The sequence below is a fragment of the Chlorocebus sabaeus genome, chromosome 22 (genome assembly GCF_047675955.1).
Source record: "Chlorocebus sabaeus isolate Y175 chromosome 22, mChlSab1.0.hap1, whole genome shotgun sequence".
NCBI classification, from domain to species: Eukaryota; Metazoa; Chordata; class Mammalia; order Primates; family Cercopithecidae; genus Chlorocebus; species Chlorocebus sabaeus.
In genome coordinates, this window is record NC_132925.1 from 33,996,358 (window position 1) to 35,043,107 (window position 1,046,750).

A 1,046,750-nucleotide genomic window follows, 5' to 3' on the forward strand; every position below is an offset into this window, starting at 1 on the left:
CTGCTTAGAAATTTATTCTGCCAGACACCCTAAATCATTTCTCTTAAGTTCAAAGTTCCACAAATCTCTAGGGCAGAAGCAAAATGTTACCTGTCTCTTTGCTAAAACATAACAAGAATCACCTTTGCTCTAGTTTCCAACAAGTTCCTCATCTTCATCTGAGACTACCTCAGCCTGGATTTCATTGTCTATACAATTATCAGCATTTTTGACAAAGCCATTCAACAAGTCTCTAGGGAGTTCCAAACTTTCCCACATTTCCCTGTCTTTTTCTGAGCCCTCCAAACTGTTCCAACCTCTGCCTGTTACGCAGTTCCAAAGTCGTTTCCACATTTTTTAGTATATTTTCAACAGCACCCCACTCTACTGATACCAACTTACTGTATTGCTTTGTTTTTATGCTGCTGATAAAGACATACACAAGGCTGTGAAGAAAAATAGGTTTAGTGGACTCACAGTTCCACGTGGCTGGGGAGGCCTCACAATCATGGCTGAAGGTGAAAGGCACTTCTCACATGGTGGCAGCAAGACAGAATGAGAGCTTGTGCAGGGAAACTCCCCTTTTTAAAGCCATCAGATCTTGTGAGACTTATTCACTATCATGAGAACAGCACAAGAAAGAAAATGCCTCATGATTCAATTGCCTCCTACTGGGTCCCTCTCACAATACGTGGGAATTCAAGATGAGATTTGGGTGGGGACACAGCCAAACCATATCATTTGGGTTAAATCTGCTTGGTGTTCTAGAACCTTTTTGTACTTTAATATTGATATCTTTCTCTAGGCTTGGGAAGTTCTCTCTTATCCTTTTGAATAAACTTTCTATCCCTGTCTCTCTCTCGCTCTACCTACTCTTTAAGGCCAATAACTCTTAGATTTGCCCTCTGAGGCTATTTTCTAGATCTTATAGGCATGCTTCATCTTTTTTTATTCTTTTTTCTTTCATCTCCTCTGTGTATTTTCAAATAGCCTGTCTCTAAGCTCACGAATTCTTTCTTCTGCTTGATTCATTCTGTTCATAAGACACTCTGATGCATTCTTGAGTATGTCAATTGCATTTTTCAACTTCAGAATTGCTGTTTGATTCTTTTTAATTATTTCAATCTCTTTGTTAAATTTCTCTGATAGGATTCTGCATTCTTTCTCCGTGTTATCTTGAATTTCATTGAGTTTCCTCAAAACAGCTATTTTAAGTTCTCTGTGACATATCTCTGCCTCTCCATAATTGGTAACTGGTGTCTTATTTAGTTCATTTGGTGAGGTCATTTTCCTGGATGGTCTTGATGCTTGTGGACGTTCAGTAGTGCCTGGGCATTGAAAGTTAGGTATTTATTGTTGTCTTTGCAGTCTAGATTTGTTTGCACCTTTCTTTCTTGGGAAGGCTTTCCAGATATTCAAAGGGACTTGGGTATTGTGATCTACATTTTGGTCGCTGCAGTTGTATCTGCATTAGGAGGCACCCCAAGCCCAGTAATGCTGTGGCTCTTGTAGACTCAGAGGTACTGTCTTGGTGGTCTTGGATAAGATCCAGAAGAATTATCTGGATTATCAGGCAGAGACTCTTGTTCTCTTCCCTTACTTTCTCCTGAAAAAATGAAATCTCTCTCTCTCTGTGCTGAGCTTCCTGGAGCTGGGGGTAGGGACACACAAGTGCCCCTCTGGACACTACCACTGGTACTTGCTCTGTGTCAGACCTGAAGCCAGCACAGCACTGCATCTTGCCCAAGGCCCATGTTAACTACTGTCTGGCTACTGCCTGTGTTCACTCTGGCTACTGCCTATGTTCACTCAAGGCTCTACAATCAGCAGGTAGTGAATCCAACTAGGCTTGTGTTTGTCCTTTCAAAGCGGCATGTTTCTCCTGGTCCCAGGTTCAGAGATGCTGTTTGGGAGCCAGGCCCTGGAGTCAGAAACCTTAGGAATCTATCTAGCGCTCTACTGCAGCTGAGCTGGCATCCAAGCTGCAAGTCAAATTCCTTCCCACTCTTCCCTCCCCTTTCCACAGGCAAAGGAGTCTGTTCTCATGGCCCCCATGGCCCCAGGCCCACAGCAAGTACTACCACTGACGTTCATTCAAGGCCCAAGGGTCCTTCAGTCAGTTTGTGGTGAATGTTGCCAGCCCTGAGACTCTCCTTTCGGGGCAGTGGGCTCCCTTCTGGCTCAAGCCTGGTCTGGAAATGCTTTCCAAGAGCCAAGGCCTGGAAGTGGGGACCCTAAGAGCCTGCTTGTTGCTCTACCCTACTGTGGCTGAGCTGGTACCTAAGCTGCAAGACAAAGTCCCTTTTACTCTTTCCTCTTCTTTTCTCAAGCAGAAAGATTCTCTTCCCATAGGCACCACAGCTACAAATGTGCTGGGTCACACCTGAAGCCAGCATGACTCAGAATCTCACCCAAGGCCCACAGTGAGTACTGCCTGGGTACTGCTACTGATTATTCAGGGCCCAAGGGCTCTTTGGTTAGCAGGTGATGAATCTTGCCAGGACTGGGCCCTTCCCTTCAAGACAGCAGGTTCTCTTCTGGCACAAGATGTGTCTAGAAATGTCATCCAGAAGCTAGGGCCTGGAAGCACAGTGCCCTATCCTACGGTGGTTGAGTTGGTGTCCAAGTTGCAAGCCAAAGTCCCCTTTACTCTTCTCTCTCCTGTCCACAAGCAGAGGGGAAGAAGTCTCTACTAGAGCAGTGAGCCATGCTGCCTGGGGTTGGGGGAGGAAAGGCACAAGCACTCCCTCGGCCACCTCAGCTGGTATCTTACTAGGTCATGTGCCCCCCAAGTCCACTGGCTCTGAGTCCAGCACAGCACAAAGAGCTGCTCAGGAATTTTAGTACTTGTGGCCTAGACTGCCTTTCAAGTTCATTTAAGACCCCAGAGGACTTTTGCCCACAGTGGCAAGGCATGCCAGAACTCAGTTTCAAACCACTGGGATAGACGATTCCCCTCTGGCTAGAACTGGTCTAAATGCTCCCTCCATGAGCACCAGTTGAGTTTTCCCCAGAGTTGCTTTCCACTGTGACAGGCAGCACTGAATTGCAATACAAAGTCTCACAATCTCTGCACTCCTTCCACAAAACACCGAGATTCTCTCTGCACCATGCTATGGCTGTTGGGGGATGGTGAAGGGGTGCCATTGGCAATTCAAGACTTCTTTCCTATCCTCTTCAGTGCCTCTTTCAGAAGTATGAAGTTAAAACAAGGTACTTCCACTGCTTACCTGATTTTTGGTTCTTATGAAGGTGGCGTTTGTGTGGATAGTTGTTGAATTTGGTGTTCCTGTGGGAAGGACACTGGGGGAGCCTTCTGTTCAGCCATCTTGCTCTGTCCCCTCCTCCTGGTGCTCGTTCTCTTTCAGCTGCACTTGAGCATCTCCTTTATTTTCATTTTGACTTTTTACTATGAGTTTTGAAAAGTAGAAGAAAGAGAATTATACCCACTTAACAATTAACTGTTTTGCCATATTTTCTCCATTTTTAAGGGTTTAAAAATTACAGACATTTCACACCAAAACACTTCGGTAGAAATCTCTTTAAAAATTGTCCTACATGGCTGGGCGCGGTGGCTCACGCCTGTAATCCTAGCACTTTGGGAGGCTGAGATGGGCGAATCACAAGGTCAGGAGATCGAGACCATCCTGGTTAACTCGGTGAAACCCCGTCTCTACTAAAAATACAAAAAATTAGCCCGGCGTGGCGGTGGGTGCCTGTAGTCCCTGCTACTCGGGAGGCTGAGGCAGGAGAATGGCGTGAACCCAGGAGGTGGAGCTTGCAGTGAGCCGAGATCCAGTCAGGGCACTCCAGCCTGGGTGACAGAGAGAGACTCTGTCTCAAAAAAAAAAAAAAAAAAAATTGTCCTACATAACCACCACAATAGCAATATTATTATCACACTGTATTAGTTTGCTAGGGGTTGCCACAACAAAATACCTCAGACTGGGGGGCTTAAACAACAAAAATTTATTTTCTCACAGCTCTGGAGACAGGAAGTTCAAGGTCAAGGTGATGGCAGGTTTAGTTTCTTCAAGGAGGCCTTTCTCTTTGGCTTCAGAGGATCAACTTTTTGCTTTGTCCTTATATGGTTTCCCTTCCATCTTTGTGTCTCTGTGTCCAAGTTTTCTCTACCATAAAGACTCTACTCAGTGTGGTTTAGGACTCACCCTAAAGACTTCCTTTTACTGTAATCACCTTCTTGAAGGCTCTATCTTGAAATATAGTCACATTCTGATGTACTGGGAGTTAAGATTTCAACATTTGAATTTTGGAGAGATAAAACTCAGTCCATAACACACACACTTAACAAAACTAACAGTAGTTTACTAATATAATTTAATTCTGAATCTCTAATTGCTTTTTTACAATTGTCTACCAAATCTGTTTGTTCAAACTAAGAGCCAAACAAGAACCATAAATTGCATTTGGCCATCATGTCTTCTAAATTTATTTAAATATGGAATAATCCCTCCTCCCTTCTTTCTTCTCATGAATTGTCTTATTAAAGTGATTGCTCCACATTTTGCATTTTTCTTTTTGCTTAATGGGTGGTAATTCAACTTGATTTATCTGCTGTACTGAGTTTTCTATAAACTAGAAGTTATGCCTAAAGGCCTGATTAGATTCTGGTTAAACATTTTTAGGCAAGAATGTTTCATAGATAATACTGTACATTTCCCATTGGGTCCCATTTGATGGCATAGTGTGTCTAGTTGTCCCCATTTAAGTGTTTAGATTGGTCCTTGGTATAAAGTGGTGACAGCTTGATTTGCCCGTGAGCAATTCCATTTTTCCCTCTTGTGACCAGCAGGCAATCTGTGGGGGCTGCTTTAGCCCTTGGAACATCTGCTTTGCCATCAGGTTTTACCTAATGGTTTATGATCCTTAACTAAATCAACTATCTCATTAGGGTTTACAAATTTATTTTACATTTATTATCTGAAATTATTCTGCAGAGAAGCACTTTCCCTCATCAACTGGGCTATTTAGTTACCCTTAAATAGAATTCTGACTGGAAAGACAGGATAAATTATTTTTACCTTCAATTACCAATTTTCAGAAAAAAACTTGACAAAGTATCACTCCCAATGTTGACATATGAAATTTGTTTTGTTTGTAGTTTCTATTTTTGTGTGTCATTTAGATATTTATGGCCTTTAATATATTCCTATTGCCATTTTTTTCATACTCACATTGGCCCAATGTTGGCTAGTTGTGATCCCTTCAGATTGATTGGTCTTTTCAACATAATCCCATTGATCTTTATAAGTTCTCTTATTTCCTACAAGAGTGAGATATTCCAGACTGGCTTTGTATATTCTTTGCCCCACACCTGGGGTGAGTTATTTCTCTAAGAAGCCTTGGTTTCTTAAATGTGGAATGATATTTAGAAACCATAAGCTGGCTCTAGGGATACGCATTGCTACTCGAATATTACTTTTTTTTTTTTTTTTGTCTCTTTCAATGGGCAGAGTTAGACAATACAGGCATACCTTGGAGATACTGCAAGTGTGGTTCCAGACCACTGCAATAAAATGAATATTGCAATAAAGAGAGTTATACAATTTTTTTGTTTCCTAGTGTACATAAAAGTTATGTTTACACTATACTGTAGTGTATTAAGTGTACAATAGCATTATTTCTAAAAAAAAGAAAATAAACGTACCTTAATTGAAAATATTTCATTGCTAAAAAATACTAATGATTATCTGAGCCTTCAGCGAGTAGTTATCTTTTTGCTGGTGGAGAGCTTTGCCTCCATGTTTATAGCTGCTAACTGATTAGGGTGGTAGTTGCTGAAGTTTGAGGCGGCTATGGCAATTTCTTAAAATAAGATAGCAATGAAGTTTGCCATATCAATTGACTTCTCTGTTCACAAAAGACTTCTCTGTAGCACGTGATGCTATTTGATAGCATTTTATCCACAGTACTACTTCTTTAAAAATTAGAATCAATCCTCTTGAATCCTGCTGCTGCTTTATCAAGTTTATGTAAGGTTCTAAATCTTTGCTGTCATTTCAACAATGTTCACAGGATCTTCACCAGGAGTAGCTGCCATCCTTGCTCATTCATATGAAGCAACTCTTCATCCATTCACGTTTGATCATGAGATTGCCAAAAATCAGTCACACCTGTGGAGTCCACTTCTAATTCTAGTTCTCTTCTTATTTTCACCATATCTTCAGTTACTTCCTCCACTGAAGGCTTGTACTCCTTAAAGTCATCAATGAGGATTGAAATCAGCCTCTTCCAAAATCCTGTTAATGTCAATATTTTGATCTCCTCTTATAAATCATGAATGTTCCTAATGACAATAAAGGGAGTTATACAATTTCCTATTGTATACAATTGCCATTAGGAACATACAACATTCCTAATGGCAATAAAAGGAGTTATATAATTTTTTGGTTTCCTAGTGTACACAAGAGTTATGTTTACACTATACTGTAATGTATTAAGTGTGCAATAGCGTTGTGTCTAAAAAAATGATGAATCCTATCCATAAGGTTTTCAATTTACTTTGTCCAGGTCTATGAGAGGAATCACGATCTATGGTAGCTATAGCCTTATGAAATATATTTCCTAAATAATAAGACTTGAAAATTGCTCCTTGATCTAGGGCTGCAGAATGGATGGTGTGTTAGCGGGCATGAAAACAACATTAATCTCCTTGTATATCTCCATTAGTTCTTTGGAGTGAACAGGTGCATTGTCAATGAACAATAACATTTTGAAAGGAATCTCTTTTTCTGAGCAGTAGATCTCAACACTGAGTTTAAAATATTCAGTAAACCATGCTGTAAACAGATGTGCTGTCATCCAAGCTTTGTTTTGCCATTTATAGAGCTCAGGAAGAGTAGATTTAGCATAATTCTTAAGGGCCCTAGGATTTTCAGAATGGCAAATGAGCATTATCTTCCACTTAAAGTCACCAGCTGCATTAGCTCCTAATAAGAGAATCAGCCTGTCTTCTGAAGTTGAAGCCAAGTATTGACTTCTCCTTTTTAGCTCTGAAAGTCCTAGATGGCACCTTCCTCCAGAAAATCTGTTATTTTGTGTACCCACCTTCATCAATGGTCTTAGCTAAACTTTTTGGATAACTTGCTGCAGCTTCTACATCAGCCCTTGCTGCTTCACCTTATACTTTTATGTTATGGACAGCTTTTTTCCTTAAACCTCATGAACCAATCTCTGCTGGCTTCAAACATTTCTTCTGAAGTTTCCTCACCTCTCTCAGCCTTGATTGAATTGAAGAAAATGAGCACCTTGGTCTACATTAGGCTTTAGCTTAAGGGAGTGTTGTGGCTTGTTGGATCAGCTAGCTATTCAGACCACTAAAACTTTCTCTGTAGTAACAATAAGACTGTTTCACTTTCTTATCATTTGTATGTTAATTCACTAGAATAACACTTTTAATTTGCTTCAAGAAATTTTCCTTTGCATTCACAACTTGGCTAACTGGTACAAGAGGCCAGGCTTTCGGCTTCTCTTAACTTTCAATGTGCCTTCTTCACTCAGCTTAATCATATCTAACTTTCGATTTAACGTGAGAGATGCGTGGCTCTTCTTTTCACTTGAACATTTAGAGGCCACTGTAGGGTTATTAATTGACCTAATCTCAATATTGTTGTGCTTCAGGGAATAGGGAGGCTTGAGGAGAGGGAGAGAGATGGGGAAATGGCCAGCTGGTGAAGCAGTTGGCACACACACTTTTATTAAGTTTGCTGTCTTATATGGACCAGGTTTGTGGCACCCCAAAACAATCAGAATAGCAATGTCAAAGATCACTAATTACAGATAACCTTAACAGATACAATAATAATGAAAAAGTTTGAAATATTGTGAAAATTACCAAAATTTGACACAGAGACATGAAGTGAGCACACGCGGTTGGAAAAATGGTGCTGATTAACTTCCTCTATGCAGGGTGGCCACAAACTCACAAACTTTCCATTTGTGAAAAACATGATATCCACAAAGTGCAATAAAGTGAAGAGCAACAAAATGAGACATGCTTGTCTATGTATTCTTTAAAATCATGACTTTGTAATGATAGTTCAAATTCAAATTTAGCATTACAGAGAGTTTTACTTAATTATTTGAGTTATTTTTGTATTATTATTTTGTATTGTTTGAGTTATTTTGTATTGTTATTTCAAAATAACAATACAACTGAATGAATTGATCATATATATTTTTATTTTTTAATCCCAGATTATAGCCCACCAAAGAAATACATAGTGCTAAGTTTCAAACTCAGTTGACATAATTATTTTTTACTGTATGATTGTTATTAATTTTATATATGATTAATTTCTTTTTTCCTTTAATTTTAGGAATGGCTTTTCTTTTCCTTTTTTATACTACACATACACACATATATCTCAGTCCATTTTGACTGCTGTAACAAAATATCTTAGATTGGGTAATTTATAAACAACAGAATTATATTGCTCATGGTTCTGGAGGTTGACAAGTCCAAGATCAAGCCACCAGCAGATTCAGTGCCTGATGGGGGCTGGTTCCTCATGGATTGTGTCTTTTAGCTGTGTTTTCACATGGTGGAAGGGGCTGACAAGATCCTTGAGGTTTCTTTAACAAGGGCACTAATTCTATTCATGAGGGCTCTACCCTCATTACTAAATTATTTTCCCAAAGGCCGCAACTCTTAATATCGGAACATTGGGAATTAGATTTCAACATGTGAATGTTAGAGGAACACATTCAGACCATACCAATAGGTATTTTTTGAAATATGTAAAGGCATCACATGTTTTAGAAGTTAAAAGCTATAATTAAGAAATTCCTCTTCCTTCCCAGTCACCTCTCTCCTCATCTGCTTGTCTTTTACCTAAATGGAACCAATTATTAAAATTAATTTCTGGTTAATTCTTACAGTTATTCTTATTACAAATACAAGTAAATTTGTAGTCACAGTCTTACACCCCTTCACTCTTTCCCACAAAGGTAGCATACAATACACACGTTTCAGCATCTTGCTATTTCACCTAACAATATCTTCTAGGGATCATTTCATACAAATGCATTGAGATCATCCTCATTATTTTTACGGATACCTAATTCTCCATCATGTGGTGGTACCACAGTTTATTGAACCATTCCTCTATTGGAGAACATTTGAGCTGTTTCCTTTTTTTTTTTTTCCTAGTACAAATATGCCTCATGAATAACTTTGTGCATGTGTCATGCTGCATTGGTGCAGTTATATCCTTAGATTTCTAGAAGTGGGATTTCTGGGCCAGAGAATAAACACAGCTGTGATCTTGATAGATATTGACATACTCTTCTCCGAGGGAGTTGTATAATTTTGCATTCCTAACAACAATATATGGCAGTACTTGTTTATCTGCAGCCTTACCAATAGAATATATTGTCAAAATTTTGATTTTTGCCTATTTGGTGGGGAGGTATCACGGTGTAGTCTTGATGTGCATCTCTCTATGACTGAAGTTGAGGAGCTTTCCATTTGTTTAAGGAACATTTTTATTTCGTTTTCTATGAACTCTCAGTTCAGGTCGTTGGATATGTTCAGAATTGTTGGTCTTTTTCTTCTTGATTTCTAGGAACTATTTATGTTAAAAAGCTTAATCATTTGGCTGTGAAATAAGTCCCCAAGAATCTTTTCTAGTTTGTCACTTGTTTTTTGACTTTTATAACGTTATATGAATGCAAAAGCCTTTTAAAAAAAACTTCATGTAATCAAATCAACACAAAATTCTAAGTATTGATTCAAGATTTTGAGTGACAGTTAAAAGACCCTCTACTTCCAGATTTTAAAGGAATTCACTTATGTCATGTTTTCTTTTAGTATTTGTAGAATTTCATTTAAATACATAAAGGACAGCTGATGCATTCAAATTTTCTTCTTATGGCTTTTGCGCATTTCCTATTAAACTTATTCCTAAGTATTCTGTCTATTTTTTGCTGTGATTATAGATGGAGGCTGTCTTTCAAAACACGTTCAGATTAATTACTGCTGTGACTATAGAAAGACTGTTCATGTGTATGAATTTTATATCTTGCTAATTTTCAGAGTTCTTTTATTGTTTATGATATTTTCCCCATTGATTCCTTTGGGTTTTCCACACATATATAATAATCTATAACTAGAAATAGTTTTATCTCCTTATTTGTAATTCTTATACCTCTAAATGTTTCTCTTACTTAATTAAATTGGTTAATATTTCCAGTAAGTTGTTAACCAGTCCCATTAATAATGGATACCCTTATCTTATTCCTGACTTTAGTAGAAATACCTCTAGCATTTCTCCATCAAAAAGAGATGCTAGTTAGGGGCTAATTTTACATGTGTGTGTACAATTGTGTGAAAAAATAATTTACAGATTCTTCTTTTACTGAATTAAAAAAAAATCAGTCAGGCTGGGCACTGTGGCTCATTCCTGTAATCCCAGCACTTTGGGAGGCCAAGGTGGATGGATCACGTGAGGTCAGGAGTTTCTTTGAGGTCATTCCTGTAATCCCAGCACTTTGGGAGGCCAAAGTGGATGGATCACTTGAGGTCAGGAGTTTGAGACCAGCCTGACCAATATAGTGAAACCCCGGCTCTACTAAATACAAAAAATTAGCCAGGCGTGGTGGTACATGCCTGTAATCCCAGCTACTTGGGAGGCCGAGGCAGGAGAATTGCTTGAACTCGGGAGATGGAGGTTGCAGTGAGCCGAGACGGTGCCATTGCACTCCAGCCTGGGCAACAAGAAACTCTGTCTCAAAAAAAAAAAAAAAAAAAAAGATCGTGGGGATTGATTTTGTCAGACTGCTTATCAGAATCAAAGGAAATGATTATAGGCTTTGAAAAATATAGACCTTATATTTATTAATTAATGAATTTTGCAGCATTGAATCATTCTTGCTACCCTGGAATAAATCCTATCTGATAATTATGTATTTTACTTAATATATTATTGGACTCTGTGTAACAAAATTTTATTTAGAACTTTTCCCTCAATATTTGGAAGTGAGATTCAAATCTGGCATTCTTTGTGTGCAATCTTAATCACTTTTATATAAAGTTTGAATTCATATCACAAAACTAATTAAGAAATCTTTGTGTTCTATGTCTGTATATTTTAAGTAACATTGAAATTATCTGCTCTTCAGAAGTTTGTTATAGTCTCTGTGAAATCTTTTAGGTATGGCATTCATTTGTTGTGGGCAGGAGGAGCTCTTGATGCTTGAGGGAGTCTTGGAATGATATGTTCATGTGTACTTCTATCCCAGTTCTAGTTGTCTTGGATGACTGAGGGCTCTAGGTAGGAGAAAGAAGGAAGGAAGTGTTCAGGGGTAGAGGCCACCTTTCCCAAGGCAAATGGGGCTGGGGTGGATTGATAGCATAAAGGATTGAGAGTGACAATGATTCTTTGCTTGACCAATCTTTGTCAGGCTCCTGAACATTTTCCTAGGCCCATCCACACACTTCCTTGTAAAATCCATTTTTAGCCAAGAACAAGGATAAGTCAGTTTCTCAAGAATCCCTGTCCCCCTATATCTGATCACCCTTGATATCTTATCAGGTTTCTCATCCTCCACCATTTCTCAGGTTATGTCTGATCTACCCTGGCCTGTCTTTAGCAAGAATCCTATTAGGTCAGTTTAGTCAGAATCTTCTTACCCGTGATGTTTCCTCTTAGCACTTTTCCATCCACTGACCTCCACCGTGCTTCTTGGTGATAAATTCCCATTGCCCATGCTGTACTCAGAATTGAGCCCAGTCTCTACCCCACTGCAAAATCCCATTGCCTTGGTCTCTATACCTACTGTGATGGTACTGAATAAAGGCTGCCTTACCTTTAACAAGCATCATTGCTTAACAAGTGTCAAGAACGCTTAACAAGTATCATGGCTTTAACAAGTTTTCTAATTATACAATAGTTTAATTCCATCTAGGATGGAGGAGGAGAAAGAGGGAAGCAATGTGGGTGGGTAGGAGGGCTGTGAAGAGAGGCAGTAGGAGAGGCCTAAGCTGAGAGGATCAGCTGCCTCTTTTCAAAGATTTTTCTTCTGACTCTGCATTCCAACCTATCCTAGGGGTCTCTGTCCTATTTTCACAGCTGGGAAGAAGAAAGAAATTTCCTATAGTCGGTTGAACTTCTTGGCAGCCTTGGAGTATGGAGGAGATAGATCCTCAGTCACCCCACGGGAGGGACCTTTGACAGAAGTCAGCGGTCCCACCCCAAGTTCTCCTCATTTGTATTTTCCAGTGTCAGCCAAGTCCCACGGCTTAATAAGCCTCAGATCATGGGCAGTCCTTTCGAGTGGAGTCTGATTTTCTGAGGCAGCTCTCTCCACAAGTGGCTTTGGAACTCCATTACTCAGACCACCCCACTGTGAGGAAGCTTGGCTAAGGCTGTGAGGCAGTTGGGGGTGATGGGACACAGGACGAGCCCTTCCTGGTGCCCCGGGCGGCCAGGTCCCCTTGTCTCCCCTGTGTCAGGACTTGGGTGCTTCCTCGCCCTTCTCTTCTTACATCTAAAGCAGGAGGCAGGGCCTTCTCGCCCCCCGCCATAATACAACCTGCCACCAGGAGGCGCTGCTCTACAGAGCGGAGAGTGGGGAGCTTGGAGGAGAGAGCACGACCCCCTGCTGCTGCAGGATGTTGCCCTTGTTCGAAGCAGAGACAGGAGGCCTCAGAGAGCTGTGACAGCCATGGAGCTCTCCTACCACATCTGAGCCAGAGGGAAGACTTTGGAGAAGCAGAAGCCCAAAGACACTGCTGGGAGATTGGTCTGTGCTCTGGGAGAACCCTAGGTTGTTTCCCGTGTACAAGTCACGGATCTTCTGGAAGGTACCACCGCTCCCAGCCCCGCTTGGCTGAGGGCTGAGGGCCACAGGTTTTCGGGACTGTGCCTGGGGTTGGAGGCTGTGGACTCAACTGCGTCTGGCCCGGGACTTTCACAGGGCTTAGGGCGGGCTGGGGGAAGGCCCAGCTGTGAACTATTATAAGGGGGTTTCACAGTCTAGGCCAGCACTTCTTCCCCTTTCACAGGCAAACATGACATTTCCTTTTCAGCACCTGTACTCACCCAGTTGCATCAAGGCGGACCACACTTGTCCAACTCACAGCCCCAAAAGTCAGAGGAGAATACAGCACAGTGGCTGATTTTAGCGTTTTTAAAATGGAAATGTGAGTCAGCACCTGATGGACCTCACAGATCCCTGCTATGCCGCGGGGGCTGCTGACTAGCCCTGAAGGCTCAGGGTGGCCCCAGGCGCTCTCAGAGCAGGCCTGCTTCTCACAGCTGAGCCGCTCAGTGCTGGGGGCTGGTGTTGAGCGGGTAGGAACCAGCCAGGTTCCCCGTGGAGTCTCTGCAGGAGGCTCTGGAGGGTCGGGGGTAGATTTCCAGGAAAGAGACTTCTGTCATTTGCTTTCCTCCAAGGCAGCCTCAGAGTCTAGCTGGCAAGTGGTCGCTTTCCTGCAGAAACATCCTGTCCTCCTGTTCTATCCGATAAGGAGGGCAGAATGAAGAGGTTGGGTGGAACCCTGGCCTTGGAGTCTGGAGACAAGGATTTTACTCTTGGCAAAGCACATTATATAGATAGGGATATTGTCCTCCGATTTTCCTTTCACTTCCTTAATTAATATGGTTATCAATACTATTATTGATGTATTGAACCCCTGCCATGTTCTAGGCACTGTGCTGAACACTTCACCAAACACTAGTTCATTAAATCCTCACAACCCTATGAAAGAGGTACTCTTATTCCTATATGCAGATGGGGAAACTGAGGCTTCAGGAGGTTGAGAAAGTTTTCCAAGGTCACCAAACAGGATGATTTTGGACCCAGTCTGTTAATTATCCCCCTGGAGAGCACCATTGATCAAAATGGACCTGACCATGTTCCTCTTTGGACTGGTTACTTCGCAACAAACAGAAAAATTATTTAGCAATTGTTTAAAACCAATTCTAAGTTTCTTTGGATAGCTCATTTCATAAGACAGGTCTCACCTCTTTGGCTCCCACCCACCCCCACTATGGAAACACAGGTTGTAAATTTTTATAACCCAAATACTAGTGTACGCCACTTTCTGTGCTCTAGTCCCAGTAGCTGCTCTTGGCCCTGCCACTCCTGGCTCCCCGGCCTTAGTGAGTTTGGGAAGCATCCCTCCAGTTCAACCTCAGCACCTTCCCTTGTACACACATTAGGTATTATTGCTCCTTCAGTTGAAGACATGGTAGCTATTGAAAGGCAAGGCATCTCTTGATGTGAGCCTTGAAGGACAGGTTGAATTGGGTAGGCAGAGAGAAGCTGGTAAGGCATATATTGTCTAAGGGTCTGAAGGTGGGGTATAAGGGGTATACAAGTCATAGAGTTGGGAATAGGCAGAACCCAGAGAGGGGAGAAGACTGGCCTGAGATAGAAAACCTTGCAAGGGAGGAGGGCAGGAGCCTGGATGGTGTGAAATGCTAGAGATGCATGGCTGGAATGGAGGGGGCAGGGCACCAGGCTTCAGATGCTTCTGGGTGCAGATGCAGATTTTCAGGATGTACAACATGGAGCATCCCCAAGGTAACTGTGTTGAGAGCCTGCGAGGCAGGTGAACGTGGATCCTCTACCCCCTCTCCTGACTGAGTTCACCAGGGAACAAGCTTTGTAAACTCTTTGAGGGTAGGGGCTGTGATTATTTACTCTCATATCTTCAGAGCCTGGTGTTGAGGTTGGTGCTTTGTAGGCACTCAGGAACTTTCAAATGAATGAAGGGAGGGAGGGAGGAAAGAAGGATGGGTCCCTGGTAGGATCTGATGATGGGATGGGAGCTCCAGGCAAATGTCAACCAATCCCTCTCCTGGGTCAGCCCCCAGGGGCTCACTCTTCTTTGCATTTCCAGCTCTCATGAGGTCAGTGTGCACAGGAAAGCTCACTCCTCTAATCTCCTCTGATCCTACTGCACCAGAGAAACTAAGCCAGAATTCAACGAAGTCTCAGTCTAGATAAACAAGACAAAAGAAATAAGATTTGAGGAGAAGATCTCCTTCAAGGGAAAGTTGCTGTGTTTGTCCAAGACCTTTGTCCCATCCATGTATCATCCCTCAAGTAAATGCTTCTTGTTCACTTGTTCATTAGATTTCAAGTGCAGTCCCTGGCCTATAAGTCCCTACAATTATAAGTTTCTCTTGTCATTGCACATTCTTCATCAGGAGAATGCCGGAGGAGCTCAGCCAACAGTTCCTCATCAGTAGCAGATTCTTCAGAACTTGGGCACTACACAGATGCCCTTGAGCTCTTTGAATACAGGTTGATTTTTAGAAAATACATTAAGACAGAACTTAAAAACAATAGATTGACTAATTATAGTCCAAAGACGAGTGTACCTCTAACCACAGTTTTCATTTATTTTTAAATGTTTCCTTCATGGCCTTTCTTGTGGCTCCCCCTATGCAGTTTGTGTATTTGTTGAAAACTTTATGTGTTTTTAACATGGTTTTTGCCAAACTTGGTTTTTCTGAGACCGTCTTTTCTCATAGGCTTAGTTTTACCGTCCTATCTGTAGTCGGCTACTTTCGGTGGCAGAAGAGGCCACATCTGCTTCCTGTAGGCCCTCTGGGCAGAAGCATGCAGTGGTGTCTCTTCCTGATCTGGGCCCAGGGGCTGAGGCAGGCTCCCCTCGCCTCAGGTAAGGCCTGAAACCCAGGAGAGCAGCGGGGAGGAAAAACAAGGCTAAGCTTGGTGTGGAGACTTGGGTGCTTGTGTAGGGAAAGACTCCAAGAGCATGCCACAGCTGCTTGAGAGAAAGAAATTGCAGCTTTTAGGGTCCTGTGTACTCTCATGTAAGAAAGGACAATCTCTGAGAATGAGGTGCGGTTCTGTTTTTGGTGGCAGATGAAGGACTTTGTAGACTCTCGGGGTTGGGGGAGCCTGAATGGCCAGTACAAGGAGCAGGAGAAGAAGGAGGGCTGGGCAGGAGGCATTGCCAGTTTGCTTTCAGAAGCTCATTCCTGCTCCGGCTTCTTTTCTGTTGCCTTTGAGGAACTTTCCAGGAAAACGTTGTAAGTTCTCTGTGAATTGAAAATGTCTTTTTCACAGATTCCGGAGATTCTACCACTAGAGACCGATTTTTTTGTTAAATTAATTCTTCTATATTAAAAATCGGAGTCAACTATTTCTGAGGGAGGGGAACACAAATATTTAAAAACCGTGGTATAAATTAGTTTTTATGTTGCTTTCTGAACTATCTGAGGATGGAGATGTGCCCTGGGGTGCTGGGGAGAAGTTAATTGCTGAGAGGGTGGTTATGCCTGGGAGAAGCAGGGTTTCCTGCTAAGTTTCCTTTTCTATTGGATTTCTTGGCTTTCCTGAAGGTTTTTTCAGGCACTGCAAATGACAATCAGCCAAACAGCCAGGTTTTATTTCAAAGGATAATGCATCCAGCACAGAACTAGGCTGCAGGAAGAAACATAAAAACAAAACAAAATAAAACAAAAACAGAAGAGGTGGTGTCGGCTGACTAGGGCTTATATTCTAAGTAGGTAGACAAAATAGGCCTATGAAAATAACAAGCTAGCCATGAAGCTACACGGCAGAATATGCTGAGGGGGCAATGGCTAAGTTATGTAGTCATAAGCCAGGCATTTAGTAAGGTGCTAATTGTACAATACAGGCAGTGAATGTGAAAGGAAAAGGGAGATTGAGATGGGCTGGGGTCTTCTAGGAGGTGGGGAGGGAGTTCAGCTTTGACAAGCCTTCCTGTGGGTGGGGCGTAAAGTGGGGCAGAAGTCGGCTCTGGAAGCATAGGGCAGTGGGTGGGGAGGAGATGGACTGGGCTGGGCTGGAGTAGAGATGTGTGGAGAAGGATGAAAAGACTGGAAAGACAACCTGAGGGGGACTGGGAGCCTTCAATAACAGGCATGGAGAGGAGCGTCTGTTGAAATGCAAGAAACAGGAAGTAATTACAGCCTCTATTGGGGAGCAACAGGATGGACTGGAGAAATTATCATTCCAAAAACCAGTTGTGGCCTCAAAGCCCCTAGGAGTTTTTCTAGGAAGGTTGAAGGCCAGCTGCTGACCCAGGTCTCACATGTGCTTTGTCCTCTTCCTTAGGAATGATGACAGGCACAATAGAAACAACGGGGAACATTTCTGCAAAGAAAGGTGGCTCTGTTATCTTACAATGTCACCTCTCCTCCACCATGGCACAAGTGACCCAGGTCAACTGGGAGCAGCAGGACCAGCTTCTGGCCATTTGTAATGCTGACCTGGGGTGGCACATCTCCCCAGCCTTCAAGGATCGAGTGGACCCGGGTCCTGGCCTGGGCCTCACCCTCCAGTCGCTGACCATGAATGATACAGGGGAGTACTTCTGCACCTATCACACCTACCCTGATGGGACTTACACAGGGAGAATCTTCCTGGAGGTCCTAGAAAGCTCAGGTATTCCTGCTGGAGCAAGTTGGCGGATAAACCTCTCCCTCTAGCATAGAAAATGCAATCCCGAATCACTGCACAGCAGGGCTTCTCAATTCGGGATCACATTTGAATCACCTGAGGTGATTTTAAATCCTACTGATGCCGAGGCCCCACCCAGACCAATTCAATCAGAATCCCTAATAGCAGAGCTAAACAGGGGTAGGTTCTAAAAGCATTTCCAGGTGATTCTAACAGACAGCCAATACTGAGAACCACTGTTCCACTGTTCTTACATAAGAAGCACATCTTACCTCTATTTCCTAGGAAGACCAGTTGATGAGGTCATATGCAAAAGTTCTCATTTACTGGTTTAGTATCAATTGTGCAAATTAGAATTAACCCCTAAGTATATAAAGATTAGAGCTGGTTAAAAACAAAGCACAGCCTGTGCTAAGTTTAATTGTACAATAATTTACATTTGTGTGGTACTTCCAAGTTTCCAAAATGCCCTCATATTCATTATCCACCTGCATATTTAAACCAATTCCCAGAGGTTAGAAAAGGATTCTTATCTGAGAGACAGTATAGCACCATGGTTAAAAGCTCAGACTCTGACCCCAGACAGTCTGGGTGCAAATCCTGGCTCTGCTGTTGCCCTCAGACAGGATTTCTTAGCTTCTCTGTGTATCAGTTTTCTCATCTGTGAAAGGAGGATGAATATAAGACCTTATGCGATGCTAATGTCGGATTAAGTTCCCTACTACAAGAAAATGTCCTTAGAACAGTGCCTGGAACATGGTAAGCGCTGTGTACGTGTCAGCTGTTAGTATGATTCCCATTTGACGCAGGTGGAAGCTGGGGCTTGGAGTTTTGCTTAAAGTGGTAAAGCTCATTTTGACACAGATGTTTTTGTTCTGCTAAACTGCATCCTCAGAACTCCTATTTACTGCTATCAGTTATGTTGGAGATTAAGTTATATGATTTGCAAAATATGTGTAAACTGAGAAGATAGAAGGTTACCTTAAAGTTTCCTTTCAAACGTTACTTCTTTTTTTTTTTCTCCCCTAGACGGAGTTTCACTCTTGTTGCCCAGGCTGGAGTGCAATGGCACAATCTCAGCTTGCTGCAACCTCTGCCTCCTGGGTTCAAGTGATTCTCTCCTGCCTCAGCCTCCTGAGTAGCTGGGACTACAGGCATGTGCCATCATGCCCAGCTACTTTTGTGTTTTTAGTAGAGATGGAGTTTCTTCACGTTAGTCGGGCTGGTCTCGAAATCCCCACCTCTGGTGATCTGCCCGCCTCGGCCTCCCAAAGTGTTGCTTCTTAACTGGTTTCACATAGGCCAAACAAAAACAGGTTAAGAGCGGAGGCTCTGGAATTGCACTGTCCAGGGTTGACTATTGCTGTTCACAAAATCTGGGTAAATTATGTACTTTTTTCCTCAGTTTTCTTGTCGATAAAATGTGGCAAATAATTTCATGAGTTGATACAAGTATGGTCTTATAACAGTGCTAGACAGGTAATAAGCTTGACTTAATAAGGGCTAGTTTTTATGCTATTTATTGGTTCATGGTTAGAGGAGGCCTGGGACAATAAGCAGGGCAGGGGACCTGGATTCTGGCAAAGTAACCAAGTGATGGCCTTGACCATTCTGGGCTCTTTACCCCAGTGTTATATGCCAGAGGACCCATCACCAGATGGCAGGACCAGGAACAGGGAGGAAGTTCAGGCAGAAGGCCCCTGTGGAGTGGTGGTCCCAGCAACTGAAGACCACATGGGAGCTATGTCTGGTTGCTAATCTCCAGGCCAGGTCATTCATGGATCCATGGTCCTGACATGCACGCTCCTCCCCAAGGCCACAGTGGCATGGCTATTTCCCAGCATGAACCTGGGGAAATGAACGTGCACATTTCTTCTCTGTGGCTTATGGAGCCCTGTGGAGAGATCAGAAGATGTTCTATTGGACCCCTGTGCAGCCTCCCCACAAAGCCTGTATGTTTCCACTCTTTTGCCATTGCAGACTCCAGGGAACACCATTGGTCACTTGGCTCTTCCCTCTCATTTCCCAAGGGGTCAGTTGCTTACATGGAGTGCTGACTCTCCTTAATTACTTGCATTAGCGCCAACCCTGGCTTCTTTTTGAACCTAATCTCAAACCTTAGTCCAAGTCCCTATCCTAATACTATCTGTAATATTTAAGCTATTCCTAACCTTTATGCTAAAATTGTACTTAACCCCAAACTTAGCCTGGTTAATAGGCAGAAGGTTTAAGTAACCCTTATACAAAATCCGCCCCTCCCCCACCCTGCATGTAGTGATGTCACACTTACTCAGGGCTGCTTCTCTTTCAAAGGCCTTGATGTCTTTGTTCTATGACCATAACTGTGAATGGAGACATTGGTGCTTTTATTTCAAACCAAAAATTCCGAATGAAATTGATATTCCTAATATCCCAAATTCCACTCTTGTCCTAATTGTATCTCGAACTTATCCTTAAACCTAACCAAACTCATTATCATAATCTTCCCTAAACCTCGACATGCTTTTAACTCCATCTATCTTCATCTATCCTCAAGGTGTAAGAGAACCCAGGCCTAACCCTGGCTCCGATCTGGCTCTGTTCCCTAACTGATCATATATCCTTTCCTGGTTTTATGGATAGCCCTCTGCAGCCCCTCTTACCTGCTGCAGTGTGTTCTCTATGACCCCTTTGCTTTCCATCTGCCCTCTTTCCTCCAGTGCTAACTGTATGGCTGTGGCTAACCAGGAGCTGTCCCGGTCCACTGTGACTGAGTCCCTCAAGGCAGGAGGAACATGTTCTGGGGAATTTGAATTCTGCAGGCACCACCCTTCTCTTATTATGGCTTGGATTCCTAAGCCACCTTTTAGCAACCCAAACCCTTAGTTAGAGGGACCAGATGTCAGGCTTCTCTGCCGCACCCTACTCCTTTGAAGACTCCCCTGGATACCTGAGTGCTGCCTGAGCTCCTGGGGCAGCCTGGAAACCCACCTTCAGCACGGCGTGCAGGGGGCTGATGGTGTTCTTTTTCTCACGCTCTTCTGGGAGCAGATCTTATTCATCTCTTCAGAACTCCCCTCCTGCATCTTCTTGCTTCCACTTACATGTTATCTCTTAATGAAATTCACTAGTTCTTGATTTCACTTATGCCACAAATATTTACTGAGTGTTCACTATGTGTCAGATGCTGAGAAAACAGCAAAGGATAAGACTCCAGAGCCTCATGTCATCCAGGGTTTCAAGCCTAGCTGGAAATAAGTGTAGCTGTAAATAAGTGTTATAGGCTTAAGGGAAAAGGTTACATGCTTTTTTTCATTTTTGTAATTTAATGTTAACTTTAATTTTGAATTAAATATTTTTATTGATAGGATTTCATATTCAAAGTTCAATAAAAGAAAATATTCATTTTCTGAGTTTTTTTCTGGAACTACTATTTGTTTCATTTCATGATTACCAAAAATGATTTTGTCAAATAGAGGAAAGGAGTGTTAAAATGACCTGCTCTGGTGTCAAATATACAAGGTACACCACTGCTCAAAAGATCAGTCATTGATTTCATGATGGGCCAGATGGATACTCTGCTGTTGGGCTTAAAGGCTCTAGTCCCATGGTTACACAAAGGGCCTGGTCAAAACTTACCTCTCTGCCGTGAAGCTCAGGCTGCCCTGGGGAAATCAGCTTCACTTCCAGCTTCTGCCACTCATCTCTGTTTTGTCCTCCCTCTAGTGGCTGAGCACAGTGCCAGGTTCCAGATTCCATTGCTTGGAGCCATGGCCATGATGCTGGTGGTCATCTGCATAGCAGTCATCGTGGTGGTCGTGTTGGCTAGAAAGGTAATGGCTCTGGCTGCACATCTCAGTCATGGGCACCCCTACAGCTGCCACCCTGGTCCTTCAGGTTGTCCTTCCACCCAGAGAGACCCAGATGTGATCTTCCCCAGTGCTCTTTGTGCCTTTTTTTTCCTGGCACTTGTTCTGCCTATTAGTGCAGTTATTTATGCTCTTCCCTTGTCCCTCTTGTAGGGAGGGACCTCCTGGACAGCTGGACCTGTTTCCTACCCATCTTGCTGTCATCTGTAACTCCTGGTTTCTGCTTATCCTTTCAGTCACTGCTCTGAGAGTTTAATTTATCTACTATGATTTTGATGCATTCTGGGCATCTATATATGCTAGAGTTTTCTGCACATTAGCTCTTTTGATGTTTACAACACTCTGGTAGTACTAGGCTACCCAGCATGTCTGTAGAATGAGAAATAAACACTCCAAAAATGTAGGGCTAGGCCAGGAGCTGTGGCTCACACCCGTAATTCCACCCCCTTGGATACTGTGGCGGGAGGATCACTTAACTTCAGGAGTTTAAGGCTGCAGTGAGCTACGACTGCACTCCAGCGTGGGCAACAGAGCAAGACTCCATCTCTAAAAAAAAAAAAAAAAAAAAATTGGTGGTAAAGTGGGCATGGCAAGATCAGCAGGTTGTAAATCCTCTGTTTAGCTTAAGAGTTTATGTGGCTGAGAGTAATGAATGGGGAATTGAAAGATCTAGTTTCTAGTTTTGGCACTGAGTGTATGCTTTTAGAAAGTTACTTAATCTTCCAAGGTCTTCATTTCCTTATATATAAAATGGGGATTTGTCTTAGTCTATTTTCTGCTGCTGTAACAGAATACAATATATTGGGAAATTTATAAAGAAAAAAAGTTTGTTTGGCTCTTGGTTCTGGAGGCTGGGAAGTCCAGGAACATGGTGCATTTGGCAGGGTTCATCCCATGGCAGAAGGCATCATGTGATGAATGAGTGCATATGAGAGAGAGAGAGAAATGAGGCCAAACTCATCCTTTTAATTAGGAACTTATTCCCATGATACCTAACCCACTCCTGAGATAATGGCGTTAATCCCTTCATGAGGGCAGATCCTTCATGGCCTAATCACCTCTTAAAAGCATTACCACTTAATACTATTACAATGGTAATTAAGTTTCCAGCACATGGACTTTTGGGGGACACATTGAAACCATAGCCGTATTATAATTCGGCTTGCTCTATATCATAGAATTGTGATGAATAAGTGGCATATTTCATGTAAAATCTTTATAAAAAATGAAGAATTATATCAGTGAAATTTGTGTCATCAGCTGCCAGTATTGATTGGGAGGAGTGAAAGAATTTCCACTCCTTGTTTTGTCTGATCTCTTGGGTCATTTAAGTCAGCTCAGCCCAGGTCACCTTAATTCAAGTCACCACATAAATATTTTGGGAAACACAAGTTTGTAATTTCTACCTTTACCCTAGACCCACCTCCTGAGATCCTAACCCACTTTTCCTTCAATTCTAATTCCATTCAATAACAACTCAATTCTGCAGCCCGGTTGAACTGCAGTGGCTGAGATATATGGCTGGTGCTATTGGGAAGGTCAATGATCTATAATATTTTCATTTATGTGTAGGCTATCACAGTAGACATAATGAGGAAATGAACCCTCTAGGGGAAGGTGAGGACAAGAGAAATGATTAAATAGGGGGAGGAGGTGAAGAAGATGAAAGTTGATCTCTTAGCTGGGAATGGAGCTGCTATGGTGGTTGGTGAACAGGTTCTCTGCTGTTAGCAGTGTCCTGATAGTCTGGAATAAAAGAATCAAAGGCCCTTTAGAAGGAGCTGAACAACTTTTTCTGTTGAAGATTCAAGACTGGTTAATTTTCATTCTGGGCACCTGGACTAACTTTGGTCATCTGGAGGGTGGAGAAAGAGAAAAAGGTGAAGAGATCTATTAAGTCCTGTTGCCCCCCCTTCTACAGTGTTTGATTTCCCAGCCCTCTCTAACATTTCCACTGCTTGCTGTGTAGTACAGGTCCTCTCTGCATCTTTCCTGTACTTTGGCTATAGTTGCCAGTCTTCTCTCTGTCTCTCCTTGCTCAAAGCATTTTATACTTGCATTATTCAGGGTTCCAGCAGGGAACACGTAGTACTCTCAAACTGGGTTGTTTGAAGACAGTTTAATAATAGAATTTCCAGAAGTCTACTAGGATGTAAGGACACCACGAGGAGGAGTAGCAAGGTGTTGTAACCATTCCTGGTTCTTCAAAGGGGACAAAGGGAGAGGGACTAATTATTGGAGCCTGGAAGAAGAGAGTTATGTAGAGGGGTGTCCTTCAGAAGTGCCGTAGTCTTTGCTGGAGGGTCACAACCAGTCCAAGGTCACCCTTCTGAGAGAACAAAGGGAACTACATACCCTCATCTCGTTCCTCCCTCCATTCCCCTACTGTTGCTCGGCATTGGCTGACCTCAAACTTAGGTTGGAGGACAAGGGGACTCATTGATATAGTACATTTAGTACAGTCTTCATAGGGCACAGAATACGGTGGAGAAGGTTAGAGAGTAGAGCCAAGAGGCAAATGGATGGTATCCATACCAGCAGTGCTCATAGACATGAAAGCTGGACAAAGGATCTTGACTTTCCATGGGATTGGCTGGCTTCAGCCTTCTCTCTTGTAGTCTTGATCTCTTTTGATTATGTATGTAAGCAATACCCTTCTTGGCTGCCCAGCTGTATTTCTCCTGGGCACACCATGCTCTATTAACCATTTTAATATCCCCACAGATCAGGCTTTCTTGGCTCCCATTGCAGTAATTACATCCATTTTGTTTCTTAAGTGCTGCTATCTGTCCTGTACTATTTTGGGATCTCCTCATCCTCATTGCTACTAGGGATCCAGTTCTGTAAAAGCATCTCCTACTTTAGCCCTAGCCTATAAAGGAGAGATACCACCAAACTTCTCAATGATGCTGGAGCTCCCCTAGCACATTCTTTTACAGCTTAGTAAAAGGGACATTCTTTTTCTTTTTCCTTTTCCCCCTTATTGTTGTTATTATCTTAAGGGATGTTCTCTGGATCTTCCCTAGAAGAGCCAACATAATCAGCTATTGGATTTTGGAAATTATTCAGTACAGGGATTGGCAAAGTGTCTCTGTAAAGGGACAGATAGTATATCTTTTTGGGTCTGTAGGTCATATGGTCTCTGTTGCAACAATTCAACTCTGCCATTGTAGTGTGAAAGTGCGATAGATTATACATAAATGAATGAATATGGCTTTGTTTCAACAAACCTTTATTTATAAACACTAAAATGTTAATTTCATATAATTTTATGTGTAATAAAATATTAGTTTTTCATTCTATAAATTTTTATTTTTTAATTTTTTTATTTCAATAGGTTTTTTGGGGAATAAGTCCTTTAGTGGTGATTTCTGAGATTTTGGTACACCCATCACCCGAACAGTGTACACTGTACCCAGTGTGTAGTCCTTTATCCCTCACCCCCCTCCCACTCTTTCTCCTGAGTCCCCGAAGTCCATTAGTCCATTGTATCATTCTTTTTTTTGTTGTTTGTTTGTTTTTGAGACGGAGTCTCGCTCTGTCGCCCAGACTGGAGTGCAGTGGCCGGATCTCAGCTCACTGCAAGCTCTGCCTCCCAGGTTCATGCCATTCTCCTGCCTCAGCCTCCCGAGCAGCTGGGACTACAGGCGCCCACCACCTCACCCGGCTAGTTGTTTTGTATTTTTTAGTAGAGACGGGGTTTCACTGGGTTAGCCAGGATGGTCTCGATCTCCTGACCTCGTGATCCGCCTGCCTTGGCCTCCCGAAGTGCTGGGATTACAGGCTTGAGCCACCACGCCCGGCCATTGTATCATTCTTATGCCTTTGCGTCCTCATAGTTTAGCTCCCACTTATGAGTGAGAACACATGATGTTTGGTTTTTCATTCCTGAGTTACTTCACTTATAGCAGTGGTTTGCAATTCCATCCAGGCTTCTGCAAATGCCATTATTTTGTTCCTTTTATGGCTGAGTAGTATTCCATGGTGTGTGTGTGCGCGCGTGTGTGTGTGTGTGTGTATGAATATATATGTATTGTATATACATATATATTCATACACACACACACACACACACACACGCACACACTACAATTTCTTTATCCACTCATTGATTGATGGGCATTTGGGCTGGTTCCATATTTTTGCAATTGCAAATTGTGCTGCTTTTTGTATAATGACTTCTTTTCCTCTGGGTAGATACCCAGTAGTGGCATTACTGGATTCAATGGTAGTTCTACTTCTAGTTCTTTAAAGAATCTCCACACTGTTTTCCATAGTCGTTGTACTAGTTTACATTCCCACAAGCAGTGTAAAAGTGTTCCCCTTTCACCACATCCATGCCAACATCTGTTATTTTTTTATTTTTTGATTAAGGCCATTCTTACAAGAGTAAGGTGGTATTGCGTTTTGATTTGCGTTTCCCCGATAATTAGTGATGTTGAACATTTTTGCATATGTTTATTGGCCATTTGTATATCCTTTTCTGAGAAATGTCTGTTTATGTCCTTAGCCCACTTTTTGATGGGATTTGTTTTTTTAGCTGATTTGTTTGAGTTCCTTGTAGATTCTGGATATCAGTCCTTTGTTGGATATATAGTTTACAAATATTTTCTCCCACTCTGTGGGCTGTCTGTTTACTCTGCTGATTATTTCTTTTGCTGTGCAGAAGATATTACTTTTAAAAACTTTTTGCTTTAAAAAAACACTTAAAATATAAAAGCCATCTTTGTTCAAGGGCCGTACAAAAACCAGCAGTGGGCCATATTTGACCCACAAAACTGAGTTTGCCAGTTTCTGATTTAGTAGGTTTATTCTAGCATTCTTGCTTCTCTGAGCCTTTTGTTTCCCTTTTCCATAGTTTGCCAAAGCAGTGTTGTCATCTTTATTGACGGCAGTATGTCAGTATCATCTCCTGGGCCCTTGTGAGGGTGTTAAATATTGACTGTTCCAACACTGACACCTTATCCCTCATCCAGTCTTACGTTCTACCTTACACCACAATCCATCACCTTCAGAATTCATGCCTAGGCATCTTCTCCCAGTCCGTGCCAGTATATGTTAGCCAGGTCCTTTAGTATATAACCTTTCTCTTCTCTTAGCAGACCCAGCACTTCCTCCTTTACCGTGGGCTGAGATTTTACCCCAATTACAGGTCTGATGGCCAGTAGGGGAGGCAGAGGCAGGGCCCAGCAGGGATTTTCTTCCATCAAGGGGAAGTGGGCCACTTCTGCAGCCCAGATAGTACAAGAGAAGCAGGTGGTTCATGGCTCTCGAATGCATCTTTCCAGAGATCCTCATTCCAAGTTTCAGGAGACTTCCCTCTACTATCAAGATGCTAGCTTTGGCACAGAAAATTTACCTAGGCTTAGAATCCAGCTGTCTTTAAAGTCCTATCCTTCTTACCATTAGCTTACGGACCTGGTCTTAGCTGTAGAGAGATGAGTGTCTCTTAAATGCTGCCAAGGAGGAGCTTTAACTCTCACACTTTAAGTTGCTGATAGGTCTGAGGCTGTCATTTTCTTACTTCAGTCCATCAGTGCAATTTAGTAAAAGTCAATTTTGAGTCCTAATAGTAACTATTTACCCTATACTATTTACCCAATTTCAGAGTTGTAACAGTAACTATTTACCCTATGCATCTCAAATATTAGAGTCATTGTACTAGCTCATAGTTCCCATCCATCTGTGTCCCTCTCATTTCACCACCAGTCATGGGATTTGTGTTGCCATCTAGCAGGTGAGTGATCCCATTCCGCAATCCTGTTCTTACAGGCTGCCTTCTAGGACTGTTCCCAGCAGCAACTGTTTTAGATCAGGTCCCTGGAAATAGAGCCTGACATGCAAATTCTGGCGAGAGTGACTTATTGGGACAGCTCTCAGATGAAAAGAAGTGAAGGAAGCAGTATAGGGAGGGCTAAGGGAAGAAAGCTCAGCATGGATATGGTCTCAGCTGGAGACTTGGCTGAAGTAAGAATTGTACACAGAGTTGGTTGAACTTTTAGGCAGAGAGCTGGCCTTTTGGAAATCCACCTAGGTCAGTCATTACCTCTGGCTGCTCACCAGGGAGGGCCCAAGAACAATTCTGTAGAGAAGGGGCTGCTGTGAGCTCACAGCCTACGGTACCGGCATCTGGAAAATGGGAGTGCCGGTCAGGTAAAGAGATCTGAGCAGGAACTGTACAATAGTTATGGGTCTCCGGAGGGGCAGAACCAATAGGAGAGATGGATGGATGGATGGATAGATTAGATAGATAGATAGATAGATAGATAGATAGATAGATAGATAGATAGATAGATGAGGAGGGATTTTTTAGGGGAATTTGTTCGTGTGATTGTAAAGGCTGAGAAGTCTCACCACAGGCTGTCTGCAAGCTGGAGACCTTGGGATGCTGGTAGCATGGCTCAGTTCAAGTCCAACAGCCTCAGAACCACCAAGGCTATTGGTGTAATTCTCAGTCCACGGCTAAAGACCTGAAAACACAGGGTCGGGGGCACTGTTTTAAGTCCTGGAGTCTGAAAGCCAGGCAGGCTGGTGTCCTGATGTCCAAGGACAGGAGGAGAAGAGTGTGTCCCAACTCCAAAGAGAGAAAGACCACTTTTGCCTCTCTTCTGTTTTGGGAGAGACAGGCCCCCAGGTGACTGGATAGTGCCTGGCTACATTTAGGGTGGCTCTTACCCACGCACTTCACTCAGACTGACATGCCAATCTCCTTTGGAAACACCCTCACAGACACACCCCAAATGGGCTTTACTAGCTCTCTCAGGTCCCTTACTCTGGTTAAGCTGATACCTCAAATTACCTATGACAGGCACAACAGCATTTGCTGCAGACCTTGAGAGCCCATAGACTGTGTTATTTAGGAGCATGGTCTTTGGAATCAGGCGGTCCTAGTTTTGAGTCCTGACTCAACCACTTGAGTAGCTATACTACATAACTTTGATGAAGCTCAGTTTTCTCATCTGTAAAATGCTGGTAATTATGGCATTACCTTCATAAGGTCATGAGAAAACTTCAGTCAAATAATAATTAATGTAAGGCACTTAGCATCTTTCCTAGCCTGTAAGCTGGAAAGTGAGTGGGGCCATCAGAAGGGATGTTTTTGGGATCATCACAAGGGATGTTTTGGGGATCGTCACAGTTTCTTATGTGGTGTGTAGTGGAATTATGGATTTTCTTCTCGGAAGAATGTCCCTTTAGGCAAAATTTTCTATCCAATTTACAAATCTCCTGAAATCCAGCTGTGCATCTCAGGTTAAGCACCCTCCTATACACAGTGGGAGCCATTGAAGAGTTTTAGGCAGAAATACAGACTGACCCAACTGTTGGTTTTGCAAATCACTCCGCTGGTGACCATGCGGAGTTGGACTAGAAGTAAGAGGGAGTCCAGAGACAGTGAGGATGAAGTCCAGGTGAGAGAGAAGACATGGATATAGAGATGGAAAAGAGGGAGTAGATTTCAGAACTGCCTGGGATTAAAATTGGATGAAGTTTTATAGATAAATCGAGTTGAACATTAGCCTCCATATTTCTGATCAGCTGGTGCCATAAACCAGGGCAGTGAATATAGGAGCAGGAGTGGTTTGTTGGGGCAGGAATGTGATGGTTTCTTTTGAGACAAGTTGAGTCTGAGCTTGCTGTGGGTCATCAGGTGATGATGCCCAGTGAGCAGGTGGACACCTGCGTCTGGAGCTCAGGGCAGAAGCCTGGGCCAGTTTAGATAGAGATTTGGGCATCTTCAGAGGACAGATGGTGGTTGTAGATATAAGAAAGTAGATGCTCATGAAATAACTCAGAGAGCATGTTTAGTGTGAGATAAAGCAGAGAGCAAAACCCTGGGGGAACCCCATGGTTTGGGGAGCTGATGTGCAAAGAGAAAAGGGGCAGGCCTGGCTGAAGACGAAGGTGGGGGTTTAAAGGAGGAGAAGAGAATCAGGAGAGAGTGATGCCATAGGAGCCAGAGAAATAGAGCATTTCAGAAAGGAAGAGGTCAACAGAATCAAGTGCAGTAAAGAGCAAAAGAAAATAGAGAACGGAAAGCTGCTTCACTAAGCTTAGTGAACAGGAAGTAACAAGGTATGTGGCACGTGGTATATGTAGTAAGTGCAGTTTCCGTGGACTGGTTAGCATTGAAATCTAGCTGTAATGCGGTTGAGAAATTAAGGGTTAAGGAACTGGCGTTGGTAAGAACACAAGTTTGCCAGTGTGCATGTGTGTAAGAAAGGATTAGAGAGATCACATTAACTCTCAATATATGTCATACTGGGGAGTAACTTTTGAATAACATCGCCACGTACTCACTTTGTAGTTTGTTTGCTTTTAGAAGAAATCCCTCAGAATCCACTCTGTGGAAAGTGGCCTCAGGAGAAAATCAACTGGACAGGAAGAACGGATTCCCAGTGCTCCCTCACCCCCAGGAAGCTGTGTCCAGGCAGAAGCTGCACCTGCTGGGCTCTGTGGAGAGCAGCAGGGAGATGACTGTGCCGAGCTGCATGACTACTTCAATGTCCTGAGTTACAGAAGCCTGGGGAGCTGCAGCTTCTTCACAGAGACTGGTTAGCAAACAGAGGCATGTTCTGGAAGATACACTTTTGTCTTGACTATTATAGATGTCTTGACTAATATATAAGCAGCTGTATTCGTCATCAGTGTGCGCGCGCATGTGCGCGTGTGTGTGTGTTCAGTTGAGTGAATAAATGTCATCCTCTTCTCTATCTTCATTTCCTTGGCCTTTTTGTTCTATTCCATTATGCATTATGGCAGGCTTAGGGTGAGTAACATGGATCTTGATCATAAATGCAAAATCGAAAAAATATCTTGACCTGATTTTAAATCTGGCAGTTTGAGCAGATCCTATGTCTCTGAGAGACACATTCCTCTTAATGGCATTGGCCAGCATTTTGGGCTACAAGGTTTTGTGGTTGATGATGAGGATGGCATGACTGCAGAGCTATCCTCATCTCATTTTTTTCACTGTCATTTTCAGTAACATTCGCTCATTCAAAGGCATGTCATAAATAAGTCCTGTTATCAGCCTCTATGGGGAGATTTGAGAGTGACTAAATCTTGGCATCTGCCCTCAAGAACCCACAGTTAAATGGGGAGACAACATTGTCATGAAAAGGTATTATAGTAAGGAGAGAAGGAGACATACACAGACCTTCAGGAAAAGATGACAGTTTGGGGTGAGGTAGTTGGCATAGGCTTTTCTGTGCTGAAGTGGCCTGGGAGCACCAAGGGGATGTTGAGGCTGGTCTGGGAGGAGCAGGAGTTTTGTCTAGGGAACTTGTAGGAACTTCTTGGAGCTGAAAGTCCCACAAAGAAGGCGCTGGCACCAAGGGAGTCAGCAAACTTCAGATTTTATTCTCTGGGCGGGTATTTCAAGTTTCCTTTCGCTGTGATGTACTCATCCATTAGACGGCCTGATACAGAGCACGCTAGGCTCTTTCGGCCATGAGTGCTGGGGAAGCCCCAGGAAACGCACATCCCCACACAGGGAGCCAAGTCTTAGCATTTGGGCCTTGATCTACCTTTTCTGCATCAATACACTCTTGAGCCTTTGAAAAAGGAATGTTTCCCACTAAAAAGAAAATGTGGATTTTTAAAATAGAGACTCTTCCTAGAGTAGAAAGGGGGGCTGGGGTGATAGAGGGTTTAAAAAATAAATACCCTCAAACTAACTTCTTCGAACCCTTTTATTCACACCCTGATGTCTTTGTGCTGGGGTTGGGGTAACTGAACTGCTTATTTCTGTTTAACTGCATTCAGGCTGGATCTTAGAAGACTTTTATCCTTCCACCATCTCTCTCAGAGGAATGAGCAAGGAGGTTGGATTTACTGGTGACCGCTTTTCTTTCATGAGCCCAGGAACTGAAAGAGAATGTGAAGCAAGGCTGTGTTTTGCCCATGGTTAAAAATAAAGCATTGCCCTGCTTCCTAAGACTTAGACTGGGGTTGACAATTGTCTTAGCAACAAGACAATTCAACTCCTATTTCTCCTTGGATTTTTATTATTATTATTTTTTCACTTTTCTACCAAATGGGTTACGTAGTTAGGAAGAATGAACTGAAATCTATCCAGAGCTCCAAGTCCTTTGGAAGAAAGATAGATGAATGTAAAAATGTTGTTTGTTTGCTGTGGCAGTTTACAGCATTTTTCTTGTAAAATTAGTGCAAATCTGTTGGAAATAGAACACAATTCACAAATTTGAAGTGAACTAAAATGTAATCACGAAAAGGGAGTAGTGTTTTGATTTGGAGGAGGTGTATATTCGGCAGAGGTTGGACTGAGAGTTAGGTGTTATTTAACATAATTATGGTAATTGGGAAACATTTATAAATACCATTAGGATGGTGATAAAATACAAAAGGGCCTATAGATGTTAGAAATGGGTCAGGTTACTAAAATGGGATTCAATTTGAAAAAAAATTTTTTTAAATAGAACTCACTGAACTAGACTCTCCTCTGAGGCCCAGAGAAGACCATCTCATAGCTGGATTCCTGGAGACATGCGCTATCCACACGTAGCCACTTTCCACGTGTGGCCATCAACCACTTAAGATGGGGTTAGTTTAAATCAAGATGTGCTATTATAATTGGTATAAGTATAAAATCACACTAGATTTTGTAGATTTAATATGAATAATAAGAATACCATTTCAGTAATTTTGGTATATTGTGTGTCAAAATGATAATATTTGAATGTATCAGGTGAAATAAAATATTAACATTAATTTCATGTTTCTTTTTATCTTTTTAATGTGGCTACTGGAGAGTCTAAAATTGCATATGTGGCTCTCACATTTCTATGGGACTGTGCTGCTCTAGTAGCTAAACCCAAGCCAAGCTGATACCCAGGGAGGGTGTCTATCTATGTCTCTATTGGTCTCCATTTCTTTTTCTTTCATTCAAAATAGTGTTTGAGGAAGATTTTCCTGCTTATGATGTCTTTTGGGAAATATGTAGGGAAGCATCACAGAGAAGAATGAGGAAGGGGAACACTCAGTGCTGACAGGAAGCGATGCCAGGCTTTTCCGGGTCCCCTCGTGGATTCCCTAACAGGAGGAGCGAATAGACAAATCTATGAATGAGCATTCAAGGAGGAATACATTACTGATTCCCTGACCACATTCTGAGCCTGGGCATACAAGTCTGATCCGTAATCCTGAGAATTATACTAAAAAAATGTGAGAAACTTTGAGTCATGGAGCTTTGAGACAGATGGTCTTCACGAGTGAACTCACTATGCAATTTTATTTCATTTCATGACTTTTCCCTTCTCACCCCTGTGAGCCCTGGAAGTGAGTCGTCATACACTCAGGTTCATTCAGATTCCATCAGTGCTGAGCTGGACAGGCAGGAAGGCTGGGTGTGCTGTCCGCCAATGACAGCATTCTGGTGGGCACACCATACCCCACAGAGAGGGGGCAATGGGCAGTGTGGTTGTGGCTGTTATTTGTGGGGTGTGAGTTTTGTTTAGTCTTTTGATTCTTTAAGGTGCTGCTTCATGGCTGTAACTGGTAGTTTCCCACATCTACTCCAAGTCACACCTGTCAAGAGGTACAGGGGAGCGTTTTGTGTGAAAAGAACCTGAGCTTTCTGGAAGTCACAACGGTATACTCAATGTTTGAGATAATTTAAATAAGGTAGTATAGGAAAATGCTATCCAATAGAACTTTCTGCAATTATGGAAATGCTCTCTGTCTGTCCCATCCAGTGTGGTAGCCACTAGCTGCATGTGGCTGTTGGGCACTTGAAATTTGGCTAATGTGACAAAGAAACTGAATTTTAAATTGTATTTTAATTAACAAATTTAAATGTAAATAGCAACATGTGACTGGTAGCTAGTATATTGGACATCACAATTCTAGTAACTGCCTTGCATATAGAGAAAACCCAGAGAGCTGTGTTTACAGGACATTGGATGGCTCTCCAGTTGTTATGCATTTGAAATGGCTACCACCAGGAAGAAACTTGAAGGTTCTCCTCTATTCTCCTGTATCCATCCTCTGATCAAGACAAACCATGAGGTCAAAGCAGGCTATACATTTATTTATTTCAGGTTTTTTCCCATAAAAAAAATCAGAAGTGGCCGGGCGCAGTGGCTCACGCCTGTAATCCTAGCACTTTGGGAGGCCGAGGCGGGCAGATCACGAGGTCAGGAGATCGAGACCATCCCGGCTAACACAGTGAAACCCGTCTCTACTAAGAACACAAAAAATTAGCCGGGCGCGGTGGCGGGCACCTGTAGTCCCAGCTACTTGGGAGGCTGAGGCAGGAGAATGGCGTGAACCCGGGAGGCAGAGCTTGCAGTGAGCCGAGATTGCACCACTGCACTGCACTGCAGTCTGGGTGACAGAGACTCCGTCTCAAAAAAAACCCACAAAACTCGGAGGTAGCTAAGTGGCCCTAAGTGGCCCAGTTCACTTAAATAGGGCCAAAACTGTCAAGAAGTTTACAACTCATAGGGATTATGTAGAAATAGACTTTCATCACAGGACTTACCTTGGACTATATTCATTCTGACTTCGTGTAGGCTGTGAAGAGCACCTTCTCTGGGACTAAAACTCTGATGGACTTCACAGAGATTTAAAAAAAAAAAAATGTAATTATAGAGTGTAGTGGACTGGGAATTGAGAAACTTGGTCCAAGTGCTGAGCTCTGCAATTAGTTTCATGACTTTGGATAAGCCACTTAACCTAGCAAAGACTCACAAATATTTCCTCATTTGTAAAATGGTAACATACTATCTTTCTGAGATTCTTAAGAAGATGAGGCAGGAATGTGGCTGACTGCTTTGTGAGCTGCAAGATGCTGGGTTAATATTATTGTATTCTGCCCCAGGAGCATGTGCACCAGGCAGTGCTAATGATGCCACAGAAGTTTTCATGGAGGCAACAAAACTGGCTGGGAGCAACCGAGGTATCTGAAATTATCTATCAATGTTCTTAAAAACTGAGATACGAGGAAAGCTAAGAGTAGCTGATACAGCCTTGGGGTCCACAAGTTCTCTGTAAGCATTTAAACATTGTGTGTTTTAAGTGAAATGATAATCTTTAAAGAAGTCAAATATATCTGGATATTGATAGCCTTCTTAGAGTGTTGTCATTGGTTTTAGCCTCTATGTTTGTGTTTATAATCAAGTTTATTTAAAGGCACAGAAGCTTAATTTATAAATGATTCATTTACTCCCAGATGGGCGGAGCAGTGGAAGACTTTGCAGTAGTTGAACTAATAGGAAAGTGAAGTGATAATTATCTTTACTTTGCACACTGTAGTGCAGGCATGTTGTATTCAGAAGGATGTGTGCAGTACACTTAACTCTGTGAGCCACGACTTAGATTCAGCAAAGTATCATCCTATGCACTCATTGTTATTGTAGACATTATTTATAGTTTTACTTGTATTTAATTAGTAACTTTTAGTTTTATAATTCTACAAGGGGTATAAGCATAGTGAGTTCACCTGTCATTGTGTTTGAGCCTATTTAAGAATGTCTATAATAAAATAATTTTGCATATTTTAAATTTATTACTAGGTATGAAGAATACTCACAGACTCTCTCCCATTGAAGAGGTCTGTGAAAGTATTTTTTTCCTTCATATCGGCATATACATTACTCAAGTTTGAAAATACTGGTATGGTATAAATATCATTGGATTTCAGAAAACCTGACCTCAGGCACTAGTTTATTGTTTTTTATTGGAAAAACACATATTTCTGAACCTCTGTTTTTATAAATTAGTGCAATCATAGCTACATCACAGTATTCACAGTGTAACTGTGAAGATGAAGGATATTAAGGAGAAACTTCGTAAACTGTGAAGTACCATATGAGCAGCATATGTGTCATTTACAATTATTACAGCCTGTATATAAATTGCACCACCATGTTTTTAACAGGTACAGAAGAAAACTCAAGAGTGTATGGATGGTGCAAAGAGACATCCAAGACTTTGGGTGAAGCTGGCTGGCATTGTTAAGATGTTGGTTCACAGAAATCTTATAGGGACAAATTGTGTATCATGAAAATATTTTCTTCCTCTTTATACGTTTAGAATATCAATCAGGTTGACTTAGAAGTTCAGTGATTGAGTTGCAAGAAATATTTAAATTCATAGAGGTAATATTGAAATCTCAGGAATTTATTGACATCCTTTCAGTCTAGAGGTCTCTTGAAGACTCTCCCCATCCAAAGCTCAGACCTGGATATTTTTGTGCTCCTCACACTGGTGGAAATGTCTATCCACACTCAGCTTCTCCAACTCAAAGCTTAGTGTTCCTGTGAGTCCCCGAACTAGACTGCTTATTCTTTGGACCCTTTCTTGACTCACGCTAGCCATTATCAACTTCCTGTTAGTTTAGAAACTCCCTTGGTGTTGAGAGTCTGAATGGCACAATCTAGCTCTTGATTTTATACAAACCTCTCTTCGTGTCTAGTTGTTAGATTTTAAGCCTTCTCATGGCTGAAATAATTTCCTTTTATTCATACATTGCAGTGCTGACTGAAATACAGAAGACATTGTGAATTTAATTTGTGTTGACTTCACCAAGGACAAACAAGATATAAGTTTTCTTCACCATATTAGCAATTTCTGTAAAGAATGATGAGATCAGAGGGCTCTTATGGCCAGGGTCACTATAAGAAATAATCTATAGGTCAAATAGGAGTCCTTTAAGAGTCTCCAAAGTCATTAAAGAGGGGCATGTTTTGTGCCATGAACTTTCCTTTTTTGCATATAGAGCTAAGAAACCCAAGAGTTAAAAAGGAGACTCAGTGATCGATTCATGGATAACAGAGTGGGCAGAAACAAGAATAGGTGGGCATAGTGTTATAATATGGGATTATTTCCACAGCAGGCAGGCAGTGATTTGCATGTGGAAAAGGAAAAAATGTGAATCAATTTGTAGAGCTGTAAGCCTTGTCATTTTTGAGGTTTGAACATGTACAGGATAATACACCAATTTGCTTTATATTTCCTCAAAGTGACTTCAACATCACCAATCCTGTCTGTCGTTCCTCCTTCTTGTATTGAGAGGACTAATATACTCAGAGTATTTCTGGCCTTGTAGGTAGAGTCCTCAGTTTGGATAAATAATCTCAGATTAGACATAGAATACAATGTGCGAAAGAATGTGGAGAACTGCCTAAAACCGAAACTACAATATAAAGAAGACACAATAGGAAACCGAGAGAAGAGTTTTTTTTTTTTTTAATTATTCCTTCATATTCAAACTTCACAAACAGTGTGAACTTGTACAATACCTCGGAAAGTGAAACTTACAAAAAAAGTGCTGGTAACATTTAAAAAAAAAAACAACAAAAACCCCAAAAAACAAACATCATTCTTAGCAACATCAATTACTCTTCCACACAAAACAGAAACCTTGTAAAATTTATTTTCGTATTTTTAAGGCGTAATACTTCCGTATAAAGTATATGCAAGAGATAAAACTTCACAGTATTCCAAAATGTCACAATAATAATAATAATATAATAGTATAATGAAGCGCTACAGTTAATTTTTCTTTTTTTGAATGTTTTTTTCCTGTTTAAATAACAAATACAAGTCACAGGTAAATATACGTGAGAAAAATACGAGGCTAATATTAAATGGCAGGTAAGGATACTGTCACTGTAAGAAAAAACTGGCAGGATGTGTGTATTTAGTCTATATTTTAAAGCACTTGATAGAAAAGGCGTATGCAAGGTTTTTCCAAACAATTTTTCTGTTTGTTTGTTTGATAACTGACAACAATTTAAGAGTATAATGAGAAAAAAAAAGGAACAAACTCCTTCTCAAAACTATTGACCTGCTCATCCCAAACCATGTATATGTTGACGGATGGATGTGTGTATTTGTGGATATACGGATTTATATCATGCAGAAAGTGATACAAGCAGTGTTCCATGCCCACTTGCAAAGATTGGAGGGTATAGCACTGTAGTCATTCAGCTCAGGTTCCTCTTGGGACATTAATCTTTCAATTTAAAGCTCTCTTTCCTTGCCTCTCCCTCTTTCCAAACTCTTCCTCAATTTCCAGGCCTTTGTTCTGAAAGGACAATCTGGTTAGAAAAGTTGCCCTCCATTCATAATTCACTGGGAAATGGAAACTGCATCAATAGTGACACAGAGACACTGGAAATACCACTTGAATGAATGAATGAATGGATATGTATGTGTGTGTATTTTCGATCTAAATATACTCTGTGTGTGTGTGTGTTGTGTGTGTGTACACAGTAGCAATTGCAAAAAAGGGACCATATTCCTTTCCATACTAAGATATAATGTGATAAGAAACATTTCTGTGCAGGGAAAAAGGTTTCTTCGAATCTTATCACAACACTGTGGCGGGAAAATCAGGAAATGGGTTCACCTTTCAGCAGTCACCACAGTAAACTTCATTGAGAACATACATGCCCAGATATCTCTTCTGTGCACATGTATGTGTTAACAGCTAGCCATTCAGCCAACAGGTAACAGAAAGACAGCAGATAGCAAACACATCAATAAGGTGCTCAAAGAAAAAAGTGGCACCCACTTCTCAAATGGATGGCCACGTTAAGGTGCTTCAAAAAAGTTTTTTTTTTTTGTTTTTTTTTTTTTTGTTTTTATTTCAAACATTAAGAGAGTACTGATTTTCACATGGTAGTTCTGAGTCAGGCCAAGGGTTCTGAGGTTTCTGACATCGTTCACTGAAAAGGGCTTTCACTGTAGTAGTTTTGTTCAGTTTGTTGTGGGCCACTTGAGTTTAAAAGTGTTTTTAATAGCCAGAAACTGAAATCAAATCAACATGACTAAAAGAAATAACTGATGAAATGGTATAGAACATTACTGCATTTGCATTGGATCAAGATGGTTTCGCCCATTTTTCCTCTTTCACTAACACTGTTCCTTTTTTTCCTTGTTACAATCCATTCTTTATGAACATACAGAAATGACCAAAGTCACTGCAAGTAGCTGTTTTTATTTTTTGTGATCTGTTGCAAGAGTCCAACCTTGTTTCCTCTGCTGCTGTTTGTGTAGCATCTGGTTTTGTAATGAGCATCTGGATTTGTAATGAGCATCTGATTTTGTTATGTGCATGTGTGTATATATGCACATATACACACCTATACATGTATAATATATACACTATATATATGTGGATACATATAGGAAGTGTGTATACATTTATACATAATATAGTGTATATTGTTTCAACTGGAGATAAACTGAACTGGGTTCAGACACTAGCACATGCTTAACTTTCCCCTGCTCCCTCTGTATATTTTAAACAGTCTGGAGCTTTAATATTTTTTAAAGTGCATTTTCAATGCAGAAAAACTGTAATCCACTGATTCCTTGGAAAACATTTTTGATGAGAAAAATCTGACAGTTCTCAGCCCCAAGCAAGAGAAACCTGGGTTTTGTCATGCGGGGGGCTGACGTGGCAGTGCCAGGCTTGTGCCTGAGTGATTACTGGACATTCTGGACTCTGGGCACCTTAGCAGCAGCAGCAGCACCTTTATGAGAAGGTGGAAATAGAAAAGGAAGAAGGAAGGAAAGCTCAGATGAGGAAGAATGAAGTATTGTGTTTACGTATCAAAATTGCTAACTTTGACTATAATGGATTTGTGCAGTCCCTGTTGGCCTCGGCTAAGAGATGCCATCTAGCCCCTTCCCCACCAACTGACATCAAACTCCCTATGGCCCCTGCATGCTCAAACGTCACCCATATGTCCCCACGCCTAAGGCTGATTTCTGTGTCAGCTTCCTGTGGGTATGTGAGTGCCAGCATCAAGTAGGAATAAGGCACCAGAGAAATCAAAATGTTACAAAAAGATGCAAACCCCATTTCAAAGAGCCTCTCCCATTGCTCCGTTAAAATATTGCATGTGATACCATTCGTTTCTGTGTACCTAAAGTGTGTCAAATACAGTCTCTGAAAGGAACTCGAGGCCCTTCAGCACCAGAGATCTTTAGGAATGCACCTTTTTTCTAAACACACCCACACCCCCCAACCTCCCACGCCCACCCCACACCACAAGCAAAAGCACCAAATTGGGAGAACAAGGCTGCTTGCCATTGCTCACCTCATTTTTGATAAGATCAAAGAAGTCTATGAAATAGAATGTTCAGGAAATGCTCTCAAATCGAATGGATTTAGGCTGTCATGTACATGGTTACTCAATGCTTTAAATGTCCAAAGAGTGTCATGAAGGGGTTGAAATGTTTGTGTTGAATGTTTAGGGAGAATGTGCTAAACAAAAGTTACTTCTCAAACGATGCCCAAATCTTCCACTAACACATCAACCTCCCCTATCATTTTTTTAAAAAATTGTAAAGAGGAAGAGGTTCATCTAACTATAAAAGGAAAAGATGAAGGCACGTGATATTATTCGGTCCCACAATCCTTAAGAAAAATGGTATTTTGCAAGTTTGTGTGTGTGCTCGCATACATGAAATGGGAGTCCAAGGGGCCATTGGGGCGGTAGTCCAAGGCAAGCTGAAAAAGGGGAACAAGAGAGAGTTTTTAGACAGAAGAAAGGAGAAAGGAAGAAATAGAGGCCTCTCTTCAGCTTTCTGTCATTGACAGTCTCAATATTCGGCTGCTTTAGAGTCCAGAAAGGAATTTGTTTGTCTTGGTCTAGAAAGTGCCCCAGTTAAATATCTCCAGTTCATCATGGTACAGCTTTTGGTGTTTCCCTTTTCCCTTCCCTCCAGCCAAATGATTTTTTTTTTTTTTTAAATCACAGTTTTAAAAAATTATTTTTTCAATGTTGAAAAAATATGGAAAAGCTATTGAACAGCCTTAGGGCACTGCCTCTCCATCTTCACAGTGAGCAGATGGATGGACAATCCACAGAGTCAAAGAGGAGGCGGGCAAGATCCCTTGTGCTCAGTGGTCCCTTGCCCCACCTTCCTGAGGGCTGGGGGGCCTTCACACCACCCACAGCCATTTCCCTCCTTTGGGTCCCTGCCCCCCCCCCCCCACCGCTCCCATCCATGGAATGTGGGCTGCTGAGAAAGGCAGAGCCATGCTAGAGAACGATGATAAGAGTCATAGGAGGGTCTCAGAAGCAGAGGGTGAAGGAGATGGGAGGCGTACTCTCCTCAGGCAGTGTTAGCAGTGCGCTCTCTTGGCAGCCTCATCTCGGGATGGGAAAGCGTGGTTGCCTACTGAGAGGATGAAGTCCCACTCACATTTTACTTCATGAGACCTCAACTCTCAGGCTCACCACCTTTATGCCTCTCTTTGCATCAGGTTGGCCCCCAGACCCTAAGAAGGCAATGATCTGAGATAAAGAGGCAGAGCCCGGCTGTGTCACACAAAAAAAGGGCAACGCACAGCAGGATTTCAGAAACAAATTTAACTTTGGTTTTTCCAACTTTTTCAAACCATAAAAATTAAAGCAGGGTTTCGGTGGCTTCGGCCATCTGACAGCTGTTATATTTTTTTCATTTGGCAAGGCTAAGGCGGGGGGTGGGGGGAAGAGAAAAGGGGTTTCCCATAATTGGTTGAAGACACAGGGTGGTAAAATGCTTCCACACTTAAACTCACAGTCCAGTGTTTTTGACATTTCATAAATAGCTTTTTTTTTCTCTAAAAAAAGAATAAAACAAGAACAATCCCTTTACTTACTCATCTGAAACAAAATAAACAGCAGTGGGTACAAACTTCTTCTTGTAACAATTACAAAAAACAACAATATAATCCCAACTTTTAACACGCATCTTGAATCAGTTATTTTTTTTTAACCTCAAAACTGCAGCATATCCTTAAGGGCAAACTTTTCGATTAGTTTTTTTCTTTTTTTTTTTTTAAATAATGTCTTCACCAAAAAAACAGTCTTGTACCAATAAAATGCATTCAAAAATAGAAAATATTACACAACAAAAATATGTATCCTTCCTTTCCAAAAAAGATTCTTCACAAAAAAATGTAGAAAAAATTCCAACAATTTTTTTTTCCTCTCCTAAACATTAACTTTCAGTCTAGGGCACAATTATTTATTGATTTAAATGCCTGTTTTTGCATAAAACATGGAAGATGCAAAACATTTACTGTATTAGGATTGTGAAGTTACATCCACTCCCACCCCTGCTCTAAAACAAAACAAAACCAGAAAAAAACCAGCAAACATTAAACAAATGATTAAGAGTCAGTTGGCTAGGAAAAATATCGCTGTTCTTCCCTTTACTGTGCATTTGTATGGGTAAACAGGCCAGTTCGGTATTGGGGAATGCTGAAGAAGGGAGATCAGGTTTCGAGATTGCATCCAAGAGCTTCTTTAGCATATGCTGATACCAATGAGTCACTGACAGTCCCCAGGTTGTATGACTATCCATTGCAAATCCTCATGAGAAGAGAAACACATGAGGTAGCACATGGGAAGTCAGAGGACTGAAGTGTGTCCATGTGTGTACTCTACACATATATCTTGACAAACCACTTTCTCAAGCATATATATATATATACACACACACACACACACATATTTGTTACATAGCAAATTTGTTTTTAAATATTTTTTCTCAAAATGGAGCTCAAGCATAGGTTAAAAGGTAATGTGGAAATCCAGTGGTATGAGGAAGGCTGGGGTTATTTCCTCCATACTTTCTTCCACATTTAACCTGTTTGGGCATTAATTGCAATAATGACAAGATCTCTGATCTCAGAGGAATGCTCTGTTTTCTCTACCCCCATTGAACTACCAGGTTCCTTTTACGTTTTCAGCGTTGTTGTTTAAACTATGTATTTTTCTTACTTGATGATATTAATCTTTCATTTGGGGTGTAGTTTGTATGTGTTTTCAGTACAAATATATTTTTTTCATAGCTTCTTTCCCCTGTTGCTTATTTGCTGGTTTTTTCCCTCATGGTTTTTGCTTTGTTTTGTTTCTGATTTTTTAAACAGTGAAATGTGTCCAATTTTATTTCCAGTGCATTAAACAAATTTTAAATTAAAAGAAGAAATAAACGTTTCCCCCCATCTTTCTAAAGGAAATGACTAACAAAAGTACAATATAATAGAATCAGGCATTGCCAAAAATAGCATGATGTGCAACCTTAATTACATCAAAGAAAACAAACAGACAAACAAGAATTATAGAACATAAGCATGAAGGAGCCAAGATTACATAATCCCAAGTATGGTATGATTGGCAAGCACTGGTTAAAAAACAGGTAAGGCTACTCTTAGATTTCTAACTCGACATAGTTAACCACTGCTCTTCTGTCTTTTCCTTCAATTTTTAATCTTTTACTCCCTAGTTCTTTATATCTTTAAAATGAACAAATTTGTTTTTATATTTTTGGTCTACAGTAGAATTACATATTAATAATATAATAAAAAGATATTTCATTAACAGGTTGGTACTGCATCCATGTGGGGACAATAGAAAAAAAGTACTCAAATAGACATAGCAAATGGACTCTATTCTTATAAAAATAACCACAAATATAAAGAAATTATAATCAGGGGAACAGATTAAAATGAAAAGGGGTGTAGAAAGATATATTTTAGATAATATAAACTCCTGACAAGCTATGCCCTAGAATTGCAGCCTCCAAACCTTGCCCATGATTTCCACCTTTCCATAGCCTCACTTCAAGTTCAAATGGAAATGGAAACAAAATAAAGTGAACAGGTGGTTGAGCCAGCCAAAGCCTCCAAGTTATATTAGGTGGACAGTAAGACCAGGTGGACAGCATTTGAGAAACTGGCTGGACACGGGGGAGCTGCTAATGGTATTCATATTTAATTTAGAGGAATTTCCAGCCCACTGAAAAAGAGAGAAACCAAGGAACCAAATGACTTTTCTAGTAACATATAATATATGAGATGAAATATAATTCTGTAAGAGAGGACATGGTGGCGAGGTTGGAAAGAAAAGAGAAGAGAAACAGGCAGACTTCGGGCACCATTTCCCTTTGTTTTCTACAATGCATTGGTTTCCTTCTGTTGTGGAGCATTCTTTAGGATTAACTACAGACCCCAATGTCCTCTGAGTAAATATATGTCAGCTCAGCTCCTGACATGATATCCATGCTTATTGGCCTCCTGGAAGGCTGTGTGGCTCTCTGGAGGGTCCCTCCCCTGCTACCACTGGCCCTTGCCTTCAATAAAGCAGAGAAGGTGTGCAAAGTTTCAATGGCAGGGGCTCTTTACATTAAATATATCTAACTGATGACTAATTCACACAGATGGTTCCATATGGAAACAAAAAATAAAGAAAAAGAACTGGTAAGAGTTGAGCTCGGTAGCCAACAAGTGTGAAGTTTTCTTCCAGGAAAAAGAAACCAAAATGAAGAAGAAAAAGAAATGGTATCTGTCAGAAAATACTGCTTTTGGTTTCTTTTAACTTTGAGCTGTCCTTGGTTTTTCTCTCAGTCAGTTGCTCCAGTTTAAAGGAGAGTTTAGAATCTAGTGCAAATATCATCAAATCACAGCATTCCAGAGCAATATCCTGTCCCTTCATCCTAAGTGGATACTATCCCTTCAAACCTCCTCAGAAGACTGGAGGCAATGGTCCAGAAAAGTGTAACTGAATAAATTATTAATCTAGTACTCACTACGACAAGAAAGGCACTATCACAACAGATCAGCCTCCAAGCATTTTCCTTGCCATGGGCATGGGCGTTTCAACCACTCCAGCAATCGTAACAAAATCCAGACTGTGACTTTTTCAATACTTGAATTCATTGGCCAGTTGTCTGACTCTCCCACCAGTCACTGCTGTTGGCTCTGGCCACACAGAACGCTGATCTGCACTGTGTACATGCTGCCCTATGTTTCACCAGTGACCTTTGTTTGGTTCTAAATGATTTAGCTCACTCTCTTCCATGGAAGTTTCTTTCTCTCCATCAGTCTCCAGGTCATGACTCTATTAGATAATTTACAGTGTCAAGTAGTGTTGCTTTTTTTTTTCTATTTTTTAAACCTCTGATTAAATCCAAAGTCATAAAGATAGTTCAGTACATCCTCTGATGACAAGGTCTCCTGTAAATACCATTGTGAACAGAAGGAAAACCAAAGGGTAATCCCTTGACCACCAAAGCATATCCCTTGAGCCTGTTGTAGTACTTTTGTCTTGGAGAGAGGAAATTGGGCTCTGAAGATTAAAATCTTTGGTGACAGAACTGGAGTGGATATGCACATTTCAAGGAAGAAGTTTCCCAAAGCCTCATGAGAAGTATCCTAGGACAGTTAATGTGAATATATTTTAAAAAGTCAATCATTTCTTCCTATAGCTTTGGTTTGGTGCAGTCAATGTCCTCTTAGTGATTACCCAATACTTACTTCTAAGTACCTGTTAAACGCTCTGGATTTAGTTTCTTATTTAAAACAGAGATAATGCTTTGAGGGTTTAAGGAATTTCTTATGCTAGTTTGGATGGCTCTAAATGGAGTTTTTCTAACTAACAAGGCTGATAACTTTCTGAACAATGTTTAAACTTGGAATAGTAGACTTGGACGGAGAGTAAAGAAGAGAGAGAAAAAGGTTATCAATGTTGTAATCTTAGGAAAGAGGCCTCAACTGAGAGTTTTTCAAATTGATGCTCCACATGTGATAGTGTTCAGAGAAATTCAACATTAGCCATTTACATGGGTTGTGATCCTTTCCTACTGTGCCAGAACCTTCAAAACTGTCACTTTGGATTCTGAAAGAGTCCTTCAGCATCTTTACTCTTGTGTTATTATTTCCCACACAATCTATTGCTTATCCTGTGATGCAATATTCTTTTATTAACAGTTACTAAAGAGCTGTCAAACTCTGATTACTTCTAAGATTAAAAAAGATAATAAAAATAAATTTAACAAAGAAAAGTTAGGGAAAAAACCAATTTCAAAATTAAACTTTTAGGCACTATTAAGGTCTTCTTTTTAGTAAGGATAGTCTATGATGGAGCAGCTAGCATGGTCTAATCCATCCTCCAATCCTTCCTCCAATGTACAAGTTGGCCTAGCTTGTTTCAAAATAAACCTTTCACTTCACTGTTTTTCAGTGTTTATTGCACTGTTCCCTATCTGTCATCTTAAAGGACTTCACCACATGCATGGCCTTGCTCTTTGGTTAGCCTGATCTAGTTTTCACCCAGGGATGGAGAAGCATACTCAGGCTGAAAGGGTAATTCCAATAGGGACAAGGCTATGTGTTTTTGAAAGGAGCACGTCCTACTGCCCTCTGCCACAGCAAATTGTGCACCAGCAAGGGGCTTTGTGGAGTAGGCCAAGGCAAAGACTTCTACATCATACCACTCAGCTACTTCACTATTAAAACTCTTACTGAGAGCTCAGTCGGAAACAAGACTGGGTAAACTTTTTCTTAAATGTTCTCAATTTGCTGTACTAACTCAGCTTCTTTACAATAAGAAAACAGATCCTATCAGCATGGCGGTTCCTAGGCCTGATCAAGAGTTGACAGAAATTCCACAGATTCTCACCAACCCTGCTAAGATCAAGCATGATGAAAATAACTCTGCATTTTAGTGATGCTCCTACTTTCATAACTTGCCTTTTTCTTTCCCGTACATAACACACTCTCTCCGAGCACAAGTAAATACATTTCAGTAGTGCAATGCAGTGCAGTCATATTTAGTGCAAAAAAAGCCCTATTATAGACCCAAAGCTCAACTCTAAACAGCTCTTACAAAGGTTACCAGTGCTACACAAGTGGGAAATTCAGTCTATCTCACACTTATGTGAGTCATCTTTTGTTGCTCCTGTTTGTTTCAGCTCCAAGTAGAGAAACTAGCATGCACCTATGTATTTTTCTGTAAAACATTAAGCCAATAGGCAGAAAATAAAAGGAAGTAGTCTAGTTAAAATCAAGGGTATTATTTAGAAGAGGAAAACAGCTATTTAATGTAAAGGTCAGTAGTGGTTTTTACTTAATAGTTTTTATCATGTCAGATGGCTCTGATGCTAAGGGGAATGGGTACAGAAAAAGATAAAGCTTTCCTGTTTCTTGAAACACAGTCCTAAATTTAACAGTGCTGGGCTTTTATTTTTGAGTAGTGCAATCAGCTATTCCTCAAGGGCTACAGGCAGCAGCCACCTTACATAACATAAATAGGTACACTAGGAGCACTCACTTTTCTACATTGATCACTTTTTCCCTCACCTCATTAGTCTCCTATTCTTTTTTTTTTTTTCTGACTACACATAAATACAGATATACATACACATACACAGAAATTCTCAAGGCCCCTCTCAGAATATCAATTGAAAATTGGTACAAATAGCTCAGTGACACACTCACAAAGAAGTACAATTATTAAATATAAAAGTGAGAGTCTGCATTGTACCTCTTGTGTTATTCCGTAAGAAGAAAAAACATTCATAGTAGGATTTCTTAAGGAGCTTCCTTCTTTCTTAAGATTAGTCTAGAATTAGTTTGGGATGTGGCAATATTGAGTGATTCTGCAAAAATGATTTGTATTTGATCATCCTCAGGAATCTGTCTCTTCAGTTTGTCTGGGTCTTCACCCTCCAAAGTAAGTCTGCTTGTCTGCTCATACCCACACACGCATGCTGTAAGTCTCAAGAGAATCAAAATGTAGTTTAAAATAGATTGTGGGAACAAAGGAATTAAGCATAGTGGGGTCAGCACACTCAAATTATCCTAAAATATCAAGTTACCATAGATTTTCTCTATCACATCAGCTTCTCACCTTTGTTTGCCATGATGAAGATTACTAAGACACCTTGCTTTCATCTACTCTGAAAACCGTAATTCTTTCAACAGTAGTGCAGGAACAATTTTAATTAGATATATGCAAATCACCCTTAATTTATATCTCAATAGGCTCCTCAAGAAAACTGAGGTTCGAATCAATGGGCCCAAGGAAGAAGTTTAGCGGCTGAAAATACCTTTGAGAATTTTCTCCTACAAATCTACAGCTGGTTCCAAATTAAAGTTTGTCCCAAGGAGAGCAAGAGCAGAGTAACTAGCCTTTGTTTCCAAAGATTCCCCTAGCTGTGAACATGCATAAAGCACTTTGAACTACAGGAAAATATTATCTGAAATCTGAACTATTATTTTACTTTCAGTGATCTCTCTGTACACTCTTCTTGTGCCCGGAGAGCACAATAGGTATAGAAGTCAGGAGTTTCTACAATTTCTCTAGATGTGTTTAGCAGCAGAAAGAGAAATCTTTAATCACAAAGAAGTATAGTTACCTCACTAATTCTTTGAATTGTAATGATGAGAGACAGGCAAGAACGACAAGGGGTGCGTAGTGCTAACTTTCTGTGGTAACCATGACAATTGGCTTTAGGAATCCAGACCTGTATGAAATTTGGTCCCATCACATTGTCCTGTTCCCTCTTTGTTTTTCTCTGTTCACTTAATTGAAATTGCAATTATTTTAAAGATTGAGCCAAGAATGTCAATTACAGCACAAAAGACAGGTTACAAAAACGTTGTCAGGCTATCTGTTAATTGAGTTGAGTTGAAAACAGTATGCTTTCAAATGAAGTACTACAATTTCCTTTTTTTTTTTCTTTTAAAAGTTTCTAATTTGTTTTTTCCTTCTTTTGTGATGGAGGGGTATAGATGGGTGAAGTACTGGCAATGCAGTGCCAATCTCCCTCTGTTACTGTTCCCTCTAGTGCCTGGGGTCAGGGCAGGTGCAGGGGTGTGGGGAAGGAGAGAGAAGCAATGGGGAAACAGATGTTTCTCTACTTAAGACTTCATGAACACATACAGTCTTGAAATGGTTAGAAAAGCAACAACTACAATGATAAAAATCAACAGATCAATTGATTTTGGCATTTTAGCAGCACCCCTTCTTTTTCTTTCCTGGGTATCTTGCAGTAGATATTAACTAGAAATACCCAAAAAATTTAATTAAACTAATTTATTCCCAGCCTTATTCCAAAAAGGATTTGAGGAGGCAATAAGGATTGTAGTACAAAAAATGCATGGTCTTCATCTGCAATCAATTAAAAATCTATTCTTTGGCCCCAGACATGTTAGTTTAGGTAAATAGGGTTTCTTTCTCAAGGAACAGGTTTTTGTTTTAACTATTCTATCCTCAAAGTAAAGAGAGAATTTCTCTCTTAAAAGCTCATGAGTGCTATTTGAAATGGAAGATAAAATTTTTGTGGAGGAAAAATTCCTTCATGGTAGGATGGAAGGATTTTCTTTCTAAGGGGAAAATAATACAGTAAGGGTGAGCAGTTATTTGACTGTCCATGGACAGTATCAAATTAAGAAATAAAAATCCTTCACTATCTTGAGAAGAAAGAGAGAAAGGGAAACAAATAAATCAACAAACAAACTTTACTAAAATACACATTCCTCCAGTTTCAGATTTCTAAAAAGTAACAATTATGCTTAAATCAAGGTTTACAGATAGCAAACAACTGTTTGAATGTGTGAAAGTATTATCCCTTTGCTTTACCATGTTTCACTTTCTTTGAAGGAATTGCATCTATGCACACTTATCCTGAAGTCCAGTGCAGAAAATAAACTTGTTTGCTACCAGCCTCAATCTCAGAACATTTCCTAAGCTATATTTGTAAATTCTAGAGCTACATATCTGTAAAATAAGATGCAGATGTTCCAAAATGCATTTTGTGTGTGTGTGTGTGTGTGTGTGTGAGTGTTGGGGAGGGAGGGGGGAGCGAAGCAAGCTTTTTATGGAGAAAAGAAGAAAAAAAAAATCTCTTCCTATCCTCACAAATATATACTATAGTGTTTCTATTATTTTGATGCATTAGTTACTGTTAAGGCTATTGATGCTCCTGACAGGTGTCAGCTTGGAAAGACAGGAGGCTCATAAGCAATAATAAATTCACACCCCGGAGTCTCTAGAATATCAAACAGGATTTAGATATTAATCTGAGACTAACACAGAGGTTGTGATGAGAAATTCTGGGTCTTGGGGTTGGAATACTTCTTGGGGAACTAGAAAGAATAGCATCAAGAAGGCATCCCAGATTAAGAGGACCAAATAAGATCTATCAGAACCAGAGCCTCTCCTCCTCCATATTATACTTTAAATGATAGCATTTTAGTATTTAAAAGTCTTTCTTCCTTTGTAAGCCAGTGCCTAAGGAAAGGAGTACTTTAGATAAAGAGTACTTTTAAGAAAAAAAAAATACCAGGAGTTAGAATGGACAAAGAAAAAGAAGGATATAGGATTGATTGGGAGAACATTCCAAGTGAAGATCACAGTCCTAAGCAATGTAAATATTGCCTTTAAGAGATGTTGTTTTCCTACTAGATGCATGCCTCATAAAGGCTTTCAAAGCTGCTATTTATTTCATTGTTCTCTACGGTGTAAGTTGATGTTATAAACTGGTTTGATTAAGATAAAAGCTGGGTCAAGTCTCAAGTCAAATAAAAATACATTTCTGATATTAAATGTTGATTCTTTTTGTCAAAGGGTAAAGCAAGAACTGAAAGCATCCCGCCTATGCACTCAAAACCACATAGTACTCTAAATGTCATAGGACTTGTCTTCATTAAAGCTGAGAGGCGATGTGGTATCATGGCAAGAACATTGGACCAGAAGTCAGGAAAGACTATGCTACAAAATTGTTGTGAATGTGACATTATAAGCATCCTGAAAGGGATATACCCAGAGTGGTATCGGTCAGTCTTTTGGGCAATGCTCTGCTGACCAGATAGCTGTAATCCACTGCAGTGAGATCTAGCATGACAACCAAATTATACGGTGAGTATTTAGGTGCTGGGGAGTGCACTGCATGGCTCTTTAGATATCCGTTTAGCCCTGTTATTATTTTATTTAAGCATATACTGTTTATATTTAGGCAATCTCTGGTTGCAAAAACAGACACTTTAAAAACCTTATGGATCTTTTCATCCATTAGTAAGTTACTGCTCAAAGTTATAAACCAATCAATGATTTTTTTTCCAAAAGGTATTACATAAAAAAATTCTTCCTAATTTTTCCTACAATGTGTTCAAGTGGATGTGGCTTTTCTTGTTTGAGAAGAGCTCACTAAGGCTTGAACAGTTATCAAAATTGCTTTGAAATGTTACTCTTTTCTTTAGATTCCTATAATCTAAAGTCTGGTAAGTAATTTGACTAGTGGAAACAGTCAACATTCATGATTTTTTTTTCTCCATCATAAGTGGTTTACTCATATCAAGAACTTGAACACTGTGGTATTAAAAAAAAACACAGAAAATATTTTTCTCTTCATCTTTGGCCAAATGTGAAGGTAAGGGGAATTAATGACCTCAGCTAGTACAGTTGACATTTAAAACTGTGACTCAGGTCCTCCTACTCTCAAAAGAATACTGATAACTTTTAAACTCTGAAGCAAAAATGAAGACATGCTTCACTCTGCCTACGAGTCTCAAGTTTATGAACTCACTCACTTTAGTGTTCTTTCATTAAATAAAGCTTAAAGAAGGATGTTCAGAATGGGGTGGACAAAGGAAGAGAAATGAACAGTTAGGGGTCATTATTATTAGAGTTTTGGGGGCAGTGATGAAGATGAATAGGTAATTTGAAATAGTCTTCAAGAGAAAGAAGAAATAAAGGGAAAGGGCTAGGAAAAGGAAAGAGGGAAATAATGAAGCTGATATAATTTGGATATTACGTGATCATTAGAGAAGAAACAGCCTCACTAACAGCCAATTCACAATTATGTTTGTCTAGTAGAAATATATTTGCTTGAACACTTTGGAGAACAGATTGGTGATTTTGCCATTATACTAGACATTAGCCCTTTCAAAGCAGACTAAGAGTACGTAGTTCCTTAGTGAATACAAAGGCTTCACAACTGGAAAGTACTGCAGGGAGCCTGGCTAAGGTGAAAAGGGACTTGCCGGAGAGGCACAGCAGAATGGGATGGGATTAGAAAACAACAGTCTATTAGGAAAGATGAAAGGAAGGAATTCCCCAGTGTTCACACTGAGAAGCCGTCATATTGGACCAGTGTGAGAAGGTCTTTCATACTGAGGTTTTAAAAAACTGACTTCCTTTTGTCCTGAATGTAGAAGTAAAGAAGGACATTAGTTTCAGGCACCCCGGATGGTGGAAAGTTTATTCAACTGAGGCTTTCCATACGTTGGGGTGAACAGTTGAGGGAAGCTGAAGAAACTCTTTTACCTGAAAATATGATCTGAAAATATTTATTGTATAGGAAGACAGGATGCCTGATTTCTGAAGTTTCCTTGATGGCCCAACTAAAGAAGAAAGGCACCAAATCCTCACTTTAACAGGTAAATGGAGATCCTGAGGGCTGGATACCCAAGAGCCACCATGTTATGGATTCTTCAGATTTAAAAATGTCTCAGATGGATATTTCCAAGTTCTATTTCTTTTTTCTTTTTTTTTTTTCTGAGACGGAGTCTGGCTCTGTCGCCCAGGCTGGAGTGCAGTGGCCAGATCTCAGCTCACTGCAAGCTCTGCCTCCTCAGTTTACGCCATTCTCCCGCCTCAGCCTCCCGACTAGCTCGGACTACAGGTGCAGCCACCACGCCCGGTTAGTTTTTTGTATTTTTTAGTAGAGACGGGGTTTCACCGTGTTAGCCAGGATGGTCTCAATCTCCTGACCTCGTGATCCGCCCGTGCTGGGATTATCCCAAAGTGCTGGGATTACAGGCTTGAGCCACCGTGCCCGGCTTCCAAGTTCTATTTCTATTAGCCTCTGTGGATAAAGAGTTCCTGAAACTCTGGTTTTAGTTTTTTTGGAAAAAAGAAAAAAAAAAAAAAAAAAAACTCCCAGGAAAATGAACACTATATTTCCAAGCTGCCGCCAGGGAAAGGTTGCAGACTAGTTAAAATAATTCTAAGCATATTGAAAAAAGAAAGTAGTAAAGAACCAGTATTAAAATGAATGTTTGAGAATACAGTGGGGACAACTAGGTAATTCACTGTCTTATGCTTTTCAGAAGACTGGCCCTTGGAAACGCAGTCTGTTATTTTTGGTCAGATCATGTGGCACTTAAGTAGCCCCTTGGTCATACTTTTAAAAGCAAATATAGACAGTGACAGTCCTACAGGGGAAAATCAGATACATTCATATGCACCTCTTTTGTTCTTCAGATATCGAGTGGGTCAGCTAAACAAGATCACTTTGAATGTGAACCTCTTTGTATTAGTCACACCAACAAAAAAGTTTCAAAAACAGTTTTCACTTTCCTACATTTGCTAAGTAAGTCTGAGCTTTAACAAATTCTAAAATCCTCTAAAGACAATACTGAAGCTGATATATAAAAAGCAAATTAGAGCAGTAATGATTATTATTAAATGCACCAGATTAACTGCAGCAGTTTGGTGATGGGTGATATATGCAAAGACATAATATTTCAATCAACTCATGATCATAGGCAGATTCAAAAGTTAAAATGAATATAATGTAATATATATTTCAATATAGAGTTGTTATATATAATGTGTATGTCCTAGGTTTCAGAAATACTGCAATGTAGTGTATTGTACTTAAGTAAGCATACCTAAATAGTAACTCATATTCTTTCAAAGTCACTAGTACTGTTAAGTAAAAGAAAAAAAAACCAAAACGACGATTTTTTTTTTCCAGTAAAAAGAAATACCTATGGTTACAGTCACAGACTTCTTTTGGATATAGAAAGACAATATACATTTTAAAAAGTAATAACGACAAAAAAGTGGCAACTGTAAGTAGCCTTACTTAACAGAGGGAGGGGAAAAGTCACCAGAATAGAAGAGGAAAGAAAATGTCCTCTGACTTCTGTAAAGCAGAAATAATCTACAAGTCATAAAAAATAACAAACCATCTAGTAAAAGAAGGGCATGGAAGTGAGAAAACTGAATCCTGAATTCCAGGCCACCAAGCCTTCAGAGTCCATTCATTCAGTACATTACACTTGAGTGGCATTCTGCTTCAGTGTTTGAGATGGGCAAGAGCTATCAATTCCTAGAGATAACCAAAAAATATTCCCCCCAATAGTCTATCGGTTTGCTAAACATGGTAAATAACCCACTCCTGGAAAGACTTTGGCAAAGGCCACATTGGTTTCAGGAGACACAGTTCGTGAACTATGATGATATCCTGCGAGTACAGGCAGAATTAGGAAGCTTTAGTTTGAAAACAAAATTTGTGTGTGTCTGTGTGTGTGTGTGTGCGCGCGCGCACTGCGTTGCATAGAGGAAAGAAATGAAGACCTTTGAGCTATGGGATGGCTCAGGCCAAAGTTTGTGTGGGCTTTGCCTGCCTGGCATTGGTGCCCCCTACCCCCCTCCCTCCTCCAGGAGACCTGGGGAGATGCCCTGGACTGCTGCTCCTTTTTGTCTGCTCACCAGTTGAAGACTTCTGTTATACCTTATTATGGAGGAAAACAGCCTGTCCCTGTGGGTTTGCTGTGGATTCAACAAGCTGCATTTGTTTCTCCCAATTCTGAAACATTACAAAAAGCAACAGAGTGGGCAGGTGACTGCTTCCTGGGAAGGGAGCCACAAGTCTTAAGCACAATGTTGGGAAGAGGCAACTGTATCTATGCACAAGGACCTCTGCCTGTGTGTGCTTCATTTGGGGGACACATACACTTCCAGATGACAATAAGTATATACACAAACACACACGTGCACACACGTGTCAATAAATCCAATAGAACTGTAGAGTTTGTTAAATGCACTGTACTCTACATAAGCATATTCAAGTTTCTCATGAAAGGGATACATATAAATTACTGATGGTTGGGCTCCTTCAGAATGCCCTAAAGTCTCATCACAGATACTGATGCACTCAACTAAGGCAACAAAGCAGAAGCAGATATGTGAGATATGTCAGACCTTTGACTCCTAACCAGAAGTTCAAAAATGTATCTTGTCGTCACTGGGCAATATGAATGTGAAAGTTTTGTGCTGAGGGAAGCTCACACTGTGTGTGCACATGTATAAATAATGTATACTCATTTATAGACATTTTGGACAGCAGTGGTGACATACTGGATGGGTTAAGACTGTTTCATTACTTGAAGCTACATATAAACTGCAATGATTTTGCTGGGTAATAACAACCGTTGCAACACTAGTAGAAACAGATGCCCCCAAGATTTTGTCTTTTTTTTTTTTTTTTTTTCTCTCTTGGAGGTATCAAAATCTCACTGAGCCATTCTAAACCAAAGAAACCTCTGAATATGAAAGAGGATTAGTAGGGACTTTTATACCCTCATTGGGCATCCCAGAAGCTGGGACTCTCAGGACTGTGGCTAGATTTTTGCCTATGATCTGTAGATTATGCTCTTGCAACGAAGACTTGAAAGTTATGAGTTTGCATTTAAACAAAGAACCACCAGATAAAAGAGATGCTCTCTAAAACTGAGGGAAAAAAAAGTTTAGAGATATATGCTATAGATAAAGAAAGCTTTTTGCTGGGATTGTTCTCCTTGTTAAGGAAATGTTTAAACCTAGTACTCCCAGGCACCTGTGATTGCATTTTCTAGGATTCTATTTAGTAGTATGATGTCCATTTTACATTCAGCCCCAACCTACGTCACTGAAATAGAATAGGAAATAGCAGCCACTATCTGAGAGTAGTCAGTTCTAGAGAAGTTTGGTGCCTCCCCAAGAAGTCACTATTTCCATAGTCCTCAATCACGAATAGGGCTTATTTTCATGATAATGTAACTATTAAACAGCAAGAAATGCCTATAACTTCAGAGCCTTCTCATTTCTGTATCTTTTGTTCTCTTCCCAGGGTTTTCTGATTTAAGGCAATAATGCTATACTGTAAGTAGCCTCTTGTGAAAATACCTTAATTGAGGTCACTTAAGATTAGATTTCAGTCTGAAAGTCTACAGTTTATGGAGCAAAAGGTGGAGCCTGAAGAAACCACTGGAATGGCAGGTGTTTTCGTCAGTGGTATAGAAAGATGATGTTTCTTGTTTCAACTCATGGCATTTTTACCCCTCATGCAGTGAGGAGAAAATAAATAGTTCTGAAAAAGAACCCACACTACGTAGCCCTAATTTTCTACCTCTTCACTCTAAAAAGGATGGAAACAAGCTCTACTATTCTACAACCATTCCTGGGGATCTGCTAAGGTACACTGCTGACTGCTATAGACTCAGTGTTAAAGGACAAAAAAAAAATCTTCAGAGACTTAGAAAAGTCTTTGGAATATTTTGGTCAGGATAGATCATCTTGATACTCAGTGCTAGAAACGATGCTTTGGATTAGTAATTTCCACATTCTGAGTTTACAGGAACACTGAGTCACCACAGCCTTTTCTCTTATAAAGGTTTAAGTGACATCAGAAATAGCAACTCTACACAGAAAGCCCTTGGGAATATGAAAATATTCTCTCTGAAGAGCAAGGGCTCTTCCATGCCCCTTTTCTGCCTCTATATGTAGCCTGAGTACCAAGGTACAGATTGCTTTTGAAAGTTTGCCCCATGTAATCTATTTCCTGGGTACCTAAGAGAACAGCCATTTTCTTCATGAAAACACAAAGAGGGGAAAGAGGCTGCTGCTGTTCCAGTAGGAAGTTATGTCTAGCCCCCAAAGCCTGGTGGCTGGGTCAGCTCAAGCACTCTCTTCATGCACTGCAGGCTCAGGAGGCATTGGGTTGCTTTGCTTTTTCTATGGAATTAGGGAGCCTATTGAAATTCTAGTGCACCCTTCCTTTTGTTTGTCACCAAGTCACATGGTTCTGTCTTCAGTGTCCTATTTTTTTTTTTTTTAATTTCTTTTTCTGAGGAACAAAATTGGCCATTTAAATAAAGTTCTTTTCCAGTGAGTAAAGAGGTTTCTCAGAGCCAGAAATCACTCAAGAGAGAGTCTGTCGACCCTACCCATGGAAAAGCCCAGAGATTTCTCTAACCACTTCTTGCCAAACTTCCTAGTTTTGTGATTGGATGTTTCTTGGTTTAGCATTGTTTGGTGCTGAATACATTTTGCAATTCTTTTGTTCTCTGTCCTAGAGCTTCCATTACCCTGGACTTCAACTCATTACCAAATTAAAGAATTCTTTAAGAAGATTTCTTTTAAGAGTCAGGTCACAACAGAAAGGGCACCCTTCTGTTCTCCTAAATCTCAAGGGCATCTCGGGTTGTGTCTGCTCTTAGTTGCACCTTCCTTTTGTTCCCTTTTGATGTAGCAGCACACTGGCTATAGCAGAGGCAGACCTGATTTGATTATCTGATACCTTTTCCGCAGAAACATATATCCCCTGCTCCCAGCCCCAACTAACCAAATAACATCTTCTAGAACAACAGAGGAAAGCTCCAGAATGGGTGTATATCCTGTGACTCCTGGCCAGATCTACCTTGCTCCCTGTTTTCCTAGGGGTCACAGGTGTTGGGAGCATTATGGAGGAGCCCCAACAAGGAAGTGACATAAGCTTTTACTATGTTTTCTCAGGAATTGTAGGAGTTTTATAAGGGGCATATGGCATTTCTGATTTCTGTGCTGAGAGAAAACATTGAGTTTTGGGCACGGGCAGAGCACAGACAGCTGGTGTGCTTGTGTGAGGGAAGTACATATAGCTCAAGGCTTTAGGATTGAATATGAAACAAACATACCTGGAGGAAAATTTTCTCTTTTCATTTTCAGAATTCACAAATTCTTACTGTTCATGGGTTGAAAAAGAGTATTTTTGGACCTTATAGAATATTTTGGTGATGCAAAATAAAACCCTTATGACTTAAATACAGCAAACCCAAGTTTTTCAAAGGCCAAGAGCTACTGTGACCTCTAAGATGACTAGGAATGAACTGAAGCTAGAATATGAGCAGGAAACTACCCAGCACACTTAATCATGGCACAAATAGATTCAAAGCATTAGGAATTTGGGAAGAGAACAGTCTATAAGACTGTTATTCGGAGCTAAAGTTTACCACTCAATTAAAATATACAGGAAACCATTTTGATACAGAGATTTTCATTTCAGGTTTTTTTTTTTTTTTTTTTTTTTGCTTAGCTTGTTTCTCAGTTTTTCCCCCTGTGTAGAGTTCTATCAGATCCATGTATTCCAATTATTTTCTTTTTCAGGATTACATTTCACACAGTTGGGGGCCTTTTTTGTACAAATGTTGGCATTTAATAAGGAAAAATTGCCCATGATGCTGAGATAATACCAATGTTTTTAGTGCTAGAAAATATTATTTTTTATAACCATATCTAAGTATCTTGAGATAAAAATTCCCCTTTGACTTTTTTTTCCTTTCCCTTGTTTGGCAAATTCCATTATAAAATTATAAACTGCTAAAAAGTGTCCTTTCCATACTAGTTCTTCTTCCTTGTACTCATCCTAAGAAGTCTTAAATCTGGAACATTTGCTTTTATCTTATCTATCTGTTTCCTGGCTACTAGAAAGAAATTTTTTTTAGCACTGATATTACCCTACCATGAAGTTCCAAATGTAAGATGACTGTAGGACTTGAAACAAAAAAATTAAAAATATCCACACTCATTCTCTCATTTTGAAGCAAATGTCTTTCCCTATTTCTAAAGATATTTGTGATTGTTTAACTTAAAAGTGAGAACTGACAATCTAAAAGCATCTCCATCCTTTTGAAACAGGTCCAGATTGGTTTATTTCCTAAAATGTCACTTTGGAAAGTGGCCATTTGATGGGCCAGGAACATAACAATAAACAACTACCTCTTTGCTCTTCCAGATTAGATCTCCCACTCCAATCCAGCTTCTTCCTCTTTCCACAAAATAATTTGTCAACTATTTTACAATGTGACATGTTTGGGAAGGATAAACATACAGTAGGAATATGTCTACTGCTATGCAAACCTGGCTGGTCCATTTTGTCATGGACTACAATGATTATATCACCTCATTAAGAATTCTTTAGGGATCCTCCACCCCCTCTCCCCCCCACTTTTTTTTAAAGAGACACTTCCTTTACAGGGAAAGGATGATAGTCTCCTCAGGGTTTCAAGTCACCTGCAGCTTTTTCTCTACATGTTCTACCAAAAGAAAAGGTGGATTCTAACCCAATTGCTTAGCATTTTACATGGCAAATCAGCATTAAGGCAAATGGGTCTATCTCAGATTTGAGAAACAGAAAGCTACATGTGGCCCATAATGGCACCTAAGATCAACTTTTCAGGAGGTATTAGTGAAAATTCTTCCTACTTTGCTAACTTTGAACAAAGACACTTTCAAGTCTACTACTGTTAAACAGTTAAACATATTTTAAAGTGGCTTTTGGCCTTCTTTCATTTGTAACATGTATTGAGTGATTTCATGTCATTATCTTCTAGCTTTGAGTTTTTTTTCTTAAGGTCAATCTTCTCTTTTTATTTTATGGGTGGAATCACTTGTTTTCCAAAATATCAAAACAATTCCATGACATAGTTAATTAACTAATGCTCCCTCTATTGGTGGTAAGTGGAAATATTAGTTTTACAACACTGATATTTTAAAAAGCAAAATTAGCAATAGAAAAATGAACTTACTTTATTTTGGAAGCTGTTCCTTACTAACTGTTAAAACAGGTCAGTTTTGGACACACAGTTCTTGGTAGGACTCCTCTTAGAAATCACAATAGGTTATACTCAATAGTCACTTAACCACCCAAGTGTACATTAAAACTTCTAGCAAAATATCCACTGAATTAAGCACTGTGGGACCAAATCAAACTCACAAACACTTCAGTTACACTAACCTTACTAAGCATCACAAGAAACTTATGCAAAAGATCCAAGTTAACCAAATGTCTGAAATATATGAATAAAACCAATTTAGTCATTACAGAGTTGTTTGTGTTGGAAGATTTTCCCTCGTTTGCTGCACAGTTTTTGTAAATAAAATGCTGACAGGAAAATTAGAAGGAAAATTAAATTAAAATGTAATGTAATTTTGAAACTAAAATACTCTCTCCTTTCTTCTTTTTAAAACTGTAGTTTGGTGTTTTGCTTTGTTTAAAGATTTGCTTTCCCCTAAGTGTGTTAAAATATGCCCAGCAATGAAATCACTTTGGGAGTTTTAGCTAGGTTTAAGAAATCCTATATTTGAGCTGGAATCCCTTCAGGACACTGTCTATAATGAAAATATCTCTATTATAATACCTTGATCAGGACCGAGGAGAGAAATCCCAACTAGGAAGAGAGAGTGGCATCTGGTATGATGCAATAGATTGGTGGTCTTCTGAGTGGTGGATGTTGGCATCTGGAAGTTTTTAATTTCCCTAAAACCTCTCTAAGAAGCAAGGGTTAATTAGTCATCTGAAGAATGATCATCTTATTTAGCCCTCTTAACCATGGTGGAAATAGTCAGAAGGTGATATCTGAAAGGAAAAAAGTAATTTTGGCATCAATGCATCTTGATCTGTAACAGGCTTCTCATAATGATGCTCTTTGCAGTTGGGAAGGGTGAGGAGCTATGGCAGAGTTTTGTGAACTCCTCTTCCTGGCTGATCACAAAAGAAAAGACCCCATTTATCAAGACTTCTAGACCACTAGTGTTTCACCAAGAAAAAAAGTAAAGTCAATAGAAATTCTAGAATTGTAAGATCTCAATGAAATTTTGGAGAAGCAAGCAATCTCTGAAAGATAAAGTCTCTTCCATAAAAAAGAACAGAATTCTAGATGGATCAGTTGAAAAAAATTATTCAGTGGGGCAACTTAAGCTTGCTAAAGTCAAAGAACTACATATCAAAATACAAAGCAGCAATTCAAATTACAGCAGGGATGGGCTGGCCACAGAGGCCCTCATCAACCCAGGCAATACTTAAAATAATAAAAATTAAGAAAAATTAAAAAAAATATGAAGAAAATATCCTTCCTCTCTTTCAAATATAACTATAGTTGCCTTTTATTCTTTCTATCTGGAAGCAGTATCGCTAACCTTAACAGTCTTGACTTACCAAAAAATATATATATGTGTGTGAAATAAAATAAAAGAGAAGGAATTGGTGGCAGTGTATGCAAAACCAAAATGAAAAAAATTACTTTTAACAATTTCACTTTTTTTGTTTTTTTTTTTACACAAATACTGTTGTAAATATATTAAAAAAATCAGCATTCTATCTGGTAAACGTCACTTTTGCCCCTCTATAAAATTTTGAATTAAAAAAGCCTCAAGAACTTTTTATTGTTCCCCCCACCCTCCATTTCTCTTTCTTTTTCTCTTCCACAAGAATATATCCTGACACTTTTTTTTTTTTTTTGCAAAGATTGTTGGAAATAATCCTTCTCTTGTACCTAGAAACATAGGTGCACATTTCTGATATCTTTGTTTTATCCGCATTCCTGCCTTTCATGAAAGTCCCTCTTGATTGTGCTGAGGCTGTGGCTCAGCGAAGACACTGAATAAATACGATAGCCACTGTTGCTTGTTGCTTGTCCAAGTCTTCCTGGCTTCTGCTGCAAGAGGGGGATATGGAGAAGGTGGGCCAGGGTGTGTGGACCCGGGCAGAATCTGGGGGAGAAGCCTGCCATTCGTCTTTCTTTCCCACACCACCGAACCCACTGCCCTTCCCACCCCCACAGCCCTTTTATGAAATCAGACAGCGTGGTAGGTGGAAAACAGCAGGGCCTTTCCTCTGGGTTTTCAACCAGAAGTGATATTCCACAGTTTTAACTGGTTACTGTGAAGTCCAAGCGGCCAGAATTGTGAAAATGTCCACTGAAACACTGCAAGCGGTGTACTTAAAGACAGTAGGCCTTTTAGATTTTGTTATATATTTTTTGTAGTGCTCTTCACAAGTGGAAATTTTTTTTTTTTTTTTTTTTTTACTTTTTTTTAAAAGATTTTTTTGTAAAGAAGGGTTGTATTTAGAGGCCAGTAGCTAGAGATCCAACCAGTGGACCTCTTGAAGCACTACCAGGCCTTAAGGCCACCATCCGAGGGAGACTGGGAAAACTATTATTCACCCAAGCCTCCGGAAATGTAATGTACCAGCAGGCAAAAAACAGTTCTTCATGTAGTACAAAAGGAAACGAAACAAAAACAAAAACAGAAAGTAAAAATGAAACCAAAACATTTCTTAAATTCTAGTGCCATAGCTTTTTTGTTTGTTTTTTGTTGTTGTTTTGTTTTGTTCATAAGAAAGAGAGAAAGATACTACTTATCCGTCAGACACATGCATCCTCATGTGGTCGTTGAACTGCTCGATTTGGTCAAACTTTGCTGGGCAGACGGAGCAGACGTAAGTGGTCCCCTCCGTGCAGGCCACCACGCCTGGCGGGCCAGCGCGGGCACCTGGGGGTGTGCCTGCAGGGGGGGTCCCATTGCTGGCACTGTGCAGGGCCACGTGTCGCTCCAGGAGGGTCTTGTGAGAGAACTTCTTTTTGCAGATGTAGCACTCGTAGGACTTCTCTCCCCGGTGGAGGCGCATGTGCACGTTGAGGGAGCTCTTCTGGGTGAAGCGCTTGTTGCAGATACTACACTGGTATGCCCTCACTCCTGTGTGTGTCACCATGTGCTTGATAAGGTAATCCTTTAAGGAGAAGGAGCGCCAACAGATGCTGCATTGGTGGGGCTTCTCACCTGTTGATGTAGGAAGAGACAGCAAGCAGGACAGAGCGAGATATAGCAAGGGATGGAGAACGAAGGAGAGAAAAACAACAAAAAAGAAAAACAAAACAATTAAAAAATAAAATCTGATTGCTTAATGGATCATCCTTGATTGAAAAGTCCAGGCCCTCCTAGCCTCTCATGTGCAGAGAAATTTTGCTTTATGGGGATGCCGGGACAGTTTTGTTTTCCATTTCCCTATGCCATAAAACGGCTTTCTTGGAAAGCTACCAGATATTCCCCACTAAAAGTCTTCAAAGTCACTCTGTGGAAAAGGGAGGGCTACTTTTCAAGGGGGTCACTTTCAGTGTCCTGATTAGGGGATTTAGTCTTTCCCATTAACATTATCAAACAAATATAAGAAATAAGAGAGAAGAAAGATCTCTGGAGACATGGGTGCTCTAGAATCCTTGAGAACTAAGGATATTGGTCACGATAGCTTGGTTCCTTGGGGAAAGTCCTCACTTCTAGTAGTCTGTCTTATAAATACATCTATGTGTTGATTGTGAGTTTTGAAAATATTTGCCAACATAGGAACAAGTCATTTTGAAGAGTTATACTTTCAAGTTTATCTACTTTAGACAGAAATCTTCCTAACATGTAACTTAAGGGTTAATTGCCTGTTCTCTATTGACTGTACTGAGCTGCAGACTGGCCTCATCGGGTGTAGAGGTGAGTAGGCAGTGGGCAACATGATGAGATCAGACTCAAATGGTCCTATTCAAATCTGGGCACCAACACACTACACACCACTCTGACAAATCACCAAATGCCTCTGAGGTATATAGTCCTACTTACCTCATTGTGCCGGTGTTCACATAAAATACATATGAAATCACTCTGCAGACCACCAAGAGCAGTGTGGGAATACATGCATGGTATTCTTATTATAAGGATACCTCCCACCCCTATTAAATGCTTCCATATGCATTTTGAACTCTTGGGTCAATTTTTAAAATACTTTTCCTGCATCCTCCTTTGCTCTCAGCCTGTTGGCAGAAACCCTTGTTTCTCCTCAGTTTACTGCTTTGGTTTGGCTTAGAAACCAAATGATCAAGTTTGTTACAAACAGTAAGGTAAGTAATAATACTCAGTCACTTAATGACCACATGAGGTATTCTTAAAGTCCATGGGCCTCTGGCATCTCTTTAAGATAATTACTTAAAGACTTCTTTTCTTTGTGCTATTTGGCCTGAGCTCTGCTCCTGACAGGTGAGATGAACTGCGTATTTGGTCGATCTCTCACTTCATTCCTGATTGCCCAGTATAGGCCCTTGCCTCAGAGAAAAAAGTCCTTCCACGTATCCTTTCATGATCCAAACTAAAACCCAAAGCCTCTGAAACTCCTTAGAGTAACACTGCAACATTTGAACTATGCATCATCTTTTAAATCTTTTAAAATTTGAGCTAACTTCCATTTAAAATATATGCCTTGACTGTTTTTCCTTTTTTCCCCATTAAGAAACAGAAGAGGTTTGATGTGTCATGGTAATAGCAGCAATGAAAACAATCGCCGTGTATTGAGTGCTGACTATGTAGCAGGGTTGGTATTAAGTGCTGTATGTTCATGATCCATTTTACTAAACTTTCTCTCATCAGGAATTTTTGTTGTTGTTGTGTTTTCAAACATAAACAGGTATGTTTTGAAGCACACTGACCACACAGTATGATGCATAAGATCACAGGGTTAGAAGAGAATTCTACTTTTAGATTAAAACAGGAAAGTTTAGGGAAGCCTCATTGCTAATAATCTCAATTTGCTGAAGACTTCAGTCTATGCACAGTGTTTACAATGGTACTTTTTTTTTTTTTTTGAAGTAAGACATTCCCTAAGAGAGACAGTCATGCATGTTTTTAGCCGAAACGTTTCTGTCAGCTGTAAACATGCTTGGAAGTCAACTGGTCTTTGCTATCCTCCTGCTTTCAGACAATTTATAGAGGCTATGATGGGCTGGCCAACTATCATTTAAAATGTGTCCACCTGTCACCTTTTATGGGAAACGTGCCTTAAGTTGCAGATGGTATTTCTGGCTGCTAGGAAGTTGAAACTTCATCTATGTTAAAAGGCTCTGCTTGAAACTTTCACCTTGTGTGTGTTTTTCCTCGAGGCAAGGTCACTGATGAAGCCTTTTTATTTTCACACTCTCCTAATGTGTCTATAAATTGATTCTTCACAGTTGTCATGTTTCTCTCCATAGCATATATAGGTATGTTGTTTGTGTGCCTGTAGTATTGGCTCTACCATTAATTACCCATGTGATCCGGGGCTTTTTAAGTGTTTTCATCTCTCTGGGTTTGTTTCATTTTCTGTATGTGAGGAGTTGGACCAGGCACTTGCCACATGGTCCTTTGTGGATTTAGTGGTCCTCAGTCCATGGTGGACCACAAACCCTGAGGACTCTAGTCCTGGCCTTGTCAGTGAATGACCCGAGAGCAACCTGCTTAGTCACTGAATGCATTACCAGTCCTACATTTTAAATAAGACAAAGCATCCTGTTCCCTTCCCAGCCACAGAACAATGGTATGTTACTTAATAAAGAGAAATGTTTGCAAAGCACTTGGGAGCTCCTTAGAGGAAGGTGCTGTCTATAATTATTGAGGTGCTGTGATGGTGGAGTGTAGGTATTTCAGAAACTGTCTTACTAAATGGGGTATATTTTCAGATTAGTGAGGTGCTCACAACCTTCACTTCTGTATGAGTTTGAAACACAGTCACTCAGCAGGAATGAATGATTGTCTTTTAAGAAAAAATTTTTCCCATGATTTTCTTGTGTATTACTTACAGCAATCCCAAAATGGTTTTAGATATTATACAAAAAATGGATGAGGTCTGTTGATTGTTGCTCTCCAAGTAAAGAAACAAAAAGTGAAGATAAATGGTCAGAGATGGCTTTCCAGGTTTAAGCCTATGGTTAGGAATGACAAGTCTTGATTTGTCAGAAGGGGACACAAACCAAAAAGTGGATACTTGAATTATAACATCAAGGGGAAGGTCATATAAGTTCCTTCACTTTAAAATGATCCATTTGGGCCTATACAGATGTAGGAGTCAGATATGAATTCCATTTCCTTGGCTGAGTGACTTGGGCATGTCATTTAACCTCCATAAGCCTCAGTTTCCTTATCTATAACTCGAGAATAATCTAGTAAGTACCTGTTTTGTGAAGGTATTTTGAAAATGGAAGACATAAGGCACTTAGTACAGAGCATGTGGTCATTTTAAGAAAAATTAAACTGTTCCATTTATCACAAAGGAACCAAGGATAAATGAAACCAACTGCGAAATGACTTGCATAGCATATGGAAGTCAATCCTGAATTTTTAAAAAATTCTTTCAGATAATCAATAAAACAAATGATTATACTGCAGCTATGTAATTCAGAGTTAGGGGTATAGTCGACTCTCTCAATTACATATGTGAATGGCAAGAAGTGGCCTATGGATACAATGTCAGCACAGAGCACAGACAGAGGATTTCCTAGGAAAGCCACAACGAAGCACTGGAGGCACAGAAACCAAACAGCAAGGGAGGAAACTGAGGGGGAGGCAGTGCCCTTTACTGCCTTGCCAACGGTGTTGGGCATGGTAAAAATATACATTTTTCTCAATTTTTCAATGCCTGCTCTTCATCTTCTTCTCATGAACCAGCTCTGACACTTAATCTACTATGACTGAAAAGTGAAAAAAAAAGAGGAAGAACGATACTGCTTAGGTTAGAAGATGCAGAGGGTTCTGCCTGAAGCTCAGAAAGTTCAGGTAAAAGCCATCCTAATGGGTAAAGACACCCAACTTTGAATAGGAACCTCTTGCACTGGGGGCTCAACAAGAATCCACTTATTCTACTGATTTTTTCCCCCTCATTTTAACCAAGGCCTCTCCTGAGCTGTGAAAAGGACAATGAATGCTGTTATCAGGAGATTTTTCAGAAGCACTGTTCCTACCTAACTCTGCTGGTCTCTCTGCCTCCCCATCATTTGCCCTAGTACAATGCCCTCCTCTTTTGTGAGCATAGTGACGGGTCAAAAAACCAAGACAGGGTGCTTGATGAGACAGCAGGCAGCAGGAAGGAGAAGAAAGAGGAGAAGGTGGGTAGTGGAAGGTGGCCACTGGTGAGGAGAGCACAAGGAATAATTGAAACTGCAGGTCCTCTGAATGGGGAACATCGAGACTGGACCAGAAAATGGGGTACGTTCCAGATTAACAATGGAAGTACGTTCAGATGGAATCATATGGAGCTTTTACTGGTTGCAGAGTGTAGTCTCCACCAAGAGACGTCTGTTTAAAAGAGGACCCACATGGCCGGGTGCCGTGGCTCACCCCTGTAATCCCCCTACTTTGGGAGGCTGAGGCAGGTGGATCACCTGAGGTCAGGAGGCTGAGACCAGCCTGCCCAACATGGTGAAACCCCATCTCTACTAAAAATACAAAAAAAAATTAGCTGGGTGTGGTGGTGGGTGCCTGTAATCCCTCCCAGCTACTCAGGAGGCTGAGGCAGGAGAATCACTTGAATCCGGGAGGTAGAGGTTTCAGTGAGCAGAGATGGCACCACTGCATTCCAGCCTGGGGGACAGAGTGAGACTGTCTCAAAAAAATGGGGGGCCCACACACCTGAGATATCAGTGGTGTGATTGCCTGCCAGCCTTTCTGTTCATTCCCTGGGATGTGATCCTGTTGCCAGCTTGGACTGCGAGGCTAAGAGGGACTGCCTATTGGGAATATGCTGCATTCACAAAATATCTGTGGCTTCAGTGACAACTAAGATATTTTAGTTTTAAGCAGAACTTTGGAGCGTTTCATACATATTACTTGACTTTTCTTACAATTTTGTGAATAGAGTGGATATTAACATCCCCAGAAAATAGCATCTCCAATTAGAGAGTTGTACTAACATCTTGAAGGTCACCTAAGAAATCAGTAACACCTGAGAGTATAAAATACTAGACCAACTAGATTATCTTCCTCTCCCCTGTTAACAATTCTTTGTTCTCTGGATTATGCTGCAAAATGTATGATGCTACTGTAACACATATTAATGGCTTTGATAGTTTTACAGCATTCATAATTGTTTTCACATAAATTATGTTATTCAATTCACAGAGCAATCATGTAAAGTAAGTACTACAGATCTGAAAAACTGAGGCTCAGCTTGGTTGTAGAACTTATCCAAAGTCACTCAGTCAAAAGGTGGTAATATCATGGTTTTCTCACTCCAAACCTTATACTTGTTCCTTTACACGCACTGGCTTGATATAATTAATAGTTCAAGCTCCATATGAGGATTAACACATTATCTTCGTATGACTATTATGGCCCAATCGCCAACATTGTTATGCTACTATTGTTACTATGTCTATTTACATTGAATTCATGGCTGAAACAGCTGATCTTCTCAAAGCAATAAGCAAAATTACCATATATGCAGAGGATACCAATGGGCTAAAAACAGTCACCAATGAATGGGCTGTTGATAATATGATTCAGAAAACGCCAAAACACTTATCTTTTATGGGTAAAAAAACCCACAAAAGTGTGAAGACAGATATATGTACAATGTATTCTCTAGCAAATAAAAGAGAGAAAAAACAAAGAAATTTATAAGTCTTGCTATGAAAAGAATGTATCTGTGTATAAGTCCCTTGGATTAAATTCTCCTGGAAAGCATGTTCACATTTTAAAATTTTCTTTTATTTATTTTATTTCAATAGTTTTTGGAGACCAGGTGGTTTTTGGTGAATGTGCAAATTCCACAAATGAATGGGCATACGAAAGTGTGATATACATGTGTAGATACGTGTGTGAAATGTACGTCTGTGTGTGTGTTTCTGCTGTCACAGAGCTTACATTCTAAGGGGAAAGTGTTAAGCTAATACATGAAGATATAAGTAATACAAGTCAGTACTGCTAAATACCAGAAGGGATACATTTGCCCTGTGACCTATGTAATTTGGAAAACTCAACTTACCTCTTATATGTGATTAGTTTCTGTGATATAATTTATCCACTACAAAATCAAGCTTTGATCCACAATTTTGATTTACTTTTTCTAAACAGATTCTTAGTAGTGGAATTTTTAAAAATAATGTTATGTAACAAAAGCAACCTGATGCCATCCTTCTAATTACCCACGCTCACCTCTCTAGGGGATTGATTCTCAACTTCAGCATGAACCAGGGCTTGTTACAGATTGCTGGGCTCCATCGCCTGAGTTTCTGATTCAGGATGTCTGGGGCGGGGGTGAAGGGTGGGGGAACATAATTTGCATGCTGCTAGTGTGGGGATTACGCTGCTCCAGGGTTATCTTTGAATTTTCCCTATTGCTTGCCTTCCATATCCACGTTGACACCAAGGCTTATCCTTCTTATATTCTCTGTCTTTCCCTTTCATTTCCATTCCTTTATTTGACTTCTGCTTTTTTCTCTTGATGGAAGGGGGTAGAGGTGAGCACTGCTTTGTTCCCTGACAGGATGGTTTGTATTATCTTTGGTTTTTTTCCTCTAATTCTGTTGCTTTCAAACATGCCCTTAACTCTTAGTTTCCTTTCTCACAACTTTTATGCAGCTGCAGTAGGTGAATGAAAGAAACTCCTAGAGACAAGGAAGTCCTCTGTGGTTTTTTTTAGCAGTGGATAAGACTGGTTAGGTGAGGAATTTTCATTTTTACTGTTATAAAGATTGTTAAGGAATAAGAAAATTCTTTTATGAAGAACATTCAAGAGCAATCTAAGGAGTATAAAATAGTTCCAGTGTTTAAATTCCAAAGAGGAAGGACATGTCAAGCGTGTATTATTCAGAGACAGGAAATAGAGCAAAGCAACTCAGTGTCTCCTGGGTACTAGGGGCGAAAAGTAATAATTGATGAGGATTTTTTATTTTTCTAATTAAGTAACACTTTGCCTGTTCTGAAAAGCTCTCATATGCATCATACGTTTACATCAGAAGGCAGGAAAAAATCATTTTTATTTTAAACTCAAAGAAACAGAGGGTTGTGAAATTAACTGACTTGTTGAAGGACACACAGCCATTTAGAGGAAACAAAACTGGATCCAAATCATCTAATTCCAGTACAATCGTCTTTCATTTGTGCCTCTACTTTAAATTTTTGTGTTATAATCACTATGAAATATACTTTACAACTAAAGCTTCCTTGATTCTTAAAGGTAGAGCCTAGCTCCAAAGTCAATATGACGGACTACTTCTTGGTCTCAAACACATTTTTTTTTTTTTTTTTTTTTTTTTTGAGACAGAGTCCTGCTATGTTGCCCGGGGTGGAGTGCAATGGTGTGATCTCCGCTCACTGCAACCTCTGCCTCCTGGGCTCAAGTGATCTTCCCACTGCAGCCTCCCAAGTAGCTGGAACTATAGGTATGCAGCACCATGCCTGGCTAATTTTTAAAGTTTTTGTAGAGCTGGCGTCTTTCCAAGTTGTCCAGGCTGGTCTCAAACTCCTGGGCTCAAGTGATCCTCCCACCTTTACCTCCCAAAGTGCTGGGATTACAGGCGTGAGCCACCATGCCTGGCCCCAAACACTCTTTCATGAATGTGGATCATTAACATAGAGCAGTACAAGATTTTAACTGGACTCAGAATCTTAGAATTGATTCAGAATTTTTTTTTTTTTTTTTTTTTTTTTAAAGAGATGGGTACCAGGTTGGCCTCAAAACTCCTGGGCTCAAGCAATCTTCCCGCCTCAGCCTCCTGAGTATCTGGGACTATTGGTGTGTTCCATCACACACAATTTATCTCTGCAGTTGTTGAAAGCAACTACCATCTATATTAAACTTTGGAGTTACTGAATTGCTAAGACAGTTACTCTGCAGGTCTATTGGTTTGCATAGTAGCTGTGATGGAGAGAACACAAATGTCTTTCTTTTTAACTTTGTCAAGCTATTCTTTCTTTTTAGGATTCTTTTTAGTTAGAGTATGGGTGGGAACACAGAGTCCAACCCTACTCTTACAAGTATCCCCATGCTCCCTAGAACCTTTTTATACTAACATTTGGACTTTTTGCTTTGAATTTTTATCACTTCCACTGGGCTCTTGTAAAGTTTTGAGGTTCCATTTTTTTATGTTTTCCCCAGAAATTGAAAAGCTCACATTTAGAAATGTGAGCTACAATGAACCCAGGTCTTGAATTATTTCCACATGTCCCGGCTGTCTTGCTTTTTGAAAATCTAGACCAATTGTTCTAAAACTTTGTTAGGTTAGGGGATCCTTCAATTAGACAAAAGTCTTGAAAGACCGATAGGATTTCCGAACTGGCACTGCCAAATAATTCTGGAATGAAAGGGAAGAGCATTACTTCTTTTAAATTAGGGGCCTGATTGATATATGCACATTATTATTTTCAGGTGGGGCTATATTATACATACCATTACAATAACATTCATAATTTACTGAGGATGTTCATAATTTACTAGAAAACTGAAGTTCACACTTTAAGCATAACTCAGATTTATAAAATGACTCTACCTATAGCTTTTGCATCTATAATGTCTGAGTGCACAAATCCTTTGTTGGTTTTCTCACGTCCAAATCTAGTTATCTCAGCTAACCACAGAATCTTTGGTGAATCCATTGGAGAAATGTATTTATACATCAAGAAGATATTTTTTGGTAGTACACTGAAAATTTTATGTTGCAAATTTAAAGACTTACCTTAGTATGTGATCTAACGGGATGTGTTAACTTTGTATCTGATAGGTCTACTTGAAGAGACGTACAGAGGGGAGAGTAGATATGTTTATGGATCCAAGACCAGCAAAGTCAAGTTTGGCTAAGGAGATACTTTCAAATGGTCCTTCCTATACCCCTCCCCCCAAGTTCCTTAATTTACTGGCTTATAAATCAGCTATCCGGGGGAGGAAAGGATATAAACTATGTGATTAACACTCTATAAATAATACGTTGCTACAAAATAAAAACATTACTATTTGATTACTTCACCTAATAATGGTGATACCTAAACCATATGGAAAATTTATTGTGAATGACCTCAGGTCATTAGCACATTCACATTTATCCCTATAAATACACATAGCGACTTACCACTACCCAAATTTCTTCCTAAATTCAGTAGTGAGTCACTTTGTTTATTTGGAAGTGTGAATACAGTGATCTTTAAAAACTGATTCTCATAAAAATACGCACATTAATTTACATAATGTCCTGACTTACACTGTAAAGAAGGCAAAGTTTATCTTAAGTAATGTTCTATTTGAGTTGTACAATTCCATGTTTGATGCCTTGTCTCCATCTCTGTTGCTTTCTTTCCCTTCAGTCCCCAATCTAAACTTTGCTGTTTTATGTCCTGTCTCTTGGATTCCTACTACTTGACCTGAGAAACAAGGTTGTTTTGAGAAACTAATTTGTTTTCATGTATCAGAATTCGAGTATGTAACTTTTCCCTGGTAAATTATGTGTCATTTAATAAGGGTATTCGGAGGTCAGGTACAGTGGCTCGTGCCTGTAATCTCAGAACTTTGGGAGGTTAAGGCAGGCAGATGGCTTGAGCTCAGGAGTTTGAGACCAGCTTGGGCAACATGGTGAAACCCTGTCTCTACAAAAAATAAAAAAGTTAAATGGCCGTGGTGGCATGTGCCTGTAGACCCAGCTACTTGGGAGGCTGAAGTGGGAGGACTGCTTCAGTCCGGGAGGTTGAGGCTGCAGTGATCCGAGATCATGCTACTGCACTCCAGCCTGGGTGACAGAGCGAGACCTTGTCTCACAAAAAAAAAAAAAAAAAAAAAAGGATTTCAAATATAATGATCATCAGTGTTGCAGGTATTCTTAGGTCCAAGAGAATCTAGGTGAAATCACAATCGTTTAGGTACTCACTTATATGGAGGCACATCCATGGAATGGCCAATGGCCAATTCTATGGGAATTCCATATCTCTGTCCCATTATGGAGCTAAGAAAAAGGACTGGCTGAGAGATCAGGAGATCTTAGCTCTGGAATCACAGAATCCAGGGATGAAACACAATCTTGCCCATCTTGATGACTGAATCCTGTGTACAAAATCCCTAAAAATGTTCATCCGTTTTCTCCTTGAATGCCTCTAATTACAGAAACTCACTCCATATAAAGGCAGTCTATCTGATATTAGAACAGGTCTGATTGTTAACAAAATCTTTCTTTTGTGGAAAGAATCTCTTGATAGCATCTAATCACTGGTCTAGTTCTACCTTTTGGAGCCAAACTATACAAACTGGACGTCTGCTCCTCTTAACCATCTTAATAATAGCTACCACTTATAGAGCACTTATTATGTGCTAGGAACTACCCTAAAGACTTCACATGTAGTAATTTATTCTCAAAACAGCACTATAAGGAAGGTGTATGATGCTTATTCTTATTTTATATGCAAGGAAACTGAAGTACAGAAAAGTTAAGTAATTGTTCCAAGGTGACAAGGTTTAGTAGTGGCTAAGGCTGAATTTAAAGCCAGGCCATGTGGCTCTGGAGCTCCAGCTCTTCCTGACTACAATATGCTGCCTCTGAAACACAAATACTTGAATATGGCTTATATGATGCCCCGAGTCTTCTCTTCTGCGGTCTGGACATCCCTAGGACATCCCTTCTCCATAAAGGATTTCTGTGATGGTGTCTCTTGGTGGCAGGGTGCTTTGTTCTTATGATGGGAGGAACACAGTTGGGGCTTCTAGAAGAGGATTGTGGTGGGGTCTGTTTAAAATCTGAAAGATGATCCCAAACCTTCCCTTCTACCTGCTCTCTTACTTTGCCTTCCCACAGCCCCCTCAGCCCCTGCTGCCAGGCCTCCAGGTGGGGTGGCACTCACCTGTGTGTACGAACATGTGCTTGACGTAGTTCTGTTTGGCGGTGAAAGTCTTGTTGCAGAGAGTGCACTCATAAGGCTTTTTTTCGCCTTGCCCACTGGCTGTGCTGTGGCCTGCGGATGAGGCCAGGGGCTGTGGCGCTGGCAGCTGTGCAGTAAAGGTCGACAGGCCGGGCTGGGATACTGTCACAAACTGGGTCTGCTGGCCTGCCAGGGGCTGTGGCAGGCTGAAGAGGAAAGGCTTGGGGCCACTGCCCGCGGGCTGGGTAGTGAAGAGGGCTGGCAGGTAGGTGTTGCCAGCTGTGCCAATGACCTGTGTGTTGCTGGTCAAGGTCAGAGGCATCCTCAGGTTGCTGGTGAGGGTTTCTGTCTGGCGTAAGTAGAGCTGGGTACTTGGCAATGGCTGCCCGATGGACGTGTTGACCGAAGGCTGTTGCAGGACGCTCTTGTCGGAGCTGTTGCTGACAGTGATAACAGTGTTGTCCATCTCCACTTCATTGCTTCTCTCCGGAGAGGAAGCACCTGTTTCTAGCTGGTTTGGCTGCGGGCCACCCTCGGCAGGGGCTTCTGCAGCCTGCTCAGGTTGGGCGGGTTCAGCCTGGCCGTCCCGCGCCGCCCCAGGCCCAAACTGCTGCTCCACCGAGTCAGGCTCGGTGCCTATGGAGGAGCTGACGCCCGAGTCGAAGCTTTCACCTTTGGGCTCACTCTCGGTGCCCTCGGCCTGGTCTGTGTCTTCCGTGCACTCCTCGGATTCGTTGCGCTCCAGGATCTGCACCCTTTGCTGCCCGTAGTAGTCGTAATCGTCCTCCATCTCCTGCTTGATGTGGATGTTGCCCACTAGGGTCTGGATGCGCACAGGCCGGGGCTGCTTGCGGCAGTGCGTGGTCTCGGGGGTGGTGGACAGGTAGCGCTCCATCTGCTGTGAGCGCTCATGGATGCGTGTGATCCAGCTGGGGTCTTCCATGTGGTGGTCGCGGGGCAGGCCGAGTGCAGTCTCGTGGTGGCTGACCACCGCACCGCTGTAAAAAGAGCGCTCCCCGCTGCCATTCTGCATGGAGCACGCGTAGAGTGCCGAGTAGATCCTGTCCACGCTGTGCTGTGGGTGGCTCTGCAGGTAGCCCGACTCCGTGTCGCTGCTTTGCCCTGACGTGCCTGACTCGGGAGTGCCCCGCGGCGTGTCCTGGCCCGAGTCTTGGATCCCCGGGAACACATCGCCCACGTTCTGTGACACGATGCGCGTGCACTCGTCGATGACTGTTTTGATCTGCAGGATGCTGGCGGCCGTGAGGATCTGCAGAGCTTCCGACTGCGAGACCCGTAGCACGCCGCTGTACATGAAGTCAATGAGCTTTTGCACTGACTGCACTGACACCACCGACGGGATCTCGATGTCGCTGTAGCCAAGCAGCAGTTTGTCCTGGAAGAAAGGGCTGCCGGCTGCCAGCACGCAGCGGTGTGCGCGCAGCATGCTCCCGTGGATGCGCACCGTTACGTCACAGAAGTGGCCACGGTTGCGCTGCTCGTTGAGGGTCTCGAGCACGGAATTGCTGAAGTTGTGAAGGTTGATGCTGTGAATGCGCTCGGTCATCCCCTTGCAACTGATGTCACCTGCAGCATGTCAACGCAGACACAAAACAGGCATGGGTCAGATCTAGCTGGCTGCATTCCTAACACCTAGGTTTCAGGTGAGTAATGCTCATGGCTCCTAGAAGCACTCCCCTTACATACGCAAGCGGGGAGATGGACAGGCTGCGGTATACAAGCTGTAGGTACGATGGCCTGAGGGAAAAAGACCTTGAATTTTTCTCCAATTCCTGCCTTAGCGCCGCAGCCATTTTGGGTATCCATGTTAATTGCCCAGAGCTTTGGCTGAGTTAGAGTGGCCTAATAACCAGATGGTTTGTTTGCCTGTTATTTCTATAGCTTCAGCAAAGAACTGAAAGGCAAATGGAAGACTTGTTCTTATGGCACATTATACCTCCACTTTATTTTTATTTATGCATTTATTTACTTTGCCTTCACTTTAGACAGGCCTAAGCCCAGATTTTTTGAGAAAGTTTACATTTCCCTCAACTTATCCAAGTCCCTCATTTTATTCATACACAGTGACCATATTCATAGTTAACAAATAAACCCCCTTCCTATTAAGTCATATGGCATATTATCAAAACCCACACCATGTATGCAAAAATTCGCGGAACATTCAACCCAGACTGAGACGTCTACCAAACAGTCATGACCATGCTTTCCGGATGATGGATGGGCTACAGAAAGCAATCTGCTTGCTAAAGGGGCACTCCATGGCTGCTTTCTGTATCTACTCATTCTTCTTGTCATCTCTGACAACCTGTCTGAGCACTTTCTAGGGTGGTTGCATGTGATATGGAAGGTTTTCTGAATTTTCTGAGGCTTAATGAAGAAGGAGTGTTAAAAAGGTCAGAGATGGCAGTACTGACCCAGGAGACTAGAGTACATTGGCGATCATATTTATTATTCAAGCAGGGCACTTTCAAGAGTGAAAGGGAGCATTGTTAATAATTAGGCCAGGATAGCAGGAGTAAACCAGAAGTGGGATATATGATCTCCTTGGGTAATAGGGTGCTTTATGTACTTGCCACAGGGAAGTATTAAACAGCTCCCAGGAGGAAGGCAACAGCTATGTGGAGGCTGCGGATAGCCTGACCCAGTGCCACCCCTATAACATAGGCTGTATGACAAGGGATAATATTGATAAGATTTGGATTCAGAATGAGAAAGAAAACAGGTGGCCACAGCAGATCTTAGGGCTTTTCTATTTTTCTAGGTCACCTCTCAAATGGCTCTAGAGAATTCCCCGGCAAATAATTCTTCAATCAGATTCCCCACTCTGGCCTTTACAACTGAACAATCAGCTTGAGAAAGTGAAGTAAGTGGGCTTTCAAAACCAAATGGCCCAAGCACTGACTGTTGGCTTGTGACCCAAATCTTTCCATCTTGTGAGAAGCCACCTGAGAGGTAACAGCCTGCAGACAGGAAGAAGGCCTACCTCCTCAAACTCTGACAGAAGACTTGTTCAGGAAACTCAGTTCAATGAGCTTTTCTACCTTGCTTCACTCAATCACCCTCACATGGTATGAGCTTAACTTAATAAATGTTCAATAATACAATTTGCACTAATTTGTGTAAGAGCATTCTTTCTTGTTTTGACTCTATCAGGTCTGTTATGTGCCTAAAATATTGTATTAGGCTACAGATTCCATCGTTTTTACTTATATAAGACAAGTTCTCTTTGCCAGATTAAAGAATTAAGGTAAATCCCCTGTAACCATGTTAATACAAAATACGGCCCCAAAGAAGGGCACAAATAACCCAGGAAGGTCTGTTCAGGAACTCAATCAGCAGATGACCAAATTTCAAGTTCTTGCTGAGTTCAATCTACATACATACCACGATAGTAATCACAAGAGAACATTTTTTAGGGGTTACGGTTCTAACTGCTTTATGTATATGATTTCGTTTAATCTTGCAGCAACCATGGGGAGTAGATATTATTCCCAGTTTACAGATGAGGAAACTGAGGCCAGAGAAACTAAGAAACTTGCTCAAGTACGCACAGGCAATTGCTGGTAGACTGGCATTTAAACCCAGGCTGTCTGGCTCTACAGTTCACCCTCTTCACTGCTTCATTATATTGCATAGTTTGCCCCCGACTGAGGTCTGGCCCTTAGGGGTCCACGGCTCTGTTGTAAAGCTGTATGAAAGGCTTTGTTCACCACTACCTCCAGCTGCTTCTATACCTATCCGTGATTTACCATGGCTTTCATGTTTCTAGGCTGTCATGCTTCGACATAGCCTCAGTTGTCCAACTTATATAACTTATTTTTTTTGACATCACAGTGCAAGAAGTAAGACAACTAACTGGCACTATGATGTAGAATTTTCTATATACAATTTTACTATAACCAAGGTCTCTTTCATTTAAGTAAAACAACAGGCAGTAAAACTGGTTGTGTCTGTGATCATCTCTGTGTAGGATGGATTTGTTACATTTTTTCTATACAAGTGAAAACACTCTTTACACACACATTTGCTGACAGCATTGGTTACAACAATAACACTAGAGACGTCATATATGACAGAGTTTTCTTTCAGATAATTCTGGGAAGTAGCTCTATCACAATTATCACAATAATTAGTATACACGTAGTATCTGACAGTGTATACAACTCTTTTACATGTAACATCTCATTTACCCCTTATAGCAAGCCTATATGTGTTTCGGACGGTTTTTTTTTTTTTTTTTTTTTTTGACAGAGTCTTGCTCTGTTGCCCAGGCTGGAGTGCAGTGGCACAATCTCGGCTCACTGCAACGTTCAGCACCTGGGTTTAAGCTATTCTTGTGCCTCAGCCTCTTGAGTAGCTGGGATTACAGGCGTGTGCCACCACAACACCCGGCTAATTTTTGTATTTTTAGTAGATGGGTTTTCATCATGTCGGCCAGGCTGGTCTCGAAGTCCTGGCCTCAGGTGATCTGCCTGCCTCGGCCTCCCAAAGTGCTGGGATTACAGGCATGAGCCACTGTGCCCAGCCCTTCAGGACAAGTCTTATTATTACTATTTCATATAAGAGAAAGTTGAGGCTCTCAAAATGTCTAAATGACTTGCCCAAAGTTTTACACAGTGGCACATGGCAGTGTTGGGATTAGATCCTATGCCTCTTAATGCTTTTTCCACTGCATAACAGTGGATTGCTGAGGAATGAAACTTGAGGTGCCCAAAGATCGAGAGTTACCTTAATTCTCAGCAGAAAAAAGAAGACTCTGAAAGTAATGATGAAGGTTGCCTTCAGAGATGAGAAATGAACATACATAATCACACACACACACAATTTCATAAGAAAAATGCAAACTGACCGGACTGGATTGCAAATTTAGTTCATCTACACAATCAAGTTATCCACTAAATAGTCTGAGTTAAGACTTCTGCGATAATATTGCCACCAACTTCATTAAAAACCACAGAGACAAACCTAAACCTGCACAGGTACACAACCTGACCTGACATGCCTGGTTGAATTTTATAGACACAATTCTTAAATATCTCCCTGAGTACACTGGCCCCACACTGCAGTGAACAGTCATGAAAAGCTGAATCGTTTTTGCTGATATGAGTACAGATGCGAAGGGGGACCCTGCCTCCCCATTCAAGCGCTCCTCATTCCTCCAGCACACAATGCTGAGGCAATTCCTTTCCCAGGCTTTCTTTTATTTTTAACACTAATACAGTGGGAAAAAGTTTCTGCCACAGCAAGGCAAAGTCCAGGCTTTTGTGAGCATGTCCTTTTCATCCAATGGACATTAATGTATAGATTCCAATGGAATAAATCTGAAATACTCTACTGTAGAAGATTTGTCCCCCATTGAAAACAAATCTTGATTAGATGGTTATTCAGGGAGTGTATAGGAAGGAATGGTGTGAAAATGCTAACTCTATTCTTTCCTAGATTGGCACTGAATAGGCATTTGGGCTATTCAAAAAAAAAAAAAAAAAAAAAAAACACCCAAACCCCAACCCTCCCTATCAACTGTACAAAATTACAAAACTTTACATAGATTATGTGATTATGTGTATTTGGGGATTCTTCCCCACCCGAAATAAAAAATGCACAGTGTTATGAACACAAAACTGATGGCAAAATGAAAAAGTGATAAAAATAGTTCTCTGTTTTAAAATAATAACTTACCTCCTTTTCACTAGAGTAAAAATATAGAGTCAGCCTGTGATGGCATTCCCTAGAAACAGGGAAGGAATTGCAGTAATGAACGTCATCATGTATTCTAAGTGACTGTTCTGCGAGAGCACAACACAGAAGGGGCTAAAGCAGGGGTGAGTACCGAAGGGAAAATCTGCCTGTGGGGAATTGGGGATAGAGGGCCTGACTCTCTGTTTTGCAGGAACCTTGCTCCTGCCTGTCCCTTAAGCTGCAGGGGTCCAGGGATAGGACTTAGCATGAGAATAAAAAGCTGCCTGCTCACAAGAGAAAATGAGCAAGAAAGGAAACAGCAGGCAATACAATCTCTTTTAATTAGGTGTGAAATCCAGTCCTTTCTCAATCAGGAGAGCAAAAGGATATATAAAATGAGACTGGTGCGAGGGTAAGATGCTATAGAGGGGGATGGGGATTTGAAATCTCTGGACTTGGAAGGAAATACCATCTCTCAAATGAAAACCAATATAAATTTCGGTCCAGTTAATAAGCCTAAGTCAAGTGGCAGGGCCAGAAGGCCTTTGAGCTTTCAATTTGGGGCGCCAGATGAGGTTAGTGGGTCCGCACATGAAACAGGGTACAGCTTGCCAAGTTAGTCACACTAGGAAAGAGTTAGTCATCTCTGGAGAAAGGGGGGATGTATTTTGGTGACTGAGCTCCCTTATTCTCCAAACCCCCTGCCTGGGGTAAGACCTCAGTTACATCTACTTTACCTCCTCATATATGCCAAGGGAGTCCTGCTGAATCCCTGCACTAGAGGAGGTATCATAGTTTCTCGCTCACAGGTTCCATCCAGAGCAAATGACTCTGAACCACCCTGCTCTCTCTTTCTATCTCACTAGTATCATCACCGTCTTGGGACGGTGGCTGGGAGCACTGAAGAAATCACATACACACGTGGAAGGTGGCAGGCAGATAAGATCTCTTTCTCCTACCCTGGCTCCATATACCTAGCATATCCCAGCTGTTATGACCTCAGTAGTGAGACTAGGGAGGGTCATCAGCCTAGGGCAGGGAGAGCTGTACAGTTTTACTTACCCATTCTTGGGTGAAAAGGGGGATGTTTTGGGCCATCTCCCAATGAGGGTTCTCCTCTATCTTCTAGATTGTCTAAGCCCAGTCTGGAGGACCCATCAGGGATTTCAGCACATTTTTTAGCCATTGGTAACAGAATTCTTCACATAAAACATACATCAGTTGTTGAAGTTAGAAAAAATTTGACTTTACACTTGCAGAAATTTGACTTTCAAACATATTTGCAGGAATGGCTACCTATGAAAGTTGGGGACTAGCTGGATGTGCTTTTTTAGTCACTACTTATTATTTTATCTAGACAAAGACATTAAAAATTGCTAACTTGTTTACAGTATTTACACCACCATTCTATTTATGATCCCAATACTGTAATTGGGTATGTCTTTAATATTACCTGAATTTTTATTCATTCATAGAACATTTCTAGAGAATACTTAAAAGTATTTAAAGGTCCTTGGTTTTATGTTTGGGTTTTAGGGGGTATGTATAGTTTTCATGAATGGACATGTTTATACTTTTATAGGAATAAGATCAGTGGCTTTCATCAAAATCTCAAAGGGGTCTGTGTTTTCCCCAAATTAAGAGCTGTGGATTGAGATTCAGGCATCCCTCTTGAAAATACTTGTAACTACTTTCCATAGTCAAAGCTTCTAAAACTGATGTAAACTTTGTGATTGCGTTACTCTCTGATGCATAAGGTCTGTTGAACGAATCTTTTCCCTTTACTTAAGTTGAGCTGATGCTATTTTGTGTAAGAAAGCAAACAATCTTAGCCAAAATGAGAAAAGTTACTTTTCAGAAGAGAAAGATTTTTTAAAAAGATTGAAAGGGAAGACAGAAATATAGATAACTACTAATACTAGCAGAAATCTGGATTATGGCAGCCATATCGTTTACAACTGTTGAAGCTAACTATTATTTAGCAAACTTTGTCTTACTCAGAGTAGAAACCTTTTGACAGTTAAGACAAATCCACAGAAGAATTAGAAAACACCCTTTAACACCCTTTGACTGTTAAAAATTAGATATTGTGGTATAATTTGAATAAAAAATAAATATAAACTCAATATACACATCTAATCAGCCAAAAAAATAGTTTACTTGCAAGACTTTTTTCCTCCTTCCCTTTCTTCCTTTTTGCTGTTAAACCACTAAGTTTTACTAAGCCTGAAGTATGGGGAACAAGGAGGCAAAATTGAGAACTACAAAAACATTTGCCCTGTGATTTTCAGGCCCATCCCCAAATCTTGACTTATCTCCCATTCCTGACTTCTTTTTCCTCTCTTCACTCCACCAAAAAATAAGAGCTTTGTACTTTATCTAAGGCTGAGAATAGATTTACATTACTAGTGGGATTTTACAGGTCCAAAGGAGAAAGTAATTCCAGAAAAGTCTTTTTATTTGGCCTTAGAGGTCTCACAGTTTCCCTTGGTTAGCCCAGGTCTTCGGCTTGCCTTTTTATGTTAAGTCTGCTGTTAATCTCTAAGAAAGGATGAGGGCATGCCTGCCCATACTGTAAAACTGTAAATACAACTGACTTATGAATGAAGTTGCTTTTGGGGTCACTTGAATTTTCACCAATTCATTAGTGAAACATTTACTGAGAATACTCCACTGTAAATGGAACCATAAGGACACAAATGATCTGAAATCTAAATCAATGAAAGAAATTTATCCATAAGGATCTTTGATGTTGGAGACATATATTAATCAATCAACTTCTCCCAGACCTCAGTGCTCACGAAAAGCTGTGTTTTGCTTTTCTTTGTGGAGCCTGTGAATATCATAACTGATCATGTTTACCCCCTCTTGGCTCTGTTTACCAGGGAGCTCAGAATACAAATTTAGGCCCCCTTTTAGCAACTATGTAGGACCTCATGGTACGCTTTTCTATGTAAAATTTTCACCACCCTCATTATATTATCAATTCTTTATTTTACCTCTACTCTGATTTTTTTTTGTAGTTATATAGAAACATATTTCCTACATATTTATTAACAATTGAATATTATTTTAAGCCACCTTAAATCCCTTACTTATGAGGTGACGGCATAATCAATCAATCAACAAGTAATTGAGCATCCACTTTATGGAAACCAATTCCAACCATAACTTAAAACTTCAGTCTTGAGTATTATAAGGCTATATGCTTTATGAATTTTTATACTTTGAGCACCCGATTCCAATGACTGTAATGAGGTAAACTGTTGAAGTTTACACTACAATACAGTTTGTGAAAATTAAGTTTTACTCTGTGAATAAAGGAATTGGATACATAATTCCAGACAACATTCTGAAAGACACTTATGCCCTCATTCCAAAGTTGAAATGAAATGAGGGGGAGAAGACCTGCTGGGACTAAGGAGAAAAGTCAATGAAATCTGAGGTTGATGCCTTTAAATCCTCTTATATTGTAAACCTTTTGAGATACCTTTTAGGAGTTTCATTTTTTCTATCTCTAAAGCGCTTTTCTTACAAATTTAGCTACTGCCCTATTGTAACCTTTTCCTTTGTTCACTAAATCTGGGGAACAAAAATACAGAGATGCTATATCCGTGGGTGGGATACAAAAATGAACCAAGGGATCTACTTACATTCACAAAGTTGTGCTGTTTGAACTTGGCTTTGAATAGACCTTAAAGAAGGATCTGTATATTCAATTGTACAGTTAATAAGTTAGGTCTTTTGCTTAAAAAGAAATCATAAATTTAAAAATTGAATATATGAAAACCAGCATCTTCTTACTTAATAATCTGTTCTTGTGGTCTCTACATCATCATATACTTATTTTATAGAAAAAAACAGATTTATAAATTTGGTGAGTTCAAAGATTCAGTATAACTCCCAGGTATGGCATTTCTTTAAAGAAGATCATCACACGCTGATGAATTATAGTTAGGTAAAAAACTACTTTTTTGACTTTGGGAAAACTTTTGTCTGGACTTAAATGAGTGAGAAAACAGAACTCAATAGTGTCATTAAAAAAAAAGTGTTCTGACAAAAAATATCATCAAATTCCCAATTCATAGAACTTCCTTTAGTCCTCTGTTGCTGTGGCATTCTGAAACTACTTTTGAAGCAGGTCTTCGAATTCATGCTCAAATGTTCTCTTTGCTTGGGTCTTTCTGAAAAATAAAAAAAGTTGCTTCCAATGAGACCACTGTTTTTCAAGAGTATCTCTGTTTGTTGGTAGGAGGGGAATGCAAGATTTCTCTCTCTTTTTTTTTTTTTTTTTTTTTTTTTTTGAGACAGAGTCAGAGGCACAATCTCAGCTCAATGCAACCTCTGCCTCCCAGGTTCAAGCAATTCTCCTGCTTCAGCCTCTTGAGTAGCTGGGATTACAGGTGCATGCTACCACGCCTGGGTTGTTTTTTTTTTTTTTTTTTTTTTTTTTTAAAGTAGAGATGGGGTTTCACTATTTTGGTCAGGCTGGTCTCAAACTCCTTATCTCATGATCTGCCTCCCAAAGTGCTGGGATTACAGGCATGAGTCACTGCACCCTGCCGATTTCTCTATGGACTTGAGCCATGATAGATAATTTTACTGAGGAGTAAAGACCTTCTATCCCAAAGCAACAGGGAAAAGCCAAGGAAAAAGGTAAATCTGTTTTGTTGGATGACTGGTTAAAATGGAAGCACTGAAGTGATTTGTATGGGCTAGGTTCACAGAGTAGCTGAAATTCATCTGCGTACCTCGGGTGATCCATTATAGAACCAGGCACAGGAAATCCTTAAAAAGAAAGAATAGGGCATAAGTTCCTTTTTAGCTTATACTGAGATGAAGAATAAGTGCTGTCAGATAGAACTCAAAACCTTGGGTGGTTCTGGTAAATATGTAAAGTAGAAGGCATTATTTGTAACTATTTTAATCACAAGTAGGCATTTTATCTTTATGATATCTTTATATATTCTTTTGTATAATATTTATTATATTATTTACATATTATCAAAAAAGTCATTGAGCTATAGAAGTCTCCTATAGCTATAGCTAACATTCAAATTATCTGATCTCACTTCACTGATTTGGTTGGATTTGATTTTCTCTAAAATAAAATCTCTGCGCTAATCCAAAAGGTTGGCCATTTTGCTTTCCTGTGTGTGGATTACATTCATTTTTACTTCTCTTCTGCTGAATTTTTCCACAGTTCTTCAGTTATTGTGGTTTCTCTCCTCACCAAGTCTTACCATTTCCATGAACCTTATTCAAACTTCTTCCTTCTCTGTGAAGCCTTCTGTGATTACTAGAGTTCAACCTGAATTCTCTTTTCTTGGTTTCCACTGGTTGGTGAGGTAATAAACTGAGACATTAATTTTTGGCTTGTTCTCACCGAATAAGAAAAGTTTCCTAATGAGAAGGTAGCTCCCCCTTCCTCCACCTGTAGGAAAGAACGCCAGGTTTTTGTATACTTTATAGGCTCCTTTGCCTGAGGGAGTTGTGGTTTCAGAGCTCATTAACCCCTAAAGAAGAAACCTTAAAACAAAGAGTTTTCTTTACTAATCTCTGTTCTCTAAAATGAATTATTAACCTGGGCCCCTTCTGGGGTAAGGAGAGTGAGGTTGATTGATGCTTTGGAGTTAGAGAATTGGATAGCACTACTGGAGAGAAAAACAATCAACTTTCCCTCAAATGGGGAAGGTAGCAAGGTCTCTACTTGCATACAGCTCCAGTTGGGGGAACTGCTTGGCACACTTCTGGAGGCTGGACATAAAAAGGCACTGCTTTGAGAGGAGCAGTGATCATCTGAGGGCTGGGCCAATGGTCAACAGCAAGGACCACTGTGGAGGGCATCTGTAAAGCCAGCTAGTGCAGTAGTGCTGGCAGTCAGAAGGATCAGGCTCAATGGCATCTTTGTGGGGTAGTCAAGCAATGTCAATGATGGAGACCATCATGGACTAGGGAATTAGATTTCATGAGTCTTGTACCAATCTAGGGATGAGAAGGGAGCCCCAAAACTTGGCTGTATTTCTTGCTAATTTGGTGACAGGGGCCTCAGGTTCAATTTTCTTTAGAAAAATAAGGGAATTTTTTGTACCTGAATGTTGAGAAGTGTTGGGGAAGTTCACCTGAACTTCCTGTACATGTAGCACCTAAGTTAGTTCTTACCAATATATTATTGTCTCTTCTCTTTCTTTTTTCATTTGTGTCTGTCTTATCTCTCTAAGACTCTAAGCCTCCCAAAGGCTAGTATCTTGTCTTGTTGTAACCACAACTACAATGACAACTACAAATATATAACTGGTTCACTCGTTGTGCCCAGCATGTTTCTTTATAATGTGTGGGTTCTATGTGACTGCTTGTTTGGTCAACTCTTCACTACACTTCACAAACATATTGACGATAACTGGGAATCTCAGGCTGCAGATTTACTCTGAGATATGTCTATGTGATATGGTTCCGAGAGGGCTTTCCCACCCCTGAAGTTCTGTGTAATGCTCTTCTTCTTGTCCTTTATTTCTCTACCTACCCACAGTTCTATTTTCAATATGAATTTAAAGTCCAAGCAATTGTTTTATGTGTTCACTGAGTTGCCCACAAACTCTGCTCATTCATTTGTGATTTCTGACACATGGCATGCTGTCTCTATCTTCTTGATTCCATTTCCCCAGAGAGACAGCTCACTGGGTCCCCCTGTCAACAGAGGATTCAGAACCCAAAGCTAAGCCATACTTCGTAACAAAAAATAAGAAGAGATAACCAATCTATGATGTGATAGAAAAATGATCGGGCCAAACTCCGATCACTTTTGCCTAAGTGAGGGAAGCTAACCTGCTTGGTAACAGATGTTACAGAGATACCTATCAATCAGCATTGATAACAGGGTATTTATATGTACATTAACAGTAGTGTCAAGGATTGTTCAGAATATTTTCTCTTGGTGGCCACTGGGTGTCCTCATTTACAAAGTAAATATGCAATATTTAGTGAAGGTCACTGGAGAGAATAAAAGACACTAGTTTTCTCTTTGGCCCTTCACATACTGGGGATAAATTTATTGCTGAACTCACAACCAGGTTATATATTAGTACAGTTCAAAAACCTTCAGGTCAAACTGTTAAAGTTTATAACCAAGAGTAACTTATTCAGGGTCCAGACATGAATTTAAAAGGCTGTTTCCTCAACAGAGGGGACTGTGATCAGCTATTAGAATGAGCCCTTATTCATTTGAAAATTGGCATGGGATTTTGACTATCTGCCGAGAGAGCCAGCAGAGAGGAGCAGAGAAGGTCTTAATTTATTCTTGAAAGAAAAGAGAACACCAAATATCTCCATGGGATATTTGTTAGATTCTGTTTTTATCTCACCTTTTCTGAAAACCAATTAAAAATAATAATGAGAAAGATAAAATACGTCCTTTGCCTAGGAAACCTGAAATAATGTGAAAAACATTACAATGAGCTGGGTCAGTATACTGATTATCAAATATTTCACATTTGAAGACAAAGAATTAAATTATTCCTTCGTGAACCTGTTATCCCACCTGTAAAGTGAAGGTGTGTATGCTTCACAGGGATGTTGTAGGGACAAATAGAGTATGAGGCACATAAGGTTTCTAGGAAGAGAAACTGTACATGAGATAGATTTAGGGCATTACTAATATCCTAACTGTGGCTGAGTCACCGTTGTGTATGACTGGTTCCCGCTGGAAGACAGGAGTCAAGGCCAGAGCTCACACAGCCAACAAACATGTACTGATTTGCTGCTTGCAGGCACTGAGTGTGACACACTGCTCAGCAATCACTTAGAGCTCCCTAAAGTGGTATTTTGCATTTCTAGGATTGTCATTGTCTCTTAAATTTATACTTATATACATCATTGATGAGGTTCTTCCCTTGCACGGCAAAAAGAATTTCTGCCTTCCTCCAATTCAAGATACAGGCCTACTATTGAATATATAACAATACAAGGCCTTCAAATGTCATACCTAGCCAATTAGCTAATCCTTTCCCAAAATAAACTTCACTGTAATATTTTTTTCACTAGCACACATCCCCAGCTTAATTATTATTCTCTGGCATGTTATTTCAGTACATAAATTATCAATATGATTTTGTGTTAAAACCAACAATTTGACGAGGCATGGTGGCTCACACCTGTAATCCCAGCACTTTGAGAGGCTGAGGTAGGTGAATCACTTAAGTATAGGAGCTTGAGACCAGCCTAGCCAACATGGTGAAACCTCGTCTCTTCTAAAATACAAAATCAGCTGGGCATGGTGGCGCATGCCTGTAATTCGAGCTAGTCAGGAGGCTGAGGCAGGAGAATCACTTGAACCCTGGAGGTGAAGGTTGCAGTGAGCTGAGATCATGTCATTGCACTCCAGCCTAGGCAACAGAGTGAGCTTCTGTCTCAAACAAACAAACAAAAAACTCCCAACAATTTATACAAACAACACCAGGGAAGCTAGGAAGCTCTATGAGTTATCGCTGCCTTTCAGAGATGTTTGATTGTCTTACTAGCCGAGCTTAACAGCCTTTCCTGTTTTTAAGGGACCACTATGCATGCCTCTAGTACGGAGATCTCTAACACTTAATCAACAGTTAAATCTACAGCAATACACAATAGCCAGGTCACTTTCACCCCTGAGATTATACTAAAGGCTCACAATATACTCAGAGTGTATGGAAAAGTGTCTCATTTCTTCTAAAGATCCTTCAATTCCTTGCTTTTATAGTATTATACAACTCATTAATTAGTAGACTCATTTTTCAACGACTGTAACCCCACAGATACGTATCTGCAGAGCCCTCCTGACTGTATTTTTACCCTTGGCCTTTTCTCCTTTTAGTTTCCTCAGTGTGCACCTGCAATTTCACTTTTAGAACTTCTCCAGGCTCGGTGGCTGAACACCACACAGCACAGGCTTTATCTGATGTGCTGGCGCCTGGTGTGGTCTAAGACACACTGGTGTTTTGTTCTTGAAGTACAGGACTGATGTTCTGAAACCTAGACTCTAACACAAAGGAGATCATTAGCTCATTTTAAGTGTCTCTTTTCTTCCCTCCCAGCCTCCTCCTACCCACCCCAAAACTTCCTTAGTCCTAAGCACTGGGAGCAGATGGCAACCATATTCCAAAGCTGAGTATACACAAAATAGTGCCATGGAGAACAGAGTGGCTTCAAAGTTAGCCTTTCTATTCAAGTGGGATGGCGGGGACTTCTGGAGGAGTGAACTCATCTCTCATTCATTTAATCCTCTATTCATTCAGCCAGGAATTTGTTTTCCTACACATCCTTCTACTGTCCAGCCAGTTGAGGGAGGGTGGGCATGAAGCAACTCTCTTGAGGGCCCTTCCAGCAGGAGGGCACTAAGATTCCTATGCCAAGCTCTTGTTTCCCTGGGCCAGCTCTGCCTGCTGCTGATCAAATCATGCCATTCCCGTAAGAGGAGCTTGGGAACACAGTGTGTGGGGGGTGGATTTCTCAAGAACTGTCTCCTTGCTAGACTGACAGTCACATGCTGTATTCCCTAGACAAAGATTAGACCCAGGAAAAGGATGAAACAAGGAGGAGGATGTGGGGTTGCAGAAAACTGTGCAGGATGTTACAGCAACAGGAGGTGGGAGTGGGAAAACCTTTCCTTTTTGTTGTTTCAAGGTTTGCTAGAGCTTTTGCCTAATCATCTGTTTGAGCATCTTGAAAATAAGTATCTATTTCTATGATATCTATCAAAAACAGGCACCAGATTATACCACAAAGTTGACCTGCCATATTGCTATTAGAATTAAAACATGTAGCAGCCTACATTCAAAAGAAAGCTTTTCTGTTTCTCCAGCATAAAAAGCAGAGGGTATTTGTGATACACTGTTTTGTAGGCCTGCTGAATGAAAAAAAATCATCCAGTAAAAAATTAGTACCTGTATTTTCACAAACGGGCGGAATGCTTCCAAATGCACTACACCATTCTTTTCGCTTCATTCTCTCTACCACATTCATGTATTCATTCAACAAACATTTGCTAAGCACCTACCCCTACTCTGTGTTAGCACTTTGCTGGGTGCTAGGGATTCAGCAGCGGACAAGGTAAACAAGATTCTGCCCTCCTGAATTCTGTCACCTGGCCAAAACATTTAACAAGTACACTGCTAGAATGTTATTTGAGGAAAAGGAATAATTCATCTTACCTAGTATTTCTTCTGCATCTTTCTTAAACATATTTCTTGAAGGTCCAGACTCCTTTAACTAAGAAGTTCTATCTTAAATCTTTCTCTTTCCATTGTTATATTCATTGCTTTCTTGGCTACAATGTTGAGAGTTCAGATTGCAACTGCTATCATTTCTGGGGGAAATGGGGGTGGGACTGTAACCCTGAGAATCCTTGCTTTTCAAACTACACATATATTTTCTCTGTAAATATTGTACCATCTAATTTGCGTCTTTGGATTTTGTTGATTAGCCATCAACATGTGATTTAAGGAATACTGCATATGAGATGCAGAAATCATGACTCAGTAAGTTATTATTTTAAAGCTCTATTTTGGGATTTATACAGACTTGTGTACAGTCTAGTTTGGCTTTCAATCTAATCTGCAACTATTACTAGGAGGCTTGTAGATCAAGTTCCATATCCATGTGTCTCTGGAATTCTACAGTGAAGCAGAAGTGCTCAGGAGTTAAGAGAAGCAAACATCCGAAATTATCTCCACGCATTACCAAAAACTGTGGGCACCACGGGACGGGGAAAACTTACCAGGTATAATGAGCCAGTGACTGTTACTGAATTTCTTAAGATTATACTTTTCCCAACTACTGCAGACTGCTTCAGAATAGAAGAAGGTAAGTAAGCAGGGTGATTACAAGCAATCCTCCTCGGAAGTGAAACTCATTTACTCTTGTAAGTTTACCTCTATTTTAAATTATTTCAGACAACTCTCAAGCCATCAAGCCGACTGACTTTCAAAAAAATAAAAGATGCATTTCTTTACTTGTAAGTATTTGTCTTTGCAAAGGGCTCTCTGATACAGTAGCACAGAAGTTTGCACATTCTAAGGATCTGATGTTTTGCCCTCTTCGGGCATCCCGGTTGGAAAGAGCTACGGTGAAAGGGCACCTAAGGTGAATGGACAGATTGCAGATGGGTGTACACAGGAAAATGTGCAGATCCTATAATGTATTCTGAGGTAAGACAGCACACAAATCCATTTCCTCTAATTTGAAACTCTCTCTTCTTTTTTTATTTTTTTTGAGACAAGGTGTCACTCTGTCACCTAGAGTGGAATGCAGTGGGATGATCATGGCTCACTGTAGCCTTGACTTCCTGGGCTCAGGTGATCCTCCCACCTCAACCTACGAAGTAGCTGGACTACAAGTGTACACCAATATGCCCCACTAATTGTTTTGTAGAGACGGGGTTTCACTATGTTGCTGAGGCTGGTCTTGAACTCCTGGGCTCAAGCAATAAATCCACATTGGCCTCCCAAAGTGTTGAGATTACAGGTGTGAGCCAACATGCACAGCCTGAAAATCTCTCATTGACTAGAATGCACTTGAAGACAAGAAGGAACTTAATAGGTTAACAGTAGAATGTAATGCTATAATGTTAATAATACTCTAACCCTTCCCTATACCAAGAGGACAACATTCAGAGAGATTTGACACTTCTTTCAGCCCCAGTTTCCTTGTCTGTAAATGGGGTGTTTCGTAAGAATAAGATTATGCATATTAGTCCTCTTTCAGTTTTAGGAAAAAAAAATACAAATAGGGGAATAAAAGAAGGCAAAAAGATAATGGAGAAGTATCCCAGTCTACTCAGGCCTGAATCCAAGAAGGGATAAGAAAAGGGGCACCGGCTTTTCTTGAAGTGAAGGAGGTAACTGTTCTACACACAATCTCCTCCCACCAATCTAGGGCTTTTCAGCCTCAGTCACTCTCAGGGGGAAAGGATAGGGACCTGCAACAACTCTCAGTTAGGTTGCATCAATTTTAGTTCATATTACTATTTTCAAACACTTAAAACTGTAGCTGACACTCAAATTCCTGGAGGGCTGGCTGTTTTTCTGGTACTGCTTTAAGGGCTTTATATATAGTTTTGCATCGAATCCTTCCTAACCCTATGAGATGGATACTATTTTTATTCTCATTATGCAATTATGCACATGAGGAAATGGAAACATAGGGAGGTTAATTAAAGGCACATAAAATGTATTCATAGGCTAAAGTTCACGTTAAAAAGAGCAAATAACTAGACCATGGGGGTTAGAAAATATTTTCCGAATATTGGAAAACAACACATAGCCCCAATCTTAGTCCATTATCAACATGTTCAAGAAATAGCTTTAGTTCTGTTCTCATACCTGCCCCTGCCCTGAAGGCATGTCGGAGGCCATCAGGAGCCATTCTGCATTGGGTTGTTCACAGGGACCTCTCCTCCTTGCTTCTTAGTTCACTCTGGGGGGCCAGGTTTGAGGATGCAGATTCTGATTAGGATATGTCCTGGGGAACTGGCTTTTTCCTTCTTTTAGTTCTCTGACCCCAGTGTAACAAAATCTTTAAACCTGTGTCCCAGAACAACACACAGGAAAGAATATGAAGCTCTAAAAGAAAGGCCTAGTCATGGTACCAGTGGAGTCCAAGACCTTCAGGTCAAGAACTCCTGCTCTGGAGCAGGGCTGGGAGTGGGGGCACGCTTTGCCCGTATCACTGCCCAGTGAAACCAGGCCTGCTTTGCAGTGCCTGTTAGCACGTCAACCCAGGACTACTTAGGCCACTTCAGGAATCCCAGGATCTAGTCACCCATCTGGGACCTTTAGGTCAGGAATAAAATGGAATGGGCTAGATTTCTGAGCATTTTCTAAAAACTGGAAAAATTCCATTCAGGCCTACATGTAAAGACCTATAGTATTTCCCTGAGAAAATGACATGTATCCTTTCCCCTGGGGTTAACTTCTAAAAGTTTTAGTTCAGAATTTGCATGTGTCTTTTCCATTAGACACAGAGTTATCTTTTGTAGTTCAAACTTATATGCACTTTTCTCTCATTATCTCCTTTACATCTAAATATCTGGTTAAGATATGAGGCAAAAAGATAATCAGTGATTATATAGGAAAGAAAGTGATTACAGTAAAAAATTTAATGACAAAGTTAATTCAATTATTGCTTCTTGAAATTCTTTGTGTAGTATTCTACATGCCACACTCAGCTTTCTTAAAAATTCTGTACTCTTTAGTCTAATATCTTTGTATAAAACTGATAACCTAACCCAGCTAAAACCAGTGAGAATAAATAAGTAGGAGGAAACTCATTTTTAGAACTGGAGAGGAAAGGAAAAAACTCAAGGTTGATTTTGACATCAACTATAAATTCATTTGGCCTTGTGAAATTATAAAGACTCATGTGCAAAATTCTTCCATGTGATTGTTTATATAATTTTCAGTAGTGACAAAATAATCTCCTTATTTAGTTTTACAGGTAATTTAATAGTAGAACAAAGTATCATTTGATTCGGTTGGTTCCAGATCACCATTCTAAAGTAAAAGTGTATCAGATACTTTGTGAACAGGTGGGATTGGTCTTTGGAACGTCTTGGACCATCACAGAAAGCAGCATACTTTAAGTAAACAAATTGAAACCCACCCCCCACCTACAAATAATGAATTTGAGGATGTCTCATGACAATGAAGGAGGACTTGAGAACACCACATAGGTTTGTTATTAGTAATTACAGAGTTATCGGAATTGGGCATATCATGAAAGTAGTACACAGAACATGGCTTTTAAAGAATTACGCTTTGTCATTTTAAAAACCATTGTTTTTAAAAATTGTTTTAAAAATTGTTAGGATAATTTAAATGTTCAAAGTATATGACAACTATCCTCTGCTTAGTGTTCAGAGATTACTGAGGGTAAGGAACTGAGTGAATATTTGTGAAGTAGTAATTCTTGCAAAACATTGTTTCTCAATAAAAAGAAGAGAAAGCAATGTTGAGAAGTAGAGAAAGAACCAGTATAATATAATTACTGCTTCACTGGGCTTAGGTAGTGCCTTCAAATTCCTTTCGCATATATTTACCATTCCAATTGCCCTGTGAAATGGAAGATCTAATTCCCTCTCACTTTGCCTATTTAATTGCTGAGTCTCCCTTAACACTGGTTTTTCTCAGTCTATAATGGGCTAGGAATTCTTGTATCATAAAAATATTCATTACTCCACTTTTGAGTTACTTATTCATTCTTTCTTTTTAAAACATTAAAACTTTTTTAAAAAGTACTTTGTAATAGTTGCTTTTCCATTTATCCTATGTTTGCTCTTGAACTCCTCTTTATGGTATTTTTTGTGACACATCTGATTCTGCTTTCTTGACAACAAACAGGAGGCTAGTAATCCTAAAACCCAAGGTAATCTTTTCCTAGCTCTCTCCCCCTCGTTGGTATCTGTGCCACCTGATACTGACCGCTGACCCTTCCTTCCCCTCTCTGATGTTCTCTCTGCACTATCCTGGTTTTTCTCCTATCTCTTAGACCCCTCTTTTCTTTTCCTCTATTTATGCATTCTTCATTCTCTTGCTTATCACTCATGTAAATATTTCCCAAGGTTTTGCTTTCCCTTTTTCTCTCAACAAAGACCTTGTGACGTTTACTCCCATATCTATGGCTTATAGTGTGGCCTTTTGGCCAAAGGGTTTGCTAGTCCTAATCTCAAGCATTCCTGCTGTGCCCCAGGACCCTGTTTGTGACTCAGTGTTAGTTGTCTCCACTGGGAACACCTGTGGTAGCTCATACTCAGCACTATACAAAATGGAACTCTATTCGATTCCTTTAAATGCTTTTCATCTTTCCTTGATATCTTGGAGTTATCTTTGATAACTGCCTTTGTTGTAACTAACACTCAGCTCCCAGAGCTGTCTACCCTCATCCACAAAATCTGTTGCACCTGGATCCTCCCCATTCCTCCTGTTACCGCCCCCTTCAGGTCACCAATAGTATGAAACACTGACAGTGCTGTCTGGACCCTCTCCTTCCTCCAGTTGCTCCTTCTCACAACCAGGCTGCCAAATTAAATCTTCCCAAAGTTTTGCTCATGGCAGGCCCCACTTAATACCCTTCCACAGCTCTGCAGCAGAGTGCAAACCCCTCATACCTAGTCCTAATGCTTCATTTCCAGTCTTTCAAAAGAGCTCAAAAGGAGCCATCTCTAATAAACCTAACTAGATATTACTGTTACCTGGATTAAAATATACTTTACAAACTTTCTAAATTCTCAGATGCTCGTGATGTGAGGACATGTATTGTTTTAAGATTCTTGGTGGCGGTGTCTGTTTTTCTCTACCTTTGTGTCCTCACAGAACTCACTGTAGTGACAGGCACAAAAGATATATTCTATACATACTCACTGAGTGAGGGAATCAATGCTCCGGTGGGTCTGTGTGTATGGGGACATATCTTTAACCACTCTGCATGGAAGTTGTTTGTGAATGTTCTTTGATCTTCTCTACAAGACTCTAAGTCTCTGAGCCTAGGGCTCCAGTTTATAAAACTGCATCCTGCACAATACTTAGCCTGTGGTCCTCCACATTGAAAGCAACCACTATATTGATGGATGAATAGTGCTGACTCTCTTCTGTTCAGAAAACATAAGTTTTTCCAGAAGCAGACTTAGTAACCGGCAGCATAAATGGTGGGAGAAAGAGCAGGGTTCTGTTTCTGACTCTGTCACTCATTATGCTGGGAAACTTTTGTTACGACACTTGCATTATTTGGGCCTCAGTTTTCTCATGTGTACAATAGTGGGTATAGACCAGGTAACCTTTAATCTTGCAGCGCTGATAAAAAGTTACAACTGGTACACATTCCTCAGAGAGAACAAATGATTCAGAGGCAGAAGAAAAGCAAAAAAGAAACTGCCCCCCCCCCCCCACAAAAAAAAGCATTCTGCTGATGAAATAATAAGGTACATGATTATGGTACCTAGTGTGAGGTGACTGGTAGAAAGATCCGACTTGAAATTTCCTTAAAGCAAGAAGTCCTTGAAGAATCCTCATGACTGCTCTCAATCGTAAATATTCCAACTCTAAGGGCAGTAGTGCATGTGGCCTCTTTTATTGTAACTAAGGATGTGAGAAGTCTTCACAGATATGGAGAAGCACTAATTTTATATAATGAAATTTGCCATGAGCAGAGGAAGCACACACAAAACTGTCACTAGCAGCTGTAGATAAGAATTAAAGATGTATTCCTGCATGGGATGAGATGGCAAGATGAAGAACAGAACCGTGAAAATTAGCGGTGGGCCCTAACAATTACATGCAGACAATCATATCTATGCACTGTTTGGGAGAGCAATATGACACAGTGTAACTTGAGCCAATGGGCATTGAGACCAGACTTGCCAAGGGACCTGGGAGGATTTCATAAGAGGACAGACTGTTAAGAGTCTGGAGGGGCCACAAGTCGATGACACAGTTCCAGCATGACACCTGTAGGTGACTCTGGCTCCATGAAAGAACTTCTCTCAATAATTAGTTATTCTGAGCCAGGTGTGGTGGCTCATGCCTATAATCCCAGCACTCTGGCAGGCCGAGGCAGATGGATCGCTTGAGCTCAGGATTCGAGAGCAACCTGGGCAACATGATAAAACCTCATCTCTACAAAACAAACAAACCAACCAACCCCCCAAAACCAGCTGGATGTGGTGGCGCGCATCTGTGTTCCCAGCTACTGAGGAGGCTGGGTGGGAGGACTGCTTGAGCCCGGGAGGCAGAAGTGGCAGTGAGCTGAGATTGCACCACTGTACTCCAGCCTGGGCAACAGAGCTAGACCCTGTTTAAATAAAAAAGAAAAAGAAAAAGAAAATTTATTTTGTGATTTACTGATCAAAATCGTCATTAAGACCTTCAGAATACTTTTTTTTTTCTTGAGACGGAGTCTTGCTCTGTCACCAGGCTAGAGTGCAGTGGCGCGATCTCAGCTCACTGCAACCTCCACCTCCCGGGTTCAAGCAATTCTACCTTAGCTTCCCAAGTAGCTGGGACTAGAGGCATGTGCCACCACACCAAGCTAATTTTTCTATTTTTAGTAGAGACAGGGTTTCACCTTTTGGTCAGGATGGTCTCGATCTCTTGACCTCATGATCTGCCCACCTTGGTCTCCCAAAGTGCAGGGATTACAGGTGTGAGCCACCACGCCCGGCCCCCTCGGAATACTTTCTTACTTCGACTGGCTATGTGGAAGGAAGGGTGCTTTTACCTATTAGAAAATAAGTAAGTGTCTTTCTTTATTATATATTTGGAAAGCAAATGTCTCTAAAATGGACATAGGATTTAGCTGAGCTGAATTATAACAACAGACAATGTTACCCAAAAACAAATTTTCCCATGATTAATATGAGGCAAAGAATAAGAAGGCCTCAGTGTCATAACTGAACTGCTCTGTTTTCCGAAAACTCTGCGCTCTCTTTGTGCCTCTATGGTTTTGCTTCTTTCTGTTCCTTCTGCCTGGAATGCCATTACTTCTGCCTTCTACTTTACAAATGCCCACTCCTTTATGATCCAGTTTAATGTCATTTTTGGTGTGGAGCTCTTTCCACTGCAACAGGCTCTCTGTAGCATTTTGTGCATACTGGAACACTTTAATTCTGCATTTGTATTTACCCCGTTGTGTTCCAAAGTGTGGGGATGGGGTCTTATTCCTATCTTCATCCCTAATCTTAGCTGAGGACTTGGTGCAGAAGGAGGATCTGATAACGTTTGATCAATGACTGAATTAATGACTAAAGGAATGAATGAATGACTACCAGAAATTACTGCATTAAGTGACTATTGGAGAAATCCAGTTAAATTGATATTGTAGGGAAATAACAAGTTTTGTAAAAAGAGGGCCAATTTTAAAGATAGAGGTAGATTTAGATACAAAGTTTCAAGACCTGTGCTTTTTAAAAATAAGTGTATCCCCAAATATACAAAGTGGAAACTCTGTGAAATTAGAGCAAATAAAAAAAAAAAAACTGGCCTTCCAATGTGTAAGTGCTGAACTAAGCACTAAAATCTCTAAATAAAGAGTATAAAAGGTAACGAAAAAATTCCGAAGACTTATATATCAATGAACTAAGAGGCAGAAAGGTGACTTTTTAAAAAGGGAAAGACTATCTTTGATGACATGAAATCCACATTTAACAGATTACTTGGCAATGAAATGGCGGAAAAACAGTTTAAATGAAAAGATAAATCTATAATTCCTTACAGGACATAGAATAAAGCAGAATGCAGAACACTCTGGGGGCAACGAGAGCACTTAGTTTTACCAAAGATGCTCTATTACTGCCTAACTGATACGGAATTTATTAGAAAATTAATAACAAGCCATTGGATAGTGACTGTCTGTGGTTGTTATTCCATTCCATTTTGGCTATATTTTCTCTGCAAATTAGTGTGACCCTAAAATGTTTTCAGGATTGTCCAACTTGTCCTAAATTCCATAAATAAACTCTTTCAGAGGATGCTGTTTTTTGCCATGTCTCTATTACGGTTCTTCACAGATGGACCATTTTTGTCCTTCCAAAGTCTAAGAATAACTCTTTCAGTTATCAAGACATACCAAAATCCAGTTCAGCTGCTCCTGTGGGATTCCAGTTAGTTTAGACACATCTGCTGAGATACATGCATTTGAATCCAAATGAAGCTTTTGTTTGATTATACATTTTGAACATTTATGGAGGTTTTCTGGGGCCAAAATGTTTTTCATTTTTTGGCACACCAAACAGAGATCTTCAGTTATAAACACTGCCTTCTGAGCACCTCCAACAGAAATCCAATCTTTTCATGTGAACAGGTGCCTCAGGAAGTTTTTGGAAGGTTTTACACTGAATCAGCTTTCCGATTGGAAACTTTCTGAACATGCAGTCAAATTTGCCAAAGAGACCTTCAAACTTGCTTGAGCAGTTTTCACTCATACAGACATACATTCACACATAGAGACAGCCCAAGTAAAAGCAAATCAGAGCCCTGTAAAACTGAAGTATGTTTCTAAAAGGTTAAATATTATACGCAACCAAACTGAACAAAAAGAAATACGCAGCAGGAGACAGAATGAACAGATAGCAAGAGGTTCTTCATTGAGCGTGTCTCCCTTAAAGCCTTACCTAGAGTTTAAGCTATACATCCTTTTAGAAAAGTTTTTTATCTCATTTGGTTTCAAATATATACTCAAGCATTTGCACTTTTAAACACGGCACCATAGAGTATTGCTACTAACTCCTTTCACTCACCAACCCGTTCAAACAGTTATTTTGAAACACTTCCTTCTCTAACACAAATGGGTAAACCAGATTTAAATGTAAAGGAAGAAACAAAATTACTGTTTAAGTCAGAGGTTCTTTAGCAAAGTCCTCATCTTACCTGATTTCCTATAACTTTTACTTTCCAGTTTGAATACAGCATAGACTAAAAAGTTGTTATAGAGTAAAACAACTTTTTAAGCCTTATGCCTGTAAGTTTTTACAGAGTAAAATCACTCCCCCAGTGGGCATGCCTGGAATTCAAGAGGAAATCTGCTTTCAAGTTGTTCTTATGGCCCCGAACCAGATGCTGTAAGGTGGCCAGAAACCTTTGTCTACACCCACTTAGCAGATTTCTGGCTCGTTATCAGGGACTAAAAGGTTTATTCGCAGAAATGAATAATTTCCTTCAAAATATCCCTTACCCTATTTACATGCTCGCATATTCCTTCCATTTTGTTTTCCCCCTACAGTTTTACTAAGGGAATTAATTATCTGGAAGAACGGGAACATACAGTAAGTACATCTGAGTTACAGGATGAGACACAGTATGTCATCTATTAGGCCTGGCTAAGACCAGCAGCTGATGCTAAATGGGAAGGAACATGCACCAAATGTTTTTTAATCACAAAGTTAGTAATTAATTGCTCTTTAAAATACATTTTATGCTTCTTTCTGTCTGTGTACATGAAATGCACATTTATTACATGCCAAAAATTACAACATTATGGTTTAAATGTGACTGGCACGGAAGTCCGGAAATCAGAGCTAATGTTCCCACAGCAACTTTAATTCTGTCCGTGTGCACATGTAGAGCTATAATAGTCTTCCGTTTCAGGATAATACGTATAGATGGTTTTGGGAGGGAAGCTAAAGACCCATATCCTCAACTGTAGTTACAGGAAAAAATCAAAGGATAAAAGCTGCGCTCCCTTCCACATACGTGGATAAAAACAATGTCCCCACACCCAGTGTTGTGTAATCAGGGAATGAAAGAATCTGCTGTGATGCCAGCACTCAAGGGGACAGTTTCTGTTGCTGTGGGAACCTGAACTTTGCATTTCCTGACTTTGGGGTAATTAAAATGTCAGCCTTAATGTGGCATTAATGGAGTTTGCCATAAAAATCCTCTGTTTTGTTCTCTAAAAAATTGCTTAAAAGTTCAAAATGAGCCAAATTTACTAAAAATTTTAATCACAGAGACTCGGGTGGGTGAAGCAAATGGTTGGGAGGGGGAGGCCAAGGAAGGCGGATGCCAAGAGTTGGAAAAGGAAGAGCCCACTGGCCTCTGTGAGTGTCCAGCCCCAGCAGAGTGATGCTACAGAGCTAAAGTTAAACCCACCCACACAACAGTTTGGAAATGTGTAAAGGTTCAATGAAAAATAAATAAAAACTGTTCAAGCGTAAGTGCATCTTGGCAAGGACACAAAAAATGAGACAGTCTGATGAGGCCGGTGTAAAACATGGGAAGGTGAGTCACCACGGATATCAGCTTGCAACAAAAGACAGACATCAGAATAGGTGGATCTACAGCAGAAGTAGGGAGGACGGCCACAGGGAGGAAAATCACTTCTTTCAATGGGAGCCTTATTTGGGGGAAAACAAAATGGAAGAAATATGCAAGTAAAAGTTCTGGTCGCGTCTATCACATGTATATGACTGTGATGTGCTACAGCTTGATAGCTGTCAAGAAAGGTTTTTCATATGGAGAGCTTCGTCTGCTTTACTGACTTGGTTTAGTTCTGCTTAAGCATTTAAAGGGAGCACTTGGCTCAGCTCATACTCAGCCTGTTTAGTGGGGAACTGCTTTATCAAACACCTAGGGTGTTTTTTACCTTTCAGATTCCATAACTCATCTTAATGCCTTCCATTATCACCATGTGAATTTGCTTACCATTAGATTTTTAGCAATGGTGAAGAGATGATAAGCTAGGGGGTAATGGGGGAATACTGTTAAAAGGAAATTGTGTTAGTAGGTGCACTGCAAAGCAACATACATTTTAGCACCAATATTAACCTCATCATCTCACAACAGAAAGCATATCTCAACTATATTTCTTCTTGTTTTGAATACTACTGGGATCTTTTGCCAAATTTGAAGAGGCTCAGGAAGTCAAATAGCCAACTGAGAATTTAGGGGGTCAGACTTGTCATCTTTGCTGGAAAACACAGCCCGTGTCCTTCATATGCAAAAAAGATGGTGGGTTACCCAACCATGTCAGTTCACACGCAGAGCTGACTTTTCTTTTCTGGGGATGCTTTATCCATCATGTTTTACAACCCAGTCACCAATATGAGTAGTTGCACATTTTCAAGATGCCTGTTCAGAGCCAGGAATGCCATCTTTGGGCTCAGAACAGAGAATTCCAATAAGAAATGCTCTCACAATGAGAGTAAATCCATAAACACTCGTCAGTACCCAAATGAGTTAACCACAAGCGAGTCTTTCATCTACCTGGGTGTCCATTTTCTCAGTTTTCTCATCTGTAAATTGGGAAGGATCATACTGACAGGAAATGGGCATTAAAACATGACTAAGAATAATTTTGCTAAACACATGACAAATAAAAAGGTGCTATAAAAATTCAGGCACTTGTGAAAGCTTGGAACACTACACACTGGTGGAATGTTTCTGAAGTTAAAGAGACTAACAAGTCAAGGGCACTATTTTTAAATGCCCCAAATCTGTTAGTTCTAAATAGGAACTGAATATTTTACCTTAAAGAAATTAGGCTTTTAAATTAATCTATGGTAAGAATGACATTTGAAAGTAAAAAAAAAAAAAAAATCCTCTTGAATGCAAGAAGAGCATCCAAAAATTTTAACAGCTTAAAATAAACCTTTTTCCTGTCTTCTCTCAAGCAATCTCCAAATGGACAGATTTCTGTGAATCTTTCCTAAAAACAATTTTCTTCTAAGTGTAGGCTCAAATCAGGACAAACTACAATCCAAATATATTTGGAGAAAAGTATAATCAATTTAAACAACAGGTTGGAACAGAGAAGACTTACACATCTTAATGGCAAAATCAAACTGTCTAAAAACAGCTGGAGATCAAGTTTCTCCTCCTGGTTTGTTCTTCCAACTGAGCTCACATCCATTGGCTTCCCCAGGGCCACCAAGTAGATGTATGGTGACACCACACTCGCGCTGTTCCTTAAACTTAGTTCATGCCAATGCTAAGGCCTGGCCAGAGGATGCTTATTGATAAAGCACAGTAAGTGAAGCCCAGTGCTTTTTCTATTCAGCAAAACATTCATTTTTGCTGCAACAGAAGATTTCTGGGCTAAGGCAATTCTATGTAATCCACACCCATAATGTGCGGCAGAAAGCCAGGTAATGAAGACTTGCATGTAGAAACTCCAGGCCCTTCACCACAGGAACAGGCGATTTTCCTGGTGGGAAGGGACAGTGTGCACATGCCTATTGGGCACTGTGCCATGGTACTTTCCAATTCTTTTTGTCATTACTATTACGCTGGAGATTGCCAGGCAAGAAGGTCCAAGGATGTGACGATTAGGACGGTCCTCAGGACACAGTCCCTGCTTCTGCCCCCTGGTTTCTCTACAGAAGCCGCAACTTCGACTGTTCAAATCACATAGGCCACAGAGATTTGACTCATGTTACTTCCCTTTTCATTTTCTAGTGACAGTTAGAATATGGTCTTAGCCCAACCTTAAGTAGAACAAGCTCTCTTCACCCCAACACTGCCCCCAGGTCATTTCCCTCTCTTTGGAGATTATCATGATGAAGCAAGTGGAGAACGGAATCTCCTAGACCAATCTGTCTCTTGCCTTCTTGGCAGAATGTTATATTTGTTCTATCAGAAAAATAACAATAAAATATTTAGAATCTCATTTCCTAATAATTTTTGTCTTTGTGGACAAAATTTTATTTTTGAAATAAAACTCTGTGGGTCTTATGTTACTCATTTTAAAGAAGAATATGCCAGTTACTTGCATGTTACCAGACATCCTTTATGGAGATCAGTTCAGAAGAGTTGTTGGGCATCTTAAGACTAAAAGGAGTATTCTTTTGGATTCGACTCCAAAGTTATTTCATTCCTTTCCATTGTCAACACACATGTTTCTTTTTCTCTGAAGTATTGGGTTACATTTCAGAAAAAGAAAAAAATCTCCTAAACGTGATTTATCAACTTGCTTAAAATAGAACTAGAAGAAGTGACTCCCAGATTAGTGGGAAGATGGCAAAAATAAACAGCAAAGAAGTGATTTCAATAGCGACGATCTCATTAAGCTGCCCATTTCCAAATTTAGCCCTTAGGCAGTTTTTTTAATTAAAAAATATTTTTAACCTGGATTCTCATTGGCTGTGTGAAGTCTGGGTGGCTTCTGAATTCTTGGAAGCCATTCTCTTTTCTTCTGTAAATTTATGCTATCCTTTAACCACTTCAAAATAAATTAAAAACTGGAAAGACAGAAATTCAGCCAAGCTACATGAGACTCCAATAACTAATGCAAATCTGACTTGTGTTATGTAATTTCAAAATGGATGTTTCCTTGTGTCTAACTGGCCTTCTGAGGTCCATGTTTGGTTGTTCAATTTAGTAATTATGGAAGTGCCATTATCCAGATCAAGAATAAATGAATACCAGCAACAAAACTTCTTTTTCTAAGTTAGTGCTATGAAAAGAACGTGGTTTATGTAATTAATTAGCCTTTTAAGGCCAAATGGCATGTCACCTGGCTTTTAAATATACTCTAGCTTTGAAAACATAGAGATGTTGGCTGAATGAAAATGGTGGCACATTACTTTTGGCTGCCTGAGAAGACCAAATGCAAAGGGCTTGCTCTGAAAGTAAAAAAGCCAGAACCCAGGGGAGAAGCACTACTCCGCACTGCGAAGACACCATCACCTTAGTGGTGTACTCACAATCAGATGACCCGGTGTGAGTGTGAGAGTTTGTCAGTGAATGTGTTGAGTGGATGAGGGCTGGGTCTGGAGACAAAACAGCTTCAAAGTTCAGGCAGGGAAGGCCCGGCTTGGCGCTGGATCCACCCGGCTGAGTAATCTCATTCTCCTCAGATGCCTTCTGGTTTTCAGCTGTCTTGGGTTTCTTCCTGAAAATAAACAAAGGGCCCTTTGAAGGAACTGACTGCATATTTGGGAAAAGGCATTTTTAGAATCTGTTAAAGATAACTTGATTTTTTTTTTCTGAAGGGGGATGGGAGGGAGTCCAGTATGTCCCTTGTTTTAAAACAAGCTGATTCTTGTTTTTTTTCCCTCCAGTAATGGCCTAACTGGGAACACATGAAAGCATATGGGCCAAGCAAACAGCACCACATTTGGACTCTGTTGGCTGCATAAAAAGACCCTGTCCCAGAACTTTAGACAGCTTGAGCTACGTATGGCTGACATTATCCAAGAAAGCATCCCTCTTCCCCCCTTAGGAGTTTTAACATGGTCTGGAAAAATACTAGTGGAAGTTTTACCGTTCTAGCATTTGTCAGGAAGCTTAGAGACAGGACTCGTGGAGTAATGGGAGGAGCACTGGACTGGGAGTCAGGAGACTTGAGCTACGGTACTAGCTGTGCCTCTAACTTGCTGTGTGGCCTTGGGCACCTCACTTCACCTCTCTGGGCTTCAGTTTCCTCATCTGTAAAATAAAGGGCTTGGATTAGAAGGCCTTAAAGGTTCCTTCCAACTTTAAATTTCTACTCATGGAATACATTATGGAACATTCAACTTTCTTGCTCTTACTTAGATTTTATCTTAAATAAATTTCAAATCACAATTTAAATTTGCAGCCTGTACAGACGAGGGGGTAGTGATGGGAGGTTTCTGTTAGAGTAGCAAGTGGAAAGTGAAAAGAAGAGCTTAGATTCTAGTAGCTGAAGAGGGAAGGTGTCACGCAGAGATTTTTCTACTCCAACTCTTTGTTCATCCTACGTCTAAGATTTTTGATTTGGTACATCGTCCTGGAGTTTAGGGTACGACTGTGTGTTTGGGACATGAGGAAGAGAAGGGTGAAGGGAATTAGAAAGTAATTGTTACTAATTGTTATATGGGGTCAGGAATAGGAAGTAAAACAGCACAGCTATCAGTCAGCTCAGGTCTCCTCTCCCGAGGACAATGCAACTGATATGAAATTAACAAATACTTAGCTTATACTACTGGTACCCTAGACCACAGCCAAACTGGATTATTATTAATAGTTTCTGAACATTTCTCCAATTCCCTTGGATTTGTGTCTTTTTCTATCATTATGTGGACAGTGACCAGAAAAAGCATTTCTTTTATTTGTAGAAGACTATGTATGGTACAGAATTTGTTGTAAGTAGATTTGTTTCCATGTTTCCCTTGTTTCTATGAGCATGGTAATGGACTTGTTATGCAGAATATTTTGTATTTAAATTTGTTGTGCTGGGTAGTTAAATCTGCCCTCGCAGAATATGGTGTTATGATTAGTATGCTGTGTTTTCAGTCCAACAGGTTGTGAAATAAAATCTGTTTCTTCAGAGGGCAGGAGGCAGAGATAGCATGATAAAGATTAGAATAGAGGAGAGGCTTTCAGACATCGTTTTCAGTATGGAGGAAGCCAATAGAAGAGAAGCAACAAATTATAAGACCTTATCAATTGTTTTTTGAATGGTGACTATGGGAGTAACCCCCAAATCTTGAGTGTCTACATGGACCCTGAAGGAGCTGGTATTCTGGTTTTCAGTCTAAAGATGTAGCCGAGATCGAAGTTGCTAAAGCCCAACTCCTTTACTATAACCAATGCTTTCTCTGAGGTCCATATCTCTATCACTGTTGTCTACCACCAGGTTGGAAACCTCAGCATCATTATACACCTTCCTCTGCCTTAAAGTCAATTCATCAATAAGTTCTTAAAGTTCTGCTTCCTTCGTATTTTTTTTCACATCTGTGTTTCCATTCCAATTTCAATGCAATCACCTTACTGCTTTTTATCTAGCCGATTGTTTACTAACTGCCTCTCCATCCTCCTTCACTCTTCTAGTCCTGTTTCTTTGCATTCACTAAATCTAAGATGACTACATTAGCCTGCCACTCAAGGTTGGTTCCGTATCTCCTCTAACTTTTCTCATGTGTCCTATATATTGGCCATACTGGACCCTCAGATTTCTTGAATATCCTCCAGAACATCCTGGGAGTCTACATTCTGGGGTCTACATCTTTGCTCAAATTTTCTCTTGCTTTGAATATCCCGTATTTCATCGCTGCCCTGTTGAAATCATACTTATTATCCTTCATACTTATTAAATGCTGTCTTCATCTTGTAACTGTCTTGATTCCTCTCTGCCAGATAGGACTTCATTCCAAACACTGAATTCCTCCCTAGGTCTTTCTCTGAAACGCCTATGCTCTTTTTTTTTTCTTAATCTTATTTCACTCACTCAATTTTATTTCAATAATGGCTATTTATGTGCATATCCCTCTTGTGAGACCGTAAGCTCTCTGAAGGTAAGGAAATGTCTTATTTTTGTATTCCTTGTGTTCATCTATTCTTTTCTTCTTCCTTCTCTCTTGTCATTCATTCATTTACATATTCATTTTACAAATATTTATGATGTCCCCATGATGTGCCAACATGGGCTAAAGAATAAAACAGGCCTGGTTCCTTCCCTCCCAGAGTTTACTGCCTTGTCTATACTATTAAGCAGTGTAGCTTAGACAAAGCTGTCATTCAGTAATTGATTGTGGACAGAATGAAAGGAAGCTGAAATTAAAGTGTATTTTAAGAATAGTCATAGTCTGAATCTCAATGAAGTTTCCTACTTTTTATGCAGCAAGGTAGCAAAACTACCTGATTGGCTGCTTTTGCTTTCAGTCTATGAGGGGCATTTAATAAGAGCAGGACTATTTTGCTCAGTAAGGCTAGGCTGGCCCTCACGATTCATTTAAATATAGTGACAAAACAGTAATGACATATGTCACCTAGCAGAAAAAAATGTTTATTTTTGATATTCGTAGACAGGGCCTAGGATACTTTCAGATGTGTACTTCAGAAAATTAAGAAAGCTTTCTTTCAAACATAAAGACACAGCAAAACCACCAATATATTGCTCTTTTATTTTTAACACTGCAAAAATTATATTGTTCTTCATATCAATGCCCTTGTTTCCTTCCCTAGATTCGCTCTTGCTTCCTGACTGACATCTTGTACCACATCCTCCTGTTGCCTCAATGATCACTTTGGGAGAATATTCATAGCACAGAGGCATTGGAGCTACCTCCATAAACAGGAAATGTTAAAAACTCAACCTTTTTGGCTTACCCCCTTATTTGTCTTAAATCACTTTACTTACCCTTATACCACTGGGCTGTTTCCCAACTGTCCAGATAACGGAGAACTGCTCACCATCCTCAGAAGCAATTCATGTCCTATCTCACCCTTTCTAATGGTTCTCTGGACTCCTTTTTCTGGAGCTGAGAAACCCTAAAATATAGCACTCGTTTATGCCTAGACATGCACAGGTGCTGTGAATTGACCCCATTTTTGCAGTTCATAGTTTATTAAGGAGGAAAGAATAAGTCCTGTCATAATTAGTTGAAAATAAATTTTGAGGCTCTGTAAAAAGAATTATAAACATGGCACATCTGAGGGCAAGTCTTTTCAAGCCTCTGTGGCGATGCACTATTCCCTGGAGCCTGTAGAGGGCAGCAGCACACTGGCTGACTCCAGCGGATTTCAGAGAGGCAAACTCCCGACCAGAACCTTCCTCCTGGTCACCATGCCAAAGGTTGATTTGCCAGGCTCTGGCCTCTCAGTCTCTCTTTTCAGTTCTCATTCTCATTCTCCTCTCTCTCTCTCTCTCTCTCCCCTCCCACCCCCTTCCTCCTCTCTCTCTCTCTATTAAAATTATACACTCTGATGAAGTCGCTCCTCAACCGGAAAATGAAAGCTCCAATGAAAAAGTTAGACAAGCCAACAACAACAAAGAAAGAAACCAGGGAAAAAGGGAAAGGGGGCTGGTGGCAGGGAAGGACTTAAGAATAAGAAAAGGGCAGATGTTTCGTAAATATATGCAAAGTAAAACTGGGTGTACCCTGAACACTTCCACAGAGAAACAGACCAATCATTGTGCACTTCCTCCCGCCACACTGGTGGAGCTCTGCATTCAAAAAAAGAAAAAAAAAAAAAAAAAAAGCGTGGCCGCAGGCACCCGCCTTTCAACGGTCAGTTCTGACATTCTGACTGAACATCTCTCAATTGTCCAAAGAGAACAAAAACATTTTCATCTCCTCACTGCAAACATTTCTGTTATGAGAAAAGGCTGCTTCAAGAACTGGGAGTGTGTTCTAAGGAGAGTGGCGGCTGAGTTAGCCAGCAGAGCCTTCTGGTTTTTAACTCTCATTGTGCTGGCCCCAGTAAGAAGTTTTAGGCTGAAACATAGCAGTGAGTAAGGCTGTGGAGGATGTTGGCTCTTTCCTAACTAGACCATATTGTATGTGGAAAGAAATATGCATTAAAACATATTGATGATATGGTAGGTATTAAGCATGTTAAATGCATGGAAATTAACCAGATCGGCGGCATTTGATGTATATATTTCACACTCTTTTGCACATATTGCACACATACAGTGATGGCAATGCTTTCTGCAACATATGGAAAAATAAATATTTTATCTGTGTGAGCTCTTAGCAGTCTCCAGGGTGTTGAGAGGAGAGCGCTCTCTTCTTTCACCCTATCCCAATTTTCTCTCTTCACTGGGCTCCCACCCTTTCCTGCACGTTAATGTGTCTTTTACTTATCAGCTTGGTCTTTTCCTATCTGATAAGTAATGTGTCTGTTACTTATCAGATAGGAAAAAATTAGTTGGAACCTCCTATTGGCTCATGATAATTTAGACCAGTGATGCCTCCCCTAATCTTGCTGGAGTCGTAACCATTTCCCTACTCTTTTCCCCAGCAATGCATTAAATAGGCTTAGTATCTGGGCAGGAGAGAAAGGGTAGGTGGCAACAAACCACCCCAACAAGGGTGGTAGCGGAACTGTGCTCCACTACCTCTTAGCTGTATGCCCTAGGTAGATTACTCCGCATCTCTGAGCCTCATTTTCCTCATCTGTAAGATGGGAATAACAATACCTACCACTTAGGGTTATTGTGAGGAACACATGAGATAAGCCATGTAAAGTGATTTGCCTTGTGCTGGCACATGGTAAGGGCTCAATAATGGTAGTTCCTCTCATAGGGATTGTTAGTTCTGTGACTTTCATAATGTTAGTTTTAAGAAGACATTTCCAGGCCGGGTGTGGTAGCTCATGCCTGTAATCCCAGCACTTTGGGAAGTCGAGGCGGGCAGATCATGAGGTCAAGTGATTGAGACCATCCTGGCCAATATCGTGAAACCCCATCTCTACTAAAAATACAAAAATTAGCTGCGCATGGTGGCATGTGCCTGTAGTCCCAACTACTCAGGAGGCTGAGGCAGGAGAATTACATGAACCTGGGAGTGCAGAGGCTGCAGTGAGCCGAGAGCGTGCCACTGCATTCCAGCCTGGTGACAGAGCAAAAAATAAAAAATAAAAAAAAGAAAGAAAGAAAAAAGAAGACATTTCCTTCCCTCATTTCAGTAATCTGTTTAGACATCTAGATTTTGGGCAGGGGCAAATGGATTGCTATTGTAGCAAAGGCAGAAACAATGTTAGGACAAGCAATCTCTTCCTCAACACTTTGATCTCACTGTATACCTCCTGACATCTCCTTTCTGCTCACATGTTTGTCATTGCTGTGGCTATGCTATACCATGAGGTCCTTGAAGCTGAGGGTTGAGCAAGCTGCACTTAGCCTATAGAAGCCCATCAAGCCTGAGCACTATGGTCTATTCATTGAGACCAACCAATGGGACTCTGGCTTATCATGTTTTCTTACAATTTATCATTTCTCTACCTGGTCTGATGTCCTCATATCAATTTAAGATATTTTTGTGATTAAACACATTTTATTTTCTCAATCTTTTTTTTTTTAACCTTGGCAGGGCTGATTTACAATTTTTTTCAGTATAATTTCCTCCTAACTGTATCAGTCAGGATCCTGGCAAAAACAGATGGCACATGAAAAATTTGCTAAAGAGGGTTTAATGAAAAAAGTGTATTTGGAGGTGAAGATGAAGTTCAGGGACCTCAAGGGAGATAGCACCAGGTACTAGCAATAGTGGAGACTGCCAGGTACTAGCAGTAGTGGAAAGCTTTAAACCATTTAAACTGAAGGGGCAAGCAAAATGGTGATGAATTCTGAGTCCAGCCAGAATTGGAGTTGGGAAGGAGGGCTGAACTAATACATTCCCTGACCTATCTCTTCTCCCACTTTCACATCTCCTGCTGATGTTGCCTTTTGGCCAAATTCAAAGGGAAGTCCAAGGACAAGAGAGCCTGAGTAATGGAGTCCAGAAGGCCAGTCTTCTGGGTCACACATCGGGGCAACGAATGGTTCTGCATTTTTTTTTGCGGGGGTAGAATGGGGTGACAAGACTAATCAACACATGTGTTCTCTCTTATACTTTCAATTATACTTTCTGGAAGAAGGACAGAACAAAATAAAATCAGTTCTCTCTTAGCTTACATGTACCTATTATGTTGAATTGCCATTCATAGATCAAGAAAAGAGAATGTAAGCTCAGCTGAGCAGGGATTTTTGTTTGTTTTGCTTGCTGCCATATACCTAGTTCCTAGAACAGTGTCTGGCACATAGTATATGCTCAGCAAATTTTAGATGACTGAGTAAATATACTCACCTCTGCCAAGACAGACTTTATATATAGACACCATGTCACTGAATTATCACAGTGATCTGGTTAAGTAGGCAGGGCCACTGAGCATTATTGTGCAGGTGGTATGGGGGGTGGGTAGGTGTTAAAATTTAATATATGCCTCCCCAACCCACTTCCAAGCCTTGAGACTAGGCCCAAAGCATTGTCAACCCACCAGAAGAGATATACTTCTGCAAATGGTTCACATTTTAATTTTTTATCCTCTTTATTGATTTTTGCACCTAGCAAGTCTCTGCAAGTTTTATTATTATTTCTCTTTTATACATTAGAAAGCCAAGTTTCTGAATAGCAAAGACTACAAAGATTATAACCCAATCTGCCCATTCCCTAGGGCCCATGAGAAGTGAAAGCAGGCACTGGCATTCTGCACAGATGAAATACTTCCTATGACAGACATAAATGCTCACTTGTAGACTTCTCTGTAATTTGTAGGCAACATCAGGTCCTGATTTCTAGGTCTGGATCTGGGTTCTCTGTAGCACAGGAAGGTAAGAGTGATAAGAACTCTTTTCCCTCTTAAAGGATATAGAAACTTTGAAACCCGTCTGCATCATAGTAAGTCTGTGTTATCTGTACCAGCATAGTTACTCTGTGATGAAGAAAAACTCAGAAAACTATCCAGATGTGGGAATTTCTGAGATATTCCTTGCACTTGAACTTAAGGATCAATGAAGGCATATATAAGTAAGTTCCTTGTGTGGGTGTGGACTGAAGAAACTACGTTTGATCTTCTGTCATGTCTTTAGTCCCCAGTACCCCAGTCCTATTCGCACTACAGAACACATTCCCCTCCTGGAAAGGCAGGCCTGTCTATCACCTACACATCAGCTACCATCAATTATGATTCAGTTGACTGGAAGCATTAAAGGTAAAAGAGTAACACAAAATAAAACAAAACTCTGGCTTCATCCCTTTGGGTTCGATTTCTGCCAGAATAGCTAAAGACATAGAAAGACAAATGTAAACATCCTACCTGAAGCCTAAGAGGGATGTTAGTCTCCCAGCTTTAGCGTTTTCCAGTAACATAGAAGTCTGTAAAACACCATCCCATTACCTGCCTCATAACATATAGGAAAACTTGTGAATATAACTAGTTATTGTTTTAAAATGTATAATTAAGTTATTTTGCATGCAGAACTTCTAAATAATTCAAATGTCTGGCTTTTCTAGTGGAAAATAGCATATATTCATCTGTTATTTTAGTATTTTCATTAGTATTTTCGATCTTTCGTTAGTATTTTCCCATAGGTATCATATCTCCTACCCCAAATTATTTCTGTACCTTTCCTTGCAAGGTCTGTACTTATCCTACATAAATGCCTTGCATAGCAGGAACTAAATCAACTACACAGACCCATACATCCAGAGAGCAGAGGTGAGCTGGATACAGCAGCTTAGAGATGTGGTGGAAGGAGCCCAGAGCTCCAAGGGAAGGGCAACAAGGAGACAACAGCATGGGCTGCAGCTCAAACAACAGGTAAATTAAAGCAAGCAAAGCTGCTGGTCACAGATTTGACCAGGGTGGCATGAAATGACAAGCTACCGTGAGATTCAACAGTGGCACAGAAGGATGATGAGAAGCAAACAGATTAGGAGGAGCTGCTACCATCATAGGTAGAGGCACAGATGACCAGGCAGAACAGCACCAGTCCCTGCAAGGTGTGCTTAGACACAGCTCGGCACAGCCACCTGCCCAGGAGGGGAGGGAATGATGCTGCACATGGTGTGCACTGCAGCCGGGAAGTTGAGAACCGCTGTGGGCACCTCAGGACTGAGTCTGGTTACCCTGCTGATCCAAGAAATGAAGCCATCTAAAATTCTGCCTGCTTTCACAATTTTCTCTGTGTGTGTGTGTGTGTATTTAATTAAACAAAGTGAACTAAGAAGCGTTTTATTGGAGACATAATGTACTCACAGTAGTTTCAAAATAAATGGTGTCACTCTTCAGGTAAATTACTCCAAGGCTTGGGCCTAGTGCAGATGTTCATTGGGGCAGGGAACAGAGAGCGGCTGCATCTAGATCAGACAAAACACAAAAATAATGTAGTTAAGTGAACAGGTGATGGTGATGGCAATTATTTATTTTGATAAGAACGAACTTTGGGACTTCAGTGAAAGGTTGGTTGGTTGGTTCTACATCTTTGTACCAGAAAATGGCAAGTTAGGGAAGGGAGAATGGAGAGGATGTTGTCCAGGCTCCATTTTCAGTGCTTTCACCTAACTGCCTGTGCAGCGTGGGACATCAACAGTACCCTGTCAGTGTGGGCGGAGCTGATTTTGTGGTTCTGACTTAGAAGCTGAGTTGTGGGTGAAAGTGGGGGAAGGAAGTAGAAACAGTGTCCTTCAACCTCGTCACAGTTGATTCTTGATTCTTCTAGTATCCTTTTCTTTTTTTTCATTTACTATATTTTTTATTCACACATAAAAATTGTATATATTTATGGTCTAAAACATGATGTTTTGATACATGTATACATAGTTGAATGGCTAAATCAAACTAATTAAAATATGCATTACCGGCTGGGTGTGCTGGCTCATGCCTGTAATCCCAGCACTTTGGGAGGCTGAGGTGGGTGGATCACGAGGTCAGGAGATCGAGACCATCCCGGCCAACATGGTGAAACCCTGTCTCTACTAAAATACAAAAAATTAGCCAGGCGTGACGGTGCACGCCTGTAGTCCCAGCTACTCAGGAGGCTGAGGCAGGGGAATCACTTAAACCCGGGAGGCGGAGGTTGCAGTGAGCCAAGATCGCGTCACTGCACTCCAGCCTGACAACAGAGCAAGACTCCGTCTCAAAAAAAAAAAAAAAAAAGAATTACCTCATGTATTTATAATTTTTTCACAGTGAGAACACTTCAAAACCTACTCTCAGTAATATATACTACATTCTTATTAACGATAGTCATGAGGATATATAGTACATCTCTGGAGTTATTCCTCCTAACTGAAATTTTGTGTCCTTTGGCTGATGTCTCCTCAGCCTCTGGCAGCCACCATTCTAATCTTTACTTCTATAAATTAAGCTTTTTTAGATTCCCCATATAAGTGAGTATTTGTTTTTCTGTGCCTGGCTTTTCTAGTACAAAAAGAGCGTATTTTCCCCCCATATATCATGGACGACCTCTGGATTCATCCATGTTTTTGCAAATGACAAGATTTCCTTCTTTTTGAAGGCTGCATAGTGTTCCACTGTATACTTTTACCACATTTCTGATATTCCTGATTCCACTTCAGTCTCTCTCTCTTTATTGCTTAGTTCTTAACCTATTGTAGTGACACTCATTGATCTGGGCATGTTCTGAACATTTCCTCTGTCCTTCACTGCAAATGCTCTATTTTCTTCCATAGCCTCTAACCCTGAGGACACTGAATTACCCTAATTTTTTTCCTACACCTCAGTCTGCTATTCTGCCTTCTTCACTGGTTTCTTTTCTTCCTTCTGTTCTCTAAATGTAGACATTCCTCTAGATTCTCTCCTCAGGCTTTGTCTTCCCCAGCCCTCCTTGACCTTAACAATCACTTCTCCATGGAGAGCATCCACATTGCTATCTTTAGTTCTAGCTTTTCTACAGAGCTGCACACCCACATTCTAAATAACAGCTGGTTATTGGTTCATTTGTTCCTTTGTCCATTCATTCAGTGTTTATATAGTATCTACGAGGCACCTGGATGAATAAAACAGGGTCTCTAACTTTGAGAAGCTCACATCTCCATCAAATCTACACAGGCTTTTCTAATTCAGAAAGTTTAGAACTGAATTCATTGTCTTTCCTTTAAAATCTGTTTCTTCTCTAGACGTCCCATTTCCTGCCATTGGTATTCTCTTCATCCAGTTACACGGGCCTACAGCTGGGGAGTCATCTTTAATTCTTCTGTTTTTTTTTTCCTTCCCATATCCAATTAGCTGCCAAATCCTATGGATTTTATTCTGATTGTGATTCCTGAATCAATACCTGTTTTCTATACCAACCCCTATTTCTCCCTTTGCTAACGACCGTGAGGACATCTATGAAAGACTCCTGACTGGTTTCACTTTTTCCAGTTTTTCTTTACCTCTTATCCATCCTTCACACAAACATTGCATTAATTTTTCTAAAGTGCCCTTCTAAACATATCACTTCTTTGCTTACAGTCCTCCTTGCTTATTGGATTAGATTCAAACTTCTCAGTTTGGTATTCAAAGCTGCTACAGTGTAGCCTAATCCAGTTTCTTACTCTTATCTCTACACTCCATTCTACACTCCAGTAGTCCTACTCTTCCCCACCATGTTCATAGTATTTCTTCCCTTCTTTCAAGGTCTACATGTAGCTTCTTCAAGGGCCATCCAAATGCCACCTCACTTATGAAGCATTTCACAAAGGAGATTGCCTTTCTTAAATATTATGAGCACATTCTGTACTACTCCCTTTGCATATGCTACCAATTCGAATGGTTATTTGTGTAATTTGTCTTCCCTCTTCATAAGCTCTTTGAAAGCTGAGGCAATTTTTACTCTGAGTACCCTATAGTGGGCCATGATTTCTTGCACGTTAAGTTTGCACTAGGCTGATAATCTGCTGAAACGAATTTAAAAAGAATAAACACTCTTGCCTTGAGTCATAGAAATGGGAACTAAATTGAAAAGACCTCAAAACTCATCTACTTCAACCCCCTCATTTTTCAGATGAAGAGATTAAGGGAACTGACTTGCTCAAGGTCACATCCTTGTTAGGGCTGGGCAAGGATAACAGACATAAAAGGCCACAGACTAATATTTATCAGTGCTTACTTGGCACCAATAGGCCCAGCAGATCATCAATAATGACAAGACCAGAGAGAGGGAGGTTGGGGTGTGTAACCTGCAAAAATACATTGTGTTCCAAAAAATAACAAACTTGCTTCATTTATTTGCTTCAACAAACTGAACTAATAAATATCTTTTATAGTGAAATAATGTCTAAAAAATGATGGTGGATTTAAAAAACAAGGAAGCAAACTTTTCTAACATTACCAGCAGAAATAATAATGACAATACAGTCAACACCACCGGGGAGGAGGTGTGGATGGTTAACGGGTACAAAAAATAGAATGCATACGACCTACTATTTGATAGCACAACAGAATGACTATAGTCAATAATAACTTAATCGTACATTTTTAAATAACTACCAGAAGGTAAATGAATTGTTTGTAACACAAAAGACAAATGCTTAAGAGGATGGATACCCCATTCTCCATGATGTGATTAGTTCACATGTGTGCCTCTATCAAAACATCTCATGTACCCCGGAAGTATATACACCTACTATGTACCCACAAAAACGAAAAACAAATAAAATGTTAAAAATACCCCTGGGGTGATAAACTTAGGCTGAAAATAAGAATAAAGACATTTCTCATGCTTTGGAAAAGCTGTGGGTTCAGCTGGAGTTCTTGGTGAAAACATGCAGTCATTCTATGGTTAAATTCATTACTTTATAGAAACAAACTATTGGCAATCTGCTGTTATGCCACATTAACACTTCTTTTTCTACCTACCTTAGCCTAGTACTCATTCTCCAGGTTTGTTTAAATGTTTACTTGTTTTTCCTTATATTACTACTTTACTTATAGAAATGCATAGACAGTTGCCTCCGAGTCTGTTCAAATTTTCTTGCCTTGTTCTCTTGTAGTAGAAGAAACATTAGTTGTTTCTCTTCTCTATCCTTATCCTCAAACAGAATCATTTTCTCTCACCCAAAGATGAAAAGCCCAACAAAACATGCTGTGGGGATAATAGTGTTTACCTAGGTGAGGAAAACAGACTTTTCCAGGGAATCTCAATAATTATTACTTGGCCAGAAAAGCTCAGCTCTTAAATGTTAGCTCCAATACTACAAGACTTCATCTGCATCTCCCAGGTGAGCGCTTGACTCACTGTTACTCACCAGAGGAAAACCTTGGTAGTATTAATCAAACTCTTTTTGGCCAGTATGGTGGAGCCATGCTATGCATTGAGACATCCATTAAACAGCATCACCCCAGCAGCCACACAAACAGCAAAATGGGCTCAAGAGCTCTTCATTGTTCTTTCCAACCCGTCGTAAGGCTGGACAGATTATCGACACTTCACCAGATAGAACTTCCTTCTACTTTTACCCCCTGGCAACTACATTAAAATGATAAAGGAAATCACTCATCAATAGTACATTGCAGTGAAAAATTATCTGGCAAATTTACAAATCCTTTGTGTAATTATATAAATGTACATTTTAAATATATCTAACATTTGATTTAAATTGTGCATTTTATAATTAATACAACCATAATATGTCTGTCCTTTAATTAAATCCTTCTTTCTCAGCCCCACATCCTGCTGCTATAATCTTACTTTCATTTTTTGGCAAATTGTCACCTAGCTCCCTCTTTTTTCCCCTTTTGCCTTAGTACACACCTGAGCGTCTATTAATCAGAACCACTGCATGGTGTGTCATGTTTCATTGCTTAAAGGGTGGTTACACTCTAAAAAAGACTCACAGAGAATGACTTCATGGGGTTTCACATGTATTCTCTTTTAATGACTTTCACATCCAGTGTACTTGGTTTTTAAGTCAAAAGATAATTTTGAGGGGCTGCTGATGCCACAAATTCTCCCTAGAACCTGAAAATCCAGCTGTTGTCTCTGCCTCTTACATCATCACTGTAGTAAAGAATCTGCTCTTGGAACCCAGCTGGCAAGTTTCTTGATGGTGTCAGAGGCGAACAGACAGTAGGTCACTTCTCTTCAGCCCGTTTCATGGTTGACATTTCTGCAGATCTGTCTTGAAAGCCCTTAGAGAGCAGAGCTGTTACGGAATACACGGCCACATATCACTGTAAGGAACTTTCTGCAGATGTCAACTTTGAGTATGGCCTGTCCCATTCCTAGGAAATCACACCAAATCATTCTAAAATTATAGATGGGAAGTTCATGATTAAAGTTTACAAGAAAGGTAATAGTAACAATAACAACTAGCATTTATTGGATGTCTACATTTTATTAGGGACTACACCAGGCATTTTTATAAATGAGTATGTTCTTGTTTAACCCTCATAGCAATGCCATGGTGTATGTTTTAGTATACCCATTTTACAGATAAGAAAAAGTGAGATTTAATGAGTTTATGTAACAGGTCCAAGTTTAAAAAGCTACTGGATGGTGAGACCAGAATCCAAACCCAGATCTCTCTGATTCTAAATCTGTGCTCTTTTCACTGTATAACAACTGTTCCAATGCAGCTTGGACACGGGACACATTTCTAGTTCCCACTGTGATCACAGCACAAGGAAGATGCTTATTTTCATGATGGTTCAGAGCCACTGGAAATATCTGGGAGCACAGACTCCAGGAGAAGGAAATATTTCAGAAAACTATCAATAAGTATAGTCCCTTCCCCGCCCCCCCCTTTCTAACTGAAGATGAGAATGTCTTCTATCAGTCTTCTCAAACACTAATGAACAAATGAATCACCCAGGACTTCTGATTCAGCATATCTGGGGTGGAGCTTGCGATCCTGCATTTCTGACAATCTCCCAGGTGATGCTGATGCTACTGGTCTGGGACCGCAGGTCTTTGGCCTGACACTCCGCTTTCTCCTAGGGTTGTTTTTGAAGGAGCAGTTCAAGCCAAATAACTTGGCTAACAGTTCACATAGCCAGCTGACTGGCTTCTGATTCTGGGCCAGTTTGTCAGGTCATCAGGCATTACACAGAATTCAAGGAGTTTCTAGCATAGAGCACATTGTCAAAAAATTGTTTTTAGATCCCCACGGGGTTTCCCCTCTCTCTGGAAATTCAAAACGATAATGTCTCTAACATGCAAAGTTCCTATTTTTTTACATTATTGTTATTTTTAACAATAATTATCTGGTAGTAATTCAAATAACACCTTCCCTCTGAGAAATTCAATGAGCTTTACTAACCTTAATTGTCTAACAGCAATTCCCAAGTGAAGATAAAGCTGTCTCAAAGATCATAGTAAATTTAAAATTGTTCCACTTCCCTCGTTTCTTTGCCCCAAATGTAGTGGTGAGTTAGTGGGGATGGGTTACTAACTGGCAAAGGCCCACTATCATAATTTGAGGCACAGCAAATTTCATAAAAAGGATACATCTAAGAAATAATTAGCAGAGAGGTCACTGTGGGGGATACAATGTTTGAAAAAAAAGGAAGAGTTATAAAGTGTAAGATAAGAAAAGAGAAAGTGAAATCAGGACTAGCTGATGACCTCAGATGGGACACTTAACCTCTAGGTGGCTCAGCTTTTCTATCTGTAAAAAGAGGAGGTTGGTTTTATGATTTTTAAGGTCCCTTAAAACTCTAACAGTCCCCTGAGAAGGAAGATGTGGGAATTAAGTAGCTCATCAACCTGTTAAACCATTACACCTGTTAAGGAGGTCTATTTGACTTTTAACTTTTTACCTAATTACCTGAAACAAATTCCCAAGTCTACATAACCAATCCCACCTCTCTGGAAACTGGTGAGAAAACCATTTAATGAATAAGGCACCAAAGACATCATGGCCAGATAAACTAATCAGGAACACCATCTTCAGCTTACTGATGCTGTGATAACTATTTTACTTTTTAGATTTCAGTTCCTTAATTAATCACTAGTTAATACCCATGTCCATAGGACATACCTCTGATGGCTTGAAGACCCCTGGGATAGCCCTGCCAACACAAGATGGAATCACAATCCCACTGTTTGTCACATTAAATCTATGTTAATTTTCTCCATAGAGACCTCTTGATTCCTCTTTGACAGTTCATAAACTCTGTTAATGTAAGTTGCACATCCGATGCCATGAGCCTTAGCTGTATCACAGATACAGTTGATTCTTGTTTAAAATAAGAGATCTTTTGGATCAGAGTACATGTACACACACACACACACACACACACACACACACACACACAATCATGAATTTCTGGTTTTAATGAATCTGGCCTGGTGATGGGAACCCCTCTATTATGTCACCGGATGCTGGAACCTTCTTGTCCAGAAAGCCTGCCACAGGTCATGTCAATAAGATCGTTTTAAACTCTGTAATAAGAATTCTAACATGAGCATGATTTATGACACAGTATTTTATTTGGTATTATCAGAGTTTCCTATACCTTACCTCTTGCAGTAAGTATGTGTTCTGGATTAACCATTATAGTTTCTGGTAAATGGAAAAAAGGTACAGAGAAACATCACAGTGGCATTACTCCAGATAACACACTCTGTCACTGTTCCCAAAGTGAACATCATTTCCCTTTTCCTGCTCCCATCACTTCAATAGTAACTTTGGCTATTACTGACTAAATGCTTACTGTGTGGCAGGCATTGTGCCTTTTCACAGATAACTTTATTTTCTAACAATTACTCTTTGAAGTTGGGGATTATATTCCTATTTTATAGACAAAGGAGGTGAAACTGATACTTAGGAAAGGTACAGTTATTGGCCATCAGTCATGAAGGCAGAGAGTAGCAAAGTAGAGTTAAGAGCCAGGTTCTCACCACATGTTCTAGAGCTTAACCTACACTGGGCTCACAATCACCAAACCACGGATCTGCCTTTGCTCCACTCCTCTTCATTTGTGGTCCTCACCATTGGCTTAGGCTAGGTTCTTCTTCATGGCCCTCTCATGCCTTCTTGAATGTTTTTTGAAATTTCTCAAAACCTTCTACACTTGATTTATGTTTTCCCTCCCTATATTAATACTTTAATCCAAAAACTCATTACCACTTCTTTTCAACAGACTTAACCACCCCTTTTCTCAGCTCTCAAACTCCTTCTAAATTATTCTTTTGAAGCTTCACATTTGACGTCGAATGTTCCACACCCAGCTAGTGAACTCACTTTCCCAGAAACCCAAGGAACCTACGTTTTCAGCTGGTTCATTAGTAGGCCCCAGTTGGCCCTATCAGATGTATTTGTCCAGTTTGATCTGGAAAAACTGGCCCCATGATCAACCATTTCAACACTGCCCTCAGTAACCCTGCAGATATCCTTTCTTCTCTAACCTTCTATGTGCAGTGCCTCCTTTTACATTCATCAATCATGAATCCATATCATCCCATTCTCAGAACAAAAGGCTACATATGCATGCCACCTGGATCTAGGCTTCTGCCCACTGTTTCCAGGTACAACCTATGGCAGTTTTTCTTAGTTTGTTCTACTTTTATGAAGTCCTATTCTCCATTCTCTTTTTCAGTTGATAAGCTAGCATCCTACTTTAATAAAAGGATCTACAGCATGCAGTGTAGTAGGTGTATTAGCTCTCATCTCCTCTAATATCTCTGAATTTTCATTATTTTATTTCCTCAGCATGTATCTTTTCCCATGTTCCCTTCATATCTTGAAGGTTATTCCTTCTACTTCTGTTTATCTTCCTTTGGTTTCATCAGGGATACTTTCTCTGTAGCTGATAGCATATCCATTTCTAACAGTACTAGATTCATCATCACAACATAGTTTTTTTGGTCCTGCATTCAACTCCTGTCTTTCAAAAATATTTTCAGATGGTATATCTTAAAGTGTGTTTCATACTGGAATTTCAAGATGCATCTCAAAAAAATTCCTTGGTCAAATAAGTTTAGGAAACACTGAATCCTATATATTCTATTTTCGAAAGTGTACATAGCATATTAAAGGTGCTGGAAGCCTAATCTTTGTCCAGGCTTACTGTATTACAAACTGCCCCATCCCCCTTTTTAATGGAACACTTACTTAACCTCAGAATATGCTTAGGGAAAAGATGTTTTAAGGGATTTTCCCTGGTTCCAAACTCTTAAGCCTGGGCTCGGAAATTCACTGACTCCCTATCAAATGAGTCCTCTCAGATTTCCTTTCCATCAATACTCCACATGGTCTGAATTAGTTAACTTATAGGGTGTCAGAAAGACTAAGCACATTTGTATCTCTGAGCTACTGTAGATACCAGTTTGACTGCTTGGAATACCTTTATCACCTTTCAAAAAATTATATAGGACTTTCTTCTCCTTCAAGGTCCAAATATAAAAATATATCCTTTATGAAATTTTCCCTTGTGAAGACTGCCTCAGCCCATAATGTTTTCTGCCACTTTTTAAGTACTTCAATAAATGGTTGTGGTTTACTGACGGTTTGCTATATTATTAGCGAGGGTGTAAATCCTCTTGGGCAGGAACCTTGCTTTATACACTACAGAGACCTCAGCATATACTGTAGTTTTAAGCATAGTAGGATGTTATAACCATGTTATCGGTTAACATAAACAGAAATAGATGGCATTAAGGCATGATGGTTTAAAACACAATTTCTGTAGCGATTGGGATAGTTTAAGATGCTAACAGCCCAGGTGAAGTGTTCCATCACAATACTGGGAAGAAACACCACCCGCTATCACTGCCATTGCCCTGCAGATGATACCATGTGTATCTAAGGATTTGGATAAAGGCTAGATATAGAAGAGCAAAGGCAGCTCTGTTCTTAGGTAAAAGTAAGAATTTGCATTAGTTAACACCAAATGGGGATAAGGTTAAAATAATCTAGGAACATCAAGAGATCCATGAAAGGGATCACTGGAACATGCCAATGGTAGAATTACCATTCATAATCATTAAATTTTGGTAACTTGATGAAAAGAAAAAGGATATTTTCCTACATAAGGAAGTCAGGGTAAGTACTGTCTAAGGTTCCACTGCGTACTGTTGTGCCTGGTATACAGAATGTGTAGCAACTATTTACAGAATCTGCTGCTGCCTTCTAGTCACATTCCAAATTCTATCTCTTTGAATCAGTCTGGAGACACATTACATTGGTGAATTCAAGGCAGCTTGGCAACGACTGGCACAACATAAAACCCCAAACAATGAATTCCATCTTTCCCATAAAGCTCTTTTATTGACACAACACACAACAGCACAGAGCAGGTTGTCTCAGGCTAGTGTGTAATAACTAGATGTTAAGGGGCTCTGAGTTTTTCAGATTAGATGTTATCTGAAGTTGGGACTTAGCAGGTTTCCTAATAGTGAATTTTTAATGGGTCTAGGACTAGAAATTTGGTCTCTTGATGCTTAGTTGGGGAGTTTTATTATGTGAGAGAAAAAAGTATAGCTTTCTTTCTTAAAACTGCAGGAACGAATGACTTTCATATTTTCGCAGAAGAAAAAATGCATTTTATTGGAGTATAACCTGTGGAGTATTTTGCTACCTTCCTGGATATAAAGCGGCATACAAACAAAAAATTTAATAAAAAACTATTTTATAAACAAGAATGTTTACTTATGTTTATCTTAAAATAGGTATACATTGTATTGTGTAACATGTTAAATAGCAGGATAATGGTAAAATTTCATAAACAGAAAATTCTGTCTCAGTCTTTAGTTAAAATTCATAACAGTGTATCAGAGTGTTGATTATTAGTAGTGATCAATAAGTATTTTTAAATTGGAATTTTTATTGCAGGAGATTATTGGGTGGGTGAAGCTAAATGGCCTAGATGTTTTCCTGTCATGTCAATACTTAAGAATTGTCTTTCTGGGCAATTTACACATTTGAGAGTGAAAATGAAGGGTGGCCTGCCTACTGGGTGTGTAACAGGTCACTGGGGTAAGACTGCTGTTTTCAGAGAGCCATGGACAGTTTCTGGTTTCTGCAATAAAGTATCTGAGTTTCTTCTTTTTGTAGTAAAAATAAATAGTTTTCTTTTATGTTCTGGGTGAAGTCTGAGATCTCTGGATCTCTTTGCTGGATTTCACTCTTGGTGGGGGCAGGGAGATACTATTGGCAATGCTTTATATATATTGACTTAGACATGTTAAAGATTATGTGGTACTATCATGAACACTCTAAAAATGAGTTCTCCCTATCATGAGTTGCATAGATGAGGAGATTGAGGTGGATGGGGTGAAGAGGAAGGAAAAGGCAGTTTAAGCTGGCTAGCTAATGAGTAGTAGAACTTAATCTAAAACCAAGGTTTTCAGCAGAAAATGCTTTTTTCCCCTCCAAAATGCCATGGTTGCCAACAAGTTTTGTAGCAAATCGGGGGTAGAGCACTAGATGGAGAATCAGAAGATCTGCCTTGTCCTCCTGGATCTGGTAAGAACTAGCCGTGTGACCACGGTCAAGTCACTAACTTTTGTGAATCTTAATGTTCTCACTTATAAAGTCATGAGCAAGGAATCAATGAATGGCATGATACTTGTAAGCTGTAAAATCTCTCTCTTGCAAAATGGTATTGACAATAACGTATGCTTTGCCTATCTTATAAAGTTGTGAGGCTAAAATAAGCTGATCCATGTGGAAGTGCTTTGTATAGTGTGGAGTATTGAATCAATGTCGTCTGGAAGATTTAGGAAAGGGTCCCGAATGTGTGTGGGAACTGACAGCCAGTCCACTTCCATTCAGGTTTTAGAAGAAGCTATAATAAAGCACTGGCAGCAGCTCAAATCCCACTCCATTCTCTCCTCTCCCAGCACGCTGCAGAGAATCACTTGAGGAAAGTTACTTGAGTGGGTGAGCCAAATGCTCAAGTTCCAACCTTTCTGAGTAGAAGCCACAGTGAGTTCTGAGCCATAGCACAGGTGACAACCACTGTTCCTCCAGGTGTGTCTGAAACACTGGGGGACCCTAGGGAAGGAGGTCAGACGTCACTGTTCCTGAGGACCCATTTTCTCCTGTACACAGCTCCAGCCCACATGATTTCACCTGGAAGCCCCAAGAGACAAAAAAAGATCCAGAGTTAGCAGGAGCCTCCTCTCCCGATAACCTAAGTGCTCTGATTGAAAGGCAGAGGGTATCAGGAGAATGGCTGTACCGAGTCGGCATTGATTTCTCCAGCCTTTGTCTGTGTCTGGTTTCTGTCTCGTTTGGAGGTGGTTACTGTTACTACAAGCAGCATGAATCATGTCTCTGTTAAAAAACAGAGCTTCAATTGTCTTACATAACCCCTGGTAACTGAACGTCTAATAATAGAAAGCCATTTCCAGGTAGGGAATCAGTCTACCTCCCAGACACACATACACACACACACACACACACACACACACACACACACACACACTCCCAGTGCTTCACAGCAGAGAGACAGACAGGGAGGAGACAGAAGGAGAAAGGGGACAGCACAACTGAATTTTTTGTATTTTAAAATATATTCAATAATCATGCATCATGGGATCTGATAACCAATATATTTAACTCAGCTAGTTTAATAAACTGTAGAAAACAAGAATTCTTCTTTAAAGTATTTGAAACAGCAAAGTATCCCAAACCACACCAGACAGACACCTTCTCTACCACACTTATATTGCATAAAAACCCCAAGCCCTAAAAACAGAGTGAGATGAAAATTTCACTGGATTGTCTACTAGCTTGCATCAACTAGCTTCAATTTTCAAAGGATTTTTTTTTTCCTCTCTTTTTTGTTTGACCAGAGAATGATATTACAAAGGTTCTTGGCTGCAATCATTGCATAAAATTCCAGAGAGTGAAAAGCAACTGAAAACATGGCTGCAATGTTTCACCATGCAGACTATGTTATGTCAGGCACTGTTGCCCGAGCCACTTTCTTTGATGGAGATGACTTTCCATCTGAGGACTTACATTTTTCCCATGAGTACACTCTCTGGCTTGTAATACATGATGAGGTCTTTTTGTACCTGATCCCCACTCAGCTACCCACTAAGGTGACTACTGAAAAAAAATATAATAGGAGAGGCTGAAAAATGACTTTTGAAAAATCACAAAGGTAGGTTTTTCTTTAAACTACCAATTTGAGAAAAATTTGAGAAAAAATTTGAGAAACTACCAATTTGAGAAAAAATATAAATGCTGGATAGTAAGTTTAAAAGTTTATGAGGAAAAATAATGTAAATGTATAACATATATACGTCCATTTCCTCACTGCTTCACCTTGCCCATCCTAGGAAAAATCACTTAAAGGCTGTATGTTTTGAGTTTGCATTCTCAGAGCGAAGTAGCTGTACATGTCATGTAAATTGGACTGGGGAAGGACTTCACAGAAAATTACAGATGGTGATTACATCCTGCCAGTCATTTGGTCTAGAACCAGAAAAGAAAAACTTTCTTCTCTGTTTTGATCGTTCAGTAACATGAAACAGTGGACTAGACTAGTTCAAACCAAAGAATGTCTTAGGGCACACCCACTTTGAGGACCAGCACCTGGCTATTCTACATGCTCTTCAATTGTTTAAGCATATAAAAAGGAATGATGAGATGGTTACATGTCAAAATGGCTGTGCTTCCTCCAAACAGGATTTGCTTGGCTTCTTTGCTTTTGGTGTACTCTCCAAATCCATAAACAAAAGAGAACTGAATTGAAGCAGCAAATAGGAGAAAGAAAAAGACTAAAAAGGAAAAGAGAGAGGAAGAGGAAGGAAAAATACTGATTTCCCATTATTCCTATCTGCAAATCTGGCTGGATTTGATAACAAAACTCCTACTACTGTTCTCTAATAGTCTTTGCTGCATGCCATATGGACACAGCTTCTAAAGGGGATGAATTCTAGGTTTTCCTCACAAATATACAAACACAGAACAGCAGGGATCTTGATGACTAAATCACCCTAACTCACGACAAGGATCACAGAGGTGGAACATGGCTGTGGGGACTAGATTTTTCTGCTTATTTCATGTGCTTTGTGAATTAAATTGTTCTTAGAGTTGGAAAACTGGTGGACTAAATGTTTTAATAAAAACAGCCATGAGACACAGCAGTTTTCTTCACAAAGGCTTTTCCCCCTAGCTACTGTGAATATATTGCTGAATGGTTCGGACTTCTGGAAGAGCAGGAGGTTTGCCTCTTCTCTTTGCCTCAAAACCCAGGCTTATTCTATGCATCTGGGAGATGATTATACTCACCTGAAATCTCAGAGTACTATGTCAGACAGTTCCTTCACAGTGGTGTTTGGCACCTAAGCAAGGACTTGGTGGGCCAAACACATTTAAAATGTAAAAGTGGAAGATTATATTATTTTGCATTGTAACAATGAGAGTATTTCCGGATTGTAGCTGACATGCAGATCATCATAACCATATGTGGCCCAACGAACCACACAGCATTGCATCAGAAACTTGTAGTCAATATTTTCAAATGATTCATTTTTTTTTTGAAATAGAGAAATGGTGGATGCTTTTTTCGACCCCTTTAGACAACCACTTATTGACTGTCTATTGTCAGTGAGGGACTCGCTCTTCACAGAAGAGAGCTGGGCTATGCCAGAGTCTCACCACGTTCTTTCTCCTCTAACACTGAACAAAATATCAGTAAAACACCAAGTACAGCTGGTTTTGAACCTAATAAGAAATCAGTCTGTAGAAATGGGCCGCATTGGTAATAGTTGGAATTGGTGATATCGATGGCAGTGGGAATAACTGGCACAGCAGTTTAGGAACGTCTCAGGGACTTAGAGTGGGTAAATGAGTAAATCTGCTCTCACCTATTTATATGCTCCAACAAATATCTGGAACTCTAGATACTTCAAGTCTCATATGATCAGGCCACGTTTATAGGTATTACAGGATTCATATAAAATAAGGAGGCATACATGTTGATCTAGTGAGCTTCTCCATATCTGTACAACACTCAGGATATGTCTGAGAACACATTTTAATTTTTAGAATCAGCTATAGAATCTGGCAGTTATTAAAAAGTAAAGTTCACTTCAAAAAAATTGAGAAGCCAGTTGATAATCAAGATATACAAAGCAACATTGGTGGGATAAGTCAATTAATTCTCTAAAATGATTACGGTGAAACTGAAGAAGGGCATGTATCTATCATATGTGGGTCCCCAGGCATGTTTGTAATCTGTTGTGTGATCTTGGGCAAGTCATGAAACTTCTCCCGAGTCTCATTTTTCTTATATATAATGTGGGAGTGTTGGATTAGATGGTTTTTAAGATTCTTTCCAGTAATAACATTTGATGATTCTAAAGTAAGAAGAGATGGAAGAACAATTCCTCTTTCCTCTTGCTTTGGTAAATACTTGCTTTCTCTTGCTCTGTGCCGATGCAGTTTGCAGTATTAGGTTTCTGGACTCAAGAAGTCAAATAGTAAATACTGAAGCTATTTTTCATTGTACACGTGGACAAATCAGAGGGGAATAATCCTTCCTTTCTTTGTATATCAATGTCTCTTCTCAAATCAGACTTATGCCTAAGGTAATCACGATCATTCTGGTGCTAATAAAGATTTTTCTTCATCCTTCCCACAAGGCCCCCACCCATGCTCATGAAAGCTTATGTGATTGGGTTATTTCTATATTTATGTCCTGGTTATTTTTTCTCTTCCAACTTGTTTATGAAGTCCCTGGTAAGCATAAAGCTGCAAAAACAAAAACAAACAAATAAAACAAAACAGCTCCGTTTGAATAATTTACTTCAGTTGAACCAGTATAAGAAAACATCCTAATGCTGAGGGGAAGAAAACAGGTTTTAAAAATACCCTGGTATCTTAGAAAAGACTAAATAAAATCTTATATCAATGATAGTTTCACATTATTGCTTTTCATTTTCAAAGACAATGCTACATATTGGCTTTATAGTCTGGTGTACAGACATGGCTACTTTTTCCCATAGCTCTCAGGTCAGTGCATCCTCAAAGCCAAGAAGGCCCAGAGCCTGCCGAGCTAGCTTTACATAAACAAAGGAGCTACACAGAAAACCCAATACCCGGAGCTTATATCATATCCTGACTAGGCACTCTGGTTACCCATGACTCGCTCTTTTCCATCTGTGCCCTGATTCTTTGCTGGTTTAATTCCCTTCACCTAGAATGCCCTCAGTTTGCCTCCCTTTACTGCTCAGAATTCCCTCTGGACACAACTCACAAGGAGCATAAGCCCCATTTCCAGGAAGCAACTTAGTTTGACCCAACTTAGTTTGACCCAGCGATAATTTTCATGGATAGCAAGTGAAAATCAGTCCTTGTGATAACTGGAGTCACTGAGATCACGTATCTAGGAAGCACTCAGAGAATACCAGAGAAAAGACTGTCAAGGGTTGCAGTGTCCTCATAAGAGGAAAAAAAAATCCTAGCTTTAAGAACAAGCCCAATATAGAAGCTGTGGTATGTAAGAGAAAAGTTGTAGCCATGTACAGGAGGAATTGTGGGAATTGTGTTAAAACAGTCTGACTACTACTACTTCTTTTTTTTTCCATACAGGAGAAGAGATCCTGTTTCTTAAAAGAAGTTTAGTCACTGGATATAGCAACATACAGTATCATAAAGTGCATTAATTATGAAGCTAAAATGTCTAAATTTTAGTACAGAGAGCATGGGGCATAGATAAATAGGCAAAGACATAGGAATGTGTATACAATTTGAGTTTCACTTCCTCCAAATCTCTCAGTTAGAGGATCCCTCTCAGTCTGACGGTTCTATCATCGACAGCCTCACAAACTCTGACAACACCTGGCTGGGTTTAAGGGATGGGCCATGATGTCTCTTGAGAGTAAAAGATGGAGTAAAACTCAGAAATGCTGAATGCTTTTATATATGTATACAATTTTATTTACGTGTATATTTATATATCAATATATACAAACATATATATTTGTATGATGTTTGGCAACCTCGCTCATGGTATTCCTGTGAAGTAGGCATGTGGTAAACATAATTAGCCCATTAAACAGATGGTAGGGCTCTGGCATATCTCACCATATTCTAAAATGGTGGAGCTGTAAGCAGGGACTAAAGAGAGTGCAGTTTGATACATGGCTAACTGCAAATCTCTGTGAATTGCTACTTTCCTAAAGACAATCTGGGTAGGCTGCATTTGGCTGAGAACTGGGGATAGTTTAGGAAGCTTTAAAAATATACAAAGGGACAACTTTTCACATTCATTCAGATATAGTATCTTCATTTTTACTTACTAGAGGCATTTTTTTTAAAAAACAGCTTTTTATCTTAACTCATCTGTGTTCCAAGCAAACTTCCAAATTGCTGAGCAGATTAAAAAAAAAAAAAAAATTCCTACATGCCAAGTAGAAACACTGGGTAAATGTTATTTTTTAAAATTGTCTTAACAAAGTGCACTCTTGGAAAGGATAAAGTTGAAAAGACGTTTGGTACTGTAAACACTTAGCTGTCATTGTAGCACAGTGACCAAATATGTCCAAAAGCTGATGTAATGAACTTTTATCTGACTGAATTATATGACCATGGCATTGCCACTCTATAGTACAGCAGGCTTCAGAGATCCTGTTATTAAATATTCTAGCCTATTGCTTTATCATTTAGGATCTAGCAGAAGTGAAAGAGTTACTGAAATTAAGACTTGAATTTACAAGTGTATTTGAACTGGCTTCAGGAAGACATGAAACATCAATACATCTGGAGAATAGAACTTGCAGTTGACTGTTCTTTACCATCTGGTCTCAAGAACATTTTCTGCTTGGAAGTTGCATAAGCAATGAGAAAACACACAAACAACTTCCTGTACCATGTTTTCGGTCACTTATAATGACGCATTACAAAGTAAACCAGCTAAATATGAGCAACTGCGCCTTACTCCAGATGACAACATACATTATATAACTAAGATCAATGAAAAAGAACATCTTTATTTTAAGAGACCTGGACTCAAAATATTCAAGAATAAACATCCTTCCTTCTAAGGTGTTCGTACTTAGTAGTTTTGGCTAGACAGGTTTTTAGAGTCAGTACTACAAAACAATCCCTACATTTTTTCAAACTGAAAAAGGATGAAAAGCAAGCAAGCTACATTGAGGAATAAAATGTTCCATGTATTTTAAAATGTTTTTTAATGACATAAATTTGCCTCTTTAAGCAATAAAATATATTCTAAACATGTTTTTCGTAGAAAACTTTTAAATATCTTTGTTTTCTTAAACACGGTAAGTTGATATAATTTTTTTTCTATGATACAGGGTCATCCTTGTGAATATTCATCGTTCCTGTTTTTCAGTAATACACTTTTCTTACTTGTGGTGAGAACCAGCCTCGTCCCTTGGCTCAGCCTAACGGCCACAGACTGAGCTATAGCCTACTATCCACTGCCATAGCTGACTGGCGTCACTGTCCCAGTTTTTCAGACCCATCTCCTCTAAATCCTCTATGCTAAATGTATTTTCTAATGTGCTTTGGATCAGAAAATCAAATAAATAAGAGCTATAGAGACAATACTGCTTGAACGCAGGGTTTGGTAGGAGACTTGGGGGAAACTCATTTGGACACCTGAAGGTCTTTAGTTATTTCTTTGTTCAGAGTGGTAATTCAGAGATCTGAACTACCAGAAATTGGACTTTGAGGTATTATTGTGTAACACAGAGTGAGACATTTATGCACTTTTATTGCAAGGGTTCTTATTTTAAACGAGATTGTCCAGAAATCCATTCTTGATTACTTTACTTGATAGGTCTCTGATCCATTGTATTTCACTCCCTTGATTTCCTCCGGCAATGTAACTAACATGATGACAATTGGGAAGTAAAGAAATAGCACAGTTTTAGGATAAGGTGAGAGAGTCTTGGTAACTGACTTCATCATAGTGATGGAGGCAGAAATATATAGTCAAGTTAGAAAATGTCCCTGGACTGCTAATGGGAACTCTGGCCTGACTAGACACTGGGAAAACATTAACAACTGTGAAGCTATTTACGTTAATTTTCAGTGTTCAGAGAAGTAACGTCTGATCATCTTTGTTCCTTTTCTCCAAAAGGAGAAGTCAGAATAATTCACAATCTGTGACAGGATAAGGATTGTGTTGAAATTTACCTTTTTATTAGCTCTGAAAATGGGATTTCTAAGCAAACTAATAACCTTAAAACTGTTGGGAGGAAGGATGGGGGAAACCAGATGTAACCCATATGAGGGGTGGAAAACGTCTTTAACTACTTTAACATATACACATCTGATAAATTACTGACAATTCTTATTTATTTTGAAGTTAGTGCTGATGAAACTCTACTTGTAAAACTTAGAAATCTCAGTTCAAACTACATGGAAATATTCCATGATCACGTTTTCAGCTCATTCTAGTTGTCTGTCTCCCAGTTTATTTGAACTGATGAAGTTTTACAAAATAAACACCTTTAGCTTTCTAGAGTTGCGTTTTTACCCACGTAATCTATTTGTTAATTTCTGTAGTATGCTTATATGATAAAAAATACTATGTAAGTACTGAGTTTGCTTGTTATGGATTATTTCTGGATACAGAGAGTTTGTAAGAAACTTCAGCTTTACAGCAGCCAAGGTTGCTGCAGACTAAAGCAGAAGTTCGGGTATAAACTTGTCTTCTACCAGTTTTCCACAACTTTGCTATCAACAGCATCTGAGGACATGGTTAATGACTTCTGAAAATCATTCACAACATTGCTAACGTTTTAGGAATCTTATAGCCTTGCCGGACCTTTCCACAATCACGAGAGAAAACCTTTGACGAAATTAGAAACAGTCCTTATACCCTCCCTTCCTTTCTTCTAGTGATTCACTTTTTTTTTTTTTTTTGTATTGGAACAATCGAAAGATTCAATGTTTTTAAATTCCATAGAAGACTAACGATTGAATAATTTTCTCACATCTCTGTTTGTACTTTCGCAGTCTGGTTGCATTGATTTGTGTCTCACAAGTAGACATTTCCTTTGTTGGTCACAAATCAATGCTATAGAACAAACCTGCCAGCATATTCCACCCCCACCCCCAATGTTTTGCAGTTTAAAAACAAAGCACATTTATATACTTTTTCTTTTAAAAATTACTTTCATTGGTTAGTAATACACTAGAAGACGACAAAGCCTCAGAGTTAAAAATCCCTGGGAGAAGGAGCTCCTCTCTAGCTGGTCTCTGGTTCTTTCACACTGCCTGGAGCAGAGAACTGCCTAGTGGGAGAGCAGCGCTCGTCCGCCGTCCGCTCCTGGTGTGCTCTGTTAACCCAATTAAGGTCCTCGCCTTCATACATCACAAAGCTGCCCAAAGCAACACACTGTGATGTCACAGTCAGATATGATTTCACGGCAGGAAAAAACCAAAAAGGCAGAAAAGGTTGAACGTATTCTGCTTTTATTCAAATCTTCTAAGAGGGGGCAAAAGGGAAGATTTTTTTTTTTTTTTTTTTTTTTCTGAGAGAAAAAGAGCACAAGCTTTCTCACGTGAATGTGAAAACTCAGTTCTGAAGATACCCTGGTGCTTTTACCCCAAGTGGATAAGCATGAATAAAGAAGCACAAAGAAACACTGTCATCAATCAGAATGCTCTTGCCTACCCTTAGCTACAGGTGGAAAGCAAGCAGGCACGATTTGATTTACCTAGATTAAAAGAGCAATTTTCTATCTTCTTTTTTTCCTTTTAAAAATAGCCAATCGATTTTGGCCTAGCTATTGCTGACTGCACCAGGTCCATTTTAATACACCACTGATTAAACGGTATGTTCATGGCTGAAGGCACTACAGCAGGAACAAACAGAAGCGGCTGAAGGAAGGGGGTGGGGGACAGGCGAGAGCTCCAAAAAGCCCTCCACGAAGGCCACAACTACTGGGCACTTTCCCTGTAAACAGTTGATATAGCACATTTTAGGCTTGAACCAGCTGAAATATAATTCTGGAGTTTGACGCCTGGAATTCATTTAGCTTTTTAATTCTGACCTTAAGAATAAATTTTAAAACAAATCAAAGCTATGTTTTTCAAAAAACACAAATGAGGAAAATATTCTGTCCTAAATTGCAATGACATCTGAAATGAAGATGCGTCTCAGAAAGATGCTTCTTATGAAAAACTTAAAATTTCATAAGTTATAGTTATCTACTGAAAGAGGATCTAGTTGTTTAGAGACTTTGTTTAGTGAAATTGCATGTAAAAGAAACAGAAAGAATATAGGACTTTTATATAGGGTGACTATATGTTGGGATTCATCGGGCAGCTCTCAGAAGAGAGAGAATATCTCTACTAGTTCTGGAAAATAACCATCTTGATTATTATGAGAAAGTATAACCTTTATCAAAGTCTGTGTGGCAGGAAAAATAAATTAGGGAGGGACTTTCTCGGGCAACTCAGAGAGAGATCCAACATCTGGCAGATGTTTCTCCCGAAAAAGACAAGGTCCATCTAACAGGTGAGACATCAGCTGAACAATGGATGCCAGGACATGGGAACTGGCTGTGAGAATCAGCAAACTCCATGTTTAAAAAGTCAACCCACTTTTTTTTCCGTTTGCTTACTGATTCCTTGTTCCATTCTCTCCTGTTTTCTCTCTCCAATTATCATTTACTTAATTTGAAATTCTGGCATTAATGGGGACAGAACCGTATCCAGAGGTACTATTAAGATAAGAAAATTGAGGAAGAAAGATTTAATGAGGGGCTTAGGTGTTTTTGGGTGAGGAAAAGGAAATTAGAGAGAAACGAGGGAAAAACTAAGAAATTAAGTATCAGCCTCAGCACGGTGGCTGTAGAAGAACAGCTTCTGAGAGAGACACAGATGGTCTGCATTCTCCAGAACAAAAACAAACAGGAAGTAACAGGGCCAGAGTCCCCTCTCCCCTTCATTCCTCTCTCCAGTGTAAATTGGAAAAAAACTGAAATGTGTTCACATCAAAAAGTTTTCCGTCAAACTCTAGCAAGTGACCACAGTAAAAGATACAAGAGAGCGCTGGTTCCAGCTGGTAAAATGCTGAAAGGATGTCACATTGTGGGGGTGAGGAAGAAATCAGGGATTAAATACATACAGTTTGGAGAAAAATCAGGCTCCATAGCTAACTAATGATGAATGGAGCAGACAGGTGGCAGATTTGAGGTCTGGAGGAGAGGAAGGGCTCCATTTTGAGCCGCCCATTTTCTGGAGGAGGGGTGGGGGCTGCTGTGGAAAATGGCTACTCCCGAGGTGCATAGGGAGACAACTGACTTAGTGGAGGGAAGGGAAGAAATAAACTAGGGGGTCATCTGGGGACACATCGAGTTAGTGAGGGTTTTAGTTTGGATGATAACAAGCTCTTAAAACATGGCTTTGACCCATAAAAAATGTAGCTGGGATGGATGGCTACTTACAGGGTTAAAAGCAAACGAAGAGCTCTTCTATTCCCAAATCTGCATGCTGAAGTGCTGCCTAGAACAGCAAACGTGTACATGCAAAACACCAAAAATATGCAAAGTCGGGGTGCAGAGGAGGTGCAGGATGCACCAGTCACCTCCTTCCCCACACCCTTCAACAGCACAGAGCTCTGGCAGGGTCATCACCAGTAAAACTGGAGTCTCACAAGCCATCCCACAGAGAGAAACCATCCCAGGTCCCCCATAGCTCCAGGCAGCAGTGAGGACAGTTTTCATGTTCCAAAACTAATTGGACAGTAAGGAGTGTCTGTAAGAATAAAAGCGGGTGGGAATGGAGGATGGAAATAAAAGGGAAAAAAAGTGTCCTTGTTGAAAGTTTTAAATTACAGGCTCAGTAAAAAACTGGCATTCCACCACATCCGGTCTAGTTACCAAATGGAAAAATGGGGTCATTAACATGTTTATTTGAATTACATTAGTCCTTCTCTTTCATATTTAATTTATTCTGTTAGAAAAAAACACAACGCTCTGCATGCTGGTGAAAGGCAGGGGTGTAATGGATCAGGGAGCTGAAATACAATGATCTTTACCCATTATCTACCCCGCTAAGGCTTTTCAGAACTTACTAGGATCATTCAGGGATTCTTCCCTCAGGAGGGAGGGAGGGGTACAGAAAGGTGTAAGGTACAGAGACGCCACTGAGTTTGTTAAAATAATATTGAGGCACATTTAAATTAAGGAGTGGAAGGATGATTTTAATATGGAAAGAAAGTTTATAAAAAGAAGAAAAGTTGGGAATAAATGACGTCTTCTCAGACTGAATGTCCAGATACAAGGTTGGTGCTAGGCTTACGGAACATTCTCCACATGATATGGAAGTTGTAGAACATTGTGTTATTAGTATTCGGGGTATTAAAAGGCAAAGTCTGCCGGATGATCTCATGAGGCTTGCTGTCATCCACAAGAGGTCAGAGCAACTTCAGTACAAGCAAGTATAATGCAATACATTCAGGGAAAAATGAAAGAAGGTATATTTTTAGGAAGATGTCCAGAAATGACCTGGCTATCTTTGTGGTGGTGACATGCTCTACAACTTACTAACACCATTTGCACAAGCAATTCAGTCAGTTTTCCTCATCCATAAAATGGGAACATGAACAGTTACCATAGAGTTGTGAGGATCAATTGAGATAATCTATGTGAAAGTGTTCTATAAAGCACTGTACAAATGTAAGACATTTATTTTCTGAAGACAGTGGTGTCAAGTGCGGACCAAGCAGTGTGCCAAATATCCTCAGAAACAGGATTGGAAACAAAGCAGGGAATGCTCTGACAAAGCTGAAGAGGACCAGGATCTCCCGGCTCAGTGTGACTGGGTGTATCGTTCACTCATACCTGAAGGGATTTCTCACCGGGATGCTGACCTTGGGTTCACAGACTGCCTCCACAGTAGGTTGCCACCCACTCATAATGAGTCATTTAAAGTTCAAATCTTACTTCATGCTACCAATGCTAACACAGAGGCAAGCAGTTTTAGGCTTTTTTTGGTCACAGATTTCTGCTGCCATTGTCAAAATAGTAGCCCCAACCTCTAACTGCAACCTAGGGCAGCCAACCCAACCTAGACTTAGCTCTGGTCACTTTTAGTGGAACAAATTGGCTCGGAAAACATCGCCTTCTGCTTCTTCTTTAGGATCTCCAAAATGAGCAAAAACTTCAGTCTCTAGTTTTTCCTTAAGACAAGTTTCTCACTTTGCTACAAACGGAATCACATCTTTTTTGTTATGATTCTTCCTCTTTGGTCCAGTTTGTTGAACATTTTGCCAGCTGTTTCTAAGCTGAACTTTGGCTTAAATACAATTGCAGTCACATTAAGATCATTCTGTTTTGAGCCCAGAGCAGAGTGTAATTCTGACAGAGGAAGGGAAGAGTTAAATTACGATGAGTTCTAGTAAAAGATAACGGCAACCCATGTGTGGGACACTTTCTGAAGTACTTCAAAAAATAAATAAATAAAAAGGAGAAAGTTCAGTATTAATTAAAACAATCGTGATATAAGATGAAGATTTCTATTTATAATGATAAAATCCAGGCAAGGATATGGTAAATGTCTATAAACAAACAAAAGGCCTAGGAAAGTGACTATGGATTTCTTTTTCAAATTCTAGTATATATGAACTGGAAGTCATCTTACTACTTTTCAAAAGAAACAATTTATGACAAACTGAAGAACTACTTTACACAGTAGGCAATCAACTTATAAAATTCATTAAAGGTCGATGACATAAATAGTATCACAAAGGTTTAGCTAAATTCATGGATAATAAGTCCATAGTGGGTTATTCAGAGAAACTAGGCTATCTGGAGGAAAATAACTCTAATTCTTGAAGTTAGCAACAAGGACAATTGTGTCTTATATAACAGTTTCCTGTCCCTGTGATCAGAAAATGAATGCTGAGCTGAAAGGACCATGGGCCTGAACCAGAGGGGCTTTTCTTATAATCATATGCTTATAAGAAAGTAGGGACTAACTACAGCGCTGATATTAAGCCTGCTGGGGCAAGAATGTGCACTAATTCTTGAACCTGCAGTCACACATGTCATATTACCTAAGTTGTATTATGCCACTCCTTCTCTATAGCAACTGTTATCATCTCCATATTATAGATGAGAGAAGTAAGGATCAGAGAAGTTCAGAGACGAAAAGTAAATTAACAAAGGTCACACAACTGGTAAATGGCGGATCTGGGATTTGAATTTAGGATTACCTGCTTCCAAAGCTCTGCTACCACACTGCTGCTGTTTTCTGCCCCAGTAGCCTGATGCATTAACAGCTTAAGATGACTAATTTAACCTGTTAAAGCGATATGAAGTCTTGCTCTTAATTTCCCTTGATATCTAAACTGTGTGTGCAGTGGCTTCTTGTCATCAAATCACGTGCACATCTATGGCTTTACATTAAAGATATCTCCAGCTCTCATTAAGAGGGAACGAAAGAAGCAAACAGATCACGAGAAGGTAAAAGGCATATGGCTTTTACATATGCTGCTATGGATTATTATAGAGTACCTCAGACTATAATGTACATTAACAGAAACTCTTCTCTATCAACTACTCATTCTTAGTTTTCCTAATCTAAACTCATGTACTATAATAGAAGTAATATCTAAGAAGTGAGTGAATATGATGAATTCCAACAACTTCCTTGCTTTGGTAACTCTTATGTTGCATGGGATATCAAAATGGAAGTTGAGAAACACAAGAAATAGCTGGGTTGGGAGAGAAGCACAATGAGGAGAAGAAACATTAGAGGAGAATCCAGAGTTTACTTTCCCAGACTCTGATTTAATCTGAATGAGCTTTGTTTTTCCACATTTTGAAGAAAATTTAAGTTTAGTAATAGGAGATTGTGTAATGCAAGACTGTTGCTAGCCTAAAGGCTGTGATAATATATCTTAGGAGCTCTGTGTCCCTCATAACAAAAGTAACAAACCTTTCAAAATTATTTGTGGCCTTGAAATGTAATACAAAATACCTGTATCTTAATTTCTGTCCTTGTAAGATGGGAACAGTTATTTTTATATGAAACAACAAATACATAAAATACTACACATTTTATATAAAATTATATAAAATATAATTATGAAATATATAAAATATAAAATGCTATATGACAGTATATAAAATACTACGTATTTTATATAAAATTATTATATATGTTTACATGTGAATAGGAGCTATTTATGAGTTTTATTAAAAGTGTAGATAAAAGCAAAGTCATCTATAGTCCTTTCTCTGGGGTTCTCTTCCCTTTCGTTTTGTATATTTTTGCTCCCCCTTTCTCTGCCACCCATCCCCCTGCCCCCGCCCAGGATTTTAGCCACAGATGTAATGGGTTTCTGTAACACTGGCAACTCATAGCTTTTGCAAATGTTCCCTTGGCTAGGGACCACCCAAATAGTGACCAAATAGTGACTCTCACTGGCTAATGAAAAATCAATGTGGTTTGATATCATTAGGACAAGGTCAAAATAATCCCCTAAGCAGAATTTCCTTACATTCCCTCAACACCAATGTGACAATCTTGCTGCAAACAAGGCATAGGGATGTGGCACTGCTGAACCTGGCAAATCTGTGTCATTGTTTAACTGAACTAAAGGAACTATCAGTGCCAAAGAAGAAAGAGAAAAAGAGAAAAATGTCAGAAATGACTGTCTAGATTCAAAGAAAAACTTGATGAAGGGGCATATAGGGATGGAAGTCATCTTCAAGTGATGACCAGCAGTTTTGAACTCTGGTTCTAGCTCTTGATACAAACTTGATGTGTTGAGTGGTGCAAAATCACTACACTGACTAGGCCTAAATGCCTTCACCTGAAAGTTTCAAATCTAAAGTTCTGATTTCGTGCGTCTTGTTTGGCTGGCTTACTTGGTTAGAACATATGTTTCATAGGGTTAACATTAGATTCAGTTCTCATATAAATCAGATGGCCTGGTATAATACTTTGCACATAGTACTTGCTCAATAAATATTTGTTCAATGAATAAATGTCTTGGAATACAGAAAAACTCTATTTCATAGTCAAGGATTCTAACTTATGTTTAAATGGAGTGGGGCCAAGAGAGAGCATAGGGCTTGATAGCAATGCATCTGAACTCCTGGGCTAAATAACTTAAAACATGGGTCTTACTGACTGCTATCACCATATAGTGATTGTGCTACAAGAACAATCTTACTATTCAGACTTTTGGAATCACCTGAGAGTGTTCTTGCCAGTAGCTTGTTCCGAAAAGAGATAACCAATCCTGAGAGAATTCCCTGATTTTAAGATTGCATACATAGCTCATCAAATCCTTACAACATTCAGTTGGGATATGAAAACTACAGATATTTTTTCCTCTCCACTTTTCACATGGAAAAACAGAAGTCTGCTTCCATTGCAGTCACCCCATCTCCTACAGGGGTGGGAAATGACTTAACCAGTATTACAGATTGAGCCACTACCTCTTTGTAAATATTATAGTTGAGCATAGAGTTTGCCCACGTGTGGTATACCCAGTGATTTAGATGGCAATCACATGCCAGAATTTTGCTTTAGATAATGAGAATCATGTCATAAAAGAACATATGAAAATATAAATTGAGACACTTAATAACATCAACCACCTGATCATTGTGGTCAGACACATGGTAACTTCAATTCCTTAGCAATACTTAAAAAAAAAAAAACTAACTAAATAGATTAGAACCTGGAAGATAAAGAATCAAACATGAGAACAAGTAACCTGGGATCATAAATATTCTCTGACATTTTCAATTTGCTTGCAACATACAGAGTTTTGTTTCGTTTTGGTTTTGCTTCCATGAGTGCATTGTATCCCCCAGTTTCTCCCCTTCTAGAAGCTGGCTAAGTATAGACACAGATGGTGAAACTCAATCGCAGAGTGCTGACAGAGTTTCTCTTAGGGCCTACCGAACACATCTACCGAGTCTCACATCTCCTGGTCAGCAGCGACAGGTAAACACTAGCTTTATTTTAGCGGCTCAGTTGCAGCTCCATGGGCAGCTGTCCTTACTGCACATAATCAGTCCCTTTTTTCAGGGGGTTATAACTCAACCATCAAAATACCAAAATATGCTCTGGTTCGAAACTTGGTGTATAGAGTCCTAAGTCCAGGAATGAATGTGGTTTACTTCCAAATTTAAGAAAATACTGAGTTTTGTAGGTTATTTATTTACTATTTTCAAATATGTTTGAAGAATCTTTTAAACTCCATAGGAAAATGTACTAAAAAGGACACACCATTTTAATACCTTGGGTGATTCATTCTGAATTTCAGCACACCACTGAAAGGACCAAATAGTGGTGGAAAAAAAGAGTTTGTTTTATTTTCTTACCAAATACAGATGTTTTGACCACTTGGGTCCTCATCAGTGTTCAAAATATTAGTGTGTTGTAACATAATAAAATAAAGGCATTAACTTCTTTGTTTTGTTCCTTTCAGTGATGTGCAGAATGGATTAACGAGTTCTTGTTTCTGGCCCTTGTATAACTCAAAAACTCGTTTCAACTTAAATAAATTAAGTAAGTAATTAGTTCATAATATGGCCTAATCACCTCTGGTATTTTGAAACAAACAAAAACACAAAAATGGCTGTTGCACATTTGCATTTAATTACTGCCACATAAAATACTTGTGTGGACTTTATTACAGGTGACATAAATTTCAAATCTAAGCTTTGTGATAGAAAGCCTGGGTTATGGTATTGTGTAGACTTCCATGAAGATTCTGTAACCATCCCTACTATTTTCCTCAAGAAAATGAAACCACAGTCTACAAAACCACATTCTTGTGCTCTTAATTGGCAAAAGAAAGTGCTTTATTTCAAAAACTCTGGAGAATAAGTTACTTCCTACAGAGGCTCAAAGGATGTTAATATAAAAGGCAGTATCATTTCTGGAATTTCTGCAGTGTTCAATTTTTGCTCTTGGAGTCTGAACAGTTCTTGTTTGCATACACGTCTATCTGGGAATTGCTCTTAGTGATCAGGACAGCCTTATGGAAATCCTTCCAGATGAATATACTCAATAGAGCAAAAAATCTTGCTCTGTCTTTAATGTAAAGGAAAAAAGGATTTTTAAACAACTGTGTAATTGTGAGTTCTAGCCTTAAAGGAACTTTCTTGGCTTGGATTTCTTCTACCCTCCCCTTCAGATACTTAATAATCAAAGTATATGCCAAGAAACTAATGATGCAAACCAGAGTATTGCACATGAACTTGGATCGCTTTCCCATTGTGTAGTGTGTGTAGTGACCAAGATTGGACCCAAAAAGTCGATGATAGAAAATAGACAATGCAACACAATCAAGGTACGCTTACCTTGGGAAATTTACAAACCCATTTCCTATCCTTCATAAATGCATATAATGATTCTCAGTATAGATTCTGAAACTTCTAGGCTAATCTGACCATCAGCTGTGAAAGGAAGAAGGATCAACCTTGATTAGTAAATTTCCAGGTCATTTGCTTGGCAGGAACCCACTGATGTGTTAGCTGCATACCTCACAATTCTTTAGGTGTTATCTGATGGTACCATGCATTCCTGATACCCTTTGAATTTCAATACAGAAATCTAAGTACAACTAAACATTTCCCCAAGCTGTGACAGTCTTATGGTTATTACTCATTTTAGAACTGAGACCAACTTTTCTTCTGACATTTGACCTGGGAGAGTTTCTCCTTTAGCTTTCTGAGTCATGCAAATTTATTCAAATTCTGTATTACAACCCTTGTCAGTTGTGGCCAGACATTCACTTAGTGATGTCTGACACACAATAGGCTTGCAATAAACATTTGCTTTTCAGAATGAAACTAGCCTTATTATAAGGAAAAAATGGAACAGATTTCAATAGAGTTCTAAATGAACTAGAAGAAAGACTAATAGATCTTGAGTATATTAAAACAAAAAATCAAGCAGGGAGAACAGTTGGGTTTTGATACAGTTTCCCAAGGGAAGTAGTAGAAGTTTCATTACTCAGGGCATTTTAAAGTAGAATAGACGAAACACTAGTGGGGTATGTTGAAATAAAATATGCGTAGTCCGTCTGTGAATTAGTGTTTACTTTCAATATAATTATAAGTGAAGCAACACTGTAATGGGAATTTTTCATACACACGAAAGCTATGGCTACTATGTTTCCACATCGACCATATGTTGCACATATTGGTTGGTGTGGATGTGTATCCCTACTGCCCTCTAGTGGATGAAATGTAAGACCTACCTGATTAACCAGATCTAACAAGCTACTGGTTTGGGGGTATATCAATCTTTAATCATTTAGGGTAGAAAGAAAATAGCTGTGTTGATGCATTTTCCATCAAATTATAAAATTGAAGGGCATTAAAAACAACAGAATCAAACTCTGTAATTAAGACTGCCATTTAATGTTTGTTCGCACACGGTATTCATTTCTGTGTATCCCTGCCAAAGATCCATTGTGTAATGTTGTCCTCACATGACATTAAAAACACCAGTCCCCTGGAAAATATAAGAAAGAAACTGTGCTGCCTTGAAATACATGGAGTTTACTTTCAGAAACAGAACATTAATACAGACACAGTAAGATAATTTGGAACACAAATAATGGCGACAAGAAACTTGAAAACCAGGACTGCTCCTTAAATCTGAGCAAGCATATTAGCAGTCTATGGGTGTGCTGGCTGGTAGTCAGAAGAGGGCAAACAAAATGGGTTTCAGAACAGGGAAGCAGATTTGAGAAAGGACTGACTAAACACAGAGTAATGGGGCAGGAAAATAACTCTAAACACACATTTGGTACTGTGGGTATATATTTAATGCTATCACATTGAGGCTGCTTTTCAAGTGTAGAACCCAGATGCTGTACTCCCAATGAAGAAAGATAGGGACTTGTACAGTTCTTTGGCATTTTGTTATTAAGACACAGAACAAATTTGAAGGCTACTCTCTTTGTATAATTTTAATTATTTTACAGGATTTAGACTTTAATCACTAAGTTTCAGTCTCACACTTAGTATATGAAATAATTCTCCTAAAACACCAAGAGAAAACAATTATACAATCTATGTTGCCAAAACAACTGATATACCACAAAGAATAAATGAAACCCGAAAGTAGAGAAACATACCGTGTGCATGCTGAGTGCACCAGGGCAATGGCCCTTATTAGGAACGTGGGAAATAAATTGGATAAATCTTTAAATATCATAAATTGTTAGAAGCTGGTGATATGTGAGTAGATGTACACTTGAGGGGAGGGGAACTGGGTGGCATGGCCCAGATTGGTCTCTTTGAGTTAGTGACAGTTTTTACAGTACATAATTTGGTTAAAAAGTATTGGTTTAGTAATCAAAGATAGGTCTCAATGGACTTCTCCTGGTAAACGTAAAAAAAAAAAAAGCAACAGACTTACCTAGATAGAGGTACAAAGTAACATGAAAACTCTCATTACCTGAGTGATCTAAAGAAAATCTAAGTTGATAAATATCCTGGGACCATTGTTTTCATCTCAACTAGATTTACTGTATAGTAGTTAGCATATCTATAGATAGATACGGGGAAGCCCAGGAGAGCTGGGGGTAAGCAGTATGGACCACAAGGAGGAAATACAGCCAATTTCCTACTTAGCACCACGGACAGAGCTGTCAGCAGAAACATCCTTGGAGTTACCCTTGGTGTTAAAGAAACACAAAGAAATCAGTGTTGCATTTTAAAGACGCTTCTTATCCCCATTGTGACTGGCAGTCTGGGTTGGAATTATGTTGCACTGCTTCCCTGTAGGGCACCCACTGGAGCTGAACGAATAAAAAGGTGTCTTGCCCACCTGTGCACACACAGGAAGAAAAGGTTGATACAGGAGAATGATGTCTCCTTGACCTTTGTCTGACACTTCTCTGGGTTTTGAAAAATCATAGCACTCTGAAGAATACTATCCAGTCTTTCCCACGTCAAGATGAGTCCCTCTGCATTTCAGCCTTAGGGTCTCTATTGCTCTGGGGCACAACTAGGGAAAGGGAATAAGGAAAGACAACTCTAAAAGGAAGTAAAACGCCTTCTATTCCATCTCATGTTATAGAAGATTGCAAAGAAGACCCTCTTCTTCCTCTCAGCTCTGGCCTTTACAGGGTGGAAGTCACTATTAGATTCCCTAACTGAGTAACAGATTCTGGAAAATCAGAACTCTCTCTCTCTCGCTCTTGAGCAGTGTGGGGGTCTCCTTTTCTGTCCTGCTGAAGCCAGATATAGAGAACGGTAGAGAACCAGTTTTACGAAAGGAAGCACCCTAGCACAAATTATTTGGCATTAAACCATACTATCATTTGCTAAAGACTTGTAGTCAAACCTTTTCTCATTTGATTGTTAATAAGAACCTTGTATTTCTAAAAGAACTTGATTACCAGGGAACCTGTGGGTTTCGGCTTTAATCAATTCTGAGGGTTTTTCCTATCTTTTGTTTCTTAGACCTTTATGTCCACAGGAGAGTCTAGAAAGTCGAAATTCACTTTTTGCCAGCTCACTACGCATGTTCACCAAATGGTAAAGTTCTCACTTTAAAGCCCAGCAAGACAAGATGAGCTCTGTCTGCCCAGCAGCCTTTCAGAGGCATTAAGGGTAAGAGAGAAGGTAAGTAATTCACTATGCGTTCCCATTTCTATAATGGGGAAGGACGTCTTGATACATTTACAATACTCCTCTGGGGATATTTCATCAGTTATACCTAAACTCTAATGGACAATAATTGATTTGAACTTTCCACTTAGCACAGAGCTGTAAACAGCTTCACTGCAGACGGCAGCAATGAGCCGACGTTTTGTAAAGTGGAGAGAGATTCAGAAAACTTTTGTACTGGGTCATGCCGTAGCCTAACAGCTTTTGAATCCAGGGAAGAAACAGTTTGTCCTCCTGGTTTTAATAGCTGGGCTAATCGAGTTTCAAGCCTGCAGTAGGTATAGGTTATCTTTTGAAGGCATTCCATTTTAACCCCTCGCTATTATGATGAGTTTATAACCTAGCCATAAAAATGTACTCCTAATTTAGACATACATCAGGACACATTCAAAAACATAACTTTCCGAATGTTAATTTCCTGGTAAAGGAAAAAAATAAGACATTAAAGTCATTTTTTTTTTTTTTTTAACTCTCCATGGGTGGTGAGCTTTTCAGGGAAAATATTCCCTCTCCTCCAATGTCCCTCATCTGGTTGACATCACCCTGTCTCTCCCTCTCCCTCAACCTCACTTTGTTTCTGGCCGTATCTTAGTGCAATCTCCCATGGAATGGCCCCAAAGACTAATCTGCTACAAGGCATGAACCAAGCACAAGTGTAACTCTGTTCCATGACTTTCTTTTATAGCCTCCCTCCAGCCCTGTTGAACACACAAGTAGACGAAGTTTAGAAGAATTCTCACACTATTTAAATCAGCTCTTCTGTCTCACTCAGGCATGACAGAGGGTAACAACGAAGAGAAATGAAAGACTGACTACATTTTACTTAGACCACTACATCGTCTGCTCAGTCTATGGCTTTCCTATTTTGTTCCACACTCCTGGAATTCTCACAATGGGATTCAAAGCTCACCTAGAAGCCACTCTTAGACAACAAAGGACACAGTCCCCTTTGGAGTTATTGCTGCCACTTCTCGTGTCAAAGATCAACAAACCTTGTGGCTGTGAAGTAGGACTTTATGAACACACAGCAAGAAGTATATTTTGTGAATATATTGCAACCAGACATTACCCAGCTTACATGAATTTGACATGGAATATGAATTTTCTCTCAATTCAGCTGATGAGATTGTAAGAGCAAAGGCATACCACTGTCAGAAAATAGATTTACCCGTCACCCCCAATTGTAATTTCCTTTCTAGAAATCTACAGAAAAAATAGGATATAATCCGACAATTTGTAAGATGTTGTCCAGAGTATGAAATGCATTAAAATCAAACTGAACATAACTTGTTCCACTTAGTCCTGAAAATTACATTCTGTAGCTTCTAGACATCAAACTTACTTCTGGTTTTGATGTGACCACTGATTATTTAGGTAACACTAAGCAAGGTACTGAACCTTACAGAGCCTCAATTTTTCCATTTCTCATTTGGGGAGAATGACACCTGTGTGTTCTTATTTATTGATTGATGAGATGAAATTATATCATAAGCTAGTGAAAAAAATGGTGTTATATATATTTGGGGTCAGTCATCTTTACTTTTACTGCAGCATGACCAATGATTGGCAAACTAGTTAAAGTGTACCTCATCCTTCCTGGGTAGAAGGCAACATGGAAAGGATATTTTCCATCATTTGGCAGTAAGGGCCTAGCTCTACCCATGTTCTTCTCCAGGCAAGCCCTTTTCTCCCATAATCAAAGGGCAACATTTTAATATTTAATCTTTAAATCAAATATGGCATTCTCAAATTTGGTTTAACCAACGTCTAAACTTCACTGAGCTTTCAGTTGAGCCACGAACTCCCTCTTTCACTGTCAAGCTTCCACGCGACACTCTTTAACCACACAAGTTTGTACAATGGTACCTAGTGAGCTCAAATGATTTTCTCACTGATCAACAATTAGTCTGTAAAGTGTTTATACTGCAGAACATCACTCTGGTGTGTCAGGTTCAGCTCTCACAGACTTAACTAAGCATAAAATGTGCTTTACAAATAAAATGCTTATAAAAGTTAAGAAAGAAGTAGATGACTTACATTCACCCTGTGTTTTATATCAACCTTGGAATTCAAAGTTCCATAGTTAATGGAAATGGGAAGAGCTTAGCGAGGGTTCAGAGCAAAGGCCAAAGAACCTTCCTTCCTTGTTTGCCCAAAATATTAAGAGATAATTTGATAATGGTCATTAGTAAGATGATGTGTTAATAGATGTTCCTTATCTATCACTCAGATTAAACATTTAAAAAGGGGGTTTATGAAGTATGAGGGATTGGGTTTAGTTATAAAATTCTTACATACTTTAGGAGATGTTAAATCCTCATATGAAATACTCTGATGTCCCAGTGTAAGTTTTATGAAATACACTTGAAACCTATTTATCTGTGACAATTTAGTTAACATGCTACTAGAAGGCAGGACAGGTGAACCAGAAGAGTTCTAGGCTTTGGCTTTTTATAAAAGTTAAAAATGAACTGTAGAGCTTATCTTGAAATACTCTTTCACAGAAAGTATATGTAGTATATGTATGATACAATGACTGAGACATCCCACATGCTAAGCTGACTACTGTCATAGGGAACCAACCTCATGTGAACTGTTTGATCCCACTATTGACCAGTCTTTATCAATGCTTGGCAGAGGTCAAGGAAGTAAATCTAACACCTAGAAAACAAATAAGTGATTTCCTTGTTTGCTTTTAAAAATGCCATTTACTGATTTTATTTTTCTTTACAGTTGTTAGCTGTACATGGTCATATTATAATTGTCATATAACAACCTTAATTCAGGGACACATCTTTTGACACAATGTATTATTCAGCAACTTTGGGTAAACATGCAATTTAGGAGTGGAAAAGATGCACACAGAGACAAGTAATCATAGATACAAAGCATGGTGAATTTCTGTGCCATGCACTTCACACCCCAACTCATCTCGCAGGGAAACTAGAGAAGGGGCAGAACCATTTCTATTATGATAATTCACAAAGGGAGGCCATATAGATATGCAAGCAAAGTCTCTCCCCACCTCTCCATTTACATGCCAGGATTTCAACTCTGCGACACTGAGTCCCTTCATTTAGCCAATTAGTCCTTCCAGCTTCATGTAATGCACGCCAAAAAGAAGGAGAAATAGAAGTGCTGACGTTCACTGCTTTGAAAGTTGCTATTCTAATGCCAAAGCTGCCTCTTGAGCAATTTCCAGAATGTATTAACATGGGAGCAAAGCGCTATTCCTAAAGACAGGGATCACATTATGCAGGGGAGCCCCGTTCAACATGTCACAATTGCACAGAACCTCCATCCCCTGAACGATCTCACAGTTGTAGTTAGCATGGACTCAAGTTTGTGGTCTTTACTTAGGTGAAACTTAGGAGGTCTTCCTAAAGAAAAGAAGCAAATTTAAAAATATCTAGTAAGCAAGGCATGACACATCTTTTGTACCATGGCATTGACCAAGTCCTTTTACTGTCATTCTGAGAAAGCTGGTCAAGGTGCAAAGCAAACCGGCCTCTCAGTTTAGGACAGAGTGAAGGATTCTTCAGTTTCTGTCTTTATTTTTCTTTTTTAATCAATTAAGTCAAGGTTCAATTTTAATTATTTTAATTTGGCAGATACCCCTAGAGTTTTCCCTCCATATTAAGGACCAAGCTGAAAACCATTACATAATTGTGTAGCTGTATATCTGAATGCCCTCTTACGCACGCGATTCTGATACTTAGCAGGCAATAAGGTGTTGCTCTGAAATTCGCAAAACCACTAATTCTTCAGCCTTTCACCCTGTTTACAGCTGAAGCAGTGATAGAGATTTTAATATCACTTTCTCCCTTACTCTTGGCAATGGATTTACAAAAGCCAGTTTGTGTCAGCCAGGCCCTCTACAAATTTAGCTGTTCTTTGCTTAACTCATAAGATTTGCAAGAGATGATTGGACAATTCCCCCACTGAGGCAGCATAGCAGAGGTGAAGGGGCACTTAAAGTCCTATTTCTTTTACACATTGTCTTTGCTTACTTTGACCATGTCTGTCTTCTAGGTCTCCTTTTCCCAATACACAAAATTTGAATATTGGCTGAGACGATCCTGCAGGGTTCCATCTAGTCCTTTTTTGTTTTTTTACCCTAAAAAGCTCAAAATGACTTCTTTCTCTGTCTGGCTTCTATAATTTATAATCTTCCCTCGATCTTCTCCCTTTATTTCTTTCCTCAATATTTTCTTTTGTATCTCCTAAATATTCTGTCCCTCAAAGAACCATCTTAAGGCCATAGATTTTTCTTCTTATACTCCTCATGCATTTGAGGGGTTCATGCACTCATCCATCTTTTCTCATAATCTTCCTCTTTTAGTTAGGGTTAACTAAGTTAGTTAACTTAGATAACACTTTCTCTTCAGAACATCTCTAATTAGATGGCTGCTAGCCCCTGAAAACCCATATAACAAAAAGCATTCTCTCTTTGCTTTTAAATCATTCTGCTATACAAATTCTATATAACCACAGTCTAACATATCCAATGCCTCAATCTTCTGCTAAACATTCACATTTTAATATATTGCTTCTCATATAGAGCCACTTATCAAATCTAGAAATTTTCCTATGATGTTAACTCAAATAAACATTTTTTCACTAATATTCTTGGCCAGCTCCTAATAACATTGTACCTAGGATATGAAAATTGCCTCCTCACTCCAAACATATTCTCAATGTGACTGTCATAGCTCCCTCTTTAGTCCTCCAGTGAATTTCTACCCTACTTCAGATCAGTTGTGAATTCTAGACTCCCAGCACTGAAAGCCTCCTGTAGGTTTGCTTGTCTAACCTGTCAGCATCCGGTGCCACTAAGGCCCACCTTAATCCACACACCAAGTCGCTTTTGTCTTCTGGCTTCTTTCCACTGAGAATACACCCTCTCCATCTCTGAACTTTTTCCACATAAGCCTGCATCTATGGAATAATCCTTCGTGCACTGAAGAACCACTTTCCTTCATTCAAATGATAACTTACACCTTACTTATGCCAGAGAGATTTCTAAGATGATTACCAGCCAACTGTTAACCCTCTAAAACAAGGTAAGAACCACTCCACCCACCTTTCCACACATTTCAGAAAAAAATATATTTTAAATTGTGTATTGTAGTTGTTTATAAATTATTTTGATGGCAGCAAAATATGGTATTTAATACAGTTTGATTATTTATTGCCTTGCAACTTTTAAGTATTGATTTCAAATTAGTATAAAAAACAAAAACGAAAACAGTCCTGTTTTGTTACTTTAAGATACACAAAGCCATTTAAGTCTCATGCTTTTTGAGAACTGTCAACCGCTATGCACATGATAGTTATCACTAAACACCTGTTGAATTGGATTGAGGAGGAACCATCTTAAACAGTTTACTCACAGACGAAGGAATCAGAAGACTAGGAACATAAATATTCCATAGCAGCATCTGAGTGTAACAAATAATACTAAAATGAGAGTTTCCCAAATTTCTCTCTCTCTTGATTGTTTAATATTATATTCATAAAACTATATTTTTAAAAACAGCTTTAATTTTAAAACATTAAATTTACACACCAAGAAGTAGACACTAGCAAAGTCTCACAGTCTGATTTATTTCTCTGTAATATATCTGTCTTGAGAACATCAGCAGGAATACACCAAAGAAATATGTCCCTCACAGGATCAACTATATAAAAAGACAGAACACATCATCAGCACAAAAATCATTATCCATCTGATTTCTCCCATTCTAGATGGCTCCGGTGAGCCCCTTGATCATTACTGACTAGGGTTAAGATAGAGCTTAATGGATTAATTAAGCCAAAGCAGGACTGCATTGCAGACCGAAGAAGAGAAGGTCCTGACACAGATGAGGCAACAACTCCGTTCCTCTTTTATTCAAATGTGCAAGACTCACCCACCCCCAAGTGCTACAAATTTATATCGTAAATAGTCTCCAAAAATAAGATTTGGTGTCTGCTGTCTGGGTCTTCCCCTCAGCACTCATCAACATCTAATACTTGGGTGTTCATCAAAACTTATCGTGTAATAAGAAATTAAATGTTAAGACTTTATTTTTCTTCAGAAACGTGGAGAATGATTGTTAACAGAGGTAAAGCAATAGAGGCAGAGCGCTCGTTTTGGCAATCAAGGAGCACCAACTAAGGGAGAGGTTATTGTTTGACTGTCAATGTGTCTCTGAGAGAGGGCCAGGGACACAGAATATTCACAAAGAGCTGAAAGGAAGAAGTGCCCACAGCCATAAAGTCACGGGGACTGGGGGGGTGGGGGGCATGCCCAAAGGCAGCTGTCGTAATGGAAACCTTCAGATTTGTTCATTTAAAGGGGATTTTGAAATTCAAATGTAAAAAGAGAACAAGATAATCCAAAGGGCTCAATTTAGAGCCTTTTTCTTCTTGTAAAAAGAAGAGAAAAGAGAGAGAATCTCTCCGCCTCCCCAACAAAGTACTGTACCATACTGGCAGTTTACTCTCACTTTTACAAACCAAATCTACATATTAATGACATAAAAACCACGTTCACCATGGGGACAATCAGACGCTATCAGACATAACATTAAATATGCAGGTATTAAAAGAAAAAAAAAGCAAACTACCAAGAAATACCTTACTTGGGAAATGGTAAGGCTGATGAAAGCAGACCATGTCATTAAAATCAAGCACACCAGCAAAGCATCTATGGACCTAGACTGGGAGGGACAGGCCTCATTTGCACCGAAGAGGAAGTGCCCTGAAGGGGCCCAGAAGTGGGAAACTGGGTAGATTTTAGTCTTTTTCTGTTATTTATTTATTTTTTTTTGGCAGGGGGAGGGGAATGACAGAAACCTGACAGGCTCCTCTGGAGGTCTGGCTGGACCCACCATGTTGAGTCCCAGGGTCTAAGTGAGTAATAGAAATGAAAAGACACCTATCTCAATGGTTGTCCTGAAAGAGTTTTAAGAGCAAGTACAAGTCCCCAACCCCGTAGTAGAATACTAATAATTTCATTTGTGATTCTTGCATTAGGGAAAAAACTTGTGCTAAGTTCAAACAATAGGATACCTCTCAAAAAGATATGACTTCTCACTAGAGAGAAAGAATCATATTCTGGAGTGGGAAGTGTTTTTTACCTTAGTGATCTTTTAGTCATTTTGTAAAAGAGGAAACTGAGGACTTGTCAATGGTCACAGAAGTTAATTGTGTAGTTGCAATTCTAGCAGTAATGAATTTACAGATAGATTTGGGGCTATGAGGAATCCAGTGGAATTGGGTCCTTCAAGGCCTTTTATTTAAACAATTATATATATCTATATACACACACAAAAGATACGGGGGGGAGATATCTATAGATATACATGAGTATGTATCAAATATATTACTGGGTAGTAAAAATAGGTCCCAGTGTTGTAGCATTTTCACTACCATGGTCAAGAAGCCACTGACTAGATTCATTTGTTCAGTGAACAAATGTTTACTGAACTCTCTGTGCAAGTATGATAAAAGTAAAAAATGGAAGATTAGACATAGTTTCTGCTGTTTCAAGAAGAGTTAACAATATAGTTGTTTTACATCTGCAATACAACCTCTTAAATAATCAAGTAGTCAAACTAATTCCCATTGGAATAATCCAAATCGTAATCATTAATTTTGAATCTTGAGAGAAGGCATAAACCCTGCATTATATTTTAGTTAGACACTGGAAATAATCTGGAATGTTTCTGGTACTCCACACCTAAAGATTGGATTTCAGCTATTCTGTGCTTTTGGATGTTTTTTTTTTTTTCCCTTTTAGAATCCATCCTAAATTCAATGCCCTAACTCAGTAGCTCAGAAACAGAATTCTCTAGGCATTGCTCTTCTCCTTCTGCCCAGTCTTGAGAGGGTACTGAGGTCGAGGATGGGGATGAAACTAGGAATAAGGCAGAGAACCTTGCTAAGTAATGCTTCTTTCAGATCTAACACATTTGTAGTCAGCTCCCTGGCCCTCCGTATCCATAGGTTCTATATCCGCAAATTGAAAATATTTGGAAAAAACAGTACCCTCCAACAAAAAAAAGATACAACAATGAAAACTGACACAAAGAAACAATGCAGTATAACAGCTATTTACATAGACTTTACGTTGCATTAGGTATTATAAGTAATTTAGAGATGATTTAAAGTATATGGAAGCATGTGCATGGGTAACATGCAAACACTATCCCATTTTATATTAGGGACTTGAGCATTTGTTGATTTTGGTATCTGTGGGGTGGGGTGGGGTCGGATGGGGTGTCCTGGAACCAATGCCCTGCTACTGGATATCAAGGGATGACTGTACTTAATCTCCAAGTCATTTCCCTTACAGCTATATTTTAGTATATGGCAAAGCACAATGATTTCCTTTGAGATGAACAAAAATTGAGTAGCTAAAACCTAATGAATACAATTAGTTTAAGTAATCTGGTTATGGAGAAAAATCGCTAGTAGTAATAGCTTAAGACTAAAGAAGTGATCATATTACCCAAGGATTTCTCTTAAAAAGAAGAAAGGAGAAAAATAACATGTGAGTGCCTACCACATTTCAGTACTATGCTAGGTTCTTTACACAAATTATCTCATTTAATCCTCATAAACATCTTCTAGAGCAGAGATTATGTTTCCATTTCTTCCGGCAAAGAAACTGAGGCACAGCAAGATTGTGCTTTGACCAGACACACAAAGCTAGAAAGTAATTTTGGGCACTCATATTTGGATCCAAGTTTGTCCATCTACAAAGCTTAGAAGCCTGCTAAGGGAGAAACCCAAAAATGAAACAACAATGAATGCCGCTGGCAGTCTTTTTAATGAATATCTACTATATGGTGCTAAGTTATGTGCAGAATTAATTCAAATATAAACACACATTTTCTGTCATCTTGATGTTTAAATATACAAGTATGAGCAAACTAACATTTGGATTCACCAAATAGAATATTAATGTAGAAAATTCAAATAACTCATGTATTAAAAAAAATTTAGAAGACAATTTACCTGATGTTGCAAAGTTATCATGCAAAAATTAATGCTAAAAACGTAAAAATACACCCCCTAAACTCTTTCAGTGCCAGGAAAACATCATGCACTGCTCGCTCCTACAAAAACCTGGCACAGCCAATTCCCTGTTAATTGCCAGCAGATAGGGTTTTATCCTTAAAAATATTTAAAGGTGAGCACATAGTCTGCTTCATTTTTACTTCCAGGGTTGGCATTCTCACTGCCTCTACCTACCTTGTTTTCTTTTAAGTGTGGAAAGGAAAACAAATGAATTTTTCTTTCATATATGAAGGCCTAGATGTCGGGAAAAGTTGTTTAAATGAAAACATGGAGTTTCTCTCCTCGTGGTAAGCTGGGGCATTTGGAGAGTCCCCTCCTCCCCATGCCTCTTCATCCACACACACACACACCCTAGTTCATGTTCTAGTTTCACACGGGATAAGAAAAGAAAAGGAAAAACAGAAAAAGCAAGAAAAAGTACAGAAGAAGAAGGAGGTGGAAGGATAGAAGAGGGCCTAAGGAAGTAGTGCAGTCCTCCGGAGTGCTCCAGAAAGTAAAACGATGAAAAGGGTGAGCTTCAAGAGCAAGGCACCTCTCAGCTCTCCACGGATGGTTCTCTCCATCAGCTCCAGAACTAAAGCCCTCAGCAGACAGGATGGTGCTAAAAGAAGAAAAACTCTAGAAGGGAGTCAGAGACAGATATTGCAGAGCTTTCTAGTCCCTTCTATATACGTATAAAAACGATTATTCAAGAAATAGTGTAATTTTCCAGAGCATGTTCAAATGCAAATAAAAGGTGCATTCTAAGATTAACTGTACTATGACAGCTATTCATTATGTTAAAGTTATTTATTGTTTATAATTATTTTCTATCTATGACATTGTAGTTTTCCACTGACACTTGATATTCAAGAGTTGACAAAATACCATTTGAAATGCTTTGCTAAAGAACAAACAAGAGGGATTAAGGTACACAGAAAGTGTATCCACCACCAGCAATAAAAAAGGACACACGACTCATATCCCAATATTAATTACAAAAATATCTATAGTGAGATCCTAAGTTCTGGGTATTTGTCTAATTTTTCCACTATCAGAACCAAAGGTAAAAACAGCATTGATGGCTACTGCAGTTTGTTCTGTTTAACAGACCAAATGCTGGGATTCCAAAGATTCATGGCTGGGATTCCAAAGAGTTGTCCATATTGGAAGCAGCATTCGCAGTAGCTTTCCGGTCAAGCGGTACAAAGGAGTGAAAGGGAGAAAAGGAATCATTAGCACCAAAAATCTCTAGTCATCATTTACCACCTTGACATGGGTTAGCTGAAGGCCATGGAGAATAACGGATGCGCAGTTGTCTCTTTCTTATACAGACAGCAGAGAGAGGGGGAGAAACCACACACTTATATTTTGCTAATGTAAAAGTCCCAGTGGAAACATTAGCACTCAAAGACATTAATGTGGATTTGGGACACTCCCTGAAGGATTCTGATTCCATTAGGAAAAAAAAAAAAAGACGGTGACAGATATAATCCTGCTTTGATATGTTTAATGCCATTTAAAGAGAAACTGTACCCATTTACCTCAGGCCAGGACACCAAGAGTTCAAAAAGTGAAATATCATTTCTCAGTGCAAAGAAAAAGCTTGGAAAATATTATGTGAAAATTAATTTGGCATGCTTCTTTGAAATTTTAGATTTCTGGGATGAGCAAATGGGTACAGTTTTCTTTTAACTGTTTTTGAACACCATGTGTTGAGAAGAAAACAACAGAATGGCAATTGCTCATCCAAAATGCTAACTTGTGGCATGGCACAGTCAAGATGGCCTGCCACAGCCAAAAAGCAGGTGTGTGCTATGCCTCTCACTTCAGTAGCATGCACGCCACATGTCCCTGCATTCGGCAACCTCTTGCATTTGCTTTTGGAACCTTTCTGAGGGGGACAGTAAACATGACTCAACAGAATGTCTAGCTGAGGAGGGACTGGCTCTCTGAGCCTGTGGTGAGACAGACTTTTTGAGGAAGAACCAAAGGAAAACTGGAATAATGTATTTATTTTGGAATTCTTTGCTATCACTTCCTGTGACCTAACACCAAGGTGACTGGTTCCAGATCATTTTGTGTGGATGAAATTTAGCATCTAATCAGGTTGGAAAGTAATGGTGAAGCTTTTCTGTGACTGGAGAGGACGTATTTGGACTGAGGTCACAGTTAATGTAGCTGGTACAGATCATATGAACCTAACCTACAAGCTTAGAGTAATAAACTCCTCAACCCTCAGGTCCATGGATAAGCTTGAAACAGGGTGTACAAAACTATTTGGTGTGCTGGGATGCCAAAGCTTCCTCAATCTGACATCATGAATCTGATATGTTATTCTAGGAATTAAAATATTTTTACATAGACATAGGTCCTTTTCAACTATACAACAGTCCTATGAGGAAGAGGAGGAAATGGAATAAAAAAAAAAAGATTTTCCTTCTGCCCTGTAAGAAGCCTGATAAAGAGGCCAAGTTAAAAGTCATGACCACGTCTAAGCTCAAGTCAGGAACCACTTGGAATGAAATCTCAGGATATTTGTATTGTAGGAATAGACAAGGTCTGAAGATAAAGAAGTAGATGAGAATCGAAATTACTATTTTAGAAGACAGAAGTGGGACAGACACCTCTACTTTATTCTATACCTTTAATTAATACATCAATAACAATTTATTAAAAACCTACTATGTGCAAATGTCAAGAGTTGGGAAGAATGAACCCTATAAGTAATAAACTGGGAAAAAAAAAAAAACATCCTTAAGCTTTTCTGATGTAACTGAGTGATGTTCTCTGCTTCTGAGTAGAAATTTATGGATTCAGAAAAGGTGATTTCTTTCCAAAAACACACGTTATTGTTAATTTCACTCATTCAAATCACAACATTTACTACCATACCTTTTATTTCTGATGGCACATTCTAGGTGTTGAGGGGGATACAACTGTGTAAGTACAGTCTCTGTATTTATTAAGCTTACTGTGCAGTGGCAGGAGGAATGAGACATATAAACATGCTCTACTATAAGACAGTAAGTAATCAGTGCCACAGGAGACATACAAATAAGTGCTTTAGCAGTTCAGAAGAAACAAGTCCTCCTGGCCCTCCTGGCTATAGAAGCACCCTCCATAACATACTGAAATGACTCAATGCACAGAAAGGAAGGATCTGTACAACTATAAGTCAGCTTACAATCGATGTGCATTAGGGGATTGGAGGGTTAGCTAGGCTGTGAGGGGAGGGATGCGCTCACTGTGTCCCCCGCTCCTCTCACATCGGGTTACTCCATAATTAACGTTTATCAAAAATGTGCATGGTTAAAGTGGAAGTCAATTGAATGACAGACCGGGTCACGGGGTCTGCATTAGTTCTAGATATTTTTGATGATTATTAACACCCTGCTAGAAGTTGGCATTCTAAGAACACCATTTTCTTCCCATACTAGTGTAAAAAGTTTAGTTTTTTACCAATTCCAGAGTGATGGGAAGTATAATTCAGGGCTTCATCCTTTCAAATGAGGGAAATACTTGGCCTGTGCAAAATGCTCTTGGTATGGGTATCAAAATGTCTTTCAAAACAGCAACAAAGGCCGGGTGTGGTGGCTCACGCCTGTAATCCCAGCACTTTGGGAGGCCGAGGCGGGTGGATCATGAGGTCAGGAGATTCAGACCATCCTGGCTAACACGGTGAAACCTCGCCTCTACCAAAAACAAAAAACAAAAAACAAAAAAAACCCCCAAAATTAGCCAATTAGCCGGGCATGGTGGTGGGCGCCTGTTGTCCCAGCCACTCAGGAGGCTGAGGCAGGAGAATGGCGTGAACCCAGGAGGCAGAGCTTGCAGTGAGCGGAAATTGCTCCACTGCACCCCAGCCTGGGTGACAGAGCAAGACTCCGTCTCAAACAAACAAACAAAATCAAACAAACAAACAAAAAAACCGCAACAAATACATTTCCTGATAGCCCCTCAGGAGTGTGAGTTGGAATCCATGTTCTCTAGATGTGACAATGGAGTTGGGGAGAGACAGGTATGCTAGGATCCATATAAGAAGAAAGGTTCCCACGGTAGTGGGAAATAGAATTTGAATGTCCTGGCTTCTAGGTCTGGGTTCTTCCTACAGAAACATCTTTTTCATTTTGTATTCCTCTTGGACACTATAGTCCTTTACCTCATGAAGAGTAGCCTTCTGCTGGTGTGCGTGTGTGTGTGTGTGTGTGTATCTTTTCTAAGAGAGAGGATAGCCTTACTGATGTGCTTTTGTAAAGGATTCAAGGTTGTCTGGATCCTTAAATAATGCAACTGAAAAAATACTGTTTCTTTGATTCAATGGTGCTTACATTTGGGCAGCGTTTTCTTTTTCCATTCTCACATACAGTATTTGAGACAATCTGCCCACAATAAAAAGGTTTTAGAGCATCAAAAGTGTAGGTGAACCAAATCAGAATTAATCTCTGAAAATGGAGACTCAGGCACATAGAAAAAGTTTAGGAAAAAATCCAGGTGGGAGGCAATCCCATAGAAAGGTGTCTGGCAGCTCTCCTGATTCGAAGTGAGGTGGAGTAGGACAGGTATGGAAGAGGGATGAAGGGTTCTGGCTATTCATATGATCCCCTGTCTCACCAAGGCTCATACAACTTGGGGCTGTGTTATCAGGCGGCCATTTTATTTATCATGTAGCCCATGTCTCCTATTGTATGTATGATCCGGAAAGAGGCTAATAAAGGGAAGTCTAAGCTTAACTGGGACTAAAATGAGGTGGCAAACAGCTATTCACTCCAAGACGACTGACCAGACTGATCTGTGGAGTATCCAGCAGCGTTTCCTTTTATTATCATATTAAAAGCTGTGCATTTTATTGGAAAATAATTTTCTCTTAAAAAAAAAATACTTGCACACTATAGCAGCAAAAGGGAGGAAGATAACAATGATCACTTCTGAACACCTGGTACACGCTTGGCACTGTTTTTCTTTATGCATGGATTTCTTTACATATATTATCTATTTGATCTTCATACCAACTATGAATGATTGATATTTTGCCCATTTTTTTTTTTTTTTTTTGGTACGAGAATCCTAAGGTTCAGAGAAGTTACGTGAATATCCTCTGGTCACACAGCTAGTAGGGACTAAGCTGGAATTCAAATTGGAGCAGTAGGACACAAAGCCTGTGCTCCTCACCATGCCTTGCCAGGCCAGACTTCATGTGCTTTTCATGGCATGAAATCAGTGTTGGGGGAATTCTGCCCAGCATCTCTGGTTAGCAGAGTGAATTGCTTTTATCATTTGCCAACATGTCACAGAAAAAAACAAAACAACAAAAAAATTAAAACTCCTGGCTCTAGATTTCCTATCAACCTGAAGTTTGGCTTGGTTACATATTATTTGAATATCTGACAATCTTATAAAAAGTCTAACGAGAATAAAAAAATTCTTCATTTATGCTAGCTCCTATGTTAGCTAAAAATCTCCTATTCCTACATAACAATGTGCCTGGGGAACTCTCTCACTGCCAGAAACTCATCTGAAAATGCTGAAAAGTCAGAATTTGGGGCCTATATACTGACTAATGTTACCAGCTGTGAGTCAGCTTGAACATCAGTAATATGATATTTCCCGCTACAATTTGATTTGGTTAAAATGTGTTTGAAGTTCACCCTTTTATTAACTGGAATTACCACCTCCTGTAACTGGAGGGCCTCTGAGAACAGGCTGCTGGTGCAATCCAACTTCCCACCCGCCATCGGTGCATTTCCAGGCAACAAATACTCTTAAATTGATAACTACAGAAATAGGTCAAAATGTCTTTTCAATAGTTGCTAATATTCCTCTAATGCCCCATAGCCTCTCTGATTCTTGTGCTAACATTTTTTTTTTCGATGATTGCAGGAGCAACAACTGTTAAAGAGAAATGACCAGAAGAAAGGAAAGCTGGCTGGGGTGGATGGAGGTGCTCTTAGGAGTTCCCCTAATTATCAGACAGAAAAGCCAGATCTCCCTAGAGGCCCAAGGGCCCCAAACTCAGTTCTGCTGTTGAGTTTGGTGCCCTAGAAGAAAACCTGTGTCCCATCTGAGCCTCAATATTCTCATCTGTAAAAATAGGAGACTAGAGATGACTGATTATTCAAATTTGTAAAATGCCCAGAGTTCACAGGAGGTAGAAGCCCTGACTTATCACAAAACATTTGGGTTTTAAATTTGTTTATAGTACTCTTATAATGTTACCTGTTAGGGCCTTGGCTATCCAAGATAGAAACTTATTTTCATACCAAAAAAGTAATATGGTGTCATATTTTCATAAGAGAGACCCTTTGCTATCACAGTGGGTTTATTTACTATGTAAACCTATATTCCCTCCCTCTCTTTCCCCCAGGAAGAAAGTTTGCTTCTCTGAGTTCACATCACATGTGTGATTACAGCAAGGACAGAAGTTTGAGGCTGCAGTGAGACCTGATTGTGGCACTATACTCCAGCTTGGGTGACGGAGCCAGACTTCAACCCTTAAAAAAAAAAAAAAAAAAAAAAAAGGAAAGGGTTGGGGTGGGTCTAGCCACATTGAGAACATAGCTGATTCTGAGCCTGCAAGAAGAAAAGTCCCCTTGTTAAAAAAAGTTTTCCAACACTTCTTCTGAGATGCAAACCAACACCAAGAGAGTTATCTCAGTGTAAAGCAGTTTTGGACTGCAGTTGGAGGGAGGGATAGGGATAATTCTGGAACAAGGGAAGCTGAAGGAAGGAATCAGATTAACTAACACAAGGACCCTAGGCTCTGCTGGCAGATGAGAAGATGAAGTGACTGACAAGGACTGAAAAGAACCCAGTCTGTATTGCAGTTTTTGCCCAGCGCCTTGTCTGGAGCTGGTAAACCACTAAAAAAATCCCTTGAGAGATACCATGGTTTATCAAAAATGCCTTTGGCTCTTCTGTTGCTCCATGGTTTTGCTGTTGCTCACCAGGAGGTCAGCAAACTACAGCCTACTTGGTTGAGGTTAGGGTAGTTTAATCTCCTATAAACTCACAAAGACTATCTCTCCATCAGATCCCTTCTGTTTTCCTTCCTTTACTAGAGGAGGGAGGAAGAAATGTGTGAAAGTAAGGGCAAAGAAGGAAGAGGAGGAAGAGGTAGAAGAAATTAACCCTTCCTCATCTTCCAAGTGAGTTAGGCTTTGTGTTAGGTGAGCATCTCTCTAGATCCTTCCAACAGCCCTGAAGATATTATTAGTCATAGGAAATATTTTATCGGCTTTAAGAGGCTAACTAGAGCTCAAGGTGGCCAGTCAGGCTCCTTGTTACACAGCACTCTTTTCTCAGCTCCTATAACATATGTATTTACATGTATATATTTGTCTTTTCCTCTTCCTTTTACTAATGGGTGCTTGAAAACAGGTTTAGGAGCCAGTCATGTGGAATTTATCTTTCAGGAACGTTGAACATCCCTTGAGTTATCCAACGCATACCTGACTAGGAGTCAGGAGGCCTACATGTTTGGGATTAAGGCTTGGTCCTAACAAACTGTCACCATGGACAGGCCTGTCCATCTTTGGGGTCTGCTCCAGGCCTTACAATCCTGTAATTCCCACTCATCAAGGTGGTGGCGGGCATTAGTGTGTATGTGCAAAACTTAGCAAGAAGTAGTCTCCTTAGATGCTGTAAGTAGACTGAAGCGAGGAACTGCCTCCTGCTAACGCCAGTTGTGTTTTGAGTAAGAAGAATAAAAGGATTGATCTGAACTGAAAGCAGAAGGGAAGATGAGGGGAAGGCCACAGAACACATAGCTAGCAGTGGCATTGGTGGGGGTCTGAGAGAGGCAGAAGCCCAGGGCCAGAGCTGAGAGATCAGCTTGTTTTTAGCATACATGGATGTGTTTGATCACATGATGTTTGGGAGGTACTTAGGCTAAGATAATCTTAATGTTAGGTGCTCATTTTAAAACCTCAATTTAATGACTGAAGTGTATTTTAATGATCCAATAAAGGCTAAAGCCCTCACTACTATGATACAACTATTTTTCCCAAGTATTCACTTCTTGCAAAATAAATAAATAAATAAATAAATAAATAAATAAAATAAAAAAAAAAACTTGACTGAGACAGCTATAGCGTTTCTGATTACAAAACAAGATCACTTTGATCATAATCATCTCAAGGTGCTTGGAGGAAAGAAGGAGAGATGAGTTCTTCTGAACCACATTACGTGGACAGAAATCTTCAAAGAGTTTAATGGAGGAATTAACTTTTGAGGAACTGAAAAAGGGATCATTTTCAGTAAAAGAAAAAATGACCGAAACGTTCAACTGGTATGCTAGGGAAAGACAAATTCTAGGCAAGACCAGCTCTGTAATTTCTGGGGCTCAAGGCAAAATAAAAAAATGTAGGGCTCCTTATTCAAAAATTATTAAGAATTTCAGGACAGCAACAGAAGTACATTAAGCCAGGCATAGGGCCCATCCAAACATGGGACCTTGTGCAAGTTAACAGGTTGTATACCCATGAAGCTGGCCCTAGTTTTAGTTATTGTTTTTACCAAGGTATTCCAGTCCCAGAGCTACCAAGACCCAAATGGAAAAGCATGCACCACAACTCTCAAAACTCTCAGTTAACCCTGTCTCCCTACGGTAAGGACACAACTGAATTCTGCAATAAGGATCAGAAAATCCTGGGGTCTGCCAACATATTTGATAGATTGCAACTGCACTGGCTTCTGCGACATTTGTCACAGTCACTAATCCCTGCTTCTGTCACAACCTAAGGATGCCCAGGATATCAATGTCTGGGAATTCAAACATATTTTCTAAAAACACAAATTTATTTAAAAACAACAACAAAACAAGCAGAAGTCACTAAAAAGAAGCTGAGTCCCCTGGATGAAAGTCTGCTCTTAATCTCTTTCTGGCTTTACCTTGAGTAGGTCTTGGGTGTATGCACAGAGGTTCGGAAGTGCAGGTGAATTACCACAATAACTCTTTTCAGTTTGAGAAAAAATAGTGGAAACAGGAGAATCTGGTCATAGTCCAGCAGAAACTCCCTCATTCCACTGACAGTATGCTTGCTCCCTTTCTTATTATGCTAAGTTGAAGCGATGATTTCACTCTCCATGGAAGCTAAGTTTCTCTTTCCTGGATGCTTGGAATGGGCCTGGGGAAAAGCTATTGGAGAGTAACATCATGTCTAAAAAATGTATGTATGTATGAAGAAAGGAGAGAATTAAAGAGCTCAGACCAACATCAAAAGAATAACAGCAGTCCAAAGTGAAATGAATGTGGCCTCTTTTCCAATGATCTTAGGGACTTTATATATTCTTAGCCTACTTCTTGAATGGATAGACCAGTAGCTTGGCAGATGCCTAGGATGTTTGTACAGGTTGAAACTTAATTCTGTCCTTTCTAGTTATCTTTGTCCCATTAAAGAAAAATATCTAATATAGAGAACCAGTTCACTCCTACAGCCAGAATTATACTTTGACACTAGACCAATTGCTATATCCTTGATTTAGGATTTTAAAAAAAGATATCTATTGGCAAAGCTAATCTTTTATTTGGCTTAATAGGTTTGTACTGCTCTGAATAAGGCCATTAGGGTCCATAAGTAGATGGAAATGTGTTTGAATCTCTATAATCATGCTTAGATTTCAAAAGCCTTCCATTTCACAGAGGTGACGTAGGCTCAGTCATCATTTTCAAGTGTTTTAACAAATGGTAATTAGCAGAAAAGGTCTTACTTTTTTTTTTTTTAAAAAGTGACTGACCTTCACAACAGATGCACACATAAAACTCGGATTCATTTATTTTAAAATCATTCTCCCCTGCTGTAAATAGATAGCTACAATATATACATTAATATATGTGTGCACAATCAACCTTAGCAATACTGCTGTGAAGTAGATGAGGATAGATGGTTTTCTATTTATTTGACAAACACACTATTACACAGATAGGTTAAGCGATTTGTCCTGTAAGGAAGGGTGGAGATGGGGGAAAAAAAAATCCTGCCACATCCACTCTTACATTATACCACTATGGAATTGGGTATCCTTTATTGCTTTTGAGTGACTTGATCTAAATAATGGGTAATGTAATTTTCCTGAAAAAAATTTCACTATTTCTCTCATTCCCTCTTACTTTCTTCCTCTCTCTGCTTCTCCTCTGAGATTATTATAAACTATTGATAAATGTGGTTGCTCTAAATTTACACTTGCTCTTCATGGGCTTTGATGGGTTTCAGCTCCTAAAGAGAGCACAAGGGGAGAAAAAAAGCTCATTTCTGAAAGGCAAAAGGATAGATAACGCTGGGACAGTTTATTTGAATTAATGTCACTATAAAGTTGATACTGGTACAAGTGATGTCTTGGACCCTCCTCTCGCGAGAGCTAGTCTGAAGGCTCTGAAGCGATACCACAGGAAGGAACAGCTTTTTGGAGGCAGAACCTGCTCATCAACACCCTGCTATTCTCCTGGGATCTCAGACAAAAGCCAGAGCTTTCTGTGCACCTTCCTGTTGAACTGCTTTAACTTGGAACTATCCTCAACATTACGGCTGTCCCCTGTGAGTCCCTGACATTAGATGGTCCTTCTCTATTTTGGCACATATTTGCATATCACTTATGGTGACATATTTGATAAAAAATGGGCCTCAGTGTTTTTTGGCCAGGGAAAAACTATTTTGCTATTATTTTAACTCTTTATTATCTCTTTTGTCGATTATTTGTGTGACTAAAAAGATTTCTTGCCTCTTGTCATGCTTCTGGTTACTGTTTCCCAATGTCATCTGGTAAATGCTTAGAAAATACAATTTTATTTTGATAAATTCTAAACAAAACATAATTATGAAGAAAAACCAACAGAGACAAGCATATAATGAATTTTGAAGCTAAATATAATAAATAGTTCTGAATTTTCTGCCACTCTGGCTCACTTAGAATGTAACATTGCTGACAAATTAGTTATTCATGCTGTTTTTTTTAAAAATCAGGGGCAAAATTATAAGTTCCATTTCTCCTGATAGGAGCTGTAACCCCTGCAGCATGATAACACTTGAGTAATGTTTGCTATGTGAAACTGGCTTCGGTGATTTCTCCTAAAGGAAACTGCACTATCAAAATCTTCATCAAGGCTGCTTCTGTTTAAGACCCACTGCACTACGAATGTCCCTGTACCCGTCAGAACCTTGGCTGGCTGTCATCCCATCAAGCACCCCGTCTGCAGTTGCCACTCAGACACGTAATGCGTGTGTTTGGGGACAACGCGCAGTGGAATGGGAAGGGATACAGAGCTCTGTTGTACCACTACATTTATTGTAAGGAACTACTTACGTGGCAACTGCTTTGCTCTTTTATATTCTAGGCAACACACTGGTGAATATAATTCATAATGAACATATTCAACATTTTTTCCATCAGTTCAATACATTATTCATAAATATTAGAGACGGAAAGACCTGGAAGATTATTGAGTCCAAACCTCCTTTTTGTAACTCCTTTTCCCCTAACTGTTGATGGTAGCTCAAAAAATCCAAACCAAAACCAAAACAAAAAAACACCACCAACAAAACAAAATAAACCAAACAAACAAATAAAGTATAAACACACAAGGAAAGCAACAAATTTACAAATATTGTAAGTAAAGTGAAAAGCTCCAAAGCCTGTGTTTGGTGGGGGTTGTGGAGGGCAGGATTGACACTGATGGAGCTCGCTGAAGACTAGGAGTATGGATGACTCTTTGCTTTGAAGACAGGCCAAGGGAGGGAAATGTCAGTTTCCCCCTTTTAGATAACAATTCAAGGTAAAGCCCAAGAAGCAATACCAAGTTCTTGGCCAAGTGTTAACTATCCATCTCTACAGCCTGTTGTGAACTCAGGACTCAGGCACTCTTCTCTTCATTTAGAACTTGAGATACTAATGCTAATGATAAAAAGAAAATGTATAAATGAATAGAGAGTGAAAACTACTAGAGAATGCTCCCTGGGATTATCTGTACTATCAAGATAGGAAAACTTTGCAGATGCTACTGTCTCTCTAGAGGAATAAATGCTTGCATTTTAATATTCTCAGCAGCTGGTTCCTGTTGAATGCCATCAGGATGATTCAGCCACCCACCAGGAACACCAGTAACAGCAAGTGCACACACAGAAATCTGCAAAACTTTCTTCTCTTGATGCCAACACCATGACTCTGGCAAAGTCAAAATCCTTTATTGAATTACCAGTTCTACTAAATGTGACCTTGTTCCCCTCACAAATACCAGCTCATTCTCAAATAAATGGAACTTCTGGCTGATTAAAACGCAACATTCCTCCTGACTTGAGCACACCCTGCTGTCAGTCTCTCCTCTGCCGTGTTCATGTGATCTACCTCTTTTTCATTTTCTTGCTATTCACTGAAACCTTGAAGGACTGGCAAGATCCATACACACTCAGAGTCCACTTTGTATGTTGCTCTGCTAACAGCTAAACCCATACATTTAATGCTATATCTCTACCCTTTCATGTTGCAAGTTATTTTATCATTTCCATTTTTTAGACATTTTCTATTTCCACAGAATGTGTTTGTATGTCTGGAAAAAGAGAAATGTGTAGCTGAACTGTATTTACCATTGACCTCATTAATATAGAATTACGATGCCATATTCAAGCTAGATAAAAATGCTATACTTGCCCCCTTCTTCAAATTTAGACCAGATTACACACTAAAGGGAAGAAAATGCCAAAGATGACAGCTAGCTATCAAAAAGATCTCACTGTCTCATTTTCAGGTCTCCAAAGTAAAATCTAAGGACATTCAACACAGATTCAGGTGCTCTCAACAGTCATGAAAATATATGGCTGAAGAGGGAATCTATAAATGTAATGAATACACAATTGGCTTATAACAGATGCAACCAAAATTAAATTCGATATCTTGACCTGCTCTCCAAAGTGAAAGTTTCTAGTTTAGGCTACAGACAGAGGTATAACAAGCTCATTAATCACATGAACCAGAAAAATAAGCTGACACTTCTGGAGACGCCGCAAAGAGCAACCTTAAGCGGTTGGGGGTCTGTGGGGAACCTGAAAAATCATGTGGCTCCCACAGTCCACAGCAAGCAACACTACTGTATTTTACAATGTACGTGGGTCAGGCAATGGCCATGACCACCACTATTTTAAACTTCCAGGACAGGATTATAAGGATCTTTGTAGGGAAATAATAGGTCCAATATGGACTTTTATAAAAAGATTCAATATATTTTTATTAGGTTCCTGTTACGTAAAAATCATTGTGTTCATTGCATGAGGAGATAATGAATTAGGTCAATCTATGACCTTGAGAAGTATATAAATGGGAAGGAACCAGAGGCAGGGGAATATTAATAAGTAATAGCAGCAGGAACACTAACAGCAATGCTGAGTGATAACCTTGTACGAGTCATTCTGCTCAGCACTTTACATACTACATTTCATGGAACTCTTACAGTATCCCAGGAAGGCAGATGTCATTTTTCTCCTTACAGATGTGGAAAGTGAGGCCCCATAAAATTCAGTACATTGCCTAAATTATGTAGACCTGTTCCTTACATTACAAATAAATACATAAATGGCTTGCATATAAAATGAAATACGACAGGGGTCATTAAAAGATACAAAGTGTTGTAGAAATAAAGAAGGCAGAATGTGTTTCTATTTGGGAATACTAGAGGAAAAAGAATATGGATGGGAAAATGCGTGTGCTTAGGAAACAAGGATTAGTCCAGTTTGTAATGTTCATAAACCTGTTGAATCATCAATGTCTCATCAGAACTCATACTTTGATAAGATAGTAAAATATACCAATCTGTACAGGAAAATTTCTACAAAGAAATACTTCTTTCCAAAAGATCTTCTGACTACAATTTCTCAGAAGTTTTCTTTTCTTGTTATTTATTTTTTGGTGGGGATAGAGGGAGAAAAAAGGTGAGATACAAGACTATGGAGGTCTGGGCAGCAGTGTTAACTCCAGCGTCTCTAGGGAGTCCATGCATCTGGGTGCATTCTGTTTCATTCCTCAGAATGCCTTATCCTCATCACACATATTTGTCCCTGCCACATCTGAGGTGAGGTTACTGGCACAGAAATAGAAACCCTGAGGGTCTGGTTTCTTCCACTTCTTCAAAGTGGGATATCACTTACTTTTTATTTTTATAAATTAGTTTCAGTGGTCAGTCTTTTGGCATAGGAGTACATCAAGAAAACGTGAGCTACAAAACTTGAGTTCTGGTCCCAGTTTTGCCTTGCTCATCTTGAAAAGATTTTATCTCTTCTCTGTTTAAGTTTTCTTAAGTTCTCTCTTAAGTTTTCTTATTGGCAACATGAGTAGTTTAAGCCTGAATATCATTTCTTAATCTGTTGGACAACTCCCTCACCAATTTTTTTGGATAAAAATAAAACCTCGTTTTAATATAGATCTTGCTACTCTTCCCTATTTAAAATTCCTGGTTCACAGAATATAATATACAGTACCATTAGTTCAGATAATTTTGTAGAGATTTACTTTCTCTATTTTGTTAAGTTTTTCTTGTAAATTTTGTTTTCTAAATATAAACCATTGTAATATATATGTATTTTCAAATTCTACATGGTCCTTGACCAGATATTCCAATATTCCTTTCTGAAGAGTTGGTTAACCCACTCACCCATATTGAGATATCTAAAGCTCCTTCAAGCTCCAAGATACAGTGATTACGATTCTATGATGCTGACATTTGCTTTGTCGACACTTAAAGCAGAGCTTTTCAACTTCAAACAATAGCATAACAAGTTGCTGTTACAATTACACTTATATAAATCTTTAAGCAGATGTGCATAACAGCTCTTTACAACTACTATCACACTGGACAACCAAAGCTTATGATGTTGTTATAAATCCCTGCAGCAGTAAATTATACAGTTAATTATATCCTATAGGAAAAAGTACTGTCCATTTTTGGAATTGATTGACTCCTACTTTCCATATCTGTTAATTTTGCACCCAGCTATAGACTTTAAATAGCTCCCATAACTTTAATCATTAGCCCTCACTCTGTCATGACTTCTATGTCTCACCCTTCTGACCTTGCCCATTGAGTTCACTCTTACTGATGTAATCAAACGTGCTTCATTGTAGTTACATTCGTCACAGTGCTCATTAGAATTATCATCATTCCTACAGCACCTCAGTTCAATGAAACTATTTGCCTGTGCAATTTGTTGTTATTTTAAGTTCTTCAGCTAGAATTTAAAAAATCTAGATGGACAATTTTATTTTATCTGACCAATAAATACCTACCCAGTCAAGTGACTCTGAAAAATTGGTAAGAAATTTATTAGAGCAAAATCTTAAGTCTAGAGAGAATTCTGTAAACTTGGACAGCAGCATTTCACTGACCTTGAATCCACAGGTTCAAAATTTATTAGTGTCAAGTTAGTCTTTTAAAACAATCCATTAAAGCAATAAGCATAAAATATGTATGATTTCTATTTACGTATGTGTTGAATTTAATAAATTAGTCAGGAGTCGAGGTATTTTTAAAGAAATATTAAATCTGTTCTACATTGAGCAATTAACTGACTTTCTAACCTTAAATATTCTTTTGCTGTAGTTAAAACCTTTTCTCTTTTTAAAATAAACAGATTACATAAACTGTAAGGTGGCAATGTAGTTCACTGTGACAATCTGTATATTCCTTAATGTTTGTTCTTTTTATGGTCATGGTATGTAGAAATAAATAAATGTATAATAGTTTAAAGTCCAGGAATTTTTGCCCAACTAAATTCTAAACACATAGCTTAAATAAAGGGTTGAAAGTTTGGCATCTCATCATTGCTGTTTATATGTCATAAGGTTTGCAGTGCCACCTTATAAAAGATATAGTTGTTTATTTTCATGTTCAATAAGTAGTGTAGGGTTTCAGGACTGAGAATGGATTACAGATTGTTCTCTCCTGGTTATTTTTGGCTTTAAGTATATTGATCATTTTATCATTTTCTTGTTTTAAACTACTTTAAACACAGCACAAATGTTATTCTCATCATGCCAGAAATGGGTTTGGAATTGATTCTGAGTTTCCATCAATTTTACTCTTTGCTCTTTGTGAGAAGTTTTTCACTTGCTTAAATTTGAAAGAATAGTTTTGTTTAAAAGATGTCACAGTACAACATTTAGAGATCCTTAGCTGCCCAGAAAAACTCAGATTTTCTGCTTTACAAAAGAATAAAAATCATTGCATTTATTACCATGGACTTTATTGAAATCAGTGAAGAATATTCATACGAATACAGTTTCACGAACTTCCTCTCTCTCTTTCTTCATGTAAGTGTTTGACAAAAGCATGTATCTTCTGAGAAGCCGGCCTGATTGGTCCAGGTTGGCACTGTTTCAGTATTTGGCCTACGGCGGCTGCTTAGGAATAATTTCGTCTCATCCTCTCTATTTTCCTGGACTGTATCAAACTCAGACACGTGGTATGCAAAGGAAATCCAAGTCTTTTAAAAATTCTATTTCTTTTGGTACTAAAGCCAAGACCATTTCTACTTTGGCCAAATGATCTTATCAAGATTTAACAAGAGATATTCAGTAATATCTCCAATCTGTGAGAAGACATTCCACTAAGGAAGATAATTTATTACATACAGTTTACATATATTTCTGCACTTGGTACGAGGAAGAGACATAATCAAACTTATTCTATTGGTACCCAAAACAATGTAACACTGACAAAAATTTTGTGGCAATTATTCATTTCAATTAATTTAAAAAGAAATAAACAAGTAGCTCTTCCCCCATTAAAACAGATACTGGAAATCTAATTTCAGTTATTGCTGAAAATATTTTGGCTTCCACAAAGGCACCTTACTAACACACCTACTTTGCCCTTCATTGCGCTGTCACAATTCAGAACTTGTAACATTTTATTCAGGTTCTCTGGACTAATTAGATGAAACAACTGCATTACAGTATTAAGATGCTTTTGCAGAATCAAATGAAAGGAGTTCTGCACAGTTCGGATAGCGTGGAAGATCTGCAATAAATATCCCCAAAATCCTGCACGTGCAATATATTTTTCTACATTTACAAATTAGCTAATGAATAAGTGTATTCCACAATAACTGCTAGGATTTAAAATCACACTTAAGAATATCAACAAACACAGGGAGAAATTCAGATAGGTAAACTCCATTTCCCTTCCCACCCCACCCTTGTGCTCCTCTGCACTGTTTGCATTTCAGAACAAATGCTTCATGTCTCTCGAAAAGCGCCAGGAAATCTCTTCTCTAGCTATGCAGGCCTCAATTTTATGTGTGTAGTATGACACACCTTAAAAGAGAGCCCCACAAACTAGAGTGGGACGTTAATTTAAATACAGACTTAAGGAGAAGAGCTCCATCTACTGAATCAGTTAGATCATAGTGTGTACCCTATAGTTATCCCATTCACTACTTTCAACCACTTAGAGGCTCTGGAGAGAACAGAAAAGTTATAGACCTGAGCAACCACAAAAAACAGCTTTGAGCCTAATGCCATTTTGGATATTTCTCAGATACCCTGAGCCCCCTTTCCTTTGCCCTTCCGATTTTCAAAGCTTTCCATGTTGCAATATAAAATAAAAATGGATGTTTTGCTATATGAACCATCTCTTGGAGGTAGAAAGTCATTGGTTGTTGAAGGAAATGCCTCAGACAGTTGAAGAGAAAGCTCCAGAAAGAAAATCTCTACCTGGCAGGTTGGGCAGCCTAGGTAAGAAGTGAAAAGAAGAGTAGCCTACTTACTCCTCCTGCCTCCACCGCTGCTGGGGAAGCCTGCAGCCACCCAGGATCAGCTCTTCTGGCCTCTCCCCGGCTGCACAGTATTGTTGTGGCATTGGGGATTTGCTGTGGCTTCGTAAGATTACGGGGATGTGCTTCAGCAAGCCAAAAAAGTCACAAACAAAATTCAAGGGGAAAAAAAAGTATAAAAACAGCTGATCTTACTGGAGAAGCTCTTGGCATTTTCCTACATATGCCACAATTTTCTTTGGTATTTCCTGGTTCTGTGATCAGAAAAATTATCATATCATATTTATTATTGTTGTTTTTTTCAGGGTTGCTGGTAGTGACGGGCCGTACAGTGAGGGCAAACAGATGGATCAAGGAGAAGCAAAGTAAAGATTACTTCTCCCACTTGTTTGAAAGCTTTCCAAGAGATTGCAGGTTAAAAAGTCTCTTCTTCAGAATACTGAAGACATACAGATATCATATATAGGAAAAGGTGGCCATACTCTTTCTAGATTGGGAAAGAAAAAAACTTCTGACATAGTTAACAGATTTGGAACAAAGCAAACTGTATCAGAAAAAACTTAAAACGTTCACATAGGTGCATAAAATTCAGCAGCGTATAAGACTTACAAAAATACTTTATAAATTAAGATAAAATATTTGACTATAAATAGGTGTTAAGTATATATATAACTGGATAAAAGCAATTTCAGTGAATTTTTTTATTACAGAAAAATAAAATATAATGAATTAACAAAAGTTTTACAGTAACGCTAACCTTTTCTCTTGTAGATTAAAATAGAATTAATGTAAGTGTAAAGTGGACTCATGTTTTCCTGTGGGTGTGAATGTATATATATACCTGCACAGGTATTACTGACTGACACTGAAAGGTAATATGTTGCAAAGAAATTCAAACTTTGAGAATTATTTTAAATTGGGTGTTTAAAATATCAGCATTAACCTGGCAGGTTTCTTTTTCTTTCTTTCTTTTTAACACATTTTCAGGTTCTGTTTTAAAGCACGAAAAGAAAAACAGATTAGAAAAGTATTGCACATCAATAAGTATTTTGTAAAATAATTCATTTGCATTTATTAGAATATTCAGTTTTCAAAAAACGGCTAATTGGATTTTCTTCAAGCCTTTTCAAGACAAGTTCAGTTCTGTGTCAAGGATAACTATGAGAAATTTCACCTCAAAAGGTAATTGGTTTGGGTAGTTATAAAGGCCTGAAAAACAAGATTATCTCCACCATAACTATAACAAAACAGCTAATGAGTAAGTATATTCTGGTAAGAATCGATAAGAATTGCAAAGCCTGAGAGGGTCATCGCAGACTTGAGAAAGGTAACCAAGTGAGGAAACATCAAACAGAGTTAAAGCATTCTGAAAAACGGAAAGTGTTAATAATCACTGACAGGCAAGAATATTCTTCGATAGTGATGACAACAACAAAACAAAACAACTAAAACAACTGGAAATACATATCTCCAGAGGCAAAGTATGACTACTTATTAAGCAAGAGGAGAACCTGCTTCTTTGTCATTCCCTTTGGAAGCCTAGCTTTTTTAAAAAAAAAAAAAAAAAAAAAAAAAAAAAAAAAAAAAAAAAAAAAGGGTTGCACAAAAGACACATGTGTTCATTTTCTGGTATTATTACAGGCCCACCTAGATTTAGCTTTCAATTCCAGATGAGATCAGGCATGTTCAGACTAGCACATCTTTGCTCTGTAAGCACAGAGCTGCTATCATTTCACTGGCAAATTCTCGTATCCCCAAATTTATGCACAATAGATACCCTTTAAAATCTGCAAATTTTCTATTTCAGTGAAATACCTCATTGAGTTAATTTTTTTTCTTAATTTACGCTGCTAGTATTAAGCTGAAAAGTTAAGGCAGGCAACTCCTATAAAAAGGAAAGTTGAATAGTACTTACCCTAAGTGTAATGTGCAAGCCTTAATGGGGCAATTTGCTTTTGCCTATGATACTTAGAAAGGTGTCCAGGTCTAAACTCAGCTCTCGCCTTTTTCCCTTCTGGAAAACTGAACGGACCCACAGAAAGTGCCTCTGCGAAAGATCACACAAATCAACAGCCTTACCTGTGGCCATTCAGAAGACTGCACTTTGGTGTGTGTTTAAAACTATGAATAAAGTCAGATACAGCGCATGCTCAGCAGGCAATTTAAAAATATTTATAACATTGTTGTTTCAAAAACAAATTTCCTCAAACAAAGCAAAACTCACATTTTTTTATCCATGCCAAGTTTAACGTTCTGAGACAAAGCTGTTTTGGAGTTTTCCGCTGAAGGAAAAAAGGCTTTTAAAATTTTTTGTTGAACGAAAAATAGTTCTCTCTTCCCTTTTGGGTATGCTTAAAGGGGTGGAATAAATTTTTCTCCAAGTTTCAACAAAATTCACCTCTGCCTATGATAGGGCATTGCAAATTTAAGGTCTGTAAAAAACAATTTCAGAGAAACTAACAAGAAACTAAAAACTATGGGTTTAAAGAATGTAATGGTCATCTGAACTTTCAAGGCAGTCTTGCATGTAACTATACAAAAATTATATCCTGATATAAACAGGATATATTATGTATAGATAAGAATAATGTGTATACAACCATATGCATACCTAGAGAAGTTTTATTTTTCTTTTGCTAACTAAAATCAGAACTCTTTAAAACTGAAAAAGAAATACAACAGAAATTTAGGAGAAACCCAGTAATAATATCAGCACAATTCATCTGTTTTTCATAGCAAGCATGGAAAAGAAGGCAATCATAACAACTGATTAAATTTTGAGATATATAAAATAAAAATTTGATAAAATAAGGTTTTTAAAGTACGAATTGCAGTAGAAATGCCTGTTTGTTTCGTTCCTGGTTGGAAATTTCTTTCTCCTCCTTGAATATCCCTAAGCATTCCATTTTACCATCTATCACCAAACCCTGAACAGCTCGCAGATCTCACAGATCTTATTTAAATCTCGTACTTAATTCTTAAGTCTCTGAATGAATTTCAGCTCCTGCTCTACTTTCCAAGGGTGCTCAGCTGGCCTCACAAAAGCTCCACAGACACATCGTTCACTATCTCTGATGCTTTCAAGCTTAACAGAGGGTGCCAAAAAAAAAAAAAAAAAAAAAAAAAAAATCAATGATTAAAAAAAGTTTATTAAAGTGAAACTAGGATTGCAAATTTGAAGAAGTTGCTTCTACTTTTATTTCGCTCTCAACTCAGCACAGGTGTTTCCTAACTTATACTGCCCTGCATGCTGATGAAGGGGAGGGTTAAATTAAGGTGAGGGAGTGGGCCAAGCGCAGACCAACAAGCATTTAGGATCTCCAGCCTCATGTGTTAATGGATGTGTTTAAAAATGGACCCCCCAAAAAGCCTAGAATGAGGTTTCTTTTTGGCAAATAATTAAACCAGTATACTGAAATAATTAAAGCTTTGTCTTTAAATAAAGCATCAGATCAACAGAACAAAAACAAAGATAAAAATTGCACACACATATGCATGCGCGCACACACGCTCTGACACACACAGATACGCAAAACTAGTGGGTGAGGGGAGAAGGAAATTAAATAAAAGAAAACAAACAGAGTCCTAACAGGCCATTCTCCGAAAAGGAATCTAAATAAAAAGTCATATGATATCTGATAGTGCAGGACACGTCGCCAAGAACTGGAGCGGATTGCCTACAGGAAGAAAGGGCCAGTGTATTCCAGCTCAAAGAGCTTTTCTTTCCTCCTCCTCTATTTTTTTCCCCTTTTCTCCTCGACTGTGAATGTGTTACTCTCAGGTCAGATCCACGAAGAATCCCAGAATGACAGCTATCACCTGTCACTGTACTCTTGGCGGCACAACTAGCTGATAGGAGCTGCCTGAGTTGGGATCAAGAAGAGCTAGTGCAGCTTTCAGTAACAGCCTCTTCTCCTAGTCCCTCTGCTCCTTTCAAAGACCCCCTTGGTCACATCAAAAACAGACCAAAAGGAGAAAGAAAAAAGAAAAAAAAGTGGGGAGGGGGGAACCAAATGAAAAATTAAAAATGCAGGGACAACAGCCCACAGCAACAAAAGAATTCGGGGGAAAAAAATAAAATACAAGCAAAAAGGAAAAAAACAAAAACAAAAACAAAACAACTCTTGCCTTCAACATAAAACTTTTTAAAGACTGAGTTTCTCTTATCTGGATGACATTCTTTTTAAAAGTATTTTTCTCCTTAGGAACTATTAAAAGCATTAAAAAATTCTACAAAAATACAGAAAACTCTGAAAGCAATTCAAGAATTTTCCTAAAGAAAACATGTAACTGTAAGAAGTGAGTTACCCTGGAAAATTCTGGATTTGCCAAAAGTTCCCTTAGTTCTAATATCTTTCAGCGAGTTCAAGTGCTAACACTGGCCACCTAGTACTTGTTTTTTCTCTGAGGGTCATGACTGAGGCAACACATACATAGTAAGGTTTCCCGAAAAGACTCCTTATTATCAAGTTACTTCAAACATAAGGCAATCACACCTCCCAGCCAGGAGGGTTTTTTGATGAAGCATCAAACTCTGCCCTGATATATATTACATCCTTAAGAAGCAGTTACATAAATGTATTCTATAATTATGGAAAATGTATATATCTATATTTTCCCCTACATTTTCCCTCCCCAGTGATACAAATAGATTTTATTTTCAGTTAATAGAAAAAAAAAGAAAAGAGTTTCTGATTCTTGAAACAACTGTTGTAGCTGCTTTCCACTTAGCAAAACAGTTATCTGTAGTTAGGAATGGTATATAATATATATTTAAGGGTTTTTGTACAGCTTGAGAATTGTTCCCCTTGTTTAGTTTTGTATCTATAATGTACCTTAAAAAGATTTCTAAGTGACAATCAACATATAAATGCATTAAGAGGAGAACTTTCAGAAAGAAAACATTATCCTGGGTTTATAAATCCAGGATATTAGCATAAAGATATAAATGTACAGCATATATAAAAGAAAAATTGTTTACTACATTTTACACATACAGTTCACATATGATTTCTTTTTTCTTTTGTTGGAGCATTAATTTGAAAATGATAAGCATTCTGAAATGTTTGCTACAACACAAATTCATGGTAAAAATATACATGCATAGGCAAAAATTGAAATGGAGAACACAAAGCTACGTGGCAATCAGAATCGTTGACAAAATCTCCATCTAGACTATATTTTGCTTGAACTAGTGTATCATAGATGGGGCAAATAATCTCTCTGGGGGTTTTGTCATTTACATAATTAGAAACAAGAATAAAATACAAATATCTGCTCCCTTACTACCTTTTCTTAATAACTGACAAGTCACACAAGTGGTACCTTTTAAACAGATGGATGCAAAAACTTGTGAGATCGAATGAACTGATGTACCCCATTGGTATTTTGGGAACCCAAATTCCATAATTAACTTTTTACTCAAGTGGCAAAAGTAGAAGATGTTCTAGTCACCAAATGGATTATTTGATGGACTTTGGTTCTTTCTTCCACAAGATTTTGGCGACCCAGAAAGGGTAAAGAGATGATAACAGAAGATGCATCCTGAACAACTTTTATTGTGAGTAAAAAAAAAATAGCATAAAGTGAGCATAAGAACAGTTGGATTTGGAAAGATTAAAAGAGAAGAAAAGAGCAACATATGCAACTTAATTAGTCTTTTTCTTTTTAATTTTTTCATGAACACATATATATATATATTGGGATGATGGGGAGAAAAGATAACTGGATTTCTTTTGAATGTCTTTGTGTCTTTATAGAGTGAATGTTCTGTTCCTGTCTCTTTCTTTTTAGGCGAAAAACTAATAAAAATAGAAAAACATATATCAGACATTAAGCTCACTCCCCCCACTCGCCCCCCCCCGCACCCTTCCCTTTGTAAAGAACTCTTTGTTCTCTAGTGAAAATGCTGAAAAATCCCCGGGCAGCTACTCCCTGAAACAAGTGCAAAACACTTAGAGGCTTTTGGGCTGGCTGGGAGCCAGAAACCCTCCCGCTGTCTGGTTAGAAGAGGAAAAAAAGAAGAGAGAGGGAGAGGGAGAGAGGGGAAGAGGGAATGGGGGGGGCAGAGAGAGAGGAAGAGAGAGAGGAAGAGAGAGAGGAAAGGAGAGGAAAAGAGAAGGGAGAGAGAGAGAGAGAGAGAAATTGGAGCTTCCTTTAATAGACATAGGAAGCAGCGTTTTTTTCTTTTTCTTTTTTTTTCAAAACTGGCGGTCAAGCGTTAAGTAACTCCCGTCTAAATCCACCTGCTAGAAATGAACTTGGGTAACCCCCCAGGGGTGCACAAAGACAGGGAAGACAGTAACATACTCCATACTCTTTCCCACCCCCCGTTGTACTGCTTCCATTCTTTCTGCTCTCATACACAAATGCCCACAGCTTCTCACGCCGCCCCTCTTACCCCCCAACAACAAACACAGCAAAATACATGCTCCCTCGGTCTCCTAAAAAAAAAAAAAAAGGCTTTTCCATCTCGGTTGCGACACAGTGATAAGGGGTAGCGAACATCTCATACCTGGTGTGAATGCTAATCAGTCAGGAGTTCTCCTTTTCCCAAGACAGGGAACTGTTTCCTTCCAAATTTATTAGAACCTCCTCCACTGCCTCTTTGAAAAACCTTCTTTGTCACCCTCTCCCAAGTCCCGATACTTCTTTAAAAAAAAAATGGCTTCGGAGCTCCTTCTATTCTTGATATTGATTCTCTCTCTCTCCCCCCACCCCTCCTCCTCTCTCCTGTCTGTGTCTCTTCTGAGTGGTCTATTGATAAGTCCCTGGAGGCACTGGGTCAGCCTGCCCGTAGGAAACCAGACACAATGCACAAATCTCCGAGTGCCATTCTGCCATCAGCAAGCAGACCACGTTTAGGAGAGAGAGAGAGGAAAAAAAAACAGTAGAGCAAGAGACAGAGAGAGAGAGAGAGAGAGAGAGAGAGAGAGAGAGAGACACCAACCGAGGGAGGGAGAGAGAGACTGAGAGAGAGAGAGGAAGAGAGAGGGGGAAGAGAGAGAGAGAGGGAGAGAGAGGCAGAGAGAGGGAGAGAGAGGAGAGACGGGGAGAGAGAGAGTGTGTGAGAAAAAGACTGATTGGAACAGGAGGGAGAGAGAGAGAAAAGGAGAAGGAGAGAGAGCGCGAGAGGGAGAGCGGCACTGCCAGTCAGGTTAATCATCCCTACTTTAATTAGCTGTTCGGCTTAGACATAAAACAATTGAATTTGAATGATCTGTCAGCAGGCTCGGCTGAACCAAAGGGGAAAAGCGAATATTACAAAAAGACTGTTGGTGTGTTCTGATAAGCAATACTGCTCGTACTGACAAATCCTCAAAGGGGGAACTATTAAAACTTACAACTAAACAAAAAGTGCAAATACAAATGGCACTAGATAGAGGTCTTTAAAAAATGGAGTTTTCTCCCCTAGTTTTATGAACCATAGATATTTATGTGCAGGTGCCAGCATATTAGGGGTTTTCGTGTAATGTATGAAAGTTTATTAACGATGGTCTAGGAGTGTAGCAGACAGATGCTGCAGAGAACAAGACAGGTACAGTCGGATGCCGAATCTAGATCTTGGAGGGAGATGGATGCTGGAAGAAGAGGCACCGTGGCAAGAGATCAGCACAGACAAAGTCAGTGGGCAGATAGGCAGACAGATTTTAGGCACGGCACGATCTCATCTAAAAAGGCAAAAGTTCTGATGCAATATTAGGTGCAAAACAATCCATCCATCCTCCTCTCCCGGGTGCACTCCAAGGTACAGTTAAAATGGATTAATCTTTGTGACAAACAGAGCTGGCAAGGCAGACTATGGCAGACACTGAAGGCGATTTGCAGACCCAGAGAATACAGAGCTAGAAAAAGCCCCAGAGATCAATCTCTGCCCCTCGCGATTTAGCAGAGAGGAAACTGAGGCCCAGAGTCGACACTAGACACCAAGACTCCAGGAGCCCACCAGGCCAGTGCTCTTTCCATCACACCAGCTAACCTAGAGTATTCTTTGAAGATCTGGCCCAACAGGTATGAAAATCACCCTTGCCTCCCAAATAAGATTACTCCACCTATATATATAGTTAGTGTACAAACCTCCAATTTTTCAAAATGTTTAAAAAGCCAAATGGAAATATAATTACATATATAAATATATTTCCACTTTATATATGTGTTTATGTATGTGTGTGTATATATACACACACGTATATATATACACACACATACACAGAGAGACAGAGACCATTTTGAATGCTAGGAAAAAGGGATTTAAGTCTTTAATTCATTCTTGGAGAAAAGCAGAAAAATATAATATTGTAGAGGCCTCGTCTCAGCAAGATATAACTTGTGTCACATTTTCAAGCTAATGAAGGCTAGTGGATTGATCTACAAAGACCTCACCCTGAATTTACAATTCGCTCTATGAACATCATCTGCTATATATCACCATGTGAGAATATGTGGTTTTTCTCATACATCTCACTTCTATAATATAGGCACATTGTGGGTGAAAGAGATTGAGTCTTTCAGCATACTATGTAGTTTTAAAGCACTGATGAGATTTTCCACCTGGAGAAGTAGGTGTGTACAACTCTTCCGATATATTTCAATTGAAAATGAGCTACTAAAAAGGGGAAACTATCTTTCCTGCCCACGAAAGTGATGGTATCTTTTTGAGGACACATATGATCATGTCCAGTAAGGATTCCCTTTTGACAATGGGTAACTGAAGGTCTAGTTTTTAAATGGCAAAAGAGGTGTTTATGAAGAGAACAGTGCCATCAGATGTTACTGGAGAGATTAAGTTTCTTGCCCTAAAACAAGACTCAGGGTGTGTATGAAAGCGAAAACCATCTCTCAGTCATGCTTCAGCAACAACGTTGCTACTTAGGGAGAAAGAAGAAAACCGAAAGAAATGTCAGGCACCTGGGAGCCCACTCAAAGACAACTAATCTGAGAGAAGTCATAGCCAGAGTAATTTATTTGCACACCAACCTCTTCAACAATGGCTGCTATGCCATGCCTAAAACACATGGACCACAGTCGATTGATTTGGAAAGGGGGAAGGAATCAGTGATTTTGATAATGGCAGATCCTTTGGCAAGCCCCAAAGTACCTGATAGGCAAGAACCCAGAAGAAAGCGGTGGAGTGCTTAGTAAATGTGCGTTGGTGAACGGAGAAAAAAGAACAAGAGCTTTGGGGCAAACACACATTTATATACAACACTGCAAAAGTCACAGCTACTCTGAGAGCCTCAGTTTTCCTTTCTGTAAAAGGTGATGATATTGGTTCCGTAGGGTTGTCTTAAGGATGACATGAGCAAACATATATAAAGTACACAGCTAGTCATTACATGGTAGTTATCATGGAGGAAGGCGTATCTTGAGGGTGTAAACAAAACTGTATATTATGGATGTCCTGAGTATGCTATATTCAAAGCATGTAGGTTCATGACATGAAAGCATATAGCAAAGCAAGGATCTAATATACAGACCTCTACTAGAAAGTATTAGCAGTAGAGATTATAAAGTTTAGAACTAAATTCCTAAAATCTAAACTTCAAGGATGTTAGGTCATCTGGGGTTGTGTTATTTCTTTGTTTCCAGATTTTACTATATTTCCTGGCTCATAATAATAATGATGGACAACATATTACTAATTGGTTTGCTCTAAGCACTCTGCTAAGCACTTTACCTTTTAAAATCATACTTTAGCATCACAAGAACCCTATGAATGAGGTACTACCAATATCTGCATTTCATAGATAAGAAAGCTGAGGTATAGAAAGATTGTATAACTTTCTCAAGATCACATGCCTAGTAAGTGAGGAGCTGGGAATTAAATCCAGGCAATCTAACTTTAAAGGCTGCACTCTCAGCCACAGTACTATACTGGCACACAGTAGGTATTCAGTCAATGTGTGTTGAATGAATGAGCAGATGAAAAAAACACTAGAATTTTTATTTCATTGGAGATCAGTAATAATTTGTGTACAACCACTTGAGAATATCTTGTTTTCGAATTATAGACTCTGTCCTTCTTCTGTAGCTCACTTCAGGTGTAGTCCTTTGTCAGAAACCAGGGTGAGCCATGTCCCTGCACGGTGTTGAAAATGGATGAAGGGAAGATTGCTGACCATGACCACCCAGGGCATTTAAATATCTGACGGCATTTTCAGCACTTTGAGGGTAGTGTTAGCACAAGGGTTATTAATTGGCTTAATTCCAGTTCGGATAATTACATCGTGTCTCTTTAATTTTCCCCCGACTATGCCATTCTTCACTTCCTGTCACAAATGTGCTCTTTAAAAAAGCATATGAATACACACAAACATATAGTTATATTTAAGGTTTGCATAATCATTTCGGGTGCTTTTTTTCCCTAAATGATCAGTGTATAGTAGCTATGTAATAAATGAATGGGCAAAAGAATTAAAGTCATTGCAAAACAAAGATAACTATTTGAAGCTTTTTGTTTGGCAATGAAATAAACAGATTTTTAAAACATTTCCTTGGTGACAGAATTCCAATCACATTTTTTTCTCATGGGCAGATATTTCCAGAGCTGATGACCTGCTCATAAGCTGATTTTCTTACACTATATAGTTTCCAATATAAAAAAAATTCCAATGAAAACTCTGGTATTTTGGAGTAGAAAATGAGACTAAGTCCTGAGTGGTAGAGCATACTGAACGTATGGGTTTTCAATGAGTTATTAACCCATTTATTAGCCCTGCCTTATTTGGCAGCTTTTTAAAAAATCTCCAAACATATTACTAGAATAATCTTCAAATATAGAAGAAAGGGACAACATATCCTAATTTAATAAGCTTAGGAAAGTTGGATGGTCATAAACAGACACAATCCCCTCTCCTTTTTCCAAAGAATTCTTGGCCTTTGAAATACTGTTTCCACATGATACTAAAAAAACACTCCCAGAAAAATACACTTAAAACATGTGCACGAACAGGTAAATGCACCCATGGTAGAACATAGTTTATTAGGCCTTTTTAGTGTACATTTGTATGAATAAGTCATCAAATATAGGGAGTACAGAAAATAAGAGAATAAAGGGTTAATTTATTTACTATGCATGAAGGTTTCTAGATCTTTGCTTCTTCAGCTTTTAGTTCAAAATTCCACGCATACTCTGCACATAATAATAAATGCCATATTTCAATATATCTCATAATTTGATTTACTTTCAATCATCTTTTCTGGTTCAGCTCTCGAAGACTTCCTCCTTATAAACTTCCTCCAAATTATTTTTTGTGGCCCTCTGTAAAATATCATTTAAAGCTGGTGTTCATAAGATGACTCTCAAGCTATAGTGAGATTTGTATCCAACTAGTCCATATTTCCTTTTAAGAACCAGTGGTCAAGTCCTATGCTCTTATCTGAGAACAAGACACAGTACATATATAAAACAGCCCTTTCCCACCTTTCGGACCCCTGTAATAATGATAGCAGTCTCTCAGTGACTGTCCTCCAGTTAGTTACTCATTCTTTGAGACTGAGCTCTTCCAAGACAAGCTCTTTCCACTCTACCTGGTATATTTAATGTATTGTCCAGCATCACATCTGCCATGGTGGTAGATGATCTCCCAGAAAAGCTGGAAGCAACAAATTTTAATTCTCTTCGTTCTTCATGTGTAAATACAAATTTTTCTGTGTGTCAAGTTTTCAACATGTAAAAGAGGCATACTTTATCCTAAGATTAGTGATGTTTGGAAAATAATATCTGAGGGTATAGTATTTAAGAATTAGCTAGTGAAAAGCACTTGTTTTGGTTATTTTCATAGTATTGCCTCTATTTTTATAGCAAGAAGTACTTAGAAAACACGTTCTAAATTCAAAATTTAAGTGAATTTTGAATTCAAAAGAATAGTGGACAAGATTTATCTTGAATATTAGAGATGGTAAGCACTTGGTTTTTACACGTCATTTAGAAACAGCCTGACAGATTTTATAGATGCAGAAGGTATTTAGGAAACTCTCTGGTTCTCTCAGTTTACAGAGAAGAGCTGAGTGGCAGAGAGATTTTATCTGACAAGCTTAAGGTAAAAAAACTTGGTAGAAGTGAACTAGTGCTGGAACCCAGTCTGTCTGTCCCTGGTTCCATACTCTTCTCACTCATACTTCGAAAGATGGCTTTTATACTCTTGATTCCAGATTCCCTCTCTTTTGGACATATTTTAGTGAAGGAACTCTTAAATCCTGGTGCTGAGAAAGGGGTACAATATTCCTAATGTAGTCTGATAAACACACCACGAAGGAACTAGAGTAGGCTGAAGAATGGCCCCCCCAAAAGATATCCATGTCCTAATCCCCAGAACCTTTGAATGGTACCTTACATGGCAAAGGGGTCTTGCAAATATGATTAAATTAAGGCTATTAAAATGAGAAGATTATCCTGGATTTTCTAGGTGGACTCTAACTGTAATCACAAAGGTTCATATAAGAGAGAGGCAGGAGGATCAGAGTAGTAGTAGGAGATGTGATGACAGAAACAAGAGGTTGGAGTTATTTGAAGAAGGGGTCATGCACCAAGGAGTGCAGGGTCCTCCAAAAGATAGAAAAGGCAAAGAAATGGATTATCCTTTACAGCTGCTAAAAGGAACCAGCCCTCCCAACACCTTTACTTTAGTACAGTGAAACTGATTTGAGACTTCTGGTTTCAGAACTGTAAGAGAATATATTTGCATTGTTTTAAACCATCAAGCTTGTGATAATTTGTTATAACAGCCATAAGAAATTAACATAGGGACCGTCAGCTACCTTGATCTGGACATAATCTTTCAACACAGCTGAAGTATTTCTTAGCCCTTTAAAAGAATTATTTTAGCAGATATATTACCTTACTGCTTCAAACTGAGCTTGTGATACAAGAACCCTTACCATTCTTCAGAAAAATATTGACTAGGATAAGTCAAGGAGAGTCTTTTCTCCTGACACTAAGAGCTTCCTTCTAAGTTGACATAAACCAATCAATCTAATGCTTGTTGGTTAATTGATCAGTTGGCTGCAGATCCATCTAATCACATTTGCCTACGTCCTATCTTATAGTAACTCTTCACTGGTGGTTTGGCAATTCTATCTCCAAGTTAATCTACAACAGCAGCTCTAGTTAGAAGCAAAGAGATGGGTTTCAGTGTCCATTTCTTGAGTGCCAGAGACCTAAACTCATTCAGAAGTGAGTGTGCTCTTGGTAGACCCCCACCCCACACTTTTTTCTAAGCTTTCTTAACAGAGGTCACAAAAAAGAAGCATGAGGCAGCCTAGGCAAAAAAACAAAAACAACCTCCCCCTGCCTTTTTTTTTTTTTTTTTTTTTTTTTGGAGACAGGGTCTTGCTCTGTCACCGAGGCTGGAGTGCAGTGGTGTGATCACAGCTCACTGCAACCTCAACCACCCGGGCTCAAGGGATCCTCCAGCCTCAGCATCTCGAGTAGCTGGGTGTGACCACAGGTGTGTGCCACCATGGCAGGCTAATTTTTACATTTTTGTAGAGATGAGGTTTTGCTATGTTGCTCAGGCTGGTCTCAAACTCCTGACCTCAAATGATCCTCCCACTTGGGCCTCCCAAAGTGCTGGATTACAGGTGTGAGCCACTCCACCCAGCCCCTATTCAAACTTTATTCTAATAAGACTCTTTTGCCTTAGTGCGTCATTGCCATTCAGTTACTGCATACATTCTATAGGATAGTGCTCCTAAAAGAGTAGTCCTTGGGCCAGCAGCATCAGCATTGCCTAGAAACTTGTTAGAAACGTAACTTCTTGTGTCTTATTCTAGACCTACTGAATCAGATGCTCAGAGGTGGATGTCTGAGTGTGTATATTTTAACAAGCCCTTCAGGTAATTCTAAAGCCTAGCTGAGAACAACTGTCATAGGACAAATCTGTGAGGTTCATCAAGGCTAATGAAAAAACACATTGGACTCTGAGTGAGATCACCTGCTAATCTAGGTGTCATGGTGACTGTCATTTGCCAGCTATGTGACTTTAGGTTATGTTCTTAGTCTACTTGTCTCCTCATCTGTAAGATGGAAAGAATAATAATTAATAATAATAAATTGCTTTATGTGAAAAGTTAATGTAGGCGTTAACAAGATCATGCATATGAAAACACTTTACAACCTCAGGGTTATTATTATAGAAGAAACATCAATTTGGATTGCAAGGATCCTGGGACCACACTGTTGGTGATATTGCCTTGATATTTAATATTAACTAGGGCTCCCAGGAAGTAATACGGGAAAAAAGTTCAGGAAGCTCCAGACGTCCAATTCTCCAGGCCAAACTAAAGGTTGGAAGTCTGTAGATGTTTAAAGGGTGTGATACTGAATGGAGGATCTGCTGGCATTATTAGTCTCTAGAATCAAGTGCTAAATTTCTTGATTTGAAAGTCAACCTTTCTATTTATCAGGTAGCAGAATTTAGTGACAGCTTTGAATTCTGTATGCCAGTGAAAGTCTATGGCTTGTGGGATTCAGAACCACAATTCTTTATCAATTTCCACTGACACTCAGTGTAAAGTGGCCATGATCGCTTTCATTTCCATACCATATTCTCAAATAAGTAAGAAGCTCCAGGGAGCTCACTCAACAACTGATTATAGTCACATATTTTTTCAATAGAAAATATATATATCCTGGTAGGTGGGAAGAATGGTCCTGATCTGGACTGAGATCTTTGTAGATGTTCAAGTCCAAACTCTGAGTAGGTTGAAAACAACTCAGATGCAACCAGATTAGTCACAACTATGATTTTCATGGAAAATCATCAGAATTTTATCCAATCTCTGAGGAATGAAAATTTGCAGTATTTCTCAACAGCTCTATATATGTGGAGAAAACCACCTAATCAAAGAGAACAATCTCTTTTCCTTCTTTCGTGAAATCATACTGATATATGACTTTTGGCCTGAGGGCCCATCCCTCCTCTGAAGACTCATGTCTGCACATCACCTTTTGACAACCCCCCTGTGCCTTGCAGGACAGTTGTGTAGCAAAGATTCTGTTTGGGTTGCTGTTTCCTCTGAGCCAGTCACACTGGTGCATCAGGAGATGCAGCTGTACCTTTTAAGAGCTCTGTGTCCTTAAGCAAGTCATCTGTCCTTTTAAATTTCATAGATTTTTCCTTTGTAAAATATGAATAATATGTGCCTTATCAATCTTACAAATTGTTCTGAAGATCAAAATGGATGATGTATCCAAAATGCTTTATAAACTAATAATCTCATTTGGTTGGCGTTACTGATTTGGTTGGTGTTATTTACTCTTTAGCAAGAGAGTAAAGATATATACAGATATATTGGGTATGGTAGCTTGAGTATTTTTAGACATCTAAGTTGTATATGCCTCCAAGGTTTCCCCCTGAACTTACATCCCTTTGTCAGGTTACAGCTAAGGTGGTAACTAAGGATGTTAATTTCCTTTAGGTCCCTATAGGATCTCCATTTTGATCATTATTAGTTTATACATGAAACAGACACTGCTGCAGAACTTACAGTGTTTCCATTCTGGCCAACTCAACTTTGAACATATTCCCTAAGAACAAATTAAGTACTAAAAAACTGAAAAAAAAAACAGCATCCAAAGCTGGTATTGAGGGAGTGAAAATATCTTCAAAGGCTATTTCTTGATTGCTTAATATAAAAAATCTACTTAGAAATGTCCACTAGTTCAACAAGCACTCTTGAAGGAAATCTGTAACAAAGCTACTGCACATCAACATTTAAAAAAACAGGAACATGTAGTCTACCACAAAACAAAGTATTATTGCTTGAATTGCCCAAACTTTGTTTAAACAAAATTGAATTTCGCTTAAGTTGAATTCAGTGAAGAGCTCATAATGCATTATTGCTATTTAGATAGTTGTCATAGTATGTGGTACTCAGTAAGTCCTCTAAAATGGAAGGGAAATTAACTATGTGGTATAATTTCAACATAAATCATTAATTGTGGAAAGAATATCTCTGAATATATTGAATTGCTATTTGAATCTTTAATTGTGTATACAATGCTATCTTTTCTGCTATGCATCCTTAAATAGACTATATGCTCCCTGAGGACAATTCCTGATTTACACGTCTCCAAATTTCCTGCTGCCTTCAGTACAGTGGCTTTACAAGTAGCACTTGCTTTCAAACTATCTGCTGTTTAATTATATTCACTTTTTATTGGCTTTTCTTGGGGGGCAATTTATGCACATAAAGTGTCCATAGATAAATGCATCATTATCACTGAGGTGAAAGTTGTGATTCTTAATTTTTTTAAAAAACCATATGCATTGGGCCACTTATTTTTCCTGTGTGACACTTAACCTAATCACGGAAGTGAATAGAAAAACATGATTCTCTTTTAAAAGGCACACTTTACGTGAAACCATTTTAGGAATTCAGCTGATGTGTCAAGTGTAGTCATTCTGCATGATGATGGTGATGGGGAGGATCTATGTACTACAGTTTTGACAGAAAATATTTTAAATTAAAGCAAGCTACCCAAAAAATTACATAAACATAAATATGCACTCTCCCACAAACACATCTGCACATCTTTAAACTTAGATTAATGCAAAGAAAAGATATATTCTTTTGTTCTAGTGGAATACAAATGACGAAGACTAATAAATGAATAAATAAAGCTCTAGGTAACCAAATCAATGTCTGCTCAATTCTGGTCAAGGAGGTGAAGGGAGGTTTCCCTTTGAGTCAGAGAATGTAGTGGATAAAAAGGACGTGAATAGCTGGGGGGATTTCCTGAGGCCACTGCAGACCAGCTCACACACTGTTAAGAGGCTCATTTTCATGAGACTTTTGGTTGCATTTGTAACACTTGCTCTAGGTCCCCTAGAGCATTAAGTGCCACATCACAGCACTACAATAACAGGACTAAATGCGAGAAGGTACATTACAAGGTTCTTTTTCTTTCAGCTCTAAATATCCAGGAGTTTGTAGATGTTCTCAAGACTGTTTTTTCCCCTTCGTTTTTCCTTCTCCCCCAATCCCCACACACTCCCTTCAAATAGAACTAAGTGGAAAGGACTGTTGTTTTTTAGGTAAAAACCTAAATTCTTGTACTTTAAAAACAAAAAACAAAACAAAACAAAACAAACCCATGACAGTTCTAAAATCTGTAATGTAATTACTTCCATAGGTAGGAGATATTTTATTTTTTATAAAACCTGGTCTGACTGGTAAGTTTGTTCTAGATTAGGGATTTAGCTACAGTTTGGTGAGTGTGTGTTCTCTATTAGGCTTGGTGCATATTAATTGGTACATATTTTAACATTTCACTACTGTATTAAATTATTAATAATTTGAAATCATTAGCTTGTACTGACACCATTTTTCTGAAACAGTACCACCTGTTTCTTCTAAGTTTGGTCCAGAACAAAAGTCTGAAATCTAATTTGTCAAGAAAACAAATGTGTACTTCAGGAAAAGGATAGTGGCCAGGTGCGGTGGCTCATGCCTGTGATCCCAGCACTTTGGGAGGCCAAGGCGGATGGATCACCTGAGGTCAGGAACTTGAGATCAGTCTGGCCAACATGATCAAACCCTGTTTCTACTAAAAATACAATAATTAGCCAGGCATGGTGGCACACGCCTGTAATCCCAGCTACTCAGGAGTCTGAGGCAGGAGAATCACTTGAACCCAGGAACTGGAGGTTGCAGTGAGCCAAGATTGCACCATTGCACTCCAGCCTGGGTGACAGAGTGAGATTCTGTCTCAAAAACAAAAACAAAAACAAAAACAAAACAAAAAAGAAAAAGAAAAGAAAAAAAAGGGCTAGGAATCACCAAAAGGAGGAGATCCAATGTCCAATGTTAGGATGACTATGCTGATGACAAGGCCATTTAATCTTTAAAACTAATATAAAAGACAGGTATTTCCTGTAGCAGTGCTGAGCTTTACCTCAGGTCTGTGTGACAAAGCCTCATCTCTCCTCTTATACATTCCCAGTCTTCAGACATTTAAAGTCTCTGACTATCCAGGATTTCCTTTGCGACAATAATTAACAAATATATATATGTACATTTGTGTGTGTGCATTATGTTTTAAGCATATAATATATATATGCAGGAAACCTACATCTGCAGTAACGCAGTCCACAGGTCAGGACTAGATACTTAAGATTTCTAGGGAAGTGATCCAAATATCTAGTTGCAGCTACGTAGATTTCATGAAACTATCCACAGATTTCAAGAATGCAGTGAGGGGAGAAAGCGTATACTTAATATATGGGTATTATATATATATAATACTATATATATCCCATATATGTATGCTGTATGTAAATATATATATCCCATATATGTATGCTGTATGTAAATAATAATAGTCAACCCTCACTAACACAATGTGCCTCATATTATTGTAAGGACTTTACACCTCCTTACTTTGTTCTCATAACGTCTAAGGTAGGTATCATTATTATTATCGTCTAGTTCTACAGATGAGACAAGCAAGACACACAACTAATAAGTGGCGCAGTCCAAGTTCCCGTCTGTGATCCTGTCTTTTTCATGGACCTTTTCCTATCTGCTGCCTCCATGAGAACATACCTGACCTTTGGCCTATTCTTTTTTAAGACTTTGCTCCCTCTTAGGAGATAACAAGTGTAGCTTATCTAGTAGCAGAACTCACATGTTACCCAGCCAATATAAGTCCCAAAGCAAGACATTATGGCCTGGAAAATGGAAGAGATAGTTTGGGCAGGTGGATGTTTTGGGTCTCCCAAATCACAACACACGCTCAATGTGCAACCATCAATACATAAATCCAATTTCATTCAATATATATTTAATAAGCACCTGCTGTGAGCAAGGGACTCTGCTAGGATGTAAGCTCTAGAAAGTAGCTACAAAGATTAGAAGCAATAATCCTAGTACTTAGAACATGGGAGAAAAGAAATATCACATAACTAAAATACAATGCAAATAAGATAATACCATAAAGGTTGCTAACAAAATTCTGTAGGTTTCAGTGACTTGAGGAATATCATTTGATAGTCAGTGGTGGACACTGACAAAGTTACCTGAAACAGGTAGTGTTTGAGATGGACTTTGGAATATGGGAAAAATTCCAACAATCAGAAATTGGAGAGATAGGTTTTAGGCAAGGGAAACAGAAAGAATCAAAGCAAGGGATAGGAAAGCACAAAGTGTGTTTGGGGTCAATTTGATTAGCTTCTAGAATACTCAAAAGGATAGCAGTAGGAGTTTGAGATGCTGTGGGTGAAACATGTGGAAATGTCCATTGAGCAGCAGGAAACCCACATCTGCAGTACCAGAGTCTACAGGCCAGGACTAGATACTTAGATCTCTAGGGGAGTGATCCAAATATCTAGCTGCAGCTACGTGGATTTCATGAAGCTGTCCACAGATTTCAAGAATGCAGTGAGGGGAGAAAGAAAGACAAACTTACATTTTGTGGGCAAAGGGAGGATGGACGAAAGATCATTCAGATGAACAGGAGAACCATAAAAATAGATGCTATGGAGTGTAAATGTGAAGAATGCTTCAAATGCTTTAAGAATTAGAGAAAGATGGTAAAAAGAATCAAATCATCAACAGGATACCTAGGACTACTGTGAGGAAGAGGTCTATTTAAGAGCTGGAGTCTTCATCGCTGTACTCATCTTTGAAAGGACCACCTCTTATTGCGTTCTACGCTTTCCTCATCGCTGTACTCATCTTTGAAAGGACCACCTCTTATTGCTTTCTACCCTTTCCCTAAACTCACGCATGCATACAATCACACACATAAACATTTTTTTTCTAGGAAAAATGTTGGCATTATTAACTCTGAAGCAAACTATATCTGGAAGTTTTTAGAGTAGTTAGCAAGATCCAAACTTTATGGTTTGATTTTAATTCAAAAGATAACTGAATTTTTATATGCAGGTTAATTATTCCTTGGTGGGAATGTGAATTTATTTTTATTTTATTCTGGAAGTATTTTTGAGCATTTCCTAACTGCAAGGTATTGTGCTAAATGCTGGGATCAGAAAAATTTCCATAAATGCTCGGATGGCTTTTACCTGGGAGCACTCCTTCCTATGGTTGGCAAAAAGCTGACACCTTTGTGATGATGAGTTTCAGTCCTAGCCTCTAAGGGTTTTTGTGGTCAAGTTATTAAGTGCAATGTTTATCTGTATTTTTTCTGTTCCGAGATAATTTTCAAAAGCTTTGAATTTTTTTTTGTGTCATCAAAAGGTGCTTTAGAAGAATAAACTAACTCAAAGCCAACACAGAAACTGATTCTCTTGCTTTGCCAAAGCGGCAGTGTAGCATGTGAGCAAGTAAGAACACTTTTCTCAAGTATTTAAAACAACTACAGAAATCTTATTCTTCATTGTATTCTCTAAAGAATAAAGGTAAGAAGGAAAGTCAGCTTTTGATAGAGAATTAAAAAATAGCTTTAGCATATGTTCGAACCATTAGGTCAAAATGGAGTAACAAAGCCCTGTAGAAGGGGACCCACAAAAGCTGCCCTTGGGACTTACTTATTCACTTATTTGTTTATATTTTTTGTATATGCATTTTTTTTGATACTGCTGTGACATATCGCTTTAGCTCTTTTTCTGTATGTATGAATATTCTCCTACAACGTAAGAATCTTGATGTATACATTGTTTACTAATCTGCATTATTCTTTCAAGATAAACATTTTAATCCTACATGGTATTCTATTCTAAGGATGTATCAGCATAAAATACAGTTTAAACAATCACCTATTTTTGGACATTTTGGTTGCATTCTGACTTTTATTCTTTTCAATAATTCTCTGTCCAGTATCATTGGGCATAGTCTTTGCAATTCATTATTTAATGAAAAGAAATTTTTGGAAACTTTAACAGGTAATACCACAAGCAAAGAAACTTCATACAACTACCACCAGCAATGAAAGAAAAGTCAAATGCCTCAAGGAGCCAGGGTGGAAGAGTAAATGAGTGAAGTAGGTGTGGCATAAAACACAGGGAGATAGGGACTTTGTCAAAAGGGAGGGAACATGGTTTGTCTGAAGCAAGAAGCTGCTACTCAGTTCCAGATATTGGTGCCACGTGTGGATGCAGATCTAATGTTGTCAGATCTCCAATTTTTCAAGAGAAGCAAGAAAAAAAAATCTAGATTTTTTTTTGGTGTGAAATCTCTTTAACCTTAAAGTTTGGCTCAAATTATTTAAAATATTCTATGGACCAAACATACATTAAAAAAAAATTCTATCTGCTAGCTAGATGCAGCTCACAGGCCACTGATTTGTAACTTTCTAATTAAAGAAAGGGCAAGATGGTGTTTGGAAATATATTTCTAGGTAGAGAGTTAAGCAAATAAAGTTTTACTTCAAGTTTTCCTAGTCACAAGGAATGTAATGTGGAGAAACTGAACCTCAACGTGCAAATCTTGAAAGATGGGTAAATACTGCTCCCCACTTAACACCCATAAAGAATTAAATAGAAGAGGCTTCTAAAATGTTTTTAATTTCCCAAAGAAACATGCTTTAATGATATAAAACTCTAACCCAGTGTACTGTATGATGATATCTAATGATAATTTCCCTTCATTTCCCATCGGAACAAACATTTCCCATTAACATCCACCTGCACTACTTCCTTTCATAAAGAGGAGGTGGTATTTGGCTATGTTCTGGTTCTGATTCATGAGAAATCAGCCCAAGCCCAACATTTCTGTTCTTAACAGATTTTGGTTTTTAAATCTGTAGAACACAATGTTTCCCTGGGCTGAGTTCTAGCATGCCAAGTTTTGGCTGGCCACAGACTTTGACATCTGAGTGAAAAATCTTTCAACAATGGCATTTAAACTGAAGAATCAACAGACCTTTAATTATAACACTGCTTGTAATTCCCTCCCTCCTCTCTTATCATGATGTTCAAATTGCCTCAAATCACTAACTGCATGGACAGCATGTTATTTCATTTGCCATTGGAAATATCATAATTTAAAAACTTGGGGGCTTGAGATTGTGTATTAATTTTTGAAAAATCAGTATTACTTATTCACCGTAAATTAAAGAGGCATATGGAACGAAGGTCAAAATTACTGATTCATTAGAAATAAAAAACAAAAACCACTCACCACACTATTTCTCAACTTATCTAAAATGCTCAAGATTTAGATAAAAACAGTATTTCTGCTTGGAAATTAAGCATTAAAGATACAGAAAATGGAGTCTCTTTTTAGTGAGATTTCACTAAATACCTCTAGTATCTCTCCATAAAATGTTAGATGATCAATCATTTCTTAATGGCTTTTCAAACATGACAAAGTCTCAGATTACCCTATGTTTCCCTTATATAATAACAAAAGACACTCCTACACTACTAAAGCACATTAGGAATCCTTTGAAAGTTTCTGTTTTAGAAACTGATGTTGAAAAAGTACTTAATTTATATTTAACCTGCCTATCTGAATATACTTACTGGAAAAATTAGAGTTAAAAATGTAAATGTGGGAAATGTTTATTTCCATGTTCTATAGTAGTTAGTTTTTTGTTTGCTTTTAAATATAGATCTTGGTTATATGTGGAAGACAGGCATAATTTCAGGTCCTTTTTCATCTTGAAGAGAAACCTGGCTCTTAATTTCCAGGAAATATATTTATTTAGACCCAACACTACGCCAGACTTTTATACATCATTTCTAATCTACATAATAAGTCTATAAGTTGGGTGTCATTAATCTGTTACTGATAAGGACACTGAAACTTAGGTAAATTTAATAATTTGACCAAGGTGATTTACTTAGTGTCTTTTTGTCCATGAATTTGAAGTGGTACAATTTGCATGCAAACACAAATATGACTCCAAAGGCTCTGCTTTCTCCTTTAGGAGAAAAAAACACCTTCCTGAAATACTAACATCTTTTCCTTGTGTAATTGACCATCCTTTCTTAATAAAATCGGTTATCAGAGCTATCATATTCTTAATTATCATTAGTATTAGCTTACAATTCTAAAATTCATCTCTGTCTAGTGTATAGAATTCACATCTTAAGGTTAGGTATAGGAGCTGTAAGTCTCTGATTTCCTGGAGCAGATCTGGTTTCAAATCTTGTCTTTTATTATCCCCATAAATACGCATGTGTTTATAAAATTATGTCCTAAGTTTTTGTTCAGAAAATATGTAGTATCTGACATTATTTTGTGTGTACAATGCTAAAAAGGTCACATCCAGGAAACTAGTCCTGACCAGCATACAACACTCAAGAAAGGTTCTCTAAGGTAGAATCAAAGGAGAATCCCAATTGAAGTTGTTGAGGGGAGTAAAGATAATAAATAATATTAACAATAATAACTCCATGCATTGAACTCTTAATATTCTTCATCCTATCTATATTAATTTTTACACTACTCCCATTTTGCATATGAGAAAACAGAGGCTTAGAGATGGTAAATAACTGGTTCAAGGTCACATGACTAGTGGCCTTTTACCCCAGAACTTATACTTTGTCTACTAAACTCTCTCCCAGAATATGGGAACAAAATCTAAAGAGGTAAATTCAAAGATCAATATTAAGATGATAAATACAAGATGCAGCCAGGAATCAGGGATTGGAGTGGGAACAGATTAGGAAACAAGGTGATGGGTCCAGCATGGTTGCACGGTTGAAGTCAGTAAATGTCTGATATATAGGGGTGTCATGTCACATTGAAAGTACAGTTACATCAGGGAGGTAGAGCTGACTGAGAGAGAGAATATATAAAGGGTGACAGATATAGGACTGCTTGGCTGATTTAATGTTTTTCTTTTACAAATGTAAATAAAACACTGTGTGTTGCAGAGGGCCAAGGGAATATAACTGAGGGCTCTACTCAAAAAACATCTCGCTTCACATGCCATTAACTGAATAGGGGAAAGAAACTCAGTTGTCTAACAAGGTATTTTTTAAAATACATATTTCTCCAAAAGGGTTAAACCTCATTCACACCTTGGAGTAAATTACTTTAATGAGGTTACCAGATCACCAAACTGAGTGTAATTAAAGTCAAGAAGCTGCAGTTAGAATGGGGAAAGGAAATGGGTAACTGTGGAACTGAAGGGTGGGAGAAGGGGATGACAGTGACACAAACAAGGATAACAAAGATTTCCTTAGGGGACTAGAAGGGCACCAAAGAGAATTTTATGAAAAGACATTTCAGGACTAAATAAATGTAAAGCACTACCATCATCATCATCATTAGTTCTACTCTACACTTATGTCTAGAATTTTGGTAGTAGCCAGTGTACAATCAAAATCACTAAATTGGTTGCTAATTTCTGATTTACAAGCTGAGCAGAATTCCCTACTTAGAGTAACTCCTCAAAACATACTTGTTGAGCAAAATGGGACATCAAAATTTTGCCTGGAAGTTGGAAACTTTCAGATTTTCCTAATTCCAACCTGTTTTTACAGTCTAGGTTAATCCGATCTAACCTATCAAGTTCATCTGAGTCCTCCATGGGAAAAAGGAAGAAAGAGGACATAGGAAGTGAATACAGAATTGATACCTCAGCTGGGCGCAGTGGCTCATGCTTTTAATCTCAGCACTTTGGAAGGCTGAGACAGGTGGATCACCTGAGGTCAGGAGTTCGAGATCAGCCTGGCCAACATGGTGAAACCCTGTCTCTCCTAAATATAAAAAATTAGCTCGGCGTGGTGGCGCAGGCCTGTAATCCCAGCTACTTCAAAGGCTGAGGCAGGAGAATCACTTGAACCCAGGAGGCGGAGGTTGCAGTGAGCCGAGATTGCACCATTGCATTCCAGTCTGGACAACAAGAGCAAAACTCCGTCTCAAAAAAAAAAAAAAAAAAAAGAATTGATACCTCAGTGCTCTCCTTCCCTTCTGTGTGGCCCAATACAGCATGCTCTTGCCTCTGGGGAAGCTTCAGAATATTTGTTCTAGGAAAACTGAGGCAATGCTGTAATAGCAAGAGCTATGTAAAAGGTAAAGTATGAAATGTATAATGGAAACCAAACCAAAGAGGTATGTTAAAGATGAGCCCATTAAGGAAGGAAAGAGCTTACCTGTTGGACTGGAATCTCAACTGGCTCTTTTATTCCACCCTAAACCTGTGCTGAGTCTGCACAGAGGGACTTCTGAAATGCTTATATATACAACCTGACAGGTACAATCAGAAACAGCACAAGGACTGTGTGCCTCAACAAGAATAGCCAGAGCACTGAAATCAATTGCAGAGCACAGGCATACTTCAACTGTGGGTATGCAGACAGTCCCCAGGTATGGCTGGGGAACAGCATGCTTTATATGTGCTATGTCCCAGCCTTCCTGGTTTTCTTCCCTTCCATCCTACCCCTTCAGCACCCACTACATGTCTTTCACATTTTATAAAATCACAGATTTCTAAATCATTGTGCCTTTCAAATACTTTAAAAAATATATTGTCCTCCTAATAGAAAGGAGAGAGGTGGAGTATTTGGCTGATGAACCTAATTTGACAGTAGGTTTGCATTTTTGATGTTTCCTCCCTTATGAGTGAGTCATGAAAAATGTATATTTTGTCTAAATATTGATAAAGCTTTAAGAATGTAAGAGCTGGAGTGAACCTAAGAGGTTTTGTAGCCCAGCGACTTCCAACCCAGGATGTGTCTCAGAATCACACAGAAATTTCAGATTCCCAGTCAGGCACAGTGAAATGTGCCTGTAGTCCCGGTGACTGGGAAGGAAGGCTGAGGCAGGAGGATCACTGGACCCCCAGAGTTTGAGGCCAGCCTGGGGCAACATGGCGAGACCCCTGTCTCTAAAAAATAAAAAAAATAGGTAAAAAATACAAATCACAGATTCCTGAGCCTTGTCCTTCCCCTGCCTTCCCCAGGTGATTCTACTTCTATGTCAGTTTTGGCTGCTTGCAGCCAGTTATGGAGAGATCTTGATCAATCTCTTCATCTATCTGATGAGGAATCTGAGACTCAGATAAGTAAGAGGTACAGTGATTTCTCTAAGGTTACACAGTGTATTAGTCTGTTTTCGCACTGCTGATAAAGACATACCCAAGATTGGGAAGAAAAAGAGGTTTAATGGACTTACAGTTCCATGTGGCTGGAGAGGCCTCACAATCATGGCAGAAAGCAAGAAGCAGCAAGTCACATCTTACATGGTGGCAGAGAAGAGAGAGCTTGTGTAGGGAAACTCCCCTTTTTAAAACCATCAGATCTCTTGAGACTTATTCACTATCATGAGAATAGCACAGGAAAGATAGGCCCCCCGGATTCAACTACCTCCCACTGGGTCCCTCCCACATGTGGGAATTGTGGGAGATACAATTCAAGATGAGGTTTGGATGGGGACACAGCCAAACCATATCACACAGGAATATATCACAAGTGAAGATAGTCTATGGATACTGTAAAATTGACCCCATTAGCTATATTCCAAACTAGTTCATTATTTTAGAATCTGTTTTGTGTGTTTGTATGCATACAGCAATGCTTCACATATCTGCACACCATTTATGTGGCATTCCAAATATGGTTAAGAACAAAGAGAAAGTGAAAAAGACCTGCGAGCAGCCAAAATTGGTATTAAAGAGATCACACATAAACCCTCCAAGTCTTTTTAAAAACCTCTTCTCTTGCTTCTCTATCCAGTGAGGCATAGGTGACTCAAAATCTTTATCTCAAAGCCTGGCCCTTCTGCTGCACTGTAGTCTCATGTCTCCAAAAGCCTAGTGGACCGCTCACAGATACCCAGTCAGCACCTTCACTTAAGTGTTTTCAAAATTAAACGTGTGCTTTCTCCTCCCAACCCTGCTCCTGCTTTGCTGCCCTGTTTCTGTTTACGACTCTACTCAGGTTCAAAATCATAGAGATGTGTTTGGTGTCTTCCTCTCCCTTACTTCCCCAAATATAATGGATTAATTCTCCTGCCACATCTCATAAATCAGTTTGCCATCTCTGTTCATTCCCTCTGCCCCTGCCCTAGTTAGGGCCTTCATTGCCTTTCACGTGGACTGTTGTAATAGTCTCCTATCTAATCCTATGTCCTCTGGTCTCTCCCTACTCCAATCCATTTTACTCACTCTTGCCAGATTAATCTTCCTGAGGCACAGCTCTGATTATGTTACTCTCCTACTAAAAACTTTCAATAGCTCCCCGCTGTCTCCTGAATGAAGTACAAATTCCTTGCCTTAATAATCAAGTCCTTTCACTTTCTGGTCCCAGTATACTTTTACCACTTTATTTCCCACTACTCACCTTCACATACTCCATGCTCAAGTTAAACTCAATTACTTCTTTGCAGAATCTTTACCCTTTGATTCTTCCATGCTTTTCTCATGACAGAATAATGTTCTTTCCTTCTATCTTTGTATGCTCAAATCCTCCTTGTTTTTCAAAGCCCAAATCCAGTGTCATCTCTTCTGATGAAGCCCTCAGTTAGCTCTCCTCTAAACTCCAAGAATATCATATCTGTACTACTTTTACAGACCATTTTACTTTTCACTATTAACTCTAGCAAAGTAGACACATGTCTCAGCTCTGCTGCTAGATTAAAACTTCTAGGACAAGATATGTCTTATCTGTGTATCCTCTCCAGTGCTGAGTATACAAGTGCACGACTCACAATATTTGTCAAGTGAATGAGTTCATGCATGTACTTTACACACAATCAAAACATGTTTTTTTTTTTTTGTTTTATTGTCTAAAGAAGATTAGAAATGATGCATCAGAGAAGGAATGAGGATCTTAGAGACTTCACAACAAAAGGTAACTTGATAGGGAAAGAAGAAAAATAAAAACTATGAAAAGAAGGCATGAGAACTAAAGATATAGCAGTCAGAGGGTAAAGAAACACAAAAGCAAATAATCTTATAGAATAAGGACCAAATGGTTAATTGAGAAGTTTGGAAACCATAAAATAATACTCAAATATGTAGCATTATTTGTATACTTCCACACCCTCATCAATAGAAACAAATTTGAATTGTAGTTCAAGATAATAACTCCGAATCACTTAGAAAAGTTTGAATTGTGGTAAGTATATTCTTCTTTTTTGAGATGGAGTCTCACTCTGTGAGGATAGGTACATAAGCTGTCTTTATTAATGAATAGATTCATATTTTTCTGAATATTAGAGAAATATTAATTTTTCCCTAATAAGATATGTTCATGATATAGTTTAGAAAATAAAGTAAAAAAACAAAAAATCTTAAAAATCCTATATTTCCAAGATTCACAATCTATTGTTAAAAAAGGTGTATTATACCATATGTATTGCTATGTATTCTGCCTTTTAACTTAATGTATAGTATAAATAGTTCATACTATTATAGGTTCTTCATAAACATTTAGTGGCTCAAAATTCTATCTAATAGATATGTCATATTATACTTAACCAGTACCCTAGAATTGAACATCTAGCTTATTTCCAGTTTTATAATACAAATAAAAATTTGTATTATAACAAGATTTACCATGAGCTGATAACTGTTGAAGCAGAGTGAGGAACTCATGAGAGTTCACTATGATATTCTTTCTACTTTTGTATACGTTTGAAATATCTAGAAAAAAAAGGTAAAAATGCATATTTATGTCTTAATTCATTTGTGTTGCTGTAACAGAATATTATAAATTAGCTAATTTAAAAAGAAAAAATATTTCTCACAGTTCTGGAGGTTGGGAAGTCTAATATCAAGGTACTGGCATCTGGCGAGGGCCTTCTTGCTAGATCATCGCATGGTGGAAGGCAGAGGGCAAGAGAGCACAAGAGCCAGAGAGCAAAAAGGAGCCAAACTCACTTTTATAATAAACGCACTCTCATGATAACTAATGCACACACTCCTGCAGTGGTGACATTAATTCAATCATGAAGGCAGAGCTCTCATGACCTAATCACCTCTTATTAGGCCTCATCTTTCAACACTGTTTCATCAGAGATTAAGTGTCCAACACAAGAACTTTTGGGGACACACTCAAGTCACAGCCATATGATAAATATCTTGTGTATAATGGTTTTTGTTTACTTGCAATTATTTTCTTAGGTTGCTGTTTATGGCTAGACTGCCTGGTTCAAAGTCTTACCCCATCATTACCTAGTTATCTAACTGTGGGCAAGCTGCTGATGCTTTCTCAGCTTCAGTTTTATCATCTGAAAAATGGGTATAATTGTAACTTGTAGGGGCTGTTCTAAGGATCATAAGAGAATATGTGCTTCTAATTCCTTCCACAGTACCTAGGACACTGTTAGTGTGCAATAAATGTTACCTTGAAAAAGCAAAACACTAGTTGCATAATTATGTGTTGTGCTTATAAAGAAACATCACATATAAACTGAAAAACATGCCTGAAATAACATGCTTAAGTGTGCAACATTTCTATTTCCAGGCTAAATACTTATTTCAAAGATACTACCACTGCTAAAATAATTTAGATCCATAATTACCATTATGAAGCATTTTCTATGTGTTTGATATTGGCCTTACTGGGCTACATGTTTGACGTGTATTATCCCATTTAATCGTCACAAGAGTTTTCTGATTATAGACAAAGAAACTGATGCTTAAAGGTGAATTAATGAGCCCAAAAAGACACAGGGTGTTTTCGAACCTCTGGAATTCATTTCTAAGCTTCTGAAAATGACCTCTGTACCCTGCACTCTTTCTTTTCTTTTTTTTTTTGAGATGGAGTTTTGCTCTTGTTGCCCAGGCTGGAGTGCAAGGGCATGATCTCAGCTCACTGCAACCTCTGCCTGCCAGGTTCAAGCAATTCTCCTGCCTCAGACTCCAGAGTAGCTGGGATTATAGGCGCCCGCCACCACGCCCAGCTAACTTTGTATTTTTAGTAGAGCCGGGGTTCCTCCATGTTGGTCAGGCTGGTCTTGAACTCCCGACCTCAGGTAATCCACCCACGTCAGCCTCCCAAAGTGCTGAGATTACAGGCGTGAGCCACCATGCCTGGTCCATACCCTGCACTCCTTGGCATAGACCTCAGTCTTTCTCTCTCTCTCTCTCTATTTTTCTCTCTTTCTCTTTCTTCCTTTTTTTTTTTTTTTTTTTGGCACAGTTTCACTCTTGTTGCCCAAAATGGAGTGCAATGGCGCGATCTCGGCTCACCGTAACCTCTGCCTCCCGGGTTCAAGCGATTCTCCTGCCTCAGCCTCCTGAATAGCTGGGATTACAGGCATGCGCCACCACGCCTGTTTAATTTTGTATTCTTAGTAGAGACAGGGTTTCTCCATGTTGGTCAGGCTGGTCTCGAACTCCTGACCTTAGGTAATCCACCTGCCTCAGTCTCCCAAAGTGCTGGGATTACAGGTGTGAGCCACTGCACCTGGCCTAGACTTCAGTGTTTCTAATCTTTATTCCTCAGAGGCAGATTTGAATTTTGGACAAAGTTTTGGTCCAATTTTGGATGTTTAACTGGACCTTTGGGTAAAGTACATTTTTCCTTCCCATTCACTTTAATCAGTATTATTTATTCAACAAATTTTATTCTAGCAAATAATTTTAGAGAAAAAAAAGCAGTACTCAACAAGCTGACCTTAAAAACGCATATTGCATTCTGGAAAAACTAACAGCTGTCATGGTTTTTTGTTTTGTTTTTTTTTTTTGTAGACGGAGCCTCGCTCTGTCACCCAGGCTGGAGTACAGTGATGCGATCTCATCTCACTGCAAGCTTCGCCTCCTGGGTTCACCCCATTCTTCTGCCTCAGTCTCCCGAGTAGCTGGGACTACAGGTGCCCGCCACCACGCCCGACTAGTTTTTCGTATTTTTAGTAGAGACGGGGTTTCACCGTGTTAGCCATGACGGTCTCGATCTCCTGACCTCGTGATCCGCCTGTCTCGGCCTCCCAAAGTGCTGGGATTACAGGCATGAGCCACTGTGCCTGGCCTATCATGGTTTTAAACAATAATTTTCCATTGGTTTGATTATCTTATGTCCACTGTGAAACAATTCATTATTAAACAATTCGTTATCACGCAAACACATATACACATTTAATAACTTTAAAACAGTCCATATTTACATATTTTACTTTAAATATGTAATCTGAAATGTATATGCATACGTGCATGTGTGAGACTAAGACATAGAACCTGGAAGTCTGAATTTGGAAAAATCTCGTGAAAGTCTGAAAAAGGTGGTTTTCTACAAACCTTATGAAAAATTAAGTCACAGAAGGTCACAATTTTAAAAAATAGATACCAAATTAAGTCTTTTATTCTGGGTTTAGGAAGGCTTCTCCTGTGCAACATACTTTAGACCAAGGCAGTCAAGAAATACTAACGGGGATGCTGCAATTCCTCTGCCTCAGACAGTACATTTATGCATCTGTATTACAAAAAATGTGCCAGCTCTAGCAAGCTCACAGTACTGAGCAAAGTGCTATAGTTACAGCTGGCTCTGTTTACTTTTTTTTTTTCTGGTCTGTTCCTCCATGTGGGGGGAGCACAGTGGGGTGTTTTTTTAAGATGGGGGGAAGGAGGAAGGAGTTTTTGTGAGTTCTATTTTGGATTTTGGTGAATAAGAAAGCAGAGAATTTGCTAGCCTGTTACTCAGTTACACTGAAACATGATGCAAACTGACTCAATTTGGAGCACAGAAGGTGCTGAAAAATTTTTCTAAGGAGGTCTTGAAATATCTAAGTCTGTCTTCAAGGAAGGACTTATAAAACAAAATCACCATGTAAATAATAGAAGTATGTTGCTACTTCTTTTAAACCTGACCTCTTAAGTCAACTACCCACATTAATACACTCTAAAAGTAGCCAGCATGATATTTCAAAAATTACTTTGTGTCCTTTATCCCCAGTAGAGTATTAAGAGGAAGATGCTTGAGTGTACACACACACGTGGGTCTTCTTTACAAAGTCATGTCTACATATGTACACTGTTAGGGGAGTATGGGCTCTAAATGATTGAACAAGCTGTATTTCCATATTTGTATTGTCCAACCTATTTTCCCTTTTCTTATTTTCCTGAATATGTCCGAACATATGTGTTCAGTATAAACATACAATTGTGTGGACGTGTCTATGTGTGTTTCTAATTCCATACTATCTTGAAAATGGCTCAGCGTTCTAGAAATACAGCCACATAATTTGTTTTGTTTTGAAAAACTGCTCAGTAAATGCATGCAAGGTCATAATGGCAGGTAACAGACCATTTATTGAAGTGCTGAAACAAACAGAAAACAAAGTCCAGGACACCATCACAAAGCAGTGCTTCCCTTGTGAGATACTCTCAGCTAAGTAAGAATTGAGTGAGACAATAATAAAACAAATACCCATAGGCTTTTCAAACAGTAACAACCCGCTCAGGGTTAGCAGCGCTTCTAGACCTTGATGGTACAATGATGTTCTCAACCTTTGCTTTCAGACACTGGATCACTGCTTAAGTAGCCTTTATCTTCCCCCCTAATTTTTGTTGAAGATGACCTTGAAATTAGATTATATTTGTTCCCAACAAAGCTTATGTATATTGTGGCATAACTCTTAAAACCAACAATTGGGCTTAGTTTTACGAAGAAAAAAAATCCAACAACCTTTCATGCTGAGATTTCTCATGCTAGTTCTCAGCACAGAAGTGATTTTTTTTTTTTTTTTTTAAGTTGCATAAAACCTAGCAAGGTTTAAGTTTTCCCAGCAAGGAGAAAGTGTTTTTCAGCTGTTAAATTTTTCAGATGCTTTTTCTGAATTTGGATAAAACTCAAAAACATGTTTGTTTTAAAATGTAAACCTTTTTATGTACAGAGGTTTGCATATAGAGAAATGCTATTACTATATTTTAAAATACTTGCTTTTGAAATAAGGAGGTCACATGCATTGAAATACAACAAACTGCATGTTGCTTTATGAATGTCCTATTAAGCCTGATGTAAATACGATGTTTTGGAGGACCACTGATGCACACGTTTGCTCATAGGATCACTTATAACACTAGTAGTGGATGTATTTCCATGGGGGAGCAAAGGGCGGTCAGGTTTGAACTGAAGAACATCCATATAGTCAGCTAATATGCTTTTAAAAGACCTTTCACCTCAGTTGCAACATACTTCTTTGTCCTAAACTTGCTGGATTACTTAACTTGTTGGCTGGACTAAAGCTGACACAATATATATTTCAAGCACAAAAATGATGAGGAACACATAGGGATGTCAGTAAAGTGGCAAAGATGATGGTAAGTCATTGGAAGGCTGGTTATTATTATTTTTTTAACAGTTCAATGTCTTTACTGTTTTCCGTAATATTATCATTTTCCGTTTTGCAAACAAGGGAAAGAATAACGACTAGTTTCATTTTAAAATTATTAGATCATAAAGGGCAAGTTTAGGAATATTGTTTCTAGCATACTAATAGATGAAGTTATTTGTAAATCAATAGTCTTACTTCTCTGTTTAAAAAAATAGCAAAATACAGTAGTCTGAGGAAAGTCCTGACAGATTGGAGTGTTACAGGATAATCTGAAATCTGTTTCATTATAGAAGTTTGGCCAATATAGAGAGAATATATTTTAGATGGCTTAAGTATATATTTTTTGTGGATTGCACATTTTGTAAGACTGTTTGAATGCCTTGAGATCCAAGTCTTTAGGTCAAGACTGAACTCTAGAAATGGCCCCATTGAATCTACAAAAGGATACATTAAAAAAAAACAAAAAACCTCATTTCCTGTAAGCTGCTGATAGTACTCAACAGAGTTGAAACTCAGGTCACACGCATCCTACCACTCTAGTGCTGCTCCATTTACTAATCCAAATGAGGATAAACCCTGAGAGATCTGTTATGTTTCTACATAAGGAACGTACAAGCTTCTCTTGAAAATCAGTGCATTGGGAAGGATACAGAGAAATAACAGAGGTGAGAATCCCTCCCCGATTTGCTTGCTAAATCCCTGTTCATTCCTGAAGATTCAGATCAAATACCACCTGACTGATAGGTCTTCTCTGAGAAACTCTATTTTGCAGGCAAGTATTAGGATGACTGTATGCGCATCTCCAGTCCCAATGTATCGTTTAATATAATCTGTTTCCTCTCTGTTTCTTGCTGCATTACAGGTATCTGTGTTACGTGTTCATCCTTCCCTAACAGTCAGTGGACTCTTTTAGATGAAGGACTGTGTCTCTACGTCCCTATGCTGAAAGGACAATGGAAAGAGATGGTGCTATTGATGCCCAGAGGCCTGGGTCACCAGGGAAGCTGCAGTCACAGCAGGCTTGTTCAGAGGGAGTAAACCACAAAGGAAATGTGGATGGGATGATGATGACGCAATGGACCGTGGGGGAAAACTCTGGCCTATGCCTTCTACTGACCCTCTCGCCACTCACAGATGTCTCACAAGCACCAAATCCAACTTGGAATCTAGCTGACATGGGTCAGCCACTCTGTTGTAGAGGAAGGGGAGGGTGAAGCTTGGGTCTAAGGGTAAACACATCCATGATGTGGGAGCAGGAAGATGTCTTTGCAGGGGGGTGTCTAGGGACTATGGACTTAAGATAGCCTCACAGGGTCACCATGCCCCAGCACGACCCAGAAGGGCCCAGAGCAAGGAAGACATGACAAAGGAGCCTGAAGACTTGAGGCGGCCTTGGAGCTTGGACAAGGAAGACACATCAGGATCTACATGGACAGGAAACTAAAGACGAGGTGGGCTCTCAGACATCTCAGTGAATTTGAGCTCAGAAGACAATACTGAGACCAGACACCATAGTGAGTAGACTGTATCGAACTGCTGTCCACCCTCACTTTCATACTGCATTTGGATGGCACTCCAAGGAAGGGGAGAGGAGACCACCTAGAAGAATGGAGGCCAAATCTGAGTTACCTCATAGATTCAGAAAGAACGCCTGTCATTTTTAATGGGTCTAGTCACTCTTAAATTTTAAGCAAACTGTAGACTTACTGAATAGAAGATATTATCTTAATCTACAAAATTTTTTTGGTTGTTTTTTGGCAGGGTTCCAAATATTTTTATTCATGACTCACAGTAAAAAGTACATTTTATATTGTGATCTAGTAACTGTTTACACACATACATGGATGTGTGTGTGTTCTGGAGGTAGAAAGTAACCAATGTGCTCCAATTTTAAATATTAAGATTATTCATAATTCTTTAAGTAGTTTATTGTTTGGAAAGTTATAGACCAAGGTTTAGAAATTCAGCAGACCTCTAACTTCTAATCAAGGACTTTAAAAAATTAAGAACAGTACCTGATTTCTGATTTAGTCTTTGAAATGCCAATGCAATTCATTCATAATTATTTATTCATTCTCCAAACATTTATTGAGAGCTTACTGTATGCCTTATACTATAGACCTGCAGCACATATAAAGGCCCATTACTTCACAGCTGCTTTAGGATTTATGGCAGTATTGGTCAGATGGTTCCTAAAAAGGGAAAATTTTCAGAGGAAAACAACCTGTTCACAACATTTCCTATCTAGCAGTGAAGAAGAGTCTTGACAGCATCTCTTTTACTTTCTCATTGTGGTTCTAGTTTAATAACATAAGTTTATTTTTACTTTTCATATTTAACCTTAATTAAACATGCTATGAGTGCAATCATGAGATTTTAATAAATTAGACTATTTGAAAAAATTTTCCCATAATGATGCCTTCCTCATATCTTTCATGATACACAAAGAGAATATTTATTCAAATATTTTCTTGCTTCGAATATGCAGAAAACTGACCATTATTTATAGTGATTTTGAAAATACATGAACTAAAGCATGTGCACTTATAAGGAGAGTAAATAAGCAGCACACCATTACCATCTGAGACAGCATGGCTGCTCCCCTGTTGGTGAGGACAGTATAGATACAGCAAGAAGAAGACAGATCATAAGTATTTACTACCAGACTTTCTTTAAGTAAATATATCCTATTCCAGTAGAAACTATCATATAAGTATATGGCCTGAATTCGATTCAGTTATTTACATGGCTCTACCAGTAAATGGTTAACAGTGGAGACCTGAAATTTAGAAAATGTAGAAGACTGAACGATATATAAGTGATTGAGAACATGAGTCTCTCTCCTCATCATGTAGGACATGGGTTGAGGTCATAGACTTAATCGGTAGGAGTTGCTACTTTTGAAGAGTGAAATGCTTTGAGGCTTTTAAGAGAATTTTAAGTTGATTAACTTTTTATTTGTGGAATTATGATGTGGGCTTTATTAAAATATCACAATCCGGCATTGTTTCATAAACATAATTATAGGCCACCTTTTCAAAAATTGCAAGAGTTACTAAGAAGGTCCTTTGAACTAAGGTTCAAAGGACCTTCTTAGTAACTCTTGTAATTTTTATGGGTACAGTTAGTTGTCTGCATAAAGTCATTCCATTTTCCAAAGCTTCTTACTCTCTGCACAAATGACAAATTGGCACATGCACAATGGCACAGGAAAAGAAGTAACTGCAAAGGTCACATATGTGAGGACATCGCAGCCTTTAAGTACTGGAGGCCAAAGGTACCAGAAACATGGGCAGACAGATTAAAATTGTCCCTTCTTATGTTTGTGCATTGTTTCTATATGGAAAATTACATTTTTCTGAAAGTATATGTGTAAATATGCATCTGCTAGTGTTTTGGCAACTCTAAGTTACCTAAATTAGTTTTGATCAACACTGTCGGATTTTTAAACCCACCAACGTAATAAAAGCAAGTTTAAAAAAACACAAACAAACCCTACAGTACATTGTGTGCTCTGCTGTTCCAAGCCTCAGCTTCAAGACAAAAAGAGAGCGAGAGTTTGTCATTCGCTAGCTGTTAATAATCAAGAGAAGATCTGCCAGACAAGCTCTTCGAGGGCTCTGTCTGTCTGGACCAGGTATATACTGCAATACACAAAGGGCTTTGCAGGGGGAGAAAAATGAGTGTTCATGGACAATGATGCAGCTTTCTTAATTAAGATTTTCATTACTGATACATACATTAAGTTCTGCAACTGCAAGAGCCAAAGCACTGTCATGTGCAGGTAGATGTCCCTGATTCCATCTTCAGGCAGTAAAGCTAAAACATATTAAATGTGCACCCAGCAAACGTTGTGGGAGCCAGGAGAGCTCCAGATATATTTTTGTTGGAATGCAGAGAGGCCCCATTATAGACAGATTTGTAATGCATCTAAAAGGCAGGAGAAAAGCTCGTATCAATAGAGTGTGTGTGTGTGAGTGTGTGTGTGCGCGCGCGTGTGCATGAGTGCACGTGTGCACGCGTATGGAAGTGCTTTGAGGCCCTGGGCCACGGACAAAGGTAACTGTAGCTGATCTAGAAGTAATCCCTGTATTATAATAGCTCAGGCCTTAAAAGGAACTTTGATCTTTTAAATTTGCCAATGCTGATTGTTGAGACAGGAAATAAATGACTGATTTGGTAGCTTTTCGAAGATGGTAAGGACTCCTGCATACAGCCGGTCCTGACTCTGCCCCTCCTGGGGTCACTCAGTTTATTTTCCCTGGATCTGCATGCTGGTCTGAAAGTCAATGCAGTATGCCAAAGGGGTATACTGTTCCCATGAAATAATCCAACTGTGGTATGGAGAAACCTTTTTTTCTTAGACCAAGTTATTTTTACAAAAATAATTTTTCTAAGAAATGAGAGGAAACTAAAACCCTTCAAAATCCTAGAAATGGATTACTATCTAGAGTGCATGTTTTTACTCCATCTTAAGTAAAGCCTAACTTCATTTTAGGGTGGCTGGGGCAGTTAATGTGCAGACATCTCTTGGTTGTTTTTCTGGTGCTTTTACTTGCACGCTTTCCTGTTTCCAAATCTGCATCCATATTGGGGGTTACCCATAGAGAGCTTCTGTCTCCTCTCTGAAGAACATCTCCATCTTTTGGTCATTACTTGAGTAGAGATGAGTGATGCTGAACTTAACGAAATATTTTATTACAACAGTCAAAAACTATGCATTCGTTTCTTACTAGATGATATGCTCTGAATGTTCACCACCCCCCAATTCATATGTTGAAACTTACTTAATTGCCCATGTGATAGTATTAAGAGGTGGAGTCTTTAGGAGGTGATTAAATCATGAGAGCAGAGCCCTCATGAATGGATTTGTGCCCTTACATAAAAGTTGTGAAGAAGTTGTCTCTCTCCCTTTTTCTCTTCCACCGTTTGCCATATGAAGAAACAGCAAGAGGCGCCATCTTGGAAGCAGAGAGGCCTTCGCCGGACACCAAATTTGCAGGTGCCTCAATCTTGAATTTCCTAGTCTCCATAACTATGAAAAGTTAAGTTTCTGTGGTTTATAAATTATCCAGTCTCAGGTATTTTGTTATAGCAGCAAAAATGGACTAAGAGATTGAGTACAAGCATTTATTTGACATTTAAAGGTAATCCCACATTTTCTAAGAAGGAATAAGTCAGAATCCAACATCAAAATGTTTCAAAAGGAATACTTCAGTGTTTTAGCTGTAGTTCTTTGTTGATTAAATTAAAAAAATTCAAATAATGGTGGTCCGTAAGATTTTGTGTGTGTATGTGTGTGTGTATGAATTCCTGCACTAAGATTCAGATCTTTGAAACTGTTTTCTGGAATGTTATCCTACATGTCTAAAAGCGTTTTCTAAGTGTATCAGAGATTTGGGATGGAGTGGTAAATCTCTCTCATAGGTTGCTAGGAGGTTGCTTGCCTCTGTACCCATTCTAGATGAGTAATGTTAATGACTGGTGATAATATAATGATGAATAAATTGGTTCTTTTTAAGTAAACAGATAGTGTACAGACACCCTGTCAACAGATAGTGCATGGTTACTGAGGTAGCTAAACAGTGTTAGGATTCTTCCTAACCTTTACTGAAAGGTACTGTTATAAAATTGGTAGAGGAGTGTGTGAAAGCTACTGGCGAAGAACCAGTGTAGTGAAGATTATTCAAGCATGGTGGTGATGGATAAAAGCATAGAAAAAAAATCCCAGAAAATTATTTTGATTGAAGACTTTTCATTACTTTTCTTATGTGTCCTTGAGTAGCTTATAAGGACCAGGCTGAAGGTTACTATTAAAAGATTTAGGTGTACTTTTCACTCATGTTCTTTCATGAGACACATAGTTCTCTCACTCAAAGTACAAGGTTAATTTTAAATTAGAGGTGAGAATTATTCTCTATGTATCAAAAAGCCTAAAAATTTATAAGGGATTACAGGTAGAACTCATTTTAGCCTATCAGAGTGTGAGAGGTAAAGTGACCTGTTTAGATGAATATCTTGAAATGATTCTCTGGAGCATGCCTGATCTGTTCTCAGTACCCACACATTAGAAGAAATGAAGAATAATACAGAAAGAGACCATGTAAAAGAAGAACCCTGATAAAAGAAAATAACTTTTAATTTTACAAGTTTCCTAGTAGAATGACTTCTTAAATAAGTAGGCTGTGTGTATGTGGAAGATATATAAATATATATATTATATTTATATTATATACTTAATATATAATATATTAAATATATTTATATATAATGTATATAATACATAATGTATAATACACATTATATATACTATACATAATATATAACTATATAATATACATAATATATATTTAAATAATATATATTTAAAGGATATATATATTTAAATGATATATATATATCTCTCTCTCTCTCTCTTACGTAAAATCTCCCTCGAACCCCAGCTTCTGAGTATAAACTATGTTACAGAAGCATGTGGATAATATGTGAAGTCTTTTAGGAGCATCATTAAGAAGGTGAGACATTTGGCACTCTGAACCCTAAGTACACTGATTCAGTGACATGGTCTCCAAGGGCACTGCTGGCAGCACTAAAGCCCGGCTCATAACCATATGTGCACACCTCAAGATATGTGTGTTTGTTCAGGTAGAGAACAAGCCATTTCCTAGACCTGGTTCCCACCATTCTCCTTAGCTTGCAGTTGGCCTAAAGGGACTTCCTAGACTCTAACATATTTGCCTCTCTTTTACTTCCTTTCTGGACACTGTCTAAGGATCTAAGACACACGTGACTTTCGTGTCCATTATTTTCGGCCAAAGGGGGAAAAATGCCCCAGAGCACGTCATCCCTTACCATCTGCAAATGAACTTCTGTGGTCAAGGAATGCTCTCCAATTACCACCCAGAACAGCTTTGTACTACTCCTGACCCTTGGGAAGACTCGAGGAACTCACTCTCAGAACCCAGATGCTCCCTGTCCCAGAACACAGGGAAGACGCCCTGTCATCACAGTTTGCACTGCAGAGGCGGAGGTGATGCTGTCAGTGTGGCATTTCCAATTCTCTAGCGTCTTTCACTTTCCCTGAAGTTGCTGAAAAATATTCTATATTTCATTAAGTATGTAGTAATACACATGGGAATCAGACAGCGGGGGAAGATGGAGGACGTTGGTGACATGGCCTCTAGCATTTTATTTATGAGAACATCTAGAAATCTCCATCTACATCTGGTAGAAGAATAGTGTCAATCTTGCCCTGGAGACATGGATTAGGCAAGGTTGCCAGTGTGCACGTTTCCCTTCCCAATAATTTACTGATTCTGGAGTCTAAGGCATAGCGCTGATGATAATTTTTACATTCCTGTGAGTCAGCCTGGCCCTTTGAGGGCTGGTGATGCCAAATAAACATAAATGTATGTAGTCAGGTGAACACTTACCACCCCCCAACCCGGAAATGTCATCGGTCTCTGATGGTGCTTTGCTTCCCACAACACTCCCCTCAAGGGCGGTGAGGGTAGGTGTTGCCATCAGAGCATAAGCAGTAGAGCTTGAGGTGGCCTTGGAGGACTTCAGGGAGCACTGCCTTTGCAGTAAAGAATGAGACTAAGCAAGCAAACTTGTTAGACTGCTCATTTGTCTTTTCCATTTTTTTTATTGTGTTATTCATCCTTTCATCATTGATTTATAGCTATCCTTAAAATATTAGGGATACATCACAAATATTTTTCCTAGTTTAAAAAATGATTTTCTACCATAGTAATTTTTATTTTCATGTAATAAAATTTAAAATATATGTATTTTTTTTAAGTTTTCAGGCTTTGGTTTTATGCCTGGAAAATGCATCTCACACCTCCAGTATGAAAATATTCATGTATATGGCAAAAATTATCATTGAAAATTACAGAATTAGTGAGGAAGCAGAGAAATGGGCAGTGTCTTTTTTTGTTGGTGAAGATATTAACTGAGGATCTAGAGGATAGTTTAGTAATATACGCATTTTACTTTTGCAGTTCCACTATAATTGATCCCAAGGAAATAATCATGTAAGTGTACAAACGTGTACACATGCACGTGCATATAAAGATAGTTACTGTGGTATTGTTTAGTAAGAAGAAAGTTCCAAATTCCCAACTGTCCATCAATAAGTGATTGAGTTAATAAATTATCTACATATTGAAGTGCAATGTCACTGTCAAAAGATAATGTAGATCTTTATTAACATGGTAAATGCCTACTACAATGTTAAGTGAAAAGAGTAGAATACAACACAGCAAGTAACTTTTCCTTTCAGTATGGAAAGAGAAAGAAAAAGAGAAAGATAAACAGGACCTTATGGAAATATATTTCCTAAGTTATTAATAGTGATTATCTCTGGGCTATGAGATTTTAAAGGAATTTAACCTTGTTCTTTATAAATACTATCAATGCAACAAATTCAAGCAAAACTAAATGTATACTTTTTAGAATTAAAAATTAGAACTTTTACTTTTGGGGGAAAAAGAGTTTACCTAAAACCTGCAATAAGTACTTAAAAATTCCAATATGATTTTCATAGTCATCAGCAATTACCAACTAGTTGTCTTAATAGGGTGACATCAATGTCTGCCTCAAGTTTCCTCCAAGTTTGACAATTGAGATGTACATCATAGTTCTTCCTTTAAAGAATTTTAAAATATAAAATTTCAACTAGTGACTATAATCCAAATATTTTTATCTAGGGCACAGGTAAATTCTGGGGGTTATATATGATAGGATATTATTCAGATGTTATATCGATATTTATAGAGAGTTTTTAATTATACCAGGAATTATTTATTATATACTATTGAATTAAAATGGGATACAACTGTATACATGCAACGTATGCTCAAGTATGTTAAAATCTAGAGAAGACACTAGAAGGTGATCTAAAAAATTGTTAATAATAGTTGTTTCTGTGTAGCAGAATTATGGATGCTTTTCCCTTACTCTATACTTTCTTAATATTTCACAATAAGTGTGAATTATAGAATCATGAAAAAAGTAAATATTAAAAAAATAGCTGTTTTTGCTCAACAACTGCCAAATTTTACCCCAGATGTATCTGCAATTTAGCTTTTAGTCAAATGACCCTAACATCATTTCCTAAAGGGAATCTCACAGAATGGAATGTGCCCAAATAAAGATAAGCCATGACGGCCACCACCTCTTTCTAAGCTATCATTTTATAATGCTTAAAATAAATCTGAGTAAGAGATCTTTCTTCTATTGGAAGTTAGAAACTTCCACCTCCTTCAGACCCTCTCCATATCTTCTCTTGCATCACCAGCACCTGAAATTTATAATTAATCTATAGTACCCTGGTATGTTTCTAGGTCTGGAAACTGTTCTTGGAGGCTGATGGTGTAGATCACCATTAGGGATGGAGGATTATTTATTCATTTTAAATGGGAGTTCCCTTGAATAACAAACAAGGATGAGTTGCTACATAAGATCTTGTGTAGTTAATATGCTTTCTTCCCCTTCTATATTTATATTTATTTATTTTTTGTTTTTTTGAGATGGAGTCTCACACTGTTGCCTGAGCTGGTGTGCAGTGGTGCGATCTCGGCTTGCTGCAACCTCTGCCTCCGAGGTTCAAGAGATTCTCCTGCCTCATCCTCTCGAGTAGCTAGGTTACAGGCGCCCGCCACGATGCCTGGCTAATTTTTTGTATTTTTAGTAAAGACAGGGTTTCACTGTGTTGGTCAGGCTGGTCTCGAACTCTTGACCTCGTGATCTGCCTGCCTCAGCCTCCCAAAGTGTTGGGATTACAGGCGTGAGCCCCAGCACCCGGCCCGCTTTCTTCCTCTCCTTTCCATCCCTCCCTTCTTTCTTCCCTTTTTTCCTCTCTGACCTATCTACACTTCCTGTCTCCCTCCCTCTTAAATAAACAACTTTTCTAAAGAGTTAGATGCCAGCTCTTAACATTTAGAGACAATTCACACTATACCAACACCACACTTCAAGTAGGTGATCTAATTTTTTCTAAATGATCATATTTTAGCAAAAAGAAAATGGGAGAAATCAGAGTTGTCTCTCACATATATATGATGCATATTAGAGGCCTGGTAATAAGGCAGAGAGTAGATATGTTTTACAGAAAGTAAAAAAACAACACAAAACAAAAAAAACAACACACAGAAAAAAAACTGGGTATTGTGAGGACCGGGCAGAGGGAAGGAGCAGGCATAAGAAAGAAAAGGAATGACATGGGTCTCCTGGTACTTGCAAAGGTTATTCAATTGCCTGTTCCTGGTGTTTTGGATCAGATGTCAGCCTACAAACCACCTTGGACTGTGAGTTATTTGAAGGCATAGATGGTGTCTTACTCACCTCTGTATTTTCTGTACTAAACACAGTGCCTGATACAATATACTCAACAGATGCTTGGAGAATTTAAGTCCTTTCACTGCCCTTCCTTACTGGCCTCAGCTAGAATCAAAATGAGAAGCTAAAACTCCTAATGTCACAAATGCTAGGTGAAACCCTATCCTAATTAAAACTCATTTCTTCTGATTTTGCACCTTGGTCCCCAAACTACTGGAGAAAATGTCATGACAGGCAGATAGGTATCAACATCAACCCACCAGACTCACCTGCACCTTCCACACTGCCAAGGAGAGTCCTTCTGTATTTCTCTGGTCAACTTGCTATCCCATTTGTCTCAAGAATGATTTCAAATCTCTACTTTCCTTAAATCTCTTCCCCATTTATTCTCAGCAGGACCTTGCCCCTTAGTGCCCATCATTTGGAAAACCTCTTAACCTTTCAGTACCAAATCTACATGCGGGCTTGCATCTGGCTCCTTTCCTTTACTCCTCCTTTCTTACAAAAATAGAAGAGGTGTCCCTCCTTCCATTTCTCCACTTATACTCAGGATTCCATCTCTCCAGCCTTATCAGTAATCTTATACTACCAGTCATCCTATGCTCTTCTCTCTCCTGCATATTGGATCTCTCCTCTCTACTGTATTCTTCCCATGAAAATACAAACCAAAAAAAAAAAAAAAAAAAAAAAAAAACAGACAAAAACCAAAAAACTAATGTTTCCATGTTTTTCAAACCTTCTTTTGACCTCACTTCCCTCCTCAAGATATTACACTAGCTCATTTTCCTTTCCTTCATAGCAAAACTTCTGAGTGGCCCACATTTGCTGTTTCTTCACTTCTCACTCTCTCCTCATCCCATTACAAACACATTATTGTTTTGACTACTTCAACAAAACAGCTTCTGTTGAGGTCAACAATAAGCTCAAAATTAATATATGCAATATATATTTGTTAGTCTTTAACCTACTTCATTGCTCAGTAACACTTCACATCACTGACCACCACCTTTGAGGCACTCTCTTAGCTTCTGTGCCTATGTTTTCTGATTTTCCTGCCACTTTCTTAGTGGCTCCTTCTGAGGGTATTTTATGGCCTCACTTTTTTCCAACAGCGGATTAAATATTAAGAGCTCTTCAAGTCTCAGTTTAGGGCTTCTTCTCAATATAACCCTGTCCTTAGGCAATGTTCTTCATGCCAACAGATTCATTCACCACTATATGTTGCTTACCCTGAATTCATATCTCCAGCCTTTATGTTACTTCTGAATTCCAGTTTTGTGTATATAAATACCTTACAATATGCTCACTATATATCTATCAAAAGCACCTCACACTCAACATCTCAAAAACAGAACTTACAAACTTCTCTCCAGTCCAGTCCTCCTTTGGTGTTTTTATGTAACTGTGAATGACATTATCCTTCCCATAGTCTGATAAGCACCAAACCAGGAGTCATTGTTGCCACTTCTGTCTTTTATTTCACATAACCAACCATGAAAAAGTCCAGGAATATTTTACTTCTGAAGTATCTCTCTGTTTCATCTATTTCCCCCTATTTCCACTGTCACTACCCTAGTCTACCTCTTGTGTGGTCTACTGGAATAGCTCCCTCACTGATTTCCTCATATCCATTTTTGATTTCTTCCAAATTATTTACCAAAGTTAAGCAACCTTGATATATATTTTTAAATTTTTAATTTCAAGATAACTTTAGATTAACATACAGTTTTAAGAGATAATACAGAGAGATTTGTTATTCTTTTTACCCAATTTTGTCCAAAGGTAACATCTTATATAACTATACTACAATATCATAATCAGGAAATTAACATTGGTGCAATCCCAGAATTGGAAAAAACTGCTTTAAAGTTCATATGGAACCAAAAAAGACCCTGCATTGCCAAGACAATCCTAAGCCAAAAGAACAAGGCTGGAGGCATCATGCTACCTGACTTCAAACTATACTACAAGGCTACAGTAACCAAAACAGCATGGTACTGGTACCAAAACAGAGATATAGACCAATAGAACAGAACAGAGCCCTCAGAAATAATACCACACATCTATAGCCATCCAATCTTTGACAAACCTGACAAAAACAAGAAATGGTGAAAGGATTCCCTATTTAATAAACGGTGCTGGGAAAATTGGCTAGCCATAAGTAGAAAGCTGAAACTGGATCCTTTCCTTACTCCTTATACAAAAATTAATTCAAGATGGATTAGAGACTTAAATGTTAGACCTAAAACCATAAAAACCATAGAAGAAAACCTAGGTAATACCATTCAGGACATAGGCATGGGCAAGAAATTCATGTCTAAAACACCAAAAGCAATGGCAACAAAAGCCAAAATTGACAAATGGGATCTAATTAAACTAAAGAGCTTCTGCACAGCAAAAGAAACTACCATCAGAGTGAACAGGCAATCTACAGAATGGGAGAAAAGTTTTGCAATCTACTCATCTGACAAAGGGCTAATATCCAGAACCTACAAAGAACTCAAACAAATTTACAAGAAAAAAACAAACAACCCCATCAAAAAGTGGGCAAAGGATATGAACGGACACTTCTCAAAAGACGACATTCGGCCGGGTGCGGTGGCTCAAGCCTGTAATCCCAGCACTTTGGGAGGCTGAGACGGGCGGATCATGAGGTCAGGAGATCGAGACCATCCTGGCTAACCCGGTGAAACCCCGTCTCTACTAAAAAATACAAAAAACTAGCCGGGCGAGGTGGCGGGCGCCTGTAGTCCCAGCTACTCGGGAGGCTGAGGCAGGAGAATGGTGTAAACCCGGGAGGCGGAGCTTGCAGTGAGCTGAGATCCAGCCACTGCACTCCAGCATGGGTGACAGACCGAGACTCCGTCTCAAAAAAAAAAAAAAAGAAGACATTCATACAGCCAACAGACACATGAAGAAATGCTCATCATCACTCGCCATCAGAGAAATGCAAATCAAAACCACAATGAGATACCATCTCACACCAGTTAGAAGGGCAATCATTAAAAAATCAGGAAGCAATAGGTGCTGGAGAGGATATGGAGAAATAGGAACACTTTTACACTGTTGGTGGGACTGTAAACTAGTTCAACCATTGCGGAAAACAATGTGGCGACTCCTCAAGGATCTAGAACTAGCAATACCATTTGACCCAGCCATCCCATTACTGGGGATATACCCAAAGGATTATAAATCATACTGCTATAAAGACACATGCACACGTATGTTGATTGCAGCACTATTCACAATAGTAAAGACTTGGAATCAACCCAAATGTGTATCAGTGACAGACTGGATTAAGAAAATGTGGCACATATACACCATGGAATACTATGCAGCCATAAAAAAGGATGAGTTCGTGTCCTTTGTAGGGACATGGATGCAGCTGGAAACCATAATTCCCAGCAAACTATTGCAAGAACAGAAAACCAAACACCGCATGTTCTCACTCATAGGTGGGAACTGAACAATAAGATCACTTGGACACAGGAAGGGGAACATCACACACCGAGGCCTATTGTGGAGACGGGGGAGGGGGGAAGGATAGCATTGGGAGATATACTTAATGTAAATGACGAGTTAAAGGGTGCAGCACACCAACATGGCACATGTATACATATGTAACAAACCTGCACGTTGTGCACATGTACCCTAGAACTTAAAGTATAATAATAATAAAAAAAAATTGGTGCAATCCATCTGCCTTACTCAGGTTTCACCAGTTTTATATGCACATGAGTATGTGTGTGTATATTTAGTTCTGTGAAATTTTACTACATGCATACTCTCATGAATCTAATTAATTAAACTAAAGAGCTTCCACAGTGAAGCTACAGGACAGTTCCATCACAAAAGATCCCTTGCGTTACCCTTTTATAGCAATGCTCATCTCCATTTCTACCCCAACTCTCTAACTTTGTCAGCCACAAGTATGTTCTCAATCCTTACATTTTTGTTTTCCATTTCAAGAGTGCTACAAAAATAAGAATCATAACAGTACACCATCTTGAGATTAGCTTTTTCACTCAATATAATATACCCTTGTGATTAAAACTAGTCATTGTATGTATCAATAATGTGTTCTGTTTAGTGTTGAGAGGTATTCCACGATATAGATATAACAGTTTGCTTAACCACTGATCCACTGAAGATAATCTGGATTGTTTCCAGTTTTGGGCTATTACAAATAAAGCTGCTATGTACATTGGTGTAACATAATGTACAGATGTTGTACAGTTATGTTTCCATCTCTCTGGGATAAATGCCCCAAAGTTTACCCTTTTAAAAAACAACATTGATCATACCACACTCCTTCTTAAATTTGCTCCTCTACTGTCCTTAGGATAAACATAAAAATCCTTAAGATGGCCTACGAAGGACCTGGTATCGTTGGGCCCTATGTATCTCTTCAACCTCAACCTGGGCTGCTAGTCACCTCTTTCTCTCTATGCAGCTATCTTCAGGGACTTCATCCATGCTGTTTCCTCTGCCTGGAATCCTCTTCCACCATCCATCCTTACTTTTTGTTTTTAACCTTCAGGTATTTCAAACGTCACTTTTTCAGAGCAGCTTCTCCTGAATTTCCAGACTCACTTAAATCCTCTTCTTTTATTTGCTCTTAGAGCACATTGTACTTTTATTATGTAGTGGTAAGCACAACTTGTAATTACAAGTTATACTGTGAGACCATTTGCTTAGTATCTGTCTTACATTCCGCAGATTATAAGCTCCAGAAGGAGAGAGATTATGTTAATATTCCTCACCATTATACCTTTAGCATTTAGTAGACACTCAACTTTGTGTCTAGTAAAATTTGGCTGAGGCTTTTAAGACATAGTCCTGGAATCAAATTCTATCTCTACCATTTATTAGGTGTTCTTATAAAACAACTCAAACATGCTAAATCTGTTTTCTGATCTGCACAATTAGGATTATAATAGCATCTACTTAATAGGGTAGTTTTGAAGGTTAAATCAGATAGCCATTAAAAGTATTTAGTCCAGTATCTAAAGCAAGGCAAGCACTCAATAGTTATTTCTTATTACTGTTACTGTTAGTTGAACAAGAAACTAGAGTTTTTGTAATTTTTTTCCTAACTAGGCTTTTGTCCATTATCTTCATTACTTGCCTGTTCCCCCAGGTTCTGATTCTTCTAACTTTTGAGACTCTGAAAAGGGGCCCTTAGTTTACATCTTGAATAACCAGTAGGACTACTGGTTCTTATCCCAGGTATAGACAGATGAGAGCCTTGTTTAGCCTCATGGTTCTGGTTCCCATTTTCATCTCATTCAGTACCTCTTCCTCTTGTTTTCCAGTCTATGGATGTCAGTGTGGGTAAGAATGACTCTTCCCTACTCCTAGTTTCCAGATGTTTTCTAAACACTGCTTTCCTCTTGTCTCATTCCTTACACTTCCCCATGGAGGCAAAGTATCTCATTGGTGGGACAGCCCGTGGTCTATATTTCTCAATTAGGTAGAACTGATCTACCCAAATTTGTAGGCACAGGAATTTAGCCTCTTTGTCCTTCCTTTTCTACTTAGACTAGCGGGAGGTGATGACCTGGAAAATGCTGCTCATATGCAGATCCACATTTTCCCGTGAGAGGGCTTTTGCAAGGTTTGATTGAAGGGGAGAGAGTCAGCAAACCCATTTCCTCTTTACATTAAACTACGCTCTTCAACCTTTATAAAAATGCTGGTTCCCTAGCTATCAGTTCTTTTGTCTTATTTTTCAATAGGTTTAGAATTTGAGTGGGGAAGAGTGATGCTATTTATGGGCCCCCTTGAAGATTCCAACACTTTGGTATATGATTTGCTTGGAATATGATTCTTTTTCTCTTCATCTTTTTTACATTTTAGCCAGTTTTCAAGACTCAGCTGAATCAGTTTTACATGAAACTTTCTAGCCTGCAAGACTCTTTCATGAACGAAACCCTATGGTACTTCCTGGACTGTATCATTCCTTTTGGAACTTACTCATTTATTATCTTGGGTGCATACACAACGCTCAACAACGTAACTGCTTTTCCTAACTCAATTTTAAATTCCGCAAAAGCAAGAAAGGATCATGTACTTATGCTATATTTATGCTTTAACTATCCAATAAACATGCTTTGTACATAGTTAAGTGTTTAATAAAATCTTACAGGGTGAATGTGGGGGAGGGTGGCCTACTGACCAGGCTTTGATTTGAAGGCCAAGGTACAATGGAAATGGCTTAGTAGCTGGATGGTTCCTGAAGAGGTTGTGGCAGTGCAGTGGTGAAAGAAAGAAAAGGTTACTATGGGTATGTCCCTGAGATGTGTATCAGTGCAAGTCTGTCTATAGACACACACATACACACACTCTTTCTCTGTCTTACATATACATGTAAACAGAACTTAATTCTGTCTTGTGCTTTGTTTTCACCTTAGTAATATTTAACTTTATTTCTCTTATTAAAAATACATGGAACTCACAATCTGATAGGTAGAAAGGCTAAGAGAAATGAACCAGAGGGAGGTAATATTCCTGGCTATGGTCGATTGGTGTTCAGTGTGTTCTGATTCTCTGAATGAGTCAAAAGATTGAACAAAAAATAGCCACTCTTATCACTAGCAAAAGAAATGAGAAGGAAGGGTCCTGAAAATGGTGTCTGAGCAATTTAAGACAGGGAATATTTTAAAGATCACAAAATTTAATTTATTCAACCTAAATGCATAAAAGTACAGGTGGGGACATTATTTATGCAGGTAAATGCAAATCACTTTATAAAATAGGCAAAGCCCTTCTGCTTTTTATAAGTTGCCAAGGTGGTTCCTGATATTTTAAAAGCTATGCACCTTTAATGTAGTTTCCTAAGAGTTGGAATCCCTCTGTCGAAATCACAGTCATTGTCAGAGCAAGTTTATTTAATTTTTTTCCCATCCTCTGGGACATTTACAAGGATCTTATAACCATCACAAAAAGAATGGTTTCCACAGAGATGTGACTGGAAAAATCCCTTGGAAATTGCTGAGGAGCAAGTCACAGTGTTCAAAGCAGAGAACATAGGCTTTGAAAACATGAACCCATCTGACCTCTTGAATTTAGTACAGTGAATTCCTGAGCTCTGAAACATGGGGCCCGGCTGTGCATGCCATATTGGTGCTATAAGACTGGCAGTAGGTTGGCTGTGGCATGGTCTATTTCAAACTCCTTCACAGTGCCCAGTGTTGCATGTTCCCAGATGACATTTGGTTGGCAGAAGCTGGGCTTCCAAAGCTGGCAGCCTGGAATGCAGCCCACTGTGTTTTGACAAACACATAATTGACCATCTGATCACCAGCCTACGTTCTGCACTCAGGTCACTGGGGGACCTGGGCTTTCAATAGGTCCCCACTCCTCATCTTGTTCATCTTCCCAAACCTTTCTCCAGAAAGCAATATAGAGAAGGCTTAAACACACCCACGCATATCCTCCCATTTGCAAAAGAGAACATAGTACATGAAACATAAGCTGTTGAAAATTTCCTTTAAATTGTCCTGGCAGCCCAAAGTGAACAAGAGAAAAGCACACTTATGGTGAACTCTAATTCAGAGAGAAGGAATGAATACACTGAATTGTTTCAACACCCGGCTGTGCATAAGTTGCAATTCAGTTCAATGGTTTGGAAATTTTGCTTAGAAAAAGGGAGCAATGAGAAAATGATAGGAAATTGGGGCATTGATTGACTTTAGGGGGGCATTATTTAGAAACTGTTTCATTTCCAGGTGAAAGAAGAGAAAAGCAGGACACTGGGAATGTCTTCTCCTTATCTGCCTGCTCTTCCCCCACACCCACCACGGGCAGTAGGAGGTACACGAGCCTGGCGACCAGTGGGCAGTAGCTCAAAGTGAGGTCATATTCAAATTGAGGTCTTTGCTGAAGATCCCATAAGGATGTATTTTGGTCTGAAATTTGACTCCACACAATGTATCAGCCTTTCTCCTAGAAGGCAAAGATTATGTAAAAGGCCAAGATACGCTGGAATTACACAAAGGTTAATGTCTATTTTGACACTACCAAATAGCCGCTCCCCTCCATCCTACCCCTACAGCACAGTTCAGGCCTTCGGCTTTTACCTTTGACCTGGCCTCCCTATTCTGAGCCAGCCTCTCCACTTTCACCAAGTGCTCTTTCTAAAACATACATGTTTATAATTCTTCAAAGCCTCCTTGAGCCTGCAGGATCAAGTCCAAACTCCTCTGCATGACATACAAGGTCCTCCATATGGTAGGCAAGGTCCCTTGCCTACTTTCCAGCCCAATCTCATACTACTCTTTCAACCACCATGTTTCAACCACACCGAACTATTCACTCCTCTGGATCTTGTTGTTACTTAACACCTCCTGATTTTGTAAATGCTCTTACATTTTTCTCAATTATGATCCACTTTTCTTTCTGCTCTTTCATATCTACCTGGTAAACTGCAATTTACTCTTCTGACTTTAAGACCCAGCCTGGGCAACTTATCACATGCAAATGGGCACTCCTTCTTCATTCCTCTTACTATGTCTTGTATATACCTGCATTTCAGTGTCTATCATATGCTGTAGTCTTTATTCACTTATTTATTTCCCCTATCAGACTGAGATTTCTAACAAAAGAAAGCATTTCTTATTTATCTCAGAGTTTCCACAACCAAGCATAGTGACTAGCTTTCCATAAATGTTTGTTGAATGAAAACTAAATAAAGAGCTGTGCATGATAATTAATCAAAACGAAGCCAAGTAGTAGTGTTAGCTTTTATAAGCATAGTAGGAGCCCATTAGCAATCTAATGAAGGCAGAAGATCCCAGCAGTAAGGCACTTTCTGATGGGTATGGCAGGGGCTGGTGACTGGCTGGGGTGACAGTAAGAGTGAGGGATAAATTCTGTGATGGAGGAAGGTCTTTTTAACAGAGAATGCCATTAAGGCTGTAAATTAACACCCTTTTCAAGACTTAATATTCAATACAGAAATATATTGCCCTGAGAATACATCTGAATCTGAATTGTAGACAGACCTAACTCATAAGATCCAGGTTTCCCAAGTAAGGTAAGTCTGTGCTACCCGCTTCAAGGTAGCATGGCAGATTATGGAGGGTTCCTCTTTGTTTCTGCTAAACAGTAATGGAATGGAAAATTCTTGGGAGAACATCTGACAGCTTTTCAGTTCCTATTGAAATCCAGGTCAAATACAGATTGTGATACTGGACTAAATGCACTGCTAAGAATAGAAGATCGAACAAACAGAATTCTGTACCTGTTTAGAGGAGGCCATTGAAGAGGCACTTGGAGTCAAAGCACTGGGGAGATAATGTTCTGATCTGTTCTCAAGGGACATTGGACATTTCTTTTCCTTTTGTTGGGCCTCTGGGGCACCAACCTGGAGCCATCAACTATCAGCTGTGTCTGTGGGGTACTTTAGGACAGTAGGACTGTCATAAGCCCGGTCACCCTGCTGATATGACAGCAGCTTCAAGATTTGGAACAAGCCAAGCAAATATGAAGCCTGGCCCAGGGATGGGACGAGGTCATGGGTATACGAACGGATTATCTGCTCATTACAGGTCACTCCCCCAGTCTTATGTGTAGTTAAAAAATAGTATATTTCTAGAAGCTACGCGACTGATGATTGATGTAGCATAGAATCAGATTTGCATTTTCCTATGAGCCAGAGACAGGCTTTCAACAACACTTTTTATCTCAAAAGTCTCCCCCTTGATTCCTAATTGGTGACACAGGTCCCCTGTACTGCTTGTGTCTGAGGCTCGCCCTATAGCACTGACGTCACAATAGCTGAGCCGTGCGGGCAGGAGTGCACTGTGCTGACTCATCCCGGTGATGTGAGGATTAATGCCTTGTCTAACACAGAGCTATTATGTGAACTGTTTTTACACAAAAGAACTGTAACAAAAATGATTTGCCAGTCAGAGGACTAGAAATATGCAGTGCTAGGTAACTGAGGGGAGGGCTGTGCAGATATAAAGTGGTAACCATAAGCACGCATATTGACATCCTCCAAAGCATTAACAGACCCACTCTATCAACAATGAAATAGAGAATAACAAGACTTGTCAGGGGCAGGTAGGACCCACCCCTGTTGTATAAATGCATTATACACAGCTCCAGTCTTTGGGGAGTTTAATCAATCGCCTTTCTCTGTCAAACTGTCACGATACATTTTAGCCTTAGCATCCTTTGGAGGATTCTGCCTCCCTAAATATATTTGCCACTATCTTCTAGGAATGTTAGTGGAAGGCATGCACAAACAAAATAGCCATGGGAACCTCCATTCTGTGCAAATGATTATAATACAAGAAACACCTTGGAGTGAGGAGTCAGTGAAGCAATATATAATGTGAATAAGGGACAGTGCTCACCTGAGAGTGGGAAGCAGCCAGACGATAATGATAACTATTTATCACATTAGGTGACTATCACTACCTGTAGGATTCTCTTGGGTGGTGTCTCTTATAAGTGACTTTGATTATTTCCGTTCACTGGCCTAGAATCTCTTTCAAGCAGTTCAAAATGAAATTTATTTAAACCCATTCAATGCAGCCTGGTTTGAACTTTAAATAATTAACGTTCCCTTTTTTTCATATAAAATCAAATGGTCTTTTTTTCCCCCAAATGCCTTTCCATCTTTTCTAAAAAAGAGTAGTACCTTTATAAACCTTCTGGCACATGTGAATCTGGGATCTCTTTTTTTTTTTCTCCTGTAGACTTCAAAATTTTGCACAAAAGTTTAGCCTATTTACTTTACAGTCTTGTACTTCTTAGTAAAGGGATATTAGAAATTTTGTCAATAAATGAAAGCTCTGATCTAGAAGTTAAAATTAAAAACTACTGGACTTAGGGATGGGTACATAACTGAAGAATACATAATTGCCCAATGATTGACAGGGGAGCAAAAGCCCAACTGTTGCTGGTATTTGGCTGAATAATACAAGCTATACTTTAAAAGAGCAGTGACTTTTGCAAACAGCAGCTGCAGCCAAGTAAAGGGCAGCCTTTATAGAAGTACGGTGTCTGGGCTGCTGGTATTTTCTGCACCCTCATGGTTAGCAACTACCAACAGCATAAACTCCAAACGCAAAAGAAACTAATACACACTACAGAAGCACTAGAAACCACAACAAAATCATCTAGGAAATATGCCAATGAAGACCACAATTTTCTAAACCCAACGCTTTTTTTTTTAAAGGTAAATAAATCACTTTTACTTACGTAAAGAGAAGGGGCAAGTCACAGACTGATGGTCAAAGATCTGAAAATCAAAGAAAAAATAAGGAATTAAAAGCAAATCTATATATTATGCAAAACCGATATATAAAAGCAAAATGATATAATGGGAAGAAAGCAAGCAAATCTAGGTATAGATGAGACTGGTTGTTCCTAAAGGAGCCTATTTTGTCACTTCTAGCCTCAAAATAAAGGACATCCAGCTTCACAAAAACTTTATAAAACACCCTCAGCTATGATAACCAAGACAGTACTTTCCAGCATAAGGAGTGCAAAGACCTTTCTTTGTCAATTTTTTTCTAATTATCACACAGTGTGTCTGGAATTGGTGAGTTCTTGGTCTCACTGACCTCAAGAATGAACCCACGGACCCTCGCGGTGAGTGTTACAGCTCACAAAGGCAGCGTGGACCCAAACAGTGAGCAGCAGCAAAACTTACCGCAAAGCGCGAAAGAACAAAGCTTCCTCGACACAGAAGGGGACTCTAACGCGTTTTCACTGCGGGCTCAGGCAGCCTGCTTTTATTCCCTTATCTGACCCCACCCACATCCTGCTGATTGGCCCATTTTACAGAGAGCTGATTGGTGTATTTTACAGAGAGCTGATTGGTCCGTTTTGACAGAGTGCTGATTGGTGTGTTTACAATCCTTGAGCAGGAAAGAGCGCTAAACGGAAAAGTTCTCCAACTCCCCACTAGGTTAGCTAGATACAGAGTACCTATTGGTGTATTCACAAACCCTGAGCTAGACACAGTGCTGATTGGTGCATTTACAATCCTTGAGCTAGACACAGAATGCTACACGGAAAAGTTCTCCAAGTCCCCACTAGGTTAGCTAGATACAGAGTGCTGATTGGTGCACATACGATCCTCTGGCTAGATAGAAAAGGTCTCCAAGTCCCCATCCAGTTCAGGAGCCCAGCTGGCTTCACCCAGTGGATCCTGCACCAGGGCTGCAGGCGGAGCTGCCCGCCAGTCCCGAGCCGCGCCTGCACTTCTCAGCCCTTGGGCTGTCGATGGGACCGGGCGCCACGGAGCGGGGGTCGGCGCCCCTCCGGGAGGCTCAGGCCGCGCGGTAGCCCACCGCAGGGGAGGAGCTCAGACATGGCAGGCTGCAGATCCCAGCCCTGCCCCGCAGGGAGGCAGCTAAACCGGGTGAGAATTTGAGTGCAGCGCCCGCGGGCCGGCACTGCTGGGGGACCCGGCGCAACCTCCGCAGCTGCTGGCCCAGGTGCTAAACCCCTCACTGTTCTGAGCCGGAGGCGTCGGCCAGCCGCTCAGTGTGCTAGGCTCGCCGAGCCCGCGCCCGCGCCCGCCGGAACTCACACTGTCCCGCGAGCGCCGCGCAGGCGCCTCTCCCTCCACGCCTCCCTGCAAGCAGAAGGCCTCAGCCAGCCCAGAGAGGGGCTCCCACGGTGCTGTGGCGGGCTGAAGGGCTCCTCAAGCGCCGCCGGTGGATGGCGAGGCCGAGGAGGCGCTGAGAGTGAGGGCTGCTAGCACATTGTCACCTCTCAATAGGATTTGGTAGAGCTATGTTACCATATAATACAATAGCACTAGCCACATTTGTCTTTTTAAATTTAAATTATTTAACATTTAATAAAAAGCTAAACATTTAGTTCCTCAGTCTTGGCAGCTGCATTTCAAGTGCTCGATACCCACATGTGGCTGGTGACTGCCTTACTGGATAGCAGAGATAGAAAATATTTCTATTATTGTAGACATTTCTATTGGGCACCACTGATTAGAATAGGTAAAAGCTTTACTATATAGTACATGATCAATTTTAGCTAATTTTGACAAAGATGAGTCAAACCCTGATGAACTTTGTCTCTTTTAAGGTATATTTAGTATGTTTAATGTCCAGAAGTTCCTATGAAGAAATTCAATACATTCGTGTGTTGCTAAGAACTCAGTCCTAAGTTTGCCCTGGGCTTGCCTTCTAAAACTGCCTCTACTCCTTATCACCAGCCTAGAAAGTCCCCTGTATGGTGGAAAATAATCTGTAAAGTGATTTTACACAAATCATCTGTCCCACCAAACACATCACTGTTTGGTGATGAAAATTTCAGATTTTGGAGGAGCTGACCCTAACAGTTTTATTGTTCTATGTTTAAAATCCGATATTTCACTCTTTAAATCACAAGGCAGGCCAGGCGCGGTGGCTCGTGCCTGTAAATCCCAGCACTTTGGGAGGCCAGGGGTGTGGATCACTTGAGGTCAGGAGTTTGAGACCAGCCTGGCCAACATGGTGAAACCCTGTTTCTACTAAAACTACAAAACTTAGCCGGGCATGGTGGTGGGTGCCTGTAATCCCAGCTACTCGGAAGGCTGAGGCAGGAGAATTGCTTGAACCTGGGAGGTGGAGGTTGCAGTGAGCCCAGATGGTGCCACTGCACTCCAGCCTGGGTGACAAGAACAAGACTCTGTTAAAAAAAAAAAAAAAAAAAATCACAGGCCAAAAAAAGCTATTGTAGGACCGGTCTGCCCATCATTGTGCTTTTTTGTTGTTGTTGTTGGAGAGGGACTTGCCCTCTGTTACCCAGGCTGGAGTGCAGTGGCACGATCTCAGCTCACTGCAACCTCTGCCTCCTGAGTTTAAGCGATTCTCCTGCTTCAGCCTCCCGAGTAGCTGGAACTACGGGCACGTGCCACCATGCCCAGCTAATTTTTGTATTTTTAGTAGAAATGGGGTTTGCCATATTGACGAGGCTGGTCTCGAACTCCTGAACTCAGGTGATCCACCCACCTTGGCCTCCCAAAGTGCTGGAATTACAGGCATGAGCCGCCACGCCGGGACCCATCAGTGTTTTGATAACTTCTCTTAGAAGGATAAAACTGAAGCAGGGGGAGACCCATGAGAAATTAATAAACCAAAAAAAGATTCTGAGAAAACAAAGCAGGTCCCTCTACCTGGAGCCCACTAAAACATATCAAGGATTTAATACAGGCTGATTCAATCTTGCCTGTCTGACACCATGATTTTAACAACTTCACATAAGGCCTCCAGAAATATGCAAAACAAACTTCACTAAAGGAGATCAAGTAGAAGGACATGATTAAGTATCTTTGCACTGAAAAGGCTAAAGCAGAAAACCAGCAATTAAAGACATCTCCTTTCCTGGAAAGTTTTTGTGACAATTGCACTATTGTAGAGATTTCTTCAAAGAAATGATTTCCCTTTGTGGTCAATGTGAAACCTCGCTCAAGTACATGCAGGTGTGAAGGATGGTGACAAGACGAGCTAAGATGAAAATCTCCAGCCTGGATCATTATACATGCTAACACATGGGAGGTTGAAGATCTCCAGTGCTTTAAAATTGTTTCACAAAATTAATGAGTTTAATGAAAATTTTAAGCAAGATAATTAGATTATGTATGATTCATTGAAAGTACATACAAATTTGAAATATATATATAAAAGACTGACTAGTCTTCAAAGATTTTAAAGCTCTAAGTTTTGCTATATTCTAGTCTTCTCTACAAGCCAGGATATTAGACTATGGCACTGGGACCTATTTTCTTACCATTTTCCTCCCTCCCTCTCTTCCTTCTTACTTCCCTTCCCTCTCTCCTTTCCCACATTCCTCTCTCTTTCTTTCTTTCCCTCTTCCTTTTTTGGACTTGCTGTCTATTCTAACCTTTGGGAAGGAGAAGAAAATGTTAGCAATTTTCTATGAAATATGTTCAATGATTATTTTTCTGTTGCATGTTATAAACTCAGTAACTCTCAACAATATTATGCTCTTTTAAAACTATACCTAGTGTTTGTGTTCTTATATCTAAGCACATAACTTTCTTTTCTAAATTTCAAGGAGCATTTATTAATAAAATTAGTCAAAATTAAATTTTTGATGTGCTCAAAAGAGATCATTGTAAATTGTACCCAAATTGGCTAATACATCCAAGGTCTGGAGTGAAAAACTATCTTTCCTGGATGTCAAATGACACACAGGCTGGCTGTCAATGATAGGAATCCAAAATGGAGAGAAAAATCACAGTGTGTATGTCACAGTCTAAAGCAAATTAAAGCCAAGTTAAATGGAAAGTTTTTATTGGATATAATTGTTGTACTTATATGTTAATATAAAATGATAATATTGATCCCAAACTTAACACTATGGCTAAAAATTTAATCTCAGAGTTCTTACACAATTCATAAATGTTCATGGGCATCAAAAGATGCGTACTTCTTGACTGAATTATAATCTGCTATGTAATTCTGAGAATATGTTATAATCTACATAGATTTATATTTGCTCAATTCAAATTGGTATTTCATTGATACATGCTCTTTCCACTTCAGTGATCTTCACCTTATATGTCTATAAGTTTTTATCTGAAATGCAAAGAATTATCTATAATGGTTTCACAGAGGATTAAAAATATTTGCATTAAGCACACTTGGTTCAAAGCATAAATATATCTAGCAGAGTATAAAACTGTAAAGCCCAAGTAATTCAGGACATTAAAACATCAGGGTGGAAGGTGGGGGATGAGCAGAGAGAGGGAGATGATGAGGAGTGAAGTTTAATCTTCATCATATAATTTATGAGTTGAAATTATTATATGGTGTCAATCTCAAAGAATCAAAAATATTATTAATTGTAACTTTGAAGTCAATTCTAGTGTAGTTTACATAAAGTTCTACAGCAGTGGTTTTCAACATTTTGAAGTGATACAGATCCCTAAGAATCTTTCTCCAGATAACTTCTCAAAAACACCAAGTTTCAAGAACTCCTAGACTCTATGAAGGCCATTCATGAATCCCAGGTTAGGAACCCCTGGCCCAGGCAGAGAGGGGAGAAAACCCTCTTTCAATCCCATAGCTACTCATCTCTAGAGAGTTTTAATGAAACACTATAAACTAAAGCCAGGAGCAAAGAAAATGTATAAAAAAGAGAGTTCTAAGTGGGTAAGGGTATGTGGTTAGAGCCACACAGGCTTCTTTGGAGGCCTGCCAGACTCCTACCTTCCTAGTCCTTTGTAATTTCTTTTTAAAAAAAGTTTACAAAGCCTTGGCAACAATGGAGTAGAGGAGTACTGAGCAGAGAGATGATAATGATAATAAGAGTCACTATTTACTGAGTCCTTCAGATACTTTGAAATCCTTCTCAAATTTGGATATGAGTATACCCAGGAATGTGAGCAGTGTAACGGGAGTAGAAAAAGCCACAAAATAAATAATAAATACATAGCTGTCTTCCTGGAGGGTCAGTATTCCTTGTGGGCAAGTAATTTAAACTCTTATTTGCACACGTATTCATTTATCCAATAACTATTCATTCGATGTTATACAAACAAGAAAACAGATACTGTTCTTGTCCTCATGGAACTTCTGGTTGAGTGAAACAAACAAGAATATATTGAGGCACTGAAAGCAAAATTTGTATATATATTTTTTGGGTGAAACCTGAGACTTCACTGAAAAGTCTTGTTTGTGGCAGACGACTTCAAGCAATGTCTTGGCGGGCACCCTTAGTATTGGATCACTCACTCTAATTTGAGGATCACCCAAGTGGAACAGTTTGAGAAGCATGGTTAACAGCATATCATTTAATCCCCACTACAAGAGAAAATACTGTTACTTCCAATTTACTAGAGAAAAAAGGGAAATCTGAGAAATTAGGAAACTTAGCTCAGATCATACAGCTGCTGGCATCTGAATAAGTGTGTGCCATTCCAAAGTCTACATATTTTTAACCACTAAATTACACTACCTTTAGGTGTTTCCCACTTTATGTTTCCCCTTGAATCTGGGCTCATTCAGGATTACGCAGGCTAGTTTAAGCTTCTCTTTGGAAGGAGACAGGTTTGGCTTGATTTGCATTCTAAATATTTCACAGTGGTAAGGGAAAGCTATTATTATACCCATTTTATGGTGAGGAAGCTGAACCACTTGCCAGCTGAGGTATCTGGCTGGGTTAAAAACGGAATCTGGGTCGTCAGACTCTCATTCCTCTTGACTAACTCCAATCCTAGGCACTATTACTGTCCATGGGCTTTTCTGAACATGAGATTCACACCGGGTGATAAAGAGTGAGACAAATTCTGCTAAGAGAAAACAATAATAGTGCAATAAAAAAAGGGAAAATAAGTAATCATAACTCACACAAAAATTGGTTACTTTCAGCACTGTGACTAGAAAAGGGAGAGATTATTCATCACAAATGAGTCAGAAAATTAGAATGTGTCACTGCATTGATGACAGAGCTGAGGAATTTGGATGAACTGAAGTTCAACACTTACCCTTCTAGCTGAAGAGGGTAAATGGTGTGACAACAGGACAGAAATGACCTCTTATTTCCAATCTTAATTAATATTTCCAATCTTTTTTCTTTAACTACTCTGTCTAAAAGTTAGATGGGTGTACATGTTTGTTTTCTATGTGTAGAGATAATGTTTTAACATCCCTTTAATGTTCTAGAAGTATTGCGTTAATTAATTCTAATGTGGGAGTCATTCCAAATACTAGGATGATGATTTTTACCTTATTGATTTGCCTAATACCTTTCTGGTTTCCAGTGTTTTCAAAGGATGAGGCACTATTAGATTTTTAGATTTACATGTCTCTCAAAATTAAGTGCCTGTCAACTGATATTCCATCTCTACTCTGGATACATGATTTCCTTTATCTGACAGATTCCAAAAAATTTGTACTAGATTTAATGACATTTCATGCATTCTGAATTTGGAGTTTTTAATTCTCTGTTTTCTATTTGGCGAAAGGTTTACAAGATAAAGCCAGATGCAAGGGTATTTATATGTGCATACAGAACCTGTGCCATCACTCTCTAGATACTTTGGGGTTTCCTACAGGCCAGATTCTTGATGTATTTTCATTTCTTTTTGGTCAGGAAGAAGGAGACTATAAATGCCATAAATGGTCATACATATCTTGGGGTCTGCTTTCCAAAACCCACATTATTTTGGATCCATCTCAAGAAGAACAATAAGAGAATGATACTGAGGTCTCTTAAGATGCTATGATAACAATCCTAAAAAATGGCCTGTCTTCAAAATTTTGATGATGAAATAAGGTTATAATCAATAAAGAGAGAAGATTTTAAAGTTCAGCAATTAGGTCTGGGACTGCTTCTGCGCCTGAGACATTGCCAAGATACAATGTAACACTCCATCCCACCCCATGTGAGTCTCCCTGTTCCTTCTTGATGCTTTTGGGGATAGGGTCTGAGAGACTAGAATGAAATGAAAGCAGTAGTGCTGGGAGGGGTGGCAAGGACCGAATTTGTTTAATACATTTAGGATGGTTTTTTATCGCTGCTAAAATAGATACAATTCCTTAGCGTGATGACATTCAGGAACCCTTTACAATCTGATTCCAAAGAACCTTCTCTTCTATACCTTAAACTACTGAAATTGCAGCTCTGTAAATTCCAAATGGATTGACGTACCAGGACCTTTGACTTACAGTAAGCTTATCTCCTTAAGGGATGCTGGAAAGGTGTGGCACTGCTATCATGTGGTCTAATCATTTAGACTTGTCACTACCAACTATTTGTTTAAGAGCCTCCAAGACCTTTCACAATCTGGCTCGGGCCCACCTCTCTAGTTTTAAGAAAAATTTTCCCACCACTACTTCTTTATATACAGTGACAGACTATTTGCTCCTCTCTGAACATGGCCTGGGACATTTATGTCCCTGAGTCAGCTAACAGTTCACACTTGAATCTCCCAAGCCTAGCATAGTGTGTGAAACACAGCACAACACTCCAATGTTTGTTGAATAAATGCTGTCCATCTATTTTAGGAGGCAGAGATGACAGAAGAAAGTTGTTAAATCAGTAAATAAATAGCACCAGAGAGAGGTCAAGGAAAAGTTAATTTTAGTGCATTTTAGGAGTGGGGGCAAGATGAGCTTGAAGATTAGGAAAACTGATGCTCTTTATTCCTGGGTCTGGCCAATGCTATGAGTCAGTTACTTTTTCGGGAACAAGTTTAAACCTCAAGGTTAAATGAACACAAATGCCCTGTCCATCAGCATATAATGAAAAAGTTGTGGCTGTTTCCACATCAGCACAGTGAAATTAAAATATGCAGTGCCTCTCTAAGAGGCATCATATATGACAGAACTTTTAAAAATAGTCCCCTTTGCCACTCAGGTATAGAAAGAGCTATAAAAACAAAAGTAAATGTTTAAAAAACTGGGATAATTTAGCTCAGGGAAGAAAGAGCTGAAGTGTGTCTTTATAGTTTTTTGACTATAAGAAAAGTTGTTACAAAGAGGATAATGATCAGCATTTTTGTCCTAGGGCAAAATGACATTAAACCGTCCAGTGCAGAATTTTAGACTTAAAGATGAACATTCTAAATATGCAAGTGGTAAATAATCAAATAGATTGCTAAGAGCAGTTCTGAAATTTCTTTCTTCCTGACTCTCTTAAAATAGGAAAAATCTTCATCTATTTTGGATAAAATAAATGCAGCTCTGCCTCCAGTCAGGAGAATGAATTCAATAACTTTTCTAGTCTTGTTTAACTCTGTATGATTCCATAAAATTCTATAAAATGTTAACCCTAAAAATTATACAGAATCACCATACAGTTGAGTGAAATACATTCTACAGTTTAAAGAGAAATAAGCAATACAGAGAGTTGGTAAGTTATTAAATTCAAAATAGTAATATATGGTTCTTACACTTTTGATTCAATTTGCCAACTGCATATAACACAAATAAAATTGGGAAAAATGTACCCAAATTTACTAAAGTTTTAACATAGTGATTAGCTAGAGTAAAACAGTCTAACAATTCTTTAATGTCTAAGAAATTTGCTGAATATTTCATAAACCTCTTATTGAATATGTATATAAACTCAATTTCCAATTAAAGAAAAAGTTTTTTAAAGGTCCAGAAAGTAATATATGAAATCACTGTTATTATTTCCTGGACTATCTTCAAAGACAATAGGAGAATCAATAAACAATTCCTTTAAATGACCAAAATGTGCCCCATGTGATTAAAAATGTAAATCTAATAACAGACTCACAGATAAGGTCTAACAGGGGTGGCAAGTTAGTGGCTTTCTTTGTCTCTTTACCTTATAGCTTTGGAGCTCAGCAGAAGCGTCCATTACATACAGCACAGGGTTAGATGAACAGCTCCAATGACCTTGTCTGAACCAAATTCATTTAAAGCAGTTTGCCACTTTTCTTAAATAGAAGATGAGTCCATTCTATCTATGGCCCAGATTTGGACTGGATCACTGAACTATTGCCCAACTCTTATAAGCAAAGCACTAACATGTACCAATCAACAGGCGAAGGCATCAGGAAGGTAAAAATACACATACATAAGAAACTGGCAGTACATTATAGAAGAAAGCTATATCTAAAGATGGACTTTGGCTTTTAAAGCCTTTGGGTGTTATTCGAACTTTGTTAAGAAAAACAAAAATAAAATCATTCCAATGTAACTTGCAAAGAAGATCCAGTGAAAAAATGAATTTGAGAGAGAAAGAAATGTAGTTTTATTTTGCAACCCATTATTTCCATAAGAACATGAATCAAAGAGACAAACTATGCCAATTTCTTCATAGCTGACTTGTTACAGGATATTGTTCCAGTCTTCACTAATGACTTCTTGAGGTTGGTTACTACTGTGATCAGGAGTTGGGAGGGCAGAGGTCTAACTAAGACCTTTCAGAAGAAACATTTTGTTCAGTGTCACTACAGAAAATAAAGTCGGCATTAAGCTAACTTTGACAACCTAACTAGGATAATGGTTAGTGTATGTAGCCATTGCTTATGCTGTTTCATAATGAACGGAATGAACAGAACAGCAAAGGACTCAAGTTAACCAGCAACTTGAATTTTGAAAAGCTGTGGAATAAGCTGATAACATAGGTTGTTAGAATTAGCAAAACTTACTCTCTGCTTCCCTCACCTTCTAGTCCTATTTATTTCCACATCCACATTCCTGTCATCAGGCAGTTGAAGAAACAGAAAGAAACGTGGCTGGGACTGCTTCTTTGGGGATACTCTTAGTGAGCTCTCCATCTCCCCACCCTTGCTCTCAGTTTGCTAAAAATATATTCATTTAATTGTTTTAATACCTCTACTTAGGGGAATATGCATTTTCTTAACCGTTGATACAAGATCCGAATTCAGTTTTTATCACAGGTAATAAGCAAAGTATTTGGGGTGTGTGTGTGTGTGCGTGTGTGTGTGTGTGTGTGTGGTGGTGGTGGTGGTGGCAAATTCTGTCCTAGATGCTTCGAGTTTTCCAAGTATACTGCTAAAAGGGGTAATTTGCTCCCCACCTCAAGAAGCCAATTGTGCTTATAGTTTTACTTCAAATAAAGACATATACCTATAAATGCATACGTTATACACACACATTCTTCTTCTCAAAAGTCATAAACATTTGGTGACTCTATGGATACTCCATGAAGTGCTATTACTACTAAAGTCAGTAATTTAGGCAGAAACATAAGAAACCCCAAATGGTTTGCACTGAAATTTTATTAACATATTTGTCAGTGTTTTCCTCATGGATAATTTCCATTGGTTCCTGGCTCCTTGTCAGCATATGCTCCAGGAGCCTTTCACAATATCTTTCTGCCCTAGAAATCCTGGCCTGTGAGATTTCCTTGTAAATATCTGCATTCTTGTATTCACCTATTAATGATCCAGGGATCGAGGATGTTTTCTATCTGCTCCTTAACCTCCCACTTCAAGGATTAGATTGTAAACAACCTAGTGGGAACCCTTCAGGCTAAACCACAGCTGAACGAATCTCAGCAGGCAGGGAACCCGCAGCAGTCTGTGAAATACCGTGAAACACAATTACGAAAATATGAAGGATTCACCCGTACTTTGGGGAAGAAATTATGTTGTTTCCAAGATGAGACCTCAAAAATAAGGCTAGTATACTAATTGAGAAAGACATGATTTTAAAAAGTGTCAGCAGAGGTAAGTTTTTAAAAGTACCAGATTTGCCAGGTCTCTCTCAAACCATAGATTCATTTTCAGTACACGACAGTGGCCTGAGCCGACACTTCAAGGGAAGTCCCTTCGTCTCTGACCAGTGAAGCCCAAAGTACTCACTGCATGAAAGCGTTCCTTTCTTGTTTCCAAAGGCAATCAATTTTTGTCCTAGAGTCTGAAGGTTCATGGGCTTTCTTTTAATTTTGTCAGTCTGCACATGCATGGTTCCTCCTGCATGATTTGGTTCTGAGGAAGTGACCCACCCACCACGCCACAGAGCTAATTAACCCCATACTGAGCTTTTTTTTTTTTTTTTTTTTTTCTCATTTCACACATCCACTCAATGCTTTAAATGACCCAGCAGCAGTATGATCATATGATTTTTTTCCCCTCAGTGAGGAAAGCATGGTGTTGGGAGGAGCAGGGTATATCTTCCCTAATTCAAACCAGCAGTGTGATCCTAAAATATTATCTAATTGCATTGCATCTGAGGGTGCAAAGTACTAAAATATCCTCGAACAAATCTCTTTCATGTCATTCATTTAACTTCTTGCAGTGTCCATTTGAAATAGCAAATAATACATAATAAACACTGAGGTAGAGAAGTTTGATCTATACTCAGAATGTTTAAAAAACATCCGGTCTTACCGGGGGTAAACGACCGAGAGCTCCTTCCCTATCCTGAATAGCTTCAAGAGAAGGGCCTTTTTTCCATTTGAAGGAACAGACTCATGTTTTTCCAGATTTATTTTTTCCGAAGGGAATGCCTTGAAAACTCTAAGATGATCACTGTTTTCTAACTTTTCAAAAAAGAAAAAAAAAAGTGAACATGATGATGGTGGGTGATTTAATGGAATCAACTTGTCAACATGATGAAACTGAAAAAAGCTTTTACAGACTCTGTCCACATGCTAAAAAAAAAAAGAAAAAAAAGCAACCTTTAACGTCTTTAACGTTATGTTTATAGTATAGAGTGGTTTTTGTCATGGCAGAGAAAATAAATATAATTGTCTTATGCAGTAAATGTTAAGGCTCTGCTAAGAATCTCATTGGATAAATCATAGAAATACATCCTGGCCAGATAAATGGAGCCAGACAAGTTCTAGGTCTTGTAAGAAGTTTTCAAAAGAATCATCATATTGTAAGTCTGTCATCTCTGTAAGTGACAAGAAAAATTCTAGGCTATTTCTCTCGGTTCTACTAGTAACATGGCTTCAGAGTTTTAAATATTTAGACATAAATGGACAAGAAAATGACTTTTTCTGAATATCCCATCTTTTAGGCAAACTATCAGATTTCTCTCATTCTCACAAGTAAGTGTAGCAAATTGGTTCACCTTGGAAGGACTTGGTTAGAGATCATATATGTCTTATGTGAACTTTTAACATCTCTTTCCTTTGCAAAGTGATTTATGCATATGCTATTAAATACACAGGAATCCTATAATTCTTAGTTCAGTGAACAGTTAGTACAAGGGAACATCTATCTAATATTTAAAGTTTTTGTTTAGTGTCTTAAATCCTACACTTTGGAAATGGAGACCTTATAGATATGTTCTATAAGGTCTTCAGTGTGCTGAAAAACACATTTGCTACTACTCCCTAAGCTTCTCTTAGGTAAGGCTGCCAAATGGGGTAAATTGATGGGTAAAGCTGGCTCAATAGCAAAGAACAAAGGTCCAGTTAAGCACAGTTTATTTTTATTTATACTGGTCAGAAATATCACAGTTAACAAATAGCCTAAATCCAGCTCTTATATCTAGGCTTCCAGCCTTTGGCTGAAGTGTCTCATATGGTCATTCTGAAAAAATAGGGTAGTTGTTGTGATTTCAAAGACTCTCCTACCCATTAGACTTTTTCAGGCTCACTGATGCTTGGGATTCTAAAGCCTTTACTATGGTTTGTTAGACCAATATAGTATGTCCCTTACTACTTGTCTGACTTCATCTCCTAACATTTTCATGCAAAATTGGTCCAATAGACAATAAAATATGCTTACCTATGGGTGTAGACAGGAATAGGAATGTGAATGGGGATTAAAAGTAACTAATTAATAAAAATTAGTTGCTTTGTGACCTTGTTAAATATCAACTCTTTCATGACAGCCTAATAAAATTTCTGAACTTATCTTGAGAGTAGGTTAAGATAGGGGAGAATATACAAATTATTTCCAATACTATGTATTCATTCATTAATTCAACAAATAGTTTTTCAGAGTCTATTATTGATTACTCTGCCAATTGGATTCTACTCCTGCGCTCAAGGACCTTCCACTCTAATGTATATTTTGGAGAGTTTCTGTCTCTATTATCACTGAGACGTTATTAGCCCACTTGAGACAAGTTATAAATATAACCACCTGCCCATGATGATTCCTCTCCTCATTCCTTATTTGTTTTTATTCATTTGCCCTGTAATATCACCATTAACCTTTCATGAATGACTTGACCCTTTGTAACCTATATTATCAACTCAGCTAATTTTTATATGGATAAGGAACCCCTTCTCCACTCCCAACTACCTTTTCTTTCTCAAACAGCCATGAAAATATAAAAGTCTACCCAGAATTATTTAAGTTTTTGAAATGAGTCCTTACAATCTGATCTGAACTACCATTTTTTTCCCTTTCTTTTTTGAAAGAGGGAATGCAGCCTCAGCCCCTAAGATACATATCTCAAGTTACAGGCAAATTACATACAAGTCACTGGTCTCCCAGACTTAGTACTCACTCCTCTCTGGGGTAGAACAATTTCTGCACTGAACAGAGGACCATAATCTCACTCAAGTAATCTCAATCTCAGAGAACAGTTAACCAAGTGCATGTTTCTGGTCCCTATATTCCTTTATAAGGAGTTACCCTCTTCACTATATTTTGCTATTTTCTGAACCTGGATACCTTAGGTAAATGTCAATGGACATGGTAAAAAGCACACTAACTCTTCCTCAATTTGCTAAACTTGTTTTTCCTTCTCATATGCTTTATAAACAAAAATGGGAGAATTTAATGTATGTACAGAGCAGCAAATGTTCTCTCTGTTGCTTTTCAGACATTTTTATCTTATATAAACAGTGGTGATGAAATTATAAATACCATTATTCCACCTCTGTGTTAATACTCTTATTATCTTGCATCAACAGAAGTGAACAAATACGTACATGACACCAATCAATCCCTTTTCTAAAAATGCAGTTTTTGTATTTCCAAACAGTGAAGGAAGAATTTAATGAATTTAACATGTAGTTTACCTATTTATATTTTGAATGTTAATAAAGCAAAACCAAATTATTGCTTAAGTTTTTTCACACTTATATCACCCATTAACACTCTCCATGCTGGCATGGAGTAGGGGGTATGTAGAACTAACAACGGCAATGGGTCCAAGTCCCCTGGGTCAGGTGGTTAGGGGTTTGGCAGGCTAGAGAGGATGTTTAGATGCTGGGGCAGGATATTTCAACCTGCTTGGCAGGTTAGAGATATTTTCTGGCAGTAAAAGGAATATTTTTTGTAGAAGAAATTGCTAGGAAGAGGTCATTTGGGGGCATTAGGTGAGAGAAATATCAAAACCATACCTAAAAGCAGTCTAAGGGAAATAGGGAAAAGAAAATCACTACTTTTTCAATCTCCTCATTGGTTTCCCTTATTCCATAGTGTACTTTCTCTTTCCATCTTCTATCACTTCGTATACTTTTCTCCTCCATTCCTTCAGGATTTTTTCCTCCTACCTCTTTATTATAACAAAAAAGCATTTAGGAAGAATTTTAGGAGACAGTGAGACAAAAAAAGAAGAACTTAGAGAAGACATAATAACATACTGCATATTTATGCATGTATGTATGTGTGTATATATAACATATATTCAATTTACCAAGAAGGATAAACGGATTTTTGAGATTTAAAAAATTTATGGTATGTCTGGTCGTATTAATCTCCAAACCAGCTGGTTTTTAGCATTGCTAGAGCGATAATAGAATCAGGAATAGAAAACAAAAGGAAAAAAATAAAATTTTACAAAGGATTTATATTTGCAAAGGAAAGAGGACTTATTTAGAGTTGTTTATTGAAATTCCCCCAAAGCTATTTTTTGAACTTATATATTGACAACATCAAGAGAAGGAGCTTAGGAATTCTCATAGGGTTTAGGAACTACTAAACCTTGTGTATTATGTTCATCTCAGTCCACTCAAGCAAGTAAAGGATAACTAGAGCATGGTATCTCACAGTGCATAACATGGTTGGTTACTTTGCTAGGCTGACATATGGAGACAGGGCCCATAGGAGCAGGGATTTTCTTATGAATACCAGAGAGAGACACCCAGGTTCATCTAAATGTATAGGGCATGAGGGATTAGTGGTACAGTGTTATCTGCAAAGTACCTAAAAGTGTTTTCTAACCAAGAACTAACTTCTTAGCCCAGTCTTCCTGGGGATTAAAAAAAATCCAATAATAAGTAATGGGAATACTTTATTTGGTCACTGGGTTGGGGACGGTTGCTGAGACATATGACAATATTCAACCCATAAAGATAGGAGGAAATGAGGAGAAAGAGAAAACACAGAAAGGGAGAGCGAGGGCCAAAAGAAGAGTGTCACCTCTGTAGACTCTCTAACAGAATAAATCGATAATCTTAAGAAAAGTAAAAGAGCATGCCTTGAGGGAAACCTCAGTACACTTTTGGAATCCAAGGCAAAAAATAAAACAATTTGCCTCTTGTCAAGTTTATTGCCATTGCCCCATGGGAGGTTCCTATTTATTCTGCTCTTACGTGCACAGGTATTTCTTCTAGTCTTACATTCTTTTCCTAAGGATTAGCATTCTGTGATAATGGTGGTAATGACAGCTGCCTTAAATTAACGGCAAGTTAGGAATGAAACACTGACCACCAGGCTATGTTTTTGGATCCAGTCTATGCCCTATAATGTGTTCATTCTACTTTCTGCAGTTTCTCTGAGACCTGTGGCATAAGACTTGTATTGTAGGGCCGGGCTCCTTACGGGGACACATATGACTCCAGAAAACAAGTACTCTACTTTCTTTCCCTGACTTTTTGGTTTTCTTGTTTTTTCCTCTTTTTTCCCAGACTGTTATTTTCCAGTTTCTTCTCTACCAGTCTGGACGCCCATTGTTGTTAACTTTAGAGATGTCCACCAGCTCCATCAAATTCCTCATCTACAGTTCTCAACTGTATTTACCTAGTTCTAGAGCTCAGATGAACCCACATGCGTGTTCTCCTCAGCTTCCAGGCTGCTGATCCTTGCTGGAGAAAAAGCACAAAACTGTACAGCTTGATGCTCCTGCAGAATTATGGTTTCCAGCATAACTTTGGGTTTCAGAATTCTTTTTCAATTTTAAAATTTGCTCCTAGTCAGTTTCCTTTTTCACTCCCCAGTTTCATTCATTATTCTATTTAACTAGTTATAACCCATACGCTACTCTTCACTCTCAGCTACTAACCTTGCCTCCTTTTACATAGAGAAAACAGAGGCCATCAAATGGCACTTCTCATCTCTCAACCTCTGCCACCAATGAATCCACCTGTAACATTTCAAAGATCCTTCTGCCTAGCACTGATAACTTCCTCCAGGATCTTATTATATCAGTTACTTTTCCTTTATTTTGTGTTTTCGATATTCCTACTGCCTGCCAACATGCTTTAGCTGTCTTCATTTAAAGTAACAATAATAACAATGATAATAAACTAATAAACAACAAACCATCTTTTGCAGACCTTATCTTTCCCTCTTTTGTGCCACCTTCAAGCTTCCTAGGCTCCCATTTATTCCTCAAACCATTACAATCTGGTTTCTCTAGCTGTGTTTCTAATTAAACCATTTTTTTTTTTTTTTTGCCAAAGTCACCAAACACTTCTGAATTGCTAGCCTCCAAAATCCATCCTTCAAACTCATTGTTTTCATTCTTTTAAAGGTCAAGTTCACTGAGGTATAATTTACATACAATAAAATTCATCCTTGCTATACTCATTTACCATTCAATAAGTTTTGCTTATATGCTGGAGGCCTGTATAATGAAGTCCAAACCCCAAGCCCCTTTGCTTCATATACAAATCCCTTTGGCACCTCTCAGCAGTCTTCCCCACATAACCCATTGTCTGGTGACACCACACTACTCAGAATTCAAGAGTATATGCCATATACCTTCATGCCCCTTGGACTTTATGTTTCCTCTCTATAAACATGTATGTCTTGGTATAACACAGTAAATGCTATTTAATATTACCACATCAATTTCCATATAGAATCATAAATCTAGATGTTATTTTGAGAAGCTGATGTTTTCCAAATAGAAGTCATCCATCAAAATGTTACTACCTGAAGATCTCTATTATTTTAGTATTATGAGTTGATTATGTTCCCTTAAAATTCATATGTTGACATTCTGGCCCCCCATTCTTTAGAATATGAATATATTTGTGAATAGGGTCACTGAAGATGTGATTAAGATGAGCTCATGCTGTAGAGTGGGCCTGTAATCCAATATGACTAGTGTACTTATAAAAAGAAGAAACTTAAACACAGACATGCACACAGGGAGAACATCAGGTGACGATGACGGCGGAGATTGGGGCTGATGCTTCTATAAGCCACGGAACACCAAAGATTGCCAGGAAACCATCAGAAGCTGGGTGAGAGTCATGGAAGAGATTCTCACAGCCTTACAAGGAGCCAATCCTGCTGATACTTTAATCTTGAACATCTAGCTTCTATAGCTGTGAGACAAACGATTTCTGTTGTTTAAGCCACTCAGTTTGTGGTAGTTTGCTACAAAGCCCTAGAAAACTAATATACTCAGTAAAAAAGTTCTTCAGTATATTGGAATCAGTTCTTTCACTCATCAAGTACTTATTGAGTGCCTACTATATGCTAGGCACTGCCCTAGGATATTGAATGAATAAGAATTTCATCACGTTATTGCATTTTTTGTTCACTAATAAGTAATCAATCAATTTATTAATAGATGAAATGCCTATCATTTATTTCTTCAGCAAATATTTGTTGCATATCTACTATGTATCAGACATCATTCTAGGCACAGAGGATAACATTAGTGGTAGATCAAGTTCTCCCCCTTATATAGTTTAAATTCCAGTAGAGGAAACATACATTAAACAAGAAAACAAGTAAATAAGATATGTAATTTTACTCTGTGCCCCACACTGAGAGTCATAGGCATTGATCCTCTACATCACTGAACAAAGGTTGGAACTAGATAATGAGCATGTTACTTCACAGTTCACAAAGTAATGAGGAACACAATGAGGTCTCACACTAGAGGCACGTTAATCCACAGGCAATGCACAGGCTTAAAGTGTTTGGGAAGGACACCCCAAAAGCTAAGTTTCTCAGTCAGTTTGTCAGTCACTGAACACATATTTCTTTCTTCTTTTTTTTTTTTTTGAGACTAAATCTCTCTCTCTGTCGCCCAGGCTGGAGTGCTGTGACACAATCTCGGCTCACTGCAACCTGTGCCTCCTGGGCTCAAGCATTTGGCTCACTGCAACCTCTGCCTCCTGGGCTCAAGCATTTGGCTCACTGCAACCTCTGCCTCCTGGGCTCAAGCATTTCTCTGCCCCAGCCTCCCTAGTAGCTGGGATTACAGGCACCTGCCACCATGTCCGGCTAATTTTTGTATTTTTAGTAGAGACAGGATTTCACCATCTTGGCCAGGCTGGTCTTGAATTCCTGACCTCGTGATCCACCCGCCTCGGCCTCCCAAAGTGCTGGGATTACAGGTGTGAGCCACTGCGCCCAGCCATTCGACACTTATTTCTTAAGCACTTACTGTGTACCAGGCCCTATGCTGAAGACAGTAGAACTGTGGACAGAGCCAACATGGCACTAATACCCACTGAGCTCACATTCTAAGGGGAAAAATCTGAACAACAAATCTCACAGTCCGTTCAGTATCACATATCTTCATAAGAATACATAAAGGGGGTTCGGAGATCACCTGGGTCAGAGGACTGGCCCATGAGGGGTTTCCAAGGGGCCTTCCTTGAAGATGTGGTGCCCAGACACTGCTTTAGGGCTGGGGTGTGGGTATTTGTTTGAGCAGGGTCATGAAATCTTAGGTTTCTTCTTCCTCATCCCCTTTCAACCATGTACACACATTTCAAATACTTAAAAGCACTCTTCAAATATACTAAGAACACCAAGAACTAAACACAAGAGGAGGACTCTCCAGAGGAAAGGGGCCAAAAATAGAAGAGAAAAAAAAAAACCCTAATCTCACCATTTGTTTTGAAAACACCCAAAATGATTAAAACATATTATAAACTAAAACATATGAACTAATCACTTGCCAAGTTTCATTTTTAAATCAAAGCCGTTTTGAGGTTCATAAAATGAAAAAAGAATCTTCAAATATGAACTTGTGTTTTCCTTTTCTTGGCCCTGAGTTGGCTTGAAGCATTTGCTGTGACGCTGTGTGGAGGGAAGGGGAACCTGCTAGTTAGGAACATGTGGTATACATCTACTAGAAGGTAAGCTCCACGAGATCATGACTCTTCACAGTGGTATCCCTGATAAATAGAAGAGCGCCTGGAAGATAACAGGGGCTCAATAAATACCTGCTGAATGATCAACTACTGAATATTTGGGCCTTTTAAGGGATTCTCCAACTCTCTTTTCTTACCCAAGCTGCATCTGGCTTTATGCCAGTGGTTCTCAATCTGGGGCTACTTTTTGCCCCCAATCAGGGGACATTTGTATTTTTTGTTGTCACAGTTAGAAAAGTTCCTACTGGCGTTTAGAGGGTAGATGCCAGGGATGCTGCTAAACAGTGCATAGGACAGCGCTGTTCCACAAAGATTTATCTGGCCCCAGAGGTTAACAGGGCCAAAGTTATAAAACTCTGATTTACACCCTTTGTTTCTATTGGGCTGTACCTGGGAGTCAGATCCTCTGCATATTTGGAATGAAGTTCAGTCCTAAAGGAAGCACCCCAGAAGAGCCTCATTGCTTAATCCTCATTCCCTTCAAGACCTAACAGAACTGCCTCCACTCTAAAGCAGGCTCAGAGAGAGCCAGTTTTGCCTTTTGCCCTCCCTGGGTCAACAATTCAATTGCTAGGGAAATCATCTGACAGTCTGTCTCTACAATGCAAGTGAATAATTTTTACTTTACATTGGTAATTTCCCTGAGCTTACCTAAGCATATATACTAATTTAGTAAAATTCTCTTTTTTACGAACTAGTCATGTATCTGCAGGAAAAAAAAAAAAAAATCTCAAGTTCAACCAGTTTATCCATGTCTGCTCAGGATCAGTACATGAATCTAGCTTTATTCATGATAAATAAGATCAACTTCAAGAATTCCATCAAACCCCAATAATGTGCCTTTAGAAAGACTGGGTTTATAGCATTTCCTCTGCCACCTTCCTTGCCCTGTATATTAAAATACAAGTATCTGATCCCAGTTTCAATGGGGCAACTTCTGTGGTACCAGAGGAGGGCATGCGCTGATTTCCCCACTCTGATGGTTGCTCCAGTAATCTTGGTGTTGTGGCATGTGTCCCAGTTACCATAGAGACTGCATACACTAAGAGTGCAGCATTGTGATTGGTGGGAAAGACACATTTTGCAGAAGCTTCTCTGGAGAGATAAAGGTAAGACACAAGAAAGAAAGTGAGACTGCCAATAAAGAGGCAGAGCACAGATAAGTCCCAAACAACCATGCATTCTAGAAAATTGGGACAACAGAGATTACAACTACTACTATAAAACCAACATAAACTGTTCACTCAGTGGCTGCCTGTCAGGAAAATTTCAAGTATAGGCAGACAGAACAGACACAAGATATTCTAGAATAAAAAGGTAAGCAAGTAAACCTACTGAGGTATAGGGGTGACAAAAGGGAAATGGCACAAAAAAATTTTAAAATGATTCAATGCTAGAAAAAAAAAGAATATCAGAGAGCGCTAAAATTTAAAGTTACATTTCTGTAGGATGGCTGACTTACAGAAAGGCTGACCTTTGGGAAATTATTTAAGTTCTGAGTACCTCTGCTTCCTTCCCTATGAAAAAGAAAAAGAAAAAAAGAATAAAGATGGAAATAGAAAGAATAAAGATGACTTCTCTCTCACTGTTTTTTACAGGAGTCTCTTTAAATATCTCAATCATTTGACATTATATCAGTTGAATCTGATGTACCCCCACACAAAAATTGGACAAAAACACTTAAAGGTGGTGATAAATAGGGGGACATCATTAACAATGCAAACTGCCTCATTCCATAGTTTCTTACAGTAATGAGTCAACTGACTATGTGATCTCATGTACATAATTTTGCTCGGCATGCAATTTTGAGGTATACAATTACTACAGAAATCAAGGCATACCTGCAATGTAAAGGGTAAATCATAGGCATTTTAAGGGAAGGCTGAGGATAGGATGTGTGTTGCTTTGAGGGATGAGTGGGAGTACATTTAAGAGAAAATCAGTCTAGGAAAATATCACATAAGTGTTTGTAAGTTCTTTGATACTCAGGTCTGTATCCTGTAATGCTTTACTAGACATATTTCAGACTAATATGTCCATTGCCTACTGGACATTCATATCTCCCTGTTTTTAAATACCTTTCAAATCTATATCTTGAGCCATTACTTCTCTCTTGATCTGTAATGCTTTATGTCAAATGAACTACTAGACAATTACAATTAGATATTCCAAAAGCATCCTAAATTCAACATGTCCAAAGCTGAACTCATCTTTTCCTTCAAACTTTCTCTTCCTCCTATGTTTCCTATGTGAGTAAATATTAATAGTATTACCATTCACCCATCTGCCAAAGTTCCATACCTAGGAGTCATGGTTGGTTTTATCTCACCTTCAAATAATCATCCGTGCATATAGATGTGTAATTCTAATAACCAAAGGAGGCCTTTTTTGAATAGAAAGCAATATTTACAGTTAATTGGGTTTCAAACTAATATTAATTTATTAAACTTACAAATTTTAAAAGGCTAGTTTTCTTTATACTTTTACCTGTGAAAACACATACATATATTTTTCTATGTCTTCATATAGCAATTTTTGCATAAAATAAGAAAAATTACTTTCAGGAAGGGTGAGATTACTAGACAAAAAATTTGGGACCTCAAACTATTTCAACTGTCAGTCAGAGAAAAGAATGAGAGTTAGGGTCTGATCTGGGAACACCTTTCAAATGATTTTGCCAAGGTCACCAGTAGACACATTGAATATTTTTTATAGTCACTCTGACAGTGAGAAATTTTAAGTCTATACCCTACAAAGGAAATTTTACAATCCATGTCCTCTATGTTTAAGTTTCATTCTTATCTAACTCTTTTATAATCACTTTCCACTTTATAGCCTGATAAAGGTAGACAGTATTTTGTGTCTCTACTAACCAGATTTCTTGAATCTAGTGCCCTTTCACTTCATAACATTTTTCACATTTCTACCTCTCTCATCCCCACTGCACCACATTAGCTCAGAGCATCATTATCTGTCACTTGTAATATTGCAACAGTACATTGTACTATGTTTTCTTAAGTTTCTGAGTCTTTGCACATGTCACTACCTGTGTCTAGAACACCCATATTCCCTGATAAATATTTACTGAATGAAAAAAAAGTTAATAAATGCTGTGGATGTTGCTGCTTTGGGTGCTGAACAGAAATAGTGGCCTATCTAATATTCTGGATAAGCCTGCATAAAGCAGTTTTACTTTCAAAATTAATTTTGAAGAATAATAAAATTTTGCCATGGAGAATCATGGAGCCCATGACACAACATCATGTTTTGCATTTAATAAAACACCTCCAAATCCAGGGAAAGAATCAGTTATTATTTCCTTCAATTCATACAACGAATATTTACTGAACACACTCTGTGTCAGGCTCTGTATTAGGCACTGAGGATTTCTTAGAGCACAGAACAGGCAAAAAAAAAAAAAAAAAAAAAAAAAAAAAAAACCAAAAAAACAAAAAAACCTTATAATCATGGGGCTTATATTCCATGAAAGGGGAAATAAATGTGTAAATAAAATACATATTGTGTCTGAAGGCGGTAGATGCTACGAACCAGAAGGGGTGGAGGGTTAAATGTTAAATACAGTGGTTATGAAAGGTCTTACTTAGAAGTGAAAATTGAGCAAAGACCTGAAGATGATAAGCAAACAAGCCTTATCTGGGGAAAACATTTAAGGCGGCCAGAAAAGCAAGTGCAAAGGTGAAATCATGCATGGTAGGTTTGAGGTTAGGAAGGAGTCAATGAAGGTTGAGGGGAGTGAGCTAGGGTGGAGTGCTAAATGAAGACAGAGAGGTAATGCAGAAATTGAATATGGAAGGTCTTGTGAACTATTGCTAAGGCTTTTCTTCCAAGTGAGATGTTGAGCCATTAGAGAGTTCTGAGCAGAGAAGTGATGTGGTCTGACTGAAATTACATTACACATATTGCAAAGCATCACTCTGGCTATCATTTTGAGAATACACTGTAAGTGGTAAGGCCAGAAGCAGGGAAGATAATTAGGAGGCTATTGTAATAATCCAGGTAAGAAATGCTAGTTACTGGATCAGGGTAGTAGTGGTGATGAGGATGAGCAGTGGTAAGATTCTGGATTTATTCTGAAGGTAGAGCTGCAGGATTTGTTCAATGGTTGGGTTTGTGAGAGAAATACAGGTCTGGGAGAGAAGTAAATTTTTGATTTGAGCAACGCTAAAGGTGGAGTGTTATTTACCAATATTGGGGAGGCTATGTATTTGCTTGGTAAAATAAGGAATTCCATTTCTGATATGTCAAGTTTGAGATGCTCATTAGACAGACAGTGGAGATGTTGAATAGGCTGCTAAATATGTGAGCCTAGAATTCTGGGTAAAGGCCTGGACTAGAGATACAAGCTTGCACCATAAGCTTGGGTGCAAATATTAAGAGAGTGAATGGAGCTGAAGAGAAGAGCTTCAAAGATTGAGCTCTAGGGCACTCTAATGTTTACCTGCCTGGGAAATGAGAATATGCTCGCAAAAGAGACTGAGGAGGAGTAGACTGTGAGATAGGAAAAATATCAGAAGACTGTGATGGACTGAATGCCAAGTGAAGAAAGTGTCTTAATGGAGAATGAATAATGGGCCACATAAAACGATTCTGAGAGATCAGGAAAGACAAAGACTGCTAATTGGTTAATGGATTTAGCAAGATGGAAGTCATTGGTGACCTTAGCATCAATAGTTTTACTAGACTGGTAGGCGCAAAAGCTAACTAGAGGGGCAAAAGAGAACTAGAGCATAGGATTGGAGAGTGTCTACAGTGAGTCTAGGCATTTCTTGAGAAGTTTTGCTGTAATGGAAATCAAAGAAATGGGACAGGAGCTGCTAGGAAGTAGGGTTTATAAAGGTATTTTTAGGATGAGATAAATTACAACATGTTTGTATACTAATAGGAAAGATTTGATAGAAAGAGAAATTTGATAAAGCAGAAGAAAGATATGAGCTTTTTCAGGAGCACCATTTACGCATGTGCAAGAGGAGACAGATTCTAATGCACAATGAGGGATGGGCTGAGCCAAGAGTACACAGAGGTTATCCATAGTTGTAGGAGAGAAGGCAAAATACATGGGTACAGATAAAAATGGGAGGGTAGGGGTGCTGGACAGCAAGTATTTGTGAAGTTCTCTTTTGATGGTTTCTATCTTTTCAGTGAAGTAGAAAGAAAGATTCTAAGTTGAGCGTAAGGATGGGGGAGGAGGTGTTAGAAATTTGAGAGAGGGAAAATATGAAATATTCCTGTACAGATATGGAAGAGTAAATGACAAGGAAACATTATGTTTGCTGGGCAGCGTTAAGGGCCTCCTTGAGGGATCATGAATTTAAATTGAGAGTCATACATTTGCTTGTGTGTTTTTCTGCAGCCACATTCAGCTGGCACACAGGTATGAAATAGATGGGGAGTTGCATATGACCAGTACAGTTGAGATTTGTCAGGAGAGCACAGTGAAGCCAGAGAAGGTCAACGGTGTTAAAGGCGCATGCAAAGAAATGATTAAAATCATTGTCCATGGAATCTACGCTATATAACGAAGTCAGCATATGAGAAGCTGTGGGTAAAACCAATGAATTAGGGGTCCTAGTGGGCTTAAGGAATTGGTGTATTAGGGGTAACAAAGGGATTGAACTACTAAGACATTAGGCTGTGGTTGGAAAATGGAATGCTTGAAATTGAGATTGTGGAAGATTATAATTATTAGTAATTAAAAGATCAAAAATGTAGCCATGGGAATGAGCAGCTATGGCAGAGTGGTGTATCGATCATGAGAAGTTCAAAAAATTGAGAGGAGGTATTAGAGGTAGTGTGTATTTACACAGTGAATGACCAATAATTGTAATGGGGTAGAAATGGAAAAAGTGTTAGTGAGTTAGGGGCTAACGTTTTCAAGGAATTGGGAAACTTTCCTGGTAGACAACTGCATCAAGGGGGAGTTATGGGAACACCGAGCTTTTCTACTCCCTCCTCAATGTTTCCTCTCTCTCCATGTTTCCAGCTTATATAACTGGCATTACAAACTTTAATTTCTTAGACTAGATAACTACACATCACCTGTATCTTCCCTTTCTCCTCCCTATCCAAACTATCTCCAAGTCTTAAGAATTTCCAATTTTTTTTTTTTCTGAGATGGAGTCTCACTCTGTTGCCCAGGCTGGAGTGCAGTCATGCCATCTCGGCCTACTACAACTTCCACCTCTCAGGTTCAAGCAGTGCTCCTGCCGCAGCCTCCTAAGTAGCTGAGATTACAGGCATGCACCACCGTCACACCTGGCTAATTTTTGTATTTTAGTAGAGATGAGGTTTCACTATGTTGGCTAGGCTGGTCTCGAACTCCTGACCTCAAACAATATGCCTGCCTCGACCTCCCAAAGTGTTGGGATTACAGACATGAGCCACTGCGCCTGGCCTCCAATTTTGAATACTCTCCACTCTCCCGCTTTGGGGCCATCTCTACTCTAGCCTGTCATTATTTTATCACTCAGATTAATGTTCTTCATGACACTAATTGCTCTCTAAACTTAACTTGTTCATTTATTTGTTTGCTTTTTTGTTGGGGGGGAGGTGTCTGTTTTCCCTCATTAAATATAAATGTCATAAGGGGAAAAGTTTTGTTTAATTTGTGCCTGGAACATAATATGCCCTCAATAAATACTTTCAGGATGAATTTATAAATACCCCCCATAACATGCTGATGAATCCTTATATTCTCAGGTTCACACAACAGCTTTGCTTTACTATCCTACCACCTTCTCCCTCCTTTCCTGCTCAAACCATCCATTTCACCCAGTAAAGTCATTTCACTACTCCCCCAAAACACCATGTTCATTTCTATCCAGATAATTTCATCATATTTCTCCCTTGTTTATGTCTATTCCCCACATACCAATTCTTTGAGTCCCAGCTTAGGTCTTACTTGTCGGATGGTTTTTCCATGATTACCAAGAGGCCTGCTGATTTCTCCCGCCTCTAAAGTCCTGCTATCCCTAATAAGATCAACTGCTTTATATTTCCTAATTGTTTCATGTAGGTTATTCTTACTTTTTCACTTTAATATAGATTTTTTTGGCCTGAGGACCCTGACTTACATCTATAGTATACTCAGTAAAAACTAACATAGGGTAGGGCAGATAACAGGTATTCAAAGAATACTATGACCTCCTTGGATAGCTCCATAGACTTCCATCTTCCTCAACAAACATTTTCTACCTTTTATCCTGCTGTTAGCTAAATCTAACTGTTCTTCCTGCTCTGCTGATACTGTCTTCGAGACCAGAACCAACCTCTATGTCCACTACACAGAATTCTACACCCTTGCACTGCAACTCCCACAGCTAAATCGTTGTCATAGCCATTATTGTTCCTGGATTCTCTTGGCAATTTTAGCATATTCAAGGCATAGCTGCCAAGATCATCATCCTCTTTGATTGTTTTGATTCTTTATTTTTTTAAATCCCTGCATTTTTTCCCATCAAACTTTAAGTGTTCCTGTGGGATTTGTTTTTCCTTGGCTCCATCCTTGGCCTGGTTCTTCTCTACTTTCTTATGTTCAGTCACTCGATTTGCCCTTTGTCTCATTTGAGGGTATCAGCTTTCACACCTTCTTTTAAACTACCTTGCATATTTAGAATATTTTCTCAAATAATATAAAATTTATAATATTTATGAATAAATGACACAATGCCAAGATATTCTGTCTCTTCTTTCAAATAACATCTGAAGATGCACCTGCACTAGTGAGTTCTATATTTAAGATATTGAATAAGTATCATTCACCCATCTGCTTTCATTCTGTCCTGCATTTTTAAGGACCTGCTTCAGAGTTGTATTGTGAGGTCTTTTGGATGGGGAACTGTCTGGCACAGTTCACAAAACGGCCTTTGCTCTGTATATTCATGTTCCTTTGACAAATAATAATTAATAATAATAGCCCACTGTGCATTTTTACATTCCACTCATAAATCCCTGGAAAAAGAAAAACTAACAACCAGGGATTATAATAGAAACACAGAAACAAAACTAACCTCTTACCAGGTTTTGCTACAGTTAACATATACTTCCATAGACCTATATTCTAACAAATAATTACCTACTTAAGTCATTTGTAAATTGTTCCTTTGCCAACATTATGTATAATAGCAAATGCCTACGTGGTTTATAGGACAGGGAAAACAACTAGAACATTACAGCTATGTGGGGGATCAGTGCAAAAGCAGCAAAATAAGAGGTTTACTCTGTTGGGTGCACAGTTTGGAAGAATTAGTCTCACAAGTAGAACTACTTGACAGAATATATGCCTGCTCTCCAGCTCCCCCCTCACCCCCCTCCAGATAGTTTTTCAATAATGGAAGAAGACTTACTTTCTTTTTTTCAAATCCAGGTGGGAAGTGTATCATTTTGCGTGAAAAATCTGTTTTTCTTTGAACATAACAAATGGTCTGATTGAAGCTGCTCTATGAAAACAGCAGTGTATCTAACGAGGGAGGGTGGGAACTATAGTTTAATGGGTGGAGCACCTCCATATTTAGCTGCAGATGAGCCACATTTAACTTAAAAAAAAAAATTAAATTTAAAAAATAAAAGAAGGCCAAAATGTAATGAGTGTCTTGTTACTGCAGTGGCCACTAGATGGCAGGTCCAAAAAATCTGATTGGAGCCTGACAGGAGGGCAAATTTTAGGAAGCAGAATGTTTCTGGCACTCAATCCAGCGTTGGTTCATCAATAAGCCTTGGCAGTTTGCTAAAATATCAGGTGGATAAGACAATATCCACGTTATTTCACAGGACTGAAGGGGGCAGGAAGCCCTTTGGTATCTAGGTTTGTAGAGTACTGTCATCACATACTCACACATCCAGATACTGCTACATCATTGGACTTCTGTCCACAGACATTCTAGGAGCTGGTTTTTATATATGTTCAGCTGTATTCCATTATCTAATGGTCTGTGCAATACTGAGACATAATCTCAGGAGTGTACAAGGTAGTTGTCTAATCTGCCTCCATGGAAACAAATGAAGGATGCTGTCAGGCTAGGGTAAGGGTACATATAGCTGTACTATATTTAACAACATATAGTTACCAGTAATTGCAACTTCATGTTAAATATGTGTATTTCCTATACTGGAGGTTGACCATATATTCATGTTTTGAAAAAGAGAATGTTGATATATAAGAGACTTATTATTTAATAGAATAAAATAACTAAGGCCTATGATTAATAATGAAATGAGTAAATTTAGAACAAATTATTTGTTGTACACAGTAGAGTTTTCATTTTCTTTTACTGTGATGGGAGACTTCTAGAAGTGGGTCTTATAAGACTATAAATAAGTCATTCTTGGACCAATTATTCTGAAGATAGATTGTGTCTTCCCCTTCATAATTTTTTTTTATTTTGGTTACTAGATTATCCTGATAAAAGTGATTTAACTACATGGACACTGCATACTTTTCTTTATCTTTTAATTAAAGAACTGACCTTATGATTTTTAAAAGTAGAGAATCACAAGCTCTGAGATAATTTATCATTCTCAGTAAAGAAAATGTGTTCTAGAGTCAAATTTATTTTTGTACAAGCGCTGTGACATGCATTTTGATATACATTTAAGCATCTATGCCAATTAAAATGTTATAACAATAAAAGCAACAAAAACTCAATTATAGCCACGCAACTCAGTCATCACTCACCTTTTGTTCCCTTTTTCTTTGAAAATTTAGATAGAATAATGGTAAACATGTTAATTTCATCTATTCTTGCTCTGTATATTTGGACTGTGAAATGTCTACATGAGACACAGGAAGAAGAGGGCACTGGTCTTCAAGATAAAAAACAAAAAAAATTTTCCTAAAGAAGAAATATGGGCTATATTGAATTATGATAGAAGATGTTTTAAATCAGTACTGTTTTCCTTTAGTTTAAAGTAAAATTTAAAATGAGATGACTGAAATAATTTACGATAAAATATCATGGTTATTTCTACATATTTAAGGATTAAAAATGCTCAAACTTACACTTTCCTCACAGAAAGAGCACTGAAATGGGAAACTGAGAGGTCTGGGTTCTATTCTGATTTGACAGTGACTCACTGTGTGAGATGCAGAGAGCATGACCTCCCCAGGCTCCTCACTTCTGAAATGGGAGGGTTTTGAGGACAAAATCTCTCTCTGCTTTAACATTCAATATCCAAGTAAGCAAACTGCTACGTATTGCAGGTTTTTCTTTTCCTCAGAAATAGACTAATTTCCTCAGATGAAAGAATAATATTGTTAAGAAGCTGATGTTGAAAGCTAACATGTCCCTGCCAACATTGTAGGCTCTACCCATGCAGATGAAGCTAGAACTGGTTCTTCCTTCAATCCCCCTTTTCCCTATTCTGCAGCACTCTTCCATGTACTCCCCCATCGTCTTTAAGTCTAAATTCTACCTGAGAGGTCCTCTGTGACCCCTAGGTAGTTACTTGCTAATTATTGCTAATTATTTGATAACTGTTTTACTTTTCCTCTTGAGCACATAGCTAAGCTCCATTTCCCAGACTTCTCTGCAGATAGCTATGGCCCTGTGACCAAATTCTGGTAAGTGGGATGTCAGTGGAAGTGACATATGCTGCCCCAAGCTTGGTCTATTAAAAGTTCCTGTGTAATCATTGCTCTTTCTTCACCAGATTTCTGGCTGGATGTCACACCCACAGCAACCTTGGAAGCTATGTACTGGGTCAACCTGGGTCCCTGACCAGTCTTTACATAAGCAAGAGAGAAACTTATGTTGAAACACTGAGATTTGGGAATGTGCATATTATAAAAACTAATGTTACCTTAACTACGACTGTTTCCTAAACCAGAAATTTGTTCTCCCTCCAAGACATTATGTTTCTTTTACCACATTTTCCACCCTTAATAATTTATTTACTGATATGCAAGCTGCTTGAGGATAGTACATTTGTTTCACTAGTGTCCCCACAGAACTCTAGGTAGTTGAATGAATTCAGAATAGAACATAGCTAGTTTGGAAATTATAGAAGGTACAGAAGGTAGTAAAAGCAGTTTGATTTTTAAAAATTCTAGCTTTGTGTTTTATCCTATAATATTTAGGTAGAAGGTAGGGATGATGGGTTGGGGTTTTGTTAGTTTGGAAATATATTGTGACAACCGTAGCCTTTTAATATATTTTGTGTACTACATCCCCAATAAACATATTTTCCAAATAATGTGTAAGCTAAACACAATTATGTGCTATATAATGACGTTTTAGCCAACAGTGGACCACATGTCTGACTGTAGTCCTGTAAGATTATAAGAGAACTGAAAAATTCCTAATGCCTAGTGATGTCATAGCCATCATAACATAATAGCACAATCACTTTTTAAAACATAAATTTAGTGTAGCCTAAATGTACAGTGCTTATAAAGTCTACAGTAGTATACAGTAATGTCCTAGGTGTTCACATTCACTGATCACTCACTCATTCACTCACCCAGAGTAACTTCTATCTGCAAGATCCATTCATTATAAGTGCCCTACAAAGGTGCACACTTTTGATCTTTTATGCTTTGTTTGTACTATACCTTTTCTATGTTTAGATATGTTTAGATACATGAAGACTTACCATTCTGTTATAATTACTTACAGTATTCAGTACAGTAACATGCTGTATAGGTTTGAAGGTTAAAAGCAACAGGCTACATCATATAGCCTAGGTATGTAGTAAGCTCTATCATCTATGTTTGTGTAAGTACACTCTATATTGTTCAAACAATGATGAAATTGCCTAATGATGCACTTTTCAGAATGTATTCCCTTTGCTGAGCAATGTGTAACTACATTTTGAAAAGTTAAAATAATACTAAAGGAAGGGACAAGTGAAGAACCAACTCGAGAAGTCTAAGAACTAGGTAAGTTTTAAAAAGTGCTTTTAGTTACATAGGGTTTCTAACATCATTACCACCTATGAAATTACAGGTATTAACTTCTATCTCAAAATGATCACCGTCCTTTTGATACTTTACTCTCAGTGTCATGCTTGACCTCTTTTGAGTCAAGTTTATTGGACATTTTCAGTTTCATTTTTGAATTCTCCTCATCACTGCCCCTCCCTGAAATACTTCACCCCTGCTGTCCTTAATAATACTGGCCTAATTTCCCTATTCTCTATCTCTAGTTTTCTCTCCTCGTTTGTTTGGCTCCTCTTTCTCATCTATTCTTTAAGTATTAGAATTCCCTAGTGTTCTGCTCTGAGTTTTTCTTTCTCTCATAATTTTTCCTTGAGTCATCTCATCTAGTCTTACAGCTTCACCTACTACTTCCTCACAAATAACTCCCGACTCTTGACCTTTAGTGCAGACCTTTCTTTGGAGCTTCAAACCTGTATTGCCTATAGTATCCTGGGCATTTTAAGAAAATCTAAATATTTTGTGCCACCTTAAATTCAAGTCCCAAACCAAAAGCACTCCTTGCAAGGCAAACATTCTTCCTCCTGTGTTCTGGCTCTTGGTAGATGACATCAATTTAGAAACATTAAACTCTCCTTTTCTTTCTTTCGTGTCCCTTATCTAAATCATCTAATTAAGTTCTAAATCCTATAGTGTTTTTATAGTCCATTTGAGATTTTAGCCTAAGTTTGAGGACTACATAAGTGAAGACAGATGAAAAATAGGACTTCTTTTAACTGTGTGTCAGAGAATTACTACTACAAATTTCTTTACACAAATATGTAAAAAAGACAAGCCATACAGCATTTACAAAAAGACTTTCATACCCTTCCGTCATACCAGAGTTCCATTATCAGCCTGAAGAGAACCAGGAGAGCTGTCCTGAGAGGGAGTTTTCTCACAATCAGGACCGGTTTGAAACAAAATACAATCAATGGAAAGAAAGATTTTTGGAGAGAGGAGAGAAGCTTTGCTTGCTGCCAGTCCTTTAGTAACCTCTGCAAAAGAAAAGTTTAAAAAATGACCCTGGCTGGCAAGATGGCTGAATAGGAACAGCTCCCATCTGCAGCTCCCAGCAAGATCGATGCAGAAGGCTGGTGATGGCTGCATTTCCAACAGAGGTACCTGACTCATCTCACTGGGACTGGTTAGATAGCGAGTGCAGCCCACAGAGGGCAAGCCAAAGCAGGGCGGGCTGTTGCCTCACCTGGGAAGCGCAAGGGGTTGGGGAATTCCCTCCCTTAGCCAAGGGAAGCCGTGAGGGCTGTGCCATGAGGTAGGGTGCACTCCAGCCCAGATACTATGCTTTTTTCATGGTCTTCACAACCCGCAGACCAGGAGATTCCCTCACGTGCCTACACCACCGGGGCCCTGGGTTTCAATAACAAAACTGGGCGGCTGTTTGGGCAGACACCGAGTTAGCTGCAGGAGTTATTTTTCATCCCCCAGTGGCACCTGGAATGCTAGCGAGACAGAACTGCTCACTCCCCTGGAAGGGGGGCTGAAGCCAGGGAGCCAAGTGGTCTAGCTCAGCGGATCCCACTCCCACGGAGTCAAGCAAGCTAAGATCCACTGGCTTGAAATTCTCGCTGCCAGCACAGCAGTCTGATGTCGACCTGGGACACTCAAGCTTGGTGGGGTGAGGGGTGTCACCATTACTGAGGCTTGAGTAGGCAGTTTTCCCCTCACAGTGAAAAAAAAGCCGCCAGGAAGTTCGAACTGGGTGGAGCCCACTGCAGTTGGCAAAGCCACTGTAGACAGACTGCCTCTCTAGAATCCTCCTCTCTGAGCAGGGCACCTCTGAAAGAAAATCAGCAGCCCCAGTCAGATGCTTATGGATAAAACTCCCATCTCCCTGTGACAGAGCGCCTGGGGGAAGGGGTGGCTGTGGGTGCAGCTTCAGCAGACTTAAACGTTCCTGCCTGCCAGCTCTGAAAAGAGCAGCGGATCTCCCAGCACAGAGCTCAAGCTCTGCTAAGGGACAGATTGCCTCCTCAAGTGGGTCCCTGACCCCTGTGCCTCCTCACTGGGAGACACCTCCCAGCAGGGGTCAACAGACACCTCATACAGGAGAGCTCTGGCTGGCATCTGGTAGGTGCCCCTCTGGGACGAAGCTTCCAGAAGAAGGAACAGGTAGCATTGTTTGCTGTTCTGTAGCCTCTACTGGTGGTACCCAGGCAAACAGGGTCTGGAGTGGACCTCCAGCAAACTCCAGTAGACCTGCAACAGAGAGGCCTGTTAGAAGGAAAACTAACAAACAGAAAGGAATAGCATCAACATCAATAAAAAGGTTGTCCACACAAAAACCCCATCTGAAGGTCATGAGCATCAAAGACCAAAGGTAGATAAATCCACAAAGATGAGGAAAAACCAGCGTCAAAAGGCTGAAATTCCAAAAATGAGATTGCGTTTTCTCCTCCAAAAAATCATAACTCCTCACCAGCAAGGGAACAAAACTGGATGGAGAATGAGTCTGATGAACTGACAGAAGTAGGCTTCACAAGGTGAGTGATAACAAACTCCTCTGAGCTAAAGGAGCATGTTCTAACCCAACGCAAGGAAGCTAAGAAGCTTGAAAAAAGGTTAGAAGAATTGCTAACTAGAATAACCAGTTTAGAGAAGAACATAAATTACCTGATGGAACTGAAAAACAGCATGAGAAGTTCATGAAGCATACACAAGTACCAATAGCTGAATCAATCAAGCAGAAAAAAGGATATCAGAGATGAAGATCAACTTAATGAAATAAAGCATGAAGACAAGGTTAGAGAAAAAAGAATGAAAAGGAATTAACAAACCTCCAAGAAATATGGGACTATGTGAAAAGACGAAACCTATGTTTCTTTGGTGTACCTGAAAGTGATGGGAAGAACGGAACCAAGTCGGAAAATTCTTCAGGATATTATCCAGGAGAGCTTCCCCAGCCTAGCAAGATGGGCCAACATTCAAATTCAGGAAATACAGAGAACACTACAAAGATACTCCTTGAGAAGAGCAACCCCAAGACACATAATCATCAGATCCACCAAGATTGAAATGAAGGAAAAAATGTTAAGGACAGCCAGAGAGAAAGGTCGGGTTACCCACAAAGGGAAACCCACCAGACTAACAGCAGATCTCTCTGCAGAAACCCTATAAGCCAGAAGAGAGTGGGGGCCAATATTCAACCTTCTTAAAGAAAAGAATTTTCAACCTAGAATTTCATATCCAGCCAAACTAAGCTTCATAAGCAAAGGAGAATTAAAATCCTTGACGGACAAGAAAATGCTGAGAGATGTTGTCACCACTAGGCCTGCCTTATAACAGCTTCCGAAGGAAGCACTAAATATGGAAAGGAAAAACTGGTACCAGCCACTGCAAAAATATACCAAATTGTAAAGACCACTGACACTATGAAGAAACTGCATCAACTAATGGGCAACATTACCAGCTAGCATCATAATGACAGGATCAAATTCACACATAACAGTATTAATCTTAAATGTAAATGGGCTAAATGCCCCAATTAAAAGACACAGACTGGGCCGGGCGTGTTGGCTCACATCTGTAATCCCAGCATTTTCGGAGGCCGAGGTGGGCGGATCACAAGGTCAGGAGGTCGAGACCATCCTGGCTAACACAGTGAAACCCTGTCTCTACTAAAATTACAAAAAATTAGCTGGGCGTCATGGTGGGCGCCTGTAGTCCCAGCTGCTCGGGAGGCTGAGGTGGGAGAATGGTGTGAACCTGGGAGGCGGAGCTTGCAGTGAGCCGAGATCGTGCCACTGCACTCAAGCCTGGGCGAAAGAGTGAGACTCCTTCTCAGAAACAAACAAACAAACAAACAAAAAAAACACACACACACACAGACTGGCACATTGGATAAAGAATCAAGACCCATCAGTGTGCTGTATTCAGGAGACCTACCTCATGTACATAGGCTCAAAATAAAGGAACAGAGGAATATTTACCAAGCAAATGGAAAGTAAAATAAAAGCAAGGGTTGAAATCCTAGTCTCTGATAAAACAGACTACCTTAAACCAACAAAGATCAAAAAAGACAGCAAAGGGCATTACATAATGGTAAAGGGATCAATGCAACAAGAAGAGTCAACTATCCTAAATATACATGTACCCAACAAAGGGGCACTCAGATTCATAAAGCAAGTTCTTAGAGACCTACAAAGAGACTTAGACTCCCACACAATAATAGTGGGCGACTTTAACACCTCACTGTCAATATTAGACAGATCAACGAGACAGAAAGTTAACAAGGCTATTCAGGACTTGAACTCAGCCTTGTGACCAAGTGGACCAAATAGACATCTACAGAACTCTCCACCCCAAATCAACAGAAAATACTTTCTTCTCAGCACCACATTGCACTTACTCTAAAATTGACCACATAATTGGAAGCAAAACACTCCTTAGCAAATGCAAAAGAATGGAAATCATAACAAACAGTCTCTCAGACCACAGTGCAATCAAATTAGAAGTCAGGATTAAGAAACTCACTCAAAACTGCACAACTACATGAAAACGGAACAACCTGCTCCTGAATGACTCCTGGGAAAATAGCAAAATTAAGGCAGAAATAAATAAGTTGTTTGAAATCAATGAGAACAAAGACACAATGTACCAGAATCTCTGGGACACAGCTAAAGTAATGTTTAGAGGGAAATTTATAGCACTAAACGCCCACAGGAGAAAACAGGAAAGATCTAAAATTGACACTCTAACATCACAATTAAAAGAACTAGAGAAGCAAGAGCAAACAAATTCAAAAGCTAGCAGAAGAGAAGAAATAACTAAGATCAGAGCAGAACTGAAGGAGACAGACACATGAAAAATCCTTCAAAAAATTGATGAATCTAGGAGCTGATTTTTTGAAAAGATTAACAAAACAGATGACTAGCCAGACTAATCAAAAAGAAAAAAGAATCAAATAGACACAATAAAAAATGATAAAGGGGATATCACCACTGATCCCACAGAAATACAAACTACCATCAGAGAATACTATAAACACCTCTATGCAAATAAACTAGAAAAGTTAGAAGAAATGGATAAATTCCTGGACACATACACTCTTCCAAGACTAAACCAGGAGTAAGTCGAATCCCTGAATAGACCAATAACAAGTTCTGAAATTGAGACAGTAATTAATAGCCTACCAACCACAAAAGCCCAGGACCAGACGAATTCACAGCTGAATTCTACCGGAGATACAAAGAGGCGCTGATGCCATTCCTTCTGAAACTATTCCAAACCGTAGAAAAAGAGGGACTCCTCCCTAACTCATTTTATGAGTTCAGCATCATTCTGATACCAAAACCTGGCAGAGTCACAACAAAAAAAGAGAATTTCAGGCCAATATCCCTGATGAACATTGATGTGAAAATCCTCAATAAAATACTGGCAAACCAAATCCAGCAGCACAGCAAAAAGCTTATCCACCATGATCAAGTTGGCTTCATACTTGGGATGCAATGCTGGTTTAACATACACAAATCAATAAATGTAATCCATCACATAAACAGTTTAGAACCAATGACAAAAGCCACATGATTATCTCAATAGATGCCAAAAAGGCCTTTGATAAGATTCAACACCCTTTATGCTAAAAACTGTCAATAAACTAGGTATTGATGGAACATATCTCAAAATAGTAAGAGCTATTTATGACAAACCCACAGCCAATATCATACTGAATGGGCAAATGCTGGAAGCATTCCCTCTGAAAACCAGCACAAGACAAGGATGCCTTCTCTCACCACTCCTGTTCCAACATAGTATTGGAAGTTCTGGCCAGGGCAATCAGACAAGAGAAAGAAATAAAGAGTATTCAAATAGGAAAAGAGGAAGTCAAATTGTCTCTGTTGGCAGATGACATGATTGTATATTTAGAAAACTCCAACATTTCAGCTCAAAATCTTAAGCTGATACACAACTTCAGCAAAGTCTCAGGATACAAAATCAACGTGCAAAAATCACAAGCATTCCTATATACCAATAATAGACAAACAGAGAGCCAAATCATGAGTGAACTCTCATTCACAATGGCTACAAAGAGAATAAAATACCTAGGAATATAACTTACAAGGGATGTGAAGACCTCTTCAAGGAGAACTACAAACCACTTCTCAAGGAAATAAGAGAGGACACAAACAAATGGAAAAGTATTCCATGCTCATGGATAGGAAGAATCAATATTGTGAAAATGGCCATTCTGCCCAAAGTAATTTATAGATTCAATGCTATCCCCATCAAGCTATCATTGATTTTCTTCACAAAATTAGAAAAAAACAACTTTAAATTTCATATGGAACCAAAAAAGAGCCTGTATAGCCAAGACAATCCTAAGCAAAAAGAACAAAACTGGAGGCATCACGCTACCTGACTTCAAACTATACTACAAGGCTACAGTTACCAAAACAGCATGGTACTGGTACCAAAACAGATATATAGACCAATGGAATAGAAAGAGGCCTTCAAAATAATGCCACACATCTACAACCATCTGTTTTTTGACAAACCTGACAAAAACAAGAAATGGGAAAAGGATTCTCTATTTAATAAATGGTGTTGGGAAAACTGGCTAGCCATATGCAGAAAACTGAAACTGGACCCCTTCCTTACACCTTATACAAAAATTAACTCGAGATGGATTGAAGACCTAAATGTAAGACCTAAAACCATAAAAACCCTATAAGAAAATCAAGGCAATACCATTCAGGACATAGGCATGGGCGAAGACTTCATGACTAAAACACCAAAAGCAATGGCAACAAAAACCCAAAATAGACAAATGGGATCTAATTAAACTAAAGAGCTTCTGCACAGCAAAAGAAACTATCATCAGAGTGAACAGGCAACCTACAGAATGGGAGAAAATTTTTGCAATCTACTCATCTGGCAAAGGGCTAATATCCAGAATCTACAAGGAATTTAAACAAATTTACAAGAAACAAACAACCCCATCAAAAAGTGGATGAAGGATATGAACAGAAACTTCTCAAAAGAAGCTTTTATGTGGTCAACACACATATGAAAAAAAAGCTCATCATCACTGGTCATTAGAGAAATGCAAATCAAAATCACAATGAGATACCGTCTCACACCAGTTAGAATGGCTATCATTAAAAAGTCAGGAAACAACAGATGCTGGAGAGGATGTGGATAAATAGGAACACTTTTACACTGTTGGTGGGAGTGTAAATTAGTTCAACCATTCTGGGAGAGAGCGTGGTGATTCCTCAGGGATCTAGAACCAAAAATACCATTTGACCCAGTGATCCCATTACTGGGTATATACCCACAAGATTAGAAATCATTCTGTTATAAAGACACAAGCACATGTATGTTTACTGCAGCACTATTCACAATGGCAAAGACTTGGAACCAACCCAAGTGCCCATCAATGATAGACTGGATAAAGAAAATGTGGCATATATACACCATGGAATACTATGCAGCCATTAAAAAAGGATGAGTTTATTTCCTTTGCAGGGACATGGATGAAGCTGGAAACCATCATTCTCAGTAAACTAACATAGGAACAGGAAACCAAACATAGGATGTTCTCACTCATAAGTGAAAGTTGAACAATAAGAACACATGGACACAGGGAAGAGAATGTCACACACTGGGGCCTTTCAGGGGCTGAGGGGCTAGGGGAGGGATAGCATTAGGAGAAATACCTAATGTAGATGACAGGTTGATATGTGCAGCAAACCACCATGGCACATGTATACCTATATAATAAACCTGCACATTCTGCATATATATCCCAGAACTTAAAGTATAATAGTAATTTAAAGAAATGACCCTAATGGCTAAACCTATAGAAACTCTAGCTAGGCCTGTGGCTTCTATTCTTTCCTGGGTATAATTACAAAGGCTCAAATTTATTTTAAGTGTTACATTTTTCATTGACATTGAAATGAGACTCTCTTCTCGTCTAATTAGCTGCTTTGATTTCTTTGCCCTAAAAATCATTCTTCAATGTTTTCCACAATTCTTCTACCTTTAACTTACTATATAGTATCTGTGGTCCTTTTTCTTTCCCCAGTGTGATATGTTTATCATCTATTACTCAAACCTCCTCTTTTGCTTTCTCCCTTTGCACCACCAGCTCTAACATCTTAAATTTTCATTTGACATACTGCTTACCTAAATTATTTCATGTGTGTTCCCATCCATGGAAATTCATTTTTGTGTGACATAAATCCCTACCCTATTCTATTTCACAGTAATAAAACTTTATACTGAATTGCCAGAGAGATAGGTAACCAACCACGCAGTTTAAATTAAGTGCAAGATACACATGTTTGAATATTCTGCTCTCTGTCTAAGATGTGTAGAGACAGGTCCTGTTTGTGTCTGAGCATTCTGTCATCTTACTCAAACTATTGGAGTTAAATCACCTAAGAACTGTTTTCTCACTTTGATTCAAAAGTAACTTCTGCTATGCAAAAAACCACAGTTATGAAATAATATGTGCATTAAAAAATCTCATAAATAATGATTAGAGTCACATTCAGTCTGTGAAAGGAGTAGCTCCATGACTTGAGTACATGCCAATGAGATTAGAACTCATCCGGGGCTGGCATTCTCATTGATTGTTGTCCCTCTGTACCTTTAATGGTTTCCAGTCCTTGTCCAAGTTAACCTTTGCTAGTTGTTGTAGCCATGGTAAATATCCTGTTTATTGGATTTTATTAGCATTTTAAATTTTGACATTTGGAAAAGCACAATCCTCCTCCTTTCTCATCCTGTCATTTTTAATGTATAAGTGTCCAGGCTCCTTCCAATTTTAAGTTTCTCTTTCCTAGCTTTAGAAGATTATAATTTTGGAAAGTCACAATTATTCTGCTAGTTGGTGGCCAGAACATATCAATTGCATATAACAAAATTTTAGTCAGATGCGTCATTCATACATTTTAAGTCTCATAGTTTACTTCTTTCATAATTATTTGACATTTTTGGTGAAATGAGTTTAGTTCTGAATCACGCATTTTGTTATGTTGATTCTCCACTATTTTTGGTGATAAAATAGTAATAATGTGAGACATTTGTATAGCAGTGTAAAGTTTTTAAAGTGCCTTCACATACACAGCTCTTATTTGCTTCTCGGTATACCTTACGACATAAGCAATGAGGTGTTATACCCATTTTACAGATAAAGAAACACAGGAACAGAGTGTTACTTTGGATCACACATGGTAACTCTCGAGGACAGAATGAGCTCCTGTACTAGTATTCTTTCCATTGCATCATATCATTACTAATGTTTACTTACACCTACATACTTACTGCTTTTCAAATATCCAGATGTCATCCCGTCTACTGTACCAGTCTATTATCACTCGTGTCATACTCTGTTGTTATCTCTTTACTAAGGTTGTACTCATCCCTCCAGTTCCCCACTGCCCTCACTAGATTCTGAGCTGCTTGAGAAAAATGATTCATCCATCTTTGTATCTCTAGACCCAAGTAAGATCCCACAAGATTTTTTGCCAAGTGTCTCTTATGCTATAAATGTTCATCTTCTCTTAGTTGTAAATTGCTTTCAACCCATGGTTTTTTTTTTTTTCCTTAAAATTTTATTTTAAGTTCAGGGGTATAAGTGCAGGCTTGTTATATAGGTAAACTTGTGTCATGGGGGTTGTACAGATTATTTTATCAATGAAGTTATTAGTTATTTTTCCTGATTCTCTCCCTCTTCCCATCCTCCATGCTCCAAAAGGCCCCAGTTTGTATTGTCCCCCTCTATGTGTCCATGTATTTTCATCATTTAGCTCCCACTTACAAGTGAGAACATGCGGTATTTGGTTTTCTGTGGTTTTCTTTGGTTGCTGTGTTAGTTTGCAAAGGATAATATTACCACTGACCCCACAGAAATACAAACAACCATCAGAGAATATTATCAACACCTCTGTGCACATAAACTAGAAAATCAACCCATAATTTTTAAGTTTATATTGTAAATATTAGTATTATCTGAGAGGAAGGCATTACTTCCATAAGTAGAAGGGTGGAAAAATAAGGAGAGTGAGTGATTTATTTGAGAGTATCTGGTTTGTTAGTGAAAGAGGTATGAAACAAACCCTGCGCTCCTCCTACCTAGGCTACATCTGCAATACCAAAGTCCAATGTACTGGAACCAAACAGACTGGCTCTTGTGGGAGGCTGTGTAAGCAGCATGGACAGTATTCCCATATCCCCAGTGCAGGCTACAATTGCTTAAAAGAACTGTGGCAAACCGGACATTTTGTTCCATTCTAATTTATCTGTGTTCCTGTAGCCATGTCTCCACTTCTAAACGCTAATCACTTCTCTAGGTGAGCTTAAGTACCTAATTATTAAGAGCCCTCCAAATTTCTAGTGTCATCTTCAATATAGTTAGTGTCCTTTCTGTCCCATTTGCCCCCTGTGCTTGGCACTGAATCAGTATAGCAAATATCCCTAATGAAGATCATGGTACAGGGTTAAATTTACAAATTAAGCAATTCCTTTAGTTTTTATGTCAATTCCTTTTATCCTTGTATCCCCACCCTCCATTTGCTTAAAATTCATCCCACTGAGAAGCTAAAAAAACAATGCTACTATGACGATTTAAAGAGAAATACTGAACCCTCTGACTTTTTCCTGAGATTCTTGTTACCTGTAAACTCTTGCATATAGGATCAGATTACCTAGGCTTCCAGGGAACAGTAGGACCATACATTAGCAGATTTAATATTAATCTCCAGAATCCCAGATTTACTTCTTGTCCAGGTTAAATGCCCTTTTGATTATTTTAGCAAAAAATAATACAAAAAAATTGATTACAACCATTAATGGAGGCTTAAAATATTAACTCCAATAGCTTTAACCCAGTATCTATAATTAAATGCAAAAAATCTAAGTTAATGCAATGTTAAGGTTGAGCTTCTAATTGCACAAAAGTCATGAAATTTAAAATTCAGGTTTCTAGCACTACTCTCTGTCATTTCTACAACATTCTTCCAATGGTTTTCTACAAGATATGTTTCATTTAAATGTGTGTGTTGTAGAGTTCCCGGGAAAGAACATAAAGCACAATAGATCAGGATTCAACTTGTGGATGCCTAGTTTTACATAATCAATATTACTGAAAAAGTGTGATTCTTTTTTAAACTACAATGCCCTATTTGAGTGATTACCATATTCCTGTTTACAAATTTGCCCATTTCCTCTATAAATCCTTGAATCTTCACTTCTGATTACACGCTAGCCATCCCCTGGAGAAGGAAAGAGCATTTATGTAACAAACAAACCAAACAACCTGTGGACTGTGATAGTACCTACAGACCTTTTCTTCAACATATGACAAAGCATATTCACGTGGGATTAATGCTGAAAGAGTAACTCAGAATATTTCGGTTTATGGGTGCATCTAGCAGAACAAGTAAAGGTGAATAGGGACTGGAATCCTATTAATGCTATTGACTAGCTAAGGAAACTTTCATCAAATTATTACCTCTCTGAATCTTATTATCAGAGTAAGAATACCTGCTTGTAGGACTATTATGAAGAATGAGTGAAGTAATATATGTAACACATGCTCTGTAAAACTTTCTTGGAGTTTATAGTAATAGATCAACTATTACTATTAAAGAATGAATAATCATAATTTAATGATCATCTGGATGTCTACAGGTATTTTGGAAATGTGAAACAATGATAATGTAAAATTCACTTTATTGAAAGATACCTAGAATTATTTTTTTCACAATAGTTTCCTTAAGGTGGGTATTTGTTTATAGCCTACTATGGAACGCCCAGATAACATTTAATACATGATGCACTGAGCTGCATCAGCTAACTCTGAAGGCAGGTGAGTTAAATGAATTCTTGGATATTGGGCTGCCATGCCCAATATTTTCTTCAAATTTTATGAAACATTTGTGTCTAAATAGAAAATGTGCTTGAGAAATTCTAGCCCAACATGCAATTTAAAGAGAAAGTTATAAATCATAAATATAAAAGCTTAGAGCTAAAGCGCCACCTCAACCATAACTATAATAAAAACTCCTAAGTGCATTCTGGCAGGAATAAATAAAAAATGGCAAAGCCTGTTGTGGACGGTGCAGAGCCCCAGAAGGTAACCAAGTGAGTAAACAGCTAAGGCAGGATTATCCTCATTTGGGAGGAATCCATTCCAGACAGGAATTAAAGAGGAGGGGCTGCGGAAGGGAGAATGGAGGTTGTGGGAGAAAGCGTTTTTGCATTTGAAAGCAGCTAAGTTACCTTGTGGAATGAAAAGGAAATTTGTTTTTTCCTCTCAACAGTAATCTCATTTGAGGTCTAGCAGACTGGTACACAAAAGATACACGTGTTCTACCTACTTGGTTTTTCTCCTCTGGCAGTGAGGTACACAAGAAGGGTTCAGGTGAATCAGAGCCATTCAGAATAACATAGCCAATTTCCTTTCCAAAGGTTTAAATATCGATTCTTTAATAGCTTTCTTCGATAACTTATTGCACTGTTCCTGGCACATTCACAACCAAAATTTGTTCCCGGGAGTACTACAATACAATGCATCACATGGGTTTAAATGAAAGCTGGAAAGATCTATACTGAAACTATGAATCACAATTACTGAAAGCAAAAAAATCTCATACACATATAATATCCAGAAAAATGTACAGCTGTCCCTTGGTATCCACGAGGGATTGGTTCCAGGATCCCACTGCAGGTACTAAGACTTGCAGATGCTCAAGTCCCTCTTACAAAGTGGCACAGTATTTACATATAACCTATGCACATCCTTCCCTTATACTTCTTGCCATCTTTAGGTTACCTATAATATCTAATACGATAAACGCTAGGTAAATAGTTGTTATAGGGTATTTTTAATTTGTCTTTTTTTGTGTATTGTTCCTTTTTATTGTTTTTTTCCCAAATATTTTTGATGTGTGGTTGATTAAATCTACAAATGTAGAACCCATAGATACTGAGGGCTGACTGTATAATAATTTCTGAGTCCTTTTGTCTCTCCCTATGTTAAATCAATGGTGTAGATGAGATTTCTCTGAACAGAGGGCAGCAGCTGGACCAATAAGCTGCGTTATCACTTTGAGTTATCAGGGCTATATCAACTGATTCAAGCCTTAGCCCCCATCTCTGACTTCCTGTGATATGCACCAAGTTGCCTTTTTTCCTGGTACTTCCATTTCTTAACAACAACCAGTAAATTGACTATAAAACCCTTGGCTAATATAAACTCTATTAGAAAATTGGCTGCTTCCAGCATGAGCCAAGGACTCTAGCTTTCTATACTCAAAGATTTATATTTCTCAAGTTTCTTAACAACACCAGCATATATTTATTACAATACAGTTTATACTTTTAAAATCAAGCAAAAAGTTAAGATTTTAATGGTCATAAAAATGAAGAAGGCATTGGCTATTTTCTGAGTAGTGAAAAAGTTCTCTTTTACAATAGCTTAACTCAAGAACTTTCGAAGTCTTTTTCTTCAAAGATTTTTCAAACGAAAATCACCTTTGAGAGTAAGCATGAAAAAATCTCAGGAAGTAGGTAAGTATTGTTAATTTAAATGCCTCCCTTTTCACTCCAGGAAACATTAAACCAAATGACAAAGTACAGATGATTTATTCCACAACTATTCATTGAGCACCTATTATTCTCTGGCACTGTGGTAGGCAGTGAACAACTCTGCTTTAACAGTGAGAACAACATTCTTATCTCCTGTAACCCTTAAGGAAAGACTAGCTGTAGTTAGACTTACTGGATTTGGTCATAAAGATAAATTAAATATAAAGCAGTAACTATTTCAGTTTAATTATATTAGAGAAATTTTGAAACAATAGCTTATTTAAATCATTTAAGTATTTGTTTACAAATTTTTACCTTCTTTCTAAAATGCCAAGAATTGCCAACCATGAAATTATGAAAAGAAATCAATAAAAAATACAATGATTTGAAGAACAAATCTATTTAATATAAAAAGGCACATAACCTAACACCAATAAAATTACCTGTAGTACTCTTAAAAACTAGATTTCTTTTTTCTTTCTCTTTTTTTTTTTTTTTTTTGAGAGAAGGTCTCACTCTGTTGCCCAGGCTGGAGTGCAGTGGCATCATCTGGGGTCACTGCAGCCTCTGCTTCCTGAGCCCAAGCGATCATCCTACGTCAGCCTCCCGAGTAGCTGGAACTACAGGCATATGCCACCACTCCTGCCTAATTTTTGCATTTTTTTGTGGAGATGGGATTTTGCCATGTTAACCAGGGTGGTCTCAAACTCCTGAGCTCAAGCAATCCACCTGCCTTGGCCTCCCGAAGTGCTGGAATTACAGGTGTGCACCACAACAAATGGTCCAAAAACTAGGTATTCAAATGTGTGGGGGTATCTCTCAGCTGTGTCAAAAATCCTATGAGTCATTCATTCAGTCTGTACTATGGAAGATAGTATCTCTAGGAACTAATTTTACTCCAACAATAAATCTAGAAGAATGAGTACCTATTTCATGTAGTTATCATGAAAAAACTCTGTCAGAAAACTAAAATGAAATGGCTCATGAAGTTGATGTATATATGAAAATATAAGAATTCTGCTCACACCTCTTCTTTCTTCCTGGGTGTATTATCCATGAGCATTATCTCTGTATACGAAGGAGGGAAAACCTGCTTTGGATATGTATGTTTCTGGGTAGTCTAATCAAAAAGGAATATGAACTCTTTTATCTCTGAATGCTTCTAAATACCACAGAAGAATAATTTATGGAGTTCTGTATATGACTAAAAGAGCTGCTAGTACTTTTAGAGTATTCATTCTTTCTTTTTTCGTTCTTCAGGGTGATCTGGAAATTGCCTTTCCCAGGACTTTCTGTCTCTCATATAAACTACCATCTGTATACCACTTTTTAGGTTGCAAAATGCTTTCACATGTATTGTGTAATTTAGTTAAAAGGCAGCAGGGTGCGAGGATCAAGAACACTGGCTTTAATACCAGAGATATCAGTGTTTACCAAAGCTACTTACTAGTGGTACACCATTGTGTAAGCCACCTGATCACTTTAAGGAACAACTTTCTCATTTGTAAATTAGGGATAACAATATCCACCTTGCAATAAGGTAGAGATTAGCAATAGGGTAGTTAAGGTGTTATTATGATTAATAGCCCATAGTAGGGACACCAAGGACTTCTCAATAGTCTGTTTCTCTTCATCAGGCTGGAGGAGGGGGTCTTCACAGTTACTTGTGAGTACATATTACAAGCTTCTAGTTAAAGTAATGGCCTCTTCAAATCTTAGATCTGAACCATCTTCATAAAACAGTTCTTTAATTCATGGCCAAAAACAGCCTTTCCATTTACTCTCAGAGACAGAGTTCTTTTGGAGCAAGACATAAAGTTTAATTCTAAGTCTTTTTTTAACCCTGAAACTATTTTCCCTGAAGCAATCCATGTGCTGCCATCAGATTTTATTAGGTGGGCTAAAATAGAGTCAGAAGGAAATTTCTTTACATAATAGCTGTCCCTACAGACACTTGAGACAGTCAGTTTGAAAATTCTTTTTAATGAAGAATTCTGGAGATCCATAAGTACAGGAAAAAAATTGATGGTCTTTCTCCCTTACTGATTCATTGATAATTCTCAAACACTGGGCTGGCACAACTAGAGTAAATCGGTACATCTTACACAGTGGAAAGTGGTGGGTGTAGATGTTTTTGGAGCCAGTCAGTCTCTGGCAGCGGATTGAGTCACACTTGTGCTTTGTTGCCCATTTACATCTTCAGAAAGCAGCCTGGGTGGGCATGCTTATCAAATGTGTTCATTTAAGGATAAACCCATTTGAATATTATAACAACATTTGGCAAACTTCCTCTACCGAATGGTGGACCTGGCCTGCTGCCTCAGAAAACTATTGCCTGGCCAGGCAACATAGGTCCTTTGACTTTCTTTACATGGTAGAACACATCTGAGACCTTCCAATCAAACACCCAAGAGGAGTCCTGAGTGCTTTACCTGTTCTTCAAGCATTCTGAAACTCCTAGTCTGGACTAGTGGGTTATGGATATATGGATATGCAGTGAGTCCTTCCTTTTGCAAAATACACCTGTTTTGTTTTGTTTTGTTTTGTTTTTAATCCAGACTGGAGAATTCAAATGCCTTGTTAATATCTAGTGGTCACCTATGGCATGAAGAAGTCAGCAAACATTTACTGAAAAAGTTGTATGTGGAGAATTCTGTATCATAATTAAGGAGATGCCCTCCACTCCCTGAAGATGTTTATAATTCTTGCTGGGAATAAGGGAAAAACAAAACCTATACAGGCAAAACTGCACAGCACTTATAGACCAACACAAAAGTGTGTACACACAGTGTACAAAGACTTAAGCATAACAAATAGGGTTAAAAAAGAATTTGGAAGAAAGTAATGGATATATATTTTCCAAGGTGAGAGAGATGAATGCCATAGAGTGGAGAAAGCATACACAAAGGCATGGAAATGGGAAGTGGAAAGCCCACCGACGTGGCTAACATAGAGAAAGCAGAGCAGTAGAGTGGGGGGTAACTACTGGGGCATGGGGCTGCAGGAGGAACCAGTTCGTAAAGATTACCAGTGCTAAGCCAAAGCTCTTGTTCATTCCATTCCAGGAAAACAGAAGTTGATGGAGACCTTGGAGCTGGAAAAGAAGAGGAGGCCAAGAAGGATAACCAGTAGTAGAGTGGCTTTACAGCCAGATGAGGAATATGGATTCTAGTCTTCAGGTAGAAAAGCAGCAGTATAAAATCCAAGGCCAAGAAATGAGACATAGAAACTTATGTGTGGGAGCAGGTATCCTAGATGCTTAAAAAAATTGTTTTGTGAAGATAATCTGAAGGAAGGGTGGCCTATTCCAGTGGTTCAGGAAGGAGATAATGGGCCACTTGGTTCACTGTGAGCCCTTGAAAATAAATAAAAGAAAGGGGCCGAATGAAGAGTCATTATTGGGTGAGAACTGGCAGAGTTTAGTGACTGACTGACTGGTAATGAAGGGCAAAAGAAGAAAAGATTTTAAAATGATCCTAGTGCTGGGGCCTCAGGAAAGGGTCCCATGGACAGTAATTGAAAATGAAAACTGGTCGGTTGTAGAGCATCCAAATGATTAGGGGTTGTATGCATGTGAGTGCATGGGTGTTACTATAGGCACACAGATTTAGGGGTAATACCTCCTTTGCCCTAATGTTACATAACAGCTTACAATTTTCTTTCAACTGAAATCTTTATTTCAAGTATTTATTAAGTGCCTACTAGGTATAAAGTTTACAATAAGACTATGTGCAAGGTTTACAATAACGAAACATAAAAAAGTTCTATTACTGAACAGAAACTAGTTTAAACTTGACTGCAACATTTTAAAGAGTGTATTTTCATTTTTATATTAATTTTCTATTATTTCTATTTTCACTGACATAACAGTGCTTTCATTAGTGCTAGATATGCCACCTTGACACAATTTAAAAATCAATAATTTTTCTTAGTGTACTTGGATATCTTCTTTTTCCTAAACAGTGGTTATGCATTTGGATGAAGCCAGTGAATAAGATGGCTTTTGGTTTAAATTTCTACTCAGATCAGTCCGGATAGAAGGCCATGTGGTTCTCTGTAAGGGACACATGTGCATGTGCATATTCTCTGCCTCACTCAGATTAGCCTTATGGCCATGGTATCAGAACTGCAAATAGTTATATTGTGGATTCTTTCTTGTTTGTCAGTGAGAGGAGAAAGGAAAAGTCACACTTATTTTGAACAAAGCACCATGTAGACATCCAACTGAAGTGGGCTCTGTTCATCCTCAATTCAGGTGTGATGAAAACCTGCAGGGAGTTGACCTTCAGTACTGACCTTTTACATTATCTCATTTCTCTCATGTAACTTCTGTCTAACGATCGCAAGATACCTAAGAGATCAATTAGTCTCAGAATTAAGTTCATCTACAGGTGCGCCAAAAGGATATCAAGTTTTAAAACCATGACTGTAATATTTCTTTTGTTTGTTTTTCTTTTTCTTTTCTTTTTTTTTTTTTTGAGACAGAGTCTCACTGTGTCGCCCAGGCTGCAATGCAGTGGTATGATCTCAGCTCACTGCAACCTCTGCCTCCTGGGTTCAAGTGATTCTTATGCCTCAGTTTCCCAAGTAGCTGTGATTACAGGTGTGCATCAACATGCCCAGCTAATTTTTGTATTTTTATAGAGATGGGTTTTCACCATATTGGCCAGGCTGGTCTCAGATGCCTGGCTTCAAGTGATCCACCTGCCTTGGCCTCCTAAAGTGCTGGGATTATATGTGTGAGCCACTACACTTGGCCTATGACTGGACTATTTCTTAACATTAATATAAAGCAAAGGTTGCAAAAACAATGGATGTAGGAAGTTCATTCCTTCATATTATTAAGAACTGAAAACCTACATTGAAGAAAACTAGTCATGAATAAGAAAATAACTTCTTCACAGTGGTTAAAGAAAAAAGGTACTGAAAGAAGTAAACAAACATATGAAAGCCTCTTAATATACTAAGGTATTACTATATTTGTTTCTGACCTTTGGCTACTGAGAAAATGTGAAAGATGACAATTCTATAGCTATTCTATATAACGCCAGATGCTCTTCTTATTCCAGGAAACAAAATCCTTTTATGACATTTCACTAAATATGTAATCAAAGAGTATTTTATGTGCTCATTTCAGACAGCCTCATTCACTTGTCCTTATAACTTTAAATGAGTTATTAAGCAGGCCACCTTGCGTATTATTTATGATAAAATACTTTCTTTAAGATGGATTCAGTGTTAATTTTGTACTATATGACTTAGTAGAGTGGGATAATTACATATAACACTTCTTCTATCAGCCCTGTGTTTCTATGTTCTTTACTAAGATATCAAAGTAATAGCAAAATCCTGTTAAATGTTCAATGTATATCTTTACTGCTAATTTTTTTTCAGCATGATAATATTACTGGTACCACAGTGACTCTTCATATCTTGAATCTATGCAGTACAATTCATTCTCTACTAGCATCATTTTCTTTCTGTAAACAGAAATTTGGCTTTAACACAACAATTTCCACCAAACTATACAAGTGCTAATGATGTCCAATTTAGGACATAAACAGTTTACTACTGTCCTTCTTTGAGCCTCTCTCTTTTTTCATTTCTCTAATCATCACACTAAGGATTTTGTTCTAGAAAGCTATGGGCAGAGTTGATTTCACAATGGGTTGCAAGTTGACTTTTTTTTTTTTTTTTAAACTGATGGTGTTACAGTTTTTTAAACTGATAGTGACGTTTGGTGACTCTATCAGTTAAGAGGTATACCTTGTACCTGACATTTTTCTTGCTTGAGCAACTGGCCCCAACTAACTCATTTTTAATATTTTGCTTTTCTGTTTCCTCAATTTTCCTTCCATAAAATATTTTTTCTACTTCTATATAACTTCTTTTTTCTTTTTTTGAGACGGAGTCTCACTCTGTCGCCCAGGCTGGAGTGCAGTGGTGCGATCTCGGCTCACTGCAAGCTCCACCTCTCAGGTTCATACCATTCTCCTGCCTCAGCTTCCCAGGTAGCTGGGACTACAGGCGCCTGCCACCATGCCCAGCTAATTTTTTTGTTTTTTTAGTAGAGACGGGGTTTCACTGTGTTAGCCAGGATGGTCTCGATCTCCTGACCTTGTGATCCACCTGCCTTGGCCTCCCAAAGTGCTGGGATTACAGGCGTGAGCCACTGTGCCCAGTCTATAACTTCTTTATTTATTTTTTCTTCCTTTATCAAATTCCATCTCATTTTTCTTATGCAATTAAAATATGTCCTCAGTACATTTTGGGTCAGCAGTCCATCATATTTACATCACTTTTTCCATAGTTTGGTTGGTAATGTGCATAGAGTACATACACTAGCCAAACTGATCCACATTCACTGCGGATAGGCTGAAGTCCAAATTGCAAGTTGATTTGTAAACAGCTTTGAGTAAGTCTGATGCCAGACAATATTTTAATTCTTCAGTGATATTTCCTCTTTACTTATGAAGGAAGCCTCGAAAATGCAAGTTAATAAGTGCATTGTTTTAACTCTGTAAATGATGCTTTTTGGGGGGTTGTCTTTAAAGATTCTCATTTATTTTTTATAAAGAAAGTTATAATTTCTTATTTTCTGGTTCCATTCTTGATCTCTTTATTTTCTTTCAGTTTGTGGATTTGCTCTACTTTTAAAAACTCATAACTTAAGAGTTATTTTACACATCCCAAGATACAGTTTGTTTGTTTTTTGAGACAGGGTCTTACTCTGTCACCCACACTGGAGTGCAGTGGCGCAATCTCTGCTCACTGCAACCTCTGCCTCCTGGGTTCAAGCGATTCTCGTGCCTCAGCCTCCTGGGTAGCTGTGATTACAGGTATGCGCCACCATGCCCATCTAATTTTTGTATTTTCAGTAGAGACGAGGTTTTGCCATGTTGGCCAGGCTGGTCTCGAACTCCTGGCCACATGGGATCGGCCCAGCTCAGCCTCCCAAAGTGCTGGAATTACACACTACAACTGGCCAAAATAAATTTTTTTAAAGAGGATACTGAGCATCTGAAACAAGGGGGGTTTGTAGACTCACAACAATTAAAAATTATTTCGATTGTCTTTCTCATTTTGAATATAGTGATGCATTTATCAGTCTATCATTCTGTAAGTAGTATGAAAAATTCTGGAAAAAAAATTCCTGTTCACAATAAAAGAGATTCAATTTGTATAATGATATTTACTGTGTACCTACTGTGTCCTGTCCTAAGACACAGTATTAAAGTTCTTTCACTTAAACAGTTCATACCTAGCAGAGGGATTAGACAAATTTATAGACAATTATGCAAATTAAGTAATAAGCTTTATAAAAGAAGTACATGAAAGTTTATTGTGGGGGGGGTGGTATATAGGAGAAGTCAATGATTTTCCTTGCATGGGAGCGATAAAGAGAAGTAAGCAAGAAGGGCCTCATAAAGGTAGAGGCATTTGGGATGAGCCTTTGAGGACAGATAATATTTGATATATGGAAGTGAAGATAGAAATATACATAAACAACAAAGTGAAGAAAAGAATGATAGATTGGAAGTGGGCCATTCAGGAAAAAAATGCTTTTCTTTGGAAACCATGGATAATATTTCAGCTTCTATTCTTATAAATTAGTCTTGGCAAAGTTGCCACTTATCATATGCTCAATATGAAGTATTTTCCTTGCCTATAAGAAACATTACTTTTGAAGTCAGAAAGGATGTGAGTAGAGGTGAAACAGAGAGTAGATGTGTCCCAATTGTGCCCCAGATGTTTTTGTAAACTTCTCAGTGTGGTTTCCAAAGACATAAAGCTCACAGAACTTTTACTAAGAACACTTACATGTCTATAAATAAATGGAAACTCATCTTCAGCTAAAAATATAGTGGCGGCTCACGTCTATAATCCCAGCACTCTGGGAAGCCAATGTGGGAGGATCACTTGAGGCCAGGAGTGTGAGATCAGCCTGGACAGCATAGTAAGACTCCTTCTCTACAAAATATTATTTAAAAAAATTATTTGGGCATGGTGGCTTATGTCTGTTGTCCCAGCTACTCAGGTGGTGAGGTGGGAGGATCATTTAAGCCCAGAAGGTGGAGGCCGCAGTGAACCATGATTTGTCGCTGCACTCCAGCCTGGGTGATGGAGTGAGACCCTGTCTCTAAACAAAACCAAACAAAACTTGGAAATTCTAGATAGAAATTCTTCACTATCACATAGCTTAACTGTATTTCCTTATTATTTTGTCTCTAGCTGAAGTTCTCTGGAATGGTCATGAAAAGAGAAGACATTAAAGATTAGGAAATGTACCCCAAAAAGATCACAAAATCAAGGACAGTGACACCTTTTTGAGCTTTTTACTTGACTCTTCCTGGGTTTTTTTTGTTTGTTTTTTTTTTTTAACTTCCCTTTGTCATTCACTAATCAGTTCTCCTTTAGAACCATTAAAATAATAGAAAAGTTACAGAAACTTGGTAAAATGTTTCTCTGGCCTATTTCCAAACCACCCAAAATTAATCAGAAATGGTTAAAGTCAAAAAAGCTTTTTCTCTGACATGGATTTCTAAACAATATAATTATGGTTCACTCCACGGTTATGAGCTTTGGGAGCTCCCACAAAAAAGTCTTCGCTGCAGATGTGGCCACTGGCTGCTATACCAGGCAATTTGATTCATGTTTGTTGTTGTTAAAAAAAATACATAAAACTCTCTTATGTTGGATTAAGAGGCTTTTAAGAGGAAGCTAGACACAAAGGCCAGGTCTCTCTCTATTTGCTCATTCATGACAAAGGTAGAAGCTTCAAATTTGTGATACGTGTGAAGAATGTGTCTGTTACTTTGTGTTACATTTTTGCCTTCAGAATTACTGTTTTTAATCATTCTACTTTATATAAACGCACAAAAAATAAGTCCAAGCTAAACTAGTGATGCTGGGTCACTCCAAGAAGTATCCTCAATATAGCTCCACAAACTTACCCTTTTCTCTCCAAATCCACATTTATTTCTTGAGACAGTTATATGATGTTTTACTAAGAAAGCAACTGGGAGCAATGCCTTATGTTTAACTGGGCTTTTAGATTTGAGAAGCAATCCAATCCAAGACTTGCACAGCAATTGGATATTAGTGACATATAAGGACCTTAATAACTCCACCATTTTATACTCTATATAAATGTATGATGTGGTACATAAAGTATTAATCAATACTTCATGAGCATAGTAGCTGTTTATACCAATTTCTAGTAATGTATATTAAGCAATTTTGTAGAAAAAATATAATAATTGAAAGTATAATTTAGCTTCCACTCCCCAAACACTTAGCCTCTTCATACCATCCTCCTCCAAGCATTTCTTTGGTCCTTGGAAAATCAGTGAAAAATCTGAAACACTGGGATTTTGTGTTTGATTATATGTACTTTTACTACAAGTATACTGGGCTTTCCTTTTCTGATGCTATAGGGATGAACTATAGCTTTCCTAACTCAATCTTATTATTAGCCAGGTCCAGTTTATATTAGTTAAAATGAACATCATAAATTTACAGTATAACTTAGCTGGTACATTCCTTCTATTGTAGTTTGAAAATGTGCCATCCAGGACTGAAATGACTCAAATATAATCAGATTTTATTTCTAGAGAAGTAAAGTCTACACTTCTATAATTCTGTGAACCCATCAGCAATTAACTTTGTCCCAGTAGAATTAATATAGTGTTCAAGTTCAGGATTGAGTAGATGAGAAGAGGAAAGAACAATGAAACTCATTCACTCCCATGCTAGGTTCTGCAGAATAGCTTCCATATTCCCATAATGTGATATTTATCTTCCTTATTATAGCACATTTAAAATCAGTAACCTAAAAATCTCCTACATAAAGGTTTGCCTCTTTCCCCTTAAAAATGTACAGATGAGCTTGTGATAAAGAGATGATGTCTCCTGCCAAACTGTAATATCAGATAGACCCGTTACCAGGCAAAGTATTGAAGAAGCAGTCAAAACTTCATATACCTATTTATCCTTGTCAGCCTCACATATTCATGGATAGGGTCACAGCTTGTCCCTTTATCCTTTTTGGTTAGAAAGTCTTTCCAGATGAAGTCATCATTTTCATTACTCTGTTTCTTCCTCTCTCACTAGAGTGTCCTTCTAAAGGCAACCAAGGACCACTTCAGTGAAATATTGAAGGCAGGGGAGGCCTGAAAAATGATTAAAAGAAACAGAGCTTTCCCATAGCACGTGTCCTTTTCTTTGTAAGGAGATGAGGTAATATATAATCTTCCCATGTTACTACCACAAGGGCAATCTGTGGGAGGGAGAGATGGATTTCTGGGAGTGAAATCCAACTGCATAGCAAGGGCTATTTTCAGAAGGGCTCATCTTCAATATCCTCATTTCAGAATTGGTCTCTTTGCTCAGAGCAATACCTTGGGCAACACTGAGAACTCCCATCTCTAAGGTAAGAACAAAAGTTATTTCCTCATTGATGGAATATCTGATGAAGAAAAAGGAAGACAAAAAACAATAAATTATTCTCATAAAAGCTGATGCATATGAATACATGTCAAATCCTTCTACTATTTCTCATGTGGCTTGTACACAAGACTTCTATTTGATCTTTGGCTCTGCAGTTTCTACCACTAGATGACCCACATGTGTAATCTGGATAGGCAGCTAGTTTGCTTACATATACATTAAATAGCCTCAAGTTTCAGCAGACCTCTGTATCTTTTTAATATCCCCCAAACTGCTTCAAGTAGGAACAGTTACAAAGAACCTTACCAAAGGACATGGAATTCACACTTGCCAAAGAAATCACTGCACGTGTAAATTAGAAACTAATCATCACTTCCTCTCTGGTTACAGTGGCAGCTTTGCCTTATAGTTTATGTTGAAATATACATTTTTATGAAATATTTCCCACTGTAGTCAGCATCAATTTAGGAGTATCAAACACTGATTCCCAGTTCCGGCACACCAGAAAACAAGAGACAGAGAAGTGCAGACAAAGGGAATTGACAAAGGCCTGGACTTCTCTTATACTTGAAGATGCTAATTGTGGTTGTAAATTTCTGGTTAAAAACCTGACTATTATCAGATCTGCCACTGCAAGGCTATTCCTCAATTTCTTCATCATATATTTTTCCCTAAAGTCTCTCAGAGAAGTAAAGGGCTTCTAGAGATGAAAATGAACTTGACAATCACGTTGCAACTCAAACTGATCTTGATTCTTTTCGTCACTTTTTAATTCATTGCAGATGGTGTAAATGGGATGTTTACTGGCTGGCAGGTAATGAGTCTTGTTGTAGATAATAGTGATGGACAGAATCTCACGCCTGTCGACATCCCAGCATCTCAGCAGCTATATATGGTTATCATCCATTGCTTTGAAGCACATATAATATTGTGACAGGATGCACAATATTTCCCCCATAGAAACGACGGTTGGTACACCTGAATCTCACTAGTTCACATATGATTTGTCCTGATTCCATCCTCACTGTCCACATGAGTAGACATTCTAAGATGTGATCTAATGGAAAATGTAATTTGTTTAAACAACCAAACACTCCTCTTCCAAGGTACCACCATTTATCACAACTGTCAGTGCCTCTGTGGAAGAGTAATGACCCTCAGGCATGGGATAATGCTCCATAGGGGCCTTATGAATGCCACTGCCAGGTATAGAAATTGATCGTTTTTTTGTGGGGATGGTATGTGCATCATGAAAGACGTGCTCTTACTCACTAAATTACAAGTGGCTGTTTACCCCTTATACAACAAAATCTAGGTTAGGAAGTCACAGACCCTGCTGTCTTTAGTTGTCCCAAACATGTGAGTACTAGATTTGGACATGCCTTTAAAATGGACTTAAGCAGCTTGAAACTGGAAATTGGATCAGAGTCATTCAAAAATACATTGAGAGATAACATAGGTATTGTTACCTTCCACTTTTTTGCCTTTTTAAAAATCCTCTCTATCAATGGAAGATAACAACATCCCACCATCCACCATTAGTGATTAAAAACTAAACAGAGTAAGCATGCCAGTGAAAAGTTAACTATTTGTTTCCTTCTTATAAGCTTCCCTTCATCCAGAAGAAAATCTGGATCTGGATCTGTTCATATATTGTTTCTACAAAGCAGAACAAAGATGAACAGTTATGTGGTATGAACTCACGATTTTCAAGTACCTCCCAATGGGTCTATTTCCTCAATGATGATTTCCTTGAAGTCCTCCCTACCTTCCCAATCTCATCTACATTTTCTATCAAATTGCCTTAGAAAATAGGATCACTTGCACTCTACAAACTGTTCACATCTCAGTAAATGCTCTATCACTGAAAGTTTCATCTAAAACGTATCTGTTCCTCAGTCCTCAGACATCCTGAAGATAACCTTCAGGACGTAGCATACATATGAAGTCAAAAAATACCAGCTGATCTTCCTGTGGAAATTGTTTTCCAACCTATATGAATTGAATGGCTCAACTAAATAAATGAAGAAAATAAAATCTTTTACTCACAGTGATTCATTCCATATTAAGAAAATATACTAAGTAATGAATGGCCCCTATGAAATCATAACAGTTATGAGCATCTTTTCTACTTGAGAGATCTCTGTTCCCCTGGCAGTTAAGTTATGCCCAACTTAACTATAATTTTGTTATTCACAATGTTGTGATTATTTGTATCTCCGAAGATGGGACTTAGACACTTTCCTGAGAGGAGAAACTTACAATTAGATACACCTTAATAATTAATAAAATTAATGAGATAATGAAATTGGAAGCTCTCAGTATACTGCTGAGGATGAAGGAATCTTTTTGAAAATTTGGAATGTTCTAGAAGACAATAAAAAAGATCAGATTGTGAACTGAGCAAAACAACCTTTGATGTGAAGTGTCAGCTAGAAATGTCAATCCAATTCAAGACTGCATACAAAGGGACATTGTGTCTTTCAGCTAAGAGGTATTAAGTTACCTGATTATCTTCTCTGGAAGAATGCATTATGGTTTAGACACTTTTATTACCTGAATGATGTAGACAAATTAGGGAAGATTAACAACCAGTTTTATTAGGAAGTAGCAGATGAGCTGGTGTGAATGGTACTGGTTGTTATGAGTTCTGTATTCTCTTTTCAGCTTTGATATGCTCTCATGTGGGAATAGTCATCCTTGAAATTTAGATAGGATAATTTATATTCTTTTCTCCAGAGAAAAGACACTTTGGGAATGAAAGGGAGGGGAAGTGTTTAAAACGGCACAAGGACCTGGGGTAACAGAAGGGTCAGAAATTCTATTATAGAATTTTTCAACTCTGATTTAAAAAAATACAATCAACAATAACCAGTTGTTAAACCTATATTTGAATAAGCTCAGTACATTTAGTATTTGCAGTATGTTTTTCATATATAGTACCTAATTGTTTTTGGTACACAGAATAAGGCTATTCCATGATACTATATTATTATGTTCATGTTTCCCTGGAAATATAATTTGCAAGGTCATTCTAGGAACTCTGATTATGAAATTCAACATCACTTTAAGTCAGTTACCCTGAACTCTAATGCAGTTTCTTGTCTCTTCATACTTACCCTGGAGCTATAACCTATAGTCTTATAGAAATGCCCTTTTGGGAAAGGCTCCCATTCCTTGCCTTCTGAATGACTGTCTAAATATATTTTCATCTGTAATTGCATACTACACCAAATTTGCATTATATATGAATGCCACTAAGAAATGATTAAGATAATTGTTTAGTTTATTAGTGAAAATAAGTGGTACACAAGCTAAAATAAATTATTATTTTTACACATGGCATTATTCCTAGTTGTATTTATTACGATTTACCATTTACTAAAGTATTTCAATTGGTTGACAAGGAATAATAGTACTAAACTTCCTTCAAGCAATACTGATGACTCACTACAGCCCTAATATTAATACATTCCCTCAGACTTAATCTTTTAATTCTATTGGGAAACACCTATAAACACAACATAATTTTTTCCTTTTCTGATGTTCATTCAAATTACATTACCTATTTCCACTATTCAGTGTAGTAATTTCTGGGAACTACCTTGAGGGGTGGATGGTGGTAAAGAAGCAGGACATTTAAACCTATATTAAAAAGGGACAGAAGAAGATTTTAGGTCACCTGTGATCTTAGGCAGCTTTCAGGAAACAGAGGAAGCACATTCGTGATGAACCTTAGTAAAACTGGCCCATATTCCCAATAATTCCCTTACCTATTAAGATTCCTGGTTGCTAAGGGCTTTATCAGTTACTTCAACAATCCTCCCTCCCTGCTAATAACAGTACCTCATTTGCGAACAATACTGGACTGTATCACAATTCCTTTTCCCCTTTCTGAAAGAACACTTTTAGGCCCCTAAATAGTCCTATAAATGGCCAAAGACATGGGACATGCTATACCTCATGAATCAGTTTCTGTCCTCTTGGCTGTTCAACAAAAGACATTTCAAATTCTCCATGAGGCAATGTATTACACTGCCATGAGATTACTTTCTGTCTTCAGCTTTGGACATTTCTTAACTATTAACTGGGATTACTTCCTGCCTTTGAAGCTGCTATTCCAATTTGCCTGAAATGATTTTCCTTCACATCTTCATATGGCTAGTTTCTAACATCATTCAGGTCTCAACCAAATGCCATCTCCTTACATGCCATCTGTATGAGGTTTTACTCTTATTTTCTTCATTTCATTCTTCATTGTGTGTTAGTAAGTTTACATGTTTATTAACTATCTCCCCTAACTAGAATGTTCCAGAAGGAAGGAAGGCTTAATGAGTTCTGATCACTACTATATTTCCAGTGTCTGGAATAGTAGGTGTTCAACAAATACTTGCTGAATGAATGAATAAATTAATGACCCAACAGTAAATAAATAAATAGTAAACAAGACCAATATCAATGCTCTTTATTACAGTAGTTATTTAAATGTACCTCAAAATGCTGTAAAAATAAATACGTGCTTTCCCTGAACATTAGGATTAAAAGTACTCATTTTACTAATTAAAAGCTAGGACCTCAATTTACATTAATGACTGGTCCAAGATCATATGGTAAATATGTATTGCATAATTCTGGTCTCAAATCTTGTCAGCCCAGTCAGTCCTGCAGTGATTTTCTTAGAACACAATTGTGAACCAGGGATAATTAATCTGAGGTCCCCTGATAGGCTTGAGGGGGTTTGTGAATCCTCTGAAAAGGTATTGCATGTTCTTTTGGGAAGAGGGTCCATAGCTTTCATCATATTATCAATGGAAGCCATAGACTAAAAGAGGCTGGGAATCTCTTTAAGCAATACTATTCTCAAACAAATTATTCTGAATCCTCCCTAGGTAGATTGGAAGGTTGCTGGCTTCAACATTTTCTGTTAGAGAAGGAACACCTGTGAAAAACCTATTACTGGCTGACTAGACATATTCTCCTTTCCAGCACCAACTCTGGGGCATAGCGGGCCTCACAGGCTGGCTAACCCTTCTCGGAGTTCATGGGAAAAAGATGTCTGGTTCAATGAAGATGAGAAGGGAAGTATCATTCTAATCATGTGGAAAGCTCACTGTGCTCTTAGTTTGTGTTTGTAGCATTCTTAGCTTAATTTCAGGGATGTTACTGTAGCTGTGAAGATTAGATAATGATAAGAAAACCAATTCTTAGGCACCAGACAGACAATATGAAACAAATATATAATTCTAAATGTAGGTCAAATTTTATATTTATCAGCATTGATGTAGTGTTGTGGTCTGTTCTTAAATTTGTTTTTGTTTTATGAAAAACAATGAATGCAATAATCTTCTAATACAGTGATTAAGAAACAGGGTATATTTTTCCACATACTATCAAAGCAGAGTAAAGAGTGAATTTTGCCATGGGAAATACTATATTGCTATAGTAAGTAAGAATATTAAGTTTACCAAGTTTTTCTAGACTGAAGACGTAACACTAAATAAGGCACATTTTCCCTGTTAAGGTTTCTCTTGAGTCTGTTACTTTTCAGTAGATGATGATGATGATGACAGCAACAGCAGCTAACATTTGTTGCTTATTATGTACCAGGTACTGCTCTAAGTGCTTTACATGTATTACTTCACTTAATCCTCCCAGCAACTATGTCCATGAATTAGGTATTATTATTATTTATTCTTAGAGATCAGGAAAGTAAGATGAGGGATTATTTAACTTGGTAATGAGGGATAAAACCAAGATTCATATCCCACCTGTCTGATGCCATGCCCCAGTCTTTCACCACTATGCTTTCCTGTCTCCCTCTGTGGTAGTGCAGGGATACTCTGGAGATGTAACATATCTTAATTAAAAATACTTTATTGCTGAAAAGTGCTCACCAGCCTCTGAGCTTTCAAGATTACCATCTGAGTGGTAATCTTTCTGCTGGTGGAGGGTCTTGCTTTGATGTTGATGGCTGCTGACTGATCAGGGTGGCTGTGGTAATTTCTTAAAATAAGACAACAATGAAGTTTGCCACATGATTGACTCTTCTTTTCACAAATGATTTCTCTGTAGCATGTGATGCTGTTTGATAGCATTTTACCCACAATAGAACTTCTTTCAAAATTGGAGTCAATCCTCTCAAACTCTGCCATTGCATTATCAACTGAGTTTATAAAACATTCTAAATATTTTGGTCTTCATTTCAGAAACATTCACAGAATCTTTACCAGGAGTAGATTCCATCTCAAGAAACTCACTGCTTTGCTCATCCATTAGAAACTACTCTTTACCTGTTCAAGTTTGATAATGAAAGTACAACAATTCAGTTAAGTCTTCAGGCTTCACTTCTAATTCTAGTTCTCTTGTTATTTTCATCACACTATGTACAGTTACTTGTACTGAAGCCTTAAGTGCCTGAAATTCATCCACGAGGGTTGGAATCAACTTCTTCCAAATGCCTGTTAATATTTATATTTTGACCTTGTCCCATGAATCACAAATTTCTTTATGACATCTAGAATGGGGTGGATACGTTCCAGAAGGTTTTCAATTTACTTTGCCTACATCGATGACAGAAATCACTATCTATGGTAGCTATAGCCTTATGAAATTTATTTCTTAAATATAAGACTTGTATATCAAAATTACCCCTTGATCCAAGGGCTACTAATAGATGTTGTGTTAGCAGGCACTGAAACAACATTAATGTCTTTGTACATCTTCATCAGAGTTTTTTGATGACCAGGTATTGTCAATGAGCAGTAGTATTTTGAAAGAAATCTCCTTTTTTCTGAGTGGTAGGTCTCAACAGTGGGCTTAAAATATTCAGTAAACCATGCTATAAACAGATATGCTCTTGTTCGGGCTTTGTTATTCCATTTGTAGAGCTCAGGCAGAGTAGATTTAACATAATTCCCAAGAGCCCTAGGATTTTCTAAATGGTAAATAAACATTGGCTTCCAGTTAAAGTTACAAGACAGTCAGCCTATCCTTTGATTCTTTGAAACCAGGCATTGACTTCTCCTCAATAGCTATAAAAGCTCTAAATGGCATTTCCTTCCAAGTAGAAGGCTATTTCACCTATATTGAGAATCTGCTGTTTAGGTCAGCCACCCTCATCAATTATCTTAGCTAGATCATCCAGATAACTTGCTTCTCTATCAGCACTTGATACTTCACTTTGCACTTTTATATTACAGAGATGGCTTCTTTAATTAAACTTCATGAATCAGTCTCCACCGGCTTCAAACTTTGCTTCTAAAGCTTCCTCACCTCTCTCAGTCTTCATAGAATTGAAGAGTCAGTGCCTTGCTTTGGATTAGACTTTGTCTTAAGGGAATGTTGTGGCTGGTTTGATTTTTTTTGTTTTTGTTTTTTGAGATGGAGTCTTGCTCTGTCGCCAGACTGGAGTGCAGTGGTGCCATCTCAGCTCACTGCAACCTCCACCTCCTGGGTTCAAGCAATTCTCCTGCCTCAGTCTCCTGAGTAGCTGGAACTACAGACATGTGCCACCGCACCCAGCTAATTTTTGTATTTTCAGTAGAGACAGGGTTTCACCATGTTGGCCAGGATGGTCTCGATTTCTTGACCTCATGATCTGCCTGCCTCGGCCTCCCAAAGTGCTGGGATTACAGGTGTGAGCCACTGTACCCGGCCTGGTTTGATCTTTTACCTGCACCACTAAAACTTTCTCTATATCAATAATAAGCTTGTGTTGCCTTCTTATCATTAGTGTTTTACCTAGAGTAGCACTTTTAATTCCCTTAAAGAACATTTTCTTTGCATTTACAACTTCCTTACTATTTAGTGCAAGGGGCTTAGCTTTCAACCTAGCTGGGCCCTCCTCACTAAGCTTAATCATTTCTGGCTTTTGATTTAAAGTGAGAGATAATGTGACTGTTCCTTTCACTTGAACACTTAAGAGGTCATTGTAGGGTTATTAACTGGTCTTATTTCAATATTGTGTCTCAGGGAACAGGGAAGTCCCAGGAGATGGAGAGAGATGAGGGAACAGCTAGTTGGTAAGGCTGTTAGAACATATAAAACATTTACTGATTAAATTTGTCATCTTATATGGGTGTGGTTTGTGGCACCTCAAAATAATCAGAATAGAAACATCAAAGATCGCTAATCACAGATCCCTCAAACAAATATAATAATGATTAAAAAGTTTAAAATATGGCCAAGAACCACCAAAATGTGACACAGAGACATGAAGTGAGCGCATGCTGTTGGAAAAAATGGTGCAATAGACTCACTCAGTGCACGGTTGCCACAAACTTTCAATTTGCAAAACATGTAGTGTCTGGGAAGTGCAATAAAGTAAAGTGCAATACAAAGAGGTATGCTTCTATATCCTCTTTTCAATACAAAGATGCTAGGTAGCCAATTTCTACCACTGTCTTTGTCTGTTTGGGTTATGCTCACTTTCCCCTACAACTTTCCCATGACTTTTATACTGTCAACTTTTTTGAATAGTAGATGAGACACACACTTGTACCCTCAAATCTGCAAAGACTCCTTTGGCCAGTTGGAACTGAATCCCATTTTTAACTGAACTTGATGAAAATAAAGTACATTATTAGCCTGAATTTTGCATAACTCTAAAATGTATTAATCTTGGTAAAAATTTTATTCTTAGTTTTAGAATCCTCATGAAGTACTTAGAATGTTTAAATGAGATAACACTGGGTATATTAAACGTTATGAAATTGCCATTTCTGTAGCTTAAAAATGGTCAATTGTTGCCATAGTCAAGTGGTTAAACCTAAGGTAAGTACTCAAATGTTAATTGCTATTGTTTGTTGTTAAGAGAAATTATTCTCACTCTACAATCCTCCCTCCCTGAAAACTTTCCTAGTTTGGAATGTACTGCTGATAACTGGTGGTAGGGAGACAGGGTTGAACTTGCTCATAATTTTAATTTGTAATACATAGGCTTTTAAAATTCATATCATAGCAGATATACCTCCAAATGATACCACAAAGACAGGCTAGAAAATGGGCCTTAGAAGATTAAGTTAATAAAGGCTTATTATTTTTCCTATACCTGAATGTACTTTTAACTAGATAACTTTTCAATAGAAATCAAGTTCATGAAGCAGGTTCATGGGACCTGTATTAGTTTCCTATCACTGCTGTAACAAATTAGCACAAACTTATAGTTCTGGAGGTCAGAAAGCCCTAAAATCAAAGTATCAGCAGAATTGTTTTTTTCTGTACTCTTTAAGAGAAAATCCCTTTCCTTCAGTTTTCCAGTTATTCATTGGCTCATGGTCTATTCCTCCCTCTTCAAAACCATCAATGCAGCATCTTTAAATCTCTCTCTCTCTGACCTCTGCTTCCATCCCCACATCTCCTCTGTGAGTCCTGCCTGCCTCTTTCCTTTAAAAGGCCCTTATAATCATATTAGGCCCATCCAGATAATCTGGTATAATCTTCCCATCTCAAAAATCCTTAGTTTAGTCACATCTTTAGTTTAGTCTCTTTGCCATATGAGGCAACATATTCACAGGTTCTGCGGATTAGGATGTGAACATCTTTGGTAGGGTGGGGAGGGGGGGATTAATCTGTGTGTCACAGAGACCTAAATATTCTAGGTAGCCAAATTTCAAATAGCAAGCAAGATGGTATCTTATTTCTTTAAACCTCATAGCATGGTAAGCTGCAAAGACATTTTTACATACACCCTCATCATTATTTAAAGAGATTGTGATTTACAGCTCTCCAGTCTCTCTTTTGGCACAAGTGTATGGAAATCATGGTCTTAGCTTTGGTATGTAGAACTAGATTTTACTCCTTTACCCAGTTTTAGTTAATCCCATTTATATTTAAATTTGTCCTTTTTGAGCATTCATACTGCTATGCTTAGCCAAATAATTATTAGTACAGCAAGTGCTTCCTGCACTTCTTTCTCTTAACTCTAGGAAAAAAAGGCACATGTGTTTAGCTGAGAACCAACCAGTACAGAATTCTAGCACTTCTCATTACACCTTTCTTGCGCCCTTCCTTCAGGCACTATGTTGACATCTCAATAAGCAAATAACATCAGCATTGCAGGTGTTAACACCAATGACTATACCATGAGAAATTCCCTTATGTCGCTCCTTGCATGGGTAAAGTTAACTCAAATGTCTTCCTTCTCTTACCTAAAATATCTGCTTGCCTGACCTACATCTCCCTTGTCCATTGTTTCCAATGAACACTAGCCCTTAAACACTGAAGCTTCATCAGCACATGCCCATCATAACAGCATAACATCCTTGTCCTGCTGGAAACTATTCAGCATCCAGAGGACCATCTTTATGCTGATAACACTAAAATATAAAATAATGCCAACAGCTGGTGCTACAAATGGCTTTTAAAAACGATGTTCATTCACTAAAATTCCTCTTGCTACTTTTGACATGAAACACGCAGTCTCTAATTATTCTGATCAAGACGGTGAAATACAAAAACAAACTTTAATTGTGTTTAACAGATATTTAATCAGGACTCACTGAACTACAGATTAAAGCTGAAATTCATAAACCATAATTACCCGATTGTCGCAATCTTTTGGTCCACATTCTCCTTCCGTCTGGGCGTCTGGCACCTTGCCCCGAATTTCTTTTACTGTCTTCTCAGCTTCGTTACTGTTCATGTTTTCCAGCAGAGATTTAGCACAGATTACAAAATATCTGTTCTTGGCAACTTTCTTCATTAGCTTTTTTCCCCCTTGCAAAAAAGTTTATTTTTTTTTCTACCAGAGTAGCTGGAACAGGCGTACGTTTAGGGTGCTTTGATGACACAAACTAATTATATAGTTATCAGGAGATAATACGGTAGTGATAACTAAAGTTACTATAGTTATCATGTAAGTATCGCGCAATTTCTCCAGTATACCATGCGGTGTGTCCCAGTCACCATGTAATTACCTAATGTCGCTACTGCATTGTTTCATGGAAAAAGCTTATCTCACCCCAACAAAACCTTTTCTGCCACATTTAGAGGAAAAATAAAGAAGTGAAATTCTTAGTTCTTATTTCCAGTACTGTTCATTCCCAGTAAGATGTTGTTACACAAATTTAAGGGAAACACCTGTCCTCTCCTGAAAATTTGCTTTTACAGGGAGCAAATGGAGAAATTCCGGTTTTTTTTTTTTTCCTGCCTCACTCTTTCCAGGTAAGAGAAGTAATTACCAACAATACATACATTTTTTCTTTTGTTTTTTTAAAAAAGAAACCAATCACCCCAGCCCCGCCCCAAAAGAAACACCCTATTTACTTAGGATTCGTTTAGTCTGGCACTTCCCCCCTATACTCTTTCCTTTCAAATTTCAGTCACTCACATTTGTTTTTCCTAGAATTATGGTGTAAATCATTCTTAACAAGCTAACTTGAAACTTCTCTCACTCAGTAGAAACACAAAATGCCACTGTAATTGAAACACGGAAGCTTGAAACTCTTTCTAACCAGTTCTTTTGGGCCACTCTTCAGAAGGACATGCCGAGTTTCCCTCACAGTGCGGTAACCCCTGTGTCACACAGCTAGGATAACATCACAGACCAAGGCAAGAGCATAAAGAGAAGGCACTGGCTAAAGAAGAGGTGGGTGGTTCCTTTATTCCTCCCAGTTGGGCAGTCAACCCTATGAAGCAAGGACTGTAGTTGCTACTTATTTATCTCAAGTTGATGGCTTGAAGTCTGACCTCACTAAGACCTTTAGATGTGACATACCACCTGAGAGTTCCAGTTTAAAACAGGATGTAGCAGCTTCCTTTGCAGCACAAGTTGAAAGCTATTTCCATTTCTGCTTTTATTAGTCACCTCCCAATCTGCGAGCTGCCCATTCAATTGTATACTTAACTCATGTCGGGGTAAAAATCACCTCCAGACTTAGAAGGGCCAGAAAAATTGCTATCCTATCCTAGCACATTGTTCTTCAATCACACAGTTCCCCTAAATACAGCTGACAGCCTTTGAGATGCAAAATGCATCACTTTAATGTAGTAGAGGTCCCCTTCACTGCATTGCCAAATCTATTTAGCAGAATCTTCTTGGAATAATCTGTCCCTAGACCTGAGGATGCACAGTGATTTTAAGCATTTTAAGCTAACGATAATAGTTAGTGCTGAGAACAGATGTACCTGGCTGTGATGTGATCTATTCCAGTAGGCTTTTATGAGCTGTTCACTCCTATTGACTTAGCATTTTATGTCTGTGCTTTTGCCTGGTGTGATGGTTGCATAGGGGTGTCATGTGTGTATTTTCCCGATGTGTGATGGCCGCACAGGGGGCTGTGTGTATTTTCTCAGTGCAATGGCTACACAGGGTGTTATATGTGTGTTTGCCTGGAGTTATAGCTGCACATGTTATTGTGTGACTTTTCTCTCTATTTGATGCTTGCTCGCAGGGTCCTATGTGTATCTTTTTCTTAGTGTGATGGTTGCACTCATTGCTGTGCTAATGATGGACATTTCTAGCAATTATCTATCTACAGGATCCTCAGGAAAAAAAATTGCAGTAAAATCAATAAACAGTGCTAGACAGGCCCTTGTAAATATGAAATGACACCATGCATAAATGCCGTTTCCTACTATAGCATGTTAAAATCCAAATTCTGTTACGTTATTGGCATTGGGATAAAATGTCTATGGTCTCTCCATCTCCTTCATATATTGCAATCTTTTGGGAGAAGTTGAGATTACTGCTGGTTGGAGGGCTTTTACACATGAATCTATGTAATAATACTTTTTGCTACATTGTCCTACACATCATCTCTTATACTCCATTCTGACTTATCCTGGCATAATAGCTGATATTCTAAAAGTGAATATGCCTTTCATTTATTCCTTCAGTCTCACCAAGCCCTCCCCATATGCCCCCTACCTCACACATACAAAACCCCCTTGCTTGCCTCCCTCTCTCTAGTCTCTCTGTATCCCTCCTGTGTTCACCAAATGGAACTGACAAAGGAAACAACCAATGAGATTAAAATCTTTTGAAACCCCTGGAATACAGATGAGCTGGGAGGCATCTGGAAACAAAACCAGACACTTGAAATCAAAGAGACAAGTAAATTACTATCCTAATCTAGGAAGAATAACTAAAGGTGTCAGTGGGGTTCCATTGATAGCACTTGGCTCTGGGCCAGAATGCCAAGGGTTCAAACTCCACACCAGCTTTGGGCTCAGGCCCAAGACTTGCTACTGCAGGGGGCAGCAGCATGTGCTGCAATGTTAAAGGTGTCAGCCTTCTGCAGAGAGGTTAAGTCCAAGTCCTTCTGCCTGTTTGTCATTACACCCCAGAGAGACGCAGAGATAACCCTAGCTTTCTCTTTGCTGCCTGTCTCAATAGAACAGGCTGAGGAGGAACTAGTGCTCAGCAGCAGTACTTGGTAGTATCCGTATTATCCAATTAATTAGTAAAATTCCCCTTTACTGATAAGGCTGCTTGAAGTATGTGCAAGAAAATCCACTGTCCCTCTCCCCGCACGAAAAACCTGATGTTTGTCCTAAAGATTCTTCCATCAATGCAAAGAGCTAAGTTTGGAAACCTAAAACCATGTGTCTAAAAGAAAGAAAATGTTTTCATTGGAACAGCTTACATGTCTGGTACACTTGCATAAAAACTATCGCATAGCATTTTAGAGCTAAAATTGCTATAAAATGCTTAATACAGTAAGAGTAATTATGAGATTTTGCATGCACAGCTGGTATACAACTAAAAGTCTCAGCCACATATTCAATGGAGCATGGGAAAACCATTTATAAAAATTCCTGGTATGCCAGTTTAACTCACCATCAACAGACTATCAACACTTCATTCTTTAAGTGGATAGGGAAGACATTTACCTACCAAATGCTTTATTTCTTCTCTCATGGATGTTATCAATACTTGATTCAAGGAATTTGAGTTATTACTTAGAGAGTAGAAATATAAGCTGTTAACAGGACATAAATGACCTGAATGCAAGGCTTTTCCACTGAGTGAAGAAGTTACAATAATAGTAGTAAATAATGAACCAAAAGACCAAATCATTAAATCTACTTGTATCTTCCCTTTTTAACCTCCGCTTTTGCTATCTTCACATATTCTTATCTCTCTTCATTTCTCTAAGATTCAAATCCTTGGGCGAGTTCCTGAGTACTCTGGACTCCCTTCCATAGCCCACCTGGCCTTACCTTCCCCTGGGTAACACCCTGAAGACAGAGCTCTTCCTTTACATTTTCCCCCAATCAAATTATAACAGGTGTTTGTTCTCCATTCCCTTTAGTTCCAGCTACATCACTTGAAAAGAAGCTGATTTGGATGAGTTGTTAATGGTTAATAATAATTTAACAAAGTTTATTTCTTGATGAAAACATTGATTTTAAGAGTCAAATGAAGAATCTCTTTATTGTGGTCTTTTAGGCTCTATGGAAAATGCCATAATAGGTGAGATGATTCTAATCAGAAGCATTGATGGATGCTCCATTGCACTTTTCTAGGCATATGAAAAGGAGCCAGTGGATATATGGGAACTCCCAGGTGGACAGGAAGTTTGGGGACACAAAGGCAGCATGACACAATACAAAATGAACTGGAACAGAATCAGGAAACTCAAGTTTTAGGACCAACAAACTTTGCCACGAAGTGTTTGGCAGACATTCAGTTTCTTAACCTGAGAAATGAGGCAGGCTCTGGGATCAGAAACTCTCCATAATCCTTTCTGGCTCTTATATTCTGTGACTCTCTGACTGCAGGTCGGTCAGCTCTCCTGGATCAGCTAACACCTCCAGGTAAGAACTAATGGTTCTGAATAAAGATGGCGGTTATTCCACACTGAGCCAACCTAACTAAAGAGGTGTTGATGTCCATTGGTGAGTTTTATCTGTTTGCCTACAACCTGCATACATTACTTTTGAGTTGGCTCCTTTATGCTACACAGTATTTCTTAGCATTTTGTTTTCCCTCATGTACTTAATTCGGCAGACATTTAATGAGCACTTTCTATACATGAAACAGAATCAATCACTAAGGACAGGATTGAACAGGGCACCATCTCTGTTGCACAGATGATTTTATTATTCTTGTCCATTATCTCTCTCTCTCTCTCTCCCCACCTTCACTTTTATGCATAAACAGATATACTTCTAGAACTATAAAAGTAGTATAGAAAAAATAAGAGGTATTAGACATCTCTGAGCCAGTCTGAAATACTGTTTATTTTAAACAAAGGAATATGATAATAATTTGTGTTGGCAAAATATATGCATTCAATTATGCACTTCAATAGTATGAAGGGTATTTCTCAACATGTATTTTGAGGTCAGTAATTTGCAATAAGGGTAACAATTTGGGGGAAAGAAGATTATAAAGGTAAAACATTCCCTTCTGTAGAATCCTGATAAAGTCCTAGGATAAAATCTGTGACTTGTGTAAATAACCTCTGGGAAAGTGAGATCATAGAATATTTTTGTTTAGTTTTTGTTTTTCCTCTAAGGATTTTGGGTTCTTATCCCTCCAAATTTTATTTCCTGACTTAAAAATAATAACTGCCACTTATTGAGTAAGTATTAAATTCCATCCACTTCAAATACATTATTTTTATAAATACAATATTAAATACAGTATATTAATATATTGTATAATACAATAAGATATAATATATTGTAAATATTAAATACAATCTGCTATTAAAGCAATTCTGCAATATAGATATTATTACTCTAACAGACACGAAAACTGTGGGTCAGAGAGGTGAAGTAACTTGTCAAAAGTAATGCAGATAGTGTGCAGAGTTGGAATTTAAACTCAGGTATGTATTTGTCTAGGCAATATGGCTACATAACCATTTCTTGGTTCTGCTGAATCTAACTTTATTTTAAAAATGAATAATCTTGCTTGAATGCTTTGTTAGCAAGTAAGGAAAGCACACTTTATACTGTTTCTTCACATTCATTCATTGCATTACATATAGTTCAATGAAAATAGGAGATGGTTAAGATTTTTTCAGTGTGGATCTGGTTGCCTTTTCATATTGATTTAGACTAAGATAATTAAATTTGGGCTCTCAATCAAAGTAAAAGAATAAGCAATTTGCTATCTGAATAAGTATTTGTTATTAATTGATCAGACACGGATAAGGTGTGTTATTACAACTCTATTTGTAAGGTATGGTTTACGTTGTTCTCCTGCATATTATTCTGTGCTGGTTTTCATTTTCTTGCACTTTGGACTTTTTGTTTTGTTTTTATGAATTTAGTCACAGTTGGTTGTGTTTTGAACTTTGTAAAAATGTAATACTAAGGAAATTAAAAAAAGAAAGAAAATATTTTCAAAATGATGTCAAAATCAAATCTACCGCTCACAATTTGATTTGTAGGAAATGGAGAACAAAGTATTAGAAGCAGAATGCTTTTAAATAATCCTAATTACTTCAATGTGCAAATGCATCGACTAAATCGAAGCATGCGTTTAACACTTTGCACTTCAATTGTGCTTATTCATCTAAGTTCTATGTATAGCAATTCCATAAAAAACAAGAGATATAGCCAGCTGTTCCAAAGTTATTGGGGGAAAACTATTGTTCTAAAATTCAAGCTGACCTCTCAAGTCAACCCACTTTTGGACTAATGCAGATCATTAGGTCAAATAACACAAAATAACATAATTTACTGTAACTACTCAGGTTTCCCCAATTGACTCTGCCTTCCCTATTCGTTTTTTCTGCCTTCAGTGGGGTGGGGTGAGGATGTAGAGGAAGGAAAGCTTTTGTTAGCAAAGCCACAGAGTGGAAACAGCAAGGCTTTTGGTAGTCAAGCCACACAGCATTAAGCAGGGCCAATCTTGAGGAATGATGCCATGGGGTTAGAGTGGTTTGTGATCAAGGCTGAGATGGAGTCATGATGCCAGGGTTACTTAGTGCTTGGTCTAGGACCAGCTGCATCAGAACCACCTGCTGAGCATGTTAAAAAGACACATTTCAGGGTCTCACTTCAGAGCAAACCAACTGAATTAGCATCTCTTGAGGTGGAACTCAGATCTCCATTTTAAATAGGCTCCCCAAGTAGTTCTTACGCTACTGAAGACTGAAAGCACTGGCATATGCACTTAAGCTCTCTCTAATTCTATGTCCAGCGAGAGCCCCGTTGCTACACCTGTACACTCTGTCCCAGTTGTCAGAGGTATGTGCAAGTCTAACTACTTGTCCTGGGAGGCATTAATGCTAATAATAAAGGCCCAACGGCTTAGCTAGGCATGATACTATTTGACATGCAGTATCTCATCCAATCCCCACAGCAAACTATGAGATAAAGATGATTACTATTCTCATCTTTCAGATGAGAAAAGTGAAATTCAGAAAGACTTAGTAACTCATTGTGGGTGCCAAAATAATAACTGAAAGAGCTCTTAAGGACTATACTACTGTACTTTAACTCTTAGCCCTGCAGAAAAATATCTTGAAAGATGTTTACTTCCAAAGGTGTTCATAATTTGGTGATATCATCATTCCAAAGAAACTTGCCTAGATGCTAGTAAGATAGATTATGGAATAACACACAAAGTGTAAGCATTTCTATCCAAGGAACTTTTCCTTAGATTATTTCATAGAGACTTAAACTCTCGAAAACTAGGCTAAGACTACTTCATTAGTTCGTTCAACAATTATGCACTTTGCTAGAACCTAAGGTATACAAAAATAAACAGGACACAGTCTCCACCTTTACTAGACTTACAGTTCTGAAAAATAGGCAAGCTTGTGTACAAATGGTTCTGGGTTAGCTTACATAGTCAGTGGAGGCCTGAAGGAGAGAGAGCAGTTCATTCTGCTGGCAGAAGGAAAAGAGGGTGAGGTCTGTAAAGTTTTAGTTACTCCAGCACTGTGCTATTGGCTAATGTAAGGAATTTAGATTTTAAAGAAGATTATATTTTTACTTGTACAGTTTTGTTACAAAAGGGGCAGACTAAGTTACTTGTATATTTTGAGCCAATAAAACTTTATCTGGTTCATTTTCTCTGGCATCAAACTGGGTTTTTTTTTTTTTTTTGGGTAAATTTCAAGGTACAGAGCCAAGTAAGTTGTTATGTTTATTCATTCTTACACAGAGCAGCTAAGATTCTATTCTTGAAATGAGTGCCTAATAAATTTTATCAGTAGTACTTTATTCCACCCAATAAAAGTGGCTTTTCAGTGACATACTGACTGTGTCCTTTATTTTCATTTGTTTCAATTACTCAGAATGCTATTATTAGATTGGCATATTTTTATAAGAGAAATTTAGAAATTAAAAACAATTGAAAACATAAAGAACAATCTAGATTCTTTCCTTTGTGATAAGAGAGGATGATCTCATATACATGTAAATGTGGTTTGAGTATGTTAATGTCAGAAATGAATGAAGAAAACAAGATTCTAAAGAAAATGAGGGCCGGGCATGGTGGCTCATGCCTGTAATTCCAGCACTTTGAGAGGTCAGGGTGGGTGAATCCCCTGGGCTCAGGGGTTTGAGACCACCCTAGGCAACATGGTGAAACCCCATCTCTACTAAAATACAGAAAAGTAGCCGGGCTTGGTGGCACGCACCTGTAGTCCCAGCTACTCAGGAAGCTGAGGCACAAGAACTGTTTGAGCCTGGGAGGTGTAGGTTGCAGTGACACTGCATTCCAGCTTGGGCTACAGAGGGAGACTCTGTCCAAAAAAAAAAAAAGGGAAAGAACGAACGATGAAAGAGAAAGGAAAGATGAAAGAGAAAGAAAGATGAAAGAAAGAAAAGAAAGAAAGAGTAAGAGAGAGACAGAGAAAAGGAAAAGAAAGAGGAAAGAAAGAAAGAAAAGAAAAAAGAAAAGAAAAGAAAGAAAAGAAAAAAAGAAAAGAAAATGAGGTGCTGGAATGTCGAAGTTCAGGCTAATCACTTAAGGCAAAGGTACAAGGATCCAAAAAAGAAAAAGAAATTATGAAATATGATATGATTCAGTTTGGGGAAACTGAAAATCTATGTATCCCATATTTCAGTAACTGAATAAATTGGAATCAGACATGTATTCTTTTCTAAGTTGAATTATTAACAAATTTGAGATTCAGTGTTTAGATTATTTACTGCTTGCTTAAAACTTTTATTTTTCAAATTATTAGAGTAATTTTCAAGCATTAAGAAAGTTCAAGAAAAAGGAAATAGAAATATCAAGTAATTCCACCATACAGAGATAACTGCTCTTCACATTTGAATGTATTCTCTAACATCATTATCAAATACTTTCATTTCTGTATTTGGGACTGTTTTAGGTATATGAATTTATTTGTATCTTTTGGATATGTTATTTTATAAACTTTTTCGAATAAAATATTATTTAAAATAAGTTTAAGAACTATCTAATTTGCATATATATATGTGGTGATACATATGGCTATTCTGTAATTTAATAATTTCTTGAATTTTGTAATTTAAGATTTAAAAATCTTTCTTCTCTTTTATAAATGACATTGTGATAAACATCTCTTTACCTAAATCTTTGTCTGAGATTCTATTTCCTCTACATAGATGTCTAGAAGTAAAATTAATGGGTCAGAGGATATATTTTTAAAGCAAGGTTCTTGATAATATAATGCTGTATTACTTTGTAGAATTTTGTGTCAATACATAGATCTCCACTATCACTATGAGTGTCTATTTTACTGTACCATTACCAGCATTGAGAATTACTATTTTTCATAAATCATGACTTTGAATCCTAGTGAATTATACTTTTTCATGTTTATTAGATATTTGTATTTCCTTTCATAATTTTTCTCTTTATATATTTTTTGCCATTCTATTTGATTGAACATATATCTCAATATCTTCATATCTGTTGCTTCAACCTCATCTCTGATTGTATCACCATAGTCTGAGCTCTCCTTGCCTTGCTCTGAATGATGGCATCATGTCTGCCTGGTCTGTATTCCAGGTTTCTTCCATTCTGATTTATTCTGCACACTGATGCCCAACAGTTACTTTGAAAATATGCTTTCATCATGTCAGTCCTGACCAAGAACCTATGACAAATCCTGGTTATTTATCTATCAGTTACATTCACCTGCCTTGTTCAGGGGAAAATTCATACCATTCTTGGATACTCCCTTATGAGTTCTGTTGAATAATTTAGGTTATTGCTATATGGACCCTATATGCACTTATGTTTTTATAAGTAGGTATTTCTATATAAAGACAGAGAGACACAATGTGGAGTACTAGAACACAAGAAGTGGAAGGGGCTTTAAAGTACATCAAAACCAACTGTCCACATTCATAAATAAAAACAAATTGGCTTACAGAGTTTAATGAATTACCCATGGTCATGGAGTCAATTCAATGACAGAACTAGGACTAGAAACTAAGTTTCGGTATTCTCGTTTAGTGACTTTTAGATAGAGAATAATAAAAGTCATTTTTACAATTTAAAAAATAGAAACAGCTAGGAAGGCAGTTTAATTTCAATCTGTTGTTATGTATAAAAGATTGTTAAAATCATGCCACATAGAAGGCTTGAGGGTTCTTTTAACATGAATAATACGTACTTCTTATAAATCGATCAAATGTGTCATTAGAATTTCCATCAAAATTTGCACATCAGCAAATGACCTAGTTTATTTATACTTTGCTTATTTCCTTGCTAATCTATATTGTTTTATTTAATCTGCTTTGCTACAATAAAAGCACAGTATTTTTTATCCTAGCGTATTGCAGATATTCACTAAGTTTCTTAATAATATCAATAAAAAATTCAATTTTCCTAGCAAATTCATATAAAAGATTTCTTTTGACTATAGTTAGGGATTTGAAGAACTACCCTTATAAAATAAAAAAAAAAAAAAAAAGGAACTACTTCAAAATGCCTCTATTTAAATAGTAAACAACATGAACTATTGTGGAAGAATGTGGGCTGTCATCCATTTAATATGATATGATTATTGCTATTTATATTCAAGAATCCCACTGTATTTGCCAAATGAAAACTTGACGGTAGTCACTGGTTTAGAAATGAGAGTTACCAAATATATTTATTATTTGTGGAAGAGGGGTAGGACAGAAGAGGTAAACGTGGAAATAGCCCTGAATGGACCTAACTTTGATAGAAGCTCATTGATTTCCAAGGGCTGATTAACAAAGCATGTGTTTGCCTAATAAAATAATTGGAAGAAAAGGTATTCATTAAATCATAAGGTGATTCAACTGTTTATAAAATACAAGGTTTAAACAAAACGGTAGTTCATCAGCAGCAATGAGAGCTCAGCTATGTTTTCTTTCTCTGTGTGCGCACGTGTGTAACCAAACAGGTCCACTGTTCTCTTAACACTCAACCAATATTTATTAAGCACCTGCTTTGTGCTAGAAGCCCTCTACTACCCAAAATAAGTAACCCTGTTATTCTGTTACAGAATACTCGAGTATTCTGGACTACTGTAGAATAAAAATTAATAATAATTTATACCTGATATAAGGTGTTATAACAAAAACAATAAATTGAGTGATAAGAGGAGACAGATGAAACAGCACCTTAAATTTCTCATTTTATGTAGTATATTACTTCATTAATGACAATAATTAGCAGTCTGGAATGTTTTTCAGAAAAATAACAGTGATCATTACTAAAAGAATAAACTATACTTTAAAACTTCAAATTGCTAGATTGATAAAAGCTAAAAAGGTAATCATATATCAAAAGAGAGAGAAAGAGAGAGTAAGAAAGTGAGTGAGAATAGACCAAGCAAGCATAAAAACATGGAAAATATAAAAAAGATTTCTGAGATAGGACTAGATATATTTTTTACAAAAGGAATATTAGTTAATTTAATTAACATTAAAATAATAACCATAATAATTATAAAAGATAAAAAAAGTAATTTAACCATAGGATAGCAGTTTAAGGACACTAGTTTTGGTAGCAAAAACAGGATTCAAATATTATTCTGCCATTAACTTGTTATAATCTCTTTCCTATTGGTGAATTTATTTAGTCTATTTACCTCAACTTTCTGCTCTAAAAAATGGAAATAAGAATAACTGAATGTAGAAAGTATTGGGAAAAAATAGTATGTAATGCTTAGTGACCAGCACAACTAAACATTCAATAACTGTAATTTGTAATATTATGTGTTTTAAATGATGTATCTATATACTCATACAAATTAAAAAAATAGAAAAATGGTGCTGATAGATTGTCTCAATGCAGTGTTGCCACAAGCCTTCAATTTGTGAAAAAACTCAGTATCTGTGAAGTGCAATAAAGCAAAGCACAATAAAAATAATATAAAAAACATAATAAAGAGAGATAAGAATCAAAGGAGTATTGTCCAAGATATATTGTTACCTTAAAAATTCCATGAAATATAAAATGTGAAAATCATAGAGACACAGTCAGACTTAAAAAGAAGATGATTATTTACAGAAAGCTACTAAAAGCAGCCCATGGTGCTGAAGCCATAGGCCTGCTGAAATCTGGATCCAGAATCACATCGAGATACCTAGAATTCTAGCTCTTTAGAGTAATGAAGTCAAAAAGGCTCCATTTGAAATGGTGGACTTGAACCTGGCTTACTACTTTATCACCAGGTTGCAAAAATTTGGCCCACTGCTGCCTGGGGAAACAGCTTATATAGGGCTGTAGGACCTGAGAGGTGGAAGAATAAAGATACAGCATTATGATAAAATATTCATATAAGAATGAAGCTGAAAGCTACCATTGTAAGATCTGGATTGTGACTGAGAAGATCCAGATAAAGGCAACGGTAAATGCACTAGTTAGGGACATGTGAACAAAACAAAACAAACAAAACAAAACCTGTAAAACAAAATTCTAGAATATAAGCAAGTAACCTAATGGTAAGAAAATCAATCAAAAATTGTAACATTCACTCCAGATAAATCTGATTTTATAAAATTATCTGACAATGACCTCAACATGAATATGCTTGAGATGCTTAGTGATGAAGTACTCATACCTAAAAAAGAACATGATTAAAGACAGATAGAAATAAAATAAGAATAGGTGAAAAAGAGTAAAAATTAATCAGAAATCTTAAAAAATTAAAAATGTTCATTAATATAAAAGTACAATAAATGAAATAAGGCAATTTCAAGGAGAGAATTAAGTGAATTGGAAGGTAATGTTAAGGAATTCACTCAGAAAAAAATTGTAGCGAGAAGAATTAATTTTCTGAAAATGAAATAGCAATTGAGATACTAATCAGTAAGCTGATTAGGAAATACCAATGTATATCTTATACGAATTCCAGAAAAAGAAAATGGAGGTAATGACAAAGGAACAATAAAGAAAAGGATAATAGTTGAGAATTTTCCAAAATTGGAGTCCTGAGATTAATAAGTACACCCTGAGTTCATGACTAATAATTCAAAAGAAATCCACATCCAGACACATTTCAGAGAAACTACAACACATTAAGGATATAGAATAACTTTCAAAAGCTACCAGGAGAAAAAGCAGATTACTTATAAAGAGATAAAAACAGATTGATAGATTTCTCTTAATTAAGAATAGTTGACAGAACAATAGTCTAAGATATAATGGAGTAATGTCTTTAAAATACTCAACAAAAATACCCAGATAAATTGCTATTTAAGATAAAAAACAAAATAAAGACATTTTTAGATATATAAAATATATGTATTACCCAAGATTCTCACTAAATAATTACTAAAAAAATGTAATAAGAAAAGTGAACCCAGAAAGGAAGCCACAGGATCTAAGAATAACGGTAGCCATAGTAATATCCAAAAAATATTAGTAAATAAAATTAAGCATTGATTATAGAAAATAGTGATCACCACTTTTGAATATGGTTAAAAACAAATAGGTAAAACTAAAACTTCATTACACAATTATAGTAACAAGATTGATACCTAATAGGTAATTAAAAGATGCTATGCTAACCACCTTTTTTATACTAAGAAGAAGGTCAGAAATACTAAAAGGTCCATTTCATATTTTCTTAGAAAAATATATAGTTCAGTATACACAAAAGAATTTTAGAATTAGTGCTAAAGAAACAGATAAACCACCTACAGATTTCAAGCCAGAAGTAAAATCCATGTACCAGATAAAATCACAAAATAAACTAAAAAAATTTTTCAATTAAAACCATATAAAACACATCATTTTATTTTAATGCATTTAAATTCAGAAATAATAAAAATAGAGCAAATATGTTTATAAAGTAGAAACATACCCTTCTAAATACCTCAAGGGTTAAAAATGAAACAGATATTATGAAATATTTAAAATTGAACAAAACGACATATCAAAACATGGTATGCAGCTAATGAGAAACCAGGAGAAAAATTTAGAGTCTGAAATTCATTTTTAAAGATAATAAAAATTATTGAAAGTAAAAGGGTAATAATTCAATTCAAGAATCTAGAAAAAGAAAAATGGCCTAAAAATATAAAAAAATAGAAGGAAGGAAATAATGCTAATGCTGATAAAAGCAGAAAGTAATGACTTAGGCTACAAATAAATAATAAAGTAGATAAGCAGAATCAAAATCCAGTTTTTGTACAAATGTAAATTAAACAGAAAAATGTCTAGGGTCTAATAAAAGAAAAGACAGAAGTGTCAAATAAATAATATTAGGAATAAGAGGAGAACATAACTAAGGACAAAAAATTAAAAATCATAAGAATATATAAATAACTTTATACAAATAAATTGAAGAATAAACTGTGAACTGTACTTAAAAAAATAACTTCCCAAAATTGACTAGAGAAGAATCAGAAATTTCCTCTATGGTTATTGGTTTATTTAGATATTCTGATATTCAAGTCTGCCTACCTTACAACCTACTGATGAAAACTACCAGGTTCTGATGATTTTAGATGCAAGTTTAACCAAACACTCAGAATAAATAATCCCAATAATATGAAAAGTGTTTAAGATATAGAAAAAATGAAATGTTACTCAACTTATTTTGTGAGGCTAGTATCACTGTCACAGCAAAACTCTACAATAACAATTAAAAAAATAAAAATTAAAGATTGACCTCCCCATGTAAGCATACTACATATCAGTAAATTATATAGTAGATTAAAAAATACACCAAGAGCAAGAATATTTTTTCCAAGAATATAAGAAATGTTTAATATCAGGAAATATATTAATATCATATAAAATATTAACATAGTGGAAAATTTTATCATAGTATTGATGCAGAAAATGCATTAGATAAAATTTAACTAGTATTTCTGATTAAAAACACTTAGCAAACTATAAATAGCTTAGGAATCTATTAAGAACTTCCTTAATACAATAATTTCAATTTCTCAAAATCCCAAGCAAATGTTACGTTTCTAAAACATTTCCATTAAAATAAGAAACAGAATAGATATTCTTAATATGACTATCCTATGACCACTATACAGAGGTTTAGTAATGCAATATGACAGGAAAAAATTGAACATTTAAGAATTAGAGTTTAAGAGAATGCCTGTCATTATTTACTGCTGACATACATGTTGATGTAGAAAAGTTGAGAATTTACCAATTTAGTAATTCAAAGTACTAAGAGAGCTAAGCAAAGTTGCTGAATATATACCAATAATAACCAATAAACAATGAAATGGAAAACAGATATGAATATAATAGTGTAAGAATCTAAGTTATATGAGGAAAAAATTTACAAAATAGGTTCAAGAAATTTATGATGGAAATTTTAAAACATTATTAAATGATATGAAGATGATCACAAATAGAGGGATATAGTATGTCACTGGGCAGCAAGACACATTATAAAAATGTCAATTCTCCCCAGATTATTTTCTAATGTTAATGTAATTACAAATAAAATTCAGCAAGACTTTTGCTAAACTTAACCAGCTAGCCCTAAAATTCATATTGAATAGCGAAAGACCAACAGAGCTAAAAGAATTTTAAAGAGGAACAAGGTAGAGAGACTTATCTTACCAAGTAGAAAGAATATTATAAAGCTATGGTAATTAAGGGTTATGGTGTTAGTACAAGGATAGAAAAACAGTGCATTGGATCAAATAAAGATCATATAAACAGATTTGATATAGGCAAAAGATGGCATTACAAATTAGTCAATAAAGAATGACTAATTTTTAAAATAATGCTGGGATAATTGGGTTATCCATATGGAAAAAGAATAAAATAGGGTGCATATAAGGTACCATAACCAAAAATAATTCCAGAAGGATTAGAGATCTAAATGTAAAAGGGAAACTTTTAAAACTGTTAGAAGAAAATACACAAAGGTAAATGACCTTGGCATGTGAAAGGATTTCTTAAATGACATAAAAGCACAAATTATAAAGGAAAATATCAATAAGCCTAACTGAGTTAATATTAAAAGCTTTATAAAAACAAATACTACTGAAGCCACAGTTAAAAGGGAACCTACAAATTGGGAAAAAAATCTTTGTAATCTCTGTGGCCCAAAATATGAAAATCCAGAATATTACAACAACAGCAACAACTAATACCAAAAACCAAATCAAGTCAAACAAAACAAAACTCTTCCAAAATAACAGCACAATAACAACACAACAAATAACCCAATAGAAAGATGGACAAAAGATACAAATTAGGCAACACAGAAGAGAAAATCCCAATGGCTTGCAAGTAAGAAAAATAAAAATACAAAAATGAAATCTTATTTAATTTCGATCAGACTGATAAAAATTTAAAAAAGTCCGACCATCAAAAATGTTGTGAAGCATGTGGAGACGCGCTCATAGATTGTTACTGAGAATATAAACTGGTACAAACACATTGGAGAGAGATTTTACAATACCTAGTAAAGTTCAAAATGCATATTTCTTAAAGTTTAGCAATTCTACTTCTATGTATATACTTCTATAAAAATGTTAACTGTTGTCTTGTTTGTGATTGGGAAACATTAAAATAATGTCCAACAATGAGAGAATTGATAAATAAATTTTAGTAATACATACAGAAGAATACATTTCATATAAACCAAAATATATGGCTTATGTAAAACTAATTCATGATGACAGAGGTGACAGTGGTTTTGCTTGTTTTTTACCTTTGTTAAAACTTTGGAAAATTTCACCTTCAAGGGGCACATACAAAGGACTCTTCTTAGGTATTATAAATATTCTGTATCTTGGGTTGGGTGTTGTCACATGTATACTCATCAAGGTAAACACTTAATTTGTCTAGTTTACTGTATATAACCTATAATAAAATAATAAAAAATAGGTTCAAAAACAAATGTTCCAAATTATTAAACTTTGTTTAACCTGGGTTCTGGATTCTTGTACTTCATAGTATCTTTTATACTTTTATGTGATTTAATTTTTTTTTTTTTTTTTGAGACAGAGTCTCACTCTGTCCACCAGGCTGGAGTGCAGTGGTGCCATCTCAGCCCACTACAACCTCAGCCTCCTGAGTACAAGCGATTCTCCTGCCTCAGCCTCCTGAGTAGATTACAGGCACGTGCCATCACGTGTGGCTAATTTTTGTATTTTTAGTAGAGACAGGGTTTCGCCATGTTGGCCAGGCTGGTCTCGAACTCCTAACCTCAAGTGATCCTCCCACCTTGGCCTCCTAAAGTGCCAGGATTATAGGCGTGAGGCACCATGCCCAGCCTGTGTTTTAAATATTTTACATTAGAAAGTGTTAAGGCAAACACCACAGATCTTCCTAACTAGAATTAATCGAGGTAAAGGAAAGCACTAGTGTCATCTTCTCTTCATTATCTCTGATAATACAGCCCAATATTAATAAGCACTTCACAGCCAAACATGCCTACAAAGTGATCATTTTGTTGAATCAAAAGCAAAAGTTTTCATTCATTTCTTGACTGACTGTAGAATCTCAAGTTTCCTTAAGTGAGTGACCAGAGGGATATATTGTTGATACAGACAGATGCTGCCAATGCACAAAAATCATCCACTGAGGATTTTCAGTTGAGGAAGTGAGGCATGCATTGCTAAAGGCTTTACTTACATGAATTAACAGAACCAACAGGTGACTTTGTATCAATACTGCTATTGGCTGGCGGGTTTCACCTCTGGTTTCAGAAAAGAAAGAGACGATAGATACCTTTTCAATGCTGCATTTCAAGTCAACCATATGAAAAGCAAGATTTTATTCCAGTCACTTTTCTTTCTCTCACAATGTGGGAGAAAAGTGCCAGCCACTGCTACTCTCGCCACTAACCACGGTACAGATGTTTGAAAAATACGAAAACAGAGAAATGAAACAAAAAGGAAACCCTCAAAAATTAAGTTTTGCATAAATGAAAAATACAGTATTTATGTATTACAACTGCAAAAAGATCAATGGACTTTTTTCTCCTGTGTTAAACAAAAATAAACACAGACATTGATTTTTTGACTTAGTGTTTTGTTGAAACCAGCAATTACAAGGACCAAAAACATGGCTAAAAGTGGGAACAAAAATAAGATTTCTTTTAATCTGATAAAAGACTTTATTTTTTTATCTCCAAGAACGTTACAGTATGACCTACTTAAGTGAATACTTATTAAAGAAACAGATTCATTTAAAAAACATGTTTTTAGGTAAATAGGAATAGTGCAAGTGTTTCTTTGAAATCTTACAAAAGATAAAAATTAATTGAACTAAATAAGGTTCCTTACCCTAAGCAAATAAGAAATGGCTTAGAAAGAAATGTCTTCAAACTATTGGAATGTATATTCCTTAGTTGGTGTAACCAATGTGAGGTCTCAGTTACTCTATTAGCAAATGCCCTATTAGATTTAAGCACCTCAGTGCAAATTATTAAAATGAGACTGCCTTTGTTTAAAAGAAAGCTTTCAAAAATGTAATGTAATCTCTGAGGGAGTATTGCCTGAAATGAAAGTTTTAGGCCTAGCTCTGCCACAATCCTATTGTGCATCTTCGTTCATCTGATTAAACATCTTTGGGTCTCAACATTCACATACATTCACATTTCTAAAGTGAGTGTGACATAAAGTCATAGCTTGATCATCAAACTCCTTTCTAGCCCTAAAATTCTGTGAATCTAATGAGATTAATTTATCATGAGGTGTTTTTCTTCTTTCCTTTGTTAATTTCCTTACATTAAAGAGACTAATAAATGATCAAATAAGCAAATAAATAAATATTAAAAACACATACACACACTGATAGCTATCCTTCTGAATAGGAAGAAAGACCTTTTTTTTTTGTTTGTTTGCCATTATCTATTCCCTAATGTGTATTTAAAAAGAGAGCTCCCACAAAAAGATTTTTATTTTTTTCTAAATCAAAAATAGCATACCATTTGTTTGCCATTTAAGTTCTATTAAGAAAGAAAACACAAAATCATTATGGAAATCCTATTAGGAACTTTAGAAAGAAAAAGCTGATGAAATTCCATTTACAATTCAAATTGTTCATTCACGCATTTTCTTTTGCAGAAACTTTAAATGCTGCCTCAAACAATCTTCACCTCTTTTTCCAGGGACAATATCCCTAACTCTGCAAAAAAAAAACAAGGGTGTCTTCTCACACCCTTCCCACCTGTCCTCTGAGGTAGTTGTTCCACAAAGCTAAGGTATAGATTACAGCAAGAGATATTTGGGATAGGAGTAAAACATTTCACCCTGGAGACAGTACTGTGTTCAATTTGCCAAGTCTAAAAGAAAGTTAAGCCTCATCACCACTTTGGCAAGAAATCTGGTTCTCATGGATGGACAATGATTATCATTTTTACACAAAACTTTTGAAAATGAAAGTACCTGATCACCAGCCAGAAAATAAGTCTGAGAATGCAAGTTTTTCACATCAATATTTAAAGCAGACAAAACACTATCAGTGTACCCTTAACAGACCTGAAGCATCTAGAAAGAATACAAGGCAGCTGACAACTTGGTGAATAAGAGCAGCTCAGTTTTATGAAAAGGCCAAAGTCTTAGGGCAAACTCTCTATCGTTCCAAGTGCTGATATACCTATGGCATCAACAAAGGCAAAACACTGTGGGGGGCAATAGGCAAGGCTTCTATTACAGGCAAGGCTCCTATTAAAGGCTGGGACCCTCTGGACTGCACACTCAAGGAACCCCAAGGGTGGGTCCCTGAGGGGAGGAAGTTTCCTCAAATAGAAAGGCGAGAGGCCGAAGTTACACAGCGTAGGAGTACTCCCTGCTGGCAGCTGAGGTTGGAAATGAACTGGTGATGTCCTAGAGAGGGCTGCCTAAATTTTCTGTGAGGAGGCTAATGGAGATACAGTGCTTTTGAGGGGACAAGAGCATGGGTCTAATTAGGTTTAGATAACTCCAGATATTATGCTGAGTGAGGAGGAGGTTAAGGGAAGCTACCGATGGCAGGAACTCCAACAACTGACAAAAGCTATGCGTAGAGCTGGTATATACGACTTTCATTTAAGTTTCCCATCTAGTGTCATTCCATAAAGCATACACAGCTGTATGTGCACATGTGTGTGGGGTACAGAGGGTGCAGGAAGAAATCTATTTCTGTGCAGTTCATTTTACCCCTGCAAGAACAATCTTTGAAACAGTCTAATGTATTCACATCATTTATGTTTCACAAGGAGTCTTATCCATAATTCTGATGAACCTGCCTGGTATGCCCCCTGTACCACTACACCTAAGCCCTAGGCAGGTGGTCTTTGTATAGGCCTGGGGCAACCACACGGGTTTCTCCCCAGTGCTCTGCTCTGTTAGGGTTCTTCTGCATAATAAAATGAAGGTCAAAATGGCAGCCTGCTAAAAGCAGCAGTATTTCAGTTGCAGGAATAACTTGCTTGTCATCAACTTGTTAATGCAATAGTCAAACATTTCTCTGACATGTACAGTATCAGCTAACTTCAGCAGATAAAGGGTCTAGAACAGGAAGATGCTGCAGATGCTTTAGCTCAGAGGAAGGCTTAGCAGAGCCAAAACGTCAGCAGGGCCTGTTTGTTCCATACTTTCCATCGGGCTCTGTGAAAGAAACGTTAGATTACTGCAATGACAAGTTTGTGACAAGCAAGTCATTTGTGCAACTGGTGCGCTCCTGTTTTTATCTGTTTACCATTCAGACTTGTGAATGCCATTTCAAGCACTTAGAGGATTTCTGGCTCCCATTAAGGGGAAATGGTTCCTCCATGTTTAGAATTTTCTACCTCAAAGAGAATTACTAAGCAATTATTTGTTCCTGTGGTCAGTGTCACACAAAAGCACTCTTGAGTTGTTTAGTTGGATTCTGAATCATGAAATGAGGTCCTGAAGACTGGATAGCTTGGAGCATCAAAAATTTCCCATCTAGTTTACTGGAATGACTACAAAGCAAGCCTGTGAGAGTCAATAAAATTATGGCCAGCTTGAAATACCTTGCCCTTTTGCTCTGGGATCATATATCAAGGCCATATGCTTCAAGGCACATAAACTCACTTGTAACAAGTAGATCCTGAGAAGCTAAGGCCTGGCGATGTCACACACTGACATGTGATCTAGCATATGATTGTTTTGGTGACAAGGACCACGTTAGCTGCTGAGAAGAGAATTTATACTGACTTCTCTCCATACTTTGTGGGTAACTACAGGGTCATTACTAATCCAGAGAACATTTTAACTGTGGTAAAATAAAGTAACATAATATCAAGTTAATAACTAGGGTCATCCTCACTAGGCTGACTTTTTAATAGTGAATGGAGACCCTGGTGGAGTGGAGATCAAGAATTCAAGATCCTCTCATTAGATTCTTCACCTGAAGTTGCTGAGTTTCTTCAAGTCATTTTAACCTCTTGGGAGGAAGGGAGAAAATAACAGCACATGTGCCTTTTCCATCTGACACAAATGGTCTCAGGGTCAGTATTACAAAAGATGAAGAGTGCCTTCAGAACTCAAGAACAAGAATGATACTCTCTAAACATCATTTATTCTTTCTACAATTTTACATTTTTGCCCATTGTTGGTACTGAATTTATACATAACTCTAGGTATAACTCTTATTTATTTATTTATTTATTTATTTATTTTTTTGAGACAGAGTCTCGCTCTGTCGCCCAGGCTGGAGTGCAGTGGCCGGATCTCAGCTCACTGCAAGCTCCGCCTCCTGGGTTTACGCCATTCTCCTGCCTCAGCCTCCCGAGTAGCTGGGACTACAGGCGCCCGCCACCTCACCCGGCTAGTTTTTTGTATTTTTTTTTAGTAGAGACGGGGTTTCACCGTGTTAGCCAGGATGGTCTTGATCTCCTGACCTCGTGATCCGCCCATCTCGGCCTCCCAAAGTGCTGGGATTACAGGCTTGAGCCACCGCGCCCGGCCTTATTTATTTATTTTTGAGATGAAATCTCACTCTTGTCGCCCAGGCTGGAGTGCAATGTTGTGATCTAGGCTCACGGCAACCTCCATTTCCCAGGTTCAAGCGATTCTCCTGTCTCAGCCTCCTGAGTAGCTGGGATTACAGGCGCCCACCACCACACCCAGCTAATTTTTGCATTTTTAGTAGAGACGGGGTTTTACCATGTTGGACAGGCTGGTCTCGAACTCCTGACCTCAGGCGATCTGCCCACCTTGGCCTCCCAAAGTGCTGGGATTACAGGCATGAACCACCGTGCCTGGCCCAACTCTAGGTATAACTCTTAAAGAACGTAATAGAATAAGGCTTTGAAGCAGACACAGATGTACACTATCTGGGGAAGCAAGTCAAAGCCGGAACAGGGGGAATGTCAAGGACTAGACAAAAGTAATGATGTAAAGTGAAGCAGAGCTTAGAAAGGGCTACTAGAGAATGTTACAGAAAGCAATAATAGTACTCATTGAATAAAAATTGTATTGTGAATGATCCTTTGCCAGACACTATATGTATTATACAATTTACATGTGTAATTTAATCATTACAACAATTCTATGGTATATGTATGCTCAATATTTTTTCAGATGTGAGAACTAAAATGTAGGGATTTAAGTACTTGACACCATAAACATGTAAGCTGCAGAGATTTGAAACTAGTTTTCCCATATTCCAAAGCCCATATACTCTTAACCACAAAAGAACGAAAGTCATTTCCACTGCCTTCAGAAGTCTCTCTCTTGCTTACTGGAAAACATTTCAGTCTGTAAATGTAGGAATTCATTAATTTGATACAAAGGCGCCAGTGAGAAGATTCAAGTTTTATCTGTGTTGCCATCCTTGTTAGGCCTCTGAGAAAGCTGAGTTTCATCAAGATGTCATTCCTTTCTCCAAGCCTGACCTATTCCTACTTTAATGCACTAGGGAAGAGGTAAGTGATTCTAACCTAATCACGTATCTCTGTGCTATGAATGGAGGGTGTTTGGCGGCATCTCCTTGTGTCCATGCCAATTCCTTTCTCTCTCTTCATGTGTATAGCCTTTAGTTCATCCTACTCTTTGCTCCCATATTACTTCCAGGGGGCCTTCTTTTGTCACTTGTCTGCTATTCTTTTTTAGGTGGGGGAAGGGGCGGACAGCTTTCTTACCATGACAAGGATCACTGAAACAGTCTCAACTTCAAACTTTGCACAGAATGTATCCTTTGTTCGGTCTTCTGCTTTGTTTCTCTTTAATGATAGCTTTGCCATGAGTCCCATTCGTATGTAACTCAGAGCTATGCAAATCAAGCTGGTAAGCAAGCATTTGCAGTTACTCTATCTTAAAATGAATATGTGTCCAACCAGTGGAAACCTGAGTGAGTAATGTCTCCTGAACATTGTTTGGAATGGCCGCTTTCCTTGATGGGTGGGAAAGAATAAACTCAGTGAGATCTGCATTATATTCCCAGGTCGCTTTTTAGTGTGTGTTCAGAGTGTGTCACAAGACTGGTTTTAGCTTATGTAAAATTTTTTCTTATAGTAGTTCCACTTTTTTTTTTTTAACTTCTTGGGGTCTCCAAAACACAGAATTCTTAATAGCTACTGAAAAATCCCCATGCCTGAAGAATCCTAAGATCCCAGGGCAAGAATATGGTAAAGAACATTAAATAACCCATGGTCTGGGTCTTAATCTGGTGCTCACAGTGATCATTCAGTCTCTGCTGTATACTACCAGGGCACGGAACTCTCCACTGTAGATACTTTAGTCTGATCTGTTCTTCATTATGTTGAATCTTAATCTGTATTAGTCCATTCTCATGCTACTATGAAGAAATATAATCTGTATTAGTCCGTTCTCATGCTGCTATGAAGAAATATCCAAGACGGGGTAATTTATAAAGAAAAGAAGTTTATATGACTCAGTTTCACATGGCTGGGGAAGCCTCAGGAAACTTACAATCGTGGCGGAAGGCACCTCTTCACAGGGCAACAGGAGAGAGAATGAGTGCTGAGCAAAGGGGGAAAAGCCCCTTATAAAACCGTCAGATCTCATGAGAACTCACTCACTATCATGAGAAAATCATGGGAGTAATTGCTTCCATGATTCACTTACTTCTCACCAGGTCCCTCCCACGACACATGAAGATTATGGGAACTAAAATTCAAGGTGAGATTTGGGTGAGGACACAACCAAACCATATCATAATCTATCTTTCTAAAATCCCCCCTAGTGCATCTAGTTATTTCTCACCCTAACTTTCAGTTCAGAGCTTCAGAAAGTTATTAGTTTAATGACTCATTTAATGACAACCCTTTTGTGTATCACATACCAACAACTGGGTTTAGATTGTCCTGCCTTGTCCCTTTCTCCTCACCCAACACGATTTAAGTTCCCACTCCACCCCTCTGACAAGCCAGGGAGAAATAAAAGCTAGTCACACCCATTTCTCATTTCCATTTGGATGTAGGTAATACATATGGCAAAGCATGCTTAATCTCTTTGATTTTCTGTCCTATTCTGTGGAAAAATCTTCCTTGACAACCTCAGGTATCTTCGATTGATATGGCTATTTATAGATTGACCATTTAATTTATTGTCTAAACAGGGACATTTTTGACGGTGAAAGGGCCTTATAAATAATTATACCAAGACTAGAGGCTTAAACCGGAACTGTCCCAGGCAAACTTACATAACACCTTGCATATACTTTTACTTCAATACCCATCTTTTTGCATAAAAATTTTCATGTCTGTTTTTCCCACCAACCTGTGAGTACTCTTTAGCAACAGCAACTTTACCTATATAGCTTCAGTTCCTAGAAAAGTACTTACAAGTATAAAGACCTAGGGGTAAATATGTACTGATGCACATGCATATGCATATATGCATGTGTATGTGTTAGAATTGATGGTGTATTTTTCAATAATTACATTCTGTGGATCTCTCCCCTTATTTCATGGCAAATACCGCCAACACATGTTAACTTCTTATTTCTGGAGATGAATCAAAAATGTTTCATTTAATGCCATAGGAAGAAAATGGCTTGAGTATATTGGTAATGGGTTTGCTTTTAATATTGACAGCAACAAACAGAAAGTGAAATGTGATAAATTTTCCACTAAAAGTCTACTGCACATTTTTTTTAACAAAGCACTGAACAATAAGCTCTAATCCCTTTCTTCACAAGTATTATAAATTGTTTCAGGCCGTGCACTGTGGCTCATGCTTGTAATCCCAGCATTTTGGGAGGCCGAGGCGGGCGGATTTTGAGACCAAGAATGGCCAACATGGTGAAACCCCATCTCTATTAAAAATACAAAAATTAGCTGGGCGTGATGGTGGGTACCTGTAATCCCAGCAGGAGGCTGAGGCACGTGAATTGCTTGAACTTGGGAGGTGGAGGTTGCAGTGAATCCGAGATGGTGCCACTGCACTCCAGCCTGCAGCCTGGGCGACAGACTGAGACTCCATCTCAAAAAATAAAAATAATAATAAAAAAAATTTCAGCAGCTGTACCCACAATTTCAAGTCTGTAGTACATCAATTATTATAGGAAATGATGGTAACTTAAGAGTGCTCCTTTAATCTCCACTAAAATATTGGTGGCATTTCTATTGCTTTCACCCTGGTCAAGCACATTTGGAAGTCCTGGTAACTTCTGGCAGTTTTTTGCTTCTGAGTAACAGTGGTTTCAAAAAAAAGAAAGGTAAGGAGAAAGTGCCTGGAAAACGTGAACCACTTAGAGAAGTCATTTCTTCCCTTCTCGCTGACACATGCAGACCACTCCAGAAAGATGTGACTCTACACTGGTTAAAGAGCTTCGTAGAGGATAATCTCACAACTTCCCTTTCAGTGTTTAGCACGCACTATTAAGAACCTATCTCATTATCAAACCTTAAGATTTTCTGTTGCAGCATATTTTGTCATTATCAGACCTCAGTGAAGAAAAGAGAGAAAGCCTTGTTTCCCACTTCTCCTTACTTGCTTAACAGCTACTATTAGCTCTCTACTTTAACATTCCTTTTTCCAAGATAAAAAAGTCAATGTTTTTGACTCTTCCTTGAGAATTTTTTTCAAAATGTTAAATATAAATTTGTTTGGAGGGGTTTGATAATTCTGTCTCTCTAAGATGTTTGTATTCAGTTTTATCTGAAATCAGAACAAGCATGATTAAGTATCTAATCTATGCTCATAGAAATAAAAGAATTATCTATATTCTGCATGCTTCTTATACATTCCACTATTATAGCTATTTAAAATTTCAGTTTGACATTTCACACTCTTGATTAACTTTCTATAATCTACTTCTAGATGCTATTTTTCCCACAGAGGAAGTCATTCTTTATTTTCAGTCCATCAATGACATTTACCAAACCATCATGGATAATGAAAAATATAAAACTTACAAGATTCAAAAGAAACAAAGTTACATGTCTGTTATTTCAGAGTCTTAAATATGTGGAAAAAAGAAGACAATCTCACACAAAAGAAGAAACATGGATAAGCATGCTCAGGTGTTTGGTGCTAGCTCACCAGCTATTAGTACAGGCAAACTAATACAGCTATATGGAATTCACTATACAAGTGATAAAGAAGCAGTGGATGAAATGTCACTTTTGAGGTCTGCTTTCTCTCCTGAAGAAAACTAACAATAACTTTTATTTAACAACATTTTGTTTATTCCCAGTTTTACTGAGTGTTCATTTCAGTCCTCCCTCTGAAGTGGTTAGTTATACTTATCTCTCAAATTGTTGTTATTTGGACACTGTACCTAAAAGCATTGCACTTTGAAAGCATGCATTCCTTGTCCTCAACATCTAAAATAATGATTTGCAACCATTCAGAAGTTCTCGTATCTTGTTGTTAATGTGATTTTTGCATCACTCTTCCCTGTCTATTCCTTAAAACATAATTTTAAATGAAAATTAATTTCATTATGAGACTTTGAAATGTCTCTAACAATAATTTAGAATACACTGAATTTGCCAATGTTGGAAAACATGTATCTAGTCTAGATTATCAAGCCAGAATCCAGGACTGACCTCAATAGCATGTCACTTCTATATCTCTCAATACTGAGTCTCATCCCCTACTAATCATTTCCTGAGAATTCTGAAGTGCTTGCCACAAAATAAATAGGTTAGAATTTTTTATTTTTTGGTCATTTAAGACAGAATTAAAGGCTCTGCTGGTTACGTGGAGTTATATCATAATACTAGCTTTGCCTTAGTTCAGCAAAACTTTCACTGGGCTAAGAAAGAAGACAATATATTATCAAGGCATTGTGTCCTGGTATCATCAAACAATGGGCACATCAATTTTACCAGGTCTCTCCTAGGATATTTCATTGAATAAAAGTTAGAGTTTCATGTCTATAACTTGCAGGACAGAATTATTAAAAATGGTTGTATTTAAGTGCATTTTCCCAAATAGTGAGTTTCCTTTTGGCAGAAAAGAGACAATGAAGGTAAATGTGAGAGTATCATCAACCACAAACTAGTAAGCTGAACTCAAGTATGATAGCAACCTTCCTGTGTGATCCGCCATAGAGCACCATTTGTGCAAGAGTCTGAATTTCTATACTAACTTATTTTTAAACATAACAATGTTTTTAATAAGTGGCTTATCTATTAAGTTTATAGAGAACCTTCCACTAAAGAGATTACTTATTCTAATCTATTCTTTTGTCCAATCTTTTCTCCATTTTTGCCCAGTGTTTTGTTTTTATAATATTTTATTCTATAAAAATCTATATTATACATTTTCTACCTGCCTTATCTATTCTTATACATTCACAATCTATTCTACTCTTAGTATACGATTTGAACAGATTCACATACATAAATCAACATTCATTACTTCTGGGCATATAAATGGTTGCTGGGTCCATGACTGCTGGTTAAATAGGTAGCTTCCAGGCCACTATGACATAAGCAAAAACTGAAAAGTGTATGTTTTATAATTATTGAGGAAAAGAGGATTTTCATTATGGAGACATGTACAACTATCTCAAAGGCTTATTTTTCCAAAAGGAACAATGGCAATGTCCCCATTCTGGGATATGTGCATTGAAAATTCAGTATCAGCCTCTTCTAAAAAGGTAGATATTTTGAGGTATTAAAAAGCATTCTTTTATTAGTGATAACACCTCGTACTTGGGGTCCTTTTGAGTTGAAAGTTGGCAAGTAGATTTTTCAGTAAGGCAGGGGTGGGAATCACTATAAATTCATAAACTAAAAAGAAGAATGACAATTTGTTGGCCCCAAAATAGGGGATGGGGGAGATTTCTTTTGTCTTTGTCTTTTTTTTTTTTTTTTTTTTTTTTGAGATGGAGTTTCGCTCTTGTTGCCCAGGCTGGAGTGCAATGGCGTGATCTTGGCTCACCGCAATCTCTGCCTCCTGGGTTTAAGCGATTCTCCTGCCTCAGCCTCTTGGGTAGCTGGGATTACAGGCCTGTGCCACCATGCACGGCTAATTTTGTATTTTTAGTAGAGACAGGATTTGTCCATGTTGGTCTGGCTGGTCTCGATCTCTCTACCTCAGGCGATCCATCCACCTTGGCCTCCCAAAGTGCTGGGATTATGGGCATGAGCCACTGCACCTGGCCTAGGAGATTTTGGAAAAAAGGTGTCCCTGTGACTAAAAACATAGAACTGGTCATAGATAGTCTGTTTACCTCTAGTGTCTTTTGGAGCAAGGGTGTGGGTCTCTGTTGAGTGGTGCCTATCATTAGGCATCACAACAACATCAATAAAACTCATCTCCATAATATAGTAGATTTTACATCATGTTAAGGTAGATCTTTTACACAACTCCTTCAAGTGTTCTGCTGATTTCCAGCCAGCCAGTCAGACAGCTATTTCTTTTTTAGCAGGAGTAGTCAAGGCTAAAGTCAATACATGTGCCTTCCTTGCTGAGGTAGAATCAGGCATATTCCATCAACACATATGTCCCACTGTTCTCATTTCTCTCACTTTACTCTGTGATCAGTAGACAAAGTATACACTAAAGAAGAAAGAGCTGAGGAAGTTGCTAGGATTTCTAAAGAAGAAGAATCCAAATCTTGCCTACTTTAGGAAAAAACATTCTAGTATTAATTGAAAAGAGATGGTTAAATTGCAACCCATAAATTAAAATGTAGTTCCAAAGTGTGTCTATAGTGATCTACAAGCAAATACAATTTCTCATATTCTTTTTTTTTTTTTTTTTTTTTGAGACAGAGTCTTGCTCTGTCACCAGGCTGGAGTGCAGTAGTGAGATCTCAGCTCACTGCAACCTCCACCGCCTGGGTTCAAGGGATTCCTCTGCCTCAGTCTCCCAAGTGGCTGGGATTACAGGCACATGTCACTACACCTGGCTAATTTTTTGTATTTTAGTAGAGACAGGGTTTCACCATGTTGGCCAATATAGTCTCGATCTCCTGACCTTGTAATCCGCCTGCCTCGGTCTCCCAATATATTCTTAAAATATATTCTGCAGGCTAATTCTATGTTCTCATCTCATTCCTATTTCTTCCTCTGTTCCAGAAAGGATTCGTGTCTAGCATAAAATAAACAGTATATAATAAAGAACAGATAATACATACTCATAAAATTCTGAATCCACAGCAAAAAGAGGGTAAGGTCTTAGTCTAGCAGGTAAGTCTTATCGACAGTAATAAAGGCATATTTCTAAGCCATCCATGGAAAATACCAAAAATGTTCTCCATTATATCTTGAGGTGAAGTTTTGGTGGTATAAAAAATTATGGTTAATGCTGTGTATGTTATGTTTTATTTGGCTTCATTCTGAGACCACAAAAACAGATCTAACTATAGATAGGGGTAGGAGAGCATTTGTGTTTCTTCATTAGAGGCTGTGCATGTTAGTCTAATGTATAAGAATTAGGAAAACAATACCAAATCCCTTGATGCAGGCCATGTCATAAATCCATTTATAGTTATATAATATTTTCCTTTTTCTTATTATTTCAACCTTCATGCTTCTTTCTTCATTTAAAAAACTTTGGGGTCAGCCCTTATATTACCAGATGATTTCTGGTAGTTGAAGTCCTTGGGAAATTCATTTGTCCATCCATGTTGCCTAGTTTAGTACAACACTCCAAGGGGAACATCCTTCTACCAAAGGCAATGACTAACTGGATTTAAAAAATAACTTCTATAAATATGACATAATATCTGGAGGCCACAGATATTAGCGCTACAAAAGGCTCATAATTATGAGGCAATAACATGTAAATTTCTCTTTCTGATGAGAAACTATAGGTCCTGAGTTGTATTAAGACTGCACTAATACTGTTTGTTAAACATTTATTTTCTGAGTCTCAACAAGTCACCTTAAAATCTATGGTATATAGCAGATCTTGAGCACCTACATGAAAAGCAAGTACTTAAATGTTAGAGATCTGAATTGAAATCAAGATTGAGATCCATCCAACTTAGGAGTTACTGCTGGTTCAATGAGTCCAAGGAAGAGGCCATTTAATGATTCCTCCAAGGAGCATTAAGAGCTCCAGGGTATTCCCTTGGATATCTGGAAACCTGGGTTACTTGATCTGAACACGACTAAAAACTGAGCAAAGTCTTGCATATTTATCCTAGGTTGGACACAGATCTCTAAGATAAGACTGGTATTTGGTAAGCTCTCATCTTTCCCATTCCTTTCTTTAGAGTTCAGATTCCTGACGTATTCTTGTCACAAGATATGGTCAAGGTTACACATGGGTTAAGAGCTCACAGTAGTTCAATAACAAACATGTTGCTGTAATACTGGTCTCCCCTGTAGACCTTGAAAGTCCAATATGTTATCTTCTAGGGAAGTTCATGGGAAAGTTGACATAATAATGCTTCAATTATTCAATTTATAAATGGGACATTTAACTGATAGAGTAGGGAGGACAACTGAGAAACGCTTGAAAATGTAAATAGTTTTTGTTTCAGAGAACAACCTTATCTCCCCAACACAGTATATTTCTTCTTTATGTAGCCAAATTTCTCTAACGCTAGGCTCACACAGAAGCTATGGAGACTTCACCTAGAAGGTCTCAATGGCCTTAGAGCCATATATATTTCTACCATAAAACAGCAACAACAATTTTGGCCTGCATATAACCTAAGCAAAAATACAAACAAAATCAAACAGATGAAAACTACCTAGAATATAATTTTAAAAAGTACTGCCTATAAGACATCACCATGTATGGTATAAAACCCACCAAACTTAGATTGCACAATGATGCCATTTGCTTCAATTTTTATAATACTGCTTTTTGAAGATTCTTATTTTTATATGTAATGGGAAACATGACATCATATAAATGAGGCAGGAAAACAGAAAGGTGTAGAAGGCAAATGCAAGGTGCCTATATATTGTCTGCCCAGTGTTGCCAGTTGTGAAAGGATTTGACATGCTAATATCCATTCATTCAGAGACATTACGGAGACACTAAGAGCATCATGGCTGGCAGGCTCTGCATTTAAGTGCGGTTATCGAGGCCCCCAAATATTGACAGAGTGCCAGATTGTAAGAAACTATTGATGTACACAGCCGGCCACAGCTCCAGACACCTCTCAGACAGAGTCTTTAAATGTCACAGATAAATGAATTTTCATGAAACTGAGAGAGAGAGAGAAAGGAAGAGCAAGAGGAGAGAAAGAACACAGAATGAGAGGCAGGAAAGAAACAAGAAAGAAGAAAATCACTTCCATAAGACTGACATGAAAGCATGTGGCATCTCATCTCTAAAGCTCAATCATAACTCCTTACACAGGATGTGAGATCAAGCCTGCTGAATGCATTGCATTACCAAAGCACTCAAGCACATTTAATCATTTCATTGCATGGTATTTTAAAAGTTAAAGGAGATACATGTTACAGAATAGCTTCAACAAACTATTTCTGAGCAAAATATAGTTCAAATATAAATATTGCCCAACTCAATCCTAAAGCAAATTCAAAATAAAAAATATATATATAAAGGCCCACAGGCACAGATAAGTATTGAAGCCTCCTAAGCAGTTCTCCATATGCATAGAAGGTGAAAAGTCAAGGTGTCATGAAATCTATTTTTTGCCAAGACACAAATGTGTCCTCTGACATTTTCTTCTCCACAGTCCTACTGAAAGTAGTGACCCCTAGTGGGTTTATTGCACGATATTGAGGGATGCCTTCTTCCTTCACCTCTCTTTTCCTGCCTTTCCACAGAAAACATCTGCCAGGAAAATATACGAGTCAGTTACTTGACACATGATAACAAAAGTGAGCCATGGTTATAACTAGAACGACCAAGTATTCCTTAGAAATCATGTGTAACTCAATATATTTTAAATGTAAAGGAGGCTTTTTTACTTTGAAAGTTTTCCATCTGCTGAGGGCAGCTTCTCTTGACCTTGATACACTGTGCCATTGAAAGCAGTCACACTTTCAAGGTTCGAATATGGCTTGTTTGTGCATTTACTGTTTTATATTAGAGTTGTGCAATCTCCACGTTTTACATAAAATGATCACGCCAAGGCCCACAAACAAAATTCTTCTTCTAATTCAAAAGCACATGGGTAAGTTTTTTGTTTTGGTTTTTAACCTGCAGCAACATGGTTTCAGAAAGCCCTAGCTGCCTTTTTACTAGCATCACAAAAAGCCTTGGTGTGAGTTATTTTTCCACATCTGGCTCTCTCTGTTTTGGATACAAGGGACATTAGCAGGTATATACTTGGAGAAAAAAGTTCCATAGCTCAAATGTTCAATAGAGGTTTTGTTTTTGCATCAACTTTTCAGTAATTTCTTGGTACTTTTCTTTTTTATGTTAGGAGATAAAATGAAAGGATTTAGATTTCCTGCCATGGGAAAAATAATTATTTTCTCTGCCTTTAAAGGCTTTTATTTTGAAGACAAAATCAGTTTTAACTCAAATGGAAATTGCAGTAAAATCTCAGACACTGTAATCAGTGACTGCATTAAAACTCTCAAGAAGTAAGCCAACTTCCATGTGAGGCCACATTTCAGCCAGGATCACAAAGACACATTATCCACTTTGCCTGTGGCCATTCTGTCATTTTAGACTGTAAAATTTTTATCCTGTAAAATTAAGGTTCAAGGAAATCTCTAACTTTCACGTACATACACATAAATACAATGATTTTCCCCTGTAACCATATGATAAGCAGAGAGGTTTTGGCTTACTTTAGATATAAGTGTAGAAGATACTTAATAAAGATTATTAAAATTTCCTTCATTATATAAGTAATAGTGTTCAAATATTCAGTGATTGGTTAACACAAACTGTGTTATACACCCTACAGAGAATACTGTAAAGTTGCTAAGAAAAAAAAAAGTAGACTTAAATGTGCTATATGACAGGATATGACATTATATATGCTAAATCCCTCTTGTATAAAGAAAATTAGTATACATATATACACATATTTATGATAGATAGATAGGCATATACACAAACATTTTCTTCTGGAAATATATGTAAGATACTTTTGATGTACTTGGGGAAAATAAGATGGAGAATTTTACTTCTAATTATATATTTTTCTATTCTGTTTGAATTCTTCAAACATATGTTTAAAATATAATGCCAATAGGGATATCTGAGTGGCAAGATTATGAGGAATATTTTTCTCTATATTGTAAAATTTAATATATGATATTTCAAAAAGGAAGCACCTTCAAAATAATTACGTAATAGTAATTCATGTTAGTTACAAGAAACTTGAAAATACTAAAAAAGCATGAAGTATATCAACAAAAAGCCTTGTAATTCTCTGACGCAACAATAACCACTGTTGAATTTTTGCTGGGTTGTATCCAGTTTGCAAAGTCTCTTCTCCTTTGTACATTGTAAGTAAGAAAGATCCTTTACATTCCCTTAAGGAGGGGGACTCAAAACAGCTTTATGTGTCATTTGTTCTGCTATATACCTTCTTAGATACCTTCACCACTACACTGTTTTTAGTTGCCAGGACATTGTTGAAATAGCATGGGCTATATGTGACACTTCCCTAAATTACACAGGTTCTTTATTAATCTGCTGTTGTCCCCTGAAAAACATGATCTCTGTGCTATTTCATAACAGTACATAGCATTTCATGATGGAAGCCATGGAGTTGAAAGCAACAGTGGCCTCATGCTCCGTAATTATTATAGTATACATACTGAAATAGTTTCTGGAGGACTCAGAAATTTCTGTGTTCTTCTCTTCTGAATACATAGAGATGCTTCCCTGTAAGGAGCTCTGCCTTAGAACTTCTTTAAAAGGCTAATAAAGTTGAAGGAAAAACACAGAAAGGTGATATACTTGGTGTGATATTTTAAGCAATTGACCTAGTAATTATAATACCTTTTAATATTTTCTTTGCTGAGGATCATTTTCTGAAGAAGGGTATGAACCCTCTCTTTCATGCAAAATACCTTGGTATAACTATTCATCTTTTAAGTATCTTATTTGCCTTTTGGCAAATTTAAGAATTTTCCTAACTTTGTTGTTGCTGTTATTGAAAAGAAGATAATAATGACAATAATAATTTTATGGCTAACTCTTATTGGTTGCTTTCTATAGGTTGGGCAGTTTACTTATATTATTTGTATTTAATTCAAAAAATAGCTCTATTATTATTATTGCTGTTATTCCCATTTTATAGACGAGAAAACCCAGGCATAGAAATGTTGAAAAACTTGCCCAATGTCACAAATCTATTAAGAAGTAGATGAAGAAATCTACATCAGACTCATTCCAAATCTTCCTTAAGATTATTATCTAGATTAGGGTTACACGACTGTACTGAGAGGTCCAAATCATGTCCAGAGCTTTCTTATTTTTCTAATACTATGGGGGGTGAAGGGGACTGGGAGGAGAAAGAGAGTGAGCACACAAGATTCCAAATAAAATGTTATAAAATTTATCTAAGACTTCATTTTCCTCACCTCCAAAATGGACAGCACCCACCACAGAGGTTTATCTTTAGGACTAATTGAGATAATATAAGTGAAAGCATATAGTACAACTAAAATAAAACACCATTATTGCCTTACAAGTTTCCTTCCCTTGCATAATGGATGTGTTCTGGATAAGGTGATTATGAAAAGGTATGGTTTAACTTCTGTTATCAAATCAAAGAGCAATTACATTATAACATCTCAGAGAAGGATTCCCAACAGATTGGGAGGAAGACCTAATGTAAAGCAAGGGTTCAGGTGGAGGCTGGGTCTACAGGAGATTTACTGGGAGCAGTCTGTGGGTTGGTAACATGTTCTAGATCCTCTTACTTCTCTCTCCTCAGGCTCCTTGGTCTGAAAACTCCTGAGTGAACTACAGCAGTTTCCAGAGACGATTTCTTTCTTTTTGTTTTATCTGGTTACAAAGTCTAGTGGAATTTATATGCAATGACAATACTTCACTTGAAGGCCCTATCCCACACATTATGATATATAATAGTTAGAAATTCCTTTAATGTGAGATTCTCAATCAGGTAAATTCATTGTGCTGTATTTACTCCGGATGTTTGGTTACAGGTTTCAGTCATATTATTAATAATACTTGCATTAACTTCATCATATTCATTACATTGAAAGGCTCTGAGTTAGAAAATATGTATTCTACTTTCTTGGAAACCCTACACTCACTAGTGAGACCTATAAATAAAATGAAACTTTAAATAGTGCTAACTTCACCTTCAACTCATAACTAAACCCGACTCTGAGCTTAAAGTACTATTTTCTCCCTCCAGTCTCATCAGATATAAGTATATCATGTTACCAACTGATGCCAAGCTATATACTTACACAATTCACTTCATACTAACAACCTGCTGCATTTTGCTGCTTGCCTTTTCTTGAGGTACTGGAACTTATTCTTAAATTAATGCCTTAGTTTTTTTTTTTTTTTTTCCTAGGGACATCCTTTTACTTATGGAAAATATTCAGAAAGAATGGAATTTTTAAAATAAGCCATCTGCTGCGCAGACCTCAAGAAAAACAGTTATGTTTGAAAATACCAGATTCAACTAATCAGGGGCACAAAAGCCTTATTAACTGTATTAGCTTTCTTATCTTTAGAGCTCAGGTAGGAAGTAATATCTGACCTCAGCATGCCAACAGATGTCAAATGAGAGAGGTCAGCACACTCCTCTACACCCTTATGATGTAGCTTAAACACATCAGCTCAGAAGCATTCTTCATAAATTCTAAAAAGAGACCTTCTTCCAGATTATCTCACACATGGCAGCAGCCTGGGAAGCCTCAAGACAAAACTCTCTAGTTCTAGAACAATTAGAACAATTCAAACAAGGTGCATTTACATTATATTTAATATTTTGCTATAAGCAGACAATACAATCAAAACTATCTCTATTTTACTGTTTGCCCATATTCCCTTATCTGTCCTCTATTTCTCAGCTTGTATCTTTCTTGAATTTCTAAAGATAAGAAATCTAATTTATTCATGTATTCATTATACAATAAATATTAAGTATCTCAGAAAAGGGCCAATAAATAGATGATAGATGATTAATAGATAGCTAAATATACAGACAGATAATAGATAAATAGCTAGCTAAAACAGAGATGAGTTATGACCTGAAGAAATGGCTAAGGAAGAAGACTCCATATTGAGGATGTTTTAAACTAGGTATTGAAGGATACTTGGGATTTGGAAGTATAGAGAGCAAGGAGAAATCATTTCAAGCAGAATAAACTGCATGAACAGAAAGGTCATCACACATTGGGAAAAGCAGATCATTTGGTTTATGAAAGAGAGTAGTAAAAATAAAACTGGGAAGGTAAATTAGGGTTAGATCACAGGAGAGTTCGAGTGCCAACCAAGGAATACTACTCTGTCAATAATCTAAGTTTGAAGAAAGCACAGTCAACAACTCTCTAGCTTTCATAATTTCAGTAATGAGTATTATAATCCACCAAACCTCTGGTCTTTAGGCTCCACAGGGGATATGTTAGATCAGTGGTAGAGAAAAGGTCCTCATATCTAATGAGTCCTCCTCCAGCTGAGATTATCAAGATGCATGTATTGAATCATTTCACATGATTTGAACAAGAATTTCACTAGCTCCGAATCACACTAGCACTGGTCCTTCATTCTCAATAACAAGTTCTATAGAGTTACCTAAAGGCTGACATGGAGGCTGGCTGAGACGAGAGAGGTGAGTATTCCAAGTATATGTGAGATGTCTGTCAAAAAGTTTGACATAAGCTGTCATTTGATTTTGAATAAAGCCAACATGTTCACAAGGGATTGGTTACTTATATATATCTAGTTCAGGTTCTCCCTATGATACAGAAAGTCATTGTAGTATACGTGGAACTCTAAGATCTCCTTACACATCTTTTAAGGCTCACTCCTAACTGTTTAGGATTCTTTGATAGAAGGTGCTTTCCCAGGACCTGCTATTATGCTCCCTCTTTATTGTTCTCTATTGGATTTACTGACTTCTGATATGCTTTGTTTTTATGTATGTATTTGTTTACATGTATGTATTTGTTTACTTTCTGCCTCTCCTCTCCAAATGTTAGGTCTTTGAAAACAAGGATTATTTGAATGTGTCTGTTTTGCTCGCTGTTGTATCTCCAGCATCTAGAACAGATACCTATTGAAAGACTGCTTTTGAAACTGAAGACAAAATATGGAGGAAGGTAAGCACATATTAACTGGTATATGGGGGAGAAAAAGGCTTCTGTATAAAACTCCCCCCCAAAACTTATATACTACATAATTTGAAAATATCATCAGCTAATTATGTCATGGATGAATTTGCTATAAAACTCAAAGCACTTTTAAATTAAAAGTATCTACTTTTTTTCTTCCTGTTACTGAAGTAACATCTCATTCTCTCCATTTTATACAAATGGAAATCATGACAGAGAGAGACATACTCTAAGAGTACAGCAGATGAATTTGGAGCTTCTGACTCCAAGGGTCATCTATATTCTATGCACTATTTAACATCAGTTTGTATTTTACTATCAGTGAGATTTAAGTGCTGAATTGAATAGAGTCCTAGAATTTGAACGAATAAATAATGTTATTAGCTTACGCTCTTTCTGCTAGCACATGGCCTTCTCACAGAAATAAGCAAACAAATAAATAAAGAGCAACACAAAAAGAGGAAAGGTGAATAACTTAAAGCAGTGAACATGGTTGTTCTTATTTTTAAAATCCAGATTGTTCATTTTCATTGTAATTGTATTGTATTCTGCTGGCAGAGAGAGATGAGATTTAGTGTACTATGCAAATTATAGTAGGCCCACCACAGCTTATCAAGTTCTGAGAACGGTATGGGTTCTTTTTCCTCAGATCCTCTTTTACCCTTAAAATATCTTCTGGATTAAAATTCTCATTCAATGAATCACATCTTTCACTGTAAACAATGAAATTATAAAAGTACTAAAAGAAAACATTGGTAAATTTCTTTATAATCTTGGCATAAGAAAGGACGTTTTACCTATAACTCATTATCTAGAAGCCACATAGAAAAGATTAGTAAATCTGATTATATTTAAAAACAAACTTCAGTATGGCCAAAAAATCCATAAGAAAAGTAATAAAATAAGTGGAAAAAATTTATGCAGCTCAGCTAGATAAAAGGATTATCATCTTAATGTATAAATAGCAAGAAACACATAAGAGAAAGACTAACAACCCAATAGAAAGAAAAGGCAAAGGAGATGGACACCCTATAGAAAAATAAATGCTAATACCATTAAACATGTTTTAAAAAGATGATTGACATCACTTATAATTTTGAAAATGCAAACTAAAACTATACCGAGATACCATCTTCTACCAATATAATTGGCAAAAATCCAAAAGCTTAACCAAGTACTATTTTGTTGAGGCTTCAGTAAAAGGGTACTTTTGTATATGCTAATGGGGCTGCTAATTGATCCAAACCCTGTTGATATCAATTTGGCAAAATTTTTCAAAATTCAAGATGTATATAACCCTTTGATCAATAATTTTATTTCTGAGAATTTATCCTGCAGATAAACTTGCACATCTATGAAATGATTTGTATACAAGGTTGTTCACTGTAATATTGTTTGAAATGAAAAAAATAGTTTATCAATCAGGGCTGAATAAACCATGATGCATTTACATAATGGAATACTACAAAACTATAAAAGAGATTAAGGTAGTTCTCTATGTATCAATAGCAAAAGACCTCCAAGAGATACTGGAGAATACAAGATTGAGAACAGTGTATAAAGTGGTTCAACTTTTGTGTAAGAAGGTGGAAGGAGGGAATATATATTCGCTTTTTTTGCATAAAAAGACCACTGGAAAGTTACACAAAAAATTAATAAATAAAAGTGGTTACTAATGGGAATAGAAAGAGGAAAAGGTAGATGGGGAGAAGTGAAGACGTTTTTACATAGTTTTAATTTTTGAACCCTGGAAATACATAGCCTGCCTCTTCGACTGAACAAATTTATTTAAAAACTAAATAAAAGATAATCTCATTTTAAAGTAAAAATGAGAACCGCATAGCAATGATAAAAATGGTTCCTGAGCTCCATAAATTTCTCCCAACTTTTAGCTACCAGTGCAGCCAATATTTGGGTAAATGTGGTAAAACAACTTGGCAGTTTGGTCCAAATGGCATCCTTGGAGCATAAAATGATTCAGGTTCTTCCCTTTGACTTTGTAGCATTTTTAAGATGTTATTAAATAGTTATTCCTTTCTAAGCTCAATCGAGTTACCAGTAAAATGTAAAATGACATTACAGTGTTGCAGCTGTGAACTAGTTGAGATGAATTCCCTTTAAAAGCCTAGGATGATTTCCATGTGTTGAGTAGAGAAGACCTGGATGTTCGCTTGTTGCTATGTAATAAGAAGAAAACACATTTCTTGAACAATTTAAAGTGTAAAATTATTTTAAAAAATAAGTAAAATCTATTAATTATATACTATTTATCAATCTTCTATAATACTTAGGTGATATATTCAGTATGCATAAAATTCTTAACAGGAGGCAGAATACAGCATTAGGCAGATGATGTATGTTGAGTACTTAGAAGTTCCTAAAGGAGAAGTCTAGAAAGACAGTACATTACAATTAATAACAAATGTAACAGTATATTTTTTTGTAAAATAAGCAACATATTTTTCCACTAGTCAGAAATTATAGCTTCAATTCAATAAGCTGCTTTCTCGTATTTGTACTGAGAGTGCTGACTAGAACAATCTAGAAGCTACAGACAAGAGCAGGGGTGAATGCTCCTCAATTTCCCATTTCCTTTGTGCCATGACATTTTGTAAAAAGATAATCAGTGACTTACCCACTTTGTATAAGAATTTCTTCCTCTGGGTTCTGTTACGTATTTTAGGCAACGATTTAAAGCATGGAGGTAGGTAAGTAGGGAGTATTCATTCAATCATTCATTTGTATTAATTAAAAGCCAAGTATGTTCTGTGTGTTTCGCTAACATTAGAAATGCAGAGAAAAAAGACATAATTTTTATCCCCAAATATTTCAGTCTAGTGGGGAGAAAGGAAAGTAAATACCCAACTAACTACAACAAAGGGTGATAACCTGCGGTAACTGAGTTAAGCATGGCTGTGAGAGAACAGAGGTGTGGGACTCTGACTTTTAAGGAGGAGGCTCAGTAACAAGTTTTGAGGAGTTGGTGCCTTAGCTGAAACTTAAAGGATGGAAGACGTTAACAAGCCAAAGATTTGAGAGGATGGAAAGGCATTCTAGGTATAGGTAACAGAAAAAAAAAAAAAAAAAAAAAAGTACAGAGCAAGACAGAGTATGATCCATTCATGAACTGCAGGTGGTTCCAGACAGAGGATAGAGTGATGACTGGGAATGCCAGGAAATGACTTTTCAGGCCCATCCAGATTGTGATGGAAGCACTACTTTAGATAAGGTGATAAGGGAAGGTGGAGATCTGAATGAACAGAAAGAGTCAACCATGAGGGGCTTGGAGAGAACAGTGTTCCCAGCAGAGAACTGCACTTATTGCACGTATATGCCTATTTTAAGGAATGGTTAAAGAGCTAGGGGAACTGATTCTTCGTTGTCGGAGATGAGCAGAACTATTCCAAATACTCTTCCCCTGACAATTATCTAATCTCTTTTGTTGTCTCTGGAAGCATGGTTCTTTCCCATCAATGAATTCATTCAGTCCCTGTAATCAGCTCTGATTAGTGTTGTTTAACATCAATCTTTTCTACTTTTTTTCAAAGAAAGATACCAATCAGTTGCTGCACACCCCTGCTTGTTAAAAGCAGCACCTCTCCTGCTGACTTACCGTTCTTTTAATCAAAAGGGCAGGAGGAAGCAGTTGGGATTCACTTTTCTTTTTTTTTCTTTCAAAGTACACAAATGTCAACTTCCTTAAGGATGTCTGGCATAGCTGAGTTCAGTCATGTAACATACAAAGTCAGCTTGATCAAAAGGTTGCAGGCTGCCCACTGCTAAAATGGAGGAGAAAAGGAAACCATGGGCTTCCCTGAAGTGTGAATGAGTGCATAGGCCACTGACACGTGTGTATTTATACTGACGACATGCTGGGCTGACAAGGGAGATTAGGAAACGTAAATCCCCACCACTACACTGCTCTATCTTCACTTTTGAACCTCGGGAGCAGCACTTTCTCTCTTTCCTATTTCTTCTGTTGTGCCCAGTGAAGGAGTTACCATATAGCTTTATAGTAACTGCAAGCCATGGCTATTTTTGTATACTTAAAAAAACATTTTTGCGGCCAGGCACTGTGCCTCACTCTTGTAATCCCAGCACTTTAGGAGGTTGAGGCGGGTGGATCACTTGAGGTCAGGAGTTCGAGGTCAGCCTTGCCAACATGGTGAAACCCCGTCTGTACTAAAAAAATACAAAAATTAACTGGGCGTGGTGGTGGGCACCTGTAGTCCCAGTTACTTGGGAGGCTGAGGCAGGAGAATAGCTTGAACCCAGGAGGCACAGGTTGCAGTGAGCCAAGATCACGCCACTGTACTCCAGCCTGGGTGACACAGTGAGACTCAATCTCAAATAAATAAATAAATAAAATAAATTCTTTTTGCTACTAGTGCCCCAACATTTAGCTGAAGGTTATAATTCTTACCTCTATGGACTTCAAAGTGTTAATAACTAGAAAAAGCAAAAGATTGTTCATTCATTCATTCTCTTACTCTTTTTTTTTTTTTTTTTTTTTTTTTGGAGACAGAGTTTCATTCTTGTTGCCCAGGTTGGAGTGCAATGGCATGAGCTCACCGCAACTTCTGCCTCCCGGGTTCAAGCGATTCTCCTGCCTCAGGTTCCCGTGTAGCTGGGATTACAGGCATGCACCCCCATGCCTGGTTAATTTTGTATTTTTAGTACAGACAGTGTTTCTCCATACTCGTCAGGCTGGTCTCGAGCTCCTGACCTCAGGTGATCCGCCTGCCTCAGCCTCCCGAAATGCTGAGATTACAGGCATGAGCCAACGCGCCCAGCCACATTCTCTTACTCTTTTAATAAATCAGTATGAATCATGTGACAAACCTGTATCTGCAATATGACAAACCCTTGTCAATAATTCTCCTGGAAGATGCTTCTGGCAACCCAGAACCAGAAAATAATTTTTCCAAAGAGTTGATTATCTTAGACTAAACTATGACTCAAGTTGGTTTTACAAATAGGGAACACTCGGTAAATACTCATGGACATATCTAAACCTGAACATACATTCTCATTAAGCACAAAAATCATCATATATGGTTACAGCCGCCAAACAAGGCTGCAGAAGAATTTAACATTTGTAACAATGTACAGCTAGTATAATTACATTTTGTGCAACCTCATAATTCTTTAAAAGTACAACTGAAGTGATGAGAAGATGCATACTGATATAAGGTAACACAGCTCTGTGATCTAGCCAAAACTAGAACTCAAGGCCCATATTTTTAATCTAGGAACTTTTATGTGATGACCATTTACCAGAAGGAATGGGAGTAAAAGGCATAAGGTAATTGATACAGAGAAACAAGGATGCTTTTATAAAACAAAAAAACACCAGTCTAAAATAAGACTATTCTTTACTCACTTGAAATGGCTCTGAATTCCTGGGAAGAGCATAGGAAGAAATGTAACTATAGGATCACTTTTATGTGAGTAAATTGATAAATCATTTCCCCTACGTGCTCTAAGAAATCTTTTAGAACAATATTTCCCAAACTTCCCTAGTCATACCAATTGATTAGTTTCTTGTTTCAGATCCCAATGCCAAGGCCCCTTCAAGCAAATTTCTTGTTCTCTAGGTTTATGGTCGACTCAGGAATGTGCATATTTCAAGGGTGACCCTGATGATTCTTAGTTCAGGGATGTTTGGGAAACACTGTTGTGGTGAAATCTTTGTACAATAGCTAAAACATTTCTTCATTCCTAATGAATCATCCCATTTTAATGTTTCTGTGGTGTGTCTTAAGCAGGTGCAGACTCTCATAGCAAACCATAAACTCCAATGTTCCTTTAAAATAGCTTAAGATACATTTACTGACTTTTCAGGATTAGCAAAAAGTCAAATAGGGCTGTTAACTAGCCCATTCCCACAGAAGCACCAAACTGTAATTCCCAAGTATCAATTCTAATGTGTTAAAAAATAAAAGCATATGCTCAGTCATGTAACAGAGGGTTTCTTTTTTTACTTTTATTTCGTTGTCTGTCAATCTGGTTGATCAGATTACTAATTTCTACCTACTAGAAGTGATCTTTAGAAAAATATGTCTGCCCTGTTTGCATTACAGATACATTAACAATAATAATGATTTTTAAAAAGTAAACCAAACATAAATAAACAGGAAAAGAAACCGCCATATTTGAGTCCAGTCTTTGTCCTGCCTAGTGAAACATCTGTCTTACACCTTTTTGACAGGTAGAAATAAGACCTTTCACATCATCTCATCTCTCTGATAAATCAGTCTGTTTCCTTACAAATTTGGTTTGAGATAAAACTCTTCTGTTCTTCCATTTACCATTTAGAAAGGCACAGTCAGAAACACCATCGAAGACAAGCTCACTTCCGGGTGTCTTTCAGTTAGACTTCTATTAAATGGATACTAAGAAAGCTAACCAAGAAACAAAAATATTCCTGTCACTTTTTTTGCAACAATTCAACAAACTTGAGGAAAATTGAATTTTGAAGAAAAGAATGGTCTATGCCATCTTATAAGCATGAGACGGAGGAGCAATGACTATAAAGAATATTCGTTAATTGTGGTTGTACTGTAGTTATGTTACAAATTGCACAATTAATTCCCACTATCAAATTAAACTGGTAAACAGGCCTAGATTAAAAACACAAGCCTGTTCTGCTTGTTTTGCTCTGTTATACACAAAGTAATCTTAAATTCAGTTTATTATCATTAGTATGGTTTCACTTTGGGGGGAAAAAAAACTCTTTTTCCTCATAAGGCATATTGCATATTGAGATGATGAAGACCAAAGTCAATGCTGTAGAGAGTTGTAGGGATATAACTGCTGCTAAAATAAGCACTTGGTTTAGCAGACTATTTCCCTTAGTAGCTTGGAGCACAATAATTTTTTCCTGCTGGGAGACAATGTATATCCTGAATGGGGTAGGACCTGAAAGACAGTGAAACACAGCAGGAAATACACCTGATGGCAGAATCCACCAGGATCAGACAGCATCAGGACAGCATTAAACAAAGTGTTTGAAGATAGCAGAGATATGTGGACTATCAAGGAACACTGAAGGATTACACATTGTAGGTGAGCATGGTTTTGAGAATCCATCTCTGCTGGCCACAAGAATATTGGCAGTCAACATTTGCAAGGTCTGTTTAATTATGTCAGTGACCACAGCTAGCCTCCCAGGTTAAGTAAGAACGAGAACTAACAAGCTGCCCCTAGCCTCCTTCAGGACTTAAATGACAAAGCCATGGCAATCACAGCAGCAGCAGCAGCAGAAGCAGCAACAGCACCAGCCGAAGCAGCAACAGCAGCAGCAAGAACATGGTTTTGACCCGCAGTTCTTGCCCATCAAAGAGCTGTGCCCTGTCTGCTCCCACTGACAGGCAGATAAATACAGAGATCTGTCGGCAGTACATATTTATGTATATCTACAGCTCCCTCACACAGACTTACAGGGAATGCATAAGAGCTTCTAGTGGTATAACAAATGCACCCACTAATGGGGTGAGACCCATTACTCACAAATGGGTGAAAAGAAGCATCAATATGCAGGTCTTAACCCCAGTTTGTGGGCAGAAACCTGTCATTCCATTGCAGGCCGATAGGTCTTCTATTCACACAGTCCTTGTTTAATTTTCCAAACACCCTTTCTCTAAATGGTGCTACTCTGAGCTGTGTAGTGCAGACAGACAGGTTTGACAAGCACAGTTGTCAATTCACATTTTTTATCCCAACTGCAGAGCAAAATCAGGCTTTGTATGCAACTGGGGTTGACTGGTTGGGAAGGCAGGAGAGGTTGGCATTTAAGAGGTATTTTCCACATTAGAAACTCAGAACTCAAGATAGAAAACTCATAAAGGGTTGTCCCTATTCAAAATCCATGAAATCAGGAGAGTCCAAAGATGTGTACTGGTGGTCTACTGTGGGGCATATATATTTTGCTGAAATGAGAAGATGAAGAGAAAAGTAAGGCTTGGTTCTATCTAGAAGGAGCTCTGGGTACGTAAGCAGTGAAGACACTCACTCAAATATCATAATATAAAATGAGGCACTTGCCGTAAGAGAGGAACATAGCAATGTGTACACGCAATTCTTAGTTAACCAGGAAGTTGAAGATATAAGTAATATATTAGCCAAATTTTTTGTCCTTCGGAAAATGTTGGAATTGTCCAAAGAAAGGCCAACAGGATACATGCTAGGTAATAATGGGTGGATTAGGCGTACAACGAAAGCAAGTTAACGAGCACTGTTTCTAACAACCAAGTCCCAGAATATTCTTGGGATCTCTGGGACTATCTCAAACATATAACAGAGTCTGGGATGGTTTTGAAATCTCTGCTAGCATATGCTCTGCCCTGAGGTTTCTTTTTGGTGCTGATTTGCTTGAACTGAAGAAGGAAGGGAGAATACATAGAAGAAGGGTTCTCTATTTTCAGGAGGCAGTCCTAATTGTATCGGTGGTATAGTTAAGAACCTAGAACAAATGCTCCTCCAGAATCCCCTTGTGCAGATTAACACTCTATGGTATATGAGATTTCACAGAGTCTTGCATATCAGAAACTCGCAAACGGGAACACAGAAGAGTCTGTGTGTCCCTGAGTTTATGCTCAAGCTGGCAAACATCAAGAGTAATTTTATGTTGTTCAGGAACATACTATAACAAAGCTCTCACAGGTTGAAGGCTTCAGTGAACCTGAGGGCTCACTTCCCAACCTAGACTTACACCATAAGGAGTAATGGACTTTGCTAATATCAAATCAAAAGGCAAAGGAAATCTGGCATTTAGGAGGTATTTTATAGTTACAATTACCCAATCCTAGGTGAGACTAGGATTAGAGTTGGTGGGGAAATAGACATGGAAAGTGCTGTTAAATGTTTTTTGAAATGTCCCTTTTTGATCCCCATAGTCATGAGAGTATTTGAGTCTTGATTGCTCTATACTTAAATTACTGTCATTGCCCCTCAGTTGGCATCTCTGACTAATCTCAACCCTCTCAATCTACTCTGCACACTATAGCCAGGTTAACTTCTAAAACACTCCATTCATTATTTTTGCTTGTCTCTCTAAGTGTTTCAGTTATTCAGCAAATCCTTATTGCATTCTAACTGTATGATAGCTATTGTTCTCATCACCCACAAAAAATAAATCTGAACTCTGCCTGCCTTTTGAAATTCACATCCTAGTCTTCAATAACGTGGCTCTCATTTCTAATTTCACTACTTCCTGTATACACCAACTTTATTTCCACTGGTCGATATTTTTATTCATCCTCCCTACTCCTCTGTTTTCCCATATCACACCATTGGCTACCATCTTTGCTTTTTTCCAAAGGACCTTTCATTCCATTGTCTTTCAATGTCTAGCTTTTACATCTACAGCTAAAGTTCTCCCTCTACTACTAATCAAGCCTTCTATACTCCTTTCTCGGCCACCATAATGCAGATTCTTGTAGTACTTACTACCTTTCGTTATTGCTCATGTTGGTGCATAATGGTAGACTGGTAATTTCCAGTTAGTTTTATGATCTAATTACTAGTCTCTGCAATAACAGTATAAAAACCATAAGCTCTCTATGAGCAGGTATCGTGTTTCTGATAGTAACATTACTAACTGTTATGATAACTGTGAATTAAATGTAGCATCATACTTGTTTCTAAATTTAAATTGTACCACTTCTAACAATATTTTCTCCATCGTTTTATTTTAAAAAAGTCCAAAAGAGGATGACAATAACGGGATCACAATAAATATATATCCACATGTAATAGTTAGTGGTCTTTTCCAGTGACAATAATGTCGCATTTTGCTGTTAGCTCCTTTCTTTTTTACATGATATTCACTATTAGACATACTACTACACTAATGCCAACATTTTCCAGTTAAAATCGACAGTAATTAAGCTTTGGTTGTTGCCAGCACTAGCCTAGGGATAGGGTAGGTATAGGGCCAATGAGACCAAGTTCAGGGTATAAGATCTCTGATATTCATCAAGGAGCTAAGATAAGAAGCATAATGAAAGACAAAACAAATGGTACACCATATAGTATGCCGAATATTTTTAATGCTGATTTTTGTAGACAGAACTTGATATCAGCTTTTACTCATTTGTTATTGATATATGTGTATTTTCTTAAAATACAATAAATATAGAAAGGGTTTGTGAATAACATAATATGAAGATCAGAATCAAGATTAGGGCCAAGGGCATCAGATTAAAATGCAGATGAATAATTAATCACCTGTAAGATTAAAGTTCTAATTCTAAATGGAAAGAAAGCATTGGCAAAGGCATAAAAACATGGTTGTAGGGTGGTGTTCACAGTTCCATGAAGGAAAAGATGAAGCAGATAGGAAAGTGGGCCTACTGTATGAACTGAGTACTGGTATTAAGGGTTTCATATTAGGCAAGAATACAAAAATAATTAGGAGAGTTTGGACTGGAAGACTGGGAATGATAACCGGGGATAGTGAATAGGGTGGCCTAGGTGTACAATGAAGTCAGCATTTAGCACATCAGGTAGGCAGGACTAGGACCTAACCAAGAAGCTGGAAATAGAAGGAAACTCATTTATTCATTCTCTGACCTTACATTTATTTATTGAATAATAGTAGTAGACTGATCTATAGACCTAAAGCAGTGGACTGATCAACAGATCTAGACTAGACCATGCTTAACAGAATTTACAGTTTGGAGGGAAAACAGACATGAAAGACTTAAGTAATAAGATGAGAGTGGCCAGAGACAATGAGTACATAATAGGAGTGAGGCCCACCAAAGAACTGATCTCATATCAGCTACTTGAAACCAGTGATGAAAGTAAACTCAGTACCAAGCTCACTTCATCCAAAGCATGGATTCCTTATATGTTCTCTGCTTGGGATAATATTAAGATCAACCTGTAGGTAGAGCTTACACAGCTAGGACGAGCAAGCATTCCTAGGTCGGAGGAGTGTGCTCATGTGTGATGGTGTCTGTGCATGTAGGTTTTTTCCTAACAAGTATAAACCACGATCCTATAGCATAAGAATAAGTGATGATGAGAAGAATGATAATGGTAATGATGATAACAGCAGCTGTTTATTGAGTGCTTATGATATACCAGGTATTGGTTTAAATATTTTACATTTATTAGATTAGTTACTCCCCACACTAATTTTATAATAAAAATAAATTTATGGTTCCCCTCCTCCTTCTCCTCATCCTTAATTTATAGATGAAGAAACTGAGGCATGAGAATTAAATAGTTTTCCTAAGGTTACAGTGTTGTAGAATCTACATAGTCTTCACTCTTAATCACACTGCTCTACTGCCTAAATTCAGGCAACCAACAAAAGAGTTGCTCTGCCTCATCTTGGAGCTTATATGTGTCTACAGAATATATATTATTTACATTCTCATAAATGAGAAATGATTTAAGGATATTCTTACCAGAGCAGTAGCCATCACAATGGTGTATTATATTGTTTAGACATACAATGAGAGTATTGGGGTAACAGATATCAGAGATTTGGCTCTTATAGATTTTAATTCTTAATTGTACTATTAAGAGAAAAATTAAGTATTGTGAGGAAGCACTGGAACAATGGAAAAGGTAATACGGAAAATAAAAAGTTGAGTCTCAGCCTGGTAAGTGTGGCTCTCTATTTCTTCAAGTTTCCTTTCTTAACAAGGTGACATAAGGGTTAATAAGATGACTGTAAAATACAGTTACCTTATGAAGAATGAAAAATTCCATTATTACTGAGATTTTCCAAATCCTGATAATTCTGCTGGGATTTTCTGAACCATGATAATTCTGCTGGGATCTGTTATTAAACAGCATGTAGACAGATTAATCCCAAGCCCAGAAAAGAGTGAACAAATAAAACCTAAGTAGCATAATGACTGAAGAAAGTTAGATTGTAGTGTCCAATCTCATAGTGGCCACTTTTTGTTTGCTTGTTTGTTTGTTTGTTTGTTTTGAGACGGAGACTTGCTCTGTTGCCCAGGCTGCAGTGTGCAGTGGTGTGATCTCAGCTCACTGCAACTTCCACATCCCAGGTAAAGTGACTCTCCTGCCTCAGCCTCCCAAGTAGCTGGGATTACAGGTGTGCGCCACCACACCCAGCTAATTTTTATATTTTTAATAGAGACGGGGTTTCACCGTGTTGGCCAGGTTGGTCTTGAACTCCTGACCTCAGGTGATCTGCCTGCCTCGGCCTCCCAAAGTGCCCAGAGTGCTTGGGATAACAGGCATGAGCCACCATGCCCGGCCTGTAGTGCCCACTTTTGACAAAGTTGATTGCTCGTGTGGGAGCATGAACATGAAAATTTAATTACAAACTAAGGAGAAACATCCTTAACTTTGAATCTTTCCTATTGGTTTACTGGAGTCAATTTTAAAGTATCACTTAATAAATACTATTTGACAATTTGCAAATTTATATAAATGTATTTTCCTTAGAGTATAAGCATTCAACTCCAATATGATGGTTTCCTATTTTCGGTTTGTTATACACCAAGATAGAATGTACCTGTAAGATGTTTAGGAAATCACTTTTAGGGGACACTATACAATACCTTACTAAATACCAAGACTACAGTACTATTATTTTCACAAATGAGCATGGGTCAAGGCAAAGAAGGGCAAGTCGGGCTAAGACTATATAGGCTGTTAACCTTGCTGTACAGGTAAATGTAAAAGTTCCTTTTTTCTAGCCTCAATATGCTGGACGATCCTCAAACTGAGTAGAGAATGTCTTAAAGCAGAGAAACAAGAACACCTGTACTCTGAACTTTGTTGGGGAGTTCTGGCCCCTTTTATCATTTGACCATCAATGAATAATATAACTGCTTTTAGCCCTTAAGCCTGTACCAGCTGCAAACGTGACAGATACCTGTCATATTTTAGAACAGCTTATCACCTCAGCCTCTGGAGTGATTGAGTATTTATAGACACAAAGATAGAAACATAAAGCACATATGTATAGGCAGGAGTCCCCTGGAGGTGGCGATTAGGACTAGGCAGTAATTTTAGCTTGAAGCTCCTATGACTTAAATAGCCACTTGAGCTCTGCTCTTGCAGTTTACGATGTCAATAGAACCCCTAAATGAAATTACAGCCTTCTGATACGCAGCAGGATATCCTTTCTTTGCCATGCAATGTACACGGCCAGGAGAAATTGCTCTGTATATGGAGTTTCACTAAAGCAGAATTTATCATAAGGCTGCTCTGCTAAAATATCATTATGCTGTTATTCACTGGATAACACATCTAATGACTCGGGGTGCACTTGATAGCCATGTTTCAGTGAACACAGACGCACGCCCTGATGTGAACTGGGCACTCCAGTGCTTCAAAGCACTATCGATTTCAATTCTACCATAATTTACACCTGGCTTGTTTTGCCAATAGCTTGAACCCATGCTAACACTGGAACATACACATACAAGCTTTAGAAAGATCAGAAATGAGCTGTATAGCAAAAATGCATGCAGCAAACTTTCCAGGATTTTGCCTTTATAATCATCTCCCTTGGTGCCGATCAAATATTTTGCATGATTTTCCTAGTTAAGTCTGGGCATTGCCTCTGTTAGCATTATCCTATGGTTGGTGATGATAGTAATAAGAACCTCTTATATTTGGATAAGCTATGGACACTTCTGCAGCAGGATCTGGGTGCCAGTTATTTTGGTTCTCCCATTATCTAGCACAATGACTGGCACATAATAGTTGCCCATGACAATCTTCTCTGCAGGCTCCTCTTCCTCTCTCCATTCCAGAAATGCACTGTATATAAAGGACCTTCTCCCTTTTGTTATCTTTCGATATATTTTTCCTGAGAAATGTCCACTCCATAATTTTAACTATTACCATGATTCGGATGATTCAGATGACTGCCAAACTCTGTCCCTGACTTATCTCCAGCATTCCGACTAAATCCAACTGCCAGTCTGGATGCTCCCCTAACACCCCGAAATTAAACACATTCAAAAGCAAGTTTGTAATCTTCCCCCATCCTCCAAAATCTGCTCTTCCTCCTCATAGCTTTTCTTGCTTAGTTGTATGAGGTAGAAACCTGGGAGCAATCCAAAATTCCTTCTCTCCATGCCCAGCCCAAGGGTTATTAAATTGTGTCAATTTTGCCTATCTCTTGAACATGTCTCCTCCTCTCTGTCTATTCCCACAGTCATTGTCCTAGTTCAGGGCTTCATTGTTTCCTGTCTGAACACTTTCAGTTGCCTCCTAACTCATTTTCTTGCCTCTATTCTCCCATTCCTATAATCTATCCTCTCCCTGCTGCCAGGGTGATCTTGTATCACACAATTTCATCATTAACCTTCTCTACTTAAAACCTTTTTATGGCTCCCCAAATGCCACAAGATGAAGTTAAAACTTCTTTGCATGGCAATCAGGGTCCAACATGATTGTTCCCTGCCTGCATCTACAGCATCGTTTGTCTGTACTCCCCTACTACACATCAGTGATAGTGTTCCCCAGCTCTGCCATGCTATTTCTAGTTAACTGCCTTTGCCCCTCCTGGCCCCCTTACTGAATGCTCTTCCTCCCTCTGACCACCTGGGAAAATCCTTCAAGTCCCAGCATGGATTTATCAGCTCTTCCGTGAAACTTTCTCTGATCCCCTACTCCAAGATACGTTCAGCTGAACACTCACTATTTTGTGCCTCCAGGGTTCCTTGAACATCCTTCAGTTATGGCACTTAGCATAATGGGATTACCTCAACTTGTTTCCCTATCTGTCTCTCCTCTAGTGAGCAACCTGAGACCATGTTGTATTCATCTTTGTATCGTAAATGACAAAGCCAATGCCTTCACAACAGCATATTAGGGTCCATGTGATCAGACACCCTCATCTCCCTTACTTCATCTTCTACTAGTCTCCTGCTTACCCACTCAGAGTCCGCCACACAGACTTCCTTGTTATCACTCAAATTTTCCAGATACATTCATGTCCAAGTCCTTTGCACTTGATGGTTCCACTGCTGAAAATGCTTTTGCTTAGATATCCACAAAACTTGCTTCTTCACTTTCATCGAGGTCTTTTCTCAAATGCTGTCCCCTCGATGAAGACTTCCCTCTCTACCTCTCCATCCTATTTAAAATTGCAAACTTATCCCTGACACCAACACACATGTACACACTCTTTCTCCTCTTTAATTTTTCTCCATAGCATTTATGAAAAAATGCCACATATTTTACATAAATATATTTTATCTTCTGTCTCTCCTATCTAGAAAGGAAGTACTAGGAGAACAAAGATTTGTTTTTTAAAGAATCTACTGCAGTATCCCCAGTCCCTGGAATAGTATTGTACATAATATGAATGCCTCAATAAATATTTATTAATAAATTAATCTTTAGCTTCTAGAATAATAACTGACACAGAGTATGGATTCAAAAATGTTTCTTTTTTTCTTTTTTTTTTCCTTCTTCTTCTTTTTTTTTTTTTTTTTTTGATACACAGTCTTGCTCTGTTGCCCAGGCTGGAGTATGGTGGTGCAATCATAGCCCAGTGCAAGCTCAAACTCCTGGGCTCAAGGGATAAGGGATCCTCCCATCTCAGCCTCCTCAGTAGCTGGGACTACAGGCATGTGCCATCATGCCTGGCTACTTTTAAAAAATTTTAGTAGAGATGAGATCTTGCTATGTTACTCCGACTGGTCTAAAACTTCTGGGTTCAAGGGATCCTCCTGCCTCGGCCTTTCAAAGTGCTGGGATTATAGGTGTGAGCCACTGCATCTGGCCCAAAAATATCTCTTAAACTAAAAAATAAATGGGTGAATGAATGAATTAATGTTAAATCCATGTTTAATGAATATAATGGAGAAACAGTCTGTGTACAGTACAGTCTGTGTACAGTAAGTTTAATAGGTTACTATTATCCTCATTAGACAAATGAAATAGATGAGTCCCAGAAAGGTTAGGAGCCAAAATTAAAGCGACTATACATAGCTTAAACAGGTTTGCTACTCTTTCAATTCACTATTGAAAGGAACAGACAATTCTTTGCACTTTGTTCATGATGTACCTCTAACATTTGTTATATAATTTTGCTTCCTCTTGACTAGGAATGCAATTAGCAGGAGGTGCAAGGTGCTAACAATTTTTATTACAATTTATGTCTTTCCATATTAGGTGTTTCTCATAAAAAGATCCCCTTTCTTTCATTTTCACAAGTGGATTAGGCACTCATATAATTTTGTCCCTCAGAGTGGTTTGTACATGACTACCCAAGAGGACATCGTATTATAAATCCTGCCAGAATGAACTGGAACGTGAGTGCAGCATTCATAGCTTAAGGATGAACAGGTTGTTTGGTGCCAGGTTTGTACTAATGGAGATGTTCTCCATTAGTGTTAACTCCCAAAGGAGAATAAATTCAATAACAAAACATTTCAGTTTTTGGCATTTCTATGGAGAGTTAACTTTCCATTGTTCAAGGGTTAATTATCCATTACGTGAATCACTTTTCTTTCTATGGCTGCTTACATCTAGGAATTCAGTTTACCAGAGAGTGAGTAGGGAAAATAAAGAGATGAAAAGGAATATTCTATATATATAAACTCCAGGAAAAAAATTGGTTTAGGGGACAGAATTAGATATAGTTTGGGGATTGCTAAGTTGATTGACAACTGAAAATGGGTAAGATTAAAGCATGCTTTATTATACACAATATTTTGGGGTTTTAAAATTGTTTATTAGGGTCAGTTTGTAGTATGTACGGTTATTCTCTGGATGTGATTTTTGTCAGCAGAATACCATCTAGGGTGCTAGAATGGGAATTTAGCAAATGGTACTTTAGAGGCTAGCTCGACTTGACGCCCCTCTCCTCTGAAGAAGGCTTAGTGTGCTACAGCTTAATGAATGAAACAGCACTAAGCGATTCCACCAATTTCTCTACTCATTGATGAGAAACAACTGCACTAGGCTATTTTTAGCTATTATTTACCTCAAACAGGGCATTTAATTAGTGCTTGTTAAGACAGTGCAAATGATTTGGCTGCCAGTCTTCTTGCCCCTGCTCTTTATTGTGCTGTATGTCTGCCCCGCCTCTCTCCTGTCTAGTTCACAGGGCATCCATAGCCAGTCTTCATGCCTTTCCATAACTGACATCAGCCTGACCTCCACAGATGTGGAGTCTGAGGAAAGGAAGAACCAGTGAGTAACTATAAGCAAGTATTGACAAGCTGGAGAGACTGTTGGTTAATATGATGCATTATAGGTAGGTCTGGTACTTTCTGACTACATGAGCTGATGAAGCTGGGTATTTAGTCACTCTCATAAGTCCAGGAAAATTAATGGAACTACTGCAAATTCAAGATCCCATGTTCCATCAGAAATTACCCAAGCATTGTGGGGATTAGAGAAGTAAACTTAGCAAATGGTTGGAAATGCTGTCAGATAGTTGGAAGATCTAACATGGGAGTTAGGGAGGCTCAGATATAGAAGACCCTACCAATTTGTGTTCTAGACATGGACCTGTTTCTTTTTTTTCTTTTTCTTTTTCTTTTTTTTTTTTTGAGACAGAGTTTCACTCTTGTTTCCCAGGCTGGAGTGCAATGGTGTGATTTTGGCTCACTGAAACCTCCACCTCCTAGGTTCAAGTGATTCTCCTGCCTCAGCCTCCTGAGCAGCTGGGATTACAGGCACGTGCCACCATGCCCAGCTAATTTTGTATTTTTAGTAGAGAGGGGGTTTCTCCGTGTTTGTCAGGCTTATCTCGACTCCAGGCCTCAGGTGATCTGCCCGCCTCAGCCTCCCAAAGTGCTGGGATTACAGGCATGAGCCACTGTGTCCGGCTGTTTCTTTCATCATGATAGGCAAGATGTATTCACTGTCATTGCACTGCCATGTAGATATTCATTCGTTCATCACCTATTCATTGATTCTCCACTCAGACTGAGGCAATCTGACATTGTTTGGGAGAGAAATTAACAAACCTAAAACACAAAACCTGCCCTCTAACCACCTGCAGTTTCATACATAGAAAAAACTTCAAATTAAAAACATATATAAATGCTAAATGAAGATAGATTTGTAAAATGCTACCAATGTCAGATCACTTTTAATTTGGGTTTTATAGAAAATTTCAGATAAAAAGTGTGACTTGTCAAGGATATGATTTGGCTGATCTTGAAAAGGTATCAGAAAAATTGTGGTTGCTGATGCTAATATGTAAATACAGCATCAAAATATTTAACATACAGTAAAATAGCTGAGAAAATAGAATAAATGGGATCATTTGTATATGTACTCAGTTTTATAAAATAAAATGAATTCATTAAATGTATGCTCAATTTTAAGATAATATCAATTAATTTCTTTCTACTTAATTTTAAACTGCTTTATATATACAGCAATTAATATTTTGAAGTTGTACATAATAGAATTTAGGTTGATAAGCTAACGTGTATATTTGCTGACGGATAATTACCAAACTTATCAGCTAACTACATCTTTCTTTTTGCAAATACTGTTCATAAATATTTGTGTAAACTTTCAGTGTTGTCAGCATGACAAAAAGTCAACTACACTTCATTTATGGTCATTATGATGAAAACATTTGACTGAAATCAAAGGCAAGTAAGCCTGTCTAGAATTTGGTCATATTTTTAATAGCTGAACATAGATATATGGTTGTGCATATATGTAGGCATTTATAAGCTAACATACATATACAATCATATGATACAAGCAATCAACTCCTTTTTAAGGTTTTAAAATATATGTCTTAGGGGAATCACATAAATACTAAAAATCATTTCTATACAAATAAGAAAGAACAACTTCTTATTGGGGTAGTGACAATTCTGTTATTTAGCAATTTCATTTGTGTATATTTGCGACTGCCTAATTAAATGAATATAGCATATAGGAAGTACTTACAGCCAAAATATGCATGCAAGGAAATATACATTTCACAATATGCATCCTTACCAATTTAATGAAATTAGAATTTCCAGGTTAGCACTAGGAAACTGAGTTACTGATAGTACATTGTGAAGGCTTATAATCAAGGTATTGAAAAAATAGGTAATATTAATATAGCCATTGAAACACAAAGAAATACATCATTGTCTTGCCTTTGTATCACAGGTATACTAATCAAATTCTGACTTCTTATAGATTTCAATTTAGTCATGAAATTCTTCCACGGCCACTTGGAACTCCAGATTTCAGCAACTATAAGAGAAACCTCTCTGGCAGATTATATTTTTTTAAAATGTCATGTCTTGGGAATACTCTTAAATATGTGTTTTCACCTATTCTCTGCTTAAAGTTGCTTATATAATTTCCTATGCAGTCAATAATAACATGTTTTCAAAGCGTTAGAGATCTAGCTTGCCCTCAGTGCAGTTCTAATAGACATCCCTACCAGAGACTATGAGATAGTTTTCCTGGGAGTCTGCTCAGTTTGAATATTAACTGAGGAATGTTAACTTCCTATGTAGGTCTTGGTGGTTATGGCCTAAGAGCTAGTTACATTTTTTATACCATATTGTAAACATTTAACACCATTTCCCTTTAAACTTTTTTCTTTAGAAAACAAGATAACTAATGAAAATTACCCAAGAAATTCACATAAATAGTGTAGTACTAACTAACATGAGCTAACTACAATAGGCAAACTTTACTATTAATACAACATTAAACTTTTACCATACTAGTCCTAATAAAACTCTGAGACTATTTCCTATCACAATGACAGCTGAGGAATTTAATGTGCCTCACAAACTACAGGAATTGTGATAGGAAGCTGATTCTGTCCTAGAGGCCACTGACAAACCTGATAGGGCTGTAGCAGAGGTCAGTCTCTAAAGGAAACTTGGGATATACGAGCATGTATGAGTTCTATGGTTAAGAATCTGAATCACTCAGTATAGCAGACAAAATTCCAAAGCTGAGTACCAATGTAATATGCTGGATCACTGTACCAGCTTGGACAAGAGTACATGCAACAGGCACATACAATGCACATCTGGTTAAATGTAAAATCATCCATTGCTAAAGTATTTTAAACTTCTAGGAGAAATCTACTGACAATGTGTTAATAGCAAGGACAACTAAAACAATAAAATAGCATCTCTCTCCTAAAATTTAAGAACATCGAGTAAGTGCCCCTTAGGCTGGGTTGTGATTCCTGGAAGTTTCAGCCTATGAGAACCATATTGGGGACATCAAAGACTCCCCCTCTTTCCAAAAAGCAATTCCCTTCAGATGCTGCCACACAGTCGAATGCTTTTATGGCCACCATGTTTTTTTTTCTGGTTTTTGTTTCTTCTTTTGTTTTTTCCACACTTAATATTTTAGAACATACCAGATTCTTGAAATTAGAAAGAATATGAGAAAACTCAGTAAGATGGAATACCTCTAGAAAAGAAACTAAGCAGGGACCTGATGGTAAAGGGTAAAAACACATTCCAATAGGAATTCTACTTTTAGGGAGAGTATGAGCTATTAAGAAGGATATGGAAGGCACATTTTGGCTATGAAAGCTGGTCTGTGGACTCCTCTGCTAGTCTCACATCAGACAGGATGCAACCACCCCCACTCCATTCCTTCGACAGCTTCCCAGAGCACTCTCAACCAGTGTCCCTTATATTGAGGACAACACTATATTTGGGTTTAATACTGTGAGGACAGTCATTTAGTTTTCCTGTGGCAGGATGATAAATTTCCCCAGAACCAAATAAAGATTCTCATTGCATTCTTCTGCTTGATACTATGAATGCAGAAGAATAAAGAAGAGGGTGTGACAAATCATATTTTCCAAAGGTCGGGTGTGGGGAGGTTCCCTAACATTTAAAAGCAACCAGTTAGCAAAGTGATCTTTAGAACAGTATTAGCAAGAATGTTTGCTCTACATCCAATATAGATATTCTTTCCTGCCTAGCTGGGTATGTAAGTACTGTGAGCATAATGTAAATACTCAGAACAGAAATGCATGGAAAGCTGGTGGAGTGAGACTCCAAATGAACAATTAATCCCACTTTCACTTCCCCCGTCTACCTCCCTGAATACTACCTCCCTGCCCCCACTCACCTATCTCCCCCCCCAACAAGCATGTTTGCTAGGCATGTCAAGGCTGACATCCATCGGTGGCAGTATGAAACCTATGCCTGCAGGCTGCTCCTGAGCATAGTCTCAAGGCTCTGCCATCGTCCGTAGAGTGCTCTCAGTTGTGCCCGCTAAAAATCTTCATCATTCCATTTGACTGTTTGGTAGTATTTCTTTAATTGTATTTTTTGCTTGTTTGTTTTAAAAACACCCTTTATTTCCTGCTTGCCTTAGAGACACCAAGAATAAAATCCTTGACACATCAAATTCTGGAACCTCACCACTCACCAGGACTGTGGTTCCTGATCCAAGGAGTGACGACTGAGAATCAGCACACAGTCTCTTGAGGGTGTCCAGGCCTGGCTGTTAAGCTCCCTGCTCTGATTAGTTTGTCGAGTTCACAGTGTTCCAGAGTGCTGAAGCACAGAAATTAGGGAGGGGAGGTGGAAGGAAAATCACTGGAGCCTCTTACGATCTAACTTCCACTAACTGGGAGGAAATGTCTTATAAATAAACAACAGTAAGAGAAACAAAAAAAACCCATCCCGTCCTGCCAGAGGAATGTACATTATTGTCTCCCGACGGAAAACTTTACACCACACCAGAATGCAGCCATGTCTCCTGAAACTACCTCCCTCAAAACAGAAAGAAAAAGAGAATCAAAAAGGAAAGGAGAACAAAACAGAACAAAAAAGATTTCATCCCCTTGAATTCTGTTGGGAAGTTCATGTGAGTTCCCAGTAGACAAACTAAACTAAGCAATTTCAACAGTGTCACTGTTCCAGAATTTTGTGCAGAGGCTGCTTATTAGCCAAATTTCATTTCTGCCCAGATCACTGCTGTACCATCCAGACATTTTCAGAAGGGAAGTTCAGTAAGGGGGGAAGGGTACGACTGTGGAGAAGAGGAAGAAGAGAGGACAAAGGAAAACTCCTGATGAACCAGAATGCCCTAGCCACGGCCATGATAGAGCGAGCCCCCACCCGCCACCCGACTACTGCTTGTTGAGGACTTGGTGATGCGGTGTGTTTTATCTACTTACTCTTTCTGCTCGGGAGGCTGAGGTTCCTACATTTCCAGCTCATGCTGGACTGTACCGTAAGCAACAAGTGAAATGAGTTCAGTGATCTCATTCTAGTCCTTCGACTCCTGTCCACATCACTAAGCGACTGCACAGCTTGGCACAGGCCAGGATGAGTCAGCAGTCTCTGGTCATGAGAGGCCAGGCCTGGAATAGCAGGGGGGTTTAGGTCAGGAGCAAAATGAAGCAGAAAGACAGTCTAGATGGCAGGGCTCTGTTCTGCAATATCAGAAATACTGTAGGTCAAAATGAAAGCGCCTCATCAGCTCTGGGGTGAAGATTGTAGGACTGTAAGAAAAGAAGCATCAAGAGAAAAAAAAGCTGCTTACCAAACATAGCAAGGACAAAACAGAGTGCCACAGGCAGAAAAAGAGGGCGCTGGTAGAGCCCTGGAGGATAAAAGATGCTCATTAAGGTTTCTGAAATATCTTTTCTTCCACATGCTCCCAAACGTGAATTAAGAAATGGTGATTTCCTATATACTATCCTAGTATTTTCGCACTGTTTTCCCAATTCTGTAAGTAGAAAAACAAATAAAATGCAAAGCACTGCAGTTAAATAGCAAGAAAAGCCTCATATTTCATAAAATAATACAATTATGAGTCTGATACCTCAAGTACATTAGGGTTAACAGTGTCTGTATATAGCCTGTATGAAATGGTTAAAGAGGAGTACTCTTTAAATTGAGCTTGGGAGGGGATAGAGAAGAGCTTAAAGAAAAGAGAGATACCGGTTAATGATAAAACACAGGGGAACTATGACACTGTGACCATATTTCTACTCAGTGGGGCCAGCATAGACCTCCATTAAACCTCCATCAAGAAGTGATGTTCCCACTAACAGGACTTCAAACACCTCTCCCTCTGCAGTAGTATTGTAATATAGCAAGGGGAGAGGGAAAATAAAATAGACAGAAAAACAAGGTTCAACATAAAAAAAATAGTGATAGACATTTTGTTTCAGAGGAGGCAAATTGCTCTATAAGTCAACTGATACAAAAAAGTCTTGGTATCTGAACAGACTTAGAGAAACCATATCTAGATGAAGATACCAAGGTGGAGACTGATAATTGTCAGGAAATGATAGTAATGGTCATAAAGACGGAAGAAAGCAATCTCAAGTCACATGATGTAGAATAAAACAGCATGGAAAACAGAAGGAGAGCAACAGACTTGGGGAACACAACTAAAATATTTCTTTAAAGTCCTTTTAAGAGGAATAATGAGGACCCACCACATAGTTCCTAAATGTTGTCCCTTAGAGATGCACAGATGTATATGAGTAAGAAAATGTAAATGAAAACTTTCAGCTTTCATTTCAGAGGGTATTAAGTCATCTCAACACATATTTACTAACTGTTTAACCTTGGGCAAATGAACTTTCTAGTCTCAGTTTCTCCCTCTTTGAATAATATTATCATCCTCATGGAATCATTGTAAACACTGAATCAATGTTCATCAACCCTTATCACAGCAGTACCTGTCATATGGCAAACATTCAATAAATTGCTTATTATTCATATTATTTGATTATCATACCATATCATCTGTATAAGTACCCAGTGAAAGAATCTCCTCCAGCATTATTCCACTGGATTGAGTGGAATCAATATGAAGACTTTAGTAAAATCAGTTGAGTAACACTGCTGACAATGCTGCTTTAAAAAGATTATTTCTGTCTGGGTACATTAAACATTATACTTGAAGACACAGGATGTTGGAAATCTATTATGTGAAATCCTTGAATTTGGGTATCTATGTTGTCAAAGCAACTTGGAGCCTAACAGTTGTCCAGTAACTAGAGGCCCAAAAAAGAAAAGAGGAATTTTTAGAAGCTTCTCCAAAAGCAACAGGATAAAAGTGTTATTGGCCTTAACCACATGATGAGGGCTTTTTACCAAAGGGGAAAACGTAGTCCAGTTGATCATCGCAGCCTAATTGATTAATTGTAGGTCTGACCATCTGGCTGATGAATGCTGACACCCAGCAGTGATTACTGTGTAACACAAATCCGGATGTACTCTCCCTGATGCCTCCCACAATAATGGCAACTCTGAACTTAAGGTTAGTTTATTCAGGCCTCTTGGCTCAATCTCTTCATGGAATAGCGGTTGTGGCAGGGAATATTTTACTAGACCTGGTCAAGCATTATCTTCTCTTATTTCAGTTACCCACTCTTTTCCAACTCTACTCCTACCCACTCCTAAGCCCTCTCTTGTATATAATCACTTTTCATGCAAAGCATTCCATCTGTAGTTTTCATCATATTATCTGATTCTCTCATTTCTGGTTGCTCTGGTTCTGAAAAATATTTGAGTAAACTAGAAGATCTATACTGCTACAATGCTATTTCACAGGGGATCCTATTGGGACGTTTTTATTGTATCTTATTTGCTACTGGTTTACTTCAAATTACTCTGTGCTTCCAAATAAAGAAAATTATTTCACCTATCTCATTAGCCTGATTAAACGTCCCACATATGGCCCAAGTTTTCCATGTGGTTAATAATACAAGGTTAATAGAAGATAATTCTTACATTGTAAGCCTACTTCTGACCCTCAGTTAGGAGTATCCCATGAAGAAGATTCCCCTGGAGCATACTTCACTGCTAGAGGAAGTAAGTCAGGCCCATGTAAATGACAAGGTTCAATAGCAATGCCATCCACAAACCAATCTACACCTGGAGATGACTTGTGCAAGGAGAATTCGCCAAGCAAATAAAACCTGTACATATAAATATAAACCCTGCGGAATTAGAACCAAATAATTTCACTGTGTTTTGTGGGAATGCACAGGGGAGTAACTGACACAAAACATCTTAAACAACCTTGACCAACAAGTCACAATGACAAATCATCCGTTTCCTCTTTTCTTTTCCCAGACTGATTTCCAGCTCTAAATTCATCTTTTCTTTCACTCCCCACAGATGCTGAATTCTTCTGTGTTCCAGGCTGAGTTAGTGTTAATTTTCAGTAGAGGACGGCAGTAGCATGCTGAACTGTACAGTTCCGGGCTGGGAGTTGGGAAATGTTTTTGGCCTGACTGTCAGTAAACAACTATGTGTCTTGGGCAAGTCAAGTCCCTTAACTCCCCATGTCTCAGTCCCTTCATTGAAAAATGATAGGGTAGGACTGCAAAAACTCCATAGTCTCTGCCAGCACTAAGATTCTATGGTTCTATAGCTCATTTCCTTTTTTTTCTCCCTTTGGCATCAACTGCTCAACAACTCTGCTTATAGTAATTTCTATGCTCTCAGTTACTAATGGAAAAATATGTCCTTCATTTACTACTTGGTATTTTGTATTTGTAATCTCTCTTTTTTTATTTGATGCTAGATATTTTGAGTCATAAACACCAACATATCCAAATAGATGGCTTTAAATCTGAAGGCGTTAAGGAAAATAGCTTTCCCATGTAGAATATTTAGTGTAGCTGGGCATGGAGGAAGCCAGCCATCCAAAAGTGGAGCAAAGGGGCCAATTCACAAATGAGAGAAAGCCTTTCATAATAAGAGTCTCCAGACTCTTTAACTTAGATAAAGCTAAAATGCTACCGACTTCCAACTACTTTTCCAATCAATCCCAGACACCATCACAGACACTTAGGACTACAAATCTGAGGACCAGCACTGGCAGCAATGCAGTTCTTATTTCACCTCCACCATCCATTGCCAAGTAGGATTTAGGATGGCATAGTAATAAGAGCCAAGAGGACAATCTGTCATTTATTTTCCTCCAAACTTTTTGAAATTTCCCATTTGGGCTCTGTTTCCCAGTTTTAATTTGGTAACTGCCATTTTTCAGCATTTCCTTTAACAGGTTACTAATAATTTCAGATACAGGATCTCATATTTCATTTTATGCTGCTAGAACTGCTGTTAATATTTCATCTGCCTTCAATTCAGCTCTGAATAAAGGCTGCTGGGTTTTGATACACTGTTAACACTTTGGTTCTGGGGATCTGATCACCATGTTCATCCAGTTTGTCCATATTTTGTTAAGAAAAAGTAATAGGTTAGCTAACTCAGAAATATCTCAGGGTGTGCTATATACATTCTACGGATATGTCAGAGTTTCTTTTTCTGGATCTTTGATGAAAACCAACAAAAACAAGTATCCTGCGTTTGTTTTCACAAATGACTTGCCATTTGCTTCAGTGTCAGTATTCTGGAAGCAGGGGGCAGTGGTTAAGATTCAGGGCTCGTAGGCAGATCTAGGTTCACATTTTGGCTCTGAAATTATTATATGTACACCTCAGGCCAGTTCCTTAACCTTACCAATTCTTTCTTTTCCCATTTGTAAAATAGGGATGATAATAATATTCACTTCTATTAATTAATACGAGGATCCAACAAATTAATATAAAGTATTGAGGACTTTCTGAGTTCTCAATAAAGGATGGTTATCATTATCCTAGCATTAATAATATACAAATTTACATTATAGAATTATTTTGCAACATCTTTTCAGGGTCAACAAATTATTTTTTAGTCCAACCTTTGTTGTTTGCTTCATTATAGCTTACATTTTTAAAAAGTCTCAGCAAAATCATGTAAAATATTTAAAAATTTGATCTTTAAACTGTATATACAGTTAGACTAATATATAGCACCCTATTATTGTAGCACTTTCCAATGTAGCAGCAAATTCTCAAAACTTTTTGTCCATCGAATAGCCAGCCCTAGATAATGCACATTGTACCAATACTAATCTGTTCTATAAAAAGATGACTTATAATATTTACCTTCTCCTACTCCCAAAGAATATAGATTATTTTAATATTCTTTGGGTATGTGTCAGTCAGGGCCTGTGTGTAGAGAGAGATCATACAGCAATTTGAATAGAAAAATTTAGTTTAAATTATTAATAATAACAGGGGATTAAAGTAATGAGAGTAGCTAGTAAGATGTAAAGAATACTTTAAAGAATGTAAGAATAACATGGGTCAGGTGCAGGGGCTCATGCCTGTAATCCCAGCACTTAGGGCCGAGGTGGGTCTTTAGCCTATGAGCCGAAGACTAGTTTGGGCAAAATGGTGAAATGCTGTTTCTACAAAATATTAGTCGAGCATGATGGTGTGTACCTGCAGTCCCAGCTACTTGTGGGCCTAAGGTGAGAGGATCGCTTGATTCCAGGAGGTTGGGGCTGCAGTGAGCTGTGTTCATGCCACTGCATTCCAGCCTGGGTGACAAAGCAAGACCTTATCTCAAAAAATAAAGAAGAATAGAAGAATAACAAATGTAAGGAACAGCCATTATTTGTAGGGCTAAGATAGCATACCCAAGGAAGAGTCTCCTCTATCCCTGGGCTGAGATCTAGATGTAGGACTCAAGACAAAAATCTTCTGGACCCCTAGACCAGGATCCAGACCTTGTTAGACAACGCACAGTCATAACTCATTGAATGGCGAGAAGTTGCTGGGGAGCTGCATCAGTAGAACCTGCACTCTAGGGTGCCAATGAAAGCTATTTACAGGGAGGTATCTCATCTGAGGCACTCTGCTATAAATTGCCCAATGTGTGTGTACACGTTTGTGTATGGTGGGTGCCAGGGGTAGCTGCTACCTACCAGGTACTAGAGAAGCTATCTGTGCTTCAGCTGCTGGGTACCAGGTTAGCTGCATTTGCTGCAGGAGCTAGATGCTGTAAAAGTTGCTTACATTGTAGAAGCCAGGCTCTGGAGAAACCGTGCGCATTGCAGGAGGCTGCCAAAGTAGTGCATGACAACCAGGAAGGAAAATTTCTTCTTTCTGCAATGTCTCTCTACTTTCTCTACTGACAAAGCACCCTCATACCAGCTAGCAAAAATAAATAAAAAAAAAAAAAAGAAAAAATATTCAAAGAATCCAGATACACTTTTGCAGAGCAGGCAAGGAGGACTACATTTGGAAGGAGGCAATGGGAGGTAATATATTGGTAACTGGCACAGACATTATTATTTGCTCACATACTTCATGAAATAACTCACATTAGAGATTATAATTCAATATTTTCAATTGATTGCACTACTGTTCACATTTACTAATAAACCAACTCCCTGTGCATAGTTAAGCAAATACTGTCAGAATTAAGAAAAATAAGAGGCCAGTAAATAAATGCCTATAATAGAATATTTTAAAAAGTTACAGTACCAGTATATGTACAATAACCTTTTCCCCCAAGTGCTGCCCACATACATTTTAATTACATGTTTATAATTTACTTAAGAAAAAAATGTACAGAAATACTAAGCTATTGACCTAAATTTATGCAACAGTGATCTCACGCCAGAATCTCAACTAAGTGGGTAATCAGGAGAGTCATTACAAACAACCAAAAGCTTTGAGGTAAAAATTGCCTCAATTATCATTTTTCCTTTCTCTTTCCTTTTCTTTTTAATTAACTCTAGAACTCATATTTTCTTCTTCTATGACAATTTTGTGGAGGAGTGGCTCTTAAACATAGGGTTTTTTTTTTTTTTTGAGATGGAGTCTTGCTCTGTTGCTCAGGCTGGAGTGCAGTGGTGCAGTCTTGGCTCACAGCAACCTCCATCTCCCAGGTTCAAGCGATTCTCCGGCCTCAGCCTCCCAAGTAGCTGGGATTACAGGCACGTGCCAACACACCTGGCTAATTTTTGTATTTTTAGTAGAGATGGGGTTTCACCATATTGGTGAGGCTGGTCTTGAACTCCTGACCTTGTGATCCGCCTGCCTCGGCCTCCCAGAGTGCTGGGATTACAGGCATTACCCACATGCCTGGCCAAATATAGGTTACTGTTTTTCAGAAAAATACATATTTAGAAATTTTTCTTATGATTCTTGTCCTATATTGTTCTACCCTTAATATTAAATAGAGAGGCATCAATAAATGACCAACTTGGTAAACTATGACATTGTGATCATTGTTAGAACTAGTTTTACATATAGGGAGAGAGTAAATTCCAAATTACCTCCCCTACTTTTGCCTAATTCCCTTAAGAAGGGAACAGGTACTTTTGCTCTATAATTAGAGGTAGGGTTTAAAACCACAAACACCTGACATTAGCAAGGAGTATGGCTGTGAGAGGCTGACAGCAGAAAAGCTAATTGGGTGAGGAGAGTTCTATGGAGAGTAGACTGTACTGAGGTCAAGACCACAGAACACCCTTCTCACCATTCATCCATTTTTACCTATGCCTGGCCATCAGCAGTACTATCTGTTCCCACTACTATGGAAGGGGTCTACTTGTTACTTCACAGTTGTGTTTTCTGAAAGCCAGTGGTATCTGCAAAGCAAGCCATGTTGGGTTGTCTCACAATCACACTGTAGGCATCTCTGCTAGCTGCAGGTGGTTATCCTTATGATTTCTTTTTGTTTGTGTTATGTGTGGTACTGAGGATAAACTTAATGACCCTATGTTTAGTTGTCTCCTCCAACACACATACACACCCCCCTCTCCCCTGCAATTCCTGAGTTCAAAAAGAGATGATGACAAAGGAGTGTCATAAGTCCTTGTCAGGCAGGCGAGTCCATTTTATTTTAGTTTGCCCTTCTGTTCTGTTGGCTTTTCTGCTATGACCCACTATACTTACCCTGTCGGCTGTTCTTACTAGCAACATGCCTTTTTAATCAGCCTTCCTGGGGTCTGCATTTGATTACAGCATTTGTGTTCTATTTTGATTCTTTTGTACTGTGCCCTGTGGTGTTAGCTTGAAAGGTGTTATTTATAAAATGAAATTCTATTGTATTGCCAGTTGGATTCAAAGAGGACATATAATATTAACGCAGAATGTATTTAATAATATCTTGAATCTATTAAATCAATTTCTTCATGAGAATACAGAATGGAAGCGAGGCACGTGGGCTGATAATCAGGTAATAAGACTTAAGAATCACCTGAACTTTTTCTTCACAAGCTTTCCTGAAAGCTGGCACAAGAATCATTCTCTTAATGTCAGGGTTTCCAAGTGGAGGACACTACCTTTCTTCAGCCAGACCAGTGCAGTGCGCACCTGTTTAAACATTCAACTGTGCAGGCCAAACATTTTCCTAGGCTTTTAGATGCAAATTTTTTGACTAAGGAAACTATGAGACCAAACATGAATATGGTTTTTTTACTACATAGGAAGATTTAGGTTATAAAGGAAATGTAATCACCTATTTCTAAGGATCTACTTTCAAGATTTGTAAAAAGAAGTATATTTGTTCTCACACTGACTCTTCTCAAAAGCAGGATAGGAAAATTCTAGTGATACCAAGAACTGATGCAAAGTTTCCAAGGTGGCATGTTCAGAATGATGTTCTCAGCTAGCAAAAGGGCAGATTTCATTATGGACTTCTGGGCCTACAGTCAAACGTTTCTAGATTAGATTGATGGAGGAGTCTCCAAGTTTTTTCAACTTCTAATTTTAATTCCAACTAAAGACTGAAACACTGTATCACAGCTTGCACAGCACACTTCTTGCTGCATACATTCCATTCTTTCACCACAATTTTTTTTCCTGTTGATATATCTGAAATCATCAACGGCTATGCTGCTGTTTGGATAGGGAATAAGAAAGAATCTGGTTTGAAAGATGATTTAGGAATCAGGTTCTGCAGAACTTACTGAAAGAAACTGTAACGTACAAAGGAACCTGGCTGGGCAGTCTTGAGAGTTCCTGCATTTTTACCTGTTCTCATTCAGTGGCATATTATATAACTCCAGAAAAATCAGGTCCAGTTTTCTAATCACTAAAAGGGGAATAACTGTCCTTTTCTACTCGCACTGGGCTACTTTAGTGATGGATAAGAAAATGATTCCAGAATCTTCTAAATGCTTGGCAATGAAGGTGAAATACAAATGCACAATATTATTAAAATGATAGTTTAGACTCCATTTTTGTTTCTCCAAATCTAGAGATGAAAATAGTAACAAGGAAATAAATTTCTTCCACTTCAAAAACTAAATAATATACCCTTATTTATAAATGACATGTCAAACATAAGGAACTAGGATGTATTGGGGAATACACATCTCAATTTTGAAGGCATCAAATTATAAGCTATTTGCATGAAGGAATCACATTCATCTCTGTATCCACTCAGGTTCTACCTCATTGATTTACATTATGTAAGTATTCCATTCATTAACATATGTTGAATTGAAATGAAAAATGAGATCGCACAAGTTTAGAGCTCAAATTAACTAGAGACTATGTTAAATCCTGTTGCCTCATTTTGCAGGTGATACAACTGAGGCCCAGATAAGTGACTTATCTAAGTCCAATACTAAAAATATAACAAGTTTTACAGGAGTTATTTTCCGCCACTGAAAATATATCACTGAATTAAAACAAAATAGATATTCTTCTGTCAAAATAAGGAGCACTATTCAGCTCAAATAATCTGATGTATCCTAACCTAATCAAGAAGGCTGAAGCCTAAAGTAACAAGTAAACGTAATCAAATAGCTATAGACCCATAGGCATATTAGAAATGCCAAGTTACTGAGGGGTGCATATCTTAACACTTTGTCTATCAGCCAGTTCAAATGGCATATTTTTTTCAAGTAAAATTAATGTCTTAACAAATAATAGGGGTGAAGTCAGCAAAATAGCAGAGTGGAAAACTCTACCTTTCATTCTTCCACAGAAATACTGATAAAACAATGTTGGAACCAAAATACCTTGAAAATATATTCAGATTGTAGCTGAGAAGTAGAGGTACCCTAGAGGATCCCAAACTAAAAGCAGTTGCATTTGCATGGGTTAAAAGTGCAATTTCACTTTAGAATGTCATATCACTACTTCCCCTAGACTGGCTTAGCGCATCACTGAGAGGATTGCTTCAGCTCATGATTTCTCCTATGCCGCAGAAAGTGGGATTGGAGTGTGCATCTGGCTTCCTGGCCTCTGGCCTCTGAGAGAACCCTCTGTTGGGTCAGTTCCTATATTACCTCATACTAAGTACTGATGCACCTGTAGAACTTCGTTCCCAGGGACGGGCAGGAACAAAGAAATGAGGAAGGCAACTCCTTACAGTTGGAGCTGCCTTGCAAGACTAGGAATAGGGGCAGAATTGAGGTTATTCTTTGACGAGGGAGGAAAGGGAATGAAGGGGGCCTTATTCTCAGCATTTCAGAGTGCCCTCTGTGAAGCCAGTTTCCATTTCACCTTGTACGACCATTAGAACTTGGTTCTGAGGGCTAGTTAGCAAAAAATAAAAGGAGCAGGCATCCTTTTGCAGCTGGCACTGCTCTGTATAATATGAAAAAAGCACAGAACTGAGCCTTTTCCTTGAGAAGGCCAGGAAAGAAGTGTAAAGGGCCTTGCCCCCAGTCTTAGACTGTGCTCCCCAAGGTGTTTGTCTCTATCTTGTCTCATATTAAGCACCATGAACTGGTAAAGGTCTCTACTCATCAAAACTAGTCTATAAAGACTGGGAAGATAGCTGCTACTTCAAATGTACGGATCACAAAGAAAATCTATGAGGAACACAAAGAGTCATCTCCAATAACCATCCTGAAAGAAACAGAGATCCCTGAATTAACTGACAAAGAATGCAAAATAGATGTCTTAAAGAAGCCCAGTGAGTTACAAGAGAACACTGAGAGATAGCTAAATAAAATTAGGAAAAAGATACAAGAATAAAATGAGAAGTTAAATAAAGAGATAGAGACAATAAAAAAGAACCCAATAGAATTACTGAAGCTGGAGAACACAAAAACTGAACAGAAAGATTCACTAGAGGAGTTCAAAAGCAGACCTAATCAAGCAGAAGAAAGAAACAGTGAACACAAAGACTGATCATTTGAAATTATGCAGTCAGGAATACAAAGAAAAAAGAATGACGAAAAGTGAGGAAGGCCTAAGTGACTTATGGGACTCCAACAAGTGAATCAATAAACACATTAGGGAATTCTCGGGAGAAGAGAGGGAAAGGGGTAGAAAGCCTATTGAAAGAAATAATGGCAAGGAACTTCCCAAATCAGGGGAGAGAAATCAACATCCAGATTCATGAAGTCCAAAGAACTCCAAAGATCTACATTAAATTAAATTATAATCCAATTGTCAAAAGTCAAAGACAGAGAATTTTGAGAGCAACAAGAGCGAAGCAACTCATCACATTCAAGGGAGTCACCATAAGACTGTCAGCAAATTTCTCAGCAGAATCCTCACAGGCAAAGAGAAAGTAAGATGACATATTCAAAGTACTGAAGATCAAAAAACAACAACAACCTGTCAACCAAGAACACTATACTCAGAAAAGCTATCCTTCAGAAATAAAGAAGAGGTAAAGAATTTCCTAGACAGACATGTTGAGGGGTGTTCACCATCACTATACCTGCTTTGCATGAAATGCTATAGAAAGTTCTTTAAGCTGAAAGGATGTTGATCAGCAGCATGAAAAGATGAAAGTATAAAACTTACCAAAAAAATTAAGTATATAGTCGAATACTAGAAAGCTCTAGTGCTCTAATGATAGTGTGTAAATCACTTTCAACTCTGGTATAAACATTAAAAGACAAAACTATAAAAATAATAACATGACTTGTTAATAGATACACAGTATAAAAAGATGTAAATTGTGACACTAATAACATGAAGTGTGTATACAGGAGAAGTAAAAGAGTAGAGATTTTGTATGTGATCAAATTTAAGTTGCTATCACCTTAAAATAGATGATTATAAGTTGTTTTATGGAAGTCTTACAGTAAATACAAGCAAAACACCTGTAGTAGATATATAAAAGATAAAGAGAAAGGAATCAAAGCATATTGCTACAAAAGATAATCAAATCACAAAAAAGACAGCAACAGAGGGACAAAGGAACTACAAAACAACCAGACAATAATTTAAAAATGGCATAATAAGGTCTCACCTATTAATAATTAAGTGTAAATGGATTAGCTTCCCCAATCAAAAGATAGATACAAACTGACTGAATAGATATAGATTAAGAAGACTAACCATATGCTGCTAAAACAAAACAAAACAAAACAAAAACACACTTTAGCTTTAGGGACAAACATAGACTCAAAGTAAAAGGTGGGAAAAATATACTCCAAGCAAATGATAACCCGAAGCTAGTAAGACTGGCTATTCTTATATCACACAAAATAGACTTTCAGCCAAAGACTGTCACAAGAGACAGAGAAATCCCTATAACAAGAAAGGGATTAATTCATTAAAATGATATAATAATCCCCTTGATTAGGATCCTTTTGATTGGAATCTTCTTGACTGGAGTAGAACAAAAACTGAATAACTGTAAACTATTATTCTGCAGTAGAGATCTCCAATACACTACTTTTTATTTTTCCAAAGTTTTCCTGGAGATCACAGAGAACTGAACATGGAGAAAAAGTGAGCAAGAGACAGCAGTAGGTTTGATGCTTTAAATGGCTGGATAGCTAAAGATTATTGTTTGTGTATTAAAAAAACATGATTCTAGAAACATAATTGGGGTTTCACAGATCAAATTCAAATTATTAACTTAGTATTTCAGCCTCCATTACTTGCCCTGTCTTGCTTAGGCATCCTAGGTTCCAGTACTTCCCAACAAGTGTTCTGTGGTGAATGCAGACTATGTTAGTGTTTCCCTTTATTTTGGTATTCCCACAGGAGACCTAATTTTAAATTTTCTATTCTACTATCTCCATGATTTCTTAAATTATGTCTAGACTTCTGGATTAGAATATTATTCATTTACTTACTATGATTCAATAAGCACCTTCTATGTGTGAGACAGTAGGAATAAAATACAAATAAGACTTACTTCCTATCTTCAAAGAATAATGGAATTCACAATATAGTGGCCACTTACCACGTATAACATGTGTTCCTGCTTTTAAGCTTTTATTCTTTCTATAATTAGAGTATCCTACCATTATTTTATTGATTGAATTCCTTTATTATAGTCCAGCTTATGTTCTGCTTCTTCCATAAATTAATTTTTACTTTTTATAGCCCATGCTAATTTTCCTTTCCCCCCCACTATTACAGTGGAAGTGGGCACTATTCCCTACCCAAACTCCATTCTCTCTTTCTTCCTAGCCGCAGACCTCTATTTTGTGCAGAGTGGCAATGTGCTCAGTGCTGGATGATGAGTTTTGAAATTTATAAGCCAATTATGACAAGTGTATTCTCTAATTTGCTTGCTTCCCTAGCAAAGAAGGGTGGCCTAGGGATTCAATTATAGCCAATAAGATCTATGTGGCAATCCATTTGAGAGGCGAGTTTCTGAGAAAGCTTTTTTTCCCGTTACAAAGAGGAAGGTAAAAGGCAATCCTTCTGTTTCCTCCTCCTTCCCTCTTTGAACATAGACATGATGCTTGGAGTTGTGGCAGCTATTTTGTGATCATAAAGCGACAAGCAAGAAAGAAAGACAAAAAGAATCCCAGAGATGTCAGCACAGACTTTATCACATACCAGGAATTCCCTACCTCTCAACTTTTGGACTTCCTATTAGGTGAGAAAACTGAATCTCTATTTGTTTAAACCACTCAAGTCAGGATTTGCTACCTGCTGCTGAATACATTTCTAACCAAAGTAATAATAACAACATTCATAATTTGAATTCACCAAATTGTTCTTCCTAACTAGATAACAGACATTGGTCACATTCTTGGCACTTAACAAACATTCATTTGCTTCACATCTTGATTAAATATGCTAGACTTTTATATGTAATGAAATTCTCACACAGAAAGGAAGGGGGGAATTTGGATTAGTATTAGAAAAGAGGATTAGGCCGGGCGCGGTGGCTCAAGCCTGTAATCCCAGCACTTTGGGAGGCCGAGACGGGCGGATCACGAGGTCAGGAGATCGAGACCATCCTGGTTAACATGGTGAAACCCCGTCTCTACTAAAAAAAAAAAAAATACAAAAAACTAGCCGGGCGAGGTGGCGGGCGCCTGTAGTCCCAGCTACTCGGGAGGCGGAGGCAGGAGAATGGCGTGAACCCGGGAGGCGGAGCTTGCAGTGAGCTGAGATCCGGCCACCGCACTCCAGCCTGGGCGGCAGAGCGAGACTCCGTCTCAAAAAAAAAAAAAAAAAAAAAAAAAAAGAAAAGAGGATTAAACCAGGTCAAAAAAAGGAAAATTAGAGTTTATAATAAAAAATTATATGACAAGAATTTGTTACAATGTAGCTCATTATACACAATATATAATTATTATATACATATTATATATAATTATAGCTCAATTATTATATACAATAAAAGCAAACTTTTAAATATTTTCCAAAATTAATAGCAACATATTTTAAGTAAGAAATAAGTCAGTAGAATAAGCCCCCAAACAATAAATGTTATAAAGAAGAGATGATATAAACAAGTCTTCTATTAAACATGAAGACAATACTATGCAGTTCTACTTCTATTGAAACTAAGTGAGGAACTAGCATTTGTCAAAATATCACTTTTTCATTCAAAACAGCATCACTGTCAGACTCAGAATTATGGATAACCATGCCTCTCAGTCTACTCAGAATAGTTCCAATTTCAGTTCCAATGACCCAGGCACTAGCAATAAGACTCCTTCTCTGTCCTTTAGGTTGTATGACTGTGATTCGCCCCAATGCTACAGGCTCATTAGCATGCTAATTATTTCTAAAATTTTTCACCTGAGGTTTGAATCCATGACTTAGGAAACTATTATATCATTTGCTTTTGGAGAAAAGACTACATAAGTTGGGACAGAAGCTATTTTTAAGCCTTCCAAATATTACAAGTAAGTAGTAGGGAACTGTTGAGGAGAGAAATGAATAGCTTTGGGTCGTTTTAGGTTAGTGACCTTGAACATAAGGCGTGATTTAATCAGAAGCCAGAGTAATTATGGCAGGAGGTGGGGAAAAAGACTCAGAGCTGTCTGGAGTTAGGGAGGACTTTGGTGGCAGCTTTCAGCTTGAGCTAAAACTGCAGGATTCTGTCAGAGGCTCCACAAACAAAGGGCTGCATTATGTAACGCATCTTGTATGTCTTTGTGAACTATTCCACAACAAAGTTTCATTAGTTTTTTTTTTTTTCTCTCCTAGAGATTTTACCACTTCCAGCGTGCAAATTGTTGCTCAGAAGGGAAACTTTCTACCTTAAATAAAAGTTTAAATCGTAAGCAAACTGACATTTTTTTCAGGAACAAATCAAATTAATTTGAACTTTATAACAACTGGGAAAATGTTTTTTAAGTTAGGTGGATGATAAGTAACCTTATTTGAAGAATTTCCCAATAATTTAGCAATAGTTAGCAATACTAGTTCATATCTCTCTCCCTCTCTGTCTCTATCATTTTCTGATAGTGTTAGTCTGTTTACACATGTAACACTTTTGGGTCACCTTTCAATGGAGCATTTCACAGGCAGAATTGGAAGACAGCATGTCACATGGATGGCACATAGCAATATGTTCTCATAAATAGTATCTGTTTTCAAAAGATAATATTTATTTTGTTGCCCATTATGAAGATATTCTAAGATTAATTACAGTCCTAATACTGTCAAATTTAGCTTTGATGTACAAAACTCTATTTTTTTAGTAGTTTACTTTTTTTTTTCTTTTTTAAATCAATTACTAACTTAACAGGCTTTCATTTTACAACACTATTTTGGTCAGTTATAAAAATAATTTAACTGCCAAACGGATTTTCCCATTTAACATTTCAAATGTTGGTTTAATGCTTATCACTTAGACCTCTATGAAGGTTGACTAAGGTTTACTGGGGGATATTGCATAGACCATGTCTTTTCGTCCAACAGTCTGGGCTGTGAATAGTCTAAATTTGCATGGAAGCTCCCAACTACCAAGTTATTCAAAAACTACAGGGTCAGGGCGGGGGGATTGATTCTCAGCAGGTGGCACTCTTCCTTCTAATTTGGTCTTGAATGAATGCACCAGCATTCTGCTATCTCTTGGGTGGAGTGTGAGATTGAATCATTCAATACTGCTTATAGCGCTTAAGAACCAACTTCAAGGGAACTGTGGAATGAAGGCAAGTTATAGGTAACATACATGGATTTTCATTCTGCTGGACTTTTTCATTCAAAACAGCATCACTGTCAGACTCAGAATTATGGATAACCATGCCTCTCAGTCTACTCAGGATAGTTCCAATTTCAGTTCCAATGACCCAGGCACAATTATTAGTAGTGTTCACTTTCACTCTCAAAAGTGTCCTAGTTTGGATGATAAATTATGGGGTTACTCTGTATATAAGCTTTGAAAAAGTTATTCATAACACCATTTACAGTGAAAATCATTCTATTTAGGACAAATTAAAATAGACTCTACTGGCCAACTTCTATAAAAAGAAAGAGATAAACTAAAATATCATTAATTTAATCTCAGAACTTTAATGAGAAAGACCCTGCTATCTAAAAAGTTTATTTTACGATGACAACAAAATTTCTATGAATTATTTCGGATTTCTAATTTTAGGTCATTTTTTAAGCTTTATTTTATACAAGCAAGCACATATGCCCTTAAAATTTGTGGTGGAGAAAGAAGTACAATATCTGAAATAAAGTTCTTTGAATCTTAGGTTTGAATTCTAATTCTACTGTTTACACAGTGTGCAAATTTAAATAATTTCTGTGAACATTATTATTAACCCTTTCTAAAATGTGTTTAAAAATATTTTAAAAACCAGAAGGGAAGAACTACATATGCTATGAAAAGCTGTAAGTTATTAACAGTTACTATTATTTCTTTTTATAAATAATGATAGTTTTTCCCTTTTCAACTTCTATGACACTTTTACAGACTGTAGAAAAATTTGGCCAAGCATGTGGTAGCATAATCACCTTTGAAACAGATCCACAATATTTCTGGGTGACATCTCTGCATGGACACTGATGGCCTAAAAGATCTAGAGAAGAAAGACTATAGATCTTGTATACCAAGGCCAAAGACTAAAAGGCTGAAATTTAAAGTACAAAATTCTTGTGAACAGTTTTGTTAGTGGTATCATACATACCACTTATATAGATAATTTTTCTAGTATAGTTATAAGAATAATTTTTCTTATATAGATATAAAATAGGGTTCCTTATATAGATAATTTTTCCTTGGAAGGAAGGGGAAACTTGAGGGGAAAAGTGGCTGGAGTAGAAAGACTAGTTTGTAAGGCAGAAAGATTTTCTAATTACTAGGTATATTTTATTTTACTTTGTTCTACTTATTTTTACTAGCTAAATTTTAAAAAGAGATTCCGAGATCTCTATAGACATGTTCCCCTTTCTTTTTGCTGATGTTTTCATATTTCTTTTCTGAAATCTTAATTTGATTAGGAAAAAAAATGGTGTTCCGATTCAATTCTCTTAGTTTACATGACATCAAAAAATATATGGAGGGTGTCTTTAGTTTTTTATTTATATGAATGTAATCAAATGATTTTATTTTATTTTATTTTATTTTTATTTATTTATTTATTTTTTTTGAGACGGAGTCTGGCTCTGTCGCCCAGGCTGGAGTGCAGTGGCCGGATCTCAGCTCACTGCAAGCTCTGCCTCCCGGGTTTAAGCCATTCTCCTGCCTCAGCCTCCGGAGTAGCTGGGACTACAGGCGCCCACCACCTCGCCCGGCTAGTTTTTTGTACTTTTTAGTAGAGACGGGGTTTCACCGTGTTAGCCAGGATGGTCTCGATCTCCTGACCTCGTGATCCGCCCGTCTCAGCCTCCCAAAGTGCTGGGATTACAGGCTTGAGCCACCGCGCCCGGCCGATTTTATTTTTTTAAAAAAGACTCACTGTTTGTCATTGTCTAAAAGACATTTCTTTAAAACTTTGAAGTAGTTATAGAAAATGCTCTCATAAATTATCCCTCCAAATTAACTGGTAGAAAGTGCTAATCCTGTTATGCATGCCATTTTTGTTTGTTTAAATGGACTACTCTGAGAATTAAGTCTGTATTACTTAGTTTGAGGCCTCAAGATTTTCAGGTATACACAAGGTTCTATCAACTAATTCTTTGTCTCACTGATGATCCTTTATTTTAAATATATTCTACTTGCAAAGGTGGTAGGGTAAAAAGAGGAGTGGCTGGCAAGAGACTAAAGAGGGGAAAGGATTCCCAAGAAGGTGGTACTTAATATCTCAGGGCTGAAAAAGAGCATTAGAAATCTTCTCCAATCTCTTGGAGAAAAAAATATCTTTCACACATTCTGCCTATTAGAACTTCATTTGTGTTTAACAAGCCCCTCTTTTAAAATGCAAATTTGCCTTGTGAACTTGTAAACCTCCTTCACACCTTATTGTTAATTACTTTGATGTTCTAGAATATGATCAACACTTAACTGATATTGGCAATCTAGGAATGAACAAATTGTTCAGGGTGAAAAAAGGAAAATTTTGGTGGAGTGGGGCTGTAGGTGGTAGTGTGAGAATTTCATTTGTGAGAAATAGAGCATACTGATATTCTGAAGTTTTGTCTAGGAGAATGGCAGTAGTTAGGGTACCACAAAACGAGCACTTTTCCTGATTGCCGATGTCTAGTTGAGATCAGAAAAAGTCTGGAAGCCTGCAAACCTAAGTTTTAAATATTTAGCCGTAACAAACTAATCAAACTTGCTATTTTCTAAAAACCTTTTAAGTTAATTCGTAATAGCTCTACAACTCGGTGACCTTGGGTTCTAAGACTCATTTGTTTCAACCTTCCAGGTTTAAAATTCAACTGATAAATGAATTCCAAGAAAAAAAAGTGAATATGGCCTAGTCCTTTTTTACTGTCTCCCTACTCATTTACTTCAGAGATTTTGGAATGCAATCTTAGAACATACTGTAAGCAATTTCAGAAGAATACACAGGATGCAGTATTTATCTATGTGTCTTAGTAAATGTCACTTGACCTGATACATCAAAAGTTTGCAAAATTTGAATTAGACTTCAGTTGACTTAAGCGACACATCTTAGCTAGGCAGAAATTCAAGGAAAAAATATTTTATGGCCTCTTGTAACATTATTAATCACCCCTCCTTTTATATAAAAAATAAATATGCTAAACTCTTCACTGTTCAGAAAGGGGGTCATCTTTCCTGCCAACATGGCTAATTTTAGTTTTTATGTAGTTGGATACATTTGTAAACTATTACATGAAAACATATGGTTGGAACATGCTTACTCTTTCATGAGTGTTCCTCTTTTGAGGCTGCAAAATTTTCCTTAGTTGCTCCATGTGCTACTTTGTTGTGCTGATGACTTCTTGTTCTAAATAATTTTCTTCCTTCTCCATTGTTAATGAAATGAGTTCTAATAAGGAACAAAGAAACCCTCTGATGAAAATCCCTTTCTTGTAGAATGGACTGGGAACTGATATACGACACAGGGGAACAGCAAATGCTGTGTTGCATGTTCTTCAATCAAATGATCCGTTTGTAGTTTATTCACCTGAATGCATTTTGGCAAAGAGTGAAGCAATAGTGGGAAAAGGATTGTTTGTGTGGCTAATCTTCAGTTACTCAGAAAGTACTAGACATGTTTTCCTTACTATAAAACATAAATCTACACAGTTTGATTGGTGAATCACCATTTTAAGGTATCTAACCCATAAGGAAGAGTGAAAAACTTCCCCAGAGGTATTGAAATTTCACTAAACCTCTTCTTGGAGTTTTGGTGTATGATTCTCAGTTGATCTCTGAGTGTAACAGTCAACTATTAAATTGACGTGACTGAAGTACAGTTTTTTCAAATAGAAGAGTATTTTAGAATGAATGAGAATTCTAACTCTTTAATTCAGTTTCTAACTTTACATTTTGCCCGTACCTCTCCTTGTAACATTCTTCCTTTTCTCCCTACATATTTTTACCAGTAATCCTTTCATCTGCTCCTTGACAGTGAGATTCTACTGTTCTGGTACATTATAGGTTCTCTTTAACTATTTTTTGAGTGCACAAATGACCATTTGGACAAATATTATAAAGTGAACCATTAAAAAACCTTAATTATGCAAATTAATAAGTCTATACCTTTGGGAAAAAAGCCATGATAGTAACAAAATGAGTAACAATTCCAAGGATATTTAGGAAGGATAAAGCCTAGAAGATTAAAAATGAGAAATTTTAGAATCATAAAAAACAAAACAAAACCAAATGACTCAATACAACTGAAAGCACATGTATGTGGAAAGAAGCTAATACATTATTGTAAAAAATTAAATGGAAAGAAATTAGAAATCTATTGGTATTATTACATCAAAAGCAGGAAGTTACTTCTTTCTGCTTTAGAGAGAAGAACAAATTTGCCAATGCCACCAAAGGCAGAATAGAGAGAGATGTTTGGAATTTAAGAATTACAGGTTATGTTATGGTTCATTCATATCACTGCCATCACCGCAGTTCATTCATTTTGTTTCTAATTATTGATGTTGCCACTGTTGTCAATAAATGCTCAGCATTACTAATCATCAGAGAAACGCAAGTCAAAACCACAGTGAAATACCATCTCATACCAGTCAGAACGGCTGTTGTTAAAAAATCAAAAGACAACAGGTGCTGGTCTGGCATGGTTGTGCTGGAAAGGGAATGCTTACACATTGTTGGTGGGAATGTAAATTAGTCCTACCTATTAGGTACTGTGCTCATTACCATAGTAATTAGGGTGGGATTCCTATTCCAAACCTCATCATCACACAATATTCCTATTGACTAAATGTGCATATGTACCCGCTGTATCTAAAATAAAATTTGAAATTTTAATAAAGATGGAACTAATCCCTTATATCACAGAATTATGTAGTTGTGGGTAGTCAGGATAAAGAATATTTAGGATATAATTTAAATGAGTTCACTAGCTCTGGAGATGAAAGAATAAACAGAAAACTAATCTAGAAATTAAAATTTTTTTCTTTCCCTAAGGATAATGAATAGTCCCTAAGGATAATGAATATTCAACAGCATATGATAATAAATCATATACATTTATTGTTAATACAGTTTATTGCACACACATACACACTATGAGTTCCACGATGTTCATTGAACTGAATATTACAAAGTTTAAAGACCTATGAAATTACAGCAAGAGCTATCCATATAAAAATAAAATATTAGTGTTTGGAAGGACCAATTATAGGAGACTATATTGGTGAGTTAATACAAAAGATCATCTTTTGTTTAAGAGTTCATATATTTTTGTGTAAATTATACTTATTTACAGAAATTTTCTTTACTACCAACTGTTCTCAAACCCATGCACTAATAAATCATTACTATATATGATTACTTAATATTTACCTCAGACCTTTATGAATATCACTGAAAGCATTATTGGCAAATGTAATTAATTATGTAGGCAAATGGTAAGGATCTCTCAACCTCATTTTTCACCTTCTTCCCAATCACTCAAAGACTGACTATATCCATTTGTCTTGTTATCCAGAAATTGGCTTTATTTGTTAATTCCAGAGATGTTTCAACTATAGTTTCAGCCAGCTGTTTCCTTATATCTTTCTGGGTGGCATCAGTTTACAATGGATAGTATTGTTGAGGATCAAAGTTATTTTATTTTGGTATTATTATTGGATTTTTCCCCCAGTGCCTCAAAGGGGAATGTTGAGTCATGGAGATGTAATGTGACTCCTTAAACTAAGTAGACTTCTAATACAAGTATACTTTTATTATGGAGAAGCCAAATTAATTTTATCAATTAAATGAGAATTTATTTACCATTTGGCTTTATCAGATATTTCGTTAGACACAACACCATTCTCAGACTTTACACAATTACAAAAGATGTTGCATAAAAACTATCTACAAAGCAAGAGATATTTCATTCTTAGTATTTTGCCGAACAAATTATGTAGCTTCAAGGAATAGAGGGAAAATAAATATTGATGAAATACAGCCCTCAACTATGGCATAAAGTCCAAAGCACAGAGAAGGTCAGAAAAGAATGCAGCAGTTTCGCAGAATTATTGTGATAGGAAGTACTGATAAAGGAAAGTCAACTTTTTGTCTTTAGTCATTGACTGAGGCCCTTTATTAAAAATAGAGCATAAACATTTTAGATATAATTTTTTCTCAATTTTTTTTTGTGAAAAAAAAAAGCATTATGTGAAAAGTAGCTAAATGGGAGGAAAGTAGGGGTCTGTGGGTGAAACAGGAGGTTACCATTGCAAACCCTGTCCTTGATGCCCTCTCTCAGTAGGACTGGTGGATGGAAGACGTTTGAAAAACTTTTATGTAGAGATGAAAAAAAGTAGAAGCCCTAGTTTACAGAGAATGATAGACACATTTTTCTCCTGTGTAGTAGAGTTTGTATTTGGAGAAGGAGGAGACTCCTTTCTTCTGATGGAAACTCCTTTCAAGAGAAAACTCCATTAGGAAAAATGGAGCAGCAATGGGTGAGAGAGACCAGGTTTAAGATTTGTTTTGGAGGTTACATTTTTTCTGGAAGTTGATAGAATGTGGTGAAAGCAAGATACATTGTAAAATAAGCCAAAAAAAATCTTTCTTCCAGCCCATTGTATATTGGAGAGTTAGTTGACTTTTCTACTGTAAATGTAAAGAAAACAAAAGTTTCATTCATCCTCCTGTAATGATGCCAATCTAATTTGCTATTAAATTTCTATTTAAAAGCCCTATTTTGTTTAGTTACAAGGGATTTGATCCCCTTAAACTTTCCCAGGCAGTTTGTATGGAAAGGCAGTTGCTAAGGGTATTCCTAAGGGAACTCGCAAACGTTGGAAGATAAATAACCTCAGTACAATATGCAGATTAAGTAGAGGCGATGGTTTAGGAGTTACCTTTTGAAGGAAAAAAAAAGATTCTGAATTCAGGGTTAGAGTTGCTAGTTAATCACTGATTTGAAGGTACTTAATCAAGGCAGTTTTATACTTCCCAAGAAAGTAGAACTTTCACATTGTTCCTCTTGGGAACAAAGGTAAAATTATCATGGAGAGGAAACTGGGGAGAAATGTTCACTATTTCCCCCTTATATTCTTCCTTTCTTTCCTCTCTCTATCTCCTCTCTATCTCTAGAGCTCTTCCTCAAAGATTTAAATAACTAAAAATAGGAAGCCATGGGTGGCAGCTTGGAGTTCTCAAAAATCCAAAGCGAGGTTAAGCTTATGACCAAAACTTTTGGCAATTTCCTTAGGTCGAGTGAAAGAAGCAATGTGAAAAAGCATGAGTTTAGAGTCAGTCAGTCATCAATTTAAAATCAAACTCCACTATTTAATATTGGTGTGATCTTGAATACATTAGCCAACCTCTTTAAATTCCAGTCATTACTAAAGGGATGATTATCTATGAAACCTGTATTACATATACAATGTGTAAGTACTTAGTAAATACTCAGGACTTCTCTAGTATCTCTCTAACTTGGATTTGGCTAGTAATCATGACAGTTGTGGGAGAGAAAGAAAAGATATTTAATCCTGAGGGCACTCAGTCTCTGTAACAATCATCTGATAATTAATCAAGTGATACTTTGTTGATATCTCTTTAATTTTCCAATTGAGAAAGCATTAGGAGTAGAAGAAAAATGATTAATCTCTAACTTCTATCGTTGGAAAATAACTAAAGATCAGAGCCATAAAAAACATAAAACTTTTCTAGATTATTAAAGTTAACCTTTTAGACATTTTCTACAATCATATGGTATGTAAATTTTAACTAAATTATTTCACATTAAATGTATTTTGTTCTATGTTTTGACTAGTTGATTTTACTGTAGTATAGAATGTATTACAATATTCCTTCCATTATCCTCTTATTACTTAATAAAAAATTTGCTGGAAAAACAATTAATTATTATAATTAATATTTATTATTTATTACTAGTAGGCATTGTACTAATTACACTATTATTGGTATTTTAAATATCATTAATAGCTATAAACATGTTATACATAATAATAATATAAACCATTTGAGGAGTTCTTACTGTGTAATACATTTTGCTAAGCATTTTATATACATTCTTAAAGTTAATAATTTCAAAGATTTAATGAGCTAAGTGTCACCAGATAAAGGAGAAGACATAATAATCTTTCTTTATTAAAGGAAAACTTGCCATATCCACACAATCTTCCAAAGCACTGATAGAACAGAATGATGGTATCTTAAATTTAGAAAGTGTCATTCATAAAAGTGTACTGTTAACTACTAATTTGTGCTATCTGCAATAATAATATTATATTACACAAGATTGAAAGGCTACCCGCTAAAAGATAGCATTTGATAAATTGTACATACAAATCTAGAAGAACAAGAGTATAACAGAGGAGTGAAATTTGATCCTGAAATACAGAAAAAATTAAGAAAAACAAAATATGTTAGCCCTACTAGAATTTGTCTCAATGTATTTCAAAGTTAAAAATATAGTAGAGGAAGATCATTGACATTGTCAGAGTATTATCATTAAATTTCAACCCAAAGGCAAATAACTCAAGCTATGCAGATATGGCAAGTAGTGTTTCCTAAAATGAAACTAAGGCAAATATTATTTATTCTAGCTTCTACTCTTTTGACTAATCAGCTGACGCAGAAATTAAATATTTAAAGGCTTAAAAATTATATAATTTTAAGCAGTTGACCTATACGTTACTAAATAAAATGATCCTCGTTGTATTTGAAGTAGCTCACCATTTACAAATTTAATCTATGCCCATCCATTTTCTTTCTTCCCAAATAATACAATGATTTAATTACCCCACAGTTTGACAGAGGAGCCAAAAAGATACACCATTCCTTTATTGTTAACTTTAAGGAGAAAAATATACTATAAACTGTATCAGAAATCTTATGTTTTGGATGGCCACCACAATGTTTTCACTACTAAATCCCTTGTTGCCTGAATACAAAATGTTACCATTCAATCAGACGAGTCTCCATGAAGTGAGAAACATTCAAGTGAAACTCATAAAATAAAGAAGATATACTCTAAAAATTCCAGTTCTTGAGAAGCTGATTACACACAAAAGGGCTATTAAAAGTGAAAGGGTAAGTAGAAAATCTTCTGGACTCATTTAATAAAAGAATGTAGAGTTCCATGGAATTCTTTTCTAAAGAAACCACTAACAGTGTTGCAGATCTACAAATCCTAAAAGAGTGCATAATGGACTCAAGTCTCTACTTTGTGACTCATGGGTGTACTTCATCAGGATGTACTTCCTCTTTTAGGGGGTCATATAGGTGAATAAGCTGACAACATCTTCAGAGAGAGAAATTCCACATGTGTCACAGGAATAGAATTTATTTGATCTCAAGTTTTCTATATATAGTAAAAAAACAAATTCTAATCCAAACTTTAATGAATTCAGTACTGTTGTTGTTGGTTTGCCTCTAGAACGTCTTTTCACCAACTCATATTACTTTAAATTTATACTAGGTAAATTATATATTTCCCAAATCTTTTATAAAAGCATAAGCTAAATGAGATAACATCAAAAGGCTGATAGCTTTCCTTTTAAAAGCAGTCATAAGAATAACAGCAATAATAATATAACAAAAATATACACTACGTTTTGGACACCATGCTTCAAGTTTATATACACTAATATTATTAAGGCAATCAGTGCTTTTGAGAAGCTACTCCAGACTAGGCACTACACAAACTCTGCCACACACACAAGAGAGAAACAATTTTAATTACAAAGAGAGCTAGAAAATAAAATGGATAAGAGTATCATGAAAGATTTTTTGTAAAACTGAATAGATCCTTTCATATTTCTCGGTTTTAATCTCTCCAAATATCCCTATTGTCTGCTTTTTAAAAGAAAAAACACTGTAAAAATTCTGAAAAAATTATTCACAAAGAAAACTTCCACTCATTTATGTAAAGCATTCATTCTTAACTTCATAACATGCATAATGTCATCTACTATTTCTGAAAAATCATTGAAAATTAGCCATAAAAACTTAAAACATTGAAAATAGTCTTTAGAGATCAACAGGCCAGGAAGAGTTCTTAGAATATGCATTGGCCTTTACTAACTGTTTTCAATGCCATGTACTTTTGTCTGTCAATACTTTCTCCTGTTATTTTTCATATCCCTAGATTAAGAAATATTAACATCTATTTACAAAAAATGTCCTAACAGTTGCCCCCACAAAAGCATATTCCCATGAAGACCAAGAAAACAAAAAACATAACAGAGAGTCAGTATCCTGAGAGCCTTTTAGTCTTGTTCCTCTTGTTCCAACTATTATTATTAGGCCTACTGCCTATTACCAGTAGGCTTTTTAAAGGTGTTAGACATAAATATCAGTTGTTAAGTTGCTATTTTCATGGCCATTTAAAATTATTTCAACCATAAATGCTTTTAATTTCCTGAATATCTTAAAGCTGTCTAAGTATTCTCCCATTATATTTCTCTCTGCTAACACAATAATCTAGTTGGAGTCAAGTTTCATGAAAATAAGAAAACTGGTACATTATAAACATTTTAAACACTGAAAAATATACATGATAGCTGTAGGATGTAAAGTGTAGTCAGGTCTGTAGAACTTCGGATGCATCATTTTAAAATATCATTTATCATTTTGATAAAGCTGAGGTCAAGTTTCTAAAAATACAACTTGTTAAAAGCAGGAATAAATGAATGAGAGATGAGTCAGCTCGTTTGATGGAAAGGGTTTAAAAAATACTTCAAAAGCGTACCACATGACTTGGTAAATATTCAGTGTATCAAAATGTATTTGCCATCTGGCATTGATAGACTGGGCTAGAATATGTGTTAAAAAAGAACAAGGAAGGAATAACTCAGCCAGGTTAATGTGCACTTGTCTACATTTCATGATTCAGGTATTAAGTGCTTTAATAAATACTCACTATGAAAGAAAGGCTGCATTACAGTCAGACTTGGGCAGTATTTGTTGGGGACAGCTAGAAAGAAATGAAAGAAGACAAGGCCTGATGGCACTTAAGGAACCTAAAAACAACAACAAAAAAGTGGTTTAGGTAAACAGAATTCTCAATCATATGGTAATATTGCCAGAACACTAGCATCACAGTTAAATGCAGGGAAGTGGTAAGCTTATATTTGAAAATAAACTGAATTCTTGCTTATTTTTAGCTTTGAATATTTTAATTATTCTTTTCTTTGGCTTTGACAATTTAAAAGTATAGAGAAATCCAGGGAATAAGTAAAACCATTGGTTGGGTAGTAAAAAAAAAAAAAAAAAAAAAAGGAAAAAACGAAAAAGTCCTGACATTCTTTGAAGTTTTAAAGCTAGAGTTTGCTATTAACTTTGCAATACGCAACTAAACAAAAAGTAAATGTGAAGGACTCCTCTTTTCTCCCTCTTGCTCAAGAAATAAAATATTTTTAGAAAGCAGTATCATTCACAAAAGAGAAAAGTGAACACAAGCAGGGAACGCTTGCCCAAGCATTCGAGAGTCCAAGGCCATATCTGGGCTTGTTAATTAGATATTTCTTTCTTTAACCTTGAACATTTCCCAGATTTCCAAATCTTGACAATTTATGTTCTACAACATCTCTTGGAATCAGAGCATAGGCAGAAGAGAAAAGTTTTAAAACAGCTTTGAAGGTTAATTAGGACAGGTACCAGGGCAGCCATTAGGAAAATAGATGAAGCACTTCAGGTGAGAGGTGATTATTAGAGTCAACATGAAATTTTTCAGAGTTGAGGTATAATTTATATTCAGCAAAATTCATGGACGTCAAAATGTACACGGAAAGAGTTCTGATAAATTTATACACCTATGTGTATATATTTACTACCATAACAGAGACATAGAAAGTTCCTTTGTGGCCCCTTCTAGTTAATTTCCACCTCCCATAAACAATCAACATTCTGATTTTTATCACCATAGAATAGTTTTGCCTTCACATAACTTATGTGTACTCTTGTGTTCTGGCTCTTTCGTATACCACGTTTCTGGAATTCATCTACATTGTTGTATCATACTCTGTTTTGTTTTGTTTTATTTGCTTATTAGTATTTCATCATATGAATATACCACAATTTGTATATCCACTTTCCATATTTGGGTGTTTCCAATTTTAGGCAATTATAAATAAAGTCACCATAAACTTGCCTGTACAAATCTTTTTGAGGGCATTGTTTTCATTGTTTTTTGGTAAATAACTAGGAATGTGATTACCAAATAATATGGTAGGCATATGCTTAATCTTATAAGATATTGATCCAAGGTTCCAAAGTAGAACTATATATTTACAGAAAGTCTTGAAATTAGGGATGTGAGTCTTTCAACTTTATTCTTTTTCTAAGTTTTCTGCAATCTCATATACATTTTAAAATAAATTTGACAATTTATCTTAATATTAGAAAAACAGTCTGTTGATATTTTGACTGTGATTGCATTGAATCTACAGATAATTTGGGGGAAAATGACACCTTAGAAATACTGAGTATTCATCTATAATGGATTTTTCTCTAAGGCCTTTTAAAAATTTGAGTGGGGAATCTTACCTTCCTTTGTTAAACTTTTATCTAAATATTTTATATTTCTAGGCTACTGTAAATTGATTTTAAAACTTCATTTTCAAATTATTTGCCAGTACTATATAAAAATGTAATCAATTTTTGTGTATTGATCCTGTGACCTTCCTAAATGCACTGTTAGCTCTATTAGTTGTTTTGTATATCCCCTAAGAGTTTCTAATGTAAACAATCATGGTATTTGTGAATAAACACAATGTTACTTTTTCCTTTACTATGCTTATACCTTTAATTTAGTTTCCTCGTCTTATTGCTCTGGCTAGGATCTTTAGAACAATGCTGAACAGAAGTAGTAAGAACATATATCTTTGCCTTCTACTATATCCTAGGAGGAAAGCATTCATATTTTATCATTAAGGATGGTATTAATTATATGTTTTCATAGAGGCCCTTCATCAGATTGAAGAAGCTTCAATCTATTCTAATTTTCTGAGAGTTTTTACTATGAACGCCTGTCAAATTTTTTCAATTGCTTTTTCTGCATCTTTTGAGATCATATTTTTCTTCTTTATTATGATGAATTTACAGTGATTTATTTTCAAATGTTAAATTAAAGTTGCATTTCTGAGATAAATCCTACTCGATCATGAGGAATTACACTTTTTACTTTTTATTGTTGAACTTTGTTTGCTAATATTTTGTTAAAGATTATTGTGCCTAGAACCATGAGGAATATTGGCCTATACTTTAATTTTCCTGTAGTATCTGTCAGGTTTTGTTGTTGGGATTATGCCTGTCTCATAAATCAGGAAGTGTTTTGTTTTTACCTCCTATGTTTTCTGAAAGAGGGTGTGAAGGATTAATATTATTTCCTCCTTAAATGTTTTATAGGATTCTCCAGGGAGACTATCTAAACCTGAGCTTCTTTTTTTAGGAATGCTTTTGACAACAAATTCAATTTCTTTAATCAATAAAGGAATCTTTGACTTCTTTGTGTTTACTATGCCAGTTTTGGTAATATTTTTAAATAAATTTACCTATTTTGTCAAAGTTGTTGAAATTATTGACATGAAGTTTTCATAATATTCCCTTGTTATCCTTTAATATTGCCATCATATGTAATGATAGTCTCTCATTACTGATATTCGTAATTTGTATAATCTTTTTTCTTGATCTTTTCTGTTATAGGTTTATAAATTTTGTTAATGTTTTCAAATACTCATGTTTTGCTTTCATTAATCTTCTTTGTAGTTTGTTTTTATTTCACAGTTTTCTGCCTTTGTTATTTGCTTTCTTTTTTTTACTACTTTTGGGTTTAAAATGATTATACTTTCCCACTTTCTTAAAGTGGAAACCTATGCTATTGATCTTAAACCTTTCTTCTTTCTTCTAATTTGGGATTAAAAGCTCAAAATTTCTGCTAAGCCCCTCTTTGGCTCATATTATAAATTTCAATATATTGTATTTTCATTTAATCAATTTCATAGCTTTCAATATGTTGCATAACTTAACTATTTTAAAATTTCATGACTTTTCAACCATGAGGTATTAAGTTTGTTGTGTAGTTTCCAACTGGCCTTTTCTAGATATTTTATTGTTTTCTTGTTTTATTTCTAATTTAATTAATTACAACCTAGAAGCATATTTTGTAGTATCTCAATCATTTGAAAATATTTGAAACTCATTTGATGAACCAGATTAGGGACTACTTTAATAAACAAAGTAGAACATACATACAGAACACTATTTCCACCTGGTGGGAATAGAACACATTCTCCAAGTGGGAATAGTGTTCTGTCAGTGTCAAATAGGTCAAGGCAGTTGATGGTGTTTTTAATTTCTTGTGTATTCTTACTGATTTTCTGTCTATTTGTTCTATCAAGTTCTGGAACAAGGATGTTAAAATCTCCAGTTGTTACTGTAGATTTCAGTATTTCTCTCTAGTTTTCTGTCAGTTTGTGTCTACATGTTTATGATTTACGCATTCATGATAATTTCACACATATGATTAGGAAATATCCCTCTTTATCTCTAATAGTACTCCTTGGCATAAAGTCTATTCTATGTAATATTAATATAGCCAATCTAGCTTTCTCATGCTTATTGTTTGCATTGTATATGTCTTTCTAGCTTTTCACTCTCAAGATATCCATGTTATTATATTTAAAGTGTATTCCTGTAGACAGCATATAGTTGACTCTTGCCTTTCTATTCAACCTAATACTCTCTGTCTTTTAATTGTAGTATTTAGTCCATTTACAGTGAATGGAATTATTGCTATGATTAAGTTTAGGTCTACCATTTATTTTATTATATGCTTTCGATTTTTTTCCTTTCCTTTTTTAATGGATTAAACTGATCAATTATTTTTCCATTTAACTGCACAACTGGCTTTTTAGCTGTACTTTTCTGTGTTTTTTTTTTAGCAGTTGCTCTATGGATTACAATATGCCTCTTTAACTATCACTGTTTGCATAGAGTTAATATTTTACCACTTTATGCAAATGTGAGAATCTTATAAGCATAATTTCATTTACTGCCACCCAGTACTTTGTAGTATTCTTACATACTTTATATCTGCAAGTACTATAGATTCATCAGAAAATATTATAATTTATGCATTAGTCAGTTTTTCTTTTAAAGAAATTAAAAGAATAAAAGGATATTCTTTTACATGTAAATAGATACTTTAAAATTATTAGTGAAAATTTTCTGTAAAACCAAGTTTCTATTTTGGTTGATAGTGTTATTTCCCTTCACCCTGAAGCACTCACTACCTTTCACATTACTTATAGGAGTTCTACCGACACCAGAAAATGCTTTATTTCTTCATTATTGCAAGATCACTTTGCTCTCTATAGAATTCTGGTTTTGCAGTTGTTTTTCTTTTCAATCATTAAGAAATGGCATTACATTTAGTATGAGGAATGAGTTGATGTTTAATTGTTCCCCTATAGGTGATCTATTGTTTCCACCCTTATGGCTGCCTTTGAGATTTTTCTTTGTATCTTTGGTGTACAGAAGTTTGAATACAGTGCCTACATGTGATTTTCCTTGCATATTTTTGTGTTTTTCTCAGCAAATTTTGGACATTTTCAGCTATGATTTCCTCAAATATCATTTCTGTCCCATTTTCTCATCTGCCACCCACAATCTGCTGTTAAGATTCTCTAACAAATCATTTTTTATTTCAGATTCTGTACTTTAACCTTTGGTTCTTTTTAGTAATTTCATTTCTTTTTTCTTCTTCTGAGACATGCAAAGTATAGTGGACTGGTTGATACTGTTGTACAGATCACTCTGCACATTTTTGAATCCTTTTTACTCTCTGTTCTTTATATTAATAATTTCTATTGACCTGTATTCAAGTTTACTGACACTGTCTTCTGCCATCTACAATCTATTGTTAAGCCACATCAATGACTCTTTAAAAAAATTTCAGGTATTACACCTTAACTTTTTACTTATTTTTAATAATTTTCATTTCTCTGCTTATTTTCTCATCTGTTCCCTCATTATGACAACATATATACATATATTTTTAGAGACAGGGTCTTGCTCTGTTGCCCAGGCTGGATTGCAGTGGAGCAATCTCGGCTCACTGCAACCTCCACCTCCTGGGTTCAAGTGATTCTCATGCCTCAGCCTTCCGGGTAGCTGGGATTACAAGCATATGCCACCACATCTGGCTAATTTTTGTATTTTTAGTAGAGACAGGGTTTTGTCATGTTGTCTAGGCTAGTTTTCAACTCCTGACCTCAAGTGGTCCGCCCTCCTTGGCCTCCCAAAGTGCTGGGATTATAGGCGTGAGCTACCGCTCCAGGCCTGAAAAATTTTTTTTTAATCCTGAATATATTTATAATTTCTGCTTTAAAATCCTTGTCTACAACTTCTGACTCATCGAGGGATCTATTTCTATGGACTTTTAAAAAAAGTACATGTCACATTTTTCTGTATCCATCACCAGTAATTTTTGAATTACAGTTGAACATTGTGTATGATATGTTATACAAACTCTGGGTTTGGTTATCTTTAATGCAATGCATTTTTATTCTAGCAGGTTATTAAATTACTGGTTGATCACTTTGATTTGAAGAGGACTGGTTTTATGATTTGCTAGAAACTTTCAATGCTTCAGTTTTGTCTCTCCATTCTATAACTAATTTCTTGGTTCTTAGTCATCATCTATATTTCTAACATTTGATCCTTCTGGGATTCATAAAGCCTGAGACATTTACCAAACCCTTCTAACTTTGTAAACTCAAACTCCTAACTTTGTCTCCTCTTCAACTAACATATCTGTTCAGCTCTTTTGGCCTTCTAGTTGTTCCTTTTCTCCAGGCACACATAGGGTCCCACATCCATGCACAGTTTATATCAGCCAAAATGTTAGGGTAACTTACAGGTAGATTTATGGGAGACTTCCCTCGACGGCTCCATCCTTTCTAACACTTCCTTCCTCAGTTTCAGCTACTCTGCCAATGCCAGCTCCATTCTCTAACATCACAAACCAATAAGACTGTGGTTTTCTGCTTGAATTCTAACTTCTCTATACCATACAGATCGGGAAGTTCCTTGAGGGAAGAAGCTGTAACAAATGTGAATTTTACCCGGCACAGTTCACTCCAGATTCTGATTGCTTTTGGTCACTCTCCAGTGCCTTCAAATAATTGTGGTGCGTGTTTTTTTTTAAGTTTTTAATTGGAGTTTAGTTTTATTTTTAACCCTTAACCATGGTTTGGAACTGTTATCTGTGGAAATATTTGTCCTGAAACAGTACGAGTTACTCCTCCATTACCAAAATCAGAACTACCAAAATTGAGGTTTTATGTTAGATAGTACTTGAACTGATATGAAAAACTGCATTAGAATCAAAGCCCTCTTCCTCTCTCAATACTCAGTATTTTTAAAATTGAGACAAGACTATTTTTTAACCTTAAAAAAATCAGTATAGTGCCTAGGGAAGTGCTAGACATTCCATTCAATTTCTAAATATGGTCAATGAATATTTCTATTATTAAATTTAGCTGAACAATCTATGTGAATAAAATGAAACAGAGCTATACATAAAGAAAACTACCTTAAGGAACTTGCTTGGGAGATTAGTGGTATGTGATATTTCTAATTATGACAGAGAAGTTGAACATGTGGTACAGTTGTGTAGGGAAAATGGAAAACTTTATCTTCATTACTTTTTAAGTCTTATTCTAAGAGAGGCATTCGCTAAGTAGTTTATATATATGAACTTATATAATTTTCATAACAATTTTTAAAAATAGTATCGTGACATTATTTTGTAGACGACAAAACTACAAAGTATCCCAGGCCATCAGACTCCAGAGTTAAATTCCAACCATTCCCTCTAACTACCTGCTCAGAACTGAGATCAAACTCATCATCCACAGTAGTCATCATTTTTTCTAAGAATATATATCGCCTATTAATGTTCTTTCCCATCTCCCATGTTAACAACTTTCTTCCTCTGTCATGTAAACTTGCTCTCTATCATCTCCATGCCTTTCTTGTTCATTTCATGGCACAGCCATAAAATGGAGAACAACAACTGAAGCAGTGAATAGCCAAGAATCATCTCTGGAATCAATGAACCTGAAACAGCCTGTTCACTTCTGTCCATCATTCTTGTCCTTTAGAACTCAGTTTCAAATTAATCTCTTCTAGACATTCATCTCTTCCCATGTTTAATCTGGAACCACCTACCCTACCACCAGACCAATTACCCTGGCAAATTAATGTAATAGACCAGTATTAATTATTTGCTTGTATGTCTTAACAACATTCTAGGTGCTGTGCCAAAAACAAATGAAGAGCAACACAAGGTCTTCTGGTTACAAGCACATTACATTTTGGTTAGGGAGATTTTAACCCATCTCACAGTCACAATCTTCATCCAAGTTATCTCGTCAACCTCTATGTATGCATATATTACAATATGTTGTTTTGCTTTTCTTTCTTCCTTGTAGTAATGTCGCACAGACTATTCATGAACCTAACTAACTTCCTGTTGGTACCCAATCCTTTAACTCTGGAGGGTCGAATGGAGCCCTGTGGCTCCTGGCAATGTTGCTGAAGATCAGGTCCCTCTGGTGGAACTCAGTGCTCACTGCCTTATCTAACCTTTCTCACTCAGCTTGTAATCAACTTAACTTTTAAAGTCTTTGTACACATTAGGTAATATTTGTTCTCTGAACTCCCAGAGGGGCTGTGGTAACAGCCCAGCTAGGAAGCCCTACCCTTCATTATTCAGCAACAGCTTGAAGAATATTCTAATTCTAACTTTCCGCCCTCTGACAGACCAGCTGCATCAAAGGCTGTGTTCCCCTGTTTGTTTTTTTCCTGAAGCAGAATCACCATTTCAAACTAAGTAATCTATGAGAAAAGCAAGAACTCTGGGTCCAAATTTTTAAAACATGCCTCTTCTGTGAACCATGGCAAATCTAAACTGGATTATGCCTTATGCTGGAGTCAGAACTTAGGTGGTCCCTTGTTCTTTGCCCTCGGGATCCCTGCATGCTGTTCAGGGGAAGTTACTGGCTTTTGCACTGGCAGTTTGAAAATGAAGGCATTTTTATTTTAGGGAGAATAGTCCTTCAATGATTTAAACAACGAGCCTTGTGATCAAAATAATTCATAAAGGAAAAGATTTATGAAGTGACTTCACTAGCACACAATGCATTTTTAAAACTTTGTTTTTTAAATAAATCTGTCAGTACACAAGCCAAGACAACACATCTGAATGCAATATCAGTGGACACACCCTGAATCTCTTCTCCTTTGCTTGTCCAAGACTGTGGTAGAAAAGGGAAATGATTCTCTTTGTCTTTTCTTATTTAATATTATTATTAAATTTTTTTAAAAATTCTAGTTCCATGAAAAGACTTTGAAAAATTGTGCATACTATTGTTTCCTGCAGGAAAATCTGCCTTTAAAAAATGTATTTTCCATTGACCACTTGTGCTTGTTTAAGAAAATAAAAAATAAATAAAGAAGTCCAACTTATAATGAATACCTCTGGCATTAGGGAGCCTGTTCTAATCTCCCTTTATCAAGTTTGAGTGATAGTTCTGCTCAACGAGTATTGACAGGGCCGTCCTGTTTCTCAGGCTTTCGTTTCCCTCGGTTGGAGAAGGATACAGTGCATTTTCACATTCTCAAAGTCTGCAGTTGTTTTTATATAAGAAGCAATTTGCTTGGGTCACGTCAGGTCGAATGGGATGCCTGCCCAGCTCTTGGTTTTAAAGGAAAAACATACAGAAAGACACAAAAACACAGCAGTTTCCTTCATTAAATTCCACTCTACCTGCCATGGGCTTCTAGCCACAATGGAATTTCCCACCCTGGCCTAGCCTAGCCTAACTTTTATTTTTAGGGATTTTTTTCCCCTTTAAATCTTATGAGTTTTCTTTCAAGTGAACTTTGAGGTAAGGATTGTTAAATGATAGAGTAATTGCCTGGTTAAAAAAGAATCAGACATAAAAAACAAATGCCTAGTGACCTTCCATAATATTGCTGGATAACCACCCCCTGGATAACAGCCTTTCAAAAACTGTTCATAATCAGCACAAGAAGACAGGTCATGTAATTCAAAATTAAAACCTGAATCATTTAATGAATAGGGATCAGCATTTTTTTCAATAGTACCCTCTTCTTACCTAATTGCATTGGATGGAGATAATTTTGGAGAAGAAAATGAATAAATGAAAACACAAGGAACTAGATAAATAGATGGGGCGGGTGGGTGGGGGATGGAGAGAGAGAGCAAGTTAAGAGAGAGGAGCTTTTGGACCTCTCTCTCCAAAAAGCCATTTATGCTTTTCTCCATTGCCTAGGGGCAACTGATTTAATCAGGATTGTTCATGTGGATTATCTAAACTATGAAAAGCAACAGGGAGCACTTCCCAAGAAATCCAGACTGGGTCTGCTGCAGAATACTTGGTTTGGGGCCTGGAGCTAAGTAGACTGTTCACATTGTACTCAGGATCCTAAGAAAAGTGGCTCAGTGTCTCTGTAATTCTTTGTCCCTTTGATCTACCTCAACATTTGGTGTCTCTTGGCATTAGGAAAGCTCACGAAAGTGACCCTGCCTAGTTAACAGATTCATAGTCTGGGCACACAAAAAAAGGGTAAGAAAGAAAACAAGCTTTAGTAATGAGGGAGAAAAATGTACCTTCTTGCTATCTTTGCTGGGCATAAATAAAAATTGAAAGATGTGATTTTTGGGGATGTGAATCCCGTTCTCCCCACATTTTGTAATAGCCTTTTCAGAGCCAATTCAAGACCTTCTATCAACCACCCCTGTTAAACATATCAAGTTGGATTTCTCATTCATTATTTTCAAGCTGGATTTTGCATAATCTTCCTTCAAATGAATAAGTTTACTTTTCAAACATGTCATTTGCTCTTAGCACTGTTGTTCTCCTTCACCCATTTTGGCTTCTTATCCTCAAATCCCTGATTCCTTATTAAAGTTGATTGTTAATGCAGCCATTCTGCAGTATCACAGCACATTTATACACCAAAAATTAGTTTACTTTGCCTGGCTTCCAAAATCATTTGCTGCTTGAAACCATTTCATGAGTTTGTCTACTCATGTGAATAAATAAAAACTTGCCTATAATGTGAATCTGGGAAAGGAAAGAGCAACTACATGAAACAAACTCTACAGAGGCCAAAATTATTTTCACCAGTTTCATGGATTCAGCCCTTGCATGTGCCATTCTACATTAACTTTATCTCTGATATTAGGATTTTGCTTCTTAAGTAGATGTCATTTTTCTCCAGTAAAACCAATTGGTTTACCCTGGCATTTAATAATAATTTAGTGATTTCAGAGTTCCTTCTAAATCCAAAGTAAATGTTCATGAGACTCATGAACTTGTATCTAGACAATTAATCTGAGCATTTTAACACTTCCCTGAGGCTACATATAATCTCTCACAACTCCTTGCAAACCCTGAGATTTTCAACCACTGTCAAGTTTGTGGTTGCCCTGGTAAGCAGTAAAGCAAAATCATTACTTATGGCAACTACCACACAAACATTGTAGTGAACTGGAGTATAAGAAAATCACTACTATACTTTAGACAGAACATTAGGATTAATGCTGGTAACCAAGGAACTAAGAGCCTGTAAATACAACTGGCTTAAGAAGGAGAACAGGATTAAAAAATATTGGAGTTTAGAAACAAAAGTAGCACTGTATCAACCAGTCACTATGCAGCCAGTCATTACAATAAAACTAACCAAAGGATGGTGGCAGAAAAAAATAAAAGTATTTTTGTGTATAAATCTTCTTGAAGCACTAATTGAATTGCATCTGTAGGGAACAGGTCTCATAGGTCTATTATTCGTCCATCTCCCCAACACACACACACACACACCCACACACCCACATACTAGCGTAGGCCTATATCTACTGTGGTAAGTTTGCATCTGTGAGTCACTGAGCAGCTGCTTTATATATGCAGCATAGGATGAAAGTGAGAAAACTGGGGTACTCATGGTTTTTGTGTAATATCACAAAGAAAAGAAAACAAAAACAGGCTTAGAGAAGGTTAAAGGTAAATGGGCAGTGGTACATATACAGAACAAGTTAGGATTCCCTAGGAACTGGTAATAGGACTAAACTTGTTTAACATCTATCAAAATGACTTACTCACTCCAGGGTCTTGCATACACATAGCAGAAGCGCAATTAATTTTTGCTGAATGAATAATCTGGAACAGGGAATGTAAAATACATTATTCAAAAATGTTGATGGAGTGAAACTTTTCTGAGCAAGGAAAAGCTAAACTGATGGAACACAATATTTGTCCAGGTGTGCAGAAAGGTGCCAGTGCAAATATAGAAAAACAAAATATTCAAATACAGTCATGTGCCATGTAATGACATTTTGGTCAACAATGAACCACATATATATATATATGTATGTGTATATATATATATACACACACACACACACACCATGGTGGTCCCATAAGATTATAATACTGTATTTTTGCTGTACCTTTTCTATGTTTAGATATGTTTACGTATGTAAATACTTACCATCTACTCTGTTACAATTGCCTAGAGTATTCAGTTCAGCAACATACTGTACAGGTTTATAAAGTTTATAACCTACGAGCAATAAGTTATACTATATAGCCTATGTGTTAGTAGTATATACCATCTAGGTTTGTTTAAGTACACTCTATGATGTTTCCATGATGATGAAATTGCCTAAGGATGCATTTCTCAGATTGTATCCCCATCATCAAGTGATGCATGATTATATATGAAAAGTTTAATTGTAAGTCTTACCTAGGAAAGGAACTTGAAGGCCATGAGCTCTTTCAGGCAAAAAAGCTTCAAAATTTTGGCACTCATTAAGTAAAGTAATGAAAATAAAGTTTATAATTCCCTTATATTAAACCCTCTGCAATTATGCTAAACTATCTGTACTTTGAATGCCATGTTCCTATAACATAACAACTCAGGGTGTCTTACACAGGACAGTCATTAAATAATTTAAGGCAGATTAAAATAATCTGCATTAGTAGAGAACAAATTATTTTGCGGTATTAGAACAATTCACTGAACATGAGAAAAAGCAAACAAACATGCTTGTTAATAAATGTTACTTAACAGACATCACACTGACATTTCTTAGTGACTGGCTGCCATGGAAGCTTCCTAATAAGTCTAATTTTTCCCACGTTCTGAGTTTATAAGCTAGCAATATTGTAGCTTTGGGTGTTTACCTTTGTTTATTTATTGGACAAAGTTTTATTGAGTGCCTCCTCCAGCTGTGCCAGTCTGGTAAGATCAAATGGAATCCTTTAGCTATTGGCACTATCCTAAACGGACCCCATGCTTCCTTTGTCCCTTGCATTCTCTGCTTTTCACTGGGGGTTATCTATCATGGCTTTACATCCAAGTCTCTAATCCTATCTCCTTTCTCATCTGTTTTTCCTGATTTATTTCACTTTTCCCTTTGTATATTTCCCTGTGAGGAGCCAAGAGGCTGTGTAGTTCTCAGTAGCGGTAGTAGTGCTGTCTAGAGTTGATATCCAACAGCACCAGTGTTATAATACACTTTCTACAATCAAGAAATGATTTGATTTCCTTGCCTCAGTAGAAATTTTACAAGTTAACAGTGGTTCGCCTGATATAAACCATAATATTTCTATCATATCATGAAAGAATTCTAAAAAATCTTTTAGACTTACTTCTACAAGTTTGCCTATTTCCTCTGAATACAGTGAATTCACCTGGCAACAAAGGAGATCAGCTATTTCTTTTTGTATGCAGACAGAAAGAAGTGTGATCTTTCTTTGCCAATAATAACTTCTGGTAAGTGGTGATAGACTTCAAAACCCTTCTTTTGATTTGAAAATCACGGTTCAGTTATCAGGAATTCCAAATTCAGAATCTAAGAACAGTGATCCTATAAAGTCTTGTGATTTTGCACATGCTAGGGATTGGTAAACTGCTGAAGACTTCTTAAATAAGAGAGGAAGCATTGTTCTCTTCATTTGCAAAGAACCAGGAGGTATATTAAAAGAGGTATTAGAGTAAATGGAATGTGTGATAAACTGTTCACTTTCTGTTTTAAAACTGTCCATGAGGTTCCCTTTAGAGATAGGATAGACCACAGAGAACGTGGTGTCTCATTTCTATGGGTAGAAATTCCACAGAACAATGCTTTGCAACGAGTCATACCACCAGTTCCTTTTCCTGTGAGATGCAAATACTAAAAACAGATATGGGCTGGACAAGATTATTTTAAAAATAGATAGAAGGCAATGAAAGCTTTGGTGATATTCTAGATTACATATGAAATGTGTAAAAGGGTAAAATGAAAAGTTCTCCACTTTTTACAAGCTGCATCAAAATTTCCTTCCTACACTGTAATCATGCCTCTCAACCCATCTATGCCTGAGGTTGCAATTTTTTGAATTTTTGCAACCAGACCATGGTGATGACCTTGAACAGTAGAATATAAATAACTCCTACATGCTTAGCGTTCCAATAATGGAACACTAGGCATAAATGCGCTAAAACATAAATTGCTAGGTTCATGATAAACAGAGCACAACTGTAAACAAAATAACTTTTAAAAAATGTGTCTACTCCCAAGACTAAACCAGGAAGAAGTTGAATCCCTGAACAGACCAATAGCAGGCTCTGAAATCGAGGCAATAATTAATAGCCTACCAACCAAAAAAAGTCCAGGACCAGACGGATTCACAGCCGAATTCTACCAGAGGTAGGAGGAGGAGTTGGTACCATTCCTTCTGAAACTATTCTAATCAATAGAAAAAGAGGGAATTCTCCCTAACTCATTTTACAAGTCCAACATCATCCTGATACCAAAGCCTGGCAGAGATACAAAAAAAAAAAAAAAAAAAAAAAAAGGAGAATTTTAGACCAATATCTGTGATGAACATAGATGCAAAAATCCTCAATAAAATACTGGCAAACTGAATCCAGCAGCACATCAAAAAGCTTATATACCATGATCAAGTGGGCTTCATCCCTGGGATGCAAGGCTGGTTCAACATACGCAAATCAATCAATGTAATCCAGCATATAAACAGAACCAAAGACAAAAATCACATGATTATCTCCATAGTTGCAGAAAAGGCCTTTGACAAAATTCAACAGCCCTTCATGCTAAAAACTCTCAACTAATTCGGTATTGATGGAACTTATCTCAAAATAAGAGTTATTTATGACAAACCCACAGCCAATATCATACTGAATGGGCAAAAGCTGGAAGCATTCCCTTTGAAAACTGGCACAAGACAGGGATGCCCTCTCTCACCACTCCTAGTCAACATTGTGTTGGAAGTCCTGGCTAGGGCAATCAAGCAAGAGAAAGAAATCAAGGGTATTCAGTTAGGAAAAGAAGAAGTCAAATTATCCCTGTTTGCAGATGACATGATTGTATAGTTAGAAAATCCCATTGTCTCAGCCCAAAATCTCCTTAAGCTGATAAGCAACTTCAGCAAAGTCTCAGGATACAAAATCAATGCGCAAAAATCATAAGCATTCTTATAAACCAGTAACAGACAAACAGAGAGCCAAACCATGAATGAACTCCCATTCACAATAGCTTCAAAGAAAATAAAATACCTAGGAATCCAGCTTACAAGACACGTAAAGGATCTCTTCATAGAGAACTACAAACCATTGCTCAGTGAAATAAAAGAGGACACAAACAAATGGAAGAACATACCATGCTCATGGATAGGAAGAATCAATATTGTGAAAATGGCCATACTGCTCAAGGTAATTTATAGATTCAATGTCATCCCCATTAAGCTACCAATGACTTTCTTCACAGAATTGGAAAAAACTGCTTTAAAGTTCATATGGAACCAAAAAAGAGCCCACATTGCCAAGACAATCCTAAGCCAAAAGAACAAAGCTGGAGGCATCATGCTACCTGACTTCAAACTATACTACAAGGCTACAGTAACCAAAACAGCATGGTACTGGTACCAAAACACAGATATAGACCAATGGAACAGAACAGAGCTCTCAGAAATAATATCACACATCTACAGCCATCTGATCTTTGACAAACCTGACAAAAACAAGAAATGGGGAAAGGATTCCCTATTTAATAAATGGTGCTGGGAAAATTGGCTAGCCATAAGTAGACAGCTGAAACTGGATCCTTTCCTTACTCCTTATACAAAAATTAATTCAAGATGGATTAGAGACTTAAATGTTAGACCTAAAACCATAAAAACCATAGAAGAAAACCTAGGTAATACCATTGAAGACATAGGCATGGGCAAGGACTTCATGTCTAAAACACCAAAAGCAATGGCAACAAAAGCCAAAATTGAGAAATGGGATCTAATTAAACTAAAGAGCTTCTGCACAGCAAAAGAAACTACCATCAGAGTGAACAGGCAACCTACAGAATGGGAGAAAAGTTTTGCAATCTACTCATCTGACAAAGGGCTAATATCCAGAACGTATAAAGAACTCAATCAAATTTACAAGAAAAAAACAACCCCATCAAAAAGTGGGCAAAGGATATGAACAGACACTTCTCAAAAAAAGACATTCATACAGCCAACAGACACATGAAAAAATGCTCATCATCACTGGCCATCAGAGAAATGCAAATCAAAACCACAATGAGATACCATCTCACACCACTTAAAATGGCAATCATTAAAAAATCAGGAAACAACTGGTGTTGGAGAGGATGTGGAGAAATAGGAACACTTTTACACTGTTGGTGTGACTGTAAACTAGTTCAACCATTGTGGAAAACAGTGTGGCGATTCCTCAAGGATCTAGAACTAGAAATAGCATTTGACCCAGCCATCCCATTACTGGGTATATACCCAAAGGATTATAAATCATACTGCTATAAAGACACATGCACACGTATGTTTATTGAGGCACTATTCACAGTAGCAAAGACTTGGAATCAACCCAAATGTCCATCACTGACAGACTGGATTAAGAAAATGTGGCACATATACACCATGGAATACTATGCAGCCATAAAAAAGGATGAGTTTGTGTCCTTTGTAGGGACATGGATGCAGCTGGAAACCATCATTCTCAGCAAACTATCTCAAGAACAGAAAATCAAATACCACATGTTCTCACTCATAGGTGGGAACTGAACAATGAGATCACTTGGACACAGGAAGGGGAACATCACACACCGGGTCCTATTGTGGGGGTGGGGCAGAGGATAGCATTAGGAGATATACCTAATGTAAATGACGAGTTAATGGGTGCAGCACACCAACATGGCATGTGTATACATATGTAACAAACCTGCACGTTGTGCACATGTACCCTAGAACTTAAAGTATAATAATAAAAAAAAGTATCTACATACATAATTTTATTACTTCTAGAAACACAAGTGTTATTAGACTTAAAGATAGCCAGTGAATTGAATCAACTTATTCTGATATGAACTGCAATGTGATCTGATTGCAGGTGGCAATGATTAACACATTTTAAAAGAAATGGGTCCATACTATGCTTTCCAAACTGCCCACCCTTCTATTCTTCTTATGCTACAGATTTATGGCAGCCTAACCTCCAGTCAACAAGTTACAGAATTGGGTAAGACATCATTTTGGGTTTTTTTAAAAAAATTATGGATAATAAAAAAACATGACACAAAAGATTTAGTGGCTATTATCAGGGTGTAAACTAATAACTAAAGGCATTTATGTGTTAGGTAATCATGATGCTTAGAAAATTATAAACATCAAGATGCTCTTTCAACAACTATATTCCAGATGTAGGAATTTTGTAGGGGATATAGCATAAGAGTGCTAAGAAATGTATACTTTTTTGAAAAGAAAATAATAAAGTCTGTTTTATTTATTATCTAAGTTCTTGTGTTTTCTGGGAAAAAACGTATTAATAAGAGGTAGCATTATCTGATAGTTAGTGGAGAGTAGAAATCATCTGTTATAGGCCCACATGCTCACAAGCAAAATAATATTCTCTCAATCCTCAAATGGAAATGGGGATTTTAAAATGCTTTGAGACTCTGTCAACATTTCTGAGAAATTCTATGAAAATTTTATGTTATATATTTAAAAAACTGTGTACTATGATCATAACATAGTTGACTATTAAATATGTAATCTTTTCTTTCAGATTATTCTTCTTCCTTAAATCTAAAGGGTATATTATTTTCTTGATTTATTCTTTTGGATAAATATCCTGTTTATAGAACTCTGAAATCCAGCCCATCAGTTTCCCTTTAAATTCTAGCATATTTTAAAGGACCTTAAAAGATGACTGTGGAGTACTGCCTGATTTGGAACTTGCCTCTGTCTCTTACAGACTGTATGACGCTGGGAAAGCTACTTAACTTCTCAGTACTTCAGTTTCATCATCAGTGAGAACAGCACAATAATAGTACCTAGCTCCTATGGTTACTATGAGGATTAGTGGTTTTCATACTGTCAGTAATAAGTTGCCTTTCTGGGTCTTTGAAGTACTTGAAATCAGGTTACTTAAATTAAGCAGAGCTTTGGTCCCTTTGTTTGACAAGTAATCTCCAACCTTCATTTCCAGGTTCTGATCCCCTAAAATCAGTGGAATAAAACTTTGTGTAACTGCCATCTTCCTGCCCCAAAGCCAAGATGAATTTACCTGTTGGTTTTCGTTTTCACTAGGTCTCTCTTTAGCTAGGTGCTTCTAAGGGTAAAATATCAACTATTAAACTATTTGAGGCAGGTAAATGTTGAAAGGGGAATTTAATTGTTAAGTCAATAGCAGTGTGCTAGCTTAGTCTGACTTTCAGAAAGATCACCATAGTAATAATGAGACCAATAAATAAATAAAAAGTATAAAATATACATCTATGCAGAATCTTAGAACCCTTTCTCTAACACGTAAGTCATTAAAGGAAGCTCTGAGGTCTGCCTATGTGATTCAACATTTACACACATCGTAGTTCTATCAAAGAAATTCTCAGTTGAGAACTTCCAGCTTTCTTCAGATTAGATCAGATTTTTCTATATTCTATTATAAACAACAACAACAAAAACAAACAAGTGAACAACAACAACAAAACTGTAGTTGTGGTTCACTCCAGTAATATATATTACCAATTCAGTGGTTTTTAACTGGGGGACAATTTTGCTACCCCCTTCCCCACCAGGGGAGAACTGGCAATGTCTGGAGACAATTTTGATAATAATAACTGAGGGGTACTCCAATGGGCAGAGGTCAGAAATACCACTAAACATTCTACAGTGCACAGAACAGACATCTACCCTGCATCCCAGCAAAGAATTATCTACTCCAAAGTATCATAGTGCCACTGTTGAAAAACCCTGTACTAAACTAACATCTGAGAGCCACTGGCCTTAAACCATCAGCCACATCAACACGTAAGACACTCAGCCTATGGGATGGTCTAACAGTTAAGGAAGACACCTTAGAGGGAATTACTTCAAAAATATATAAACTGACATGTGGATACGATACTAAGCAGAAAACTGGTAGAACAAGTAGTTGTTTGAAAGCTTATTATGCCCATTATTATAAACCAATAATTTCAGATTACTGAACCAACCAACTAATATTCCCTTTCAATTCCAGGGGGTATGAAAATATGAAGTCATGGACTATGCAACATTATCCTGTTATGGAGACACTCTGAAATGGTTTATAAAAGCAGTGAACACATTAAAAAAGAACTAGCCCAAATGAGTTATGCAAAGTTAAAGTCATTTTTTCTAGGACCAGTTTTTTTTCTGTGCATAGTATTTTCCATATGTACCACAAACATTCATTTGTGTGGAACATAGCACCACACTTCTAATACAACTCCTCTCTGAAGACTAATCAGGCTAAAGCTAAGAGTTTCAGAACCATTTCTGCATGAGTCATTTTTAGCACAACATGAGCCCGAAGGTAGAGTAAAATTTATTTTCTAAATAAGTCACAATTATTCTGCAAACATTTAACCGAGCACCACTCAACTGTTAAAGAATGACAATTATATATGAAAGGAAGAACAGATACAAAGGAAATTTGAAAATCAAGAAAATTTTTCTGAGAAAAATTTGTGAGAATTATTATGAATATAGCTAAAATTCAAATATGTGACATCTTCTTTTTTTAAGGGTTTCTCTGTCAAAGACAACATATTTTTTCTAATGAAAGAGGATGCCTGAAGTTGACATTCATAAGAGCATTTGGATACCACCAATGTGAAGTTGTACAGATTTATTTATCTCTGCAATTACCCTCTTGTGTTTGAATTCTACTTTGGTTAGTGGTAGCAAGCATTAAACTGTATTGAGAGCTTCAGAAAAGTTGGCTTTATTTCTTTATACTTAGAACCCCAAAAAGTTGCTTCCTAGGCAGATACTAGGGAATCACATCTTACTGAGGAGGAAATAAGAGGTGGAATAACTGGATTAGCCACACAAAGAATGAAAACTCAGTAATTTCTGAGTTGGCAGTATCTTTTGTCCTCTTTTTCTCAATTTAAATTTCTAGATTTACCTTCAAAACACTTGCCTTTTTCTACCTTAAGTGAAGTTCTAGGATCAGGGAGATGGAGATAGAGAGGATAGAGAGAGTTTCAGGTTTTCATAGCAGTTCAATTAAAAACTGCCAAGTACCTCCTACCAAGAGACTACCACGAAAATTTATTTCTAGAACAAGGCACAGGGAGAAGTTTTTAAAAAGGAGAAAAATAAAAGGTAGAAAGCAGCAATGTTCTGGTACTGTAAAATATTTGGGGGAAAAAATCTAATTTCTGTTCTTAAAATGCTTACCATCTTGTTTTGGAGGAAAACATAAACTCTCTTAAAATAACAGAAGAACAATAAGAAACAGTATAATTAAGTGTAAAAATGGGTGGTAGAAGCAAAATGCTCTGGGGCAGCCATGTGTCTTACATCTTTCCAACACAGAGAAAAGAGACAATGGGTCAAATGTAGCCTACTCTAGTCTCTGATATTAGTTTCATTATACAGCTATAATCCCATTACAAAGAACTTGAAGGAACTGTTGACATTTTTTGCTGCCCTGGAGTTTATTGTCTCAAGTATTGCTTGAAATACCAGGCTACATGCAGAGATGTCTGCTCTAATGGTATTTGTTGACCTACATTATGTTAGGGTTAGCCTGAATAAATGGAGAGGAATGCTACATGGAATCAGTTAGGTTGTTTGTAAGTAGGCGTGCATTATTTTTACCATGTTTTATTATTTTTAACCTAAAGACTAGGCATTTAAAGTAGGGTATTATCTGTAAGTAATCTTGTTGTTATATGAAACAGTAATATTTATTAAAAGTGCTTTTGTAAAGCCCAAAAAGGGGATCTGCAGAGGCAGATTTACTGCATATTTAATGGAGCTTAAACCTCAGGGACCTTCACTTGCACAGCCCCCATTCCAAGGTCCTGTACTTAATTTTGTAATCATAATTTTGTATTCTTTTTCTTCAAGAGGATACCCCAAATAGTTTAAGCTTCTGGCAAAATCTTGATCTAGCCTAGATATAAGATAATCTTGAAGGAATCCAAATTGATAGTTCTAAAAGGCCAATGCTGAGAAAGATACAAAATGTGCTTTTACAAGGATATCATATCAATTATATTTTCTAAATGTATCTCTCTTATTGTTGTTGCCCCCAGCTTTCCTGCCAATAAATAAATGCCATTTTTTTTAACCTCACTGTTAAAAGGTTATTAGACCCTTTTAGATAAGATTGGTCTGTTCAGTGACTGGGAATAACCAGAGTGTTAAAAAAAGATGAAAAATTCAGAGGCAGAAGATAATTTCCGACAATGAAAAGATATCTTAGAGAGACTCACAAAATGTTTCATTAAAACAGCAATAATTATTATCCATAGCTAAGGAGTACATGCATTTGAGAAAAGGAAGGGCATGAAAAGTCTCTCAGTACAATTTACAGTAGTACCTACTGAAAAGTGTGGTGAGTTTACACAGAGTGTGGGAATTTTTACCACCAGTAACACCACGTGTCTGTTTTTCTGGTTTCTGAAAACCCCAAATAAATCCCACAAGCACCTCTAAACTCCACCATGGAATTCTCACACTTCTGAGTAAGAAGTTCAGAACAGAATAAAAACTTTGGATGCAGTATGTCTGTCTACAGTTTTTCCTATAATGCCTTGTCCCAGTTTTTGAAGAAAACCGAACAAAAATTAACTCAAGAAAAAAATGAATGAAATTACCCCAAATGGAATATTAAATTGAAAAATAATAGTCAAATCGTTCATAACCATTTCCTGTTAACTTCTTTTTCTCTTTTAGAAATGGAGTAAGAATGCTTCAAATAAAAAACGTAAAACCCATCCCATCCCATAAAGGGCCCACTCACGTAAACAGGAAGCTTATTAAAAGAGCTTTTCTTGGTTTCCTGGCAAAATCCAGTTTTTATTTTGGTGGCAGCGTCTATTAAGCAGGAGACTCATTTTGTGGGCAGGATGAAAAATTAAACATTGCAAATCCATCAGGTACTTGCTGGATTAGAGTTAGCTGACTGACTTGTTGGCTACAGGGAACAAGGTAGTTCTGAAACCAAGGAACAAGCTGCCAAGGAATAGTCCAGCCCTGCCCAAAAGATGATGGTCTTCTCCAACCAGGCAGCACAAATCAACTCGAGGTTCCAAGAGGGCCAGTAGATGCCAGCCCACCTTAGTGTAAAGTGTCTCACATGCATATCTAACTGTTCTCTCCTTTCCTTTACATTGAATCCTGCTTCTCTGCTTTCCCTTTCCTGGAAGCACTGTAGCTTAATTAAAAGAGTATGAGTTTTGGAATTTCAAAACTTGGTTTATAGTCCAGCCTCTGCCAAATACTGTGACATGTTACCTGCTTGAGCCATCATTTTCTGATATGTAGAATGGGACTAACAATTCCTTAATCAGCTCAAATGTCATAAACTATGGGTAAGCATCATGTGACTCAAAATCAGCTGAGGTAAAAATCCAGATGTTAACGGCCCCTTCTTGACTTATTATATTAGAATCTCCATGAGCTAGAAAGTCTTGGAATCTGAATTTTAAACTTGCTCCCAAGTGATTTCTATACACACAAAAGTTTGGGAACCACATCCCACCTTTCTTGTGTCAGGATTAAATAAAACCATATAGGTGAAACTTATCTGTAAATTGCATGTCAAGACATGCTTAGCTGCTCTCAATAGTGTCATTTTCCAGATAGCCCAAAGCACCAAAGTAAGGACACAGGGCCATTTTCCCAAGATCTTTCTTCCAGCTTTTCCCTGCCATGCCAACAGCATTCTTCTTTATCTTCAGATAGGCAGGGTAGGTTCACTGGGGGTTGGGGTAGAGCTCAGCGCTGTGACACAGGCAGTACTTCTGTAGAATTTCATTTATGTGACTGTACCTACCCCACAGGGTGATATAAGGATTAATTCCTATTTGGTAATTTACTGTGTGTAAAATGCCTTGAGTCCCTTGGAGGAAACTGCTATATAAATGTAAAATAATTATTATAATAATAATAACCTCGACTATTTAACTGATCAGTGAATTAGCCAGAAGATTTAGGCTGCCAAGGGACGAGGCTGAAACCATTATAAGTAGAAACACTTTACATCATCATATCTCATAACTGTTATCACAAAAAAGGGAAACAAAGGGTGAAAATTAAGATAAATCCATGTTCTCAACTGATTTAAATGACAGAGGATCACTAGTAATGATTCATGAAAGCCAGGAAATGCAAAAATGACAGCTGCATTGTAATTCTAACTCAGCCACATGTCCTGAGGTTTTATACACTTTGGTCTTTTATTTGTAGGGAAAATATCTCATCAGTGCAACATCTAAAATTTAGCATTCTGAAAGCACTTGACTATGCTTTTACTTAGTTGAAATACGGTCATAATGTATCCCTTATTTGTAGGTAATGATTTTTCTACCTAAAAAGTATTGATATTATTCTATAATATTCCAGGTAAATTTTGAATCGGTTGTTTACAATCTGACTCCCCACATACACATCCTAAGAAATACACTCTAAGAAAACAATGGTGCATTTCTAGATCTAAATTTAGGAAATCAAAATGTATAGGAGATACCTTTTCTTCCCAGGAAGAAAATGCTTTGGTACATAAACTCATATGAGCTCAACTGTCTTCAGCTCTTACATTATTTGTTTTATTTATTTATTAGATTCATGAAGATTCTTCTACCAAAAGCTCAAGGGGCTGAACCCAGAACTTTCATATATTGAATGTGAATCACTTCTTAAACCACAGAAAGGAAAATAAAGGGCCATAGAAATCTTAATGGGCAAGCTCCAGATGCTCAAAAGCAATTGTTTAGTTACTCTACTTAGTTATGCATCATTCAAAACACTTTCTAACAATCGGGCAAGAAAGGTTCCTTTGTGAAGAACAGGCTTTGGGGCCTTGGACAAGTTTTAATTCTAGTTGTTTTATAGCTCATACAAAATAGTTGTGGTGCATATGTAAAGAGGTACTGTACTTACATGCAATAAAGTTTGCAGATGAGTATTTTGAAAATCAAAGAAAAGAAAACAAGGGAGGAATAAGCCTGTGGTACCTTGCTCTATTTTTAATTATTAACTTGTAGCCTCAAAGATTTCCATTTAGTAAAAACACATGTAAACTACAATGAATGAGTACTAGAAAATAAAGTCAATCAGTATAACTCAAATTATTTTGTAAAATGTGAAATTAAGTTTTAACCTGTCTATGTGGGAGGGTGATGAATAAATGAATGAGTGAAGTAAAAAATCAAAGATACAGAGTTGTAACTGATTTTCTTTGCATGAAGTAGTAAATATTAATATTAGAAATATCTTTTGATTTATATAAAACTGGCCTTGGGTACATACTACACAACACTGAAAAACATTTCAAATGTGGTATTTGTTTAAATATATACATACAGAAACACACACACACACACACACACACACAAGTAAAAATATGGGTGTTCTGGTATAGCTTTCTGCCTTCAGAGGGTCTCTGGAAAACTCAGAAGAAAAAGTATCCTATGAACTGTTTTTGCTGAGGTCACTAGTAGAGAGCAAATCTAGGCAAGTGCTGCCCAAAATAATCTCTATTACAAACATTTAAAAAAATCTATCTTTCCTTTATATATATATAAAATATTTTTAATTTTTAATTTTATTTTCTGTATAGCTAACAGCATAGCCAATGCCCTGGTCTTCTAGCCATACTGGAATTTCTTGTCCTTGCATCACTAGCCCAGCTATACTAATCAAAGTGGAAAAACTGACAGCATTGTCTGAAAGACACAGCTTGGGAAAACTTGTAGTTTCCTTGTAGTTTCCCTGTCAATGAATATTATCACATTTTTCTCATGGATAATGTTACTGTACTTTTTTTGCTGGGGGGTGGGTGTGGATTTCTACATATTTAGCTACTAAGCACATTACCATTCTGTTTGTGGAATGGACTAAACGTGACAATGCGAGCTGTAGGGTTAGTATTCCCAACATTCTGTTTTAAAGTTTTTGTGTGCATATCTTTAAAAATAATATTTCTTTATGTGTTCAGAAGAAGTAAAATCCCAATGATATTTCACTTGACATTACTATTTTCTTAAGGCGGCTAACAGAAAAATCAATGAGTGGGCATAAAGAGAAAGAAATCATATGAGGCTACCAAACATATTCTGTTACTCAATTTCTTCCACCTAAATATACAATGGAATGCTCTGAATTGTATGTTTTCTTTTCCCATCATATTATACTCCAGCAAAGTTCTTGGGCTGAAAGCAGAAAAAATTTGCTTTAGTGTTCTAATGACCCACACCTTTCACATATTCACTTCGCTTAAAATTCTAGATGCTAACTCAATAAGAAAGAAACAAATTCAGAGTATTTCAGTCACCAATAACAACAGCAGTAACAATAACAATAATATTAATATCAGCTAACATTTATTTAACTCTTAGATATACTGGGTGCCATTGTAATCACATGTATTAACACACTAAATCTTCACAATAACTCTACCAGATAGTACTGTTATTACTCCAGTTTTATTGGTGAGGAAATAGAGGCACAGGGAGATTAGAAACTTACCCAAGATCACACAGTCAGTAAGTAGAGGAGTCAGGATTCAAACCTAGGAAGCCAGACTCTGTTACAGGATGAATATTTTGGTTCCTAAAGGCCCCATCTTCCTTATTTCTGATCCTCTTCCCCAACCGATCAGCTTGCAGCATTCATTTTATCTTCTCAACACTTACACATTCATTTGCATACCATCCATTTTGAATAACACAGTAGTTAAAAACTCAGGCTCTGGAGTCTAATATGAGGGTTTACTGCCACGTATCAGTAGGGCTTAACTTTTCTGTGCCTCAGTTTCCTTCTGTGTAAAGTAGTAATAATAACAGCAATTTCATGTATTTGTTGTGAGGGTTAAATGAGATAATGTATGTTAGAGCTCAATGGAAGGTCAATGTTTTATAAACATTAAGTTCTTTATTATTGACTTTTATCTCTTAATATATAGAATCCCTTTTTCCAATTAGATTTTTTTCAGAAAAATTGTGAAAATGAATCTTTTTTGTCTTGTGTAGGGGTTTCCAAATGTTCAATATGTTGAACTCTTAGACGTCCTAGGTACCACTGAAATCATGTGTATTAACTTTCATAAAACTCTGTCAGGTAATACTTACATTTACCCATAATATTATAAATGATATAATAATGTCTAAAATTTAGTGAGAACTTACTCATTGGACAAATGCATTATGGCATTATCTTATTCTCCCTCTAAGCCTCTACACTAGGGGATTTTTTTTTTTTTTCTTTTTTGGAGATGGAGTGTTGCTCTGTCACCAGGCTAGAGTGCAGTGGTACGATCTTGGCTCACTGCAACGTCCGACTCCCTGGTTCAAGCGATTCTCCTGCCTCAGCCTCCTGAGTAGCTGGGATTACAGGTGTGCGACACCACACCCAGGTATTTTTTGTATTTTTAGTAGAGACAGGGTTTCACCCTGTTGGCCAAGATGGTCTTGATCTCCTGACCTCGTGATTCGCCCACCTGGGCCTTCCAAAGTGCTGGGATTACAGGTGTGAGCCACTGTGCCCAGGCAACTAGGGGATTTTTATAATCTCAAGTTTATACATGAGGAAACAGAAGCTCACCTAGGTCATCAGCTAGTAAATGTTCACAAATGTAAATTCTTAATCACAATGTCATACTACCTGCTAAAAAATGAATTTTAAGGTAGGTCTTTATTATACATATTTGGTCTTGATGATGAATCAATTGAATTCTTTATTTCTGCTACAGAAACCTTGCACTTACAACAAACTAATGTGGCCTTGACCAGCAGTCGCCAACACCCAGGCTTCAGACACTGGTACCTGTTAGGAACTTAGCTGTACAGGAGGAGATGAACAGTGGACAAGCGAGCATTACTGCCTGAACTCTGCCTCCTGCCAGATCAGCAGCAGCATTAGATTCTTACTGGAGCACAAACCCTATTGTGAACTGTGCATGTGAGGGACTGAGGCTGCACATTCCTTACGAGAATCTAATGCCTGATGATCTGAGGTGGAACAGTTTCATCCTGAAACCATCCCTGCCCCGGCAGTCCATGGAAACGCTGTCTTTGCCACAACGTTTGGTCCCTGGTGGCAAAAACGTTGGGGGCTGCTGGCCCAGACAATATCATTCATTCTGTTAACTGTTGAAAAGAGATGACTGTGTGTCAGGTACATGCCAAATACTGGAAATTTGGGAAAAAAAAATATATATATATAAAATAAATATATATAAATAAAATATATATATTATGGATCTAAAACTGTCTCATTAAAAGCAGCTAATGATTTAATGTCATTTCATTTACTATAATATTCTATGTTTACTCTTATAGAAATCAAACTTCTTCCTCTCCCTTTCCTCTCTCTGCCTACTCTTTCTTATTCCTTCTTTTAAATCAAAGTTTTACAGTACTAACCTTATACAGACTTTTGCCCCTAAGAAGCTTATATGTTAAGGCAAGGAACCATTTTAATTATATTTACTCTTCATTTTGAGTATATTTCTTTTTTCATACCTGACAAAGACTTTTGAAATGACTAAAGAAAGGCAAAGCAATCTGATTCTTTATAAAAAACTTGCATATACAATCTTTTGTCTGTAGTTTTCTCATAATAGCTTAGAAATTTTAAAAGAAGGTTTTAGCTGGTTTTGTTCTTTTCAAATTGGCAGAATTTGATTTTTTCCCCCTTCACATTTGGATTCACTTTAAAAATCAACAAATAAGAAAATAAGAACATATTCAATTTAAAAAATACGCTCTCCATTGGTTCCTTGGCATCATCAACCAATATCAGCATCACTCTGAAAACCATTTCCATTCTTTTTTTAAAAAAAGAGTTTTAAAATGCACACATAAAATGCACTTAAAATTGATCCTACTGTATTAAGGAGACAGAAAATTTAAGGGCAGTGGAGAGCTTTGCTATAACCAACTCTTCAGTCAACTATAGGATCCTGTTAATACTGCCTTCACCTCCACACTGAAGATGTAGGTACTATTTTGACTATGGTTTTGAACAATATATATTTAAAGATTTGAAGTGAGTAACTTCAAAGTCAGTGGTTTTCAGGTATACGTCGCAGAATCATTGCATTTTATGTATGACTTTAAGTTGTATTAAGTTGATAATTTCAAAAAGAGAGACTTTCAATGAAAGAAAATTTCATTGAAATTTGGTCATTAAATGGTTTAAATATGCAGAATTACTTAAAATGTAATGGCAAAGAAAGGTATTTATCTGGAATGCATGAGCATAAGAATGACCTCAGAAACTTAGTATATTATTTCATTAAAGATACATTTCTAGTGCATTTATTATGTGCTAGGCCTTATAATAGACAACAAAAATGCAAAGAACAACAAATGTGGTCTGAAAGGCAGTAAAGGTTAGGGAAGATGGGACTAGTAAGAGAGAACAGAGGTGAGAAAATAAAGTGATTATAACTGTAACTGCCATGAGCCGAGGGCATATCGTGCATTGAGGCAAGGTCCTAGGTGCTTAATATGAACAAGCCCTGCAAGATAGGTATCATAATCTTTGTCTCACAGGTGGTGTTGGGAAAACTGGCTAGTCATATGCAGAAAATTGAAACTGGACCCCTTCCTTACACCTTATACAAAAATTAACTCAAGATGTATTAAAAACCTAAATGTAAGACCTAAAACCATAAAAACCCTAGAAGAAAACCTAGGCAATACCATTCAGGACACAGGCATGGGCAAATACTTCACGACTAAAACACCAAAAATCGCAACAAAAACCCAAAATCGACAAATGGGATCTAATTAAACTAAAGAGCTTCTGCACAGCAAAAGAAATGATCATCAGAATAAACAGGCAACCTACAAAATGGAAGAAAATTTTTGCAATCTGTCCATCTGACAAAGGGCTAATATCTAGAATCTACAAGGAACTTAAACAAATTTACAAGAATAAAACAAATAACCCCATCAGAAAGTGGGCAAAGGATATGAACAGACACTTCAAAAAGAAGATATTTATGCAGCCAAAAAACATATGAAAAAAAGCTCATCATCACTGGTCAATAGAGAAATGCAAATCAAAATCACAATGAGATACCATCTCACACCAGTTAGAATGGCGATCATTAAAAAGTCAGGAAACAACAGATGCTGGAAAGGATGTGGAGGAACAGGAATGCTTTTACACTGTTTGTGGGAGTGTAAATATAGTTCAATGATTGTGGAAGATAGTGTGGTGATTCCTCAAGGATCTAGAATCAGAAATACCATTTGACCCAGCAATCCCATTACTGGGTATATACCCAAAAGAATTATACATCATTCTACTATAAAGACACAGGCACACGTATGTTTATTGCAGCGCTATTCACAATAGCAAAAACTTGGAACCGACCCAAATGCCCATCAATGATAGACTGGATAAAGAAAATGTGGCACATATATACCATGGAATACTATGCAGTAATAAAAAAGGATGACTTCATGTCCTTTGCAGGGACATGGATGAAGCTGGAAACCATCATTCTCAGCAAACTAACACAGGAGCAGAAAACCAAATACCGCATGTTCTCACTCATAAGTGGGAGCTGAACAATGAGAACACATGGACACAGGGAGGGGAACATTACACACCGGGGCCTATCTGGGGGTCTGGGGTTAGGAGAGGAACAGCATTAGGAGAAATACCTAATGTAGATAATGGGTTGATGGGTGCAGTAAACCACCATGGCATGTGTATACCTATGTAATAAACCTGTATGTTCTGCACATGTACCCTAGAACTTAAAGTATAACGTCAAAAAATTTTTTTAAAGATATGATAAAATTAAAAAAAAGAATTAACCATAGTGCCTTGGCTATTCTTCTATAACAGTATCTACCTCACTCTATTTTATACTGAAGCTATTTATCTCCAAGTTTCTTTCTAGAATCTAAACAGTTAACAGCCTGAGGGCATTGACCTTGACTCTTGTCTAAGTTTTACAAACAAAAAAAGAAGCACACTGCATTGATATACTTGGTCAAGTAATGATGTCCAAATGCTACAATGTCATAACCAGTGCTCAGTAACTATTAGATGAATAAGACAGAGTCATTCATTCAATCATTCTCTCCTGCCTGTTTCATTCATTTAGTAATCTTGCATGCTTGTTGAAGAAATTAAAAGCTGCTTTATGAAAATGTTTTCTGTTATTTTGAATAAAAACCTTTATACGTCAACTAGATATAAAAGAGAAACCTATTGTTTGACAATGATTGTTACTGAATCAAAAAACAGTGGGGACATCTGCAGGGTACAGATCATGCTAGAGTCAGGGAAAACTGGTGATAAACTGCAGAAAGCCAAGAAATATACCCACTTACTACTTAGCACCACTGCCTCCATACAGTCTTTAGGTAATTACTGACTGTCTCCCACTAATGCATGAGGGCCTGTGGTAATGGTAAAAGTATATACATTTACCTGCCCAGAGATACTAATTGTTAAAACAAATACAACTATTTAATGGCAATGCAAGAGAAGAAAGACTAACATTTACAAAACCATTTCTGATTTAGGCAAGATAGTAGACTCTAAACACATATTATCTCATTTAAATTTTCATTTAAAACCCCTTAGATTGTTAGTATTTACCCATTTTAAATAAAAACATAACTGAGTGTACAATTTTTATTTTACTTTATTTTTTATTTTTATTTTCACGTTTTTTGAGACGGAGTCTCACTCCGTCACCCAGACTGGAGTATATGGTGCGATCTTGGCTCACGGCAACCTCCGTCTCCTGCTTAAGCGATTCTTTTGCCTCAGCCTCCCAAGTAGCTGGGACTATGGGTGTGTACCACCAAGCCCAGCTAATTTTTGTATTGTTAGTAGAATCGGGGTTTTGCCATGTCGGCCAGGCTGGTCTCAAACTCCTGACCTCAGGTGATCCACATGCCTTGGCCTCCCAAAGTGCTGGGATTACAGGTGTGAGCCACCGTGCCTAGCCTGTAAACCTTAACTAAATTCCCAGAGGCAAAATTATTAGAAGGCTGGGAGCCAGGATTAAAAATCATAAAGTCCTTGGCTTTTCCATTTATTTTACATTGCCTCTTCTTAGAACACACTTCTACACCAATGAAGTTAAAATCAATGTGGATTTGTATTTTAATAGAAGGGCTTATGGAGTAGTGGGGAAGACAGCAAATAATAACTAATGTTTATTGAATACTACTGTTCCTAACATTTTGAACCTATCCGATCATTTAATCCTACAACAATCTTTTGGAGGTGAGTGCTATTATTATTATTGCCATTTTGTAACAGAGAAACTAAGCCAAAAAGAAGATAAACGTTTGAAAAGTCATAAAGCTAGTTAGCAGCTGTGCAGCTGAACTAGACAGCCTATAGCCCACAGAGTTTAACCATCATGCTATATTGCTTCATTAGGTTGAAAGGTTATTAAATGAAATGGGTTAAACAAAGTTCTAGGCACATGGCATGGCACAGAGTAGGTCTTCATGAAATGTTAGTTTCTTTTTTTCCTTCAATCTCTAAAGTTCTGTAATAATAATAATAACACCTTTATTTTCATGGTATATTCTGCTTTTTAAAGACTTTATGACATCTGATTTAAATTTCACAAAAAACTATGATGAATGTAGAATAAATCTTCACTAAAGTGACACTGAAGATTATTTAAAGGCATAGAATGTTACTCACAACACAGATTTACGAGACAAAAGTAGGAACAGTGTTCAGTGTTTTACCAAAAACAAAAAGGGTATATATACACACCAAAAAAAAATGATTATAAAGGTATATCCTCAAAGTTTGAAAACAAATTACTTGTAGATGATAGTAGGTGATTTAATTGTCCTCTTGTAATTTGTGCTATGTGTGGAATTCTACACTGGCTTTTGTATGCTTTCTATACTAAGAAAAAATAAAAAAGAAGAGTAGTATTCCTTTTTTGAGATCATAATACTGAGGGGGGAAAAATCAGTAGAAATGTGTGAGATTTCACCCTCAGTGATAGAGCTGGAACAGAATCCATGCTGTTCATCTCTATCCTACTGTTTTATCTGACCATTATTGTCTATTCAGTGCTTACCATAATTGATGAATTCAAAAGTAATCTATGATGAAAGCCCCTGAAGGTGATTAGAGAGACTGTGATTGTAAATGTGGTATCAACCACTAACACAAAAGTCCCTTATACCTCATCAGGCTTCTTAAGTTTTTTATTCAAGCCATTTGTTTCTGAGTCCAAACCAATAATACACGTGATAGACTGGATTACTTTCTCTAATTCTTCACTCCCTCTCTATAATAGAACTTTACATCCATAAACTTTACCATAAGACTTTAACGTAACTCTCAGTAGAGTATGTGTTAATGTGGGAGATGGGATATATATCTCTGTCCCTTGGCTTTGAGCTTGGTTAAGTGACTCGCTTTGACTAATGAAATATTAGTAAACACGAAATGAGCAGAGGCTTTAGGTATTTTCTGGGGGAACAAATTCCGTAGTTGTCAATAATTTATCTTCCTAGATTAAATGTTTGATAAACTTTTCTAAAAGTAGGATTTTTTTTTTTTTTTTTTTTTCCAGAGAGAAATATGGCTAACATGGAATATCACGTCCTTTTGTACTTACCTGGAGCCAAAGTAAACTACTTGGAAAATTAACATACCTTTTGCTGGACTGTTCCTCATTCTTTAGTTTCTTCAGTCCAGACGGGACATTTGGTTAAAGAGGAGTAGGCTTGTGATGTTAAGGTGATCATCTTGGTCACCATACCCCAGAAAAAATCTTTACATATCCATGTCTTGGACACTGAGGTACAGAAAGAGAGTTCTGAACTCTCCATTCCATTGTCATTTGCATTGGGGAGCCTTATTAATCTGTCTCACGGAAAGTGGACTCGTCACCAGTACTCTATGGATAGAGTGGGTCTTACATTTCTGTCTAGGAAACAGACACCAGCAGGACTTCACTATCTCTCATTCTAGGCTGGCTTCGTATTATCACAGCAACAAATATCCTCCAAAAAGAGTCACTTAAAAGCCTGTTGACCTGGAGATCGAGACTACGGTGAAACCCCGTCTCTACTAAAAATACAAAAAATTAGCCGGGCGTGGTGGCAGGCGCCTGTAGTCCGAGCTACTTGGGAGGCTGAGGCAGGAGAATGGCGTGAACCCGGGAGGCGGAGCTTGCAGTGAGCAGAGATCGTGCCACTGCACTCCAGCCTGGGCGACAGAGCAAGACTCTGTTTAAAAAAAAAGAAAAAGCCTGTTGACCTTGAGCAGATACTTCAAATGATGGCACATACTGCCACCCGGGTTTATATTCCCCCGGGTTTAACCAAGGGTTATTTGCAATTTTTTGGAGTACAAACTAAAATGTCATCTGTTTTCTCCCACTTAATAAAGCATATTAGAAAACATAAGTGTAGAAGTGTGACTTTTTCATAGGAATAATCTTGTGTTTGTTCTAATTAAATTTTTAAAAGAGTAAACCATATACCTATACTTCAGGTCAGGCACAGTGGCCCACCCCTGTAATCCCAGCACTTTGGGAGGCCGAGGTGGGCAGATCACTTCGGGTCAGGAGTTCGAGACCAGCCTGGCCAACATGGAGGAACCCCGTCTCTACTAAAAATACAAAAATTAGCTGGGCATGGTGACCTGCACCTGTAATCCCAGCTACTCAGGAGGCTGAAGCAGGAGAATCGCTTGAACCTGGGAGGCGGAGGATGCAGTGAGCTGAGATTGCACCACCTCACTCCAGCCTGGGCAAAAGAGTGAGACACAATCTCAAAATAAATAAATAAATAAATAAATAAATAAATAAATAAATAAATATTTTTTTTTCAGAAATTTATTAGTAACATTTATTGTAACACACTTCACACTTAATTGAAACAAACCTAATATCTCTTATTATTGGCAAAACTTATTGGTGTAAACTATGCATTTATTAGTTCATTCAACAAACATTAGTTAAGCACCAGCTATGTTTCTGGGCTGTGCTAGATTCAGGAGGCCACAAGTGAATAAAACAATCTCTCTCCCTTCACGTTTTAATAATATATTGAGGTGAGCAATTGGGCTTCTATCTAGCTTTGGGAATCAGGCTATGAATGGACAATAAATCAGGGGGGCAGTCAACAGTAGAGAAGAAGTTGCTGCAAATTGATTAATACAAACAAACCAACCTGAGTACCTGGCTCATTTAAGGTTCTCTCCAAAGGCTTGGGTGCAGGCAGTAACTTAGAAGGTAATCTCAGAGGGCAAGACAATAACAAGGAATGGCCAGGATCTCTGAGATTTGTACAAAATGGCTACAGAGGTAGACATTATAAAGAAATAGAGGCTGGAACATCTCTTTTTCTGGTTCTATTCATCCTTTAGTTGAGAGGTTCCCCAGGGCATTAAGTTCGACTTCTGTAAGCCCCACTCTCCCCATCCTAGACTTTTTGAGATCTCCCAGCATTGGAAAAGGTCTTGGGGCAGAAGGAAAAGCATACTTGAGGTGGGAGTCCAGGTTAGCAGACAACGACTTCAGGTGCAGCTGAAGGGACCATGGCAGTACTGCCTGACATCTCTGAGGGACCATGACAGGATTTTGACAGACATATCTGCTACAGAAGCCTGTGAAAACTTGGGGTGGGGGGTGGTAGTGTATAATATACTGTGTAGTCTGATATTGCATCCTTTAACGTATGGTCTGGGGAAGGTTAGGCTGCCTCTTCTTTACTAAATGATATTCCAAACAAAGTGTCTCCTCTGACTCCTGCATGAAGTCAAACTTTGGGACAGTAAATCCTACACTGTCCACCTAAGTAAAATGACGTGTTGTTAATAGGCTTAACTGATTCTCTTGCTATGATGGCAAGATCAGATTTTTAGCAGTGCTTACGAAAATCCTGACACTCATTCACCAATTATTTTCTTCTAGGAGTCTAATATGTATTCATCTTCCCATATTTCAGGGAAGAAATGGTTGAACGACTTTAGGGAGCTTTTCCCAACATGCTGACGCATTTTTGCAGCGTTTTGCCATAATGGGGCCTATTGAAAATTTTTCTGACATTCTGAATTCATGGCATTAAGATTTGTGTTGTTGTTTTTGTATCTGGTTTGCATTTACTTTTGTTTTTATTAAAGTACAGGAGAAACTGGGAAAGGTTAAGAGTTGCACCTAAATGTATGAAGCTTGAGGTCTTTGAACATAAATGAGTTAGATATACAGAAAGTGATTAAGACCTTTAAGCATTTGGAAACATTTCATCATTGCTGACAATATCTATCTACTTTAGTTCACCCTGCCTGAGCAGCTCCTGCATTGCTACAAGGATGAAGGTGGGGTTATTTAAAAATGTACCAAGCTGTGAAAGAGTTTTCTGGAGAAAATTGGTTTGGGGGCTCCGAGCATAAGGATAAACAATGGATACTTTTATGGTTACAGGAGAGGAGTTTATAAACCCCTCATTCCTCTAACATAATGTATAAAGGAAAATATTGTATTCCTGGTCCTCACAAATGGGGTGGTGGCAGGGTAAGTAGGTTATATGAACACACATGTCTTCCCTTTGACAATGAGTGGGCAAGCTTTTAAAAAAAAGGTCTGAAAAAATAAAGAGCCCTGGGGACCATTTAGGTTCTATCAGTGAGTTCTATCCTGAGATATCAAATCCAGTCGCACAGAATCTAAATGTCAATATTTACAAAGCTCTTTCCATCTTATATCCCGCTTCCTTTTTCTTTTATGCTCTTTCTACCCCTTTCCTTCCTCCCTATTCCCTTGATCCCCTACATCATTCTGTTTTCCTATTTGCTCTCATTTCCTAACAACCCCCATCCCCATTAGTCAGTCCAAAATCTGTTCATCCTGGTATAGGCTTCAGTGATGGAAAAGAAAGGGCTCCAAACAAAGCCACCATCCAAGACAAGGAGCTCCAGAGGGTGGTGAATTGGTGATTGAGGTAAAGCCTGGGGACTGAGAATGTTCACTGCTCTGGAGGTTCTTAGCCCGAAAAGTGATTAGGCATCAGCAGGCTTGATAGCTGTATCAAGCCTCATGATTTCAAAGCTTTCATGAGCTGACAAGGACTTGCTAATTTCAAACTTTCTAACCAATTACAATCACAAAGAACTCAGGACAACAATCAGTGAGCAAAATGAAACTGCTGGAGTGAAGCAGCCCTCGGCAGGTTTCACTCTTGTAGCTCTGCTATGCAACGTGCAGCTGGGACTCTGCTTCAATAAGTAAATAAAAATACATTATAAAATACAAACATACACAATGGATCCCACTTGCTGTCTTGTTCCCAGTAAAGGGTTATGTAGGAACCCTGTCTTGCATTCATTCAGTCCATTAATTTCTGATGGTGTTAATTAAAAACTTTTGATGCTGGTTTGAATGGAAAATACCTCAAACAGTGTTTCCTTTATTGAAACACCAAGTTCCAAGTCTGGATTATTAGGTTAAGCTCTGTCAGTAGTGAGACCAACATAAATGCTTTTCATACCATATGCTTTGACAAAAGAGAATAGTAATAATAATAATAAATAAATGAAAAGGAAGAAGAAAAAGTGTTTAGATTGAAAACTCCTTTACTTCACAAACCTGTTTTTTTAAGGACTAAACTGAAAAACCAGGTCCCTGAATGTAGAACATATAATTAAAAAAAAAATCTTTTTTTCAAATCTTTATAGAACATTCAAATCACCCAATGTTCCAGAACCTGAATTTTTTATATTTTAAAATGAAGAAAGCTGCTTAAAATAAGTGAATCAGCTGCTAAGTGATTTCTCTCTGTCTTTTCCTCTACTCTCTCTTTAAAAAGACTGAAAAATGCTTAAAATGGTATATGCAATTGATATGTGCAGCTTAAGAAGCTTAATATAATTACTGAGGACTCAGACTTTCTATTTAAAAATAAGATATGGTAGGGTAATAGAAACTCTGAGTGGTGAGTATTCATCCCTTGTGACAGTGAGGTGTGGGAAATGTTTCTAAATGTTTAAATCCACTGAGCAAGGTAAGGAGTGAGAAGCAGCTATTCACAGAATTTTTGATCCTTCTGAAAACCTAGGGAGGCCTAGGAAACCCAGAGAACAACTGAGGAGGATAGTATGAGAGATGCTGCGCAGGAAACAAGCAAATAAAATATCCATCTCTTCAATCCAATGCTTTTGTGAGGTATTCAGCAAACCACCAAAACATTCTGATTAATTTTTAAGACTCTTCTCTAATTTTATTTTTTAATTACTCTTCGAAACCTTTGTGTATTGGGCCTGAAGCCTTGGGCACCTACTCTGAGAGGTCCTATAAATATGTCTCACATATGCCCCTTTCTCTTTTGTTTTCTAATATACCTTTCTCTATCATTTTTCATTTCCCAACCTGTTTATTCGCATTGTCTGCAACGTCATCTGAATCCTTGAAAAACCACAAGACTTTCTCTTTATTCCCCCTGAAGGCCTTCATCACTCTTGTTCTTGTTTTGATCTACATATCTCTAACGAGAATGAAGTTCTCCATAAAGGCTAAGCAGTTTGGCAGAACTTCCTTCCTTCCCTCCCTAACCACAGGCTATATTGACCTCATCCTCTTGGATCAGTTTGCAGAAATGGTCTCCAGACTTTATGTGATATGATAGTGAACCTTCAACCACAACGACAACAACAACAACAACAACAACAACAACAACAACAGCAGCAACAGAATAACTTCAGTATAAGGCATGTGAGAAAAATACGCAGAGTAATAGAACTAAAACTCCATAAGGGAAATGGGCCTGAGCAAACCACAACATGGGTCTATTTGTTCACAAAATGTATGATGATTTTTCCCTAGAGTACATTGATAGAGGATATTGCCTACGAAGGACCAGTAAATGTAAATTAACTAACAGATATGTAGCAAATGAATGCATTTAAAGATGATTTCCAGCTGAAATGATTTTTTTTTTTTTTTTTTTTCTGGAGACCAAGTTTTTGTTAAAGTTAATCCTTACTCTCTTTCCTTTCCAGCAGCAGAAACATCTGGTCGGTTTTAGATTCCCCTTGGATTTCCAACTTCAAAGGGAATTATAAAGAATAACAAATTCATGTACCGGCACTAAAAAAAATTAGAGCAGCAGGAGAGAATGGTAAAATTGTCCTTATTTGACTGCTAGTGACAGGCGCCACAGGCAGAACTATGAGAAAAGACAAAGGCAAGATCACCAGTTGACAACCAGAGTTCCTGCAAGAGACTGAATCTTTGGCTATATGCAAATACGCACAGGGCCCTTAACAATCCATAAGGAGATTTACTTGCTTAAGGAAAATAAATAGGTAAATAAATAAAAGGAGTTGAAAGGTTAAAAAAAAAATGAGTTCACGTTTGCTTGTCACATAGTTTGTTGAAATAATAACAAATAAACCAATAAATATTTGTTGAAAGAATGACCTGGAAATAATTTTAAAGATCCACTTAGCCCCTTGGGTTTTATTTGATTTAAAGAAAATTGTGAGAGTTCTGATTCTACAAAGGGCTGGATAAGTCATCCAAGAAATAATACAGGCTCTTAAGAGTCCACTAGGTTTGGATTTCCAAAGGTCTTAAAAGTAGTTTCTGTTTCTTCTTTGGCTCTGGATCCTTATTATCAAAAGATGTGACCAGAAATCAAAGTCTTCCCAGTGGTCGGGCATGGTGGCTAACACCTGTAATCCTAGCACTTTGGGAGGCCAAGGCAGGTGGATCACTTGAGGCCAGGAGTTTGAGACCAGCCTGGACAACATGGTGAAACCCTGTTTCTACTAAAAATACCAAAATTAGCTGGGTATAATGGCGCATATCTGTAATCCCAGCTACTTGGGAGGCTGAGGCACGAGAATCACTTGAATCCAGGAGACGAAGGTTGCAGTGAGCCAAGATTGCACTACTGCAAGCCAGCCTGGGTGACAAAGTGAGACTCCATCTCAAAAAAGCAACAAAAACAACAACAACAAAAAAACAAACTAACTGTTCAGTACATGCTCAGTACTTGGGTGATGGGATCATTCATACCCCAAACCTCAGCATCACACAATATACCCAGGTAACAAGCCTGCACATGTATCCTCTGAATCTAAAATAAAAGTTGAAAAAAAAAAAAAAAACCAAAAAAAAAAAAACAAATTTGTAACTGTGTCAAGTTGTGTTTGACATCACTTTATAGAAATGAATTTATTCTTCTCCTCTGTCATTTTCTTAGCAAAACTGAAACACACTTCTAGAGTGCAGGTCTTGATATAATCAGACATGAGAAAATGAGAACAGTTAGAGAAAATACAATTTTGCCATTATAATTACCTCTTACAAACAGCCTTTCCTCTTTCCTGTTTTATGTGCAATGTGTACAGCAACAACAATAAAAATAAACAAAGACGTGATTAACCAATCAACTTGTTTCTCCAAAGAGAGAAATAGTTAAGGGCTAAAGTGCCTTTCAATAATTAATTATAAGAGTCTTTAAACTTAGTATTCAGAGGTTACAGATTTCCATACCACAAATACATTAGGTTGATTCACAGAGTGGCCATCAAATACCCAGAGCAAATTACTTTTGACCAAAATGTATACATCAACAGTATGGTTAGGAATGTTTTCATAGAGGAGGATGGAACATACAGAACCAGTTCTCTATGGAGCCTAGCATAGTCTCCCGTGGACCAATCCACATAAGATAAGACCATCTACAGAGCATATTCTTCATATCACAGACTCTAGGTAAGAAGAAAGTATTCTCTAGGTAAGAGGAAGAAAAAGGTGACGATTTCTCTCTTTAACACTTCCACCATGAAAGGAATGAGCTGACTACAGAACCATTTTCTTGAATATTTTTGTCTTGAGTGGGGATTTTATTCTTCCCTCACCACCCTAGGTAGAGCAGAATCACCAAAGTTATCTCATTACGGTAATGCCATAAATCCCATCTTATGGCAGTTGTGCATGATCCTGTGTTATGCGTCCAATAAAGTTTATTCAGAAAATATGTCAGCTTCATTAAACAGGGATCTGATGATCTGAACAAACCACTTATCTTGCTTTTGTGACATATATTGGTATCCTTAGGTCTAAAATGAAAATCTTGTTTGGTGGGGCTATTTGCCAAGGATTCCCTGCCTTACGTAAGCAGAAACATCTAACCACAATTTTGAGCTTAACTGTGGGGAAGGAGGTGGAAGGTATATTGTACTAGTTTTTTCTAAGAAATGTTTTATAGCTTGAGGATATGTGAGGTCACAAAGGTAACAACAATTGAACTAGTACCAACAGCCAAAGAGGCCAAGCATAAGGAAACCTGAAGCAAGAGAAAAAGGTGTATGTGTACATATACCAAGAAGCAAATGCTATCATTAATAATAATTATTGTTATTACAGCTATTAGAATGATGAGGCATTGATGGTTCACTTGGGTGAAATATATAATACATAAGCTAGAAAGAACCGTGGGTAAACTTATGGCTCTTTTTAAAAGGCAGTTTATATTCTAGGTTTATGTGATATGAGACACATAATTTAATACCACATGTAAGAACAGGATGCTGAAAGAAGTGGAGAAGGGTTGCAGCTTTAAAATAGTATAGTGGCTAGTTCCTACTGGTCTTTTCTTGTTACACCTGCCTTAGCCAAGCCACCAATATAGTTCTAACTTTTTCTGATATTTTAATGATGATGATGACTGGCTCAGAGTAAAGGAGACAAAATAATCAGAAGATTCAGAGGGGAAAAAGAAATGGAAAGAAAAAAAAAGAGTTTGTATTGTTTATACCATCTAATCTGACAAATTTTATATATGCTCTCTGTTTGCTTGGGATAGTTTATTGCTGATGTTATGACTTTCTCTTTTTTTTTTTTTCCATATGCTTTGCTCTACCAGTTTTGGCTGAAAATATTTTGTATATGTCCATACTGTAAACCTTCATATTTTTCTAGAGATTTAGTGTGGTGGAGAAACTTTTTTTTCTTCCCCAAGGGTTAGGCACATCAATATTCAAGCCACTCACTTTCGAGGCCAATGGAAAATGTGCTCCTAAGATTAAATAGACCTGAGTAACACATAAATTCAGTTTATACTGATGCAGTATGTTGCATAGTTAGAGCGTGAATTTCTGATGAGTGTAATACACCTGTTGGACAACACATCACTACTGAATAGTCACTGACCTACAATTCGAAGACAGCAAAACAGCCCAAGTCTCCAGATACAGGTTCTCTACAGACAGCCTGATTCATACACAGCATTCCTCATCTGTGGAACTCTGTATGTAAAGGATCTAGGCTAGCTATGGAAAGCTGGCTCATAGAGGGTTCTCTAAAATATTTTTAGAATAAACTAGAGCAATAATACAAGCACAGAGAGTACTCTTTGTTATACAATGCATAATTTCTTTCCCCCCAAACATGGTGTTTAAAAATATGATTCAGATTTTTATTACACAATTCCCCCTTTTACATATTTCTAAATGCCTCACATACCCATCACATGTTTTCCATGTCTGTCAATAACCTTAATTAAAAATTATAAACTTTTAAAGCCAGTGTTACATTTGAATTAAGTAGATTTGCCATATTTATCTGGTATTGGTTGGCTGCAGCCAGACTGGAGTTCTAAGTAATCAGGCGACTATGCTTTCCTTTCACCTCAGGTAAGGAATTGTATTCAATACACGCTTAAACCCAATAATAAGTATAATTAATGCTGTTATAGATCTGGCATGCAAATTATCATCCTAAATTTGAGTCAAGTAAAAAAAGGACCAAAAGAAAATAGTTCCCCCAAGAAACCTAGCCAAATCCGTGAAATATTTCTCTAGGCAACCAAATTGCCCTCTGGCTTAAAGATGTGTCTAAGAATATTAGGGAACTCACTGATGAGATTTTACAATCAATTGTTACATGTTAGAAAATACGATGTCAGGATACTATGAAGAAAAACACTACTATAGACAATAATAAGAACTATTTATCTGAATTGTTTTAACATTAACATGTAAAAAACATCCTGATGGATCTGAAATAATGATGTACTAAATGCTACGATGTCTGGGGTTTGCTTCAAAATAACATTGCGATATAGTGAGAAAATAACAGGCCATCATTGTGTAAGCTGGTGATGAGTACATGGGAGTTCATTATAGTAATTTGTCTATATTCATGAATTTAAGATTTTTATGATAAAAAATTTAAAAACATATGCTGATTTGAACTTTTATTCGTTTATTATTTGTTGACTGATTCATTTACTGTTTATGCAAGGTATTATGGAGATATAAAAAATAAATAATAATAATAATGATGCTCTTGTTGGGCATTTAGGTTAAATGAGCTATTCCTCTGCAGGAATATTATATATTTATTTTAAATGTTTACAAAGCCTATGTAATTACATATTTCTTAGGTTAAATTTTGAAAGCAGGACACAAAATTATATAGAAAGTATGATAACATCATGTTTTAAAAGTATATCCTCAGGGGAAAATGAGAGTAAGGAAATATATCAAATGGTTATTAATGATTGGATTTAAATTATAGAAATAATTACTTTAATTTTTCTTCATTTTACTCCTATGTGTTTTTCTAAATTATTTTTAATGAGCATGTATCACTTTAAAATGAAAATAAATATTTATTCATTAGTGGAAAAGATGTGTTGTCCTTTCCCAAGGAGCTTTTCATTTACTGAAACAGAGAAACTGCAAACACACAGCATTGCCCTGATAGCTCAAATCTTCATACCTAGAAGGGAAATACACCCACAGGAAAAGAAACATCAATACAGATTTTATCTGATCATGGAAACATAAAGAGCTTTCTCTGTGTTGGATAGAAATAGGGAAGAAACTAGCTTGTTTGCAAGCCAGCAAAAGTGTGAAATTCAGGCCTTTTTGTGATGAGATAATTTTGTGATAAATGCAAAAGGAGCGACAAATTAAAGCTACCAAATAAGACTTTCCCTTGAGCTCCTGAGGCTTACGCTAATATGAGTTTCTTTTGGGGTAGCATAGTAAGTAAAGCATGGGAGTGGGGAGGGAGGCGGAGCTACAATCCTGAAGGCTCCTGGCCTTCACTGGTGAGATGGATATGCTCAGAGAGACAGAGAGAGATGTGCAACAGAATCAGAAACAACAACACAGTGACAACTATGGATTATGCACAATGGATATGGAAAGTCTCTTTAGAAAACTATCTTTATTACCGCAAGAGACTATTTCCCTCATTTTATGCACATTCATATAAAGTGAAGTCAAGAGTGTAAATTTTAAAGATTTGGATGAATATGATGTTCATGACCAAATAGGCCTAGATGGAGCCAGGCAGAACACAGTTAGATGCCAGGCAAGTCACCCTTTTCCTCCTCCTCCCTCTCCAGTATATTTGCCAGTGTATTTCAGTGCAGGTCAGCCTCTAGTAAAGTCAGTTGTTTCAAGCTCTGATTGGATAATACTTTATCCACACACTCCCAGTCTTGACCTGCACTCTTCCCCCAGTCATGGAAATATCAAGAATTCTAGAAGGCCACAATACCAATCTTTTCAAAACTTTACAAACTTTACAAATTTTCACTAAAAGACACCTAGAAAAATCTTCAAGCCTATGCTCACCTGTAGCCCTGGTCTTGGTCCTCTTACTTAACTGGTAAAAGAGGATAGTCATATTCATGTCTCTAAAGGGTATTTTCCCTTTAGGCTTGTTGGTAAGTACAAGAGCAATCATGCCTGATTTTAAGATTGATCCAAATGAAGCCAATGCATTTCAAATTTACAGAATACCACAGAATACTAATGGGTAGTTCAAAGAATCACCAAATGTGTTTGGAGGGTTTTGAGGTTTTTTTCAAAACATACAGCGTTCCACACAGAAAACATCAGTGCCCAACTTCACCCTATCACCCTTTCTGTCCACTCAGGAGTCTCCTTTGGAAATGTATCTCTCTGGAGGGTCTTCCAAACAAGTCCTTTGAGTACTTCCATCTTGTTTAGCAGAGTCATTCTAAAATATTTGCAAAATCTGTGATAATAGGTTCGGGAGGTCATGTTTCTTATTCTTCTAAATGCTGGTATTTCAAATGAACAAATAAACAAATAGGATATTAAAGATCTATCCTTTACCAATGTCAAAATATGTTCTGTCAAAATTTAGTATTGCTAAAGTTTAGACCCAAAGACTCACCACAGCCTTTGGATCTCATATTTTCTGAGGTTCATGGAAATATATTTGACTTCTTTGCACCTCAATATTTTGGACTGCCATTTAGAGATAATGAGAGTTACTTACCAGACAGCAATGTCATGAGGAATATCCTGTTAGTAATGATGAAACATTCTGAAATAAAAAGAGTACGGGTAAGTGCTAGGTATTTATTTTAATAAATGTATGACAACATGGTAATCATAGAAAATAACCCATTTATTCCTCACTTTGGGATACTGACTTAGTGGTAGTATACAAAAAGTAAAGGATGTTTCCCTTTGGGAATGGAAATAGAATTGTGCACTAAGAAAGTAGCTTTCGTAACTGCCTGCACGTTTTACTTTAAGGTCTCTAACCAGTTGCAACCAGTTATGAATGACTTGTTGCCCATTTCTGCAATTCACTGTAACTTTGTACCGAGAAGGTTATGTTTTATGGTTAATTATCCATGGTCTGCTTAAAAAAATAAATCAAACCACTGTAAACCACTAGGATTTGCAGCTCCATTTGAACTTTACTGTAATTTTGATCAAACATTTTGTCAACAAAAACAAACTGGGTTCTCTTTGTTTTTAGTTGTTTGTTATTTGTGTTATAAATATTGTGGCAAGGGTGGGAGAATAAGCTATGGATTATTTACCCTCGGTTTCATGAGTTGTGAGTTATTGGCCTTATCCTCCTTTATGAGTATAAATAAATGTATAGTATTATATTCCAAGTCCTGTAAGACAAATGGAACGAGTGAACTGAAACCTTTTAGATCCAAAATCTTTTATGCGAAGTCATAGAACAACAAAACAAAACCCAAATTAACATTTAAAAAGCTTCTACTGTGGAGCAACAAAGTCTTTAAATATTATATAATCTGCATTTAAAAAATTGCTCGTCTAACAGGCAGCAGTCTATCAATCATTCTACAAGCTTTTCAATGCCTTTAACATTTAGAAGCTACAGGTGGTTTTCCCACAGATCACCCAGCACCCCCAATACCACTACCACAATGAAAGCCTTGAAAATGGCCAGCATGATTACTTTAAGCCAAAATAGATTTAGAAAAATCAGGAATTCATGTAGCTAAAAGTAATGCAACACTATATAAAAGAAGAACCCTATAGAATTTTTTTAATAGTTACCATCCTCAGACCTACATAAACAAAAGAAGTCCAAAAACAATTGTCCAGAGAAAATAAGAAAAGCCAAGATTCAAAAGACCCTGTGGCAGAGTGCATGAGGAGCATATTCGATAGCTAGAATCATAAGCACCTAACATATTTGCATATGAAACTTAATGAGGATCACCAAAGTAGCTTGCCAAAAATTATGTTTGTTAAATGAGCCAACAGTCTATGCAGCACCAACCCCTAAAAAGAACCTCTAGGAAAGACGTAAAATTGTCTTCTGAAATTTGCTTCTTTTATAAAGGCAGAAAGGATAACAAGGGTTTCCTCATAAAATGAAGTGATCGGCCCACTACTAGAACCTGAAGAGTTCTGTATCAGATTTCTTCTTACCCTTTATTACTTGCATGGCTTACTGCTTACCTGCATCAGCACTCTGAAGGGATGGCCATAGCAGGTCCCTTACCAGTTCACTGAAACATGGAAAATATTTATGATGGTACTACTATGTGCTAGACACAACTGGACTGATTCTGCTTGAAAAGGTAAGTCAGTAACTGAGGTTCTTGTTGCCACATTAAAAGAAAAAATCTATCCCTACTGCCAACAGCAATAAGAAAAGCTAGGATGAAAGAGTTGTTAAAGACTTATGAAAAATTTGAAACTGTTTAAAATTCTCCCTAGCTTCTTTTCTTGCATGTCCACAGAACAGAAAACTTAGGCCTGCCACCTGTCCTACGCCTGGATCCCATATTAAAAAAATAAAAAAAATAGAAAAATGAGAAACAGCTAATGTGTTCCCAAGGCCTTGGTTACAACAGAAAATGAGAGCCGAGAAGTCTACATTGGCACACATCGAGCTTTGAAAGGTCAGTCCTGCCCTAGCATGGTTCAGAGAGCGTGAAAACCCACCAAGATGAAAATGGAAGCTATTCTGACAACAGGAGGCAGGGAGAAAGTTCAAAGAATTTTCCTCTGCTTCTTTTATAACGAGATACCTTCAACTATTTTTGACAAACAATAAAATGCAAATCTCCCTCACTTTTGTGTTATAAGTTTTTTTTTTTTTTTTAATCTAAGCGACCCATTTGAAAATTAGGGTACTCAGAATAACTTCTTCTATACAGAACTACACATTTAAAAAAGCTTTGTGCAGATTGTTAATCATATTAAAATTACATCATAAACAATGCACTTTACATAGGGCAAATGTTTTATGTTTTTTTCTTTTGACAATCAGGCATCTACATGCAAAACTACATATTGGAATCCAAACTCAACTATAATACATGTAGAGGAACCCTTAGAAAAATGCATGTGGGAATATGATTTCCTAGTCAGAGACGAGAATATTCTGACCAATTTTCATTATTTCTCTGCAATAAATTTATCTGAGCTATAGATCCTGTTAAGAAAATAAAGCTAAATGGAAATGTATTGATAAAATACATTAAATATACATACTAGCTTAGTCATTATTTGTATTAAGATCAGAAAAGATTTCCACAAGTCTTCATAAATACAGAGATGGGATAATACCAATAATCTTGATCACCCAGTTATTGAAACAGAGAACCACATATGTGGGCAATAAAACTTTTGATTTTTATCTTGTGCACCAGATTTTTCCATACAAAGGAATTCTAAATTGCAATAGTTAATATATAAGACAGTGTTAAAATAATTCATAACTTGAGTAAAATCAAATGAACCAATTTCTTATGGCTTTAATATCCAGAAGTAACGTATGATCTTAAAGAATGATGCTGATCCGAGATACAAGGAGATCAAGCGCTTCAATAGTTCCTCCTCACACACTAATGATAGCATCCATCCTCTCCCCACCCACCTCCCACCTTTTCTGGTTGTATTAAAAACAATCAAAACTACCTTTCACACACCTGAACTTAATTTCTTCTAAGAGGTGCCTAATAGTGCCTAGGGCTGTACTACCACTTTATATCCATTTTATGACCACTTGATAGGCAGAAACTAAAAAAGAAAACCAAAACAAAACAAAAAATCCCTCCAACCTCCCTTATCGGACGAATGCCTAGTTTCCAGAGGACATCAATCAGTTAAGCAAAACCAAATATTATAACAGGGAAGAAGGACTGATAAATTGCATACAAATCTCACTGTGCTCCCACGTAAGCTGGAAAGGGAGTTATTCCAGTGAAAGAAATTGGGGGGGGGGCGTTGTGGAAAGGGGTGAAGGGCTACAGAAAGAGCGAGAGAGAAAGGGAGAGAAAGACATTAAGAAGGCAGTACAGTGAAACCAAGGGTGTTCCAGGGAGAAATGTGACAGAAAGTTCTAAATGAGAATTACAGAAACTATTCCTTCTTAAATAAAACTGTTGTTTAGATGATGAATTCTATAGAAAGTCTCAATTAACTGTTTCTGTTGTAGCATCTAGATGTTTTCTCTTTCATTAAGACTTTGGGGTTTGAATGTACTTTGTCCAAAAAAAAAAAAAAAAAAAAAAAAGAAAGAAAAAAAGAAAAAAAAAAAAAACCAAAAAGCATTAGAGCTTTATATAGTTCCCAAAGTAAAAAGCAAGAGAAAGATGGGTTTATATAACTGGCTTTTTTACATAAATATTACATCAGGATACATTTCAAGTGAAAACACACAAACACACACACACCCGTCTTCCTTATACTCTTTCTATTTTAAAATTCATTTCATACTTTAAATGTTGTTGGTTTTTCACAAAATAAGTAAAAACGAAGTCAAAACATCTCAAAATAAGTTGCCCTATATCACCTGGAAAATTAACCCACCATACAGGTCACAATGTCTCGTTTAAAGCCAGTTAAGGTGCTGACAATTATGGGACATTTTGCTGCAGCCTAGGGCAACTAGAAAGGGCCATGGATGTTAACTAACTCCCTTCTAAACAGTCTGAGAAAAGGGAAAAAAAAAAAACTGTAAGTTTCCCCATCTGTTATTTCCCTTTTTTCTTTTTGGCTGTGGAAAAGTAAAATTATGCAAGAGCTTTTGAATGTAAAGGCTGTGTGTGCTTTTTCCCTTTTTGTCTCTGTGTACCGGTTAAGTGATGTTGCGTAACTGAGTACAGAGTAGGCGGTTAGCGTTTACTATTGATTTACACTATGCCATCTAATGAATTCAGAACACTAAAAAGAAAGGAGCAGGAGAGGGAGGGAGGAAGAAGAGAAAGGGAGAAATAGGGAGAGGAATAAAAAGGAATGAAGGAGAGGAAGAAAGAGCTTATTCAGAGAAACAGTTCTAATGACTGGAATAGGTTCATTTTTATTTCTTTTAGCTCTGACTTTTGGTTATTGTTCAGCTCTCACAAAAAAAATGGTCTTGGGCTGGTGACCCCAATATTCCAATCCTATTTCTAATAAGGATTAGTGGCAGGTGAATGTCTGAAAGTTCTAATGTGTCAAATTACTTGAAAACCATTTCACTAAACTGTCAGACTCCTCCATATGCATCTATTTATGATTCTCTCTATGCATTTGTGAATCTGTATCTGTGATCACCATTGCTTTGGTCCTACTGGCTTACCCAATCAAAAATATTATTTGAAATATACCACAGGAATATCATCAGGGCAAAGAGAAATACATTCTATTTTACCCATCTCCTTTAAAAATACATAAAGAACATATTTAGAAATCTTTAAATAGATCACTATTTTACTTTGAAAACAGACATGCCACAAATTGTTTGGCTGAACAAAACAGCCCAGTATAGGACAATAAAAGAGAAATAGGCAAAATGAGGAAGAACACTAAACTGAGGAACAATATTCATAAAGAAATTTAAATAATTTCTTATGTCTATGGAGAGCCTTTAACTTTTGTTTGGGCGGATTACAGGCATTCTCAGTCTTTGAATGCTGCTCAGTGCTTCCCATGCCATATAATGAATTCCCAAAGCTTGGACTAGAAAGAAAGGGTGAAGTTGTTTCTGCTGCTAGGTACAGGTCCTTCCTGTACCTGAGTGCCCTCCTATGGCTGAGAACCACCATTAAAGTAAGAAAGAGAAAGAGAAGCTCTCTTTAGTAATCAGCAGAAAAGCTGGGCAGGGAACTTGGTTTCTCCATCAATGAGTGTTTGCAAATAATGACTGGGAGAAATCACAGGAGGTTATCCAAAGGAAAGAACAAGAGTTGGGGTTTCTAGTCATCCAGTTGTCTTCTCTTTTCAGCCATCTGAGCTTAGAAAATATTAAACTGATGCCTACTCTATCCACTTCTCAAAGATGCTTTAACGACCAATGGTGGTATGCACACAGTTGTATACCCAGCACTTACCATGGTGCTTGGCACATTTTCTATATTCAGCAAATATTTATTGAAACTGAAAAATGATTATGGGAGAAATATCTCTGTAGAAAGAGTGCACTAGAAAGGCCTCAGAAAAATATATTCCAATGTTTTCAAGAAATCTTAGGCTATATTGCTCTATCATTAATCTGCAGACAGAATAAAACTGTAAAAGAAATATCAGGCTGTTATTTAGGGGTCAGCTGACTTCAGTTCCATTTTATTAGGAAAAAGCTTAACAAAAATTATAATACTGATAACATCAGCAAAGTTTTGTGTTCATTTCCACCAGCCCTTTTGGGCTGTCTTTCATTTCAGTCTTGGGCACAGAAAAGTCCATTTTAATTTCCATGGACACATTCTAAAGAAAGTCATGGGATAGCAACGTAATTCATCTTTTAAAAAATATTGAGACAAATATAGGCATTTAGTAATGGAAGAGAATATGGCTTTTTGTTTAAGGGCAAGGCAGGTTGAGTTTTGATTAGGTTACACAAATTAAAATTACTAGAAGGACAACCAAGAATGTACTGATTTCCATTTTCTTGGTTAAACAGTTTTTTTTTTTGGTTTTTGTTTTTTAGAAAAAAAATTCTGGCTTAGAAAGTCAGAAATGCCATCTTTCAGTTAATTGGAGAATAAGACTTTTAGAAAAATAATTGCAACTACAATTTCTCAAAAATTCCAGTGGAAGATTCAACTTAAAGCATGTTTAGCAATAGTAGCTATATTCTTTTAAAAAATGGGGCTACCATCTTGTTAATTCTGTAGGACTAAGCACGTAGATCTTAGTCAAAACCTTCAGGAAGCTTTTTTTTTTTTTTTTTTCCCCCTCTCTCTCTAATTTTTGTCATTTATTTAATGTAATCGGATTCAGCAACTTCTTTCAATAAGCATCCTGGCAGTATGTCAACAAGATCATTCCATGTACTCTTTCATTTCATGATTCTTAAAAGTGGATGAGAACTTGCCTGTCCTTCTTCATTTTATACATGAAGATTCTGAGGCTCAGAATTAATTTCCTCAAAGGCATATATTTTGAGGCAGAGCTGGGACTAGTATCTAAAGCTCACAGTTCGTTTTTTTCACAGCACAGACTAAATCAAAGTTGTATAAATTCAATCTTATTTTAAATGCCATAGGGGAAGATTTCAAAGGATTCTTTTATAAGACAAGGAATTCTTACATTATGTAAAATGTTCACCTCAAAGCTATCTTATACTTTTTTTTATCTTAAATGTGAGCCTGCTATTCAAATTGTTGCTTCTCCTTTTCCTTGTCTTAATTTTTGACTCTTCAGAGTCTTTGCCTCCTGTCCTCTCACTTCTACTCTGTGTCTAGTTCATATATGGCCCTTCCTGACTTTATATTCTTCCTTCTTTCTCTCTTTTAATCTGTTTATCCAAACTTTTATTTATTCTTGTTCCTCATAGAAATGATTTCCTTGTTAATGTGATATTCTCAGAAATTATAAAGGAAGAAAAAGTGTAAATTTAGTATTATTACAATGAATAGGCCTTTGATTTATATTTAAAACAAAACTGCAGTAAGACATTGACACAGAGTAAACTAAAGCTATAGGCTTCCCTATAGAAAGTTACAGCTGTCTAGAACTCCATATTATCAATATAGGGGATAGCATTTCAAAGTATCTCATCAAAGACAGAGAGCAAAGGCTCATGATCTCCAGACCACTCATTTCCCACCACACCAGGACACCTTTCGTTTCCCTTTTCTTTCTTTCCGTTCTACATTACAGATATTTGAGACTGATTACGGCACAGCAGGAGGAGATCCAGAGAAATCTCAGTGGCTTAATGTGGTCAAACTCTCCCAATTCAAAAAAAAAAATTCCTGCACACTAAAATTGTACTTACACAGAAAATGAACTCTGAGGAGGTTAAAAGAGTCTTCTGACATGAGAAAGTAGTCTCTGGATAGCAGGGACATTGCTGCCAAAATCATTGTAATTAAGATTGGGTCATTGTTTCCATTATAAACCTTATGCTTATAGGGTTTGTAATTCAGTTAAAATGATCAGCTGTAGGCTGAAATGCAGCTCCAAGTATCTTAGAGTGGGAGGTGTTTCTCCCCTCCTATTCCTTAAAAAAGAAAACACATAGCAACTATTTAATAATTTCAATGAGAGTTGTATTCTGACCCTTCCCCTACAAAAGGTAGTTAATCAATGAGCTTAATCTAGAGTGAGCCAAGGTGAGCAACATCCACTGTGGAATGAAGCACATTAACCTGGCATATGAATGGGCAATAAAAGTATTTCGTATTATTTCATAAGGCTTAATGTACACCACTCCATTCCACTGTATTGATGTGAACAGGCTTTCAGCAACACTTTGTTGAAAAGTCTCCCACTTCTCTTTGTTAACTTAATATTGTAGGAAACATTACAATTACAGGAGACAGGAATTTCTGATGGTTTCCTTACATTTCTTTCCTCCTAAGCTTGTTCTCAGGGTCACTATTAGATAATCAATAATTTCTAAAATCCCTTGCTCCTGTTTCTTTAGCATTGTCTACAATATCTGATAGTTACAGTATAATGCTATGTGCCACCATGCTGTGGAGGGACTGGGGAGGAAATCATGGCTATATATTAAAATTAACAGGCCGAGGAAACTGGTATTTATTGAGTACATACTATATGACATATATTCCATTAATATTATGTCATTTAATACAAACCTGTGGTGAAGTAGCTGTGGCCCATGTTTTACAGATTAACAACACAGTTAAAGAGCTGTTAGGTAACCTGCGTAAGGAAACAGAGCTAATTTAAAAAGTGGCGAAGTGAGGTTTGAATCAAGATCTGTTTGACTCCCTGGCCCATATGCACTGCAATGCACTGCAACACCAGAAACAGAATATGAAACCAACTAACTGAAAAAAAAAATTCTCCATGCCAATGATGAGAGAGCTACCTCATGCTCCAAGTAGGAGGTAGAAAGGGTAAATGACTCCTAAAAAGAGATTCTTGCTTTGCTCTTGGCTCTGATAAATCCCTGTTTATTCATATGCAAATATCCAAATGCATATTTGGAAAATGTTTTGTCTTAGATAAGAAAATGCACAATCTCCTAGAAACCTTTAAATGAGACCAGACATTTGAATGTTTACAAAAATTCCTTTAAAGATTTATATTAGGAGAAAGTTTTAAAACATAACGCATAAAACAATCAGATGATTGGATAGGCATGGTGACTACAGTCACCATGGGAGTCGCTTTGGGAGGCTGAGGTGGGTGCATGGCTTGAGCCCAGGAGTTCCAGACCAGCCTAGACAACATGGTGGAACCCCACCTCTACAAAACACAGCAAAAAAAAACAAAATTAGCAGGCATGGTGGCATGTGACTGTAGTCCCAACTACTCTGGAGGCTGAGGCTGAGGATTGATTTAGCCCAGGAGACTGAGGCTGCAGTGAGCCATGATCGTGCTACTGCACTCCAGTCTGAGCGAGAGAACGAGACCCTGTCTCAAATCCCCCACCCCCAAAAATCAGATGATTAATACAACATTAACACTTCAATCTGGATGTGTGTTTTTTTTGTGTGTGTGTCTATGTGCATATAAACATACAAATATACACATACACAAATTTTTTTGTCTTTGCCAAAATTTCTGGTAATTATTATAAAGTACTTGACAAAAGCTAAACAGTAAATATGCTACACCAGGAGAAAAGGAAACAAAGTACAAGAAAAGAGGAGTACGGGTATGTAAATACTTCCCTCAGAAATCTAACCCTAAGACATTTTTTAAGCTAAATGGGACATAGTGCTTTAGTCTAAATTGTGTGTGTGTGTGTGTGTGTATGTGTGTAAAGATAAAGGAGTTTTAATATGTTATTTTGGCAAGTGATTATTTTTCTAAAATCTTTGCTAAATCGTTTTATGTAGATATACTATAATACCCTTGAATAAATAAACACTTGTTCAAGTTAACATTAGAGCTTATCAGGTAAATAACAGAATTAAAAAAAATCTGTAGTCTGAAACACTGTAAAGTGTGCCAACTTTACACATTATATTATTTGTTCAAAATAATTTGTAAATTGAAAAGTACTCCATTTTATTCACACAATGCAATTTTTTAAATGAATCTTACACAAGTTTGTGTGTGTGTGTGTGTGTGTGTGAGAGAGAGAGAGAGTGTGCGTGTGTGATCCTCAAGACCACTAAGGCAGTCTTTAAAAATATTTTAAAACCATAATTTGGAGAAGAACTTAACAACAAAGTAACTGAAGCCAGATTTGAGAGAAGAAGAATGAACAGTCCTTCAGGAAGCACCAATACATTCCTTAACATTCAATAAGTCTTTATTGCTTTGCCCTTCCTTCCTTTTTTTCCTCCAGTCTAAACTCTGATGTGGAGCAGAAGTTACGAGGAACACATATTCTGGACCCTCTTCTCTTATCCCTGTAAGGAAAACCAATGGTAGACTAATGGTAGACTAATAGTAGAGTAATGACAGAAAAAGCAATTGCAACAACTTTGGCAGTTTTGTGGTAGTGGGAAAAAGCAGGCTTTGTATTTGTACATTTCAAGGAATTTCTTCAAATTTTAGCTTCTTTGAATGTTCCTACAACAAAGCTGAGGATGAGATAAGATCTGTTAGGGAAATAGATGAGGTTTAGAGAGGGAAAAAGGAGGCACTATTTTTTTTTTCCAAATAGCATTCAAACACATGAGCAAGATATAACTTGCAACATTAAAAAGTAAATTAGCTAGCTAAAAATAACTCACAATACCCTTCTCACTAAAACAAAATAAAATAAAGCAAAAACTCACAACCAATTATTTTGACTGGTAAAAACAGACAGTGATATGAAAGTAACAGATGGAAGCTCAGTTTTACTCACACAACACACTCACTAAAGACAATTGCAAGCATCCCCATGACAATAACTTAACAATGGTCACTTTAGCCTGAGATATCTCCTTTAGGTGAGTTTCCTTAAAGACTTCAGAGGAGCTTGTAGAAAATACTGTAGAATGAAACCAACTCATCTGTCTATACCTAGAAATAGGCGAGAGTTGCAAATCACAGCCTGTGGACAAAAGGGATCCAGGTGTCACATTTGCCAAATCTTTTTGCAAGACTGGAATAGCTTTTCTTATTTATTTTTTGTTGTATGGCAGTATTTTTAGGAGAGGTGACATTTCTGTACTTTGAAAAACACAACACTACACAGCACCTAAAAACTTTCCTAAATCAAATAATTAACAGTAATAAATCTTCCTGCTAATTTCTCCTCAAAGTTGAAAGAAAGGTTATTTTCTTACCTTACACTGTGCCTTCTGATATGACAGTGTCACTCAGTCAATAATTTCAATGTCAGTTACTGATTTCCAACTCTTTTATTACAAAGATTTCAAGCAATAATGAAATGGTGCTGATCTGCTTGCTTTCACTCTATATAACGTCTATATTTATATGCTTATGCTTCTATTTGGATCTATATTTATCTGCTTTATCTGCCTACAGTGCATCTGTTTCTCATACACACAGACATATATTTATATATATACACACATACTGTATATATATAGGTTATATATAAACACACATACCCACAAAAATGTATGAATGTATGCTAGTGTGCTTACTTCAACAACCATGCAGGTGTATAAATATTCAGGCACATGACAAATATACAAAGAACATAAATGCACATGTAAACATAGTTACACAGGAAAAAGAATATCTTAACAACAGCCCTGTCTGCCATACTTGGCTGTTGGCCTTTTAGACTTACACACTGTTGAATGATATGTCATAGACTACTCTGAGATGGAGAAAAATCTTCTGAAGGCAAAAGTATATAACTAAATCAAGATAATGCATTCTAACTCGCTCATTTTCACAATGAGGAGCTTGAGATACTAAGGTGAAGAGCAAAGATTTTACAGCTTTCTGGAGGCAGAGCTGTAAGTTTTACCCAAGCCTCTGCTTGCTAGACAAATGCTCTCTCTACTACTATGCTTAACTGAAAGGATGAAAACAATGTTTTCAAACTCAGTATCATTATTTTCTAATTGCCACTCTTTCCCATTCTTCCCTTTTCTTGCTGTGTGAAATGTAAACAACCAACATTCACTGAGGGTCAGGCACTGTTCTACACATTCTATATGGACTATATCATTTAATCTGCATAATATCTCTATATAGTAGGTATTATTATTCAAAATCTTAGTTTAGTGAATTAAATAACTCATTCAAAGCTACACAGCTAGTAAGGAAAAGGGCTGAGCTCCCATAATACTCAAGACCCATGTTTTTCCCACTTAACTATGATGCCTTCCTTAATACATATTTGAATGTAATACTAACCCTTCCCTCACCATCACAGCCTGATAGTCTCAGAAATCTAATATTTGATTGTTTCAGAACACATGACAAGTTTAAAGCAGAGGTTCTCTCAGCCTGAGGAAAAAAAATAAAGGGAAGTAGAGCAGGTAGAAGTTACATCCCTAGTATGCAGCACATGCCCTACACTAGAGAACTGAAATATGCAAAATTCCCCCCAAAAAATTATTCCAATGATAGTGTGATGTGATTTAAAGCCTTAATAACTTACAGTCTATGAACATTTTATGTCTTTTGCAAAGGATTATCGCAAACTGGTAATACTGAATCAGATCAGAAATAGGACCACAAGAAGGCAAAGGGAGAATAGCAAAAGGAAGAAAGACCCACACCCACTTCTTCCTCTCTTGGCACAACACTTCCAAAAACAAACACCCATTAAAAACAACACAGCCAGTATCAAAATTTGGTATTTTCCCCCACTCAAGTGTTAGAGACAAATTCAGAAAACCAAGTCTATATAAGGTAGGTAGTTTTATACAAATCTCTTCAGATAGTAACCAGCTGTGAGCCATCCCAGCACAGATTTTACACTTTGGCCGGCCAACCCAGAACTCAGCACAGGGAGATGTCATGTGGATTTGTGAAACTCCCTGGGGCATACTGCATCCATAAGCCAAAGAACAGAAATTATACTGATCCATACATGCAGCTCTTCATCTGTGACATATTGATAATTACTCTCCATTTGCAAATTAAATCCTAGTTACAAAAACAAGTTTCTGACATTTGTCACAAATGGCACCTTTTGCTTGACTCTTTCATAACCCCATCTAGCCACGGTCTATAGCAAACTGGGGCTACCAGACTCCCATATAGGTCGCGATATTATAGGCAGAATATGATGTGGAGAAAGACAGAGAGAGACAGACTTGAGTTCGAATCCCAGGTTTTCCATTTACTAACAATAAAGCTTTAGGCATATCACTTAAATGGTTCTGAAACCTCATTTTCATCGTCTGTGGAATAAAGAATAAAACCATCTATTTTGCAGGAACATGGTGAGGATTGGAGACATCCCAGCACAAAGTCCCCCTCATAAAAAGGGGGCATTAAATATTAATTATTGTATGTTTAAGAAGGCTATTTGTATGTGACTTTCTCTCATATAAATGATACATAAATCTGGGAGTAACAGAAGATGTGAGGTACTTTTTATGCTGTTTTAATCAAAGACAAACTTTTTGGTGATCACATGTGTTCCATGTAAAAGTGGAAATAAAAGCATATCACAGTGTAACATTTTCAGTGGACAATTTTAAAGCACTTAATAACCCTTGACTTTTTGTGATTGCTGGCATCCTCATTTAACAGTTGGACAAAATGGGGTTCAGGGATACATCCTCCAAATCAATAATAATAATAAAGAAATCACCAGCAGGGGTTAGTAGAATGCCTGTTTTCAACATATAAATCCCACAGTGTCCAGCTAAGGAATAATTGCTGCAAGGTCACAGATACAAAGGGCCACACTTTCCCCAAAGCTCTTCGAGATTATTCACTGAGGTCAAAACATTAGGTAATGCTGTGTACATCTGCTGAGATAACAAGGGTGAGTCAGGGTTAGGTCACGGTTTCAGGTTAGAGTGGTGGGCTGAAGAGCGGCTTTCAGATCAAATGATGAGAGTAGTTTAATTTAAGCAAAGAACAAGCCATACAGTATTTTAAGTAAGAGGGGAAAAAGGGGGGTGCAACTATAACCAAGAGAAGGTGGGTGGGAATACAGACCCTGTGGGGCTCAAATGGGTAACTGTGGCTCAAAGAGGAAACCCACCCACGTTCACACACACTGAGAAGCCAACAAAAAGCCCAGGGTGCAGCATAAATCCTGCTATCCCAATAACACACACAGATGTTCCACCATTGTTTTCTTTTATGCACATTTTAATTAAGAGATCAGAATCAAGCATTACAATGTTATTAAATGGCTTGTTTACATTTTTGCTATATGTCATTTATAATGCATTTCCTAAATGTGTGTATATCTATTCAGAAGGAATATCTGGAATTTTTATATCAGTGCTACAGTTGTCCCACTAACTCACAACCATTTTTGCTAACCAAATACGTGTCAGAAATCCTTTTCAGTTTAAGCTATGGGACAGGAGCTCTCATTCTTTAATTCTCAGTCAAGCAATTCTCTATCCCCAATCACACCTCCTTTAAGCATGACGAAGTCCACCACAGTACTTCAAGACAATACGAAGGCCAGGTACACTGGCAACCTTTCTGATTTTTCACAAGAGTCCCAATTTCAAATATTCTCCCATTGTCTTCACAAGAAAACAGTCTTCCTATACATGCCAGACCCTTTCCCTAGAGCAGTTTTGAAAATGTCAGGAACTTGAAGCTACCACATGAAGGACCCTGACCTATGAATGTCCCCTGGAGGGGACACAGTGGAAGATGTGGGAACTAGTAGATTTTTTCTTTCCTTCCCACAATCCATCTCCTATTTGCAGTCTACAACTTATCCCTATTTGCCTGGGCAGGAATTTGAGTTCTCTACAATATTCTGGAGTTAAAACAAGTATGCCTTTCCCGTCTCTCAGATTCCACAGATATCAAGACTGATGCACGCAATCCACCTGCACATGTGGATCACAGGTATCCTGTAGTCTGCCTGCATCATATAACTTAATTACTTTTAACCACAGGGCATTGTCCTAGAAGCCCACTATTTATATGGTACCTTATCAATCATAGTTCTTGGAATTGTAAAGTCTCAGAAAGCAGGAATCACATCTCCTCCATGTTCAGTTAAACACCTAATGCATTGTGAGTGTTCAGTTAGGACAAGTAAGAGAGGTAAGGTTTTTTTCTTTCTATTTGTTTGTTATCCAGGATAAGCAGAATGCTTGTACAGAACATGCATAAGAAAGAAATGCAATCTAATCTCACTGTCAATTTATATTCTGTAAACGGTCTCATTTGCAGCATAAATGTCTACAAAAATGTTTCGGTTACTCTAAGTGTAAACCTTAAGGTAAGAGTTAAATTAAGTCCACTACAACTGGTGGACCAGAAAGGACTCAGAGAAAAGCAACAGCATGGCTTTGAATCGAGTCACTTTTGGAAGAAAACTTTAAGATGGTACCACCGAAAAAATAAAACTGGCAAAATGCTCTGGAGGGCATCTTAGCAATACACATCAAAAACTTAAAAATATATGAAGACTGTTGACCCAGAAATCTCAACTCTAGGAATGTATCTAAAGGAAATATTCAAAGATCTACACAAAGATTTAGAAGGAAGAATATTTATTATGGCATTATTCATAATTGTGAAAGACTGGTAACCTTGTCTGACAATAGAGAGTTGATTAAATAAATGATAGTACATTCCTAGACTTAAATACTATGCAGTTTAAGAAATCATATTTTATATACCACTTAATTATATGAAGAAATAGTTTTGGAATACTGTTAAGTGAAAAGGCATATAACCAACAATATATGTACAGGAAAATACATTGTTTAAGCAAATATTGCTAAGTTAAATATTGTTAACTTAAATATTGTTCCAGAAGTGATAGTTGTGTACATGCAAGGTGGAAAAAGACCAGAAAACACTAGAAGTGCTTGTTTCTGGGTAGAGAAATTATAAATAATTTTTGTTTATTTGAGCTTTTCCATAATAAAAGCACATTTATTTTATAGTAAAATATTACTTAAAACATTCATCTATACCAAACTTCCTTCTCTAAAGGCCTAAAAGTGACTCTCTGTAGGCACTTTTTTGTCTCTAGAAGTCTTCCTTCTCCTGTTTTTATAGATGTATGTGTTGCATTCTAAAATCTTAAGTATTTGGGACTATGTAGTTATAAAAGATACCCAACCTCTTAAACAAATAAAAAATCTTATTAGCTCTGTGGTTTTAATCTTAGGTTCCTCCATAGAAAAAATACCAATTTCTCTTTAAGTCCTATATTTTGCTTTCAGTTCAGCCTCCATAGTATTAATTAGCTACATTATTTAGGCCTGCAGCATAACACTTTCATGATACTTCTCATTCTCACAGTTCTTTGTAAGAGACACCACCCCTCTCATGGTTCTTACTCATCCCTACACCCACACTTGACCATAGGTAATTGTGCAAGAGACCATAAAGTAGAAAGAAAATGAAGGAAGCCTTAAAAGGCCAAGGTAGTTCCAAGTTATAAAACAGGGAAAGGTTGTTTATTAGTACTAAAGGAAAATTTAGGCAGAATTATGGAGAAAATCCGAGCTGTAATACTCAACAGTGAACTGGAGTAAAGATCCAGGAGCTCCTGGTGCAGGGAGAGACAACTCTACCTATCAGTCCAGTACATGCTACTCACATAGGACTATTAATTCTAGTAAATCACCACAGCTTTAGGAGGGGCAAATTGTTCTGGAACAGTCTCCCTGTGGAAAATACAAGTGCTAGAGCCTTTTCATAGCCTATAATCAGGACTTCCAGAAGTAATATCCAGGCATCTTCATTTTAAGCTCCAAATGTGATTCTGAAGTATACTAGAGGTGAGAACCAATGGGCTACTGGGGAAGTTCAAATCCCTTAGCTCTAGCCAACTTTTATAAACTCATCTCCCTTAACTTCACAAACACGTACACTCTGCTCATGCTAGGCCAGTGTCCTTATTCTCTAACCTTGCTCCGTCATAAAGAGAAAGCTAGTTTATGTCTTTGTACAATCTACTTATGACTTTATATCTTGAAAACCCTGACTGCTCCTTACTACCTATTCAAATGTTCACTAATTCCAACAATGGGTTAGAGTTTCACCTCCCTACTAATTCACACTGATTTTTCCCCACGTTAAACTACAGAATCTGTGTCTTCCCCTACTTCTACTGTTACATCATTATGAAACAATAATTTATGTTTGTCTTACATCTCAATATGATCATAAACCATATGTGTCCTTAGAAAGTGTTCATATGGTTTTGCTGGTACCTCTTTGCAAGGTATATCAGGTAATTAAAAAAAAAATAGAGTGAATTGACAGCAGTACTTGCAGGTTCATCATCAAATAATATGGAACATGTATATTTGTCTCCAAAAATTCTCAGAGTTCATTCCTCATACCCTGTAGGCTTACGCTGTAAAGAAAATACATACGCAGAAATAAAAACAGAGTTTGAATCTCCAGTCCAAATCCTTCCTGTGAAGTCCTGTCTCATGTATCCAACTGCCTACTACATCTCTTTATTTGGAAAAGAATTTCAAATTCAACATGCTCCAATACTAACTCATAATTATCTCTTTCCCAAATCTGCTCATGTCTCCAAATCCCCTATAGCTCCCAACTCCATGGGATATGGCCATTTATCCAGTGACTGAGGTGAAACACCTGAAATTCATCACACCTCATATCTCTCTCATGTAAAACCACATTGAGACCCTCAGCAGCTTTTGTCAGCCCTATCTTCAAGTTATGCAGAGTTGAACCACTTTTCATTCCCTCCTGACTGCCATTGCCCTTCGCATAACTGGGCTACTACAATAACTACTACATGCTCTTCCTCTATCACCCTGGCCCTATTAGACTGTTCTCCACAGTGTAGCCCTGGAACTCTTTTAATATGTAAATGAGATCATACATGCTTAAAAAAATCCTCTATAACTTTCTGTCAGTCTTTACCATGGCCTACGTGAGCTGGTCCCTACTTATCTACATGATCGTTCTGACTTAGGTCCACCTGAGCCACACATTTCTTCTTGCTCTTCCTGGAAAATTCCAAGTTGTTCTTACTTCAAAGTCTTTATAATATCCATCCCCTTTCCCTAAAATGTTCTTCCTGCTCATCACCACATGCTTAGGTTCTTCTCATTATTTAAATATTTGCTCAAATATCTTCTGCTCAGTGAGACCTTTCCTACCTACCCTATTTCAAATAACACTTTCTAAATTATATATCCCTATTTTCTACCTCCTTATTATGCATTATTTTCTTCCTAGATCTGATCATTATTTAAAATGATATTTTTTGTTTACATAATTATTGGTTGTCTCTCCTTCCACTATAAAACAAGTTTCATAGGAAACTTTGTTTAATTTCTCACTATATTCCCAGTAATTAGAACAATGTCTGAAACATTATAGGTGCTTGATAGCTATTAAATGACTGAATGAATAAGTAGATGAATAAAGTGTTCCAGTACTTATAAATCTCATCCCAGTCACATAAACTTTAAATAGAAAATCTTTATTCTGCATGGTGCAGCGGCTCCTCTGGATTGTCCCAGAGGCCTCTATTCTTTCCATCTGACTGCACAGGCCAGTCTGGGAAACCACCTACATGCAATAGCTCACATCTTATAATACGCTTCTTGGGAGGAGTAAGTCAAATTAGATAGTTAACTAAAAATGATATCGCTGAGTTTATAAAGGAGATGTTTTCCCAGCCCAACTGGTCCTGGTAGGTTAGACTGGTATCAAATGCTGACATGGCAATCTTGTACTTGATGAACTGTCAATCCGGAGAGGAGTGAGCTATACTTTTATACTATTCATTTTGTGAAAATTCCAAGTATAGTTCATCTTTGTACCCACAATGTTAAGAACATTGCTGAGCAGACAGTAGAGCTTCAATAAATGTTTATTCAACAGACGAACAAACTAATCCATGAAGTAAACAACATTCTAAGTGCTATTCTTCTATGTCTAAGCTTTGACGACATATGCTATATAAAATTCATTCTTGCGATTTTCCTTCATAGATTAGATTGAAAAACTCATTGTGAAGGACCATGTCTTATCCATCTTGTATCCCAAGTTCTTAGTATGGTGCTGGATGTAAAAGGAAGAAAAACTCCAAAGCAAAGGATAGAGAAGTTGGAAGTCCTGGCAGCAATCAGTGAGTATTAAAGAATGCCGGTCTGATGTGATTATCAGATGTTAGGTGATGAAAATCATGCCAGCTAACATATGGATTTCTACGCTGTTTCTGTGTAAGACTTGAGCTCTAAAATTAGTTCCCGAACACAGGGGATCAGAGTTGAAGGTGATTATTTACTATGAAACTGCTACTTTCCAGAGTTACATGATCAAAGTGCTAGAAACTTAATGCATGAAACTCTACACTTCTTTACTCAACCTCTCTTATAGTCATATAAAATTCCTTAGCAAATTAATGCTATAAAAAAGAGTTCAGGCCAGGTGCGGTGGCTCACACTTGTAATCCCAGCACCTGGGGAGGCTGAGGCGGGCTGATTACCCGAGGTCGGGAGTTCGAGACCAGCCTGACCAACATAGAGAAACCTCGTCTCTACCAAAAATTCAAAAAAATCAGCCGAGTGTGGTGGCACATGCCTGTAATCCCAGCTACTCGGGAAGCTGAGGCAGGAGAATCCCTTGAACCCAGGAGGCAGAGGCTGCGGTGAGCTGAGATCACGCCATTGTACTCCAGCCTGAGCAACAAGAGTGAAACTCCATCTCAAGAAAAAAAAAAAAAAAAAGAGTTCAGTTTGTTCACTAAAGGGCTCAATTTGTTCACTAAATAAAATGATACAACAGTTTCTTCATGAAATCAAAGCCTTTTCAAATATAAGAAGCAACAGAGATGACAAAATATATAATGTAACCATTAAATCAATATGCCTTGCAACTATCCATCATGGTTATAGTACTAATTGCCTTGGTTTGTCCAAGACTGAGGACGGATGTGAGCTTTTCCGTGTTCAAACAGAGAAAGCTCCAGGCTAGTCAGGACAAGTTGGTCACCCTAATAATGGTATAACCTGCTAAGTTGAATATCAGTTATTCCGATTTATTTATATGTCAGATCTATAGGTACATGTAGAATATATCATAGATAACTAGGTATTACTAGGTTATAAGATGATTAAGAATTAGTCTGTACTAGTATACCATATGAAGTGCAAATCCCTTGTTTTATTTTCTCTTCATTTCCCCTCCCAATGTTGGACTTCTTATGTTTTTAAATTGTATACTTATATGGATTTTATTATAGTCAAATACATTAATGTGGGGTGTTAGGACAATTTCTTTTCCTTCAGAAGAAAAGGGAAAGCGAGTAGCAGCAATGGAAATGGGTCTCAATTGATGCACGAGCTCATCTGTTTTTCACAACCCCAAGTGTGGTAACTCCCCGCAGAATTAAAATTTCCTAACACAGAAATTAAAATTTTCCTCACTGAAAATGCCGGCTTTTTACATATTCCAAAACTGAACACATGAAGATTGAACTCCAAAAGTAAGGCAAGATCTACAGAACTATCCCAGCCCTAATTCTGCCTAGATATTTATTATAAGACAAACAGACAGTCCCCTGTGGTCTGCTTACGGTCCTGATGGCCCCCTCAAAGCGTCATCTGGCTTTAAGAGAACTTCAAAATAGTAATTGGTCTTTGGGCACAGAAGAGCCATTGGAATCTGGATTAGAGTCTGAAAAATACTGCATTTTCCAAAGAGATTACAATGCCAGGCTTTGAACATTGAACGGTAATATCTGCTTTCTAAGTATCTCTGGTCAGTCTCAGTAACTAGACCTACTTTTGAGGCTCCATTTCTGTCTTTTAAATTTAATGATAAAAAAGAAATATCTAAATTTATAATATACGTGAAACAGTGAAATTAGGAGAAAAATTCTATTTGATGTGTGTCTATTTTTTTAAGCTCCCATGACTAAAAAGATCAACAGTTACCTACATTTGTAATATTTATGCCTCCCAGACTCGGTGTAATGAGTTTCATCTCTGATCGAATTTTTATAACTGACTTTCACTTACCTGTGAAATAGGTAATAGGAAGCCTTGGTAGGTGTTGTCCCTAAAGAATCAGATGCAAAAGTTAGACCTACTGCAAAGAATAAAGAGAAAAAAATATCACTCTAATATACTACTACTGTATTCCTCTGCTTTTTGCAGGAAAGGAAAGCTATCATCCTAGACAGAAATACTGAAATAAGTGAAGTACAGACGAGTGATTAATCAAAATCTGAAAATCATAGTCTTCAGCTTTCTCTTCCATGAAACCATGGTGTGTCCTCTTAACTTTGGCCAAGTGCTCCGCTAAGATAATTCTTCCATGAGATGAACATGTTTCAGAGCAAAACCTATTTTAAATGATGGTTTTAAAAAGCCCAACTCTACATTCTGCTCAAGGCTTTGGTTACGTAGGTAAGCCAAAACAGAGGAGACATGACTTCCTCCATTAAACTGGCTGGAGCCCAGGTTACACTAATTCAGCATAAATAGAAAACCTCTGCTTTTCAATCCCTTTGTTCTCTTGGATGTCACAGCTTCCTGCTCTATTCGCTTCCTTTTATAGTCTTCTCTCACCAAGCATTTCAGGAAAAAAAAAAAAAAAAGCTAAATAAAGATCACAGCCTGTTCCATTGTGTCCCCTTCTTCTTCATCATCTTCTTTTCCATTTGTGCAATGTTGTGGCACCTATTAACTACCAATGTTTTCAGAATGACATTATACAAGGTGCAGGCTGTACCACTGTGCCCTAAAAATATCAACAACTGCATTAGTCTCACAATAATTAATGGCAGGCATTATGCAAATGACAACTTTTTCGCTGCAAAATAATGACATTTCTTCATTTTGAGCAGAGTTATGCAAAACAATGAATTTAGGATGATAAATCACACAGGAGAATTAAGAAAGCCATAACGTTCCTGCCCAGGCAGGCAGAAAGATAGACAGACCAACAATTTAGAAGACATTGTTTGTTCTCACACCACTATAAAAAATCATAGCCAGTCGGCCATTAATGTGTGTAGGTTTTTTTCCTTCTCCCCTTTAGGCAACAATGCATAAGGGGATGCTAAATTCTAGCAATTGGATCATTACAAGTCACAAGCAAATTTTTCTTTATTAACCTTAATAAGTCATTCACTCAGAGACTACAGTCATCAAGCAAATAAAAAGTATCACATGCCATTCTGCTACACATTAACTAATTCCTTATGCAAACATCACAACATATAGCAATTACTGCCGCTCAAAAAAACAAAGTCATTTTCAATTTATTTTATTGCTTTTATACTTGGCCATTTCCTGTAGCACATTATCGTTTCTTTCCATAACAACCCGAGGTGGAATGAAGAAGAATTTCAGTAGCAATGAGCCCCTTCCTCTAGCCACCTTTGTCATAGCTTTTTCCCCTCCTGGGGGCTTTTAAGGAAGGTTAGGGATAAGGTATGTGTGTGCTCCTTGACAGGAAATGTCCATCAAGCTCTGAGAGAAATGGTATATTCAGCTCCTATTCTTGCAGCACAGAGTGTGGGGTAGGCAGAAAGATCCAAGTCTGTCTCCCACATTTGCTACCATAACACTGGCAGCTTTCCTTTATTCAGTATAACAAGGTAAAAGTGCAGGCTTAGAGCTGTCCCTAACAGGTGAACATTAAAGTCAATATATGCAATGTTGACCTGGATATAGTAATGGTTAATGAGAATTATGAGGCTAGTTCGTCTTGCTTCATTCAGCACATAACTTGTCCCTTCCAGAATGCTGAATGAAGAGCAATAATAAATACTGAACACTACCCCCCAACATGCACAATATTAAATAAGATCTTTGTGTGTGTGTGTGTATGTTTTTAATTCTATAACATCCTTTATCCAAGACTCCCAGGATGTGAAACAAATGCTAAACAAACCTTACGCATTGCTAGCAGATTCTTTTAGCCCATTTTACAGACTGACAAATGGGTTCTGAGCAACTAGAGGCTTTACACAAAGTTGGACTTGAACAGGTCATACTATCTTTCTAATGTTCTAACCTCTGAGGCCCGTGGCCTCTTTCTCATAATCATGAGCATTCTTTCCTGCTGATAAACAATTATGCTGTAAACACCCAGTACATGTCCCTTTTCACACAATAGGATGATAATCTCTCTCTGTTCTCCTAAATCCACAATCCATTCCCCCCTTTTTAAGGTAGAACATTTCCAAAATACACACGGGAAAAGCTCCCTTTTCAGTTTCTGCTCCTGAAGGTAATAACATTTTGCAGTTCTCCTTAAATAAAATCCAGCCCATGCTGGATCAATAAGAATGATGCCCATTTCCCTAATGGCAGCCGATTGCCATTTGCTATTCAAATCAGACTAGATAAATTACAGTACATGCCAGGGAACAGGCCAGTGAATTAAGACAGGCCTCCAGAGGACCAGCGATATTATTAATCTTTTAAGACACTATCATATTTCTTCTTGACAGTGTGCGTAGACTCACAGACACACTGCACCCAGATTGAAATATCAGCTGCTGAAAAAAATCAATAGTGTTAGAAACACAATAATTTTTGGTCTGCAGGGCCTACACTAAGCAACACTTGTACCCCTCCTGTGCCATCTCTTCTCCCACTTGCCATTTGCCATATTCGCCTCCTACCTTTTTGCTCTTCCCTTTTCATTCTCTGGCTTTAAAAGCTTGTAAGTCCAAATGACAAGATATTATGAAGAGGTTTCCACTGCTAACACTGGCCATTGTGGTTGCAGAGTTGATTTTTCATGGGTTGTTTGAAATGCAATTTTACTAGTCTGGCAAAATGTTTTGGCGTGGGATTGTTTTTCCTATGAACTTAATATAGATCTTCAACTCTTGTGCACTTGATTCTGTATTACAAAGAAATGCAAATATTTAAAGTGGTGGCCATACCTGAAAGTTCTGAGGAAAGTGGAATGGACAGAAAGGAAAGTAATGGAAACCTGGCCCAGAGATGAAAAAAAGTGTGTGTGTGGGGGGTGGTATTCACTGAAGATCCAGGAGAATAAACAAAACAAAACAAAACAAAACAAAACAAAACAAAACAAAACAAAAGGCTATAGGGGAGGTGTATGTAGAGCAGAACATGGTAGGAAGAATATGCAACTTAGATTCTGAAAACTTGTGGTTGACCTCTGCCTCTGCTGCCTGCACACTGTGTAATTTCGCCAGTTACTTACCCTTGAAGAGCCTTGGTTTCCTTTTCTGCTAAAATAAAACAATATAACCACCTACCTCATAGCATTCTTGTGAGGGTTAACTAACAAGATGTGTGTGTTTTCTAAATAATAAAATGGTGAATGATATAAACTTATTTCTACTAGAGAGAGGTTTATGAAATGTGTCTGCTTTTTTCTTTTTTCATAGATACAGAATACCATAAAGGAACTTTAGATGTTATCAATAAATAAGCAAACTGATAGCCACAGAAAGGTTATTTAGGTTCACATTACCAGTAGCTAGTAGAACTTTAAGTAGACCAAGATCTGTTGAATCTGAGCCAGTCCCTTTTACATTTTACCAGATAGATTTTGCCTTTTCCATGTCTCTTTCTACTAGAGATTTGAGGCTTTGATTCTTGTCCATGTTGCTTTTCCACTGGGGAGGCAGATAAACAAAATGCCAAATAAGAAAACAAAAACAAAAACAGAAACAAAACCTACCGTGTTTGTGTATATTTATATGCGATTCTTTTGATCCCAAGTCTCTCTCCAGTTTATCCCCATTTTGATTCTTCCTTTCATAACAAACTTTATTAGAAAAATTGTCCATATTAGTTATTACCATATCTTCACTTTCTATTCTTTTCTCAACCTACTCCAATCAGGCTTTTATTCGTTCCACTCTACCATATCTACTGTTGCCAAATGCAATGGTCACATTTTAATTTTCATCTGACTCAACTTCTTAGCAACAATTTAACACAGATAACCACTTCTTTTCCTTCTTGAAACTGTAATATCTTTTGGGATACCCCTCTTTTCACTTTTCTCTACTATCTTACAGGGCACTTAAGCCTATTTAAGTCTCATCGAATTTGAAATCTGTTACTAGTAATTCATTCTTATTTCTGAATTGGGATAAACACAGTATATTTGGAAAAACAATGGACTCTCAGAAGGTGCTTGTGAGATATCCAGGTTTTGATGGTCTTATTTTGTGACTTTGATATACAAAAAAGAGTAGAAAATTTTATTTTTGGTTTGGCTTGAAGCTTTTTTATTCCACATATCTCATGGCAAAATTTATTAACTACTTTTGAAAATTCATAAGTGATCATTTACCTAGATCCACTTAATCGCTCCACCCAGTTTCTTTAAACAATTGTTCTTTGAGGTCTACATGGAAAGAAGTAAATATGAAATCCATTTCCAAGTGAATTAAAGTAACCTGAATATGTTTTCTGTGTTAGGTTCTCCCCTCACCCACAGCAAAAGCATGAAGACTTCCTTTAAGAATACAAGACATATTCTAGGTCTACCAGTACTCTGTCTTCTGATGTCAGATGGAGCTAAAGTTCACTTTCATCTCAAGAGAAAAAACAGTCATTCCTGACTTACAAACATGAGTGGAGGGAAGTACCTGAACACAGGGATTGCTTTCCTCACATCTGGCTCTAAGATACAACCATACTGTAACATATAAAAAAGTCACTGACATGAGAAAATATTGCAAGATATTAAAAGGATAATCAAAGCCAAAAAATATCAAAACCCACTTTTGGAGAGAATCCCAATAACTTCTTTTGAATGTGATAATAAAAATAATATGAATAAAGATCATTTTCTTAAGAAAAAAAAAAGAATGTTTCTATCACTTGCCTGCTACTTGCCACTTAGGAGTAGACTCTGGCTCCCTTTTCTGCTTAAATTCTTCCACAGAGTCAGCTTGCCAGACTCTTAACCAAGGTTTTTCTTTTATCTAGACTATAACAAATATTCCATTTTGGGTCATGAGAACATAGCAGCAAAATTCCCAGAGTTAATACTTTAATTATATACATATGTATTTATTATTTTGTATGTGTGTGAGCTGTTCCACCAAGTTAAACTCTAACCATATTAATCCAGGAAAAAAATCCCTGATTATCAACTACCAATTTTGTAAACAGTTATCTCACAGGTTAAATATTAACTCGAAAAATTTAACTCAAAACTCCACACAAGCAGAAGGAGCCAAAAGGCCAGGAAGAAGAAGTAAAGATTAGCTGCCTTAGGAGGAACACAGTCAGGAAAGTAAGCATTTTGGTGGTAGCTGGATAATGTGGAGGAAGTCCAGGGGGTTGTGCAGGGGGAAAATAGGAGCAAGAAGGGAGCCTGGAAGACACCTGCCGCTTATCATAATATCAAAACATAAAACAATGAGGTGAGACCCCATGGAAAAGAAAATTCATGGAGCTATGAATCCACTGATAATGGCCATAGGAGTTCAGGTGCAATAAAGGTTTGAGCCTCAATAATATGGATATAGCTAAAGGTCCAACACAAGGCTTGCTGGAGCTGACTGCCTGCCATTGAACATTACAAGGAACGTTCTGGGGCCCCTCTCCCACTAGAAATAATGAGATGAAGGCTGATCTGTCTGTCCTGTTTCTGTTTCCTAACATTAAAACAAAGCTGAAGTGTCTCCCTCCAGTACTGGGTTACTAGGGACACCGATTATAAGTTCTAAGCCTTTATCTAACTGTCCATCAATTCTCTCCCTGATTAAGAGAACCATATCACGTAAGAAAAAGTTGGAACTAGGCAGCAGACTAAGTCAGAAAGGCTCTTCTGTACCGGAATTGCTGAACTATAAATATTGTTCTCTGGTTAGGATTTTGACTGAAAAATGTCAAGAAAATCCACATGGTCAGAGAATTTGCACAATCTTGATATCTGAGGTGTAGGGTAAAGTTGATTTATTTTAATGCTGTTTTAGGAAGGTTAGAAACTGTTAAGATTCTTCCTGTCGGTATGTCAAATATCAGATCAGTCCTGCTTGCTGATTTTTAAAGAAGTCATTAAAAAAATCTTCCCAGTGAGTAGCTTTCAAGGAAGACTCCCATTTGCCCTGCAGATCTAAAGAAATAATGAGGCCAAATAATGCAAGTTTCTCAAGAGAGGTGTAGGATTGAATGAAAAAAAGGGAAGATATGCAAATGTAGGAGAAATAATTCTTACATATATAATATATAATGTATATATGTATATATTATGTATATATTGTTTATATTCAAGAAATATGATATAGCTTATCATATATATTACTTCTGATATTTTTCTTATACATCTAGTACATTAACATATGCTTACTGGAAAAGTACAAGTACAAGATGTAGTCTATATTATCTAAATATGTTATTTAAATATATATCTAAATATATTATCTAAATATAGATGACACCTCGTACTTGTAAAGCTTTTTGAAGTTTATAAAATATTTTTGCATACAATATCTTTTGCTTTCCTGACAACCACAAAAAGTAAAAAGGGCAGGTTCTATAATTTCTGTTCTATGGACATGCAAGTATTACTCTACCATTGATGTAACTGGTGCAGAATAAACTTGCAGCCTGGTTATCCATATCCACATGCCAAGTAAGAAAGCAGCATGATGACTATGGAAATGGAAAGGCATTATAAGAGTGATTGTTGGAGAGGATTAAGGAGGGAGACATCAAAATAATTCAAAAGGAATTTTAGAAGGAAGTTTAGAAAATCAGTAGAAATAAAGGGCTAAATTTGGAGTAACTTTTTTGGAAAAAAATGGTTGGAGCAAGGAAAAAACTCCCAATTCAGACCATGTATTCATTTGGCATATACTAATTGTATATCTATGTTTGATTTTCTCTGATAGATGCTATTGGGCAAATAATGATGTGTATGGAGACACTGACCTGTGCCTGATGCATTTAATATCTATTTGTTGTGATAATGCCCAGAAGTAATTATTATGCAATAACATTCAAATGTTCAGAATAGGGGTTTAGAGAGAAAATCATCACTTATATGTAGGCTGACAAAGGAAAGCTTCAGTATGATGAACAAATCTAGTTAGGCTTTGAAAAACATGTAAGAATTTGGGAGGTGATAAGACAATTCAAGTTGTGTGATGGGCATGAGAGAAAGCAAGGAAGCAGAAAATTGAGATATGTATTTGGGAGCAGCAAATAAACAAATTAGTTGGAATTGTAATAGGAAATAATGCTGGAAAGATGGGTTGAGTGTGGAATGTGAAAAGGGGTCCTTGAATAATGAGCTGAGTAGTCCACTTTATTCTGTGAACACAAGAGGTCTATTAAAGGCTAAAGTGGGACACTGGCATGGTCGCAGTGATATGCTAGAAAATAAGTAATTGGGAATGGTGGGCAGAAAAAACTGAAACAGGGAGAGCATAAAGATAATGAGAGAGAAAGAAAGAGAGAGTGCGAGCTTGTGAGAGCTACAGAATAAGTGATCCACTGCAACAACCCAGGTACTATGCGATAAATATCTGACTTCGGTAGTGTCAGCAGAAATGTACAGGAAATAACATGTTCTAGAGACATTGTGGAGGAAAAAATAACAATATTTACTAAAGTTCTACTCTGTGCCAGGCACTGAACTGTGTGCTTTGTGTAGATTAACCCATTAATCTCCATGCTAACCCTAAGAGGTAAGTAACTTTATTGTTTCCATTTTACAGGTAAGGATTAGGCAACTTTTTCAAGGTTATACAGTTAATAAGTGGTGAAGCCTGGATTCAAATCAAGGTAATCTGACTCCAGAGCCTGTTCTCCTAACCCCTATACTTACTGTTTGTCCTAGGTACAAGGGATCTTTTTGATGGATTATATATGACAAGATTTGATATAATTTGATAACTGACTACATAGGAGCAATAAATTCCTGAGATTCTTGGGATTCTCAATTCCGAGATTTTTGGGTGATACTATGAATAAAAGAAGGAAATAAAGAAGATCTTCTTGACTTCACATTGTACATTTGTTCCCAGCGGTCCAATTGCCTTTTGGACTTAAAGTATCAATTTACAATAAAAGTCACAGAAGCAACTGAACCACCAAACCTGAAAGCTCTTTGAAAATGATTCTTCTTTCTAGTTTCACTAATGTATATCTGGAGTATAGCATAGTTCTTGGCATATAGGGGATGCCCAACAATAACAAGATGAATGAGTCAACTGGAGAAGTATTAATTGTAAGTAAGTGAGAATAAGGGGGTGGACAGTGGAAAAGTAAAAAGAGTATGACCCAGAGTCAGACAAATACTGGTTCAAATCCTGGCTCAGGCCCCTTTCTAACTACATGACATATGGAAAGTTACTTTAAACATTTTGTGTAATACGGGGTAATTATTTGTAGGAAAGCTAGCTACCTTACTGGATTCAGGACTTCTATATAAAGGCAATGGGTGTTTGCAAACCTAGAAAGGAATGCTCCCAAAGGCTGTTATCTCTGACAGAAGAAAATCTGCAACCCCTTTATCTTTCTTTAACTTACAAAACCACATGAAGATCTAAGAAAAAAAAAATCTGCCAAATAAATTTCAGTTACAAAAGGAAAATAAATTATTTTGAAAGTAAAACCTATAGTTTCAATTGAAGAAGAGATTTTAATTGCAGGGAGATACATCAGTTGAGTGGTTTATCTTGGACTTGAGAAATCAGTAGCAGCCAGTGGGATACATATTAAAGAAAAAGCCAAGTTTAATTAGCTTTAAGATTTTATACAGCTTGACTCTTCCCTCCCACACCTAGTATGATTCCATTGGGTCAGTCTCCTTTTCAATCACACTCTCTTCCATCCTTTTCTCAGTTGCTGTCATGACAAGCCAATGGGAGAATGACATACAGATGAAAACAAGGTTTGAGTCATTACTGCACTGTGGCTGGTTGTTGCTTGGGTATCATTTTATTTCTTCCAATCAAACAGATCCGTGGACTTCACAGCTCTGTTTCAGATGGGGGTGATGCTGATTATATTATGACATTATAGCAAAGACAGGCAGATCAGATGAAGTGAATTTCACTCAGTAATTAAACTGCAGTTTCTTTCGTCTAAAGTCCAGGGCAGGATTAATCGAAAGGTAGCTCTTTATCATTCCGATTAATGCTAGGATTTGAAGAGTGAGCTCTGATTTGATAGCTAGCCCTGAGTCAGGCCGACTGGTGTCCCCAAATCTGTCTAACTTGCAAAAATAATATCAGATCAAGATACATTTGCAAGGTTATACCCTTCCCTTTTATTTTACTACTTTTTTGATAAGGAAATGCAAATAGATTCAAATATGTTGCCATTTTCACTACCTTGTTTTCTATTACAAAAATGTCTGTGAAAAAATCAAGTCCTTCCAAACCCCATAGCATTTTACAAATGGTTTTCCATAATTCCACTTAACACCATGCTCTAATGGCTTCTAATTTTGTGACTTTTCATTATCTGAGACTCAATATGAATATTTGGATGGCCCAAGCGACAGCTTTTCAGAGGCTCTTAGGTTCTACTTTCATGTTAAAGGACTCATTGTGGGACTTACATAGAGATTTTGCCTCATTCAATCACTCTTTTAATGCATATGATATCACCAAATTCTTTAAGAATTATGAGTTGGATCACTGATTCTCAACCTGTGAAGCTTTGTAAACAATCAATCTCTAGCCTCCACTCCAGGCCACACTCACAGATCAAAATCTCTAGGATTTAGACACATGATTTTATATATTCTTAAACTCCATAAGTGATTTGAGTGTGCAGCTAGAGTTGAGAACCACTGAGTCAGCTACACAGTATATTAGCTGTATTTGCAAAGTATTTATTAAAACAAGCCATTGTTCAGGGAAATTAGGCCTCATATTATTGTGGGAGATCTCTCAATAAAATAATAAAAAGCTTATTCCAGTAGCCCTTGGCATGGAAAAATATATACTTGGGTTTCTTAAGGGAAGTAGAAGAAAAGGAAGACTGTAAAAACAGACAGGTAAGTGTTGACGGGGCTTCATTGTTCTCTCTGATAACACTGAAGGTGATGGTTTACTGATTGAGCTCATCACATGATAACACTATAGCTACCAATCATATAATTTAAGACGACGGTTGACTAACATCATAGAATCTCAGAGTTTGGACACAAACTTGGAAGTAGTTGTCATCTATTTTAACCCTTTCTCTATTCAGCTGCCTTTTTAGAAAGAGAGGCAGAATTTAGAAGACTTTATTTCGAATTCTGTTTTCAGTTCTATTTCAGAGTTTAAGAATACACATTCTAGAGTCAAACTGAATTCAGCTACTAGTTGGGTGGCCTTAGATATTTACTTCTCTAAGCCTTAATTATCCGTTCTTTAAAATGCGGCCCAGAATATGTATCTCAAAGAGCTATTTAGGTTTTATATTAATTAATTTAGATAATTAACTAGAATGCCTGGCACACAAAAGTATCAGAACTCAATAAGCTAAGTTTATTGAAGGAAACTGCAATAGTCACTTTTAAGGTTGTCACTGAGACTCTATGCTTAACAACTACCAGTTTGGTGACTCACAGATCAGTTTTCTGGAGGATTTGATTCGCCAAAGAAAAAGAGAATGACTCCAAATAGGAATGGCTTTCACATTTAATTGAGCCATAAAATAAAATACATTTTATTAAATAAATTTTATTTTAATGATCACCTGAAAATGATCACTAAAAATGCAAATTTCTGGGCTCCAATCCCAGAGATTCTGATTCAGTTTGTAGGAGTGGAATCCAGGAACCATCCAGGTGATTCTGATTCAGGGTCAAGGGTCTTCACTTTTAATAAAGGCAGTTATAAAGGAACAGAAACTAGCCAAGCATTTATCCGCCAAATAACTACAGTGTGGCTTGACTTGGAAGAGACCATGCTTTCTATTCCTTAGGTCAGAATTCGGTTAGATGAATGTAAACCATGTGCAAATACAAAACGTTCACAGAGAATGTTTACGCACACGGAGTTAAAAAAATCTATTTCTCTTTAAACATGCCTTCTCAACAATGATCATTTAGCCACTAACGTTATCTTCGTTTCTTTTCATCACTAGTGGGTAAATGTAAGTATACAGGCAAGGGTCAGATTTGCTATTGACTCATCCTTTTTCTTCTTACAAAATAATAAACAGGATTTATAAAAATTAGCAAATTCCTTGAATAAACAAAAGCAGTTATTTCCCCCTTTAAATGCATTATAGAATAAAGTATTTTCAAAATGCATTAATCAAAATTGATAATGAAAGTCAATATATAATTGTGAGTTGAATATTTTAAATGCAATTGATTACTTCGCTAAAATGAATATACTCAACTTACAAATGGAGACTGTTCTGGACCCAAGCAGATATTTAAACATTTTCATTCTCAATCAGCAAAATCCCAGAAATGTGTTTAGAGTTTCTAATACAATATGCCAACAAATGTGCATTAACTCTCTATATTCTAAAAGTTACTGTGTAAGAAATAACAGGAGAATTATGGTCTCTAATTGCAGTTGAATATAAAATGGATCTGGGAAGAAAATAAGGCATCAACATGAGAAAAGTTTATCAGTATTATAAGACAATATAGGTTAGTGGCCCAGCGTGAGGTTGAAGGAGAATCTTCTTTTTAGTACACACTGTGTGAGGCAGGGTAAGCTACCAAAGATCTGCAAAAGTCAGGCACAGTAATTCACTGAGGGGGTTGTGGTGACCACAGTGGGTAATGAATAAATGTAACCTATTATTTATTGTAACAGTTGACAGTTTATTTTAGTAACACAAGATATATCACAGATAAGACTATGTAACAGGTAAGACTTTAATGGTATAGGCACTGAGACTTACAGGAAGCCAAAACTGAGAGAATGCTGGCATGACTAGTAAGGGTTTTGTAAAGAAGAGGCATTTGAATGGATAATGCAGGATAGAGAGGATTTGGCTAGACAGAGGAACAAAGATCATTTCAGACAGGGTGGGGTGTTTTGTTATGAATTGCAGGTCAAAGTTAAAAACTGTTTAAGGGCTGTTAAATAAACAGTTTAGGATGAAGCCATAAAGATAAATTTGAAGTAGAACAACAGAGGGTTCTGGATTCCAAAAATCACTTGTAGTTTCTGGTAGAATTTTAAATTGTCAAAATATTTTCTCAGTGGAATTCAATATCTCTTTAGATCAGTGGTTCTCAAATTTTAGTATGCATCAGAATTACCTGAAGGGCTTGTTCAAATACAAATTGCTGTGTTCCACCTCAAAGTTTCTTATTCAGAAGGGTGAAGTGAGGCCTAAGAATCTGCATTTCTAACATATTCGTAGGTAATGCTAATGCTGCTGGTCACTTGGAGAACCACTGCTTTAGAAGACAGTGAGATAAGCCGTGCGCAGTGGCTCACGCCTGTAATCCCAGAACTTTGGGAGGCTGAGGCGGGTGGGTGGATCACGAGGTCAGGAGATCACGATCATCCTGGCTAACACAGTGAAACCCCGTCTCTACTAAAAATACAAAAAATTAGCTGAGCATGGTGGCATGCACCTGTAGTCCCAGCTACTCGGGAGGCTGAGGCAGGAGAACTGCTTGAACCTGGGAGGCAGACGTTGCAGTGAGCTGAGATTGTACCACTGCACTCCAGCCTGGGCAACAGAGACAGACTCCATCTCAAAACAACAACAACAAAACTCAGTGAGATAAGATAAGAGTTGGATGAAGAGTTTCATGGAAAAGAAAGAGCTGGATTATTATTTCCTAAAGTCACCATATAATGAAATAGCCCTCTTTATTTCCTATAAAATTTCATCCTCCCTTTCACACCAACTCATAGAGGAACCTATGTGGAGATTACCTAGGGATCAAAATTCTTCTTTGGCCTTCTAATCCCTTTATTGGGTTCAGGTCCTTAACTATGAGAATGAGGAGACCAATGATCAAAAGAGCCCAGGCCCACCAGCCTGGAAACTTGAAGACAACTTACTTACTATTAAGGATATTCAAGAATTCAAAATAACAGAGCCAAGAGACTAAAGAAAGAAGGAGGAATTTTTATTCCAAAAAGCCTCTATCAATTCGTGTTGAACATTTTGTACTTGGGCTACACTTAACTGCCAGACCCTTAATCCACAAACTATTATCATCTCACCTTAGTTCACCTTTTTCTTTTCTTCAAAAGGCAGTCAGAAGCGAGCAGGGGCAATGAGACCTTTCTACCTAGGCGTGGGCCACTGTTCAAGCAGTTCCACCTCCTGCTTCAAAATCTTTCTCCAAAACAAACTTCCACTACGTGGTAACTATACTGTAAGAAATAATTTAAAAGGCAGAAAGAGGAAATGAAATGCTCTGAGAGACTATTTTCTCATGCATAACTTCAAGGGCAGTATCTCACAAGTCAGTACTTTATTTTTGACGGCAGACCAAAAAAAAAAAGTTGTGTTTGAAGATTCATGTAGAAATCTTCGTGAAAAAAGGTCAAAACTGGATTTAAAATGTTCAAAACTCCAAAAATCTCTAAAGAACAGGAGCTTGTTTATTTCCTAGCAATTTATCTTTCCTTAAAATAAGAAGCTATATAATTACAAAGTATAATTAATAATAATAACAACAATTACCACAAACACAACAGAAATAATGATAGTAAGCACCATGGGCCCATATTCCCATAGTTACAAAGGATAACAATTTGTCTCAGTATATTTGAGAACAGACAGCAGCCCGATAATACAGGAAAAAAAATGGAAAGGAAATAATCTTTCTTGTGCTCCCTGGAAAATACCACAGAAAAATAGACAATAAAATTTAATACCAGTTGTTAAATATCTTCATTGTACAGATTAGGTCAGGCGATTTAAATAGACAACAACATGAGGCTTCTAATGTCTCTTAGGAAACAGTTTCAATGTAAATTCCTAGGTGGTCCCGATTCAATTTCTAGTTAAGCATCCCCATCCACTCATAACACTCATAAGAAGGAGAAATGCATTTGTATGGTGTTTTACAGTTTATAAATTATTCTCACAAACATATTATTTGATTGTCTCAAAAATCCTGTGGGGTAGGTAAGTAGAGAAAGTATTAATAGTATACCCATTAGAAGGTGAAAGAATTAAGGATCAGAGAAAAAAGACATAAATTAATCTTTATTAAACATCTACATTGGGTCAAACTGTGCAGACCTGAAAAGAAGCCCAAATATAGTTTTACATAACATGAAAAGGCTTGGAGAATTTGTTAACTACCCAAAGTAAAAAAAAAAAAAAAAGGAAGAGCTATAACTTGAATGCAGATAATGCAGCTCAAGATGTCATGCTCTTTCCATCAAACCCATAGACTAAACTCTCAATTGTAAACATCATCTAGTTACAGCAACTTCCCCACTCAAGAGGAGGCTATTCCATTGCCGAGAAATAAAACCGCGAATAGTGTTCAGGGTTTTTGTTTTTAGTTAGCCTGAAAAAAAGCACATACTCCTTGAGAAGATGTGCATCTTTTTAACATGACTTAGTCTGTCAAAAGAATAAGATAATGTATTATTTCATTCATGTAGAATACTGACTTTTAAAAGTCACTCAATTTCTCTAATGATCAGTGATGCCGAGCTTTTTCTCTTACGTTTGTTGGCTGCGTGCATGTCTTTTTTTCTTTTGAGAGGTGTCTTTTCATGTCCTCCGGGGAGGACGGTGTGGGGGCAGAGAGAATCAAGAAAAACAGATAATGCATGCAGAGCTTAATACCTAGGTAATGGGTTGATAGGTGCAGCAAACCACCATGGTACATGTTTACCTCTGTAACAAACCTGCACATCCTGCACATGTGCCTCAGAACTTAAAATTAAAAAAATAAAAAAATAAAAAAACTGACTCTAGCTACCCATGGACACGAGAGACAACACGGTCCCATTTTTCACCAAAATAGACAACACAGTCCCATTTTTCACCAACATACTCTTTGCAAGAAAGATAAACTAAAAGATTATTCAATGTCAATGGCTAGATTCTGGCATAGTCTCAGCTTAAACTATTAATTTCTAAATAAGTGGCAATACGTATGTATAATAAAATAGAGAATAACAGCAATGGATGTATTAACAAAATACATTTTCCATTAATTGTTGTGAACTAAAAAGTCTTGAGACTTTGAAACCTCTTGAACAAATTAACATATCTCTTTTTATTTTTACTTTATGCATGCATTTACTTGTGTAGTTGGTGTTGCTATGTTTTCTTAAATTTGTTTTTAAGATAATTATATTCTCCCTCTACTTTTATACATATATCTTCTGAGGCATTTAAAGGTTTGGCAAAGCAGTGTCTTCCCACAAGAGACAGAGGTTTCACCTAGAAGCCATCTTGGGAATTTGGGCTGCAGAAATCAAGGGAGGTCTAGTACATAAGTAAATATTAGGGCAATAATATTAAATTTTTGAATACTAAAGGAAAATATTTATTGAAAGAAAATTGCTTTATATCTTTAACAACTACCTTGCTATTGAGGATTTTCAGAGAATTGCAGAATTTCAGAGTTGATACTATATGGAGGATTTTCTTTTCTTTTAATTTTTTAAAATTAAAACTCTATCACCCAGGCTGGAGTGCAGTGGCATGACCATAGCTCACTGCAGCCTTGAACTCCTGGGCTCAAACAGTCCTCCCATCTCAGCCTTATGAGTAGCTGGGATCACACAGCTGGCTAATTTTTTTTTTTTTTTTTTAGACAGGGTTTTTCTTGGTGGCCCAGGCTGGTCTCAAACTCTTGTCTTCAAGTGATCCTCCCTCCTTTGCCTCCCAAGGTGCTGGGATTACAGGTGTGAGCTACTGTGTCTGACCCCAAAGATTTTATTTTTGTAATGACAGAATATCAGTGTTAGCAGACTCCATTAAAATTATATATGACAATCATCTGTTTAACCCATTTATGCCAAAGTTTGCAATTGTGTGTGTATGTGTGTGTGTGTGAAAAATCAGACCTTGGTGATGACCTTGAGCAACAGGATATACATAACTGCCACAAGCTTAACATTCCAATAGTGGAACACTAGGCATAAATGGGTTATGGCTTCAATATCCTGCAAAATATCCCTGTAAGGTAGTTTTCTATGCTTAAACACCTTGGTCTTAGGAAACTAATATTTGTGGATATTAGGCAATGTTATGGGCTGATTGTGTCCCCTAAAATACATAGGGTGAAGCCCTAAGCTCCTACACAACTATATTTGGAGATAGGGCCTTTGAAGAAGTAATTAAGGTTTAACGAGGTTATAAGGTTGGCAGTCTAATCCACTAGGACTGGTGTCCTTATAAGGGCAGGAAGAGACATCAGAGGTTCTCTTCAATTCACAAAGAAAATGCTGTGCAAGGACACAACAGCAGAAGGCTATCTGCAGTCAAATAGAGAGGACTCATGAAAAACCAAACCTGATGACACCTCAATATTGGACTTCTAGCCTCCAGAGTTGTGAGAAACCAATTTCTGTTTGTTAGCCCACCCACCTTGTGGTATTTTGTTATGGTAGGCCTACAGACTGATATGGTGCCTGTATCAGTGCCTATATGGTGCCTATCTCACCACAACCTGCAAGGTAGGAATTGCTTAAAGCCAATTTATAGGTATAGAAACAGACTATGGAGCATTCAAGAAATGTCCCAGGAGACAAGGATTCAATAAGTGGCATAACTGAGATTTAATCTCAGTCTATCCTCCATATTATTTTTTACCCTCCTATTTTTTATCTTTGAGCACAGAAGGCTGCTACAAAGTTAGTGTTTCATATTGACTTGAGTATTTTATTCTTGTAGGTTTCATCACTGGCTCATGGTCATCTTCTTGGAGAAACAGAAAGCAACATGATTTATCTTTTAGATGACTGTTATTCATATACTTGAAGATAGTTATTACATTCCTTCCTCCTGAATTTCCAGTTAATCCCAGTTCCCTTAACTATTGCTCATACCACACATTTCAGTTGCCTACCATTCTGGACACTTATACCTGAAGATGTCCTTATCTATTTAAATTTCTTGTACTGGGTTGGAAAGTCATATCTCTGCTATGTCATTCATGACTAGTCTTTTTAAAATATAAAGGCAATATCTTGCATTTATCCATTTAGAAAATTTCATCTGTTAGATGTAGCCCATAATTCCAGTCTTTCAATGTCTTTGGAACTTGATTACTTCATTCAACAACTTTTCTATGTATCTGGACTCATGTCATCTGCAAATCTAATGAATGTGTTTTCATTCCAGTCATTGAAAGAAACTTGTGACCAAGATAAGGCCAAAAATATCCTTGCAATACACCACAGGAATCCCCTATATTATGATATTGAGCCACTTGTTTGTACCTAATAGTGTGGTCAATCAGTTACTAATCTAGCTGTACCTAGATTAGTTACTAATCTGTCTATATATCTAACTCAGGAGAGATCAGATCACATATTGTAGACATCCTTTTACTGAAGTCATTCTAGTGTCTAGCAAGCACCACTTCTTTCAGCAGATCATGATACATCATTTTATGCTTCATTGCTGTAATAATCCATTCTAGACTCTTGCTCAGGACTAACAGCAAGTTGTTTCATCATCATAAACTGCCTTTTTATACTTTCTGAAAATCAGAAGATTTCCACATCTCTAGTTATCTAACATTTTTTCTCTTCTCCTCAAACATGGATGGTAGTAACTGATGATCTCATTGACAAATCCTCTCATGAGTATATGGTTCTACATCCCTATTTTTAGATTCTTCCCCTTTTCCTTTTTTTCTGTTATCTTCCAAGCAAAGAGCCACTCACATTTAATCATGAATGGTATGTTGGTCAGAGATAGACCTGCAAACTGGAACAGCTGAGAAGATTTAAATAAAGTGTTGTCCTAGAGTCCCTGACTCTGCTGGTAGAGGCAAATGTGCTATGATTAGGTGAGGCTTTGCTCTCATCTCCACACAGGGCTCTGCATGGCTTTTCTATTTCACTTCTGGCAGTACTCCTGGGGAGGGCTACATCCTTTTCCTGTTCACTCTAGATGACTTCCTTTGCCAAAGATTCAAGACAGCTTTGTATTTTTCAGTCTTTCACTGAGAAAGGTTGTGATATATAATGCCTTTATTTTCCCATGAAGGCTTTCTCTGAGGCAAGCACATAGCCACGACCTTTACCTAATCAAGAAAAGTTGTTTGGGCAGTGGGGGATGGGGAGGCAGGTTGGACTTTAAATGCACAAATCAGTTCTAATAAAAACACTGAGATTCAGGTGCCTGAGGTTAGAAATACTGGAGGGAATTCAATTACACTAATTAATATTTAAGAAGGGCTAGAGATCACATAGTGAATGTGGGAAACTAGGCCAGTCAGCCATGAGCATATGGGGAGGGCAAGATCAACAGATAAAAGTAACAAACAAATCATACATAAATGCTCCAACAGGAATGGAACAGAGAATATAAAATAAATGTTCCAAGAGGCACTGAAGAGGAGGTAAATGGTCTACCAGACATAAAAGCAAAATGTTCCAACATACACAAGACTTTTTATTGGTTTTATGTAAACACGTATATTATAAAAATGATTTTTCCAAATAAGTTAGTAGGAAACATTACCCATTTATAAAAACAGACTTATGGATTCTATGAATTCACAGCATACTATATTTGCTCTCATTTCCTCACTGGCTCATCATGCAGGAGTCTTAGTAAGGCTTGACTTTCATAGCAGGTAGTTCTCCAATGCCTAAGCCTACCTGGATACTCAACGCCTGATAGAAGGCTGAAAAGTTGCAGAGTGTTCCTGCTTCTGCACAACTTTTTCTAGTTCTGATTGTTCTAACGTGATTTGGTTGGTGTCACAGCTAATACCACATTCTCTATTTGATCTGATTTTTCATTTGTAGCCCAGACAGTCGATTCTGATTTTTGGTCATTCTTTTATAGACTTGAAAGTTTTCTAGAGAAGGCACTTGTGGTGCCAGGACTACCTTGCTTCTTTCTGTCCTGTCTATACTAGCATTTAATTACACTTTTCTACCTCTTTTCGATCTCTATGCCCTCTCTCCCTCCTTCATCTTGGGAGTTTCAGAAACTAGAAGCCAAGAGAATTAACTAGGTTGCTTTATAAAAATTGTATATAGGAAGGATAAACAAGACATTTTGATGTACATTGGATTGCTTTTGCTATCAATGGCATCATGTAGAGGTAGCAATAGATGCATAGAAGATAGAAGAAAGGACTAAGACTGAGACTTGGATCCCTCTTTCAAATTTTCTGATGTATACATATAATAACTAGATGGCCTGGACTGCCTATGTATATATGGAATTTTAGGCTCCTGGATAAAACAAATCAAAACAAAAATAAAAACAAAGTCCTTGTCCTTCAGGAGCTTTAGTTTTAGTAGAACAAATGATTCACATATACCAAAACCCAAAAGATACGGTATCCCCAAAAAGTTAAATTGTCTCTTACCTAATAGAGGATCAGAGAAAGAAAAGAAAGTTATTTCCTAAAAATTGTTTGAACCAAATTTGTGGATTTCAAACTATGCTTCATGGTCTCCAATCTTACAAACAGATGATTACAAAAAGATTATCAAATAGATATAAATAAATAAATAAAAAGAAATAAATACATATATAATAACCTGTGGTAACTACATATACATATATATATATCAATTTCCAATTGTGATGAAAATTACATAGAAATTTAAATGTATTATATAAATTAAAAAAACACCGGAGACCGATGTGTTATTACAAGTTAATTATGTAGAATAAGAATAAGCAGCTTTCATGCAGGCCTCCAATTAAGGCTCTCAGATTGGGATACAAGCTGTTAAAAAAAAAACTGTTACAATATGCAACTACTTATCAGTCTCATGATTTTTTTGATACCATATAGTATAGTACAGAAAGTCTTCACTTAATGCCATCCATGGATTCTTGGAAACTATGATTTTAAGTGAAACAACATGTAATGAAAGCAATTTTAACATAGACTAATTGATATAAATAAGAGTTAAGTTCTTATGGCATATTTCTGGTCACAGAAACATCATCAAGCTTCTAAATAAAGACCAAAACACTTTTGATATTAAACACTGAAATAAATGTGAGCTGTACATACATTTAAGAAAGATTAATAAAAGCAAGAAATAAATGTGAGCTGTACATACATTTAAGGAAGAGTAATAAAAGCAAGTAAGATAATTATTTACTCAATAATTCCAGTTCAGGGTCATGAGTGGATGGAGCCTATCTCAGCAGCTCAGGGAGTAAGGTGGGAACCAAGCCTAGACAGGACGCCATTCCATCTTAGGGGGCACTCACACACAGCCACATTCACTCAGACACACCAATGAGCCTAACATACACATCTTTGGGATGTGGGAGAAAACCCAGTACCCAGAGAAAACCTATGCAGATATGGGGAGAAAGTGTAAGCTCCACACACACAGTGGCTCACTGGGAATAGTCCTTTTTTTTTCTTCCCATCAGCATTATAACACCATGTTATGTTAGTATCTGCTACATTCCCCAAACAAGAATACACTGATTTTTGAGCCAATACAATAACGCAATGCTGAGTTTTTATTCCTTTGTATATTTGCCATTATATTCTTACTGGATGACTTTATAATATTCAATATGATAATATGAATTTAAAAATAAGTTTATCTCAATTAAACATTACTCATTATTCCATATGTTAAGTTTCTAATAAGATTTAGTCTGAAAAGAGGATTCTGCTTGTTTAAAAGAAATATGAAAAATGTCTGGATCAAATAATATATATGTATCTTGTAACTTAAGGCAGTACGAGTCTCATATGGCTCCAGGCTGCTCAGTTTCTGAATTTATCAACTTGCTGGCTTAGACCACTGTATACAGCAGATGTATTGGGCCCAAACTAGATTTTATATATGGGCCACTATTCCTCCAGGCTTAAGAACAGTATTTTTATACTGAGGAATAGCTTATTTATTATGAAACCATCATATATCAAAAGAAGTCACGTTGCCTTAAACTTATCCAGTATATGAACTTTATCACCCTCAAAGTTCTAGATTATCAGAATTTAATATATTAGTTTAAAATATAACCAGTGATAACCAAGAAATAAGTGAATGGAAACCTCTTCAATTATTTAAGCAGCACATCTTGCTTATAATAATTGTATAACTTACAGATACATACTCATTTATTTTTCACTAAAAATACATTATATTAAAAGACTTCAGAAGATTTCTTTCCTAATATTAATCAACATTACCTATAGTTAGGAACAGAGTGAGCCAAAAAGGATTTTCACCACTACAGAGAATAAAACTAGCAAACCTGAGGAAAGATCCATTTTCCAAAACCTGAACTACACTCTATGATGGTAACATTTCAAGCATTTATAATACTTAAGTATAAGTCAAGACTTGATTGAAGGAGGCCTTTCATGATCTTTATATACAGTAGTCAAACCAGAATTATTTATGTATTCGTTTATTTTTAAAGGCTCTCATTTGAAAGTTATCACAGTATAAAGGTAAAGGATGCACCTGAGTTTCCATTCTGACTCCACATTCCTGGCTATGTGACCTTGGATAATTTAGTTAAACTAAACTTCAGTTTTCACTTCTGTAAAATGAAGGCAACAGTAGAGGTTCCATTGTCATGAATTTCTAGCAATAAATCAATGAATAAATGAAATGATGAATGAATGTTGCTTAGCATGTTGCCCGGAACATAAAAAGCTCTCAGTAAATATTAACTGTAATTAAAAAATATCTAAAGGCCAATTGCTGTCTTTTTTAAAAATATGACTTGATTTTATTCATAACTTACTGACTATATTTTCTTTCCTTCTGGAATGATGTTCTATTGAGGTTTCTTTTTCTTTTATTCCAGAATGTTCTCTGAGCAATCTCTTCATTTCTGCCTCATTCATCAGATAGGATTGCAGGCGTTCATTTTGGTAGTTCTGCATTTGGTTTTCTGTCACTGTTTATGCTATTTTCTTGTTCTTACTCAGTGGTTTAAAAAGTAAAATTCAAGGAAGGACTAAACATAAGAGAATTTACTGGGACTAATGGTTATCAAAATTGGGTGTAAAAGGATGTTATTAAAAATAAATCACATAGAGGGAGAACAGCTGATGACAGCAGCTGTGAAATGGATGTACATGGTGGGAATCAGTGAGCCCCAAAGAAACAAACAAACAAAAAACACTGGAGGGCCATGAAACTTACATGATTTACAAGGGAAGCCCAAGCTTTATGAACAGCCTCTGAAGACTACAGAGGACAAGAAAGTCACTTCTGGATGAAAATTTGGATAAGACAGCAATACTGAAAGGAGTTATGTTCCCTGATCAAATGGGAGCTACAGGTAAGAAAAGAATGAGAAATAAAATGAAAATCTTTACTGAGTTTGATTTCTTTATTGTATCACCTGCACTGAGGGGACACTATCGCTAGGTATACCTCTATAGATAAACTTACCAAATAGTTGGTGATTATTGCAATAGTTACAAGAGAATATATTTTAAGAGCCAAAGTTAGAAACCTATGGACAAGATGAATTAAAATTAGAGCCCACGTTGAGAGATATAGGGCCCAGGTAGTCTGTGACATGAAAGTTTGTGTTTTTATTTAAATAGAACTCTAAACACTTAGTTGTTTGAAATATATTTAATGTAGAGAAACATTTTTTTGAAAATGTGGTTTACTGTAAAGATGAATGCAGATATCTAACTTTTTGCCTTTTTTCTAGATATGGACCTACCTCTCCACTTTTATGAGCATTAAATTAAGTTAAAAACTTAAAAATACTGCCAAGGAGATTGAGATGGTAAAGTAACATCATGCCTGATAGAATAAACTATCAAGACAGCATGAACAAACCCAACTGAAATGGAACAAGCAAGCTTAACACAAGTCAAGGAAGCTCTCTATAGTGGTAAAATGAAAATACGATTAAACAGAACCAAAACTGCTATTTATGGGAATAGAAAATGAAGAATTTTCCTCAGAATCTACATGGATAACTTCTATGAGATTATTTAAAATGTGGAATTTTTTCCAGAATTTTTCTTTGTTTCCAAATGGAATTTAATACATTTCATGAAACAAATGAAACTTTATCAGAAATAAAACATTTAAATAACCAAAAGGCTAGCCTCCTTAGGAAAAGAAGTTAGTCACAAATGTTGGGCAACTCTGTTTTAGGAAGACATAGTAGAAATATTTTCATCAAAGCCCTGATCATCTTCCCTTTTTGAGACAAAATCACTCCACTCTGCTGGAAACCTATATTCAGTTATTTATAAACTAGTATTAAATGTATATTGTTTCAAATCTCTTTGTAGGAAAAATATCTCACATTCATTCCCAATTTAGTATGAACCGTGTAAACTTCTAAAATCATCATGAAAAGAAAAACATCACCCTTTCTGCTAATTAAGTGTTCTTGCTTTTTTCTAGTAATGGGGATTTGAAAAATAACAATATGCAAGAGTATGATCTTACAGTGAATATAGCCACTAGGTCAATATGATAATTTAATGTGAGACTTTAACATTGAGCTTTCCTTTTATGCTACTATTCTATAAATAACTTATTTGCTATGATTAAAATATATTTTCATCAAATTTGATATAAATATATTAGATATGATAAATATATTTAATGACTTAAAATGACAACAATTGAATTGAATAAAGACTATATCATTGCCCGATTTTTATTTTGATAAAATCTTTTTAAGTGATATCATTTCATGTTAGGCTTTTTGTGCTGCTTAATATTATAATTAATAATTCATATTTTTGTCTTTCTCCTCTCTGACAACTTTTATTTTTAATCGGTGGGCATGTGCCAAATTGGTTTGTTATTTATTTATAAAGTAAAATGACAAGGGAATTGAATATGTGAAATAAGATAGATTTTCTTTCATATGACAAAAATTTCTTAGTAATGGGGATGCTTCTTGCTTACCCTTATAGATTCAAGGGTTTTAGAGAGGTTAGATCAAATGTCACACTTCTCATATAATATGTGGTAAGTGCATTAAATAGACTGTTCATTTTTAAAAAATTCATTTTAGTTTTGTGAAGACCTCTGGGCAAATGCATAAAAAACAGGACAAAAGAATATCAAAATTTGTAAAAGACTCCCCATTCTGATAAATTCCATAGTGTCAATCAAGTAAAAATTCTGACCAAACAGATGTATTTGTATCCTTTCCTAAAAACTAAAATAGGCAAATGTAATAGGAACAAACAGAGAACATTTCAAAGATACAGAATTTCCATTGAAAAAATCAAATGTTCTGTCTGTAGGACTTTATAGAACATTAAATAATCTTTGCAGTACTGTTCATAACCAGAAACCACCTAGCTGGATACTAGAGCACTGACTAGTTATGACAAAAAATTCACAGTTTGATCTCAAGGGCATCAGCGATCCTGGGCTCAGGTGATCCTCCTGCCTTGGCTTCCCAAAATGCTGAGATTACAGGTGTGGGCCATCATGCCTGGCCATAGTGCAAACTTATTGAAGTGGAAAGAACTAATGCTGAGCAGAGAATGGGCCATACCTGGGTGGTTTTAAGAGGTGCTGCTATAATGAAGAATCACAAGCTCACCCAAGAACTACCATGGAATCAGAACCTGTAGGGATATGGCCCTAGATTCTGCATTTGGAGCCAGTTCCTGAGGTGCAATTCAATTTGAGAACTACAGTCTTAATGGCAAAACCTTTCTATCTCACCAGAGCTTCCAACTGTCAGGCCCTTTCAATCCACCCTTTGTGTCAAACCTTAGATAATTCAAGAGACATAACAAATGTGATCATGTTACATGCTTCCTCACAGATTTCAGTGTCTCCCATTTCTTCCATTAGTTTAAAAAATATAGTCCACCATCACTGGGCCCTGCTTAAGCCAGCTCCTCCTCTCAGGCTCTGCCTTTGTGGTCAACCTGTGCAAATCTTTGAGGCTGTGACATCGCCTAGTCAGTCTCCAACATCTGGAACAAGAGAACTTTTTCTAACAATTTGGTCCCAATTCCTATTTTAAGCTTAAGCGTTATGACGGCTGTATCTGTATATAATATCGAACACTTCAAAACAATTTTAGATCTTAATTATTTTGTTATTAAAATGTGTGTGTGGGGGGTTTAAGTCAATATTGAGTCAGATGTAGGAACTGATACACAGTGAAGTTAAATCCTTTAACTAGGGTAAACTCATTCAGTGGTAGAGGCTGAACTACAGAGCCTAGGCATTTTGACATTCCACCACTCTGCTTATCAGCTTGCTCCTTGAGCGAACCTTTCCCTACATTTATAAGAATATGCCCATTTTATGGGCTCTGTATCTATGAGATATTTTACGTATGCTTATGTACACATGGTGTTTATCTTTCAAAGCTGGACTATGGAAAAGACTAATTTTACAAACATGTTAGTAAAAGATTATGTAATCTGGGGTGATTATGTTTAAAATGGCAATGATAATATATGTTAATTCCAGTCCTGTGAGTTACTGTTTCTGATCTGGAAAGAGTAGGTTTTTTTAAACAACTTATTTTTTATTTTCATAATCCATTTTAAGGTTTGGTATTAATATAGACAAGAGATATAAAATATAACTGTTGCCATGCCAAATGTATATCAAAAAGTTGCTAGTAGCCATGACTACTATTTGGTCAACTGTATTTCACAATTTAAATAAAATAATGGAAAATGATGTGTCGAGGATCTCATTCATAATAACTATTATATAATGAAAGACAACAGAAACTATTAGCATAGGTATGATGCTAATGAATGGCAGATTTTCAATAGACTCCATCTGACCAGATTGTTTGAAAAATGTTTCCTGTGGGTAGGAAAAATGTACACAAACACACACACGCATCAAAATATCCATAATTAAGTTTTTATGGAAAAATACCAATATATGTTGGTGAAGGACTTACACTTAAATGGCATTATAGACCTTTCAGAAATGGGAGTTGATTTATATTTCAGTATTTTGGTTCCCAAAGGTTGGGACAGTGGGTGGTAGAGGAAAAGTAGAGTAAATGGAAGATATACACGTATGTGTGTGCATATGGGCAACTTTAAGCATGTTGAATTTAATGAACAAAAATGTCATTATTCTGTGTTTATATATTTTTGTGTGAAACAAGTACTTTTCTCTATCACTGGAGTTTACATGGATTTTATCATGATATCTTTTGAGAATCTCTTTAAACACAAAATGCATTTTTCCAAATGAAGTCTCCCACAATTCTGCTTTATTAACATCTGAATGAATACATTCATTGATTTGTCCAGAAGAAGGAACTGAGTACTGTTTAGAGTGTAATCTTTTTCATGATAATTGGCAGCAACGTTTCCGTACTATCCGGAAGAAAACTATAGAAATACAAAACTTTAGATAAACATGCAGATAAAAATAATATTATAGAATCCAACTGGTATCTTTGAGGTGAGGACAGGCTGAGATGGACTCCTTGGCTTCCTTCTGTCCAAAAATTTCCTGTTTCCCTATTTCCTATGGTTACCACCATGGAACATGTTAAAATCTCAGTAGGGACTCTGTTTCAACTTTTCCTGTCAAAACACAGTGAAAAAGCTTAATGGAAAAAAATGTCCTTCCTATCTCCATGCCAGGCACAGTGTAAGATCCACAAACTTAAAAGCCAGGAAAATATTCTTTTATGTGCCCCAAAGCTGGGCAAGTGACCTAGTACTACAAAAATTCCCAAATAGGCATGTGACCTGACTAATGTGTGCTGCGAGATGAGTCAAGACAAATGGAACCATCTGTACTTTTATTGGACAGTCAAATAATTTCTTTCTGTCCACCCAAAAACATAATTTCTATGTTAAGAGAGATACAAGGAGACTTTTAAAAAGTCTAATTTTTAAAATCAGAGATATAAAAAGACATGAAAAACATAACCTATTAAACACTGGTGGAGATAAGCAGATGGGCTTATGAAATCATTATTGCTTTAAAAATTTGTTACCTGCTCATTGTGTACTAAGGCTTAAGACATACAGAAGAGATCGGGTGTGGTGGCTCACGCCTGTAATCCCAGCATTTTGGGAGGCTGAGGCAGCTGGATCATGAGGTCAGGAGTTCAAGACCAGCCTGGCCAAGATGGTAAAACCCCGTCTCTACTGAAAATACAAAAAAAAAAAAAAATTAGCCAGATGTGGTGGCGGGCACCTGTAATCCCAGCTCCTCCAGAGGCTGAGGCAGAGAATTGCTTGAGCCTGGGAAGTAGAGGCTGCAGTGAGCCGAGATTGCGCCACTGCACTCCAGCCTGGGTAACAGAGCAAGACTCTGTCTCACCAAAAAAAAAAAAAAAAAAAGACATACAGAAGGAAATCAGGGAAAATGGGAAAATGAAGGGAATTAACAAATTGCAACAATCTTTAAGAAGTAGAGTATGAACAATTTTCCTTTTCAAGGATGAAAGCTACCAGCAACTGAACTCTTAGAGTGAGTGATGGCAGAAAAAATAGCAATCAAGAATAGGAGCATGTTAGCTTTCAGACATGTTCACAAAGCTCTGCCTTTTATTTCTTAAACCTATAGGTCAACCACCCATCATACCTGCATTACCCCATATAAGAAGGGGATTTGTTGTATGTTTCAAATTTTTAATCTTGGTGGGAAGGGGGAGGGCAGATAAGTATTTATTGGTAAAATATAATAAAGGTTGAGCCTGTCAAAGACTGTACCTAACAAAAATATGTGTAGCAAGTAAGAAAGGCAAAAATGAAGCCGGGTAGGATACTGTGGATATGGTGACAGACACGTATCTATATGAAATCCCAAGATATTTGTCCTCCATTTCATAAATTAAAGTGCCCCTCCTTTGCTTTACAGATAAGGAAACTGAGGTGCATTATAATAGCAACAGCAGCTAATGTGTAGTAGATCCATACCACAAGTCAAGTACTATGTCAAACATTTGAATGTATCATTTAATTTAATTTTCACAGATCTCCTACAAGACAAGTGCTATTATTTTCATTTTACATATGAGAAAACTAAAGCTGACAGAGATTAAATAACTTGTCCAAGGTTGCATAGTAACTAAGCGAAAGAGCCAAGATATGAACTCAGATCTGTCTGATTTCAAAACCCAGGCCCTTAAACACTAGGCCAGTGGTTTTTCAACCCCGATTGCACATTAGAATCACCTGACAAGCTTTTAAATCCTACTGAGACTCAGACCCTACCCCAAAACAGTTAAATCAGAGTTTCCTGTACCTGGGCCCTGATGTGGGTGTTTGCTTCAAAGCTTTTCTGGGTGACTGTAACATACAGCTTGGGTAAAGAAGAATTGTTTTGTGTCTCCCATGGAGGCCAGCAGATCTGTGCAAATATGTGAAGCAGCACAAGACTCAAGTGTCCTCAGTCTCTCTGCAGTAGTTTTTCCCTTGCCCCATCATGTTCACTTTGACACTTTTTTTTTTATTATGACTATTTGGAGAAGTAATATACATGTGAAAACTTTTTTACAAAGCATTGTCACAGCAGAATATGGTCATAAGTCCATCAACCAGAAACCTGTTCATACGCACGTACAGGTTATGATGAATAAATACAAAGAAGACTTACATTTATTACTCTCGTCCCCAAAAGGGAAGTATAAAGCTGGCCTTAAAAGCTGTTCATACCAAAGCTAATCACTAAAATTTGGAGTAGCTTCCTCCTCTCCTTTCACAAATGCAATAGGGTAGCTACTGGATCTAAGGAGAAAACATCCAATTACCACTCTTTACAATGCTTTTTCACTTAGGATCTCAAGACGACTGACAGTCATTCAAAACATTAAAGTGAAAATGTCTCTAGTAGAAGTGAAAAGAAAATGTCTGTAGTAGGAAGATAGTAAAATTTGGAGTCAGAAGGCCTAAATTTGTGTCTACACTCTGCCACTTTACCGCAATGACTTGAGGCCAAAAGTAAAGTGGCAGAGTATAGACACAAATTTACTGCCATGACTTGAGCCTTGATTTCTTTTTCTATACGTACTTAAGCCATCCTTAGGGCAGTGATCCAAAAAATTTGGTCCCCATCAGCATCATCTAGAAACATATCAGAAGTGAAATTATCAGTTCCTACTCTAGATTCTGAATCAGAAACTTGGTGAAGGGGCAGTAATCTGTGTCTTAACAAACATTGCAAATGATTCTGACCACCTCCAGCTGATTCTGATGTATCCACCTCCATGGGGTTTTTGTCTAAGGATAAAAGGAGATGGTCCACACAATTGTCAGTTTTTATTACTATCTACTTAAATCAGAAATTTCAAATTCTCTCACAGAGATATTTTAGAGAAATAATGTTACAGCCTACAGTAGTTAGATAATAACCTCATTTCTGAATTTCACTTTGAATGTGTAGACGAGGCACAAGTCAACCAGAGGTTATGCAATTAGCTTGGAGTCAAAGAGAAAGCAAGGAGTAGAGCTGAGAAGGAAACCCCAGTGTGAACTTGATTTTTATTCAATCAAACTGTTAAGGTACCAACCACGCACTTTCATCTATAATCACAAAGAACCTTTTAATAAACATGTTTCTATCCTCTTAGCTTAAAAAATATAACAGTAGCTTTTTGGATTTTAAAACAGATTGACTTCTATACCTCTGGGCTAAAGGCAGCTCAAGAGTCAATAAGAATCACAAGCTTTCCACAGTGAGAAGAAAGTGCAATTGCCCAGTCCTCTCTATCTATGAAGTGCAGACAGAATTCCTCTTCCTCACCTCACACTTTCGATTACTGCAATGGTGGAAACCATGATAAATAAAAGCGCTTATCTAGTGGTTTGGTTTTCACTTAAATTACAGACTTGTATAACATTATTTGGATACCGTAAAACACAACCCAAATTTTAGGAGATGCTTTAGGGTGTTTTTATCCCCGTCCTCCTGTCAGAAGCACTCTATCTTTTTACTGCAATTTATCTGATATAGCTACCAAGATGCTTGATACTTTTACATGCAAGGTTGCTGAAAAACAAAGAGCGAGGGAATGGGCTGTTAATGAAATTCTCTGATTGTAAAAAGCACTCTGGAATGATCAGGTGGTAAATAATAATAAGAGGAAATAACATAAAGTGCTTAGGTGCTACAGCAATAGTCACCGTATAAATGCAGAAGAGATCAGACATGAATAGAATTTGCATTTTATGCAGCTGCTGTGTGTGTATATAGAATATACAGTAGCTAATTTTTCAATAATACTGGTAAAATATTGTTCAAAATCTATTCTTGTTGTTTTCTCACTTTAAAAGGCTTTATATAGAAAAACACCCATCTGTCCTAGTGCAATGGTGAATGTGTGCAAAGAGCCTAGAAAAAGAGTCTCCTTGCATACATGAAAAAAAGAACTCAAATAAAGGAGATATGAAGAAGAGACAATAGTAACACTATTTTTTTTTTTTTTTTTTTTTTGAGACGGAGTCTTGCTCTGTAGCCCGGGCTGGAGTGCAGTGGCCGGATCTCAGCTCACTGCAAGCTCCGCCTCCCAGGTTCACGCCATTCTCCTGCCTCAGCCTCCCGAGTAGCTGGGACTACAGGCGCCCGCCACCTCGCCCGGCTAGTTTTTTGTACTATTAGAACAACTATGCAGACATGCGCAAAGGTGATCTTTGAAGAACATGAGGGATAAATAACTCTGTTAATGTGTGGCAGAGAAACTACAATTAAGATATACAGTAATATACCAAAAATATAGACATGCTTTTATTTTGTCTACTGGGCTATTGTGATAGTGATGGTTGTTTTTGAATGGAAAGGAAGAAGAGAGTGGGAAGTATGATTTTGTTGTTTGTTGTTACTGTTGCTGCTCAGTTTAGAACAACAACATCAACTACACACCAGATCCTTCCAACAGTTCCACAAACAATGCTTACCGTGAATCTGCCCTCAATTTTCTTATTGTGCATTTGTTAGGTATGCTAAATCCTCGTCAATGGTTACTCTCCTTTGGAAGAGACTGAGAAGATGCTAAGAGGGAGTTTCTCTTACACATAAGGGAAGAGTCTTTTTAGGAATCTGAGAAAACAGAGGCCAGGATAAAAAGACCACTAGTCAATCAATATTGAGCACCTAAGATTGAATCAGCCAAAGATACAATTCTCTCCCTTCCTTTGTTCTGTCTCTTAGTCAAATAAAGGATTGTTTGTAGAACCTTTTCTGTTCCTGATCTCTAAAAACAGGACTGGACTTGCACATCCAACTATAATTCAAAATATCTCACATTTCCAACTTGAAAGAAGACATAAACTGTTTCAAAGAAACTCAGAGAAAGCAACTGCATATTCACAAAACTTTCACCTATTCCTAGAATAGGAAAATGGAGAGATAACTAACAACATAAGAAAGGGCTAATAATAATAATAGTAATAATGATGATATTAATACAACACTTTGGATTCTAGAGAATGATTTATCACAAAAATTCACCTGTATTAAGAGAGACTTCAGGATAAGGAGGTCATTAAGCTACATTTCCACCTTCAGGATTCAGCCAAACTCAGACTCTCCGGAAAGCTGTAAATGCTCTCAGAACAGACTTTAGTAATGAGATTGGAATGAACACTGGGCCTATGGCATAAAAGCATCTCCCTGCCCCTTGTTCTAAAAGTTAACTATTAAACCATGTGTGGTTCATCCTGATTTGGTTTACTCAATTCTAGAAACGAGGACGTGCTGATCAGATTGCCCTGGGCAACTGAATATCTACTGAAGCCTTTGGGAAGACAGTGTTCTTCCCATTACCCCTACCTAAAAGGTTTCTATTATCAGACTATCAATTCTGTGTTGCTGGTGGAGGATAGAAAGTATCTTCTTTTGAAGGACAAGTTTTTCCCTCACTGAGTTTTCTGCTTTGGGTATATACTCAACATGTTAAGTGCTTAATCTTTTTTCCCCCATTCCCCTCTTTCTACTGTAGTTTTTTTTTTGTTTTTGTTTTTGTTTTTTTTTTTATTTAAATTATTTACAGACTCACTTGTCTGGACACTTCATTCTAGTAGAATTTGGCTGATTTTTTTTCCAACACCTTTTAGTGGAATGCGGTAACAGATGCATGGAGAGAGAATTGGTCTTAACGGTACTTTTAGGTTTCATCTGTGTCAGATAGAGATCTTTTCCCTTTATTGATTTCTTGCATATACTTTCCACACTACAGCTTGAAATGGCTACAACAGTGTTTGAAAAATTGGTTGTTCCTCACTGTCCAAATCATTTTTCAAAACAGTTGTTACAAGCTTCATTTTACTTTCTGTTATAAGGAGGGTTTTGTTTGGGTTGGTTTCATTTTCTTTGTGGCGTCATGCTAGCAGAGAAACACAGTCAGCAATAGAGCTTTTAAATGTGGTATGATTGGGATTATAACCATATTGGAATCTATATTGAAAATTTATTAGATTGAGCCATGTGCAGCTAAAAAGAAAGAGGTCAGAAGTCTTCAGTATTTTTCGCAAACATGAACACCATCTCATCTCATGCAAATGTTAAAATTCACCAAGCAAATGATACCCCACTGTTGGAAATATTTTCTCATGTCAACAACTCAGGAAGGAGTGGGAAGGGAATGGGACATATATATGTGAATTTTTTCTCTATATTTTTGATAATAACTATCTGTGAATATGTCTTACTACCTAGGTAAAGCTTACATTTGTGAAAACAATATAGTATGTCAGAAAGTCAATTTTGAATAAACCTGAGAATAGCAAACTATAATTTTTAAAATACTAATCTTTTAGAACTGTCATGTTCACTTATACTTCCAGGACTCAATATTTTAAAGAGAAGAATAAAAGTTGAAGATCTTTGGGATTAAGAGAAAGGGTGCAAATAGCCAAATATATTCATATTTTTGGCCAGGCACAGTGGCTCATGCCTGTAGTCCCAGCACTTTGGGAAGCTGAGGCGGGCAGATCACCTGAGGTCAGGAGTTCGAGACCAGCTTGGCCAACATGTGAAACCCTGTCTCTACTAAAAATATAAAAAATTAGCCAGGTGTGGTGGCGTACACCTGTAATCCCAGCTCAGGAGGTTGAGGCAGGAGAATCACTTGAACCCAGGAGATGGAGGTTGCAGTGAGCCAAGATTGTGCCACTGTACTCCAGCCTGGGTGACAGAGCAAGACTCTGTCTCAAAAAAGTAAAATAAAATAAAAAGACATTCATATTTTTAAAATATAGCAATATTCATTTGTTTAAAAAACAAGATTGGGAACAGACCTATATAGTGACTTTTGATACAGACACAATAAAACTTATTTAATTTTCAAAAAGTGAGAAAAAACTACTCTGCTTTAAATTTAAAGTAATAAATAATAATGAAGACATACCAACACTGGTAACTGTCAGAGTGAGAAAAGGAAATTGAACATTCAATGTGACCAGAGGAAGGGTGAAAATGGGAGATGCTGCCCAGGAAAAGCACTCATCATGAGTAATCCAAAGACCCAGAATCTTAACATAAACTTTTTATAGTTTTTTTTTCAAGGCAATATTTGAAAAAAGATGGTTCTGGGGTTTTTGTCTCCTTCCTTCCTTCCTTCCTTCCTTCCTTCCTTTCTTCCTTCCTTCCTTCCTTCCTTCCTTCCTTCCTTCCTTCCTTCCTTCCTTCCTTCCCTCCCTCCCTCCCTCTATTTCTTTCTTTCCTTCTTGGGTTTTTATTGTAGCTTTCTCTCTCTCTCTCTCTCTCTCTCTCTCTCTAGCTAAAAGTTCACTCTAAATTTCAGGAAATTTTCAGGAGCTCCTTTTAGAGGTTCTGACACAAATCCTGTTGTGGCAAAGTTACAAACTAGTCTACACTAACTCTCAGTCTTTGTTTAAAGCAAAATAATGGAGTTTGGGGTGCAATCTGGTGAACTCAATGGTCCAATTGCATAAAGGCAAAGAGGAAAGCCAGGCTTGGGCACTTCCCTAGACAATGAAGATTACTGGTTTGAAGGCCAGTCTTCCCACTGCTTCACTGTATGTGGCGACTATTGTTAAATTAGATATCCCTATTCTGATGAAAAGGCAATTTGCTATTTTGGGGGTATACATGTTCCAAGCTGCAAACTGCAAAGTGCTGTATAAAAGTAAAGTGGTGTTAATGCCTCATAAGATAAACATATAGATTGATGATGGATGCATTTAAAATGCTTTAATTGCCCACTGTAATAAAGCACTAAATAATTATAACAAAAACAATTCTTCAGGAAATTTGGTGGGAAAAAGGTCTATAGGATATGTTTGCTAAGAATAATTAGATTTTTGTTTTGGAGGAAGAGGTAGGACAAGTCACAGGAGGCACTCGGCGAGAAGTCGGAAATGCCTAGTACATAGGCCACACATTTTAAGTCCTTTAGTTTCTTCAAAATTGACAGTAACGTGTCCTCCAAAACCAAAAGGAAAATCAAAGGATGTCGCCCATACTTATGTACCTTTTGCTACTGGAGATCTAGTGAATCCATAGCCTTGGATTCGTATTTCTGTAACATGACAACATAGCAAAATCTCACCATCACTTTGTTTTAAAGAAATTGGCAGCTGGGCGCGGTGGCTCAAGCCTGTAATCCAAGCACTTGGGAGGCCCAGGCGGGCGGATCATGGATCACGAGGTCAGGAATTTGAGACCAGCCTGATCAACATAGTGAAACCCCACTCTACTAAAAATACAAAAAAATTAGCTAGGCGTGGCGGTGGGTGCCTGTAATCCTGGCTACTTGGGAGGCAGAGGCAAGAGAATCACTTGAACCCGGGAGGCGGAGCTTGCAGTGAGCCGAGATGGCACCACTGCACTCCAACCCAAGTGACAGTCGGAGACTCAGAGAAAGAAAGAAAGAAAGAAAAGAAAGAAAAGAAAGAAAAGAAAGGAAGGAAGGAAGGAAGGAAGGAAGGAAGGAAGGAAGGAAGGAAGGAAGGAAGGAAGGAAGGAAGAAAAGGAAAGAAGGAATTGGCTATGCCTCCAACTGAATTATACTATAAACTTCTTTCCCATTACCAATAATATAAATACATAACCAGGCACAAGCATGAGGAAATGGAGAAAAGGATGAATGTTAGTCTTAGAAACTTTGGTTTGTATCCCATTTCCACCTTTCAACAAGTCATTTAGCCTCTCTAGGTCAAGATTTTCTTACCTATTAAATGAAGATAATGGTACCCATCTCACAAAATTGTTTTAAGAATTAAATGTAAAATGCTTGGCACAGAGAGGTCACTCAATAAATGGCAGCCAAATCACCACATGCAGTAAAACCCAGATAAAATATATTCAGCCTGGACTGTTGCTCTGTGAGTAGGTCTGGTATCCATGCTACAAAATCCATTAAGCCTAAATAATTTGGTCATTTTAGCAATACTCTTTAGAGATTTTTTAATGACATTTCCCAAAGGTCAAGCTAGCTTATGGTTATGTGGAACTGCTGCATTTATAAGAGAGCTTTAGTAGGTTCATAAAATAAGTCTTGCTCCCCAAATCCAGGATCATAAAGACCTTCTATCATAAAGGGTAAGAGTGACATTTAAAAAACCAGTTTTTAAAAAACGATGGTAGCCAATAAATGCAGATGATCAGGTTGACAGCAAGTACCCCAAGTCAAAGCAACACGGAGAAGAAACAGGCCCTAGCCTGCAGATGACACTGTAAACACTGAGGAGAAATGGGAGAGTAAAGAGCAACATTGAGCCTCTTCAGACTATAGGTGAAAAAAGATTCAAAATCTGACTCTAAAGCAAGAGGTAAGAAATATTTTAAAATGCATATCTGTAGGAAGAAAAGCAATAAAGCAGAATTCCTAGGAATTGAGAAACACTTAGGAATAAAATGCTTAAGTAGTAGTTTCCAAGGTGAGGCTAGCTGAAGAAAATACAAATATTTATGGGTTAAATCAGGACTGAGGAAAATATAAAGCCAAATATGGGCAGTTCTGAGGGGGAAAAAATAGGCGGCTTGGTACTCAACTGTCATCACAATTCATTTGTGTTTCACGTCCCACTGTTTGTGACATTAACAGAATTTTGAATTTAGCAATGGACTATTTTTGTATTGTGAATCTCTGCAGCCATCTTCCATATGTAGCTACCACTGTAACTAGCAATAACAGCCTTTTGAGCTTTAAAACGCTTCCAATTAATAAGATTCAAATTAGGGGTCACCTAAGAGTTTTCCAAGTTAATTCTCTTTGTCTGCTCTTTGAAATAGAGTGGTATGCCTGCTATTTATTTGCATTAAGCCCAAATTATTTGACCATTTCAGTAACAAATCCTTAGGTGGCCTTTGCTTTTATTCTCATTTTCCAAAGGATAAGTTAGTTTTAGATTTTTGAACTGTGTTTTCATTTAACTAAAATAACTAAAGCAATCTTTTAATGAAGGTATTTAAATATATCAAATTTACACCAAGTTCCTACCGTGTGTCAAACATTAGCAAAGCAATTTAAAATGTTATTATTTATGTATCAATGCATACAAATCATATGTATTATATACTAATGAGCTTATAGCCATTATACACAGGACTTTCATGTGTTATTATTGTTGTGGTTATTTCTGTTGTTAGCAGGTATTATTTATTAAATATCTATTATGTTCCAAGAACTCTACCAAGGACTATACACACTCACCATGTAATGAAGATATTATTGGTTTATTTTCCATTTGAAGAATTAGTCACAAAAAGTAACTTGTCCATGAGCATATAATTTGTGCATTCTCTTAAAATCACTTCCACTTCCACAAAACACCTGGATTGACGTATGCTTTTTCTTATAAAATATACTTCAATTCTTTAGTCACCTACTATGTGGCAGCTGCTAGGATAGTTATCTTTGTTTGCTATTATGCTAAATCACAGATCTGACCACTAGAATCTCTTCCTTCCTGAAGATACCCTCTTTAGGTAAAACTGTATTTCTTATCATTTTTCATCACTGATTGAATAAAGAAAGGTGGCACTATCTGGAAAACATTAGAGTGTTGGATTTACAATTTTCTTTTAATAAAACAAATCAAGTTAATCACAAATTGTTGAAACAAGATATGTGACATGAAAGGCATTTAAGGCACTTTTAGGCATTATTTCTATCTAGAAACAGAAATTCAGTCCACATAATGTCATTTATCTACTGAGCTAAATCATATTATAATTTTCATCTATAAAATCCAGATTCTTAATATGTGTTGCAAAGACAATATATCTGACCCACTCTCAGTAAGAAATGTGTCTTGAATTGTTTTGTCAGTAATAATAATGGAGTTGTACTGGACAAAATATATTTTCAGCAAGTTTCTCTGGTAATAAAAATAACTATAATAGTAGTGATAATACTAGTAATCACCAATAAATAATAGATAGCATTTATTGAACTCTACTATGTGCCAAGTACTGTGGTTAGCACTTTACATGTATTATCTTATTCATTTCTCAAAATTATTACATGAGGTAAGTACGTACCGTAAATTCAATTTCACAGAAAAGCACATTGAGATATAGAAATCCAAAAATTTGGTCAAGATCATACAGATAGAAAAGAGGTACAAGTCTGGATTGGAACCCAAGGAATCTGACTCTCATATCTACTCTAGGTGGGGGTTATAGCAGGTGCTATGGTGTTTGTTCAAGAGAGTACTGCATTTGTGTTGTTTTATCTACATCATTAGGGTTGGGGCCCATTTGGTCTGTAAGCCAAATCTGAAGACAGCTGAAATGAGTTAAGGTTTGAGTTGGTGCTATTCACACTATCTGCCAATTAAAATGCTCCCTTCTGAGAAGCTGTCGCCGGTTGGCATAACCTTAGGACATAATACATGCTCAAAAAAGTATCTGAAGAATGTTAACAATGGTTTCTTTAAGTGGTTTTTACTTTCTTTAAAAAATACTTTTTCCTATTGTCTGAAATATTTTCAACATGGACACATTACTTAGGTGATCAAGGGGAAATTCAGAACTTTACTTAAAGAATGTTTTTGTTTTGTTTTACAATTAGGTTGTTAGTCTCAGTTAAAACATAACTCCTGCTGGGAAGCCTTTCCTGTTGCTCTACTCTCTGACCTTTTGAAGGACAGTACTCTTTACTCTGTCTGCCTCAGAACCTTATGAAGGCCATATACTTTTGTTAATTATCAGTCTTCTCTGCTTTATGTAAAGTCCCTTGAAGATTGACCCCATTACTTATCTACCTCTTAGAGCTCTAAGCATCTTGAGTGCCTACCACTCAGTTCAATGAAATAACCCAGAACACACATACACCAGAACAAGCCTAAAAGATGAAAAAAAAAAATATTTTAGGGTTGACAATGCACACTCTTGGTATTTATAGATGACTTGTTTCTCCCCTTATATTATGTGCAGGTCCCCATGGAAAGGTTTCCTACAAGAAGTGTCTTGAATTTGCTGGTCTATTCTCTGGAGGATTTTACAAATGTATCAAGGACTCAACATCAAGACTCAACATATGACTTAGTATATAGTAGTTCTTAATAAATGATAACTTAAAAATTAAATAATATTTTTTAAAATGGTGAGATATGGCTTAAGGGTGTTCAAACAAATTCAGAGTTTTTGTCTAGTCTAGGTGTTTCTAGATTTATAAGCAGGCAATCACATATTATTGAGTATTATGTATTAGTTAGTGTTAGTTAGTGTTAACTAACGATTATGTATTAGTTTTATGTATTAGTTAGTTTTAGTTAGTGTTAATAAAGTATAATAAACCCTCACTGATGGTTGTAGAGAAACCCTACTATTTTATGCTCATATACTAGAAATGTTTAAAGTCACAATTTTAAAACAGTGAACTTCAAACTTTATTATGCACAACTTATATAACAACTTTATTATAACTTGGGCAGTTTCCTAAACTGCAGATCCAGGCTACATTCTCAGAGCTTCTTATTTAGAAATTCTGGAATGGGGTTCAGGAATCTCCATTTTAACAGGTGCTCTAGATAATCCTGATATAGGTAATCCCTGGGTAATCCTGATACAGTTGGTCCTTGGACTACTTACCAGGGACTAGGCTACAAGGTAATATAATAATAAATCTATATAGTTCACCTTTTCAATATGAAGAGAAGACTAGCCTATTAAATGTGACTTAACTATCAAAATTACCTGTGAAAAGAATAGGCAATTTGCTAAGACTTCTCAAAATGAACCAAGGGAGGACATAAGGGCAAGAAATATTAAATTTCAAGCCAGAAATGACTCTTTTAACTTCAGCGAGACTGACAATCTGCTTAAAGTAAAAGTCGAAGAAGAATGGCAGCAGTACAGCAGTGTTTTATGAACAACTTAGGAAAGCAATGTTGATTTAAGAGGTTTGATAACATGTTTTAATGGTTATTATAAAAGTGAATGCCTTCTAAATCATTTGCTACTAAAAATATATATGTATTTATTTACATGAAATAATTTTTTAAAATTCCCCCTTTAACTCCCTACTTTCCACAAATTGTTAGCTTACCAACATTACTGCATTAATCGTGTCTTTTTTTTTCTCTCTCTCTAGAAACACATGCCCAGGGATTAAAAGGGGATTACTTTGGTCTACTTCCACATCCATGTCCCAGGGAAGGTACTGCTTCTGCTTCTGACCTGACCTTTAGGTATCTGCAGCCTTAAATTCTGTACAGTGGCAGCTGCTTTAGCATTGACTTCTTTGAAAACTAAGAGCTCTTTTCAAGAGCCATTTTCAAGACAAAAAATGAAAATTATTTTCTTATGTTTAAGGATGTTATAAACTGTGTAACAAGCTTTTCTCTTCAACTTTTGCTGCAAGGAAGTTTAAAGGCAAATATATAGCACTTCACTGAATATAGTTTGCATGCTGACCTTACTTCTAACTCCACCTTTATATCCTTTCCTTTATTGTTTTATTTTTCTTACCTACTTCTAATTCATGTATTTTGCTGCATTCATGTATTTGTGTTTATTTTTTCATTATCAGCCATTTTAATTCCCTTATTAGAGCAATAAATAGTAAATAAGACAAATAAACAAAAAAACATATTGTGTATATGTATTTGGTATTTACATCACATGTACTCAATATAAAAAATTAAAACTAACCTCCTAAAATAATTGACATATTTCATTATTCTTTGGGCTATAGATTCACTTGACTGCAGCACTTCCATTTAGGGAGACATAAAATTAAAATTCCACCATGAAAAAATTCAAATGAAATTTGACATAGGTATTTTCAGCCCCAGGTCATTAATTCAGTTCTGACTGACTTCTTTCAGGTCTGTTTTAAAATTTTTGTGTTCAGTCTTTAGATTACACACAAAAAAAAGTTTTGGCTTAATCAGCCTAATAAAGTGTATATTTCTGAAAACATTTTTTAATTAAACAAATATAGAAGTATACATGATACATACACATACATTTTTTACTTGGAGTCTTCAAACCAAATATTTCAGTCCTTTGCTTCCATTATTATTTTCTTTTAAGTAAATGCTTTTCATTAAGCAACAAAGAGTAATAGTCATCTCAACAACAAAAACTTATAATCAGGCTAAATTTAGTCTACTTTCTATATTCTCCTCTGAGAATGATCCAGCCAGTCTCAGTCTGATTCTAGTAAAACTCAGGTAATGTAGAAGAACTCTAATTGAGCATTAGACATTTTAACAATTATATTCATATTGATATGTCCTTATACGACCAATCTAGGTGAAATATTACTATGCCTGGGACTTAAAGATGATTTTTGTTCTTTTTTTAATTTCTGAATGTCATATCCTTCCAGATACCAAAGGAATACAGTACCACCTGGGAATAATGCCAATTTGCACTTAAAAAAATATTTTGTTGCTTTTCCCCCTCAGCATGGGCAACCAATAGCTGATTCATACTTTCATTACATCACAGTTGGATTACAGAAGTTCTCTTTAGTCTGGCCTCCGCATGTCTCTTGCAACTCATTTGTAGACAGTCCAGAAACTAGCAGCTGGACTTCATTTTTGTTCCAGCAGTCACCATTTTATAATGTTTCTCTAAGTCACTGTGAGTTTCACTGACGACAAGTCTAAAACTCCAGTATTCATATGTATTCATATGTAGTGGTATTCATATGTAGTGGGTTAAATCAGCGAGAAAAGATTACGATTAACTTTCTATAGGTTCATGTCACTCAACTATACTTTGTCATTCATTTCCCATATGTCAAAAAGGTGGAATAATACTATTCTCACATAGAGGACTAATAAGATATACTTAGCAAAAGTAGGTGGTTGCAAAACATATTTTTAAAAATCAGAGTGCTGTATTTTTAAAATTTTGCATAGAACTCTGGTTCAATTTTTGAGTCTTTCCAATTTCTCATAACTCTGCGGTATTCATAATAAAGCAAACAGATGGTTAAGTCTCTGAACATATGCTTTAAATGCCCCCTTTGCTATTTCTAAATAATGGACCAAATTTTGCCCTCAAATAGTCACAAGAAACTTTAAGGAGGCTGCCTCTTGAAATCTGAGGACAGAATGTGATCCAGTGGGAATTAAACCTTTAAAAAATATATTTTCTAAACTTTCTTATGAGCTCGATTCCCTATACTAAGGATCACATTTTTAAATAAAATAGGATATAGTAAGAGAAAAATCCTAACCAATACAATATTACATGGTTCAAGGAACAGATTAGAAGGCAACATATGTTTTATTTATTTATATTTTAAAATTCTGATTTTCTAAAACATGAGAGTCATCTGATTTAATTTCTGTGTCATTATCAGATTTTCCATTTTTATTATTATTCCTATTACTAGTATCATGTAGATGTTATATTGTTAAAGCATCTGGTAATTATTAATTAGTTAATTTAGTCTAAATTATGATTATGCCTTTGTTTTAAATCAATGTTTTTCATAGTTACTAAAAGCCAAAAGCACTATTTTTCCAGTCACTTATTTTCATTTCAAAAACAGTTTGTTGTCGATGAAAGTCGAAAAAGCATTTTCCAGGTTATCACAGAATATGCAATTCATCTTCAATGGATATATATATTCTGGTAATGTTGCTCCCATAACCTAGCTGTACTTGTAAGAGTATCTCTATTTCTGAATGTCTATATTTTATACATGGAATTAACCTTCATTTGCACACTTACATTTCTATGTATTTAAATTTAGTCCTGAAAAACCTCTAAACTAGTCTCTCCTGTCTTACAATGTCCACAAAACTTAGCATCTGATTAACATTACGGATAAAAAGACCACACAATTGACAATAAGGACACTTTAGTTATTATAGAAGTCTGAAGTTTAAGTATTTCCAAACTATAATGTCCCTTTAGGAATTCTCAAAAAGGACTAGCTTGGTCCTAATGAAAGCAGTGTTTACTTTTAAAAATAAATGCAATAGTTGTACCGAAATATGTTCGAAACATTGTATGACGTGTCATAATCAACAATGTTGAAAATAACTAAAGATCTTTAAATCAACTGATAATTTTATACATATATCCACAAATACCTGAACAAAATTTATAATTACTATTGGGACAAAACATTAACATATTCTTCTGCTAATGAAGACAAACAACTTTGAGAAAATCCTCTCTCATTCTCACGTCTCTAACTTTCACAATAAATGCAGCACTGAAACTAAATTCTCAACTTAGAAATACGCTGAGCTCCAATAAACAAGTTGATTTTAAAAACTCACCAGACTAACAGTTACGCTTTTTCCCCTATCTTTCCTTTGCTTTCCCTTGTTCTTTCACTTTCCATACACACACAATCACACTTACCTGCACAAGTCTGAAACATCAGTCTATGTATTTTTTTTGAAATGTACTCTGTACCGATGCATTTTTCTGTGTTTCTTTCTAACCCTCGGGAATGTTAAGAATTTAGGAAGAGAGCCACAGCTTAAGAGAGCAATTATTTGCCAGTAAATACTCAATTTGCTTGTCCTGTGATTTTTCTTCTAACTTGCATATTCAATAATCCGTCCCTGACTGCGTCACGAGCACAAAAAGTCTTTTCTCCAAAGGAGAACACTTTCGCCAATCAACCTTCAGCCATGCCAGGGCACAGCTCGTCAGGGTGATTTGTTAGCTTTAATTAATAATTCCTCACACTGGCCATTTTCACAAATAATGCAGTGAGGCTGGGAGGCTAGATCGCTCTGATTCAGACAGATAAAACTACAGTGGAAAGGGGGTGGGGAGGGGTGTGGGGGAATTCAGACGCCGTTTATAAACACCTCTAATCATACTCTTTCAGTTTACAATATAGAGGACATCTCAGTTGAATTACCACGTTATGTCCACCACTTTGTATTCAGATGGAAACCATATGTTCCTCCACTTTATCTGCTAGGGCCTCCCTGGTGCCAACACAGTCATTGGGCAGACAACATTCACAAAAGAGGTCTCTAGCCTCCGGATAGCAAAAGTTTACTGCAGGGTGAAGTTGAGAAATCAGACATACACTGCACTTCTCAGTGAGCTTGTGTAACAGTCTGGAAACACAGAAGTATGAGTTATGAGTGTGAGATTTTCTCTTATCCTGCTGTGTGATACTGGGCATTTCATTTAGCCTTAAAAAAAAAATCTCATACCTCATCCTCAAAACAGTTTGCAACAATGACTGATTTGTTCATGCATTCCATGAACATTTATTGACTCCCAAATATATGCCACACACTGTATTAAATGCTGAGAATTTTGCTTGAAAGTAAGACTTTTCCATTTAACTGGCATAATCCATGGGCTTGGACAAAGCCACCAAACAGATAGTGTGCAAATAAAAATAAGGATTCCTAACTGTTTCTGTGTGGCTAAACCAAATAATCAGTAATTGACAACACACTTGATTCCATTGTGCAAAAGTCATGCTCGGGGTAAAAAAGAATATACAGAGATTAAAAAATAACTTTTTTCAAATATTAAAAAATTTCCCTCAAAGTGACTAGAGAAGTAAGAAACATATTAATATGTTCATAAACAATTTCCAAAGATTCACAATCACTTTAGGAACATACAAAGAAAAAAATTGTATTAATGTCCCTGATCTTTTATAAGAATATATGCCTGTGTGTGAGACTGCAAATTTATTAATTTATTGGATACGTATTTATTGAGCATCTACTCTATTTCAGGAGCTGAATAATATTGGAGATAAGTAAAGCACAGCCTCGTAATTCAAGAAGTTCACAATTTAGTCACCAGACTCTAAAAGAGAAAACACACATCTCAACTGAAAACTGTAATACAATATAGCCAGAGCAATGACACAAATATATATAAACATATAGGATGGGCCTCCTAGAAGTGATGCATCAACTATTTGTAAAGGTTGAGTAGAAGTACCAGTGGTAAGAACATTCTAGGGAGAGTCAAACCTTTGAATCCTTTCTCAAACTGTTACTAGAAGCAGAACACCAGTTCTAGAAAAGATGGGATTTAATACATGACAATTTCAGATAAATGTTTCAGATGGTAAATATTGCAGGATTTAAAAATAAATTTATTAAGAAACAAATGTCCCCCAAAACTATAACATCTTGATATCATCAAAAAAGCAAGCAGCATCTCCAGCACTGGCACATAGTAACATACACGTCTTTCTCACTTTGTTTCAGTTCTGTGTGTGTTTCAGTTCTCTCAGGCAAATATGAAGCATGCTTGACACACACTGCCTTTCTGTGTTTTCTTGCCCATTTATCTTCTTTTACTATGGGTAGGCTTGTACTGCTTCTGTTTTCATTGTACCGTAAGATAAATCATATCTGCATGACTGTTAAAGGAAGGGGAAAATCTATGCCCATTTTGTGGCCACACATATACCTCTAGTCAGATAGTACATGCTATATGGAACTAACGGTGCAAATGTTAAATGAGAAAGGAAATAATACTCCTAAACCCCCAAAAACCTCTTTCATAGCTAGTAAATATTCCTGAAAACTATATAGAAATATTGGTGTTATTTAACATTTTGCTTTATGGTATATTTAACAGTATAAGGCAATAGCCAGAATACTACATTTACCATAGATCAGTAACATCTAGCCATTTAAAGAACTTACAGTTTACTAATTCATTAAATATGTATGAGTTGAGCTCCTACTATATACTGAGCACTTATCAGTAAATGTTTGATTTTTATTCCCACAATGCTTATACATAATAATGCTTATACATAATAATAGTTAACATTAACTGAGTGTTAACTATATGCTAGGGACTAATCTAAAGACTCTACATATAATATCTCATTTAATTCTCACAGTAACGTTGTGAGGTAGGTACTATTACCATCTCCATTTAATGTATTATGAAACTCACAAGTAGAGAAGCTATATATACACGATGTGAATTCATTCTACCCAATGAGACCAGGGCAACTAATGTCCAACTAAAATCAGATTTATTACTTTATAGTTACATAGTCACACATAATGTTTATGTCGTGAAAATTAAAGAAAATGAGTCTGGGCGCGGTGGCTCACGACTGTAATCCCAGCACTTTGGGAGGCTGAGTTGGGTGGATCACCTGAGATCAGGAGTTCGAGACAAGCCTGGCCAGCATGGTGAAATCCTGTCTCTACTGAAAATACAAAAATTAGCTGAGCATGGTGGCAGAAACCTGTAATCCCATCTACTTGGGGGGCTGAGGCAGGAGAATCGCCTGAACCCGGGAGATGGAGGTTCCAGTGAGCCGAGATCATGCCATTGCACTCCAGCCTGGGTGACAAAGCTAGACTCCAACTCAAAAAAAAAAAAAAAAAGAAAGAAAGAAAAGAAAAGATGATGATATGCTTTATGTGCATAGCACAAAATCTAGCCCAGAATAGGGGTAAAATATATGGCATTTGAAGTATTCAGAGTTAAAGGTTACCACATACAACTGAGACTTACTGTTTCTGGACCAAATGACCATATATTATTGAAGCTTATCTTAGACAATAAATGTAAATAAATCTTAGCTAAAGCAAATTAGCCTTGGTAGTCTGGTAGGTTTTCCTTTGAAGATGTTAATAATATAGTTGAACTGGTTGTGTTTAAGAAAACAGAGCTGACAGACAAAATAGAGATAGATGACACAGGAACTTACCAGTTAATAATAGAAAAAATTCTTGTTTTTCCAAGTGATTAATACAATATCACATTGTATTTAATGTAGATGAAAAAGCTTATTTGGGACTCACTGGGGAAGCTACCACTCAGTATAATCATATGCTCTTTTCAGATAACCCCACGCTGCTAACTTTACGGCTAATTGCCAGCATTTGCCAGCTCCGAGCACTCTGATGTCCTCTCCACATTCTTTCTTTTCTCTTGACATTGACTAAATCTAGCCAACTCTAATTCTTGACTTAAACTATGGTGCAAATATCCATGGAACACAACATTTTGTTATGATGATAAAGCTGGTTCTAGATGAAATGGTGGTATTTCTTTATGGAGGGGCTACAAGGAGGCTCTTTTCATTTGCTTGTGTGTGTAAGTAAAGTTTCTTCTTTGGGATAAAGGACTGCGGACCCTCCATTATTGGTCTTTATTCTGTAGATACTGGCTGAGATGTTTTGTATGGGAAAACCAGCAGATGAGTTCATGAGCATCTGTCTGAGCCATACTAACCTAGTGGCACCTCCTGGGAAGCCAGGGCTTTCTAGAATCTGTTTATTTCTCAATTGAAAATCCTAATTCATAGAAGTTAAAAGTATAGAAGACAACTTCACGTCCTCTTTCTTCATGATACCTGGATTGGTTACAACTTAGTAAAATTTTAGCCTGTTTGGTCCCTCCTTCCTTCCTAGCTATCTGAGTCTCTAGTCTTATACAGGGAAACCTTGTCTTCTAATTGAAAATGATCACAAACAGAAGTTATGACAGACACATTTCAAAGTAGATGCTATTTTTCCAAAATAAATTCCACATACATTCCAATTTCTGAAATTATGTATTTTCACACACATTATATAAAAACGTAATACTTTAAAATGTTTTGGTGAGACCTAGATAATGAAGGAATGAAAAGGTGACTTAATTCCAGTTTTTCTAAACAAGAACTTCAGAACTCACGTATTTTAAACGTGTTAAGTGGTGATCAATACAATGGGCTGTATATTTGTTTGAGAGTTAAAAATCAAAAATTTTCTCAGAGTTCTTTAAGGCATTGCTTTCTCGACCTGGAAGAAATCTTCGACCTTCACATTCTCAAAAGGAGAAAAACGTTTCTTGTCCGAAAACTAGTCATGGCTAGTCCATATGAAGAAGTCCAAGACTGTGCCAGCTTCTCTGTGAACTTGCTATGAGATTTGCTACAAGTAATTTAATGCCTTTCTATGTCTCAGGTTACTTTTTATCTATGATACCTCAATGATATTATTAAGATAATGTGGATCAAGTGTTTTGATCATTGCATAGAACATATGCTAAAGCCCTAAATCCCCAAATATCAGAACGACAACTTGAATTTTAGAATGACACTAACACTTCTACAACCTTAAATAGCATATTTAGCACCTCAGTATCTCCACTTTTTCAGCTATAAAATGGGTATAGTCATCTTTACATTTTCCATCAAATAGTATATTGGAATAAATAGAGATTATTACAAAATCTGTTGAAAGATTTCAACAAAATGTCATACACGCAAGTGAGGTGATGAATATATTAACTGGCTTGATTATATATTTCTACAATGTATACACAGATCAAAATATCACATTGTATCCCATACAAATATATAATTATTTTTCAATTAAAAATAAATAAAAATTAAAATGTAATCAAACCTCTGAAGCTGATTTTCAAATATATTAGAGGAACTGATTTTAAAATATCAAAGCATAAGAAGTAAATGTTTTCAAGCATATTTAGATACTTATGAAGGAAGACTATTAAAAGACAGGGAGCAGGACTGCCTTTTCTTTGTGTGGCTGGCTGCATTTTATGATGGATTCAAAACCCCAGTAATGAGAAAACAGAATCAGAAAAAGTGATTTTTAGCAGGCTGTTGAATGACACATAAAATAAAATGTATTCATTAATGAGTCAGCAAAAAATGTTATGCATGAGCTTTTATAGCCAGAATTTTTAAGCAGCTTTTTCATACTTGGTACAGTCGTGTTCCTGAAGTATCCTCTAACAACCCCCTCCCACGTCTCTCTCTCTCTCTCTCTTTTTTTTTTTTTTTTTTTTGCCTTATACTGCCAGGTTGGAATAATGACCACAGGGAGGAGCAAAACAGATATGCTCACTGTGGCAGAAGCCACTCCAAAGATCAAAGACCCGATTCAGCCATGGCTGCCAAAATCAGAACCACAGTGGGTGCTCATCAGCATGGTGCCCTGAGAACCACGTGGGCTACCCTTGATAGGTTAGCAACTGGGGGTGCAGGCCCCACATCCTGCTTAGAACCACCTGCTAAGAACTGGATGTGCACATTACCTTACCCACTCACAACATTTGATTTCAACTAAATTCTGTTCTAGTATTATGTTTCTTGAATGATGTAAGTCTAATAGACACTGTAAAAATCACACAAAAACATAAGTACTGTCGACTTCAATTTCACATCTTATAGTACCCAAAAGGGAACTCTGATTTTCCTATATCAGTGAGTAAAATCTTGAGCAATTAGTAAACAAGATCATTTTGTTTTTCGATTTTCTATAAAAGTTGGAGATGGCCTTGTCCACATATCTACAGTAACTGAATTATATCAGTAAATATAAGAATTACAGCTTAATTTCACCCATTTTCTGTCTTAAATAATTCATAAGTTAATTAGTCATTTTATTTTATTCATTGGAAAAATTGTGTCTTAGGTGATGATATTCAAGTAGGGACCCAAAATGTTAAAAATGAAGATAAGGAATAGATACTACATTTTTTCCCACTGATTTCTATGGATTTTCTATTACAGAAATAACTTCTGCAGAGCACTAGTACTTCTGCAGAACACAGTAGGATATTCTCAAAACCAGGATGGTGATAAAATGAATACAATCAGCATCAAGTGATGAGAAGCAGATGAGTAAAGGAATATGCCACAGCACTAAAATAAAATGGGTCCTTAATTTAAAGAATGCTTGCTTAAATTTTATCTTATGAAGAGAAATATTGAAAAGAAAAAGAAAAAGGAAGAAGGAGAGATGAAGGGAGAAAAGTTGGAAGGACAGAAGAAAGGAAGCGAGGGAGAAAGGAAGGAAGGGAGGAAGGAAACAAAGGGAGGAGGGAGGGAGAAAGGAGAAAAACAGTGAGTAAAAAAGCAAGCAAGAAAGAAAGGAAAAAAAAAGGTAAAGCCATTATAGACCCACTGGCTGGCCCTCTAATCTTCCTTCTCTGCTTCCCACCCCAACCCAAATGTCGGGGACACAAGTGGGATAGTTGGAAAAAAAGGAAAATTTCTTTCTCCAGCTGATGCTCACTTTGGTACCAATAGCTCTAACGCAACAGTTCCAAGGGTTTTTAATCTCATGTGGTCCTTTGAGAATAAATTAAACTTATCAACCTTCTCTCCAAGGAAGGGGTGGGGAGAAAGAAAAGGCATATTTACAAATACAAATAAAGTATACATTTAGATAAAATACAAAGTATATTTGCATAGATTTTTAAAGAGCTTATATAAACTCTGAGATTCATCTCTGCACCATCTAATTATCCATTAGCTTAATATGAAAAACCATTGGCTCTAGAATCTGGACCAAGCTATAATAAATGGGTAGGGATAGGGATTTGGAGAAACGGAAATGAGATACAAAACAAACCAACCAAAAACACACACACATTAAAAATAAAAAGGTATTCCTTCTCTCCAAGTGAACACTTAAGCTTCTGGCTCTTCATTGCTTCTGGAATTTAGATCAAGAAAAAGTATGATTTAAACAATAACTATTTAATTAATAAAAATAGATAAAATTATACAGCAAGATATATAATATAGCAATTTTTCATGTTTTTAATCATTAATTCTACAGTCCTCCCTGTTAACTGTCTTTGATAGTGCACTAACACCTAATACTGCCCTGATTTTGAACATTAGCTCTCATACATACAATAACATTGAAATTCCAACACCATTTAATATTGTGATTAGCAACTCATCAGACATATAGGAAATTACAAGGAGACGCTGCAACAGATACAACAAAGCAAATAAACAATAATAAACTAATTTCAAAGTTTTAACGATTATATATAAGAGGACACAGACCTTGCCTTAACTGTACTAATGGGAATTGTCTATATTTGTTTAAAACATAATATTGTTTTGCATAGTAATTCATAATCTTCGAATGCCTTAAAGTATATTTAGCTCATCTGATGTGAATATCAACTCTGGAAAGTAAATAGGAGAGATATCATTATCCTTTTTTCATAAGTGAGGGAACAGAGGCTACAAGCTATTAAATGACATTCTTAATGTCACAAATCTAACATGTGGCAGAGCAAAGGCTAGAACTCACATGTTCTGATACCCAGTAATTTTGCTACTATCCTACACAGTACTCAAAAAATACTCGTTACACATAGCTTGTTGAGGCACCTGTGTTGTCTTACTTTGGAAATTAGGACAATATCCTCAAATGAGTTTATGCATTCATTCACAATAAAATTTTATTTTGGCACACAGTAAAACAGCAAGTATACTAGCTATTTAAGAGGTGCAAATAGATATATTTGAATGTGTACTGCATGTGTTATGGATTATGTTTGCATGTAGTATGTGTCCGTGAGTGGGGACTAGTGTATGTTTACTCATGTTGTTAGAATTTTGTTAGAAAAACAATACTGTTGAGTTAAGCCTGTGTTTTATTGTTAATCATGCATTTAGTAACAGCAGAAGTTGACAAATCACTTATAATTGCTACATATTATAGCAGCACAATTCACAATTGCAAAATCATGGCACCAACCCAAATGTCCATCAATCAATGAGTGGATAAACTGTGGTGTGTGTGTGTATTTTATATATATATAATACACACATATATATTATATACACACTATCATATATACTATATGTATACGATTCCAGCATATATATGCCTATATATACATATATATACAAATATACACACACACACATATATATGTTAGACTACTACGCAGCTATAAAAAGGAATGAATTAACAGCATTTGCAGTGACCTGGATGAGATTGGAGACTATTATTCTAAGTGAAGTAACTCCAGAACAGAAAACCAAACATTGTATATTCTCACTGATATGTGGGAACTAAGCTATGAGGGTGCAAAGGCATAGGAATGATTCAATGGGCCAGGTGCAGTGGCTCAGACCTGTAATTCCGGTGTTTTGGGAGGATGAGGCAGGTGGATCACTTGAGGTCAGGAGTTTGAGACCAGCCTGGCCAGCATGGTGAAACCCTGTCTCTAATGAAAATACAAAAATTAGCTGGGCGTGGTGGTCTGCACCTGTAATCCTAGCTGCTCCAGAGGCTGAGGCAGGAGAATCACTTTAACCTGAGAGGTGGAGGCTGCAGTGAGCTGAGATCATGAAACTGCACTCCAGCCTAGGCAATAGAGCAAGACTCCATCTCAAAAAAGCAAGAATGATGCAATGGACTTTGGGGTCTTGGAGGAAAGAGCGGGAAGTGGGCAAAAGATAGAAGAATACAAATATGGTGCAGTGTATACTGCTCGGGTGATGGGTACACCAAAATCTCACAAATCACCAGTAAAGAACTTACTCGTGTAGATCACCTGAGGTCAGGAGCTCAAGACCAGCCTGGCCAACATGGTGAAACCCTGTCTCTACTAAAAATACAAAAAATTAGCTGGATATGGTGGTGGGCACCTGTAATCTCACCTACTCAGGAGGCTGAGACAGGAGAATTGCCTGAACCCAGGAGGTGGTGGTTGCAGTGAGCTGAGATTGTGCCATTGCACTCCAGCCTGGGCAACAAGAGCAAAACTTCAACTCAAAAAAAAAAAAAAAAAAAAAAAGGAACTTACTCATGTGCCCAAATACCACCCGTACCCCAATAACTTATGGAAAAAAAATCCACTTCATGTAGTAATATACGATAAGCACTTAGTAAATGCCAATTGTTATGTTCTTGCCTGGCAACTTTTGGTTGTCAACTGAGTAGAAAAAAGCACCACCTTTTAGAAACTTGTAATTCCTTCTTATCTGTATGTTACCTTCATTTTCATAAAAGGCAAGCAGGAAAGTGTGTTGTATCATACAGTGATGAATTTTGGAAATTATGCATACCGTTTTAATTATAGCTTGAATATCCTTTATTTGAAATATTTGGGAGCAGAAGTATTTAGGGAGTTTAGACATTTTTCGGATTTTGGAATATTTTCATTATATACTTACCAGTTGAGTACACACCCAGTCTGAGAGTCTGAAATCTGAAATACTCCAATGAGCATTTCCTTTGGGCATCATGTCAGTGTTCAAAACATTTTGGATTTTCGAGCATTTCAGATTCCGGATTTTCAGATTAGGGATGCTCAGCCTGTACTTTAAATATGAAAGACATGCACTTGTTAAGGATTTTTGCAGAGATTTTATTTTGCAATTATGAGTCAGCCCACATATGACTTCTGTTATGCAATTACATATTTCTCAGAACTCCTCTATTTTTTCATTTATATTACTTAAATTTTACTTAACTGAGAAATAGAAGATTCATTTTTTGTTAAAGTGCAAATAAATGACAAAAGAAACTTAAATAAAAAATTAGTTGATTTAAATACTCAAAAAAAACCAAAAATGCTTCATGAATAGCATAGTAGAACATACTTCGAGAAAAAAATATAAACACACATATATCTGACTTCAACTATCTTCTTTGTTAGTTTCGTAATTATGTAATTAAATTTATTAAATAACTAAAAACTGACTTACAAATTTATAAGCATATATTCAGGTTTCTGAATTAGAGTAAAAATGTAGTTAAAGATTTATAATCTTATTGCCCTTATCTTTCCTATTTTTACTTGGGAAATTATCCTTTTTACTTAAAAATTTTACTTCCTGTTTTTATCTCTGAAATATATAGTCTAATATGAAAATATACAAGACGGCAGATTGTAGGGGTGAGCTCATTTCTTCCTTAAGGAAATGATATAATAGAAATTATAATCTAGTGGATTTACCTGTACCATATTTCTCTCTTAATATCCAAAGCAACCCTTCCATCCCAAATACCAGAACCAACCTTGAACAGAATTCCAAAGTGTAGATGGAATTTACCTCCAGTTCCTCTTCCTTATCCCCTCTTTGTCCATGTTTCCTTTTGACCTTCTTGGCCCTTCCTTTGACCTTATCTAAAGATGTTATTTCTGGTGTTAGAAAGTGTTAGAACTTTCCTCTTCAATTTCAGCTTAAACTGAAGTCTTCATTTAACTTGGATTCCTAACTATTGCATCCTTAGCCCATATTGCCAACCCATGAATTGAAATGTTGCCATCTATCTGACCAACTTAATAATGTCTTGCATCCTGCTCTCACGTAATAGTTCACACTCTCTTAGATACCAGTGAAATATTTTTCTGTTTCCTGCATTTATCTCAGCCCTCCATGTGAGTCACCTGTGTTAAAATTGTAGTAATCCCCACTTTCGGAGGCTGAGGTAGGCAGATCGCCTGAAGTCAGGAGTTCGTGACCAGCCTGGCCAACATAGTGAAACTCCGTCTCTACTAAAAATACAAAAACTTAACCGGGTATGGTGGCATACACCTGCAGTCCCAGCTACCTGGGAGGCTGAGGCAGGAGAATCCCTTGAACCTGGGAGGCGGAGATCAGGTCACTGCACCCCAGCTTGGGCGACAGAGTGAGACTCCATCTCAAAAAAATAAAACAAAATAAAAAATAAAAAAAAATTAGTAATCTCATTTCTGATTCACTTGATCTGGGCTTTCTTCCTTTTCCCAGTTGGGCTCCCTCTATGGTTCTAGTATGCTTTGTAGTGATTAAAAGGGTTAGGATAAGTAAAACCACTGCCATAAACCAAAAAATTTCCAGTCTACCTCAGGCCCTAATGGTCAACTTGGTTTTCCCTGACCCCTATTTATTCTGTTTATCAAACAGAAAATAAACACTCTTTACCAAGTTCCATAAGATATATATTTTTAAAATCTGCTAATAGCATTTAGAAGGTGAGTATTCATACTGAATCTTCTACTTCTAGACCAAAAGCACTAGAATACTCAGAGTACTCTAGAAATTTATAATGGAGGTAGGTGACTCATTCTTTTAGAATTCATCTGTGGGAGGCAAAATAACTGCACCCCAAAATGCCCACTGCCTAAAGCCCAGAACCTGTGGTACATGGCAAAATGTTATGTTACATGGAAAAGGAACTCTGTGAATGTAATGAAGGTTGCTAACACTAAAACAGGGCAAGTATCCTAGATTATCCAAGCTGGCCCAGTCTAATCACCTTAAAAGCAGAGAACTTTTTTTGGCTGGAATTTGGAAAAGAGGTGTGGTAATAGGGGAAATTTGAAAGATGTCGAGTGTGATAATGATTCCAGGTGCTGTTGCTGGCTCTGATATAGGGACAGCACATATGCAAGGAGCTAAAGTTGGCTCCCAGCTGATAGCAAGGAAATAGAGATCTTAGTCCCACAACCATGAGGAACTGAATGAGCATGAAAGTGGATTTTTTTCAGAGTCTCCTCCAGTTAGGAATCCATCCGACACCTTGATTTTGACCTTGTAAAGCCTATAGCAGAGAAACTGGTGGAGCCAATCTAAACGTCTGATCTGCAGAACTGTGAAATAATAAATTTGTATTGTCATAAGCTGCTAAGTTTGTGGTTGGTACAACAGCAATAGAAAACAAATATATTATCCAACATACTATCCCAGTCTAAAGGCCAATAGACACATAGTTTAAAATCATAGAGTAAAGAATTAAGGCAGCAACCACTATTATGAAAACAGAAAGTTCTTAACACTATAAATATATTTTCCCTGATATTCCTTCTTTTTGTCATATCCTCAGAGAAAGTGAAATACCACAGGACTACAGGAAAAAGAACATGGGGAATGTATATTTACTTAAGTGCAAATTGTCCTCACCAAGGAATTTCACAAACGTGCTCTTCCTCACAGGTAAGAATACTATACTAACAGTGCAACATTACTCAAACCAACTAAATCTACCCTCTTCAATAGGAAAAATCTGAAAAGAGCTTAAAAGATTATAAAGGCATGAAGATAATGAACATTTAAGAAACAATGAAAAGAAGAGAAAAAAGGCCAGGCAAATGTACCCAAAATTCACACATCATATGCCTACTGGGGTATGTTTTTCCTACTATACAAGTTTTCTAATAATCATACATTTAAAGGAATATATCTTCAAAAATTATGATTATTTATTTGTATATGTCATCACCAAAGCTAGTTTTTAAAATGTATTTTCCAAAATGAATTTTATTTCTTATTCATATTTTTTACACAGCTAGCTTCTGGTCTTCACTGAACAAAGGAATATTGGGAGAAAGGCAGTTATTTCCAGTGATTTTTGGCATGCAAGGTTTAGAAAACTTAACCTTTGAAAATGTACTCAACTTCAGAACCTAAAACTTTTGGAGGTATATAACTACCAACAACATGCTGAAAACAAATACTTTTGCAATCAACTAGAAATAATTTTCACAGTAAAAGGTAAATTCTCAGCAGGTTGCACATATTCTACTTCATAATTATATCACAGTATGAAACAATATGAAAGAAAATAAGGGAAAAAAACAATATAGCTATTTAAAATTCTTATAGAAACAGGATAAATGAAGTTAATTTTATATTTCTGTTGAGATAGAAAATATACTGAGCTAAAAATTACTAATACCACACTTTGAATCTTCCCTTTTGTCTTCCATGGAGGCCACACATGGAAGGATAGCTCCAATGACCTGGGTAAGAGCACTGCAGGATAGAAATGGCAATGCGAGATAATGTACACATGTTCCTTTCTTTTGAATATCACATTCTGCTTCCTAGAGGTCCCTGTAAACTTATTAAAAACTTCAGTCATTTTGTAAGGAGATACCATAATTTCCAGGGGCTTTGAGGCTCATTTATAGCAAATTAATCCCCATTTTACGCCTGTCCTCATTTGGTATTTCTAAAGGGGGTGGATAATAAATCCCGCCAACTCTCTTTTTAAGGGCTATTCAGATACTAAATAAACCAGGAACATTTAAAAATACCATCTCACAAAAATCTGCTTTGCTTAACCTTCTCTCCTTCTTTAAAAAAATAAGAAAGGCATGATGTTCTTTTTTTGTTAATTAATTCATTTTAGACAATTCCCTAAATTTTCATTTTAATAAATTTTTGTGTGGGTGCATTAATTACTCTCAAAGATGCTTTACAACTGTTACCTATTAAAAGCCTTTGTTATTGAATAAAAAAAAGAAAAGAAAAGAAAAGAAAAAACTTCCAGCATGCTCCCTTCCTTCTCTATTCTGAGCAGGTCCTTGCTATCAACTGCTGGAGTATGCTTGCTTTGCACCTAGAGCTATAATTATTTTGCTTTAATTTTACAAAACCTTTTGTTCCATTCCCACGAGCCCACCTGATCCTCATATTACACTCGCTCTATTAAAACACTCATGCAGAACAAAGCATGGCTGTACTGATTCATAAGTAACTTTTTTTTTTCCTCAATAAAATGCCACTGGCTAGGGTTCGGGACACAGTCCTGGGCCTCACTATCCTTTGCCAATTTTCATATGTTAGAACAAAAAAAAATATGTTGTATCAGAGTGTGTACTCTTCCCCAAGATCCTTCCTTTGCCCCACTTGTTTTTGTGTTTTTAAACATATTTTATCTTATACTTTACTTTGGGGCAATATACGTGACAGAATGTTGAGGATAGTGGATATATTAAAAGATTGCAATCATGTTGAGATTTCTTTTATTTGTGTGGTTAAAATTCTTAAAAATCACTTCTGTTGCCTTCTTTAATTTTTGTTCTTTCTCCTTACTCCACCTCTTTTCCTTGAGATCATGCAATATATGTGGGCTTCTGGCAGAAAAAAATTGCAGTGACTCATCAAGAGAACTGTTTGTTTGCTCTGAGGAGCACCCTGAGGACCCTCTGGGCTGCATAGGGAGCCCTTTGATCCTAGGAAATTTATTTCTTCCAGATGTTTTCCCCACAGCCACCTTTCTGCAATGTCCCTCTTCATTATGTAGCATAAGAATAAATACTCAAGACCCACTGCTATGGTATACAGTTTTCCTGAATGTAGAGTGACAGGGAGTTGACATTTGATTGAGCTGTTGGGTTCTTCTTGCCTTAGGCACAATGATGGAGGAAGGTCAAAACTGAGGAAAGCAGAACTGGGTCTGTTCAGGTACAGTGTCTTTAGGATTAGGATGCAAATTATATGAACCAGGCCAAATAAATTATGTAAAATCTACAAATCTACAGACCATTGATCATGGACCTAGTTTTCTCCAACCCTGTAAAGTCTTGATGCCTGGATCTGCCATGTTACTCCTCCAATTTTTTTTTTTTTTTTTTTTTTTTACCTAAAGTACAAAGTGCGGACAGGAAAGTGAAGCCATTGGACATCTCTTGTTTTTTCTTGGCTTGGCTGACAGTGCTAGTGGAAAGGAGAAGGGAGAACAAGGGAGGAATGCAGAGCAGGTACAAAGGTAAAGATGGTGTGATGGGCTGAATAATGACATCTCAAAATATGTCCATGTTCTAACACTTGGAGTCTGATTATTAATCTAAATGAAAAAAAAAAAAAAGACTGTGCAGATATAATTAAATTAAGGATTTTGACACATAGAGCTTATCCTGGATTATCTAGATGGGCCCTAACTACAATTCTATGTATCCTTGAAACAGGAAGATTCCACATAGACAGAAGAGGCCAAGTTAATGTGACCACAGAAGCTGAGATTGCAGTGATGTGGCCACAAGCCAAAAAACAGTGGTGGTCAGCAGAAGCTGGAAAAGGCAAAGAAAAGGATTCACCCCTAGAGCATCCAGAAGGAATGCAGCTCTGCTGACATCTTGCTTTTGGCCCAGTGATACTGATTTTGGACTTTTGGCTTCCAGAACTGTGAGAGAATAGTTTCCTGATGTTTTAAGTAACCAGGCTTGTGGTAGTTTGTTATAGCAGCCACAGGAAACTAATACAGACGTTAACCATTTCAAAACTCCATTGTTCACAGCATTTGTGGAATCACTGAAGTCTCAGGTTAAAGGCACAGTGTAAAATAGTATGCCAAGGCTTGAAGACAAAATTCTCTGTGGAGATACTGGAGATATTAAGGGCACTTATAATCTACAGCAAGTAGGGAACTAAAACAGGGCAAAGAGAGTGCACAAGGGCATTCAACAGAAGGTTATACAGATTATGAATGTAAACGTTCTAATTTTCTAATGCTGGTTTGCATTTTTTATGAAGTAGGACAAATCTATCATATTTTCCATTTAAGTTAATGTTTACATATAATGTATTACCAGCCATTTTTCCCCTAAATCAATTATCAGTATCCTTAACTTTAGTGACATTTGATTTGGCAAATATAAACTATATTTAGCATATATATACTGTATTATAAAAATAAAGATCATCTATCTGCACTTGAGGTAACTTTCGTTTAGCTATTCAAAGAAAAGTCTATTTTTAAGGTTTAACCCAAAGATAATATGGTACCTAAACCCAATAATTCTTAAATAGATATATTAAAACAATAACTTGGCTGAGCGTGGTGGCTCATGCCTGTAATCCCAGCACTTTGGGAGGCCGAGGGAGGCCAGGACTTTGAGACCAGCCTGACCAACATGGAGAAATACTGTCTCTACCAAAAACACAGAATTAGCCGGACATGGTGGTGCATGCCTGTAATCCCAGCTACTCAGGAGGCTGAGGCAAGAGAATCTCTTGAACCCGGGAGGCAGAGGTTGTGGTGAGCCAACATCACACCATTGCACTCCAGCCTGGACAACAAGAGCGAAACTCCGTCTCAAAACAAAACAACAACAACAACAACAATAACAAAAAACCTCCCAAAAATCCAATAACTTAAATCTGGAAAAGTCCAATAGCAAAACTATCGTGACCAAACCACCCAGTTTATCCCTTTCTCTAGTTCATCATTAAAAACATTTGGCAGCGGCATTATTAATAAAGAACTGAAAATACACCTGAACTCCATGATTCTTCTTAGCTATTTTACTTTTCAACAACCAAACCATTAATCTTCATAATTACCATGAAGCTAATAGATGTAGACCACAGATAAAGATGAAGAAATAAAGTTATGGAAAGCTTAAAGAGATTCTAGATCAATCAGCAAATGAGAAGAACTGAGAAAATGAAGTAGAAACGCTGGCTGCATTCTCTAGTACCTTTGAAAAACTACTAGAGATAGAATCCTTCTTTTGGAGAAAATAGTCCAATGACAGAACATATAAAAGATGAACAGAGTCATTTATTTTTTGCTCCTTTCATATTAACACAGAGTATTCATTTGGCAGTAGGTTTAAAAACAGGAAGAATAGTCTATTTTTAAATAAAATTAAAAAAATTAACTGATGATTAACATAACTACTGTACCAAAAGAAAGATATCATAGTACCAGCAAGCTAAAGATATTCTAATAGTTATCCCCATCCACCTTCATGTCAATAAACAGGAAAAATGAGAATCTCAATGTGTTATCTTTTCAATTTCCTAATAATACCAGGGGGACCCAAGGCAGTTCAAATCTCAGGACTTCAGAGGCCACTGAGTTCCACTATCTGAGGTGCTGAGCAGTCGATATGAATTCCAACTTCATACTCTCCTTGTCTCCTTATTCTATTTGCTTTAACACCATGTACACTTAACTTATTTGTAGAAGGACACGATGCATATCCTTTCTATTAAAAAAAAAAAAAACTATGCAGATTTTCCTAGTGCCATATAATTACAAGTACTCTTTACTTGTTTATGAACCTTTCAAGAGGCAATTGTTAGCATTCCCATTTATCACTATCTCACCTATTTCTGAGTTCCTAGAGGGTTGAAAACATTCTTTTTCTGTTACTATCTTCTCTTAATTCTACCACACCTGGTAAGAAGTTAAGTAGTAACTAGTTGACATAGAACTCATGGCACAGAAGAATGGGTGGCCAGCATCAGTGCAGATTGGTTCCTTTGGGTTTGTAACCTTTGTGATAAACTATTGAGTGCTATAGAGATAAAATATAAAATGATTTTTTAAAATCCTAATACAAAACTACCTTAACCCTTTTAGCATAGATTATGATTCTGAAAGCTAATAATCTGTACTGTGCTATAACAAATATAGGAGGATGAATTTAGTATGATAAAGTTTGCTGTGATGGAGAAATCGTTGAGATAAATGGGACTTTAAAATCAAGAGTCAAGGACATTTGGAAAGATATAAGATGTACTTAGGAATCTTACAATTGAACAAGGACTTGTCTCTAGTTTCTTAGTCATAATGTTTCTAAGACACAAATTAATCAAAATCCCAGGTTATCAGTTACTTAATATAAATTTTCCAATAAACACGTCTTGATTATACACGTAGGTCTTCAAAGTGGGTAGATTTATACAGTCCCCTCTACACAGGCAAATTACATACACAAAAATTATGAAGTTATTTTTTTTCTTTGAAGTAGTTTAGTGAATTTTTAAAAATCTGTAATGAATAAAACCAGACTTTAAATCCTCAATAAAAATGTTCTACATCAATGATTGTCATGATATGTGTCTTGGTAATAGATTATTGCATAATGTTTTTTCTTAATAAAATGGTATCTCCATCAAACACGTAGATCATGGAGTCTTCCCACAGGGACTTTTAAGATCATGTAATCCAATCCTTCATTTTACAGATGAAGAAACAATATGTGAGTGTTTTAATAAAGCCTACTGTAAGTTTTGCACTGAGATAAAAATGGTTGTTGTATGAATTAAAAAGGAGAAAAAGAGTTAACAGTAGAAAGTTGGAAGTGAAGAGGGAGGAAAAACAGAAAGGCTTTTTCATTGGTGCAGAGCACTAAGCAGAGATGCATTCTCTAATACATATCCATGTCATTGCTGGAGACTAGCTTAAATATAGTACAAAGTTGGTAGCGTCCTTTTTTTGTTTGCTTGTTTGTTTTTGAGACAGAGTCTTGCTCTGCTGCCAGGCCACAGGCCGCAGTACAGTGGCGCAATCTCGGCTCACTGCAACCTCTGCCTCCCGGGTTCAGGCGATTCTCTCCTGCCTCAGTCTCCTGAGTAGCTGGGACTACAGGCATGCGCCACCACACCAAGCTAATTTTTGTATTTTTAGTAGAGACGGGGTTTCACCATGCTGGCCAGGCTGGTCCCGATCTCCTGATCTCATGATCGGCCCACCTTGGCCTCCCAAAGTGCTGGGATTATAGGCGTGAGCCACCACGCCTGGCCTGTAGCATCCATTTTTAAAAGAATCACTTAGATTATAAACATATAAACAATTTACACAGGTTTTCCTCTAGGGAATCACATGACTTACCATAAACAAACAAACACATTCTGTATTACCAACATGCTAACTGTTCATTCATTTACACTGTATATTACCTGTCACTTCCCCAGCATATGCAAGTTGAAGGAAACATAACAACCATTGTTAAACTCTATTTTAAAATAAATATTATTCTATAAATACAGAAAAAACATGAATATGTTTAAGAGTCATATAAAGACAAATTTTAATTTGAAGATTTGATACTAAGGAATAAATATATATACCTAATATATATTCACAAAAGTTAAAAACTAATTTTTTAAATGTAGGCTGTGGAATGTGACTCCCTGGGACTCAATCTTGACTTTTGCCCCATCCTTGACCTTGGGCAAACTTTTCCTCTCTGTGCCTCAGTTTCCTCACCAGTAAAATTAGGATAACAATAGTGACTATTTACAAGAGTTGTCGTGAGGATGGAATGCCATAAATTTATATATAAATCTTTTAGAACAGGGACAGGCACATAGTAATTAATAAATGTTAGCTGTTACTTCTAATATGTACAAGTCTGTTAAACGTTTTGCAGGGGGGAGATAAGGTGTCTCTCATAATGGGACTTGTTAAGGCATTTTGTCTTTCAAATGTCTGCCTAACTTAATTCATATCGATATTTTATTTCAGTAGGATTAATGAAATAGTATGAGGAAAAGCCTTAGTTTGGTTTGTTTAGACGTGTTTGAGACAGGGATTCTCATCCTTTTAAGGGGAGTCACCTAAACTGTTACACCCATTCCTGGCTTAAAGTAACTGAGAAGTGACTCTCACAAGATGATACGGTTTAGCTGTGTCCCCACCCAGAACTCATCTTGAATTGTAGCTTCTATAATTCCCACGTGTTGTGGGAGGAACCCAGTGGGAGATAACTGAATCATGGGGGCAGTTTTCCCCATACCGTTCTCGTGGTAGTGAATAAGTCTCATGAGATCTGGTGATTTTATAAGGGGTTTCCCCTTTTGCTTGGCTCTTTCATTCTCTCTTCCCTGCTGCCACGTAAGATGTGCCTTTCACCTTCTGCCATGATTTGAGGTCTCCCCAGCCAAGTGAAACTGTGACTCCATTAAACCTTTTTTTCTTTATAAATTACCCAGTCTTGCATATGTCTTTATTGTGAGAACAGACTAATACACAAGGTAAAGGAGAAAATGGGCGAGTAGAAGAGGCTTAGCAGGATGCATACATCCCCTGATGTGGAGAACATGAAAGCACTCACAGAGGAAAGTGGAGGTGCTGACTCTTCAGCAAGCAAATACTCCACCTATGTGCTCCCACAGTATCTTATACATGTCTCAAAGCCTTTAACCTGCTGCTTGTAATGATTTGTTTATATATACTTTTTTTTGTTATTATATGGTCTTCTACTTGAAGACAAAAACTGTCCCATTCACTTTTGCTCAGTAGTTGCTCAGTGGCAGATTTATGGATTGAATGACTTAGTTAATTAATAACAGCTACTACAATGGGGGAGGCTATTGATTTTAAAGCGAGAGCTAAGACTCACAGGTTCTATCCCATGGAGGGGCGTGTTGAGGTAGAAGTAACTAGCTATCATGGTACTGACAATGGGTCTCTGATCTCTGTGCTGGGGATAAATGCTCTAAGTGAGCATGAAATATTTTTGAAGTTTATACATGTGTAAGTTTTTTTCCCCTTAACCATAATAACTTCCTTTTTAAAAAATGCATGAATATTTGAGTAACTAAGTGCAATGTTGGGTGCAAATATAATCTGCCTAATAAACCATGGAAAAAGCCTGAAAATAAATTCAATAAAAAGAGTCCTAGATAATGTGTTGTGGGAGAGGACAGAATAAGCAATTAATTATACATGGTGGAATTAAGGTAATTTTAGTAGAGAAGGTTATATCTGAGCAGGATCTTGATGCAAATACTAAATCTAAATCTGTGAAAATAGAGCTTATATCCTTAACGGAGAAATTGGCTGATAAGCAGAAATAAGTGCAAAGTTCTGTGAATGGGTGACATAAACATCAAAGGTATTCCTAATTCCCAATATACTTGAAAGTTGGCTATTATTTGATGCATATATCCCTGTATGGCAATCAGCCCAGTAAATAAAATAATAATAATGTCCTTTAAAAAATTCATTTATTCATGAATATTCATTCATCCATTCACTCTTTCAACCTAATGTGATAATCTACTGAACGTCAAATTCCGAACTGTGTGCTGAGTACATTGGAAACCGTGGTGGTCAAGACAGAATAAAGTTTCTGCACAAGAAGTAGGTTCAGACAATTAAGTTAATAATTATAATACGATACATATTACGTTAGGTAAAGTACTAAATGTTATGGAAATATGTAATTATAAGCAGTTTATACTTAAACTCATTACAGAAGTATGGCAGAACTACATCTGGATAAATATAAAGTGCTGTTGGTTTTTATTGATGTTGAATTCTTTCTGATTTGGTCCTTTTTACCTACAGAGTAGATTGCCACATGTGGGTCTTACTTATACTGGTTGCTATTCAAAATCTTGCCTCTTGACCTACCTATTTAATTATGGATTCATAAAGCACAAATCAATTTATTTTCTTAAATTCCTTGAGACTAAAGATGGCAACATTTTTCCTACTTCAGTGTTTCTTTTCTGTTAAGATATATCTTTTATTATAAATGACAGCAACCTCAGGAAGATGAAGGTGATGATGCATGAAACAGAAAAAAATATGCTTCCTTTTGTGAGATTAGATCTACAGGGTTGAGAAGAGTAAAATCTTGTTTGGACTAGTATGTTGAACAAAAACCACATAGGAGTCACAGTGGAAGCAATTATAGTCTATACCAATTCTTACCATTTTAATGAGGCAAAGTTAAAGTTGGTCTTTTCGTTGTGGTTCTTAAATTCAAGGTATAACCTATAGCCCATAACCAATTTTTTCTTTAGGAATTATCAACTACACAGTGGATTTTCTTTAGAAACCAAAATTCTAGATTTTTTAAAGCAGAAAATGTGCTGTTCTCCTTCATTTTAATTCTTTCGGAGGAAAAGAACTTTTTCTTTTCTTTCCATAAAAAATGTAGTCAACTAGAGTTGCCATAGGTAAGAGGACTAACAGAGTAAAATACTAAATGATCCAATATATACTGCATTTATCTAACTGGATTTCATCTAGCTCAACATCATGGCTTTGTAGTCTAAGCAGTAGGTGAACAGAAACAATAAATTGGGCAAGTAATGTTTTGTGTGAATAACAGAAGAGTGAACAGAAATATAACACTTCACCATTGCACAAAATACAATTAAATATGATTTTTAAAAACCCAGTCACTGATCCACTGCCCAATCATAAAAGAAGTGTAATCAATTCAAGTAGTCTTAAATATAGTGAAAATGTCCTCAAGATACACAGCTTGAGAGAATAAAGAGTTTTCATTCTCATCTGCTGGACTCAGGGAAGGTGTGCTATGTGGCTATCATTTGAGTGTTCTGTGTTTAACTTAATCAATATTATAAATTATGCATATATTTTAGAAGTTCATAATTTCTATTAACTTGTAAAGCTTTTGTAAAGAAGGATGAAAAAATCATACTACAAAAATGAGAATGTGAATAAATGCCAGTTTTTCCTCAGATTACAGATGAGATAACATCGCTCCTATTTTAAGAAAATGAGACTGGATCAGATGTGAACATTTCTCCCTTCTCTTTAGGATAGTCTATGAATTCAACACACTGATGCTAATTATTACAATAGTTAACAGTTACTTGAGTACTAACCATGTGCAAAGCACTTTGTAATTATTTCACATATATTATCTCATTTAATGCTCAAAACAACACTATATTATAAATAAGGAAACTGAGGCAAAGGGAATTCATTTACTCTAGATGAAGGGCGTAGTAACAGGTGGACGTAGGATTCAAACCAGACATACTCCAGAATCTATACAATATTAGAATAGTCTGACCTGAAAAGACAAAAAAACCACCACCACCACCACCACCAACAACAACAACAAAAAGGATCTAACTAATACCTTGGGAACATCATCTAACTTTTCTGGGCTTTAGATCCTTCAGCTGAAATAGGAATTGACAAACCTTTTCCATAAACGGCAAAAATCTTAAATATTTTAGGCTTTGTGGGTCACGAGGCAAAATCAGAGATGTCATGCTGTTTAGGTAATGATATAATTGGAGAGAAAACTTGCTGTATCTCAGCCAGTTAGATGAAAAATACATAATACAACAGGAAAGGATAATCTTCAAACTATTATAGTTCTCTTTGTACTTCTAATGTGGAGACAAATTATATTAAGAACGCGGTAGCTGAAATAAAATTATTTGAGATTAGCACATCAGGTGTTGAGGGTTATCAGTGGTTATCTTAGGGGGTGACAGAAGAAGATTTTAGGGACAGACGGAAGTTTTTTCACTTCTAGTTAAAATTAATTTTTTAAGTGGTGGAACTGATTGTGATTTATTATTATTATATTTTACTTTGTGTTTTGGGGTAGTTTTCAGTATTTTCTCCTGGTTTTATTGAGGTAAAACTGAAAAAAAATTTACATATTTAATATGTATAATGTGATGGTTATCAAATACATATTACCACAGTCAAGAGTATTAACATATCCATCACTTCATATAGTTACCATTGTGTGTGTGTGTGTGTGTGTGTGTGTGTGTGTGTTGAGAACACCTAAGATCTTACCCTCTGAGCAAATTTAATGGATGCTATTCAGTATTCTTAACTATAGTCACTATGCTGTATATTTGACCACCATAAGTTATTCATCTTATAACTGAAAGTGTGTACCCTTTGACGAACTTCTCCTGATATCCCTGTCCCCAGCTCCTGGCAATCACCATTTTATTCCCTACATTTTTGAAATCCACTTTTTTTTTCTTAATTTAATTTAAAGTTCCAGGATACATGTACAGGACATGCAGGTTTGTTAATAGGTAAATGTGTGCCATGGTAGTGAATAGCCATGTTTTCAATACATCACAAGCCATAGTAGTGAGAAACAGCATTTCTATTTTTTTTCTTTTTAAATTATTATTATACTTTAAGTGCTGGGATACACGCACAGAACTTGAAAGTTTGTTACACAGGTATACACGTGCCATGGTGGCTTGCTGCACCCATCAACCCATCATCTACATTAGGTATTTCTCCTAATGCTATCCCTTCCCTAGACCCCCACTCCCTGACAGGCCCCAGTGTGTGATGTTCCCCTCCCCGTGTCCACGTGTTCTCATTGTTAAACTCCTACTTCTAAGTGAGAACATGCGGTGTTTGGTTTTCCATTCTTGTGTTAGTTTGCTGAGAATGATGGTTTTCAGCTTCTTTTTAAAAAGATTCCACATAAAAGTGAAATCACACAAGAAAGGAATTTTAGAAAAACTAAAAAATTGAATTAATATACCGTCATAGGAAGAAACAGAATTTCCAAGATGAGTGGGGGAAAATAATAGTATCAGAAATATAATAATAATAGAGCTTTTTCCTGTGGAAAATAGTACATGGAAATAGAATGTACTAAAAAGGAGAATCAGAAAAGATTATGGCTCCAGAATCACATTATATTCTACAGTTTGAAGAAAAGAAAATGTGGCTAAAAGAAAAAATGTACTTCCATTACATACCTTTTATAATGACAAGAATAAAGAAATACTAACAATATCAAGTATTGACAAGGATACTGACAAGAATATGGAACTACTGAAACTCTTATCCATTGCTAGTGGGAATGCAAAACTGGAAATTACCGAAATGTCTTTCAGTGAATTAATGGTAAATGATCTTCTGTATATCCATACAAAGGAACATTACTTAGCAATAAAAAAGAAACAAATCATGAAACATGCAATGATATAAAAGAGTATTTTATTTTATTTTTTTTAAAGACAGGGTCTCACTCTATTGCCCAGACTATAGTGCAGTAGCATGATCATGGTTCACTGCAGGCTCAACCTCCCAGGCTGAAGTGATCCTTCTGCCTCAGCCTCCCAAGTAGCTGGAACCACAAGTGCACATTCCCATGCCTAGTCAATTAAAAAAAAATTTTTTTTTTTAGAGATAGGGTCTCTCTGTGTTGCCCAGGCTGGTTTCAAATTCCTGGGCTCAAGCATTCCTCCTCCCTTGGCCTCCCAAAGTGCTGGAACTGCAGTCATGAGCTAACCATACCCGGCCATGAATGAGTCTTAATGCATCAAGCTGAGTGAAATAAGTCAGTCTTAAAAGGCTATATACATATATATATATATATATATATATATATATATATATATATTTCTCCATTTATATGACAACTCTTGAAAAGACAAAACTATAATGATAAAGAGGAAATCTGTGGTTGCCCTGAGTTAGTGGTGCGAGGATGGATAAAAGAAGAAGTTCTTCAGTGTGATGGAACTCTTTCATATTCTGATAGTGGTGGTGGTGCTTGTTACATAAATCTATATATATGTTAAAATTCACAGAACTGTATACCAAGAAATTTATTAATGTCAGTAAAACTATTCAACATTTTCAGAGGAAAAAAAGGGAGCAACTGATTACATATTGAATCATTGGAAAATACAGGCTCAAGTAAAGCCATGGTTTCTCCTACCAAGAAGATAATTTGGTAAGATATAACATTGTTGATGAAAAAGAAACCTGCAGTTCTACCTCTCTGCCATTAGTTGACCAAAATGAGAATGTCTAACATAGCTACAAATTTAAATAATTCTCTGCTTGTTTAAAATATAGTCTCTAACAGTTCATTACAGTCATTACTGCCTGTGAATCAAGGATAATACCAGTATGTGAATTTTATAAGTATGACAGCAAGGTAAAGACTGTTACTTAAGCCAATAAATTACTATATTTCATAAAACTCTAATGATTCTGTGAACAGACTATGTAGTTCAATTTTTCTTCTAAACCCTGTAACTGCAATGTATTTTCACTGATCTTTTTAACAAGTTTTCAAAGGTACATTTTTTATTGTGGCAAAATATATATTAAAAATTTACCATTTTAACAATTTTTAAGTGTACAGTTCAGTGGCATTATGTATACTCACACTGTTATGTAACTATCACAACCATCTCCATCTCTAGAATATTTTAACTTTTCCATATTCAAACTCTGTTACCATTAAATAATAATCCTATTTCCCCTTCCTCCTAGCTCCTGGTAACCTCTATTCTACTTTCTGTCTCTAGGAATTTGACTATTCTAGGTACTTACTTAACATAATATATTAAAGTTTTATCCATGCTATAGCATATGTCAGAATTTGATTTCTTTTGAAGGATGAATAATATTCCGTTCTATGTATGGACCACATTTTGTTAATCCACTTGTCCACTGATGGACATTTGGATTGTTTTCACCTTTTGGCTATCAACTGTGCATTCCTTTCGACATTATTGTCAGCCATCAGTTTTTTCCTCACTAGTCAGACTCAAGTCATATTCTGACACTCTTTAGGAATAAAGGACATTTCATTTACAATAGTTAGGTTTAAACAAGATGTATTAGTTTGCTCTCACACTACTAATAAAGATGTACCCAAGACTGGGTAATTATTTTAAAAAGAGGCTTAATGGACTCACAATTCCACATGGCTGGTGAGGCCTCACAACCATGGCAGAAGGTGAAGGAGGAGCAAAGGCATGTCTTATATGGAGGCAGGCAAGATAGTGTGTGTAGGGGAACTACCCCTTTATAAAATCATCAGATCTCATGAGACTTATTCATTATCATGAGAACAGCACAGGAAAAACCGCCCCCATGATTCAAGTACCTCTCCTTGGGTGCTTCACACAACACATGAAGATTATGGGAGCCACACTTCAAGATGAGATTTGGGTAGGGACAGAGCCAAACCATATCAGAGGAATTTTTAAGTTTGGTCACAAGGTCTAATTAATTATTTTCATGCATAGGATCTAAAGAGCAATTGTATATTTATCAACTTATGTGTTTAAATTTGGTCATTAGCTTAACATATGTGTTTGTATGCATGTCACATGCATGTCTGTGTGATGATACATAGAGCTGTATTATGCATAATGTTAAAGCTTTACTATTGTCTGGTTAGAGAAGCAGTCATTATCCAGAAAAATGGTTTTCCAGTGTGAAGCAGCATGTTAATTTGACTTCACTGAATTGAAAATTTTAAGATGAAATAGGAGATGGGTTCCTATAAGGGGTTAGTGTGCAACTAGATTCCATCTTTTACCAACCAAAACAGAACATCTGGGTGGGTACAATGCATTAACATTTAAAACAAACTTTTAAGTTTTAACATGCAGCTAGAATTAGGAAGTTCTGAGATAAAATGATCCTGAGTTGGGGGAGCTAAGAGTAAATAAGTGAAGGTAATTTTAAAAGTCGGTTAGGGCCTGGAGCATACTGAGAGGAAGGGAAGAGAAATTTAGAATTATAAATAGCAAAAGATCCACTCAAGCTAGAAAAGATTAAGTATCCTTTTAGAGTTAGGAGTAGAAGAGGGATCAGTTACAAGGATAATTAATATCTAGATTATAAGGATCTGCTATTATAACACTTATACTAGAACAAAAGTCATGAAAATGGTCTGCAGAAGTCATGAGGTGAGAATAAGATAAACAGGGAAATATTTAAGCAGATTATAGAGTTCTGGAAATGTCATCAAGTCTCTTGATTGTGTATATTTTTTGTTCAATTTAAACACTTGTCCTGAGGTTTATAAGTGAAACATGATGTAATTTATCACCTAAATAACCATTTATCTTATATACAAAAGCATGGTGAATACACACACACACACACACACACACACAGACATTTTCATTAACAAGAACTAGTACCAACTAGAGTTCAGGAAATATTTGTTGATTAAATGAATCAGTCTACTTAGAGTATGCATTTTCTTTTGTGCTACAGAAGTTGAGGCAATACAAATGAAAATAAAACTTCTGTGTGCTGACTGATTTTCTCAGTCTGCTTATCTGAGAATTAAAGAATTAATAAAATAATAATTTTATTTATTAATTGGCAAACTTCTTTAATAATAGATGTTCATTGTAACTAGTGAAACAACAAAAACTGTTTAAAGAAAAAATTAATAATCTTTCCTGATTCATTTTTTTGTTCCCAACTCTGTGAAATAACCAATGTGAAGAATATTGTATGAATTATTTTCTATAGCTTTCTTCATGTTCATATAAACATACACAATATATTTATTCATAAATACTCATTACCATGAAAATTATTGTTATTCTTCCAGGTTAATAGCTATAGATATAATTCATTCTTGTCCTAATGGTTGCATTATCTTCAATAACATGGATGTATCATCTGTCCATATCATATGATATGCATGTCGTCAAATTCATGAAATCAGTATACTTTTTTTTTTTTTTTTTTTAGAAATTTTACCGAAAGTTTACTATATTTTTATACAGGATGCTCAAAAAACGCTGAAGACCTATCTGGTACCAGCTTTGGTGACTGAGAAAGAAAATTAGTGAGGTACTCCTGGTTTTTTGCCCTCTAGAAAGTCACCGACTATAATAGGAGAGACATAACAGTAAGCTGCTTTTTTTAATTTGAGAGAACCTTCTCAGAGAATTTATAGTAACAAATGCTTTCAAAGCAACAGTTTAAAAGAAGTAATATATCACTAGCAATTCATTCTTCATTGTTTCCAATGTATGATCAGTACTTAGTAACAACAGAAGACCTCCCTAGATGATGACTCAAAAACAAATTTCCAACCACTCAGAGCTCAGATAAAGGACCTTACTCTTGAGACCTCAAAGTGATTTACATTTTCACTAGTACTTCTATTGTAATATATGATATTTATAAACTAGCCTTATTCCATGGAACTCTAAATAATACTCCATATATATCATTTGACTTTTTTGCATATGTCTTTAAGATGGGAGAAAATGTCCCCTACAGATAAGGAAAATGATCTTAAGACAAAACTGACAACACCTGAATCAAGTCTCCAGCTAGCCGCATACTCTTCCCTTTCAATTATACTTGCTGCCTCGCTAGTGGTAAGTGCAATTATAATGTAGACGGTATTATGTCATCAATTAGAGAGTCTCACTTAACTTGATATAATCAGTTTTTATTTAAAAATGAGAGCTTTCCATGCAAACTGTTTTTCTATCTCCTAAAAGGCTGGTGACTAAAACTTCACTGACAAGTTTTTTTTTTAGATGAGATGAGTGTAAGTTAACTACTGAGCAGCCAGAGTCTAGTCAGACCCCTCAGACTTTCCAGTGCTACAAAAAGATGAGCAAATATGGGGTTAGATGTGTAACCCAGGTTCACAGCTGTACCTGCCAACCCTAACCTAGAGAAGGGAACACTGACGGTAACAATAGCAACAGTAACAATGCTACATATCTATCACTTATTGATTATCTAACAAAGTCTTAAAATATCAAGTAATGTAAGCAAGGAACAATTCAGTGAAATTTTAGCAAAAGTTAGGCAAATTTTATATGGTCAGGATAGTACATTTGCAAACAAGTAGAAGACCTTGTCAAAAATCTGAATCTTCTAATATCCAGTAACTCTCTTGTCTGAGCCAATTTATTTTCTTACATCTGTGAAGACATTTTATTATAAAAGGTTATAACTGAGCGTTCGACACTAATCAGAAGAGTGATCTTCATTCTGTATTCAGTGTCTCCTGACCCCCTGAAAGAAACTCAGCTCAGCATGGCCTCCTCCCTTTCCAGTTGACTCAGAGAATGGTGCTTTCAAATTGTCTTTTGGGATATATGAAGGGGTGCATTTAGAGCCAACCTGAAGTGTAACACTCTTTATTGTTCCTGAGAAACGTGTGCCTAATTCCCCAGAAATTTACTGTTTCAAAGAGTCACAAGCTCCTGATTGCTTCTCATCAGTCTTGAAGAGATTAGATAAGCTTCCTCCCTCTTACAAAAGCTTTTTCTTCATTCAAAATTCCTTTGAGAACAAAACATTGAACCAGAATTGGATTTTTAACAAAATATTATAAGATTGTTGAAAACATTTTTTTTCTCCTGAGGAGATCCAGTAATTCAAAAGATATATTAATGCACATTCTGATTTAGGACTACTAGCAACATATTGCAAAGAGCAAGGTGGTGACAAAGAACAAAGTCCCTTCTGCTAAGCAGGAAAGATATTTTTTAACTGGCTTACTTTAGAAGACTTGAATGGACTGCTAAGGGCTTTCACACAGATAATCTCAGAAGTCAAAGCTCAAGAGGCAGGAGGAAGAAACAACTACTGGAGGACCCTAACAGGTAGCATTGCCTCTAATTACCGTAAAATTGTTATGTATACTGAAGCCCCACATCCCATTCCCAGACTCAGATTATTATTCTACAGTGAGAGTTGGCTTTAGAACACTTGTTTGAGTGTGTCAGTAATAGAATATGACCTCTTCAGAAATGGGGGTGTTTACATGCAGTGCTCCTAAAGTTGGCACACATGGAAGGTAATTCAGGGTTATGTTTGCAGTGGCACCCGTCATCAGCAATGTTTCAATCCCAGTCCATCTCTCTGTCCTTTTTTTTTTTTTAATCTCTCTCTCTCTTTTTTTTTTTTTATTATACTGTAAGTTCTAGGGTACATGTGCTGTGCAGTACGTGCAGGTTCGTTACATATGTACATTCATTTTCAATGTAGTCCTCAGTGGTCTTTAGAAAATAGTGCTAGCAATTCATAAGTATGTTTGAATTTTCAAAGTTTTGCTTTTTTTTTTTTTTTTTTGAGATGGAGTCTTGCTTTGTTGCCCAGGCTGGAGTGCAACGGTGCAATTTCGGCTCACTGCAACCTCCGCCTCCCAGGTTTAAGTGATTCTCCTGCCTCAGCCTCCGGAGTAGCTGGGATTTCAGGTGCCCGCCACCATCCCCGGCTAATTTTATTTGTATTTTTTAGTAGAGACGGAGTTTCACCATGTTGGTCAGGCTGGTCTCGAATTCCTAACCTCAGGTGATCCACACGCCTCGGCCTCCCAAAGTGACGGGATTACAGACATGAGCCACCACGCCTGGCCTCAAAGTTTTACATTTTTTACAGTAGCAATAAGGCTGAGTACCTTCATAGGCCTTTACCTCTGATCACACTAAAGGCTTTAATTAAGTTAGTCTTAAGAAGAAAAATGTAAACCAAACCCCAATTATTAAACATTGGAATTATTCCTTCTTATTGGTCTAATAATTACAATTTTTTTACTTCTCATTCATTTTTCAAAGGTTTTTTTTCAGTATGATCTAGGTTACTGGAACTATTATATGTGATATGATGGGGTGTTGGGCACAGACACACAGTAAATCAAGATGATGCAGAAATGAAAGTCTAATGCTAAAGATTTTACCAATCTTCCCACATCCCCATTTTTCAAAGGAGGAAACATATAGAGGATATTTTATTTATTTCCAGCCATGATGATATAATTATAAAGAAACCTCTCAACGCACTCTCTCTTTTTTGGGAAGTCTATGACAGCAGGTATTACAATTCTACTTTGCCAGATGAGGTGATAGAAAACTAGCATCCAAGAGAAGAACAGACTTGGATGTAGGTAGAATAATAGGAGGAACACTTACAGTCAGATAGATCAGAGTATGAATGCAGGCTCGGGCTTTTTTCCACTAAAATGTATACAGCAATGTAATCTCACTGAGCCTCAGTTTCTGATACTGTGAACTAAGGATTATGACATCAATCTACAGTCAATGCTGTAAGAATTAAACGTGAAGAGTTTTATGGAGAGGGCATCTGCTAAATGTAACTATTTTTCTTACCCTCCTAAATTTTTTCAGTCTTTTAGACATTTGGGCTATTAGAGAACTAATGACCTCTGTGAACTACACTAGCTCAGGCAATAACTAAATGCAACAGTTTTAAAAACACCAAGCAGGAGACAGCACAAAGTTTGAATCAGTTAGGTCTAATAGTAATACACACCTCACTTACTGGCTTTGCAATTTTAGATGCTACTTAATCGTTCTGGGGCTCAGTTTTTTCATTATAAAATGGGAATGGTTCCTACTTTGCTGGGTAGTTGCTGAGTGTGGTAGCAAGGATTACAGACAACTCTTTATAAAGTATTTGGTATATTAGGTAAAAGTATTGTAATATATATTGTTCAGATTTTTTATTAATTAAGGTTTGTACGTAGACTCATCTCCTGCACTTAATATTTCTTTTTCTACCCAAGACCTTGAAAGGGTTATGACAGGGGCTTTGATCACATATTAGCTGGTTTGGCTGTGATAATTTAGCTCCTGAGTATTGGGATTACAGTACCAGCCCTGCCATTAACTATTTAACTATGACTTGGATAGGAATTCTAGGCCTGAATTTTGTTCGTCTCCAAAATGAAGAGGCTAGAATAAATAATTCCTAAGATTCCATGTTGCTATAATATTTTCTGGTTCCAGGGTCTTTTTACTGAGCTATAGCAGATAAATCCTCATATCTTTAGAGCTTAAGCTACTTCTCTATGGTTCAATTTCCACATTCCCTCTACTCTATTTCTTCTTTAATTGCAAAAGGGGATAATTTCCATTACTTTGCAAACAAACCAATATCTCTATTCTGGCTTAGTGGCATACCAGGTTATTAATGCATCATACTTAAAAAAAAAAGCCTGGATTGTTCTTCAATCCAGAAATCCAGTAATGTTGTAGGTAGTAATAATGAGAATAATGATGATTTATTTTCAAGGTTTTCTATGCCTCCAGGTCCCCGGTCACTGCACATGATAAAATACACCAAAATTAAAAATGAGATTAAGGTTTAACAGATAAAAAATACAGTCTAGGAACAAAACAAATTTTTGGTATGCATCTCTACATTACACAACAGCCACTTAAAAAATAAACAAAAATAAGAAATCCATTAACCAACAACAGAATTTAATAATTATTAACTAGAAAGAAAACAAAATTAACTTGACCTTATCTTAGAAGGTTGTCGGAGATCTACTCAGTTTATGCAAGTGAAAAATATGTTTTGAAGTATAAGACCTCAATTTCAGAAGTCCAAGCTCTCCTCAAACTCAGAGGTAAACCTTCAGGAAGGATTTAAAATAAATGTATGGATTTTATTAGCATGTGTATATTATTTACCTTTGAATTAATTTTGATCTTGTCCTATTCTTGAGCTATCCTTCAATTGGTATTTTTGTGTGTATCTAGTATGTGCTTTCCCACTGCATTAGGAATAAAATTTAAATTCCTCACTCTGGCATTTCTCTGACCACAACTCCAGCCATTCTGCTTTGCTCACTTTGCTCTGGCCACTCTGAAGTCCTTTTAGTTCTTTGAATACAGAAAGTCTGTACTCAAAGCTTTGCATTTGAATACAGGATTTTGTATATGTAGTTTCTATCTGGAGCTTTCTCCCCTCCCATACTCCCTTCCCTACCCCAAATTCTTCACCTGGCTGGTATTAATTTCCGTCCTTCAATGCTCAACTCAAAGGACACTCTCTCTGAGAATTCTGTCCTGAGCACCCAAAGGACAGTATAAGGGATTTCCCCCACTCAGTGTTGTCTTGCATACATAACTCTTTACGGGGACCACAGTTTGTAATACTGTAATAATGTTTGCATTTATTTCATGTCTAATTTCCTTAGGAGACTATCAATTTCATGATGAAGGTGTAACAGATCATTTCTATATTTCTAGTATTAAGCATAGTTGAATAATGAGTTAATGATTCTATTGTGGTAGATTCAGTAGGGCTAAGAAATGTTAATTAAATATGGACTATTCCCTTAAAATTTTATTTTCTAGTAAGGGAATAAGGCATACAGATAAAGTGCTATAAAATGTAGAAAGTAATTCGTGTCTCAATAAAAGTGTAGATGAGTACTGTATTAGTTTCTTAGAGCTGCTGTGACAAGTACCACAAATTTGTTATATTTATTATATATTTATTATATTGGGTACTGTCAAAGGCATGATACCAGGAACAAAATTTAACAGTTTTGGAGGCTACAAGTCCAAAATCAAGTTGTCAGCAAGGTCACTACAGGTGGTAAGTAAATTTGGTGGTTAGGGGAGAGTGGATTGTTTCTGTCCAGGTCAAAGAAGGAAGGATTCATGAAATTAATAACATTGGAAAAGAACTTGTTAGGATGGGTTGGTTTTGCATAAGAAAAAATTGAATGATGGACATTCCAGATGCTGGAACAATATGAATAAAGGTAAGTGAGAGAACTTGGCCTGAGTATATAGTACATATAACCGGGTAGGTAACAACTAAGAAATGGGATTAGAGTTAGATTTTAGGATGTCATGTATATTGATTAGGGATTGTTATACATAGAATTATTGAAAGTTTTGTCTGAACAAAGGCGACATAATCTTAGTGCTCCTGTTTTAGAAAAGTTAATGGGGCAGCAGTGTTTAGGATAAACTGATCTCCCTGCTCCATCTCTTCCAATTAGGAGATTTTTGCAAGCAAGAGAAGATAAAATCCTGACTAGAACAGAGATATCAAAGAAAGAGAATGAGACTTGGCCACTTACTGGACATCTAGGAGGAAAAGAGGAAAGAATGATATATTTTGAATAAAGATGTCCTAGAGAATTGGAGTTAGAAAAGCTAGGATAGTCAAAAGGAGGATGGTTTTTAGGTAGAGGAATAAATTTAGCTTTGATATACTGACTCAGAGTAACTAGAGCGATTTCTAGTTGAAGATTTAAATAAGGATGTTGGAAATATAGGACTAAAGTTTTGAAGACATATCAGGACGGGAGGTATAAATTTCTGAGTTATCCATAGTGAAATAATTGAAGTCATGTAATTCTGAGAAGTTGTGTCAAGTCATGAGAAGAGTATGAATGTAGAGTATGATAGATGTGATCACATTCTGTGTCTACTATTTACCTGTTGTATAACCTGGGGCAAATTGCTTAACGCCATCATTTTCTCATATATAAGGAAGAAGATAATTTTATCCCTTAATTAGGATTACATGAGTTAAATACTTAAAAGCTCTGCCATGTTTAAGCTGCTTTTATATTTTGGGGCATAATTCTCAATAAGAAATACACTTATTTTGCCATCTAGTATCTTAAAAATACGTGATGTGCTTTAAAAAATATTTATTTTCCTGTGATTCTAGTACATGTGATCTTTTAAACTTTCACGGCCTACTAATGAGTTACAACCCACACTTTGGAAAACTGATCCTCCCATACATTATGGTTCTCATCCAATTCCTCCTCCAGTCACTGGCCCCAACAAGCATTCTGAAATCACACCAATACTATTCAATGTTCTCTTGACTTTCATTTACTACTCCCTCTTCATAGGCTTCTTGTTAGTATCACATTATTCCTTCATGGCCCAGAAAAAAATGATAACCATTTACTTCCTCTGCTATACCATATAATGTTTTGTCTATAAGAAAGATGTGTTTTTCCCAGATAAATTATGAATTCCTTAATAACAGAAAATATGTGTCATTTAGCTGTGTTTCTTCGTAAAATATTTTGTTCATAGGAGGCACAGAATATTAATTCATTATTATAAAGAAAAGGGAGAAGAGGTGTGAAGAGAGAACTTTGCTGGACATCTACATCTAGGACTCTGCTCTGGTATCACCATGTCTTGATTCCTCCATCTTCTCTATATGCCAAAGCTTCCATGGAATTTTTAAAGGGCAGAACTATTGTCTCTTTGTCTTTGAGGCACAAAGACTCAGGCCACTGACTTTCAGTATATGGCGGAGAGAGGGAAGGCCTGGATGGGTTAATTAAAATAATGGAAGAAACTAGAAAATGTACAGAATTTAGCTTTGGGTAAAATAACAGAAAGGTTTTTACCATAGCCTCTTTGGATTGGTAAATGACAGAATCCAATGAAAGCAATGTGAAACAAATGACCAGAGCAAGTAATTCATTTTAAAATATTAAAGCTATTTCTTTTTTTTTTTTTTTCTTTTTTTTCTGACTCTGGAAAACATGCCTCTGATGGAAATGACCCTGGCAACAGTGACATTCTGACACCATGCGTGGTGCACACCCTTGGGAAGTTTGAATTCCACCTCACAATGGCTCTGCTCAGATTACTGGTTTCATCATGCCTGTAAGCCCAATTAAACTACTGGAGTTTCTAGTGGTCTTATGTCCCCTTTGTAAATCATCATAAAGAATAATAAGTCTACCAAATAAATTTGCCTCTACAGGACTCGTTGCTCAACCAAAGGCATGATACCAGGAACAAAACTTAAAAAACAAAAACAAAAACAAACAAACAAACAGAAACCTCTTTTGATAACAACCAACGTTTTCAGGATACTCCTTTATATATGAATTTGAGATTTTGATGAAAGGGACTACAGTTCAACAAGTCTCAATAAATGAACCCAAGGCAATTTGCTCCTCAGGAAACATTTCTCAGACCCTGACTGTAGAGAAAAGGTTGAAGCCTCAGATTGTAAATTCAGATAGACTACCACATCTAGGTCTCTAAGGATGACCCGTGATAGTGGTCAATATGCTTTGTGTAATGTTTGTGCCCTACCCTGTGCCTCAATTTACTTATTTAAAAATGAAGCGATTAGACTTTGTTTCTTACATCCTTTCCCACTATAAGGTTTGGCAATGCTCTGCCCTTACATTTGCCTAAACTTTTTAATCTTAAAATATATAAAATGTTTTTTATAAAATCTTTTATGTCATTAAATGTTATTGAACATGATAACAGTACAATTCACTAAGCCTAAATTTCATCATTTTAGTATTGCCTCAGAGGTCAAGTTTTATGAGAGCCTTAATTTGCATCACCAGAAGCTCATTTAATAAAAATGAAAGAATCCCTTTTGGAAATAAATTTTAAAAAGTGATGGTGGGGAAGAGGGACAGAGAAATGTATGTAAAAAAGAAAACAAACAGGAAACTGAACTTAGAAGGTGTCAAATGGTTCTGAGTTCTAAAGAATATTGTGGTCATATTAGTGTTGAAAAGCTGGTCCTAGCATTTTATGCACTAAAAGTACATTCTGTTAATGGTTCCTTCCCAAATCCCTGGCCTCTTGACCCAATATTTATTGTACCACTTGTCCCGTTTCCCTGAAACAAAATCTATCATATGGCAATAAGGCAAACTGAGGTATCAGAGCATCATCTACCCTGGAATTGGGCATATTTATCTGTGGAGTCGACTCTAGTGTGTGGAATATAAAACACACAACTTAAGTGGAAAACTGCTGAAGACCATTTCATAGGTGAAAAGGATGTGGTATGAATGGGCAATTCTCACTTTGGTCAGGAAAAAGAAATGTAAAGTCAATGAGGTAAGGGGCTGGGAGACGGATGCCTCGTATGATATGATAAGCAGAAAGGTTGTGTTTGGCAAATTCCTTGACCACCTTCTTCCTGACTGTCAAAAACTGTATTCAACCTCTGTTTATAATAAATATTCTCTGATAGCATGAACCCTGGATTTCTGACTTTTAAAAAGTTTTGAAATTAAACTAATAACAGCTGTTTCATAATTACATATTATTGTATCAAGGGTTAGGAATTACAAAAATGAGTAAGAAAGAGCCCCTGCTCTTAGAGACCTTACTGTCTGTGGGTTTGAACTGTTGTAGTTATGACAACAATAACAATAATCATCATTTATTCACTGATATCAGCCAGGCACCATGCTCAGTGGACGACATACACAAACTGCCAAAGTCTCCTTCGTTTCACCGATGCAATGACAGTGAGGTGACCTTGTTCTGTCAATGCATCATCTCTTAACAAAAATGAACTTAGCAGGAATTCACACCATAGGCAGAGACATGTAAGCAACTCCAGAACTGTCTACTCTCAACACACAAGAACTACAGTCAACAAAAATGCAGTGAACTAGAGTGAAAAATGGAAGCAATTGTCTGAATCACCTTTAGTGTACTCTGTTGATTGGGGGCTGTGACACTAAAAACCATGATGCAGTAGACTCCACATCTGGCATTCCAACAATGGAAGGTTAAGTGTTTTAAGACTCTTAGTGAAAAAACTTGCAATACATTAACTGTAAAACTGAGGAAGACATCATAAGCTTCTGGATTTTATTACCAAAATGTACATTTTGATCTAAAATTAAAAATAAAAACAGATTGACTTTCCTTGTAGTATTTCACAACCTTTGAGTGCAGCATTAAAAATGCTTTTCTTTTTTTCTTCACCAACTATAAGCTTCTGTTTTCTTACCCTGGGCGTCTGAATCTTTTATATGCTTGGGTTCTATTCACTGCCTGTTATTCAGACGTTGAAATCCCAAATGTTAATTGTTCTTCCAAGTACATTGACAAAACAGCAGCTAAATAAGGGTAGACCAGACTGTGGTAGACTCTGACATGCATTTATGGAACAATGGGGCTCTGAGAGACAGCCTTGTAGCTCACGGGAAGACATAAGATGTGCTATTTTGACTGCTTCGTAGCAGAATGGGGAACACACGCACACAAGGGAATTATGCATTTTACTTAGTTTTGCCCAAAGTCCTCAAGGCAACAGAATCTTGTGATGTCATCATGAACTTTATTTCTCTCCATTTCCATTGACACAAAGGCTAAAAATTTCTAATGACATCACAAAGGAAAAAGAAATCTACTTTGATTCCATAAGAAATCTTTCACCTTCAGTGAGAGTGGTTTTAAAAAAAAAAAAAAGCAAGAATCTTTCCAGACAGGGTGTGTGTCACTGTGCTCATGCACAGTGGGTGACACCCTCTCTAATGAAATTCAAACCAGCCAAAAGAAAGGATTCACAATTTAGGTTGGATAAAAAAGACATCCTGAATATTGAGACCAACAACTTTTTTTTTTTTTTTTTTTTTTTTTTTTTTTTTTTAAGAAGAAAATCATTTAAACATATATTTCTTCAGGGACATTCACATTTTTACTCGTGTCTGGTTACTATGTTACCAATGTTTTTGTCCTTTTTTGGGTTGGTCACAGAAACACAGAAGAAGGTACAGGAAGCTTTGACTTACAGGAATACAGTGCAGCTCAATCTTTTGTTTTTAAGGTGCAGTGATTTCAGTCTCTAAATGTAACTTCGGGCAGTCTGAAAAGAAACAGGTTAAAATCTCTTTCAGTTATAATTGGTATTTCAGATTTAATTAAAAATTAAACTTTCATAATGTTTCACCATCCAAAGCAATGCATTATCAGTCAAGCGTGGCTTTTCTTTTTTTCTTTTTTTTTTTCTGTTAAGGGAAAAAAAAAAAAAAAAAAAAAAAAAAATCCCTCTTCCCAGAGTAGTTTTTTAATGAAAAGAAAAGGATCTAAAGAGAAGAAAAAAAAGCAATTTTGAAAAACAAAATATGCCTCCATGTTAAGGACTTCATAATGATATGACTAGAAACTCAATGTTTCTGAATTTTAGCTATATTCTGATTAAAAAAAAAAAAAACTCCTAAACAATTTTTACAGCCTAAAGATTACAGAAAATATTAAGTTCAGGAAATAAAGAAGAAAATCTATGTATCTGAATACCCATATTAAAGGGAAATTATGACTTCAAATAGAATTGTAAAAAATGCTAGATCTGCTACTTTCCAGTGACTGAATTGCTGGTGAGATAGATGGTGAAGTAGGGCTAAATGAACATATTTAACAACACAAAATGGCCATTGAAATGTACTGTATTATGGGTTTAGCGTGCCCCATTTCACATCATATTGTACATCTTGTCACATGCAGCCACTGCTGTTTGAAGCAGCACAGGAAGACCAAGAGAGTCTAAACAAGACTCCCTGGTTTAAATAACTGTAACCACATTGCTTATTTTTTAAATATGTATTTTTAATTCTAAATTAAGTAAGAGTCCAGGCATTAAGAGCTCCAAGTGTATAATAAATATTGGGCTTAAAATATACTATTTTTTCATCATTTCTTTCTTCAAACAACACCATTTATAAATAAGATAATAGTATTTTTTAAATTAAAAAAAATCACACACTAGAATTAAATCATCCTTACTTTTAGCTTTGAAAAACTGATACAATGGGATTTAGAAAAATTTAGTTTTTAAAATATAAATGAGGTAATATAACTCACTTTCTTTCATTTCACAGCATGGCAGAATACTTTCTGCATATTTGTAACACTAAATGTCATATGTTTATGTCCAATTTCACATTAGTGCAAGGTAATATTTTAATATTTCCCCATAGGAGAGCATAATCACAAATCACCCCTGAAATTGTACTATTATTAGAAAGCATATGTAGTTCTTACATGTGATTCCTGTTTTCTTTTTCTCTTGAAATGTATAGAGGAATATTTTGGGTAATTGGTCTATTTGATATATACATAGATTTTAAGTGTAAACATGCTCAGGTTCACACTAAATTCACTCATGAATGAGATCAGATTTAAAAGAAAAATCACTGACATTGACTACTAAACTTTTCCCCCTCCTCTCACATGCCTGAATTAGGCTAAAAATGAACCAGCGTAAAGGCAGAAATTATGGAGGCGTCACCAGGGACAACTGAATGAGAGGAGGGGAGTGCACATATTTCCTTTTAAGGCAGCAAAACATTCATAAAAGAAACTGACAAAAATAACTTGTACTCAGAAATTATATGAGATATAATATAAATATATTGAATAACAATAATCTCTGAAAAATGATTCAGAAATGTAAAAACTGCCCACCTCTGGATAAATCTGAACCACCAACTGGCATTGTTCTACTCACCAACAAAATACGGTTAGTGAAACGAATTCACTTTCTAGTTTAGACATGAAAAGGTGATAGAAACTAGGCTGAATATTTACATATAAACATTTAACTGACAACTAGTAATTCAATTCAATCAGTCAGTTTTCCTTTTCCTCAATTTGCCAGATGTTGAATGAATTGAACTATCAGCTCAAAATAATTAAATCAATTATATGAGTAGATGGTCAGTGTACCAATTTTCATTTCCCCCCTCCTCCATGCCATTTCTCCTTCTCCTCTTTGATCTTTTTCTCCTATTTCTGCATGTTTCTTCTCTACTTTCACTTTCTTTCTTATTCTTTTTTCCTTCTTTTTTTTTTAATTCTCTTGGTGAGGGTAATGAGGCTCAAAAATAACATCTTGTATCCTGTTGAGGGAAACTTGGTCACAACTATCCTTCCAGATGACAAACTCATTCTTAAATGTCTGTTTCCCAATCCAAAGAAAACAGAGCAGTTGAAAAAATAGAGACTCAACATCACTTACAACTACCAACACTACCTCTCTTAATTCCCATGCTGTATTCATCATGAGGAGAACTGAAATTTATTTACATTATATCTAACCTCAAATAGGACCACAAATAAGACTAATAACATGACCATTTTGTGGCACTCAGGCAAACGGCTGGGCAAAACAGATGGATCTTACTTTGCGCCAGGACTCAAAAAATATAGTCGCCAACTCACTGTTGGCGACTACATATCTTGGCCCAAAGATGGACCTGGAAGTGGGACCGGTTGTCTTTGATATGAATAGTGCTCCTCTTCTTATCTCCTCATGAACAAATCAGTAACTCTGTCACTATATAGTGAGGTTATCAGGTAGAATTGCTTAAAAGACTGGTCATCAAGGATGTAAAATATTCTGAGGGAATGTCAGGTGAGATGAAGGAACAGAAAGTCAGAAAAAATACCTTATTTTTGGCACTTTTGTCTATTTTCAGCTTTCTGTGTTTTTTAATTCAAATTCACTACTGTACACTGAACCCACCTTTAAAATAGATTGTTTACAGAGTATGTGTCATCAATAAGAAAACTTGCTTCTCGCATTTCAGGTTCCAAAATCTGTTAAAATTTTAAGTCACATAGATCAATCTCAGTCATTATTAAAATTGACAACCAGTGTCAGACTTCTTTAATCAGAACAAAACTATGTAAGGATTTATAGATTACAGTCAACATCCAATGATGCACTGAGCAACAGCTCAGTAATCAATGCAAATTACAAAATCCGGAAGAATGCTTTTCTGGCAGAGACCCTTTAGCAAAAGAGTTGTACGTTCTGCACTCCTTAAAGATTCTGAATGGCTTTCCAGAGAAGTAGCAAATGCATTATATTACAGTAACCTATCTTGTAAGTCACAAGGCCACAAACAAAGCCTCTAGTCAATAAAAAAAAAAAAAAACCTGAAGGGGGGTGAGAACTATAGATCTTACCACTGACTACAAACAAAGGGCTGCTTCTGACCACATTCTACTTTTTAAATCCTCACACAGAAGGAGTTTTAGATATCACCAGGTCACAGAACTTCAAGGAAAGAACAACAAAGCATTCCAGCTTAGGAGGTCTATGTTAATTCAGGCACTTCTCTTATTGCTCTTCCAACTATTCAGTACTGACTGTATCTTGCTCCAATTGCTTTTGAGAGTTCACTCATCTCTCTATGATTTATTTATTCAGACATTGTACAGATTTGATTTTTAAGAGACAGCCCTGTTTGTGGTCAGCATAGAAGGCTAATTATAATACTTTAATTATTTATTTTAGTATTTTTTTCTTTTCAGTATTTAAAAACTTTTTATTATAAAAAAATTCAAATATATGCAAGAGTACAGAACATAGCAAAATGAACTCTCTAGTACCCATCACCCATAGTCAATTGTTTTTCCAATTATAATCTCACTACTTTTTCTTCAACTAGATCATCTAAAAGACAATCCCACATAGCTTATTATTTTATGCATGAATACTTTACTATGTGTTACTGAAAGATGACAATCATAACTAATATCATTCTACATCGAAAATAATAGTAATTCTTTAAGTCATTAAATACCCTGTCCATGTTAAATGATTGACTTTTAAATGGTCTTTACTTTTCATAGCTGGTTAGTTTGAATCAGGATCTAAATAAGATATACACATTATATTCGAATGATAATTATCCTTTAATCTATAAATTCTCCATTCGCTTTTTAAAATTTTAACTTTGTATTTTGGAACAATTTTAGAATTATGGAAAAGTCACAACGATAGTACAGAGAGTTCCCATATTTCCTTCAGTAGTTTCTCCTAATGTTAATATCTTACATAACCATGGTAAATTTGACAAAATTAAGTAATCAATATTGATACAATATTATTAACTAAACTACAGACTTTATTCAGATGTCATCGATTTTTCCATTAATATGTTTTTTTTTTAAATCTGTTCCAAAAATCCAATCCAGGGTACCATACTGCATTTTAATTGCCATGTCTCCTTAGTCTCTTCTGATCTGTGATAGTTTCTTAGTCATTCCATGTATTTCATGACTGATAATTGTGAAGACTAGTGGTCAGATATTTTGTGAAATCTTTTACAACTTTGATTTGTCCAATCCCATAACTAGATTAGGATTATAGGTTTAGAGAATACAAAAGAGGTGATGTGCCCTTCTTATAATATCAAAGTATATGTTATCTCTGGGTATGTTAACCTTGGTCGCTTGCTTAAGAGAATGTCTGCCAGGTTTCTCTATACTTCTCTTAGTTTTAATAAGCATAATTTCATTTGTTAACAGTTTATTCAGATATAAATTATATAACATACAATACACTCTTGTTATGTGTACAACTCAATGACATTAAGTAAATTTAGAGTTGTATAACCATCACCACTATTCATTTTTAGAATATTTTTGTCACCCTACGAAGATCCTTCATACCCTTAGGCAGTCAATCCCTAGACCCAGACAACAAATATTTTCTGTCTCTATAAATTTGCCCTTTCTGGATATTTTTATTAATGCAATCAAATAATATGTGATCTCTTTCATGTAGCTTTTTCACTTATCATAATTCATTTTTAAGATTCATTTGTGTTGTGGCATGTAGCAGTAGTCTATTACCTTGTGTTGATGAATACCATTCCATTGTATGGATATAACACATCTTATTTATCCATTCATCAGCCAATGGACATCTGAATTGTTTACAGTTTTTTACTGTTATCAATAATGCTGCCATGAGCATTCACATAAAATACATCTCTGTGTGGACATATTATTTTTCCCCTCTTGGATACCTTAAAGTGGTATTGCTGGATCATAAGAGTAAGTTTATTTTAACTTTCAAGAAACTTCCAAACCACTTTCCAAAGTGACTATACTCTTACATTTCCCCTGGTAATAATATAGGAGGCTTCTAATTTGTCTTTATCTTCCAACACTTTTTACTATCTGTCTTTATTATAGCTAGTGGTTGTGAAGTAGTATCTTATGGCTTTAATTTACTTTTCCCTGGAAATAATAATGTTGGCCATGTTTTCAAGTGTTTATTAGGCATGACTTCATCTTCTTTGGTGAATCACTTTGGTGAATTGCCAAATATTTTGCCCAATTTTTAGCTGGGTTGCTTGTCTTTTTATTATTGAAGAATTCTTTATATATTATGCATAACAATTTTTATCAGATTATGATTTGCAAATCACAGTCTTGCAAATATTTTCCCCCTGTCTTTGGTTTGTCATTTCATTTCTTTAATGGGTCTTTTGAAGTGCAAAAGTTTTAAATTTTGTTGACATCCTAACCACCAAGAATTTTATTGAATCAAGCTTTTGGTGTGATAGCTAAGAACTTTTTCTAACCCAAAGTCATGAAGATTTTCTCCTGTTTTCTTCTAGAAATTTTATAATTTTAGCTCTTACATTTAGGCCCATGATTTAATTTTTATGCACGATATGAAATGAGTCTATGTTTTTACAGTCCTAGGTTCATGAATATTTATTTATATTGTATATAATCCTAGCATCAATTACAAAAGCACTACTTATTGAAAAGACTATCCCTTCCCCTGACAAATTGCCTTGGCACCTTTGTCAAATTTAATTGATCAAAAATATAATCGTTAATTCTGTGAACTTTGAATTCCATTCCGTTGATCTGTATGCCAATATCATACTCTATATAGTAAGTTTTAAAAGCAGAAATTGTACATTATCTAATTTTGTTTTCCTTTTTCAAAATTATTTTCACTATTTTGGGTCTTTTGCATCTTCATGTAAATTTTAGGATTAGCTTGTCAATTTCTGTAAAAACGCCTTTATTCTTTTTCACAGGATTGTGAATTGAACTGTTTTCTTAATTTCATTGTTTGTTGCTAGTATACAGAAATATAACTGATTTCTGTACAATATCTCTTCTTATATCCAGTTAACTTGTTGAATTCCTTTATTAGTTCATGTGTGTGTGGTGAGGGAGGTGTATGTACATTGTTTAGAACTTTCTATGTACAGGATTATATTGTCGGCAAAGAATTAGTTTTACTTTTTACTTTCCAATCTGTATGCCATTGATTGTTTCTTTCTGCTGGTGTGTCTACCCTTCTCTTTCCCTTCTGCTCCCCCTCCCCTGCTTCCTCTTCTTCTTCTTTTTTTTCCCCTCTAATTTGTTTCTCTCTCTCTTTCTTTCTTGTATTTATCATTCTGGACTGGATTGAATCTCCTGTACAATGTTGAATAGAAGACATAAAAACTGACAACCTTGCTTCTTTTCCAATCCTAGGAGTATATTAGTCAGGTTTTCATCATTACATACATTAGTTATAAGTTCTTCATAGATGCCCTTTGTCAGGTTACAGAAGTTCTATTCCTTTTGTTGAAAGTTTATATCACAAGAGGATACTGGATTTTCTCAAATGTTTCTGTGTATCTATTGAAATGGTCATTTTTTTTCTTTTTTCTATTAATCTGGTATATTGCATTAATTAATTATTGGATGTTAAGTGAAACTCGCATTCCTGGGATAAATCCTCTGTGGTCAGACTGTATAATGCATTTCTACTTTGCCACATTTGGTTAGTGAATATTTTGTTGAGTTTTGGTGTCTATATTCATGAGGGAATCTGGTCTGCAGTTTTCTTTCATTGTGATGTCTTTGTCTGGCTTTGCTCTCAGTGTAATATTGTAGAAATAACTGAAAAATGACCTTTCTTGCTCTATTTCTAGAAAAGTTTGTGAAAGATTGGTATTGGATAGAATTCACCAGTGGAGCCATCTACACCTAGGATTTTCTCCTAACTATATATTGTATCTCTTTACTATTATGAATCTGTTCATATTTTCTATTTCCTCTTGAGTCAGTTTTGGTAATGTGTATATTTTTAAGATTTTATCCAGCTAACTGTTAACAACTGTCCAGTTGCTAACAATTGTCTAATTGTCAAGCAATGACAATTGAGGTCAACAAATGATCAGTCACAGGTTGTATTTCTAACTATCAAGCAATGAAAAGGATTATGAGGTTATAATATTTGTTCACAGTATAGTATGAGATCAGGAATGAGAGACAAGGTATCACCACCAACCCTATAGAAATGAGAATTATTATGAGGTTATACTATTTGTTTATAGTATAGTGTGAACTATAATTATACTTCATAATCCTTTTCATTTCTGTGGGATTAGTGGTGATACCTTCTATCTGATTCCTCATTTTGGTAATCTGTCATCTTCTCTCCTTTTTCCTCGATCAGTCTAGCAAAAGAAAAACTGTTTTGGTTATCTTTTTAAAAACTAACTTTTGGTTTCATGAATTTTCTCTATTATTTTCATTATCTATTTCATTGTTCTGTTCTTATCTTTGTTATTTCCTTCCTTCTGTTTAAATAGAATTTAGTTTTATGTTTATATTATATCTATACTTACCTACATAATGACATGATGCGGTCCTTTTGTTTAGGTGAATTTTGGATATGTTTTTGTCATTTCATTTCCACTTAAAGGATTTCCTTCAGTATTTCTTGTAAGGCAGGTCTACTAGCAGCGAATTGTCTCAGTCTTTGTTTATTTGGGATATCTTTATTTTATATTTATGAAGAACATTTTTGCTAAATATAAAATTCCTAAACGACATTTTCCCTTTTTTTCCTTCTGCACACTGAATACGTTATCCCTCTGCCTTCTGGCTTTGTTTCAAATGAGAAGTAAGCTGTTAATCGTAGTGTTGTTTTCCTGTATCTAATACTCTTTTTTTTTCTTGTTACTGTCAAAATTTTCTGTTTTTCTTTCAAAAGTTTGACTACAATGTGTCTATTTACAGATCCTTTTTGTGTTTATCCAACATAGAGTTTTTGTGCTTCTCAAATGTGCAGATTAATGTTATTCATCACATTTGGGAAGTTTTTGGCTATTATTTCTTCAAATATTTTTGAGCCCTTTCTTTCTTTCCTCCTCTTCTCTACCATTACAGATATGTTAGTATGCTTGATGGTGTCTCACAGGTCTCCGAAGCTCTGCTCATTTTTTTCATTGTTATTTTTTTCTCTTCAAATCAGACCATTTCTATTAATTGATTTTCAATCTCATTTGTTTGTTTATTTTGCCATCTCAAATATTCTGTTGAGACTTTCTTGCAAATTTTTTATTTCTGTTATTATATTTTTTAACTCCAGAATTTTTGTTCCTTTTAAAATAACTTATCTTTATATTGATACTCTCTATTTAAAGAGTAATTACGGTAATACATTATTTAACATGATTTCCTGTTATTTGAACATATTTATAATAGCGCTTTCAACTCTTTGTTTGCTAAGTTTAACATCTGCTGTCTCCACTTCAACCCAGATACAATTTCTAATTTTTCTTCAGACACTTTCTTTTAACCGCTTTTTAAATTGGGTATGAGTCACACTCCTGTTTATTACATGTCTCATTTGTTTCTTAAAAATTGACATTTTATATACTATATTACAGCAACTCTGGCTTCTGACTTTTCCCTGTTGAGGGTTGTTGCTGCTATTGCTGTGTTTGTTTATTTAGGACTTACCTAACGTAACTCTGTGCAGCCTGTCTTCCCCATGCTGTGCCACGGCTGATGTTTCTGCTCAGTTTGTGTAATTTCCATTTTTGTTTTTAAGCTAGGACTTTCCCCTGTGTTAACACAGTTTAGTGGTCAGCCAACGATCAGTCACAGGTTGTACTTAAACACCTATGACCACTATGCTAACTAACACCTCTAGTTAATATATATGTGTGTGTGGGGTGGAGAATGCACTCAAAGTTCAGGCAGTTTAGAAGTCTTTTTTTTATTTTTACTTTGTTCTCTCTTATCTTCTCTCTGTGTGCCCAAAGCCTTAGGTTCAGCTAAGGATAAGTGGACATCTTGGTCCTCCTCTGGTTTTCCCCAGAGTATGTGTGCAGCCTTTCAGACCTCTAGGAATATGTGGTAGTTTACCAAGGTTCACTATGATAGTATCCTTTTCCAATTCTCCCTGCTAAATTTCTGACCAATCTGCCAGTTCTTTTCTACTCTGAACTGTAACTTCAGGCTACATATGATGTTTATTCTCCCTGCTTGTTTGTCCCTGAGATTGTCACTGCTTTGACCAAACCTAAGGGCATGGGGTTTTTCTATGTTCTGCTCCAACAAATTATCAAATCACCCACTTTCAGCAGTGAAGTTGTGGGTTTTCATGACTTGTCCTGCCCTGGCAGAACTATTGATCCAATGGAACTGTGGGGAGGGGTAATTGGAGGAAGCAGTCCTGGCTAAAACAGTGGGTGCTCCTAATTGTGCTAGTTGTCCCAACATAACTTTTAATTTGGCCCCTTTCGCTCCCAAGTATCCAGCTTCTGTGATATGATTTATGACCTTTTAATCTATAATGGGCATAAACGACTTATGCCATTTCTTCAGAGAATGACCATTGTCTAATTCTTTTCTTAGTAATGCAGGAATCAGGGGCCTAGCTGCAGGTAGGCATGCATGTGGGGTGGGGATGGAGGGAGTCTACCTACCATTGAATGAACATTTTCATAATGATTACATGTGTACAGAAAATCTTCAACTGCCCCTCCTACTACATCTCTAGAAGGTTTAAAGGTTTGCGGGGGCGTGGGGGGGGGATTAAGGATTTCTAGGGAAGTGTATGGGATATAGGTATAAGGTTACCAAAATTCTCCCATGGGAGATAAATAATTTTGCCTCACTTTATAGAGTTTGGAGAAACCACTCAGCAAGAAGGACTAGAATTACTTTGGTTAATAATGAGTTGCTATGAACTTTGGAGCTGGACTGAGTTGGAATAAACCTATTCTAAGCAATTGTAAAGAATATGTCATTTAGACCTAATCTTATACAAAACAATAATAGCTCAGAGATCTAAGTAGGTCCAAATACTTACTTGGATCAGGTTAGTATTTGCCAGCTTATTTTCTCACAGATTCCTGTGCTCATTCAAGTTATACTTCCTTGGGAACATACAAAGGGAATAAGCTCCTTTTGGAACTCAAATAACTTGTAAATCAGAAAGTTCCCATATAGATATAGAGAACAATATTTACTGTAAAATAATTTTTCCTGTACATGATGATCCACAATAAAGCCCCCTTGAGAATAGGCTTCCCTAGAGCATTTAAATTATGAACAGATTTACAAAATAACTCCTATCACATGAAAATAGATAAACATATAGTATCTGCTTCTATGAATTATCTAAGCTTTCATTTTTCTTCAGAGACTGAAATAGAAGAAAAAAAAATCAGCAAACTTTGTTCAGGAGAAATTAAGAATGTATAAAGCATTAATTATGAATATCTTACTGATATTTTTGGATCAACATAATACTTCACTTTTACAAAATATTGAGGAAATCAAAGTATTCACCAAACTTCATCTCATTAAAGTGTCATAACCTTTAATCTAGGAACCTGTAATAGTAAAGATTACTGTTTCTGTTTGGAAAACAAGAAATCTAATCCATGAAACAAAACCTTGAAACATCACACACATTGCTAAAAGATGTAAGTCTGATGATGGAGAATGTGATGAAACTCCATCACCTTGTTGTATAAGGTTATCAATAGGGCAATATCCAGGCTGCAATGAAAAAGAAACTTGAAGCCTCAAACTCCTATTGTGTATACATTCGAGTGGATTCAAAACAAATATTTAAACAGATTTCTGTTCCTGTGGAATGGTATTTTTCCAGCAAACCTCTCCAGCGATTGTTTTTATTAGGCTTTGCAATTTGTATAAAAGGATATCAACCCTATCCCAACTTGATTACTATTTCTGCTATTAATTAACAATAATAAAAAAAAATAGGCTGGGCATGGTGGCTCACGTCTGTAATCCTAGCATTTTGGGAGGATGAGATGGGCAGATCACATGAGTCCAGGAGTTTGAGAACAGGCTGGGCAACACAGCAAAATCCTGTCTCTACAAAAAATGCAAAAATTAGCTGGGCATGGTGGCACACACTCGTAGTCCCAGTTACTTGGGAGGCTGAGGCAGGAGGATCGCTTGAGCCTGGGAGGCGGAGGTTGCAGTGAATCAAGATGGCACCACTGCACTCTAGCCTGGGTGACAGAGTGAAACCCCATCTCAAATAATAATAATAACAAAAATAGTTGTATTTCAAGTAATACAATCCAGATAATCTAATATAATATAATCTAGATAATCTAGACTTCACTGTCATTCAATGAATTATATCTATGAGAAGTGTTGTCTATTTGGGCCAAATCTTTTAAGAATGGGAATACTAAAGTTCACAGTAATAAGATGTTGTCAGTCTACATTGAGGACTACAAAGTAGAATTTCTATAAAATATCCTTTGTTGCTAATGAAAATTAATATTTATCTTGATATTTACATTATAATACAGTGATCCCTATACATACTGAAGAGCATCCTAGGAAGATTTATTTTTCTTAGTATCAGCATTGTATTTCTTTAAAATATATAATCAGAGCCCAATCTGTAAATGCACATAAGATTCTTTATATGATGCTTTTTAAATGTAGGTCAAATTCTTGCCCTCTTCTCATATTTTTTCCACTGTTTACCTATTTTATTTTTTATTTACTTAATTTATATTATATATTTCATTTACTTTCATTTATATTTATACAAATATATTTCTATATAAATATATTTACATTGTTCATGGATGTATCATTTAAGCTATCTCAATTTCTTTTTGTAACAAAGAAATGTCTGTCTCTACTGTATATTTGTCTGTCTACCCTTCCATGTAACAATTCATCTAAATTTACTATATGATACCCTAACATTTCAGATGCAATTTGAAAATATCAACTTTAGATCTTCTATAAACTCATCTATGTTTTTTTTGGTGACTTTAGTTTTCTTCTAACCTTTGAAGCTATTCAAATCAGAATAGCCTCAAATCTGCCTTAAATTTGAGACAAAGTAACAGATTTGTATCATCAGAGCTCAATATTAATTTAAAGCTTAGCTAACCACCTCTTTGCTAAGTCATCTGAAGATGATTCTTGCCTTTCTGTGCAAGAATAAAATAATTTGGGACCTATGGAACAACACCAACCATTTTCAAATAACTAATAAGGCATATAACATAGAGCAGACCCAACTGATTATATAGTTTGTACCCTGCCCAAGGCACCTAGTCCATGAGTGTGTTCCACTCAATAACCCATGGTCCCTAGCCCAAGTTGCATCTGCTTGAGTAAAGCGTTTCTTTTAATAATTTGCACAAAGGTGTCCAAACAGGCAACTTTTTTCTAAGTTGTATTAAACCCCTATATAAGAGAGGCCCTCTATAATATGTTTCTATAGTACCTCTACAGAATATAAATAATCGTATTAATATTAGCTGGCTCTCTAGCTGTTACATTTAACATAAATATTCGGGTAACCTCCTAGTAATGACTAACCTCATGAACTTAGGTCTACATGACTTGCACTAAAGAATGCTTTAAAAATAGAATGTTAAGTTCTGAGACAATGGATTATTTGTACAATAAAATACTTTTCCTTTAAATTTAGCTTCTGGCTCCCATTCCTTCAGGCAGAGTTTATATATTAGCAGTTACATCTTAATGAATTATCTACAGGTAGGCCATATATAACACATTTTTACATTAACTTTTTGTGACTATGACATTAATACATGCCCATGGCAAAAACAAAATAAAACAAAACAGTACACTGAAAATACAGAATGTATGATGAAAAAATTACGAGCATCGATAGTCTGATGACACAGAGACAATAAACCACTACTGGACCTTCAGGATTTCATTCCAATGTGACACATTTTAATCCCAATTTGGCTTACCCATTTTCCCTTGCACACAATGAATAGCCTCCTATTTTTACTATTTGGTATTGTGCTTAAGCAACTGAAATATTTCAAGTATTTCTATAGCAATTGTTTTCTATAAAATTAATTTAGTAATTGATCAAGTACTATTATAAATTAATAGCCCTGATATTGATCATTATTCATGATACTACTCATTGTTATTGCTTATTCTTTCATGAATTTGGTTTTATACAACCATGTCTTATGGAGATTTTATACACACACACACACACACACACACACACACAAAACACACACACACACAACCTGCTACTAAGTATTAAGCCATTTCTCTGAAATAATATGGAGGTTAGAAGTAGCTTTTAGATGAACAAAATAAAATGGTAAATTTGATGCTTAAAAGTCAAAAATTTCATATCAATGCCAAAGATACATTATTTGAGATAATACTCTTTTTTCTTTATTTTTATTTTTACTATCTTTGCTACAACACTACAATATCAATATGGAGAACTGTGAGTCAGCTACGCCTATAAAGGTAAAGTGCCATAAATGCCCCAATGCATCTCTCTCAAGAGTCTAATCTTATTCTGTCTGAGGAGCTATCCTCTTTCTGTGAACTCTGTCATGTAGAATTACATCATCTCCCATGGCTCAGATTATCTCCAATTTATAAAATGCTTTAACAAAAACTGTTATGAAGTGGGCTCTGTTATATATTCATATAACTTCCTCTTCACTTTGGTTAATAGGGAAATACACAATACATCAATATGTGTTTCATTAAGACAGTTGTTTCGATATAGTAACAAGCTGGGCAAATAGAGGAAGTGTGCTGGGTGCAATTTATTTACATTTTAATAAGACCTCAAACAAATGATACCACACAGGAAGCTCAGAGTTAGGTTAAGGAGAAATGGTGGCTAAAAAATGCCTTGAAGTTTGGAAGCTGTAAGTATTATCTAATCAATAGTATTACTTTTGAATTAAGATAGAATAACCATTCCACAGGGACAGGTATTGTGGTCTGTGAGAAACATCATTCAATGCAGACATTAAAAATTTAGGGGAGATATAAATTTTCAAACTTTGATAAATTTTTAAGACTAAACCTTAGAATATATGCCAAATGCTAAATCTTAAAATGGATGGGTCTATGAAATAAAAATCTCACGAAAACCCAAAGTATGGCAGTTTTCTTCCTTAATATACCAAAGCTTACTGCTAAAATCCCCATTTAATAGAGATGATAACTTCACTGTTCACATTTTGGGTTTCTCCTACTATGCATGTTAATTCTTTTTGAATAGTTCTAAAACTCAAGACAAGTATGTACTTTAATGAAATAGGAGATTCAGAAAGCAATGATTTTCAGTCTACAATATAGTAGCCTGCACTATTCCTATTTCCAAACTCTGAGCAGGGTCACCTTTGTTTGAGACAAATTATCACTAGTAATATCTTACAGATTAATGTGCATGACATTTGTCTATCCAGTGTAGTTCCCAAGACAATAAAAAAAAACTTGCAAAAGTAAAATTATTTAAGCTGCCAGTGAAGACACAATTGTAAAAGTACAATAATGATAGGAAAAGCATGAAGAGGCCAGGGTGAGGTAAGTACACAAAAGGAATCTTGTAAGAATTGACACATTTGCTAAAAGAACAAGAATATGATTCCGTGTGTGTGTGTGTAAATCTCTCTCTATATGTCTATATGAAATACATTTATACAACATATATATACATTATATATATATATACACACACACACACACACATAATAAATCAGGCCTGGCTTAGTAGTTCAAGCCTATAATCCCAGCACTTTGGGAGGCTGAGGCGGGCGGATCACCTGAGGCGGGCGGATCACCTGAAGTTGGGAGTTTGAGACCAGCCTGACCAACATGGAGAAACCCCGTCTCTACTAAAAATATAAAATTAGCCGGGAATGGTGGCACATGCCTGTAATCCCAGCTACTCGGGAGGCTGAGGCAGGAGAATCACTAGAACCTGGGAGGCAGAGGTTGCAGTGAGCTGAGATTATGCTATTGCACTCTGGCCTGGGCAACAAGAGCGAAACTCTGTCTCAAAATAAAATTAAATAAATAAATAAATAAATAAATAAATATATGTACACACAGAGCCATACATATATGCCTCTATAAAAATAAATATTTCATTAGGAGTTTTGCAATTTGCTTATTTGTATCTATCTATGAACTAGAAAGTAAGTTCCTTGAAAGTGTGACATAAAGTAAAACATAAGTTTTCTGTGTTGTAACTGATAAAAACTAGCATGATTCTGAGCAGAAAATTGGTTCTCAATAAATATTTGTGTGAAATATAAAAAATCTAATTTCATTTCATGCATACTATGTAAAAGAACAAAATTAAAGAATTCCCAAAAATAAGACAAATGATATCATTATATGGGGAAAGCAAGTTAGATTATGCTACACTACACTGAGCCAATAAAATTAAGACCAAAAAAAAAAACCCTTCAACTGAAAATAAATCTATGTAAATACATGCTGAAATCCTACAGATGATTCAGACTCCAGAGAAATGAAACCCCAATGACAGCATCATAAAAACGAGTTGCCCCAATATCACATATCATTTCTGTCATGCTGTATAGGAAGTGGTAAGGTGTGATGAGAAATTCCAATTTCCTAATCACACAGAATATAAACAATCTATATTATAGAAGTCTATGAATTTTCTGAGGCATTATAAACTTTTATGGACGTTTTTGATTAGAATCTGAACACGATGGTGTTTCAATATAAAAACTCATAATTTCAATTGTGAATCACCATTTTACATTTAAACAATTTTAAAAATTCACATTGTGGCAAGGAATACCATTAGGTTATTTTTAAAAACTCTGAAAGTTTTCTTAATGAGGTCATAAAGTTTTTTTCTAGTTATGCAAGAGCAATTTGATAGTGGGAAATCAATTATGCTATTGCTGAAGTGTCACATTTCAAATTATCCTATAATGTTTTAAAGGGAAAGGGATATGCCTCTTACTCCCAATGCCTAGTGAACAATTTCTGGCATATAGTAAGTGCTGAATAAAATGTATGATGAATTAATTTGAGTTGAAAAATACATCTCAAGAAAAGTCTATGTTCATGAATTATAATTGGACAATGTTTACCAGAAAAAAAAGATTAATAAAAGTTAACACCCATTCCTAATAATCAAATAAGGATTCAGAAAATAGTCTTTTAATCCACTTTACCAATATATTAAATAATATCTGTCTTAAATCAATAACTAATATTTGCCTTAAATATGGAAAAAAAAAAACTAGAGAAAATACCAAATAATAAAGAACAAGATATGTGCCCTCTATCACAATGATTACTTAACTGTTTTGGAAATTATAGCCAATGAAATAGGATATTAAACAGAAATAAGAAAGGAAATAGACAGTCATCTTTGTTAGGAGATAATTTAATGACTTTGAAACCCTGAAAGAACTTAAAAGAAATTATTAAAACTATTAAGAGAGCTGAATAAAATAGCTAGATCATAAATACAGATAGTCCCCAACTTACAGTAGTTCAGCTTAGGATTTTCCAGTTTTACAATGGGTTTATCAGAATGGAACCCCACGTAAGTTGAGGATCATATGGATTATAAATAGGAAGTGACTTTTCTACCAAAAAATTATAAATGAAATACAGGCAATCAAGGACACTAACAAGAACATAGCATGCCTATACCTAAATATACTAAGGAATTTGGGGATCTATATGAATAAAAAGACACAATCTATTTATGTATGAAAACATACTATGCTTCTGAATGGGAAGACTGAATATTGCAAAGATACTAATACTAATTTATAGGTTTAATACAATTCCAACAAATATTCCAATGAAACATTTTTATGAATTCGACAAACTAAACAAATCCTGACTAATAAGTAGGTGACGAAAGCCAAAGCATTTTTGAAAAAAAGAAAGATAAGGAAGGATTTGACCTAAAAGATACACAAACTTATTTTGAAGCTGCAATGGAAGCAATATGGAACCGTTGAAAGAACTGAAAAAGCAGATAGTCCAGACTAGATCCTAATGTTGATAAAAATTAGGAGGCAATCAAGATGATATCAAAATCGGTGGGGAAATGATTCTGGAACAATTGATTAACCATTAAGAACAAAAGTAAGTAAGATGTTTACATCATAACACGCTAAAATAAATTCTGGGAGAGACAGACAGTTAAAAATATAAAATAGAACCATGATCATACTACAAAAAAAGGGTGAATATTTACTAAATTTCAAGCTATTTAAAAAAGAAGATAAAAGTAATGGACACAGTCACAGAGGAAAAAATAAATGAAATTGGCCATACAAATATTTAACATTTTGTCCCATAAAATCTTACAAATCAGTAAAACAACATGAGTAAAGGCCATAAGCAAATAATTTATAAAAATAAGAAAACAATGACAAACATGTAAAAAACATTCTAGATCCTTATTAATCAAATAGTAGACCAGTTATTTTGCCTACAATTTGTCATATATTTATAAAATGCTACTATTCAAAACAGTTAAGAATGTAGTTAGAAAAGTACTTTTACATACAATTGCAGAAGAATTCTCAAAGGAACCTTGAGAATTTTACATCCTCTAGCCCAGAAATCAACCTTCTAAGGATGTAAGCTACAAACACAATCCAAGATGCAGATAAAAATTTATATATAAAAATGATCCTCAGAGTAGGAGAAATAATAGTGGAAAATGACCTAAATGTCAAACATGAAGGAATTAATCAAAAATTTTGGGTACATAATTAAGATACAATATTATACAGTTGTTGAAAACGAGTATTTTATGACTCGTTTTCATAAAATAAAATTAGGCTAAGTGAAGAGATCACTATACAGACTATACAATCCAAAATGTTATTTAGAAATATACAAACACATATATATAAACACCTGTACACTTTAGAAACGCCCATATACTTGGAAAGAAGCAGGGCAAATACTTAGAATTGTTTATCCATGATTGGTGGTGTCAAGTGATTTAAATTTATTCGCTATATATATTTTCTATTTTGATACGTCCTTTCAATAAGTATACATTGCCTTTTAATCTGGACCAAAAAAGTTATTTTAAGCCTAAAATGAATTTATATGGGTTAGAATTTCACTTAAGGGAAAAAAAAACCAGATACTGATAAAATAACTTTTCATATACATGTGGAATTACTGTGCTCTTTAATCTGTGAACCTCCATACTTTTGTGCATAAAGAACATCTACTGAGATATTGAGGTACTTGCTTTTTTTTAGCGCTGAAAAACACAATAATTTTCCTGAATTAAAACTCAAAGAAAATAAAGTCACTCATAAATACCGTATTTGACAACAGTGTTCACCCAGTGCTCTGATGGCCTTTCCCCTTGTTGACTTATTGATAAAATTTACCTATATTGCTAATATTAATAATTGTTTTGGTATCAATTTCAGGAATAATCAATCTGAGAATGTTTACTTGGCCCATTTAGACAACATCAACGAAGACACCCCCAAGTAACTGTAACCAGCATTGTGAAGAGTGTATTTGCGTTTTCACATTTCTTTTCCCTGGAATACCAACCTTGCTTAGTATTTTGAAAATAACAATGGATGGAACTTAGATTTTCAACAACAGTGCTTAAAAATTAGCTGCCAAAGTCAAGACATGCAATAACCTTCTAAGTAAGTTTGCTGGCTCTATATTGTGTTTGAAGGCACACCCCCTCCAAACGTCTGCACTCACCATCTGCTACTCAACTGCAGAATAATGCACTGAAGTCTGGTGTTGTTTGGCATGGGCAAAGACAGCCAATGTCCAACTCCATTCAGACATGTGCACCATATCAGGAACCTTATGACACAGTCCTCAACATCAATGCAGCACTTTCAAGCCCTGCTGCACATCAATCAAGTATATATGACAGTCAAGCTGATAGATAAAATCTAAGCCAACTCTAAATACCTACTGTGCATGGATCTCTCTAGTTTGCCTGCAGCTCACCTTCTATTAAGATGATAGCTTTGGCCTAGTCTTCCATGCCAAAATAAGTGCATGGAGTCACTCTGGCAAGAAGAAGGGTCTATATCAATGTCAACAAACAAGTTCCTTGCGCCCGACCCTACCATCTGTCCTCCTGCTTCCCACCTACCATACTTTATGTGGACCTTGATGAATGAGATTCTAATAGTCCAAGATTCTAGTTTAGCCAGCCTTTGCAGATGGGGTCAACATGACTGCCCTCTGGCCAAATACCCAGGGTGACATAGCTGATGGGTTACCTGGAAAGTGCCTTTTTGCAGATTTAATGTCAGAAATAAAGCAAATGAAGGCGTTCCTGCAGGTTTTGAGTTTCGGGTTTATGGAAAAAGAGTGATACATTCAATGCTTAAAGTGAAGATAATTTTTCTTTTAAATTATTTGAAAATCTTATAATGCTAAAGTATTGATAAATTCCATTTTAACACTATAGGTAAGGGAAATAAAACGAATGAATAAAAATAAAACTGGGGCTATTCTAATGTATTTACAAAGCAGGTTTGAGAGAAAGACTTGAAAAAAATCTCAGAAATATGTAGAAATATGACTTGATATTGTAACATTAATATAGAAGCATATTATTTCATTCTGCATTAGATGCAACAATATTAGAGCATATTGCACAAGCTAAATGGGGAATAATAGCTTTCATACCTACTCTATAGAAGTTGTATGGCACTTGCAGATTTCAAGGTAGAGCAGTAAAATTTAATATAATATTAAGTATGAGATATAAATAGTTTCTGGAGAAATCTAATTGTTTTTACCTTAAAAAAGATATTACATGAAATATGATAAATCAGTATTGTCACAAAAGTAGTATATAAAATTACTTTATTTTTTGAACATGTTGACAAACCATTTCAATTAGCTCATTAAAAAAACACTTAAGACTGAACCTGATGGCATATGAAACAAACAGAAATTTCAGGAAATGCCACTAGTTCCAATCCAACTCAATTTAATATGATGATACAATGACAAGACCTTATTTTTCCTTCAAGGAAAGCTAAATATATTCCTAGCATGGTCTCTGGACACACCAAAAATAGAAAAAGCAAAAACACAACAACATTCTACCAAGGAAACAACATCATCTGAAACTCTAGACAATTTAAGTAATAATAATAAAGTGAATCTTCACCAAATGAGTAAATGAATATGAAAATATGTTACATACTATAAAGCACCATACACAGAATTATTCACAGCATCTAATAAAGTGCTTTGTACATAGTAAGCATTTACTAAATGTTTGTAGAATTGACTAGAATTTAATTGAAAAGAGAAGTATAATGAGACTTCTACAAGTAGAATCAGATCCTTTTAATACCATGGGAAAAAGTTTCAGTCAAATTATATGACTAGGTACATCCATTGTCTTTGATGTTATGAATCAAGATGAGAGCCTATTATATCAAAAGAAAAAATATTTTTGAATTTCTCTTTGGAGAAATCACAGTAAAATGAAAAGCATGATTATTTTTAATTTCGAAATATCTCCAAATTTTATAGCATTCTTTGGTCAACTAAGATAATGCTATAGAAATCCTACATAAAACTTGAACTTACAATGTCCTGGCCTAATCATCTGGCTAATCTCTTTGAGTTTTCCTGAAATATGCTCACATCCCATTTTCTATGGGAATTCTCCCACTGATTAACACAGAGAATGAGAATTTGGCCTGTGCTCTATAGGCACCATTGAAATGTGGCCACCTGAGGCATGTAGGGAGGGCATCCAGCTGGCACACCACATGTTGCCCTGGAGTAGTGTACAATGAGAGGGATATTTTGGCTAAGAATACCTGGACAATCTCTATTAAGGTTCTGATTATGAAAAGGACTTCAGCATTATCATTGTCTCATGGGCATGATATGAGCCAGGGAAACTTCTGTTTCTAAGTTCATATATTTTCCAAAGAAAGGACTTACAAGAATACAAGAAAAAATCAAAGAGCTCTATGAAAGAGAAATGCTGGGCCATTGATACTAGATTTTATGTACTATCCATATCACTAGAAGAAACTTTTTTGAGAGCTCCATGCATTTTAAAATTTATGCTGAAGCACACTATAGACTTGACCATAAAATAAAACATAATGAAATCTGTAAAATAAAGGATGCGAAAACAGCGTGAAAATTTATGTCTGTAGTGCAGTTGTTGTACTATATATTATAAAAATCAATTAAGTTCACATACTACTCACGTAAGAAATATCTGCTGATTTTATTTTTATTTTATGCAACTTGTGAGGAAGAAAATCCATGCATTTGAACTGTAGTGCCAATAAAACAATTTTGTCAATTTGAGTCTATTTTTTTCAAAACACCATACGTGATTAAAACACATAATGCACTAGTATTTTTGCCAAATTTTGTTTTTAAACCAAAGCTGTTTTTGAATTACATAAGCACAAAATCAGAATTTCAAAACCAGCAAACATATTTAGGGGTGAATTTTAAAATAAGCCCACTTGATTCATTGTTAGACAAACTTTGAGTGCCAGGGACATTTTTGTGAAATTCCACTGGGGTAAATAGGGTAGCTAGGAAACGCTCCTCAAAGTGAAAAATAAGTATATGCATTATTTTCAATAAGTTTTGTTAAGCATTTTCACCCTCATACTAAGTGGTTCTGGTGATATTTACAATACAACATGAGCATAAATCTTAAGGAATTTATGATGTCACCAAATGCTAAGAAACGATTACAGCTGGGTTTTACATTTGTGTTTATGTGTTATTTTGCATATAGATCCCAAAAACCAATGAAGAGAAACTTTGATACAAAACATATCCTGAAACTAAAAGACAGCTTCTATATATCAATATAACCAGTTGATAGCATTTCTAAGACAGAGTTTGACAGTAAGTGAAACAAACAAACATAATGTTTTAAATATGCCATTTCAGCCACTCCAGCTGTCATTCAAGAGGCTTTTTTTAATATCATTAATTCAATGCCACACAAATAGGAATTCGGTCTTTTCAATAAAGTTTGGTGACAACTTGTCGGCAGAAAGGAAACTAATATATATGTGGAAACTTTTATTTTGTCATCATGTATGTTTGTTTGAACTTGCTTAAAATATTGTAATTGTGGGTCTAATTTACACCTTTTTTCCTAAAAGCTCAAACAAATCACAATGATCACAGTGTCCCTAAGACTAAAGGGTCCCAATTTATACCAGAGAAAATAAGCTCAGAGAGCTAAAGAGTACTGGCAGAATATTATACTGCAAGAATAGCAATAGACTAAGTATACTCACTTGAAATCCTAATAAAATCATAAAAACTACCACTTTATATTTTTGATTAGCTTATATTTTTACTTAATTCAAAATATTTTGCAGAAAAGTTTTCTTGCTAGCTTTATTGCTAGGAACAGAATAACTTTTATTAATTGAATTAATTTTTGTAATTTGTGACCAGTGAGGTTTGACTCACGTCATGCGTATTCTTTAGGAGCTCAGATACTTCATAGATCTTAATCCCTTGATGAAAATTTAAGTCCTAAAAGGCCAGGAAATACTGAGATTCAAGTTGGCTCCTCCACCATCTTTACTGACAGAAATCCAGAGTGCCAAAAGTCAGCACTGCTGGTTGCTGATCATCATACCTAAATATTGATTCTTCTAAAACGTGTATTTTGAGACTTGCTTGATTTTAGAATTACAGGTGGAAAGTCACTTCTCTTTGATATAAATTGCATGCAATAAAGAAGGAGGCAGTCCTACACAATAAATATGTAAGGAATGGTTTTCCACCTCTGCATGCTGCAGAAATCCCACTGAGTTAAGTAGGGTTCTACCAAGGCCACTTAAACATATTAGCCTATTATGCTCCACATTTCTTTATTGTTCTCAAAAAGCTAATGAAATGTTCCAGTGTAATGTTTATGCTGGAGCACTTTTAAAGGCATTTTAGAATTGATGTTTCTCTCCGAACTCCAGAAGGGGGTTCCACTTCCTAAAAACATTTAGTAGGCCATGGGGAGACCATGCAGCCTCTTTACTCAGACTGTTTAGACTCATAGCTGGAGAAGAAAATCCTTAAAGATAATCACTTAAGAGTTTCAGTGTGAGCTTGAGCATCATTGCAAAGCGATAGGAATTAAAACACTGACAGGCATACATGGTATACTGTACTACTGAACAGATAGGTTTAAAATACTGTGTACTGTCTATTCATAGATAACATTGATTTACATTGGTAAATCTATTGGTTCAGCATATCAGTGCAATATTAAGCAATCAATTGCTCCTCCAGAGTCAATTATTTTTAGAAAAATAAGGAAATGTGACCTATCACTGAAAGTCAGTATGTAGAATTGAACTTGGCCAGTTTTCTTCTTTGCTGGGGTCTTAATTTTTTCATCTGTAAGATAAATGAATCAGACTTGTCAATATCTATGATCACTTCTAGCATTAATGTTTTCTAGTTTTAAGATTCTAAATACCAACACTGTATGTTGAGGAATAGCAAAGTAGGAAAAGAACTGTGAATAAAACTATCACTGAATTATTAACTTTTCAACAAAATCAAAATTATGTAATTTTGCCTTTAGTTGCCATAAATAACCACCTCACCTTCTGAATACCGACAATATTTATTGCCATAAACAACCACTTCACCTTCTGAATATTAACAATAATATGAATGAAGGAATGTTTGTATACTAAGGTCATAGGTGGTATGGTTGAGATTAAAGCCAAGACTGAGAGTATAGTAATGAACCGAGGAATGAAAGAATCATACACTACTGACCTAATATGTAATATGCCTTCCCAAATCGTCATTTTATACATTCGTTTTCAATGGAAAACAACAACTTGAATATCTTAGAGGTTTTTTTCCTCCAAGACATCAGGTTGTAATCTCCCCCCACAAAATTTAATACAGTTCATAGCTCATACCCCTACTGGATAATCCCCAAAATGTCTTGCTCCTTTTTCAAATTAGACATCAGCATTCAGTATAACAATTAATCAATGCCAACAATGTTCCATATGCTTTATTAGCATTCATTCACCTAATTCTTCCATGAACACTAGGAAGTAGGTACTAATAAAAGCAGAAACAGTTTTGAAGTACAGAATCTCAGAGGTGGTTATCAGTAATTCTAGAATATCAGTCTGACATATGGGTCCCTCCGCTTTTTTTCAGTGCACAGCGTGAACACTGTGTGGCACAGTATTTCAAGAATTAATGTTTGATGCATGTCAAAGCATTATGCTTTTTACTTCATCTTAATAGTAATCACAAGAGTGACTTATTCCTCCATACATGAAAGCAGAGAGAGAAAAAAGATGACCTTGGAAGTTACACACTTTCTTTTCCTGTAAGTATGAAGACACGTCCATAAGTTATTAGAACCATAAAAAACAAAAACTAATAAGAATAAAATTGTGAAACAATATTGAAACCTCCTTAATAAGCAGGTTCTTGTAGGATATTGAACAAGGCATATATGTTGTAGTCCTGATGCTGTATTTGTGTCATATTGAGCAAGCTACTTAACATTTAGGTGCGTAAGGGTTTTTTTCCCTAAAGTGGGAGGATTTAGGTCTCTAAATTCCTTACCAACAACATAATTTTAGAGCAAACTATCTATAAGTCAATTAATAATTTTCCTTGATTCATTTATTATGTAATAGTTGCTAATCAAAATGAATAGTGTTATACTCACAGATTTAACTAACTTATAGCTAAGATCAGGCTTGCTTTGTAAACATCTCTCTAAAAACTCCGAAGTCCACAAATACTAAGACTTCTTTACTCCTCCTGTAATTTTTGACCTCTACTTGAAATCTCACCTGCTACCCTTGACCTCGAATATTGCAAGTATTAATACAGTTTCTGTAAATAGCGTACTTAAGTCAAGAGTCAGAGGCACAAGAAAGGTAATGGCAGGGACAAAGGTACTGCAATTCAGCTACACACTTGTAATGCTTCCTATTAGTTCTTTAGTTATATTAGTTGCGAAACTATTTTAACACATGACAATAGTGGAGGTCATGTGTGGTAGGCTGATACTGCAAGCAAAAACAAAAATTATGAGAACGATGAAATAGTAGGTCTTAGTGTTTAAGCATATCTACTAGTAGTAATACTTGACAAGCAGCCCATCTTCTTTGTGATCTTGAAATGATTTCATGATAAAGCCAAATACTAGAAATATAACTGCTATCTTTTGGGAGATCAAAGGTCATGTGACGGGGAGAGCTAAGGTCAAGAGCAAGCCCCTTAAGCCTACTCCACAAATTTCACTAGAGGGTGCTCTTGGGCTTTTATGACTTCTCAATTCTTCAATAAGAAACAAGTATTGCTTACATAATATATATTCTGCCTAGCATAACTTGTACTCCATCATGGATCCCATATCCAACACTTCAATACAGAGTTAAAGATATCTCAAGCAGGCCCTGGGCCTGGTTTTTTATTTCCCTGTGTAATTTCCTTGTTTCTACTGATAGTATACTTATGAGTTTCACAAATGTAAGACACATAAGAGATCTTAAGAGGTCTTTAAAAGTCTACATTCTATTAAACAACCACAGAAACTTCCCAATACATCCAAGTAAGATTAAATGGGGATTAATGATAAAGCTATTTTTGCAAATATATATTTTACAAACATTTTAATCTTATAATAGGACCATAATTTATATATCTATTGAAAGAATTTTTATTATTCTATAAGATCTGTAGAGAGTCTGATTGCCAAATAAAATAAATTTCAATTATTTATACATGTATTATTCATATGTCTCATGACATCAAATATTGAGCACCGAATAAGTACTTAATAAATATTTCTTGACCCTTTATTGCACATACATATTTTTATACCATGTTCCAACAGGATGACATATAATTAAATTTTAATCTCTACACCATATGTTTGAAATTTTTTCTATAAATGCAGTTTCACCTTTCTGGAATTCACATTTAATGACATATTCTGTTTATTTCTAATGATAGAGCTGCTTTTTACATACTTCCCATTTTTGCTACATTGTGAAGAGAAAATGAAACATGGAAATTGTTTTGTTATGTGATTAACTTTTTAATGTTTCCATTTGTTTATTAGAAGATTAAGAAGTTTATTTGTTTCTACATTAAAATATTGGCAATGGCATATATCAATGCATAGTGATTTTCTTAAGAATTGCAATGAGTGACTAAGTAAAATTCTTCTTCACTTTCAGGATGTAAAGAATTATGACCACTAGCCATTATGCATGGTGTTGTTCTTATCACACATACTTGAAAACTCAATAGCTTTAGCATCTTTAGGGTTGACAGTAAAATTCTGAGGTTGACTATGGAATGCTAAGTCTTTGACTGCATTTCCAATTTGTCTAAACTTACAGTTTCGTTATTCCTTAATTGAATTAAGTTTTAAGTTTCTCTTAAAATCAGCTTGATGTTTTTGACAAATAAGAAATTTGGGACCTGAATAGTAGCATACAATATATGAATCTGCATAAAAATGTGTTTTAAATGCACATTTGATAAAAAGATAAGCCTGGTCACTTATGAATTCCAGCTCCTTTCAACATCCTGCATGGATTGCAATCAGTGTGAAAAGTTGGGGAAAACTCAAGTGGTCTCAGATCTCTTATAAAGCAGTCACCTGAGCTCTTAAACTATATGGTGCTTCTCAAAAAGGGCTCCTTAAGTATCCCATTTGATGCATGTTATTCCCCAATTCAACTTGCAAAGGACAGAGTCACGAGCATATATTCAAACTGTATTTCATCCAACTGGGTTGTCAATAAGCTTAAATCACTCTCTGAAGAATTGGCAAAATTCCCATGGATACTGTGAAAATAAAGGGAATCAATGAAGAGATATAATTATTTTACTTTCAAATTTAATTAATTTGTGGGAGAGGTCATTTTCTCTCAAATATATTCAAGTTTCTTCAAACACAGGTCAATGTTTGCCAGCTGATAGGAAAAAAGAAAACATTTAGTCTGAGTTTCCCACATTTATATTAATCTCTATATCATAGCTAAATAAAATGTTTCATAAATCTTCATATAGGCAAAAGAGAGTTCAAGCTGAGGCAGAGTAACAAGTATTGTCAATAGAAAACAACCTCTTAAGTACTGTTTCCACTATTTCCTGTTCCAATTTTTCTACTGGAGAGAATGAAACAAAATAATTTCACATCTGGTTTTATGTATCAGATCACTAAAGATTCTAGGTAGAAGTTACACAGGAGATGCAAGTATAACTTGATTATTTTACAATTAGAACACGAAGACAAAGAAAGAATAAAAGTGGCATGCTATCCCATGCCGTGCAGTTAGTATATGGCAGGTCTTACTCAGAGTCCCCAGTTCCTCATCTAGTGTTCTTTCTACTGCACAAGTTTCCAATGCTGTTTGGTTTTTCATAAAGAATCTGTGTATCATATCAAAATTTCATATTGACTTTCCTTGAAATTTCAGAGAAAAAGAAGGCAGTATGAGAAAAATTACTCTTCATTGTCTAACTCTTCAAGTCAGACAGCATTCCTATGTGCAATGATCCTTGATATAGTCTAGGTCAACTGATCTCCATGAGTTTTCGTACTCATTAAAACATACACATCACAAAGTACAATTACTGTTCTCACTGACTTTAGGGACTTTGCATGTTTCGTAAGTTACCTAGCCTATGCCATCCTGAATCCAAGAGGCACCCTGTATTTCTCTGGAAGTCCGCCCAGCATGAAAATACTGAAATAAGAGTGCAGGTGTACTCTTTGCTTCAAGAAGACACAATAAGCCAAATTCTGAACTTACCAAACAGACAAATTAGGGGGTGATTATTCACATTTTAAAAGGATTCACCACAGGATGCTTTTAAATCATCAGCTGCTCTATTGCATTTTAAATAAGTTGATTTACAAAGCTTCCTTTACAAGGATTTTTCACCATCCAGGGTTCATGGTTCCTCACCCAAAAGCAATGAGAGATTGGTGAGTATAGTCCTATTACCTGCTAAGCCAAGCTTCCTTTCCCAAATAAGAGAATAATTAGCACTGCAGTTCATTTCTGAAAAATTAAAGAGTCTCTCACTCCTGAAAAATGTAATATACACTGAGCACTTGCTATGTGCCTGGCACAGTGCGAGGCATTTTAGATAATGATCTCATTTACTCCTCACCACAGCTCTAGGAGATTAGTACAATTATCCCAACCATGGATGAGGAAACTGGGACTCAGAGAAGTTAGAGTTAAGTAACTTGACTAAATTCTTGCAGCAAATAAGTGATTGTGCCAGGATTCAAAGTCAGATCTGTCTGGAGCTCTTGCCCTTACATATTTTACAATACAATTTCAGATGAAATTTAATGACATCTCTTACCTCTGACCTAACTAAGCAAAATTGTGCTCCAAATGTACTATTCCCGTGCAGCAATCCTGTCTATAGCAATAGGGACCAGTTACACAGCCTGAATACAGAAAGATAGGGGGCTCACTAACAAGGTTGCCTATTCTGGTCACTGCACTGCCATATTAAGCCCGGATTTATTTCCTGTAATTCCTACCCATTGGGTCTAACTTTGCTCTATAGTCATTGAGAACACTGAAAATCCCTTCTCCCTATACCTATCATATTTCTCTTATGGTTTCCTTTAATTTATTTTTCTTTTTAGTATCCAGTGCCTCCAACCTTTTTAAAATATAATGGGTTTGTCTGCTGTTTACATATATTTTATTCTTTCTTGAAACTGCTTCTTCTGGAGCACAGAGAACTTATGAATGCTATTTCTAAGCATTTATGCAACTAAAAATTATTGGAACAATACACACCATAGTAGATAAGGGCACAAGCTCAGAAACCCAGACTGCGTGGGTTCAAATCCAAGCTTTACCAATTAATGGCTTGATTTCCTTGGTGAATATATTTAAGGTCTCTGTGCCTCAGTTTCCTCCTTCAACTATGAAATGAGGACAACAGTATCTAGTTAATGTGGCTCTTATGAAGATTTAAAAGAGGGGCCATAATAAGCAAAAGGCAATATAAGGAAAATTACTCTACAGTGTCTAACTCTTCACATCAGGCAACATTCATACAGCAATATTCATATAGTGCTTACAGCCTGCTAGGCAGCAATTAAGGTACTGCCTAGGTTGTAAGCACTATATAAATGTTTGTCATTATTATTGATGGTACAGGAGTGAATGAATACTTAACCGCCTTGGAAAAATATAACCTATATCATTGTATGAGATTGATTTTATTATCCAGATATAAAGAAGTCAAGTTCAACTAGAAAAGGCACTTGACTGGAGACCAGAGATGTGCTTCTAGTCCCAAATCTTTCAAACACTTCAACTGAAAGATCTTGGACTTTATCTACTTCATCTTTTTAAATAGAGGAATGGGACTCTACCTCTGTATCTAAAATGATACGTTTTTATTCTAGGATTCTAGGATCCTATTCAATCTGGGCTCTGCTTAAATTTCATTACTCATTATGTTTGAAAACTACCATTACACACTAACATTTCATCTGCATGTTTATATTATATCTGTTGACATTTCAATCAGCTTATCTTCATTGTTTTCATGAAACAGAATAAGCCTCTGAGAGTCTATAGACAGGTCTGAAAAAACAAAAGTTGTTGTGATAGCACAGAGAGGAATTTAATGTCACTTTGGAGGAGATAACCTAAAGTCCTACTCTGCCAAGCCAGTAAAATCCTGTCTTCTGTCTGCAACACCTGGCCCAGTCCATGCTATCTTGCTGAATTTCAGTGCAGCCCTTGGGATAAATGCAAATTCAGGTTGGGTTGGAATGCCAGGTTGATACAACTGTCATTTTTTTTCAACGAAAGTGCAGATTAGACTACCTTTTACCTACCAAAATCACCTCATTCTTTGATATATATAACATTCAGCTAATTTTATTATGACTTAGTATGCCAGTACTCCTCATATACTTTATTGTCCATCTCCAGATCTAGTGAAGGCATGGTGACTGGTATCAATATCAAGGCAATTGTCTTCAAAGAACGTGGCAATCTATTCTAACAAAGTAAATTCCGCAAGGGAACAAGGGGACAGCCACCCTAAATTAACTAACGACAAAAACTTTGGCATTTTGTAATTAAGCACAATGCATTATTCTACAAATAAAAATGATGTCCTTGTAAATTTAAAAGCTATGCAACGTTATATTTTCTATTTCTAAAATTCTCTAGGCTCAAAGTCAATATGTAAGTCTAATTTTTTTAAATGCACAAAAAGCTATGATATTTCAAATCTTAGATACTAAATTTGTGAACTGAATGAACCTGGCTTTTCCTGCTTAGATGTGAACATTCCTGTTAGTATATAAAAATTAATAAATATTTTAGGCCAAAATTTTGTGTTTGATGATTGACTTACAGAATCAGTCTAAGTAGGTGTAAAGGTGACTAGACTTATTCTGGAACATGTACAATTTCATAACAGTAACATGGCCTTTAAATAATTCTGTGTAAATGATATTTAACTCTCATTTTAACTGTTAGCCTTTGCAATATGAAACAGCTTGATGCTGAAGTAAAGCTAAGATTTCAGTAAAAAGAATAAAAGCTTTATATTCTACAAGGTAGAAATCCTAGAAAAACCAAAGAAATTAAAATTTTGGAAGTTTTTGATTCATATATTTTAAATAGGATTCTAAAATAACATATCTCTTCTATACATAAGAAAATAGTCTGGTTCACATATATTGATTGATTGAGAAGTTATTACAATACAACTCAGGTTGCCCAATACTAACATTGCTATACCAGCTTTGTTTTGGTAAATGTTTGCATTGTAACTCTGGTGGTATTACAGCAAAACACTCAGAAGAAAGAGAGTCACTTTTACACATATTACATGGCATATGTACAGTCGGCCCTTAAAATGCAACAATACAACTGCAATACTTTAAATAGTTTAAAAAACAAATGCCTTTGAAGAACATAATTTATATACTATTTATTAATAGGATTAAATCAACATTTTTATGGCTCTCTAAGCTTATCCCAGAAACCTTTCCATTATTTCACTCAGTAACAAGAGAATTTTTTTTTAATTGTTTATATATTTTTTTAGATATGGTTTCACTCTATCACCTAGGCTGGAATGCAATGGTGTGATCTCGGTACACTATAGTCTCTACCTCCTGGACTCAAGTAATCTTCCTGCCCCAGCCTCCTGAGTAGCTGGGACCACAGGTGCGTACCACTACACCTAGTTAATTTTTTTTTTCTGAGATACAGGTTCTCACTATGTTGCCAGACTGGTCTTAAACTGCTGAGCTCAAGCAATCCTCTCCTTGGTCTCCCAAGTACTGTGATTACAGGCATGAGCCGCTGCACCTGGCCGAGAGTCTTATAGATAGGTATTATTAACACCATTTTGCAAAATTTTAAAAATAAGGCACAGAAAGGTTAAAATAAATTGTACAAGTTCAACAAGTAGTAAGTGAAATTCAGCCAGACTTTGAACTTAGACATCCTGTTTTAGAATCTTAATGCTCTATTTTTCCCAACGCAACCTCACTAACTAATGTACATATTAGATTGCACTGACATAGTAAGGACAAAGAAAACCCATTTTCTGTGTATATGCTATTGCCTTAGAAAATAGCTACTGAAAATACCTTAGAAAATAGCTACTGAAAAGACCAATGCTATGAAACAGTTTGGTTATACCTATTAAAAATTTTAAATCTCTGCTACACTGTATTAACATTTTATATCTTAAAAAGTTAAAGAATAATAGAGCCTAACTTAGATCCTTCCAAATTTGTAATTCTTCAAAATCTAAAATGAATTTCTAATTAATGACTTATAACTGCTGAAGTAGGAAACTATGACAAAACCAGAGACAAGCCCTTCCAACAGTGCCTATGACATCATAGATACACAAATCTTCCCCATTTTACAGTACACAAAGAAGACTGGAATTCAGCTTTTATCAGACAGTAATAAACTTCTTCTGCTAAGTCAGTCTCTTAGTCTTAGATTTACATTCCCACTGTCAGCAAGAATTTTTAAGTTAAACATTTTTGAAAATTAAAAATTCAATAAATAGCATTTATATTATCCACAGAATGTGTTTTCATTGCTTTGGTGCTAAAATATTTTATTTTAGACTGTTCTTTTTTCTCTTTTCCATTCATCTCTTAGCTGCTTCGCTCCAATCCTTGCCCCTTTCCACCCTTGTTCTCTCTCTCCCTGAAGCCTCAGGGAAGAGGGCTGCAAACTATCTGGATGCCTGGACCCTCACGCTCCTGAGATTAAACCCAGACCCGCCCATGGCAGGAGTCCCATTCTTTGTCTGAAGCAAGTGTCTGATTGAGTTAGATGTGGAGTTGTTATCACATTGAAAAGAAAACCCGGATTTTTTTTTTTATCTTTGGTATTAAAAATACGTTATATTTGTATTAAAATATCCATCTAGTAAACTCTCCCAAAGAAAATAGTTTCCTTATATTTTCACCTTATTTTCTCATTCCATTCTTAAAGCCACAGTGAAAGGAAAGTTGTTATGGTCACCTCAAAGTATTATTTTCCACTTCTAATCAAGATCAGGTTTGGACAAAGCTAAACAATAATTTTTATTTTGTATTTAAGGACGCCGGCTACTGTTTACCTACTGATGTTATTTATACCAACAGGGGTTCTCCGAAGTGATACCTAAAGCTTGCCACTTCATTGGCATTATGTCGTAGGTTTCAGGAGGGCTTTTGTAAAGTCAATTTTCTCCCAGTAGCGCTTTATCCCCACGGAGAGTAAGTAGATGGGAGAGTTCTTTTTCCCTCAAAATAAGGCTCATAGCATTGACCAGGGCATTTAAATGTATCTTTACAATTCTCAACTGGATCCCCCAGGAAGAGCTTTTATAGATTTGGATTTTTATTTTTTTGTCATAAAGTATTCTATTTATTTCCCAGCAGCTGGTGTCAAAAAAGTTGTTGTGTTTTTTTTTAATATTCCTTTTAAATAAATAAAATCTGTTTTCATATTGTGTAAAATTAGTTTTGCCTGCTGTGAGTTTGTGGCATTATGCAGTGATCATTTCTTCCCATGAATTATTTAAAGTGAGGATATCAAAATCTGATGGAACAATACAATGAACTATACAATTTAATTTTATAATATGCCAGTTCATACTAGTGTCTCAAAATGCACAGTAGTTGCAATACATTGGTTCAGAATTAGCAGATGAAGTATAAGCCCCTCAGTTTCGTATTTTTGTATCTGAAAATTAGTTCTAAATTTTCTAGTGGGCTAGAGAATCATGCATATTTGGTAGTCCATAGATACCTAAAGACCTTTTGCTAATTCCTCATGCCAGGCACTGATGTTTGCCTAGTCTAGATGACTTTTTTTTTCTTTTTTTAAATCTTTAAGACATTGAGTTTGACAGCTGTTGACCCTTTCATTACAAAACAATATTGGTATTAATAGCATTTCCTCTGGAGTTCTCTGATCACTTTGTTTTAGGGAACAAATGCACCTATGTAACCATAATTATTCCTACTACTTATTCTCACTAAAGAGCTTCTAGAAGAAGGGAAACAATGATCCACTCAAGTGCCCCACTGCACTTATAGGACTTACAGTAAAGCTGCTAAAACTTAAATTTTAAGGTGAGTGAGGTGGAATACGGGAAATGAATGAGCTACTAATGAATAGGGCAAGACATGATTAGAAGCTATAACAAAGTCTGAATCAAGGAAAGGTCAAAGGTTGCCTTGTATTTGATATTGTGTTTTAATAAATTATAATCACAATACTACACTGATTTTTTTCCTCAGTGGATTTTTTAGTATTCTATAAGAGACATTTTGTCTGATTAATTTGCTATATTGAAAAGTGGGAGTCAGTATATATTACTCACAAATTCTCAAATAGCCTCCGAAAAAATTCCACCACAAAGATTTTTAAAAAATGGAAGTACATGGGAACAAGATCCCACAAGATGTTGAGAGTGGTTTTCCAAAGCAAGAACTGTCTTAAAACATAGAATAGCAATAATGAGCACCTTTCTTGTTAGTTGTACATACTGTAAACTAACTTATGCCCCAAACAAAACTCTGGATTTCATATTACCCACGTTGCCACTTCCTCCTCTAACCTAACTGTATTTCTCTCATCTCAGTGAAAGGTGACACCATCTACCCAAACAGTTGATCAAGCCAAACATCAGCAACTCTTTCTGCCTCATCCACCACATCTAATCCAACAATAAGCTCCATTAACCCAAACACAAAAGTACATCTAAACCCAATCATTCCTCACTATCTCTATCACCAACCAAAATCACAATTGTCCCTTATCGGGTCTCCTAATTGATTTCTCTGCTTCCACTGTTGTACCTTATAATCCATTACCTAAACAGAAGCTAGAATTCTTGAAATACAGGAAAGATGGTATCATTCCTTTGCTAAAATTCTACAAGTTATATAGAGTGCAGTAAGAATGAAATTAAAATTAAAAACCATGACCAGTAAGTCTCTCCATTATCTGTTCATGACCATCTTTCTGTTCTCATCTTCTAACATTTTTCCTTTGTTCACAGTGCTTCTTTGTCCATTCTGTCTCTCAAACAAGCCAACCTTATTCCTATTAGCCCTAGTCTAGCTCTATTGCCTCCGCCCAGACTGCTCTGTTGCTACATCTCTGCGTGGCTGATTTCTTCACTCGTAGCTCAGATATTATCTCCACAGAAAGGTCTTTCCTTATGTGGTCAAGATATCCAAAGCATTCCCAATTCATTCTACCCTGCTTTACTTTTCTCTTAGAACTAATTACTAGTATCTTCCTTATTTACATCCTGTATGTATTTGAGTATGCACATGTATGTGTGTGTTCATAATCTCTATTACAGTATAAATTCCATGAGGATGAGGTTCTTGGATGTGTTAGTTGTCTATTACAGCATAACAACTTACCCCCAAACTTAGTAACTTAAAAAAGCAAACACCATTCCATAGTTTCTGTGGGTCAGGAATCTGGACTCAGTATAGGTAGGTGCCTCTGGGTCAAAATTTCTCATGAGGTTGTGATCAAACTGTCAGCTAGAGCTGTGGTTTCATCTGAACTCTCAACTGAAGAGGAGGAGATGTGCCATGTGGGGGTCTTCACACGTGAAGGTCTTCACACAGGGCTACTTCATGACTTGACCTTTGCTTTTTCTCGGGGAGAGCAATCCAGGAGAGAGTGATAGAGGGACTCAAGAGGAAAACCACAAGCTTTTTAAAAACTTAACCTTGGAAGTGACATCCTATCACTCCTGTCCTTTATCAGAAATAAGTCACTAATCCAGCCAATACTAAAAGATAGGAAATTATACAAGCAGGTGAAAATAGAGGATGTGGAGATCATGTGGGGCCATCTTAGAAGCTGCCTATTACAATTGCTTACCAGTACATTCTTAGTGTTCAGAATAATTTCTGGCTTTCAGTAAACAAATTAATGAAAAAAAAGACTCTCATGAATTAGTTCCATTTGACATTTTTCCAGTGATCAAGAAAAGGTAGTGAATAAAGTCTCATTCAAACCAAAAGGGATCACCCCAGTAGGAAGGTTTCATTAGATTGTATAAGCAGAAAGTAGCAGTACAGTCTCAGTTTCTTCATCTGTAAAATATAAACAGTAGTTGTACCATACTGTCGGAGACCTAATGAGGCAATTCGTGAGGGCCTCACGAATCAAAGGCAGTGGATAGATGTTAGCTATTATTTATTCTTAATAAGTACAAATGCAAGGGAAGCATTTTGGGGGAAAATAACACAAATCATGTTTTTACGATGATGGTATTTGATATATCAGGTATAACTCAAAAAAGAATTTATGAACCACTTTCAATTGTTTCCTAATTATATTAGCTTAAATATGAGCCCATAACCAAAAAGACTAATAAAATTTTGGAACTCATCAAGTGTACTGAAAATAGGCTAGAAAGCTTTTCATATATTTATGTAAAATTTTGACATCTTCGAAGGGACATAATGATGCATTTGCAATCTCCACAATCATGAGGGCCTAAATGGAGAGAGATGTGTAGAGCCCTGGAACTGGAAGATCCACAGTGTGACTGGAGGCTAAAGTCTCTGAAAAGTTAAAAGAAGACTGCACACTGAACCCTGATCTAATATGTAATGGACTTATGAAATTTAGGCAGAGGGTAATCACAGAATTGTTCATGAAATCCTAGAATATTAATACTAGAGGTCAAGCTTCATATTTGGAAAAGTACAATTAGGGTCAGGTAATAAAGCACTATTCCATATTTTTTTTAATGCCTGCCTTGGAAGGTAGAAAAAGGTAAGAAGTTGGAGAAATTCATAGAAGATATACCAATACGGACTGTAGTGGATATATGGATTGGAGGTTGCCATCGGAGAGGCAAACAAGGATGTCTTTAAACTTATTTACTGATGTTTCCATTTACAACCAAATGGGGCAGATGCATCCCAGATTTAAAGAAGCCACTCCAAAAGCATGAACAGCACCCCTATAAGATGTTATCATTCCTGTTCTATTAATTACAGTGTCACTCGCTCTTTTACTGATAGTCCTGATGGATAATCAGCATGAACCAGCCATTTTCCTCCCTGTATATACATTAGCAAAGCTTTGATTATTAAATAGTTCAAAGATAGGTTTGGCTCGCTGGCTCAATTCTATAATCCAAGCACTTTGGGGGGCCAAAGTAGGCAGATTGTTTGAGCTCAAGAGTTCGAGACCAGCTTCAGCAACATGCCAAAACCCCATTTTGACAAAAAATACAAAAATGTGCTTGGTGTGTTGGTGTGTGCCTGTGGTCCCAGCTACTTGGGAGGCTGAAGTGGGAGGATCACTTGAGTGTAGGAAGTCAAGGCTCCAGTGAGCTGAGATCACACCACTGCACTCCACTCTGCAGGCTGGGTGACGGCGGGGGGGCGCGGGGGGAGAGAGAGAGAGAGAGAAAGAAAGAAAATCTCAGATATATCTATAACAGAGGAATCTCTCAAAACAACGTCTGCAATATCCAGTGTGGTGGATCTAATGGTGACCTTCCAAAAGAAACGCCCACATTCCAACCCCTGAAACCTGAGAATGTGACCTTATTTGGAAAAAGGATCTGTGCAGATGTAATGAGGTTAAGGATTTCTAGATGAGGTAATCCTGGATTATCCAGGGAAGCTGTAAATCCAATAACATTTTCTTGTAAGAGACAGAAGAGGAGAAGACAGAGAGAGCAGAAGGCCATGTGAAGGCAGAGGCACAAACTGGAGCTACATGGCCACAAGCCAAGGAACCTCTGGAGCCACCAGAAGTTGGAAAAGCAAGGAATGATTCTCCCTTACTTAGAGTCTTCTGAGATATTGTAGCCCTGCCAACACCTTGATTTCAGACTTCTGGCTTCCAATTCTGGAAAAGAATAAATTTAAGCTGTTTTAGGCCATCAAGTTTGTGCTTATTTCTAATGGCAACCCTAGTAAATTAATACACCCAGAACAAGTAATTATGTTTTCCAGAGAGGTAATGCAATGTAGTAAAAATAACATTTTGAATGAGATAGATTTAGGTTTAGACCTGGGGTTTCTCTATACTAATTGGGTGCCTTTGAACAAGTTACTTTATATCTCTATCTTCAGGTTGCTCTTTAGTAAAATGATGGTAAGTCTCCCTTGTAGGGTCGCTGTATGATATGTTATTTCTGCTCAATATTCAGTACTCAATTAACCTGTTAATGATAAATTCACACATGTGCAACATGTCTACAGACGTTAAAAACTGTTGTTTTCCTTGAAAATCAACATACATTTTAGCAAGGTATTAATTAGAGCATATGGGATTGATTAATGTGGAAACTAGTTGCGCAATACCAAATGTTTTAACAAACCTTTATTACAACCTGACTATTCATGTCATTTTAAATAACTTTCCTGGTTGTCAGCAGAACCATATTCAGTCTGTTCTTCTACTGTCTCATCCTTAATATCTTCCATAATTTCTCACAGAGAAATAATGAAAAAGCCAGAGTATTAGTAGAAAACATCTGCATCTAGCTTGGCCTTCAGTCAGATATAGAGTCAAACTTGTAATCACAGAATTCTCCTAAATGTTAGTCTCAGAAAATTGACAAGGGCATAATAATTTCTAGGACAGAGTAGTCAAATTCATATCCACCATTGATACTTTCCCATCCTTGATATTAAAGCAGACAAAAGAAGTAGTTCTCACAATAATTTTATAGAGGAAGAATATAGGAATAATGCAGTTTAGGTATTGCTTATTCTGGAATAACTCCTTAATACTAAATTGAGACTCTAGTGAGAGCTATTCAAAATGCATAAACAAAAGTAAAATAAATTTTCAAGAAGCGATCTTTCTTACTTTTCTAGGGACAAACTTTTGAAAAAAATTAAAAAATTTTAAAAGTAAAATATGTAATAAATTAGCTATAATATCATTTGTAGCTATTGTAATTTATTTTTTATTAATTCACTCAACAAGCATTTATTAAATGCCTAGTCAATGTCAGGCATTGTGTTAGGCACTAAAGACACAGCCTTGAACAAGGCGTACTATTCCCTACCTTAAGGATGATTTAGGCAAAACAATCAATGACAATAAAGTGCACATCACAGGAATGCAACTTAAGGCGATTATAATTAGGGAATCAGGGCAGGCATTCCATAGAAAATAAACGTTAAATTGAGACTTGCAAGATTGGTTTTATGTTAGTGGAGGTGAGAAGATGAGGGAAGAAAAAAGTAATGAAGAGTATTCAAAACAAAGGGTAGAACATATGCAAAGACCAGAAATGAGAGTGAGCGTGGTGCACTGAAGGCATGAAAAACACATTTAGTATGATTGGAGCATAGAATGCTAGGGGGAAAGGGGCATGAATCAGTCCAGAAAATGAGACAGGAGCCAGGTTGTAAGATTAATATTAAGGAAGTCAGAATACTATTGCAATAATTTAGGTGAGATAAGATGGTACCCCGGATGAGAGTAGTAGTTCTGATATGAAGAAGACTGAACAGATTAAGGACATTCTTAGGAGGAAGATCCAAAGTACCAGGTGATTGACTGCATGTGGAACAGCAGAGGATGTGGAAAAGGTAATGTCAGGTTTCTAATGTCGGCAATTATGTACCAATACTGGAGGCGAGAGCATGTTTGGGGCAAAGAGCTGAGTTTAGAACATGTTGAGTATGAGGTGTCTGTGAGACATCCAAGAAAAGAGGTCTAGAAGGCAGTGCTCAGAGAGAAATCTGAGCTGGAGAAAGATGTGGTGGTCATTCAGATGCAGATGCTAATGAAACCTATGGGAGAAAATGAGATTGCCTGGGAGGACTGTCCAAAGTGAGGAGAGAGCCTAAGAGAGAGTTCAGAGAACATCAACTTTAGTACTGCAAAGGTTAAGTAAGACTAGCAAGGCTGCCTCTAATGAGACTTTATACAACCCCCTTCATAATAAGGTCTTACTTTCTACAGCAATTAAGGACTCACACTTCTCTTCTCTCTTTTGACTCTCAAACAAAATTGTAAGATAAGCAGGGTAGGCAACAGGACTTCTTGCAGATAAAAATAATCTAGGTTTCAAGAGGTTAGGCTTGAGGTCATGGATCTCTTTATTTCCGGATTAGTTTTCTTTCCATACCATCACTCTACTCCCAAGGATTAGTTCCTTACAGCTTCTTCTTTGTTGTTAGCCTGGACTGTTGCCTAGCTGTCATTTTAGAGGGGTGAAGCTTTTTTGCATTATATTGTATTAAAAATTTATCCATCTGGAACTGATGAAAGGACAGAAGGGCTAATCTGAGGCAAAATTCGAGAGTGGGAGAACTGTTTCTTAGAGCTTCCAACCTCCCTCATCTCTACCTTACCCCTTCTTTAAAAACTTTTGTTCATTTACTCAATAATTAGTTATTAAGATAATTTGTGGATATGGAAATAAACAAATCTCTACCTTCACAGAGCTTACACAATAGTAATATGGCAAACATAACAACCAATGCACTAAAAGTTAAGAAAGAGAGGAGTGTGGAACCAGAAGACACCAACGGCATACCTAACCTACATTGAAGAGGGTAAGGAATACTTCTTAGAATAAGTAATATTTCAACCAAGATTTAAAAAATTGTTGAAGTTGACTGTCTTGGCCACTGTTGCAAGGAGAAAACTGATTCAACCAATGAATTTAGAAAACTGCAATGGAAACACATAAGTTAGTGTGCCATCCTTTTGTATTTTTCAAAAAAGAAATCCCAGAATTTGCAAGACTTGATACAAAAAGAATGAATCTCCTTAAACTGTGGAATTCCTGCACTAGTACTGATACAGTTTAGGCTCTGTGTCCCCAACCAAATCTTAGGTTGAATTGTAATCCCAGGGACCTAGTAGAAGGTGATTGGAGCAGGGGGGTGATTTTCCCCATGCTCTTCTGGTGATAGTGAGTGAGTTCCTATAAGATCTGATGTTTTAAAAGTATTTGGCAGCCTCTCTCTTCTCTCTTCTCTCTCTCTTTCTGTCCTCCTGCCACCATGTAAGACATGCCTTGCTTACCCTTCTGCCATGATTATATGTTTCCTGAGGCCTCCCCAGCTGTGCAGAACTGTGAGTCAATTAAGCCTCTTTTCTTTATAAATTGCCCAGTCTCAGGTAGTTCTTTAGAGCAGTGTGAAAACAGACTAATACGAGTACTATCCAAGTATAAGAGAGAACATTACTCTCACCTATCTCAACTCATACCATGTAGGCAGGCCCTTAATCTATCTCCTCCTGATTTGAAGGCAAGGAAAGAACTCTAAGTATCTTGTCTTATTTATTTTTCAGGACTCTAAGTTATATTATCTCCATTATAGAGAAAAATCATCTGAAAAATGACACAAATGTGCCTAAGATTTCAAGCCAGTAAATCTTGGAACTAGGTCTTCATTGTGGTCAGTTGGCTCCAAAGCATCTATTTATTCTACCTTGAATACATATACATACATACATATATATATATATATGTATATACACACACACACACACATATATATATTTGTACAGATGGTGTTTCACTATGCTGCCCAGGTTGGCCTTGAACTCCTGGCCTCAAGTGATCCTCCCACCTGAGCCTCCTAAAACACTAGGATTATAAGGCATAAGTCCCCATGGCCAGCCAAGCAAATGTTTTTGTTTTTGTTGTTGTTTGTTTGTTTGTTTTGAGACAGAGTGTCACTCTGTCACCCAGGCTGGAGTGCAGGGGTGCAATCTTGGCTGACCGCAACTTCCGCCTCCCAGGTTCAAGTGATTCTCCTGCCTCAGCCTCCCGAGTAGCTGGGACTACAGGTGCCCGCCATCACACCCAGCTAATTTTTGTTTTGTATTTTGAGTAGAGACAGGGTTTCACCGTGTTAGCCAGGCTGGTCTTGAACTCCTGACCTCAGATGATCCACCCTCCTCAGCCTCCCAAAGTGCTGGGATTATAGGCATGAGCCACTGAGCCCCACCATGTTTTTATAAAGACTTGTGCACAGATGCTCATTGCTACTTTATTTATATTGTCAAAAATTGTAAACAGTCTAAATGCCCATCCTTAAGTGAATGGATAAACAAATTACAGTATATCTATACAGTGGAACACTATACAGCAATAAAAATGGTGAACTATTGATATGTGCTACAACATAAATGGATCTCAAAGTCAATATACTGAGTGAGAGAAGGACAAAACAAGTACAGAAGATTGTATTTTTATAATAGAATTCAAATTTTTATAAAATTCTAGGAAATGTAAGCTACTGTGTAGTGACAGAAAACAGATCTATGGTTGCATAAGAAAACTACTGGGTAAATACATATACATATATACATATATATATATATATATATATATATATATATATATATAAAAGCTGGGAGTGGTAGTGCATACGTATAGTCCCAGCTACTGGGAAGGCTGAGGCAGGAGGATCACTTGAGCCCAGGAGTTTGAGGTTACAGTGAGCTATGATCATGTCACTGCACTCCAGGCTAGTTGACAGAGTAAGTCCCTGCCTCAAAAAAAAAAAAAAAAAAAAAAAAGAAAAAAAAAAAAAAAAAGCTTTCATTTCTCTTGTGTAAACATGTAGGCATGAAATGACTGGGTAACAGAGTAAATACACGTTTAACTTTTTAAAAACTGTCAGACTGTCTCCAAAGTGGCTGTACCATTTTACTTTACAGCCAGCAACTTATGAGGCTTCCAGTTTCTCCATATCCTCAAAAATCTTGCTATGCTCAGTCTTTTAAATGTCAGTCATTCTAAAGGATGTGTAATACTGTCTCATGGTTTTAATTTGCCTTCCCCTAACGATTATTGATATTGAGCATCATTTCACGTGCTCATATACCATCTTTTCCTTTTTCTTTTTGGTGAAGTGCCTGATCAAATCTTTTGCCCATTTAAATAATATGTTGTATATTATGGAGTTTTCAAAGTTATTTATATTTTCTGGATATAAGTTCTTTATCAGATATATTCTTTTCAAATATTTTCTTACAGTCTGTGGCTTACCTTTTCATTTTCTTAATGTTTTCAAACAGCAGAAGTTTTTAATTTTCATGAAATCGAATTTATCAACTTATTCTTTTATGGGTCATTCATAAATGAATTGTGCACTAATCATCTCCTAACATATACATGAGTTACTTATCTTTTCACTGATGGATTCCAAGTGGCTAGTAAAGTGCTAAATACACAGTAGGTACCAATAAACATCTGATGGATAAATTAAAATTTCAAGTAGTGAAAGGAAAATTATAGAAACTTAGTTCATTGGCAGCATAGAAAATAAAATAGCCTCTAGTGCAAAGCCATATTCAATTTTTTGTTATCTGATCTAGTATGAAGTTTGATCAATACAAGGTCCCAAATTTATTAAATCTTGTTAAAGAACCTGATGCTCTCTCTCTAGAGGCAATTCTTTCTTCCCCAAAACAGAAATGTGAAATTCTATAGAACTTAAATGTAAAGCAGTAAGTCCCCTACCCACCTCTGTGCCTCACCTCACCCCTGACTCAAATGCTATATGAACCCCTGTAAATAAATCAAGGCTGCTGAATTCTCAAAAGCTCTAATTGTGCAACTGTAAATAAGCCTCAGGATGAATTTCAACCAGCAGTGTCCCCAAAACCATTATCTGCAACTATAATCCATTATTTTTCTTTTATAATTAATTTTTCTAATAGGTCAGTACTATTTCTTTTGTTTAAATGCTATTCCAGCAATCCCATTTTACCAACAACCAATGTCTACTGTAACTATATACATATTTTCTATTAAATACAACAAATACATTCTTATGCAAAACGCTAAATCGGGCAGTGAAAGTTTTGCTAATGAGTAATAATTTAATATGCTACATTGGTCCTCAACTGCACTTGTCTTGACCATGTGAATTAAGAGTCTAATGGAAATTTATAAGCACCTTGAACACTTCCAGGTATGTGGGTGCTTAAATAGGTACTCAAAAGATGCTGCTTATTTTCATAGATTTTAACCTCTGAATCACTGGGAACAATGACAGTTACCAGAGATATAGACAGGTGGTTAGATAAACACACAAGAGATATGTACGTTAGAGACATACATATTAGAGAGAGTATAATAGGGTTGTATACACACTTACATATACCTATATAATGTGTGTGTGTGAGTGTGTGTATTTGCATGCATGTGTATGAAATCAAAATGCAATTCACTGAACACTGAAGACAGACAAAGCAGTCAAGCAGCTGAAAGAATTCACCACACTGATAAGCTTGCTTCCTCAGAGAGCTTGCTCCTCAGGCCCTCACTCAAAGTCTCTTTATTCTTTTTAGACACAATTCTAAAGAGTTTGGACATCTACTTTTCCATCCACAACAGACTAAATGCTAAAAACTCGAGAGCATAGGTGAGCTTGTGTTTGATACTAGCTGCAAGCAGCCTGACTTAGGGAGAAATGAGAACTCTCCTAGAGCCAGTCTGGGGAGTGTCCTGGTGAGGGCACTGAGACCTGCTAGTTAGGAGGAGGTCTAGAGCAAACAGGCAAAATTGCTTGGATGAAGGGTAATCAATCTGAGCCTAGTTCTTTTGGATGAAACCTTTGAGAACTCAATGACAGGGGCATATGGATCCAACAGGAGACTATAGAGAATACAAATTCATTATTTTGCTATACAATGCTAGTTGCTTTTTAAACAATTGTTTCTCTATGAATTTTACTACCAGGCTTTTCTGAACCATTCTGTGTGAATTCAATACTGCCTGGATTTTTAAAACCACTTCTGACACTACAAACCAGACAAATCTTTTTTAAAAGATAATAAGAAGATGGGGCCTTGCATTTCTCATAAAAGGAAAATGACTCCACCAAAAGCGTATTCATTACACACTGTTGAGGCATGAATTCAGGGAAAATTAGACTGAATATGAGATTACCATCCTCACTTTCTGAAACACTCCCGGCGCTGTCACCAGAGTTCTTAATTCAAATATTTACTCTTGATCTAAAAATATCTTAGTCCAAGAAACTGAATGATTACTCCACAGTTAAAGTATATTTAGTGATCCGAGAAAGGAGAAGTTTCATTTCACTCAAGCAAATGGTTTTAGTACCCCAACCAATTAATAGCTTCATCATGTGGGAGCTATGATTATAAAGGAATGGGATTAATTTTTTAAACAAATATATAGCCTTCTAACAAGGGCTATTTTTCACAATGGTCACCTTGGAAGAAAGTTACTCCAGGGATACTGTCATTACTTCAGAGTTGGGACCTTACCTTTAGAATTGGTTCATGAGAAAAAAAACACTTTATGCTTCACAGTTACCCTCCCCACCTAATACCACATATCCCTGATTACCAACTTTGAATATTCCTCATTTACACTGATCAACCAAAAGCCTCCTCCTGGAGATTGGTATCATGGCCTATTTATCCGAGACTTTGCTGGGAGGGTGGGGGATGAAGATGGTTTATAGGAATTAAGAGAGTCTATTTTTAATTATTACATCTGTGAAACATATGAAATTCCTTTGGCCAAAAATGCAATATAAAACTGAGATTATCAAGGGCCTTTTCGTGGGACGAGTGAAATGGAGAAAAAAGTCTCCATGACAAAATAGAGGACTTTAAGGAATCCTTTTTTCTTCTGAGGTTTGCATGTGTGTGTTTCTGGCCTGACTCTCACCTGAACTGCTCTTTCATAATCTACTGTAGTCATTCGGTACCTGGAATCTGGGAAAACGCCAACCTTACCCCAGCACTTGTGCAATAACACAGTAAGGCACATGGAGTCAAGTTTAAGCACCTAGTCCAGGGTTCTTTGCACCCTGTGGGCCTTCAGTAAGTACTTGTTGATTGACTGAATGTGTGGCTCACTATCAATGTGAATTAACTATATACATATTGCATTAAAATCAAACAACCCAAATACTTTCTAGCTCTCCGGAAGTAATGCATCTAATTGACAGAAACACTCTTATGCTTCCTAATCCCCACTTCCTCCAAACCAAATCAAAGGAAGAGAGAGAATATGAAGAAGCGAAAACGAACATAAGAAAAACAATTAGCTGATGCACTCTGCAAAGCCTGTAATATTATCTAGAATGACAGCATAGCCATTGTTCGTGCTGCCAGAGCCCTGCATGTTTGCTAGCTCACCCGAGGTCCTGGGAGAATAATAAACTAAGCAGATTAGATGTAGACTGATGCCTCCATGCCACCACCAACTCACACAACACACACACTGTTCTGAGTGTCTGAACACATGCGGGCAGGTAAACCCAGAAAATGGGCACTCCATGTTGGCAGGAGGAGAAGAGGCTGCCAACAAACAGGGCCTGTTTATTATTTAACAGTTGGTACTGCTAGAGGCCTGGCACCGCTATAGAGCACTCTCTGTTTCAGTGCAAGTCAGCCTGATTATGAGAGCGTGTGAGCCAAATCGTGTTTACCATAGTCTGTGAGAACCTCTGTGCCCCCAACAGACATGGAAATTCTTACAATAGCTCTCGTCCAAACAGAGAAAAATCACTCCTGAGATGGAGGTAAAGGGCCCCACATGCTTAAATTTTGTCTGATCAGCTGGCTCAGTGTCTCTACATGTAGTTGCTTTTTCCCTGCTCAAGACAAGTCATTCCTCTCTAATGATACAGTTTCTAATCCTCTGCCTTTGGTTACTTTACTTTGGGACCTAAATCAACCAAATAATATGTCAATCACCCATCTACTGATATTGCTTATGCTGTCCTGCACGCTTTGGCTTTTCAGCAAAAGAATCTGCTGCCCAGGACGGCTACCTCCTGCTTCTCCTTCGCCAGGGCTGCCTCTGCAGTAAGTCTCTTCTCTGCCAATGTGGGCCACAGGTGGATGCCTTCCTACAAATCCAATCAGCGGGATAATGTGCTACTATCACAAGAGTGGACCTTAATGACAAAGAGACCTGCTTAGATGGTCACCCCATTAACTTTGATTTGATTATTCTGCCCCAGCAGAACACTTGGCTTCACAACCACAGATGGCAACAGCCCAACGTTAAACCTGTAGAGAAAGTAGTCATGTTGGGTTCATACATTTTCAAAATATTAAATTTCATGTAAAAATATAAACATGATAAGTATTGAGAGAGTCCCTGGTTCCCTAGGAAAGCAATGTTTTCTTTTCTTTTTTCTTTTTTTAAAATAAACCAAGGTCAGAGCACATAAGACAATTGTGCTAACTAGGCAACAGGGATAATCTAATCATTTCTTTTGAAATTCAACATAAATCAACATTTCTTTTAAGTGTAAGAACCTGGCTTTTATCTTCCATATACAAGCAAGGCAATCTTTGATACTTTATGTGACTCTATACAATACAACTGTTTATAAATTCAAGATAAAATTGGCTCTATATAAGCTAGTTCAATATTTTGAAATTTAATTGTACCTTGGATACACTTCCTCTGTGACCACGAGTAAATCATTAAAATGCTTTCTACCAATGAGAATAAAGGCATAGCAAACTATAAGTCTCACCTGAAACTGTATGCAGTGATTGTTTTGTGTTTTGTTTTCTAATTGACAGTTGATATTTATATGCTAAATTATTAAAATATGATTTGTTTTTAATTAAATCCTCAACTTTTGCCACTAAAGGAAAATGATATATGCTTTGTATTGTTAAGTAAATACATAATTTTATACTTTCCATGTTATTATGGTTTTCAAAGAAAGTAGTTGTCCCTAGGTCACAGATTATATACACATACATAGCAAAAAAACTTTACAAGGAAAATATGAAAAAATAATTGCCTAGCTCGGATCAAGTGAACCCCTAGTTTATTTTAATCATCTCCTCTACTAAGGATCTGATAAGAGATGCTTAATAAACAGCCCCAAATTAAGGCAGTAGAATCAGGAAATCTTTTTTTTTTGAGACGGAGACTTGCTCTGCTGCCCAGGTTGAAGTGCAGTGGCGCGATCTCAGCTCACTACAACCTCCGCCTCCTGGATTCAAGCTGTTTTCCTGCCTCAGCCTCCTGAGTAGCTGGGACTACAGGTGCCTGCCACCACGCCTGGCTAATTTTTTATTTTTAGTAGAGATGAGGTTTCAACATGTTTGCCAGGCTGGTGTTGAATTCCTGACCTCAAGTGATCTGCCTGCCTCAGCCTCCCAAAGTGCTGGGATTACAGGTGTGAGCCACCGCGCCCAGCCAAAATCAGGAAATCTTTCCCCAAACATCCTGTATATAGCAAAATTCATAACTACTACTTTATGGCAGAATAATGGACCCGATTATAGGTTCACATGGAAAAAGTTGATATTTCAACCATGACTAAAATATAAACAGGATTTTTCATAGCGAGTAGATAAAAGATAGGTGGTGTGTTCATCTCTGTGCTGAGATACTTCATCATAACTAGTAAGAAACATAGTAATAGCTCACATTCATTAAGAGGTATGCTGTAAGAGCTTAATATGTATACACACATTTAACCTTCATAACAACCTTTATTTTTTAGTGACTACTATTTACAGTGATTACTATTTTTTTCTCCATTTTACAGATGAGGAAACTAAAGCACAGAGTGGTTAAGTAACTTGCCCAAGGTCCTGCATTATGTAAATAAAGGGGCTAAAATTTGAACTAAGGTGGTCTGGCTCCAGAGTCAAAGTATAATCACTGTGTTCTGCTTCTCATAATAATGATCATTCTTTCTGAGGCTTGTGTTCAATTTAAAACTGTATATTCCCTGAGGCTGTCGAATGTTAGAGCTGAAGAAATTTAAAATGATCTAACCCATGACCTAAACATCCAGGTGGAGAGAGGATGTTTGGGAAGACGGTGTAGCCTCGAAATTCTGTGGATAGGCACACTTATCAGGGAAAAGAAATGAACCAGTGATCTAGTCCAAATGTCTCAGTTGAGTGATTAAAAAAAAAAAATAAGGCCACAAAGCAATGGCTGTAAATGCTGCATAGTTTAAGGGAGCAATATAAGAAGAACGAAGCCCAGAAACCAGGGCTGTTTTCATTATCCTGTCTACCCAAACTCTCTTAGGTGGCTCCCCTAAAGGCAGAAGAAATCTGTGTGAGGGATGCCGAGGCAGCCTGTATCTCTACTTGGCTCCACGTGAATCAGTAAAGCAAATCACTGAGACAAGATAGCTACTGATGGAAGAAAGAACAGAAACTCTAGTGTGATGTTTTCTTGACTATTCAATGCTAATGGAAAAAAGTTGGGAACATATTTAAGAGGTAAGAAGAAACAAAATTGTCTCTTTACAAAGTTGACTGATTTATTCATTTAGCAAATACACACACAGGTAGACACACACACACACACACACACACACACACACACAATTTATTTATTTTAGTGATAGTCCAGAAGTTTTCTGAATTTCTTTTGTATTTCTCTTGAGTCTTTTCTTGTAATTTATATTTAACTAAAATTTATCCCTTATGTTCAAATTTTTCTCATATATATATATACACATACACACACACACACACACATATATATATAAGGTATTCATTATAATCATTTCAATTTCCTCCATTCTCTGGTTATTTCCCCATTGTATTTGTAATTTTGTACATTTGTGGGATTTCTCATTTAGTAATTAAATCATGTGATATTGGTTTGTTTATTGTTCTGTTATTCTCTTTGAAACAACCAACTCTTTGATTTATTAGTGTGTCTCTTTTTTATTTTCTAATTCCTTAACTCCTGACTTTTTTTTTTTTTTTTATCAATTCCTTCTTTCTACTTTGCAGATTTGTTTTTTGTTCTTTTAACCAACTTCATGAGATTTATGGTAATACGTTTATAATTATTTTCTGTCCTGTAACAGTCGTGTTTAAAGATATGGATATTCCTCTGAACACTGTTTTATCTATATCTATACATACTTATTTTCTGTAAATTCTGTAATGCCTCAAGCAAAAAATTAATTTAAAAAGTTGTTAGTCTTTTTTCTTATCAATTCTCATGAGCTCTTACTTTTTGGAGATACAATTTTTGTCTGAGATATGAGTTGCCAATCAAAATGATCACTTTTTCATATCATATAAAAACTGTTTTTAAAATTTTTATTTGCTTGAATTTTCTTATTCACAATTCTGGTAATATCAGTAGAAGTTCTTCTCCTTCCTCTCCCAACTTTTTGCTTCTTATATGGCTTTTGGTCCCATTACAGTTTTATTTTCTTTTTCCATTTCCTTCTTGCTCTCTCACAGACAATTTTATTTCTCCGTATTTGTCTTACCACTTATTTGATCCTGTTTATCTAGTTTTTGACATTTTATTTTATTTTATTTTATTTTATTTTCTGAGATAGAGTCTTGCTCCGTTGCCCTAGCTGGAGTGCAGTGGTGCGATCTCGGCTCACTGCAACCACCACCTCTCAGCTTCAAGCGATTCTTCTGCCTCAGCCTCCCAAGTGGCTGGGATTACAGGTGCCCGCCACCATGCCCGGCGAATTTTTGTATTTTTAGTAGAGACGGGGTTTCACCATGTTGGCCAGGCTGGTCTCGAACTCCTGACCTCAGGTGATCCACCCACCGCAGCCTCCCAAACTGCTGGGATTACAGGTGTGAGCCACCGTGCCTGGCCTTGACCTTTTATTTTAAAGAGGCCATAATGTCTTCTATTTATTTGCTAGTATGGAAAATAGATATTATTTCCTTGTAAAATTCTTCTGGTGTATGTTTTGATCTGGTTTCTTTGCATTACTTTTGTTTTTGTTTAATGCTATTAGCTTTGCTTAGCTGATAGCTAAGTATGGGTCCAATATAGGTTCCTTTCTGATTATTTTTCATTTTTCACTGAGTTAATTCTATCAGCTGTTTGCTGCAGGAAAGAGGCTGGCAAAGTAAACTGAGGATGTCAGGGAGTTTCATTTTGGTGCCATATTTCCTGCTATGTTTTACCTTTCTCACCAACTCGATGTGCACATTGTTCAAGAGATGTGGCTCTGCTTAGTGTTCTCAGTGTCCTGTTTTCCCCATTTAGATTAGTGGGAGTTCCGAAGGGCTTCACAAAGTCCTGCCTGTTAAACATTTTCCAAATCATGATCTAATATTTCTTTATTTCTCTTCTCCTGAAGGTGATCAACAGTGGCAAAAGCCGGTGTGGTTTATCATCTCCACCTCGCCACCCATGCATCCTGCTTTTGGCACATGTGGCAGGCTGGTGTCATTCCTCATTCACTGCTACCTCCTCTGTTACCTCTGTTGTAGAACATGCCTTAGCGACTCTTCAGCAGACCACCTATAGCCTCATACTTTCCTGTTGCATGTAAGTAACTGGAGCATGTGCCCCTCAGGGTCATTCTATCAACTTTTGGATGTTCTGCCTCCTGCCTATATTTAAAATACTCTAAACACTGTCTCTGTTCTAAATTTCATAATAACCCATGGTTTCTGATTTGAGATTATGCCTGCCTTCTATAAGAAAAGGCTTTTTATATGCATCTCGTTTTTTGTTTGTTTGTTTCACAGGAACATATGGGCCAGTATTACATTGCTTTTTCATCCATGGCCTCCTAATTGGCAAAAACAAAACTTCACTTATTAGCTCCTCTCCAACCCTTCTCTCAATCAAGTCCTTGCCCATCCTTGTCCTTAAACCCGGACTAATCCCTTGTAAGGTGTCAACTACAGCATTCACATTCATTGACCATTTATATTTCCCCTCATAAGCATATTTGCATTTAAATAGGAGATTTTAAAAATCTAAACTAAACTTTAGACTACCAGATGAAGTTATAAATTAAAACTTTGATTGTGGAATGACAAATAACATGGTATATGTGGAAAAGAAGTTAGAGGACCCAATTAGTGTCTGTAAAATGACCTCATGTGAATAATAAAGTTATGTTTGAGTTGCTTTAATCTTTACAATTAGCTTCTGCAATGCCTCATTGTTTTCTATAATAGAAGAGTAATAGGAAAAGGAGGCATTTGTTGTAAGTACATTTTCTAGTTACCTGTTTAAGCAGTTTACTTTTAAACTTTAAGATGAAAATCTTTACAATGAGTTCCTATTTTCTGAAACAAATAAGTGACTTGACATGGTAAAAATGTACCGGAGTGAGTAGTTCTGGATTCTTAAGCTCTTTCTGTTAGTTATTATTAATAAAGTTTCGACACATCATTTAGACTCTTTAGCCAAGAGTCAGTTCTCCCATCTATAAAACAGGAATAGCAATACTTCCTTTCTTGCAATATAAATTTTCTGTGAGTGGAAAATGACATAATACATGTCAAAATACTTTGTATACTAACAACTAGAAAATGATAAGAGCCTTAATATTCAAAGATAATCCAAACAGAATATTACACTACTATCAAAGATAATAGAGGCTCACAGGGCAGGTATATAAATACTTTCATTATTCTTCTGTATGTTTTTTCCTAGTGGTTTAGCCAAGGTACTGACTTCTATTTCAGTTCTCATTGCCATCAGTGAGTCTGCCTCTAGAAAAAACACTTTCTGTCTTCCCACCTCCTCTTCTCCAGTACATTTGTATAGTTTCTTTGGTATGTTTTCTGTGGTTTTAAATTGGCTGCAAAAGACTGCATAGAGTAATGAAAAGAGAAAGCAGCTTTGGAGTCAGACAGACCTGGTTTGAATCCTGACTCTGTCTTTGTGCTCACCATTTAACGTCCCTGAATCTGTTTCCTTATCCATAAAATGAATTTAATCACTGATACCCTGCCGGGCTATCTAATATGTGAAGTTCTTGGATTTCATCAAATCTCATTTGCCTTCTTAAAAGTATATTTTGTTTATTTCTATGTTTTTAATTGAAGCGTTATGACATTTGACAATGGATATATTGCTGCACTGTGATCAATAATTATTTTATTCAATGAATCATTTCACTTTTTTTCTAAATGTCATAGAATCTAGTTTCCTTAAAATCTACTTTTTGTTAATTTTCTTGACTAATCTTATAGTTCCAATAGGTTCTCTGCTTCAATCAGCTTCCTTTTGTCTAAACTTCTTCTGTTTTCTCTTGTAAAATAATTTATCCTAATTTCATTTTTTACAACAGAGACCATATCTTCTTTGGTCATAATGCATCGAATATTCTGTAAAAACCACATCACTATCAAGCAATAATTATGTATGTGAATGTTATAGATCTCATAGAACTTATCCACTCTGCCTTAGCTTATTCTTAGAAGATCACAGATTACTATCATATAGCATTTGTATAACTCTTTATCATTTGTGAACCTTTCATAATTATTTAATGGAGGTCTTCAAACTACTAGTATAGATTGATTTTGTTGTTTCTATTGTTGGGAAGGGAAAACAAAGAAGGAATGATGAAAACTTGTCAGATATATCCCATGTCACCAGGAAAAACAGGATTAGTACTCAGTCTTATTCTCTGATCTGCTGACATTGTGGTGACCTAGCATTTTCCTAGTATGAAAGGAAGAAATACCTATTCATTTCCAATTATTATTTTTTTGGAAAAGGTATTATGGAGATGGTTCTCTTTATGTGGAACTTGGGAGAAAGGGGAAGGTAAACCAAATGCTAGGGCCAGAGAGCAAGAAGGAGGTAAAGGAGATCCAATTCATGGTGGGTGAATCCTCATCCATCATTACATGACAGAAGTATTTAAAAAGGAAAGCTACTATCTCTCCTCATCTGAGGCTTCCTCCAGAACCCTGTAGGAGAGGAAGATACACTGCTGAGTCTTCATTTGGGGAGCAGCAGGAGAAGGCAGTGCCTCCTTAGCCAAATGAACCCTTCCTGACAGCTCTGGGGATATGTGTTTGTGCCACCAGGCCCCTTAGAAAATTATCCCTAAAATAACTAATGTTTAGTCAGTCAAAACAACAACAACAACAACAGAAAAATACCAGCTTCAAAGAGAAAGTTATGTGGAGAGAGTAAATAACCCAAACTTAATGTGACCTTCCTAGCATTATTTTAAGGAGGCATTAGGGTACAAAGAGTGAAAAACACCCTGAGGTGTGATTTACAAGTCTTACGTTTAGTTTCAGCAGTTTCACTGTCTAGCTGTGTGGTATTAGACAAGTGGCTTAACCTCTCTGGACCTCTCTGATCCTTCATATTTAAAATGAGGGGGTTGATTACTAAGTGATGTCTAAGAGCCCTTCTAGAGATAAAAATTCCCCAATCTATGATAATAATAATTAACATTTGATGGTCCTTTACCACCTACAAATGATTTCCACATACATTATCTAATTTGATCTTCATGCCAGTTCTGAGGTAGTATTATTATGATTATGCCCATTTTTAGAAGATAGATTCAGAAACCACAAAATGGCAGAGTTGGCATTGAACAGATGTTCCCAAGAGGCAAATACCCCTTCAGTAAAAGAAGCAGCTGATGCTAACAAGGATAAGTAAGAGCAGACAATTCAGCCTGTGAGCTCTTGTTTAGGGGTACAACAGAATTTCTGGAAGCTGCACTGGGGTAATGATATTGCACCATGTGGAATGTTATCTGATGATGTATTTATCAAAAAAAACTAATAAAAAGAAAATTAAAAAAAGATACAATAATTGTTACTGCACTACACCCTAATGAATTATTGTGTTCAAGGTTCTTACAAAAAAAAAGTAATATTATACTCGGCTTATGTTTTAATTGATTTATTAATATTTTATCACAGGAATGTAATTTAAGCTCCTCATGATTTAGATCTCATAAACCTTTAGCATTTTGCAAATTCAAATTCCAATTTAAAGCCAGGGCGAGCAATTAACTTTTCTATCATCTTGTCAGGGGAGAAGGTTCGTGTTTAATTTGAGACAAAGTGACAGAAATATATATACACTGTATGTATTACTCCAATTTAATTTATGAGTCAGCACCATCCACCTTCAAAATGTAGATTTAATAGAAGAGGAGGAAGAAAAGGCCGTGCTGTCATGATAGGGCTGTAATATCTGCCCTGAATTTCTTACATATTAAAAAAAAAAAAGTCACTGGTTTGTTGAGATACCAAGCTAGATTGATTGCAGGCCTATTTCCAGTTCTTTTGTTTCACATTCTACTTCCTGATTCTTTTCTCATACAGCAAATAATCTCATGGATATCACAGGGAGCTCCTACCCCCACTTCTACCTCTACTCCCACCCCATCCTCCATTTTCATGCATAGCTGCTTCTACAGGTTTATCCTAAATCTTGACAAGTGAGATAAACTATGGTAAATATTGCTTTGAGATCACGTCTTCATCACCTTTCTCATCTTTCCAAAGCCACCTTCTAAGTGCTCTTTACCTAAAACAAACAAACACTAAACCTCCTCACAATTTTATATTTTAATGTGCAGGGTGTATCTGGCAAGGTAAAACACTGGCACTTTCCAGTGATCCTTTACAAAATATTTAAGCACAGGATATGAATAAATAAGCTAACACCACAGAAGGTAGTCAGGTGAACTGTAGGGAAGTACTTCCCCTTGGTGGTTATTAAGCACTGGAACAGGGCTGCGGAGAGAGGTTAAGGAATTCTTACTAGCTCCGTTATACTATAATTCACCAAAGGCACACAATGCTCTATGCTGATGAGATGAGTTACATGACATCTCCTCCCTGGTTCAATCAAAGGAAAGCAATTTACATCTCAAACCAGTTCTCTCATCAGTGGGACATAAAAACTGCAGAACAGAGATGCAGCAAATGTGCTTATTTATACAGAATCAACTCAGTTGCCACTGTTCTTTATTATTTTCTTTCTCTCCCACCTCCCCTGTATGGTGGCCATTTTGAATAGGATGCTTTAAATTCTAAAAGTGAGAAAAAGAACCAAGAACAATTCAGGAACAAAATTAACTAAAGATATCTTGTGCTTCTAACAATCAGTATCCCTTGTGGTGTTAGGCCAATCCCTTTGTTCCACTTAAAAATAAAATCAGATTCCTCTTGCTGGCCACAGGAAAAGAATTAGAAGACGATTAATGGAAAATTCTGGAAAGTAGCCTCATAAATGTTTAGTCACTTTTCAGGCATACAATGTTGTGGTACATAAGTGAATACAGTGCATTTGTCAAAGACAGGCTATGTTGAATTAGTGTGAGGTCTTCATTCATAAAACAAGCTTATTTTTACTAATAGTCTCTATTAATCTCAGTTTAATTATATTAGGCATTTTGCACTTGGATACAATGTAAAAATGGCCAAAACTGCATTTACTGCACCTGCTTAAATGTAGTCATATCCCTAAAAACTATTGCAGGGAACAAGCTCCCACAGACATGGCTTTTAGGCAGAATATGGGATTATGGCAGAGGGGTTTAAATACAGGAGGTAAAAATGGTAATCATATTCATCAACAACACAAAGAAGTAAAAACAAGAAGCTCTAGATAATTCTTTTTAGTGGACTCACTAAAATAACAATAACAGCTTGATGAAGGGAAAATGATTGTCGAAAGCTTGTCCATTTTACATTTTCTCTTTACATAGTGCGATAAAAAGGAAGCACCTGCAGTTTCTACTTGTGTGTGTGTTCGTGTGTGTGTGTGTGTGTGTGTGTGTGATGTTGAAAGAAATCATGGACATCATATTTGCTTTAGGAGCTACTAGTCTAATCTTAAGTGCACATTTCCTACCCTAAAGTTGTATTTGAGCCCTCTAGGAACACCCGTGCAGTGCAGAAACATTCTTCAGCTTAGAAAGTACAGTCTTTGCTTCACACCCTTTTCCTTCATTCAGACACATCAGCATCTTATCACTTTGGACATTAAAGTAAAACCGACTTCTTTGTCATGAATATTTTTAGATAAATTATACCAAAATATCATGTATTTTCCATTTTCTAGTGGAATCTACTTTACTGACATACACCAGCCCACTGTAACATCACTGTTGTGATGTCCTACTACTTATCTAAAAAAGTACTATTAACTATATATCACAAGTATTTGAAGTACATAAGAAAACCATAAACTGAATTACATTGTATGACTGGTGTGATCTCACATGAAGTTTGAGCTATCATTATTAAAAACAGAAATTGCATTTAGTTAATGCATCTTACAGTAAACCAGTCAACTTTCAAGGTTGTATGATGAGAAATTTTTTTAAAAAAACAAAATGTTTGAAAAATTTCATAAGAGCATTTCACATGACAAGAGAATTCTTCCTCTCTCCCTTCTGCTGCTTTCCTCCCTCCCTCCCTCCCTCCCTTCCTTCCTTCCTTCTTTTCTTCCTTTCTCCTTTCCTTCTTTCCTTTTTCCTCTCTCTCCCTCTCTTCATCTTCTTTCCTTCCTTCTTCCTTTTCTTTTCTCATGTTTCCCTCCCTTACTTTCTCTCTTCTTTCCTTCCTTCCTTTAATTTGGTGGAGGAGGTGCTAAAATTTGAGTAAGAAAATAACATTTTTGTTTCAGAATCCACATGCTTTTACTATTCATCATGCTGATTTAGGGAGAAATTTAGATAACTTCTTATGGCCTTTTTTTTTTTTTTTTTTTTTGAGTCTATAGATATCTTTTGGGGTCAAGCTATTTCCAAACATTCTATTAATGGCCTCCAATACTCCACACTGCAATATATAGCATGCCTTAAGCAAAGGTAGTCTTTTATAAAAGACTGCAATGGCTAGTGAATAAATACTTTTTTCAATTACTTTTATAAAGGCACAGAGCACATGACAGTATAGTATGTGCATAAATAAAGCAAAGGTTCAAACTGCCGTTTTACAACTACAATGTCACTAATAGACATCATCCCCTCTCTGCTGTTCTATATATCTAGGTTGAAATCTGAGGCTTAAAACAATGTTTTAACAACAAAACAGAATAAAGGACTAACCCAATCTTTCAGGTTCCAAAAACGGGACGGAAGAGTTTTCTACTTTATAGGTGTTTGTCACTATGGACATTCAGTATATGTAATTCTGAAATTATGGCTGGGCACGGTGGCTAACACCTGTAATCCCAGCACTTTGGGAGGCCAAGATGGGTGGATCATGAAGTCAGGAAATCGAGACCATCCTGGCCAACAGGGTGAAACCCCATCTCTACTAAAATACAAAAAATTAGTCGGGCTTGTTGGTGTGCGCCTGTTCTCGGGAGGCTGAGGCATGGGAATCGCTTGAATCCGGGAGGTGGCAGTTGCAGTGAGCCAAGATCACACCTCTGCACTCCAGCGTGGCAAAAGAGCAAGACTCCAAGAAAAAAAAAACCAACAACAACAAAAAATTCTGAAATTATAACAAAATTAGGATTTTAATATGTGTTTTACAAGATGATTTGCCATAGGCCTTCATGGGGGAGATGGCAATCCCTAGTATATCAAACACTGTGGTTTAATATTTTTTTAATATTCATAAAACTCTTCAAGAATGGTTGCCATAATGTAAGAAGTGTCAGCATTATCAGAACAATCTGAGATTTCCATAGGCAGAAGAACATTCGAGATTACGTCATTACAACAGATAGCCCTCATATTCAACTCATCTTACATGGTCAGTTAAACCAAAGGGTAGGAGGCACTATAGGATGATAGTGAGAACAGTTGCTTTCCAAGTGGAAGAAAGGTGAAAATAAAGCACCTGCAGTGCTGTGCTTTCATTTTACTTCCTGCCCTCACAGTCATCCTGGAGATTTTACTGGTGTGCTTTAACTGTCTTGTGGCATTCTCTTTCAAAAGCATCTTCAGGGACTAAACTTCAGGTTTTATCAGAATAGACATAGTCCTGTGCCACTTGACGGAAGGCACTTTACTCCTTTTTGTGGTTTCACTAAAATCAAGGGTATCATAAAAACATCTTAAGATCTGAAACTGGGAATTGTCTCGTGAGCATGTCTTCCAGCCCTACAGGTTGTATAAGGCAAGTATGTGTAGATTGAATGGAACCCTCTCTATCTGGTTCTTCAGTATTTTAAAGACTTTCAAAGCTCATTAAATACTTCTTTGCTGGTACACACCAAGCCAAGTCCCACCTCAGGGCCTTAAGACCTTTTGTTACCCATGACAGGAAAGATCTTCCTCTAGGGTTTAGCATGCTTCTCTCTTTATTCTGGTTTCTCCTCAAATGTCAACTCTTCAGGAGACTTACACTGACCATCACATCTGAAATAGCTTGCCAATTTTACCTATCTCACTTTTTTTCATAGTATTTATTTTTTCCTAAAATTATGTACTGCTTATTATCTCTCTCCTCTAATAAAATTTTGCTTCTCTGAACCAAATACTTTGTCTTATTCCTTAGTTTATTGCTAGTATCCAGTACTGTGCCTAATATATGGTAGGTGCTCACTATATATTTGTCAAATAAATAAAACTTAAAATTAATTTACTCTCCTTTAAATTGTACAGTTTAAGCCTCACTTTATTTTCTGCTGATAAGAGGAGGTATCACCTACAATGACCCTTCACATTCCAGACAATTAATGAAGTCTATATGGAAGAAGAACTATTCCAGGAAGAATGTGTTCAGACCCGGTTTGAAATCACAGCCTGTTGCTATAGGGTATTTACTACCTACCATTTAGCTAGATTACTGAATACATGGAGTTAACCAAAATGCTGACAAGACACACACACACACACACACACACACACACACACACACACACCAAAAAACGAAACCTCACCCATCCAAAACTCTCCTTAGTCTTGTAATTGGAGTGCATTGCTACTTTGCTCCAAGCCAAAGAACAGATAAGAAAGAGAAGCAAAAATCAGAAGAACTTTGGAAGCCATTTCACTAGAGCTGCCACCTGTCACTTACGTAAGAAGATGCAATCATCCATCTGTCCAAACTGGTGAATCATAAGGTCTTAAATACTATTTACTTTCCCCAAAATAGTGAGTCCCTTGCAATTTCATACCACATAATAATAAAAGGACATGATTTTTATTTGTTTTTCCTTTAGATACACACAGAACATTTTCTTTAATGTGGCATACAACTTAAAAAATATAAACATCAATTCACTGAGGTATTTTTTGGTAGGAAAAAGTGTCTATCATAATTTTAGTAGCAGTAATAGTTCTGTACGTTTCTTTTAGCAATTACAACTTCAGATTTCTAAGCACTGTGCAAACATTAATTTACTAAGTTCTGCTGTGTTCTCTTTGTGAATTAGAATATTATCATATCTTCATTATTTTTAGGTGAGAGTCACATAGCTATGAATATTGCCAGGGCCTCACGGCAAATAATTTTTTTTTAAGTGGTAAGATGCCTCTGTTTTGAAAGTGGATGCCCAGGGAAGATTAATAAAATAGGATAAGAACATATCTAAAATGGCATCTGTTTTTTTTGTTTTGTTTTGTTTTGTTTTTAACCTAGTGCTTCCATTAAAATTTTGTTTTGGGACATGAAGTAAGCTGATAGCTCAGTTCAAAACTCCGAATAAACATCCTTGAAAATAGTAGGGTTATTCTTTAAAAATAGTAGTTATCAATTATTGAGTGTGCACCTTGTGCCAGGCACAGTTCTAAGAGATCTAGTTCTAGGAGGGAAAGTGTACGAGTCCATGTGAACAAGGACTTTGTGTCTTATTCACTACTGTATGCTCCGAGCCTAGACCATACCTGGACAGTAGTGAGGGTTGAGTTGATATTTGTTGCAATAAATGTATAAATAAGGGAAGCTTTCTTGGTTCCGGAAAACTAAACTGTCTGAATTTTGAAATATAACCTATTTGAAAGTTGGGGACATCATTTTAAACATTTTCTTTTGGAAGCACAGGAGAAGGGAAGAGATTTTGTTTGACTCAATGTATAACTAAATCTAGGATAATAGTGATCCTCTTTACAATAAAGTTCATTTATTCAACAATTATTTATTGAATACATACTATGTGCCAGGCACAGTTCTGAACCTCTTGGAAGAGGTTCTAGGAATAAAGACAAGGTCCTTGTTTCAGAACTTAAATTACTTTTTATGGGTATAAGAGGAAAATATCTTCACATACAATGCAGCTATGAGGCAAGATTTTTCTGTAATCTAGTTACTTCTGTTTGTTTTTACCATGTTATCCTCCTAATTTACTAAGGCTTCAACTACTTGGTTTTATTCTGAGGAGCCAGAAGGAAATTATAGCAAAAAGTAAGTATACTGATTAATTATAACATATATCCATAAAGTGGAGGGGATATCTGAAAATCACCTAGAGAATCTGACCAATATCTAATAAATTAATTTAGGTCAAATGATTAGTTCTGAAATGTCTGAGTTATCTATATTAGTTACTCATATTGCCAATTCTTAACTTGTTCTATACAAACACAATCTGAAGCTTCATCTGGGCTTCTTCAAATTGGAACCTAGTTACAACTCTTAATGGATAAGTTCAAGAATAATGCCACTCCAACAAAAAAGAAATAAAGAAGCACACAAAGTATTAGAAGATAAATTATCTAGAGATTAATAAACTCTTTGGTAAGAGTTTGCAACTCTATCACATATGGGCTAAGTGAAAATCATTGCTTCCAGGGCTAATGACCTCATCTGAGGTTACCCTGTGGGACAATAACATGGGCTACCTCTGTCCACTAAACAAATTCTGTCAAAACATAACTTACCAAAGTACAGCTTGTTGAGGAGTATACATATCTGAATTTCTTTTACTATGATAATCTGCCTGAGAGATTATGTTACTTGAAGACAATATCATTTCTTTTGGCTTCACTTGCAGGAAACAAAATGCAGTTTTTGCAAATATTTCTGCTTGTAAACTAATTCTTCAGATATAGTACATAAACTTCACTCTATAAGAAAACCAAAGAGGCCAAGGGACCTGAAGTTTGGTGTTTAATTGCTATAAGCAATTAAACATTGCTAGCAGCCCACTTACATTTTCTTTTTCCCCTAAAAATGAAGCTGAAACATATCTTAGAGCTGAGAGTTCAGTAATGCTGAGAAAACATCCTAAATACATCTTGGCAAAGGAAGAAAAGAAAAAAAAAAGTGATATTGATGTATTTGCTTTTCTAGTATATTGAAATCAAGAACTAGATACAGGTGACAGATCTGCTTCCACCTGCTGGCTCAGTGAATTTGTAAAACTGAAATCTGTTATCTAAAAATCACTAGTATATTCAGAATTACTTAGCATTCCCTTTCTGTTTGTACATGTTCATGACAATGATAAAACAGCCCCAGGCATTCCACTACCAATCTTCATGTATATGTCCATTGACATTGTCTCCATCAAATTCAATCCAATAAAATTAAATAGAGTTAAATAAAGCAGTCTGCTTGAACCTCAGTATCTCTCATTTCTTAGTGTATTGTACCTCTTATCATTTCTTATTTATTTAGCCAAGGTTAAAAAAAAATGGTTTCTGGACTCAATTATATTTTCCCTCCTGGTCTCCTATTTATTAAGTATTTTTTACTTTTTATTTTCATATAATTACAAGGATTTTTTTTTTTTTTTGCAATTGACATGAACAACATTATTCAAAGGGAAAAATACTTAAAGTAATAGCTACTTTAAGATAATAGTAATAGCTATTATCTTACAGCAAAGAGGACATTTCCATCTATGTTTACCATAAAAATTTTCATTGGATTCCAACATTTTCATATAATACTATCTACAAATATTGCCTGCTTTGAGAAGACAACAAATTGTAGGAGGTAGATGGGTGATAGGTAATGCATGGAGGAAGTTGGTAAAGACGACAAATTTCTAACTATGACTTCAGAAGTTAAATTTTAAAAGAAATTGAGAAGTATACAAAAGTGTTAAGACTGATATACATACAATTGGCATACAATTTATCCAAACACTTGAGGCAAGAGGGTAACTCCAACTTTTGCCCCTTCATTGCCACACTTCTTCAATCTGCATATGGATTTTATGTTTCCCCTTTACGGCTGCCCTTAATATTAATTTTAACCTCATATGAAATTTTTTTGGAAGGAAGAGTAATATATACATTATGATTTTCTCTGGAGTTTTCTTCCCATAAGCAACAGTCAGATGACAACCAACTTCTCATTAATCTCTTGAAAAACAAATCAGAAAGTTTCTTATGTCCTTCATACAGGATTGCCATCTATTATAAACAGTGCTGGAAGACCCCACACACAGCAAACTGAAGCATGTGGCATTTAATCCATCACACAGAAGGATCAAGAATTGAGTCAACACTTCTAGGGCTTCTACCCCTCAACTATGCATTTCCATGGTATCCATTTCCATGGTTTTTAGAATTTTAAACAAACACATTTGTCTAAAAACAAATACATATGTAGGAAACAGTTCTCCAGGGCTCTCGCCTTTTCAGCTGCTTTTGGTTGACAGATGAGAACCCACATACAGTATTCTGAAATTCTGAGTCTTCTTGTCTTAATTCTAGAGAAAGAAATATTTGGTCCTAGGTGGCAGATCTTACTCATATCACTTCTATTAAATGGGCAAGACAGAGTCACAAAAAGAGGACTTACGGCTTTCACCTTATAATGGATTCCTTCTTGGCTTCCTTCCACCTCCTATCCATTGATTTGAACTTCATTTTGAAAACACTTACAATTATTCTGAATCAAAACTATCACTTTTATTCTCCCTCTCAAAAAAGTTTCTGAAGTAATTTGTTGCAAAGCCATGCTATCTGTAACATTATTAATATGTTAGCATATTTTTAGTACTTTACTAGATTTCATAAATCTTACCCTTATCAATAACAATCAGTATAATTTGAAGGAAAATGGAGAAATCTTGTGTCTTAAGTTATATCATTTAAAATTCATGGATGAAGGTAGGATCCCTAGAAATGATCTGATTCTATGTGACTCCGGGAAAGATACTATTTCATTTCTGTTTTAGAGATGAAGAAACTAAAGTACAGATAAGTTAACTAACTTGCCTAAAGCCTTCTGGTGAATGAGATAGCCAAGATTCGAACCAAGAAGTCCAACTCCAGAGGCTTAACCACTATATTATTATACTTCTGTGTTGAGATTAATAGAGAGGAATTAAATGCATAATTTTGGAGGCAAACAGCTTAAGTTCAAATCCCAGTTTCACCACCTACCAGCTAAGTGGTCTTGGGCAAAGATCTTAACCACTATGAAGCTTTATTTCCTAATGTATTTAAATAATAGCTGTCCTTCACTGAGTACTAAGTTATGTTCCAGTTATTGATGCTGAGTGTTTTACATGCATTATTCCATTTAATTATTATAATAACTCAACAAAGTATGTAGTGTCATCATCCCAGATTTAAAGATGAAGAAACTAAGGTTAAGTAATTTGCCTACTGTTATATAGTAAGGGGTGAAGACAGAATTCTAATAAGGGCAATCTCACTCTAGAAACCTTAGTTTTAGTCATTAAATTTGGTGATAATAACCAATAGTGTCTACTTCATGGGGTTTGGGGTTGTATTTTGGTCAGGATTAAATTAGGTAATTCAGGTGTAATGGCTGATTTTATAGGTCAACTTGACTGAGCCACAGGGTGCTCAGACATTTGGTCAAACATTATTTGGTGTACGTTGGTGAGAATGTTTCTGGATGAGATTAACACTTAAATCAGTAACTGAGTAAAGCAGATTGGCCTCCCTCACCTTCAAACAGTTGGAGGCTGGAACAGAACAAAAAGGCTGACTCTCCCACAGGTAACAGGGAATTTCTCCTGCTTGGCAGCCTTTGAGCTGGAACATTATTATTTTTTTTTCCAGTCTTCAGACTCAACTGAAACATCAGCTCTCTGCAGGTCTCTGGCCTAAGGAAGTTCAGACGAGAGCTATATCATTTGCTTTCCCAGGTCTCAAGCCTTTGGACTCATACTGGGGCTATGGAATTGGCTCTCTGGGGCCTCCACCTTGATGACTGCAGATCTTGGGACTTGTGAGCCTCCACAGCCATGTGAGTCAATTCCTTATAAAACATCTCTTCTATACAGGTATACATTTTATTAGTTCCATTTCTTTGGAAACATAGCACACAGTTTTTGACACCCAGAAATAGTTAATGAATGTTTCTTAAACTGCTTTCCCAAGAAAAGCCAACAAAAAAAGAATCATAGGATGAAAAAGCCCCCTTCAGCAAGAGCAAAGATAGGTCCAGATGAGGAGGATAATGTTCTGTGGGCACTGGGCTCTTAAGAGAGCAGCAGCAGTAGGGGCAAATTTTGAAACACAATCTGCAGCTAGGTCAGATGATAATCTTGTTTATGTGAAATAAGAGATGGTAGGAAAACCAGGTCGATCCAGATATCAAGAAGAAAAGACACTTTCATCTTCCACTACTCTAACTGGAAGGGAATCTTGGTTCCTTACCATGGTAGCAAGTTGACTAGAAATATAGATGTGATCTTTCCCTTTGAAAAGTAACAGGTTACGGGGAAAGTGAAGGAATTTATAGAAAAGGTCCATTTTGTTTAGTGCCTTACTGTGTACTACTTCAGCCAATTCAACTCTTATCACCCAGGCTGGAGTGCACTGGCACAATCTTGTCTCACTGCAACCTCCACCTCCCAGATTCAAGTGATTCTCATGACTCAGCCTCCCGAGTAGCTGGGGTTACAGATGCATGCCACCACGCCTGGCTAACTGTATTTTTATTAGAGATGGGGTCTCACAATGTTGGCCAGGCTGGTCTCAAACTCCTGGCTTCAAGTGATCCACCTGCCTCAGCCTCTCAAAGTGCTGGGATTATAGGCGTGAGCCACCACACCTAGCCCCAGTCGAACTCGTACATATATACTTTGTTTCCAGCTATAAACCATAGGGGGATAAAAAGACTTCTCTATGGAACAGGTTAGGTCCCTGAAGTTTTCAGGTCTAAACATGCTGGAGATGGCAATTAAGGTGTGCTAATATATGCGAGTTACATTAATATCTTTGAAATGCTCATTCAATTATCCCAGCTCATCACCTATTAGACACCCTCTCTGTCAAATCTCTTCTGAATAACTTTGTTTAGTTAGGTTTGGGGCCAGTATCGTAACTTCATGTAGTTTGTGCAGGAAGAAAATAAGTGAGCTTTACTCTGGATCTCAGGGAACATGTGTTTCTCCCATAATCTAAGCTAAAAAACAAGGAAGCTGCAACAGCTGGGACAAGAAGGAAAAGCCAATTTGATTTTTAAAGAAAATAGAAAATAAAAGCAATTTGTCCAATTCCAATGTGTGGTATCTATGCTGATTTTTCTCAAGGAAAAATGCTTATCATTGCCAAAATCCCTAAAGTAACCACAGCTGACACACTTCTCAGCATCAGAGCACTTGGCAACTGACAATAAGACCTGCTCCTTCCCCAAGCAGATAAAAAGCCAGGAACTCCCCAAACAAAACCAACAGCTTTTCTGTACGCTTAGTCTCCCTTCATATCTTCTAAGCACAGTGTATTGTCCTGTGTAATTGGAGGTTCATGTAGCACGCTGATTTTACTCAAAGCATCAAAACTAATATAATTAATTTATATAATCTGCTAGTTACACTGACTATAGAACTTACCTTCACTACCTACTCAAATGTCTGCTGCTCATGTATACATATGATTGCACAAATGTCTAAGGAGTACTGTCAATAAACAGAAATTTCAGTCTGCTAAAAATGCTTAAATATACAAAGAAATGCAAATATAAGCTCTCTACCACACACAGGATCTTTGTTTATACCAGTTGCACATGATCAGTGGAAGAGGACATTCAAAACACTTTTGAATAAAAAACTTATCATCTTGCATTAGCTTGTATCAATAGAATCCTTCAAAGTATTTTTGTTCATAATAAAATGTGTATAGGTTGGTTTGATTACTTTTTACTCTTATCATGGCAACTCAATATAATAATACTGTGTAGGTGGAAGAGGGAAGAGGGGAAAGGAGAGAAGCTGCAAATAACCAGTTTAATTACCCTAACGGCCATTTTTTTGCAGGACAAAGGTTCCATATGATAAGAATGTTTGTTCTGATCAAGTATCTTTGCTCTATAAAGGTCTTATGAATCTTCCTTCAACGTGAAGCTAAGTTGCTTCTGAGGAGCTACTGGCACCTCCTCATTTTTTCTAGAGGTGTCCATGTTCTAAAAATCTCTAATGATCACAACTTAGGAGGTTACTGAAGCTACATAAATGTCAAAAGAAATGATAGATTTACATTTCTCCAATTTATGCATTTGTTACACAGCATAAATTCATGATAGAACAAAAACGATCCTCAAAACTGCTTAGAAGCTAGCTCAAAATCTTGCTTTAAGTCTACTCAACCCAAACCAAGTTCTGATTTGTGGTAGTTTTTCATTCCCAATATTAAAATAGTCTTTTATTAATTCTCCTTCATATCATATTTTTCCTTGACTAGTAAGTCAGGTCTACATTTGTTGCTTCTATGTTTTTGACATCATGGAAGAATCTGGAGCAGCGGTACATTTGGTGATTTAGAGATATTTTATTCATTTAAAATGTGTGATTACTAAGGGGTTTAATCTAGTAATACTAGATTAAGTACTGTCAAATACCATAGGAAAAAATTCATCAGACTTAAGGTGTTTCCTCTTAAGTAGAAATAGAAAGCCAAATTTCAAAGCCTACCATGTTAATAACAAATTTTTACTTTTGTATTTTCACCAAAAAACAAGCCTATTTCCTTATCTAAGTTCTGTGCAAGTCTTTCTGATTTTCTCACAATAAACTATATGTGTGAAATCCCATCAGTGCTATCACCAATATTTATTCCTGATGGCCACAGCTTTTCTAATCTTTGTGTAGCCATATGCTTAATGTTACATAACCCACTTGGAATTCCTTTCTTACAAACAAATAGCAGAAATGTAAGTTTATGAAGTATGCATTCCTTTTTTAATGCCAAAAATAAAAACAGAGCAAAATTTCTAATGGACATGTGACAATACATAAAATCTATCTGATAAAAAGTGTGTAATTACTGTCACAAAATCTTCACACATCCTTGACATCTCAGAAGTAGGGTGGTACAAAGTTCCCACACATCAATTAAAGCAGGTACATATATGTCATTGGCGATAGGTCAGTCTCACAGAGAATAATTCCACGATGCCAAAGCTATCCTACCTGAACTTTAATTCCTAAATAACAATGTTAGCTAATAGTGTTTTACTGGATATTGTCTTACTTGCTAACATTTCTTATGGGGATCTTGATTAATTGGCTACCTAATCCCCAAAGATTAGTCCAGAAAATAATAATGCCTGAAAAGTAGAGGTCTTTTCTCTCACCTATGCACAAATTTGTCATAGTTAATATGAAATTACTTTGTTCATCTGATCCCTAACAAGTAAAAACGCATGAACTAAGATCAGCGTGTAGGTGAAATGCACAAGAAATTAGGGCCATCTTGAGAGGACTGTTGTCTGGTATGAATCACATACTAGTTGGCCATTCTCCCTCCACTCCTATATTTTATGGGGTTATACTTAATACCAAGAACAAGTGATTAATGGAGCATTAATCACAGAAGTCTACTGACTATAAAGAACTGAAAATTCTGAGCCTTGCTTCATCACTGTGTTGTATTGGTGATGGTGGTGGGAATGTGTGAACAAAGTTGTAGCACAGGTAATCTCTAGCTGATCCAAAGAAATAGCAGCCAAACAGAAACAGACAGACAGACACACACACACACACACACACACACACACACACCCCAATATATATTAAAAATTCAGATTTTCTTTCAGTTTCTCAAGAAAATATCAAGAAGAGTAAGAGAGAAAATCTCTGTTCTTAGTCTTGGCCACTTTATTCTCCACATGGACAACCACTGGGCATCAAAAATCTCTAAGTCTTTTCTCCATCCCATCTATCCCTTATGGGTACTTTTCTTTCCTCCCTCTTCATTGTTCCTTCTATTTCTAGCTCCTTGCTTTTACCCAAGTAAAATTTTGTCACTTTTGAGTCCCCCTCCCCTATGATCACTTTTCCAGTTCTATTTTTCATTCCCCTGATTCCACACTACCTAAGTTTTGACATCTAGCTGGCATGAAGAGAGTTCTTAGAAGAAACACAAGAGAATGAGAAGAAGAAATCTCTTCTGTGAAAAAAGAAAGGAGAAGGCTATGATTATTGACATGAAATTAATCTTGTCCCAACCACAGACATGTACACCTCAAAGCTTTGTAAACCACTGGCAAATACCCTCTTATTATCTCCCCTGCCCCATCTCCCCTTTCATTTAATTTTTTGGTTAGTTACCCATCATAGGAGTTAACTTCCAACATACAGGGTAGACAAATCAGGGCAATCTATGATCTCTTTAGGTCCATGGATCGATGTTCACCCCCAAATGCAGAGCTCTGCCAAATACATCTTTCAGTATCTCTGCCTTCTTAGATAGTCTAAGTTATAACTCTACTTTTACTTTTAGAGGCCCCTTTTGCCTTTTTCTGGCCAGAAGAATATTGTTCTTATATGTCTTCCTTTTTATCTTCCCAAATGCCCTAACACCAGCGTAGGCTAAATGTGCTACTGGTATAAAATGTTATCTTTTTCCTTAAAAAACACCAATTATTCTCAAGCTCCGGGATCCAAAGCATCGGCAATAGGGGCCCTCTTCAATAACAATCAGTGAGCGAGTAATCTTAAAAGATATGTGGTTTAGGAAGATGAAGTTCACTATTTAAGGTCACAAATCAAGTGTGGAGTAGAGTTGCAACCCATATCCAGACATTCTTTCTGACATGATCTCTCATTGTCTTTTTTCTTATATTCATTGGTTGCTAAGTCTATTTCTTCTTCATAAAAAAAGCTAATGATCATATTATTGCAACACCATACTCTCTATACCACAACCATATATACTTACTTTAGAAAGCTAAGATTATTCGCGTAAGACTAAACAACACATAGGCCCTTCATAATATGCTCCTAATCTTCCCTTCTTGTCTTCCTGTCTGTCTCTTGGTCCCAGTTCCTCCCGACTTTATGTATGCCTGAGTCTTTTCATGATCTTCTCTCTGCCTAGAGTTTATTTTCACTTCCTGCCAGGAAAAAAAAATAAGTACCCTTTTTAAATAAGCAAACTCAAATATTATTTGCTCCATAAAGCCTTCCCAATATCTATTCCATGAGCCTTTTCCAACATCTCCACTTTCCTACTAACAGATCATATATCCTGTTGCTTTAAAATTCCACTGAGAGATCATATATCCTACTGCTTTCAAATTCTTTCTCCTTGCTAGATTGTGAGATGCTTACTGGCAGAATCCATGCTAGATACTGGGAACACAAGGATTAAAACCACAACCCTTGTACTCAAGAGGTTTCCAGTACACTAGTAAGTAAAAAATATAAACAATTACGGTACAGGTCTGATGTAGAAAACATATTTCTATTTAATTGACTTGAATTACAGTTGTACACATTTTGTGTTGTAACCAAGATTATGTTACATATGATGAATAATTTAAGTAACCAAAAGTTGACTCAGGTTGAGTAGAGAAGTAAAAGCACATACAAAAGAGAACAGGAAGAAATAAAACTGTAAAGATCGAATGGGAGAGAAGATACTGAGTTAACTAAGTATTGACTTAATGCAGAAAGAAGATGTTTGAGGAAAGGAAGTTGAATTAGTTGAAGACATTTTTGGTAACAAGAGTCACAAAGGTTACAGTTGCCAGAAATGAAAAAAAAAAAAAGACTGACTATAGAGTATTTATTAAATACTCATACTCACTGTTTGAAGTAGAAACTAAGAGGAATCAGAGGATCAAAGCGGTTGGTTATGACTTGCTCAGCTAGTAACTGCAATTGCCAAAATTCAAACTGTGGAATATTTCAAAGTCCGCCCTTTCTACATTCAATTTTGGCCTAAATCCAAGGAGGTAGTGTCCACAGAATTAGCCAGAAATTACTTATTTCCTAAAAGATCAAAGTCTCAAAAAACTCTGTATGATCCCAAGGCTGCTCATATGGTAATAGTGGATAAATTTCACTTTATAGTCTAATCAACTAATCGACTTTAGGACAGCGAATATGAATGACATGAAGGTGCCTTGGGAAGCGTCAAGTCCTACCTCTTATTTTGAGACTAATTGAAGACACTGAGGCCCAGCAGTTGAATCATATAGATTGTTAAAAGAAGTTCTAAGAAGAAATGAAATACAAAAGCTTGGTTTCTAAGGCTGAATATCATGAGAAACTATCATGTCGTCCTGTGTCAGTGAGCTCCACGATGCCAGGTATCTTGTCTCTTTTTTGGTCAATAGTATCTCAGTACCTAGGAGAGTTTATGGTACTATAACTAGCACATAGTGAACACTTAAAAAAAACAGGTGCTCAAATAACACGGTTTAGTGAAGGAATTAATGGGTTCATACATGGAAATGTGTGTAAAGTGGGTGCAAGCATGCAATTAAATGGAAAACTGGTCATATTTAGTTAGATGTTACTAAATTTGTTTTTATTTGCCATTTGGATCACATGATTTTCTCCTTTAAACATCCCAGTGACATTATAAATGTTTTATGTAGCAAGGTCTTTGTCTTCAAATGCCTTCACCAGGAATTAAGAGTTTAGTATACTATCAATGAGTAGAATTTACAAAGTACCCTTTGGATGGAATCATTAAGGAATTAAGAGAAGTTTTTAAACATATTGAGAAATAACTCAAAAGATTCTGAAAATAAAGGATAATATGAATATTTCATCCTTATTTTAGTTTTGGGGGGTGGGGAACACAGAAGCAATATTTCATTTCTAAAACCATGTTCCCATGAAGCTGAGCAGAAGGACTGCTTATAACATAATTTTCCAGCCAAATTCCTAAAGGGCCCCCAACAGGCTTTCTCAATTTGTGGGCGCTGTCCTCTAACAATCTATTTCTTTCCAGACTCTCCTTGGAAACCAAAGATTTATGTCATTCTCTTCATATTTTAAAAAGAAATTGTTCCAGGTTAAAGAAATTATGAAAACTGAAAGCCTGTCTTTATCCAAGAACCAACACCGCCTGGACAAATAACTTATGAATACACCCTATTCTGGAGGTATCATCAATGCCTTTGCCTCTGTAGCACTCTTACCATTATTTGGACATTTCCAGAAATCAAGATCACTTCAGGCATTTGTGAAGATGAGCTGTGCTTAGACATAGGCTTAAAAAGAAAAGGTAAATAAATACTCTGTCAGGTTATATAGGGGGAAGCAGACCTTCCCTTTTATAAATAACATATACATTTGCTTAAACTCCAGAGTAAAGGAAAAGTCTCATGGACTGAAAACATTTTTTAAAAAATGAATATTCACTAAGCAATCCTGAAATGCTTTCTGCTCTCTGAATACATTCAAACAAGTAGGTATCACAGCATTTCATTGATAGCTTATCAAACCACAGAATAGAACATGAGGACAGAATACAAAGGGCATTCTTAAGGGAGCACCATCATGACTGTTCTGTAAAAACATATGAACATATTGCTATAAACTCATCTTCACAGGAAGTCACCCAGCTTAATAAGCACAGACCTGCAAGTTAATATTAAAATTCACTTTGATTTCAGCAGCAGCAAAGCTGATCCAACTAGGAGCTATTACATAAAACCCTTATTGTCATATTCGTCATCAGCACTCTCAATAGAGACCACTGCCAGCACCAAGAAGCCAACTCTCAGTTCACCTCAGGAAACAGGCTACACAGACGACCGTCCCAGTAACAATGCAGCAGTGAGATGGCCCTGTTTATTTTATCAGAATGGCACTCCCTTAATTTTTCAATTCTCTTTATTGATGTCCTTTTTCATGTATAGGTCTATTCGATTCTACTTCCTTTACTGTCCTCCCAGGAATTGGTGCTTGCCAACTACAATAAGTTGTTTTGACAACTTGTCTAGCTATACAATGCTCTGTTTCTTTCCCTCTGCAGTCTTTTTGGCTTCAAATGAGTGCCTTCAAAATATAGCAGAGACTATCCAACCAAACTATGCTACAAGGGAGAAGAGCTTTCTATGTGTAAGCAATGTCCTGCCCAAACTACAATCTTTCATGTGCTCCCAGTCCTCTTTCTTTTCCTATTTATTTTTATGGATAAATTCCCCTTGCTATCTTGTCTATTCCTATCTTAATAAGGAATGACTGCCGTGACTACCCCCATCTAGCTATGCCATTCACCGCCAGCACCTCTGCTCTCCTCATGTGCTTCAAGAAGAACTGATTAGCACTTTGCATAATTAACCTGATTAGCACTGTGCATAATCAAACTGATTAGCACTTTGCATAATTAAAAAGAAATAATAATAATAACAATAATAAGCACTAAGTAATATCAAAAGCTGTTAGTCCCACAGCCCTTTGGTTACCTCCAAGATTAGTTCAGTGCAGCGTATTTTGCACCTTCACATTGAAATCTTTTCTTTAACTCAAAAGTCAAGAAAATAAATTAAAATACTTGCAATCCACAGACTCATTATGGTTTTCATATCCATACCAGTTACCAAAATAATCAGTTTCTTACCCATACACATCTCCCTCAGTTTGGGTCTTACATATTTTACCCATGTTAAAATGGAGAAAATTGGCATATAAAACCAAATCAATAAAAAATATTTAGAATAAAATTAGAAAACTAGATATATGATGCTTATAGAAGCATATAGTTATATAGAACTATATACTATAGAATTATAACTATATATAGAACTATATATATAGAACTATAACTCTATAGTATATAGTTCTATATAACTCTCTCTTGTGTTGCTTCTGGGTGACAATGAGGCACGTGGAAAGAACTGGACAACCTATCAGGAAAACCTGGCTATGACATTTAATGGTTAAGTGATTTCACTTTTTGGAACCTCAGTTCTCTCATCTGCAAAATTAAAATAATAACAACAGTTCTGCTACCTCAACAGTTGTAATTAAAATAATAATTTAGGAAGGTGCTTTGTGAACTGTAAGACACTTTATATACATGAGGTATTCCATTCTAGGTCCCTAAATCTCCTATCCCCCAAATTTTATTTCACACCATGGACAATATTATACATTATGAATAATAAATTTTAGGCTCGGTGCAGTGGCTCACACCTGTAACCCCAGCACTTTGGGAGGCCAAGGCAGGAAGATCACTTGAGGTCAGGAGTTCAAGACCAGCCTGGGCAAAATAACAAGTTTCCCATCTCTACAAAAATTTTTAAAAAATTATTGGGGTTTGTTGGCATGCACCTGTAGTTTGTTTTTTAAATTTTTTATTCTTATAAGTTATTGGGGAACAGGTGGTGTTTGGTTACATGAGTAAGTTCTTTAGTAGTGATTTGTGAGATTTTGGTGCACCCATCACTTGAGCAGTATACACCGCACACAATTTGTAGTCTTTTATCCCTCACACCCTTTCCCCCTGAGTCCCCAAAGTCCATTGTGTCATTCTTATGCCTTTGCATCCTCATACTCAGCAGGCTGCGGCAGAAGGATTGCTTGAGCCCAACGGTACAAGGTTGCAGTAAGCTAAGAAGGTGCCACCACACTCCTGTCTGGGCAACAGAGCAACACCCCATCTCTAAAAAAGTAAGATAAAATAAAAATTATATTTATAATGCATTACAATTAAAAAGTTATGAAGTCCTGTTGCATGCTTTGCCTTATGTCTTATTCAGGGCTGAATGTGACTAAAATTTTGACTTGGAGTTAAAACTGGACTCTAGTAATTATTGTTTCCATCACAGCTCTCATTTGTGTTTCTGCGGAGGTTAAAATCAAGCTGTTGCTGGAAATTCACAAGACAGTAGAAGAAAATCTAGTACATTACTATTAATTTGGGACTACAACATAGAGAATTCTGCAACTCTGCTTTTCTCCACCCCACCATAGCCAACCATCTGTTCCTTACCAACTTCGAGGCTTAGTTCAGTTCCACTTTCCTCCAAGAAACCATGTATGATACTCATAGGTTGAAAATTCTTTCTCTCTCATTATTCCATAATATTTTATCTCATGCTTCCATAGTACAGTGTACTATGTATTAAATATGTGTATATTTATATTTATCTGATACCTTTAGTAGATTAGCTGCTCCTAAAGAGAAACTATGCTGCCTATTCATCTTTGCCCCAGAAATAGCCGCCACAATAAATAATGTAGTGTTGAACACTCAACACCTTTGTTACAGTTGACTTAAGGAAACTGGATGGTAAAATATTTTTTTCACCAGGCATTTACCGTATAATTGTTAAATGCAAGCCTGAGAAATTGTTTCAATAACTATATGCTAAAGAATAGAAAGGTGTTTGACATACCCATAACTACTTAACCATTAAAACCAATCATTCACTTATTAAAAATAGATATGAGTGCTAGTAAACACTAGGTATTGTGCTAAACACTGAATACAGCATTGATAAGGTTTAAAATGAACTGTTGGTTCCTCTCAAGGAGCTTATAGTCTAGGTATCTTTTAAGAAGCTCATATTAGAGAGACTGGAGTGGAGTAGTATGGAAAGGAAACTTTAAAATAGCAAGATACACACCACGGAGCCACTAAGCCTCTATGAACCTACGGGAAAGGAACCCAAATAAGCAGTCAGTGTTCTTGGGCAAATCATTCATTTTACAATTCATTTAATTCAAGAAGGAAAATGCTGCTGTGGAGATTATTCAAGTCCAAATGTTCCTGGTGAAGGTGCTTCCAGTAATTCTGGGAAAGAAGCCAATCCCCTAGTTTTATATGTAAATATTTTTAAAACACACACATATATATAAGCACAAAGGAAAGGTCAGGAAGATGTAAGTCTTTTAAAAATCTATTTTAATAATTTTTTCTATAACTGTCCACAAAAGTTTGGGCTTTTTTGTAGCCTTACATTTTCTTTTACACAATACACCTGCTTTTTTTTTCTAAACTAAATATTTCTTCCATCTAATGACTCTCTTTATTAGACAGCATCTAATTTGCATACATTTACATACAATTTAACTGCTAGCTTGTGAGAACAAAGAAATGGCTCTGTATTGTACTGAAGGACAATACTCAGTAAAGGAAGGTATAAAAACCAACCAGCTTGGTGACTGTGTAAGCTCTTTGTTTCAGATATACCAGGCTCCCTCTCTCTCTTTTAACATACCATTTAAAAGGGGCAAAAATTATTTCATCAAACAACGAAAAAAAGAAACAGCCCTACTTTGTTTAACTGTCCATTTCCTCTCCAGCTTGGTTACTACAATTCAGGGGTCCAAGTTCCCTGAATCTACTACAATTTCCTCTATTATATTTGATAGATTTAATCCCTTTATCTATTTTTGTTTCGTGTCTCATTCCTAAAACAACCTGGGATTCCACTGTGATAAAGCTCTGTTCTGAGGCTAATTTGTGCTGCCATTGGCCTTGTCCCCAAGCAGACAGGGTAGAATATGGCATCATGCTCTCCAGTGAACAATGCATACACTTACCCTTAACAGGTTAATAGATTTTATTGAGACTTTGGGTCTTTATCATAGGAACCAGCTCTTCAAAAAGAAATGGTTTTCAGCATCTACTGGAGAGATGATGGAAAAGAAGACTTGAATATAGGGAGGGAAATGGTAAAAGAGATGTTAGGGGTAAAAGAGTACTTGAGTCAAATGTTTCTCCACTCAGCAATGCTACCCCTTTGTAAGTCTCCAAACCTGCATGACTCTTGGAGAATTAAAAAAAAAAAAAAAAAGAACTGAAAACCAGGGACCCTTGACTCTCCTTTGAAAGTAAATTCACATACTCTGTGACACAGGGTGCGTCACTATGACTCTTCTCTCTGTAGCTCTCATCCTTGACACATGGAAAAGGAGATTATGGAAAGCAATCTTGAAGAGGTTTGTTCAGCGTTTTGTAAATATTAACTATTGAAAACACACAAAATAACTAATAAAGCTGCGGTCACAACCAACTGAAAATAAACACTAGGTGCATTCAAGTTTCTGAAATGCCATGTCTAAAATATCACACAAATATGGTATACAAAAATGCTTCAAGATTATAACAAGTTATACAAATGTAAAGCAGGACATAAGGGCAAACTGAGAATTTTAAAGCCAGGTACTAATTAGCACCAAAGGCTCGATAGAATTACCATCCATATCTGGGTGCTGCAAACGGTCATGGGAGATGCATTTCCTTGGACATATAATTAACATTATTAATTTGGCCTATTTTCTGCATCTGATAATGCATATTTACAATTTTAGTGACCCAAAGAAGTGTGAACTTGTCAGTGATAAGTGAAGAAATTCTACCACTCTGTGGGGCTGCAGAATGCCCACATAATTTGGAACCTTTAGCAGCCAAACAGATTGCACAATCTCAACTAGCGATCTTGAAGCATGTCTGATTTTCCACCTGGTGAGAAGAAGCCTGAGTTATTGGGACCGTATGAGTGCTGGAGTGCTGGCATAGACCAACTCTGCCAACTTGTTAACCCATAAACAATTATGAATAATGATCAAAAGAGCACTTAAAAGAAATAATTCGACACTGCACTTTAAAAAAACCCTCAGTAGTGACGAAAATCTAGTCACTAGAACGAGTAGTCAGGAAGTTGTTGATCCTCCGAAAACCATGGCTTAGTTCTAAAAACAGCCTTAAATTGCAGAGAACCTGACCCTGACCTTCAAATCCCTTGCTCCATGAGGAAATGAGACTACCGCCTCCTGAGTGCTGTAGTGTCTGTTCTTTCAGAGACTGTTAGTAAGTTTTACAACACGATTCCTGTTTCTAAGGCTCATTAGATCTTTCTTGTTTATACAGATTTGAGATAGTACTTGTTTTCGTGTGATAGAATTATCTGTTGGTATCCCACATCAGACCTATTTTCTACACTCTAACATATTAAATTCTGCCTTGTTTGTTTCTAAAGCACCTCTTAATACCAACTCAGCCAACATCACCTGTGCTGGAGGTGGTTAAGATCCACCTCCCCAATGCATGTTACCACGGTGACAAAGTAGTGACCTAATTTACACACACCTGCTGGGTTAATTGGGCCAAAATGAAAGATGATATATATGCTCAAAATCCAAAACTGATTTTTTTCCTCAAAATGAAATATTTGATTTTTTAAAAATTAGCAGTTTCTAAAGCTAAGTAACATACTCCAGGTGTGCATTTGCCAGTTAATGTACCCTGAATGTTTCATGACACTTGAGAGGCAAAATATATGGAGTGATGAATAAAAATCTTTCATGTATTTTCTGTGTGCAATGATTAGTATGAGTAAGTGGTCTCGATCACTGAATGTGATTGAAGGGTCAGGCCACTGCCTTAAAGCAAACAAGGACATCTCAACTGTGCCAAGTTAGCACGCAGAGTCTGGGCCGCCTTTGAAAATGCAAGTTTGCTTTGGAGAAAGCTGTTCTCCATAGCCTGAGGCAGCCTGCAACATCTCTTAGACAAAAACATCACTTACCTCTGCTTGACCTCTTCCCACCTCTGTGTATTCATTCTTGCCAGACCACTGAGAGTTTTTCTTTGAACCATATAAAGTTGTATGGAAAGAACTGATGAGGGTATGAACAAATTGATACTTTCAGATACTGCTGGGACAGACACAGCAATGTGTAAATGGTATAGCTAAATGTATCAAAACCTCTAAAATACATATCTCTTTGACTCAATTATTATACTTAAGTATTTACCTGATGACATAATCAGGGATGTTTATAAAAAATATTGTCACAATAATATTCATCATAATTTATGTTTACTAGAGAAAAATTGGAAGCATGTCCAAAAATAAGAGATTGGCTAGGTAAATTATAATACATCCACTGTATGGAACACTATATAATCAATAAAAAAGTCATGTCACAAAAAATATTGACAGAAACAAATATTCATAATATATTGCTAGTTGAAAAATCTGAATCATCACCTTGCATAATCCTATGTTGTTACATGCATACATACATATATACACCAAAATACAAATAACTTTTTCTTTAAGTGGTAATAGTAATATCAATGGCAATTTTCTTGTCTGCTTTCTGTCCTTTTGTGTTTTCCAAATAGTTTTACATTGATAGTGTACTACTTTTAGAAGGGAAATATAAATATTATATTAAAAATAAAAGGAAGAGTAGGAAAAAAGTTAAATGACATTTCCTAATCCCTCTCTCCTAGTTATATTTCACATTTCACCTATACTTACTTCTCTCCTTGTCAACTACAGATATAAATATAATAGATGTTAAACTGGACAATGCTCTTTTATTGCTGAATATTCAACTTTTCTAACTCAATGGATCTTTCACTTATTTACAAATCTTACAAAGATGTCAGTCAGCACAACCGTTAGAGTCTCCAATCTGCTTTTCATGCTTACAAAAACCATGTGAAATAATTGACTTTTAATAACAGTGATTACTTGAAGTGAACTTTTCAAGGTACAAACAAATCTATTTATCACTAAGCTATTGTGTCCCACTTAAATTATAACTTTCACATTTTGATTTCATTTGTACAGATATAGGGTCTTACTGATAAGTAAGTGCTTTGCTAAGTAAGTAAAATTAATATTACCATATGAACTGGATTTGCTGTTAAAAGTATCTCACTGGGGTTTGATTTATTCTATGATGGTTTCACTGATTTAATCATTGCTTAAATTAGCAAAATATAATTATATATTTTTATAAACAAGATGTTTTCTTGGGATTTTCCTATTTTACCAAGAATAGACATCAGGGATTGATAAGTAATAAAAAAATGTCAAATTTTAAATTACATTTCTCGGTCTAATACACTTTCTTTTTACCTTAGTGATGATCGCTGCCTTCCTAAAAAGTTCACAAAGTTTCAGAAAAATCTAAAATTCACAAGAATTCAAAGAATTAAAAAATTGATGCTCTTATTTCAAGTGATAAAATTAAACTTTATTTTCACTCTCAAAAATAAGTTTTGGTTGAATCAAAGATATAAATATTAAGAGGCTAAATCATAAACGTGCTAGAAGAAAATCTGAGTAATTTTTTGGGTGTAAGAATTTTTCTAAGCCATAAAAGAAATGATTGAAAAACGAGCGGTCACTTCAGCAGCACATATACTAAAATTGGAATATTGAAAAGTGAAACTACATAAAACAATTTTCTACACATACAAAACTCAAAAAGCAAATTAATAACCAAGAAATATGTTTAACACATACTACAGAAAATTTATTTTTCATAATATACAGAGGCTATACAAACCAATAAAATATTTTTTAAAAGTCAGTATAAAAATATAGAAAAGTATTACAGCCAATTCACAAAAAAAGTAAAAATAGTGTAAATGGCCAGTGAAATTTTAATGTTGTTTACTCTAACTCATAAGTAAAGAAATGTAAATCAAAACAATGGTGAAATAACATTTTCACTTTTCTGATTAGGAAAAATTTGCTAAAGCCCAGTACTGATGAGGCTGTGAGAAAGCAGGAATTCTCATATGATGTTGTTACATGTATGTGTCAGAAACATGTTTTTGAAGGCAAATTTTTAACAGGCATCAAAATTTTAATTATATAAACATATCTAAGAAAGTATGCTATGTGGATATTAAAATAAAAGCAAGGATATATTTAGAAAGCTGTTTTATAATATTTTTAAACAGCAAAGAAACTGTAAATAACCAAATTTCCATAAATAGGCAGTGGTTAAATACATTTTGTGACATCCATAAAATGGAAATATTAAGTATCTGTTTAAAAAGTGATATTAAGTATCTCTTTAAAAAGATACCAAAATATAAACAATGTTTATATTGTTATATTATGTTTATATTATATATAATATGTTTATATTATATTATAAAAGAGATATTAAGTATCTCTTTAAAAAGATACCAAAATATAAACAATGTATCTAGAATATATAAAATCTCTAAGACATGGCATTAAGAAAAAAGTACAAATGTATTTGAACAGTATGATTCCCTTTCTGTTTTTAAATTAAAGGTATATAGATATATTTCTCTACACAAATACAGTTGAAACTTTTTATCTCTGGTGAATAGTACTATCAGTTGGTAAAGACATACTTTTTGTTTTATATCCTTGTGTACCATTCAAACTTTTTTTTGACCCTGTGACTACATTTTAAAAATACAAATAGCACAAAGATTGTTCAGTGTAATGGTAAATGGTGAAAGGTATATACATGGAAATAAAGAGTACTGGACTGTTAAATTTCTCATTCTAGACTTGTCTAGTCCCACGGTAAGTCATTCAACTTCACTGGGTTTCCATTTCCTCACTGTAAAATAATAACTAAATTAGTTCAAAGAATAATCTGTAAGTTACCTTATAGTTCTAACAGTACATAATTTTGTGTGTTAATAATCCAATACAGAATGGTGGAAAAATATGTTTGAGACTTAAATATCCATTTTGAGCACCTATGCCTACTACAATAAACAAATATCTACTTGGTATTTGTATGTAGACTGTAGCCATGTCTTTATAACAAAAGCAAACAATATATACACTGAATATTCTGGCTCATTGAATAAACTAAATATTATCTTAACGACTATCCCCATGCACAAGTACCTCTGAGTCTCAACGGTTTAGTTCTGTCAAGGTGTTAAAACAAGACTATCAAACAAGACTGATCAGAAATGTATTACTTACATACTTTACTGCCAACTTAAAGCTGCAGCCACCAAGCTGATTTGTTGAATCTACCCTTGATATATGCTCTCATATAAACAAAATGTCAAAATATCAAAATTCATTTATAATTCAGGTATATATTGCCACAAGCACTCTTAATATGTTTTTGATATTGGATAACCTGATAGTGCGTGCTCACAGTTAAAATAGTAATATCTATCTTTTTTTTTAATTTGTGGTACTTGAGGCTTCAGTATATTAATGGCCTTCTTCCACTGTGACTTAATATTCCTATCATTTGGATACATATTTTTAAAGCAAAAATCTCTCAATCATTATTGAGATGACAAATTATATGGTCATATCAGTTAGATATAGGAAAGTGTGCACTGTGGTATTTCTAAGAAAGCAAGTAGTCCATTTCTCCATTTCTGGGTTCGATTGCGATAAGGTTAGAACCATGGGAATTTCCTTGGTAGGATTCAAGGCAAGAATAGTTTCGTTTGTAAATTAGGACATGGTTAAAGCCTACTAAAAAGTATATTGATAAATTTTTAGTATCTGTAGTGAAAAATAGTTAGACTCTCACATCGAAAAACCTAACAATTTCTGAAACTGTTATATGACTGTATTTTTCAAATGTTCAGAGTAATTCCTTGTGCATTTTTTCTCATAATATCAGCCTGGGTCATGGTAATACTATTATCTGGTATAACATCAAGCAATGGGAAAATAATGTGGTGAATAAAGAGTTGATTAGACACATTAAACTCAGGAAAATTCAATCAAAGATAATCCGTTTCAATGATTTACTACCATACATCTTTGCTTAGTTATGAATAAAAAAATTCTGAATGAAGCTTTTGGTGAAATTTCGGTTTCAAGATGAAAGTAGAAATGAGAAAAATAGATTTCCCGTGCTCACCTCAAGTGGAGAGATAACTATATATTCTAAAAAAGTTCTATGTTAAATCTCGGGCTCCTATGAAACTAATCAAAAGAAATCAGTTTAACCCTTCATTTTCAGTTTCAGTCTTGATATACGGAAAAGGAGGAAAAGGGCTGATATTACTACTTGAAGAAGTGATTTACCAAAGGGAGAAATGATGACTCAAAAGTCCCTGTAGCTTCTCTAACAAACCCTGGTACCAGAGCAGACAATGAAATTGCTAGGGAGAGCTAAGAGTAGCAGTGAATTCAATTCCTCCCTTTGTGGCCAAACTTAGTACAGATTTCAGAAATAACAAAATTTTAGGCGATATGGTTAAAATTTATGGGATATGGCAAAGTTTAAGGAGATATGGTTAAGCATTTTTAATCCATTCCCAAATGCTTACTATGGCTATATTTAATACCAGGATAAAGAGGAGCATCAACTGGTTGCCCCTGAAGAAGCAGACCTCCCAACTGTACATTGTTAACAGTTGACAGAACACTCTTCCCTTGTCACAGTTACTCTAACACACACACACACACACACACACACACACACCTTGGATGCACAACCCTGCATAACCTGTAATGATTTAGAGATTGCATTTCTTGGAAGTGAGATCTTCCCTTGAATGGCTCCTTCACGTTATTCAAGTCTTAGAATTCAAACTTTATTTCCTCAAAAAGGCCACCTACACCCTGCCCCCGGATTACCAGCCATTCTTTATCCTTTTTGTTGTAGTTGTGCTTCATGAATAGCACTTACCACTTCTTGAACGGATCTTATTTATGCATTTGTTAATTTGTTTAGTGTCTCTCTCTGGGTCTTCTAGTTCAGAGCTCTGTCTCTAGTGCCTGGGATCAACTGAATTGTAATCGTTTATTCATGATAGAAGAGTAATCCACACCAGAAAGAAATCTGCTATCTAACAAAAGAATAGTTTCTTCTCTTTGTTATTTTCAGCAACAGGTACAAGACAAACTAAAATAGGTTAATTCAATTAATGTGTTTTGGGTGCAAATCACAGTCTGGTATTATCAAAGGCATATTTTTACATTTAACTATATTAACATTTCAGGGATTACTTAATTTTCATTTTCATTTATATTTCATCCTTTCTTTTCTGGCAGGGAAGCCTAAGCTCATTTGTAAAATTTTTCTGTCCTATGAGCATACAATTATATTTTATCCAGAACAGAACTGCACCAAAAGGGCTGAAAGCTAGAGAAACTGTTCAGTAGATGAGACCTATAATACTGGTTCTGATTAATTCATATAATCACTCTACTAATTATCTATGTTTAAAATTCAAAGTGTTGGCTTATTGAGCATTCTTAAAGAAAACGTACTTATAACATCCCAAAACCATGAGGTGGAAAGGGTCAACAAATGCTTCCAACTATATCCCAATTCTTTTAGGAATGGTTTACTTCACCTTCTGCTACCTCTACCCACTCACCCTAAAACTGGTCTGCTCCTTACTTACAAGGGGAAAAACACAAAGATTTCCTGCAGTTTGAGAATCAACTTGGGAGAAGTAGAAAAAACAGTTGTCTGAGTTGAGCAGAGCTGAGTTTAGTCCTGTGTAGCCACTCACTGGTTATTTAAAGTTAAAAATTAACCTTCTGAGCCTTGGGCTTGCTGTTTTAATCTAGACCTGGATATTCATGATTCCAGTGTTCATTTAATGGATGTGTATTTGCATGTGTGGCCATATCCATAGTTCTCTAATAAAGACCTGGCCGATGCTAAGTACAGAAATTAGATGGATTACCTCGTGGTCTCAACATGCAATCATCTAGCACAATATTTTTGTCCATCTATGACACAAAATTTCAATTGTATACTTGGCTTATAGAATCTGGAGATCATTATGAAAAACATTTTCTACAACTCATGATTTATTTAGGTCACAAGTAACGTTATGTGAAAGTGCCATGGACTATAAAAGTGTATTTGGCATCTCAACACACATGGATTCACAGAAAAGATGGATGATACCAATGTCAATTTTTCGTTCTGCAGTCCATCTGCAGAGTTAGTGACTGTTGGTTACCTATTCTATACCTCAACTTTGTCATCTATAATGATAAGTTTCAGTAGTTAAAAAAAGTATGACAGAAAATGATTCATAATTCAATGAAATTCATAAAAAATACTAAGGTGCTAACGCAACAAGTATTCTAAAAACAGAGGATGGGATAAACTTTGTCAACTACCGAGGGGAAAAATAATTAACATGTTAGCATATGTCTTAGTCTCTTTTCTGTCGCTTATAACAGAATACTTGAAACTCAGCAATTTATAAGAAAGGAAATTTATTTCTTACAGTTGGAGGCTGGGAAGTCCAGGGTTGAGGGGGCAAAACTGGTGAAAGCCTTCTTGCTGTGACAACTCTCTAGAGAGTCCTGAGATAATGTAGGACATCACATGGCAAGGGGGCAGACTGTGCTACCGCAGGTCTCTCTTTATCCTCCTATAAAGCTACCAGTCCCACCCCCACGATAACCCATTAATTCATTAACTCAAGAAAAGACTCATCCATTCATGGGCCCTCATGACCCACCTCTTAAAGGCCCCAGCTCTCAATACTGCCACACTGGGGCTTAACTTCCAACATGAGTTTTGGAGGGGACAAATATGCAAACCATAGCAGTGTGTAAATAAGCCTTCCAAAGATATTTACTACAGAAAAATAAAATTACTCTCTATAGTAGGTTGAATTTTGACTAGAGTCCCCAAAATGTCCTGTTCACCTGGAATCTCAGAATGTAACATTCTTGGGAGACAAGGTCCTTGCAGCTGCAACTAATAAGAATCATCAGATAAAATTACCCTGGATTTAAGGTGGGTCCTAAATCCAATAACTGATATGCTTTTAATAGGAGGAGAGGACACAGAGAGATACATACAGAGGGGAAGGTCCTGTGAAGATGAAGGCAGAGTTTGACGTGATAGTGCCAAAAGCCAAAGAATACCTGGGACCATCAGCAGTTGGAAGAGCCAGGGAAAGATTTTCACTGCAAGCCTTCAGAGGGAATGTGGCCCTGCTACGTTTTGATTTCTGATTTCTAGCCTCGAGAACTATGAGAGAATAAATTTCTGTTGTTTTTAAGTCACCCAGTTTATCATAATTTACTACGGCAGCCATAGTAACTAGTACACTTTCCCTGTACTCTCTAGGACTAAAACAGAGGAAGAGGTACAGCAGTTTTGTAAGTGTAAATAGTGATCTCAAAGCCCCCAATTGATAGAAGCACATAAGGACAAATAAAAATCAATGAGAAAACTTAGAGGTTGCAGTGAGGGTTTCTGGTAGTAGTAAACCTCAAACAAAATGTACTGTCCTCTATTTGGAGTTGTTCCCTCTTAAATCCAACGCAGATGTCCTCCAAAAGTGATACGTCTTCTAATCCAATCCTTTCAAGCAAGCCAGAAACTGATCTTACAGTGGAATTGGTCATTAAAAAAAAGAAAAGAAAAGAAAATTAATAGGCTGGGTGCAGTGGCTCCTGCCTGTAAATCCAGCACTTTAGGAGGCTGAGGCAGGAGGACTGCTGGAGCCCAGGAGTTTGAGACCAGCATGGGCAACATAGTGAGACCCCCATTTCTACATAAAAATTTAAAAATCTGCTGAGCATCGTGGTACACACCTGTAGTCCCAGCTACTGGGGAAGCTGAGATGGAAGGATTGCTTGAGCCTGGGAGGTTGAGACTGCAGTGAGCCACGATCATGCCACTGCACTCCAGCCTGGGTGATAAAGTGAGGCCTTTATATTTTTACGAATTCAAGCGGTATATTGATGTAAATAATTAATATTTGACAATGATATGTGGTCAATAGCAAAAGTATTCTGGACATTACTTAATTGGACATAAATCAGTTCGCAAATAAAAAATTATTTACGTTCCTGAAGAACTTGATTCAGATACTATATATTCTAACTTTTCATCAATAGAAATTTAAATATAATATCAATAACAAATTTACACAGAAGAAAATCAATTTTCTTTTGGTCTAGAGTGTATTACTATCATGACACTTGGCAAAGACCCTAATAAGTATACAGAGCATGGCTTGAGGCATCAGACCAGCATGATTAAAGATCATGTTTGAATTGTCTCCTGATACACAGAATTAACCATTTCTTAAGTAATACTAAACTCAGCTATCCTATTTGCTACACAAATATAAGCCATTATAAAAGCAACATTTTTGTTAATTTTCAATATCTCTATTTATTTTCTGTGCATATCGTTACGTAGTTACACTTAAATCTTAAATTTCAGATAGTCCTACCTTATTTAATTTTTTATCGTTAAAAAGTCATAAACTGTGGTATAATCCTCTTTTGATATGCTTAACAAAATATAAGAATGAAATATAGTGTAAAAAGTTCAAATACTTTTAAAAATTTATTTTTAAATAGTTTAAGAAATATATTTTGAAAATATATTTCACACAAATATGAATGTGTGAAATATCTATTCACACATTTTTACCCTAAATGTAGAGGAATCCTTTTGTTTAGAAAAATATAAATTGTATTAATAATTTCCCTTAAAGACTCTCAAAACCATAAGGATGATACATGCAGATATTAACTATTAGATAGTACATGCTTAAAAGATGAAAGAATGAAAACATTAACTTCCTAGGAAACTGCAATATCAAATTTTTTTCTTTTGGTTTTTTAACTTAAGAGGTGTGCATTCATTACTTAATTAATTAGTCACCAAATATTCTAAAGGTGGGAACAAAAGGTCTTACAACTCAGAGATGAATCTATTTATATTTGACTTTTTTTCTCAGACACTGGTCTCCTAACACTTTATAAGTTCAATGAGATGTGAATATAGATAATTAGGGTATTCCTATATAATCAGGTAGAAAGTGAATGCATTTGTGTCAGTAGCTACAATAATTTGAATTAAATGAATGAATGAATATAAAATAAATCATAAAAAGGCACTGTTTGGGATTGGTATAAAACATTGACTTTTAATACATAAATTATTTATATTAAGCAGTTATATTACAAATGACAGAGAATTGTTATTGAGGTACAAATAGCTCAACAGTAAATATTAGCCATGACTAGGTTATAGGGTGTTTCTGGAATTCTTGCTTCTTTTTAGATTAGTATAATGCTCTACTCAAGGTGTAAAGTAAATCTGCAATAGCTAGAGCAAATAATAAGTGGTAGAAAAAAAAGGACCTATACAGAAGACCATATTTTATTACATGGTTTCAGAATAGCATTATGATTATGATGACTAATGAGAGGAGGAAGAAGAAGAGATGTTTTAAATTTTAAAGTGCTTTGGTACGTTGTCATCTCTAATTTACAGATGAGGAAACAGTGTAAAAGCACATGAAGGGCTGCCTATATCTCACAGCCAATAAGTGATAATGGAGAAACTTAAATCCCTGTCTTCTATTTCTAAACCTTGTACTCTTTCTACTCTATTATATTGTGTCTTTATTCCCTGAAACCAGAGATATGTATTAACAGTATAATTCTTAAATACTACAGTTAAAATAGAAATTCCTCCAAGTCAGTTTTGAAAGTGCCACAGTATTTATAAAAATAAAAATCAGCTTCTTAAAAATTACTGTTCTTTCATTTTCTTATATAAATTTAAAAAGAATAAAAACTTCTTTGAATTCCCCTATATTCCTCATACAGAATTTTGGCAGTGATAATCTGCACCCAAAATTGTGCAGTAAATTGTGTATATGAATGAAAACAATAAGAACCTACAGAAACACATGGGAGATCAAATTCAGATAGGATGGTCTGAGTAGCATAGGGACATGGATGAAGCTAGAAACCATCATTCTGAGCAAACTATCGCAAGGACAGAAAACCAAACACTGCATGTTCTCACTCACAGGTGGAAAATGAACAATGAGAACACTTGGACACAGGAAATGGAACATCACACACTAGGGCCTGTTGTGGGGTGGGGGAAGGGGGAAGGGATAGCATTAGGAGATATACCTAATGTAAATGATGAGTTAACGGGTGCAGCACACTAACATGGCACATATATACATATGTAACAAACCTGCACGTTGTGCACATGTACCCTAGAACTTAAAGTATAATTTAAAAAAAGAAGAAAAAAATATTATCACATTTCACAGTTTACAGTCTAGCAGAGGAGAAAAACATTAAACTAATAATTATATGACCACTTATTTGTTTATACCTAAGGTCTACTCATTATCTTTGACTATGCCATATAATTCCAATCTTAACTCATTTGTACACATTACTCAGCTTGGCAATGCTTGATGTTCTCCTTTCTTATTTCTTCATGTCCTATGTTTCATGCTTTTTTTCAAGGCCCAGCTTAAATTCAGCCTCTTCCCAGCAGTTCACAGAGATCTCTGCCTCCACTAAATATGTTTAGCACTTAATGATATTTTTTCAACAATGGCAAATGGGTTTCCTATTACATGAAACTTCCAACAATTGGTAATGGTTGTCTAAAGTACTGTCTTCAGAGGGACTCTGAGGTCAAGTTTTGGTGTAGAGACAGAGACAGCCATAACGGATTAGTGTTGTCTCATGGACAGTGAAGGAGAGACAGGGGATGCTGAATTTAGAACACTGACTTCACAACTAGACTGCCTAACTTAAAAAAAAAAAAATGTTTGTAGCATTCATTTTACAACAAATCCAGGTCTCGAGCATGCAATTTGACACTGAGCGCGCCTTATTTTATTTTTTAAAAAAACTGTATCATGTCTCCTCAAATATCATAAGATTCTTGCAGTCAATACCATAGATACTTCTCTGTGCTCACAGCATGTAGTCATGCCTTGCAACACAGGCATCTGCTGATGACAATAAATTACCATTTTAGAATTCACTCTTATTACCATTATTTGTGAACTCCATTTACGTCATAGCTTCTCTCAAAATATTATCAATATTAAACCCATTTTATAAAAGCTTTGCAACATAAGATATAAAATGTAAGTAAATATGTTGTCTTTATTACGACCAGATTCAAATTAAACATTAGGATATTGATAACACTTAACGATTAAATATATGCCTGCCAAATAATAAAATGAAACAAAAGGAAGATAAACAACTACTTTTTAAATGAGTTTAAACATTTTTTTAAAATCCAGTCAGATGAGGTGACTCACGCCTGTAATCCTAGCACTTTGGGAGACCCAGGCGGGTGGACTGCCTGAGCTCAGGAGTTTGAGACCAGCCTGGGCAACACAGTGAAACCTTGTCTCTAGTAAAATACAAAAAATAAGCCGGGTGTGGTGGCGTGTGCCTGTAGTCCCAGCTACTCAGGAGGCTGAGGCCAGAGAATTGTTTGAAGCCAGGAAGTGGAGGTTGCAGTGAGCTGAGATTGCGCCACTGCACTCCAGCCTGGGCGACAGAGCGAGACTCCGTCTCCAAAAAAAAAATCCAAGTCTGTGTATTTCAAAATATATTTTACATACTTATTATGTCCAAAAATTTTTATCTTTTTAGTATACTTCATTTTCCTGCACATAGTAAGTGTTGAAGAAATCCACGGCGGTTAGTTTAGCCCTTATATTAGAGAGATAGCTCCATTTTACATTCCCTCTTGCTAAAGAAGTGTATTCATCATATTCCATAACAGCTCACAGTTTGTTATACATTATCTGCTTATTCTCTGTGCCAATAAGACTGTGCTGGAACAGCAAATGAATTTGGTGCATTCATTTAAATGATTCTGCAAACCACAGGCTACCCAGTTGTCTAATGATAAGAGAGCCCCAAAGCCACCTGATCACCATTATACTCCCTTATTTTTTTGGATTTGCATGGTCAGTATGTCAGGATCTGAATACGGAGAAGAATGAGAAGTAAAAGTATACCTCAGACCTAATCATGAAAAGGGATTTTATTAATTTCGGCACCAGTGATGATGTGGCTAGGTTGGAAGGGGAATGGGATATAAGATCTGGAGTGCTTTATCTGCTCCAAGACCAATGCTGGTTTTGGCACTTCTCTCACTCTAGTGAGTTGCAAAAAAACAAGCAGGTGCTAGCAATCTGAGAGACCACATGCCAGCTACAGCTGCTTCAGACTGATTCAATTACATCTGCCTGAATAGTCCCAGGACATCAAACCAGTTGAAGAGATCCATAGGTTGCAAGGAGACTTTGTCTATCCTGATGTACAACTGTCTCTGAGATAATCACCTGCAGATTTCCAGGTTGTGATATAAAGTGATCATTCCATCACCAGGCATGAGAGAAAAGACGGGGGAATGCGATGTTTTATTCACTTGAAAATTAAAAATTGGTTGTAGAAAGCACAAAAGGCCCCTTTGAATTTAAATCTGAAAGTCACTGAGGCCTTATGGATACCTTGAAACAGCCCAATTTTGTGAGAACATTTCCCAAATCATTGGGTACAGCACATTTACAGAACATGCTCTTGGGATCCGGACTTCGCTCCAAACCTTGTTTGTACAAAAAGGGGCCAAGCAGCTGGGAAATTCTGGAGTGGAGTGTGTCCTCATTAGTTCCCATCTGCCACCAGAACTCAGCTCATGGCAAGTTTGGCTAAGTCCTGGTGTACTCAGGTCCAAATGTGGGTCAGTTTTAATTACACTATACAGAATTCAGTGTGCAGTTTTAAAATCCTTATTATACAGCACAGAGGAATGGGCAGCTCTCCAGCTAATCAATTTTTTAAAAGTACATATATAAAAATTTTAAACCAGGCTAGACAGACAGTGGGTGGAAAAAAAATCTTTAAATGAGTACAAGGGTTACTTAAGAGAATTATTAGTGAAATTGGGTCATGAACAAGTTCTGCTTTAAAACTTCAAAGCGAGAAACAAACTGTTTTCATTGGTAAGATGGAAAACTTATATAAGGTACACAATGTGCCTGGCTCTTTAGCATGAATAACTAAGCCTGTGGCCAGGGTGTAGTACACACCTACAAGTGAGCTGGCTTTCATGTAAGCAGAAATGTTGCCAATTTTGTGACTCTTCACTCCATCCCCTTTCAGTGTTTATCACTTACGGCAAAGATTGGATAAAAGAAAAAAAATCACAAGCTACCTGGTAAATAGTGAAAAAACAAAGATGAGGAAGGAGAGAGAGAGAAAAGGACAGTACAAAGCACATGTGCTGAGTAGCCGACTCTGGGCATGACTTGTCTCTCAGTGTCATCCATACAAATGGGGGCCAGAATCAACCCTTGTAGTCTATGTTCAGATTCCACCCTGTCCAAAAGCTTTAGCAGGTTCAGGAGTGCTAAACACTAAGCCTTCAAAGACAATTGTCAGTAAAACACTCAGGAGTAAACACATCGGCAGTCAATGATTAGGCATTTATGCGCCATTTTTGATAGATAAAATGTCCCTTGGCACAAGTTCTAATGACAACAACAACAAAAAAAACACAAAAACCTCAAATGTTCAAAGTATCTTTGGGCTTTTGACTGAGTTGTTATCAGGTTTATCCATTTAAAAAGCAGCATGGGATGCTAGGTTCAAATACCAGCATTGAATATTTACACGCTATATGACTTTGGACAAATTGCTTATCCTCTCTGACATTTTGTTTTCTCACCTGCAAAATGGGGGAAATAACATCTTCCTCATAGGGCTGTTGCAAGGATCATAAAATATATTTACACACACATATATTGGATATGTACATATGTATATATATATACATGCATATATATACACACACTCACATAAATGTGCATATATATATATAAAATTTGGAACATGAAAGTCACTCAATAAATGTTAACTATTGTTAACCCAATTATGATGAACTGAATTTTGTTCCCCAACCCCTCCAAAACAAAACATGTGTTGGAGTTCTAGCCCTGAGTACTTTCAAAGGTGATCTTACTTGGACATAGGGTCTCTAAAGAGGTAACTGAGTTAAAATAAGGCCATTAGGGTGGGCCTGAATTCAGTATGACTGATGTCCTTATAAAAGGAGAGAAACCTAGGGACAGAGACAGATACTTATAGAGGGAAGACAACATGGAGAGACATAGGAAGGAGATGGCCATCTATACGTCAAGGAGAAAGGCTGGAACAGATCCTTCCCTCACAGCCCTCGCAAGAACCAACCTGGCTAATAAACCTTGATTTCAGACCTCTAACTGTGAGAAAACAAATTTCTGTTTAAGTCACCAAGTTTGTGGTCCTTTGTAATATGCTCAACTAAATAAAAATTCCATTAATCATCAGTATCTACCTTGATTCATCATGGTCAAAACTATACATTTGATGTTAGGCAGGTCTGTATTACCTGTGGTGAGTATAATCAATTCTATATATTATCTAGTGATTTTTCCATTATTTTAAAAGAATCCTTTTCTGATTGCTGTTCAAGAAGATATTGCTGCAATATAAACAGCCTGGCAGAGGAAAATGGTTTACTATAATTAAGATCATCTAGTTTTTATTAAAGATAATTAAGGGAACATCATACATATAAATTCACAAATCCGCTTTTCTACTGTTGAGTTTGCATAGAAAGAAATCAGAAAATCTTACCACACTAATTTCCTTCTCAAGAAAAAATAAAACCTTACACAGCCATTTATACACTGACAACTATGCTCACTAAACCTGGGGCTGCTTAGATTACCAACAAGACCACTTTTAAGTCACTTTGATGCATGTGAAAGTAACTCATCAAGCATAGGTTCTTCATCATTTGCAAGAGACTGCTTTTAAGGATATCTGACTTTCAGAAGAGGGATGAGAGTTGTCTGGGTTGTGTCAACGGGCTTTCTATTGCAAGACACACCTCCATAATCAACAGACATTGAAGTGAATGTGAGCATCCCCATCCTGGTTTTCTTTAAACAGCCTTAGCCTTCTACAGAAATGCAGCATGTATAGTTAGAAATTATGAGTCTAACTATGTTGAACTGAGACAATCAACAGATATCACCAAAGCCATAACTTGACCAAAGTTAACTTTCTTAATGTAAGTGTCTCACACTTCCTTGAAATTCCTATACTACTCATTATAACACTTTTTATATTTTGACAGGAGGAAAGAAGAAAAAATAATATATAGAGACTACTATGCAATAATATATAGGTGGTAGTGGTGCACAAAATAAAGTATTTTGTATCCCTGACTTACTTTAATCCACATATCCACCATTAAAAAGGTAGGTGTTGTTACCACCATACTGTACATGGGAAAGCTCGAGGCTTAGTAAGCTCAGTTGACCTCAATGAGGTCGCACAGCTGCTGAATAATGGAGCTAGACTTTTGGTAAAGGTCAGTGGGAAGAAATTCAAAGCTCCTAAATTCAAACTCAAGCATGAGATTTACAATCCAGATATCCTAAGTGCATCATTGGGTTCCAAGATGCTGATTTATTTAAAGTAGTCACAGGCTTGTTGAAAGCATCTGAACTCACATAAGCAGTAGATGTGTTCTCGATAAACCTAACTCAACTTATTCTCCTTATGAGGAAATCAATGCTATTCACAAACTCAACCTAAAAGGCTTTATTCAATTTAAATGAAATTAATCTTATTATAAGAACACATGAAAATGGAATTACCATACAATCTAGCAATTCCACTTCTGGGTATATACTCAAAAGCACTGAAGGCAGGTTCTCAAAGAGATAGTTGTACACCTATATTCATAGCAGGATTGTTCATAATAATGAAAACATGGAAGCAACCCAAGGGGCCACTGACGAATGAATGGACAGGCAAAATATGGTATATACACGCAATTAATTATTATTCAGCCATAAAAAAGAAAGAAATCCTGACATGTACTACCACATGGATGAATGCTGAGGACATTATGCTAAGTGAAATAAGCCAAACACAAGAACAGAAATACTATATGATTCCACTTACATGACTACATAGAGAAGTCAAAATGACAGAGACAGACACTAGAATGGTGGCTGCCAGGGGCTGGGGGTGGGAGTGCAGAAGGAAATGGGAAGTTATATTTTAATGGGTATAGTATTTTAGTTTTACAATATGAAAGTGTTATATAGAGATGTATTGTGGTGATGGCTGTGCAAGCATTATAAATATATTTAATACCATTGAACTGTACACCAAAAAATAGTTAAGATAGTAAACTTCATGTTATGTGTATTTTTCCCAATACAAAAATTGGGGAAAAATAATAAAAATATCACATGAAGGTCTTTTAGATTCAGTACACTGCTTCATGATGTTTATAATATCTTCTAAGGCCAGGGAAGCAGAGGTAACTTTGTATAGAACCTTTGAATACAATCTATGTAATAATGCCCAGACCAGGATTCCTGCTCTCAGGCAATTAGGTGTTCTTTTTTCAGAGTCTGAATTCCAGTAGTGGTGATGGTGGTGGAACTGGGAGTTATAGACATGACAGTAGTATAGCTAAGATTTCTTCAGTACTTGCTATGTGTCAACCAGTGTACTAAGAATCTTACATGTAGTGTGTTATTAACTCTCAGACAACAGATAATATTATTTTCCCAGTTTTACAAATGAGGAAACAAAGGAACAGAAAGATTAGGTAACTTGATTGAGACCATACTAATAATAAGTGGTGAAGTCAAAAAGAACTCCATTGATACATCTTTGTCTCTCACTAGCCTGTACGCTCTTGAGAACAAAGATTTTGTTGTATTCATCTAGCCTAGCACAATTTCTAGCAAACAGCAGACATCCATTCACCATGCAGAATAAAATGAAATGAGGAAAGGAGAGAAGGAGGGAGAAAAAAAGAAATTATATTTAGGCATGCTATGTTCTCAATAAATGTGGATTTTCTTTCTTTATTTTCTTAACCCTGAAATCACAGGGGAACCCGCAATAATGCTCAGGAATCCTAGGAATTTCTCCCTCTTCGAGATTCCAGGCTAATTCCTGACACAGGACCCTCAAAAAGCTGCTACTATCTGTCTAGTTTAATGATTAATATTCTAGCAAATATATATTCTTGGCTCATCTCTTCATTTCTAATATTGAGACTAACAGAGAGATAGAGTTTAATCTACCACACTAAGGTTCACTGGAAAAAACTGATGTCCTTGATATTGGACTCTTGCCCACTGTTGTGAACTGAGGTAAAAGAAAAACTGTTCCCAGAGGAAAGGTAGTTCCAAGCCTAAAAGTCCATATGTCATAAACCAGTGGTACTAAAATTTGAGAAGCCTAAACAAAAGGTTTTAATGCAATAGATACTGGCGTATTATGTAAACTGTGCCAATCTTATGTGACGGGCTTATGCCACACAAAATGGAACACTAGAATGATCTATCTAAAGCAAGTCTTAACTGCTCTATTTTGACTCTAATCTTGCTTGGCTTTACCTCTATTTATAGTTAAAATTTAGTGAGTCATAGAGACCATAATTATAAATATGTATACAGTAAACACAGGGTCCATTACTTTTGCTTAGAAAAATAATTACAGATTTTTAATATTCTGATCTTAACTGACCCAAAGGAATTAAACACACATTTTATTTTTGTGTTTTAGTGAGATAGAGATAGGGAGGAAGAGAGAGAGCACAAGCCAGGGCTCAGGAAAGACGACGCATTAACCATATAACACAGATGATTTGTTTATTTATATGCTGCAAAGTATTTCCAAGGTGACAAGTAACTTAGCCATGAATGCCTCAGCCTTATATGTATAATGGGAATAATATACAGACTTCTTGTAGTAAGTAAAACTTAGTTTAAAGCATATTGCAAATAGTGTTATTTCAATTCTTCATTAAAATAGTCAAAGAGGATCAATTTTTATACATTAATTTCTCATTTTAAGGACAGAATTTATCAGTATTCTCATCTCTGTATAACTGGCAGTATGAGAACTAAAGTAAGTCCATCAAGACTCATCCAAACTGTATAACAAGTAATAAGATTTTAGGACACAATTCCTCTATTTCTAGCTCCAGAAATGTTTTATTCATAAATGCATTCATTCAACATTTACTGATCAATTACTATGTACAAGGCATTGTATAATGGCTGTAGCAATCCTCTGCTTACTTTTGTACTGTGTTTCCTACTTCCAAAGAGGATAGTTAAATTCATACCAAACTGATTTGTTAAAAATACAAAAAAAGGATTCCAAATGGGCCAATAAAAGGAACAGATAAACCAACTCTAAGACTTCAGATTTATGTTACTAAATACCGACGGACACTCCTCAGCATTTAAAAGAATACATTAAGGAGAGTAATGCAAGTCATTTGAATGTTTTCAATATTAGAAATTTGAGCCTACTGAATAAATTAAATATCTTTAATATTGATTTGCAGTTTCCTATTGCATTTATAGAACTTTACCTACTAGTAAAATATACAATCTATAATAGCCTATCTATATCAAAAATATAGATATCTGTGAGAAAACATACAAAGCCATAACTAAAATAAATTTAATACCATTACCAGTAACATTTATGAAAAATACCAAGCATCTAGCATTTGTTAAATTAACGAATAATATTCCATAAAATGTACATCTGGATTTTAGCCCCTCTTTTAGAATTACTATTTAATCTTTACTTTTTTTCTCTCTCACTTCTACCCCAACAGCAACAGAAACACATACACGAATTAAGAAATTATCTTACAATATACCCTTAAATTTTCTGAATATGCCCCATGTGTCCACTAATAGCCAAATGCTTTCAAATCTGTTCAGCTAAATGGATCAATAACTACATCCAGCCTCACATAGTGGGGCTGCCAACACGGTGAAATTGAGCCAAACACAAAATGTCTCTACCAGGACAAAAATTATTATCAACCCAGTTATCTGAAGAGATATACTCTCCCAGGTATTCTTTTGAGAAGTTGGCATACACATTATCTAGGGCAGTCAACAGCTACTAAAAAAATATATTTTGAGTCATAAAACGGAGGATTTAAAGAAAATATTTAGAAGCTAAAACCGGTGAGTTTTAGAATAAACCAATGTAACAGTTCAAGGTCTACATCAAGTAAGAATCTTTCAGAGTCAGTGTACACAAAATACGTAAGAGCACAAGCACACTGCTAACAAGCTTCTCTGTGCTCTCACTCATATGACACAGCTGCAAGCAACAATTGAGCAGGTGCAACCAAGCTTTTGAGAATTCCTGCCTGTTGCCCAGGAACCACAACACCGCATGGTTGAGATTTTAAACAGGTGCAAACATTTTTTTCCCATTCGTCTAGTGCTTGAGACAGTGCAGCAGACAGTACATCTGCAACCACTCCATACCTAAAGCAACCATCACAGAAAATAAACTCAAAAGCAGCAAAAAAAAAAAAAAAAAAAAGTTTGAATAAAACAATAATGACAAAACTGTGGTTTTGCAATGGTCTGACTCCACATCACCATTCACTTTAATAGTACAATTCCATAAAATAATCTCTTCACCAGATGAATGCTTTGTAATTAAAATTATTCTGCCTCATCAAATCTTAGAAATGTTTACCTGATTCTCACAATAGAATAAAATAAAATATATGTATAAAATGTACTATCCTTTGAAACTGTCATTATCTGTAAGTAATCAAGAATTAACATGTTTACATTATGAAATCTATAAGCAATTTTAATACATAAAAATATAACTTCTTAGTTAATATATATATTTACATAGTTATAGGTAATTCATATACATACCTGTGCAGCTGTGGGGCACAAACTTGCAATTTATCAGGTATTCTGAAATGTAAAAGAAATATATAAGTAAAAATTAATTTACTAAGTTGAAACCAGTATTTATGTTGCAACAATTCCTGCAGAGAAGTAGGAAAAGTTTCAGCGCATAAAGAGGCAAATTATTTTTTATCAATATTTTCCCCATAGGATATTTCATATATCTGAATACACACACACACACACACACACACACACACACGCAGAGTCCCTTAGCAGTGTATCATAAGCACCAGCAAGGGACTCTGACTCACCATGGCCTCTGAAACGCAAATGCTTTCACTAGAGGACGAGGCAAACACTTTAAAATGATTTTTTTTTTTTTGGTATTCTTCCAAGACTATTGCCTTCCTAATACAAATATGACTGCTGCTCTCTAAAATGAAACTACTCAGATTCATCTGCACTCAGTTTGGATAGAATGTTGGTGAGGAAGAAAGGTGCTTTTGTAGAGCAGTCCACAAAAAAATGCATGAATAAATAAAAGTAAACTTTGAATGTTCATTAACTTTAAGTTACAACAGCAAATAGAAATGAAATTGATTGCTACAAGAAGGAATGCTAACACCACATCAGATATAATGCAAAATGCCTCAACCCAACACACTTTGACAAAACTGCCAGTGAAGTAGGTATTGATACAGAAGACTATGTAAGTCCACATTAAACAAAAGTAGCAGTTTACAATTAGACCTGAAAAACATTTGGATTTAGGTGGAAACTGTATTGAAATGTGCAGCTTTGGAACTAATAGTACCCTTAAAAATATTTCCTAATTCTAGCCAGGTGCGGTGGCTCACTCCTGTAATCCCAGCACTATGGGAGGCTGAGGTGGGCTGATCACCTGAGGTCAGGAGTTTGAGACTAGCCTGGCCAGCATGGTGAAACCTCATCTCTACTAAAAGTGCAAAAATTAGCTGAGTGTGGTAGTGGGCTGTAATCCCAGCCTGTAATTCCAGCTACTCAGGAGGCTGAGGCAGGAGAATCGCTTGAACCCTGGAGGCAGAGGTTGCATGACATGAGATTATGCTATCGCACTCAAGCCTGGGAGACAAGAGCAAGGCTCCATCTCAAAAAAAAATTCTTTTTGAAAGCAAACTGACATGTTTAATTTATATAGTTCTTCTGAGCACAGCTGATGACAGCAACACATTATAGTCAGTAAGTCTACTTTATAATACTTGTTTAAAAGTATATAGAGGTAATAATTTTGATGACGGCTCAATAAAATAGCATCTTCATACACTTCTGATGGAAATGTGGATTACAAAAGGGTTCCTAGAAACCCACTGACTACTATGTATCAAGAACTCAAAGTTCAATATTTTTACTCAGTACTTTTAGTCCCAGGAATCAAACATAATAGAAAACCAACAGAAATTTATGTAAAAAAGATAATTTTTATGATAGTAAAAAACTATAAGCAACCTAAATATCTAATAGAAGAATAATTAAATAAAGCATAGCACATGTATATAAAGGAATATTTGGCAAAATTTAACAAAGTACTTTAAAGAATATTTTAAATTTTATGGAAAAATGCAAATTTATAGTATTATGATGCTAAAATATTATATAAACATATGGTGCCAATTACATGAACAGTATGAAATTATATGAATAAGAAAAAGCAAAGAACAAAACACAGTATTAAGAGTGATTATATCTGGATTAAGATTTTGGGTGATTTTTTCTTTTTACTTTCGTATATAGTTAAATTCTCTACAATAAGCATTACTTTTATAATAGGAAAAGATAACAGTATGCAGGGTAGGGGTAAAAGGAAAAGGTTATAAAATGCTATATGGAATTCATAAATGTAACCTTCCTAACAGAAATAAATTAATTCAGTCACAAATAAAACCCACTAACTGTGCCTACAGCGAAAAACACCCTCACTGCTTCCTCAAAGGGGCATAACCAGGGTCTTTTATCCCACTGCTTTGGAATCTACACAAGTAATTCGATAACACATTTTTAATCATCTTAGTAAAACTTCTTTACTTATTATGCAGAGTGAAATGATGGCAAGAATAATTTAGGACTGCAAATCTCTTCAACCTAGTACAGCCTTATTCACTAATTCAGTAACATTCAGTGAGCATATACTACCTTCACGGTGCTGTGTTTGGCATTGCAACGTGCTAAAAGATAAATTAGGACACACCTTACCCTCACTGAGCTAACAATTTAAAAACACTAAAAAATGTCTAGACAGAGCTCACGTAAAGATGTAAATACAATACACAAGGCATTTGTGACAGATTTGGTATACTTGAAAGCAAGAAAACATACACTAGGTTTATTCTTTTATATTTCGGAGCAAACACTTATCTTTAGGTAACAATAAAAAGTCATGTGTATTAGTGTCACCTATTAATGCACTAGCAAATTAAATATTTAAGTTTTTTCCTTGTGTGATCTATTTTTTGTTAATGGACAGTTACATAATAGGAGATTAAGTATGAAGGAATAGTGACCCAATCTGGAATGCAGATGTGTAAGATTGTCTCAGTTTATCTGAGGCCACATAAAACACATGCACAATTATTAACAGGCTGCAGTTATTTATTGGAAACCAAAGCAAATAAGTTAGTTACTGGTTAATCCTGCTAAAAGCACTGTTATGACAACACCACCAGGGAAAGAAAAGAAGATAGAGCAAACCACTTTTGTTATGCAGATAAAATGATTCAGCATAGAGATTCTCTCAATAGCAGTTCAGTTTCCTGGTGGCCTGTAAACATAATCAGCATTGCCCTTCTGAGACCAGTGTTGCAGGATGATTCCAACGTTGAGGTCAGTGGGGTCAGCCTGTGTGAAGTGGTGATAAACAGTAAGAGAAGCTAAGAAGCTATTTGTGTGATCAATGATCCATAGACTGGGGCTCAGAGTTCTGGGAACCAGTAGAGTTATGAGGTAGGGTGGTAGTTAAGTGCTTAGCTTTTGCCATCAGACAAACCTGGAATCAAATTCCAGCTCCCTGTCTTTAGTTTTGTGATCCTACGCAATTTAAATTTTCTGTCTGTAAAATAGTGATCATGTTACTCACCCTATGAGGTCGTCTATGCAGGTTATATGTTTCAGCCATATAAAGGAACTAGCACAGTGCCAGCCATGGAGTAAGCATTTGATAAAAGGGAACTATTAGTGCTATCACAGTTGTATGAAAAGGGAAAGCATGTCTAAGCGAAGGGACTAAGCTAGGCAGGGAGTAAGGAGATAAAGGAGGCTTGTTCAAGACATCACCCTACAGTCCAGCAGCTCATCCAAAAGTCAGTCATGTGCTCGATGTTCACAGAACATCTCTGAATCAGGAAACGCTGCAACAACAGTAATAGCCACAATAACAATTCTAACCAGCACTTTTAAGCCCCATTCCTATGACCGAAAAGGAAGCCAGTAGAGTCTAAATAATACATGCAGCAATATTGCCGAACTTCTCTGGGTGAAAAATGAAGGATCATTTTTTCACATTTAACTGAAACAATCAGGGAAAGGAAAATAAGGACAAAATGAATGTAATTACTCAACTGGAATTGGACCAAGGTGCCCTGTGATGGTCTTAGCAATCACATGTATGCACTTATCACCTTTTTATGTATTCTAAGAAGATCCTGCTGATGACCAGAGCCTTATATATGAGGTTTGCAACTCTAAGTTAAAAAAATGTTACAGTCAGTTTTTTCCTTATTGCTGGGAAGACAGAAATGGATGCATACTGATGTTGTTCTAGTCCTTATTTGTGTTTTGATTTAAAGGACAGCACAGATCCTGAGTTGTTAAGTGGTGTGTCTTCAGATTCCCACACAGATCATGTACTTGCTAGAGTTGTTTCAGTCACATTGGGTGAAGTTACTATTAGCACTATTCCAGATGCAGATATACTATAGAGTGTTTGGGGGTTTTTTTACTATTTTTTTTTTTTTTATTTTAAAGTTCTTTTTACTTCGTGAATGGCACATCTGTGTTCTCCAGTGGGATAGGTCCAATTCTATGTTACAGAATACAGAAATATTTCATTTTCCCTTCATACTAGTTGGGACTGGCTGGAGATGCTCCTTAAGCCATTAATAAATCTACTAGCTAATTCACTTAGAGTACTAAAAAGGGTCTCACCTGGGCCTGGGGGTACAGTGACTCCGTAAAAGAGCTCTAAACCTAAATTTAAACAAAAAGAATTTCACCCATGACTGAGGAAGCATCCACAGGACTACTTTACACGCTTTACATTTAAATTTGATATTTTGAGAGAAGACTATGTAATCCAAAATAATTTTATTTTATTTAATATGTATTTAGTTCTCCTCAACCCACTATAGAGCTGGATGTTGTATCATTATTATACAGTTATTATAAAATGTACACTTTTCTCATCAATAAAGCCAATTTTACTTTTGAAAATTGAGGTGCCTGGCTTCTGTGGGTTCTCTCAACAGAAAGTCCTATGAAGAGTAAGAACTATAAATTGTCAAGTAAGAACTTGAAAAACTTATGCTTATTTTGTAAATTACTGAGCTAGGTCTGGCCCTTCATTTTGAAAAGCTATCTGCCTATAAGAAAGAGGAAGTATGAGGAGCACAGTTATCTATTTATCAATACTGTGAACTGGAAACAGATAAAGTGCAATAAGGAAGGAAAAGGAAATCATATGATAAACACCGTTAACCCAAGGGCACAGTTGATCTGTCTAGACCTTAGGTCAAATCAGCTGTAATAAAGCTACAAAATCCATGAAAAACTAAAGCTTATTTACAAAAACTGTCAAATTTGAATTTTCTAGTATTAATGGCTACCACTTAAAAATGAAACAATTTAATATCAAATTTCATGTACAAACATGATGAATTTGAACTCTCAAGTAGAAACCTGATCTACAATACACTAAGTGTTGATAATTCTATTTTTCCTATAATCCACACTTCACAGCATATTCTAGAGAAAACAGTTGTTGAGTTTTTATGACTTTATTTAAACTTAACAACTTTTAAAATAAAAGTTTAAGAGCTAATTAAAAAATGTATTTAAGAACCTAAAATTTAGAAAATCTTAAAAATTATATTTTCAAAATATTCTCAACTTGAAGTTATGGCTATTGAAATCAAGGATTTATTCTCAGAAAATATGAAAAATTTACTGGCCTGCCTGTATACATCCTTGGGGACTTAGTTTAGATATTATCTCTTCCAGAATCTGATATCCTGTGTCTAATCCTGTCATAATAATCATTTTATTGCACCGTAATTGTCTTTTACATAAGGCTGTAAACTTGGGGACAAGCATTTGTGTCTTATTCACCATTACATCTGTAGCTTTTACTTAGCACAGTACATGATATGTGGTAAATATGCCTTAAATATTGGCTAAAGGAATGTTGCATGAATTGTGTTAGCCTGCATTAGTGATTATTAAGAAAATTCATACTGCATAAAAAATTAAGGAATCTCATTTGTAAACAAGTTATTTCCAATATTTAAAGGACTAATCTTCCAATCTATTTTCTTGTACTTTTTCTATCTAGTTTTCCTCTTAATCAGTACAAACTTAAAATATGAGAATTTGAGTCTCAAATGGTAACACCAGGTTAGAAAGCCTGGTTAGTTTGGCCCCACAGTGGACAAGAGTGAGTCATCCAAATCCTACCTGTGAACAGATACTCGGTATGGGAGAAGCTGATACACAGAGTTCATTGAAAGAGTTCTGCAGTTCCTAACCAATTATGTGGTTCTTATACTTTCTCTAAAAAACTTCCTCTAACTATAGTTCCTAAGACAGATACCTCCACTATTTTATTCTTTTGCGGCATATATGACAGTTTAAATTATTGGTGTGATTATTGGCTTATGGGTTTATTATCTCTTTCTTTCCCACTAGATTGTATACTCCATAGAGGCCACACTACTTTATTCACTACTCTCTACCCAGGGTCTAGTTTAGTGCCTGACACACAGTCAACACTTAATAGTATTTGTCAGATGTATAAGACAAATATGAGTTCAAAAATATAAGCAGTAAATTTAGAACAGGAGCTTTCAATCAAAAGAGACTATAAAAGTAGGCAGCTAACAGCTACCCCTAAAAGGTGTTTTCATTTCAACTCTGTGGAAGCCTTGATGATGTAGAAAATCTTGTATTGTAAATTCTATTCAATCAAAGGCAAGGTAGAAAAACTTCAAAAGCAATTCTAGGTAGGATGAAGGTATAATATCTAGAAAAAGCAACGGAATCACAACAGCAACCACTTTCAATTAGAAGTTTTGGGTTTGAAGTAGAGCTTACTAGGTATGTGTCCTAGGTAAACTTACACACCATCTCTAATATTCAGCTTAATCATATTTAAAATAAGGGGATTTTATATATTTTTATATTACATAAAAATATAAAAATATATATTTTTATATTACATAAAATTTTATGTTTTTATGATGACTTAATGGGATTATATGTATACAAGTAGCAATTAGCATTATTTATGGCATTTAGGAGAAGGGGCTCAATATCAATTAGTTCCTTTACCTTGACCCGTCAGTGTCTGCACCAAGATCGAGTTATAACTTCATCAAGTAACCAGGATAGTACATTTTAGGTAGGAAAACATAGATGAAATAAGGGCTTAAATGCAGAAAAAAAGTAAGTAGGTATTAGGGTTAATAAATTAAATAAAAAATGTGTAAGACAGAGTAGCGAGAATTTCACAGCAGTTAGAAATGGAAAAAGATTTCAACATGATACAAAAACTGCCAAGAAATCTATTAGCTTTTCCCTTAGGTGACGTAGTCTTTCCCTCATATAAATAAAATAATTGCTACTATTATAGTCGGAGAAAAATCAACTGAAATGTACATTAAACACATATTAGAGATTTAACATTCTTCACATCATTTCACATGCTGAAAACTCAACCTTTGTAAATATAGCCATGAACCTTATTATTTACTATAATAAAGTAACAGGATATCCTTTTCTATGTACTACTTGCAGAAGTATAAAAGGCAAATGTGTTCTCGTTTTTTAGGTACAATTACAAGGCAGCAGAATGTAGAGTTAGGCCAATTCTTTGCATTTTGTGCTCATCAGACAGGGGCTACCAACTCTGGAAGAAAAACCTGGTACCAAAAATACTTCACTGGAAATTCCATTTTCATACTTAGTTGCTTTCATTATTCTTACTAATTTGGTCAAACTTACGTCAGCTCCCTCATTAAAATTGTTTTCTGTCTAAATCATTATCTTTTCTGTGTACGTATATGTGTGTATGTGTATTATTTGGTCAATATTCAGAAAGAACAAGTCTGAGATGCACTGCATATCAAAAGCAATCACCCTATCCCCATACTTCTCAGGGAATATCTACCTGGTACCAATAAGCTCATCAAGAGTTCATTTGAATTCATACCCTTTGTCAATCACAGCTGATAAACTATGATTTTAATAGTCTATGTTCCCTACAAGACCATCGTCTTCATGAGGGCTAGAATCTGGCTTATTTTCTTTCTTTTGTGTCATCACCACCAAGTTCAGGACAAGGCACACAATATACAACCATTGGATACTTCATTCATTTATTCTAAAATGTTTATTGAGTACTTACTGTGACAGGCATTGTCCCAAGTGATGGTGATTTAGGAATGAACAAAATAGATGGAAATTTCTGATTTCATGGGGATTATATTTATTGTGGATCCCTGATAATCAATGTATAGAATGACAGACAATTATCTGTGCTAAGGAATTAAAATAAAGCAGGGAAAGGGGAAAGTAAATAATGGGATTGGGAGTTGAAGTTGAAATTTTAGGTAGGGGGACCAGCAAGGAAATTATGGAAAGATCACATTCAAATGAAGACCCAAAAGAAATGAAGGAGGGAGTTAGCCAGAAATGCCTTAGAGAAAAGGCATTCAAGTCAAAGGAATAGGAACGAGTTTCCTTTAAAATGCCAGGCTATATTCACATAGAAATGTTTTTATTGAAATATAAAGGTATAGGAAAGGTATTCAAGTCAAAGAAATAGGAAAGAGTTTTCTTTAAAATGTCAGGCTATATTCACACAGAAATGTTTCTATTAAAATATAAAGGTCCTATAGAAACATTTCTGTGTGAATACATAAACACCATATACATAAAAGTTTTAAAATGTTTTATAAGAAAGGAATTTAGAAATCAAGAAGATAGAGCTAGGGTATTTGGCATTACTATGATTCTACCACAAGCCCCCACGGGAATTATTCAACTCAGTAATAACCTGAGAAATTTAGGGGTAGAAATAAAGTTTGCAATAACTGTAATCACTGAGAATGGTAACACACTAATAAATCTGGAATACCTAGAAGAAACAAATCCACTTTAGCAGGACACCTTCAACAACTCAGGTCACGTGGGAGTCTCACAGAGAAAGCAAAGACCAGTGAAAAAGAGTTCATATATCAAAAATATCAAACCCGAAGAAAGGTTCATCCATAAATGAGTCAGCAGATGAAAAACTGTAAATGAAATACAAGCATTAAGTTCAAAATAGGGCACAGTCTCAGGGAACTAATCTAAGGGCCAAAATAAAAAAAAAAGAAACTATGAAAAAGGCAGATTTGATAAAAATACAGATTTATAGAAATAAAATTGTCATTAAAATTAATATCTGAAGTGAGAATGCATCATATTAAATGGAGCTAAAGGACGGATTACTGAACTGAAAGATAATTCCAAGGAATTTACCCAACACAAAACAGAGATAGAAAATATTTTTTAAAAAAGATTAGGAGATATAAAGGACAAAATAGAAAACTCTCACACATTGCTAATAAGTATTTGAAAATGAAAAAATAAAGACAAAAAGGCAATATCTGAAATGATGATGAATTTTTTCCAGAACTGATAAAACCTCAGATAACTGTAAAACAGCATCAAGTAGGTCCTTCAGGGAATATTCCAGAAGAAGGCATTGTTATAGGAGATGACAGCTCCATGCATGTTATTATGCCAGGAGACCTTCCAGTGGGACAAGATGTAGAGGTGGAGGACAGTGATATTGATGATCCTGACCCTGTGTAGACCTTGGCTAATGTGCACATTTTTGTTAGTTTTTAGCAAAGTTTAAAAAGTAAAAAAAAAAAAAATTAAATGGAAAAAATATAGAATACAGATGTATGGAAAAAGTATTTTGTACAGCTATACAACGTATGTGAGCTTCAGGCTAAGTGTTATTACAAAAAATTCAAAAAGTTAAAAAATATGTTTATAAAGTAAAACACTTGACAGTAAGCTAGTAATTTATTATTGAAAAAATATAAAACTTTTATAAATTTAGTGTAGCGTAAGTGTACGGTGTTTATAAAGTCTACAGTAGCATACAGTAATGTCCTAGGCCTTCACATTCATTAACCACTCACTCACTAACTTGCTCAGAGCAACTTTCAGTCTTGCAAGCTCCATTCACTGTATTAATTATAACTTAGGAGCAAAAGACTATACCATACAGCATAGGTGTATAATAGGCCATACCATCCACGTTTATCTAAGTACACTCTGTGAGGCCCACACAATGATGAAATCACCTAACAATGCATTTCTCAGAATGTATCCCTGTCATTTTGAGATGCATGACTACATACCAAAACTCATGCGATGCAGCTAAACAGTTTTAGGGAGCAAAGTATAACTTTAAGTTAATATGCTAAAAAGACAAGACAAGACTAAAACTATCAAGAAATTAGAAAAGTTACAAAAAAGTAAAACCAAAAAATGTGAAAGCTGAAACATAACAATAATACCGAGCATAAGGGAAATGAAAAACAAAAATGTAAAGACAGTCAACAAAATTAAATGTTGCTTTTTTTTTAATGACTAATAAAGTAGAAAAATCTCTGGGAATTTTTATTATAAAAAAGAAGAGATAAATAAACACAATGAAAAAGAAAAAACAAATCTATTTGGACATTTAAAGTGATTACTGAATACTATGAAATACTTTATGCTAATTTGACTTAAATATTCAAGTTATTTTACAAGTGAGATAATATCAACAATTTTGTAGAAAAATATAACTTGCCTGAGAAGAACTAGAAACTCTGATTCGACAATTATAAATAAAGATATCCGATATATGGTTAGAAATTTATATAAACACACACACACATGCACACACACACACATATTACCAGGCCCAAATACATTTAAATATAAAATGTAATAAACATTTAAAACTCTGTTGAGGTCTATGTTATAAAAATTGGACCACAGAAAACAGGAAAGCACCTCAACTCTTGTAGAAGGCCCTTGAACACTGATATCAAATCCAGATAAAGGCATTATGAGAAAGAAAAATTATTTACAATGGTTAGGATTTAGAAGAGGTACAAGCTAGCCAAAAGACACTCAGAAAAAGAAAAGTAACAATAGCTATTACTTATTTAGCTACTACTAAGTGTTTGGTAAGAGTTTTGCATATATTATTTAATTTGTATATCAGCCATATAAGTAGTTTTATTTTCTTTATTATCACAATTGTATAAAGAAATAAAAGAATGCTCAAAGAAAATACATGGACTCAAAGTCATAAAATTAACAAGCAGCAGTGGTTGATAGAGAGAGACTCTAAAGTCCATGTACTTAAATACTACCTTCCACTACTGACTCATCTTCCTTAATTATGTTCATATAGGATATTATGCTGTCTCCCTAACACTTACCCAATTTTAAATAAAGTATAATTTTTGGTTTTTAGCAGCTTTGCTATGATGTTTCCAAGTATTGTTTCCTTCAAATTTATTGTATTTAGAGTTCACTAAGCTTCATGTCTTTCACAAAATTTGGGAATTTTTAATCTTTCTTCTTCAAGTCTTTAAATATTTTCTCTGTCCTATTCTTGTTCTTCAATACCCTACATGAGAGAATAGGCAGTCCCTCAGACATATACCCCCACAGCAATAATAATTTTCTAGCTATCCAAGAAAAAAAAGTGCCATAGTTGAAACTTTGGGACTTAAGTAGGGGGTTGTGAACACTAGTGACACCCAAGACCTAAGAAGGCCATTTTGAGAGGGTAGAATCAAGCCCACATGACAGACTTGCCAATGATGGTCCCAGCTCCAGACTTGGAAATGGCTCCATCCTCCTGCTATCAAAAATATCTACAAAGGGGCCTGGAAGAAGTCATGCAAATGCCTCAGGTGACAGTCATTTGTCTTAGCTGAGGATCATAAAAGGGAGCTGCCACTTAGTTCCAGTTCCTCTTGGATGCTCTCTCAGAGCAGTCCTGCCAGCGCAGGGAAAAATAATTCACAATAATCATTTTCAATAAGTCCAATGAAATGTAGAAAACACAAATAAACCACAAAATATAATTAGGAAAACAATTCATTAAAAAATTAGTTTAGTTTAAATATTATATTCCGTTAAAAAAAAAAAAGGACCAAACAGATATCCTATAGCTGAAAAGTACGAAGACAGAAGTGAAAAATTCAATACAGGGCTTCAACAGCAGACTCAATCATAAAGAAAAAGAATTCGTGAACATGATGACAGGTAATTTAAAATTACCCACCTAGAGGAACAAAAACAAGAAAAAGACTGAAAAAGAGTGATGAAAGTATGAGGAACCAATGGGACAATACCACGTGTACAAACATACGAATTAGGAATTCCCAGAGAAGAAAGACAGAGTAAGAGGACGAAAACTAATATAAAGAAATATTAGCAGAAAAATTTCCAAATTCTGGGAGGCATATGGACATTCAGATTCAAGCAGCATAAAGGCTTCCAACAATGCTCTAAGACATACTATAACCAAATTGTCAAAAGTGAAAGACAAAGAGCGATCTTGAAAGTAGTGAAAGAAAAGAGCCTTGTCCCATGTAAGTAAACATCCAAAAGATTATCAGTGGATTTCTCAACAAAAACCTTGTAAGCCAGGAGGGAATGGAATAATAGATTCAAAATGCTAAAAGAAAAACACCTGCCAAATAAAAACAGTATATCCACAAAAGCTGTCTTTAAAAAATAAAGGAGGGATAATGACATAACCAGACAAAGGAAAACTGAGGGAGGTCATCATCACAAGACTTAAAAGAAATGCTAAAGAAAGCTCTTGGAGTGGAAATAAAAGGATACTAGATGATAAAATAAAATTATATGAAACAATAAAACTTACTGGTAAAAATAAATATATAGCCGAATTCAGAATACTCTAATACTGAAATGGTGGTATGTACATCACTTTTTAATTGGGTTATTTATCTCTTTATTATTTGTTATTAGGTATGTTTTTTAACTTTTTATTTTAATATTTTTGGATACATAGTAAGTATATATATTTACAGGGTACATGAGATATTTTGATGTAGGTATATAATGCCTAATAATTACATAAAGGCAAACGGAGTATCCATCACCTCAAGCATTTATGCTTTGTGTTAAAAACAATCCAACTACACTCTTTTAGTTATTTTAAAATACGCAATTAAATTATTTTTGACTAGTTACGCTGTTGGGTGACTTTCTAGCTATCGTTTTGTACTCTTTAACCATCCCCACTTATCCAGCTCCTACTCCCCAATTACCCTTCCCAACCTCTGGTAACTGTCATTCATTCTACTCTCTATCTCTGTGGGCTCAATTGTTTTAATTTTTAGCTCCCAGAAATATGTGACAAGTTTGTCTTTCTGTGCCTGGTCTGTTGTTACAAATGACAGAACCTCATTCTTTTTTATGGCTGAATAGTACTCCATTGCATATATGGGCCATACTTTCTTTATCCATTCTTCTGTTAATGGACACTTAGGCTGCTACCAAATCTTAGCTATTGTAACTTGTGCTGCAATAAACATGAAAGTGCATATATATCTTCAATAAACTGATTTCCTTTGTTTTGAGTATGTTTCTAGCAGTCAGATTGCTGAACCATATGGTAGATCTGTTTTTAGTTTTCTGAAGAACCTCCTGGCTGTTCTCCATAGTACCTATACTCATTTACATTTCCACCAACAGTGTACCAAGATTCTCTTTTCTCCATATCCTCAACATCATCCATTATTGCTTGTCTTTTGGATGCAAGTCATTTTAATGGGGGTTAGATGATATCTCAATGTAATTTTGATTTGCATTTCTCTGATGATCAATGATGTTGAGAACTTTTTCATATACCAGTTTATGATTTGTGTGTCTTCTTGTGGGAAAAGTCTATTCAAATCTTTTTCCTATTTTGTATTTGCATTATTGGATTATTTTGTATATAGTTGTCTGAACTCCTTATATATTCTGGTTGTTAATCATTGTCAGATGGATAGTTCGCAAACACTTTCTCTCATTCTGTGGGTTGTCTCTTCACTTTGTTGATGGTTTCCTTTGCTGTGCAGAAGCTTTTTAGTTTGATGTGATCCCATATGTCCATTTTTGCTTTGGCTGCTTGCGCTTATGGAGTATTAATCAAGAAATATTTGCCCAGTCAAATGTCTTGGAAAGTTTCCTCAGTGGTTTTTTTTTCCCCCCAGCATTTTCATAGTTTGAGGTATTAGACTTAAGTCTTTAATTCACGTTGACTTGATTTTTGTGTATAATGAGAGAGAAGGGTCTAGTTTCAGTCTTCTGCATATGGGAACTCAGTTTTCCCAGCACCATTTATTGATGAGACTGCCCTTTCCCCAATGTATGTTCTTGCCACCTGTGTTGAAAATGAGTTCACTGTAAATGTATGAATTTGCTTCTGGGTTCTCTATTCTGTTTCATTGCTATATGCACTGTTTGTATGCCAGTACCATGCTCTTTTGGTTACTATAGCCCTGTAGTATAATTTAAACTCAGGTGATATTCCTAGTTTTGTTCTTTTTGCTCAGGATCGCTTTGGCTATTGTGGGTCTTTTGTGGTTTGTCACAAATTTTATAATTGTATTTTCTATTTCTGTGAAGAATGTAATCGGTATTTTGATAGAGATTACATTGAATCTGTAGACTGCTTTGGGTAGTATGGGCATTTTAACAATATTGAATCTTCCAATCCATGAACATGGAATATCTTTCCATTTTTGTGGGTGTCCCTTTCAATGTCTTGCAACAATCTTTTATAGTTTTTACTGTAGAGATCTTTCCCTTCTTCAGTTATTTCCTAGGTATTTAATTTTATCTGTAACTACTACAAATTGAATTACTTTTTAAATTTCTTTTTCAGATTTTCACTATTGACACATAAAAATGTTACTGATTTTTGTATGTTGATTTTGTATGCTGCAAATTTACTGAATTTATTGATCAGTTCTAATAGTTTTCTGGTGAAGTCTTCAAATACAAGATCATCTCGTCTGCCAACAAGGAAAATTGGACTTATTGCTTTCCAATTTGGATGAACATTATTTCTTTCTCTTCTCTAATTGTACTAGCTACGACTTCTAGTACTATGTTGAATAACAGTGATGAAAGTGAGCATCCTTGTCATGTTCCAGATCTTAGGGTAAAGACTTTCAGTTTTTCCCCACTCAGCACAATACTAGCTGTGGGTCTGTTGTATGTGGCATTTATTATGTTGAGATACGTTACTTTTATACCCAGTTTTTTGAGAGTTATTTTTTTTAATCATGAGGGGATATTGAATCTTAACAAATGTTTTTTTCCAGCATCATTTGAAACAATCGTATGGTTCTTGTCCTTCAATCAGTTGATATGCGGTATTATATTGATTGATTTGCATGTGCTGAATAATCCTTGAGGTCTGGGATAAATCCCACTTGGTCATGATGATCTTTTTAATGTGTTGTTGAATTTGGGTTACTAGCATTTTGTTGTGGATTTTTACATCAGTGTTCATCAGGGATAGGGGCCTGTGTTTTTCTTTTCTTTCTTTTTTTTTTTTTTTTTCAATGTGTCTTTGGTTTTGCTATCAGGATGATAATGGCCTCACAGAAGGTGGTCACATTCCCTCCTCTTCTATTTTTCAGAATAGATTGGGTAGAATTGGCATTAGTTCTTTAAATGTTTGGTAAAATTCAGCAGTAAAGCCATCAGGTCCCAGGGTTTCCTTTGCTGAAGGACTTTTTATTACAACTACCATCTCATTACTTGTTACTGGTCTGTGCTGGTATTGGAATCATGGTTCAATCCTGGTAGGTTGTATATGTCTAGGAATTTGTTCATTTTTTTCTAGGTTTTCCAATTTATTTACATGTATTAATAGTTGCTTATAGTAGCTTCTAAAGGTCTCTTGAATTTCTGCAGTATCAATTGTAAGGTAACATTTTTCAATTTTGATTTTATTTATTTGGGTTTTCTATCTTTTTTTCTTAGTCTTGCTAAATGTCGAGTTTATCTTTTCAAAAAACCAACTTTTTATTTCATTGTTCTTTTGTATTATTTTCTTCATTTCCATTGCATTTATTTCGGCACTGATCTTTATTATTTCTTTTCTTCTACTGATTTTGGGTTTGGTTTGCTCTTGCTTCTCTAGTTCTCTAAGATGAATTGTTGGGTTTTTTTATTGAAAATTTTTCTACTTTCTTGATGTAGGCACTTATCACTACAAACTTCCCTCTTAGTTTTGATATGTTCTGCTTCCATTATCATTTATTTCAAAAAACTTTTTAAATTTCCTTCATAATTTCTTAATTGACCAACTGATCATTCAGGAGTATACTATTTAATCTCCATGTATCTGTATACTTTCCACAATTCTTCATTATTAATTTCTAGTTTTATTTCATGGTGATCAGAGAAGATATTTGATATTATTTCAAATTTTTGAATACTTTAAGGCTTATTTTGTAGTCTTAGGTATGATCTATCCTTGAGAATGATCCATGTGCTAAGGAGAAAAATGTGTGTTTTGCAGCCATTGGATGAAATGTTCTGTAAACACATATTAGGTTCATTCAGTCTACAGTGTGGATTAAGTCCAGTGTTTCTTTGCTGATTCTCTGTATGGATGATCTGTTCATTGCTGAAAGTGGGATGTTGAAGTCTTCAGCTATTATTGTGCTGGGGTCTATCTCTCTATTTAGCTCGATAATATTTGCTTTATATATCTGGGTGTTTCAGTGTTGGGTGTATATTTACTTACAGTTGTTATATCCTTTTGCTAAATTGACCCCTTTATAATTATATAGTGACCTTCTTTATCTCTTCTTATAGTTTTGGTCTTGAAATCTGTACTGTATGATATCAGTATATTTCAAGTATACTTACAAATATGATTACATTATTATAATGTTCTGTTTTTCTATGTACATATTATGTACATAGTGCTAGTACTATTACGCAATAATATTATTACCTTTACTGCGAGTTTTGTACCTTCAGATGATTTCTTTTTGTTCATTAACATCCCTTCCTTTCTAATTGAGGTACTCCCTTTAGCATTTCTTGTAGAACAGGTCTGATATTGATGAAATTCCTCAGCTTTTATTTGTCTGGGTAAGTCTTTATTTCTCCCTCATGTCTGAAGGATATTTTCACCAGGTATACTATTATAGGGTAAGAGTTTATTCCTTCAGCACTTTAAATATGTCATGCTACTTTTTCCTGGGCTGTAAGGTTTCCACTGAAAAGTCTGATGCCAAATGCTCTGCTGTATGTTATTTGTTTCTTTTCTCTTTCTGGTTTTAGGGTTCTTTCCTTATATTTGCTTTTGGGAATTTGACTATTAAATGCTTTGAGATAGTCTTCTTTAGATTAAATGTGCTTGGTGTTCTTTAACCTTCTTTGTGCTTGAATAATTATATCTTTCTCTAGGTTTGTGAAGTTCTCTGATATTGTCCTCAGAACAAACTGTCTACCTCTCTCTCTCTTTGCCTCAATTTTAAGACAAATAACTGTTGCCCTTTTGAGTATCTTGTAGACATGCTTCATTCTTTTTTATTCTGTCCTTCTGTCTCCTAAATATGTTTTCAAACAGCCCATCTTCAAGCTCACTAATTCTTTCTTGTTTGATCAATTCTTCTGCTAAGAGGCTGCTGCATTCTTCAGTGTGTCAACTTCATTTTTCACCTTCAGAATTTCTGCTTGATTCTTAAAAATTGTGTCAATCTATTTGTTAAATTCATCTGACAGGATTCAAATTCCTTCTCTACGTTATCTTGAATTTTACTGAGTTTCCTCAATAATTCTGTCTAAAAGGTCACATTATCTCTGTCTCTCTGAGATTGATCCTTGGTGCCTTATTTAGATTGCTTGATGAGGTCATGTTTTCCTGGATGGTCTTGATGCTTGTGGATGTCCGTTAATGTCTAGACATTGAAGAAGTAGGTATTTATTGTATTCTTGGTGGTCTGGGTTTGTTTGTACCCATCCTTCTTGGGAAGGTGTTCTAAGTATGCTAAGGGACTTGTTTATTGTGACTAAATTTTTGGTCAATGCAGCTATGTCTACAATGGGGGCACTCCAGGGTCAGTTACACTGAGGATCTTACAGACTCATAGAATTACCACATTGGTGGAATGTACAAGATCTGGAAGAATTCTCTGGATTGCTAGGCAGAGACTTTTGTTCTCTTCCATTACTTTCTCCCAAACAGAGTCTGTGTGTGTGTGTGCTTAGCTACCTGGTGCTGGGCTGGGGGAGACATAATACAAGTTCCCCTGTGGCCATCACCTCTGAGACTTTGCTGGGTCTGACCTGAGGCCAGCACAGCACTGGATCTTGCAGAAGGCCCGCTATAATCACTATTTGGCTGCTACCTACATTCACTCAAGGCCCTGGGGTTCTACAGTTATCGGTTACCAACACCAGCCAGGCCTGTGTCCTTTTTTGCATGGCACCGAATTCCCCCAGCCCCAGATGGTTCCAGAGGTTCCCTCTAAGATTCAGGGCCTGGCGTAAGAACCTTTAAGAATCTACTTGGTGCTCTATTCTACTGCAGCTGAGCTGGCACCCAAGCCACAAGACAAGTCTTTTCCACAAGCATAGAAGTCTCTTCCCTTGGACACTACTGCCACAGGCCCATGGGGAGTACTAACAGGCTACTGTCAATGTTCATTCAAGACCCAAAGGTTCTTCAGTCAGCTTGTGGTGAATGCTGCCAGGCCTGGGACTCATGCAGGTGGTGAGCTCCCCTCTAGCCTACGGAAAGTCCCAAAATGCCATTCAAGAACCAAGTCCTGGATTCGGGGACCCCAAGAGCCCACTTCCTGCTCTACAACACTATGGCCAAGCTAGTATCTAAGCTGCAAGACAAAGTCCCCTTTTCTCTCCCATCTGTTTTTCTCAAGCAGAAGTAGTGTCTCCCTGTAGCCACCACAGCTGGGAATGTGCTGGATCACACCTGAAGCCAGCATGTTTCAGAGTCTCACTCAATGCCCATGACAGGTACTGCCTGAATATTGCTGCTGATTAGGCAAGGCCCAGAGGCTCTTTAGTCAGCAGGTGATGAATCCTGCCAGGCTGAGTCCTTCTCTTCAAGGCAGCACATTCCATTCTAGCCCAGGGTATGTCTAGAAATGTTATCTGGGAGCTAGTGCCTAAAATGGGTGCTTCAAGACTCTACTTTGTGCTCTATCCTACTGTGGCTGAGTGGGATCCAAGTTGCAAGACAAAGTCCTGTTTACTCTTCACTCCTCTCCTCAAGTAGAAGAAAGGAGTCTCTTTCAGAGCTACCAGTTGCATTGCTTGGGGTGAGAGGAGGGGTGGCAGAAGCCCTCCCTTGGCTACCATGGCTGGTGTCTCACTAGGTCATATGACCCTCACATCCACTGACTCCAAGTCTAGCAGAGCACTAGGACTTACCTAGGAGTTGCAGTCCTTGTGGCTCAGACTGCCTTAAAGTTTATTTAGGACCCCAGAGAATTTTAGCCCATAGTGGTGAAGTTTGTGAATTCCTGAGTTCCAACCACTGGGATGGACAATTTCTCTCCTGTAAATCACTTTTAAGTCTAGTATAAAAGATAAAATACAAAAAGTATCAAAAACAAATACAGCTAGAATATTTATTAATGGATACACAATATAAAAATGTATAAAATGTTATATAAATAAAGTGGGGGGGGCTGGGGGAAAAGCAAAGTATAGAGGTTTTGTATGCAATGGAAATTAAGTTATCAGTTTAAATTTGATGGTTGTCACTATAAGATGTGTTATATATGCCTCAAGGTAACCACAAGGAAAAAAATTCTAGTAGACACAAAACATGAATCAAAGCAAAAATTCAATAAAATACAAAAGAAGACAGCAAGATTGGAAGAAACAAAAGAACTACAAAACAGGCCAGGCGTGGTAGCGCGTGCCTGTAATCCCAGCACTTTGGGAGGCCAAGGTGAGTGTAATATGAGGTCAAGAGTTCGAGACCATCCTGGCCAAGATGGTGAAACCCCGCCTCTACTAAAAATACAAAATTAGCCAGGCATAGTGGCAGGCGCCTATAATCCCAGCTACTTGGGAGGCTGAGGCAGGAGAATCGCTTGAACCTGGAAGGTGGAGGTTGCAGTGAGCCAAGATCGTGCCATTGCACTCCAGCCTGGGTAACAGAGTAAGACTCCATCTCAAAAAAAAAAAAAAAAAAAAAAAAAAAAGAACTACAAAACAGTCAGTATTTGTCAGTAATTATTTTAAATGTTAATGGATTAAATTCTCCAATCAAAATACAAAGACTGGCTCAACAGAAAAAAAATATGTAAAATCCAACAATATGCTGTCTATAAGAGGTTCACTTTAGCCAAAAGGATACATACCCAAAAAGTGAAGACATGAGAAAAGATAATCCATTCAAATGATAACCAAAGGAGAAAAGGAGTGGCTATAGTTAACATCAGACAAAATAGACTCAGTCAAAATCTATCAGAAGACATAAAGAAGGTCATTAAATGATAACGTGGTCAATTCATTAAGAGGATATAAAAAATTGCACATAATACATGCACTCAACATTAGAGAATCTAAATATATAAATTAAATGTTAACAGAACAGAAGGGAAAAATAGACAGCAGTACAATAATATTAAAAGACTTCAATATCCCACTTTCAAAAATGGATAGTTCATATAGACAGCAAATCACTAGGGAAACAGTGGTTTTTAAAAGTACTACAGACCAAATAGACCCAACAGACATATATAGAACATTCCATCTAACAGCAGTAGAATATACATTTTTCTCAAGTGCACATGGAACAGTCTCCAAATAGATCAGATGTTGGGCCACAGAACAAATCTTAACAAATTTTGAAAAAACTAAAATTATCTCAAGTATCTTTTCTGACTACAATATAAAATTAGAAATCAATAAAAGAAGAAATTAAAAATGAAAAAATAAATGTGAAAAAAATCACAAATATGTGGCAATTAAATAATACACTCCTTAATAGCCAATGTGTAAAAGAAGAAATCAAAACCAAAATCCTGAATTTCTTTAAATAAATGAAAATGGGCACACAACAAGAGGGAAGTACATAACAATGAATACCTACATTAATAAAAGAAGAAAAATCTCAAACAACTTAACTTCACACCTCAAAAATTAAAAAAAGAACAAACTAAGTGCACAAAGTCATCAGCAATAAGGCTATATTAAAAATTAGACCAGAAATAAATGAAATAGAAAATAGAAAAATAATAGAAAAGATCAGTAAACCTAAGAGTTCGTTTTTTTGAAGACAGATAACTCTTTAGCTAGATTACCCAAGAATAAAAAGAAAGAAGACTCAAATTTAAAACTTTGTAATGGAAAATGGATACATTAAAATGATAGAACAGAAACACATGGAATTATAAGAAGACTATATTGAACAATTATATTCCAACAGATTAGATAGCTTCAGTTCCTAGAAACATACAAGATGCCAAGATTGCATCATAAAAAATAAAATTCTGAATAGATCAATAGCAAGTAAGGAGATTGAATCAGTAATAAAATGTGCTCCCATCAAAGAAAAGCCCAGGACTAAATGTCTTATTTTTTGAGACAAAGTCTTGCTCTGTCACCCAGGCTGCAGTGCCATAGTGTCCTTGGCTCACGGCAACCTCCATCTCCCGAGTTCAAGTGATTCTCCTGCCTCAGCTTCCCAGGTAGCTGGGATTACAGGCACCCACCACTACACCCGGTTAGTTTTTGTATTTTTAGTAGAGATGGGGTTTCACTGTGTTGACAAGGCTGGTCTTGACCTCCAGAATTCAAGTGATCTGCTTATCTAGGCCTCCCAGATTGCTGGGCTTACAGGCGTGAGCCACTGTGCCTGGCAAAAGAACTAGATGTCTTGATGAACAGATTCTACCAAGCTTTAAAAAATTAATGCCCATCCCTCTCAAACAGTTCCAAAATGTTTACAAGAATGACACACTCCCTAACTCACGTCAAGGCCAGCACTGCCCTCATACCAAAGCTGGACAAGAGTGCTACAAGAAAAGAAAATTACAGAGCAATATCTCAGATGAATATAGATACAAAAGTCTTCAACAAAATACCACCAAATCAAATTCAATAGCACACTAAAAGGATCATACATCATGATCAGGTGGGATTTATCCCTGGGATGCAAGGATGATTCAATATACACAAATCAATAAATGTGATAAATCATATTAACAAAACGAAGGATAAAATTCATATGACAATCATCTTAAAAGTGTGGAAAAACTGCTTGACAAAAATTAATGCTTTCTTGATAAAAAGCCTCAAAAAATTTGGTACAGAAGGAACGTACCTCAACATAATAAAGATCATATATGATAATCCCATAGATAACATCATACTCAGTGGTGAAGAGCTGAAAGCATTTCCTCTAAGATTGGGAACGAGAACACATACTCACTCTCACTATTTCTATTAAACATAGTATTGGAACTCTTAGCCAGAGCAATTAGGCAAGAAAAAAATGGGAAAGGAAGAAGTTAAATTGTCTCTGTTTATAGATGACATAATCTTATATATAGAAAAACCCTAAAGACTCCGGGGGGGGGGGGGGGAAACTTTTAAAACTGATATATGAACCCAACAGTTTCAGGATAGAATGTAAACATACAAGAAGCAGTTGCAGTTCCATATATTAACAAAGAACTCGCTAAGAAATTAAGAAAACTATCCATCTTAGTCTGTGGGCATTGCTAAGGCTGGGTAATTTATAAAGAGAAAAAATTTATTTGGCTCATAGCTTTTCTGGCTGTACAAGAAGCATGGCACCAGCTCCTGGTGAGAGCTCAGGCTGCTTCCACTCATGGCAGAAGGTAAAGTGAAGCCAGTGTGTGGAGATTACAAGGCAAGAGAGAAAGACGAGGCAGCTGACAGGCTCTTTTTAACAATCAGCTCTCATGGGAACCAATAGAGCAAGAAATCACTCAATACATCAAGGAGGACACCAAACCACTTATGAGGAAACTACCTCCCCTTAGGCCTGACCGCTAACACTGGGATCAAATTTCAACATGAGGTGTGTGGGGACAGATGTCCAAATTATAAAACAATTCCACTTACAATAGTATCAAATACAATCAAATACTAATAAATAAATTTAACCAAGTTGATGAAGGATTTATACACCGAAAACTCTAAGACACTGATGAAAGAAACTGAGGACAAAAACAAGTGTAAAAATATTGCATGTTCGTGAATTGAAAGAACTGCTGTTTTTAAAATGCCCATGCTACCTAAAGCATTTTCAGATTCAATGCAATCTATCAATATTAAAATGATATTTTTTACAGAAATAGACAAAATTCTGAAATTTGTTAGCCACAAAAGATCACAGATAGCCGTAGCAATCTTGAAAAGGAACAAAGCTGGCGGCATCACACTCCGTGATTTCAATTTGTCTTATGAAGCTATAGTAATCAAAATAGTTTGGTACCGGCATAAAAACAGACACCTAGGTCAATGGAATAGAATAGAAAGCCCAGAAATAAATGCACACATCTACGGCTAACTAATCTTTGGCAAGGGCTCCAACTATACACCATAAGGAAAGGAAATTCTCTTCAATAAGTGGTTTTTGGGAAACTGGATACTCAAATACAAAAGAATAAAACTGGATCCCTGTCTTGCATTGTACACAAAAATTAACTCAAAATGAATTAAAGATTTAAATGTAAGATCCAAAACTGTAAAACAAAGCTTCTTGACACTGGTTTTGGCAAAGAGTTTTTGGATATTGACACGAAAAGCACAGGTAACAAAAGCAAAAATTAAAAAAGTAGTAACTACAACAAACTAAAAACCTTTTGCACAGCAAAGGAAACAAAAACTGAGAAGGCAACCTACTGAATGGGAGAAAATATTTGCAACTATATATCTGATGAAGAGTTGATATTCAAAATGTATGTAGAACTCACACAACTCAATGGCAAAAAAATAATAACAATAACTCAATTTAAAAATGAGAAAAAGGCCTGAATAGACATTTTCCCAAAGAAGGCATACAAACAAATGGGCAAGAAGTATATTAAAAAGTGCTCAATATCAATAATCATCAGGGAAATGTACATCAAAACTACAGTGAGATATCACGTCATGCCTGTCAGAAGGGCTAAGAGATAAGTATCTGCAAGAATGTGGAGAAAAGAAAACACTTGTCCACTGTAGGTGGGAATGTAAATTGGTTTTGCCATTATGGAGAATAGTATGGAGTTTCCTTAAAAAATTCAAAATAGAATAATCATATGATCCAGCAAGCCCACTTCTGGGTTTATATCCAAAGGAAATGAAATCAGTATCTTTAAGAGATATCTGTACCCTCATACTTATTGCAGCATTATTCATAATATCCAAAAGATGGAAACTACCTAAGTATCCATCAATGGGTAAATTGGATAAATGAATAAAGAAAATGTGGTACATATACACAATGAAATATTATTCTGCCATAAAAAAACAAACAAACCTGTCATTTTCAACAACATGGATTAACCTGTAAGACATTACACTAAGTAAAATAAGCAAGATATAGAAAGGCAAATAGTCTGTGATCTCGCTTATATAAAATCATATACAAAGGTGACTCTCATTGCAACAGAAAGAGTGATGATTGCCAGGGAATGGTGGTGGAGAAAATAAGGAGTCATTGATTCAAGGGTGCAACCTTTCAGTTATAAGTTGAACAAGTTCCAGGGATCTAATGTACAGAATGGGTGGTGAAGAATGTGTGAATTAATTTGATTGTGATAATCACTAAGAAATGTATGCATAAAAAATCACAATGCACACTTTCACTATATACAACCTTTGTCAATTAAATATTTTTAAGTAAAAAATAAATAAAATTGTACTTCTGGTTTCTGAGATTCTGCTTATTTTTTATCCACTCTTTTTTCTCACTCCTTTTTAGATTAAACCCCTCCTCCATTATACTGTTAATCCTACTAATTTATTTATTTAATATAATACATTTCTCTGTTTTAAAATTTCTTTTTTTTTTTTTTTTTTTGATATGGAGTCTCGTTCTGTCGCCAGGCTAGAGTGCACTGGCACCGTCTCGACTCACTGCAACCTCTGCCTCCTGGGCTCAAGCAATTCTCCTGCCTCAGCCTCCCGAGTAGCTGGGACTACAGGTGCCTGCCACCACACCCGGCTAATTTTTGTATTTTTAGTAGAGATGGGGTTTCACCACGTTAGCCAGGATGGTCTCAATCTCTTGACTTTGTGATCCACCCCCTCGGCCTCCCAAAGTGCTGAGATTACAGGTGTGAGTCACCGCACCTGGCCCATTTGGTTCTTTTAATAATTTCTTATTTCTTTGCTGAGATTTCCTATCATTTTGTTCATTTCAACCATATTCCCTTTCATCTCTTAAAGCGCAGTTTTAATACCTGCTTTAATTTTCTTGCCTAGTAATTCCAACATGTGGGTGATTTTAAGATTGCCATCTGTTGATTTTCTTTATCCTTAAGAAAGGGTAACATTTTACTGGGTTGAAGTAATTATGGGGTTTTTTGTTTGCTTGTTTTTGTTTTGTTTTGTTTTAAGATGGAGTCTCACTCTGTTGCCAGGCTGGAGTACAGTGGCACGATCTTGGTTCACTGCAACCTCTGCCTCCTGGGTTCACACAATTCTCCTGCCTCAGCCTCCCAAGTAGCTGGAACTAAAGGTGCCCGCCACCACATCCGGCTAAATTTTTGTATTTTTAGTAGAGACATGGTTTCACCATGTTAGCCAGGATGGTCTCGATCTCCTGACCTCGTGATCCACCTACCTTGGCCTCCCAAAGTGCTGGGATTACAGGCGTGAGCCATCGTACCCAGCCAATTATGGGTTTTAACTTAGACATTGTCAATGTTAATTGTGGATACTCCAGATAGTGTCACATTGAGCCAAAGAGTGCTACTATCTTTGTTTTCACGGGACATTAATTTGGCTAATCTCATATTGAAAAATTTGTGCTTTTTGGATCTCAGTTTGGATTGATTTCAGTCTGCCCTGTGCATGTGTAGTTCAGGGGTCAGCCAAAGACTTAAGCCAGAATTTATACACACAATTTCTCATCTCTGTCTCTTTACTTTCCTATGTTCTTCCTCATTCTCTGACATCCCTGTTCCTTCCCAGAGTTCCTATAGCCTACAGAGAAAGCAATGGGCTTTCTCTTGGAGTTTAATTGTCCCATGTTGCCACTACAATTGGAGATGCCCTCAGAAAAAGCCTCAGAAATGTGAAACTCACTTCACCTCATGACATTGGCTTAATACAAAGTTTGAACCTATTTTGAACTATTTCTCTAGTCTCATCCATTCTCCAAAACCTTTAAATAGCTGTATTGTGTTTTGTTACATTTTGCTTTTATTTTTTGTTTTTGTTCAGAGTTTATAGCTACTATTTGCAGGCCGGTTGTTTGATTGGATGTTTATTTCTCCACACAAGAAGCAAAATTCTTGTATCATTATTAATCCTGAGAACAGAAGATTACAGAGAAACAGACAACAGAAGATTCTAAAAAAGTACCAAGAGATACAAATAAAAATTGAATAAAAAAAAAAAAATGAGAAACATGTCCCTGGCTTCTGGGAGAGGGCTGAACAAAGGCAGATGAAGAGTCAATAAAGTAGGTAATAAGTACATTTACAGAAATATGTACCATCAAATAGGTAAGAATGCAAGCAAAATTTATATATAACAGAAAGTTTTGGAAGTAGAAAAAATGTTAGTAAATAGTTCGTATTGTCCAACAATCAATCTGTCACCCAGGCTTTGTCACCCAGGCTGGAGTGCAATGACACGATCATAGCTCACTGCAGTTTCAAACGCTAGCCTCCTGAGTAGCTGAGACTACAGGCATATACCACCACACCTGGCTAATTTTCTATTTTGTTTTTTGTAGACACAGGGTCTCACTATGTTGCCCAGACTGGTCTTGAACTTCTGGGGGCTCAATCAATCCTCCCTGCTTGGCCTCCCAAAGTGCTGGGATTACAGTGTGAAAGGAAAGTAAATCTTGGGGTCCAAAATCACTACGCTAAAGGGAAAACTCAAGCTGGGAACTGCTTAGGGCAAACCTGCCTCCCATTCTATTCAAAGTCATCCCTCTGCTCGCTAAGATAAATACATATCTCATTGCCTCTTTGGCAAGGCTAATCAGAAACTCAAGAATGCAACCATTTGTCTCTAATCTACCAATGGCCTGGAAGTCCCCTCCCACTTGGAGCTGTCCTGCTTTTGCTTTGAGTTGTCCTGCCTTTACGAACCAAACCAGTGTTTATCTTACATATGTTGATTGATGTCTCATGCCTGCCTAAAATGTGTAAAACCAAGTTATGCTCCGACCATCTTGGGCACATGTTATCAGGACCTCCTGAGACTGTGTCACGGGCAGGCGTCCTTAACTTTGACAAAATAAACTTCCTAAATTGACTGAGACCTGTCTCAGATTTTTGCAACAGGCATGAGCCACCATGCCTGGCCTCAAAAGTTTCAAAACCAACACTCTTCATCAGATTCCAGAACCAAAGAAGGAAAAAACAATTGAAGAATTTACGTCTGCAGTTATGCCAAGATTTACACTAACGCATACCACATCTCAAAGATTGAGGAACTCTCTCAAGAACTGGCAATAATTAAGTTTCCAACCAAATTATATTTTCTAAATTAAAAATAAGCACATACCCAAATATAAAATTTTTAAAAAACCCTGAAGCTAAAGCACATTCACCTTATAGAAAAAGTGGAGTCCATATCTCTCTATTTTATAAATGCATTTTCAGACTTGATGCATTATAGGACATGGTAACCTCAAACAGCAAGGAAAAAATCTTATTTAAAACTCAGTAAGAATATAATCTCTGCAAGAAATCTATAATTTTAAACAATTTCATTAAATTGTTTTTTCCTTTGGTATACCCCTGGATGTAACACTATTAGGTTATAGTGAAAAACACCCTCAATTAACTATCAAAAAGTATGGTTCCACCATTAAGCAACTATGAGACTTTGGACAGGTCCCTTCACCTATCTAGGCTTCAGTTTACTCATGTGAAATGTGAGGCTAGAACAGATGGTTTCTGCTTTCCAGATGCAAAATTCTAAAACTACATAACCTTATACTCTATTTCTAGGCTCTTCAATAATTGAAAGATTCTTGTACAATTTCTAAAAAATAGATTTGGCAAATTCCTCAGATCTCAGGCCCAAAGAAAATATTTCAGGAGAGATATATTATGCCTTTCACACAAGTGCAAAAAAATTAAAAATGTAGACTCCCACATACAATCTCAAGCAAATCATCAACTGACATCTGATGCTGTCTTATCTACAGAGATAAGAAACTTGTTTACATCTGTACTTCAGGTGAGTGTGATAATTTTGTGAATGGTATGTTAAAAATAATTTCAAATTTGAGGATTAAGCAATGAGAAATGTGCTATAAATTTCAAGAAAAAGATGGTGCAATATTGTTTAGGATTCTGAGAACTTTAGATCTATCTTCTTATAAAAACTTCTGCTTAGAAACAAAGAAATAAACAAAAACCAGGATAAACAATACAATGCTCTTTCCAACTTGCTGGAAGTACATTCACTCAGAAAAACATTTATTAAGCACCTAATTGGTACAAGGTGTACTGTCCTCTATGAGACACATACACATAGAAAATAATTTTGTATCTGCTTTAGTGAGTTTGTAATACGCCAGAATAAATACATGCTAAAAGGCATATATACATAAATAATATAATGCATTGCAGTAAGAGGTAAGAGGTAAGTACTACGATAGAGGGACACAGAAAGTCCTGTGCCTCAGGTTTTACTCCCTGCAGGGCACTAAGCTATTTTGAATCAAACTGCAGGAGGTGGCCAACCACACAGCATGCAGTGCATCAGTACTATCCAGGGAAGAAAAGACTACTACATGGTTAAGAGAGCCTGAAAAAACAGAAGCAGAGAGGTGGACCTAGAAAACTAGCAAGTCAGTTGAAGGTCACTATGTGCCTACCTGGAAAATAGGGTCCAATTACTGGGCAGAAGGCTAGGACCCAAGGGTGATTCTGTGCAACTGGGGGAGGTGAGAAAGGAGAGAAAGGAAGTGAGTATTCTGTTGTGGGAAGAAGGGTATTCCAAGATGACAACACACCAAGAGCATAACCATAGATGAAGGAATTCTGAATTTCTTCTAGTTTCCCATCTCATGATCATGTCAATATAAAAGGAAATTACCACAAAATGTAATAATTTCTACTAGTCTACAGATTCTGGCAGGCTAAATTAAACCTGAAGATAAACACAAAATTATATTCCAGTTCCTACTTACAACTTCTGTCACATAAAGGGGTACTTACATAGTTCATATGTGCAAACTGAGTTGCATCCTTTCTAAATCGTTTTATTTAAATGTGAAATGTTTGGAATTGGGTATCACTGGTCTTCGTTTTGTTTTGAAAAGGCAATATGAATGAATTAATCTATAATCATGCTAATAACCAAATAAGAATTTTAACTCCTTCCTTTGAAATGAAAAGACACATCCTTTAGCCAAGAGCTTCCAAGTTTAATTTACAATTCACAAAAATCTACAAACATAAATTACATAGTAGAAGTTTCCCTTATTCTTACTTGAATATAACTCTAATCATTTGAATATCAGTTTTAACAAAATGAATAAGAGTACAACAGAGTTCAGATGAAGCTCGTTTCTTGCCAAAATCCGTATGAATGCCAAATACCTTCCAAGCACAAATAAATCCTGCCCTCCATTTAAACAAACAAATAAACAAACAACAAACAAAACACCACATTTCCTAAGATTGGGCAATCACTACTAAGTGACTACTAAGTAGTGAGTAAGAGCTAAGGGAAACGGAGTGAACTTTAGGTCACCAGGGCATCCTACACTGAAAAACATGTGCTGCGCTTCTTCAAAAACAAGCTACAACAGCAGAAAGACAAGGTACCTTATATCTTGTTTATAAATCTTACTTTATAAAGGAGAAAAAAGAATGGAAGAAAGGGAAATCATATTCCGTTATATCCTATTTTGTGCTAGGCACTTAGACAACGTTTTATCATTTAATTGAAACTTGAGTTGAATCGTTAGCAGGAGTAGAGAGCAGAACCCAGAGAGCCCTGAGCAGCTCCATCACCGCCCCCGGCCTGGTTACCCTCACCTCAGAAGGAGTCACAATCCTGCAGCCAGCAGGTCCCCACCACAGCAACCACAACCCTGAGCAAAGATGCCCAGGCAGCCAACCCCAAGCCGGCACCACCTGCAGAGGCGCAGGGAGCAGTGGTAAGGGCGACCTCACAGGCGGCGCCTGCTGGTGGGGATAAGATCATTGCAAGGAAGATTTGGGGAACAGTAAAATGGTTCAATGTAAGAAATAAATGGTTTCATCTATGGGAATGGCACCAACGAAGATGCAGTTGTACAGCAGAATGCCATACAGAAGAATAACCCCAGAAAGTACCTTAGCAGTGTAGGAAACGGAAAGACTGTGGAGTTTGATGATGTTGCAGCAGAAAAGGGTGCAGAGGCAGCAAATGTTACAGGCTCCTGTGGAGTCCAGTTCATAGCAGTATATAATGCAGCTGACCGTAACCATCATAGACGCTCTCCATGTGGTCCTCAAGCAATTACCAGCAGAATTACCAGAATAGTGAGAGTGGAGAAAAGAATGAGGGATGGGAGAGTGCTCCCTTAGGCTCGGCCCAACAATGACGGCCCTGCTGCAGGCGAAGGTTCCCGCCTTACTACACGCGGAGACCCTACGGAAATCGACCACCATATTCTAACCCTCCCTTGCAGGGAGCAGCGACGGAGGGTGCTATCAACCGGGGTGCAAAAGCACAAGGTAGGCCAGTGAGGCAGGATATGTGTATGGTTTATAGACCATGATTCTTCAGGGAACCTTCTCGCCAAAGCCATCCTAGAGAGGAGGGCAGTGAAGAGGGTAAAGAAAATCAAGATGAGACCCAGTATCAGCAGCAACCTCAACATTGGTGCTGCTAAAACCCCAGTTATCTATGTAGACGCCCAGAAAACCCTAAACCACAACATGGCAAAGAGACAACAGCAGCCGGTCCAACAGTCAAGAATTCTGTGCCCGAAGCAGAAGAAGGTTGAGTAAATGCCGGTCTACCATCTCCACCATCATCCAGTTTAGTCATCCAACAAGAAGAAATGAATATGAAAATACAGCAATAAGGAATGCAGGAAAGATTGGGGCTGGAGACCTTAAGTGCTTGCGTGCTTGCTTTTTACCCACTGATCAGATAACCAGAACTACCTGCATTATCTATGAAGTATGGGGTTTTTAAAATTATTTTTACCTAAAGACATGTCTTTTTGGTAATAACAAAAGTTGTTGTTGTTGTTGTTATTTGTTTGGTTCGTTTTTCTCAACATGCCTTTAAAAGCTCTGAAATTGGTTCATATGTTCTCAAGTTGAGATTTTTAAGCACTTCATTTTTAATTTGTAATTAAAAGTTTACAACTTGATTTTTCAAAAATGTCAACCAACGGCAAGCATCCATTAATAAAAGTCTTAAATAATAATAAAAAAATTTAAATTAAATCAAATGGGATTTTAACACCATATAATACAACAAAGAAGTGAGGTTCGAAAATTCCAAGTTCCTTTTGTGATGCCACGTGTCACCTAACTGGTAGCACAACTTGATTGCAATCTGACTCTGAAGCTTTTCTTCATTCCCAGACATCTTATTTTTGTTGAAGTCCTAGATTTTTAAAGTATAAATTTTTTTAGGACTAAAGCTCTGGTAGGCAGGAAATTCTGCTGAAGCTGTTTCTGGGCAACTTGACTTTGCCAGGGCCTTTGCACTGATTGTGTTAATGGCCGCCTCCTCTCCAGATCTAGGGTTATGGATCACCTGTAACCACCTGTAACCTGTACAACAAGCTGAAGGAGTATTTGCCTAATATCCAATCCACAGAATTTATTTCAAAAATGGTGAGCTTCACTAAGGTGATAGCAGCAGCCCGTCCACAGGCTGATCAACAAAATTTTGTCTTTGATCCATGGTTTCTGCTCCTTGGAGTCTCCCAAGGTACATTCTGCCACTGCCAGACCTAGAATCATAGTCTCCTTTCCTGCCAGCCTTCTCACCCTGCCAAACTTATCATATCTAATTATTTGACATCATAGATATTATCAATCCGTAGGCCTCTCTAGCTTTCTGCTCTTGCAACTCCTTTTACATTGTTTTTGTCACCCAGCACAGAACCCATACAGAAGCCATCACTATTCTCTTGGAAATATTTTCAGTTCACTTCTTGGTTTTCCCATCTCACTTACCAAGCTCTCTTAGTACAGATCTAAGATGAGAATTTTAGTACAAATAATTTATGTGGGGAACAACCCCATGGAACACTGGTAAGGAAGAAAGGATGTAAGGTGGAAAAGGGAAATAAGATAGAATGTTTGCAAAGATAACCATCAATAGTTCCTCAAAGCCTTGCTCTAGCATGTTGCTCTTCCCATCAAGAGGCAGAGTTTGTTTCCTGCACTCTTGAATCTGCATTGACCATGTGCCCTTTTTTGAACAATAGATTGCGGCAGAAGTGATGTTACGCTAGTTCTAAGCCAAGGCTGTAAGAGTCCTGGCAGCCTCTTCTTTTGCTTTCCTTGGATGCAGATCCATGTAAAGAAGCCCAGGCTAGATTAATGAATGATGAGAATCAATGGGAAGAGAGAGGCCCAGACAGACCCCAGACATTCTACACATTGCACTGAGGCCCAAAACCCATAAGTAAAGCCATCATAGTCATTCCTGATCCAGACAGGCATGCTTCCAGTCAAGTGCAACTACATGAGTGACCCAAGCTATTACTAATCTAAGCCTGGGCACACCAAAGATTGGTAAAAAAAAAATAACATATCGTTGTTGTTTTAAGCCCCTTTGTTTTGGGGTAGTTTGTTACACTGCCATAAATGAAATGGGGACAAAGCCAAAAAAGGGTGCAATTACTAAGCAAGTTACTGCTATGGGAAATGAGTTTAGTCCTACTGGGATACTTTGGAAAACAGTATAGAACATGCTTCATAGTTATTCCATGTGAAGGGTAAGGATGCTAGTGTAATCCACTAACTTGCTAACAGTTATTTGCTTAAGTCTTCTTCTAGTGACAGTTACTATTTGGTACTTAAAGCCTGTCCAACACTGTGAGCCAAACCTGCTCAGCAGCCACACACAAAAAAATGCCTTCAGGCAGACAGTCACAGTATCAGCAATAAGCAGTCTTCTGTGACAAGAGGTGAACGGTGGAAGGAAACAGGAAGAGCATCAACACAGGTGAAAACCCAGGCCTAGAGCAGTCCAGCTATCTGCTTTCTCCACTCCTAGAACTGCAACAGCTAAAGTGGGTCACATACACTCACAGATTATAATCACTACACATCTATAGCTTCTAAGCTTAGCTGGGCCCCAAATGTTGCTTAATAATCCTTCCATGTTTCCCTAATTATCTGTTTACTTTAGTATATTTTACATCTATTTCAAATTTTCCCACTTTTATTAAATCTCCTATTCCACCTACCCCATCCCCTTCAGTATCAGCAAAGCAATCTGCTCTCTATCCCAATGAGAAAACAAAGGTCATCAGCTCAATTTTTTGCTACCTCACTTGCACTGCATTCATAACCATCTTTCCTTTCTTCCCTACTAATAGCACAGGAAAGGGTCAAGGTAAATGCAGCATTAATCTGGCACCTCTCCATCTCTGAACACCCCACCTTAGAATACAAGAACCCCTTATATACTTGCCTTTTTCTGTCTCTCTCTGTCCCTAATGCATGAATCTCGAGTTATTGATCTGTTGAAACCCTACACCTATGGGTCTTTCCACCAAGCACTATTCCTACTGCCTAAAATGTACCCTTCCCCAACTTTCCCATTTCTAGACTCTTCCCTGGCAGAGTCCTCTTCATCTTTTAGATCTCAACTTAGCTGCGACCTCTTCAGGAAAGCCTTCTTTACTTTGCTGCCCACCAGTCCTCAAATCTATGCTTACCTCTGCCACAGCACTTTGCTCTTTTCTGAAATTGTTCATTCCTTTTTCTGATATCCTTTTCCTCCTCCTTTACCTCCCACTGAAAATAAGCTCCTCCAAATCAGGTATTTGCCTTATATATTTTTTAACCATAGTATCTATGCCTAGAACATACTTGGGGATTAACAAATAGCACCACATTTGAATAAATAAATCAATCATCTCTTTTCCTTAAGTTACTTTCCAGAGTAACTTTAGTGGAAGCTGCAGGCAAGATTTATGTGTACTGTGGCCCTTCCTCTTTCTATCCTCTTTTTTCTTTTTAACATTCTAAGAGGTATCATACAGGTCATGATAAACTGAGTCTCTTCTAAATTTGCATATAGTGAAAAATAACAGGTCAAAATGCATTTGCTTAGAAGCTCAGAAATCCATTGTTCAGTTAAAACTTGTCGCCTTGTTATAATGTTATGACAAAATAGGCTTCCATATTGGCTTTTAACATATAATTGTTAATTATCATCACCAAAGTTTCAAAATTTCTTCGGTTTTAAAAAGATTTTCATAGGCAAAAATGCATATAGTACTTGTATACTCACAGTGAGCTTATTTAATAATATGTTTGTAGAAATGTAAAATCGCTTTCTGTTTTATGGTCAGATTTGATATGCCTATAAAAATTAGTTTTTATAGATATGGTTTCTACTTTCATCAAAAAATGAGCCATCAACTTTAAGAGAAATAAAAAAATCAATTTGGGTCATGGTAACTTCTAAGCCCTACTACGTAGTCCTTGAATTTGTTCTTAATAGACCAGACTCTCTGCGAAAGACTTTGAAACAAAGAACATATACTTGGTCTCCTCCCTACCATGTTCTTGGCAACTAGGGAATGTGGGACATTTTAAGTCTTTAAGATAAAATTAATCACACTGATTCAGAATAACTAAAATCTTGTCAAAGTAATTCCTACCTTCTCCCTTCCCCACCACGTTACCTTTAGGAAGAGGAGACACACTTGAGGAAGCTCTTAAAGGCTGGTCTTCAGGGAAATAAAGACATTGAAATTCCACTCCAATTATTTTTTATTTCCTGCCACCTTGAATCCAGAATACATGTTACATTATGAAGTGTTGTATTCTTGACTCAAAACATCCTTCCAATTAAAATTTTCTTTTTAAAAAAAATTATGTTAAAGCAAAAATGCAGAAAAGAAGGGTAAATAAGATTAGTAAACCATCTGAAAATTATTGCATTTTGTAAACTTTGGTAAAATGTATGAAGCAGCATGTTTTCCAGTCTGCTTTCTCGGACTGTAGATACCTGGGACATAATTCAGTTTGCCATCCCCTGTTCCCAGATCAGCTCAGTCTTTGTTCAGCTCCATCTTCAATCTGGCATATAATTACTTCTTCAGCTCCTGTGCTATTTGGTTTTAAGCACCTCTTACCCCCAAGGCCTCATGGCTCTAAGGGCTTGTTGAATTTAAACAAGCACATTTAAATCTTTGTCTTTAAATGAGTAAAATAAAAGTCTTAACACCTAATGCGGAGTACTCTTCTATCCACCTACACTCTAAATGTGCATGTTATAATTGTCTACCAGATCATAATGAGCATCTATCCATCCTCAAAATCAGAGAAAGGAGGGCTCATTCTAGAGGTAAATTTACAATAAATGGCTTTATTCTTGATTAGCTATGTGTGTTTGGGGACACAGAGATTGGCACCTGCATAATTTAACTACCTGATAGGAATCAGATGATCAGGGACACCTTGGAAATAAAGGTGGAAAAACGACAGTGGAGGAAAAACAAAAGAAAAAACAAAATTGTTAAAAGAAATTAATAAAATACAACTTAAGGAATTTTAAGCTTTACCTCTCATCCGAAAAACACTGCAAACTCATACACAAACTCATACACACTCACACTGATGCATGCACACATGCATGTGCACACACACATATGCAATATAATCACAGAAATGTTAAAACTATTTGTCTTTCCTGAGAGTCAGGAGATGGTGGATTCTACCACTACTGCTGCTGGCAAATCATAAATACCATCTATGATTTTAGTTTAGCCTGAGTAAATGAGCAATCATTACATTTCTTCCACATACATACTTTACTCCAAACATTGGTAGATAAGTATTGAATGAGACCCTCATTCAAAGACACTGTCAAAAATGCCACAAAAAAGTATTATAACTACTAATTATAAGTAAAGTTTTTTAATGAATGAATAAATTAGTAAAACAAATAAATTTTAATAGATAGGAGAATGGCACGAACCTGGGAGGCGGAGCTTGCAGTGAGCCAAGAATGCGCCACTGCATTCCAGCCTGGGCACAGAGTGAGACTCCGTCTCAAAAAAAAAAAAAAAAAAAAAGAAATTAAAATTAAAAATAAAATAAAATAAAAAATGTGTTTAAAGTTCTGTATAGATTCTGGATATTAGCCCTTTGTCAGATGGATAGATTGCAAATTTTTTTTCCCATTCTGTAGGTTGTCTGTTCACTCTGATGACAGTTTCTTTTGTTGTGCAGAAACTCTTTAGTTTAATTAGATCCCATTTGTCAGTTTGGCTTTTGTTGCCATTGCTTTTGGTGTTTTAGTCATGAAGTCTTTGCCCATACTTATGCCCTGAATGGTATTGCCTAGGTTTTCTTCTAGTGTTTTTATGGTTTTAGGTCTTATGTTTAAGTCTTTAACACCCATCAATGATAGACTGGATATAGAAAATGTGGCACATATACACCATGGAATACTATGCAGCCATAAAAAGGATGAGTTCATCTCCTTTGCAGGGACATGGATGAAGCTGGAAACCATCATTCTCAGTGAACTAACACAGGAACAGAAAACCAAACAACACATGTTCTCACTTATAAGTGAGAGTTGAACAATGAGAACACATGGACACAGGGAGGGGAACATCACACCTTGGGGCCTGTCTGGTTGTGGGGGGGGTATGGGAGGGATAGCATTAGGAGAAATACCTAATGTAGATGACAGGTTGATGCGTGCGGCAAACCACCATGGCACATGTATACCTATGTAACAAACCTGCATGTTCTGCACATATATCCCAGAACTTAAAGTATAATAAAAAAATATATTCTAGAAAAAAGAGTTGCATCTGTATTGAATATGTACAGACTTTTTTTCTTCTCATTATTCCTTAAACAAAACAAAAAAGAAAGTCTCAGCTAGGTTGGTAGGGAGTCCCTGAACCAGAGTTACCCATTAGAAGGATCTAGTGTTGGGCAGAAATGTCCTGGATCTGGTATTCCTGACATGTTCAGTCACTGGGTAGAAGCAGCTCCAAAGAAGGATGGTTTCGGTGTGAATGTTGTGGTGGATCCACAGGTATAGCAGTTGGAGGCTGTCAATTATGCTCTCCACAAAAGCTCCTCTTGAAAACAGAGCTGAGAAAGACACCTGCATGACCACTACATATGACTTTATTCCAGTTCTAGGAATCTATCACAAGGAAGCAATCTAAATACCAAAATAATAATGATAAAAAGCTTTATGAACAAAGATGCTCATCACAGTCTTTTAAAAAATAATTGAAAGGTAGAAACAATTTAAATGTCCAAGCATAAGGATTGGTTAAGTAGCTATAGTATGTCTACTTTACCAAAAATGCTGTGGTTATTACAATGGAAAAATACTTATATTTTAAGTAAAATTGAAAATAGAGATAAAATATGGTATAACTTTAAAAATTCAAGGCTTTGAAAAGATACATATTTTAAGACTGGCAGAAAGTAGACCAATATGGTAGTAATAGGAAGCTTTTTTTGCATTTTTGAATTTTCCAAATTTTCTTTATTAAAATGTATGACCATTAGCTGAGGGAAGGAAGCACTCAAAATAAAAAGGCAAAAAAGCAAAATAATTAAAATGATTTAGAACCAAAGTAAGCAGGGAAATATGAAGCTATAGAAGAGAAAACAAAGATGACAATAAAAATATCTGAAGAATACTGTCTTAATAATTATGGGACTAGTTGTGGTGGCTCACTCCTACAATACCATCACTTTGGGAGGCCAAAGCAGGATGATTACTTGATGAGCCCAGGAGTTCAAGGTCATAGTGAGTGATTATCATGCCACTACACTCCAGACTGGGTGACACACCAAGACCCAGTCTCTAAAAACAAATTCTGGAAAACAGTTTCATGGCTCCAACATAACACTGAACAAAGCCAAAGATGGGAAAGGAAAAGAGAATGGTTTTATTTTAATTGTTGTATTGGGTTTCTAAATGAAAACTGATGTTTCATATGCTCTTCTATGACTATTCAGTATAGGTGTTTCACCGTCATTGTATGGAGTATCTTCTGTATATGTAGGTATGTGTGTTCATTAGTGCATTCATTTTTCAACAGGTGATTGAACAGTTTGAGAGTAACCATTTGCCAGGTACTGTGCAAGCAAATCAAAGGTCACAGTGTAAAATGAGAAAGGGTATGTTTTGGCCCTCTATTCTAGAACTGTTTATAGAAAGTGCATAATTTAAGTCCATATGTCCCATATCCTAAAGATACCTGTCCATTAAATACAGTGCATTTCATTGCCTTTTCAGACTCTCTTCATTATGCACATTAGTGACAATGTAAGTGCAATTTGATTAATTCACATAAACTAAGAAAGGAGGAATTATTCATTCATTTCTGATTTTTTTTTTTTTTTTTTGGACCATGGAAAGTATCCTGAGTCCTACTATAGTCTGCCAAACCCTCTCGGGGTAGACCTCTATTTGCTTAAAAGAACTAGTTTCATAGACTGCTGTCATGCACCCTAATTAGACAAATGTGTTTTCCAGGTCTATTTGAAGGACATTCTGATGTAATGCATACCTATCTTCTTAATCTTCTTATTCAGCTTATGCATATTTATTTTCCTTTAAAATCCATCAATAAATGATCTGTGATCTTTAAGTAATTAATTTAATGATTACATGAATTAAAATAATGCACATTGCCTTAAAGGAGTTAGTATTTTCTGTTTATGTTACAATATTGGCCTTGGGTAAATATCATCCATTGCCTGAATTTCATAATGGTTCAAGGATAAACCACTTCCTCTTTGTAATTCAGTAAGTTTGTTCCAGAGCAGCCTATCGCTCCTCTACTCAACAATGAATGAAATGCATTCAGGGACCTTACGGGACCTATTCTTAATAAGATGGAATCCTTTCCCAGTTTGTTAAATTCACTGAATTTATAACTCATTGTTACTGATGAAGGAATTAATCCAAGCCTATTACCAATTGATCTCCTAAAATTCATAGAGTGAATTTGGTGTCATTTTTAAAAAGAAGTAAAATAACAAAAATAAAAATACAAAGGATGTCAGTAAGTTACAGATAGGAAGGCATACCTCATATTCATCACCTGGCAAACTAGAGAAAAGTTTCATCAAAACTGTTTTATGCATCTGTGCAGTGCTAAACTCATCTGCTATCATCAGCACTAATAATGACAGGGATAACAATAATAATCTCTTACATTTACATAACAGTTTTTACTTTGGGAAAAGATTTTCACATACATCTCTTCATTTAGTTCTTATAATGACTTTGAGTATCTAACATAAATGTTTTACAAGTCTCATTTTGTGAAAGAGAAAATTAGAGTACAAAGAAGAGACTGACCTGACAATAACATTTAACCGGAGTTAGACTCCTACTTCAGGTTTTTAAAATGCTTTCAAATCAATAGAATTCATGATTTGCAATGTTTTCCCAAATTCTGTAAAAACACACTTAGAACCATAAATTTTCATCAACCATAACAGGCAACTGGTAAGCAGGCATGTGATAAACAATTGAGATGTTAGAAAGAAAGATATGTCTCTGATGAGTAGGGCAAAAGTGAATGTAAGTCAAAAGATAACTAAAGACTATAGCTTCTGGAATAATAAATTGGTAGTTTTATTTTTCATTTGTTGTTTCAGAAAGTGTTTAACTTTTGATACTATCACCACTGTAAAATATAATAGATTATTAATAACAATAAATAAATCTCCATGTTGTCCAAATAGGTGTGCTTATCCAGGTCCACACTGTTCAAGTTTTATTAAAACTGTTTCATTTTAACCAGGTTCCCAGGATTGCATCTCCTAAGACAAACACTGATATTTATCTGCTGATGATTGTTTTACTTACCAAATACTACATTATGCATGGTTTATCACATTATCCAGGGAGGTGACAATATTTCAGGAAAAAAATTAACAAATCAAAATAACTTTGAAAACTGTTTATATCCCATGTACAAAAGTACTATCTATGCCTAGTTATTCACTACTATCACAAGATATACATAAATCAGTTTTTAAATAATACCGACTTCCCCTTATAAATTCCTTTACCTATTGTGAAAGGAACCTAGCACCATTATGACACAGTTAAGCATTAGTCACAGTTTAATAAATAATTTAGTTATAGCCTCTTAGTCTATTATTATTATTTGTATTCTCAGAATGCATGTAATTACCTAAATTAGAAAATTTCCTTTGTACCAGGGATAACCAACTTTCTTTTATAAATAATGTTATTTTTGGTGATTTTTCAATATCAGAACAGTATAGTTTTAGCTAGCGAAATTACTATAAGCATTCAAATAGAGATTAATCTATTTATATAAGGCCAAATAAACTTCTTTTTGTATACTTAAATACTGAAAGAATAATATATACATTCAAATATTTGTAAGAAATTCATATAGAGGGGAATATAAAATACATATGGAAAAAGAGGTATGTCTGCAGAAGTTACTTTGTAAAGAAACATAGTGGTTAACTACTACCCTCCCTCAACTATCATGTCAATCAAATTGGCATCATAAGAAGAACTCTAGTTCTACTATGATAGAGTAGCTTATATCAAATCACCCCTCTCATTGAGAAAAACTATTAAAGCTGAATAAAATGAAATTATTTTAAAAACTGTTTGAAGGCACTAGGCACCAACCAAAGTAATTTCAACTCAAAACTCAGTCGTCCATAAAGGAAGTAAACGCATTAAAGTAAGCCCTATGTTGTTTACTACTTTTCAAATTCAAGGTATTTGCTGTTTCCTAAGTAGAACAGGATGCAAGACAGAGCACAAAGCTCCAGATTAGAACATTAAGAAGTCTTGTAAAGAGAGGAGGGCACAAATTACACTTTGGAGCTGTCAGCATAGTCAAGACAAGAGGAATCAAGATCCTGGATAAAATGTAAATGCAATGAGGTGAGGCCTGTATTCTTTTTCCACTTTTAACCCCTAAAACATTTCCAGTTCCTCTTTCTTGGAGTGAGAAAATCAAAAGAGAAACAAGCAGAAAACAGCAACCTGAATACTAGGACATTAAAAAGAATATTCAGTAGTCTTATACCAACGAAGCAAAAAACTGGATTTTAGTGACGACTTGAAAAGCACTCCAGAATTTTATTTGAACCTCTAAATGACTATTTGTAAAACTAAGGGAAAACCATAACTAGAGTAGCCACCACAAAGATGGAAACCCAACTGTGAATTGTCTTAATCCTTGATTAGATTAAGGTAAATTACCTTTATTCTAACAATCTGTGAGGAGAAAATTAAATCCCCATGGAAACATATAATACCATACAAAACACTCTAAATTTTTAATATGTAAAAATCATCAAACACACTAGGAATTAGGATCAAAGAACCAAACAGAGAAAAAATAATAGACAAAAACATAAATTCAAAAATGATACAGATAAAGAATTATCAGATACAGTCTTTTAAAAGAAAACAGTGATAAATATGGTTTCAGTGGTAGAGGAAAAATAGTGAGAATAATCAGAGAACTGGGATTTATATTAAAAACCCAAAGATTATTCTAGAACTAATAATAAAACAAAATTACTAACTCAATTGCAGCCAGTTAGACACAACAGAAGATCTGATTTGTGAACTTGAAAATAGGTTAATAGAAAATATCCAGAATAAAAGAAAGAAAGAAATAAGGATGATAACAAAAGAAGAAGCATTAGAGATATATAGGAAAAAGGTTAAAAATGTTTAACATACAAATATCTCTAGTCCTAGAAGGAAAGGGTAAGGAGAATAGGCAGAAACAAAATTCAAAGCAATAATGGCCAAGAATTTTCCAAAACTGGCAAAAGCATCAAGCCACAAATTCAAGGATGTCTACGAACTCCAAGCAGGATAAACACAGAGAAACCAACTACCAAAAAAAAAAAAAAAAAAAAAAAAAGCCCATTTGTAAAACTATTTAAAAATATACAATAATCAAAAAGGCAATCACAAAATAGCCAGAAAAATAAAAATGCATTACTTTGTAAGGATTAGTAAGTTGGATAACTGATTGCTCATGAAAAACAACTGAAGCCAGAGAACAAAGCCATGATATCTTTAAAATGCTTTCAAAAAGTAACTATCAACCTAAGAAAACCAAACAACAACAAAAACTAAATAACCTGATTAAAAATTGAGTAAAAGATCTGAATAGACATTTCTCAGAAGAAGACATAAAAATGGCCAACAGATACATGAAAAAATGCTCAACGTTACTAATCATTAAGGAAAAGCAAATTAGAACCACAATGAGATCACCTTGCACCTGTTAGGCTACCTTCAAAAAGTTAAAAGATAGCAAGGGTTGGCAAGAATTTGGAGAAAATGAAACTCTCATACATTGTTGGTAGGAATACAAATTTGGTACAGCCATTATGAAAAACAATATGAAGACTTCAAAAATTACAAATATAATTACCATATGATCCAGTAATTTGACTTCAGGATATATATCCTAAGGAACTGACATGAGTATGTTGAAGAGATATCTGCTCTCCCACATTCATCGTAGCATTATTCACAATATCTAAGATATGGAAGCAACCTAAGTGGCATCAACATACAAATAGATAAAGAAAATGTGTTCAATACACACAACAGAATAACATTCAGCCTTAGAAAATAAAGAAATCCTGTCATTTACAACAACATATGTGGACCTGAAAGATATTATGTTATGTGAAATAAGCTAGACACAGAAAGACAAATACTGCATGATCTCACTTAAGTGTGAAATCCAAAAAGGCAACAGCTACAGAGAGCAAAATGGTGGTTACTAGAGGCTGAGTGTTGGATGATGATGAAGAAAGGGGACATGTTATTCAAAAAGCACAAAGTTTCAGCTAGACAAGAAGAATAAGTTTTAGAGATGGACTGCACAGCATGATCACTATAATTTATAGTAGTGTATTATATATTTTTAAACTGCTGAAAGTATACTTTAAATGTTCTTACCATAAACACATGATAAGTATTTGAAGTGATTAATGTTAATTAGCTTGATTTAATTCTACAATGTAAACATATATTGAACATCACATTGTACCTCATAAATACATATAATTACTTGTCAATCAAAAGTAAAATAAAAATAAAGCAAAACACATATATACACAAAAAAGTAAATACCAACCTAGAATTCTCTAACCAATGAAAGTATTCTTTTAAAAAGTCAAAATAAAAATATTTTCAGAAAGACAAAACTGCGGAAATATTTCACCGAAAGATTCATACTACAAAAGAACACTAATAGGCATCTTTCAAGTAAAAGGAAAAGCATCTCAATGATATAGAAATGCAAAATAAAATAAAGTACACAGACAAGGTTAGCATGTGTACAAACATAGAAAAATAATAAAAATGTTTTAGGAATTAGAGCCCTTGAAGAATTATAATTCAGGACAATGATAAGACAAAAAATGAGAGAGGGACAAATAAAATTCTTCATCGAAAAGAGATAAAAGGTGTAAGTTACAGAAGAGCTCATTAGGGTAACCACTAAGAAAAATTAAAAATATATAATTAGCAAGTTAAAAGAGGGGGAAATGAAATAAAAAGGCTGATTAATAAAAAGAAGAGAGAAGAAATCAGAAACATAAAAGTGGTAGAAAAAATAGAAAAGTACGGTAAGATGATAGAATTAAATCAACAAATATTAGTAAGTGCAGTTAATGTAAATTTAAAAGTTGCATTGAGAGACAATGTCAGACTTTGAATTAAAAATCACCATTAATAATATGCTATTTGCAGGACACATACCTTAAAAATAAGTATACAGAAAATGTGAAAGGAAAAGTACTAAAAATAATTTACCAAACACCAACCAAAAGAAGGCTAATATCACTATACATTACAGTATCAGTCTAAATAAAATGAAAAGAAATAGTACAAGAAGAGCATTACATAATACTAGTTAATCTACTGGGAAGATATCACAGTTCCAAATCTGTACAAACCAACAACATAAGCTTAAAATGTAAAAATTGACCAAACTAAAAGGTGAAATAAACAAATACACAATCATGTTAGAAATTTTTGACATATTTCTCTCAGTAAATGATAGAACTTGGTAAAAAGTTGGTAGATAAATAAAGGTTTTGAACACCAAGATTTAGCAAATTTGATCTAATTTATATGTATAGAATCGTGCACCCAATAGCTACAAAATACACATATTTGTGGGTGCACATAGAACGTGTACCAAAAGTATCCTTAAATTGAGTCATATAGCAAGCCTCAATAAATTTCAAAGTATTTATATCATATAGAATATCTTCTCCGACCATAATTGAATTAAGCTCAAAATTAATAACAAATGGTTATTATAAAATACATCAAATATTTTCAAACAAAGCAATAGATAAACTTGATAAAAGTCAAAAAATGGTGTCTTTTTGTAAAGAAAGACAAATATAAGTAATAGTGATCTAGAAACACAAATTTTAAAGATGGAAAAGGACAAATAATCTTAACAGGAATGAAAAAAATGGAGTATTCTTACAGATGCTATAGACATAGTACAAAGACAATAAGATCTGGTGAACAAGTTTACATCAATACACTTGAAAAATCTGATGAAACGTATAAATCCCTTGAAAAACACATATTACCAAAATGGACACAAGAAGACATGGAAATCCCTCATAGTACATCTTTTAAAAGACATGAATATTTGATTTGGAAAACTCTTCTGGACACTGGTCTAGAGAAAGAATTCATGAGTAAGACCCCAAAAGCACAAGAAACCAAAACAAAAACAGACAAATGGTACTTAAACTAAAAAGCTTCTGCCCAGAAATAATCAAGAGTGAACAGACGACCTGCAGAATGGGAGAAAATATGTACAGACTATCAGTCAGACAGAGGACTAATATCTAGAACTTACAAGGAACTCAAAGAACTTAACAACAACAACAAAACAAATAATCCTATCAAAATGTGGGCAAAAGACATGAATAGCCATTTTTCAAAAGAAGTCAGACAGATGGCCAAGAAACATGTGAAAAAAGGCTCAACATCACTAATCAAAGAAACGCAAATTAAAATCACGATGAGAGATCATCTTAGACTAGTAAGAACAGTTATTACTTAAAAAGACCAAAAATAGCAGATCTTGTCAAAGAACTGCAGAAAAGGAAATGCTTATACACTGTTGATGGGAATGTAAATTAGTACGATCACTATGGAAAACAATATAGAGATTTCTAAAAGAACCAAAAATAGATCTACTATTTAATCCAACAATCCCACCATTTGGTATCTAGCCCCCAAAAGAAATTATTATACCAAAAATATACCTATACTCATGTTTATCATAGCTCTAGTCACAATAGCAAAGATATGGAATCAACTTAAACGTCCATCAATGGATGATAGGATTAAAAGTGTGAAATATGTATGCAATAGGATACTATCCAGCCATAAAAAAAGAATGGAATCACATCTTTTGCAGCAAGAAGAATGGAAGTGGAGGCCATTATTATAAGTGAAATAACTCAAAAACAGAGAGACAAATGTCCTATGTTCTCACTTATAAGTGGGAGTTACCTAATGTGCACACATTGACATAGAGGGTGGAATGATAAACAGTGGAGACTGGGAAGGGTTAGGAGGAAGGGGGTGGATATGAGAAATTATTTAATGGGTACTATGTGTGTTATTCAGATTATGAATACACTGAAAGCTCTGAATTCACCACCATGCAATATATCTATGTAACAAAATTACAATTGTACACTTAACTTTATACAAATAAAAGATAAACTAAAAAAATATTTCCACAAAACTTTCTGACTCAAATAGTTTCACAGGTAAATTATTTCAAAAATTTAATGAAAAAAAAAATTGCAACAATCATATACAACTCTTCCAAGGGTAGAAATAGAGGGAATACTTCCCAACTCATTTTATGAGAATAATATAACTATGCAGAGAAAACCTGACAAGAACATTAAGAGAAGGTAAAATTACAGGCTAATCTCTCTTTTGAATGCAAATAGAAATATCTCAAAGAAAATATTAAGAAAATCAAATTCTCTATGAAAAGGATAATACAATATCAAGTAGAGTTTATTGTAAGAATGCAAGGGTGGATTAACATTCAAAAATAAATTAATTAAATTTACTAGGTAAACATATTAAGATAACAAAAATCCTATGATCTCAATAGATCCAGAAATGTATGTGAATATTCCTTGTGATTTATAAAACAACACAAAACAAAATAGACAACACAGAAACACATATATAAAACAACAAGATCAACTCAGCAAACTCATGAGTTGAAGAGAAGTTCTCTAGTGGATAAAGGAAATTTACAATTTTCAAAAAAGCGAAACCCAAACCTAGAACAAATGTTATACTAGTGGTCCTAGCTGTGCACACAGTGGTCCTAGCTAGTGCAACAAGTCAAAAATATTTGTAAGTTAAAGTTATATGGAATGAAAAGGTAGAAATAAAACGGTAGTTATTCACAGAAATCATGATTGTGTTATAAAAAATTCAAAAGAAACCACAAAGTCTAACACAATTAATAAGTAAATTTAGCAAGTTTCCTGGCCAAGGTGAATAGGTGAATCTCTCTCTTTCTCTCTCTCTTTTTCTCTCTCTCTCTCTCTCTCTCCCCCCCCCCTCCGTGTGTGTGTGTGTGTGTGTGTGTGTGTGTCATAGACAGACAGGTAGGTAGGTAGGTAGATAGATATGAATTGTTTTCCTATATAGTAACAATACACATTTAGAAAATAAAACTTAAAATGCTACCAATTACAAGAGCATTAAAAAATCTAATTGTAGAAATGAATCTAACAAAAAGTATGCAAGTCCACTGTGCAGAAAACTATAAAATATTACTGAAGAAATTAAAGAAGAATAAAATAAGTGGAAATTATAATACATTTATAGATTAGATACCAGTATTCCCAAAATACCATCTCAATAAAAATCCCAGCAAATTACATTTTGTAGAGATTAACAAGCAGATTCTAACATTTTTATAGAAATAAAAAGGAACAAGACTAACTAAAAGAATCTAAAAAGATGAGCATAGCCAAAAGATTTAACTACCAGATATTAAGATTTCTTCTAAATGTTCACTATTTAGCCGGGCGCGGTGGCTCACGCCTGTAATCCCAGCACTTTGGGAGGCCGAGACGGGCGGATCACAAGGTCAGGAAATCGAGACCATCGTGGCTAACACGGTGAAACCCCGTCTCTACTAAAAATACAAAAAATTAGCCGGGCATGGTGGGGGGCGCCTGTAGTCCCAGCTACACGGGAGGCTGAGGCAGGAGAATGGTGTGAACCTGGGGGGCGGAGCTTGCAGTGAGCCGACATTGCACCACTGCACTCCAGCCTGGGCAACAGAGTGAGACTCCGTCTCAAAAAAAAAAAAAAAAAAAAAAAGTTCACTATTTAGTCATGCATCATTGATGCAAGAGTAAATAAACAGATTCATGGAATAAGAGTCCAGAAATATATCCATGAATATGTAGGCACTACATTTATAATAAAGTTATTGCTGACGTACTCAGGGAAAGGACAACCTTTTCAACAAATGGCACTTGATCAATTTTTTCAAAAGAAAAAATGAATCCTGTCCACCTTGTCCCCATGTCACATCTAACACACAAAAAAATGAATTTCAGGTAAAATGCAGACCTAAATTTTAATGGCAAACAATAAAGATTCTAGAATATAACAAAGGAAAATGTCTTTATGATATTGTAGGCAAAACCTTTTCCATTTTTTTGTTTCGGTTTTAAACAGGATATAAAACACTAACTCCACAAGAAGAAATTGATCATTGAAGTACATTAAAATAGAAAACTTTTGTTACCAAAAGACAACTATAAGGCCAGGTGTGGTGGCTCATGCCTGTAATCCCAGCACTTAGGGAGGCCAAGGTGGTCAGATCACCTGAGGTCGGGAGTTTGAGACCAGCCTGGCCAACACGATAAAACCCCATCTCTACTAAAAATACAAAAATTAGCTGGGCATGGTGGTGTGCGCCTGTAATCCCAGCTACTCGGGAAGCTGAGGCAGGAGAATCACTCAAACCCAGGAAGCAAAGGTTTCAGTGAGCCAGGATCGCACCACTGCACTCAGCCTGGGCAACAGAGTAAAACTCTCTCTCAAAAAAGAAAAAATGACAATTGTAAGAGAGTAAAAACATAAGCCTCAGAATAAAAGTAGATATCTGTAATAAGTATATCTGACAAAGAAGTATGTATCAGAATATAAAATGAAATCCCAATAACTTAATAATAAAAACAATAACAAACCCAACTGGAGAATGGGCAATACCTTTCAACATGCAAATCACAAAAGAGGATACCCAAGTGGAAAATAAACATATGAAAAGATGCTTAATTTCACTAATCATTAGAGAAATGCAAACCAAAGCCACCACCCGCTACCATGTCACACATGCCTGAAAAGCTAAAATGAATAAAGACAGATAATACTAAGTGTTTTCAACAAGTAGAACAATAGGACCTCTCTTATACGGTAGTCCCCCTTTATCCATGGGGAATACACTCCAAATCCCTTAGTGGATGCCTGAAACTACAAATAGCACCCAATCCTACATATACTATGTTTTTCTTTCCTATACATAAATACTTATGCTAAGATTTAATGTATAAATTAGGAACAGTATGAGATTAACAACATAATCATAAAATAGAACAATTATAGCACGATACTTGTTATATGAATGTGGTCTCCCTCCCTTCTCTTCTCTCTCTATTTCCCTCTCAAAACATCTTTTTGTACTTAAGGGTGAGCCCTTCTTGTGATGATATGGGATGATAAAATTTGGGCTGCAGTTGAATACGGATAACTGAAACTGTGGAAACTGAAATCAAGAATCAAGTGGAGGGGAGGGCATTACTGTGCTGCTACTGATAATGTAAATTGGTACAATAACATTGAAAATTATTTGGCACTATCTACTAAAGCTGAACATAAGCATACCAGCAATATCACTCCTCAGCATATACCCAATAAGAATGCTTAAATATGTAAAACAAGACGTGTAGTAGAATATGCATGTGGCCACCACAATTCATAATGGCTTCAAACTGGAAATAAGCCAAATGCCCATCTATAGTAGAAGAGCTGAAAATAATAATAATAAAATTGTGATTATATTAATATATGGAAATATTATAAAGCAATAAAATAGTTTTAAAATCTGCAAGCACATGTAAATGCAACATAATATAAATGAATCTCAGAAATGTGAGCATAAGAAGCCATATACAGAAGAATATATAATCACATGATTCTATTTCTGTATTTTTCAAAAATAAACTAATATTAGAAGTCATGATAGTGGTTATCCTGAGGAAGTAGAGACTGGAAAGATGGATAAAGGGATCTTTGTGGTCTGCTCACTTTTTTTTTTATCGGTCTGGTGCTGCTTATATGAATATGTTCACTTTGTGAAAATTCACTTATCTATATTTTTATAATTTCTGAATTTGTAACTATGTTTTCCTGCATTAAAATACTTCGTTTAAAAATTATCTTTAAAAACAGTTATGGCCATAGAATTTCCATTGCTTTTATTTTTTTCTCTGTTTTCCTGCGACTTAGATTTAAATATGGGCATAGTCACAGAAATGTGCATATGAGGTAAATAAAGCCCCAGCTTGCTGGCTGGAGGACACAAAGGGGAGCTCCAGGAAAACTAAAAAATACTAGTGAAAGAGCACAGAGACAAAGGGACTGCAGAAAGTGACCTTACAGGGTTATAAAATTCTGGGCTCATCTTTAGCTGTACATGCATGGATCTGATTTTAATCAGCATATGAATAAAACTGAGAATGAAATTAACAGATAGACCAATGCCTACATTGGTATACACACAAGACAGACCTGAAAAGCACTGTAAACAAATCTGACATTGAAACCACAGAAGGAATCTTGTATCTTACAACCTGAAACTAACCAGGTCAATTGCCTGTTAAAATAAAAATGTCAACCTTCCCCACAGAATTTAAACATGACTCAGAATCTCATAACATGATATTAAGAATGTCTAAGAAATAATCCAAAATCACCAGGCACATGAAGAACTAGGAACACGTCAACTCACATGAGAAAACATAATCAATGGACATAAAACCTAAAACGACAAAGATGTTGGAACTGTTTGACAAAAACTTTAAATTTACTATTCTAAAAATGCTGAAACAAGCAATGAGAAACAGGCTTAAAACTGAAAAATAAAAATTTTTAAAAATACAACAAAATATTACTGGATGGTCTCCAACAAAATAAAGACAATACAGAAATTAGTCAATAAACTTTAAGATAGATCAACTGAAATTATCCAATGTGAGCAATAAAGAAAAAAAAGTGGCTCAGAAACCTGTGGGACAATAACAAGAAGTCTAGCATTCATGTCATTATATTAACAGAAGCAGAAAAGAAAGAGTATGCTATGTGTTGAATGCCCCCTCCAAATCTCATGTTGAAATTTAATTGCCATTGTAACAGTGTTGAGGGTCAGGACCTTTAGGAGGTGAGTAAGACAGACTAATGTCATTAATGTGGGAGTTTATTAGTTATCACAGGAGTGAGTTGTTGATAAAAAGAATAAGTTTGGCCCAATTTCCTCTCTGTCATGTGCTTTCTTGCCACACGATGTCTTCCATCATGAGATCACCCTTGTCAGATGCTAGTGTCATGATCTTAGACTTCTCAGCTTTTAGAACTGTGAGCCAAATAATTATGTCTGTTCTGTATTAATTATCCAATTTGTGGTATTTTTTTATAGCACCAGAAAATTAACTAAGATTATAACTCTGAAAAGGCATTTGACAAAAGAATGGCTAGAAAATTCTCAAATTCTGGGAAATACATAAACCCACAGAGTCAAGAAGTATAGCAAACCCCAAACAGAAAGAAAAACAAAAACAATCAGTCTCTGGACACATTAAAACAGAACTGCTGGAGATTGAAGACAGGGAAAACTGTCTTGAAAGCATCCAGAGAAAATCACGTATTATCTATAAGGAAACAGAATTCAAATGACTGTGGAAGTCTAATCAGAAACCATGAAAACCAGAAGGAAATGGCACCCCTTTTCTAAAGCACTGAGAGAGCACAGAGAATTCTATATCCTGTATAAAAATACCCACTCTAAAACGTTTGCTAAAAGGAAGTTCTCCAGAAAGAAGGCAAATGATACAACATTGCCATTGATATAAACACTGAACATCAGGAACGAAGGAAGAGGAAAAAAAGTGACAAACCTATGAGTCAATATAAGAAACAATTATTCTCTTGGGTTCTTTAAGACATGTTTGACAATTTAATGCAAAATTACAACATTATCTGATAGGGCTTCCAATGTATGTAGATATAATATATGACACAACAATAATGCAAAACTGGGAGAGTAAAACGACTTATACAGTTTTAAGATTTCTACATTCTATTTAAATCTATAAAATATTGATTCTAAGAAGAGTATAAAAAGATATGTATATTGAACAACTTTAGAACAACCTCTAAAAACAACTATACAAAGAAATATCATCATCAGAACAATAGATAAATTTGAATTGAATGGTAAAAAATGTTCAAATAACCCAAAACAAAACAGAAAATGAAAAACAAAGGAAAACAGAAGAAACAAACAGAAAACAAAATATAAAATGAATGACATTAATTGAAATGTAACAATAATTACATTAAATGTAAATGGCATTAATATACCAATTAGAGACAGAGATTATCAGAATGGATTTTTTCAAATGACCCAATTATACAGTTTTCAACAAATTTACTTCAAATATAATGAAAAAGGTAGGTTTGAAGAAAAGTACATGTGCTGCAAACTCTAATTATAATAAAGCTGGAATGGCTATATTAATATTGGACAAAGTAGATCTCAAAGTGAAAAAAACTGCTAGTGATACAAGGTGCATCATATAATGTTAAAGAGTTAACCAGGCAGTAATATATAATAATTCTAAATCTGTATGCCCTAACAACAGAGTTTCAAAATACATGGAGACATAAAAACTGACAGAACTGAAAGGTGAAATGGAAAAATCTACAATTATATTTGGAGATATCAACACCCTTTTCTCAGTAATAGACTAGTAGATAATTAGTAAAAACATAGAACTGAAAAAATTAGCTTCATAAGAAAGAGCACATGATCATTCAAAAACTTAATAGCATTTAAGAGATTATATTCCTTACCAAATTTTTAGCTCAACATGAGTAAGGTTTTTTTATATAGCCAACTACAGTTTTGGTAAGAGTAATGGTTAGTTCTCCAGAGAGAAGTCGTATCAGCAGAGGCAGAAAGCTGAGAATGGTAGAGGTCAAATCTTTGTAAGATGTAAATTGAAAATAAAGTTATACAGAAATGAATTTCTGCTAATCTCACTGTGAAAGTGCATTTTTCATACTTTTATGAAACAGGCTTGCTACTTTTTTTTAAATATTTGTGTAATCCAAATGGTTTTGACTTCAGTTAAGTTGATTTGATTTAAATATTTGTTTTTAAACCCCATTAATCAATTCTTTAGAATGTTATATAAAAGGTAGGTGGTTTCTGCTTAGGAAAATAATAAAAAATCAGAAAGTGGCCGTTTTAATAATGTGAAATGATTTAACAAACAGAAAACCAATATTTTCTTGTAAAATCAGTAAAGTGGTTGGTAGGTAGCTATAAAAATATGTATATTTTTACTACATATTAATCCTTAAAAGAAATCAGGTAATGAGTCTGAAATAAGTTTAATGTGTCCTTCTTGTTTCTATTTTAATTACACATACACACACACATATACACACACACTCTTACAGATAGCAAAATATGCTAAATAGGAAGTAAACATGGTACTGTGGTATGGATTAATAAGAAATTCCTACCTTAGATAGCATTATCTGAGAAAGTGTTTTTGACTTTAAGAAGGATTCGACTAAGCAGTGTGAGTTTAAGTGTTAGTGCCGGTGCCAGCATGCTTCAATGAGAACACTGAGAATAAGTGAAAGTTGAATTGTCACTGGTCTCTTCCAAGCTAAGATAAGGTTTGGGGCACCTAAAGTGCACTCAACTGCAAATACTGTTAGAGGCCACTCATCTTCCAAGGGAAGTATCAGAGGAACATAAAACTTCATTGAGTTCTGGCTAGAACAACATCTTATGAAGCTAGGTAGACACCATGTTGCCCTAGGTGATACCAAGGAACAAAGGTAAACAAAGGTGTCTTCAGTTGCAGTTGCCATTGCTGCTGACAAAGCTCATCTACCCACAGAGTGGTGAATAGTAATTCTAAAGGAACCTTCTTGTCTGCCAAGTAGAAGTCTGAAGTTCTGTGTCATCCCATGCAATTATCCCATAAAGAGCAGTTGAACCCTGAGGTGAAGGACACTACTGCCCCTACGGTTACCTGAAAGTTGGAGATCAGACTTTGAGCCCTTCACCAACTCAGGGTAAACCAGCACAATTAGCCCTCCTATAACTATGAAAGAATTCTGATAACTCCAGCTCCAGAGACCCTTAGACAAGTTACTAAATGGCAGTAGACAAAGACAGGGTAGCTGCACCTTCAGCTGTATACCTGAACACTCTAGCTGAAAGTCAGATATATCTATCCATGCACTAAGTGGTTGAGGATCAATATAAACAAAACACAGTTGCCTGAGTTCTGTTTACAGAGCACATACAAAATTGTCTTTCTTTTTCTCTCCACATTGTTTTGCATCATTCCTAACCACTGAATTGAATTCACTTGTTAGTTGCACTATAGAAGACTATCGTGCAAGTCTTCTGATCTTGCTTTACTGACTTAGTAACAACCACTCTCTAAAGACTGACAAAAATCACACTGTTTCTTTTCACCCTGCCCAACACAAGTGGGCCAAGTTCTCATTATCTTAGCTCTAGTACTTAACCTTGAAATCATCCACAGAGATGTCTTCCATGCAAGATATTTCTCACTATAAGGGAAAGTTAGGGCACTGGTAAGTCATCATCTTCAAATAGAAATGATAGCTCCAAAGGGGAAAAGGAAAAACAACCGTCATTCCATCACCTCTCTGACTCTGGCTTTCTAGGGAATCAGTTCTTCTGGGTAAAGTTAAACCAACCAACCAACAAACAAACAAACAAAAATGGAGGTAGGGGTATATTTTATTCTGTTTCGTTTTTAAAGAACTGACCTCTTTTCATAGATAGAGCGATGTAAGTGGAAAATAACCAGGAGAGGGTTTTAGTGAAAATGGACAAGGAAAAGGCAAATTTTGTGACATACTAGGTCTAATAATTGTTTAAATCTAAAGTTTGGTGCCAAATAGTGTTGGTTTTAATTAATAGATAGATCTGAAACACCCATATATCATGCTAAAGATTTAGTACTAAACGTGTTCTACTACTGAAAATAATACCTAGGTCTCTAACAACAAAGTATGTAAAAAATGGACAAAAGTATGTAAAAAATGCTAATCAAACTCAGCTCATAGGAGCAGGAGCTGAATGGAATGATCTTGTTCCCCCAAAATATACTTCCAACTCACTATTCAAGTTATTTTCCAATTGTCACTGGGACAACACAACAAAAGCAGGGGACAAACTTAAACCCTGGCCTTTTCAGTCAAACTAGTGGACAAATACTCAAGACAATAACCCATAAACAAGGAAGATGACAACAGAAAATCCCCCATATTCAGTTCACCCCTTTGTGACCAAACCCTGTCCTGCAGGTCTTCTGATGACTCAGACTTTAAGACAGCAAGGTAGACATCCTGGAAATAGGCCAATAACAATCTTCAACTAGGAAGATATACTGAAATCACTAGGGAAGCTTTTTTCAACATAACCTTTCCTTCCCTCAGCTGAGAATCATAGATTAGATTTAATTTGTATAATCACTTCGGTTTGAAGTAGGTGGATGACCTGAAGAAAATTAAGGTATAATGGCAGGCTTCCCATCAGCAAGTATGTTTCTACAAACATTCTGACAAGCTATATCTGGAAATATCCTGAGGATCCAAGAATCCTGGTTAACTTTATACAACTATGATAAATTGGGCACTACACCAAAAGGCTACTTGACTCTGCCTTTTCCTCAATCAACAACATGTAAGAGAGAGGCCTAATATACCAAATCACCATCCAACAGCTTAAGGATGACTCACTTTGACAGGAAGAGCAAAGTGTTTCACTGTCATCTCAGTGAACCCTGTTCATATTGACATAATGCCACACGGTTCCTAACATGCAACAATGTACACTGTTCCAGCAACATAGAGGCAGATTTGAGCTTTTGGATCCAAATTTTGTGAGTGAGCTGGGCTAGAGTTTTCTGTCTCACTTCCCTCATTATCATGGCAACAGAGGGCAAAGGTGGCAGTTAGGCTTTATGCCTGGAGTGCTGGCATACAGGTCCACACCTCTTCCAAAACAAAATTTGGACAATAGTTACACATGAAAATTTTGGACTCTGCTTAGGTTATAAGGAAACCAAATCATACTGCAGGCAACTCTTCAGTTATTTTCTCTTTTATCCTATCTTCACCAGGAAATTTAAAGAGCTCTAAAACAGTTTTTCTCAAACTGTAGGTCACAGTGTCAGTGCTCTTGAAATTAAGATAGTGGGCTGTAGACTTTAAAGAAAAGTTAGGATAAGATAAAATCGGATAGCATAAGCTAAGATAGGATGGGATGGGATGAGATACTAGAGGACAGAATGGAAAATGCAACACATAGGAAACGTAAATATTGTCTTATGAAATTTTGTTTTAATTATATGACTGCATGTAGACAGTGTCATGATTTAAATGTATTTATCTCTGTGGATTATTAGGAAAACGTATGAAAACCACTGCCATAAAGAACATCTGTCTTATTGCCCTAATAGCATTTCTCTACAGAAATACTATTGGCTTTGTGACTGGGCAAATCTCTTTTCTAAGTAATTTCAGCTATTCATGGCAGGATTTAACGTCATCTCTTTCCTCTATCCACTAAATTCCAGTAGTGCTTCCTTTTCATCGTGACAATCACATGCTTTAAATGCTACCTAGGAGGAGTTATCACCATCTAGAGATAAATATGAATCCATAGACAAAAGGGTGCTAGCTCAACTCATATCTGATGAGAAGCAAGTGTTTCCAAGTATCCTTTTGTATCTAGAGTTTGTCCTCCAAGACGAATGGAGGTCAGCTTTGATAGCTCTTATCTGGGTTGTGTACGCTGTTCCAGCTACTTATTCTGCAAATTAAGTCTTCCTTTCCTAGCACCCATCAATCTAATACTAAATTCATTAGCAAAATGAAATGAAAAGAACACAACATACATTGCTATTAATGGAATTCCATGCATGTCACTCCCCACACATTGTACTAAAAATGAACTCATCTCTATTTGAGTGTCTCTACACAAATATCTGTGTTTATTAATACATAGCATTTCAGAAGTGACATTTTCCTTAAAGCCATAAAGACATTTGCTTTGTCAAGCTCCCTTTTCAGGGAAAAACTTCAGGAATTTTCACTATCAATTTATGTTGATTATTTACTCTTTGGTGGATCTGCTATTCTGCAGACAAAATCCAGTAAGGAGAAATCATGATTTCCATCTAAAGAATTTATTTTGTAATATTTTTTCTTACTTCCTGTAACTTACTTTGTGTGACAGTAATAAACAGTTCATAATGCTCCATCTACTATCCTCATCCATAAAATCTAGGAACAGTTCAACATTTAAAAATTTTTTAATGAAGACAAAAATCAGCTGGTGACTTTCTACTGGAGCACAAAATTAACACTTGCACTGGAGTGGGTGAGGTTTTCTTACTAAGAGCAGAATACAATCTTTATCTTATGGATTTAAAAAACTTAGTTATCTTTCCCTAGCTTGAAATAATGGACATTTTGGGCTGGGCGCAGTGGCTCATGACTGTAATACCAGCATTTTGGGAGGCCAAGGTGGGCAGATCACTTGAGGTCTGGAGTTTGAGATCAGCCTGCCCAACATGGTGAAACCCCATGTCTACTAAAAATACAAAAAATTAGCCAGGGTGGTGGCACACACCTGTAATCCTAGTTACTCAGGAGGCTGAGGCAGGAGAATCACTTGAACCTAGGAGGCGGAAGTTGCCATGAGCCGAGATTGCACCACTGCACTCCAGCCTGGGCAATAGAGTGAGACTCTGTCTCAAAAAAAAAAAAAAAAAAGGAAAGCTATAATAGGCATTTTGAAGACATCAGGAGAAAAAGAGAAATAGCTAGAATTCGTAAATTACCCAGAAGTGATAACACTGTACTTAGATTTTTCACATATAAATTTTCCTATTCCTGGATAGCATGGGACCAAACTATGTATAACCAAGTTTTAAGGTGACCAAAAATTAAAATTCATAAATACTCTGAATGTCTCAACTACTTTCCTTCCAGAAACCCAAGAAAAACTGAAGTGATTTCTCACTTCCCCTAATGAGCAATAATGACAATTAGAGATGAACAGCTAACCTTAAACACACTTAAAATTGTGTTTTTAAAACAGAATACCACACAGGTTGTTTAAGGCTTACCTTCAAACATTTCCCTCAATAAAATGTTAATAAACAAAAAAAAAAATTGACATAAGGGAAAAGAGAATTGGAATGAAGAATATCCTCCTTTACTTTTAAATGACAAAATGAACAAACATGAGAGAAAATACCATTTTTAAAATGAAAAGATCACTCAAATGAGAGAAGGCAGATCACATAGTGGAATGTCTAAGGGGTAATCCAGGTGGATTGCCCACTGGAGTATTCAGTTAAAAAATACCCAAAGGAAGAAAGAAAAGACATTAGATATTCAGAAAGGTAAGTAAGTAAGTAAATAAATAAATAAATAAGAAAAATGATGACAAATTTGCAAGGGACACCAACACCAAATGCGGTTTTTGTTTTGGTTGTTTTTGTCTATATACCAAAGAAAATCAGTCAGCTAGTAACAAGTAAGGAAATTCAAACAGTAGTTGTTGTAGGTCAAAAACAAAACATATATATCTACACACACCACACACACACACACACACGTCTATATTTATATATACACACACACACATATACACACACACTTGGAGACTCTCATGCCTCAAATATATTTTGAAGCATACAAATTTAGAGGGTCTATATTTAAAACAATGGCAAATACAAAAGTCTTTCTTAATTAAAAAGCTAGCTGCAGATAAGTAACTAGCATCAAACAGGTACCAATCAAAATAAAACTGTGCTCAGAAAGACTAACCTGTTCTTTAAATGGCCATTTTCACAAAGTACTGAAAGATTGGCAATGTGGCCAAATCTCCCCCAAAAAAGGGGGTTTAGAAGCAGCCCCTTTGTAACCAAAGGCAAACAGTGGGAATATGTATAAAACAGGAAGATCCACAAAAAGCTTTTGCCCACTTGGTGAATTGAGTCTCTCTATCTAGGCTTCTTGTGGCATTAAATAAGCATCTGCAAATGCAGTAACTAGAATATATAATCTATTCAGATTTTCAAAAGGCTTTTGAGAAAGTTTCATAGCAAAAACTGTGCAAATAAATTTTGGGTAAACATGGAATTAGAAATACGTATTTTCACAAGCACAAAACTATGTTAGATATAGGAAGAAAATGTGAAGTGGAAATGATGAGAAAATGCTTTTATAAATTTTGACGGTGGAATTCAAAGTGTCAACTGTACATGTTTATATTTCACTATCCTTTTCAAATAGTAAAATATCAAACCACAGCATCATGGAATCCTAAAGAGCTGGGATGACTCCCTACGTACTACAGATTAAGAAACTGAGACACAGAGGATTAATAATTGCCCAAGGTTAAAGCATATAGACATCAAGAAGATTTTATAACATTTACAAATTTAAACAAAAAGTACCACATGAGCTCCCCTATGGGGATGTGTTGAGTATTATATTTCACTAGTGATAAAGAATACAAAACTGTTCACATAAATATGGCCTTTAAAACATGATCCCTAAACAAGAACCTTAAAAGAATTATAATACATTCCCTGAAAACATTTCAATGTGTTCTGGTTAGAAAGATATCCAAAATTCTAGACATTGTCAGAAGTGCTTTGCATCCAGTCTTAGGGAGATCCAACATTTAATAGCTGGATATCAGAAAAAAATGCCTGCAAAGGACATAGTGAGTAAGTGACAAGGAGCATAGTAAGAAAATCAAGAAAGCATGATGCCATGAAAAATAAGGGAAGAAAGCATTGCAATAAGGAAGGAGTGGTCAGCAAGGTCAAATGCTCACTGAGGTCCCAGTGACAGCTAATTTGGAGAAGTGATGGAGGTCTCTGAAGCAGACAAGGTGAATTGCTGAATGGATTGGTGAAGAAATGGAAATAGAGAGTAGAAACATTTCTTTGAAGAAATGTGAGTGTCCTTCTGTAGGTTAAAAAAAAAAAAAAAAAAAAAATATACATGATAACTGGTCAATCTCTGAAAGTGTGGGCCCAGTGGTTTTAAGAGGAGATTCAGTAGTACCCACCATCATACTTTTTTTTTAACCATAATTCCTAGTGAAATATGTCATAAGCCCAGGAAAAGGCTCTCAAAAGAACTTAGAACTATCCTCCTTTAGTACAAAAAATAAAAGGCATCTGGTTTGCAGTAGGGTTGTAGACCTTGCAAGACTTCTGCATTTTGGTTTAATCAGAGATTTTCCAGAAGTCTAAAAATAATTATTCATCTTTGAAAAAATAAGGGTACCATACAGCTAGCTAGCTCTGTAATCCAAGGAAAAATCAATTATCTTAAAAGATGCCTTATGAGGTCATTGTTTCACATGATAAAACAAGAATATTAGGAGGACAAGTCTCTGTTGGAAGTCTCAGATCACTCTAATTGTTCTAATTGATGAATCTTCTTCAAGGAAAAAAGGGGGCTCCATTTCTGTTTTTAAAAATCCAGAGTATCTGTAATAGTGCAACTAATGACAACCTTCCCGTTGTTCTTGCCTAAGAGGAAACCCTATAATAAGAGCTTCCCAAAATGTCAAATAATACTTGTCTCATAACAGGGCTTCTTTGTTCATTCACCATGTCTCTTTTGATATGCACAGATAATAAAAGTTCATGTAAAACTAAAGGTAATATAGAGCAGAAGCCAACACTAATTCTGTATAAATATGTCTGATTAATAAGAATGCCATTGTTATGGTTATTTCGTAATGTCACGATTGTTACAAGAACAGAGGATAGAAGTAATTTTACTCTTACTGTTTTCGTTCATCCTCTGTCATCCAACCAGTTTGCAAATTTCTGTTCAATGGGAAAATGAAGGATAGATTTTTGTCCATTAATTACTTCTACTGCATAAGTTAATCTCATAAATTGTGAAATGAGCATTAGATTCAGGGAAAAATTAGGGGTTTTATTTTAAAACTGAACTCCACATCCACTACAAAAATGAATACATGCTCCAAGCTTACTTTCTATGCTCCCTTTTCCACATGCACAATTGCTATATTCCTCTGGTGCTCATGAGCACATGGAAGATAATATTTGGCATGATAGCACTAAAATCTAGGTAAGAGCCTAGTATATTATACCTAAACTGTGGTTTAATACAACAACCATACACAAGACTGTATATGGGATTTGGTCCCAAACATTAGAACCCCACCCTGGTGAAGTAATAAGAAACCCCACCCAGATGTGAGTATCTGGTCCCTTATTGGAAAGGAAATAGAAAACAAGTAATAAGATAACAGTGTATACTCACTGCAGATGGACAGCCTGATAGATTTTGAAGAAAATTCTAAGGCTGGTAGATAAGTTTGTATTGTCATTATTTTGCTTTTCTCTTTAAATTCTTATCTCCTAGATCCTGGTATTCCCCCTTGGGGCAGCAGTATAATATAAAAGTTTAACAGTCCATCTTAAATTTAGCTGACATTTTTATATCCTTCAAAACATACTTTTTAGATTCCACCCAAGAAGGAGATTATTAAATAGTAGCAGGAGACCAGTTAGTGGACCATTTTGACTGAACAAAAAACAGCACTGTGCCTTCTTTGTTGACAAGTCAAAAAACATGTATATAGTCATTATAATCAATTTCATAAATAAAAGGCTATTAATGACTGAGAAAAAAAGGGAAAAATTATATTTCTTCCAAATCTCTTCATCCTCTCTTAAACTCCATATTAGTTTAAGAAAGTGGAGGAAGCTATGCATGAAAAAGAGTGTACTTAGTTGAGCTGGAGTCTCTTGTGAAACAGGTTCTGTCAGTCAGAAGGCAAGGGTACATTTCTGTAATTATTTAAGCCTATTTTTTTGTAGTAATTAGCCAGAGCTCCATTTTGCTGGAGCTGGCATCACAGCTCACACTATTTTTTTTTCAATTTAGACTTTTTGTTCCTTTTTATAAAATAAATTTACATATTTTCAGTCTCTCAATCCCTCCTATGTTTTATTTATGAATATAGCCCATCTTGATGGTAACTCTAATGTGAAAGAGGTAGTAATTAATGTCCCAATCTGCTAGGTTAATCCCTTTCCACACTCTCTATAGAGAAGTTTAAGGTAAGTAACAGTTTACAGTCAATATTAGGTTTAATTATGCTTAATGAGAGTTGGTGTCTCTGTTTACTAACTGCATTTAGGTGTGTGGATCCTAGATGAATTTTCCCTTGGCCTCATTCTGATTTGTTAATAGTGCCACTGTGTACTGTATACTCAGTGCTTAAATCTATAAAGCTGCTTCTGGAGAACAAAGCAAGTAAGGCACCTGTTTCAGTAGAAACATTATTAAACAAATGAGTGCAGTTTTACCGCAACCACATCTTTCTTTGAGAAGGGTGCTATTATTTTATAATGCTTTCCAAACAGATTCATGTAAAAGGCTAATTGCTGCCTAAATTCAAGATCCTAGGTTAAGTCTATACATATTAAAAAAAGTTTCAAATTAAGTACAATAATTAATGATGAGTATTTTAAAACTATGGAGTATTAAACACTTCTAAGACTTTCTGTATTAATCCTTCAATGTTTTCATTCCAAGTACTATAACTGAAAACTACTTTGACAAGTAGTTTTTTTTGCCTTGAAAATGTCTTTTGTCTTAAAATCATATTTAATTTTGTTGCTGTGTATAAGATAAAACTTTTGTTTCCTTACTGAAACTATAGAAATAAGCATCAAGCTCAAACACCCTGGCCTCAAGGAAATCAGAGAGTAAGCCGAGGGAAATTTAGTAAACAAATTTTTTAAGAACCCCTTTTTGATATATTTCTGTTATGGATAAATTCTGTATGCAACTGACAATGTAGTTTCTTTAAGTCCATTCATAGGCTAATCAATTTAGTAAACATTTATTCAGTACATACTTTGAGTTAAGCACAAAAATGAACATGACATACTCCCTTCTCTCAAGAAGTTTACCATCTAGAAAGGAGCCAGGCATGAGTTAAAAACTTTAATAGGCTGGGTGCAGTGGCTTACACCTGTAATCTCAGTACTTTGGGAGGCCAAGGTGGGTGGATCACCTGAGGTCAGGAGTCCAAAACCAGCGTAGTCAACATGGTGCAACCCCATCTCTACCAAAAATACAAAAATTAGCCAGGTGTGGTGGCGCACGCCTGTAATTCCAGCTACTTGGGAACCTGAGGCAGGAGAATTGCTTGAACCCAGGAGGCAGAAGTTGCAGGGAACCGAGATTAGGCCACTGCACTCCAGCCTGGGCAACAGAGTGCGACTCTGTCTCAAAAAACAAACAAACAAAACACAAAAACACTATGCTACAATATGGTAAATCATACTCATGTATTAAGGAGACACAGAAAAGATCAGTTGATCTGTAGAGGATAAATAAGGCCTCTGCTGGTGAAATAGCAGTTTTTTCTGGGTCATGTGCAGACTATAGCAGGCTAAATGAACAGTAAGAGCAAAGGCAGAAAGCATGGCAGCCACAGTGTATTTAAAAGACAGCAAACAGTGAAGTGTGTATGGAAAGAACTATGTGCCTGGGTGGAGGAGGTGGGGGTGATGGGAAGAGAGATGGGAGTTTAGAAGTTAGGTGTTCAAAGAGTGGACTGAGACCAAATTAAGAATTTTCAGTGTCATTTTGTGTTAGCTTTTATGTAACATGAGGGATAGGAAAAGGTAAAGAGGTATCACTACTAAACAAGGATAAGGTCTGAATGAATTCCTTCAAATTAAACTGAATTCTTCTAAGCTTACTGATCTTTGAAAAACATTTTCAAATTTCAACCTCCCATAATGTAATTTGGAAGCCCTTGCATTTAGATCAAATAATTAGTTTGTGCTATGGGGAAAAAATTCCCAAAATGTGTCTATCTGAAAGATGGGATGATAACGTATTAATGGAAGCTAGTAGAAAGAGAAGCTGTTAGGTTTATACCCCAGGGAATCCTGAGAAATCTGCAAATAATAAAATGTACTTCATGACATAAAAATCTGCTTATAATTAATTTCAGAAATTTTCTGCCTTTTGAAAATTCTCCCTTAGTTAATATATCATGACATTGTTTTTGCTTTTTAAATTTTAATTATCAAGTAAAAGTTGTATATATTTATGATATACGACATGCTATTTTAACACATGCATTACTCCACATATTTTTGTAGTGAGAAGACTTAAGGTATACTCTCATAGCAATTTTTAAGTATAGAGTATATTTTTATTTACATGATATACAATGTATTTCTTCAACTTATTCCTCCTAAGTGAAATTTTGTACTCCTTGACCAGCAGCTCCCTGGTCTTCCATCCCAGCCTCTGGTAATCACCATTCTATTCTCCATTTCTATGAGCTTGACTTTGTTAGATTCCACATATAAGTGAGATCATGCAGCATTTGTCTTTCTGTACCTGGCTTATTTCACTTAACGTCCTCCAGGTTTATCCATGTTGTAACAAACAACAGCATTTTCTTTTTTAAAGATGACTTACATTTCATCATGTTTATGTATATTATCCATTCCTCCATTGATGGTTACATGATAATATCCATTCTGACAGGTGTGAGGTGATACTCACTGTGGTTTTAATTTGCATTTCTCCAATGATTAGTGATGTTGAGCATTTTTTCATATACCCATTGACCATTTGTATATCTTCTTTTGAGGTATGTCTATTCAGGCCCTTTGCCTATTTTTCAATTGGGTTATTTGTTTCCTTACTATTGAGTTGTTTGAGTTCCTTATATATTTTGGATGTTAACCCCTTATCAGGTATATATTTTGAAAACATATTCTTCCATTCCTTAGGTTGTGTCTTTACTCGGTTAATCGTTTGCTTTTACTTTTGCTTTTAGAAAAATTAAAAAAAAAAAAGAGGCAAACATTTCCTTAAAATCCATAATTTTAAAAGGAAAGTTTTAAATCCATAGTTTTAAAAGAAAAGAATGCCATCCAAACTACATAATCAGAAAAAGACTTTCTAAAGCTTAGATCCTGTTTTTATAGTATTTTAGAAATGTCTAAACACATGGCCTATGATAAATACTTGCCTCTTTTTGGAACATCAATTACTTCTTTGTAACAGTATACTGATTTCCTTTTAAGGCATAATCTCTTTCCCTTCCAATATAGTATTGGTGAGATGGTAACTCCAGGTTCAAAGATAAACATGGGGAAATCAGGTAGATAAAAATAGAGAACATGCAAAACAAATAAAAATAAAGAAGCACATGAGGTGAATGAAGAAAAACGTAGCAAATTTATCAGAAAGATTGAAATTGTTTAAAAAAGTTTCAATATTTTCTAAATATGGTGAACATTTCTCCAGTTTAAATAATTATCAGTTATTTAACACTTTCTATGTGCTAGGCATTGAATTCATCAATTTATTAATAATATCTCCAATCCTAATTATAACCCCAATAGATAGATGTTATTTTTTCCATTTTCTTTTATCAGTGTGTAGGCTTAAACCCAGAGAACTAAAGTAATTTGCCCAACTTTCAGTAAATAGTTCAGCCAAGACTGAATCTCAAATCCAATGGAAAATAAAATGATATTTCCAGTATAGGAAGTACAAAACATACAGGTTAAATAAACAAAAGTTCACATATACCTATCAATAAGGAATTCCAAAATTACATCAGTTTGTTAAAAACATAAGCCACTCAAAGCTCTAGAGTTAACTAAGGTAGTAACATAATTCTGAAATTAGAATGAAAATGTTTACATAAAGTTAAATATTTTTTAAATATCTTTAAAAAGTACACTCAGACATCCTGGAAAAAATATTTTCATGGGAAACATTTTAGGATAATACTATCTATTCTGTAAGAAAAGAGTCACTTTCCTGAAGAGTTCTTTGCTTTCAGTGCTGTTGCCTAAATTAACTTTCTGTTATGAAACACATCACGCTAGTTTTAACCTAGAGAATAATTTGAACAAAACCAAGTTAACCATTTCCAAAATACTTAAAATACAAAGAGGTGGTTGTGTACCTTTAAGATAATTATTCAGATGTTTTTAAGCATTCATCTCTCCATAGTATTTTAGATTTAATTTTGTGAATTTAGCAACAGAGAACACAGTTTAGCACAAAATGAGAAAACCTGTTCAGAAGTGAAGAAATCATCAAAATATTAATAGATTTTATTAAATAGCAGCAGAAAACGATATACTTGGTGTTATTTTCAGCTATATAAATATCTTATTTTTATCCAATAAAAAACATACTAAATTCCTCCATTTCAAATACTGATGATATCAGCAAAGTGTTCACACATCTGGATATCTTTCTGTGTTTACCTAAACTGACCTTTCTGGTATGTAGTGTACTTTCTATCTCAGTACCTTCAGTGTACATTTGCAAAAACTACTTGAACAGTTTACATTTTCCCACACCATGCTACTTCAAATGGTCTTCAAGACTTTCAAATTACTGTCAGATACTGGGCATTTTGTAGGCACATACTTTTGCATTCCTGCTCAAGGGGAAAAAAAGGGAAAAGTCTAGATTCAAATGGTCATAAAGTCTCTTTCACCCTGATAAATACATTTAAAAAGTTGATCTCTGCTGGGCACAGTGGCTCACGCCTGTAATCTCAGCACTTTGGGAGGCCGAAGCGGGCCGATCACCCAAGGTCAGGAGTTTAAGACCAGCCTGGCCAACATGGTGAAACTACGTCTCTACTAAAAATACAAAAATTAGCCAGGCGTGGTGGCAGGCACTTATAATCCTAGCTACTCAGGATGCTGAGGCATGAGAATGGCTTGAACCCAGGAGGCGGAGGTTGCAGTGAGCCAAGATCATGCCATTGCACTCCAGTCTAGGTGACAGAGTGAGACTCTGTCTCAAAAAGAAAAAAAAAGTTGGTCTCATTCTGATGCTAGAGTTGTATAAAATAAGTAAGAGCTTATGGTAACTCACAAGATATTATATAAAAATCTTTATATGTATGTATACCAATGTACTATGCATAAACGCATTTGAATGTAGCATGCATATACATGCTATCTATTTAGTATATTTGAATGTATGTGTTACAATAGATACATATGCATTTACATTTCCACATTTATTCTGAAAACTTACAGAGAAAATACTTAAGCTGTTTTCAAAATACAAATTCTAAATGAAATAAAATGTTCTTTAAAAACTGTAATTAATGGCTGTTATGTCAAACTGTGAACCAAAAGGTCAAACCTTATAATTTACAGTTTGAGAGGTCATAGCTCAAATTATAACTTTAAAAAACTGATTATTTGTAAGTAATTTGACAAATGCATCTAATATAAACTGAATGCACATAAAATATTTTTGAGAGTAAAAAGAATGTATGTCCAAGTGGACAGCTGATGGAGGAAATGTCTTTTACTGAACAAGGCTGAAGTCCAGCATAATGACTTGGAATGCCTTTGAATGAGCATGCAGGCTGGAAGGCCAAACAGTACACACATCCAAAAGGGGGCATAATGAACAATCTGATCAGAAGACAAAAATACTCCACATACACTTCCAATGAGAAAAAAAAGAAACACACTTCCATCACTTCCTCTTTTTTCATCATTACTATACCCCAATTCACGAATGAACTCTGGGCTATTGACAAATAATCCTCAAAAGAAATGATTTTTATAATTTAAAAATACTAGAAATTTCTATAATATTTCAATCTGGGATTTTCAAATGTCTATGGAGATCTTCTATATCATATAAAGTAAGCCAGGTTTACAAAACTGTTTACAACTTATCTTGTATGCCAGTATTACCACACCTGGCTTTACCTCAAAGCCACCTGCTCCTTAAAACATAATCTGAAATAGTTTGGCCTCTCCACAATTTTTAAAGTAATCCACTATTAAGAAGGCAGATCATTGAAGATAATTTTCTCCACTGTAGACTCAGTTCCCTAACCTAAGCTAGAATTGAGAAGATTAGAAAAATAAATCATTTTTTAACACATCTATGTCTCTAATATTTATTTATGTGCTTATTATATCTCCCTATTAGACTATAAGCTCCACAAGGATATAGACTAAGTCTCTCTTGTTCAAGTTATCTATAACATCTACAAAGTTTCTGGCACAGAGCTGATATTCCATAAATACTTGCTGGAAAATGGAAAGAAGGGATTGACAGAAGAAATGAGGGAGGCCTGAAGTTAGCTAATCTCCTCTGGTATTATTTGTGCAACTGTGGAGAGAAAAATCCCTAAAAATGTACAATGTATTTAATCAATGTACCCATCCAACAATTCATTGATACATCTATCCTTGAAACCAAAAAAATTTAAAATGGCTTCCAAAAGTACACAATTATAGAATAAAATAAATTAAAACAGATGAAAAATGAAAGGGATACAAAGTATAGTGGGGAACAGGATATTTCCATATGCATACCGGTAAAGTCAGCTAAATCACTGGGAAGAAAAGGAATTTGCTTTTTAATTTCTCCAATTTAACCTTATTATAACTACTATTATAATAGTGTTATAAACACTAAGCAAATATTTACTAGTTCCTTGTCTAACCATTACTATGGCAAATACTCTATAACCAGGTACCTTATATCATAAGCCAGGCAATCTGTTGGATGAGACAAATGCTCAGTTATAAGAAAGTGTAATATGTATGTTATAACAGTAAAATTATAGATTTTTGTAGGAGAGAAAAGTAGCATTCTCTGAACCAGCAGAAATGTTTACATGGTAACTGCTGAACTATGATCCCAATACTTCATGTACCAAGAGATTTTTCTGATACATGTCAATATGCATAGTTCTTGATACACAGGGAAATATATGGTCTCAAATGTTACCAGTACAAACGAGACTTGCACATGTAAATCACAATATGATAAGAAAACACATTTGAAAAGCATTTTCTTGTAAGCGAAAGCTTAACTCTGATTCCACTTAGCCTGGTAAGTGTTTCTGTCATTCCGTTGGGCCAGCCCACACATACTGGGCTCTTGATAGGTCCTGGGCTCGACCATCTGGCCCTTTGTGTACTTAATTCTTTTTTAATACTGACGAGTGTATTAGTAACACTTCCTTGATCACTGGTAAATATACAGCCACCATACAACTAAGATTTTCCTTAATTCTGAAATTCACTAATTAGTTGTGGGTACGGGTTAGTATTACAAAGGTATGTTGAGTGGTACTACAATGAGTAATCTAATTCCCAAAAAGAAGTGTGTTAATTTACTTCCCACTTCATTAGAGGAATAAAAAACATCTTATCATCACTAAAGGATACAAAAAGAGACTTGGGTATTTTAGGGAACGGTAGACAGGGAGAAAGCATGAATGCAGTATTGAGGCAAGAAACACAAATCACCTATATATCTTGGACAATGTTCATGCTTTTTCTTAATACCTTCTGATTGCTTCATTTATTAGTGTGTTTCATGAAAACATTTTATTCAATTTAAAACAGGTTTCCAAAGAAAGCAAATAAGGTAAATGATTCCTATTTTCAAAAACTCACCATTCTACTGGTACTTAAGTTATGCATTAGCCAACTCTGGAAGCTGCATTAATCTTTTCAAGCCAATAAGGTCTCAATCAATTACTTGAGATAGCAGAATAAAATACAGGCTTAAAAGAGATAATGCAGCCGGGCATGGTGGCTCAAGCCTGTAATCCCAGCGCTTTGGGAGGCCGAGGCGGGCGGATCACAAGGTCAAGAGATCGAGACCATCCTGGCTAACACGGTGAAACCCTGTCTCTACTAAAAATACAAAAACCTAGCCGGGTGTGGTGGCAGGCACCTGCAGTCCCAGCTACTTGGGAAGCTGAGGCAGGAGAATGGCGTGAACCCGGGAGGCGAAGTTTGCAGTGAGCCGAGATCATGCCACCGCACTCCAACCTGAGCGACAGAGGGAGACTCCATCTCAAAAAAAAAGATAATGCAATTTCCAAAGGTGCTACCAAGTCATTTAGAGAGAATATATGATACAATTATGAGTATCAAAACTGGGAATTTATATATTTTAAGCCTTCCATAAAATATATTTACTTTTTTTCTTTTGTTGGATGAGAGATATTCTAATGCTGTTTATTTTTCCAGAAGATTCAGATTATTCAAAGTGTATCAGCTGATTGTTATGTGTGTTAATTCAAGCATTGAGTTTAAATAATCTTAACTCCCTAAAACTAAAGATTCTGTGTAAGGTTAGGCCAGTTGCCCTCATTCTAGAATCAAACGATGTAAGACCAGACAAAGGTCTCTTAGAGATTTTGGGGGGGTCCAGTCTTTCTCCTTTGTCCATAGACATGTTAGGGAAAGGACAACACTTTCTTATAGTACTTACCCCAAATAACTAAAATCTCAATTGAAAATGTATAAAAGTGGGGACTGTAAAATAGGTGTTAATAATTCCTTAATCAAACCTTGTAACTAATGAAAAAACACTGGTTTATATGCAGAAGTAAACTGATGAAAGGATGAACAGAATAAACAAGGAGGAAAAGACACATTTTTAAATATGTAATTTAGAAACTGTCAAAAAAAAGTGGGACATGTCTTATTTAACTGGTGTATGAGAAGAATGGATGCTTTTACAGCCACATAAATGCAGGTACAGAAAGGTAATAGGAGCTTTGTGTTACAGTGGAACTGAAACTCCTCTGGGCAGTGATCAGCTAAGATGGAACAGAGACAGTTACAATGCAATGATTAACTAGTGGACAAAGCTATTATTCATGGCAGGTATGTAAGCAATTGGAGCAGCAATGTTGGAGGCCTCTCCTCATCAAGCAGCTTTGCCAGTACAGACTGGATGCCTGGAACCAGGAAAGACACAAAAACAATAAAACCTAGAGCCAGCTAAGGGAGATTCAATGCAATCCATCTCCAAATTTTAAATATTACTGGAAATCTACACTGAAGAATGTTTTCCCTTGGGATTGGCATACATTGTAGTTATAGAATGTTGACCAACACTTACCTCTATTTATCTTACTATGCAAAGCAATATGCTTAAAATATCTACTTGGAAATTCTCATTATATTACAGAAAAGGGAGATTCTAACATTAGTTGGCAAAACTTTTTGTTGATAGGTATGACCATCAGGTCATTACATGAACAGATGGTTAAAGTGAGTCCATTTCATTGACAGTACATATTGTGGGTCTTTTTATTCTGAACAACCAAACAAAACAAACACACAAGAGGTCATTGTGCCCTCCCTCATTTGGTTGGCAGCTTTATCTGTAAAATATGAAAATAAAAAACTAACATGGACTACAATCCTGCATGTATCATTGGTACCTGCATAGCACCATTTCTGCATAATATTTAATCAAATATTTTATTCATATTCAGAAATCCTGATATTTGTGAAGATGGAAAAACACATGAGATATTTTTAACTTTCAACTTCATGATCTCCAGTAAAAGTAGAAAAATAATTGTATTTCATATTATTTGGTTTTTTGAGCTAGCCAGAAAACTAATAGTATACAAGAAAAAAAGGAATTTACCACTCTTTATTTGTCTTCAGGTCTTTTAATGTAATCTCAGGAAAAAAATATATTGAACAAAAAAGGAAATTATCATGTTAAAATCTATTCCACTTTGAAAGGCTGTATTCTCTCTCCCTCTCAGATAATTTTAAATATAAAAGCTGAAATGTTTATAACCAAATAAATCATCTAGCAGATATCCAATCACCAAACATTAATTTTGCACCATGAGGTTTCTTTAATCTCTCTCTCTCTTTCTCTCTTAGACACACACACATACAAACACATACACACACACACACACATTCACACACACAGGTTGCTAACTTGATTCTTAGTATGGTAACTTAATCTCTATAACCACTCCAAAATATACTTTACCTTGATTTTGTGAATAAAAATAAATAATCTTATGGGGCAAGGCAGGGATAAAAATTAGAAGTATATTTCTAACTATAAGAGCTAATAATAAAAAGAACAGCACTGAAAATTATATTGCTAAAATGTATCTGTACATGTGGCTGTGAAAACTTAGGTGCAAAGAGAATTCTAGTTAACTACCTTCAGAAAGAGCTAATGAAACATGAGGTTTAAGAGTACATCTTTAGTACTTCTGTACCTTAAAATATTGCCGAGTATTAATTTTTCATCAAGTTGTCATTTTCTCTGACATTTGGTTTTATTAATCAAGGCATTTATCATTAATTGGTAGAAAATATCGTAATTAAGCCAAATAAAATAAAATCCTTAAAAGGTTAAAATTAGAAAGCAGGTGAATTAGAACTTTGACATTACCCTATTGACATACAGGAGCTTTTTGGAAGTATAAGAATGAAGTTTTTTTCAGAGTTTGGTGCCTTGATCTTGGGGTTGGCTGGTTTTTAAAAAATGTTATAAAGATTTGATTTAAAGCTCTCTGACAGTTTTGACATTCAGGTGAAAGTACTGCTGCTGCATTTGGAACAATTTGCATATCCCACTGCTAAACGGAATGTTTGAGGTGTGCACTGGTGTAAAGAAATTAAAAACAAGCTATCACACATGCTTAAGTGTATGTATTCACAGAACTGATGGTTGGATCGCACCACCCCATCCCCCTCCAATGTAATCTGTGATTTACTCTTCTATAATAAATTACCCTACCATGTTAGTCTCTCTGGAAAATCTAACCATGCATGTAAGAAGCAAAGTAATTACAGCCCCCTCTCGTCTAAGAAGCCTCCTTCAATCCCTATGAGCTCTTTATACACAATGCAACCACACGAGTCTATTGTAAACTTCTTGCCTGAAATTCTGGACTTCTGACTATCGGCAGCCACTAAACATCATCTGAACAGTTTCGTTGTCCCCAACAAATACAATTTTATTTCTTATAGTTAGTTGTAAAGCTCTTCCTCAGGAGAAATTGTTACTGACATTTTGACTTTAAGCCATTTGTCTATTTAACGAAAGAACACAGTTTAAAATTTGAGTTCCAAATCAGTAAAAAAAAAAAAAAGGAGGACAGAGGGACATAATACATAATGAAATAGAATGAAGAAGAGTTATAGCAATACTTAATTAGACTGAAATATTCAGAAAGAGTATAAAATTTCTACATCTTCTACATCTTTTACTTACAATTTCGTATTATTTTTAGGTATACATAGAAAAAGATATGTAATGTGCTTAAGGACAATAAAAGAAAAACAATAAAATAAAAGAAAATTTGAGGTAGCAAATCCAAGACCTTAAATATCATAAGACAATTAAAGAAGATAAAGCCCATTCAGGAAAATATTATTGGACATTACCTTCAGCCTTCAGAGTCCCAAAGGCAATTCTTGACACTTCTTTTTATTTGTCTGTAGAAAAAAGAATACTTAAAATTAGAAATCTTCCAAGGAAAACATTTGCATTTCTATAATAACTTTATGACTCACGTAGCTGAGTTTGTGTATGCCAACTAATATCTAGTTTTAAAAAGAAAACTGAAAGCTAACACATTCATATGTGTACAGGTACTCAGTAAAACATGGCCCAAATATACACTGCATATACATTTTTGAGAAGGGATAGCATGGTGTTTGCTATAGTATCATAAGAATTTATCTTAACTCATAAGGATATTTGCATTTTTATTTTCATATTTTCTTTTAAGAAAAGTAAACCCCAAATTGCTTTTAACCTATTTATTTGCTCATTCTTATTAACAGAGAGTTTGCCAAGATCTATGATGTATAATGTACTGGTCATCACTGGTGAGTTTAAAAGTATGCAAAGATAAAACACAAGCCCTATTCTCAAAATAGTAGATAAGGTTAAGAGACATTTGCATAAACACAGATAACCCAAAGAAAATAAAAAGAAAATGGGTGGAAAGAAATAAAGATGCAAAGGGTAACATGTTCAGTACAGTTTAGTACCCAAGGCATTGACATTAAAACGTGACTTAATATTTCCTGTCTTAGCAGAAAGGCTAATAGTAGGGTCCTACTCATATTTAGATGCAAGGATGCCAAACAAATGGATGGGTTGCTTTTAAATTTCTTTTTTTTTTTTTTTTTTTTGAGGCGGAGTGTAGCTCTGTCGCCCAGGCTGAAGTGCAGTGGCCGGATCTCAGCTCACTGCAAGCTCCGCCTCCCGGGTTCACGCCATTCTCCGGCCTCAGCCTCCCGAGTAGCTGGGACTACAGGCGCCCGCCACCTTTAGTATAGAATTGAAGCTGGACAGGGAACAGGCAGGTTGAGGTTGATTGACTATCGAAAGACTAAAAACAGCTCCCCTATTAAAAACTGAATTCGATGTTGTGTTCCCATTAGAAAATGATCTCTCTAAATTTACTATGAATTCTCAATGATGACCTTGATGCCATATTTACTAATAATCTCCACAGAGATTTGGTGATTCAAAGTTTCAAAAGCAGTTGTAATAATGGAAATGCAATACATAAACATATGCTGATTCTATAATCTAGTACATCTACAGTAAAATGCCCATTATAATTTTTAAAATCTGAGGATTTTAATTGACTATATCATTAATATGCATGCACAATATTTTTGCAAACAACAAACCACACTAGTAAACCAAAACAAACCTAAGGTTTGGCTGCACTAATAGACAAATACGTTCCAGAAAGGGAATCTGACAGTCTTGTTATATTTGAGGTACATCAGCATTATTATAGTTATTCTGCATCTGCAAACTAGGAGAGATGCTAAAAGTTAGTAACTGCTAGGAGGAGTGAGATCAGAAGAATTAATGATGAAGACTTAGGATGATTAGGAACAGAAAAGAAAAATGTTCTGATCATAGAGATAAGGTGGAGGACACCTTTGAGAAAATTAATTTGGCCACTACATGATATATTACCAAAGTTATTTTTGTTAATTGATTATCTGTCTCTGCCCTCTAGAATGGAAGTAACATAAGGGCAGGCACTTTGTCTTTTTCACTGTAACATCATTTTCTTGAATAGTGCCTGCCATATACTAGGAAATCAATGAGTATGTACTCAACGAATGAATGAACAGCCTAATCAATAAAACAGGCACTAACTCCGTATCTATTCACAGATGAGAAATTCAGGCTTAAAGAAATTACATCACGTATACCAAATTAAACTACAAACTCCTACAATGCATTGTTTATTCCTCCATTCAACATTCATTCTAGCAATAGGAGAAACAGGCAATAAGCAAATAAATTGTTAGATTTATAATGTCATATAATTAGTACTATGAAGTCAGATAAAACAAGATAATGGCACTGAGAGTTACATGACCTGATATTTTAGATAGATTTGGACAGGAAAGCTCCTCAAAGGAGGTAAGAATACAAGTAACCTGAATCAAATAAAGAAAACAGTCAAAACAAAAAAATCTGAAGGACTGGCCAGGTGCGGTGGCTCATGCCTGTAATCTGAGCACTTCGGGAGGCCAAGGCGGGTGGATCACCTGAGGTCAGGAGTTCGAGACCAGCCTGCTTAACATGGCAAAACCACATCTCTACTAAAATACAAAAAATTAGCCGGGCGTGGTGGCGGGTGCCTGTAATCCCAGCTACTCGGGAGGCTGAGGCAGGAGAATTGCTTGATTCCCAAGAGGTGGAGGTTGCAATGAGCCAAGATCGCACCACTGCACTTCAGCCGGGGTGATGAGAGCAAAACTCCATCTCAAAAAAAAAAAAAAAAAAAAATGAAGGACCATCTGAATTGTTTTACGATTAAATAACACGTATTTCCTTGCCTAGTATAATGGCCAGCATATACCAAACAGTGCACTCAATATTTTTTATTATATTGCTAGTCTTTTTATAAATTGTGAATTTCCCCACTAGATTACTTTGTCAAAGGCATTTACTGTTATTTCCCTTAAAGTTCCTTAAATAGTGCCTAGCAAGAGCTCAATAAACATTTAGAGAACAAAAATAGAAAGACACAATTTTCAGTTCATTAATTAGAAAATAAGCAGACTACATGAATATGAAAAAGTCACCATCTTTCATATGCCTGAGTCAATCTAACTGTTAAATCAATTTCACAAAATATTTCATCTTTCCTAAATTAAAACAAAAAAGAAAAAGGGGAAAATGTATAAAATGGCCAGGCCCAAGAAGTCATAGATAACAAAAGAATAAGAAAGAATCAGAAGAAAATTATTAACATGAGGTCACTCTGTTTACCGTTTCCATGCTGTCTGACTCCATCAGATTAACACATTTTTCCAGTGCAGGGACATTGCCACACAGATATCTGATTCATTTATGTATTCCTAATGCAGGCACAAGCCTTGTTTTATAACAAACATTCAAAAAAATCTTCGTTGTACTGAAATGAACTAAAATGATTTTAGTAGTTTTGATGCTTTAAAGCTAGCTGAAAACAATAACAACAAACCAGGGGACTAAAAAACCTAAAAAACAAATTTATACAGAGAAAACATCAAGCATTAGGTTTGAGTCCTGCAGCAAAGGAGCAGAGAACAAGGTAGGTTCTTTCCAAAGAGTGAAATATAAGTGACAGTGTGATATTGGCATTGGAAGAGACAGATCAGTAGAAGATGACAGGGGGACTCAGGTATGAGGTAAATATTACAAGTAACATTTCCATGAACAATGTTAAGATAGCTGACTGATTACATGTGGAAAAATAAATTCTGTTCTCTAATTCTTATCAGCACTAAAATATAAATCAGGTCAATAAAACTCAATATAATATATAAAACAATCAAGGACCTCTAAGAAAATACATATGTATAATTTTCTGAACTCCAACATGGGAAGTACTTTTTAAGTACATACACAGTGGTATATAATATAAGCATAAAGATTTGTGATTTTTACTACTTAAAATTAAAAATTTTAGCCTGGGCAACATGGTGAAACCCTGTCTCCACAAAAAGTACAAAAATTAGTTGGGCGTGGTGGTGCACAACTGTAGTCCCAGCTCCTCAGGAGGCTGAGGTGGGAGGATCACCTGAGCCTGGAGAGGTCAAGGCTACAGTGAGCCATGATCCTGCCACTGTACTCTGGTTTGGGCAAGAGAACAAGACCCAGTCTTAAAAAAAAAAAAAAAAAAAGGTGTAAGGCAAAAAATATCTTCAACAAAATTCAAAATTAAGAGGCCAACAAAAAATAAATATTTTTAAAGTGTATAATGTTCATTGGGCTAAGAGTCTTTATAAATAAATAAACATATTATTCTACTTTTTAAAATGAGCAAAATACATGAATAGGCAATTCACAATAGAATTGTGAGTTATCTTCTAAACTATGGAATGCATTTATAAATATATTTTAACATATATAAAATATATTTTAAACTATCTATAAAATAGTAATACTTATTACTATTTATTAATACTGAATAATACTATTAATTCTAAATAATACCTATAAGTAATAAGGTGAAATAAGAAGCTAAAATACATATGTAATAATATTAATCTGCAATAGCAATGAAAGAAATGCAAATTAAAAACTAAAATATTCCAGCATAGTGAACTGGTTAGATAAATTATGTGTAATAGGATATTAAGTGTTCATTAGGCAAGTGAAAATATATAATACATCATTAAGCTTAGAAAACAGGCTATAAAATGGTAATAATTATAACATACCAATATTTAATAATTTTTCTCTATATAATATAAATACAGACTATGCACAACTTTTGGTCATATGCATATACAAGTATAGATCTGTATGTACCAGGCATATGTGTGTTTGTGTGTGTGTGTTTGCATGTATATGAGAAAAAGCATGTATGTGACTGTAAAAAAACTTAAACTACATTATTCTTTGAATTTATCTTAAGATTATGACAGATTTTTTTCTTCTTAAAATTTATTTCCAAATTTTCTATAATAAAAACAAATTATTTTTATAAACATTAAAAGCACTAAAAGAAGGCACCTAGTTTATGTTTCAGGAAAGAAAAATTTAATGTTATTAGAATTCTTGAATGTTAAGAAAGACATTTGAAAATGTCTGTCATTTTTGGTGAAACCTTTTTAACTGCATAGATTTTTTAAAAGAAAAAAATGTAAGGAAGGAAAGGAGAAAGGGCAGGTGTTGTGAGGAAGGGAAGAAAGAGAACAACAAAGAAAGAAAAATAAGATTTATAAAGATAACAGCAACAACCCATAATGGTATCTATTAGGTTCCTAGCAATCAAATTTTAACTGGTAACATCTCTAATTAAATTTTCAAAGAAAAGCACAGACTGGAATGTAGAAAACTTAAGTTGGAGGTTACATTTATACTGTAAACATACTTTTACAAGAGAAAATAGATAAAATGTTCATTGATTTCAATGATAGGACTACTGTATAAAGAGAGACAAAATATGCCATGAGAACATAAGATGCTCCAAATCAGTTTTGGAAGTAGGAGTAGTATAAATTTCAATTAAGTAAAAGTTTAAAGTAAGCAAATTTTAAGTAGCTATAAAATCATGTTCATTCCCATATAAGTAATGCTTTTCAATCCATAGTCTTTAACATGTCATTCAAAACATATGACCCTACAACATATGAACTATGACTTCTGGTTAGTTGTTTCAATGGACATTATTTTGTATAAGGCCCTCCCAATGAGTACAAAATGAATAGAAACTGTTAAAGACCATTCTCTATCAATAATTATAGCAAACAAGTCTTCATTAAATAGAAATTTAACCATGAGGTTTAGTTGTATTTTATTTTAAAAGGCAAATGAAAGCCAATTTATGATCCTGAAATATCATAAAGAACCTGTACAGTTCCATTGTCAAGAAGACAAGATACATTCCTTCAAAGACTTGAAAAGCCTTAATTTCAGTTCATCCATAATCATGCATCCTAAGGTGGAGGTATTCATTTTGGATTTGGATATCTTATTAGAGTTTTTAAAACACCAGGGAAATCTGGTAAGTTCTATGGTATATTCTCAAAGAACCCTTCATGAGATTGGTCTGGCTAAACCCCATACTAAAACCATCTGAAATAAAGTCAAATTCCATGGAGCTGGAGCTCGAGAGCAACAACAAAAGACCATTCACTGACTCAGTTATACTTGCTCTTAGGTATTTCAGGTTCGCTTCTAAATAGACGGAAAAAGTACAGAAAGATTAGGTAATAAATACTGTTTTTAACTTTAAAATACAATCAAGTTTTTTCTTTACTTTCTATTTAAAAGTAACCCAAGCCCTTCCTTTTATTATGTGAAGCTTCACTCTGTTTATTTTTATTTCCCAAGAGCAGAATGCCTTAAATAAATTCTAAAAACCAACACACCAACAAATAAATAAATTAAAACTCAATGACTATAAAAAGTACACAATCTAACCTGCTTAATTATTAACAGGTAAATAGAATGCACTTCTAAATTATTTACTTAATCCCCTTCAACTAAAAACTTTAAAGTTTTTTGCCTTGAAATGTATATCCTTTCTAAGGATCCATAAAACAATTATTTAAAAATCTTCTATTAAGCCCTTTTAGTAAAAGCAATTTTAAAATACCAAAGTAAATATGCACTTAAACATTTACATAAGTTCATAAAAAATAGAAGACTTTTTAAAAATTTTACAGGTCAGTAAAATTATTTTTCTTCCAGCTTTCCCTAGTCTTCTGTCAAATATTTTACTCTACCATGAGCAGACATATTCAGTACTAAATTATATTAGATTGATATAATAGTTTTGAAGTAAGCATTTATAGAATACTCTTATTCCTAAGCATACCATAAGAAATAATTATGAAACTATAAAAATATTAATAATTTTGAAACTTCAAGAAAAAAAGAATGAAAAAATTCAAAATCACCATTTTCTAGATAAGACTGGACTATTTTCACCAGCATAGCTAATCACTGAAGAAGACTGCTGCTTGATGCAAGTAACCATTGATTATCTGAAATGTTGGTTAGTTAAATGTTCTGGTTAGCTAATGGTTCACCAGGGGGGAAAGTGGTTTTGTTTTTAGATAGTTTTAACAAAACATGTAAGATGCTCTAGTAGATTTCTCTGCCTTAGCAAATAGGGAACTATAATTTTATCTTTCACTTCAAATGAAAAAATTATGTTGCCTTAGAGGATGGTTCTTGAACTTTTTGGGAAGTCAGAAGGGGCTCTAGGATGATGATTAAAAAAAAACAAGAATCTTTTTTCTCTATAAAAGTGCATATGATCACGAAATTTTGTATAAAATTTCCAGGGGTCCAGAGACCCACATAAAAACCCTTTGCCTTCTAATTTTACAGAATTGTAAGTGCTTAAACATATGAGATTGCACCCATACAGTAACCCCCAGGACAAAGGAGAATGTTTGAAGTTCCTTCTGAAGACATGCCTAACAATGAGCTATTCTGTTATGATTTGTATCCTTTCTTCTAAAAGGGGTGGGTGAAAACAATTCTGGATAATTCAGTCTTGGTTAAAGGTTAAATATGTTTCCTTTAAGGACAATTGCATCACAAGGTATTTGAGCTTTGAAACAAAGTAGTGCTGTTTTAAAATCATTCCACATTTTAGAAGTGACAAAAATTTTCTTCCTATATTTTTGAAACAATAGAAAGCAGAGTCGAAGAGAAAGCTATTTAATTTTCATCTTTACTTCTAAAGATTAACAGATAATAGCAAATACATGAGCAGTCCCCATATTCAGGTTCTGTTCAAAGCACTTTTATTTGTATTTACTTATTTAAACCTCACAAAAACTCTAGGAGGTAGATAATATCATTATATCCACTTTATCGATGTGTAAACTAAGGAACAGAGGGAGTAAGTAATTTGCCAAAGGACACCTTTTTACTAAGTGGCAGAACCAGGATTTATGCCCCCGTCAATCTGGCTGCAGAGTTTTGATTCCTACAGACCATGTTCCACTCCTAGAGACCATGTTCCATTTCCAGCTTCAATCTTTCACGAGTTCTTCAATCTTTCATTAGTTGATGGTTTTTCTTGTGTGTTATTATATTTAACACAAGTCTACCTCTTCACTACCATGCAAGGAACTTTCATAATGGTTTTCCCAGAAAAACTCATTTGGTGAATTGTTCATAAGATGCTGACAAAACTGGCCCCACCTCTGTGCAGCTGGCAGTTTTATACCATAGTAAATTTCCCAGAGTCAATGCCCAAAATTGAAAAAATAAGATACCACCAGTTCAGTAAATGTGGAATTATACAATGAAAGCTGACCTCTCATTTTCTTTTTGGAAACAGTTTTCAGGGGATAAATACGTGAATGATTATATATTCTAAAGGCAACCAAGACAACAGTACAAATGGGCAATATTATCATAATAACTTCTCAAAGGTAGGATTGTCTGCTATTCCTAATTCGTCTGATGAGAGGTACACCAGTCGATACAACTTTTACTTTCTAGTCCTAAATCATTTATATGAAATAACCTGTCAAAGTAAAATGCATACTTAGTGAGGGCCAGCAAGTGGCCAAATTGCAGTATGAATATTTTCTTGAAATATCCTCTTGGCAGATTGTTACCAAAGACAGCAACCAATTTGTAATGCAGGATTTGCTTTTAGTGTACCAATCTTTATACATTGAGTAATTCCATGAAGAGCAAAGGCTTTAGATATAAATTCATTCAATTTAATTTTTATTGAATTACTCCCTAAAAATAAATGCAAACAGGCAGGTACCAGTGAGACACAAGTATAAAAGGGCGAACTAAAGCAGAATGTTCAAAGTCCTAAAATATGGTTAAAGAGCAGGTATACAGAAAAGAAGGTACAACTCAAGGCAAATGGAAATACAAAAACAAGATAACATAAGGAAGAAGCTTGATAATTAAGGCAGTTTTTTTTTTTTTTTTTTTAACATTAGACCTATAAACTTTTTTTTTTTTAATTTATTTATTATTATTAAACTTCAAGTTGTAGGGTACATGTGCACAATGTGCAGGTTTGCTACATATGTATACTTGTGCCATGTTGGTGTGCTGCACCCATCAACTCGTCATTTACATCAGGTATAACTCCCTAAACTTTTATGAAGAAACTCATTTCAATGCAGCCAAGCTAGGCTGGGAATGAGAACCTGGTTAATATAAAAGTATGCCTGGAATAAAATATCATCCTTTGCCTCTATCTCTATAGCATCCTATACACCATAATAGAACAAATATTTGAAAATCATCTAGTTATTTCCTGTAATAGTTCCTAATAATTTACAGTATCAAGTCTTATACACTTGGTTTTCAAATTCCTCCATAACCTGGTTCCATTATACAAGCTCACTTACAAATAATGCAGAAACTATACTGTCTCACCCAATGAGATAAGATTTTAAATGAATATACATTGTTTCACCAAACAATTATTGGGTCTACAATGTGTCATGCAATGTTCATGTAGCTGAAATATTTTCACATATATATCAGGCTTTTCCTATGCCCTCAACATGTCCTTCATGATGTCCTTCCTATATAGTTCAGCATGAGGTACTTGTCTCTACTCTGTCAATTTCTGTTAAATTCATAGTGAACCCAAATTAACTCGAGAAATGACAGTTAGAGAAATTAAAGTATGATATAAAATTGCACTGAGGAACCAGATTTAGAACCTGAGCAGCATTGTTTCTCAAGGCCGTTCTTGTCTTCATATTTCATGGTCAAAGGTCAACGTTGAAAAAGCATATGAAAGCTAATAGTAAAACTCACAAGTCTGTTACCCAAGCAAAGCACCTGATCAGTATCTGATCCAAGCAAGCCAAAAAAGGAAAGAAGTTTGTGTATAACTTCTGGCTTCAGACTGATATGAAAGGCTTCATCCTTTCAATTAAGGCATAGACTTTTCCCTATCTGTGATATAAAATATATTAGCAGTTATAGACTAGGAATTTTTACATTTAAGCCAAAATACAGCCAACAGAGTTTAAATTTTAAGTATTTTGTTAAACTAAATTAACTGAATTTTCAATTATAGATTTTAAAAGCTTAGAAATTTTCCACACTTTTGTTATAGACCTCTTGTTATTTTCTAGTTTCAAAAATGTCTCTCTGCATAAACTCATGGTTTTCAGGTTTTTCACAATTGCTTCAATAAGCATTACAGTAATGCTTTTTAAAACGAAACTATTTCCTTTGCTATATTACTGCCCACTTGACTTTCTTATCCAAAGCCAGTTTTGCTCTCTGAATTTACTTTTTTCTTTCTTCTCCCCAAAGGTGTATTGATATGGTACATACTCCTTCCATTTCCTGGTGCAATTCGAACATGCCATCCTCCCAATCATAATCCAGTCCATCTACCAACAACCTATTTTTCTTCTGTGAGGCTGGCATTGATGATGGAGATCATGGGGTTTAGGATGTCTCTTTTCAGTCATTCAGCCTGGCCCATTCGCAGTCCTAATCTTTTTCTTGTTAAAAATCAATTATATATTTTTAAAAGCTTTGTCCTTTTCTCAAATCCTCCCTCCAACAACAGGAGGCAGCTTTCTATAAATGTCCCTGCTCAGTTACCATTTTCTGTGAACAAGTCTCTGCTCCATCAGGATGCACAAGAACTACCCAGACCCATGTACTGACATTCCAGATAAGCTTCTCTTTGGTCTTGGAGCCAAAGAACCAAGTACTAATTCCCAGTTTCTCCCAAACTTTCGCTATCTCAGTATATTCTCTCTTCTCACTCTTATTCCTATCAAGACACCTATGAATGGCCTTCTCTTTTATTGAACAACGGTTGATTCAAATACAATCAATTCAATAACTCTCATTTTAGATATGAAACATACATTTATGTTTAGAAAATACTAATCAATTGAGTACCTTAGAAAACAAACAAGGAGCTAATTTTGTGTCCTGTTCCCAGGCGCACTCTCACACAGACACAAAAACACACACTCACACTTCCCTACACCCAAATTGTTTTACTAAAATCCAGCCACACTACGCTTTCTGTCTTCCTTCATCAGGCCACACTTGTTTGGGGCTTTTGAACATGCTCTTCTACAAGGCTCTTCTCCCAGATCATTTCATGATGGCTTCCCCTTCTCATCATTCAGTCCTCAACTCAAATGGCACCTTGATACTGTTCATCCCACCCTATCTGACCCAAGTCACCTTGATCCCACTACCCAGATTTCTTTTCTTCACAGGATATCACTATCTGCAACTATTTGACTTATTTATAAGCTGATTCACTATCAATTTTCCTACATCAGGGAGGCTATCTGTCTTATTCTCTGCCAAATCACTTGCCCCTAGGTGTCATGCCTGGCACATAGTAAGCATTGAGAAATCTGAATAACGAATAAATGAATTTACAAAAATCATTAGCCATAAATATTTTTCAAGTGCTTACAATGTAGAAGGTAATTTTTTTTTTTCAGTTGAATCTTAGGCTGAAAAATGCTCTATCCCTCAGCATTAATGGGGCACAGTAAGTCTATTTGAGAGATGGGTCCAAGATCAAGTGGATGACACTTATTTTGAAAAAGTTCTAAACAAAATATATTGCTACCCCATTAGACCTAAAAGGTCTTAATACATAAGACTAACAACATTGTTCTTCTCAGCTTTTGTTTCCTTCACACTTCCCCATTAAACTTTTGATATGTCATTACGTCCTTTTATGATGTCAAGAACAACTGAATGGAACTGAATGAAAGTAGTTACCATGACACATATCCAATTTGGGACCTTTACTGCCAAAATAGATGGGTCATTCCTGACGAAACATGGGAATATTCAGGGTGAGACCAAACCCTGAATCTTTACATGTTCACTCCCTCTCACATTCATGCAATGTACAAATATTCAGACTATACCTAGCCTTAACAACAATTATAATGCCTTTACAGGCGAAAACTTTCATTCATTTAAAAAAGGACCTTTATCTATAAAGTGCCAAATAATAAATATTTTAGCCTTTGCAGGTCATACAGTTTCTGTCTCAACTACTCAACTCTGCCACTATAGTCTAAAAGCAGTCATAGGCAATAAACACATAAACAAATAACCATGGCTGTACTCCAATAAAATTTTTTTTACAGAAGGGGGTGGGATGCATTTGGCAAACCCTGATCTAACCCATCAGTGAAGCCTCCAAAATTTATATATGCGGAGATGTAGCAAGAAAATTTGATCAAAAAGTGTGTTGGGAGGACTTATGTTAGCATCTACTTTTCCGTGATACACATTTTGTTTTTATATGAAATATATGTGTATGGGGTGGGTTGGAAAAGATTACAGGAAACCTGAACCCCTCAGGTCACTCTTGTCACTTCCTCCTAATCCTGCAATCCATTTGAGGGTGTTCTTGGCATTACATTTTGGCCTTCTATAGATTCATCAGCTTTCTCTGCATACTTCATCCATCAGATTATTTATATCATAATTTTACAATTATTTTTGAAAAGCTATAACAAAGACTTGGTTGAAGTTCAAAATATATATTCCCTTTAACCATGCTAATTCTGCATTCTATTTTAAACATTATTAATTTTGTCAGGCATGATTTGTTTATAATAAACTCATCTTTTTCATCACTCATGATTCCTTTGTCTTCAAGATGTTTATTGATTTCCCTTACAGTGTTTTATGAGAATGTTGTCAGATACCCTGCAAGTCATTTAACATTACACTTACATCTACTGTAACAATTCTTTCTCCCTCACAATCCTTTAGGTCTTCTAAATTTCCCAATTGGAATATACCTTTATCCAAAGTATAATAAATACACCTTTATCTGTTTCTGGTTGACAGCTATTTTCAAAAGGTATTTTAAACACATTATATGTTTTTTAGAATTGTGTTTTAACACCAAAACAGCCACACAAGTAAACTAAAATTTAGTAAAGATTCTAAATGATAACACATTGATTTACACAGTCACAAGATACATTACATATTAATTAGTAATGTTATCATTTTCTACTCTCTGTCTTATAGTTTCTTTAATAAATTCTACTGCCAATCAGCTTTCATTAAGATACCAGCCCTTCTAATCATGATAACCAATAAATTGTACTCTATGCTTCTGACATCCAATTCTGCTTTATCTATTCTGGCTACATAAATCTCTAAAGTCTATAGTGTCAAAATATTTTTGTAGCTTCAACTAGGGTTTGACAAAAATGCTAAAACTATAAAATCTAAATGTAAAGTTTACCATTAAATTATATCAGCATGTCATACAACCATGATTTTTAAAATAAAATGAAGAAGTACAAAAAGTAAGATTTTAGATAACATGATAAAGTCTGCTTCAATTTGATTCAGTATTCAATAAATAAAACCACTTGAGAATCCTAGTAAAAGTAAACCTTGAGATGGTTGAAATATCCATTTTAAATAATGGGAACTTTTAGGTAATTGTCTGTATAAAACAAGAATCAGGCTTTTGAGGTCATAAAATGCTTGACCTTCCCAGGTACAATGAATGCAGAAAGCTTACTACTAAGTTACACAATAGGGGTAAGATTGTTGAATCTATCTGAAAAATAACATTTTCAAAAGCTCCACAAAGTAACTGATTCATTAAAGAAATAATTGGAAAGATTATTTCTCTTTCCTCATATGAAGGAGAAATCACAAAACATTGCAATATTTTCAAAAGAGGATGAAGTGCTCACATTTCACTTGTGAGGTTTCAATAGCTTTATTACCTATGCTCTTGCTATGTGTTCAGCATGCTGAAGAAAAGTATTTCCAAAATAACATAGGTTTGCTAATCCTTGGTTCCTGATAATATCACATGATAGGATAGGAGCTTTCAAACATAAGCAAGCTGACAGTCACTTGCTCTGTATTCAGAGGGACCAATTTTTCCCTACATACATGAATACAGCACAAATAATAGAGTGCCAAAAGTTGAGTGTAAGTGCAAAGCCTTCAACATCACTCAGATATCAGCAAAATTACCTGTTTAGCTACATATAAAAGAAGTCAGGTACAATATGTTGAAGGGGAGGGAAGACTGGAATTGAAATAATGTATCTGCCTCTGCTACTTAATCTGCATCACTGAAAAGAATTAAACCAACCTTGCCAAAGGTAAGTCTTGTCTAGGTAGAAACTGTCTTATCAATGCCATCTCACCTATTCCCTGTGGTCTTCTTATCTCTCTTTCTCTCCTAAACTATCTTTTTTTTTTTTTTTTGTAATAATCTCTCTCTTCGCCTAAACTTTTCAACTTCTCTCTCTTTCTTTTTTACTCCCTCCACTAGACATACACACACTCTCTCTCTCACACACACACACAAATACTGTATGATGCTAACTGCTAACTTAAAGGAGATTCAATTTTACCAATCAGATATGATTATTGATGTGACAGTACAGGAGTAAATATGCCAGCCACTGAAAAATTAGGGCAACATGATCTAAATCAAGTGCTAAATACATTAATCATATACATACTATGCATTTCTGTAGAACACTTATTAGGCTACAAGCAATCATAAAGATTAGCATAAATATCCTAAAATACCTATTAAAAGTCAAGACAGGCAGATTCGGCTGACATAGTTGTATCTCTCTTTCTTTTCATATAAAGAGATATTCAGTATGATTTTGCTAATTAAGAAGTGAAACAAGTGAGAATGAAAGCTATAAAGGGAAATCTCTGGGTGTCAGACAAAAAGAAAGAACTCAAAGCTAGAGCAGGAGGTGGAGCTGAACTCTTGGTGTTCCCCTAGAGCACCACTGCCACATATATCCATATATTTGTCCGCAGTGTGGGGAAACAGACAAAGCCTGAAGCCAATGAGAGGAATGGAACAGAAACTGAGACTCACACTTATTACTGGATGTCCCCTCCTGCATCTGTAAGATTTACACTAGAAAAGTCTATAAACTAGCCTAGAGACAAAGTAATAAAGCTAGCCATCTTCTTAGGGTTCTGCTTAATAAACAAACAAACAAACAAACACACACATAGAAAATGAAACCCAGATACGTGCCATGGATGCCTTAGGAATCAGCACTGCACTAATTGGGAGAGAAAACTGAAAGCCAAAAATTAACACAAAACCAATGAGGTTTTCCATAGACCACTACAGGCACACATCTTGGGTTACACAATAGAAGGAAATACTAAATTACTTTGGAAGGACTCACAGAACTCACAGAGAAAACAACCTTCTTCAACTGAGAATGAGCTAACCATAGGATCAAAAACTGATACTCTTTTGTTCAATTCAACATCTATCTATTAAATGCTTTTTTAGGCAGATACTATTTTGGACCCTGAAGATACATTAGTGAATAAAACATAATTCCTGTTCTCAGCAAGTTTATATTCTCATGAGGAAGACAATGAATACAGAAATACAAAATATAATGTTCAGCTCCAATAAATGCCACAAGAGAAAAGTAGTACAAAAGAAAATAGATGAAGAGATGGAGAAACAGATATGTAGAAAAAATATTTATAGAAACACTCTAAGAAGGTGATATTTGAGCAGAACCCTGAACAAAGTAAAGGAGTGAGTCATGAGGCAGAAGATACATCAACAGGAAAGAATAAAATTAGAAAAGACATAGAAGGTTTAAACTACATCATTTTGAACTAACTGATGTGTAAAAATTTCCCCCCTCGAACATTGTACATTCTTTCCATCTAATGTGTAATATTTATAAAATTCAACCATTATGATCTAAAAAGAGGTATTAACAAATACCAAAGAATTGATATGACAAAATAAGGTATCTGACTGCAATGGAATAAAATAAGAAATTAAGACAAAAAGATAGATTAAAAAGCCCTATATATTTAGAAACTAAAAAAAAATTCATAAATATTCCATGAGTCAAAGAAGAAATCATAATTGAAATATTAATTATTTAAAATGAACACAATAAAGGCACTACATATCAAAACCTGTGGGATGCAGCTAAAGTGGTTCTTAGTGGAAAATTTATGGCTTCAAATGCACATATTAGATTTTTAAAAATGTAAAATTAATTAGTTAAGGATCTAATTTAGCAAGTTAAAAAATAATAGCAGAATAAATCCATGTAAAAGGAAAGCCAATAATGATTAGAAGAAAAATTAATAACATGAAATAAATGTACAATAGAATCAACAAAACCAAAATTTTGTTCTTTAAGAAGAGGTGTAATATATTAGGGTAAATCCTATTTAGTATTCAACCCATAGTAAAACTTACGCTGATCAAAAAATATTAATCATTAAATATTTAAGAAAGAAATAGAGGCACTAATTAGAAACTTTAGGAATGAAGAGAATGTATCTCGAACAATACAGGAAAGATTTAAAATAACCTGAGAATATACTAAACAACTGAACACTAAATGACAATCAATTTACAAGTTTGAGTTTACAAACTCAAATGAAATAGGCAGTTTCCTAGAAAAGTATAACATAAGAAGACTATGTAATTACAAATAGAAAACCTGAATAAATTTATGATCAATAATTGAGAGAAAAAATAATCTCCTGACAAGTTACATCTCACATGGTTTAACAGTTGAATCCTGCCAAGCCTTTAAGGAATGGATAATCTCAGCCTTTTATAAACTATTACAGAAAGAAAAATAAATATCCAAACTTCATTGTCTTCTTACTTTTTTTTCAGAGTACTTAGTGTCTTAGTAATATTTTCACAACAAACAGCTTAAAAGTATGTAACAGATCCATTAATTTAATCATTAGGTCTAAACAACTCAATAAGTATTTTTGTCCCAGCAATATAGCCCTATAGAAACAATAAACATAAATTTTTAAAAATTATTTTTACTTCATTCTTATATAGCCATCTTTAAGTTTATTATTATTGGGATATGTGTGCCTGTCAGGCACTGTACAACTTTTCAAACCTTGAAATCTGATTGGACACTGCCACACTTATTTCCTGTTCTATACTGATTTTCATGCAGTACCTGCTTTCTATGACAGCAACCACCAAAAACCAAGCTTCACAAAGACATGACACCATCAGGATGAATTTACTGAAATCCCATGCTAAAACTGAACTATTCAAGCTAGATGTTGAATATTGCTACGTTTCTCTTAAAAATTTTAAATAGCTCATGGCCCACCTGTGAGTTCACTGTGGCCCTACAGGAGTGCCTTGGAACAGAGATTGCAAACCATGGCATTATGGTGAGAAATGATTTATGTAAATTTTTAAGTACACAAAACTGCACCGAATGTTCATTGATAAGTGTATGCACATGTGCATGCATGAAATTAAAATATAAAAATAGCAAAAATATGAACTGAGAGCATATGCATTAACTTCAGAAGAGTGGTTACCTCTAGGGACAAAAGGTGGAACTGTAAACACAGGGAACTTCAACTATTTCTGCAATGATTAATTTCTGTAAAAACAAAATTCAAGCAAATATGGCAAATGCTAATTTTTTTAAAATATGGGTGATGGATATTTGGTATTTATTACATTAATTTTGTTCCTTATTATATTTTTGAAATAGTTCATAAAAGAAAATAAGAAATGATAAGCATCGTGAGTTTTCAAAAGCTTCATATAGGCTGCTATTTTTAGCATGCCATTCTAAATCCCAGGACATCTGGTTACTGTTAAACCTGCTTTTCTAGTTTCCATTTAAAATCATTAAACTATCCATTGGGAGTAGTCTTAACATTTAAAGAAAAAAAATCATATAAAGACCCCTATTTCCTAAGCTTCACCCTAAGTCACAAATGCTGCTTTTATTTAGTAACTTTGAAAAAATCTCAGCAGAAATCAGATACAAGTGCTTTCTATTCACTTCTTTAAAATACACTTATTTTCTCATTTCAGTTATTGAAAATAATACCACAGTATGATAGAACATAACATGTATTCATTTAGTGCTATCAAAAACCCCACAAATCTCTGGTCAATTGCAAGAAACATACTTATTCTCAAATTTAGTATTATTTATTTATTTTGTAGGATACTAACCAAGTCAAAAATGAAACTAAATTGAATTAACTGATGATTATGCCAGATGCACATTAAGTTGGTGTTAGTAATGTATCCCAGTTTCTCACATCCATCTTCCCTTTACCTTCTCCCAACCCCAATTTTTTAAAATAAAATTAATATTATTCATTAGAAGCAGGAAACTATAGAGGGAATGTCAGCAAATGTCAGAAGTTCCATGTACCAATCAAGGATCAAAGAAGTTCCATGATAATAACATGAGTTTTAATAATAAATTAAAGAAAATAGCAATTATCCCACCTTACTCTGAACTGGCCAGATCATGGCATGTATCTTATATTATGAGGACACTGCCTCATCAAAAAGCCTAAAGAGAAAAACATGTAGAGTGGTGAGAAATACTTTTTTTCTTTTCTTTTTTTTAATTATTATGCTTTAAGTTCTGGGGTACACGTGCAGAACGTGCAGGTTTGTTACACAGTTATACACATGCCATGGTGGTTTGCTGCACCCGTCAACCTGCATGAGGTATTTCTCCTAATGCTATCCCTCCCCTAGCCTCCCAGCCCCTAACAGGCCCCAGTGTGTGATGTTTCCCTCCCTGTGTCCATGTGTTCTCATTGTTCAAATCCCACTTATGAGTGAGAACATGTGGTGTCTGGTTTTCTGTTCTTGTGTTAGTTTGCTGAGAATGATGGTTTCCAGCTTCATCCATGTCCCTGCAAAGGACATGAACTCATCCCTTTTTATGGCTGCATAGTTTTCCATGGTGTATATGTGCCACATTTTCTATATCCAGTCTATCATTGATGGGCATTTATTTGGGTTGGTTCCAAGTCTTCGCTATTGTGAACAGTGCCACAATAAAAATACATGGACATGTGTCTTTATAGTAGAATGATTTATAATCCTTTGGGTATATACCCAGTAATGGGATTCCTAGATCAAGTGGTATTTCTAGTTCTAGACACAAGTGAAAAACAAACAACCCAATCAAAAAGTGGGTGAAGGATATGAACAGACACTTCTCAAAAGAAGACATTTATGCAGCCAACAAACATGCAAAAAAAAAAAGCTCATCATCACTGGTCATTAGAGAAATGCAAATCAAAACCACAGTAAGATGCTATCTCACACCAGTTAGAATGGAGATCATTAAAAAGTCAGGAAACAACAGATGCTGGAGAGGATGTGGAGAAATAGGAATGCTTTTACCCTGTTGGTGGGAATGTAAATTAGTTCAACCATTGTGGAAGACAGTGTGGCGATTCCTCAAGAATGGTGAGAAATCTTAAACAGTAGGGGCAGTTGAGGCAACTAGGGAGGGTTAACTTGGAAAGGCAACTAGGGAGGGTTAACTTGGAAAATAGAAGACAAAGAGAGAAATCTCCAGTATCACCATGTTTTTGAGAGAGTATTATGTAGAGAGATAATCAGGTAGTTACAAATCACTGGAAGAAAAGAGCATGGATCTCCAGGAATGACTGCTAGATCCACAGTGTAGAATCTTTGGGGTGATTAAAATGTACTGGAATTATATAGTGGTAATGTTTGTACAATGTTGTGAATATGCTAAACTCTATTCTTGAAATGGGTGAAATTTTATGGTATGTGTAAAACAAATTTTTAAGTGTTCATTAGATTCAGTAACATGATTAGTATAATCCAAATAATACATGAAAAGTGAAAAAGCAAACAATAAAAACAATGGTTTCCAAAGAAACGAAGTAATTTTTCAAGGCAGATTGAAATGTTAGGAAAGAGTTTTCTTTTTCTTTTCTTTTTTTTAAAAAAATAGTGAAGGGCTTGAACAAGTTTTAATGTTGATAACATGGAGTTTACAAAGAGACAAAGCATGAAGACATAGAAAGGATAAAATTAATCAGTAGTACAAAATTTCTAAAAAAGTAGAATTCGTGTTCAGAACATAGGTAAACAGATTAGTCTTTTTAAGTGGTATGTTAATTTCTTTTTACAAAACTTCATGAAAAGAGGATACTACTAGCTAGTCCCTCTCAGCTGACCCAGGATATTTACAGATTTTATCTTGGGATGTTAAGCATGTATTTAGATGAAGGTGTCTACTTTTTTTTGACTAGATGATAATGTAATCTTCTGGGGAGAAGGAGGAGCAAAGGTAGAAAGGGCAAATAATTTGTTCAACATTAGCCAGCTAGAAACTGATAGATTTTATTTTTAAAACCATTTTTTTTTTAGTATATATTTAAGGTGTTCAGCATGTTTTGCTATAACTATAAATAGTGAAATGATTACTACAGTCAAGCAAATTAACATCTTTTTATTTTGAATTGATTATATACACACACGAAGTTGCAAATTAGTATAGATAGGTCAAATTTACCCATTACCCAGCTTTCCATATTGGCACCATCTTACATAACCATATACATTATGAAAATGAGGAAGTTGACCTAGCACAATAAAATAAACAACAAATTTTATTTGTATTTCATCACTTTGTGCATGCACTCATTTTTTGTATGTCTTTGTATCACATATATTCATATAACCACCAACAGAGCTTTTGTGCCATCACAAAAGAGTTTGTGACCTCTTTATATGCCTGACCTTCTGAAACCTCTGAAAATAACCAGACTTAATCATAAGAGTAACGGGAAACTACCAAAGAGTATTAAGTGATAAAGTTACATGGCAGACTGTTTCATGTTTCCCTTTATCTCAAATAAAAACAGGGGTGCAAAATTGAAGAAAGAGGCGGCATTAGAATATTATTTCAATAACTAAGGTAAAGCATGATGATGCAGAATAGAATAGTGACTCTAGATATGCAGAAGACTGGATAATTTCAAAGATGTAGATTCAAAAGAATCTGGTAGTTAACTGAATATAGTAGTCAGGAAGGGATCAAGTTGAGCTTATCTGACTTGGGTATCTGGGTTGGTGGTGATACCATTCACAGAGATGTGAAACATGAGGGAAGTGGCTTGGATGTGCTAAGTTTGTTTCTTTATATGTTAAATTACTTACGGGTTATTCAAATGAAGATGTCTAGAAGGTAATTGGTATTGGAGTCTGAGGTTCAGGAAGAGAATCTTGTTGAAGATAAAGATGGGGCTGTTATCAATCCATATATAGTAACTGAAGCCATAAAAATGGGTAAGATCAATCAGAATATGGTATCATCAAAGTCAAGAGAAAAGAATGAGGAGAGGGGAGAGAAAAGGATGGACAGGAAAGGAGGGGAGGGGAAAAGGAGGGGAAAAGAGAGGAGAGGAGCAGGGAAATGAAAGGAGGAGGGAAAGGAAAGGAAGAGGGAAATCAAAGGAGGAGGGAAAGGAAAGGGAAGTAAAAGGGAAAGGGAAAAGGGAGAGGGAAAGGGAAAGAGAGAGGGAAAGGGAGAAGGAAATGAAAGGCAGAAGGAAAGGAAAGGAGGAAAATGAAAGGAAAGGAAAGGGGGAGCAAAATGAAAAGGGGGAGGGAAATTTTCAGGGGAAAACAGAAAGAATGGAAGGACAGAAGGATGGAAGAGAGGAAGGAAGGATCTTGCACAAATTGAGGGTACATGTAAAAACTTCAAATATCATGTAATCATTACCCATAATTTGTGCTATATAAAACTTAATGCAAACTTATCAGCTTTTCTTTCTTAAAGAAAGAAATTTTTTTCTACATTTTTTTTTCTTACGGTTTTTCCATCAAAATGTCTTTATTCTTGGAAGGAATTTCCTCAAATATTTATATTCGATCCAATATTTTTTCTAGAATGAAACATCTCTACTTTCTTGGCCCAAGAACTGTGGTAACTAGCTTGAAAACAGTGCTATATATTTGTTATGTCAGGAAAAAATATAGTTGAATGAAGTGTTCTCTTTCCCATAAAGAAAAAAGAGTTCCAAGCTACATTTAAGTTTTGTTTATACTACCACCTCTCCAAGCATTTCAGCTATCATTGTTTTTCAACTGCCTTTACAATATGCAGCCAAATATTCGGAGATATTTTGGTCAAAAGATATGTTAGCAACAACAATAAAAATAATAAAACAATTCTCAATGATAACTGAAGCTACTGCATAATTTAAATAAAATGGAAAAAGTCAGCATCAACTTTGAATTTATTGGCCTTTGTTAATTTATGTTGCAATCTTGTATTTGTTTAAGGCATAACTCTGAATTCATTTAATGACCTAGACTATTTTGTGTTGGACTTTCATTTTTTAAAAAAATAGCAAAATAAAATGCCATCTTGTAGAGTGCTCTTTACCATATGAGATCCATCTGGCAATACCATGGAATATTTAACTTTGAAGGCACAGTTATCAAATAGTTGCTCTAAAGTGCTTATAAGAGGCAAATTCTTCTGTTTTTTCTTCTAAGGCATATAATATTACTGATAACTTTAGGATAACAAATCTGAATGTAGATGATTTTAAATGTTGATTATGGCACATTATTTAATATTTTAAATATTAACTAATTCATTTTCAAATTATTTGTAAATTAGCAGAATATTTCTTTTATAAAATTAAATATTTTGTATTCTCCCACCCCACCGCTAGAAGTCCTAAAACATACACTTTAAGGGAAATATTATGATTTTAAAATAAAGGATTTAAAGTAACATTTTCCTGTTAGTTTTGTGGCCTGTTTTCTTTTCCAGTAATACAATGAGACCAGTTCACCATGACTTACCAATATCCTTTCACATTTCCCAAACCCTAGAAACACTTAACAGATTTTTCTCTCCATAGGTTGGCTATATTCAAAAGAAACATTGGCCTATCAGGACCTCTCAGTATTGATGTTGTGGACAAGACCAAAGAGAACTTAACACTTTAGCTACTTTAACTTATGTGTGACTCATAACCATTTAACTCAGTGTTACTCAGTGTCATGCTGCCAAAAGTAATTTTCCAGGTTCCAAATGCTATATCCCTGGATACATTGTTCTCCAAAAACAAACAAACAAAAAACCTCATTATATATATTTTTCAAAAAAACATGGTCCCCACTACTAGGTCAGCAGAGAATTCTGAGAATATATAACAAGTCCTATGACTTCAGTCCCAAAAGCTCTGGCACAGGAAAACACTATCAACTTCTTGCAATAACAGAATACCATCAATACTAGCAAGGACATACTTATGTCTACATTTAGGTGAACTAGCAAAATCTTTCATCTGATATGTACTAAATTCTTGATCATTAGAAAGAAAAAAAAGTATATCTGCTGTGGCATATTCTAAACGTGATGAATTTCCCACAAATCAAAAAAACAAATTTCTCACAAGTTAAAAAAAGGAGCCTATATTACAAACTATTACCTGTATTCTAGGCTTCTGAACAATTTTATTATATTCTTCAGTGTTTTCCAGGTTTGTTAAAATAAGCACTTTAAAAACAGGAAAAAACAAGCATCAAAAGATAAATTCTAGCACTCTACTCTTACAAGACAAAAAAGTCAGACTACTCTTTTATATCCAATGGAATACATGAATTGGACTTACAAGATAGTTGGAAACATACCACACCACATTTAATACACATTCTAGAATAAACTTCAAATAAAAACATGAGCTGTTGACCAATAGCAGTATTATAAATTGATAATGGGGAGCTTTTTTAAAATCACATATTAAGAAAAAGAATTGGGAACCATATGGAAGCAAAGAGCAATTTAATATATATACACAAGTTTAGGGATTTTTTTAAACAGAAATTGGGAGTCAGGCAGTAAAGGTATACAAAATTTGTGTTTCAATATATTACCAATTAAATATTGAAATTTAAAATTGAAAGGATAACACCTACACTAAGACCAAAAAATTAAATAAATTCTTCATATAAAATCTAACAAAATATGTATAAGATCTATATGAAGAAAACTACAAAACTCTGATCAAAGGTATCAAAAAAGAACTAAATAAATTGAGAGATATTCCATATTCATGGATAGTTAGACTCAATACTATCAAAATATTACTTCTTTCCAATTTAATTTTTAGATTCAACATAATCCCAATCAAAATCCCATGAAGTTATTTTGTGGATACACAAATAGATTCTAAAGTTTATATGGAGAAGCAAAAATCTAGAATAGAAAACACAATATTGAAGAAAGAGTCAGAATGCTGATACTACCCAACCCCAAGACTTACTATATAGCTACATGAGTCAAGGTAGTGTGGTATTTGCAAACATATAACTAGATCAATGGAACAGAAGAGAGAGGCCAGAAATAGACGCACATAAGTCTATTTGACAAAGAAGTAAAGGCAATACAATGGAGCAAAAGTCTTTTCAACAAATAGTCCAATAACTGAACATCCACATGAAAAAAAATCTAGATATTGACATTAACTTCACAAAAATTAACTCAAAATAAATCATAGACCTAAATGTACAATGCAAAACTGTAAAACTTTCAGAAGAAAATAGGAGAACATCTAGTTGATCTTGGGTTTGGCAATAAGTTCTCAGATATAACACCACAAACCAGATTTATGAAAGAAATAATTGATGTTAGATTTTGTTAAAATTAAAACTTCCATATTTGTGAAAGACAAATCACAGACTAGAAGAGAGTATTTGCTAAACACATTTCTGATTATTGACAATTATCCAAAATACACCAAAAAGTCTTAAAACTCAAGAAGAAAAACAACTTGAATAAAACGTGAGCAAAAGATCTGAACAGACATTTCACCAAAGAAATGCAGATGAAAAACCTGCATAGAAACCGATCAACATAACAGGCCATTAGAGAACTGCAAATTAAAACAATGAGATACCACTAAACACTTATTAGAATGGCTAAAACTCAAAACACTGGCAACAACAAATGCTGTCAAGGATGTGGAGAATACAAACTCACTCATTGCTGGCGGGAATGCAAAATGCTATTCGGCAGTTTCTTACAAAATTAAACATACACTTACCATATGATCTAGTAATCGTATTCATTGGTATTTTGTTGAAAATTATGTTCCACAAAATCCTGCACATAAATGTTTATAGCAGTCCAATTTACAATTGCAAAAAAATTGGAGGCAATGAAGATGTCTTTAAGTAGGTGAATGCATAAACAAACTTGTACATCCATACAATGGAAGATTATCCAGCACTAAAGAGAAGTGAGCTATTAATCACGAAACTATACAGGGAAACCGTAAGTGCATACTGTTAAATGAAATAAACCAGTCCAAACAGCTATATCTTGTATGATTACAACTATACGACATTCTGGAAAAGGAAAAACTATACATACAGTAAACAAGAGGTCAGGGTTTGGAAATGGGGAGGGATAAAGAGGTAGAGTACAGAGGATTTTGATGGCAGTGAAAGTAATTTGTATGATACTACGATGGTGGGTACATGACATCATGCATTTGTCAAAATCCATTAAATGTACACCCAGTGAACCCTAATGTACTATAGTTATAATAATGTGTTATTATATAATGTTTACTAGTTGTAGCAAATGTACCACCATAGTTAATAATAGGGAAAAGTGGGGAGGAGAAGGGTGAATGGGCATATAGGAACTCTACTTTCTCCCTAGGTTTTTTTTTTTTTTCTTTTTTCTTTTTTTTAAACCTAAAACTGCTACAATAAATAAAGGCTACTGTTTTAGTTAAATCCATTTATTTCTAACATTAAAAACAGGAAACATAAAACAACTAAGTTTAAGAAGCTGAGTGTGGTGATAGGAGCCTATAATCCCAGCAACTTGGGAGGCTGAGGTGGGAAAATTGCTTGAGCTCAGAAGTTTAAGGTGAGCCTGGGAAACATAGTGAGCATGCCCCTACTAAAAAACAAAACAAAACAACAACAAAAACACCAAGTTTCACAAAAACTATGTTTTCAAGTGTCAGGTGACAGGCATGTTTCATTTTTTTCAATATTACCTGTCTAGTGAAATCAGAGATAAATATGTAGCTGAATTTTACTTACTGTGAACAATCAGGTGGTTTGAATTTCTCTTTTCAACAGTAGAAACAAATGTTTTGGAAATCAATATGGATTTTAAAAAGCTCCAAAAAACATTAACTCGTATTTATCAATATTATGTCTTCATTATTATATTGTCAGAACAAAAGGATTAAGGTTATTTATAAAATTTTTAAAATGTATGTTTTTATCTAGGAATATAGTCATTTTAAAATTAATGCTACTGTCAGGATGAAGGCAGGGAGCTCCAATACTTTTCAAACAACCTATTCTAGCACTTGAGATCTCTGCAGAATTTGAGCCTATATTGTCATGAGAACTTGGGATTTCAATAGATCTGCTCATGGTTTCAATCTCTAGTTGGTCTGCAAAGAAATTAACTCTGTGCTACTGCCCAAAACTATCCCCCAACTTTCAAGGTCTCCTGTCTTGAAAATATGCACATTTTGTCCTCAAAGAGCACAGAAACGTGCCTATAAAATCTGCACTGCTATTGTTTAAAATGACCAAAAAAATGCCTTGCCTATAATCTCTGTATATGCAAGACTGAAGATTACATTATATGGAAGTATTCTGTAACCAAGAGTCTTTGCCTTTAAAACAAAATATTTTTTTTTCCTTAGAGGATAGCTATTTGGGGACTTAGAAAATCTGGACAACTCTCAGAAACAAGTTTTTCTTCCGTAGAACACACACTAGGGTTTGTGCCTCTTTTCTTTGTTCAGTTTTATACATGTATAAAGGAAAGACAAAAAACAAGAGGGTCTTTTCATTTTTCCACAGTTCCCTTTCTTGGGTGCCATTCCTCTCATTGTTCACAGATGAATATTCAGTGTATTCTTCTCACACAGAACACTCGGCCAGTTTTTCTTTTGCTCTATTTTAAAGGGCATAATATTTCTTTAACTGAGGAAGACATATTTATAATATAATTTTGGATTAAGATTTTTATTTACAAATCATTTCATAGAAAGTTTCTCTAAATTTTTAGCAAGAGATATTTGGCTATAATTAGTCATATTTATCTGTCTTCATTTCAAGGATTTCTATGGTACTGAAATTTCTGTTTAAAGAATTTTAAGTATGTTCATTTATACACAGTTCATGCAACTTATTTACTTATCCCCCTTCTGCATGTCAGCCATTTCTTTCCAAATGTTAAACAGAGTTTCTAAAAGTTATGTGTGTGTATGAGTGTGTGTATGTGTGTGTGTGGGCCTGTTTATGAAGGAGAAGCAGAGACAGAGGGAAAGTGGGCAGTCATTGTACTCAAGCCAACAACCCCATTTCAAAGGAGAGGGATTTTTACCCTGAAAATTTGTTTTCAATTCTTCACTTTTAAATTAATACATTTAGAAAAGGTTTAATAGAATGTGGCTGAACATAATTTAAATAAAAATTTCCACCTCTTGGTTTTATATTTTTTGTTTTAATTAATTAGTCATTGGGTTTACCTTTATATGTTTTATCTGTATTTGTATTTATTATATCTGTATTTGTATTTATTTGTATAAACTTAACTGTATAAATTTTTCATAACCCCAAATATATCATGAAAACATTTAAATGTTTTCCCTTATTTAGGAAATCATACACACATTTGAAAACCAAACAGTTTATATCTGACTACATGTTTAGTTACTATTACTATTTTGAACTTGGAATGGACTTATTTTTAAATAAGTTATAGGTAAAGAACTGAGATTTACTGCATCCTACCTTATGTCAGGTACTCATGTCTTCTCTCAAATCATGTTCTGAACATCTCTTTGCATTAATATAACTAACCCCAGTTTACAGAAGACAAAATTAAGAAACAGAGAGAGAGACTGGGTAACAACCAAGGTGATTCAGGACTTAACTGACAAATCTATCAACTTCTCTCTACCTCCACTGCTGCCTTTGTAGGTGAGGTCACTGTAACTTCCATCCTGGACCACTGGACCACTGTATTCATCTTCTAACTGGATTCCTCACCAACTGCCCTGAGAATTCTAATCCATTCTGCAACAGAAGCAGGTTTATTATGGGACTGTGTCATAATTTCCTGGCTTCCCATTTCATTTAGGGTAAAATTCTATAAGGTTTGTCTCTCCATTTCTCTTTAACTTCATTTCAATCTACTCTCTTTTTAGCTCACAGCATTCTACCCACGTTAATGGCCCTTTTGTTCCTAGACATTGCCAAATTTTTGTTTTCTTTTTTCTTTTTTGTTACTGCTTTCTGATCTACTATAAAATGCTTTTCTTCTATGGAGGCTTCAAACATACTATTCCTTGCCCTGGATTTCTGCATCACTTGATCCTTCTTATCATTTGAGTCTCAACAGAAACACCACCTCTCAAAACAGTCACCCTCTGCTTCTTGCCCAGACCTTTGTTAGTTACTGTCAGAGAAAAATAACTTCTTTATTTACAACGAACTAGTTTGCTTGTTTGTTTGTTTATCATCTATTCCTCCACTCCCTCTCCATTCCCTCTCCATAGTATACTGATATCTCTATGAGGACAAGAATATTATATTTTATTTACTACCCTCATATAGTTCCTAGCACTTCAGGTACTGAATAAATATTTGCTGGATGAATGAAGTCTTTGCTTTCTCCACTCTAAAATGTGCTCATATTAATTAAATATACTCATAAAGTTTATTCACTTGGAGAATATATATATATATATCCATTTGTCCTTAGTAAAGCTTGAAATATGTGAAATGATGGCACTTCTTTTTTTCCCCTGAATATTATTTCTTGGTCAGAACATTATCTTCCTCCCTGGCAAAAATATATCGTGCCTTTATGTTTTAGTAAAGTATCTCAAAGAATCATATAACCATAGCATAATGGAGCTGAAGGGCACCTTAGAGCCCACCTACCCCTATCATGCACCTGGCACCTGAGCCTCTTCTACAGCACCAAGTGGCCACTGAGACATACGAGGCTGGAAGAACTAAGTACCATTTAAGGCAACACATCTAATTCTTAGTGTATTTTAATAGCCTAATATTTATGTTTAGAGTTTTGGTACTAAGACATTCCAAGTTTCTACTGTCCACTGACTTTTCACTATTTGTTCCCTTTGATATTCATTTGAAATCTTTTTAGTTTAACCTGATTTTGTTGTTTCTTTTTATTTAAAAAAAAAAAAAAAACTCGAGGTAACTTCTTTTCTGATTTAATGTAGCAATACCAGAAAATCCTTTTTGGGTTTAGTCTTTCAGATTGTTAGTAAACTTAATGATCAAAATAGGAGTATTTGTTATTTTTTCTGCAAAATACTTCCATCTATATTTCTTTCTACTTCTCATTGTGCCAAGTCCGTTCTTTCATTAAGACACTGTAATTACATTATAGTCAGTATGTTTTAAGTAAAATTCTGAGATTCGTTTACTTTTTCTTGAGGCGTCTAAAAAATATTGATAAAATCAAGTGAAATATCCTTTATGACTTAAACTTCTAGAAATTCTTGTCCTCTATATATTTTATCACTTAATTTGCCAATTATGTCTACTCCTTTTGAATAAGGAGGAAATACCATTTTCTGAAATAAAAAAAAGAGAAAGAGGAAAAAAGGAAATTAGAGAATATTTTAAACAATGTGTTCTGTGTGTTTTTTAAATGTCATCAAACTCATTCTTCACACTAACTCATAATAAGATGTTCAATGAATACTTATTTAACAATTGCTCTATGTTCTATTACTTATCCCTTTTTCTCACCTATATGCTCAACTTTTTCATTATAAGCCCTTTATTCTTAGCATATAAACATGCAGGATCATCTCCCATCAAATATACACAAAAATAAGCGTACGATAAAAAAGAAAGAAAATCCTTTTTTGAATATTTGCTCTGCTACCACTTTCTTCTCTCTTATTTCTAGTCAAATCTTTGAAGAGAGTTTTTACTTCTTTACCTCTCATTCTGTTTACAGTCCACTGAAAACTGATTTCTGCCATTAAAATATAATTTAATTATTCCCACCATGATCACAAATCCCAAGACTGTCAAACCCAATTGAATACATTTTGACTTGACCTTACTTTATATCTCAGATGTTTTGACATTCTTGACAACTCCTTTCTTTCAAAAACACTGTCCTCTCACTGGCTTCATACTTTTTGGCTTTTCTCCTGCCCTTGTCTCTTCCTTTGCAGGCTCTTCTGCTTCTTCCTGACCCTGACCCTATATATGGGTTCTTCTTCTGCTTTCCAACAGTCTCTTGCTCTCATATTATCCTTTTCCTTGAGTGATGATATTCACATCTTCAACTTCAAACATCATCTTTATTTTGATGACTCTCAGGTCTGTAGCTCCTGCCCTTATCACAGCTCTTCTATAGCTCTTCAGTTGGACACATACTGCTGACTACGGAGTATCTTTAGCTGAATGCCCCATAGATACTTCAACTTATGACATATCAAACTGCCGTTTTTCAATCTTCACTCCAAAGTGATATTTTTCTGTTCTTCTCATCTCTGTTAATGGTACTGTCATCCACCAAGGGTGTTTGGAAGAACCTTGAGTTCAAGCCCTTTCCTTTGTTTGCCTACAGTTGCCCTGTAATCTGTATGCTGAGGGTTAAAGGCAGGGCTAGGAGAAAATATGTTTATATTAGATGAGATGTATCATCAATATTCAACTGGTATTAGAAAAATAACCATAAAAATACTCCTGATAATAAGCAGCTAAAACATAAAGAACATGTTTTTGTAAGTAACCATGAACAATGTTTGAGAGGTAGAAGGATCATTCGACAATCTAAAAATTTTAAACATAATTTTACATATTAAAAAAACAGTCCTAGACAGGAAAGATAAATGTCCAATATAAAAGTAAGTTAATGAAAAAGTGTGGACTAAAATCTAGATCCATTTCTGTAATTTTTGTATTTCCTTGGTATTAGAAGTAACTTACTCCTCGCTGTCCCTGATCTACGTAATGGCAAACATTTTTTCTTGGTAGGAGATAAATCAGGTCATACAAACATAGAAAGCAAAATTTAAACAAAGTATATCTGTAGTATAAATTTCTGCTAGCAGAATGTACCCTACATTTTAAAAAGTGAGAGTTATTTCTCAGCTGCTATCTAAATAACTTATACTATTTATGCTCCCACCAATCCTGTATATTTCTTATGTGCTCACAAACCATGAATATTATCTAATTTGTAAAACCTTGTCAATCTGACAAAGAAACTTAGTAGGTGTGTATATAAGATTGAATATTTTTATATGTTATTGGACACATATTTTTATGAATTATGTTTTTATATCTTTGAACATTTTCTATTGGGTTATTTATATTTCTTGTTTTTGAATTTTCTTCTGTTTCTTGGATAAGGTTTTCTTCTGGAATATATTCTTCAGACTTTTTTTAATGGTATATATTTTTGTTCTGTATTATTTTTACAGTTATGTCATCTCATTTGAAATGTAACTATATAGCCCTTAATCTGTATGGTTAAAAATTGTGTGAGTAAGAACTCTTTGCCACTCTCCCCCCCGCCCCAATCTGAATTCAGATTGACTTACTCTCTGAGCTTTTATTCCAGGACTAAAATTTTGCTTTAACAGAGCCAATAAGCCCAGGTGCTTACTTTCTCTTACATACCTATTCTCCCAACAATGCTTTCGCATCCCCTTTCAGGCAGTGAGAATAAATCCAGTAAAATAATGACATTCTATCACAATGTTAGTCCAGAGTCGGCAAGTAGAGGTTACATATGTACCTGTGCATATGCCTCTACACCAGCTTCCTCTTCCTGAGAGGACTGGGTATTTGCTATGATTTGAATGTATCCCTCAAAGTTCATGTGTTGGAAACTCAATCTCCAATGCAACAGTGTTGAAAGGTGGGGCCTTTGAGAGATGATTAGGTCATGAGGGCTCCATCCTCTTGAATGGATTAATGTTCTTATCACAGCAGTAGCTTTGTTATAAAAGAAAGTTTGGCTCTTTCTTGCTCCCCATTTGATGAGCTCTTTCACCATGTGATGCCTTCTACCACGTTGGGATACAGAAAAAAGTCCCTCACCAGACGCCCAACACCCTTTTATAGGACTTCACAGCCTCGAAAACTGTGAGCAATAAATTCTTCTTTATACATTACCCAGTCTTTGGTATTCTGTTACGGCAACACAAAATAAACGAAGACAGTATTATTTATTTTTTCTTTTGTTTTACATTTTACTAATTGCCTACTTATTCAAAAAGGTAATTAGTTTCGGTTAATTATCAAAGTTTTGTCTTTCCTTTCCTACTTTTCTGCCACTAAGAAAAAAACAAAACAATGAGCATTGACCTTTACCTTTCTCTGGTAAGGGAGTATGAAAGGTTTTCTAGTACTTTGTAAAAATACTGCTACTCCCATATTAAAGTTGTCACACTTCTCAGTAATGTTTCTCTAAATTGGGATTAAAGTTGCTTTTTTCTTTTTTTTAGGATTTTATCTAATAAATAAAAAAAAATTTCTGGTGGGAAACAATGTTAAAAATTAAGTTATATTAGTTGTCTCTCTCTTTCTCTGGCTGCCACTTTTCAAAGTTATGGAAGAAAGTTGTGTTCCTTCCTTTTGCTAATTATTGTTGGCAAGTTTTGGGGGATGCATGAGAAAAATTCTGTCAAAAGTATTTACTGAGAGAGGGGCCGAGTAAGAAGGCAGAATAGAAGGCTACACCAATCATCCACCCTCTAAGGACACCAATTTGACAATTATCTAAACACAGAAAAGCACTTCATGAGAACCATTCATCAGGTGAGTAGGCACAGTACCTGGTTTTAACTTCATATCACTGAAAGAAAAACTGCAAGAAGGTAGGAAAGACAGTCTTGAATCACCAACACCAATCCTCCCCAACCTCTGGTAGTGACTGTGTGAAGAGGGAATCTGTGTTTGGCAGAGGGAGTGCACAGGGATTGTGAGAGATAGTATTGAACTCAGTGCTGCACTGTCACAGGAGAAAGCAAAATCAGGCTGAACTCAGCTGATCCCAACCCACGGAAAAAATATTTAAACCAACCCTAGGTCAGGAGCAAGATGGCAGAATATTAAGTTCCACCAATCATCCCCTCTGCAAGGTCACCAAATTAACAACTATTTACACAGAAAAAAAACACCTTCAAGAGAAACAAAAATCAAGTGACCACTCATAGTACGTGGTTTTAACTTCATATCACTGAAAGCAGCACTGTAGATATAGAAATAATAGTCCTGAATCACCGACACCAGTCTTCCCCAGCCATGGCAGTAGTGGTGTGGTGCTAAGAACTTCTCTGGGCACTGAAGGAGGAACACAGCAATTATGAGGCAGTGAACTCAGTGCTGTACTGTTAGGGTAGAATGGAAAACCAGACCAAATTCAGCTGATACTCACCCATGGAGGGAACATTTAAAGCAGCACTAGCCAGAGGGGAATCAGGAGGGAAGAGTGGAAAGAGCAGTGTCTTGTGGTTTGAACCCTCGCTCAGTTCACAATACAATAGAATGCAAAATAGATGTCTAAGGTTTTTGACTCTAACCCCTGATTCCCAGATGGTACTTCTGGGTCCATGTGGAACCTGGGGGGCCTTGCTGTCCTGAAGAGAAGTACACAGGCTTGGCTGGCTTTTCCACTTACTGATTGTAGAATCTCAGGCATTGAGCAAATATAGGCAGTAGCCAGGGAGTGGTTACATCAGGCCTTAGGTGAAACCCACTGCTGTGCTGGCTTCAGGTCTGACCCAACAGTCTTAGTGGTGATGGCCACAAGAGAGCTTGGGTCACTCTGAACTTTGCATAGCTTACAGCAGAGAAACAAGGACTCTGTATGCTTCGGAGAAAATAAGGAAAGAGAACAAGAGTCTCTGCCTGGTGATCAAGAGAATTCTCCCAGATCTTAGCCAAGACCATAAAGCTGATACCTCTATAAATCAGCAAGAACCACAGTGTTATTAGGCTTGGGATGCCCCTAAAGTAGATATTGCTTAGATCACAACACTTGGGTCTTTTCAAATATCTGTAACATCTTTCCAAGAATGGCGGCTACAAATAAACCCAGAAGGTGAAGACTACAATAAACACATAACCCTTCAATGCCTGGACAAACATCTGTAAGCATCAACACCATCCAGGAAAATGACGTGACATCTCCAAATGAACTAAATAAGGCACCAGGGACCAATGCTGGAGAAGCAGAGATATGTGACCTTTTAGACAGAGAATTCAAAATACCTGTGTTGAGGAAACTCAATTAATTTCAAGATAACACAGAGAAGGAATTCAGAATTTTATCAGATACATTTAACAAAGAGATTAAAGTAATTAAAAAGAGGCAAGCAGAAATTCTGGAGCTGTAACATACAATTGGCATACTAAAGAATGTCTCAGAGTACTTTAAGAGCAGAATGGATCAAGCAGAAGAAAGAATCAGTGAGCCTGAAGAAAGGCTATTTGAGAATATACAATCAGATGAGACAAAAGCAAAAAGAATAAAAACCAATGAAGCACACCTACAGGATCTAAAAATAGCCTCAAACAGGAAACCTGATTATTGGCCTTAAAGAGGAGGTAGAGAAAGAGACAGGGGTAGAAAGTTTATCCAAAGGAATAATAACAGAGAACTTCCCAACCCTAGAGAAATATATCAATATTCCAAGTACAAGAAGGTTATAGAATGGCAAGCAGATTTAACCCAAAGAAGACTACCTCAGAACATTTAATAATCAAACTCCCAAAGATCAAGGATAAAAAAGGATCTTAAAAGCACCAAAAGAAGTGTAACAAATAACATACAATAGAGCTCCAACACATCTGGCAGCAGAGTTTTCATTGGAAACCTTATAGGCCAGGAGAGAGTGGCAGGTAATATTTAAAGTACTGAAGGAAAAAATATTTTACCCTAGAATAGTAGATCTGGTGAAAATATCCTTCAAACATGAAGGAGAAACGAAGACTTTCTCAGACAAACAAAAGCTGAGGAATTTCATCAACACCAGACCTGTTCTACAAGAAATGCTAAAGAGAGTACTTCAATCAAATAAAAAAAGGATGTTAATGAGCAATAAAAAAAATCATCTGACAGTACGAAACTCACTAGTAATAGTAAATACACAGAACAACACAGAACATTATAATACCATAACTGTAGTATAAACTGCTGTCTCTTAAGTACAAAGAGTAAATGAACCAAAAAAAAATAAATAAATACAACTTTTTGAGACATAGTACAGTAACATATAAGTACAAACAATAAAAAGTTTAAAAGCCAGTGGACAAGGTTAATGTGTAGAGTTTTTCTTAGTTTTCTTTTTGCCTGTTTGTTTGTTCATGCAAACAGTGTTAAGTTGTTGTCACCTTAAAATAATGAGTTATAAGATAGTTGCAAGCTTTGTGGTAACTTAAAATTTAAAAAAATACAATGAATACACAAAATGTAAAAAGCAAGAAATTAATCATATCACCAGAGAAAATCATCTTCACTAAAAGAAAAGAAGAAGAAAGGAAAGAAGGAAGAGAAGACCACAAAACAACCAGGAAACAAATAACAAAATGGCAGGAATAAATTCTTACTTATCAATAATACATTGAAGGTAAATGAATTAAACTCTCCAATCAAAAGACACAAAATGGATGAATGAACAAACAAACAAAAAAGACCCAATGATCTGTTGCCTATAAGAACACATAATACCTATAAAGACACACACACTGAAAATAAAAGAATGGGAAAAGATATTCCATGCCAATGGAAACTAAAAAAGAGCAGGAGTTGCTATACTTAGACTAGGCAAAATAGATTCCAAGATGAAAACTATAAGAAGAGACAAAGAAGGTCATCACATAATGATAAAGGGGTTGATTGAGCACACGGATACAACAACTGTAATATAGGTACCAACACTGGAGTATTCAGATTTATAAAGCAAAAATTTTTATAGCTAAAGAGAGATATAGACCCCAATACTATAATAGTTGGAGACTTTACACCCCACTTTCAGCATTGGACAGATCTTCCAGTCAGAAAATCAATAAAGAAACATCAGATTTAATCTGTGCTATAGACCAAATGGATCTAATAGATATTTACAGAGGATTTCATCCAACAGCTGCAGAATAAACATTCTTTTCCGCAGCATATAGTTCATACTTAAGGATAGACCATATGTCGGGTCACAAAACAAGTCTTAAGACATTCAAAAAACTGAAATATTATAAAGCACCTTTTCTGACCACAGTGGAATAAAGCCAGAAATTAATACCAAGAGGAACTTTGGAAACTACACAAACACATGGAAATTAAACAATATGTTCCAGAATGACAAGTGGTAAATGAGTAAATTAAGAAGGAAATTTAAAGATTTCTTGAAACAAATGATAGTAAAAACACAACATACCAAAATCTATGGGATACAGCAAAAGCAGTACTAAGAGGGAAGTTTACAACTTTAAGAACTTACGTGAAAAAATAGAAAAACTTCAAATAAACAACCCAGTGATGCATATTAAAGAACATCAAAAGCAAGAGCAAATCTAACACAAAATTAGTAGAAGAAAATAAGTAATAAAGATTAGAGATAAATGAGTATAAAATGAAGAAAATAATAGAAAAGATCGCTAAATGAAAAGTTGTTTTTTAAAAAAAGGTAAACAAGGGCCGGGCGCGGTGGCTCAAGCCTGTAATCCCAGCACTTTGGGAGGCCGAGATGGGCGGATCACGAGGTCAGGAGATCAAGACCATCCTGGCTAACACAGTGAAACCCCGTCTCTACTAAAAAATACAAAAACCTAGCCGGGCGAGGTGGTGGGCGCCTGTAGTCGCAGCTACTCGGGAGGCTGAGGCAGGAGAATGGCGTAAACCCGGGAGGCGGAGCTTGCAGTGAGCTGAGGTCCGGCCACTGCACTCCAGCCTGGGCGGCAGAGCGAGACTCCGTCTCAAAAAAAAAAAAAAAAAAAAAAAAAAAAGGTAAACAAAATTGACAAACTTTTAGACCCAAATAAGTAAAATCAGAGATGTAAAAGGAGACATCACAACTGACACTGCAGAATTTAAAGGATCATTAGTGGCTACTATGAATAGCTATATAGAAAGAAATAGAAAAATCTGGAAGAAATGGATAAATTGCTAGGCGCATGCAAGCTACTAAAATTGAACCAGGAACATATGCGAAATCTGAGCAGACCAATAACAAGTAATGAGATCAAAACCATAATAGGAAGTTTCTTAGCAAATAAAAGCCCACTACCTGATGGCTTCACTGCTGAATTTTACCAAACCTTTAAAGAACACCAGTCCTACTCAAATACTCTGAAAAACAGAGGAGGAGGAAATACATTCAAAGTCATTCTATGTTTGACAGTATAACCCTAATATTCAAATCAGAAAAGGGCACAACAAAGACATATTTTGGATCAAATGGCTTTCATCCAAAAGACAGTAACAAATGCTGGTGAGGACATGGAGAAAAGGGAACCCTTGTACACTGCTGGTGGAAATGTATATTAGTACAACCACTATGGAGAACAGTTTGGAAGTTCCTTTAAAAAACTAAAAACATCTACCATAAGATCCAGCAATCCCTATATATATATATAGGGGTATATATGTATATATATACACACACACATATATATGTGTGCATGTATAATATATGTGTATATACACACACACACTAAAAAGAAATCAGTATATTGAAGATATATCTGCACTCCCATGTTTATTGCAGTGATATTTACAATAGCATCAACAGATGGCTAAAGAAAATGTGGTATTTAAACAGAATGGAGTACTATTCAGCCACAAAACAGAATGAGATCCTGTCATTTAAAACAACATCAATAAACTGGAGATTAGTAGGTTAAGTGAAATAAGCTAGGCACAGAAAGACAAACTTCACATGCTTAAACTTATTTGTGGGGGCTAAAAATTAAAATAATTGAACCATAGAGATAAATAGTAGAAGGATGGCTACCAGAGGTTGGGACAGATAGTTGTTTGGGGTAGTGGGAAAAGTGGGGATGGTTAATGGGTTAAAAATAGCCAGAAAGATTGAATAATACCTAGTATTTGCTAGCACAATGGGATGGCTATAGTCAAAAATAATTTAATTGTAAATTTAAAAAAAACTAAAAGTGAACAATTGGATTGTTTGTAATACAAAGGATAAATGCTTGAGGTGGTGGATACTCCCTTTACTCTTATGTGATGATTACTCATTGTATGCCTCTATCAAAACATCTCATGTACCCCATCAATATATATACCTACTAAGTACCCACAAAAATTAAAAATAAAAATAAATAAATATTCATAAATAAATATTTTTTTCTGTGAATTATACGATCTCCTAGGCTCTTAGTCTGCTAGGAGATGTAGTAATGAATCAAAAAGTGTTCTTATGGATCTTAGGGTATACTAGTTAACGTAGAAGCGTTGCTCTAAATTTCAAAGTGTTTATCAAAGCATCTATGATTCTCAGTGTCTTTTTTGGTTTTTGTTTCCTTATTGTTTGTTTTTCATGAGTACTTTTCTCATTAAAACACTAGCTTAAGCAACATGTCAAGGAGTACTGTAAGACAATACAAAAGACAACAAAACAAGCTTTTCATTGCATTGCCTCACCCATAAACTTATAAAGTGGCTGTCACTTTATAAAAGCCTAAGAAAAGCTATTTCGTTGAAAACCTTATTGGCTGTCTTAATGACATCACATTTGTAGTTCTGTTATGAGGTAATAAATCATGGAAGGAGTGAGGAGAAGTTCAGCAACAGTTGTGATGTCTTACCTGCTGTGTGATGGGTCTCAGATGCCCTACATGCTATGCAAATAGAAATCATTGCTTATTATTTTAATGTAAGATTGACTGGAATGCGACTAATTACATAATAGTTATACAAAAAAACATATTCTAGATCAGCTAATTAAGATGATCAATATGATATACAGTAAGATATGTTCTGTGCACAAATAAAGAAACATATTGTTTCTTTATTTATAGTAATAAGATAGGTAAATAAAGTTATTTTGGACTGATAAATATTTTTTTTGACTTTTAAAATTTCCAGGGTACATTTGCAGGATGTGCAGCTTTGTTACATGGGTAAATGTGTGCCATGGTGGTTTGCTGCACAGATCAACTCATCACCTAAGTATTAAATCCAGCATCCATTAACTATTCTTCCTGATGCTCTCACTTCCCCCAACCTAAACCCCTGAGAGGCCCCAGTATGTGTTGTTCCCCCTCCCCATGTGTCCATGTGTTCTCATTGTTCAGCTCCCACTTATAAGTAAGAATATGTGGTGTTTGGTTCTCTGTTCCTCTATTAGCTTGCTGAGGATAATGGCTTCCAGCTCCATCCATGTCCCTGAAAAGGACATGATCTCATTCCTTTTTATGGCTGCATAGTATTCCATGATGTATATTTACCACATTTTCTTTATCCAGTTTATCACTGATGGGCATTTGGGTTGATTCTATGTGTCTGCTACTGTGAATACTGCTGCAATGGGCATACATGTGCATATATCTTTATAATAAAATGATTTATATTCCTTTGGGTATATACCCAGTAATGGGATTGCTGGGTCAAATGGTATTTCTGCCTCTAGATCTCTGAAGAATTGCCCCACTGTCTTCCACAATGGTTGAACTAATTTACACTCCCACCAACAGTGCAAAAGCATTCCTTTTTCTCTGCAACCTCACCAGCATTTGTTGTTTCTGAACTGTTTAATAATTGCCATTCTGACCGGCATGAGATAGTATCCCATTGTAGTTCTGATTTGCATTTCTCTAATGATCACTGATGTTGAGGTTTTTTTCACATGTTTGTTGGCTGCATAAATGTCTTCCTTTGAGAACTGTCTGTTCATGTGCTTTGCCCACTTTTTAATGGGGTTGTTTGGTTTTTCTTGCAAACTTGTTTAAGTTCCTTGTTGACTCTGGATATTAGACTTTTGTCAGATGGGTAGAAAGGAAAAATTTTCTCTAATTCTGTAGGCTGTTCACTCTGATGATAGTTTCTTTTGCTGAGCAGAAGCGCTTCAGTTTAATTAGATCCCATTTGTCATTTTGCTTTTGTTGCGATTCCTTTTAGCATTTCTGTCATGAAATCCTTCCCCATGCCTACTTTCTGACTGGTATTGGCTAGATTTTCTTCTACGGTTTTTATAGTTTGGGGTTTTACATTTAAGTCCTTAACCCACCTTGGGTTAATTTTTATATAAGGTGTAAGGAAGGGGTTCAGTTTCAATTTTCTGCATATGGGTAGCCAGTTCTCCCAGTACCATTTATTAGAGGGAATCCTTTCCCCATTGCTTGTTTTTGTCAGGTTTGTTGAAGATCAGATGGTTATAGGCTTGTAGTCTCATTTCTGAGTTCTCTATTCTGTTCCATGGTTCTATGTGTCTGTTTTTATACCAGTACCATGCTCTTTTGGTTACTGTAGCCTTGTAGTGTAGTTTGAAGTTCAGTAGTATGATGCCTGCAGCTTTGTTCTTTTTGCTTAGGATTGTCTTGGCTATTTGGGCTCTTTTTGAGTTTCATATGAATTTTAAAATTCAACATCCCTTCATGTTGAAAACTCTCAATAAACTAGGTATTGAAGGAACATGCCTCAAAATAGTAAGAGCCATATATGACATACCCACAGCCAATATCATACAGAATGGACAAAAGCTGGAAGCATTCTCCTTCAAAACTGGCACAAGACAAGGATGCCATCTCTCACCACTCCTACTCAGTATAGTATTGGAAGTTCTGGCCAGGGCAATTGAGCAAGAGAAAGAAAGAAACGTATTCAAATAGGGAGAGAGGAAGTTAAATTATCTTTGTTTGCAGATAACAAGATCCCATGTCTAGAAAAGCCCATCATCTCAGTCCGAAACCTTCTTAAGCTGATAAGCAACTTCAGCAGTCTCAGGATACATAATCAATTGTGCAAAAGTCACTAGCATTCCTGTACACCAACAACAGGAAAGCAGAAAGTAAAATCACAAATGAACTGCTATTCACAACTGCTACAAAAAGAATGAGATACCTAGGAATATAGCTGACAAGGGAAGTGAAGGACCTTTTCAAGGAGAACTACAAACCACTCCTCGTGGAAACTAGAAAGGACACAAACAAAAGGAAAAACATTCCATGCTCATGCATAGAAAGAATTAATATCACGAAAATGACCATACTGCCCAAAGTAATTTATAGATTCAGCGTTATTTCCATTAAACTATCATTGGTAAATCTTTTTAAGAAAAATTTATAGAATAAATTAATAGTTTAAAGATGGTAATTTTTATTTAGATAGGTCAAGAAAAAAAATGCTGTCACAGAGAGATGTGAATTGAACTACCTATTGAGGAAGTATGCTATCATTAAGGCTTTCTCACAATTTCTTTCATATTCAGGATTTTAAAAAGTTAAATATGTACAATTTCATTTGTATCACTGCTATAATTTCTTTATCAAATACGTGTTGAGTAAATGCTATGTTTCAGACATTGTGCTGGAATTAGAGATACAATGGTAATGAAATGAAAGATGGATCATGGATCTTACAGTCTAATTGAGGTAGAAATACAAACACACATACATATATACAACACACATGCACATACTAAATAATCACACAAATATATGAATATTTGCTTCAGAAAATGTTACTAAATTGTGGTTATTTCTGTGCTGGGAAGAAATACCCAGTTCCTTGAAATTTATATTTCAATGACTTCTTCCAAATTTAATCCTGTTTATGCCTAAGGATTTTTGTTGTTGTTTTTTTAATCTCTTAAAGTTTCAATCACACATTGAATCACTGCTGATTTGTATGTATGAAATTACCAGGACTTCTAATTTTGTACAAAGTTTATATGTGCTAATATTTTCCATTAGTAAAGAAGACTGAAAGATGTCTTGGTTGCCTGGAATTTATACCACCAAGGAAGAACCGTGATTAGTGTGTTTAAAGAGTTAGATCATTGGGTTAATCATGCTCTGCCATAGTATCATTGCTATCCTTTAAATAAATTTTTAAAAAAGGTTTAGTTAGAAAATTTGTTAACAAGATAAAAGGAAAGTAATTTTAGCAGGATTATTTATTCTCCTAATGAAAGTTGAAAAAACAACAAACCAAAAAAGGTGTATATGTGACATCTACTTAATTTTTTAAATATGATTCTTTCCATCTTTTGTTCTTTGATCTCCACATGAGCAGAGACACATAAAATGGCAATGGGGCCAAGGGTGCTAGATGTCTTGGCATTCATTAACTATGGCAATTAGCACCATTTAGATTGATATGTTTCCAAGATGAAAGTAAGAATTGGACTAGACAAACAAAAAATGATGATCACACTTGTGAAAGTGGAACAACACTGACCAACAAGAAACAAAGAAGCAAAGCTCACCTTAAAAGACTTCGAATATTTGAAAAATTGATTATATGATAAGATAATTTCAACATAAGTACAATTCTTGCAGAGTTATTAATGCTTCGGTAGCATTAAAGTAAAATGAAAAGACACCAGGGCAGTCTGCTTTAATAGCTTGCTGGCTTGAACCCTAATACATAATGTTCTTGTAATAGTTTATGGGTGACTGCAGTAAACTGGTAGTGAATGTTTTTCATTTTTTTGGCTCTTCATATCAGATCTTCTCTTGGAGAACATTTTGTTCTGAGAATATTATGAAGGCAGTTGATCTACTTTAGAAGTTGCTTGACAATTTTAATACAGTGTTAACTTTTCTCCCCTCCAGATTTTGTGCTTTTTTGTCCTTTGTACCCGACATCAAATTATAGTTTGAAATTCAGCAATTTGCTCAGTTATACTTTACCTACCCTGACTAAATATTTTGTAAGTGCTGCCACAAGAAAAGAAAAATCTAATTTTTCCTGATGTTGTTGTTACCCCTCTCTATTTATATAGCAGTTTAAATCTGCCCTTCATCTTGACAGAGAAAAAATTTTAGACAGATTAATTATGAACCTACATAATTCATTGACAAATAATTTATGATCATATTCAGGGGTTGTTTTGGGGCAAAAATAAAATTGCATTGAATGAATTATACCAAGTGAAATCATGGTATTTTAAACAAAATGAGGTTTATAATTACCTGGGATTTAGTGAACAAAATTATGTAATACAGGACTCCCTGAAGAATTTAGTGCATGTCCTATGTTTTAGTGCTTCAAACAGCAAATATTATGTAAATACAATAAAAAAGGAAGTTTCAGACTTAATACATACTGAAATGGTCTCAATGTTAACATTAGACTCATGAAAAATTAGCAGACATCTGAGTACTTTATTTGTTCTTTTAGTCTTTGCTGTACCTAGGAACATTTGTTTCATATAAAAGTTATATTACAAAATTAATGGACTAAGGGTGGAAAGAGAATTTGAAAGAATGTGAAATAAAGTCTGGATATATACTGAATGCAGGTGGAAGATGTCTGAGGAACATTAATGACAATAAAGTGCAGTCTCTTCCTAAGGTACACACATCCAAAACCAAAATAAGAGTCAACATGGTTATATAAAACAGCAAAGAAAATCTTGGTTGGACAGAGAACTCCGAAGAGGTAGTAAAAGGAAAAACTGAGCAAATTAGGGAAGACACATGCAGAGAAGAGTTAGAAATAATTAGAGAAGAAATAAAATGCTTCCACAAAAATAAGAACAACAAAAATTCAGAAGATAAATGCAGAACAGTCCAGCTAACAGAAAAGGATTTTTGAACTGTGTATGCAAGAAGCAGACAGCATGATTGGAAATGAAGTATTTGCTCTTTCCTCTAAGACTGGAAGGACAAGACATTCCTGGGCAGCACAACTCTGCCTAGGATTAGTTGCACTTCCTCAAATGTATTTTCAAGCAAAAAGCTGAAACCCAAATGTCTTGAGCCACCAGAAGTACCCAGGCTCTTATGTAATACAGGCTTTAGTGTTTTATTGCTTATTCAAAAAAGACAAATTATATTTTAAAATTGATATATGTGTGAGCATGGTTATGCTATACCTATAGATTACCAAAAATAATACCAATTGCAGCCAACCAACAGTTTAGCCTCAGTATTTTCACAACAGTTCCAATGTTTTGTTAAATCCCATGACAGTAGCTTCAGTGACAAAGGTTTCAGATTTTTGCAAATGATAATTAATTCAGAGGCATATAACGGGAAACACTACAGTCAGGTCTAGACAGGTTTAGATAAACTAATGACCCAACTAGTTATGGCAGCTACAGTTTTTAACTTCGAGTAAAGGAATCTTAAAAGCAGTTCAAGGAAGAAACATTTTCTTTCTTTTCCTTTTTAAAATATTTAATTGTCTTTTTCGAGGATGATAAAAGATAAAATCTAGAGACTTTATTGTACTGTACTCATTACATTCTCTCCCCTGCCTCATATGTAAATCCAGTTTGTTTCTTCATGTTTATTCATCTCTACTTTAAATAAACATATTGTACATATACTCTCTCTATACACACACACATATAATACCTATTCTCTTCCATTTATGCTTACATTGTAAGTCTTTTAAACATTTATTGAAATATTTTTGTTGGATTGACTTTACATTGAAGAGCTTTATTATAAATGAAAGACTTCCCTTCTATTAAACGAAACTTTCTTTTAATACCACTATGAGGCAGAACATTATTGCTATGGTATAACTTTGTAAGATCGAATGTCCTACTGGCTAGATCTGTGAGTTAATTTAAATTTTTACAGGCTGTTAGATGGAGTAAAAGGCAGGATATAGCCATGGACTATAGGTTTTTTATCCTTTAGTTACTTCTTTTATTTTTACTTTACATTAATGGACAAGTTTCATCTAGTCTAATTTTATGTACCACTTGAGTCTTTCCTCATATTTTTGGAATGCCATTTTTAATTTAGAGTGTTTTCTAAGTAAAAGTCTTAATTGTTCTTTTCCTGGATAATAACTTGCATGAATACAAAGAACTTTATGTTTGAATTTTGGATTTAGGCAACTTGATTTTTCACTGAAATCAGGCCTAAACATATGAAGTTCAGCAGCAAAAACAAAATCAAGCTTACTTACTGAAAACGCATTGTCTTTCTATAACAAGCTTACTGTAAAGATGGGGGTAGTATGTATATTTCCATAGATACATATATATAGTATCTGTGTGTACACATATACCCATGAAGTTAAGAACGTTTGTAAAAAAAAACTACACATATGCAACATTAGAAATATTGTTAAATATTTATGTGTAATGAAGCTGTTCTTTTCAATGATGTCCTACATTGTAAAAGTTTTATTTAAAAATTTTTATATAATGAATGCAAACTTGAGTCACTGTTCAAACATGAATATTTTCTCAAATGAACATATTTGCATGTGTTATGCTATATAAACTGAGTTCTGTAAAAAGGATCCTTTTTCTTCTGCTACCAAGAAATTCTACTTTTACAATTCCAACAATCTACTCTCTTCCACACTCAAAATAAGTCATCATTACTTAAAATATGTGGAGTCTAACAATGGAAATGTTTGTATATTTGTCAAACTAAATATTATGTTAAAATATTTTATACATTTCCACTGAGAATGCTCTTCTTAGTTAAAAATAAATTAAAAAAAAAAACTTGGAGACATTTTGAAAGTGGCTATTCCAGGTAAGATAAATATTTAATTTACTCGGTAGCATAATAATTTTAGGAATCCCTTCATTTTGAAAAATTATTCTGAATACTAGCAACATTTTGGCCTTTAAGACACTTTAGTAACAATTTTGAAGAAAAAGTTAAGAGACATTTGTTCAAAAGATTTGAATCTATGGAGATGGAGATAAAGAAACAATGAGACCAGCCCTGACTCATGAACAAATAGTGAGGTAAGGAGATAACCTTCAATGACTACTGTGAGACAGATTTAAGTGTTCTTTTGGAGTTAGAAAGCACTATATAAATACAGAGAGAGAAAAATTCATTTTAACTGGAGCATGACATTTAAATTGTACCTAGAAGGACAGAGATTGAAACCTTAACAGGTCGAAATGGAAGAAAGAACTAGGAGGAGGAAGTAAGTTGTTCAACGTAGCATAGGGTTTCTATCTTTAAAAAAAAAAAAAATGGACAGTTTACTTTCTATTCATAGCTTACACAGTAAAACTGTGCTTGTTTCAACTTTGCTGGCGCTACACGACATGCCTAGATTCAATTCTGTTGAATCCCATAAACTCTATTTTTTTTTGTTTTGTTTTTCATTCTGTCTTTCTATGCCTGTGCCCCATGTGTTCTTTCTCAGCTCTCATGTCTGTGTCTTTTTCAGTTCTGCATCACCTTCTTTTCTTCTACATTCCCTATCTCTGCTATCCCTCTCATAGTCATCTTCCCATCTTGATTGTCATAAGGAATTGAAATATACTGTACTTCTCTTAGACAAATCCAAACTTGAGTAAACTCTTCCACTATGGAGTTTTCAACAAATCCTTACTCTTTGTACTTCTTTCTTTCCTTTTTTAAATTTGTTCCTTCCTTTCACTTAATTTCTTTGTAAACTGTCCAAATTTTATATTCTCCCTCCTCCATTCTCCCTTTTCTTTCTCTCCTTTTTGATTCTTACATTACACTACTGGTGTACTCAGAGGGAAAAAATGATGCTAAAGTAAAGAAAATGTTCTTTACAATCAGAATTTTTTTTTTTTTTTTTTTTTTTTTTTTTTTTGAGACGGAGTCTCGCTCTGTCACCCAGACTGGAGTGCAGTGGCCGGATCTCAGCTCATTGCAAGCTCCGCCTCCCGGGTTTACGCCATTCTCCTGCCTCAGCCTCCCCAGTAGCTGGGACTACAGGCACCTGCCACCACGCCTGGCTAGTTTTTTTTTTGTATTTTTTAGTAGAGTCGGGATTTCACCGTGTTAGCCAGGATGGTCTCAATCTCCTGACCTCGTGATCCGCCCGTCTCGGCCTCCCAAAGTGCTGGGATTACAGGCTTGAGCCACCGTGCCCGGCCTACAATCAGAATATTTTTAACCAGTACTTCCAAGCATAACTAGTTCAATCATAAAAGTTCAATTAAGATTTTAATGATTCCAACTTATCTCTCTTTATCTCTATTTGAGTCAAATATTAAATGACTAATACTTCAAAGTTAAATGTATTTTACTGTATAATTTTTGAAACTGGATATTTATATTTGATATCTATATCTCATTTCATAACTAAACTACATGGGTTAATGTATAGCATATGGAAAGTTTTTGTAGTTTACCTCTTCTTGCAAGACTAAATGAGAGGACTACTGTTGGGAGAAAGCAAAGTTGGTCAAGGCCAAAAATAGGACTGACAGTGTTTTCTTTAGACTCTCCCTTTTTCTTCCTTGTAATAACCCCTAACTCCTAGATTCAATTTTTTCCTTTATTTATCCAATAAATATTTACTGAATCCTAACTATTTTCCAGGAACTATGGTAAGTGCTATTGATAGATGAATTAGGCATTCTTTGACATGGAAGAGTTTACAGCCTAGGTGGAGAGGGAGAAACATAACTGCAATATAAATTCATAAGGCCCATAATGGGACTAAGAACAGTCTACTATCCTGATTATACATCTGGTACTCAGAGACCTCTACTTGATTCCTTGGATTTTCCCCATACTTGCAACCCACCTTTTTATCCTCCTCATTAAAACTTAACTGTTATTGAGTCTCATTTTCCCTTAAGGCACCCCTTTTGGATTGGTGCTTTGGGAAAATAATCTCACAAATTAACTCACACTGGATATTAAAAGAGTAAAGCATATATCTCACATCCCTCTTGCATTTTAACAAGTCACTCCATTTGAAAAGAACTGTTTGCTAGTGATGGGAATTTCAAGAACTGTACAGTAGGCCATTAGAAAAGTAAGACTTTCCTCATACACTTCAATCACAACAGAGAGGGGTTAACTCTACCACATAAAACTTCCCTTTAGGTGCCCTAACACTATTATTATTTAAACAACATAGCAGCTACATATTCACTAAGAAAATACAACTGAATTTAATTATTGTTAGTAGTAGTAGCTACCACTGGTAACTACTGTTACTAAAATAGAAATTATGTATCAATTTAAAATTATAAAATTTGCCTTATTCTTTTTTTTAACTTTGTTCATTACAAAGGTAAATTTGTGTCATGGGGGTTTGTTGTACAGATTATTTCATCAACCAGGTATTAAGCCAAGTATCCATTAGTTATTTTTCCTGATCCTCTCCCTCCTCCCACGTTCCATCCTCTGATGGGCCCCAGTGTGTGTTGTTCCCCTCTATGTGTCCATGTGTTCTCATCATTTAGCTCCCACTTATAAATGAGAACATGTGGTATTTGGTTTTTTGTTCCTCTGTTAGTTCGCTAAGGATAACAGCTTACAGTCCTATCCATCCATGTCCCTGAGAACATGATCACATTCTTTTTATGGCTGCATAGTATTCCATGGTGTATATGCATCACATTTTCTTTAACCAGTCTATCATTGATGGGCATTTAGGTTGAATCCATGTCTTTGCTATTGTGAATAGTGCTGCCATGAACATACACATGCATGTGTCTTTATAACAGAATGACTTATATTCCTTTGGGTATATTGTTTGATATTATTATGAAGATTCACTTCAGATACCTGAAATAGCAAGGAATGGTTTTCTAGTTGGAAAAGCATGATCCCCACAACAAAAGTAATAAAATATAAGAAATATTTACATATATCAAGAATGATTCACAGGATCACAAAATAAAAATTATACAAATTGAGGAAAGCCTTATTTAATATAATGTCTTTAGGAAAAAAATTATATCTGTGGACCTTGGATTCCTCCCCTGTAAAATGAAGGGTTTAAATAAGAATAAACTCCACTTTCCTGCTTCTAGGCTTAATACATATGTGAAGCATTGCATAAATATTTCTCAATTTTCCTATTACATGAAGGTAATTAGCTTTTATCTTTCTGACACAAGCTTAAAGTGTTTGTTCTTACATTAAGGGAAATTTGTCCATTTAAATTTATACTAAAAATATTGTGTTACTGACAAGGCAAGAAAAGAAATCAATGCTACTGAATCAGGCACTCTTATGGATATTCTGTCTCTTCCTATTCAACATATTTTCCTTTGGCAATCTCTTTTCATGACCTTATCAACTACCAATGTATTGATAGCTTCAAATTTCTCCTCAGGTATGAATTCTCCTTTGAGCTTGAAACTCCCATGTCCAAAGGTTTCTTGACTATATCCTATGGTGTGTAATGCAGTCCTTTGGATTCTGCATTAATAAAAGTAAAGTATTCTTATTTCACAAAATATTCTGTAAGTAATTACCCAATTTTGTTAATCAAGTAATATGGAAGACAATGCACAAATACACAAAATAAAGAATAAGAAATGTACTACAAATATTCATAAAGCATTAAAATATGTCAAAATACTATTACAGATATATATAATAAAATTGAAAATCTCAGGACATAACCTTCTAAGAGAATATAAATTTTCAAAATTGACTCTATAAATGGAAAATTTTAAGAGGCCAATAAATTTAAAAATTAATTACAGAAAGGTTCCAGAAACAGGTGGTTCAAGAGAAAATTCTATTTAATTTCCTTTTTCAAAAATGGATAGATAAAATTCTATGTATTTTCCATGTATACCATGATGTTTTTAAGTATATATACCTTGTAGAACAACTAAATTTAGCTAATTAACACATGTATTACCTCGCATAGTTTTTTTTGAGTAAACATCCACTCATCATTTTTCAAGAATACATATATTATTAACTATAGTCATCATGTTGTACGATAGATCCCTTAAACTTATTCCACCTAATTGAAATGTCATATCATTTGACCAATATCTCCTTAAACCCCAGTTTTAACAGCAAATTGAATTTCATTAAGTTTTCAAGGATCAAAATAAACCCATAGCATAGTAACAAAAACAAAATATTTCCAAATTCATTTTCTAAGGCTAGCAAAAGCCTAAAAATGTGGCTTCACAGTACAGCAAAGGAGGCTACTGAACACTGTTATCTGACTCCGTTGGATTAGGATCGGATGCAAGTGTAAAGCACCAGATTTTTAGAATTCACTATAAAAAAACTCTAAAATAACTCATTACCATTTTCATATTACATATTAAAATGGTAATATCTTGGCTATATCATTTTAAATAAAGTACATTATTAAAATTAATTTCACCTGTTTCTTTTTTAAAAATGTAGTCACAAGAAAATTTTGAATTGCATATATGGCTCACATTATATTCCTATTAGTATTAATATAGATAATTTTGCTTATAAGGATATAAAACTTCTCAGCAAGTAATATATAACAATCTATTAAAAATAATTTGTGATGACCAAGAAAGTTGAAATAGTTTTCCATTAGAATATCTACTAATATATTATATGATAAATTTAGATAATAAATATAAGTATGATAAAAACAATAATTTTGATAGTGTTGAAAATGCATGTAATAAAAATCAATCACACTTCTTAATTTTAAAACTCTTAATAAACTATGATGAAACTCTTTAACATAATGAAGAATATCTACCTATAAAATGGTTGACACTACACCTAATGGTGGAAAACATTAGTGGTATTCCCACTGAAGCCAAGAGAAAAACAAACTCTTGCTAGCCCTTATTATTATAATTTGGAAGCTCCAGCAATACCACCTAACATGAACTATAAATATGAGAAAGGAGTAGAATTTAAAAAATTAAGAAATAATTAGAACTTATAAATCAGTAAGCTCCTTGTTTACTATACACACACACACACACACAGACACACACACATACCAAAAACAGCCATTTAAAAGTGCAATAGAAAGAACAATCTCTTATTACCAATGATAAAAAATAAAAAATACATAGAAACTAACACTACAAGAAAAATGTCAGACTTATATGGAAAAAATGTTTTTCTAAGTAATGTTAAAAATATCTTGAATATATTAAGATATCTTACAGATAAGAAAACTCTATGTCAATTTTCCCCAAAACAGTTCATAAATTTAATGCAACCATTCTCAGAAGTCCAATAAAATTGAAGTGGGGCAGGCAGTGGTAGAGAGGCCTTGATTAAATAATTCTAAAGCTCTTATAAAAAATTGGTTAAGAATAGCCACTAACCTTTTAAAATGAAAAATACTAAAAAGAAACTTTCATTAGCAGGTTTAAACCATATTGTAAAAGCCACAATAAATAGCATAGTCCCAGTAAACCATATAGAAACTGATAGAACTGAAGAGAAAAAATAGGCTGGAAATCAAATAGAAAGGCAAGAAACAAGCCCATTTGTAAATTAAGTATTTAGCATATGATAAATAATGCATTTTAAATCAGTGGGAAAAACATAGATTTTTTCAATTGATGGTGCTGAGACAACTGGTTAAATATTTAGAACAGAGTAAATTTAGAGCCTATCTCACACTGTATATCAAAATAAAATTCCAGATGGTTTGAAGAGTTATATGTAAACAATAAAACCATAAAAGAACTAGAAGCAAATATAGAAGAATTTTTAATCTTATCTTGGGTTGGAGAAGGTCTTCCTAAGCATAAAAGCAAAGGCAGAAGCCATAAAAAATGTAATATGTTTTTTAAAAATAGAATATTTGAACACATAAAAATGAAAGGTCTGTATAGCAAAAACAAACAAAACTAAAAGGCAAACAATAAATTAGGAAAAACTATTTGTAACATATGACAGAGTATCATACAGCAGCTGAAAACAATGTCCTATGAAAAATAATTAAGGACCTGGGAAAAACAACTAGTATATAGTGTTAAATGGAGAAATTGTTATAAAACAGTACATACATTATTATAGGAACTTTGTAAAATACACTTATATTTGGGTATAATGACTTCCCACATATACCATGTTTATAATTTCCATGCTTTTATACATATAGTCCCCTTGGACTGCAGAGATCCTCCTTCGCTCCCTGTCTATACATCTCCTGTTCATCTTTCAAGGGTCATTTCTGACATCCCTTTAGACATCCCTTTAGACAACAAGAAGTCTTCTTTGAATTATCAGGCTGGAATATGTGCCCTTCCTTTGTTTGACCATAGTACATTGTTGCACACCATCAAATTAATGCTATTTAATATTATCTGTTTACATGTATTACTCCACCCCTATGATTAAAGTTCCTCAAGAGAAAGGGTAATATTTTACCTCTTTCTGCTTGCTCATTTCTTAGTATTATATCTGTCAATTAGTACACATTCGAAAATATTAGTTTGAATTATTGCTAAAATATCTTCTAATTAAGATTATTCCAAAATGAAGCTAATGTCAATAGGGAAACAAACAACACAAGAGGCATCAAACTGTGTAAGAAGTTTGAAAGAAAAAAAAAAAGACAACGTAATGAGAGCTCATTGTGTCCTCCTTTCGACGTTATACCACAAGCTTCCTTCAGGGTACAGCTCAATGAGTCACCATAGAGTATTCTAGGTACATATTGATATTCCTAAAATTCTAAACACATGTACCATATACAAACTGTGTCCCACAATTTATCACTTGAAGTTTATTGTTTATAAATGATTTCTCATTTATGAGTCTTTTCTCTCATTAGATGTTGATTTCTGTTATGTGAAGAGGTCATGCCTTATCTAGGCAGATATCCTACAAAGTATTTGGCTAAGTACCCTAGTACTTTAATAAAAATTCAATACGCATAAAATTTCTATATAACTTTAAGTAATTTTCTGTTTTTATTTACATACATCCCTTCATAATTTTCTAAGAAAATCAGGATCTACGCCAATTTCTTCATTGCCTGTCATCATCCAGAATGATGAAGAGATGTATATATTAAGAAAATATTTGTGTTTGCTGAGTAAACCTGGTATTATCTAATCAAAAGAACAGCTTCAGCTGTGCTTCTCCTAGCTGTGCTAGTCCACACAGCTTTCCCAGTTTTCATGAATTAGTGGAGGTAAGGTTAAACCACTTTTCTAGTAAGAGTGCATAAGGATATTTAAGTGAGCTCATCCCTCTAACAAAGGAAAGAATAATTATCATTAATCATTATTCAACAGTACATCTTCTTGAACTAAATCATGAGAGGAGGAACTTATGATGTTTTTTATTAGTCAAAACATTTTCTATATAAGCCTAGTATATACAACGTGCCAAAATACAGAATTCTATTTACTGTTAATGTCGATTTACCACCACATTACTTGATATAATTCAAAGTTTTCCAAGGAGCTATTTGACCTCCTATAGACTGAAAATAAAATCATGAGATTTAAATTATTTAATGCCAAAAAAGAAAGTCATCCTTTTCTCCTTCTTATGTCTTTGTTTCACAAAACTATTATCAGACAGTCCATGCAAACAACTAAAAACAAAAAATTATATGGTGTAGTTAATTGAAAAAATGCTTTTGCTACACACAGAAATTGACACTAAGTGCTGTATTAGAAGGAAATCAGTGATTTTCAATTGACATTGCACAGGAAATCGTTTAGTGTCAATTGATATTAAATGGGTAAAATTGTACTGAATTAGTACAAAATGATTTGGTGGAAAAAATGTGCTTCCATTAGGTGACTTGATATTAAGTGGGCTCAAATGTAATAAGTTTTAGAGGTCACTAGTCAACAAAAATTGGGGCATGCTATCCAACCCTGAGTACATCAGACTGCTTGCTCTTAATACCCTTATCAAAAGATAAGTTAGTGTCATATTATCATGACAAAATTGTCCTCCTTTGGGCTTTCAAGGGAAGTGGGAAAATTCAAATTGTTTAAATGAGCTAAATTAGCCAGTGGTAAGAACCATGACTTCTTAGATATATCTGGTGGTCCTAATCCTTTAAAAATATAATTTTTTCTACAATTTTTGCATGAAATGAAAGGCAATATAACAGCATGTATTTTATTTAATACGGTCCAGATTGAGCTTTCTCTATAAAATGGCTTTGACAGTAAGCACACAATAAACTATATTGTATTAGGGAGTGATATGATTATATATAATGAAGTAACCACTTTATTGATCTTTTAAGAAACCTATGTTTTTAAACCTGAGTAATGAGGAAAGAGAAGTGTGTGACTGCAGGAGACACAAGGAAGGAGAAAAGACAGGAAAAGTTACATTACACAGTCACTACAAGAGCAAATTGAATAAAATATTATAGATATTTTCTAGGAACAGAAATGGGGGGTTGTAAGGTACAGAAAACTGTAAAACTAATTTGTTAGTAATACAAGGAACAATAACACTAAAACAGACATACTGGGAACACTCCACCCAACAACAACAGAATATACAATCTTCTCAAGTGTACATAAGGCAACTACCAGTGTCCAGGATAGACCACATGTTAGGCCACAAATTAAGTCTCCATATATTTAAATAGACAAATATCATACAAAGTATCCTTTCTGACCACAAAGGGATAAAGTTAGAAATCAGTAACAAAAGGATAAAAATAGTTAGACAACATACTCTTAAACAAAGGATCAAAAAAGAAATCACAAGAGAAATTAGAAAACATCTAGAGATGAATGAAAAAGTGTTATCCCATATCAAAACTTAGGAAACACAGCAAAAGGAGTGCTAAGGGGAAAGTTTATAATTATAAATACTTACATTAAAAAACAAACAAGATCTCAAATCAGCAACCTAACTTTACAACCTAAGGAACTAGAAAAAAAAAAAAAAAGAAATTAAACCCACAGCTAGCAGGAGGAAAGAAATACATATTAGAGCAGATGAAAAATACAGAATAGAAAAATAAGATAAAACCAATAAAACCAAAAGTTGGTTCTTCAAAAATGTTAACAAGATTGACAAATCTTTGGATATACATACTAAGAAAAAAAGAGAAGACTCAAATTACAAAAATCAGAAATGAGAGAGGAAACACTACTACTATTCTACAGAAATAAAAATGATTATAAAAGAGCACTATGAGCAATTGCTAGGCCAAGAAATTGGATAACCTAGTTGAAATGTAGAAATTCCTAGAAAAACAAAACCTACTATAACTAAACCACAAAGAAATAGAAAATCTGAATAGACCTATAACTCCTATAACTTGTAAGGAGATAGAATCAATATTGAAAATCTCCCAATAAAGAAAAGTCCTGGACCTGATGGCTTCACTGGTGAGTTCTACCAAATATTTTTAAAAGGGCTAAAATCAACTAGAGGTTCCTCAAAAAAACTAAAAATTGAGCTACCACACAGCAATCCCATTGCTGGGTATGTACATACCAGCAGAAAGAAAGGAAATCAGTATATCAAAGAGATATCTGCACTCTTATGTTTGTTGCAGCACTGTTTAAAATAGCTAAGATTTGGAAGTGTCCATCAACAGATGAATAGATAAAGAAGATATGGCATATATACATAATGAAATATTATTCAGTCATAAAAAAGAATCCCTCTCAAACTTTTCCAAAAAATTCAGAGAAGGAAACACTTCCTGGTTGATTCTATGAGGCCTGTATTACCCTAATGCCAAAACCAGACAAAAACACAATAAATAAAAACAACAAACCAATATCTCTATGAGCACTGACAAGAATTGAAAATCCTTAACAAAATGTAGCAAACCAAATTCAGTAACATATTAAAAGGATTTTACCCTATGACCAAGTAGGATTTGTTGTTGAAATGCAAGGATTTTTAACAGATGTAAACCCATCAACATAATATACCACATTAACAAAATAAAGGGAAAAAACGATAATCTTGATTAATGCAGAAAAACTACTTGACAAAATCTGACATCCTTTTATAATAAAAATCCTCAAAAACTAGGAATAATAAACAACCTCAACATAATAAAATCCATATATTGAAACCCCACAGCTAAAATAATACTCAAGAGTAAGGACTCTTCCTCTGAGATCAGCAACAAGGTAAGTACTATTCCACATAGTACTGAAAGTCCCATTCAGAGTAGTCAATAGGAAAAAAAGAAATGAAAGGCACCTAAATCAGAAAGAAAAAAGTAAAATTACGTTTTTTATTTGAGTATGACAACAGGTCATAGGCAATGACAACAAAAAACACAAATTAGGCTTCATAAAAATTAAATGCACATCAAAAGTCACCATCAACAGAGTAAAAATGCAAACCACTGAATGAGGGAACATATTTGCAAGTTTCATATTGAATAAGGGGTTAATATTCCAAAATATATAGAGAACTCCTAAAAACACAACAACAACAACAAAAAACCTGAATCAAAACTGTGCAAAGAACTTGAACAGACATATTTCCAAGAAAGACATACAAATGGCAAACAAGCACATGAAAAGATGTTCAACATGACTAATCATTTGGGAAATGTCAATCAAAGCTACGATGAAATGGAATCTCACACCAATTAGAATTGCTTCTATCAAACACACACACACACACAAGTTTTAGTAAGGATGTGGAGAAGTTGGAACCATTTTATGCCTTTGATAGAAATGTGAAAAACAGCATGGCAGTTTCTCAAAAAATTAAAAATAGAACTACCATATGACAGAGCAATTCCACCTCTGGGTATATATTCAAAAGAATTGACAGCAGGGTCTTGAAGAGATATTTGTTCATATGTTCACAGCAGCCATATTCACAATTACTAAAATGTAGAAGCAATCCAAGTGTCTATTGGATGGAAAAATGGATACACAAATTGTGATATATATACACGATGGAATATTATTCAGTCTTAAAAAGTAAGGAAATTGTGACATATGCTACCATGAGTCAACTTTGAGGACATTATGCTAAATGAAATAAAGCCAAACACAAAAAGACAAATACTGTATGATCCAGTTTATATGAGGTACTTAGGGAAATTAAAATCACAGAGACTGAAAGCACAACGGTGGTTGCCAGGATGCTGGTGGGGAGGAAAAATGAGGAGTTATTCTTTTATGTGTACAGGCTTTAAGTTTGCAAGACGAAAATAATTCTGGAGATACTTGGTGGTATTGGTTTCACAATAATATGAATATACTTAATGTCACCAAACTGTACAGTTAAAATTGAATAAGGTGGTGAATTTTGTTATGTGTATTTTACCCCAATAAAAAAGTTGAAAAAAATGGGAGAAAAGCTTTTTGACTTTTTTTTCTTTTTTTCTTTTTTCGAGAAGGAGTCTCGCTCTGTCGCCAGGCTGAAGTGTAGTGTCGCGATCTCGGCCCACTGTAACCTCCGCTTCCCGGGTTCAAGTGACTCTTCTGCCTCAGCCTCCCGACTAGCTGGGACTACCGTCTTGCTCTGTCTCCAGGCTGGGGAGCAGTTGTGCGATCTCGGCTCACTGCAACTTCCGCCTCCAAGGTTCAAGCGATTCTCCTGCCTCAGCCTCCCTAGTAGCTGGGACTACAGGCACGTGCCACCACGCCCAGCTAATTTTTGCATTTTTAGTAGAGACGGCATTTCACCATGTTGGCCAGGATGGTCTCGCTCTCTTGATCTTGTGATCTGCCCGCTTCCGCCTCCCAAAGTGCTGGGATTACAGGTGTGCGCCACCGCACCCGGCCACTTTGTGATTTTTTAAAATGTGACCTGCTCTACCCAAAAAATACATATATAGGGAACTTTTCATGGTAATCACTGGACTTGAAGAGACAGCATTAACTTTTTTTTCTAATATGGCCCTGAGACTGAAAAAAATACATATCTGTAGGGACTCTAACCCATATAGAACTTACGATGAATGTCCACAAAGTAAACCAAGAACATTCCTCCTAGCATTAGCAGAAAGTATTCTAAAATATAATTTAGTTTCATCATAGAGGAAGCTTACAGTGAAACTGGAGCTACAGTCTTTAAGGTTCAGGAGAATGATTTGCTGATTCAAAAGGACAACAGAGAAATCTGATTAAATAATAATATCTTTATGATCATTACTCTTTATTGAGCTTTTACTAATACTGAGGATAATCTTGAGCATTCCTCATTAAATATCATAATCATTTTGCTTAACAATCTGATAAGGTCCACCTATTTCAGAAACAAAGATCGTGAGATTAAGAAAACTGACCAAAGTAACAAGCACAGTAAGGTGTTAAACCCATATCTATCTGAATCCAAAGTAAAGAAATTTTTTTTTTGGTGGAAGGGGCGGAGGGAGGAGGTGGAAACGGAGTCTCACTCCCTCACCCAAGTCGGAGTGCAGTGGCACAATCTCGGTTTAGCGCAACCTCCGTCTCCCAGGTTCAAGCGATTCTCCTGTCTCACACTCCTGAGCTGCTGGGATTACAGGCATGCGCCACCATGCCCAGCTGATCTTTTTCCATTCGTTTTTAGTAGAGGCAAGGTTTCACCACATTGGCCAGGCTGGTCTCAAACTCCTGACCTCAAATGATCCACCAGCCTCGACCTTCCAAAGTGCTGGGATTACAGGCGTGAGCCACCATGGTCGGCCCCAAGTAAAGAATTTTTAACTAGATAATTTGACTTTCAAAACTGGGACAGAGTTGGTAATTTAAAATAAAAATCCTCTTGCAAGAATATCTGAAGCTAAAATGTTCCAAAGCACAATTGGAGCTGTAAACAAGTTAGTAGTCTATAAGGAGAAGTATACATACATTCTAAGAATTAATCTAGGGGGAGGAATGTGGTTTAAGCAGTAACTGATAGGTGAAGATGAGCACAAAAATCAGGAAACACATAACTGTACCTATAAGTTGCTATTTCTTTAAATCTTGCCTTAAGTGTTATTTTTAAAAAAAATAAATATGCTAGAAAACATTTATTCTTTGAGGTTTTAGTACACAGAATAATATTTTAATTTCCAAATACCACAAATGAGGTCTAAAACATGATTAAATAACTAAATCCATTATCCTTACAACTATTCAAACAATGAAGTTTCACACGGGTGATGCCACCTTCTACGCTGTCACACATTACAAAGTTATAGTCACAGGTTTTTAAAGAAATAACATTGGGAGGCTAAGGCAGGTGGATCACGAGGTCAGAGGATCGAGACTATCCTGGCTAACACGGTGAAACCCCGTCTCTACTAAAAATACAAAAAAATAGCTGGGTGTGGTTGCAGGCGCCTGTAGTCCCAGTTACTCCGGAGGCTGAGGCAGCAGAATGGCGTGAACCCAGGAGGTGGAGCTTGCAGTGAGCCGTCGCGCCACTGCACTCCAGCCTGGGCGACAGAGTGAGACTCTGTCTCCAAATAAATACATTAATTAATTAAAATAAAATAAAAATAAAAAATAAATAACAGCTTTTCCGGGTTAAACTTCCAATCTCAAGCCTATTCATGATGATAAATGTCACAGGGTCAAAAACCTACAGGGAAAATCTATGTTAGCTCTAAGGTGGGTTAACCAGTACATACTGGTTAATCCAAAATGCATTTATTAGGAACAAGGCAAGTACTACACACCCTTCATTTTGAAGATACTCATAAACTCAATTAACAATTTCCAATAACAAAGCTTGTCCCTTTTATGTATAATAACATCACAGAACTCTATGATACAAGCACATACAAAACAAGGTGAAAACTGACTTAGCCATACAGGTTTACAATCTAAGTAGAAAGTGTAAATATCACAAATAAATAGGTGTAAATACAATCAGTACATTGATAAACATACTTTATACACTTATGCAGTAAATACTCAAAAAAATAAGCAATGAAAATAACATAGAATACTTGTTGAATGGACTAAACTCATCCCAGTGAAGTTTCCTGAATATATTTTTCCTTCAATTTTTATTGTAAAACCAAAGCTAAATTTTCCCTAAACAAGTTTGTCCCTAAATATAAACAATGCATCCAACATTATAGAAATCATCAATTTTTAAAAATCTGTTGCTGGTAAACTATTAACATCATTATATTCAAAGGAAATGTTAAAATTAAAATTTTAATATTTTAATTCTAAATACTACTATCAACATTTGCTTCACACATCTGCGATATGAAAGTGGTAACATCTAAAGATTTAACATTTTAAAATAATATTTTCACCACCTTTTAGCCATTGTATTACATTTAAGTTATGCAATTTTTTACCCTTTTATTATTATTTTTTACACTCTCTCCCTTTACCGGAGATTATTGCCTTCTTCTCTGACATCATAACTAGATAATATCTCAATGACCTGTTACTGTATCCTTGGATAAGAGGAGATAGCATCTCCAGTAAGGTCAGATATGAGTCAACCATGTGATATGGGTACTGAAAAAATCCAATTAAATGTTAAACTGACCTGACAGAATAACAGTATCTAGAATAAGGGAGATGACATTCCCACTCTCATCAGCAATGGTCAGATGGCATGATCAATACTGTGATACAGATGACCCAGAAGCACAATAATATTCTAAGAAGGGGGAAAAGGAAAGGTGAAAGACTAGCATCATAACATATTTGGAATGGCAGAAAGAATCAAGGGTATTACATGTCGACTGTGCACTTAGGAAAACAATCGGGATAGAAAACGTTTCAAATGTTTGAAAACTTCAAATGAGACTACTCTATATGTTCCCAAGGGATATACTCTTAATAAAATGATGGGTTGAGAATACTAGATATAGTTTCAACTCAAAGTCAATAAGAACCTCTCAACATCAGAATTGCTTGCAGATGATGTGTTGCTTGAAATATTAGTCAACATAAAGAGACTGGAGGTGTTTATGCCAAAAGTGGGGAGTTGGCCTAGATTACCCTTAAAAGCAGTTTTACAATATCATTCTATCAGTCTTCTCAAAGCTCAGAATTAAAATACTTAATAATGTTGAGTGGTGGATGTTTTTCCAATGTGGCCTGGAATCTGCAGTTATCAACCTACAATTGTCTGATTTTTATTAGCAAAGTATTAAAAAGTTTTTCATTTTCCCAATTTAAGAAGTTTATGCACTGGACATTGCTTTTCAAAAGTTATTTTTTGAATAGTGGTGGTAACCAAAGGTTGTGGCTTGGGGGGTGTGGAGAATGGGGACATGTGGGTCAAAGGGTACAAAATTTCAGTTAGACAGGAGATATAAATTATGGCGATCTATTTTACAGCATGATAACATATAGTTGGTAATAAATAATGCACTACACACCTGAAAATTGCTGAGAGATTTTAAATGTTATCACCATACACACACATACACACACACACACAAATGATAAGTATGTGAGATGACAGATAATTAGCTTGATTATTTCACACTGAGTGTATATATATATATATGTTAAAACATCACTTTGCTCACCATAAATATATACAATTTCATTTGTCAATTAAAAATAATAATAAAGTTATATACATAATTTTTAAAATTTCAAGTGGTATGGCTTTATATAATTCTGAATGACTCACTGACTGACTGAATCACTGTCATTCATTCAACAAATATTTATTCAGAGCCTGGAATGTGCCAAAGACTGCCAAGTGGCATACAAAAAGAGAGAATAAGACAAAGCCTATGCTTATAATATGTCAGGGTAAGCAGACACCGAAAAATAATCATTTCCAAAGTGTAAGATCTTATTCTAGAAGCCTGTGCTCTGGGAGCACACTGGAATGGCATTTAACTTTCCCAGGAGAATCAAGGAAGACTTCACTGAGGAGGTGATATTTGAGCTGGGCTTTAAAAGATTAATAGGATTTCACTAGACAGTAAGGGAATGGAATGATATTTCAGGCAGAAGCAGCATTACGCACTCAGAGGCATGAAAGTACATGATGTGGTTAGTGAAAAAGGCAAGAAATTTGGTAAAGCTGAAATGTGAGGCATACAGTATGGAAAGAGTGAAAAGAAGATTGACAAAGTAGATCATGACTAAATATCTGGGGTCAATATAAGCCATGCTAAGGTGTTTGGGTTTAACCTTGCGCACAAAGAAATGTTTTCAAGTAGAAAGGTGACATGGTCACATTTGCATTTTAGACAATATATGTGTATCATGTGTGAGAAACTCATTTCTATAAATACTAGTTTTTGCCTTGAAACATTTCAGGGGTAGTGGAATCCTCAAGTTACTGGCACCAGCAAGGGTAAATTAATGGGCACTAGATGGCGACATAGAGTGCCCAATTCTTCATAACATCAGTTACTATTTCTGAGCCTATATTTTTGACTTAAATAATTCCTTTATTCAAAAATCCCATTAAATGAATATGCACTATTTAGACTGATTGGCATGAATTAATAGACTACTGTAAGGGGAACATGCATTTTTTAAAAGCGGTAAAGCCCATGTTGGTGCATGATGGAAAAGGCAGTTGAGGATTATAAAAATATTTGGAGAAAATTAAAAATACAACCTTGAGTTCAATGGAATCTTAAATTTCTCTTTCAGAAGTTGCCATTTGTTTTTAAATAATAATAATACATATATATGTAAAACACCTAAAATTCATAAAGTAATTTTATATTCACCATCTCTCCTCTTCTTCAATTACCACCATTACAATATGGACAAACATTACAATTCACATTTTACAAGGAATGAAACTGGGGCTCATGTAAATTATTTTTCCCAATTTATATGGTACAGTTAATAAATAATAGTACCAAAACCAAAACTCTAGTTTTTGGATTACAAATCCAGTCTTTGGTTCACTTTGTCATGTTTCACAACTGAAAAACAATTGAGAACTAGGACAAGATTAAGACAAGGAAATGATTGAACCAAATGATTCTAATGCCATTCTGTGATAAACAGAGGAAGAGAATGCAAATGCTATAAATTGGATTGTATATTCATTAAGCCCATGGTTTCTGACAATTATTTTGGAAGAATTTATATGTCAAAGAAAATTATGACCAATATTTAGTTATACCAAGGAATTTACATTGGAGAAGCTCTATATATTTTTAATGTTTGGTTGATAATATGTTAAGATGATTAGTAAGAAACACAAAAATAGTTTGTAACTTAGGATGTAAAACGTTCCAAATAACTATAAATTCCTTATGGAGAAGCAGTTCTGTTTGCCCCATGTCATCACGCCTTTAAAATTAGACACAAAAGTTTGAATACTCAACAGTAGAATTGTTTATTTAGTAGTGTGGAAGGTCTCCCTCTGTCTATTTCCTGAGGGAAAGCGGCTACAATGAGCCTGCTTGAATTATGAGAATAAGGTTTTCCTTTTTTAAAGAGTTTATTCTAACAGATAGGGGGTAACTTTTATTTCTGCCTTCCTCTCTTGCCACTCCATCCCCATCTAAGAATCCAATCCCTTAACAGCTGTCCTCGTTTTTCTTGTTGTTGATGATACTCTCTACCAAGACAAACTAAACCAGACTGAGACCATGCCATTTTAGCATTATGAAACAAGAAAGAAAGCAAAAGTCATAAGCAGAGCAATACAGGAATTTGAGATGTACAGAGGAATTGAAAAAAGAGGAGCTGATAGGAGCATTCTCTTTCAAAGCTCAATTTAGTGTTCCAACTACTTAAAACCCTATCACAATATACTCTATGCCGTCGGTGAAGAAAAATGCCAGTTTTAAAACATTATGTTCACTTTTTTATAAAAGGTAAAATATGTTAAGGTCCATATGTAAAATCTTTCCAACAGATCAGTTCATCTGCAAATTAGTAGCTGAAGTCTGCTCAAACGCAGAGGAAACTTCCATTTAGGTCTTGAAAAAGAATAGAGCTCATTTTAAAACATCTTTATTTATTTGTGCAACAATGAGTTTAGAAACAAAGTATCCAGTATATTTTCCTAGAGTTAAAAAAAGAAATATTTTTATTGAGTACATTCCAAAACAATTAAATTCTCTTACCCCACCCTTTTCCCCAACTGAATAGTTTTCGTTTGACCTTGAATTACCCACTTACTGATTTACAAACTGGTCAAATTCAGCATATATACCCACACTCATACAAAATGCATTCAGGTTTCCCTTTTTGGATTAAAAACTAAAATTTTATTTTACAGTGAAAGTTAATTTGTTAGGTAAGACCCAATTAAATCAAGAAAGAGAAATATAAACTTACTTCTTCCAAATTTGAAAATTGTCCATGAGATCTTCACCAATAAGCTACATCTTTTCCATGCGTTATGATCATGCTCCATTTTTTTAAACCAAATACAAAAGTATGCAAAGAGAAAGGGGACTATTATCTTTGATCATAAGTGTTGATATCCTAAATTAAATCTAAGATTTGGGGCCTTATTAATACAAAGGGAGAAAATAATTAACTGAAGATGTCATTAGTAAAAATTTTCATTAACTTCTATCTCTATAATTTCTGGCCTTTCCAGCTTTTGGTTGCAGCTTTCTAGAAATGCATGTCCTTTTCCTAGCCTTAGCTCTGAAAATATTGCTTCTACCCATAAAGTCATGTTGACAATGCTTTAAATACTGAATTATAAATTTTCTATATAAGAATTAATGAGCCTATTTCATGTTTTAACACTGAAAACATAGTCTAAGAGTTTACAACTTCTTTTAATAATTTGTTTAAAAAGCAGTTGAAGGCCAAGCATGGTGGCTCACACCTGTAATCCCAGCACTTTGGGAGGCCGAGGTAGACTGCTCACTTGAGGTCAGGAGTTTGAAACCAGTCTGGCCAACATGGTGAAAACCCGTCTCTACTAAAAATTAAAAAAAAAAAAATTAGCCAGGTGTGGTGGCAACCATCTGTAATCCCAGCTACTCGGGAGGCTGAGGCAAGAGACTCACCTGAACCCAGAGGCGGAGGTTGCAGTGAGCTGAGATTGCACCACTACACTCCAGCCTGGGCAGCAGAGCAAGACCAAATGAAAGTAGTTGAAACCAGAAAAAAAGAGAGCATCTAACATATAGGAGTAGAATTTTGAGATACAAAGTTTTACTCCACATTTTCTTTGTCACTAATATTCCCCCACTATTCCTTGCATTCATAAGCCCTTATTTTCAGAATTTATTGTCTCTTATGGTTTTAATATGTGTCCCCTCCAAATCTCATGTTGAAATATGGTCTCCAGTGTTGGAGGAGGGCCTAGTGGGAGGTATTTGGATCATGGGGGTAGACACCTCATGAATGGCTTGGCACCATCTCCTTGGTAATAAGTGAGCTCTCACTCTGAGTTCACATGAGATCCGGTTGCTTGAATGCATGTGGCACCTCCTCACCTCCTTGCTCCTGCTTTTGCCACGTGAAGTACCTGCTTTTCCTTTGCCTTCTGCCATTACTGTAAGATTCCTTAGGCCTCCCCAGAAACCAAGCAGATGCCAGCACCATGTTTACTGTACAGCCTGTAGAACTATGAGCCAATTAAGCCTCTTTTCTTCATAAATTAACCTGTTTCAGGTATTTCTTTATGGCAATACAAGAATGGCCTAACACACTCTCCAAGAAGTTTCAAATCACATAAGACTAAATGTTGGTATTCTTACTGCCAGCCAACCAGTGTAGGTTCACCCTCTTTTATTTTGCAGTGAGAAAAAAAAAAAACAAACTAAATTCAGATAGCTGATTTTGATTTATAGATACATTCATTTTATTTATAAGTATCAGGCATACTGTTTTCCAAGCTTCAGACCTCCAATGAGAAGGCAAAGCTTAATGTGACTCGGTCTTATTACCTGGCTAGTTTGAAAGGCAAAATAAGTGACAGTAAAGAAATAAAAGACAGCTAAACCAGATGATGTTGGTTTGTAAACTTTAATGACTACTTATTAAATTTTTGCAAAAAATGAAATTGGTTATTATCTATATCAGTGATTTCCAATGGCGGCTACCATAAGAATGGCTTGGGAACCTTTTAAAACATACCAATGCCAAAGACTTGCCTTACACCAATTAAATCATATTTGGCAGTGCCAAGTTTAAAACATACCTGAGATAGTATTTTGTTAAGACTGTTTAACAAAGTTATCAAGAGCACAAGCTACTTTCAATCTGAACTTTATTTTCCTCATCCCCAAAATGGGCAGAATAACTACATTATGTGGATACTGTGAGAATTAAATGAAATAATGCTTAAGAAGAATCTAGAACAATGACCGGCTCACAGTATGCACTCACTTGTAGGTGGTATTGCCATTAGAGCTCCTGCTGCTCTGCACTGGTAAAACCGGTAGGTGTTACAGAAAGGAAATGTTATGCCTATGAATAAGGAAAAGGAAGAACACTCTTTAAACATCAATCGCAGACAGCAATGTGCTATACCCATGAGACAGGATATACAGCAGCAAATCATACTTAGCATTCCTGTGATAGATGTTAACCTTAATGAAGTATCTTCATGCCATATGCAGGACCACAAAAGCCTCTGTGGGACTCAACATACAATTTCCTGTAATAACTCGTGAATCCCATTCATTAAGTTAGTCACATTGAACATTCTTATTCAATTTCTCTATATCTAATGCCAATAAACTACAAAACATGTAGTATATGTTCCTATTAATATCTGCATGTAAACATATATACAGATTTTTACATATATATGAAACATTAAAAAACAAGTAATTTTTTGTCTATATAATTTTCCTGTAGTGGCCGAATTTCCTACAATAAGCATACATCATTTTTATAAGTAAGATTACATAGCTGATTTCATTTTAATTAAACAAATAAAAAGTCATATATATTTAAAACTACGAAGACACTACACCTTTCTACAATGAATTTATTAGAAGTTTATTTACAGATATTGTTATTGTCTGCACTAACCTTAAGACTCCTTAAATTAAAAAAAATGGCAAACAGTAAAATGCAATCAATCCAGTCAAATTCATGGTGTTATAAAGTTCTTCAGAACAGCACTAACATGGAAGAGTTTTATAATAGGAAAAGAAAAACCAAATAAGAGAGAAAGAGAATATAAATAAATTATTTAGCCCTCCCTTTCAAAAAGTAAATATTTTCAGAATAGATTATTTCTTTAATTATACTACTGACATATTTTTTCCCTAAATTCTAATTCTGATCCAAATCTTTTTCTCTACTTCTTTTTTCTCCTCATATTTTAAGATTATAAGACTGTTCTCAAACTGTTGGCACCTGCTAGATCACTTGATGAGGGTTCAACAAGCATGTGGACCACCAGTTTTAGTTGGAAAAATGCCATTGTTTACAATCTTTCATCAAGGTACCTCTAACTGGCTCAGTGATAAATTGTGTGAGCCATAGAGCAGGTGAAATTTTTATCCAGAAAAATAATTTTAAAATCTCTTTGTTTTTTACTGAATCAGAAAATCATGACATACTTCGAGGTCACTGAGATTAATACTGAATTCGAGATGGCTCTGTCAGGTAGTTCTAGATAATTTGCAACAAGCATCAACCCAGAGGTTACGAAAAGGTTTCTCACTGAAGACTACCTTCAATATGTAACAGATGCTAAGTCAAAAATACTATTACACACAAACCTAAAACGTTGAAGGTTTTAACTGGGAAGATGGAGAAAAAATGGATTCTTAATCCATCTTTTGACAGCACTCAGTCCTATAAAGTTGTTAGAAAAAAAAGTATTTCTTCATGTTTTGCACCCGGAAATTATTTTTAAATGGGCTTAATAATGTGGCATCAATTATCTCCCCCCCAAATGAGTAAACACATCAAATGTTGGGTAAGAGTCATGTTCTCAGTGATCATTGAGCCATAGGTACCAAAATTTATATTCTAAAGAAATTCTGCTATCTTGTCCTCAACTAAAAATCTTGTTGATCTTAAATTAATAGGTCAAGGCTACTTAAGGATTGATATGTATGACTTAATAAAACTACTTGAAACTATAGGAATAGTTTTTATAGGATTAACAAGTATTATGAAGAAATATTTTTTCATTTTTTCATTCATAGTTGCAAAATGTAGGTTATGAAATAACTTTAAAAAACATTTCCATTCATGTAAAAACCTCCCTCTCCTTGCTATGGGCAAGTCTGGTCCTCCATACTGTCACAATGACATGTTCTCAATCAACATCACAGCTCAGGAAATAATTATTAAAAACAAACACACACAAATATCTATTATCGAGTATGGGTTTTCAGTGATAAGAAAAACAAACGTCATCAAGTATTTCTTCACATATTCACAGAACAAATGCCAAGAGCTTATTTAGACCTTCCAACTTAAAATTTAATTATCTGCTACCACATACGTTAGATAGTATCTGTTTTTCCACAATACAGTAATATGTTGATATAATGCAAAATCCAACAATTTGGTATGATAAAGGAATTTTATCAATACTTTCTTCTGCTTTCCCACTGAACATATTTGTCATCATCTTTGAGGCTGATTTACTAGTTTTGAAGCAATCCTGTATATTACTTGTAACTGTTTTTGCTATGAGGAGTACAATTCTGAATGAAGTCTTTGTAGTTTTGATCTTTTCACCTTTAGTAATAAAAGTCACCTATTTTGTACCAGAAAACAGTAAAATGGCAAAAACAAAGTTTCAATAGCTTCCTTTGATTATCTGACAAAGTTTGAAAAAAGACAACATACTTGGAACCACAGAAACCAGGAAGAAAAAGGACTGCTGGTATTTGTCACTGGGCTTTCTATTCGTGCTTCTTAAGCCGATTGTACGAAATCCTTCCACTTGCATGTTCACTTTTCCCAGCACTTATTAAATGTACATTTTATTGCTCCAGAAAACTATTCACTATTTATACTTATAATCATTATTGTAAATTATTGTTAGAATTTTCGTATTTTTATATTTTAATGAATCTACTTTAAACTACTGATACATTTTTGTGAACTGGAAATAGAAAAGTAACAATAATGCAAAATTTAATAAATGTAAACAATCTGCAACTTATGTAAAACATATTAACCCAGACATACTATATATACTGTATCCACTTAAATGACGGTTGGTTGAGATAAACACAAGCAAATCAGTTTCAGGATCTAATTTGGTGGTGAACAGCTTTCACTATACTAAAGTTAACTTTATGCATAATGAAATTGTTTACAAGGCCTGCATTCCACACAATGACCTGGAATTGTGACAATTCCTCAGTCCCAGAGATGCTATATTCATGATTTTGTAATAAACAAAACTAATAATTATTAAAAGCTAAGAAAATTTTCTGGCCGGGCGCGGTGGCTCACGTCTGTAATCCCACCACTTCGGGAGGCCGAGGCAGGTAGAACACGAGGTCAGGAGACCGAGACCATCCTGGCTAAGCCGGTGAAACCCCGTCTCTACTAAAAACACACAAAAAATCAGCCGGGCATGGTGGCGGGCGCCTGTAGTCCCAGCTACTCGGGAGGCTGAGGAGAATGGCGTGAACCTGGGAGGCGGAGCTTGTAGTGAGTCGAGATCGCGCCACTGCACTCCAGTCTGGGCAACAGAGCGAGACTCCGTCTCAAAAAAAAAAAAAAAAAAAAAAGCGAACAAAATTTTCTAAATTAAATCCTAAATCTTTTCTTAATTGGATCACATCTTCACATACACACAAATCTACTATTTCTATCTCAATTCAGTTAGCTTTATATTCCTGACTTGGTTTGACTCAGATAGAAAAGTTCCCACACAAGCCTATGCAACAACTCATTTTGAGACCATTTCAAGGTCTGCCTATTTAATGTAGTTTAAATCCTATGTCAAAGTCAGGGCCTTGGGTTTATATGATTTATACTGATAAATCATAATGATAATCATAATAGTATCCCAACAGAAATGTCTGTCATTTCAGGTAAGATAAATAATCTTGACTAAATTAAAACAAATGTTGAGGTGATTATCACTATGTACATTTCAAAGCAACCATAAGCTTCACAAAATGAATCAAATTCACAGTCGCTACTCTCACAAAGTTTATGTATTAAGGACTATCGTGAAAGGTCATCCATTAGTCTTTTCTCACACAAATAGGAAGTGAAACCAACAATTTGCCCTTTGTTTATAAAGATGTGACTATTTTTAAATTGTTATTTACATTTAAATTGAGCATTTATTTAGCACTTGTCTTAAAACAGTAATTTTTGGATGATATATAAAACAGTATTTATTAAAGGCTTCTATGTAAAAAAGGATTTATAGCAATCCATGCATGTATTAGCTTGCTTCTACAACCTCACCTTTCACAGGTACACATACTTGACCCTCCAAACTTACTCCATTCATACTGAACTATGTGAACGATATGCAAACCCGTGAACCTGTCATATACTTTTTTTTTAATGCTAAGCTTGTTAATAAGCTGTTTCTCTTCTTATAAGACACTTAATACTTGTAACTCTGGCTAATTTCTACTCAGCTTTTCAGTGCTCTGTTAGCCATCATGTCCTGTAAGAAGTCTTCCCTGACTTGGGTTAAGTGGCCCTTCTTGTGACTCTATACCTCTCTGGTATATATAGAGAGAAATTATCACTCAACAGCAATTATTATAGGATACTGAAAATGTCCAATGCCCTGCCTGTCTCTCCCACTATACCATACATTCTCAAAGAAAAGGAGTATCTGGTGGTTACTTTTGTATTTCTAGCACCTAGACAAATAACAAGTATTGACTAAATATATTTCAGAATACAAGTTGGGTATTCCTTATCCAAAGTGTTTCATATTTCAGATGTTTTCAGAGTTTAGAATATTTGCATACACATAATGAAATATTCTTACAATAGAACCCAAGTCTAAACACAAAATTTAAGTTTCACATATACCTTATATATGTAGCCTGAAGGTAATTTTGTATAATATTTTATAATAATTTTGTGCACCTCTCAAGTAAAGTTAGGTGTGAAATTTTCCATTTCTGGAATCATGGCAGTGCTCAAAAAGTTTTGGGCTTTGGAGTATGTTATTTCAGATTTTCAGATTACGGATGCTCAACCGGTATAAGGCAAACTGTTTAGTCAATGTTATTTCTCAGAAGAAAGACTCTCATATTATGGGCCACACTTCCAATTACTTTCTTATAAACAACAAAGCAGTATCTAGGAAAGATTTATTAGCAAGAAATGACCTCAATTGGTATTGGTTTGTCACGGCTTTACAGGTCAATTGGCTAGAATAGTTAAAAATAGAGGCAAAATAAAATGTAATACAAGTTTAGTTTTTATTTCTGGAATCTTTTTTCACAATTGCAAATGTTAGAGGCTGATTTAAATATGCCTCGCAAACATCATTTAAATAGCCAAAAGATTATATCGTTATATAGTAGAGATCATAAATATATGCTTAAAGAACAAGTGTTGAAAACATTCCCATAGAGTTATGGAAATGGTATTTGTGTCTTCTGATGAAATTTTAAGTGACAGTATCAAAGATGAATTTAAAACATGTTATAACTAAAATAACTTAGGTAAAACCAAAAATGATGTGGTTCAGAAAACACTGAAAAGGTACTAATTTTATAAATGTATGTGAAGAATATGAATAAAACTTTCACAAAGTTAGGATTGAAAATTAATATTAGTAAATTAAAATATTATTTTATATGACTAGTTAAAATTATGCATATTTTATGAAATTATAAGTAAATATTTGTCTCTCATATCTAAAGCTCCCTTCAAAAGGGTTTTTTATGATAAAATATGAAATTCATTAACTTAGAGTTACATTATTTGGGGGCATGTATGACATTTGATAAATATATGATTAAGTGAATGAATTAAGCTCTCTTCATCTTAGAAATCAAAACTAGTATTATCAAACACTTTTATGTTTGTTTATATAAAAACAATTTTAATATATTTTATTAATTATGATACTTTAAGAATATATGCGTTCCTATGGGTCCTCTGAATCTCTCAATGATTTCTTAACTTTTATTTCACTTTCTATAATCCCTACCATAAATATGCAGTCACATACCATCTCACGCATACAGGCTAACTGGCATGTAAACTTAGGGAACTTTTTACCAAAACTTTTATGTGCATATGACAGTTCTGATTAAAGGCTATGATCAATATGTCCACTGATATGGACATATGGTTAAAATATCACTGTGTAGTTTTCCCTACAGAAAAGGGTAACAATAAAAGGACGGTAATAAGATGAAAGCTACTCTACAACTCTATTAGAAACAACAGAAAAACAAAGTCAATCCAAAATCATAAGAAGACAAAATTACAAATTTTTGTTTTTAAAATAATGATCTACCATTTTTTAGCACAATCTTCAATTTCAGGTATAAGCTTCAATTCCAATACTCAGAAATTCCAAAATGCTGTTATTTAAATTATTAATGATTTAACAGAAATTTTACCCCAATACTAAAACTTAAAGCTTAAGGTATCTTGGCTAAATATTTTTGCTAGGTACATTCACTCAATAATTCATTCAGACATTTAGATAATAATTAAATGACTATTAAGGTCCTATTATATTTTGGGTAGTATGTTAGTTCCTATGGTGACAATGAGAAGAAAAAAGCAGACACAATTCTGTTTTCATATTACTAATGCCTTGTGGGAAACAGACATTAATCAATAATCGTAAAATTATTATATAATTATAAATAGATTTTGGAGAGAAAAATGAGATTCCATGATAGCATCTGAGGAAAAAAAAATTGACATGCTTAAGAATATTTCACTGAGAAAGTGATGCTTAAGCTGATATGATAGATGGGCAGGAGTTTAGAGACCAACAAATTAAAGCTAATAGGGGCCAGGATTAATATGAAGAGGTTCTTTTTTAAATGAATACATAGATATTCATAGGAAGTAAGAGCTGTTGATTAGTAAATTGTTGGGACAGGAATTAATGTTGTTACAGTAATACCTTCAAAATAGTTTGTTCTCCTAAACTGGCAAGAAATCATTCTAGAAATGCTGGCCATAATATCTTTGTGTTTGACAAACCTGTCTTTTGTAAGACAAATTTCAGCAAGTTCTTTTTCCAAAGAATTATCATACATTTAGAATTATACTTTCTGTCTTCATCTAGTTTCACACTGCTATGAAGACCTACCTCCGATTGGGTAATTTATGAAGAAAAGAAGATTAACTGACTTAACAGTCCCACAGACTGTACAGGAAGCATGGCTGGGAGGCCTCAGAAAACTTACAATCATGGCAGAAGGTGAAGGGGGAGCAAGCATGGCTTACCATGGAAGAGCAGGAGAGAGAAAGTGAAGAGGGAAGTGCTACACACTTTTAACCAACCAGATCTCTGCGAGAACTCACTCACTATCATGAGAACAGCAAGGGGGAAATTCTCAGCCATGATCTTATCACCTCCCACCAAGTCCCTCCCCCAACATTAGGGATTACAATACAACATGAGATTTGGGTGGGGACACAGAGCCAAACGATACCAGTGAAATCCTAATTGATGAGACTTTATCCACAATTTAATGATATATAAAACTTTCTAAAGATAAAAGTGTGGTTAGGCACTGTGGCTCACGCCTGTAATCCCAGCACTTTAGGAGGCCTAGGTGGGCAGATCACGAGGTCCAGACAATCCTGGCCAACATGGTGAAACCCTGTCTCTACTAAAAATACAAAAATTAGCTGGGCATGGTGGCACATGCTTGTAATCCCAGTTACTCGGGAGGCTGAGGCAGGAGAATCGCTAGAACCAGGGAGTTAGGGGTTGCAGTGAGCGGAAATTGCGCCAGCGCACTACAGCCTAGGTGACAGAGTGAGACTCTTTCTCAAAAAAAAAAAGTGACTAGACCACAGTACTATCTTGTATACTAAAGAAATACGGAGTTAAAGAGGTGAGATTATAATTATGCTGTAATAATAAATGGAAATTCATCATCTTCCTGCAAAGTTTAACTAAAAGACAAATATCTTGTTCAGGAAGAAGCTTGTCAAGTTTTCATTCCTATCACTGATTATCCTACACACACACACACACACACACACAAAAGTGAGCTAATTTAAGAAATCATAAATTTAAATTACTGAGAGTTTTGTTATCATGTTTGAGGTATATCTAATTTTCACTATAAACCATAAATGCTATTATAAGAAACTCAGAATATGCAAAAAGCTAGAAATTTCAGAAAATAAAATTATTCAGAATCCCATCACTGTAAAATGAGCATTGTAAACATTTTGATGTTTGAATTGTTTTTATTAATAATAATTTTCTTTAATTGAATTTTTAATTAATTTCAAAAATCTTTATAGCTAATCAATCTCTATGGTCATTCAGTTTTTTGTACTCTTCAGTTTTTGGTACTCTTCACTAAAACCCACAGTAAAGGCTAATCTGAATGCTGACATCACTGCCTATAATTCTCTCTGCTGTGGTTTAGCCATTTTAGCTCCCCTTTCAAGAATAGTAATTCACCCTGAACTAAATATTGTTAACCACAGATAAAGAAGTACAAAACAAAGCCTATGTTGTTTTCCTGTAAAATCCAAACGAGAAATAGTGACTTTAAAATATTTGATCTATCCCTTTAAAAGATGTAACACATTGGAGACTATAAATCTTCTCCCTATGAATCCAACAGAGCTTTTCCTTCATCATTGGAACTATTTCTTGTTTATTTGTTTTGCTTTTATTTCAGTTCAAAACCATATAAAGTAACTGAATTGGTTTTAGGTCAAAGCTATGTATTTTTGGGTGTCATCAAATATTAGAACCATTCAGAATGGCAAGATGCCCACATCCTGAGAAGTAAACAGGGATGGAAGCCAACCATAACTCCAATCTCTCTCAGAGCAGTGAGTTCACTAATCAGCAAGAGCTTATTTAAGTGGAATAGTGAGAGTACTTGCTAAATAATTTGATATAAATTTCTTTTTTAAATGAATGCATATAGTTAAATTTGTGTAAATTAAATATGTGTATATTAACTTACATTTATTGAAGAGATTCTACTGTATTTCATCCTTTCATTAGAATACATATACATTCTATAATTTAAGAATTTCCGTATTGAAACCTGCGAATAATTTGTTCTCTGTTTATATTGTATGAATGCCCTATAAACCAGTCTGATACTTAAATTCTGAATCAAACTTCTAAGAGATTAAGATGATAATATCCAGAAAAATAAAGAGGAAGAAAGGATGAAAACAACAGAATGTATTGGTATTAGGACACGTTGCAAAGATTTTATTGGGTTTAGTTTGTGGTTTGTGAAATTGCAATTTCAATTAAATTGGGCTTTCATGTTAAATTGTTTAAATTAGTTCTTTACTCTGTAGGCATAATCGTAGCCGACTGTCTCCCATTAATCAGTATCTGCTTTGTAAAATTAAATATTCCAAATTTTAACATGTGAGGCATTGAAAAATACACAATGCTTTTCACACACCCAAGACAGAAAGCCTATGACTCAACTTATGAAGACACAAACTATAGAGAAACAGCTGTGAAAAAATACTTATTATGATAAAAATATCAAATGATCTGTTTATAGGAAGCAATAAAAGCCACCATGTCAACTTTCAACATAGGTTGTTCTTTTCCATTTGTATTTCCAGGAAAGCACTGAAATAACCAATAGTCATCCAGTTTAATTATTCTTTAAACTTTTTTAATTTAAGCTCAACAATTTGAATCATAGCAAGATTGTAAGCTTCTCAAATAACATCTTAATATTAAAAATGAAGAACTTAGGCTTAGATAGATGGTATGAATTATCTCATATTTTTGCACTTACTCAGTAGCAGCATTAGAACCCCAACTCAAATCTTTTCCCAGTCAAGTATTCCATTAGAACACTACAGCATGTTCTATTTTGAGTCTCTCTAGGCTAAGACTACATAGTTCAGTGAAAATTAATAATGCATAATTAATTATTTGCCAAACAGGAGGAATATTTAAGGTTAACCATTATCGTGCAAGCAACAATTACTTAGATAATACAAAATCAACTGATTTGATACTCTGATTATTATAAATCATAAAACAAATAAAAAACTAGGAATGGCTCCCAGGTTGGTCCATAGTGGGATGATTAATATCCCTACATGTATTCATAAAAGTAACACAATAATTTTGATTTTTCTTAGCTCTTTATGCTTTTCACACTCAGTATTTTACTCTTATAGTGACTTACAGGCATCAGGAAAATGCAGAAATTAATTATAAGAAGGGTTAGGACTTGCCTCAATTCTCCTGCTAATTCATGTAGAAGGTCTTCAACCTCAGGTCTGAGTTCTTATAGAAATCAAAACTTTCATAGGAGTCCATGTATTCCTGACAGCAGACAAACATTCCAGGGGCTCCTTGAGACAAAGCCATGTACACAATGCAGGTCCCAGTTTGTTGGACTTCTCTCTCTTATCACTAATATATATAGCCACAGAGTAATTTTAATTTACAAACTTTTGCTCCCTCTAACTTACAATATTTTGCTCCCTCCTGGTAACCTCTCTCTCTCACTGACCACTAGCCTTGGGAGAAACCAACTGTCATGTCATAAGGACATTCAAGCAGCCTTACAGAGAGGACTTTGTGGTCAGAAACTGAGACTTCCTACCGAGAACCATAGGATTAAGCCATTTTGGAAACAGATTTCTCTATTCGTTAGACGACCATTGACCTGGCCAATATCTTCACTGCAACCTATAACAGGCTCTGAGTTAGAAGCACCCAGTAAAGCAGCCCCCAAATTCCTGACCCACAGAAATAGTAAGATTAATGTTTGTTGATTTAAGCTGCTAAGTCTCTGGTAATTTGTTATATGACAATAGATAGCAAACACCCAGTATGAAAAATCAGGGTTAGCTACTGAATCTTTTTCTTCACCGTTACAATGAGATAATAGAGATATGAATATCTAACATATCGCATTGTTGTAAAGATAAAGAATTTAAAAAACACTGTCCCTAGAAGACAATAAAAGCTCAATGAATGCCATTTTTTATTTTTCTATTAATATTATAACTTTATCATTAACAATCACAGAAGTTTACCATGTTTCATAATCTTTTGCTGGCTCATGTTTACTTCATTAGCTAAGCAAGTGAAATTCATACACTAAAATAAATACAGAGCATTGAAATTAATTATAGAAAACAATACAATAAACGTATTATAAGAAAACAATAAGAATATTTTCATAGCTTTGGGGTAGAAAAATGTTCCTTAGCATAATCCAAGGTAATGACACCTCAAAAAGTTGAGAGATATGGCTACATAAAAATTGAAAACATCTTTAGAGTAAATAATTCCACATAAAGTTAGAAGTCAAATGCCAAAGGGTGAAAATATTTTATATATGTCAAAAAGGGAATATCTTTAAAATACAGTCTTACAAAATAATGAGATACATATAAGCATGTATGGGAGTATGTAAAACATTTTTACAGCAGAATAAAAAACATGCAAGTAAGTGAATAGAAATTTCACAGTAGTTCAAATGACTAGTAAACATATAAAGAGATACTCAAAAAATAAAGGAAATACAAAATGAAAAGGTCATGGGTATCACTTTTTACCTTGGCTTAGACTGAAAATGTTTAGTATCAATGAGGGGGTAGAGAAACTAACACAATCCTGTGAGAAGTAAAGAATTTCTGAAGAGTATTCTGGCAATATGCATCATAACCCTATATGTGCTCACTCATGCCCCTGCAACCTGGCAATGATTTTATCCTAAAGAAATAATCATACAAGTCATGCATGATTTGCAAAGAGTCATGGGCACTGATACACATAAATACTTGAAAAACAAGCATCTTTCATATTTTTGCATTTTAAAAAGTTAGCTTATAGAATAATATGTATTATATGTTGCCATTTTTGCATTTTAAAAAGTGTCTTCTCCTCAAAAGTCATTTTTAAAATACCAAACTATACTAATGGTTGCCTGAGGGTATGTGGATAGCATCAGGAGGATCTTCTGTTTATATCCAGAAAATAATAAACCATAAAGCTACCTAGATCTTTAGTAGCCAAATCTTACTATCTCAATTTTGTTATACCATTTATGTAAGTGGTTATCCATATTTCATTATAGGGTGTTTGGGCTTAATATGAGAAAAGGAGGAGCAAAGAAGTAGAATAGGAAAGAATTTATTCTCTTTTACTTAGCCAGAAAATTTGGATTGAGACATAGCTACTTAACAATAACAGGTTTGTGTCTAATGAGAGCCTCAAGGAGTTGGAGTCATTCTGTTGCAGCATACTTTGAGCTTATCTATTCCAGAATATATGTGCTTGTATAAATTCTCTGTTTAGAATTAAAATAATCTACATATTCTAATTACTTAAACATATTTTTCAAAATTATTATAGAGTCAAAACAGTCAACACCATTTCGTCATCCTTCTGTCTTCTCTAACACCCCTGGTGGATGAGCTGCTATTGCAACTGTCATTGCAATTATTGACTGCAATTTTTGTCATTACATTTATTGATATGAGTAAGTTTAAATCCATTAACTTTAACTTCGTATTTCTTTTCTGTCTCATGTGTTCTTTATTTTTTTTTTTCTCTTGGTCTGCCTTCTTTTGGATTAGTTGAGTATCCAATGTTCCATTTTATCTCTATTTTGGCCTTATCGTTATATCTCTTTATTTGTAATGATTATTGTAAGGTTTACAATATATAACTTTAACTTATCAAGGCTACCTTGAAATAATAATATACCACTTCATATATAATATCAGATCATTTCAACAACACATTTCTATTTCCCTGCTCTAATTATTTATGTAATTTATGTCAAACATCTACTATATAACCCACAATACATTGTTAATTATTTTGCTGCAAAGAGTTATCTTTCAAATAAAATTTTAAAAGAAAAAAGTATGTTATATTTACTCATGTATTTACTATTTCTGGTACTCCTCTTTACTTTGTGTTATTATAAATTTCCATCTTATTTGGTTTTATTTTCCTTCTTCCTGAAGAACCTCTATTAACACATCTTGTAGTGCTTGTCTGTGGGTGATGATTTCTCTTTCAACTTTTATGTCCCCAAAAATCTTTATTTTATAGAATTCTAGGTTGACTTTTTATCTTTCAGCATTTTAAAAATGTCTATATTACTCCATTCTCACACTGCTAATAAAGATATACTCAAGACTGGGTAATTTATAAAGGAAAGAAGTTTAATTGACTCACAGTTCAGCATAACTGGGGTGGCCTCAGGAAATGTACAATCATGACGGAAGAGGAGGCAAACAAATCCTTCTTCACATGGCAGCAGCAAGAAGTGCTGAGCAAAAAGGGGAAAAGCCCCTTATAAACCATCAGAGATCACTCATTATCATGAGAACAGCATGAGGTAACCACTCCCATGATTATATTACCTCCCATGGGTCCCTCCCACAACACGGGGATTACAGGAACTACAATTCATGATGAGATTTGGGTGGGGACATAGCCAAACCATACCAATGAAATTCTAAGTCTTCTAGTTTGTATTGTTTCTAACAAGAAGTATTTAATAATTTTGTCCTCCTCCTGTATGTAATGCCTCCATTTCCTGTCTCTTTTTGGGATTTTCTTATCAATTGTTTTCAGCAATTTTAGTATCATGTGTCTTGATGACATTTCCTTCATTTTTCTCCTCTTACTTATAGTTGAAATCTCTAGATCTTTGTAAATATAGTTTTAGTTAAATCTGAAATATTTTCAGTGGCCAGGCATGGAGGGTCATGCCTCTAATCTCAGCACTTTGGTAAGCTGAGGCAGGCAGATCACTTGAGGTCAGGAGTTTGAGACCAGCCTGGGCAACATGGCAAAACCCCGTCTCTACTAAAAATACAAAAATTAGCCAGGCAAGGTGGGGGTTGCCTGTAGTCCCAGGTACTCAGGAGGCTGAGGCAGGAGAATTGCTTGAACCCAGGAGACAGAGGATGCAGTAAGCCAAGATGCGCCACTGCACTTCAGCCTGGGCAACAGAGCAAGACTCCATATATATATACACACACATATTTATTTATTTACTATATATATTTTTATTTATTTACCATATATACACACTATATATTATATACTATATATAATATATGTACACTATATACACAAATATATATATATATATAAAAAAGCCTTTCATTATCCAAGTAATTTTTCTGCCTTCCTTCCCCACCTCCTTTTTAGGACTGACATACGTGTTAAACTGCTTCATAGAGTCCCATAAATCTCTGAGGTTATATTTGTGTGTCTGTTTGAATCTTTTTTCTCAGATTGTGTGTGTGCTTCAGATTGGATAGTTTCTATTGCTATGTCTTCACATTCACTAATCCTTTTTCTGTAGTATCTAATACCCTGTTATACCAATGTAGTAAACTTTTTCATTCCAAATATATTTTTCATCTCTAAAAGTTCCATTTAGTTCCCTTTTATGTCACTCATTTCTCTCTTCATCATAGTCAAGTTTTCCTTTAAATCCTTGATCATATTTATAATAGCTGTTACAAAATATTTTTCTTCTAATTCCATCATCTCTGTCATTTTTGAATGTTTTTTCATTGGTAATTTTTTTTCCAGTTACATATCACATTTTCCAGCTTTATCATGTAATGTAAATTTTATTTTGATGTCATTCATCATAAACTTTTTGTTGTTGGACTGCTGAATTTTGTTAAATTCCTTTACAAAGTATTAGACTATTAGACATTTTTCTGGCAGGCTGGTTAATAGATTGCAGATCAGTTTGGTTCTTTTGAGTCTTATTCTTAAGCTCTATTAGGGCAGGCTTGTTAGGCCCTACTGAAAAAGAATTACCCTTTTTGGGATCTCTTTTCCCTGGCTATTAACAAAGTCTCTCCGCTTTGGCTGAAAAAAACTCGAACACTTCCAATCCCCGAAAGCTCTAGGAGTGGTTCACCTCTTCAGCTCTCTGGTTGTTCTTTGCCGGCCTTCTGGAGGTTTACCCAAAGTATGCACAGTTTAATATTCAGCATTCAATAGGCTCAAGGCAATCCTTTTGCAGATTTCTGAAGCTCCTTGTCTGTATATCTCCCTTCCTCCAGTATTCTACCTGCAAATTCTACTGCCTCATCTCCCTGAATTTAAATTTCTATCTCCTAATCTCAGTGTGATCACGGTGCTCTGTTTAGGTTTCCCTTCTGTACATTATGATCAGGAAAGTATATACAAGCTAAAATTTTTTCTATGCAACAGAAGACATTAATTTCAAGTGTATACCTCTCCCTATTATGTCATACAAATTTCAGGGTTTATGTCTTTTATATGGTATAAATATAAATATATACCATATTTATATGGTTTATAAATATATGCCATATAAGATACATATTTTATATATATATATAAAAGACAACCATGTCTTTTATATGGTATCTGGTTATGTTGTTAATATTTTGAAATAAAATACCAGAATTATATTTATTCAGTGTTTTATCTTTGAACAACCTGAAAATTGTATAGCAATTCATTATTTTCTCACCTAAACCACTGATATATAAAATACTATTTAAGACAACAAGATCAAACAAGGTCACTTACTATCTTCCTTTGGGCATACCTATATTCTAGCCATGTTGAACTTTGTATCGTTACTCAAACAACCTCTTTAACACCCATTTTCTGGATTCTATTTTTAAGAGAATGAGATCTACGGTAAACTGTCTTAAGTTCAAATCCTGATCCAACTAATTTATAAAGCAAGTTATACTTAAAGCATCTTTGACTTCGTATTACTATGTCCATGTAGAAATAATAATATAAAATCTACCTCAAAATGATTGTTATGAAGAATAAAAGAAACAATATATAGTCAATGAATGTGAGCTAATGTTATCACTTACAAACTTTTCCCCTATTTCTTTATATGTAAACCCTATCCATAATTCAATTTCAGTTAAAATGCCACCTCTACAGGAAGGCTTTCCCCAGATCCATGCTGAGAGGATTCTTTCTTAAGGTATTCATCACAGGGCATTTATGTGATTTATATTTTTCTTCTTAGCTTCTATACTAAGCAATTAAGTTCTTGAAAGGAGCTTCCATGCTTTATGCTCTCTTTTTTCAAAATAGGTATCCCACAGTGGATAGTAAATTGCTTTGTATTTAGTAGGCTATTCACAAATACTTGCCTCAGAAAAGAAAATTAAACAAGACTATATGGGTGAAGTTTTTCAAATAACTTACGAATCTCCCTAAATCAACTGCCATCATTTTGTCAAATCCCTTGTTTACACCAAGATATATATGTTTGCAAAATTTTCTTAGCTAACAACCTAGTTAACTTTATCAGAAAAGGAGAAATGAGATTAGTACGACATGACTTGTTCTTGGTAAAATAACACCTTGGTTTCTACATGCTCACAAATAATCTATTCAATATTTCAGAATTTTGCAGGAGATAAAGTTAACTCTATAGGTTAGAGAATTCATCTTTATTTTATCTTTAATATTTTGTATATTTGCTTGTGTCTATTATTTTATATTTTCCAATTCTCCAAATGTGATCATTTCTGGAAGTTATGATGTTCAGTTAAAAAAAAGGATAGACTTTGGAGCAAAAGTCCATAGGTTTGGATTCCAGTTGCTCTGATAGACAGCAGTATGGCTTGAAAAAAAAATATTTACTTTCAGTTGACACAATATTTTCTTGGGGTATGGTGATTATTAAATGAGAATAAGTGAAAATGTATGACCTACCACCTACTGCTTAAAACTTGCTAGTTGCTTCCTTTTGGTTTCCTCACCTGTAAAATGCAAAGTCATCCCTGTTTACTTTTCAGGATTCCCATAAGGATTCAGTGAATACATACATTGTGATGCTTTGAAAAACACACATTATATAAATATGCAAATTTTTAAAAAAATTATGGTCAATATCATTCTTGAATAAAAGTTACCAAACTGTGGATTTTGATTGTAAATTTGCCAAAATAGTCTCCTATTAACCAATTTATTGATTTCCATTCATTTCTTCTAATTTGAAGATTATTCTTCTTGACAAAGAAAAATATAGGCAAAATATTTGTTCATCATCTCTCCCTTCTCTGTGTCATCTCTGAACATTACGCCATATTCTCCTAAGTAATGCTTCTATCTATGCAGTCTGGGGTGACTTTTCAAATCTCTTCTAAAAGTTTATGATTCTAAAAGAGTAAATTAGAGTGTTCTTGTACACACACAAAAGAGGGCAAAAAAAAAATCAGAACAGATTTTCACAAACAGCTGAAACTATTTAATATGGGTATCCTTAAAAAAATACAATATTATGAGCAGTAAAAGTCAATTATTTATTTTATGATGGAAATATTTCAGTGTGATTATATCTGAGTGCATCTTGAATTTTTTTTTGTTCAGGCTGCAAGCATTGGTCCTTTTTACCAACCACTACAAATTATGCACCCTAAACATTATGCACTCTATGCTATAAAATGACAATATAAAAATATATTCCAGTCTACATTAATTGAACATAAAGTACATTCTGATACTCAGCTTAGACTAACCATAACACAGAATTTGTCATTAAATGTTCAGTTCACACACATACACTCAAAACTGATCCAACAACTCCTATTATGCCAGTTACCAGCATTGCCAGCCCCTTTGCCCTTCACTGCCTGGAGAACGTCCATCAGAAACAGGGAAGCAGAGCAAACTGCCACAATGCACCATTGATGTTTGAGCAAGGCTGCCCAAGCAGCTGCAATAACAGGGCAACTCTTCAAAGTGTCAGCATTGAAACTTACAATTCTCTCTCCCATACACCATCAATGAAAACCTTTATAAGCTACAATCAATTACAAAATAAATCTTTGAGACAAATCATGTTCTTTCTTCATTTCTTCTCTCCTTCTTTTCCTCCCAAAACCAAACGTCCTTGGTTCAAAGAAAAATTCAAGGAGAAATTTCCCCCCTTTCTATCTTGGTCTCTGCCTCTCTTATGTTCTAAAATTTCTCTCAAGGAGGTTTAAGGATGTCTGCTAAACACTTTTGTTTACAAGACAAGTTCTAGGGTTTTTTGTTTGTTTGCTGTTGGGTTTTTATTGTTGGAATGTTTTTATTTTAAAAATTCAAAAGTCACTTGATATTTTGAGCACACTCATACTAGATTTTTGGCAAAGCATGTTTTTGATTATTAAAAGACAATCTAAATTCTGAAATGCATGCACCAAATCACATAACCTCCATATTTTTGTAAACCACAACAAAAGTGCCTCATATTAGCTACAGATGAATAGCTAATGAGTCAGCAAACAGTTAAAACATTCCGTGAGCATAGATGCACTAGCCACACAAAGTTTTTGAGAGGAGAAATATATTAAGTATTTAAAAACTACTTAGAATGAAGGGAAACTATTCTTTGTTTAACAAAGCAACTATGTTTAATTTGTCTTAGGATTATACCTACCAAACCAAATGAAAGTTTATCTGTCATTTTTTTATTTCTCCTTAGCCATCAATAGTTAATGCCTTTTTAAATTTTGTAACATATATTTAAGGTCTTAGAATTGTAGCAACAACTTTTAGATTCTTCATCATTGCTTTTACCATTCAAACAGCATATGAAAACCCCTTCAAATATAATGTCAAGGTATAACTCTAATTCCTACAGATAACGAAAATATATACACTTCATCATGAGTTAATCTACTACCTGAAAAATCAAAGTCCAAAATACTTGGTATCTTAGTTCAAGCTGCAATAATAATAAATTACCACACACTTGGTTAAACAACAGAGTTTAACACAAAAAAATGTATTTCTCACAGTTCTGAAGGCTGAGAAGTCTGAGATTAGAATGCCAGCATGACCAGGTTCTGGTGAATGCCCTTGTCCTGGTTTGCATATAGTAGTCTTCTCACTGTGTCTTCACATGATGGAGGGCCAAGAGATGGAGTTGAAGCAAGCTTCTATAAGGGCACTACTCCCATCTTGAGGGCCTCACCTTCATGGCTTAATTATCTACCAAAGGTCCCATGTATAAATGCTGTCACATTAAAGATAAGGTTTTCAATATATGAATTTTGAGGTGACACAAACATTCAGCTCATAGCATTTAGAAATCTGTTAGAATTTTTAGTTATTTCTCATTATTGTCGAAGCAACACACACACACACACACACACACACACACATTTACCAGTTAAATAGGACCACAAAGTTTATACAAAATACAGCATCCCGTATCCAAAACTTTGACCCTCTGCCAAAACACATTCTAGTGTTTGCCTCATTTCTAAATAATATGCTTATATTGTTATGTTTATTTATAAATTTTAGACATATTAACTTCCTATCATGGCAGAAGACTTAGTTCTTTGACACTACCTCATTTCCCTTTCTTTCATCGAACTTCCAGTAATCAGTGAAGTAGTATTTTCGAATACATTTGGTACCTTGAGTAGTAACAATATTTCCTTCCTAGAGTTAATATTGTCACTTTGCCCCCCCGATTCCCAATGTTTGCAACAAAAATGTAAAACCTCTACAAATATAATATTTCACACTCTTACACATGAAGAATCCTATTCTAATTTTTTTCCCTTAAGACATCCCTTTCTGGAGTTCTCCATCGTCTAGCTCAAGTAAAGACTGCTTATTTTTAAGATCAATGCACCGAAGTTATCCAGGAACTTCCCTTCACGTTTCTCATCTCATTTTAATCACCTGTTTCCTGAACCCTCTATCTTGGTCTTTCTTCCTCAGTTTTTCCTCATTTGGATGTAGCATATCCTTGAAACAATTCCTGAGAAAGCAAATGTGGGGGGTATATTTGGAGAGCAATGTGTCTAAAAATAAAAAATTTTTTCTACCCTTATACCTAATTGGTAGTTTGGGTGTGGAATTCGAAGTTAAGAGTAATTTTCTCTCTTATTTATTTATTTATTTATTTTTAATGAGACGGAGTTTCGCTCTCGTTTCCCAGGCTGGAGTGCAAGGGCAAAATCTTGGCTCACTGCAACCTCCACCTCCCAGGTTTAAGTGATTCTCCCGCCTCAGCCTCCCAAGTAGCTAGGATTACAGGCATGTGCCACCACACTCAGCTAATTTTAAATTTTTTAGAGATGGGGTTACACCATGTTGGTCAGGCTGGTCTTGAGCTCCTGACCTCAGGTAATCCACTTGCCTCAGCCTCCCAAAGTGTTGGGAATACAGGCATGAGCCACCGTGCCCGGCCTTCTCTCAGAATTTTAAAACCACATCTTCTAGCTTTGAATGTTGTCATTAAGAAATCAAATACCATTCTGGTTCTTGAGCCCAATGTATGGGGCCTATATTTTCTCTCTGGAACTTTCTATTATCATCTATTGATTACTGCTATTGTGAAATTTTCCAATTATGTATCTTGGCATGGATTTGCTTTCACATTTTTATGGGCACTCAGAAGACCCTTCCAAAGTGGAACTTTGTGTCTTTAGAGCTGAAAAATTTTACTATATACTTTTATAACAGTTTCTTCCCTATCATTTTCTTTGCTCTCGCCTGCCTTCTGAATTTCCCATTAATCAGATTTGTTGAATCATTTGTCTGATTTTATCTTTACTCTCCTATTTTCCATTTATTTGACTTTTTTTGCTCTATTTTCAGGAAAATTTCAATCATATAAAAGCTATTATTTCAGTTATTATAAGAGTGCTTATTCTCTGGTTATTTCTTCTTTTTATACAATCTTGTCATGTTTCATAGAAGCAGTATCTTCTGCTATCTCTCTGAGTATATTAATTATACTTTATTTTTACTTCAGCTACTGTTTTCCACGGGATATACTGCCTCTAATTCTTAAATAGGTTCTGGAGTATGAACTGTCTTGTTTCTCATTGATACAACACTCTCCAGTCACATGTATTCAGCTTTTCCAGTTCTGCCAATTCCTCCTTTACATCTTCCAAAAGTTGGGTCTCTTTAATACGTTGCTTCCTCTTCCTTATGCCTGTGGATTTATATATTTTTTAGTCTTTTGCTCAAATTTTTAGTCCCTTACTAGGAAGGAACAAGGAAAAACATGTGTTCAATCACCAAGTTTAACTGGAAGTCTGCTGTTAAATTTCCTGAAGATGTTAATCCTACAGCTATAATCATGCTATTCACAGAGTCATAAAATCATAGGGCTCTTACTATAAAAAGGTTATCAGAGATCATCTGATTCAACCCTCTTATTTTAAAAGTGGGAAAATGGAAACTCAAAGAGGTTAAGTGGTTTGTGCAAGGTTATTTAAATAGCAATCCATACATTTGGTATTTGACTTGCTTTCATTACCATAGTGCCTCCTCAAATAGTTACCCCCTTGAAGTAGTGACTCACCAAAGACTCCCAGACACATTCTAAGGTTAACACATTTGAATAAGCCAGTCTAGCTTTTGGATATGAAATGGAGGGAAGCTGTCATTAAAGAAAATCTGGGAAACAATGTCTCCAAAAATAAATATTTGACTCTGGACATCCTATTTTCTACTAGCAGAAATTCCCTAATCAATACTCTACATGAAACTCATTCCCCTTATTCAGCTTCAGCATAACACACTTATTCTAACTTTTACTCTTTCAGGTTACAGAATCACATCATGTTTTCTCAAAGCAAGGTAAATTTGTGTTTGAAATTCAAATGAATCTTTTATATCTTTCCTAAGTTTCTACCCTCACTTCCTTCCTGACCTCTTGCTGCCCACCAAACTCCTACTCCTAAAATAGTCCTTTTTTTTCCTGCAAATGGCACCACCCAGGTAATCATGAAAAATATCTTGAGAGTCATCCTAAACTTCTCTGTTTCTTTAACAGCACCCAGCTTCCATCCTCCACCGATAGAGTACTCAAATCTTATCAATTCTACTTCCTAAAAATCTCTTGAATCTATTCCTCTTACGTTCCTCATAGTTTCACAGTCGCTGTTTCAGTTCATGCCCTCACTATACTTCACCCTGATTTCCATTAATTGTCTTCTAACAGTCTCACAGGCTCTGGTCTGCTTTCTTTCTACCCCTTCTTCCAGACTCAATTGCTGAAGTGCTTTTTCTCAATAAAATTAAGAAGTCATTTCCTCACTTAAAACCCTTTAGAGGATCCCACCTCATTTCTGGCTTCTTAGTATGGCATATATAAGGCACTTCATGATAGGCACTACTTATCCCTCCACCTTCGTCTCCTGTGGCTCTTCACCTTGCATGTTACGGAACTAGAAATCAGAAAATCAAAAATCTCCTCTTGGGTTTTGTGGGGAAAAGAAAGAGGAGAGATCCGACTGTTACTTTGTCTATGTAGAAAGAAGTAGACATAAGATACTCCATTTTGTTTCGTTTTAAGAAAAATTCTTCTGCCTTGAGACACTGTTAATCTCTAACCCTACCCCCAACTCTGTCCTTGCAAGAGACATGTGCTGTGGTGACTCAAGGATTGATGGATTTGGGGCTGTGCAGGATGTGCTTTGTTTAACAAGTGCCTGAAGGCAGTATGCTTGTTAAAAGTCATCATCATTCTCTTAATCTCTAGTACCCAGGGACACATACACTATGGAAGGTCCCAGGGACCTCTGCCTAGGAAAGATAGGTGTTGTCCAAGGTTTCTCCCCATGTGATAGTCTGAAATATGGCCTCGCGGGAAGGGAAAGACCTGATCGTCCCCAAGCCCGACACCCGTGAAGGGTCTGTGCTGAGGAAGATTAGTAAAACAGGAAAGAAGGCCTCTTGTAGGTTGAGATAGAGAAAGGCATCTGTCTCCTGCCCATCCCTGGGCAATGGAACGGCTTGGTGTAAAACCCTGTATGCTGGGCGCCAGTGCCCTGGGCCCACTTTCCTTTCTCTATACTTTGTCTCTGTGTCTCTTTCTTTTCTCAAGTCTCTCGTTCCACCTGATGAGAAACGCCCACAGGTGTGCAGGGGCAGGTCACCCCTTCGTCTGGCGCCCAACGTGGGCTCAGCAGACAGAGGACCCGTGCCGGCACCGGTCTCTGAGTTCTCTCAGTATTTATTGATAATTATCTTTACCATCTTTTAGAAAAAGGGGAAGTGGCAGGATAATAGGGTTATAGTAGGGAGAAGGTCAGCAGAAAGACATATGAATAAAGATCTCTGTGACATGAGTAAGTTTAAGGAAAAGTGCTGTGCCTTGATGTACATATGCAAACATTTCCATAAACATTTTCAGTGCATAAAGAGCAGTATTGCCACTAGCACGTCCCACCTCCAGCCCTAAGGCGGTTTTCTCCTATCTCAGTAAACAGAACATACAATCGGGTTTTACACCAAGACGTTCCATTGCCCGGGGACAGGCAGGAGACAGATGCCTTTCTCTATCTCAACTGCCAAGAGGCCTTCTTTCCTCTTTTACTAATTCCTCAGCACAGACCCTTCATGGGTGTCGGGCTGGGGGATGATCAGGTCTTTCCCTTCCCACAAGGCCGTATTTCAGACTATCACATGGGGAGAAACCTCGGACAACACCTCGCTTTCCCAGGCAGAGGTCCCTGCAACCTTCCGCAGTGTATGTGTCCCTGGGTACTTGAGATTAAGAGAATGGTGATGATTTTTAACAAGCATACTGTCTTCAGGCACTTGTTTAACAAAGCACATCCTGCACAGCCCTAAATCCATCAAACCTTGAGTCACCACAGCACATGTCTCTTGTAAGGACTGGGTTGGGGGTAGGGTTAGAGATTAACAGTGTCTCAAGGCAGAAGAATTTTTCTTAGTACAGAACAAAATGGAGTATTTTATGTCTACTTCTTTCTACATAGACACAGTAACAGTCTGATCTCTCTTTCTTTTCCCCACATTTCCCCCTTTTCTTTTGAATAAAACCACCATCGTCATCATGGCTCGTTCTCGATGGTCGCTGTCTCTTTGGAACTTCTGGGTATACATGCAGACTAACAACAGACAGAACAGGCACACAAGGATTAATACAAAATTTACAATAGTAGTACTTCCGATGGTCTTAACCCAAGTGACAGGGTTAAGATTTGTGAGGCCATCAGTAACTCCTGCAATTGCCTCAGTTTCTGGTACCAACACAGAGATCACATACTTCACAAGGTAATAAAATATCACAAAGCAAGTGGACGCAGGGCGAGATCACAGGACTACAGGATGGGGCGAAATTAAAATTGCTAATGAAGTTTTGGGTATGCATTGTCATTGATAACATCTTATCAGGAAATAGGGTTTGAGAGCAGACAACCTGTCTGATCAAAATTTATTAGGCAAGAATTTCCTTGTCCTAATAAGCCTGAGAGCCCTACAGGAGACCAGGGCTTATTTCATCCCTTCAGCTTCAAACGTAAAAGGCGGTCACCCTCAGGGGGCCATCTATAGACCTACCCTTAGGGCGCATTCTCTTTCTCAGGGATGTTCCTTACTGAGAAAAAGAATTCAGCGATATTTCTCCTATTTGCATTTGAAAGAAGAGAAATATGGCTCTGTTTCGTCTAGCTCACCAGCGACCAGAAGTCTTATCTCTCTTGTTCCCTGAACATTGCTGTTATCCTGTTCTTTTTTCAAGATGCCCAGATTTCATATTGTTCAAATACACGTGCTCTACAAACAATCTGTGCAGTTAATGCAATCATCACACGGTCCTGAGGTGACATACATCCTCCTCAGTTTACGAAGATGACGGGATTAAGAGATTAAAGTAAAGACAGGCATAGGAAATCACAAGGGTATTGATTGGGGAAGTGATAAGTGTCCATGAAATCTTCACAATTTATGTTCAGAGACAGCAGTAAAGACAGGCATAAGAAATTATAAAAGTATTAATGTGGGGAACTAATAAATGTCCATGAAATCTTCACAATTTATGTTCTTCTGCCGCAGCTTCAGCCGGTCCCACTGTTTGGGGTCCCTGACTTCCCGCAACAGGGTTTATATTCACACTGGATTTTCAACACCAAATGCCAACATGCTAACTGTCCCTTCCCCTGTCTTCTCCCAAATAAAGGAATCCAACAAAAGAGAGTGAAAAGATTACAAACCAGTTAAAACCATTTAAAATTATGAAAGTGCTTTTACCATAATATTTTATATTTATACTTATAATATTTTATCTTTATCTTTCAGGGGTTATAGTCTGTTTAAATATATTGGTAGTACATTAAATTCAGTATTCAGAACACTGAAGATGTAAATTAAATATGTGACCATAACAATAATAATTAGAATTTTATCATGTGAAATAATTAAGGAATTAACACATTATTATAGTAAGGGCCAAATCTAAGAAATGTACTATACCATACCACTAGACTACACATTTTTAGTAGACATGACTGTGTCTTAATCATCTTTACATTCCCTACTATGCCAAATACTATCCCCAACATAATAGTTGCACAGTGAATTAGTAAATAATTAAATAAAATTATAAATAATATCACACCCACAAACCCAGGAAGCAATTGTTTGTCTACTACTTGATGAGGCCAGTAATTCAATGGTATTTATTATTAGTTGATAGATTTAGTCAAATGTCATGAGTACCTATTAAAAAATGTATATATACACACACATTTTTCAGCAGATCTTCATATGGAACATCAATCTAATCTTTATTTGGGCATATGTTAAATCATTCAATGGATAACATAGTAAAAATTTTCAACATAACAGAAAGACATATGCTATTTGAAAAATCAGTAAAAACAAAAAAAAAGATGATTCAATTGTTGGTATTCTTATCTTCAGATTGTCCTTCACAGCACATCCCTCTGATACAGAGAAATAAAAACTTTCTTACCTAGAACTTTGATCAAGTTACTGCCTTTTATATCACTATAATGATATTCAAACTGCCTTCGAAGCAAACTAGAACAGAAACATTGCACACGCACATGCACTTGAATTGTACACTTCTTCTATCGTACCAACTTCAGGTACCACGATATGCTCACCATTAATATGCACTAAAGCTAACCCGCTTGCCTGCTGCAATTTTATCGTTGCAGCAAAACAATTGGTGGTGGATTAACCCATCACCTCAAGTTAGCAATACATCCTGGACCAGTTACAGATATGCATTAATCCACAACTTAAAATGTAAAATATCAAGGAGCTGGGTCAATACAGGAATATGAGTCAAGAACAGAGTACTTCAAACATATCCAAACTGAAACTGGTTCTTTTCTCTGCCTAGAAAGGTACTTAACAATGGGTTCTGAATATCATGTTGACTGACAGGTATGTCATATAAAGAAGGAAATCCTCTCAAATCTTACCTCTTTAAAAATATTAGGTTTAACAAAAGTGTATGATGTGTAGATCCCTACTGGATAGAAGCCTGAATACCTAACCCATTATATAAATAGTACATATAGTATAGTATGTAAAGGCTGTGATTTTCTGGGCTGCTGCCTACTTTTTATGTTTTACTGTTGTCTTCATGTAAAGTAACTATATGGAAATGGTGTATCTCAGGAAACAAAATGGGTGAAATTTAAATCAACAAACTAAGGATAAACAGTATAGGTCAAAAAGAAGGATACATGTTAACAATATGATGACACACAGCAAAATAAAGAAAATATATGAAGAATACACAACTGAGGGCAAAAGGCTGAGGACAGTTGAAATTGATAGAATATGTAATGACTGAAATAAAAGCACAAGAAAGAGTAGAGAAGAAACTTGAACAATAGTTATAGATAGGAATGAACTGTGAGGACTCCAATGCCATGATAAGGCATGATGTAGAACGACTGTATTTCTTTTATCCAACAGCTTCATGATGGGTAAACATAGACTATAATCCGAAGAACAAATAGGCTTAAATTCCATTACAGGCCCAGAAAGTGACCAATAGTGATACTTGTAATATTTAAGAAAGCAAATGAGCACTTAACTTTAGATTATACCATTAAAATTTTTTTTAACTTGGGAAAATGTTTCAAATTCCACTTTGCTGCCTACTGGCTTTATTTTTTAAAAAATTAGAGAAATGTCATGTAAATCACTGTAGAGAGCATTGCATTGCTTGTTTGAAAAAAAAAGTTGATAGTTTGATAGTGCATTCATTCTTATGCCACCAGCACTGAATCAACCATTATAACATTCAAACCAAGAGGAAACTTTCAGCAGTATTGATGCTGTCTCCTACTCTGAAGCGTGAGTCTCTTTTCTATGAAGAGCACATGCTTAGGGAGGAAAACAGTATATGAAATTATACAAAAATGTGTGTGCTAGCATTCAGAAAGAAAGCAGGTAAAAGCTTAATTCTCCTCCAAAAAAAAGCAGTTTCTAAATGTGGATTCATTAATGAAAACTTACAACCTAGCAGTTAGCAGAAGCATTTAGGAATGGAAAGCATACAGTCAATGCCAACTATTAGAATCAGTGTTCTACTACCGCCCAACTATTCCAGCTTAGCTAACAGTCTTTTTTGTCAAGACTTTTGTTTCTTTTTCCTTTGTTTCCTCTGTTTTCAACTGGGAGAGAACTGTGTGCAGCTGAGTGTTCATTTAAGTCAGAAACACACTGGCTAGATCTAGGTTCAGTGTGGGTGAGTATTGCGTAAGCATTCCACACACCTCCACCAATACGCCGCCAACTCTCCATATCCCAAGCTTTCTGATAGGATTCAGCTGAGACTACACATGGTGCTTTTACTTATGTTACACATATGATCTCAGGTCTCAGCATGTACTGACATACGTAGTTACCATCAAACTTGCTCTTCTCATAAATCCTGAGAAAAAAGGGGAGGGTGGAGGTAGAAAATGGACAGAACTTCTCTGCTAACCTAAACAGAACTAGTATGCATTGCTGCTAAAATATTCCAATAGCTGGCAGCACTGATCCATAATATTATATTTGTAATATAAGTATACATAAACCCTACAACAGATGATCTCAGATTGTCATTGATAATGATGACGGCTAATTTTTTTTAGTATGTTACTTGTACCAAGCATTGCTCTAGGTACTATACATCTCATTTAATCCTCATACACACACACACACACACACACACACACACAAATTCTTGTTGGGTAAAGTTATTTTCATCTTAATTTTACATAAAAGGACATTGAGATACAGAAAGAAACTGGTTAAATTGATTTTAACATATTTAACTTATTTAAAGTTAAAACATGGCATTATTTACCAACCTTTTGATGTAGGGCCAATGGCTGTCACTGCCCCTTGATCTGCTATGTAAAGTTTCACGTCTTTCTTCTTGCTTAAACTGCACCATGATGTATCACCTATGATTTCCTGTTTTGGATTACTTAAACTCAGTGACAGCTTAAAAGTACTTGGAAAGCAAACTGAATGAGGGATCCTTCCAGGCTTTTTACATTTTTTCACCCCTACCTCAGGCAATCTTTCACAGTTGTCTAGCCCACACCTATTTAAACTGCAATTTGTTTTAGCAACTCACCTTTAAAAAGTCTTTCCAAAGCACCAACTTAAATTTTATAAAATCAACAACTCTTTATATTTTTGAACTCATATTTCATCAGTTTGCATAATTAAATTACAATTGCACATTTATTCGGCATAAACAAATTTGAAAACAAACACAAGTGACGCTAGATAAGCAGAGCAGGAGGTAAACAGATGAACAGAAACATACCATTTTTTCAGAGTATTCTGTTGGCCAGAAGCAGGAATAACCTAAAAGGGAGTCTACCGTATACCTATCATTTCCTAATTATAAATAGTACTATTTAATAGGTATACTAGCTTTCTGGAAGAATGGATTTACAATGGAAAACTACAAACAAATTTAGCAAAGAGGTTCACAATGATACCAAAATTCTACACTAGAAAAGTAATACATTCCTTCTTATCTTTCTTTAATTAGAAATTGTAGGAGACTTCTTCACTGACAAAAACTAAGCACAAAATTCCACCCCAAACTCAATTCAGCATAAGACTCCTACCCAAAGCATAAATACATACACTCACATACAAAAAGAAAAACAAATTTTAAATTAATAAAGAAATTAAAGTATTATGAAAGAAACTTTCTCCCTACTAGAGAAAACCATCACCTCTTGGTGGGGAAAACTCTGAATTTAAAGTTCAGGTTCAGGGAATTACTACTTATTTGATGGGGTAAATCACTTCACCTCTCTGAGCTATCATATCCATTTCTGGAAAAAAAAAAAAAGAGAAAATAATAATGGTTCTCTCCTCACAAAACTATAGTCAGAATTATATAAAATAAAATATATAAAGACACTCTGCAAACTATCTATCATCTTATACATATAAATTGTTATTACTGGAAATCCTAACTTATATTTTCGACAGAGAATTTCAGAGTCAAGGGAGGTCATTTCACAAATGACAAGGCTGTGCTTCAAAAGCCTAAATTACTTTCCTACTTACAGTGGCATGGATGACAGAGCAGAAATAGAGAATTCTTGATTAACCAGGAAAAGAATATCATAGGCATGGGTGTGAGATCAACTGGAGATTCAAGGAAGCTAAAGTGCCCAGAATGAACTAATGCTGTAATGTAGACTGTGAGCAGAGATAAAATTCCAGAAGCCAAGGAGTGTTGTACAGTAAGTCCTGGCAGTGAGGATATCCTTTGGTGAGGATAGTAGAGAAGAAATGAAAAATTAGTCAAAACATTTCAGCCATACCAAATAAGTATTCCATCCTGCACAGTAAAATTTTGATGCCTTTGCAAACTAAACAAAATAGGGAATTTAAGATAATTCCCGTGTTTATGCTGTTTCTTTCCACTGGTCAGAATAATTAACCATAGGTTAGGAAGTTAGGAAAACAATAGGATAGACGTCAGTGAAGTTCAAGTGCTTTAATTGGATTTCTTTGGGTACAGTTTGTTTCCCTTTTTCTCTGGCCATTAATCCAGCAAAGGAAAGTGATCTAACACAGCACCATGACATGAAGGGACGGACCCTGAGAGCCTGTCTCTCTGTGATGACTGTTCTTGTGCATCCAGGCCGCCTATTGAAACTAACAATGCCTGCTGCTGCTGCCGAAGAGGATCATCCAAACTCTGAAAATGAAACACATCACACAAAGGGATGAAAGAATTCTTATTCCACAGGGTTTAGCTTGCAGCTGGTCATGCATGCCAGAGGGATGTGCCACGAGGATGACAAAGAAGCTTCCAAAGAGAATGGAAGGGGCAGCCAGCCGGACATTTTGAAATACTTAGAAAACTATTCTTTTGAAACTAAGGCAATAAACTAGACTTCTTTATGGCAGAACTTGAGAAAGTCAGGGTTTTTTTTTTTTTTTTTTTATCTCTGCAATTCACCCACATTTAAACATTCTTGTGAGTAAAAGAAACTTGAATAATTCCTAACTGGTTATACATTTTTGAGGAATTCCCATTTATAATAAGAGATCATATAATTGATTATTTTTTCCTCTGGGTTGGAGTTCAATATCACTCCAGAGTTTAAAACTGTATGGAAGAATAGGTGTTGGACTTTTCTGTAATTGATGTAGATACAATGTATAATAAATACGCTTGTTATACAAAGTAGCATGCTGGTTAAGACCACAGATTTTTAGGTCTCAGTGACGAAACTGAGGGAATACTCACTGCATGGCATCAGGTCTCATGGGCTCTAAGGATCCCAAACAGCTGTGCCAGGTAAAAGTTTGCCCACAGGAAGTGCTCCAAATAGAATTAACAGTCATAAGAACCTGCCCTACAGCTGCCATTGCTCTTGGCCCCTCAATTGGTCACAGCAAGGCATAATTCAGCTCTTAAGCTGCCTTGGATATCCATGTTTAAAGAGTGTCAAAAGCAGCACCTAAAGTTTTGAAAGACAATGCTGCACTGAGGCATCAGTCTTTTCTGATTAAGTTCACTCATTCATAGCAGTCTAAAAAGAATACTGGCTCTCCCTCCCTGGCCCTTCTCCACTACTGTTCCAAAAAGCTCACCTTCTTCTGTTTACAGGATAAATGTGAGAGGCTCCTTTCATTGCCCTTAATGGTACACACAATAGACTTGGCAATCATTTCTTCCAATTATATCACTGACTCACATGAACTCTGCATAACCAGATGTGTGACTTTGTGGACGTTATTTAATCTCATTTAGCCTTAGATTCCTCATTGGTCAAATGAAAATAATATCTGTCCTATGAGACTGTTGTGAAGAATAAGAAGATAATATTTACCTCACAGTTTAGTTATAAGCACAAAGGGTGATTCAATAAATGTCAGTCATTACCAGTGTCATTTTCTATAACAGGAGTAACAAATAGTTCATATAAGAAACTGAAATGAGAACTGGAACACAGTATCAAAAATATTCCCCTATCCTGTCAAGATACTATTATTGATTCAAACATTCTGTCATTTATTTCAGGTTAAAACACAGTTTAAGAAAAGCATCGCTTCCTCAAAAAATTATGTCAAAGTGAAAATAACTAATTGGGAGAAATATTTCTTTTCCATGCATTCAGCTTGTTCGTTCTAATTAATCTCCTTCAAACTACTGTAAACAAGTTCTTGTTAAAAGTGTTTTAACTTCTCAAATGGCTACTATTATACAATGTTTTATAGATAAATCTTTGGCATTGGAGGGTTTCCCTAATGGTTCTGATATTTCTTATTCCCCATTCCTATCATCCACTTGCTCAGAAGCTCTTGCAACCTCTCTCAAAGAGAGAAAATAATTTGAACGAAAACCAATACTACAAAAGCAACGTTAAAATATATTTGAGAAAAAATGACTCTCGCTCTAGGTCATGCTACAGGTGCTGTACCATTCAATGGCACAAAATTAACTTTTAGCCCTAAGTCCATTACCAATGAATTCTAAAGACTAAAGAAAGCACAGGGAAATAAAAAATATTTATAAGTATAAACAAAGATAAGATATTATAATGAGAAAAAAGTGTACATAAAGAGATAATATTTATAATATAATTTTAAATTAACCCAATACAATAAAATTTAACTAATAATAAACCTTTCCCTAAGAATTATATAAGATTTTAAATTCAAACTTAATACTAGTAAATAAACTAAGAATTTACATAAATCCCTACCATTAATTACTTATTTGCATTATGAAACTTTGCTCCCAAAATTTTATGCTAATCTTCCATTTAAGTTCTAAAGACAAAAAAAAAGAAAACCTTACTATTTCATTCTAAAAGAATTGGTCCAAAGTTAGTGAAAACCTAAGTCATTTTTCTCACCTTTCCTTTCAGCAATGCCCATCCAATCAATCACTAGATCCTGTCAACTCTTTATTTCCACTATTATAGCCTGGAATCCTAAATAATCTAATTATTTCCAACCTCTTACCTCTTTCATCCATATTTATGCTTCAAGAATTACCTTCTATTAAAAAGAAAGGCTCAAGGAATTTCCCTCACCTCCTCAAAAACCTTAAATTGTTTATAGAATAAAATGTATCACTAAGCATAGCATTCAGTCTTTCACAGTGTGGCACAGAACTACAATTAACAGTAATTAAATAAATGTAAAATGTATTCATTAACTGCCTGATAGGTTCCACACTCCAAACTTGATAGTGGGTTGGTAGTGGTGACAAAGATGAGCTCAACACAGTACCTATTCTCAAAGAAGCCAGTTTAGTAGGGAAGCAGATAAGTAAACTAAAACTTGTAGTGCCCTTTAGTGAGTACAAAAAAAGGTAAGTAACTACATGTGCTACTAGAATTAGATGGTAAGTCCCAACTCATTGAGGAGAAAGGTAAAATAGAAATATGTTGGTTTTCTGCTTCTGAAAATGATAAGTAATATAAACAGCATACACCTCCTGCCTTAAACGACTAAAAATCTAAACAAAATATATAAAATATTTGCTTGCAGACATTGCACAACACGCACAGCACAGCAATTGCTGAGAAAAGGAAATTAACGAGGTTATTCCCGCTATTGCTGTAGCATACTATCTTGAGAAAGTTATCAGACCATGACTCAGGGAGGTAGAATCCTAACAGAGACTGCTTTATCCAGGGCCACACTAATAGCTGGGAGTGGAGCTGGGCCTCTGATAGGAATCTTTCTAACTGCAAAGTTCCCAGAAGTTTTAATTTTTACTCACCTCTACCTTTCTGTTTTTTCTTTTACACTATAGAAATCATATTTCAAAATTTAAACACGAATTCATTCAGTGAATCTCCCCAATCCCAACTGTCCCCAGTCACAATGAAAATATTACCATCCTCTAAATATTGTATTACTTTGTGTTTACTGTTATATAACATTAACTCTCCTGCTATATTTAATAATAATTTTAATGTGAACTAACATTTATTGAAGCCTTACTACATTATTTTACGTTGGTAACAACACTTAAAATGAGATCTACCCTATTAGCAAATTTTAAGAGTACAATATTTTTAAGTGTGCAGTATTGTTAACTACAGGTACAATGCTGTACAGTAGATCTCTAGAACTTATTCATCTTGCTTAACCGAAACTTTATGTCCATTAATTAGTAACTTCCCATTTTCCCTTTCCTTCAGCCCTTGGCAACCACCACCATTCTATTCCTTGATTCTATGAATTTAATTATTTTAGATACTTTATGTAAGTGGAATCATGTAGTATCTGTCTTTCTATGACTGGCTCATTTCAATTAGTACAGTGTCCTCAAGTTTTAGTCATGTTGTCTCATTGCAGTATTTCCTCTTTTTTAAAGACCGAATAATACTCCACTGTGTGTATATACCATTTTCCTTATCCATTCATCCATAGAAGAACATTTAGGTTGTTTCCACATCTTGGTCATTGTTAATCTTTTTCAGATCCTGATTTCAATTCCTCTGGATAAACAACAAAGTATCAATAGAAGTGAAGTACATCAACATGATAAGGACATATATGAAAAGGGTACATACCAGTTTTCAATGGAAAAAAAACTGAAAGCTATTCCTCTAAGATCAGCAACACGGCAAGGATGTTCACTCTTGCCACTTCTATTCTACATAGTACTGGAAGTCTTACCCAGGGCAATAAGCCAAGAAAAAGAAACAAAAGGCATTCAAATTGTAAAGGAAAAAGTAAAACTGTCTAGTTGGTAGAGTCTATGATTTTATGTATAAAAAATCCTAAAGATTCCATTAAAAACTGATAGAACTAATAAATGAATTCAGTAGAATTGCAGGACACAAAATCAACATACAAAATCAGCTGCATTTCTATATATTAACAAGGAACTATCTGAAAAAAATTAGAAAATCATTCCCATCTAAAATAGCACCAAGAAGTATAAAATACTTAGGAAGACAATTAAGGATATTAAAGATTATATACTGAAAACTACAAAACATTGATGAAAGAAATTCAAGATAGAAGATATCCTGTGCTCATGGATTGGAAGACTTTAATATTGTTAAAATGTCCATACCCAAAGTGATCTATAAAGTCAATTCTACATTTCTGTAATTCACATGGAACCACAAATACCATGAATAGCCAAATTGATCTTGAGGGAAAAAAACAAAGATTGAGGCATCACATTTTATTGCTTCAAAATATATTACAAAACAAAATAATCAAAACAATATGGTGCTGGCATAAAGATAGATACATATACCAATGAAACAAAATATAGAGCCAAGAAATAAATCTACACATAAATGGTCAACAAATTTTTTACAAAGGTGCCAAGAATACACAATGGGAAAAGGATAGTCTCGTCAACAAAGGGTGCTAGGAAAAACAGCAAAATAATAAAATTGGATCTTTATCTTACAATATACACAAAAATAAACTCAACATCGATTAAAGACTTAAATATAAAACCTGAAACTCTAAATCTTTTAGAATAAAACATACAGGAAAAGCTTCATAACATTCATCATAGTAATGATTTCATGGCTGTAACATCAAAAGTACAGGCAACAAAAATAAAAATAAACAGTTAAGACTATACATCAAACTAAAAACCATTTGCACAGCAAACAGCATAGTGAAAAGGCAACCTATGGAATAGGAGAAAATATCTACAAACCATATACCTCAGTGATTCCCAAGCTTTTTGGCACCAGGAACTGGTTTTGTAGAAGATAATTTTTCCAAGGACAGGAGGGTGGTTTTGGGATGAAACTGTTCCATCTCAGATCCTCAAGCATTAGTTAGAGCCTCCTAAGAAGTGCACAATCTAGATCTCTTGCGTGCACAGTTCGCAATAGGGTTCACACTCCCATGAGAATCTAATGCCACTGCTGATCTGACAGGATGCAGAGCTCAGGCGGTAATACTCACTGGCCGGACACTCACCTCCTGCTGGGCAGTCCAGTTCCTAACAGGCCAGGGACCATTATTGGTCTGCAGCCTGGGGTGCGGCGGGTGGGGAGGAAAACTCCTGATATGTCTGATAAGGGGTTAATACCCAAAATACATAAAGAACTCCCATAATTTAAGAGCAAAAAGAAAAAAAAAACTAATAATCCAACATTTAATAATGGGCTAAGGAATTTGCTAAGGTCTGAATATTGCCCCTCCACCAAATTCATATGTTGAAACTTAACTGCAATGTGATAGTATTAAGAAGTAGGGCTTTTAGGAGGTGATTAAAGCATGAAGGCAGATCACTCATGAATGGGACTAGTAATTTTAAAAAGGGATGATGAGCTGTTTGCCCTTCCACAATGTGTGGGCAAAGAAGGCACCCTCTATGAAGAATAGGCCCTCACCAGATACAGAAACTGCCAGTGCCTTGACCTTGGACTTTCCAGCCTCCAGAACCATGAGTAATAAATTTCTTATGTTAATAAATTACCCAGTTTTTCTTAGAGCAGCCCAGACTAAGAGAGACTTGAATAAAGATTTCTTTAAAGTAGACATACAAATGGCCAAGAGATACATTTAAAAATATTTAACATCACTTATCATCATCAGAGTAATTCAAATTACAACCACAATGAGGCATTGTCTCACACCTGTCAGGGCTGTTGTTAATAAAACAAAAGGCAAATGTTGGCGAGGATGTAGAGAAATTTGAATCCTTGTACACTGTTGGTAGGAATGCAAAATGGTGAAGCCACTATGGAAGATAGTCTGAAGTTTCCTCAAAAAATTAAAAATAGAACTGTTATACAATTCAGAAGTCTTACCTTTAGGTATTTATCAAAAGAAACTAAAATTAGTATCTTGAAAAGAGCTTACCACAGCATTTCTCTAAATGCTGCACTTGTACCCAATCATTTAATCCTCAGGACAACCCAATAGGTACTGCTTTTAGCTTCAATTTGTAGATGAGGAAACTGAAACCCAGGCTAAATAACTTGCTTAAAGTGAAATAAGTAGTGAGTTTCAGAGTAGAAATTCAAAACAGAAAATCTAGCTCCAAAGTCCATGCACATAACCTCATTGTTTCCCTATCTGAATCACCTAATAGACTTCTTAAATATAGAGACAATTCATAACTAATCTTGTTATGTGTATATCTCATACTATCTAGAACAATGTGTTATTGCTAATAGCTATTCTATGTTGTTTTTGATATGAATGAATGAAGAAAAGAGCAATATGAAGCTATGGAGGAATAATCACACTGAGTGCTAAGCCAGAACTCTGGTAAACCATAAACTATATATAAAATGTGCCAAAAATTCTTTATGAGAAATTATTTTTCATCCTCACAACTCCTCAGAAATTTTATCCACAAGTAACTAAAGTTTTCACAGGTTTCACTGATAGGATCTTCACTCTTAGCTAATTTCAATATTGGAAAATCATAGACGATTATTTTATATCTATTTTTAATGACTATTATGACACATATTTCATATATTTCAGTCTACATATAGAACATTATCAGTAACAATGTGTGTGTGTGTGTGTGTGTATATACATATATATATGAAGACTGAGATAGAGAGCGGGATAGATGATATGGGGGTTGAGGTAGTTGGGAATGAAGAAACCAGCAATGGTAAAAACAAGATAATAGAAATAAAAACAACTAACATTTTCTCAAACACCTACCAATAGCTAGGCACCTTATTAGGTCTTTTAAGTTCATCATCTCACCTAGTCCTCACAACAACCATGAGGTAAAAATAAGTTGAACCCTGAAATTTTGATATTCATTTTCTTTTTTTTTTTTTTTAATTTATTTATTATTATTAAACTTTAAGTTGTAGGGTACATGTGCACAACGTGCAGGTTTGCTACATATGTATACTTGTGCCATGTTGGTGTGCTGCACCCATCAACTCGTCATTTACATCTGGTATAACTTCCAATGCAATCCCTCCCCCCTCCCCCCTCCCCATGATAGGCCCCAGTGTGTGATGTTCCCCTTCCCGAGTCCAAGTGATCTCATTGTTCAGTTCCCGCCTATGAGTGAGAACATGCGGTGTTTGGTTTTCTGTTCTTGTGATAGTTTGCTAAGAATGATGGTTTCCAGCTGCATCCATGTCCCTACAAAGGACACAAACTCATCCTTTTTTATGGCTGCATAGTATTCCATGGTGTATATGTGCCACATTTTCTTAATCCAATCTGTCACTGATGGACATTTGGGTTGATTCCAAGTCTTTGCTATTGTGAATAGTGCTGCAATAAACATACGTGTGCATGTGTCTTTATAGCAGCATAATTTATAATCCTTTGGGTATATACCCAGTAATGGGATGGCTGGGTCATATGGTACATCTAGTTCTAGATCCTTGAGGAATCGCCATACTGTTTTCCATAATGGTTGAACTAGTTTACAGTCCCACCAACAGTGTAAAAGTGTTCCTATTTCTCCACATCCTCTCCAGCACCTGTTGTTTCCTGACTTTTGAATGATCGCCATTCTAACTGGTGTGAGATGGTATCTCATTGTGGTTTTGATTTACATTTCTCTGATGGCCAGTGATGATGAGCATTTTTTCATTTTCTTTAACAATAGATTGTATCAAGTGAATTAAAATAATGTATTTGCAAAGTGAATAACCATTTTATTAAATTACAGTAGAAGCTTAAAAGTCATTGGACTGCTATAATACATGAACTACATTTTTTCAATTAGTGCTTTCACCAACTTTATAAAAAAAGTCATATAAAGGGCTGACAATCACTATTATTCTGTTTATACTGATACCATCATGAGTTCACATATGATTAATATTTATTCCACATAAACTTATTCACAAGTTAGTACACTGTTCACTAAGAAAATATGGTAAAGTTGTCATATTCTTGAGGTAGGGCACAATAACAAGTGCTAGAATCAATGCACTGTATGAATTGCCTTGAATAATCCTCTAGGTGTTCAAGAAGTTTCCACTTACTCTCCAGGGCTAATGAGTATTACATGCAATAATCATAATTAAAACAGAAGTAATGGAAAAATGTGCACATAGCTACAAAATACCATAATCTCAGAATTAATTCTCAGTCCCTCAAGTCTTTTTTACTTTTTATTTATTTATTTATTTATTTATTTATTTATTTTTATTTATTTTTTTTTTTTTGAGATGGAGTCTCCCTCTGTCACCCTGGCTGGAGTGCAGTGGTGCAATCTCAGCTCACTGCATCCTCTGCCTCCTGGGTTCAAGCGATTCTCCTGCCTCAGTCTCCTGAGTAGCTGGAATTATAGTCGCCTGCCACCATGCCCCACTAATTTTTGTATTATTGGTAGAGATGGGGTTTCACCAAGTTGGCCAATCCAGGCTGGTCTCGAACTCCTGACCTCAAGTAATCTACCCACCTCGGCCTCCAAAAGTGCTGGGGTTACAAGTGTGAGCCACCGTGCCCTGCCTGTAGAGTCTTAAATCACAAATGTTTATCAAGAAGTTTAAGTTTTGTTCATTAATTTAATTCACTCCATTCTTCGTAAAAACTCTGATATGCTAAACCTTCAATTATTCAATTGCATATTATCCATACTTTAAAAATAATTGCTCAAGTGACATATCACATGACATGACATGACATGACATGACATGACATGACATGATTAATGGATACTAGTAATAGAGTGCCTACTATGTGCTGGGGAAAATATTAGTTGTTTACTATATGATCCTATTTATTCTCCATCATTCTAGTTTGGCTTTCTTATCTGCATTTTACAGATGAGGAAAATAGCTCAGTGTTACAAATTGAATGTTTGTGCCCAAATGTATATGTTGAAACCATACTGCCAATGTAATGCCACTAGCAGATGGGGCTTTTGAGAGGTAACTGGGATTAGATAAAGTCATGAGGTTTATGGGATTAGTGCTCTTATAAAAGAGACTCCCAAGAGCTAGCTTGCTCTCTTTCTACCAGAACCACAGTGAAGAGTTAGCAGTCTGCAGCCCAGAAGAGGGTCTTCACCAGAACTCAACCGTGCTGGCACTCTGATCTTGGACTTCCAGCCTCCAGAACTGTGAGGTTACAGCAGCCCAAATTGACTGAGACACTCAGAATAAGTTATCCATGGTCTTACAAAGATCAAGCATTGTACTAGAACAGGAACTCAAATCCACCTCGGGCTACCACAAACAATAATAAAATTTTGCAGACTAGGAGACTATAAAGTTAACATACAAAAATCAACAGCCTTCCTACACAGAAACAAATGCCAGTTAGAAAATATAGAAGAAAAGAGCCTGTTCAGTATAGTAAGGCTGTAAGAAAGTAAGCAAGTACATAAATAAGTGAATACAATACCAAAAGGTAGACTTAATAATAAATGTTTAAACCTAAAGCCAAAAGGAAAATTAAAACATTTCAGCAAGACACAACAGTTACTGAGCAAATGGAAATAAAAAACAGATTCTTGGATAAAAAGATTCACCCTAAGAAGAACATTAATTGTTGTGATGTTAATTCATAAATTCCTTAAAATTTCAATAAAAATGCCATCAGGGACTTTTTTTTTCCTCAAGATCTGCTAGTTGATTATAAAGTTCACTTGGAATAACAAATAAGCAAGAAAAGCCAGAAAACACTGAAAAAGAGTAATGGTAGGAGCAGGGAGGGAAGCTAACATTTCAGATATAAAAACACGTTATAAAGCTTCTATAATTAAAATAATGTGATAATTTTCACATGCATAGACAGGTCAATGGCACAGAATAGAAGAATATAGAAATATGTCTGATTATATAGAAAAACTTACTACAATTCCCTTACAAACTGAGATTGGGAAAACTGTTTCTAATTATGCTTCAATATGATAATATCCAAGAAAGTCAACTAAACAACGGCATATTATAGGCAAATACCTTTTTATCAAATAAACATCATTCTCTCGATTCTATGTAAAGTAGTATCTAAAATACCCCTGGAAATCACATAAATCTCAAAACTGTTGAGTAGAACAAACTTTAACAGTTTCTGTTCCTTCATCATCATTTTTAACCACCAGCAGAAAGATCATAGTAATATCACCAAAACCTAAAAGAGCCTAAAACACACATCTGTAGGGTTTGGTTGGAAATAAACTACACTATCCTACATCCAATTCATATCTAAGACTTTTCTTTGCATTTCAGTACAATGATGCTTATGTTTTAAGAGGGATTACAATCCTTGAATATCTCAATCCATAATTTATATTAAAAAATGTATAAGTAATTTATATGTGCTACAGGGCAAGGGCCCTTAATAGATACTTAGATTTATCCTATAATTAAAAAATAATAATAATGCAAATGTATGTCAAAGCTCTGTAAACAATATTTTCAGAAAATTTGTTGTGGAGAAGGACCCCTGGTGTCCAGCTGGATTTAAGCCAGTCTATAATATAGCTGTTGACTGCATTGCCTTCAAGTCTATTATCAGACAAATCTTTACTTCCCTTGAAATGTTTGACTTCACCATAAAATATATCAAGTTTCTAAAATTTGTAAAGATTATATTTAGGAATAAAAATATTGGTAGTGCTACATTATTTCCAAATAAACACTTTGAGAAGCATGATACAGATTCTTTAGACACGGAATACACCATCACTGACTGGCAGGAATGTATCTCAGACACAATAGTTACGGTGTCTGATTGGTGTCTCTGGAACATATAGATAGCATTTACATTTATAAAAATAAGTACTATATTCACAAGTGGCTTCTGGAAAAGTTTCTTTTAAAAAGCAACATTAAAATGGCACATTGGCAAGAGACATCACAGCCTTGCTATATACTAACATTGCCTTGCAAATGAAAACCCTGTACTATTCCTTATGATCAGGGTTTCACCCATTTATTTGGTTAATCATTCAAATGGCTAAACAGACCTCTAATTTGAAAATAAAAACCAATTGATGCAATCACAAACAAGTTCTAAAATTGCGGTTTATAAAAATTGAAATCTTGTTCTAAGCCAAAACACACACACAGTTACCTTTTCCTAATCAGAGCATTCATTTCTCCTCATTATGATCTCACAAGCACATTAAAATCTTATTAACATTAATTACTTCTGAGCGCCTATGCATGAGCAGTGACAGTCGTGAGTGTGCGCGGGTCTGGATCATATCTACATTTATATACCTTGCTGCACTTTGCTTATAAAACATGTGAAAATATTTCTGCTAACACCAATTAGCTAATTTCACACACACACAGATAGTAAACTGCTGTCTCACTGCACAGCCTATCAGAAACCAGTAAACATATGGACAAACGGACGGGAAAGAAAGCAGAAACACCTCTTGAATGTGAAAACTAAAATGCCTTGTACTTGAGCCTGAATTCTTAAGGTGAAAACAAGTTGGGAGAACAAAAAAACAAAAACAGAAAATAATTTAAAATGATGAAACCAAGCATTCTATTTTCTACACAGATGAGTTCAGTGATAAAATGACAGAGACAAAGAAAAACTGTCAAGCTAACAGCAGCAAACACAGGGGAAATACACAGAAATGAAAATGTCCTTCTTTACATGTGTACATGCACAAACACACACATATCTGCTCCTCTTAAATATACTCATATTGTAATTTGAATAAAAACAATATAAACTTTACTCTGACCATAAGGTAATAGCACACTACATTTCAAAGTCAAACAGGTCTATCCTCACAAGCAAATAAATATTCCTGCTCAAACCAAATGCTTTCTGGATTCTACTTATACAAAGAACACTATATACAGGAGCCATTAATACCTACAATGGAAACTCAAAGTAAATGCAAAAACCTAGGCAGTTATAGCCACAAAGCTACATATAATTCTTATCTCTTTGCTTCACAATCTCCTTCTCTCAGAATACAACTATTTTATCATTCATACATATACTCCATCAATTTGTGTCCTTCTTTGCCTCATCATATGTCCTTCATTAGGAATATTATTAAAGAATAACCATTGATCATCACATTCACATTTTCTTTTTCAATCTATGTGCCCATCTTCTCCTCACAGCCTAGAGTACATAAATCCAAAGTCCTATTAGATACCACTGTATCTATATAGCCTTTCTGCCATCTTTAATTTCTTTGTTGCCATCAAACTATACTGTTTCACAAAGAAAATACCAAAAAAGTCTGTATTCCATAATGAAATTTTCAGTGAGGAAAACACTTAACCTCATTGGATTATGATACCTATGTTTGTAAACAAAAGCGAATAATAAAACTTAAACCTAAGAGTATTATACTTATTACATTATTTTAGAACATTTGACTACAAAATAAATACAGAAAGAGTATGATATATTCAGCCATCCAGCACAATTCATGTTAAGTTGATATACACAGTTAAGCTATAATTGTAGCTCATGCTATAATTCCAATTTTCTACCTATTGTCCAGCAGGCTCACTGGCCTATAGTACAGGGGTCAGTGACTCATGGCAGTATAGGTATGCATCATAGAGACAGGCTACATAACAAAAGCCTAAGTGCTCTCTCTGTAGAGTAGGATATATATTGGAGAAGAAATGGTAGGGAGCAGAGAGAGGGTTTCTAAATATTTTTGAAACAGTATTAAAATATTTGACATTGGTATTAATATAAAATGCAAATGGTAACCAAGAATATACTGTATTTTGTTTTAATTTAGTATTATTCAACGTGCTCATAACTGAACAAAGTTTAGTGGATATTGTCTGTGAAAACTAAAACTTGCTAATATAAGGACTGTTAGCTAATAAAGTGTTAAAAATTTTAATAAAGGATAGTAAAATAATGCTAGATGCAATAAAATGGTATTTAAAGATGAGAAAGAGTTATTTCAAGTAATTTCCAGTTTACCATAACAATTTACATATTAAAATTATCATCCTTATGTTTACATAGACTTTGTATAGGTAAGTAGCAACCGTCACAGTAATAATATTTACTACTTGTAAACATTCTGACTTAACCAGGCTTAGCATACTGCATGAAGAGTGCCCTAAAACAAAAAAAGAAAAGAAAAAAAAAAAGCCTAGAGAACTAAGAAAATAAAAAGTTGAAAACCTAATAGAATTAGTGGTTACCTGTATCATAACACAATAGCATTCTATGCTTTAAAAAAAAATGGATTTTTAATTAGTAAACACTGAAATATTTGTTTATAGGCCATTTATAGCCCACTAAACAAAATCTTGGCACCATAAATTAAAGTATTAACAACAATTGCCAAATGAAGGTCAATCCATTTTTTTAACATCTAAATTAACAGATCAGTGGAAAAAATATGGGACTTGTTTTTTTAAAAGTTCGATTTATATTAACATTTTCAAGAATACATTGCATTAAAATAGATCCCAAATGATCAGAAAATTATGGAAAATCAGGAGTGAACAAAGAAACAATCTTGAGTAAATATAAAAAGTATCATCATGTTAATCAGTTAGCTATGCTGCAGAAAGCATCCCAACAATCCACTGACATATGGCCAAGATAGAACTAGCAAAAAGTGCACAAATACATTGAGACTCAGAACCCACCTTCTCTTTCATAAATGCCCCATCACAAACTGCAAAGATTAGGTGGCCAAATTTCAACATCAAAGATTCACTTGGCATTTTGAACCAGATCTAAGAATCATGGTCTTTATTTTCCAGTAAAAGCTAATAAGCTGAGACTTACTTAACTCTTTCCTGTTTTGTTTTGTTGCTGTTGTTGTTGTTGTTGTTTTGCGCTTCTCAAGGAATACTACATGTGAAAACGATAGTTCGTCATTTCCAAAAAAGATACTCATCCAGATTGTCCTCCAATCGGTGAAATCTGAGATGTCTAAAAAGTCTTCTTTGTGAAAGCCTTACAAATATATCCAAAGATGTTGAGTCCCATATGGCTCTGATAAATGAAACCCGTTATTGTGAATTTCAAGCTCTTCCTTAAATCAAAACACTATTGGGTGAATTTGGTGCTCATGAAATAAAGCACTAATTGCGTGGCCTAACAACACTGAATCCTCTGCCTAGCAGACATTTTAAGTTGTGCCAAATTGGTTTTGGGATGTGAACAAATATCCTGGAGCCAGACTCTCTCACATGCACACACTACTCCCTGGAAGTAAGTTGGACACTCTTGGAAACTGCATTAACTCTTTCAGGCCACCAGGAAACCTAACTCTCACTAAAGGAAAGGCCTCTTTTAAGATAAAAACAAGTCATTTCATCTAAAGTTCAACCTAAGAAAGAGGTAAAAGAGCAAAAACTAATTCGTGGCTAGTTAAACACTAAAATGTCCTCAGATGTAAAATAGTCCCTATACCCCAATGGATGCTTTTTCAGATGTATCCAGAAAACCTTATTTGGGCATAATTTCCAAGACATTAATAAGAGTTGTGTGCATTCAGGAAAAGAGAATTCATTTTAAGCTTAATATGCCACATTTGCCTCAGGCCGAGTGATAAGAAACTTTTGTTTCTTTGGTAATCACTCTCAGCTTATTATATCAGGAAATTTCTTGAGTTTTTATTTCACCACATGAAATATGATTTCCACACTAGAAATTTTTTTTATGGTCTTTTTGTTCTGGTTCAGAAAGATGCCTACAAACATGAAGCTGAGTATTTAAATGGCAATTAATGTAATCCCATCTCCCTTGCTCTCAAATTTAGGAGTTCATAAAAACAATTTTTAAAAGCACCTAAATATAAGAAAAATGTACAAAAATGGGCTTTGTATTTCTTTCTCTTTTTTTTAGTCTTAATTTCTTCAGCAGTAATTTCTTGGAAATAAGTTGTTTACTTTGGTGGGGCATTTTAATTAAGCATTTTATTTACAGTATGATGAAACTACAGCATTTCTTTCCCCTTTTATCTCATTAATAAATATCCTGGATTATATTCGTCCCCAGGATTACCTAAACTAACTACAATTTTACACTTTTAGGTCACTGTCATTTTGTTGCTGTCATTCATCTTTCACCTTAAAGGCTTATGAAGATATAGATAAAGCAAAAACTACTTTTTGTAGATGGAGATACCTAAATGCTTGTGAAAATGGTATTTTTCAGTCATTTCTAGTTTAAGCCTTCTGTATTTCTTAGAGAACCATATTTATTTTGTGCCAATTGGTGTGAATTTAAGAGTATTACTAGAACCCTATGTTCCACCTCCAACAAAGCTTTATATTCTAACAATTAGCCTGCATGTGCTGCTGCCATTGACTTTTAATAATACATAAAAAAAAAAAACTACCCTTGTCAGCCAACCCTAAAAGGAAACTAGCTGCTGTTTGCAAGTACACAGGACACAGTTGTAAATCAAATGTGTGTAGCTGCTTCTGGCTTCTATTGGTTCAAACTGCAATTCTTAGAATGGAATACAGGCTATGGGTATGTCTATATGAAGGATCTCTACCTGATTTTCATTGGGGTTTTGGGTCTCTGAATAATTCATATATTTCCAAATCAAAATTTAGAGGATCTGTTAGAGCACTGGTCTGTGTTTTTACTATGTCTGATATGATGGCATCACTTCTAAGTTCTGTTGCATATTTAGTTAGCTGCTGGTAACCAAGTAAAACTCACATTCTAGTAGAACTTGTTTGGTATCTAGAACCTGATTAAGAACACTAAGGGGTAAATGGTAATATTCAACAGATACCACATTAAAAAGTTTTCAGTAATTTTAAAGTCAACTATTTATCATATCAGTGAGAAGTTGGTCCAAAACATACTCACAACTTAGACAGAGTGATACTAGGGCCAAATAGCAACTTTCCCCTGGTGTTCAAGCACAGAGGCTAACTGGGACAGTTATAAACTTTATGGAAGTCTAAAATTCTGATTCATATTTCTACCATGGTCCTCCTTTCCAACCTAAATCCATCTAATGATATCAATTTAGGAGGAAAAGGTATCAAAATTTAGCTTATGTTCATTTCAAATACCTCAGATAAACGTAATTAGGAGGTAAAGATAAAAATGGCCTATCTTTAAATAGGTGTCCATCACATTTTTCACATTTAGAGCTCTGCCATGAGCTCAGAATTACTTATTCAATGACATTTCCTTTTTTCAGTTCTATCTTCATTACTTACATGATCCAAATAAAATAGAGAAAAAAGGCTTAACATGATGCACACTGTCCTTACAGCTCAGCTAATTCTAAATGGTTTTAATAGTCTAAATATATTTAATAACTAGCCTCTACACCTGAGATTATCAGCAGAATACTTGTTTAGATGTTAAAGGACAGTAGCCAAAGAAGAAGAGGAAAGAAGAGGTGAGTAGGGATATTAGGGGAGCATATTTATCAACAAAAAAAGCTGGATTGTCTAATTTCCTCACTGGAGCAATGAATAACCTAGTTCCTAGTAACAACCCCAACACTGAAAACTGCTGTGTAACCGTAGGCCAGTTATTTAACTTTAACTGGCTTCGACTTCTTAATCTGTGATGCAAGCGTAATACAGCTAAGGCACCAACTGCTACCTGCATCCCTATACTGGCTAGGATCTTTTAAAAATTATTTCCTGGCCAAAAACTCACCCACATGCCATCAGTTATTTTCCCTCCTTTTTCCTGTCTCCTTTGCCTCTGCAGGGAAATAAAATTAGCAGTCAAAGTTAAACATGCCCAGTGGGCAAGACAGACTTTGGTTGAAGGAAAGGGATGGAGTAAGTTGTGTTAAAGCGCTTATTTGGCCCCAAAAGGTTCATTGTTGGGATACTACCTCCCACAACTAGCTCCACTGGAATTTTTCTCAGGAAAATGGAGAACTGTTTTAAGATAGACATGCCCTGTAAGCTGGTCTCAAATCAAAATAAATTTAGGATATTCAAAAAATGCCCTACAGGATTTTCCCTGTGGAGCCTAAATAAATCACTGACCAAATTTTCCAATTCATGCTCTGCTGCTAAATGGGACTTTCTGCAAAATCATGTTTTAATTTCTACATCTGAAAAAGGAGTATAGGTAAAGTTCTTCACTTTGGGTTTTCATTCTTCTCTCTTCTCTGATAGTATTCTGAAAGAATGCCATTTGAGAAAAGACCACTCTTAGAGAAGAAAATTGAAATATAATCCCAAATTTCAAATAAACTTGAAACTCTGCTAAAGACAAGACTATATCCCCGGTTGGTGATTTTGTGGGTCTTCTTTTTTAAAAAATGAACCTTTTAATACATAGAGAGTTGTTAAGAGTATCCCAAAAGTGTACACATATCTAAATTTATAAAATCACTATTTTCACACCTAAAGGATGTATTTCAGTGCTCCTTTAAATTGTGACTGCCCTTACTGCATTTTATTGCATGTTAATAATTTGCATATTATTAAATGTATGAAAATATATAAAAATTACATTTTTAGCTATTCATACAGGATAAGTGAGAAATTGTACAAGTTTGTATACTATATGGCATACACGTGCTGTCTTTTTATACTATGAGGCATTGTTTTTTTCAGACAAGAACATCGGGAATGCTCAGGAGTCAGTTTTTAGATTTTATGAAGCACTGAGGCATTGATGCTGTTAACACTTTCATTGAAATTAAAATGCAAACCAAATATTTCAAGACCAATAACAATGGATATGCCACGAAATTGTTGTGTTTCACAGGGTGCAATAATAGGTAAAATTGGAATTTTCCTTCAAATAATCTGTCCCATCCAAGAGTTTTAACTCTCAAATAAAAATACAAACAAAAGATTATTCACTTCAACCGATTTCCCTAGAGGATTATGCATTATTAATTCCAAACTTTACAAGATTTAAGAAATTACTGGACTGATTAAGTGTGGCAAAATGGTTTGCTCCCTACAAAGGAAACAAACTTAAATCCCACAAAGTTTAATTAGCATTTAGTGGCTCAACAAATAGAGGAACAGCCTGATTCTGAAGAGTAACTGCAGAGCAGAGTCAGAAATTTTATATACTACTGGTTAACTTTGCTGTGAAAATTAGAGTGAACCGGAATTCGATCCCAGTTCTGCCACTTACTAGATCTGCAATCTTGGGTAAACCACTTAACCGTTCTAAATCTTTCTTTCCTCATCTTTAAATAGGGTTAAGAAATACCTCATAGCAAAGGCATGGTGGTTAAAAGAGATTCCATAGGCAAAGTTCCTTAACAATTCATTAACTATGATTATCACTACAATTTAGACCCCTTCTGACCATTGAGAACACATGAATTCTACATCCAGCTAAAGACCATTCTTCAATAGAAAAATTTTTTCAAAACTCAATTTACATGGTCTAAGCAACAATTATCATAGCATGTCAGGGGCTAATGTGGTGCCCAAAGTTAGACATTATCATTTAACACAATGGGAACCTGGTAAAGATTTACTGAATGAGGAAAAAATATAATAGGATGTAATAGAAAGAACAGAGACTAAATCTTGGCTTTGACTCTTAGCAGCTGTGTGAATTTGGCAATTTTTTCTGTAAGCTTCAGTTTTTTCATCTAAAAAATAGGCAGAAAACCAGTGTATGCAACAAAGTTGTTGTATGCAAAGATTAAATTAAACAGTTTGTGTGAAAGGTGCTTAGTAATATCTCACTTCCTTAATTTTGGCATCATAGGACAAGAGTTCTAATTGGTTTTCAAGCCTAAACTTTATTCTTACATAGCAGTATCAACTCTGGCCTCCTACATAAAGTAAGATTATGTTTAGTTAAGGCATAATGTGAGAGATGAGGATAAATTCAGGTGTGACAGTAAATATATTTTAACAATATACCCTAGAAACAAGAGTAATGATTCTCAAACCTTGCAATATTGTTAGGATCTTTGGGGTAGTTTTTGCAAAATATAGTTGCCCAAATACCAGTCTAGAGACTCCAATTTTAGATATGTGGGAGTAGAACCTAAGAATCTGTGTATTTTAAAAGCCCTTGGCTGATTACGACATATAATAATCAACTAAAGTCGAGTTTTCTGAAGTATGTGGGCCAGCTACAACTCAGGATGCCTGAGTTCCATTAATAATGGAGCCCAGAAATTTGAATTTTAACAAAAATCTGAAGAATATCTTGTGTAAACTAAAGTTTGAGAACCACTGGACTAGAATATAGTACAATAATATTGAAAAGAATTTTTTTCATATTTGGCTATTTAAACATTTTCCCACAAAGAAGGCCATTACATAATGGTAAAGGGATCAATTCAACAGGAAGAGCTAACTATCCTAAATATATATGCACCCAATACAGGAGCACCCAGATTCATAAAGCAAGTCCTTAGAGACTTACAAAGAGACTTAGACTCCCATACAATAATAATGGGAGACTTCAACACTCCACTGTCAACATTAGACAGATCAACGAGACAGAAAGTTAACAAGGATATCCAGGAATTGAACTCATCTCTGCAGCAAGCAGACCTAACAGACATCTATAGAACTCTCCACCCCAAATCAACAGAATATACATTCTTCTCAGCACCACATCGTACTTACTCCAAAATTGACCACGTAATCGGAAGTAAAGCACTCCTCAGCAAATGTACAAGAACAGAAATTATAACAAACTGTCTCTCAGACCACAGTGCAATCAAAGTAGAACTCAGGACTAAGAAACTCAATCAAAACCGCTCAACTACATGGAAACTGAACAACCTGCTCCTGAATGACTACTGGGTACATAACGAAATGAAGGCAGAAATAAAGATGTTCTTTGAAACCAATGAGAACAAAGATACAACATACCAGAATCTCTGGGACACATTTAAAGCAGTGTGTAGAGGGAAATTTATAGCACTAAATGCCCACAAGAGAAAGCAGGAAAGATCTAAAATTGACACTCGAACATCACAATTAAAAGAACTAGAGAAGCAAGAGCAAACACATTCGAAAGCTAGCAGAAGGCAAGAAATAACTAAGATCAGAGCAGAACTGAAGGAGATAGAGACACAAAAAACCCTCCAAAACATCAATGAATCCAGGAGTTGGTTTTTTGAAAAGATCAACAAAATTGACAGACCACTAGCAAGACTAATAAAGAAGAAAAGAGAGAAGAATCAAATCGACGCAATTAAAAATGATAAAGGGGATATCACCACCGACCCCACAGAAATACAAACTACCATCAGAGAATACTATAAACACCTCTACGCAAATAAACTGGAAAATCTAGAAGAAATAGATAATTTCCTGGACACTTACACTCTTCCAAGACTAAACCAGGAAGAAGTTGAATCCCTGAATAGACCAATAGCAGGCTCTGAAATTGAGGCAATAATTAATAGCCTACCAACCAAAAAAAGTCCAGGACCAGATGGATTCACAGCTGAATTCTACCGGAGGTACAAGGAGGAGTTGGTACCATTCCTTCTGAAACTATTCCAATCAATAGAAAAAGAGGGAATCCTCCCTAACTCATTTTATGAGGCCAACATCATCCTGATACCAAAGCCTGGCAGAGACACAACAAAAAAAGAGAATTTTAGACCAATATCCCTGATGAACATCGATGCAAAAATCCTCAATAAAATACTGGCAAACCGGATTCAGCAACACATCAAAAAGCTTATCCACCATGATCAAGTGGGCTTCATCCCTGGGATGCAAGGCTGGTTCAACATTCGCAAATCAATAAACATAATCCAGCATATAAACAGAACCAAAGACAAGAACCACATCATTATCTCAATAGATGCAGAAAAGGCTTTTGACAAAATTCAACAGCCCTTCATGCTAAAAACGCTCAATAAATTCAGTATTGATGGAACGTACCTCAAAATAATAAGAGCTATTTATGACAAACCCACAGCCAATATCATACTGAATGGGCAAAAACTGGAAAAATTCCCTTTGAAAACTGTCACAAGACAGGGATGCCCTCTCTCACCACTCCTATTCAACATAGTGTTGGAAGTTCTGGCTAGGGCAATCAGGCAAGAGAAAGAAATCAAGGGGATTCAGTTAGGAAAAGAAGAAGTCAAATTGTCCCTCTTTGCAGATGACATGATTGTATATTTAGAAAACCCCATTGTCTCAGCCCAAAATCTCCTTAAGCTGATAAGCAACTTCAGCAAAGTCTCAGGATACAAAATTAATGTGCAAAAATCACAAGCATTCTTATACACCAGTAACAGACAAACAGAGAGCCAAATCAGGAATGAACTTCCATTCACAATTGCTTCAAGGAGAATAAAATACCTAGGAATCCAACTTACAAGGGATGTAAAGGACCTCTTCAAGGAGAACTACAAACCACTGCTCAGTGAAATAAAAGAGGACACAAACAAATGGAAGAACATACCATGCTCATGGATAAGAAGAATCAATATCGTGAAAATGGCCATACTGCCCAAGGTAATTTATAGATTCAATGCCATCCCCGTCAAGCTACCAATGAGCTTCTTCACAGAATTGGAAAAAACTGCTTTAAAGTTCATATGGAACCAAAAAAGAGCCCACATCTCCAAGACAATCCTAAGTCAAAAGAACAAAGCTGGAGGCATCACGCTACCTGACTTCAAACTATACTACAAGGCTACAGTAACCAAAACAGCATGGTACTGGTACCAAAACAGAGATATAGACCAATGGAACAGAACAGAGTCCTCAGAAATAATACCACACATCTACAGCCATCTGATCTTTGACAAACCTGAGAGAAACAAGAAATGGGGAAAGGATTCCCTATTTAATAAATGGTGCTGGGAAAATTGGCTAGCCATAAGTAGAAAGCTGAAACTGGATCCTTTCCTTACTCCTTATACGAAAATTAATTCAAGATGGATTAGAGACTTAAATGTTAGACCTAATACCATAAAAATCCTAGAGGAAAACCTAGGTAGTACCATTCAGGACATAGGCATGGGCAAAGACTTCATGTCTAAAACACCAAAAGCAACAGCAGCAAAAGCCAAAATTGACAAATGGGATCTCATTAAACTAAAGAGCTTCTGCACAGCAAAAGAAACTACCATCAGAGTGAACAGGCAACCTACAGAATGGGAGAAAATTTTTGCAATCTACTCATCTGACAAAGGGCTAATATCCAGAACCTACAAAGAACTCAAACAAATTTACAAGAAAAAAACAAACAACCCCATCCAAAAGTGGGCAAAGGATATGAACAGACACTTCTCCAAAGAAGACATTCATACAGCCAACAGACACATGAAAAAATGCTCATCATCACTGGCCATCAGAGAAATGCAAATCAAAACCACAATGAGATACCATCTCACACCAGTTAGAATGGCGATCATTCAAAAGTCAGGAAACAACAGGTGCTGGAGAGGATGTGGAGAAATAGGAACACTTTTACACTGTTGGTGGGATTGTAAACTAGTTCAACCATTATGGAAAACAGTATGGCGATTCCTCAAGGATCTAGAACTAGATGTACCATATGACCCAGCCATCCCATTACTGGGTATATACCCAAAGGATTATAAATTATGCTGCTATAAAGACACATGCACACGTATGTTTATTGCAGCACTATTCACAATAGCAAAGACTTGGAATCAACCCAAATGTCCATCAGTGACAGATTGGATTAAGAAAATGTGGCACATATACACCATGGAATACTATGCAGCCATAAAAAAGGATGAGTTTGTGTCCTTTGTAGGGACATGGATGCAGCTGGAAACCATCATTCTTAGCAAACTATCACAAGAACAGAAAACCAAACACCGCATGTTCTCACTCATAGGTGGGAACTGAACAATGAGATCACTTGGACTTGGGAAGGGGAACATCACACACCGGGGCCTATCATGGGGAGGGGGTAGGGGGGAGGGATTGCATTGGGAGTTATACCTGAAGTAAATGACGAGTTGATGGGTGCAGCACACCAACATGGCACAAGTATACATATGTAACAAACCTGCATGTTATGCACATGTACCCTACAACTTAAAGTATAATAATAATAAATAAATTTAAAAAAAAAAAAACATTTTCCCTCTATTTTTAAATAAACATTACTGTCAAAATTTATGAATGATGGGTAAAAATTTTACCTAAAGAAAATATTAGTTTTAGGGTAAGTATTATCATTATTATTACAGGTTTCAAAACCAAAACGGGAAATAGAGATAACATTTTAAGTCATCTACAGAGGGTCTACCAGCACAGAAAAGCATTTCACCTAGGAAATGCCATGCGTTTCAGTATTTCTTAAATGTGCGTGTTTTGCTTTGACTTAGTTTTTTATTATCCATTCCTTCTTTAATTACAGCAGTAATGCCAATACATAATATTTGTATACTACTTTACTATTTATAAAGAAACTTCATATATATTAACTTAATTAATCCCTACAATAACCTTGTGAGGTAGATAGAAAAGGTAATATATATTATCACATTTCCGCCAATAAGAAAACTCTTAAAAAGTTTATGCAACTTTCCCAATCATAAGTTTGCTGGTATTTCTGGTGATATGTGGACTGAAACCTCTAGATGTAAATTTCATGCAAAACTGTGTGAAATTTAAAACTTAGGATTCATTTCTAAACGTTGTGAATCAAACTCAAAATAGCATGAGAGTCTCTAAACTGCAAGTAGGCCATAGTCCTCTACCAACCTGTGGGTTCATCTTACTATATAAGTTCATTGTACTTTATTTATTATATGGTTAAATAATAGAAGGAGAGTGGAGCTCAATTAACCAAAAACAAATGAACAAAAAAGTGAAAAACAAATAAAAAATTGGAATACTCATCCATTATAATACTATTTACCCTGCCTACTTGCAATTCAATCCCCTATAAGCCCCTTTGCCTCAGTTTCCTCTTCTAAAACATGAAATATCAAATAGTACTTTCAAAGGCTAGCAATTTCCTTCTCAGCTATGATGGTACTTTAAAAAGTACAACTAAATATACAGCTAGAATAATACTGACATTTGCCCAGTCCCTACAAAAATCCTGTCAAATCAACTAGTCCAGTCCACTCATTTTATACATAGGAAGTAGACCTAAAAAAAAACTTATGTTACCCCAAATAATAGCAAATTTGTTGTAAAGCTAGAATCAAAAATTATCTTTACATCAAAGTCAATTACAATACACACTTGTGAATGGGCAATGCCTTGTTTTCATAATCAAAAAGAGAAAATGGTCATTTTAATACAAAAGGAAGAAGGTAATTTATAAAGGGATGTTTAGGCAGGAAGTGGTATCAGAAGCTGTTTTTCCAAAGTAAAAAGTCTCCAAATTTATTTACAACAAAGAAATGTGTTTTATATATATATAAAATATATATATATATAACACACACATATATATACACATGAGAACGTTATAAACCAGCTAGACATAATCATTTGTTTAGACCTCAAATATTTGTATAGCTCTGTGCTGAATGCCAATAGAAGGTTCTGGAGGATGAATAAGACACAGACGCTATCCTCAAGAAGCTCAAGGTTTAGTTGGAAGATGTGCTTACAAACAATGGCAATACAATGTGAGAGCTGATATTGCCAAGTTATGCATATAAACGTTGCTGTGGGAATGTGAAAGAAGGAGCCCCTCAGTGTCTGAAATGACTGAGCTTAAGTGAATATCTCTGACAATCCCTGTCTTCTCCATTTCCAATTCTAAATTAAATGCATCCCTGTTTATGCGTAGAATTGTTAAAGAATTTTTTATATACACTGGTAGAAGAAAAGTAGTAAAGTGCACACATCCTAACTTTTCCTTGAGTAATAACAATTTTGGAAAACTAAAATATATTACAGAATTTTGGTACAGCTACTACGAAATCAGGGTCTGAAACAATTTGCCAATTTTTTGCAAATGTCCTGTTTTTTTTTTTTTTTTACTGACTCATGCATCAGTTACTTGCACAGCAACAGGGACACAAGGTGGCACTGTCGTGCTGACATTCATTTCAGGGCCCTTTCTAAATGGACAAATTTGTAAGAGGCAAAATAGACCCTATTGTGACAACTAACACGAGTTGTAATACTGGCCGCCTTCTGGGTCTACCAACATTAACACTGGCCTAAAGAGGAGTATTTTGCATTTCATGAATATCATATCATGCCTATATAGAAATAGGACATATTCTCTGATGACTTCCCCAAAATGTCATGTGTGTATTCATAGAAATGTCCAAAGGCATAGAGTGCAGCTTTGCCATTAGGAAGTCAGAAGTGAACTGCTTGTTATTGGCAAGGCAGTGGACGCGGATCGCCTCTCCATCTAGTGGCCAGTGGAGAGGAATGGAGCCATAGTAACCATGCTGCACTTCATTCCATCTAAAACAGTCCTTTTACCAAATCACCCATAGGCAATTAAGTCCGCTTGTCTGACAAACAACAATTTTTGGTTTATGGCATTCATTCAATCATTAAACACATTCAATAATACATTATGACATGTAGTTAAGCTAAGAAAAATCATCACAAAGTTAAGGTGCCTGTGCTCTCTCAAGCCACATAAATGTCTGTTATTCTTCCCTTATTACCCACTCTAACTTTTCTCCATTTATTTATGACTTTTAGACAGAAAATGCAAGCAAGATTATCTACATATATAACTACTTAAAATCATACGGTCTTTAAGATGAAAAAATATTTTAAAAATCTTTTCCCCTCATTTTACAAGAAGGAAACTGAGGGACAGAGAGATGGTGATTTACTCAAAGTCACAAAATCAGAACAAAAAACCAGACCTCCAGATTTAACCACTTTAAATCCTTTTTGGTATTGATTAATACCTCCTGATTCCCCAGGAAATGCTTTTTATACCACACCAGAAAGTTTCTTTCAACATACCAGGAAAATAATTTAAAATGTTTTTTATTCATATATTTTCAGGCTAAGGTGATATGAATGAAACTATTGTGTATAGGCCCTACCACATCTTCATATCCATAGGTATATTTTGAATGTGTTATAAGAACACAATTATTTTTATATTAAGGAATTATATTCATTCAACATTTAGAAAGCAAAAAAGCAAGTGGGGTAGGGAGTAGGTGGAATGTGCTGGTCAAAATTACTATACAAAAAATGGTTTCAGAAAGCCATTATGTGAAACAAAACCTGAATCCATTCAGACTGCTAGAAGAGTTGTTTTTTGTTTTGTTTCATATAAATTATTTGACTTTATTTTGTTTTTAAAAAGGAAACACACGTACATTTATTCAGCTAATCACTTCATCTATTTTAATTCAGCATGTGATGCAGTTTGGGGGCATGTTTTGGAAATGCTTTGTTGGTAAAGCTTCTTATCAGAACAAATTAAATCTGTCCACCAACTATAAAAATCTTCTCACAACTCCGAACCCAAGAATTAAAGGGCAAAAGGTATGAAGGAAACTTGGCAGTGGATGTTCTAGAAATGTGAGATGTTTTGACTTTCTCTTCTATGATCTTCTTTGGTGGTACCACTGGAATCTGCCTTGGAGTGCAGAGGGAATTTAGATAGATATGCTTTAGAGAGATGCAAAAACCAATGCTGTACAGATAAGTCAAATGCCTTTTAATGGGAGTTAGGGAAAAAGTATTTTTATTTCATTATACTTCTAAGTTTAGAAGCTTCAAAAGCACCAACCCCTCAGCTACCCTCAGCTTTATCCCTTTACATTATCTCAACTTATCTCTACTTGTTTCTTAATCATCTCTAGTTGTCTCCCTTCTAGAAATGAGGTGAGGGGATAAAGATCATTGTTGATTTGGAGAACTAGAGAAAGTAAGGACTAATATAAAAAGTAAGTTATTTTTGCCTTACCTAAAGCTAAGATAATAGGTAAAAGTCACCAAGAAGATGGAGAAATTAGTAAATATGTTCAGAACCAGAGTGTATTTATTGGGCCAAGAAGAATTTTAATGTGTCCAGTATTTAAGAAGAAAAAAAACCAAAAATTTTATAAAGTCACCCTTAAAACGTATTTGTCTAGTCTATTTAAATAATAAAAGAAAGGAACATTTTCTCACCATTTAAATGTCCCTAAATAAGGTATTTTTGTTTATTTAAAATGACAGCCACATAGTTTTCACATACACATATATATATCAACCAGAAAAATTACATAGCCTGGAACATTTCTAGTTTTCTGCTAGTAATAGCTTTTCTTTTTCTTTTTTTACAAAGTTTCAAGTTGCTACCTGAAAAAACTGACAACATTAATTTTCTCTTAATTACATTCCATTTATAGGAAAGAAGCTCATACTATAAAAGGAATTGCAACAACAAATCACAATTTAATTACAACAGTAATTCACAGAAAATTTTTGAAAAGGTAAAAATGGCAAATATCTAAGCTAATTCAGTAAAAAACAAAAAAGTAAAGCCTTCTAAAAATTAGAGAAAATTAAAATTTAAATAATTTTAAATGTTTGATTTTAAAAAGTTTAAATTAAGAATTTTCCCCATAACAAAATAGTGCTACTATGTATAAGATTCATAACTATTGCCATTTCTACATTTTTAGTTACAACCAATTGGGCATCTTTTTGATATCCCAAAATCTCAACCTCATACCATAATTTTATATTTATTGAATGTAAATCCTTACATTAGTAATGCAATATAAAAACTTTCAAATAGATTGACCTTTTAAATGCATAATATGAACATTAAATTCATCATATCTCAAGACACAGAAGTATTCAGTGCCAAAATTACTTCCAATACCAAGAAGGTAAACATATTATGCTATAATTACCACCAGAGTTTCAAAGGTAAGACTGAATATTCAGAATTAATAAAAATATGTTCTTCTTCCCTCTGGAAACCAGATGAATCAATGAACTCATAGTTCTTGTTCCTTGTCTCAGTATTCTCACTTGAAAATCAGTAGCCAGCTTTCCCCAAGTTAAGACAATTACAAAGGTTGCATTGGTTAACTGAACTACAAAACACCAGGGCTAGAGTTTCAACTGAGTGTCAAAAGATTCCAGAAAGGCAAGCTCCGTGTCCTCAAGCTGATTACTTTCAAATGAACTATAGAATTACCAAAAGCCTTGATCCTGGAGTATGAGAGACGTTATGAAGCCAAAGTCAAGCATAATTTTTCCACAGTTTAGTACAGAAATAGCATGCCACTTATTCGTTATTACAGTTGAACAGCTAGAGTGGCGGAAAAAAAAAAAAAGTCCTTTTTCTTATAAGCCCTTGAATACTGTTTCTAACATAGGCTGTAGTGGTTACTACATACATGATAGTAATTATAGATAGCATATTTCTTCCCATAGCCTCATCAGCTTGCCTATGCTGAATGAGAACTAAGGGAGCTCAAGGATATTTTGATATATTAAACATAATTGTCATCAACATTATTTGATGATTAATGTATAATATCTACGTAATAGAAAAACATATGAATTCAGGCATTATCGAGAATATCTAGGATATGTGTATTGCCTTCAGGCTTTTGGTAAAGAATAAAATTGATCTTGCTAGTTTATTTGACATTGGCTGTAGTTCCTGGCGATTATGCAAAATGCTAGAATTTATTTAAGCAATGGAAATATATGAAATGGGTTTTTCAAGAAAATTACAAGTTTCAAGTTTTGTAAAATACCTACACACCTATATATGACTTGAAAGCTTGGTGTAAAGTATCAAATGTAAATGCTGACTGTATTAGCATTGCAAATAATCCATAGTAATTGTATAAAATAACAAAAATGGCTTACACAGTATGAAAAAAACTATTTTAAAGGTTTGGTTTCTAATTTAATAATAACCCTGGCAGGTACACAATTGTCCGATTGCTAGTGTTTATTGTCCTTGATGGAGGGTAAACTGTTTCTATATAGGTAATACTTGATTTTTATAATGTCCCTGAAATAGTTACATAGCCACGCAAATGAAAATATTTAGAGTTTCTTTCCAGTGCTTTGTGACTTCTCATGGTAACTTAGATCTTCACTGGTTAAGAAAGTAAGGGATGAGGATACTATTTTACTTATGTTGTACAGTAAAATATGTTTCCCAACAAAAACGTAGCCTGTTAAAATATATTTCTAACGTGACCTCCAAGATAAGCCAGGTTTAACGTCCATTTTCAACATTTAGACTTTTGAGGCCACCCTTGAAGCTGAAGAACCCGGGAGCTAGCAGCATTCAAAGAATATCAACACTAGTTATTCTTTTGCCAGAAAAGATCACTAGTTAGCAATATTAGCCAGGTGCTGCTGCTACAACATATCTTGCCAGATGTTGGGGTAACACGTTTGCTCAGGGCCCAAATTTGGCTTCCTATGTGGCGGCATGACCGGCCACTACTGAGAGTTGGGCAAGTCCACGAACACATCCACTGATAATTTCTATATTTATAGAAAGCCAGAACATGTGTAGATAATCACACAATTAGATATTTATGTAGTGCCAGATTTTATGAATACGAGAATTTGTTAATTAGCACAAGGACTAATCATTAAAATTCAAAAATAGATAAATAAACAGGAATGCCATTTATTTGTTAACATTTCATGGGGAAAGTATGCAGCTGCTATCCTTTTGATGAATATAGACTTCTGGAGATAAAAATGTGCAGAATAAAAAATATCTGCAATTTTTGAAACCTTAATGAGTAAAATTCAATAAATCACTATATAGCCTTTACATTAAAAATAATCATAGTGATTTAAGTTTAAAAAAAAAAAAGAAAAAGTTTAAACTGGCAATGCTTAGCATTTGAATTATATGGTCTGGTATTCCTTTTTTTTTTTTTTTTTTTTTTTTATTTGAGACAGAGTCTCACTCTGTCACCAGGCTGGAGTACAGTGGCACGATCTTGGCTTACTCCACTTCCCAGGATCAAGGGATTCTCCTGCCTCAGTCTCCCGAGTAGCTGGGACTACAGGCGTGTGCCACCACGCCCAGGTAATTTTTTTATTTTCTTTTAGTAGAGATGGGGTTTCAACATGTCGGCTAGGATAGTCTCGACCTCCTGACCTCGTGATCTGCCCGCCTCGGCCTCCCAAAGTGTCCTTTTTTTCTTTTTTTTTTTTAATCTACTGTTTGGTCCTTTTCAAAGAGCCAAAGCTGATTTTCATCAGATAGGAGTTAAAAAGCACACACACGTCACTCAGTACCAAATTGTTTTAGCTACAGGGCATGGCAAAGCATGAAATAACTTCTTTAGAGCACTTCCTCATGTGGGTGTGTTAGATAACTGTCTGCTCCAACATTAAAATGAAACATACTGTGACCTGGCCAAGACTTTGGAGATCTAAACAGGCAGATATCATGTGCTGATAGGAAGAGCCCACTCTAACCAATAAGGCTGATTAATGAAGTTTTCTGGCACTCTGTAGCGCTCCTGTGATGCAAGCCTTTCAGCTTTCCAAATCCCTATACAGTAGAGTACAGTGGTTTTAAGTTTATTTATGTACATTTTATAATGTCCTTCTGTATTTAGATTGTGACAGTCCCTTCCAGAAAAGGCCAAGATTATTTTTCATACTAAAAATATTTTAGATCTACTGAAGGTTAAGAACTGTAATGCAAAAGAAAACATAGACACATTCTAAAAATTAAACCAAACATAAAAATGACTACATTATTACTTGCTTTTATTCTTGCTAGAAGGTTAAAGGAAATTTTCATTTTCTCTTGAAACTCTCTCCATTTTTTGTTTGCTTGTGGTTAACATAAACATACATGAAGTGAAATTTTTAAAAATATTGTATCTGAAAAGAAGCTGTGATGTATTTATCCACACATGTATGCTTTCGTGTCATACATGTACATGTATGCACAGATATCACTACATATATGTGTGTACAGAAAAAGAGAATGACTGATAAAGACATAGATAAAAGTTTTCTATTGATAAAAACAGTAGAATTTTATATGGTCCTCACAAAGCTAACATAGAAAATGACAGGTGCATGAGACATGCACACTTTTAACATACAGTATTAGTTTTGAAACAAATTTTTGGGTCACAGTTGGAAATGGCATAAAGTATATATAAAATTGTATTTGATAAACAAAATTATTGTGTACCATATTAACATAAAAGACTCCCCTAAACTTCCCCTTAGACCTTAGGGAAAAAAAATCTGACGAGAACTGATTGAACGTACTTAGTATTTGTACTACTCTTGGCCAAAGCCAGCCTATCCAGTTTTAAAAAACAGTTCAGGCAAGATAAGCAAAATGAAAGTCTCAGAATAAATTTTTTAAAAGAAGAGGTAAAAAAGTCTTTCAGCGCAAAAGTTCATCACCTTCCTGAAATAATGGATTTTTAATAAACATTTTACTAGGTTTGAACCTTGAGAATGTGTTTGGGAATCTGCTCTAGCGTCCCAGGTGGGTTAAGAATATTGCTTTATGGACTTCTTTGTGTTGTCAGAGAGGCCTAATGGAATTAAGGGGGGAAAAAGTCTGCCACTTCTATTAAATAAATAATTTATTACAAAAAGATGATTGTTATTATCAAAGATCTCTACAGATCAGCATCCATTTTCTAACATTGCTCTGTATATGCCGAAACATTTACGTGTCTATGTGACTCAAATTTTATCAAATGAATAGCAGTTTTACTTTGACAAATCTGAAATAAAATTCCATTAAGAAGTCCATTTCAAATGGACCTTATTAAAATAATCCTTTCAATTTTGAAGAACACTATTCTGGGAAAACTCTTCAACAATGTCTGCTAGTTTGAAATGTAACTTTTCCCACTATAAAAGGAAAAAAAGAAATAAAGGAAAAGAAAGCACCACAAAACTGTATTTGAAATAAAAAATATATTATTTATGCTCCCCAAAATGTTAAATGAATACTTACAGTTGTTGTGCAAGATGGCCTGATATACTTCATAGCTTCCACTTTGTAAAAAGATGGCCAGCCCCTCACTCCACCCTCCCCAAGCATAAATAAACAGTAACATACTAAAAGGAAACTGTCCTAGGATAAAAACTGGTTGTTAAGAAAGTTCGCATTCTTACTAACCAAAGTGATATTCCTATAAATGTAAAAGCCCATCTGTAAAATAAAAGTTAGAAAACAGAATACCTTATTTGTTTAAAAATACAGCTCCCAGATGCAATGTTTCTATGTGTGTGATGACAAAAATAATTACTCAATTCTTACCCACCCTCAGCAACTACCCCTCACCTTATGTCCAATGGCATTAAATAAACATGCTGGCAAAAAGTATTCAACCTGCTTCAAGGATTTAAACTGTAAATATGGACTTTAAACTTCAACATAAAACAAAGAACAAGAGTCTCACTTTAGTAATACCCACACTGGCAATGCAGCTAAAACTCATTGGCAAATAACTAACAAACCGAGTTAGCAATAAATAAGGACAACATGATATATAGACAGACAGATGGAATTGCATAAACAGACAAGAAAAGCAAAGAGACAAACATACGGAAGGGTCTGTTTTAAAAGAGTGAAAGATTCTGATTTATTTGGTACTTTAGTGAGAAAAATAGATTTGTTTGTAATTATTTTTAAAGTAACAAAACTGAATCACAAGGGCACACCCCTAAGTAAGTAGGAAGAAAATTAGTAAAGGGTAGGCCTCCTACAGATGTTCTAAATTTTAAGCTAGCACTAGCTCTGTCAAACTTAAATCTGCAAATTAAAATTCAAGGAGGAAAGAATAAAGGCATTGGGGGCTAAAGGAGATGACAGAGGGGGCATTGAGGAAGCAGGAAATTTTTTTTTTTTTTAAGAAAGTTGTCTGCCCTACCTTCTTCCCCAGCGCTGAGTTTCTCTTCTTATAATCGGTGTCTCCCTGGAAGTACAGTGTGAGTGGTAATGACTGCCTGCCTCCCTAATGAGTCCATTTTCCTGCTCTTGATGTTGTGTATATACACACACTGCAACCTACCTTACAAACCACAGAGACGGGAAGAGAGAGAGAGAGCAAGAGAGAGGAGGGAGGGGGGAAGAGAGGGAGAGAGAGACAGAGACAGAGCAAGCGAGTAAGAGAGAGAGAAGAGGAGAGAGAGAGAGAGAGAGAAAGAAAAACAGAAAGAAACAGAGAGAAAGGCACAGACAAAGCCCTCCTACCAGACAGCAGACAGCTCTCCTTCCCCTATCCAGCAAAATGCAACTCGTCTAATGCAGCAACAGGTTCAGTATTGCCAGGCTAACAGAGTGAAAAAGGTACATTCTCTATATCATTATTGCTTGCAAATAAACAGTTTAAGAGCAGCTGGCTCCACCTTCTTTATTTATGCTCCATTATGAGGAATGTATTGTTTCAGTTCTAGCAGTACATGTAATTATCATAAATACATTTTTTGCATATAAGCAGGAAATAGTGAAATGCACAGCTTATTTATGCAATCTTTTAAATTTATTTTTTAATGTGAGAAGAAAGTGAACAAATCAGCTCTGACAAAAGCCTAGTAATGATTTTAAAGTCAGAGCAGTCTTAAAGGAGGCTCTGTAAGAAACAGACTCCATACAATAGGAAAACTAATCTCAGACGAAACTGATAACTGCAAAGAAGAAATCATGGCTCAGTTAATAAATCAAGACCATATACAAAATTGCAGACTTACAAAATTACAGACCAAAACAGAATTAAGCTTAATTAAGTAACTAATAGGCTAGGACCCTAGAAGAAGGGAGACTGGCTTCTCATTTGAAGCATCTAGCTGTACAAACATCACAATGCAATGTACTCTGTGTGAACAGGTGCAATGCGTATAGTACATAGTGGTACAACGACAGAAATAAATCCCACAAGAAGCTACCATCACAATCAGGACAAGATTTCATAGAATATAGGACTGAAACTACAGTAGTTACCCTTAATCTTTTATTAGGAGGGAAAAATAAAAATAATCAATGCTTCTAAATAAACTTGCCTTAAAAGATTTAAAAAAAAACAGTTTTTCTTTGTCTGATACTTCTAACCAGATTTTTCCTATATTCTAGTTCAAAAATTACACTGTTATTATACTCCTCACCCCATCATATGCTTCCCACCCACTTTCCCCATTCCCAGGTGCCCTTTCTCCTGTAAGTGATATATTTGCAGCTATAGAATTACAAACATCAGAAAACAGAACTAGTTTTAAGCCAGTCTCCTCATCCCCCAATGTTTAAAAACTAGACTCTACTTGATGAGTCATATCTCCTTCTAGCACTGTATCTATCTAGACACCCATCTCCCTTAATATATTTCTATACAGTTTGGCTATGTGTGATTTAGATGGGACTTAAGAACATTATAATAGAGGTAAAATTTTCTAAAGAATATTTACACACAAATAAAAAATATAAGTGCATTTGACTTATTCAAACCCTGCGTTTTGGCAACAATAATCCTAAGTATATTAATTGTAAAAATCATCCTTTGTATGTGGTTTTGTGTATTAACATGCTTCAAAAATTAGAATATGTCTCTCTGCATAAACAAAACTACCTTGAAACAAAAGCTTCAATTCCTTTGTTTAAAAAACTCAGTTTTCAATTAAAAATTAAATAACTCTTTCAATATATAACTTATAAATCAACTGTATCTTCACCTTATTCACAAAAATCTTTAAGAATGTCAAATAAATTTTGGATCATGTTTAGAATACAGATCAATATTGCTTTAGCTATTTTCAGGGTGGATAACCTACAGCATAGACATTAGAATGCAATAGCTACCTATACATTATACAAACTATCCTGGAAAAATTTCTAGTAAGAAACTAAGAGTCCAGACCACTCTAGTCTCATTGTAATCCACCAATTCAACCTCTCTAGTGCTGCAGTAGTATATTACTCTCCCGAGGGTGGATGATTAAGCGGAGACAGACACACACTAAAAATGATTTAACAGTCCCCGACTTCAGGTCACTTGTCTGTAGAGAAACTTTTCCAAAATATATTTAGTGTGCCCAAGGTACCAGCATGTATCTCCTCCTCACTATTTGGCCTGGCAGCTCTGCTTTTCTACTATTGCCCTATTGTTTCTCCGAAGATTTATTAAAATGTGTTAAGAAAAATGTCAATTAAAAAACACATAAACCTCAGAGTTTGACAGATGGATTTGAATTAGATATTTGTATTTTCTGAATTTTTAAAATAAGGTTCTAGGTATTTTATTTTGTTTCATTTTGTTTTCATTAAAGGAGAAGACAATATTTGATTTCTACCAGCAGGAATCAAAAGGAATATAAAGGACCATGAAGGCTCTTTTCTAAAAAACAATCTGAGAGCTAAATTTAAAAGGAAAACAAATCTTTTCCCTTAGTGAAAAATGAGACCAGGCACAGTGGCTCACACCTGTAATCCCAGCACTTTGGGAGGCCAAGGCAGGCAGATCACAAGGTTAGGAGTTCGAGACCAGACTGGCCAACATGGTGAAACCCTGTCTCTACTAAAAATACAAAAATTAGCTGGGGGTGGTAGCACGTGCCTCTAGTCCCAGCTACTCAGGAGACTGAGGCAGAAGAATCGCCTGAATCCAGGAGGTGGAGGCTGCAGTGAGCCAAGATCATGCCACTGCACTTCAGTCTGGGCAACAGAGCAAGACTCCGTTTCAAAAAGAAAAAAAAAAGAAAGAAAGAAACAAGAAGAGGAAGAGGAAGAAGAAAAATGTACAACACCTCAAAACTTTTCCCATGTCTGTACATTTTACTAGATTCAAAGCACAATAAGTGGTACGTTGTTAGCACTTACTGGAATTCAAGATATTCTTTCCCTAGTTGGGACTGGAGACAATGAAGAAATCATTGTAATTGACTACCATACTATGGAAGTTATAAAGTTATTAAATTAAATTGCTTCATTTGTTGATATGTCATGGGGCAATTTGGTTCTGTAGAAAGATCCTAAACTGAAAGTTAAAAACCGGTTCTATCCCAACTTGATCTATAGATCAATTCAATCCCAATCAAAATTCCAGAAAATTATTTTGTGGATAAGAACTCACCGATTCTAAAATTTATATGGAGAGGCAAAAGACTCAAAATAACCAACATAATATTGAAAGAGAAGAACAAAGTTGGACAAATGAAACTACCAAACTTCAGGACTTACTATAAAGCTACAGTAATCAAGAATGTGTGGTACTGGCAAAAGAATAGACACAGCAGATCAATGGAACAAAACAGCTCAGAAGAAGGCCCACATATGTATAGTCAACTGATCTTTGACTTAAAAGGAAAAGCAATACAATGGAGCAAAGACAGTATTTCCAAGTGGTGATGGAACGAATGGACATCTACATGAAAAAAAAAAAAAAATCTAGACACAGACTTTACACTCTTCACAAAAATTAACTCAAAATGGATGGATCATAAACCTAAATGTAAAATGCAAAACTCTTAAGACTCCTAAATAGGAAAAAATCTGGATAACTCTGAGTTTCACAATGACTATTTTAGATAAAACACCAAAGACATAATCCATGAAAGAAATAATTGATAAGCTGGATTTCATTAAAATTAAAAAGTTGTGCTCTGCAAAAGACACTGTAAATGTAATGAAAAGACAAGCCACAGACTGGAAGAAAATATTTGCAAAAGATGTATCTCATAAAGGACTGTTATCTAAAACATGCAAAGAATTCTTAAAACTCAACAATAAGAAAATAATATAACCTGATTAAAAATTGGTCAAAGACTTTAACAGTCACCTCACCAAAGAAGATATACAGATGGCAAATAAATATATGAAAGGGGCTCCATATTATATGTCATTGGGGAAATGCATATTAAAAATAACAACGACATCCCACTATACACGTAATAGAATCGCCCAAACTCACAGCAATGACAACATCAAATGATGATGAGGATGTGGAGCAACAGGAACTCTCATTCATTATTGGAAGGAATGAAAAATGGTCCAGTCACTTTGGAAGACAGTTTGGCAGCTTCTTACAAAACTAAATACATATACAGTCCAGCAATTGCACTGGTTGGTATTTATGCAAAGGAATTGAAAACTTATGCCCACACAAAACCTACACACAGATGTTTATAGTAACTTTATTCATAATCGCCAATACTTGGAAGAAATTAATATACCCATTAGTAGATGAATGGATAAAATATGGTACATCCAGGCAGTGAAATATTATTTAGCGCTAAAAAGAAATGAGATATCAAGCCATGAAAAGACATGTAGGAAACTTAAATATATATTACTAAGAAGTCAATCTGAAAAGATTGTCTTCTATACACTGTATGTATCTATACACTGTATGATTTCAACTATATGACATTCTGAAAAGGCAAAACCACGGAGACAGCAAAAACTCATTGTTTGCAAGAGTTTAGGGTAGAGAGAGGGATGAACAGAAGAACACAGGATTTTCAAGGCACTGAAACTACTTTGTATAATACAATAGTGACAGATACATGTCATTATTTTCAAACCCACAGAAGGCACAACACCCCAAGAGTGAACCTTAATGTAAACTATGGGCCTGGAGTATTAATAATATGTCGAAGATGGCTTATCATATGTAACAAATACACGACTCTGGTGGGGGATATTGATGACAGGGGAGGCTGTGCATGTGTGAAGGCAGGGGGTATATGAGAAATCTCTGTACCTCCCCATCAATTTTACTATGAAACTAAAATTACTCTAAAAAACTAAAGTCTATTAAACAATAAATCAAAAGAAAATTGGTTCTGGTCCCAGCATTGCCACAAATAGCTTGCATACCCTGGGCAAGTCATGCAACCATCCTGAGTTTCAGTTTCTTCCTATGCTAAAAATAATAAATTTAACAGGATAGAATTGAACAGCATATCACAATAATAGTTATTATAGCCAATGCTTAAGTGCTTACTATGTGCCAGGAACTGTTCTAAGTACTTTTTATTTCTTAACTCTTTAAAGCCTAACAATTGCCCTATGATTAGGAATTATTTTTAGTCTCATTTTCAAAACGAAGAAAAAGAGAGATTAAGTGACTTGCCTGAGATCACATAGCATAATAATAATAATAGGATTTGAACCCTGCCTGTCTAGCTTAGAGTTTACGTGCTTAATCCCTATACCATACTGTTTTACCCAATACCTAAAGATAGTTAAGGCCCCATCCAGCCATAAGATTCTGTGGTTGTGAGTCAAATCCAGTAAGTCCTGATGATTTCTTACTCCATCTGGCTTACTAACACAGAATAGTGAAAATTTGCTGTTCAATACCCATAGCTCTCAATACATTTGGTTTAATGGTACAGCAACTCCATCTAAAATACATACTCTATCATGCATTCTTAAAGGTTACATAGTTCAAGATTCAAATATCTAATAGTAATGCAAATAATTGTTTAAAGAACTAAATAATAAACACAATAAAACATTTCCTATTTTCTATAGGCTGAGAAAGGAATGAAAAAAGCAAGGATTCAATTGTAATGGATTGGTGTATTTGGGGGGTTTTGTTTGTATGTTTGTTTTTTGAGATAAAGTCTCGCTCTGTCGCCCAGGTAAGAGTGCAGTGGTGCAATCTCGGCTCACTGCAATCTTCGCCTCCCCAGGTCAAGCGATTCTTCTGCCTCAGTCTCCTCACTAGCTGGGATTACAGGCGCACGCCATCATGCTTGGCTAATTTTTGTGTTTTTAGTAGAGACGGGATTTCAGGGATTTCACCATGTTGGTCAGGCTGGTCTCAAACTCCTGACCTCGTGATCCACTCGCCTCAGCCTCCCAAAGCGCTGGGATTACAGGCGTGAGCCACCACTCCCAGAGAGCAAAAGTCTGGGATTAGTGGGTCAAAATGAGTAAGTGCTACACTAAGTAAATGACCGCCATTGAAGACACCACCATAAAGTTAATTGTATGTGGCGTAATTAGACAATAGTTCTTTTTTTCTTCTTCTTCTTCCTTTTTTTTTAAACCAAGTCTCACTTTGTCGCCCAGGTTGGAGCGCAGTGGAGCGATCTCCGCTCACTGCAAGCTCCGCCTCCCGGGTTCACGCCATTCTCCTGCCTCAGCCTCCCAAGTAGCTGGGACTACAGGCACCTGTCACCACGCCCAGCTAACTTTTTGTATTTTTAGTAGAAACGGGGTTTTACCATGTTAGCCAGGATGGTCTGGATCTCCTTACCTAGTGATCTGCCCGCCTCGGCCTCCCAAAGTGCTGGGATTACAGGCGTGAGCCACTGCACCCGGCCCATTAGGCAATAATACTTAACCTTGGTCATCTGTTTTAAAATTGTATCCCATTGGGCCCAAGGACAATAGTAGGCCAGGAGTACCATCCTTAAATGGGAAAAGATGTATATCTAATTTAAATTCTAATCAACAAATGTTTAAATTTAAAACTAAAATAAAGTATTACATGTAAACTATGTAACTGGAAGTACAGTTATTATGGCTGGAGGATTTTATATGCCTCCCCTCCCTACTAGACAAAGAGACTCCCTCCCCACCATCGCCACCTTCTTCCCTTCTGCCCCGCAGAACAGAGGCCTTACTTATTAAGCTTTGTTGGTCTAGCATCTGGCAGTACACCTGTAATATAACTGAAGCTCAAAAAAGTTTTCTTGAATGAATGAATGACTAAACAAACAACAGTACATAGCATTTATAAACCTTGGTTAATTGAAAACCAATAAATTTGAGATATAAGGATGATATAAACAAGTAAACAGCGCTTTGAAAAATGTATTAAGTCACATATTAAACATATCCTTATCTTAAGATCTTGTGACAAAAATAGAAAAAGTAATCTTCAACTTTGCTGTATGTTTGAAAGAATTTCACAATAAAAAGTTTGATAAGGCTGGTTGCAGTGGCTCATGCCTGAAATCTCAGCACTTTGGGAGGCCAAGGTAAAAGGGTCACCTGAATCTAGGAGTTAGAGACCAGCCTGGACAATATACTGAGATCACATGTCTATAAAAAAATCATCTGTGTGTGATGGCATGCACCTGTAGTCCTAGCTACTCGGGAGGCTGAGGTGAGAGGATTTCTTGAGCCCAGGAGGTCAAAGCAGCAGTGAGCTATGGTTGCAAGTTTGATTAAAAAGGTAGTCATATCTCACACAACTCAGAATGGGGATTATTAAAAAGTCAAGAAACAATAGATGCTGGCAAGGCTGTGGAGAAATAGGAACGCTTTTACACTGTTGGTGGGAATGTAAATTAGTTCAACCATTTTGGAAGACAATGTGGTGATTCCTCAAGGATCTAGAACCAGAAATGCCCTCTGACCCCATAATCCCATTACTGGGTATATACCCAAAGGAATATAAATCATTCTACTATAAAGATACATGCACACATATGCTTACTGCAGCACTATTTACAATAGCAAAGACATGGAACCAACCAAAATGCCCACCAATAATAGACTGGATAAAGAAAATGTCATACATATATACCATGGAATACTATGCAGCCATTAAAAGGAATGAGATCATGTGCTTTGCAGGGACATGGATGAATCTGGAAGACATCATCCTCAGCAAACTAACACAGGAATAGAAAACACCACATGTTCTCACTCACACGTGGGAGCTGAACAATGAGAACACATGGACACAGGGAGGGGAGCAACACACACCAGGGCCTGTCGGAGGGTGGGGGGGGCGAGAGGAGGGAGAGCATCAGGACAAATAGCTAATGCATGCAGGGCTTAAAACGTAGATGATGGGTTGATAGATGCAGCAAACCACGATGGCACACGTATACCTATGTAACAAATGTAGAGGTTCTGCACATGTATCCTGGAACTTAAAAAAAAAAAAAAAGATATTCCCATACAACCAGCAGAATTTCAATAAACAGTATTTCTGAGAAGAAAATTCAGCTTCCCTTCATATTTCATTTATCTATTATTTCTTCACATCTATAACACAAGTGTTCGTAAAAACCTGAAGTTGGCTTCAGAGTACTTCATAGGAATGGAATTGTCCTCTTTGAGGAAAACATCTTGATAAGCTGCTGGAGTCAGAGAGTGAGGCATGAATAATTCTTGTGGGGTTAAACTGTACTACATAAAAAATGAGTAACAATTTGAAGTTAAGGGAGCACAGAGATGAGAGGGAGGAAGAAGAGGAGTAGTGGGAATTCCCAATGTAAACATGGACAGATTTATTTTAAGTAATGCCTAATAATAAATTCTATGAAGCTTATGTTTTGTGATGAAAATATTCTCCTTCTCTCCAAACTTTCAGGAAAAGAAAATATATATTATACAGTCTTATATAGTAGTAGAATGAAGAATCAAAGAATGAAAAAATGAAGTTATTGCCTCACATTCGCCCATATATTGTAGCCTTTATAATCACAGCAGTTTCCTAATAAGACAGAAAATATTCCCACAGTTCCTCGGAGTGACCAGTGGTAGAGTGAACAGTGGCCAGTGAATAGTAAATAGCAAAGAGTAGAAAATCAAAAGTATCTTTAATATAGAATGACTCATATCCATATGTGGAAAAGATTCACCCTTTTCCACAATTATAAAGGAGAAATATGACCATGGGGGAAAAGTGGCATGGAGTTTAATATCTGAATAAGATTATTATGCTATTATAGCTGTTGTTACTATTCCTATAAGCTGATCTTAAGTGATATGAATATCTTCAGAAATTTAGAAGAGGGTACTTTTGTGACACAATCAATAAATGCTAAATCAATGGATTACAAAACATAAAAATGTTATTTGTAATAATTCCCTGGCTCCAGAACAATGTATTAGACACATATACCATATGAATTCTTCCTGCTGACTACTCAATCCTCTCTACTAAACAATCTACAACAACGCCAGCAACTATCTTGAAAGTTTCCACATCTACGTAATTTACTAATATGTAGTTTATATTTAATACAAAAGGAAAGGAAAGAGAAACTACAGAGTGCATTCTATAGGAAAAATAAGAGTCACTTTCATTTTTCATAGGAAAAAAAAAGATATAAAAGATGCATCTTAATTGCCATAGATGTTTGTCAAGCAGGTTGGTGAGATCCTTACTGTTTGGCCTGGTGAGGCTATACTCAAAAACTCAATAGTCTTCATATCTTTCCAATATACAAAAATTGCTACTATTAATAAGAATGCTTTCTTAAAAGTTATCTCTACTACATGTGTCAGAAACTCAGCCCAACATATACTTTCTCATTTAATCCCCCAACAGCATTATAAGAAATCTCATTTTCAGATTATACATAAACAAAAAGAGGCCCAAAGACACATACCTAATAAGTAGCAAGGGTCAGGCCTAACATCTATCCAAATGGAATGTGTGAGGAATAGAAGGAGGGGCTTTATAAAATTGCTCCAAAAATTATCTAGAATAATACACTGGTAATATTAGGTAGAAAAAGAAGACTAATGATGGGGAACAGATTTGAAAGGATATATGTTCCCTAGATAATTTCAAAACTTAAATTTTATATTTGTTTGAGGAAAAGTATATTAGGTATCTCAAAGTAAAATTTAAAGACAGGATAATGGAAAAGACTAGTATATTAAAAAATAACTTTCAAAACTGACGAAAGAAAACATACCATGAACCAGTTTGATTAAAGAGTTGGAAACATTAGGCAGGGCACGGTAGCTCACGCCTGTAATCCCAGCACTTTGGGAGGCCAAGACGGGCAGATCACCTGAGGTCAAGAGTTCACGACCAGCCTGGCCAACATGGTGAAACCCCATCTCTACTAAAAATACAAAAAAGTTAGCTGGGCGTGGTAGATATTACAGAATATTTGATAACATAAAATAATTAGATAATTAAATTCTGAACTTTTCCAGGCACTACATTTTTACTATTACCATTATTTTAAGTTACCTTAATAGTGTATAGAAATAAACAATAAATTAGAGAAGTTTTAGGTAGTGGTGAGTGGCAGTCAAAATATTTATAGCTCATAAAGAATGGGCTCAGAAGAAATGTTACCATGACTAATCAAAACAGATGCTGGCTTTAAATACAGTGTGTATTCCCTGAATATCAACTCTAGCTTTAGGTGTCAAATCAAAATCCATCTCTTAAAGCAAATCAAGAAAAGTTATATGTAGTTTTACCACTAAGTTCCTTCCCCTACTCTCAAGAAATTGATTCTCCAATAATTAAAAAGTATACGCTCCATCAGTAAAAAATATTTAAAACTCTACACAGATCACTGTCTGTTCTCAACTTCATTCCTATCTAAATTTTAGACTATTACTAAAATTTTAAGGCTCTTCCTTATTTGGGTGTGTATTTTCTATTACTTTTTTTTTTGTGTTTAGATTTACCTTTTATTTTTTAATTGACATATAGTATTTATACAAATTTATGGGGTATATGTGATTTTTGTTACATGCATAAAATGTGTAATGACAACGTCAGGGTATTTAGGTTGTCTATCACCCTGAGTATTTATAATTTCTATGTGGCTTTTTTTAAAAATTTATTTTATTTTTTTTAGTACACTCTTCTAGCTATTTTGCAATATAGGTTTTTTTTTTTTTTTTTTTTTTTTGAGACGCATTCTCGCTCTGTCGCCCAGGCTGGAGTGCAGTGGTGCGATCTCGGCTCACTGCAAGCTCCGCCTCCCGGGTCCAGGCCATTCTCCTGCCTCATCCTCCCGAGTAGCTGGGACTACAGGCGCCCGCCACCACGCCTAGGTAATTTTTTTGTATTTTTTTAGTAGAGATGGGGTTTCACCGTGTTAGCCAGGATGGTCTCGATTTCCTGACCTCATGATCCGCCTGCCTTGGCCTCCCAAAGTGCTGGGATTACAGGCGTGAGCCACCGCGCCCGGACAGAATATTCTTATTAACTACAGTCACCCTACTCTGCTATTGAACATTAGAACTTCTTTTGTCTAACTGAACGTTTGTACCCATTAACCAATCTTTCTTCATCCCCAACCCACTCAATCCTCCCAGCCTCTATTATCTATCATTACTTTCTGCCTCCATGAGATCAACATTTTAGCTCCCACATGAGTGAGAACATGAGATATTTGTATTTCTGTGCTTGGCTTATTTCACTTAACATAATGACCTCCAGCTCCATTCACGTTGCTGCAAATGGCATTTCCTTCTATCTTATGGCCAAATAGTATTTCATTATGTGTATATATGCCACATTTTCTTTATTCATTCATCCATTGATGGACACGTAGGCTTAATTTCATATCTTTGCTACTATGAATAGTGCTGCAATAAACATGGGAATGCCGGTGTTCCTTTGATATACTGGTTTCTTTTTGAGGGGGATACTCAATAGAGAGTTTGCAAGATGATCTGTTTTTCATTTTTTGAGAAATGTCCATACTGTTTTTCATAGTGGCTGTACTGTTGATGGGCTGTATACATTCCCATCAACAGTGTGTAAGAGTTCCCTTTTCTCTGCATCCTTTCCAGCATCTGTTATTTTCTGTCTTTTTAATAGTAGCCATTCTGACCGGTGTAAGATGTTATCTCATTGTGGGTTTTGATTTGCATTTCTCTGATGATTAGTGATGTTGAGCATTTTTCCTATACCTATTGGCCATTTGTATGTCTTCTTTTGAGAAATGTCTATTCATTTCCTTTGCCCACTTTTTAATGTAATGAATTGTTTTTACTGTTGAGTTGTTTGAGTTCCTTATATATTCTGGTTATTAGTCCTTTGTCATATGAATAGTTTGCAAATGTCTTCTGCTGTTTAAAAGGTTTAATTTTTAAAAACAACAACAATGACATCCTACAGCAGTTATGTGTCTATTGACTTCAATTTATTCACTAAAATAGTTTGCATATAAATGATGGGTAAATTCCCCTTCCAGGCACTCTTTCTATAGTAGAAGTTAAAAACTACAATTCTCAGATGGCTTTGCCAGAATATGAAACATTGGTATAAGATCAAAGGCAAAGACAGACTTCTTCCCCTCTCCTGCTTTTGGCACTGAAAACCTCAGCAATGGTGCTCCAACAGGCTCTGCAGCACAGAACTCGGGATCTGGGCTCTGGACTGCTGATTGCAACACTGGTTATGCAAGTGCAGAACAACAACAGCCACCACAAGTAACTGGAAGCTCCAGCAGCTGTGACAAGCACAACAGAATTGAAGAAACTACATATTATCCTGGATTTTTGAAGTGTCCATAGGAGTGTGGACACCTGGCTTCCTACAATGCAGTGAGATTGGTGATTCCAACAACCACAGCAAAATATGGAAGCAGCAGCAGTGGCAGCGTAATACTTCTAAGCTCTGGATAACAAAACTATCCCTTGCTTCCTGAAGGAATTTGTTACTAAATAATATTGCCACCTTCTGTTTGCTCCACCAGACTTTCCAACACTTTTGTAATCAATTCCCTGGATTGAAGTTTCTCTGTTCCGAGTCATTTCTGTTTGTCTGGGCATTGATTAATATAAGCTCATACTCCAATATATGCATAATTATTTATAATATACATACATTACTACAATACATACATTACAGAATATGCAGCAATAGACATTTTAAAAGACTGAGGCAAACAAGAAGTAAACATTCTAAATTTGGGGCTCTATTTATAAACAATTTAAAAACATTTTGCTCTTACTGAAGAACAAACTGCTCTTGATGTTCTTACTGAAAAACATTAAAACAAAAAATTTGAGTAAATATGTGTCATTCTCTATGTCTTGGCTTGGTTTTACACTTTGTAAAACAGTCATTTGAAAATACAGTACTATTTTCAGGTTACTCAGATATAATGGTTGTCATGGGTGCAGAGGAGGGGTGGTGGTAAGTTAAGGGAGAAAACCTCACAAAATAGTAAATTCAAATGGAAGAAGAGTATCAATGGCTTTGCTTACTACATCACAATAATCAATTTTCAAAAGTAACGACCAATTATGTAAAATACTTTGTTGAAGTTTGACTAGTAAATTTCCATCTTCACAGATGTAGTAAGTCATTCCTATAAACTAAGAGGTGTAGCACTTTATTTTTTAACAAAAGAATTTTAAAATTAATTTAAAGATTGCATTTGAAAGATCTTAAAATAAGTTATAACATTATGTTCCAAGTTTTAAAAATATGCCAATACATTTTTGTACAATTTTCAATGTATATAGAAACTAGTTTTACAATTACATTGGTTTTGGCAAGAAAATCACATTGTAATGAAAAGAATTACAAACATTCAATATGAAATGTTTTCTCCATAACCACAGGTCCCTCAAAAAGCAGTTACCTTCTCAGTCATTATTAGTACTCTACTTTAAAAAGACAGATCGAATATGTTACTTTTCAAAAATACATGTTAGAGAGCATAGTATTGACAGTCACCTGTCATAACAGAAAAGGTGAGCAAAATTAGAACCCTTGTCATCCTGTAAAAGAAAAATGCATAATTGCCATAAATTTCTTATTACTCTTCAATACTCTACCTCTGGATAACCAGTGAGCCTCAAGTGGTGCGAATGATATTCATGGACCATTCTCCATCTTATTACAAAGTATCATAAAGGTTCCACTAAAATTTTAGGATTCTTTCACATTTGGTAACATTATTTTTGACTACATTTTAAAGCTTTAAACTAAAAAACGAAAACAAAGTGACCACATCAATGATGTCCTACAGCACTTGTGTATACTTCTGACTTGCAATTTATTTGCTAAAATAGCTTGTCTATAAAAGACTGAAGGGATTTCATGTGTAGAAGTAGTTCTGTAACCTGACTCAGCAAGCCTTTTTCTATTCCATTCCAACCAACCACTCCAATGTTCTAAAACTATGTAACTATAGATAACATAGGTTTTCAAGAACACACTGTTTTACTGTAGGAGAGTATTTTGCTGTTTAGTCACAATCTTCTCCAGTGATTATTTTAGTGATTTATAACAACATAGTTCTTCAAATTATTTCAATTGAACCTAGCAAATATCATTGGATGAAACGTTAGAAATATTGGTACTTTCATTTAACTATACAGTAAATATTCCACACTGCATAATTCGTTCAAATACTTGCTTTTGCAAATCTTCAGCAGTTTTCTATATATAGTCTAGCAGTATTTGCTGACAAATGTGATATTGTTTGTTGCTATATTATTTTTCATACATTATTTCAGCCATTATTGTTCTTGAAGAACAGTGTTTCCAATGGTAAATATGTTTGTATTTTAATATTGTTTCTTTTAATCCCCAAAAGTCTTCTAAATACTAATTTAATGATTTTGTAAAGTCTATACTGAGACTCATGTGACATTAAACACTGCTTGATTCATGATCTAGATAGATTTTAATGCCTTACCAATGAAATGGTCTTCCACCATCACACACCATACACTGAGGGTGACATTCTTTTTCAATGGCAGTGAATATAAATCCACATTTCAAATAGACTTCTTGATTATTTTTGGTTGATCAATTTTCAAATATTGCTAAATCATCATTGTTCTTACCTCATAATGTAGTTTACCAAGTGTTCATAATATGTTTTAGGGATGCTCTTGTTCAAATGGGCTTGGATTATTAGTATTATCTTTTCTATGCTTTTTTTCAGTCAGTTGTCTGTTTTGTTAGAGTTAGTTTTAGTTAATCTAATCTGTCACTAATCTGTGACTCCACATAACAAGGCATAGATAAAATTTAGTAGCTCCAACTCTTTAACGAACTCCACTCTCTCCCATCAGGATGTTCCATTTAAGCTGCAATGCATGTAAATAATGCTCTGATATTGCCCAGCTCTATCTGGGCATATTAACTACTGGTAACTTTAACCTCTTAGATTTTTTTTAAATAAAAAACACAAAAAACAATTTTTATTTCTTCTCAAACCCTAATGTATCATCTTGCATATTTCTTGGAATGGACGGACTTTATTTTTGAGGCCACTATTCTACAGTATGGGTTTTGGACTCAGATTTTAAAAAATATTTATTGGCTATGTATACTTAAAGCAGGTTACTTATCCATGAATCTCACATAGCTCATCTATAAAATGAGAATAAGAATAACTATATCCCAGAACTATTTGATAATTACATTAGATTGATAATAAGAGATAACATTTTTTGTGAACATACAAAGTGCAAGGCTCTAGTCAAAGCACATGAAATTTATTAATTCTTGAGTACGGTGTCTATACACAATGAGCATTTGATAAATATTAGTTTTCTTCCCCAGGAAAGAGACAGAGAGAAAGAGAGAGCGAGAGAAAGAGAGATTAACTGTTCAAAATATAAGCAATATTGATTAGGGCGAATAAAGTTGGTTGTTTACATGCCTATTTCTTCCACAAAACCTCAAGGCTTCTAATCATGCTGTAGTCACCCAAATATTGTTAAGTGAATATACATAGGGTGACACCATAGCTTGCTGTTTATTATCTGTAAAAATTACAGCAAATCCAACATTGACAGGATGTTCCATTAACTGCACAACCATTGCAAAACATGCTATTGTTTTTGCCAAATTCTATTATACCGTTGCAGAAAGGGTAACACCCTCCAGAGCTTTTGAAAATACAATACTCTTTGATTATTTGTACTAACAGATGGGACATAAGGTATGGATAATCCAAAAATAATTTATTTGGGTTTTGAAATGTGTTTTCATATTTATATCTAAGCATTGGCATACCTAATATTCTATAAGAATGAATGTACTTTGAACAACAAAACTAGAGTATGAAAAGCTGACTTAGAAAAAAGTTTAACACAAATTGGTTTCTCTTATCTTTTTCCTTAATACCTCTGTGTAACGTATACCGCTTTCATTACTCCAACTACAAAGAACTCACCTTTTCCCAGATCTTATCAGATTATCTAAATGTTGGTTTCTACAGGAATATTTTGTGTATAAAGCAGGGAATTCTCATCAATAAATCTGAAATCAAGTTTGTGTAGGTATTTAAAAAATCAACAGGAATATAAAATATGTCATCTGCTTCACAATCAGGAATTTTTATTTTTAATAAATTATTTTATTCCTTGGTGTATTACAAACCATTAATATCCTCCACAACTCTTTTTTTTTCAGTTAAGAAACAGGAGATAGAGAAAAACTAGCTTGTGATACACAATATTTAGTTATGTAATCCATCTGATATCTCACAAGTTTTCCTGTCAAATTCATACTGCTCTTCTTTTTTAAAAAAATAAATTATTGTGAAATGTTTAAATATAGTAAAAGGAGGAATAATAAATACAAGGTATCACTGTGTCTCAATAAGAAACTGAAAGATTAGCTTTTCATCTTACTCTTAATTACTCATGGGCCATACACTCTAACTCTAGGTGTATGGAAAGCAGAGTGCTTCGGTAGAAAGAACGTGGGCCTTAAAGTCAAAGCCTGGATTTGAAAGAAGCTTCCACATTCACTACTTGTGACCTTAAACACTATTTTTCCAGAATTTCAGTTTCCTCATAGCAAAGAGAAGGCAAAATTACTAAATGAGAACATAATAAAGTGTTTAACCCTTAGGAAACATTCATTACATAATAATCCAATTTCTACTTTTCTTCCCAAACCAGAAATTCTCAAATTTTGTTGTACTGTAGATATGTTCTTTTTTCATTTTTATTTTTTAGAGATGGAGTCTCACTGTGTTGCCCATGCTGGAGTGCAGTGGTGTGGTAGTAACTTACTGCAGACTTAAACTCCTGTGCTCAAGCAATCCTCCCACCTCAGCCTCTGCAGAGTGGCTGGAACTACAGGTGTGTGCTACTGTGCCTGGTTTGTATTATAGATCTCTTCTAACTACTAACGATTCACATCAATAACTGATACTTCTCTATCACATAAGTTATAAAATTTCTTCACATAAACTGTTAAATTAAATCCTCACTGTCACTCTGTAATCAGACTTTAACCTAGGCCATCCAGTGCATTCAGCATTCCATCAAGCCTGCTCCCCTATTTAAAAAAAGAAGTTCTCGCCAGAACTAACAGTTTTACATTAAGAAAATGATATCTAAGGATAATAAATATTATTAAACTATTTGGCTAGGTCCAAATAAGGACATATTCACATAAATATTACTAGTGGTTCTAGGACCTAAAACTTTACTCGGTAAAAATGGTTTTGTAACACTTTCCTACAAAATAGCTTATGAAACAAATTAAAGAATATATGCTCACATGAAAACTTTTAATAGCTATTATGATTATTTGAGAAGGAGAATGACTCTCAAGTAAAATTTAGTATGTTTTCTATTCTTTAGTAACACATTAAATTTCCTCAATATAATTTATTTCTTTGAAAACGACATTGAAAAAATAGATAATGTCTAAAATATCAGGTGGTTCATCAAAACAAGATCCCCACTTAACCTAACCAATTCTGAGAGAATAGTTGGTTAATCACTTAGATTATCCTAGGGCCACCTCTTAAAACCACACTTTAAAAATCATTTATTAAGCCTTTACCTTCTCTTGAATATGTTTCTTACTAATTAGAAGGAAACAGAGCACAAAAGTTAAAGGTATGTGGGTTCTGGATTCAGACTGCTTAAGTTGAAATCTTGGCTTTACTTTTAGATGAATTCCTTAACATTACTAACCCTTTTGTACTCATCATTAAAATGAGGGAAATGAAAGGACCTATATTACAGAGTTTTGGTGATGATTAAATAAGATAATTCAAGTACTGGTAATAAAAGTTGCTAAAATTTATCAGGCATTTTACCATATTCAGACACTGTGCTAAATATTTTACATATATTATTTCATTTAATATTCGCAAAACCCTGTATAACGTATCTTACAGATGAGAAATGTGAGATCCAAGGTGCCACAACTCACACACCAGAACCATGATTTAAATCCAGCACACTAATTCTACAGTACAAACACTTAGATGTTAGGTATATGGGAAGCTCAATGCCTGGCACATAGAAAACATTCAATAAATTTTAGCTTGTGTTTCTTTCTATTTTATCTAAATGCCAATTTATTTGAAAGTTCTAAATTGAATAAAGTAATTCTCAAATACTCAATTTCACGATTCTGATTCCTTGCTTTTACCCTATCCAACACCATTGTTCTAAAACAGAGAGAAAAAGAAAGCACACAAGTAAGAGTGTAATACTGTGAATTACTTATATGACAGCTAATAAAAGTCAATAGATGCAGGAGACTTTAATGCATATTACTAAATTAAAGAAGCCAATCTCAAAGGCTACACACTGTATGATTACAACTATATGATATTCTGGAAAACGCAAAAACTATGGAGACAGTTAAAAAAAATCAGTGGTTGCCAGGGGCTGGGGGAGAGAGGGATGAACAGGTAGTGGACAGATAATTTTTAAGGCAGAGAAATTACTCTGTATGATTCTTATAATGGCAGGTACATATTATTATGCATTTATTCAAACCCATAAAATGTATAACACCAAAAGTGAATCCTAACATAAACTATGACTCTGGGTGACAATGATGTATCAGCGTAGTTCATCAATTGTAACAAATGTACCACTATGCTAGAAAACGTTACTAACAGTGGAGGCTATATATGTGGGGGTAAGATGTATTTTAAAAATCTCTGTATCTTATGCTCAAATTTGCTGTGAACCTACAATTGCTCTAAAAAAAAGTCTATTAAAAAATTTATCATGTAGTAGATCTTGTATAAAGTCTCAACAATATCAAAGAATTAACATCATACTAACTCTCTGAGCACAAGCAATTTAAGTTAAAAATCAACATAAAAATTTTTTTTGAGTCAATAGGAGTTATTTTGGGAATAAAACACAAAGTAAGGACTTGAAGGGGATGAAAACATCAGGATTAATGTAAAGCCAGATGGGGGCAAATTACAGAATGTCAATGTGCCTTAATCTAGGAAAGACAAATTTCTAAAAATGATACCAAATGGTTAAAAATCACTAAATGAGAAATTGAAGAGAATTTCAGGTTAGAAGGTTTTAAAGAGTGAAATAATTGTCCAAAGTCACCAAACTAGTTCATGGGAAAGCTGGAACTAGAAACTCATGACTCTAAATCCAGCACTCTTTCCACTGTAACAGATTGGCACCATAGAACATGTTTGACTCAAGGCAGTAAATTAAGTACACTGAAGAAAAAGATAAGAAAAAAAGTGATAAAATGTAAAGTCTTTCATTCACACCCAAGTATTACAGCTGGTATGGCAAAAAAAAAAAATAGCCACAATTTCTAAATGGCTTTAACCAGGAAAAAAAGAAAGAGATGGGATTTGAAAAGGAATTAAATTTCAAGAATCAAGAGGAAGTGATGACAGACTTCCTTATTTGGTAGTTTCAGGCCTGAACTTTTGTCATTAAGGTAATAATTCAAAGTGCTTTAATGCCTGGACTGACCACACTAAATAACAAAATTATAACCTGTTGAGCTAAGGTCAGTTTTATAAACTGTGCCTAATATTTCTTGAATTCAAATCTGATTATAAATTGGCAATAAATTCATCTGTTCATTGGGCTGATGTATTTTACTTTATTTTCTGGGTGCATTTAAAATCTTTTTTATTGTGGAAACTTTCAAACATACAAAAAGAGTGCATAATCAATGAATTATCTTGTACTCATTCAATTTCAATAACTCACATTTTGCCTTTCATATTTTACTTATTGTCACTACCATCCTTTTTTTTTTTTCCTGGAGTAGCTGAACTGATTTAAGATGAAGAAGGAAAAATAAAGAATGAAAGGAATATTTTCAATCTGTTATTCATTGAGACTCTAGCCAAAAATATTCCAGATTATGAAGCAAAAAGAAAAAAAAAGACAAGAGTCAAGAAGTCAAGAACAATGAAGTTGAAGTCCATTAGTGAGATGATCTAGATGCATTACTTCAAAATAAATGGAACTGCTGTCTATGGAGGAGGCGATTTTAACAAATTATTTTCCAATAATTTAAGTTTGACACAAAGAAGAATGGCAGAGAATGTTGTAAAGCTTCATTGATATTATAGTTTATAGAGATGGGCTTATCTTCAAGAACATAATGATTAATCACATCATGTTTAAATTCATATAATCACTAACTTACCATATTCCAATAAGCACCTATAGGAAGAAAAGTTTGTGCTATTTATAAAATTTCCACATAACCAAGTCTTAGTTTATTCTTAAAGCTCAAAGTTCATTTTTATTTCCCATGAAGTCTGTGTTTTTATGTGCTTGAGAAAGATCTCTCCATTTTTAAATTTAGAAATTTTAAATTAAAATTTAAAATGACTTTGGTCAAGTTCAGTGGTCTTTTTTAAGTAATATTAATAAAATTACATATTTCTAGACCTTGAAGGATTCTTCTGAGCATTTAGAATCATACTGCAGTTTCCAGACTAATCACTTTAGCCAGAGACTATTAGAAGCGGGCAATGTGGCAAATATAAGCATATCAAAACTATCTTGATCAAAAAGAAAATGTGGATAATGTTATGCTAAACCATCTCAATTGTTGTCATGAAACAAAAGGTAAAACTTGGCAAGTAAAGATGAGAGATGAATTTCTAATGGGGAAAGAGGAGTTAAAACTGAAATAACTAGTGAGGTCTAATTGAGGTTTTAAAGCATGAATCTAGATTACAAGATTTTTTTTCACATTTGGTTCCTCCCTATTGACTTTTGATTGCAAGACCAATGGACAGCAACCGTCGAATTCTCTTCTCTATCTTCCTTAGCAAAATGTTAGCATATAGCTGTCTCCTGCTTCCCATTCTCCCTTAAATGTAAAAACGTTCCTCAATCAAAAATATGACTTCCTACATTTCATATAAATCAAGTCAAATTATGTCTCCATACAATCCTATATCTCTGAGGAGATCCTTGGTTCTCCATGAATTTTAATTCAGTCAAAATGTGTCACAGTCCCTCAGTGCCTTTATTTGTCCTGCTTCTCCAGAAAGTCTAAGCTCTGCCTTTCCATTGAATATTTTTCTATGAAGACTTTCTACATATTAATCCTATTCTTCATCTTTCTGACCATACATTCCTAAAATGACTATACATTCTGATGAATACATTTCTATGCATTACAGATTACCCATTGTATGTAACTAAGTGTCCACAGATCTTCATCCCCTCCTGACAATCACCTTTCCACAAGCCTACATTGACATAGCTAGATCATTTACCAACTACTGCTCACTCCTCCAAGTTCTGCCTTGTCTACAGACTAATTTTCAGGGTCAAACACCCATTCTTGAGGCAAACACATATTAATCAAAAGGTCAGAACCCAGTAAACTGCCTGGAAACTCCAATCACTGTGAAAAACATGCATGATTTTTCATAAAGGTCTAATTATTGCTCTTTTTTCCAAATCATCTGTCATAGGCTAGTTCTGCGTGCCGTGCTACAATACACTTCTTTCTATGGTATCCACTTGAGGTCAGTGAGGATTCTTCTATTTTCTCAAATTTACATTCCCCCAAGATATTTTGTCAGCAAAGATGAGAACTATTAGGACTCTCATTAAACATGAGTACTTTGCCAGTATCTCTTAATATTTTTGTGGGCACCTATTTTCATTCCATCCCAGAAAACTTCTTTCCCTATAATATTTTCCCTTCACATAATTTAACAGTATCTAGAATAGCACATTAATAGTTGAAGATGTTCTAATGTGTGAATTATTACTAAAATAATTATTTACCTATCTGATCATATAATTTATTTTAGAAATCAAAATAGACACAGAGAATAGAAAACAAAAGAAATAAGCATTCTAGAAACACAAAAGAATTAAGAATGGAGGCAGATTAAACTGTCAAAAAGTGTTTCTTTACTAGAAACACTGAGTAGAATACTTGTCAATTCTCTGACAAATATACCACTTTATAAGCTCTGGACACCTGAGAAGAGAAAATGGCAATGACTGAGGGAAGTTCCTCTAGCCAAAGCTAAATATGACCTAAGACGTGACATATGTCACATAAAAAATCAACTTATTGCTCAAAACCAGTAAACACACATCCAATCCATCATTTCCCAGGTACTTGTACATATTTCTCAATGGTTACATACTTTATATTCTTTATTCCAAGACTGACTTTGATGCTAATGTTTGACTTCATTCTCCTGAATAAAAATGTGTGGCAGTAGTACAGGACTGAGGAAAGGCTGGGGTTTCTAAGCTATCAAAAAGTTAGTTCTGTTTAAGGATAACTCAGTAAAGATTTCACAAGGCAGCATTCCTTAGCACTACCTGAATAAACCCCATATAAACAAGCTACCAAGCCACCTAACCACTCTTGGCCTTTGTTTCCTCATCGATAAAATGAGGATAATAATGTTAACTACCTCATGGTGTTGAAAGGAACAAATGAGTTAAAATACGTTAAGCACTTAAATGTTGTCTGGCATGTAGCAATATTAAAGAACTAAAAATGGTATTAATAGTACCTGAATGGATGTTATTCCATTGAGTAATTTAGATTTATACAAAGCTGCTAAAATGTCAGTGAATAGTATATGTTTTATATTTTGTTAAATTAAGAAATTATGATATCAACTTAGAGTCTTAAATACACTGAACTTGTAGTATTCCAATTGAATTAGTTTGAATATTATAAGGCTGCCATTACATTTTGTTGGGGCTTTTTTCCTTTCTATCCCATAGGTTGACATCATCAACAAATGTAAGCCAAACAAAGCAGTTACTGTAAGAAATGCTTTAAATAAATCTAAAGACATTTTTTCAAATACATATGCATTGATAACTAGGTTGTATATATAAAAATTGAAGCATGTACTTTCTAAATTAAAATTTAGCTTGGGGAGGGGTGACTGGCCTTTAATAAAAAGATAAAACTCAAGAAATAAATTGTAAGATACTTGCCCAACCATATATAAGGACTTACTGTAAAGCTCTACTAATTAGTAAAATGTGTTACTGGTATAGAGATAGTCCAATCAACCAAGAGACAGAAAACAGAGCCTATAAACAGGCCCATGCAGATACAGACCCCTGTTAGACAAGAGCTGGCATGGCAAATCACTGAGGAAACACAAGAACATACAGTAAACATAACTGGAAAATCGTGTTTCTCTTTAGAAAATAATTTAAACTTTTATCTCTAATATATAAAAATCAACTCAAGTGAATGATTTATTTAAAAAAATTAAAAATCATGAACCATAAAAGAAGATCTGTATGAGCACATAAAAATTAAGATTTTTATGTTTATTAGCATACCCTAAAGATGACAAAATAATCTGCACAACAAACCTTGTGACATGAGTTTACCTATAAACAAACTTGCACATGTACCCCTGAACTTAAAGTTATTTAAAAAAAAAAAAAAAAAGGAAAATGTGATATACAGGCCCGGCATGCTGGCTCATGCCTCTAATCCCAGTACTTCGGAAGACCAAGGCAGAAGGATTGTTTGAGGTCAAAGTCTGAGACCAGTCTGGGCAACATAGTAAGACCCCACCTCTCCAGAAAAATTTAAAAAATTAACTGAGCATGGCAGCATGTGCCTGTAGTCCCAGCTACTCAGGAGGTTGAGACAGGATGATCCCCTGAGCCCAGGAGGTCAAGACTGCAATGAACCATGATTGTGTCACTGCACTGCAGCCTGGGCAACAGAGCAAGATCCTGCCTCAAATTAAAAAAAAAAAAAGAAAGAAAGTGTGATACACATATACAACGGAGTACTATCCTTCCTTAAAAAGAAGAAAATTCTGTCATTGTGACATCAATGAACCTGAAAGACACTATACCAAGTGAAATAATCCAGGCACAGAAAGACAAATACAGCATGTACTCACTTGTGGGAGCTAAAACAATGAAACTCATAGAAGCAGAGAGAACGGTGACTACTAGGAGATGGTGGGTGGGGAGATGGGAGAGATGTTGGTTTAAGGATATAAAATTTCAGTTATACAGAATGAATAAGTTCAAGAGATGTACAGTATGGTGACTATAGTTAATAGCAATGTATTGTTTGCTTGAAAATTGCTAAGAGAATAGATTTTAAGTGTTTTCATCACAAAAATGTAAGGTAATGCATATTAATAAACTTGATTTAGCCATTTCATAATGCATATGTATTCTAAAATAATGTTATACAACGTTAATGTATATAATTTTTCCCAATTAAAAATAAGTTAAATTTTTACATGTAGAAAATAAAGCTAATAATCATTTTTTAAAATAATACACACATACACACAAAAAGAATACCCTAAAAGAAGTGAAAAGACAAGCTACAAGTGAGAAGAGATAGAATTAGTATCTATAATATAAAGAACTCATGCAAACAACAGAAAAAGAATCATACAAATTTTAAAAAAGAAGAAAAATAGGTAAAAGAACCAACATTTCACAGAAGGAAAAGACACATATACATCTTCACAGCCTTGTTTCTTGAGAAACAAGAAAATTCCCATCAAGACTACTATAAGATATTTTTTATTTACTCAGGTGGCAAAAATTAACAAGTCTGATAATATCATATGTTAAAGAAAATATGGATCAACAGGGATATTTTATACAATGCTGGTGGGAGTGTAAATGGCTAATATTTTAGGAAAACAGTTTGACAATTTCCTGCAAAGTAGACCATTTATACATCTTATAACATAGCAATTCCAATCTCAGAACATACCTAAAAGAATGTCTTCCAAATGTCACCAAGAAACATGTGCAAGAATGTTTATTCTAGCACCATTCACAGCCACAATAAAAGGGAAACAACTCAAATATCCGTTAGTAGAAGAAAGGATAAATTATACTGTGGTATAGTCACAAATATTATATACAAGTGAAAAGGAACTCTATATCTCCAGGAGATAAATACAGCAGATTATTAATGAGTTATTCAGCTACAGCTAATAAGTCAATAATTGGTATTATTTGTGACATCTACAGGAGTAATATTAAAAGTAGTTTATAAGTAGTAAAGCTATATATATTATTTATGAAAAAAATGGAACAATAAGCACAAATTTTAGGATAGTGGTTACCTCTGGTTGAAGGAATATAGGTGTAAGTAGGAAATGTGAGTTTTGATGTTCTAATGCTTTGGTTAGGTCTTGGACTCGTAAGTATTTCTTTTGATTTAAAATAATGAATGAATGAATGAATAAAAGAAAAAGGGAGAATGCATGGAAAAATGACTATGAACTATGTTATGATTCACCAATTCTGTGTGCTTAAAATCTAATTCTTTTAAATGATAAATGATTTAGTAATACTTCTCATACTTTCTGTATATATGAATGACTTGGAGTTTTGTTAAAATGAATACAATGATTCCTTAGGTCTGAAATGGAGTTTGAGATTCTGCATTTTGAGTTTGTAGGTGATATGAATGCTGCCAGTCCAAAAGAATCTATGTTATCTATCTAGTCTTTTCCAAATATGAGGTGCTGGGGAAGATACAAAGATTGAGACTATTCAAGGCAACAATGAACGTCAAGCCTTGTTAATGCAAAAGTTTAAACAAGTAAGCATTTTTATTTGGTCAACTCAAATCTTAGTCTTTTAAAAAAGAAACAGGCCAGGTGTGGTAGCTCACATTTGTAATATCAGCACTTTGGGAGGCTGAGGCAGGCAGATCACTTGAGGTTAAGAGTTCGAGAACATCCTGGCCAACATGAGGAAACCATGTCTCTACTAAAAATACACAAAGTAGCCAGGCACGATGACGCACGCCTATAATCCCAGCTACTGGGGAGGCTGAGGCACAAAAATCACTTGAACCTGGAAGGCAGGGATTGCAGTAAACTGAGATCATGCCACTGCACTCCAGCCTGGGCAATAAAGCAAAACTCTGTCTCAAAAAATAATAAAATAAAAATAAATAAATTTTAAAAAGGAACAGAAAAAAGCAAAACCACCTCCATTGTTTTAAGAGTGAGCATCAGCGATTCAAGAAATTCAGAGACTTGAAAGAGAAATCAAATAAACTGAACTGACCACTGAATAAGATAATAGGTATCATATTTTGGAATGTTTATTACAATGCTAAAAAATAATTATTTTATTTCTGTCTATTCCAAAGAGAAGTAGGTCTTGATAGAAGACACTAGAATTCAGAGTTTATGTTGAAATGAAAGACACTTCTTTCCTAAATTATAAGAAACTGAAATAATAAGAATTAAGAGAAAATGAGTTTGGTTTCTTGAGGATTAAAATAAACAGATCACTTTAATTTCCCATTTCCTTGGTGTTCCCTACAAAACTGCAACTAGCAATTGGGACAGTGATCACTGGTGGTTAGAAATTTTCTTGAACAGAGAAAGAAAAAAGCAAATTAAGAAATGACTGGCAATGACATATGAATCCAAGAATGCACACAACATATATTAATAGGTCCTACTACTTGAGTTAACATTAGTGCTATTGAGAAACAGTGAAGAAATATATTTAAAAATATATCCATCTCAATTGCTTTTAATTTCACATTAATAAAGATAATCAATACACAAGTAGAAGGTGAAAATGGATTTGATTTATTACAATGGTTTCATTACGTGAAAGATAAAATATCAAAGAGAATCAATTCAGGTAGTTGTTTCTACTAGCCTTGCCTAAAGTCTATTTACAGAAATGAAAAGCAAAGATTGCTGCATATGGTGACTCACGCTGTAATCCCAGCACTTTGAGAGGCTGAAGAAGGCGACTGTTCTGAGGTCAGGAGTTTGAGATCAGCCTGGCCAACATGGTGAAAGCTCGTCTCTACGAAAAACATAAAAATTAGCTGGGCATGGTGGCGCATGCCTGTAATCCTAGCTACTCGGGAGGTTGAAGCATGAGAATAGCTTGAACCCAGGAGACGGAGGTTGCAGTGAACCAAGATCACGCCACTGCACTCCAGCGTGGGTGACAGTGCAAGAATCTGTCTCAAAAACAAAGACAGAAAGAGAGAGAGAGAGAGAGAGAGGAGAGAGAAGGAAGTAAGGAAAGGAAGGAAAGGGCAAAGACTGTTGTCCCTTTCAAGATTTACCTTTGGCAGGGCATGGTGGCTCACGTCTGTAATCCTAGCATTTTGGGAGGCCCAGGCAGGCCAATCACGAGGTCAGGAGATCGAGACCATCCTGGCTAACACGGTGAAACCCCATCTCTATTAAAAATAAAAAAATTAGCCCAGCGTGGTGGCAGGTGCCTGTAGTCCCAGCTACTTGGGAGACTGAGGTAGGAGAATGGCGGCGTGGACCCAGGAGGCGCAGCTTGCAGTGAGCCGAGATCACAGCACTGCACGCCAGCCTGGGCGACAGAGCGAAACTCCGTCTCAAAAAAAAAAAAAAAAGAAGAAGAAAAAAAAAAGATCTATCTTTTCAGCTTTCTTATAACATCGTGTCCATTACTGGAAGAACAGAGAAACTGAAGAAGATTAAACTAAACATATTTTTTAAGAATATTTATGAAAAAAGTAAAAGTCAAATGATTAGGGAAAGAAAATTTCAAAATGGAGACATACTTTGGAAAAAGAGTCCGGTATCATATGTTTAGAATTAAACACATTCATCCATTCAATTTTCTCCAAACCAGAATCTAGGTATCTTTAATAGTACAGTACAGACTCCAGTGTATTAAGATGACACTTACATTTCTTATTATAAAAGAACGTCTAAGTTTTTAGCCTTTTATAGTGGTGTTATCAACCAACTAATGTAGGTATTTCCTAATACTCTCACAACCAAAAAATGGAACAGTGGCAAATTAGGTGTCTGGTAACTAAAAGATGATAAAGATTTTACTATTTCAAAACATTTATGCTACAGTCACTTTTAACTACAGCTATAAATTACAAGGAGATAATTTCCAATGAAATATAACAACAGATTACAAAGCTGTATTTAGCTGTCTGTGGCCATTCAGTAAGTCAAAACATAATGCAGCACTATCATTATGTCCAGATGTGACAAAGGTCCAGACTTCCCACAAAATATTCCTATCTCTATACTAGAATAAGATATCACCAGGAGATGTACCTGAATAAAATCTCCCCTCAATGACCAGAAAAATAAACGAAGAAATTTTAGAGACCTATCTTAGGCTTTAAACAATTAAATGTATTCACACCTTTCATGCATTCCACCCTTTTATCTGTCTGAGGTTTATATAGCTTCATCAGTAATATATTCTATTGCTGACATATCAAAAGGCTTAATATCACACATGCAGCTTCAAATATATATATAAATGTCCACTAGTGTAAAAAATGCCTTCAGATTTTCATTATCATCATTGTATCCACAACGCATCATGCTTTTTAAAGCACTTCAACATTTATTATTTTACTTGACTCTCACAAAGACTGTGTAACTGAGGAAAATGTCTCTATTTTAAAGATAAAGATCCTGAGATACAAAAGCCAAGTGATTTGCCTACAATCATATTCTATGCTGACTTCTAGGATTTTTTTCATCTGATATCTTTAAATTCTTTCATTTCTGCATTCTGTTACTTTGTTGAAATCATTATTGTACCTGTAATCTATTAGGTCAAATCAGCAAATATTTATCAATCAACGTCTATATGTAAGGACTCAATTCGTGCATAATTGGCATTATTAACTTATTTGTGACATCAACAGGGGTAATATTAAAATTAACAACTGACCCAAAAGGTACAAACTAAAGAAACTGAACACTGAACAAAGTGAAACATACACTCTAAGTTTTACCAAGGGGTATCAACTGCACGTCAGCTCTGATGTGGACATGACCAATAGAGTCTGATTTAATCACAAACTACACATCATTTATAGATGTTTATTTGGCCTGAAATGCTAGAAGAGTATCTAAAGATTTAAGAGAACATGTAGAAAATTCTGGTAGCACATGGTCCAAAATTAACTTAAATAAAATGCAAATATAAAGGAAGAAAACCTCCTTGGGTGCCAAGATTCAGAAATATGAACTAATTACTACCAGAAGTAGCCATATTTTAAATTATTTTAATATCTTTTTTTGTTTGTTTTTTGAGACAGTTTCGCTCTTGTTGCCCAGGCTGGAGTGCAATGGCGCCATCTTGGCTCACCACAATCTCTGCCTCCCAGGTTCAAGAGATTCTACTGCCTCAGCCTCCCAAGTAGCTGGGATTACAGGCATGCACCACCATGACCGGCTTATTTTGAATTTTTAGTAGAGACGGTGTTTCTCCATGTTGGTCAGGCTGGTCTTGAACTCCCGACCTCAGGTGATCCGCCTGCCTTGGCCTCCCAAAGTGCTGGGATTACAGGAGTGAGCCACCATGCCTGGCCAATTATTTTAATTTCTTTATGCATATATATTCAAATATACCTAATTTTAATAAAATATGTAAGTGGGGTTTTGAACATGTTTTTTGCACAATTTTTCTTTTCCTTTGTTTTTTGGCTATCTGCTCCTCTCATAGTTATCCATTTTTATAACTTAGTATGCATCCTGCTATATTCTTCCTTTAAAAATAACCCTACTATAAGGTAGATGTATACATACGCAGGTATTACCTATAAATATACATAGTCAAGGATTTTTGTCATTATTTTTTAAAGGTTGAATATTATAGACACTTTTCTATACCTTGCTCTTCTCACTCACAAAAAACTCCTGGAAATTCTTCCAGAAGATCTGAGATAGCTTTAATTCACATCATTTAACAACAGCATAATATCCCATGGTTGGGTTTCCATTATTTACTAGCATTACCTTGTTAATGGGATTACTGTTTTCTGCAGTTTTACCACTACAATAAAGTTACAACAACCTGGAAACCAAAAACTACACATGTTCTTAAAATACTGCTACCTATATTTCTATGGAATATATTCCCCAAAATGAGACTGCCAGGTTAAAGTACTTGCAAACTATATGCAAATTATAATTTTAATAGGTTTTTGTTAGTCTTACAAGACTAAATTTTATAACAGGTAGAATATATCACATTTCCACCAGTAACAAATGAGTTGCTTTTCCCCATATTACAACTAGCAATAAATGTTAAATCCATAAGACTAACACAACTTTTAAATGCTAAGAGGCAAAACCTCACTGTTAAGGTGGAAAATGGGAATATACTTTCATTTTTTCACACAGAGATCATCAGTTATGCCAGTCCCATTAATTTTTAAAATCCATCATTTTCCAACTAAGTTGTCATCTTTTTCAGAATTTGCCAATCATTTCCACTGATCTATTATGTATGACTAGGCCATCACCATGTTGTTTTAATTAGCTGACTTCGTAATATGTTCTGGTATGTGTAACGCAAGTCCCTCCTCATTGCTTTTTCATATTTACTTGCCTTTCATTATCATTTAATCTTCCAAGTAGTTTTAAAATAACACTGTTGACTTCAAAAAAGAAAAATAAATCCCCCGAGATTCTAATTGGAATTGCATTATATAATTTATTAACGTTGAAAGAATATTTTTGTTATTGTTTTCCCATCCTAAACCAGTTTGTCCTTCTCTTAATCAGATCCTGTTTTATGTATTTTAATATCTTTGCTTTCATACAGTTCCTGTACCTTTCTTGAAAAACTTATTAATAGGCATTTTGTAATTTGTGTTTCTTTGGAAAATGGAATGGTATTTTCCCATTGGGAAAAAACTCTCAGAGATGTCCAAATTCCTCCAGAGTAGAGTTGTTTTCATCTTATCTTTTATCCAACTACCTTGTCAATTTTTCTTACTCATTTTTCTAGATTTTAAAATTCAAGTTTCTAAAACATTTAGATCATATATCATCAGCAAGAGACACTTCACATTCTTCTCTACAAATGTTAATGTTATTATTTACCTACTGTATATGATAAAGCGTCTAAAATAATGTTAAATAATTGTGATGGTTCCTTGTCTAATTTCTGTTGTTAATTAAAATATTCTTAGGATTTAACAGATTTGGCCACGTGCAGTGACTCACGCCTGTAATCCCAGCACTTTGATTGGAGGCTGAGGTGGCAGGATCACTTGAACCTAGGAGGTCAAGGCTGCAGTGATCCCTGATTGTGTCACTGCACTCCAGCCTGGGCAACAAAGTGAGACCCTGTCTCAAAATAAAAGACAAAAAAAAAAAAAACCTCAAAATTTAGAATACTTTTTGCTATTTATTGAGATAAACATGGTTTTTCTCCTTTGATGATGTAATAAATTAAATTGGTATATTTCCTATTATTGAATCATGCTTACATTCCTACTTAAAAATATATTTTAAAATAGCTCTTAGTAAGTTGTTATTTTGATTCACTGTTAATATTTGCTAATATTTTCCTTAGAATTTTTAAATGTATTTCATAAGTGAAATTATACATTTTTTACTATATAATCCTTAACAGAATTAGATATTAAATAAAATTATGGAATATTTTGATATTTTTCCATGGCCTAGAATGATTTAATTTACATCGAAATTATGTATTCCTTATGTTTAAGTGACAACATTTGGTCAAATTCTAATCTTTTCTACGCTAAGTAGTATCTGCTTTCTACATCTTCTTAGGTCAATTTTTATAATTTGTATTTGACTAAAAGACCTTTTATTTCTCATGGCTTTTAAATTTGCCACATAGCTACATTCTTATTTATTTTAACACTCTTTTCATCTTCCAGTTTTTTCTTTTTCATTTCTAATTATCTACTTTTGTCATTCTTTATCCTAAAGTTTTATTATTGAATTAAAATTCATATAACATAAACTCACCATTTTAACTGTATTAAAGTATATAATTTAGTGACATTCACAAGGTTATATAAATATCACCAACTACCTCCAGAACATTCTCATCACTCCAAAAGGAAGCCCTATATCCATTAAGCAGTCATTCCCCATTTTTCCTTCTCCCAGCCCCTGGCAACCACTAATCTCCTTTCTGGTTCCACCTATATGCCTACTCTGGACACTTCATATAAATGAAATCACACAATATGTAGCCTTTTGAGTGCGTCCTCTTTCACTCAGCATGTTTTCAAGGTTCATCCATGTTACAGTATGTATCAGTACTTCATTATTTTTTATGGCTAATATTATATTGTATAGATATATCATAGATGAATAATTTTTATTCATTCATTCAGCAGTTAATGGATGTGAGTTGCTTCTGCTTTTTGGCTACTATGAATAATGCTGCCATGAATATTTGAGTATAAGTTTTATGTGAACATATGCTATCAGTCCTCTTGAGTATATACCTCAGAGTGGAATTGATAGGCTCATTTTCTTTTTTGCTTTATCATCTTCACAAGGAGTTTATGTATCACACTGATCTTTCCAAAGAACTAGCTTTTTTGGGTTCTTTGGAAAAGAACTCACCTTTTTGGGTTCTTTGGGTTCTTTTGGGTTTTACTATATGGTTTTTCTATTTCATTACTTTCATCTTTCTAACAATCCCCTCATCTTCTATCTTGTATTATTCTTTATACTAACTTCTTAACATTAGGTTATCTTCATTTTCTATCTTCCTTAATAACAAAGGCCTTTAAGGCTATCAGTTTTCCTCTGACAACTGTTTTAGCTAGTTTTCATTGGCTTTTACAGAAAATATTTTCCTTTTCATTGCTTTCTAGGTGATTTCCTCTTTATTCAAAAGATATCTAGGAATGTTTCAATTTCTATGTAGTTTTTTCAACCTTTTAGAAAAACTGTTAAAATGTGATATATGTTACCTTATAGTCATAGAAAGTGCCTGCAAAATCTCTGCTCTCTAAAACTCAGTTTTCTTAGCAGCCAAGTGCAGAGATGTTCAAAATATTTAAAGAATGTCAGATTCTACATGTATATCAAATCAAGTTTATGAATTACTCCATTTATCTTATTCATTGTGTGTGCATAACAGAACTGTCTAGACCTTTCCAATAATTTGTACTCTATGTAATTACTATAAATAAACCTGCCGTATACAGATTTTATGTAGTTATTTTCTTCACAAACTGTGCCTCTTATTATAGTACCCCTTCTTTCTTTTTTAATACTTTTAACCTTAAATTCTATCTTATTTAATAAATGTTGTCATTCATATTTTGCTATTTTTCTTTTGTTTGCATTTGCCTGATATCTTTATGCTCCTCATTTTACAAATAACTCTTCTTCATAACTTGGTCTTATTTTTCTAGTAATATAATTTAGCTGGCTTATGTTTTTTAGTATAGTCTGATATTAACTGTCTTTTAATGGGAGAATTTAGTCCATATACACTCAATGTAGTAATTGATGTGCTTAATGGTATATTTTTCAGTTACTTTATATTCTTATTTTATATTATTGTTTCCTCATTCCCTTCTCTATTTTGTTTCATCAAGTGGCTATGTATTCTATTGTCTCCTTGTTAATATGTAAGTTCTACGTGCTATTTCATTGCATTAAAGATTATCTTCCCTTTCTGTACTCTAATAAACAGATTAATATATGTAAAAGACACTTCCCCTCCACCACCAAGAGATTCTATTCCCCCTTTCCCTTTTTCTTAAATAAATGAGATCTTTAGAATATATTCACTTCCCTCCCTCCTCTTCCTCTTTTCCTCTCATCTCCCACCACCCATTTTCCTCCTTTTACTTTCCAGCTTCCCACCTTCTCTATCTCCCATGTTCCGAAGAGACAGCTTAGTACATTTTAAAATGTCCTCAAGAAATATCCTTTTATTTCAAGAGCCTCAAATTACCTAATGTATTTCATATTGCTAGCCACTTATCTCTGTTAGATAAAATTAATACACACACACACACACACACAATTATATATGAATGTTCATTATTCCTACCATTTTCTTTCCACTTCATCTTCCTCATCTTAAAGTCTTTGTTCTAGTTCATTTGTTGTTTGCTTATAATCCAGACTGGCATTTTCTCAGAGAGGATATAATCACTACATACAAAGAATTATTGCATATTCTTAAATGTCTTTCTTTCTCACCTTGGCTTGCAAATAACTTTCTGGGCATGCAGATTCTTGAATTATAGTCATTTTCTTTCAGCAGTCTGCAAGTATCATTCCACTATCTTGTAACTTCCAGTGTTACAGATATGCAAATGTGAAGTCCTTATGATACTTTGATATTTTCCCCTTTATAGGAATTTGTTTTTTCTACTTTTGTCTCAATTTTTAGATTTCAGAACTCTTATTAGGATATACTTAAATGTGTCTTTTCTTTCAATCAAGACAATAAATCAGTAAACCCTTTAATCCACAGACTCCAATCTTTCTTAATATCTGACAAATTTTGCTAGTTTGTAAAAATTTTTACTTTGGGAGGCCAAGGCGGGCGGTTCACAAGGTCAGGATATTGAGACCATCCTGGCTAACATGGTGAAACTCCATCTCCACTGAAAATACAAAAAAGCCAAGCATGGTGGCACGCACCTGTAGTCTCAGCTACTCGGGAGGCCGAAGTAGGAGAATAGCTTGAAGCTGGAAGGCCGAGGTTGCAGTGAGCTGAGATCATGCCACTGCACTCCAGCCTGGGTGACAGAGCGAGACTCCGTCTCAAAAATAAATAAATAAACAAAATTTTACCTCTTCATTATCTATACTAATTTTTCCCACTGTAATTCCTATTATTCACGTTTTGATGTCTAGATCTATCCTCCAAATCTCATCTTTTTTATTCAATATTTCACCATAGGCTTTTTTATATGCTTGGATACATTTCTTGCATTTGGTCTTTTCATTCACTAACTCATGTTTCAACAGTGACTATGCTCTCCCACAAATCCTGAGTTGTTCAAATGAGATATATTTAATATCTGAAATTATTTTCTGTTCTTCGAATTTCCTTAAGTGCTCCCAATTTTTGTTTTCAAATTCAGTTTTCATGTTGTTGCCAGTAGTCCTAGTTATCTGGAGTTTGTACTCTGATCTTTCTCTCTCACTTGCTATGGCTCTTCTTAAACGAATTGCTATTTTTCGCTAACTCAATGGAGCTTAGATCTGATTGCCAGATTATCCTAAATGGCAGAAATATCACAGGTGGTGAAAAGCAAAGGTAAACAGCCTGTCAGTTCCCTGCAAAGGCACATGGAGAAAGAGCTCTGTTGTCCTATCTCTATTTCTTTTTAGCCTCAAAAGACAGAGAGGACTCCACCAGGACATTCAGCTACTTTAGCTTTTTAGCTAGTTGGAGACACTTTGGTACTTAAAATGGGTAAATACTGATCTTCTCCTACAGGAGTTCACAAACCTCTAAAGCCCAAGTTCTTCCTCCCAATATCTGTTGCTTTCTCATATTTACCCATGGACTCCAGCACCCTTCTCCAGTTGCTTGCCCAACTGAAGGCAGAAAAGTTTCAAAGCAGTGTTTCTCTGTCCAAGGTGTCAGGACAGTTGTTTATAGGTCACAGCAGCCATTTGCTTCAGAAGGGCAGGCAGCTTGGAATTGGAAGAAGATAACCATATATAGCTACTTTGTTTTCAAAGTCTTTAATTTTTAAAAAAACCTGGAGTGGAGTAGGGTATGTGGGTGTGAGGTATGCCTGGACTGCATTATACTTATTCCTAAGAATCAATAGTTTCCTCAGAAAGCATATTCCTGAATATATAAAATGACAATATGTTCTCCTGCATGCTCTTAGATAGAGATCATGAAATACACTCCAGCTATTAATCACTTTAAGTAAGCTTTAATGCAATCCCAGTTTTAATTATTCCAGGACTAAATTATCTTTTGTTTTGAAAACAACTTCAAATCAATTTGCTGTAGTTTCAGTTAGAAAGACAAATTATGACTTTAGCCAATCACATTTCCCGATGTCTAACAAGTTTTATAAATACGAAAAAGTATGTCAGTTATTTATACAGGAATTACATGTGTCCCACATATGGTTTACATGATGTTACCCTCTGTATTGTTCACAACCCAATTACCTTTTTTGCTTTGTAGAAGAGCTAAGTAATTATATTATATTATCACTAATATTACAGGGTTTAACAGGATGAGACTTCTAAATAACTCAGAATATTAGGTAAAATAATTAAAACTATTTTTAATTGTGTGAAATTTTATGAACATTCCTTAAGAATTAGAAAGCTCATATAAAAAGTTCAAAATCTCAATTGCAATCTATGAATTACAAAGCATACTGTGCTTTGTTTGTCCCCCTATCCAGATAGGAATCATATAGGATATGAAATATGGGTTTCATCCTTAAATCAGCAGATAATATAATTCTGTGTACTCTATTCAACACAATATCCTGAATTGATTGTAGTAGATTTGCTTTACCACTGATGGGAGATACCTGACATATTTCTTTTCTGAATCACAGTAAATGTAATTTTATTGGAACTTCTGCCATGATAGAATTTCATTAAGTACCTAAAAGGATAGAAAACTGTGAGCATGCACAAACACATTGGGTCTTGGAAAAGTACAGGGAAAGTCTATAATGGGTAATAACAATTTTAACAATGCTAAATTTGAACTCCAATAAGTAAATGGATAGCCTAGTAAGGAAAAAATAATTTTCCTAGGATAAGTACAAAAAAGCCTGATCAACAGTTTATTGAATTCCTCCTGTGTGCCAGATATTAGGCTAAGCACTAAGGCTATAAAGATAAATAAAGCATAGTACCTGTCATTAAGGAACTGCAGTTAAGTGTACTAGAATTCTAAATGTTACCTTTCCTAAGTGATGAAGATCAAAGAATTTAAGTTATAAGTTAAACTGCATATAAAACATCACACTGAATCAAATTCACTTTACACCAGATGTGCCCATTTTTGCATAATAAAACTCATCATTACACATATAAGACAGAAACAGAGTTATGCATACCCCAAAGGACGGAAACCACCATTTATTTGGCTCTTATACACTTTGGTAATTCACTTAACAACAAATGTTGAGACTGTAATGTAGAATATTTGAATCAGAAGAACCTAGAATTTTGTTCATTTTTCCCATACTGCTTTTCATAGCATACCCCTTTAACATAGTATTGCCTTGTTCTCAATCCCTTTCTAAAACAATAAAGATTATTAAAAGCATGAGTGTTCAAAAGTATTTCTCTGAGGATCAGATATATAAAGGACAGTGAGATACAAACAACATAGCTGTTAAGAACACTAGGTACCACAGGCTATCAAAATTACAAGAACAATAGAGTACCACTGATGATGAACTTGAGGAGAAAGGTGCCATGCACAAACTGAATGCTGATAATTTTTCTAACTTTAAAATACATTTTTCAGTGATGTATCCATTTGAATTATATAAAATGATTATTATACTATACTTCTTAATGTACTAGAAATAAGAGAATAAAGAAAATATCAGATATTCTCATAAGGAACAGTATAGACACATAAGGGATGGATAGCAATTTCACTATTCTTTGACTGCATTCGGATGATACAGCTCATATATGTAATACAGCTTAACAATGAATATTATCTTTTGAAAACTTTTTAAGTTTTTAATACCTTGTATACAAAGGGTATATGAGTATGTATGTATGCATGACACACGTACTTGGTTAGAGGTCATTTAAATTATTTGAAATAAAAATTTACTTTAAAGGTTACTATAATTCCTTTTAATTCATGCATGCTGACTATACTAAATACAATCCAAAGTCATGTACACTGACTTTACCTGAACTGATTTGAGACTACTACTCTGATAGAAATGCATTTATACTATCAGATAAAATTAAATCTTTCTTTCAGTACGGTGACAAATCAAGGAAAAGTTAAAGTACATAATAAAAGTCTAGACTGTATTCCATTCAAAGCATAGTAGAGGCTGTTTTAAAATTCCATGAATACGGGAAGGAGGAGACAAAGGCTAAATTCCATAATAAATAAAACAAAATTAAGGTTATATAATATTTTACCCCTCACATCCATCACATCCTCAAGAAAGTTAACAGATGTTTTCTTGTTTTTGAAAATTGGACAGCAAACAACAATGTAGATTATAAATGCTCCTAGAACAGTGATTTCCAAATTGGGTGGCACACAGTAGGCATTCAATAAATGGCTTACCACATAGACTGTGCTAAATTGCATATCTTTGTCATGCACTTAAACTTACTGCCTAATTCTAGGTTAGGACTGATGATCATGTTTTTGTGCCTAAAGCATAGCAGTCTTTGTATTCCAAACTCTCAGTGACACATATTTAAGCCAGCTATTGGTTTCTGAAACAAATGTTCAGGGCACAAAGAACAAACAAACACAAAAGCCTTCCAAAGTCATAGGATCTGCTACCCTTTGAATATATTGTTTCTGGTCTCTCTCACCCCTATTTCTGTATGATACCTGGTTCTCGGTTATTCAGTTGGGTTTAATTTAGTTTTCCTTTTTGACCTCTACCTTCCCAGAATTTCCAGTAATGCTTCCTTTGTCCTGCTCCTACCCATGATTTCCAAGGCCTGCTTTAACATGGTACCCAGCTCCACTGTTGCAAACAGAATTAAAGCAGGCAGCAGTTAAAGTTCATTCACTGTACAACCTTTAGACAAATTCTCTATCATCATTTTTAATTCTAGATTGAAGAGTTATATTTTAAAAAGACTCTATCAGAGCAACCATTGTTCCTACTTACAACTCTTTCACCTTGTACCCTTCTCTAGAACCTTCTCCAAATCTATGCCTTTCTGAAATAAAATTGCCATTATTAATCTGGGCAGGCACTGAGTTAAAATGGTCCCAGAATAGAGGTCTGATGCAGTGGTGATTAAGAGTTTAGGTTCTCCAGAGCTGTACTTGAGTTTAATTTCCCATGTGTTTTATACTCAGCTGTGTGACTTTGAACAAGATACTTACCCTTTCTGGGCCTTCGCATATCTTTAAAATTGGGATAATAAAGGTACCTGTCTCATGGGATTGTGGAATTAACTGAAAAAATGCAGATATAACCAATGACTGCAACAAAGTAAGATCTCAGTAAATGTTGGCTACTATTGGTGTTGGTGGTATAATTAGTATTACTGTTTAATACAAGGATAGAATGCATTTAATTTTCACTGTGCTTCCCACTAATAATTTTGCTAGTCTTTCTGGTACTGAAGAGTTACAGTGATTCTTCAATACGGATACTGGGTTTCAGTTAACACTAACGCCAGCTTCCTTTAAGCACATTTAGAGTATCTTTTCCGTTATTTGCATGCATTGAAGCATCCATTCCACCTTTTGTGTACAACAATTTATCTAAAATTCTTATAATTTCTCCTGATTGGCTAGATGTTTAGTAAGCTAAAATAGCATTATCTAACAAATTAGAGAGTATATTTTGGCTAGGAGGTGACTTATAAAATAGTGTATGATCAGTACCAAGAACCTCTGGAGCTGTGGGTGGATATGAGGAAATGAGAGGATACAGGACAGCATAGCTTCCTGTAAATTGCTGTTTCCATCTGTGAATAGGTAATGTTAGATAGCTTTAAGCCTCTCACTACCATTCATACTAGCAAAAAGGATGAGTCAATTAAACAGAAACTGAGAGTGAAATTTAAAATTAGAACTTTGAGGTTATCATTAAAGATCAAGTAGGCACATATAAATTGTATATAGTTGTTTCTTTCAAGAAACAACTGTTATCTATAACAGGACAATATTTGCAAAGTATATTCTAACAGATTATTTCTGCTGTGAAACATCAAAATAGCCAAATTTCTTTGCCTACCTTATCTTCCTTCCTATGTAAATCTATCTGTGCACGGATATAATATAGGATCAAAAACTAAATGCAGTAGTTAAAAATTACCAATTTTATAAGATATGCATAAGGTGGTTCCTGATTACTCAATGTATACCTATTTTTTGCTTAGAGAAGAGAATCACAAAACCAAATTTATCTTTTATCTTTGAATAAATGTATCTATCTATAGATTTTATAGAAATAGAAAATGTGAGTTGATTCATTCTGTTGTTACCTGCATCCTCAATTTAACAACTTTATGCTGCATGAAATGCAGAGTCAAGTTTACAAATTCTCTTACCAATATACTTTTCTGAGTTAAGATGAGTTGGCAAAGTATTTATGTAAACAAATAGATTTATTATACTTACCCACTATGAAAGATTGTAAGTACTTAATATCATATATCTATACCTTACTAGTGTGCTGTTAAAAAGCAAGTATCATTAAAATTAAACTTTTATGAAAGACTAAAAGTGGAAAGCAAAGTCAGGTATTTTACATATACTCTTTCTAGGTGTCCTAAGCATCAGTTTCAGTAACATTACCAGAAGCTAAAATAACAATTCAATTGTTGAAGGAAACAAATTCAGATTATTAGAACTGAAAATGACCCTAAAAATGAAAACTCTAAGGTGCTAAGGTAGAGATCCACATAGATTATGCAACATGCCATAGATCATATAACTAATTACTGGCAGCAGTAGACCTAGAACAACCTCTACTAACTCCACATCTGAGATTTTTGACAATGTATAATAAAGTAAGAGTTAAATTTAATATATGAGATTGAAAAGGTAGATATTGTCTCCAAGTTAAAAATCTTCGGATGTAATTACTTCTACTTACTTAATTTTATATTCCTAAGACAACACATTTAAAATACCATAAAATTGTAAAAACTGGTTAGAAGTAATGAAAACTACAAACGAAATTTATGCTTTATCTTAAATCAAAACCATGGAAAAGGCTTTATATATTCAAGTCTTGTATTTGAAACATTTTCTTATGTCCAAAGGAAGCCAGAGATTTATTGAAAAATGTGTGTGAGTGAGAGAGTGTGTGTATGTGTGTGTGGTGGTGGTAGGAGTTTTGTTTTGTTTTGTATATTGCTAGAGATTGTTCTATTAATAGTTTCCTTTTGCAGTGATAATCTGTGTTCCAAAATGAGGGCACACTAAAATGAATTTCTTATAATTTATAAAGCAGTGAAATACAAATAAATTTCTACAAACTTACTAGTGACAGTAAGAAAATGGGTACCAAGAGTTTCAAAACTAAAAATCAAAATCTTTTTAACATTATGTTGAATTAGAACATCTTTTTAAAAGCCAAAAGTAATTGAAAAGAGATTAAATTGGTACACTCAACTCTCTAAACTGTGTGTATATTTTTCTTAAAGTGCATATCCACGAGCTGACAGTAAAGACAGGCTGGCTGCTTTGTTTGACTGTAGTTCTGTTTACTTCATACTGTCAAGAATGGATTTTGACACAGTATTAATACTGCTATTTTTATTGATATAATTAGCACTGCTATAAATAATTTCTTGGGCTGCCATATGTAAGTATATCATTACAATCAGCAGTATTTAGTGCTTCTTTTTCTTATATGACACCTTGAAAACAGACTGTTGGCCCAAAGAACAAAAGTGACCTCATGATACGGGATTCACTGAAAAAAACATTGCCCTGTCAATAGAGACTACTGTTTTGTGTATGACTTCACTAAACAAACTAGTTTATATTTGTTTGAAACTAAAGTTTCTCACCAATCTGCTGTTTCAATTTCACATCACACCATATTGTACCTAAAACAGGCAATCTGGATTCCTGTTGCTACTTTTTCTTCCCCCAAACAGCTCAGGAATGGGTTTGAAATACAAGGCTTGAATATATAAAGCAAAATAATTAAGACACCCAAAATTTAGAATGGGTGGGTGAAAACAAGTACACTTGAAACCATTTGTGTGACTACTAGTGGGTGGCCCACTGTGAGTTTTTGATTATATGAAAGCAAAATCAAAACATATTTTATCTTGCCTCTAGATCACATCAGCTGTGACAATAACCTTATCTGGACCTTGAATAGTTTGTTCATAAAACAAAGTAGGGTGATTGACCCAGTGCATATTCAACACAGAGTATGAAGGCCAAAAGAAAATGACAATACAATTCAAAACAAGTTTGTGGAAATTTTAGCCTAGTATATTAAAACCTTTCTTTGTCTCTATCACTTGACAGATGGTTAGTCTTCACACAGCCTAGTATCGCTGGCAAAGAAATGACTGTGTCTAGCCAATAACACCCCAAATTTTGACTTAAAATGCACTGTACACTTGCTTAGACTTACCTTACAAATATGAATATTAATAAACTTAGTCATGCTTACTTTATTACTATAAAAATTTGACAGATGTCAAGATTTCATCTTCTGCCGTTATGAATACCTTCTTGAAACTCAACTATCTTAGGCGGATGTAAGGTTCTATGAACTCTGCACTTCAGATTTCATTCATTTTACAGGTTGGCTGGTAATCATGCTTAAAAAAAATACTTCCAAAATAACATTTCATCCCAAAAATATTATAAAATTTATAGAAATTTAATTAGCTTGTGTTTCTATGCTATCCACAGTAAAGTTTTGGTAACAAAGTGGCTTAAACAAAATCACCAGGGAACCCTGAATACACTCCATGTCAAGGACCACAAGGCAGAACTGGAATTATTTATCCAGTACTGATATATCTTTATTCAAAAACTGCTCATTTATAAATATATACTCACACACACATGCAAAACACACATTGATCAACCATCCTTACCAGAAAACAGGAAACGGTCTTACTTTTTAACATTCTATTTGTCATTCATTTTGCTCTCTAAAAAAATTCAACTGAGGTTGGGCGCCGGGGCTCATGCCTGTAATCCCAGCTCTTTGGAAGGCCAAGGCGGGCAGATCACGAGGTCAGGAGATGAAGACCATCCTGGCCAACATGGTGAAACCCCATCTCTACTAAAAATACAAAAAAAAATAGCAGGGCATGGCTGCGCGTGCCTGTAGTCCCAGCTACTCAGGAGGCTGAGGCAGGAGAATTGCTTGAATCTGGGAGGCGGAGGCTGCAGTGAGCCAAGATTGTGCCACTGCACTCCAGCCTGGTGACAGAGCAAGACTCCAACAACAACAAAAAAATCAACTGAAACAATGTATTCCATTAGTTACAAAGTCTGCTTCCTCCTAAATCTTCCTATTTATAGCTTTCAGATGCTAGTAAGTCTGTATACAAATAGCCAGAGGCAATCACAAACTGCTCTAAAGTGCATTAATATGTACCATTTCTGGAAGAGGCTGATTATGTTCCAAATTAGCATAAAGATCTAATGTAGGTATAGTGCAATAAACCCTCAGCAGAGGATGGGAGGACTGGTGGAGGGAGAATTGTATTTAAAAAAAAAAGTTATTCCACTTAAGAAGTAAACTTGTATTTGGCTAACAAAGTAAGACTCACCATGACAGAGGCAAAAAAAATTAAAAAGAAGAACTGTTATTTGAGAACTATGAACTAGATTTTGGAAAGGTGAGACACCCACTACTTGAAGTCACAAACTCAGCATTAAATCATATATTCATTTAACCAGGTACCAACTTTCCTTCTGTTAGAAACCCAGGATTTTTACACCTACAGACTAAATGATTAAAGTATTGCTAAAATCTTCTGTAATGTTCCTCTTGCATTGCAAATAAGTCTATTAAAGCAGAAAAGTGCCAATCAAATGCTTTTGAAAAAATGGTTTAAATAACAAAGCATTTTTCCGCAGGTCTCTCTTCTTCTCTTTAATGTCGCCTATAAACCAATTACAACAAATTTTCACCTTCTCTTGATAAAATCACAACTGAAACTAGGCATGGTGGCATGCACCTGTAGTCCCAGCTACTGGGAGGCTGAGGCAGGAGGGCGGATCACTTGAGCCCAGGAGTTAAAGTACAGCCTGGGCAATAAAAGGAGATTTCCATCTCAAAAAACTAAAAAGAAACCCAGAACTGAAAAAGATTTTTCAGATATCTTCCTAAAAATATATCCTAACCAAAAACTAACAAGATATTCTAGCTTTTGTTTTACCACACTTTGCTAACAAGGTAATACTATGTAGGAATTTTATAGTAAATTTCAAGACACAAGATTTTTTTTTAATATAAAGCAATATTTTATTTATTTCAAAGACATTATTGAAATCATGAAAAAAAAAAATCCCTACCTGTTAAAATTACCAACTGAAATATATGGAGAAAGTTTCATAACAGTAACACAAAGTACAAATAAGAAATAAACTAAGATCTTCCTTTCCTATCACTGCCAACTGGTAAACACCTTCCTCCTTCTCAAACTTCTGTAAGCTCTCTCTCTCAAATTGCAGTTCCTAAAACAAGAAAGCAGCTAGGTTTTAAGTTTCATTCAAAAATCTCCTCCCCTAACAATCTAAAATGCACAAAGTGTATGTGACATTAGAACGTAAGCTCCACAAGGGCAGGCAATTTTCTCTCTTGTTCGTTATTATACTCCAAGTGTGTAGAACAATATGATAAATTTAACCATCCATTTCAGAAAAATATGATTATTTCAGAGACTAAAGCAAAGCACATCAATCTCTACTTCTGTATTCCAAATGTTTTAAAGAAGTCTCTGCTTGCCACTAACTCTCTGAAGTTATTCAGAATATGTAATTATTTTAGAAATTATAGATTGCAGGAACTTAGTTGTAGCTTTTATTGCCCTTCTAAAATGACCTAATTATTCAGACTGGCCTTTTTTTCTAGAAAGTCCAATTTACCTAATTATTCAGACTAGCCTTTTTACTAGAAAGTCCAATTTGTCTGAAAAGTCTTTTGAAGACTTTCACTAATAAAACAAAAATAATTCACTTAAAATTTTTTTTTTCTTAGATTTTCTTCCTATACCAAGTAGTCAAATTCTTATTAACAGGACAACACGAGGAATTAGATATTTGCGGGTCTCAAAAACTTTCTGATCTAACTATATAAGAAACTGGCATCACATCAACTGGTAGTTCTAAACACCCCCTTCCCCAATTATAGCCCACACATGAAAGTTTCTCTTTCCTCTAGTATTCCATTTAATCTCATATTTTATTTTAGTAGCTAGTCAATGTACACATGACCTATATGTGCATTTTCTTGGTTTTGTAGTAATCTTAAAACACGGGCCTAGCTGGGTAAGCATAAAGACTTCTTCCTGGAAATGGATAAAATTTGACAATTTTTAATCTGATACTTTCTTTAGCTTGTTAAAATTAGGACCTCACCATGACAGGGCATATTGCTGTGGCGGCTGGTAGCCAGCAAACTTGTCACCTGATCTTCATATGCACAAGGCCTGTATTCCACTGGTCTATAAAATCTGAAATCATAAAACCAAAAATATCCAATTGCCCAACTCACTGAGCAGCTAATACAGTTCTAGAAATCTCACTTTTCTTCTTCTCACCTGTTTACTTCAACACCATGTGTCCCCAAACCTAAGGCCCTCCAAAATTGAGCTCCATAAAAAGCACAACCCCAATCTTGAAAATTAAGCCTTGAGTACTGAACATCAGCAATTCTTCAAGGGCAATTCCAAAAGCTTTCCTAGGAGACTACCGGAATGATGGCACAGGGATATCACCATGCACTAAGTGTGCAACAACTTTGTTATATTCTAAGAATCACAAAGAACAAAGGCAGGAAAATCAATGTAAATTTTTTTTCTTTCACTAGAAAAATACAGATTCTTCATTTTAAAGCAAAAACGCAGAAAGTAGCCACATCTTGACTAGGCAAACTTACAGTTGACCCTCAGTATCCATGGGAGATTGGTTCTGGGACCTCTCTAGGAAACCAAAATCCACAGATGCTCAAATCCCTTACACTAAATAGTGTAGTATTTGCATTTAACTTAAGCACATTCTCCCATATACTTTAAATCATCTCTAGGTTACTTACAATACCTAATACAAGTAAATGTTATGTATTAATAAATCGTTGTTATACTGTGTTGTTTATGGAATTGTGGCAAGAAAAAACGTCTATATATATTCTATTCCATCTATTTCCCCACACCCAAAATATTTTTGCTCTGCAGTTGGTTAAATCCACAGATGTAGAACCCAGGGACAGGAAGGGTTGACTGTACGTAACTGGGGGTGGCGGAGAATCTATATAAATATTCCCACAAGATGCAAAGGGTACTTGGGATTGGGAGCAGGGGCAGAAATGAAAACAAACCATTATAAACTTAAGGACGACGGGTTATCACTTAAATTTGGTGTCTCTAGCTATATAATTTATGTATAAAATGATGATTGTGTTTTAAAACTTTGAATGGCAACAAGTTACAACAGTAACATCAGAATCGCGTTCACTTGAAAACACTGGGTGAACGGCCTCTATAATTTTTTTTGCTGAAATTTATACACGGCCACGCAGTGAGAAAACTTGACTTTAGCACCATTTTGGTATTTTTAATAGAAAAAACAGTGGAGATTTTCACATGTCTAGAAAGGTAACATGTTCAACTCAGGTTTGGCCAATGATGATTCTAAGGACAGTACTACACCCGCAAGCTTCCAAACTACTTCCTGATTCATTCAGATTTTTATTGGAGAGCTGTCATCCTGCTACTGACCTCATTCAACCCGGTTCGGAGTGAGAGATCAGAGGATTACCGCGCTAGGTAGCGTAGCTGTACGCCATATTGTGTTTTTCGCTAATGTTTATAGTTTGTGTGCCTAGCATATGTTTGTGCAAGTGTGTTTATCAATAGAACTTTTAGAAAATCCCTGCCTCATGCCTCTTCAGCATCCTTAAAAAGGATAACAGCTGGGGGCGGGGGGTAGGGGGAGGACCCAAAAGCCACACAGACAAGAATGCATTAAACAATGTACGAGAGACGGCATTCGTTTCAAACTTTCAAGAACCTTCCAACCATTTTTATCTCAGGTATCAGAAAGTGTTAACACGTTTTAATGTTTCCAAAGTGGCCCAAAGGAGAAGAGAAAGAAGGAAAGGTGTGTCTTCCCTTCCCAATCCCCCTCCTCTCTAGTCGTAGAAGCGAAGCAGGCGGGGGCCGGGAGCTCCGGAGTCTGGAGAGGCATCCAGCGGCTGTGGGGCCAGGACACCTCCTGCCCCCCAGTTCTCTGAAGACGCTCCAGAGACCGCGAGAGCCACGGCAAGCAGGGGAGGGCGAGGAGGGAGGGGGCAGAAGACAAGCGGGCGCCTCTAGCAGCTCCTGAGCCCCGGCTAGTCCCCCTCAGCTCCTCTTCTTGGAAGCAGCGGCTCCAGGCGCAGGAGTAGAGAGAAGAAGGCAGAAGACACGTTTCCAGCTGCGGGACGTCCCGCCCGCCCCGCCACCCGCCACCCGCCGACCCTCCCGCGCCTCCCTCCCGCCTCCCCGCAGGGTCGGGCGAGGCAGCCTCCGGACGCTAGGAGGGGCGCCGGGGGAGGGGGCGCGGGCGGGGCGGGGCGCGGGGGCGCGCGCTCTCGGCCAGCTCAGGGCCCGCTGGCTCGCCGCTCTGTAACTCACTCCCCCAACCCCACCCCGCTCCCCTCCTTCCCAGTCCCGCCGCCCCCCACTCCAGGCGCCTCGCAGACGCCTCATCCCCCTCGGCACGCACACACTCCTCCCTCCCTCCCGCCCGCCCCACAACAAATTAGAGTTTTTGGCGTTACCTCCTCGCGCTCTTTAATCTTCTTTCCTCAACTCCTAAACTTCCCCCCGCCCCTACTTCTTCAGCAGAAGGCATACATTGGACGCCTCACTCCGCGAACCCTCTATCGCTCCCCGCTATAGGATTGCTCTCACGCCACTCTTGGCTTCAGTGAGCCAATGAGAATGGGACGCCCCTCGTGAGGTTGCCGCCCATAAACAAAATACACTCTTCCTTCTTCCCTCCGCCCCCCGTCCCCGCCCCTATCTTTCTCTTCCCTCATCTCTGTCACCTTCGATTGGACTAAAAAAGGCCCAATCCGCTATCTCAAACATCCATTGGGACGCGGAAACTTCGCTCAGAGCAGTATTAACAAGCGATTGGTCGACGGTCCTTCCACTTCGCCCATCCCCACACCCCACAACCCCCTCCCCCCGCCGCACCTTCACCCACTCTGAAGAGGTCAATCGTTTCTCGTTGTTCAATGATCCGGGAGGTGAATGGCTATTGGTTCAGGGAGCCCGTCAGACCGGACTGGAGTGAGCCGTGATTGGTCGACACAGGCGCAATCATGTTCGGTTGCTTACTCCTCCGCTCCTCCCTCCTTTTTCCTCCACGCCCCCGCCCCCCCACCCCCCTACTGCTTTTACTTTCTACGCATTTCTATTTCCTCCTTTATTTATTTATTTGTGATAAACTTAAATGACCCGGCGATGGAGGCGGTACTCTAGGAGAAGGCTGAGGATGACGAGCGGCGGCCTGGGGCCAATTGCCGAGAGGGCTGCGGGGTGAGGGGCAGCGGCGGTGGCCAGTGAGAGGCAGGTGTCTGGAGCGCGCCGGGCCTATGGAGCCGGGATGCCCCAGCGGAGGCGGCGGTTACCCGCTGTCTGGCGCGGCGAGCCGCGCGGGGGGAGCCGCGGGAGCGGAGAGGGGGTGTCGCTGTCGTGGACGGCTGTGGCTGCGGGATGGAGGCTGGATGTCGGGTGGTGGGTGGGAAAGCGGGAGGGAGGGTCTGGCTGGCGGCGGCGCGCAAGGCCGCACCGGGTCACGCCTGATGCCCACGGAGTGGGGCGCGGGTTACCAGACCGGGTCCCCAGGGGCCGCCTGAACAGTGCTAGGGCTCAAGGAAGAATTTGTTCATGCTGAAGATTTAGAAAAATACTATGTAAAACAGTGTGGAGTAAGCCTCCCTCAATATAAATGAGATTTATTATCCTGCCGGAAAAAGCAGATTATGTTTCTTATTTCTGAAGTACCAATGACCTGAATGTACCAATGACCCAACCAGAACCCGCAGAATTCAATATCCTGGGTAGTAGAAGGAACAAATAAAGTAACACGGAAAATTAAGTGTGATTCAAATGCTTCAATAAAACCTTCGTCTTCAGCCGTTTGTCACTCAACATAGCGCTCCCCAGAGCAAAATTCTTACCAAATATTGGTCCAGTACTCAGGCATTGAAGAAAAGAATGAGGCTGAAGTCCAGCAGGAAGCCCAGGATAGATTCCTAAAAAGGATTTCTTACAAGGGCCAAGGTGGGAGGGTTGGGGAAATCGCTTTTCACTATACAAAGAAAAAAAATTACTGCCAAAGTAAGTTTTACTTTTTTAGGGAGCTGATATAGCAATAATTTCTCACAAAATCAGCAAGTACCATGCATGCAAAGAATATACTATACTTGGGATTTGAAAATGACATTGTTTCTAAGACATGGATTTGATGTATAGTTTCCAATAGACTTAAGTCCTCTGGATTTTAACCCAGGCTTCTTTGGAACGTACAGCATGCTTTCACATAAGATGCCTGGTTAGAGGTCTTTGACAGAAACTAAGCAAAATAAATTGGCCCTGGTGAAAAAAAAATTTAAGGGCCTTGACCTCATTAATACTATTAAAACTATCTTAGGATTATATGTATGAGGCTCTGAGAATCCAGAAAATTACTGTGTTTGTTGACAAATTTGAAGTCTGGGAATTGCTAGTGAGTTTGGAAACCAAACGCTTTTAAACTTATATATAAATCTTAGCTAAAAAGTGATATTGACCGGGCGTGGCGGCTCACACCTGTAATCCCAACACTTTAGGAGGCCGAGATGGGTGGATCACTTGAGGTCAGTAGTTTGAGACTAGTATGGCCAACCTGGTGAAACCCCGTCTTTAATAAAAAATAAAAAAATTAGCTGGGTGTGGTGGTGCACATCTGTAATCCTAGCCACTAGGGAGACTGAGGCAGGAAAAATGGTTTGAACTCGAGGCAAAGGTTGCGGTGAGCCGAGATCACGCCACTGCGCTCCAGCCTGGTGACAGAGCAAGACTCTGTCTCAAAAAAAAAAAGAAAACAGAAAAAGAAAAAGAAAGTGATTTAGTAAGAATAATAAGTGTTCCATACAGAACAATCAGCAGCAGATGAGAAAAATCAGTAAAATTTAACATTGGTGTTCGGTTACTCCTGTAACTTCTCCAAGGAGCAGTGGCCACTCCTTCCAAATCATTCTTAAAACTCGTTGTTTTCAACAAATTTTTAAAGATATTATTCAACATATTGGCATGAGAGTTAAGATTATGATAGGGCACTCTAGGAAAGCAGTGCAAAATATTCTAATTCCAATAATAAGGTGAAGCCCTAGGGATTACTGCCCCTATTTAAGGTGATGGTTATGTCCTGTTCTTGTGATACACGCCATATTGTGTTTTTCGCTAATGTTTATACTTTGTATGTGTGCCTAGCATATGTTTGTGCAACTGTGTTTATCAATAGAACTTTTAGAAAATCCCTGGGGAGGATTTCGGGAGAAACTGGAATTATAATCTTTCTGTCTCTAAGAAATCCCTCAATTTTCATATTTACATTACACGTCTATGTACCTTGATCACACAGATACACAAACACCCCAAAAGATGTACCAAGAATTCCACAATTATGTCAAGCGTCAAGAGAGATGTTTTCTTTGTTAGCAAATATCAGAATTGAGCAAAAGAATAAAACAAGCAAGATGTGGTAAGAAAGGGAGGGAAGATAATACCAAAAAATTGCTGGGTGTGATGGCGCGTGCCTGTAGTCCCAGCTACTCGGTAGGCTGAAGCAGGAGGATCTTTTGAACCCGGGAGCTGGAGGCTGCAGTGAGCCGAGATTGTGCCACTGCCTCCAGCCTGGCGACAGAGCGAAACTCTGTCTCAAAACAAAACAAAACAAAACAAAAAGCAGAAAGGAAGGGAGATGTTGGAGGCAAGATTGATAGAAAGTGAAAATACAAGTTACTGCTTACAGAAGAATTTTAACGGACTTTTATACTTCTTTCGGTCCATTAGTCTATTGCCTTCACAGATTATAAATAGTTTACAGTTCCCAAGGCTTCAAAAGAGGCCAAACTAGTAGCAAACATAATCTATTTATGTTACTAATGAGGACACAGACTTCGAATACTTTATCCAGTGTCACAAGTAGCAGAGCTTGTTTTTAAACTCAAGTCTGTCTGCCTCTTTCCACTATACTATTTACTCATTCAACAAGTACTAAGTGTGTATATTCATACTAACTATAATTATTGAACATTTAAGATGCCAGGAACTTAGAAACTAAGCATAAGAATTGGCATTTTTCTCCAAAGACTTGACTGTGTCTTGGAAGAAAGAAAGAAAGGAATGAATTATGCTGTGTACACATATGGCGTATACAACACGGGAATACATAGCAAAGAATGCCTAACTCTTAAGAAGTTGAAAATATTTGTAACACACTGAACTGATCACTATACTGAATTCAAAAATTAATCAAATCAGATCCTGCTGCCCAGGGACTTAGATTTTAATAAGGACAAGAATTATATATATACACATATATACACACACCCACACTAGCCAAATGGAAAGAATAGTAGAATAAATAGTACACTTTGAGGAATGGAAGTGCAAAATCAGGGAAGCAGTAACTTTTGAGATGTTTTTTTCTGTATCTGTTAGAGAATTTTCCATCCATACACACACATAACCACATATGAAATACATGTCACTTCATATTTTTTGCCATTTGCCTAAAAACAGGTACTACTTTTCTAACATGAGCTCATTAATAACCTGAGCAGATAACAGCCAATAAAACAAGATTAAAGGAAAAAGTCTTTTTTTCATAATGAAAGAAAATTTAAACATCAAAATTTGTCAGAAAAATGTGCAAAAAATTAAGATTAGACATTTTACATCGAAAGCAACTTAAAAGAGGTTTCTATAAATCCTTGTGTAATACAGATGTGAAACAAGTTATTCTGCACCTGGAAATGTATATAAAATTTGCCTTTGACCTCCAAATCCACAATATGGTAGAAATCTGAGGCCCTTATTTCACTGGATTTGCAGGGGCTTATGCTTTCCTGGTTTTTTGTACACCCACATTTTCATTTCCATTCAGTTTTCTCTTCTACACCAAGCCATTGATTTACATGGGAAATTCACATCAGAACCAAGATTAGTTTCAAACAAACCCTTACTCACATAATGAGAATATAATGGAATTGACTGAAGAATGGGTTGTTATAGAAAGGAGAATAGGAGAAAAGGAAAAAGAAAAGATGAAATTTATTAATGGTGAGGTATACTGATTAGATGATCTGAACATGGAAACAGAATAGAACCCAGAAATCAGCTCATGCATAAATGTCAATTTGATTATGTTACAGATTGGCAACACAGATTACTGGGAGAAAAAAAGACTATTCAATACGTGGTATTGGGAAAATGGAAGAACAAAGAACTTGGAGCTCTACTTTATACAGCACACACAAATCAATTTTAGATACTTTAGGAACTAGATTATGTGTTCAATCTGTAAATACAAGGTGGGAACTGTAATTGGAAGTTCCACTGGAATTACCTAAGTGGATCTGGGGAGGAGCAGTCCATGAAAGGAGCACAGGATAAATAAAACAAATGTCCAGTATAACAAAGGCCCATTTACTTTCTTGAGTCCCTAGGCCCAGTTGTGCCTAAAGACCAGCTGTAACTCCTGTCATTCCTATTACTACAAGCCTATGACATTTATTTCAATTGGTTAAGATTGTTTAAATTGGGTTTTTATTACTTGGAATTTGACATTTGTAAGTCTTAGTTGATGTCTAAAAATAATTTTACAGTTTTATTTACATAGATGCACAGTGTTTCAAAATCATTATAAATGTTTTACAGTTTTTTTACACAATTGTAAAAAGGAAATTTTTTCCATTACATTTTCTCATATTGCTGCTGTATGAGAAAACTACTTATTTTTACATAACAACTTTTTATCCATACATCTTTATGAACTTTTGTTACTTATCATTTATTAGTTGATTCTCTTGGTTTTGTTATATTGACATCCGTATCCTCTCCTAATAGTGATAGTTTTTTCTCTCTTTTCGGTGTTTGTTACCTGTTGTTTCCTTTTCTTATTTTGTTGGTGACATGGTTTGGCTGTCTGTCCCCACTCGAATCTCATCTAGTAACTCCCATAGTGCCCATGTGTTATGGGAAGAACCTGGTGGGAGATGATTGAATCAATGGGGCAGGTCTTTTCCATGCTGTTCTCATGATAGTGAATGGGTCTCACGAGATCTGATGGTTTCAAAAACGGAAGTTTCTCTGCACAAGCTTTCTCTTTGCCTGCTGCCATCCATGTAAGATGTTACTTACTCTTCCTTGCCTTCCACCATGATTGTGAGGTCTCCCCTGCCGTGTAGAACTGTAAGTCTCATTAAACCTTTTTCTTTTGTAAATTGCACAGTCTTGGGTGTGTCTTTATCAGCAGCGTGGAAACAGACTAATACAGTTGGCCAGAACTGCCAGCAAAGTATTGACTAGTACTTATGGAAGTATACGTCTTTGTCTTATTTCTGAATTTTTGATATCACATCTTTAAGTAGTTTTTTTGCTGAAAATTTGATTAAAAGTTTCTATATATTCACAGCTTGCATTGTATTTTAAAAATTACCAATAAATATTAAATTTTACCAAATACTTTTTATAAATATATAAAATAAACATAATTATTATTTATTCTGTTAATAAATTGAATTATAGTGATAGATTTACTGATGAACCATCCTTCCATTCCTCGATAAAAACTCTTTAGTTTTATTACTATTTTAATGTATATGTGTTTAATTTACTAATATTTTTATTTTGGAATTTGCTGACTTTATAAATGACATTGAGATTCCTAAGTGGGATGGACCTGTGCAATCTTCATCCAGCTTTTGGATTTGTATTAGGCTAGCCTCATAGAATTAGTCAGTAGAATATTGTCTTGTACAATGCTCTCAAGATGGTAAAGCTCATCTGTAAAACCATCTTGGCCAGTGGGGTTTTTTTTTTTTAGGGTATGTCTTCTCAATGCTATAGTTTTTGGGCACTGTAATTTTCAATGTCTTTCTGAGTCCTTTTAATCATTTAATTTTTCTTAGAAAAGTATTCCTTTTTTTCTAGATTGTCAAATTTATTTATATAAAATTTACATAGTATTATTTTAGTTTTAAATCACTTTTTTAAAAGTGGCCATAATTGGTGTCTATCACATTACTATTTTTATTTCCTTGTGAGCAGTTTATTTTATTTTTGTATTTGTTTATATAATTGTATTTGCAACAATTTTATGTTGTTTGGCTTTTAATGTTTTAGCTACATGCATCTAAATCCTCTTCTTACATTTGGGGAATTTTCAAATTTTATACCTTATCTATTGCTGCACTCCAAACCACTCCAAAACAGCAGCCATTTTATATGTTCCTGATTATCTAAGTTAGTAGTTTGGGCTAGGTTCAGCTAAGTGGTCCTTCTACTCTTGCCACTTATGAGTTTGAGCCTTTGTTCCAGATCACACAAGCATCAAAGTTTCACTTGTTCCCTTTATGCTATTGGAGTCCCTCTGTTTGTGGTAAGCCTGACTCTCAGTCCCTGCACAGACTCAACAGATACTCCCAGAGAAAAAAAAGTAGTTGAAAAATTCAGCTTACCCAGGAAAAGTGCTTAACTGTCTGGTGTGTTAGTTCATCCATTTCTTTGACTCTAACCCTCCTGCTTCCCTATTATGAAGATCCTTGTGATTAGACTAGGCCTACCTGGATAATCCAGGATATTTTCCCCATTTCAGGATCCTTAACTTATTTACATCTGCACAGTCCCTTTTACCATGTAACAGTTTCACAGGTTCCAGGGATTCAAATGTTGACATCTTTTGAGGGAGAGGGCAGTTATTCAGCCTACCACAGAAGACCTCTTACCACTCTTATTATTATTATTACACTCTCAAAAAGCCCAGGGAATACTGGGCCATCATTTTTTAAATTGGACTTAATTTTCTAGACACATGTCCCTATGTCTTAACAACTCTCCTTGGGTATATCTTTCTTATACTGCAATTCTATAACCCAAGAACTGAACTACTGAATTTTTGTAACTGAAGGATTTCTGGACTCTTTCTTAATGTGTACATCTTTGAGGGTTGGTGTGGATGAAGCAGGGATGGCAAATAGTATTTGTACATTACTGTATATTTTTAAGAAAACAGGCCACAATTTTTCAAAGTCATGCTACAAGTTTCAGTGTGAAAAGAGCTCCATTTATCAAATATTTATTACATATTTCTAGCACATGAATGGAAAATTCTGGTCAAAAATTTCAGCCAGGAAGCTAGGGTTAGAGGAAAAGCAATGAACTCCACCAAGGTCCTTCTTTGTCTCCCTGCAGTAAGCCGTTTCTCTAACAAAGAGTTATTTTATTGATTTATTTATTTTTGTTTATTTGTAATTGGCAGAAAGGAGCAAAAAGATCTTTGCTAACTTGTTTTGTTTTTAAGCATGTGGATTTACATTATGACAGAGGTCACTAACTTTGCAAGCCATGTCAAAAGCAGATCATGCCTCTAGGTAAAGAGATACTAAACATCACCACCTGGTAGGGGAAAGCATAAAGCAAATTTAAGAGATAGTTCCTTTTTGCAAATTGTATACGCAAGATGATGTGTGCAGAAAATTAATCTGCTCTGTATTAAATCTCCAGAGAAGATTTGTTTAAAATATCTTTTAGTAACTCCAGTATTTTTTCAACATCTTAGAATTTCAGTGTTTCCAGGTTTGTGAAATGCACCTGAGTGAATGATATTCTAAATGCCAAGGACACTGAAAGTTTCAAAACAGGTGGCCTTTCTGAGATCCCAATTTAGATAACTATCATCATAAAAATCTTTGGAAAATGCTGAAGCTACAAAGGAAAATAATAATAAACTTTTAAGTTTGAGGATTGGACATTTTGAGAAAATATATGTGATGCCTATTTATGACACCTTTTGCAGGTATACAATAAATTTGTTTGTTTAAGAATATACAAGTATATTATGTTTAACTTAGTTTTATTGGCATATTTACAGAGATCATAAACCCCCCAAAATTGAAAAAGGGTTTCCTTCCAGTTTTAAAACAAGTTCACCGTGAAAAATATTTTCCTTGCCTTCTAATTTTGCTATTTCCTCCAAGCCTTCATAGGTTATATACTTTACAAATAATATTCAAAATTGTCAGGCTGCAGTACTGTCATTTTGAATGAAAAATATTCACTGAATCCATACATATTTGTTATTATGGCCAGTACTGATAAATTATAAGGCAGAAGACTGGTTTTGGAGCCCAGAGCTTTAAAAATGTCCAAGAATTTTATTGAAAAACTAATATTATTGAAAGTATGTAAGAAGTAATAAGTATGTAAGTAAGAAAGCATGTAAGAAGCAAACACTTGTACTGGTTATTTTACCAGAAAGGTGTCATGATCCAGACCCAAGAGAGGGTTATTGGATTTTATGCAAGAAAGGATTCACTTGAGTTCACAGAATAAAGTGAAAGCAAGTGTATTAAGAAAATAAAGGAATAAAAGAAGGGCTGCTTCGTAGAACATTCCCAGAGGCTACTGGTGGCTATTTTTATGGTTATTTCTTTATTATTTGCTAAACAAGGGGTGGATTATTTATGAGTTTCCCAGGAAAGGGGCAGGGATTTCCTGGAACTGAGGGTTAGAACATATATCATACCTTTCAGACATTACCATGACATTTGTAAAGTGTCATGGCGCTGGCCAGAGTGTTTTTAAGCATGCTAATACATTATAATTAACATAATGAGCAGTGAGGATGACCGGAGATCACTTTCATTATCATCTTGGATTTGGCGGGTTTTGGCTGGCTTCTTTACTGCATCCTGTTTCATCAATGTGGTCTTTGCGACCTGTATCATTTGCCGGCCTCCTACCTCATCCTGTGACTAAGAATGCCTAACCTGCTGGGAATGCAGCCCAGCACGTCTCAGCCTCATTTTACCCAGCCCCGATTAAAGATGGAGCTGCTCTGGTTCAAAAGCTTCTGACAGTTTTATTTTTAGAAAATTGGGATGATTTTGATCTGAGGGACAAGAAAAGAAGTGGTTCCTTACAAAAAACAGATTCAGGAGTATATAAATAATCAGAGCCCTTCCTGCCTCTTCTACTTCTTTTCAGTCCTGAAATATTTTAGTGTCCCCCATCAGTAGTGTAAGACAGGTGATATGGTTTGTCTGTGTCCCCTCCTAAATCTCATCTTGAATTTTAGTTCCCATAAACCCCTTATGTCATGGGAGGGACCCAGTGGGAGGTAATTGAATCATTGGGCCGGTTACCCCCGTGCTGTTCTTGTGATAGTGAGTTCTCATGAGATCTGTTGGTTTTATAAGGGGCTCTTCCCCCTTTGCTTGGCACTTCACTCTCCTGCTGCCCTGTGAAGAGGTGCCTTCTGCCATGATTCTGAGTTTCCTCAGGCCTCACCAGCCACATGTAACTGTGTGTTAACCTCTTTCCTTTATAAATTACCCAGTCACAGGTATGTCTTTATTAGCAGCGTGAGAATGAATGAATACAGTAAATTTGTACCGAGGTAATGGGGTGCTGCTATAAAGATACCCAAAAATGTGGAAGTGACTTTGAAACTGCATAACAGGAAGAGGTTGGAAGAGTTTGGAGGGCTCAGAAGACAGGAAAATGTGGGAAAGTTTGGAACTTCCTAGAGACGTAGAGGGTTCAGAAGACAGGAAGATGTGGGAAAGTTTAGAATTTCCTGGAGACTTGTTAAATAGCTTTGACCAAAATGCTGATAGTGATACAGACAATAAAGTCCAGGCTGAGGTGGTCTCTGATGGAGATGAGGAACTTGTTGGGAACTGGAGGAAGGTGACTCTTGCTATGCTTTAGCAAAGAGACTGGTAGTCTTTTGCCCCGCCCTGGAGATCTGTGGAACTTTGAACTTGAGAGAGATGATTTAGGGTATCTGGCAGAAGAAATTTCTAAGTGGCAAAGTGTTCAAGAAGAAGCAGAAAGCCTAAAGCAGGATCCTCCCATGAAGAAAGTATCCAAAGAGAGGAGATTTCTTAAAACAATAACTATAAGGTAAAAAATGAAGCCACAGGGATGCCAAACCCCTTTGCCATATTGGAAGTTTTAGCCCTTAACATTGGAACCCAGCAATGCTTTTAGCCTTGATCTACATAATCTTTCTTCATTTCATGGTTTTGGTGAAAGAGGAAGCCTCAGGCCTCCTTTGAAGCCTGCAATGTAGTACAAATAATAATCATCCTATGGGAGCATATAGTATAGGCATTAACCAGGTATTAAGGGTGATAGAATTTATTTAAGCCATTTTCAAACTTTTTCTGTATTTTTTAGTCAATACTATCATTTAAAGTAGTGAATTGGTGATTTGGACTGAAAATCAACTTAAATTCAGTTTTTCTGACCAGTGGCTATATTATACTTAATTTAGTTCTGAAAGACCATTATATTTATTTCTTTGTTTTATTTTCAAATGAAGTTCCCATGGTGGTCCCTTTTACTGAAAAAATAATCAGATAATCATTTCAGAGCCACTAAATTGTGCAAACCAGAAACACTACTGAATTAGTCAGTATTCCACATTTGCAAGTAGAAGAAACCCAACTTAGATTAATTTAAATAAGAAAGGATGCTGTATTAATTAACAATGAAGAAGGGACCTCAAGTGATGTCACCAGCAATCAATCTATCCTGCTTTCTTTCCCAGTGCTGCTTTTCTTCACTTCGACTTTATTCTCAGGTGAGCGCTCGCCATGTAATGGCAAAGATGTTAATGAAAACTTTAGGCATACATTACATGATCTTCAGCACAAACTGCTTTAAATAATAAGTGTATTGGTTCACATAACTGCTAAGTATCCAGATGTAGTGAAGCTTTGGATGTAGTTTGATGTAACTCTCTGGGATTCTCTTAGCTTTTCTTTATGTGTCAGCTGTAGCTGTAATGGTTCTAGTCATCACAGATGCATACCACATCAATCAGACCAAGAAACAAATCTTTCCCATCAGTTATTCACAGAAGTCCTGTATTTCATTCTGTGGGGACCAGTTTAGGTCATTGCCCATCCTGGACTCAATATCTAGGGAAAGAGGGATAAAAGCTTTCTTGACAGATTGGCTTATACTAAACAGGATAAGCCACCTCTGGACTTGAGAGTTGTGTCTGTTCTACTAAGTCAAATGGCTGCCGTATAATGAGTGACAAGTGAGATGGATACTGGATAATGTATTACTCATGATCCCGGAAAGATAGAATGTGTATTTCTCTATTGTTTCAGCAAAAGTCCTGGATGCGCTTCCCATTGGGGGAAGTTCCCACTGGTTGATTCAAGCCTCAAGCTCATCTAGGTCCAGTTGAACTAAAAGCAGAGTGAGTGAGTCTCCATAGGCAGAGAATAGTTTTGGGAGCAAGTCAAATAATATTTGTGTGTGATAATATTCTTGTAGACCACATCTCCACTTGCCCTATTTTATATCCTTGGTGAAAATAAATCTTGTCTACTGCCATGGACACAGAGACTAGAAAAATTATATTTCAGAATTCTTGAACAGTAACAGTTGAACTTTTATTTAGAATATGAAATGATTAGATAATATTTTCTAATGGAAGGGAAAATTGGATATTTCTAGAAATGACATTTCTTACAGAGAATGAAACAATATCTATTTTTCCGGAAATGAAAGGTACAATAGAATAAATCACGTTTTGAAAGAAACTGGTAAAAAACAGTTTCTCTCAATTGTTTCATAAGATGTAAGATTTAGCATGGCTTTCAAAGGACAGAAATGCAGTGGTGACTGATATATGGACTTCAATCTAATAAGAAAGACACGCAGGAGAGTCTCTGAGATTAGGAAGGACACTTAGGCAAAATTTTTTAATTAGAAAAAAATAGCAAGTATTTTGATCCTGAATACATTTGTAAAACATATTGTTGCCTTTCTTGTTTCTGTATTGAATATTTTTTAAGTTAAAGTTGAATTTTTAAAAGTTTGTAAATGTTTCAGATTCAAGTATAGACTTCCAGAGAAGGATCAAAGTTGTAAGATGGAATTTAAGAATATTGCTAAATAAAATACTTCCAAGGTAACCTGCCTTTGATTTATCTTTTCTATTAAAGATTTATAGCTTGAAATGTCAAAATAGCACAGACTTGAGAAAAATTTAAGCCTTGTAGAGTTACTCTATATACTTACCTATAACAAGCCTCTAGCATGCTGGCAGAATGCAGTGTGCAGATGAAGGCTGAGAGATAATATCCTACCTCTTCTGCTTCAGCGTCCCAGAGTGGGTGTGGCTAGTGGAGGGGAGTTCATATAGCTGACAGTATGCTTGCCCGATATTTTCGGGCTCACCCTCATTTCTCACAGTGACTCTTTGTAGGTGTTTTTGTTGTTGTTCATTTCACCTCCAGGTATGATTTTTATTTGTGCAAAGAACTGAGGGATGAAAAGTTTTGCCAGCAGACATAGAACTGGTCTAAGGAAGTTACTGGCCTAGACTCTGCTCTAGTGGAGGTAAGTCAAATACTGGAGAAAATAATAAGTTAGTTAAATTATTCTGTTCTTTCTGCTGTCGGGGAAGCCATTATGTAGGTCATCCCACACCTGAAAGAAAGAATTCAACTGTAATTTTTGAAAATAGCACATAACAAATACATTTTGGTATAATTTTAAAACTGATTTTAGAGAGAATTTTGGGACTGCTGTCAATCCAATTTATGTTCTTCCTGAGGATCTCAATGCGTTAGATGTCTGTGTTAGCTTCCTGGAGAAGATACATATTTCTACTGTTAAGGAGCAAATAGTCTCACTAAATAGGAAGACAGGCATACAACATGCAACAAAAGATACAATAGAGCGTGTAATCAATGGTTGTTTTGTTAGTTATTTTAATTTTCAGTAATGGACTTACTGGGGCTTTTTATTAGAATTCATTTAGTGATAAGAGAGATGGGATATCATGGAGCTCCAGGGTAAAAGTTCATGCCACACATGAATAGGAAGATAGGAGCTGGAGGCTTGTTCTGGATTCAAGGGAGCTTGAAGGATCCCTGAACCAGTGGTCTACCGTTGACATACTGTAGCTACTCTCTGAGGTTATTTTTCTCTCTGTCTTCTACCCCCTACTCCCGTTCTAGAGTTCAAGTTCAAATTTCTGAGGCTAAATCTGTTTGACATAGCTAACTGTTCAAATCTCATTTAGGCTGAGCTTTCTCACCCAGCCATTGCCTAATGGGTGGATTAGCTGGTGTTGTGTCAGGTGACCGTTCCTGACTTCCTTATCTGTGGCCAGGGGTGTTTCTCAGAGTTGGGGATAGTGGAGTGTGATCTCTGATGAAGGACACAACTCCCTTGGGATGCCCCTTCCACAGTGCTGTGTGTTAGTGTGTGGCAGGGGCCCCATAACCAACACAGAAATTTCAGTAATCATATAGCTAGTAAATTCTCTGGGAGATCAAAGAAGAAAGTATTTGATATGGAATTGATAACCTCATGAGACTTCACACCAAGGAGGGATTGGCACCATGTCCTGAATGATCAACAATAATCTAATTTAAAAGAGCAGGGAGGAGAGAATCTAATATAAAAGTATTGGCCTGGATAATAACTACAAGCAGGCCTTATCTTTACCCATTTTTTAGTATAACTTTAAAAAATTTGATTGGGAGCCCAAAAACACTCATAGCATTTAATTAATCTGAGTAGAACTAATTTTCTGGTTCTGGAGGTGAGGCCAGGAGCAGTTTTTTCTCACCACTGAGTGGGTCTTTACACAAAGATATGTCTCAGGGTAGAGATTAACGTAAGCTGACTTTTGGCCACTTCCTGCCTCACAGAAATTAGATAGGAAGCTCCCTAGCAAAGAGACGAGTTAAGAAGTACAGTTTCTTACCACTGCAGGAAAGGTACATATTAATTTCCTTTGCTTCTCTGTCCGCTGGTGGAAGCCATATTCACCAACAGCTTTGCACTTCCATGGTTTGGTTATTCTAAGCACCTAGGTGGAAACCAAGTTCTCTTATTGGGCAGAACTCTTGTATTAGGCTACCTCATAAGTTGATAGCCACAGTAGAAGGTTGCTCTTGGATCAGATACTGATTCCTGACTCAGTCAGTGGTATGAAGGAGTGTAATCCTGTGGTTCACAGCAAGGAAAAGCTGTGGCAGTGTGGTAATTTGCATTAATGGAGTTATTTACTCATTCTGTATCTGTGCCATTTGCCATGGGACTTCGCATTCTTCCTGCTGAAGAGGCAGAATCTATTTTCTCATTATTTGATTAAGTTTTGTGCTTGGTCATGTGACTTATTTTGGCCAAAAGAATGACACAGAAGTACACAGAAGTGGTAACATGCCAGTATAGAGTCTCAGTGAAGAGTACTTGTATGTTTCTCCTTATCTTTGTTCATTTCTGCCATTGCCAAGGGAAAAACATGCCTGTACCAGCTTTCTGGGCCAGGAAAAGAATGAGAGACATGTAGGGTATACGTAAGTGTTTCAGCTGGATCACTCCTATGGGCCCACTCTAGATCAGCTATCCTCTAGTGAACCAACTAATGTATGAGCTCAATAAATACCGAGATTTAGGGGTCCTTTGTCACATAGCAACAGCTAACTGACATAGGCAGATTTGCTCAAAATGAGTCTGTAAATTTGTTAGCTTTAACCAGAATGGGGATGTGGCCATAACAAGCCCTCAAGCTGCCCCAGACTTCACTCCAGCAAACAGGTGATTCCCTTAAAGCGCAAGACAGACTGTAAACAACCCACAAGACTCATCAGATCAAAACCTCTGATGAAGGAGATGGTATATTTTTATGTAAGTACATATACAAAAAATTTCAATCCCTGTTGCTCTAGACTCTGAGTTTAGCTGATAAATCCAATGAAATAGAAAACCAGGGGTTAAAACCACAAGGAAAGGAGCCCAGGCATCTATTAGAAGGGCAAGTCTATTTATTGGTAGCTGAGACCTTCTAATGTGTTTCCATAATATCAGGCAGCATTCATGGAAAGCTGTGGAAAATGTAGGACAAGATATCTATTTGACAGAATCAGGAAATACACACAGAGTGTGAGGTGTGACCCAGGTCAAAACCCAGAATCCAAGATCAGGACTCCTTTTGGGGAAGAATCTTGGCCTTATGAGATTGGTTGGAAATGTCAGTGTAGCTGTTATCATTTTCTGGAGTAGGTTTAGACTATACAGAGACTTTCATTCTTTCACAGGAAATGAATGGTCACCACGAAGATGCTTAGGGCATTTGTAAGGATGTCAGCCACTTTTGTGATTTGCCCGTCACAAGCTGCTCAGTAATTTTGGCTTAATTTTATGTAAATAGCACTTTCTGTTGGCACTCTATGGATCGCATGTTAGCAAGGAAAAGAGAGGAGTACGCATAAACTCCTTGAGATGTAGAATAAGATTTTCCCAGGCATAAAGTATAGCTCAGACCTACAAAAGTGTTTGATACCTAGAGGTGTAAAGAACAATGTACAACATTTTTTCTGTCCTTCATGTGTTTACCCCGTGGTTGAAGAGACAAATTCTCATATAAAAACAGTTATGTAAGTATGGGAAAACATTAACCTACTGAGAAACTTTATAGCAAAGTCTTATTCTATTAAGAATTTTAAGATAATATTTAGCATAACGGAAATAAGATTCTTACAACAGAGCTTATTTTTTCCTCTTTCTACATTGGTAAACAAATATATCAGACAGAGTAAGCAATGTTATAGTCTGGGACAAATTGTACTATTAATTCTTTCAAAGACTTTTAATTTATGAGAAGGTTATGGCAATCTAATCAAATAAATAGAATGGAAATTCATGTAGGTATGAGTCAAATAATCAAACATCATTATTCTTAATCTATTATACTTATGACCATAAATGTAATTTTATTTCAAAATATTAAACTTGTGATAGTACAGGAAAGACTTCATCCTTAAGATGTTGGAGCTGAAAATTTTAGGCCTTAAGGACTATTCCTGATATTTATGAAATAGATAAGTTTTCTTGGTATTATATGTGGTATAATATACTACTACAGAAGTGCTCCACTTGAGACATATAAATAACAACAAATACTACTATAATAACCACCTTGAAATGAGTTTTTAATTGCTTTGATGACTATAGTAGCAATTCCCAAAATATGCTAGCTCTGTTTACTTTCAATTTTATTCAGCATATGGGCGTAGGAAAGCATTAGCATTTTCCAATTCCAAGGATGAATGTGTTTAATGTTAAAATAACTCAGAACAGTTTTATGTTTTTCATCATGAAGTTCAAGTAAGAAATATAAATACAGAAACTTGGGTCTGCTGCTATTCTGCCTATAAATTTGGTCAATCTGATGAGGATGTGACCATAGAGAGCTTATGGATCAACTATTTGGGCTTCCTTTTACTACCAACTAAAACACATGATGCAAAATTATTTCCATCAATAGAACAACTATTTGGAAACATTAATACTGTGTAGACATGTTTTTAACCTCAAATTTTCCCATCAATTCTGAATATATTTTTCATGGGGGCTGGAGGTTGTAGTGATTGGTGTCATACCTAATAGTGGGGTATCAGAAAGTTATGGGAATTTGGGCTTGAGTGTCAGTCAACACAGGCAGCTTGCAAGAAATATAACTATTATCATGTTTCTCAACTGAACTTAATTTTGATTATGAGACACCATTCTGCTGAGTGTTGGAAACTCAATCATTTTGGAGTTACAGCTGTGTTTTCCCAGTGCAGATTCAGTGACCATGAGACTTGTAAAAAGCCAAGAAATGGGGAATAGGGATGGAGGAAGAATTTGGCATAGGTTATCATGTGTCAGCCCTGGCATCTTCAGAGACAGCTTTTGTCTCATCTGATCTTTAGTTGTCTATCAACACAAAACACTTCTGAGTTTCCATTTTTCCTGACAATTATATTCTTTCAAGTTTTCTCCATAAACTTATTCCAGTGCCAGTCTCAGATATTGTATTTATTTGTGTTATTCTTGCACCATGCACTCTCAGGAGACTTGCCAAGTTCAGTTGAACTCTTCATTTGCATGCTTTGCTTAGGCATTGTATTAGTTCATTTTCACACTGCTATAAAGGTACTACCCAAGACTGGGTAATTTATAAAGAAAAGAGGTTTAATTGACTCACAGTTCTGCATGGCTGGTGAGGCCTCAGGAAACTTACAATCATGGTTGAAGTGAAGGGGAAGCAAAGACTTCTGTGGTGGCAAGAAAGAGAGAGCCAGCAACAGCAGGGAAAACTGCTTTATAAAACCATAAGATCTCATAAGAACTCACTCACTATCACAAGAACAGCATGGAGGAAACTGTCCCATGATCCAATCACCTCCCGCCTGATTCCTCTGTCAACACATGGGGATTATGAGGATTACAATTCAAGATTAGATTTGTGTGGGGACACAAAGACTAACCATATCATGTATGTTAGAATTAACCTACTACCTCCTACATAATGCTGGAACTGACATAAGGGAGAATTCTGAAAAAGCCTCAGGCCAATCTCTTTAGACATACCATGTGACCATTCCAACTCCAGGTTTTATTTGCATGCCCATCCTCATCCAGGCTAAGCAGGTCTCTTCGACAAACATTAGCTAATACCTAATAGTATGGAATCACTCTTCAGTGTCTGATATGAGCCCTAAGAACCCTGAGAAACAGATAGTATCTTTTAGCATTTAGAGCTTAGACTAGGTCTTAAGGGAGAGGATTCCCTAAGGAGGTATTAAGTGAAACAGCCACAGAAGCTTATCTGTGACTTACTTTTTTTTTTTTTTTTTTTTTGAGACAGAGTCTCACTGTGTCACCCAGGCTGGAGTAGCGTGGCGCAATCTCTGCTCACTGCAACCTCCACCTCCCAGGTTCAAGCTATTCTTCTGCGTCAGCCTCCCTAGTAGCTGGGACTACAGGCATGCACCACCATACCCGACTAGTTTTTTTGTGTGTTTTGAGTAGAGACAGGGTTTCTCCATGTTGACCAGCCTGGTCTCGAACTCCTGATCTCGAGTGATCTGCCCACCTCGGCCTCCCAAAGTGCTGGGATTACAGGCATAAGCCACCATATCCAGCCTGTGGCTTATAGAAGTCATCTTTTTTCCTGTGCTGTTTTGCCTCAAACCAGCAACCATGGTTTAACTCAAGTGGTGCTACGTGCAGAGGGAGAAGCTACCACAAAGCTGGAGAGCTGCTTTTTGACCATTCTTTGGAGTGCGACATTCTGGTGTGATTTTGCTCCTAGAATAGGTCGTTTGCTCTACACCTTTGCAGAGATGCATACAAATGTTTCTGCAAAGTACCATGACACCTTAAAGAATACAGTGTTTTCCCTGAGACCATGTGACTTGCAATTTTTTGTGTGTATGTGTGAATGCAGGGATTTAGGGGAGTGTGATAGGGTGAATAGGTGAATATTTAATTGAATATGCTGATATGAATTTTATTAATGTGGAGGTGCTTTTTTGGAATGTAGAATGACTATCTTTGCCTATTATCATTAATTTGTGTTGCAGAAATAAATATTAAATCAAAGAAAAAAGAATTCTTAAAAATTAGAATAAATCACAAAAGTTTATATAGTGCTGTTGGAGACAAAATAAATCTAAAGGGTTCCATCTGCTGGTAGAAATAAAAAATGAATACAAATTAAAATATGCATTGTAAAAATTATCTGGCAAATGAGAAGTGATAGTCACAGAAGTTTAAATTGAAAGAACAATCATCTACTTCCTTTATTTTAAAAACTATCATGGAACATGAAAATAAATATATAGTTGTTTTAAAATAAATTATATAAAGCACACAGATAATAAACATTGTTTTTTATTTTTTTTAACTATAAGCTTTGTGAAGGTAGGGGCCATGTCTATATTGTTCATTAATATATTCCCAACTCTTGGTAAAGTGCTATGCAAATATATGTAAATAATTTTGTCATGTGACTCAGAGTTGCATGAAACCTAAAAAGATGTAACAGAAAGTTTATATTTTAACTCAAGGAACCATAAAGTTATGTTATGAAATTGTAGAAAATGCACTTATAATAATTTTACTTCTTAAATAGAGTTCTCCATTGAAGAATTTAACATCAATATGTAATGATACATTTTATTTCTCAGAAAGGTAAGTCTAGCAGTCAGGATAAACTATGTTATGCTAGGGTAAAAAATGATTCCCAAATCTCAATCTCAGTGACTTACAACAACGAATGTTATTTTCTTGTTCACATCCATCATGAGTTTCCTGCACTCTCCTCCTTATGTGTGTTCATTCTGGGACCCAGGCTGTTGAAACACCTCCTATCTGAAACATAACTGATCGTCCTGACACGGAGAGAGAGATGTGGCAAACTATACATAGGTGTTTTCCTTTTTAATAACAGTTTTATTGAAGTATAATTTCCATACATTTAGCCATTCTTAGTGTACAATTCAATGTTTGTTAGTAAATTTACAGAATTGTGCAACTGACCACCACAGTCTACTTTTAGAACATGTCCATCACCCCCAAAACATCTCCTGAGTCCATTTGCAGTGAATCTTCATTGCTACACCCAACCCTAGAAAATAATGAACCTGCTTTCCATCTAAAAATTTGCCTTTTGTAGATATTCCATATGAATGAAAACATATATGTAATCTTTTATGTCTGACTTCTTTCACTTAGCATGTTTTTGAGGTTCATCTGTGCTGTGGCATGTCAGTAGTTTTTATGACTTTTTAAGAAACTGTTAAACATTTACAGAGTGACAAGTCATTTTATTTTCCTACTAGCAACATATGTGGGTTACAGTTTTTCCATTTCTTCACCAACACTAATTTTTGTTTGTTTTTTTATAGCCACTTTAATAAGTAGGAAGTAGTTTCTCATTACAGTTGTAATTGAATTTTCTAATTCAAATGACTTAATGTGATTGAGCCTCTTTTCATGTACTTATCAGCCATGTCTTTGGTGAAATGTCTATTCAAATTGTTTGCCTCTTTTGTGTGTTATCTTCTTATTTAATTATAAGAGTTCTTTATATATTCTGGATAACATTTTTATTAAGTCTGTGATTGGCAGATATCTTCTTCCAGTCTGTGGCTTGTCTTTTCATTTTTCTTAAGTGTCTTTTGAGGGACAAGAATTTTTTAATTTTTATGAAATCCAATTTATCATTTTTTTCTTTTATGCATTATGCCTTTGATGTTATATCTAAGAAGTCTTTGCCCAACCCAAGAAATTCCAGGGCTATGAAGATTTTCTATTACATGTTTCCCTGGAAGTTTTATAGTTTTCATTCCTATGTTTGGGTTTATGATCCATTTTGAGTTAATTTTGTGTTTAGTATAAGGAAAGCTGTCTCATTCTTCATTTTTTCCCGTTAAATTTCTGGATAGTCCGCTAATCTGTTGCTTGCTCTAAGCTTAATCACACCCTAAGGCTAGCTGTGATGTCATCCCTCCCCAATTATTTGTCACCAAGATCACTGTTGTTTTTGACAATGTCCTGGACATGGGGACTTCTGACTCTACTCCAAAGAAGTCAGTCCACTTTGGCAGTAAAGATGATGGTTTTCCTGGTCCATCCTGTCCTAAGGTGGTGTGGGCTAAAATGCCATTAAATAGCACCATTCTTACCCAAGGTTCTGCAGTTTTCTTAAATATCAGTTTTTGAGTTATTTGTAAGCCTTTGGTTGATTTTGATAGTTGGAAGATTTTTTTCAAGTGTCCAATTTTATTTTTGCTTTTTGGGGAGAAGATTTGCCAATCTCTTCACTCCACCATTCCAGAAGTCTCAGCCTCCCTGAGGTAATTTTTATAATAGGGGCATTTGAATACCTTAAAACATTATAAAATGTGTTATTTTTGTCCAGAGTTCATGAGCTTAAAGCAAGTCACATAGTCATTCCTTTGTTCAATAGAAAGAGATATAGAATCCTCCCATAGGAAGGAACATCACAGGGATAAAGTGGTAGGCAGTTTATGACATAGTTTCCAGTGTCACACCTTGGTGTCATCCCTTTCCCTTGAGTATGGTGTGGACTTAATCACCCTCTTCCAGAATAGATAGAATTCAGTAAAACTGATGGACTGTCATTTCTATAATTAAGTTAGGAAAGACTACTACTTCAGTCTTGCTAGCTTTCTCTTTCTTACGGGCACTCTCTCATTCCATCTTGCCTTTTTGGGTTGCTCACATTGATGAAGCAAGCTACAATTTTGGAGAAACTCACATGGCTAGGAACTGAAGGTGAACCCCAGCCAATTCCCAGCAAATTCCCAGCAAGGGACTGAGGCTCTCCTATTGAGTTCAATAGCCCACAAGGAACGGAAGCCTGCAAACAAACAGTGAGCTTGGAAGCAGATTCTTCCTCAGTTGAAGCATGAAATGACGACAGCCCTGGCTGACACCGTGATTGTGGCCTTGTGAGAGATCCTGAAGCTGAGGACCCAGTTAAGCCATGTCCACATTCCTGATCCACAGAAACTGTGAGATAATTCATGCTTGATGTGTTAACCACTAAACTGTAGGGGTAATTTTTTGTACAATAATACATAACAAATACAGAGAGTAACTAAAATATTTAGCTAAGAGTGAAAAATAATCCACGATAATAGGTATGGAGCCTAACAGAATATTACTTACCATACATCGACACTTCTAAGTGAATCACATTTTAATCAGGGTGACTTTCTGTGGGTCTCATAACCTGGCATTTACTGTGAATAGCAAAGTTAGTATTTTTTTAAGGTGAGATTGGAAAAATATATTTTCTTGTGCATTATTAATAGTGGTACTCTAATTTCTCATTGATATTTTGTAATTGGCAACTGTTTTGATGACTGTCTACTCTTTATAATTTAGTGTTACTTTAAATAATATGTAAATACTAAAATCAATAAGCTTCACTTATATAGAAAATAATCAGTTAAAAATGTAAGGGAAAACTCTTACAAAAACTAGAGTGTTGGAAAAAGAGACCAAAAGTGTAACTTGACAGTGGAGCAACCTGACAAATATGACCTTAAGCCAGGTAATTGAGGTTAACATCAATAGTGATAAACCATATTTGATAGTATGTAGCCTTGATGTGATGTGATGTGATGATAATACCACATTTCTTCTATGGTCTTCCTTCCAAAAAATATTAGCCCAGTCTAATTGTTTAAAAAAAATAGGCAAATCTCAATCAAGACAAATTGTGCAAAATACCTGAACAGTAATGTTCAAAACTGCCAAGGTCATCAAAACCAAGGACAGTTTGAAAAACTACCACAACCAAGAGGAGCCTAAGGAGACATGACTACTGAATATAATGTGGTATCCTGGATGTGATCTTGGAACAGAAAAAAAGACATTAGGTAGAAACTAAGGAAATCTGAATAAAGTATTGACATCAATCAATGATAATATATTAGTATTGGTTCATTAATTGTGACAAATGCACCATAATGTGTTGTTGTTGTTGTTGTTTGTTGTTTGTTTTTGATACAGGGTCTTGCTCTGTCTCCTAGGTTGGCGTGCAGTGGTGCAATCTTGGCTCACTGCAACCTTCATCTCCTGGGTTCAAGTCATTCTCCTTGCCTCAGCCTCCCAAGTAGCTGGGATTACAGGCATACACCACCATGCCTAGCTAATTATTTTGTATTTTTAGTAGAGGCAAGGTTTCACCACATTGACCAGTCTGGTCTCACTCTCCTGACCTCAGGTGATTCGCCCGCCTCAGCCTCCCAAAGTGCTGGGATTACAGATATGAACCACTGCTCCTGGCCCACTTTTCTTTATTATTAATATTTTACATCATTATGGTACATTCGGCCAGTTGTGGTGACTCACGCCTGTAATCCCAGCACTTTGGGAGGCCAAGGTGGGTGGATTGTTTGAGTCCAGGAGTTCAAGACCAGCCTGGGCAGCATGGAGAAATCCTGTCTCTACTAAAAATACAAAAAATGATCCCGACCTGGTGGCACACTCCTGTAGTCCCAGCTACTCAGGAGGCTGAGACAGGAGAATCTCTCGAACCCCGGGAGGTGAAGGTGGAGGTTGCAGTGAGCCAAGATCATGCCATTGCACTCCAGCCTAGGCGATAGAGTGAGACTTCATCCCCACACCTCCTCGCCCCCCAGAAAAGAAACAGAATAACAGAAAGTAAAATGAAAGCTTTTATTTTTTCTTTATTGATCTTAAATATAACAGTTTGTTCAAAATAAGAATATCAACAATGTATTCAGTTATGTAATTATGTATGCTTACGTATAAGTGAAATGAATGATACAAGCAATAATACAAGGGATGAAAGGGAAGAATTAGGATTATTTTATTACAAGGTACCCACACTATGCATGAAATCATATAGTGTGATGAAAAATGGACTTAGATTAGTTGTAAATGTAGATTGTAAACTCTGGGGCAACCCCCAGAATTTCTTTAAAGAAATATAGCTGAGAGGTTAAGAAATAACAGAAAATTGAATTCTAGAAAATGCTTAATTAAAACCACAAAAAGCAGAAAAAGACTGGAAGAGCAAAATCAGAACAAAGGACAAGTTCAATGAAATGAAAACAGTAGCAAATATAGTAGATATTAATCTAGCTGTATTCACAATTGCTTTCAATGTTAATGGCTTAAATATACCAATTAAAATACAAAGATAGAGTGGCTCAAAAAACAAGACCCAGTATATGTAGTCTCTAGGAAACTCACTTTAAATATAAAAACACATATAATTTAAATGTCAATGAATGGAGAAAGATATGCCATGGTAAAACTAGTCAAAACATAGTGAGAGTAGCTATATTAATTTCAGACAGAGGAAACTTCAGAGCAAGGAGAGTTATCAGGTATGAAAAGGGTCATTACATAATGATTAAGGGGTCAATTCTCCAAAGAAGACATAACAATCTTTAATGCATCTGCATCTAACAACACAAAATCAAAACACATACGTAAAAACTGATACAATTCTGAGGAGAAAAGATTAATTCACTGTTATAATTGGATACTTCAACTCTGCTTTGTCAGAAATTGACTGACTTAGCAAACATAAAATCAGTAAGGATATAGGTGAACTCTACAATACCATCAATCAGCTGAATATAATGGACATCTGTAGACTACTTCATCTAACAACAGAATATTAATTCTTCCCAAACTAACCTGGAACATTCACTAAAGATCACATTCTGGGCCATAAGACACACTATAACAAATTCAAAATAGAAATCATACAATGTCTACTCCCAGACCATGATAGAATTAAACTAGAAGCCAATAACAGAAAGATAGCTGGAAAACCCATTAATACTTGGAAATTAAACAACGCACTTCTTAATAACAAATTGGTCAAGAGGAAATCTCAAGAGATATTAAAACTATTTTAAAGAAAATAAAATGAAAACAATTTATTACAATTCACAGATACTGTAAAAGCAGTGCTTACGGGGAAATTTATAGCATTGAATGCATATGTTAGAAAAGAGGAAAAGTCTAAAACATCTAAGCTTCTACTTTAGGAAATTAGAAAAAGAAGAGCAAATTAAAGTAAGCAGAAGATAAATAAAAATTACACCAGAAATCAATGAAATTGAAAACAGGAAATAATAGAGAAAATCAATGAAAACAAAAGCAAAATCAACAAACCTCTAGCCAGGCTAAATGGGGAAAAAAAAAAAAAAAAAAGGCACGAACTACTAATATTAGAAATGAAAGAGGGAACATCGTGACAGATCCCATGGAGATTAAAAAGATATTAAAGGAACACTATGAATAGGTCTATGCCCACAAATTTGATGATATAGATGAAATGGACCAATTCCTTGAGAGATAGTTGGCCAAAACTCAGGCAAGAAGAAATAATCTGCATAAGCCTATATCTGGTTTTTAAAAAATCAAATCAATAATTAATTACCTCCCAAAACAGAAAGTATCAGGCCCAGAGGGTTCACTGATTAATTCTACCAAACATTTAGGGAAAAGGATACCAGTTCTTTTTTTTTTTTTTTCTTTTTATATTATACTTTAAGCTCTGGAATACACGTGCAGAACGTGCAGTTTTGTTACATAGGTATACACGTGCCATGGTGGTTTGCTGCATCCATCAACCCATCATCTACATTCAGTGTTTCTCCTAATGCCATTCCTCCCCTAGTCCCCACCCCGCCAACAGGCCCCAGTGTGTGATGTTCCCCTCCCTGTGTCCGTGTGTTCTCATTGTTCAACTCCCACTTATGAGTGAGAACATACGGTGTTTGGTTTTCTGTTCCTGTGTTAGTTTGCTGCGAATGATGGTTTCCAGCTTCATCCATGTCTCTGAAAAGGACATGAACTCATCCTTTTTTTATGGCTGCATAGTATTCCATGGTGTATGTGTGCCACATTTTCTTTATCCAGTCTATCATTGATGGGCATTTGGGTTGGTTCCAAGTCTTTGCTATTGTGAAGAGTGCTGCAGTAAACATACAGTAAACATACATGTGCATGTGTCTTTATAGTAGAATGATTTATAATCTTTTAGGTATATACCCCATAATGGGATGGCTGGGTCAAATGGTATTTCTGGTTCTAGATCCTTGAGGAATCGCCACACTGTCTTCCACAGTGGTTGAACTAATTTACACTCCCACCAACAGTGTGAAAGCATGCCTATTTCTTCACATCTTCTCCAGCATCTGTTGTTTCCTGACTCTTTAATGATTGCCATTCTAACTGGCGTGAGATGGTATATCATTGTGGTTTTTATTTGCATTTATCTGATGACCAGTGATGATGAGCTTTTTTTCATATGTGTGTTGGCCACATAAATGTCTTCTTTTGAGAAGTGTCTGTTCATATCCTTCAGTCATTTTTTGATGGGGTTGTTTTTTTCTTGTAAATTTGTTTAAGTTCCTTGTAGATTCTAGATATTGGTCAGATAGGCTAGTTTGCAAAAATTTTCTCCCATTCTGTAGGTTGCTTTTTCACTCTGATGATAGTTTCTTTTGCTGTGCAGAAGTTCTTTAGTTTAATTAAATCCTACTTGTCAATTTTGGCTTTTGTTGCCATTGCTTTTGGTGTTTTAGTCATGAAGTCTTTGCCCATGCCTGTGTCCTGAATGGTATAGCCTAGGTTTTCTTCTAGGGTTTTTATGATTTTAGGTCTTACATTTAAATCTCTAATGCATCTTGAGTTAATTTTTGTGTAAGTTGTAAGAAAGGGGTCCAGTTTCAGTTTTCTGCATATGGCTAGCCAGTTTTCCCAACACCATTTATTAAATAGGGAATCCTTTTCCTGTTGCTTGTTTTTGTCAGGTTTGTCAAAGATCAGATGGTTGTAAATGTGTGGCATTATTTCTGGGGCCTCTGTTCTGTTCCTTTGGCCTATATATCTGTTTTGGTACCAGTACCATGATGTTTTGGTTACTGTAGCCTTGTAGTATAGTTTGAAGTCAGGTAGCATGATGCCTCCAGCTTTGTTCTTTTTGCTTAGGATTATCTTGGCTATGTGTGCTCTTTTTTGGTTCCATATGAAATTTAAAGTAGTTTTTTCTAATTCTCTGAAGAAAGTCAATGGTAACTTGATGCAGATAGCATTGAATCTATAAATTACTTTGGACAGTATGGCCATTTTCACGATACTGAGTCTTTCTATCCATGGGATGGAATGTTTTTCCGTTTCAAGGAAATCTCTTATTTCCTTGAGCAGTGGTTTGCAGTTCTCGTTGAAGAGGTCCTTCACATCCCTTGTAAGTTATATTCCTAGGTATTTAATTCTCTTTGTAGCAATTGTGAATGGGAGTTCACTCATAATTTGGCTCTCTGATTGACTATTATTGGTATATAGGAATGCTTGTGATTTTTGCTCATTGATTTTGTATCCTGAGAGTTTGCTGAAGTTGCTTACCAGCTTAAGACGTTTTTGGGCTGAGATGATGGGGTTTTCTAAATAGAAAATCATGTTGTCAGCAAACAGAGACAATTTAACTTCCTCTTTTTATATTTGAATACCCTTTATTTCTTTCTCTTGCTGATTGCCCTGACCTGAACTTCCAATACTATGTTGAATAGGAGTGGTGAGAGAGGGCATCCTTGTCTTGTGCCGGTTTTCAAAGGGAATGCTTCCAGCTTTTGCCCATTCAGTATGATATTGGCTGTGGGTTTGTCATAATAGCTCTTATTATTTTCCGATACGTTCCATCATTACCTAGTTTACTGAGAGCTTTTAGCATGAAGGGGTGTTGAATTTTATTGAAGGCCTTTTCTGCATCTATTGAGATAATCATGTATTTTTTCTCATTGGTTCTGTTTATGTGATGGATTACATTTATTGATTTGCATATGTTGAACCAGACTTGCATCCCAGGAATGAAGCCGACTTGATCGTGGTGGATAAGCTTTTTGATGTGCTACTGGATTCGGTTTGTCAGTATTTATCCCCTGAGTGGGGCTGCTGCCTTTCTTTCAGAGATGCCCTGCCCGGAGAGGAGGACTCTAGAGAGGCAGTCTGGCTACAGCAGTTGTGCTGAGCTGTGGTGTGCTCCACCCAGTTGGAACATCCCTGTGGCTTTGTTTACACTGTGAGGGGAAAACTGCCTACTCAAACTTCAGTAATGGCAGATGCCCCTCTCCCCACCAAGCTCCAGCATCCCAGGTTGACTTCAGAATGTGTACTGGCAGCAAGAATTTCAAGCCAGTGGATCTTAGCTTACTGGTCTCCGTGGGGTTGGGATCCACTGAGCTAGACCACTTAGCTCCCTGGCTTCAGCTCCCTTTCCAGGGGAGTAAATAGTTCTGTCTTGCTGGCATTCCAGGTGCCACTGGGGTATGAAAAAAAAAAAAACTCCTGCAGCTAGCTCAGTGTCTGCCCAAATGGGTGCCCAGTTTTGTGCTTGAAACCCAGGGCCCTGGTGGTATAGGCACCTGAGGGAATCTCCTGGTCTACAGGTTGTGAAGACCATGGGAATAGCATAGTTTCTGGGCCAGAATGCACCATTCATCATGGCACAGTCCCTCACAGCTTCCCTTGGCTAGGGGAGGGAGTTCCCTGACCCCTTGAGTTTCCCGGGTAATATAACACTCCACACTGCTTCAGCTCACCCTCCATGGGCTGCACCCACTGTCTAACCAGTCCCAATGAGATGAGCTGGGTACCTCAGTTGGAAATGCAGACATCACCCACCTCTGCATTGATCTCACTGGGAACTGCAGACTGGAGCTTTTCCTATTTGACCATCTTGCCAGCCACTGTTACCAGTTCTTTACAATCTCTTTCAGAAGACAGAATGAGAGGGAATACTTGGTAACTCATTGCATAAGGCCAGCTTTACACACACTACCAAAACCAGGCAAAGATACTATAAGGAAAAAAAAATATCCCTCAGTAGGTGAATGGATAAACTGTGGAACAGTTTGTTGATTGTCTGTGGAACAGACAATGGAATATTATTCAGTGCTAAAAAGAAATGAGCTATCGAGCCTGGAAAAAACACAGAGGAAACTTAAATGCATATTACCAAGTGAAACAAGCCAATCAAAAAAGACTACATACTGCATGATTCCAACTATGTGACATTTTGGAAAAGGCAAAACTATGTGTATAGTAAAAAGATCAGTATATGCCAAAAGTTGGGGGGAGACAGAGATGAACAAGAAGAGCACTGAGGATTTAAAGGCAGTAAAATTAATTTGTATGATACTAAAATAGTGAAAACATTTCATTAGACATTTGTCTAAACCAAGATTGTACAAAAATGAACCCTAATGTGAGCTATGGACTTTGGGTGATAATGATATGTCAGTGTAAGAGCATCATTTGTAACAAGTGTGTTGCTTTAGTAGGGGATGTTTATAATGGGAGAGGCTACTCGTGAGCAGGGTAGAGGGTTTATGGAAATTTCTGTAATTTCTTTTCAATTATGCTGCAAACCTAAAACTGCTCAAAAAATAAAGTCTGTTAAACATTAAAAAAATGAAAACAAAAAGAATACAGTGGGTAAAGTAACAGTCAGATACCCCCATTGTATCTTGGAAGTAACTAACTTGTTTTTGAGTTTACAGGCCCATAGAAAGAAGGGACTAGGTGGGAGGCTGAGGCAGGAAAATAGCGTGAACCCGGAAGGCAGAGCTTGCAGTGAGCTGAGATTGCTCCACTGCACTCTAGCCTGGGAGACAGAGCGAGACTCCGTCTCAAAAAAAAAAAAAAAAAAAAAAGAGAAAGAAAGAAGGGACTACCCTTGTCTCAGATGGGATTTTGGACTTTGGACTCTTGAGTTAATGCTGGAATGAGTTAAAACTTTGGGGGACTGTTGGGAAGGCATGATTGTATTTTGCAATATGAAAAGGGCATGAAATTTGGAGGGGCGGGGGGGGGGGCGGAATGATATGGTTTGGTTGTGTCCCAGTCCAAATCTCATGTTGAATTATAATCCCCAGTGTTGGAGGTGGGGCCTGATAGGGGATGATTAGATAATGGGGGCAGTTTCTAATGGTTTAGCACCATCTCCTTGTGAAAGGAAAATAAATCTTGGGACCTCAAAATCACTAAGCTAAAGGGAAAAGTCAAGATGGGAACTGCTTAGGGCAAACCTGCCTCCCATTCTGTTTAAAGTCATCCCTCTGCTCACTGAGATAAATGCATATCTGATTGTTTCCTTTGGAAAGGCTAATCAGAAACTCAAAAGAATGCAACAGTTTGGTTTGTCTCTTATCTACCTATGACCTGGAAGCCGCTGCCCCTGCCTCTTCGAGTTGTCCTGCCTTTTTGTGCCAAACCAATGTACATCTTACATAAATTGACTGATCTCTCATATCTCCCTAAAATGTATAAAACTAGCTGTGCCTGGACCACATTGGACACATGTAGTCAGGACCTTGTGAGGCTGTATCATGAGCACGTGTCCTTAACTTTGGCAAAATAAACTTCCTGAATTGATAGAGACTTGTCTCAGATATTTGGAGTTCACATTTGGCAATCACAAAGGGATTCTGAGTGAAGGTTCCCGTGACCTTTGACTTATCTCTTGTTGCTGCTTAGTACCAGTTTGAGCTATCTTTATGGCTCAAACCAATGGAACAATTTGCTGAGGCTTAGAAGCATCGCCTTCAGAAAATCCCTGATCCCTCCAAATTTGATCAAGATCTAAAGTTTATTCTGCTGTAAAACTCCTTTTTCTTGGTTCAGGGGAGGGGGAGTTTTACTTGCTTCCAAAAAAGGTGGCAACTTTTCCTGCTTCCACGACGATGAAAGGGAGGTCACTCTTTTCTAGAGTTTGAGTTTGCTTCCAGAAGGGAAGGTGAGTTTGAGTTTTTTCCTGTTTCCAGGGTGGAAGAGAGCAGTCTTCAGTATGAGACCCATTCCTAGATAAGTAGGTGAATTGGGGTTTTGTCTTGGCTAAAGTTAAAGATTAACAACCAGTTGATCTTAATTTCACCTTCCCATTAGAGTGCTCAGTAATCATATTGTTGGTTTTGTTGTTGTTGTTTGTTCTGGTCTTTCTCCTTTCAGATTTGACCAACCCTACCTGACTTGGTCACATCTTAATGAGAATTTCAAAGCATGGTTAACAAGGCCTCTCTGAATTGGCTAAAATTCCTCACAGCTGTAAAAGAGGAAAAAACAAAAACCCAAAACCATGTATTTGGTTTCTCTGTTTGCTTCCTGTCTAAAAAAAAAAAGAACTTAAAGTATTTAAAAAAAAAAAAAAAAAAAGGAATAGGAGGGAGTTGAGTGTAGTCATAAAAGGCCAACAAAAGGGATCCTATGGTGATAGAAGTGTTCTATATCTTGATTATATATCATTGTCAATGCCCTGGCTGTCATAATAGACTGTAGTTTTGCAACATTTGGGAGGGAAACTGGGTAAAAGGTACATGGGATATCTCTATTATGTCTTATAACTGAATCTCAATCCACAATTATCTCAAAATAAAGTTTAATAAAAACAATTTTAAAAAACAAAAAAAAAAAACAAAAAAAAAAGAAACAAAACAACAATTGTTCTGTTTACTTTTCTTCCACTCCATACCTCCTTCCCCCTTTGCCATCTTCAGTATCAATAAAAATCTAAAGAGAACGCTTCTAATGACTCAAACTCTTTAGAGAACTCAGAACAAAGGCACCACTCACCCCTTTTGGGGTGTTCTGTTTTCTTCCTGGAGTTTCAAGAGTCATGGGCACTTTCTTCTTGGGTCTAAAGCTCTGCTCTCCTGTACTGCATGACCTGACCTCTTTGGCTTTGGGGCTACCAGAGATTAACTTGTACTGTGAAAGATTTGACCTTCATATGTGTAATGGTAGGCAAGAACTGCAAAGTTAGGGGTGGTTGAAGGTGGTTTACAGGAAGTGGTTTTGGCTGATTTTTTTTTTTTTCTTTCTCTCAGAGGAAGTTGTTGTTTAAGGATTCTACTTCTAACTCAGAGAGGCATTCTAAAGGGTCTTCTCAATTGCTTTTTTCTCCCAGAATTAATATCAGTTTGGCTTCTATGTGCGCATTTGTGTGAGAGACTGAACTGTTGTGTTCATAGGTAAATGAGAGATTTAGTTTCCTCAGCTTCAAAGAGAGTGAACATTTTGCTCCACCCAGCTGAAAGGCACACGTGGGTGACCAGGGGCCTTGTGGAAGTGTAGAGAGGGTTCACCACCTGTAATTTGCAGCAGCCCTATGGAGAATCCCCATCAAACTTGTTTAAAAAGGGGCTCATCCAGGAAACACATATGGGAGCTGGTCACTGAGCTTGGAGCACTCCTGGAGGTGCTAGACCTCCAGAGAATGAAACTGAGACATGAAAGAGGGTGGCAACAACTCAGTGGTAACACACTATGGAGTCCCAGTCACAGTCAGCACACACCACAAAAACCCTAGGCCATAGCTCAGTTCCTCCTTTTAAGAACAAAAAGGAAAAGAAAAGTGGGAAATAAATAATCTAAAAATGAGGATAAAACAAGGAGAATGACCCCCTTTTGGGAGCTCCATTGGTTTTATGGCACCTCTACTTGTTAGAGTTTGTGTAAAATGGAAATATTATGGTCTTTGTGCACATTTATATGAAAGAAAAGGGGCCCTAAGATCGACCTTCAAACTACAGAGTTCTTAAGTTCTCTTTTTCTCTATTTTCTTTTCTTCCTGCTTTAAAGCTGCTATTACATTTTGACCAAGATAAAATCCACTGTTAGAATCCAACCATTCCTTTTCGTTACTGTTTTTGTAGGCCAATAAGTTTGTATTAATATATAATGGCTAGAGTTCTGAAGTAACAGCTATAGGATCTTTAGTATATGAAAATGTATGTGTGTGTTTATGTGTACATACATGTATTTTGCTGTGCTTTGGCCACAAGGTACCAAACTGGCTTAATGGTAACTCATAAATTAAATAATGAACCCCAATGCTTTTCAAGTTCATGTGACTTAAGTAAGCTCTTGAATAAGCTAGCTTTAAAATTATTGGTAAAAAACAGTATAAATGTCTTAAGAATTTTCAGCATGCATGTTTGTTTTCATTTATTGATCAAGAAATTTCATACTTAATAGATATCAAAATTTGGCATAAGGGATACAAAACTATAAACCCACCCCAAAATAGAATTATCTTTGCTTGTGTAAATTTTTTTTTTTTTGGTTTAACTTTTTTTATTATACTTCAAGTTCTAGGATACAAGTGCACAATGTGCAGGTTTGTTACATATGTATACATGTGCCATGTTGGTGTGCTGCACTCATTAACTCATTTACATTAGGTATATCTCCTAATGCTATCCCTCCCCCATCCGCACACTCCACAACAGCCCCATGTGTGATGTTCCCCTTCCTGTGTCCAAGTGTTCTCATTGTTCAATTCCCACCTATGAGTAACAACATGGGGTGTTTGGTGTTTTGTCCTTGCTGTAGTTTGCTGAGAATGATGGTTTCCAGCTTCACCCATGTCCCTACGAAGGACATGAACTCATCCTGTTTTATGACTGCATAGTATTCCATGGTGTATATGTGCCACATTTTCTTAATCCACTCTATCATTGATGGACATTTGGGTTGGTTCCAAGTCTTTGCTATTGTGAATAGTGCTGCAATAAACATACGTGTGCATTTGTCTTTATAGCAGCATGATTTATAATCCTTTGGGTATATACCCAGTAATGGGATGGCTGGGTCAAATGGTATTTCTAGTTCTAGATCCTTGAGGAAATGCCACACTGTCTTCTACGATGGTTGAACTAGTTTACAGTCCCACCAACAGCGTAAAAGTATTCTTATTTCTCTACATCCTCTCCAGCAGCTGTATTCTGATTTTTTTATCCATATATTATTTTTATTTTTTGCTTCCCATTAGCCAAACACACATATATTATTATTACTTTTTAAAAAACTGCATTAGTATGTTCTAAAGCTTCCTTTTCTTTTTTTTTTTTTTATTATTATACTTTAAGTTCTAGGGTACATGTGCAAAACGTGCAGGTTTATTACATATGTATACTTGTGCCATGTTGGCATGTTACACCCATCAACTCGTCAGCACCCATCAACTTGTCATTTACATCAGGTATAACTCCCAATGCAACCCCTCCCCCCTCCTCCCCCACCATGATAGGCCCCAGTGTATGATGTTCCCCTTCCCGAGTCCAAGTGATCTCATTGTTCAGTTCCCACCTATGAATGAGAACATGCGGTGTTTGGTTTTCTGTTCTTGTGATAGTTTGCTGAGAATGATGGTTTCCAGCTGCATCCATGTCCCTACAAAGGACACAGACTCATCCTTTATTATGGCTGCATAGTATTCCATGGTGTATATGTGCCACATTTTCTTAATCCAGTCTGTCACTGATGGACATTTGGGTTGATTCCAAGTCTTTGCTATTGTGAATAGTGCCACAATAAACATACGTGTGCATGTGTCTTTATAGCAGCATGATTTATAATCCTTTGGGTATATACCCAGTAATGGGATGGCTGGGTCATATGGTACTTCTAGTTCTAGATCCTTGAGGAATCGCCATGCTGTTTTCCATAATGGTTGAACTAGTTTACAGTCCCACCAACAGTGTAAAACTGTTCCTATTTCTCCACATCCTTTCCAGCACCTGTTGTTTCCTGACTTTTTAATGATCGCCATTCTAACTGGTGTGAGATGGCATCTCATTGTGGTTTTGATTTGCATTTCTCTGATAGCCAGTGATGATGAGCATTTTTTCATGTGTCTGTTGGCTGTATGAATGTCTTCTTTTGAGAAGTGTCTGTTCATATCTTTTGCCTACTTTTCGATGGGGTTGTTTGTTTTTTTCTTGTAAATTTGTTTGAGTTCTTTGTAGGTTCTGGATATTAGCCCTTTGTCAGATGAGTAGATTGCAAAAATTTTCTCCCATTCTGTAGGTTGCCTGTTCACTCTGATGGTAGTTTCTTTTGCTGTGCAGAAGCTCTTTAGTTTAATTAGATCCCATTTGTCAATTTTGGCTTTTGTTGCCGTTGCTTTTGGTGTTTTAGACGTGAAGTCCTTGCCCATGCCTATGTCCTGAATGGTATTACCTAGGTTTTCTTCTACGGTTTTTATGATATTAGGTCTAACATTTAAGTCTCTAATCCATCTTGAATTAATTTTCATATAAGGAGTCAGGAAAGGATCCAGTTTCAGCTTTCTACTTATGGCTAGCCAATTTTCCCAGCACCATTTATTAAATAGGGAATCCTTTCCCCATTTCTTGTTTTTCTCAGGTTTGTCAAAGATCAGATGGCTGTAGATGTGTGGTATTATTTCTGAGGACTCTGTTCTGTTCCATTGGTCTATATCTGTGTATTGGTACCAGTACCATGCTGTTTTGGTTACTGTAGCCTTGTAGTATAGTTTGAAGTCAGGTAGCATGATGCCTCCAGCTTTGTTCTTTTGACTTAGGATTGTCTTGGCAATGCGGACTCTTTTTTGGTTCCATATGAACTTTAAAGCAGTTTTTTCCAATTCTGTGAAGAAACTCATTGGTAGCTTGATGGGGATGGCATTGAATCTATAAATTACCTTGGGCAGTATGGCCATTTTCACGATATTGATTCTTCCTCTCCATGAGCATGGTATGTTCTTCCATTTGTTTGTGTCCTCTTTTATTTCACTGAGCAATGGTTTGTAGTTCTCCTTGAAGAGGTCCTTTACATCCCTTGTAAGTTGGATTCCTAGGTATTTCATTCTCTTTGAAGCAATTGTGAATGGAAGTTCATTCATGATTTGGCTCTCTGTTTGTCTATTACTGGTGTATAAGAATGCTTGTGATTTTTGCACATTGATTTTGTATCCTGAGACTTTGCTGAAGTTGCTTATCAGCTTAAGGAGATTTTGGGCTGAGACAATGGGGTTTTCTAAATATACAATCATGTCATCTGCAAAGAGGGACAATTTGACTTCTTCTTTTCCTAACTGAATACTCTTGATTTCTTTCTCTTGCCTGATTGCCCTAGCCAGAACTTCCAACACTGTTGAATAGGAGTGGTGAGAGAGGGCGTCCCTGTCTTGTGCCAGTTTTCAAAGGGAATTTTTCCAGTTTTTGTCCATCAGTATAATATTGGCTGTGGGTTAGTCATAAATAGCTCTTATTATTTTGAGATACGTTCCATCAATACTGAATTTATTGAGCGTTTTTATCATGAAGGGCTCTTGAATTTTGTCAAAGGCCTTTTCTGCATCTATTGAGATAATCATGAGGTTTTTGTCTTTGGTTCTGTTTATATGCTGGATTACATTTATTGATTTACATATGTTGAAACAGCCTTGCATCTCAGGGATGAAGCCCACTTGATCATGGTGGAGAAGCTTTTTGATGTTCTGCTGGATCCGGTTTGCCAGTATTTTATTGAGGACTTTTGCATCAATGTTCATCGGGGATATTGGCCTAAAATTCTCTTTTTTTGTTGTGTCTCTGCCAGGCTTTGGTATCAGGATGATGTTGGCCTCATAAAATGAGTTAGGGAGGATTCCCTCTTTTTCTATTGATTGGAATAGTTTCAGAAGGAATGGTACCAGCTCCTCCTTGTACCTCTGGTAGAATTCAGATGCGAACCCATCTGGTCCTGGACTTTTTTTCGTTGGTAGGCTATTAATTATTGCCTCAATTTCAGAGCCTGCTATTGGTCTATTGAGGAATTCCGCTTCTTCCTGGTTTAGTCTTGGGAGAGTGTAAGTGTCCAGGAAATTATCCATTTCTTCTAGATTTTCTAATTTATTTGCGTAGAGGTGTTTATAGTATTCTCTGATGGTAGTTTGTATTTCTGTGGGGTCGGTGGTGATATCCCCTTTATCATTTTTTATTGTGTCTATTTGATTCTTCTCTCTTTTCTTCTTTATTAGTCTTGCTAGCAGTCTATCAATTTTGTTGATCTTTTCAAAAAACCAACTCCTGGATTCATTGATTTTTGGAGGGTTCTTTATGTTTCTATCTCCTTCAGTTCTTCTCTGATCTTAATTATTTCTTGCCTTCTTCTAGCTTTCGAATGTGTTTGCTCTTGCTTCTCTAGTTCTTTTAATAGTGATGTTAGAGTGTCAATTTTAGATCTTTCCTGCTTTCTCTTGTGGACATTTAGTACTATAAATTTCCCTCTACACACTGCTTTAAATGTGTCCCAGAGATTCTGGTATGTTGTATCTTTGTTCTCATTGGTTTCAAAGAACATCTTTATTTCTGCCTTCATTTCGTTATGTACCCAGTAGTCATTCAGGAGCAGGTTATTCAGTTTCCATGTAGTTGAGCAGTTTTGATTGAGTTTCTTGGTCCTGAGTTCTAGTTTGATTGCACTGTGGTCTGAGAGACAGTTTGTTATAATTTCTGTTCTTGTACATTTGCTGAGGAGTGCTTTACTTCCAATTATGTGGTCAATTTTGGAATAAGTGTGATGTGGTGCTGAGTAGAATGTATATTCTGTTGATTTGGGGTGGAGAGTTCTGTAGATGTCTATTAGGTCTGCTTGCTGCAGAGATGAGTTCAATTCCTGGATATCCTTGTTAACTTTCTGTCTCGTTGATCTGTCTAATGCTGACAGTGGGGTGTTGAAGTCTCCCATTATTATTGTATGGGAGTCTAAGTCTCTTTGTAAGTCTCTAAGGACTTGCTTTATGAATCTGGGTGCTCCTGTATTGGGTGCATATATATTTAGGATAGTTAGCTCTTCCTGTTGAATTGATCCCTTTACCATTATGTAATGGCCTTCTTTGTCTCTTTTGATAATTGATGGTTTAAAGTCTGTTTTATCAGAGACTAGTATTGCAACCCCTGTTTTTTTTTAATCTCCATTTGCTTGGTAGATCTTCCTCCATCCCTTTATTTTGAGTCTATGTATGTCTCTGCATGTGAGATGGGTCTCCTGAATACAGCAGACTGATGGGTCTTGACTCTTTATCCAGCTTGCCAGTCTGTGTCTTTTAATTGGAGCATTTAGTCCATTTACATTTAAGGTTAATATTGTTATGTGTGAACTTGATCCTGCCATTATGATATTAACTGGTTATTTTGCTCATTAGTTGATGCAATTTCTTCCTAGCCTCGATGGTCTTTACATTTTGGCATGTTTTTGCAATGGCTGGTTCCGGTTGTTACTTTCCATGTTTAGTGGTTCCTTCAGGGTCTCTTGTAAGGCAGGCCTGGTGGTGACAAAATCTCTAAGCATTTGCTTATCTGTAAAGGAATTTATTTCTCCTTCACTTATGAAACTTAGTTTGGCTGGATATGAAATTCTGGGTTGAAAATTCTTTTCTTTAAGAATGTTGAATGTTGGCCCCCACTCTCTTCTGGCTTGTAGAGTTTCTGCCGAGAGATCTGCTGTTAGTCTGATGGGCTTCCCTTTGTGGGTAACCCGACCTTTCTCTCTGGCTGCCCTTAAGATTTTTTCCTTCATTTCAACTTTGGTGAATCTGGCAATTATGTGTCTTGGAGTTGCTCTTCTCGAGGAGTATATTTGTGGCGTTCTCTGTATTTCCTGAATTTGAATGTTGGCCTGCCCTACTAGGTTGGGGAAGTTCTCCTGGATGATATCCTGAAGAGTGTTTTCCAACTTGGTTCCATTTTCCCCCTCCCTTTCAGGCACCCCAATCAGATGTAGATTTGGTCTTTTTACATAATCCCATACTTCTTGCAGGCTTTGTTCATTTCTTTTTTTTCTTTTTTCTTTAGGTTTCTCTTCTGGCTTCATTTCCTTCATTTGATCCTCAATCGCTGATACTCTTTCTTCCAGTTGATCGAGTCGGTTACTGAAGCTTGTGCATTTGTCACATATTTCTCGTGCCACGGTTTGCAGCTCCATCAGGGCATTTAAGGACTTCTCTACACTAGTTATTCTAGTTAGTCATTCGTCTAATCGTTTTTCAAGGTGTTTAGCTTCTTTGCGCTGGGTTCAAACTTCCTCCTTTTGCTTGGAGAAGTTTGATTGTCTGAAGCCTTATTCTCTCAACTCATCAAAGTCAATCTCTGTCTAGCTTTGTTCCATTTCTGGTGAGGAGCTGCGTTCCTTTGGAGGGGGAGAGACACTATGATTTTTAGAATTTTCAGCTTTTCTGCTCTGTTTTTTCCCCATCTTTGTGGTTTTGTCTATCTTTGGTCTTTGATGATAGTGATGTACAGATGGGGTTTTGGTGTGGATGTCCTTTCTGTTTGTTAGTTTTCCTTCTAACAGTCAGGATCCTCAGCTGCAGGTCTGTTGGTGTTTGCTGGAAGTCCATTCCAGACCCTGTTTGCCTGGGTATCAGCAGCAGAGGCTGCAGAACAGCGAATATTGCTGAACAGCAAATGTTGCTGCCTGATTGTTCCTCTGGAAGTTTTGTCTCAGAGGGGTACCCGGCCATGTGAGGTGTCAGTCTGCCCCTATTGGAGGGTGCCTCCTAGTTAGGCTACTCGGGGCTCAGGGACCCACTTGAGGATGCAGTCTGTTCATTCTCAGATCTCAAACTCCATGCTGGGAGAGCCACTACTCTCTTCAAAACTGTCATACAGGGACATTTAAGTCTGCAAAAGTTTCTGCTACCTTTTGTTTGGCTATGCCCTGCCCCCAGAGATGGAATCTATAGAGGCAGGCAGGTCTCCTTGAACTGCAGTGGGCTTCCCCCAGTTCGAGCTTCTCAGCTGCTTTGTTTACCTACTCAAGCCTCAGCTGACTTGCAGTTCGATCTCAGACTGCTGTGCTAGCAATGAGTGAGGCTCCATGGGCGTGGGACATAATCTCCTGGTGTGTAGTTTGCTAAGACCATTGGAAAAGCGCAGTATTAGGGTGGGAGTGACCCAAGTTTCCAGGTGCTGTCTGTCACAGCTTCGCTTGGCTAGGAAAGGGAATTCCCTGACTCCTTATGCTTCCCAGGTGAGGTGATGCCTCGCCCTGCTTTGGCTCACACTCGGTGCGCTGCACCCCCTGTTCTGCACTCACTGTCCAACAAGCCCCAGTGAGATGATCCCAGTACTTCAGCTGGAAATGCAGAAATCACCCATCTTCTGTGTAGCTCATGCTGGGAGCTGTAGACTGGAGCTCTTCCTATTCAGCCATCTTGGAACTGCCCCTCTGCTTGGATAATTTTTGATAAATAAGAGGATGATATTGATTTAATGAAAATAGCTAAATATTGAATTATTTAGTGAAATAGTCATAACTTCTAATCTATAGCTTTAGGCAGTCAAGTCCCCAGGCAGGAAGGGGGTTTGTTTAGTGAAGGACTGTTATCATCTTTGTTTCAAAACTAAACTATAAACTAAGTTACTCCCAAAGTAGTTCATCCAGTGCCCAGAAAGGAACAAGGACAGCTTGTGGGTTAAAAGCTAGATGGAGTAGGTTGTGTCAGATCTTTTTCATTGTCCCAGTTATAATTTTGCAGTGATAGTTTCATAACTTTAAATGATGACTATTGCAGATTTCATAAATAATCTAGGTAAACTATTAAAATAATTAGGTAAATGTAATGGGATAAATATTTGTAGACAAACTTATCATAATTTAGAGTCTAAATTAAGTAACAGATATTTCATCAATTGGGTATTTTCAAAAAAAAATTGTAGGAAAACATTCTTTCCAAAAAAGTGTGTCCTTTTTAAAAGGTGAATAATTGTTGTCTAATTCAAAGCCTCTTTAAAGGTTATGTATACAACAACGAAAAAGAAACCAGGAAATAAGAGAGGTGTAAAGAAAGTTATATTAATATAATTAAAAAGGTACTTTTGGTAAAAAAGCTTAAAGAAAAATAACTTTATATGCAAAAGAAGCTTATATGGTAAATTTTGTCCTAGAATAAAATAACTGATTGTTTAAAAAATGAGGGATGTTCAGGACAAACCAGAATATCCAAGCATGTCATGAATGGTCAGTGTAAGTCATAATAAGAGGATTTATTAAAAAAGAAAAAAACTTTTATGTGACCAAGTTGTCTATAATTAGATGAAAGTTATAATGGTCTTTCTAGAGATTGAGTTTTGATTAAAAAAACACACTTATACATGAAAGGATTGGTTCAAACTATGACATTTTCTTAAGGCATTGCTCGACTCTTAATAAATTAAAAGACATTACAATTTTTAATGCAAATTTTAACATTTATTGCATCTTGCTGTTTTCAGGTTTCTCTCCTCTTTTAAGAGACCTGAAATCAAACTCTATCTTTTAACTTATTTCCAGTTCCTGTAAGTTTTTTTTTCCCTTCAGTTTCTAACTATTGTGACCTGATGCAAAAGAAAGAAAGAGAGAGAGAGAGAGAGAGAGAAAGAAAGAAAGAAAGAAAGAAAGAAAGAAAGAAAGAAAGAAAGAAAGAAAGAGTTTTATCTTAGAAGTCTAAAGGAAATGTTTTCTTCCAACATAATATTCCCCATAGGGAGCAGCAGTTGCACTGCAGAAGGTCTTTTATTTTGCCCTTGAGTAACTGTCCTAATAATTAGATCTTACACTTTATCAAAATAATTCCTATGCCATTATTACTAAGTTTGGTTTGCTTAGAAAAAACTGAGATTAAAATTTTTTCTTAAAATTAAGATTATTACAGCTGCGTAACTTTCTGTATGTGGTTTTAAAGTCCTTGTGCCATTAAGTTACAGAGCTTTGACTCCTGGGTCTAAAAAGGACACCGAGTCCTTCTAAATCTTAACACTGACAGTAGTTAAAGTGTCATCTTCAGACCCAGTAGAAGATGCCAATGAAATAAATCTGGTTTGTGAGACACAAGGCCAGAAATTAAAGATATTAAACTCCTAAGGATCAGGGACTATCGTGGAAGAGGTGGGTGATATTGTAAGGGCTGATTTTGAAACATAAAATAAGTTCAGTTTCTCTATAAATTAACCATTAACGTCAAAGGCACACTGATGCAAGACCAGTATATGGGCCCCTATGTCATATTAACAAAGTTTCCTTGAAGCATTAATCCACTCCTTAATAAAGGTTATAAAGGTTATAAAAGGCTTATAGAAATTATATCTTATGGTCAAGATGATTAAAATTTTATAGATTGTTTATAAAAGTTTGAAAAATAAATTTAATTGGCCTCATGCTGTTTTTATTTGGGATTATTATTTGGAAAATTAAGTCTCCTATCTCAAAGAATAACAGTTTTCACCTTGTTTTTGTAATCTTTGAATTATCCCTTTGGTTAAATTAATGATTTATTTTACAATGACCTGTGACCCTATTTTGTGATATCAAGCATTTTAAACCTTTGATATTTGACAAACTTTCTAAAATCAAATTATAAATTATGTCTTTTTCTGACCTAATTATTCCTTTAAGATATTAGGTTCCCTAAAATCCAAAAATGACATATATGATTTATTTGATATAAAAATCCTACAGGAAGTACCGTCAAATATGAAATGATGGTGTTTGGCTTTCTTTATAGTGTATTCATATAAATATGTTATTGGTATGTGTTTTAAAGTTGTGGGAAACTCATATTTCTGATATGACTTAGTGTATGTTATTAGTAATAATTACAACTGTTATGTTAAGTTATTGTGTGCCACAGAAGTAATAAATTTCCTTGTCTGTTGTGTCTTTGACTGTGGGTGCACTAAAGCTTTTTGTCATCCATAGACAATTGTTTTCTTGTTTTGGTCCTCTTTAGAAGGTGGTTTTATAATCAGCTTTTATAGCTTTAAAAGTTGTTCTTTAATGCAGGGTTCTGATAACTTTGGAGACTGTGACATTAGAATGTAGGAAAACTTTCAGGACTCTCATGGAGAGATGGAATATTCATGAATGTCAAGCAGAACAGGAGTTAACTGCATGGACTAAACTAATAGAAGACTGAAGCCCTATTTATTTTCCAAATCAAGATAAACCAAAATCAAGACCCAAATATAATCACAGACTGATGTAAAGAGAGATGTAAAGACTGAATACTTCAGAAGAGTGAAGTAATCATTTAAAAAAAGCTTGAAACATTGATTATTCTTTGTATTCTTTTCCAGAGTCAAGAAAACTTTGCTTTTGAGTTATTTACAGCTTGTCACGATTGAGTAAAGTATGCTCCTGTAAACAAATTTGGATTTCTGTCTCTCAACCTGATTTCTCTAGAATGTGGAAACTATTTGTGAGTATTCTTAACTTATGGCAGTATGGTTATTTGCATAAGTGCAATAAGAATGTTTTATTTTGCAACAGGACACTATTGGAGAAACTAGTGATTTTACTGGAATGGTGTGATTTCCTTTATAGAATCAAACTTGACTTAATAGAGCCAATAAAAGCCCCTTGGGAACAATGGTCTCATACCTTGTCTACACAGTCCCTGTGTAGGGTTCCTGACCTGTGGTAAGTAAAGAATGTCACTTTCTGATAGGTCCAGGAGACCCAAATTATCTTGGGATCTCAAGAGGAGAGGAATTTACCCAGCTCACAGGCATTTGATGGTACAAAGCCATGGCTGAGCTTGACTTTAAAAAAGTCTTATCTGAGATTCCTTCTATGAAGCAAAGTTCCATAAAAAAAGCCTATGTGAAAAATAATCATTCTTGCTGTATTTTATACAAATAGGCCAACTGTAAAAAAAAAAAAAGTAAATCAGTCCTACCATGATTTGCTTTAGTAAAAATAAAAACCTGAAGAGAGAAAAATTATGTTTCAAAAAGTATAGTGCACCTGTCATTAGATATTAGACTTGCCTAATGTTTTTCAATTTTTATTATTTTCTACAGTTGGACTGAATTCTAAAATTTTTCCTGGTGGTAAGTCTCCAAAATAATGTTTTCAATTTTTTTCTTTATTTTTCTTTTTTCTCCTATTTTTCCTAATTTGAAATAACTGGAAACTAAGCTGTGCTTTTCTTAAAGTCCTGTGAACTAAAGGTAGACAACTTAAACTTCAGAAGAAAATAACAGCAACCTATTTACATACATAAGCCACTTTCACAACTGCCTACTGATATATGGACTTCAGAGTAATATGACCTACATTGATTTTCTAGGATTGTTCTTTTTTGTTGTTGTTTTTTCTCCCTTCCTCCCCCTATTTTCTCTTCATAGGACATGAGACATCACAACCTTCTAAAAATGAGCTTTTCTAATAATGCAGGACCTACCCTTGTAGAAATAAACCATCCTAGCCATGAGAGATCAGATGAAACCTGAGACCAGAGACTCATTTTCTTCTAAAATGATTTCTCAGAATGATTTTTAAAATAAAAGGGGTAAAATGTGAAAGAAAAATAAATCTTGGGACCCCCAAATCACTAAGCTAAAGGGAAAAGTCAAGATCGAACTGCTTAGGCCAAACCTGCCTCCCATTCTTTCCAAAGTCATCCTCTTCTCACTAAGATAAATGCTTATCTGACTGCTTCCTTTGGAAAGGCTAATCAGAAACTCAGAAGAATGCAACCATTTGGTTTTTCTCTTATCTACCTACGACCTGGAAGCACCCTTCCCGCTTCAAGTTGTCCTGCCTTTCTGGACTAAACCAATGTATATCTTACATGCATTGATTGATGTCTCATGTCTCCATAAAATGTGTAAAACCAAGCTGTGCCCCCAACCCCCTTGGGCACATGTTGTCAGGACCAGGACCTTGTGAGGCTGTATGGGCATGTGTCCTTAAATTTGGCAAAATAAACTTTCTGAATTGACTGAGACCTGTCTTAGATATTTGGGGTTCATACCCCCTTGGTATTGTGTAGTGAATGAGTTCTCACAAGATATGGTTGTTTAAAAGTGTATGGCACCTCCTACCTGTCTCTCGTCTTCCTGCTCTGGTCACGTAAAACGTGTCTGCTTCTCTTTTGCCTTCCACCATGATTGTAAGTTTCCTGAGGCCGCTCCAGAAGCCAAGCAGATGCCAGAATCATGCTTTCTGCACAACCTGTGGAACTGTGAGCCAATTAAACTTCTTTTATTTACAAATTACCCAGCCTCAGGTATTGCTTTATAGCAGTGCAAGAATGGACTAATACAAGTGTTATAGATATTGAGTAGGTAAAAATCAATAGGATTTAGCAATTGGACCTAGAGACACAGGAGTTGGGGAGATTTTTTAAAAGAGGTGATTAGAAGAAGAATATTGTCATCATGGAAATTAGAAAGTTAGGTTTATTGGTGAAAAGTTGCTGAATATTCTTCTAGATATTTTGAGTTTGATGTACTAATGAGGAACAGGTGGAGACCTCCATCATACACTTGGAAATTTAGGACTGGAGCTAGGAGACAAGTGGGGCCAGAAATAAAGGTATACTCCTTCTGCTGTCAACCCACCATGGCCTTTTAGTGGCATCAGTGGAAGCCCTGCAAGTAAGTGCCTGGAGTTAGCAAAATAGTGTGGAAGGACAAACTGATGCCAGAACCTATGAACTGACAGCATTTAAGGGGTGGGAGGGAAAAAAGAAAAAGCAAATGTGAAAGGAGATCAGGAAACTTAGGCAAGCCAAATAAGAGAAAATTCTTTCAAGTGTGAACTTCCTTATATGACATTTATGATTTAAGTCCAACTTATATCAAGAAATTAAAAAGAAAATTGGAAAAATAAATAGGGCTTTATGTATTTTAGGGCTTATGATGATGATTATGATACAGGATGAAAATAAAGTGTGGGCTGGGAGCAGTGGCTCATGCCTGTAATCCGACCACTTCAGGAGGCCAAGGCGGCGGATCACTGGTCAAGAGATCTAAATCATCCTGGCCAACATGGTGAAACCCACCTCTACTAAAAATACAAAAAGTAGCTGGGCGTAGTGGCACAGGCCTGTAGTCCCAGCTACTCAGAGGCTGAGGCAGAAGAATTGAACCTGGGAGGCGGAGGTTGCAGTGAGCTGAGATCATGCCACTGCACTCCAGCCTGGTGACAGAACGAGACTCCATTTCAAAATAAAAAAAAGAAATAAAGTGTGGACGGCAGGTATTCTAACAATTGTAATTAAAGAAATGCATTAATAAATAAGCTTTCATATTTTCCTACAAGTTATTTTCTTAATACTTGTCAATATTATATGCCATAAAGCTTTTTTTCTAAAATAACAAAAATCGTGTTTTGAAAGTATATTTTATAATGCCAAGAGGCAAACATGATGTAAGAGACTAAGAGCAGGCTTATCCAGCAAATATAATTTCATCTGTAAAATGGGGATAATAATATTTCTTATCAGCTTGTCTCAGAGAAGTGTTATATGAGTTAACTGAAGGAATGACATAGCATTTTATGAATGTAAAATCTATAGTAATGTATAATATAATTGATATTTAAGTACTTTTGTGCTTCTGGTCTTATGCTGGTAAAGTTGTTATTACTTTAAATAAGTAATAAATATCTGATTTTTGCTCTATGTTCAGGAAGCAAATTTTCTCATCTTTTTTACACTTAAAAATTTACTATAATTTTTCCTTCTGTGAGATGTTTGTATTTATCTTATTTTGGTCAATTCCTGCTCTGGCAAGTACACACAAAATAAAATGTTAGCATCAACAAACAAACATTTTTGTTGGGTGTGTCCTCACTGTCTAAATGTGTTTGGTTTTTTTCGGCCAGAATTATTTGTTTCAAATACTTTCATGAAACATGCATTTACTTCTGGCCCATCTTAATAGCTCAAATATTCCTGTCTACATTTCCTTAGATCACCTTCTATTCAGTGCTTCTTTCTTAAGAGTTCTTCTGTCGGCCAGAGTTTTTTCTGAGGTTTCAGTAGTTGCCTGGTAGGAATGCTTGTGAAAACATTCATGGATAGCCCAAACATTTTTTAATGACATTTTCTTGGAAAAAAAAATTTTACTGGCAGTCAGTACACATTATTTAAACATATTTCAAAATATTTCACATCCTTGCAATACTTTGGCAGCATCTTGTATGGTAAGGCTGAATTGATGATTTTCTAGTTACCTCTTTTTGTTTGCTTGTTTTTGGCCATTCATAATAGTTGATCGATGGGTGTTTGATAGAATTTCCACACTGTTGATAAACTCAGTAATAAGGTGGTTATAACAACCAGAGGTTTTTGAACTTTCTTCTCAGAGACTTGAACTGAAACAAATTAGATTAACTTTACTGTAATCCTGTCAGATGCTTGATTTTCAGTTGCTATTTTGCTTCTTTTTTTTAGTATTCACTTTTTCAAAAAATTTTCAGCTTTTATGTTAGATACAGAGGATATATGTGCAGATTTGGTATATGGTAATATTGTGTGATGCTGAGGTTTGGAGTACATATCCTGTCACCTTGGTAGTGAGCATAGTGCCTGATAGGTAGTTTTTTAACCTCCTTGCCCACCCTCTAGTAGCACACAGCTTCTATTGTTCCCATATTATGTCCGACTTATAAGTGAGAACATGTGGTATTTGGTTTTCTATTCCTGCATTTATTTGCTTAGGATATGGCCTCCAGCTCTATCCATGTTGCTACAGAAGACACGATTTCATACCTTTTTTATGGCTGCATGGTACTTTTTGATGTATATACATCATATTTTCTCTATCCAATCTACCATTGATGGGCACTTGGGTTGATTCCTTGTCTCTGCTATTGGGAATAGCACATCAATGAACAGATGAGTGCATGTGTCTTTTTGGTAGAATGATTTACTTTCTTTTGTGTATATACCTAGTAATGGGATTGTTGGGTCTAAGATAGCTCTGTTTTAAATTTTTGAAAAATCTCCAGACTGCTTTCCAACCATCTCATACCAGTTGGAATGGCTATTGTTAAAAAGTCAAAAAACAACACATGCTGATGAAACAGAAGAGAAAAGGAAACACATATACACTGTTGATGGGAATGTAAGTTAATTTAGCTGTTGTCTCACTTTTTCCTTTTTCTCCTTTTCCGTAGTAATTCAGAAATTAACAGTTGTTGGTATCATTTTGGCATTAGTATTTGGTGATAGATGTAGCTTTAGTGAGACCTGTGGTTCTCTATATAGGGCTTACACCTTATTTAAAGTTATTTTTCATACTCCATGACTATGTCTAAATAAAAAAAGACAATAGATAAATTGTTGGTGCATGTATGTTGACTAGCCAAATCAAACTTTGTGCTTTTTTTGGCCAGGGACGGGGGGCATAGTGCGGGGGAGCAGTGAGCGTTTTATTAGTAGGGCTCAAATTTTAGTATTTTTTCCAGAATAAAGAGATAAATTTAGGTCTGTGATTATATATCGGTCTTGATTTTGGCTTATCTGATCTGCAGAGGAAGAGCAAGAAATACTACCCTAACTTCTGCTTCTGGGGGTGGCAATGCTACATAATTTAAAAATCGTTAGTACATGTATGTTTAAAAACCATATTTTAAGAATTTTAATTTATGAAAGGTGTCTTCTCTCTGAGTTTTTTATCCCATGTTGCTAAGTCTTTCTGCACATCTTTTCTTGCATCTCTTTCTTTGGTATTTTTTTCTTTATGTGTTTGTGCTGTATTTTTAAAATGTGACTTTCTCACTCTATAAAACTGTGTATACACATCTGATTATGTGTCATTTCCTGTATTCTTCTTGTATGTGTGCTTTTTCAACTGTGCTCAATCTATTTTTATTTGGGTGTCTCTGTTTATTTTGATCTCTGTCTATGCCTTTATCAGTGAATATTCCTGTGTGTCTTTGTGTCTGTCTCTCTCTCTTCCTGTGTAGATGTATATGTGCTTTGTGTTCTCTATTTCTGTGTCCATTTTGATGTATCCCTCTGCTTATGTGACTTTGTTCTGCCCTCCCTCACCATCTTTCACTATCTCTGTTTCATTATATATAGTCTTTCTCAATTTTTATTTGATTTCAGTTCTCTATGTATGTCTTCCTTATTTTATGGTTATAACATTGAAGTTTTGCTGTAGTGGTATAGTTACTAATTAAACTTTAAAGTTTCCTGTTTTATGTATCAAAACACTGTGTTGTACATCATAAATATATACAATTTCTACTTATTAATTAAAAAATAAATAAGAAATAAGTCAGCTCTAAAAAAAATTTAAAAATTAAGTTTCCTGTTTTATTTCATTAGAAAAATGAGTTAAAATCATAAAAGGCAATTCATAGAAAAATTGTAAGTGTAGTAATAAATATTAAAAAACAAACATGATCTTAATAGAAGTTAAATACAGGTGAGTAAAATAACAAAGTTACATTTGTTGACTATTAGATTGATAAAAATATATGTGTGGGAAAATAGTGAATTATACATTATAATGGCATTGAACAACATTTCAAGAGGACAACATGAATCAAAACTTTAAATATACATTAGCTTTGACTCAGCAATTCTTCTTTAGGAATTTTCCCCCAAATAACCAGATAATTGTACAACTGTTTATTTCAGAATTGCCTTTGTAGTATAAAATTGAAAGTAAATGTCCATCAACAGAGGATAGGTTAAATGAATGATGGTACATCTATCTAATAGAATATTATAATCTAGTGTTATAGAAAAGTTCTGTGGTCTATTGATAAAGGAAAAAAATCAGATTACAAAAGGTGTGTACAATGCACATATTGTATATGCCATTTATTCATTCAAATAATATGTATTTTCTACATGTACTATGTGGTAAGTATACTAGAGCCACTATAGAGATATCCATATTGTTTTATATGGGGTGTAAGATAATGAAAGAACTTCCACCTTCTCTCTATTATGGAGTTAATAAGCAAGTATTATGAAAAATAACACAGTTGCATCAATTCTGGAAAGTTTTCTGTTCTTAAATTTTAAAGCAGATGTATTTTTTATTTTGAAATATTAAATTAAATTGATCACTTTTCATAGTTTTCCTTTTCTTTTCTCCCCTCCCCCACATGTGAGGGATCTGTGATGCTCTGTAAAAATTGATTCCCCATCCTGACCAAGGCAATTTTCTTAGGTGTTCTGGAAATGTTATGCCTTGGTACATATTGTCTTAATGAGTTGTCAAGAAACAATATTTGTTTAAAGCCTTTGGAAAAATAGAAAAAAAATTAAGCCATGTACTTGTCTAAATGTCATTCCCATGTGAAGCTCAGAGAGTCTGAGTAAATACAACGTGAAACAATAAAGGTGAACACTTTGCTCAGTCGTTGGAAATTGACGCTAATATCAGTGGAAAACTAAACTTGAAAATGTAATGTTTAGTATAGTGATTCTATAACTTTAATGTGTATAAGACTTACCTAAAGAACTATTTTTAAATGCAGATTCCTGGACCTCACCCCCTGAGGCTCGAACTTGGTAGGCTGGGATGGGCATAGAATCTATATTTTAATAAGCTTCCAAGGTGATTCTAATAGAAGAGGTTTAAGGGCTATGTTTCACGAAATGATGTTAATGGGTAATTATAATAGCTAATCTACTTTAAGAATTTGACAGATTTCCCTTAAAGCACATCTACTGGATATATTTCTAGGAGGATTCTTTAGACAAGCTTATTTAAGAAATCATGGAAATTATGTAGTGGGATTATGAGTTCATAGGCTGGTCTACATTCCATTTCAAGACCGATTGGTTTTCTGGACCACAATTCTGAGCCAAAATTTTAATGAGCTGCCAGTGTTTACTTCCATCAAATAAAAATTGGTACTCCTTTTCCTCAAACAATGGCATTAATATTTATAGATGTTCTCTCATACTTCTAATTTTATGGTATTGGGTAGATAGTGTGAATTCCCAAGAACCTGGCCATAAAAGTGAGGAAAATAATATGAAAAAGAGAGCGCTGCAAATGTAGAATTCTGATCAATGAAAGCAGCTATGTAGTATAAATCAAAGACTAGTTTAGAGCAATTTGACATAATCAGACTATCAAATCTATGAATCTTAAGTGACTAAATGAATTACAATAAATCTGTCAGTCACCAGAGTAGGTATGCTGCAAAAGCAACTCTGAACTTTCTTGAAAAACAGGTCATCAGAGGTGCAAGAAATCTGTATGTTGCCATAGTATATTATTATAACCAAAGTATACACTAAACAATTTAACATTTTGTGATCATTTGATTTAAAAACTGCTTATAATTCTGATTTAAATAAAGTTTATGGGAAGAAATCCGAACAGCCTTCCATATTTGTAGTTGATTTATTGAGGCATGAAAATACCTGCTCAATTCAGATAATCAGAGCGTTTTTTTTTTGGCTGGAAAACCATTTAGTTATGAATATCTCAAGCTTTTTTTCCAATTTATTTGTTTATTTTTGAGACAGGGTCTTGCCCTTTCTGTCACTCGAGTTGGAGTGCAGTGGCACAATCTTGGCTCGTTGCAGCCTCCACCACCTGGGCTTAAGCAATCCTCCTGCCTCAGTCTCCTATGTGGGACCACAGGCATAAACCACCATGCCTGGCTAATATTTCAATTATTTATTTATTTATTTTTATTTTTTTTTTTTGAGACGGAGTCTCGCTCTGTCGCCCAGGCTGGAGTGCAGTGGCCGGATCTCAGCTCACTGCAAGCTCCGCCTCCCGGGTCTACGCCATTCTCCTGCCTCAGCCTATATTTCAATTATTTTATAGAGACTGGGTCTTGCCATGTTGCCCAGGCTGGTTTTGAATTCCTGGGGTCAACTGATCCTTTTGCTTCAGTTTCCCAAAGTGCTGGGATTACAGGTGTGAGCCACTGCACCTGGCCATGTTTCTCAAACTTTAATGTGCATATAAATCACTTGAGGATCTTGTTAAAATGAAAATTCTGATTGATGGTCCAGAGTATACAATCTGAGATTCTGCATTCCAAACAAGCTGTTGGTCCACCCAAGGACCACATGTTGAGCAGCAAGGATTTATTTCTACTCCTTTGCTTAATAGATGAGGGACAGTCCATGCTTCACCTGGTTTTTTAGGGCATCATCTTGACTTGGGGAGACTTGAAGTCATTGGAACTGAATGTTATTAATGTCAGTTTCTCAAACTCTTACCACTGAAGTCTCTGGTGAGGCCTTGGTTGCTACCTTTCCTGAGTTGAGGTTTTCAACTTTTTATTTCATTCAGTGTGAGAACTGAAAGATTACTTTTAATAAATGTTATTTTTCTTTTTTCCTTTTTTTTTACCTGAGTTATTCAGACATGGTTTCTGTTGCTTGCAGTCAACATAATATAACCTATACAGGGTATGTTTTGGGACTTACATGGCAAAGAAATATACTATAGTTGCATCACAAGGGAATAAATTCTTCTTTCCTCAGAACATAGCAGATAAATATATTTCCTTAAAAGCTTACACAAATCCACTGGTGACTCACAAATGCCTTTCTCCAGCATGATCTTCTTCCTCATCTTCCTGTCTCTATCCAACTTCCGATTTGATACTTCTGGTTGAATATCTAATAGTCATCTCATACTTAACATATCCCAAATCCAAAATTGAACCTTCCAAAGTTGATGTTTCTATAGCAAATGACACTCTTTTTACACAGTTGCTCAAGTAAAAACCTAAGAATCATCCTTGATTTCTATTTTCCCCTCCCTAAGTTCAATCCATTAGCAAGTTCTATCAGTTCTGCTGTAAACATCTAGCAAAAATCAACCACTTGCCATCTCAACTGCTTGTCCTAGTCTAAACTATATTCATGTCTACCTTATACAACTACAAAAGCCTTCTAGTTCTGCTTTTCGCTCCCACTCTAGCTGTTCCACATGGCAGCCTAAGAAATTCTTTTAAAATGTAAACAAGATCATATTACTTTTATGCTCAAAGCTGTTGAGTAGCTTCTTATCCCACTGAAAATACAATCCAAACTCCCTACCATGGTTTGCAGAGCTTATGTAATCATTGCTTTACTGAACCTCTTTACTTCTTGTAAAGAAATATACCGTCTTATGCTGCTGTCCCCCTGGCACTCCCTGCTCCAGCTATGCTGGCCTGCCTTTTCAACTGGAATGAAAGTCCTAAGGGCAGAGATTTTTGTCTGTTACTTACTGTTGTGTTCCTCCTACCTAGAATAATGCCTGTCACAAAATAGATGTCGATTAATAGTTCCTAAATGATTGAATGAAGAATGTGCAATCAATTAGGCAACAGTAAATAGACAGACCCAGTCACTGGGACTCTGGCAGGAAGTGGGGATTGGTCACAGGAGACGAGACCTAAGTTTTTACTACTAACTGTTTATACTACTAACCATTTATACCACTAATCACCCATATGTGATATTACCTTTAATATTGAAGTTCAAGGCTTGTTCCAATAAACTTAGAGCAAGGCTAGTAGTAAGGTAGATTGGGTAAAATGGCCGTCATCTAAGCTTCTCATTTTTCCCAACCAGAAGAATATAGCATGTAAATGGCCTTCAAATGACCCTAGCTGGGAGTAGTAGAGAGATGCTAAGGTAGGCAGCAAAGCAGGTGATATGTTGCTGTTACTGTAGAGAGTTGCTATTGATAGTTTCTATAGCTTTAGGAAGAAAATAAAGTAGATATCTTGCAATATATTGATTAACCAAATAAATTGATTGCTATTCATTCTTAAACCTGCTCTCCCAGAAAGAAAATGGCACAAAATATTCACAAAAGCTTTGTATAAGATAATTGTGGCTTGGAAATCTTATGACTAAAAATAATGATATGACTGTGCTCACAAGGACAAAGGAATAAACAATAAGTAGAGATTTAAAAGATCACTCAACACACCTGTGCCACAGAAAGAAGGTATTCCACTTTCTATGGAACAGTGTCAATGATTATTCCTATTCTAAAGCCATTCAAGTGTCTCCTAGTTCTTTAGCCCTCATTTTCTTACAGATTTATGTTACTTAGTTCTTGCTTTTTCCCAGTCTTATCCAAACACCAGCACCAACAACCTTTCTCCTATAGGTTAAATTCTGCAACTCCCTGAACCAGTGGAAACCAAACTTGTCAGTACTTTAATTGTTCAAATTTGTAAGTGAATAGAGTCTGGAAATGGTCTGTGGCCTCCACGCTGGATTTTAGTGTCCTGGGCAAAGCCCTTTGCCACCTGCTTCTGCAGTAAGGGGCAATCTGCCCAGCAATGTTCAACATATGTAACTAGTCCACGTGCATGGTTTCTGCTTCCTGTCTGGTGTGCAATCTAACTTCCTGCTCTGACCATAGCCTTGATTTAACCTCCTCATCATTGACCTAATACTCTAATCCTCTTTCTTTTTTTCTGTAAATCTGCTTTCTCTGGGGACTGAACTTTCTTTTGGGCCACTTTCAAACTGGACTAACTTAATTGCAGACAAAAGTGTGCCCAGTAAGACATATAGCTACTATCCAGAGACTCTTCCTATAGTGCTCTGCTTTCTTAGGTAGAATCCCCTGAATATCAGCATAAGTCTGGACTATTTATACTCCTCTTTGAAGACCAGACCGACTGCCAAGTTAATTTCCTTAGCCCTAATTTTGCTGGTTCTGGCTGACTCTTCCATTCCTTTTTTCTACTATTGACAGCATAACATGTCCGAGTACAGGGTCCACACGTGTTGGGACACATTCCTGGAGGTCTAAGAGCAGGAAATAATGAGGATAGTTGTGAATTCCACTGTGTCATGGGGTTTAACTTGTTACACAATCCTGTGTCCTGGGAAGAAGGCAGAACATTGATGGAAGTAAAAGTTACATATGGCTCTGTTGAGGACTCATGAGTCCACGATATTTGCTGTTGGTTTCCTACAACTAGGACAGTCACAATAGAGTTGGATCTCCATTCTCAAATGTGTAGAATAGTAATGCTGATTTATAGAAGGGCTATAAATTCTGTAGTTGAAATAAAACCATTTTTTGTCTCTTGGAGTTAAAAACTCTGGTATTCATAGACGGATGATTACTATTAATATCCAGTTTAGGATTAATAAAAAACTTTGAATCTAATAAATTCTTTATGTCCTCTACTTAAGACTTTTCTCTCTTGGAGATGATAGGAATGGAATCCTCTTGCAGTGAACCCAGCCTGACTAATTTACTGTCAACGTTAGCAAACATGAACTGATAAAGAGAGAGGGCAAGGATAAGGATAAGGCTAGGCCATTTTTAATTTTTAATTTTAATTTTTTGTAGAAACAGACTGCAGATTGAATTCCCACATAGGCAATTCCAGAATTCTTATGAGACATGCATTAGGACATCAGCAACAGGTAAGTTTAATAACACCAATGAAAATAATTGGTTAAGACATTACAGTATTCCTCAGGGGAGTTGCTTGGTTCTAGGGAATGCGCTTCTTCAATTTTGATAGAACGATTACAATGTTCTCCATAGAGGAAATGATATTTTAATACTGGATTTCAAGAAATCACTGTCATCAGGAATTATCTATCACTGCTCTTGAAAGAATTAAGAGCAGATTTGAAGGTTATGTGTACTCTTTGGAATAAGAACAAGTGGGAGATGAGGAAAAGGAATCATAGATTAGTGTATAATAGATTTTTTTCCACAAGAGTTCCCACAGTTCTGATCAGGTGACTATGACCAACACTTTACAGAAGTGTTAGTTACAAAACAGAAAAGATGGAAATATATAATCTGGTTACTGACCAGAAGAGTATCTATCCCTAGAATATTGTATTTATATAGATTGGATAATAACATTTTATGGTATTTAGGTCAAAAGGTACACTGTACTATGACTAAGATTTTCTCCCTGCATTATCAGAAAGTAGACATGAGCACAAAAAGAATGATACTCTATCAAGCTACATGACCTTCAATAGTCAAAAAATGTTTTAAGAAGTGTGTTCTTCCATTCATGTATTTATTCATTCAACAAGTAGAGTACCTAATACTAGAAATTGTGTAAGGCACTATACACAGAGGAAAACAAAATGGTTCCTGACAGTTTACTGATTATAATCTAGTGGTGCATAGAACACACAATAAAATAATAATTATAATAATTAAAACTGTGACTAGTGCTATAAGGGTCAAGACAATAGAGTCTATTTGAAAAGCAATGTGATACTCTCAACTTGATTTTATGAGTAGAGGGAGCCAATGAAAACTTCTTTGAAGAAAAAATAGTTATTTAAGCAAGGACCTGAGGGATACATATGTTAGCAGGACAAAGAGAAAGCAGCATAAGGAATACAGGCAGAAAGAGCAGCCTAGGTGAAAGCTCTGAGGTGGAGAGAGAAGTTAGCATGTTTGGGGAACTGAAGGTTCATATAGTTAGGACAGAGAGTTAGGGTGATAATGGCTCTAAATATAGTTGCAGAGGTAGGCAGGGACCCTATCTTTGCAGAGCCTTGTGGTTGTGGTAAGAAGTTTATGTTTTAAGCATAATCAAAAGCTAAAAAAGAAAGTCTGATATGTGCATGAGGAATCATATAGACATTATCTTTCTACCACAGGTGGTGCCAAAAATAAAAAGCAGATTAATTTTAGATGGGATGATTTTATTGAATTGTAGACTAAAGAACTACATAGACCAATGCGCCATATTCTATCTTGCCTTTTCTTGGCTTCCTTCTAGGAGACTCATTGTTTTTGGCTACAGAGTAAGTACTTTCCAAATATACATATTTGTAGTTCATATATATGTACACACAAACACATATATATACACACACGTATATTATATGTGTATATATATGTGTGTGTGTGTATATATATGTGTATATATATGTTTTTCCAAATAACATTTGGCCCAGCTGAGAGCTCTGTGCAAGGTTACACTCTGGCGAAAACTTTTAGTTATTAAGGCTGCATTGACAATTGAGCAATCCATCATTAGTTGGTGAATTTGTTTCGGATATGTCGAATTTGAAGCCATTACAGGACATCTATATTGAATTGTTCTAGGTTGTTATGGTGGAAAACACATATTCAGGATTAAAATGAAATTATTATTGTTCATAAGGCTGGCATTATAGCAAGGAAGGAATGGAGTATTCATAGCCATACCTGGGGACTAGCATATCCTAGTCCCTTAGAACATCACACTTACATTTTTTTTAAATATACAAAAGTATATCCTAAAACTTCTCTGAGAATTGCTTTGTGGTCAGAGGCAGGAAAGGCCTAGTGACCCATATTTAGGTGGGAAATAGGAAAACAAGTGACAACTCAACAAGGAAGGGGAAAAGGATTTTGCTATGGGTGAACAAAGTTCAAAAGTCTTTTTGAAAAGACTTTTAGCAAACATTCAAAAGTGGTCACATATAAATAATAAATATTTTGTTTATATAAAGGAGTTGCAGTAGTTTCCTAGGAGAGTAAAATATTAAAGATATTTTTTAGCTGTGATTTAAATTTTTAGAACATGTGACACGAAGATCTATCTAATGACCATGGAAGGACTGATCTCCTCATCAGTAGGCATTTTGGAAATTTGAGTCTGGAATATAGCAAGAGAGGTCAGAGATAGAGTTGCAGACTGGAGAATTATTATTACAGAGATGATGATTAAAATCATGTCCATCAATTGATAAGCTGATTCAGGAAAACAGTGATGATCAATGGTTCTCAGTTTAGGCTACCATTAGGATCACCTGGAGAGTTTTTGAAAACCACTGAGGCAGCCCCCCCAAAAGATTCTGCTTTAGTTGATCTCGAGGACTGGGCATCCATTTTTTAAATTACTTTCCAGATAATCATAATAAGCAGTCAGGGTTGAAAACCTTAGCACAGATAGAGATGGGCTAACAATGGAGTCCAAGGAAGACTTGCAGTGATGTAGAATCTGTTAGGCAAAATGTTGGCCTTCATGGTCTTCATTCCTGGGGTTACTCCTATGAGTATGTCAAAAGGTCTTTGAAGATGTAATTTAGGTTGCTAATCAGCTGATTTTAAAATAGGGAGCTTCTCGGGATTGTCTAGGTGGACCTAATCTACTCATATAAGCTCTGGAAAGCAGAGCTCATTTTCTGCCTGATGGTAAAAGAGAAGTCAGATATTTGAAGCCTAAGAAAGATTAGAACTTTAGAAGTCAGATATTTGAAGCCTAAGTCCTCCTTGACTTAGAGACTAAGGGAATCATATGTCAAAGAAACAGGAAAATGAGTTCCTACAATCACAAGGAACTGAATTCTATCAACACTGTAATGGGTTTGGAAGCAGAATCTTCCCCAGAACCCCAGATAAGAGCCAAGCTGATGCCCTGATTCCTGCCTTGTGAGGCCCTTAGCAGAGGATCCAGCTGAGCTATTCTATTCCCAGACTTCTGACCCACTCATGGTGAGATACTAATTGGGTGTTTAGCCTTCTAAATTTGTGATAATTTGTTATGGCAGCAATAGAAAACTAACACACAGAAATAAAACTGTAAGAGCCTAGTATCACGAAAGCCAAGGCAGAAAGAAAAGATGTACTTCGTACTTTTCAGTTAAGACGTCATTTCCTTTTTTTTTTTTTTTTAATGAGACAGGGTCTCATTCTGTCACCCAGACCATAGAGCAGTGGTGCAATCATGCCTCACTGCTGTCTCCACCTCCTGGTTTCAAGCACTCTTCCCACCCTCAACATCCCAAGTAGCTGGGACTACAGGCATGCATGCACCATCATGCCTTGCTAATTTTTTATTTTTTATAGAGACAAGGTCTCACTATATTGTCCAGGTTGGTCTCAAACTCCTGGGACCAAGCAATCATTTTGCCTTGGCCTCCCAATGTGCTAGGATTACAGGAGTGAGCCACCATGTCCCATCATCATTGCCTTTTGATAAAGTAGTTCCTCCTTCTTAATGAGTAAGGTGCTTAGGACTAGGGCTTCTTCTAGTAGCCGTATGGCTTATACAGCTTGCATTTGAAGTACAATACCCAGCAAACTTAGCCTGACATTACTCATTTCTTATATATAGCATTTATCTTTTCCAATACATTTAAATAATTTCAGTTGAGTACTGAGTCTTTTCTCAATCGAAAGTAGCACTATCAGTTCTAATAAGAAGAGTTTTGAATGGGATTTTGCTATGCAGGTAAGGTTCAAAGGTAGGAGTCGGAACTGAATCTGGTAATAGAGGGTAGGAAAACATAGATAAAAGTAGAGGCAAATCTTCTGTGGGAGTCAGGATGGGAAGCAAATGAAGACTGTGCAAACGGGAGCAAAGTCCTGTGTCAGAAGAGTATGCAAAGGCCCGCATGTGCTAGAAGGCAGGGAATCCGCCCACCTTTTACCTAGTTGAGGCTAGTAGGTCTGTTCTGGGGTCTCAAAGGAATGGCAGGGAGAACAGCAATGTCTAAAAGCGATTGGAAGAAGGGTTGACTTCGGGGAGAGTAACTGGGATGCCAGTGGAGGATGAATGTAACTGCAAGTTAATACCGAGGGAGATAGTATTAACAGAGAGGTAAGCAGTCAGTGACAGGAGAGGCCAGGACATGAAGCTGCATGGCCCATATCCACAAATGGTAAGAGCCTCTTCCATGGGATGATATTAATAAGGGCCTGATACAGAAAACAGTTTTTGTTTGCTGCCATGACCTTAAGTTTTTTAAAAAATATCTTTTCAGATCAATGGAGCCTGGGGCAGCATCTGTTATGTAGTAATACTTTTTTCTAAATCCATCTCCAAATTGTTCATTGTTTGATGGTTAATTCAGGCTTTCACTATTTCTCCAAGTGCCATAGTTAGTGTTTAAGTAGGCTTTCACCTACTTTGCATATTTAGGACAAAGCTTTTTTTGGTTTAGACTGCAGAAAAAAAATGGAGGCTTCTTTCCATCCCTTCATTTCGGATGCCAAGATAGCATGTGATATTTCTAGCTCTTTTATGTTAAAATTCTAGTTCATTTTATGTATTTTTCTGTTATTATCACCCTCTTGCTCGAAACAGATCATTATATTATAGACTTAAGTTAAAATATATGAACTTCTGTTAACTTGATTTCTGGAGAATAAGCATGGAAACAATCTCCTTTCTTTATTTGGAGGTTTTTTTGTGGAGTACTTCATTTGGACCCTTGGTTTGTACTCCAGCAGCTGGCTTAAACACATATTCCTTAGTCTCACCTCCCTCTTTATTTTGATGGCCACTCATTTACTTCAAACCTTCTTATTTTTTGATGGGACTAGTAAAATACTTTACCCATCTCTGGGCCCAACCACACTCATAGCTCGTACCCTACACCCCATAGGTAAGAATGGCTGTTTATACACACAAATCCAATTATGTCATCTTTGTTCACTTCAATGGCTTAACATTGCTGATAAGATAATGTTCAAATGCCTCTAGGATAGAGAACCAGAACTTTAGTGGCCTCTATCTACCTCTCCAACCTCATCTTCTTGCCTCTTCTAAATAAATTCTGCACTTAAGCAATACTAAACTACTTGCCTGGCCTCTGTGCTATTTCTTTTTTCTCCTCCTATATTGCTGGCTCACCCTGTCTCTGTGCTCCAGAGCACCATAATCATACATCTATTGTAGTGCTCAGTCATGTGGACAGCTACAATGTAATGTGTCTTCAAGAAGATGGTGAAATTCTGGAGGTCTGGAATTATATTTAGTTATTTTTTTAAATTAAATGAACAATTCAATCTCTAACTAAAATTAATGATGATTTGGTGTATGTTTCATGCTGTTTATGTTTCTTTTCCCTTTTAAAATGTGCATGTTTACTTTGATACAAAAAGTGTGTTATTATCCAGATATAGGCATTACCTGGGTATGGGTGTCACCTAAGAGCTTCTTACAAATGCAGAATCTTGGGTTCTTAGACGTAGTAAATCAGAATCTGCATTTAAGAAAAAACCCCAAGCTGATTCATAATTCCAATACAGTTTGAGAAGCGTAGATCTGGGTACTATTTCATCTAATAGTTCTATTGCATTCAGGAAGTTCAGAAACCCCGTGCCAGTGTCTCACATGTGTACTTTGGTGGAGTATACAGCTTTAAGAGTTCATAAGCTTTTCTCACCAGCCCCAAAATCCTTGCTTTACATGACAAAGTTAATTTCTCTGACAACAATCTTTATCATTTGTTAAAGCAACTTCTGCACCTGAATTGGGTAGTATTCATATGGTGGATTATCCAAAATAAGCTTAAAACAACAACTCTAAGACTGTGAATTAGGCCAGCTCATCCCACCCCTGATTTTTTCTGTGGACAGTTCTAACATTTGCATTGACCTTTCAGCCTTCCCCAGATGGAGATAACTGCATTTTTGTTACCTATTCTCCACAAGGACACTTATCTTGGGCTGCTTCTCTTTGTTACTTTTATTGTCTTTGAAAGCTAACTCTAATTTCCCATTTTCTTCTCTGTCTCATATTTCTTCTTTGCAATTATATTCATCCATCACTCTGTCTATAACATAGTCTAATCTCAGCTCTTGTCTCAATAATATTAATGAGATAAGTATGAAAGGCTGCATATCAACAATTTCATAGTCTTTTGTTTCTTTAGTTCTATTCAATCATCCCAGAGTCTTCAAAAGTGCATAGAATCTTTATATATCTTCCAATACCTTTTATGTAAGTCTTTTCATATATGCATTATTACTAAATATTTAAGTATAGGCATCAATATATTTTTTTGGAGTTGTGCCCATCTAGCTCTAACAGTGTTCCTCCTCGCTTTGAAGTCTTAAGTATTCTCTAAAGGGAGATTTATATTTAAGGTCTAATCTCCTGGTGTTCTGACTAGCCTTTTTCTGCTTAAACTATTCCAGATTTTTCTTAAATAGCATCATCTCCACTTCATTTTTTAATAGCAATTGGTTTGTGTTGTTCTACTTTGCTTCTGCAAATGTAATAACTGACGTCCTTTTTTCTAAAATATCCTCTCCATGCTGCACCTTTCAACACAGGCCAACCCATTTTTGTTTGCTCTTACTCCCATAATTTTCATTCAGTGTGTCAGAGGATATGTCCTGTTAGCAGAGCTAACAGGCCACAAAGGACTTAGGGTCTCCTTCGAGTCCTTTTTTTAAAAAAAAAACTTCATGGTCCCACAACACAATGTGGTAAAGCAAGGTAAAAGGAAGGCAAGGAACAAAACAGGAAATTATACTATTACAGGAAATTGTTGTAATAAAGTGAAAAGCCAAGGAAGCAAGTGTCCAGCAAGTCATAAAATTCTAATCATGCAACTGGGATAAATTGAACCTTTACTCACCAGCTGGCAGAGTTTTGTATTGTTCTTTTTGTCTTTATTTACATCTAAGTGCATACCTTTGTAACTTGAAAGCCACCTGGTCATTTTACAGTTGCGGCAATGAAGACGCAAAAATATTTAGTGACATTCTTAAGTTTTCACCATAGTGACTGGCTGAATCTGGGCTAAAATGTGGATCTTCTGACTCTGAGAGCAGGACATTTTCTCTAAGAATTGAAATTTCTTAAAGATCAACAGTTGTCAGACCCTGTCTTTATCAAATTTTAATGTGGCAAATCTTCCTCACAAGACTTTACAAGGCCATTCTACAGATAAGAAATCTGAGGCTGAGGGAGGCAAACATTAAGTTCATCATTGTGAAAGTGCTCTCTTTTATCCCAGAAGTTAGGTTCACATGCATGAAATCACTTTCCAAAGTAAGCATTAATGTATTAGGGACCTGAGAGGGGCAGAAAGAGGAACATACTTCTTTTCAAGAAGAATAGGTGCCCTGTAGTTGCTATAGCAACTGGGAACTGATGTAAGGCATTCCTGCTAGAACATTTTCACATATTGAAGGTGTCTTCCTGTCTGACCAGAAGCTGAGTTTGGTTAGCTTTGTTAATTAAAGCAGAGGTATCTAAAATGGGAAGCTTGCACCCCAGGAAATGTGCAGTTCAGTCTTCTAGGTTGCCTGTTCTTTGTCCCCTACACTGAAAAAAAAAATTGTGTAAGTTTTTTTTTTTTTTTTTGAAACAGAGCCTTGTTCTGTCACCCAGGTTGGAGGGCAGTGGTGCCATCTCGGCTCACTGCAACCTCAACCTCCTGGGTTCAAGCAATTCTCGTGCCTCAGCCTCTCAAGTAGCTGGGACTACGGGCTCATATTACCATGCCTGGCTAATTTTTCTATTTTTAGTAGAGGTGGGGTTTCACGATGTTGGCCAGATTGGTCTCAGTTTGGTCTCAGACTCCTGACCTCAGGTGATCTACTGAGGCCTCAGCTTCCCTAAGTGCTAGGATTACAGGTGTGAGCCACGGCGCCTGGCCCACATTTTTAAAGAAGTATAATGTATACAGACAAGTGCACATAAGTGTATAGCTTAATAAGTTTTCATAAACTGAACATACCTGTGCAGCCAACATCAATATCAAGAAATAAAACCTTAGTAGCATTATAGAAGTCATGCTTGTTCTTCTTTCTAATCAATATTCTCAAAGTTAATCACTGTCCTGACTCCTAACTCTACACAGGCATACCTTGTTTTATCACACTTCACTTTATCACACACCACAGATAATGTGTTTTTTACCAATTGAAGGTTTGTGGCAACCCTACATAGAGCAAGTCTATTGGAACCATTTATCTAACAACATGTGCTGTGCTCACTTTGTGTCTCTGTGTCACACTTTGGTAATTCTGGCAATATTTCAAACTTTTCCATTATTATATCTATTATGGTGATCTGTGATCAGTGATCTTTGATGTTACTAGGTTGGAGCAAAAGTAGTCACGGTTTCACCATTACTTTTAATGGCAAAGACCCCAATTACTTTTGCACCAAACTAACACTATTGTAATTGTTTTGAGGCACCACAAACCATGCCCATATCAGACGTCAAGTTAATTAATAAATATTGTGTGTGTTCTGACTGCTCCACCAACAGGTCATTCTTGTCTCTCTCCCTCTCTTCGAACCTTCCCATTCCCTGATACACAACAATGTTGAAATTAAATCAGTAATAACCCTACAATGTCTACAATGGCCTCTAAGTGTCCAACCAAAAAAATAAAAAAAAGGAAGGAAGAGTTGTACAACTCTGATTTTAAATCAAATGCTAGAGATGATTAGACTTAATGAGGGAGTCATGTTGAAAGTTGAGAGAGACCCAACGGTAGGCCTCTTGAGCCAAACAGTCAACAAAGATGTGCATGCAAAGAAAATTATTTGAAGGAATTAAAAGTGCTACACCAGTGAACATACAAATGATTAAAAAAAAGAAAGAAAGGAGTGAAACAGCCTTATTGCTGATATAGAGAAAGTTTGAGTGGTCTGTATCAAAGATCAAACCAGCCATAACATTCCTGTAAGCCAAAGCATAATCTAGAGCAAGGCTCTGGATTCAATTCTCTGAAGGTTGAGAGAGGTGAAGAAGCTGCAGAAAAAAAGTTTGAAACTAGTAGGAGTTGGTTCATGAAGTTTAAGGAAAGAAGCTGTCCCCATAATGTAAAAGCACAAGGTGAAACAGAAAGTGCTGATAAAGAAGCTACAGCATGTTATCCAGAATATCTAGCTAAGATACTTGATGATGGTGGCTACACTAAACAACAGATTTTCAGTGTAGATGAAACAGACTTATAGTGGATGAGCCATCTAGGATTTCATAACTAGAGAGGAGAAATTAATGCCTGACTTCAAAGCTTCAAAGAACAGGCTGACTCTCTGGTTAGAGGCTAATGCAACTGATGACTTTAAGTTGAAGTCAGTGTTCATTTATTGTTCTGAAAATCCTAAGACCCTTAATAATTATGCCAGATCTACTATGTCTGTGCTCTACAAATGGAACAACAAAGCCTGGATGATGGCACATCTGTTTATACCATGGTTTACTGAGTATCTTAAGCATACCATTGAAACCTACTGTTCAGGAAAAAGAAATTCTTTTAAAATATTACTGCTCACTGACAATGCACCTAACTCAGACCCAAGAGCCCTGATGGAGATGTAGAAGGAGATTAATGTTCTTTTAATGCTGGCTAAAACAGCATGCTTTCTGCAGCCCATGGGTAAAATAGTGATTTTGACTTTCAAGTCTTAATTATCTAAGAAACACAGTTTTAAGGATATCAGTACCACAGATAGTGATTCTATTGATGAATCTGGGTGAACTACACTGAAAACCTTCTGGAAAGGATTTACCATTCTAGATGTCATTAAGAACCTTCATGATTCATGGGAAGAGGTCAAAATATCAACATTAACAGGAGTTTGGAAGAAGTTGATTCCTGTCCTCATGGATGACTTTGAGGAGTTCAAGACTTCAGTGGAGGAAGTAGCTGCAGATGTGGCAGAAACGGCAAGAAAAAATAGAATTAAAAGTAGAACCTGAAGATATTTCAGCCAGATTTGCTGTAATCTCATGATCAAACTTGAATGTATGAGCAATTGCTTCTTATGGATGAATAGAGAAAGTGGTTTCCTGAGATAAAATCTACTCGTGGTGATGATGCTGTGAACACTGTTGAAATGACAATAGAAGACTTAGAATATTACATTAACTTAATCAATCAACAATTGGTAGGGTTTTAAAGGATTAACTCCAATTTTCAAAGAAGTTCTACTGTGGGTCAAATGCTATGAAACCTTATCTCATGCTGTAGAGAAATCTTCTGTGAAAGGAAGAGTTAATCAGTGTGGCAAATGTCATTGTTGCCTTTTTTTTTTTGTATTACACTTTAAGTTTTAGGGTACATGTGCACAACATGCAGGTTTGTTACACAGGTATACATGTGCCATGTTGGTTTGCTGCACCCATCAACTTGTCATTTACATTAGGTATTTCTCCTAATGCTGTCCTTCCCCCAGCCCCCCACCCCATGACAGGCCCCAGTGTGTGATGTTCCCTGCCCTGTGTCCGTGTGTTCTCATTGTTCAATTCCCACCTATGAGTGAGAACATGGGGTGCTTGGTTTTCTTTCCATGTGATGGTTTGCTGAGAATGATGGTTTCCAGCTTCATCCATGTCCCTGCAAAGGACATGAATTCATCCTTTTTTATGGCTGCATAGTATTCTATGTTATGTATGTGCCACATTTTCTTAATCATTCTATCATTGATGGACATTTGGGTTGGTTCCAAGTCTTTGCTATTGTGAATAGTGCTGCAATAAACATACCTGTGCATGTGTCTTTATAGTAGCATGATTTATAATCTTTTGGGTATACACCCAGTAATGGGATCACTGGGTCAAATGGTGTTTCTATTTCTAGATCCTTGAGGAATCACCACACTGTCTTCCACAATGTTTGAACTAATTTATACTTCCACCACTGTTGTCTTATTTTAAGAAATTACCACAGCCACCCCAACCCTCAACAACCACCACCCTGATCAGTCAGCAGTCATTAACATCAGGACAAGATCCCCTACCAGCAAAAAGATTACAACTCAGATGATCACTGGCATTTTTTAGTTAAGGTATGTAGATTGTTTTTTAGATGTAATTCCATTGTACACTCAATAGGCTGTAGCATATTGTAAACTAAACTGTTTTTTTTGAGATAGGGTCTCACTCTGCTACCCAGCCCTGGAGTGTGGTGGCATGATCTTGGCTCACAGCAACCTTTGCCTCCTAGGCTCATGCCATCCTCCTACCTTAGCCTCCTGAGTAGTGAGGACCACAGGTGCACACCACCATGCCCAGCTAATTTTTGTATTTTTTGTAGAGACGGGGTTTTGTTATATTGCTCAGTCTGGTCTTGAATTCCTGGGCTCAAGCAATCTGCTCACTTTGGCCTTCCAACGTTCTGGGAATACAGGAGTGAGCCACCATGCCCGGCAGTGTAAATATGAACTTTTATATGCACTGGGAAACAAAAAAATTCATGTGATTGCTTTATTGCAATATTCATCTTTTGCAATATTTTATTTATTATGGTGGTTTGGAATTAAACCCACAATATTTCTGAGGTATGCCTATGCATTAGTTTTGCTTGTTTTTGAGTGTTATGTCAATGGAATCATACAGTATGTTCTCTTTTGTGCCTAGTTGCTTTCACTCAATGTTATGTCTTCACATAGTGTGACTAAGTTTTTTTCTTCTTGTTTAATTTTTATGTTTTAACTTATATAAAAGTTCAGTAATAGATGCATATAATTTTTGTGCCTAGTTGCTTTCACTCAATGTTATGTCTTCACATAGTGTGACTAAGTTTTTTTCTTCTTGTTTAATTTTTATGTTTTAACTTATATAAAAGTTCAGTAATAGATGCATATAATTTATAAATAAGCCAGGGATGTGTGCATAAAAGTTTGCAGTTATTGGGTTAAAGTATGGCACCATTTGTGTGAATGTCGACTTTAAACCCCAGATAGACTCATTAGCTTTTTAAAGAGGTAACTATTCACAACTACAGACTATGATGACCTTATCTAGATATTTGTATTTAATAAACATTTATTTATGAGAACCCACTATGCACAAGTCTTCGTAGGTACTGTGACAGTTACATAGGCAAAATAAAAAGATGTAGCTCAGTCTTTCAAGGAGTCTCACTAGTGGGAGAAAAAGTGCAGTAAACTTATGTGATCATTCCAGACAAAATTGAGAATCTACAAAAGAGACACAACTAAAATGATATAGAAGCCTGAATGAAGGATGACCAATCTTCCAGGAAGCTGGAAAAGGCCCCTTGAGACTTTTACTAGATAAACTTTGAACCCCTTTATACTTCCCATTTTCCAATATTTAATCAGATTTCTCATTACAGAAATAGCATCTTTATTCTCACTGTGTATTGCATTACGTTTCAGGTTTATGGATACACAGTATATATTGCGCTCAGTCAAAAGGGGGCAGCATTCACCCTTTTTCTGAAAATCAGAGACCACTTTGGCCACATCTCTTTCTTTCTAGGAAAAGAATACTTTTACCAGACAGCGTTTCAGAACATAGATATAAATTTTAAGCCCCCTGTTTTAACTGTTTGTTTTTAGAGATAGCAACTGATTTCCACCTTCATGTCACTGAGCCCAACATATTGCACAGGTATAAATGAAGTCAGGCTGTCTCTGTGCCCAGAGTTTCCCTTATTTCTGCCTTTGTCCCTTGATTGGGCGTGGCAGTCTTGCTCAGACTCAGATTGCTAAAGGGCGGTGGCTGAAATGAACAAAAGGAATCAGACCTTTACTCTTAGACTGAGAAAAAGATTGCCAGGGGAAGCTTGGGGAGAAAGTGCAATGCTGAGTGGTTGCGTCCTTGTTTTGACTGCCTAATGCTTTTTTTCTCTTCTGAATTTTTATCCTTTTTAAACTTCCATTTATAAGCATAACAATTATGTGAAAGGTAAATAAGTTACATGCACTACAGGGATGTATGACTGTGCTCTATCTTGGGGCCATTCATCTCTTTATTAGCCAAGTAACCTTTACAGTTTAAGTACTACACAGTTGCTGCAGTCCTTTTCTTGCTGACGCAGTAGTAGAGGGAGTGGTGGTGAAAACTGAGAGAGGTTTAATGCTGAAGGTCTCAGACTGTGTATCTCTATGTCTATGACCTCTAACCACCAGACCAGCAGATAACTGATTTCAGTTTGTTAGTGAAACACTGATTTTAATTGCTGACTTATACAGCTTCCATGTTATACTTGATTGGTTTTGAGAAAATCAATGTTGATGGCCAAAATTCCAAATTAATTATTTCTTTCTAGATTTAATCATACTGTATACAGCCCTAAATTGCCCTCTAAGCGACTTAAAAAAAAATTGAGGAGTAGAGCTTTACCAAATGTCTCTGAATGATAAAGGGAAGTTGGCCCACCCTGTAATTAGGTTTTGTAAATATCAAGTCAAAGGTCAGAGCAAAGGTCATCTGATTTCTTCCTTTTGTGAAGAAAACAAGGGATTGTAGTCACTATGACTGATTTCAGAATAGTAGTAAAGATGAAGTCATTGCTTTCTTTCTAAACAGAAACTGTAAAATGAAATAATTTGGAACAATCACAGAAATAATTACATTAATATGAATAGCAAATAACAAGTGATAATTTGTGTAGCGTTTACAGATACTGTGACCCTTGGTTTTAGACCTTGTGCAGTGTTTTTCTCTGTCAGGTACATGATGCTGGGAGGGCAGCTCTCCAGGAGACCTCTGATGACATCATGTCACTGTCCTCTGAGGCCACAACACAGCTGCCATGCCACACACTGGCTCAAAACACACAGTGGGGCATAGCCAAAACATTCACAAAGTAAAGAAATGTCAACTTTCTACCTTTTAGCATTCATTTGCCTGAATTAACCAACATTGTGCAACATATAAAATCTAAAGCCCATGTGAGAGATAAGACAGAATTATTTACATTTCTGCTGAAATTAAGAATGATGAAGTAGAAACTTATTACTTTTAAAACCAAACAATGAATCTAAATATGTGTATATCAATCAAATGATGAGTTAGGACTTTGTCATGGACTGGAGAGGAAAATTGGATGGCCAGCTATCCTGGGTTGCTAGGGACTGAGAAGTTCTCCAGGATGTGACACTTTCAATTTTAAAATTGTGACTATCTTAGGCAAACTGGAACAAATTGGTCACCCTAGCTGGAAGAGATCTTTTTGGCCATGTTGTCCAATTATCTTATCTTGCAGCTGAAGAAAATAAAGATTATGGAAATCATAACATCCCAGCAGGATTGTTTTTCTCCCTAATTCTTGTCAATGTCTTTTCTTTTCCTAGTTTCTCAAGTCATGTATTAAACTTAGACCACAGGATCAGGCAAATGGCCCTTATTAGGTGGGCCTAGGGGGTGAGCATGGGGTTAAGGGACTCCAAGAGTGGCTGTCCTTCTCAGATCTGAAGGTCACTTGGCTGACTGTGGGAATGCCTGACTGTCTTCCAGGAGAGCAGAGAATGCCTCTATCAATAGTTTGAACACTGTTCTGCAACTTTCTGAGTGACACTGCAAAGTACCAAAGATAGAAGCCACACAGGGGGAAAATGGGCATCTCAGTCTGCTCTGGCAGCTATAACAAAATACCATATACTGGGTGGCTTATAAATAACAGAAATTTATTCCTCACAGTTCTGAGGCTGAGAAGTTCAGACCAGGACATCTGCTGACTCAAGTGAGGGTCCCCATGCTGGTTCATGGATGGCACCTTCTACATGTCCTCAAATTGTGGAAGGAACTAGCTAGCACTCTGGGACCTCTTTTATAAGGGCACTAATCCCATTCATTGAGGGCTCTGCCATCATATCCTAATCACCTCCCAATGGCCCCACCTCCTAATATCATCAACTTAGGAGTTAGGTTTTAACTTATGAATTTCAGGGGGGACACAAATGTGCAGATCATAGCAACTGGGTTCTGAGACTTGAGCATGTCAGGGATTCACAGCGTTTCAAATGTGTGGGCAGGTTGCTGACACCTGTTCTTCTGGGTCCTAAGGAAAACAGAAAATGTGATTAAATAATTCAGCCTGATTTTGGGGCTTTATTTGTAATGACTCCTAGAAGGATTTGCCTTTCCAAATAAGGACCATGGAAAGTAATAAGTAGTTAAATGAATGAAGAGGCTGAGTGAGAGGTATTTTATAGCTGCGTGTGTTGAGGTGGGCAGGGCACTGAAGGAAGAGTTAGATGGTGAAGTACTATATAGACTGCTTTCAATGTTTTCCTCAAATTATTCCACAGAGATGGTTGCTTATACCAGAAAGAAAATGAGAACTACTAATAATAATTCATTTTTATTCATCAAAGAGAATAATTACAGAACTGAAGAAGAGAGAGCAAACACGGTAAAAACATAGTACAAACAAGATAAAACATACTCAAAGCAGAATAGATGGAGGCAAGGGTCGTCAAAACTACTAAGAACCCAGGTATGTGGTTATTCTTCATTAAAAAATAGACCTATCTCCATTATTCCTATTTTGTCTACTGAATGTATTATCCTATCTCAGTCCACTGAATTCATCTTTAATTCTCAGCCTGAATGCTGTTCCCTAAGAAAAGTCTTCTCTAACCTCCTGATTCTATTTTAGGTCACCCTATTAAATGTCTTTAAAACGCTGTATACTTTATCATAATGTGATACAAAAATGAAACTTGGCATGAATTAAACTAAATTACACTTATAATAATTTAATGTCTGTATCCCTGCTAGACTATAAATTTATTTATTTTTTTGAGGCAGAGTCTCACTCTGTCACCCAGGCTGGAGTGCAGTGGTGCGATCTCGGCTCACTGCAGGCTTCACCTCCCTGGTTCACGCCATTCTCCTGCCTCAGTCTCCTGAGTAGCTGGGACTACAGATGCCCGCCACCATGCCTGGCTAATTTTTGTATTTTTTAGTTGAGATGGGGTTTCACCGTGTTAGCCAGGATGGTCTACATCTCCTGACCTCGTGATCTGCCCGCCTTAGCCTCCCAAAGTGCTGATTTTACAGGCGTGAGCCACCATGCCCAGCCACTATAAATTTCTTACAGTCAGAGACCACGCCTTTTTTGGTCATTGTTGAAGCTCCTGGTACATAGTAAGCACTTGATAAGTGTTGTTTGTTGAACTAATGAACCAATCATTTGAAATGAGTTCAAGTTTTCAGATTCTGTTGTATAGATCTGTGATATATGGCAAAATCAATAAAATGTATTATACCCCAAGACATTTCCATGTGTGTGTACAGTATTCTGTTAGGAGAACCAGTTCTATAAAAAGACTACTGAATCCAAATCTTGGCTCTTATACTATCTCTGAAAAGTTACACCTGTAAGCCTCAGTTTTGCCATTTACAAAATGGTATTGTGTCAGCTTCAAAAGTTTCCTCTGAAATTTAGTGAAATAACGAGGATGGACATTAAGCATGATATCTGGAACATGATATATTTTCCACAATTATTAGGTTAATTTGAATAATTAAAAATTTAGAAATAGTCAAATTCCCCAAACTTCTCAAGATGGTGAAAAATGTATGTGACTAGAGAATAGAATGTAGTCTTAGTTGTTCTATTGAGTCATTGTGTGACGTTAGGCAAATTACAAGTATCTCTGGGAATTACTTTATTTATTTACAAAATGAGATAGCTAAACTGTCCTCTTATGATCCATTGTGAGAAAAAGGGTGTTGTGGATGTCCTAAATTTATATAAAATTGAATGTTTATATGGTAATTTTTTCTAGCCATATCTTTTATTAGGTTCTTGAAAGGGATTGAATTGCAAGTCAGGTTACTGGGAAGCAGACTCTGAGATGGAAATTAATGTGCAGGAAGTATACATTACACAGAATAAAACACTCTTAGGGTTAACATCTATTGGAGAAGAGAAAGAAGAAACAGGATTGGGCAAAGAGAGAAGTTGGCTGTAAGCAATCGGCCAAACTTTCTATGTTGAATATTTTGCTAGATTGTTTTTAGGATAAACATGACTAACATGATAACTGTAATTATTTCAGCATGTTATAATTTAACAGAGAGTATGGTGGAAAACTATGTACTATATTCCCAGTGTCCCTCCCCTGTGAATTGCTCCTTCCTTCATTCAAACGGTGCCATTTATGGGGTAGATGCTGTGTTCTTATAGACTTTACTATTGGCAAAAACCACAGTTACTTTTGCACCAACCTAATACCTTGTCACAATATTGCTCCAGGGTTGAGTAAAAACATAAATGGTCAGTTTGAATGAGTTTTTAAATTTCCCTGGGAAAGACAGTCAATCTGTTGATAGAAGCCAAAATGTGAAAGTCAGGATCTGGCATTGCTTATTATCTCTGTGAGTGAGGAGGCCTTGATGGAACTCAAAACCTAGCCATGCACATTACAAACTGAAAAGGGAATTCAATAACTAAGGAGTCATAGCAATTCCAAACGTATATATGCCTGATAAACTCTAAACAATAGTTTCAAATTACATGAAGCAAAATTGATAGAAATAGAAGCAGAAATATATAAATCCACAATCATAGCTGGAGAACTCAATACTCCCTCAATAATTGAGAGAACAAAGAGATATAAAATTAGTAAAGATATAAAAGACATGAACAACACTATCAACCAACTTAAATGAATTGACATTTATAGAATGCTTCGCCCAACAATAGAAGTATATATATACTGTTTAAATACACATGGAACATTCATAAAAGTGTATCATATTCTTGGCTATAAAAAATTTAAAGAGATTTAAAAGATTTGAAATCATACAGAGTATATTCTCTGACCATAATGGAATTAAGCAAAAAAAAAAAAAAAAAAAAAAAAAAATCCATAACCGAAAGATATGTAGAAAATCAACACATATTTTGGAAGGTAAACAATACATCTCTAAATAATCCATAGGTTAAAGAGGAAGTCACAAGGGCAGTTAGAGAGAAAAATATATGTGTAAGTAGATATACTTTTTGTTGTTGTTGTTAAAGAAATGGCATCTCCTCAGGTTGTCCAGGCTGGTCTTGAACTCCTAGGCTCAAGTGACCCTCCCACTTCAGCCTGCTGAGTAGCGGGGACTACAGGCATGTGACACTGTGCTCAGCTTAAGAAATATTTTAAGTTGAATGAAAACAAGAACCCAATGTATCAAACATGGGATGCATCTAATGAAGTACTACATGTGTAATTTATAGAATTAAACACTTACATTAGGAAAGAAGAAAGATATGAAATCCATGATGTAGATGTTAAGAATCTAGTAAAAGAGGATTAAATTAAGTCTCAAAGTAAACAAAGAAAAGAAAAAAAATAAAGATAAAAGTAGAAATCGAAAAAATTAAAAACCAGAGAAAAATAGAGGAAATCAATGAAACCGAAAATAGATTATTTCTTAAGATCAATAAAATTGATAAACCTCCTCCCAGAATGAGCACGGGGCAAAAAAAGAAAACACAAAATTACAAATATCAGAAATGAAAGAAGGAACATTACTATTAATTCTATAAACATTAAAAGGATAAGGGATTATTACAAACAACTCCATATATTCCCACGTATTTGATAATTTAGATGATATGGGTAAGCTCCTTGAACGACAAAAACTATTGAAGCTAACACAAAAATAAATAGATAACCTTAATAGTCCTGTACCTATTAGAGAAACATAATTTATAGTTAAAAACCTTTCTATTAAGCGTTTAGAAAAGAAATAGCAAGTCTACACAAACTCTTCCAGAAAATAGAAGAGAGAACACTTATTTTAACTTGATAACAACACCAGACAAAAATATAACAAATAAATAAAACCAAAAGTCAATATCCCTCATGAACAGATACTCAAATAATCAAGAAAATATTAGAAAATAGAATCCAACAATATGTAAAAAGGATAATATGTTATGACCAAGTGGGGTTTATCCTGGAAATGCAAAACTGTTGTAACATTTAAAAATCCATCAGTGTAATTCATCAAATCAGCAGACTAATGGAGAAAAATCATATAATTTTCACAATGGGTTTTAAAAAAGCATTTTACAAAATTCAATTTTCATTCATGGCTTAAAACAATAGCAACATTAGCAAAAATTCTCAGTGAACTATGAATACAGTGAGACTTCATCAACCTGATAAAGGTCATTTATGAAAAGCATTACAGCTAATATCATACTTAATAATGAATAATGAATACGGTTTTCCTGGGATTGGGACAAAAGCAATGATGTCCACTTGCGTCACTTCCATTTAACATTATACGAGAGATCCTGATTAGTAGAGTAAGACAAAAACAATAAATTCTGGATGCATAGAATAGAGTGAATAAATCTCAAATGTATTATGCTCAGTGAAAGACATCAGACTCAACAGGATGCACACTGTATGACTGCATATGACATTCTGAAAAAGTTAAAACTACGGGGAAAGAAAGTAGATTAGTGGTTGCCAGGGCCTGGAGCTGCAGGTAGAGTTTTGCTATAAAAGGGCATAGGAGAGTTTTGAAGGGTGATAGAATTATTTTATATCTTGTTTATGATGGTTACATGACTATATGTGTTTATTATTTTTATATTTTGTTTATGATGGTTACATGACTATATGTGTTTGCCATATAACTAATAGATTGGTACATGAGAAAGGATCTATTTTCCTATATGTAGATTACCCTTGATATGCCTCAGAAAGAAAATAAAATCACACTTAAAGAGAGAAACCAATGTGGGTTTGTCTTTGAAATGAAATTCTGGTGGTGTTTTTGCCTGTGGTTGTGATTTTTTTTTCCGGAAATTCGGGTTTCTCTCTGAACTTTTGGAGTTTAGTTATTTAAAAAATGATAATATTATCTGCTTTTGATAAACCATGGAAGAGGGCTACCTGGATATATTCTATGCATTACCTGAGTGATTCAGGATCTTTTAAATGTAATCTCTATACTTTCCCCATGGAAGTTCAAATAATGTTTCTATCACCTGTGACAGACAGTCCTGAGTAATGCATGGAGATAGACACTTGCACAAGTAACTGTATACACGGTTGTGTGAGAGGTGCTGTAAGAGCAGTCAAAATGGTATGGAAGCAGACAGCTGAATGTGATTAAGTCTGACTGGGACCTAGGCAGTAATTGAGTTGGCCTCAGAGACTTTCTGCACTAGAGTCTGGGGAAGCATATCCCAGCTTGAGAAAACACATTTGAGAGCACATTGCAGAGGACAGGAATAAATGGATGCATGGTTGACAGTATGTGATGTCTTCAGGGATAAGAAGTGCAGTGGACCTAAAAAGTGAAGAGACCATCAAACCAGGTAAGTGGTGGAAGATGAACTTAGAAAGGTAGACTTTTACCAGACAGTAGAGAGATCCTTTCTGTGCTCAACATTTTAACTTCATTTTATAAAGAGTTTTATAAATAGCAGGGGAGTGGCATACTCAGATAAGAATTTCTGAAAGATATTTTCAATGTAATCTGAGGAATTATCAGAGAGGCTTCTTGAAATAGGTCAGTTGGGAATCTGTTACATTAGATTAGAAGGTCTGCAGATTGACTATGCCCTACATAGACAGAAAGGGTGTAATGATATTGATGTTGTTATGATTATAGCAGTTACCACTTTCCCCACTCCTTATGAGCCAGGCATTGTACTAAAGTACTTCAAATACATTATCTTATTTAATCCTGACAGTCATATAAAGTAGGTATTATTATGTCAATGTAGTAGCCAATTATTTTCCACTTAGTCCATGTGGAGGGGCTGACCCCACTGCCGTTCCCACCCTACCAGAGGTGGTGATATTAAGGATAAGCACGTGTCCTGGGCTATCTAACATGCGTATCCTTTTTTTCCCTTGGTTAGCAAATGATGAGGGACAGGTATATAGCTCATTTTATACATTTGGATTTAGTCCCATGAATTTGGTGGGAATTATCAATAAGAGAAGATAAATTGTATCTGCTTTGGATAAGAGATGGATGAAAACTGGCTGGAATCATTTGTTAGTTGAGATTAATTCTACAGCCCTGAATTTCCCAATGAATTTTCCTTGAATATTCATCCTGATAAATATTCTGTGAAATAGTGTTCTCTTTTACGCATTAACTGGGAAAGCATTGTATACTGTATTATCTCAGAACTTAGTAAAGGGACTAGAAATCCTGCAGTCAAGAAATCTATTTAATTTTGTTTAATCCAGCTTTCTCAAATGTATGTAAAGAAGTTACTCTTTTTACACATGTATTGATTAGTATCTACCACATTTTGGCAAATACAGTTGTAGGCATTTATCTGCCTAACTATAGTTAAACTATTCAAGATTTTAATAGCAGGATAAAAGGCACCCTTGTCTCTAGTATCTCTTGAGGTTGCATTTCTTAGTATTTTCCCTGAACACTTACAAAGGTGCAGATCATGATCTGAAAACAAAAGAAAATGTTAAGAGCCAGGGGCATGTTTTGGTCAATTTGGATTTACACGTTTCCATACAACAGTATTCTGCTGCCTTCCAGAGACACTAGAATCCATCACCTGACAGCTGTGGAGAGCACAGTTTCTCATTTGGCTTACTACTGTGCCTGAGACTCCCCACAAAAGAGACCCAAACATATTACCTAAGGAAATGAGGGGTCACTGAGTGATAATGTGAAGTAGAAGAATTCACATTCTCATCTGCAGTCTCCCAGGGGTCTCATTTTTGAATCTGGAATGTGAAACGAACTTTGGAAATAATTGAAAAAATGCCCAGTATGCCCAGTACAATGCTGAGTGTGGTAAATACAGCAGTCAAAAGATATGACCACTGTTGTGTCATCTCTGTCTTCATAGAGCTTTCTTATTGTAGCTTCAAGTAATGTCTCTAAGAAACTTTTTTTAAGTTATAATTTACCTCAAATTCCCTTCCTTATAATATTTAATGAAATGACACATAAAATGCAAGGAAAGTGAGTAAAAGAAGAGCAACATGTCTTCTAAAAGAGAAAAGTGTTTTATAAGACATAAAAGCAGTTTCATGGGGAAGGTCATCAATGGTGGCATTGGTGACTAACATAGGATCTGAAATAATACCAGTAATAATTAAAAACGTTTCTTTCTGAGACCTTTCAAATGCTGAGGAACTCTTCTCTCCTCAGGAAACTTCACTGTGTTTTGTTGATGACAAACTGGTGTAATAAAAACAAAGACACACTGAAATGGAATTTTTACAATTGTGATTCTTAAAAAACTTAATATTGTGGAAAAAGTACAGTACATGTTTACATACCCAAGCTATCTTATTTTTGCACTGTTTTGCAAACCATTGAAAAGGCTTAACAATCAATCCATGTTAAAATTAGTTCAAAACATGCATGCTCAGAATGAATTACATTGAAAAGACTCTGGAACTCTAAAACCATTTTAGTTTTCTTAATTTTTCATGTAGAGAAACCCACAACTGGTGTTCCTCATTACCTGGTTTAGCAGCTTTTTATCTATAGAAGTGTTGAAAATTATAATAGAAACTTATAGGAGATATATATATCTTAGAGATGATGGTGATTTTGAAACTAGACAATGTGTAGGACAGAAAAAACAACAAGCAATATTTCAGGAGCAGATATAAGCTCTGCTGTGAAAGAGTTTACGCATTATTGGGGAAGGTGGGGGTGAAGAGGATAGACTTATATATACCTGAATACAATCAAGGGCATCATGGAAGGAGAATGAAAACCATCTACATGGCTTATGCCTATTTTACTACTGATATGGTTTGATTCTGTGTCCCCACCCAAATCCCTCTGGAACTGTAATACCCACATGTCAGAGGAGGGGCTTGGTGGGAGGTAATTGAATCATGGGGGTGAATTTTCCTCTTGCTGTTCTCATGATAGTGAGTGAATTCTCAGAAGATCTGATGGTTTTAAAGTGTGTCATTTCCTCCCCTCGTGCTCTCTCTCGCTCTCCTGCTCTGCCGCAGTAAGATGTGTTTGTTTACTCTTCACTTTCTGCCATGAGATTGTAAGTTTGCTGAGGCCTCCCAACCATGCTTCCTGTTACACCTGGGGAACTGTGAGTCAATTAAACTTCTTTTCTTCTAAATTACCCAGTCTCCGGTAGTTCTTTATAGCAGTGGGAAAACAAACTAATACAACTATTCACTGTTGTCATCAATATAACATTACTATTCCAGAATGCTCTTGTCCTAGAAGATAAAAGTTACAAATAACTTTATTGTTCATTTAAGAAACTTTCTGGAAGACCCATTGTATTAGGCTGTTTTTGTGTTGCAATAAAGAAATACCTGAGACTGGGTAATTTACAAAGAAAATAATTGGCTCAGAGCTCTGCAGGCTGTGCAAGCATGGCTGTATAAGCATCTGCTTCTGGTGAGGGCCTCAAGAATCTTACAATCATAGCAGAAGGTGAAGGGGGAGCAGGTGTCACAGGAGAGTGGAAGGAAGAAGAGGAAATGCCATACTCTTTTAAACAACTGGATCGTGCAAGAACTCACTATCGTGAGGACAACACCAAGCCATTCCTGAGGGATCTGTCCCTATGACCCAAACACTCCCCACCAGGCCCTCCATCTCCAACATTGGGGATTAATTTCAACATGAGTTTGGAGGAAGCAAGCGTCCAAACTATATCACATGTCAACTCTATAATGGAAAGTATTAAAGACAGTTTGTATCCCAAGATCCTCAGAACTACTCACTTCAAAATACCTGTTTTGCTGTGGTTACCAATCCTTAATGATCACATGAAGCCTCTCTCTGAATTGTAACCAAGTCCTTACATTGAAAGATCCACTTTAAACCAGACTCTAAAATCTCAATAGATATCCCAACTTTTTCCTTTCCCTTCTGAGATGCTACTAGAACTATCAAGAGACAGTGTCTCTAAAGAGAGACAGTCCTCCTTTACCACAGTTGAGTTTTCTTATCAACAGATTGTTTTGGTAATATTTTGGATATTTTTCAGAGCCAGCATTCAACAATCTTGGGCCCCAATGAGATCCAATCAAAATGAGGACTCCTTAATTTTCAGTTTTGACTTGGACATGGCCACTCCCTTGTGACCCTTAGAGCCTCCCCCTGAGTGCTCTATGACCTAATTCTGAGCTAAGTCACATTTTGGGTTGAACTTTGGTTTCTTTTCATTGTGTTCTTCCAATGTTAACTTGTTTTTCCTTCTAGGAGTAAAAAACCCTTTTTAGGATTATCTGATTATATTTGAAAAAACTGATATCCTTGGTGGAAATTTGCCTTATTATCAACAACACTAGTATTTGTCTATCTCTGTCTATGATTTAAATTTTGTTCTTTCCTCTTTCTTAAGATATTTAGAAATAATTATTACCAGCCTTTTTACTACAGAGGCTCAGGCCGCTAGTGATAGTGTCTGCAGAGAAAATGTAATAGCAGAGCAAAATACTTCTGGAGCAAGGAGTTGATGAAAATAAAATAAATACGGAATGACCAACTTCATCATTCATTCTTCTGTCCTTCTTCCTCCCAGGGGAGATGGTTTTCTTCTCATGCTGTCCTAAGGGTAGAAAGGTGAAAACTTGAAACCCTTTCCTAAAGGAATAACAGAAAATGGTGAACAATAGTTGCTGGGGGTGATACTGGGAAATATCTGTGTCTTAGTCTACTCAGGCTTCCATTAAAAAATATCATACTGGGTGATTTAAATAACAGTACATTATTTCACATGGCTCTGGAGGCTTGGAAGTTCAAGATCAGATTGTCAGCATGGTTGGGTTTTAGTGAGGGCTCTTTTCGTGGATTGCAGATGGCAACCTTCTTGCTATATCCTCCAATGGTGGGCTGGGAGAGGGAAGGAAGATCTCTGGTCTCTTATTACAGGGCAGTAATCCAATCATGAGGACCTCACCCTTATGGCTTTATATAAATAGAGTAAGGGAGATTGAAGAATAAGATGGAGAATTTGTATAAGTTACAGTGATTCAGAACTAAAATAAGTAATTTTAGATAACAGATGGTTTGCTTAAAATTTATTGAAGATTTTAGGCATTTAGAAATAAGGAAATATTTCTAAAATTGATTGCACACTTTGCTGCCCTCTTAATTAGAGACAGCCAAACATCTAACCTGTTTTTGATGACTCAAGGTCATCATTATGCACATTGATGATTATTTTGTAAAGCAATGATGCACTCAAGAGCCATCAGGACATACAAGGCTGCTTACTTCTACATGATTTATCCTATACTGCTATGATTCTTGTGTTTGTATCCACCGTTAATTGTCTTTCATATTGCAGGCATTCCATACACAATAACTTTTTTCATTTTTATACTATCAATGTATAGTATATTGATTTAAGTAGGTCCTCTCCCTAATAAAATTATGTTGCTTATAGTCTGCTGTGGTCTTGGAACCCATAAAGACAAGGTGTTAGAAGTGTATATAAAGTGAGAGTGATTAAGTTCTGATTGGGTAATGTATTAGTCAGGGTTCTTTGACTGGGTAGTGTATTAGAAGGACAGAACTAATAGGAGATATATATATATATATTTAATAAACTCCTATATACATATGGGAGTTAGATGTAGAAGATGTAGAACTTGTATAAGTTTCAGTGATTCAGAACTAAAATAAGTGATAAAGCTCCAAAATGATCCATATATTTGGGAGTTTATTAAGTATTAACTTACATGATCGCTAGGTCCCATAATAGGTTGTCTGCAAGCTTGAGGAGCAAGGAGAGCCAGTCCAAGTCTCAAAACTGAAGAACTTGGAGTCCAATGTTCCAGGGCAGGAAGCATGCAGCATGGGAGAAAGATGTAGGCTGGGAGGCTTGGCCAGTCTCACGTTTTCACATTTTTCTGTCTACTTTATATTCGCTGGTAGCTGATTAGGTGGTGCTCACCAGATTAAGGGTGGGTCTGCCTTTCCCAGCACACTCACTCAAATGTTACTCCCCTTTGGCAACACCCTTACAGACACACCCAAGATCAACACTTTGTGTCCTTCAATCCAATCAAGTTGACACTCGGTATTAACCATCACAGGTAGGTAGATAAATGAGTGCCCTAGCTCACAGGATTTGGTGACTCTGACTTTGGCTACTCTTCTTACCCCTGTGCACACCAATCTTGTTTTAATTAGGTGAAAATTAACTGATAGCATGCTCCTGATAAGTGAGGTGCAATTGAAACAGGAAGAGACAAATTGCACTGTGATTATCAATTTATTAGCAACATCATGGCCATCCTGTAAAGGTGAATAGCTGCCTGCTGCTCCATGCACAGTTTCGTGTACCAACTTGGAGATGAGCCTAGTATCCCTTTCCTTGGACCATTAGCCCAAGTTTTCATTTTAGTCTGTGATTTTTTTTGTTATTTTAATGATACAAATGATGGTGGCAAATGCATTAATTTGACACCGTTATTAAACCTCAATAACAATTTCTCCTTTTTTGAGTCATTTCCCAGTCGCCAGAGTATTTTCCTAGGTATATTTTTCTTGATTCACACCACCACCTTCTGTGGCAGAACTTCCCACAACCCACAACCTGGCATTCAGTCAGGGTCATTTATTTTCCTGGAGGCTGTATGGGTTCTCTCTTAAGCTCAATGTCTCTGAGATCTTTTATGTCAGTGAGGCAGCCATAACAAACAGCTGTAGCAATTGTCCTACTCAGATGTGACAGATATGCTAACTAAAAAACTGAGGAAAAGGCACACATTTTGAAAGCCTCCATCAAAAGTAAACAGCTAACAAAATAAAACAAAACTTGCTGTACATGCTTGTTTAGAAGCCTCTAGGGAATTCTCAATGAATGTATGTCTATCTCATAGAAGCCTAGCTGCATTCTTCAGTAATATTTTAAATAGTCTCAGCCTAAATGTCCTCCCACAAAAGAAACAATTGTAAGAAGGAAAGCCATTTCTACTTCAGTGTGTTTTTCAGTTAAAACTCTGAGCCTTCACTTCTGTAATGCAGTGCATCCATTTAGTGCGTGTCTGCCCTCTCTCTTGTGAAGGAATGTTTCTTTTATTATTTTAAAAATCAGTACAAGGGAGAATCAAAGAGGAGTTGTGGATCTTGCACTAAGATGGTGTATTACTCTGTTTTCACACTGCTAATAAAAACCTACCTGGGACTGGGCCACTTACAAAACAAAGAGATTTAATGGACTTACAGTTCCACGTGGCTGTGGAGGCCTCACAATCATGGAAAAAGGTGAAAGGCACATCTCACATGACAGCAGACAAGAGAAGAGAGCTTGTGCAGGGAAACTCCTCTTTATAAAACCATCAACTCTCATGAGACTTATTAATGATTATGAGAACAGCACAGGAAAGACTTGCCCCCGTGATTCAATTACCTCCTACCGGGTCCCTCCCACAACATATAGGAATTCAAGATGAGATTTGGGTAGGGACACAGCCAAACCATATCATTCTGCCCTGGCCCCTCACAAATCTCATGTCTTCACATTTCAAAACCAATCATACCTTCCCAACAGTCTCCTAAAGTCTTAACTCATTTCAGAATTAACTCAAAAGTCCATAGTCCAAAGTCTCATCTGAGACAAGGCAAGTTCCTTCTGCTTATGAGACTGTAAAATGAAAAGCAAGTTAGTTATTTCCTACATACAATGCCGGTACAGGTGTTGGGTAAATACAACCATTCTAAGTGGGAGAAATTGGTCAAAACAAAGGGGCTACAGGATGCATGCAAGTTCAGAATCCAGTGCGGCAGTCAAATCTTAAAGCTCCAAAATGATCTTTGACTCTATGTCTCACATCCAGGTCATACTGATGCAAGAGGTAGGTTCCCATAGTTTTGGGCAGCTCTGCCCTTGTGACTATGCAGGGTATAGTGACCCTTCTGGCTGCCTTCATGGGCTGGCATTGAATGTCTGTGGCTTTTCCAGGTGCATGGTGCAAGCTGTCGGTAGAGCTACCATTCTGGGGTCTGGAGGACAGTGGCCCTCTTCTCACAGCACCACCAGGTGGTGCTCCAGTAGGGACTTTGTGTAGGGGCTCTGACCCCACATTTCCCTTCCTCACTGCCCTAGCAGAGGTTCTCCCTAAGGGCCCCCCACTGCAGCAAAATTCTGCCTGGGCATCCAGGCGTTTCTATACATCTCTGAAATCTTGGCAGAGGTTCCCAAACCTCAATTCTTGAATTCTGTGCATCCACAGGCTCAACACCACTTTGTAGCTGCCAAGGCTTGGGGCTTCCACCCTCTGAAACAACAGCCCAAGCTGTACTTTGGCCCGTTTTAGTCATGGCTGGAGTGGCTGGGACACAGGGCACTAAGTCCCTAGACTTCACACAGCAGAGGGACCCTGGACCCGGCCCATGAAACCATTTTTTTCTCCTAAATCTCCAGACTCATGAGGGGAGGGGCTGCCACAAAGGTCTCTGACATGCCCTGGAGACATTTTTCCCTTTGTCTTGGTGATTAATATTTGGCTCCTCATTACTTATGCAAATTTCTGCAGCTGGCTTGAATTTCTCCTCAGAAAATGGGATTTTCTTTTCTATTGCATTGTCAAGCTGCAAATTTTCCAAACTTTTATGCTGTTTCCCTTTTAAAACTGAATGCCTTTAACAGCACCCAAGTCACCTCTTGAATGCTTTGCTTAAAATTTCTTCTGCCAGATACCCTATATCATCTGTCTCAAGTTCAAATTCCATAAATCTCTAGGGCAGGGACAAAATGCCACCAGCTTCTTTGCCAAAACATAACAAGAGTCACATTTGCTCCAGTTCCCAACAAGTTCCTCATCTCCATCTGAGACCACCTCAGCCTGGATTTCATTGTCCATATCATTATCAGCATTGTACTCAAAGCCATTCAACAAGTTTCTATGGAGTTCCAAACTTTCCCACATTTTCCTGTCTTCTTCTGAGCCCTCCAGCTGTTCCAACCTCTGCGTGTTACCCAGTTCCAAAGTCACTTCCACATTATCGGGTGTCTTTTTGGACGTGCCCCACTCTACTGGTACCTATTTACTGTAGAAGTCTGCTTTCACATTGCTGATAAAGACACACCCGAGACTGGGCAATTTACAAAAGGAAGAAGTTTAATGGTCTTACAATTCCATGTGGCTGGGGAGGCCTCACAATCATGGAGGAAGGTGAAAGGCATATCTCACAAGGTGGCAGACAAGAGAAGAGAACTCGTGCAGGGAAACTCCTCTTTCTAAAACCATCGGATCTCGCAAGACTTATTCACTGTCATGAGAACAGCACAGAAAGACTTGCCCTCATGATTCAATTACCTCCCACAGGGACCTCCCACAACATGTGGGAATTCAAGATGAGATTTGGGTGGGGACATTGCCAAATCATATTTCATGGCTTGCCCTGTTCGAAATCCCATCCATCTGAAGTAGCTCTACACAGTCAACGTATTTCTTGAGCTCCTACTATGGTCTGGACACTGTTATAGGTGCTGGATCTTCAGCAGCGAATCAGAGAGATAAAGCATGGTGGCTGGAAAGGCTAACAGATTATCATAACCTGTGATAGGGTCAGGATATGCTACCCCAAAATATGGTACTTTGGCAGTTGCGAAAGCAGCAGAAGCAGGAAAGTCACTCTTGCCTTCCTTTCTGCCCTTCTCCTTTGAAGCAGGTTATGAAACATAGGACGTATTTTCTTTTCTTTTTGTTTTTTTTTTTTTTTTTTTTTTTTTTGAGACGGAGTCTGGCTCTGTCACCCAGGCTGGAGTGCAGTGGCGCGATCACGGCTCACTGCAAGCTCCGCCTCCTGGGTTCATGCCATTCTCCTGCCTCAGCCTCCCAAGTAGCTGGAACTACAGGTGCCCACCACCACACCTGGCTACTTTTTTTTTTTTGTATTTTTAGTAGAGATGGGGTTTTGCTGTGTTAGCCAGGATGGTCTTGATCTGGGAAGTATTTTCTGAATTTACCCTAAGCAAAACAAAAATCCTTATGTGAACAGTTCCCTCCCTATATTTGAAGGAAATGAACCGGAGACACAGGGACACAGGAAATAATCTGAACAAATAGGCTTTGTTAAGTTTCTCCCAGTTTATCACCATTAGATCATATTCCCTTTGTCCAATAATAGTTCTCCCAAACTGTCCATTCTTCATCAAACCTAGCACAACAAAAACAAAGGTTTACCCATTTCTTTGGGTCTTTTTTTCTTACAAAGGTTCTCATGTAAAACTTACGTCAAATAAATTTGTGTGCTTTTATTTTTATTTTATTGAGACAGACTCTGACTTTGTGCAGAGGTGTGATCTTGGCTCACTGCAACATCTGCCTCCCGGCTTCAAGCAATTCTGCTGCCTCAGTCACCTGAGTAGCTAGGATTACAAGTGTGTGCCACCACCACTGGCTAATTTTTTGTATTTTTAGAAGAGACAGGGTTTTGCTGTGTTGGCCAGGCTGGTCTTGAACTCCCAACCTCAGGTGATCCACCTTCCTCGGCCTCCCAAAGTGCTGGGATTACAGGGGTGAGCTACCGTGCCTGGCCTGTGTGCTTTTATTAATCTGTCTTTTGTTATAGGGGCCTTAGGCATGAACATAGGATAGTTGAGGAATCCGGGCGCGGTGGCTCACGCCTGTAATCCCAGCACTTTGGGAGGCCGAGGCGGGCGGATCACAAGGTCAGGAGATCGAGACCATGGTGAAACCCTGTCTCTACTAAAAATAGAAAAAATTAGCCGGGCGCAGTGGTGGGCGCCTGTAGTCCCAGCTACTCGGGAGGCTGAGGCAGGAGAATGGCGTGAACCCGGGAGGCGGAGCTTGCAGTGAGCCGAGATTGCGCCACTGCACTCCAGCCTGGGAGAGGAAGCCAGACTCCGTCTCAAAAAAAAAAAAATAAAAAAAAAATAAAAAAAAATAAAAAAAAAAAAAAGATTTTTCTCCTCCCCTACCCCTATATTGCATAGATAAGTATAAAGATACATTTAGTCATGTGGTAACATTTACAGGCGGGACACCCCAGAATCAAAACATCTTGTTGCTTTTTTTTTTTTTGTCTCCAATTTTACATTGGTATATGAGAGAGAGCCTAGGAGACGGAAAAGATTGAGATTTTATTGGCATCATATTTTTATGGGCATCAGGGCTTATTTCTTTCTCCTTGAGGATATGCAACAATAAATTTTAAAATGTAGTTTAACTGTGGATTTTAAGATGGGGCTGGGCTGTGGTGGAAAGATCATTAGGGTCAGCGGAGAAGAGTAGAGTTCCAGATTTGGAAGAGTAAATGATTTTGGCCCAAGACCACAGGCTTTGGGATCAGACAGATTCTATTTGTATCCAGGCTTTCTGACTTCCTAGCTGGATGACCACATTTCTTAAACATTCTGAATTTTGATTTCCTCATCTGCAAAACAAGTATTGGTAGAATTTATAATTCTATTAAGTATAAATTAAATGAGATTTATACAAATAGGTCTAGTACTTAAGTGCTATATTAGTACAATAAATATTAGGGTGTTTTTTTTGTTTTTTGTTTTTCTTTTTTCTTCTTTTTTTTTTTTTTGAGATGGAGTCTTGCTCTGTCACCCAGGCTGGAGCGCAGTGGCGTGATCTCGACTCACTGCAACCTCCACCTCCCAAGTTCAAGTTATTCTCGTGGCTCACCTTCCCAAGTACCTGCGATTACAGGCGTGTGGGACCACACCTGGCTAATTTCTGTATTTTTAGTAGAGACAAAGTTTCACCCACCATTATGGCCAAGCTGGTCTCAAACTTCTTACCTCAAGTGATTTGCTACCTTGGCCTCCCAAAGTGCTGGGATTACAGGCATGAGCCACTGCGCTCAGCCTAGTTACTTTTTTGGTTATTAACTAGCTGGGTGATTGTGTGTGTGTGTGTGAGTGTGCACGTGCATGCATGTGTCAACTTTCAAATTCTCTGGGCATTAAGAGGTAGGCTAGATAATAGACTGTCTAATTTCCTTCCAGCATTATTATTCTGTGACTATGGCAGTATAACCTATTATTTACAGAAAGGAGTCATCTGTTATATAAGTCAAGTGGCTTAGGGGTGCAGTCTCAGAATTGATCTGTACCTTGAAAATCCATGTAAATTTGTGCTTTTAGGTTGAGTAAAGATTAGAGGAAGTACAGTATATATTGTTAAGCAATACTTTTTTTTTATTATGATAAAATTCTGTGCTGGAATTACTCTGTTGTGATTGTTCCTTCTATGTAAAGTGTATGTAAAAGTGGTAAAAATGTAGTGTTCTCACCTGGGATATGAAAATACATATTATATTTCTCGTTATTAAACTGAAGCCACATGATTTAGAATACAGAAAAGATAAGTGTAAGTAACACCATGGATTGGACTACTTAAAAATTTTAAATGGTTATAAATAATGGATGGATATATTGTACTTAAGCTTAAGCCAAGAGGGTGCTCACTCAGTGGTTTAAGGCATCAATACTCTAACAGTATTTATTAGGAATAAAAAAGTTCCTCTCACCCTCTTGCTTTACAATATAATCCATGAAAAATCAAGTGATTCTTTTAAGAGAGATGGAAGCACTTATGAAACATTGTAGAGTTATGTGCATAACTATTTTGAAGCAAACACAGAGTTTAAAATGATAGGAAATACATTGATGTGTAATTCCAGGGGCAATCCTGAAGCAAGGATTCAAAGAAGCATGAGTGGAGAGGGGTAGAAGGAAAGGGGGTAATTCATTTGCTTCTCCCTTTTCCTGGCTGGTTATGCCTGATTAAGAGGAGCTGAGCATGCTCACAGTAGTGAGTAAGGAATGGGACTGTGTCAATTAACATTAGAGCAGTGGTCCTCAATATTTTATGCATTCAGCATTGAGAAAGGGAAGGATACTACAGAGATGTTCTGAATCTGGCTTGTACCGGTTCCTGAGAGCAGATGGTTAAATTTTCAGGAATCTTGTGAGTCAGTTATTAAACAGTCATTATTAAAAATAGGATGGGTACAGAAGCTCATGCCTGCAGTCCCGGCAGTTTGGGAGGCTAAGGCAGGAGTATTGCTTTGATGACAGGAGTTTGAGACCAGTCTGGGCAACATAGTGAGACCCTGTCTCTACAAAAACAAAAATAAAATAAAATAACTTACATTCATATACACTTAAATAAATAATATTAAAACAAAGGCAATACATACTCAAAGCTCATCACTTCTTAATTTTTTACTACATTTTGCTTTGTGCTATTATTTATATCTACTGTTGCTATAGGTGGTGGAAATACTGCAAAATAGCATGCTACTGCTCATCTCCTTCCAACTCTTCATTCAGTGGCATTATACTGGCAGCTTGAAATTGACCATGGTAGAAGTATTAAAGCCACAGAAATTGGCAAATGCTACAAATCAGGACTTTCTTTTCCTTTTTTTCTATAGAGCTGGTTGATAAACATTTACTAGCACACCACTGAATATGAATAAGAGTGGAGTTTTAAATTTGACTGAACTGAGTTTAGAAAAAAACGCTTATTAGAAATTCAAATATACACAAAATAGAAATAATTTCATTAAGGATACCCATGTACTGTTTCCTCAACTTCAATACTCATTAACATTTTGCCAATCTTGCTTAATCTGTTGCTCCCACTGTTTTTTTGAAGTATTGTAAACTGAACTTCAAATATTTTCTAATTTTTATCTTAAAATACTTAAGCACACATCTCTAATGCTTTGGCACTTAAAAAAGATATAACCACAGTTTCATTATTATACCAAATAACATTAACACTAATTTCATGATATTCTTTCATACTAGTCCATGTTCAAATGCCCTGATTGTTTCAAAGTGTCTTCTTAGAATTGGTTTGTTTGAATCAGGAGCCAAACATGTGAACTGGTCTTTTTAATAACTGAAAGAGGCTAGAAAGTTATAAGATCTGTCTGTGATGTCATTAAAGAGCAGGAAAGGCAGATTTGACAGAATCTAGTTCAAAGTAAGGATTAGAGAAAAATAAAACTGTTTCATGTTTATGGCCTACTGAGATCAGACTCTTCAATAAGCTGGCTATACAAAGAAGAACACAACATGTTCTATGCCCTAAAAAGTTCACAGTCTAGGGCAGTAGCGGCACTTAACTTTTTTGGGGTCATGGACCCCTTTGAGTATGGATGAAAACTGCCTGCATGTGCACACCCACACTTGCACACAGAATTTTGCATGCAATGTGAGTTTTGAAACCCACAAAATTCATCCTGAGGCCAATACAACCAGAGTTAAGACCCAGGATTTGGAGGAAAAGCAGGTGTGTAAATAATTACCATCCAAAGCAATATTGTTAGAGCCAAACATACACCAAGTGCTATTGGAGCACAGAGCAAGACAGTGGCTAACTTTGTCCAGTAACAGGGAAAATGACATTGAAAATGGTGTTGGACATTTTGCTTAAGAGATTTTCAATCAGCGATGGTGATTAGGGCTGCATGCCAAAGATGGGTGTGAGAAGAGATGGTGGTAAGAGGTCAAGAGCCACATGAAGAAATTCGGTTTTAATTTGCTCCAATTTTTGCAGGGCTTTAAACTGGGCAATGATATGATCAGATTTTCATAGGAGAAAGTTCAATGGAGCAACAGTAAATGGCAAGGAATTTCAAGTGGAGAGACTGGACAGAATGAGGCCTGGCAGCAGCTATTATAATAGTCAAAGTAAAGGATGACAGGGCCTGGACTATGGCATAATCAATGAGGTCAGAGAAGAGGGAAGGATTTTAGGAGGTATATAGGAGGTGAAATGGTATGGTGCATTCATGTAGATGGTAAAGGAAAAAGAGAAATCCATGAGAGTAACATGTCCTAGCTTTTAAGGCATGGTAGAGAAGAAATGCCATTTACTAAAACTAAAGAATATAGGATGCATAGCAGTGGCCAAGGAGGGAAAGGGGACAGAAAAAGGCTGTGGGTTTTGGGCATGTTGAGTTTGAGGCATCTGTGGAACATACAGGAAGGAATTCCCAGGAGGAGCTAGAAAGCAGAGTCCCTCTAAGAACTGATTCAATACATTAGATGCAGGCCAAGTCTAGTTTGGTGTCATTTATAGTTTAAAGTCATTTATGGTCAGAGATAGATCACAATTCAATTCAGAATACAGTGAACCTTTAGGAATTCTCTATAGCCAAAATTTTATCCTCCAAAACTTTACTCAAAAAACAGCTAGATTCAAAAATTTCTCCATCTCTCTGGTCTGATCTCATCTCCGATCTGAGATCTTTCCATACTCTTTCCATACAAAGAGATGATCATATCTCTTTCCTACTTAAAATCTTTTAATAGCTTCTCATTACCCCAGGACAAAGCTCAAACTTTCTTTATCCTCTTCCACTTATCATTATTACTGTTTTTCAATGTGGGTGTTAATTCTTCCTAGGACTGTTCCTAACACCTGAGGGCCAGGTCTCAGTGAAGTAGAAAGTATTGTAATCAACTTCTTACTTATTTACATTCCTTTCTACTAAGCACCTTATTTCTGGGTGCTAAGCACCTCATCATTTACTGATTTAGACGATAGTGCTGTGGAGTGGAATTGAAGGCCTACTGTGTGCCAGGCAGTTTGACAGGGGTTGAAGCTACAATGGTGAGAGAATTGAAGTACATATAAGCTCCAAATTACCTTGCTACAATTTTGTATGTTGTCTTAGAAAGATTACAGTGCTAAACATAGTTTTTAGGCTTACGATACTCATGCTCCTGACAGTTTCTCATGGGTTGACTGTACCATTCTTTTTGACTGTAAAATTGCCTCTGTTCACTCCCAACAAGACTACATTTTTAATTTGTCAGCAATATGATATTCTTATCAAAGAATGAGAAATGGGGCTCTAAATCAAGCATCTAAGATGAAGGTGAGAAAGAAAGCATAGAAACTGGGTGAGAAAAAAAACAATGTGTAATTTTTACATTGGAAAGGCTGGGCGTGAAATGAGCAAAAGAACAGGCCAATCAAGTCATGTGAAATTCTGTGCTGTGCTGTGTAAACACATCATGAGAAAAGTGCTAATCTAATGCTAGGCATACTATGAAAATCTGTCAGTTCAAAACTATGCTCCATCTTCAAGAGACTAGAGCTTTGCATTTCTTGGAAGCATTGATCAGTGTAAGTGCAAGTCGATCAAGGCTTTTGCATTTGCATTCAAATGTTAATCAATCACAATTTATTAAAAATTTAAGGCAACAGTGAGAATGGAAAAAAGTGTATAAGTCTGTGCTTATGAAAAAGAAGTCAAGTTTAGATCCATTTTGAAATGACTTGAGAATTGCATAATGTGTGAAATGTCAGGGAGCCATCTGGACAACAGACACTGGTCGTGGTAATGATGAGCCGGGGTTCGGGGTGGGACAAATGAACATTTATTGACAAATCTCTGCTTTGCAAGATGAGAAACAAAGTGTCTTTCCATGATGTCTGGCCATGTAACAGTGCATCCCAGCTTTCCATTAATCATTCCACAAATAGATATAGTAATAATTATTATCATTTTAAATGTTTTAGTAATGCCATTTAAAAGATATATTTCTTTTATTGTGGTAACGAACATATAAGATAAAATTTATCATTTTAACCATTTTTATATGTGTAGATGTGACATTAAGTATATTCACATTGTTCTGCTACCATCACCACTATCCATCTTCAGAATTCTTACATCTTCCTGAACTGAAACTTCTCATATTACTACACAATAACTTTCTAATTGCCCATTCCTTCCAGGCCCTGGAAACCACTATTTAACTAGCCATCTCATGTAAACAGAATAATACAAAATTTATCCTTTGGTAACTGGCTTATTTCACTTAGCATAATTTCTTCAAGTTTTATTTCTATTGCAGCGTGTATCAAAATTTCTTCTTGTTAAGGCTGAATACTATTCCACTGTACGTATTTGCTACATTTTATTTATCTGTTTATTCATCGATAGACATTTGGGTTACTTCCACCTTTTGGCTGTTGTGAATAATACTGCTAAGAACAGAGGTGTACAAATATTTGCTCAAGTCTCTATGTTTACTTCTTTTGGGTGTATATCTAGTAGTGGAATTGTTGGATCACATGATAATTCTATGTTTAATATTTTAAGGAACTGCCATGCTGTTTTCCACATGGGCTACTCTATTTTACATCCCCATTGGCAATACACAAGCCTTCCAAAAAATATATTTTAAAAACTGAAAGTTAACAGTAAAACCACTGCAAAATATTGGGAAGGAGAGCTAGGTTACAAAAAGCTAAGTGGAAGAAAGTTAACCTGTTTCATTCTTACCTTTTAATTTATCTAAACCAGAAGAGCTTCTCAAGTGATGAGTACTGAATGATTTTTCAGATATGTCCTTCTATGGATCCCCTATGTTTTGTGGAAGGTATGAGTGTGATATGGAAGGTGGGCTCTGAGGGGATCAGGCAGGGACTGGGGCTTACAGTTTGCAGCCTGGAGCAGCCTCCCCCATTTACCCAAGTGTGCCTTACAAATACTTTCATTTTCCATATGGGCTAATATATGAAAAAGGCTAGGAAATGCTGCTCTAAACTATAGGGGCAAAGTTAGGATTAAAATCTGTAAGAGATGCAAAAGCATAAAATATTTATTCAACAGAAAAATCTAATGAATGGTTACTCTGTTCTAGGATCTAGGTCTGACTGGGGATAGCTGGGAGATACTGTGGGGTAAATAAGATAAATAATTATACTTTCAAAAAGCTTGGTTTCTTGAAGCTTCACCTTCAAGGACAAGCAAATAAGCAGTTACAGTACAGCATGGAAAGTAATTCATTGGGGGAAGGGGAACCACAAAGTGTTGTACTTAGCCACCAGCCCTCACCTATTTCGATCTTGAGATTGAAAGACAGAGCTCTCTGAACTCTTCTCATTTTCACTGTTACAAGAAGCCAAATGAAATATCTGTTTCTCATTTTGTGGGATGTGGATGTTCAGGGTACCTTAGGCATGTCAGGAAAGAAATAAACTGCCTGGACTGAGTAGAGCTGCTTATTAAAATTTTTAGTAGTGTTTGATGGACAAAGTGTCAGGATTTATAAAAAGCATTTGCATTATAATTGAGAAAAGAATTATGAAAACTCAAGGAAGCCATCCCTGAGAACTTCTCATGTCTGAACTCCAGGCTGAGTTGGACTCTGGTTCTCCGTGCTCTCAGCACCCTAGGTTCATTTCTTACAGAAGCACTTATCACCCCGTACTGTCATTGTCTGGTTACTTACTGTGTTAGTCTGTTTTGTGCTATTATAACAGAATACCTGAGACTGGGTAATTTATATAGAACAGAAAATTATTTTCTCACAAGTCTGGAGCCTGGTAAGTTCAAGATCAAGGCACCAACAATTGGTGTCTTGTGAGGGCCTTCTTGCTGCATCCTCCCACGGCAGAAAGCAAAAGGGCAAGAAAGCAAGTTAGCTGAACACCTTCTGAAATCTCTTTTATAAGGGCTTTGATCTATTCATGATGGAGAAGCCCTCACCACCTAAACACCTCCCAAAAGGCCAACTTCCCAACACTGTTGCATTGGAAATTAAACTTTCAACACATGAATTTTGGAGGACATATTCTGACCACAGCACATACCTAAATCTCCCACTTCACTCTATGTGTAATGGAGGCAGGGATTCTACTCAGAAATATTTCTGGAAATAAGTAAGTGGAGCAGTAAGACAGCTATAAAACAACTGGGACCATTTATATGAAGCAGCCAAGATACAATAACTTGGAGAAACGGCTCTGGAAAAGTAGGCATTAAGTCTCCATTGTTGCATTGTTGGGGCTTCTGACAGCTGTGGCATGGTGGCATGGTACTACCACAGTTCTTCTACTCTAACACTTTCCAAAATACCCTTTTAGGTTTTTTTCCCAAAATTCTCCCTCTTTCCTTTTTCCCAGATAATCAATAGATGATTAAATGTCTATGTGAATTGCAACTGTCTGAGTTCATTTTATTGTATTTTTTGTTAAATGGGTATAAGAAAACAAGACCTAGAAATACTGCCATACTTTATCTGGAGTCATCTTAGAAGATTATTATTATCAGCATAATTATCTACTTTCCCTACAATTTGATTGTTCATATTACACATATTTTTGACTTGAGGTAGAAGGATGACAAAAGGGTCTCATTTAACCTTTTCTGTTTTTACATATAAGCAAGATTATTTCTAAAAAGTCAATAAAGGATATCCCAGAGGAATTGAGGAAAAATGAGATGAGGACTTTGATAAAGCATACTTTGGTGACAAACATTTTGATATAAAATTTTGTAAAAGCACACACATCCTGATGAGAAGAGGATGAGTAATTTCTTTTTAATTCAGAGCAAGTGTTCTGATCTGGCTGAAATTCTGGGAAGTGCTGGAAATCCCCAAAGCAAAGTGCCAGATGCCATTTCTGGATCCTGGATACGTGGGCTTGGTTGCTAAGATGATGATGCCTCCTCCCCTTCACCACACTCAGCTGACGCCTGAGCGACAGGGAGTTGATGTACGCAGAGCAGGGATCTAACAATGTCAACTGTGCTGACATCATCCTAGCTGTGCAGGGCTGATGGGAATTCAGAATATCAAACATCATATCAAGGGCAGTGAGCAGGTGTGACTCATTTCCCTGGAGAAGCGGGAGAGAGGAAGGGAGAGGGCAGGATTATCTCACACTGACACACACATAGCCTTTAGACTGAGTTATTTGTGTGGCTTATTTAAAAGCAGCAAAACAATGTTCTGTCTCTCTCTTCATTTTTCTACCGGAAACACTTTATATTCTAGTCCTATGTGTCTCAGCATAGAATCAAGCCTTTCAACATCATAGTATATTAAAATACACATGATTTAGGATCATTACTTTTTATGTTACATAAACCCAACTAGGAGAACAATTCAAACAAAGAAATTTTATGTTCTTTATTTTCTCTTCAGCTATCATCTACTGAACTGGTCAGATGTAACTGAATTGAAAAGGAGCTGAACAAAAGAGCCTGATATAAGTCTGATGAGACTGCTTTGGTATTACCAAATAAATATAGCATTTCTGTATTCTAGCAGAGTATATTGCTTGGTACGAGAGAAGGGGTGCATGATAAATGCTCAATAATTCCTCCTTGGGTGAATAATACAAAAACCCTGTACATTTGTAAGAATGAGCATTAATATATAGATTCTCATGTATTTTATGGAATTGATTATTTATCAATTGACTTTAAGGGATAATGGGTAAAAGACTGGATACAGTAACAATTGTGGTGTTAGTGAAGTTACTGATTTCATAAGTCTCTTATCCATTGAAACATCTTATTAGAATGATTAGGCTAGGACAATTAAATCAGAAAGGAGTGTACATCAAAACAGTAAACAAAACAAAACAAAACGCTTCTGTTTCCAAAGCCTTAGTGTTTAATAGCAATGAAAGAGGTACAGTGAACTGACATGGTTGTATTCTCTCCAAAATGACCCCAACGTGTCTTGTTACTCTGAGAAGTACTAATTTGTCTATGTCTTGTGTGAGCCATAACACAAGGAACAAAAGGACAAAAATTGTTGTTACGCTGTACTCAGTGCTAAAAAGTACCTCTTATACTTCAATTTACTCTGCATGCTTAGTAAAATGGCATATGTATGACAGATTGTGAAGCATATTGGAATCTATGTGTATTGGTTGTTATTGGTATAGCTTGAACAGCACAGAAAGAGAAAGGTATGTTTCAGATCAATCTATAGGATACTACTTGTACAATACAGATGGTGTTGGAGGAAATAGGAGGGAAGAACATGAAAAGAGAGGGGTGACTTCTATAGAATTACATGTGGAATGACATAAAGAACTCCAAGTTCTTGTTATGAGATAATAAGTAAGTTGATAAGAGAGATGAAAGGATGTTAGAATGTTCCTAGAAGGCATCTTAAATTTTGAAGGCAGATGTTGAGATATGTAGAACAAATTTTCATTTTATTTTCTTTGCTTTGAAATTACGTGGTAAGGAATTATTCTATCTCTCTGTCTCCAGTCACAATTCCTAATACAGGGAGATTGAGATTCACACAATGTTTAATGGTGATGTTTGATTGATGATAATGGTGATGATGATGATGTTGACGAAAGTGGTAATCTGTAGATCCTAGACTAGTGATTCTCAAACTGGCTTTTAGAGTCCTCTAGAATATTTCAGGGGAATATGTATGTGTACCTGAAGAGTTGCCATCATAATAGTCCCTGGGTCATGACTGCTATAAAAGTGCCCTCATATTTTCTTCTTTCACTTCCAGAAGGACCTGCCCAAAAGTTGTTATGGGTCCCTTTTGAGATGACTTATTTGACATGATATGCTGCTACAGGACTCTCTAGGAAGGAAGTAGAAAGGATAAAGAGGCATGAACTAATTTTTCTTGAGACAGATTATTACTTTGGTTGAGAGTATGTGGTTAGCACTGTTTTATTAACCCATAGAGAGAAAATATCATCCCTTATCACCAATGGAGAGAGCAACACTGCTGCTTTCTCCCTTTGGGGGTCAACCTGACTACCCAGCCTGAGATACAAAGGAATAATTTAGAAGCTATGTGGGGACGATTTTCATAACTGTTTGGTAAATTCTTCTTCTGATATTTTGTTTGGGGATGACTGGGAGTCATGCCTACATTTCTTTTAATGGAGCCATAGTTATTTTTCTTCAGATAATCACATCTAGTGAAGAAAACTCCTAGATAGTTCTGTTGCCATAGAATAGATATTAAATTTGATCAGATGTAAAAGAAGAATATGGGGTTCTTAAAAACCTCTTGAGTTTGAAATGCAGAGTAGAGATAAAGATAGTTAAAAGCAGTGTTGGCTGTGTCTCTGTTGACCACAGAGGGTTATAAAGCAAAGACTATTGCTATTGTAAAAAGCAAACGTAAAAAGCAATCTAGATGCCCATCAACAGTGGATTGGGAAAATAAAATATGGTACATGTATACCAAGGAACATTATGCAGCCATGAAAAATAATGAAATTGGATTCTTTGCAGCAACATGGGTGCAGCTGGAAGTTGTTATCCTAAGTGAATTAATGCAGAAACAGAAAGCCAAATACTGCATGCTCTAATGTATAAGTGGAAGCTAAATAGTAGGTACACATGGGCATACAGATGGAAATCACAGATGGTGGGGACAACAAAAGCGGGGAGACACAATGGTTTAAAAAGCACCTATGGGGCACTATGTTCATTATTTGGGTGATGGGATCAATAGAAGCCCAAACTTCAGCATCACAAAATATATCCATGTAAGAAGACTGCACATGTATCCACTGCATCTAAAATTTAAAAAAAAAAATTTTACAGGTGGAGAAAGTGGTACGAGAAAGATACTGGCAATTATATGATTTTCTAGAAAAGGTTAAGTTGATTGTGGGAATATTGTTAGCTAATGTGATCATTTTCTTAGGTGGTCCTACTGTTGTCAAGAAGGCTATTATATGGTCGGGCATGGTGGCTCGCGCCTGTAATCCCAGCACTTTGGGAGGTCGAGGTGGGTGGATCACCTGATGTTAGGAGTTTGTGACCAGCCTGGCTAACTGATGAAACCCCATCTCTATGAAAAATAGAAAAAAATTAGCCAGGCGTGGTGGCAGTCGCCTGTAATCCCAGCTACTTGGGAAGCTGAGGCAGGGGAATTGCTTGAACCTGGGGAGCACAGGTTGCAATGAGCCGAGATCGCGCCACTGTACTGCAGCCTGGGCAACAGAGCGGAACTCTGTCTCAATAAATAAATAAACAAACAAACAAACAAAAATAACAATAATAATAAATAAATAAGAAGGCTATCATATATTCTGTACAACTTAAAAAGGTGCAGGATTTGCCACCGTAGTTTTAGTTAAAAATATACTGTGATGCAAAAGTTACAGAGGCTTCACTAACCCCCAGAAGATACAATTTCATGGCTCCAGACATAAGGCATGGTCTGCAGAGTTGGTGGTGGTAGCTGGCAGGGCTGGGTATGGGTAATGCACATAGAACCCACAACTAATCCGGAAGATTCTCCTGGCTCAAGTTGTCCATGAGTCATTCATCCTCAAAAGATAAGGAAAGGTTGGAGGTTACCTTAAGGAGTTCACATTACTTTGAGGATCTGAAAATCCTTATTCTAACTAGATCTTATAAGGTCATATTGGAATCAACTCAGGTTGGTAGAGGACATTGGCTCTCCAGAACTTGTGAGGAGTGAATTCTGACTTTGACACTAATATTGACCTCTTGAGCCTGGCCCTTTTCTAAACTGAATGCTGGAATGTTTTTTTTTAAGGTTTCAAGGTTTTAAGCCTCATTGACTTAGCTGAAAAACATCACCCCTGGAAGTCTACCCACTCTGCAAAAGGTACAGAGACAGAGTGAGTCTTCATCCAGATAGAAACTACTTAATACATACCCACTAGTTTCACTGCAAAGACAATAGTAGACTCAACCCACAACTCATAGAGGATTTATATTGCTCAAATGTTGACAGTGTAGTTTGTACTTTTTGTGGCAGCAGAGTCAGATCAAAATGATAAGCAAGTGGCCATGCCTTTATGCTACTAAGACCAGCATTATGACAGTATTTGGACAAGAGACCAAGATTTTCTACATCCAGATCTTTACTGGCCATTCTCACCTAGAAAGTCCCCAAAAACTTTTCCACAGAGGAGATACATCAAGGATAAGTAACATATTGTTATTGCTGGAGCTTTGAACACAAACTCCAAAGACAGATTTGGCTGGATAAATTGTCTTATATATTTAAGAGAAGTTTTTCAGTTCAACAAAGTATATTGAATGGCCTAAAAGCAAAGAGACTAAAAAGCTCACTCACTTCATTTTCACCTTCCAACTGAAACCTGGGCTTGGATATCACAACTCTGGCCTCACACACCATTGAGAATTAGAGGAAATGCAATGTCATAAGACCTTTGTCTCGATGCCAAAGTAAAATGGATGAGGGTGTGGATATTTGAGTTGTATCTTATATCTTCAAAATCCTGGAACAATACCTGTCCAAGAGCAAACCTGAAGGCCTTTCCTAATTGCTTCCAAAATGTCCAACTCTTGGAAATGAAGCCATGCGTGTCCTCTGATTTACCAATTTTTTCAGCCCATTTCCTATTTAAGCTGCAGAGGAAAGCAGGCAACGAAGAAGACAAGCCGAGAAGGACTATCCATGTTTCCATTAACCGAGAAGCTTCTTATATAGGCCAATAGTTACCTCATGCTTTCCAGAAACCTCCTGTTGTTCTTGGCATAATGAAAATTTAAGAAATAGGCTCTATCTGTTGGATATCCTATATTGGTAACTCTCCTATTGAAGCGTTTATGCTTCTGGGCTCATTATGACATAGATTCTATGGATGAATATTGAGAAGGCTTGAAGGACAAATATTTAGGACCCACCAACAGACACAGTGTGTGGCTCAGATCTTCACAGCAATTTCAGTGGCATAATGTGAAACAGAGTCCAGAGCTTTCACCATTAGGGTTAGTGCCCTGTCTAGATCAAGCTTTTCCCCTTTCTTTGAGGAAATTCTGCACATATGCTTTAAATAGCTTTTTTTTTTTTTTTTTTTTTTTTTACAGGATCCCTTGCTAAAGTTATTTAGATATTATTGTCCTGATATATATTTCAATCTTGTCTTTCTTATTTTGCAACATTAATTTTGTTTTAAATCCCATATCTCCTGAAGTGCGCCTCTTGCCTGGGGATATGGTTTTCCATTTTGATTGAGGGATCGAACAATAAAGGTTCATCTCTGTACAAAGGACCATTTATTATTTATGCGAGTCAGAGAAACGTGTAGCTTTTTGCAGTGTGTGGGAAATGGAAGAACTGAATATCCAACCCATCTGATTGATAGTTACATTAAAGGTTGTCGGTTAAATAAGTCTATTTGGATCGATATAAGAGCATTATGTTTTTCTTGAAATATTATTTTAGTAAATATTTGGTATTTTTATTTTATTGCTTATCCTGCTGTATTCTTCAACTGCTGTTCACCAAAGGATCACAAAAAAAGTTGTAAAATGTTAATTGTTTAATATGTTTTGAAAAAGTAATATTAAATAAAACTATGTTTTTGAACATTGTATATTTCCTACAACTAAATATTGACCTTTAAGGTCCTAGGTTATTGCATTGATCTTTTTTCAGGGGCTCTGAAAAATCCCTTAAGGCAATATTATTTACTATAATTGGTTTCTTAGCATACTGGGAGATAAGGCACAATACAGTCTAGTGCTCCAATTTGGAACTGGAATGATGACACAGACCAATGCCAGGCTACGATTTCCTCTATGGCAGGGACTGGCAAATTTTTCCAGGTTGAGATATTTTTCTTCATTGTTTCCTTTTCTTTTGAATACCAATCTATCATTAGCTATCAGAGGGCACTTATTTATTTATTTATTGTTTGTTTGTTTGTTTGTTTGAGATGGAGTCTTGCTCTGTCACCCAGGCTGGAGTGTAGTGGCATGATCTCAGCTCACTGCAACTTCCACCTCCCGGGTTCAAGCAATTCCCCTGCCTCAGCCTCCCAAGTAGCTGGGACTAGAGGCACACGTCACCATGCCTGGCTAATTTTTTGTATTTTTAGTAGAGACAGGGTTAGAGGGCACTTTAAAAAACAAATAAAATTCTTCTCTAAAAACACACAGTGAAGATAAAAGTTGATAATTCCTTTTCCTTTTTTTAAAATGTCATCAGGTTGCTTTTAATTTTTTTCTCATTTGGTTAGAAGTATTTTATAAGTGAAAAGGGTCAGTTTGAGCAATATCCTGAGCTAGTGACATTAATTCATTGTGTACATGAGCCATAGTGACTCAACTAGTCTTACTACCTTCTACTGAGTAATAGCTAGATACTAAATGTAACTCTCTTATCAACATTTATATCATTTTAGAACTCATGAGTCCCCAAACCACATTGAAATAATGATAAATTGCCTTTAAACCTTAAAATTATTTGTAATATACTTCTTTTTGGAAAGAAAACAAGCCAGAAGAGGTTATCTTTTAAATGATTCTGTAATGAGTGGTGTTTGTTTGCCTCCGAATCTAAATCAAGCTCCCACTTGGTGGTCTGTCCCTGGTTAAGACACATGGACAGCTAGATCTCTGTGGCTGCTAAAGAGGCATGAAACCGTTAAGCAAGAAAAAACAAAAAAAAAAAATAATCTTCACTAGAAGTCACTCACAGAAAGATTCCTAGGTAAGCTCTGTGACAGATGACTTCCACTAAAGTGGATGAAAGAGTTCACAGATGCTTTTGAAAACAAAGATAATAAAACTCAAAGAGATGTGACAAGGTTACAAATAATGCTTTATGAAATTAAAATATTTAAAAAATTGTTGACAAAAAAAGAAAATAGTTACTTATTAAAAGCGAATTTGTGACTTGGAAGAGCCAATGAAGGACATCTCTCTCAACAGAGTGCAAACAGAGAGAAATCATGAATGCAAAGCTCAGAAATGTGGAGTGAACAACCAGAAGGTCAACATGTAACCAATGGGAAGGAGAAGGAGAACAAACTTATGAAGGATAATTGAAAATTTTAAAATTAATACATTTTAAAAATAAAGTCTATAAATTTAAAAGGCATTGAAGGCCAGGTAGGATTAATGAAAATAGATATAAACCTAGATATACATTGGTGGAATTATTGAATTACAAAAATAAATAGAAAAATTTTCACATTTTCAGGCAGTGTAGTTAAAAAGCAATCGCCTCCACACAAACAAACAAACACACTTCTAGTTTATTTGTAAAGAAAAATAAAACTAGCATGAAACTTCTCATCCCCAATGCTGGATTCCAAAATATAGTAGAACAATATTTCTCTCCATCATACTGAAAAAAGAAGGAATGTGACCCAAGCAAAATGATGAAATATTTAGAAAACTATTGTATAATCTTGAGTTTGCAGGACCTTCTCTTAGAAATCAAACTCAGAAACCATAAGTGAAAAAAATGGATACATTTGACTCATAAAAATAAAAGTGTTTGGCTGGTATTAGATAGACAACATAAGCTAAATAAAAACCAAAAGATTAACTGGACATAATTATTTGCAGCCCAAATGACAGACAGAAAGCTAATTCAATTTCATTGTATATATTGATAGAAAAAGGCCTAAAAGAAAGAAAAATGGAGCAATGATATTATTAAGTAATTATGAGGAGATAAAAATCTAAGTGGTCTGTAAACATGCACAAAAATGCTTTGCCATATTAATAGGAAAATAAAATTAAAACAAGAAGATATAATGTTTTATTCATCAGAGTAGCAAAAACTACAGAATTGAAGATCTAGTCCTAGCAAGGATGTAGGGAAGCTGACATCCTCATGGATTGCTTTGGTGTTTGACAATGTGGAGTATTATAATCTTGCTATAAAAAATAATCTATAAATTTCTATTACAATTTAAAAACACATATCCATGACCCAATGACTCTATTAGCGAGATTCATCCTGCAGAAAGAAAAGTAGAATGTAGGTCATGTGTATGTTTAACTCTGGTGCTTTTTGTAGTGGTAAAAGTTTCTACAGAGAAGTTGAATGATCATTAATAGAATAATGGTAGAATAAACTAACGTATAGTTGTGTACCATTCCGCAGTTTTTATCAGGACTGAGTTAACTCTTTTATCTATTGATCTAATGGAATGTCTATAAAATATATTAGTAAGGATAAATATTCAGTTGAAAGGTAATATATAGTGTTTGAGATCTCATTTTTATAAAACAAATAATGACAGTCACCACAAAACACTCTGTGTGTGTGTGTATATATATATGTGTGTGTGTGTATATATAGTACTTCTGTTTGCAAATATTTGTGTGGACATAGGGAAAATATGGAAAGAGACATAAACTGGTTAGCTTAGGAGAGTAGGGATGGAGGGAAGGGGAGGGAAGTATACTCTCTTGGGGACAGGGTCTTATATATTTTCATGTCTTCCTCAAGATTTTGAACAGCATCTCTTGAAAACAGTCTGAATGAAAATATCTCCTAATTTGTGCTTTTCTTTTTATTTGCCATGTTCCTTCTAGACTTCAACAAAAAAGTAAAATGAATTTCATCATACTTGGAAAACCAACAATTGCAGTCTGGATTCAAACATCACTGTTTGATGCACCCAACTTGAGTCAAAAAGATGCTTCAAATCCCACTAGGCTGGAGGTAAATATACTCAAGATTTTAAGAGTGTCTCTTGACAGTGTACAGAATAAGACAGCTTCTCAGCTTTCAGTGTTACTTCACGGTTTTCACAGTTTTAACAATCAAAAGAAGTAAGGTAAAAACATATTTTAACCAAGTAAGTGTTGCTGGGGCCAATCTATGAATTAGTTATATTCACTGATTTTAAATAGCTATTACAATGATTTTATTTTTTGATACTTTAAATGATTTCTGTGAAATGTTGGCTATAATGTCAATTCTTAAAGGAAGCCTGATGTTTCATGTAGCATAGTGATTCAGAGTGTGGGCTGTAAATCCAGGCTGTGTGCATGCAAAATCAGTCCACCAACTACCACCTCTGAAACTTTGAGCAAGTTAATTAACTGCTGTAGGCCTCAGTAACCTTTTCTGTAAAATGGGAGTAATAGGAGTACCAGTATTGTAGGGTTGTTGGAAAGGTCTTAGAACAGTTTCTAGCACATAGGAATGCTAAGGAAATGATAATTATTAATACTTATTGTATGCTTGATCATTAAAATTACAAACATACCTAGAGATTCTGACTCACACATCAGAAACATGCAGAGACCTGGAGACTGAAAACAATCTTTCGTAGTCTTCCAGCAACAGGAATACCTTAAATGCACAACTTGGGCATTCAATTTTTTGAAGTGTTTTATTTCTTTATAACGTCTCATTTTTGTTTATATTTTTTTCCCTCAAACCCAACAGAAGTTTTCTGGACTTTTTAATGCTTGTGGTTATAGCTATTACAATGGGCTTCTGTATTAGTTGTTGACTGCTGTGTAACAAATTACCCTAAAATTTAGATTCTTAAAATAATAACAGACATACATTATCTCTGGCAACTTTTAGCTGAGTGATTCTGGCTCAGGGTCTCTCAAAAGACTGTAATAAAGATGTCACCTGTTGTTGCAGCCATCTGAAGATTTGCCTGAGACTGAAGGATCCACTTCTGCGATGGCTCCTTCAGGTAACCAAGTTGGTGCTGGCTGTTGGTGGGAGGCCTCAGTTTCCCACCATGTGAACCACTCCATAAGATTGGAGTGCCACAGTATCTTTAATGACTTCACCTTCGAAGTCACATTCTATCATTTTTGCAATATTTTATTGGTTATTCAGTGAGGAAGGAGACTATATAAAAACATGAATATCAGGAGGCTAGAATCCTTGGGGCCATCTTAGATGCTTACTACCATAGCATTTTTACCTATTTATATATTTCATTTACTCAGTTAGTACATCTGTCAGTATCACTTAAACCCAATGCACTAGGCCAGGTGTTGTGTGGGGCATAAAGATATGTAAGTTATAAGTCCTGCTCTTTAAAATTTAATACCTGGTGAAAGGAATGAAACACCCACCCCATAGCTTCAGTACAAGGCAATATAGGATAAATATCAAGGATACAGTGATGTCAGTAAGCTCCTCAGGTGTTCAGAAAAAGAGGAGCAATTTCTCCTTGGGGTTTCAGAACAAATGGAACATGATCTGGGTCTCTAAGAATAAAATAGGATCACTGTGGGCAAAGACAAGTGAAAATACATCTCACGCTGAGGAAGCAATGGGAACAGGATCGTGAAGTTGAGAAAGCAAGCTGAGTTCAGGGACCAGCAACCAGGATACTTTAGAATAGCACATGTAGAAAGTGGAAGGATAAAGGGAGGGAAATGTAGGCAGAGACCAGTTTATGCAAGTCCTTATAAGCTATGTTAAAATTTTTGAGCCTACTCAGCAAATAATAGGAGCAGATAAAATTTCTGAGCTGGTAAGTAATGGGATAAAAAGGAGCTTTGAGCTTACTCTCCAAGGGGAATCAGAGAGTGAGAAATCAGATACAGAGAAACAGGGTAGGAAGAACTTACAATAAGGAGAGAAGGTAATACAATAAATACTGTAAGTAGAATTAGAAAGGAATAATCTTGCAGGAGGAATCTGAAGAAGTTAGCAATTCATTGGATACCACATTTGAGGAAGCTGTCCCAGTAACTTGAGATTTGCTACCTGTTTTGGAGGAGAAGTTGGTTTAAAGAGGAAGATGGTTTAAAGAATGTGTTTTAGGACATATCATTTAAAAAGAACTTGAGGATTCCTTGTATGCTCTCTTTTCCTTTTCCCGCACTGAGGTTTAATCTCCCTGGGTAGTTGCTTCCTGAGATGAATCCTGGAGACCTGGGAAGTTGGGGAATCCTGGCACTGAGGTGAGGAAAGAGGGCAGTGTGGGGAAGAACAGGGCCAGAACCTCAGGAAATTGAATTGAGTTAGTTGGCTCCGAAGTCTGTTGAGCTCAATTGGTAATCATGATGGTGGACAAGGGATGGGATTGTGAGAAAATGATGAACTGAAAAATAATATAGTGGCTAAGGTCACAGATTTTGAAGTCATACGGGCATGATTAAAAATCCAGGTCTCTATTTCTAGCTGACCTTGGGGAAATGCTTAATTTGCAGGAAGCTCAGTTGCCTAAAATGTAATAAATAAGATTCATAATAGGGTCTTGTGAGGTTTCAATGAAATGTTTGGCATATCAAGCTCTCAGCATAGTGGCTGGCACATAGAAAACACTCTGTAATGAACAGTAGATTTATTGAGATGGTGGGCTTTATGCTACTACAAAAGGAGATTGATAGTGTCCCAGGATCTTTTAGACCAGATGAGTAGAATTACTGATCTCTTTTGGAATCTGATTAATCCCTTACTGCATACACCTGGGGGGAGGTGAGTACTCACATGTGTTTGTATTCTAAGGAGATGTCAGGTAAAAGGGGTTGGAAAAAACCATTGGCAAATGTGCTAATTAATAAACATACCTTAATGTTCATTCTTATTCCCCATGAACTCTTTATCAACAGTTTTACATATAGTGTTCCTTTCACTCTAAATTAACAAATGAATCCACACATTATCTACTTGTGGGTTTCTTCCCAATAGTAAAGCTTATTGAGATAAATTATATGCTCATAAAATCACATATAAAAGTCATAAATGTGATTTCTTAATTATTACAATTTCTGTCAGTTAAGGTTAAAAAGGAAAGTTAGTATCCTTTGGGATAATTCACCAAATAGGATAAGTTTTCCAGGAATCTTTGAGTTGCAAGAGACAATAAATTCAGTTTCAGAATGGGGAATTTACTGGCTCAACTGGGAATTCCAAGGGAAATGACTTCAGGAAAAGCTGGATCTGGAGGGGTGGGGCCAAGATGGCCAACTAGAAACAGCAGTGGTCAGTGGGAATCGAAAAAAACCATAATTAGCATCTGAATCCTTCACCTGCAACAAGGTATCCAGGTTCTCTCGTCAGAACCGACTAGGCGGGTGACGTGATCCATGGAGAGAAAGGAAGAGCAATGTGATGTGGCGGCCCTCCTGAGAGCCACACGGGGTAGAGGAGTCCCCACCCCCCAGCCAAGGTAGGCGTGCCACCCAGCAGGGGAAATCGTGCTTGTTCCAGGGAGCGGTGCAACCCACAGAGCGAAAGATCCCACTCGCGAACCCATGCCACCGGGGCCTGGGGTCCCAACCCCAGAGCCGTGCAGATTCTCAACAGCCTCTCAGCTAGAATCTGCCTAAGTCTGCGGAGCCCCCAGGGCGGGGGGCGACCAGTACCACAGCTGCAGCTGCCTGCTGTCTAAGCTCTCTGAGCTCCTTGTGGGAGGGGCAGCAGCCAGCACTGGGACTCATAACTGCCTAATACGCAGGGGGATTGGTGGGGAGGGGCGGTATCCATCTCTATGGCTCCAGGCTGCGCTTTTCCCCTGCTGGAGCCAGGAAAGCTGGACCGCTTGTTCCCCAAGAGGTGTCCTCCACAGCTCAACACGCTGGCTGTGGCAGACTGCTGCAGAGGGGCAGAGCGCCTCTTCAGGCCTGACCCTGACACATCCTTCCTCCTTGGGTGGGGCTTCCCTGCAGGAACTCCAGCAACTCCAGCCAGAGGCTCAGGGACAGGACGCAGATCTCACTGGGCCACAGCCCCTAGCGGGAGGAGTGGCCATAGTCTCTGCAGACCAGCAGACTTAGCCTTTCCTCTTGGCAGTTCTGAGGAATCAGGGCAGACCAGATGAGTGGGTTTCCCCCCAGTGAAGCACACCCCCTCCATCAAGGGACAAAGTACTTCCTTAAAAAGGTCCCATTCCCCGTGCCACCCAACTCGGTGAGACTCTCCCACAGGGGTTATCAGACACGCTATACAGGAGCGATTATACTGGCATCAGGTTGGTGCCCCTCGAGGTCAGAGTTCCGAGAAAAAGGACCACACCACCCATCTTTGCCGTTCTCCAGCCTCCTTTACTGACATCTCCAGGCTCAGGAGCGAAACAGATGAATAAGGCCTGAAGTGAACCCTCAGCAAACCTCAGCAGCCCTACAGAAGAGGGACCTGACCATTGAAAGAAAAACAAATAAACAAACAGCAACAACAACAACAGCATCAACAACAAAAAAAATTCTCCCAAAAGCTCCATCTAAGGGTCAACAGCCTCAAAGATCGAAACTAGACAAACTCACAAAGATGAGAAAGAATCAATGAAAAAATGTGGAAAACTCAAAAGGCCAGAATGCCTCTTCTCCTCCAAATGATCCCAACGCCTCTCCAGCAAGGGCGCAGAACTGGACGGAGGATAAGATGGACGAACTGACAGAAGTAGTCTTCGGAAGATGGGTAATAAAAAACTCTGCTGAGCTAAAGGAGCATGTTCAGCAAAGAAGCTAAGAACCTTGATAAAAGGTTAGAGAAGCTGCTAACTAGAATAACCAGCTTAGCGAGGAACATGAATAAACTGATGGAGCTGAAAAACACAGTACAAAAACTTTGTGAAGCATACACAACTATTAACAGCTAAATAGACCAAGCAGGAGAAAGGATGTCAGAGTTTGAAGACCACCTTTCTGAAATAAGGCATGCAGACAAGATTAGAGACAAAGGAATGAAAAGGAATGAACAAAGCCTCAAAGAAATATGGGACTTCATAAAAAGACTGAATCTGTGATTGACTGGAGTAACTGAAGGAGGTGGGGAGAATAGAAACAAGCTGAAAACCACACTTCAGGATATTATCCAGGAGAACTTCTCCAACTTATCAAGACAGGCCAACGTGCAAATTCAGGAAATACAGAGACCACCACTAAGATACTCCACAAGAAGATTGACCCCAAGACACGTAATTTTCAGATTCTCCAAGGTCCAAATGAAGGAAAAAAAATGTTAAGGGCAGCCAGAGAGAAAGGCCTGGTCACCTACAAAGGGAAGCCCATCAGACTAACAGAGGACCTCTCAGCAGAAAATCTACAAGCCAGAAGAGATTGGGGGCCAATATTCAGCATTCTTAAAGAAAAGAATTTTCAACCCGGGGTTTCATATCCAGCTAAACTAAGCTTCATTGGCAAAGGAGAAATAAAGTTATTTCCGGACAAGCAAATGCTGAGGGATTTTGTTACCACCAGGCCTGCCTTGTAAGAGCTCCTGAAAGAAGCACTAAATATAGAAAACACAAAAACAAAAAAACAAAGAAAACCGAATAAACAAAACCAAACAAAAACAACAGTACCAGCCACTGCAAAAATACACCAAAATGTAAAGACCGATGACACTATGAAGAAACTGCATCAACTAGTGTGCAAAATAACCAGCTACCATCATGATGACAGGATCAAATTCACACATAACAATACTAACCTTAAATGTATATGGACTAAATGTCTCAATTAAAAGATGCAGGCTGGCTAATTGGACAGAGTCAAGACCCATCAGTGGGCTGTATTCAGGAGACCCATATAACCTGCAAAGACACACATAGGCTCGAAATAAAATATTTACCAAGCAAATGCAAAGAAAAAAAAAAAAAAGCAGGAGTTGCAATCCTAGTCTCTGACAAAACAGACTTTAAACCAACAGAGATCATGAAGACAAAGAAGGGCAATACATAATGGTAAAGGCATCAATGCAACAAAAAGAATTAACTATTCTAAATATATATGCACCCAATACAGGAGCACCCAGATTCATAAGACAAGTTCTTAGAGACCTACAAGGAGACTTAAACTCTCACACAATAATAGTGGAAGACTTTAACACCTCACTGTCAATATTAGACAAATCAATGAGACAGAAAATTAACAAGGACATTCAGGACTTGAGCTCAGCTCTGGATCAAATGGACCTGATAAACATCTACAGAACTCTCCACCCTAAATCAACAGAATATACATTATTCTCAGTGCCATCTGGCATTTATTCTAAAATTGACCACATAATTGGAAGTAAAACACTCCTCAGCAAATGCAAAAAAAACTGAAATCATAGCAAACAGTCTCTTAGACTACAGTGCAATCAAATTAGTACTCAGGATTAAGAAACTCACTCAAAACCACACAATTACATGAAACTTGAACAACCTGCTCCTGAATGACTCCGAGGTAAATAATGAAATTAAGGCAGAAATCAAGAAGTTCTTTGAAACCAATGAGAACAAATATACAATATACCAGAATTTCTGGGACACAGCTAAAGCAATGTTAAAAGGGAAATTTACAGCACTAAATGCCCACACCAGAAAGCTAGAAAGATCTCAAATCGACAACCTAACATCACAATTAAAAGAGCTAGACAGGCAAGAGCAAACTAATCCAAAAACTAGCAGAAGACAAGATATAACTAAGATCAGAGCAGAACTAAAGGAGGTAGAGACACAAAAACCCCTCCAAAAAATCAGTGAATCCAAGAGCTGGTTTTTTGAAAAACTTAACAGAATAAACATACCACTAGCTAGACTAATAAAGAAGAAAAGAGAGAAGATTCAAATAGATGCAATAAGAAATGATAAACGGGATATCACCACTGACCCCAATGAAATACAAACTACCATCAGAGAATACTGTAAATACCTCTATGCAAATAAACTAGAAAATCTAGAATAAATGGATAAATTCCAACCAAAAAAAGTCCAGGACCAGATGGATGCACAGCCAGATTCTACAGAGGTACAAAGAGGAGTTCCTTCCTCTGAAACTGTTCCAAACAAATGAAAAGGAGGGTCTCATCCCTAGCTCATTTTATGAAGCCGACATTATCCTGATACCACAACCGGGCAGAGACATAACAAAAAAAGAAATCTTCAGGCCAGTATCCCTGATGAACATCAATGCAAAAATCCTCAATAAAATACTGGCAAACCGAATCCAGCAGCACAGCAAAAAAACTTACCCAGCACGATTGAGTCGGCTTCATCCCTGTGATACAAGGCTGGTTCAACATACGCAAATCAATAAATGTAATCACATAAACAGAACCAAAGACAAAAACCACGTGATTATCTCAATAGATGCAGAAAAGGCCTTTGATAAAATTCAACATCGCTTCATGTTAAAAACTCTCAATTGGGCAGGTGTGGTGGCTCACACCTGTAATTACAGCACTTTGGGAGGCTGAGACTGGTGGATAACTTGAGGTCAGGATTTTGACACCAGCTTGGCAAATGTAGTGAAACCCTGTCTCTACTAAAAATACAAAAATTATCTAGGCGTGGTGGTGCACGCCTGTAACCCCAGCTACTCTGGAGCTGAGGCAGGAGAATTGCTTGAACCCAGGAGGTGGAGGCTGCAGTGAGCTGAGATTGCGCCACTGTACTCCAGCCTGGGCCACAGAATGATACTCCATCTCAACAAACAAACAAACAGAAAACAAACCCTCTCAATAAACTAGGTATTGATGGAACATATCTCAAAATAATAGGAGCTATTTATGACAAACCCACAGCCAGTATATTGAATGGGCAAAAGGCAGAAGCATTCCCCTAGTAAACCAGTACAAGACAAGAATGCCCTTTAACCACTCCTGTTTAACATAGTATTGGAAATTCTGGCCAAGGCAATCAGGCCTGAGAAAGAAATAAAGGGTATTCAAATAGGAAAAGAGGAAATTAAATTGCCTATGTTTGCCGATGACATGATTTTATATTTAGAAAATTCCATCATCTCAGCCCCAAAACATCTTAAGCTGATAAGCAACTTCAGCAAAGTCTCAAGATACGAAGTCAATGTGCAAAAATCACAAGCATTCCTTTACACCAACAATAGACAAGCAGAGAGCCAAATCATGAATGAACTCCCATTCACAATTGCTATAAAGAGAATAAAATACCTAGAAATACAGCTAACAAGGGATGTGAAGGATCTCTTCAAGGAGAATTACAAATCACTGCTCAAGGAAATAAGAGAGGACACAAACAAATGGAAAAGCATTCCATCCTCATGGGTACGAAGAATCAATATCGTGAAAATGGCCATACTGCCCAAAGTAATTTGTAGATTCAATGCTATTCCCATCAAGTTACCATTGATATTCTTCACAGAATTAGAAAAAAAAACTAGTTTAAATCCCATATGGAATCAAAGAAGACCCTGGATAGCCAAGACAATCCTAAGCAAAAAGAACAAAACTGGAGGCATCATGCTACCTGACTTCAAACTATACTACAAGGCTACAGTAGCAAAAGCAGCATGTTACTGGTACCAAAACAGACATATAGACCAATGGAACAGAACAGAGATCTCAGAAATAACAGCACCATCCACAACCATCTGACAAAAACAAGCAATGGGGAATGGATCTCCTATTTAACACATGGTGCTGGGGAAACTGACTAGCAATATGCAGAAAACTGAAACTGGACCCTTTCCTTACATCTTATGCAAAAGTAATTCAAGGTGGAATAAAAACTTAAATGTGAAACCTAAAAGCATAAAAACACTAGAAGAAAACCTAGAGAATACCATTCAGGACACAGGCATGGGCAAAGACTTCATGAAGAAAATACCAAAAGTAATTGCAACAATAGACAAAATTCAGAAATGGGAACTAATTAAACTAAAGAGCTTCTGCACAGCAAAAGAAACTATCATCAGAGTGAACAGGCAACCTACAGAATGGGAGAAACTTTTTGCAATCTACCCATCTGACAAAGATCTGATATCCAGAATTTACAAGGACCTTAAACAAATTTACAAGAAAAAAGCAACACCATCAAAAAGTGGGTGAAGGATATGAACAGACACTTCTCAAAAGAAAACTTACATGTGACCAACAAACATATGAAAAAAAGCTCAACATTACTGCTCATTAGAGAAATGCAAATCAAAATAACAATGAGATACTATCTCATGCCAGTCAGAATGGCAATTATTAAAAAGTCAAGAAACAATAGATGCTGGCAAGGCTGTGGAGAAATATGAATGCTTTTACACTGTTGGTGGGAATGTAAATTAGTTCAACCATTGTGGAAGACGGTATGGCAATTCCTCAAGGATCTAGAACCAGAAATACCATTTGACCCAGCAATTCCATTACTGGCTATATACCCAAATGAATATAAATCATTCTATTATAAAGACACACATGCATACATATGTCTATTGCAACACTATTTATAATAGCAAAGTAATTGAACCAACCCAAATGCCCATCAGTGATAGACTGGATAAAGAAAATGTGGTACATAGATACCATGGAATGCTATACAGTCATAAAAAGGAATGAGATCATGTCCTTTGCAGGGACATGGATGAAGCTGGAAGCCATCATTCTCAACAAACTAACAAAGGAACAGAAAACCAAATACTGCATGTTCTCACTCATAATTGGGAATTGAACAATGAGAACACATGGACATGGGGAGGGGAATAACACACTCCAGGGCCTGTTGGAGGTGAGGTGGTGAGGGGAGGGAACTTAGAGGATGGGTCAGTAGATGCAACAAAACACCATGGCACACACATACCTATGTAACCAACCTGCACATTCTGCATATGTATCCTGGAACTTAAAGTAACATTAAATAAATAAATAAATAAATAATTTTAAAAAGCCTCTTTCTGCCTTCCAAAAAAAATTACAAAAAGAAAAGTTGGGGGCTAAAACTGTCTTTACAGTTTTGTCTTTTGGTAATTGACTTTGCTTGTCTCTGCATTAAGTCTTTTCTCAGGGAGACTCTTCCTTTTGGTGTCAATATGGTTGCCAGCAGCTTCAGGCCCTTAATCTATACTTTCAGAAACTCTAGCATAGACTGCGTGTCTCTCTTGTGGTGACTCTGGAATGTATTCTCAGGATTAGCTTAGATCAACTCTAGTATCATTATGTGCTCTTCCTGGAACCATTCACTGTAGCGAGAGGAGGATGTTACACTGATCACCTTAGCCTGGGTACACACCTTCCTTTTTTATTGGAGATGGAATCCATTTTATCTGGATGTCATGGATGGAACGTGAGGGGATGTTTCTTGAGGAAAAGCAGTATCCTATTAGAAGGGATAGGGGGAATGCATACTGTAAAGTAAAACTCACAAAAACTTCCTCTAATTCATGAGTTAAGTTGTTAGTCAAGATTCAGGTATAACAGATAACACCAAGTACAACAGACAAAAAAGGCTTTATCAGTTTCCTCTCTGTAGGTTTTCTGCTTTTCAGCCTGATAACCCTGTGATAGCACATCATGGGCAGTCAATCAATACTTGTTGAATTGAGTTGAACTTGATCCAGACTCACATTTTCTCTCAGGGTTGAATGACTCAGGTTTGCTCCCACAACTCATTCTATTTAATTTTCAGAACAGTTCTACAGATATACGAACAGGAAATAGGGATTATGAAAACAAAACTTATCTTCACATTTTTCACATATGGACTCTATCCTCTCCTCTTTCTCACGCTAAAGCCTCCCAAAGCTTCTTCAGAGAAAGAGAAATGGTTGTCTCAGAATGACCAATGCTTTTTAAAGAGGAAACTCTGGTGGAAAGTTGTAAAAACTGTACCAGATGTAGAAAATTAATAGATGGATGGAAAAACTTAATCTGTTTCTAGACGAGAGAGAAGAAGGCAACGACTCTTTCCAAGTGCTCTGGAGGGGCAGCTCAAAGCACTTTAATCTTTGATGAATGCGATTGAACTCTTTCCGCTACTCAAGGAAAGATAGAAGTGCTCACAAGGGCTCATCCTGTGCTGGCTCTCTGCCACCATCCATCCTGTCTTCTGCATAATTATTAGGCCTTTCACCATTCACTGCGTTTATTACTCTGAAATTCCTCTTTCAGACCAGAAAATCTGGTAGATGAGATACATGTGAAAAATGGAGCCAGGTATTACAGTCAGAGGGCACTCTGACTGGCTCATTCTGGAATATGAGCCAGGAGTTTAGCACAGGTTGCTGCATTAGGGGTTTTTGGGCAGTTGCTAAGAATCCCATGTTTGCTCTATTCTTTTATCTACCACTCCAAGTGTGTCTTTAGCTATACTGTCCAGGTATCATGTAGAATGTTCATGGACAAAGAGGCTGTGGCATTACAGATCCAATTATGTTAGAATGAAAATCAATGGATAAAATATGCTTCTGGGTCAATATGCAAGACTTTTGCTTGTTAATTAAAATATCACATCTCCTAATTTGATGATAAAATACTGAGTGCACAGGAAAGGATGAAGACACAAACACACACTGAGACTAATAAACTAATGCTTATGTCTGGGAACACTCTCTATGACTTATAATGCAGATGGAGCCAGATTGAGAAGAACCAACCAACCAACCAACCAACCAACCAACGGCATGATGGCTGAACCAGACAAGAGAAGTCCTGAAGAAAAATACTTATCAATTACCAGAATCTGTGCCTGCCATATATCAAAGGTATTGTATCCATGACAGCATGCTGCTTTTTGTGGTGTTTTGATTGACGTCACAATTTCTTAGCAGTCCTTCCACAGCCATTCTGAGATAGCATCGAGAAATCAATGAAACTTCAGAATAGGAAGTATTTGTGTCTATAGACTAACGTGGCACATTCCATCTTGGAAAATGTAATCCTTATAGGAAGATAGAAAGAATCTTGGTAGCAGTATATGCTGGGAATATACTCAGCGATTTCCCATGTATTTTCTAGATTTAGGAAATCATAAATCAAGAGAAGAATGTGGGAGGTGCTGGCACCTTAGTGGAGGGAAGTTGTCTCAAGCAAACAGCTACACAGAAATGAGGAACTGGGCTTTTTAGCCATGACTTACAGCTGCCAGTCCAAATTGTATAAAATCAGAAAAATATATTAAAAAGTATCAACTCCCATTGAACCTATGCTTTGCAAAAGTATATTTGATATTCATCTATTTTGGTTCCTGAAATAATCCTAAACTAGGTATGGTGAATGTTATCCTACAAATGAAGATGCTAAGGTCCAAGGGGGTTAATGTCGCGCTTAGTTTTTAAGAAAAGCGTGGAAATCCTGTGTACTTACTCAAGCCCAGTTATCTTTCCACGATGTTTTAAACTGACAAACCAATAACAAGAAAGATGAACAAAGGGTTAAACTCAAACTCACCAGAAATATTTGGAGTCCAAAACAGAGTGAATGGTGGTGGATGCTATCTTGTAATTGTAATCTGTATGTCAAAATAAGACAATCCTGCTGACAGAATTAACTTGAAAGTGGAAAGCATGGGCAAAATGAGGAAGTTGTAAAAAATGGTGCTGTACAATAGCTTTTGTTGTTGTCACTAGTAGTGGCATTCCTTGTTTTTTAACTTTTCGAAATATATGGGTAACATAACACTCTTGAATTCGTCACATTCTTTTAAAACAATTATTTACTGTCTCTCATTTCTCCAGTGCCTTTAAAAAATTTTATATTTTCCTTGCTTCCAAGGTGTCTCTATATCCGTAATCAGAAACTCCCAAATTTGCTGTAGGTTTTGATGGGACACCTGTAATTAACTCCCAGCAATGATTGCCTAATTTAAATTATAAACCCCTGGGACAAGCTCTGGGTCTAATTTTTGATTCTGTAGCCTACTTTGAACAAACTTTCAGAACACCAAGCCTGGCTGTGGTCCCCTCTCTCCTGCCTGCCTTTATGTGCTGGTCCTCTTGTCCGTAAAACACTCCGAATGGGAATTAAGGCTGTAGCAAACCAAGTGAGCATAGAGCCTTATTAACAGAGAACCTGATTTCATCTCTCTGCTTCAACTCCTTAGTCTCTGACTTCTTTATTCCACATGACTCTGCAAACCTATGTCTGAACTTACATTCTCCCGAAACCGGAACGGATGAAACTCATTAGGTAATGCCAGCGCTCTTACTGATCTTCACCTCAAACCTCAGGAAACAAAGCCAGGCATGATATCCTCAGCTTTTATGTTCTTCCTTTTTTTGCTTAGGCCTGAAAGTTGCAGATAGGATGCATCTAAAATTGGAGTTTAGGAGGCGTAGTTTTTCAAAGGGTTTTTACTGGGCAGGAAATGCCATATCCTAAAGGGTAGCAGTGTGTTCCTATAGCTGGTACAGACATCTGAAGTAATTTAAAACCAACATGAATGATAACCACATTTTTGGCTTATAAATTTAAAATCAAGAAGAAGGAGTGGGCAATGATCAGGATTCCATATTCATTGTAGGGGAGCAATTAAAACATAGATAATTCGGTATCTTTTGGACTTTGTTGGCTAACCAACAGTATAATAAATCACAAAAATTATTATTTCAATGATTTAAATAGATAACTGCAGCTACAACTTCTGAAATGTTGAATGGATAAATGAGGGCCTATGCTTTGGTCAGTACAATGTAAGGCTTTGCAGTTGGCACCCTATGCCCAGCTTCTTTTCTTGGCACAGTGCTAAAATGGCACATACAACTTCCATCAGCACCAGCGTGTTCGTCATTTAGCATTTAGGAACACAGTGAATAGCAATTATCAGCCAAATAGCTGGGAAGTGAAAATGACCTAGTAATCAGAGTAAATATACATTATGTTGTCATAGTATAATGTGTAAATATTGGAGAGGAATAGCAGAACATGGACATGCAGAATCTTTCTTTTAAGGCCTTGTATGAACACAAGTACTATCTTGGCTCTGGCATGTTTTCTGGATGACAGCTACTAAACATGTTGATTTAGTAAGTAGTAGGTCATCTTAATCATTTGCTCACTTACAGGTACCATGACCAGAAAAGGCATTGCCCTGAGTTTTTATAAATCCTAAACTTGGCTCCCAATGACCAGGAGACATATGGAGAGATGATAGCAGCTTGGTGGGAGTTCAGACATTATAAACCTTGCACAGCCAGTTGCTTTAGCTGCTTATTCCAATCCAACTGTATGTTAATTTTACAGAATCCTTCCTTTGTTAAGCTGGGAAAATATGAAAAGCCACCAATGTCATTTTGCTTATATTCATCTTCTCAGCAAATCAGATGGGGCTAGTATCAATGTTGCAAAATGTTGCTAAACTGAGTACCTGGATTACATGCTGTGCTGCACAGAGACAGAGAAGAATAGGCAGAAATTTTATTTTAGAAACTTTTATGGGTGCAATATCCTGGGAAAATTAGGCTAACTGATGGGATAAGTTTATTAGCAAGATTCTAAACAGCAGACACACATAATTTCCCCACTTTTAAAATTAAGGGTTAACAGACTTGGAGAGAATAAATTCAATAATGCCTCTATAGCAGAAGGTAAAGGAGAGTGATGGTGGTAGTAAATATTTATTTTTTGTAGGCACTCAATATCCTTTTCCAAATTTCTTGAAGCTTTTTGCTATTTTGTGGGTAGGAGGGAATGGATCTTCTCCCTGCATTGAGTACAGTCTTGGTTTTGGCAAATTCAGGTACCTGTCTCATCTCTTTGGAAGTATGGGCTTCCCTGAGTTTCTTTCCGTCAGATTATCTTTCTTACTGCTCCATGACAGGCAAGCAATGAGCATGTGCCCTAAACTTAGCTAATCACTCTCCTAAAAAACAAACAAAACAAAAGGCAGTGTCCAATCATTCTAGAAGAGGATGTCTATGGAGATACTGCTGAGACTTTGGAAGCTACCTGGTTTTTGATGGTTTCTTCAGTCTTCTTTATGATCATGTACATTGTCCCATAGCTTCCTAATAATATGATTCTTGCTCAAATTAAGTAGGCTTCCTTCTGTTGCTAGCAACCGAAGAACCTTAATTAATACAGTTTTTAAATTCTACCTAAAATGCTGCAAATAACTACTTATCACCAGAGCAGAGGGTCAGAGAAACCACCATGTTTGGGGTAGATCTTTGGTGGTAAGAAGGTCAATTGGAATATAGAATTATAATATTTAGACTGTGTAAGTCATATGGGTAATCTTAAGATCCCAAAATAGTTTCTGCCCATGTTTCTAGGTCTTTCTCTACTTCATCTTCTCACAGTTTGATTAATTAGGATGGAGTTGAACCATCTGTACTTTTTGGCCTAAACAAGGTCCAGTACATAAGATAAACTCACTAATGGAATCTTGATTTAATGTATATCCAAAATGTAATCTATAATCAGGGAAGTTTGCAAAGAAAACTGCACCTACTGTGCTCAGGGAGAATGGTTTTCCTTGTCAATATCCAAGCAGCAACCAGGGAGTTAGGCTGGTGCAAAAGTAATTGTGTTTTTAAATTTTTTTTGTCTTTACAGAACTCTAATATCAAAATATTTCTTAATTAGGATTTACAAATTTTTTGTCTTAGCTGCTATAGGGAATCAAACATAAGGTACTGTTTCTGCCTACAGAAGCACATAGCTTCTTTGAAGAGATTGCCAGACTAACTAGAAAGTTCTATGAGAAAGAAGATAGGGGCTGGATGTGGTGGCTCATGCCTGTAATCCAGCACTTTGGGAGGCCAAGGTGAGAGGGTCACTTGAGCCTAGGAGTTTGCTACCAGCCTGGGCAACATAGCAAGACCCATCTCTACAAAAAATTTCCTGGTATAGTGGAACGTGCTTGTGGATAGCTCACAGTGCTATCTCCCAGCTACCTGGGAGGCTGAGGTGGGGAGATCACTTGAGCACAGGAAGTTGAGGCTGTAGTAAGCCAAGATTGTGCCACTGCACCCTTGCCTCAGCAACAGAACGAGACACCCTCTTTTAAAAAAAAAAAAGAAAAGAAGATGGATAAGAAGACTTTGTAGAGAAAACAGAATTGTTTTCTTTGAGAATTACTCTTCACTTTCAGTAACCAGCTGATTTCACAGCTCAGGCTAGACCTAGATGGTGTCACTGCTTCTTAAGGCCAGTGGTCCAGCTGATTTTATCCAGGATTGCCTCTGCCAAAGAGGACTTGGGCTGACTTTAGCCATAGGGGGGGGTGTGTGTGTGTGTGCGTGCAGGCAAGTGACAAAGAGAAGAGAAACATCTGTGTGCTGTTTTCTATTAGTTTCCTTGAAAGCAGCAATGGAAGTCAAGTGTATCACAAAGCAATTTCCTTCCTAAAGTTGTAAATTGCCGTGAGGAGGAAATTTGTGAAAAATTGATAGTGATATACAAATAACAAAACAAAATGTTTGAACTGGAGCTCAGGAGAGGAGCACTCCTCTCTATTCACTTGTTCTTTCTTGTGGCCAAGCATGTCTGAATCCTTTTAGAAGGGCCACTTGCCGAAAAGTCTAATCTCTGATATTTACTAGATCTATTTGCACGTGGCTAAATCAGCTAAATTAATTATATTTGCTTGCTCTTATTCTGTGGAAAAAGAAAGCAGTAAAACCAGTATTTTTCCAGGTTAACATTCTGAGACAGCATGAGAAAGAATTAGGATTCAGAATAGAGAACCCAGAAATAAGACTGTACACCTACAACCATCTGATTTTCAACAAACCTGACAAAAGCAATGGGGAAAGATTCCTTGTTTAATAAATGATGCTGGGAGAACTGGCTAGCCATTCACAGAAAACTGAAACTGGACCCCTCCCTGACACTGTATACAAAAATTAACTCAAGGTAGATCAAAGACTTAAATTTAAAACCCAAAACTGTAAAAACACTGGAAGAAAATCCAGGCAGTACCATTCAGGACATAGGCATGGCAAAGATTTCATGATGAAGATGCTGAAAGCAAATGCAACAAAAGTAAAAGTTGACAAATGGGATCTAATTAAACTAAAAAGCTTCTGCACAGCAAAAGAAACTATCAACAGAGTAAACAGACAACATATAGAATGGGAGAAAGTTTTTGCAATCTATGCATCTGACAAAGGTCTAATATCCAACATCTATAAGGAACTTAAATGCATTTACAAGAAAGAAGCATTAAAAAGTGGACAAAGGACATGAACAGACATTTCTCAAAAGAAGACATACATATGGCCAAGAAATATATGAGAAAAGCTCAACATTACTGATCATTAGAGAAATAAAACCAGTGTGAGATACCATGTCACACAAGTCAGAACGGCAATTATTAAAAAGTCAAAAAATTCCAGATGCCGGCAAGGTTGTGGAGAAAAAGGAAAGCCTTCACCCTGTTAGTGGAAGTATATATTAGTTCAATCATTGTGGAAGACAGTGTGGTGATTTCTCAAAGACCTAGAGACAGAAATACCATTTGACCCAGAAATCCCATTACTAGGTATATATGCAAAGAAATATGTATCATTCTATTATAAAGACACATGCACATGTATGGTTCATTGCAGCACTATTCACAATAGCAAAGACATGGTATCAACCTAAATGCCCATCAATGACAGACTGGATAAAAAAAAATGTGGTACAAATACACCATGGAATATTATGCAGCCATAAAAAGGAAGGAGATCATGTTCTTTGCAGAAACGTGGAGCTGGAGGCCATTATCCTCACCAAACTAATGCAGAAACAGCAAACCAAACACAGCATATTCTCACTTAAAAGTAGGAGCTAAATGATGCAAACACATGGACACACGAGGGGGAGCAACACACACTGGGAACTGTCAGGGGTGTGGGAGGAAGGAGAGGATCAGGAAGAATAGCTAATGGATGCTGGGCTTAATACCTAGGTGATGGGATGATCTGTGCAGCATACCATCATAACACACATTTTTCTATGTAACAAATCTGCACACCCTGCACATGCACTTAAAATAAAAGTTGGAAATAAAAAATAAAAGCAAAAAATGAAAAAGGTAGGGTTCATGATAACGTTTAAACCTTTTACTACCTTCATCATAATAAAATATAGGAGACAAACTACCCTGTTTTCAAATGGGGAGAAACCAACGAAACTTCCACATGTATCTCTTAAAGTCAGAGCTGGAATGGGAAGTCTCATCCAGCTTCAAAACAGCTTGATTCACTAGGGCATGTTGCCTTCCTCTGAGCATAAAATAAAAAGTCCAACTTAATCAAACAATGTTTGCCGAGTTCCAGTCTATAGGGAACTTTTATTTTTATAGCCAAGAGTAGCACACACTTTATACTAGGCAATTTTAATGGCAGTATTGGGACAATCTATACTATTGCTTCACAAATGGAATACAAAAGCCTCTGGGTATATTTACCTATTAATAGTGGTGTTAGAGAAGGAGAGCAGATCACACTAGAAAATAAATGCCTGGTCACTGAACCCATTTGAGAAAAATCCCTTTTTTGGTTTTCAAACTGAAATATCATTTGCAATGTTTTCCCTTCTTTGCTAGTCCTTTTAACAGTAGTAAATTATAACTGCTACAAGGCAAGGACTATGCCTTGTCTCTGCTTTTCAGAGTTAAATGTTTGCTGAATGAGTGAAGAGATGAACGTATAAAATTAACATGCAATCATTAAAACAAAAAAATTTTTATATCTCTCTGAGTAGCAAGTAAGAAGCATATAGCCAAATTGAACCCAACAGTAATGTAATAATAGTGTTTTTTGAGTGTCAGGCACTGTTCTAGGTGCTTTATATATACTAGCTGATGTAATCATCAAAATAAGTCTATGAACTAAGTATTATTGTTAGTGCTATCTCACAGATGAAAATATGTGGTACAGTGTGATCAAGTCACTTACTTATTGTCTCACAGCTAGTAAAGGGAGGGAGAAGGATTTGAATCCAAACCTAGTGCTGCTGCTATTTACTTACAGTTTGGTACACAAATAGCCATGGCAAATGCCCATCAGAGCATGAGGGTCTCAGCTGAAGTGCTTTACATTGATTACTAAGTAGGTATACACTTTACCTGGACTATCCACTTCATGTCATGAAGCCCCCAGTTTTTCTTCTCCCCAGAGGGACCTCTGGAAAAATGAAATCCATCAGTTTGATTTCATTCAAGACATGGAAAAACATTTACTGAAAAGTCAACAAGTAAGCAGCTTGTAGATAAATTATAGAATTTCAGAGAAAATTTTGTAAAAGTGAGCATTTCAATGTCACTTCCAGCTTCTGGAGAAAATGTAGTTCACATTTTCTTGGGTAGTTCAGGGACAGGGCAGCACTGTGGGAGACTCAGACTTGGGTTCTTTATAAAATGAGACCCCTCCCATGTTTTCTTTTTTTCTGAATGACTGTTTGCCTTGGCCTACAGGAGAGCCCCCAGATCTCTGTATAATATCATCCTGACATTGGAATCATTTTTATCTCTCAATAGCAAGTTGGAGAGCCTTTCTGTAAGGACTTCTTTTTACACTGGATCAGTGAGACACATTACTTGTGTCCACTTCTCCCCATCACCTACTTCTGTTTGAAATAAATACTAGACAGGAAGAGTCCAATAACCTAGGTTCACAGTGAAATGAAAGGTCATCTATGTTTCCCTTTTCCCATTACTGCTGAAGTGGTGTTCTCTGCACTGAAGTTTGCTTGTTCTGGAGCCTGCCTTCATGCTGCTAGGGGTGAGCTCTGGCAGAAGAAAGGACATTAAAGAACACAGAATCTTGGTTTTCACTAACAAGATACTAAGAAAAGAAAAAGAGATAAATCTGTAATTTGATTTAATTTGGCTTTTGTTCCATGAAGGTTTGTTTTCTTTTTGCACCTTTTTATTGTCAATGCATGTGAGAACCTATTCTGAAAACTATTGGGCAAACTTACTTGGTCCTAGAAACTCTGATCCAGGAGAAAAATCCCAAGAAAATGTCACTGTGTGACAAGACATGGTATGATGAGGGCGCTAGAATCAAGGGGTGCAGAGGTGCTTTGGAACATCTAGGGAGGGAGGATGACACAAGAGCAAAGATGAGCCGGTAGGTCTTAGAGACTGGTGGTGCGGTGTCTTAATTTTGTTCCAGTGTACAGTCCTTTGGGGAAGTCACAATCTGGATGAAAATCGACACTGTCCATTTCTACCATCTTGTATTTAAGGAAGAAGGGAAATAAAATGGGCCCTCAAGCTCCACCATGACTACTTCCCACAGAGAACCACACACCCCATTATTAGTACAATTCCAGAAATATGTGTGATGCTTTTCGTTGCATCTAACTTGACAAGTGTGATTCGCAAATCTCTAAAGAATTCTATTCTGCTAAATATTCAGTACGGTGTCTGACAGAGTGAAAGAAGGAAAATTAAGCAGAGGAAAAAAAAGGGCCAGGCAAGACAGATAAAACATACAGTTATTGGAATTTATAAAATAGGAAATAATGTTATTCATACCAAAGATTTTATCATATTGGGAAAAAATAAATCTACCATATCAATTAACATTTTGTCATTTTTTTCATCAAACTTAATATTTCAGGAAAAAGGATTAATCAACTTATGACAGCATGATTCCTTTAGAAGTCCTTTAATTTAATTTTATTTAGAACATTTTTGGGATAAGTTATTTCGAGAAAGTATTTCTGTTTCCTAGTGAGAGGAAAACTCCACCTCTTTTTTCATGGTGTGATGATTCTAGTCCAAACGCAATGAGTTTCTGGAAATGGCAAGTGAGACACTTGTTGCCATGGTGATTGTTAATAGTTCTGACTCAGATATAGTGTTGCCATAGCAACTGCATTGAAGCCCTTGGGAGGTGGTGCGGTCTTTTTTTTTTTTTTTTTAATCAGCAGAAAGAGGCTAGGAAGAACCATTTTAGTAGCTTCTTGCTGCACTGCGGTGACGAAGCTTTCAAGGCTATTTCATCCGGATGAAAGATCATCCTGTTCCTGCACTGATGAAACAGATATGTTACACTGTACAGGATAAATATAGTCCCATATATCATAGTAGCAAGCACATTATCTTCCTGTTAATGAATTCTAATTTTCTGACTGTGATGGTTTCTAATAATACAGGTAGCCTCAAGTGAATATCTTGAAGAATCCTTAATGTCACTGCCAATACAAAAAAAAACTAAAGGTCAATGACTGAATAGGCCCAAATCATTGAGATGTAGACAGTTTTAGCTTTAATGCATCCCTGTAAGGACAAGGCACATGGCTGACAAAGCATTTTGAAGGTCCTTTTGGAATGGTTGGAGTTTGGTCATCTAGATTGAATGCTTGTATACCATTTTACATATATACCCAGTTCTTTCTCTTTTTTAAAATTTTTTCTTTTTTTTTTTGAGACGGAGTCTCGCTCTGTCGCCCAGGCTGGAGTGCAGTCGCGCGATCTCAGCTCACTGCAAGCTCCGCCTCCCGGGTTCACTCCATTCTCCTGCCTCAGCCTCCCAAGTAGCTGGGACTACAGGTGCCCGCCACCATGCCCGGCTAATTTTTTTGTATTTTTAGTAGAGACGGAGTTTCACCATGTCAGCCAGGATGGTCTCGATCTCCTGACCTCATGATCTGCCCGCCTCGGCCTCCCAAAGTGCTGGGATTACAGGCGTGAGCCACCGCGCCTGGCCCGAGTTCTCAAAGTAATGGTTGTCATGCAGAAACTCCCCAATGAATCAATTTAACAGGTAATGGATAGTAATGTTTATTTGTCCCCAAGACCATTCATATAACTTGGCATCATTTTAAGGCCTTTGCTACATTCTTTTGCACTTAAAGACAAGTGTGTTAAGCAGATCTGTGTTCCTGAAAAATGGATAAATTGATGCAATTTTCTTAGGGACTATTCCCTCTTTCCAGTGTGAGCTATCCAGGATATGACCTTCTCAGAACCCTCGAACTTTCATTCAGATGTGTGAAACCTCTGGAATTGAATTTAAATGCAGCCCCTTTGTGTAGCCCTTTCTGTAGTTAGCAGATTAGAACAAGTCTCTGAGAATGTCCTCGCTGCTGAAACAGTAGTTCAAAGTGATGGGATAGCAACACTGGCTAAACTCTGAGATTGGCTTCTCCCATATTTAGTTCACTCTCAACTGCCCCTTATTTTTGTTTTCTACCTTAGGCTATTGGTCTAAGATGTTATCCCCTCCACTATAAAGCTTTCTTGAGGGCTATAACAGTACCTGTTCTTTGCCCATTTCATAGTGCCTAGCATGGTGGTTTCATATAGTAAGAATACAGTAAAACCAAGTTAAATAAAATAAATATAATTTAAATGTTTCCTCCTACTGCAATTTACCTTTAGATTGGATTCCTTCTTCCTGCTTCTGAAGCTAGCACCTAGTTAATATGAGAAAAGCATAGTGCTAATGGGGAAGATTGGCATTAATGGGAGCACTGTCTTTGGGGTAGAGAAGACCTTTGAGTAATATATGAAGCTTTGAAATTCTCTGTTATCACACCACATAAATGCAGCTGCTTGTTCAGCTCATCTAAGGGACTTGACCGGGTTCTATGTATATAGGAAATATTTATGGAATGAGGCTTTTTTTTTTTTTTTTCTGGAATCTATAAGCTTTATGCCCAATTGATGATTCCGGAGAACAGGCTTAGCTTTCTCTCTTCTTTGTGTTTCCTGCACAGCTAGAAACTGCGCCAGAATGGTGGCTATATGCTAATGAACAATCTATCCCTCATTAGGCCAGTACTAAGACAGTTATTTCCTTAAGTAAAAACATTTTTTTGCAATCAGCTTACCGGATGGCTTTTCATAATGTCTTCTTTTCCCATGTTATTAAGCTATGCTTTAAATGTTTGAAAATGCCTGGAACCTCTCACTTCCCATCTTGATATTTCATGGCTTCTTCTCCCTTTCTAATCAGTTTCTAAAATATTCAGGGACTTGGCATTAAGCTGCTACTTCCTTTCTTTTCTTTTCTCCTCTCTAGGTAAAAACTTTTCAACATAAATGGAAAATTGACTTTATTTTTATTTAATGAGCTTCCCTTTAAATGGTCTTCTAAAACAGCACCTTGTTAGTGGTTTCTAATAAAGTTCTGTTATGTCTCCCTACAAAAAAACCTATGAAGGTGATAGAAAGATGAAGATTCACAGTGACACTGACATTGATGACTGGTAATCAATTTATTGCTGGAATCCAAGGGACTTTCTTTTAGCCACCAGGTCTTTGGAACTAGATTGAAAGACATCATTAATGATTTACCTCTGTTATCCTCAACTACAAGTATTTAGGAAGACCTTCCTTTTCTTTTCTTTTCTTTTCTTTTTTTTTTTTTTGAGTCTTGCTCTGTCACCCAGGCTGGAGTGCAGTGGCGTGATCTTGGCTCACTGCAAGCTTATCCTCCCTGGTTCACACCGTTCTCCTGCATCAGCCTCCTGAGTAGCTGAGAACACAGGTGCTCGCTACCATGCCCAGCTAATTTTTTTGTAGTTTTAGTAGAGATGGGGTTTCACCGTGTTAGCCAGGATGGTCTCAATCTCCTGACCTCGTGATCTGCCCGCCTTGGCCTCCCAAAGTGCTGGGATTACAGGCATGAGCCACCATGCCCGGCCAGGAAGATCTTCCTTTTCTTTACTTTCAGTTCTCATGATCTGTCCCTTGATTCATAAAAGCTAGCTCTGTTTCAGATAAAAAATTGGGTGACCCCTTCAACACTTATTTGTTGCTTTTTTATGGTAGCCATCATTCTGTCTTCTCCTCTTTTCTCTTTCCTTTTTCCCAATCAATACCAGTCTCTTTTTGAAAAATATTTTTTTAAAAAAATTGTCGTTTAAAACACGTAAATTTATCATCTCAAATACTTTTAAGTGTACATTTTAGTAGTGTTAAGTATATTCACATTGTTGTGAAGACTTCTCTCTTTTTTTCTAATTTTTATTTTTAAGTTCTGGGGTACATGTGCAGGATGTGCAGGTTTGTTAAAGAGGTAAACGTGTGCCATGGTAGTTTCCTGAACCTATCAACCCATCACCTAGGTATTAAGCCCAGCATGCATGAGCTATTTTTCCTAATGCTCTCCCTCCCCACCCCACCCCGTACAGGCCCCAGTGTGTATTGTTTCTCTCCCTGTGTCCATGTGTTCTTGTTGTTCAGCTTCCACTTATACCTGGTTAAAAACTTGTAACACAAGAAAAGAAGGTGGAAGTAATGAGGAGGTGGGAAGGGGAATTGTACGTGTAGTCTCTACAAGTGAAATGTGGTTGAGAAAAGAGGCATTGTGAGTAGAGTGCTGGCTATAGTGTATATGAACTCCATCTGTTCAGAGTGTCAGAAAGCCGGGAATGGGTCATTTTAGCACAGTAGAAGTTCATAGAAATCCAAATAAAACAGTTGCAGACATCAACCCAAATCAGTTGTATATTTGAGAAGAGGATTCAGCCAGTGCTTAAGTACAGGAAGTGGGAGGCAACATGGTGACTCTGAAGGAATATTCAGCACAAAGGAAAAGACAATACTTTGAAGTCTTAAAAGAAAAGACAGGCATACCTTTGAAAATAATTTAGTAACATTCAGAAGAAAATTTTAGAAAACTGACCTTTTTTTTTTTGAGACAGAGTCTCGATCTGTTGCCCAGGCTGGAGTGCAATGGCGCAATCTTGGTTCACTGCAACCTCCTCCTCCTGGGTTCAAGCGATTCTCCTGCCTTAGCCTCCTGAGTAGCTGGGATTACAGGCACATGCCACCATGCCTGGCTAATTTTTGTATTTTTAGTAGAGATGGTGTTTCACCATGTTGGTCAGTCTGGTCTTGAACTCCTGACCTTGTCATCTGCCCACCTTGGGCTCCCAAAGTGCTGGGATTACAGGTGTTAGCCACTGTGCCTGGCTGAAAATTGATTTTCTTAGAAAATACAAGACTACCTTTAGGAAAGAGCGTAAATCTGAAAGGATTGTAGGATAAGCTGCAAAGGCAGATGGATGAAATAACACTTAACATGTCTAACACTGTGCCTATCTCTATGGATTTGAATAAATCACCTTTAACTAAGAAGCCGTTGAATATTAACACATAAAAATGCATAGAAATCAAGACAGTATGCGATTACCTGTTAATTAGGGGCCTATATAAATGATACAGATTGTTTGTGCTCTGGGCAGTTGGGAAAAGGTGAGGTCATTTTGTCTGAAATTATCAGAGAGAGCTATAGAGTTTGGCTCAATAGGAGAGACTTGGGGAAATAGAAAGGGACAGGGGCACAGGCAAAAGCTTTTATTTGTTCTGAGCAAATGGCATGCTCCTCAAACTATCCTCAGATAATCTTATTCTTACAATCTTATTCTCACAATCTTATTCTCATAAATGTTAACATTTCAAAATCTGACGGCACTTTCTGCTCATTATAATCTTACCTGGACTGCTTCTGATCCTTTTAGATTAGGTTCAGTTCACCTATCTCCTGTTCACAGACTCCTCTCAGGCAGGATTGTAAAACATTTAATATCTCAATCATACATTTGTTTTTCTAACTGAAGTCCAATCAGGCATTTTTCTGGCAATCTCCTATCATAATAACTTTGTATGGTAGTCAGGGTTGATGATAATCATTCCATTTCATAGGCAAGAATGCTAAAATGTTAAAAAATTTTCTTAGACTTGCCTTCCAAATAGCAAGAAAATTTAAGAGTTTGGACTTATATCCAGAGTTTTTGATTCCCAGTCTCATGCTCTTTTGACAACATTATTGACTGAGTAGTAAGAATAAGGGAAGATAAAGGAGGTAGAGATGGGCAAGTAAATATGTTTAATTATTTTTTTAAAGATGGGGGTAGGACTATGAATGTTTAAAGATACCAAGAAGAAACTTGTCCCCCTGCCTTCAAAAGACATATCTACCTCAATTACTTATTCAGCTATGGATAAAGGATGTTAACATTAGAGTGTCTTTTTTTTTTTTTAAGGAAAAAAGAAAAGAATGTCACATAGTAGAATTGTGACACAGATTTGGCAATCATAGTTATGGCAATGGACAGTCAAGAAAGTCACCTCATATTCACTTACAAGGCAGAATAGCATGCTCCTTATGGCTGCCTTCACAGTGCTACTAACCATGGTTGATGTAAGGCAGTTGTAGCCACATCTTATTGATAGTAGAGAACTGCTATGGGAAAGCAAGATTCTGGGATGACCAGAGGGATGGTGTGAAGTTTTCACATAACAATATAATAGTTCAGTGTAGTCAATCTGGCTAACAATCTGATGGAACATTTCCCAATGCATTTTATTCACATGTATAAAAGGGTTCTTGTACTTTCTTGATACATACACTTTTGATGATTGAATATATTTTTCATTGCTTCAATCTGAAGTCTTCCTGTCTTATTTTTAATATTTTCTAGCTTTAGAAATCATTGTATGCTCTTTGTATGTCGTGGACTTTTATACATGCTTGATTTAAAAAAAAAATCTATAATTTCAATAATTCCATTGTCTCTTCTCTCTGTTTGAAAGGTGTGTGAGGAGGACTCATATATGGGTGTGTAAAGGACATTGGTTCTGTGAGAGCAAACATGGTAACTCTTCATTACACATGAAAACTTAGCTAAACTTGATCACATTTTCAGAGTGAACAGTTAAAAAAAACATGCATTTTAATTTTGTTTTCTTGTACACAGAGAATTACCATTCAAACTTCAGGAACTCACATTATTGACAGCATTTTAGACTTAAAGAGAACAAGGCTGCTGGATGAGCCTGATTTTTAGGGCTTATCTCATATTCCACCTTGAATGACCTCCCACTGTCAGAAATATAATTCTGAACCCTAGAAGCAGTTGGCAACCCTCTTATTATTTTAATGTGCTTTGGATATATGTAATAAAATATCTGATTATCCTCCTTTCTTTTCCATTGAATTGACACTAATTGGCCGTTGCTGTCTAGCTACTAGTTCCATGCTGGCCCTGTAACCCCTAATTCTCTTCAATATTTAGGCTCTTAGCAGAGAGAGCCATCTTACCTGATACACAGACATGGGGCCATCTCCTTGAGGACAACTGCAACTGCCTCAGAATTTGTTTCATAAGGCTGCTGTAACAAAGTACCACAAACTGGGAGGTATAAACAGCAGAAATTTATTGTCATATAGTTCTGAAGGCTATAGATATTCAAGATCACAGAGTCAGCAGGGTTGGTTCTAAGGGCTGTGAGGCAGCCTTTAATTTTTAATTTTTGTTGGTACATAGTAGTTATATATATTTATGGGGTACATAAGGTATTTTGATACAGGCATGCAATACATAATAATCACATCAGGGTAAATGGGGTATTCATCCCCTCAAGTGTTTATCTTTTGTGTTATAAATAATCCAGTTATACACTTATAATTATTTTTAAATGGACAATTAAATTATTTTTGACTGTAGTCATCCTGTTGTGCCAGCAAATACTAGGTCTTATTCACTCTTTCTATTTTTTTGTACCCATTAAGCATCCCCATTATCTCCCCACCCCCACTACCCTTCCCAGCCTCTAGTAACCATCTTTCTACCTGTTATCTCCATGAGTTCAATTATTTTAACCTTTATCTACCACAAATAAATGAGAACATGCAACGTTTGTCTTTCTATACCTGGTTTATTTCACTTAACATAGTGACCTGCAGTTTCATCCATGTTGTTGCAAATGACAGGATCTCATTCTTTTTGATGGCTAAATAGTACTCCATTGTGCATATGTACCACGTTTTCTTTAGATATTCATCTGTTGATAGACACTTAGATTGCTTCTAAATCTTGGCTATTGTGAATAGTCCTTCAATAAATGTGGGAGTGCAGATATCTCTTTGATATACTGATTTTCTTTCTTTGGGTACATACCTAGGAGTGAGATTGCTGGATCTTATAGTAGTTCTGTTTTTAATTTTCTGTAGAACCTCCAAACTGTTCTCCATAGTGGCTGTATTAATTTATATTCCCACCAACAATGTACAAGTCTTCACTTTTCTCTACATCCTCGCCAGCATTTGTCATTGCCTGACTTTTGGATAAAAACCGTTTTAACTTGAGTGAGATGATACTTCATTGTAGTTTTAATTTGCATTTCTCTGATGAACACTGATATGGAACACATTTTCATGTACCTGTTTGCCATTTGTTTGTCTTCTTTTGACAAATGTCTATTCAAGTCTTTTGCCCCCTTTAAATCAGATTATTAGTTGTTTTTCCTATAGAGTTGTTTGAGGTCCTTATATATTCTGGCTATTAATCCCTTGTCAGATGGGTAGTTTGCAAATATTTTCTCCCATTCTGTGACTTTTCTCTTCACTTCCATTTCCCCCATTCTGTAGGTTGTCTCTTCACTTTGATTATTTCATTTGCTGTGCAGAAGCTTTTTAACCTGATGTGATCCCATTTGTCCACTTTTGCATTGGTTGCCTATGATCATAGGGTATTACTCAAGAAATCTTTGCCCACTGCAATATCCTAGAGAGTTTCCCCAGTGTTTATTTCTAGTAGTTTAATAGTTTGAGGTCTTAGATTTAAGTCTCTACACCATTCTGGTTTGATTTTTGTATATAGCAAGAGATAAGTGTGCGGTTTCATTCTTTTGGAAAAGGCTTTTATTTAACTAATTAATAAATGAGAAAACCAGTAAGATGTGACAACCAGTTCCCAAAATGATTTAAACACCACACATATCTAGGTAATAAGAAGTAAGTTTACGGACACATGCAAACTGGTCAATATCCATTAGGCAACATTTTACCGGAAGTAAAAATCATTTGCTTTTCTATGGGCAAGAATCATTTGCATTACTTACAGAGTTGTAAAATACCTTAAAGGCAATAAAAGGTGTGGACTTCTCTGAATGAAATAAATGGAAAGAGGTGCTTTACAGAATGGCAAGTAGTCTATTTTTGTCCATTTCAATATGCTTTTCAGTTTTTCTGACATAAATATTGGAGTCCTTTGTCTCAAACAGAATGTTCTATGGAAACTCAATTTATAGCCCGTAGGAAAAGCAGAAGTGAGGCAGTGGCGATAGTAGTGGCAAGAGGATGAGCAACAAGTTTGATGCTTTGAAAGATGATGACAATGGGGACCATGATCAGAATGAAGAAAGCAGCACACAGAAAGATACTGAGAAAGAAAAAAACAGAATGGGACAAGAATAAGAGCAGTAACAAGAGGAAGGCTGTTGTCCCTGACAGGCAGAGCATCCCCTCCAGTACAATTACACTTTCTGGTACTCCAGGAGAACCTCTGGCTGTCCCAGCAGCTCACAGAGTTATGCACAGAATTATCAAACAGATTGGTGCCTTTGCCTCTGTGGAGCAGTTCTGGAGGTTTTATAGCCACATGATATGTCCAAAGGATCTGACAGGCCACAGTGACTTCCATCTCTTCAAAGAAGGAATTAAACCCACGTGGGAGGATAATGCAAATAAAAATGATGACAAGAGGATTATTTGGCTGCCGAAGGGCTTGATTTCCCATTGCTGGGAGAATCTCATTTGGCCATGATAGGGGAACAGTTCATGGTTGGGGAGGAGATCTGTGGGGCTATGGTCTCTCTTCACTTTCAAGAGGACATTATTTCAATATGGAAAAGACTGCCAGTGACCAAGCAACCACAGCCCAAATCTGGAATACACTTTGGCGAGTGCTTAACCTATCTCCCAACACCATTGTGAAACACAAAACTCACACTGACAGCATCAAAATGCCAGGCAGACTGGGCCCCCAAGGGCTCCTTTTCAAAACCTCTGGAAGATGTGGTTGAAAGTGCCATGACCCTCTCCCTCTCCGGATGGCACTATCCTTGAAGCTGGTGTCATTAGAGTCTCTGGTTCTGTTGGTGTGCTACCTGGAAGATCCTTCTGTCCTGGACAAGATAATTAAAAGAGCATTTTATGTTTTAAGAACAGGCTGACACAGAGCAGCTACAACAACAGCTGAGATTGCTCGATAAACGGTGCTAAATTTAAAAAAAAGAGAGAGAGAGAGAGAAGAAATGCAGAGTCACTTTGGTTGAAATGAATATAGAGGCTTCTGACTAAGCTTTCTTGGACTGCAGAGTTTTCGGGATCTGTATAAATCACAGTTAGGAAACCACTAGATGATTTCTATAACTACTGATGGGCCTTACTGATTAAACTTGGTCCCTCAATATTCCTTTAGTTGTTCCCACACCCTAACATTGTCTACATGCTTCTACCCACTCCCCACTCCCTGCCCGCCACATAGATGCTCTGCTGTATCAAGAAACCAAGACATCCCTTTCAGAAGACTTTTTCATCCTTACAAATTTGAAATTTCCACAGTATTTGACTGTAGAACTTTCTAGCTCTAAATTCCATAGAATAACTGAAGTTACTTGAAAATATACTTCCTATTTGATGAAACCTGCAACTAAGGGGCATTAGAGTAATCTTGAAAAAAAATTACAAATATATCAGCTAGGTTTTCAATATGATACCATCTTTATCTTTAATGTATTCTGTTTATTTTCTTGATTTTGAAAACCAAGGCTGTATTTTTAAATGCCTCTTGGCACATGTACCAAAATATCTCTGTAAATTCTGCACTCATGTTTCCCTTTTTTTTTTTTTATGTATGTTTCAAGTTATATGGATTGTGAAAGCCTGTAAATACTGTGAAGAGCCTCCTTCACAAACAGGGTGCTGTTTCCTCATTCTGGCCTAAAATCTCCCCGCACAGTCCTGCTGTATACTTTGCAGTACTCTGGCTTCAGTCCTAGTCCTGTACAGGAAATGTGTGAAATCCTTGCCTCAGTGGCAATGGTGAATTCATTTCTTAGAAGATAAGCCCCTTGCCAGTAATTCCCATTTATGATCCAATGTCTTATTGTCGCATCTCCTTAGAGTGGGATTCAGATTCTTAAAGTATTTCCTGATCCTTACTACTTGTTATTGCAACTGGATCCTCCATTGTCTTGAACTATATCAACTGCCCAGCTGATCTCCTAAACTTGATCCTTTCCCTGCCTGAACCCAGGATGCTTTCACAATTCCTTTTTCTTACCTTATCTAAGTATATTTATATTCCTTCTACTACAGTCTCATTTTAATGAGTCTTTCCTGTTCTACCCTATCCTTTTGCTGCCCCAAATCTAACTCAACCTCCTTTCCACACAGTGTTTTAAGAGATCAAGATACTGATGCAAATTTCAACATTAGCTTGCAAAATCTCAAAGGTTGCTTTTCTTATCCTGAAACTACCATCCTCCTTTCCTTGTTCTTAAAGTCCTTTACAGCGATATGGGGTATTTTCATAAAAAAAAAAAATATTTTCTTAAGCAGCATTAAATGAAATCCCTCTTTCAATACTGCTGGTTCTTCTGTTTGCAAAGTTCTCTGTTCTGGTTTCCTTTCCTAAATCCTTTCTTTTGACTACTGCAAAAGTATAGACCAAAGAGGCAACCTAATAAAACAGCTAAGACAAGACTACTAGCTGTCTTTGCTGAGTAAAGACTACTAGCTATTTTGCTAAATGTTTTCGAAATCTGATTTATTCTGCACAATATCCCTCTGAAAGAGATACTATTATTATCCACATTTAATAGGTGAGGAAATTCTGAGTAAGTTGCCAAGGTCACCCAGCTAATACTTTTGAAACCAGGACTCAAATTTGAACCTTTCTGAATCCAAACCTCACTAAGCTCTCTATCGTCTCTGACAACAATCTACTACCAAATAGATGGTGACCTTGACTTACTTGCATTCCAAAAACACTTATACTCATTAGTGGTAGAAATATTTATAGACAAATCACTAACTGGAAGGAAATCTGAGAAAAAGAGAAGCATCAGAAAACAGTGTCAAGGGCACCAGTAAGTAGATAAGAGGCTAAGGTTTTAGTTTCAGCTCTTGGACCAAAAGCTCTCAGGACTTCTGTTATTTTATTTGTAAAATTAAACTGTTTACTAGATAGGTTCTTAGGATTCATCTAAAAAATACAAGTGTGTGCTTCCTGAGGGGACTAAAAAATTCAGACAGTGTGATAAGTCTCTGCAATTCAATGAGAGCTATAGCAACATTGTACATGGGTTAGGCTGGTAAGTAGAGATTAATAATTCAAGTCAGTCCAGTTCACTTGTTTGTCCTGTCCTCTTGCTGCTGTGTCAGGGCACCTGCTGAGGGAGTCAACTAAGAACCAGGCAAATGTGGGCAGCAGTGTTACTTCCTAGGACTAGTATCACCAAAGAGGCAGATGAAATCATCCACTGAAGAGTCAAATGCATTCCAGTCTCTCAGCATGGGAGAGTTGATTCAACCCAAACACACTGGGTTGGGCTCCTGTGGAAAAAACAGGAGGTTAAGAGAAGTATCCATATAAGCTGCTATATTTAAGTGAAAGCGTAAAATTGCAAGATGGAAATCTGGAAAACATGCTGTAAAGATTCCTTGGAACACAGCTTGAAGGAAGAGCCCTGGCTGGATATTGTTGAGCAACAAGAGCAGCAGACAGACCATGATATGCAGTAATCAAGAATGAGGATGTCAGGACATCTGTTATTTTGTCTGCTTGGCTCTCCTTCCTTTTGGAATTTGCTTCTCTACTGCACCAAGTGATTCCGATGTGGCCGTCCCTCCTGCCACCGGCGTGGGCAAAAGACTCAAGGTGGCCAGTCAGAGTATCTCTTTCTCCAGGGCCCGGATATTGATTGTGTAGAGGGAGGTATGAGATCTAAGCAGGGTTTACCAATTCCCTTTGAGGGAAACTGCTATTGTTGCATGAAGAAAGAGAGGATCTTTTTCTGAGTTTATGAACTGTAAAACTCATTGCAAGCAGGAAGTAATGATGGACACCATTACCTGGAAAGAATAAGCCAACATGAAGGATAAAAGGGCAAGAGTAGAACACGTGACTAAGAATGTGTTTATGCACTTGGCCTCAGATGTGCCTGAAACCAGAAAATACTCAAAGTTTTCAAACAGATGAGCCAATATATACCTCTGCCCCTTGTAGATGGGTTTTTTTTTTTTTTTTTTTTGAGATTTATTTACATGCAGTAAAATTTACTCCGTTAAGGTGACTAGTCCTGTGAATTTTGATCAGTGCATAAAGGTTGCGTAACTACTACCTTAATCAAGACATGGGTTACTTCTGTCATCCCAGAAAGTTCCCTCATGCCCCTCTGTTATTTATCCCCTTCTCCTGCTCTCTCCACTGGCAAACACTAATCTGTTTTTCTGTTCCTGTAATTTTGCCTTTTACTGAATGTTGTGTAAATGGAAACACAAAGTATATACCCTTTGGAGTATATCACTTTTATCACTTAACATAATGCATTTGAGATCTGTGTTGTTACTAGTATCAGTATTTTGTTCCTTTTTATTGCTAAGTCATATTTCATCGTGTGGCTATACCACAGTGTGTTTATGCATTCACCAGTTCATGGGCATTTGTATTGTTTCCAGATTTTGGTAGTTATGAAGAAAACCACAATAAATAATTGCATACAGATTTTTGTGTGGTCACATTTACATTTCCTTTGGGTAAATATCTAAGAGTAGGATTGCTGGGTTATACAGTAAACATACTTTTAATGTTATAAGAAACTTCCAAACTGTATCCCAAAGTGGCTGTACCATTTTGCATTTCTGCCAGCAGTAATTCCCATTGCTCTTCTTTCTCACCAGTATTTGGTGGTTTCGTATTTTTAAAAACTGAATAATTCTAATAGGTATTCAATGATATCTTATTTTGGTTTCAATGAAAAATGGTGTTAAACATCTTTTCATATGCTTATTTGCCATCCACATATCTTTACTGATGTGTCTGATCAAATCTTTTGCTAGTTTTTTATTGTGTGTTTTCTTTCCCATTATTACATTGTGAGAATACTTTACATATTCTGGACACAAGTCTTTTATAAAATTTATGTTTTGCAAATATTTGCTCTCAGTCTGTGACTTGTCTTTTCATTTTCTTAGCAGTGTCTTTCAAAGAGCAGAAGTTTTTAATTTTGAAGTCCTATTTATCTTATTTTATAGGTTTTGGTTTTTGTATCCTATCTGTCTAAAAAATCTTTACTAAATTCAAGGACATAGAGTTAAAATTTTTTTCTTTATAGTTTTAGATTTCACATGTAGAATCATGATCAATTTGGAGTTAATTCTTGTACACAGTGCTTCCCTCTTTTAAAGATCATTTAAATTGAGTTTCTGTTCCTGGTAACCAATGAGTTTTGACTTATATAGATGGAGTCCTTCACATACGTTGAATGAGAAACATTTTAAGAAAGGACTGCCTAGTGTAGATGTATTTCTAAAGGGTATGTCAATTCCTCCCCAAGTTAATTTAATTTCAATGGAAACCTCATTGTGATTTATTTGCTTGAACTTAACAAAGTGAATTTGTAACTGGAATAATATATGGGAAAGAATAACATGAATATTTTACAAACTAATAGGAATAAAGACACTGGTCCTGTAAGATATTAAAACATAAAGTAACCTACAATAATCAAATCAGTGCGGTCCTGATGTAGGGATCAACAAGAACAGCCTAGATGCAGGTAACATATATGTTTTATATATGTGTTTAAAAAAAGAATTATGCAATAAATTTTGTTGGTAAAATTAGTTTAAAAGAAAATGAAATTATATCCTTACCTAACATCAAAATTCCAGGTGAATTAGATTTAAGTCTGAAAAATGAAAAAAAAAGAGAACATTTAGGGGCATATAGTCTGAAATGGAGATACTGAGCTGGCGCCTTCTTGATCTTTTCTCAAATTACTTTGCTCTTTTGGGGTGATTTAACTGGATTACATTATTGCTCATATAATCTGCATCTTAATGTATTGCACCTAGGTCATGCACAAATATAGATTATATTGGCCTTCTTTGTTGACAGCAGAAGTACTTTGCTTTGATGCACAAATTTATTTATGTTTTCTTATTTTTTACTCCTCAGAAGCATTTGTATTCAGGCAAGATTTGTGAGAATATTTTCTCCACCAAATTAAACACAGCTTATAATATATTCCAGAGGGAGAGTTTTCTAATTAACTCCAAGTGTGTGAGGTCTGGAGGCAACATAGAGGGCCTAGATTGGCTGCAGTGTTTCCTGTGAGGTGAAGACACATTTTTCTTCTCTTCATAGATGCTCCAGCCTGGGGGATTAATGTTTACCTTGATTTAATGTCTCATCAGAAGCATGACATCCACAGCAGTCTGGCTGCAGCAGGATTAAATGAAGCATGGCTGTTTCTTCAAGAGAGACTTAAACTTCGAGCCTTTAGCCCTAGAGGGAACGTGCAGGAGATGAAGAGAGAGTAAAAATGTATTGAACTACCAATGATAGAGTGAAATAAAAAATTTAACCCCCTTTACCACAGGAACAATTTAGGGGCAGAGATGAGGTTTGTATTCAAGAAATCTGGGGGTTAGGCCCAAGTTAAGAGGCACCTCTGGGTTTACAGCGAATCTGCTGTAGGAGACAAGGGGCTCAGCTGCCCCTGACATACCACTACCCCACTCCACACCATTCAGGTGACCTCAAGACAAAGACACAAGCTTTGTCTTTAAGGGAGAAATAAGCTGGATTATGTTCAGTTTTGGGAAACTGAATCCAAAGCCTTTTCCAGACAGATTTTGCCAGTGCAGCGTCTTCTTTCTCTGAGAAGCAAGCAAATGCATATAAGAAGTGTTAAACTAGGGTAGGGTGAGAGTCAGCCCACCTAGAACTCTGTGCCTGGCAGAGGACCACAGAAGAGCTTTGGGATTTCAGCATCATGGGTTATTCTTTCCACTCCAACCCCGAATTTTCTTGGTTTTCTCACCGAACCATTAAGGGTCTGGTGCTGATGAAACAATTTACAAATTTCTTATAACCCTTTGTGTTTCTAGTGAGTACTATCTCTATGGGATAATGAGTTCTTTAAAGCCACTCAATACTGTGAAAATCATACTTCTTATTTTTAAAATTCTTATTCTTAAAATTAACCCCTTTGAAGTTTCGGGAGGTGGAGGCAAATTCTTACGTGTCAGAGTTTTGAGAACCTCGTGTTCATTCTCTTCAAATTTTATGACTTCCTGGGCTTCTATCCAGCCTTTTATGTGGTCACCACTCCTTCCGTCTTCCTCCGTGGAGTTGATTATTTTAATTATTTCTTTTTTTCCCCTTTAATTTCTGGCATACTCTCTTTCTTACTTAGTTGTGTCAAACAAAATTATGCATGGTAGGAATTTAGACCATGACCCTTCAAACAGTTGTGTTTTATTCCCTTCTATTTCAGTCAATGCTTAGCTCCATAAGAGACAGTGAACCCGCAGAAAAAACATGAGCTTAAGAGTCATCAAGATTTAGGATTAAATCATCCATTTACTACCTATATGACCTTGAGTAACTAAACTTCAGTTTATTTTTTTTTTAACCTGGAATATTATATTCATCTTGATGAGTCATTGTGAACATTACATTATTTGAAAAACATTGGGTATGTAGTTTAATATCATTATAATAATAAGATGAACTAATCTAGTTTTTAAAACAAATCAATGGAAGTGTCAAGACAGGGTCTGATTTGTTATAATGTCTATCCTGTACTTTTATAAGAAGTTAAAAAGTCCAGAGAGGCTAGGTAAGTGGTGAGCACAGACTTAGCTTGACCATCAGAAACATGGTAGAGTCACTGACTGATAACAGACATAGCTCATTACTTCCCCATAACTGACAGTAACAGTCTTCAGGAAACATAATGATGGGAATCTTCATCAGAATGAACCTAGAAGGTTGCCTAGGACAGCTTATTTACATGGGCTGATGCTTCCCATCGTAACCTACAACCCCAAGGAAACTGTCCCTAGCACAACCATTTCTATTAATTTATTAAGAAGGCTTGACCAACCTAGTAGAGAGCTCTTGAGCAAGAATTGCACATAAGCATGTTACCATTTGGACTGAAATTGCTGGGACTTTCTATCCTCACCTCACTTAGTCACTAAATATGGCACGATCTTGGGAGAGGCAATCTTTGGCACCCGAGATATAAAACCTAAAGGAGCTAACAGTTGAGGCTCTGTGTTAGCTGCATTCTCCATAGCTGGGCAAGCAAGTCATTCCTTGAAGGAGGTCCAGGTAGCACATCTTCTTGTCTACCACAATAAGACATTATCTACAAAATATGGTTTAGTGATTTCTATGTCTTTATTCCTACTTCTATAAAATCTCTGGCCAAGTTTCAACATGCATTACTTATTGCTATGTAATAAAACACTCCAACATTTAGTGTCTTACAGTGGTAATAATTTAGTATTTCTCATGATTTTCTGTGTTGACTGCAATGAACTGAGTAATTCTTCTGTTGGTCTTGCCAGAGACCATTCATATGGTTGTAGTCCTGCTCCCTCTTAGTCATGGATAGAGAGTCTAAGATGGCCTTCTTTACATGTCTTGGTCCTTAATGCTGGCCGTTGACCCAGTCTCTTTCTATCTCTCCATGTTACCTCTCATTCAGTAGTTTAGCTGCTTTTTTACATGGCAGCAGTAGTGTTCCAAGAGGTGATGAATCTGGAAACTGTGGCCCAGACTCCAACATTGGCCACATTCTGTCAGTCAAAGCAGATTATTAGACTACTAAGATCCAAGGGGTAGGGGAAAATAAACTATCATTTAATGGTAAGAACTGTAAAATATTGTGGTTCAATTTTTTCAGTCTATCACCATCTGTTCTCTGGTTTTCAAATGCAAAATATGTCCTCTCACCCAGCTGCAGAGTTACTCCCATTACAGCACAATGATCAAGTTTAAAGTCCACAATCTCAATGTAGCTTAGAATAGAACTTGATTGTTTCCTTTGCTATAGATATGGTTGTACCAAAGACATCTGCTATCTAAGAATTGCCATTCTTAAGATACAAACTCTTCTGATGTCCTCAGTGAAAAAAGTTACTGCCTAGTTTCTGTATAGAATATGACTGATTTTTCTGGTTGACTTTTATATTTGAAGATACCTATCAAGGAAACATTTTTAGATTTGCTGTAAAGACTATAGGCACAACTCACATCTTACATTATTAAACACCACAGGGCTTACATTATAGAAAATCCCAGGCCTGCTAATGTCAAATAAAATTGTGAATTTGATCAATTGGTGTGGCAATTAGCTCTTTCAGATAGTTTATTCCATGAATAAATCTTATTTGAGCCAAAAATTAAAAAAAGAATTGTTTGCTAAGTATACATTGAAAGCTAACTATTAAAAAGCTAGCTAGCTATTCAAGAAAAGTTAAGAAGAGGGGTTTAGTTTTTGACCAAATAAACCAAAGCGTGTTGGATGATTCAAAACTTACTGTATTGCCTACATCAATGGTGGGAAAGTATGTTCATGGGAGAACCATTTAAAATTTCTGGTTCCATTGACTTTTTGGGAGTCATGAACCCGTGAAGAATCTCATGGCAGCCATAAATGTTTTTCCCAGAAAAACTCTCATAAATTCAGGATTTGGGGATTCATGGATCTCTTATGAAATTCATAAGAATGCTATAGTTCTTCTTCTTCTTTTTTTTTTTTTTTCTGAGATGGAGTCTTGCTCTTGTCACCCAGCTTGGCGTGCAATGGCGCTCTCTTGGCTCACTGCAGCCTCTGCCTCCCAGGTTCAAGTGATTCTCCTGCCTCAGCCTCCTGAGTAGCTAGGTGTATAGGGGCGCACCACAATACCCAGCTAATTTTTGTATTTTTACTATTATTATTATTATTATTATACTTTAAATTCTAGGGTATATGTGCATAACGTGCAGGTTTGTTACATATGTATAATTGTGCCATGTTGGTGTGCTGCACCCATCAACTCTTCAGCACCCATCAACTCGTCATTTACATCAGGTATAACTACCAATGCAATCCCTCCCCCCACCCCATGATAAGCCCCGGTGTGTGATGTTCCCCTTCCCGAGTCCAAGTGATCTCATTGTTCAGTTCCCACCTATGAGTGAGAACATGTGGTGTTTGGTTTTCTGTTCTTGTGATAGTTTGCTAAGAATGATGGTTTCCAGCTGCATCCATGTCCCTACAAAGGACACAAACTCATCCTTTTTTATGGCTGCATAGTATTCCATGGTGTATATGTGCCACATTTTCTTAATCCAGTCTGTCACTGATGGACATTTGGGTTGATTCCAAGTCTTTGCTATTGTGAATAGTGCCGCAGTAAACATACATGTGCATGTGTCTTTATAGCAGCATGATTTATAATCCTTTGGGTATATACCCAGTAATGGGATGGCTGGGTCATATGGTACATCTAGTTCTAGATCCTTGAGGAATTGCCATACTGTTTTCCATAATGGTTGAACTAGTTTACAGTCCCACCAACAGTGTAAAAGTGTTCCTAATTCTCCACATCCTCTCCAGCACCTGTTGTTTCCTGACTTTTTAATGATCACCATTCTAACTGGTGTGAGATGGTATCTCATTGTGGTTTTGATTTGCATTTCTCTGATGGCCAGTGATGATGAGCATTTTTTCATGTGTCTGTTGGCTGTATGAATGTCTTCTTTTGAGAAATGTCTGTTCATATCCTTTGCCCACTTTTTGATGGGGTTGTTTGTTTTTTTCTTGTAAATTTGTTTGAGTTCTTTGTAGGTTCTGGATATTAGCCCTTTGTCAGATGAGTGGACTGCAAAAATTTTCTCCCATTCTGTAGGTTGCCTGTTCACTCTGATGGTAGTTTCTTTTGCTGTGCAGAAGCTCTTTAGTTTAATGAGATCCCATTTGTCAATTTTGGCTTTTGCTGCCGTTGCTTTTGGTGTTTTAGACATGAAGTCTTTGCCCAAGACTATATCCTGAATGGTACTACCTAGGTTTTCTTCTAGGATTTTTATGGCATTAGGTCTAACATTTAAGTCTCTAATCCATCTTGAATTAATTTTCGTATAAGGAGTAAGGAAAGGATCCAGTTTCAGCTTTCTACTTATGGTTAGCCAATTTTCCCAGCACCATTTATTAAATAGGGAATCCTTTCCCCATTTCTTGTTTTTCTCAGGTTTGTCAAAGATCAGATGGCTGTAGATGTGTGGTATTATTTCTGAGGACTCTGTTCTGTTCCATTGGTCTATATCTCTGTTTTGGTACCAGTACCATGCTGTTTTGGTTATTGTAGCCTTGCAGTATAGTTCGAAGTCAGGTAGTGTGATGCCTCCAGCTTTGTTCTTTTGACTTAGGATTGTCTTGGAGATGTGGGCTCTTTTTTGGTTCCATATGAACTTTAAAGCAGTTTTTTCCAATTCTGTGAAGAAACTCATTGGTAGCTTGATGGAGATGGCATTGAATCTATAAATAACCTTTATATTTTCACGATATTGATTCTTCCTATTCACGATATTGATTCTTCCTATCCATGAGCATGGTATGTTCTTCCATTTGTTTGTGTCCTCTTTTATTTCACTGAGCAGTGGTTTGTAGTTCTCCTTGAAGAGGTCCTTTACATCCCTTGTAAGTTGGATTCCTAGGTATTTTATTCTCTTTGAAGCAATTGTGAATGGAAGTTCATTCATGATTTGGCTCTCTGTTTGTCTGTTACTGGTGTATAAGAATGCTTGTGATTTTTACACATTAATTTTGTATCCTGAGACTTTGCTGAAGTTGCTTATCAGCTTAAGGAGATTTTGGGCTGAGACAATGGGGTTTTCTAAATATACAATCATGTCATCTGCAAAGAGGGACAATTTGACTTCTTCTTTTCCTAACTGAATACCCTTGATTTCTTTCTCTTGCCTGATTGCCCTAGCCAGAACTTCCAACACTATGTTGAATAGGAGTGGTGAGAGAGGGCATCCCTGTCTTGTGCCAGTTTTCAAAGGGAATTTTTCCAGTTTTTGCCCATTCAGTATGATATTGGCTGTGGGTTTGTCATAAATAGCTCTTATTATTTTGAGATACGTTCCATCAATACCAAATGTATTGATCATTTTTAGCATGAAGCGCTGTTGAATTTTGTCAAAAGCCTTTTCTGCATCTATTGAGATAATGATGTGGTTCTTGTCTTTGGCTCTGTTTATATGCTGGATTACATTTATTGATTTGCAAATGTTGAACCAGCCTTGCATCCCAGGGATGAAGCCCACTTGATCATGGTGGATAAGCTTTTTGATGTGCTGCTGGATCCGGTTTGCCAGTATTTTATTGAGGATTTTTGCATCGATGTTCATCAGGGATATTGGTCTAAAATTTTCTTTTTTTGTTGTGTCTCTGCCAGGCTTTGGTATCAGGATGATGTTGGCCTCATAAAATGAGTTAGAGAGGATTCCCTCTTTTTCTATTGATTGGAATAGTTTCAGAAGGAATGGTACCAGCTCCTCCTTGTACCTCTGGTAGAATTCAGCTGTGAATCCATCTGGTCCTGGACTTTTTTTGGTTGGTAGGCTATTAATTATTGCCTCAATTTCAGAGCCTGCTATTGGTCTATTCAGGGATTCAACTTCTTCCTAGTTTAGTCTTGGAAGAGTGTAAGTGTCCAGGAAATTATCCATTTCTTCTAGATTTTCTAGTTTATTTGCATAGAAGTGTTTATAGTATTCAGGATCAAGTTCACACATAACAATATTAACCTAAAATGTAAATGGACTAAATGCTCCAATTAAAAGACACAGACTGGCAAACTGGATAAAGAGTCAAGACCCATCAGTCTGCTGTATTCAGGAGACCCATCTCACATGCAGAGACATACATAGGCTCAAAATAAAGGGATAGAGGAAGATTTACCAAGCAAATGGAGAACAAAAGAAAGCAGGGGTTGCAATACTAGTCTCTGATAAAATAGACTTTTAACCATCAAAGATCAAAAGAGACAAAGAAGGCCATTACATAATGGTAAAGGGATCAATTCAACAGGAAGAGATAACTATCCTAAATATATATGCACCCAATACAGGAGCACCCAGATTCATAAAGCAAGTCCTTAGAGACTTACAAAGAGACTTAGACTCCCATACAATAATAATGGGAGACTTCAACACTCCACTGTCAACATTAGACAGATCAACGAGACAGAAAGTTAGCAAGGATATCCAGGAATTGAACTCATCTCTGCAGCAAGCAGACCTAACAGACATCTATAGAACTGTCCACCCCAAATCAACAGAATATACATTCTTCTCAGCACCACATCGCACTTATTCCAAAATTGACCACATAATTGGAAGTAAAGCACTCCTCAGCAAATGTACAAGAACAGAAATTATAGCAAACTGTCTCTCAGACCACAGTGCAATCAAAGTAGAACTCAGGACTAAGAAACTCAATCAAAACCGCTCAACTACATGGAAACTGAACAACCTGCTCCTGAATGACTACTGGGTACATAACGAAATGAAGGCAGAAATAAAGATGTTCTTTGAAACCAATGAGAACAAAGACACAACATACCAGAATCTCTGGGACACATTTAAAGCAGTGTGTAGAGGGAAATTTATAGCACTAAATGCCCACAAGAGAAAGCAGGAAAGATCTAAAATTGACACTCTAACATCACAATTAAAAGAACTAGAGAAGCAAGAGCAAACACATTCGAAAGCTAGCAGAAGGCAAGAAATAACTAAGATCAGAGCAGAACTGAAGGAGATAGAGACACAAAAAACCCTCCAAAAAATCAATGAATCCAGGAGTTGGTTTTTTGAAAAGATCAACAAAATTGACAGACCGCTAGCAAGACTAATAAAGAAGAAAAGAGAGAAGAATCAAATAGACGCAATAAAAAATGATAAAGGGGATATCACCACCGACCCCACAGAAATACAAACTACCATCAGAGAATACTATAATTTTTGTATTTCTAGTGGAGACTGGGTTTCACCATGTTGGCCAGGCTGGTCTCGAACTCCTGACCTCGGGTGATCCGCCTGCCTCAGCCTCCCAAAATGTTGGGATTACAGGCCTGAGTCACCATGCCCAACCCGCTATAGTTCTTAAAATTTAGGATTCCTTTAGAGTGTCAGGCTTCAGGCTTTAGTTCTTGTAATTGGAATAAGCTTTTGTAAGGACCAGAAAAATGCATGTTTAACAAAAATGCTAGATGCAGATTAGTTTTAGTTGCATTTTGAGAAACGTAGGAGCTCATAAAACCCCCAATTAAAATGTTTGATATTTCTGGATATATATTGATGAGACTAAAAATAGCACACAATTATCTTTTTCCTTTCCTTTGATCTTAGTCTGCTTTACATGAGTCTCAGGGATTCAGCTATTACATCTGGCTGAGCTAATGATGACACTGAAGTAGACTTCAATTGGATAAAGTTGTCTCTGTGTACATATGTAAATATAATATGGACTACTTAGTTACTTAGTCGCAGTTTTAAAATCTTGATTTCTTGATACCTCAAACTGCTATTGAAGATACAACTATTTACTTTCTCCAAATGATCTTCTAATGGCTGTTAATTTATATGTATTCATTTCACATAGTTGGAATCAATGTGTTGGTTTCCTTTTTTATTGTAACATTTCCCCATATGCAAATACCATCCTGGACTCGATTTTAACTAAGAAGGAAAAACTGATTATTAAGGAAACAGTAAATGTCTAATATAAAGAAAGGGAATGCTGGTTTGTTTATTCTTGTGCCATAGACTTTGGCAGTCAGTTGCTAAAAACTTTCCCTGAGACTCTAGAAGGGAAACAGATGATGAAGAGTGGAAAGTTCTGTAAGTATAATTCTGACTGCACAAACATTTTGAATAGTTCAATGAGAAGGGCAAAAGAAAGACATCTAAGAAAAATAATGTGGTTGCGTAGGTATTTCATTCTAAGTCCAGGTTCATAAAAGACTTTTACAAAAGATATAAAGAGCAACATATAATGAAAGAAAAATATAAAAATGTGACAGGAATATGAGAAAAACACCAAGAAGATTAAAGCACAAGTGAGGCGAATGAGGTAAGCTATAGAGAGAGAGAAAAAAGGATGACAAAAATGATTATTTTAACTACGTAGAATAAGAAGAAATTGTAGGCTTATGGCTTCTAAGAAAGGTGCAGGAAAACACAAGACTTACAGATGATATTTTCAATCCTTTAAGGGAGATGATGGTAATGCCAGAAAATGTGAACTAAACAATTTTAATTCTTATCAGCATTTGGGATTGGATTTTTTAAATAGAAGGCTTGTGAACCTTCGGAAAAGAATGCGATGATCACTACCAATCAATATACATTCACCAAGAACTAGTGAAGCCATATTGATTTCATATCACTTTAATATAGTGATTGACTGGTGGTAATTCAGGAAAGAGTAATTGCCTTAGCACCTCTTGATTTCAGCGAACGGTTTGATAATTTTTTGATGTTATTTAGAGTATAATGGTAAAACACTTCATAGATTAGTAAGTGAATTAATAACCTGTAGTCTAACAGTTGCTGTTCAATATTTAAGGAGGGAAGTCTGCATTTTACTAGGAAATGACTGTGTCTTTGACATTATCCAGTTCGAAATTTATACTAGTGACTTGAATGAAGGAATATATTGTGTACTACACAGCACACATGGGTTATATATAAAACGAAATCCCCCTTAGACAATTTTGTGTAGGATGTTGCTTACTCAGATTTGACTCCTGGGTGCCACAGATGAGTCTGAGTCAGGTAGAGACACACTAAACTATAAAGAGGACATGAAGGATTTGTGGACTATTCCTAACTCTCAATTGGTGAAAAGAACTGCTGAGAGTTTAACCCCATGTTAGGCTGAATAACAGCCCCTCAAAGATGTCTACATCTGAATCCTTGGAACCTGTGAGTTTGTTACCTTACATGGAAAAGGCACTTTGCAGATGTGACTACGTTAAGCACCTTGAGATGGGGAAATTATCCTGCACTATCTGGGTGTACCCAGTGTAATCCCAAGCATTCTTATAAGAGAGACCCAGGAGAGTCATAATCAGACAGGAAGATGTGGAGAGTGAAACAGAGGTTGGGGGAATGTGGGCAGCCTCCAGAAGCTGCAATTGAACAGGAAGGAGAGTCCTTCCCACAGTTTCTAGAAGGAACAAAGCCATGGACTTTCAATCTCCAGAGCTGTTCCACAACAAAATTATGTTGTTTTAAGCAATCCAATTTGTGGTAATTTATGACAGCATCAAATGGAAATGAACATACCCATATACAAAAAAATTAAGGACATATGATAAGAGCTGATATAAATTTCCAGTTTCTCCTCAGAGGGGAACAGGTGATAACTATTAACTAGTGGGGCTAAAAGAACTGTCCTCTAGGTGAAACCCACCTCTACATATCTTATGTTGCTCTTGTTCCGTTTTGTTCTACCATGGCATAGCTGATTCTTGTGTCAGTGCCCTTATTACTGGCACTATGCTAAATTTTACTTGGTGGAAATACAGCTTTTCAGTGTTGGCATTTCATCAGATGGTTTTTGCCAAAGGATTTGTTTCCTCCAAATGCTAGAACTACCTATAGAGTTTTGTAGCTCTCTGTCTCCCCAGTACAAATATGTTCTGCATTTTTAAAAATTGTGCTAAGAGCCCTGTGCTCTAGCACCATAGTTCTTGGTACGCTATGTCAATAGGAGGAAAATTTTAAATAAGAAAATAAGGCACTCACTTGGGAAAATAAGGCACTCAGTTGAAAAAGAAACCCAATCAGAGTGATTTCAGGGGAAGTCTGGATGGGGAAAATTTTACCAGTAAAATGTGATGTGTCGAGCCAGTGGATGATAGAGGAGAGGTAATGGAAGGAACACTAAGAACCAATTCTCTTCATGATAAATCACCCAAACAACCAAGGCCATTTTTAATACTTCAAATGGAGGGATAACAGTCATCTCCACAGAGAAGAAAAAGGAGGGTGTCCTGTTGTAGAACCACCTCCATCATTGAATACTTCATGGGGTTAGTAATTTATTCAAAAATTCATTGTCAAGTTTAACTACCTTGGTCCAGCCCTTCAAGTTTGAATCAAAAGATGACACTTTCACAAAAGCCAGAAGTCATAATAAAGGCATGTTTTACATTCAGACAGCAAGCCAGTGGGTAATCACCACCCATGTTCCCATAAAAAAGGAGATAATGCCCTCTTTGTGAGCAAGGGAATAAAACTGTCAGATTTCTACCAACATCACACTCTCGAGAATTCTCAATACAACATAAACTGCTCATGAAAGGGTTAGAACCACACACCATCATAAAAAAAATATTTAATTTGGAAGACCACCATATAACATAAAACCCAGACATAATGCAAAATAAACTTTGGTTATATAGAAATTTAGTCACTGTACAGACAATTTTACAACAATATCTGGCTTTTTGCAGCATGAAAGGTATGTCTAGTTTAAGTTGAAGAATCATCCAGTGGTTTTCTCAAAGTATTCAAAAATAAGTTTCGGGCAAAGATACAAAAGTAGTATTAATATTTTACCCAATAAATATTCAGCTCAATTAATAGCACCAAGGATACAAACCCAGTCAGCAGCTTTCCAAGTAATAGGATGAAGTGGCTAAACTGGAAATAAAAAATACCTGATCAGCCAACAGCATCAGAATTAGTCAGTTTGAGGCCTAGTCCCCATAGCTGCCAAAACTCATGGCTGAATCTATTTAGTCTCCATCAGCATTCTTAGCTCTGCCCTAGTTAGGTTTCTATTATTAGTCAAGGGAATTGTAAGAAACTATAGGCCAGTTACTTAGAAGCATGTATCAAGACAAATGTCAAAGCCAGTTCTGTAGTGAAAAACTTGCCTGATCTTACCAAACAAAGATAGTTTCAAAAAGGCCTTTCCAACCTAGCCAATTGAGATTTTTTTTTTTTACTCCCCATTCAGTGCTCCAATTAGAATATAAAGAGGGCATTTCCTTAGCATGCCAACAAACAGTGATCAAATACTGATAATATGGAATGTAAAAAAGAGACCACTAAGCACAGTCAGCCCTCTGTAGATATGGGTTCTGCATCTGTGGATTCAACCAACTGGGTATCAAAAATATTTTTAAAAATTCCACAAATTTCCAAAAACCAAAATTTGAATTTGCCGTGCATGAAGAACTACTTTGAATCCAAGCAAATGAAGTGATGTGTAGGCATTGTATTAGGTATTATAAGCAATCTAGAGATAATTTAAAGTATATGGGAAAATGGCATAGATTTTACACAAATATATTTGACATAAGATGAGCATCCACAGATTTGGTATCTGCAGAGATCCTGGAACCCCGTGGATACTGAGGGGACAACTGTACTTTATTATCGGGGAGGATGGGCAAGAGAATCCTTTTAAAATTTGTAGCAGATATTATTTGAATGCCCTGCAATTGATAGACACAAGCCACAGTGTTCTCACCTGGGACTGCCCCGAAGCCCACATTAACTGCTGATCTTGATAGTTATCTGCCCTAATGTCTCTCTGACCTGTCCCTCACAAATCTTGTTAGTTATTAAGACTTAGCTTAGATGTTATTAACTCTGAGAAGATAAGACTTCCTGCCTTGGGCTGGATGCTGTCATGAGGAGCTCCTATAGAATGCTGGACTCTTTCTGTTCTCTTTCTGGTATCATTGCCAGTTTATTGTTTCACCTGCTGGATTAAACCATTTAAGGGACTGTCATTTTGATAAATGCATTTATAACAATCCTGACACATTGTAGATGCACAATGATTTGTTGAGTGAATTAAACAAATGAGTGCATGTAGGACTTCCCCATAAACCAGAATAGAACAGACATCTGAAAGGGTAAGTTTCTTAGCAATAGCTTCTAAAGATAGGACTTTAGCACTTAATGGTCTGTACTAGAACACAGGTGCCATTAAGGCAATGACTTAGTTGTTTTATTCATTATTGTGTTACTCTAGTGCAAAGAAAAGCATCTGATATCTAGTAGCTACTCTGTAGATGTTAAATGAATGATTAAGTGTAAATTAATAAACAGAGACATTTGAAATAACACCCTGTTTCAAAAAATCTATGAGGAGCATCTCAGATGACCATAATTATAACTTGAATGGTATTTTACAGTTCCAAAATTATACTTATTTACTTTAATTGTATTAACAACTTTGTTTTGTGGGTTTTATTATACCAACTCCCATTTTGCAGATAAAGGCCTTGAGCTGAGGGAATGGCAGAGTCAGAACAGAAACCCCAGTTCTATAATTACAAATTTTGGGATCTTTTCATTAAACTGAACATTCTCAATCCGTGACATTAAACCTAATGATCAGGTCTTAAAAAGAGCCTCTTTTCAACTGTTGTCTTTCAAATATGGACATCTGAAAAATCTGGTCACAAAATGGCTAGAAATAAAAATAAACCACTATAGTTCCCTGAATATCATAAAAGAAAGGTGGTCTAAGAAACCATATCTGGAGAACAAGTCAACAAAAAAGATCAACTGTGAGACATTCCTTTGAAAAGACAAATATGGTTTTTAACTCATTGGGTGAAACTGTCAAATGCATGCCTTCAGTGACAAGCAGCTGATAAGTCTTGGAATAATCCAAGTTTTGGAATAATCCAGAAGGAATAAATTATTTGTAGGTATTAATATAGGCACTAATTATTTGTAACTGTCTTGTAGGTAATAATAAATAGTGATGACAGGTTGGGAAAAAATTGTAAGGATTTTATTCTTATTTACTATTTAGGAGAAGATGGCATCAGTTCAATTTCTAGATGTGCAAATAAATGACTGGAGTTGGATTTGTAATCAGATCCTATGTCTCTTCATCCAATCAGTGATACATTTAAAGTCATTGTCTGAAATACATACTGTGTGATTTTGGTAGGCTGAAGATGTCCACATCCTAATACCTGGAACAGATAAGTGTTACATTATATGGCATTTTGTGGATGTGATTAAAGTAAGGATTTTGAGATGCAGAGATTGTTTTGGATTATCTGTGTGGGCACTAGATGCAATCACAAGTATCCTTATAAAGGGGCATAAAGAAACACTTTCATCCAGTGGGAGATTTGACACAGACAGATGAGGGGAAAGCAATGGTAACAATAGAGGCAGAGACTACAGTGAAGCATTCACTCCAAATGTGAAGCCTTTACAGGCCAAAGAACACCTACAACTCCCAGAAGCTGGAGGAGGCAAGAAACAGGTTTTCCGCTAGAGCATCTGAAGAGAGGGTGGCTTTGCTGACATGTGGATTTTGGCCCAGTAAAACTTATTTTAGACTTCTGGGGTATACAATTGTGAAATAGTAAATTTCTATTGTTTAAGCTACCAAGTTTGTGCTACTGAAGTAATGCCTTGACTTAGCTAAGGGAGTTTAATAGAATTAATGGGGGACAAGAGCCTTTAAACCTGACTGTGGTCTTGAAAATGGGAAATCATCTCCTCGTTATTAGAAGAGGACTCACTCTGTTGTTACCCTTCAATAAAGAATTCAAATTGGATTTGAACATTTTTAGGGCTAACAAATGAGGCAACTGAGTGCCAAGCATGATGCAGAGAATAGTTTTATGTTAAATTGTGTCTGCTATAAAGTTGAGAGATTACTCTTAGATTTTTAGCTTGGGCAAGTAGGGGCCATAGAGGAGACTGTTGGAGAAACCAATTGAGTTAGTGTGAGCAGGAGTAGAAACTGAGAGTTTCATTTTGGACACATTAAATTCAGGGTCTCTGTTAGATACCTAAGTACTCATACCAAGTAGGCATATGAACATATAAATTTGAAACTCAGGGAAGATATCGAGACAGGAGACAAACATTTGAAAATAATAAGCACAGAGTTGAAACAGGGTAAATGCTGGAAATCTGATTTACATTTTTCTTCTGAGTATCTAATATACTGATGCTAATTTTATTGATCAGAGCCTTATTTTAAAACAGTATTACTGTTCTGTGCCATTTTTGCAACACTCTTTTGCCAAACTAAGATTATACAAAACATCATTGAATCCCTTTTTCCATTCATCCTTTAAAAACTGTGATGCTCAATGAAGTCATTTACACACAAGTGAAATGTGAGGAAATCTATCCACGCTAGGTAGCTTTTTCTCACTATAGTTGACAGGGATCTGAGCATTAAGTTTTAGCAGTGTTTTTAAAGAAAAAATGAGCAGGGAGTACAGACAGACCCATTGCTAAAATAACCACAGAAATTAAAAAATAGAATACCATGATAAGCATCAATTGTACTGCATGTAATTATATATATTTTTTACTTTAGAAAGTTAGATATTTCAGAAAGCTAGCTCTTAATAACTTTCTGTAGTGAACTACTAAAGATAGTATAGAATTTGTGTGTTAACTGAATGATTTTTTTTTTTTTTTTTTTTTTTTTTTTTTGAGGCAAAGTCTAACTCTGTCACTGAGGCTGGATTGCCATGGCATGACCCTAGCTCACTGCAGCCTCGAACTCTTGACCTCAAGAGGTCCTCCTGCTTCAGCCTCCCGCAGCTGCGTCTACAGGCCTGCACCATCATGCCCAGCTAATTTTTTTGTATTAACTTGCCATGCTGCCCAGGCATGTCTCAAACTCCTGGTTTTAAGCAATCATCCTGCCTTGGTCTCCCAAAGTGCTGGGATTACAGGCATGAGCCACTGCGGTCAGGTGATTTTTTTTTAAGTAGATAAAAATACACTAGAGAAACTCTTTCCTTATGACATCCTCATTAAAACTACTCAAGTCTATAGGTAATATGATATGTGCTGTAGTTGTGGTACACAAATATGGCCATATAATTTTATATTTTGAATTAACCACTGGAGCCTCTACTTCTGTTATTAGCAGCAAATCAAGACTTCCTGAAGAATCACAAGACTTACTGTTATAATTTAGTTACACAGTCCCACAGAGGGATTTGCGTAGCATTCTCCTGTGGAAAGAGAATTGGAGTCTGGTTAATTTATATCCATTGTGGGTTCTTGCTGCTAAATGGAGGCACAGATGAAGGCTGTCTGGCTATACTTATCCAATGCTCAGAGTAGGGAGTCCCATGCTTGAGGCTCTGAGGCTTCAGCATTAGCACTCAGCTTAAAGTTATATTCCAGGGATTGCCTGGTGCTGGAATTCCCTTTCTGTTACTTACCAGTGGATCAGAATGCTTTTCTTTCTAAATATTTCAAATTAAGTGATTTTATATCAGTTTTCCACTTGATGGCAGGGTTATTTAACCGTCCACAGCGAGACTATTCTTAATGACTCTATGGTTGTCTTAGTCCTTTTGCTGTTGCTTATAATAAAATACCTGAAACTAATAATTTGTAAAGAAAACAAATGTGTTTCTTATAGTTACGTAGGCTGAGAAGTCCAAGGTTGAGTGGCTGTGTTTGGTGAGGTCCTTCTTGCTGGGAGGAACTCTGGAGAGTCTTGAAGTGGGATAGGGCATCACATGGTGAAAGGATTGAGCATGCTAGCTCAGGTCTATCTTCCACGTTTTATAAAGCTACCAGCCCACTCTATGGTAACCCATTAATTCATTAACCCATTAATCCATGAACTGATTAATCCATTCATGAGGGCAGAGCCCTCACACCACTTCATCATCTCTTAAAGGCCCTACATCTCACTACTGCCATGTTGAAGATTAAGTTTCAACCTGAGTTTTGGAGAGGAAAAACATTCAAAACATAGCAATGGTTCTGAAGGTGGCCATTGTCAGAGAGTCAAAAATGCTTTATCCTTCAAAGGGAGATTTTACAAGTGATTTTTGAAGTTTGTTTGTTTGTTTTTTTTTTCCTCCTTACCCACTGTAAGAAAGTCACAGTTTAACCCCTTTTGGATCATTCCATTTCGTGAAGAATTTGAAATAAATTCTAGTTTCTTGAATAAATTTTCATGATTTTCTAAATCTGGCAGTGATTTCAAAAGTGTTCTGGGTAAAATCTAGAAAAGAATGACTTTTAATAAGACTTTCCATCTCACCATATTAGTCAGTGCCACATTACTCTGTGTACATTTAAAAAATCATAGCAAATTGAAGAAACACCTGTCTGTGCCATGCTAGAGAAACTGATTTCAGACTTGCCCTCACACTGTAATCAAACAGACAATTGGGGGGTGAAAAAAGGACATACACACCGTTTAGAAAAAAGATGCTGAAATAAAAAAAAAATTAAAGGTCAAATCTGAGCTAGAATGATAATTTCGATTAACTGAAAGCCACAGATACAAGAGAAGTCTGTACACATTTACAAGCTCTTTCCCATGGGCCGGTACTGGATTCTCATGGAAAACACTAGGAGCAAGGCAGGTGAGCAGAGAAAGATCCTTTATATATAAAACCCACCCATTGCCTGGACCTTTCTCTTTTATGAAGCAAAGGCTGCTTGGTGAGGAGCAGAAAACTGCCCTTCTCCAAGGGACCAGGTAAAGATCCACTGTTTCTGGTGGGGAGTGTAAATGACAAGACTGCCTGCTCTGAGGGAGGGTAGAAAATTCTTTCACCCTGGACTCAGGTAAAGAGACACTGCTTGTGAAGGAGGCATAGGAACAAAAGTTCCTAGCCATGTGATTCTACACTGATATCACAGGGGGATCAATAGAAAACACTCTTAAAGATACAAATTAGAGTTTGCATGAAGATAGCAGAGAAAGTTTGATATCATAGTCCCAGGCAAACAAAGCCTGCCTAAGACATAGTCTGGACTCTGGTAATGGAGAAAAAAAAATCCTGCCTTTAATACAAGTCTAATACTGAGTAATGAGCAATAGGTTTCTAATTCTGGGGTTGAAGCAAGGGCTTTGAAAGAGACCCCTGTGTTGTTCAGGTGAACTGGGACTACCAAAAGTTGATATGAAGCAGGAACACTGAGAAAAACCCTTAAGCACCTTAGATTCCACATTAAGCACTAAGTAATATCACTCTTTGTTGGAGAAATTTGAAGTCTGTGTTTTACTGAAGGTGTCTCCAACAATGAGAAAGAATTGAAAATTCAGCCCAGTGCCTGATTAACCCCAGACTAAATGCCTGACAAGAAAGAGACATGCCCATTTCCAGGTTAAATACTAATTTACGCAGTCTGTTTTTCTTCTACATGTGATGGATGCCATTCAAATTATGAAATAAACAAAACTGTCAATACATAAGGCAATCAACAGAACCAGACTCAGAGATGGCTCAGATGTTTCTGTTATTATATAGCAACTTAAATAACTATAACTAATATATTAAAAGATACAGTAGAAAAGGTAAGCAACATGCATGATGGGGAATTTCAGCAGAGAGACAGAAAGTACAAAAAGGAGTTAAATAAGATGCTCGAAATAAAAAAAAAATCAGATAAAAAGGATTAGTATTGGAAGCCCATGGATCCCTGTCCAAAATTTTGTTTGGATGTCCTGACTGATGATACCATGCACATGCAAAGAGAGCATAAAATGTTTATTACTTACACAATGAGAAGGATTTATGGTGAGTAAGTTTTAATGATGGATTTTATTTTATGGTAGTTTTTACTTTGTAACAATAAGTTTATTTTATGTTGGATGAGTGGCAGGAGCAACGTGATGGTTTCTGCCCTTGGGCTGTGGCTTGTGTGTTATGTATGAACCTCCCATCAGCACCAAAGGAAAGAGCGCTTGTGCTTTCCTCTCAGCCTGCACAGATGCGGGGCAGAAGGAAAAGGAAGGTATGAAGCTCAAAAGTTGTCAACAATCAAACATCAAAAAAATAGAGTATGTTGTTTTTGTTTTTGTTTTCGAGATGGGGGTCTCTCTCTGTCACTCACACTGGAGTACAGTGATGTGATCATGGCTCATTGCAGCCTTGGCCTCCCAGGCTCAGATGATCCTCCTACCTCAGCCTCCCGAGTACCTGGGACTACAGGCAAGTACCACCATGCCTGATTAATTATTAATTTTTTTTTTGCCCAGGCTGGTCTTGCACTCCTGGGCTCAAGCAATCCACCTGCCTCAGCTTCCCAAGGTGCTGGGATTACAGGTGTGAGCCACTGCTCCTGACCCAACATTCTTTATTACAGAAGTTTATCAAAAGAGTTGACACAGAAGATAAAGTAACTGGTAAACTTAAAAATAGGACAACTAAAATTATCTGATGTGAAGCATAAACAGAAAAAAAATGTGAAAAGAAAGAATAGATTATCCAAGAATTAGATAATATCAAATGGTCTAATGTTCATGTGATCTGATTTCCACAGAGAGGAGAGAAAGAGTAAAGAAGGAGAAAATAATAATGGCTGAGAATTTTCCCAAAATAATGAAAGGCAATATATTACAGATGAAGGGGCTCAGTGAATACCAATAAGGATAAAAACAACAACAAATCTTTCTTTCTCTCTCTCTCTCTCTCTCTCACACACACACACACACACACCCCTACACCCAGACTCATCACAGTAAAAATAATGAAACATAAAGAGAAATCTTAAAGACAGGCAGAGAAGTCACTAACAGTGCATTCAGAGGAACAAAGACAAGAATTTCAACACACTTCTCATAACAAATATGCAAACCAAAAGACAATGGAGAGGTATAATAGAAGTACCAAAAGGGAAAAACTGATCAATAGAATTCTATGTCCAGAGGGAAAAAAAAAAATTTTTTTTTGAGTTGAGGTTTCACTCTGTTGCCCAGGCTGGAATGCAGTGGCATGATCACAGCTCACTGCAGACTGGGCTGCAGCAATCCTCCCACCTCACCCACATCAGTAGCTGGGACTACAGGTGTGTGCCACTGTGCCTGGCCAATTTTTAATTTTTTTGTAGAGGCAGGGTCTTGCCATGTTGCCCAGGCTCCTCCTACCTTGGCCTCTCAAAGTGTTGAGATTACAGGCGTTAGTCACTGTGCCTGGCCCCAGAGAATACATATTTAAAAAATAATGTTAAATAAAAATATGTTTAGAGTAAAAACAAAAAAAAAAAGTGAAAATTTATTGTCAGCAGACCTGTGCACCAAGAAATATTAGAGAAATTTCTTTATACAGAAAGAGTATGATACCAGATGGAAAGCTGAATCTGTACAAAAATAGAAGAGCCCTGGAAATTGTAAAGCTGATAATAAACAAAAGAAAATGTTCCTTAATTTGTAAGAACTTTAAAAGATGAATGTCTAAATAAAAATAGTAACAATGTATTCTGAGGCTTCTATGATGTAGAAATGAATTGAATGACAGCAATAATATAAAGTCTGGAAGAGAGGAAATGGAGTTATATTGTTTTAAGTTTCTATACATGAAATGTTATCATAGTATTTGAAAGTAGATTATGATAAATAAAAGATGTGTTATGTAAATCTTAGAGCAACCACAAAAAGTAAACAGAGAAGTTAAGCTGAAATAAAGCATCTAACTCCATTTTAAAATATTTGTTGACAGATTTTAAGCCTCATTCCCTCATCTTCCTCTTCTGCCCACCTTTGGGCAAGCTAATAAGAAATTCTAGGTGCTCCTTCCTTTGGCACTTTGCGAAGTTCAAACTACACAAGCCCTGCCCACTGTGCAGGAACCATTACCCCAACACCACCACCTAACCACCACAAAAACTCCAAGCTAATCTCCTTTCTCTGCTCTTTAATGCCACTTTCAGACTTTCTGGGGAGCTTCCCTGCTCTCTGCAGATAGCCTTAAATATGAATAATAATCTTTTCTTACCTTTTTGGTATCTGTGTGCCACTGTTAGTCTTGACATCTGAAACAACTTTTGGTTGAGTGTCCATCATATTTCTGCAGGTTGGTCAAAAGATAAGTCAATAGAGAAGATAATATGCTATAAAAAGAATACATAATTAATCCAAAAGAAGGCAATGAAAGAGGAATAAAGAAAGGAAGAGTAGATGGAACAAGTGGAAAACAGAAAGATTATAGATTCAAATACAACATATCAATAATTACATTAAATGAAAATGGTTTAAAAACTCCAATAAAAAAGCAAGACACTATTATAGGTTGTATGCAAAGAATCTGCTTTAAATATACAGCCATGATTAGGTTAAAAGTAAAAAGCTGAAAAAATATATACCATGGAAACCCTAATGAAAAGAGGGTGGAGTGGCTGTATTAATAAAAACAAAGTGCACTTTGGAACAAGAAATATTACCAGGGATAAAAATGGACACTCCACAATAATAAAGTAACTAATTCATAAAAACAATTCTACATGTGTATGTATAAACAACCATGCTTCAAAATACTTCAGGGGAAAACTGATAGAACTGAAAGAAGAAATGTATAAATTCACAACGATAGAGCATGTAGACAGAAAATCAATAAGGATGTGAAAGACCAGGACAACACTGTCAACCAATTTGAACTAAATGACATTTATGGAATCACAGTAGCAGAATCACAATGTTTTCATGTGCACCTGGAACATTTGCCAAGATAAATCATATTTGAGGCCGTAAAACAAATCTGAACAAATTTAAAAGGCTTCACATTATACAAGACATATTTCTGGACCATAACATTCGACAACAGGAAGGTACCTAGAAAATTTTCAAATACTTGGAAATTAAGCAGTCGTTTTCTAAATAATCTGTGGGTTATACAATAAACCTTAAGGCGAATTAGAAACTAATTTTAATGAAATAAAAATTAAAACAGCAAATAGAAATGTGTGAAAGGGGTGGATCATGGTGGCTGACTCCTCTAATCCCAGAACTTTGGAAGGCCAAGGTAAGAGGATCACTTGAGATCTAGAATCTGGGCAACATAGCAAGACCCCATCTCTAAAAAAAAAAAATTAGCCAGGAGTGGTGGTGTATACCAGTAGCTTGGGAGGCTGAGGTGGAGGACTGCTTGAGCCCAGGAGTTGGAGATTGCAGTGAGCAATGATAACACCACTGCGTTCCAGCCTGGGTGACAAAGAGAGACTGTCTCTGAACAAAAAAATGTGTGAAAGGCAAGTAAAGAGAATTTACTGAGGTACTTAGAGTATGAAATATTTGTATTAGAAGAAATGTTTTAAATCAGTCATCTAAAGCTCCACCTTTAGATACGAGAAAAAGAACAAATTAAGCCCAAAGCAAGCAGAAGGAAGACAATAATAAACAATAAAGAAATAAATAAAATGGAAGACAGTTGAAAATCAATGAGACCAAAAGCTTATTCCTTGAAACTATTTAAAAATTAATAAACTTTGAGGTCAGACACGGTAATCCCAGCACTCTAGGAGGCTGAGGCGGGCAGATCACGAGGTCAGGAGATCGAGACCATCCTAGCTAACGTAGTGAAACCCTGTCTCTACTGAAAATACAAAAAATTAGCCGGGCATGGTGGTGGGCTCCTGTAGTCCCAGCTACTCAGGAGGCTGAGGCAGGAGAATGGTGTGAACCTGGGAGACAGAGCTTGCAGTGAGCCCAGATTGTGCCACTGCACTCCAGCCTGGGCGACAGAGCGAGACTCCATCTGAAAAAAAAAAAAATTAATTAACTTTGAGTCAGACTGAAGCAAAACCACCAGTATTGAGAATGAGTGAAGGAATATCACTTGGATTCTTTAGAGAGTAAAACAATAACAAGGGAATAATATGAACAAATTTATGCCAAAAATTCTACATTTTAGATGAAGTAGACAAATTCCATGTAAGATACAAGCTGTGAAAACTCACTCAAGAATAAATGAACTAAATCAAGATATGTCTTTTGCATAAATTGAATTTATAGTTAAAAACCTTCCCATACAGAAAACACAAATCCAAATGGATTTGCTGGTACATTCTACCAAAAATTTAAGAAAGAAATAATGCCAATTCCAAAATAAAATTCAGAAAATAGAGAACACTTTTCTGATACCATCATCATATTATAAGAAAATAATTACATGACAATATTTCTCATGATTGCAGATGCAGAAAATGTCACATATACAAGTATAATATACTTTATGACCAGAGAGAGTTTATCTCAAGAATGCAAATTTGTTTAGCATTTGAAAAATCCATCAATGTAATTCACCCTATAAACTAAATAAATTAGAAAAACACATGTTTATAATAGTTACAGAAAAATAATCTGAAAAAATTCAACATGTAGACATGGTTTTTTAAAAACCCTAATTAAACTGGGAAAAAGTCTTAAAAAAAAAGAGACACAGTGACAGGGCTTTCACTTTTTGATTTCAATAAAAAACTTAAGATCAAGCAACAGTAATTAACACTGTGTGGTATTGCATGCAGATGAATATATAGATTAGAAGACTAGAAATAGACCCACATATATATGCTCAATAGATTTTCCACAAAGATGGTGAAGCAGTTCACTTGAAGAAAGGACACTTCTAAACAAATTGTGCTGGAAAAACTGGATATTCATTTGGAAATAAAATTGATTCTCACCTCAGATAATACACAAAAAATAATACAAATTGATCAGGGATCTAAACATAAAGACAAACCCATAAAACTTCCAGAACACATAAATCTGTAACACTACTAAAATATAAAAGAAAATCTTCATGACATGACAGTGTACAAAGACTTCTTAGGGCATGACAGCATGAACCAAAAGAATGATAATTGGACATAACCAAAATTAAAAATTCCTGCTTTTAATAAAAAATTAAAGAGTTAAGCCACAGAGTGGCAGAAAATATTTACATAAATTAGATGTACATAATATATATTAAGAATGAGTTCCACAGATATTTCACAGAAGAAGATATGTGAATCTCTAAACATGTGAAATGTTTAATATCATTTGCCATCAGGAAACGCAAAAGAAACCACTACATATACATTAGCATGGCCAAAAATTTTAAGAGTGGCAGTAACAAGTGCTGTGGGAAATGTAGCAATTGGAACTCAAATTGATGTTAGTGGGAATATAAAATGCTACAACCAACTTGCAAAAACAATGTGCTAGTTTCTTATAAACTTGTGGATACACTTACAATGCAATTTAGCAATTCTACTCCTAGATATTTACCCAAGAGAATGAAAACATATGTCCACACAAAGATTTATATACAAACATTCACACAGATTTAGACGCAGAGTAGCCTTATTTGTAATGGCACAAAGCTGGAAACAATTCAACATTTATGAAGATGTCAATAGATAAGTTAGTGGTACACACATGCACACAAACAATGGAACACTACTATGCAGTAACGAAATGGATGGAGCTACTGATGTACACGCCAATGTGGGTCAATCTCAAAAATATTGCATGAAAGAGGCTGGGTAGAAAAGCACATACTGTATTATTTCATTTGTGGGATAACTTAGAGTAGGCATATCTCATTCATAGTGAGCGAAAGCAGATCAATGGCTCTCTGGTACCATGAGTGTGGTAATTCACGTTAAACGGCACAAGGAATTTTCTGGGTCATAGAAATGTTCTATTTCTTGATTGTGGTGGTTGTTGTATTTGATGACATTCATGACTAGACACTTAAAATTGATGCATTGTATTATATGCAAATTGTATCTTAATGAAGTTGACTTTAAAAAACTCAGTAAATCTAGAGAAGCGATGCTGAATTGATCAAAAGGACTTGGGATGATGATAAATCTTGGGACTTCTACTTGGAAAGATGATAAATCTGAAATAAGATAAAAGGCTTTAAAATTTGAAGAACAGAAGTAAATGTACATATACTTTCTCTCCAAGATTTAATATTTTAAGAGGAAATGTGTGTTATGAGCTGAATGTTTGTGTCCCACCAAAATCCATATCTTGAAGCCCTAACTCCCAGGGTGGCTGTATTTGGAGATGGGGCCTCTAAGGACATAATTAAGGTTAAAAGAGGTTATAAAGGTGGGACCCTGATCTGACAGGATTAGTATCCTTATAAGAGGAGACACTAGAGTGTTCTCTCCCATGCACTCTGTTGTCCCTCCCTCTCTCCCTCAATGCATAAACCAAGGAAAGACCATGTGAGGACAAAGAGAAAAGCTAGCTAGCTTTTTCAAACCAGGAAAAGCACCACCACCAGACGCTGAATTTGCTGGCCTCTTGACCATGGACTTCTAGCCTCCAGAACTATAAGAAAATAAATTTCTGTTGTTTAAGCCATCCTGTCTGTGATATTTTGTTATGACAACCCTTGCAGACTAAGACAGTATCTTTTAAACTTGAAATGGTAAGTTTAAATAAATAATAGCTTCTAATATGTCACAGAAAGTGTAGCAATATTATAAAACTCAAAAGTCCAAGCAAGCAGAGTTTCAATTAAAAAGAAGCAAGTTTAATAGTAGACCATGAAAAACAAAGTCATACATTGTCAGTAGGTAGAACATCAATAGAGTTTAAAGTTTATAGTTCTTTTTGTAGTGGTAGGTCAGGAATGGAAATTCCTTCCATAAAGGGGTTAGGTGTAAGGTACTTTATCTCTCTCTGTCTTGCACAAAAACAGTCTTTCTACGCGTATTTCATTGGCTTATCTTTTGTTTCTTAACTACTCTTTGAATATTCTGTATATGTTAATGTCACTTGTCATTGAGTCCACGACCTCCTTCTGTCATAACACATATTACGTATAAGGAAACCTTAAAGCATATTTTTGTGGTTTTCCTAGCACCCAGCACAGAGCCTAATGAATCACAGGGACTCTATACCCTGTACCTGAATGTAATCTCTAGGTTTTGTTTTTCAATCCTAATGTTCTTAGCAGTTTGGCATCCCTTCCATTTTACACAGTTCTGCAGCTTAACAATGGAAAAGAAAAACTAAAAGAAGCTCCAAGGAAAGAGTGAGGAAACTTGAGTTCCGGTTCTGTGAGTTTTTAATCTTGTAAAATTTATCTAATCTCTCTGACTTTAGCTTTTTCACCTGTAGAGTGGGGATAAAACCTCACTTCATTACTCCAGAGGATGTTATGAGAATGAAATGAGGTAATGTATGTGAAAATGACTTCTTAACTTGCAAGTTCAATATAAATGTGTTATCATCATAGTGCTTACCTTGACATTATCAGACCTTATAAATTGTACCTGCCTTTGGGCCTAATATACAGAATTCACAATGTCCCTGTCATGGCTTAGTTATATTCCCACTGCCGAAATGACTTGTGAAGAGAAGGAGTAATTGAGTTTCCTTATATCCATTATTTTTAATAGTTGGTATAAAAAACAATTATCAAATTCTTATTTTAAAATAAAAACAAGAAAAATTAATGTTATTACTATTCTTAATTTTGATTTCTCCTATGTTAATCAAAACCTTATTTTCCATATACCTAACCACTCATGAAGACTTTATTATTTATATCTTGAAAGATTTTCATTTAAGTCAGTTGAAATATGTGTTAATATGTTATCCGTCATCATTTACCTAAAATTGGGAAAAAATGATATATAAATATAAAAATGCAGTGACACAAAAGCAATGAGTTTTACATTATCAGCTGTCATACCAAAAATGTATGTAGTGTACATCCTTTTCCTGAAAGATGCAGCAAGCTTAATGCAACACTAAAGAAGTGCATTAAATTTTGTATGATATGGAAGCATAGAAATACCCATTTATTTGAACTTAAGGTTATGGCAGAGCAACATGTGATCAGGAGTTGTTCCATCAGTATCTGCAGGAACCAAAAGAGAGTGATGGAACAAATCTTTTGAAAATACATGTCATTTGCCAATTTTTTATGTCCTAGCTTTCCAACACTTCCTTCAGCGTATACACAATTCTCTCTGCTCAGTGGCATATGCACTTTCTCCATGGAGTGTCTGATGTTTTCATAAAATCAAGTAGTCTCTGACAAATTTGTGTCCAATCCATCCATTAAAGCTCATTCTCCCTGTTCTTATTATGGAGATAAGGTACCATTGTATCATGAAATGATCATCTGTAGCCACTATCAATAAATGCCAAACACCGTGGCATTTCATTTCGTTTTAAACATGTCATTAGTTTTTAAATGGTGGACTTCGAATACATTTTTTTTTAATCCCAATATTTGTTTTACTACCACGGGAAACATTTCCTAGTATTCTTAGAAATGACCTAAGTGCTCAGAAATATGTGAAATATACACCAGGGGCACAAATTGGAGAATAATCAAAAGTGCTGATTGGGGAAGTCGACAGGAATTGACCCCTGAGCTTGGTATGAAAGAACGAGTATGAACTTCCAGGAAGATAAGAAAAGGAGTACCTTCTATTAAAAGAAAATAGATGAGAATATTGAAGTGGTGGGGAACAGGGTTGGAAAAATAAGTAATTAGATTAAAGAGGTCCAAGTAAGAAGCCTGGACTTAACTCTGCATGCAAAAGGGAGATGCTTCATCTTTTAAAAGTAAATTGTGATTTATTGATAATTAATCTTCAGTGCTCATTCAGTGGTTTTTACTGTACTCACAGAGTTATGCAATGGTCACCACAATGTGATTTCAGAATATTTTTATTATTCCCCCCCAAAGCACTCTGTACCCATTAATAGTTGCCAATCTTTTACCCCCTCCCCATCCCCTAGCCATCACCAATCTACTTCTATCCGTATGGAACATATTCACTATGTTTTATGTAAATGGAATTTCACAATATATGAGATTTTGTGACTAGCTTCTTTTACTCAACATAATGTTTTCAAGGTTCATCCATGTTGTAGCATGTATCAGCACTTCATTTCTTTTATGGCTGAATAATATTATATTTTATGGATGTACTACATCTTTTAAATTTTATCAATTGCTGGATATTTGAGTTTGGCTTTTTGGTTATTATGAATTCTGCTATTATGAACATCTGTGTACAAGTTTTGTGTGAGCCTACGTTTATATTTCTTTTGGGTATATAGCTAGAAGAGGAATTACTAGGTTTTATGGATAACTTTATGTTTAATTTTTTGAGGAACTGCCACACTGGTTTTCAAAGAGGCTGCACTATTTTATGTTTCCACCAGCAATACATGAGTGTTCCAATTTCTCCATATTTTTAGAAACACGTTAGTGTCTATTTTTTATTTCAACCATCCCAGTGAGTGTGAAGTGGTATTTTATTGTGGTTGTGATTTGTGCTCCCCTGATTACTGATCTTGAGATTTTTACATACTTATTGGTCATTTGTATGTCATTTGTATGTTTATTCAAATTCATTTGTGTTAGTCAGCCAGATACATCATAAAAAAATACAGACCGGGTGGCTTAAATAACAGAAATTTATCTTCTCACTGTTCTGGATGCTGGAAGTCCAAGATTGAGGTGTTGGCAGGTTTTATTTCTCCTGAGACCTTTCTCTTTGGCTTGTGGATAACTGCGTGTCACCATGGGCCCTCATTTAGCCTCTGTGCATGCACCTCAAAACTCTTCCTGTAAGGAAACCATATTGGATTAGGACTCCACCCTTATGAGATCATTTAACCTGAATTATCTAATTATGCTACATATCTCCAAATAAAATGACATAAGACATTAGGCTTCAGAATATAAAATTGGGGGATACACAATTTAGTCCCTAACATAATTTTTAATGGAGTTATATGTCTTTTTTTTTTTTTTTTTTTTTTTTTTTTTTTTGAGGCAAAGTCTCACTCTATCACGAAGGCTGCAGTGGCTGGAGTGCAGTGATGCAATCATGGCTCACTGCAGCCTTGACCTCCCTGAGCTCAGACAATCCTCCCACCTCAGTCTACCAAGTAGCTGGGACTACAGGTGTGAGCCACCACATACCCAGTTAATTTTGTATTTTTTATAGAGATGGGGTTTTGCTATATTGCCCAGGATGGTCTTAAATTCCTGAGCTCACGTGTTCTGCCCACCTTGACCTCCCAAAGTGCTGGGATTACAGGCGTGAGCCACCATGCCTGGCTTATATGTCATTTTAATTCCAGAGTTGTAGAATAATTACTTACTCTGGATGCAAGTCCCTTATCAGATGTATGAATTTACAAATATTTTCTCCCATTTCATGAGTTGATCTTTTGCTTTCTTGAGGGTGTCCTTTGAAACAGAAAAGATTTAAATTCTGATGAAGTCCAATTTATCTGTTTTTTCTTTTACCATTTGTACTTTAAGTGTCATATCCATGAAATCATTGCCTAACCCAAGGTCACAGAGAGTTACTCCTATGTTTTCTTCTGAGTAGTTTTAGATTTTACATTTAGGTCTTTCACTCATTTTGAATTGATTTTGTAGATGGAACGAGGTAGGGTTTCAACTTCATTCTTTTGTAATTAGATATTCAGTTGTTCCAATACTATTTGTTGAAGGCTATTCTTCTGCTATTGAATGATCTCTGCACACTTATTGAAAAATCATTTGGCCATAAATTAAAGGCTTTCTAATATGAAATCTGAATTCAATTCCATTGATCTATATATCTCACATTATTTCAATAGCACATTGTCTTGTTTGTTATAACTTTATAGTAAGTTTTGAAATTGGAAGTGTGAGTCCTCTGTTCATTTTAAAAATTGTTACTTGCATTTCAATATGAATTTTAGGATCCATGTGTCAATTTATGCATAAAAGACAGCTGAATTTTTATAGGTATTATGTTGAATCTGTGGATCAGTTTGGAAACTTTATTGCCATTTTAACAATATCAAGTCTTTTGATCCATTGGCTATCTACACATATATTTAGTTTTTCTTTAATTTTTTTCACAATGTTGTGTAGTTTTCAGTGTAGAAGTCCTGTACTTCTTTTGTTAAATTTATTCCCAAGTATTTTATTTTTTGATGCCATTTCAAAACTGGTTCTCTTATTTCTTTTCAGATTTCTCATTGCTAGTGTATGAATATACACTTAATTTTTACATATTTATCTTACATAGTTTTGGATAGATTCCTTAGAATGTTCTATATACAAGAACATGTCATCTAAAAACATGGTTTAACTTCTTTCTTTCCAATCTGGATGCCTCTTCCTTTTCATGCCTAGTTTCCCTAGCTAAAATCTCCAATACAATGTTGGATAGGAGTAGCAAGAGTGCGTAACCCTGTCTTCCTTATATTAGAGTAAGACATTCAGTCTTTCACCATCAGGTATGATATTAGCTGTGAGTGTTTCATAGGTGTCCTTTATCAAGTTAAAGTTCTCTTCTATTCCTAGTTTAAGTGTTTTTATTATGCAAAGTTGTTGAACTTTGACACATGCTTTTTTGTTGTCTATTGAGATAATAGACATGCTCTATTGTGCATGAAGACTTAAAGAAAGTACTAAGTACAAAACATATTGAGGAGGTATATGACACATCTTATTCCTATCTTCTTTAACCTGTCTTTTCTTGGCTTTCGAAGGATAGGTATATAGGTCCTTGAGGTTCTTTTATTTTTATTTCTTTTGGTGCTGCTGCTCTCCCTTTCTTTATGACACAAGTATTAGGGAAATTATTCTCTTTGCCTTTATGGTTTTTGTCCATTATTTGATTCATGTGCTGTATTGATTGCTTTTTATATGTGGAAGCAACCTTTCTTCTGGGGTAAACCCATATTGTGGTGTATAATCCTGTTTACATGTTGTTGGACTCAGTTGGCTAATAATATTTTGTTACAGGTGATGTTTGCATCTATATTTATGAGGGATATTGATCTGTGCTTTCATTTCTTGTGATATATTTGCCTGGTTTTGATATCAGGGTAATATTGGCCTCATAGAAAATGTTAAAAGATTGTTTTGTTAGTGTTTGAGTTGCTGTTTTAACATTAAATATTTTAAGTAAGACAATGCTGCTGAAGCTTAACTTGGTCAGTGGTAAAATAGTTTTTCAGCGAGATCATTCCAAAGCATGGTGAATGGATTAGAAAATGCAGGTGAGACATGGAGTCTGGGAGACCAGTGAGGAGATAATGAAATGACTCAAATTGGAAAAGATAAGGTTCTGAATTGAGATTGTGAGCATGAAGACTTAAAGAAAATACTAAATACAAAACATATGGAGGAGGTATATGACACATCTTATTTCTATCTTCTTTAACCTGTCTTTTCTTGGTTTTCAAAGGTTAGGTATACAGGCCTTGAGGTTCTTTTATTTTTATTTCTTTTGGTGCTGCTGCTCTCCCTTTCTTTATGACACAAGTATTAGGGAAATTATTCTCTTTGCCCTTTATAAAGCTGAAACCAGGTGAAGTTTAGAAAGTAAACTTTGCTAAAGAACCTAGAGAAAAACAAAAGAGAAATAAGAAAATAAAGCATGCACAAAATGCCTCAAAACACTATTGGTCAAACATATTACAAGTTTCTGACCCCCTGTCAGAATAACTAATTCTTAGCAAGCAAGCAAGCCCAGTACAAGGGCCTACCCTATACAAGGGTCAAACCCAGGAAATTCTTTTTTTTTTCCTCTTTCCTCTTAGGCCTCTTGTACCAGAGTTCACCTCCAAACAAAAGAGATTATCTATAAAAAACAGTGAGTATTACAGATGTTTGATGAGCCATTCTTGGTAAAACAATTGCACTTCCATTGAGAGTCTATCATCGTAGAAAGAAATTGTCTGGAAACAGAGAGTCACTTTCTACAACCCTCAAAGAATAAGGTCACTTAGGAAGTGACCTTCTTTAATCTATTGATTTACTTTTACCTTTCTTTCCTATGTGACAGTGTTCAGTCTCAGATATTCTGCATCTTGTTAGAGATATTAGCTGTCTCTTGTGTCTCCCAAATAGGACAGAGAGTGTGTACTCATTTATTCATTAAACTAACTTTTTTTTTTTTAATGACAGCTCACTATGTATCTGTCAGTAACTTGCTGGGCCCTAGGTTACAATAAGAAGGTCCATTCATTGTCTTTAAAAGGCAGGAGTTGAGGGGACCAGAGCCAACAGCTAGAGGGTCATTGTAGGACAGTATGATGAGAAAGATGATAAAAGTAGATGTAGAATGCACAAAGGAAATACATCTCAGTTGAACATAATGTGAAGAAAGAGTGTCTTGGAAGGCTTCATGGAAGGAGCAGCGGTTTGTCTTTGAATAATTTGTAGTGGTTAGTCAGGAGAAAAAAAAAAGGGGTAAATCACTATTGGGGAAAAGGATTAAGTCAATTAACTAAAAACTACCTGGATTTTGCATTTATTTGCCTTTGTGGTACACTAAAATTCTCTTTGAAGTGTCCAAAATCGTAAACCAACTAGTCAACTGATAGAACACTGGAATGAGGCTCACAGATTGCTTGGTAGAATAAACCCTTCCACAAATTGCTTTGTCTTACTAAGACTTAATTATCTTAACCTTAAAACAAAGGATCTGAACTCTATGACGTTTTCTGTGCTTGCATTGTATGCTCTTTCTAAGAGGAATAATCACTTCTCTGGAAATGTGGAGATATCCAGAAGGGGTTTTTGGAGTATAACTGTAATCCTGGGATAGCTGGAGAGTTTTTTGGTGTGTGGTAATTGAGTGGACTGGAACTGTAGGTACCTTCAAATGCAGTTCTGTGGCTTCAGCACCACTTATTTGGGAGTTGATCAGAGGAGGGAAAGAAGGTAGAGATGGTTGTAATGACTGGGGTTGTAGGTGGTTCAGAAAGGAATTTGAAAAGCTTAGTTGTAGAGGATGGTTTTAATCTATTGATTTACTTTTACCTGCTCTACATATAGTTTTTTTCTGCCATTCTGGAATTCAGAAACTGTGGTCTTATATACCAACAGTGGGGTGTGTGCATCTACTCAAAGGACTTATGGGCCAGAAATTCCATTAATTTGTTTTTTTATCCCTAAGGAACCCTTTATCTTGTTATTCCTGAATTTTCCAGAACGGATATGCATAAAGTGTTAACTGCAAAGATATTCTTGTGGAAGATCCCTATAAAGGTGAACTGTATACCAGAAACACAAACTAGTGTCCTGGGCTTAGTATAGGAAATGTTTGACTACATATGGGTAATATATTTAAAGATTACAAGTCATAATCTTAAACTAAGATTTAAAACACAAATTTGAATTCCTAGCTTCTCTGTAAAATCAGAAGATTTGACAACATTGGATCCCTGATCTTAATGGCAACAGTTAGTTGGACTTGAGTAGTAGATGCCTCATTTACATGAGGGATGTGTTCATAATTCGAATTCATTGTGTTTCAGTTTTTCTACTTTTAAATTAGAGGATAATAAGGGAACTGTGTCATACTTTTTTTTGTGGATTAAATAAATAAATATCTCTAAATCTCCTCAAACCAGTCCTAGTACAAAATAGGTGCTATATCAATGTTTGCTCTGCTAGTGATAATTATCTCTCCCCAATTAAATGTAGTCTTCACAACTCTCTATTGTCTTGCATCCATCTTGAGTTACTCATTTCCTGCCTGGCTCCCATAAACAGTTGTGTTTTGATCCCTGCTGTTGGCTTTCAACATTTGTGAATTTGACATCTGTGATTTTAACTACTCTAAAGCCACCCAGATATCCATGACTCATTGAGATTTGTGATTTTGTTGAAGCAATAATTAGAATCACTCATCTCAAAAGCCTGGTCAGCAGAAACAAACCACTTAGCCGGTGAGTGGGCCCAGCTCAGCATCCGCTTCTCATGTGGTGCTGTTGTTCTCCTGTTTTATGCAATAACTCTCCTGAAGGGGTACCTAGAAGGGGATGTCTATTGTAGTACTCATTTGGCCATCAATCCACTCCCTCTGTGCACCTCAGGATCTACAGTGTATCTTTTCACTGTGATATAATGTTATCCTTGCTTCCACAATAAACACTCTAATAAAATGCTATTCTGTGGCTCAAAAAGTTGGAACATTTGAAACATAAATATAATTCCAAGTGCAATTCACAATTAGAAAAGAAGGAAAATAGGGATCTAGTTGGAATCTAAAGTGGCTGCACAGGGAGAACCCAAAAACTCAGTTTTTTAATAGAACCACACTGAAGACAGCAAGAAGAGCATCAAAAATGAATATAAAAAGAATGTCAGGCACCTGGAAAAATAGTCAAGGACAGCAAAAGTCCAGCAGGAGTGCACTTAAAAAAGTGAAACCAAGAATAATACAAAGGGCCTGGGCCAAAGGAAGAAGAATATAAAGTACAGGTGAGGTCTGCTGTGGCAGAAAGATTAGCGGAGTGATAGAGAGAAGGTAGAACTTCCTGAATCAGGTCTTGTAATCATCTTTTCTGGTAACTGAAGATGTCCAGCATTGAAATGGGTTGCCTAGTAAAGTTGTGAGGTTTTGACCATTGCAAGAACTTCAGCAATGTCTAGAAAATTACTGGTCAGGGATGTGGTGCCACATAGCCTTGCTCTTAGATCTCCCTCTGCTCAGGTAGATGAGGATGATGAGCTCTGCAGGAAGGCCCTGAATCCCCCTTTTGTACCCAGGAAGTATCCTAGGATGGACCCTACTTTCTTTTTCCTGTTGCTTCCTCTCTTATGTATGCCTCTCTTCCTACCTCCTTGAGATTAAGGTTTTGTTTGGCTGTAAGCTTTAATTTCAACATGGGATGTGATTTTTTTCAGAGATCTCTTGGGTCTGTTTTACTCGCCCAGAGTAAAACCACTCATCTGGAAGAATTAGCATATATGTTATCATAAATCTAATGACCAAATGAAGGAATATCATTTTTTTTCCTTTATGTTAATGGGCGTATTTTTCTTTTCTATTTGATTAGTTTTCACTGTAAGTAGGATGTGAGGCCAAACTGCCCTTGTATATAGGTTCATATAATTGGAAGACTATGACTTTATAATATTTGGAGAAAGCAGACACACTTTCCCAATCAGGGCTTGGGAGAGGAGGTGACTACAGAAATCGCAATAAGAAGGAAAAAATGTTATTTTTCTGTTGTCCCTCTGTCTTTATACTGGAGTAAGTTTCTTCTTGTTAGCAAGGAGGCATGCTGCTTGATCTCCACCTCCCTGGTGGCAGGTCTTCAAAGACTAGAAAGGACTCTTAGGTTTGACCACGGCAGTATGCTGTGGCAGCTTTCAGGAGTCTTGCTGCTGCTACTGTTACATTACTTGTTGGCTTTAGAGACTGGGCTGGAAATGTAAAGTAGAAATGGGCTATTAGCTGAATGTAGCCACGGATGCTGCCTGCCCAGCTCTTGGCTATTTTAATAGGGATCATTGCTTGATCACAGGAGTATAATTAATGTGCCTGTCTTACCAGTTGGCTTGTTGCCTTTAAATAATTGGCTAAGTCTTTTCCTCTACAATTCTCAATTTCCTTGTCAGAAAATAATGAAATTCTTAAAATATATTGGAATGATCATAATAGGTTACTTATTATGTATATACTTTCAAGATACAGAGGAGTATTGCTGAAACCTCACATTGGAAAGGTGAGGTAGAAGGAAAGATAGCAGTTTTTTCTTTGCCTGAAAAAATATTTCTAGGGCATGGCATTCCGTAGAATATACTGAATGGACAGTCTTGTGAAACTCAAGGGCAAACAGAGAAGTTCTACTCTACTGAGCTGGCATTGTGAGTAATCTGTTAATCTCTGCCTGGTATCCTTACCTCTTTCTCTGTTTTTGGGCCTCTGCTAACATCTACTTCTTGAATTCTGTTTATTGCTCTTTCTCCTTCTGTATTCTGTAACTTAGCACCTGCACTTCAGTTTGTCTCGCTTCCATTCATTTTCATACTGGTCCCTTTTCCTCTGTCTTCTCTGTGCATATACCCACCTTCTCTGTGTCCATACTGTCCCCAGGCATTGATGCGCCATGTTGATATATTTCACCACACACCTTCCTGCACATGATGACTTCCGTTGTGCCTTTGTTGGTCCTTGTTTCCCAGTGCTGACTCAGTGTGGCTCCCTCTATAATTCTGTGTTGGTGTCTGCTTGGATCAGTGCTATCCGAAGCTAACATGTAAACAAAACACCACTCAAAGTTGATCCCATAGGGCATAAAACATGGAAAAAGATTTGGGGAAAAAGAGGCAATGCCATGTGACTCCAAACTCAGTAACAATGACTCTTTGCCCTCAGTGTTCTTCATGAGTTACTTGGCACAGAAAGTCTTTTTAGTGAACTCTGAGTTCTTCCCCCACATTAAATGTCTCAGTTCAGAAATTTTTAGTTTTTGTTTTCTGTTTTGTTTTATTTGTACAATGATCTAAATGTTTTAACTTCTGTTTGCATGACTTTCCAATTTGTTCTGGCATTTATCTTCCAACTTAAAACTTTCCCCAGGGAGAGTTAGTTCCCTTTTCTCTGTTCTACCAAAGCAATTTGTTCATATTTTTATTGTGTCACTTTCTCATGTTTTATTGTTATTATATGTTTACATATATCACTTTCTTTCAAAGACAATTTTCTATTTATTTTCTTTTGGTCAATGCCCAGAAGATTATACAGTCACAAAAGAATTGACTTCTTTAAATGTATGGTAGAGTGTGGTCACCACTGCCCGTCAAAAACCCCTAAATTGATGGAAATAGAAAATCCCTAGTTCCTGCAGTGCAAATTTAGACGTTTTTTTTAAAAGCTGCACAATCTGAAATAAAGGAATCGCATAAGCAAGACTTTTGGTGCCCAGAACCCTTGCAATGAGTCTGTATAATGCTCCTTGCCAAGAAGCATAATTACTGCCCTACATGGAAGCATCGGTTATTTCTAGGCACTTATGTGGCCCTTCCTACATGGCAGTAGATAAAATCTTTGGAGACTCTTGTTTTGGATGCTTTGATCTGTTGGTTCCTTTCCCCATGCTGACTGCTGGCCAACACACTACTCTAATATAGGAGGGTCCTCAGGAGCTTTGTCCCCTGAGAAACAGAAAGGGTCCTCAGGTAGCTTTGTTGTCTCTGATATAAACCTTTGTCTCCATAGTTCTCATATCATTTTGATTTTGAGAAAGCTTGGGCATAGAACTGGTTACTATCCATGAGTTTCATCCCCTTATTTTCTCAAATCTAGGCTTCATCTTTTTAGACCTGGTCTAAGATAAAATTTAATAAATGAATTTGCCATAAAATCAGTTTGGTGTTTTAATTTTTATTGTATTCCCAGGTTCTGCTCACATTCAGGGGTAGATGATTCTTATATGGGTAGTATGCACCAGAGGGTGAAAATCTATTCTCATCAATTTTTAAAGTATTTTTCTCCGAGACTAAAGTTGGTGATATTTTGCATGGCCTCTGCAACCAATACAAATGTATTGATCCATACTTACTGCTGTACTAATGTACAAAATATAATTCCTTCACTTAAGGAGTTAATCATAATCATGTTAGAAAGAAAGAACATTAGATAGGAAGAGGGGAGTTAGGTAATCTATATGAGCTGTGTGAAGCATATACAAATACTGTAAAACCTTGTATGTTAGAGGAATTAGGCAGTCTGGAATAGTATAGATAACTTCCTGGGAAAAGGGGATATAAATGAGGGACAGAAGCAAACATTGACCTGTGTAGAATTTTTATTCCTGCACTGGTTACTGACTCTAGGTACTCAGGAAATAGAGCCCAAAACAGGAAGAATGACAGACAAAATAATTGAATTCATGTGGTCAAGGGTGCGTTGACAAGATAGTCACGGTGGAGAGCACAGGTGTGGAGGGAGCGATCACTAGGCAGTATGGGGATAACTGCTGTCCGAGGTTCTGAACTAGAGTTGGTTGGTTCTCCTGTCCTTGCCTATTTGTCCAAACTCTCTGGAATGCTGAACCAGGTTTGGGCAGAGATGTTGATAGGAGAAATGGGAGAAAGGGAAAGAAGGTAGGGAACTGGGAGTAAGAGATTTTTTCCAGTGAAATAACCACTAAGAGCTATGACAATTTGCAAATAATGGCAAAGATGGGGGGGGGGGAGGTCATAAGTAATCTCAGACAAAATGTTAGATAATTCTATCAATTTTCCATCGCTGCATAACAAACTTCCACAAACTGGGTGGCTTAAAACAACACAAGTTTGTTATCATAGTTTTCATAAGTCAAGAATGTAGGCACAGGTTAGCTGGGTCTTTTTATGGGTCTCATGAGGTATAAACCAGTATGTTAACTGAATTGCTTTCCTTCCTAGAGTCTGGAGTCTTCTATGAAGCTCAGGTGGTTGTTGGCAGAACTCTGTTCTTATAGTTTAGGACTGAGGTCCCCACATTCCTGCTGGCTCCTAGCCAGGGACCACTCTCAGATTATAGGGGCTGCCCACAGTTCCTTGTCACATGGTTCTCCAAATCTTTATAACTTCAAGAAGGATCTAGTCATCTTTAGGAGCTCACCTAATTGAGTTAGGTCCACCCAAACAATCTTCTTTTTTATTAATTTGAAGTTAACCGATTAGTAACCTAATCATAGAGGTGATATTCCTTTATATTCACAGGTTCTTCCTCCACTCAAGGGGAAGGAATTATATAGGTTGTGCACATTAAGGAGTAGAATCTTGTGGGTCATTTTAGAATTCTGTCTACTACAATGAGCAAAAGAAAAAGAAACTTGTGTAAGAATTGCCATATTAAAATTATTTTGATTGCAAGTGGCTAGGTCAATCACAAATAACAAGTTAAAAAGGAACTCATTGGACATACGCTAGACTATCTTATAGATTCCCAGGGAGAACTGAAAAACTAGCCTTTGGGAAGAGTAAATTCTGGAGAAACTCTAGAGACATCAATTAATAGAACATTTTTCCACAGCATCAATGCTTGACTTAAAGTAATTTGTGTCTCTCAGTTCAAAAATATAATTCTTTTCTGGGAGAGAATTTAAGAATAGTTATCCACCTTCAATCAAACAAATACAACTGAGGGAAGACTCTTAGACTATAGACATAACTTATGATCCATGCCTATATATTGGTTCTAGTTATCAGAGAAACTGTTATTATTGTGAAATGTCCAGATACCTTAAGATGAGTCTATGTCACATGTGAAGCAAAATGAAGTGATGTTGGCAAGTATCAACAATTGTATATAGACAGCATGAGAAATATCAGAGAGGTGGAAATGGAGTAATTAAAGCATTATTGTCAGTTGTTAAATTAACATACTACAATTTTACATTTTATTTTTTTCTATTTTCACTAGCTTTCTTAAAATTTTTAATTAATGTATCTATTTTATTTTTATTTTACATTTTAAATACCCCCATTTAAATACATTTACACACAACCTATATAGTTTTATTTACTTTCAATAGATTTAACATGTTTCCAATAATAGGATATTTACCCTTCCCACCTTGGAAATTTGGATGTGGGTAGGAGATATTCCCTGTTCTCCAAGTACTCTTATACTATGCCACACTTGTGAGATGGACAAAAATTGATAGGCCAGGAGAAAGTAATTTGGAAAAAGTTTTGGCATTTTGTGTTAATTATACCTGTCATTGGAACACCCTCTCTGCCATCATACTTTAGCTGTTTGACACAGGGGGATTTGACATTAGTTTCTGATGTTAACAAACAATACTGAAAAATCATATTTGTTGTGCTTTTGCTGAAGCATGAATTTGAGTCATGTATACTGAGAGGTTGATGGGTAGTGGTGAGACACTGTTGGTGAGTGAGCATAGTTGACCACACAGATTGTGAAAGCTTTATTTAAACATTCATTTCGTCCTTACTTCTGTTATTGTTACTTAATGCTGTTGTAGATTTTATAAGGTAGGAGGAATTAATTGCAATAGTGATATTAACCTTGATTCATTAAAGTCCCAGAATGTATTTATTTTATAATATAATGCCTTTATGTATAGTTTAACATTCACGTAATAATTAGGTTATAATGTACTTTTCTATACATGATCTCTCTTGATTCTCACCATAATGCTTTGAAGCATTAGGGTAAACCTTGTTCAGAGAAAGGAACTCAAAGGAGGTTCAAACAGGATGTATCAGATTCTGGAGCAGAATTCTTGTCTTTTTGACTTCTACTCCTGCATCTTTTTCCTCACACAAAAAAAAGAGATGCCTTTGTATCTGTCTGAAGTGTGACTGCTGAGGAAAATAACAAAAGCCCACATTAACATACCTGTGAGCGCTAAATAAATATTCATTGTGATATTTAGCCTAGTTTTCTCAATTGGGAGTCCACAGATCTCTCAGTTAAATGTGGATCATCCTAGTAATGTTCTTTCTCTATGGGCTTTGTTCCGTAGACTTTGAAGCACAACCAAAATAGACTCATCCATTATAATTATTCTTAAATTTATTTCCAGTATGGGCATTAGGGAGAAAAGATACTGAGCAGTAGAAGAGAAGTGATGAAGAGCTAGTGACAGGTTGGGCCTTGGGGGAATCCCTGGGGGTCCTACAATGCAAGACACCAGCCTTAATTAACAGAGAAGTGAATGGTATACAATTGTACAAATAGTTTGGTTATATCTTCTACTCCTTTGTTAAGTTAAACAAAAAATACTGGACATGAGTATGTGTGTGTGGGGAGCGGTGTTGGTGACAAGGAGGGGTGGAAAGGTCAATGGTGCATAACTGTTCCTATAGTCCTTGTTTAGCCTTAAACAATCTTATGAGCTAGTGGTTAGTCTGTTGACTCACAGCCATGTTCTTCTTCTAGTTGGTTGATGGGGCAGGGGTTGTTTTCTGTGAATGAGAAACAAACGAAATATGAATGCAATATCTCCATTTTGTACAGTTTATAGATACAGTAAAGACTACTTAAACATAATATTGCCCTAGGGCTCTGTGTGCTCCTGAAAGTCCATTGAGTTTAATATGTATATAAAGCCTTAAGGCAATATTGCACCATCAGAGAAAAGATTTTTGCCCAGGCGATAAATGTATTGCTTTAGTGTCCTT

General features: G+C 36.5%; 2 protein-coding genes, 2 long non-coding RNA genes and 2 pseudogenes across 18 annotated transcripts; 5 read left to right on the forward strand and 1 right to left on the reverse strand.

Annotated features, from left to right (window-relative positions):
* The first annotated feature begins 14,698 nt into the window (after positions 1-14,698).
* TIGIT (T cell immunoreceptor with Ig and ITIM domains) lies at positions 14,699-29,962 on the forward strand. Of its 2 annotated transcripts, none has more exons than XM_007985756.3 (4): positions 14,699-15,634; positions 17,059-17,388; positions 21,109-21,215; positions 29,572-29,962. In XM_007985756.3, the coding sequence occupies exons 1-4, from the start codon at positions 15,373-15,375 to the stop codon at positions 29,806-29,808; spliced, it is 936 nt and encodes a 311-aa protein (XP_007983947.1). In that variant the 5' UTR covers positions 14,699-15,372; the 3' UTR covers positions 29,809-29,962. The 2 variants fall into 2 exon arrangements, with proteins under 2 accessions (XP_007983947.1, XP_007983948.1); XM_007985757.3 differs by having other exon boundaries at positions 29,575-29,962.
* A 7,868-nt stretch (positions 29,963-37,830) lies between these two features.
* On the reverse strand, positions 37,831-868,505 carry ZBTB20 (zinc finger and BTB domain containing 20). Of its 14 annotated transcripts, none has more exons than XM_073009740.1 (12): positions 868,441-868,505; positions 692,983-693,033; positions 620,567-620,608; positions 522,879-522,952; positions 441,466-441,505; positions 421,014-421,061; positions 224,911-224,950; positions 111,133-111,233; positions 102,911-103,074; positions 102,351-102,538; positions 72,476-74,080; positions 37,831-61,651 (listed from the first exon to the last, which is right to left on the reverse strand). In XM_073009740.1, the coding sequence occupies exons 9-12, from the start codon at positions 102,919-102,921 to the stop codon at positions 61,230-61,232; spliced, it is 2,226 nt and encodes a 741-aa protein (XP_072865841.1). In that variant the 5' UTR covers positions 102,922-103,074; positions 111,133-111,233; positions 224,911-224,950; positions 421,014-421,061; positions 441,466-441,505; positions 522,879-522,952; positions 620,567-620,608; positions 692,983-693,033; positions 868,441-868,505; the 3' UTR covers positions 37,831-61,229. The 14 variants fall into 14 exon arrangements, with proteins under 14 accessions (XP_072865841.1, XP_072865842.1, XP_072865837.1 ...); XM_073009741.1 differs by lacking the exon at positions 441,466-441,505 and adding an exon at positions 560,342-560,405; XM_073009736.1 differs by lacking the exon at positions 441,466-441,505.
* On the forward strand, positions 632,110-651,447 carry LOC103228675 (Y-box-binding protein 1-like; annotated as a pseudogene).
* LOC140709817 (uncharacterized) lies at positions 821,351-853,089 on the forward strand. Its single transcript, XR_012090532.1, has 2 exons — positions 821,351-821,447; positions 823,415-853,089. It is a non-coding gene; the product is annotated as an uncharacterized lncRNA (long non-coding RNA).
* Positions 868,506-971,018: 102,513 nt separating the features above from the next.
* LOC140709768 (uncharacterized) lies at positions 971,019-983,060 on the forward strand. Its single transcript, XR_012090493.1, has 3 exons — positions 971,019-971,373; positions 972,313-972,367; positions 982,933-983,060. It is a non-coding gene; the product is annotated as an uncharacterized lncRNA (long non-coding RNA).
* Positions 983,061-1,000,337: 17,277 nt separating this feature from the next.
* LOC119625679 (eukaryotic translation initiation factor 4E type 2 pseudogene) lies at positions 1,000,338-1,001,073 on the forward strand (annotated as a pseudogene).
* The last annotated feature ends 45,677 nt before the right edge of the window (positions 1,001,074-1,046,750 follow it).

Excerpts from the sequence above, each read along its gene's own strand:
- TIGIT (XM_007985756.3), top strand. The coding sequence starts at position 15,373 with ATGGCCTTTCTTGTGGCTCCCCCTATGCAGTTTGTGTATTTGTTGAAA. Across the intron at positions 15,635-17,058 it reads GCAGGCTCCCCTCGCCTCAG|GAATGATGACAGGCACAATA; the intron begins GTAAGGCCTGAA and ends CCTCTTCCTTAG. Across the intron at positions 17,389-21,108 it reads GGAGGTCCTAGAAAGCTCAG|TGGCTGAGCACAGTGCCAGG; the intron begins GTATTCCTGCTG and ends TCCTCCCTCTAG.
- ZBTB20 (XM_073009742.1), bottom strand. Across the intron at positions 74,081-102,350 it reads TCACACCGGGTCATCTGATT|GTGACATCAGTTGCAAGGGG; the intron begins GTGAGTACACCA and ends GACATGCTGCAG. Across the intron at positions 61,652-72,475 it reads GCACATGTTCGTACACACAG|GTGAGAAGCCCCACCAATGC; the intron begins GTGAGTGCCACC and ends CTACATCAACAG.